Source organism: Leopardus geoffroyi, chromosome B1 (genome assembly GCF_018350155.1).
Source record: "Leopardus geoffroyi isolate Oge1 chromosome B1, O.geoffroyi_Oge1_pat1.0, whole genome shotgun sequence".
NCBI lineage: Eukaryota > Metazoa > Chordata > Mammalia > Carnivora > Felidae > Leopardus > Leopardus geoffroyi.
This window is the reverse complement of record NC_059327.1, coordinates 113,754,562-114,720,446: the sequence shown is the minus strand read 5'-3', so window position 1 is coordinate 114,720,446 and position 965,885 is coordinate 113,754,562. Positions and strand designations below refer to the sequence as shown.

Genomic DNA, 965,885 nt, shown 5'->3' with positions numbered 1-965,885 from the left:
TAGCTGATTGACCAAATCAGTTTTGTTGCTCCCCTTATATGGCCCAGGAGCGGACAGATTTTTGACTTTAGGCCATGTACCGTCCAGGACTACCAGCTTGGTGCCACCATAGGCTGTCTTCTTGCGGAGACATCTCCCAGTTCATACACCTGGAAATGGTAGGAAAAATCCATTCATTCATTCTATAAACAGTTAATGAGCCTCTACTATGCACCAGCTACTATGGCAGGCACCCCGGGGAATGTAGGAATGCATGATGGATGGTCCCTACCCTCTGGGAGTACTTAGGCCAGTGGAGAAGCAATTATATAGGTAACTAAGTAGCTTGATGAAGTAGGGAGGTATGGCAGAGTGCTTGAGTGCACAGTCCCTGGAGCTGGCCTGCTCTGTCATCTACCAGCTGAGTGGCCTTGGACACGAACCTCTCAGTGCCTCAGTGTCCTATCTATGTCTACAGAGTGTTAATAATAATGGTCGTGGTGAGGTTTACTTAAATCAACACATGTAAAACATGTAGAAAAGTGCCTGGCACCACAGAAAGCCCTTGATAAAGGATGATGATGGTGATGATGATGGTGGGTGTGGTGGTGATAAGAGGTCCAATGTGGAAGGCATGTCAGTTATCCAGGAGGCTGGGAAGGGCATGCAGAACTGGTCTTGTTGGCAGAGGAGAAGGAGCTCCCTCCAGGTGGAGGGTTCGGCACTATGGGCACAGTTAAGGTAGAGAGAAGGATGTTCTATGTTCTCAGAATTTTTTTAGTCAAGCAGGAACTGCTCTCAACTCCTGAATTCTGAGCTTGATGCTAGAGTGGAGACAAACATGGCATGTTTCCATCTCAAGACCATTTTGTTTGTTACCATGGCTGGTAACAAACAAATTGACTGGGCTGGATAAATATAGTTTGTAAGCAAATATATGCTTTTGTCAAATAGACATGGTCAGTGCCTACAGAGGCAGGAAGGTTGATAGCAAGAAGAACTTGTCTTGTTAATTCCAGGTTGGGGAACATCTTGTTAGGAAAATGAACAAATCTGAATGAAGGTTGATGGTGTGGTCTGAGTTTAGCAAATTATTTCTTAGTCCTTTGCTTTCTTTAAAAAAAATAAAAAGTCATGGGCAGGTTCATGACCCACAAGCAAATGATATCAATGTTGAGCACAAACCCCAACCCCCCAAAATCCCTGGCATCTTTTTTATCCTTCTTATTCCTAGAAATGTTCCTTTAAAAAAATGAGGGACATGAATTGCTATCAGTCTCCAAAAGGACAGAAATTACTAAAAATAAAACAAATGACAGGTAGTGAGAAAAAGCCCCACCTAACTATAGCTGGTACATAAATAAGCCCACTTATATATAATTCAGTGTATTCTGTTAGAAAACATTGAATTCCCAAACAGAATAATCAGTTTAAAATTAATGTGGTTTATTAACAATTAAAAGTGATAACACAAGCTGAAGAAATTGGAGGTGAAATGTTGAGTTTCCTTTGATAGGTAGAGTAATTACAAAGTGTGCTTTTGAAGTTCAAGAAGACAGCCTTAGGACACAACATTTTTAAAGTAAAAATTGGCTTGCCCTCTGTTCAAGTGATTTATTTTGCACTAAGCAATGGGTGTGAGACATGATGTGATTTAAAATTTCATCCCTTGATGGAACTGCTTGAGGGTGACATGATTTTTTTCTTTTTTCTTTTCTCAGCCTGCTCAGCCTATGAAGTTTCCTATCTAAAAGTTAATCTTCTGAAATTCCTTAGGAATTTAAGGAAACCTAATCTTTTGGTGTGTCAACAAAAGGGCCTGAGTATATTGCTTTCCCTCTGACATTCAGGAGCTTCAGAGTGCCCGAGTGGCCCCTAGCAGGAGCTGGTGCTTACCATGGCCAAGCAAATCCAGCCATTCTTGTTTGGTTGCCTATTAAGTAATTACCTTCGGGAAACTTCACCTCTGCCATTAAAAATTCTCTTTCTCTCTTAAGAGAGCTTGAAAGATGTGGGGGTGAATTGAGGAGGGGAGTCGTAATATCCTTGAAGAGGAAAGTTAAAAGGAACTGGGATTTGGTTAAAATAGAAGTTTAGATTATCAAGGGAGCAGGTTATTGAGGGAGAGAAGAAGAGTCATAGTTTAAAAAACACGTTGATATTTTACATGTTTCAGTGAGTGCTTCATCTCTATTTTCGCCAAGGAAAATAAATGCATTTAACGGATTTTTAAAAGTTTTCAATAGTCTATTTATTAGAAAGAAAAAAGAACTTGTAAAAAAGTCTCTTATGGTATGCTAGTAAATGCTCAAAAACTGGCTGTCTCAGCGAGGGGAGGGCCTGCCCTGATCTGTAGCGTTTGTCAATTTCCTTGGTGTAAATGCTCCCATGATGGTGGATCCTATAAATGTAAAAATGTGAAGCTGGGGAGAGACGTAGAGAAACACACCATTATTCTTTCCATCGTACAGATCCAATAAATGGAGATAACCCGAGGAATGTAGACAACAGTAAAAAGTTGTAAAACAAACAAACAAGGAAGTGATGAGTTCTGAGTACTTTTTTTTTTTTTTTCAACGTTTATTTATTTTTGGGACAGAGAGAGACACAGCATGAACGGGGGAAGGGCAGAGAGAGAGGGAGACACAGAATCGGAAACAGGCTCCAGGCTCTGAGCCATCAGCCCAGAGCCCGACGCGGGGCTGGAACTCACGGACCGCGAGATCGTGACCTGGCTGAAGTCGGACGCTTAACCGACTGCGCCACCCAGGCGCCCCCTGAGTACTTTTTATCTTTGTTTTTAATCCAACTTAATTATAAGTTTATATAAATTAATTTTTAATTCTGTGTTTAACAACCAGCTCACAACTTTTCCTGAACATTTAAGGTGGCTCTCAAGAACTAGTATAAGCTCGTTCTAGCATGTCACTAAATACATGTATGGTATCTGTGGAAAGGGGTTTGGACGGTCACATCCCAAATTACTGACTGTGGTAATTACCTCTTGGTGGGGGGTTGTCATGGTATGTGGAAGGGGACCTATGTGCATGCGTTACTCTGTACACTTTTGTGTGTATTGCTAGTATAATAAAAGTGAATACAAGATGGTTTTTATAAAATATGTATTGTTTTTATACCAATACCTCCTTTCCCTCCTTTCAACGGAAGCCAAACCCTTGAGGTAGCATGGCTCAAACAGAGGGAGTGTTGGACTAGGCACTAAACAATTGGTTTTTAATTATGGCTTGGCCTCTGACAGTCTGGGTAACTGAGAGCAAGTTATTTGATCTCTCTGAGCCTTGGGATGTTTGTCAAATGAAGATATTTGAAGTTTATCTGGAAGAGTCTATTCAGTTCTGTCTAACCTTTACATGTCTGATTATTTTCTTATCTCATTCAATAAGTATAAAGACTACACACCCAGGGACAAAGAGTTCTGTGAAGTCCCAACTCACCACCGATTTTATTTATTTATTATATTATTTATTTATTACTTATTTTATTTCCTGACTTTTCAGAAGATTATGGACTTGAAACTCATGGTCCCTGTTAATAATCATAATGATTGGCCGGGTTGAGAGAACGGGGGTTTTGGAAACTAGCTAAGGGCAGGCGCAGATCTTCTCAGATTAGCAATATTCCTAGCAGAGGGCTTGTTGGTTGACTGGCTCACTGATGGTGTGTGTGATGAGGGGGCCTGGAACTTGTGCCCTGGAGGAGTTCTCTCCCTGTGCTGCCTGGTTCGCATTCTTCTGGAATGAATTTGCTTGAGTAGCCGTCCTGAACGTTGGTCTTCATTGAGCTGACTCTAGTCTCTGACCAGACAAGTTAAGAGTTTGTTCTCAATCAAAATAATAAAATGGATTTTGACGGTTTTTATTTTTAAACTATAAGATGTTAGATATTCATTGTAGAAAATTTAGTAAATACAGATGAGCAATAAAGAAAAAGGGAAGATCGTTGATTTTAAAGTGTAGAATTTCCATTTTTGTTTGCCCCATATCTTACTGGGCAAGCTCATCTGGAGCAGCTGCTTTGTGTATACGTATCTGAACATATGCATGTTTGAAATAACATCATCCTTCTTGAGAGTGAGGCACAGCATGTACACAGCGCGTGGGCTCTGGAGCCCACGTGCTCAGGCTGGAATCCTGCCTACACCTGCTGACTGTGCGACCTTGTGCACTTCACCTTGCCGCTCTGTGCCTTAGTTAGCTCATCTGTAAAAAGGGGATGTAGAAAGTGCCTCGTAGTGCCTTTGCTGTGAGGACTGAGTGAGTTGAGAACATAAAGCCCTTATAGAACAGTGCTTGGTACACTATTCAGTGAATGACAGCTATTTTTATTTTATTCTACCATATATTGCCTTACCATCGTTTACTAACCTTGCTGTTGGACATGCAAGTGGCTTTTGATTTTTCACAACTGAGATGAGATCTCTTGTAAGTTACAACTTTACGTATATCCTCAGGATACAGTCTTAGACCTGGAATCACCGAGTATGCACATTTTAGTGTTTTAACCACATATTGCAAAGTTAAAGTCCTCTCTAGACGCAGCTTAAAGAACACCCATGTGAGTGCACAAACAGGTGTGTCCCATCTCTCCCTCCCACTGACATCCCTAGATGTCAGTGCCACTGAGCAGACTGGGCTTTCACATTCTTTACCAAAATGAGAAGTACATCTATTTCCATAATATATACAAATCTATGCTTTTCATCTTAAATGCAAAATAAATGCCCTGAGATACCATTAAACTGTGAATAAATCATTAAATTGAAAGCAAGTGTTTTTTCCACAATTATTTCACCTGGTTGTGCCTAGGCATGGAAATACTTCAGTGTTGAGCAATTTCCCCCTTCCCCCCACACCTCCACCCCCCAAGCCCCAAACTGCCCCCCACCTGGCCCCACTACTGGACAGCAACAGTGGAAGAGACACAGACTGCCTCAGGGAGAACCTGTACACCAGAGTCTGAAGGCAAAGGGTATTCCTGTCTCTCCTTCCCAGCCTTCTTGTCAGGCAGACTGCACTTCCTGCTGCTTTGAGGCAGATCCTTTCCATGGCCTGAGGGGAAGATGCTTTGTCCATCCCTTTGGGCTTGTTACTGTGCTTGAAAAGTGTGTTAGCCTGGCTGAGAGGGATGCTGATGAGGGACAGCTACAGTGGACAGTATATCAGTCAAGGTTCTACTGAAGACCAGAACGTGCAAGACACTGGAGACTCTCAGGCAGGAACCGGAACTGCTATCCACAAGTGGGATTTCTTCCCAGGAAAAAAACCTCAGTTTTGCTTTTAAGGTCTTTCTTCTGATTGGAAGAGGCCACTCAGATGATTGAGGACAATCTTGTTTACTTGAAGTTAACTGATTGTCGATGTTAACCACATCTGCAAATTATCGTCACCGCAATACCTAGGCTGGCGCTTAATAACTGAGTACTTTAGCCTTGCCAAGCTGACACATAGGCAGTCACAAGAAGAAGCCAGGGTTCATGAACAAAAGTCCAATTCCCTCTCTCACCAGGTCCCTGGGTCCCTTGGAGCTCCATACCAGGGAATGCACAAGACTGCTGAGCTGATGTAGAAACTGTTCGTAGTCAACTCCTGTCCTGAGAGAGGAGAGTGCCAACCTCTCCTCATAGAAAGGCAGAAGGAACTCATTAGCCCTATGTTCATGCAGGATGATTTGAAAATTATAAGTCATCAGGTTCACGTAATTAATGATTTTAGAGGAAAGTGCTGAATATCCATTCAAGGGACTATTGAGAGCAATGGAGGGCCAATCACGACATAACTCTGTCTTTCCAAATATAATTCCAAAGTGAGTTCAGAGGAGCACTACTTCCATGGGATAGTAGGTAGTAGGTGCAAGGTGAAGATTCCACGGTCAAAAAATTTTAAGAAATTCTGGGTTAAAGTTAAACATGTTTCTAAACAGAAAAACCGAAGAGCCTCTTTAATAGGTTAACATGAAGGTACGCAGTATGTCCAGCTTTCTTGACTGTGCGATCCATTTTTTGCTGAGCACATTTTGAGTCTAGTGTCCCACAAAATACTTTGGGAAAAGATGTTATAATCTATACCGTTGGCCACTGAGAATACAGTTGGAATAGAATCCCTTCCAGATTATTTTATGCACTACCATCTAGCACCACTAGTTTCTGTACAAAAGTAAGTTTGTAGAAGAAGTTATTGAACATCCACTCTCATGTACTGGATCTCCATATGTGCCAGGTATCATGATCAGTGCTGGGAACACAGGATTGCTCAAGACTGACACAGACCCTCATCTCATGGAGCTTATGTCTTCTCTAGGCATGTGTCCCCTCCTCCGGAAATGACCCCTCCGGAAATGAGTCCTCAGATGTTCTAGATGGATCCCCAAAAGACCCACCATCAACTCTGGTGCACAAGTCTCTTACAGGTTAGAGGATTATAGAAATGACACCATGTATCCAAGCAAACGGTCTGTGTCTTGGCCGGAGGAAGGGAAGTGCTAGGAAAATTCACATTTGTTTTGCCAGAGAACTAGATCAAAACCAAAAGAAAGAGAATCCTTTCATGTGGGGTGGGCAGTCTGGCAAAAAGCAATGCCTCTGGGGTTGATGGAAATAAAAGGTGACCAATTTCCCCTTCCTGCTGCCAACATTTTCTCCTGACAGCCAGAGACATCCTTGACTGGAAACTTTGAATATGAGAAGATTCAAACAACAACAACAACAACAACAACAACAACAACAACAACAACTCTGTTTTTTCACAGCCATATAAAGTTAAAAAGCTGGCCAGGAAAGCCCATACCTAGTGTTCTTACCTCTGGGTTCCTTATTAGTCTTACTTTGCTGAAGCCGAATTTTAGTCAGGGTGAGATACTCTTGTGACTCTTAAAAATAAAACAAAACCAGATTGGCTGCCTTATGCTGGACTGCTGATTCCTTAGTTTGCCACGCCCCATATCTTACTGGTCAAGCTCATCTGGAGCAGCTGTATAACATACCTAGCCAGTGCTTAGTTGTGAACACAGCTCGCAGGCTTTCTAGAGTCAGTGTCCTATCCTGGGGAGTGCTCACTGGCAAAGAGAAAGTGATTCTCCAAGATGATTGGTGGGAGACAGGAATAACAGAGGGCTGCCTTTCCTTGCATCTTACACTTGATAGCAATGAACACACTTTTATTAAACATTTATTTTATGCAAAGCATAAAAGAAAGAGACATGAAAGTAGGTCAGATATCTTGACAGTAGACATTTAAATTTAACTCAGAATGGGAAATTATCAGTGGATGTTTTCTCAAGTTGGAATTGGACATGGACCTTTTATGTTTATTGTTCCTTTTATGTTTATTCTAGTGTCTAGTTTCTGCCTTTTTGCAGCCCCTTTCCCATAGCGCTTCCATTTGACTCAACATACTCAATTTTTCAATCAGCTCTGATTAGGTGAGTGAGCAGGTCCAGTACCTTTGCCTTACCAGGTGGTGGGGCATGACTTAATCTTGTTGCTACAGACTGTTTTGGGGATGAGTACTGACCTACCCATTCAGTTTTAGTTTCCCCTTAATGTTGGCCTCCCACCGATTTCCAGTCCATCCCATCTTGATGTTTAAATTTTTTTAAAACATTCCTTCTTCTAAATCCCTTTGGAATCCACAAAAGCTCTTAACTTTGTAGGAGCTGGTCCTCTATCAAGTCAATTTCCTTAACCGAACTTGCACTCAGCCTGAGCAAGACTGATCCAAGTGATAGAGAAAATTTTCTCTAAAGGTCCTATATAACCACGTGAAACTTTGTAAATGGTAGTGGTCAGTAATGCATGCTCAGGGCCAGTCGATGTGGGTTCAGATCCTGGATCTGTCATTTACTTGGTGTGTAGTCTTCAGTAAATCACTTAATCTCACGGGGTCTCCGTTTTCTCATGTATAAAATAGATACATACATAAGCTTGTAATATTGTTGTGAGGATTAAAGGAAACTAAAGCACTCAGGATAGTACAAACTACATAGTAAATAGAAAACAACGTTAACTAGTATTGTCGCTATTATTATTCTTCTGGTTGACCTAAGGGACGGGGACAGAATTCATCAATTTGGGTTCTGCTTTGAGAATGGTAGGGGTGTGGGAGGTGTTCATCCGGATTGCCAAACTCACACTGGTATTTCATACTTGCGGAGAGTTCAGGGTTGACCCAGGACACGTTTACCTATCCAATCTGCTATAGTAACTTTGGAGTTAGGAGTTTAAACATGATCTACTCTAATTTTGAGTGCAAAGTAAAGATTGTCACCATTGCACATCAAGCTCCACACTGATCCATTACACAGGAGCTTAGGCAAGGTAAACAGGTGACCTCTCACCTGTTTTACTGCTGGAGCACCGCCTGGTTGAGTACCCCTCCCCACCTTTGAACACCAAGCTTTGAACTCTTGCCTAAGACTCTCACACCTTTTCTTTAAAATACTTCTTAATTTGACTATTACCCTTGGGGAAATCTGCTTGCCAAAAATTCCAACAGTAACTATGGGCTTGAGATCCTGGGGGTAAATTAGTATTGGATTTCTGGGCAATTTGCCCTAAATGCTAACGTGTAAAAATGCACCTGGATAAGGACACTTTCCTTCTGAATCACAGATTTGTGGCCTAATTTTTACTTACAAGAAGAAAAATGCTACTTTTTAAGAAAACTAAGTTCACTAAATAGGGTTTACCTAGATAACAACTACCGTGATATACCCAACTTGAAGGCTGGGACTCCGTCGCGTTCGCCTTTGCGTCCCTCACAACTCTTAGCCAAATAAATGCCTTGTATGTTGTAGACACTCCCCATAATATGGTGTGCTGAAAAGAGGCTGTGTACTGGAGGCATGAAGTCTTGGGTTCAAATTTATGTTCTGCCAGTTACCTACCAGTGTTGGGGTCCTAAGTGTTTAACTTCTTTGAGAACCACTTCTGAAGAAAATAATGTAGGTAGAGTGCCTGACATATTGTCTTCCACTGCTGAATGTTATGTGATTGAATCTCGGATTCCCTCCCAATTCCGGGGACCCTCCTGGAATTTTGAGAACTTATTTTGTAGTGCTTAGTTTTATAAACTTTTCTCAAAACCATTGCTATTAGAAAATCATTCATGAAGCATAACCTATTTTTTTAATCATAGAGATAAATCACATTTGCTCTTTTGCTACTCGGTTAAGAAAAAAAACTAATTATTATGCCTTTGGTGAAAATTAGCCACTTTTTAAAGTAGAATATAAATTATTCTTAACTTACTTTTGTGAAATCATTAAATCCTTGGGACAGACATTAATTCTTTTTTGAATACTTCATACCCTTGGAAAATTCTCAACCCAAGCTTCCAGGCAGAAAAAAACAGATTACTCATCAAGGAAGCTACTAAGGTTGGAATCGACCTTTCATAGGTAAATAGTATAAACTAAGAGCTGATGGATTCTAAGGAAAAAGGACCACGAGCCCAGAATTCTACATGCAGACAAATTATCATTCAATTGTGAAGACGTGAGAAGACAGAAAACATACTACTACACACATTTTATAACAAAAGTTTCTCATGGAAACACTCCACCCAAATGAAAAATAAATCAGAATAAAGAAGTCGAGAAGGAAAGCCAACGCTTACATGATAGAATGGTGAGCATGAAACTTATAGTAACTAACTGATATTGTCATTGTAAAGTTTAATGCAAATTTTAAGGATTTTTATACCAGAGGAGACAGATTAGAACAAGAAAACAATCTGTGACTAAAATTTCAGTTTACTTCAGTGAAGCCTAGGAGTGGGGAGAGGAGTTAAAATTCTGCTGAAGTTCTGATCTTGATGGTTGTGTGGAGATAGGTTACAGATTTTGATTAATTCTTGGCTTTGAGAGAGAAATAGAAGTTCACTTATATTTGTTAGAGTGATAAGCACACGCTAATAAAGAAGAAAGGAAGCAAAAAGCGGGTATAATAAGTTGAAGTAAAATTAAGAAGGCAGCAATAACACTACGTCAGTAGTAAGAATATATAAGCGGCAGGCTGAATGTGAATGAGTTCCTTCTCTTCCCCACACCGTTCAACAACACACGCACACACTAACAAGGAAAGGCTTTCCAATTGGTTGAAAGAGCAAGATCGCTATTTTCTGTTTATAAGACACATACTTAAAAACAAATGACAAAGGGGGCAACTGGGTGGCTCAGTCGGTTGGGCGTCCCACTTCGGCTCAGGTTACGATCTGGCGGTTGGTGAGTTCAAGCCCTGCATCAGGCTCTGTGCTGATAATGCAGAGCCTGCTTGGAATTTGCTGTCTCCAGCCTCTCTCTGCCCCTCCCCTACTCGCTCTCTCTCTTTCTCTCAAAAATGACAAAGAATTGGGGCGCCTGGGTGGCGCAGTCGGTTGGGCGTCCGACTTCAGCCAGGTCACCATCTCGCGGTCCGTGAGTTCGAGCCCCGCGTCGGGCTCTGGGCTGATGGCTCAGAGCCTGGAGCCTGTTTCCGATTCTGTGTCTCCCTCTCTCTCTGCCCCTCCCCCGTTCATGCTCTGTCTCTGTCCCAAAAATAAATAATAAAAAAAAAAAATGACAAAGAATTATTTTTAAAGAGACATGAAAAGATGCATCAGGTATATTCATGCAAAAGAAAATTAGGAATGAAGTGTAAGAGACAGAATTTAAGACAAAATACACTAACAGAACCGAGGGACTATTTTAATATTAATAAAAGATAAAATCCACCAAGAACATACCTATATGCACTGAAAAATGCTTCGTTGAATTGAAAACTGTTTGCAACCAATAAGGCAAAACAAAACTTACAAAAGTTCTTACAAATTAATAAGAAGTCAACTCTCCAAAGAAAAGAACAAGCAGAGTATATACGAACACATAGTTCATAAAAGAATAAATGCAAATGTCCATGCTCTTTATATTCAATGAAATGGAGATTAAAGGCACAGTGATATATTTTTCACATATCCAATTGGCAAAGATTTTAAAATTTATGACATTTAGTATGTGTGAGGATATGAGGAAACTGGTACTCTCAAAGCAACTCTTGGTAGGAAGGTGGACTGATAACATATTTATTTTTGGAGAAGAGTTTGTCAGTATTTATGAAAAATTTAAAATGGATCCATTTCCAGGAATTTATCCTACAGAAGCATTCACACACTTGTGCAAAGATATATTTACAAAGATATTCAGTATAGCATTATTGTTAGAAAGAAAAATTAGAAATAAATTATATGTTCATCAACAGAAATTAAATCCTAGCACTTCTTCCCTACAATGGAATACTATGCAGCTATTAAGAAGAGTGAAGTATGAAGTATGCAATGATATAGAATAATTTACATGACATATTAATGGAAAAAAGCAAATTTTATAGCAGTATATATAGTATGAACTTTTTGTCTGTTTATACATTGTAACAAGGATAAAAAATACTGAGAAACTGATAGCAATGCTCGTCTCTAAAGAAGAGTTAAAACTATGGAATTGAATGGGATTGCTCAAGGCAAGCTAGAATTAGGAGAGAAAATCTAAGAATGAAACATAGGAGTCATTTAAGGGCAGGAAACCAGCCTACGTCTGTTGTCCCAACCATCTATCTATCCATACACTCACAAACAACCACGGGGCCCCTACTATGTGCCCACTGTTGTACTTGGTGTTGGGGACACAAATATGAATGTCAGGTACAATTTCTTTCTTGAGAGGCCCTTACTATGGAAAAGATGATGGTGTATCCTTCATAGGTAATTCCAAATAGCAACAATACTGAACTGTGAAGAAGTATGGAGGTGCATCAAAGGAGGTTGTCAACAGCACGAAGTGCTTGAGGACTGAAGAACACACATCCGAGCAGTTCTTGGATACCAGCTGGGTGTCCTACGATTCAACTCCATTCTGACACTAGCTACCTGGAGATAGCATCAGATTCCACAGGTTAAGGTCTCAGTTCTACAAGACTGCCCTCCACTTCAGATGCCAAAGGAAAGCCTAGATTGTTACCTGTGCTTCTGATTGACCAGCTGTATATCAGAGGTTTCCATGACTCATTCCCTGGGTTTGATTAATTTGGTAGAGTGGTTCACAGAACTCAGAGAAACATTTTATTTACTAGATTACCAGTTTATTATAAAAGAATATAACTCAGAAGCAGCTGGAAGGAAAAGATACATAAGGTAAGGTGTGGGGAAGGGTGTGGCGCTTCCATGGCCTCTCCTAGGGCACGACTCTCCCCACATCTCCACATTTTCACCAACACAAAAGCTTTTGGAACTCTGTCCCTTTGGGTTTTTACAAAGGTTTCATTACATAGGCATGGCCGATTAAATCATTGGTATTGGTGATTGGTGCAACCTCCACCCCCCTTTCCCCTCCCTAGAGGTCAGTGGGGGACACTGAAAGTTCCAGCCCCCCCCCAGTCACATTGGGTGGTTCTTCTGGCAACCAGCCCCCCTCCTTAGGTGCTTTCCAAAAATCATCTCATTAACAGAACAAAAATCACCTAATTTTATTGCTCTCATTACTTAGGAAATTCCAATGGTTTTAGGGGCTCTGTGCCAGAAACAGAGACAAAGACCTAATATGTATTTCTTATTATAAGTCACAATATCACAGGACCTATTGGGATATAGATAATGTGGGCCCACAGTTTCTTCTTTGGAAAGCATAAAAAAATTTGGAGACCTTCATGATTTACTAGAAAGACATCCTGGACAAGTTTCAGTGACGTGGTATGGGTCATGGCAATCCTCTGTCATCCATCCCCACTATGAGGTCTGGGATCTTCCACAGAGCTGCAGGGTCTAATCTTCAGGCAGCGTGTGTCCTACCTGAATGTTGTTTAGATAGTATTTTTGAAACGAATAAAAGGATATGAAATCACTTGACTGGTTTTCTACCCCTTATTGTATGGAATTTTTTGTCTCATTATATTTAAAAGAAGTGAAGTCACTCATTCTCTTGGTACTTGACTCATAGCCAGCGCCCAGCTTTTCCATGTGTCCGTGATTGGCACGTACCCTGCTTTCTTTCTCTGAAAGCCCCCTCCCCTTCCCCCAACCTGGCTACTATTTCTTCTTCAGTTTTTAGCTCAGATGCAACCTCCTACCAGAAGCTGTCCTAGCTGACCTTGCAAGTCTTGGCTAGTACCTGTCTTTGTATCTGTTGTAGCACAAGTCCTGTTGTTTGCTTCTAGGTGGTTTGTGGGTCTGACTCCTCCAGAGGCTAGAGCTGTTTGAGGGCAGGTTGGCACCAAGCACAAGTCCTGGTTGGGTCCTATGTTGGGTCCACATTTAATAAATGCTTTCCGAGTCACTTAGTTAGTCATCAACTGAGCAGGAATACTTGTTTATTCTGAGATAGAAGTGAAGTGGGAGAGGAGGTGTGACGACATAACTGATTGGACAAGTCAGGATAGAATCAGACTTGCTCACAGGCACCTGTTATCTCAGTGAAGGAGAGATTAGGCCACCCGCCGAGAGCAGGGGAGGCAGGGAGCTGGTCGGACCCTTGAGGAAAGTGGTAAAGGTTTGGAAGAGCTGTTATGGAGAACGGAAATGGAGTAGATGAGAAACCCTTGAGGGGCCAGTTAAGATTGGAGCTCATAAATTTATAATGGAGCCCAGCAACATGAATATATAATTTTCTCCAGAAGCGTTAGCAGATCTGAACCAGAAATAGACAAAATAATGCTAGTTGCTATTTATTCATGCCTACTATATGCCAGGATCTATGCTGTAGAATTAAAATACCCATTTTCTATTCCTCATAGGGAAGCCTGTGATGTAGTAATTATTATTTCTGTGATATGGCTGAGGAAACTGAGGTCTGCAGAGATTATTAACTTAATAAAGTCACACAGCTGACAGCACACCGAAGGAGATGCAGACCACAGACTGATTCCAAAGGCCAGTACTTCGTCTGGGGCCCTGCCATTGCACTGATGCTTCTGTGGGTCCACTTGGGTTGAACTGAGTTGGGTTTTGTCATGGCAAAAGCAATAAAACAAGGAAGGAGGCTAGAAAGGAAGGTACTGGCTAGACTGCTGCTGACTAAGTGTGGCTCTAGGTAAGCCAGTATCTGAATCCAGGTATGTTTGAAGGCCTCCAAGTGACGAGAAACCAAAGATGTCAGCAATATCAAAGGCTAGCTTTAAAAGAGTAAAGGAGTGGGGGAAGGGCACAGATAGAAAGGTGTGGTTTGCTTTTAGGAGTCTCCAGTGACCCACTTCCAGGTGATGTAAAGCTAAAGTGTAGCCATGGGAATGGATGTGAATGAACCAACATGAAGGAGGCTGCAGAACTACAAGATCCTCATGTATTATTTCTTGGGAGGTGAATGCCTGGCATATTTTAGATGTTCAATGTAGAATGAATGAATGAATGAATGAATAGCCACAAAAGAAACTATAAAGTAGTGGGACTTCTTTTGTGGTTTGTGAGCATTTATCACTCTTTTATAACCCCACTTTACCCATAATCTAATGAAGTAGAGGTAGAGCGGAAACTGAAGTTTGCCATCTAAAATGAAAACAAAATCGTCCCCCGGAGTGAGTATCTGATTTTGGAGAGTAGAGTTACAGGGGTTCAAACATCTGAAACTCTTTTCAATTGGAAGAGAAAAGAAAGTTTAATGAAAACAGTTATTGTTATTACGGGTGAGAAGAACGGTGATAAAAGTTAGAAATGACAATCTTGTAGAAGTTCTGTTGTTTGTTCATATCCTGTTACACGAGTTAGTGCCTATTACGCTCCTCCAGCAAAGCAAGTATGAATAGTCTCTGTTTCGTGTGTTATATCATGGACCCAGGCTTGGTCAACACTTTCATGCTTTGAAACCTGTAATCAAGACATAAAGTCTTATTTAAGCTAAGTCATGATTATCCTTCACAAATGGAGTATAAAACAGAATCCTGGTTCGTGAATTAGTTCATTGTTTTTCCCTGCTGATGTTTGATTGTTAGGTATAATATACATGCATGCCAAGTGATGAGAGATGAAACACCATGATGTAATCTTGCTGTGTTTCAAAGAGTAAAGCCTCCAGGGTATTGGTAAACACACAGCAAAACAGCCTCACAATACACTTCTGTGTTTTATGGTTCTGTCAAAATCAAAGGAAATGTATTTACTTTGGAACAAATAATTGTGGGAAATTTCTATAGTGTCCCTGTGGCTTGTTTTTCATGGTAACTAGAATTCCCTTTGGTGTGTGAATAGCATTGTATAAGTAAGCAGTGTTGGACAAAGGACAAGATGTATTCCAGTCTTAATTATGGTATAGAGGAGTTTTACCCCAGGCTTCTTCACTTATCAGGAAATAGCCATGCAAAGGTGCGTTATTGTTCCACAGCTAACAGAGTTAAGGCTCCTGACTGAATATACGCTTGGTGAAAAATAAGAAAAAGGTCATTTCTCAACTCTGAATCCTTAGATCATTAAAACTAAAAGATAGCCCTGGCTCTCTGTACTTTGTACCCTTTGTGATTTTGCAGCCGAGAGGGTAAGCTCCATGCAACCTGGCCATCTGGCTCTGGCATTTTCTAGGTACTTGGCAAATAGCAAGCATGCAGCTCTTTCCTGCTTAACTATGTGATGGGATGGTAAAGACTGACTGTAAAGAGCTCCTTCTACTTAAGAATATACCATAAAAGTAGCACTCTAAGAAATAAAATCTATGAACCAAGAATTTTTAACACTCTCCAAACCATACTTTCCTCCTACCTTTCTTCTAAAATAATTAAACCTTAACACTTGTAAATTTGTTTGAAATGACAGAAAGACTCTCACTCTTTAAACATTCTCAGATATCACCCTGCCTAGCATCAGGTAGAAGTAGAAATATCCTTAGTTGTCTGAAAGCTGGGGAGACCAGACAGCGAGGCCACACCCTTAGTTTTCTGAAGGCTCAGTTGATTCTTATACTGTGATTGAATGTCATTATTCTAATTATGAAGCATTTATATTGTGAAACTGGCAAACATGGGGTTAATTGATGACACTAATATGGATATGCCAAGGCAGAAGTAATGATACACTTTGGAAGACAAGAATGCATTAGAGCAGATTGTCAGCAGAATCCCAGTGAAAGTGAGTCACAGCAAAGGCCTGGACAGAACCAGAAATGTGTAAAAAATTTCTAAAACTCATGTTTATATTATGAACCTTTAATTTTATTCTGCCACAGTTAGATGGGTGTGTATCATGGTCCTTGACTGCAACGACAGGAGATTATAGACATATCCGCATTCTAGATCTATTTTCACCAAATTTTTATTGCTTATCTTTCTTCAGAATAATGCAATAATTAGTTAAATTGATTCATGTTCTTGGGAACTACTTGTATAAATAAAGAGTATTGTATGGACCATAAGATCCGATATGATTCATTTTATGCAAAGTGGAAAAGTTATTCATTATAAATCAAGATGATTATATAAAACACTGCATACTGTCATTATGCTCTAGAAATTAGAGTATTTCAGGGAAGAGGAAAAAGGACCCACATGATTTGTAATTTACATCCTGAAGTTTCTTCCTTTTTCAGAAAAACAATTAAGAACATTTTTTTCTCCTTTTAAATCAACAACACACAATTGTGAGAATTGGGTGGTGTTTAATTCTTGTGAGAATTTCACTGAAAAGGCCTAACTCAATTCTATTTAAACTTGGTTTCAAGTGATTTCTGTAGTATCTTGTATTTTCCTTGGTGATCTGTGCTAAGGCATTGTTATTAGAGCCACATAGCTGGAAGGCAGATTGCACAGGCATAAGATATGAGTGGGTGGTCAGGAAGTGGAAACAAGCAAGTATAGGTTTCTTTCAAGAAGTTGGCAGTGAAGAAAAGAGAATGGATGGTAGCTTGAGGGGGTAGCATATCCAGGGAATGCTCTTTTAGGATGGGAGGAGAGGCTGTAGCTCGCTTATAGGCTAAGGGGAAGGACGAATGGAGAGGGAGAAAGGGAAAATCAAGTGAACTGACAATTAATATGGATGTTCCAAGAGGATTAACTTGCTAAGATCAAGGTCACAAGCATAGTGGGTAGCCTTGGAGAGCAGGAAACTGTTCTTTGTGCTGGGAAGGAAGCAAGAGAAAATGGATAGGAATTTAAAGATATTTTGAGGAGGAATGGGGCAAGTTGAAAGAGCTATCCCATGACCTCAGCTGGGGTAAAGTGGTAGGAGGATTTGGAGAAAGGAAATGATGTGAAATTGGCTTTGTAGGGAACGTGATTGGGATTCACTGAATTGAAAGTACAGTTGCATAAGAAAAGTTAACAGTTGAGACTGGATATATAGATTGAAATGGAACTATTCAGTTTTTAAATTATTGTTATTTTCATTTTTAATGTTTCCAGTAATGGTTAAACCTGGGAGAAGAAAATGTGACTATGGATGGTTTGAAGACCCAGGTTAGAGGTTCTCAAAGTAAGTTAAGACTGGAGAATATGGGCTAATAGAATTAATGGGACTAGATGAAGATTTTAAATCTTTTTTTTTTTTTTTCCAACGTTATATTTATTTTTGGGACAGAGAGAGACAGAGCATGAATGGGGGAGGGGCAGAGAGAGAGGGAGACACAGAATCGGAAACAGGCTCCAGGCTCTGAGCCATCAGCCCAGAGCCTGACGCGGGGCTCGAACTCACGGACCGCGAGATCGTGACCTGGCTGAAGTCGGACGCTTAACCGACTGCGCCACCCAGGCGCCCCAAGATGAAGATTTTAAAATGGAATAAAAGCCCACTCACCAGTGACTGGTGAGAATAGGGAATGTTTTAGGAACTGAAGGAAAATGAGGGCAAAGAGCAGGTTTCCTAGGGATCAGAGGTTATCATCAACGAGAGGCATTTAGGAATTTAAGATCTTGGAGGTGAGCAATTCCAAATTATAGATAACCAGATCTAAAGTGGTGGTCTGTTTATAGGCAGGACAAGTAGAAAAGTTCAGGTGATCAGGTCATGCAAGATATGGGGCTTGGAAGGGAAGACAGAGTAGACAGGGAGGTGCCTGTGGAGTTTGAGCTTCAGTTGCACCAGTAGTTATCTCCTTGATAGCACTCATTATAATAAATAATGTTCTCTTACTATTATTGTGTGTCTGCCTTCCCACCGGTCTGCTAATCCATAGAACTTAAACAATGTTTTATTTACCTTTATGTTCCTGGTACATGATGCAGGGTTTGATGCATCTATCAAAGCAGCATAATTGTTAAATACGTGAGTAAGAACAAAATTCAAGCCAGGCATCATTTATGAAAAAGCTAAGAAACATGGCCGCCAAAAAAATGGAGGAAGGTGATATATATGGGTGGCTTTGATTTCAGAGGTAAGCAGATGTTGGGAGGTAACTGACTAGGTTTGTGACTGGAGTATGCTCCTCTCAAAGGTGAGGGGTTATGGGATGAGTGGTCACCATTAGAAAGGGTTGTAAGGGAAATGGTATCTTCAGGGACAAGCCAGCATTGAGGAGAAAGGACAAAATGTGTGTTTACACTGAGACAGAGGTTCCCCAGGTCATCGTGGGAGAGCCTGATGGGGGTGCAGGAATTCATGTTGTGAGGAGGGATGGAGTCGAGCCAAATCAGAAAGAGGGAATGAGAACTGATGAGAGAAGGTAGAAATTTCCATTTACGGCAGTAGTCCAGGAATAGGAAGGAGGAGGGAGTTTGGGAGGCAGGCTGAAGATGCAATGGTGATTCTGGCAGAGTCTATTGAAATCATACTATCTAACAATTACTGAGACCTTATCATATGCTAGGTAGGCACCATAAGAAGCACGTTTCATGAATTATCTCATGGGTTCCCACAGCAATAATATGAGATAAATGATATCATTTCTATTTTCTGGAAGATGAAGTAACCTTCCCAAGGTCACACTGTTAGCCAGTAGCAGGCCTAGGATTCAAACCTCCAGAGCCTGTTCTCTTAATCATTCATTACACATTCAGCCTTCAGAATAAACCCCCCTGCTCCAACAAGTAGTGTCATGTTTTCACAGACACGTCCCACGTGTCATCCAGGGGTGAAAGTTCTAAGAACTCAGGAGATTTCAGGCCCTTGTTAATCAGGAGAAGGACACTCATTTTTGTTTTGGCCCGGGGTGGGTGATCTTCAAAGCTCCATGGTGAGTCACAGCTTGGAAAAGCACCTCAAAGACTGAAACCATCGCAGCATGTATAGATTATTGATTTCGTTTATTTTGTCCTTTCTTAAGAAAAGCCTAGGCAATTATGGAAAATATGTAGCTTTGGCAGAAGAAAAAAAAATTCCTTGTTTAATAACCGACTGAAAAAAGACAAGGGCATTGATGAACTTCCATGAAGGGATTGTTGTGTGTGTGTGTTGCAGAATGGGAGAGATAGCAGTTGTGTGTGGAGAGAGATGGTTTGGATGGCATGTGAGGCAGAACCAAGTGACAAAACTGAAGGAAGCCCAGACAAAATACTCTTTTTTTTTTTTTTTTTTAGAGAGAGAGAGAGAAGTGGGGGGGGGAATGCGAGTGGGGAGAGGGGCAGAGAGAGAGAGGGAGAGAGAATCCCAAGCAGGCTCCAAGCTGCCAGTGCAGAGCCTGACCCGGGGCTTGATCTCACAAACTGTGAGATCATGATCATGCCAAAATCAAGAGTTGGACGCTTAACAGACTGAGCCACCCAGGTGTCCCCAGATTAAAAATACTCTTAATTGTAAATTGTGCTCCATGTAAATGTTTCAGTGGGCTGTGTTATGCGCAGTGAGAGGGCTGAGCAAAGAGAAGGGCCTCTAGGGTATCCGGTATGCATAGGAGAGTGACATCTGGCATCGGGAAGCAGAGTGTTTTGGGGTGAATGGGGAAGGTGGGAACAGGGACTCCAATAGAACACCAAGAGCTTCATCTGGGAGCTTGGAAATTTATCATGGGTGGGCAAAGAGGAATTTAGAATTGGGAGGATACTGTCAGGAAACAGAATGTGTGAATGTGGGCTTGGATATGCTCTTCTCGCACCCTGGGTTATTTCAACCACACGGTGATCCTCAGTCCTGGGCCTGTGGAAAGGGCTATTCACTCTGTGATACCTGAGGCAGTAGGGGAAATTTGGCTTGAAAAATGATTCAGAACAAACTATAGTGTGTGTTCTGGGGACACATCGAGGAGTTTGCAACTCCTGTCATTTTGGCTTTCTCTGAGCCTCAGCGTATTCAAGTGCCGGTCAAGGGATCAGTTATAGTCCACACTGCAGCAATTCATGAATCTTGCTCACCTTCAAGATCTTTATTTCATAGTTATTTGATACAATGCTAGGTAGTGCAGATGACAGTCCAGATCTAGACACTGCTACTTAGAAGGTGAAACTTCAGGTAGGTAGATGAGTCTACTCATCTATAAAATGAGAATAATCAAGCTTACCTCCCAGGATTGTTGCGAGGACTCAGTGAGAGTCTGTGGGCAGAGGTCATAGCAAGTGACTGTCACACAATAATCTGCAATAGACATTAATTTCCCTTCCCTTCCCCTTCTTCTTTTTTTTTTTTTCAACGTTTATTTATTTTTGGGACAGAGAGAGACAGAGCATGAACGGGGGAGGGGCAGAGAGAGAGGGAGACACAGAATCGGAAACAGGCTCCAGGCTCTGAGCCATCAGCCCAGAGCCCGACGCGGGGCTCGAACTCACGGACCGCGAGATCGTAACCTGGCTGAAGTCGGACGCTTAACCGACTGCGCCACCCAGGCGCCCCTCCCTTCCCCTTCTCTCACACTTTGGTGTTGGTGCAATTTTGATCATGACTGTTGGACTCAGCCGCTGCACACCCTGTCAGTTAGACATACTAGATTTGCCTCTCTAGACCATTCAGAAAAGAGGATTGGTATTTTGATTGCTCAAGGAAATGTGTTTAGATCAAATGAATTAAGACATGGCTATGTTGAAATCATTTTTACCATTAAGGGAGTAGTAAGAGTACCTGACAGAGGGAATAAAAAAATCAGAGTTTTGTCTGAGAACCCGAGAAGACGTATGGGTAGCTGTGTTGACATAGTTTTCCTAGCCACTGTGAAACTTCTAGATCACAACATTTTGCAAAATAATCACTTGGAAGAATATTTATCAGTATAACTAAAGCTAAACATGCACATACCCTATTACTCAATACTTTTACTCCAGGGTATATACTCAATAGATATAAGTACCTATGTCCACTAGAGGACAGGTACAGGAATGTTCATAGCTGCTTTATTCATAATAGCTCCAAACTGAGAACAACCTGCATGCCCACCATTAGTAGAATGGATATGTAGCTTCTGGTATTTTCACATAACAGAATACTACACCACAATAAAAAAGAACAAATTAATAATACATACAATATCACGTATGAATCTCATAAATATATTGAGTGAAAAAGTCAGACACAAAAAGTACCTGTCGGGTGTAGTGAATTAAAAATGGCAACTACTCTCGACGGGAGACAGAGTTTATATACTTGTCCCTTGAATATCAGTTGCTGTTGTGACTTGCTCTGACCAATGGAATGTGGGGGGAGAAATACCATCGTGTGGCTCTTCAGCCTGAACCTCAGAGGACTGCAGCTCTGACCCCCTCAGAACATGGATGCACATGATATTGCCTGGCCAGCCCTGCTAGACACATACAGCCCAACTGACAGCAAAAACCACTAGATATTTATTTGAGCCCCATTAGATCATGAACCACCAAACTGAGTTGCCACATGCCTGCCTGCAGCCACATGAGTGACCCAAGGTACAAGAAGCAGAAGAACTTCCCAGCTGAATGCAGGCCAAATTGCCCACCCAGAGAATTATGAGTAAATAAAATGGTTGTTGTTTCAAACAATTAACTTTGGGGGTGGTTTGTAATATGGTAAAGATAACTGATATAGACTATGATTTTATTTGCATGAAGTTCAAAGATAGGGTAATCGATAATGATAGAGGTCATAAGAGCAGTTATCTTTGGTGGGACACTGAAAGGTGGCATAAGGAAGCCTTTCCGTAAATGCTTTATTTATTGAGCTGGTTAGTGGTCATACAAGTCTATTCTCTTGGTAAAAAGTCATCCAATTGTACAGTTGAGCAATTGAGATTGTTGTACTTTACTATATGTAAGTTACACCTTAATTAAAACACACACACACACACACCTGCACACACACACACATACACACAGTGTACATGATCCAGAATTTTGAGAGACACAAGCATGACACTATGTAAATGAGTTAGCAGGCAAGAATGCAGTGGGCAGCAGAGTCAGCAGAACAGCAGAGACTGATAACTGGTTGGACTGTTGAAGATGGAGAACATTTATTTAAAATATCCTTATTACCCACCTACTTTGGACACACACTCTGCTGAGGATAAATACTTGAAAAAAAAAACACAGTCTGACCTTGCAAATTACATGTGCTAAGTAAGCCAGGCCAGACCAAAGGTGAGAACTAAATGATATTATTTTACCATAACAAATGGGCAACTGAGGACATAAGATGTAATTAAAAACTAGATTATAAATCCCATCATGGTCTTTGCGATATTAACTGAATAAGTACTGCTTATTAAAGTTCAGATCCATCAACAAACCTATAAAATTATGTAATTTTGTATAATATAGTACATGATTATGAGACTCGAAGCTACCACTGAGTTTAGAAATTGTCAACATTGAAAGTGCTGCCCCTCTCTTGGTTAGATCACATTTTAATACTTTTGTCAATGAGCTTGACATTGCAGCATATCAGAGAGTGGTTAAACAATTTTGTGCATCCTTTATTTACTATCAAGTACAATGGTAAGTTTCTAGAAAACATGTCACTGCACTCAGCTTCTACAAAAGGTAGAATTGTTCAGTGAGCTGGATGAAGGCTGAGAATGAAGCCACCACAGAGGAGAGCAAGCTGTGAGGTAGAGAGATGGGGTTCTGATGACATTGTTTGAGCCCCAAATCCAGCTGTAGTGAAGCATAAAAAATTTTTCCTTTATTACATATTTGGCTTTTTGCCACTTGCAGGAACCCTAACTGCAAGAGTCAGCTTGACTGTCCCTCCTGCCTCTTGCCCCTCCTTGGCTTCTAGCTAAACCCTTACTGTCTCTTCCTAGGCACAAAACTATCTAGAGTTATCTTCTTTCTTCCAGGTTATCTTCTTATGTAGAGTAAAGGTGTAATAGATAAAGGTAGTGGCCCAAAGACTGACAAATGGTAACAATGGCAAGATCTAGAATTTTTTCTTGTTTGAAAATATGAATTCTAAGCAGTTTCCTGGCTGCTTATATATGGATATAACCTTACTATACACATATATTAAAGATAAGGCTTGGGGTAAGATAAACAAACAATAAACAACTTTAATACATTTACTTTACCTTTTAACCACTTAGTTAATTAACCTATTAATTCCCCATTGTGAATTGTAACGATACGTATTTTCTTAAGATAATTGGAATCATTGCTGTTTATCAAGGGGTGTGCTTTAGTTTAGTATGCATTGCTTATATAAGTAATTTATTACTTTATAGTAGACCCTTATATATGTGAACTTCATGCATTTCAATTCAAGGAAAACTTATGCTAGTCACTGAGTGACAAGAAAGGAATAAGACATGGCCCTTATCCTTAGGGAATTTACAACTTAGAAAGACAGGCATATAAACTGTGGAAATCAATCAGGACATGGTGTCAGTGTCATCCAGTAGTAATATATATAGTCTGTTATCCAAATGTATATGTAAATAAAAGTAGAGAGCTTGAAATTAGGCAGGCAAGGAGAAGCTGTGGTTCTCTCACATGCTCTATTATAATCTCTTCCTTGTTTGTCCTCCAAACTAGAAGTAGAGTCTCCATCATCAGGCTAATGCCTTATTCAGTTTGTATTCTCAACCTTTGCACAGTGCCTGGCTTAAAAGTATTTTGCTGAGTTGCATTAATGTTGTAGCTGTGTCCTTGGTTCATTTAACTTTATAAATACATACCATATCCATCTCTCTTGACTGCCGGCTGCCTTTCAGTAGTTCAGAGGAAACAAGTAGATTCCTAAATCTTGCCTTTTGCTTTTAACATGTGCTGGGCATCAGGCCAAGCAATGGCCAGGTGGACAGGCAGACAGGAGTCTAGAAAGTTTATACCAAAGGTCAAGGAAAGGTGGATGGCCTTGGGTTCAGCCAGGCATGAGAAACATGATGGGCCCAAATTCAATAAGTCAAGGGTCTGGGCAGGCAGCCAAGGTAACTCTAGGAACAGAGTTGGAGTAAGGGGGGCTGTGGGTGCAGGTGAATGGGCAACTAATTCTCATGCATGGCTCTAGTCAATTCAAGAGCTTACTCCTCTGAGAGTAAAATTCGATCTTAGGAAATGGAAAATGCAGAGGGCTCTTGATTGATACTCGCTGACTGTGTGGTGAAGCTCCAAGGTGGTTCCTTAAGGCACCTCACTCCATACATTTTCCTACTGACAGCAGGATCTTACTCATATGAACAAAGGATTATTCTGCACAATACTTCTATAAACAGAATATTAACTAATGAATTCACAAGTAGCTATTTCTTATGTGCATTAAAAAAGTGTACTTGTAAATTTTAAGTCTAAATCCAGTCACAAAGCTGGCTATAAAATATCTACTCATGTGTATTTATAGGAACACCCCCCCCCCACTACATGCATATATGCACAGAACTAGAGAGAAAATATCACCGAATCATCAGACTAGGATCTGATAATATGGAGCAACACACACTATTACTTTGAATCTTAATTTATGGAAATGAAATAGGGTTTCTATCAGACAAACTGAATCCACTTAGTACACATGTGTTGTATGGCTCTGGGTTGGACTGACAAATTTGTAGAAATTGTTCAACATTAACCCTTAGAATATAGTTAAGTTCTTTGAACCTGACATTAAATTTCCTGAATCAGAATTTCACATTGTGCTGTCATGGAGTAACAGGGACTGTGTTTACCCTTCTGCATTAGACAACTAAAAAAAGGGCAAAAATATGTGAAAAAATAGTGTCTATGTTAAAATAGGCAGTATAAGACAATAATCTCTGAGAAAAGGAAAACAAATGAAGCAAGCCCTGTGATTAGCCCAGCTCACTGCCTGGTGAATGTTTCCAGGCTGCAGTGCAGTCCTCCCTGAGTTGAGGAGAAGGAGGAGGCCAAGGTGGCTAAAAATCTCAGGCTAAGTACCAGAGAGGAGAAAGCTACACACACACACACACACACACACACACACACACACACACACACACAGAGAGAGAGAGAGAGAGAGAGAGAGAGAGACAGGAAATGCTGTAGAGATGTGAAGAGTGTGCCCTCAGGTCTTTAGCTAAGTACTGGTCAGGGAATGTGTGTGAGGAAAATTCTGAGGCCTTGGAATCAGTAGGAAGACTTAGGTAGAATAATCTTTGGAGCCCACACAGAGCCAGGAATAGTTCATCTTTCCAGATTAAAAGCAAGACTTGAAAGGCTCAATCTGTTTCTAAGTGACTTGAGTTTCCCACACCAATGTTTATTTAAAGGAACACAAAAAAAATCTATCACTCCACAATAAAAAATTGACAATGTCTAGCATCTAATAAAAAAATGACTAGGCCTGCAAAGAAATGGGAAAATACATGATATAACGAGGAGAAAAATAAATCAATAGAAACAGACCCAGAAATTATCCTAATCCTAAGATTAATTGATAAGGACATTAAAATTGCTATTATAAATATGCCTCATATGTTTAAGAAAATAGAGGAAAGCATGGGCATGATAAGGAGAGATGTAGAAGAGATCTTAAAAAAGGCCCAAATGAAACCTCTAAAGATGAAAAATCAAAGCTTGAGATGAAAAATACACCACATAGGATTACTAGTAGACTAAACACTACAGAAGAAAATATTAGTGAATTTGAAAACATAGCCATAGAAATTATCCATAAAGCAACACAGAAAGAAAAAAAGACAAAAAACAACAAAAAGGAAAGAACAAAGAGAAAAAAAGACCAAAACAGCATCAGTGAGCCTTGAGACAACATTAAGTGACTCTATGTATACCTATTAAAGATAATGAATTAGTTAAAAGTCTTCCCACAAAGAAAACCCCATGTCCAGATGACATTTGATTCCTACCAAACATTTAAGGAAAAAATAATACCAATTCTACACAGTTTGACCATTTCTTAAAAAGTTGATCATATACCTACCATATGACCTAGTCATTTTATTCCCCATTTACCCAAGGGAAAATAAATCATATTTCCACATGAATAATTGTAATCAATTGTTCATAGTAGCTTTGCTCTCATAAAACTGGAAACAACCATGGGCTCATCAGTAGGTGAATATTAAAATAAATTGTGGTATGTCCAGGTAATAGAAAATTACTATAAAAAGGACAAAGTATTGATACACAGAACTACATGACTGAATTTCAAAATCATTATGCTGAAAGAAGTTAGACAAAAAGGAACACATATATAATGCGTTATTCCATTTACATAAAACTCTGGAAAATGCAAACAAATTTACAGTGACAGAAAGCAGATCAGTGGTTGTCTGGGCATAAGGATGGAACAAAAAATGAATTACAAAGGGTCACAAGGAAACTTTTGAGGGGTGATGGAAATGTCTGTTATCTTGTTTGTAGTGTGGTTTTATGGAGACATATTTATATTTATTTATGTCAAAGCTTATCAAATTGTATACTTTAAATATAGGCAGTTGATTCTATGTCAATTATCCTTCAATAAAGTTGTAAAGAGGGGGAAGGAAGGAAGGAAGAAAGAAGGAAGGGACAGAAGGGAGAGAGAAGAAAAAGAGGGAGCACTGGGCAACCCTATCTTTGATATACTTCTCTTTTGCTATTGACCTGCTCAGCTGATGGGCTTTCCTATATACCAGGGGCAGGGTTGGATCCAGGCTGAATTCCACAGAGTGTTCTGTGTGGTTTGTCGTGGCTCGTGGGGCACTGGCAAGTAGAAGCAGTCCTGCTTTGGCCATTGGAGCCACAAAGAGCTGTGACTGCCTTGGATTCGTGCCTCTGGCTTCTTCTAGAGAAGCTGTTTAAGACTGTGGCAGCTGAACACTTGAGTCCAGGCCCTCATTGCTGCAGATTTCTTTGGGAATTGACAGCATGGATGGCAATCCTTGAATTTTGGATAATTCTCTTTTTTGGACCAAAAGTTTTCACTCAGTTAAAAATCAGCTGCATAGAGATAGGGAGAAACATTTTGTTATGCAACTTTCTAAAGTACTTGAAAGAGAATGTAAAATTTTTGAAATGTTTAAACTTCTATGAACATTTGTGACCTCAAGTTATTCTTAAACGATGTAAGCCTTAAATATAAGTGATTAGGAACAGCTAGAAAGGAGGTGACTGGCGAAAGTTAATTCCACTTAACCAATTCTTGCACTTCAGAGTGCAATAGATTTTCTAGTGAAAGAACTAAGCAAAAAACCTAAACAAATATAGATACATTGAAGACTGATATTTCTGGAAATGTAGAGTCACTAGGACAAAAATCAAGTCCATGAAATCACCAGTGGCTACTCCCGTTAGAGAACCTAACTGAACATCATGTGGCAAGGTCTTCCACAGAGGGTCAGTGTTCATCAGAGAAGACCTTCTCCCTTCCCTCCTCTCAGATTCCCACCTTGGTGTCTAGATTTTGTTCCTCCACCTCTAATTCCAGTTAAGTTTCTGTGGTGCTGGTGAATCTAAGGGGACATGCAAACATCAGGACTTTATTCTTCTGCTTCCTCAGAAAGCATGTATGAATCCCATGAGGATCTTTGCTGGAAAGCAATATTTCTGGCCTGCAATATCCTTGTATCAAAATAAATACTTCTCAGGATGCCTGGGTGGCTCAGTCGGTCGAGTACCTGAGTCTTGATTTTGGCTCAGATCACGATCCCAAGATGGTGGGATTGGGCCTTGTGTCAGGCTCCATGCTTAGTGTGGAGCCTGCATAAGATTCTCTTTCTCAATCTCTCCCTCACCCCTCTCCCTCCCCCCGCCACTCCAAATAAATAAATAAATAAATAAATAAATAAATAAATAAATAAATAAATCCCAACACACACACACGCACGCACGCACGCACATATACTTCTCCAGCAAGGAGTTTTCCTCATTTTCCTCTCCAAAGGCTGGATGCCCTCCCACTGTCGAGCTTCTGGCAGGAAACTGAGGTCTCTTTTGTCTCTCTTCTAAAGTAAATTTAAGTTATCTATCATTAAGCAATTATATACTTTTTCAAGTTGAAGTTTTGTAGACTAATAATTCCTAGGTTAGTGGTTTGTAAATAAAGTTGATTAAAATATTTAAAGGACAGAAAAATATTTGAAAGTGCAAGACTAAAAAAAATTGCCTGAATCCCTGATGTTACTTTTTACTTTTTTGTGGGGAAAAAGAGGAATTTGGGGAGAGAAAACCCAAGAAAATAACATTTGAGGGAGTGTTTGGGATTTAAGAAATATCAGTGATTATTCTTATGTAAATCACTTTTCCATAATATCTAGTTTTACTAGTGTGTTAATTGGCCCTGGTCCTGGGGATGAGAGAACTCTAAAATATATGTATATGTAAAATGAAATTTTTAAAAAATGCCTCTGGAATTGGGTCCAGTTTCTTTGCTAGGTGTTCAAAGCCCTCCTCAATCTGACAAATGCTCCATTCCTAGTTTATTCCCTAATCCCATTTCATGCATCCCTTATGCGTTTTCCCTATTCAGTGCCTTTCCATGGATTTTTCCTTTTTCTTGTGAGGCTTCTTCTCTGGCACCTGTTAAAAACCAAGCCATTTTGGAAATTGTGCAGAAATGCTCGTATTTACTGTTCACTAGATTTAATCAGTTCTTACTTCCACTGAGATAGCCCTTTGCTTGCCCATCTGTTCTAGCACTCATGCTGTGCTTGGTGTGGAGTACATTTGACTCCACAGGTGGCCTCTATGTTCCTAGAAAGTAGAGACCATCTAACTTATTTTTGTAACTCTGATAGCGCTTAGCACACTGCCTTGCATAAAGTACCAAGGTTCACCAGGCCACACATACTTAAGCACAGTTCACAAAGCAGAGGAGAACCCATGCTATTTATCCTCTTGTTATAAGGGTGCTTAGGTTCTCTTCTAAGGATGTCTCAGGTACACAGTTGGGATTTGTGCATAAAGTCCCTGTATACAAACCACTGACAATACCAGGTTTGGATCATATGACCACTTGTGGACTGGTGTTGGGGTCCATCTCAGTGTATCCGGATGGACTATGAGAAGGGGAGAGATGGTTCCCCAGGAGAAAATCAGGGTGTTATTAATGGCAGAAAGGGAAATGGATCCTGGACAGGAAAAAGCCACAGAAGAATACTAGGACTTCTTAATTACAGACTCTCATAATTCAAAACATGATAATTTAGTAAAGGACTAAATTTTAATAATATTAATAGAGAAAATGTTTATTTAAGAAATTAGTACCATAAGTAAAATTACAAACATATTTTTTAGTCTATGTAACAGAAGAAACTTTAAAAAATAATGCTAATAAATTGTCATCAGTCATTAAGGTATTAATTCGTCCATTCATTTTAGAAATTCCTTTTTTTTTTTTTTTTTTTTTTTATTTTTTTTTTCAACGTTTTATTTATTTTTGGGACAGAGAGAGACACAGCATGAACGGGGGAGGGGCAGAGAGAGAGGGAGACACAGAATCGGAAACAGGCTCCAGGCTCCAAGCCATCAGCCCAGAGCCTGACGCGGGGCTCGAACTCACAGACCGCGAGATCGTGACCTGGCTGAAGTCGGACGCTTAACCGACTGCGCCACCCAGGCGCCCCTAGAAATTCCTTTTGAATGTTCAGTCAGGCATTGTGCTAAATGCTACAGGTACAAACTCTTTAAGATCAACAGATTCCCTACATCAGTCTCGTACACTTTAAGCTGTTGAAGTAAATACCCTCCCTGGCAGTGTGGATGGAATTTCACTTACGTCTTATCCTGAAAATTAATGCAACTTAATTTCTTTAAAAAGTGTCTTGTAAAACGTATTTTGAAACTTAGTATTTTTAATTGATTCATCCTGGCTTTGCTTTTAGTTAAGCCAAATTAGTAATTTCACCAAATGGTGCATTTCTTTGGCTTCTTATGTCTGAAGAGCTCAAGATGACCATGTAAGAAGGCAAACATGCTAATATCATTTATACTTCTTTCATTACGATTAAGCTATGACAGACACGTGATCATACTTTCTAATGTAACTGATCTTTTTGATGATCAGTCTCTAATCTGTGCTGAGTCTTTTTGTTTTTGAACCACTTATGCGGAAGCAAAGGCAGGCTTTCTTGTTTCAATTATATTGAATATTCACATTATTTATTAAAGGAGGATTATGTAACATTTAAATGAAGGCTCCAATCCATAAAATACCTGTCACAGATTAAAAACATGTACGTGGATAAGCATAATGCATTCATTTATAGGCTGTGGATCTGCTATCCCTCAAGGAATGTTAGAAATCCACGTGGTGTCCCTGGGCGTCGGGCTTGGCCACAGCATCTGTAGCTGTAGAAGCCAGTGTGGCCCAGGAGCTCCCCGCTGGCTGCACATCTGAACAGCTTCAAGAGTACAAGTTTCCCCATCAAAGGTTTGGAATAAATTACACTAAAAAATTGGCTCCAGAAAGAGTTATTTTGGATAGGACAAGGTGAAGCTCTCATGAGGTGCGCTAAATGAATCCCTTCTATGCAGTGGGTGTCTGTGGGAGAGTTGGTTGGGGGTGGTTAGAGCCTGTGGGGGAAGTGGGAGAATCCAACCCCCCACACTTGGCCAGAAAAGCCAAATCTACTGACTAGACAAGGGCTTGAAAATTCAGTTTCTTAATAAACGGCTTTATAACCTAATATGAACACATACCTTATGAACTAGCAATCTTTTTCCTGATACTCATTTTCCAAAGAATGTCTTTTCCCTCCAGTGGAGTGCTAGAGCCGGCCTGTGCCAGTTTATGAGAGCTGATTGTGAAGTTTTTAGGAATTCTGTGAGCCCCTGGTTAAACATAGCCGCTATTTAAGAATTCAATTTCATAAACTTACAATTACAACAGTTATATTTAAAAACAAAGGTAACAAAACCCCCCACTCACCACTTTTAAATTATTTTGCTACATTTTAACATGACCCATGCTCTTGAGCTGATTTACATCCATCCTACCTGTACCATGAACAGAAAAGATAGTGCCGTGCTGCCTCGCTCTTCACGACCGCGTAGTCAGTGAGTCACAATGATAGTTTGAAATCTGCAGGATGGGAGTATTTACACCACGGAAATTGGCTAGAAATCATGGCTTGATTTATCCTTTTGTTGACTATCTAGACGTAAGAAAATGATGGAGAAAATAGTAATAACATGAGTAGCATTAAATTTAAATCTCTTTTGTGCCTGTATCCGTTACCTTGTGGACAGCCCCCTCAAATTGAGGAAATATTCCTTTGATATTCAGAAACTATTATCTGATTCAGCAACGAAGCTGCTTACATCATCCATGAACAGGTGTTGTTCTGACGCGTGTCTTTGTTGTTTATTACTCCTTAATATAAATGAAAATATTCACCAGTATTCATGTTGGAGTTATACTTGTTTGATCATTGTAACCATGGGTGGCTAAGGATACAACAGTAAGATAAGAATCAAGGAAAGTGTTCTGTGAGAAATCAACTGACTATATGGAATTTCTTTTTTTTTTTTTTTTAATTTTTTTTTCAATGTTTATTTTTTGGGGGACAGAGAGAGACAGAGCATGAACGGGGGAGGGGCAGAGAGAGAGGGAGACACAGAATCGGAAACAGGCTCCAGGCTCTGAGCCATCAGCCCAGAGCCTGACGCGGGGCTCGAACTCACGGACCGCGAGATCGTGACCTGGCTGAAGTCAGACACTCAACCGACTGCGCCACCCAGGCGCCCCCTGACTATATGGAATTTCTAATGCAGAGGCTTGAATATTTTCTTGTAGTTATATATTATAGTCAAACATTATTTATGTCAGGAAATTTGTATTACACGTACACATGTATTTATGTGTGCATGTTTTTCGTAGAGAGCTGATTGTCAAACTTTTCCTAGCACACCACTGCCCATAAAGTTGAGTTTCCTACTCTTACTTAGAATATACCTCTATTTTTCCAGAGCCAAAGCCTCTTCCATGTGAGATATTGGAGGAGGAGCTATGGAGCCAGTGGAGGAGAAAGGCACTTGGTCCACTTGAGATGGCTCTTGGAACCCCCACCCCAACAATTAACTACAGCTTTGCCAGAAGAGAAGGAAAAAGTTATACCTGTACCTGCTCCTGCCCCCAGGCCCTAAATGTGGACCTGATTCATCAAAAGACTACATGTGAAAAACAAAAAATCCAGTTATTTCTTTGGACTGCGTTCCCATGACATTCTTTTTCTCTGGGACTCTGAACCCATGGAGCCATTTTCCATCTCCCGATACACGCTTCAGACCCTCTTTAGTTCACTGACCTACTATACCTCCTTCCCTTGTATGCATCCCCACTCCCGGCTTAATGGTCTGGTATCTCCTGATGCTACAAGCTCTGGTCCACAACAAGTGAGCTGGCCTCTACCACCAGCACTCCCCACTGACAGTAGGGAAAGCAATCTGGAAGCCTAATGGTGGGCATTGGTGCTTTCAGAGGCAGGTTCTTCTTGGACTCCATTTGATCAGTGGCTCTGCCAGGGACAGTAATCTGAGGAACACGGGCAGGGCAAAGGAGGCACATGTTGGTGGCCACATGGCGGCTGAGATGCTAGTTTGTGACCCATTTGGGGTGCCTCTTAGGTTATCTCAGTAAGAGGGTAGAGCTTGGTGTTTAGAGGAAAACTGGCCTTAGTACTTTATACTTTCCGGGCATGCTCCAGTATTCTGACTTTACAAAATGGTCTGTCTCATCCTTATTGCAGTATCCTCTGGAGAGCTGCACAGCAGGGAGACTGTCTGGGCCAATGGGAAAAGACTTGGGGTCAGGGGACCTGGTTCTTCTCTCAGCGCTGCTACTGATGAGCCCTTTGGCCTTGGACAGATTATTTTACTTTTCTGGAACTTGGTTTTCTATAAAATGATCTACAGTTTCTAGTAGTAAAGGTCCCTTCTAACTCTGTCATCCTATGACTCTCTGTCTTTTGTTTTATAGTTAGAGTAAAAGAAGCACACATCTTTGGTCAAAAAGTCAAGGGCAGAGGCTAGCATATTGGTCATATCAATTCTTTGAATACGGGCCTCAAATCCTTTATGGCAGTAGGCATAAATCATAAATAATTCCAGGCTACTACTCCCAGATTTCTTAGAAGGATCAGAGCACTGACATTCTTTGGCAGATGAAAAAAGAAATTCAATTATCTGGAATGCAAAGAAAAAAAGAATATTCTCTCTTGTTGAAAATCTTTCTGAAGGGCAGTAGCAGTTTTTCTTGCTTTAGTAAGAACAGAGAACATAGCAATATTTCTTCCATTATCATGGCTCTGTTCTGCTTCAGCATTAAAATCTCAATACGTATGATCATTATGCATTCAGTATTACATGCTCTGCCTGTAGAAGATTTAAGAGATTGGCCTGAATATATACTGTCTTAGGTGTACATGGAGAGATTTTTATCAGTTGTATCTGTGGTCTCTGTGAGTCACTTAAAGTTTGGATCTTTTTCATAAAAGTAAAATGATGAAAAAAATTTAAAATATTTTTTGGAGAGTAGTGGTAGTTAGTGTTCCATTTCATTGAGTTCTGGTTAATTAAGGCTCTGAGATGTTTAAAGAATTCAGAAACATAAAACATTTGTACTATGTTCTGAGTATCAAAGACTACAGTTGTTATTTAACAAGACAGTTGCTCAGAAGCAAATGTTTTCAGATGCTGAGATAGAAGAAACAATGCGCCAGACCAGCCTGACCTTCCTTGGGGAGGAACTGCTCCCCTTCTGACATGGTTACTTCTTCAGTATAGGACCTTGGGGTAGTCTGGCTTTATTCTATTTAAAGTGCATGTTTGAGCCCCTTCTTTGTACAGTCTTAGACCCCAGTGAGCTTGTATTCTAGTATTCAGGTATAAGGCATAACCCCCACCTAGACCGCGACCAATTTCCATGGCCATGGAAGAGAAAGGGATGGTGAAAAAGATGACAAAGAAGAAAAAAAAAGAAGGAAAGAGATAGAAGAAACAAAAGACTAGGATTAGTCATGAAGAGCTCTTGCTTAATTTTTACGTAGGAGAAGAGCATCCAAATCTCAATAAGAAGAACAAGAGTGCTTGTGCCCTCCACTTTTGGAGTAGCCAGGGTGGATCTTTTCCTCTCATGGGAATCACGGGCTCTGGGTGTCAAAACTGTGGCATATAGTTCATCCACTGGGCTGCACTGACTCAAGATTTTCCTGTTCACTGTCAAAAGTGTATCATAAGACTCTGTTCTGATCACAATGCTGTTTCAGTCATGCAAGGATTAGTGTCAAAAAAGAAAGCGCCAAGCTACTGAGCATTGAGCTACTTACCTGAAGTAATTCAGAATTAAACAAGTTTCTTGATGATCCTGGATGTTGGAGGCTTTTTGTATATTATTAGGTAAGAAAGGAAGCTGACAGTGTTCATTCACAGCCAACCAACCAACCAACCAACCAACCAACTAACCAACCAAAGAAACTAAATCTCTCTCTCTCTATCTCCACAGCTGCATTCCTGTTAAATGCAAAACATTTTTTTTTCTAGTGTTGATCTTTCGATACAGCCATGCCCTGATTATTTCTATGTGGCTTACTCATTTCATCAATTATCCAGATAGCTTACTACTTCTCTTGCCTACCTGTTAGCATCTTTACCAATAATGAGAGAAGAGGATCTCAGGTAACTTTATTTGGCTATATATTAACGGTTCTTGAATTAGTTTTAATGGAGAGAAGGTTGAAACTAATGGATACAATAAAGATTTTACATTATTCCTGTATTTCAGTTGTTTCTGTCAACCCTAACTCATGTTTCTACAGGTATTTGAAAAGTTATTTTCACTTCTGTATTTTTAGATTTCAAGACCAGTTCTGTCAGATGGCTGAGACCCAACCTTACAAGGTAGTGGTGGTGATGTTGATGTGCTCCTGGCTTCATTCTAGGTAAATAAATCAATAATTACTCTTTTGAGCCTTTCACGTTTCTTTTATTTTCACTGTGGAAAAGTTTAGGTAGAAATATATCTGTCTATCTGTATCATGCGTATTTTTTTTTTTTTTTTGTGGAAAGGGTAATGGAATACAGAATGCCACACATGGGTTATTCCCACTATGAATTAGTCTCTTTTATCTGTCTCTGACCAAAACAGATGTTGGCAGCCTTTCTATTCCAGCTCTCTAAGTCAGACTAAGACTATCAGTTCCGCTTAGGAAAGCTGTAGGGAAATGATTTAACTCTTTCAATAGACCCTTACTAGTTTTTCCCTTGGTTCCTTTTGATTATAAACTACAAACAAAATGAGAATGCATCTCAATGCAACAATAAAAGAAAAATAGCAATATTAAAAATACATCAATACGACTCTAGAGGGAAGTGAATTTTTATTCAAGGACTTTCAAGAATTCTGACATTGAAAAGACATCTTTGTTTGAGGAGGCAGCTGAATGTGTTTCCAACTTATAGTCAGCATTCATTTGCATAGAATACCATAAGAGCCATTTCTTTCTTTATTCGGAAAAAAAAGGATATCTATCAGAGTGTGGCAGGATGCATCCTGCTAGGATTCTACTCTTCTGTAGAAACTGACCATTTAAAAAAGTCATTCTATGATTGGTGCCACAATAAAGCTCTTGTACCAGGATTCTACAACAAAATGTAAATTAAGGGAATGTGAGAAATAGAGAGACTACAAGGGAACGAAAGGATCAAAGGGTGAGAAAGGAAGGCGAGATGATTAAAAAAAAATGTTTAAGAAACACATAGCATTTCAAGAATTTATCATGGAACGAAATGGCCTCTTAAGATTTGCCCGGGGGAGGGGGGTGTAAAAATTTATTTGGCAAGTTACTAAATAAAGACCTGAAGCATTTTCCAAACCATGCAAAGGAAAGAGGAAAAGGCAATGACTTCTTAGACTGTTAGTAGTTACATATACGTTAGCTCATTTAATTCTCACCCTTATCCCATGAGTTGGTTATTTCTATCATTGCCTTGTCATCTAGTACCCATGCCAAGGCACCTGTGCCCTAGACTCCCAGGCAATTAGTTTTGTGGAATAATGTCTCTGTTGGCACACTCCCCCCCACCCCCTTCTCTCACCCTTCCAGGAATATTGGAAATGCAGGTCGGGAAGAGCCTCTGTCTTGCATGAGTGCTTCCAACAAAATCATCAAACAATAACGATAGCTAAAGATGCATTTGATCACCAGGCATCTGGAAACTCAAACTCTCCATACTGCCAAAGTAGCAGCTAAGATTTATTGACATACTTCCCACCTGCTGGGAGCTATATTAAAGTCTTCACATATATTACCTAATTTAGTCCTTCAGCAGCCTGCAGCATAGGTGCTGTATTTTGTCTCATTTTCAGAAACTGAGGCTAAAGAGGTTGTTAGTCACCTGATATCATATGGCCAGTAAGTGGCAAAGCATTGTATTTTTTTATCCCAGAGCTTGAATACCTAACTACCGCCTCTGAAAATCCAGCTCTGTTGGATGTTGTCCTTTATTTCTTTCACAGCCACTAAAGCAATGGGGTAGGCCCTCTGTTTCCCTTCTCTAAGAACCTCATCACAGAACCTTGAGGTGGCTCTCTCACCATGGCACCTGTCACAGCGGGTATGCCGTGTGACATAAGAAACATCACAGAGAGGTATTTCTTAAGATGCACAACATTTCCTGCTGGTGATAGGTGATGGCCAAATTGTGACTTGTTGATCACAAAAGGCCTGAAACAGGGATTTAAACATCAGAGGAAGTCACGGAAGACAGGAATTCACTAATTGCCCGGGTCACATGATATGCATGATTTCAAAGCCCATGTGCTTCCTCCATGCCACATGAAAGTAAGGACTCAACCAGAGCAAAATGAGGACTTCTGATTCCCTCACCCACCCCACCTTGTTCTCTAAGATATGACTAGGAAGCAAAAAATTAAATATCTTTAGATGGGTGGGGAGGGAGGGAGAGAGTAGGAAGTTCTCTAGATTCTCAGCTAAGAGCACATCACACGCTCCTAAGAGTACAGAGGAGGTTGGGTGAGTCTGTAAGGAGTTATAGCCACATTAAGCTCCATATGGTTAGTACCATGCTGGTGGCTCAGCTTGACAATGATGAGCTCTTTATCACATATTCATTACACAGATTCCATTATATTTCATATTGGCCATCGACATGGCCAACAGTAATGGCATTCATTCTGGGATGGCCTCTGGGGTACTTTCAGTTTATAAACACCATTTTTGCTGGGTGATAAGGGGATTGAGGGTGTGAGATTGGTATCAGGAGGACAGAATCAGAGAAGGAGGCTAATATACGTACCCAAAGTGGGAGCTAATTAGTCAGTGACCAGGATTTGGGTCAGGGTAAGATCAAGTCTTGCAATTTGTAAAATAGATCACTTCTTCATCCTCTTTCCATTGTACCGAAAGGTTGGGGTGTTCGTTTGGTATGGCATGTTTTGGATCTACTATGATGCTTTCAGTCAGTGAGAATCTATCCTGTGAGGTGACAGTCCTGCCTACTCTCTAAGCAGCCACCTGTCCGACACAGCTGTGTTGGCCCTACAGGCAATTTGGATAACATCTGTTTTACGAGCGCATTGACATACTTGCATGCAGTTTGGAAGTTGTCACAGAGCAAACTGTTGCACATTTGTCACTGGATAGTTCTTTGTACGTAGTCCTCACTTACTCCTGTGGCTGACAACAAAGTAAGCATCATGTGTCTACAGAACAGCTACTTCCTGGTGACTGTACTAAAATTCAAATTTCTTGTTGACAACTTCTTTCCCCACCAGAATTCCTCCCTCTTCATTCCACAAGTGCGCACCCACCCTGTTCTAGGAGTTGGGGATATAGCAGTGAATGGGACAGGCAAGATCCCTGCTCCCACAGGGTTCACATTCTGGTGGGGGAGATAGACAATGAACAAAATAATGTTCAAAGCACACAAAATAGGGGATTGTTTTAGAGGGTGCTTGGAGAGTGACTTGAGAAGGTTGGTTGGGGAAGGCTTCTCTGAGGAGCTAATAGTTAGGCTGAGACCAGAATGACATGACAGAGCTGGCCGAAAGACCTGGTAGTGCCTCGTGGGCAAAGAGAAGAACAAACACAAAGTTCTAAGAGGAGAAAAATGTGGCAGGTTCCTAGAACAGAAGGGAATTTGGACCCTAAAAATATGGTGGAGAGAGGTAGGCAGTGAGATCAGAGGTGGGCAGGCCACATTTGGTGTTGAACATTGGAGGCTCCTAGGAAGGATTTGGGTTTTGTTCTAAGTATCTGGAGAAATCTCTGAAGACTTTTGAGGGCAGGAATAACATGATATGATTAATATTTTAAGAAGGGTGCTTTAGCTGTTGCTGTGTGTAGAGGACAGGGATGGGAACAGGAGACTACCTGGAGGTGAGATGGTGATGGCTTGGACCAGGGAAATAGCAGGAGGCAGATTTGAGATCCAGGGTACCAGGTGCATGTTGAGGACATGGAGATGGGAAGAGTGGGGAGGGTCACTTTTAGGAAGGGGTTGCGGGTAAAATCCATTGTTCTGTTTTGGCCATGATAGTCTTGAGATGCTCATTAGATGTAGAAGTGGAGAGTCATGTTGGAAGTTGCTTCTGTGTGTCTGGATCTCAGGGCTGGAAATATAAAAATTTGGACTCCTTTTACAAATTTGAGGCTACCTCATTTACAGTGAAAATGAAAACATTTTAAGATCTAGATGGGTCCTAGAAAACAAAAACCTAGGAAAAGGAAAGGAAAATTGTTGCATTATTTTCCCTGCAGTTATCGCAAGAACACACATCGATGTATGAGGTACATATAATCTGTGCTACATAAGCACAGATTACAAAAATCAACAAGACCTAAAAACCACAGGCCAGTGGACAATATACACACACAGACAGACACTTGTTTGTGAGTTACTTCTTTGCCCTGTACCAAATGGAAGCTTTTTACTAGGTGCGCATGTCATTTTCTTGGGTACTGAATGAGGAAGAGAACCCGTGTCTAATCATCCAGGTCACGAGAATCAGCCTTGGAGGTCAGTGGGATGATGTGCTGGAGGCAGACCACTCTTGAATGCTAACATGGTGTATGGTGAGCAGGGAAAAGGGATGTCTCCACAAGGGGACAGAGGAGCCTGCTAAGAGATCACAAACCTTTGCCTTGGGGCTGAGGGAAGGCTTTGCAGCAGAGCTGATGGAAAACTTCACTGTGACATGGGAGGTGCTTTTTGAATGATGACTAGGTGTTTGTCTTCTTGGGGGGTTTGGGAGGCTGTTTCTACCCAAGGAGTTTTCTAAGAAAGAAGAAAGTCAGCCCAAACCACTTTTTTTTTTTTTTTTTTCAACTTTGAACACACTGCCCAGCTGGACACACAGATCCAGGTAATCTTTGCTAGATGAATTGAGTTCTCTTACTTTAGAAATCTGCCAATCTGCTAATCTTCCAATGCTTCATACATGCGTTAAAAATCCCAGATCTTTGTATTTACCCAGCTTATGGTGACTTGAAACACATTTTCACTTAAAGCTTGACTGGAGGGGCGCCTGGGTGGCTCAGTCGGTGGAGCATCCGACTTTGGCTCAGGTCATGATCTCACGGTTCATGAGTTTGAGCCCCACGTCGGGCTCTGTGCTGACAGTTCAGAGCCTGGAACCTGGAGCCTGCTTTGGATTCTGTGTCTCGCTGTCTCTCTGCCCCTCCCCTGCTTGCACTCTGTCTCTCTCTGTCTCTCAAAAATAAACATTAAAAAAAAATTTAGAGTTTGACCTGAAAGTACTCTCCTACACAAACTCCCATCTCCTATCATAGAATTAGTAAAAACTATACATAAGTGGATTATTGCAGCATAACTATACGTATTTCCTTTTATGTAAAAAGAAAAAATCCAAAATGATAATTATAGGTAATTACTACAGTGTTAAGCCTCAGTCTGTTCCCCTTCTACCCTAAAGCGAGTTCATCTGGGAGTCACATACTGCAGATGGGTGCCTTGTTTTTAAACAGACTGGTGCTCTCCACACTTAGTTATCATTGCATTTGTTGCAGAATGCTTTTTGGCCACTTCCCGGCTGCAGTTTGCAGTTACTCTCTCTCCCTGTTGCAACCCTTAGTGCCGGTTTCTTCCTCTTCATTTTAATGACTCAACACTCATGTTGAATTGAAGACTCAGAAAGAGATGGGCTCTCTTACCCATTGGTGGCAAACTATTTGCAAACCACTGCCCTGTTTATGTCACTTTGGCTGCCCCAGAATGCCTGCACTTCCCCTGGGAATTGCACAGAGCAATAAACTCACAGCCAGAAACAGGTTAGTTTGTAGGCAGGTACCAATCTTAGTCTAATTAGTCTCTAAATTTTGTTGGCGCATGATGGACTGACTAGTAGTGGTTTCTTGGAGGCAGCAAAAAATTAATTCCTCTTCCCCTTCCCAGCGGAGCAGGAGATGAAAGTTGACTTTCTGCTGCCAACATGGCTCCTGACCATGATTGTGTAAAAGCATGCACTGGTTTTATATTTTTTATAACTTTTATATTTTATATCGCTTCCTTGTGCAAGTCATGCCAACTTTCTAATTCCTCAAGTTGCTAAATGGGGATGGTATCTTCTTCATGGCATTATGAAGATTACATCAGAACATATATAGAGAGTGTAGCGAAGAGCCTGGTTCATTCTGGGTATATGGCGCATTGCAATGATTTCCTTTTACCCAGAAGACTTAGTGGGGCTGTTTTTTAATGATGCTCCTGATTCCAAATTTCCTAAGTTAAATAATTAATTTCAGCTGTCAGTAAGTGCCTCATAAGACATCAGTATCACCAGTGGCCCACTTGATCATTTACTTTAGTGATCTGAATAACAAGCCCTGGTGATGTTGTTTGGAGTTGTGCTCAGGTGGTCGACTCACTCTTTAAGTGGCCTGACCCAATTTGGTAGACACACAGGGTTCAGATTTATGCCATGCTTGACAAGTCGGTAAATTCTTGGGAGTTCCACAAAGTTCTAGGGCAAGATTTTGATGAATCTCCAAAATGGACATGTTTCTGTAGTTCCCCAGCTTTTCTACAGTTAACAGTTTCGGCTGCAAATCTTCATATAAACTAACCAACCTGAAATAAAAATTTATTTCTTACTGTATTGCTATTTTGAATAAATATATTAAAAAAATTAATCAGAAGGGTACCTGGGTGGCTTAGTCACTTAAGTGACTGACTTCGGCTCAGGTCATGATCTCGAGGTTCCTGAGTTCGAGCCCTGCATCAGGCTCTGTGCTGACAGCTCAGATCCTGGAGCCTGCTTTGGATTCTGTGTCTCCTTCTTTCTCTCTCTCTGCCCCTCCCTGACTTGTGCTCTGTCTCTCTTCCTCTCTCAAAAATGAATAAACATTAAAAAAATTTTTTTAATTAATCACAGATGTGACTTACACTAACAGAAGATCCAAAAGCTAGACCTTGGGTGGGGTGATCATATGTTTTAATTTGTCTAGTACAGATGCAGTTTATGCCTGTTATCCTACTGTAATTATTAATAGCACCCGCCTCTTACTCTTAAAAGTTGTCCAGGGGCACCTGGGTGGCTCAGGCAGTTAAGCATCTGACTTCGGCTCAGGTCACGATCTCACGGTTTGTGAGTTCAAGTCCTATGTTGGGCTCTGTGCTGACAGCTCAGAGCCTGGAGCCTGCTTCAGATTCTGTGTCTCCCTCTCTCTCTGCCCCTTCCCCACTCGCACTCTGTCTCTGTCTCTCCCTCTCAAAAATAAATAAACATTTAAAATTAAAAAAAAAAGTTGTCCCAATTTGGACAGTATAGTGGACTGGCCTAGTATAGTACACCATGCTCCCGTCACTAGCTATGTGGTCCCTCAGGAGCTCCGGCATTGCAGCAGAATTACAAATGATTACATGGCATAGCCCATTGAGGTGGCTTCCCAATGGTCTTCTATGAATAGCTGAATCTGCAAATGTCAAGGATCTCCAGGATTTCAACTCCCACTGAGCCACATCTGTATACCACTAAGCAGATGGGATGGGGCATCTTTCAGCAGGCAGACTCCCACTTCGTTCAGAAGATTTCACCAGTGTTTGAGGTTACTTCCTATCACCAAGTTTTTATGGCGTCAGAACCCAGCCTGAGTAGTTCTTTTTTCTGCTCTCAAGCTCTATTGTTACTCGAGCGTGCTTCTTAAAACAATGAATATGTAACTAATTAAATGCCTTCAAGAAAAGGGAGATGTAAGGACCTAATTTTATTGACTGACATGGACAGCAGAGACACACAGAGCCTGCTCACATCCTTTGTAAAGTCTGGATTCGAAGACACTTCTTCACTCCCCTCCTGCCATGGGGAGAGACGCCATCACACATGTTTATTGACTGGTAGATAGCAGAGATCTGTTGGCCATATGCCTGTGCATAAAACAACATAGACCCTGACAGGAGATGCTCTTGTAGCTGCATTTAGGAAAAGTTTTGTCTGTCCAGAGCTGCTGTGATCACATTGTTGATACCAAACCAGCTGGCTGTGAAGAACTCAATGGGTCATCTTGTATACACTTTACCCGCTAGGAAGGACTATGTTCACACCAGCTCAGAAAAGCTGTCTGAAACAACAAACATAGGTCAACCCTAAAGGATAAAATCCCCACTCCCCCGCAGTAACACATTTTGTTTTATTCAACATCTTACCTCCAATTCATGCCCTTTAATTGAATCTCCAAACTTTTTTTTTTATAATTTTTTTTTTTTTTTAACGTTTATTTATTTTTGGGACAGAGAGAGACAGAGCATGAACGGGGGAGGGGCAGAGAGAGAGGGAGACACAGAATCGGAAACAGGCTCCAGGCTCTGAGCCATCAGCCCAGAGCCCGACGCGGGGCTCGAACTCGCGGACTGCGAGATCGTGACCTGGCTGAAGTCGGACGCTTAACCGACTGCGCCACCCAGGCGCCCCTCTCCAAACTTTTTTAATGCTATGCTCACCACAAGTATAGCTATCATCTGTCACCATACCATAGTATTATTTCAGGACCAATCCCCAAACTTGTTAATATTGATGGAAATGGAGCAAGTACTTATGGTTAATATTACACTAACAAAACAACAATCACAAACACGTAGCACTAACCATGTGCCAGGCAGTGGTTCAAGCATTTTACATATAGTAACAGATATAATCCTCACGGAAGCTTAGTGAAGTGGGCACGTTTATTGTTGTTATTTTACAGGCAAGGGAACTGAGACTAAGTCTGGCTCCAGAGTCTGTGTGCCTACACTGTTTGCTGCCCTGCCTCTCGTATACTGGTGATGTTCTAGAAAGCAGTCAGGGAATTGCAGCTCACAAGAAACACCTCCCGTCAAGTTCAGTGTTGCTCCACTCGTGTGCATGTGGTTGACGGATCCTTGCCATGTGCCTGTCAATAACCATCCCTATCCCTTAGGATGGAGAGTCATATCCCTGTCCTCACAACCTTCTTCTCTGAAGGCACAATCGATCTAAATTCTTTTGCTTCTGTCATCGTGAGGACAGCTTCCGAAATGTTTAATCATTTTGGTTGTTCTCTCCAAGTGCCCCACAACATGCTTCCCCTGGCACCTTCAGCCCCGGCCTACCTCATCCTCGCTGGACACATAAAGAAGAGGGCTCTTGTATGGTGTAGGGACAAACAGGAGAATAAAATCACACTCTGCCCCAACCCCCCAAATCAGAGCTCATTTAACCAGGAGGCTAAGACAACCATGCTTCCCTGATTCCTTTCTCTGACCCATGGAAGATAAGTCATTTCGTTTTCCATGAAGAGGGGTCCATACTGCCACAATTACAAGCCTGGTTAAAAATCTTTGGTCGCTCAGAAAATGATAGGACTGGTGGGAGATGTGAATACATGTACCTTAAGCAAATAAACAGATAAAGGAGAAACCACGCCATGACTCCAGCCGGCTGTCACACTGTTTTGAAACCTCTCCCGCCTTTAGTAAATGTTGTAAGGTAATTGAAGGTTATATATTTTTCTTTCCTCGTTTCTTGTGGTATTGTGGTCTTCCTCCTTAAAGGATGGCCATCCTTTCAAGTGAGATCCAACAACCTTCCTCAAAGGTTGGGAGTAAAACTGAGCCTAAACTACTTTGAAATGATATTTAATATCAGGCTGTCAGGGGTTGGGAATATGAAGGTGTTTGTACATGGAGGTCACTTGCTTGGTTATATTACTTGATTTTGTGAAACTTCCATGTCCATTCAGAAGATATTTTAAATAACCAGCACATGTACTACCCACAGTAGCTGCCCCCAAAATGTTAGTTTCTCATCGTACCATAGTATGTTAAGTTATGCTTCAGCAAGGTTTAAAAATGCCATCTGGTATCCTCACTTTCACACTTCATGTTTGGCCTAGGTTGTCATATTTGATGTACACAGGAACAAATGACAGCTTTCACATCAGTTCCTAAGTGACTCTATCTGAAGACCAGCATTTCTCAAGGTGGGATATGTGTCACTCTGCTGGTTCACATGTCAGTATATTAGGTGGTATACAGTGAGCTTTTTAAAACACTCTATTAGCGGGGGCGCCTGGGTGGCTCAGTCAGGTAAGCATCCAACTTCAGCTCAGGTCATGATCTCACAGTCCGTGAGTTCGAGCCCTGCATGAGACTCTGTGCTCACAGCTTGGAACCTGGAGCCTGCTTCGGATTCTGTGTCTCCCTTTCTCTCTGCTCCTCCCCCACTCACGCTCCATCTCTCTCTGTCTCTCAAAAATGAATAAACGTTAAAAAAAATTAAAAACATTTTCTCAGCTGTATATTTACTTAACATGTATTTGAAGAACTATTTTTAATATGCAAACGTATTATTTCATGGGTATTATTCCTTGAGACAAGGCTAAATACAAAAGGAGTGACCCAAAGGAAAAATTTAGAGCAAGTACACCTGTTGTCCAATATGGCAAGAAGTTGGAGGGAAGGTCATGAATGGATAAAGTTTGGGACCCACTCATATAGGATATCTTAAGACCCAGGGTCTCTGTTTTCCTTGATGTATTGATGGTTATAGATAAATGCTAAGAATTTCCTCGCTCCTGGTCCAATATCTCCTAGATTTGTCTTTAAGTCTCAAGTTTTTCTGCCCATTCCTGACTCTTGATCTTGCTCTTCCCTACCCTTGGACTGGCTTTTCCAAGTCTCTGCTCTTTCTGTTCAAGGCCCCTGTCAGGTAATATGCTTCTGTGAAGCCAAATTCCCACCCATGCAGTCACATAGCATTTGCTGTTTCTGCCACCCTGCATCACATTCTCTCTGTCCTCCCCGACCTCTGATACAGTGCTGCTCTTAGCTTGCTAACCTATGGGTGTTGAGTGGCCTTGGTTTCTTCCGAATGATCAGCCTAAGGGAGGGCAAAGGAAAAACCAATTCAACCAAATCACAGATCAAAGTAGGCTCAGAATTTGTTATTACCTCTGCTCATAAATATTCTTCTAAGTTGACCTGCTATCCATCAGGCCAGTCCAAGAAGGCTCACATTCTCTCGTATTATAAATTACATCATCAATCGTCTAGGAACAATAGTGTTCATTTTTAGGTGGCTTGCTTCTTCATTAGTCAAAATCCTGATTTTATTGATTTATTATTATTCTGGATTCTGGATTTCAACCAAATTGCAAAGTCAAAGGATATATGCATTTAGAATTTTGATGTTTTGCCAAATTGTCCTCGAGAAAAGTTTCGTAATTTATCTCTTACTACACACTTGCTGACATGCTTGCTTTAATTTTAAATGTGTAGGTCAAAAGAATACTTCATTGTTGTATTAATTTGCATTGTTAAAATTATGACTGGTGTTTTTATTTTAAAATATTTTTAATGTTTATTTATTTTGAGAGAGACAGAGACAGAGAGAGAATGTGTGCATGTGAACAGGGGTGGGGGGAGGGTAGAGACAGAGGGAGAGAGAGAGAATCCCCAGCAGGCTCTGTGCTTATAGCACAGAACTGTGAGATCACAACCTGAGCTGAAAATCAAGAGTTGGACACTTAACCCACTGAGCCACCCAGGTGCCCCTAATGTGTATATTTTAAAATTATGAGTGGTGTATATAAAATTATTAGAAGATTTTCACATTTGTCTTTTGCTTATTTTTCTTTTTTGCCTTTCTTTCTTTTGCCTTTCCTCCTTCCCTTTCTTTCTTTCTTTCTTTCTTTCTCTCTACTGATTTATATCTTTCTGTACAAGCAGTATGTATTACAAAAGTTTAATTCAAGTTTGTCTTTTTTACTTTCTTCATGGTATTTTTTTCCTACAGAAGTTTAAATTTTGAGACAAATTCAATAGATCAATCTTTCCTTGTACAGTTTTTGGGTTTTATGGTTTCCATAAAAATACCTTCCCCACAGATTTTTTTTAATCTACCCATTTTAAAATTCAGATTTCTACTTTTCAAAAAGGGATTCTGTATTTGTTCCATCTATGGCATGATAAGTGGGACAAGCCACATGAGCATGTGAAAAAAGGGAAGATCCTGTGCCTGGCCTCGCTCAGCGGCCTCCTACTTCTCTCACTCCATTCTATCTGTGCACCACTTGGTTTTGGCTTCAGCTCCTGACCCTTGAAGTCAGTCCTTACTGGTTTGGATGGCCTCTTGGAACCCACTCTCTGGGGCTATGGACCTCAGTCTGGTGCAACACTCTTTGTTGAGTGAGTGCATCAAAGGGCCTGTATTAAATAGAACAGCATCTGGGACAAAGTAAGGGTTACATAATTGTTAACTACTACTGTTTCCAAGTGTTGACCTGAAATTGCCTTTTTCACAGTTCAGAATGGTTAAATAGTTGAGGCTGCTGACAGTGAGGACAAAATCAATTTCTAAAATTCCAACAGGATACTATAAACAAACTAAGAAATATATATTTACCCATACTCTGTTTTGCAATATTTGAAAAGGTTAAATTATAAGTAATTCCTTTTAAAATAACTGCAGTGGTCTATTTGGAATGTGGGATGCTGGAAGTTTGAACCGAGACCTTCTGGAGGAAACATAATAAAAAGCTTTGCTAGAGGTCCCTTTAATGTGTTCTCATCCTGTAAGGAATGACTCTCCTATTGAGTTTCTGTGCCAGCTCCCATGGTCTCTTCCCCTCTTGCCGAATGCCTGCCATGTACCTTGATACATAGTTGTATTTGTTTTTGTGGAATTTTTGCATTTGTCACAGAGCAAATCAAGTCATTGATAAACTATTGCAGACGTGTTTTATTTCCCATTAGATTTGGTTCTTTTTGCCAAAAAGTATCCCGGTTTTTGTTAGGTGGGGAAGGGTCTTAGGTTTTTGAAACAAGTCTGGAGGCATCATAATTAGTCACCAACTAGCAATGCCTCTGTTTTTTTTTTTTTTTCATTATTCTTCAGGTTAAATCATAAAAAAAAAAAAAGAGAACTATTTTATGAAGAGCTTACTGGGAAATTCCATATTGTGTTGAAAATATCTACTGTAATAGTTAATAGTAGCCACTGTAGGGACATTGATAGACTTAATTTGCATATTTTAGGCCATATTTTAAATTCAGTCTCTTACCGTATCCTCAAATGAAACGTAAAAAAAAAACCCAAAAAACAAAAAAACTGGACTCCATCATCTGAGATCATTTTTCATGAGCTTGGAACACTTATTCGGTCTTGTCAAGTCGTGTGCTGGAGGGGACGGCACCAACTCGGGAGTGATCAATGTGTGCATCTCTTCCCAACTCTGTTTTTAGTGACTTCATGTTGATAGTTTGAAACTGGCCTTTCTGGGAGTATTTACACCATGGAAATTGGCAAATACTATACATCGGGGCTTTATTTTCCAACAGTCATTTGGCTAGCACACCACTGGTTTCTGTCTTACATCTTACAAAGGGAGGTGATTAACAGGCTATTGCTGGAATAATTTGCTTTCTGAGTTGATGTAACTGTATATCTAAGGGATTATGTAACTAAAAGTCAACAGTTTGGCTCTAAATTATAGAATGAGTACCTAGTTCTTAATTTAGCAAATGGTATTTAGCAGTAAACCCAATTTTAACTGGAAAAGGCTATAAAAGTTTTGTAGGCCTGTCTCCTATCCTTGCTACAGGATAACTGTTATTTTTGTCTATCCTGAAACTCCTCCCTCTTTTCTGATAATAGCATCTTGATTTTCCTTTGGCAGCTCTCAGTCCACATGGTTTAGGAGGGAGGGATTGTTGACTCCAGCCCACCCTCCTCTCCTGGTCTAAGGGTGTGGATGTGACCCAGGCCTGGCCAAAGAGGGTGCTCCATGCCCATGGCCACCAAGAACTGTGCAAGGGCAATCACGTGACTTAGTTCTGGCTCGTGGGACTGCTGCTTTCCCATTTCCATAAAAATAGGTTCAGAGGAGGCACTTAGCTGTAGCTAGAGTGAATTCCAGCAATTGCTGGTGCCATCAAGAAAGAAGAAACTCCTTCCATTCCTGTTGTTTAGCTGATGTAGTGTAAGACTGAAGCTGTAGGTTGTCCTCTTTGCCACCATTTGAGGAATGACGTGCCTGAGTATGAAGCCAACACAAAGGCAGGGAGAACCAAGTGATAGAGATTCCTGATGATACTATGTGAGCTTCTGAATCCATCTATGCTGAATCTAGAATTATATTGAAGCAATTAATTTCCTTTTTGCTTAAGCCACCTAAATTAAATTAGTTTTTGTCACTTTCAACTGAGAGCTCTCACTAATATAAATCCTTTCTATAATAACTTTAATGAATACTCAGCAACTGACTTTTGAGTACATCTAGAGATAAGGCCCTCACTATTTTGTGAAGGAGTTCATTTCCTTTTTTGAGGATTTGAAAATTCTACACTGATCCCAAATCTAGCTCCTTTCATTGGTCTTATATGTGTTATCAAGGGCAACACTTCTCAGTGTACATCTTTATCTGCCTTCCTGCCCTTCACAAACTTAATTATCATGCTTCTGCTAAATCTTTGCTAGCCAACCATACTTAGTCTCCTCAAAGATCCTGCATGATTCTCATCTCCCTAGTCATACTCTTGCGGAGGTACAATTGGTCAACATCTTTTTAAAAACATGGCGTACTTATAGACTGCTATTTGTCACATGGTTGAACATTGTAGAAAGGGATTATTACCTTGTTCTACCTGGAGAACTATTAGCGAGATGCCTAAGGGGGAGAGTGTATGGTTAAGATCTGGCTTCCATTTCTATTTTTACTTATACTTCTATTTCTATTATTTCACTCCTTCAGGGTTTATTTTCCCTTTCGATCCCAGGGGTCTTCTCAGCCTTTATCCCTTCTCTTTCTATCTCACCACTGTTGCCCTGCTTCCACCCCTACACCCCTGCCCGCTACTCGTATTAAACAAACAGTAAAGAAAGAGTTTGACTCATATATTGAATTGAAGTGCCAAATAAACGGTAAGTTTCATGTGCTATCTTTCTTCAAGGGTGTTTTTATTTCCATAGACAAAGCCTTGTTTAATTGAGTCAAAGAACAAAAGTTCCAATTGTGGAGTTTTAGCTGTTGGTGAGCCATATTGACAGGGTGCTTTATTGAAATGATATCATGTTTCAGCCCCCTTTGCTTACAGACTCTTTGCCAGCTTTCAATCTCCAGGGTCCTGCTTTGGCAACCCGCCCCCACTGCCAGCTCTCACATTTACAGCCGGCCCCTCTGAGCTTGGTGATGTCCAGCTGTGTTTTTGCCTTCTTATTCTTCATGAAGCAAAATAGTTCTTCTTCTCAATGGAAAACAGATTAGACAAAAACAAAACAGACATTTCTCCTGTGAAAAGCGCAGAGGTCCTCCTGTCACTGGGGCAGAAATGACCTCAACGTCCTGGATGCTATCCAAAATAAGAATAAGGGTTACATATTTTACATATCGCAATCATTCAGAGATCACATACTTCAGCCATTTTTAACCACAGTCCAACTCTATAGGTTTGATTGGGCAACCAGTCTATCTGATACTATCATTTAAATGACTAAAAATTGCAGACCAATGTCTTTATTTTCATTTCAGACACATAGATTCTATCTGGTTTTAGCATTCTTTTTACATTGCTAATAAAGGAGTTGTGTGTATGCGGTTGTTGTTGTATCCCAGAGACTAGCCCAACTCCTGGCTCTCAAGAAATTTTTTGGCAGCTGTTTACAAAAAATTAGTATGTAGATATAAATATTCAAAGCAATATCACAAAGCTATTTGAAACTCATCCTCAAAGTTTCAGTTCTTCAGCAAGCTTAATGGAATTTTTTCTATAAAACTTATTTATGGAGGAAAATTTATGATAATGTGGGTCCATCTTGTACTAAATCCTAGGATATTCAATTCTCAAAAGTAGCAGAAAGACCTCTTTATAATATCGCTTTTCCCAACGTCAGTGTGCTTTGGAAGTAGACCACCGGGCCAGCATTATAGTGACATCCTTGTGTACACACACATTGAATTCCTCAAGCAATGGACGATTTTCACCAAGCTGGCTTCTCCTCAAAAATCGAAACTTAATTTTTCTTTTGGTCAGTTTTCGTGTTAAGAATCCGTTCCAAATCACTTCCCAGTCTCTCTCCATGAAACCGCCACTGGTTAATGGAAACCTAGGGTACTTGATGGGGTGGGATACAATGATAAGTCCCTTAGTCTATTTTCTTCTTTCAATAAACAGGTCTTTTCTAAGGGAATTGCTGGTGGTTTGATCCTTGGCAGGTACTCTCCTCAAAAACGTGTCTTACAAGAGCAAGCAGTTCTTCTGAGTAGAATGAGCACCTTTCAGAGCCCTTTCTGTTTGTTTAGTTTCTTGATTATATGAAGTACATTAAAACCAGTCCAAGGCCCATTAACATAATTTTCATGCATGTTAGTTCTGGCAAAACACACCAGGCAGGAACTGTATGATAAATGAGATAAAAAATTTTGATGGAGCAGCGAAATAAAATAAACTTTTGCCATATAAGAAAACAAACCATGACTAGTGATGTGTATGGGGATCAGTTTGTGTTAGGGTGGCATTCTGAGGGTGGCCTCTCGTCCTTAGAATGTTCTGGGGAGAAAGAGGCCCTGTCTAATTCCAACAAGGTCTAGTTGCAGCTTTAAAATAAAATATTATATCCTTTATTTAGGGTTTGATTATCCAGGCTGTGGATTAAGTGAGGGTTCCTGTTACTTCCTCTTCTTGGCTGCCTTTTTTTAGCACTTTGCCTAAAGAAAGGTCAAGGGCAGACAGAAGAGTGTAATTTGTATAAGTTTATGTTGAGACTTATTAATACTTTAGGGAAGAAATTGTTGGAAGTTGAGTGGATTCTTTCTAACAAGTTTAATTTTGCTAAGTTAGTAGTTTATAGACTGTTATGTGAGCAGGCCCTGTTAAAAGTGTCTATCTAAGATAGTAGTAAAATCAGGTTCATGGGGTCTGGGCTGAAAATACAGCCTTCTTGTCAGATAGGCCTGGAAAATTTTCTTCAAGATGATAACACAGCCTCTATGCACCTCCTCCACGCCCCCCCCCAAATTATGAAAGGGAGAAATAACCTCAAAAAAGACCTGGAGAGTGTTTTGTTTTGTTTTTTAAGAAATTTTAAAAACTGGCCCCTGGAAATAAGGTGTATTATTTCCCAGTATGTCAACTGTTCTGATGTCACCTAAGTTTTGCCTCATTGAGAGGATCTCCAGTGTAAAGCTGTGTTTCCTGGGTGACAGGAGGAAAATTCCACACAGGCATCATGTCCTGGCAGAAGGTGATGAAATCACACTCATGTGTGTTTTGGATTTTCTTTGTACTCCTCAAAGACCGATCAACCAGGAGAAATTCAGTAAAGTAACATGAATGAGATCATCGGGATGATTGATGCGTTTCAAATGTCCTTGCCGCTGCCTTCGTAGACAGCACCGTCAGTAATTGTGAACTGGTTATATGCCACAGGTGACAGGAAGTCCTTGAGTTTCTGCTTTGAAACACGTGGAAAAACACAGAACCATATCTTTACCACCCACAGCACATTCTAGCCTGTCTATAGTTAAACAAGCCATTGGATCTTCTACCATAATAAAAATCCTCATTATCTCAGTTCTATAATGTTGATGATGGCCTTAAAGTTTGTTTTTGGAATGCTGGGAAAATGGTGGCAGCATGATTTGGGGGTCTTCCTAAATTCCCCACAAAAAAACACAGGGTGAATTGTATGCTATATGAATGAATATGTACATGGAAACTCAAGATCAGAAACTATAAGGAAAAAAAAACACAGCAACTAGATCATAAAACTAAAAATCCATGGACAACTATGAAAAATCCGGGGAACAAGGTAAACCAGTGACCCCTAGAATATGAGCTGCACGATCGGTATCTTTCTGACATCTGTGTAAAAGAAAACAGAGGGAAGTAATGGGGCTGGATTTGATAAATATGAGAATAATGGATGAGCCCCCAAAAAGATGAAACTGGGAACTAAAGGCAGATCATTTTGATAACAGCTGACTTTGTCAGGACAATTGCTGGTGGTACAAATTTCTCATGTTAAGGTTTACAGTAACTGGGGCAATATAGCCCCAGTTAAGACTTAAGACTGACCCTCCAGGGCTCTCTCCCAGTGCAGGACCTCACAGTGAAGAGGTGCAGAAAAGAGAGGGTTCAGATAAAAGTGGATGGGTGGGGAAAACAGAGCCAGGAAATCTTAGAAAGCAAGCTGCCCTGTGTGTGTGTGTGTGTGTGTGTGTGTGTGTGTGTGTGTGTGTGAATGCACATGTGTGCATGAAAACTAGACTTCATTTTTTAGAAATAAAATTTTAGATACAGAAAAATTGAGAAGACAGTACAGAGTTCCCATATACTTCCCACCCAGTTTCCCCTATTATTAACATCTTTAACAGTTATTACAATTAATGAAGCAATAATAATACATTATTATTGACTGAAGTCTGTACTTAATTCATATTTCCTTTGTTTTTACCTAATGTCCTTTTTCTGTTTCATCCCATCCAGGATACCACATTACATTTACTTATTACGCCTCCTTAGGCTCCCCTGGGCTATAACAGTTTCTGAAACTTTCCTTGTTTGTTATGATCTTGGCAGTTTTGAGGAGTACTGGTCAGGTACTTGAAGCTGCCATATGTGTCTATATTTCAAACGATCTACAAAAACAACAGAAGAGAGATCTCTGTGAAGTTAGAAAATTTGTATGAACCAAAACCCTTCCTAAAAGTTCAGGAAGCTAATTTTATGTAAGAATTAGTAGCAGAAATTTTAAGGTCAAATTCTACACACAGTTATCAAAAGAAAAAAGAGTATTGAGAGCAGAATAACATTTCTACAGGTAATAAATCATACCGGAAAGAAATAAGTAAAAAAAAAAAAAAAAGATAAAATCTATAACGTACTATTTCAAAGGCAAGCTAAATATTTTAAGAAAATTATTCAGAACACGAAAGAACAACAACAGTTGCACTTTAAAAAAGTCATAGAATGGAGGATAGGTGTCAAAAATTTTTTAATAAAAGTAAAAATGAACACTAAATTAGAGGAAATGCCAGTGAAGGAGCAGAAGGTGAAAAGGAGGACAATTTTAAAGTTTGAAAATAAAGGATGAAAGAAATAAAAAGGATTCAAGATAATAAGGCAGACATTTGAAGACAGGCAAAGAAAACAAAACCTGAAGATACTAGGAATTCCTAAAGAAGACAACCAATGTGCAAGAAGAGAACAAATACAAAAATTCCAGAAAATGTTTCTGAAAGACAGAGAAAAAAAAAAAAGAAACAACATTTTAAAAAGCACACTGTGAACCTTAGAGTATCAACCCAGAATGACCAACACGAAGAAAAATTCTTGTAAAATTACTGAACTGTAAAGAAAAATTCTCACAAAATCACTGAGCTTAAAAAAATAATCCTAATCCTTTGTGTATGTGGACAAAGAAAGCATATGACATATAAGGAAAATCAATTAGGTTGCCATCAGACTTTGTGGCACAACAATTCTTTGTGCCAGAAGGAAATGGTATAAAATAAAGAAAGACACTCAAGGAAAGAAAATGTGTGCCAAGATTTTATATCTAGCAAAACTGACTTTCAAGTAAAAAAGGGCATGAAGTTTATAATCAACATGGAAGAACTCGAGAACTATTGTCCCGTGAACCCTGTGAAAATCTTGTTGTCCTAGGTATGCACTATAGTATGAATCTATGAGGTATTGTATTTTTAAAAAACATATGTGCATATTTGGTGTGTGTGTTTCTTAGCTCTGTTCACTGAAAAGCTCTAGAAATAATAACCACCTCTGAAACAATGAGTTTTCCTAGGGTCCAGATGTGGTCTAGAAATACTATTCTCCTCTAAAAGAAACCAGGATTTATTGGCAAATGACTGATTCCAAGTCTGGGGCAGGGGACACACAAGATGAGCCTGGAAGATCTTGTAATGCCAGGTAGCCAAGAAGCTATCAAAGACCAGTAGGGTCATGTCTAATGGACTTGGGCACCACCTTGAAGACATGGCTCCCAACGATCAATTTGAGCTTCAAATTTGGTAAGAATTGCGAAGGCTTGAAGCCCATTCTGAAGATAACAGGGACTGATTTGTTGCTTTAAAAACTGGGTAGGTAAAAGAAAACAAAATCAAGCATTTATCTACCTTTCCTTTGTGAACCATACCACCACATATCTCCTTATAAGATTGTTAGAGCTAACAAATGAAAAGAAAATGATACAATCAGAATTGTCACAATTTTGTAACATCTAATGAATTAATAGATCCAGGCATTGAATCAATGGCTGCTTACATCAAAAAGGAGCGAACATCAGACATTATATGCCACTTGTTGGAAGAATACACTATCTAGAGCTTTGCCAAACTGAATCTGATCAGTCTCTGGGCCCAGCTACCAATTTGCAGGAGATATCAAGGACAGGAACAAAATGAACTGCACCAAGGGTGTGCAATCAGCAAAATCCAGTCTATGGGAAACTTCAGTTAGTCTGAGATTTTTTTTCAAAAGATAAATTGTAAGGGGAAAGAAAAAGGATAACCAGTAGATTAAAAGAGATTGAAAATATATGCCAGATTTTAAAGAATGGAAGATTATTTTAAAGAATGGGTAAGATTACATGACAGTATCTCAGGATGGACACTTGGGCGATAAAACTAGAAAGAATTCCGAGGAAATGATTGCTTTTAATCTCAGGTAGTGGTTATTTTTGGAGGGAGGGAGCAGTCTACGATGGGCTGAGGCACTCTGAGGGGCTGCTGGGTGGCCAGCAGAGTTCTGTTCGTAGACCTGAGTAGCGGTCATAGGCTGTTCACCTGCTAACCCAGTGTTTCGAGTACCACCTCTAGGATCTTTGTCAGATCTGCCCCCACCTCCGCTATCATTTCTTCTTTTTACATACAGTGAAATTTAAACAATAACGTGTGAGTTTAAAATCCACCCCCTCACTTTTTTTTTTAAGTTTATTTGAAAAGGAAAATGCCTGTGAAGTGGGTTCGTAGTGCTAATTACATTTTCATCCCTAGTGCGTGTTTCTCACGGTGAGACCATCAGAACACTTGCTTCAGAATCACCTGGGTGGTGCTGACTCAGAAGCTCTGGGGAAGGGTGTGGGGGTTCTACAGTTTAACGAGCTTCACAGGTGATTCTCACTCAGGGTATAGTGGAGAACTGCACTGGTTTGATTCCTTGTACCGCCTAAAGGAGCGGAGTGTGCATTACACTTGGGGAAACACGAGATTCGGGCTTTAAAGAGAGAAGGCTGCGTTCGGTTCCTGGTTCTGAAGTTTTCCCACTGTGTGAAGGTGGCCAAAGGACCCACACCAAGTCCCTATTTCCTCACCTGTAAAACGGATGTAAGAAAACTTACCTCATAGGATTCTTGCAAGAATGATGTGAGATCCTGTTTGATGAAGTGTGGACCCAGAGAACACACACTATGCTCTCTTCCCAGGCCTCTCTACGTTCTGACTTTTAATCTAGGCTCAGCATGGAATAATTACATCACTTGAGGCAAATTGCTCAACTTACTTGCAAAGGTGTATTTTTGATTTATTACATAGTGAGGGTTCTTGATTTCATTTCCTGCCATTCCTTTAGGAAATTAAGGGCAAAGAAGTCCTTAGTAATTTCATAAACTGATGACCAGTGAGAACTGCCCACCTTTGCTGGGAGTACTGTGAACTTGGACTAAGCACTCGCTTTGTCTCCATGTAGTGTCATTAATGCTCAGGCAGCAACTTCTTCACTCCCATCCAACTGTAAACGTGTACTTCACAAAGCTTATATTGAAAAGAGCCATTTTTTCCCTACCTCTGACTAGCTATCACACACCATTTACCCTTTTGTCATTTGAACACACAAAGTTGTGTTAAAACATTCTAAATGAATTGGCCAGTAACACTTCAGACCCAGAAACAACAATACTAAGTAAGTAGCTCGTTGAGGCGACTAAAATCTTTCTTGCCTCATCCAGAATAAATCTCTGTTTACATATCAATGATATTGAGAGCACAAAGAACAAAGGGTTAAGATGTGACAGTGGCTACATTACCCTCAAAGTTCATGTGTTTACTTCCTGTCATGCAAATGCCAAGCTTGTCTCATTCTGAATATAGTTAGTTCTCAGTAGTTTATAGGGACAAAAATTAGTCATTTTAGGGGAAAAGAATTGATGGCTACTTATTAGGAGCTGGACATATACCTATGGTTGTCTGCTTTTCATGAGGATGGAAATGATTTAGTTCTTGGGCCAAGCATAGCATTCTTTATATTACTCCTTTGAAGTGAAACTTAATTCTTTATATATTTTTTAAATAAATTTTTAATGTTTATATATTGAGAGAGAGAGAGAGAGAGAGAGAGAGAGAGAAAGGGGTCAGATAGAATACCAGGTGGGCTCCACGCTGTCAGCACAGAGCCCGATCTCATGAGCCATGAGATCATGACCTGAGCCAAAACCAAGAGTCAGACACTTAACTGACTGAGCCACCCAGGCGCCCCAATTCTTTGTGGATTTTTTTAAAAAAATGCAAGCCCTCAAAGAGGAAATCTCACCTTAAGTAAAAATGAGGCAGTTAACTATTGATCATAATATGTAGGTGTCCAGATAATGGCTTATGAATCTGGGCTGGGTGTATAGATTGATGGGAAAACCCTGCCAGAAATTTGTTACCTCATTGCTGATTTCAGTGGAAAACTGAACTTATGTTGATAAGAATCAGAGAATTTAAAAAGAACTCTTTTACTATACAAGTGGTTTAAAATGTGTGCTAGTTGATTTGTTGTTTTTGGAGCTTAAATGAAAATGTGCATTAACACTTCTAAACAATGATTGCAATGGCTCTCTTTCTGGATAACCTTTTTATTCTACTATTCATTTAAATGTTCCCTTTCTACCAGGGAAAGACAAAAAAAAAAAAAACAACAAAAAAAAAAAACAACACACCAATAATGTGATGAGAACACAGTGAGTTTAGAGCTTGGTAAATAGGCACTCTTGACCAGAACTGATGGAAAATTCAAACCTACTCATTTCTCGGTGTAGAAATTAAGAAATGAAAGCATAATTCTGGTGCAAATTCTGAAACAACCCAAGATATGATCAATCAGTTGCAAAGTGAGTTCAGGCACGGACCAACTAGTTACCTAACTGAAATGCTGTATGTTTGTAGGTAGTCTAGGTGAAAGTTCAGGGGTTTCTTCAATCCATCTAGCTGACATATCACTTCTGTCTTTCAGTGATTGTTCTAATCCCACAGTTCAAGAGAACCTGCCTGTGGAAACATCTTTTGGCTGGGCAGAGAGAACCTGGGTTGGAGATACACCAAGCCACAATTTAAATCACCAGGGAAGCAGGGGTACCTGGGTGGCTCAGTCGGTTAAGGGTCCGACTCTTGATTTTGGCTCAGGTCATTATCTCGTAGTTGGTGGGTTTGATCAAGCCCCATGTTGGGCTCTATGCTGACAGCATGGAGCCTGCTTGGGATTCTCTCTCTCCCTCTCTCTCTGCCCCTCCCCAACACTTGCATGCATGTGCTCTGTCTCTCTCAAAATAAATAAAAACAAACTTTAAATCACCAGGGAAGCATTTCAGTGTTTTAGGGTATCCACTGATACACTTTGTTTCTTCCTCTAACACTTCTACATGGAGAAATAACCTAGGCTGGGTTGAGATTCCTTAAGATAGTGAGATACCTCAGGCTCATTCAAACCAGAAGTGAAATGTTGGAGATAGTTATAGAATACTATGCAGACTGAAGTGCTCTCATAGTCCAAAATTCAGCACATTTCAAACTATGAGCAGTAGTTTACATGCAAAAAAAAAAAAAAAAAAAAAAAATCCCCCAGGAGTGTGTTCAAAATGTGGATTCTAAGACCCAGCTTCCATGGATTCTGATTTACTAGATCTGGAGATTCATGAGCTTGCATTTGAACAAGCACTCCAGATGATTCAGATACGGTTGTCCTCTGGTCCGCTTTTCAGGAAGCACTACTCTAAGGAATCATGTATAGTACTCATCGTCAGACTACTCTCTGCAGACATTGCCACATGACATACGCTGGGCAGAAAAATCCAGAAGGATTTAAGAGCACATTTCCTTAAAATGCCTAAGTACTTTCTGGAAAGGGATGGGCTGGGGAACTAGCAAGACTGGCCACCAATTGCTGTAGGGTCCCCAGTGAAAATAACCTAGAATTGTGAGAAGTTATTTTCCATATCCTTTGAAACCTAGTCTGTAGATATCTGCCCTTTACCATAAGAAACTATGCCACTATTCGTAAAATGTTCTATCCACAGGAGAGAACTAAACTACAAGCTGGCTTGGAAGCCATTGAGCATTTCAAAGGAAGGGGCTCAAGTTAGAACCCCGCACAACTCTTGGTGATAGAATCTTCTCCCCTCCATTCACCTTTTTAAGGTCAATGTGCTATGAGTTGTAGGGTAGAGTTGATCTTTGGTGAGTATGCATGTAGGCTCCTTACTCTTCCAGTTGGGTTCACAATCTCCTTAGGACTGCTATGGAACTAAATTCTTTCAGTAAATTAAATTATAATAATAAACACCTGTTAGTCTTAGAGCACCTGGTCCTCCTTTGAAGTTTTTCTAGACTCTCAATGGTAGAAGATGTGTGAAATAAAGAAGCTGATTCTAGGGAGATTCCTCACTAGACAAGGTAAGACATGGAAGGGAATATCTGATGTTTTGCCAAGAGCTATTTTTTAAACTCTTTTTTTCCCCCTGATCTTAGCCCTTGGGTGAAGTAGGCCATCCTATGGTTCTAAAGACAGAAAGCTTTGCTGATGACTCTACAAGAGATTTTTCATTGCTATGTTTTTTGTTAAATTAGTGCTTTTAACTGCCTGGAAAGGGAGCTTAAGAGGATAAAATCATTTTGCAGGTAAAATTTACTTTAGAAAGTCATCTATGAAGTAGTATTCCCCAAACTTTAATGTATGTCCAGATCTCTTGGAAATCTTGTTAAAATGCAAATATAGTAAATCCGAGGTAGCATTTCTTTTTTTTTAATATGAAATTTATTGTCAAATTGGTTTCCAAACAACACCCAGTGCTCATCCCAAAAGGTGCCCTCCTCAATACCCATCACCCACCCTCCCCTCCCTCCCATCCCCCATCAACCATCAGTTTATTCTCAGTTTTTAAGAGTCTCTTATGCTTTGGCTCCCTCCCTCTCTAATCTTTTTATTTTCCTTCCCCTCCCCCATGGTCTTCTGTTAAGTTTCTCAGGATCCACATAAGAGAGAAAACATATGGTGTCTGTCTTTCTCTGTATGACTTATTTCACTTAGCATAACACTCTTCAGTTCCATCCACGTTGCTACAAAAGACCGTATTTCATTCTTTCTCATTGCCACATAGTATTCCACTGTGTATACAAAATGAGGTAGCATTTCTAACGAGCTCCCAAGTGATGTCCATGCTGCTGGTATGGGCACCACACTTGGAGCAGTAAGGTACTTGAAAGACATGTGATAAAAAAATAGGAGTTTGTGAACTTTGGATTTATAGCACTCCTTTCAGTTCTGAAGTATTGTCTCTCTGGTTAGACAAAGTCAAGTCTCTGCTTTGGTTTGACTACCAAGAATTTTACAGTTGTGTGTATTTATTCCATAACTTTTGAGGAGCATGGCTGGTGCTGCCATCGCGATGCAACTAACATGATGCTTCAGTTTATACCATGGTGCAATCTGCTGTCCACAAACAAAATACCAGGACGTACAAGTTTTAAATGGTCAAATCTACGTTTCTCAACAGATTTCCTTGGCATTTGAAATGTGCATAAGAATCATACTAATAGGGGCACCTGTATGGCTCAGTCGGTTAAGCGTCCAACTTCAGCTCGGGTCATGATCTCGAGGGTCATGGGTTCGAGCTCCACATCGGCCCTGTGCTGACAGCTCAGAGCCTGGAGGCTGCTTTGGATTCTGTGTCTGCCTCTCTCTGATCCTCCCCCAATAGCTCTCTCTCTCTCTCTCTCTCTCCCTCTCTTTCTCTGTCTCTCAAAAATAAACGTTAAAAAAAAAAAAAGAATTACACAAATAAATGGGCCAAACCTACATTTCACACAACTTCTGGTAAAGAATAGTATAGTTGTTGCTCTTCAAAGCATTGCCCTTAACTGAATTCTCTTTGATGTCTGGGGTCTCAGAAAGAGCTTGACTTACCCAACGTTCTCACGACTAAAGTAATGCACTAAAAAGCAACCGATTTCAGTAGCCTCAGCACAGCATTCTGAGTACCCCTTTCTCTACTGTGCATCAGAGTATAAGTTCTTGGTGTAAGACCGAAGACAGGCACAGAGCCCATGTCATAGTACAGCAGTTGGTTCCCAGGTAAATACAGCATGTTCTCCAGGGTGAGCTCATGTGGTCTGCAGACCCTCTGTACACTTAACAGAGGGATTAGGGCTATTATAATTTTAGAGGTTTAGTTGTCATCTTTGATTTGTGTTCAAATCTCTTCTCTTAGGAATTTAAAAGTATCTGGTTATGTTTTTGATGAAATTGCCATCAAAACTAATGACAAAAACCCACACGAGTTAGAAGAAGTGGGAATGCTTCTGGGTGAAGTTTGGAAGAACCTTTCCTGAGACCTACCTACTTTTCTTTAAAAAAAGATTTTTTTTTAATGTTTATTTATTTTTGAGAGAGAGAGAGAGCACGAGCCGGTGGGAGGCAGAGGAGAGGGAGACCCAGAATTAAAAGGAGCTCCAGGCTCCTGCTGTCAGCACAGAGCCTGAGGGGGGCTCTAACTCAGGAACCATGAGATCATGACCTGAGCCAAAGTTGGATGCTTAATGGACTGAGCCACCCAGGCACCCCCCTCCTTTTCTTTTTTAAGAGAAAAGTGGGAATGAGGAAAATAACCAGAGAAAAATAACCAAGTAACAAAGGATATGGAAAACGAGTTTTTTAAGAAAAAACTGATGGGGATGGAATTGTTTTACCTGTAAAAATAAGGATTAAGGAGTCAGTTCCCATTTTTAGAAATCTGGAGGGTTATTACAAGGCAAAGGGATCCAGTTATTTTCTGTCTTCACAAGGAAAATCTTTCCAAGTGTAGATTTGACAGATAACCTCTCTTGAGTATTCTTAAGAGCTATCATTTCATTCCTTTGCAAAGTTAAATAGTGTCGATTTCAGATATGATAACTGATTCCTTTTTATGGCAAAATTCATTGTGTGAAATCTGTATCCATTTATAGAATGGCTGGGTTGTTTATATGAACTAATAGTGATATTTGCGGATCTTTGCAATTTAAATTTAGTTTCACCATAGCTGGAAATGTAAACTGCTTACACTAATCAACATTTCATAATTTGTTCTCTCTTCTTTTGAAGTTCTTTATTAGCTGTGCCCTCTACCATAAGATCACCACCGAACCCCATGCTAATGGGTATAAATTACAGTGGTGCCAGCTTGTCTTACCTTTGTTAAATGTGTGCCAACTGTTTCACAATGAACCTTTACTTTCCATTTTATGACTGGCTGTAAAAACCGTGCTTAGAGCCAGTGAATGGACATGGCATATTATGTCCACAGTCTTGAAAGTCCCAACAAAATCCAGGTTTATTTTGTTTTGTTTTGTTTACTCTAGGGATAGTTCGTGGCATTTTCACATCTCCTTTACTCTCTTTTCCCCTCTTGTCTTTGCTCACTGTTTTCCAAAATAAGTTTGGAAGAAAAACAATATGAGAGTAAGCCGGTCAATTTTACTCTTCAGTGTCACTTCTGGTAAGGGAAGGAAATTGATATTCCTATAAGAACAGTTATCTATGATTTAACTTAACACACAATTCTCTTCCTGTCTCCATTATGATTAGGGTTGGTTGACAGCCACCTGCGAATCAGATGTGCCAGTGGTCTAAAATTTGAATCAATCAGGTGGATAACTAATAGTTTTTACAATTGATTATCTTATGGGAAACATTGGTTTTATTTCCAGTTTGCAACTTTATAAAGGTTGTAAAATCATCATTTTGTGGTAGGGTTTAAAATGCGATAACCCCAGAATATATTTTTCATGAGTATAAAGAAAAAAGCAAGAGCTTAAAAACAGTGTCTGAGGCACTCATAAACTTACATAGAAAACAGAAGTACTCAGAAAGGAGAGCCAACAAAAGGAGATCCAAATAATACCTGCAAAGAGTCCAGTGATGAGCAAGCATTGTGAAGTTGGTTGGATTTGAATAAAGAAGCAAAATATTAGGAAAGAGAAGGAAAAAACATTTTTAGGGGAAGAGAACAATGATTTCTAATGTCTTCAGCAAATCGGGATAAATATAATCTCCAGATATTCTCAACAGAGCTAATGGAGAAATCTCCTGGGAATATTTCCATATTGACTCTTCTTGAAGGAAATTGAATGTGGAAAAAAAAATCTTTGCAGTTCCAGGGTCATTGTCATTTCTTAAAGCATGGAACAGGTTTTTCTGAACCACACATTCCAAAGTATAGCTCCAGCAGACCAAATGAACCAGATTGATCTGGTTCAGACTTCCCTAGAGCTATGATCCTAATGGATCCTAAATAGGGATTCATGATTTTTTTTTTTTTTTGTAAGAGAGGCATGTAAGCAAATAAAGAGTAATCTAGAAATTCCATACACACCTTTTTAATTGTAGAGCAGATGGAGAACCAGCCCAACCACTGAATTCCTGACTCTAATGCCCACTTTATCTCCTCTGTATTCTCTTGCATGAAACACAAAGCTTGTAGTGGGAATCTTCTTTGTGTTTATTCCAAGTGGCTGATTGACATGGAGGTGGAAGGTGAAGGGCCATTTGTTGACATCTGTGTATTGCCAACCAAGTAGCAAAGGGGAAAGTGTATGCTCTTTTATTCAGGAAAACAAATCCTGTTGCTTCACGCTGCTTCACAAGCAAGCCAGGTGTCTTAAAGCCAATGGAAGAAAGCAATAGGACTGGGCACTTGAGCCTCAGCCCAAACACCACAGAGGAAATCATCCCATGCTCATATATTTGACATCGGAAACACTGTTCACTGTCTCTGAAGTTGACCAGGGCATTCCCAATGGCTCTTGGAGAAGGAAACTACAAGGAGAAAGGAGAAACCCAACATTATTAGTAGCCTCAGGGGGAGACAAGGCAAAAGGTACCATTTTATAATGCAAGAAATGCTGAGAAATAGCCTCCCATATCCCAAGGGAAAAGGAAGGCTACACTCTCCAAGGGTTCATTTTTGTGCACAGCACTATTTCCTGCCCGGCCATAATACCTCAGAATCTTTCTCAAGATAATGCTCCAGGGAAGCCTTGACAACTGGCTGGAATTGACCTCAGACCTATTTGATGCCCTTGGTCTTTGCTATAGGACAGTAACATTTCTTCATTGAAGAAACCATTGTGCTGGTCCACAACCATTAATGGATAGGGACATTGACGGTTTGTTTCATTCTAGAAACTCTCCCCAACGGCATAAAAATATGGGTATAATACAAATGGGACTGTGATTTTCTGCAGATAGATCATATGACAGATCAATGGATAGGCCATATCCTCCTCCTGCCTGTCTTATTCACTAGAATTCCAAGCACTCAGCACATTTTTGACAATGTAGTCAATGCTTAGTAAATGTTTGCTGAATGAATACATAGATGAAAAAAAAAATGGCGAAAGTTAAATCACAGTGGCCAAGTCTCATTTTGCAATTATAGAGTGAGTTCAAAAGTTAGAAATTTTTTTCAATTTTGAATTTTTTTCCCTGTATTTTAATTAAATATTAATACCTGCTACCATTTAATCTATCAGTAGCAAACAAATGCTAAAAGAAAACTAGTAGCAAACAAATGCTAAAAGAAAAACTTTGGAAATGTGATTAAAAAGAAAAGAATTCTAGGGGTTCCTGGGTGGCTCAGTTGGTTGAGTGTCTGACTCTAGATTTTGGCTCAGGTCGTGATCCCAGGGTCATGGGATCAAGCCCCATGTCAGACTCCATGGAGCCTGCTTAAGATTCTCTCTCTCTCCCTCTGCCCTTCTCCTCTGCTCAAGCAGACTCTCTTTCTCTCTCTCTCTCTCTCAAATAAAAAAAGGGGGAAAAAAGGAAACAATCATATGTATATATTTTGAGAAGAAAAAAAATGGCATACAAATAATATGGGCATATTTTCCACCGGTAAAATGCATGGAATTCTATGTCACCAATTCATGGTGCCCCACAAAGAACATGATTTCTTAGGTGTTCCATGATCTGAATGTTTTTAAACTACCCTCAGATGCCAAACCCGACATTTTAGAACAATAGGTTTTAAACCATAGCATGCATCAGAATTACCTAGAGGGCTTATTAAAACCCAGATTGCTAGGTCCCACCCTCAGAGTTTCTGATTCAGTAGGTTTGCATTTCTCACACGTTTCCAGGTGTTACTATTGGTCCACAGACCACATTTTGAGAACCGCTGACTTAGGGCGTAATTTCTTGAGATAATGATACCTCTTATTGTTTTGGTTGCTCCTTACCAAATACCCTCTGAAAGATGCTGGACATAATAAGAGCCACTGATATGTATATTGACTCACTTAAGCCTTATAAAACATTGTCAGGTGTATACTATTATTATCTCTATTTTGAGATAGAGAGCATTTGAATAGTAAGTGGGAAGAGCCAGCCCTTGAACCCAGATTGTCTGGCTTTAGATACTTAACTACAGCATCATACTGTCTTTTAGGAAAAGGGCAAACTGAAATAGATTCTCCCAATCATGTAGTTTTGATCCAAGGCAAGAAAAATAACCGAGCAGATTCCAAAGGCCTGTCTAACTGTTCAAAAGAGAAGCAAGCAAATGGGCTTTCTAGATTGGGGTCACTCAGCACACATTCCCCGGCATGTCTCATTGTCACTGCTCACGGCAGAATGAAATCTTCCTTTTTCAGAGGGCAGAGCAAATGATTGGAAACAACCTGGATGTTCTTTCAAAGGGGACTGATACATAAATAAAGGCTCATCCATTCAATGGAATAGAGCACAACTGCAAAAGAATGAAATAAGGAAACTCTTTATGCACCAATATGTAAACAGCACCAAGATGTATAGTTACATTTTTTAAGGAAAAAATTAAGACGTTTATGTTTGCTTAAATGTGCATAAAATATCCTAGGAGGACACATAATAAAATAATAATAGTCACCATGTGGGAGCAAAGGACTGGGCCACCAGGGACAGAAATGGGAGGGAGACTTTCCCCTTTTATATTTTTTTGGTATTTGGAAAATTAAATAATTAACCTTCAAAAGTTGGTGATGGATTTTCTCTGACCTTCCTTATTTGATTACCTGAGGAAAGCTTTGCACTTTGGGTTTAGGTCTCAATTTATTCCTAGCATCTCATAGGTCTCCTCTACCAGATTGGAAATGCAATAGTGCCCGATAGGCCAGAGTTTAGGGCTTGTTCAGGATTAGCTTGTGAGACACGGTTAGGATGGTGTGTGTTTCAATAACATAGGAATTGTTTTTGCATTGTATGTAAACGACTAAATGTGAACAATTTGGAGGAAATAAAAAGCTTAATTCTCTTAGGAAAGAGAGGCTACTTTAATAATAATGGTGTCACTTTTATATAGCACTTTATAGTTTATAAAATCCTTTCACATGCATTAGGTCATTTATACCTTACAAACAGTTTTGAGAGGTAGCTATTATAGTCCCATTTAATGGATGAGGAAACTGAGGCTCAAAGAGTTCCAGTAACTTGTCCAAGGTCAGAAAGCTATTAAGTAGTAGACTTGGTACTGATACCCAAGTATTCTGACTCAAGACTTGTGCATTCCCCACTCCCCCCTGCCTTTTTATAATTATAAAAAGAGAAAAATTAATATGCCTTAAAAAAAAGAAAAAGACCAAAACATCCATAATCCCATGACTCCAACAAAAAACATTATTAAATTTACATATTATCTTCCAGCGTTTGTCCATGTGCCTACAACTATTATCTAGTTACAATCATAATATATGTGCAATTATGTATTCTGTTTTTTCCCCCACTTTGCACTGCTATCCTGAAGCATTTTCCGAGTTGCAACATAATTTTCATAATTAGCAAATTAATAGGTTCATATTTCATCAAGACCCATACTAATGCAATCTGCTGCTTTTTAACATGGATTCATTTGATCCATTTACTCACTCATTCATTCATTCATTCATTCATTCACTCACTCATTCACTAATTACTAAACCCCTAATTACTATGTGCCTGGCCCTGTGCTAAAGGCAAGGGACATGTCAGTGATAGGCATATACTCAGGAGAAACACTGAGGTGCCTGAAGGCGAGGAAGCAGCATGTCAGGGAGTAAGGCAAAGCTTCCTGTAAGAAGTATATGCTGAGACATTTAGATAATCGTTTAAATTTAAATTTATAACACAGCTCTAAACACTGTGCTTACAGGTTTTCTATTGTTTAAGGTTTTTTTTGCGGGGGGCGCCTGGGTGGCTCAGTGGGTTAAGTGTCCGAGTTCGGCTCAGGTCATTATCTCGTAGTTCTCAGGTTCATGCCCCACGTCTGGCTCTGGGCGGACAGCTCAGAGCCTGGAGCCTGCTTCAGAATCTGTGTCTCCCTCTCTCTGCCCCTTCCCCAGCTCACACTCTGTCTCTCTCTCCCTCTCTCTTTCAAAAATAAATAAACATTAAAAAAAATTTTAAGTTTTTTTTACGCAAGTACATTCCATTTTTATGGCTTAAGTATTTGTTTCTCTACCTTAATACCAGAAATATATAAGTGTATGGTTTCATTATGACCTCACCAACACAGACTATTTTTATTGAAAAACAATGTTTGTTAATTTTGTAGTTGGAATATGGTGCTCCATTGTTGCTTTAATTTGCATTTCTTTTGTTAATAGCGATATTAATATTTTTCCATTGACTTGCTTATTAATCGTATTTCTTTTTGTATGAATTGCCTCTGTTTTGTCTTTTGCCTAACTCTCTATGAGGGTCTTACGATTTTCTTGTCTATGTGTGGGAGTTCTTTATGTAATTTATTTTAGTTTTATTTCCGCATCATTCAAAAATTGATTTGAACAGACTTTTTATATTGTGAAGATGATACAAAAATGAGCATTTGCCATTTTTACTGAAAATTTTTCTTAGTCTATTTGTCTTTTTATTTTAATATTTATAGCTTAAAGTTTTTTTAAGTTTTTTTTTTTTTTTTTTTTTTTAATTAAGCTCTATGCCCCACATGGGGCTTGAACTCATGACCCTGAGATCAAGAGTTGCATGTTCTACCAACTGAGCCAGTGAGATGCCCCCATAGGTTAAAGCTTTTTTTAAGGGAAGTTGTCTTTGTATACGGAAATTGTGTCTATTTTATTCTCAAACTTACAAAGTTATTACTTCTCTTGATATTTGATTATTATTAGATCTTCTGTGCTAATTTTTTATTTTTCTTTAATTCTTAATAGCAGTTGGAACTCTTTTGAGTTTGAGTGAGGTATAGACTTAAATTTATTTCTCTCCCCGGTTTCTAACAAGACAGTACAATATCATTTGTAAAAATATTTTAAATTTCCATATCATATATTGCATTCTTAGGTGTAACTAGGTCCATGAGTGTGTATGTCTAGTTTTGTAGTAGAACTAACACACTGTTTTGATTTTGCTGTATACTGTATTTTACTCTCTGATAAAAATAAGTCTTTTATTCTTTTTTAAAAAATTTTTTTTAATGTTTATTTATTTTTGAGACAGAGAGAGACAGAGCATGAATGGGGGAGGGGCAGAGAGAGAGGGAGACACAGGATTGGAAGCAGGCTCCAGGCTCTGAGCCATCAGCCCAGACCCCCACCCGGGGCTCGAACTCACGAACCATGAGATGGTGACATGAGCTGAAGTCGGACGCTCAACCGACTGAGCCACCCAGGCGCCCCTATTCTTACTCATCTCTTTGAAAATATTACTTATAGTTTCACTTATTTGTTTCTCCAGATGAATTTTATTTTAATTTTTCAGAATATTAGTAAAAATCTTACTGAGCTTTTGACTGGGTTGAATTGAAGATGTATTTATGGAGTATGTGCGTGTGCATGTGTGAAAAGAATCAGGTACCTTTTATATATCTATTTTTTCCATTTAGAAGCAGAAATATTTCTCCTTGTACCAAGCCAAGTAAGTTAAATCTCTCAACATATAAGTAATGTATATCCCTTGCTAAATCTGTAAGTATTTTATAGTTTTGGTAGTTATTTGAGAAGAAGTTAAACATTGTAGTTATAATTAAACATTATGTTGGTTATTAATGGTGAACAGGAATATTTATTAGGTTTTGCATGTTTATAATGCATCAGGAAATTTAAAGATTACTCATGAATATAAATAGCATTTTAGTGAATTTCTTTGGCTTTTCTAAGTGTATGGGCATATACCTTTTACAAGTAACTAAATTTTAATCTCTCTTTTTTAAAAGATTTTATTTTTCAGTAATCTCTATACCCTGTGTGGGGCTTGAACTCACAACCCTGAGGTCAAGAGTCACGTGGTTTTCTGACTGAGCCAGGAGCCCCTTAATCTCTTTCTGATAGTACTGTCTGATTAAATTATTCTTCAGCATATCTAGTAAGTGGTAAAACTGGGGCTGGCAGTAGGGTCTGTTGGAGAGCCCATGTGCTACTTCCTGTTCAGATTTAGAGATGTTTCCCAGGCCTCAGGGCCCCTTGGTTAACAGGGCCGGGTTTAGAGTCATGCTATGCACTAACCCGCTGTGTAACTCTGGGCAAGTTGCTTCCTTCTTGGGGCTTCATAGGATCAACTCAGTTGATTTCTAAGAATTTGACCAACTCTAAAATACTTTGAAATAGAATTACTTTGAGAAAGTTATCTGAAAGGCATCAATTTGGCACAGTTTTTAGACAAGAGAAATTGCCAGAGGAAGTAACCATGTGAGGTTGTGAAGAGCAACTGTTATCACTGAATGCAAAGAATTGAGATATATATCAATTGTATATGTGTGTATATGATTGACATATATATATGTCTATATGCACACACATACACACACATACTCAGTGTTCTTATGTGCCAGAGAAGAAGGTTCACTTCTGGTTTTTTTTGTTTGTTTTTTCAAGTTTTTAAATGTTTATTTATTTTTGAGAGAGACAGAGCATGAGCGGGGAGGGGCAGAAAGAGAGGGCGACACAGAATCCAAAGCAGGCTCCGGGCTCTGAGCTGTCAGCACAGAGCCCAATGTGGGGCTCAAACTCACGAATCGTGAGACCATGACCTGAGCTGAAGTCGGACACTCAACCGACTGAGCCATCCAGGTGCTCCAAGAAGTGCTCACTTCTTGTTTTGGGATTCCTTGACAAAAACCTGCTTGGTTAACATTCTTGTCTAGATGGCTTCACTGGAAAAGAATGAAAAGGTCATGGTCATTGTGGTGTTTTGTTTTATTATAGTTTATTGCAACATTCATTGACCTACTGGTAGAGTTCTGAGTCATGACCCAGCTAGAGATAATGATGGTAAAAAACACAGAGAAGATAGATAAATACAACAAGCTAATGGGAGAAGAAGAAGAGATTTTAAAAATAGTAATTTATCAACCTATAAGTACTGGCACATAACTTTGCGGCTAAGACTATACAACCTGGAACCAGACTGCCTCAATTCTTATTCTGGCTTTGCCACTTACAAGTTGTATTAAACTCTTTTTCTCAGCTCTCCCCTCTTTAATGTTTACTTATTTTTTTGAGACAGAGACAGAGACAAAGACAGAGTGTGAGCGGGGGAGGGGCAGAAAGAGAGAGACACAGTATCCGTGGCAGGCTCCAGGCTCCAAGCTGTCAGTACTGAGCCCAACCGACGTGGGGCTTGAACCCACGGACCACCAGATCATGACCTGAGACGAAGTTGGCCACTTAACCTTCTGAGCCACCCAGGCGGTCTATCAGCTTCCCACTCTTTAAAATGGGAGATAATAATATGACTTACTTTGTAAGACTGTTGTGAAGAGTAAATAATTTAGTAACGTAAAGAGCTTAGAAACTCTAACTGGCATATAATAAACTGTCAAATTTTATTACTGTAATTTTTCCTAAAAAACATTAAAGATATACATCAGATTAACCACCTTTTCAAAAAAAGTTCCTGATGATTATCCTGCCCCAACCTTCTCAAATTATACCTTTCTGAGGTGGCTATTTGGGTGCCTTGTTAATCTAAAATTTAAGTTAAGCATTTTACTGTTAGAATTCAAAGAACTGCATGCCTTGAGTTCTTTTATATTTACGAGGCTTAATTCCAGTTTATGTTCCAACTTGCACATTACATTCTTTACCTGATTTATTGCTACTTGTAATAATACTATTTATAACACTTTTCGTCCTTAGTTCTCTAAAGTTTTACATACCTCAGTTCATTCCAGCTCACAGGGAAGTAGGTGGTCAAGTAGCAGAATCTCTCCTTTTGCAAGTAAAAAAACACACAAGGCTTAATGGTGAAGTGACCTCAACAAATTGGTGGTGGGGTTGGTAACATAATGATGGGTTGATGTATTGCTTGGGCCTCCACGTTCTCAGGCATTCTCAGAAAATTGCTCATTTCTTTAATAAAGGCGGGTGGCAAAGAGCATAGAGTCTGGGGTCAGACAGATTTGGGTTCAAATCTGGATCTACCATTTACAAACTGTTGAGTCTTAGGAAAGCTACTTGACTGCTCCCAGCTTCCATGTTTTCTGTGTAAATTGGGAGTGATAATTTTGTCTTCTTTTTAAAAAAAATTTTTTTTTCAACGTTTATTTATTTTTGGGACAGAGAGAGACAGAGCATGAATGGGGGAGGGGCAGAGAGAGAGGGAGACACAGAATCGGAAACAGGCTCCAGGCTCTGAGCCATCAGCCCAGAGCCTGACGCGGGGCTCGAACTCACGGACCGCGAGATCGTGACCTGGCTGAAGTCGGACGCTTAACCGACCGCGCCACCCAGGCGCCCCATAATTTTGTCTTCTTTATACTTTTTCTTTTTTTTTTTAGGAGGGGGAATAGAGGGGTTGGAGGATAGTGGGTCAACTAACACATAGGAAATGATCAATAACTGTGGTCAATTTTATATTTGAAATTCACCTCTTTCAGGATGCATAGGCCATCTTCACTTGAGCTGATGCCATTTTCTTTTAAAGGTTTATTTTTATTTTTGAGAGAGAGAGAGAGAGAGAGTGCAAGCAGGGGAGGGGCAGAGAGAGAGCGGGGGACAAACAATCCTAAGCGGGCTCCTTGCTGACAGCAGAGATCCCCATGCGGGGCTCGACCTCACAAACTGTGAGATCATGACCTGAGCCGAAGTCGGATACTGAACTGACTGAGCCACCCAGACACCCTGAGCTGATGTCATTTTAAACAAGGCCTCTTGCTTAGATATTTGAGTCTAAAACTTTTGTAAATGGAACTATTAGTGTAGAGCTTCAGCAAAGTGGCTTTGTTTTGAATTCTGTTCTTCAGGACTACGTAGGACTACGTGGTCTGGCCCTATGCTATAGGAGGAAGACAAGGAGGAAATGTGTAAGTATCCCGGGCAAAGAATATTGTGGGTGGAGTTTCTCACACTTTAGCACACCAGAATCACCTGGAGTGCTTGTTAAAACACAGATTCCTGGGCCCGATCTCAGAGTTTCTGATTCAGTATGTCTGGAGGGGATCCTGAGAATTTGCATTACTAACACATACTTGGGTGATGCAGATGCTGCTGGCCCAGGCCCCACACTGGGTTAGTATAACCTTGCGCTCAGACTATATATCCATTATGAGTCACACGTTGGTGTTTTTTGTTTGTTTGTTTTGTTTTGTTTCTTACAAACAATTGTATTTCTGTATAGTCAGTCTCCCTAAGATGATAACCTTCTATAGGACATGGGTCACCTCTTCGATTTCGTGTCCTTCACGTCACCCATTTCAGAGCTCAATACATGCTCAGTACCCAACGAAGACTTGTTTAGCTGTACTGAGGAGGGTTAATAGAAGACTTCTCACCTTTCATTTCTTGCTATTTTTTAAATTTCTCCTTCCAGATGAATGCCTAAGGTCGTATAGGCTTTCAGCTAGGGTATTTTTTTTTTAATATAATTTATTGTCAAGTTAGCTGACATATACTGTATACAGGTTTCGGGGGTAGATTTCCGTGATTCATCCCTTACATACAACACCCAGTGCTCATCCCAACAAGTGCCCTCCTCATCAGCTAGGGTTTTCAAAATTCTTATCGTAAATGGAAAATGCAAAAATTGTCACATATATGATGTGTGTATATTTAAACACACTTCATATTTTTTAAACAAAACAAAATATTAAGCCTCCAAAAGGAGGTGAGCACAGAACGGTCTAGTTATAAGAGCTAATATAGTTACTGTTATCAGATAGCAAAGTTGAGCTTCCTGGCAGTAATAAGACAAGTATGATGGATTATTAATTCTCTTATTATTATTAATTATTATTAATAATTATTAATTATTCACTACCCATCAACATCCTTTTTTTTAAAGTTTATTTATTTATTTTGAGAGAGAGAGAGAAAGAGAGAGAGCACATAAGCAGGTGAGGGGCAGAGAGAAGGAGAGACAGAATCCCAAGCAGGATCCCCGCCATCAATGCAGAGCCTGATGCGGGACTTGAACTCACTAACTGTGAGATCATGACCTGAGCCAAGATCAAGAGTCGGACGCTAAACCGACTGCACCACTTAGACAACCCCCCCCCCATCCACTTTCTTGATCTGTTACATCATAGTCTTGTTTTCTCTGCTTTCTAATTCCCTTTCTCTGTATATTGGCCCTCAATTTCTGCTTATGGTTTTCTTCAAATTCCTCTTCTGACATTATTCAGCTAATACTTTCTCTTTTTATTCTTAAATTCCATACACACCTCTAACTTTCCTTGAATTCTAAATGAGATACCTGTTCTCCTCTGGCTTTCGTCCCAAATGATGTCCATTAAACCACTCCTTCAGGGAAGGGAGGACAATTTATATCTTCTGTGTGGTTGATCTTAGCCATGGGGGCAGTGCTCAGCATCGGAAAGGCCGTTTGATAGGCTGCAAGACCTGTGCGCTGATAGACCTCTAGTTCCTTCAAGAGAGAAACATGAGAATGAAGCAAATGACAGATCTGTAAGGGAATAAAGCTTGTGGCAAATAGGTTTCCTCTTGAATGCAGTGGCTTCCCAGAGTAAGATCCTGCGTCTGTTTCTAGGATCTACAGGAAGGAATGCTGTGATCCATTAGCGATGTCTACAGAAGTGGAGGGTAGGGAGTGGGTAGAGTGGCAGCCTGCCAGGCAGGTGTTTTCTATTCCTGCATTTTGCTGTAAGCTGGTTATCAAAAATGTATCTTAGGCCCAATAGGGGAAAAATAAGAGTTTAGTAAGAACTGGGTTATATGTGAGGGTTTGGTCTCAAAAGTTAAGGACCCCAGTTACTGAAACCAGGTTAGAAAAGGACTAGACATACATATTGACTTGAGCCATCCAAATATTGAATTGAGACTCTTTAATTACATTTTGATTGTTCTTGGGCCTGGAATGGGGGCTAAAGCTGTAATTTGTTGTCTCCTACCTCAAAGGAGGTAGTTCTATAAAGAAACGAGATAGCTTGTTTCCTAGTTCTATAAAGAGGTAACTTGGGATAAGTAGGCAATATTTTTAGTGATGACATTGGCTAGTAGACACTTTGTGGTTTGCCAACTGGTGCCACTTAAGGGCAACTTGAATGCAAAAAAACTCCCCTAAAGCCCACCTTTAGGGTCCCTTCCAGTGCTACAGTGACCGGGACAAAGTTTTCCACTCTCCTAATTGTCAATACCTCATGGTTAGAAAAAGAACAGCTTCAACATAAAAAGAGACATAGGCATTGGCTAATCCAGTCCCTTTATCATTTTGATTCTTTTAGTGATTTACTAGTTAAGAGACCTAATTCTGGTTCTGCTGCTAATTAGCTGGTCTTGGGCAAATCATTTAACTTTTCAGGGCCTCGGGTTTTTTATTTTTAAAATAAAGAATTTAGCTTGATCTCTACCACCCATTCATATCTCTAAAGTTTATTGGGCTTTGATTTATCCCCTGAAAAGTGTCCAATAAATTTCATTCACTCTACAAATGCTTACGGAATACCTATTCTTGACTAGACACTAAGTTGGGCACTAGGAATACAAAATCACACACCCCCACTCCTACCCTTTCCCAAGAAACTTACAGTACAATGGAAGATAAGTGTGTAACTGCTTTGAGAGGGCATAGTATAGCCGCTAAGAGTACAGGTTCTATAACCCGGCTGCCCAGGTTTGAATCCCAGCTCAGATACTTTCTATGTTTGTGACACTGGACAAGTTTCTTAACCTCTCTGTGCCTCAGTTTCCTCATCTCGTCTTCAAATGATATCCATCTTATTTGGATGGTAGGAGAATTAAGTAAGTTAATACATAAACATAAATCATGAAAGCAGTTTCTGGGTGGTATAGATGAGTGGGTTTTTAGAGGGGCCTATTTTAGGGGATTCTTAGCTGTCATTTAAGTGAGAGCAGCTCTCTTTAGAGATTTTATAAATTAGGCAGCTATATATTTCATTTGAAAAAAGGGTTCTACTGCTTCTAAAACAAACACAAATGAAGTAAGAAGTTTGACTCTCAAGACCTTTGGTGTAGAATATGAAGGTTTTCTTGGTGAAGATTATGTCTAAACCTAGGCAGATTGGATCCTTTCTGGTTACAGTCCATACTCCATTAAAGAACCACTATTAACTATGGAACTGTCCTACAAGGACAAGGTGGTAAATAACTACCACCTTGTTTGAGAAGAGCGTTGGAGAGCATCATGCCCAGGTCTTCATTTCTAAAAGGAAGGCGTGACATGACTCACCCAAAGTCACAAAACCTGTTAGGGAGAGACCCTGCACTGGCCACTGGGTGAGGTTCTTTCTAAACTATAGAGATCCTGGGGATGTGCTCTGATGGAATACTGGGGCCTGATGTGGAATATCGACTTTAGTTTTGACTTTTTTAATCAATGAATATTTCTGCATATATCTCTAAATATATCTTTATATAAGACTTTGTATATCTTTATATATCTCTAAATGTATCTTTATATATCTTTATATAAGGACTGCGTATATCTTTTGGAGTCCTTATCTGCAAAAATTGTAATAGTATCATTATCACACCTAAAAGAACAGTTAACAATAATTCTGTAATGTCAGTAAATGCTCAGTCAGTATTCAATTTTTAGATTTTGATGCAGTTTAAAGTCAAAGTGATCACCTTTGTGTGACCTCTGAAATATTATGGAAACTTTCTGGATCACACATTTCTCATCTGTGAACTAGGGATGATTGTAAAATCATTAGGGTTGTTGTGAACATCATTTTTGTAAAGTCCTACTATAATGCAGTGCATGTTGGGGTAGAAGACAGGGGTATATGGGAACTCTGTACTTTCTTTTTTTAAAAAAAAAATTATTTATTTAAGTAATCTCTACACCTAGCGTGGGTCTCGAACTCATGACCCTAAAAATCAAGAGTTGCAAGATCAAGAGTTGCATGCTGTCCAGACTGAGCCAGCCAGGCACCCCAGGAACTCTGTTCTTCCTGTTCAATTTTGCTGTGAACCTAAAACTGCTCTGAAAAATAGACTCAATCTATCTATCTATAGCTACATTTGTGATATAGTGATATATGCACTTGTTTATTAACACTTAACGAGATCTAGTACTGAGTCTAACTACCATAATTCAAAATATTGATGACCATAAACAATATTTCGTGATACTTGCAGCTACTGTAATATGACATGAAAATTACTCTGATTTCTATTAGTGAAAAAGTCACAGGTACTGCTAATGCTACTATAGTTTGATTACATTCATAATTAAAGGAAATGCTAAATTTCAATTATAGGTCACTGAAAATAAAGATATAAATTACTTTCGGTCCAAGCTAAAAGGTTGGACAAATTTTGTCCATGGAATCCTTTAGCAAGAGGAGATCCTATGGTCCCTAATTAAGGATTCCTTATCCAGACTCTAGAACACACTCTGTTCAATCTCCCATCTCAAAGATTCTGGGGCTGTGTCCCATTATTATCTTCTTCGAAGGTTTCCCAGCTGACTTGGGTTGTTTTCTCTTTGTTTTTGGCAAGTAACGCTAGCGTTTTCTACAGCCAGCTGCCCCTGCTTATTCCCTCTATCCTCTGATATTCAGGAAAGGCAGAGATGCTCTTAACATCAGCTGATGCAACACCGTGAGAAGCTGTCGTGAATGAGAAAGAGGGAGGGGATCTTCAAACTTGCTAGTTGGTCTTTTATGTTGGGTGCTGGAAAGATGTCTCTCCTCCATTGGTTACTAATAACAATTTGTAGTGTGTTTCAAAGGACTTCAAAGGACTTGGCCAGGATTAACTAACAATGTCTCAGTTCTGCTGTTGAGTTGATTAAGATTGTATTGCTTTCTTATAAAAGTGCCTGATGGACGTTGCTCCACTATTCCTGAAATCTTATTGAGGTAAATAAAAGGGAGATATGTCCAAAGACAATTAAACTATTGTTTTCCCAGAGTTGCTCTACTATTCAAACAGAAGGAGTACTCTTTAGGCTGGTTATATAACTGAATGGATAAATGAATCTATTTTTTCCTCACTAAGCCCAGAATCCTTCTCAAGACAATATTCCTGGCAGCTATTACTAAATCAAAAGAAGTAGGTTTTCAAGATGGAATATATATGCCTACACTATGCCTTTGATATAATATCACTGTTAAGTAACCTTATATTGATCTCCATTTTCTAGTGGGTAAAGCCTAGACTTCTTGTTATGGTATTCAAAGCCTTCCCTAAACTCACCCAGCCTATCTTTCTACCATCACGTTCTTACTCAAAACTAGTCTCTATACTCTACCTTTTTCTGAACATAAACTGATCTCTCAAATACTATTCATTTTGCTCAGATCATTCCTTCTGCCTAGAATGCCTTGCCTTTGGCTTATGTTATTCCTTATACCTCCCAGACACACTCTTGAAGTCTTTCCAGGTGGCATTCATTACTCCCATTCATATGCTTTCTTTATACATTTCTGATCACTCCCTTGTCTCATTTTGCCTTGCGATGTGGTTGTTTATGTACCTCTGTGTTCTCGGGCAGATTATGAACCCTGAAGAGGAAGAATCACATTTTTTTTCTATTCCGTTCTAGTGCCTAGTTCAGTGCTATGCATGTAGGAGGCATTCAAAAAATGTCTGTGTAAAAGAATGAATTATCCTGCATTATTCACCCTTGAATTTTCCCATGAAACTATGCTTATGATTCACGAGAACTAAGGGAGGACACCACTGTGTGACTGAGCAACTTGTTACTATTCAGACCTAAGTCCCTTCACAAGCCATCCATCCCTCAGTCCCACTTTCATCTTCCAATCCAGTCATGCCTTCCTAGAATCCCCATAAACCAGTTCTACCAGAATATGGTAGGCTTCCCCAAACCCTGGCGTACTTTCACATTTCCATGTCTTCATTATCCTGGGCCATTTGCCTGACATGTCATTCCTCCTTATGTATACAGCAAACTCCTACTCATCCTTCAGAACCCAGATCAAATATCTCCTGAACTCTGTAGGCTTTCTCATCAGACCAAGATAGAACTAATTGCTCCCACATATGGTTTTCATCAACACTTAAAACCATGACAGGTGCATAGCAGGTGCTCAATAAATAATTGTTGAAACCGTTTGCTCCCAGCTCTTTGTTCATGATACAGTCTCAGTCAGAGGCAAATCCACTGATGAGCAACTCAGGCTCTCATATCAGTCTTGCTGAAGTGGAAATCTTTTGGTGAGGAAATAGGACGTGAGCAGAATCGAGGAGGCTAAGAACCCTGAAGTCTTATCTCTCTGTGTGTAGCGCTCTATGTGCAAATGGTTAAAACAAGAAGGAAGAGAGGAGGGGAGGGAGGGATTTGTGAGAGGAAGAAGAGTCAAATTAATCTGAGCCTGTAATCTGAGCAGCAGTTCAAGATCTATGCCCTTATTGTTGGAGCTTAATGTCAGAATGTCATACACCAAGCTCATAATTTAGTTTATGGCTAATCTTTATAGTAATTTAAAAAAAATCTAGAAAGAAGCTGCCTGGCACCATTTGCTGAAGACATTTTTTAATACTGTCAAATGATTCGTAATTATACAGGGTGAGTGTATCGTGTTTGCTCTGTAGTGGTGGTGCTGAGACTCGTTAAGCACTTTCTGCATCCAAGAGTCCTGTTTTATGTAAACAAGACCTCTGAGGAAGATACAGATGGGTAATAAAGATGAAAAGAAGTGAAGTATATTAACACGAGGACAAATTAATAACGGCCTTTCCATCCTCTACCAGGAAAATCGGTCGCTGTGGAGTCATTGCACTTTTCAAGGCAAAAGGGGGGCAAAAATCCAGACAAAGCAATAGACAGAAGGAAGATGAAATCAGGCAGGGTTCCAGGGTCAAACTGCTCTGTGAAGATGGTCTGCACCTTGGGAAGCTGCTATCTGTGCGCCCAGCCAGGCCTCTGGTGGTGGGACCTGCAGAGGGCTTTGCTTGGCCACAAATGAGATTACTTTTGAGGCTTTTGTCCCGGTCACTGGGGCGTGCAGAAGCTACATTAGGGGCCGGTGAGAGGAAGTAAGAGGAAGGTAGGAGGATAGGAGTGGCCAGACGCCCGGGGAATGAAAAAAGAAGACAGGATCAACAGAATCGCTTTTGTTCCTCTTCGCATAAAGGAGCGAGAGCCTGTGTGTTGTTGAGGTTTGACTGAAATGAATACAGCGTTGACGAAGCTAGGCCGGGCTAGCACAGGTGGGGAGCTGTTTGCATATCAGCAGTTGACTGTCTGAATTCCTAGACAAGTAAGTCAGCTCAACTGTTTCTGACTGACCCGAGCCTACACAGGTCACTCGAGTGTGCAGAATGTAACACCAGGAAGATACCAATGGGATCCCCAAGCCTTCACTTGGCTCGAGCTTATGTGTCCAGAGGGCCTGCTCCCTGTCACCGGATTCCAGAAAGTGTTCCCGACCTAGAGACGGGCTATTCTCCTACTCTTTAGGCCTCTGTCTAGCCCTGGCATGAAGTGACTTGGTGCCTCCTGGTGTCACAAAGACTCTTTAGATTCACACATCCTGGTGAAAGGCCCTGACACCTGCCTGGAGTGGGGCGAGGCACGCCAGGCTGAGGGCAGAAAGCTTTAAGGAGGCACTCAGTCTCAGGTACTGACCCTGAACTTGCATGACCTTGAGAATAAGTGCCTCTTTAAATTTTGCTCCCAGGAGCCTCACTTGCCTCCCTGTAGTCTGGGCTCTGACCTGGAGAGAGATGCCCAGTGCTCTGGAGAGAGATTGATGCATCCTGTTAGTTTAAAAAACCTCAAGCCAGGTCTCTCATTCAGCTTGATTGCTCTTCTCATATATTTACCTCAGCTAAACTTGTCTTTCTTTTTACTGGTTAAAGACTATGCGTGACCAGAAATGAAACTGTGGGTGATATTTTGTATTACACAGTGAGGGGACCACCTTGCTTTCTCATGGAGCTCAGAGAAGGCCTGACTAACACAGAGGCTGAGACCCATCATGGAGCTGTCCTGACTTACCCATGACCAAAATGACCTGGATACTCAGGGTCTGCTCCACCCCGTAGGAGGGCCCCATGCTCAGTTTAATGCTCTGCTGTCACAGCCTTGAGGTTCTTAATAATTTTTTAACAAGGAGCCCCACATTTTAATTTTGTAATGAGTCCCAGCTGGTCTTGGCTCTACATAACAGAATAGATAAAAAAAATACCTGGTATGTCAAGCCCCCTCCCCACCCCTTTAAAAGCCTTGCTGACCACTCTTGGAGTAGACACAATGCCCCCGAAATAACCTACAAAACCCAACTTGGTGGGCCTCAATTCACCTCTCTGACCCTGTATTGTGTCACTTTCTTCCTCACTATCCACACTGCCTTCTGGTGGCCCTTAACTGCGTCACATTCCATGTTGCCTCAGTGCCTTCAGAATGGCTGTCTCCCCCTTTGCCAGGAATCTCTTTCCAAGCCCCACCCCCACCCCCAAATTCACTACTGCCCATCCTTCAGTTCTAAGCACAAACTTGAGGGGCGCCTGGGTGTCTCAGTCGGTTAAGCGACCAACTTCAGCTCGGGTCACGATCCTGCAGTTCGTGAGTTTGAGACCCGCGTTGGGCTCTGTGCTGACAGCTCAGAGCCTGGAGCCCATTTTGGATTCTGTGTCTCCCTCTTTGTCTGCCCCTCCCCTGTTCACGCTCTGTCTCTCTTTCCTTCAGAAATAAATAAAAGCATTAAAAAAAATAAATTTAAGCACAAACTTGAATTCCTCAGGGAAGTTCCCCTGACCCAGCAGGCTGGATTGAGCCCTACATTGTACATTCTCACAGTGCTCCATTAGCATTTGCCATGATTCGCAATACAGTCTGTGTGAGATCATCTGATTAAGGTCTCTGTTTCCATGTGATTCCATGTTTGGCAGGTACCTTTGTTTGTTCTGCTCACATTTGCAGGTTCAAGGCCCAGTGTCGTGCTGGCACTTAGCAGGCACTCTGTAAATAGCTGTGAAATGGAAGGCTAAGGAGGCCCAGGGTAATCCTGGCTGGGATATGTGTGTGGGGAAGGAGGCGAAAGGTGGAGGTGGGAGGTGGGCTGAAGGGCGGTAGTAACCTCTGGAAGGAACTGAAGCAAAGCTGGTTCCACACTGTTCCAGACAGCTCCAGACTGTCAACACCCAGTGCTTCCGATCTGAAGTTAGCTCAGCTCCAAACCAGGGTTTGGTGAAGGGAGATGGTGAGTGAGTGAAGTTTAACTGTGTCGAATTCAATTCCCTGATGGTCAACCTTGAGATCGCAATAATTAGAGAAAAATACATCGTGTCCAACATTTCTAATGAGCACAGGACTTTCAGTTTGCAGTGTGGTCTGTTAAGTATTTTAATAGTTTGGGGTTTCATCTCCTCTCTTCCTTCTTTATTTAGTGGTACATTTCCCTTTGGTGGTTTTATTCCCTTTGATAGACTTGTAAAAGCATTATTTTTTTTTTCCAACTCTGTGGTATAGCTCCCTCTGTCTCCTTGCTTCCTTTATCTTTTCTTTTGCAAGCCACTGAAAGTCACGTGCTCTTCTTTGATTTTCTTCTATGGTTCCACATTCCTGTATTGTAAATCTTTTCGCTTGTGATCTTTGAAATATCCCCCACAAGGTCAAAGTGACGGCTACTTGTTTCTTTGTTGGGAAAAAGGAAGTCAGGCCTCTGTTTTAGCTTTTGGACTCCCAATCTTCCTTCAAACCCCCATTCCCATCCCCACCCCCAGCATCTTATTCTCTCAGGTCCTCCATGCTTCTTGTTTTGCTTCCAAAAAATAGTGTGACTTTCTACCATTTCTCTCTGTGACAGGAACTCAGGACATTTTTTTTTAATCTTCTTACAAGAGGGGAAAAAAAGACAAATAATTGATCACTTTTCTAAGCAACTAGTCAGTTGTCTAAAGATAGAGTTTTATAATCAAAATATAGAGGTTTCTCTAAGGATCCATTTTTCATAGCCTTGTCGTCCATCAGCTGTTGGCATCACTGATATCCTCAATATGAAAAGGGATTGTTCTCTTCCCTCATCCCCACTGAGCCCCTGCCTCATTGGGACAGCCAGGAATATGGGAAATGACATAAATTTTACTATTTATTAATCCATTTAGATCTAAATCTTAGCTAAATGATAAGTAACTGATGCTTGAGGAAAAAATGAAAATGTGATAGAAATACCAATTTTCAGATGGCTTTGGGTCTCAGTAAAGGGCTGGGTTGGGCACTGATTGGTCTTACTTGAAGTCAAGAATATTTAGCCATTTCACCAGGGTGGTAAAATGCTTCTTTATGCTTACTTGACTTTAAAAAAAAATGTTTATTTATTTATTTTGAGAGAGGGAGGGAGTGTGAGCAGTAGAGAGGCAGAGAGAAAGGGAGAGAGAGAATCCCAAGCAGGCTCCACACTTAGCATGGAGCCTGACCCAGGGCTTAGTCTCACAACCACGAGATCACGACCTGAGTGGATATCATGACGTGGGCGCTTAACTGACTGAGCCACCCAGTCACTCCTATGCTTACCTGAATTTTTAATGTTTTTTAAAAAAGTTTATGTATTTATTTTGAGAGACAGAGAGAGAGGCAGAGAGAGAGAGAGAGAGAGAGAGAGAGAGAATTCCAAGCAGGCTCCACACTGGCAGCACAGAACCCAATAACAGGCTCATACTCAAGAACCATGAGATCATGGCCTGAGCTGAATCAGATGCTTAACTGCCTGAGCCACTCAGGCCCCCCCCCCCCCCGCCTTGTCTTACTTGAATTAAAAAAAAAAAGTATTCTTTCTAAGTTATGATGCAGAAAAAACTACTTTGCCCCACCAATGTATCTTTTTATTTGGCTTGCTTCTAGCTGCCTTAGCATGTAATGCACATGTCATACTGTCTACATTCTCTTGAAATATCCCATTTATATCTTTCTACTGACTTCACCAATCATCAGCAAAGAGACTTTGGACAAGTTACTGAACTTTTCTGAGCCTTGGTCTCCTCAACTGTAAAATGGCAACAACAACAAAAACAACAACGTGTATTATTTCCTAGTGACGTTTATTAACTCATCTGTCCATCCATTTATTCAATAAATATTTCTTGAACACCTACGATGTGCCTAGGTACTCTAGGGACACCACAGTAAACAACACAAAGTCTCTGCCTTCATGGAGCTAACATATAGAGGGCTAGAGAAACATAAACAAATAAATATGCAATCAGTTCAGGCGTGCTAAGTTATTTGAAGATGAACAAAGCGGAGTAAAGAGAAAGAGAATGATAGGGGGTGTGGCAGATTGGTTCCCCAGGGAGCAGATTCTGGGACAGAGACTAGAACCACAGGGGCTCATTAGAGAGTGCTCTCAGGAACTCTTAAATACTGAGAACAAACTGAAGGTTGATGGGGGTGGGAGAGAGGGGACAGTGGGTGATGGGCCTTGAGGAGGGCACCTGTTGGGATGAGCATTGGGTGTTGTATAGAAACCAATTTGATATAATAAATTATATTTAATTAAAAAAAAAAAAAGAGAGAGTACTCTCAGGATCAACACCTGTGGGAGCAGAAAGGCACAGGAGGGTAAAAGGCCTCAGCTGACCCCATGGGGAGCTCTGAAGCTGAGAAGGCCTTTCAGAATTGACCCCAGTTAGGGCAAGGGGTCTGGGCGCTTAGACCTGTGCTTTGAGCAGCCAAACATGAAAGGTGGTTCTCCTCAGCTCAGGGCAATTTCCAGAGAGCTGAGAGTTTAGCGTTGTCAACTGCCATCACCTCCAGCACCTGGGGGAATGAGTGCCTCAGTCTTGAAGGGGGTACAGGTCATGCATCACCACATCCACTATGAGTGGGAAGGGCTGTGCTACTTTATACACAGTGATGAAGGAAGCTTCCTCTGACATGGTGACATTTGAGGAGAGGAAGTAAAGGTTGAGCCTTGAAGACATTGTGGGAAAGAGCTCACCATACAAAGGGACCAGGCAGTACTAAGACCCTGATGTGGTCAGTGGATCCAAGACCCGTGTGGCTGAAGAGGAAAGGGCAGTAGAGAGTACAAGGAAATGAAGTTAGGATGGAGCCTTGGACCAGATCATGCAAGATGTTTCACAGACTGTAAAGGAGTGTGCGCAGCACGTGGTCAGTGCTCAGAGAAGTTGCTGCCGTCAGCGCCATTGCTCTTGGTGACCATGTCTTGTTTAGCTTTGTGTTCCTTGCATCTGACACAAGCCCTGGTATATAGTATGCCGTCAGTTCTTGCTGTGTGAACGAAACACATACATTCTTAGTTATTGCACTGTTGTGTGTGTGGTTTTTAGTACGCAGCAAACTCTGGAACCTCTGTGGGTACCGATTTCAAGGTTAACGAGCTCTTGGAGAACAAAGAACCACGTCTGGTTAACTGATTCTTTCTCGTGCCCAGTCCAGGCCAGGTGTGCCCAGAGGCTTGTGATGTGGTCTACCACGACCTGTGGTCTGTAGAGGACGACTACCACTCTACATATTGTATGGTTAGAATAATGACATTGTGATACTCTCATAGTCTGACTCCTAGGACCTAACATGGGGATCTCTTCATGCTGTCTTCCATTAAAAATTTAGTCAGTCATTTTCAAATTCACCTTTTTCAAATATCATCTCTGATCTCTGCTCAGAGGATATGCCCAGGCTGCCAGTTTCTTTCTGCAAAGAGAGAAAGTCATAAATGCGTCAAATACCAATAAACATCACATACCGTACATGTGGGTAGAAGGTGGGCCCCAATATAAGTTGAGCTCATATTTTTGGCTGTTTTGGATACATAAACTTTTCAGTCAATTTTTTTGCCTATTTAAATATATAAACTTTTGGGATATAATTAAAACAGGCAATTGCCTACTTATAATTTATTAATTTAGATACACATACATATTTAAAATTAGGTGCATAAAATATTAATTTAGAAATATTGCTTTTTTTCCACTTACACATTTCATGACACAATTTGATTCAGATTCCTCATGGGCAACTTTGACATCAGTGGTGTTTTCTTCACCAAAACATCTTTTAATTCCTCAAATACAGTTTTCAAAGCAGATCATCTTCTGTCGATTTTAAAATTCAGGATTGATGCTGTCATTGTATATTTTATTATAAGCCATAGGTACTTGTTTATTTAATAATATTTTTTCCTCAAATCTTTTCAAAGATATATATTTGTGGTCTTGTAAAGTAACCATCTAGGTTATGCTTTAAAAATCTTGTTCATGGGGCGCCTGGGTAGCTCGGCAGGTTAAGCATCTGACTTCAACTCAGGTCATGATCTCACGGTTCACAGGTTTGAGCCCTGCATCGGGCTCTGAGATGCTGACAGCTCGGAGCCTGGAGCCTGCTTCAGATTCTGTGTCTCCTTCTCTCTCTGCCCCTCCCCCACTTGTGCTTTCTCTCAAGAATAAGTAAATAAACATTAAAAAATAGATAAAAATAAAAATCTTTTCAAAATAAAATTGACCACCTCACAACCCTTAGCATGATTACTATTAAAAAAATATGGACCCATAAAATAACAAATGTTGGTGAGGAAATTAGAACCATCACGTGCTGTTGGTGGGAATAGAAAATGGTAGAGACAGTGTGAAAACACCATGGTGGTTCCTCAAAAACTTAAAATAAAATTACCATATAATCCAGCAATCCCACTTCCCGGTATATATACAAAAGAATCAAAAGCAGGGTTGCAAAGAGATATTTGTATACCCAAGTTCATAGCAGCATTATTCACAGTAGCCAAAAGGTGGAAACAACTGAAATGTCCACCGATGGGTGAATGGGTAAACAAAATGTGGTATATACATACAGGGAATATTATTTTGCCTTTAAAAGATCAGAAATTTTGACATGTGCTATAATAGATGAAACTTGAGGGCATTATGGTAAGTGAACTAAACCAGTCATAAAAGAACAAATACTGTATGATTCCACTTATATGAGGTACTTAGGATAGTCATATTCATAGAGACACAAAGAATGCTGATTGTCAGGGATCAAGGGAGTGGGGAATGAAGAGCTATGATTTAAACAGTTGTAGAGTTCCAGTTTTACAAGATGAAAATCGTTCTGGAGATGGATATGATGATGGTTGCACAACAAAGTGAATGTGAGTGCTTAGGTATATTTCACCTTGATTAAATAAATAAAAATAGAGGCGCCTGGGTGGCTCGGTCAGTTGGGCATCTGACCCTTGATTTCAGCTCAGGTCATGATCTCACGGTCATGAGATCGAGCCCCGAGTCAGGCTCTGAGATGGGTGTGGAGCCTGCTTAAGATTCATTCTGCCTCTCTCTTTACCCCTCCCTGCTAGCCTGTGTGCACTATTTCTCAAAAAAATAAAAAATAAAAAAATAAAATGGAATGAAACAAAATCAAACATTTACAATTGTAGGATCAACCCCTTTGCAGTAATTACTAGATCTATGTAATATTTTTTTGATTAAAAAGAAATCTGATTCTGCCAGGTAACCAGTAAAAACACCCAAAGTAGGCACCGTTTGAGGTCAATTCAGGCGAATGTGTCTTTCCCTCAAAATATTTTGTTATTCAAAATAAAGTAATTAAAGAGCTCCCTATAAATTGAGAGGATTTTCAATGACTTGAATAAACTCTTTCTTTTTAAAAGAGTAATTTTTTGAACAAACAAAAGCACCTCATATTATAATTGGACAGTACAGTAAACAGAAAATGCATAGTTGAACTATACAAAATTGCCTGTACTCAACTGTTTTTGATCTATGAAAATATCAGGTTTGTATGATCATCCTATTTCGATTATTTTTTTTTTTGTAACATCATGAATTAGAAAAATGTATTTAAATACAGTGCTGGTCTGAGATATTTGTTTCAAGGTTCAAACTTTAAGTAATTTCAACAGCCAGATTATAAGTTGCTTTTGATGCTAAGCCATGTATTTCTAAAGCCTCCTTGTATAGTCCCTAGAGGAAAGAAGTGAAGCTCAAACTTTGTTAGTTTCTTTAAAATAAAAAGAAATTTTAAGAATGTATCTGACAGAGAGCACTTCATATGGATTAAAAAGTTGTTTTAAAATGCATCTTGGGGCACCTGGGTGGCTCAGTCGATTGAGCGTCCAACTTTGACTCAGGTCACAATCTCATGGTTTCATGGTCTGTTGGAGCCCCATGTAGGAGCCCCATGACAGCTCAGAGTCTTCTTGGGAGTCTCTGTCGTCCTCTGTCTCTGCCCCTCCCTTGCTTGTGAGAGTGCTCTCTCTCTCTCAAAAATAAACATTAAAATAATAATAACAATAGTAATAATAATAATAGTAATAATAATAATAATAGAATATACCTCCTTGACCAAAGAGTGAAAATGAAGGTTAGATTTATCACTTTGAACATTCATTCTTTGAAAAGGGCTCCAACCCTTTTAGGAGCTGAACCTTTGCCCTCTGCCTGTGACTCAAGGACATAAAGCCTGGAGAAGGTGATGCAGAATGCTCAGTGTGTAAAAACTACCTGCACTTCCTTTGCTGGATAGATTACTTTTCACGGGTCAGTAATTGCCTCCATTTTGAGTTCATTCTTCATTTCTTTTTGAAAAAGAAAAAAAAGTCAAACCTATATAAAACTTGAAAGAATAGTACATTACCTAGCCTCGCCAATTGTTCACATTTGTCATATTTTCTTTCTTTTTTTTTTTCAATTTTGAGAGAGAAAGAGAGTGCAAGCCAGGGAGGGGCAGAGAGAGAGGGAGAGAATCCCAAGCAGGCTCCATGCTGTCAGTGCAGAGCCCCATGCAGGGCTTGATCTCACAAACCGTGAGATCACGATCTGAGCTGAAACCAAGAGTTTCTATATATCGTACCTATATATAAACATACATATATGAACATTTTTTTTATTTCCTAACCACTTAGAGTTGTGAATATCATGACATTTCCCCCCTAAATACATCAGCACATGTCCCCTCAGAACAAAGCAATTCTTGTAGATAACCAAAACACCATCATCACAGATAAGTAATAAAATATTGTTATAATAATATTATTATTATCTACTATGTAGTCAGTATTCCAGGTTTCCCAATTAAAATATTCTCTGTAACTCTTTAAACAAATCTAGGACCCTCTCAAATATCATTCATTAGATTTAGTGGTCCTGTCTCTGAAGTCACGTTTAATCTAGAACAGTCCCGCATCCCCATTTCTGATTTTTTGTTTTCTTTTGATTTGTTTTTCATGACACAGACACTGGGAGGGTCCAGGCCAACATTTTGGACTTGGCTTGCTACCAGATCCAGGTGAAACCTTTTGGTGAGAATTCTATCCAGGTAAGAGGTCTCCTCGGAGTCACATCAGGAGATTTTTCATGTCGGGGTGATGTTAAACTTGATCACTTGTTTAAAATATTTTATGTCCATTCTTAGCAACGTGAGTTTTTGCAAGTGGTTTCTGTCCTTGTGCACAAATCTGTGAAGTTTCTGCATCTGACTACATAGAAAAATCTTATAAGTCTTGAGTGTAATTAAAATCTCGTATCCAAACTATTATTAGCTTGTGTCAAGCAGGTTTTATTTACATTTCAACTGAAGAATGATGAATCACCGATTTACTGATGACTTTAGTGATATGTGACTCTCCAGAAGACTGAACACTGCCTTAAGAAGACTACAAACGTCGCAATGCTTGTCTGAACTGCCTAGGAAACTGAAAGGGTGCTTGGTCATTTTTCTCTCTCTCTGTTTCTCCCTGTCTCTTTCTCTTTTAGATTCCTTTCATCTAACACTGTCTCATTTTATTTCCCTGTAGGTTACTTCAGTTACAAGTTATTTTGTAAAGAGGAGACATATAGAAGAAGGCACTTGTGAAGAAACATTTAAACTCAAATCTCTTTTTCACCGTAGTTTTTAGCTGATGAATATTTTGTATCTTTGACAGAATTTTCTGTCTACTTCCTAAGAACTTTGTCCAAATAACTTTTCTGCCAATATAAGCCCCCGGAGCAATCCACCATGCATTGCTTTGTGCTCTGGGGAATGGCTGACCTTGGTTAGAAATTAATTTATTACTTCCTGTTTCCTTTACATCTCTCACTTCCCTCCCCACCTCCTTGCGCTAATAATGACATATAAAGTTAATGAGCACTGGTAATTAAGAGGACCATTTTAGAACAAGTGAGTTGGGTATTCAATGCCCTTGACCTAAACTTTACTTGGAGAAAGGATAGCTGAATAATGAGAAAATGGGATTCCAAATCAGAAGCCGAGCGTGTCTCTTCTGCCAGTAATTTGTGTAGCTTTGGCTGGATCTCCTTACCTCTCTAAATTTTATTTTGTCCATCAGCTAAATAGGACTTATAATAATTTCTCATTAAGAGTTTTTGAGTGGACAGATGAACAAGCCACAATATGGTAGCAATATAACTTCTAATTTGGGAACTAGGCAATATGAATATTTTTACTGATTATAAAATCCAATATATTTTCCTGGGCTCACTTTTACACTTTCACCTACTTGAATCAACAAAAGCCACAACTTAAATCTTTTTAATTAAATGGCTTAAAATAATAATTTAAAATTTAAAATAATAATTTAAAATTTAATTAAATTAATTAAATAAAAAATGTAATTAAATTAAAATAAAATTAAAATAAAAAATTTAATTAAATTAATTAAATAAAATTTAAAATACTTTATTTCTAATTTCTCATATAATGTCCAATTTTGTCCCCAGAAAATTTTAAAGCTAAAAGTAACCTCTTATTTTATAAGTAATCAATTAAAGGAATATTAGAAAATGTAGATAAATAAGAGGAAAGACAATCAGAATTCCTTCATCATCAAGACAGGGCCATTGTCAATACCTTGGGTATGTCCTTGCAGAAAGGATCATTTAGATATATCCTTTTATAACCTGATTTTTCTTTTCCATTTATTAATCTATTTTGAACATCTTTCTGGTTCATCCAAAGCAACCGTAACAGATGCTGCTGTGAGGTACTACCCAGATTCCGCTTTAGGACCAAAGACCTATTTACCCAGCTGTCTGCTACTGGCAGATAGCCCTCAGCCACGAGCAATTCTTAGAACTGTTGGATGAAGGTATTCACCTTGCCCCAGGGCATAGCCCTTTGCATCAGCTGCTGGCCTCCAGCAACTGGAAGGTGCCAGGAGATAAAGGCCAGGCTCCCTTACCTTGACTGTAAACAATTCTGTCTGGAAGTCCAATGTACTATCCATTGTGCAACACAGCCAGGCACTTGTCTGTAGACAATTTTGAACGGCTATTCTAGCTTCAGAATTTCCTGAGGGGTAGATCAGGGCCTACAATTGGGACCACATAGCAGCCCCACTTCTCCCTTCAATCCTACCCAACCCATCACTTCTCTTCCAGAGGCATGATCCCAGGAGTACTTTCTTATCAACCTCCCCTATGCTCATCTCTGTCTCAGGGTTTTCTTTCAGGGAACCCAACATACAACAGTTGCTATTGGGAGTGGTCTGAGAAAGCAGACACTAAGAAGTTTAGAGATGGATCACTCCCCTAGCTGGCGGTGAGGTTCCCATCAGTGGCTGGAGGTAGAGCATAGATAACCCCTGGCCCAAGGCAGCAGAGCGTTGTTAAAGCTTTCACTGATGGTGAGCTAGGATGTGATACTGGTGGAAGAAAACGCACTAGCTAATGAGATGTATCAGGTATTAATAAATATGCGAGAAATAACATAAGGGCAGTTTGATGGGTGGCTATTGTGAAGCTCAACTGATTACTTTGGAAAAAAGATAATAAAAGGTTGAGAGTAATTATTTGACAGTTAAATGCCAAGAGTGATAGCCAGAGGATTTCCTTGGTCGCTTATAAAATACTTTAGTCTTCACTAGCTAGAGGCTACAAAAAGCTAAAGACCAAGTCCAGGTAAAGACCAAGTCCAGGAATTAGTCATAAAATTCACAGAGTGCTAAAGAAAGGTTAGCAACAGAGGCAGGTAAGCTAGGGAAGAATGAGTCCCTGACACACGGGTTGAGGATGTTTGAGTTGATGATGTCCAAAATCTTGGATCTTAGATTTCTCTGAACTCTGAAATAGCAGAAGGAGTCTACTCTTCACTCTTCAAGGTACACACTGCCTCCTTGTTTAAAGATGCTGCAGAGGTCTTTCTCCTACAAGAGAACATACTCCTTCCTTGGGATCTGTCCCCACTTCCCTGTCATCAGGACAAGAGTTAAGTTACAGTATAACCTGGCTAGGGACATTCTGAGTCTGATAAAGAAGAGAAGGGACTTTACCCCAAAGGAGCTATAGAATCTAACATGTACCATCAGAAGAATATACAGGAAAATGGCTTCTGGGTATGCTAGGTTGGGTGTGGATGGGGTGGGATAAGGAAACATAAAGTTGGATAAGGGAAAGCTTACTGGTTTGAGAGTACTTCCCCAGGATACAGGATTTAACACTCTGGCAAGGACACTGAGTGATGGGGCAAATGAGCTGTTAAGTGGGCTCCTGGAATTATGGAAAAAGAAATGACCCACCGTGAGAGAGAAATGGCACAACTGTCATGGCAGATGCTAGAGGGAGAGATTAAAAAGATCAGAAAAGTGGGTATGTTACAGCGCCTTGACTATGTAAGGTGACTATAGTCCATGGAAGAGTCCAGAGGATTTACCACTTACCAAAGCAGTAAGGAATGTGCTGGCGAGAGGGTACCATCGCCACTACGAAATTCAGTGGTGGTTCTCCCATCAGGTGAGGCTCATGGTAGAAAATGCTTACCAAACTGGACTCACCGATAGCAATGGGATGAGGCTTGACCATCAGAGGCCAAGTGTTTCTTTTGAGGGGAATTCTTCCGTTTCGTCATTTTGGATAGTCCCTGGAGTGGTGCGGAACTGCAGGGCACTTCCCCTGTGCTGTCTTGAATAACTTGCGTTGGTGGGCGGGGCCGCAGTCAGACCTGATTCTGCCCCCGGCCCACTGCTGGGGCCACAGTCAGACTGGTGTGTGCCTTCTCTTCCCCTCTCCTAGGGGCGGGATTCACTGTGGGGTGGTGTTGTCCCTGTCTGGGCTACTTGCACACTGCCAGGCTTGTGGTGCTGCTTCGATGGGAACTGGCCAAGGGTGTATTAGCTGGGGTGGATCAGCAAGGTGCACAGGGGCAGGAGGGGCAGGCTCAGCTCGCTTTTCCTTCAGTGATCCGCTTCGGGAGGGGCCCCTCTTCCATGGGCCTCTTGGCCAAGTGTTGAGTGACAAGCTCAGAGGGCATTCCGGGGGGCCTGCCCCACAGAAAGTTATAAAGTTGAGTAATAGCACATAGTATGCCTAGGGACAAAATAGATGGGTAACCAAGAAGGGTGCTACTTAAGCTGCTCAATCAAAAGAAATCAAGGGTGGGTGATAAGGCAGTTGAGGACAGTCACTTTAATAAATAGTCACAGTCTCTTGCCTCCTTTTCTAGCTCTGAGAAATCTGACTGAAGACAGTGCGATTCCCAGGATGAAGGATTCCACAGTATCATGGCAAGTACACATGGTAATGGTTGCCTGGTTGTCCCACAAAGAGACTTACAGCCATTTACTTTGGTGACCACAGACTAGGGAGATGGGGGGGGGGTACCCAATCATAGGGTAAAAGTTAACCCAGAGACCTGAAGCATCATCATGACAGCATATGGAGGCCAAGCAATAAATATAATCCTGATCCAGCTGTGGTTCATCATGGGTCTAGTGCGTCCATGGACCCACTCAGTGGTCATTTCCCTGTCTCCAAATGTACCATGGGAGAAGATATACTTCGTATGTGGCATAATCCCCATATTGGTTTCCTCACTTTTGGAATAAGACCAGTCATAGTGGGAAGGCCAAGTAGAAGCTCTGAACCTTCCAACCCACCCCCCACTCCCAGCCAAAACAATAAATTGAAAATAAAATCACTTTCCAGCCACCTTTATAGTCTAAAGGATGCTGAGATGGTAGGCCCCATGATATCTTTATTTAATTCATCGGTTTGACCCTTGAAAAAACCAGATGGATGCTAGCAGATAAGGACCTACTGCAAACTCAACTGTGTAGAAGCCACAATTACAGATGGCGTACCAGATGTGGTATCTTTGCTACAGCAGATTAACAAGGCCTCAAGTACATGATATGTGGCCACTGGTCTGGCACATATATTTTTTCCCATCTCCATAAGGTAAGAGGATAAAAAACAATTCGCATCCATCTGGAATGGGCAACAGATTACATTTACAATCTTGACCTAGGATTATATCAACTCCCCTGTCCTCTATCACAATATAGTCTGAGGAGTCTGAGGGGACTTTATGCCAAACGTCACACTGTTCCACTAGAATGATGACATTATGCTAATCAGATAATGAGCAAAAAGTGGCTAATCAGATAAAGAGCAAAAAGCCACCCAGTGGCTGAGCATCTGGGTGGCTCAGTCGGTAAGCGTCCAGCTTCGGCTCAGGTCATGATCTCACGGTTCGTGGGTTCAGGCCCTGCGTCGGGCTCTGTGCTGACAGCTCAGAGCCCGGAGCCTGCTTCAGATTCTGTGTCTCCCTCTCCCTCTCTGTTCTTCCCGCACTCACACTCTGTCTCTCTCTCAAACATAAATAAAGATTAAAAAAATTTAAAAAAAATGTGGCTGGACTTTGGTGAGACACATGCCCTCCCAAGGCTGAGGAACAAACCTTACAAAGATTCAGAGCTATTCACATTAGTGAAGTGTTTGAGGATCTAGTGGTCTGGACATGGGAGGGAAACCCCTTCATCCTCTCCAAAGTAAAGAACAAACGACTGCATCTTGCATGTCCCACCTCATAACACTTCACACTTGCCTTGGGTTCTGAAGGTAGCATATTACATACCTGCAAACACAGCTCTGATGCATATATTAGATGACACAAAAGGCTAGTGGCTCTGAGTAGAAATCAAGATAAGTTCTGTAGCAGGCCCGAGCTATGGTACAAGTGACCCTGCCACTGAGGTCTTACAATCCAGCAGACGCTATGGTTTTAGAGATGTCACGGTGGGAAAGACACCATGTGGAGTTGATGGAAGGTCTTAGTAGGAGAATTATAACACAGGCCCCTGGATTTCTAGAGCAGGAGTATGCCATCTGCAGTGGAGAATTACACACCTTTTGAGAAACAGCTCTTGGTATTATGCCTGGTAGAGATGGAGTGCTTGACCATAGGGTACCAAGCGACCAGACCCCCAGAATGGTGCATCTTGAGCTGACCCCTTTCATACCACCAAGTGATATGGTCACATGGGCCCAGCACAAACCATCATATGATGTAAGTGGCACATACCGGAACAAGCATGAGTAAAGCTGGAGAGAACAAGCAAGCTGCACAAGGTGGCCTAGGCCCTGTGTCATCCACCACTGTTCTCCCTCCATCCACCATGCTCCTTCTCCCACAGCTCACCTTCACAGTCCTCTGGGGGCACTTTGTGACCAACAGAGGAGGAAAAAGCCTTCCCTGAATTATGGATACACCAGCCTTATATGTGTGTGCAACCTGCAAAGGGATGGCTGCCCTACTAGGGATAGCAGAAAATTCTCCCAATGGCAAATATTGGGGTGGTGCTCCTGGTCACCCACTCTGTGCAGAGAATGGCCTGGTGTCAGAACATACAGACTTAGATGCAGCACCGAATAGCTTAGGCAGCTGGTGAAGACCCCAGAAGAAAAAAGATTAAAAGATAGGAGATGAGGATTCGAGGCATGTGGATCGACATGGGAATGAGCATACAGTGTGAAGACGTTCAGGTCGTATGTCTAAATGCCCAGCAGGGATCTCCCACCATGGAAGAGGAACTAAGTAGGCAGTATACCAGCCAGTGTCTGTCATCACCTGATGCTGGCACAATGAACCAAATAGTCGTGGAAGCAGGAGGCTAAGAATGGGAAGGAGGAGCGGGCAAGCAAGAATAAGGCCGAATGGAGAGAGGGCTGCGGGAGAAAGCCTTCCCCAGCCAAGAGAGCAGCCTTAGAGAGATGTTAGAACCGAAATGTCTATTGAACTGAACTGAAATGAACTGAAATTTATAAAGTGTTTTACTGTGGACCTGCCTTAGGGTTAGGTATCCCTACAAAATCTCACCAACCAAAGATGATATAGCCCCTGTTGCCAAATGTCCAAGCTCTCTGTAACAGAGGCCAACTCTGAATCCTGGCCACAGAGCCAGCTGCTTGTGGCAAGTTGCCTCTTCACCCCTAGAAAGGGCATCTTGAGTGGAAGAGACACGTGTTTGGAGTATGACTTTGCCTTCAGGTCCTCAGTCAATACCATCTCCTGGAAGCTGACAGTACATTTGACCCACCTCTACAGGATCCCAAATAACATCACATTAGACCAAGGAACCCACTTTTACAGACTCACAATCATATCACATACCATGCTACCCAGAAGGTCTGGTAGAATGGTGGAACAAGTTCAAGTCACATCTGCAGTGTCTGCTTGGAGGTGCTTTTGAGGATGGAGATCATCATTGAGATTACTGTGTTCACCGTAAATCAACAAACCCAAATGATGAGTATCTCAATAGGTCAAATACAAAATCTAGTAATGAATGGATGGAAGTAGGAGTGGTCCTGCTTACCATCCCTCCCAGGTACATGCTGAGGATTTTGTGCTTCCTGTTCTCTCGCTCTGACCTGTGCAGGTACAGAGATCCTGGTTCCCAAAAGAAGAATACTTCTGGCCAGAGGGTACATTGCCCTGTTATGAAGCCAATTCTATGCTCGATGGGACTTCCCTTGAACACCTTTATAAGCTTCCATACTTGAGTCGATCTCTACCTTCTTTCCTTGTTTACTCTGCCCAGCATTTGTCACCATTATTTGAATTATATTGCTTCTTTATTAGGTTTACTTGCATGTTGTCTTTCTCTCTCCTCCACTAGAATATAAATTCCAGGAGGGCAGAGACATTTACTTATTCTCAGCTGAGTCATCAGTGTCGAGGTCAGCACTGGCCACATGGAAGGCACTCAATACATATTTGCCAAATGAATGACTCTACGATGTAATTTTTTGTGGGCGGGTAGTATTCCATTGTATGTATGCATCATCATTTATTAAATCAGTCACTTATTGCTGGGCAGTTCATTTTCCTCACATTCTTTGTCCAGTGAAATAATGGCAGGCAAAGTCTTCACCTATATCATCTATTATTTCCTTAAGATGAATTACAAGTAGTATAGTTTGTGGACACATAGGAAGCACTTGTAGTTTTCCAGGCTTTTGATATGTGATGCTTCATGGTTTGTTTTACAAATATCATTATACATGCAATTCAGATTTAGCTCTCTTTGTGTCCAATAGGCTTTTTCTACTCCATATAAAGCCATCTAAGACATAACCTGACACACCTCAACATTTTATATAAGAAATCCAAACATATTCAGAATGGTTTATTCTTTATTGCCTTTGCTGAAGATTATGTGGGGGTCCCTAACCCAAATTTTAACCCAACCCCACAACAACCCTTCATAAACCCAATGAGCCATTTGAGTTCTCCATTTCATTTCTCTCTCTCAGGCACTCTTGGCTAGATGACCTTTTTTCCTCCAGCCCTCACTCCATAGATCTGCATCCTTACCTACTCATTTCTTTTTCCTCTTTCATGCATTTATACCCCCAAACTGAAGTTTCTCCCCCACTTTATCATGTAGAGAACTATTCTACTTCCTGATAAAACTGGGCCCCCATATAGAGACTCAGGAGTTTGCTTTTAGCTTATATTTTCTTCTGTAAGTCTCAACAAGTTTGTGTCTCTTCCTACAGAGAAATTCTCAGACTCTAATGCATAAAAGAAAACATTCCTTCTTGAGTTTTGTTTTGTTTTTTTCTTAAGTTACTCCCTCAGAGCACAGAAGGCCTAATTCCAACATTCTCTCACTATGTGTATTGTGCAATTCCACTTGGAGTTGTGTGTCACATGTATTTGATGTGTGTGCTTGGTACGCTTGGGCTTTCTCCAGAAGTCTTTTCTTCCTGCCATTCCTCCATTGGTTTATTTGTCTTCCTCCTTGTAGTCTCAGGGTCTGAGCTTCAGAGGTGAAAGATCTGGATTGGAGTCCCATTTCCACCACTTACTAACTGTGAATTTACATAGGATACTTCACTTTCCTGGGTCATTGTTTTCCTCATCTGTAAAATAGTGCCTACTGTCATGAGGAGTAAATGAAATAAGACGTAAATTAGCACAGTGGCTGAGGTGATGCTCAACAAATGTTAAATGTTATTATTCTATTCTTCCATGTGGCATTTCTGCTCTTTACATGGCTTCTTGGGCATTCATTGTCTTCTGTTTCTTCATGCTTTCCATTCCTTAGTTTCACTAATTTCTTCATCCTTCACCTTCCCTCTGTAGGAACCCCTGATGAGATGAAGTCTTCTGAGGGCCCCTGGGCGGCTCAGTCCATTAAGCCTCTGACTCTTGATTTTGGCTCAGGTCATGATCTCGTGGTTCGTGAGTTCAAGCCCTGCATCGGGCTCTGCACTGGCAGTGAGGAGCCCACTTGGGTTCTCTCTCTCTGCCCCTCCCCCACTCACATTCCCTCTCTCTCTCTCCCTCAAAACAAACTTTATAAAAAACAAATAAATAAATTTTATTTTAAAAAAAGGTGAAATCTTCTGTAACCTGCCTTCCCTATCTTTGCTTCTCAAAAAGTTTCATTCTTCCTATCTTCTCACTGCACTCTCTTGTTTAGCTGTAGCGTTTGGAAATATCTTTCATTGCCTTCCCCCTATTACAGCCTGAACTGTATCTTCTTTAGTTTTCTCTGTTGTTTGTGTGTAAATTCCTACTCACCACCTCTTTCTTCTCTTCCAGTCTTTTCTCCATGCCTTTAGGCACTTTTGTTATTTCTCCTTCTTACTTGTCCTTCAAATCTGACTCAGTGATGCTATTCTGTTATGCATACATACTCCCTTTACCTCTGTAAAGATTACATCTAATTCTCTTTTCCTAGAGAGCATTGACATTCATTCACTCATTTATTCATTGAGTGAATGTTATTGAGAGCCTAGTATCTTTAAGGTGCTGGATTGGATCTTTGGAAGATAGAAATTGAAGAAACAGTCTCTACCCTTAAAGGACTCAAAGTCTAGTGGGTAAAGAGATGACACAACAAACCCAATTTGGGGTGACAAGTCCATGAAAGGCGTGATACAGGGTGGACTCAGAAGGGGCAGTTAGCAGGAACTGAGGTGGAAGGAAGAAGAGGTATAAAGGAAAGCCTTCCACAGATGTTGACCTCAGAACTGAGTTCTGAAGTACAAATAGGAATAAGTCAGGAGAAGTGGGGTATGAATATGTTAGAGAGAGTGCAGATTCGAGCTAAAGGGGCAATATTTGCTTTTGCATGAAGTCTAATCCTTTACAGTTGAATCACTTCACTGTTCAGTGCATTCAGATGATTTCTTAAACCATAGCTACAGGATGTCCTTTTTTTTAAACTGCATTCCCCATCAAGAATGGGGGTTAAGAGGGGCGCCTGGGTGGCGCAGTCGGTTAAGCGTCCGACTTCAGCCAGGTCACGATCTCGCGGTCCGGGAGTTCGAGCCCCGCGTCAGGCTCTGGGCTGATGGCTCAGAGCCTGGAGCCTGTTTCCGATTCTGTGTCTCCCTCTCTCTCTGCCCCTCCCCCGTTCATGCTCTGTCTCTCTCTGTCCCAAAAATAAATAAACGTTGAAAAAAAAATTTTTTTTTTTAAAAAAAAAAGAATGGGGGTTAAGAATGAAAAGAACTTCTGGTTTGGTGGTCCTTTGTTCTTTTTGATAGAGCCCCAAATCTTTGCTCTCTGCTACACCAAATCTAAATGAGTTTATAACGTTTTAACCTACTTTTTCATTCATGAAGCCAATAAGAACGTTGTTTGTATTGACCTGCTAATTAGAGTAACCACACAGTTCTGGCATCTTTTCTCCTGATATGTCTTCTAAACTTTGCATAGAAGTCTACACTTTTTATAGTTTTCATTAATGCAGGTAAACATGCCTCATGGGTTTGCTCAAATGCATTGATAATCAGACTCCCGTCTTATGGTCTTTTGGCTTCATAATGAAACTGCCTTCAAAGAAAGGGGTCCTACCTACAGAGGATCCAAATGTTGTTATTATTGTTATTGTGACCCTCTTCCCCTGCTCCTTCCTCTTTTGCCTCTCTTATCACAGCCCAACTCACAACAGAAACTTGGAGCTCAGTAAATAATGTGAGCCAGAACACTTAAGGCTGAGACTTGGAAAAGAGACATGGCCACTGGGGTGAGGTAGGCCCTTGATACAGACCCAGCTGAAGGCAACCCAAGGAATTCTAGTGATAAGGGCAGAGCATGGTATTTAAGGTATTCGGTGCTTAGAGGACGCAGGGATAGATGATGGTAAGCCATCTAGGCAGGTGCGAAATCTGGCTGGAATTTTTATTGTCTTTGCATTGAAATTATATATTCATTGAGAGAGAATTGAAATATCTTTTTTTTTTTAAAAAGGTTTATTTATTTATCTTTGAGAGAGAGAGACAGAGAGAGAGAGAATGCGCTTGAGCAGGAAAGGGGCAGAGAGAGTGGGAGAGACAGAATCCAAAGCAGGTTCAGTGCTGGCAGTGCAGCGCGCCCGTGTGGGGCTCAAACTCACAGACTGTGAGATCATGACCTGATCTGAAATCAAGAGTTGGATGCTTAAGCGACTGAGCCACCCATACGCCCCAAGAATTGGAATATGAAGTCAGTAACCATCAATATGGTACATGTTTCTTTTGTTCAATCTTCTGTATTTTAATACAATTTTAGTATTTTTTTCCATAAAAATGTCTTGTACATTCCATGTAAGATTAAGTCACAGATACATTACAGTTTGGCTGCTATTCTGAATGATACTTATGATACTTATTTTCTAGTCAGTTATTGCTGGGATAGAAAACACTATTGACTTTTGTAAGATGATCTTAAATTAAAGCAAACTTGCTGAACTCTCACTAGTTTTAATGGTTTTGTAAATGCTGTTGGATTTTCTATGCACACAATCATATTGTCACCAATAAACGACAACTTAATATCTTTTATTCCAATGCTTGTGTAGTAGTTATCAATTGGAACAAATTATCCCCAAACTTATCAGCTTACAAGAGCAGATTTATTAGCAAATAATCTCTAAGGTCAGGAATCCAGGAATCTGACTTAGTGTTAGAAATCACACAGCATTAATTCACCTTATTCTATTTGTTAGAAGCAACTCACTAAATTCAGTCCAAACTCAAGGACTGAGAAACTAGGGTCCACTTTTTGAGAATTTATGGACATCTTTTTTTTTAAATTTTTTAATGTTTATTATTTATTTTTGAGAGAGAGAGACAGAGTGAGAGTGGGGGAGCAGTAGAGAGAGAGAGGGAGACACAGAATCCGAAGCAGCTTATGGACATCTTTTAAATCATCGCATCTTATAATCTACTTTTTTTTCTTATTTTGTATTTGGAAATTTTTATTGGTGAGGACATCTAAGAAAAAGTTAAGTAGGGCAGTGATCATGAGAACTTTGTTTTGTTCCAGACCTTAAAAGAACTGAGCGTTTCTAAGGCGTCTCCATCAACTACCATGTTGCCCTCAGTCTTCTGGCAAAACGCTACCTCAGATTAGAGCAGTTCCCTTCTAGTCCTGGCTACTGAGACTATTATTTTATCATAAGTAAATACTAAACTTCATGAAATACTTTCACATTCAGAGATTTTTCTTTCCTTTATTTTTCTTTTGTTTTCTCTTTTAAGAGAGGCTTCCTGGTATTACACCACTGTTAAATTCCTGAGATAAATCTCAGTTGGGTTTTTTTTTTAATGTTTATTTATTTATTTTGACAGAGATAGAGAGTGAGAGGGGGAGAGGCAGACAGAGAGAGAGAAAGAGACAGACAATCTCAAGCAAGCACCGCACTGCACAGAGTCTGGTGCAGGGCTCAAACTCACAAACTATGAGACCATGACCTGGACTGAAACCAAGAGTTGGAGGCTTAACCAACGGAGCCACCCAGGCGCCCATAGGTTTGTTTTTCAAATGTTATTAGATTCACATAGAAAGTAAGTTATACAGGATTTTCCCATTTGCATTCACAGGTTAAAGAGGCCTGTACTTTTTTTCTTGTGCTGTCCATAGTGGTTTTAGAATCAACGTTTCTTTATAAGCCTCCTGAAATGAGTTGGGCAGCTTTCTTCCCTTTCTATTCTTCTCGTCAACTAAGAAGTTTTGCAGCATGCTTCTGTTAGAGGCTGACCTTCTTTTCCTTCCCGTATGTCCATCTACTTTTACCTGGTTTGGTTTACTTGCTCCTCTAGCTCCTGACTTACTGCTTCATCTCCAGTACAGGGTTCATGCCTCCATTGCTGGCTCTGTGTTCCATATCTAGCAGGGGGCCAACATTTATACTGCGTGGCTCAGATGTGCAATTAATGGTAGCTCCTTTATTTTTCCTAACTGGCTCAGACTTCCTCTTGGACACTGCACTGACAATGACAGACGTGGAGAAGGGCATTATAAGGGCATGTGGTGGCACTAAAATTTGCCACATATAAAAAAAAGCATCAGAGGAGCTTCTAGATTAATACAGTCTCATTTTGAAGAAATATCCTTCTGTCTTCCTCTTAGGCTCCAAGATGACTTCCTGGGTTCAAAGGAAACTTAACTGTATGTGTGGTGAAGGGGGGAAGGGAGGCTGCTTACTGGCATGCACAGCTACCTGTAGCTGGAAAGACATCAAAGAACCAGAGAAAAGCCCACCTGTGCTCAAACCAGTCTATCCCTCCAGTCATTACAAAGACGCAGCACGCCCAGATGCCTTCTTGGGGAAGTGGGCACGGGACTGGGGGATTTTTGAAAGAAGACAAAAGGCCCTGGTAGGAAGTGTGGACACTGAATTTGACTGAACATTCATCCGAAAGAAAATAAACGAACCGGAATGAAACTTTTAAACTGAGAAACACTGAACTTAACTTTAATTAGGTGTATTTGTTTCCCTCACTACACAGGCATATGTAGCTTGAAAGCATGGTCAGTTACAGAAACAACGAATGGTCCAACTTTTACACGTTTAAGCGTAGTGCGTACAAAACCTGACCCTAGTGTATTTAGACTAACAGATTTTCGCTTGTTCTTGGAACCTCATCCATTAGCAGACCTCATGTCAGCTGGTCTTCCCCCAATCCTAGCCCCTTCCTGGTTCGGCCCCAGAGAAATGGATTTCAGATAGAAAGCTACAGTCTGGTTCTGGCTGTACTGCTAGCCAGCTATATGGTTGTCCTCTCTCTGAATTTTCTAATCCGTAAAATGGGAAGACAAAAGAAACCTTAAAGTCTTTCCAGCTTTATGATTTTATTTTTCTACAATCCCGGCCCCATCCCAGCACTTCTCTCACCAGGGCATATTTAAACTGGGCAGACAGAACTTCCTAATCAATGATTCCATCTTGTTTGCTCCCTTCATTGATTTCTCTGCCGATTTGACTTTGGAACAGGTCATGCTGGGTCTGCAAAGTGACAACTGTGGTCAGCATCCGCCTAGAGTCTGTGGCCGCCCCATATGGCACACTGCCTCTCTCATCTGACTCTCTTCCCCGCTTCTTTGTGAGGAACCCTACTGGCATTTCATACCCTTCAAGTTCTACATCATACAGCCTGTGTGACTCTAAATGCAGGCTTTAAAAATCAAAAGCACCAAAGCAGAGAGTCTGTTTGGATCAGGAAGGCAAGAGTGCACTTTTCTGATTACACTGTTTCCCCAACAAAACATAAGTCTGAACAAATGAATCTACAGAATCACTGGTGCTGGGTGAATTCTTCTTTTCTTTTTTGGTGCCTGGTAGGGTTATTTCCCATCTTCCAAAGCCAGAGCCCTAATGAGCTCCAGGGGGACAGAAGTCTGTCAATCACAAGGTACTTTTCAAGTATAGTCATCTCTGCCCCATCAGAGAACCACAAGGCATGAAATAATTAGAAAGCCCAAAGTAACTGCTCTGTTTTACAAGAGCAAAATCCGTGTGTGGATCATTTACATAAACTTGTCACTTCCCATTACAGTTCTAATGTAGGCTGGGTAATAATCGCAGGCGTGCTGGGGGAGGGGAGGTCAAGGTAGGCTGGGCCTCCACACTGGATGCGTAAGGTGCGCATGTGCCGCGCCTCCCCCCGCCCCCACCTTTGTGGACTACTGAATCAATGTAAAGTATCTTTTCTTTTCCATTAAATAAGAACTATTCGTGCTGCTATGGCAGCAGACCCTGTGCTTAAGAGAAGAAAAAAAAGCTTTTGCATCAAGCTATTGTTAGGGGAGAATTCACTTTGAGGAGCATTTCAAAGCTGATCCGATTGGGGAAAGAATCGTGTTAAATATTTGCGATGAAATATTTATAAGAAGAGCACAAGAGCAATGGACAAAGTTGCCTGGGAAAATAAGCATTTCTCCTCATTTGGAAATTTTAGATTGGGGTAGTTTAAATGCTCTAGGGGGAATTTATAGAAGTGCAAATACATGTGTGATGTGTGTTCACAAACGTGCGCGGGCACGCACGCATACACGCACACTCACACACATGGTTGAATGGGTTGATAGGATTTAGGTCAATCTGCATCTGAATGCAGTTTCCCAAATACAGCAGCAATAAGAGGTCACTGAGGACTGTCTTGATAATTGTGTTTGAAGAAGCACTGTACTGATGCCAGCAGAGCAATACTTCCTGTACTTCCCGAGGCGGCCAGGAGAGGTAGAAGGCAGCCATCTTATATTATAGGTGCTCTTCTCATACCCACGCCCTGGCGAAGTGACGCTTGGAGGGGACAGATTTCCCTGAACCCTGCCCTTCACTCCATCAGCATAATGTTAGCAATGCCCAAGTATATGCACTGTAAAAGGAAAAAGATTATTTTCTTGAAGCCAGAATGTATGGTCTTAGAAGATAGTATTTCCATCTGCGTGGCTGGTGGATTTTTCAAAAATATTTAGCACCCAAACCCTGCCCACCTGCACATACAATTATGTAATAGAAAGTGATGAATGATGCATCGACTAACGTAGTTAAGAGAAGCCCTGCATCAAGTATGTATACTTTCAATATCTGTGGGGCTCTTCTCTCCATTGGGAAGAGAGAAATGAAGGTATTCTGTCTTATTCAGTGTGTCCAATAAATAAGTCACATATTTAACACTTAGCATTTACCACCTGAGCTTTGCCATCGTTTTGTGTAGCATTTTAGATGACTAAGAAACTAGTGTAGGGTAATATGATTAGTGTAAGTAACTGAACAGCTGACTAGGTGACCTATCAACACTGTTACTGATGCTATTTTAACATAGGTGTTCTATAAGAATTTTACTGTAGGCCAATTTTACTAATCAATAAACATAACACTCTGGCCAAAAGAGCACGTGCTCTGAAACCACCCATTGCAATAGTCTCTACAGTAATTGACTTTGTCTGAGAGGGCCAAGATTACCTAGCGGCTAGGCGGGCAGAGGGAAGATGCACAGGCATGGTAGGGGTCTGAACCACAGCCAGCCTGTTTCTTATCTGAGAGATCACCAAGTGGGAAAGCATTGTGGATGGATTTCAATCAGCTTTTTTCTCCATCCCCCCTCCCTTGCACACAACAAAAGTCTAAATCCCTTTTCAGTCCAGATTGCCCCATTTCCCTGCATGGGCCAGGCAGATTGGAAACATGTTTGTCATTCAGCTTTTCTCCCGGCTAATCAGGAGACACTGGGGTGGTGGGATTTCTGCCTTTCATCTATGGAGCCTGCCTCTAAAAGCAGCCACGCAGAGGCCGCTGGGCCTGCTCGAGAGCCGGGCTGCCTGTCATCTCTGCAGACAGATATAAAAATATTGTTAACCACGAGCCTAAGCAGAGGGTTTAACAGGGATTTGAATCTAAAATGTGATACTCCACATAGACCAACTTGATTTGGTCCAACAGAGCCGAACCCCTTATTCTGTTCTAACAAAGTGTGTCACATAATGGGGGAGATTTTGATGGGATTTACGACGTCTCTGTTTCAGGCCTGCTGCTGAATACATCTACACTGTGAATGAACGTTGCTGCTTCCAGGGCTGTCCTGAGGAGAGGCCCCAGCCATCCTACCTCTCAAGTCAAGGTCTTGTTGATGGGACAGCTTTCAAATTCACCAAGGCGTTGTCCTGAGCATGCAGTGGGATCTGGGCGAGGCAGGGGTGCCAGAGAGATGGTTCCACACAGAGCCTTAGCTAGTATCAGAGGGCTCTTGGCACACAGCTATTCCCACACCTCCTCTACTGGCGACTTCATGGGACTTTGAACCTGACAATTCTGGAAAATAGCTCTTTGTAAAGACAATGGATACCAATTATGAGGAGGAGGTATACAGTGGTGGTGTAGCCCAAGAGGGCTTGTTTTTTGTTTTTTTTTTTTTTTTTCCAACGTTTATTTATTTTTGGGACAGAGAGAGACAGAGCATGAACGGGGGAGGGGCAGAGAGAGAGGGAGACACAGAATCGGAAACAGGCTCCAGGCTCTGAGCCATCAGCCCAGAGCCTGACGCGGGGCTTGAACTCACGGACCGCGAGATCGTGACCTGGGTGAAGTCGGACGCTTAACTGACTGCGCCACCCAGGCGCCCCCAAGAGGGCTTGTTTGATTCTTGGCTTCTCCACTCACCATGGGACCTTGGCCAGATTACTCTCTATGATTTGGTTTTCTCACCTATAAAATGGGAATAGCCATAGTATCTTCTCCCTGGAGTTGTTACAAGCAGTGCAGGGGATGGTTAAGCATGTTAAGCACTCAATTTAACCCATAATAAATGTTTAATACATAATGTTGTCAGCTGCTCCTTAGAGATCCATGGCAGTTGAGGATGGTTTGCAACTTTATCTCCACCGCATGCTGGCTTATTCTTAGCAATTGCTGTCTGGAAAAGTAATGACCAACATTCTCTGTTGTAAACATTAATGATGCAATGACATCCAGTCACAGCCATCCATCAACACTCATGGATGTTGCACAGAGCTTGACACATACTAATATTCTCTTAAATTTAAATTAATATATTAATTTAATTAATTTAAACTTAAAATTAAATTTCAAATTAATTTCAAATTAATAATTTAATATTAGTTACCCAGATGGTTTTGTAAGAAGTGAGACATGAAAGATTTGGTTGAGTTACCCAGTACCCTCCTTGAGCCCATTCTTCTTCCTGCCTTCCCATCTCTGCTCCACAATAAGCACTATTCCGAATTTGAGCTTTAATTATTTCCAGACACATTTCAAAACTTATGTATAGCTATAAAAATGCTATAATATTCTTAAGCAATACTTAGTTTTGCACATCTTGGTTTTTATATAAATGGTATATTGAACACATAAGTCTACCACTGACTTTTTCATTCAAGATTATGTTTTAATATTTATTGATGCTTATATATTTCTATAAATCAAAATGGATAGATTTTTACTCCAGTACAGCCTTCCATTGCATGAGGTTTTGTTTTTTTGTTTTTGTTTTCGTTCTCTTGTTGGTAGACCTGTAGGCTACTTCCAGTTTTCCCTTCTTAAATGATTCTGCAATGAACATACCTCTGTACGTGTTCTTGTGTGTATATGTGAGTGCTCCTCTGTGGAGTATATTTAGGAGTAGAATTACTAGGTCCTTAGAGATGTACATCTTCATCCTCACTAGATATCACCAGCTTGCTTTTAACACTATCAGAATATGAGGGCTTGCAATGGCATGTAAATGGAAGGGAATATACTAAATAACATTTACTAGCCAACTTTCTTTGAGTTTCCAGGAACTGATTTAGGAGGTGATATTGCTCCTTTCTTATCAGTAGCTATGGAGTGCAAGTTATTTTTTTTTTTCTTTTCCCTTCCCAGGTCTAATTAACCCCTCTGTACCATGGTCCTGGTATAGCCATTGTTGATAATAGAATGTGCCTGGAGAAAACCAGACACTCAACATGGGTCAAAAGGTTAGGAAACAAATAGTCTCCTGGAGTCTTTAAATACTCTTCTTCCTGCAGAGCCCCACTAAAATGAAGCTCCTAAAAATACAACAGCCAAACTGAAAAGGGTTCATTAAAGAATTTCAGGTCTCTAGACTAAGCTCCCTTTACAATAGGGCACAGATACAGAGGCCAATGGGGTAGACAGGAGTAGATGGACAACGCGGCATCCTGGACACTATTTTTACCCACAGTCACTGCAGAGCTTGTTATGGTGCTATAGGGGATAACATTTTACAGAAACCTGCTGGCTTGGTTAAGATTTAAAAGAACTGCAAATAAAATACCAGTCCAGAAATTATTTTGTCTAATTAACGCTGGCAAGGAAGCAAATGATTTTATTTTAGTTCTGTGTCAAGTTATCATAGGAATAGAAGATCAACAACAAAAAAAGGATATGGACCATTTGCTCTCAATTCTTTGGGGAGGGGGCAAGTCTCTGTGTAGATGACAAAATGGTGGGTATACGTGTAGATGCTACGTGCACACAATGCCAAAGCCAAGTAAAATTATTTTCTCAGTACTCGCTATTTTAAATCATGAGTGCCATTACTTCCCTTCATTATTATGCCTAATTGTAAGTTGACTGTACTAGGAAATGAACTATAGTTAATTTGACTGTCAAGTAGTGACCAAACTGAAGCTGTAAAGGGCAGATTGCTGGCATTAATTAAAGACTTCTGTTTGGCTTTTAGATTCTTATCTATTTGACCTTGTGCCTTCTATAATCTGGCTGGAGGTTTTCTGGGTCAAATGAGGGCTCTGAATCACTGGACTTAGCACTCTGCGATAGTTTTCTTTCCCTGCAAGAAAGGAACCAGCCTCAGTGATAGCACAGAAAATTCCTAGCTTTGTCCTCCAGTTTTCTCAGGCAGATCCTGAATAGGAAGGAGACTTCTCATTTCTTTCTCTCCCCACTATAAAACATCTCTCAGTTTAAATGTGTTTTTTTAAAACATTTTTAAATATTTATTTTTGAGAGACAGAGAGACAGAGAGAGAGAGAGAGAGAGAGAGCGCATGAGTGGGGGAGGAGCAGAGAGAAAGGGAGACACAGAATCTGAAGCAGGCTTCAGGTTCTGAGCTGTTAGCACAGAGCTCAATGCGGGGCTCAAGCTCATGAACTGCGAGACCATGACCTGAGCCGAAGTTGGACGCTTAACCGACTGAGCCACCTGGCCACCCCAAACATCTCTCAGTTTAAAGAGGTTTTAAAGAAATATAGCCAGAACTTGAACACACACTCTGGGGGAAAAACTCCCATTTTTAACCACTATACTGTCTTCTCACATTAGTAGCTGATGCTCAGTAATGCTAAAGGCACATGCATTATCTTTTCCAATCCTATAACTGTTTTACTATTTAGGTACTGTTATTCTACAAATACCCCAAAACATAATGACTCTAACAGGGTAGAAGTCTCTCTCACATATCCCGTAAATATATACTTATGTTCCGTATAGTCATCTAAGGACCCAGGATAGTGGGGTGGCTCCTCATGATTGTTGCAGCTGTTAGCATTTCTAGCAGGAGGAAGGGGAAGGAATGAATGGAGGAGTGTTCCTTCAGTATCCCTGTGTCCTGACCTAGAAGTGACCCACCTAATTTCCATTCATATTCCATTAAGATAACTTAGTTATGGCCACACCTGGTTACAGGGGAAACAAGGAAATACAGTCAAGCTGGTAGTCATGTTCTCAGCTATTATTCTACTACTGTGGGAAAAGAGGAGAAAGGATTTCAGCACTGACAATAGTATTTTATTTACAGATGTTCAGGCTTCTTTGAAATCCTAACTAAACTAAACCCACTGGGTCCCTGGGCAACTTGCAGTCTCTACCAGTTATCATCTATATATTACTAATGAGGCAAGTCAGACTCAGCAAGTTGAAATAACTCGCCCAATGTCACATTCTTACTAAGTAGAGGCAATGGGATACAAACTCAGGCAGTTTGAGGCTAAAAGTTGAACAGTTAAGTATCATCCTTGCTGGTGGCTATCCAGAATAACTAATTCAATGGCAAGTCATTTTTCTTTAAGTGAATATCTGTTGTGCGGACTCTATTCTCCTGGAAGAGTGAGGTAATCAAGAATTTCTCATTATGAGAAAAGTGGGGATGAGTCCTGAAGTTTCCATTGTCTGAGTTCAGAAGGCTAAAGCCTACAGAGTGATTATCCTGCCCTTGGAAGTGAGGTTTCTGTGGTACAGGTAAAAACCTCTGGATTTTCGTGGTTAGAGGATATTAAGTGACAAAGAAAGGTATTACTCTAAGTCATCTCTAATTAAGTGCTTTGGTTTAACACACCCAGTCAAGGATATTTTGAGCTGAAGCTTTAAAAGAAATGCTGCCTCTTTAAGTATAAATCACCATTAATGCTTGGATGAAAGGTATTCTGAACTTGTGGGACCATCGTCCATCGTCTCGACTACGGAGCCCATAACATGGCAGGCAGAAAGTTATTTTTATCTACATTTATATTCAGAGAGTATGGGGAGAGGGGAAGTTTAGGGGTTGCTGAGAGAGAAGGGAAAATTTTACAGGAAAGGTCAATGGTAATTTTATTTAATTAAATGAACATTGTTAATTCTGAGCCACAAAATGAAAGCTAATGTATAACTCAACATAAATGTGACCAAAATGACTAATACCCTCATTAATTCAATCATGGATTGCTCTCAAAATAACACCATATTCTGTCTGTGTGAACTCTTGGGCAAGTTACTTTATCCCTCTAAACACCTTCATCTGTAAAATGGGCATATAAGTATTGTTGACTTGTAGATTTTGTTGTGAGAAATGAATGCGATGATTCGTGTAACAACACTGGCAAAGTAAATGGCGAGTGCTGAATAAATATTAGGGATTACGGACACTCTCCATAGTTCATTTCCCTAGCTGGTAGGGTGGGGGTGTGGATAACTATTTCTGTAAGATGATGCAAACATAGTACTGTGGAGGGGGGCTTGTCCTCACTTCACCGCCTCATTGCAAGTATTAATCCAGAACTTTGCTAATGCCAGCTCTCAAAATCTTGTGATGAACCAAAGATTTCAGTTAAAGTATTTTTTGATCATCCCGGGCAAAAGTAATCACTCTCCTCCCTGTGATGCCTTTGCTTTTTGTTCATACTTCTGTCCTCACGCTTAGCACATTGTGTCACAGATATTTGTTCGCCTCTTTCGACTATTTGCAAACATTACTGGTGATCAGGTGAAATACGAAATCCTCTAGTTTAGGGACGTATTGGCTGGGTCCTGACATGGTGCTGGGCAGAAGGCAGGGTCTCCACGAATGTCTCTTTAGTAAGTGGTTAAATGGCCTGGTGGAGGTTGCGGGCACTGTAGAAGAGGAGTCTGGAAATACATGGGGTTTTATTTTTCTGGCTTACCAGTAATCAAGCTATTTCACACTCAGTTTCCTCATTTGAGAAATATTCCTTCCAATGTGCTTCCCTTGCAGAGATGCTGCGATAATTAATGAGGCTCCTTGCAAAGGAGTGATATTCTCTCTCCCTTTGAAGTTTGGTTTTACAAGGAGATCTTTATATACAAGGCTGTAAAAATTCTGTTCTCCTTCCTGCCCTTTTCTTTCTCAAACCCAGAGGTCCAGGAGAGATTATCTGCCTATGAAACTTCCATTTCCTAAATGCCAGCCTCCCTGGAGTCCTACCTGTAGGGTATCTGGGCTGGTCGATCCAAGCCCTCAGGCCTTCCCTTTCCACAAAACAGTTTGTGAGCATGCAGACTGGAAAACCCTAACAGCTTGAGGGGTGTCAGCAAATGGGCCAAGGAAAGCACTGGTTCTTCACAGATGCTCTTTACCTTCCCTGTTCTTTCCAGAGTTGTCCATTTCTTCACTGAAGAAATGCTTAGGAGGGCTCGTCGGGAGCCATGCTCTGCGCCAGGTGCTGGGCCTTCTGTGATGGCTTGGTGTGATGCACGCGCAAGTGAGTTAATATATCACGATGGAGTGTCATACGTCCAACAGAAAGAGGTGAGGACAGAGTATGTGCAGGTCAAGAGGGCACATAGATGGGGAGCCGAGGCAGAGGAGGTGGTACCTGGGTCAGGTGTGAGGGGTAAAGAGGATAGACTAGCTTGGTGAATGTGGACTTGACTTCACCGAGCCTCTATTTTCCTCACCTGTAAAATAGGTATGGTAATGACATGGGGGTTGATAAAATAGGTGAATAAAACAATTTCGCAAAGTATAAAATGCTTTATATATATCACTACTTGTATCTTCCAGTTGTCTTCCATAAGGTAGGCAGCGAGGATGTGGTATGTAGGACACACAAGGGCTGATGCAACGTTGCCAACATTTTATTCTTCTCCTGGCTGGGTTTTAATTATTTTTAATGTTTGTTTATTTATTTATTTATTTATTTATTTATTTATTTATTTATTTCTGAGAGAGAGAGCACAAGCAGGGGAAGAGCAGCGAGAAAGAGGGAGACACAGAATCCGAAGCAGGCTCCAGGCTCCGAGCTGTCAGCCCAGAGCTCCACGCTGGGGCTCGAACTCATGAACCAGGAGATCATGACCTGAGTGGAAGTCACGCTTAACTGACTGAGCCACCCAGGCTCCGCCCCCCAGCTTTGTTTTCAAGATCCCTTCTTGCGGTGAGGACAAGGAGTTCTGGTGGGGAGCTGTCAGAAGGCCGGGGACATGGAACCTGAGGTATAGCCTTTTCGGGCTGGCAGCGATCAGCCAGGGTCGTTTACAGAGGAGTTCTAACAGGAATGCAAAAGGAATAATGCACTAGGTTTTAGGTGACTTCTAGTATTTGTAACCTGGTTTGGAGAGCAGCAAAATGTTTTTCTGCACACTTGGGCATGTCCCCATTGGAGCTGAACTTCCATAAACTGTGTCATCTCTAAAATGACAAATACAAGTATGTCACTCACTCCTACTCAACTACAATCAGGTTATCTCCAAATTTACCTAAGCTTCCAGCCCCTTGACCCTTATGTCTCCTCCAGCCCCTTTCTGACTTCACTTTTCCCATTATCCAGTGATTGCTGTCTTGTCAATAGTGTCAACTGTTTGTCCCTTGTCTTTTCAAAGAACTTGTCTCTCCACAACGCAGCCTAAGTCTGTCCAACTGTCTGCTTAAAGTCAGTCTTTTGAATGTTGGTAGAGGAACGCATACGGCTGTGAGATTAGCAATACTACACATTCAGGGTTTCTAACCTCAGCTGCTGCCGAATGGTCTTCTATGACAGAACAATATTTAAAAATATTATTGGATGTATTTTTCCTTCCCTGTAATTCCTGCTGCCATGCACTGAAGCCGGGGCATCCCTTGTTTCATGGGGAAGGCAGTAGTAACCAGCCATAACAAAGGAGTCAGTGTTGAGCTTCTCCAAAATAGGCTCTTGAAGCTCATTTCAGGGAAAATAGACATGAGAGCCAAGATTTTCATTTGAAAGAGCAGGCTTTGTTGAGAGAAGAGAGGATTTGTGGGTTCCAAGGAAACAAAATAGAGAACTAGAGCATAGTTGATAGAGATAACCATAGAGTAAGGAGGATGACTGATATACTCTGATGTATGGTGGTTTCCTGTCATACCAGAGGGCAACGAGAAAAAGCAAAGCAAAACAAAACAGAAACCCATTCTGGGCTGTGGGGTATGACCTGGTGAGAGAGGCAGAGGAACCCCTGGGAGCTGAGACCAGAGTATGGACTGAACCCAAGTGGGGGAGGGGCGGAGGCCAAGGGAGGGCGAGTGGAGATTTCCTTGGGGAGATTTGGGAACCCTGAAGTGAAATAATTTGCGTAATCCTTCTCAACCAGGACTCTGAAAGAAGCCTGTTCCTGGCACAGTGGTCCTGGCAGAGTGAAGTGACCACAGTCAAGAAAAGATGCCATCTTTAAGTAGAGAGAAGCCCTGATACAGCCTGGGTCCCTGCCTTGTTCCCTCCCCATGCATGGAAGATATCCCGATGGCCCACGTGCCCCCACTGGGAAGATGAAGGGCAGAGGGTAGCTGGAGGCAGGATGCGAAGGACACTCTTCTCCAGCTACTTTTGCAGTTCTGGGAGCACTCCTGTGCACAGTCCTTGAACACCTGTGTTTTCTCCAGGCCTCGCTTTTCTGGCCCTGCTCATGTCTGACACAGATCAACCTCATGTATGTGTTCTGAGTTGAGAGAATAGACTGCTTTATCATTTTACCCCCACACCCCGACTCGTAATTGAATCTCTGAATATGTTTCTCAGTTGAATGAATTAACTTCTGTGGGTCCTGCACTGAATTGAACTTTTGCAGCGTCTGTGCCACTTTAAGATAACACAGTGTCTTGGGGCACCTGGGTGGCTCAGCCAGTTGACTGTCTGACTTCAGCTCAGGTCATGATCTCGCAGTCTGTGAGTTTGAGCCCCGTGTCAGACTCTGCTCACAGCTCAGAGCCTGGAGCCTGCTTTGGATTCTGGGTCTCCCCCTCTCTCTGCCCCTCCCCTGCCCATGCTCTGTCTCTGTCTCTCTCAAAAATAAATAAACATTAAAAAAAAAAAAAGATAACACAGTGTCCTGTATCTTTGGCTTGGAAGTCTTTACAAGATACTTCTACCTGGAAATATCTCTGCATCTTTGTTGGGATATTATTGTCCCATAGAATAGTACATTAAAAATTTTTTTTTTCAATGTTTATTTATTTTTGAGACAGAGAGAGACAGAGCGTGAGCAGGGGAGGGGCAGAGAGAGAGAGAGTGAGACACAGAATCCAAAGCAGGCTCCAGGCTCCGAGCTGTCAGCACAGAGTCCAATGTGGGCTCCAACCCACAGACCTGGAGATCATGACCTAAGCCGAAGTTGGATGCTTAACCAACTGAGCCACCCAGGCACCCCAGAATAGTTACATTTTATATTTTAGACAATAACTACTATATTTTCCATCTGGCGGAGGAAACTGAGGAATAAGTAATATAGTTTTTTGGGGTAATACAACGTAACTCAAATGTCAGTTAGCTTAAAGCCCCCACCCTTGTGACAGTAGGTTTCTAGCCCTTCCTTGGAGTGTCCATAGGGTATTTGTGGAAATCCCTAGGGGATGCCTTACTTGTGCCCACAGGTCAGGCTGTCAGATACTGTTTCTTCGTAATACCCACTCCACTCTTCTCTGCATTTGGCTCCAAAGTGTCCACACCTGCTGACCACGAAGCCATTTTGAAAGAGTGCTTCTGCCACTGCCCATGATGGGGACGGCAACACTCATGACAAAGCCACGAAATGTCCCATGTTTGGGATATCCCAGCAATGCTAGATCCTGTGCAAAAGCAGACAGAATAGCTTTCTTCGTAGTTCTGGGCCCCATTTGATCACTGGGCTCCTATGCCTGTGGCCTCACACTTTTATAAGCCTCTGATTATCTCCTTTCATGAAAAAGAGCTTCATGGAAAAGGTGGGAAACAAACACTACCCCACCCTTTCACACCCCTTTTTGGCCAAGCCCTCACCAAAACTCCTGTCTCTTTTCCAGGAATCGAGCAATAACAGCAACGTTGAGACACTAGTGTATAATAACAGGAGCAAAAAGATGAGTTTAATGGAACAGGGGAGAGAAAGAAGAAAGGAGAGTTCTGTCTGCCTCTGAGGAATTGAGGTACCAGTTCTTCCAATCCCAAATGCTCTGTTTTCAAAATGCTTTGGGGGGTACCTGGGTGGCTCAGTCAGTTAAGCATCTGACCTTGGCTCAGATCATGATCTTGTGGTTCGCGAATTTTAATCCCATGTCAGGCTCTGTGCTGACAGTTCAGAGCCTGGAGCCTCCTTTGGATTCTGTGTCTCCCTCTCTCTCTGCTCCTCCCCCACTCGCACTTTCTCTCTCTCTCTCTCTCTCTCTCTCTCAAAGATAAAAATAAACATTAAAAAACAAAAAGAAAAACAAAAAAACCCCAAATTGAATATGGTGAGATATAGAATCATGACTGGTGGGAAAGGAGTTTATTCCCTCCCTAGTAAACATAGGAAGAAACGGGAGTCAAAAGAGTGAAGCAGGAAAATAGGAAACACCACCTATTGAAAGATCCCCGTGTCCCGCAGTTCCACAAAGCATGACAGTGGGACTCCTGGGTGCCGAGTTGCTGAAGCTACCTTCAGAACTTCCTGATCCTATTGCACCGCACACTTGTTCATCTCCCTAGAGATTTTTGCCACTGGCTCCACCATCTATTCTCCCATTACGGTTTGCTGTGTCCTTGGGACGTAACACATTTTATTCATCTGCTAGGTAGAGAGACTTGGCTGGGTCTGCCCACATGTCTATTCCCTTTGCCCAAGACAGGTTTCTGCCAGCAGGGCCCAGAGTCCAACCAGCCCCAACCAGTCCCGGCCCTCCACCAAGCCTCCTAGATCCAGTAACTCCCAGTCTTGTACCGGGAGTAGGAACAATTCTTTTGGGTTATAGTTTTGAAATTTGATGTTTAAAAGAAAATGGCATGCTAGAGATGGATGGTGGTGATTGTTGCATAACACTGAACCAAGTGCTTAAAAATGGTTGAAGTAAAAAGAAAAGAAAGAAAGAAAGAAAGAGAAAAGAAAGAAAAGGAAAGAAAGAAAGAAAGCAAAGTAAATGAGTTAATTCTTTCAACTCAGGATGTTTAAAATGAAAATTGTAAACATTTACATAATTTCAAAGAGTTTTTTGTAACTGCATAAAGATTAAGGAGAGAAATAGAACATAGGAAGATAAATAAGGAAGTATTTGTAAAATCTGTCAGAATTAATAGGTGGATTGGGGTAGATGTACATTGAGTCCTTTGGCAGTGTATCCTTGGATTTTCATAGACAACTTCTACTTTTATTATTATGAGTTTAAGTATTTCTTCCCTTGGTGGAGGCCTATTGCCTGTCAAGAGAGAGAAAAGTTATAGAAACAAAACAAGGCTTTGTGTATCATTCACAAGGGCTGATTTGTTTTTGAAGGAATTTCAAGGAAATGAGGATTCTTAAAACTGTGTTTTATATAGGATTTAGCTAAGCTTTCTCCTATCACTCCGGTCCCACTTTTAGCAGATGCATACATAATTCTTATTAAGGTTGATGAATCTGCGAGAAAAGGAGAATTTCAGGTCATTTAGAAAAATCACAGGATCCACATGATTCTCAGCTTATTCAAAGGCTCATTTCTAGTGGCCAAATACAAATTCTTCATTTACCACAAACCCCAAAATGTGGGAAGAAGATAGCTGAGTCAACAGGAAATAAAGGAGACAACTCTCAAACTGTGTAGAGAATTAAAATGCTACTGTTCCTACATACAGACATAGACAAGCCCTTGCTTTTAGGAGTGGAGACTGCCTAGCTTCTTACAAGCTCGGGTAGTGCACAAAGACACTATGGGTCGCTATTAAAGACATTTATTTTCAGTGAATAAAAAATTTAAAACACTACTCCAACACACCATGTGCACAAACCTCTTTGAATTGAGAACAACACTGAGATGCAGTTTTGGTTCCTCATACAAGTGGATTGCAATCAAAGAAACAATAATCTCACCTCCCAATCAAACAAACAGCTTCACCCGAGGCACTGCAGGGCCTTTAATGATAACTCACTTATCATTCTCTGTCTCTGGGAAGGGCTACAGAATTATTAGTCTTTACGGATCCAGACGTCAAACCACAAAGGTTTCAATGATTTACCCAAGATCAGCAAAATACGCTCTTCCCCGGGCAAAGCAGAGATATTACATTTCTTCAAGAGATCCCCACCTCTGCTCACGTTGTTCCGGTGGCCCTTCCTAAGAAGGAATTCAGTTCCCAGTCTTGGAAGCTAAATTCCAAGACTGTTCTGATAAGACACTTTTCCAAGTGAGATTCCTCTTTTACTGAAATCTTTCCTGACTGCGCTTCAGACAGTTTTACCAGATGACAAAGGCTGCCCACCCCCCCCCCCCCCCCCCCCGCTGCCATGTGTCTCGGGATGCGTCTTGCATACATCCTTCATTCCTTTCGTTAGCTTAATTTTTTAAACTGCTGCACCCTTTCGCTAGCCTAATATAAACAATAATACCTCATTAGCAAAGTGTTTGACAGCATCATCCTGAGGCAGAGTGACTTCAGACAAGGAAGAATGTTGAAGATGAATGACATCCATGCTACGCGTGATTGTAGTAATGTTCTTAATTGTGAGATGTGGACAAAGGAACATCCTAGCAGGTAACCCACCAACAAGCATGTTAAGAAAAAGGCACCTTGGGGGCGCTTGGGTGGCTCAGTCGGTTGAGTTTCTGGCTTGGGCTCAGGTCATGATCTCATGGTTCATGAGTTTGAGCCCCACATTGGGCTTTGTGCTGAGGGTGCAGGGCCTGCTTGGGATTCTCTCTCCTTCTCTCTCTGCCCCTCGCCCACTTGTGCTCTGTCTCTCAAGGTGAATAAATAAACTTAAAAAAAAATTAAAAAGAAAAAGGCACCTTGAACTTAGACTATCCTGACTGCATTTAAACCAATTAAGAAGACGGACATCTTAGGGACATTTTTCTTCAGACTCATGTATTGAATTATTTAATGGTGAATACACTAGAACGGTATTCAATAATACGGTGAAATTCTGTTCCTACAAAAAGCTAGTACCTCAAAAGTTTTGGTTGGGAGCTGTGTATGTGAGGTCTGTCAGACTCTAAAACTCATCTATTCATTTAACAATTATTTATTTAGCTCCTACACTATGCAATATGGGCTTATATGGCTCTTGACATTCCAAAATGTGATGAATTTTCGAAATCACATTCATTCCAAGTGATGAATTTTCGAAAATCATTCTGAAAGGAATCTAGACTGTCTATTTGACTCCTGTGATCCTTTCAAATATTGGCAAAAAGGACACAACTTCTATTTCTGCTGGGGTAGAGCAGCATTCTACCATGATATTATAGCTACCATCTCTAAAGGCAAGAAAGATTTATATGAAAACACATAGGTAGTAAATTCCTAGATCTGTCATATGTTTTTCCTATTACTCCTGGCAATAGATACAAGAGCAAACTGCACCTATGTGAGAATACACCCATGTGAGTGCAGGTCTCTGGCTTAAAAAGGGATAGAGTCCTGATAGGTGCCTTTAAAAGACACTAAACCTTTTAGAACCTTGAGATTTCAATACTGGAGATAAATATTTTTCCTCCTAAGTGCCCAGAGGGAAAATGTTACGTATTTTACTTTGTTCAGGATCCCTACTCAGTTGCAGGCAGAACTCCTTCTAAAAGTTTCAACAGAAAGGCAAGCCAAAATGTGCAGGCACACCATCAAGTGTCTCTAACTTTTCCACGTTATGGGCATTGAGACAGAGCAAAGGGGGCCCACAGAAAGAGGGACAGAGAGTTGGCAAGGCCAGTGCTGAACTGACTAGATTTTTCTTCCAAGACTGCATGCTCTGGTTCACCTTGCCACCCTGTATTTAAGTAAGTTGAAAGGATAATACACAAATGATAAAAAGCTGATAATATTCTGATTTCATACACTTAAACACAGGTGAAGATGTTGTCTGTGCAAAATTATAAATCAGATGAGATTTATAAGATAGTTCACAGGCTCTTATTCATATTTTATTTAAATATCTTAGTCCATCTGGGGTGGCTGGGTGGCTTAGTTGGTTAAGCATCCACCTTCAGCTCAGGTCCTGATCTTACGGTTTGTGGTTTGAGCTCTGCATTGGGCTCTGTGCTGATAGCTCAGAGCCTGGAGCCTGCTTCAGAGTCTGTGCCTTCCTCTCTCTCTCTCTCTCTCTCTCTCTCTCTGCCCTTTCCTTGCTAGTGCTCTCTCTCTCTCTCTCAAAAATAAATAAATAAAAATTAAAAAAAATTTTTAAATCTTTGTCTATGACCATTAGAAACTTTAAATTTGATATGCTAACCAAAATAACTAATACCTTGATTTGAAAACGCCAACACTATATATAATGAAAGGTGAATTCAGAAATGCCATTGTAATGAGTAAATCATATTTATCAAGTGAATGTACAGAAACCGGTCATGTAGAAATGGACAAATCTTGGGGCGCCTGGGTGGCGCAGTCGGTTAAGCGTCCGGCTTCAGCCAGGTCACGATCTCGCGGTCTGTGGGTTCGAGCCCCGCGTCGGGCTCTGGGCTGATGGCTCAGAGCCTGGAACCTGTTTCCGATTCTGTGTCTCCCTCTCTCTCTGCCCCTCCCCCGTTCATGCTCTGTCTCTCTCTGTCCCAAAAATAAATAAACGTTGAAAAAAAAAATTAAAAAAAAAAAAGAAATGGACAAATCTTTCTGATTAAACTAAAAATGGCTCATCCAATGGCTATGCATAAAAACCCAGGATTAACAAATTCCTATGCTAACATTCAGTGTTCTTAGGAAACTTATCAGAAAATTAACCAGGAGTGAGGGAAAAGTCATTTACACTGGTAAAATTAAGCCAAACAGTGCTCATAGGATATTTGCACACTCATAGGGTAATACATAATAACCTCTTTGGTAATGTCAGAGTCACCAATGAAATTCACTTACACTTCTTTTGGTGTAATTTCGGATGGCATTTTGGGGTTATAAGGAAGGTGAGACCAGACATGCTGGCCCTCACTCTGTCACCCTCTGCTGCTGCTGCTCCTGAGTATAGGGTTTGTTTAACACACTCTGGAGCCTGTGCTTTCACGTGGGAGGGTTGGCTGGGCACAGTCTCCCCCCATCCAAGATCTTACCCTGTCTAAACCTCTCCACCCAGAAAAATTGGGGAGTTAGGCAGAGGAAGAAAAGAAAGAACGGTATGTTTGTGACATCTCAATTAACAGAGAAAACAGCTGTGCGTTGATCTGAAGCAATGTGCCATATGTTACAACCTCCCTTTATTTCTGTCAAATTGCACCATTAAGGAGTATATTCTGCTTAATTGCTCTCTCTCTTTTTATCAAAGGATGTGGGTGTCCTGGAAAGGTGGGAAGAGGAGTCCTCCATTTCTGGCCATGTCCTTCTCTCAAGTGGGGGGATGCCAGGCTCAAGGGGAGAAAAGAGCTATCATCCCTGGAGGATGCTTCAATTCTGGAAGTGCCCACACCTTGTCGGCTCGGATGCACACCCTTTAGGAGGCGGAGGTGAAGGGGACCGTGTGAGCCCACCAGACAACATGGCCGCACGCCCAGCTCCACTGCTCTACTCTACCTTTGCCTAAATCCTGCTCCAGGGCTCCTTTGAGGGCCAAAGAAGTGCAAGCCCACCGCGAAGATACGGGATCCCACATGCTTGGCCCTGGCCTTTCCTGGACCGGGCCAGAGTGGGAGCTAGCGCTGTGGAAACATCCAGGCGCCCAGTCATTGCCTGGCCTCTGCCAAGTGTGCCCGGCCCCCAACCTCCTCGCCTCTCACCATCCCTGACTCTCACTGCTCTGTCACCCCTTTGTTCACTTCCTATATTTTCACTCAGATGTGGTTTAGTGTTTTCTTTCCAAGCCATATTTTGCACGGAAGAATGCTTTCAGTGAGCTGAAGCCCTAATTGCCAAATAATGGTTGCCAAAACATGTTATTTGGCTTCAAGCTGGTACAGAGCAAGAGGCGTTTTCTCCTTATGGAAAAAAAAAAAAAAAACCCACCAAAAAACACCCTTCTTCAGCAGCAGCCCAAGGGCCATTCGCAAACGCACAAACTCCTTGGCCCTTCCTCTAGCGGAAGACGGTGGCTGGGCTCGGGTCGCCGTCTCGCGGCGGGGGGCCTGGCCCGGGGCGGGTGGAAGCCGAGGAGGGGCGGGGCTCCGGGCGGAGGGCTCCAGGCTGAGTGGCGGCCGCCGGCCGGGACTTGCCTCCCACCGCCTCGCCGCACTGGGACGCGCCTGCCAGATAACTGCTAACACAAGCCGCCCAGCGAGCACGGGAATTCCAAATAGAGACAAATCTGGGGCCCCCGGGGGGAAGCTGGATGGAACCGATCAGTACGAGATATAGCACTGCTAATTAAGTCCTGATCCCCTGGCTCCACTTGAAACAAACCAGGGAGGGATCAAGTTTTAAGAGCAGGTGCTAACTGGTTGCAAAAGACAAGTCCGTCACTTCAGGAGAAGGTTTTGCAGGTAGCTCCTCGAGGACACAGCGCGGGAGCCCAGGGCTTTGTCGAGAAAATCGGTTACTGGACAGAGCCACGGGCTCCTATTTGTCTTAGGACACCACACCGGGAGCGCGGAAGCACCCTCTCGGCTGTAACAGAGAACTATTTTCCTATCCTCTGTTTCCCCCTTGAAAGCTGATTGACTCTCTCCTCAGATGGACAGTGGCCTAATTTACAGGCAAGTAAACACTCTCCTGGAGATGCCAGTAGCCGTTTCTTTTCCGCATGGACAATATGGTATTTGTTGGGGCTCAAATGCCAGTCCAGAGTGGGCCTCACATAACCTCCCACCCTGCTCGCTCCTTTCCCAGATTGTTTAAGTAAAACACATTCTGAGCACAAATGTGTAAATAAACTTAATTGCAAATATTTACGTCAAGAAGGTCTGAGAGTCCTATGAGGATTGTGTGTGTATGAAGAGCGAATAGGTGTTGAGTGTTAAGGATCTTGGATGGACACCTTATCTAACTTTCTTCTTCTTCAGAGACCTGCCCATACTCCAGAAGTCTTGGTTTTAAATGCTGGCTAACAGGGACTGAGCACTTCTGTGTGCCAGGGGCTCTGCCAAGTGTCTTATGTGCATCAGCATTATCTTTTCATCTTTATAACCATCCCCTGAAGTAGGTAGGTGTGGCCTGGAGAGGGTAAGTAGCACATCTAGTAAGTGACCAGCCCGAGATTCGAATTCCATCAGAGTCTGTATTTTTAAACACGATGCCATCCTGTGTCCCAGCTTTGGCTCCTGCACAGAAATAGCAAAATGCATTTGCACACTGTAGGTGCCCAACAAATAGAGTCAATGAATGAGTGAACCAAAGTCTCAGGTGATATTAAGGATTAGCCCCAGGTTCACATTAAAACAGTAACCTGGGATGTTGTTCTAATATGTGTCAAGCCTAGCAGCCTGGAGATCTCCTATTTAGGGGACAATATTTGTATTGAGTAATAAAAAAAAAATCATTCTGAGGGTCTTCCTTTGATCTGCATGAAGAATGTTCTTAATCCTGACAGCGTTGGACTACATTTGGCACATTTTGATGAAGCTGCAGGCAAGTTGGCTGAAGTTGCTGGCAGTGACTCCAGGAATCATTATCAACATAATTTCCTTTTTCTTATGACATGTAATCCCTTTCCTAGCCTAACACCCCAATCTTCCGACGACTCTTGATATTGGGAGCCTGCTGCTTTGAGTCATGCATCTAACCTCTGAGCGCAGGCTTTCTCTGGAATGCATTCTGTGTTCATTGCACTATTTATTCGTTTTATAGCAACAGAGCCGGAGTGCTTCTTTGGTGTCTTTCTTTGGATTGTGCACATCAGTCGGCCCCATGCAAAGAGTGGTTTGGATTCTTGTTAGCACCTGAACTGACTTGAAGGATAATTTAGAGTTAAAACGTGGATGTTTATGAGAAACATTGTTCTGTGAATGTGAAAAGAGAAAACGATTTCACATGCTGGTGTTTGGAATTAGTATGAGATGAGAGGGGTTGAGCTCAACAGTAAAAGCACAGAAGTGAAAATGCTAAGAGGAGTTTTAATGGCCGGATTAGCTCTGATGGGGGCAGGAGGGCCGTGGTCTGCTTGCATTTTCCAGCGTTTCCACTGTCCTCTTGCTTCCTCCCTCCGAGTAGCCAGCAGTCCTCTGGTTCCATTTCACTGTTGCCTTTAGGAAGAAAGAGTACTACTGTTGGCCAGTGCGTTTGTTTTGCCAGAAGGTTTAGTTAAAAGAGGTAACACAAGTAGAGTGATTGATTAAGGAAACTCCAGATCTGTAGACTCTCACTCACCTCCTGCCATCATTTTCTGGAGCGTGGGTTTGCCAGCACAGCTTGCTCAACTGTCCCGTGACTGCTTTCGTGCTTTCCCTGTGTGGGTTCTTGTCTATGCAAACGGATTTCCCCAACTCTAAGAACTATGACCTTTAAAGTCTGCCCGAGGAATGTAAAAGAACTGCACATTTCACGAAGCTGATGTAAGATTTGTGTAGAACTTAAGGGAAAAAAAAACTGGAGGTGGGGGGGGTCGCACTGCATTTGTACAAGAGGCCCATTCAACAACACAGGATATGGCGAAAATAAAACAGGATTGGGTGGGATGCATGTTTGGGTTCTCAGGGGGCTGAAATCAAAGAGGTGTGCAAACTCTTCTGCATAAATCCCTGCCATCCGCTTTGATAAAGGAGATTATGGACTTGAAAGGTCGATTATATATTCTTAAGGAGAAATGCCAGGTTCTTGTTAATGTTTGTGCCTGACAGGATCTTAAAATAGACTCGAATGAGCTAATCACATTGATGACCACGTACAGCAGTGGGGTGAGAGCTTAATACAATTTTATTACCTCCTATGGTCAAATATTTGCCTCATGAGACACACCTACTCCCCCCCCCCCAGAATAGTCTATTGTAAACAAATGGCTCCCCTTTTACAAGAGCTGAAATCTTTATGATGTTTGGGAACGCTGGAACCAAAGGGTAAACAGCTTATTTGAATCTTGTCTTTCATCCAGGAATGCTCACCAGTTGATTTTCCCCCTTTCTTTATCACTAACTATGCCCAAGGCATGTTCTAGAAAACTAACATTGGCAGGAGTTCTGTTCACGCTTCCCAGTGTTATTCCTGGGAATGACAAATGGTGGGTCTTTGAGAATTTCCCATGTAGTTCCAGCAGACAAGTACCCTTCTACCTTCAGCTCTCTTCTTGAAGCTGGAGCATTACTTCAAAGGCTTAAATCTCTGATAGAAAGAGGTGGGAGTCGTTTCTTATCATTTTGCTGCCAGGATTTAAGCCTACAAGATTTAAGCCTGACTGTTTACATGGCTCATGGAGATGAAACGAGTCTCTACCCACAAAGTGCGTTGTTTACCACCAGGTGGACACTAGGTTGATATCATTGCTCCGAATTTGTGCAGGTTGTGGGGCCATGTGACTCATTCAATTTCAGGTATCTTCATTTGACTCTTTTGGCAGAGATATACATATTTAAAGAGTGAGATTTTTAAAAATGGAGAGACCATACTATATATATATTTTTTCCCATTAATACTTGGTTAGATGTGTTTGTGTGCGTACTCATGTCAAGGCTCACAGGGTTGCATTTTGGAATTATTTAGGACCACTTAATATCACTCCCATTGTCAAAACTGACTTAGTCTAAGCAGATGAAAACAATTGTGGCCTAAACGGGAATCATCTGTGTTCCAGCTAGCTTTCAGAATTAGGAAGGCCTAGTTGATTCATATGTAACTTCTAAAATTTTGTTTGGCTTGTTAATCATGCTTAAATTCTATCAAAGGAAACATTGCTTTTGCACCATTATAAGCCTCCTTTCAAATTGTTCTCATACTTTTGGAGCCATATTAGTCACCATTGTACTATACTGACAGTCGGACTTAGAGTCACGTATCGTGGTAGGTCTAAGAAGTAATAGAAGCTGCTTCCTTCACTCAGGACCCTGAATCCACATGAATAAATAAGTAGAATAAAATGTGGAAAGTACCTTAGAGTATGTATGTATAGGGCTACGTGGGTCACAAAAGAACAGTCAGTGCTCACTGGGCTGGAGATGACCAGGAAGGTCTGTAGGAGGTGAGGCTTGAGCTGAGCTTTGGGAAGATACGTAGATGTTCACTGGTAAGCAGAGGGAAAGAGCTTTAGAGAGAGAGAGATCTGGATCTAGGCCCTACATAAAAGTCTTTCTCTTACTGGCCGTGTGACTTTGTAAGAGCCACTTCACCATTTTGGCCAAATTTTCTCACCTGTAAACCGTAATACCTGCCTTGCAAAATTGCCAGAAAGATTATATGAGAGCTATACGGCAAAGTGCTTTGACAACTGGAAAATAGTCTTCAGATGTAATATATTCTTAGGGCACTGAATGCTTTTCTAACTTTCAAAAGATCTTTGAAGATAACTGTGCTTATATGATGGGTGTGTGTGTGTGTGTGTGTGTGTGTGTGTGTGTGTGTTTATATAAAGTGTGACTGAGGCTGTGTTTGTTAAGTTAGGTTAAACTGTTGTCGAAAGTAGACCCAAATATGTATTATGGTTTCACACAATAGGAGTTAACGTCACACTCATGTAAGGGTCCAAGGCCAGTGTTCCTGGTCAGCAAGTGGCTTTCCTCCAAAGTGTTTCTGGCTGTGTATCCGAAAAGAAAAGGAAAGAGATTCGGGGTAAACGTCCAGCAGTGTTTATCACTGCGGGTAGATGCCTATGTCTGATATATGTGCACACTTCAAGAAGCATGTGGACGTCTACCCAGAGCAGAAATCAGTACAAACAAGAATAATAAAAGCTCCTCTTTTACAAAAACAGCAATGCGTATTGGGTTTAGGAAAGATGAAAACCAGGGAAAATGGCCCCAGCAGAGAATGTCTTTTCCTATTTTGTATGTCATGGCACTGAATCAGCCGGTGAAAGAGATGGATGCCAAGAGGGAGAGAATGGTAGGTGGGAGGCTTTCCGCAACCTCATCTTTCCGAGTTTTATCACCGTCCTCTCTCCGCTTTCATGTGCCCTCCTAACATCTATTTCTGTTGGTCCATTGCTCCTTGAGAAAGTCTCTCCTGTCTCCCCCTCCTTCAGGAGGCCCTGACCACCCAGGGCTTTAATGGCAAGAAAAGATCATGTCTTTTCCTCTCCACATGATGAATATACCAGATGAGCACAATTCTCAGGAATATCAGTTGTTTAAAAGCCTCACTAGATTACTCCATCTAAGACAAAGGAAAGAATGGGTAGAGTTCTTGTATCTGCTTACGTTGTGATACACCTACTACCTTTAGCATGCAGAGATCTCTGAAAGAGACTCCAGATTCTTGTATTGCTCAATGCCTCACCCCATATTGAGAGTGGAAAAGAAGACAAAAGCTACAACTTGCAGAAGGAAGGGGGAAACCCACAAAGAAGCCAACCTGACATTTATCAGTATGAGCTCTTTTGTTTTGGTGACATAACACACCATGTCAGTTCCTGGCACGCTTATTTTCTGGCTTGCCTCGAGTAGCAACAATGCCAGTTACTAGAAATACAGAAGCTATAAATGGCAACTGATAATATTATGCATATTTTTAATGACTTGAAAAAGTGTTTTCGGAAAGCTGCCTTGAAGGCTCTAGTTTCAGTTCTGTAAATCAAGGGGTGATAAGATTAAGCCGTGTAAATCTATGCCTTCTTGGGCTGGGATACCTCCAGCATCTGCCCAAGATTCTGGCTGAGTGTTAGGCAGCCTCTGGCCTTGTCTTTGAAACAGAAATTTGGGGGAAGCCCCAGAGGTGGGGGAAGGGCTGGACTAGTCCCGAACTGCCACCAGGGTTCAGTTGCTATGGGTATTGGTCTCCACAGACTGGATCAGTTTGGAGGCCATTTGGCACTGTGGGCTGGGATGAATTCAGCACTGGAATGTCATTGTTGACCCTGACTATACAACGAAGATGAGAATTAATCAAGAGTGCTTGCCTTCAAATATTACATATCAAACCCTGGTCAAAATGTGGCTAATGGTGGCATCAATGTCTTCATTTATGTTTGATATTTTGGTTTTTCTCCAGAACCCAGAAATATGTATTTCCGTAGTAAACTTTTTGATGTGGAGAACCTTCTCAAAGCATATGAGAGCCCAAATCTCTGTTTTGAGAGTTAGTGGGAAGTATCAAAAAGTTCTGGCCTTGACCAAAGTAGCCTCTTACTATCTTGAAAGTGAATCTGTGGCCTAAATGCCACCTTTGATTAAGTTGATACAGTAGGTTGTGTTAGTTAGGGTTTCCAACCAACTGACATTCTTGCTCTGCTTCTATGTGACCACCTCTGATAGCATTGATATGATTTCTTTTTTAAAGGATCGTTAGGATACCACTCCTCAGGGTGCTGCGTGGCCCAGTGGGTTAGGTGTCTGACTTCGGCTCAGGTCATGATCTCATGGTTTGTGAGTTCGAGCTCCACATCAGGCTCACTGCTGTCAGCACTGAACCCACTTTGGATCCTCTGTCCTCCTCTCTCTCTGCCCCTCCCCCTCTCATGCTAGCTGTCTCTCTCCCTCTCAAAAATAAATAAAACTTAAAAAAAAAAAAGGAAAAAAGGATACCACTCCTCTTTCTTGTCACCGTTCCTACATGTGTTACAAAGGAATAAGCAACTATTTGGATTTGCCATGGTTTGAGATTATCAACTTTTCCATTAATTAGTAGAATGGAGAATCTAGAAATTTCGGACACAAATAAAATTTCCATCTGGGTCAAATTGGTGTGGTTTTTTTGCATTGTAAATGAGGTAAATTTGAATATCTTGACACTAAATTCCACTAAGATGCTTTGCTGAGACTATAGGAATTTTTGGTTAGAACAAAGTAGAGGATTAAATTACTTATATTAGCTTTGAGAAAATCAGATAAATTTCCTAGTTAGAAACAATACAGGAAAAGCTTAATTTCCATAAAATTTACCCAGAATTGAAAATATTTTAGCATTAAAAAAAATCAAATTTTGTAACCCTTCATGGTCTGTGAGGGGAAAAATCCGGTTGAGGATGTTCAGACCTACGTCCTTTTGCCTTCTGCTACTTGCCTTTTTGACATTTTACTGTTGGGTAACCAAAAATTGTTGGAATTTACACTCAAGCTATTTTGCTACTTGCTGGCAACTCTGGACAAAGAGTGGGTGGGGAAAACATTGGAAATCAATGATTTAAATAAAAATGTTGGATTGAATGGATTTAATTTAATCCTTCCATCCCTGACTTCCAAAATCACATGAGAATCAGCATGGCCAGGAAGCCATCTTGCCTTTAAGGAACACTCAGGCCCGCCTCTTTGTGAACCCATTCCCCAGCATGGTGGCCACACCAGAACCCCACAGGCAGCTCTGGCTGTGGAAATCACTCCCCTCTTCTCCCCCTCTGCCGCTCCCCTGTACCACTACTCTCATCTCCCCAAGTAAATATTAAGTCTCCTGAGGGCAGGACCTGTTTTATATCTGTTTTCTCCTGTAGTATTTATCACAGCCTCCTCGTTTTTATTTAGTCGTTCTAAAAATGTCTGCTGGGTGAGTAAAAGTAGTTGGAAAGTCATGAAATTCTCCTTCACCCCTTGATTTTTATTTTTTACCCCTATTCATACCTCACAATCTGCCATTTAAAAAAGAGCATATTAATTTTTGTTTTCTTAATTAGTAAAAAGGGGAAAATTTTTTTAAAAATGAAGAGAAGCAATAAAATATCAGGTACAGACTTATGCCCCAATAACCTTCACTGTTATTATTTGGTATATTTCCTAGTAGTGCTTTCTCTATGTGTGTGTGTATATGCGTGTGTGTGTATGTGTGTGTGTGTGTGTGTGTGTGTGTGGTACACACTTGTTTTGGGGGGGGCAGTCTGTTTTATTGCTTTAACAGTTTTCATGTCACTTTTTTTCACTTAGTTACAAATTAACATTTTCCCCATGTCTTAAGACATTCTTCGTTATATTATATTCCATCATAAGAATATACCATAATTTATTAATGTTTATTTTTGAGAGAGAGAGAGAGTTGGGGAGGGAGAGAGAGAGAGAGAGAGAGAGAGAGAGAGAGAGACAGAGGTTCCAAAGCAGGCTCCAGGCTTGCTGACAGCAGGGAGCCCGATGGAGGGCTTGAACTCACAAACTGCGAGATCATGACCTGAGCCAAAGTCGGACACTTAACCCACTGAGCCATGCAGGCGCCCCTATGCCATAATTTATTATTTAGACTCGCTTTCAAGTTGCAGGGTCAACTCAACCTAACTGAAGCAAAACGAGAAGGAGGAATATTTATTATCAGGTGACATTTAAAACATACCATAAATGAAAATAATCCAAGGTATATAGTCGTACATGCTAAAGTCGGGCTGGCTATACGGAGCTGTAAGGAGGGATTATCTCCGTCTGGACAATCAGATAAGGGAAATGGTTTTGGATCTGGGCTCCAAGGAGAGGTAAGAGTGATAATGACTTACATACTTTAAGTACTGACTGTGTGATACATTATGTTAATAATTTTACATACATTTTATGTAAACATACATAAAAACATACATACATTATGTTAAAAAACATACATTATGTTAATAATTTTACATAAATTTTACATCATTTATTCTTCTGAAACTTTGCTCTTTCCACTTAACAATCACAGTGTAATATTTTCCTGGTGTCTTAAGACGTTTTCGGTTGTATCGTATTCCCACATTTGAATTCTGTGCATTCCATCCTGTGAAGACATCATGATTTATTCATCATCAGGCTCCTTTTAAGTTGCAGAACCAACTCAACCTCACTGAAGCAAAGCAAACGTATCGCATTTATCATAAAGTATTTTCATTCCCATTTCACAGATGAGAAAATTGAGGCTCGGAGAGCTTATGTAAACTTGCCCACGTTCTGTCAGGATTTTGACACGCACAAAGGAGTGATGGGGCTAAGCTGGGTGGTGGGGCCAAGGGAGGCAATTTACCAAAATAAATAGCCTTGCCAAAGCATCAATAGCCACATATATCCGTATAATGTCATAGTGAGTCTGTTCCTTGGGGTGTATTTCGTTAGGACCTGCCAGATGGAGAAGACAGGAAATGACTACCTTTCACGGTGTCTCTTTCATGTGGTTCCTTAAACAGCCATCTGTGCTACCCATTGCAAGGAACCGAAGATTTCAAGTCACCTCTGGAATCTTCTGTGTGACAGTTCTCCCGTAACGGCTCCTAAGTCAAAGATCAACGGCCACCAGACATTTTAACATAAAACCAACTTTTAATAAGTGATTTCTGCAAAGGTGGGTAATTTAGGTGACATCAGAGAAAGGGATACACACACACACACATAAACATTTTAGCTCAATTCTGTCTTCTAAAATGTGATGCATAATCTATTATAAAAGGAAGAGTGTTGGCCAGACTAACATGCTATCTATGATGAGCCTGTCTTCTCCACTATCTGTCTACCTAGGACAAAAACATCTGTCTAGGACAAATGTGTTTAGGACTTTGCAGAAAGCCCTCGACACCTCTCCTGCCTCATTCTTGCCTCCTTGCATCATAACTCACAGTGCACGTGGGAAAGGTCTAATTTCTTAGTTTCCCTTGGCTCACTTGTTGCATGCGGAGAGCCACCAACTGGAGGCGGCAGCCCCCCGGGGCTGCTGGAATGGCCACAGTGGGTCTGCCTTTGAAGTCCTACCCTCCAGTTATATCTCTCATTGCACCAGGCGGGCTGTGAGCAAGCCCGTTGCATGCAGCTGTCACCATTTAAGCCAGCGGGCGTTTGAAGATGTGCCGCCCCCCACCCCTTGTGAGGGAAGCCAGAATAGAACAAAGTGTGGTGTTCCCATGAAATCGTTTGAATGCTTGATAAGAGTGTGAGTCTGCACCTTTTCTCCCTGACGGGGGTAGGTGGGGGGAGGGGGGCAGAGAGGACACTACATCCTCTCTGCAAACGTGGAACACAGGTAGCTGGAAGTGCCCCATGTGTCGACTATGGGTCCCGAGGACAAAACAGTTCGCATCTGGTAGGGATGGTGGTGAGGGCACCGGGAGGAAGAAGGGAGGGGAAGGCGGGTCTCAGCATTTCTGCAGGATTTGTCACAGGGGCCTCTCCCACGCAATGTTTCTCTCCTCTTCCCCTCTGCGTTCAGAGCACAGTTGAGACCCCAAATCCTCACCCTGCTGTTGAACATATGTTACAAATGAGTGGTGAGATAATGTCGCAGCCGTTGAGGCAATAAGCTTCGGCTGTGGTTTTTGATTTCCTCACCGTGTCTTTATCACTTGACAAGTGCGTTGGTTTGTTTCATCCCTGGAGTGTGAGCTAGGACAAATTTTTGCCACCTCTTTTCCCTCACTCCCAGGTCTCATCCCTCCAAAGAAGAAGACAGTCTTTCAGAAGAAAGTGGCTGGCCGGAAGGGCGCTGCATTTGCCCAGACCTCCCAGACATCTCGCCAAAAAAACAAAACAAAACAAAACAAAACAAAACAAAAAAAACAACGACAACAAAAAACGCTTCCTTCTGGGTTGGTTTCTCTGTCGCTGCAAATACCACACACGGAGAGCTGGCGCTCGGCTTCTGGAGAGCAACCCTGTGTAACAAAACTACTTACGGGATCCAGGCGGGGGCAAGGCTTGGGCGATGAGCTTGATGGTCTGACTCTTGCTTTCGCTGACCATCTGTCCCCCTCGGTGAGCCGTCCTTTCTGCCGACTTCACAGAGGAGCCAAGCGGCCAACAGCAAATTGCTCATTTTCCAAACAAAAATGCAGACAGCAAGAGAGCCTGTGTAAGCGGGGGTTACAAATTGCTGTCAGGCCTGGGTGGGAAGCTGGGAGTCAGGAGCGAAGCCTCAGGTTCTCTGCCGCTGGAAGGAAGGGAGGCGATCTGTAATTGATGCTGGAAGGACAGCGGAGGAATTCCTGGTATGAGAATTGCCAGCCCCTCTCTGCATCTGCCGACACCATGTGGCTGGCCCCTTAGTGGCCTGGGAGATTACAGAAGGGGCTGGAAAGCTTGCTGTCTTTGTGAAGGATAAACATCTTCCTTCTGCCACCAAAGTGGTAGCAATTGTGGCTCCGGGATGGGAGGTTTCAGAACAAAAGTAGGCCAGTGCTGTTGGCCTTGCATGGCCTCCAAGAAGATACCGTCGGCTCTCATCAGACACCAATTTTCTAGTTTGTGGATTACCCAGACTTTCATTCTTCCCTTCTCCTTTGGCAGAATCAATCAAACAGAATTAGAACCGGACAATTTTTCTATTTGTAAACACTTCATAGAGAAGGTTTGGTTGCGGTAATGATTCAGGCCACTTACCAAAATTGAGGTTTCAGAGTGTGGGTGCCTGTGAGTGGCTTTGCCCTTTTGAAGGGAAGTCTGAGGGGGATGGAAAGCCTTGACCAACCAGGTCCCAGGTCTCCCCACTCCTTTCAGCTTAAGTCACGGTGAGGCCAAGAGGAGGATTAGGCCTGTTCCTATTTTAGCATTTTTGGTCCCCAGGGGGATCGTGGGTCCTCTCTCAAAGCTCTGGGCAGCATGATGGACTGGTGGGATGCTCTTGGTGAAATAACCTTTAGAGTTAAGAGGTAGGTTGAGGATTAGGACCCCCCGGGGTATATGACCGTCTGAACGTGTTGACTCCATTTTTTATACAAGGGATTGACGAGGCTGCCAGGCTGTTTCTCGGGAGAAATGCCCCCACAGACTATGTGTCATCCTGGAGCCCCATACCCTATGGACATGGTGAAGTGAATTCAGAAGGGGACTGTGGGCTTCAGTGGGCTCCGTGCTCTAATCTCTCCCTCCCACGCTTCAGCTCCATGGGCCACGGCAGCACAGGGCCAGGAGAGTTTGGAGGGAAATAAACCTGCATTTGAATTCTAGGCTTGCCACTTGATGGGTGTTGTTTATCTCTCCTGAGACGCAGTTGCCTGGTCTGTAAAATTGTGACAATCACGTCTATCACAGAGAGCTGGTGCGTAAGACAAATTAGACAAAGCTTGTGAGGTATCTAGCACCACGCTGGGTATGTGATAAGCACCCAACAAGTGTAATCTCCTCCTTTTTATTCCTTATTCCCCCATGCCCAAGACCAATTAAGAAAAGGCGCTGACACACGTTTCAGTTACTTGAGACATAAACCTAAAGTTCAAGATGAACTGGAAGGCCAGTTTGAGAGGAAAAGAACGGGTGCCATGCCTAAAGCCACCCAATTACGTCCCGGGCCTGACACCCAGCGTGTGTGCGTGTGAAACAGGGGCTGAACAAGTGACTGCACGGTGGCCTCGCTAACAGGTGGTTTTCATGGGGGATGCTCAGCTGCACAACCTGACGACTCAGTATTGGAGAATGTGACGTTCAGGGCACGCTCTCCAGTCCACTGGGAAGAGGGTGGATTTGGAAATGGGGACAGCCAGAAACTCACTGGGGAAATGGGGTATGAAGGAGGACTCATTCATAGGAGAAAAGGGGCAGGGACCTGACTATTGGGGAATTTGAAATCCCCCGAGCGGAGCAATTCTGACCCTGTGAATGACCAGGACTTGTGAATTAATCCTCCCCCCACCATACACACGCAACTATGAAATGAGGGAGATATGGCTAACTATAACATGTAGAAAAAGAATTGGGGATTTTATCTGACTCAGCACAGGTGAACAGTGTAATGTGGCTAGGATCCGAGGTAGCATTAACATTAATAGACGATCCTGTCTAGATCTAGAAAGAGGGAGAATAGCGCTTCTAGTCCTGCCTCCCTGGGGTGCGTGGAGACAACCGGGCATGTCAATAGGTGAGCAATAAGGGTGGTGAGGGGACAGGAAAGAGAGCCATCTAGAAAATTGTTGGAGGAAGTAGGGAGGCTTCTAAGGGAAAAAAAAAGTGCATGATAACTAAAAAGAGTGCATGATAACTATATCCTCAAATATTTGAAAGACTGTCTCAGTCAGGGCTGGTGGTTGCTAACAACAGAAAATGCCTCTGGCTGTCTTAGTCAAAAAAAGGAATTTGTTGGAAGGTTACTGGGTGACCTGTAGGATCATCAGAAGACCGGAAAGCCTGGTGGGGAAAACACTCAGGAGCCAAGTGAGGCTGGCAGCAGAGGACTGAGCCGCGGTCACGCTGTCAGAGCCATCTAGCGAGGGTGCCACCTGGTACCAGCACTGCACGCTGTGGCCACTGCTGCTGGACCCGCCTCCTTCCACCGATGGTTCTGGCCCGTGCCTGCCCCTCCCATCCTCTCTCTTTTTTTTTTTTTTTTTTAATTTTTTTTTTCAACGTTTATTTATTTTGGGGACAGAGAGAGACACAGCATGAACGGGGGAGGGGCAGAGAGAGAGGGAGACACAGAATCGGAAACAGGCTCCAGGCTCTGAGCCATCAGCCCAGAGCCCGACGCGGGGCTCGAACTCACGGACCGCGAGATCGTGACCTGGCTGAAGTCGGACGCTTAACCGACTGCGCCACCCAGGCGCCCCTCCCATCCTCTCTTTTATTAAAAATCCTACTCAGAGCTTCCAATTGGCTATCTGACTGTATGTTGGCTGTCTGGGGGTGAGTAGAGGGAATGCGCAGTCCCCTCCACATCCACGGTGGGATGGAGGGCCCTGACTCCCTCTAAGATGCACACACTGGAGAATAATTCCCAAAAAAGACTTGAGGTCCTGGGCAGGCATGAGCAAATAAAAAGTAAAACAAGCAAATGGACGCTACAAAGTAGCAATGTGTGATTACTCGCATAAAACCCTAAGGGGCACCTGGGCGGCTCAGTCAGTTAAGGGTCCCAACTCAGCTCAGGTCATGGTCTCATGGTTCCCGAGTTCAAGCCCCATACTGGGCTCGCTGCTGTCCGCACAGAGCCTACTTTGGATCCCCTGTCTCCCTCTCTCTCTGTCCCTCCCCTGCTTATGCTTGCTCAAAAGTAAATAAAACATTAAAAAAAAATTATAAAACCCTAAGACGTAGGGCAAAGATCAGTAAATATACGCCATTAAGAAGCAATTCAAAATATTTCAAGATATATTGCTAAGGAACAAAACTGGGCCAACATGACAGGGTTGCCTTTGGTGGTAGTGAGTTCCCCATTCCTGGCAGAGGGCAAGAAGGGGCTCGTGGCCCCTTCAGTAGAAGTTTTCTGCTGTAAATAATAAATGTCTAGTAATAAGTCATCTAGTCATAAGCCAATGTATTCATTTCTAAATTATTCTGTCTACACTGTAACAAAGATGGAGAATATTGTCGAAACTCTCCTGTGGATTTTGACATTTCCAGTCTTAAACCCTAGACCTCGAAACAACTCACATGTGCTTGGGTACAGGTGTGGAAAAAGCTATGAATCCCTTGACATCTTCTAACAGATTTGGAGGCTGGGGGTTGGGGGAGCAGAGGGTGAGCATCTGTTTCCTCCTTCCGCACAAGTGTAAGTCAGTCATGGAAGCCAGGCACAGGCAGGCTGGAGGGTGGGAAGTTTCTGACTACTAGATTGGTCCCTAAAACCTCCAGCAGACTGCTAGTTAGAAATGGGCTGGGGGTAGAGGAAAGGGAGAGAGAATGCTTCTGATGCCAGGATAGACTTCCCACCTTCCTGCCACTTCCCACCCCCAAAGAGAGGCACTGGTGGCTAATTGCACCTGGCGCCCAGGGAGCGACATCTGGGGTCACTGATGTTTGGCCATTCCTCTGCCCAGTTCCTTTACTTTGTGTGCTTGGGTCAATTTCTTCTCTGTTGCCCATAAATATTTACAGCTCCCACATGCCCTTGCAAATTGGATTAATCTTAGCATATTTCTGGGACAGAGACGCCCCTGTCCAGCCTTGGTACTGAGGAATAGGCTGAAGGATTTTTAAAATTTCTTTACACTGAGTGAGTTCAAGGAGAGAAGGAGAAGAAGGGAGGGAGACGGATGGAAAGCAAATATTAAACATTTCTAAATGCAGGCCAAATATCAAAGGAGATGAGAGCTGAACATTTGGGGAGCAAACTAGGAAAGTGGGGCTAGCTGAAGGATGATATCAATGCCCAGGTCAGGGTGTGAAGGGATTGGGTGAGTCCAAAAATTGATTGTACCATAATCTCAGTTCTGGAGAATGATGTCAATTAACTTAAACCTTCTTCCCCAGGTAAGGGAAAGAAGGAGATGCCTGGCAGTCTTTACAACGTTCAGGAAGTGAAACCCCAGATAAAGAAGTTTCTGAGCAAGGTTATTAGTGTGGATAATTACCATAATCATTCAGGTTTTATTTAGATTCATATGGTATCTTTGGTAAAGGAATTTTAAAGCAGTTGAACTGCCAGGCACTTCTTCCTTGCAAATTTTAAACTGCCTGAGGTTTCTATCTTTTCAGATATTCACCATTTTCTGTTAAGAAAATGCCTTCCCTGAAATGTTGCCTGTTAAGGAAATTTATCTTTTCCTCAGTCTTCGCAGGAATGCAGGCGATTAGCCACGGAGCCCTTCTCTGTCTAGCACCCGGGATCAGTCGCCCAGCCACGCAGAGGCCATTTGAATGGAACCACAGAATAATCTTCAGAAGAAAAAGCAAGCTCACGTGAGTAGCGGCGGCTCATTGTGCTGAGTTAAACACACCGGACGGAGTCTGGCAGCGGGGCGGCGTGGTGTTACTGACAATGGTGGGGCAGTGGCAGTGGCCGAGACATTGGTATCAGTCTACTGTAGCCCTGGTAATTAGTATTCCCTGTTGCATCCTAATTAAATACCCTGAGTGCTTTAAAATTTTTAAGTAGTTTTTGTTTTGTTGGCAGAAGACCTTTAAACCCTTTAAACCTAAATATTATGGGGAACTCCCATTATATGAAACAGACAATAATATCTAAAATTTATATAGCATTTTTTGGTGCCCCTGGGTGTCTCAGTCAGTTAAGTGTCTGACTCTCGATTCCGGCTCTGGTCATGACCTCCTGGTTCATGAGTTCAAGCCCCGCATCAGGTTCTGCACTGACAGTGCACAGCCTGCTTGGGATTCTCCCCCTCTTTCTCTCCCCGCCCCTGTCTCTCTCTGTCCCTCCTCTGCTTGTGCTCTCTCTCTCTCTCTCTCTCTCAAAAATAAATAAATAGGGGCGCCTGGGTGGCGCAGTCGGTTAAGCGTCCGACTTCAGCCAGGTCACGATCTCGCGGTCCGTGAGTTCGAGCCCCGCGTCGGGCTCTGGGCTGATGGCTCAGAGCCTGGAGCCTGTTTCCGATTCTGTGTCTCCCTCTCTCTGACCCTCCCCCGTTCATGCTCTGTCTCTCTCTGTCCCAAAAAATAAATAAACGTTGAAAAAAAAAAAATTAAAAAATAAATAAATAAATAAAAGTTAGAATATATATAGCATTTTTCATGTACCAAGTTTTATATATTGATTTATTTAATCCTCGTAATACCCTATAAAGAAATATTATTGTCATCCCGATTTACAGGCGAGGAAACTGAGGCACAGAAAAGGAAAGTAACTTGTCTAAGATCACACAGCCGGTAATTAGTAGGGCTGCTATTTGAACTTGGACAGTCTGCTTCAGAATCGTCTCGTGCTCATGTGGGAGTGGAGGACTGTCCGGGCTCTGGCCTTCTCCCTTTCTCTTTCTTCTCTACAAAATTCCTTGGGCTCTATGAAACACAGCTCCAAAAGCTGCTCATACAGGAAACTGTAAGGAGAAGAGAACTCTCTTCTTTTAGGGATGAGTAAATTGAAACCCAGAGAGGGAAAGTGACTTTCCTATGATCTCACTGCCGGCAAACGAATGGTCACTTACATCCTCTTCTTCATGCTAAAGATTCACTAGATTTTCTCCTTAGAGGCACACTTGGTGCATTTTCCATTGAGAAAAATGCCTTGAGTGCATGTGAGGGTATCTTGAAGAGAGTTTAGATGGATGAAGGAACCTGATGAGAATCAAAATGATCAAAGAGCAGCTTGGGGAAAAACCTAAATTAATTAAATTGTGTCTTTCACGTCCTCCTACTTACATGAAGCCCAGAATAAGACGAAGGAAGATGAGACGTGGGGCAAAATGAGATGCAAGTCATAAACTGTCATCCTTCATTTACTCCACAAATAATGACTGAGAGCCTATTACGTGTCATGGACTGATCACATGTAGGCGTATATCGTATGTCGCATACTAGGTGTGGAGACAGTGGAGAATAAGGCAAGTTCCTGCCCTGTTAGGCCTCACTTCTAGGGTTGGTGGGGGCACCAATTAACTTTGCATGGCGATGGTATTTGGAGGGCTTAGAGACAGTTGTCTTATGGCCGTGAGCCGTCGGTCACTGGAAGACCAGGCGAGAGGATGGTTGGTCTAGAACAAATCCATCACTATTTCTGAGATGTTCTTGTTTTCCTCATGGTGAACCATTAGGGGGGTTGTTTAAAAGATTTCTACCTTAACAATTTTAAGCTCGGTGGCTCACTTCATATTTCTATAGTGAGCACATGTAACATCTTTTATGTCTATGGAAGCAAATAGAAACCTTTCAGGAACCCATAGCATCTTTTTCTGTCTACTAACTCGTCAGGCAGTGGTCTAGTCCATGGATGAAAAATACAATACTTCGGAATTCTCAAATCATTTCTAGAGCTGGCGGATGATAGGAACTTTAGTAACAGAAATGTAGTGGTTAATAATGTTATATTTTTATGTGGACAAAATGATAGTATATGTAACTATGCAATCATTCAACAAATATTTATTGAGCCATCTTGTGTTAAATTGGAAGCTTCTGATTGTACATAACTGAAGCTCAAGGTAGCTTAAGCAATAAAGATAAGTTGTTGGATTATATGACTCACAAAGGGTTATTTCAAGCTTTAGGAAGGGCTGATCGGGGCTCTGGTTCTTTAAACTTCTCTCAGTGCTGGCTCCCCTCTGGGTACTGTCTTTATTCTCAGACTGGTTTTTCTCCTAGTAGAAAAATGCCTGTTTAAGGCTCAGCACTGTGTCTTGAGTAAAAAAGAATTTCTCTCCTAATTAGCAAACACAAGTCTGGGCTTCACTCATTAGACTAACTTGGGTCACGTGCCTTCTCTAAACTTCTCTAAACTAATCACCGTGGATAGGAAATTGGTCTAGGCTATTTAGTGTCTGCCCCTGGAGTTGGAGGAGAGATAGACAATCCCATACAAACTGCACAGCTGCTCCCCAACGGAGGAGAGGCAGGAGGGATGCCGCAAGGCAGCTCAGTTTTGCTTCAACCTACCATGTACTGTGCATACGCTGTGCTGGGCTTTGAGGGTTTCACCGCGAACCGTCCAGTCTAGCCAAACACCCATCAGCAGACCTTTAAAACCTTCATAGCACAGCTTTGAGATTCTTAAAATATGAGGTGGGCCCAAACTCCAAACTACTGTCCTGATATTTCTAGGGATTGCCTAGTCTACAGTGCACAGCGAAGGAACTGCATCAGGAATCAGAGGGCTCATTCATTTACATCCCCAACAAGTCAGTTTTGTGTAAGAAATCCAGAATCAGGGGAAGAGCAACCAGTACGTTCACAAGGAGGATTTATAGTCTTCTTATTAGACTCTGCTTTAGATTTTCAGGGGGAAGCAACGAAGCTCCCACAATCGGAAGAATATATTTAAGTATTTAGGTAAAATGAACGGAAATAACCGATCTGGGTGATTACATTGTGTGCTCAACCCAAGTCTTAAGCAAGATGGTGTGTGGGAAAGAGGAGAAGGAAAGTTGTCTGCAAATATTCTTAGCCGCCTCTACAGAGTTTGCTGGCCTAGCAGCCTGCACGTGTGATAGGACAGTCACTCGTGGGTGCACGTGACACTGAGGCTGGAAGTGGGGATGAGAGCTAATGGAGGCATCCTATAAGTTTCGTTCTTCATACTTGGGGGTATGCAAATTCTCTCTCTTCAACAGGAACGAATTGTATACTTCGCTGAAGCGCGCGCTCTCTCTGTAAATCTTTAAATTGCTATCTGAGTAAGACTTGTGAGGTGTATTTTATAGATTTTGAAATTACATGATGCTGTAACATAAACAGTGATCTTTGTCTTATTCACAGTTTTAGCTAAGACCCATAGAAAGCTAGGATGCTAATATCAAACCTTATTCGATGAAGCTCAGTACAATCCAGTCCTCTGACTTCAGCCTACTACTGTTACAATCAATATCACTAACGAGACACACACCAATTGTTCCATTATCTTATGTTGAGATTCTTGGTCAACTTTGAGAGAACTGCAGGAATGTGAAAAATTAGGTATTGAGGTTGCAAGAAAAGAATAAAAGTTTAAGCTATATACATTTCATTGAGCTCGGTTGGGAACAAATTGTACATTTTCCCAAAGAGCCATAATTATAAAATAGGTAACGTGGAACAATGTTTCCCTTTTTCTCTGACTGCCATAACGTCGGGAGTGGGTAGGTAATTTTGGATCTCAGATGACTCAGTGAGCTAAAAGATAAATCTTCTTACAGAGGGCAATAGGGTGCATTTCACTGTGAGGGTCAGATCTCATAATCCTTTAGTTAAGAGAACTATGATGCCCTCAAAGGCACAAAGGGATATAGCATTCTGCCTATTAAATGTGGTTCTGCATTAACCTAGAAATTCTTTGTTGATAACCAAATGTGTAGCAACCACATTTAAATTTCAGAACACTACAATTAGATGTGTTTGAATGAAGAAGGAAAAAAGGGAACCAAAAGCTATTAAGTGGAACTTTTAAAGTCATGGGTAGGTGCTATTTCAAAACAAACATGTCAAGTCTATCCCAGTTAAAGTAGATAGAACCCTCTAGTCTCTTCAGGAGTTGTACTTGGAATATGAAAGAGGAATTTTGTTTAGGGTTCTCCAGGTGTGATGTTTTAAAAAATTTTTGCAAATAATATTTTCAACGCAGTTGCCTTTGAACAGGGCAGTGGGGGAAGCCAAGTTAGGTTAACAGATCGACCATAGAAAATTCAAGAGGGTCCTTTGCAAGGTGAGAGGGAGTCTGTGGCTTTACCATGTGGTCGTGCGGCTCCCCCCGAGGTGCTCTGCCTGTTTTGCAGGGGTTTGTGGTGTATTCACTGACACTTAGGTGGCTGCGGGCTGAGGATGGCTCTTCTGTGGGCTCAGCCAGCTTGGCACGCTCTCAGCTCTGGGAAGTCCACGCTGGTTTACAAAGAGCAGGTGGGCGAGAAAGCCCAACACTGCAGGGCACATTGTGCAGCTGTGAGAGGTGGAATTCACCTCAAAAGGACCGGCACGGCTTTGAAAATAAATTCATCATTAAAACAGAAGGATTTCTGAGGCGGTAGACGAACACAGGGCTTGATTGGCTTCAAATTAACTCTTTGTACTCATCTTTCATTCATCCTTTAAGAGAACGTCTCTGCTTCTTGCAGAGAGGTAACACAAATAATCCTTGACATCTTTTCAAGGAGGAGAGTGCAATGTTGGAGCACTTAGGCTGCATCTGCTTTCGATTCCCCTGCGTCTTGCTGCTCTAATGTGTGGCAGGGAGGGACCCTGGCTGAGATTCCAGCACCCTGCTTTACTTCACGTGCAGGATTTAGAAAACACTCAGGGATGTGTTTCTCCCTGGAAGGAGGTTCTGTGCTCTTCTGCAGGCTAGGGGAAGGTGGTGGGTGTTGATGGTTGCCCCTCCTTCCTCCTTTCCCTTTCTGCCCCCCTCTTCTGGCTCTGTGCTCTTCCCTGGGCTCTCTCCCTCCCTCCCCACTCCCAGTGAGGTAAGAATGGCCTTGCTTCTGTTCCTCTTGCTACTAACTTAAAGCCTGTCCTTTCCCTCTCGGAAAGCTTCTGATAACACGGTTTTCTCTGAGGGAGACTCTCTGTATATCTGTTAAAGGTATCTTGCGCCCACGAATCCCATAAACAATTAACTGCAGAGCAGGCTAGCCCGTGGAAACCTTTCTGGCTACTTAAGTGAAGTTTCCTAATCCTTTTCTGCAGCAACCCAGACCGGAGCGCTGGGGCCCATTCATCTGCCGTTACTCCTCAAGCACTTTGATCTCAGGCCTTCATTACAGCTCATTTCAGCATTAAGGATGATCTGAATTCATGAGCTCTTCCCTTTCTAATAAGTGCCATTCACATCCATCCTCAGGAGCCACCACAGCTCACGGAAAACTGGTTCAAACCACACGCAAGAGAATAATGGGCCAGCTTCAAACACCAGTGAAAAACGGGGTTTTATTAGCCAAATGAACCTTTGAATGAGATGCTTCATTAAACAGGGGCGTCTCGTTTTCAGGGCACTGTTAAATCCACCAATTGCCACTCTGAGATTAGTAAGTGTGAGTCTTTCACTTTTTTCAGGTGGGAATCCTGATCCTGAGGTAGAGAAGAGGCTATGCCCGCTGTATCCAGGCAGGGCTACAGTTGATTGGGGGTTTCTTTGGCTTCATAGATTTTGAAAACCACAGCTGCTTTTCCGTGTCTTTCCTGTCTGATTCGTCTGGAGTGAACTGTGCTGCCCCTAAAAAGAACTTTCTCTTCTTTGCATTTTCTTAAAAAAAAAAAAAAAAAAGAAAAAAGAAAAATTTAATTTGGATTCAGATAATACCCTTATAACTTCTAACGCTGTCAAGCAAAAAGAGGAACAGATCATTAGAAGACGATAGGAGCCAGCACAGAGCCGATCGGAGGAAAAGGCAGGCACACAGTAAGGAGGCAAAAGCCACCACCTAATCCGTCAACAGCCTTTGGCATGATTGTGTTTTGCTCTGGCTCTAAATTGGTGAAAGCACAAATAGAGGCACCATTAAAGCCTTAATTCCTGCAAGGGGACGCTCATCCTGTATAAGAGCAAGCCGTGTGTACCACAGTGGTCCCACAATTAGCACTATGGCAAACTTTAATTTAGCACTTAGTAGGGGCATTCAACACCGCAAAAACCAAGGCGGGGGTTGGGGGGTGGGCGGCCTTCGTTAAAAGCCCGTTGAAGGTCCTAAATGGCATTCCTTGCTACCCCTCTGCTGGTTCATTTCCTCCCCACCTCCCAATCTTGTGGAACCCTCCCCACCCCCCCACCCCTTTCTCTGCACCCCTCCTCCACTCCCCTCCCCCACTCCCCTCCCTCACTCCCCACTCCTACCCGTGCTTTATGAATGTGGCTTTTTCAGGGAAGGTGGCAGAGGGGGTGCCACAGGCCAAGTCTTCCTCCTCTGGCAGAAGGAGGCTCGGTGTGGCAGCGAGCACGCACAGGTGGCAGACTTAAGGCCCTTGAGAGAAACAGGCTGGAGGGGACGGAACCTCCACGTACATTTGTGGACCTGGCTCCACAGGGGGTTTTGCAGGTTTCGGTGGGTTCCAGGGCACCTCATCCATCCCTGTCACTCCTGTCAATACACCGCGAGAGAGCTAAAATTACAATTAGTGGCAGGAAGAGGAGCTTCAAGATCCCCTTCACTGAGCCTTTCAATTAAGGCTACTGATTAGATCCTCGATTTCCTTACCACATAAAAAGGAGTGAGGGTTCGCTCACACTAGCGAGCGGTTGTCCCCCACATCCCCCCCAACACTTGGCCCAGCCTGATGTTTTTAATTTTGCCGGGCTGCATGGCCAAGTGTCGCTGCTCAGCTGCTGCTGAAGCATATGCAGGGCTTTCAGGATGAGCCTTCCCTCTGGGGCCCGGCTCCTCAGTCGGGTCCGCCAAGGACACTTGACCTCTGAACAACTCAGGGGTTAGGAACCCCCTGCACCGTTGGCAATCCAGGTATAACTTGGACTGCCCCAAACTTAACTACTAATAGCCTACTGTTGACCGGAGGACTGACTGATAACATAAACGGTCCATTAGCACACATTTTGTATGTTATACGTATTTCATACTGCTCTATACATATATCACGCACTCTTCCAATGAAGTAAGCTAGAGAGAACGTGTGAGGAAAATCAGGATAGCACTATGCTGTATCGATTGAACAAAATCTGCATGCATGTGGATGGCACAGTCCAAACTTCTGTTGTTCGAGGATCAGCTGTAGCATGACGTGCACACGTTTTGTCTCTGCCTGTGAATTGAGGGAATTACAGCCAGTCCCCCTCAGACAGGGCCCTCACTCATCTGGAGCTCGCTCTCACTTCCTGCCCCGTGGAGACTGAGCAGCCAACCTGATCACAAGTCACACAGCTTTGTCCTCCTCTTAGTTAAGGGTGCAAATAATTTCTCTTTTTTCCAGCTGGTTTAAAGGAAGACTACTAAGACATCGGTGTCTCACAAAGAACAATCACAAAGAACAATTGTTATCTCTCCTTCTTTCTGGTTAGGTCTTGTAATAAGACTTCTTTGCTTCTGGGACATTCTCTGGCTAAATGCATGTGTCTGTAGTCCTTACAGGGCAGACATGTTAGAAATAGGGTCGTCACTGGGACCAAATATTAGACCAGAACCGTGGAGCACCAACTAGTGAGTGTGACCCGCGAATAGAAAGTCGATGTTAATAACCTAAATTTTAACTGTTGCTCTGACAACTAAATACTTTGGTTTGATTCCACACGGTTTATACTCATGAAAAATTACCAGAATTTTTCTATTTTTGCAGGGTAGACCTGTTACACTAAACCTGAACGATGAGTTTTTTAAATTGACCACAACGGACTACGAGGGTTTAGGAGCAAAGGTTTAGGAGCAAAGGAGCAAAGGAGCAAAGGGTTTAGGGGCAAAGGAGCAAAGGAACCAGTATACCCAGGTCTTTGTAATGCATGATGCTGAAGAAATTAGAAAGACCACTTTGTCCAGTTCCCTCTGGTTCCACCACATATAGAAAGACAATTACAATTTGCCATTCATTTCTTCCTCTTCTCTTGACTTTTATGTGCCAGATATACTAAGTTCAGGATATAAGGTGGGCAGGTACTATCATTATTACTATTTTAGAGACCAGAAAGCTGAAACGTAGAGTGAATCAACTTAGCCAGGGTTGTATAAATGAAGTTATACCTGAGAACTCCTAACTATCAGCCCTAAGAAAATCATGGTTAAGAATGGTGCCTTGGTAGCTCGGTTGGTTAAGCATCTGACTTTGACTGAGGTCATGATCTCACGGTTCATGAGTTCAAGCCCCACCCTGGGTGCTCTGCTGTCAGCGTGGAGCCCGCTTCAGAACTTCTGTGCCCCCTCTCTCCCTGCCCCTCCCCCACTCCTGCTCTCTCTCCTTCTCTCAAAAATAAACATTAAAAAAAAGAAAAAAAAGTATGATGACTCTGGAATCAGCACGCTTCACTGAAAATGCCAGCTTTCACATTCTTAGAAACACAGGTGAGTCACTACACCTCTCTGAGCCTCAGTTTCCCCATCTATAAAAAGGGGCATAATAGAACCACCTCAGGGCTGTTGTGAGAGTTTCAAAGAGATAAGTGTATGAGCTTGTTAGAACACAGTCAGAGTTAAAAGAGATAAGTGTATGAACTTGTGAGAACACAGTCTAATAATACATAGTGAATACCAATAAATGTACTTGTATTACTATTATCATTACTACTACTATTGATGAGGAAACCAAGGATCAGACCACACAATTAGAGACGGAGTTAGGACCAGAGCCAAGGCCTTTTTGAAACATTTGTTTATTTACTTTATGAGAGAGAGAAGGAGATAGAGCATGTACGTGCCTTGTGCATGAGTTGGGGAGGGGCAGAGAAAGAGAGACGGAGAGAAATAATCCCAAGCAGGCTCCGCACTCTTCAGCAGAGCCCAATGGGAGGCTCGATCTCATGAACCGTGAGATCATAACCTCAGCCAAAATCAAGAGTCAGACCTTTGACTGAGCCACCCAGGTGCCTCAAGACCATGTTTTTTTTCATAGCTTTCGTGTCCATTCTCTAGCTAGAGCTCTTATTTCTTTTCCAAATAGAATTGTGAATTTCCTCTGAGCATTGTTGTTATTCAGTGTGGTCAGTTTCCTAAGAATATACATATTTTAAAACAGGATTAGTTTGCAGAGGCAGCCAGATGGAGAGCTGGTCGAAGGATTCGTTCTAATACTGATTCAAACGTAAATTTTAACGCGGCTGAATGCCTCCAGCACAAGGGCTCTGTTTAGTTGGGTACCAAGTAGTTCCAACGAGTATTTTTCCTCACGGGCACCCGGCCTGACGTAACTTCTATCGCTCGAAAATGCTATACCACTTGGAAACGAGCGAGCGGTCACATTCGCCAACAGACATGTCTGCAATTCTAAATCCTTCATTCTAGCAGCGCCCATAAAACAAGGTCCAGATTTATTTTCCACTTGCTGTTTGTTCTGCTCATTAATTATATTCATATCTGCTTCTTTGAAGTGATTGAGACTATTGGGAAATGTAAAAGAAAGCTGTATTGATTTCAGTCTTAATATCACTCCATCTCTCCTTCCTTCATCTCGGAGCGCTGAGGCCTGGTGAGTGACGGGTGGTGGTGGGTATAGTATGTCGGGCACAGAGTAGGGCATTATCAACAGAGCCCAGGCTCTCCAGATCCGCAGTCTTTTTGGTGCGAGGGTTTAGATTTAGAACGTCTGGATTGTATTCTATGAAAATCTCCACAGCCTTTCCTTTCAAAATCAATTTCAGTTGTCAAGAAAGGGGAGGGGGGTGGTGAGTCACTTTGAAATCATATAGCTTATTATGATCATCGTTTTTTAAAAGCTTATTACTCTAATTTTTCTCCCAAGGGAGTTGAGTTGATTTATAACCCCACCCTCCTTATCTCAACATGTGGCTGAGTTCAGAAGGGAATTAAAATTGGGGGATTTTTTTCCCTCCAGGAAAAACTGATAGAACACACCCCAACCGCATTTTCAAGTTCAGCGGGAACTTTTTTTAGCCCCTTGACTTTACTTTAAAAATGCATGTATAGCAACTAAGCTCATACCTCACCCCCAGATTTACACATTTGTCTTCACATCTGTGGAATACAGACCCAACAACACTGCAGTATAACACTGGGTCAAATGTAACTTCTTTGAGGGCGGGGATTCTTATGTGATTTGTTCATTGTTGTATCCCAAGCACTTAGGACCAGTGCCTGGTTTATAGTGGGTGCTCAGCAAATGTTTGTGAAGTGAATGAATGGGGAAGTAACAGAGTGATAGCTGGGGGCCAGGGCTTTAGGGTCAGACCTGGGTTCAAATTGTAACCTGCTGCTCATGAGCTTGGTGGCTTTGCTCAGCCTGCTTGGCTGCAGCATTCCCATCTGTAAAATGGGCATAAGGATAGTGCCTGCCTCTTCGGACTGTTGGGAGGCCATGCATGGAAGACTTCGTAGGCTTCTGAATATGTAAATTCTCGATACTTGGTTCATATTCTTATTCTGGTCCAGAACAGGGTCTGAAGGTCCGTCTTGAGTCCAGATATTTGGGGGTCATAAAGCACAGTCTGTCTTCCCAAACCATGCTTTACTTAAGCACATAGGAAATAACCTTCACCCGGTCCCCTGTCTTCTTGGCATTTCAGCAATGGTGGGAGCAGCTCTCCTGTGTCCCTGACCAGGGCTCATATCACTCACGGGCTAAGGGTCTATGTCATGCCATCCCAGGCACAGCAAAGAGAGAGGAAGAAACTGTTTTAAGCTTGGATGACTGATGGCCTGGAATTATTATTCTTCAGCTTCCAGGACACAGTGCTCCTATTATTTCCAGAGAGCGTTCATTTATTTTTTCAATGTTGAAAGCTCACGCCAGTGCCGTCGTCTGAAACCTCATGGCAGCATATATATGAGACGATCATATTCCATTCTTGGTTCCCCTGAACAGGGTGCTACTGTTGCAGAAAGGAAGTTCCAGAGGTAACTATTCCCCTGTGACTTGAATGTGGTCAGCGGAACCGTCTTATGCAAAGTAGGCTTTGAAAAGGTGTTTGCTGGCTGAAATATAGGGGCTGCCATTCCCAGCTGGCTGGTTAGCCTCTCCTGGCCAGTCTCCTGCCTCTCACCAGTGCCCACACATGGCATGCCAGAAGACGACGCATCTTTCCTTCAGCTCCCTTTCTGTGAAACAAAAGAAACATCCTTCTCCCACCTCCTTGGACCTTTCAGAAGAGACCACGGGTATGGTATAAACTGGCCGATGGAAAACCACGGGAGCACACATGTGCTGGGAATGGCGATCACAAGTCCAGGAGGACCCGTCACCTGGTGATCGGGGGTGCAATATGCCTAACAAGGGTGACGTGGGTTTCGTAAGTGAGTGAGGTGGGCAGAACGTGAGGCACAAGCACTGAGGGAGGGGCAGAGACCGGGGCAAACTGCAAAGTGGAGGCCTTGCCCCGTGGGGACAGCCACAAGTCATTTTTTCTTCTGTGAAAACTCTGAAGTGGTCAACATGAACAACATTTTTATTATTATTTTTAAGCGGTGTGCCTAAGAAAGCAAACATATATCTTGGACTTCAGATTTCTCGGAGACGAACATTCATTCTACAGTCATTTGCTGATTACCTACAGTGAGCCTGGCTCTGCGGGGAGCTGGCAGATATAAACATGCAAAAGACATGGTTCCTGTTTTCAGATATTTTGTGAAATGAAGGGGAGAGATGCAGAAGTAGATATAATACATAACAAGTGCTGGAATGGAGAGTGAGATGATAAAGATCAACTGAGTTTCTGAGGTTGGAGGTCGTTAGAAATCACGAGGGAGGTTTTACTCACTAGAGACACGGCGGAGGGTGGTGGTGGTGATAAGGGCATTCATGGCAGAGGGAAAAGCATTGCCAGAGGCATGTAGGCGAGACCCTGCACAGCACATGTGAAAAGTCACGAGTGGGCTTGCTGGACTGGTGTGCAGGGCAGATGGCAGGCGAGGAGGTTGGCTCTGGCCAGCGCGGTCTAACTTTTCTGGGTCTCAGGTTGATCAAAAAATGGCAGAACACACTTCCACGTACTCCAACACTCCCTGGGGCACCACAGCAGCCTGCGGGACTGTCGGGGAGCCCACGTGGATATGTTTGCCTTTATCCACATCCAGCCCACATCTGTAGCCATTCTGTCTCTATTCACCATCTGCATTTCTGGTCCCATTGTAACTCTATCCATTCAGCATGTGCACACTTCAATGCCCATCCATACCCGGCATCTGTTTATAGTTGTGTACCAGAGCTGAATGGCAGCAACACTGATTTCACCATCAGCGAAACTTCCAATATTAGGTAATTGGTTATCTTCCTCCAGACTTTGTTTTTAATACACATCTGCAAATTTCTATGGGTAGCTTTAATGATCTTTGACTATGATTCAATTTTTCTGGTCCTGTCTACTAAGATGTTTGTTGTTTGTTTTTTCAATGTCTTGCCTGTATCTTCCTACCTGACTTGTACAGGTCATTGTAGGAAATAAACATATAGGTATTGCCTGTTTTCACACCAGCTGTAACTACAGGATAATGCAGCATGATGATTAGGCATCTAACTTTGGGGCCTGGGTTCAAATCCCAGGTCCACGTCTGATGTTGTGACAGCATGGTGTGGTTACTTTACTGTCACAGGTTGAATTGTGTTCCCCCCGTCCCTCCCCGAAAAGTCCTTACGTTGAAGTTCTAATCCCTGGTGCCTAAGACTGTGACTGTATTTGGAGGTGGGCCCATAAAGAGGGTGATTAACTTAAAATGAAGCCAGTAGGGCGGGCCCTTATCTAGCGTGACTGGTGTCCTTATAAAAGGAGGAAATCTGGACATACAAAGGGACACCAGGGATGTGCATACACAAGGAAAGACTGTGTGAGGACACAGACAGAAGGTAGCTATCTATCTGCAAGGCGAGAAAAGAGGCTTCAGGAGAACCTGATCTTGTTCTTGACCTTCCAGTCTCCAGAACTGTAAGAAAATACATCTTGGTTGTTTATGCCACCTTGTCTGTGGTATTTTGTTTTGGAAAACTAATATGTTTACATGTAACCCCCCACAGGGCTTTTATAAAGATTAAATGAGCTAACATAAGAAAACCACTCAGTACCTGAATCACAGATGTATATAAACATTAGCTATTGTTAATAGCAATGTTATTATTTCTAATGGCCCAAAGTCGAAGAACAGTATAATAACAAAACTCTATCTTCAGCTGATCCATATGCTTCTCCAGCTCTATATTTGAAATGTGCAGTTGTTGTAGGTGGATGGAACAGATGTATATATATATATATATATATATATATATATATACATACATATTTTACTTCTTTGTATTAACTACTCTGTATAATTCTAGAATTTACTCTCCAATTGGTTAGACTAGGTTTCCTCTCTAGATTGAAGTAATAATAATCTCATTTGCCCCAACTCTGAAGCCCTTTGAAGTTAAACACTGAGAGAGAGGATGGCGGGCCCACTCAGCAGAGATTAGATCTTGTTTTAAACACTAGCTGCTCTGAGAATAATTTCCTTAATTAATATTCACAAGATATCATACACTTGAGACTGTATTTTCATGTAACCTACTTGCATGTAATTGTTCTTCGCTAAGGCTCTTCACTGCGTTTGTATCTTCCTTTTGTGTCAGTATTCAACAAAATCATTTCCATCTAAAAGCAGTGCTGAAGGGGGTGGGAGGTTGGTTGGGTCTCCCTTCTGTGTGAAAGCTAGCACACATGGGCTTTCATCTCATTTCTAAAGTTAATATTGTTTTGTGCTTATTCCTATTCTTAACTGGATGCACATGGCTCCCAGACCCCCTCTCCCTTCTGGACTCAAGGCCCGGACATTTTCAGGGGCTGCCCTCTTGTCGTCTCACACCACATGGCAAAGCGTTCATCAAAGCACCCTACGGCATCAGCTAACCCAAGGGTCTTCAAGCCTCCAAGGAGCCACATCTGCGATCGGTAACAGCTTCTGAGGTTATCAATGCCCATCTGTGTCGGGCAATCAAATACCCTCCACTGAGGAACTTAAGGTTATTTAAGAGTCGGCTTGCCCAAGGATCCGTGAAAGGAGCTAAAATGACTGGGAAAGAAATCTCCCTGCATGTCTAATTTCAAAGCCTTGCAAGTATTGCATACATCTCTGAGTAAATTGAAAAATTAAAAGTCTGCCTTTTAAATACGTTTTTTAAAAAGTTTAAATAAATTTGCTCGCTGCTTAGGATCTTCAACCGGTGACTTTTCTACATTTGCAAGCAAATGCCTCTTACAGTGAAAGAGCACCCCTCCACACACACAGACACTAACTGGCAAAAATATTTTTTGTTTGTTTTGTTTTCGCAGCTGTTTGTTACATATAAGTTTTAAAATGGTTGATGATTCTGCCATCAAACAATCAATGGCTGAGCTGACTCTTAGGACAAATTAACATTTACTGTTATAAAGGTGCAAAATACTGAATACTTATACAGATAATGTGTTTGTGATTATATATATTAAATATAGTATATCCTATATATGTATTCATATTGATCTATTTTTCTATCTATCTATCTATCTATATATATATATTTCCCTCCCTAGATTTAGTAACTGCAAGACCAAATTTCTTTAGTGCTGATAGATATAAAGTCTTACATGGCGGGACGGGGGGGTGGGGGGTGGTACCAAGTATTTTCATATTTTCAGAATTTTCAAGAATTTTTGCTTGTCTTGCAATTTTTCTTTAATTTTAATTAAAATTTTTCTTTAATTTTATTTTTAGTCATGGGGCTTGAACTCATGACCCCGAGACCAAGAGTCACATGCTCTACTGACTGAGCCAGCCAGGCGCTCCTTGTCTTGTAATTTCCTGATTACTATGTTCAGCTGGAGCATAATATCTGCTAACAATTCTCTCTTTGAAATCATCACCCATCTATGAATTTGCCTGCATTAGGGACATGATCTAAGAACTGTTTCTGTGCCCAGCTGCAGGTCACCACTGAGTTTGCCTTGTGCTCTGGCAAATAGTCCATACCTCTTGCTGCAGGGGCCCCAGAAGCTTCACCATGTTAAGCGCTGGTCCCTTCTCTGTGACAGGATCTCCTACCATTCACCTGTGTGGCCACTGAAGTAACTGCCCCCCTATTTTCACACCTGTCCAGGTAGGTATTCAAATATCATGTGCAAGACAGTTCACAAAATAAAAATACAGGTGACTGAAATGAATGAACATTATTTGCTCAGCCTCACTCAACTGCGATCCAATATGGCACCAATCAGATTGTCAAAGATTAAAAAGTCTGATAGCGTTGCATATGGTGCAGAGTCTGAGGAATGGATGCTCTCCTGTACTGCTGGGGAGAGCAACTGTTACAACTCTGGAAAGCAATTTGGCAACATCATTGGAATAATAACTGCACATTGACCGGCAATTGGCAATTTATCCTGTGGGTGTATTCGCACATGAGCTAAATGATGTATTTAGATCATTCATTGCAGCATTATTTGTCATAGAGTTTGGAATGTTCAAGAATAAGGGACTGGTTGAATAAACTGTGGGGCATCTAGCCGAGGGACTATCACGAGCTAACAGAAGAGAGTGAAGAAGTTCTTTTCTAATCTGGAGGATCTCAAAGATATTCTTATGGGGGTAGGGGGAAGCAAGAGGAAAAGTATTCACTATTTATGTGAAAAAGATGAAAACGTGAGGGTGAGTGGCAGTACAGAATATAAACACACAATTGCTTGTACATACACAGAATTTCGCTGGAAGGATTCTCAAGGAACTACTTACACTCACTCATTCCTGGGGGTGATGGATGGTGCTGGGTGTCTTTGGGACAAGAATGGAAAAGAACTGTCACCATGTACCTTTTTGTAACTTCTGGATTTTGACACATATAAAAGTATTCGCTACCAAAAATAGTAACTGAAATAAAAAAAAAAACCATAAAAACCATGCTTGTGTCATGCATGTTCATTTCTCTGATGCACAAATTATTTGAAGTACGATAAAACCAGAGAAATTAGAGGGGAAAACCCAAAGTTATTAAAGGCCCTGGTTCAATGGTTCTAAAAGTTGGGATCACTTAGCTTCTGAAAGAATAAGCCAGAGGCAGATTTCCTAACAGTCCTCAAATACCTGCTAATTAGCTGGGGGACAAAAAGTTGCTGTTCCCCTGTGCTGGGTGTTAACATTAAAGTTTTGGATGAGAAAAACATAGCTGTGAGATTCCTAAGTGAGTTACGGGATCATCACTTGCAGATTCTCTAAAGGAAAATAAAAACAAAAAACAAAAAAACAAGAATTGGCCTTACAATTATTGAACCCTTTAGGCAGATTGTCGCCCCAAAGGGGTCAGACTGTGTGGGAGAGGGCCAGGAAGTATTTGTAAGGGAGCTGTTGGTACACTGTGATCCCCACTCGCTCCAAGACTAGGGGGCTCTTCCCTTCACTGGATTTTAGGAGAGGTTGCCAGGGGACCGGAGGACCTGGAGACTAAAGGGCTGGGCCTGGGTCTGGTCTTGGGCAGACATAGGGGACAGGGGAAGTGAAGGGCTTTGATGGCAGACTCGGGAGAGCAAAGCTCAGTCAGGAATGGTCTGCACACCGGATTTCTTGGAGTAAAGGATGCACGATGTTTCCCTGGGACTAGATGTGGGCCGTGCTGAGAGGAGAACACATAGCCTCTCAAGTCCTACACAAGAGGACCCCAGTTGCAGGCCCACAATGGGAAGGCTGCCAGAGGGGCTGCAAGTGGGAGGTTCCAGGGATGAGAATCTTGGAAAGGATGAGTGTCAAACATCTGCCACTGCCAGAGTGCACAAAGTCAGCGACCAGAGGACTGTCCCACCCACTCAGCTGGCCTGTCTTGCCTCTTGTCACATAGTTGGGGTTAACATAAGTGGCTAGAAGTAGGGGTGCAGGTGATCAAGGTGGTGGACAGAAGCTGCCCACATTCCCCTTTCCTCCAGGAAGGCAGCCTCCAACTAGATGTCTCAAGGAAAAGGAAGAGGAGGAACAGTCTGTTCAACTGAAAATTGAAGAGTTGATTGTCATCTTTTATTGTTTTAAGTTTACTTATTTATTCTGAGAGACAGAAAGAGAGAGTACATGAGCAAGGGGCAGACAGACAATCCTAAGCAGGCTCTGTGCTGTTAGCTCAGAGCCCAATGTGGGGCTTGACCTCACGAACTGTGAGATCATGACCTGAGCTGAAATCCAGAGTGGGACACTAAACTGAGTCACCCAGGCGACCCTGATTATCAGCTTTGGCTATGTGCTGCTTGCTGATTTGAGCAAACAGGATGGGTTGTTATCCCAGAATGAGCAGAAAAGCCACAGGGCCTGCTTAGTTTTCATCGAGTGCAGGAGAAAAAGTTGAAAGGAGACGAGGGTTAAAGGAGACAGAAATTTTAAAGGAGAGATAAGAACGAAGTTAGGTTTCGGTCCTCTACCATGTATCCAGTGCGTTGGTGAGATTTTTTTTCATGAAACCAACAGAACTGAACTTCAAGTGCAGCCGGGGATAGGGAGATTGGACACCATGGAAAACATTCTTGCTCTAAAATTAGCAAGATACGAACTCGCTTGCTATGGGGAATTGTAGTACCTTTCTATTTTTTTTAAGGCCAACACAATTTCACTTCCTTTCTATTTCTATTTTCTCCTTCTTTCTCTTCTTCCTCTTCCCACCGCCCCTCCATCCTCCTCCTCCTCTTTCAATTCTCTTTTTAAACAAGGGTAAACAAATTGACTTAAGAAAAATTTTAAATGAAAACTAGAAAAAGTAGAATGAAAATTTGGCTCAATCTATGAAGATGGGATGTAAGTGAAATTTGGAAAATACTCTTCTAAACAGGGTTTGTAGAAAAGTCAGAAAGTGAAATGCTGTGGAGTGCTAGTCCAACTTAGCATTCAAAAGAAGTCTGTAGCATTATCCTTAGCTAAAGTTTTCCCATGATTAGTCTAAAACAATCCATAGATTTATGACATTTTTCTAAATGATAGTTCCAATGAGTTGGGTCTAGTGGCAGACTCAGAATAAAGGCAGGAAGCAGCAGAATAGGACTCAAAAAAAAAAAAAAAAGACCAAAAATCATCTTAAAATAAAAAAGAGAAAAGTGAAAGAACATAAGGAAGGAAGGGTGGAAAGGAAAGAAAAGGAAAGGGGAAAGAAAGATGGGCTCCAAGCAATGGAATACGTAGATAATGAACACTTTAGGTCCTTAATTTCATTTTGATGGTTCTGATATCTCATAAGACACTCTGATTTGCACTCTAGGTTTAAAATATTAATTAAGCTCTTCGGACTCCATAATTCTGGGCCTATAATACACAGGCATTATTCAGTTTTCCCCCATTATACATTAAAATGTACAGACACTATGATTTTATTTAGCTAATTTCAAGATGAAAGATTTCCTTAATTGTAGTCTTCCGTTAGTCCTTTGTAGTTGCTAAAACTGCATGCTTTATAGCTTAAGGGAAAATTTCTACTATTTGAGTCCTTGTTAAAAGTAAACCATGGGCTTCCGCTTCCAGGAAGATAGAGTAGACACATTTCTCCCTATTCCTCCCACTAAGTACAGCTAAAACCCCTGGCATTATATGTAAAGCAAACATAAGAAGACTCTGAAGGGTAGAGACAAGAGGGCAATCCAACTAAGGAGTTCAGGACCCTAGAAGCAATACAGTGGTGAGTTCCCTGGATTTTCTTTTTTGCCTCATATGTCCTAGACTTGGAGCTGAAGAAGTTGACAACTGGAAATACCAATGGGCACAGACCAAAAAAAAAAAAAAAAAAAAAATGGCTCTCTCTAACCAGTGGACCAGAAATGGGGCAACGTAGCAAAGCAGAAAACTTTTAAACAATAACTGCTCTACTCCAGCCAAAAACTACAGGAAAAAAAATTGTGGTCCCACTCCCTCCAGTAACGGTCTAGGCTGAATGGAGCCTAGACATCTACTCTCACCAGGAGTTAATGAGGTGCCCCAAGCCCTGTGCCAGGACAGTGCCAGAAAAGGCCAAGTAGAGAGTCAGACATTTCCCCACTGCTGAACAAGACCATTACCCCTAGTGGTGTCAGTGGATGGAGGCCACATGAAGAACAGGAGGAGGCATCCCTACCCCTCCCAGCCGGGGACTTAGTGACTAACACACCTCTTACCACTGTCCAGCAGTAATGAAGAACACCCCCATCTCAGGTGTCCAATAGAGGCCAAGAAGGGAGTGTGGATGTGTACTTCCTCCTGGTTGTAATAAGGCAATGCTCCCTCCCTCATCCCCTACCAGAGTGGTATCGCAGGCAGTTAAAACAAACATTTAAATAAGATCCAGAGGCTCATAACATAACATCCTAAACGTCTGAGTTTTAATAGAAAATCATTCACCGTATCAAGAACCAGGAAGACTTCAAACAGAGTAATAAAAAGAAATCAATAGATGCCAGCACTGAGATGACAGAGATGTTCAACTTATCTCACAAAGTTTTTAAAGAAGCCATCACAAGAATGCCTTACTGAGCAAATATGAACATACTTAAAGCAAATAAAAAATAGAAGGTCTCCACAAAGAAATAGAAAATATAAAGATGAACTAAATGGAGATTCAGAAATGAAAAATACAATAGCCAATAACAACAATCGAACCCAAAGGATAGCCTCAACAGCAGAATGGAGGAGACAGAGGAAAGAATCTGTGAACTTACAAATTAAACAATGGAAAGTATATAATCTGAACAACATGGATAGAATAGACTGGGCGGGGGGGAACAGAACCTCTAGAACCATAAATGAAAATCTAATATTCTTGTCATTGGTGTTCAAAAGAAGAGCGAGAGGATGGGACTGCAAAAGACTCCGGAAAAAAAATCATAAAAACTTCCCAAATGTGTTAAGAGACATACATCTGTAGATTCAAGAAGCTGAGTGAACCTCAGCTTGAATCCCCAAAGAAATCTACACCAAGACACATCATAGTCAAACTTCTGAAAACAAAGCAAAGAAAAAAACCTTGAAAACAGCAAAAGAAAAACAAAACCTCTTCCATAAGGGAAAAACAATTCCAATGACAGCAGATTTTTTGTCAGAAACCATGGAAACCAGAAGGAAAAAAGGATGCTATAATAAAAGAAAGAATCTTGGAACATTGGGAAGAAAGAAAAAAATCATAAGCAAAAATACAGGTAAATGTATCTCTTCTTCTCTTGAGATTTTAAATCGTTTTTTAGTGGAAGCAAACAGGATAACACTCTCTGATGTGGTTCTCAAAATATGCAAAGGAAATATTTAAGATAAATATAATATAAATGTAGGCAAGTAAAGGGACATGAAGGGAGGCAATGTTTCTCTACTTCACTCATGCTGGTAAAAACACCAGCAGACTGTGAGAAAATACCTAGAACAACCACTAAAAAGGCTATGTAAAAATATGAATTTAAAAACATAGATATATAACATATAGCATATGTTTGGTTACATGTGTGTATATCCTAATGACTCTGTTTTGTCTCTCTTATTGAACCAGATTTATCATATGAAATATATTCTCTAACAATAATGGAATTTATGTGGAAATCAATAATAGGAAGATAATAAAAAATTTCCAAACAGTTGGAAAATAAAAAACAATTATAAGGAATGAAAAAGAGGATAACACTAAAACCCCTATAAACATCAAAAGATAGTAACACAATACTACAAATATCTCTACGCATTTAGATTTGACTTGGATGAAATGACCAATTTCTTGAAAAATATAAACTATTACAACTCACCCAATATTAAACAGAGAATTTGAATGGCTCTCTGTTAAAGAAATTAAATTTGTCATTTTAAAACTTCCAATAAATAAATCTCCAGGCCCATATGGTTTTACTTGGAGAATTCTACCAAATATTTTAAAAAGAATTAAGACAAATTCTATACAATATCTTCCAGAAAATAGAAGAAGAAAGAACAGTTCCCAGTTCATTTTATGAAGTTAGTGTTACCCTGATACCAAAACTAGACAAAGTTAGTACCACAAACAAAAACCCAAGAAAACAACACGCCCATCTCCTTCATAAGTATAAATGCAGAAGTCCTTAACAAAATATTGGCAAATAGAATTCAGCAATATAAAAAAGAATTACACATGATGATAAGTGGGATTTATTCCAGGGATGCAAGGCATTTGATATTTGAAAATCTATTATAATCCAACATATTAACAAGCTAAAGAAGAAAAATTGTGACTATATCAATCGATAGAGAAAAAGCATTTGACAAAATTCAATACTCATCCATGATAAAAACTCTCTGAAAAATAGGAATATGAGGAACTTCCTCAACTTGATATAGAGCATCTACGAAAAACTTAACAGTTGGCATTGTGGTTGATGGTGAAAACCTGAATATTTGCCCTAAGATCCGAAACAAGGCAAAGATGTACACTCCTATAACTCTTCTTCAGTATAGTATTGGAAGTACTAGCCAGTGTAATAAGTCAAAGAAGGAAATAAAAGGCATACAGATCAGAGAGGAAGAAATGAAATTGTCCCTGATTTCAGGTGACATGATTTTTGATGTAGAAAATATCAAAGAATCTACAAAGACTGCCTAGAATGAATAAGTGGGCTCAGCAAGAATGCAGCTAAGCATACAAGAGATGCTTAAAGATAAACATACAAAACCTATTTTATTTCTCTATACTAATAATCAACCTATGAACACCGAAATTTCAACTATAATACCATTTACAACTAGCATAAAAACAGACATATAGACCAATAGAACAGAATCAAGAGCACAGAAGTAAAAATAAGCATATTCAGTCAACAAATACTTGACAAGGGGGCCAAGAATATTCAATGGGCAAAGAATATTCTTTTCAATAAATAGTGCTGGGAAAACTGTATATTCACATGCCAAAGAATCAAATTGAACCCCTATCTTACACCATTCACAAAATTAACTCAGAATGGATTAAAGATTTAAATGCAAGACCTGAAACTGTAAAACACATAGTAGAATATATAGGGTAGAGTCTCTTTGACATTGGTCTTGGCAATTGGTTTTTGGATATGGCACCCAAAGCATAAGCAACAGAGGCAAAAACAAACAAGTAGGACTACAGCAAACTAAAAAGCTTTGCACAACGAAAGAAACAATCAACAAAATTAAGAGGCAACCTACAGTATAGGAGAAAATATTTATAAACCATATATCAGGTAATGAGTTAAATCCAAAATGTATAAGGAACTCATACAACTCAATACCAAAACTCCCAAATAATCCAATTAAAAATTGGGCAGAGGACCTGAATAGATGTTTCCAAAGAAGACACACAAATGGCCATCAGGTACATGAAAAGATGTTTAACATTACTAATCAGCAGGGAAATGCAAATCAAAACTACCATGAGGTATCACCTCATACCTGTTACAATAGCTTTTATCAAAAAGAAATAACAAGTGTTAGGAAGGATGTAGAGAAAAGGGGGCTCTTGTGTACTGTTGGTAGGAATGTAAATTGGTACAGTCACTATGGAAAACCATATGGAGGTTCTTCAGGAAATTAAAAGTAGAACTACCATATGACCTAGCAATCCCACTTCTGGGTATTTATTCAAAGAAAATGAAATCACTATATTGAAGAGATATCTGCACCTCCCCCTCCATGTTCATTGCAGCATTATTCACAGTAGCCAAGACATGAAAACAACCCAAGTGCTCATCGTGGATGAATGAATGGATAAAAAAAATGTGTGTGTATATGTGTGTGTATACACACACACACACACACACACACAATGCAGTATTATTCAGCAATGAGAAAAAAGGAAATCCTGTCTTTTGTGACAACATGAATGAATGAATCTTGAGGGCATTATGCTAAGTAAAAAAAGACAGAGAAAGACAAACACTGTATCATCTTGCTTATATGTGGAATTTAAAAAAAAGCTGAACTCATAAAAACAGAGAGTGGAATGGTGGTTACCAGGGGCTGTGGAAGGTGGGAGAAATGTGCAGATGTTGGTCAAAGTATACAAGCTTCTAGTTATAACATAAACTGGAGTGAGTTCTAGGGATCTAATATACAGCATGGTGACTAGAGTTAACACCACGGTATTAGGTGCTTGAACGTTTCTAAGATAGTAGATTTCTTTTTAATGTTTATTTATTTTTGAGAGACAGAGTGCAAGTTGGGGAGGGGCAGAGAGAGAGAGAGGGAGACACAGAATCCGAAGCAGGCTCCAGGCTCCAAACTGTCGGCACAGAGCCTGATGCGGGGCTTGAACTCACAAACCATGAGATCGTGACTTGAGCCGGAGTCAGATGTTTAACCGACTGAGCCACCCAGGCACCCTACAGAGTAGATTTTAAATGCTCTCGTTACACACACACACACACACACACACACACACACGCACACACACACACATAATCACAATTATGTGAGGGGATAGATGTGTTAACTAACCTGACTGTGGGAATCAAGTTGCAATATACGTGTACATCAAATCATCACACTGTACACCTTAAACTTACGCAATGTTATACATCACTTATATCTCAATAAAGCTGGGAAATTCTCAAAAATATAATATAAAAATATATAATATAATGCTGTTTACAATCACAAAATTATGAAATACTTAGGTGAAGCCTAATAAACCATGTATAAGACTTGTCTGATGAAAACTCCAAAATGCTGATAAAAGAAATCAAAGGATGGGGCGCCTGGGTGGCGCAGTCGGTTAAGCGTCCGACTTCAGCCAGGTCACGATCTCGCGGTCCGTGAGTTCGAGCCCCGCGTCGGGCTCTGGGCTGATGGCTCAGAGCCCGGAGCCTGTTTCCGATTCTGTGTCTCCCTCTCTCTCTGCCCCTCCCCCGTTCATGCTCTGTCTCTCTCTGTCCCAAAAATAAATAAACGTTGAAAAAAAAATTAAAAAAAAAAAGAAATCAAAGGCAATCCTCATAAATGGAGAGACGTACTGTATTCAGAGATTGAAAGACCCAGTATGGTGAAGACATCGGTTTTCCTCAAATTGATATACAGGCTTAATGCAATTCCTATCAAAATCCCAGCAAGATTTCTTCGTAAATATAGATGAGGTTATTCTAAAAATTTACATGGTAAGGCAAAGGAAGAAGAATTGCTAAAACAGTTATGAAAAGAATAATATAATAGGAGGAAACGGTCTACCTCCTTCAAGACGTATTATATAGCTACAATAACAAGGACTGTGTGGTCCTGGCATACAGATTAGCCACATAAATAAATGGACAGAACAGAGAACCCAGAAATAGATCTCCAACTGATTTTTGACAAAAGTGCACAAGCGATTCAATGGAGGCAGAAGAGCCTTTCCAACAAAAGGAGCTGTGGAGCCCAGAAATTGGATATCATGGCGGGGGGTGGGGGGTACTCTCAACCTAAGTTGCCTGCCTCTTACGGAAAGTAATACTTTAAAGTGGACCACGGATAAATCCAAAACAAAACATCATAAAGCTTCTAGAATATAGTAAGAGAAAATCATCGGGATCTAGGGTTAGGCAGAACTCTTAGATTTAACACCAAAAAAGAAAAAAATTGATAACCTGGATTTCACTAAAATTAAAAACTTCACTCTATGAAAAACCCATTAAGAGAAGAAAATAAAATAAAATAAAGATTAGGAGAAAAATATTTGTCAACTCCACACCCAACATCTAGCATCTAGAATATATCATGAAATCTCAAAACTCAACAATGAAACAATAATCTACTTAGAAAATGGCCAAAAGATGTGAAGAGACATTTTACTGAAGAGGATATACAGATGGTAAACAAGCACATAAAAGGATGTTCAACATCACTCGCCATTAGGGGGATGCAAATTTTGACTGCAATGAGATATTACTACACACCTATCAGAATGAAGGAAATAAAAAATAGCGAAACACCAAATGCTAGTGAGGATGTGGAGAAACTGGATCTCTCATACACTGCTGGCGGAAATGTAAAATGGTATAGCCACTCGGGAAAACAGTTTGGCAGTTTCTTAAAAAAATAAACACGAAACTACTATATGATCTACCAATCGTGTGCACTTCTGGGCATTTATCCCAGAGAAGTGAAAACTTGTGTTCACACAAAAACCTGTACAAGAATGTTTATAGGAACTTCATTTGTAAAGGTCCCGAACTCAGATGTCCTCCAACAGATAATTTAGCCAACTGTGGTACAACCATACCATGGAACACCATTCAACAATAAAAAAGGAACAATCTATTGATACATGGAACAACCTGGATGCATCGCTAGGGAATTATACTGAATGAAAAAAAAAAAGCCAATCCCCAAATGTTACATACTATATGATTCCATTTATATGACACTTTTGAAATGACAAAATTGTATAGATGGAAAATGCACTGGTTGCTGGGGTTAATGTGAAAGGGAAGTGAATGTAGCTATAAAAGGGGCATGTGACAGGGGCGCCTGGGTGGCTCAGTCGATTGAGTGTCCGACTTCGGCTCAGGTCATGACCTCACAGTTCCTGAGTTCGAGCCCTGCGTAGGGCTCTGTGCTGACGTCTCAGAGCCTGGAGCATGCTTCCAATTCTCTCTCCCTCTCTGCCACTCCCCTGCTCTCTCTCTCTCTCTCTCTCTCTCTCTCTCTCTTTCTCAAAGATAAAAATAAATGTAAAAAAAATAAAATAAAAGGGGGGGGGTATGTGAGGGATTCTTGCAGATATGGAAATGTCCTGTCTCTTCACAGAACTGTATTAATGTCAATATCCTGGCCATGGTATTGTACTATAGTTTTGTAAGATGTTACCTTTGGAGGAAACTAGGTAAAGGGTATGTAGGATCTTCCAGTATTATTTCCATAACTACACATGAATCTATAATTATCTCAAATGAGAAGTTTAGTTTAAAAATCCAATGTATTATATCATATTTAATACAATGGTATTATTCGCTTGCATGATATATAATCCCCCAAACTGCTGGTGGGTATATATCCAGCTTTAACAGAGATAACCTCTGGGGAGGTAGATGAGTGGACCTGAGGTCAGGTGGGGATGAAGAGAGGACTTTTTCCATTTTATTTCCTTAGGAATTGTGTGAAAATAAATTCTTAACAGAAGCATGCATGTATTACTTTTATAATAAAAGGAAACAAGTTAATAATTTTTCTAAAAAGTAAATCACATTGGGGCGCCTGGGTAGCTCAGTCAGTTAAGCGTCCGACTTTGACTCAGGTCATGATCTCACGGTTTGTAAGTTCAAGCCCTGCGTCAGACTCTTTGCTGACAGCTCAGAGCCTGGAGCCTGCTTCAGATTCTGTGTCTCCCTGTCTCTCTGCCCCTCCTCCACTCACACTCTGTCTCTCTCTCTCTCTCAAAAATAAATAAACTTAAGAAAAATTAAAACAAAAAGTAAATCATATTCACTTATTATTAAAGAGGATCTTTTTGGGGCGCCTGGGTGGCGCAGTCGGTTGAGCGTCCGATTTCAGCCAGGTCACGATCTCGCGGTCCGTGAGTTCGAGCCCCGCGTTGGGCTCTGGGCTGATGGCTCAGAGCCTGGAGCCTGTTTCCAATTCTGTGTCTCCCTCTCTCTCTGCCCCTCCCCCGTTCATGCTCTGTCTCTCTCTGTCCCAAAAATAAATAAACATTGGAAAAAAAAAAAAAAGAGGATCTTTTTCACATTTCTCCATATTAAAAAAAAACTTTCTTGGCAGAAATAGCCCTGGTATTTAGGAAATGTATTAAGTTCAATCTTTTACAGAAGGAAAAATCTTTAACTTAGTTTTTTTCTTAAGAGAAACCCACGCCAAAACCGTTAGCTTGCAAGATCCACCCATTATGAAGTGCTTCTCAAATATTTCAATGCAATCTCCAACACAAAGTGCCAAAGGGGATTTAATACATGCCAGGGGCCTTTCTCTTGTTCACTCATGGCAGTGGCATACCAAGATTCCCACATATTGTGGTGCCAAGGGGCTGGGTGCCCAGCTGTGCCTGAGAAAACCTAACCATTGGGAACAGCCTGCTAAGGGACAGGAAAGGAAGCTGATATTGTCATCCTGGTCCCAAGCAATCAGGAGACCCTGACTGTTCTCCTCTGAAGAAAACTGTTCTTATCCCATGGTAGGCCAACCACTTTTGGGAGTAGGTAACATGGTAAAACACATAACAACTTCACTGACCAATACCAGTGACATCATATTCTGTCTTTATACTTTAGGCCACTGACTACAACTTTCTGTCATGGTTCTCCACTCGATTCACAGCTTTGGGAAAAGGAATGAGGGCAGAATTTGATTCACTGTTTAATGTTCGTGGCCACCAGTTTAGAATTTCCACATCTTCATATTTGTGAGAAAGCTCAAATGGGAAGATCGTTGGGAGCTCCAGAAAACATCTTCAAGTGGACAGAAATCGACTTATGCCTATTGGAATTGCTTTAAAGCCACGTCGTATTTTAACATGCTCTTTCCTCCCAGATTTGGAATTTGATGGTTGAATACTTGAGTGCGGTCAGTGACTAAAAAGCCGACCTGGAAATCGTGGATATCACCAAAAGATAGTTGGAGCATGACAAGCTTACATCCTGGATGGTGATATCACCCTGTTGACCCAGGAGAAATGAAGAACCAGGTCAAATGAAGAATATTCTCAGATTGCTTTATTCCAAAGAACTCCAAATAATAATTAAGGTTACCCGTTATGAACATGTATGTATCAGTCGCTTTACTAGTTCCTGATTCTCCCCAAATCACGTAAGGTAAGAGTCATGAGATTTACAGATAAAGAGACAAGGCTCGGAAAGATGAAATAACTTGCCAACATCATGCAGGTGTTAAGTCCAAGTCAGGATGTGAATCAGACCCAGGCCAGTCTGATGCCAGAGCCCACATCCTTTTTATTCTCAAATGCCACCATTCACACCAATGTGGCAGGGCTTTGGAAGTTTTGCTATGACATCGCCTTCAATCTTTCCTCTCTCAGGAAGGTAACCAGCTGGGATAACAATGTCCTGAAAGCGGAAAGCCCTAACTCCTATTTCCTCCATTTCGATTGTCCTTCTTTGCTTATGCTCTACCCTTGAAAGCACTCTCCCCAAGTCATAGAATATTCGACTGGCAAAAGCCTTGGAGATCCTCAGTTTCTTGGTAGGAACAGTCCTGGGAGAAAACGTGGACACCTAATAATAACGCTTACCTTTTGTTAGGAAACTGAAGTCAGAGAGGTAACCGATGTCCTCAAGACCATGCATTAACTACCGTTAATGTTAAGAGACACATATGCTCAAAGTGAACCCAAACAATCAAGTGAGATTATAATTGAGTGTGGTGTTGTGAAGAAAATCCCTCCACAGAATAACATTCAATGACATCTTTAACCACAAAGATCTTTCCTCCTATCTCTCTGTGTATGATGTATCTTATTTAGTTTGTCAAAGGGAAAAATACTTCCTTACGCTTTACAATTTGGCAAGCACTTTCCTTTCAAGGTTAGTGAGATTAAGTGATTTGCTTGAGGTAACAGAGCTACCAACTAGGAGGGCCATGACCCAAAGTTATCTCTAATACTGAGTTGCAAAGTAGAAAATTTTGAGATGGCTTTCAATATACCCTTTGTTTCTAATATTTGATTATGAAAACTTAGGTATTTAAAATTAACATTTTTCTTATTATAAAAGTGATGGACGTATATGGCAGACCATTTAGAAAATATAGTAAGGCAAAATAAAAATCACATCTAATCTCATTCTCTGAAGATTTCATTGTTACAATTTGGTGTAAATTTTTCCGGTCATTTGTCCATGTCTATCTATATCTGCTACAACAGAACAAAGCAAAGGCGAAATGGAATCACATAATAGGTACTGTTGTATGCCCTGTTTCCCTCTTTTTAGCATTATATAGTAAACATCTCTCCATGTATTTCAATATTTTCCTACGTGATATTCAAAAATGTCATCATACTCTCGTTCATGAATGCATTGCAGCCTTATCAAAATAATACCTTATTGTAAAGCAATAGGCTATTTGCAGTCTAGGGTTTTTTTGTGTTGCAATTACAAGCAATGCCGTGGTTAACAATTCTTGTAACTGAATCTTTGCACACATCCATGAAAATTTTCTTCAAATAATTTCCTGGAATTGGAATTGCTTGGTCAAAGGGTATGCAAAATATTAAAACTTTTAAGATGTATGTGGACAGTCCGAATTCAAAGTTATGGTTAACTAGGCATGGACTTGCGTTAGCAAATTTTTATAGTACCTCCAAGCTTTTACTAATTGCAGTGGCTGTGGATGTTAATGCTAATTTTCTGAGCCAGACGGTAAAAGATTCACAAGACTCTTCCTATCATTTTACTCTTTAGTGAGTCCTCCGAAAAATTCAAATCTGCAGAAAAAATCAGAACCAAGGTACACAGAGCTACAGTGCGGGATGTGCTGTCACACACGGACCCTAGGTCCCCAGTGGGACCCACCTCTAGCGTTCATGCCTTTGTGTAATCCCTTTCCTTGAGTACAGGCATGGCCTGGGACTTGCTCCTAACCAATAGAATGTGGCAAAGATGTTGGGGTGTGATGCATGTGATTGAGTTATGTAAGCTTGACTCTCTCTTAGCAGACTGGAGCTAGGGCTTCTTCTCAGGGGCTTACTGAAGTAAGCGGACATGTTGCAGAAATCAGTTCAGCTATGAATTGTGGGCAGCTCTAGGATCTAAGGATGGCCTCCAGCTGACGACTAGCAAAACACTGGGCCCTCAGTTGTGCAGCCACAAAGAAGAGGATTCTTCCAATAGTCTGAGTGAGTTTTGAGGCAAACATTCCCCCGGTCGAGCCTCCACATGAAAAGGCAGCTCAGCCGACACCTTGACTGAGGCCTCCTGAGACCCTGCACAAGAACTCAGTTAAGTCATGCCCAGATTCCTGACCCACAGAAACTAGAGATAATAGATGTGTATTGTTTTATGTCACTAAACCTGTGGTAATCTGTTACACAGCAATAGATAACTAACCCACAGACCTGCCCTGAAACCAGTGAGCTTATATGACTTTGACTTTTCACCCCTTCGGCCCATTCTCAGCCTGGCCTTGAATCCCCTCCAAAGTAGCATTTGTCCCTTCTGAGCCATTTCCTACCCTCCCCAGGCTCTGCTCCATATTAGAGGGGACTGGTCCTGCAGGAGGGACTTTCTAGCTCCTGCCCCAGGTGCCCTGTAGCTGGGATAGGCTAATGGGGCACTGGCCAGAGACTAGAAGGTGTAAGAAGAAGCCTCTGTTTCCCCATGCTCTCTGTGTCCAGCCCTGACTGGGTCTCCTTGGTGGTACCCACCCCTCAGATAGACCCTCTCTGGTTCTGCCCCCCATTGGGCTGTCTCTGCTCTCAGGCTCTGGGAACCCCCACCCCCTGTCTTTGTCTCTCCAGCCCATGCATGGTAGTGGCTCCCATCTGCTGCTAATTTCTGGCTTTTCTTTTCTTCTTCTTTGGCTTCTAGAGTCTTCTGACACCTGTGAAACTAATTCTCTGCATTGAATTCCCTTTGCTATAACACTTCAAGTGGTTTCTATTTTCTGTGCAGACCCTGGTGATATACACATGCCCCAACCCTATGTCTCATTCTGCTCTGTACCAGGAGCAAATTACCTCCTGTCAGTGCCACCAACACTGCATGTGTTGCATCAACAAATGATTGGTCTGTGCCATGTTCTGGTGATGCTTTCTCACCAGGTGCTCTTGCCAGGTGTCAGGGAAACCACAGTGAATGGAGCAGGGCACCTGTCCTTGGGCACGCACAATCGCAGAAATAGAAACAGATCAATGTGTTAAATACTGTAAGGGAAGTATATTCAAAGTGGAATGGGAGAGGGGCACCTAGGTGGCTCAGTGGGTTAAGCGTCCACCTTTAGCTCGGGTCATGATCTCATGGTTCATGAGTTCGCGCCCCGCTTCGGACTCTGTGCTGCTAGCTCAGAGCCTGGAGCCTGCTTTGGATTCTGTGTCTCCTCTCTCTGCCCTTCCCCAACTCATGCTCTGTCTGTCTGCCTCTCTCTCTCTGTCTGAAAAATAAAAAGACATTAAAACACATTTTTTTAAATGGGATGGGAGAAGAGAATTGGGTGGTACAGGTGGTGGTTGGGAGGGAGATGGAAGGGTATTCCTTTCAGAAGTAACAGCTTGTGCAAAGCCATGGAGGCCTGAAAAACAATGGGCTCTGATATGAGTGAGGGTAGTCGTGGTACCTAGCTAACAGGTTTGTTTTCATGGAGTATAAATTTTCCACCCCAAAAATGCCATGTAGAATTCTACCAATCTATAAATACAGGGCAGGGCATTTTCCAGCTTGTACTGAAGGAGATAATCTCATTTTCCCAGTCCATGGCACTTTCTTCTTTCTTCCAAGACTCCTTCCTAAACTATTTTCAGGATGACAGTGTCTGTGGAACTCTGCGGTTTCCCGTGGAGAGTTCTCTGAAGGCTGTAAGGGTGGACAGCTTGGTGTGGTAGAAATGGAAGTCAAAGAATGTCGCCAAGCAGTGTGTAAGCAGGACAGACTTGGGTAGACAGGCAGGCCCACCACTGGTTAGCTGTGTGATGACAGGTAAATTGCTTGACCTGTCCAAGCCTACTTCTAGGTGGGTATAATACCCACCCAGGGGAATCGGGGAATTATCTTGTAAAGCACATTTGCTGCTTACTCTGTGCTAGGCACTGTGCTGGAGTTTACAATTCATTAGCTCATTTAATCCTCAGATAATCATATGAAAGGGGTACTACTATTAGCTCTAGTTTAGAGACTTTAAAACACTGGGGCTCAGAGAAGTTAAGGAATTTGTCCAAGGTCACACAGCAGTTGATAGGCAGAAACTTAAAAGTCCATTAAGCATCGCTTGAATACTGTCCCATGGCAGAGCATCGGCCTGGTGTCTTAGGAGAAGAACTTAGGTTCTTCTCCTTCCTACTGAATTTATGTTCCCTCCCTTCCCACTCCCAGAAAGCAGGAAGTGGAGTTACTGCCCCTAGGCCTCACAGCACCACCCACAAGTGCTAGAAACAGAAAATAAAAATAAGAGCAAGCCACAGGTCTTGATCTCGGGGTTGTGAGTTCAAGCCTCATGCTGGGCTCTGTGCTGACCGTGAAACCTACTTAGAGAGAGAGAGAGAGAGAGAGAGAGAGAGAATGAGCTATCGGCCATATTACTTGGCAATCAGTTCTGACCTTTGGAGATGGGTATTTCTAGGTATGAGGTGCATACCAAAAACTTCCAAAGCCAAAAGAAAACCAAAGAATCTCAATTCTGGAGAAAACTCACATCCCCATTGAAGATGAGGGTGGGAAGCAGTAACCCACAGTGCGGTGTTATTTTATGAAACTCTCACACCAGAAGGAACACGTTGCACGTATGTTTCGTAGATGTCAAAACTGGGGGCCTAACTCATACGTCCACGTCACCGGGGAGGGTCAAGGGTGAGGCCTGAACCCAGAGCTCAGGTCGGGCAGAAGTCCTCTGCAGACGGCATCATGAGCTCCTACTCCTGTGCTGTCTGAACTCCCACAAACAGGACCCGTGTTCTGCAGTGCAGCCTGAGGGGCCGGCAGAGTCTTGGTGGTGTCCCAGTTAGACATCCTTCACTTCAAGCCCTTCCCCGAGGGGCCCCAGGGTGTGGTGCTCTGGCAGCGCTTTCTTTTTTCCTGCCCTGGGATTTAGCGCTCAGAGCGGGATTGTCGGGACACAGGGCCAGCTGCACCACGAGGCCTCCGTGCTAACATCAAAGAGTTAAGGGCAGGCCTGCCTGCACAAGCGCTTGCCCGCAGAGCCTGCACACATGTCACATGCGTACTCTTACAGCCCCCCCAACACGCTTCTATCCCACGCATCATACACACACACACATCCATACGTACCCATGTAACAGCCCCCACACTCACACACCCCACACCACACGCACTCATGCCTACCACGTGTCACACCCACACACCGCATCTCCTAGCCTTGCGTCACACATGCAAACCACGCGCATAATGCACCACGCACGCCTTCTGTACACATACTCATAACTTATATACCCTACAGAATGCACACGCCAAACCTCACACCCGTAATCACGTACGTGTGCCTCACACGCATAAATTCTCTACACGCGCGTCTGACACGCGTAAGTGCAACACACACACTACAGCGCATTGTCGTACCTCACAGCCTTACACACACATGCTCACCCACCCCACACATATATCCTTCGCATACACATGCCTAGCACACACGACATGCATACGTACACCACGCGCGACCTCACGCTTTCCCGTAGCACACACATGCCATGCTTCACACTCCCACACCACACATACCACATACGTACGTACCTCACACACCACACGTAATACCACATTCACACACACACCACAGATAGATACCCACATCACACCAGACCACATACACAGGACACCACAATCATATCACACACATCCCCCTTCGCACACACCATGTGTACCATATACAAGCCATACACACACACACACACACATGCACACACACACACACACACACACACACAGACCTTTGAGTTCGTTCACGTCTAGGCTACAGCCTCAACCCGATAATACCCAATCATTCTGAGGAAAAGCCACAGACAGACCCCCCCAGGGGTTCTTTTTCTCTTCCTGCCATCATTATAGCCTTGTCGCTGGATGAATTAATTACAGAGTTGAAGAAACAGAAATTCAACTCCCACCCACCATCTCCCCGAAGTATCAACATTATGGACCTATTCACGAACTTCCAAATCCAAGGTGTGACCCACTTTGTCACTGTGCAACAGGCACTCTGGCGGCCAGCCGGATTCCGTCTCTTTCATGTGGTGAGAAGTTACGCCTCCCAGCTTGGCCCTCCTCTCCAACGTCCACCTGGAGTGTGTCACTCCGGAGGGAACCAATGTGTGTGTGGTGTCTGCATCTGGAGCCCACCCAGCCATGGGCTGGTAGGGACGTCTGTGTGGAAGGGGAAGTGGGGTCCATTCAGGGTGGGCAGAGAATTCTTCCCGTGGGTTTAGTTAACTCTTTGGTCAGATGGGGGGATGTTGCCTGCTGGGAACCAAAGGGCCAAGGCATTATGGTAACCATGTTGTTTGGTTATCTTTAGGATCGTTCCATTTTTGCAGTCATGTGCCATGGGGAGGCCACTCCTGACCTTGGTGCTGTCTTGTCTGATTAGTGTCATCTACATATTCATGAAACGGGCCTTATTCCACTTCGGGTGCTCTTCCCCCACAGGTCTGCTGCCTGGAGGTACTTCACTTCCCTCGGAAGGTCGTGCACAAACCGTATTAACCTACCTGTTTCAACAGCAGGTTAGAAGTGAATGACGTGGGCTGAACAAACGCTGTCATCCGTGGTCAGCCAGTGAGATGCCACAGGAGCTCCCGGACCAAGGCAATCCGCTGGGCTGTGCCTGTTGCCGACAGCAGGCCGTCCCACTGCTTTCCTGGGTGGGAACGAAGTTCTCTGGGCCAAAACTTCTCCAAGAGACCTTCTAAATTTCCCTAGGTGTGCCTCCCCACAGATTCAGGGAAGGCAGTACGAGAAAGTTCTGCTTTCTCCACAGCCCCGTAGGGCGCGTGCTGTCACATGGGAGGCAAAATGTGGAGCCAAAGTAGGAGAACCGAGCTGAATGGTATAACTATTTGTTATGTTTGGTTCAGCACTTCAAAGGCTATTAGCTTTCATTAGGGGCCAAGTCAAGACGCTCTAGATAATGCTTAAAGCAGCAGTTTCTAGATTTGCCATAAATGTGAAGTGGGTGGTCGTGGCAACCTTCAGGCTGTTGAGGGAAATTTGAAGTGGTGGGAGGAGAAATGCAGGGTAGGAAATAGGTAGCAACACTTCTTAGCAGGTGAAAAAAAAAGTTGGAGAACGGCGTCTGAGAGGTCGTTGGGGCCAGTGAGGGATGGATATGACCGCCATCCAGGAGGGTGGCCTGGGTATTATTCAGGTCTGCAGTGGTGAGGTAGTTTTGGTAGTGACCTTCGCTTCCTTGAGACTAGGTCCCTCCTTGATAAGCCAATTTCATTTCGTTTCAACACCTTCCACATTTTCTCCTGACCCACCTCTGTCAGCGTTCATATAAAGTTTCAGTCTAATTGCCAGCTAGTTGATGTGTGTCCGTCTTGAACTCAGGGCCCCCAGGCCCACAGTGAGGAGGCAGCCAGATGGCTCTTAAATGTCTTGTGAAGGAGCTCGGCCAGAAACTCGTAGGAGAAGGTTCCTGCAGTGCGGCCTGGCCTGTGGTCACATTTCTGAATGTAGCCTCCCAAGAATTGTAGGGTGGGCTGAATAATCCTGCTTCCTGAGGGCGTGTATGTACCATGCATCCCCTGATTTCAAGGAAAAACTCAGGAAATATGTGGTTCGAGGAGAAAGGAGCCTCAATAGGGTTTTTGTTGTTGTTATTTTGCAAGGATCTTGAAGTGAATGCCCACAAACTGCCCACACGATGAATAGCAGCATTCATTTCCCAGGGCAGTGAGGCCAGAGCTGTGCCTGCTGGGAGATCCTGCCTTCCTTCGGCCTCCGGCTACCTTCAACTCCACCGCCGCTTTTCCCTGACAGGGGCCTGGGGTGGTATGAGCTGGAGCGGATGAGCAGATACCAGGAGCTTCTTCCCCCTGATCCCTGCTCCGACACTGGCTCCTTTTGGCCGTGGGCCATTTGCTTGGCTACTTCACCTCAGTTTCTCCATCTATAAAATGGGGATAATGGTGTTTACTTTCTTACCTCATGAGTATTATGGGAATTAATTACTGTTTGTAAAGTGCTTTGAAGATGAAAAGTGTAAGGTGGCATCATCATTATTGTTACGAAATATCTTCCACTGTTACCGACCAAGTTCTGCCAGATTCAAGGGAGCATCTCAGTCTGAATTCCTAGTATGACCCTCACAGCCCCCCACACGTGTGCACGCACACACGCACACACACACACACACACACATGGGTGGCTTCAGTGGAATACCTGGACATGGAGAACAAACCACTTTCACCTAGAAAGGGCCCTTCCTATTTATGGAGTGATGGTAGTTAGGGAATGTGGTGTGAGAAGGGGCGGTGACCAGATGCCCAAATACACAATGTGATCTGTTATGTCTATGATTAAACAAGAGCAGAGCCAGCCATTTTTCCACTTCACTCCTGTGCTCGCGATGTACAATATGGATGCTAATGACACCTTCTTATGGAGAATTTTTGTCTTTATTCTTGTGGTACATAACACTTTGGATGTGCACAATCTATCTGCTACTTTGACCTTCACGAAGAAGTGCCCGTGCCAAATTGCCTTTCGTGGGGGGCAGGTGGGGGGCATGGAAAACAAAGAATATTCTCAGAATTTCAAAGCCTCCTAAAATATATGAGGTCGTCCCTTTTCTCCAATGGGTGTAATCTAACTTTTGGGGATGTTTAGAGGCAGAAAATAAGGTTTTGTCAAACTGCCTCTTTGGGGGGTTCTGGTAGTGTCCCTTGGCTGATTGTGGGAATCTTTACTCATTCTCTTTGTCTGTATCTGGTTGAACAATGGTTTGTGTAGCAGGTTGTGCTTGTTAATGGGGCTGAGTTACGTGGGGATGCCGGGGGCGAGATTATTAAAGAAAAATGGGTCTAAACTAGGAGGGGGGGAGAAATATTGCATTAGAGTATATATCTGACTCCTATGGATGATCTCTTTAAAAGTTCTAGGTTTCTAATGCAGCATATACAAAATATATGTAAATTTAATTTTACCATTAAAGAAAAATAGGCAGCATCCCAAATTCCAGAAGATACCATTTATGATTATGCTGTTTGTTTATACAATCATCTAGGTACCTCTTCTCCTAGTAGAGTAATTATATGTAGGAAGCCAAGAGGTAACTATGTGAATTACCCCAAAGGGCAGGAACACTAGGTGGGGAGCCAGCCAACTCAAATTATTTATTCAAATGGAGTGTACAAAGTCTTCCCAGTTGATGGCAGATTGTGTTCTTGAAATGGGGATTGAAAATCCAAAAGCTATAAGCCAAATGTAATTTTTAAAAAGAAACAATGGCATGACAGGAAATTATGTCCCTATTTACAGGTGTAATGGCCAATTTGGTTTTTTTATTATAAAAGTAATTCATGCTCATTATTTTAAAAATTAAGAAAAAAGAAAAGATCTTTTACATTTAAAGTATCCATAATTCTTCTGCTATGATGTAACCACTGTTCGTGTCTCAGTACCAATATTCTTCCAGAACTTAGAGATATATAAAACAAAACTGAACCCAGGTTTAGTAACCTTTTTTATACACTTATTATAACATTGCCCTACACCAACAAAATAAATTTATTTTAGTGTGGATTGGTAGGACTACAAGTAAGGGTGCATTATATCATCATATGCTTATTGGCTATACATATGTTTTTCTTCTGATTTGAGTTTCCTATTCATGTTCTAAGCCCATATTTTTTCAAATGGAAAGTTCACGTTATTATTATTATTATTATCAATAATTTGTTAGGTATTTTTAAAAAATAAAGACATGAACATATTTTCCAAATGTTTTTCTAATTTGTCATTTTTACTTATAATTTTGTTTTTAGTATTTTCTTATATTTTGACTTCAGAGAGAAAAAGGCTTAATTTTTTTTAATGTTTTTATTTATTTTTGAAGGAGAGAAAGAGAGAGACAGAGCATGAGCAGGGGAGGAGCAGAGAGAGAAGGAGACACAGAACTCCAAGCAGGCTCCAGGCTCTGAGCTGTCAGCACAGAGCCTGATGAGGGGCTCGAACTCACGAACTGTGAAATCGTGACATGAGCCGAAGTTGGATGCTCAACCGACTGAGCCACCCAGGCGCCCCAAAAGGCTTAAATTTTGTATAATCACATCTATAAATCTTTTCCTTTATGATTTTTGCCTTGGTGTCATGCTTACAAAACTCCCTACACTCTAAAATTATGTAAATATTCACCAATAGCTTAGCCTCGAAGTATGTATGTGTTTAGTCCTTCTCAAATTATTTGTGTATATCTGTTAGGGAGACTGGAAATACTTGGTTATTTTTGGTGGACATAGTTCTAGGAATATCTTTCTGTTTTGTTATTTTTTCCCCCTCATTTCCATTTTTCTTTCTTTTTTTCTTCTTCAGAGTAGGCAAAAGCAGAACTTGATTATCTGTGACCTTTTTGGGGCTTTCTTGGACTTCCTTTTTATTAGCACTAGCTCCTTCCTTTTTACAGCAATGATGGAGTAAAAGTTCCATCTGTCTTGAAGCTGCACAGCCCATTCCCCATACACGGAGAATTTTCACCTCCTGAACCTTCTGTATGTTGTGTGCCCCATCCATGTGGCTTCAAAGTCTCTTTTAACACCCAAACTTAAGGCTTGAATCGGATCCTGAATCCATAGGCTAGAAGCATTTCCTACCCTTGGCTGGCCACACCTAGTGCTCAATAGCCCCTCAGAGAGCATCACTCTGTCTCCAAATCTGGATTCCAGTCTTGGCCTCTACTGCCAAGCTATGAGATCTGGAGCACCACTCATTTAATCTCTCTGAACTCCAGTCTCCTCATCTGTAAAATGGAATTAATAATAACCTTCCTTGGCCAGTTCACAATATTACTGTAAGGATCAGATGAGATCATGGTTGTAAAAGTGCTTAGTAAGCTGTAAAGCAATATACAAACATAAGATGTTATTATTTCCCTTTTATTTGACATTATAAAGGATTAAATATGATGTGTGACTATAAAGTAATAAGAATCACTTTTTAAAGTAATATGCCAGACTATAAACACCCAAAGAAGTGCAATCCTCTCAGGACGCCTTGACCTAGCTTCTCTGCTGTTATCCATGCCCAGGATGTGTTCTTCACTGCTTTTGTGTTTGGGAGAGTCCTAGACATTCTCCCTTGGTATGGCATTTTCTGCCTCGTTTACCTACTTCACCCTTCCCCTTCTCCCGCCTCCTTTCTTCGAACCTCCTGCTCAGAGGCCCCTCTAAAGGGTGATAGAGGCGATGAGAGCGAGATGTTAGGGAATGGGGATGTATGGAAGTAGGACTAGTCTACATGACCAGACCGAATGTGGCTGCCAGGGAGAGTCATTAGGGGTTCATCTCAGGAAAAAGACTGGCTTAGACACATTTACGTGCTGTTTGTTGCAGCTCTACCTTTAGGATACAGGCAAATTCACGGTCTGCAGGACTCATCAGAGAGTGAGTCTCACTCTCTGCTGAAGTCTGTCCAGTCTCATTAGATAGCATCTGTAGAATTGTAGGGAACTGCACTGGAATAAAAGTAAATAAACCTGAGTTCTGGTTCTGGCTCTTTAATAACTGAGTGACTGAGTGACATTGGACACTTGGTTTCAGTTTCTTCACTCTCAAAATAAAAACATTGAAGGTCCTTAATGTTCCTTTCACCTTGACAATATTAGGATTCCAGAAGCCTTCCTCATCATGGTTGTATGGAGGTACAGGCCATTTCCTAGCTTTGCAACTTTGGGCAAGTTGTTTAACCTGTCTGAGTCTCACTTTCCTCACCTTTAAAATGGGGAAAGTATCTATGTCTTATAGGATGTGTCAATGTAGGTTCATCACTTGTAATGAATGTACCACTCAGGTAGTGGACATTGATAATGGGCAGGCTATGCACACATGGGGGTAGGGGACATATGGGATAGCTCTATAACTTTCTCTCAATACCCTAAAAATACCCTAAAAAATAAAGTCTTAAAGCTAGGAAATGATCTGTGCTTCCACAATTGTAAAAAATACAATGAGGAAGGCCACTGCAATCCTAGCTCTACATAAACCCCTGTATGAGTAGTACAGAAAATCTTGTTGTTTTGAAAATTATTTCATTTCTGTTGAAGGATGTAAATTTGAAAAAAATAACATTGTCTCTAATTTGCAGATGTCTGTATAGAAAACCCCAAAGAGTCTACAAAATAACTTCTAGAATTAGTGAGTTCAACAAAGGTTGCAGAATAAAAGGTCAGTATAAAAAAAGTTAATTGTATGTCTGTTTCTATAAGGAAGAATTGAACTTCAAAATAAGAAATATATACAGCATATACGATTGCAATAAAAAAAAACTAGTGAGGTATAAATATATCAAAATATGTACAGGATCTGTATGTTGAAATCTTCAAAACAATGATGAAATAAATCAAAGAAGATATGCATAAATGGAGTGATATTTCATCTCAAGGGTTGGAAGACGTATTGTTAAGATGTCAATTCTCCTTAATCTATAGATTCAAAATTCTAGGAAAGTTTTTTTATAGATATCAAAAAGCTGGTACATACACATGTGGAAAGACAAAGGACTCAGATTAGTTAAAACAACTTTGAAGAAGATAAACAAAGTTAGAGGACTCCCATTACCCAATTTTAAAACTTACTTTAATGCCAGCGATTAAGACAATATGGAATTAGGAAGAGCACAGACACATAGACTAATAGAACAGAATAGAGGGTTGAGAAATAACTGATCCACATAAATATAGTCAACTTGTTTCACAAAGGTGCAAAGACAATTCAATGGAGAAAAGATAGTCTTTCGACAAATGGTGCCAGAACAATTAGGCATTCATGTGCAACAAAAAGAATCTCAACCTATAACTTACATACTACACAAACACTCAACTACATTACTCAAATGCATCATAGATCTAAATGTGAAACTATAAAACTTCTAGAAAAAAATAGAAGAAAATCTGTGTGGCCTTGGGCTAGGCAGTTTTTAGCCATAACACCAAGAACACAATTCACAAAGAAAAAGTTGGTAACTGAACTTAATCAAAAGTTAAAACTTTTGCTCTACGAAAGACACTGTTAACAGAATGAAAACACAAGCCATATATTGGGGAAAAATATTTGCAAATAACATTTCTAGCAAGGATTTGCAGCCACAATCTATAAAGAACTCTTAAAACTCAACAGTAGGACAACAATCCAATTGAAAAACGGTCAAAGTTGGGGCGCCTGGGTGGCGCAGTCGGTTAAGCGTCCGACTTCAGCCAGGTCACGATCTCGCGGTCCGTGAGTTCGAGCCCCGCATCAGGCTCTGGGCTGATGGCTCAGAGCCTGGAGCTTGTTTCCGATTCTGTGTCTCCCTCTCTCTCTGCCCCTCCCCCGTTCATGCTCTGTCTCTCTCTGTCCCAAAAATAAAAATAAACGTTGAAAAAAAAATTTTCTTTTAAAAATAAAAAAAAAAAAGAAAAAGAAAAATGGTCAAAGATCTAAACAGACGTAATGCTGAAGCTGTACAAATGGCTTATGAAAAGATACTCAATATCACTGGGAAATGCAAATTCAAACAACAATAAGATACCAGTACACATCTGTTAGAATGGCTAAAGTCTAGGGGTGCCTGGATGGCTCAGTCAGTTGAGCATTTGATTCTTGATTTCATGATCCCAGGGTATTGAGATCAAGCCCGCCATTAGGCTCCATGCTAGCATGTAGCCGGCTTAGGATCCTCTCTCTCTCTCTCTCTCTCTCTCTCTCTCTCTAACAACAACAACAAATGGGTACAATGTAAAAAACTGCATTATCAAATTCAGAGCAACAGGAACTCTCTCATTTATTGCTGATGGGAATACAAAATAGTATGCCGCTTTGGAAGACAGTTTGCAGTTTCTTATAAAGTTAAACATAGACTTACCATATGACTCCACACTCCTCGGCATTTATCTAAATGATATGAAAATTTATGTCCACACAAAACTTCCATGCAAATGTTTATAGCAGCTTTATTCATAATTGTCAAAAAACTAAAGTTCCTTCAATAGGTGAGTGGAGAAACAAATGTAGGATATCTATATAATGGAATACTACCCAGCAATAAAAAAAGAATAAAGTTATTATCCCACACACCAACATGAGTGAATCATAAATGCATTTTACAGGTGAAAGAAACCAGACCATAAAGATTACATACTGTGTGATTCAATTTATGTGATATTCTGGAAAAGGCCAGAATTATAGGGATGTCTTTAGATCAGTGGTTGCCAAGGGAGGGAGGAGAAAAGTGTTGTACCAAGGGAAGCACTGGGAATTTTCTTTAATGTTTATTTATTTTTGAGAGAACAAGTGTTTGCATGCGTGAGGGGGGAGGGGCAGAGAGAGGGGGGGACAGAGGATCCAAAGTGGGCTCCATGCTGGCAGCAGAGAGCCTGATGTGGGGCTCGAACTCACAAACTGTGAGATCATGACCCTAGCCGAAGTTGGATGCCCAACTGACTGAGACACACAGGTGCCTCAGCACTGGGAATTTTTTAGGGTGATTAAACTAATCTCTGTGGTACTGTGGTGGTATATATATGATTCTACACATCTGTCAAAACCCAGAGTACTTTGCAATAATAGTGAACCTTAATATATGCAGATTTTTAAAAATTAAGGGGTCAAGAGATCTAAGAATAGAATGTAGGTTCTGACAACAGAATATACTCCCAATACATGGCATAACCTCACTGAAGAAGGTGAAGAGGAAAAGGTCTTGACCTAAGTACCTTTGGAAAAATGTGCTTTAACAAAAAACTGTAAGTCAAAAAATAAAGGGAACTGACCATAAACATTGTATTCTAGGTGGTAAGGTTGTTTCTCATGGGGTTTGAGTTAACAATTCTGAAACTGCTGTCTCTGTTTACTGGAACTGAATAAATAGATAACCAGATAGCAGATAGTGGAAGCCAGTTTCTTACGGTTGGAGAGGGAGGTAACAGATAACCAAGAAAGGGAAGCTGGAATGAACTATGTGGTAATGGATTAGAGTTGGAAACGTAAATATGAACTCACATGGTTAGTTCAATATAGATATGGATGAATAAGTATAGGAATGATTACAGATATGTATACATACATGGATTAATATACACATGTGCACTTCCTAAGTCTATCTGCTGGAAGGGACTAGAAGTAATAGCACTGCAGTAGCAATGAGCACACCTGTTGCCCAGACCTTGGTTTCTGATACTGTTCTCCAATAAAAGGAACTAGGGATCCCAGGAAAAATGGCTAACTGTAGGGCTGAGACAGGAAATATACAAGATGAACCTGGGACATCTTTTAGTGCCAGGAAGTAAGAAGTGCTCAAAAACCAAAGGATGGAGGCATGTCAAAGTGACACAGGAGCCAACCTGAAAGAGCACGCGATAGCCAAAACTGTGACAATGTCAACAATAAAATAAAGAGGTGTTGGATTATAGCTCCAAGTTGAAAACAAGTAGCCTTGAAGCCATACTGATATAAATAAATGACTGAAAGGGGCTCCTGGGTGGCTCAGTCCACTGTGTGGCCAACTCTTGACTTTGGCTCAGGTCATGATCTCACAGTTCGTGGATTCGAACTCTGCATTGGGCTCTGCACTGACAGTGCAGAACCTGCTTGGGATTCTGTCTCCCTTGTTCTCTGTCCCTCCCCCGCACATGCACACTCTCTCTCTCTCTCTCAAAATAAATAAATAAAGTTAAAAAAATAAGTAAACAACAGAACAAGTAAATACATGAAGAAGAGAGAAATCTCTTGTACAGAAAAATTCCCAATCATTTACATAGCTTCTTCTCCACCCAGGTGGTGAAACTCAACTCCATCCCCTTGAGTGAGCTGTGCTTAGCAAAGTGCTTCCAAAGAGAAAGAAATGAAAAGAAGGAAAAAGTAACTTTACAGTGAAGAAACCTGGCAATTACTACTTCAGGTGATCAAAGGTACCGTGATCAGTGATCGGTCATGTTGATAGCATGCACTCCTGATATGAGCGGGTGTGATGAAAATGGGACTTCACCTCCACAGTCCCACTCCCCAAACCCACAGTCCTAGCTCAACCATGAAAAATAAAATCACACAAATCCAAGTTTGGGGGCATTCTACAAAATATGTGACCAGTACTCTTTTGATGCCAACGCCGTGAAAAACAAAAAAGGTCTGAGAACCAGTCATGGTCAAGAGGAGAACGAGGAGATACAACAACTAAATACAAGGCGGTATCTTGGATGGAATCCTGGTACAGAAAAAGGACATCAGGGAAAAATTAGTGAAATCTGAGTAAAGTGTGAAGTTTGGTTACCAGTGATGTGGTGATGATACGACTCAGGAGACAATAATTTTTAGCCAAGGATCCCTGAGTCTCCATGATCATCATTTCTGAGAGACAGTGAAGAATGGTTCCATCTTTCATTTTCCTATATTAGGAGAACAAAGACTAACTCAAGCAAGGCCACATGGTTGGTTAGTGTGCTAAGCACTCCAAATGTGTTTTGTTTGCACTATACCTTGTTTCAAAACCATTTGAATTTGAATGCATTTAGGTGAGGCCTCTTCTCTCTGTTTTGACTATAGGAAGCTCAGCTCACATGATGCTTCTTTAACTGCCTGGCCCCTGGAGGAGTTACTTTGCAACAGTTGATGGAGGTAAAGCAGCAGAAATGAAGAACTGTGTATAGGGTTAGGAGTTCTGAGATTAAATGAAGAAAAAGCCACTTCTTTTTCATTTCAAGAAGGGAATAAAATGGAAATTCTTATCCTTGGGGGTGGGAGGTGGGGAGGATGAAGATCCAGCAAGCTGTGTGCATGTCACCATCTCTGTGAACAGAGCCCTTGGAATTGTGCAGTGCGCAGACTGTGTAGCTGTATGCAGCAGCTCTGACTTTCCCTCTTTAACAAACTGTAAAAATAGTGTATTTTATAATGTGGTTTAACGTCCTATTTAAATAAGGTGTGGCTTTGAGGAACATCTCAAGTCACAACTCCTTTCAGTCATTATCCTCATCATGATCTCATAATACTTATTGAACATTTACTACATACCCGACTCTATGTTGACTCATTTGTTCCTTAGACTGGCCCTAACCAAAAGTTCTAACGTTATCCCCATTTTGCAGATGAAAAAATTGAGACTTAGAGAAATTAAGTAATTTTCCCAAGATTATGTTATAAGGCAGGGATCTGAATCCAGCCAGTCTGACTCTGGCTCACCTTCTTAACCAGCCCACCCTATGACTTCTCACAAAAATCTTTCCTCTCTTCTTCCATGAACAGCACAATATTGGGTTCCCGTTTAGTAGTAGGGAACTCTGTCAGAGGTGCAATACGTTTATGAAGATATTGGAGATAATTATTTTGTTTCATTTAGAAATAATTGCTATTTTAACACTTCATTCATTCATTCCTTCATTCATTTTGAGAGCATGAGCAGCGCATGGGCTGAGAGAGAAGGAGACAAGATCCCAAGTGGGCTCTGTGCTATGAGCATGGAGCCCCACACACGGCTCAAATTCATGAACCATGAGATCATGACCTGAGCCGAAGTCGGGCATTTAACTGACTGAGCCACCCAGGCACCCCAGAAATAATTGCTACTTTAATCTATGTGACTAATTGATTTTTCTGTATCAGTAAATTATAATAACATATATTGCCACTAATAATTTCGTCATTCATTTACTTAGGTGAAAGTAACTATAATTTGACCTCTCATTTTTACTCCCGTGTTAAATTTTGCTTTTCAAATTGCATTATTTTCTTGATTGTTTTCCATAATACAATATTTTAATATTTGTCATGCATGCTTTTTTGTATAATGGCTTATGATAGAGGTCGGTGTTTAGAATTTCCTATCATCATAGCTATCTCTTTTGTCTTAAGAATTGATGTAGCTCTTTCTAAACTGTTAGGTATCTGGCCAAACTTTGGTTATTTAGATACTAATTATATTAAAATCTAACAGCTAATCTTCCTACTTAATCTTCTTCTGCAATGGGCAACATAACCAAATGGATTTCCAAAGAGGGCATATTGAAACACAGATGGTTTTTTGGTCTCTCTCAGGGAAGTCAAGTGCTTAGGGAAAACTAGAGAATTATAGTATGTGAAAAGGGAAGAAGGAGTGTGTCCAAGAAAACAGTGTCAAAGCTGTCGAATTTAGTGCCTAAAGCAGCAAGTCTGCAAAGGTTTCCTGTGGTCAAAGTCAAGGCCAAGAATTTCACCGATGGCTGCATTTATATCACCTTTTGAATGTGCAGGACAGAAACTGCTACCAAGAATACACCTCCGCTTCTCAGGTTCTCAAAAGTGAGGACCTTTCCTCTCCTCAGTAATGAGTTCCTCCATCAATGAGCTGGGCATATTCTACTACTTTGATTAACTCTCAGATCCGTATCTCCAGGTAAGCGCTCTTTCTTGTGTCCAGCTGTTTACTATCTCCCTCACTTGGATGCTTTACCGGGACCTCGAATTCTTCCAACACCAAGCTTGTCGTCTCCATCTCCCCCTCCCCCCCACACCCATATGATGATAACAACCAGAACAATAACCACAACTCAATTCTACCTCATATATTTCCCATTTATGGCCTGGAAAGGCCAACCAGCCAACAAATTGGCCCTCTCCTTCAATCTACAAACACACCTAATTACCAATTCATGACGATTCTACCTCCTCCATATTTCTCACATCTGTCTCTGTCTCTTACCCCCAGGGCCATCTTGTGCGCCTGTCCTTGTGCCTGCACTACAGGCACCTTGACCACAGACAGTGTCTAATCTAGAGCTGAAACAGTTAATGGGCCCCTATGCCTATTACCCAGATAGCACCCAACAAAATGTCTGTTTGTTGTTGAAAAGAAGGAGAAATTAATGAACTGTCACAGAGACGATATTATGGAAAATGTGCTTGGTTTTGGCCATTAGAATCCAAAGTGGAGAGATTTTGTTTTCTTTTGTTATGACCCTCCCATCTAAAGCTTTAAAAGAATTTTGGAATATTTCTTGGATTTATCCGAAAGAATTTTCCCTAAACTTTGTGACTATGTGAACATTAAATTTCGAGTATGTGCATTTATTTCTAAGCCACTTAATCATCTGTGCTTCTGGGAGAGGCAATTTGTATCTATCTCTCTTGACTCCAGGCTTGGGCCTTTAGGTGTGGTCTCTAATAGCCTTCCTTAACCAATTCGGAGATGGAATTAAACCCTAATTGCTGTAAGGTATCCATTGTTTAAATTGAATTAACTTCTCGTCTGTGCATCTTCAAGAATGGCACCAGCTCTCTGCCATCTTGGGGAGGACTGAGAAAATAGCCACTCAAATCATTCTCTGTCTTGTGGTTCACAAGAAGAACGCCGGTGGAGAAAAGCACTAGTGTTTCAAAAGAGGCCTAAGGGAAAATTTCTCATAGGCTGACCAGAGATTGAGAGTCTCTAAATAATAGGCCAGTCTTATGTTTCCTTCGCCAGCTGGTTCATTCACTGCCTCTTGCTCCTTGAAAAGCCATGGATATGATGCCAGAAAAATACCCTTGCTCTTTATCTTCCAAGTCTTTTTTAAATATTCTGCCAACATTTTTAGCCTTAGAGTTGGAAATTTATTTTTAAAAAATGCAACCTTTGCTTCATTTTGAAACTCTTTTTGCCAGGAACAAGGCTGGCATGAAAGGAATAGGCATCAGGGAAAGCTGTGTTTTCTTTTGCTTCTCTTTGGATAAGAATGGGTAGGAGCTGTGATGGGGGACATGAAAGTCCGCCCTTTACAACTGGCCTCCTTTGAAAGGCCTTTCCTTGACCTCAGTTCCCTAGGAAGAGGAGGGTTGCTAACAGGAATATCACAAGGTTCCATTGATGAAATGTCGCTCCAACCAAACCATGTATGATGACAACTAGTGGGTGGAAAAATTTCCCCCAAATCTGGACTGGCTATCCGCCCTCCAAGTTACTTCACTGCATGCCAAAAGGTTATCTGTGAGGAACTAGGAAAGGAAGTGCATTTGAAAACATCACTGGGACTTGTATACAACATCTTAAGGTGTTTGATCCTTTTATGAACTGTTGACAGCTTTTTTGCCATTGAAGTCTATGTGAGAGTTGCCAGCCAAGCAAAAGGAGGAAGCAGGGCCAGAGTGCTTGACCAAAGAACCCCTGAGAGTTGGTTAGATCACAAGATGTGAGACAACCAGAGAGAGGGAATAACCCAGAATTCCAAGAAAAGCTGAGGCATCTGTATTAGCAGTTTCAACAAGACCTATTCTGGCCATCCAAATGTATCCCTTTTCACTTCTAGTATCATATGCATTCATTCAAGGATCCATGCAAATGGTAATTCCCAGAGCACCCAGAGAAGTATATAGTAGCTGAGGATTATTTATAATCATGACAGTGCACAAAATCTGTGTATCAATCAGTCCATTGCCAAGCAAACTCATGTGAGTTTCTTAATGCCATGACAATTGCTTACTTGGGATAGTAACTCTGCTTAATTGGGATATATTTACTACTGCTCTGGCTAAGGTGTCCTTCCCCAGCTTCTGGTGAGTCTGTCTGCACTTTATAAGTTTCTCTTACTCCTTCCTATGTGGGAAAGTGTCCCGAGTTGTGGCTCCTGCCTGAGACTCCATCACTGTTACTAGATTAACAAGCCATGAGTTGGAGGCCTTTAGTTTTAAAAATGCATATGTCATATCCATGCTCAGTACTGACTCTAGTATATAATAGGCAGTTATAAAGCAATAATAAAACAAAGTTATCCTCATTAGTATGGGGAAAAGAATCTTTACTCAAGCCTTCTCATCCATCACTCCTACTCTTAATCTTGGTTTCTATCCCCTCTTCATTGCTCCCTTTTTAGACATAATCTTTCCAACACAGGCTTTGCATTTCTCCTGCAGCTCAGCTCACAGCTTAGACTCTATATAACACATAGCTCTTCCCTACAACTCTCTCTGTAGCTCTTTTCAAAAACTGACCTTGTACCATCATGGTTATCTGAGTTATGCTCCCATTAGTGGCCCATTTTATATGAGCACCCACAGGCATTGAAGTAAATATACACCTCCTTTTCACTGCTGTCTCCTGATCATTATTTTTATCACACAGAGCCCCTCCATCAGCCAGACCATACCATGGCGAAATGATTCCATTTGTGCTATAAATTCCTACAATCTTAGGAGGATCAGTAGTCTTAAAATTATATTGTAACAGTCACACTGATGTTATAGACGGCCAAACAACAGCACAGAGTAAATAAACAACTTTTCTGGAGACATTCACAATTTGGGGACGGGGGGCCATGAATCCTACATTTCCAAGGCTGTGTTGCAACCACCTGACCACACTCAACAACCATAGGGTTTCTTAGAAAAGCCTGATTTCCTTCCAAAACAATCTGCTTTAAAAAAAATCCCCCAAAACAACTTAATTATTTCTTTTGCTTCATTCAATAGGCCTCAAATTATGTTTATTTTTTTAATAAGTTTGACTCATTTTCATATTAAATTGCTTGATCATTTCTTTTAAGTTAGTAAGGAGTTTCTGTGCTTTGAAGTACAGTTTTTGGTTTTTTATTCCCCTTCAGGGTATGACAAACTATTACATTGTCTTGAGAATAAACTGGATCAGAGAGGGAGAACAAGTGGAGCTCAGAAACATGATTTCTAAATAACAATTCCCATGTGAATGCTCCTACAGCATTTCCCTTTTACTCATGTTTTTGTGTTGGTGTTTTTGTTGTGGTCTAGACTAGGGCAAAAAATGAAATAGTAGATCCAGATGTGAAATATATCTTTTGAAACTGATGTAGGCATATACATATATAGTCAAAAGGCAATAGAGCCTCAACATTTCTGTAGTTAAAGACCCCCAGATAAGGAGACAAGGAGTAGTGAAGGGACCTCATCCTTATGGATCTCACAAGTAGCTTTTTTTTTTAAAAAAAGTGCATCTTCTTTATTACATAAATGATGACATTGGCCGGTTTTTAGTTTAAGTTACATCCTTGTAGATCTTAATTTCTATGGTTTGGAAGAGAGTGTGTCATGGGTAGAGAAACAACTTCAGGGTCAACAGATCTGAGCTAAGACCTGACACTAAGCTGTTGACCTTCAACAAGGAATTTTTCCTTGCTGAATGTAAGTTTCTCCCTAAAGCAGAAACAAAAAAACCTACTTGACAGGGTGACTGGGTATTAAAATGAGATTATGTACATAGCACAGAGTGCTGGGCACACCTGGGTCCAGAGCCCAAAGGCAAATGAGAAAGAAGTGTCCTCCGGCCCACCACATTCCTAGAGAGCACTCACAAGATTGTGGCTGCTCTCTTTGGTCAAGCGCACAATGGTGCCCCCTGCTGCTAAGGCAGCTGACCCAAAGGCAGGAAGTTTTGCAACTATCAAATTTAGCAGGGATTAGTAAACGTCTCAACAATAAAACAGCCTATATCGCTACATAATACTCTGTGCTCCGTGGATATTTAATGTACAAAAGCATCAACTGGATGACTAGATCTAGTTGGGTGAGGTGGACAACCAATGCATAGTCTCCTACTGGGCTGTAAAACCCATGGGGCAGGCACCATATGTATTCTACTCAACTACTCTATCTCCAGAACTTAGCATAATTCCCCAGCCATGGTAGATAGTAAACATTTTGTTGAATGACTGAATTAATGAGTCCAGCCATAACCCAAGAAGATGTCATGACTTGATCTTTTAAAGGTTTTTCCCTATGGAAAAATGAAAAATTATCTGGAAAATTCATTTCCCCATATTTTAGTAGGATCAGAGAAAGATTGTTAATCACTTTGCTACTGAATACGGCTTTTTCTCTTCTACCCAGTGTCATTGAGTAGACCAGGGTTTCAAACTTCACTTTGAGAAAGATATGGATTATAACCTCTTCAGTTTTGACCTTGTTTCCAAACCCAATCGGTTACTACCTTACTTCTTGATTCCTGTTGACTAGAGACAAGAACAGTAGAAGTAGATGTCAGATGAAACAAATTCTACAATGGTTCTACCATCAGAGAACATTTATTGAAATCCTTGGCATGAAGGGATAAGTACTGAGGAACACTAGTGGTTCTTGGGCTTCTAAGTGGCTGGCGTATTTTCAGTCCTGAACAAGAGAAGCGTGTCAGAGGGCACTGGCAAGAACTGATATTTTTAAAACGTTCCCTAACTGTACCATTAGCCAGGATGGGTGTAACTGAGTCAGAGGCCAGAAGAGCCAGAGGAAAAGGAAGGAAGCAGGGTGTGTTAGCCACATGACTAAAGTGATAGGGCATATGTTCTTAAGCAGGAAAAGACGTGTAGGCTGGACAAAAATGTAAACACTGGTGGCGTTTGGAGTATTCAGGAGGGCTGGGAATAAAAAACTCTGGGAGTCTAGCGAAAAAGGAAGGGTGGCTTTGATGTGGAACAGATTTTCAACTGTAGCAGAGTTGCCATCTCTTGTGGTTGCCGGAGAATATTTAAAGGAAAACTAAAAGGGTTTCCTTTGCTTAGGGGCGGCTTGGAAGGGGAAGAATCCTAAGTGTTTTCAGGTTGAAGGAGAAGACGCCATTAAGAATCTAATGGAAACAACACATTTGGTCAGTAGCCACCAAATGCTACCGGGCTGTTTGGCAACTAGCAGACCTCTAGTTTGATATCTGGCAACCTCTGTGGTAGTGGAGATAGCTGAGGAGTCTGGAAGATGTCCCTCACCAGCTAAAACTGGGTTGCTGGGTGGGCTTCCTCAACCAGTGGGTTATTTTCACTCTGGGTCTCATATTGGGTTTTCACATCCCCAGAAGAAGGACAGGTTGTCATCCTGGGGGGAATGAGGAAAGAAGCACGACCTTGCAGCTAGAAAGCTAGAAAACTTAAGTGTGGAAGTCCCTTCAGGTGCTCACTTCACAACTGCCTGAGCAAGACTATGTTCAGGCTATGCGAACATTGAAAAAGAACCCTGCACTATGGTTGAGGGGGCCTGGATTTTACTGCAACTCACTTACTAACTGGCTTTGTAACCTTAGGCAGATCATTAGACCTTTCTGTACCTCAGTTTCCACATGGAAAATGGAACTAGATAATTACTATGTACTCTTATGTTCCAAACCTCCATGATTCCGTGGTGGATAGTAGGGTCAGAGGCTAAGTGCCACTTTTGTTTCTCTGTGTAATTTTGGGCAAGTTTTTATTCTACCCAGAGCCTCAGTTTCCCCATCTGTAAAACTGAGTTGATTATACTAGTTTTACAGTATTTAGAAAACTTACAGATGAAGGGTATTATGCAAATGTTAGGTGCCATCGAAGCCTTAAAGGCAATTACAATTATTTAACTTGTTATTTATTTTTTTTTTAATTTTTTTTTTCAACGTTTATTTATTTTTGGGACAGAGAGAGACAGAGCATGAAAGGGGGAGGGGCAGAGAGAGAGGGAGACACAGAATTGGAAACAGGCTCCAGGCTCTGAGCCATCAGCCCAGAGCCTGACGCGGGGCTGGAACTCACGACCGCGAGATCGTGACCTGGCTGAAGTCGGACGCTTAACCGACTGCGCCACCCAGGCGCCCCTTATTTAACTTTTTAACACCTTGTTTGAGATTGAAAATGAGTCCCTGGGCATTTTCACTTGAGTAAACGTTATTTGTTTTTAACTTGCTTAAAAATTGCTTAACAGTTTTAACCTGCTCACTCTAATCCATTCTGGTCAGTTTGAGTTGGTTGGCTTGCCCCCTTTACTTCCTCTTAGACACTCTTCTGTCCTGATGTCTATCTTCTGTAGAGGCGTTTGTAGAACCATGGTTTGAGTCAGGATCTGATCTTGCAGAGATCTGGCTTCTAGATCTGGCTCTGCCATTATGAACTTGTGTGACCCTGAGCAAGTCATGTCATTGATTCGAGTTGTGCACTGGTCTTCAAAAGACAAAGACATTAGGCCAGATCTTTTCAATGGTAGCTCCCAGCACCAGGGTATAACTTTAGAAAATACTTAAGAAAATGGAGAAAAAGACGAGGCACAAAGAATATATATGGAGTCTTCAATTCTTTAACCCCTTCAGAGTTGAATTTCTACCATAATGAAAATCATGGTGCTTAGAGTAACTTACTACACAATCCTTTGCGGCAGTATTAAAGCTTTAATTCCCGAAATATTATTAATATACTGCAGTGATAATTATGTTTGTGCGATTCAAATCCCAACTACAAGACTACACACTGCTCTTACTGTGGAAATGGTACGAGAAGGAGAAAAGGAACGGAAGTTTTGGGATTTATACATGTCATCTTGAAGTTTGGATTCAGGCTTACTTGTATTTAAAGCAAATAAGTTGTACTTAAAATGGAAAACAACCTTGTTTATCTTTGAATGACTGTGGTGGAGAGTAGCTGTCATTGGTTTTCTGTCTCAGGAGCCATCTCCCCCATCTGTAGGGTTGGCCTGTGCTCTCAGCCACTCACTGGCTGTGCATCTTTCACAAGTTCTGCCATGCACCAAACACCTTTGGGTGTTTCCTTTGGGTTTTCTAGAGTTGTTCTTACTAGTGAGGCAGAAAGACCTCTCTTCCCAGTTTACATTTTTAGCCATTGATAGGAGTTCTTGTGTGTGGTTTTCTTCTCTTACGTGAGGTGTCCCTATATCTTCTCTGTCTTTGCTAGAAATGTTGAACTAGTTCCCCAAAACATACATCCCCAGTTTCCCCGCAACAGGCAGCCAAGGCTGCTCTGGGCCTTTTCTGGGCCTTCACACAGAATACGCTGCTCAGTGATCTCTCCAGGTTGATCATAAAATCTCCATGATGCCTAATCAGAAATTTCAGAGGTGTCTCCTGGTGTTCCCCCTCCCTCTTCTCTCTTCCTGCTCCCCTGCTTTTACTGGTAGGAAAAGACCCTATTACCTCTTAATCTTGTGTCAAATTCTACATGACAAAGGACATCCCCCCACACCCCTGAATTTCATTCTAGAGTTTCTATCCAGTGACTCAGTAATTTGTTTGATATTTTCCTCTTGCTTTTTTCTTTTGGAAAATCAGGATGCTGAAGAAGGCCTCAGATGTTCTTGTGAAAGAAGAAATTTCTTTGGTCCCTGATTAAAAGTATCCATGGCTTTAAACTCAGTGCTCAAAGTTGAAATCACAGTGTTTTACAGCATTGATGTAAGTCTGTCATTTGATTGTACCACCTCACAAGTAAAAGCTCTAAGGACATGGTGAACTATTAAATTGTTAGTATCATAAAAACTATTTTCACTAAATTTAAGTGAATTGGAATATAGAATATTGGCAATTGGAGGAAGGTGGACACTTGTTTTTCTTAAGATTTTTTTGGTTGTAAGTGACAGAGACCCCATAGTCACAGAACTTAAGCAAAGATGTGGTCATTATAGACTCCCATAACCAAATCACAGGAAGGTAACCATGGAGTTGACCTCAGTGTCAACCAGACCCAAGGACCTGAACACCACAGGAATCTGTCTTTTCTTCCCTTCTCTTCCCTTGGCTTCTGCTTCAGGCTGGCCCCTTGCTCACCAACTTCTTCACATGTCAGGGGATATGAGGACAGGCAGCTCTGGGGCCGCAACCTTATAGCTAGAGTTCCGAAAGAAAAAGATAAATTTCCCTGCCACCTGCTGTATGGAAAATCTCAGGGAAAGGCTTGCATTGGCCTGACTTCGTTCATGCTCTCATCACTAGCTCATCCCTGTGGTCAAGTGGGTGGAGCGCTCTGAGTATCTGCCACACCAGATTGTAAGACAAGTGGTTGTTAGCGGAGAGCAGAGCAGTTCACCAAGGAAGAGTATGGGCAGGTGCTATTACTGAACGAAGGAGGAAAGTGTTCCAGGAAGCCCCAAACAACAGTTATAGAGAGAAGCAAGAGTAGAACTTAGTATATGACCTTGCCGTGAACCATAGAATCATAGAGGTTTGAAATGTAGGAGTCCATAGTAATTATCTGGTTCCATCCTCCAAGCATGAAAACCAAAGTGCAGAAAGGTCTTAAGGCTTAAGGCCACAAACAACAGGTACCATTATATAGGGCCAAGGACTATTTGCAGTATTTCTCTACAGCTTGAGCTTAATTTCTAGCTGAATTTTTCATCTAAAATGCATACTTAGTAGGTTTGCACTCTGCTAATTTCCAGTGTGACAAAAGAGGAAAATAGACAACATGGTAATTGGCATTTACTGGACATTTGTCTATAATTATCTCACCTGTAGAGAGATGGCTGTTATCTGGAAGCAGGAATTATTTAACTAATAAAATGTCAAAAATCTTGAATTAAAAAACAGAATAGAAATATAGCTGAATCATTTAGAAATGTAAGCTGAAGTATTTAAATTATATAACAATAAAAACCCTTTATTAACACTGATATTACTTCAGTAATTTAGATTTGTTTCTTAGTTATCCTTTATAAAGTAATTGAAAATTAAGTTTCCCTAGTAAGTAATTAAGATAAAAAGTTGTATTTTCTGCGAAGTTTTTTTTTTTTACAAGATTATTTCTAACTTAAACAGACTCTGTCTTAATGACTGGGTTTCATATGACTTATTTGGTTTTATCAAATAAGCTAAAATGATGAATACTTATATTTTTGAGATTCTAAGAGTCTTACATTAACATCAGATATTCAGGCTCATTACTTGAACATTTTGAGCCAGACAGAACTTTATATTCTAGTTTAAATTCTGGATATACCACTTATTAACTCTGTAATCTTGGGCAACATTACCAAGTTCTTGTCTATAATATGGACATAATAAGAGCTATCTCTTAGGATGAATGGGAAACTCAATGAGAACAGCTATAAAAAGGAGCCTGCTATATATTAGGCCTTAATAAATGTTACTTTCTTCCTCTTTTCTCCTTTAACTACACAAAGAGTTTATGTTTGAGAAAAACTAGTTTCTTGGGGCACCTGGGTGGCTCAGTCGGTTAAGCGGCCAACTTCTGCTCAGGTCATGATCTCGTGGTCTGTGAGTTCGAGCCCTGTGTCGGGCTCTGTGCTGACAGCTCAGAGCCTGGAGCCTGTTTTGGATTCTGTGTCTCCCTCTCTCTGACCCTCCCCCATTCATGCTCTGTCTCTCTCTGTCTCAAAAATAAATAAACATTAAAAAAAAAAAGAAAAAGAAAAACTAGTTTCTTATATCAGAAACTAGCCAAACTTTGATCTATTATACGAAGACAGCATCTAATGTCTTTTGTATGAAGATAGTGAGTAAATTATAATCTTAAGAAGTATACTGATACTTTTTAATAGTACACTGAATTTGCCCAAATTAAATCAACTGTCTATAAACTTATTACAAAACAATTAATAATAATGAGATAATATGCCACATATCCAAACACTGAGAAAGTAACAAGTATGGGCAAACATAAGTACTAATATTAATGTTGTTATTGATGACAATAACACTCTTAAGGGCCACAGAACTAGTCTCAATAAATTCAAGAAAATTGAAATCATATCAAGCATCTTTTATGACCACAATGGTATGAAATTAGAAATTAATTATAAGAAGAAAACAGGAGGGGCGCCTGTGTGCCTCAGTCAGTTAAATGCTTGATTCTTGGTTTTGGCTCAGGTCATGATCTCACGGTTCATGGGTTCAAGCCCTACATCTGGCTCTATGCTGATGGTGTGGAACCTACTTGGGATTCTCTCTCCCTCTCTCTCTCCTTCTCCCTTGCTCATGCTCTCTCTCACTTTCAAAATAAATAAATAAATAAATAAATGTAAAAAAAAAGAAGAAAACAGGAAAAAATACAAAAAAATGAATATGAAAAAACATGCGACTGAACAACCAATGGGTCATCATATAAATCAAAGGTGAAATTTAAAAAAAAAAACAAAAAACCTAGAGACAAATGAAAACAGTGATACAACATACCAAAATCTATGGGTGCAACAAAAGCAACACTAAGAGGAAAGTTCATAGCAATATAGGCCTACCTAAAGAAACAAGAATAATTTCACATAAACAATCTGACTTTACACCTAAAGGACATAGAAAAAGAAGAATAAACAAAGCTCAAAATTAGTAGAAGGAAGGAAATAAGAAAGATCAGAGCAGAAATTCATGAGATAGAGACTAAAAAGACAATAGAAAAGACCATTGAAACTAACAGCTGGTTCTTTGAAAAGATAGACAAAATCAACAAACCCCAAGCTAGACTAAGCAAGAAAGAGTCCTCAAATAAATAAAATTAGAAACAAAAGAGAAGTTACAACTGTTACAACTGCAGAAATGCAAAAGATCACAAGAGACTACTATCAACAATTAAACACCAACACATTGGACAACCCAGAAGAAATGAATAAATTTCTAGAAATAAGAACCTTCCAAGACTGAATAATGAAGAAATAGAAAATATGAATAGGCCAATATCTAGTAAGAAGAATGAAATAGTAATAAAAAACCTCGCAACAAACAAAAGTTTGGGATTACATAGCTTCACTGGTGATTTCCACCAAACATTCAAGTATTTAATACATCCTTCTTAACCTCTTCCAAAAAACTGAAGAGGAGGAAAAGATTTCAAGCACATTTTACAAAGCTAGCATTACCCTGATACCAAAACCAGATAAGGATATCACAAAGAAGAAAATTACAGGCCAATATCCCTGATGAACATAGATGCAAAAATCTTCAACAAAATTTTAGCAAACCAAATCCAACAATACATAAGAAGAATCCCACATCACAATCAAATGGGATTTATTCCAGGATTCAAGGATGATTCAACATCCATAAATCAATACATCACATTAACAAAATGAAAGATAAAATTATACGATTATCTCTGTAGATGCAGAAAAACCATTTGACAAAAATTAAGTATCTATTTATGATAAAAACTCTCAACAAAATAGGTATAGAGGGAATGTATCTCCACATAACAAAGGCCATATATTACAATCCTACAGCAAACAAGCTCAATGGTGAAAAGCTGAAAGCTTTTTCTCTAAGAAACAGGAACAAGACAAGGATGCACACTCTTACCAGTTTTATTTAACATAGTATTAGAAGTCACAGCCACATCAATCAGGCAAGAAAAAGAAATAAAAGGCATTAAAATCAGAAAAGAAATCAGAAAACTGTCACTAATTGCATATGACATGACATTATAAACAGAAAACTCTAAAGAATCCACCGAAAGACTATTGCAATTAATAAATGAATTCAGTGAAATTGCCAGATATAATACCAAAATATAGAAATTGGTGTCATTTGTATACATAAATAAGAGAATATCAGAAAAAAATTAAGAAAACAATCCCATTTACAATTGTATCAAAAAGAATAAAATACCTAGGGATAAATTTAATCTAGCAGGTGAAATGGAAAGCTATTCCATTCTCATAAATTGGAAGAATTAATACTGTTAAAATGTCCATACTACCCAAAGAAATCTACAAATTCTGTGCAATACCTATTAAAATTCCAATGGCATACTTCACAGAATAAGAGCAAATAATTCTAAAATTTGTATGGAACCACGGATCTTGAATAGGCAAAGCAATCTTGAGAAAGAAGAACAAAGCTGAAGGTATCATGCTCCTGATTTCAAACTATACTATACAGCTATAGTAATCAAAGCATATGGTATTGGTTTGAAAAGAGACTCACAGGGACACCTGGGTGGCTCAGTCGGCTGAGTGCCCAACTTCGCTCAGGTCATGATCTTGTACTTACTGAGTTCGAGCCCAGTGTTGGGCTCTGTGCTGACAGCTCAGAGCCTGGATCCTACTTCAGATTCTGTGTCTCCCTCTCTCTCTGCTCCTCCCTGCTCACACTCTGTCTCTATCCCTCTCAAAAATAAATAAAAAAAAGAGAGAGAGAGAGAGGGAGAGACTCACAGATCAATGAGACAGAATTAAGAAATAAACCCACATATACATGAACAATTAATCTATGACAAAACAGCCAAGAACATACAATGGTTTGGGGGAAATTAGATAGCCACATGCAAAAGAACAAAACAAGACCACTATTTTACGCCATACACAACAACTAACTCAAAATGAGTTAAAGACTTGAATGTAAAACCTGAAACCATAAAATTCCTACAAGAAAATATAGGGGCGAACTCCTTGACATAAGTCTTAGTGACATCTTTGTGGCTCTGACTCCAAAAGCAAGGGAAGCAAAAGCAAAAATAAACAAATGGGACTACGTCAAACTAAAAAGCTTCTGCACAACACAGGAAACCATCATCAAAATGAAAAGATAACCTATGGAATGGGAAAAGATTTAATTTGTAAACCATACATCTGATAAGGGGTTAATATCCAAAATATATAAGGAATTCACACAATTCAACAACAAAACAAACAACTCGACTAAAAAATGGGAAGGGGATCTGAACAGACATTAAATATCACTAATTATTAGGGAAATGCACATCAAAACCACAGTGAGATATCATTAACACCAGGTAGAATGGCTATTATCAAAAAAGACGAGATAACAAGTGTTGGAGAGGATGCAGAGAAAAGTACACTGTTGGTGGGATTGTGAACTGGTGCAGCCACTGTGGAAAACAGTATGGAGATTCCTCAAAAAATTAGGAATAGAACTACCATAACCTGGCTCTTCCACTTCTGGGTGTTTATTCAAAGAGTACAAAAACACTAATCTGAAAAGATAGATGTACTCTTATGCTCACTGCAGCATTATTTGTAAGAACAAAGATATGGACATTGCCTAAATATGTCATTGATAGATGAATGGATAAAGAAGATATGGTATATATATATACAATGGAATATTACTCAGCCATAAAGAAGAATGACATCTCGCCCTTTGTGACAACATGGGTGGACCTTGAGGGTATTTATGCTAAGTGAAATAAGGTCAAGTGGAGAAAGACAAATACAGTGTGATTTCACTCATATGTGGAATCTAAAAACCCAAAACAAATAAACAAAATAATAATAAAAAAAAAACCAAATAGATACAGAGACAGACTAGTGGTGACCAGACGAGAAGGGGGTTGGAGGTAGGTAAAAATGGGTGAAGGGTTCAACTGTATGGCCATGGGTGGTAGCTAAACTTGTGGTGGTGATCACTTTGTAATGTACACAGATGTCCAATTATGAAGCTGCATCCCTGAAATTCAGAAAATAAAAAGAAATACTGTTAAAAGGAGTCAAGTAGAAACAAGTTGAAGCAGGTTTCAAGTTGTAAACTACTGTAGTTCTACATACAGAGAAACAGAAGGTAGAAACACACACGATGTGAAAAACTGTGCCAGACAACCTTCCTATCTGCAGGTCAGGGCAACCTCCTGAGCCTGTCTCTGCTGAGGTGATTTTGGTGATGATAAAATGTTCCCTGGGGTACCTCAGGGGCACTCAGGTGAGGTTGTGGGTTGCAGATGGAACCAGGCTTGTAGAGTTCGGAGCAGCCTGGTCTAGGCATCATCAGCTACAGTTGCTAGTGGCAGCCAGCCTTGAGGGCAGTCGCTGCACGTCTCATGGGATTGCAGTCAGTAATCGTAGCCCGAGAAATGACTGCTGCTGATTACGTCCAGGGCCCCAGGCTGGAGATGGTCTCTGCCCCTGCAAAGTGGATTGTAAACACATCTTTACGGTCTGGAAAGACATAAACAAATACAGAACAGTGACAGACCCCCTTGCTCTCTAGTGCGAAGTCATCAAGAGGAAGGCTTTACATTCTAGGTCAGGATGGCAAGAAAGGGTGAGATTTTCTTAAGGACTAACAGGATATCGAATATGGAAGGCTGTTTATAATAGTCATGGGAAGTACATTGGTGAAATGGGGCGAGGGAGAAGTATAGAGGGTAAGGAATGTGTGGCTTCCTCCAGAAAGAAGGGGTCACCCTGCCCCTTTCACTTACTTATCCTGCTTACGCATCACTTACATTTGCTCATTAGTGGCCAGAGAGCAGAGATTTCCTAAGAATGGGGTTGCCCTCACTTTTTAGCGCCATGTTTCTTGAAGCAGTTAATATGTTTATGGATAATGTCTCATTACTGCCTTTTAAGTCACATTCCAGACCCCCTACCTCACTTCGATAATAACACACCTGTCGGCATGACTCACAGAGCCCGCACCCTCTCAGTCTGTACTCTTTAAACAACCCGCATGGCCCTCTGCCTCCATGCTGATAATGTTGTGCCATAAAACACGGTGGTGTCTCGAGCTCTGCTCCCCTCCCCATGTCCCACCAGCCCCACTTTCTTTGGCCTGGCACCTATTCAAGCCCCAGGAGGTGGGTGCAGGTCCCAGGGCTGTCTGGTGGGTATTACACCTTGGCGATGAGGGTCCAACCTGCGGCTGAGGAGCCAGAGACGGGGAGGGCCCTGCCTGAGTCAATGCCACCCTCTTGGCTTCAGTACCTTGTTTAGAAGTTTTATTACATGGGAATGGTGTGGCTCAGGGGGTTGAGAAAGGGATGGCAAAAGGTGCCTCAGGGTTTTGGTGCTGGGAGTCTCCCCTCTTTGGCCAGAATCCAGTTCTGCAGGGTAATGGCCAGATATTATTAGGTTGTGTGAAGAAGGGGGTGTGAAATCAACTGGAGGCTCTAGCCTGGTGAACAAGTGTGGTCCCATGTCTAACACTCTCACACATGTCAAGCCCAGCAGAGAAGCCAAAAATAAAACTGCTTTGGAAGCCGTGATCTTTTTTCCCTAGGGTAGAGGCCACACTACGGGAAGGAGATGTGAAAGGAAGGAAAGAGGAAGGAAGGAAGGAAAGGAAGAGAAAGGAAGGAAAATTTAATGCAAGTTGAAATCTATTGACCAATAAGACAAATCCCATAAGTAAATCTGGTAAGTAAATGGGAGTCAACTACTGTTGGAATTTAAATCTCCTGGTGGTATTAGCAGTTTCAAAGCATTATTTTTATATTATAACCAAAACTGAATACATCTCTAATTTGGTTACGTAAAGTCACAGAAGATTCTGAAAACTACAAGTTACATGATTCTCTTAGGTCTTGAATATACACATACCTGGCCAGGACATGAGAGTGTACGTGTACATGCTCTTTCCTTAGTCACACCCATTGCATCAATAATGTCCACTTCTGATTTACTTTTATAAAAGACAGAATATCTGATCTATTATGTATTCTTTTTAGACAACTTGTAGTAACAATTACCCAACATGTGTATATGTGTATATTTGTTATAGCTCTAGGATAAGTTTATCATATTATATTATTGCGGCATCTGAGTGGCTCAGTCATTTAAGCATTCGACTCGGTTTGGGCTCAGGTCATGATCTCACGGTTTCATGAGTTCTAGCCCCGTGTCAGGTTCCAGTGCTGGCAGTGTGGAGCCTGCTTGGGATTCTCTCTGTCTCTCTCTCTCTCTCTCTTTCTCTGGCCCCTCCCTGCTTGTGCTGTCTCTGTCTCTCTCAAATAAATAAACTTTTAAAAAATATTACATTATTATTGTTTTAGTGCTTATCATGATACATTAGAAATTTCACTACTAGTTTACACAACCTTCTTTGTTCTACAAGAACCCCTTTCACTTAGAAGTAGCTAAAGGTACAAACAATGTTGAGGAATAGATTTTCAGTATCAATAGTAGTTACTTCTGGAACAAGCTGGAGAGTACAGGTGACTTTTATTTTCTTTTGTCTTCCTTTCTGCATGTTCCAAATATTTTCACAGTAAAAATGGTTTATATTTGAGGATTACTTTCCGTATGTCAGGTTTTGTGTTAAGTTTTTTATATTCATTAGCGCATAATATTTCACAATAACCCTATGAGAGCTCCTGTTGTTATCCTTGCTTTACACACGAAGAAATTAAAGTTTAAGGAGTTTAAATAAATGTGTCCAAGGACTCATACATGCTAGGGCCAGAATTCAAACCATGTATATCTGATTCCAGAACTTGGGTTATTAGCCACTGTGCTAAACTTCATTTCTTTCGTACTCAGAAACACACACACACACACAGACACACACACGTTTTTATTCTAAAAATAAACCTTAAACCCTACTGTTACATTTAGCATAAAACTTGCAAGACATATATTAAACATACACCCAAATTTCCAGGTATAGCTACTAAGGTTAGCATCCAACAGCTGATTATGAAAAAACTTAGGATTTAGTTAAATTGAGGCTTACCATTTTTAATCAGCTTTAAAGTGTTATTTGGTCACGATGCCCACTTTTTTTTTTTAATTTTTTTAACGTTTATTTATATTTGAGACAGAGAGAGACAGAGCATGAACGGGGGAGGGGCAGAGAGAGAGGGAGACACAGAATGGGAAGCAGGTTCCAGGCTCTGAGCCGTCAGCCCAGAGCCCCACGCAGGGCTCGAACTCACGGACCGCGAGATCGTGACCTGGGCTGAAGTCGGACGCTTAACCGACTGAGCCACCCAGGCGCCCCTACGATGCCCACTTTTATGAAATTTAGAAATACATTAGACAACAAAGAGTTAAGAAGTAGGCATAAAAATTATTCAAATAATGAAAAATAAATATTTAAGAAAGGTCAATGTAAATTGAGTTGTTTTTGCTTTCTTTTTTTTTTTTTTTTTTTTTTTTTCCTGAAGAAGAAAAGGCTGCAGGAAGATTAAACCACAGTTTTGAAATAAAGTCAGAACTATGGTGTGGTTAGTGGGAGCAGCCGTTGTCCAATCTCAAACCACATCTGGAATATTATGTTTAGTTCTGGGTACCACATTTTAATAGAGACCTTGATCAACTAGAGTGTATCAGAGAGGGGTGGATGCAATGGGATGTACCTAGAAGCAATAACATATGAGTTACAGTTGCTGAAACTCTGGTTGCTCCAAGGAAAAGGCTTGAGGGAAACAAAAGACCTGGGTCCAAAGTTATGAAGGTCTGTTGTACCGAAGAGGGATTTGGCTCGCTCTGTACCATGCCAGAGGGCAGGACTAAGACCAGTGAGGTCAACTGTCAGTTCAATATAAAAAGAAACTTGGGGTCTAATAAAATGGGCTGTAAGTGAACTAATGAGGGTCCCTGGGACTCATCAAGTGGAAAGGAGAGGGTTCAAATCTTCTTGTTACAATCGAGGTGATAGAACTACCAGTTGAGATGGTAGAATTTTTGTAAGTCAATTGTAAAGAAATGAGAGAGAACTTGTTTTAGGGAATGACCTGACGGTTCTTTTATCGGATACCAGTGATATAAACTTTTTATGCCCTTCTGCCACAGACTTGGATTTTTTTGTTCAATCAACATGTCTCCAAAATCATATGACGTTGTACTGCCTTCTGGAAATTTGCTTTTGAGCACTGAAAAATATCCCTTTTTGCAATTGTTTATTTAACACAACTCACTAGGAGAACATGGGGCGGGGGGAGAAAAAACCCCACAAACTTTGAAAATAAGTAGCCAACTTTTTAGACAAACATGAATGGAGAGCATGAGACCTAGACATTCTCAGTTAAAATTTTAACGTCCCATGTGACCTTGAGTAACTTAAGTTACTTAAATTCTCTGTGCCTCAGTTCCTTCATCAGTAAAATGGATATAATAACTCTTGCCTCATGGCTCTTATGGGAATTAGTGAGTTAATGTGTGCCCAGTTCTTTGAGGTGTTTGGATGAAAGGTGTTGTTTAAATACTAGGTATCATTATTAACATTTAATGACTATATCTATTCTTAGGATACCAAGTATCCTAAGAAGCAAAAGCTGTTACAGGCCACAGAAAAGCTTTCAAAGACAGCTTCACAAGTGTCTATGAATATAAACTAGTATTATTGAGAGAGCTTTGTGTCTTCCTGTCTGCTTAAAAATTGTAGCCCCATGGATTCAACCTGTTCATTTAGCCATAGATTCAAAGGGTGCTTTTTAAAACACTTTGCGCTCTTCAAACTAGCGTTCATTACTTTTAAAATAGTGGTAATTTTGGAATCTTCAAATTATTTCATTTTTATCTCTAATTATGGTCTCAGTGGAACCTTCTCAGTAACATATGCTAAATGTAGTAGTTTTTATCTTTTTTTTTTTTTTTACTTATGCAAACAGCAGCTTTTGTCCTTAATATGGGAAGAACACATAAGAATGTCATTGATCAGGGTGAAAAACTAGAGATTGCCTTGCTTTGTCCTTTCTCCTGGCGTTCGTGGCTCATTACTGTGAAATCCTGCTCAAGTCTTCTCACTCCACTCCTAGTAGTTTCCAGAAGCAGCAGAAGTTGGTGGGGAGTAGGAAAAGGGGAGGTCCTTTTCTGATCTCAGATGACAAACTTAAAAGGTAAACATTTAATGAGAAGGAAAAACAAATACAGAATAAGGAGCAACAATGATATACTGAACAACTCAATTGTCAATAGTCATGAACAAACACATCGAAGAACAAGACTGATCAGTAAATACGAAAAGTTGCTCAGAAAAATGCAAAAACAACAGAGACACTGTTTCACACTTTAGGTTGCAAAACATTTTTACTTAATACCAAATATGGAGACGAGAGCGAAGTGATCTTGATGTTGGGAGTGTTTTGATACAATCCCTGGAGAACAATTTAACAGTATCTAATAAAGTTAAAGATGGGTAGGCTCTAAGATTCAACATTTCACTTCCAGACTTACACTCCAGAGGAACTCTTGCACATGCGTACAAGGAAATGTGAACAAGAAGGTTCATAGCACCATTCGTAACAGTGAGAAACACCCTAAATGGTGGAAACGATTTAAACGTTGAGCAAAAGGAGGCCAGTCAATAAACTGCCGTGCATTCCTATAATGGAGTACTATGCATTATACGGGAGTGAAATGGAATTAACTAGAGCTACAAGTATCACTCCGGATCACTATGGAAAACTCTCAAAAAACATAATTTTCAGGACAGAAAAAAAAAGCTGTGGAAGCATACAGGAAAAATATCATTTACATGAAGTTTAAAAATATTCAAAAAAAGATGGCTGGAGGTAGAAAAATTCAAACTCTGTGTATAGAGGATGAATTCCTTGTCTTGGCAGTTTCTTTCAAGTTAGTGTTTCAGCACTTTCTTGAAATTTCCACCCTGCTAGTGCCAAGTAATTGCTACAATCGAGATTTCTGTAGAATTCAGTAGGAAAAGGCTCCAAAGGTCCCCATACCCCTCCAAGATAGATTTGTTCTAATCCAAAGCTTTCCAATAGAAACACAATGTGAGTCATACACATAATTTAAAATTTTCTAGCAGCCACACTTTAAAAAATGAAAATGGACAGGTGAAATTAATTTTGATGATAGATTTTACTTAACTAAACATACTCAAAATATACTACAATAATCAATTAAAAATTTTTAATAATATATTTTAAATATTTCTTTTATTTATTTATTTTTAATTTTTTTTAATGTTTATTTATTTATTTATTTATTTTTAAATTTTTTTTTTTCAACATTTATTTATTTTTGGGACAGAGAGAGACAGAGTATGAATGGGGGAGGGGCAGAGAGAGAGGGGAGACACAGAATCGGAAACAGGCTCCAGGCTCTGAGCCATCAGCCCAGAGCCCGACGCGGGGCTCGAACTCACGGACCGCGAGATCGTGACCTGGCTGAAGTCAGACGCTTAACCGACTGCGCCACCCAGGCGCCCCGTGTTTATTTATTTTTGAGACAGAGAAAGACACAGCATGAACAGGGAAGGGGCAGAGAGAGAGGGAGACACAGAATCTGAAACAGGCTCTAGGCTCTGAGCTGTCAGCACAGAGCCCGACACGGGGCTCGAACTCACGAGCTGTGAGATCATGGCCTGAGCTGAATTCGGATGCTTAACCGACTGAGCCACCCAGGCACCCCTATTTTAAATATTTCTTATATGAAACCTCTAAAATCTGGTGTACATTTTACAACTAGAGTGCTTTCCATTTGGATGTTAAATTTTCATTAGAAATACTTGCTCTGTATTTAGATTCATAAAATTTAGAATTGCAAAGATAGATTAGATTCACATACTCAACTTGTTCCAAACATACCTAAAAGTTTTCTAATAACTGTGTCTAGTGTTGGTTTTTAAATTTAAATTTCATTAATTGAAATTAAATAAAATGACACATTCAGGGGCGCCTGGGTGGCTCAGTCGGTTGAGCGTCCAGCTTCAGCTCAGGTCATGATCTCACAGTTTGTGAGTTCGAGCCCCGAGTCAGGCTCTGTGCTGACAGCTCAGAGCCTGGAGCCTGTTTCGGATTCTTGTCTCCCTCTCTCTCTGCTCCTCCCCTGCTTGTGCTCTCTCTCTCAAAAATAAATAAACATTAAGAAAAATTTTTTTTAAATGACACATTCAGTTCCTTAGTTTCCATTGCCAAATTTAGATGCTCACTAGCCATATGTGGCTCTTGGCTACCATATTAGGCAGAACAGGTCTAACCTGTTATACCAAGAAAGTATCTATATCCATCTTCTTTTCCTCTCTGGAATTCCTCTTTTCATATTAAAATCAAACAAAAAATGTATAGAGTGGCTTTTCTGGACAAAGGGAGCCACACAGAGCCACTTGCAGTGAAAGGTTTACATTGACCAGCAAGGGTCAAGGCCACTAAACAACAGGAGGCTGGCCTGATTTATATACTTAGCCATCAACTTCCTAAATTCTCAACTGCCTGTTGTAGCTCCAGTCTCCCACTACACAAAACTGGGAAGAATCCCCCAAGGTTCTGTGTTCTTGGATCAACTCTGTGTCTGAAGTGTCTTAAATTGTTAAATTCCCCAAATGTGGGCCGTTGGGTTTTACTAAAACACCAGCCCCTTTCCAAGTTTGGTGCTTGGGTGTCCTCTGGGACTCCTTGGTATTTTCTAGATTGAAAAACTTAGGAAAAAAAATGAAAGGAACTCCTGTGAGAAAAAAATAATGCAGAGACTTGCAGAGGAGAGATGGTAGGGCCTTCAGAGACTGTGATGGGAAAGCAATGCTACAGGTAGGCAGCAAAAAAAAAAAAAAAAAAAAAAAAAAAAGATATTGGGGTATTCAAACTGAAAGGGAACCTGTGCAATTTAGGCAGATGCCAGTGGGGTGTGATTTGGCAGAAAAAGGGTGCGAGTCACTGGGAAAGAGTCTTAGGACTAGAAAGTCAAACTGACCAGAACTCGAGGTGAAGCAGATCCATACTGTCCTTGTGACTTGGCCACTTGGGAGTTCGAAACAGTAGGCAGCATGTCTTGTTAGGAAACAGCAACCAGAGTATCAGTGGTTGAAACGGAGGGCTGTTTGATTTTTAAATGAAAGTCTGTAAGACTCTACAGTATTCTAAAATATCCTCACACTTTTATTAAGTTTAACGCCAACTTATGCACACAACACATGCACCCACACACATTCAACAGAACCATAGACAGGGCATAGACTGGCTCCTTAAGAAAAAAACAGCAACAAAGCCTTTGAAACTATTGATAATTAATAAGCCAGGCAGTAGCAATTAATATGTGCAGAGATGGGGCGCCTACTGTTCTCCGAGCCATAGCTCATTTAAAATACTCACCCTGTAATTTATGAGTGATATTTAATACCTCAGTGACCATAAACCTCAATGTTTTATTACCACTGCTTAGCATACCTTTGATGTGTTGCCCAGCACTACACAATCCAAAACAAATTACTTTCAGGAAGCTGGATATTATATAAATGCAGGAAAGTCATAAATAATGCACAGGAGGAACATTTTCTGTGGGTTCTGACATGCCACAATGGGTCTCTGTGAGTCTGACTTCTCAAGCATCTCAATGGCCTGAAATGAAGGGCCAGAGGGGTGTCCATCTGAGGAGAACTTGTCAGACATGCTGGGAATGCTGACTTCCAGGCACCACGGGTACCATTTTTAAGCCTACAGCAGAAGCACATGTAGGTCGAATGAGGACCCTTTAGGAAGCAGACATTCTCCTATGCTGTTATGATGAGTATAGATTGGTATAGTCCCAGTGTGGAGGGCAATTTGGTAACAGCTCAAGATCCAGGCAATGTCACTTCAGAAAACCCGTCTACAGAGATAGAGGCACATGTGTGAAACGATGCATGCTGTACGTAATGTTGCCATGTTATCCACTGAAGCGGTATTCAAATTGGCAAAAGATGGAAATAAGCCAAAAGTCCACCAAGATGAGACTGGTTAAGTAAATTACGATACGTCAGCCCAAAGGAACACCATGCAGCTAAGATAAGGAACTGGGAAGATCTCTATGCATAAATATCTATAAGACATATTGTGAAGCGTAAAAAGCAAGGTACAGCGGGGTGTGCACGGTACTCTAAGTGTTCAAGAATGAAAAAGTCAAAAAGGATGCACCAAGATAATGCAGCAATATGAGCTTTAAAAAGGGACAACCATTTCTAAGCTTAGGAAAATACAAAGAGGACCATGGAGTCATCAGAACCCAGAAATTTAAGGAGACGTTCCATGGAGCGAGGACTCAGACGTCTGAGAAGCAACATCACCTGGCTGGTGCTGCAGTCTCTTTGGGGAAGCGGGTCGGGGCACAAAGACAGGTTCTGGGAGTGCAGGTACAGGCTGGAATTGGGGACCAATTGCACTGCCATGCTCCCATTTTCCTGCCTTCTAGTCTTCCTCTAGTATACTCTATGGGCTGCTTCTCACAGAGAACCAGCTGGCAAAGAAAAAATGTTAGTTTCCAGAGTCCCAGAATGGAGTAGAGAAGGACGGATGTGAGGTTGACAGGCAAGAGGTTAGGAGCTTGCACACCAGATTTAATAAAAATGGCCACGTTGGGCACGGGATCACACGTGTGGCTGTTGGAATGGGTGCATTTTTAAGTTATGATGAACTTCCCACCATGCTCTGGAGCTGCCCTTTTCCCACCATAGCCTGGGATTACCAGTGGCACCAAGAGTTAGGCTAGGATCCACACCAGAGGATTATGTATCTCCTGTGGGCCAGAGCCTTGGTGGGCTTTTCTGCATCTATTATTTTTATTTACCTTTCTGATATCACTTACAATGAATAACATTGTTGTCACTTTACAAATGAGAAAGTTGACTGAGAAAAAGAAATTCTTCTAGGTAGAGGATCTCTCCTACTCTCCTCATCTGTATTTCTCCCTCTTACTCATTCTTTCAGCTAATGGACGGTTAGTTGAATTAAAGGAATAAATGGTTTCAGCCACTTACCCGAAAGCCCCCCTTGGGTCTTCTTTGGGATGGATGAGGTGGCAGCCACGCTGGGACTGAGCTACGGCACAGCTGTAGGGGAAACAAGTTGGGGCCTGCTCCTTAATCCTAAAGCACCTGGCCCCGGGGAAGCTGACTTATCAAATGTCTGGCTGTCTGCACTCTCCAGCTTCCTCTCTTCTACATCCATCTTTAGGTGCCCAGTCCTGAAAAATGGCTCAGCCGCCAAATGAGCTTTGCAACAGGAAAGACAACAGTTGACAACATCTCCTTGAGTCAACAGCTGTGGCCCAAAGCAAATAAAATAGCCTTGTGGTGTGATTCCAGAGGAAAGGCTTAGAGGAGTGGGTTTGACACGTCTTCTCCAAAAGGCAGAATTTGTCTATGGCAACAAGCTCTTAAAGCAAGTTTGTTAATCATGTCAATGCCTTGTCAGCTCCTCCCCTCCGCTCCCCGCCGCCCCCCCCCCCCAGGGTTTTCTATTCAGGTCAGAGAACACTGCCACACATACTTCTCCCATGATGGTGATTGGAGGGAGGGCTAATTTGAGTGTTTGTCTTCTCATCTTGAGGCCATACTCTGCAAAGAAGATCCTTAAAAATCAAAAATAAACTTATTTACCAATAGCTATGATGCCAAGTGAATAGCAGATGGCTCTTAAACAGGCTTTCTAAATAGAGTAGAAAGAATATTTTCACAAAGTAGATAAACGATAATAAATTAAGACATAAACCTTGCCCTTAAGTGGCTCACTTGGATAAACAACACGGGTACCCTCTTTAAGAAATTCCATCATAAGAAAATACAAACTTACAAAATAACCAAACTGACAAATGATTATTTGCTTTACAAGGGAATCTCTGCAAAACAACCATAAAGCATTCTTTCAGTTGTTTCCCCAATAGGAATCCCTTTCCCCAAATCCTTTTCCGTTCAGCCGCATGTAAGTTTTTAGAAATAAGCCCATTTGGGGAAGTAAAGGGCATCGATACTCAATACAAAAGGTTTTAATTTTACCTATGAAGCTCTGTTTGACTCCCAGTATTGAATCCTGTGTCCAGGTCCTAGTATTTCTCACTTTGGTTTCACTTCTCTTGCTTCCTGTGGAAGCCTAAACCAAATGATCCAGTGATTTGGGGGTAAATTCCCCAAGCCTCTCCTCCATGTTCCTCCAACCCCCCAGTGGTGTTCTCCCAAATTCTGCCGTTCTTGAAACTTCTCTGAATGACCATAATCAGAGTGGACATAAATATCTGTCCCTTGAGTACACAGATTGAACTTGAGTAACTCTACTTCCCACCTAACATGTCCAAGGCAAACTGAATTGTTTCACTGTCAATTGCAATGTTACTGTGGACAAGGACTAAAGAAAAAACATTTGAACTTGTAAGACTGGAATCATCCCCCCCCCCCTCAATACACTTGTACCTCCCATTCCCTCTTTTTCTCATAATATTTTTATATGAAAATATATGTACTGAGATGTTACCACAGACTTCTCAGACTTTTATCCAAACCCACAGGCCTCAATACTGGGCAAAAAAATCTAGCAAAATTAGATAGTCTTGATTGATTTCTAAAGCCTCCAGTTTCCAACCAGGCTAGAAATAGCATCGGGAAAAATCCTTATGTGTGATGTGATCGTTTTGTTCCCAATCCTAAGTCACCTTTCAATGGGGTTAAGGTTTGAAAAGCCACAGTTACAAATGTTAACTAAATAGATTAGACTTTCAGAAATTGGAGTAGTTTGAATTGTATTTAAGATTTGTGTTGTCCCTTATTTTACTTGAAATGACTCCTCTGCCTGGATTAATAATGGATTTGCCTAGAGATGTAGGTGCTTAATGCCACTGCCTGTCGATATGAAATAGTTGGGGAGCCGGGGAGCCAAAGAAGCCCAGCTTCTTTTACTTCATGGAAATACTCAGCAAGATGGTCAAGTGCATACTCACTGCTGTCTACTTGCGACAAGTAATACCCATTTTAAATGGTTTTAAAGTAACCTTTAAATTTCCTCCTTCTGTTTCTCTTTTTCCCTGTCCCTCTCCCCCTCTCTCTCTTTCTCTATCTATCTATCTATTCTCTTCATATATATATATTTAATAAAATTTAAATTTCCTGAGAGGTACTGTTAACGAGAGTCCTATTACTAATCTGTAAGTGGAAATCTGATCATTTAGAAGTAAGAAAATCTCTCTCCTAGCAGCTGGGTGGGCTCTATCTACCCAAGTTGAGGAAGCATTTTAGACACATTTTAGACCACCCAAAAGCGACCATAATGCCAATATATTTTGAATATAAATGTAAAGTAAATGTTAGCTTTCCCATGATTTGTGCTAAGCACAATAAACATTGACTGAGTCCGGCAAAATCATAGGAGCTTTAAGAAATTTGCTTTGATGATATTAACGATCAGACAAAGACATCAGCCTCCGTCCCCATATGAACAATTATATATTCTGCCTCTCTCCAGTGAGGTCTAATAGCACTGAATGTTAGGCCCTCAGTTGTTCTCTCCACACAGGCAGAGCCAGCTGGCCAATGGCAAATAGGATGAATCTGTCTGCAAGTGAGCAGGCTTCCACAGCTGAGAGACAGTATTCATCCCGATCTATTTATTACCTCGTACAAAAAACCGATTTTTCACTTTGCCTAAATGAGAAATGAGACCGTATTCTTTCCTTATTCCTGCTCCAACTACCTAGAACCTATTAAAAACCGTAGACCCTGTGAGAGCCCAAACAATATTTGACTCAAATGACCTAGAGTATCAGCAGATCATGGAGATGCTAATTAGAAGAATAAAGAAAACATGAACCACAACAGGTAGACTCTAACTAAAAGAGTGAAGGTGAGCTCTGCTTTTTAAAAAAACAGGGACGTTCATATTGATTGGAGTTGGTTTCTCATGGTGTCACGCCAGCGAATAAGGGTTCTGAGACAGACCTCAGAGACTCCACGGGGTACAGAAGCAACATGATGAGTGAAAAACAGCCCGGATGATGTGGTGAGCTGAAAGCATATGCTTTGTGTAAATGGGGGGGGGGGGGAGGCTAGTACACTCCAGGCTATTGATGCCCAAAGGGATATGCCACCAATGTGGTTAACTGACTTGCAGAAGAAGCTAGAGCTCTAAGAATCTATGAGAACTCTCTCAATTTTTAAATGTTACAAGCTAAATGTGAAAAAGATCTAAACACCAGGCAAGCCAAACAAAACACTTATGTGGGCCACCAGTTTGCAACCTCTGTTCTAGGGGATGGACATCTTGGGGGAAGCAAGCAGAGATGGGCAATATGTCCATTCCTTGATTTTCAGTTCCAGCATTTCTTATTGGTCACAAAGGAAGCCCATGAGAACGAAGTTAAAAGTAAGCCAAGTGCGTTGATATTTGTCAAATGCCAGAGGTGCACCTTTCTCTTCCTTAGAAGAAACTCAGAAAATTATACCCATATGCTTTCTGTAACAGAAGCCATTTACCCAAAATGATTTTCCTGTGTGTCAGTACATGGCTAACGACTGGGACTTTCCAAGTGAATGGAGTCCCAAACTTGGTACTTGGGTGGCTTTCACTGAATTCTTTACCAGGTGTCACTTGCAAAGCAGCAGGTCCCAAACCTTTCATGGACCCCTAGAACCAAACTGAGTCTGAAGAACAACAGCAAAAATAATGTTGATATTTTAAGATCAGGTGTTTATGGAATCAAAGAACTAAGACAGAAGACTACAAGAAAGAGTAAGCTGTGACCCATCATCTTTTTTATGAACTCTGACCAGCGCTTTCTTTCTCGGTGTACCACCCACCTTCCTCTGTTACTCAGAACACTCTGGACTCAGGCCTAGCAGAGAGAGGGCACTATTTCTGTCATCACCATCATGGGTCACATGTGGTTCTTCTGATAGGAGCAGATAGGCAGAATGTGGTTAAGCCAAGAGGTACAGGTAGCTGTCCAGAGACTTTCAAATTATGAGACCTGGGACATTTACCTTGGCCTGTTTTACACCTGGGCCACATGGACATACATTTTGTATAGGCACCTGTAATTCATAGACTGAGAAACGTATTGTTTCTTCATTGCCCCCAGAGAAGTGGCATTCCTTTTTTTTTTTTTTTCCCCCAGTATCCTTTTTGGTTTTAATTGGCTTTATTATTCTTGGGTGTGAGGTGGCATATAATCCTTCTATTCTTTAATGAATAAATACATTAGGCACTAGAAATACAGTCAAGGCAAACTACCTTGCCCTTGAGGAGCTTACACTCTAGTGGCTGACATCATGCCATTATTTTCTGGGTTTCAGGGAATGACACAGAATGTCCTGAATGTTGAGCTTCGATAGAATATTTCATGTTTGTGACTGTGTTACAAAGAGCATAGAAAAACATATTTTCCTCTTTCATGGTGTTAGCATCAGACTTCCATGGGATCCCAAAAGGAAGTCAGATTTTAAGGGCCAAGTTCATCTTCTTGGAATCCTGGGAAGGCAAAGTGATTGAATCTCTTGTAAGCTTCTGTATGGGAGGGGAGAGACCAGATCTGCTAAGAATCTGGCAAAACTAAGGTAAATTATCTTCTGAAATGATTGAAATATTTGTAGCAAGCCCTTCTGTGCAAATTTTCACGACTTCTTTATGGTAATTAGTTTCATGGATTATTGCCAAATGGCATATTTTTCCTACTCCAAGCCCCTTTCTAAGCACTCCTGGGAATGTCTGAAATATGAGATAAGCACTCTTAACCCAAAGTTTTATTAAAAAGTTTAATTAATACAAATGCCAAATGACACATTGATTGCTATTAAGTAGGTAGGCTACATGTAAATCTGTGAACTACTGAGTGACTATAAAACCCACTTCCCTTAGCAACCACAGAGTTTTATTTCTCCTCCTGAGCAGGCAAGAGAGCCCTCGAGATGTAGTTCCCCATCGTCAACCTCCTGGGTTCTCAGGACTTCACTGCCCGCAGTGAAGTTTGTAGTGGTAGTGAATTCCCCTGAACTTGTTCTCTGTCAAACCTTCCCTCCTCTCCCCCAGCCCCCGTCCCACTCTGCCGGGTCCTCTGGCTTTGATCTCCTTCTCGATGCCTTCTGGGAAGCCACCAGCCTCAGAGGAACTCTCTCATTTGTTAAACCTTGTCCCTACCTGGGAAATACACATTTACTGGATCCTCTCTTAAGGCTCCAGAATATGGAAAATTACTTAATTTTTGTCTTTTCTAGCACAGTCCTCCACTAGAAACTTGGTTCTTCAAGGGAAGAAAATCATGTTCTTACACATACTTGTATCCTTAGCACCTGGTAGTGCCTGGCACATAGTAGGGGCTCAGTTATTTACACAATGAAAAAAAAAAATGAAGGCATTGTCCTGTTTCCCATATTCTCTTTTCTATTTTCTAAAAAAAAAACTTTTTGGAGAGAATCTCCTTTTTCCACTGTATCTTTGGAAGGCCTCTATGTTCCCTCAGCCCTCTACCTCCTGTTCAGATGATTCCTTATATCACAACCATGCTACATAAAAATATCCCAGGGATGCTTGGGTGGTTCAGTCAGTTGAGTGTCCAATTCTTGATCTCGGCTCAGGTCATGATCTCATGGTTCATGAGGTCAACCCCTGCCTCAGGCTTGTGCTGACAGCACAGAGCCTGCTTGGGATTCTCTCTCTCCCTCTCTCTCCACCCCTCCCCTGCTTCTGCTCTCTCTCCTTCTCTCTCTTAAAACAAATAAATAAACTTTAAAAAAAGAAAAAATAGGGGCACCTGGGTGGCTCATTCGGCTAAGCCCCCAACCTCAGCTCAGGTCATGATCTCACGGTTGGTGAGTTCAAGCCCTGTGTCGGGCTCTGTACTGACAGCGCAGAGTCTGGAACCTGCTTTGGATTCTGTGTCTCCCTCTATCTCTGCCCCTCCCTCACTCATGCTCTGTCTCTCTCTGTCTCAAAAATAAATAAGCATTAAAAAATTAAACAAACAGATAAATAAATAATAAAAAGTAAAAATAAAAATATCCCAGCTTCTCAACCTACAATTAGTGAAGTGACTGAGGGAAAGCTCGAAAAGATTATCTAGAATTTTAATTTTTTTTAACGTTTATTATTTTTGAGAGAGAGAACATGTGTGTGGATGGGCAGAGAGAGAAAGAGACACAGAATCTGAAGCAGGCTCCAGGCTCTGAGCTGTCAGCACAAAGCCCGACATGGGGCCTGAACTCACAAAACGTGAGATCATCACCTGCGCCGAAATCAGAAGCATAACCAACTGAGCCACCCAGGTGCCCCAGGAATTTTAGGCTACGATAAAATTAATGGCAGAATTCACTACACATTGCTGAGCAATTCCAGCTTGATCGGTGATCAGCAGGAAAGATTAATCTATTTACAAACACTCGTAGACAGGAAGGGAGAAAATGAGTATGTACGAAAAGGTATAGTGAAAGGAAGGAAATGGAAAGAACAGAAACCAGAAGAACTTGCGGTAACATCAGTTTATCTGTTGCCACAAAAGCACTGCAAGGCAAGAGCAGTGGCACGCAACAGTAAGTGATTTTGCCCCAAAGTCTGTGGGTCTGCTGGGTGGTTTTGCTGATCGGGGTCAGGCTGGACCGAGAGTGGCTAGACTCGCTCGTGGATCTGCAGTCCGCTGAGCCGGCTGGGGGCTTCAGTCTCTAAGGAGCGCAACTCCATGTGTCCCCTTTATCCTCCTGTCCACTGGCCTAGGCTTGCTCACGTGGAGGCAGCAGACATCTGAGAGTGACAGCGGGAACAGCAGAAGCACACAAAGCCTCATGGAGCCTAGGCTCAAAACGGGCACACTGTCACTTCTGCCTCACTCCACTGGCCAAAGCATGTTTCAAGACCAGCGTAGATGCAAGGGATGGAGAAACGCACTTCATCTCTTGATGAGAGGAGCTGCAAAATCCCATACGAAAGGTATGGACACAGGGAGGGCTGGAGAACTGGGGCCATTTTTGCCACCAAACCATCACCCCAAGCCCCAAGCTCCATTTATGAGTAGCAAGGCACACATTTACAACTGCCTTAGTTTGAGTTCCTCTGGCAGCTGATCCTGAGACAAGAATCCGAGTGCAAGTGGTTACTTTGGGTAGCAGTGCTGGCAAACACTGGCAAGGGAGTGGGGAAGTGAGAACGTGAAGGAAAGAGCCCTCCCTTTATCATCAGGCAAGTTCCCACTGTGTATAACTGAAGGTTATTCCTGCAACTCAGGTTATTCCTGGAAGTCAGAGCGGGTACAGAAGACGTGCCTTAGAGTGGTCCCACTAAAGAATGAAGAAACTGGGATATTTATACGCCACCTCCTCTCAGCCATTGGTTACAACTGCTTGGTGGGGAAAGGGGAGGCGATGGAAACGGAATATCCATGCATGGATACTTTGGAGCCGCTGCAGGAGCAAATAGGCTCCAAGGTCAGCCAGAGAGAGTCTTTAGGCAAAGAACTGCCAACTTAGAAGTTGAGCAGCGTGCGCTCAAGTGGTAAAGGGCAAGAGGATATGGCAGGGCACTGATAGTGTGCATTACAACACGACAGCTGCTGAGCTGCTGATCACGGCAAAGTCTGCCAAAGGTTACAGTGTAGCTAAGCGGAAAGACTATGGGTAAATCCGGTTTTTAGTTATGAACAAGTCCCCTCACATTTCTGAACCTCATTTTCCTTGATAATAGGTACTTCAGAAGTATTTTATGAAGATAAAATTGAGATAATGTGTTTACAGGGCCTGGTAGATAAATAAATGCTAGATGTTAATATCAAGATGTTTTTGTTTCCGTTTATTCACTTCTCGATAATTTCACTGGAAACAAACACATCCTTTAAGATGTTTGCTTGGACCCCCACTCTGGGACCATCCTTTGGCATCTATGGCAGGCTCCCAATAGCAAAGGACAGAAAAGAACTTGGAAGTTCGAGAAATGGTAACATCTTTACATAGCTTAATAACCCAGTAAGTGTTCCCACATGGAACTCTTCTCCTTCAATGAAACCAGATCAACAACAACAAAATGCTTGCAATAGGAAACTGTCCCCTCCTGGGATGCCTGGGTGGCTTAGTCGGTTAAGCATCCAACTCTTGGTTTTGGCTCAGTCATGATCTCAGAGTTCATGAGTTCAAACCCTGCATCAGGCTCTGTGCTGACAATGCGGAGCCTGCTTGGGATTCTCTCCCTCTCTCTCTCTGCCCCTCCCCTGCTCTAAATAAATAAATAAATAAATAAGAAAACTGTTCCCTCCTGTGTGCAAACAGAGCTGAATATGCACTGTCAACAGCCAGTGTGCATTTAATTATGCTGTGCTTTCCTCTGAAGGCACTCCTTCCTCAGCCTTTCTGGAAGACTTCCAGACCAATGCTTATCTTGTTTGTTCTTTCCTGATGACCTTTCACGAGGGGCCCCAGGTTAATGAAATCAAAATGTTAAAATAGAATTCCCTTTGCCTTTGAAGTCCGTGTTTCAGACTTTTTGCTTCTTTTCATGAAGCATAGATAGGGTCACCCTTGGTAGGAGGACAGGGGATCAGATGAATGCAAACTGCTTGTGCTATGAAGAGAGGGTGAGGCTAGATCACTGGGCAGGCAGATTCTCCGATGAGTACCTACTTCCTTATTCTGCTAACTACCCAGAGGCTTCCTTTGTACAACCTTCACCAGTGTGCTTGAAGACACTAATTGGGTTTCTACTGGAGAACTAGGAAGAAGCTTTTTCACAGCATCAAAACCTACAAGAGACTAGAGGAAATTATTTGGGTCATTATTTTGCTTATAGGCAATTCCTCCTGGAAGCCATCTAAGTTAGGTGACAGCTGTCTCTACTGAAGGGGCACAGGAAGTCACTGAGTGCCTGAAGGCACCGCTGTGGGGGAATTGTGCCTCTGGTCTAAATAAAACGCCTCCTGTTGTTCTACTATTTAAAAAAAAAAAAAAAAAAGTCCTGGGGCGTCTGGGTCGCTCCGTCAGTTAAGGGACTGACCTCAGCTCAGGTCATGATCTCAGGGCTCGTGGGTTCAAGCCCCGTGTCGGGCTCTGCACTGAGAGTTCAGACTCGGCTTCAGATCCTCTGTTGCCGTCTCTCTCTGCCCCTCCCCCGCTCATTCTCTGTCTCTGTCTCTAAAATAAACTTTAAAAAAAAAAGTGCTTCCCCCCATCTCTGATAGAAAGAGTACCATCTTTATTATGAAATCTATCATATTTTTGAAAATGTTTTCCTATGTTCTCAGCATTCTCTTACCAGCATTTCCTCATAGCCCTAATTTTCTATTAGTAATAATGTAGCTAATGTGACTCTTTCCAAATTTGCTTCAAATACTCTGTAAACTTTCTTAATTGTGAAATCCAACTCTAGGATTCAGGAAACTTGTGTGTAAATGAAAGTATGTGGGGTGACAGGGAATTCTTCTGGGTTGATTTTTTTGGGTAACGTTAGGAGGGGGTGTCTTTTCAACCTCTTTACACACCCACTTACAACCCTCTCTCCACCAGCACCACCAGTGACAATAATGCCTTTAGCAGAGAATAAAATAAAGCCTTTCTTCCACTCCATTATTAGAGATGAGACAAAGTGCTCATGTCCCAGGGAGAGATAATGCCACTTTTTAATTCACATAGACATACAGATGATGGACGTCAGGTCTTTTCCAGCTAGTTTCTCTTAGGAGTGGTTGCACTCTCGGGGACCTCCAGTAAGAAAAAAGAAAGATGGGGGAAAGAAAAAGTGCTTGTCATTCTTTGAGGCCATTCTGTATCTTTTATTTTTTTTAATTAAAAAAATGTTTTAATGCTTATTCATTTCTGAGAGAGAGAGACAGAGTGCGAGTGGGACAGAGGCAGAGAGAGAGGGAGACACAGAACCCAAAGCAGGCTCCAGGCTCCGAGCTGTCAGCACAGAGCCTGACGTGGGGCTCAAACTCACGAATCGTGAGATCGTGACCTGAGCTGAAGTCAGACGCTTAACCGAGTGAGCCACCCAGGCGCCCCAAGGCCATTCTACATCTTTTAAACATCCTTCCTACATTTTGGGAATTTCCTCTAATCTGTCTTGCTTCCCCAGTATTGAAAAACTTACTCTTTTCTAGCAACGCTTGTAACTGAGCATCATCTTGCACAGGTTTCCACTCAGAAAGAGCACCCTGAAGAAGGACATCACTTAGCAAAGTTAGTGGTGAGGGCTTCCATGGGGGGGGGTGGGGTGGGGTGGGCGTAGGTGTTAACGGAACTTCCAGGAGACCAGTTCCAGATCCTCAGTGTGAACTACCAGGTCTGGCCCTCCGGGGCTTCACGATGCAATCCCACGGGAGGGTTTGGGCACTCCTCTACCTGCAACCTATCCCTTAAGAGATGAACTTTCTCCTTCGACTAGCTGCAGTGTTTCCTGATCATATCTGGAAACACTGCCTGATACAGGGTGGTTTCAACAATAGCATTCCACTGTGGACTTGCTTCCATGCCACTAAAACTCAATGAACTTTTCGTTCTGTTGAAATTCCTACCAGACTCTTCAAAGATACCACAGCCATTTCCCTGTGGAGACAAACCCATGCGGTCTGGCCATTGATGTGGCCCTTTTAAAAATTATAAATAATTCTCTCTGATACATCACTTTCTGGGTTTGGAGAATTAACACAACAGAGAAAGGACAAAAAGAAGCCCATGTTTTGAATTCTAAGTTAGATAGCGTGACCTAAATCACAGACTGGGTCCCCACAAGGTTTCTGCAAGTTTAAAAAGGGAGAAGTCTGGTGACAACAGGCTGTGTAGCATGACAGCTGGTGCCTCTGAAAGTGCTGCTAAAACAGTAGTTTTCAACCTTGACCACACATTAAAATCATCTGGAAAAATTTTTAAACACCAGTGCCTGGGACCCACCCTTAGGAATTTGATTTCAGTTGGTCTGGATTGGAACCTGGGCATCCGTACCTTTTCGAAACTTGCCCAGTGAATTCTAAGACCACGGTTGAGACCTCTACCCTTGGATGGATTCAGGTCATACACCAAGCTGGAATTCTTTCGGTGATATCACTGTAACTACTCGCCATGTCCTGGTATAGATATGTCTCAGTTTATAGAATAGGAACGTTTATATGCGAGATTATACATCAAATGATATGTTAACAGATCCTGAGAGTGGCAAAGCCAACAATAACCCATTCAGGTGGCATCCACCTTAGCTTAAGGGACGCTGTCCACCTGATCTGCCCAGTATGCTCTCCAAGAGAGTGACTCCATATGTTGACTGGATCCACCTGGTTTAGGGAAGTCTCCTTGATGACATCTGTAGCACTTCATGTAACATAGAACTTTATAAAATAAACAAGAGGGCTAGTTGAAGTGACCCTACTTTGTGGCACGGATTTGATATCTCTTAGTAAATAGTGTAGAAACATACACACATGCACACAATTTAAGTTAGCTACCAGTATGAACTAGGACAATAATGGGCAGTGAGGAAGATGAGGGCATTGTGTTAGCTTGGAGACTTGCCCAGGAGGCCAACAGGCTCCAAAGGACAGATGTTCCTGGGAAATAAGTGGTTGCCAGAGCAGCAAGGGGATTGCCCAGAAATGGAAAACCAGAAGGCGAAATGGCACAAATGGAGATCATTCTAATAGCAAAGTAAGAGAATTCAAGAGACTAGAATCGGATAGGAAATGCATTTAACACCAAATAAATCGGATCAAATGAAGACAGGCACAGAAGTGAGTGCAAGAATGAGAAGCAAGTAACTAAAATAAGGCAGGCTGGGCTGAATCAAAGTAGACGCAAGGCAAGGATGGGGACCAGGTAGCCAGAATGGGGGAAGTGGAGGTCTGGAAGGGGGAAAAATAAGAAAATATAGAAGAACTGATTTTATGCAACAAAAACCTAAAAGCTTGTGCAACCTAACAGGAAGGTGCTATGCCCCAGGCCTTACCCTCAGGGACAGCTACTGATCCCTCTTCATGAGTGTGCTGATGAGACACCTCGCCAAGAGTGGCTAAGGCCATCATGCTCCAGGACTGGGTCCGGGTCCTTCATAAAATTGCCTGGCCGGCTCTATCTTCTTCTTCCTAGCCCTGTCCACTCTGTCTGCTGGCCTTTGTTCGCACCGGTCAGTCAGTCACTTCCAGTACCAAAAAGGATATAGAAATGACAGAGCACCTTCTCAGGCTCTTCATTTGCAATTGCTTCAAGTTCAGTCTTTTATACTTTCACTACACAAGCTTGTATAATCGGCCACTTGATTTGTGTTTGAAAAATCAGTAAAAAGTAGCTCGTGTGAAAGACATTATGAAAATGTACAAGACATGTTAAAAAACTATAAATGTTTGTTAAAAGACATAAAGAAAATCTGGATAAAGACTTTCCTTCTGGAGAAGGCACAATATTGCAAAGGTTCATGAAAAAATAGACAAACACATTATTGAAACAATAGTGAAAATCCAGAGACACACTCATGTGCACACAGAAAGTTCATACATAATAAATGTGGCATTTCGAATCAGTGCCAAAAAGACCTTACTTAAAGTGTTAGGACAATTGTTAATCCAATTACAGGAAAGTCTTTAGATCCCTTTAGAAGCTCAGATCAGCCATTGTGGACAAAGAGATAGGCCCGTCCAGGGACACCTGCAAAGTCACGCAAAGTGTAGACTTTGTGTACTGCACCAGTCCGCATTGTGCAAATGTGTGCTATTGAAATGGGAAGAAAGGGGTAAGATTAATCCATGATTGGGGCTTCTGCCCCTTGTAGTATGCCAAGGGCTGGGCTCATTGAGGATGGCCTCAGGGAACTTGGAAGAGTGCTCGGAAAAAATATACACCTGACCGAGGGAACTGGTAAGTTTTTCCACTAAGAACCTCCTTATAATATCTAAAAATGTTGGGTTAGGTTGTTTTAAGGCCTCCTTAACAATTACTGAAAAAGTGATATCGACCAAGGGTCAGCACACTACTACCTGTAGGCCACATCTGGCCCTCGGCCTGTTTCTATAAACAAGTTCACTGGAATGCTAGCATGCTTGAGTGTTTAAGTATTGCCTATGGCTGATTTTGCACTATAACAGCAGAGTTGACTAGTTGCAAGAAAGGCACACAAAGCCAAAAATATTTACTATCTGTCCCTTTATAGAAAAAGTTTGCCAACGTCTAATATAGACCAAATGTTTCAAGCACTAGCATTGTATAAGAAAAGCAAAGTAGACTAGAGGAAAGAGCTCTGAGCTGGGGGAGAAAGAGGAGTGGTCTGGTCTCTAGAATCAGATCTGCTCCCGTCAGCTTACCTATTACACAAGGGCAAACTTGGCTTTAACCTCCTCAGGCCTCAGTTTCTTTATTTTTAATAACAGCATTAGAATGAGATTCGTGTGACTTCGAAAGGCTGTCATTCCAGAACGGTCTCAATGAGTTGAAGAGGGTAAAATTCATTCATGTTTTTACATTTCATTTTTTAAATTTTTTTGTAATGCTTTTATTTATTTTTTTAGAGAGACACAGAGACAGAGTGTGAGCGGGGGAGGAGCAGAGAGAGGGAGACACAGAATCTGAAACAGGCTCCAGGCTCTGAGCTGTCAGCCCAGACCCCGACACGGTGCTCGAACTCACAAACCGTGAGATCACGACCTGAACCAAAGTCAGAGGCTTAACTGACTGAGCCACCCAGGTGCCCCGATCTTACATTTCATTTTCAAGGATATATCTTATTTTCAAAGGACAAAACTGTTTTGTAAGATTTATTGTGAAGGAAAGAAAGGAATTTACAAGACAGAACTCCTCAGTTCTGAGCACACACGAGAAATCAAATTGTACCTCACATTTTTCCAGGCTTTTATTTTAACTCTTCACACACATCAGTAATCTGACTCTTTGCCATAGAGAGACAATTGCGTGTATTTGCATTTTGTCTGTGTGTGAGAATTTAATTTTTTACAACCCGCTGTGTTTTTCAGGCCCTTTAACTAATAGGCTTTTATCACCTTATGATTGCCTGATTTTCTCTTAATTGCTTTATGACAATACAATTTATTTGGATCACTCCCACCCTGCGGTTTTACTTTCTAATGAGGACCTTATGAATTTATATGTACGACTATGCATCAGCTTAATTTTCCAATCCCTCTTCTTCCCCAGCAATGGAGAAGTAGAATTGGAGTGAGGCAAAAGAGCCATAGAACACCCTTCCAGCTTCTCCTCTGTGGGGAAATGTCCGCACATAGAGTCTCCACTCTCCCAATGAGCCTCAGCCCCTGTGCCCACTTGCTGTGGAGCCTCTCCACTACCCTCCACACCGCTCTCAGAGGCTTTTACATACACACACATACACATTGTGTACACAAAGGACAAGCTGGCCGGAGGCCATTGGGAGGTGCCAAAGTTCCTTCTGACCTGTGATCTGGACTGTATCTCCTCATACACGGTATTTATTAGATTATTAATTTGGGTCAGTGGAAGAACTCATTGTTTTGAAGACAACCTAAGTTCAGAACTGATTTTCAAGGCGGCCATTTCTTTTCCTTCATAAATTCTGCATTTCAGGCTTCTAACAAGCCATTTTGGAAGTATAAACACATTTTGAGTTTACCAGTTTGGCTCAGTATGAAGGCATCACGCATCTCTAGGACTGCCTGTCACTCAGTTCTCAGAGCTGAAGACCTACAAAGGTCACAGACAGCGAAATCTACCAATGGTGGGGGCAGCAATGGACAGGACAGGTCACGTATCCCTCTAAATACAAAGCAGGTCCACTGCTTTTGTAAAGTATCTTAATGATTTGATAATAGTGACCATTTCTTGAGAGTCTACCTTGTGCCCAGCTCTTTATCTACCATTTCATCGAAACTTCAAGCAGATTTAATAAGATTAGGAGCCTCATTCCCTTTTATGAAATGCATTGACCAAGGGCACATAAATGACATCTGGCAGAGTTGGGTTCATGACCAGTGTGTTTTGACCCCAAAGTCCTCTCTTACAAGCACCCACTTGGTCTTTCTTCTCAAAGTACTTTCTCCTCAAAGTACTTTCTCCTGCATTAGCTCATCTAATACTATAGCCACCCTGCTGAGGTGACAGGGCAGGCATTCTGTTCTCCCTTTTTACAGATGAAGACTGAGGAATAAGTGTTGTTCCCCAGTTACCAGGGATAGAGTCAGAAAAGGCAGGCTTCCTGATCCTTGATCTAGTGCTCTTTCCATAAATACGTTTTCTTTTCTAAAAACGAAAACCTTGGGCGCCTGGGTGGCTCAGTCAGTTAAGCGGCCAACTTTGGCTCAGGTCATGGTCTCACGGTCTGTGGGTTCTACCCCCACATCAGGCTCTGGGCTGACAGCTCAGAGCCTGGAGCCTGATTCAGATTCTGTGTCTCCCTCTCTCTCTGCCCCTCCCCCACTCATGCTCTGTCTGTCTGTCTGTCTCTCTCTCTCTCAAAAATAAATAAAACATTAAAAAAATGCAAACCTGTAATCAAACTGGAAAGGTTAGAGCAATGTGTGCTTGTAGACAAGTCAGAGGACCTGTGTGCTCACAGATCTTAGCTTAGTAACCAACAGGAAATGGGAGTCTTCTGGCCCCATGACCAGTAATCAGCTCTAAGTTCTTAGGTTGAGGGCAAAAAACAGAGTGAGCTGTGAGGGACGAGACAAAAAAGAACAGCCTGGCTGGCCCACAAAGTGATGGCCAGGCAGTGTGGAGCAGCAGGAAGACCCTGGCTAATGGCTCGAGGCTACAGCAATGCCACATGGAGGGTAGGAAGTGAGATCGCCCAGGGGCCCATGAGGGCGTCACTCTGTGATCACTGAGGTCCTCAGGGATGACCCAGAGTGTGCACGAAAAGGCCAAATGATATTTAATGGGCATAATTTTAAAAGTAGCAGCACGCTTTAGGAAAATAATGGCAACTGGCATTTATTAAGCTATCATCAGGTGCTTGGCACTGTTTTAAGCACTAGACATGCGTTAACATGTCAGGTACCATTAAAACCCTCAGGTGACACATGAGAAGCACAGAGAAGTGACTTGGTCGTGTCACAGACTCGGTGAGGGTAGAGCTGGGATTTGAACCCAGGCAGTCTGCCCCGCAGCCTCCCCGTTAACTGCCACTTTCCATACGGTTGTCATTCAACGAGGATGCCTATACGCCCCACAGAGTCCACCTTTCTGAATAGCTAGGCAGTTTGTCTAATAAGACTTTAAATTTATGATTTTGAAATCCCACTTCCAAAACTGTCGAGTCCCATAACCAGTGAAATTTGTTTCTGACTTCATAGAATACCCACGTGTTCTCAGACACCAGTGAAATCACTTCAACTTGCACAACTGCAGTTTAGACAGATTGAAAGGAAGCAATCAAACAGTAATATTAGGAATATGTTGGTGCACAAGCAATAAAGTCATAGGGTTGTGAAAAGAAGTGGAATGTCTATTTCCCTGAAACACATATCCCTTAACATACTCCCAGTTTGTAAATCTGCGGCTGAAGAAAAGTGAAATACCAAATACCACATTAAAACAAAACCATAATGACCAGTGTTTGGTTCCTAGAAGAAAGTGGTGCTGTTATCAGTCAGAAATGATAAATAATGCAAAGAGAAAGCTTTGAGATTCCAACCCTTCTAGTCATAGGCTCAGATCTGAAGCAGTAACGCGGGCCCCCCTGGCTTGCCCCACCGAGCCGTGGGATAATGAGACTGGCTTGCAGCCACGGTTGTGGGTTACCCCAGTCCCCGAACCCACAAGCCACCACCACAGCTTTTCTCCTGCCTCGAGGCAACCTTCAATTTCAGAAGGGCACAGAATCAAACAGAAAGCAATTAGTGTGGCAGAACCTTGAAAAGAAACCAATAGCCAGGATCTAGAGTTTTCTACAGAAAGCCAGGATTTCCTTATTTGCAGAGAGAAACAACAAGAACAATTAAAAGTTTCAAATCATGTACAATTACTTTCAAGTCGGGTCTGGGGAAACATAAATAGATTTCATATCAGAGCTTTAGCCCAAGTCCAGGCTGTTTGTTTGTTTTAGGGAACTCTGCTTTCATCTTTGAGGAGGATGTCATAAAAGCACATTTCAAAAAATTACCATTGGCACCCAGTTTCCTATTTGATTACATTTTGGCACAAAGCCCTGCTAGGAATATAGAGCCCCTCTCTCAATCCCTCTGATAGGGAGAGAATCAGATGGACTGCCTACCTTTCACCTCTCTCGCCCCCTACGCTGGGGCAATCTGACATCGTGGAAGCTACAAGAAATAACTGAAATTATTTAGGAAAGTCAGTACTTTCCATTTTAGTTTACCTCAGGCAAATTCATCAGCATCCCCTTGAAACAGCGACACTACAAGTGCTACAAGTTAGAAGCACCAGATACCAATTACGAGCTGAGAACTAAATGCCATAATTAATGAGACGTACACTTTAATCTAAAACAAGTCAAAAATGTTCCTGGATAAAGAAAAAAGTAAAGTAAAACTCCATAATTATAATAAATTGATGTACAGTGGATAGATTTCTCCACCTATCAAACAACAAAGATAGTTATGTCTTTGAGATACTAGTCAACTGTTACACAATTAACACCTAACTCTGACCAAAGATCTCACATTAACAAATAGATGAGTCAATTGTACATTTGAACCCCAGGGATTTATGCATATCAGTGCCCCCCACCCCACATCAATTTTAAATGGATTCTCAAGATTATATACCCTTTTCACTATCACCATTTGGATAAAACGTCTCATGCGTATTTTTCTGACATACGGCTTCCTGTTTTCCTTTGTTCTTTACAGATGAGTTGATGGCTAAATGCATTTGATATTTTTCTTACATGCTCTTTTGTGCTTTCCCTGGAAATCCGTTAATTTCAATGAATTTCTTTTTGGAAATCAACATTATTTGTGTTGACGTTTCATTGAGAGCCACACTTATTGTCCTCTGTTACAGCCTTCTAGAATATGTGTAAAAAATATTATCAGACTCACATCCTTGAGGGTTTGTTTTTCATTGTGTTAGTAAAGATTGGTGGGTACATTTGGGGAAAGATGAAGAGGAGGAGGGGACAGGGAGAGAAAAAAAATAAAACCATTCTCTGATCATTTTAAAAGCTTCTGCCGGGATCAGGGCAATATGAAAAGGGGAAAATAGACCGATAGGCAAAGGGCTTTGTGATCATAAAATGAATGTGTCAAGGTTAAAGTATTCCTCTAATCCCAGGCTGCAGGAGGAAAGCTACTGCTAATAAAGTCCTTCCATGCAGTTTTATTCACCAGCTTGCTCTTGACAAATGGAAACAGGAGTGCAGTCTGGAGACCAATTACAAATCACTCTTCTGATTCCCTTAATCCCTTTGTTTCCATTTCTGATCAAAATAAATTTTTTTTTAGACAGTAAAAGGAAAGAACTTATAAATAGTCTAAAGCTTCAGCTTAACGGAAAGACCTTGGCTAGAGTTGTTTCTCCCCCTCAACCTTTTAAGCCACTTAGTGACCCCTTCCACGTCTGCCCCCTGATACTGGGAAGCACTTGCTCTCAAGTAAAGTCAAGGCAGTGATGTGAAGACTGTAGTGTCTATATTTTCCATGGAACCGATGAGTTTATAAATGATCCCAAACCTAAAAGCAAGACCTCGCTTAAATACCTCTTCAACCGTGAACAAACGTGGAGGAGACCATGCATTACTGTTACTATTTCCACTTACGATGATGACAGTACCTGACGTCTACTCAGTACTTCTTATGAGCCATGAACTGTGCCAAGCACGACCACTTCATGGTAGGCCTATGCGGATAAATATCATACGGTATTTTCCAGGGAAGAGCAAGTTTGAAGATAACTAGCCTGAGGTCACAGCCAGAACATGGCGGAGTAGAGACTCGAGATCTTGGGCAATGCGTTGTAAGGCCTAAAATTTCAAGAACTGCCTTAGTGTATTTGAGCCTTTTAGGGTCCCAAAGGCCTAAATATGATATCCTTTGCTCTCACCAGATATGTCCCACTCCCTGACCCCGTAGGAAAGTCTTCCCAACTTGCTAGTTTCCCTACTAACTGGACCAGATGCACCCTACTGGGTCCTCAACCTAATGGGTCTTACCACCCTGCAAACTGCAAAATTATTCAAACAAGCCAATGACATCCTCCCGTGGGAACCTGGGGGCACCTTGCCCTCTTGTTACGACAAAGCCTGCCTCCCACAGCCCCCTCTGGTTCACTCTGCTGCCAGGGCAACTCTCAGGTAGTCGTGTGTGGCTTGCAGTATCCCACTCTCCCAATGCTGCGAGTATGTGTGACTAATGAGGAGGTGGTCAGAACAGGTAAGTGACTCAAATCCCCGAGACCTTAACCACTGCCTGTGCCGTCTGTTCATGGCAGTCAGCCAGAAAGAGGGATGGCCTACTCAACAGGAGGGTTCTCTCACAGCACGCGTGGCCTCTCTTTCCACAGGTGTGCTCTCTCCCTTACCCCTACCCTGCTGCCTGGGTGGTGCTGCTTCAGGACAGAGTCAGTGCCTAAGAGGCAAAGAGGCCTACAGGAGAGTCATTGGGTGGCTGCTTAGTTCTGGCTGTGATGAAAGCTGGGGCTACTGAGCTAGTGGCCAAAACTCTGAACCGAATGCATTGTGAGGCCAGATGCTATTTTCAAATAAACGGGGTCATTTCTCTGAGCAGATCTGTCACTAGGCTGGAAGATCCACAGTGAGTGACCCTCTCTTGGTCCTATCAGGAGGAAGAAACCACCACAATGTAGAGAATGATCCTCACAGGTGAGCCTTAAGTTTTACCCCATGTAGGTGATTTGAGGATCTGAACCACTGAGTTGAACCCCAGGCATGTCCTAGCCTGTGCAGCTGGGAGCAAAGCCAAGACTTGGAAAGTCACATAGTGAAGAGAGTATGATCTAGGCCCACGTCTCAGCTTGAGCCTTTGCTAGCTAAGTGAACGGAGGGTTATTTGATGTTTCTGAGTTTCAGTAACTTTATCTGTAAGGCAGGAGTTATGAAGATTGAGCAGGATAATGCATATCAAGAACCTAACATATAGTGAGGACACAGTAAAGGGGGGAATGAGGGGTTCCCATCCCTCTTTCTGGGGGCTCCATTCTAGGTTTTACCTAACACCATGGCCCTGGCTGAATAGACACTAGACAGCAAATCAATGTTAATATGTGGGAGTGGTCAAGTTGTAAGATTCCGATGGGATCAAAGTCTGGACAGGAAAATCTCTCCCTCTTACAAGTTTTGGTCAATGTCTACGTCATAATATCTCTTTTTCTAAAACTAATATTAGGGCTAGAGAAGTTTTTTGGTTTCATTTTGTGATAATATGTTTGTAGTGGTTGCTACTTTATTTCTATTTGATGAGTTCTGTTTGTGTTTGCTATTTGGGAAGAGGGATTATTTGTTTTCAGTAGGAGTCTGTCTTTGCATTGAAAGGCAGCCCCAACTATTTGAAAGATAGGGGTCCTTTAGCAGTATATTAATGGATAAGTTGCATATCTCAACATGTTAGGCTACCTTTTTATTTTTTTAAAAAAAAAATTTTTTTTTCAACGTTTTTTATTTATTTTTTGGGACAGAGAGAGACAGAGCATGAACGGGGGAGGGGCAGAGAGAGGGAGACACAGAATCGGAAACAGGCTCCAGGCTCTGAGCCATCAGCCCAGAGCCCGACGTGGGGCTCGAACTCACGGACCGCGAGATCGTGACCTGGCTGAAGTCGGACGCTTAACCGACTGCGCCACCCAGGCGCCCCATAGGCTACCTTTTTAATAATCATGTGGCCTTGAGAAAATCACCACTTTTTCAGCCCTCAGTTTTCTCAATTATTGGGTTAGATATGCTGTAAATTCAACGCTAGTGAGCTATTAATAGTATTTTTGTAATTATCTCAAGTTTATAAGGATTGCTTCTCTACAGTGTTACAGTGCAGGTTCAAAGTGATTTCTAAGTACTGGAGTTGTTGACCATGAACTTGTCAGTTCCCAAAGGCCAACATTCCCCCATCTATTCCTATTCCCCACTTCCCTGAGGCTTCAACCCACCTTACCAAATTCAAACTGATACTATATTTGCTTAATCTCTCCTCTTGCCCCGGCTCGCGATGAGGACTGAAATTCCCCTGGAAAGACATCCCAGTTGGCTGCTTTCTCTTGATAGCATTAGGGAAGTGTTTGCAGACCATCCAGACTTTTATAGAGGTAGCAGAGACTAGCACAGTCTTTCTCCCTGTGCTTTGGGATAATGTAGGCACTATCAGTGACTCACCCCAGCAGCCCTGAGAAGTCAATTCTATGAAACCAAATCAGGATCAGCCCATTTCCTCAAAACAAGGGGTGCCTCAACAAGAAGAGTAGGTGACGTGAATACCTCTGAAAGAACCCCCAAGCAGAAGGCATGGCCTTCTGGGTTCTGTCTATCATTTCTCTGAATATTTCTGTCAACATCCCTTAGGGGAATCAGAACTATTTTCTTTAAGCAGAATGCTCCCTGGAGTTTTGCACCCTCCCGGATTCTCTCTTATAATCATGTCCCTTCCACACTACAGCCACTGAACTAGAACACGCCATCAGTTCAGGTGTACAAACTGTTTACACAACAAGGTGAGGGAATCTGAAAGAACAGGTGACATAGAGATTATGTGCGTTACAAGCACAAAGCCTAACATTACTCAATTAGCTTGGCAGAGGTTTAAAGCATTTGGTTCCACTCAACAAACATTAAACAGCTCCTTGCTTCCCCTGTTTCCTTCTCCCAGTTATCACTCCCCCACCCCATCTCAAACCCTAGACTTTTGTATTCACTATCCTGTCTGTATTCTTGCTAAGATTTTTAATCTTTCATCCAAGGCTGTATTTTGTTTCCTTGAAAAACAAGGGCATAGCATATCTGGACAATCCATCAGTCCTCTTAGGTTCAGAGTAAACCCTTCTTCTAGAAACCTCATGGACCTTGACTCTCCCTTCTGAAATTGCCCACAGGTCTCTCATTCACTGCAATTCAGAATAGCCTCATTCTCTCTGTCAAGCCCTATCTCAGTCTTGGTCATCTTGGCTCTTCCCAGCTCATTCTCTTTACTCTTTTTCTTATCCCATGATCCTCTGAAAAGGCCCAGTTTCCACCTGTACCCCTTATATTAGCAGATGGCCCTCTATTTCTTTTTTTTTCTTCTTCAATATATGAAATTTATTGTCAAATTGGTTTCCATACAACACCCAGTGCTCATCCCAAAAGGTGCCCTCCTCAATACCCATCACCCACCCCCCCCTCCCTCCCACCCCCCATCAACCCTCAGTTTGTTCTCAGTTTTTAAGAGTCTCTTATGCTTTGGCTCTCTCCCACTCTAACCTCTTTTTTTTTTTCCTTCCCCTCCCCCATGGGTTTCTGTTAAGTTTCTCAAGATCCACGTAAGAGTGAAAGCATATGGTATCTGTCTTTCTCTGTATGGCTTATTTCACTTAGCATCACACTCTCCAGTTCCATCCACGTTGCTACAAAAGGGATGGCCCTCTATTTCAATGTGTATGAGTTATTAACAGGATTCAATAGCTCCATCCTGTCCTTTCATGTCCTAGTTAGGTTGTGCATCCAATGGCCCTTACAGACTTGGACCTCCACACATCTCAGCTGCCTGCCAGTGTGGGCCCCCTGAAGACTTCTGAAGGAGTAAAGATTTAGAGTTTTACTACAGAACGCAGAGTGATGAAATTGTATAATTCTACCACGGAATTTAAAGAACAGGAAAAAGTTTTATCTATTTATTTACTCACTCCTTCACTTATACCTACAAGCATCATTCATTCATTGACCTCTCTGCCAGACCCATGCCAGGTCCTGAGAAAGCAAAGGGGCCAAGAAACTCAAGTCCAGTAGAGGAAACAGACAGGTACGTGGGTTCAACCATGTGTGGTAAGTGCCCTGTGGAGGGAGGAGCATTGCATTTCCAGTGGGGAGAATAAAGAATTCTGTCTAGGGGCGCCTGGGTGGCGCAGTCGGTTGAGCGTCCGACTTCAGCCAGGTCACGATCTCGCGGTCCGTGAGTTCGAGCCCCGCGTCAGGCTCTGGGCTGATGGCTCAGAGCCTGGAGCCTGTTTCCGATTCTGTGTCTCCCTCTCTCTCTGCCCCTCCCCCGTTCATGCTCTGTCTCTCTCTGTCCCAAAAATAAATAAACGTTGAAAAAAAAATTTTTTTTAAAGAATTCTGTCTACAAGGGAACATTTGAGGGGATCTTTTTTAAAAAATAAAGAGAAAAAGAAAAAAAAATACATAAGCATGTTATAATTATATGTGGGGAATAGATGGAAGTCAAATTATACATATGATCTTTTTATTCTTTTTCAAAAAAATTGCCCCAAATATCCACAGGCTTTGTTTTCTAGTTAAGGGGGGGGGGGGGGAAAGCATTGTTTACAAAGATTAAAGTCAACCCCAGGTCACCCATTAATGCCATGGGAGAGAGGCTGGATTTTGTCTCCTGCTGTATTGTCTCTTTCCATTCCTCAATAGTCTCATCCATTTATTTATCCTTTCTTTTACTCACCCATTTTCTGTCGTTTCCTTTAATGTCTGTTTGTTGAATTACTCATATGCTCTTCTCCATTTCCCTGGTTCTCTCAGAGTGGGATGGGGCAATAGGACTGTGAATCGAAATAACAAGTCATGTTCAGGGTGAGGCAGTGAAAAACCAGAGTGCCCTCTCCCTCTCTCTCTTACCCGGCAATCTTGGAAGCCATTCGTGGAGAGAACAGAATCATGAAGTGGCAAGCATCTGGCTTCCTGAGACTCTGGGAGGAGGTGAGTGCCTGCCAAACGGCACCAGACTTGGTGTGAGTGAGAAACAAACTTTCACTGTGTTGAGCCCTGAAATTTGGGGGTTTATTTGTTAACACAGCATAGTCTAGCCTAACCTTACTAATTTGATTAGTCTGTCTCCACTGGCTTCAGAATGTAAGGTGTATTTTTGTAAAAATGTTGTAAGGCTACTCTCTTGATAGGATACAAAATTCTTCCATCCTTTTCTTCTTACTGCATTTCTTTTGCTCCTTTCCTATTTAAATTCATTTGAGTTTGTTGTCCCCACCAAGTCAGTCAACCGAGACACACACGTTAACTTACTCGTGCAAATAAGTGTCAGTCTATCAGCACGCACCCCACCCTGAAGTACTGACCCCAGGTAAAAAATAAAAATTTTCTAGGTCAGCTTGCTCTGTCTACACAAGCCCAGGGTCCTTGTATGCTACAAAGTAACATTCCCTCACACCCATTCAACTGAGAAGTCTGGTGAGCAAAGATTCTGGAATGCAGACTCAGCCCCAGGAAATACTACTGCAAGGAGGAGTTCCATGTATGACCAGAGACAGTAGGTGACACAGTTTTGCACTCATGCCCATTCTCTGTCTACTCCTGACCCATCCTGTTCCATACACCTGCATTGCACTACAATTCCTTTAAGCTGATTGAAATGCCATAAGAATCTCTATTGGTAGTTAGATTCCGAAGCCGCATTGCTTCTCTGCTTGCATTTTTTTTACCCACATCTTTCATATGTATGTATGTATGTGTATAGTTACATATATATGTATATACTTTTTACAAAAAAAAATTGTCATTGAAGAATAAGTTAAATCACCTCATCGACCTCACTAAATAGTGTGCTGCAATGTTACAGGATTTTCTCAGATAACATCTATCACACCTTGTAACATAACATCAGGACTTAACCCCTGAGTTTCAATAAGTGCTTTATTTGCCTTTAAGCAGTCACAATAAGTCACACTGCACAATCAAATGTTTATCACTGTTTAATTAAAGAGCCATCTTTCCCATTTCACCTGATCTTGCCCAGTTTCCAGCATGAGCAGGTGCTTAAAGCTCAAGGGGAAAGTTATTCATGGCCATAAAATGTATGACAAACTATTCATATTAAGTCACTCCTTGAAGATGTTTTTCTCCAATCAAAAGTTTTTTAAATTACAGGAAAATTCTTTGACAAATTCTTCCCTCATATGTTTGACTTCTGTTATACAGATTTCTCATTTTGTTCATCTTGGGCATTACATTTTCCTCTACGTTTCCCTTTAAAGTGCATTAGTTTCTATAGAAACAAGAACGTCACTAATTTGGGAAAAGCTTGGAAATGTCCAGACAAGATGTAGTATACAGTAAATTTCTGCAATGTTTTGAAATGTGTCTCCTAGTTTGGTTTGGTAAATCAAAGGATTCTTAGAAGATCATTGTGATTGCTACATCTCTGATATAAATTTATTTGACATATTAGAAACTCACGTTTGGGCCTATCTCTAAACTATTTTATATGATCCTGAGATAAAATCTTTCCTGAGAACTAAAACCCTGCCTTAAATTTTGCTACATTGCTTGATTGTTTTGGAAACAAATGGCAGCTGAATTAAAAGAATTGTTTCCTCCTACAGCAAAATGCAACTGTTGGTATTCTGGCCTCACCTGTGTTTGTTTTATTAGCTTCAAAACATTTTTTTTAAAGACTCACTGAGATTTGCTCTAAGGTGCCTCATATCAGGCCTGTCAGATATGAGAAGGACAAGAATATAGATGAGAGAATACAGAAACGTCTTCAGCAACTATGTCTCTCCCTGGTTTTTGAAAAAAATGAAACTGATACCTCCCATCCAATCTGTAGCGGAAAGAGAGCTCCCCAAAGCTTAGACTGAGGATGTCTCTGGCTCCAAAGTAAACTCCCTTAGCTACCTAAAGCAGAAGACCCTCTACTATTCTAATTGATTATTTATGAGCAATCTGTCTTTATTGCTGGTTGCAAATGAAGGTTATAATGTATTCATCCATTTGTCAAATATTTACCAAGTGCTTACTATATACCAGGCACTGTTCTAGGTGTTGGGAATATAGCAGTGAATAAATGAGATCAAAATCTGGAACCCCATAGAGCTTACATGCAATAGTGCATAGATATACCTGGGTAGAGTAAGTAAAAGAAAATATATGAAATGTTACAGTGTGTTGAAGAGGAGTTTGTAACTTTAGATAGGATGGTCAGGGTCTTTGTCTCTACTATGTAACTTCCTTCTGTGTTAAAAGGTTACCAGGGTTTGTATCCAGAGAACCTCTATAGACATATTTATACAGACATATCTACTTCATATAAATCGATGACTTTCCCTAGCTTTGATTTTCTAATTTTTCTAGTTTTGATTATTTTTAACATATATAATAAAAATATTTTCAGTCTTTATTGAAATTTCAATGTGGTATAGCTATTCAATTATTCATTCATCTTACAAATATTTATTGAGCACCTACCGTGTGGCAGACATCATTACAACATATTGGTGAGGATGCTTTCGGTAGTATATAAAAATAAAAATCACTTAAAATAGATGAAAAATAAAGGAAATGTTTTGGCTCACATAACTGAAAAGTACAGAGATGAGGCCAGTTTCTGACTCAGTTTAATCCGGTGGCTCAACAGTACCAAACAAGGAACCTGTTTTCTTGCCATCTATTTTTCTGTTCTGCTTTCTGTGGTTTCCATATAATTCCCTACTAGTCCCAAGATGGCTGCCAGAAGCTCCCACAGAGAGTTTCTTTGCCCCATAATTCCCAGAAAAATTATGAGATTCACTGTGATTAGACCAGCTTGGGTCACATGCACACTTCAAGCCAAAATTGTGACCAGAGGAGGAATACAATGATTAGCTTAGCCCAGGTCATGTGAGTTACCCCTAGAACTACAGTTGTAGTAGGTTCTCTGCAACTACGTAATCAAAAATGGAAAATAGGTCCTATTGAAAAGGAAGACTTTGGGGATAAATGCCAAGAATACAGTGTTTACTACATCTGAATTCAAGATTTAAAGATGAATGAAATTGGCATACCTAGGAAATTGGCACTCCCTACCTTTGAATAGTTTTCCAATTTATGTTCATGTTGCTTTTTTCATTCTTCTCATTCACTTTTGGAACCCAGTAGAAACATAATGTGAGATGGGGAATAAATATTTAATAAGTACGTAGATAAGAATATATGTATGTGGTTTGTCTTTTTGTTTAGGACCTAGGATGGGTACACAGCTCCATGTGATCCGGTTGCCTGAAGCCTATGCTGTGTGGAAGTCAGAACACAATGGACCATCATCAGGGAAATGCGAATCCAAATCACACTCAGATATCACCTCACATGTCTTAGAATGGCTATTATCAAAAGGATAAGAAATAACAAGTGTTGGCAAGGATGTGGAGAAAAAGGGAACTTTTGTGCACTGTTGGTGGGAATGTAAATTAGTACGGCCACTATGGAAAACAGTATGGAGGTTCCTCAAAAAATTCAAAAGAGAACTACCATGTGATCCAGTAATTCCAGCTCTGGATATTTACCCAAAACAAAACAAAATAAAACGGTAACCTGAAAAGGTAATATGCATGCTATGTTCATTGCAGCATTATTTGCGACAGCCAAGATACACACACATACAGACACAGACACACACACACTGGAATGTTATTTGGTCATAAAAAAGAAGACAATCTTGCCATTTGCAACAACATAAGTGGACCTCAAGGGTATTATGCTAAGCTAAATAACTCAGACTGAGAAAGTCAAATACCGTATGATCTCACTTACATGTGGAATCTAAAATGAAAACAAAACTAAACAAAAACAAGCTCAAAGATACAGAGAACAGACTGGTAGTTACCGGAAGGGGTGGGGGTGGTGGGAGGAATGGGTAAAGGAAGTCAAAAGGTCTAAACTTCCAGTTATAAAAAAATAAGTTGGGGCACCTGGGTGGCTCAGTCGGTTAAGCGTCTGACTCTTGATTTCAGCTCAGGTGATGGGCTCACAGTTGATGAGACTGAGTCCTGCATCGGGCTCTGTGCTGACAGTGTGGAGCCTGCTTGGTATTTTCTCTCTCCTTCTCTCTCTCTCTGCCCTTTCCCTGCTAACACTCATTCATTCTTTTTCAAAATAATTAAATAAACATTTAAAAATAAAAAAATAAAATAAAATAAAACAAAATAAAATAAAATGTCATGGGGATATAATGTACAGAGCACGGGGACTGTAGTTAGTAACACTGTAGTGAATATTTGAAAGTTGCTAGGAGAGTAGATCTTAAAAATTCTCATCACAAGAAAAAGTTTTTTGTAACTCTGTATGGTAATGTATGTTAACTAGACTTATTATGATCACTTCACAACGTATATAAATATCAAATCATTATTTTGTACACCTGAAACTAATACAACAGTATAGGTCAATTATACCTCAACAAGAAAATAAATTTAAAAACCAAAAAAAAAAAAGTGGGGGGTGGTGGCAAGAAGGCAAGCAAGCAATGGATCTTTAAGATGCCACTTCTTCCCACCTTGGACCAAAGCAGGAAGACCTTCCCTGGCTAGGAGCATTCAATTGGGAGCTGACTCTAGAAACTTCATAGGAGATTCTAATGAAGTCTCTGTAACCCTTTTTTAGAATCAGGGCTGGCCCACACATCACTTCAGACCAGGAATGGCAGACTTCTGTTTTGAACAGCCTTAAGTTGGCTGCATTGATCTTGCAGAGGAAAGTCTGATCCCCAGGGGTCGCAGCCAGAGGGAGCTAGGAATATTCAGAATGGAGGAGGAGTGGCAGGCCAGAAACACCCCAATGACCACGTGCGATCACGTGTGGCAGAAGAGGCAGAGCAACTGCAGGAAATGGCTGCAAAAAGTAAAATTGGGGACATCAGACAGAATCCTATGGAGAATCCCAGGACAGCATGGGTAGCTGTGTTAATGACATGTCCCCACTAGCAAATGCAATAAACAATGGTCCTCAGTGGCCTCATAGCAAATGTGGAATAACTTAGATTAATCAAACTATTTGTTCTATTGTTATTTATGGAATGGACCTCAAAACCCACAATTGGTTGCTCAACCTAAAAAAATTTACCTCCTGCTACTCCATAAATAATCACTACCCATGTGAAACTAAACAGGAAATGAAAACACTTGGTTCATCCCTGGAGAGATGCCACGGACATGCATTGTCAGAGCTGCCGTTACAACATGGATCATTGACTCATGGCCAGGTGCCCTGGTTGGTTACCATGCCCTCGGGGACAGAAATAAGGTACAGTACCTGACTGTGATCTGACTTTCAGCACTTAACAAGCTGAATAGAATCCGTGTGGGAGGTGAACTATTGTCTCTGAACAACTTTCAGCATCCTAATTGATGTCTGCTTTAGTTTTGTGTCATGTTTTCAAAGCTGAACATTGGTTTAGTCTGGATTTGGTGGGAATCTGTTCCCACTAAATCATGGGCCAATTTTTCCTCCTACAGGTACATTTTTTGACTTTGATGTATCGGTGAATACATTTGTCTTGTGTGAAACTTTATTTAGATTTGATAAGTTCTTCTTCCCTCCTAGCTCCCTTCCAAATAATACCAAACAGTTCTTGGATATTGAGTGTTTTCCACATGCCAGACCCCATCTTAAACTCTTTGTGTGGACTATCTTGTTTCATTCTGACTAAAGCTGTAATAACCAAGTGCTCTAATCCTCATTTTTCCAATGAGGGGAGTAAGTGCGAGAGTTTAAGTGACTTCCCCAGTGTCACTTCACTGAGAAATACTGACTTTGAGGTCTTCGTAACTTAAAATCTACAAAATCGGGAACGTGGTGTCCTTCCTAAAAGGCTGCCATGCATAGAATCATTGTTTCTTAGACACGGAGTTCCCTGGTTTTAATGAAGTGAGAGGAAGCTGCATTGACTCACCCCCACCTGCCATTCTACCACTTACCGGTGCCATCAATACTCCAGATTGTCCCATCTGAACGGTGGGCCCTGACATCCAGTGTATGAGGAGTCAGTCTCACACGGGAGAACAAGCCAGCTGTGTTGTTCACTCGATGCACTCTTGGTGGCTACCTTGGAATCAGTCGGTATAATACTTGGCTGGTGACTTTGACCTAGAACTTTGAGTGCCTCTGCTAATTCAGCTCCTGGCAGAATATTCTAACTGCCCACCAGAGGAATTCCTGGCTCCCAGAAATAATTTAGGCTGTCTAGAATGTGTGACCTCTGCAATGGATCGTGCTATGTGTTGTAGTAAATGCTGTCATACATGGAATATTAAAATCCATGAACTTAGTTCAAGCTCTCCTTTATTACATACTCAGGGGTATTAGGATCGAAGCCGGGCTTACTCCTACCTTTATTTATTTTTGTATTGTCCAAGCTTGTTTAATGTAATATTTATATTGACAAATAATTATCAATAGGACTATACATTTCCATAAAAGGTATCCATCCAACCAAAAACAATGGGGTAAATTATTATGTGGAGTCTTAATAATATAGCCACAGTATGTAGTTGAGTGAAAAAAGTTAATACAGAACAGTAGATAAAGTCAGCTCCCATTTCTTTTTTTTTTTTTTAATTTTAATGTTTATTTATTTTTTGAGAGAGAGAGAAAGAAAGCATGCAAGCAAGGCTTGCACTTGAGAGAGAGAGAGGGAGGCTCAGAATCTCAAGCAGGCTCCAGGCTCTGAGCGGTCAGCACAGAGCCTGACGCGGGGCTCGAACCCATAAACCACAAGATCACGATCTGAACCAAAGTCGGGCGCTCAACCAACTGAACCACCCAGGCGCCCTGAAGTCAGCTCCCATTCCAAAAAATGTGTTTATATACATGTGTGGACAGGAGAAAAACAACTGGAAGGGTTTGGAATACTGACTAATATGTGTCTCTACACAGTTTTTCCAAAGTATTGTGCTCATATTGCTTCCTTCTAAGCATCACATTTACAACTTGGAACGAACACAGTTCTCTCAGTTTATGATTTGCAGCCACTAGTTCTCCAGCTTCTGGATGTTAGTTTTAGAATCTGTAGTTTGTTGGGCACCTGGGTGGCCCAAATGGTTAATCCTCTGACTCTTCGTTTCGGCTCAGGTCATGACCCCAGCGTTTGTGAGTTCCAGCCCCGCATGGCGGAGCCGGTTTGGGATTCTCAATCTCTCTCTCTCTCTCTCTCTCTGCCCCACCCCCCTGCTCCTGCACTCTCTCTCTATCTCAAAATAAATAAATAAACTCTCTTTAAAAATAAAAAAAAAATCTGTAGTTTGTTGATGTTAAGTTCTACTCTTCTTTGTTGTTGCTTTGGTTGTTTTGGGTGTCGTCAATGTTTTCGAACTTTCTGCAATTCTGAGAAACTCTTTCAATTCCGAAGAGGAGCAACAACAACAACAACAACAAAAACCCAGGAGATTCCATCGGCATGCTGGAACTGTTCTTGAAACAGACAGATGCTCCAAAAGATGAGCAAGGGATTTGGCTTTGGGCCCCATGGTTTCCTGGGAGCTCAGGGTACTTTCCTGCTCCAGACCACTCAAGTGCAGAAATACAGTGGGCCTAGACTCGGAGGTAGAGCACAGGAGGAGTGGACTGAAGGAGGCAGTGTACAAGGACTGGGGACAGAGATTGGTCCAGGCTGTGCTCTGAATGTAGGAGTGTATGTAGGCTTCGGTGGTCAAATCACACACACACACAGGATAAAGTGATTTAGATTTCTTCAGATTGGATACCAGACCCAAAAGTACCCAAGTTCCAAAAAGATTTCTCATGAAGAGTTTCAGCATTTGTATATAGTAGCTTGGTCCTTTTGGCAAAAACCTAGAAAATCACTAGAGTCTTTTGGAAATACCACATAGGAAACAAATACACTATAATTTACTTTCTTATTTCATATTAGCACATTATTAGCCTATTCAGCAAATATTTCTTGACTACATACCACATGCCAGGCTCAGTGCAGAGCAGTAAACTAAATAGACAAGGTACCTGTCCTCACAGGACGTATAGTTTAGACGTGTCCTGATCAATAAATGAGGGAGTACTAGACACGTACAGCTCATGTAATAGACATGATCATTTAAAATGCTGTCAGTCCAGACTGAAATGTGCCATAAGCATAAAATGCATCCTGGATTTCATACACTTGGTATAAAGAAAAGTGAGATATCTCAATTTTGAACATTGCTTACATGTTGAAATTATAATAGTTTTGAATATATCAGGGAAATAAAATATATTAAAGTTAACTTCACCTGTTTCTCTTGACTATTTTAATGTGATTACTAGACAATTTTAAATTTCATATTCAGCTTACGTTATATTTCCATTGTACAACGCTAGACCAGGGGTTCTCAAACCTCCCTTTGCTCCTTACATGAGAAGCTTAAAATACAGATTCCCAGATCCCTTTCCCCTCCCCGCAGAGAGTCTTATTCTCTTAGTTTGGGTAGAGGCTCCAGTGCTGACATTTCTTTTTAAAGGCCTCACATGAGACAATGGGCTGTAAGACTCATGGAGCTCAGTAAGGTAGGCTGTGCACCAGCCACCTGGGAGATGCCCTCTAGTCACCCTCTGATGGCCATCTTAACTTAAAAAAAATTTGTTAACTTTTATTTGTTTTTGAGAGACAGATACAGACAGAGCAGGAGTGGGGGAGGGGCAGAGAGAGAGGGAGACACAGAATCCGAAGCAGGCTCCAGGCTCTGGGCTGTCAGCACAGAGCCCGAGGCGGGGCTGGAACCCACAAACTGTGAGACCATGACCTGAGCTGAAGTTAGAGCTTAACCAATGGAGCCACCCGGGCTCCATCTTAACTTTTAAAATACGTTCGCAAATTGATACACTTCGCTTCCAGAGGTGGAGCTCAATTCCCCTCCCTTTCTGTGTGAAGAAGACTTAATGATTGATGGTTAACAAATAAAATGTGGCACAAGTAACCCTATGTGGCTTCCAGACTAGGGCCTAAGAGGCACTGTGGCTTCTCCCTCTTTTTCTCTCTCCCATTATACCCCAAGAGAAGCCAACCACCATGTTGTGAGGACGCTCAAGCAGCCCTATGGAGAGGGACACGGAGTAAAGAACTCAAGCTTCTGCCAACAGCCAGTAGGGACTGACTGGGTATGTGAGTGAACCACCTTTAAGGAGACCATCCCATCCCAGGCAAACCTCAGATGACTGTAGCCCTGACCAACATCTTGACTGCAAGCTCATGAGAAACCCTGAGCCAGAAACACCCGGCTAAGTGACTCCCAAATTTTTGACCCACAGAGACTGGATGAGATATTAATGTTTCTTGTTTTAAGTTGCTAAGTTATAGGGTAATTTTAATGCAGGGTCAACACAATGTGGCACTGGGCCTCCCTGCTCCTCACCACGGCGTCACCAAGGCCACCTGCCAATGGTGAGCTGCCCGAGTGGCTCAGAACTAAATAGCGAGAGTGCTGTAAAGCTCTCCCTCTCAAGGTGAGGGCCCAGTGACCATGGACAACCATGCTGTTGTAATGGTCCATGCCTTAGGCAGGCATCCAGAAAGGAGCTTGAGTGCTGGCCTCGGAGATCACGCAGCTCAGCTACCTGGCTGCAGTTTCGACGCCTCCCAGGTGGTTACGCAGCACGGCACCTGGTGAAAATGCACCAGGACAATTTCACATGTCCTCTGACCTTTGCTACAAGTGTGAAATTGCCCTCATCCTCCGTCCCAACCTGATTTTACTCTCCTCAGCCTCCATCCTTCACAAATAGGGCTGCTTAGAAACATACACACATCTGTACCCATTTTGACTCCCAGCCACAGTCTCCGCCCCCATGCATTTCTCACTTCTCGCCTATGTCCTCAGACCCACAGTCGCACTTGCCTATGCTTATGATTTTATCCTTACTTTTGGAATTATTATATATCCCCATTCCCCTTTGCCTCCCCAAACACAGTCCCACCCTCCACCTCTCTTACATTTCCTGGCACATAGACAGTCCTCAGGAGGAAATCGTACAATGCACACTTTTACGTGAAGGAAGCAGTAAGGAAAGCATTATGGCAGTCTTGGCCAATTATAGAAAGAACTATTGTAGATTCGTGGTCTTGGTCAAGAAATTCTGCTCCAGTTGATTTGGCAATAATAACCGTAGAGTAATAATGCTTAACTTCCTTTTGTGACACCATTATTTTAAGTTAAACTCCTTCAACTTGAAGTTCTTTAAGATTTATAAGGTAAGAAGTTAGCTTCAACTCACTGGATCCCCCAAGTTGTTCTAAAATGAACACGTAAGTATCAACATCAATCAAATGCTTCGTGCTTTTTTCCAATGCAAAAGTGGAAACAAAGATTACCTTATTCCTAAAGGGTTTTTTTTCCTCCATATTTTGGCCTGGCTTGAAATCAGACTCGTGTTCTAAAAAGGAGCGATTAAGTACAGACTTCTGTTTTAACAGGATGTATTTAAGGCAGCCAGGAGCATTCTCCCTGCATTAAGTCAAAAGGTCTTAATCAGAAAGAAACACTGATTTATTGCCTTGACACACGTGTTATGAGGCGCTCTCTTATTGTTATGAGGCGCTCTCCATGGAAGTGTATGGTATTTCAGCTTGGCATAAATTACTTCTCCATTCTTTCTGACTATGAACACTCAGGTTTGAACCCAAGGGCATCTGACTCTAGACTGCTTGAGTCAGTCTTCCACTTTGCTGCCAAAGGCATTTCTTTCCCCAACACACACACTGTTTAAATGCTCTGCCCTGCACCTCTCCAGTACTCTCTTCCACCCCAAAGAGATAATCCACATATTTCAAAAGATTCCTTATGAGGGACATGATAACTAGAAGCCCACCAACTTGCATTCTGGGCTACTAGGCTTCACTCCTTTTAGTGACAAAGGAGAAGCCCACTAATGATGTTTACCCATCTCAGCCTGTGTTTGACTAATGTTTGAAAGGGGTTTTGTTATCATTAGACATTCCTGAACAATCACTCTCTCGGAACATCAAGCACACGGAAGGAGAGGTGAGGGTCAGGATGGGGGAGGAGGATCAGAAAGAAAGGCTTCTTGGTTCAATCCTCCTCGCTTGTTCAGCACCATCTAGTGGGGGATTCCGATGAGACTGTAGGATGAGAAAGCTCGGTGTGGTCGCACAGGCAAAGAAAAGGATCTTCTATTCATCCTCTCAGATGACAGGAAGTCACTCACTGTCCATCTTGTACGGATTATACACATTTGAGTGATACACAGCACATATTTAATTTACTGTTTAATCTTACGCTGTCTCCAACCTGAGATACTGGACTCTGTAACTCCCTCTTGATGTTGTGGGCAGGGAATGCAAATAGCATTAATACAATCAAAGCAAGCAGTGCCTGGGAAAAGATCAGAGAGCATTTCAAAGTTAGATAAAATAGAATGCTGTACCAATGTGGCTCCCCATTCTAGTTGTAGTATCTTTAAAATGACATTATTATAAAATAAACTGATACGTACGTGTAAGTAAATTGCCTAGATCATTGAAATTTTAACCACCATAATGTTTAATATTATTACTTTCAGAGGACTACGGAAGGAAACCTCACATGAACCTCATTTACTATACAAAATCCTCAGGAACAACTGTGATATGTGGGAGTGTCGGCTCCCACACAAAATGGCCCCTATTACCATTAAGTTCTCGTGCCCTCTTTTCCTAGCTTTTCCTCCTTCTCACTGACATCCACAGTAATTCTTTCTACCTTCTTGTAGCACCCTGCTGCGCCACATTTCTTAATAGTTTGCTTCTTTTAAACTTAATGGTAGACAAAATAGAACTAAATTTTGTAGGAACATGTTTAAATTAAGAGTGAGACCCTCAGAGCGCCTGGTTGGCTCAGTTAGTTAAGCATCCAACTCTTGATCTCTGCTCAGGTCATGATCTCACGGTTTGTGGGTTGGAGCCCTGAGTCAGGCTCTGAGCTGACAGCACAGAGACTGCTTCAGATCCTCTGTCTCCCTCTCCTTCTGCCTCTCTCCTGCTCGCTCTCAAAATACATAAATAAACTTAAAAACACAGAGGTGAGACCCTCTTTGACTCATCTGTGGGTAAAATTTACCTGTTTTAATTAATAGAATTTGTGACAACACTTTTGACTTCCCTCTCCCACTTTATCCTGAGCTACCAGAGGTCTCTGGAAAACTGAAGTGGCTGAATAAGTCACCTTCAAATAAGTTCAGTGCAATAGATTTTTTTTAAACTTTTTTTTTTTTCAACGTTTATTTATTTTTGGGACAGAGAGAGACAGAGCATGAACGGGGGAGGGGCAGAGAGAGAGGGAGACACAGAATCGGAAACAGGCTCCAGGCTCTGAGCCATCAGCCCAGAGCCCGACGTGGGGCTCGAACTCACGGACCGCGAGATCGTGACCTGGCTGAAGTCGGACGCCCAACCGACTGCGCCACCCAGGCGCCCCCAGTGCAATAGATTTTTGATACACTGTTAGTTAGGGGACACTGACCAAAATACATGTTCACATAAAAAATATAGAAAAGGACCAAACCAACTGGTGCAGCAATTTAAGGAAATACGTATTAGATACTCCCAACAGCCCTGTCATGCAAATTCCTTTCATGACTAATTTATGGTCTGTTCCTTTTTTGAAATCAAGTGCTATAAATGAGAGCTCACTGGACATTCTCTACTTTCTCCTCAGTCTCAGATTCCTTTGATAGGACAGTGGCAGGTGATCTAAGCTAGAAGATAGTGACTTATCCATGAAATTCTAATCCAGTCTAAGGATGGCAAATGGCCCCCTAGAAGGTGATAATAGTTGGTGGTGTCTCTCCTTATAGGTTAGAATCTTGGTTAAAACATGATGTCAGGAGACTAAGATCATGAATGGGATTCCCCTCCCCAGGGGCAGGTCCCCTTCTATGAGGTCTAATGTTTAAGCACTTGGAGAGCTCTCTTTAAGAAACAGAACACATCAGGGGCACCTGGGTGGCTCAGTCAGTTGAGCATCTGACTCTGGCTCAGGTCATGACCTCACAGTTTGTGAGTTCGAGCCCCGCGTCGGGCTCTGTGCTGACAGCTCAGAGCCTGGAGCCTGCCATGGATTCTGTGTCTCCCTCACTCTCTGTCTCTCCCCTGCTCACACTCTGCCTTTCTCTCTCTCAAAAATAAATAAACATTAAAAAATTTTTAAAAAGCAACAGAACACATCATTACAATTAGGTAAGGAAGTAAATAAGAATAATTTCAAAGAGGTGGTAAATACTATACATAACACAGAATCCAAATTAATAGAATTTTTTATCAGCTATCTGACACTTCTACAATATTTTTTCCACATTTTTATAGCTGCATACTCTTTGATTACCTCTTTTTTTTTTTTTTAGTGTTTATTTGTTTTTGAGAGAGAGAGAGAGAGACAGAGACAAAATGTGAGTAGGGGAGGGGCAGAGAGAGAGGGAGACATAGAATCTGAAGCAGGCTCCAGGCTCTGAGCTGTCAGCACAGAGCCCAACGTGGGGCTCAAACCCACAAGCCATGAAATCATGACCTGAGCTGAAGTCAGACGCTTAACCAACTAAGCCACCCAGGCGCCCCTGATTGCCTCTTTGAATAACAGTTTTGTTGTGTAATTTTCTACAACAACAATGAAATATACTCCAGTCCTTTCTGTAGCATTGGAGCTTCTGGCTTGGCAAAAAAATTAGATCAATGAGAATAAGGATGCCCTCTATGAATGGAAATGTGGAATCTCTATCTGTGGATGAGCTTTGCCATCTGAAGGAATAAACCAAGAGAACATCAGTTAATGTGTAAGGATCCAGTTTGAAATGATTTTGGTATCTTCAATAAAAGTGTTTACGAGCTTGGTTCACTTAGAACCATGTGACTTTGGCAAGTAACAATCGCTTTGCACTGAGATTCACTAATATCTAACTCATAAAGTTGTTCAGAGGATTAAATGAGAAAGTTAATGTAACACAGTGCTTGTTTTGTTGTTGTTTAGCTTTCCTTCTGAATTGTTTTGCCTTAAATGTTAACAATATTACTGAAAAAACAAAAATAAAAAATTCCCCAAGTGATGTTCATCCACAGTCGACATTGAAAACTACTAGACCACACTTGCACCAATAATTCGGTTACTTTGATGGGAGATACCTTGGAGGTGAGGTGAGAGAGAAAATAGTGAAATAATTCCTTACATACTGAAGAAGAAATGCATTCATTTAAAACCAGCTTTGCTGTCACAAAAATGATGGTTTGAAATACTTGTTTAGTCATGCTGCCAAATTAAAAAAAAAAAGGTGTAAAAAATTCTTTAGATCAACAATATTCAAATCAAGTCAAATATAGCTGGAATTTGTCAAATTTCTAGTGCTCCAAGGCTAAAATTTTCCACTATGAAATGTATTTTTTTAACAAAAACTTTTTTTAACATTTATTTATTTTTGAGACAGAGAGAGAGCATGAACAGGGGAGGGTCAGAGAGAGAGGGAGACACAGAATCTGAAACAGGCTCCAGGCTCTGAGCTGTCAGCACAGAGCCCAACACGGGGCTCGAACTCACGGACCGCGAGATCATGACCTGAGCCAAAGTCGGAAGCTTAACCAACTGACCCACCCAGGCGCCCCTATGAAATGCATTTTTAAGGGGCCTTGAATGTGATGCAGGATCCAATGTTTTGTTTTCTCTGCAGGACAGGTTTGGGTTTCAGGAAGATCCATGTGGGTCTGAGTTTTGCCACACACTCTCCATGTGACTTTGGGAAAATTATTAACCTATCCAAGGTGGTTTACTTTTTGATAAAATAAGAACATTAATTGGGTCCACCACATATCTTTGCCACTAGGCTTGAATGAGAGTGCATGTCATGCTTTTAGTATAGTTCTGACACATTCTAAACTCTTAATAAAAGTTAGCTATTATTGTCTTAACATGTTCATTATTCTTGTTTCATTGGGAGTATAAAGTTTTTATTTTGGTTTGTGTGGAAGCACAAGAGACCCCAAATAGCCAAAGCAATCTTGAAAAAGAAAAACAAAGCTGGAGGGATCACAATCCCAGATTTCAAGTTATATTACAAAACTGTAGTAGTCAAAACAGTATGGTACTGACAGAGAAAACAGACATGTAGATCAAAAGAACAGAATAGAGATCCCAAAAATAATCCCACAATTATATATTCAATTAATCTTTGACAAAGGAGGCATGTCAATTATGCAATGGAAAAGGGGTGGTCTCTTCAACAAATGGTGTTGGGAACACTGGACAGCTACATGCAAAAGAATGAAACTGGACTACTTTCTTACACCATTCACAAAAATATATTCAAAATGGGTAAAAGACCCAAATGTGAGATAGGAAACCATCAAAATCCTAGAAGAGAGGATAGGCAGTAATGTCTCTGACATCAGCCATTACCAGCATCTTTCTAGATATGTCTTCGGAAACAAGCAAAAGAAAAGCAAAAATAAACAATTGGGACTACATCAAAATAAAATATGCACAGCAAAGTTAACAATCAACAAAACTAAAAAACAACCTACTGAATGGGAGAAGATATTCGCAAATGATATATCTGATATAGGGTCAGTATCCAAAATACATAAAGAATTGCTACAACAGCAAAACAAACAAACAAGCAAACAAACAAAAACCTCAAAAAAGAAAAGCCCCAAATAATCCAGCTTAAAAATGGGCAGAGGAATGAATAGACATTTCTCCAAAGAAGACATGCAGATGACCAACAGACACATGAAAAGATGATCAACTTCACTCATCATCAGGGAAATAAAAATCAAAACCACAATGAGATATCACTTCATGCCTGTCAGAATGGCTAAAATCAAAAACAAGAAACAACAAATGTTGGCGAGGATGTGGAGAAAAAGGAAGCTTTGTGCGCTGTTGGTTTGAATGCAAACTGGTGCAGCCACCATGGAAGACAGTGTGGAGGTTCCTCAAAAAGTTAAAAATAGAACCACCCTATGATCCAGTAATCTCACTACTGTATATACATACATACATACATACATACATACATACTGTGGAATATTATTCAGCCATAAAAAGAATGCAATCTTGCCATTGTAACCACATGGATGGTTCTAGAGAGTAAAATGCTAAGTGCAATAAGCCAGTCCTAGAAAAAAAATACCATATGGATTTCACTCATATGTGGAATTTAAGAAACAAAACAAATGAGCAAAGGAGAAAAAAAAAAAGGGACAAACCTAAAAACAGACTCTTAACTATAGGGAACAAACTGGTGGTTACCAGAGGGGAGGTGGGTGAGGGAATAGGTGAAATAGATGGAAAGAATTGAGAGTACACTTATCTTGATGAGCACTAATATACAGAATTGCTGAATCGTTGTATTATACACCTGAAACTAATGTAACATTGTATGCTAACTACACTGGAATTAAAATTTAATTTCACTTAGTTTAAAAAGTTTTTATTTTAACTTTTTTTGTTGTTGTTTATGACAGTCTTATTTCCTCTAAGAGCTATACTGGGTTCATTTATTATCTTGTTGGAACTTCTCATTTATAATTCAACACTCTGAGGCACAGACAAAGATTAAATACCTAGTGTGGTTAACAAAAAGTGGAGTGTATGGGCAGGGCAGGTGTGTGTGTGTGTATGTGTGTGTGTGTGTGTGTGTGTGTGTGTAAGTGTTCTGATTCCTGCATTCGGCATATCTTTAACATTGTACTTATATATGTAAGTGGCCAAAAAAATAATAATAACAAAAGTGGCCTAGAAATAAAAATCAATTTTTGGAGCATTTGTCAGAATAGTCTACATTGGAAGTGTCCATGTATTTCTATAAAATATTCCAAAGTGCACCTTAGTAACTTGTACAAGCCTCTTAGCTTCCAGGTGACTTGAGCTCCTCATCTGTGAAAAAGGGATAAGAAGCTTAAGAAGATTTACAAAGCGCCATTCATTCAATGTGCTTAGCAGGTGTAGCAATGAAGAAAACAGGCATGATTCCAGCCCCCATGGAGCTTACAGTCTAATAGGAATAACAGACACGGAGTGGTGTAATGAATGTTATAAAGGAGGAAGACAGGGGACAGTGGGAGTGTACAACAGGCTCACGTAGTCTAGTCTGAGAAAGCGGCATTTGGATTTGTAGGAGTTAAAAGTTATTATGAAAAGAGGATTGGAGAACAGGGTAAGAATTGGTTACACAGAGTAATTCTTCCAGTCACTCATGCTATTTATTTAACAAATAATCGACAAGATGGACAAGTCCCTGTCTTCGTGGGGCATTCTAATACTACATGTATATGTATAATACTATATGTATGTATATATATATATGTATATACATGTATGTATATATATATATATGTGTGTGTGTATACATGTATGTATGTATATATATAGCACCAGCCATAGTGCCTAAGAAGTCAAACTGAAGGCTCTTGCATAAGCCTCATGTATCCATGCCCATTACCTCTGCTCTTATCAAGTTTTATCTGAGCTATTCCAGCGGCTAGCTCCACTTAGCCCACCTACTACACAGCTATCAAAGTTATCGTCCCAAATCACTTATCTTTAATGCTCTGCAGGGCCATCTCTGATTTGGAGCAATTAAGAGGAGAAAATTTCATCAAACTCTTCCACAGAATTCTAAAAATGAGGTCTGTTTCTGTGTGGGTTGGTTACCGTTGACCTCACTACACCCTGTATTTGGAACACCCACCATGAGAGGAATAGAAGTTTTCTGAGCTGTAAGCTTGAGTTGGTCTTAATAATAGTAAACTGAAATCTGTGTTTGCTCTGTTGGGGCTTAAAGTACATCTCCAGTTTGATATATCTGGACTGAAGATCACTTATGGGGACAGTATATTTTTGCTTATGGGGTCAGTATGTTTCCATATGGGGTGCCAATGTGTTGCAGCAGATAACCCAGGATCAGGCTAAGTCAGTGGAGGTGCACAATGAAGAAATAGAAGCAGGCTCAACAGGAGTTGTAACTTGCTAAAGCAAAAGGAGTGCCAGATTCCCCCTCCTATCCCTAGACCAGATTCGCCCTATCTCAAAAGAGTCTTAAAGCCTAGAGACTATTATTTAATGTGTAAATTTTTTACTTCCAGCATTCACGTGCAGCTTTGATGCACAGAAAATGAATTCTTAAAACAAGTTGCTTAAGGGGCGCCTAGGTGGCTCAGTCAGTTAAGCGTCTGACTTTAGCTCAGGTCATGATCTCATGGTCCGGGAGTTTGAGCCCCGTGTTGGGCTGTGTACTGACAGCTCAGAGCCTGGAGCCTGCTTCAGATTCTGTGTCTCCCTCTCTCTCTGCCCTTTTCTGTCCTCCCTCATTCATGCTCGGTCTCTCTCAAAAATAAAAATAAATGCCATTAAAATTTTTTTAAACAAGTTGCTTAAAAGTAGAGCTTAGTAGATTTACCAGAAAGGAATCACTTTTTATATGATTTTGTTTCTCATTTGGCTTTCCACTAAATCATTGTTGATGAGAAAAATTCCCTATAAAACTACAGGGGTGTGTGTGGGCATGTATGTTTCTGTGTGTCTGTGTTTAAGAGATCCTTTGAAAAACATATTCACTTGAATATCTAACTTTAAGAATATAGTAATTTTCCTTTTTCCTGTATTATCTCTATTGTTGAAAACTTAGATTATTTGTGGGCAAGGAAAAGTGAAGCTGAAAAAAATGTTTCTTCAAATCTCCAAGTTCTTCATGGAACTTGACCTGTGATGTATCTACAGGAAATACAGCATTTAGAAATGGAATAGTTTTGGGGTGGCTGGGTGGCTCGTTGGTTAAGCGTCTGACATCAGCTCAGGTCATGATCTCACAGCTTGTGAGTTCAAGCCCCAAGTGAGTCCCTAGTCAGGCTCTGTGCTGACAGCTCAGAGTCTGGAGCCTGCTTCAGGTTCTGTGTCTCCCTGTCTTTCTGCCCCTCCCCCGCTCGTGCATGCGCGCGCTCTCTCTCTCTCTCCCTCTCAAAAATAAATAAACATTAAAAAAAAGAAGAGGAAGAAATGGAATAGTTTTTCTTTTCTTCTCTCTCTGTTAGGATTCTACTGGTTGCAGAAAATACAAATCAAATCAGTTTATCAATTAAACAAATAAAGATTTATTTGCTCACATAACAGAAGCATCCAAATTGAGCCAGGATTCATATTTCTTCCTGTGTCTTACTCCATTATCAGGCCGAGTAATCAGAATAAGGCTTCTAATAGCTTCTGAACCTGCATTTTTCCAGCTTCTAATTCAAAAGAAACAGCAAGTGTCTTCCTCCCAGCATTCTTAGCATACTTACTGTACTTTGATCTGATTCAACCCACATGGGTCACATGACTGCCATTACATTAATCTCTGTAGTCTGGCAAATGCAATATGGTGATTGGCTCAGGGCAGAGTCATGTGCTCCACTACTGAGGCTGGATGCAGAGCCCTATGGGGACCAGGTGAGCAGAAAGTGGGAGAGGAGTAGATACACGCAGTAAAACCGCAGTTGTTGCTGGAAGGAGGGGAAATGGATGCTGGGGAGTCAATATTCACTTTAGCTTAAATGCCATTTCTCACCAAGTTCCACCTACCCACCCACCTCCAGTCCACATACCATTCTGAAACCAGAGATACCTTTTGGGGAGGGGGGTAGAAACAGGACCTATTTCTATTTCTTCCCTCCTTTTTTTTTTTAATTTAATTTTTTTTTTAAAGAGAGAGCATGTTGACAAGATTGGGGGGGGAAGGGAGGGGGAGGGAGGGAGAGAGACAGAGAGACACAGAGAGAGAGAGAGAATCTTAAACAGGCTCCATGCTCAGTGCAAAGCCTGACAGGGGGCTTGATCTCACTACTGTGAAATCATGACCTGAGCTGAAATCAAGGGTCAGACACTTAACCAACTGAGCCAACCAGGTGCCCCTCCTCCCTCCTTCTTAAAAACAATTTTTAGCTTACCTGTAGAGAGCTTCTCAATCTGGGATACATCCTCCAAAAACTGTGGCAGTAGGCTAGAGACTAAAACAGAATAAACTGGTATCTTCCTTGCCCATCATTTTACTTGAGGATTTAGAAAAATACCCTAAGTGTCTATCATCAGATATAGATATATTATGGGGTAGGATTGAAAAAAAAAAACTCACATGAATTCAGATAAACCACAAGACTTCGAGTAAATTTTATGCCTTCAGTTGCGTGTTTAATGCTATGCCCCATGTTATCTTCGTGTGTGGGTACAACCCCAGATTCTTAGTTTGGTCCACAAGGTTCTTTGTAATTACATACCAATCTCTAGCCTCATCCCCTAGTCTCTTCTCACACATATCTTCTGCCCCCCTTAACTCTTCACTATTCTCCAAGTGCTTCTTATATATGATTTTACATGTTTACTCATGTTACACTCTTTGTCAAATCTGTCCTTTCCTAATCTACTTCTACACATCTACACCAGGAAAACGTTTATTCATTCTTTAGTACCCAGTTTGAATATTATTTCTGCACCAAAGCACATTATAATTAAATATTTCCTTTGCAAAATTTTTCCTAACTCTTTGGCAATGAGTCATCTCTCAATTCTTGATTCCTAGATTATTTATTTATGCCACTGTTATAATAACACATAGTACATGAATTTGAAGTCAAGTTTTGGGGGATGTGTCTGTCTCTTCCCATCAGACTCTGGTCTCCGTGATAACCCCAGCATCTAACACAGAGCTGGCAATACATATTGATTGACTAACCTGAAAACTGATATTGTGCCTCATTCTTATCTGTACTTACAATGTCTAATATAAGACCACAGGAACTATTCAAACATGTACTGAATGAATGAATACCAAATGTAAGACTTCCAATATTTAATACCAGATCCTGGAGGCATTTCAAGCTTTGTCCTGAAATTAAGGGAATAGGTAAAGGTACAGATCAGAGAAAATGAGTAGTAATGACAATGGGCAAACTCGGGCAATACCAGGAGCCAAAGGCAATCACTTATGGGGCCCTTCTCTCAGAACAAACCAAGCAATAGAATCCATTCCTAATCAATTGGGAATGAAGCTTGAGGGCAATGGCTCAGAGTTAATACAAGATGCCTTTGGCTGTAAGTAACAGAAAACTTCAACTTATCAATTTAAGCAAAAAAAGAATACTTACGTAAAATGTTAAGTAGAATGCAAATATCTGAGTTGGTATCTAGGTTGCTTCCGTATTTCCTTTCTTCCAACCTCAGCATATCTACTCTGTCCTTAGCTATCTCTCTTCCTGGTTATAAGATGACTTTCAGACTTCCAGAGTTTTCTGTCATGCAGGCATGACAATGTTCAGTGGAAGAAGGGGACTCTCTCTTTTCCATGACTCCTTTAATAATAATAAACTATTCCCAGATTTCCCCTCCCATCTCACTGTATAGAACTGAGGCACATGCTCATACCCAGAAAAATAGACCACCAGGATTGGCTAAGCCCAATCACTTTGGACTTGGGAATGGGTGCCAACAAAAGATGTGTGAACATCTGAATAAAAGTTGGATTTGGGTTGCAAAGAAAAAGAGAATTTGCTGTAGGGAAAGTGATTTACAGGGTCTCCTATAGACTCCTTTGTCATTTGCTGGTGGAGAATAATTTTTGGAGCAATGGAATTGTTTACAGCCCAAAGGTAGGTAAGATCCCACTTTAATGAATTTTCAGTTTAGAAAGATAGTTATTCACATTTAAAAAAAATCATGTCTTAATGCTCTGTGAAGAAAGTAAGGTATGAAAGTTTATTTATTTTATAATTATAGCTGTATAGATTTTTATATTCATCTATAGAAAAGGATGGGAAAGAAATAGTCCAAAGTGGTGACTGCATTAGATGGTTTGAAGTGGGCTAATTTTTTTGTTTTCAAAGTTTTGTAATGTGATTATACTACTTTAGACTTTATTTGTCATATGTACATAGATAGATATGCATATACATTTAAGAGGATATCTCTCTCTCTCTCTCTCTCTCTCTCTCTATATATATATATATATATACATATCTATACATATATAGAGAGATGTATATATCCTCTTAAATATATGCATATCTATCTATATCTATCTATATCTATATCTATATCTATATCTATATCTATATCATCTATATAAGGAGAATAGGGTTCTGAAACCCCATAATAATAGCCTTGGCTGCTGACTTATGATGAATGTCTGACTAAATCTGTGACAATCATACTTAAATATCACTTTTGTTGGTTGTGTGGGGTTTTATTTAGAGCAAAGCAAAATTTTGTTTTTGCTGTTGTTTTTCTGATTGCATTTTGGTTTTTTTTTTTTTTTTCTCTTCTTGATCGGAGCCATGCTTTTCCTTTTCCTGAGCTCCTTCCTCATGTCTGTATGTCCACTATGTCAATATCCATGATATCATTCACTGTGGGATTCCTCACCAGCGCCATTTGTACATATTTCTCATTTCCTTCAATAACATCCAGAATCATGTGGGAGCTCTAGGGGACAAAATGCCTTCTCAAATGTGGCCAGAAGCAACTACTTGTCTATAGAAAGGATTCTCCCACCATGAGAAAAGATTTCTTTACCTATTGGGCTTATTCTACCCTCTCAGGGATATATGTGTCTTACCTGAACTAGAAGAGATCATTTAAATGTCTTTGTTTATGTCGAGTTATATAGGAGAGAGGGGGTGGTCATTAGGGTGATTTTCCGTCACATTTTTAGCAGAGGGAACTTGGTTTCCTCCCATATCAGGGAGAAAGCTTGAGGGCTTACCATCATTTCACGTGGTGTTAAGCAGTCATGATGTTCAAAGTCTGAGAGCAACTGCTCCATCACCTGGTCTCCAGGACACTGCTCTCTCTTGGATCTCTTCCTATTCTACTGGCCACTCCTATAAAGTACCCTTTTGCTGATTGTCCTTCATGTTCCAAACTTCAATTTATCTGAGTGCCTGAGATTTCAGTCCTTGGGTCTCCTCTCTACTGTATCTACATAACATTCCCTCTCAGATCTTGTTCTCTGCCCTGGCTTTAAATACCAATTGTAAGCAGAAGTTTCCAAATTTCTGTCTGTAGCTTGAATGACTTTCTTAAACTTATTTCTTTATTTTGAGAGAGAGAGGGACAGAGAGCAAGAAGGAGTGGGATAGGGGCAGAGAGAGAGGGAGAGAGAATTCTGAGCTCCAACGCAGGGCTCGAACTCATGAACTGTGAGATCATGGCCTGAGCTGAAATCAAGAGTTGGACGCTTAACCGACTGAGCCATCCAGGCACCCCATAGCTTGAACCACTTTCTTTCTAAACTACAGACATCTCCTCTTGGACGTCTCATAAACTTCTAAAACAACATGTCCAAAACTGAACTCTTGATTTTTCTTCCCTAATTGTGCTTTCCCTACAATTTTCTCTATCTCAACAAACAACAAATTCACTCCTCCAGTTGTTCAAGGAAAAGCCTTGGAATCATCTTGGATCTCCTTTATCAAATTCAACATCCAATCCATTGGCAAATTCTCTTGCCTTTACCTTTAATATCTGTTCATAATCTGACCACTTCCCTGCCACCTCCACCTTCGTTTTAGGGCAAGCCACAATCTCTCTTTCCTAGGTTATCAGAGTAATCCCCTGACTGGTTTCTCAGATTTTCATCCTTAACTCCTATAGTATATATTCCACAATATAAACTGTCTCTTTAAAATGTGAGTCAAGTCATGTCACTTCTCTCTTCATAACACTCGAAAATGTCCCATCCCCATCTATGGAAATAAGCTCCAGCATCCTTACCATTGTGCCATGCTTAGAAGGCCCCGTGTGATTTGTCCCCCCCGCTACTATTCACACTTATGCAGCCTAGTCCCCTCCTCACTTACTTGCTTCAGTCAGGGTTGACTTATCGGATAGGCAGTAGGCACCGTGCCATAGGCCCACAATGCTTCCAAGAGTCCACAAAAACATTTGACTTCTTTTAAAAACAGAAGGAAAAAAATGTCTAGGTTCAAGGCAGTATTTTCACACATAATATCAATATATTTGTTTTTATACCAACACAATCATAAAATATATATTTTTTAGCAATTTTTTATGAAAGAAGGGGCCCACGAAGACAAAATTGCTTGGGGCTCATTAACAGCCGAATGTCTAGGCTGAATTCTGGCTGAGCTAGGAAAGTCCTGCTATTTTATAAAGTGGGAAAGCTAAGGAATCATTCTCTCCTTTTTGGTTTTGCATCCCCCATTGGATCCCATTCATCATTGTTCAGTGACTGTTTTCTTTCCTTTTGCTAAACACTTTCCTAAATGAGTTCAAAACCCCACTTCACACAAATAATGAGGACCTGCTGTCAAATAAATGGAATCCCACCTTTAGGTCTTAAGACTTGCCCCCCTCCCCCACCTTCCTTGAAGACCTCCGCTTGCCTCCTGGGTGCCATGAGAAAACAAAGGGAAATTCCCCTAAAAGAATCAAAAAGGGAAGACCCTGGGACTTGGAGTTCTGCCTAACTGATGCCTAATTAGCTGTTAAAAAACAATAGTCCTTACTACTGTGTGTGCCCAAATTCCTCTAAGAAAACAAACCTGATGGTTTCAGCCTCAACATTTATATGACATTTTTTTGGTCTTTCCTTTCATAAAGATTTCCTATCCTCTTGTATCTCAATGAAGGTATAACTTCACCTTTAATTTTCTCCTCCAATAATTACAGCTTTTACCTATGGGTAAGTTATAGAGATTGCTATTACAACATGGAAATTACCTATAAATCCAGCTAGACAAGTACCTTTACAAGAGATCAGAGAAATGGCTAAAACACCCTCTCTGGCATTAACTATGAAGAAAAATTTTGGTAAAGAGTTCTAAGAACATTCACAAATTGGTTTTGCAAAGTCAGTTTCATTTGTAATATGCATACATGAAGCAACCCTAATTTCCCCTTTGACCTCTATTTCTATTTCCTGTAAAAATAGGTTCTTTCTACAATGATTTTTACTACTGGTCTACTTACTTGCTTTTTCATCCTTTGTAATGTTTAGGAATGAGTTACAGAAAGGTACTTGAATACCTAGCACAGAAAGCCATTAAAAATAGAGTATCAACTCCCGAGGTATGTTCCTATCTGGATGTACATGCATAAAATAATTGGACTTTCAAAGTTCTGTTGATGCCCTAATTCAATGAAGCAATTCATAAGGGAACACATTTTATATTTCATAGCTCATTTGCAAGTTTGCTTTTCCTAGTGTTTCCTTTCTGACCACGGTTCCTCCCACCTAGTACCAGTTCAAACCGGTGAGGCTTCAGACAAACGGTTACTCAACCCTGCCTGAACAACAGAATCATGTGAGGAGCCTTAGAAAAGATATGATGACCTGGAACTGCCTCAGAGACTGATTCAACGTATTTTGATATATATGCACAGCTTGGTGATTTGGTTACCATGTTGTCAAAGCAGATCACAAAGGAGGGAAAAAGCCATGTTTCCTTCTGCCTGGCTATCTTGACAGCAGACAAATTATTTTTTACCCTAAAAAGAAAAATGAAACCAAAGAAATGTTTACATTTAATAAATAAAACATGTTAACTCTCAAGAGGTGGTTGGCCCTTTAAACAGCATGGCAACGCACAGAAAGACAGTTGGGCAGGCCTGCGTGCCCTTCATATAAATGTCAACACCTACTCTGGGTCCCAAAATAAATATTTTTAATATTGTCTCATTCTGGACTGTTTAAGCATGCACTGTATCAGCTTGTCTGCATATTCCTAATGTAATAGCATGGAAGTTTCCAGCAACTCATTCTCTGTTTCTTCAGTAGACTTTAATTCTTCACTATGTGTTTTCCACCTCTGAAACATCACATCAGTAAAAGGTTGCAAGATGTAAGACTGACCAGCACAGTTTTTCTGAAGGGTCAAGACCCAGATCTTTGTTACAGAAAATAAAGAAAAGTGTTCCACGCAGATATGAGCCAGGCCTGACCCTGTGTCCCTGATCCCTTCTTGGTCTCCAACAGTATAGGTTGCCCCCTTCCAGGAATGTTCAGCCTTTGACAGATGTGACTGTTCATCTTATTTCTCAGAAAGATGGGGCAAAGGAACGGGGCTGGGGCTCCTTTTTACCTCCACTGTGTTCATCTTCCAGTCCTTCTAACGGAAGGGATGAAAGCAGCCCCACAGGAAACCGTTTTTGCCTCCCATGCCCTTCTGGGGCCACAGCTGGGAATCCAGTGGGTCGACATCACTAACCCTATCTGAGCCACCCCTCGGGAACCTTTTGTTCCTGGGTTTCAATGCAGTATGATGGCAGAAACAGTCTTTCTCATCTGAATGAGGACATTTTTAGCGATGGTTTAGGTGGGGTGGAGAGGAGACAGGGAAAAAATGGAGTAAAAAAAAAACCTGTAAAATTTTTCTTATGAATCTGGATTTTTAAAATTATACCACAGCATTTTTCTCCTTTTGGCACTCTCTTCTCCCAATTGGTTTAAAATAAGCAACAACACCCTCCTTTGTAGTCTCTCTCCTCTGCGTGTAGCCCTTGGTTTGTGAGAGGAAGTTTTAACCCTCTGTGAGGTGAATGCCAGGAATCATTTTAGGATGATTTACCAGAAGTCAGTCAGGAAGCTGACATGTGATGCCTGTTTGTAAGGGAAGAAAGACAGAGCCAGGGCATTTTCTGTTACTGTGAGAACCCACACTGACCTTTGATACAGAAACAGGTAATACTCACTATTCCGATATCGCACTTTCAAATGAGAAAGTTAACCTCACATCTGACCACCCCCGTATCTTCGACGGCACAACAAAGAGACTACATCGGTTTAACACAGAACCACTAACCCTTAAAAGTACTAAAGAAGCTGCCGCAGTCCCTCCTTTCGTGCACAAGCACAGACAAGCTCAGTGGTTCTCTTATGGTCACCCAGCAACACAGGCTTAGAACCAAGTATCTTCTTTCGTCATTTCAGTGCTAATTCATTCCCCAGAGTACTCCTTTTTCTGGGACGGAGGCATTTTAAATTGTAAGCTACTAGAAGACAGAGACCGTGTGTGTTAACCTGAATGGTAAAACGCCCAACTCAAAGCTATGGAAAATACCTACCCAGGAAACAAGAGCTCTGGAATTTTGGCTTCACAGTGCCACTCGCCCTAGCAAATCAGTCAGTAAAATGAGAGCGTTAGATTATATGAAGCCTGAAGTTCTTTTTAGCTCGATGAATGTGCACTGAAGAAATATTCGTCAATGCACGTGAACTGCCAAATACCAAAAGCACAATCCTTTCCATCATGGCACCACTACCTCCTGGCTTTTCCCTGCCCTGCCCAGCACACCCTGCTCTGCTTTGGCAGACCCCCCACCTCAGCCCAGAAAGATAAACTGGCCTTATTTTCAATGCCTCTTTTCAAGGGTACGTGGCTTGATCACTACAGTGTGTTTTGGTTATGTTTTCTCACTCTTGGGAGCTCAAAATAATTGTCATTTTCTACATTTACATTCAGAAACCCCGGCAACAGTATATAGACTTGGAGGAAGGGTTGTTCATCTTGAGAGACAGGAGAAAATAGTGTTGTTGTATTTCTCCATCCATGTTTTCAGAGCCCTTAAGAGAGCAGCATGCTTGTTATTCAAAAGGTTATGATATTCAGAAAGAAAAAAAATATCGTCAGGGTACAGTAACTGCACTGGTTTTTCCTCCAAGGGCAGGAAATAGCTTGGCCAACCTGAAAATAAAATATGCTCCTATTAAGCAGCTAAGCTTGTTAGATTCCCAGTCGGGTGGCAGGAACAGAATTGCATACATAACGTGGACCTGCCAATGCTTGTTCTTTTTCCAGAAATTTAAAAAATCTTTTTACTATTTTTTAATTTCGCAAAAAGATTCCAAAATACACAACAGATTTTGCTCTATTGGTTCGGCCATCTTTGTTCTTCAGATTTATTATTTATCATTATTATTATTATTATTTTCATTTTTCTTTTCCCTAGTTGACATTAGCCAACACAACTCTCAGGGAAAAGGAAAGCACTCAGTCCATCAACTTTCTAATGCCTCAGGAACCCACTTTTTTCCAGAGAAGATTCTAAATGGGTCACTTCCCTCTTCTGGCTTTACTACAAATGCTGGCTTTACTACTCACGCTTGTCCCTTATCCTATTTTCAGAATTGAATAGCCGACTCAATTCCACCAGGCCTTGACTGCATCCAGTTAAGGTCATGGTTGGTACTTAAAAGCAGTGGTCTTTTTGTCCCCCAAAGGCTAGTTTTTATCCCTACCTCCACCCTTCCTCCCTTTTCCTTTTTCCTCTCCTTCTTCAATGGGGCTGTGTTATGAAGGACCTGGCCACACACAGAGAATATTACAGGAATAAAACCTGGAAAACAGCAGACAGTTATGAAATATTAAACTTAAACTTCTCTTTATTTTGCTCCCTGAATTCTCCTCCCCCTCCAAGAAAACACAAACCTCGACAGATCTATGGCTTATGTTATCTTCAGCTGTAAAAGCCAGCTGAACCAACAGAGCGGCTCTCTCTCTTGCCTGTTGCCTAGAGGTTTCAAAAGGAGCTACTGTAAAGGAGCAGTTCCCTCTTATGGACAACTTTCTCAGAGGAAATAGATTAGGCCAGAACCAGCCCGATAAAGAACTCTATACATTGTAAAGTCCTATACAAATGGAATCCGTTAACATCAGGAATTCTTCCATGCCAATCACAGAGAGGATGGGCGAAGACAGGAAAGTAAAAGTGTTAGGGCAGAAATACTGCACTCTGCTTTGTTAGGAGTGATCTTTAGAAAATAAGAAGAAAGTTCAAGGATGCATCCATTTCTTCAGTCAGCCCTAACCTATGAACTTCAGTGGGAATTTGGCCTGAGGAAAGATTACCTCATCAGACATTGATTCAGTCAAAGCCAACCCATTTCAAGGTGTCACCCATTAATTTCTTGACTGCAAATAGGAATTTTGCCCCAGGCCAGGACTCACAATTGGTCCCAGTTGACCTGAAGTGGATTTCCACCAGTGGCTGGGGAAAGAGTCTCTCTTTAGGATGTCTCTCCTTTGGTCCACTCTTTCTTTCTTTATTCCCTCTCCTGCTTCATCACATTAATAACAGAGCACTCAAAACACTTCATTAGTCAATGGCATACAAACAGCCGCTCAGAGGATTCGCGACTGGATTGATCCTCGCCCTGCCAGGATAGATAGCACAGGGCCGAAATGACTATGCTTTCCAATTTTGACCTCATTTCATTTTCTTTCATCCCCATCTCATGTATTCATTAAATGTTCACTTGGTAAATGAGAAGACAACATTCTTACAGAGTGGCTTTTTGCATTATGATGAAAGTCTTGGCTTACGCATGTTTGCATATAAATATAAAATGGCCACTACTCTTTATTCCTGAAATGCGTATTTAACATGCAAGCTACAAAAGAGAGAAAGAATGTTAAAGTAGTATTTTCAGGGGTGATGGAATGTGTAGCATTACTATTCAGTAGTTAATCAGAGACAGGAATACTAAAAGGTGTTTTACGTATCTGGGAAATGGGCTAATGTTTTACTACCATTAGAGTAATCCTTCCTTCCTCTCCGGTTTTGAGGCAATTTTTCAGACCCTCTGTGACACATAGCCGAATTCAAGCTGCTCTTGTAAGACTTAGAGAGCCAAGGCTAGAAACCAAATTATTTGTACCTCAGAGAACCAATCACATTGGTGCACAAGGCAGCATGTATATGGATCGTCTTTGCAGCATTTATTTACAGTAGCTAAAACAACAGCCTGGAAAACACATAACTGTAAGTCCTACAGGAATGGCTAAATAAACTATGTCTTGTCTCTGCTGCAGAACACTATAAAACAGTTAAAAAGAATGAGTTGGTGGGGCGCCTGGGTGGCTCAGTCTGTTGAGCACCTGACCTTTGATTTCGGCTCAGGTCATGATCCCAAGGTCGTGGGATCAAGCCCCATGTTAGGACAAGCACTGAGCATGGATCCTGCACAGGCTTCTCTCTCTCTCTCTCTCTCTCTCTCCCTCTCTCTCTCCCTCTGCCTTTCTCCCCCACTTGGACTCTCTCTCTCTCTCTCAAATAATAAAAAAATTAATTGATTAAAAAAATAAAGAATGAGGTGGAATTCATATACTAATACGGACCCATCTCTAGGACATAGCAATAAAAAAAAAAAAAAAAAAAAAAAAAAAAAAACCCATACTCAACCCTTATATACTGTTGGTGAGAATGTAAGTTGATCCAGCCACTATGGAAAACAATATGGAGGTTCCTCAAAAAATTAAAACTAGATCTACCATATGATCCCGCAATTCCACTTCTTCCACCTCACACCCGAAGGAAATGAAAACAGGATTTCGACAAGATACCTGCACTCCCATGTTTATCACAGCGTATTCACAATAGCCAAGTTATGGAAATAGCCCGAGTGCCCATCAACAGATGAATGGGAAAAGAGGATGTGGTACATACACAATGGAATATTACTCAGCCACGAGAAAGGAGGATATTCTGCCATTTGGAACTACATGGAGGAACCTTGAGCACATGATGCTAAGCGAGATGAGTCTGTCAGAGAAAGACAAGTACTGTATGTGATCAGTTATCGGTGGAATCTAAAAAAGTTAAACCTGTGCAAAACAGAGTAAAATGGTAGTTACAAGGGGGTGGGACGGTAGGGGTAAGAGTGATGAGTGTTTAAGGGCACAGACTTGTAACAAATAATAAATAAGCCCCAGAGATTTAAGGTACCTGCAGTGAACATACATAAAACATTATAGTATAATTACATAATGTGGTAGATACTGTTACCATGGCAATCACAGTACAATATATAAATGTATCAGAGTAATATCCTATAGACCTTAAGGTTCTATATAATGTTCTATGTAGTGTTCTATATAATGTCACATGTCAAATATATTCAATAAAAAATGTTAAAAACCATATTTATTTTCAAAACACACTTATCCATATAAAACAATACTGCATAGTTTCTACCTAGAAAAAGTGCGCAAAGGAAACACAGGAGGCTGGTTAAGACTTCTTTGGGAGAGGCTGGGGAAGATTTGGGATTAAGAATGGTGATGACAGGGGAATTTAGCCTTAAATGTAATATTTTCATTTGTCACAAAGAAACTGTATCCATATATTATTTATGTAGTTTAAATTTAAGTCCTTTGAAACACAGTATTAACAGGTTAAAACGTTTTTTTTTTTTTTTTTTTTTTTTTTTTTTGTATTCCTCTCTTTAGTGAACCCGTAATATTACCTCCTGAAAATCAGCTCTTCTTCCTGAGGCTTATTTAAGCCTGGGGGTTCTGTTCTCCTAGAGCAATGGGAGAGGGAAGGTAAACAAACCAGAGTTTGAACTAACTTTCAACATAGAATAAAGCATCAATTATCTCCTTTCTCCACCCTTTCTTGGACCTGAGCCCGCTTACAGTGGCCACCCCACCCAATCTGAGAGATACGGACCCCTAAAACCGGGGTGCTTGAATCCCTTGTGTTAAGGTGGGGGTAACTGGTTTGCTCAAGTTGAATCCACTGACCCTGCTGACTAATCCTGTCTTCGGCCTCATTTTGCTGCCCTCCCCCGGGAGGGAGGTGACCCCAGGGTGGTCTCTGTCCAGCTCCGCAAAGTCCTCCCACTAATTTCTAGAGTCAAAAGCTGTTGCCTTGTCAGAGCATTTGTTTCCATTCTCCGGGAGACTGGTCTCTCTGCGTTTTCAGTATTCCCGTTTTTCAGAAGTCAGTTCCTTTCATTTCTCTCTTTCTCCTCCTTTTCTTCGTCTCTTGACTTCTGTCTCTCTGTATTTCTCTTTCCAAGCGCACTCCGTCCCTCATTGTTCCCTTTATTTTCTCGAAAGCTGTTCTATAAAGTAAATTTTTGTTATGATAAATTTCAGTAATACTAAAAAAAAAAAACAACCCTCCAAAAAAGTTAAGACCAGAAGGTAGATTCAGTTTTAATGAAGTGTCTTCTTTTACCTTGCTTTTATGTTGCTTCTTTTTATCTCTTCATCAAGGAAACTGTATTCCATCGAGCCTCAGGGTATGATAAATAACTTACAAGGATGCACGATTGTACATAACTCTCTTGACAGGGTGACTCACAACACTGATAGGTATTATCTACATTCTTTAAATGGTTTCCTGCAGGGGTAAATCTGTGCACACCCAGGAACACAAAAGCACAGGAGAATAAAATGTCTAGAGGTGACTTGTTTGGCCCAGCCTTATTTCCTCACGAGAGGTTGCTTAGAAAACGCAACTATTTTCAAAAAGGCGTGAGCAACTGAGGAACAGATTTCAGCATTCTCCCTGGATCTGGAGCCGGCCGGATGGCTCCGCAAACAGCCCATCTCACTGGGTGTCGCAGCCTTTCACGGGCTCCAAGAAGAGAGGGCAGTGGTCGTGCTGGCTGGGAGAGGTGTGAATGCACTCAAACTGTGTCTTCCTGGCCGTGCTTAAGAAACCTTTTTGCCAAGCGCTTTTCCAAAGTGGGAATTCCATAAAGCGACATTTCTCGGGTACGGAACCCTCCCTGTGAACTTGAGCCTTTCGGCATTTTCATTTACTTCTTCTTAAACACACACACGACCAGTGTTTATCAGTCCAACACTTGCTGGGGACTTCTCCCTTCTAAACGATGAAAAGCTCTGGAAACATTATGATTTTTTATACCTGACAGGCTGTGACCTGTAGAAAGCTCTGAGTTCTGGCAGAAACACAAAATCAATTGAGTTTCATCTAAACCATTCTTTGGCTTTCAAGACCCTTTGATAAATGTCAGATGGAAATTCTTCAGTCCCACAGAAGCTCAGGAGGGTAACCAGACACTTTGATTTTTTACTTTATCATGTAATTGAAGTGGCATTTTTATTGATCAGTTGTTCACCGGATCAGTGGGTTTATTAATCTGCTTTTCTAGTCAAATAACTTGACAGGACTTCATTTAAAAATGATTGTAGTGTCTGTAACTGGGCTCCACTTGAGCAGTGACCGTGGGTTACTGGAGTCAACATTTTATTACAAAGCCCACACACAGATGGGTAAAGATCGAGTCAAGTTGGGAAAACTGAGAAACAACATGGCCACCATTGTCAGCTTCCTGAATCACGGCAACAACTGGCTTTTTTGCTCAGGCGGAGGGGAAGGAAGAAAATTAACCCACCCTCCACACTCCCATAGTTATCTTTCTAAAATACAAACGGTAGCATGCCTGTACCCTGCACAAAACCCCACTGCTCTTGGAATAAAGACCAAAAGACTTACCCCAGCCTTCACGATGTTCCAACCCTCGCCTACTTTTCTAGGCTCATCTCTCGCCCCTCACACTGTACTCACACTGGGAGCTCTGCCACCTGAACTCCTTACCGTTGAAGAAGTACATCAGCCTCTCTCTCTTACTTCTTGGCTTTTAAACATGGCAGTCCTTCTGCTTGGAATACCCTTTCTCTGCTCTTCAGCTGGCTAAAGCTAATCCTTATTTGCCTTTCAGGATAGTTTTTTTTTTTTTTTTTTTATGTTTGATTTATTTTTTATTTTTTTCATTTTTGAGAGAGAGGGAGAGAGAGAGACAGACAGCATGAGCAGGGGAGGGGCGGAGAGAGAGGGAGACACAGAATCTGAAGCAGGCTCCAGGCTCTGAGCTGTCAGCACAGAGCCCCACCCGGGGCTCGAACTCATGGATTTCAAGATCATGATCTGAGCCGATGAGCGAAGTCGGATGCTTAACAGATTGAGCCACCCAGGCACCCCGCCCTTCAGGACAGTTTTAACTATCATTTCCTCCAGACTTTTCAGGAGGTCCTGGCATCTAACACACTAGTTTGAAATCTCCTTCTATCTTTGACACTCGATGATAAATTCTTTGAGAACAGGGACTGTGTCTTAGACAGCAGTGTTTAACTCTATTGCAATATACTTCATAATACATTACTCATTTTCTCCCTCTACATCCTTCTCTGGAAACATGCTGCATGGTGTCTGTGTTCCCAGCCACAAAACATCCATGAGAGCATATCTGGCCCATTCACAGCACACAGCAAGTTTGGGTCACATAGTAGGTGTTCCATAAGTATTTGCTTCATTAACTGCAATTTGCGTTAACATCAATCTGCAAAGCCTAGCACAGGGTGTAGCAGATACTCAGAATTCATTGAATCTAAGGTATGGGGAGATGCCGTACTATTTTATACACCATTAAGAAACCAGGTAAAGCCTCCAAAATTATGACATAATGCTTACGGAAACTATGACACTATGCTTTCTTATTAGTTGGACATTTTTTCTCTTTGATATAAGAGAACTGCTTACTCATACATATTTATCACATCATCCTTACATGTGCACAAAAAGGAAAATATAAACAAAATAAAGTGGTTCATTTTTCTAAACTTTTTCATATCCAAAGTCTAACTCTGCTGCATCACATTTTTAATTCAGAATGGTCCATATCCATGACATTTCCCACAGTATCATCTGTGCTGCCCAGAGTGTTGGTGTTGTACCATTTTCTTTCTTTCTTTCTTTTTTATTATGAAATTTATTGTCAAATTGGTTTCCATACAACACCCAGTGCTCATCCCAACAGGTGCCCTCCTCAGTACCCATCACCCACCCTCGCCTCCCTCCCACCCCCCATCAACCCTCAGTTTGTTCTCAGCTTTTAGGAGTCTCTTATGTTTTGGCTCCCTCCCTCTCTAACCATTTTTTTTTCCTTCCCCTCCCCCATGGTCTTCTGTTAAGTTTCTCAGGATCCACATAGGAGTGAAAACATATGGAATCTGTTCTTCTCTGTATGACTTATTTCACTTAGCATAACGCTCTCCAGTTCCATCCATGTTGCTACAAAAGGCCCTATTTCATTCTTTCTCATTGCCACATAGTATTTCATGGTGTATATAAACCACAATTTCTTTATCCATTCGTCAGTTGATGGACATTTAGGCTCTTTCTATAATTTAGCTATTGCTGAGAGTGTTGCTATAAACATTGGGGTACAAGTGTACCATTTTCTTAAAAGAGTGCTCCAAGGGTACTTGGGTGGCTCAGGGAGTTAAGCATCCAACTTTGGCTCAGGTCATGATCTCACGGTTAGTGGGTTAGGGCCCTGCTTCAGGTAAGTTCAAGCCCTGCTTCCACTGAGCCTGGTTTCTCTTTCTCTACTACTCATGGCATTCTCTCGCTCTCCCTCTCTCTTCTCTGCCCCTCGCTCACTGGCACCCTCTCTCTCTCTCAAAAAAAGAGTTCTCCAAAAATATCTCTTAGATTTTCTTCCAAGCCATTGACACCCACCAATTTGCAGGTTTGGGGGCTCATGCCTTGTTGAACTTACCAAGTGTTAGATTTCAAATGACCACAGTTCATGTGCTTTCCTCAAATGGTCCTTAAATGTCAGTTGACAGAAATACAAGGGCATTCAGTTATCCAACTGTTCCACAGGGAATGATAGCCAAGTGTCCACCATCATTGTTCTGGCTGACAATAATGTAAGCCACCATCAATGCTAAAACTTATCATAATTTTATTTTATTTTATTTTTATTATTTTTTTTTCAACGTTTATTTATTTTTGGGACAGAGAGAGACAGACCATGAACGGGGGAGGGGCAGAGAGAGAGGGAGACACAGAATCGGAAACAGGCTCCAGACTCTGAGCCATCAGCCCAGAGCCTGACGCAGGGCTCGAACTCACGGACTGCGAGATTGTGACCTGGCTGAAGTCGGATGCTTAACCGACTGCGCCACCCAGGCGCCCCTATCATAATTTTAGAGTTAGCAAGATGTGAATAAACACCTGGCTTAGACTATATGCAATATAAAAGTATGTGCTTAATAGGTATTGTTAAATGAGTGAGACTGATAGAGAAGCATATAGAAAAATAGTTCTACGGATGCCTGGATGGCTTAGTTGGTTAAATGTCTGGCTCTTGACTTCGGCTCAGGCCAGGATCTCACAGTTCATAAGATAGAACCCCGCTTTGGGCTCGCACTGGCAGCAGGGAGCTTACTTGGATTCTCTCTCTCTGCCCGTCCTGCACTCATGCTCTCTCTCTCAAAATAAATAAACATAAACAAAATTAAAAAAATAGTTCTAGGAAGTTAATTCATACACAATTTCTACTCTCATTGACTGAAAATATACTGTGCACGAACCCTAATGTTTCATTCTTTTATATACATTATCTCATTTAACAATATATACGTAATTTCCAGGTGCTGTAATCAGTTCCCAGAGTGAACCATAGATCTACTCTGTCTAGCACTCTGTCTCCAGAACTCTCCATTCACCTAGAAATTACTCATATCAAATATCACAATGAAAATTGCTTTCCATAATTGCATAACCAGAAAATACTTTCACAATCATCATGGAAATAACTGGTTTCATTGTCAAAGATATTCTATAATAATTCCTGAAGACTGATAATTTATGTCATGCTTATTTTCTTAATTGAAATATTTAATTAACTTGAAGTTTCCATATGGTTTCAAAAATCAACTGTTAAATGGAAATGCAAAGACTTCTTAAACTGAAACTCAAAGATGGGACAAATAGCTAAAAACGTTCATTCTAGCCTTGGTTTTGCAGAAGCCTGGAATATTGCAAATAGTTTCAACAGGTATCTTAAAACTGTCAAAACAATCATTGAAACAAAATCAAATGTAATTCTCTCTGACTTAAAAATATAGGCATCCTAAAGAGACTGGGTGTTTTACTTTAGAGGCAGAGAATTACTCAGTTCAGTAAAACCTCCACCCACCTGAATTTAAGAGCAATTCTCATAAAACCAGAAGGGGTTGTGTGTGTATTTTTTAAAAAAAATTTTTTTAACGTTTTTTATTTATTTTTGAGACAGAGAGAGACAGAGCATGGACGGGGTAGGGGCAGAGAGAGAGGGAGACACAGAATCGGAAGCAGGCTCCAGGCTCTGAGCCATCAGCCCAGAGCCCGGCGCGGGGCTCAAACTCACGGACCGCGAGATCATGACCTGAGCTGAAGTCGGACGCTGAACCGACTGAGCCACCCAGGGGCCCCTGTGTGTGTATTTTTTACCAAAAACAATTGATTAATGGATCAGTGTTATCCAAAGCTCATATGATGAATCTTTGAGCAGACATGCTGTCTCATCATCTGTGAATCCCTACGTCCTCCTAGCCACAGAGCCTTGGCCCCACCAAACTGCCCAGACAGCTCTGATCTACACTCCGTCAAACCGCCCCATTCACATCACTCTCCAGCATTATGTGAAATTTGGGTGGTTGACATCTGAAGAAGAAGTGGGGAAAAGTTCCATGGCAGGCCTGACAGTATGGAGGCTAATTTCTAAAGGGCAGAGTAATAAAATGTCATTCACTCACACAAACCCCTGTGGTTTTCAAAGCAAGAGCCAGTGTGTATTCTGCTACAATCTTAGAGGGGCAATTAGTGGAGGGGGAAAGGGGCGGGAGGTCTGAAACCTTGCCAGTGTGTAAATGTACCCGCTACAAAGATCGGTTGTTAGCTCACTTTCCTGGTCACCAGGGATAATGTGAATGGTGGTCAGGAACTCAGTATCCAGATGGTGAGGGTGTTGCTTTGGGGTTTTTGTTTGTTTGTTTGTTTGTTTTTAATATTACAGTGGGTGGCTCTCAATCCGATAGCCACGCTAATTTACATAGCAGCACAAAGCCCTGCATTTTGCAATTATCTCCCAGTTGAAATGGAAATATCCTTACTAATTACCTGAGCAAGACCTTCTGACTGGGGTTGGAGATTAGAGGGATTTATTCACCTGCAGAAAGGCCAAGTAGAGAGAAGCCCACCCCTCTGGAAAAGGAAGGAATCTACCAAATCGAGGAGAAAATAGGGAGGGGGGAATAGGTATTGAGGAAGGCACCTTTTAGGATGAGCACTGGGTATTGTATGGAGACCAATTTGACAATATATTACATATTAAAAAAAAAAAAAAAAAGAAAACGGCGGGGGGGGGGGCGGCAGGTGAGTGATTTTCAGGGACTGAGCTCCAGGGCTGCTGGCCAGTTTTTGTCCCATCCTGGGGCTTACATCCCAGCAGGCATGGTGGGCACACAGTGCCTAGAGAACACAATTCTTTTAGGGGCCCATGAAAATGTTTTTATTTCTTTATAAATCAATAGAAAAAAATGAACTTGTAGGTGGAAGAACATATTTTAACATAAAATGTTAGCATATATTTGTCTCTATTCCAACATATCATATGCAATTTTAAATTTCTTTTTTTTTTTTTTTTTTTAGTTTATTTGTTTAGAGAGAGACAGTGCAAGCAAGGGAGGGCCAGAGAAAGGGGAGAGAGAGAATCCCAAGCAGTCTCCATGCTGTCAGCACCGAGCCCAACTCAGGGCTCAATCTCATGTGATCATGACCTGAGCCACAGTCAAGAGTCGGATGCTCAACCTACTAAGCCACCAGGTGCCCCCAATTTTATGTTTATTTATAGGAAGAAGTGTCTTATGCCCACAAAAGTCACAATGGAGTCCTGCCTGTTGTATCAGGTTAGTTAAATAATATGAAATTGCTGATAGCCAACAATTTCTAAAAAATTGTTTTAATGTTTATTTATTTTTGAGAGAGAGAGACAAAGTGTGGGGGCGGGGAGCGCAGAGAGAGGGAGACAAAGAACCTGAAGCAGGCTCCAGGCTCTGAGCTGTCAGCACAGAGCCCAGCCCGGGGCTCGAACTCACAAACTTCGAGAATTATGACCTGAGCCGAAGTCAGATGCTTAACCGACTGAGCCACCCAGGTGCCCTGATAACCAACAATTTTAGATGTACAAAACAGGGAGTGATTAGTTAATGGGTAGAAATTTTCATTTACGAAAGATGAGTAAGTTCTAGAGATGTGCTGTATAATCTAGTGCCTGTAGATAACGATCCTGTATTGTACACTTTAAAAATCCGTTAAGAGGGTAGATCTCATGTTAAACATTCTTACCATAATAAAATTAAAACACAGTTTTGACCTAATACCTATCTCTCAAAGGATCCTTTGCAAGTGTATAGAAAATCTCAACTCCAGCTGGATAGGCAGGGAAAGTAGAGAAGGCAATCCTTTCTTTCTATCTCTCCTTCCTTTTTCTCTCTCCTTTCTCTGCCTCCCTCCCCCAAACTCCTCCCCATGCCTCCCTTCCTTTTTCTCTTCTGTCACTCCCTCCTTTTCTTCTCTCTCTCTCTCTCTCTCTCTCACTTCTAGGACTTTTCTTATAGAACCAGAGGAAGGTTAGTCACCTCCAATCCTAGGGCCCCCAAAGGACCTTGGACTGTCTCAGGCACTCACCCTGCTCCTTCCACTTCTCCGCACCATCTCTGCTCTTTCTCTAGGAAAGCCCAGGTAAATTCAGATCAGAGATATGCTAAAGCTCTCTAGGGTTTGGGGCAGGAGGCAAGGCGCAAAGACAGACCAATTTCTGGTGCTTTCTTGTTCTTCCCATACTCTTCCTCCATAGTTCCTGGGATCTTTATCCTGGGAACTTTTCCCCAAGGTTCCTGGGATCTTTATCTGGTGAGGATGGTGAGGAGGAGGAGGAAAATGGATTCCATATATTTGTTCATCCTTTACAATGTCTCTCTCCCATCATTCAGCACAAGATTTTGATGTTAAAAGCCAAGAATTTGCTTTTTTGTCCTTTTAATTCCATCACTGACAACTCCTAAAGAAAATGGATGCCTTCTGGTCTAGCTGCCCAAATAGGGAAGTCACCAGGAAAATAATGTAAATAGGTAAATAGGAAGGACTGTGGCATAGAGCATATCAGTTATGGCTTCATCTATCACCCAATGCAAATAAAGCTCATCATGGCCAAATCACAGAGTTGGCTGTCATGGGGGATGAAGCAGTGTGTTATCAATACAAACATTAAAAAAAGATAGGCCCGGGGTGCGTGGGTGGCTCAGTCAATTGGGCATCCAACTTTAGCTCAGGTCATGATCTCACAGCTCGTGAGTTCGAGCCCCACATTGGGCTCTGTGCTGGCAACTTAGAGCCTGGAGCCTGCTTCAGATTCTCTTTCTCTCTGTCCCTCTGCCACTTATGATCTCTCTCTCTCTCTCTCAAATATGAATAAACATTAAAAAAGGTAAAAAAAAAAAAAAAAAAGATAGGCCCTACTCTCAAGGAACTACAGTTTAGTGGATAAAAGCCATGCACACAACTGATACATGAAAATGAACATAAATTAAGAGGAGAGAAGTGCTAAGTGGGGATTGATAGAGAGGTAACTAGTATCCAGATTCCCTTTGATGACGAAAGGAGCTTTCAATCTATGTCATGGTCATTGCAAATGGTGGTGGATTGTCCACTCTGGTCTGTAGCCTGTTGAGAAGGTTGGGTGACTTCTGTTAAAACCCAGCGCAGGGGTGTGGTTAAGTATTTAAACTTAGAGAAGTCCTGTGGGATCTGAAGAAAGAGGATACCTGTAAGCCAGGTGGTCAAAGAAAGAAATGACTGAACTCTCATCCTAGAGAACTGTGAAGGGAGAAGCAAGAGACTCCATGGATTTGGTTCAAGGCTTTCATTTATCTGAAGATGTTAAAGAACCTTTGCTGTGTTATTGACTTTTGGAAATTCTGGACGAGAAAGTGAAGAGAACCATTATCCAGCTCCTATTTAGAGAACAACAAAAGCAAAATGGTTAACTTCTTAAAATATAGCACACGTCGTTAGTAGCACAAGGATTACAGAGGACAAATCATGGAGTCCATTTTGTGCCAACTTTAGGTTGGGCTTAAACAGTGAGCCTGGAAGCAAGAGGTGGAGCTAGGGAGTGGTAAAGGATTAAATAACCAACCATGACTAATCGCTGAGTTGAGCCTGAATGAATTCACTCTGCAAACATAGGTGTCATCAAAACATAGCTTATGCGAGGCCTGAATGGGAAGCAAGTCACAACATATAACTACAAATCCATGCTTTGTCTGTAAGGTCATAATCAACCGTGTCTGCAGTATAGCATTTGGTACGGTTGGATGACATGGAATGGTTGCCCTAGGTGATTTCAATTTTGATGAAAGTAGACAAAGGTAAGCATTTTATTAATTGTGTTGTGAAAAGTGAATCTGTGTAGTCAAAGATTTTGTTGATCTTGTTGTTGTTGTTATTTTTAATTCAAAGAACATGCTACAACAGACTATAGCTACCTTTTAGGACAGACCTGGATTCATATTCTAATTCTGTATTGAGCTAGCTACATGAGGTACAATTACTTTATCTTAAAATGAAGCCCCTTCTAGCCTTAGAGTGCTATTACACTATTGGTTATTGTGAAGCGCTGAAAGGCACTTTCCTTTGAGAAGGTGGGAGAGCATCTGAGAAAAAAATGTAAGACACCATTAAATCCACTTACCATTCCATGTTAGAAAGAAAAATAATGAATTAAGTAGGGATTCTGTGAATTTATTTCCTACTCCCTTCTTTATTCACTAATCCTAGCTTTCAAAAAAATAAGTGAATATATTAAATACAAAAAAATCTACCCTAGAGGGGTGAGCCATAGGACATTCAAACGCTATACTTTTCCACTGAGCCCACACACCAAAGAGGGCATACAGTTGAAATTTTTGACGTGTGTGGGATTCTGAAAGTGGGAAACGTATTTCGGAGATACCAAACTATGTAAACTAGCTGTTAGAGTTTGGTCCTGGCCAGGGTTTCTCAGCCTCGGGTTATTCACAGTTAGGACTGGATAATTCTTGGTTGTAGGGGCTGTGATGTGCAGGATGTTTGCCAGCATCCCTGACCCCATTAGATTCTGGTAGCAAACTGCTCCCCCTCCCAGTTGTGATCATCAAAAAATGCATCCTGGTATGGCCAAATGTCCTGTGGGGGACATAATCACCCCCAGTGAAAATCACTGGTCTAGACAAAAGGATGAGGTTGATTATGATGTTTGCTTTTGATGTCTGTCCCTGCTACCTTTCCAGCTGCCCACCCCACGCATTTTTTTAATTCATCCATTCAACAGATATTTATTAAATGACAACTGGGGTGCCCCAGTGGCTCAGTCAGTTAAGTGTTCAGCTCTTGATTTCGGCTGGGGTTATGATCTCACGGTTCCTGAGTTCGAGCCCCACATGGTGCTCTGCACTGAAGGTGCAAAGCCTGCTTGGGATTCTCTCTCTCTTCCTCTCTCTGCCCCTCCCACACTCGCCCTGTCTCCCTCTATCTCAAAATAAATGACACTTATGTGTCAGACACTCTACCAAGGGATGAGGATAAAATAGTGAACAAGAAGGAATGGTCTCAACTGTCACGGAGTTTACAATTTTGTTAGAAAGGCAGTGTGAGAGGCTCCTGGGTGGCTCAGTCGGTTAAGCGGCCGACTTCGGCTCAGGTCATGATCTCGCGGTCCGTGAGTTCAAGCCCCGCGTCGTGCTCTGTGCTGACAGCTCGGAGCCTGGAGCCTGTTTCAGATTCTGTGTCTCCCTCTCTCTCTCTGACCTCCCCCATTCATGCTCTGTCTCTCTCTGTCTCAAGAATAAATAAACGTTAAAAAAAATTTTTTAAAAGGCAGTGTGAAAAAAATAATTATAAAATAATATGTACAAAATATGCATAATTCATTTTATGAATGTGTATAATAAAATGTACAATAATATGAGCAAAACAGAAGTTCAGGGAACCTGCATACATAATTACAGCCACTGCTTCCCCAAACCCTGTTAATATTATGGTGAATGGTTTAGAGAGGTATAAACCTACAAAGGAATGGGAGTGGTAGAGGGGTAGAACAGTAAAAATTTTGAAAAGCAAAATTTAGATGGATGAGATGAACTTAATGAACTAGGGAAAACTGAAACCTAAGACTCAAAACAAAACATAATATTGTGATGTTGAACAACACTGCAGCCAGAGACAAAAGCCTAAAACTTCCACAGAAGAAAAAGAAAAAAACCAAACAGATCACATACAAAGATACATGAATTAGAATGTCACCAGACTTCTCACTAGCAGCACTCATCACTGGAAGACAATAGAGCAATACCTTCAAAGTTCTGACGGAAAATTCTTCCAACCAAGATTTCTGTACTCAGCCAAACTATTAAATAAGTAATAAATAGAATGAAAACATTTCAAGACATTTTCTCAAATTACTTCCCATATGTTCTACTTTTATATTGTTAGAACAAATGACCTCAAAACTTAGTGGCTTAAAACAACTGTATGTCATGTTTCTAAGAATTTGAGCAGAGCCCAGGGGAGACAGATCATCTCTGCCCCTTAGTGTCTGATATTTCAGATGGGATGACTAGACTAGCTGATGGCTGGCCAGTCATTTGTCTCTTCCTCCCATAGCCTTTCAACATGGTTAGCATGAGTTTCCTTACACCAGATTAGCTGAACTTCTTACATGGCTCCAAGACAAAACAGAAGCTGCCAGTCCTCCTAAAGGCCAGGACTTGAACTGTTGTACTTTATTAGCCAAAGAAGTCACAGGCCAGTCCAGATTCCGGGGTGGGGGTGGGGGTGGGGGGTGGGGCGGGGGAGGGCGGAGAACCTCTCTCAATGCACTAAACCAGTTCTTAAATAGACCAAGAGGTGTTCTGTTGCCAGCAATTTGAGATTGAGTTGAAGAGTAAAAGGATCTACATAAAAGATAAAAGGATTTATCTTTACACCCTATCAAAAGAAACAAAATGAATGAAGCTTGTGTGACAGACCACTTTGGATTTTAATTGAAATGACAGGGAAAGGACATGATATGAAATGCATTTAAGAAATCACTTTTGGGGCGCCTGGGTGGCGCAGTCGGTTAAGCGTCCGACTTCAGCCAGGTCACGATCTCGCGGTCCGTGAGTTCGAGCCCCGCGTCGGGCTCTGGGCTGATGGCTCAGAGCCTGGAGCCTGTTTCCGATTCTGTGTCTCCCTCTCTCTCTGCCCCTCCCCCGTTCATGCTTTGTCTCTCTCTGTCCCAAAAATAAATAAACGTTGAAAAAAAAAAAAAAAAAAAAAGAAATCACTTTTGACTACTGTATAGAGAATGACTTATGTGGGGGCAAGCATGGAAGGAAGGACACCAGCTGGATACTTACTCCAGACGGTGACTTGGACTTAGAGAGTAAAGGTAGAGAATAAGAGAAATGGACACATTTGAGGTCAATCTTGGAGAGTGAGCCAAATAGATATACTGGTGGATTGGACATAAGAATAAAAGAAAAGAAAGGATCAAGGATGATTTCTAGGTTTTTAGCTTGGACAACTATGTGGACACTGAGGTCATTCACTGAAATGGTAAAGAAAGGAAAAGACTTGGGAAGAAACTCAAAAATTCTGCCTTGAAATGATTATAAGTTATCGAATTCCTTATTAAGGAGGAGGTTATATATGTAAATTTGGAGCTTAGTGGAGCTAACGAAACATATTTGGAAATCATCATTTAGGTGGTTTGCAAAACCATGGAAATGGATGAGATTGTCTAGACAGGAGACATAGATAGGAAAGAGTAAAGAAACCAAGACTAAGCTTTTAGAATGCTGAAAAATTTAGGAGTTGAGCAAAGAAAGAGCATCTAAAAGGAAGAAGACAAATGCTGTCAATGGTAAAGGAAAAAAAAAAAAACCCAAAACACAGAAGAACATAGTGTCAGGGAAGCCAAGCATATTTTAAGAATGAGAGAGTGATTTATGCACTGATTGGTCAGTAAGATGGCATCAGAAAGAACGTTGGCTGTTGTACTTGACTAGCTAATATCACATAAATCTTGGTGACAATGGAAGCCATAGGAGAGCAGGTGGAAGAGAAATGGAATGCGAGGGGTTAGAAAAATATGATTTGAAGCAGTGGGTAGATATAGGCTAAGGAGCCAGAATTCCCTTATGGAAAAAAAAAATATCCAATAACTCTTACTTTTTTTCTGGGAGATATAGAATTAGGGAAATATATAGCAAGGTGACTTGTGATGATGTGATCCAAAATCTGTGACAGGAGAAGCAAGATAGGACCAGTGCTAGCCTTGGCACTAAGACAAGTGTGATAGTACTTCTGGTATGAATAGAAGAAAGCTGAATGAGTCCTGATCTACCCAAACTGGATTTACCGTGTACCTTCATAAACAGTGTGGGTGTGAAATAAAAAGATCTGGTTGCTAAGAACTGCAACGTGAAGGTATTAGCTAGATTCAGCCCATAAATTTTCTTGTGACTGGCCATACCCTCCCAGAATAATCACTTTCCCTTGAAATATGTCCGTGAATAAAAAAGCTTAACTCTACCCTCTTAGTCTTGGTCACAGTCAGGACTTAAGTCTTACCTGTCCTGGTCCTGACTTAACCTTCAGAAATAGTCAGCGAGAACCACCCATGAACATTAGCAGTTCATGGCAGGCAGGTCTCTGCTCCCACCAGCCCAGTGCTAATTAACAAAACCAAAGCCATTAGCTTCACCTTGAGAATGCTTAGCCTAGGAAAGGGTTTTACTACTGAGGGCCCTGGCCACTTGGGCTGGGAAAGTTCTTCATTGAACTTGGCACTAGGGAGCAAATCAGCCTGTTCTTAAAAAGGGCTATCACTGGGCCACTTTAGGGAGAAGGAACTTATCCCAGCTTCTGCTCTTTAGAGGCAGTCCCCAAGGCCAATAGCCCTCCACTGTAGTCAGCACACATAGAACCAACCAGACCTACTCCTCAAGTTACTCACATGAACTCAGGGACACCGGATAAAGAAGTAGAGGCTAGGGCTGTGGAATGATATGTGCCGTCCTTCCAGACTTTATTACTGATGCACTATTTGAACATAAGTAGTGCAAGAAGATATGGTAGTTACATGTGGTTTGTTATGACTTGCTCACTTTCTCTTTTTCCTTGATCTATTTCCAATCTCAGCACGGCATCATCTAAAACAAGGCTCTGCTCCTGCCCAATTTCAAGTCAAATGCATTTTTGCAATAATGATGTAAAGGGATTTATCTGAAAATCATCACTGGCACATACTCAAGGCTCACTAAATGTTGATCTTTGGAAGTTAAATTGGTGAAATGCCATGTAGTATGCAGGCCACAAGCACTAATGGAGTCAGAGTTGGCCGGCTGATAACACAATGGGTGTCTTACATCATACTTTTTTCCCCTAACATCTGTTTTGAGGTATAATGTACATTCCATAAAATTCAGCCATGTAAAATGTACAATTCAATGATTTTTTTTTTTAGTAAATATATGGTGTTGTATAACTATCACCACAATCCAGTATTAGAACATCTCCATCACCCTGTAATAATCCCTCATACCCATTGCCAATCGTATCCATTTCAACCCAAGGCAGGGCAACTGCTAATCTACCTTCTGTCCTTATAGATTTGCCTTTTAAGGACATTTTATATAAGTGGAACCATAAAACACAGTCTTTATTCCATGTAACACAGCATTTCTGAGATTGCCTTTTAAGGACATTTTATATTAGTGGAACCATAAAACACTGGCATATTCCACGTAACACAGCATTTCTAAGGTTTATCCATGTTATAAAAGCATTCTTTTTATTACTAAATAGCATTCCATTGTATGGACATACCGCATTTTGTTTATCCATTCACCAGTTCATGGTCATTTGATATCATTTTTTTTTTTAATTTTTTTTTTCAACGTTTATTTATTTTTGGGACAGAGAGAGACAGAGCATGAACGGGGGAGGGGCAGAGAGAGAGGGAGACGCAGAATCGGAAACAGGCTCCAGGCTCTGAGCCATCAGCCCAGAGCCTGACGCAGGGCTCGAACTCACGGACCGCGAGATCGTGACCTGGCTGAAGTCGGACGCTTAACCGACTGCGCCACCCAGGCGCCCCCATTTGATATCATTTTTAAAAAATCCTTCCCTGAGTGTATTTGTTTCAAATGTATCATAAAATTATCTTATAGATGACATGTTTCCTGCCTGCCTAAATAAAGGTAGTTATAAACACTTCCTCAGGGAGACTGTCAGCATCTCACAATAGCTGTACTAAGGGCTTATGTCAGTTGCCTCAACATACTGTGGATAGATGAGTGACCAATGATGCGATTTACTATCTTCTCTCTTTCTCTCTCTCTTTGTGGAAGGAAAGATAGGGAAATGAGACTTATTCTGAAAATCCACATGTGGTCTTATAGTTCATATAACACCAAGGCTCAGGGTGTTAAATTCTCCTAGGGAATAAAAATAAAGGGAATCAGAGGCAGCACCAAGACTCAAAGTCCTAAAGGACAAAGGAAGAAGAGGTTTTGCCTGACCTGGAAGGGCAGGAATCCTGAAGGAAAGCAGAGTTCTCACTCTAAGTTGGCAGAGCCCCAAAAGGTTTATGCTTGGTCTTGAGGCACCAGCTGGTCCTTTGTGGGGAGGAAGAAAAACACTGTGGTATTATTCAACGGTACCTCTAGACCAGTCCCTGGGGGAACTGTTCCAAGTTCCTTAAACAGTGGGGCCAGTAAAACTGAAAGAGTAAGACTACCTCTCGGGGGCCTAAAATATCTGTGGCCACTAAACTAAAATATCGGGTCAGACCACCCAAGATTTCCAGAGTAGTATTCACTTTGATTGAGAGGTTGGCTCCTCCAGCAGAGAGGAGGCCATAGGCTAGTGTGGAGGAGGAAGAGAGCAGAGAGACAGGTCTAAACAGGGAGCAGCGGTGGGAGGAGATGGAGGGGTGAGTAGATGTGGAAGCACATGGCAGAACAGCAGGAAGATTATCACTGCCACTGCGGGCCACGTGGAAAGGGAGAGGCTCTACTGGTTTAGAAATCTATGACAACGCAGTGGGGGTTTGGGGAAACCCAGGACAATTGCTACCAAACCTGTGAGGCAGAATTCAGGCACCTCAAACCTGCCATGTGCTTACCTGAGACTGTTCCTGCTGCCTGGAACATTCTTTCTTGGGCCACAGTAGGGGGAACTCACTTCTACCCTTCAGTTCTGAGCTAAAATGTGTCTCATCAGAGAGCCCACCCCTATTTAGAGATCCTCAGTGACAGTCTATCGTAGTCCTTTTTTTCCTCGAGAGTACTGCATTTCCGTGCTTCTAACATACACACTTTCCCCCACATCTTAACATCTATAAAATTGGCATAAATCAAGTTTAATTGGCCACGGTCTTTCTTTCTGAATGGTTACACAAGTGATGTATCTTAAAATCCGTGGTGTCTCTATTCAATAAAATACAGTATTGATCACACTATGAATGTTGATTTGTTTGTAGGTTTATTTTTTGTCTACCCTGTAAGACTCCAAGCCTCTTTGGAGCAAGGACCACACCTGACTCACCCACCCAGCTTGTGGTACAATTCTTGACACATTGAATGTGCTCAATAATGATTAATCAAATGAATCACTTAGGCTGACTATAGTATCTCAGCCAGAAAAACACTGTACACAATGCTATGTATAATCAGGTGACATAATAAGCTTTTTAGACAAAATCAAATATATATTTTCATTGTCAGATTCACACGTACCCGGTATTTTTTCCCGAAGTTTGAGCTACAAGTATTGGTTGAAACTTCCACACGAGCAGATACCTGAAAACAAAGCACACTTCTATCTGTCCAACCAGAAGTGGTTGGTTTTTTTGCGTTATGCGTTTCTCAGAAAATCACTTTTAAAAGGGAGATATTAATAGAAAGTATTCATAAAGCCTCTCTCAGTGTAAAACCCGAGGGCTTTGACAAGTGTGCTATTTCTGCATGTGAAGAAAACTCATTGTCACACATTATGACCAGTTCCTCCTGCTTAATACTGGAGTTAACACTAATCCTATGTTTATAACCTCCTAATCTATTTCCATAGACACAATAGATTTGGCCTTATCTCTTCATTTGGCCCTGACTTAAATAAGTAGAAAAAAAAAGGGGGGGTTGGATCTTGGCTAAAATAATTTAATAATTAGCAAATATTTCAGGAAACACCACTTAGAAACAGAGGAAATATAAATGGATTGCAATGCACGGTTGATCCATTTGAACGTTTTCTTCTGAATAGAAGTCCTTCTTAAAACTGATGCAAAAGGTTCTGGATAAATCTCTTTATTGTCAAAGTCTCCAATAGTGAGAATTTAAATACAAAATTATGCAAAATGAGAAAAATGGGTCGTTTCTGCCACTGCCTCATCCCAGGGTTTTTGAGCAAGATGGAGCTGAGAGTAAAATGATCTCAGCTTCACAATACCCCATGTCTCCTTCTAGCATTTGGAAGATGGTTCTGAAGTAGTTTGCAAGGATGACTACAGAACCGATTCTGATCTTGGGCAAGTAATACTGCTCTGGACCTCAGGAGTAACTTCTGTTTCTGCAAAGCAGACTTGTCCATGTCCAGTGTAATTGTCATCTCTGAAAAACCTTCCAGACTTCCCCAGTCAGAATCAACGTCTCCTTCCCCTTCCGGACACTGCTAACATTTTGTTTCTTCTTCCACTGTAGCAATTACATAGTCTGCCTTGTGGTATATCTATTTGTCTGCATCGGGAGGCTGTGAACTCCTGTAGTCAGGACTATTTTTATTCATCTTTGGGCCTTGTACATGGAGAGTATCTCGTGCCTTTGCCATACCAAATTGAATGGCTTTATAAGATCAGCTTATGTTCCCTAAGGCATCTTGATTTTGTTTTTAAGTACTAATATTCCAGATTAGAAAAAAAATCCTGCTCCTCTCAAACCCTCATGGGTCTTTCTGTGTGACCTGGAACAAAGAGCTGGGTTGAGCCCAACTCAGCTCAAAGAGGGCCTCTGGCAGTTCATATCAAGTTCATGTCCTGAGGTACGGTTGGCTGGGGCTTCCTGTGCCCCAGGAGGAGAGATTCCTACAAGATCTTAGAGAAGAAAATCAATTCCCTTTGGTCCTAAGAGTAGAGGCCGATGTTCTCTGTGAACTATGCAGCCATTAGAGCATCACGCATATCTGTGCAGCCTAATCTGTCTCTAACACTCATTTTCTGGGTGATGATATGCAAGTCCCTTAAGCCTCTTGATCATTAGCTCGTTGGTTTCTAAAATGTTACAGTGACTCTAAGAGGTAGACTGGTGTGAAAACTAATAAATACAAAGCATTCCCAAGTACTCTGAAAAGGTTCATTGCTAAGTATAGTGAAAACAATGTGGCCAGAGGCCTTGGACCTGTGCCAGATGGAACTGGCCTTGGCCACTCTTTCCCATACTGTTCCCAGATGACGAAGGTCTGGCTGAAGATCCTGCCAGGACCTGCACATCACCGTTCCCAAAGGGAGTTGCAGGGTTCAACCTGGTGTGTGCTAAGAAAGTCCCTGAGAAAGATGGAGCCCACAATGTCATTCCAGATAACAAATTCATGAATATTCCCAGCTCTGAGCATTCCTTTGTGTATGTCCATGCTTCTGATCAGCAGCTATTCATTTGTGATATAAAACTCTTAAAATAAAATTCTTTTTATTTTACCGAATTTTTGGTTTCAGGGAACTTAGCTACGGACAGAATTTCAGTCTTACACCTACATAATGCCCAAACTGTTGGCCAACTGAAGCATTTCCTTGAAAAATCAATCCAACCAAGTTGTTTGATGTCATTTAGCCACACCAAATGATTGGAGTTTTCACTTCCTAGCCAGTTGCTTTGACACTGCTTAGATGAAGCCCAAATTAATTTTGTTCTTGGTCACTGTTCATAAAATCTGAAATCTGAAAGTTCAGCCTAACCACCTCACAAAACGGGCAGTCTTGTTCTTGACCTCATTAACAAAGGACTCTCCTTCCAGCTCACACCAACCTGGGGGAGGAAATAAACCAGACAGCCCGAATGACGACAGAGAGGGATGAAATAACCCCTCCTTGGGACAATGCCTTTTCCTGTTTCTGGAGGCTCCTCCTATTCCCACACTGGTTTCTGTATCCGTTACTCTACCAGGATCTTCTTTCACATCAAAGTGTCCCTCCTTGGGCTTCACAAGTAGGGGCATAACCTTAGCTTCTACAGGAAGGAATTTTCTTCCCAAAGGAAAGGGAAAAACCATGTGTTTGGTTGCTATAAAATTACATGCCACTTTCCTTGTTTTTCATTTTATAATCATGCACACAAAAAGTATAGGCAGGCCTTGAGACACCATGGGCCAAACATTCGGCTCCGAGACTCCTATATTCAAGCTGAAAGCATTAAAAACATTAAAACTCCAGCCATTCAGTCTTCATTAGTAATATTAAAAGCCTGAGTCAGGAAAAGGTTTTGTAGGGGACACGATTCTTTTCTACTTCAAAAGCACATGAAAGGGCATAAGCTGGACAGATTTTAAGGAAGAGAGGTTGAAGAATACCATGCATTCCATCTCAGACCAGGCTACTGGGACCCTTCTTGGGAGGTCTGCATTTAAATCCAGTTTTGAACTGCTACATGTAATTGGTGATGGTAGGGCACCAAAGCTGCTCCAAAGCTGTCATTTGTGTCATTATCAAAAGCACTTATTTAGTACCTAACATACCTTATGCATGGCAGATGTTTGGATAGGCAGACCCCTCTCTTTCTGGGGCCTCTGATCTAAAATGGTGCCCATGGAGTAAACATCATAACCTTAGGCAGAAGAAAGCGAGGTGCAATAATTTTGTTTTGTTTTGTTTTCCTAATGCATAATTCAGGGGGTAGGGGATAGAAAAACGGAAGCTCAACAAGGTTTTAACTGGTGGGATATGCAGAAAATACAGTTCATTGCCTTTGGGGTAGGATTCTTCTAAGGAATATCATATTTGGGGGGTGAGAGGCATTGATCACAAGGTAGCATGGGCTTCAAAAAGTGAAGAAATACTCTTCTAAAGGTATTCATTAATTCATTCACTTGCTTATTCAGAATTTATCAACTGCTTCCCAGATGCTCAGATATGTAGCTGGCATTACGAAAGGTATAAAACAAATAGACTCATCCATACCTTGAAAAACTCATACACACTGAGGAGTCCATGATGGCACAATGTGAACACATGGAAGGAAGGGAACTCTCCCAATCTGGACAAACGCAATTGGTAGTTTGGAGACAGAGTTAGGGTGATTCTGAATCTCTTTGGGATAACTAAGATAACTAAGAATCTCTTTGGGATAACAGGAAAACATTTCTTCACCAAAGGTGAATACTGTAGGCTTTCCTCTTGGCTAGGGAAAAGAAACACTGAAAATGAATCAGCTCTCCCATGAGGACTATATCATCATATTACCATTAGAAGAAAAAGAGAGAGAGAGAGAGAGAGAGAAAATGCAGTACAAGGCAGAAGAGACCAGATTCCGCTCCACCAAGTCCCACTTTCTCTGAAACACCCATGTTAACATGAGTAACAGCAGCCCTCCACCCCTATACTGCCAGAGAAAGGAGAGGAAATGAAAATCATTATCAAAGCATCAGTTAGGCCCTGTGTGCTTTAATGCCATTATCATATCTAATCGTCACAAATAGCCTACCAGGAAGGTGTTAACAACTCTCATCTCATACATGAGGAAACTAAAGCTCTGGAAGTTTAAGTGACTTGCCCAAAGTCACATTGCTGGTACGTACTAGAGCCAGGAGTTAAATTGAGGGCTGTGTGAGACTGGAGCTCATCAATTTCCCACTACCCCACGCGGACGTCACTCTATGTATGCACATACATACCAAACCATGTGTGTATGTAGGCCCCTGGCCCACTGCAGGATAAACAGTCCTTCCACAACTTCTACCTGTTCAAACTCTCCAGGGACTCCTGATTATTTTTCAGATATATTTTGCCCATTTCTTTCACTCACCCAAACCCTTAACTGTTTCTATGATATTTTAATAAAAGCAGCCATGGTTTGTATTTGAAATGGAATATATACTGCTATCTGGAGTGCTCATGAGGAACAGTGCTGGGTAAATTCTAACAGTGTGATGAATAAAATGATATACTTCTATGCACCCAAAATACTGCAAAAATAAAATATTTAAAGAGATGTGCATCTATTTTTATCATTCTGATGCAAAACTATACTATATTCTATTTATAAAGTTATTTCCTTACATGTTTTCTATTTTTTCCCCCATCCTGTCATTCTTTTTCCCCTGATAATCTCTAATATATCTAAGGAAGAGGAAGCAAGAAGTTGTACCACCTGTGTTTACTAATTATAGTGTTAGCCCTGGGTACTTTATTAGAATGCCGATTATCTCTCAAGCGGCTAACCCTACCTTTTTTTCTTAGAACTGGCAACAATTTAAAGTCAAATATCGTCATGACAGGCAATTTTATTTTATGTGGCACACCAGAGGAGTAAGTTGGTTTGGGTGTGTTTGGTTTGGGGCTTTATTTTCCCCTTTCCATTTTTGGTAGAAGGTTGTGCTTCAGAAAAGTATGTTCAGTTGGCCTATACCATTGGAAAACTTTCTTGCGCTGTTCTGCCCATATGCCACAAGCCTGAACCCAACAGATACCAGCTCCAAGAAAAAGCAGGGCATTCTATCTCTGTGACTGATTTCATTTTTGGATTCCCTTTGAGTCTGCCAATAAGTTCCAGATGTGATGCGTTGGTTTTATGAACGCAAGTTACCTGTCCATTGGGAGCAGAAGGAGACCGCTGGTTTGGGCCACCCACAACTGACAGATGGCAGTGACTTTGGTCACTGATGATATTGGCTGGATTCAACTCAGCTTAGAAGAGAAAGAAACCATAATATCCCTTAACAATTTCCTTTGCTCCACCCAGTCATTCTACTAAAGAAAAGAAGATTTGAAAAGTCAAGACTCCAACACCACATGTGACACATTAACATCTGGACAAGGGCTTGAGGGAATCTCTCTGGAAACAGAAGAAAAAAAAAAAAGGGAAAAACTCTCTGGGTAATTGTTGCTCCCTAACTCTGCAAGGCAGTATGATTGAGTGGGGGTGAGGTGGGGTGGGGCTCCTGGTTTGTGAGAATAGCCAGCAATGGTTTGGCTGGTTGGTTATACAAATTCAAACTACTCTGAATTCATCTAGAAACACTGGTAAATTTAAGGTGCCTATTATATACCCTAAGTATTACCAAAAAACTACAAATGTGTAATAAAATTTTAAGATACATGACTTTTTCATGAAAAAAGATGCTTGGAAAAAGTTTCTATATCCTGGATTTGAGTTCCTTCAAGAAAACAATAAATTGAGGTATCCTAAAGTATTCGATCAAGACCGTGGCATTTGTGAAGGCCAACTCAGACCAGCCAAAGCACAACAGTATACTTAAAAATTTATTTCCTTAGAGTTCTTCAGTTAAAAGGGTGCGGGGCATTAGAACACATTTCAGAATTCCCCGTTTCCTATTCATAATCAGCATAGTGGGGTTAACTGAGTCCACAGGCTATGGAGTCTTAAGGACCCCAGGTTCAAATACAATAATGACTTTTGTTTGGCAAATGACTTGACGTCTCGAAGCCCTCAGCTTCCGTACTTGCGGAATAACGTCTATATTACAGACTTGTGAGAATTCAGTGAGATCATGTATAACCAGCACTTAACACAGTTCTGTTAGGTGGTTGAGTGCTCAATAATTGTCAGATATGAATATAATCATAGCTACTCCCTCTTCTATTCCTACTGCTTCCTCTCCAGCGCACTGTCCATATCACTAACATCCTAACTCCTGATGGTTTTATGGGCAGCATAGTGAATGGTTAAAAGCATGGACTCTGACGTCCCCACTGCCTGGGCTCCATTCCTGTCTCCCCTATTTACTGGCCCTTTGACCTAGGGCAAATTACGTCACCTCTTTGCGCTTCAGTCTCCTCACCTTCAATTTTCTTTTTTAATTTTAAGTGTATTTATTTATTTTGAGAGGGACAGGGACAGCATGAGTGGCGGAGGGGCAGAGAGAGAGAGGGAGGGAGACAGAGAATCCTAAGCATTGTCAGCAACTGCCAGCATAGAGCCAGATGCCGGGCTCAAACCCATGAAACCGAGAGGTCATGACCTGAGCCGAAACCAGGAGTCGGTGGAGTAACTGACTAAGCTACCCAGGTGCCCCTCTCCTCACCTTTAAAATAAGGATAATAGTATCTAATTCTGAAAGTTATTGTGAGGGCTAATCAAGTTAATAGGTAGATAAGCTACTGAAAACAGTGCCCCGGAGGTAGTAAGCTCTCAGTAACTATTAGCCATCATTGTTATTCTTATGCCTATTAATGCAACAGAATCATAACGTCCTTGAGCGAAGTTGCTGGACCGCAGTATCCATAAAGTCTGCTTTTGTAGTCACTGTATCCCCAAGCACTTAGCACATTATCTGGCACAGAGCAGGCCTCAATAAATATTGACTTTCACCATCTTTTATGTAGACTATAAAGCGGCTTTCTAACAGCTCTCTCACTCTCTACCTCCCTTCAAATCCATCTTAACTGGCCCCCAGGTCTGTCCTCCCTACCTGTCCCATATCCTCTCCCATTGCTTCCCTAAACATGCTCCACCTCCAGCAAACCCTGCGGATTTCCTCCACCAGCCGTGAACTTCAGGAAGGTAGGTCTCAGCCCTAGCCATTGGGAGTGAATCATTACTCCCTTAGACCAGTCATGGCGTTCTTATTCCTCTTGCCGTTGACGGACTAACATGTGGACATAAGTGGAATGTTGACCAATTAGATGTGAGAGCAAGCCTTTGGGGAAGAAGGGAAGTGTCTGAAAAAAGATTTTCCACAATGATAGACAGTCTGTCTCCTCCCACTAGATACTGTGGCATTTGCAAGTGAGGCCTGGAGTTGCTGTCACCATCTCACATCCATAAGGGAAACTAAGCCAAAGTACTGAGGCTGACTGATGATGCACTGACCTGCTGAATTAAACAACCCTGTAGCGCCCTAGCTATAGGATTTGTGTTATAAAAAGGAGCACATATTTAATTTGGGCTTTTCTGTTACCTGAAGCCCTAAGGCTAACAGATAACACAAGAAATCATCCCCTTGCTCAATAAGCCAAGACATAATACTCACCCCCCCCAAAAGTGCACATGTCATACAACTTGATGAATTTTCACAAACTAAATACACCCATGAAGCCAACATCGACGTAAAAATTCAACTTCATTAATATTCCCATAAAGAAATAACAAATCATTTTTAGCTAACACATTGGCAAAAGTGAAAGATTAATATTCTTTCTCTTGACTTGGATGTAAGAAGAGTGTATTCTCATATGCTTTTGATGAGAGTATAGTTTGGTAATACGTACCAAAATTTTAAACATGTTTACCTTCTGACCCAGCAATTTAACTTCTAAGAATTTATCTGAGGAAATAATCAAGCACATGTGAAAAGAGATATATATACCTTCGTTGCTAGTGTTCCATACCAAATGGTTACAAATAACCCAGGTAGCCATCAATGGAGAACTGGCTAAAGAAATTTTTGTGTAGCTTTTCAAAATGAGATCTTTATGAATTGACATGAAAGCTCCCCATGATCTACTGTTTAAGAAAATCAGCATGTTGTCAAATACAAAGTATAGTATGAGCCCATTTATAATATGTAAGGATAACAGTGGGGGATAAAAGCATGGACAACATCTACTTTGTACACCATTGTTGTGTTTTGCTTTGTGAATCAATAGGCACATGTTACTATTTTCATCAGAAGTCACACTGAAAGAGCTGAGAACAAATACTCGGCAGGGCATTGGGTGGACCACCCCAGCACACCAACCCTCTTCTCCTGACTCCCGCCTGCCTGGGTTAAGGCAGTGGTTCTCACTGGGTTGTTCCTGTACCACTGGCTAGATGCAGACACAGTCAAAATAAGACATTGGGTTTTTATAGCAACCACAAAGAATTCACTGGAAAGATTACAACCAATTATATTAGTGGCAACTTTTATATTCTTTTAACTTACTGTGAGAGAAATAATTTTAAAATGTCTATAAGAATTACAGCTATATGACATTCTGGAAAAGGCAAATGGAGATCAGTGGTTGCCAGGGGTTAGTGTGGAGGGAGGGATGAATAGGCGGAGCTCAAAGATTGTTAGGGCAGAGGAAATATTCTGTATGATACCATATGATGCACACATGTTGTTATACATTTGTTCAAACCTATAAAATGTACAACACCGAGAGTGAACCCTCATGTAAACTATAAACTTTGGGTGATAATGATGGGTCAATGTAGGTTCATCAATGGTAACAAATGGACCACTTTCGTGGAGGATGTGGGGGAAAGGAGGTTTATGAAAACTGTACTTTCCACTCAGCTTTGCTGTGAACCTAAAACTGCTCTAAAAAAAGTCTATTTTTTATTCAATATGTGTATATATTGCAAAGTGATCACCACGGTGCTAGTTAACACCCTTATCACACAAAGTTATAAATGTTTTTTTCTTGTGATGAGAACTTTTAAGATCTACTCTCTCAGCTACTTTCAAATACGCAATATGTTGTTAATAACTATAGTCATCAAGCTGCACATTACATCCCCAGGAGTTATTGTATAACTAGAAGTTGTACCTTTTGACCACCTTCATCCATTTCGCTCAACCTCCCCGCCCCCACCTGCAACTACCAATCTGTTCTCTGTACTTATGAGTTCAATTTGTTTTTGTTTTTGTGTTTGTTTTTGATTCCACTACAAATGAGATCCTATGGTATTTATCTTTTTATTTCATTTAGCATAATGTCTTCAAGGTCCATCCATATTATTGCAAATGACAGAATTTCCTTCTTTTTTATGAATGATGTTCCATTTTGTATATAATAAGTAATTATCCATTACATGTTTTCTATATATATATATATAAATGTATATATGTATACATGTATAAATGTATATATGTATATATATACAATGTATAAATGTATACATGTATACATTTATATATATGTATACATGTATATATGTATACATATGTATATATGTATATATATGTATATATGTATACAAGTATATGTATACGTATATATGTATACATATATATATGTATATACATAAATGTATATATGTATATGTATATATGCATGTATATGTATACATATATATGTATATATGTATACATGTATATATGTATACATATGTATATATGTATATATATGTATATATATACACATGTATAAATGTATATATGTATATATACATATATATGTATACATGTATACATGTGTATATATACATATAAATATATGTATATATGTATACATGTATATATGTATACATGTATAATTGTATATATGTATATATATATACAATGTATAAATGTATACATTTATATATATATGTATACATGTATATATGTATACATATGTATATATGTATATATATGTATACATGTATACATGTATATGTATACGTATATATGTATACATATATATGTATACATATATATGCATATATGTATATATGTATGTATATGTATATATGTATACATATATATGTATACATTGTGTATATGTATACATATGTATGTATATATGTATATATATACACAATGTATAAATGTATATATGTATATATACATATATATGTATACATGTATAAATGTATATATATACATATAAATATATGTATACATGTAAAAATGTATATATGTATATATATATAAATGTACATATGTATGTGTATATATATATATATATATATATATATATATATTCTTTATCCATTTATCTATCAGTGGACATCAGTTGTTTCCATGTCTTGGCTATTATAAATGAACATGGGGGTTCATATCTTTTTGAGTTAGTGTTGTCATTTTCTTCAGGATAAATATCCTATGTGGAATTGTTGAATCATATGGTAGTGCTACTTTTAATTTAAAAAAAATTTTTTAATGTTTATGTGTTTTTCAGAGAGAGAGAGAGAGAGAGAGAGAGACAGAGTGTGAGCCAGGGAGGTGCAGAGAGAAAGGGAGGAAACACAGAATTTGAAGCAAGCTCCAGGCTCTGAGTTGTCTGCACAGAGCCCGATGCGGGGCTCAAACCCACGAGCCATGAGATCACGACCTGAGTTGAAGTCAGACACTTAATCAACTGATCCGCCCAGACACCCCTCTATTTTTAATTTTTTGAGGAAACTCCATACTGTTTTCCATAGTGACTGCACCGATTTATGTTCCCACAAACAATATATGAGGGTTCCCTTTTCTTTCCATTTTCACTAACACTTGTTATTTCTTGTCTTTCTGATAGAAGTCATTCCAACAGGTGTGAGATGATATCTCAATGTCGTTTTTTTTTTTTTTAACGTTTTATCTGTTTTTGAGAGAGAGAGAGAACGTGAGTGGGGGAGGGACAGAGAGAAAGGGGAACAGAAGATCTGAAGTGCGCTTCACCCTGACAGCAGCAAGCCCGTTGCAAGACTTGAACTCACAAACCATGAGATCATGACCAGAGCTGAAGTCAAAGGCTCAACCAGTTGAGACACCCAGACACCCCTCAATGTAGTTTTGATTTGCATTTCCCTGATGATTAGTGACTCTGAGCACCTTTTCATATACCTGTTGGCCCTCTGTGTATCTTCTTTAGAAAAAAAGGTCTGTTCAGATACTACACCGATTTTGTAATCAGAGTGTTTTGACGGGTTTTTTAGTTTTGGGTTTTGGGTTTTTTTGTTTTGTTTTGGTTTGCTTATTGAGTTGTATAAGTTCTTTATATATTTTGGATATTAACATATTTAAAGCCTATTTTTTTTAAAAAAAATCCTATAAGCATAAAAAATCTTTTTGGGAAAGAAGGTCATTTGCTTCTCTCACGAGAAAAAAATGATGGGTACGAATTAAAATTAGAAAGGTTCCAACTACCAGCTAATTATAGCTTGTTTCTGAATGCCCACTGACTATAGCAACCTAAAAAATACCTTATTATTCTCACACCTAGAACATTTATCTGCCCAAGGATGTTTCATACTTAGAGGTAAGTTTTCACCCAAAGCATTGCAGGCATAGACGAAATCAAATAAAAACAGTTTCAATCACTTGCAGTGCTTAAAATATTTATAATCCTTTCTATAGCCAAAGGCAGCCGGGCTAATTATTTACCAAGCAAGTGGAAATGATGTCCCCAGGGATACAGCAGGACTGATACATCAATTGGGACAAAGATTCGTAGTTAGTTGGAGTTCAGGGAGTCTCAAAAGCATCTCAGAGTGGCTCTATTTTAGCCCTGCATAAGAACTGGACCATCGTGTTACAAATGACACATTTGCCACTGAAAAGATCAAACGGTGCTGGGAGGGCTTCTGTAGCCAGTCCTCACGTTGATTTTCTGAGCATCTCTAATGAGCTGCTGCAACAGAAAATCTATGCTCTCTGGGGCTAGGAGGTCCCCAAATGGAAAGACTCTGTAGATTCCAGGAGAGAGATTTAATGGAGGTGGGAGATTATTGGGTCTGCACAAAGAGCTTTAAGTTTCCCAGACGAAAAGCTTTCTATTGGTAACAACAGTGATTTTATGGGTTTTGCTAATTAGAAGACCAATTAAGGCTTGCTTTAAAATTTCTCAGACAACACAATAACATCTAGACTTAAAACCGACGCTCCCTCTCATCTCATTCCTCCAAAAATAACAGTAATGGCTTGATCATATTCTTCCAAAAATTTTCTATGTGTATACATATGCATATATTGGCATTGGCAGCTATGTATTTAGGTATTGCATTACAGTGCTGTTGGTCATTCCCAGCTCTTCTTGAAATATTCCATTAATGCCAGGCTTGAAGATCTGATGCAAAGACCAACAGCCTGGGCTGAGTTTGCCCCCTGTTGAGATGTCTGATTTCCACCTCACATCAGTTATGACAATGCTTCCTAAACACTGTTGGCTGTGTTTTCTAAGTCTGAAAACCCTAACCTGTGATCATTTGCAAGCCAGAAACCTTGAAGTTCTCCTCACCTTAACCCCATCTTCTCCCTTCTCACCTTCTTCAATCCACAACTACATCCAGCCAATCTGATCCCCTTCCCTGTTCGTGTCTCTCCATTTTCAACATTGCTACTTTGGTCCAAGTCATCAAAATCTCCCATCTGATCTGCTGCAGTAGCTTCCTTATGCTCTTGTCCTCTTCTAATCCATTCTCCACAAAACAGCGAGAGTGATCTTTTTAAGGACATAAATCTAATCCTAACATCCACTTATCAACGCACAACAAAATCCCTGTACGCTGTTGCCATCTGTCCTTGTGTGTGATTACTTTGCCTCCTCGTCCAGCCTCAGCCACTCTCATTTCCCAGGCTCCAGCTACTCCGGCTTTCAGTTGCTGGAGTGTTGTGTCCAACCCCCAACCCCTGCCAGTTCAGATACAGGGACACTGCTATTCTCTCTGCCCGGAGTCTTGTTTACTACTTCACCTAGTAAACTCTTATTCAGCCTTCAGATCTCAGCTCAAACTCTACTTTGGCAGGTTAAGGTTTTACTGCATGTGCGATTGTTTGGTTAATATGTCTGTTGACCACTAGACTATAGGGTGCACTCACACAGGTCTGTTTTAGTACCTGGTTTCCCCAGAAATTAGCAAAGTACCTGCCACATGGCAGGAACTAGAATAAGTGCAGAGTCAATTTACTTCCCAGTAAAGGATTTTAATTTGCTAATAATTAAAGGACAGAACAGGTGAAGCTGCTGGGCAGAGCCCTAGCTGGGGAAATGCTGACTATGCCCCCTGGTAGAAGAGCCTGAAGTAGGAGTTAGCCCTCCACTTCCAAGACCAGTCACGCACCCAACCCCTGGCTTCAGCATGTGCTCTGTTCAGCTTGGCCATGTCTGAATGGGCAGAAATGACATTACATATGTGGACAGCAGTACTGACTTCTCCTTTTTCAAGATGAAAAGATGACCTTTCAAAGGTTTTTTTAAATTAGCTATTTTTAAAGTGGTGACGACCTGGGGAAATAAACCTAATCTATCACACTACTTTTCCATCCTTTGGTGCCCTCTATTGACAGTAAACTCAATTGCTGTGAAATTATACCAAGTTTTTTTGTTTTTTGGTTTTTTTGTTTTTGTAGCTAGGAGAGTAATGAGAAGGGTATTTGCAGGGCTTTCTATAAATACAGTTTCTGGGTGATTTTAGGGGAACTTGGGTGGCTTAGTCAATTAAGCGTCCAACTCTTGATTTTGGCTCAGGTCATGATCTCACGGTTGGTGGGTTCAAGCCCCACATCTGGCTCTGCCCTGATGGTGCAGAGCCTACTTGGGATTCTCTGTCTCTCTCTCTCTCTGCCCCTCCCCTGCTTGTACTCTCTCTCTCTCTCTCAAAAGAAACAAATAAATGTTAAAAAAAATAAAGCAGTGTTTATGGGCTCACACATCCAAGCTTTTTGTCACATCCTTATGCATCTTCATCTGGCCGATGTCAGAACTCAGGGCAAAACTGTGATAGAATTTCCAAGTGTCAAATACCAATAAGAAAGAATAATCTTTTCTTGTACAGAAAATACACCCTATCCAGAACCACCAGATTATCTTTGTTTTTCCTGTCTTGGCAAAAAGCAGACCAATAATGGAAATACGGACAAAGCAAATATTAAAATATAACATTTATTTAAATGTTAATTCATTTTACTTTTTAATTAAGTAATATTATTTAATATTAATTTTAATCAATTAATTTTTTTCCAAATAACTTTAGCTCCAAAATAATATTAGTTCTTTTCAAAACATATGACTCACTTCTCATAGAAAAATGAATGAGTCATTAAAAAAGGATGCATCAACTTTGTACGTGCTTAATCAGAAGCACAACTGTTGGATAGAAACTTATTTTTTTATAAGCACTGAATATTGAAACAAACAAAAATGTGAGAAAATTCTCTGAAATAAATTAATTCTATTTTCTTGGTTTTCACAAATTAAAAAAAAATGTTTTTGAGAGAGAGACAGAGCATGAGTGGAGGAGAGACATAGAATCTGAAGCAAGATCCAGGCTCAGAGCTGTCAGCACAGAGCCCAACATGGGGCTTGAACCCACAAACTGTGAGACCATGACCTGAGCCTAAATCGGACGCTTAACTGACTGAGCCACCCAGGCATCCCAGTTTACACAAATTTTAGAAGGAGATACATGTAGAACAGAACCCAAGAACCTGAAGGTTGGCCACTTTAAATTTTCCAGTGATCAGTCAAGAGAACTCTCCCATTTTTTTTTTTTTTCCTCTGAAGTGGTCAGTGAAGATAAATGAAAGAATGATGAATCTCTATGCTGAATCTACAGCCCAGTTTGTATATCTGAAGTACATTTGGACACTAAGACAGTATCACGACACTATCCAATAGGAATGCAATGCAAGCCACATGTGTCACTTTAAATGTTCCAGCAGCCACGCTAAAAACAGTGAAAAGAAACAAATGAGCGTTATTTTAATACCGTATTTTATTTAACCCAGTAGGTCCCAAATATCACTACTTCAACATGGAATCAATATAAAAAATTATCAACAAGATATTTCACACTATTTGTCATGATGCTTTCGAAATCTAGTATGTATGTTACACTGACAACACGTCTCAATTCATTTCTTTTTCTTTTAAAATTTTTAATGTTTTATTTATTTTTGAGAGAGAGAGACAGTCTGAGTGGGAGAGGGGCAGAGAGAGAGAGGGAGACACAGAATCCAAAGCAGGCTTCAGGCTCTGAGCTCTCAGCAGAACCCGGTGCGGGGCTCAAACTCACGAACCACGAGACGGTGACCTGAGTCAAAGTTGGACACTCAACGACTGAGCCACCCAGGAGCCCCAACACATCTCAATTCAGATGCTGAATTTTCAATGATTAATGTGAAGTGTGGTTCTATTAAAGTAGTAAATTTATCTTTAATGGAAAAATATTTTACACTGCTTCAGTTCTTAAAGTTAAGTAGAATTAAGTAAACTTTGAAGTTCGGTTACCTGCATCTCTCTTGCCACATTTCAAGTGCTCACTATCCTTGTCAGTCTAGTAGCTAACTGTGCTGGATAATTTCACATGTCAGTTTGGCCATTGGGTGCCCAGATTAAACACTATTTCAGGTTGTCTGTGAGAGTGATTCTGGAGGAGATTAGCATTGAATCATCACACTCAATAAAGCAGATTGCCTTCACCAATGTGGGTGAACATCATCCAATCTACAGAGGTCCTGAATAGAACAAAAATAGAACAGAGAAAAGAGAAATTCACCTCTTTTCCCCCGGCTTTACCGCTGGACTGAGACATCTCATCTTCTTTTGCTTCTTTTGCTGGACTCGTCTCTCTTTTACGTAGGTTCCCCAAATCTGGATTTGGACTGAATTACACAACCGTTTTGGGTCTCCAGCTTGTAGATGATAGATTGTGGGACTTCTCACGCTCCATAATGGTGTGAGTTAATTCTTCATTATAAGTCTTTATATGTAATCTAAAGGTTACACACACACACACACACACACACACACACACACACATATATATATATACACACATATACAGGTCCTGTTTCTCAGGATAACCCTGGCTAACACACTGCCAATACTGTACAACCCAGGTTGAATACATTCCCAGCCTCTAGCAGCTTCTGGTAAATGCTAAGTCATCTTCACCCTGGTTCTGCCACCAACTAAGTGATCTTGATCAAATCATTGACTCCTCAGGACCTTACTTTCCTCATCTGTAAATAAGCGTTGAACTAAATGATCTTTAAGACCCCTTCTAACCTGTCATTTTATATTTCTAAATCTTCCCACACACCCCTTGAACATACCCAATTTCCATAAAGGCAAGCAGAAACTCTATTTATCCCTACACTCCGTTCTGTTCTACAATCTTTTATGAAGCATCAACTGGTGTAAAGACTTAAAGACACACAGATAAATATGTTACCAGCCCTGCCCTCTAGAAGCTTACAGTTGAACGATATAATTCACCATAACACATATAGGACAAAGCTATGTCCGAGCTATGAACAATTACTATGGTAACACAGTGGACAGTGCGATAGTCCTACAGAGCTCACAAAATGATTGTTTTAATTTCGTGAATTCAGTGAAAAATCAATTAAGCCCTGTGTTTGGCATTACACAAACAAAATAATATATTGGACTTTTTTCTCTTTTGCAATCTATGCTCTAGGTTTCACTGGGGTAGCCTAAATATCTGAAAAGAATACAAGTGGTGCTAAATTCATATGTCCTTTTCTGAAATGTCTTTATCTGGTCTATCAGGTCTAGGGGGCCATGTGCTGATCTGCTTACCATGACTCTCTTGAGAACAGCAAGTCCCTTTGCCAATATTTGCCAAGCAGTTAGCAGCCTGTGAAGTGAAAGTCTGCATAAAGCAATTTCCAGCTGAGGCAAAGCATTCAGAGCCCTGAATGCTATCTTAGGCATCACTATCTTTTTCAACTCATCTAAATGCTGCCCATGGTCCACAAAATAATCTATTTCAAACTCAGCCACTGAGACCAACAATTCACCTCTTCGACTTCAACTCTTTGCAAACCAGAGCCCATGCTAAGTTCCCCTGGCTAATGGTGGCTACAGACTTGTCCCTCCAGCGTCCCTGCACTGAAGGACAAGGTGGTAGCTATAAATTTCACTAAGACCTGATCGAAAGCTATTTAGTGTTTCTTAGGCCTCTGAAGCATTTATTTCTGCTCCACTTAGAAGCTATTCTCTGCAATGAAATGGGAAGACTTCTCAAAAGAAAGCATTTGATGATCTAGCTGGTAAAAACATAGAGATGATTAAAACAGAGGCAAAGAATCCACATGTTGCTATTACCTTAATGATTAAAACATGTATCTCATTAATTTAAGCTGACAGTGGGCCCTTTTGTGGGTAGACAACTCATATGTAATGTCTTACTCCAGCTGAAGAGACTTGTCCCATGCCAAGCCTGGCTCCCCATTTCTTTTATTACTGAGAAGGCATCGGTACAATCCAAAATGATTAAAGCCATTGAGATTGAATTGCAGACAAAGAACTTCAGGCTGGATCAGGAATGGGAAAATAAAACTCCAACCAAGTACAGGACTCAAGGGACTTACGATCAAAACATTCATTTTTTTTTTTAAATCTGGAAAATTCAACTTGCTAGTTTATAACATGTTAGAAAAAATAACTGACATGGTCTATTAATACACTAATACTTTTTCTGTGGCAGGAGTTCCTTCAGAGTCCCTAAAAGAGAACCCTTAAAATCATATATGTATTGTACCAGAAGTATAAGGAAATTAATGAAACGGATTCCTGGGTCCTGTTCTCCTTGTCCATAGCTACTCATTGCGTAAACCTGGAGAAATGTGTGAACTTGATTACTGGGATGATTAGAGAAACAGCACCTAAAACATTTAATCACAAACACAACAGAGCAGTAAAATGAACACCTCACAAAAATTACAGAAAAATAAAATTCTTCATATCACCTCCATATACCTAATCCATGAAAACTAAAATTTCCTTTGCATGAAACAAACACAAATAACTCAAGCATCCACTATCACTCAAAAAGCACAGAAATTATTTTCAATTGCTAATATTCTACATCTAATTTTTAAAACCCATCTTAAGCTGCTTCTCAATCACCAGATTCGAGCCTTGTTATTTTTATTCTTAAGTTGTGACATATATATTAAGGCAAACTGTACCCTTCCATGATGTTAGGTTAGCCCACAGAGGAGATTCACACCCCCTGTTATACATCTTCTTTCACACTGCCTCCATTCTCACAGGATCATTTTGATCTAGCTCATGATACAGATCAAGTGGGTGAGGGACACAGTTCTTAAGCTACTTTTCAGTGCTTCTTAAAAGCAAAAGTAGTTCATGTTGAGACAGATCCAAACGGTAAATTTCATTCTGATATTCTCCTGTTGGACAGCCAGTTCTTTCAATGTAAAGACAATCATGACAGATGCCATTTGAATTTTCCCACTTGATTATGGGTAGATTCTTCTTAAGTCAAAATAAGCTTGTCTTCAGTAATAAAAATACACAAAACTCTTAAAAAGACTGTCTGAAGCAACCCACTCCACCACTGTATTGCCTATGAAGACAGAGAGTAACTAAAATGGTGATGCCACAATTATTTGTTCTTTATTTGTGTAGATGGGACCTATTTCTGGTTGATACTTCCTCTGGCTCGATAAAGTCAGCAATATGATCTTGATGCCTAAGAGTAATGTTTCCAGCAAAATCTTGGCTATTTTATATGAATTCTTTCATTTAAATTCCTCTTTGTGATCTGCTGTTTAACAGGTTTCACAATGCATTTATTATATCATGCTTCGATATTAGAACTTTTAGTTTAAGACCAGCAGAAATAGTTCAGCTAATGAAAATAATGATTTTTTCATGTTGTACTCCATGGTAATTTAAAGCATTTCTATTAAACAAACTGTCTCGTTAGAGCTCCTGATGATGCTTTGATATGGTCAGAAATCCCAAGGATGCTACTGGGATGCACTTTAACTATCATGTGAACAAGTTAAGGAAAGTTACCATACGCCAAACATTTTCGAGTAATCAAACGACCTACTTTAGAAACCTTTGAAACCATATTGTGGTGTGGACCCAGGATAAATTACCCTTGTTTAACAAGTACCTTCAGTTTATGTTCCTAAAGGCATCCAAGTTCTACCACTGAGATTTATTTGAAAAATTCCATTTTTTTCTCCTATCATATCTGAAGATTACTTGAAAGCACATTTGTTCGCAAAGTTCTTGTTATCCTGTTAATACTTTGTCTTTTCACAGATAGTCTAACAATGAATATTATAATAAAGAATCGACTGTTTTATATCATATTCCCTGTCATTTTTTCCCAAGAGATTTGGGCATTTCTCTAGGAAACAAAAGATTAAGTACACAAATAAACTAATTTAGTAAAAGTATCATGAAGATACTATTTTTAATTATTGTTACTTTTTTAGGTAATCTCTATGCCCAAAGTGGGCATCTCAGGATGCTGAGATCATGCTCTACTAACTGAGCCAGCCAGGCGCCCCTCATTGAGATACTTTTAAGATAAATCAAGTGTTGTTACTTTAAGTTAAATATTCAAATGCTTTCAGATAAACTGAAGGTTTAAAAAGATAAGAAATTATGTTACTTTTACTGTGGTGGTTGAAAAGATATGAAAACAATAAAATTTTCATGTTCTTAATTGACATAAACAAGAAGTGAAACTTGCAAACTTTTTATGTCACCAAAACAACTAGCTTCTTGAGTTTAAATATTTGTTAATTTCATTTAAATATCAGATTTATTACTGTAGCTGGCAGTCTGCTCAAGGAGGTAAGAAATGGGTTTTCGTGAACACATAGCCATCTTGCCACAAGTCTCAGCAGGAACTTGCTGAAAGGAATATAATCTCACAATTGGTCTTATAACAGGAGAGGTTATCATTTGGTCTTTAAATTGAATACTAAATATAAGTCTGTGTAGTAACACTTAAACTACTATTCTAACTAAAAGGTATTAAGTAACCAGTAACCATCTACATAACATGATGTTTAACCATCTTTGTCTCAGGTGCTTCTTCAGGGCACATGGATCCCGCTTTTCCTATGCAATTTCCAATGCAGAATCTCTGAGTTCTGAAAATACTTCACTTTTCCACCCAACTAGCTGCCACAAAATGGCAGGTACAGTAACTTCAACCTCACTTTAATCTTGAAAGCTGGGGTAACTCAAATTAAATATTATCTAATTTCTTTTTCCCTAGGTGACCCAAATCAGTGTTTTAAAAAAGCACACCTCACAAACCAATTTAAAGCTCACGCCGTGTGTGTGTGTGTGTGTGTGTGTGTGTGTATTTAAGCTATGTATTTTGAAAGCTGAACTAGACAAAGCCTCAACAGAACATCCAAATGGTCTCTCAACTGATACTTCATTCAGTTGAAGTTCCTGCCAGAGGTCTGATTTCTTGAGTCCTTGTTAATTACCAACCTTTCCAAACGTTCTGAAGTGACCTCTGATGCAAAAAGAAATCCACCTATTATATAACCAGTTTCTAAAGCAAAAAGTAAGCAGAAAATTGAGGCAAGTACCCAGGAAGTTCAGGCAAATCCTGGCAGCTTGCTTTGTATCTTCTTTTTATCTTTACCTTTATTTAATTTTCAATTTTTTAGTACTTTATTTTATTTTACTTTTTCTCAAGTTTTTATTTCTTTTACATATCACAACCCCAGAGCAAGACAGCAAATAATTGATAGGCAATGCAGAAAAGAGTGATAGGGTTGAAACCCTGCAGGGACTGACCTAGAAAGACAGATAAAAGGAGCCGAGAGATTGGCTGCTCCGTCTTAACACAGTCCTGAGAGGTGGATATTTCTGAGATCTGGCCCTGTCTAATCCCTCCATGACTTCAAACATGTTGTTTAATATTTCTATTTCGGTAACTCTTACTTTTTCAAACGAGGATAATAAGAAATGGGTTCAGTTTCATCTCTGAGCTAGGTGCATTCAAAAGGCATCCTTCTAGTTTGTTTCTTCTTTCTCTAGGGGGCAGCCCTCACGGAAGCCTTCCTAGGGAGATTCTTTTGTGGCCAAACGAAAGTGATTTAACCTCCTGGCCTCAATTTTCTCTTCTGCAAAATGGGAGTTAAAAATACATATCTTGTGGGTTTGGATGAGGATAAGATAAATGTATAAAGTCACTTAACAAAGGGCCTTACAAATAAAAAAAAAACCAACTCAGGAAATTGTTATTTTAAAAAGAAAGTTTATACCAGCCGTCAATGACCTTTTTTGTTATCTAACAATCTTTCAAGTTGGTAAAATATTATTGAAAACCTAAGACTATCTGTATTTAATGTAATCCTAATGCCATTCATTTTAGCCTATAAATTAGAGAATTACATACTATCTTCTATGTGGTTTTGTGTAGTTTCAATGATTTAATCTTGAAAACTCTGAGGAGTCGGAAGAGTGGTAATATTGAAATAGAGGGTGCCGACTGGAATCCAGTTTGTCCACACAGGAAGTCAGAAGGAACTTACGGTGAAGCAAGAATCCTGGACTCACTACGGCAGGCACAGTGTGTGGCAGTTGTAATACGCAGCTCACCTCCAAAGTCTACACCTACGTCTGTAGTTTTCAAAACTACATCACTAGTTTTCAAAACTAGTTTGAATGGTCTCTGCTGATCAATTGGCCACCACTAATCTATTTCCAATCATAGACTGAAGCATATTTTTATTTATTTATGTTTAAATTTTTAAAATATCTATTTATTTTTGAGAAAGAGAGACAGAGCGCGAGCAGGGGAGGGGCAGAGAGGGAGACACAGAATCAGCACAGAGCCTGACACAAGGCTGGAACCCATGAACCATGAGATCATGACCTGAGCCGAAGTCAGACGCTCAACCAACTGAGCCACCCAGGCACCCCAAGTGAAGCATATTTTAAATGGGAACGAAGCCTTGAGGATGAATTGATTTTGACATCTTATTTGGGTTTTCTGTGTCAACAGAACAAAAAAAGCAAAAAAAAAAAAAACAAAAACAAAAACAAAAACGCCCACAAAGCAAAACATGATTAAAGCCAATTCTTGATCATAGGTGATAAAGGAGACTATGGTGTAGCATGAATAAATCAAATTAACAATTCTCAAAAGCCTACGTGAGAAATGAAGACTTAAATGTTGTCTAAATATGAAACATCATGGAAACACAGAGGCTTAAGTTTTCTTTGAAAACAAATAGAAATTAGAAAAAAAAATCTGGGGCGCCTGGGTGGCGCAGTCGGTTAAGCGGCCGACTTCAGCCAGGTCACGATCTCGCGGTCCGTGAGTTCGAGCCCCGCGTCGGGCTCTGGGCTGATGGCTCAGAGCCTGGAGCCTGTTTCCGATTCTGTGTCTCCCTCTCTCTGCCCCTCCCCCGTTCATGCTCTGTCTCTCTCTGTCCCAAAAAATAAATAAACGTTGAAAAAAAAAAATTTAAAAAAAAAAAAGAAAAAAAAATCCATGATAGGCAAACATGAGCAAAGCTCCTCTTTTGTCAGAGCTGTTAACAGTAACTAAGTCTACAGATTTTGTTTGCACCACCTCTGCCCTTCACTGCGTGTAGACTAGGAGACGGGGCAGTGTATCTGAACAGGGCGAGAGACAACTGAGGTAGGAAACCAGGCATACTGATCAGTTCTTCAATAATCTGTAGCTGTAAGACTATGAAATTTTTGGTGATTAACATATAAAAACAGCCTCAGTGCTAAGAAGAGAGGAATCGTTAAGTAACAGTATGGGAAACTTATAGGAAAAAGCTAAAAACACTTCAAAGGAAAAGCCTATGAACAAGAAAAAAAAAAATGTATCTCCGTAAGCAATTTTGTTTAACTCTTGGGTAAAAGACAAGGTCATCTATGTTGACTCTGAGTAAGGATACTATCTGTTGGGTTGCTACCATTGGGAGAAACAGAATAGAATAGCTGTGGACAGACTCTAAAGCCATACTTTCTGGATTCAATCTTAGTTCTGCAACTTTCCAGCCTTGTGACAAGTTGCACAGCTTCTCTGTGCCTCAGTTCTCTTCTCTATACAGTGGGGATGATAACAGAACCAACCTCATAATGTTCTCAACAGGTTTAAATGGGTTAATTATAGATAACATCTAGAACACATAATAGGTATTCCTGACATAATAGGTATTATACTTGAGTGTTTGCTATTGCTCTTAATTGCTATCACTTGTTGAAGATCAAACCTCAAAGGAACACTAGATAGTTTTTAAAACTAGTAAGATGTATTATTGAGTTTAGTTATTACGTGTTTATTTTTAGGTACTTTAGAGAATGTACTGATTTCCCACTTTTGCTGTAATGGATTTCCACAAATTTAGTGGTTTAAACACAAATTTATTATCTTACAGTGCTGGAGGTAGGAAGTTAGATGTTGAATCTCATTGGTCTAAAATCAAGATGTTGGCAGGGGGCTGCCTTTCTGGGGGTGCTGGGGGAAAATCTATTTTCTCACCTTTTCAGTTTCTAGAATCTGCCCACTTTCCTTGGCTGGTGGCTCTCTTCCACTGTCAAAGCCAGCAACGTCCAATCAAGTCTTTCTTACATTATATTACACTGACACTGACTCTTTTACCACCTTCATCCACATTTCAGGACCTTCAGGATTACACTGAACCCATCCTGATAATCTAGGACAATTTCTCTATTTTAAACTCAGCCGCTTAGCAGCCTTAATTCCATCTGCAACCTTAATTCTCTTTGTCAATAACAAAACATATTCATAGGTTCCAAGATTTAAGATGTAGATATCTTGGAGGGCCATTGCCCCACCTATCACAGTGAGGAATAGTAATCTATCTCAAATGCTGGAATGATTTATATAATCAGTGTAGTAAAATGAGAAAAGTTCTGGAGTCAACAGATAGGAGGCCTGAGTTCAAGCCTGTGTTCAGTTATTAACTAGTTTTATCACTGTGATTAATTTTAAGCCACGCAAACTCTCCACGTACGTACGATGAGCTGGTATTGCATTGCCAAAGTCTGCACCTCTAACTAGGTATTCACCTCAAAAACAGTAATTGGGGGGCGCCTGGGTGGCTCAGTCCGTTAAACACCCAATTCTTGGTTTCGGCTCAGGTCATCACCTTGTGGCTCATGACTTCAGGCCCCACCCGGGACTCTGCGCTGACGGTGCAGAGCCTGCTTGAGATTCTCTCTCTCTCTCTCTCTCTCTCTCTCTGTCCCTCCCTTGCTCACTCTCTCCATGTCTCTCTCAAAATAAATAAGTAAACTTTTAAAAAAAATGGTAATTTGGTAACATGGAGCATGGAGCCAAGAAGTAGGAGACCATCATCTCCAGTGGAAAAAACCACTCAAAAATGCTTGAGCAACAGTTGATGGTCATAACCACTGTCCCTTTTACTTGTGAACAGTAGCACATCTGCAAACTTTGGACGACTATTAACCTTGAGATAGCCTCCCGTTCCAACTGGGAAGCAACAAGGATTTCCAATCTAGTCTGTTTTGAGTTTTTGTATATTTATGCAGATGTTTCTTAGCCAGTGATAAGTGTTGTCTTCAGAAGTTCATCATTTACAGAATCTTGGAAAGCAGTGTGTGTGTTCCCTGCTCCCTTCCCAGGCAAGAACAGCTGTGTAATAGCAAATCTGTCAGGCATTCAGCTGCTCCTTGTCCAGGACCTCCAGGGTTGGCCTATCTTTCCAAGCAAATTTGAGGTTTCTCTCTTCTCTTTGTTCCCTGTGGCTATCTATGCCTCGGGGCTGGGTCTCAGAGCTGTGTGGTCCAGTAGGGATATTTTGGGCTAATAATACCCATTGTGCTTGGGAACTTACATTTGCATGATACCACAATAAAGTTTCTGGGTCGAATTTGCTGTTCTGTGCTAAAAACATCAGCAGACCATTGCGAAGGAACCAAAGCCTTCAAAATGAAGTGAGAGAGGTTATGTCTAACAGATGGTGTTGAACAGGAAGGTGACAAAGCGTCTAATACGAGTGACTTACCTTTATTGTTGAAGGCATGACCTTGAAAATATCATGAAGCCAGAAACGAAGAAATGAATGTGACACGGTTGCTCTTCATTCCCAAGCAAAATAAATCTCCTCTACCTTTCATCACAGTGGCCTGTTCACAAAAGCTCTGCAATAAAAAAAAAAAAAAAATTTAATGCTTTCTCTAAAGTTGTCATGTGAAAATAGATCACTTGTTATATCCTTTAGATCTGATTTCCTAGGGTGGAAATATTTGGCTGTGCTAACAACGATGCATCAAGCATATACACAGTAGGGTCAGTGATGAGTCTCTATGTTACGTAATTTTAGTAGATGTGGGTCTTGGCCCCCAGGGGCAAGAAATCTGTTTCTGTTTGTTTGTATTGTAATATTAATATCCAGCAAAACCATCCCTTTTTTTTTCTTGCATTTGAAAACTCTTTTATTTGAGAGCTGGATCTCTTTCAAAGTTGTATACATTTTTACTTAATAATGGAAATAGTTGACGTATTAATCAAATGCTTGAATGCCAGCCTGAATAGCTATTGCCACGTTTTAAATTTTTTTTAATGTTTATTTATTTTTGAGAGACAGAGAGAAACAGAGCACGAGCGGGAGAGGGGCAGAGAGAGCTAGGGAGACACAGAATCTGAGGCAGGCTCCAGGCTCTGAGCTGTCAGCCCAGAGCTCTATGTGGGGCTTAAACCCAGGAGCCATGAGATCCTGACCTGAGCTGAAGTCGGATGCCTAACTGACCGGTGCCCCGCTATTGCCATTCTTAATTACTAAGGTTTACTCAGCAAGAAAGTCCTTTTTGCCTCAACCCTTGTTAATAGAATCATTTAAAAATATATTGGTTGATATTGGTTTGTTTTCTTAAAATGAGAAGTAAAATGCACTGAACTTAATTTTTTTTTACTATGCTACTACTATATTAAGGATCTTACAGGATATGGGAATTAAGATTCTGGACATGTTTGGACATTGTACGGCTGTGGATTAAATATGTATTAACCTTAGAAAGTGCCCTTGTAGCCACTCCTTTTTATTAAACGACTGATACTCCATTCTTTTTCCAGAAGCCAGTGTAGAAGCTAATTCCAGTTAATTTATGGTTCATTTCACTGAGTTCCACCTAAAAGATATTTTACTGTAAGATGGCCAATTCTGTTATGAAATGTGAGATTTATTTGGGGCAAAGTGAACACCTACAAGCAGGAAGAAAACTAATGTCTTTAAAACTTGAAAGATGAGAACTTCTTAGAACTCATTTTTTTGCATGCCACACAGGTCTGTCTGTTTCTCGTGAAACCTGATTCCAAACACCTCTTTGTACCTCTAGGAACTCTGGTTCTGATTGTGTCTTTTATTTGGTGGCATTGTGGCAGCTTCTTTCCGCTGCTCAGAATTTGGCCAAAAACCATGGAACATACTCATGAGCTCAGGCACTCTAATCCATCTGTATGTCTAGCGCCCCTCTCAGAAGCGTTCTTCTGATCCTTACACCTGCTTCCCAACCTGCAGGATTGGCTTTGGAGCAGGACTTAATTTACCTCATTTTAAATCATGCGCTCAATTGCCTTCTTTTTCTCAGGGGGCGAAAAGCCACCAAGGAATACCTTAATGCTTAAGGAAAAATAAAGTTAGGGAAATTATCCATCTGCCTGTAAATAATAGGTTCATGTATATGAAGTAGCTAATTCTACACAACATTAGATGCTCCTTCAACAAAAGCAAAAGCAATTAAAAGATCCTAGCATTTCTTTGTCATGCTTACGAGTCTCCCCGGCTCCAGTCGCCTAGGTTTTTAGAAGGGGTATTTGTTCTCTCCTATAATCTGAAAATGCATGTGCCTAATTGAAATAAGATGTACTCCTTAAATGATGAAAATAAAAAGTGATCAAAATAGATTTTTGTTATCCGTTGGGCACTGAGAGTTTAACTGCAAACTGCATGGCTTGCAGTGTGGGGAATTAATTATTGGTAATTGAAGTTGTAAGCTTCATTCCCTGCTTGCTTCAATGAAAATGAGTCCTTTTATTTAATATTGAAATAAGCACCCCTAACCCCATGATCTAGGACAGCACATGCATTCAGCTATTCAGCAATAGCTAATGTTAAAAAAAGCTTTATCTCGTGTACACTGAATTGTGATTAAAACAAAACAAACATCAGGAGGTAGATACATTAGCCAATAGCATAATAGATATTGCTGGGTACTCTTAATAGATCCTGTTCTCGTTCCCTGGTTAGAAAGCCCATCGGGATTCTTTCAAAAGTCAAAACCATTGAAAAATGTATACACAGATACTCTTTTTGAAAACTTGTGTCCAGTAAAATGTTTTCTTTGACATGTACTGTCCCTACTGCAACAGGATGACCGTTTGAAGTGTTAAGCAAGTAAATTTAGTGCCCTGTGTTTCTGCTGTAGGGAGTTCTTTTCTTTCTGGGAGAATATTACAGCCAGGCATGACATGCACTCTGCTTTCTGCCCAGTCTCATCTCTGATCTGCCCCCCGTCTCTTGCCTCTGGCCATCCAAAGATGCCTCTGGGCATTTACACTCACTGTTACTTATGTGTGGTGGCTTTCTTGGGCCCCCTTCGCTTAATCAACATCTTTTGCCCCTTCCAGACCTCGGCTCAAACATTACGGCTGAGACTGGGGCAAATCCTCCTCTTTTATATTCTTAACACAATAAGTCATGTTGTAATTACTTGTTTTGCCCTTGTCCCTTCTGCCAAAAGACAGTTTCAAGAAGGCAGGGACAATGTCTGCCTTGTTCACAGCAAGAGCTCCAGTCACTGGTTCAGAATCTTGTACATACTGGGAATCAAGAAACATGTTTGAGAGAAGGAAGGAAAGACAGAAAATAGGAAGAAAGAAAAGTTGAAGGTTAATTAAGGTCAGTCTAAGGGACCCGTGGCAAAATTCTCATTTTATAGTCCTGAAGTACCCATAACAGTTATAATAGAATTAATGATTTCTTTTTCTCATTTTTGTATTGAAAACAAATGGAATTAATATTTTCCAATTTTTTATTTATTGCACTTCATGCTAAGTCTTGAGTATACTTTCCCAGAAAACAATTCATCCAAATTTCAGTAATTAACACATGTAATTGTGTAATTTGGTAGGCCCACCAAGTGCCCCCTCCACCAAATAGATTCAAGTAGATCTATATCAAGGAACATCATTGCGAAATTTCAGAACACTGGGGACCAAGAGAAGATCCTATAAGCTTCCAGAGAGTTACATAAAACAGTTACATATAAAGGATCAGGAATCAGAATGACTTCAGATATCTCAATTGCAACCAGACAAAGAAAAAGACCTTCAGAATTCTCAAGGAAAGTATTCCTGCCATTGGAGACTCAGCCAAACTATTAAAGGGAATTTGAATGAAGACATTCATATGAGGGGAGAATGAAGACATTTTCATAGAGATATGCAAGCTCTCAAAAGCGAATGTCCGTGTACTCTTTCTCAAGAAGCTAGAGAGGGGGCACCTGGGTGGCTCAGTCGGTTAAGCGTCCGACTTCAGCTCAGGTCATGATCTCGCGGTCCGTGAGTTCGAGCCCCGCGTCGGGCTCTGGGCTGATGGCTCAGAGCCTGGAGCCTGCTTCCAATTCTGTGTCTCCCTCTCTCTCTGCCCCTCCCCCATTCATGCTGTGTCTGTCTCAAAAATAAATAAACGTTAAAAAAAATTAAAAAAAAAAAAAAAGAAACTAGAGAGGATACGCTCCCATCAAAATGAAAGAAAAAAGCCAAGAAAGGGGAAGACATGGTGTGTGGAAGAATTTGTTTCTGCACCCTAACTGTGTCATTGGAGGCTCACCTTTATGGAGTATATCTCAGATTCGTATTTCCTATGTTTGTGTCCAGCCACAGGGATGCACCAGCAAAGGATCTGGAAGAAAGGAGCACAAAGACAGCTTAGGGCTCTGATAGGATTGAGACCTATGAAGTAACCACAGCACACATTCTAGCAGTCATTTCTCATGGATTTCTATCTGTCCCCCACTCTTTCTTCTCCCTTCTTAATCCTCTCTTTTCCTACTTCCTTCCTCTTTCTCTGTCTTCTTCAATAAACAATCTTTGACGACATCCTCCATCACCATGTTTAACCATAAAAGGGCAATCAAGCCAAAAGAGGCAATACAGCACAACGGATAAAAGAGCATGTGTTAGGGAATTTGACAACAGTAGGTTGAGTCCTAGTTCTGCCACTCAGGTGAGGGGTGGCCCTGGGCAAATTACTCACCTTCAGTATAACACAAGAAAAAGAAAGATCATTATATCTACTTCATGTATAGCTTGATCGAATGAATTAACAAATACAGAACCTTAGAACAGTGAGTGGTTGATTAAGCTTTCAATAAATGGTAACTTTAACAAATATAAAATTAAAAGTGCCATTCCACTCCCCTGGGACAGCTAGATTGCTTCCAATCCCCTACTTCAAGAACATGACAAAAACCATCTTTATGCAGCATCTGTGATAGTCCATAGTACTATCCACCAAATATTTCCAGTCTTACTCCTCAGTGCATGGTAAGACTGCACTTTGCCTTGAAGACAGATGTAGCCAAGATACTGCTTTGGCCGAGGAAATGTGAGTTGAAATGACTTCTATTACTTCAGGGTGAAAGTACATTTCATTTTAACCGTTAAATCATGTAACATTGTATTATTATATTATTGTCCTGCATATTTTGGGCACACTCTTATATCATACATAAACACATCACCAATGTAGCCAGTGCCAATGGATTCATCCTGGAAGTCTGAGTGATTTTTTTTGTATGCAATTATGGAATATTTTAATGCATCTATTTGAATACTTTATGCAAACAGCATGAGTTACAGTGATATCTATTTAAACAATAATTGATAATTAAATTTATCCAGTCTGCCAATCTCTGTCTTTTAATGGGTACATTTAGACCAACATTTAAAGTAATTATTGATGTGTTGGGCTTACGCCTGCCATTTTATTATTTGTTTACCATTTGTTTCTGCTGTTCCTCTTTTCTTGTCTTCCTGTGGATCACTTGAACATTTTTCAGAATTACATTTTAATTTCTTTATAGTATTTTTGAGTATTTTTTTTGTATACTTTTCTTCATGGTGGCCACGGTTTTCTTAATGGTTACAATACACATGCATAACTTGTCACAGTCTACCAGTGTCAACATTTTGTCACTTGGAGAGGCATAGAAACCTTACTTCCTTTAGATCTCTTACTCTCTCACCTCTCCTGATTGAAATTTTTATTGAGATAATTGTAGATGCACATGCAGTTGTAAGAAATAAGAGAGAAGGGCAGCCTGGGTGGCTCAGTTGGTTAAGCGGCCGACTTTGGCTCAGGTCATGATCTTGTGGTTCACGAGTTCAAGTCCCACGTTGGGCTCTGTGCTGGTAACTCAGAGCCTGGAGCTTGCTTCGGATTCTGTGTCTCCCTCTCTCTCTCTCTCTCTGCCCCTCCCCTGCTCACGTTCTCTCTCTCTCTCTCTCTCTCTCTCTCTGTCTCTCAAAAATAAATTTAAAAAACATTTAAAACAAAAAAAAAGAAGAGAGAAATCATCAAAACTAAAAGGCAGCCTACAGATGGGAGAAGATATTTGCAAATGACATATCTGATAAAGGGTTAGTATCCATAGTCTATAAAGAACTTATCAAACCTAACACCCCAAAAGACAAATAATCCAGTTAAGAAATGGAAAGAAGAAGGACACCTGGGTGGCTCAGTTGGTTAAGTGTCCAACTTCAGCTCAGTCATGATCTCACAGTTTGTGGGTTCGAGCCCTGCATCAGGCTTTGCACTGACAGCTTAGAGCTTGAAGCCTGCTTTGGATTCTAATTCTCCCTCACTCCCTCTGTCCCTCCCCGGCTTGTGCTCTCTCTCTCTCTCTCTCTCTCTCTCTCTCTCTCTCTCAAAAGTAAATAAATAAACATTGGGGGGGGGGGAGAAAAGAAATGGACAGAAGACATGAATAGACATTTTTCCAAAAGAAACATCCAGATATCCAGCAGACACATGAAAAGATGCTCAACACCACTCATCATCAGGGAAATACAAATCAAAACCATGATGAGATACCACCTCACACCTGTCAGAATGGCTATAATTAACAACATAGGAAACAACAGATGCTGTCAAGGATATGGAGAAGAGGGAACACTCTTACACTGTTGGTGTGTTGGTGGGAATGCAAACTGATGCAATCACTCTGGAAAACAGTATGGGGGTTCCTCCAAAAGTTAAAAATAGAATTACCCTATGACCCAGCAATTGCACTACTAGGTTTTTACCCAAAGGATACAAAAATACTGATTTGAAGGGGCATATGCACCCCATGTCTATAGCAGCATTACCAACAGTAGTCAAACTATGGAAAGAGCCCAAATGTCCATTGAAGACGTGGTGTATATAGATACAGTGGAATATTACTCAGCCATCAAAAAGAATGAAATCTTGCCACTTGCAACGATGTGGATGGAGTTAGAGTGTATTGTGCTAGTTGAAATAAGTCAGCCAGAGAAAAAGAAATACCATATGATTTCACTCATATGTAGAATTTAAGAACCAAAACACATGAAAATAGGGGAAGGGGAAAAAAAAGAGGGAGGCAAGCCATAAGAGACTCTTAACTACAGAGAACAAACAGGGTTGATGGGGGGGGAGGTGGGCGGGTGATGGGCCAAATACATGATGGGTATTAACGAGGGCACTTGTTATGATGAGCACTGGATGTTATACATGACTGATGAATCACTAAATCTACTCCTGAAACCAATATTACATTATATGTTAACTAACTTGAACTTAAATGAAAACCTGAAAGAAAAAAAAAAAGAAATAAAAGAGAGATAGATGTCTTGTCCTGATATCAGTTTCCCCCAATGGCAACATTTTACAAAACTATCGCAACCAGGATATGGAAGTTAATAAAATCTACAGATTGTATTCAGATTTCCCCATTGGACTCATTTATATTTGTGTGTATCTGTCTGTAGATCATGAGTTCCACACAACTTTATCATCTGTACAGGATTATGTATCCATCACCACAGTCAAGATACTGTATAGTTCCAACACTATAGGTCCCACATGTTGCCCTGTTGTAACCACGCCTATCTTCCTCCTGCCTCTATCAACCACTTTTTAAGATGCTAGACTAAAGAAATTATCAATATCCTAAAATATCTTGCAATCTTCAAGGACACTGAGATTAATACACAAATTAAACCCAATACTTCTCATTCCCTGCTCCCCTGCAAAAAATAATTAACTTAGAAAAATTTCGGTGCTCTAGATACATACTGACTTTGAAGTCCCTACATCAAAACCAGGATATTGAAATTGACACACCTCACCAATCACATTCAGATTTCTTAGTTTTAATGATATTCATGTGTCTATGTGTGTCTATGTGTGTGTGTTTATGTATTAAGTTTAATATAATTTTACCACCTGTGTAGGTTCATGTATCCACCACCACAGTTAGCATATTCAACAGTTCCAAAATTACAAAGGTCGTGTATGTTGCCTTTTTATAACCTATTCATTCCCTTCCACCCACCCCCTCATCCCTAACTCTTGGCAACCATTTGCCCTGGCAATATGCCCTCCATTCCTAAATACTTTCTATTTTAAAAACGTTATATAAATGGAAAAATATAGTATATAACCTTTGGAATTGGCTTTTTTCTCATCATAACTTATCCCTCCTTTTAAATGTAAATGTCCTAAGTATTTCCTCTACATACACGAAGCACCACATCTGATGATACAACAGTAAATGCTGTAGTAGGGACAATAATGTCCCCTGCCTCAACGATGCGTGTAACCCACTCCCCAGAACCAGTGAATACATTAGGTTACCTGGCAAAGGGGAATTGAGGTAGCAGATGAAATTAAGGTTGCTAATTAGCTGACCTTAAAATGGAGATATTATACTAGATTATCAAGGTGAGGGCACTGCAGTCATAAAATCCTTAAAGGTGGAAGAGGGAGGCAGAAGAGAGAATCAGAGAAATGGCAGTGTGAGAAAGACTTGGCCAACACTGCTGGCCTTGAAGATGAGGAAACGGACTCTATTCTAGAGTCTCCAGATGGAATACAGTGCTGAGGACACCTTGATTTTGGCCCGGTGACACCCATTTTAAACTTCTGACCTTAAGAACGGTAAGAAAATAAATCTGCATTGTTTAAGCCATTATATTTGTGGTTATTTGTTAACAGCAGCAACACAGAAAACTGATACAAAATATCAAACATGATTTAAAAAACTCCCAAGATGAAGAAACAGTCTATTATGCTTACCCCTGTTTTTACCCATTCCATTGTTCTTTCTTCTCATCTGAAGCTCTAGGCCAGCTGTTACCTCTACTTTTAGAGAATCTCCCTTAGCCATCCTTTAAAGGCAGGTCTGCTAGCAACAAATTCTCCTCGTTTTCCTTTGCCTGAGAGTTAATTAGATTTAACTACCTATCATACTAATTCTAATATAATTAGATCATTTTTCTAGCTTAAAAATAAATGAATCTATGTTAAGCATAAAATAAAAGCATACTCTGATGCAGAATCAAGTGGAGATACAAAGAGTAGTACAATAGCTAGGCCAATTGAAAAAAACAGACTCAGTCGGTTAAGCGTCAGACTTCAGCTCAGGTCACGATCTCGTGGTCCGTGGGTTCGAGCCCCGCGTCGGGCTCTGGGCTGATGGCTCAGAGCCTGGAGCCTGTTTCCGATTCTGTGTCTCCCTCTCTCTCTGCCCCTCCCCTGTTCGTGCTCTGTCTCTCTCTGTCTCAAAAATAAATAAACGTTAAAAAAAAAATTAAAAAAAAAAAAAGAAAAAAAAGACTAGAAGTATGTCACAAATTTACAATGAATGGAAACTGAAATTTCCTGCAGCACCACAAAATCAAGAAAACTATTCGTTTTATACAAAAAAAAAATTCAAGTAATAAATTGGATGATATTTTAAGCAAATACATGGTGAATTTGATAAGAAATTTCCTCTTGATAGTAAAAATGTATCAAGGAAATTAGCTTGAAGGGGGAATTAAATGTCCAGCAACAAAAAAATTCTTAATGGCTTATAATAGAATCTGAGCTTATAATTTTAATCAGCTACAAAATGTTTTGGATTCTTGCATCCATCAATCAATCGATAGAAAAGCATTTTTAGACACCGTCGTAAGAGAAATGATTTCAGTAATGGAAATTTTGCTAGAAAATTATAAAGAAAATTATAAACAAAGACTAAAAGATATCCTACAAAAAGTGAAAGATCTCAACTAAGCCACCAAACAATTGCCCACAGACTTCTTAATAATATCAAAGATCAATTGATTCATAATTTGAAAAATTGTAACTTCTTTTTTTAGCCTTACATGGGTCATGTCACAGAAGAGATATTGTCCATCAATATTTTGGTATATTTGTTTCTCAAAGGACTTCCAAAATTATGAAATGTTATCAAATTAGAGAGGGGGAAATGAATTCGTGGTGCAGATATTTTTAAATCTTTTATAACCTTCAAAGAAGAATTTCAGCTAGACATAAAAATTGTGTTTCTAACATGACACATGGTGGTCCATTTCTATTAGGCCAACAATCCAGATTTTTTGGAATTTTAAAACAAGGGGCTATTGTTCCATTCATTACTGCTTCATTCCAAAGTATAATATATTGAAAATATTTGTGCTCAGTTGTTTGAAGCAGACACTATGAAAAGTGTTATGGGCATACTTGTTTAAAACTTATTGGTATATATGTACAAATTATATGAATCATTTCCAACTTAAGGAACTGTTGAAAGAAATAGAAGATTATGATTCTTGTGATCTTGTTAGTGTTTGTTCTCAGTGCTTGTTGATAGAGTCATGGAAAAATTTTTAAGATACTATTAGGTCCAACTTAAGATTTTTCTGAAACAGAAGGAATGCTTGCTAAATATTTGATAATCTAAGACAGAAAATAACAGTGTGATTTATATTTTCCCATAGATATCAAACTACATATGAATTAGCTAAATTTAAAATTCTTAAAGAGGGGCGCCTGAGTGGCTCAGTTGGTTATGCATCCTACTCTTGATTTTGGCTCAGGTCATGATCTCACAGTTCATGGGATCAAGCCCTGCCTTGGGCTCTGTGCTGACAGCAGGGAGCCTGCTTGGGATTTTCTCACTGCCCCTCCCCTGCTCTCTTTCCCTCTCTCTCTCTCTCTCTCTCTCTCTCTCTCAAAATAAATAAACTTTAAAAATATTTATCCTTTAAAAAAGTCTAAAACTGATTAGCTAGATATCTTCACAATACAAATCGATAATTATGATTTTACACATTTTTCTAATATGAATCAAAGTGCAGAAGACTCTAACTGTAATCAATGGCATTACATAATTTGATTGCAAAAAAGAAAAAGAACACACGAGAAAAACTTTGAAGAATGCTTTGTTATGGTAGTAAATTTAGAGTTACTTTTCAAATTATGCAATACCCCTTTGGACTCGATGTCAATAATATTAAGTAGACACAACAGTTAGTGAATTTACTTAACTTGGATTAACGTAGCATTCTAAACTGATATGCTTTTGTTTCAATGTCAAATCAATTCTTCTAAAGATAAACCATTTTTGTCAACATGAATGCAAATATTAAAGGAAAATATTTTTTGGAACTTAATGTATTTATTTATTGGAAAAATTTTAAGTATGTTTGGAATAACTGGGGCATGTGAGTCAACTTTTTATGAAATACAAATGTATATAGTGTACTTCCAATGAACATTTATCATCTAAACTGAGATGTGCTACAAATATAAAACACACACCAGATTCCAAGTACTTAGTATAGAAAAAATTTTAAATATCTCATTAACAATTTTCTTTTTAGATTACATATTGATATACCAATATTTTGAGATTATTGGGTGAAATATACTACCAAAATTAATTTCACTTCTTTTTTTACTTTTAAATGTGATTACTAGAATATTTTAAGCTACATATATGGTTCCCATTATATTTTTAGTGGATAGCAATGATATTCGTTTTGATGCTACAATTATTCTCTCCCTGTTAACTCTGTTTTTGGTATCCTTAATTGAACAACAACAAAAGCCTTAATATTGATGTAGTTAAATCATAATTTTTTTGATTTATGAATTATGATGTAATAAACTTCACAAATATATTCTTCTTTTTCTTCTAGTCACTCTGTATTTTCACCTTTTCAGTTAGGTTTTTAGTTCACCTAGAATTCATCTTTGTATGGTATAAGTCAAAAGCCCAGCTTTTTCTCCAAGTGATGAGCTGGTTTTCCTAACACCATATACCAAACAAGGCATCCTTTTCCATTTTTTGTGGCACCACATTTATCAAATATCAAATTCCCATATACACAAAGATGTACTTTTGAACTTTGCAATCTGCTCCATTGGTCTATTTCTACGCCAGAACCATACTGTTTTTTGCTTTCTAATATTCCTTAATAACTAAAAGTTTAAATAATCCCTCATTCCTATGTTGGTATCAGCTAGAAACATCTCAGTAAAGGTTTTCTATGGTTTCCCTTTGCTTTATTTTGCCTTTTAAGTAATATGAGTATATACTGCCACTGGAACTTCCTTTGACTGCCTTTTCTTAAGGAGGTTGTTCTCAGCGAGTCTTTTAGAATTGGTATAGATTAAAATCTGCCTGTTTGTTTCAGACAGTTACCTGGTGTCATTATCTGAACCACTTTTAACCCAGAACCCAGTAAAATAATCCTCTCAATATAAGACTTGTGTAGGGGCTTGATCAACAATGAATGGCCATGGATCTTTAGGGGCATCCTCCAGATTCCGCTGCTCAAAATGGATCTTCCATTTGTTTGAAACGGTGGTTCCAAAGGTCATTGAAAACAATTTATGACAAATGAGTAAATTCAAAGTCATTTCATTCACTGATAGACCATCCTGAAGGATGGAGCGGCCAAGGTTCAATCATACCTTATAAACAGTCTTCTATGTGTTGGACATTAGGGTTTCAAATATAAATGAAATGTATTTTATTTATACATTTATAGCTTCTTTCCTCAGAATAAACTTAAAAACGATAAAATGAATAAAATATCAACCTTCCCCTCAAGGATTTCTCCATCTAGCAAGAAAAACATATGTCCAAACTTTTACCACAATACAAGGTAAAAGCAGTACGATATAGATATTGTTAACAAAATAAGGGATAATTAATACACAATGGGATGCATCAGGCTGGCTTGGTCAGCAGAGTTTATTACTCTTGATCTCAGGGTCGTGAGTTCAAGTCTCGCATTGGGCATAGAGATTATTTTAAAAATTTTTTTTAAAATAAAAAAAATACATGGGGTTCCTGGGTGGCTCAGTCGGTTAGGCATTTCACTTCGGCTCAGGTCATGATCTCACAGTTCGTGGGTTCGAGCCCCGCATTGGGCTCTGTGCTGACAGCTCAGAGCTTGGAGCCTGCTTGGGACTCTGTGTCACCCTCTCTCTCTCTCTCCCCACTCACTCTCTGTCTCTCTCTCTCTCAAAAATAAATAAACATTAAAAAAATTTTTTTAAATTAAAAAATACATAAGGGGAAGAGATTAAAGTATCACATTTGGTCTGGGGATTGAAAAACAGTCGGTGAAATTTTTAACTTAAAAATAGAGTGATCTTTGGGTCAAGTGATACCCAAGACTTGGGTTCACCAAGTGATCAATACCTTCACCAAATGATCAAACTTAGCGTCACTAATAGTGAGAAAACAGATGTAGTGTGACTCCTGAGATGATGCAATGAGAAGTATACAACATCTCCTAAGAGGTTGTCTCTCTAAAAATGTTTAGCATCGGGGCGCCTGGGTGGCTCAGTCGGTTGGGCGTCCGACTTCGGCTCAGGTCATGACCTCGCAGTTGATGAGTTCGAGCCCCACGTCGGGCTCTGTGCTGACAGCTCAGAGCCTGGAGCCTGTTTCAGATTCTGTGTCTCCCTCTCTCTCTGACCCTCCCCCGTCATGCTGTCTCTCCCTGTCTCAAAAATAAATAAACGTTGAAAAAAAAAAATGTTTAGCATCAATCTAATTGAACCTCTGCACCTTTCAGTTTACCAAAAATATAGGAGATAGTAGAACTAGCTGTATGATAACATGAGAAAAATAATCAGAAAAGTTCAGAATGTGAGACATTGTACAGGACAACTGGCCTGCAGCTCTCAGAAAGTCAACATCATGAAAAAAAGGACAGCGCACTGTTCTATATGAAAACTGACTAAAGAAATGTAACAACCAAATGCAGTGAGTGAACAACTTGATTCGACCTTGGCTTAAAATATATACATGACACTCTTGAAACAACTGGATACATTCAACATGGAATTACTATTAATGTTCTGAGGTATAACAATGGAATTGTGCCACATAGGAGTATATCCTTATCTTTAGGAGTTTCATGGTAAATGTTTGGCAGAAAAGTGTCATGATATCAAATGTACCTTGAAAATATGTAAAGCTAATATAGTAGAATGTTAACAACTATTGAATCCCAGTGGAAGATAGGTGAGTTTCATTGTACAATTCTTTTAATTTTGATGTATGTGGAATTTTTTTCATAATAAAACTTAGACTAACTGTAGGCAATACTAGTGTTAAAAAAAAATAGGGGCACCTGGGTGGCTCAGTTGGTTAAGCATTTAACTGTCTGACTTTGGCTCAGGTCACGATTCACAGCTCGTGAGTTCGAGCCCTCTCAGCTGACAGCTGAGAGTCTGGGGCCTGCTTGGGATTCTGTGTCTTCTCTCTCCCTGCCCCTCCCCCACTCATGCACAGTCTCTCTCTCTCTCTCTCTCAAATATAAATAAACATTAAAAATTTTTTTAAAAAATAAGAAAAGAGTAGGCCCTGGGGAGTGAGGAGAGCAGCAGGGTGGATGACATCTTAGGCTGATGGGAAACCTTGAGTAAAGGCATAAAGGTGAAATGTTTAGGTATTGAGTGACTAAGGAGTTGTCCCTGTAGATTGTATAAAATTTATTTCTGCTACACCATGTGGTTGATGAACAAACCTCTATGAGCCCCTGCTATTTTAAATGTCTCCTGTATCACATAGTTCTCTGGCTGACACTGATAAAAATCAGTTGAAGAAAAAGCTGAACAGCCAGGACTCAGGAAGACCTGAAACCAAGATGGCTCTGGGCACATAGGAATTGATAACAAGACTTCCCAAGGGGAATTGGTCAGCTCCAATCCTTTTCCCTCTTCGGGTTACTCTACCTGTGAGTCAGTTCTTAGGACAGAAATTAAGATCTAGACCTAAGCAGGTACTCCCATCATGTGCACTAAGGAATTAGTTTCTTATTGGGTAGCACTCTTACTCACCTAAATTCAACTCTGTTGAATTCTATTTGAGTAGCCCTCGAATCCTTGTCTTTTTGCTTGTTAGCAAGAGTTGCCTTCTGTTACTTGCCACTAAACAAACAAACAAACAAAAAGTACAATTTTCTTTGTCTCTTTCTTTATTTGTAGACTCTTGGACATTTCTGCCACGCATTTCATGACACAATTGCTTGTTGTGGTATATTTTTGTCTGAATCTTTATAGTCGATATAAGATTAGGAGATTTTTTAAATGTTTCTTCCCTCCAGATTTGGTATGGTGTAGGGGTTAAGGATAGAAAGAACAGCAGGGCAAGGGTATGAGATACACAAAGAGGAAAAGACAGAGGAAAAGAATAGAAAGGAAGGGGAAAGAACTTGAGAACAATTTTGGTACTGGAGTAAGTTTGTTAAATACACTGTGGAGCCTCACTCTTGTGCAATCTAAGACAGGGAGGAGCAAAGGTTTGAGAACTAGTACAGTGCTGAAAAATGGGTATGGGGCAAGTAGAGTGGGAATTGTGGTTGAACAGGGAAGGCTTTAATGATTTTTAAATCCTTCAGAGAGGAAAATGAATATATGCAAAGTCAAGATAGAGCAGTAAGTTCCTCAGAGTTCAAGGCAGTCCAGATTCTCAGGTAATGATGCTTGGACCTATAATAGTTACAAGAACTATCAAGAGGAGTTTTGATTAAAAAAAAAAAAAATTAGGGTGGGACACCTGGCTGGCTCAGTCCTTAAGCATCTGACTTCTGGCTCAGGTCATGATTTCATGGTTCCTGAGTTTGAGTCCCACATCCAGTGAGCATAAGCCCCGCATCTGGTGAGCCCCACTTCTCTCTCTCTCTCTCTCTCTCTCTCTCTGCCCCTCACTTGTGCATGCTCTCAAAATGCTACAAGTTTACAAGGATAGGAATGACTATGGAGGGAACATTCTCACAGTTCAGATTAATGAAATATTTGTTAGATGTTTCACCTGCACTTAGGAAGGCTACAAAGATAAAGTACGGTCCCCATCCTTACAGAACTTGCAATCTTGTATGTGCAGAGGAAGAAATAAGTACATTAAGTACTGGGAAACGTAGTATATGTCCAGTAGGGCAAGTTGTGATCATCTTTGGAAGGTCTCGAACACCAGGCTAAGGAATCTGTTTTTAATCATAGGTACTGAAAATCACTTACAGTTTCTGAATGAGAGAATTACATCGTTAAAAGCAGTGTTTCAAAGAACGTGAGTTTGTCAGAGTTCCGTGGGACCTGGCTGCTCAAAGTCGGGTCTAGGGCCAGGAGCATGAGCTTCACCTGGGAGCCTATTAGAACTGTCAAATCTCGGCTCGCCTCCCAGACCCACTGAATCTAAACCCACGGAGGAGCGACGGCCCCCAAGTGATCTGTTTGCACATTCAACTTTGAGAAGCAGTGGTGTAGATTACAGTGGAAGAGGAAGATTTGACTTAAGGAGACCAGAAAGAGGATTAGGCCAAAGAGAAATGAACAAAGACGTCAGAAGTAGACCCACCAAGGCTAATGAGGCTGGCCAGGAAGGGAGAGGCTGTAAACGACGCGGAACTTTTAGGCTAGATGGTGATGGTGTATTTCTGCCTCACTCATTTTCCTAACAGATTAATCTTCTTCCCTTTGTTCATTAAAGTCACTGTTTTCTTTTAATACATTTTTCTGCTGTTCGTTCCCTCTGCTCATTGAGCAAGCACTGTCTCTGATTGCGCTCATTGCTGACAGGCGGTAAAACAAAAGAGAGATTTTTCTTAAGCCTTGTTCTTAAGGAATGCAGATTACAACTATTGCTATCCCACACGCCGGAGCAAAGAAATCACAGAAAGAGATTAGAAAGAAGAAGAAAAGTGAAAATATTTTCTCTAGTACATCAGGGCTCTCCTCCCTTCTGAGTGTAATACGAATCAAACAGGTGCGCATTCAAAGCATGTGAGTGTGTCTTCATCAGCTTTTAATCATCAGCTTCAAGAAAATTCAGGTCTCTCGGACAGAGGGAAAAATAAACAGCTGAGCAGTGTGACTCATTTACACTTCAAATATACTTTGAGTTGGTTATTCCTCAATTAATCAAATAGCTGGTGTATCCCTAAAGTAGTATAAAGTGACACGCTGTGTGAAATCAATTTCTCTTTCCCAAATCATTAAATCCAGTAGCCTGTGACTACATCCCCGCTAATTCTGGTACCAACCCTTTCATCCTCCATTAACTCTGGCACGCCTAACAGGCTGTCAAGAATAATTTCCCAGGACGTAAATAATTCAGAAATTAAAAATTAATAAATAATAACAGAGAACTACTGGGAAATAGGCTGGGTCAATTAGTGTGTTCTGTATTCTGTTTCTTCGCAGCGGGGGGGGCGGGGGGGGCAGCCACATTCGTTACTTGAATCTTTCCTCCGATTCTGAGGTCTGATTTACAGCTCTTCATTACTGGATCCAGTCAGACACAATTACCTCCATCACTATCTCAGTTCCTAACTTCAAAGAAACGAACGTTTTCTTGTCTGCTTTTTTTCTCCTTGCAGCAGGCTCAGCTTGACATCCCTGGAATTTCTTCCACGCAGACTAATTAATAAGTCTTTGACTTATCATATTCACTTCTCTTCTTTGATGTGCTACCTTAGTCAATCATCCCATTTAATTAGAATTTCAATGATAACTTTACTTATCTTGTGGCGAGATGTAAATTAAAATAACGGGATTTTAATTCTCTTTCGTATGGGGTTATGACATTTGGGAAGAAAAACTTTCAACACAAACATGATATTATGTGCTTTCTATGTGGGGGTGGGGGAGCATTCTGCCAAATCATTTTCCTCTTGCTACAAAATAGTATTGCGGTGGAGCAAGCAATAAGGGAAATGCACGGGATCTTTCTATAGCATCATTTCACCATGTCCTTCCCAGGGGGAAAAAAAAAAAAAATTGTTTTGATTTGCATAAATAATTGAATCAAGGCACAGGTCATTTTGCCAGCCAAGGCAGTGACTGTTTTGAAGAAAAAGCATCTGCAGAAAAATCAAGGCTTTGATATACCAACCCTTAAACTCTTTTGCCCTTTTCTGTCAAGCCATGCTATTTTCCATTTTGGTAAATTCTGTAGTGGCTTCTTTAGGCTTCGTCTACAAAGTACCAAAAGGAAATTAAAAGGTTTCCCCAAGAATACAGCAAACGTTAGTAGAGCACGAGATGTGATAGTGATGTGTGATATGCAAAACTGGTTAATAAAGGAGAGCCAAAGCAGCATTTCATTTCTAGAAAACAATACTAGGGCCACTATTTATTAAGCTTCCACTGAGGTGTGCTAGCCTCAATCACATGCTTTACCTCTGTTAATTCTCCCAGCATACCCATTACATAAGATTATTATCCTCATATTATAGATAAAAAGACAGTCTCTGCAAAGTTAACTTGACTTCCTAAGGTCACAAAGGCAGCACATGAGAAGGAAGACATAGAGAAATCATAAGAAGAAAGTTTCAAGCCTTTGAGCATAGAAAGCCTTCCATGATCTAGCTTCAAACTGTCTGCCAAGTTCGTGTTCTTTCTACTTAATTACATAAGCTCATCCAAAATGCATCTTCAGCATTAACCCACTGCCAGATTTTAGTATAATATATACCTTATTGATACATTGTTGATGGTTGCCTTAGTGTTTATAAACATCTGCTGAAACTTAAGTCATTGTAGTTCTGAACAGTGATCTCAGTCATCTTAAATACATTATTTTCAAATAGCAACTACAAACAGAAAATCATATGCCATATACATAAGTTTTAGAATAAGAAAACAAGCTTTTCTTACACTTTCTTATACTATTTTCCCCCCAAAAATAAAATTATTAGCTTTTCTCTTTGTCGCTTAAAAAAAAGTTACTAGCAAGAGAAACATCACTGGCAATTTCACACAATTATTCTATCCTTGCTCTCAATCTTTCCCCCTCCTCTCCTCTCGGTAACAATGACCAGTATGCCAGCAAACAGAAGTCACAGTGACCAATGGAAACTTACTTCATTAGTAAAACATGAAACCACTGCATTAATGCCATTTTGAAACTAACCTTTCAGGGATTTAATACAGTTGTTCTTTAACAATAGAACTCGGTTCATTTGCTACTTAAGACATGATTATTTAAATTAAAGTTAATTGGTTTCTTTACTCCCCTTTAGGGCATTAGGCTCAGAACATTTCTATTAGAAAAATCTAATTTGTCTCAAATTCCTATTTCTAAATTTTCGAGTGGTTAAAATGCTCTGATATTTTAACTCTTTGTAGCAAAAATCATCTCTAAACTACAGCTCAAATGGCAGAGCAATTAAAGATGCAGGCAACATAATTTAGCAAAAAGGCTCCACAGTAGTTCAGAAGACACAGAGCTCCAGCATAAGGTGAGCAGTAGGTCTCTAATAGGGCCTTTCAAGAATCAAGGAAAGCTTGGTGGTGCCTGGGTGGCTCAGTTGGTTAAGCATTCAACTTCGGCTCAGGTTAGGATCTCACAGCTTGTGGGTTGGAGCCCCGCATTGAGCTGTGTGCTGACAACTCAGAGCCTGGAGCCTGCTTCAGATTCTGAGTCTCCCTCTCTCTCTCTGCCACTCCAGCTCTGTCTCTGTCTCTCTCTCTCAAAAAGAAAATAAACTTTAAAAAAAAAAAATCAAGGAAAGCTTGGACCACTTCTGCTACGTTTCTTGAGGTACCCGGTACAGAATATCCCCAACTTACAATGGTTCTACTTTACAATGGTTCTACTTTACAATGGTGCAAAAATGATACACACTCACTAGAAACCATCTTGGAATTTTGAATTTGGATCTTTCCCCAGGCTAGCGGTACATGGCAGGGTACGCCCTCACGAGGCTGGGCAGGGGCAGCAGTTGCAGCAACCCCCCCCCCACCCCCCCGTCAGCTGCACTGTCACGAAGGTGAACAACTGGCACACTTACAACCATTCTGCACCCACACAACCACTCCGTTTTTCACTTCCAGTGCAGTACTCAGTAAATTACATGAGATAGTCAACCTTTATGAAAAAATGGACTTTGCATTACGTGGTTTTGCTCAACTATAGTCTAATGTGAGGGTTCTGAGCACATTTAAGGGAGGCTAGGCTAAGCTGTGATGTTAGTGTATTGTTAAATGTATTAAACACACTTTTACAATGTTTATCTTTGAAAGAGAAAGAGAGAGAGAGTGGGGGAGTGGCAGAGAGAGAGGAGGACAGAAGATCTGAAGCTGGCTTTGGGCTGACAGCAGAGAGCTTGACGGAAGGCTCGAACTCACAAACCATGAAATCAGGACCTGAACCATCCCACACTCAACCGACTGAGCCATCCAGGCGACCCCTATTAAACGCATTTCTGACTTACAATATCTTCAGCATAAGATGTAACCCTACTGTAAGTCAAGAAAGACACGTATAAATTTAAAAATAAATACATGCTGGGACCCCTGGGTGGCTCAGTTGGTTAAGCATCTGACTTTGGATTTCAGCTCAGGTCATGACCTCACGGTTCATGAGTTCGAGCTCCGCATCAGGCTCTGTGCTGACAGCATGGAGACGGTTTGGGATTCACTCTCTGCCCCTCCTCCACTGGCACACACATGCTTTCTCTCTAAATAAATAAACAAACAAACTTAAAAAACTTTTTTTAAATGAAGACATGCCAAAGCAAGATTACCAAAACCATGGCATATTTTAAAATGTTTACACTGAGGCTCCCCTGGGTGGCTCAGTTGGTTGAGCATCCGACTTCAGCTCAGGTCATGATCTCACAGTTGGTGAGTTCAAGCCCCGCATCGGGCTCTGCACCAACACCTCGGAGCCTGGAGCCTGCTTTGGATTCTGTGTCTCCCACTCTCTCTCTGCCCCTCCTCCCCTGCTCTCACTCTGTCTCTCTCTCAAAAATAAAATAAAAACATTACAAAAATTGAAATGTTTACATTAAACCAATTAAAGCGTTTAATACACAAAATGCAGTGTAACACAATTCACCTATCCACAAATAATCACAGGACTAATAAAAGGCATTAATTCATGGAGGTCTCTAGTGTGTGACACCCAGTAATGGGACAAAGTGTACAAGTTCTACAATGAAAGTCTTTCTATTTCTGTCCTGTGTCTCAATGACTACAAATATAACCTCATCTAGAAATAACAAAATTCTTAAGTAGAAGTTCTTCTTGAATAGGAAGCTCCAGTCCACATGCTCCCTCTCACCATTCTTTGACAATCTCCAATCTCATTCATTCACTTTAAAAAAAATTTTTTTGAGTGCTTCCTACATTCCAAGTACCATTCTAGGTATTGAAAATTTTTATTATTGAATTTATTTTAACGCTTATTCATTTTTGAGAGACAGAGAGAGACAGAGCATGAGTGGTGGAGAGGTAGCGAGAGAGGGAGACAGAATCCAAAGAGGCTCCAGGCTCCGAGCTGTCAGTACAGAGCCCCACGGGGGACCCAAACCCACAACCCGCAAGATCACAACCTGAGCCAAAGTCGGACACTTAACCTACTGAATCACCCAGGTGTCCCCCCAAAAGTTGTTTTAAAGGGCAAAATTTCCCTACTTGAGCAGCATACTTCTAAGGGAGGCAGACAAGGTATAGTGGACATAATATGTATATAGTATGTTAGAAAGTGATAAGTGGAGGGGAAAAAAAAGGGGGAGGGGGACTAGGAGTGCCAATGAAGGACAGAAATGAGCAATTTAAGTGGGATGGTTAGGATAGGCCTCACCAAAAAAGGGACCCGGAACAAAGAGGCAGAGCAAGTGAGAGTAAGCCATGTAGCTATCAGGCAGAGAAATAGCCAATGAAACAAGAACACCATGATGGCTTTGTGCAAATTAGAAAAGCCACCCATGATCCCCAGTTTATTTGTAGGTATTTTGACGTCCTCTGTAGGTAAGTGGCATCTTCTTTTCCATTATTCCATTTAACTGTTTTCTTTTTATTGAAGGCTATGAATTTTTGTGTATTAGTTAATATCCTGCTATCTTACTAAATTCTCATATTATTGGTATTTAACTTTTTAATTAATTTTTGCAGGGTTTCCAGGTATATTACCCAGGCATATTCCCTCTTCCTTTCTAATTCTTATGCCTCTTACCCATTTCCATTGGCTGATCTTATCCATTTCCACTGGGCATTTCCATTTTGGTCTTGATGTTAGTAGGAAAACATCACTAAGTCTTGTGTTAAGAAAATAGCTGTATGGAGCACCTGGGTGGCTCGGTCAGTGTCCGACTTCGTCTTAGGTCATAATCTCAGTTTGTGAATTCGAACTCTGCATTGGGCTCTGTGCTGACAGGTCAGAGCCTGGAGCCTGCTTCAGATTTTTTTTGTCTGCCTTTCTCTCTGCCCCTCCCTGACTCACTCTCTCTCTCTCAAAAATAAACATTATATATATATATATGTGTGTGTATATATATATATATGTATACATGTATATATATATATACATACATATACATGTATACATATATATAAAGAAAAATATATATACATATATATAAAGAAAATATATATATACATATATATATAAAGAAAATATATATATATATATATAAAGAAAATAGCTGTCAATTATTTTTTAATTTTTTTAACCATGTCAAGAATGAGTGCTGAATTTGTGAGTTTCCTTCTTAATATCTATTAAGACACTTTAAGTATTAAGATCTGTTGAGTATCAGGGCACCTGGGTGGTTCAGTCGGTTAAGCTTAGGCTCTGGTCATATCTCCTGGTAAGTGAGTTGGAACCCCACTTTGGGCTCTGTGCTGACCGCCTGCTTGGGATTTTCTGTCTTCCTCTCTCTCTCTCTCTGCTTCTCCCCGGCTTGTTCTCTCCCTCTCTCTCAAAATAAATAAACTTTAAAAAATAAAATAAAATATGATCCTACAATTATTGATGCTCTATCCATCAAGAGGTAAGGATGTAAGTCCACTGCCTTTGAATCTAGGTGGGCTTGTGATATTGTGATTTAAAATTGGAAATATATATTTGATCTTCTTTCCATCCTGACACATAGCTGTCAACCCCTTAAAATCTCCTAAGTGATAAGAGTTGTGAAGTCTTGTTGTGTTAACTCAGTGATTCCTGGACCTCGCCTAAAGCTGGGGGGTGGTTGCCAGAGGAACCAACCATTTGATTACAGGATTGGTTGGGGAAGTGGAACACTTCCATGAGCCACTGTCCTGGGCCTAAGCTCCGTGGGAACGAAAGATCCTTTTTTGGGGACCTCACCCTATGGATGTCCTCATCTGGTTGCTGATTTGTACCCTTTAATATCTCTTACAATAAATTGGCAATCTAATGAGAATATGGATTTCCTGAGGTCTATAAGTCACTCTGGAAAATTAATCAAAACCAAAGAGGGAGTCGTGGTAACTTCTGCTTCATAGCCAGTTGGTTGGAAGCACAGGTAACCACCTGGACTCATAAGTGGCATCTAAAGTGAAAGGCAGTTTGTAGACCTGAGCCCTTACTTGTGGGACCTGACGCCATCTCCAGGTAGACAGTGTTGGAATTAAGTTGAATTGTAGGACATCTGGCTGGTGTCAGAGACTTGCTTGGTGGTGTGGAAACCCCTTCCTCACCACCCCCATGCTGGAATTAGTGACCAGAACCTTGAGCTTGTGAATATGGTATAAGTGATGTTATGTGCCTTTCCATGGCTAGGCCATAAAAGGCCATGCAGCTTCTGATGTTTCTATTAGAATGCTTACTTTCTAGATGCTCCCTCCCGAGGTACTTCCTCTTGGAACCCAACTGCCATGTATGAGAAGTCCAAGCCCTATGCAGAGGTCATGTAGGTGCTCTGGTGGACTGTCTCAGGCTGAGCTTAGCCTTTAAGGTATTCCAATGCAGGCACTAAGTAAAAAAGCATTCAGATGATTCCAGCCTCCAGCATTCAAGTTACCCCTCACTGAGGCACCAGGCATGATGTAGCAAAGACAAACCATTCCCACTATGTCCTATAGAACTTCCTGACCCAAGGAATCCATGAGTAAAATGGTTGTTATTTTATACCACTAGTTTGAGATGACTTGTTATATTGCAACTAATAACTAGGAGAGAGACCTAGAGATATAGTGATAAGAATACAGTGTGTAGCTGGAGTCCCAGAAAGAAATAGAATGGGGCAGAAATAATATTTGAACAGATAATGGCTGAGAATTTCTTAAAATTTGTGAAAGATACCAAGATACAGATATAAAAGAACCTACAAACCTCCTGGAATAAATGAAGAAAAGCTTGCCTAAGTATATCATAGTAAAACTAATGGAAACCAAATCTAAAGAGAAAATGTTCCAAAATACAGAGAAAAAAAGGCAAAAATTTTTTTAAAGAAAAAATAAGAATAATTTGACTTTTCAACAGATCATGCAAACCAAAAAACAACAGACTGGTACTTTCAAAGTACTGAAAGGAAAAACAAAAAACAAAAACAAAAAAACAGAAAAAACCAACCACCAGCCTTGAATTCTTATTTAGCATAGCAGAAGCTGCTGGTGTCCTTCAACATTCCTTCAGCCCAATTCTAATTTTGGCTTCATTTGCTGTCAACTGATTAGTAACCTTAATTACATCTTCAAAATCCCTTCTGCCATGTAATATAACATCATTATGAGAATAACACCATGAGACAGAAGTCACTGGGGCCATCCTAGAATTCTTAGCCTTCTGCCTACCATGCATACTCTGTGACCCACCAATTCCACTGCTACATTTATACCCAACTGAAATGTATGTATTATCTTTGGCAAAAAACATGTACTAACCACGTTCATAGAAGCACTCTTCATAATAGCCCAAACTTGGAAACTACCTAATGCCCTTCAACAGAAGAATAGTACAATGTTCGTTCAGTGGAATTCTATGTAGCAGTAAGAATTAAAAAAAAAAAAAAAATAGAGATGAGTATTATAAACATAAGATTGACAAAAGAAGCCAGATATAAAAAATATTTTTCATTTACATGAAGTACAAAAATTGACAAAACTTATCTATGGGGTGGAAGTCTGAATAGTGGTTATCCCTGGAAAGAGGGGAAAAGAATGGGAGTATATAGAAAAGCCATTTGGAGTGCTGATAATGCTGTGTCTTGATCTAGGTGTGTTCAATTTGTGAAAATGTATTAAATTACATATGTATGATATGTGTGAAGACTTTAAGTTACTACTTCAAACAAATCTTAGAAAATCCAAAAGAATCTTCATACAAATTAGTAGAAATAATAGAATTTATTAAGACAGCTGAAAGTCAAATTAATATATAAGCAATTGCATTTCTATATATCAGCAATAAAAAAATGAGAATATATAGTTTAAAAGACACCTTTCACAACAGAATCAGAAAATGTCAACTTTTAATTAACCTAGAAATTAATCTAACCCAAAGCATGCAAACCTCTATAGAAAAATTATAAAACTTTATTAAGGGACATTAAAGAGGACTTAAGTATACATTGAGAGATGCTATATTCACATTTATGAAAACTTCATAGTATAAAAATGTTAATTCTCCTCTAATTGATCCAGAGTCAATGCAAATGCAAACAAAATTCAGAGTAGCTGACTCTAAAATGCAACTGGAAGAGAGAAAAGGTCAAGAATTTTCCTCCCAAAAAAGAAAGGTAACACATATTTGCACTTCTAGCAGTTAAGATCTCCTAAAGAATTTAGAGTGTGTAAAACTAATAAAGAAAAGACAAAGTGACCAGTGGAAGAGAATAGTGAGACAGAAACAGACCCACACAGGTTTGGAGCTACAAAGTACTATTTACAACAGAGCTTAGATATCAGATTGGTGGGGAAAGAGGGTACTATTCAATAGGCAAAGCTGGAAAAAATAAGATTATACATAATGGAAAGAAAATTGTATCTCTAACTCACTCTATACGCAAAAAACAACTCTAAAAGAGTCAAAAACAAGACTTTAAATTGCCAGAAAATACAGGTGAATATCTTATAGACCTTTGAATAGAAAAGGATACTTAAAACAAGACACACAAAGCACAAACTCAGAAAAGATACATTTGGCCACATTAAAGTTAATAAGTTTCCTGAAAAGTCTTTCAAGTAAATGAATTTTAAACCTCAAAGTTTCCCAGTTCAAGCCAGAAAAAAAGTGTGAGGTAGGTTCATCATATTTCAATTTCACAAAGTTTATAAGATATTTAGTAAAAGTACACAGAAGTCAATGAATGGAGAATAAAAGAGAGAAAGATTAATAAAAACAAATGAGGTTCTTCGAAATGTTTAATAAAATAGTCCATATCTCTGGCAAGACTGACCAAGAAAAATGCAAATACAGATTGAAAGAGAAGAAAGTCACATTATGGAACTGAGTTAAGTATAATAAGGGAAAATTATGATAGACCACTATTCTTTTCTGTTGGGATAGAGTAGGGCATGGAAACTTAAGTAAACCATACTACAGCGTGTTAAGGATTCCCATTTCCTGTTGTTGTACCCATCAGCCCAACACAGTCTCTCCAGAAAGAAAGAGAATATATTCCAAGTAAATTTGTTCAGTCATTCAAAAACCACTTATGACTCTGTCTGCTGCTTGCTACAGAGATGAAAGGGATTCCAGAAGGACAAAAACCGACTGGAAAGGAGGGAAATAACTCACGGCTAGGTCAGGAGAGAAGCAGCTCTTTAAGAGTTAACAAAGGGAAGGATATAACCAGAGCCTTCCATTTGGTATGGTGACAAAAACGTGAGGCATGATGTCCTTAACAGGACTCACAGTCCAAGACAGATCTCTAATATGAACAAGGCAATCTGCCCTCAGTCACCTGCCTGCTTCCTCACCTCAAGGACGGTCAGACCAGGAAACCTGGAAGGGACCTTGAATGGATATTGGGACGCTCTACTCAAATTCTCTCTTCTGGGTCAATGCAGCAGGCTCACATCTGCCTCCCTCACTAGACATTGCTCTCAGCTTCAAGGAACTGCTTCACTCCAGGCGCCTGGGTGGCTCAGTAGGTTGAGCGTCAGACTTGGTTTCAGCTCAGGTCGTGCTCTCATGGTTCTTGAGATGGAGCAGCGCGGAGGCGGCCTGGGATTCTCTCTGACTTCTCTTCTGTCTCTCCCCCACTCGCGTTTGCGCTCGGTCTCTCTCAAAATAAATAAATAAACTGGGGCGCCTGGGTGGCGCAGTCGGTTGAGCGTCCGACTTCAGCCAGGTCACGATCTCGCGGTCCGTGAGTTCGAGCCCCGCGTCGGGCTCTGGGCTGATGGCTCAGAGCCTGGAGCCTGTTTCCGATTCTGTGTCTCCCTCTCTCTCTGCCCTTCCCCCGTTCATGCTCTGTCTCTCTCTGTCCCAAAAATAAATAAACGTTGAAAAAAAAAATTTAAATAAATAAATAAATAAATAAATAAACTTAAAAAAAAAATGAAGAAAGAGGGGCGCCTGTGCTGTTTAGTTGGTTAAGTATCCGACTTCAGCTCAGGTCACAACCTCATGGTTCGTCGGTTTGAGTCCCGCAACGAGCTCTGTGCTGACAGCTCAGGGCCTGGAGCCTGCTTCAGATTGTGTCTCCCTCTCCCTCTGTCTCTCAAAAATGAATAAATGTTAAAAAATAAAAATTTGAAAAAAAAAAAAAAAAGAAAGAACCTGCTTCACTCAGGGTCAGAGGGCATGCAGAGAGTAAGCACGCTGATCTGGGAATACAAAGGCCTGGCTCCTTTGCCTGTTTGGGACAACGATGAGAGACATCCTAATTCCAGAGCTCCTAGTTGGAATAGCTGAGGCCTCAGCTGCAACCACATTGTGGGTCCCCTGCTCCTACCTTCTTCATTTCCCTAGGGATGTATTTTTTTAGGAGCACTCTCCAATACACCGGCATGCAACCCTCAGTATGTTTGCGGGGAACCTAAGGTCAGATAAAAATTTAAAGGCCCTTTTTAGCACCTTTCCTTAGAGTCCAGACAAAGTGCTCTTTACTTTTTTGGAGGTCACGAATCCCTTTGACAATATAAAGAAGTCTAAGAATCCTGGTCTCAGAAAAATACACATAGGCACTTAATGTTAACTTTTACATGCTATTTCGGGGGGGGGGGGTTCCCTTTTCTCCTCCTTTTTAAGTCCCAGCTCAAATTTCACCACTCATGTGAAGCTCTTTGTACATAATCGTAAGATTAGCCACCATCTATTGAGCACTTGCTCTCCACAAGACCTGTGCTAAGTGCTTTAATTTTATTGTGCCTTTGATCATGACATAACTCATTTAAAGACTTGCTCAAAGTAACACAGCTAATAATTAGTAGATACTGGATTTAAATCCAATTTGTAAAGCTTGTGCTTTGAATGAATGATAAGTAAAAAAGAAGGGAAGGTTAAAGACAGCAACTCCTCAAAGGTCAACTAATAACAAGTGTCAGAATTGGGTTTTAAACCTAGGTCTAACTGCAAAGCTGGCGCCCTTTGGATTAAATACGTTGTAGCGCCCCTAAGAACGAAAAAGTTGATTTCGTCCCACCTCCGCCCTTTGCAGTTCCTTTGTCATTTGCATTTGTTTCTAGGGCGATTCCCAAAAGATCTTAAGTGTGGCTTTGTGGGTTGCTGGCTTGCATCCGGGCCCAAGGAAAGGCGGCACGTCGGTTGCCGTACAACGTGGCGGCGCTATGCATTTCCTCCCATGGAGGGGAGCTAGGTGGCTTCCGTACAACATGGCGGCACTGGTTATGACGTAACTTCCTGTCCGACGCAGTCCTATTTAACCTTTAAACTGGCAAGTACTTCCTTTTTCCTCTTCCGGGGACGGCGTCTGTAGGTATGGTTGCTTTTTCCTTTTCCCTGTTGCTTACTCCCCGTACAATCGGCCGCCATCCGGGGAGTTAGAGGAACGAGGATTTCTCAGGCGCAGCCTTTTGGACTGGCATAGGGATAAGGGTTCAGGAGGAAAGCTGGTGGTGAGCAGGTCCTCCGGCTTTTAGCTTCAGAGCGCCATCGATCCGGACCACCCCTCCCGAGCCGGGAATAGCCGGAGCTCATCACCTGGAACTTTGCCGCGTTCGAGGTCGCTTTTGGAGACCTACGAGTTGTGGTTCGGCTGATTGAGGCTGCAAAATCGCAGAACGTTTTCCTATTTTAACGCCCACGTTTAAGTGCGCCTGTAGTAGATGTTCTCAGGTTTTTGGGAGGACTGGAGACCAGGATGTTCGGGTCGTTGTTTCAAAATGTTTTCTTTTCCAAGGCCAATAGCAAGGAAGATAAAAATGTTAATAGGGAGTTTTCGGTCTTGGTTTTGGAGATGTAAACGGAACGGTGGCTTCTTGGATCTCATTGGCCTTCGGGGTCGCTTTTGGTGTCTTCATAGTTATGTTTCAGTGTAATGTTAGTAAAGACCTTGTAACAACAAAAGCAGGCTCTTTACTTTTGCATTGCATGTGATGAAATGATTACAAAGTTTGGGGTTAAAACTGAGGATTCAAGTCATGTTTACGTTTTCATGTTACTTTGAGCAGTTAAGTGAGAAAACGGTTCATAGGCATCCTTACATACCGATTTGCTCAGTGACATTCAGTGTTATTTCCAGTTGATTAAAAAAAATGCCATAATCCAAAGACTCTTTGATACAACTTAGCTTGTCACACATGCTACTTCGGGGCAAGACACTGAACCCTGAGCATCTTTCATGTGACAGGCATTGCACTAGGTTGGTCAGGATAGCTTCTCATTTGTAACTAATGACAGCTGTGTGAACTCCGTAAAAATGTAGAGACAAGGAAGCTAGCCCCTTGTGCTGTATAGCCAGTAGATGGCCTAAGTGAGGGTTCAACATAGATGCTCAGGTGCGCTTTTCCTTTAAAAACAGGGTTTCTTAAATTTGCCTGTTAGTAGCACTTTTCTGGACACGACTCCAAGCAGAATCAGACGTTTTGAGGAATACATCTGGTAAATTTTAACCAAGTGCCACCATTGATTACCATAAGGAAAACAAACATGGGTCTGTTAGTATTCTTACCAGGCACCTTTAAATCTCAGTAGTTTTAAAATATGGAATTCTTTTCATAAGATACTTTAAGGATTATTGTATATAAGAATATATGGAACGTATAAATTATGTGATGCTGTTTTGCTGTAAGGTTGGAATTATTCCTACAATGCAATTTCATTCCTTTCTTAATTTAGGCATTCAGAATGGTCCAGCGTTTGACATACCGTCGTAGGCTGTCCTACAATACAGCCTCTAACAAAACTAGGCTGTAAGTATTTCTAAAATTTAAAATACATATTGTCATTTACTCTGCAGAATGCTGAGCCTGTTCCCTATTCTCTCACTTTCTAGGTCCCGAACCCCAGGTAATAGAATCGTTTACCTTTATACCAAGAAGGTTGGGAAAGCACCAAAATCTGCATGTGGCGTGTGCCCAGGCCGACTTCGAGGAGTAAGTGATCCTTTTTGCTCTGAATAACATAAACAAGAATTGAACTAGGGAGCATTAGCATCTTGGTAAGGGATGGAGTGAAGGAGAGGTCACCACTAGGAAGGTTGCAAAGTACTAAGCATCCATGATCCACATTTGTCAAGAACGTGGACTTTTAAAGCCTATGATAAATACAGGGAAATGCCTTTCAGATAAAGCAGTATACCATTTCCTGTTCTAGTTTAGTGTTTATACTTGCCATATGTCACATCTAGTACAATTTCTGTTTCTGTTAAAGCATCACGAAATAATCTCAACATTGACTTTGTGCAGGTTCGTGCTGTGAGACCTAAAGTTCTTATGAGGCTGTCCAAAACGAAAAAACACGTCAGCAGGGCCTACGGTGGTTCCATGTGTGCTAAGTGTGTTCGTGACAGGTAAATATCACTCTTAAATGGACTTTCTCAAACGTGTGTGCATGTCTGTTACACTGAATGCTAATGATTATTAGAAGACTGGTGAAACGTAAACACGAGTAGCATATTTTAGAGTCCTTCCTAGGCTAGGGGCAATTGATACTGTACAAACCAGTAAAGATACTGGTTCACTTTAATTCAATTAGGATTTGGCGGCATCTTTATGCCAGATGTAGAAATTAAAATGACCTTGATTTTGTGGAGGAGGTAGATAAGAAACTATTAGTTTTTGGTCAGTCAGGTAGATGGAGAGAGGAAGGTCTAAAAAGTGTAGGAAGAGAATAACTATATGTAGTTCTAGTGTGGCTGTAGCAGAGCTTTGCAGGAGGTGATAGACAAGAAAGGTAGAAGTCACAGGTTACGCAGGCCCTTAAAAGACAGACTTTTAGCTTGATCCTAAAACATGTAGGAATTGATGGATTTTGAGCCGGGAGGGAGACTTTCGATGTGCCAGAACGAAAACTGCAGCAGGATGGATAGTAACCTCATTCTTTCAACAAAAGGTGAGTGCTTGGAATGGTTTTCCTCTTGGTGAAGGCTAAGGCAGTGGCACCTGCATAAGGACCTAAAGGCTGGTGGAGTGAGTTAGAGGAGAGGACAGTGTTCCAGGTCGAGGACTGGGATGTTGGGATATGTGAGAGAGTTGGTAGTGGCATAGGTAGAAGTAGAGCGGTGGAGTTTTTACTCTAAACGTCGTCAAAAGTCCATCAGGGACTGTTCTACTTTCTATGAAGGAAACAAGGCTTGTTGCTTAAATTCACACAGCCAGTGAGGAGCAGCGCTGGGATTCGTTCTAGGTTTTATTGAGACCCTTGATTTTAGCCTCACTGATATACATGAATTGCCTCTGAAGACCTGACTGGAAGGATTTGCAAGGAGGTTGGTCTTCACAAGTTACAGAGCTGCTTCAGAAGAGTTGGATGCCTCTAGTTTATTCAGCTAGTTCTGTAAAGTGGTCAGGCTAGGTTTCTAAACCAAATCCGACAACAAACTTGCAAGTTCCCTCTGCCTTTCAGGAGTTAATTTGTAGGGGGATGGTAAACATGTTACAGTAGTACAAATACATGGTAAATAGAACTTCCATGAAATACTGGAAAACTGAACTATGATTGAGGTTTGGAGGAGAAATTACTTTCAAGTAGTTGGGACTCTGGGAACGGTATTTGAGGTGGAACCTGCATGATAGGTAAATGTTGGTCAAGAGGTTGAAAGGGCAAAGAATATGAAAGAATGAGCAATGAGATTGGAAAGATATATGGAGGCGGAAGGGTCATGTGGTAGTTTTAAGCTGGTGGAGTTTGGCCTTTTACCAGTCTTTGGTTCCCAGACCTTGCTATACATAATCATGGGCACATTTATTGAAAGTCCAATTCTTCGGCCCTAGTTCTTGGAAATTTGGGTGTAGATCTACCGGTTGTCTATAGGTTAGTATTAGCTGTGACACTGACAAGAGTCTGATCTTTGAGTAAGTTTAGGGAATTTGTAAGGGTCCTGAGTAAAAGTGGCACCAGTCAGTTGTGTTTCTATAATGTGATTACATTGGAGAGATTTGAAGGAGTCCAAAATCCCAGGAATTTTAGGCCATATTATTAGATGACCAGGGTTACAAATAAAGATCATAAATGGGGAGGTTTTTGTGGGAATTGAGTGCTTTCTCTGTGGAGGTAGCTTTACTTTAACGAATGGTAGTTAGTACCTGCTATTTGCCAGGTCCCATGCACTGTAATAATAGTGATTGAAAAATGTACTTCCTCTCTAAATGGAGGTTCAGAGTACACACACTGCAACTCCTTCCAAGTTTAATCTTCATAAAAACCCTGTGAAATGGGTATAAGATTCTTCGTGTACCTTTTGACAGAGAAAGTTATTTGCCCAAGATCACACAGCTAGTAAGTAGTAGAGTTGACCCCAGGCTGTAGAAACTTTGCTCTTGATAAAATGCCTCTTGCCATTAGCTTTTAACCTTCATTTTGGTTTCCCATATGTAATTCCTTCGTGACTCAGAAGAAGAGGGCAGATACAGTTGGCATAGAATTGAAGGATTATCCTACTTAAACTGCCAGTGTAGAAAGGAGACTTTCAGCCAGCCAAACGGTTCTGGCCATCTAATTTCATCTCTTAAGTTTTTAGTCTGTACTGGTGGGTTTCATTTACTTTTCTCCGTATCTTCCCTGATTGCTTTACTCAATTCTTTTATGGTACTTTTCCTGCCTATTAAGTCAGTGGGTTTTATCTTAAACTGTATTCATTTATTATTTTTCTTTCTAGGATCAAACGTGCATTCCTTATTGAGGAGCAGAAAATCGTTGTGAAAGTGTTGAAGGCACAAGCACAGAGTCAGAAAGCTAAATAAAGAAATGAAGCTTTTTTGAGTAATAAAACAATCAAAGGCGTTTTCTGTTATTGCTGTTGTAATTTGTTAGTATACAGGTATGGTTTCTATGTGGTGTTTGGGATTCCGTGATTTTTAGTTGATTGCTTTTACTGAAAGACCATAATGGAGGCCAGTGATGGGTAGAATTTTTTGATAGCACCACTAGAACACTTGGGGAGGTTTGAGAAGAGTGGCTGTTATGTCTGGATGTTTCTTTTAATTCCGCTGCATCATTTCCATCCAACCTCCTTCAGCACCAAAACTCAAGATGGAAATTAAACAGAGTATATTGACAAGTTATTTGGAATAGAATCTTTTATACACCATTGTATTTAAACCCTCCATTTCATTAGTTCACTTCAGACCAAAAACGGTCTATTTTGGAGAGCTCAGAACTCCATATTCAGCAAATCATGAGCTCCACTCGTATACAAAAACCTCATGTCTCTGGTCTAGTGAAATTTAAATTCTAACTTAAATTGGATTTTTAATCCAGTCCAGAAAATTAAAATAACAGGCCTTAGTTACATTTATTCTTGGAAGCTCTGTGTATCTAACAACTCTTAATAAGTATGTACACAGTAATAATAGCTCATTACAGTGCTCAGACTGTACCAAGTATTTGTCTAATATTCTACATGCATAAGCTCGTTTGGATTCCCTTCCAAGACCATTTTTTCAGATCATGTCAAGCTTATTTTCAATCTCAAGGAAGAATAGAGAGCAGAGCCCCCAGGCTATTTGCACAAGCCAAGAAATCTGGAAGCCAGAAGAATTCTGTAAATTCTGACCCTTTTCTTCAATTTAGATGTTACTGTCCTGGTGTGGTTTAACTTTGATGGCTCATGCAGAGGAATGTTTTCTCAATTATAATAAATGATTCCCCTTGTAGGAAGGAAAACAAATCTTTCTGGCCTCTTAAACACTCATTGTGCCACACTGCCAGTTAACTTCTTGACAGACAACAGGTTTTAAACATTTTTGTAGAAGAGCTAGTAAGTAGTTAAGCTGCATAGGAACTCAAGAATTTAACGACAGTACTTGATAGCATCTCCTTAGTGGTGGCTAACACTTCAAACTGACCTTCATGTAGTCTCTCTAACCACTCTGACACCTACTTTATCCCCAGTTTACAAATGAGGGAACTGAGGCACAGAGGTTGTACGATAGTACCCAGAGTCATTTAAGTGTTCCCAGGTTTTTTGCAAGTGATCTACTTAGTGATTGGAATCAAATGACTGCCTTTTTCCGGTGAACACTACAGCATAAGCAGTGATCGCCGAGGCCCCTGTTGCCCACGTGGTCTCAGACAGTTGAGATCCGTTAGGCTTCCCCAAACACCTGCCAATCCTAAGGCTTGTTGAGCAACTGGGGTAACGGAATCACTTTGTGTAATGTTTAATCGCATAATAAGATTTCTGATGGGAATATAGCCGAAAAACATTGGATTCTGAGGTAGAGTAACCTCATTTCCCCATGACTCAGGCTGATGTATTCTGCAGCAACATGTTTGGTAATCCTGGGGTGGGTTTGGTATAAGAATGTACAAATTAGTACTTAAATTAACATTCAGAAACAATGTCTTAAAATTTAATTCAGTTACTTGATTGCTTTGTGAATTGAGTTTCTGAAAGGCTTGAGATGTAGCTTTTTCATACCAGCTGTGAGGGGACAGCCTCCTCATTTGCCAGCCCGCCAGGAGTTCTTCCCTGTCGGGGCTCTTCCCTCTACTACAAAGAGTTCCACAGGACAACCTGACCAAACCCAAAGACTAACCGATGAGGACTACCCAAGTTTCAGCAAAAGAAATGGGTTGGCAGAAATTTTAGACAGCTAAGCATTGAAGTTCCGTACTTTTTAAAGGATTTGTCAAGTGGTTTAGCCTTTTTAAAGTTTGAAACGTTTCCCTTTTATAAATGTCTTTGTAGACCATTTGGAAAGTGTGGAAAAACAGAATGGAAAAAAATGCCTTTTAATTTCAGTACACAGGTTATCTGCCAGTTTGACACGTTCCCATCTTGTTTTCTAGACCCAAGAGCCTTTTAAATCACAATAGGAGGCATACCATGTATATATATTTTCAATCCTTTTTCCCCACTTAACTGAAAAGATTGCAGTGGCTGCATGTGCCGTCAAATCTACGTGCCATAATTTACTCCCTTTCTTTTGAAGATGAAAGCTATTTCCAATTTTGCTCTATTTAATACTTGTGAGCATACTTATACATTTGATTCTTTTATTTATTCTGGTTGTTTTTAAATTCATAAGCTGGCACTGAAGTACAGCCCTTAAGCTTAGTTACTGGGGTTACAGGACTGTTTCCTAGGTATCTTAGGACACCTGCTCCGGCTGCTGTAACTAATTACCATAAACTGGGTGGTTTAAACTACATACCTATCTCAAGGTTCTGGAAACTGGCAGGTGCAAGATCAAGGTTCTGACAGATTCAGTTCTTAGTGATTCGTTCTTAGTTCTTACTGGTTAGAGTGCTGTCTCCTTGTATCCTCACATGATGGAGAGCAGAGAAATAAGCCCTCTTGTGTCTCTTACAAGGGCACAGATGCCTTTATGAGGGCTTCACTCTCAAGATTTAATTATCTCCCAAAGGCCCCCGTTTTTCATACCATCACTTTGGGGATCAGGGCTTCAGTTGAACGACTTTTGGTGGGGGGGACACAGATAGGCTAATGTCCATACGACTAATGATATGAAGTGTGCCTAATTGGTGACCAATTTCTTCACCTTTGTTGGGTTAGCCACTGAAGCTCTTGGCCACAAACTGCTTCCCAGCCTCCCTTTGCTAATGCTTCTCTTCATCTCTCCCTCTCATACTGCCCGGTCCAGTTTCCTCCCACCCCACACTCCAAGCAGACCGAGTTTGTCTTGTGTGTAGATCTAGAAGAGCCTAGAATTGCACGAACATAGCACCAGCTCTGCCCTAGCGACCAAAACGGATTCTGCTCTGTTCTGGGTTTTAACTTTGTAAAAAGCAAAATGAATCTTTTATTGAATCCAGTTCTGTGTGTGTGACTTAAGTATTCTTGACAGGTTCTTAAAAAGACATGTGAATGTAGTCAGTGGTTTCTTTTCAAAGTCTAGTATTTCTCCTTCCATGGAATTGCTTATAAATTCTATTAGAAGGATGGGGGAGGGGTGTCTTCCACCCTTAAAAACAGAAAATCTCCATATGTTTAAATAAGTAAATCTTAAGGTTATTTTCAGGAGCGCAATAACATACTTAAAGAATTTTTATCTTAATGATTTGGAGCTTGGGTTCCCAGACTTTTGAGTCCAGACTATGTCCAGCTTTAACTGTAACCCATATTTCTTATCACACCAATTAAAATCATATTCAATTCCTGCAGAATAAGATTGTGAAGCAGGGCTAAATGCTACGGTTTTTGTCTGAGTTGGATTACTTAGAATTTTTAAGAGTAAGGGTTTGGTCAGAATTTATAATCATCAGATGTTACCAACAGAAGCAGCAGTGTATGTAGCCAGCCCATTCTGGTCGTGAGAGCCAGTAGTGTGTGCCTTTCCAGCTCTGTGTTCATTGATGTCAGGTTCGTGCCTTGAAATTGGCATGGTGGGAGTATTTACACCTGGAAATCAGCAAATGCTACAAAAGTCCTTTTCCCTCCTCAGGAGCTGGATATTAAATATTACCAGCTAGCCATTGGCTATTACTCAAGTTATAGTCTCTTGTCACAACTTACATATGATGCTGTTGGTTCAGGAGCTCTACATATATCTGGTACATACTTAGTAATGATTTATGCTTTAAATTTTTCTGTCGTAAAAGCTTATTAATGCTTTGAGTCCGTGAATATTCTGGGATTTGATTTCATAAAATACAAAACAAAGCTTTTATTGAATCCATTTGTGTGAATGTAGAGGAAAATAATTAAAAACCTTGCAAAGGTGCAAATTTCATCTCTTTAAACAACGAAAACTAGATGTGATAAACACTACTATAAACCAGGAGTAGGAAAGTTAAGACTATCTTCATGAATGTCGTTTTTAAGGGATGAGACCCACAATAATTCTATATCAAAAGATGGTTTCTGATTTCCAAAATATTAGCATTCAATACTCTTTTGACTAAATCTTAAGTGTTTCTGGTTAATTTAAAAGATTAGATTATATAAATATTTTTGCCACTACATTTATATTCTGTTACAATTTGCTTTAGCTTTCATTCATTCACTCAGCAAATATTTATTAGAAACTACTATGTTCCAGAAATTGTGCTGTTGAGTAAATAGTAATACAGTAGTCAACAAAGCAGACTCTTCCCGGCTCTCATGGCACATAGGGGAGACCATGTTAAATGAGGATACAAATACATTTAAAAAAAATTTTTTTTTCCCAACGTTTTTATTTATTTTTGGGACAGAGAGAGACAGAGCATGAACGGGGGAGGGGCAGAGAGAGAGGGAGACACAGAATCAGAAACAGGCTCCAGGCTCTGAGCCATCAGCCCAGAGCCTGACGCGGGGCTCGAACTCACGGACCGCGAGATCGTGACCTGGCTGAGGTCGGACGCTTAACCGACTGCGCCACCCAGGCGCCCCACAAATACATTTTTAATTGCACTCTTTGAGATAAGAATCATAAAGGGAAACTACAATGTTGTGAAACAGGCAAGAAAGAAAACTCATGGGGAGTTGAAGTAGGTTTTTCTGAGGAAGTGATGTTTAATCTTAAGATAAGTAGATGTTAGCTGGGTGACAAGTAGGGAGAACATTCCAAACAGAAGCGCCAACATGTGTAAATGCCTTACTGTCAAGAAAGAGATTGTAAAAATAAAGTAATTCCTGCAACCCTATTCACTCTCAGTATTTACAGCCAAATAAATGTGATATGTATGAACAAATTGTTAATCACTAAGAGGGAACTCCCTGTTAGTACATAGCTTTTGGTCCACCTATGTGTCCCCAGAGCCAAAAGATGTATGCTACCCTTGCTTCCTAAGGGAGACCAGTGAAAGGAAAGCTTTCCTAAAGACATACTCCTCTGCACTAGAGGATATTTAAATTATGCACTCCCCTCTATAATTTAGGCATCAACTTACTATTAAGGAGGAAAGGGATCAAAATTATTGACTGAATTCCCCTAATACTCATTCAGCTTCTGTATTTCTTGGCCTGTGCCATAGCCTGAGGGCTTTACTGGCTCACATGCGTGCTCTCTCTCTTGTTTCTCTCTCTTGAGTTGGGAATAAGCTTACGCTTGACATTCCTGAAGAACGAATGGCCTTGAAGAAAATGCAAATGCGTATTGCATCTTAACATAAGTTGTATAAAGATTTGGTAAGCTATATATGGTCTCTGATGCAACTACTCAACTCTACCAATAGCGTGGAAGCAGCCACAGACAGTACCTGAATGAACAGTCCTGGCAATGCTCCAGTAGAGTTTTATTTACAAAAACTGATGTTGGGTCAGATTTGGCCCACTGGTGGTAGTTTGTGGACACCCCCCCCCTTGCTCTAGATGACCGCTGCTCCCCTCTATAGCTGCCTTCTGATTGCAAGTGCACGAGAAACCTCAAGCAAGACCAGCAGAAAACTGCTTTGTTGAGTCTGAATAACCCAAAGGATATTGAGAAAAAAAAAATTGGTTGTTTTATTACATTAATAATTTATTAAATTTATTATTTTTATTTAATTTATTAATAATTATTAATTTATTAAATTTATTAAATTATTTATCTGTTTATTAAATTAAATATTAAATCATAAATTAAATTATTTATTAAATAATTATTAATTTATTAAATTAATAATTTATTACATTAAATTTTGAGGTAGTTTCTTATATAGCAATAAACCTCTAAAACAGTGGTACAGTTCAATGGTCTTTAAATATGATTTTACTTGCATATTCCTTAAAATTGTTTTTGAAAAACTGTGTAGACCTTTGCACATTTTTAGATTATCATATAAAACTTTTCATTATAACTTTAAATCATTCCAAAGGATATAATTTCCAGCGTAGTAAAAATGTGAATAATTAAAAAAAAAACTATCACCTTTCAAATATATGGAATTAAATCTATATAACAACCATTAAAAACAAAGACACCGGGAGGCTCTTTCAACAGTTGGATGTTTTATATTCCTCATTTTTCCTTTTCATATTATCATTCCATTTTCTCCATGGGATTTTAAACTTTTTGTTGAAAGTCTGTTCCTGATTGGTGATTTCCACAACTCTATTTTGTTTAATAATTTTTTTTTAATGTTTATTCATTTTTGAGACAGAGAGAGACAGACTGTGAGTGGGGGAGGGGCAAAGAGAGAGGGAGACACAGAATCTGAAGCAGGCTTCAGGCTTCGAGCCATCAGCACAGAGCCCCATGCGGGGATTGAACTCACAAACTCACGAGATGGTGACCTGAGCCGAAGCCAGACGCTTAACCGACTGAGCCACCCAGGGGCCCCAATTCTATTTTTTTTTTTTTTTTAAGTAGGCTTCAAGCCCAGTGTGGAACCCAACGTGGGGCTTGAACTCACAACCTGAGATCAAGACCTGAGCTGAGATCAAGAGTCGGATGCTTAACTGACTGAGTCACTTAAGGGCTCCTCCCCAATTCTATTTCTAAGGAAGAAAAAGCAAAACAGAGAGACATGGAGTCTTGCCACCCCTTTGCCCTCTGGAGAAAATAAGGCAGCATTGCCCTTTTGTCTGTCTTGTTTTTGCTTCACTCTCAAGGGACTCTCTCTCGGGAATTATTTATTCTTCGACAATTTGGGGAAGATGAAAGAGGGGAGGGCAGTACATGAAAATTGTTGTCATTATCCATTATTCTACGTTTTACCTGAGGTAAGGTCATCCCAATGCGGGCCAGGGTATCCTGCTCCAATGTCTAGCATTCCCCTTACGTGTAAGACAGGGAAAGACAAAAAGCCCTGCCACTGATTTTTTATTTCTTAAATATCAATCGATCAAGCATTATTTATAATTCATTTACTGTTTATAAGGCCGTGTTCTGGGCAAAAATAAGCAAAAAAGACAAAAATCCCTGCCTTGATGGAAATTACATTCTAATGAGGGGAGATAATGAATGAATGAATAAATGGGTGAATGCGTGGAATATCCAGTATGACTGATACATGCTATAGAGAGAGGTAAAGGAGGGAAAATAGATGGAATGCAGGGGTAAGCAGGCGCTTGCAATTTAAGCAGTGAGAGGGAAGACTTCTCTGAGAAGGCTAAAAACAGGATATCTGGGGAAGAGCATTCCAAGTAGAGAACAGCCAGGAGGCCGGAGGGTGCCATGTGCCTGGAGTGGAGGGAGAAAGCAGGAGAGATGAGGTTAGGAAGTTCACAGGGTGCCAGGTTGTATCTGTCCTTAGAGCTCCCTGTTCCAACCACTGCTACAGCCCTCACGCAGCAGGAGGAGCCTCTGCTCTGGGCCCCAGGCTTTAGAGTGTCCTTCTTTGGCTTCCCCCTGCCACTACCCCACCCCACAAGCAAAGAGTCCAGGGGACTGAGGGGCATGCTGCTCCCAAGCATGCGTTCCCCCTGCTGAGGGTACACATGGCCTCAGATGCCCCTGCCCAAAGCGCTCCAATGCCCCTCACTCAGCCTGAGCTCTCCTTCTCTCTGGCCAGTCTCTCAGGGGGAACCGTGCCCCTGACGTGCTCGCTGGAAGCCCGAGGGTATTTGCAGGAGCTATGCAAGGAGCTTGGATGTATGGGCTGCATTATCCACACAGTTGCAAGTGAGGCCCATCAAGGTAGGTAGGGCCAGAGGTCTGGAAAAAAGAGGGCTGGGCAGGGTACAGGCTACTCCTATGCCACCATGCTCAGACAGAGAGCCCTGACAAGTCCCAGAATTATGTCGGACCTGGCCTTTAAGACCTTGGGAAGCTATGTTTGTCAAAGGAGAGGCTAGAACTTACCTTGTTGAATCCTTTTTTTGTCTCGATTTTTACTTTTTTTAGTATTTGGGTGTGATATTTGACATGATAGTACACATCTATTTGTACTCCTGTGCTGCGTCCTGCAAAATGTTGTGGGCAGGTCTGGCTCTTTGGCCCCTGGCTGGATGGGAAGCCATTGGAGGTGCCTTGTTTGAAGAAGGCAGTGCTGACTCCAGTATTTAAAATTGTCCATTTACTGCCCCCAAATTTTATGTCTCCAGTCAGTGCACCATGGAACGCCAGCTGGGTTTAGGGTTCCCTTTTGTAAAAGAGGAGCAAAATGATTGTGCAAGAGGGGATGAGAGGGAGAATTGGTGGAACACCTTCCTGGGGAGATCAATTTTAGGAAAGAGAACATACGGGAACCGATAATCTAGAAATTCTTTTCCTTAAAACTGGCAATGCCCCCGTACCCCTTGGGATGTCTTCGGGTAACTCTGGAGATCGAAGGTATGAAGTACCACAATTTGAAGATTTCTGATACAGTAGAAAGAGTATCATGCTAGAAGCAAAGAGGGCTGGACTGAGAAACCGGTTCTACCACTAGCTACTTCCGTTACCATGACAAGTCACTTACCTGCTCTGGAAGACTGGATTGGTTATCTCCCAAGTCTCCCATTCGTGGAGGTGTTAGTTCATTTCATTGTCTTGGTAATGAATTGGAGATCTGTGCTTCAGGCCCCGGATGGGAGTTTGAGGATGAATATGGTAACACCAGTGCCCTCCAAGACCTCACAGTCTTGTTGTTTAGTTCAGGTGCTTATGGCTCTTGGTAGATTACTGATTCAAGCTTGAAGGGCACCTATGAGGCATGCTGGAAATGTACTGGGGCACTGATGCTATGCATTCTGTAATTTATAGTACAGTCCTGCTCAACGAATTGACCTGAGTCCTACATGACTTTCCAATATCCAATCAGATTTTTACGTAGATTGGAAACCTATTTATTATTATCTAAGCCTTATTATTATCTTATCCATTTAAATATGAAAAAGAAAGTATTTTTGCCCAGGAGTGTGTTATGTAAAATGAAGGGAGATTATGTTTTTCTTCTGAACGTTATCTGGAGAATTTCAACGCTTTGGAAAAAAGAAATAGCAAACCATAAAATTTTGATCTTCTGCAAGGTAATCCAAGATTCCCAGTTTTTTTTTTTTTTAAACCATAAATGTATGGATGAATGTGCTGGTTTACATTTTTTTCTTAAATCTTTGGTACTAGATATTGTCTGCACAAGATCTGATTAACAATAAATTAACTCGTGGCATAATATATAAATCTATTATCGGGCGCCTGGGTGGTTCAGTTGGTTAAGCGACCAACTCTTAATTTTGGCTCAGGTCATGATCTCACGGTCATGAGATCCAGCCCCACGTCAGGCTCAGCTCTGGGTGTGGAGCCTGCTTGGGATTCTCTCTCTCTCTCCGTTTCCCTCTACCCCTCCTCTGCTCATACACGAGAACACTCACTCTCTTTCTCTCAAGTGTGTGTGTATATATATATATATGTGTGTATATATATATATATATATATATATATATATACACACACACACACACACACACATATATACTTTATATGTTTGTATATATAAAGTATATATATAAAAAATATATATACGTATGTGTGTGTGTGTATATATATATATATATATATATATATATATGTATGTATGTATATTGTGTTCTGAAAAGAGCACCATGATTCTAAGTGCTTTGCTTTCTGTATAAGTTAGAGAATTACTACTAGGGGCAACAGGGAGCGAGCACAGGGTTTTAAGGATATTAGTGTTTAGAATGTTTTGATGGCATGAAGAATTCACATCAATTCATTCAACAGACATTAACTGTGCACAGGGTGTATACCAGGCACTATGCTGGCACTGCCCCTGGTGAGAATTTCTGGAGTACACAAAGTCTCCAATCTCCCTTCTTTGCCCCCTCTTTCTGTGCACACAGGCATGTGGTTTGGTGTCATGAACAAAGCATAGTCTCCACTACTTAGTTGTCATGTTACCTCGAGAAGTCACTTAAATCCTCCCAGTCTCTGTTTATGAAAGGCAAACATGGGTATAAAAATACCTATCTTCCAAGATTGTTAGAAAGGTTAAGTGTGCCTGGCACACTTAAGTTACTTCATTAAAAAAAATTTATGTTAGTAGGCATTTAATTAATATTTATTCTGGGTGCCTTTCCATCTCTTCTCAAAACTTAATCTCAGAACACATCTGCCATCAGCCATAGTGTGAACATAAGTCAGTGTATTCCCTCTAAGCTCATTTACATTTTAGCTTTGTAATTCCTGACGGTGGGTGGAAAGACTGACTTGTGCCAAAGGAATTTCAGGCAGGAAAAGCGGGTAATTCAATCTCTTGGGAGTCAAGGATCACTCTATTAAATAGAAATACAAAGTCTCCGGGTAATGCCAAGGACATGGTCAAGGGTGAAGAGCACACTGGGATTGCCACCTCTTTACAAACGGATGTTGAGGGGCTCAAATGAGGTTTGTTGTACGAAATTTCCTTTTCCGTTTTTAAAAAAAACTGAGCATTATGGTATGGACAAAGGTTCTCACACTTCCAATTCACTGAAGAATCTGCTGGGCAGGTTCTGGAGCCCTGAGACTTTCTCAGTCAGAACCTGTGAAAGTCCAGCCAAGAACCTGCATTTTAACGAGATCCCCTAGCGGATTCTCACAGAGATGCACCTCGGACTGCTTTTTCACAAGATGCGGTAGAAAGTATATACGATTTGGTGTTAGGCAAATATGGCTTTAAATCGTAGGTCCACCAATTGGTCATCAATTAGATGACTTTGAGCAAGTTTCTTACCTTCTCTAAATCTTAGTCACCACACCTATGAGATGAAGATAATATTTAACTTCAAGCGTTGTTAGTGTTCAGTTCAATTAAATATCCTGTGTTATCCACACCACGTTCTGCATGTCCTTTTCCTGGTTCTAGAATGGAAATGCCTTCATATATATATACGGAGAAATCAACAAAGTGCATCAAGATGGTCATGATGGAGTCCTCTCATTTGTATGATTAAAAACAAGTGATAATGTTGGAAATAAACCAAAAAGTCAGCGGATACCTTATCCTCCTCTATCATGTTTTATCCCAAATGATTTTTTTCTCTTTGTAAGGAATTATACACACACACACACACACACACACACACACACACACATACACACACACAGTCTGAAAATGCCAAGCTGTATTTGATTAGTTCTGGGCAGAAGCACGTTAGGGCATCTGAAAACCACAACTGGAGACATCTATTCTGATGGGCCTAATGCTCTGGGTATTTCCTTTCAACCGAACTTGGGGGGAAAGTACTTTGATATAATGTACATATGGAAATATTTTACAACATTCTTAAAAAGTTAGATATTTTATTCAGTATATATATAAAACATACTTTTCTCTTCAATGTGTGCAAATATGGATACATCAATGTCTTAAAGAGTCCCTTGTCATTTCCAAGATAGGATTGTTTTGTTTTGTGTTGTTAAATCCACTTCAGTGAGTCTGAAAGAGCCAGACTGACAGCCCCTGGAGACAGTGGTCTTTGCTCTGGGCTCCTGGCAGTCAGCAGGGACAGCTGCTGTTCAAATGTACCCCAAATACCTTACCTCTGCTAAGATCATTTCTGGAGGTGAGAAAGCACTTTGATTTCTTGTTCACTTTGAAAGATGGCGGTGGGAATGGTGGTGGAGTGGTTGGCCATTTTACACAGGCCTTTGGTTCTGAGGCCACTGCCACATTTCACAAGTGCAACAAAATTGCAGTCTGGGTTTCGCTTCAAATTATTTTGGAAAGATTAAAGTCTGTTATTTTAATTTTTTTAATGTTTATTTATTTGTGAGGGAGAGAGAGAGAGAGACACAGAGCATGAGCGGAGGAGAGGCAGAGAGAGAGAGGGAGACACAGAATCCAAAACAGGCTCCAGGCTCTGAGCTGTCAGGACGGAGCCGGAGGCGGGACTCGAACTCAGGAAACATGAGATCGTGATCTGAGCCAAGGTCGGATGTTTAATGGACTGAGCCACCCAGGTGCCCCTAAAGTCTGTTATTTTAAATGTTATTCCTAATCTCGGGGTAATACAGTCCTTGCAAAGTATCCCTCATCGTAAGAATCTATTAATAGTGGTTACTTTCAGAAAGAAGAAATAGGGAAGGAGGAAACTGCTAAGGGGAAGATGGCATTCAATTTTCGTATTTTTATTCTTTGTACTTTCTGAATTTTATAACTCTCAACATGTAATCTTATTTTTAAAAGAACAGGGACTATCTGTCTGATGGCATTTCAGGCCACTTTTGCTATGTCTTCTTTATAAATTTCTGCATTGAAAAAACGAAATCTAATAAGTTTACTTTAAAAGGCTTAACTGGAAATTATTCTTTCTTTTTTTTCCTTAAGATTTAATAACCCAAACTTGCCAGACAAATACACATTTCTTTTTTTCACTCGTATAAAGCTGTATGATTTGCAAGGCAACTAGATGTAAAAGAAAATATCCTGGGTTTGATATTTTATTCATCTGAAAATGTTGCTTTCACAAGATTTTTCTTTCATCATTAAAAGAGTAAACCATTTGCATTTTAAAGATATGCTTGACTGCCGTGGGAAGCAGCCTTTTCCATTTGTGTAATGTTTCATTGAGTTTATTTGATCACAGCATTGAGGCAAGTTTTTTCAAATAAGTTTGCCTTTTTATTATGCTTGCAAATATAGTTTGTAAATCTCAAGGTATCGAAAATACATTTTGGTGAAGTACTGTGATTCCTGTAAAAGCAAACTCCTGCCCTGCTGTGGCCACAGAAAGAAATTACAGGTGGGTGGCTGTCAGAAAAACATACTGTTATTTTGTTGAATTGCAACAGCTTTGCACGAAAAGGTAAAAAATGTTCAGATACAGTTATTTGTCTTTAAGAAGCGTAATGGAATGTATATGTATATATAACACATACATTACACAAGATTACATATATATTACATGCAAAGATATAATTTAAAATATATGTATATATTTTTTTTTTGATCTGGATCTTTAATGTTGAATACTAATGCATTCTTCAAAGTGGCTGAAAGTATGTGCTTTTGTTCCCAATCCAACCCTCACTCCAAGTGGCCTAATGGTATCTGAAAACATAGCAATCATCCTTTGGCACAAAACTTTAATGTGTGGAAAGGTGTGGACTTTGGAATCAGCAGGCCAGGGATCTGCCACTTTCTGAATGTGTTAACCTGAGCATTTTGCCCAATAGCTCGACAAGCCTCAGCTTCCTCATCTGAAAAATGGAGTCAATAACACCTATTGGATGAATTAAATAAGCCAACCTAATACAACTCCTGTGTATAGTGTACACACTCCTGTCTATACACACACTATTGGCTGCCTTATGCCTCTAATCTCTTTTTCTTCAGAAGATCGCTCAGATCTTTTCCAAGGTAAATTTCACCTCTGATGGGCTCCATTCCACACCCTTGTGCCATGGCCCTGAATTTGTTCTGTTCCTTAGCACCCTCCCCTCCTTCTGCCACTTCTGTCCCACTATCTCTACAATTTTCTTTCCTTGTCTCATACAAACGTGCCCAAGTTGCACCATCTTTAAAAAACCTCAGCTGGGGCGCCTGGGTGGCTCAGTCGGTTAAGCGTCCGACTTCAGCCAGGTCACGATCTCGCGGTCCGTGAGTTCGAGCCCCGAGTCGGGCTCTGGGCTGATGGCTCAGAGCCTGGAGCCTGTTTCCGATTCTGTGTCTCCCTCTCTCTCTGCCCCTCCCCCGTTCATGCTCTGTCTCTCTCTGTCCCAAAAATAAATAAACGTTGAAAAAAAAAAAAAAAAAAAAAAACCTCAGCTACCACCTCAGCTCTCCTATTCCTTTCACACCTCCTGTGTTAGGAGGGATGAATCCTATATTCCTTCACTCCTGTTATTTTTAAAATTCCCGTTCACTTCTCCCTTCTGCAATCTGGTTTCTTCTCCTGCCACCATGCTTCTGAAATTAATGAATTGATTCACCAACCATTTATAAGCATTGATCACGATACCACGTTTTAAGATTGTGCCTTGCAGTGGAGTCAGATCCGTTCTCGAGTCATTCTAGTGTCATGTACTTAACAGTACACTCACTGGCCAATGGTCACCAGTGACCAATTGTCAAACCCTGTGGCTTCTGTTCAGTTTCACTCCATCTGACTTGCTGGAAACTCCCCCTTCTGAGTCTTCTCTGCTACTGCTCTCCCTTGATTCTTCTGCTCCTTTGATCTTGTTGTATCTACTATGTGGTATCCTCTTAATCCTGTGGGTGATTCCCTAGGCATCGTCCTCTGTTCTCTTCCTTCTGTCTTTCAACTTTTGTCTCTGAACCTCCTATAATTATAGCTACATTTGGTGGGTATGTGTGGGCATTTTTCTGGGAGGAAAGGTCATAGCTTTTATCAGCTTTGCAAGGAGATCTTTTGGAGGATGATCCCTCTAAACAAACCCCCTGCCTACTCCATCTCGTGTTTAGGCATCTTCATCCACTGATAAGACATGCACTATCACCCAGATGCTGCTGACTCCTGGATCTCGAAATCTTAGCTCCATCAAGATCCCCTCCTGGGAGCAAGGTCCCCTCTTGGAGAGTACCTCTAGGACGATAGTTCTTATCAGGCAGATGGCAGGACCTTAGCCTTCAGCTCCACGTATCTTCCTCTGACAGGCATTGAGTGGGTTGGGGGCGAATGTGGCATGCATATATAGCAAGAGTCCCAGGGAGGAAGCCGATGTGCTCCACCCTGGCTCTTGCTATCCACGAAAGCACTACTTGACCCTGGCCGTTACTCCAGTCTCCTCCTCTAGGTCCAGGAAAAAGCCTTCTTCTTTCGTCCAGCTCGTGGACTCAGCAGCAGAGTTGCCCAAGACCATTATTTCTCAGTTCGCTTTTATCAGTGCTCAAGCCTCATATCCATTTGTTGATCAAATTCACCTGATTCTACCAGTGACGATCTTTTAGAGTCTTTCCGTTGCCACCAACCTCCCTGCTCTGAACATTCCCACAGTCTATCCCATGCCCTCATTGTCTCTCATCTGGGCTTTCACACTGAGGTCCTAAAAGTTCTCTCTGCCTCACGTCTGTCTGCTCTCCCATCTGTCTTCCAAACACACACCCGATTATCTCAATTTCGAAAATCCTTCAGTTATCCATCTATCTATTTAAGTAAAATTTAAATGCATTATGACATTGAAAGACCCTCCACAATCAGGCTTCATCCTTCCTTTTAGAGTCATATCTCCAGCCTTTCTTCCATTAGTCTTCTGTCATATGCAATCACTCACCTTCCCTTGGCAGGCGAGAAATTCTACCACTGAACCATCAATGCAAGCGACTCACCTTCCCTTGGAATTTCATACCTCTCTGCTTTTGTTCAGACTGCTCCTCGTGCCTGAAAAGCCTGACTATTAAGGAATCTAGCTCCTCCTTCAATGCCCAGCTCAAATATGAGCTCTTCTGTGAGTCTGGAATTTCCTACCCACAAGAATGAGTAACTTCTGTTCCAGGACTTGCTAAGCAATTTGTCCAGAACTCCAGTAAGCATGCACTACTCAGTCCTGCCACTGATTGTGGTGTGTGTGTGTGTGTGTGTGTGTGTGTGTGTGTGTGTTTCTCTCCTGGTCAGAATGACAGTTTCTTGAGGCAGGAATCAGGTACTGGTTATCTTGTCCCTCCTCCACCCTCACCCCAGCACTTAGAACAGAACTTGTCTCTGCTACATCCTCTATAAATGCTTGATGAATGAAGGAGGAAATGGTGAACATTATCATCACCAGCACTACTGCCTGCCCTCACTGGTCCCCATTTCTCCAAAGGAAAGGAAAGAAGTAGGTGAGCATAAGTAGATGCTTTCAGAATATACCCACAATTTCGGCAAAACATGTATTAAAATATGGAAAGGAGCTTTGAGATAGAAAAGAAAGAAGATAGTAATGAGCAAAAAGAAACCAAATTTTACTTTTTACCCAGCTACTTACATCTCCCTAGTTAGCAGTAAGGATGGCATCTTGATTGGCATACTGAGATTTGTCCAGTCTCTTAGAAAGAACACCTTGGCTGCAATGTGGAGAGAACTGGGATGGGAAATGGTTGGGTCTGGACTAAGAAGCGGTGGTGGAGACGAAAATGTGGGAACAAACGAAAGAAAAATTAAGGAAGCACAATTGTTAAGGTGATACATTGAAGGATAAAAAGACATGGAAGAGGCAAGGGGTTCATTCACGGATTCATTCCACTAATATTTAATGAGTCCTACTATGTGCCAGCACTGTGGAGGTGCAGGGAATTCTGTGGCAAAAATGATATTGTCCTTGACTTCAAGACACTGAGTTTCTGATACTACAGATGGCTGTCCGTGGTGTAGTAATGTCTGTGTAGTGATGAACATCCAGATACCCTTATGTTGAATGGAAACAAATTTGGGAGGCATTATTATTCACCCCTTCTAGAATACAGCAGTGAACAATACCTGGGTAGAGAGACAGATATACTCATGAAAGACCAGAAAGATGTTTACTATGTTCCAACAAAATACTATTTTTAAAACTTTATTTTAATTACAAAAGTAGTATATGTTTATTATAGAAAAGTTAGGAAATACATGCGGTTTCAAAAAAGGAAAAATTCCACAATCTCATCACATAGATATTAATCATCTCTATGTCCCTCAGACTTTTCAGTGCACAGTGCCCAGAAAATACCTACAAAACAAATGGGCCAATGGTCTATATACAATTTTGTGGATGCTTTTCATCATTTAAAACATACTGTAAACATCTTCCATTTCAGAAACTACACTACGACAATATCATTTTTCGTGGTTGTATAGTATTATATCACATAGATACATGTGGTATCTATATCTATATCTATACCTATATCTATATCTATATCTATCTATCATCTATCTATCTATCTATAATGTTTATTTATTTTTGAGAGAGAAAGAGCATAAGCAGTGGAGGGGCAGAGAGAGGGAGACACAGAATCTGAACCAGGCTTCAGGCTCTGAGCTCTAAGCACAGAGCCTGATGCTGGGCTTGAACTCAACCAACTGTGAGATCACGACCTGAGCTGAAGTCAGACGCTTTACTGACTGAGCCACCCAGGTGCCCCTACACGGATGTTTCATAATTCACTTAACGAATCTGCTAATTCCAGTTTCAGAAGTAACTGATGATCAGATGGTAATTTATTTCACTAGCTTAAAAAAAAATAGTGTCTCTTAAAAGTAATAATGTCTCTTGAGGCCCACGCTAATTCAGAACTTCACAGTGAAGAGATTCTGGGAAATATAGTTCCAGCTTAGCTAAGTTGACACAATACAAATCCACCACAGTCTAGTCCTTATTAGCATGGTATCCACATATACCTTTTTGAACTATATTTGATTTAATTTTAAAATAAGGGCAGCAGCAACAATATGCTTTCCCCTAATACAATGCAACTAGCCCTCGTGCAACTGTAACCAGCTCTCTCCAGGGAGCAAACAAAGGCTTTTTGTTTATTTGGGGGCAAGAATCATCCCTCTTCTAGATAAGTCTTATTCTTTCTTTGATATCCAGTAACTTAAATACTGACAGGTTAAATATTATCAACAAATAGCATAGCATAGATGGTAGGAGAATGGGAAACAGAAAGAAGAAAATATTGGTTAGCATACGTACAAATATATTCATATCAAGATAAGGAAGAAATACTCATAACTGTCCCATTGCTTATTTCTACAACTCTTCACATGGTCACAACTGGTATTTATAATTACAATTTTCCACTCTCTATTCCATACTCCCCTTGCCTTCAGCAAAAACTTCAGCTGGCTGAGGTTCTTTATCTGCCAGAGTGATCTAAAACTTAATTCCTGAAGGGTCTGAGCCATTACCAATCCTGACCCTACTAAGTTGTAGTTTTCCATAGACTTTAATCATAGACTTTGGGGGTATTAAGACGCGCAGGGGATCTCCTGCATCCTAGGCACACTCCCCCTTACTGCCATTTTGTAGTGGCAATCAGAATTTCCCATGGATGTCAGGATCAAACCTCTAGTCGGTAGAGTACCCTTTACCTGCTTTTTGATTCACTGGCATGAGGGCACTCAAGAGGTGAGGTGACCCTCTCGGCTCTGTTTAATGGAACTATTGAGGTGGCCATCCCTTGATGGAAATATTATTTTGGGGGACTGAAACTCCTAGCCCAGCAGAGCCCAAAGTTGTAGGGAATGGGAACCAAAAGTTTCACGAGCGCATCACTAGAAGTCACAGTGAGAGGAGCTGTTCCCATTTTCTACACTTGATTCCCGGGCCTGTGAATCCTGGTTCCAAGAGAAACAGCCGCATATACTGATCATTGATTTACAGCACACACTGCATCTTGGCAGGCATTGTTTTAGCTCCAAGAGGTGTTGACATTCAGTTGGCATCATAACTGAGTTTTCAAAAGGCCACTCCACCATTCCACACAGCTGCTTCAAGGTGATAGGGCACATGCTAAAACCAGGAATTCCATGAACGTGAGCCAATTGCCACAATTCATTTGTTGTCAAACAAGTTCCTTGGCCAACAGCAATGCTGTGTGGTATACTGCGATGATGAGCAAGGCATTCTTCAGATCCACACAATGGTGATTTTTGTAGCAGCATTGTGGCCAAGGAAGAAAAAATTGTATCCAGTGGTAAGTGTCCATTTTAGTAAAAACCAAGTGCCTACTGGAAGTGGTCCTATGTGATTAACCTATACCAAGTAGATGGCTCATCTTCCTGGAGAATGATACCATTTTGTGGGTTTGTTGTTGATTTCTTCAATTGGCAGTTTGGGCACTCAGCAGTGGCTCTAGCCAGATCAGCCGTGATGAGTGAAAGTCCACGTATAACTTCCATCCCTGCAGCCATGGTCACTTTGTTTGTGGGCCCGCTAGGCAAGGACAGGAGTGACTGGGGAAAGAGGAAGACTATCCATAGGATGGATCATCTTATCCACCTGATTATGAACATCCTTCTGTACCTATGTTGCAATTTATTGAGTATCACCTGGGGCACAAATATCTTCATACTTTGAACTTTTACAGGAAGGTCTCTCTCCAGACCTCCTCAACAATTTTCCAATTGTGTTCCTTCTAATTCCCTGGCCATCCAGCCAGCCAAATGATTAGTCACTGCCCACGAATCACTATAGACCTGCAACTCTGGTCATCATTCCTTCCAGGCAGAATGAACAACCAGGTAGATTCTAACATTCTGCTCATTGAAAGGATTCTCCCTCATCACTTCCTTCAAGTGAGGCTCCCTCCAAGTGAATCTGTAGTCATTTACTTTCAGTTACTGCAAGCACATTCTGCAGAACTATCTGTGAAATAGCCTCCTCCCCTTTTCTTCTTCAGTTAACTGGCCATAGGGCACTTTCCATAATGCCCACAGTATAGATTGAGAGAGAAGAGGCAATGTGCAAGGATGTGGGACATGTGCATCTGGGTTATTTTCTCATGCAACTTACGTGTAATTTTAAGATCTACATGAGCTTGATCTCCTGTAAAACACTTTCATTTGATGATGGAATGCTGCTGTAGGCACCATGTTTATTGGCTCATAGGTTAGAGGTTCAGGTTTCATGGTAACTTGTTGCCCATGGTCAATAGCATAGTCTTAACTAAGCTCCAATGGCAAGCCAGAAGCTATTTCTCAGTGAACATATTTATCTTCAGAGGGGGACATAAGTTTGCTGCAAAAGCCTAGGGTTTAGTGCTATGATTCACCTAAGGGGCTTGTCAAAAGCTCAACAGGGGCACCTGGGTGGCTCAGTCGGTTGAGCATCCGACTTCAGCTCAGGTCATGATCTCACCGTTCGTGAGTTCGAGCCCCGCGTCGGGCTCTGTGCTGACAGCTCAGAGCCCGGAGCCTGCTTCGGATTCTGTGTCTCCCTCTCTCCCTGACCCTCTCCCGTTCATTCTCTGTCTCTCTCTGTCTCAAAAATAAACGTTAAAAAAAAAAAAAAGCTCAACAGAACATCCCTATCTGCCACAGACGTTACGAAGGATATTGGATCTGCTGAGTTATGTGGCCCAAGTGACAGAGAAGTTTGCTCAGCAGGCTGGACCTGTTGCAGAAGCTTTGCTTATTCTGGGTTCCCATTCAAAATCAGCAGTTTATTGGATTACTCACTAAACAGATTGGAATAACATGACCAGAGGAAGTTACGATATGATTAAATTTACATTAATCCACTGTTGTTCTTCAAGATCCATCCTTCTTTTACAAGGGCTGAATTAGCTAACTGAATGCAATGTAGTAGGAATTGCCATAGTGCATCTTTCAGACCTTTGATGATGACATCAGTCTCTGCAGTCACCGCTTTTGTTTTGGTATGTAAAGCCTGTTCTACTGGTTCGACTTTATCTTTCCTACCATAAGAGCTCTCACTCTACAGGTAAGGAAACTGACACAGGGATTGTTCCACATCTGAGTATGTTTATTCCAGCTGAACTAATCCCAGCATTCTTACTGCCTCTGGAAGGAGAAGTAAAAGGAGAGCAGCGATGGAAAGGGAACTCGTTCCATGCATTGCTGTCGTCATGATACACATATACCTATGTTTTATTTGTGAATTTTAATTTTCAAAATTTTAAATAATGACAATGATAACAAAATTCGCAATCCAATATTGCATCAGGAAGAGTTTGATAGAACAGGAGACATAATAGTGCCTCACCCAGGGCCTGGAACAGAGTTGCCACTCAGCAAATACCCATTGAGCTGGGGAAACAAACATATTCATGCTTATACAGAACCCGGAGGGGAAGAACATAGCTCACGAGACTGTCAGCTCAACTGCAAAATGTCTTTGTAAATAAATAAGGGTTAAAATTGTGTATTATTATCTGACAAAAAAAAAAGAAGGCTACAAATATCCTCCCTAAATACATATTCAAATAAACTAAAGTCAGTAGTATTAATAGTCTTGGTAGCTCTAGTTTGTTTAGAATTTAGTTAAAAACTTATTTGTGGGATTGTCCTTCTTTTGATCAGCAGAGCCATTCCTGACTTCAAGGCTTTTTTTTTTTTTTAATGTTTATTTATTTTTGAGAGAGAGAGAGAGAGAGAGAGAGAGAGAGAGAGATAAAAAGAGAAATCACGGGGGAGGGGCAGAGAGAGTGAGACAGAATCTGAAGCAGGCTCTGCATTGTCAGCACAAAGCCCAATGCAGGCTCAAACTCATAAACAGGGAGATCATGACCTGAGCCTAAGTCGAAAGCTTAACAAACTGAGCCACCCAGGTGCCCCAAGGCTTTTAATTAATACTTCCTATCTTAAACTTGAGAATCTTGGCAGATATCAGTTTTATGCTCTTATCTTCCTTAAGTGGAGATTTTCTTGTGTGTAGTAAGAATTAGCCATTTTTGCTTGTATGTATAAGTAACTTAGAATGATAAGCTTGCCTGTATATAATGTTTTAAATCTGTTTCTTCCAACATTTGCCCTTCTTCATTTATATAAAATATCCACTCACTGACTGATTTGATTCTATGTTTACTTATGGGCATACTCTAATATCCATGGTTATATTCATTATTTCCTTGGTTTTCAGTTACAGAGTTTATGTTGTGTTTAACCAAAACATTTTCCGCAGAGGACACAGATGGTAACAGATGTGCATTTTTATTCATAAAAGGGTTTTTTTTTTTTAAAATACCTGGCTTATAGAATATTACAAAGTCAAGCTGGCAAATATTTCAAGTTTTAAGATGTTAAAAATAATAATTAATTGGTTTCTGGAACAAACTTACTTTTTGGAACAGAGTAAAAAAGTGACATTAATAATACATAGATGACTAGGTAGTTTTATTTTGTCCTAAAAAATGTATATTTTAAAAATTTCTAGGTTTTTTCCCCACAATGTATACACAATTATTTTGTCCTAAAACATATAGGAAGAAGGATACACTTGCCCCATCTTAAGCATCTCAAATCTTATTTCCATTCAGCGCAAGTCTCAGCCAATCACAAACTACTACACTTTGTAAGTTTCACTTCTCAAGCTTCAGTTTTGTCATATGTAAAGTGCGGACGATAGAATTCACCTAATAGAGTTGTCATGAAGATGAAATAAGAACCAGTGTAAATCACTTAACACAGTATCTGCCAAGAAGTGGTTAATTAATGTTTCCCTCCTGAAGCTACCAAGGAAGCTTACAAACTTTGAATTTCTATTCTTTCCCTTATTTTTTCAAGGCAACATATTTTTAATTGTTCCAAAGTTTTCCTCATTTATAAAACCATGCTAAGTTCAGAAACATTCTGCTTTAGAATTCCCAGAAAATCTTCCAATGTATAAATACTGGTTTCCGTGTAAACCCCCCTCATTAATTATTGCTGATGTTTTGGATATGGAGTTTTAATAGAGACACCAGGCTGATTTCAAGATTTTCGGCCAGAAAGATTTTAGCATTTATGAGGATAGAGATGGTTGAGGGAGAAGCAAAGTGGAGGGTAGGACATGGGTTATTTAAAATAGTATTTTGGTCACGTCAAGGTATCAGCTTTAGGCATCCTGTGGAGATGCCCTCTTGATAATTTTGATAGATTTGGACTGGATATTTTTTAAACTTTGATAATATACTAGTTTAGCAATTATTAATAACAATTGTTATTATGATTGTCCCCACAACTACATCGTGAAGCGAAAGTCCAGCAACTAGGACTTTCTCAGGCTCTTGAAAAAACCGCTAATGGAAAATGCAGAACGTCCCAAGCGCTTCCATTCATCCTGTAGCTCTGGGAACCTAGAACGCCCGCATCCAATCAGCTTCCAAATCCCCAGCGCCGGCAAGTGGGAGGGGCTCAGATGTAGACGGCCTCCTCTGCTTCTCCGGCTTGGCCACGTCTGACGCCCTGCAGGTCCTTGAAGGTATATAAATCACCTGTCTACTCATTACCAATAATTGAGCTTCTTATTCAAATTTATGCTTAACAAGATTTAATAAGATATATCTTTAAATCGTGTTGTTTACTCATTCTTCGTAGTTTCTTCTTTTTCCTATGTATATAGGTCTCCTAGAGTTACGGACCTGCAAGTTCCGTTCGCTGGCGCATGCGCCGGCGAACGGGAGGGCGGGCCTGTTTCCGGGTGGCGCGTGGGGCTTGTGGTCGAGAGGCTACCCTGCCGCTACCAGCATGGAGACTTTGTACCGGGTCCCGTTCTTAGTGCTCGAATGCCCCAACCTGAAGCTGAAGAAGCCGCCCTGGGTGCATATGCCGTCGGCCATGACGGTGTACGCTCTGGTGGTGGTGTCTTACTTCCTCATTACCGGAGGTAACTCGGGCTGGCTCGGGCCCGAGAGGCGCTGAGACGCGGAGAGCCGGCGGCCCCCGAGGCGCGTCCGTTCCGCTCTCAGCCCCGGGGGAAGCATCGCTGTGTTCTAGGTCTTTTCGCAGGGTGGAGGGAATTTCTGGGGTCTCAAGTATTAACAGCCCAGAGGTTCATGTGCTCTCACGCCCTGTCCTGTGTCCTGAGAGGCTACTCTCATTGTTCTCCCATGTTCTCACGCCCGTTGCCTTTCCGCACTTCTAGCCTCTTAGCCTAGGGATGCGAATCGAATATATTTTTCAAGCCCAGATTGTAATTCTGTTTATTGCCTGCAATTATCAGGATTCCATCCCCTCCTGTAAATTGTTTGACAGAGGCCCTGGAGAAGTCTAGTCTTGCCCATTCTACTCGGTTGGTCAGGAGGGTTTGGGGACTTCTACCTTATCTTTGTGTACAGCCCCTGGAAACGTGGAAGAGACATGACAATCCTTGGGGTTTGTTAACCCACACCTAAGGGTCCGTTGTTGCTTTTTGCCCTGGTCAACAATAAATGTGAATGGAAATTTCCAAATCCACGGTTTCGATTAATATTTAAGATTGGAGTTAGATTTGCAGAAGGTATTGTATTTCAAAAAGCAGAAGTTGAAGATTTAAAGAATAAGGAAAATAGCAGTACTATTAAACACTCCAGAATTGTTCTATCCTGGTGTTTTGTTTTTTTTCCAAATAAAAAGTTGCAAAAGGGGCGTTGTTTTGTATAGTGATGAGTTGGCAATCCGGCTACAATTTTCAGGCCACCACCCTTGCAAGCCACAGTTCCACGATGTACTCAAGACTATTATATTGTACTTCCAGATTTTGAGAAGTGGGGTACTTACCTTAGGTGTTACAAAATTGAAGCTTACAGATTAGGGACAGCAAAAGTTCCCTTTTTAAGGGACTAGCCATAGGCATCTTTATTTTCACAGATGTGAAAAGAGTTGTTACTCAAGAGGGAAGAATGTGAAACTTTGAGGGCTTGGTACTAGAATTTGTCTTTGAATCAACTCCCATCCCAAATCTAGAATAATGATAGTTCACTTAAGTAAAATATATTTTAAATATTTTTTTTATGTTGGTAAGATACTATCCTAACATTGCATTAACATTAACATTTGCTCAGCACATTAATGGGTGCTGTATTGAAGAAATGAAATTTAAAATGCATGTGATTTTAACAAAAAATGAGTCTTTGTCTGCTTTGATCTGCTGGTCTCTTCTCCTAACCCTAACCTCCCTTGGAGTCCAAGCCTTTGTTAGAAACCTCACAGTTTTCATTCTGCCCACTTATTCCCGTTGATTGTTGTAATGGGGAGATTCTCTGCTCCAATCCCAGGGGCAAATTGCAAAGGACACTTTTTAGTGGCTAAGGCCATGAGGTGTCTCATACAAGGAATTGGTTTTGCCACTGGAAAGAAGTCTCTTCTAAAAACTGTGAGTGTACTTCCATAAATAATGTTCATTGCTGAGAAATATTCAGCAAACAATGCATTGAGGTTCGATTAAGTTCCAGGCCCTAGGTACTGGGAATGACAGTGAACGAAACATAAGGACGCCGTCCTTCTGAAGCTTATAATGTCATGGTTGAGGCTGGTTAAATATCACATAAAGCTTTTTCCACTGCGTTATTTTTTCCATTAGAAATTGCCGGAGTTGCACTGAAGGGAAAGAACAAGAGATTATGGGAAAACAACAGGAGTTGGGAACATCACATTGCAGTGTGGTTCCTGGGGAAATGACAGGTTAGCCAAAATCTAAAGAATTGGGGGAGAGGAAATAGTAGGCAAAGGGAAAAGGATGGACAGATATGGAACCAAGAGACCAATTAGGTGGGTTTTGTAGTTGACTAAGACTAACTAGGTTGGTGGCAGGTAGATGGAGGAAAATACAATGAAAGATACTTTGGAAGTTGATTCAGTAGGTCTTGATGGATTGATTGGGTTATCAGGAGTGATTGGGGAGAATGCAGTGCGAAGGAATCTTAAACTGGTGTTTGGTTTGAGCATCTGAGTAGATGGAAGTGTCATTTTCTGAGATTGAAGAGATGAAGGTTTTTGCTGGGGTACAGTGAACCACAGGTCACTTCGGGATATGTAACAGTTGGGCATGGTTATGTCAAGTTTGCAGATATGAGTCTAGAATTGAGAAAATAGGTCTGTATTGAAGTTGGTTAACAACAAATGTTTTTTGAATGCCTCTCCTAAGCCAGGTATTGAAGAACATAGTGAAAGTCCCTGTGCTTAGGGAGCTTACATCTAATTCTACTGGGGCTAACATTGTTTGATCGGTGTTGGCATATTGACCTTCATTAGCGCATGGGACTGAAAGCCCTGGGAAGGGATGGGTTCAGTTCCGGAGGGAATGTAGACAATGAGGACAGTGGATCAAGCCCTAAGGAATTCCCAGCATGTAGCGGTTTTATAGAAGAGGAGGCCCTGCGAGAGAGGTAGCGAGAAAACATGGACAGGAGTATCACAAAAGCCATGAGAAACCAATTTTCCCCCAAGGAAAATGGATTTAGTAAACTGGATTGAGTGCTGCCGGGAAGCCTCCTAAGATAACTGAAAAATGTCCATTGAATTTGACACCATGAGATCATTGGCTACTTTAGCAAGAGTAAGATCAGCGGAGGCAGATACCAAGTTCGAGTGAGTTGAAGACTGACGAATAAGGAAAGGGAGACAACAAGTTTACCTTTTTTTTTTTTTTTCTTCCCCAAGAAGGAAGTCTCACTTTTTTTCAAAAAGGAAGCATAGTAATAGGATTTAACTAGAAGGGTCTGGAATCCAGGGAAGGTTGATGTAGGAAGGAGAGGGTTGAAATACAGGAAGGAGAAGCCATAGCCAAAGGAACAAAGTCTCTGAGAAGGCAGGAGGGGATGGAGTCCTGATAATTGCAGAAGCAATCCCACATTGGTAGGAGGAGGGACTCTTCCTCTCTTGGAGCTGGAGGGAAGGAGGAAGGGATGGCTGTGGATGCCAGCTGGTAGGCTTGGTGGTGGTGGTGAGAGATTAGAGAAGCCCAGTGTGATTGCTTTGTTAGTCAAGGGTGAGGGAGACACAGACTTACGATGCGTAAGAAAAGCTGGAAGTGAGGATGTTGGAGAGTAGATGTGGACAGTGGGAGATCCGGACAATACTAATGTTGATGGAATTAATGATCACAGGGACATCGTGACATAAGTGATGGACATTAATGATCATGAATCTCTAGTAATGCCTGTCTGCCTATTGGTATGATTTAAAAATGTCTCCTTATTTTACATTTAAGCAAGAAAATTACTCTAGTCACAGTACCTCTCAATTGACAGCATTTTCTTGAACTAAAATAATAGCCTTTAATATTTAATCTCCTTTATGAAGTAATTTTTTTTTAATGTTATTTTCGAGAGAGAGAGCGAGACAGAGTGCAAGCAGGGGAGGGGCAGAGAGAGAGGGAGCACAGAATCTGAAGCAGGCTGCAGGTTCTGAACTGTCAGCACAGAGCCTGACACGGGGCTTGAACTCACAAACCGCGAGATCCTGACCTGCCTGAGCTGAAGTCGGACGCTCAACTGACAAAGCCACCCAGGCGCCCCTATTGTGGAGGAATTCTTGAGTATAAGAAACAGTTACTGAATGAATTTCTTTTATGAAATACCTGTTTTAGAGATAGTATGCTAAAATATTGAGTTGAATTTCTGAAAGTTTTATCTAAAGTTTAGGAGATTAGCTGGGCCTCACTTGATTATATTAATATATCAAAGCAGTCCTGTTTAAATATAAATGAATCTTTAGAGACTGATGAAAACTCTAATCCTTTTTAAAAATTAGGAATCCAATCTAATCTGTACTATTATCTTTCATATAGGAATAATTTATGATGTTATTGTTGAACCTCCAAGTGTTGGCTCTATGACCGATGAACATGGACATCAGAGGCCAGTAGCCTTCTTGGCCTACAGGTAACAGTTGCCTTTTTGAATGATTTGGTGGGAAAGAAGGTTGCTGGGGCATGAGTGCTTTTTAAAAGTACAGTGAAACCTATGGGTCCATCTGCATTTAGATAATAGCTGTTTTAAAATGCTAAATGCAGAGATGCAGGAAGTGGGCAAGCACAGAAGTATATTATTTATTAGGAAATAATATATTTCACAGTGATTGACATGATCACTTATTTAAAGGAGGGTATTGGTTTAAAATACACATATAGGCTATTCTGGGGATGAGGAAACTGCGGGTACCAATTTATTTGTAAGTAATGTTTTTTAATCTAAAAAAAATTTTTAAAATGTTTATTTATTTTTGAGAGAGACAGAGAGCAAGTGGGGGAGGGGTGGGGGCAGGGAGACACCAAATCTGAAGCAGGTTCCAGGCTCTGAGCTGTCAGCACAGAGCCCGACGTGGGGCTCAAACCCACGAACCTTGAGGTCATGACCTGAGTTGAAGTCGAACACTCAACTGACTGAGTCACCCAGGCGCCCCTGTAAGTAATGTTTTATTGGAACTAGGCATGCCCATTTGTTTATATACTATCTATGGCTGCTTTCAAGCTGCAGTGCTAAGTGTGACACAAACCATATGGCCTATAAGCCTGAGACATGTATTATGTGGCCATTTAAGGAAAAAATCTGTGAGCCCCTAGACTATACTATTAAATAATAAAATATAATAATAATTTTTGAGGTACCTGGGTGGCTCAGTCGGTTAAGCTTCTGACTCTTGATTTTGGCTCAGGTCATGATCTCACGGTTCCTGAGATTGAACCCTGTTTTGGGCTCTGTGCCGACCATATGGAGCCTGCTTGGGATTCTCTCTTTTCCTCTCTCTCTGCCCCTCCCCTTCTCTCTCTCTCTCTCTCTCTCTCTCTCTCTCTCTCTGAAAATGAATAAACATTAAAAATAATTTTTGAGACTTAGGTGTTCCATTTGAGTAATGAATCACCATTCCAGTGTGGTTTGGCTTACCTGGGCAGTGCTTATTATGTTGCTTTCTAAATCCACTTGATAACTGTCCATCTAAACATAGCTATATATTTGTATTGATGCTGAACGTTAATGATGTTCCATACATAGCATATTCCTGAAAAAAATGTTTGTGATTCTCTGGGAGTGAGGGGTATCTAGATGACAGGAGATCTTGATGGTAGGGAAACCTTTCATACTGTTATCATTGGTACTGTTGGAATTTTGAGCCCAGTGCTCAAAATGTATTATGTATTGTGTATTGTGTATGCGTGTATTGTGTTTTCAATTAAGGCAATTAGCTGACAAAAAATATACCTTCTTTAGATATACCTTTGTATAAATTATCCCTTTAACAGAGGAATTTGCTTTTTGGGGATCCATGGATTCAGAATTTTGAAAGGTCTGTATTGCTAGAAAAAAACAGATATACGTATGTATAAAAATTTGCATATAATTCTAAGGATTTATAGATTGCTGGAAATTCTTGTGGGGCTCATGGAGCCTTAGTTAAAAATACTTCCTTTCAGGGGCGCCTGGGTGGCGCAGTCGGTTGAGCGTCCGACTTCAGCCAGGTCACGATCTCGCGGTCCGTGAGTTCGAGCCCCGCGTCAGGCTCTGGGCTGATGGCTCAGAGCCTGGAGCCTGTTTCCGATTCTGTGTCTCCCTCTCTCTCTGCCCCTCCCCTGTTCATGCTTTGTCTCTCTCTGTCCCAAAAATAAATAAATGTTGGAAAAAAAATTAAAAAAAAAAAAAATACTTCCTTTCAAAATTTTCCCTTTGAAAAAAAAATAATAAAATTTTCCCTTTGAAACAAGAGGTTTACTCTTGTGAAACTTATAGAAACATTTCTTACCAATTCAAATTTGAATTTGATAGTAGAAGTTTAAATGTCATTATTTTTAAAAGCAAAACAAAGGTTCTGGGTTAAGGGTTTCTATACATACACTAATTTGCTTTTTAAGCTAATAATTAAAATCTCAGCATTGATTTTACATTGACAGTTGTGTTAATTGAGGTTCTAAAACTTTTTTGAACATAAGCCCCATGAAGACACAGATTTTGTTGTATCCCCAGAACCTAGAATAGTGCTTGATACATAATTCAGAGATGGCAGGAATTGAAATGAATATACAGAAATGTGGTAAAATAGTTGTAAGGTTAAGAATAAAAAAGCAGCACAAAAATATTTAAGCAGAAATAGGTCTTTCAATCTAAAGACAGGTTTTTTTATTTTTCTGTGAATTTTCATTTATTGTTTAATCTGGTTTTTCTTTTTCAGAGTAAATGGACAATATATTATGGAAGGACTTGCATCCAGCTTCCTATTCACAATGGGAGGTTTAGGTTTCATAATCCTGGACCGATCGAATGCACCAAACATTCCAAAACTCAATAGATTTCTTCTTCTATTCATTGGATTCGTCTGTGTCCTATTGAGTTTTTTCATGGCTAGAGTATTCATGAGAATGAAACTGCCGTAAGTTATCAAGTACTTTGTATAATCAGCAGTTTAACTTTTGTTGCAAGTTGGTAAAATAATCACTTGGATCACATACAGTCATAGAGGATTTAATTTAGCCTTCATTTAAACGGATGAAAATGCTGAGAACCAAAGGAATTTGTGACTTGTTCAAGGTTATAGCTATGGTTAGTAGTAAAATTGAGACCAGTTGTCTTTCTGTCATCTCCATTCATGTTCATGAAAAATGGTTATTTTGCTACAATGTCACTGACCACTGACTGGAGATCTTGTTTCTTTAAATTGCTTTTTGCTTAATCTATAACATATGGGATTTCAGTAGTAATAGTGATAGTAGGGAATTTTTTCAAGGCATTAATTACTGCTGCTCTTTGAATACTAGTATGAGGAAAACCCATTAAGCCTTGGGCAGGGAGGGAGTTATTGCCTCTCCAAAAAGATGGGAAAAGGATCGTGTGTGTGTGTGTGTGTGTATAAGAAGATTTTGTTTCAGAAAACATACAATATTTTTAAAACAAAAAAAATTGGTTTTATGGCAACTTTTATAATTCCATTTGAGATCGTTAACTTGAAATAGGGACAAGTCTGATCACATTTCCCTATATTCTTATTTCACCTGTGGATGAATTAGTAACTGCAGGAACATTGGACAAGTATACCATACAAAGATTAGCTCTTCGTAAATTTATTTTTCAGGGAGTATATTAAACGTCAAGTTTCAACTATACTGATTTCTTAGAACTGATACTCCCATATTTTATTATAATAGACAGTAAAAGAGAATACAGGATGTGTGTGTTTCACAGGTTCACTTATTCTGTGGCTTAACCTGTCCACCGTAACATCTAGAGTAGAATGGGCAGACTTCCCCTAGAAAGTCCAAAGCACTCACTTCTCCTGCAGTCATGTTCTCATGCTAAGGCAGGATGGGAAAGATGGGAAAAGAGCAGCGTTCTCTGTCAGCTGAATATCTGTGTGGCCACATAGTTCCCTCAGACTCCTCTGCCAGTGGCTCTTATTTTTGTCTGGGGAAAACAGTTTTAGCCATTGGCTAAGTTGTATGAAGAATTAGGCACTCCAGCCTCCTCTTTTTGTTCCTCTTTTTTTCTGTCCCTGTTGGAAAAGATACACTTGGTATGGAAGAGGCTGAAGTTTTCCAGAGCAAAACAAGAAAAGAGGAGGCTCCTAGAGAGATCGAGAGGCTACTACAAATTAACAATCAAAACAGATGGAACGTTTGGAGAAATGTAGCAGAATAGAAGTGGGCTGTTTTGGGGCGCCTGGGTGGCTCGGTTGGTTGAGCATCAGACTTTCGATTTGTGGTTCAGGTAATGATCCCAGCGTCCTGGGATTGAGCTTCTGTCACACTGGGCCTGGAGCCTACTTAAGATGCTCTCTCCCCTGTCCCTCCGCCCTTCATCCGTGCGTGCCCCTCCCCCATGCTCTCTCAGAAATTAAAAAAAAAAATCTGGGGGGAAAAAAACAGGTGGGCTGGTTTTGTCCATGGAGCCAGATTTGTTTTTATTCTACTTAAGCTTCTCATTCTTCCTTATAGTTTTAGGTGTTCTCCTTAGGATATAAGTGCTTTTCTTTTTAGCTCAGGTATTTGACTTTGAGGATAACAGAGCTATCTACTGCTTTAAAAAAAAAAAAAAAAAGCTTTGGAAAGTGCTTAATTCTCTGGATTGCCTCCATCTTACTATTGCAATTATTTAGGTTTTTCTTAATTTTTAAAAATTTTTTATTTTAGGGAGCATGAGTGGGAGAGACGGGCAGAGGGATAGAGATGAGAGAGAGAGTGTGTGTGTGTGTGAGTAGGGCAGGGACAGAGAGAGAGGGAGACACAGAATCCGAAGCAGGCTCCAGGGCTCTGAGCTGTCAGCACAGGCCCTGATGCGGGGCTCGAACTCAGGAGCCGTGAGATCATGATATGAGCTGAAGTCGGGGGCTTAACCGATTGAGCCACCCAGGCACCCCATGGTGTAATGTTCTAAAATTAGGAAAAGTGTTTAGTTCAGAGCAGAGGGATGGGTTTCTATTTTTAGGCAAGTATGTTATTAAAGCTGTATAGGGACGTCAGCTGTGCTGACAGCTCAGAGCCTGGAGCCTGCTTTGGATTCTGTGTCTCCCTCTCTCTCTCTCTGTCCCTCCCCCACTCGCATTCCGTCTCTCTCAAAAATAAGTAAACATTAAAAAAATTTTAAAAATAAAGGCTATATGAAATAGTCTATTGAATAGATTTTATCATGCAGTTGAGGACAGAGTGGCAACAATTGCCTTTTTAGCAATTTGAACTACCATGTGTTAAACCTGATGAAAAAAGCTAGGGAGCTCCTGCGTGAATCCTGAGATCATGAGATCAGTTCAGAAAAGAAATTCTAAAGGAAAGGAGAAATGAGAAGTAAATGTATAATAATAATATCATTTAGGGACTAGGAGAATGCATATAAGCAATTTTTCCCTGTAACTGAAATTTAACTTTAGTACATGTACTAAAACTTTATCTTCCTCTTTTTTGACCCACCACTTTCTAAACTGTTTTATTCCTTCCTTAGCATTTACATTTGTATTCAGCAAATATTATTTGATAACGGTTATTTGCTGGACACTGAACATTGAGCATAATTTTGCCTTCTAGACTCAGAATCCTTTTCCATTTACGCTTAATTAGGCATAGCAATACTTTTCAGTTCAGTTTATTTCCTTAATGTAATCTGCCATTTCTCATTGTTATCATTGTATACCTGTTGTCATTTTATCCTTTCCTTTCTCTTCTTTTTGTTGTTAATTCTGTGATTGGAGGACATAGATAACCTAGCTATTTGATTGCGTTTTAAATCAGTCCTTGTTGAAGGATAGCTTCACGGCCTGGCTTTTTAACAGCCTCTGTGGGTGTTTGAGTCTCTGCTCATTTGCTTCCAGGTTTGGAGCCATATTGGTTTGTAACTGTATGCTTTGAGGGGAAAGGGTAATGGAACTGAAGCCCAGTAATATATTTATTTATTGGGGAGGCAAGATTCGAAATAAAAACCATACGGATGAGTCACAATTATATTTTCAGATTGTCATTTGATTCATCATAAAATTTGTTGGGGTGTTTTGAAATGTTGCTTCCTTTTCACTTTCTGTGTTTATAAATTTCATTCCTGCAGGGGATATCTGATGGGTTAAAATGCCTTTTGGGATGAAATCTGTGGATATTGGATTTGCTCCTGCTAATGAAGTTTTAAAGGCTGTACCAATCCTCTGACGTGAACTATGGAAAAGAACGAAGCAGCAGAAAAGAAGCATCTAGTGAAAACATAGGAAGCATGTTAAAGCTTGAACTAGAATGTCTTCTTGGTATCAAAGAGACAAGCTTATCACAGTATTTTTCCTGCTGGCCTATGCCGACGTACCAATGATGTTAAGTGGCATTTTCTTCTTAGTTTTTCATTTCTTAAAGAAAATATACTCCGTTTCTACAGCTGTAATACTGAATAAAGTGATTATTTTTTACAGCCCCCCTTAACATTTTTTGGAGATGATATTTGTGACTTTCAAAAATTAATGTAAAATCAGGAAGCGAGATCCCGTAAGCTGAGAACTCTGGACAGACGATCAGCTTTACCTATGGTGCTTTGCCTTTAAACAGAGTGTGTGACAGTACATTATTTCAGATGTGTCTGCAAGACCGTTTCCTGCACAATAAGGTGTATGAGAGGAGCAGAAATAAATAATTTTTCTAATTAACACCTTTTCTGTTTGTTTTATGAGACTGACACGCTACCACTGCACCAAGAGGGCCACATATTTTATGATTTAATTAACCAATGGTATTAACTTTTCCGTCTATAATTACTCATTCCTACCTATAACTCTCCTAACCTACTGTTGGTAGGTCTAAGGTCTCAAAATGTAGTTGGCAGGTTGCCTTGTAAGGTAGCAATTCTGTACCCCTCTAAATATTCAAGCACGGGCTGCATGCATGTTAGAGTCGTAAGTGGTTGTGTGCGAGGAGAACTCCCTTCAGGCATTTGTTTTCAGTAATTAACACAATTGTGAGCACATCTAGAAACACCCCTACACCGGTCTGGTCTTCCCCCTAATTTCTTCTTGCCAGGTCTTCTGGTTCTCCCTGACTGGCTGTGAACATCACTTCTCTAGCTGCTCAACTAGTTCTTGTTCCGAGATCTTCACAGTAAAATTCCATCCCAGGTGATTTTTTTCTAATTCCAAGGCGGATTTCAATGTAGCCATTCATTGAGTAAAATATTCATTTATTCAAAAAGTTTTGAGAAGATACGCCACGTGCCACTGAGCATTATAAGGATGAGTAAAACTGAAAAGGCTCTGTTTTCATAGAGCTTCTGTTCTTGTAGGGAAGCCAGATAAACGAAAGATAGAAACTGTTTGCAAAATGTCAGATACTGATAAATGGCCACAAACAAAATAAGTCCTAGTATGTTGTAGTGATCACAAGACATGGGAGAGGGGGTTGTTCTACCTCAAGGCCCTGAAAAAGGAAAGCAAGGCCTGTGTGTACTTAACAGCATTAAAGGTTTTTTTTTTAATTTTTTTTTTTTTCAATGTTTATTTATTTTTGGGACAGAGAGAGACAGAGCATGAACGGGGGAGGGGCAGAGAGAGAGGGAGACACAGAATCGGAAACAGGCTCCAGGCTCTAAGCCATCAGCCCAGAGCCTGACGCGGGGCTCGAACTCCCGGACCGCGAGATCGTGACCTGGCTGAAGTCGGACGCTTAACCAACTGCGCCACCCAGGCGCCCCAATTAAAGGTTTAATTTAAGTGCGTTTGGCCATATTTAAAAACCTTGGCTAAACTAGATGGACAGAAGATAACAGGAAGGTGTTAGGGCTTCAAAAGTTTTCGCACACGATTGAGTAGTGAACAGTTCCTGTTAAACACCACAAGATGGTGCTATTAAGGTTTGGTGGGGTGTTTGGGGGCTTTGGGGTTTTTTTTTTGGTCCCAGCTCTTAAGGTTTTGTTTCTGTGTTAATAATAAGTATATCTTTACTAAATACAAAAATATATTTAAATAACTCTTCTGGTAAAATTGCAATGTTTTATGTGAAGAAAAGAGTGTCTTGTACTAGACTTAAAATGCTTTTGAGGACGCTAAAATGGCAGGCTCTGATGGAAAGCCTTTCAAGCATTAACATCAGCAGACGTTAAGTAAATGAGAAGGAGACTAAATTAGTGGACTACATTGGGAACAAACTAGTCTGGTTTCACCACAGAATCCTCCAGGAGTCAATGCTAATTAACACGGAGAAGTGCAAAGTGGGCCGGTGAGAGGCAAAGGAGGCCGCAAGGCTAACCACGGAAAGCTGTCGTTCTTCGACGCATAGCCGACAGAGTAGCTGTCGGTCCAGTGGGGATCTCTGCAGCAGAGACTGCCTGTCAGGGGCCTTGGGCGGAAGTGGCTGCTAGGCCCTTGTGTCACTGGCTTGCCAGCTGTGCGGCCCAACCTTGAGATCAGCGTGATCTTGGCTAGAAAGCTGAGGTGAACCCTGACAAAGCCAACACCAGAGGCTGTCACATAGCCCCTCTTCCTTGCAGTTAGGCGGTGGGTTGGTCAAAGGGACCCGAGTAGCACATCTCTGCCAGAGATTTATAAAGAAAACATTGTCTTTAGAGAATTAAGATGACAAGAAATCCTATATATCTTGATTATAAAAGAAATCGTATGTCATTAATGTTTATTTGAATTGGGAAGTGTGAGGTAACTTAGGTTCTTAGTAAATGTTACATACCTGACGTGGAAAGCTGGAACAGAGGTTATTTTCCCATTATGCCAGCAAGAAAATTGAGATTCATTTGCTGCAGTGCTTGAATTAGAACCCAGGTCTTGCACATAGCAGACCAATTGTTTCCATTATGTGCGGCTATTTCCTGGTACAGAGATTACTCTTTGAACATAGTAATACAAGGTATACACTTGTTTATAAAACACATAGCGCCAGATGCTGGGTTATATCAATGAGAGATGGTGTAAAAAATGAGGGCTTATATCAAAAATACAACCCTTGTTAATTTGGAATTTATAGTCTAGTGAGTATAGGCAAACAGGCCAATTCTCTTTTGTTACAGGAGCACATGGGAGGAGCATCTATACCTAGATGGGGATGAGGAAAGGCTCAATTTCTTGTAGGAACAATGGGCCTGAAAGTTTCAAATACAAATAACACTTTTTCCAAAATCTCTTTTACTTGTTTTTCTTTATTTTGCTTAATGTGCTGCATACTAAGTACTTAATACGTACTGTTACTTGCAAGTGAGAAAAAATCAGGCTATCTTAAGCAAAGAGCATAATTTATTAGGATACTGGAGTATCCTGGTACTCAAGACAGGAATGCCGCTGTGGCATTGGGAGGGCAGAATTGAGAAGATGGTACTATAAGGACTCTATTGTTTATTTCTGATGTATTCTATGTACTGACTCATGCTCTATGTGAAACTGGTCACTTCTATTACTCTAGTTCAGAGCAGTGGGAATCATGCCTTGCCAACCTATCCTGATCATTACACGTGACAACTTCAGCCACTCTATAGGAGATTTACTTGATTCAGTGATCTAAAAAAAAAATTTTTAAGGTTTATTCATTTTTTAGAGACAGAGACAGAGCATGAGCGGGGGAGGAGTAGAGAGGGAGACACAGAATCCAAAGCAGGCTCCAGGCACTGAGCTGTCAGCACAGAGCCCGATGCAGGACTCGAACCCATGAACTGTGAGATCATGACCTGAGCTAAAGTCGGATACGCAACTGACTGAGCCACCCAGGTGTCCCTGATTCAGTGATTTTTTTAAGGGCACCACCTCCTTGAATGGAAACACTGCCTCTTCCCTTATCTTTGGCCAGCCCTCCCTGCCCCAGCCCTAGCCTTACTGCACCAAGTTGACTAGTTGCCTCTTTGCAAGATTTTCAAAGTCCAGTTGTTATTAAACTTCTGGGATTTATATAATAAAATAAATATATAATAAATATATTTATATATAACTTCATATACTTTGTTGTAAATTATGTGAGAGAATTCAAGTCCTAATTTCATTATCTGTGACGAGATGTCCTCTAACTTCTGTTGAACCTGCCAGTGGTGGGAATCTTTTTACCTCTCAAGGCAGTCCATTCCATTTTCAGATCTCTTTGTTTTTTAGAAAGCTATCTTCTGGTTTGCTTTAGTTCATTGGTTTCAGGTCCACTGATTGTGTCTATATCTAGGCATATCTAACTACTGTATAATGATGGCCAGCATTTCAAATACTGAAACTCTCATGAGCTCCCATTTTTTGTAGGTGTACCATTTCTAGCTTTTCTGGCTCAGAAACTTGGAGTCTAGTTCCCTTAGGATCATTCTTCCTTCCCTTCACTCTAGGTTGCTTATATTCCTTTAAAAATAAGTTTCACAAAAGATTATGTACTACTTTTGGGGTGCTTAGATTAATATAGCCATTTTGGTGGCTACGTACGTCTCATGAGCTATGTTAATTTTCAGCGTTTCCACAATGGTTACTATGGATCTCGATGGAAAATACCACAAATTATTAGGAGCTCAGACATGGGATCAGTTAGATTTGGATTCATATTTCAGCTCTGCCAATTACCAGCTGTGTAACTATAGACAAGTTGCTTAGATTCTCTGAGCCTCATTTTCTCCTTAGTAAAACAGAGATGGCAATACCCTATAGGGATGTTCTGAGAGTTAAACAAGAACCTATCTGGTGCCCCTGAGATGTTAGGTCTGTATTAATCTTCAGTATTTTCCTTTCACATCCTATAGTTTTATTGAATGCATAATTATGCATTCTCCCCTGGGGGTAGGAGTGGTGGCAATGTGCCCACATAGTCAAGTCTGATAAATATAGTTGAGGCAAGGAATGTCTGCTTTTATTTTTATGTCCATTTTAAAAAGTGTTTTTATGATTTATGTTATATCCATTCCTGGGTGGAAACAGTTCCACACAGCGTGCAGCATGACCCCGCCACTCCGACTGAAGGCCAAGGAGCTGCTTTTGGTTAACAGATGGTGTCACCTCTGCATAAAGTCCATATCTTCAGATGCATCCTGACGAGGATGAACCCTCACACATGCCACTAAGTGCTTGTGTTGGCAACCACTCCACCTCAGAAAGAGTTTTCTCGTGACGGCGGAGTGTGGGCGCCAGTCTAAACACAGAGCACTCGGGGTCTGACCAGGTTGATAGGTTGGAACAGCTGTAATTCAGAGTCCCCAGACCTGTTGTACTATTTTCACTGAGGTGACAGGAAATTATCTAACAATTTTAAGCCCAGATAGCAAATGTTGTACCATATCTTTTCACATAACACTTTATATTTGTATAACATATTTCAGCTTTATAAAGTGCCCTCACATCTGTTATCCCATTCAGTCGTAAAGAGGACCCCAACTATCTTCTGGGTCTCTTCGTATCATAAGAAATAGGCTTAGTCATATTATTTCCAATGCTTGTAACAGTTCAGTCTAGTAAATAGTACGTCTCCATTTTGGGAGATCCGCTGTGATGGAACTAAAGTGTGCCTAGCTCTCAATCTCTTGTAGTTTCTACTAGAACACTGTATACTTGTCATCCTATGTTCTCATTTCATCATTGCAAAAGTTGGTGTTTCCCTGATGCTAGAGGTCTGGATAGTGGTTACCTTGAAAAGTGGGGCAGTGACCAGAAGGGGAGATGAGGAAAGCTGCCTAGGTTGCTGGTAGTGTTATTTCTTGATGTTGGCACCACGTAGTTAGAGAGTGTGCACTTCAGGAAAATGAATTGCGCTGTATACTTAGGATCTGTGTACTTTATGAACATTACATTGCAATAAAAAAGTTTTCTAAATCCGGTTTTTCTTTTGAAAGCGAGCTCTTTACTTATCCCCGGAATCGAACACTGTGCTTATTCATTGCAGTGAACAAATTTAACTCATGTGCACTTTGCTCATTTATCATGGGTAAAGGAGCGCTAAATACACAGAATCAAGGGCAATTATTGCTTCTTGTGAGAGTGTTGCTCAACCTTTTGGGTCGTGGACCAGTTAAGGATCTGATTAAAATTGTAATAAAAGGAGCGAGAATTAAAGCATATACATTCTATATCAGGTCCTGTGCCACTCTTCATACTATTTTATCTGTACCACACACTGTGAGATGGGCATTGTTATTCTCATTTTATAGATATGTATGGGAATGGAGAAGGAGCAACTTGACCAAGCTCACACACTAAGGAATGTTTAATCCAAGGTTCAAATCCAAGTTTTCTGCTTCCCAAATCCATTCCTTAACTACTGCACACTGCTTATCTCTAGATACTCTTGCCAATGGAATGGACTCTTTTTCCTCTCCCCCATCCCTTCAGCGCACATGCGCGCGTGCACACACACACACACACACACACGTTTTTTTTTTCTGTTATTTCAGGGAGCTCATAAACCTCCTGAAGTACATCATCCATAGTCACAGGTTAAGAACCAAATTAAGAAAACTTACAGGTTGAAAATATGACCGAAAAAACTTCTTCAAAAAGAACCAGACCATGGAAAAACACAGATCATTAATTTGATGAGGGTGTGGTTTTGATATCTTACATTTTTTGTTTCCCCCCCTAAAGCTTGATTCATGTCATTTTTCATATTAACTTTATTGTGTAATATTCAGTATAGTCAAAGGAATATATTAAATGGACGTGTAAATTGAGAAATATAATAAAATGAACAAAGTCTGAAGAACCCATAACCCAACATAAGCATTAAAATATTACCCATGCAACTGAGTCTATGTTTGTATTCTATCCTGATCCATCCCGCGCCTTCCCTCAAGAGGTATCTGCTGCTATGAATTTTGTGTCAATCACTTCTTTGCTTTTTTAAAAAAATAGTATTACCACATGTGTATAACTATTTAAGTAATATATCATTTAGTTTTGCTTGCTATTGGGTTACTGCTTACCACATAGATAATTTAAAACTGTGTATGGCATCTTTCACTATGTTCAAAATTTAAAAAAAAATTTACAGTTTCATAAGTTTGATTGTCAAATCTTTCCAATGAAATGAAATTTTCATCATTATGTAGTGACCCTCTTTGTGCTTGATAGTGATTTTTTTGTCCCCAAATCTAGGTAGTCTCATGTTAATGTAGCTATGCCAGCTCTCTGAAGGTTAGAATTTACCATATATATTTTTCTGCCATTTTCTTTCAACCTCTCTTTATTCTTACATACGTCTTATGTGTGTCTCTTGTGTGTATCATGAAACTTTACATATTTGTGTTTTACAATGACAATCTTTTTCTTTCAATGAGTGAATTTAGTTTGTTTTTAAAAAAAATTTTTTTTTTCAACGTTTATTTATTTTTGGGACAGAGAGAGACAGAGCATGAACGGGGGAGGGGCAGAGAGAGAGGGAGACACAGAATCGGAAACAGGCTCCAGGCTCTGAGCCATCAGCCCAGAGCCTGACGCGGGGCTCGAACTCACGGACTGCGAGATCGTGACCTGGCTGAAGTCGGATGCTTAACCGACTGCGCCACCCAGGCGCCCCTTTAGTTTGTTTTTAGGGTGATTATTACACGTTTGGATATTTCTGTATCTATTCACTTGTTATACTATTTGTCTCATTTTTTCTTTCATTTTTAAAAAATATTTATTTTATTTTTGAGAGAGAGAGACAGATCATAAGCAGGGGAGGAGCAGAGAGAGAAGGAGACACAGAATCTGAAACAGACTTCAGGTTCTGAGCTGTCAGCACAGAGCCGGACCTGGGGCTCGAGCTCACGAACTGTGAGATCATGACCTGAGTGGAAGTCGGTCGCCTGACTGAGCCACCCAAGCACCTCATCATTTTTTCAATGCTTCTTTTTCCTCCTCTCTCACCTTTCTTGAATTGATAGAATTTTTTAAAATTTTTTTTAAGTTTATTTATTTTGAGAGAGAGAGAGAACATGAGCAGGGGAGGAGCAGAGAGAGGAAGGATCCCAAGCAGACTCCGTTACAGCACAGAGTCTGATGCGGGGCTTGATCCCATGAACTGTGAGATCATGACCTAAGCTGAAATCAAGAATATGATGCCTAACTGGCTGGGCCACCCAGGTGCCCCTAGAATTTTTGTTTTAATCCATAAGTGGCAGATTCTGGTTTCCAATGTTGGCTGCAAAAATAGCTGTTGTCTCACTTTATACAGAGCGACCTTGCCACTCCCCATCAAGTTGTGGAGATGATATGTCTAACCTTTGCAAATTTGCCAGCCCGTGGCTGCTTTGGTCAATAGAAAATGGCAGAAGCGACTGTGCCAGTGCCAGGTATGGTTTGTAATTGGCCTGGAAGCTTTTGTTTCTTGCCTCTTAGTATGATCACTCTTGGGGTGCACCCTCTTGGAATCTTGCTGCAAGACCATGAGAAGTCCAACCCACATGGAAAAACCATGTGTGATTACTCCTGTCTACACTAGCTGACCTCCGAGCCAGCTGCCACCATCAACTACTAGTCCTGTGAGTGAGCCCTTGTGGCCATCCAGCCCCAGCTGCCATCTGACACTCCACCTGCATGAGACACAGCAAGGAAGAACTGCCCACTGAGCCCAGTTGCCTAGAAAACCTTGGGGCATGTTAACAAAGTGTTGCTTTTAGGCACAAAGTTTTGAGGTGGCTTTTTATGTAGCAATAGATAACTGGGATGGAAATGTGGCATTGGCTTTGGGACTGAGTGGTGGGTGGAAACTGCTAGGGTCTTGACGACATGGAGAATACAAGCTAGGAGGACTTTGAGAATACCCTTAGTGACAGTTGACAGGTCCCGAGGGAAGTGCTGATGAGTGCTGAAGGCAGGAAAATGACTTTGGTGACTGAAGAAAAGGGATGCTTTTTACATAAAGTTTACTAACACTATTGCCTGCAGCAACATGGAAAATAGAAAAGGCACCTGATGCACTCTTGAATCCCAGGCAGCAAATAAGTGCCAAGGTGCCTAAGTGGCTCAGTTGGTTAAGCATCTTACTCTTGATTTCGGCTCAGGTCATGATCCCAGAGTTGTGGGATCCAGCCCCACGTTGGGCTCCACACTCATGGTGGAGACTGCCTGGGATTCTCTTTCTTTCCCTCTCTCTCTGCCCCTTCCCTGCTTGCTCACATGCTCTCTCTCTTAAAATAAATAAATAAATGTGAAAAAAAGAGAAAAGTGTCAACCAGCTTCTTCTAGCTGCATATAATGACACATGAGAAGACAGAGAAACCAGAGAAGGAATTGTTCTCTTTTTTGAGTTCAGTTTCGAGCAACAGAGAACCCACAAGAGTCTTTCTGGGCAGCAAACAAAAGCTTGTGTTTTTAAGCCATAGTTTATCCAAGTAATGTTCTTCATTTAGCCTCTTTAAAAGATTTTGTATTAAATTGGCAGTTACAGTGTAATTTTTAGCACATCATGTCTCTTGTTCATAACTCTTAGTTGAATCGCATGTTTTCAATGCAGAAAGAGTTTTCATATACATACGTTTATCCTACGGATAATTCCGCTATTAGGCCTGTAGGAAAACTACCCTTACTCCACAATATTGATAAGAGCAACGACTATAGCCACCCTTCCTTCTCCTCCACTTTTGGGTTCCTTCTGTGTGCCCATTGATATGCTTTAGACAGGTGACCTCTCATCCACCTAGGGGAGTATTATGACTCACGATTTAAGGATGAAGGATATTAAGCCAGACAGTTAAATAACTCAACCAAGAAACAGCTGGTAGAGATAGAACCTCGATTCGAACGTCAGTTTGACCCCAAGTCCAAACTTCTCTTCTACCTTTTTCTCTGACAAGAGCAGGTAGCAGTTTAGAACCAAAACGCATCTGCAATGTGGATTACTTTCACCCTAGCAAGTTTCATACTTGCTGTCTGTCTCATAGTCCCTATCTTTCAGACTAACTCTTTGTGGACTATAATTTCAACAAATTGTTTGACTTTCTCCATTTCTTCTAGTCAGGACTATACCAGTATTACAATAAGGGTCTTCGCTAGGAAGAGGTTTGGATCAGATGACCTGCAATGCCTCTTTCACCTTGGATATTCTTTTTGTCTTTTCGAATTTTCGGACACCTGGGTTTTCTGATCAGTTATCTGCGGGGCTACGAATGAATTCCATTTGGCCAGCAGGTGGAGCTCTTGATACTTGAATAGGAACACTAGACCTTTCTTGAGCATCTACTCCATGTGTCAGGCCTAGGTCTAAGCACAATCCTGCTGCTGCTTGGGAATTATACAATCGTGTTTCATGTCTATCAGACCGATCTCAAATTAATTATTTTTATGTGTGGTATAGGTTTAAAACTCACACACACTTTATTTTACCAAGAAAAAAACTTTTCCCTGTGGAAAATTGGATGGAGACATCTCCCAATGCTTAAGTGCCTGATTGAAAGCCCAGAGTTAAGTGACCCTATGAATCCATGACTCATTTGTGATGGCTCTGATATAACAAACACCTCTTAGGACCTCAGGAGCTGGAAACTGCATCTTATGAAGACAGTTGTGATCGTAAGAAATATACAGAAGCCATAGAGAGTTCAAGAATTTTCAGGGGTGCCTGGGCGGTTCAGTATGTTAAGTGTCCAACTCTTGGTTTCGGCTCAGGTCATGATCTTGTGGTTTGTGGGTTCGAGCCCCACATCAGGCTCCGTGCTGAGAGTGAGGGGCCTGCTTGGGACTCTCTGCCCCTCCCCTACTCACTCTCTCTGTCTCCCTCTCATAATAAATAAACTTTAAAAAATTTATTAAAAAAAGAGTATTTTCAATTTATACATACATTTTCAACAACTTAATATCTTCTATCTATAAATTGATACTAACATCACCTTTTTTATACCAACTAAATGATGTTGCCAACCAAGAAGCACAAAAATCCAAATGTTTCTCAAACTTTGTTTTCTCTTTGTGTCTCTCAAAGCTCTCTTACAACTTTCCAACATTAATGATTCCTATTTTCTATACAGCCACATTGAGTTATAAGGGCTGGTGGTTATATTGGACTTGAACATTTCTAAATAAGAGATTTTTTCAAGGCAGAAGCTGCCCTTATGCTGGCAATACCACTTAGTACTGGGCCAACAATCAAACAAAAGATTCGTCAAATATTTATTTATTTATTTATTTATTTTTAAAGTTATGTTAGCCAAGTCTGTTCCTCGTGTGTTTCCCGCTCTTCTTTGTGTGTATTTTATTTTATTATTTTTTTAACATTTATTTTATTTTTGAGACAGAGAGAGACAGAGCATGAACAGGGGAGGGGCAGAGAGAGAGGGAGACACAGAATCTGAAACAGGCTCCAGGCTCTGAGCTGTCAGCACAGAGCCCGACGCGGGGCTCGAACTCACGGACCGTGAGATCATGACCTGAGCCAAAGTCGGACGCTTAACCGACTGAGCCACCCAGGCGCCCCATCGTCAAATATTTAAATAAACACTCAAAGGTAGGCCAGGACAAAGTTACTACTAGTTCTCCTACCGCCTAAGCGTGGACATGTGTGCCTTCGCGAAAGGTTATGTGCCCCTTGGTGTAAGCATCTTCTGTTGAGGGACCTGGTGGTTGATCAAATCTGTGCAGGTGTTCATAACAAGCTGGTTGTCCATCTGGACCACGTGGCTGGATGTCCTCTGGCCCAGGCCCCGCTTGGTCAGCACGCTAAGAGCAGACACATGTACTAGAAAAGGCTGAATCCTAAACGGTATCTCTGGGTCTTTTGGGTTTAGCCCCTAATGCAGTTCTGTTTTTTCTTTCTCTCCCTGTCCCTCCAACTCCCCGAATGTCACTTAGCCGGGTTGTTACTAAAGTAAAGCTTTAATAAGGAAATTGCCTCTGTTTCAAGGTTTGTTGTTTTCCTTGTCATTCAAATTCATTTTGGACATCTTCCCCTGAGCATGTTAATCAGTGTTTTTGAACAGACTGGGCATAAACAAGGGAGACGGAAGTGCTGACTCACTAGTCCTAGTACAGCACTGAATTCTCTAGGACTTGTAACCCTTTAAATACCTAACTCTTGTCCTTGAGAGACTTTTCTTTTTCCTTTTGAAAGTTTTGTTGTTCGGGGAAGTGTAGGTACTAAAATAGCGAGTATTTAGCGAGAGCATGCTGTGCTCCAGACATTGTTTCAAGCACTCTCAGCATAGGAACACTACATCCTCACAGAGCTATGAGGTAACACCATTGCGTCCATTTTGTAGATGAGGAAACTGAGGGTCAGAGAGGTCAAGTCACTTGCTGTAGTTCGCACGGATTCCAGATGGGGACCTACAGCCTGGCTCCCTAGCCTCTGCTCCTAACTACAATGGAATGTTCCAGGAGCATGTCCTAATTTGGCCTCAAAGGATTAGGAAACTTTTTTTTTTTTTTTTCAACGTTTATTTATTTTTGGGACAGAGAGAGACAGAGCATGAACGGGGGAGGGGCAGAGAGAGAGGGAGACACAGAATCAGAAACAGGCTCCAGGCTCTGAGCCATCAGCCCAGAGCCCGAGGCGGGGCTCGAACTCACGGAACGCGAGATCGTGACCTGGCTGAAGTCGGACGCTTAACCGACTGCGCCACCCAGGCGCCCCAGGATTAGGAAACTTTTAACGTTATTGAGGCAACTAGCTTAGAAATTGCTTGCGTTCAGGATCTGATTATTTCTCGGTTACTTCTTTACACAGTTTTCTGCACCACAGCTCCAGCTATATATTCATATTCGTCTCTCATAGCACGTACTGCATCGTGTCGGTTTAGTGTCCCTCATTTGCATCTGAGAAATGTGCACAGAACATAACATATAACAGGAGCTTGCTTTATTTTAGGGGACTGAAGCAGAAATAACATTTGGAGCATTTAAATTTCACAAAGTACACGGACCTTGCCCCACTTGCCACTAATTACAGATGTTTAACAGCCTCTATGTCTCTGGAATTTGGAAAACTTTGGTTTTTATTCAATTTTTCTTCAAAAGCACGTTGATTAAATTTTACACACATTCTATGTGCCAGATTCTATGCACATACCTTACTTCCTTTTCATAATGTAGCTTGGGCATTTCGTTTTACAAAATCCAGGCAAGAGAACAGAATAAATCAAGGAATTTTCTCATGTTGGTAGTTCATGGCTTCAGCAGTGGGGTGAGCTATTAAGGAAAATGGAAAACGAGACCCCTCTTACTAAAACTGGAGTAAGATCCCCATGATGGAGGTAGCTTGTCATGTCAGATCATAAAATAAGAAACCCTAAACGTAGAACTGGGAACACCAACTCCAATCAAGTTGAGCAAGTTAATCCTTGGAGACTTGTCCCCTTGTACTGTGGTTGGTCAGCAGGTAGATGAGGGATATACAAGGGGAGGATCATCCCGGACCATGAAAAACAAAATCCTCCAAATGAGTTGGCAAGATTTCTCCTGCACTGTCCAGAATAGAAAAAGCTTCTGGCCAGTAGACTTGAGTATCTACCTGCTTGGCAAGATGATTTCAATAAAGGAGAAAAGTGCCCCCAACTCTTCTTTGAGAGACCTTGTGAGCATCACCCAATCACTGTAAACCTTCTCCATCCGACACTATCGTGACTATCCTTACTTTGTCCATCATTAAAATCCCCAGCTTCTTTTCTAGCCAAATACTTGCATCTCACTTAAAATAGTATGCTGGGGCACAGCTATGTCCTGTCCAGGAAGAAAATTAGTTTCCCTACTTTCCCTCCATATCCCACGTCATGGGAGATAACAGATGTTGATTCTTTGTAACTAGTACCGTGGGCCCTGTGAGTTAGGTTGGAATAGTATTTCAGATCTTAGTAACAGGGTTGCTCAATTAGCACAGTACTAACCAGGCAACTGGAACTTGAACCCTCTTGGATTTTCCCTCGCTCTGTCTTAAGGTACCAACACCCACTCCGGATTGGGGTTGGTGGAGTACAGGCTCTCTTTCCCTTGCTGGGACTTTAAGCCCCCTGAGGCAGAAGCTGGTCTCACACACCCATAGTGCTGTGCACATGGGCGGGGTCCATGTATTTTGTGTAAAGGTTGTTTTTATCATTTGCATATCCTTTCACTTTTATTGCGGAAATTTAAACACAGGCAAAAGAAGAGTGGACAGTAAGCTTAAACATCCCCTCCCCTGTTGTTCAGCTTCACCTATGACGGACTTATGGCCAATCGTGTTCCAGCTCCCATCCCACGTCAGTTTGAAGCGAGTGCCAGATAATAAGATACACTTTTATCTGTGGACAGATCTTTTGGAACATACACATACATTAGAAAATAGCTGTTAGACCAGAACTGCAGAATTCATTTCAGATTCCACACATAGCAGTCACATTTCACAAATTGTTGTGACAGAGAGTCATATATAAGTCATATACAAGTCTAGCTCGAATACTATAATTTGGATCCTATTTGTTTAATTTTTAGAGAGAGAAAGAGAGAAAGCATGAGCGGGGAGGGAGGGAGAAAGCGAATCTCAAGCAGGCTACACGCCCAGCGTGGAGCCCGACGCAGAGCTCGATGTCACGATCCCGGGATGGTGACCTCAGCCGAAATCAAGAGCCGGATGCTCAACCCACTGAGCCAATCGGGCGCCCCAATTTGCATCCTATTTAAATTCTACCACTATTGTTTGACTTGTTTACTTGTGACACAAGTATTATTGCCCAAAAATAACACTCTTGCCTCTGGCCGCTTCCCTTCCTTGAAGGTTTTATGTTGGCTGAGTCATACCTGAAGTTCCGTCCTCTGAGACAGTCTTCGCGGCTCCAACAGGCTGCAAGTTAAGTGAACCTGACACTGCCCCCTCTGACATCAATGTGGGGGCATGCTTCACCTCATTGCTTAAGAGCTGAGGGTTCATCTTTTGGAAAAATACGAACCAGCCGTTAAAGGTCCTCCTTGAACATTGGTTCAGATTACAGCCCGCCGGGGCAACCGCTGTGCGGGATCACCTGCCTTCACTTTCTGCGGTGCTGGTTCAGTTCAGCGGGCGTTCTGGGGCTGCCCCGGTAGCTTCGTTCTCTGGACGTGGCAATGGGCTCTGAGCGGATATGGTTTTGGCTGCAGTGACTGTCCTGCTATTCCCCCTTCTGGGAGTTGTGCCCCTGCTGATCATACACAGCATCAGTTCCAAAGGGAATGATTATTTTATTCTGTGTTTTAAAACCAAGTTTGGGTCTGCTTCATATAGGCAGGGGCTGAGAAGAAGGCTTTCTTCCCAGAGTGGTAGGCGGTGTGCCGAGAGGCAGCAGACCACAGGGCAGAGCATGGAGATACTGGGGTCAGTCTGGGTTTTCATCTGGCCTCCATCTATTTCAGATGCTGGCGATAAAACGGTAAACAAAATAAAGATCTTGTCCTCATGGAGATTATATTCTAGAAGGGAAGGCGTATTAAACAAATAAATATATAATATCAGGTAGACAAACATTAGGAAGGAAAATGAATCAGAGTAACGGTATGGAGATTAAAGGAGGTAATACGGGGAAAGCTCTCAACAAACACTAGGTGTCATTATTGCTTCCTTTAATCTAGGTTGAAAGCAGTGGCCAGAGCCATGGCTTAGCCAAGGAGGAACCAGCCTTAAAGACTCCATGTGCATGATTGGAGTCTTCAGAGGAAGGGAATAATCACTCATGACAAATTGTGACTATGTACTTGGGCTTGTGTTCAGCATTTTCAGCTCCTTCAAACAGTTCTCTAAGTTGGGTATCGTCAGGCCAGGTCTTAAGAAAATAAAACCAAAAAAGGTAATGCCTACTTCACCATGTTCCGAGCTCTTGTAGTTTCTTCTAAATGATATTTATCAAAGATGCTCTTTTTCATGCAATGGTCCAAAGAGACCAAAGAGACTGAAACTCTGTGTCCTGGACAGGCCATGCGACCTGCCATTTACACTGCCCCTGCCTGAGATCATTGGTTACAGGCAGTTCTTTAGGCCCAGGCCTCCATGTTCTGAGTCCCCTATTTGGTTGCCCCGATCGCAACTGATCTGCAGATGCTTCCCAAGCCCAAGGCAGCTGTAGAGATACGGATTCATGGCCTATATCCAGACTAGCAGAGATGAAATACATTATATTATGGAAAACGATATAATAGGATATTTTTTAATGATGGTTGGTAACAGTAGGAGAGGCAGTTAAGAGCTTTCATAAAAGCTACAGAAGCAGGAAGAGGGGAGGAGAGTAGTTGAGGTAACAGAGTAGAGGTGCCATAATGACCTGGTGGACTGCCAGTCCAGTCTGCCATGGTGTCCTGAGTGGCTGCATAAGGCCAGTTATTATACTGCTAAGAGGACTTCTGGTTCTCATTTCCCTCGGATACCTTAAAATAACTCCTTCTTTGCGGCGCCTGGGTGGCTCAGTTGGTTAAGCATCTGACTTCGGCTCAGGTCATGATCTCACGGTTCATGAGTTCAAGCCCTGTGTTGGGCTCTGTGCTGACAGCTCAGAGCCTGGAGCCTGTTTCAGATTCTGTGTCTCCCTCTCTCTCTGACCCTCCCCCGTTCATGCTCTGTCTCTCTCTGTCTCAAAAATAAATAAACATTAAAAAAAAAAACCCAACTCCCTCTTAACTGAAGTTGAAAGAGTCAAATGTCCACTGGAGGATGCTCATCTACACACAGCTATGAATGTTTACTCTATACAGCTATGACCAGCTAGGGAAGAGAAAGTACTGAGCAGAGAACACATCATTCTTTCCATCTCCTTTGTTGTTCTAGATCAGGACAAACTCTGGAGAATCTGTTTCATTGAGGAATATCCTGAGGAATCTGAAACAAGTCTTGGATGCCAAGATGTGATAGGTTTTACCACCCCCACAAAGACCTAGGTTCAGAGCTTGATTCACAGCCCTTGAAAGCCACTCGAACCTCTTTAAAGGCAAAGCTTGGCACCACACAAGGACTGCTTTTAGATGTGGGAGAGTGGTCAGGTCGGACCTCTTGCCACTGGCTTCTTCTGGCTACATAGACCCTTTTCATCCAAAGTGACCAGCATGGAGGGGAACAGGTCAGAGAAATATTGCTTACTTTATGTTTGGAGTGCAGTAAAGCTGGCTTGGGAAATGCAGGAAAAAAGTTGCAAGAATTGATTCATTCATTTGATATGTGTTCAGATTAGGTCCTGTTGAGAGAAAGAGTGACCTAACTCACCGTGCACACTTGGGGAGAGCAGGCACCCTTTCAGGGCCTTGGCTTCCTCGGCAGTGTAGAGGCTCAAGTCTGGGCAAAGCTAGTCTCTAAAGTCACAGTTCTAATAATCTGTGAGCCCAAGTTGGGAAACCCGCCAACTTGGTACCTGGGATTACTTTATCCTATGGCACTTTATTCAGCCTGACGATCATCACAGTGGATTCCTCGAGATGGAGCAAGTGATATAAATATGAAACACACAAAATTTTGCAATAAAATGTAGCCACTTTAACTGAAGCATTGTTCAGCCTCAAAACAAGAGGAAGGTGACTCTTGTATCGTAGTGAGAGAAACAGATCATTGTGGGTGGGGAAAATCTCCCCTAGTTACTCTGATATAATGCACTTTCCCTTTTCAGCAAGCACCTTCTCATCCTTCAAAGCTCCTTTCTCCTGGCAGATTTCCCTTTCTCTTGTTCTCATTACCCTTTGTCCATTACTGGCCTTATTACATTGTGTTGAACTAGTCTAAAAGTCTCCCTCCCCCTTTAGACTTTGATCTCAAAGGCAAGGACTGGACCTTATTTATTTTTGCATCCATTATACTGCACTTGGAACCTTAAAACTCTCTAAATGTTTGTTGAATGATGAATGATATTTTACTTAAATGTTTATGCTCAGGCTGACATTGAGAGACAGACTATAGGAGCAGAAAATCATAATACAGCCAATTCCCTGAGTTTAAGTCGGAATAGAATCCTTGCCAGTTGCATTCGGGAGCAAAACTAAGAGGCAAAAGCCAAGAAGATTGAGGCCTGATAACCTCACAGCATATTGAAAAAAAGACAAAATCCTATTTGCTCCTGTTGATGAGTTATCAGTGATAAGTTTGACAAATGCCTACTGGTGAAGAGCCAGTCTTAGCACAAACCAAGCTTCCACAGCACGGACAGATGTCAGCCCCTGCTTCTGTGGGGTTGAGGGATCACCATCAACACCAAGATCATAGGAGGCATATAGATGGCTTAATCCACAGCAAAGATTCAATGCCAATGTTTGAATTTTATTTTCCTAATGATTTACCAATGGCAACAAATTGATTTATCAATTTGTTTCATTCATAACCGATTCAGCAAATATTTATATTGAATGCTTACTATTTTCTAGACATCGTTCTGGATAAATTGCACTGGATAAAAGAGTAAACAAAATAGATGAAAAAAACCCCTATCCTTGTGAGGCTTACATTCTAATGTGAAAAATAGATGACAAACAAAAGAGTACAATATGGGGAGATACGAAAAATGCAAAGGGAGAAGAAAACCAGAAAAGGGGGGTATGAATTGGGGGAGGTCCTTGAGACTTTTGATAGGATGACCAATGAGGGCCTTACTAAGAAGGTGACTCTTGGGTGAGGAAATGAGGAGTGAGGGAAGTGGGGGCCCTGGGGTCAGAGTGGGCCTCGTGAGTTCAAGGGATCAGTAAGGAGGCTCGAGTGTCTGGAGTGAACTCAGGAGAAGGCAGTGGAGAGGAGAGGTTAGAAAAATAACATAGGATCCCATCACATTGGGCCTGGTAGGACAGAGTAAGGACTTTGCTTTTACTTTGAATGGGATGGGAGGCCATTGGAGTGTTTTGAGCAGAAGAGTGATTCAACTTGATATATTTTAACAGGATCAGCTTGGCTGCTCTGGTGAGAACATCCTGCAAAAGCCATTGCACGGAGATCAGTTAGGAGGCAAGTTGCAATAATTAAGGTGAGAGGTGATGACAGCTTGTACAAGGGGCGGCGGGCAGGGTCCAGAAGTGATATATGTCAAAGGCAGAACCAACAGGGAGACTGAGAATGAGCAGGTAGAAAAGAGAGAGGAATACCAGGCACAGGTGGCATCCTAGAAGCCAAGTGGAGAAAGTGTTTCAAGGAGGAGTGATCCACTAGGTCAGACGTCCCTGCTGGGTGAAGTGAGGCAAAGACTGAAAACGATAAGAGGGTTTAGCAATGTGGAGGCACTCAGTGACCCTGAGAAGAGCAGTTTCAGAGGCATGGAGGGATGTCTGTAACGGAACGGGAGAAGAGAGGTTGGGCCAGTACACACAATGCTTTCAAGGACTTTTGCCAAAAAAGGAATGGAGAAAAATGAGTATTCGCTGAATAGTCAAGTGGGGTTTAAAAGGTTATATTAAGCTGGGCAAGTTAGCGATATCTTCATATACTGATGGGAATAATTCAGTAGAGAGAGAAAAGCGGGTGACGCAAAGGACAGGCAGGAAAAGGGCGGTGCCGTGTGCTGAAGTAGGTGAGAGAGGATGGCCTTAGCTAAGAGCACAGGGAGATTATCCACCCACAGAAATGGGAGAGAAGGCAGCAGGCAAGGCGACTGGGGAGAGTGCAAGTTGTCTTCTGATGGCGTCAGCTGTTTTGGCAGAGCAGGAAGCCAGCTTGTCCACTGGGTGAGGACGGGGGAAGTGTTGGAGATTTGGGGGGAGAGAGGACAACACGGGACAACCCTTTCCTGGCAAAAGGGGCAATTCTTTACATGTTAGGAAGTTTGTAAAACTGAACAAGTTGTCAATGGAGAAATTTAAGCATAGATAGAACATTCTTCGGTGATGGCTTGGAGGGAATTCAAGTATCAGATTGAATTCTTTTTGAGTCTTTAACACTTATTCTCTCAGAAACCTATGTCCGCAAGGATTTGTTTTGTATTATATATTTTAAAAAAATGACTGATTTGGTATAGATATATAAGTATTTATGCATACGTAAAATGCATATAAGTGTTTGTATTTATATATACATTCTAATTTACATAAGACTTTCAGAATTTCATCTCATTGAAATGTCAGTAAAATGCCTAACAAAACCGTAAAGATGAAAAAAAAAACCCTGGATTTATTAAAATCTGAAAAATTGAGATTAAGAATTCTTATCTAATAGCCTGAAGGGAATATGTGCTATTTTATAAGCACTGGAAGTCCTCAATAATCTTGCAATAATAATGGTCATACACTCTCAGCACTCAAAGCACTGCTGGGAAATTGCCTCATTAACCTTTATAATACCCTTGTGGGGTCGGCAGGAATTTGATGAGATTTCCATTCTCTAGAGTGGGCAAATGGAGACAGGGAGATTTGAAGAAAATTGTAGACATAGCTCAAACATAAGTAAATCTTGTGTTGAGTCCTGTGAGAGTCATCAGTTTAGGGGCATAAGAATGAATTAAAGTCTATTAATCACTATAAGAGGAGCCAGTCATTTTTAACTTGTACCGTAGATTTCAAGAATAGAAAGTCATGTTAGAAGACGTGGCAGGAGTGAAGGTAGAAGAGAGAGAATTTTATCGAGCACTTTCTATCTGGATCTTTTAGACTGTCTCCAGTCATAGGTGTTAGAGAAGGAAGTGTTCATCAGAGACAGCAAGAAGTCGGAGAATAAAATGACTGAACAAAATAAGGAATTCCAACATTGCTCAAGTGAGAGAAAGTAATGTGAATGAAGGGAAATAGAAGAATCTTATGTGAAATGTGTACGGGCAGGAAAAAGAAAAGGCTCTGAAATGTTGAGGTCTGGGAGAGCGGAGGTGACCATAAATCCTACGATCTTGCACTGACCCGAGTGCGTGTGTGGGTGGAGGCAGGGTGATGCAAAAATTTGATGATCTCCTAAAAGTAACAGTTCCTAATTTGACACCACAATGGCCCTCTGTTAATACTAGGCAGCAGCTGATATTTGTTGAGAATTTACCATTTTCCAGGCATTCATCTTAGCATTTTACATGTATTAATTTAGTCCTTCCCTCATGTCTATGAGGTAAGTACTACCATTATACCTGCCCAAAGTCAGTCATTAGGTGGAGCGGCCTGTGAATCCTGTTCAGGCATTTATTATGTACCTGCTGGGATGAGCAACTACATATTAGGTCCTTAATAAATACCTATAGAATGAATAAATGAATGAATGAACCACTGACTAAATGACCTGGCAGGATTCAATGCCAGGGTAATACCAGTTAATGCTCAAAATGCCCAAGGTCCCAGTTGGGACCTGCCCTCTCTTTGATCACCTTTCCTTCCTTTGGGATTCTCCTCACCCCAACTCCCATTGCTTTCATCCTAACCCCAGCTCTTTAGGTGTTTCCCTCTCCCACTGAAACCATCTTTTTCTCAAAGTTGAAGTTCAACGATCCACCAACACCCTCAGCCCTCTTTCCGTTTTCTCTTTGGTTAAAAATCAATACTGTTAATAATTTAATCCTTAACACCTGCAGGCAAAATTTGCCCACCAGAAATGATTCTCACTTGGTAGGGATGAGGCAAAAGTGGAGTCCCTGGAAATATGTCTTCAGCTAGGTCTTTGCTGGGGATTCTCCTTTGATGGTGTTTAAGTCACGAGGTCATTGCACACACTCCTCGAATGAGGAAAGTTAAAAAAATTTTTTTTTTAATGTTTACTTATTTTAGAGACAGACAGAGCACGAGCGGGGGAGGGGCAGAGACAGCCGGAGACAAAATCTGAAGCAGGCCCCAGGCTCTGAGCTGTCAGAGCACAGAGACCGACGCGGGGCTCAAACCCATGAACCGTGAGATCATGACCTGAGCTGAAGCCGGGCACTTAACCGACTGAGCCACCCAGCCACCCCTCAAATGAGGAAAGTTTTAACAAATGTTTTTTATATGGAAAACCTAGACGCTTCCAGGATTCCATAGGTAGGGAACTCATCATGATAAGAGCCACAGAAACTGATATCCATAAAGACCTATGTCTTTTCTATCCTTTTCGCACATCTATGAAAATAATAACAGCAATTGCCCAAAAGTGATACTGCTAATCACTTCTTCTGCATTTTGTGATTCCTTTATTGACCACAAATGCGGTTACGTAAAATGTCCACGATGACACGGAGGGACAAGACAACAGGCTCGTAGTGACCTTGACTAATACAATGAATAAGCGGAATGGCCGGAATTCCAGTTTGTTCTCCCGATCCTCCAAAATGGGTGCTTCCTGGTCCTTTGGCCCTGTGACACATTTACCTTCTCCGGGTGACCGGATGGAAACGCGCACGGTCCCACCCAGGCTGTGCATGGCTCCCAGAGGAGACCTTCACAGCATATGCTCTTCAAAAACCCACGAAAGCTTCACTCATCTGGCGCGGTAATTACAGCATTTATTTTCTGAAAACTTTTCTGAGTCAAATCCCATCGGCCCCAGGGAGAGAGACACATTCCTGTTCTGGATGTCAGACAAGAGTGTTAGCCCCAGCCACACTGTTACTTCTTGTCACTGAAGTGACCCCCAGGAAACCACTGGAATGCTGCTTTTCTCCCACCTCCCACCCTGGGTGCTCGTGCCGGTGCCTTCGCACAAATTCCAGCCTCTTCCTAAACTTGGAATGTCAATCCTTTTCAGAGTTTTTATTTCTGTTTATTCTCTCCCCTTTCTCATCGGCCAGACCATTTTTGTGTGTCTGTGTTGGTCTCAGATGCTCTTGAGTTGTTACCTTGTTTCATCGAATGCGCTTCAAATCTCCCTTGGGGTAGGGCCTATGAGGTCGGGGATCTTGTCTTTCTTGGTCATGCCGTATGTGCTAGTGCAGGACTCTGTGCCTGGTATGCAGTAGAAACTCAATAAATGTTTGCTGAATGAATGAGAAAGTCAAACTCCACTGAACTGAAGAAAAACACCAAACTACCTTAACACCGTGGCCCTAGGGTATTTAGGAATTTTACAAACAGACATTTCCAGACCCTGCAGGAGATCTGCAGAAATAGAATCTCCACGGCAGGAGCCTGGGGAATTTATATTTTTAATAAAAACACCAGACGCTTCTTAGTATTAGGCAAATTTTTGAAACATGTCCCTGGGGTTCCAAATAAATATGCTTCACCTGGTCAGTGTCTCCAAGAGTACTTTCTTCACTGTCATTTGACACTCATTTATTGAGCAACTACTATAGAATTTCTGCGTCAGTGCCAAGGATTTGTCTCTTTCCTGTTCTGTAACATTGTTTACACTGATTTGTAGGTTAATGAATCCTTTCACTCACTCATTCATTCATTCAACAAACACATGTCGCAAGTCCATGATCGGCCAGTTGTGTCCAAACATGTTTGGTTGAAAGAGGAAATGTTCACTGAAGTTTTATCTCTGGGTCCCTGTTCAGCTGTTTTCACTGGGGCTGACAGGCAATTTATGGTGAGGTGGAGGGCTGAGGAGAAGGAAGGAGGAGGAAGAGCTGTGGCTTGGCCCTTTGTCAGTATTACAATATAGTCCTGCCCTTGGCAGTGAACAGGCTCTGAGGGACTGTCCAGATCCCTTCACTGGCCACAAATGTGGTTAGATAAAATATTATGTGCCACTGGGGCTAGGTAACGATTGCTTTTTCAATACAGAGATTTGAGGGGCAATGGTACATATGTAACACGGAGTGATTTTCTTCCGCTTGTGCAGGAAGGGTCATTTAATCCCCAAGCCTATTTTGTTCTTGCACTTGGCCTATGACTTTTGGTTTAAGTCTGGAATCCTTCTTGCTGGACAGTACTGTTTTACCAAGCAGACCTGAAATCGTCGGCTTGACCCTCTGCAGTTTTATGTGTGTTAATGGATGTTTTTACCCATGGCTGTCAAAGTCAAGTTAAATAGAGAAGGTGTGTGGGCAAGAAAGCACCTCTGTGCTCCTGAGCACTGTCTCCAGGCCTGGATGCCTCTGCTGCTGCTATGTGGACCAACTTGGTGGTTCTGCAGGAGAATATATTCACCCCGCCAGCTTCCCAGGCTGGCTTTTCCCCATCTCTGCCACTATACCCCCAACTTTCAGGGTTTCTCATTTTAGCTCTTTGACATCAAAAAGGAAGAAAGCCAATAAGCCCACAAATACGTGAAGTGTATCCCTTAATATTTCTAACTATTTTCTCACCGTCATCTCAATTGATACTCAGTTAATGAATAATTATTACTCAGTTATTATCACTCAATTATTACTCTAGTGCCAAGTTTATCCTTCCTTTACCCCTCTCTTCCTCTTTCCCTCTGGTAATTTTTCTTGAGCAACTACTATATTGGGAGTCCCAGGAGTGGGGGGGTCCATGCTAGAGGAAATGGTGTAATGGGGAAACTCTTTGTCAAAAGCTGTCTGTGAACTGTGTGCATCAGACTGAGCTGGCGTGCTTTTGGGGGAAAGACTTGAACCAGTCCAAACCTGTTGAATTTAATCCCTGTTGGATAGGGGCAGGAATGTGTTGTTAGCAAGTGTCCCTGGTGACTTGGATGCCACTAAGGTCAGAACGACTGGTGTTATCAGGGAAGATACAAATTCTGTGACCTAGGAGTCCGTCCTTAGTGGAATGACTTCACCTCTTCAGCTTTGGCTCCCTCAGCTAGAGAAACTCCAGGGACGCTGTGACGCATGGACATAATAATTGTAAAGCACAGTTTCTGGCACACAGCAGGTGCTTCATAGATGGGCATTACTCAACACTAGATGCTCTGGAGGATGAAACCCTTAGACGGCATAATTCTCATCACCCTTACCTTTTCCTAAAACCCATGTTTCTCCTGTACATCAGGGGTCCTCCGCTGTGGCTGCTCATTAGAATCACGTGAGAGGCCGGGAAATTTTGAAAATCCTGATGCCAGGGCCCCACACCGATTCCATCAGAGTCCCTGGGGGTGGGACCGTGGCGTCATGATTTTAAAAATTGCCCAGGTGACTCCAGAGTGCATCTGGTCTACATTTCCTTCATTCTGTCCAATTCCCTTGGTGTGTGTCTCATAACACACTCGAGCCCTCAAGTTCATTTTTGGAAAATAGCCTGTGGCTATGTCATGCCACTTGTGATCTGGAGGAGTGTGCTTTTTGGTTGTTTTTAAGGGGCAGGTTCTGGTGCCTGTCCTGTTATTGTGAGGATGGGAACCATATGGTAAGTCTGGGATTAGGGCCCCAGGACAGAGCTGGTGGGAAATGTTAGGAAGAGCACAGGTGGAGCTAGAAAGAAGCTCTGAGTAGAGCAAGAGGAACCGTAACAGGGATAGTCACTGAGGGAAGCTCAGAGGCTCTGCTGGAAGGATTGACAAATGAAAACTCTCCAAGCTTTACTGTAGGAGAAGGGGGGGGGGGGTTCCTTGTTAAACCCCTCTTCCACACTTAAACTTCTTTAAGACAAAAGCCAACCAACTACCTATGGATATGAATGAAAAGCATAACGGGACATTTGAGGAACCCAGGACAGGAATGCAGTGAGTTCCAGGAGGGGCTGGATGGGGGAGCCACCAAGCCATCAGAGTTATTTCTCATAACCTCGTTTTTCTACTTCTCTTTGCACACAGTTTCACTGCTCTTTCTCTGGTGAACAGTTTTCTCTGCCTTTCTGGGCATTGGGCGGGGTGCATTGCTCCCTCACAGCCCCCAAGTTTATGTGTTAAATTTCTGGCTAAACAGAGAAACTCGAACTGCTCTTTGTTCCAGTTCCAAATTTTGCAGCAGAGGGCCTGATTGGCTTTCAGTCAGGTATTTCTTGTGACCACAGACAATTGCTTTTTCTAGCTCTCAACCAGCAACGACTTTTGTGCACAGGTGGTAATTTTCTTTCCTTCAGATGTGGAACGATTTGGCTATAAAATGCACTTGTGATAACTAGGGCTGTAAGATGTGTGCTCGTCTTCCTCTATCATCTCATCTTTCCACGAGAAATTAATACTCATTGAGCCAGTCTGAGCAGGGAACTCCACATGGTGATTTGTTAGTGCTCTGAAATATGTGGTCATCAGTCAAAAAAAAAAAAATTACACAGGTTGGAGAACATACCACGTTTGTGACTGTCATTCAATGCAGAAAGAGAAGCTATGGCATATGAGCCAGTTTGTATGCATGAGTGTGTATGCGCATCCACTATTTCAGTCTGAAACTTGTCAGTACACAAATTTAGATATACAACAAGGGTCTCCACAATTAACTAGCTACGGGACATTGGGTAAGATCTGGTTTACTGATCTATGAAACGGGATAAAAATAATACTTATTATCATGTGAGGAGTCAATAAAATAACACATGAAGTGCTAAGCAAAATATATAGCAATCAGTCAAAATATCTTAAATATTGTTGTTTTAATTTTTATTATTAAGGGGCTAACGTTGATAACTAAGTCCTGAAAGCTGAGAAGGACATACAGGTGCTCTGTGGCATTATTTTAAAGTGCTGTGAATTCAGAACGAATTTTTTTAAATCTCTACCAGCGTTTGATACAATCTGGCAGTGCCTACCACTAGGGGTCAAAGGCTACCTGTTGACTTTCTCTAGAGCCAAGGACAGAGAGAAAGGGGCGGGGAGAAAGCCCGTTGGCAGTTGGTGATTCTGGCAGAAAGCTGGTTTAGAGATAAGCACTATTGAACGAGTTTCACTTTGCCCTACACCTCGGTGATGAAACTAACAGAGGTCACGATTTCCAGAAAGAGCAGGAGATAACCTCACTGTCCAGTCAACATTCCTTTTGTACAGGACAGAGTGCAAGTCCAAGGCTACGGACCGGGGACTCTGGCATACGTAACCCTCATAGAGGTTGTCCTCTCCTCTCTGGCTGATTGTACTAAAGCTGGTTGGGGAAGGGGAAGGAAACCAGCGTTTTTTGATTCTCTGGCGTGTGCTGAGCGCTGGACTGTGTACTGTTCGCTATGTTGTAAGAAGTAACAAGTCTGTAATACAGGTATGAGCTCCGTTTTACAAATGGGAAAACGGATCGGGCCAGGGAGGGAGAGAGAAAGAGAAAGAGAGAGAGAGAGACTGAGACTAACTAATGTATCCAAGACCAATGCAACAACTAGCAAGAGGCAGAATTAGATATTTGTCAATATCTAAACACTATCAATTAGTTTTTCTGAGCTTTCAATTTGTATAAATGGAGGCTTACTAGATGTATGTCAGTTCTCCCCAAAGTGATATATAGATTCAGCAATCCCAGTCAAAATTCCAGCAATTACTTTGACAGGCTGATCTCATAACATATGCACAAATACAAAGAGCCATGAATCAGCCCAGGGTGGGGTGGACCATATTTCGCACTTTCTTCTGAGAGTCGCTAGAGTAAGACAAACTGACAAATCAGGCAGAGTAGCAGAATAGATAAGAATCTGGAGAAAAAAGTTTAAATTTGGAGGGCTTTCTTAGGTCACCAAGTAGGTGGTTTAGGCCAATTCTATTTTTTTTTTCTTTTTAGTTTATTTATTGAGAGAGAGAGAGAGAGAGGCTCCTGTGAGTGCGAGTATGAGTGTGGGAGGGGCAGAAAGAGAGACTGAGAATCCCAAGCAGGCTCCATGCTGTCAGCGCCAAGCCTGACTCGGAACTCGATCCTACGAACTGTGAGATCATGACTTGAGCTAAGTCAAGAGTCAGATGCTTAACCGACTGAGCCACCCAGGCTCCCCCCAGTTGTGTTATTTTACAGGACTCAAAAATGCTCAGTTCTCTGCCCACACGTATGTTCACAGAAACGGAGGGAAGTAAATTGAATTGGTGATGGGAGAAGGACTAGGGGACAGAGGGTGGAATCCCACCCTGTTCCTTCTCCCTCCTTTAAGGTACTTTCCCTTAGTTGCCATTTCAATATAATTATAAGTGACTTGGGGACTGGATTCTTTTTCAGTTCTGCAACTGATTTTACCCTTTCCTTATTTAATATTACATTACACTACTAAATGATGTTTGAAAGGAAGTAAGGAGCAATCTTTGAGCCACTAGAGGCATCAGAGAGTGGCCTTGACACCTTCATCATCTCCGTCAGTCCCTCAAAGGCAACCTCCAAACTCAGTTAAGCTAGGGGAAACCGAGGGGCTTAGCTTGCAAAATCTCCTCCAAGACCAGGACCCTAATTCTCAGCAATCTAGTTGGGATTGCTGCCCTTCAAGCTCTCCATCTAGAAAACCACATCTATAGATCTCTATTCGACCCATGTCATTCTAAAATTATGTAACCATATTTTCCTAGTTATGAAAAGCCCAGAGGAAAAAAGCAGGCATTTTGATATCAACACTCAAATGTTCTAAGTAGCATTAAGAAGAAATGTTGTAATTAAGTGGTTTTTCTTGCTATTCATTTATTCGTTCACGTTCAGCAAGGAATATATATGTACCTGTTAGAAAATGTTAGCTTGCAAAATAGAAAACCCAATTCAAACTAGCTTGGTGAACAAAAAGGATTTATTGGCTCATGTAACTGGAACATCCAGAGGAAGAGCGAGTTTTAGGGTTGATTTTTTTTTTTTTTTTGGTGATTCAGCAATGTGCTTCTCTCCATCGAGATATTACATTTCTCCTCATGCTGGTTAAATGTCCATAGAAGTTCCAGGTTCATGTCTTCATACCAGGACAACTCTTCTAATGCAGCATTCACTGTACTGGGAACAGCTTAGGCCAATGGTCCATGGACTGTGGGCCAGGGAACAGAAAACTGATTGAGTACACCAGTGTGTGTGTGTGTGTGCGTGTGTGTGTTGGGTATCCATGAGAAAATCTAGCACTGTTAAAATGAAGGAAGAAGGAAGGCACGCTGGGTTGCTGAACGAATGTTTAGTGTTGAATTTGTGCTCCACTCTGTGGGAGATAAAAATGTGAATCAGAGCAACTACTGCTCTCAAGGATCTCAAAGGGAAATAGTTGACTACCTACATATCATTGTGTTTCCCCTACGTTACTTACCTTGAATGCAATTAACAAAATCTCATGGCGGAGAACGTTGTTACATTTTGCATGATTTGTAGGCAGTGCCGTCCTGGAATCCCAGCGCTTACATAATGAACACACACACATAAAGAAAGCATTGGATAAGAAGAGAAAAAAAGCCAGAACATCTAAGATACTAATCCCTTTCATTTGAGCACATTTGTTTTTTGGTTGTAGTAAGTCCCTCATTCTGCATTGGTAAAAAGAAAAATCAAACATAATATTCTTCCTCCCGGGGTTCCTGGGTGGCTCAGTTGGTTGAGCATTTGACTTCTGCTCAAGTCATGATCCCACAGTTCGTGAGTTCAAGCCCTGCTTTGGGCTTGTTGCTGTCAGCACAGACAGAGCCTACTTTGGATCCTCTGTATCCCTCTCTCTGCTCCTCCCCCACTCGCACTCTCTTCCTTCTCTCTCAAAAGTAAAATAAACGTTAAAAAAATTTCTTCCTCCTTGGAGCTCCCTTACTTTAAGATATTCCCATGTATTTTAGGGGTTCATTTGACTTGTCTCTCATTTGGAAACTATCATTGTGGTGGATTGAATAATGGTCCCCCAGGGATATTCTGTCCCAATGCCTGAAACTGTGAATATTGCCTTATATCCAAAGGGACTTTGCAGATGTGTCTAAATTAAGGATTTTGCGATGGGGAGATTTCCTAGATTATCCAACTGAATCTTATGTAATCGCAAGAGTCCTAATAAGAGGTCAGCCAGCAGGTCAAAGGAGGATGAGGTCGGATGCGATCTGGCGGTTGGAGTGAAGCATTCTAAAGGTGGAGGAAGTTGGACCAGGAGCCAAGCCAAGCAGGTCGTCTCTGAGAGTGGAGGAGACAAGGAAACAGACTCTACCCTGGAGCCCACAGAAGGCTCCTCGTAGGATTCACTGTGGGCTTCTGACCTCCAGGACTCTAACAGAATAAATTTGTGTTTTAAGCCACTACATTTGTGGTAGTTTGTCATAGCAGTGAAGGAAACCGACCGTCCAATCCCTCTTCCCCTGCCGCCGGACGCACCTCCTTGCTCTCAATCCTGCAGCTACCTTAGAGATCTTTATAGAGTGCAAATCTGTTTGTTTAAATCTCTTCAAAGGCCCCCTCACAGATTAGGAGATAATGTCCACATCCCTTTATAATTCCTTCATCTCCTTCCATAGCAGTTCCCTTCTCTTTGTCCTCTGGTCTTCCTTCCTCCCTTTCTCTTCCGCTGGTTCTCACTCTAGACCCTGGGCTTTTGCAAATGCCGGCTTTTTGTCTGGAAGGGGTGTCTACCCTCTCTGTCTGGGAAATGCCCTTCTTTCTGTATCTCCTGGACTATGGGGACTTCTGCACTGCCCTGGACAAAGTCGACTGCTCCCTTGTCAGTGATCCCAGCACACTCTCTGTGCGTCTTGATGACACAGCACATACCACCCTGTGTTGTCATTGTGCTGTTTACATCTGCTTCTCCTGGCAGGGGCTGATCCTAAGCAGAAACGTGGGAAGAATCCAAGAAATATTTGCCAAAGGCATCGATGAGTATGCCTGTGTCACCTCAGCGTGCCTCCAGGCCTTCAGGGAGCCCGGCCGACTCTCCTTTCCTCCTCTAGCATAGTGCAGATGGACTTTAAAACGGCTCCTCTGGGTTGGTATTTACCACACGGACTTACATCTCAGTCATAAGCTTTCAAGCCAGATAAAACACTCCAGGAAAGGCTGGGGTGGGAGACCAGTCCAATGGATATTCTTAATGGATATAGGAACAACAGGTCCAGCATGGAAATATTTTTAGGAGGAAAGATAGACAAAAATTATAAATCATGGAGTGTGTTCGAGTTCATATTTAGCCTTTAACTAATCATTTCAAAGTACTTTGAAAGGAAACAAATCCCACATGAGGGCGGTGTTTCCTTCCTTATTGTTTTTTTTTCTCACTTCCCAGGCTCAGATTCCCCACTTCCCCACTTCTGCTTCTTGGGATTATCTCCAAAGCAAACTATCCATCCCCAGGTTTTTGTCTCAAGGTCTGCTTGTAGGAAAACCCAAACTCATGCACTGTTTAAAACCACATGGCCACACATCAGGGAAAGTCAAGACTTTTATGACTTCATTATGGGGTGGAGATAAGAAAATTTTGCTGCCCTTTCATTTGGAGGTTTCACTGCCTATCCTAAGCATCTGGTAAGTTAGAGAATGTTCTGCTTCTCTTCTCCCTGACTGGCAGCAGCTCCCTCTCGGTGGGGGTGGGGGGGCCACGTCAGTCTGCACTCCCCAGTTATAACACCCAGAATCAAGCCAGATCAGATATGAAACTAATGGAGGACTATCTAATGCAAACATGCCATTAAAAAAAAAAAAGACTGTTTTCTATCATTCTTGGATTTGACCTGTGAAGCTCTCAGAAAGGCACATGGAAACAATCACAATGAAAGGATTTCATGCATTTTTGGGGGCAAACTTTTTTATTCAAATTATTCTTTATGTTTGGATCCCATCACATTAGAAGATTTGAGAGAAATTCTTAGGTTTTCTTTTCAAAGCTACAGATTTCCTGTTTAATAATAATCATCATTATTATGATCATTATTATTAATGATAATTATTTGGTAGAGATAAAGTGACTCAGTTTGAGGGTTCAGTTAGAATTTTGTCTATTCACTGGATATTTTTTCTATTGAATACTTAAATTGTTAATTTTGTTTGAGGATCCCAAAGCAGTTCATGGTAACAGTGACAACTTTTCACATTTTCCTGGGAAGGCCAACTACATGTAAAGTACCAACTATAGAGGCTTTATTCTTTTTTTTTTTTTTTTTTTTAGAGAGAGCTCACACTCGCGTGCAAGTGGGGAAGGGGCAGAAAGAGAGGGAGAGAGAATCTTAAGCAGGTGGAAGTTGGCGAGGGGCAGAGGGAGATTGAGAGAAAATTTTTTTTTAATGTTTACGTATTTTTGAAGGACAGAGAGAGGGAGATAGAGCATGAGTGGGGAGGGGCAGAGAGAGAGAGGGAGACAGAATCTGAAGCAGGTTCCAGGCTCTAAGCTGTCAGCACAGAGCCTGACGTGGGGCTTGAACTCATGAACCATGAAATCATGACCTGAGTCAAAGTCAGACGCTTAACTGATGGAGCCACCGGGTGCCCCAGATTAAGAGAGAATCGTAAACTGGCTGTACCAAGCCCAGCTCAGAGCCTGAGTCAGGTCTCGATCTCACAATGGTGAGATCATGACCTGAGCTGAAATTAAGAGCCCAAATGCTTTACCGACTGAGCCACGCAGGTGCACCTATTTTTTAATACATCAGAGCCACCTTGACTTTCTGAGCTTTATTTTTATAACTTGGAATATCAGAAAAAATTCATCATCTTGCTCCTTTTAAAGCAGGTGCATCAGGACCTCAATGGTTATAATAGAGATGATCAAATTAACCTCAGGTTGTCATGCATCTGACTGTGGACTCAACGGCAGGTAAGGCCCTGACTTTCTGAAGGACAGAACTTTGCCTCTTGACCCCAGTCATGACGCTGAAGAGTGACGTGAAGTCTCAACCTGACACCCTTTGACCTAGAAGGGGGTAAAAAAAAAAAACACCCAGCTCTTGTGTTGCCCACAGGAAGAGTTGATCCTCACATTTCCCCATTAAGACTTGATTAGAGGCAAAGAGTTTCTCTGAGTGCTTTCTGTAGAAGTAGGAGATTCTTTGCCCCTAGCCTCCCAAACCCAGTATAGGTCTGAAGATTTGAGCCAGAAATACATTCTGTGGGTACACTATAGACTCCGTCGCCAATAAATTTGTATGCGGAAACCCCAACCCCCAGTGTAATGGTATGTGGAAATGGAGCTTTTGAGAGATAATTAAGTTTAGGTGAAGTCACGATGGTGGGGGCTTCATGATGGGATTAGTGCCCTCATTAGAAGAGATACCAGAGTCTCTCTCCACAGCATGTGAAGCCACGGTGAGAAAGCAGCTACATGTAAGACAGGAAGAGGGACTCACTAGAAACCAGCCATGCTTCCTCTAGCCTGATCTTGGACTTCCAGCTTCCAGAACTGTGAGAAAATAAATTGGTGTTGTTTAAGCCACCTAGTCTATTGTATTTTGTTATGGCAGCCAGAGCCGAATAGTACAGAATATAAATTCCAGAAGCACCACTTAGATATGTAGAGAACTCAAATATTCTTACCTCTCTGAGACTTTACATAAAACATATAGTTTATCCTGACAACCATGGCTCCTGGAATCTAACACACACTGGCCATAGACCAGAAAGAAGAGGTTCTGGCTACTTCTGTACTCTTCATATATGTTTGCCAAATATGAAAGACACTGTTAATCCATATGCTTACAACGGATGAAATTTACCATGTATAAACTATATTTCATACATAATTAACCTTGAATTTAAAAAAAAATCAATGCTTGGGAAATAGGTTTCTATGAGAAAATCCTGGAATGACTGGGTTTATTTAATTAAAAAAAGATAAATTTGGGAATATTTTAATGTTATTGGAAATCCAAGCGCCAGTTTTCCCTTCCACATTAAAGGTCACTCTGCACCATTATATTTGGTACAAAGGGGAAAAAATTACGTTCAGCCATGTCTAGTTGACTTGGCTTCAGATGGTGTGCAGTGCTCTTGGCATGTCATTCCAGAAGACGCGTTCAAGTCTAATCCTTTTTAAGGTCTCCTTGTCAGGATAGGATTTGCAGACGTGCTAGTATACTTTTAAGTGTCCATGAGGTACCTGTTAGAAAATAAACATACACACACATCTCCCAAGGACCAATACAAATTCTCAGAAATAATACATATTAAACACATGAAAAGGAAGAGAGTCATTTCCCTAATTGACTCATAATTTACAAGGTTTTATATGTTCACAATAAAATCGGCTCTTAATTGCCCCATTTACTGACCCCTTAATGGCAACTTCCTTAGCTATACAAACACTCCTCTTGTTTCCATTCTTTAACCCAGTATTTCCCACGACATGGTCCTCAGACTACCTGAATCGGAATGATCTGGAATGATGGTTAAAAATGCTGGTACCTGAAAATAAATGTCTAAGGAAGGTGCATGTTAAAAAGCCACCAGGTGATCACTATACCACGAAGACTTGAGGACACCCATTTTCACTGCTATGAGGAAAGGATTCATTTTTTTCCCCCTCTGTTTCTACTGGATGCAAAACAAGAGCAAACTCTCGCTGCCACTCTTTTTTATTTTAGAGATTGTGTCGGCCCAGGAATGGGTTGTAAAATTGAGGAGTTAGTGTATTCTGAAGATTTTTTCTGGATGTGCACGCCCACCTTTTGGAACTGGCACAAGGGGGCAAAGTCCTGAGGGACACAAAGGAATAGATGTGCACAAACACCCAACCAACAGGTAAGCCACAGTGTTAAGTGATTTCTGTTTAGTTCTCAACGTTTGGTGGTTTCTTCCTTCTATCCATCTGTCCTTTCTTCCATTTAAAAAACTTACATGTATAAGTGTATAGAATTGAATGAACACAATATTTGGTTTGTGACATAGCCTCATCATTGGTTCGTGCATGGTCTTTAGTCATTCAGTCAGCTACTTTAAATAATGCAATAACTACCTGAGAACATACCACTAAATTGAGAGCTAGGGCCTTGAGAGTAACTTACAATTAACCACACGATACCTCCTATCAAACTATCCTTCGTCGTCTTTCCCCCTCATCCCGTGTTCAGCACTAACTGCTTTGCTTATGGTGTGCTTCTTTTTGATATTTAAACGCATCGTTAAAAAATGCGTTGTGTGTACGTTGTGGTTCATCATTTTTGAGTGCTGTATTATATTCTGCCCTGAAAATAGGTCATAGCTTATTAATCTACTCAGCATCTGTGTGTTTCCAGGTTTTTCCTGTTATGAACAGCACTACTGACAATATGAAATACTGAAGAAGAGGCGGATCTTCGGGATCTCTTGCAAGTTGCTGGTAGGAGTATAAACTGGGGTAACGACTTTGGTGGTAATAGTTTGGCATTATCTACCTAAGTTGAGCATTCAGATACCCTAAGCACTCAGCAATTCCACGCCTAAGCACACACTCAACAGACACTACGGTGATGTGCAAACGGAGATGTATACAAGAATACCCAGAGCAGTGGGGCAACACAATTGGAACAAGTTCAGAACCCTCAAGCGCAGGTAACGGGGCGGATGGGGGTGGGAGAGCCCGAGGTAGAGTGCAGCAGGGGTTTGAAGGGGAAGAGAGGTGGGAAGACAACCACCTGAGGTCAGTTAGTTCCACCTATAGTTCTCAGTTTCCAAGTACTGACCTTTCAAACCCGGACACTAGTGCTGGGGACCCCTGGAGCTGAGGTCTGAAGGCACTCACTGTGTGGCCCAAGGTGATGGCGAAGGTGGAGCCAGTGCAGAGCCCCACCGTTTCCCCTCCTGTTTTCCCTTTTCTCCACCAAGCTGAGCTGGTGGGCCTCCTTCCCGGACCACCCCGCCCCCACCTTCAGACTCCCGAGTTCAAACCACCCCCACCCAGAGAAGTTCTCAGTTTCCTCTCTGTGGTTTCTTCAACCTCGGCCTTTGGGGAAGGATCAACAGTTGTTCAGCAACCCAGTCATCTGTGTGGGTGTTTTCAAACTTGGTACTCAGAGCTTACAGTTAGCAAAACCTCAGGCTTCCGAGCACCCTCCGTATGTATATTTCAGTTCCCTCTCACAACTTCCTAGGAAGTAGGGAGCATCGGTGTGATTATTCTGATCTCACAGCTGAAGACACAGATTCTGAAAAAACAAATGACTCACTAAAGTCACAGGGTGATTAAGTGGCAGAGCTGGAAGACAAGTTCTGGCTCCTGCCTGGTTCGGGTGACACTGCACATATCTCACTGTTTCCTTAGGTGTGTGTCTAATGTAAAGACAGGTTTCTTGTGGTTCCCATTGCACAGCAGCTCTCTTGTTAGAATTTTTTTCTAATTGTTTTTTGTGATAGTAGAAGGAAACCATGTTTTAAAATGCTATTTATATGCTCAGACACCTTAGTGAAGGATCATGCCTCTCTGTCTCAAAATAAAAGAAAATGGATTAGAGGTCTCACGACAAATAAATCTCTTTGGAAACCCTTTTTAATGGGTTTTTAATAGGTGCTGCTGATGCCCTGTCCAGACCGACCCCTTTTATTAGGCTAGGACAACCAGCCCCCAACTACTCTTTATTTTTTTTTTTAATTTTTTTTTCAATGTTTATTTATTTTTGAGAGAGAGAGGCAGAGTGCTATCAGGGGAGGGGCAGAGAGAGAATGAGACACAGAATCCGAAGCAGGCTCCAGGCTCTGAGCTATCAGCACAGAGCCCGATGTGGGGCTTGAACCCATGAACCGTGAGATCATGACCTGAGCCGAAGTCGGACACTCAACCGACTGAGCCACCCAGGCCCCCCAAGCCCCCAACTACTCTTAAGTGTTGACTGCTAACGACTCAGGGCTCCCCTTTCTCCGGAAGACTGACCTCTGCCCAAGGGAACTGGCTATCCCAGAGATATCTGGAAACAGCCCCCTCCTTGGCTTGTAGCTAATGACTGCATGATCCTGTAAAGGCCAGGGCCCCTTGTCTGAAGCAGGGTTAACTGGTGCCATACATGCTCCAAAGACAACAGTGGGCTCCTGGTAAGGATAGCTCTGCTGCCTCTTTCCCTGATTTCTCCTCTCCCCTTGCTTCCTTAATCCTTCCTCCTGAATGCTCCTCCAATAAATCATTTGCAAAATAATTCTTGTCTCAGGCTCTGCTTCCAGGGAACCCCACCTAAGATATCCTTCAGTTAATTGAGAATGTATTAATACATTCTAGGTTCTATAGAGTAGTATGAAAAATGTGGTATATTTGATGTTCAACATTTACCTTTTCTAATGTCCTTTGACACTTCTTCTTTTTGCTATGATCTAAAAGTGTGCCGTTTAATTTCTTAGTGTTTTGGTGATTTTCCTGTAATCATTCTGTTATGGATTTTTAGATTAATTCCATTATGACAAGAGGATCTACTTTGTATCATCTATCAGTCACGGTCTAATAATAAAACCACCAGGATATATATGTATATCTATTTTATATATAGATATGACATATGTGATATATATATAATATAATATATATATTATATATATATATATCATATAATATATATATTATATATATATATATATATCCCACTAAGTCTGCTTTTCATATACATGCACATATGTTTATGCTTATATTACATTTATAAGGATTTGTTACAGGGATTTGACCTTATGCAATTGTGGTGCAATCTCTGCAAGGCAGGACAAGCATTTATTTGGAAAGAGAAGGCAGATGTAATGTGTGAAGAACAAGATCCGGAATCCAAAGAATAAGCCCATGAGGACAGGCTGAAACCCATGTTGGTTTTGGTTGCCTCTGACTTTAACGGTATGAGTGTCATGCATTAGCTGGGTCCTTCATCATGAACTCAACACGTAGCTCAGGCCCAGGAGTTGGAGGAGCTAAGGGGGACCCAGGGGAAGTGGGGCGGTTGCAGCCCAGTTGCTGCCTCACACCAAGGAGGTGAGTCAGCATAGCAGTAACAATAGGTGTCAGCTACAAAGTGACTGATGCTTCGCTGCCTCCCTCAGTCTCAAAGCTGAGTCTGTTTTGCGCTCTACCCAAATCCAAAACAAAACCACCCCAGTCCCTCCTTCCTCAACTTGGAACCTATGCACATCTCCTTAAACTGTATTTAATTTTCAAATAAAGACAGTAGCAGCTTCATATTTCCACTGACTATGACACAGCTATGCCATATACAACCTCAAACACACATCCCTTTCCCCAAAAAAGGATACAAAATCCACCCCTGACACACACTTTTAAAAATCTTTGGATGATGTTTATCTTTGCATTCCAGAAATACTCTTCCTTATCCCTTTTGTGAACTAGCAACATTATTTTCCCTTAATGGTCAGTATCAGTCATCCCAATGAATTAAAGTAACCACTCTCTTCGCCTGTTGATTCAGTGGCATGACAAACCCAAGTGGCCGGCTGGCAGTCTCAAGTTTCAGGAGGAATCATTGTTGTGTCCACTAGTGGAAGGGTTATTCCCTTTGGAACCAAGACCTCCCAACCAGTGAAGCCTAAACTTGTGGGGCTAGGAAGCAAAAACTCTTCTAGTGGATCATCGCAGTTCACAGAGAGAGGATTCACTTTCATGTCCACCCTGTGATTCCCAATCCCATGAATTCTAGGGAAAGAACACCATATATTGTCCACTAATTTAGACCATTTACTGCATTCTGAAGGACATTTCTCCAGCCTTGCAAGATGCTGCCACCATCACTGGGCCATAAAAAGGCTGTTCCACCATTCTTGTAAGCTAATTGTTTCAGGATGATGGAAAACATGGGAAAACCAGTGAACTCTATGATCATGGACACTTCTCCACATTTCATTTTCTGTGAAATGAGCTCCTGTGTCAGAAGTAGTTCAGTGTGTAGTACCATGACAGTGGACTTATTCTGGAAATCCATGAATGATAGTTTTGGTGGAAGCATTGAGGCAGGAAAGGAAAATCCGTATCCAGAGTCAACTATCTCCTCCAGTGAAAATAAAGCACTATCACTCCCATGGTTGAAGAGGTAAACTTTAATCAACCTGCCACTCAGCATTTGGCCAATTCTCTGGGAATGGTGCCATCCTGGAAGTATAGCATTGGCTTCTGCTGTTGGCAGATTGGGCAATCGGGTGTGGCTGTAGCCAGACTGACCTTGGTGAGCAGAAGTCCATGTTGCTGAGTCTATGCATAGCTCTTATCCCTGCTGCTATGGCCATTTTTTCATTACCCCATTGGGCAATGGCGGGAGTGACTGGGTGATTGAATCAGAACATCAGGAGGAAATTGGTGTTTCTATAAAATCAATCTGTTTGATTGAAACCCTTTAGAAAAGAGGGATTAAGTAAAGAAGTAGTTCTGGAAGAAAAAAAGGAAAAGAAACAAACTTAAAATCTAGATAGACACCATAGGTTAGTAACCTCAGGAATATCATACAGCAATATTATTAATGAAAAACAAAACCAAATTATTGAATATTTGAAAGGAATGGGTGATTATTTTTTATCTCCCCATCTTCTCTCTTTTTCTTTTTAAAATTCGTATACCAAGGAGATCAGAAACTATGTGTGAGGCATGAGGGGGCATGGTTACAATCAGCAAATCCTCAGGGTGTTCTGAAGGAACAAATGTTAGGGGATCACAGCTCCCTGCAAATCGTTCTTGCTTTCTAAATCTGCGTTTTCTGCTCCCATAGTCTCATTTCTCCTTCAAATCCTGTGTTACTGCTGCAATTTTCTTTCTTTCTTTTTTTTAAAGTTTATTTATTTATTTATTTATTTAGAGAGAGAGAGACAGTGAGAGTGGGGGAAGGGCAGAGAGAGGGAGAGAGAGAATCCCAAACTGGTTCCACACTGTCAGTGCAGAGCCTGACTCAGAACTTGAACTCATGAAACTGTGAGATCATGACCTGAGCTAAAACCAAGAGTTGGACACTCAACGGACTGAGCCAACCAGGCACCCCTTTGCTGCAATTTTCTTCTCTCTAGGGAATGAAAAAATGCATCCTGGATTTATACTTTCCTTGGGGCAGCTGCGTTTCAGTTCACAGATGATATTGTTATTGGTATAAAAAATAGCAAGGATGCATAAATCAGCATTTGGTGGCCAATGTTTTGTTATGTTCAGGTCAATATTACCTAGTAAAATTATTGTATCTTTGTTACCGTGTCGCTTGAGTGAGTTTTCCTAATTAATATTTTTCGTGTCTGTTACTGACTGATAAACTGTGTTTTTCTTTTGCTTCAATTACTTCAAAGCCAATTTATCAAACTAACTGGTTTTACAACATTTCATTAGTAGATTCAACCATCTATGTCAATTGATTACTCTTGTATGCCTCTGACCCCAAGATTTTTAAATGATGTGGAAGAGAGATGGCGGCATAGGAGGACGCTGGGCTCACTGCATCCTGCTGATCACTTAGATTCCACCCACACTTGCCTAAATAACCCAGAAAACCACCAGAAGACTAGCAGAACAGATTCTCTGGAGCCAAGCGTAGATGAGAGGCCCACGGAAGAGGCTAGGAAGGGCGGAGAGGCGGTGTGCACTACACGGACTGGCGGGAGGGAGCTGGGGCGGAGGGGCAGCCTGCCGGCAAAGCAGAACCCCGAGTCAGGCTTGCAAAAGGAGAGGGGCCGGAGGGAGTGTGTTCTGACAGCAAGCGGGACTTAACATCTGGAAGGTTATAAGATAACAGCTCTGCTCGGAGAACAGGAGGGCTGGGAGGACAACAGGAGGGAGAGTTTTTGAGCCCCGGACAACAGCTTGGCGGGGAATCTCCCTCGCCCATCCCCCAGCCAAAATTCCCAAGGGAACCAGTCAGGGAACTTGCTTGCACCGTGCAAACACCCAAGGCTGTGCTTCTGCGGATCCATCCCTCTGGCGGCGGGTCTGACTCACTCCCGGTGCCGCAGGGCCCCTCCTGAAGCAGACCTCTGAAGGAAAAGCGAGCTGAGCCTGCCCCTCCTGCCCCTGTGCACCTTGCTGATCCACCCCAACTAATATGCCAGATCCCCAGCACCACAAGCCTAGCAGTGTGCAAGTAGACCAGACAGGCCACACCATCCCACAGTGAATCCTGCCCCTAAGAGAGGGGAAGAGAAGGCACACACCAGTCTGACTGTGGCCCCAGCAGTGGGCTGGGGGCAGAAATCAGGTCGGACTGCAGCCCCACCCACCAACTCCAGTTATACACCACAGTGTAGGGGAAGTGCCCTGCAGGTCCGCACCACTCCAGGGACTATCCAAAATGACCAAACGGAAGAATTCCCCTCAAAAGAATCTCCAGGAAATAACAACAGCTAATGAACTGATCAAAAAGGATTTAAATAATATAACAGAAAGTGAATTTAGAATAATAGTCATAAAATTAATCGCTGGGCTTGAAAACAGTATAAAGGACAGCAGAGAATCTATTGGTACAGAGATCAAGGGACTAAGGAACAGCCAGGAGGAGCTAAAAAATGCTATAAATGAGCTGCAAAATAAAATGGAGACAACCACAGCTCGGATTGAAGAGGCAGAGGAGAGAATGGGTGAACTGGAAGATAAAATTATGGAAAAAGAGGAAGCTGAGAAAAAGAGAGATAAAAAAATCCAGGAGTATGAGAGGAAAATTAGAGAACTAAGTGATGCACTAAAGAGAAATAATCTACGTGTAATTGGTATTCCAGAGGAGGAAGAGAGATCCAGAGGAGGAAGAGAGAGGAAAGGTGCTGAAGGTGTACTTGAAGAAATAATAGCTGAGAACTTCCCAGATCTGGGGAAGGAAAAAGGCATTGAAATTCAAGAGGCACAGAGAACTCCCTTCAGACGTAACTTGAATCGATCTTCTGCACGACATATCATAGTGAAACTGGCAAAATACAAGGCTAAAGAGAAAATTCTGAAAGCAGCTAGGGATAAACGTGCTCTAACATATAAAGGGAGACTGAGAAGACTTGTGACGGATCTCTCTACTGAAACTTGGCAGGCCAGAAAGGAATGGCAGGAAATCTTCAATGTGATGAACAGAAAAAAATATGCAGCCGAGAATCCTTTATCCAGCAAATCTGTCATTTAGAATAGAAGGAGAGATAAAGGTCTTCCCAAACAAACAAAAACGGAAGGAATTCATCACCACTAAACCAGCCCTACAAGAGATCTTAAGGGGGATCCTATGAGACAAAGTATCAGAGACCTCGCTACAAGCATGAAACCTACAGACATCACAATGACTCTAAACCCATATCTTTCCATAATAACACTGAATGTAAATGGACTAAATGTGCCAACCAAAAGACATAGGGTATCAGAATGGATAAAAAAACAAGACCCATCTATTTGCTGTCTACAAGAGACTCATTTTAGACCTGAGGACACCTTCAGATTGAAAGTGAGGGGATGGAGAACTATTTATCATGCTACTGGAAGTCAGAGCTGGAGTAGCCCTACTTATATCAGACAAACTAGACTTTAAATTAAAGGCTGTAACAAGAAATGAAGAAGGGCATTATATAATAATTACAGGGTCTATCTATCAGGAAGAGCTAACAATTATAAATGTCTATGCGCCGAATACCGGAGCCCCCAAATATATAAAACAATTATTCACAAACATAAGCAACCTTATTGATAAGAATGTGGTAATTGCAGGGGACTTTAACACCCCACTTACAGAAATGGATAGATCATCTAGACACACGGTCAATAAAGAAACAAGGGCCCTGAACGGTACATTGGATCAGATGGACTTGATAGATATATTTAGAACTCTGCATCCTAAAGCAACAGAATATACTTTCTTCTCAAGTGCACATGGAACATTCTCCAAGATAGATCACATTCTGGGTCACAAAACAGCCCTTCATAAGTATACAAGAATTGAGATCATACCATGCATACTTTCAGACCACAATGCTATGAAGCTTGAAATCAACCACAGGAAAAAGTCTGGAAAACCTCCAAAAGCATGGAGGTTAAAGAACACCCTACTAAAGAATGAATGGGTCAACCAGGCAATTAGAGAGGAAATTAAAAAATATATGGAAACAAACGAAAATGGAAATACAACAATCCAAATGCTTTGGGATGCAGCGAAGGCAGTCCTGAGAGGAAAATACATTGCAATCCAGGCCTATCTCAAGAAACAAAAAAAATCCCCAATACAAAATCTAACAGAACACCTAAAGGAAATAGAAGCAGAACAGCAAAGACACCCGAAACCAAGCAGAAGAAGAGAAATAATAAAGATTAGAGCAGAAATAAACAATATAGAATCTAAAAAAAACTATAGAGCAGATCAATGAAACCAAGAGTTGGTTTTTTGAAAAAATAAACAAAATTGATAAACCTCTAGCTAGGCTTCTCAAAAAGAAAAGGGAGATGACCCAAATAGATAAAATCATGAATGAAAATGGAATTATTACAACCAATCCCTCAGAAATACAAGCAATTATCAGGGAATACTATGAAAAACCATATGCCAACAAACTGGACAACCTGGAAGAAATGGACAAATTCCTAAACACGCACACACTTCCAAAACTCAATCAGGAGGAAATAGAAAGCTTGAACAGACCCATAACCAGCGAAGAAATTGAATCAGTTATCAAAAATCTCCCAACAAATAAGAGTCCAGGACCAAATGGCTTCCCAGGGGAGTTCTACCAGACGTTTAAAGCAGAGATAATACCTATCCTTCTCAAGCTATTCCAGAAAATAGAAAGGGAAGGAAAACTTCCAGACTCATTCTATGAAGCCAGTATTACTTTGATTCCTAAACCAGTTAGGTTTAGATTCCTAAACCAGAGACCCAGTAAAAAAAGAGAACTACAGGCCAATATCCCTGATGAATATGGATGCAAAAATTCTCAGTAAAATACTAGCAAATTGAATTCAACAGCATATAAAAAGAATTATCCACCATGATCAAGTGGGATTCATTCCTGGGATGCAGGGCTGATTCAACATTTGCGAATCAATCAACGTGATACATCACATTAATAAAAAAAAAGATAAGAACCATATGATCCTGTCAATCGATGCAGAAAAAGCATTTGACAAAATTCAGCAACGTTTCTTAATAAAAACCTTCGAGAAAGTCGGGATAGAAGGAACATACTTAAAGATCATAAAAGCCATTTATGAAAAGCCCACAGCTAACATCATCCTCAATGGGGATAAACTGAGAGCTTTTTCCCTGAGATCAGGAACACGACAGGAATGTCCACTCTCACCGCTGTTGTTTAACATAGTGTTGGAAGTTCTAGCATCAGCAATCAGACAACAAAAGGAAATCAAAGGCATCAAAATTGGCAACGATGAAGTCAAGCTTTCACTTTTTGCAGATCACATGATATTATACATGGAAAATCCGATAGACTCCACCAAAAGTCTGCTAGAACTGATACATGAATTTAGCAAAGCTGCAGGATACAAAATCAATGTACAGAAATCAGTTGCATTCTTATACACTAATAATGAAGCAACAGAAAGACAAATAAAGAAACTGATCCCATTCACAACTGCACCAAGAAACATAAAATACCTAGGAATAAATCTAACCAAAGATGTACAAGATCTGTATGCTGAAAACTATAGAAAGCTTATGAAGGAAATTGAGGAAGATATAAAGAAATGGAAAAACATTCTTTGCTCATGGGTTGGAAGACTAATATTGTTAAAATATCAATACTACCCAAAGCTATCTACACATTCAATGCAATCCCAGTCAAAATTGCACCAGCATTCTTCTCGAAGCTAGAACAAGCAATCCTAAAAATCATATGGAACCACAAAAGGCCCCGAATAGCCAAAGTAATTTTGAAGAAGACGACCACAGCAGGAGGCACAACAATCCCAGACTTTAGCCTCTATTACAAAGCTGTAATCATCAAGACAGCATGGTATTGGCACAAAAACAGACCCATAGACCAATGGAATAGAATAGAAACCCCAGAACCAGACCCACAAAAGTATGGCCAACTAATCTTTGATAAAGCAGGGAAGAATATCCAATGGAAAAAAGACAGTCTCTTTAACAAATGGTGCTGGGAGAACTGGACAGCAACATGCAGAAGGTTGAAACTAGACCACTTTCTCACACCATTCACAAAAATAAACTCAAAATGGATAAAGGACCTGAATGTGAGACAGGAAACCAGCAAAACCCTAGAGGAGAAAAAAGGAAAAGACCTCTCTGACCTCAGCCGTAGCCATTTCTTACTTGACACATCCCCAAAGGCAAGGGAATTAAAAGCAAAAATGAACTATTGGGACCTCATGAAGATAAAAAGCTTCTGTACAGCAAAGGAAACAATAAACAAAACTAAAAAGCAACCAACGGAATGGGAAAAGATATTTGCAAATGACATATCGGATAAAAGGCTAGTATCCAAAATCTATAAAGAGCTCACCAAAAAGAGCACACCCAAAAAACAAATAACCCAGTGAAGAAATGGGCAGAAAACATGAATAGACACTTCTCTAAAGAAGACATCTGGATGGCCAACAGGCACATGAAAAGATGCTCGTCGTTCCTCATCAGGGAAATACAAATCAAAACCACACTCAGATATCACCTCATGCCAGTCAGAGTGGCCAAAATGAACAAATCAGGAGACTATAGATGCTGGAGAGGATGTGGAGAAACAGGAACCCTCTTGCACCGTTGGTGGGAATGCAAACTGTTGCAGCCGCTCTGGAAAACAGTGTGGAGGTTCCTCAAAAAATTAAAAATAGACCTACCCTATGACCCAGCAATAGCACTGCTAGGAATTTACCCAAGGGATACAGGAGTACTGACGCATAGGGGCACTTGTACCCCAATGTTTATAGCAGCACTCTCAACAATAGCCAAATTATGGAAAGAGCCTAAATGTCCATCAACTGATGAATGGATAAAGAAATTGTGGTTTATATACACAATGGAGTACTACGTGGCAATGAGAAAGAATGAAATATGGCCCTTTGTAGCAACATGGATGGAACTGGAGAGGGTTATGCTAAGTGAAATAAGCCATACAGAGGAAGACAGATACCATATGGTTTCACTCTTATGTGGATCCTGAGAAACTTAACAGAAACCCATGGGGGAGGGGAAGGAAAAAAAAAAAAAGAGGTTAGAGTGGAAGAGAGCCAAAGAATAAGAGACTGTTAAAAACTGAGAACAAACTGAGGGTTGATGGGGGGTGGGAGGGAGGGGAGGGTGGCTGATGGGTATTGAGGAGGGCACCTGTTGGGATGAGCACTGGGTGTTGTATGGAAACCAATTTGACAATAAATTTCATATATTAAAAAAATAATAAAAAATAAAATAAAATAAATGATGTGGAAGAGGGGCCCCTGGGTGGTTCAGTCGGTTGAGTGTCTGACTGTAGATTTTGGCTCAGGTCATGATCTCGCAGTTTGTGAGTTTGAGCCCCACATTGGGGTCTGAGCTGAACAGCATGGAACCTGCTTGGGATCCTCTGTCTCCCTCTCTCTGCCACTCCCCCACTTGTTCTCTATCTCTCTCTCTCAAAATAAATAAAGACACGTTTAAAAATAAACAAACAAAATGATGTGAAGAGAAAAGCACTAGCCCAGGAGTGAGATTTACGTGGCTGCCAGTCTCGGCTTTGCCTCTAAGGATGGGGGGTACTTCATTCAGTCATTTATGGCCTACAGTTTATCCATTGATCAAACAAAAGAGCTGCACCAAAGATCCACTCCGAAGGAAATACTAAAAGACTGTTCTATAAGAAAAAAGGAAAATAATTGAAGGGGGAAGAAAGAAATGAAGAACAACTAAAAATACATATATAAAACATCATTCATATGTATATACACATATATATGCCTAAAATTATAAACTTATAACACAAAACAGTAACATTTAGAGAGATAAATGAAAAAAATATTCTGAAGTCTCTGTATTGAACAGGAAGAAGATAAAAATTCCAGTCAACATTGCATTATTGGATTTTAATAAATAAATATTTGGTTTGCCAGAATTTAGTTTAGGACTTTTGCACACATATATATTTGAGATATCTCTCTCTCAAATTCTATGTATGAATGTAAATATAATATAAAATATATAATGCATGTATATAGAATTCTACATATAGTCTATATATAAAACAATGCATCATGATGAAGTTGAGTTAATTTCAGATTAGTTTCACATTTGAAAATAAATCTGAGTGTATCACCCATGTAATATTTCTGCCAAAATGTTTAATGTGAATTTAGTCATGAGGAAAATTATACAAGTTCAAATTGAAAAACATTCTACAACACGTCCAACTGGCTTGGAATCTTCAAAAATGCCAATGTGATGAGAGAAAAAAAATAGGGAAATATTCTAGATTAAAAAAGACTAAACAGAAGTGACAACTAAATGCTTCACAGGATCCTTGATATGTTTCTGAATTTAAAAAAAAAAAAAGGCTTATAAAGGACAGTATTGACACAGTTTAGGAAATCTGGATAGGAGTTGAATATTAGATAATGTTATAAATTAATGCTAAATATCTCTAATATGATAATTGATTTATAGGAGAATTCCCTTGCTTAGGGGGGAAAACAAGGTGAAATATTTAAGGTAAGTTGACTTGATATCAGCAACTAAATCTCATATGGCTCAAATGGCTTAGCCAAAGCCAAAAAGTTTGTGTGTAATAGTATATAGCCAGAGAACTAAGTGGAACAAAATATTACAATTGGTGAATCCAGGTGAAGGATATATAGAATTTGCATTACTATATGAAGCTTACTTGAAGGTTGAAAATTTTTCAAAATAAAAACTTGGGGAAAATATAGAAAAAATGTAAAATACAATAAAATGATATAACAAAACATATAGTGGTTATTGATGTGAAGGAAGTCAACAATGAAATCCAAAGGATAATGTAAAGTGGCTTTAAGAGAACACATAATTAAAGGAATTCCATAAAGAGAAGACTGGAGCATTGATGGAAAATACACAGGCATCACAAAGGAATAAGTAAAACTGTACTCTCAGATGAAATATTATATACGTATAAGTCCAAAAGAATGGACAACCGTTTGGAATTTGCAAGTAAGTTTAGCAAGTTTGCTGAAATAAAGTCAATATGCAAAAATCAACTTTATTTCTAAATGCCAGGAATACGTGGAAAATGAAATTTAAAAAACGATGTTATTTGCTATGGCACTAAAAATATATCAAATATCTCTGAGTAAACTAACAAAATGTAGACTCATCAAAGCATAGATTCCTTGCTTCAGAGCCATCAGGAGGTCTTGAATTTTCCCCACTTCTACTTCAGCTTGATGTCCTTTCTTGGAATTTGAGCTTTTTTCTTTCTCTCCCTGAGGAACACCCATCTCCTTCCTCTTTACAAAGAGCCCAGTATAAAGCCTGTATATCTGCTTGCCTATACAGCCCACAAAGGAAGTCTTCCCACTTAGGTGAGTACCAAGTCTTATTAGAAGGATGTAGGCAGGAAAACTCACTGCTCTTTTTATTTTTAAAATTTTTTTAATGTTTATTTGTTTTTGAGACAGAGCATGAGTGGGGGAGGGGCAAAGAGAGTGGGAGACACAGAATCTGAAGCAGGCTCCAGGCTCCGAGCTGTCAGCACAGAGCCTGATGTGGGGCTCAAACTCACAAACTCACAAGTCATCATGACTTGAGCCGAAGTCGGATGTTAACTGACTGAGCCTCCCAGGAGCCCCGAACACTCACTGCTCTTTAAGGCTTCGCTAGTAAAGGACACCTGTGGCTGTTCTCCCAGTCCCCAAAAGTATGATTCGGCTGGACATACTTGGCAGTTGGAGTAACCTTCACACTGGGTCCTTGACCTGTGGAGTAAGAGCTATCATAGTGGAGAAGGCCAGGTGGAAGCCTCTGACTGCCCTTCTACACACCTGCCCTCACTCTCTCCTACCAAGATGATAAGTCAAAGACAATATCATATTCTGGGTATTGATGGTGGAGATTGGTGCCGCACTTAAAAGTCTAAAGGATGTAGGGGTGGCTGTTCCTATCATTTCCCCTCTTAACTAGCTGACTTGGCTTCTACAGAAACCAGGTGATAACTGGGAAGTGACTTTACACTATTGCAGACTCAACCAAGCAGTAGCCCCAATTGCAGCTGCAGTGCTAGACGTGATGGTGTTGCTAGAGCAGGTGACTAAGGCCTCAAGTACATGATATGTGGTCATTAATTTGGGGAATATGTTTATTTTAACCCATTTAGAAAAAAAACACCAGAAACAGTTTGCCTTCTTTTGGAACTGATGCTATTCTTTCTTTACACTTCCGCTCCAGAGCTAACGTCACCTCTCCTGCCCTCTGTCATAACGTAGCCTCAAGAGATCTGGACTATCTGGGCATTCTGAAGAATATCAGTGACTCATTACAGATGACATCGTTCTGATCTTGTAGGAAGAGAGGTAATATACTGGAATACACTATATAGTATCCTAGAGTATGCTAGTATATTAGAAGCCTCTGTAAGACATGTTTGCTCAAGAAGGTGGGAGATGAACCCTACCAAGAATCAGGGATCTATCATTTCAGTAAAAGGGATGATGGCCGTATTATAGATACACACAATGGTGGCCTTGAAAGACAGTGGCAAGGGAAAAATTTCCAATGGTAGAACTTTGAGTTGTGCGTCAGATCATCCACTTGGTGTGTAAAGGAGAAGTGAGGTGAGCATGTGTATGGATTCATGAGCAGTGGTGAATGGCCTGGTCACCTGGTCAGGAGCCTGAAAGTGTCAGAGCCTGTGACAAAGGGGGTAATGGGTAAAGGCACAGGAATGAATACATGGAGTAAACATCACATGTTAAAACGTTTTTGTATCACCTGTTAACATCCACCAAAAAGCACCCACCATGGAAGAGGTACTGCACAACCAAGCAGACAAAATGACTTGGCTATTGACATTAGCCACTTCACAAAAGGCAAAGTGGGTACATGGGCAGAGGGTCATAATGGCAGAGATGGATGCAATGTGTTGGCCCACAGCATGGACTCCCACTTGCCAAGACAGATGTAACTATTGCCCCTTCTGAATACCTAATCTGCCTGCAGCAGAGACCAAGAGTGAGTCCCTGACATGACACTATCCCTTGAGATCAACTGGCCTCTTGGTGACAAATTGACTACATTGGGCCCCTTCAGTCCCGGAAGAGCCAGTGGTTTATTTGCACAGGAATAGACATCTATTTAGGGTATGGGTTTGCCTTTGGGTCTCCTACTTACAGAGCCTAAGCTATAACCACAGTCTAGGGGCTTATAGAGTGCCTGAGACACATGGAATCCCACAAAATATCATCCAAAGGGGAACCCACTTTACAATGAAAATGGGTAGGGCGGGCCCATGACCATGAAATAGGCTGGTTGTATTACATTTACATTATCCAGAAGCTGCCACTCTGGTAGAGCATTGGAATGCCCTTCCCGAATAAAGGTACAGCTAAGGAGCCCACTTAAAGGTCATACTCTGTAAGGATGGGGTGCTATCCTTCAGATGGCAGTATCTGCACCCAGTCAGGGACCTCCATAAGGCACTGTGTGTCCCCAGGAGGATCCTAGATCCAAGGGGTGAAACCAGGAATGGCCCCACTTACCATCGATGACTCAGTGAAGAATTTTGTTTTTCCTATCCCTACAGCTTTGGAATCTGTAGCATTGGAGCCTCTGGTCCCCAAAGGGGTGTACTTTTGGGGAGGGACAAAGTAAGAGTTCCACTAAACTGTAAGCTCCAACCAACACATGAGGACCTTGGACGCCTTGCATCTAGAAAGCAGGAGTTGGAGTCACCATATTGGCAGAGTTAATTGACCTTTATCTGTAGGAGGAGGTAGCACTGCTGTTCCACAGCAGGGGAGGCAGGACATCTGTGAAACTCAGATGGTACACTTTGATATCTCTTGGTACTCCTTGTCTAATTGTAGCTGTGAATGGATAGTGCCTCAGCCTTGGCTTGAGAAGGGCATAGTTTCCAGAGGAATGAGGGTTTGAGACACACCACTACTAGGACATCCAGAAGTGATGGCCAAAGGTGAGTGGAATGTCAGTAGTGGAGAAGGGAGATGATGAGTACCGGTTGTGGCCCTGAGACTACTTGCAGTGACAGGAGTTGTAGTTTGTTCCACGAAGCTCACTCTTCTAAGTCTCCCCTGAGGAAGAGAGATGCACTAAGGAATCGCTGAAGAGCTGCTCCCCAAATGTGTGGGGAAGTGGATCCATGTGGTACAAGGGGCAGACTATGGCAGCCATGGGTGTGCTGCTCAGTTTCCCTTCAAGAGGGAGCCTGTGGTGAGGAGTGCAGTCAGCCAACGGCCGCTAGCTACAGCATCTTCAAGATCCACAGCTGCATTCAAGCTGGATACGTGTTCCCTGGGAGCTCCCAGCCAGTGAGGGGAGACAGTAGGGATACCAGGGCCCGGTCATCTCTGCCCAGCAGTTCTTCATGGGCAAGCCATGCACTGGCAGAGACTTCTCACAGAGCTGCATCTCAGTCCAGCCTCTTCCTGCTCAAATCTTCCCTCTGACTCTTCTCTTTTCATACATGTCAGACCTGAAAGCTTTTCCTGACTACTGCTTCTTTGCCTCTTTATCTTTCACAGGAGTTACCCCCAAGCCATCTCTTGTACTTTCAACTATCTTGGGACTCAATCTAGAGACCCAGAGGACCCAAACTGACACACCCTCAATTGTGACATCATGGAAATGAAGGGATTACCAGGAACCTCATACACAGGTAGTCTCTGTTACATCCAGGAACATGTCATTTATTTCCAGACCTCTCCTCCTTATTATGGAAATCTAATTTATAGGCAAGGAAGAAGAGTGGGAGTACATCAAAGAATAAAGTCTTAATTTTCTATTTTATACTTGGAAACATATAACGCGGGTATGGGTTGCTTTTGCCTTCCTCTCTTGAGCATATATACCTTCTGCAATGAGAAAAGAGAACAAACACTGAGCATGCCCATGAGAGGGTGCTTATAGGGGTGTTGACCTGTGTTGTGAAAGATCTGGTGATGTGTTCCTTAGAAGCCAACCACAGATATCTCTATACCCCCTCCTCTTTGCCAGCTCCTGGGAACCAACCTCAGCATTATCCAGCCAGAATCCACAGGGTCAATTATATTTTTAGGAGGAAAAAAGTATTTAATAATGAGACTTTGCTTTTTTAAATAGCTTTTTAATTAATGACAAACTCAGAAAGGAAGATTTTACATTTTCCTCTCAACATCCCTCTCAGTTATCATGAAACAGCCACAGCAGAATTATTCTCTCTTTCTTATGCAACAAAACCCAAAATACAAAGTTTAATAAATGTTAGGAAGGCAATAGAGAGATAATGGGAAGTCAATACTAAAATACTAAAATTCAAATTTCTTCCAAGTTCAGTATATTGGCCTCCAAGTGAATGTCTCACAATATCAGCATGTTGCAAAGAGAATCTGGAGGTCCCATATTTCCTCACTTCCCTTTGCAATGTGTGGTTAGAAGTGTGTGTGTGTGTGTGTGTGTGTGTGTGTGTGTGTGTGTTTGTACGTGGGCATGTGTGCCCAAAGCTCCCTCTCTTGTGTGTGTGGGAGTGTGCTGGGTACTGATAAACTTGATGAGAAAGGAAGGTGATTGGATGGAAGTTAATTTCCTAACTGCCAGGTAAATGAGTGGACAAGGCGTCACAACCTGACTTAGAGCTGAGGTCTCCTCACTGAGCACAGTGCTTTGACTACTGCTGCCAGTCCAGCTACATCTTTGTGTTTCTGAATATATTTCTTGTGTTCTTTGCTGCCGCCAGGCCCCCACCACGACTCCACAAGATCTTGATTTACTTAGTCCTTTGCCAGAAGTCTGATTTATCCATTTACTTCTTTTAAAAAAAAAATGTTTATTTATTTCTGAGACAGAGGGTTCGCATGAGTGAGGGAGAGGCAGAGAGAGAAGGAGACAAAATCTCAAGCAGGCTCCGTGCTGTCAACGCAGAGCCGGATGCACGCCTTGAACTCACAAACCGTGAGATCAAGACCTGAGCTGAAACCAAGAGTTGGATGCTTACGCAACTAAGCCACCCAGGTGCCCCTGATTTATCCATTTGCTTCTTAACATTTGCTGTATGTGATTTTTTCCAAATGGCTTTGATTTTTACCACCCCTAGTGTTCTGTGCAAAACAAGGGTACGCTTTTCTAGTAAAAATGTTTTGGTTTACATCATCTTTGATTATAGCCCCAAAATAAATATAAATTGAATCAATAAAGAATGATTCATTCATATTTTAAGGCATCACGTCTCTAAAGTTAAGGAACCTATTGTACTTTGCTCTCTCATTTCAAACATTAACACATGAGAAGTAAAACCGCCAGCTTAATATTCAGTTTGAAGCATAAGTTTAGTAGAATAAATAAAGTACTTTCAGAAATCTTAAGTAGGGAATTAACAGGCTAGAGGCTGAACTAATAATCTTGACATGGTTTGATTTTCACTTGGCTTATTCTTTTCACTCTGTTACCTTTTTATTTACACATCTAAATGAAATGCAAATTCTACTGTTAGAGGGTACAACACAGGTACTAACCGAAGAGACACTTCCATTCATTCTCTAGAACCCTGGATATTTATCCTGCTTTAAAATGTTAATCTCTCATGTCTTGAGCCTCTTACTGAGCAGCGAGTGCTTATCTGTGCACAATCCATTTCTCTTTCGGCTGGGATTTTCTCTGGGATCCGAGGTGCCTTCACTGAGCAATTCCGAGTGTGCTTCGTTAGGCATCTGCAAGACAGGCGCAGACGCACAAACTCCAGCAGGCGCGCCCCCCTCCGAGCCGCCCCGCCTCTGCAGGGCCGACTCAACAGGCCAGCAGGCAAACAGGACACTATGACACTGGCTGTTCCTCTCTAACCCTGGTGAGTATCTTCTGTGGACCTTTGAAATGTGAGGTCAGCATAAAATCTGGGACTCCAGGGGCGCCTGGGTGGCTGGGTCGGTTAAGTGTTCGACCTCAGCTCAGGTCATGATCTCACAGTTTGTGGGTTCAAGCCCCGCATGGGGCTCTGTGCTGCTAGCTCAGAGCCTGGAGCCTGCTTCGGATTCTGTGTCTCCTGCGCTCTCTGCCCCTCCCCCGCTCTTCTCATTTTCTCTCTCTCTCTCTCTCTCTCTCTGCTTCCCTCTCAAAAATAAATGAACATTAACAAAATTAAAAAAAAATCTGGGACTCCAAGCCAAAATTTCAGAAACGTGTTCGCTAACTCTAGCATTCGATTCTCATTGAGAGCTCCCTTTTTTGTAGGCTCCTTTTCAATGCTGGCTCAGTTCTCAGCTACGATTCTGTCCTAGCCTTGACAAGCTGCTCTTAAACTGCAGGTAAGAATTGATTTCTAGAATCGGTTTGTGTTCCACCAAGAAACAGAAGCAGTCCTGTTAGCAAACCATTTTCTCTCAAAGGGCCTAATGTTTTTCCATGAGAAGGACCTTGCTGAGGGTGCCGTATGTGTGGGCGGCTTCGAGGCACTGAGTGTTCCTTTGTGTGTCCAAGTCATAAACAAATAGCAAATTATGCAACAAAGCCTCTCAAGTTTTTGCCTCTCTGTTTCCTGAGCTGGGGAGCACTTTCTCACACCCTGGGCGGCTCAGGGAGAGAATGGAAAGGCCCTCTGCTGGAAGCACATCAAATGCAGAAACTAGGCCACTTGGTGCCAGATGGTTCTCAGGCCCCAGAATTTGAAGTTTATACTTTAGTTCACTTCAGGACCAAACCCTGGCATTTTGGAGCCACCTGCTAACGCTTCTGCTGCTTTTAAAGAGTGATGTGCAGTGGGGCGCCTGGGTGGCTCAGTCGGTTAAGCATCTGACTTCAGCTCAGGTCATGATCTCATGGTTTGTGAGTTCCAGCCCCGCGTCGGGCTCTGTGCTGACAGCTCAGAGCCTGGAGCCTGCTTCGGATTCTGTGTCTCCCTCTCTCTCTGCCCCTGCTCACACTCTGTCTCTCTCAAAAATAAACAAACATTTAAAAAATTAAAAAAAAAAAAAAAAAAAAAGAATGGTGTGCGGGAATCCGAGGCAGCGTCAGGTGACCCTCCAACAGGAGGATGCTTAGGACATTTTTAATCATTTCTCTTTTTATTTTGAAGGCCGTCTTTGCAGGCTGGAGGAGTTTTTTTTCGGAAGGAGGGTATGGGAGTGATCCAGTAATAATGGTTCTTTGGTTTTATTCCTTTCAAGTGGTAGGATGCTTGCCTTGAAATTTAATTGTGCACACAAAATTGCAACAGTAAGCCAACCCTAGCAAAGATGGATTTTATTCTAAAAATTATTGTACGGTTTTTTTTTAATTTGCATTCCTTTCAGTTAATTTTCTAAAGTTTTAACCTTTTCCTCTAAAAACAGAGTAGCAGACTCTTACCTTTGTTCTGCACGGAGTATTCTCAGAGGTCACACTCTCACTTTTGGCTCCGATGGCTTCTTCCACAACTACATCAAGGGAGATATAGTGGAGAAGACAGGATAACATAAAATACTAAAAAAAAAACATTTTGGGGGCCCCTGGGTGGCTCAGTCGGTTAAGCATCCAACTTCAGCTCAGGTCATGATTTCACAGTCCCTGAGTTCGAGCCCTGCATCAGACTCTATGCTGACAGCTTCAGATTCTGTGTCTCCCTCTCTCTCTGTCCCTCCCCCTCTTGCTCTCTCTCTCTCTCTCTCTCAAAAATAAATAAACATTGAAAATTTTTTAAAAAAACATTTGTGGTATCTATAGAAGTACGCTTCATGAAGAATCAAGAAGTAAATGTAATGTGTTTAAAACATGTCACTATTAGAATTGCTGCTTTGAAACTTTTATTGCAACATTCCATCATTATCATTTACAAGTGGCACTGAACCTGCTAGGTATGCCTCCTTCACGTTATTCAAAGGAAATTCGGGGCGCCTGGGTGGCTCAGTCGGTTAAGTGGCCGACTTCGGCTCAGGTCATGATCTCGCGGTCTGTGGGTTTGAGCCCATGTCGGACTCTGTGCTGACAGCTCAGAGCCTGGAGCCTGTTTCAGATTCTGTGTCTCCCTCTCTCTGACCCTCCCCCATTCATGCTCTGTCTCTCTCTGTCTCAAAAATAAAAATAAACGTTAAAAAATTTTTCAAAGGAAATTCTTTGGCCCACCGTCAGTAATGCTCCAGCTCTGAGGTGACTTTGAAGCAATGGTGACAGATTTGCCTATCCTACACTCTTCCACCCGGCCCTTCAGAAGGACCCGCATGAATGCAGTGTGTGAGAAAAGTGTGCTAGGGGTGAGTGTGAGTGTGCCCTTGGTCCAAAGACAGTGACTACATCACAAATAACTTGGGCTGACTCTCAACTTTTCCAAGATCGATCATCTATGTTGTATGCTCTGTTATTCCTGGCTTCTCAGCCTTACCCTAACCCCAAACGTCTGAGAAGGGAGCAGAGAAGTTGAATCTTAAAGATATAACTAAAGCAACCCCAAAATATCTTAACGTTGGACAGTACGTTATGTGTTTCAACATGGTTTTTACATTCCTAGTTTACTTTCTTTTTTTTTTTTTTTTAACGTTTATTTATTTTTGAGACAGAGAGAGAAAGAGCATGAACGGGGGAGTGGCAGAAAGAGAGGGAGACACAGAATCGGAAGCAGGCTCCAGGCTCTGAGCCATCAGCCCAGAGCCCGACGCGGGGCTCAAACTCACGGACTCACGGACCGTGAGATCGTGACCTGAGCTGAAGTCGGACGCTTAACCGACTGAGCCACCCAGGCGCCCCGTACATTCCTAGTTTACTTTCAATCTCAGTTTATGCTCATAACAGAAAAACAAATTAACCTACCGAATTATATAATATAGGTAAGCAAAAGCTAAATTCCTATGATAGGGATAATTCTGAATGGCAAAAAAAAAAAAAAAAAAAAACCCTCAAAAGTTAAATGTAATAAGTAAAATAGACAAGTCAAACAGTTCAGCATATAGCAAATAACTGTTGACCTGTAACCTGTAATTTTTATTAATAACGTTTCTCGCATTTTCATGGTACAATGCCGAAATACCATATCGTCCCGCGTCTGTGGTGCATAGTACAATGCAGACATGCAGTTTTTGAAAAGCAAAAACAGATAAGGGCGCCTGGGTGGCTCAGTCGGTTAAGTGTCCGACTCTTGATTTCGGCTCAGGTCATGATCTCACAGTTCGTGGGATCGAGCCCTGAGTTGGGGCTTGGTATTTTCTCTCTCTCCCCTGCTCTCTGCCCCTCCTCCACTCTCTCTCTCTCTCTGTCAAAAATAAATAAAATAAACTTAAAAAAAAGTGAGAACCAATAAAAATAAAGTTGTGTCAGTTCCTTAAAAACCTAGATCTGTAGTTACGGGAGTGCAAACAGAAATTTTTGATTTAACTAAGAGTCTACATAGTTATTATTTTCTTTTTCTAGTTCTATATACAAAGTCATATGTTCATTTCCAACTGCCTTCACTTCTGTCATGAAGAACAAGCACAGTCATGTATGACTGGGTGTGGGACAGGGTGGCATCTTAAACATCTGTGAACAGACCTGTTAGAATCTCATCGAGTTGGTCCACCATAAACTTGGCATCTTCTTCAGTGAAGCACATAGGTGGTTTTATTTTAAGCACATTTCTATGAGGTCCGTCGGCACTGAGAAGCACTTGCTTTTCTTTCATCCTAATTAGTGCAGGAAATATATGTGAGTGCACACAAATGGTAACTAAGATTATTTAAGAATGATCTAGGGGTGCCTGGGTGGCTCACTTAAGCATCGACTCTTGATTTCAGCTCTGGTCATGATCTCAGGGTCGAGAGATCCAGCCCCGCCTTGGGCTCCACACTGATCGCACAGAACCTGCTTGGGATTCTCTGTCTCCCTCGCTCTCTTCCCCTCCCCCGCTTGCAAAAAGGTTCCCTCCCTCTCAGAGAAAAAGAAAAGAAAAGAAAAAAAGAATGATGTGAACACAGAGCAGTTCAATATTCTCATGCACGTGTCTCAAACTTCCCTTATTTGGAGAGGTGGGAGGAAGTAAAGGAAGCTTTCAAATGGGGGGGGGGAGGGGCATCTTTCAAGCCAGGACACCAGTCAGGTGTGGGGGTGCATTTACTTGTAGATGACATGTTGAGCCTCATCTGTGGCGGGGATCCTTTTCTGCTGGTCCTTCACCAAGTCAATTCCGATAAACAGGCCAATGCCCCTGAGGAAGGTAAAGAAAGAAAACTTGACAGATACTCTATCAGACACTGCACTGTCACAAAAGATTAACATTGTCCCCAAACCTCATTTTCATTTGAAGCTGGATATGATTCCCTGTAGGGGTAACTGTTATTGATTCTAACTAATCCAAGATACCAACCCACTGTCACAGGTCTTTCTAGTTTTTGAACCAAGTTGTTTTTCTCATCCAGCTTTTTTTTTTTCTTTACTTAATTGTAAAAGAAAAGTCTTAAAAACAACCTTCTCATACTACTTAGCTTCTCAGGACATTAATGATGATAAATATGTAAAGTTTATATATATCTATGAAAAATATCAAGTTTTCCGGGATGTCATTTTATTTATTTATTTATTTATTTATTTATTTATTTATTCATTGAAGTATAAAAGTCAAGAAAGGTATACACCCAAAAGTTAACAGTGGTGATATCAGGGTTCTGGATTAAGAACAAATTTTGTTGGGGCGCCTGGGTGGCGCAGTCGGTTAAGCGTCCGACTTCAGCCAGGTCACGATCTCGCGGTCCGTGAGTTCGAGCCCCGCATCGGGCTCTGGGCTGATGGCTCGGAGCCTGGAGCCTGTTTCCGATTCTGTGTCTCCCTCTCTCTCTGCCCCTCCCCCGTTCATGCTCTGTCTCTCTCTGTCCCAAAAATAAATAAACGTTGAAAAAAAAAAATTAAAAAAAAAAAAAGAACAAATTTTGTTTTTTATGTTCTTCAGTATTTTCTAGATTAAATTTTATGTAATTTATTTTAAGTTTATAAGATAAGTTATTTTCATGTGGAAAAGTGAGTAACCATATGACAATCTCATGATAAGCACACCTGATATCTCCTATTAAAGTATGTTTAGCCTTCTGTTTATTGAGTAATTCAGTAAGATAATCCCCCACTCTCGTGGCATTTCCTTGAAGGTCTTCACTTTCAATTACATTCAGGACAGCCAAACCAATAGCAGAAGATACTGGATTTCCTCCATACTGCAGAAAAAAAGATAAAAACATAATAGTTGAATTAGTGGTATTGCTTCATCTATGAGAAATTTGGCTCATACATAAGCAGATAAAGATATTATTTCAATAAGTTTTTCTCTTGTGATGCAAACTTTTTAGATTTAGGATATGGTGTGATTCTATTTATTTACAACTGAGTGAAAATTCATTCCGAATCATAGACTCCATGCCGCATAATTGGTATGAAGGACTATCATGGAATTTATTAGTTCATCCAAACAAAAACGAGACACTGCGTTGGGAACTAAGAATTTCAGAATGTGGTTCAATGAGGGGGATGTGGACTTCGGTCCCTGAACAGTTGTGTGAAAACAGCTACGCAATGACATTTTCTCCAAATAATTTATGTCCTCGGTTTGAATCTTACTATTAGTTGTCACAAGTCCTAATACACGTACTGCACAAACTATAATAATTTTTCCAAGCTTAAAGTTCATGACTTTTGGGGGTAAAACCAAGGAAATAAAATTTCCCAAAGATAGAATATTTAGTATCTCCTGTGACAGCCATATAACATTTATAGTATTGTATCATCTAAGCACTTTAGAAATGCTTGGGGAATTTAAATGTGATACAAAATAAAGGCAATCATATCGTCTGTGAGTGAAACATAACCTGTAGAGTTTAGTAAGGCAACCATTTATTACAAGAACAATTAATCATTTTAGGAAGGGGAAAGATACACAAGGAAAAATACAAGAATTATGCCAGATAGAACGAAATATGGTTAGATCCAAGTTTGGCTAGTGTCCTGGGGTGGTTAGCTGGCAATACTGAACTTTATTCTTTACTACATTGGCAAGAAGTGTAAGAACATGCATTATTTTTCCCTCTTAGCATAAACTGGGAGGCCAAAATTTACCGTATTGAAGTATTCCATCCCAGAACTGCTGAAGGCCTCTGCAATTTCTTTGGTTGTTACAACGCATGCCATTGGGTGGCCATTGCCCATTGGTTTCCCCATCGTGACAATGTCTGGAACAAAATCTTCACCATGCATTTGGAAGCTCCAGAAATGTTTTCCAACTCGGCCAAAGCCCACCTGAACTTCATCAGCTATAAACACACCTCCTGCTCTGTGTACATATCTGAAAAGCAAAAAGGAAATCTAATGCCTTCGGGTCACGGAGGGTCCCCAAACCCACCCACGAAGATATAGATTATGGAGGACTTGAAAAAATGTCGTTAACTTGAGGTTTGTAATCATTGTCAAAAACATTTCAGCGCTCAAATCCCCAAAGCATCTATGTGATGTCACTGACTTTGCAATATAATCACATTATTTCCAGATTAGACATGTTCTATATTATGGAGGTTTGTGCTGCTTGATGTGAGCTCTACTGTGGCATTTTAAGTGGGAAGAGAAAGAAGTGAACCAGCAGGGTTAATCTTCCAATTTTACTGATTGGTAAGCATGGGCACCAGCCAGAGAGGATGCCAGGCTGGGGAATGGAGCAGGGTCCTGGAGGCCCCCTGCTGGACCACATACACCCTTTATTTGCTGGATCTTGGAAAGGTGGAGGGGCTCCGGGGAGTCCCGGTGTGGCAGGCATGCCTAAGTGGCTCTTCACCAGCTAGTCTGCAAGCACTTCAATATTTTAACCAGTATGGCCTTGTAGAACTGTCACAGAGCCTTCAGTCTGACCAAGGATGCCCAAGTCAAGTACATACTCTGCCACTTTCTGGAAGTAGCCTGCTGGAGGAATTATTTGTCCGCCACAACTCTGCATGGATTCAGCAATAAAGGCAGCAATCTACACAAGAGAAGATGGGGTCAAAGTCCATTAGGTTCCCCTTGAACCCCCTAAAAACGAGGACTTTTTATAGAGCAGGTTATTTTGGGTGGGAATGTGCCTGTGGCAGGTGTCAGACAGGCCATTTGATGACCAAGAAAAGATGTCCGTGCTGGAAATGCAAACTGATCTGAAGCATCAGTTTCGGAAATTCCACAGTACCAGTGGAACGGTGGAGAGGGCGACTTCCATTTCTCTGTTACTAATTTAAATGCAGTGTTTTCACGAGGACTGGCTGAACGAGAATGATGTTTGGATCAGTCTTTGATATGAACTTCTAAAAAATTACCCAGTTTCTAAACCTATTCCTGTGGTGCCTGTTTCCTCAGCTTGGTGAATGAGGATTGCTTGCACCCGGAATCTGCTCTAAGGAAAGGGGAGAGCAACTTGTGGCCACGCGCTTTAGTTACTGCGCCTTATTTCAAGTTCTTACCCTGACCCAGGCTTAACTCAACGGAATTAGGCAGTTCACAAAAGAAACTGCAGATGAAATGCTCTGGAGGGGAAGAAAATGGGGGGCAGACAATAGATAACACTGAATCAAGCAGAGAAAGCATAGACATAGTATGAGATATGAAATCAAGAGAACCAGACTACATCTTAGTAACTCTATTACCTTGGCTTACGTTCTTCCCTTTGGAATATTTCATTTACTAGCTATAACATGAAGCCACTGGACTTAAGAGATTGCTTCTCTAAAATTCCCTGACCTTGTAAGCACATCTAATATTCTGAAGCATCCATCTTCTATTTGCTCATCGCTTTCAGCATTCTTAACAGGAAAGCATCAATTCAATAACTACTGAATGCTAATGTGCTCCAAAAGCTATGGGAACCTTTGCAGCAGGCAAAAAGACCATGTGATCTTAATAATGTAAGCATTTCCCTGGAAGAACTGTTTACCGTTTGTGTAAAGAAGAATAGGCTATGCTTGAATAAGAAAAGCCAAAAAACAAAACAAAACAAAACAAACAAACAAAAAGGAAAGCATATGAAGCTCCCCACAACAGGTAGAGCTGGGGGCTAGCTGCGCAGATAGCACATCTGAAGATATGGAAAATGAACGAATGGAAAGAAAACAGTTAAGAAATGCAAATGACTCTCCAGGCACTAAGATAAAAATATTTGAATTGGAAAAAGTAAAGACTTCCTTTTCATCAAAATGGAGGTTTTCTTTATTGCCATGTTGATGCCATAAGCCAGTTTAAACGCAAAGCACATGTCAGGGCGCCTGGGTGACTCAGTTGGTTAAGTGTCCTGTCGGACTTCGGCTCAGGTCATGATATCGCAGTTCCTGAGTTCAAGCCCTGCGTCAAGTTCCATGCTGACAGCTGGGAGCCTGGAGCCTGCTTCGGATTCTGTGTCTCCCTCTCTCTCTGCCCCTCCCCTACTCGTGCTCTGTCTCTCTGTTTCTGTCTCTGTGTGTGTGTATGTGTCTCTCTCTCTCAAAAATAAATAAACATTCAAGGCAAAGCACATAAGTAACCCCCAAATGGGCTGAGAATTGATGTTAAGCTAGTAGGGTGACGACTGAGAAAATGGAAACTCTTACTCTGGGGGATTCTGGTGCTGTCTTAGAAGTCTAGGTTCAGATTGGAGAAACATCTTTTCTGCCTTGGCTAACCCGGGCTGTGCAGCTTCGGGACAGTTGAACCAGTTCAAGGGAAGCACCAAGGCGTCCTGGGCCTGGGAGCCTGCACTGGTTCTGAGGTCCCAGAACCACTGTGCCTCTTCCCCTCCCTCCATCATTTGGAAGAGTCTTTCATAATCCTCTCCTCCCCTACCCCTTTGGACCATAGTCTGCCTCCCACTGAGAAGGGGAGAATTAAGCCATAGTGATTGCATTTCTAGAATAAATAAAAATAGATAGTTTTAGAGGCATGATTATAATAATGAACTTTAAAAAATATGAACCAAGTGAAATGTAAGCAGAGAAGAACAAAAAGGGCATTGCGCTCTAACCCTTTTCACCTCTCCAATTCTCACAATGATTTCAATCCATCTTATAAACAATGTTAAGATGTTTTCAAAGCTGCAAATACCAACCTTCCTTCCACTGTTATGAGCTTCTTCAATAATTTTCTTCACTTCATCTGCATAAGCGCCGGCTGGGTCTGCATGATCTTCTCTGTATTTTCCTCTGTAAGTATCTGGAGTTGGTGCCTGAAAACAATCAAATGGTAGAGTTTCTCAAGATTTACTTCTCGGACAAATGTCCATTAAAAAAATGGCATTTCGGGGTGTCTGGGTGGCTCAGTCAGTAAAGCGTCCAAATCTTGATTTCGGCTCACATCATGATCTCACGGTTCACAGGTTCAAACCCTGAGTTGGGCTCTGTTTTAATGCTTCAACAATTTGATGGATTTCTTTATTGTCTTTCCTATTTATTTTACTTCATAACTCTGTATAATAATTTAGCATAGAGCAATTTAAAGACATTCGTACACAGTAGATTCAACTCTGAATTTCAAGCTGGCATCAGTGACAGAAAAAGTAATTGAAGACCAAAGGCAAAAATAAAATAAAATAAAATAAAATAAAATAAAATAAAATGACAACTGTAAATACTAGCTTTCACTACAACTATACTAATTTGCTCATTGTGACACTCATCAATGGATTTTAAACCACATCCTGTCATTAACTAGCCTTTTGACTTTAGTAAGTCACATAACTGCTTTAAATCTTAGTTTCTTTTTCATAGTTTTATTTTGATGAAAGGATCGGACTGGATTATCACTAGGCATTCTTCCAGTTCTAACTTTCTGATTCTTGGATTCTAAGATACTTACCACATGCACAAATTCTTTCTTGACATCTTTGCCCTTTCGGAATTTGTATGGACTGATCTCAATTAAAGATGATAGGTGACCATGGTAAGCACTGAAAAGAAAAAGAACAGTAACCAAAATCACTTAGCAAAGGATGTTTTGTAGTATATGAAAACCAGTATTCCTAATCATCCAGGGAGAATCTAAACCTTGGTGCCAGATTTAATTCTACAGGATCTAAGTTTTCATGGCAAGACTGGCCATTTAATTTGTCCAGTTCTCCTTATTCATGTAATAAAACACATAGGAAACCAAGTATGTGTCCTCATAGACAATTTTTTTTTCAACAGGAAAAAAACCCTTAATTTCTTAGGATGATATTAGATGTACTAAATTATATTGTCTACATGTAAAAAATTATTTTCTATAGCTTCATGAAAAACTTTGTAAGTATGTATTCTTTAAATGTATTTGACAGTTACATTCTAGTAAATTTTAAAAATAACTTCATATCCCAGAATGGGCTGTGTTTCTGTCTGGAATGGTTTCTGTGGGATGTCTGATTGCATAGGCTGGCCAAATACAAGTCAGGAAGAGCATGAGATCTCTTCAAGAAGAACTCAGATTGAGAGGTAGCCAAGTGGCTATGAGATTCCTTTCTCTCACTTGAAATACAGGTGGCTATAATATACCCTTTTCTGTTTCTTTCCCAAAGGCATAATTAAGAGATCTGGAAAAGAAATTTTAAAAAGCCCAGGAATAGATAAAACAAAGAGAGAAGACTTCCCTTAGCATAGATTAACGCATGCTACAAAGCCATAGTAATAAAGTTAGTATGCAGAATAAGAACAAGGAGAAGACTGGGGCAGAAAAGGACCTCAGAGACACATCCACACATAAATGTAACACAGTGGACACCAGGTGGATTTCATACAAGGCAGCAGAAGAAAATGAAGAACATTTTCATGATATGGGGAGTGCAGTGGGTGTAGAGGGAGAGATATTAGCAAAACTTAGAAGACACAAATTGTACAATGAAAATTTTATCTATTTGATTTGATCAAAATTAAAGATTCCTGTTGAAGGATATCATGGACAAAGCTAAAAGACAGATGATAGGGCAGGAAAGGATATTTGAAATGTCTCAAACTAAAAGAGATTAACTCTATGGTGGTTCTTAACTCTGCCTGCATAGTAGAATCACTTGGGAAACTTAAAAATATATACTTCTGATTTTCTTTACTTGGTCTGGGATGGGGCCCAGGCACTGGCATTTAAAGAAATTTCCTAGGTAATTTTAAGACACAGTCAAGGTTGAGATCTTTTGATCTAGACAATACAAGTAAACACAAACCAACAAGAAAAGGATGGGAACCCCAACAGAAAAATGGGCAAAGAACATGAACAAGTAATTCTCAGAAGAGAAATCACAAATGCATGTAAGTTTATGAAGAGATACTCAAACTCATCATTAGAAAGCTGCAAAGTTAAGACAACGTTGATATCATTTTATAGTCACTGGACTGGCCAAAATTAGAAAAAAAATGAGAAAGCAGAATACTATTAGGTTTTGGTGGGGATAGAGGGAAATGGAAAATTTCATGCACTGTGTAGAGTGTTGCAACCATTCTGGAAACTGATCTGGTAGTATTTAATCACATTAGGACCACAGTACCCCTATGGACTAGCAATCCTGTTTCTGGGTGTTTATCCCTAAGCACTTCTTAGAAAGGTCCATAAGGGCACATGTACAAGGATGCTCATTGCAGACCTACTTGTGGTAGCTAGGAGCAATGGACAGTGACAGTATCCATCAGTGGGGGGAACCACATGTAGCTACTGAGCACCTAAAATGCATTGGCTCTGAATTGAGATGTGCAGTAAGTGTAAAACATACACTGGATTTAAAGATTTAAAATATGAAAAAAGAGGGGCACTTGGGTGGCTCAGTCTGTTCAGCATCTGACTTCGGTTCAGGTCTGATCTCACCATTTATGAGTTCGAGCCCCACATCAGGCTCCGTGCTGACAGCTCACAGCCTGAAGCCTGCTTTGGGTTCTCTGTCTTCCTCTCTCTCTGACCCTCCTCCATTCAAGCTCTGTGTGTCTCTCTCTCCCTCAAAAATAAATAAATGTTAAAAATTTTTTAAGAAAAAGAGAAAAATCTCAATATATCTTACATTGATTAACTATTGGAATGATATTTGCAAATATATTGGCTACTGGAAAAATTTAAATGTCCTATGTGGCTCACATATTTCTATCAGACCACACTGGATTAGAAAAATAGATGGACATCCAGCAATATAGTCTTGAAACAGTGCTGAGGGGAAAGTTTGAAACAGAAAAAGATCTATGACAATTTTTATAAAATTAAAACAGATTCACAAAATATAATATATAAGAACACAAAAATAAAAGATATACACTAGACACATTAGAATAGCTGCCTATAGGTGAGGGAGAATGGAAATTTAAAAAGAACCAACAAATCAACTGTGGTAGGCAGAACAATGCACCCCCCGCCCCGCCCGCCCCCAGATGCCCACATTCTAGTCCTTGGAACCTAGGAATATGATACATGGCAAAGGGAACCTTGCAGATGTGAATAAATTAAGAATCTTGAGATGGAGAGATAATCCTGGAGAGTCAATGTAATCACAGGTGTCTTTACAAGTGAAAGGAGGAGGCAGGGGGTTGGTGTTCAGAGGTTGAGGATGGAAGGGGGGGCAGGGCGGTGGAAGGGAGGGACTCCAAGCAAGGAATGCAGGCAGTCTCTTGAAGCCCAGCAAGGCAAGAAAACAGAAGGAGCCTTCAGAAGGAGCACAGTTCTGTTGACACCTTGATATTGGCCCCATGAGACCCATTTTGGATTTCTGACCTATTCTCTCTGTGAGAGAATACATTTGTGTTGCTTTAACCACTAAATCTGTGGTCATCTGTTATAGCAACAATAGAAAATGAATATGCCACTCAGCACATAAAACAAGAGAAGCCTGTATAAGGGCAAGAAATGAAGAAGAAGTTCAATTTAAGCTTCTGCGTCTGATATTAGTGGAGAAGTAGAAAAAAATTAAAAGAAAAAAATCTTAATAAGGAATGGAGGTTGTCAGCTTTCTTGTTTAAATGTAAAAATTCATGTTTAGAAGGTGAGATTAAATGACTGTTAATAGTCACAAACTAAGGAGAAAGTACTATTTTTTACGTGGTTTCTAAAATAAGAAATTTGTCCTAAATTGTTGGGGTCCCTGGGTGGCTCAGTTGGTTAAGCATCCAACTTCAGCTCAGGTCATGACCTCAAGGTTCGTGAGTTAGAGCCCAGCGCTGAACTCTGCACTGACAGCTTGGAGCCTGAAGCCTGCTTGGGTTTCTGTGTCTCCCTCTCTCTCTCTGTCCCTCCCTAGCTTGTGCTTTCTTTCTCTCTCAAAAATAAATAAATAACATTAATTTTTTTTTTAATTTGCCCTAAATCATTATCTTTTAAATTAATTATAGTGGATAATCACAATAATGATGAGAATGTATAGAGTTTTAAGACATCAGTTATGTTTTTATTTTGAGAACAATTGAGTTATGCAGTGTGGTGGCTCAACAAACAGTTAATGTGTAAAAAGCAAGCCCTGATTCATGCAAAGCCCATTAGCCAGGACCACAGCATCCAAGAGATCCTCCCCCGTTTGCAGGAACTTCAACAGAATTAGGTATTCTCCAGGCCTAAGCTGGCCTTGATACCTTAATACAGAATAAAAATCATTGTGCCACCTTCCTCCACATGGGCTTGTGGTATTTGGTATGGACAGGACCAATACGATTTTGTGTCTGAAGGAGCTTCTTGCTTAGAAGTCTTGCATCCAAAACTTACTGGTCAAGAGTGATCACATCTTGGTGGCCTCTGAACTGCCGAGCCAAGCGTAAGGCTAAGTCATTGGCTTCAGATCTAAGATAACACAGAGACAGGGATCAACATGACATAAGCTTCAAAAGAAAAATGTTTCAAAATGTTCATTACCAAAGTTGTAAGATCCCGGTTATTCAGAAATGGATGGAGAAGTAAGTTGCAGTCCTCTCTTTCCCCTTCAGTCTTGCTCACCCAGCAAATCTCACTTCATCCTTCTAATACAAGTTCCCCAGAGGTTTTCAATAAGGAATGAGACACACAGAAGAAACCCAATTCAAAGGATATGCTGCTCAGTTCAAATTTCAGCCTAGTTCAGCCACATTAGTAGGTGGCGGACTTGGAGGATGTCAGGAAGCCCACGTTAAGCCTCATCTCGGAGGAATGGCAGTGCGACAGCCCCTTAACTGGACCACAAAACTAAGTTCTACTGACCCAATATTTGATCAGCTCTTCATTGATAAAATGAAGATCATAATTTTTCTTTCTGGTTTTGGGCAGTCTAAATATACTACTGAGACACAGAGGAAGAAAATAATCATTTGTGGGATGTTTGCTCTCTGCCAGACATCATATGGAGTGTTTTGGTTGCATTTATTCTCAGAACTCCTCTGTATGGCGGGGGCTGCTGTCTCCTTTGTATGGATGAAGCAATGCCTCAGAGAGGTTAAGGAGCTCTCTGAGCTCTCACAGCTAATAAGAGGTAGAGCCAGCATTCAGACCGTTTAACTTCAGGATTATGCTTTGTACCATCCCAGGCTCTGCTGCCTCCAGTCTCTGGTGACAGTGCTGTTGGAAGCAATCGCTTTTTGACAGTGTAGGATTCTTTAGAAGTGAAAGGCAAATATTATGGTATTTAATTCATTGAAGGCAAAGAAATGCTTTATAGCAACAAATTGGATCCTAAAATGTCTTCATTCTTTACAAAGAAAAAGGAATGATCTTCTGCCTACAAAATTGGTTTTAAAATCTCATTGAAAAGAGAAATGTGAATCACAGTATCAGATGATCAAACATTTACAGAATTTCTAATAGTTTTAATCATATATACATACACATAATTTTTAAAATATGAGTTTAATGCTGTATGTACAGGTCTCCGCCCAATATAATATTGCATTGTGAGCTTTTCACATGTCACTATAAATGTATTTTCAAAAACATATTTTTAACATCTGCAGAATATTCCATAGAGTGGATACAGAATAACTTGAATTTACGGAACTTAAAAGTTGGAACATATCTATTCTTTTGAATTTAGTCCTTCCTTTTTTTGTGTTTGTGTTAGGGAAATGTTTAATTGCCTAAGAAAACAAGTCAATCAAAAGTTTTACAGGGGCGCCTGGGTGGCTCAGTCAGTGAAGCATCCAACTTTAGCTCCGGTTATGATCTCACGGTTCGTGAGTTCGATCCCCATGTCGGGCTCTATGCTGACAGTTCAGAGCCTGGAGCCTGCTTCAGATTCTGTGTCTCCCTCTCTCTCTGCCCCTCCCCTGCTCACCCTCTATTTCTCTCTCAAAAAATAAGTAAACATTAAAAAAAATTTTAACAAAAGTCTTAAAAAGTTATATCCGTTTAGTAGAATTCCTTCTTTGCTGAAATCCATTATTTGTGCTTCAAAAAAACTGTCCAGGCCTTATTGATTTAAAAAATTTTTTTTTAAATGTTTATTTACTTTTGAGAGAAAGAGAGACAGAGTATGAGTGGGGGAGGGCAGAGAGGGAGACACAGAATCTGAAGCAGGGTCCAGGCTCTGAGCTGTTTATACAGAGCTGAAGTCGGATGCTTAACCGACTGGGCCACCCAGGAGCTCCTTTATTTAAAAAAAATTTTTTTAACTGTTTTATTTATTTATTTTGAGAGAGACAGGGTGAACAGGGGAGGGGCAGAGAGAGAGGGGGAGAGAGAGAGAGAGAGAGGGAGAGAGAATCCCATGCAGGCTCCGCAGGATGTGGGTCTCCAACTCACCAGAACATGAGGTCATGACTGAGCAGAAATCAAGAATCCGAGGCTTAAGAGGCTGAACGACCCAGGCAGGGGGTCCCTATCGATTTTTTTAGCTGCTTCCTCTAGTGTCTGAAGAGGTGAGTGTCATATGACTGGTTAGGTTTTGTCACGTGAGAACCAGCTTGGATATTTTTGCCAGGGTTACAACCCAGGTGTCTCTCCTTTAGGGATACTAAAGCATTCTAGATATGCTTTCCTTACCTTTCACCAAGGGAAGCCCTGGTAATAAAAAGCTGAGTGACATGCACATGTTAATCATCAGTGGCTGTGCCAAAAACCCCCGGAGCATGCCGTCCACAAGCTCATGGAGCAAAAGCAGAAGAAAACCGGACCATCAGGGCCCCCGTGTGTGTTCACTTAATAAGTGGCAAGAATCTCAGAAAAACTTTTTAGACATCTGCGCTCCACCACAAATCAAAAAGAAAGATACGTGTGAGAGAGTAAACAAAGAGATGAGTGGGAATGGGGGTGGGTGGGAAACTTCGAAACATACCCTGAGTTTGTAAAATAGCAAACAGAGAGCGTCTCCGGCAGGGTTGCTGAAAGGCGCCTGGCATACTCAACAATATTGTCATGAAGGAATCGAGAATTTGTGTTTAGAAGTTCCATCTGTTTCAGGGCAGCCGTGACCACTTCCGGGTGACAGTGTCCCACTAGAATTTAGAAGACAAAGCAAACAAACAAACAAAGAAATCACAATTTTAAATTCCTGGGCAGTGAGGGGGATTCTGAAGCAAGAAAAAGAGAAAAAGAAAAAGTTGAGCTTCCTTCTCTCCCACGTTGCTCCGTAACTTTTCCTGGCGGGGACGACTGACCCCATTCAGCCAAGGAGCTGCAGCCATTGCAATTCCTGCGACACCTATCAGTGGTGCTCTGTCTGCCTTCCTCCACAAACGCATCCTTCAAGGCACAACAAAGACAGGACATGTACCGTGCGCCACGTTGTTGATGCAGTCCAGGTACTGTTCACCTCTCTCGTCAAACATGTACTGCCCCTGGGCTCGCACTATTTTGATGGGATCCGCAGCAAAGAACACTTTGCATGAGGGCCTAGAGATAATGAAAGGAAACACGTTGGTCTGGAAGGACTGCTCAGTGTTTTTCCTTTTCAGTGAAGGTCATGATCAGTGGAAAATTACAGTTACATAAAGGAAAGAGAAACACAACCTGGGTGACATACATTTAAAAAAATTTTTTTCACATTAGCCTGGAACCTTTCACCTTAATCCCCCATTCGTGACCCTGCTCATATATTTCATGTATTTGTTATATGAAATTTGCCATGATTTGACAACTCGGTTTAGAAGCACGTGGATCAACTCTGACAGCTCTAATTATACCAACCAATAACTCATTTTCCTTTGGGAAGTTTCGTTCTACCAGAAAAAAAAAACAAAAAAAAACAAAAAACTTTTTTTTTTTTGAGGTTGACTATGTTCAGGAACTGATAAATATTACAAATATTTAATCCTCCCGACAATCATATGAAATAGGGTTATTATCATTCTCATTTTTACAGGTGAGGAAACTGAGGCTCAGAAAAATCAAGACACTTGTTCAAGATTACACAGCCAACAAGTGAAAAAAAACCCTGAATTTGATAGTAGACTGTCCTAATACCATAGCCCAAGTCAGTATCTGCTTGTTTTCTCCCTCTCCCTTTCTGGTCTAATTGATAAGAAATCAATAGCACTAAAAGCGAAATATAAATAAATTGGTATTAAATACTATAAAACAGATTTTATAGGAGACCATTCCCATGTCTTTTGAGTGGTACTTGTCCTGTATCAAATGGATTTTCCATTCTTAAATAATGAAATCCAATTATCCTTCTAATCCCTTAATCCATTATTTTGAGCATAATAAAAAGTCATCCATATTTTGGGTTACTTGGATGATTGGAATATAAATTTTAGAATGCCTGGAGTATACATTTTAGTAACATAGAAACATCACGAAAGTTTTTTTTTTTTATTTTAGCTCTATGGATATGTAGAAAGTAAAATAGAATATATTATTTTTATTTTGGTGATTTCGCATGCACAAAAAAGTGCCACATGCATTGGAGGTATTTTGGAAGGTAACGAAATGCTTACATATTAAATTGAAAGTATTTTACTTATTGCATATAAGTAAAGTAAAATACTTTACTTTAGAAAGTATTTTAATTATTGGGGCGGCTGGGTGGCTTGGTCGGTTAAGCGTCCGACTTCAGCTCAGGTCATGATCTCACGGTCCGTGAGTTTGAGCCCCGCGTTGGGCTCTGTGCTGACAGCTCAGAGCCTGGAGCCTGTTTCAGATTCTGTGTCTCCCTCTCTCTCTGCCCCTCCCCTGTTCATGCTCTGTCTCTCTCTGTCTCAAAAATAAATAAACGTTAAAAAAATTTTTTTAAAGTATTTTAATTATTATATATAGGTAATCTTAATTTAAAATTGCCTCAGATTAAGCATCATCAGTTAAAAGGAAACTAATATTTAATGAGAATTTCTTATTAGCTCAAACCCAACTGTTAGTTTATACTCCCCGTTAAAAGCCAAAGGAAACCTTTGTCATGAGTGTGGGCTAGTAACTGCAGACTTCATCCTCCCTTGCTAACGGTACTTTACACGTTGCACTCAGACTTCAGGTAAAATTCTTCAGGGCTGTCCATGGTGATATTCCTCCTTTCCCAAAATTTCTTCTGCTTACACTAGAAACCATTGGCTTTTCCCTGGAATCTAATTATATAGGATTGAAAACTAACAGAAAAAGACAAGGGGGTGATTGAGTAATGAGGGAGGAATGGGACCATTTTGGCTTCCGCTATGCCGGGTTGAGAGAGTTCCTTCCAAGCAATCTCCCAACAGGCCATCTAGAAACGTCTGGGTTGAGACCAGGAGACCAGTAGGAGCAACCGCCTAGCATTTCTCAGAAGTAGATACTAGTTCTTTTCTTTCTTGCGTCCCTAGTCTTCTCTCAAGTTTACCCATGACAGTGCTTGTTAATTACATGTGAGTATTGCAGGCCTTTGATTTTACAGTGGCCACAATCATCATCTATATTTACATGTGCCTTTTTAGAAACCAGATCATGCTTATTAATCTCACTTGCTCACTGCTGTGAAGCAGAATGTTATTTCTACTCCCACAGAAGAGGAAATTAAAGTAATCTGACAGAGGTCACACAGGTAACATGACACCCTACTAGGACCAGAGCCCAGGTCTGACCTAACATTCAGTGCTGTACGCTTACCGGTATTTTACCGAGTCGTTTATAACACGCGCAAAGCAAAAGGAGACTGGAAAGAACATTGCATTTTTTCATTGTAATGAGGGCACAGCTTATTTTACCCTTAACAAAGTGTCTTAAGGTTTTCTTCTGGCTGGATTAACCCTTTATCTCCTAACCACGCAAGCAAGAAGAAAAAGTTCACTTTAAACAAAAGTTGTCAGAATTAGTTTGTTTTCATAGCCACTGTCGAAAATATTTTTGAGGGGTGCCTGGGTGGCTCAGTCGGTTAAACACCCGACTTCTGCTCAGGCTCAGGTCATGATCTTCGGGTTGGTGAGTCTGAGCCCGGAGAATGGGCTATGCGCTGACAGGTTAGAGCTTGGAGCCCGCTTGGGATTCTGTCTGTCTGTCTCTCTCTGTTCCTCCCCAGCTCAAACTCTGTCTCTCTCTCTCTGAAAAATAAATAAAGATAAAAAAAATTTTTTTTTTTAAATATCTTTGAGTTCACAGTTTTGAGAGCTTTCGGGTTGGTGGGATTTGGCGCAGGGCTACCCATCTCCGTCTCAGCCCCCATCCCTGGAATAGTTCCCCTCCTAGATCTATTAACCCTCGTGGGACAACTCTCGCAGCCGCCGGCAGCTCCCAGGCAGCGGCGGGGGGCAGAGCGCCCGGACTGCGCGGGAGCAGGCTGGCGGCGTTCCCTCCCGGCGGAGGCGCGGCGGGCACCGGTCGCTGGCGCGGCGGGCGGGCTGCGGCGCGAGTGCGCAGGTGCCGCTGCCGGGCAGCGGCGTCTCGCGCTTGGCGGGCCACCGCCCCGGGGGGCCTCGGCGCGCCGTGTTCTTGCTCGCCCGCTACCTGCCCCGCTTCGGCTCCCCGCCCCTGGCGCTAGTTACCGAGCCCTCACCCGATGTGCTTCCTCCTCAGCGCCAGGGTGTCCTGCTTGCTGTACAGCTCGCACATGGTGGCGCGGCTGCCGGGCGCTCCTCGGCTCTCCCTCTCGCCTGCGAGCGCCTGCCTCGCGAGGCTGCCCCAGCGGCGGGCCTTTCCCGCCGCGGCCCCTCGTGGGGTCCCCTCGCCCGGGGCGTCTGGAGTCACTGGTGGCATCAACTAGCTGGGGTCATCTCCCTTTTAAGTCTTGCCCTGCCTTTGCCCTTCGCCAAGCCCCACCCTCCTGTTCCCCCTCCTCCGCCCGGGTGCCCGCTTTGGCCAGTCACCGGACTAGCCACTCATTCGCCACCACCCGTGCCCCTCAACTAACTGACTCCGGCTCCTGCCCTGCGGTTCCCACTACCCCTCCCAATCGTTGCTACTTCTTTGGACTCGCCTTTGATTTCCCGAACTCGACCTTGCCTTTGCCTTTCTTCCTCTTCTGCCCGCGAATTCCCTCCTTCCCACTTTCTTTCTTGTTTCTTTTTGGTGTATCCCATTGTGTTCTTGTAAACGTTCAAAGATAGGCGCTCTCTGGAGATCAGATCCTACAGTGGTCTCCTTTCTCACAGTGAGAGTATTCCAATACCAAAACCCATCATAAGTAAAGTAACGTCACATGCCCTAAGGATCAGTGACAGGGACGCAGCCTGATACTTGTTGGGAATGATAACTCAGTGTTTCAAAGATCTATTGTAACAGTAATTACACTTCTAATTTCTCTCCTACTGTACAGATTATGAAACATATTCACGTGATTTACCTGGTTCAGTCCTCCAAACAAACCCCGAGAAATGATGAGGAGAGTTGTTATGCCATTAACATAAGACGAAAGAGATTATTCCCTGTCGCCTGATTACATGTCTATCTGGTGGTGCATTTGGAATTCATTCCTAAATTTCTTGACTTCCTTTGGGATGATCTTCACACACTGATCAAATTGGAAGTTCAATATCTGGACAAAGTTAATGCTGATTAACTATAACATTAAGTCATAAGTTATCTTAAGAACTACAGATCATCTGATTTAACTTCCCTGTTCTGTCGATAAGAACAACGAGGCACAGAAAAGGTCTTATTCAAGGTCATGCAACTATTAGCCATAGAGTTTAAACTAGAGCATTTCCTTCTTTCTGTGTTTTGAAAGGCAGCAAATAAAGCTTAATTTACCTATAGCAACACACTTGAAGAATGTTTGCAGGTGATCTTTTTCTTGAATGAAGTTATTAATTTACATTACGGCACAGAGGTAGTATTATTGCATTGCCTAAGATAGGCTGAGAAATAGGGTCCTATGACCAACAGCGTGGTAAGAATTCTAGGTGTTATAAATGAAGGGCAGAAGGCACTTACGGATCTCCCAAGAAATCCTAATCATGTAATCTTGGCCCAGCCCCATACTTGGAAGATGATGCCAAATGTACATGTATTCTCAAAACACCTAGCTAGACCTGGCGAAGTCACAGATAGTCACTCTTTTTCTATAAACCTCCATGGTTTCTTGTTTTGCCCAGTGCTTTAAAATATGTTCTGTAAATAACGATGGACCAAGAGTCTTAGGGTCTAGATCTGGTTCTTTCATAAACTAGTTAGGCTTCTTGACCTTTTGGAGGCCAAATTTCTTTGTAGTAAAAAAAAAAAAAAAAAAATCTCCTTTTGACTCAAAGCATTGTAAAGAGGGCTTAAAAGAGATCGTGACTGTAGAATGTGTGGTAAGATTGTTGTTAAGATCTCAATGTTCCTACCTTTTTTTTTTTTCTTTAATACCTGACCTCTCAGCAGAGTTATCACTCCTTTCTCCTTGAATCACTTACTCTTATAAATTGTTGGCACCGCCACACTTTCCTGATTTTCCTCTTCTCTCGCTTAACATGTAAATGTTCTTACCTCTGGGAATGAGGTCCTGGGCCCTTTCTTTGCTCTGTGCTCTTCTCCAAGATAATCCACCACAATGCCCTTGGGTTTACCCATCAAGGTGCCTGATTTACATCTCCACCCAGTTCTTTTTTCTTCTTGGTCCCACACTTTCATATCTACTTCTTTTCTTGACTTCTCTACTTAGAGGCCTCGGATATACCTCAGACAGAATCAGTCCAAAGTAGAAGCTTTGATCCCCACCCCCAAAACTACTGCCTCGAATAAGTCCCCAACATCAGACATTCATTCACTCGTCCACAATATATCAAATACTCACTGGGTGCCACTGGATGTTTCAGTTGCAGGAGATAAAGAGGAACTAGACCGAATGGACTTACCCTTGGTGGCTCATACTAGATGTGCATTGTCTAGAACATAGCCACTAACCACAGGTGAGTTTTAGGGACCCACGGTGTGGCTAGTCTGAATTGAGTGAGATGTGCTGTCAACATAAAATACATTCAAATGTACTGCAAAACACCTGTGAGATTTGTCATTAATTTTTATACTGATTGCTTGCTGAAATAATATTCTAGATAGATTGAATTAAGTAAAATGTCATTAAAATTAATTTCACCTTTTTTTTTAATGTGGCTACTAGTAAACTTAAAATTACGTATGTGGCTTCCATTACTTTTCTGTTGGACAGGATTATTCTAGACACACAGAATAAGCACATAAATAAAATAACGAGAGAATGGCTTAAGTTGCTTTCATTGTGGTAAGAGCCTTGAAGGGAGTTAACTAAGGGAAATGATCCTAAACCAGAAACTAGGAGTCCTGGATCATCCCTCTCTTTTTCTCAGCCCCATCCCCACATCAAATTATTTTTGAGCCCTGTTGACTCCACCTCAAAGTATATTCTAAATCTCTCTGCTATCACCCTTTCTACTACCACCGCATGTAAGCCTTCTGCGGCTCCGCCAGGACCTATGCAGAAACACTCGGGAGCTCATTTCCTTGCTTCCCCTTCCCCCACCCTGTGTGGCCCGATCCTGTCCTTTCCCTTTTTAAAACCCAGCAGTGACTTCCAGTTTTCCTCTCCAGGCTCAGTTTTGATTCTCGCCCCCTAGCACGCATCCACCCCACTGGGGTTTCTTGCCCGTAATGACTTCAAAGACTATATTTGCTTCGGTTTCAGTTTGAATGTCACGGACAGCCCTGGAGAGGTCGTTCTGGACTACCTTGCTTTAAATAGTTCTCAATTAATTAAAAACAGGAATCCCTGCCCTGTTCCTGTCTTAATCTCCTCTTTGTTTGGTCTTTCTCTGTCTCGTTCATCAGTGTAACTCAGCACAACCCAGCACTTACCATCCGGTAGACAGATAAATATTTGTGGACTGACTGACTGAAACAGAAAAGACATGTGAAGACTCAATACCTTGTTTCAAAGGTGAAGTTCTTAGGACGCCATAGAGCCTTTGAAACCTTATTCCCTCTATTTGCATACTGACTGCCAATACATTTTAGCCATTTCTTTAGGAGAGAGATGCTTAGATTCATTATCTTTTAATTATCTTTTATAGGAAAACAGGTTGCTGCTCCAAAAACATCATTTCCCCATTGTTTAACTTATTTCACAATGTGGAATATATAATATTAACTAAGTACCAAGAACAGTCTTTAAATAAAGAACAGACACGTCGTAGCACCAAAATAAAGATGGATACAGGTCAACAGTTCACCTTCTGCAATGTTTTGTCAAAAAACAAATTCCAAGGTGTTTGGTGTATTTTCCTGTGTACTTCTGTATCGCATGATTATTTGGTAAGAGTGGGTGCCGGTGCGTCTTTCCTCCCAGAAGCAGACGTTTGCTCAGTTGTGGTCCTGATCCTATTGATTAGGTCACCCCATTGAGTGAGTTCTGACCTGAAGTTCACAGATTACTCAACAGCCTACACTTGGCCAAACAAACTGTACTTGTGCATGCCAGAAATGAGAAGGCACAGTGTGCACCAACTTGGGACAATAAGAATTCCACTCCATATTCCAATGAGAAGAGTCTGGATGGCAGGTTTTAATTTTCTTGTCAGTGACAAACATGCAAAGATGAGTGAACTCTGTGTTCCCAACCACAGAGGCTCTCCAGCTTATTCTACAATACTCAAGATGGAATGTGAGCATTTGACTGGTTCCTCACTCTCTCCTGTTACCCTGCCCTGCCATCCCCCTGCCCTTCGTGGACACTTGCCTTTTCTGAAATCATACATCATCTGGGACAAATGCTGGGTGTGATGCTTTTCGGACATGACACATGATATCCAAGGAGGGTCTCCTTTGCCCCTGACACTCGTGGCACGAGAGTGCAGGTCAAACGTCTTAACTTCACTGAGGAGTCCACACTGATGTCAGCATGTGTGTACAATTGCACACACAGCCCCTAGTTCACATCAGAAAGAACCCAATAGGCCCTCCCATACCTGGGACTTCAAAACCACGTTAATGGAGCCATTCGACCACTCGGGAGATGTGTGTGTGTTCCTACTGTATACACCTATCCTCTCTGTCCCAAACTAAGTCCACAAGAATCTTCCAGACTTGTGTTTGTGTGTGGCAGGGGGAGCCTTCTGAGGGGTGTGTGTGGTGGTGGAGAAAGGTTATATTTTAAATACCCTAGGCTGGTGGGCGTGGGCAGCGCCTGGGTGGTGCCTGGGCGGCTCAGTTGGTTAAGCATCCAACTTCTGCTCAGGCCATGATCTCACACCTTGTGAGTTTGAGCCCTGCATTGGGCTCTGTGCTGAGAGCTCAGAGCCTGGAGCCTGCTTTGGATTCTGTTTCCCTCTCCCTCTGCCCCTCCCCAGCTTGTGCTCTGTCTCTTTCTCTCAAAAATAAATAAACGTTACAAAAAAAAAAAAAATACCCTAGGCTTATCTTACTCTTACTGGAACTGTAGTCAGCCTGGAAACCACATAAGCACTCAAGAGGCCGACTAGTGGAACTTGCAATTCGTGATGCTCCAGATGCAGACAAGGATCAAGAATAAGTCTCCAGTTCATTTCTCATGAGTTTGTTTCTAGTGTTGAAGCGGTCTAGCATATGCCACCGTGGCATAAAACTTATTTTGAGCTGCAGGCATTACAATAGAGGTAGGAAGAGGCTTTTATCTTGAACTCCCTTTATCCGTCCAACAGCAGAGCCCCCCAGAGGAACTCAACTGTCATCTTCAGCTTCACAACCAGGAAAGAATGATTCTTATCCCCTGCACACGAGACCACCTGACCAGACACGGTCACAAAACCACCACACATGCCATGTGTTCTCCTAAGGGCCCGTTTACCTTTCCTAAATGGCATTTGTTTTCCCAGAAGTATTCATTCTCCCTTCCCTTTCTTGCGTTAAGATGGTTTATCAGCTCCAGATTCTGACTGCCCTTTTGAGTCACATTTTCCTGTGTGCTTCCCCATAAATGAATAGAAATTTGTCTTAGGCGAGCCGATAGGGAGGATAACTGGACAGACTGCGATCAGGTTCCTTCTTACTCCAACTGGATAATGTGCAACTATGCCAGTATGAAAAGAGTTTTCCGAGGACACAATCCTTGTGAGGTCTCAATATTTTCCTCTAAGGAGCTGGCAGAGGTTGGGGACAAGTGATAAAGTCCCAAGTTCAACTGCTTATGGGCTGGGGAGATGCACTGTTCTGCGGGACGTTTACAGAATGTGGAACTAGACCAACATTCCATTCCATTGCTCTCGGTCCCAGAAGGCCCTAGAAGCTTCTGCAGTCAAAGAGCTTCTTCCCTCTCTTGACAGCTGTATGTCTATCAGTGCACACACACACAAAAAAAACCCCTCCTATTTCAAGGAACACACTTTAAAATACACCAGTATAGAGAATCTGAATGTTGAATATATCAGAGCAAACAAGAGGGAGAGAGCAAGAGGTGGGGCGGGAGGACACAGGGCTTACAGACTTTGCTCAGGATCATGGACTGGATTCCTAAGGAATTACCTGCGGGGGAGTTGTCCTACTAAAAGTGTCACTCTGGCTGTGTCACCATGTGTCACTTCTTGCTTGATTTAGTTCCAAGTAGGGAAAGTATCATGTGAACTAAGAGTTTACACCAAGATCCTCCACTGGTTGGGGGTCATAAAAAGCACAGCCCCTGTTAGGACCAGTTTTCTTTTACATGGGAAAGGAAGGTATATTTCTCAGGGGTATTCTGCAGGGTAGCACTGGACACACTTGCTTAATAAGAATCAGTGAGAGGGGCCCCTGGGTGGGTCAGTCGGTTAAGCGTCCAACTTCGGCTCAGGTCGTGATCTCAAGGCTCGTGAGTTCGAGCCCTGCATTGGGCTGTCTGTTGTCAGCACAGACCCTGCCTCGGATCCTCTGTCTCTTTCTCTCTCTGCCCCTCCCTTGCTCTGTCACTTAAAAATAAACATTAAAAAAAAAAAAGAATCACTGAAGAACTTTGCTTAAAGTACAGATTCCCAGGCACCCCCACCCCCGTGAACCACCAAAATGGGATCCCCAGAGAGGGAGCCTGGGAACCTGTATTTTAACAAACTTCATAGATTCCTACCATCAGGCAAGTTTGAGAAACATTGTCATAGGAGGTGGGCCAAAGCCACGGGGCCATTTCAGTAGATGGTCTGTTATTCCTGGTCTAAGATATCACTGTCTCTTGTCTGAATTATACCAACAGCCTCTTATTTGTTGCTGCAGGTTTATGCGTGGGTCCCCCTCCAGTGCCCCATCCTCAAAGCAGCCGGACAGACATATTTACTATGAAAGCTGGATCTTCCCATACATCTTAATAATTTTCCACTTGGGGCGCCTGGGTGGCGCAGTCGGTTGAGCGTCCGACTTCAGCCAGGTCACGATCTCGCGGTCTGTGAGTTCGAGCCCCGCATCGGGCTCTGGGCTGATGGCTCAGAGCCTGGAGCCTGTTTCCGATTCTGTGTCTCCCTCTCTCTCTGCCCCTCCCCTGTTCATGCTCTGTCTCTCTCTGTCCCAAAAAAAATAAATAAACGTTGAAAAAAAAATTAAAAAAAAAATAATAATTTTCCACTTATCTTAGGACTCCAATCCATGATCCTGTGTCCTCCAGCCCTGCCTCTTGCTCTCTCCCTCTTGCTTGCTCAAGCCCAGTTGCTTTGGCCCTCCTCAGAACTGCCTCATCTGGGTCCTCACGTGAGAAGCTGTCCCAAGGCCCCCTACGCTACTCCCACCATCCCCCCCCTTGACTCAGGCCTCCGCTTCAGTGATGCTCACTGTGGTCAGCCACACGCCCCACTGCCCCTGCCCAACCTTAGGAAATCAACTCCAGCCAACCTACCTTTGTTTGCTATTTCCACAGCATCCCATACTTTTTTTCCCCCTGGAGCACTCGTCACAATTGTAACTAATTAACATATTAGCTGTATCATTACATGTTTTTCCTCCCTAGAATTAAAGTCCCATGGGCGAGAGACTGGGTCTGACCTTCTCCCACTGTATCCCTAGTGTCGAGTCCAGGGCCTGGTAGGTACATAGTAGGTACTCGATAAATACTTTAAAAATAAAGGTCAAATTTAGTTACCGGTGTAATAGCACTTGCTGCTATAAATGATAAGGTGCTTTCATTTCTATCTCTCCAATCTTCACACCAGCACGGTAGGTGTTATTATCTCTATTTTCAGAGTAGGGTATTGAGACTCAGGTCGTAGGATATGCTCTGGGCCTCAGAGTGGCTTTGGGGTATAGTCAGGATGAGATCTAAAGCTCATGCCCCTGGGAGGGCCTGGGCCTGGTGGGGAAATCATGGGATTTCCATAACGGGACCCACAGTGGAAAATGCAGTTGGTTAAGCATCCAACCAAGCTCAGTTCATGATCTCGGGGTTTGTTGAACCAAGCCCCACGTGGGGCTCTGTGCTGACAGCTCAGATCCAGAGCCTGCTTCAGATTCCATGTCTCCCTCTCTCTCTGCCCCTCCCTCACTCATGCTCTGTCTCCCTCCCTTTCTCCCTCAAAAATAAATAAACATTAAAAAATTAAAAAAAAAAAAAAAATAAAGCTTATGCCCCTGTCGTCCTGTCCAACCACCTGGAGCGCCGTGTGAAGGACCAGAGTTACCTATATTCTTCTTGGAACCTCTTCCTTAGGAGTCTTGTGTTTATTTTGCTCTTCACACGGCCGATCTCATCTGCTAATACAGGGTTAAGAGGGCTCCTGGCAGGTTTGGCTGAGCCTGGTAGCATCAGCTGTTTTTCCCGGAGAAAGTCTATGTTTGAGGGTCACGGTCAAATCGAAAACAATTTTTAAAGCCATCAATGCGGCAGCATCGGGCTGATGCGTTAGCTTGCTTTTATGCGAAGAAAAAAAAAGTCCAGAAATGTCAGTAAGTCTCTTTAGTCCCAATGTGGGTGACTCTGCAAGAATAGACATGGGACACAGGCGTACCGAGGCTTCTGGGAAGGCTGCCAGGACTCAGCCTCCCTGGGAACTGGCAGGCCCAGGAGCCATGTGGCTGCCAAGTGCTTGGCCAACAAGATTCCTTTCTTCCTGACTTGCCCCCGAGACTGAGGCACATGGGGGCAGGCCAGTAGCGACAAAAGTTATATAATATGTGTGTTTAATTTTTAGCAGTGGCAACAAAGCAGTGTCTAATTTGATGTCACATGTTTGGTGTTATAAACTTGTAAAAAGTATACTGAGGTTTTCATGCCACATTCTATTCTGTAGCCTTGAGAATACTCCCTGGCTCATGGCTCGCCTGATGATAAGGATGTGTGGTAGGTTTGGTAGCAGGGGGCAATTGCCACTGCAAAAGCCAGAGCGGTGCCTCCTCTGGGAAAGCAAAATGCCTTACACAGGTTTCGAGCTATGAAATGACAGGCCTCAGGAGGGGGTCTTAGATAGGAGGGGTCCTGAGACTGAACTGCTCTGCCTGGAAAAGGGGAAGGAATTCTTGCTCTGGAGATGGAAGCTCGGGGAGAGAAGACAGGAGGGTGAAGAAGAGAGAGACGAGTGTCATGACGGGAAGCTGGGGCTTGAGCAGGAGAAAAGGTCTGGGAACCTTATCATTTTTAAGGGCTGTCTGGCACATCCACCTGGGCCTGGTGGGGAAATCATGGGATTTCCATAACAGGACCCACAGTGGAAAATGGGAACAGCGCTCAGCTGAGGCAGGACACTGGAGGCCAAGATGACCAGGATGGAACAGCACCTCTGACCACTCCTGGGGCTTCTCCCAAGATGTGCAGAGGGGGCTGTAGACACGATACTCTAGATTTCGAGGGACAGGGGAAAGTGTGCTGACACCTGGGATGTGTCTGTAGGGTTTGTTTCCCAGACCTGTCTCTTCTTGTCTCCATTTTTGCCACCTCATTTCTTTTGAGGGAAACTGTGGTAGAAGGAACAGCGGTTTTGGATATAAACTGACCTGAATTTGAAACTGAGCTCTGTTTCAACTGCTTAACCTGTTTGAGGTGCAATGTTATTAGCCATAAAAGGAACCTCACGGGATGCGTGGGTGGCTCAGTTGGTTAAGCATCCAACTTCTGCTCAGGTCATGAGCTCATGGTTCTTGAGTTCAAGCCTCATATCTGGCTTTCTGCTCTCAGGGCAGAACCCACTTCAGATCCTGTCTCCCTCTCTCTCAGCCCCTCCCCCACTCATGGGCTCTCTCTCTCTCTCAAAAATGAATAAACATTAAAGAAAAGGATCTCACAGGATACAGAATTATAGGGATATTCAAATTAAAGGGCATGTCACGTGTGGTTTGAGCTCAGGGCCTGGAGCGGGTCGGCTTGATTCCATTTGCTGGTTGTGTGAGGTCCAGCAAGTTATTCAACCTCCTCTTACGGAAAATAGCACAAATAGTAGGTCTTTGCGAAGATCGAATGAGATAATACAGCAAAGCTGTTAGAATAGTGCCTGACATTCCGGCAGGTGTTTAATAAGTGCTAACCATTACTGTTGTTCTTACTATTACATATGTGAAATGTCTGGTCTTGGTAGAACCTTAATTACCCACTTTTGCTGTTCATTTTATAGAAATAAAGACATGGCAATTCCCATGCTACCAATACGTCTTTTTCCCAAAGGAGTTAACTAACGGAGAATCGATTGATTGCGTATCTCAGTGATGAAGGTTCGTACAAGACTTTAACATCTCTCCTCTTACTTTATCCTGTGTAAAGACCTCTGGCTAAAGGGATTTAAAATGGTGTTGATATATAAGTATATTTTATTTGGAAAAAATATGCCATCAATTCCAAGAATTACTCCTTATGATTTTCTTTGAATTTCAACAATCTCCTTGTAAACTGAATGTCCTGTATTCACGCTCTCCCTGCGGAGATCATGCTCTCACTTAACGGTCCTCAGTTTTCTCACATTTACATTTATTTACGTAGTATTGCTGAAAGTTGATGGTTAACTGCTTTCCATTGTTATTTGCAGCATACATCCACATGCCAGAAGTTTGAATGCCATACTAAATAAAGGGGTTTAGGGGAGCCTGGGTGGCTCAGTCCGTTGAGCGTCCGACTTTGGCTCAGGTCATGATCTCGCTGTTTGTAATTTCGAGCCCCGCGTCGGGCCCTGTGCTGACAGCTCAGGGCCTGGAGCCGCTTGGGATTCTGTGTCTCCCTCTCTCTTTGCCCCTCCCCCACTCACGCTCTGTCTGTCTGTCTGTCTCTCTCTCTCTTTCTCTCCAAAATAAATAAACATTAAAAAAATTAAAAAGAAATAAACAGAGGGGTTTAAAAAACAGGTTCTGGAAAGGTAAGCTTTCCAGCCCTATGTCCCTGTAGAGCAGGACTGTTTAGTGCTGATCACGAGGCTCTCTTTCAAGGTGTAGCACAGCTTGGCAGCAGACTTAGGGCTTAGATGGTAGGGGATCTGGGTTCAAGTCCTGACTCTGAACTTATGCACGTGACCATGGTCAAATCATTGAATTCTTCTCTTTGGTTTCCTCAAGTAAAACAGAGCAGCTGATTCTGGGAGGAAGGTGGGTGAGTTATCTAGAGTCCTGACATATGATAAATGCTCTGTAAGTGCTGGTTCTCACTGCTTACTCGCGAGGATACTTCAGTGAATTATTTCAGTCTCCAAACCAGACTCTTTCCACCCCTAGTTCAGGAAATTATTAAATCTAGTAGTACTGAATTACTGGGAAAGATTGAGCGCTGGTGGTTGGTTGTATTCCCCAGCCATGAAGAGAAACCACCCTGCACACTGTTGTAATCTTGAATTAAATGATTCTGAATCCCCAGATAGTAGTGTCGGGGCTCCTGACTTCAAGGCAGACAGCTGCAGCTTGGTGAAAGATCTTGTCAGACATCTGAAACCCCTCTGCCTGGGGCTGGATTCCAGTCCCCATGCCTCACTTTCTAGGAGGGACTTAACAGCCAGGCATTCGTTTTCCTGAGCTTATTTTTATATATTCTGTAAATTTCAGATGACATAATCAATGTCAATGGTTTTTAAGTTGGGAAATATTAGAAAAATATGTTATTTTGTAAGAAGTTGATACGAATGTTTATATAAATAGATGCTCAGGCTTGCCTAGATGTTGTTTTTTTCTTCTCTTTGTCATGACGCAGGTGATTTTAGGTCCCTCGTTCTTTTTCCTTTACAGAGGTGTGACATTTGGGCAAAGTCCTATATCCAAGAAAGGCTGTAAAATGCATATTAGTCAAATTTTGCTAATTATTAGCCACACCAAATGATCTGGTGGGTAGAGGTTTTTGGGAGATGACGATGTGAAGTTCAACTATCCATGTGCTTTAATTTGGATGATTTTGTAGAGTGTAGAATGAGCTTTATATCAGACATCCTTGATTTCGAGCTCAGAAATGAATCAAAATACGCTTTCCTTTACTTCCAAATGCCTGTTTTTTCCCCCTGAATTCTCAATCCATTTTCTCTTTTGTACCTCAGTAAATACATCCTATGATTAGTGGAGGTTGAGGGAGAAAGTACATGCTGTTCCCCTTAGTCTAATTATTCTCCCTCCTGAGTGTTCATAAGTTTGAGCAGAAGTACTGGATGCTCCGTTTGCTGGGAGACCTCCTTTCCAATTCTTCTGACCTTGGAGGTCACCAGGGCCCAGAGCCACCGTGGTTTCAGGGACCAGCCCTAGGATTCCAGTCCACTCCCGGACAGGTCCCTGTCCGACAGTAATATATTTCCCTCCCTTTCTTCTATTTCTTTCCTTCCTTCCTTCCTTCCTTCCTTCCTTCCTTCCTTCCTTCCTTCTTTCCTTCCTTCTTTGTATTAAATGTTACCATATAGTCAAAGCCTCCTTTGTTCCAAACCTGCTCCCCCGCCATTCCTTTCTCTCACTCCCAGAGGTAACTCCTACCCTAGACTCCAAGGCTGTCTTTACAGACCAGTTTTTATACTTTGCTTAGTCCTCATCCACAACAATGTAGTATTGCTTTGTGTTCAACTATGTATCAATGCCGTCATCCGATACATAGGATTCTGTAACTTTCTGTTTTTCCTCACTGTTATGTTTTTGAGATTTAGCCATGTTTTCACATGTAGATCCGGTGAATTAGTTTTAACTGTTATACAGGATTCCATGGAATGGGTCTACTACGATCCTATCCCCTAGTAACACTATATTGCAGTACTACATAGTATGCTATATTACCCTACTACTTCTACGGCTTTCTCTTTTTTAAAGTGTAAGAGTTTTACTACTTTACATTTAGGTCATTAATCCATATGGAAGTTACTTTCCTATATGCTATGAGGCAGAAATTTTATTTTCTTCTGCATGCGTGGCAGTTGCCCCATATTTTTTCAGTTCTTTGATGTTACATATGACAAAACTGAGGTCCGGAGAAGTGGAGTGACTTGGCCAAGGTCACACAATGACCCAGTGGTGGGGCAGTGTCAGAGAATATACTTTCTTTTCTCTATTTTTTTTTTTTGACTTGACAAATACAGATTTATTTTTTTTAATGTTTATTTATTTTTGACACAGAGAGAGAGACAGAGCATGAGCGGGGGAGGGGCAGAGAGCGAGGGAGACACAGAATCCGAAGCAGGCTCCGGGCTCTGAGCTGTCAGCACAGAGCCCGACGCGGGGCCCGAACTCACAGACTGTGAGATCATGACCTGAGCCGAAGTCGGACGCTTAACCGACTGAGCCACCCAGGCGCCCCAATACAGATTTATTTTTATATTAGATGATTCTTTATGAATTAGCAAAATGAACACATTTTATATTCAAATAACTGAATTTTAAAAATTGAGGTATAATTGACATATAACATTATATTAATTTCAGGTGTTCATCATAATGATTCAACTATTTGTACACATTGCAAAAGGGTCACCACCATAAATCTAGTTAACATCTGTCACCATATGCTGTTGCAAAAATTTTTTTTTCTTATGGTAAGAACACTTAAGATCTGTTCTCTTAGCAACATTTAAATATACAATGCAGAATTATAAACTATACTCACCATGCCATATATTACACCCCCATGACTAAGTTATTTTGTAACTGGAAGTTTGAACCTTAATTATTTTACAACTGTACCTTTATCACTTTCTTTTATATATAAAAGATTTTTTTGTAAAAGTTTATATGCAGAAGCAAACTGATTTGCAAGTGTACCAGAACCTCTGCTCAACGCTTGAGAATGTCCTCACTTGCTAAGAAAAGCCTGATTCAGGACTTAAAAAAACCATGACGATAATATGAAAGCACTTTTCTTCTGCTTGGGACCCATGAGTTCAAGAACTGTTTAATATTTCTTCTTGATTTCCCCACAACACTTTCTCTGTGCCATCGTTATAGAATTTATTTTATGCTGAACTGGGGCCTTCCAGTGGGCCGATTTTGTTTATATAGATTGCAAATAGCTTGAGGGCAGGAGCCTCTTTATTTCCATCTTACTCTGGAGTCTTGTATATGCTGTGTGCTAACGTGTTTTTGACTTGAATAAAGTGTGTGGATGGGGAAGATGCATAGAGAAAAATATTAAACAAATTTCACTTTCTGAACATACATAATTTTATGCTAATTGAATTGTTAAAACTTGCTGTCAGTTCAATAAAAATGACTGTAAAGTGTACTATTACTATTTTTCAAAGAGCTTACATAATTCATTTAATTTTTTTAAATTTATTATTATGATTTTTTAATCCTTTTTTTTTTGGAGAGAGATAGAACATGAGTGGGGGAGGGGCAGAGAGAGATGGAGACACAGAATCTGAAGCAGGCTCCAGGCTCTGAACTGTCAGCACAGAGCCCGACACGGGGCTCGAACCCACGAACCGCGAGATCATGACCTGAGCCGAAGTCAGACCCTCAACGGACTGAGCCGCCAGGTGCCCCTCCTAATTCATTTAATTTAAACAAAATCAATGAATTCATTAACACTCAGGCAAGTTCTTTCCACTAGTTTTCAAACACGTGGGCCTTTCTGGGGGCAAATATTTTGTTTAGAGTTTATTTTAATTGAAATATAAATCTTTATGTTAATTGGCCCACAGAGTTTTGGATTTCATCAAACATACATCTTTCTTTGGGCTTACTGGGAAAGCCTGCTATCTAAGGTTTTGTTCTCATTCTTATGTCGTTTGGATTTGGGACTTGTAGAAACATTTAGTTTGCTTATTTGTTTGCTTTTCGATACTGTTTTTCTTAAAACAAGAGGACATTATTAGAGAAGATGTGTATATAAAGGAAATACATTTCAGATAAGTGAATTAGATTTGGGGTCACTAACATAATCAGAAGTTCTTGTAGCTGTATTTCTGTATTCATGTGTGAGTTTATAAAGAAACTGGTTCAAGGGCATTTAAGGATACATCACTTTTCTGGGCATTCAGGGTCTGCCCTCTATTGGTGACCTGTGCTAGGAAAAATGTCTTTATCCCTCAGAATCCTGCACTAGGTTGAAATAAATTTTATTGATTAGGCATAGTGTTTATGGGAAGTTGGGTTTGAATATAGTAGAAAAACTCTTTAAAAACTCAAAACTGGATTTAATTTTTTCTTAGTCTGGGACTTGTTAATATAAGAGGAAGGATTAGGGGAATGCTAAAGAAAAATAGACATATTATGGGAAAATTTCAGTTTCACATTTAGAAAAATACCTACTTTGAAATCTTGATTCAAATGAGTGATTGGACACCTTTACGGAGGGAGGAGTAAAGTCCACTCCATTTTCCTGCATGTACCTAATACACTATTACAATTCACATAAATATGTCTTGATCCTTTGTGCATACACAGTTATTATAATAGTAAGCCCAGTTCTCTTGTTATTTTGAGATACAAAATTATTTAGTTCATTGCAGAAAGCCACCAATTTAATGGTTTCTAATTTACACTGAAAGTTATACATATATATATATATATACACACACACACACACACATATAGTTATATATATATAATAACTTCATTAAAAATTTAGTTTAGTTAGCTCATTAAACAAAACATAACAGTGCAAAAATATTAAGATTATATACTATTTTGCCTTCTTTTTAATTCTTATATGATTTTGTTTTGCATTAAAAAATGTTAAATATATGAGAAGTCTTGGAGGAGGAAAACATATTTTAATATATTACTCTTATGGAGTAAATGCTATATGATGGGTCCAGAAACCAAACTGGGTTTACACACAGACATTTTCATGGTTGAAAAACTATCTTTGGTGATTACTATGCAAAGTTGTGAGTTGTTTATCTCTTTGTTGCAATCGTTGGCTTGTAGACTTTGGCAAAGTCTGAAGTAGAAGTAAATTCCTGTGTCAGCTACATAAGAATCTGTTCTTAATAAACAACCTCATAGGTTACCAAAACTAAAGTGTCTTTATTATGAAGCCCCCTCTTTTTAAAAAGCATGGAGCGGGGCGCCTGGGTGGCTCAGTCGGTTGAGCGTCCGACTTCAGCTCAGGTCACGATCTTGCGGTCCGTGAGTTCGAGCCCCGCGTCAGGCTCTGGGCTGATGGCCCAGAGCCTGGAGCCTGCTTCTGATTCTATGTCTCCCTCTCTCTCTGCCCCTCCCCCGTTCATGCTCTGTCTCTCTCTGTCTCAAAAATAAATAAATGTTAAAAAAAATTAAAAAAATTAAAAAAAAAGCATGGAGCAAAAATAAATAAATAAATAAATAAATAAATAAATAATAAATAAATATAAAAAAACAAAAAATAAAAAGTGCGGAGCAGAAACGAACAAGGTGCTCAACACCAAACCCTTTATTTTTAGTGTGTCCATGTTACTACCAGAACATTACCGTAGTTTGCTGGGTACCATGATTTTCAGTTTAGAAAAGCCAAGCTCCCAGGGTGACACCTGTTATACTTGGGTTCAACTTATCAACTTACCTTGTTTCTGTTCTATCCTCCTGTTATGGGATGAATTCTGTTCCCCCTAAAAGATGTTGCAGCCCTAGTCCTCAGGACTTGTGAATGTGATTTTATTTGGAACTAGCCTTTGCAGATGATTAGGTTATGACGAGGGCATTAGGGTGGGCCCTAATCTAATATGACTGATTCGTTATGAAAAGGGGAAATTTGGTCCCAGAGTCAGACATAGAGAGAGGGAAGACCATGTAAAGACACAGGATGAATGGTATCCATAGCCAAGGAACACCCCAGGCTACCAGAAACCAGGAACGCTTTGAAACTATCAAGAGGCCAGTTTTCTTTCTGTGTGTTTCCTTAGTGGTTCCCTGCATGTTCCCCAGCATCTATTCATACTTGTTACCTCTCATTTTCCCATTTCTCTATGAATCAGATTTGGATTTCTGAACATTTGAATGTTACATTCATTAATGTCCTGAAATACACTGCCAAAATTCCTGCTTACATTTCACTGACGCTGTTTCCTGACCCCCCGCCCCGCCCTGCCCTGGGTAGGTTCAGCTTGCTTACATTTCATATGTGAAGGTGCCCTCAGCACTTGAGAAGGCAAATACAAAATGAATTCAAAATGTAATTATTCTTAAGAGATACTCTACAGAAAAGTGCTCTGAATCAGGGAATGCTATTAAATAGAAGTTTTTGTTATAATTACCAACCTCACATGATACATTGCAGTTACATGTTCCAACTCAGAATATTTTAGGCACTAACTAAATTCATTCTGATAATCGGCTTTTTCTCAGGCATTCCTTTTTATTATCTGATTCATATCTCTCATTAGTGATTTTAGTGTGAAGGATCAAATAGTCTCAGAGTATAGTAAATCTAACAAAAACAGCACCTTAATCATGCAATGTGACCTGTTCTTAATTTTTTCTATCTTAATTTTATCCTTGTATATTTTGCAATATGGATCAGCTGCTTCTATACCACAGGATTGGTTTGTGTTGTGTTTCCATCTGTCCTGGGACCCCAAAGCATGTGCATGCATGTGTGGACACACACACACACACACACGCACACATTTACATACAGTATTTACATATAAGCTTGCCTTCGATGTCTGGGTTTAGATACACTTGAAGTTTGTGTCAGTCTAATCACTATAAGTGGCTTCTTCTTGCTCTCAGATTTACTCTGACAAAGAAATAGATGGTAAGGAGAGGTGTTGTGGACTATGGCCAGTTTTGGGGACTTATCAGGAGACTGTGACCCGATTCACTGTGGGATTTGATATGGGTGATGGGGGACACAGTATTATGAATTTCAATTTGGGTTATGGTCTTAGGATGGTAAGCTTACCTTCCAGTTCCCATACGGACCAATTTCAGATATCGGGAACAGACGTTTGCGAGCCCTTCAGGGTCCTGGGTGGATTTGTTACCTCCTCCCATGAATCCAGCCATATCCCTTTCTACCATTCTTGATTCGTAGGGTGAGAAATGGAGTTGGTTTGGCTGACTACTCCTTGGTGCCACATTGTACCATGAACACACCTCTAACTTTGCCTTGATGGCAAGGCCATCAGTTCTAACATTGTGAGTGAGAGTGTAGAATCAGAGTGCCTTGTTTCCAATTCTGGCTCTGCTACTTTCTAGCAGAAAAGACCTTGGGGAAATTACGTGACCTCTCTGAGCTTCAGTTTTCTAATGTGTAAAATGAAAACAGTAAAGTATATAATGCGCAGGGTGGTTGTATTAAATGAGATAATATGTATGAAGAGTTGGCATTGTAGTCTGTAGTAAGCACTCATTAAATGGCATTTATTACAATTACCTCTTTACCTGTATAGATCATGAGTTCTTACTTTCAGAGCTTGGCAGCAGCCGTCTACAACTGTTTGTTGAGCTGAAGATTCGATTAGAGTTTGGTCACACTGTGCCCATGTTATATAACACCAAGGAACTACTTAGGTTTGGACATGTTGGTCGATTGCTTAAATCATGCCACTGGCCTCAAAGGACCTTAAATAAGAGTGCTTTCTTTGTTCATTGCAAACCTATCATTGCAAACCTTAAATAAGAGTACTTTCTTTGTTCATTGCAAACCTATCACTGGTGTTAGACAGCAGCTCAGGTGCCTGTGAGGAAGGGTCATCACTGCTATAGGGGAAGCATCACCAGAGTTACTTACTGACTTCTTGTTGTACTTCAGTGTAGCTAGATTTTAGTCAAATGTCTAAGAGTCAGTATATTTAAGAGAGCACAACCATAAACTGAGTTGCTAGGGAGCTGTGTGAAGGAAGAAAGAGTACTGCAGTTACCTGTGACGATACGGTTGCGAGTTAGGTTTTACTGAGTGTCAATAAAGTTCTGCGCTATTGACCTTAAACAGGAAGAGACTGGTTCGTGAAAAGCCCATTATCTTGAGTTAGGCATTAATAATCTCTTTGTCTTTGCTAACATTATAATATGCTGCATTGTGCCAGGCTCGGAGCACAAAATATCAGGGTTATGTAAGTGTTCTGGCATGTGGAACTGCCTGAGAAAGACGCTTGGAGTTCCAGCTTGTCCAGTGGTTGAACTGGACTATGGGAACAACATGAGTGGAAATGTCACAAAATGCCTCTATTTCAGTGGCTCCTAATACAGCTGTCTTTTGATGTCCTTCCCTCTAACTATTCATTCCTGAGAGTCCCATCTCTCTCTCCTATTAGTAGTTTACTATCTTTACACAAGGAAACTTGCTAAGTGTCTTGGGAGGTGGTGACATTCACTAGTTTTGAACTCAAGGTATTAGAAGAAAACTACCTGTAGCATTATTTACAGTAGCCAAGATATGGAGACAACCTAAGTGTTGGTCAGTGGATAAATGGATGGAGAAAAATATATATGCCATGGAATATTATTAAAAAGGAAGGATACGTTGCCATGTGGACAACATCAATGAACGCGGAAGATGTTATGCTAAGTAGAAGAAGCCAGATACAGGCAAATACTACACGATCTCACTATGTGGGGAATCTAAACAGCTGAACTCCTAAATGCAGAGAGTAGAATGATGGTTGCCTGGGGCTGGGGGTTGGGGGAAATGGGGAGATGTTGGTCAAAAGGTACAAAGTTTCAGTTATGCAGAATGAATAATTTATAGCATGGTGACTATAGCTAGTACTATCTTGTATACTTGAAAAATTTTTTTGATGGAACAAAATATATTTTATTTAAATTATACAAGTACAATAAGGCACACAAAGGCCATGGAATTGCATACTTGAAATTTGCTGAGAGAGCAGATCTTAAGTATTCTCAACACATTCACATAAAAAAATTGTGACTATGTAAGGTGATGGATTTATCAATTAGCTTGATTGTGACAGTCAATTTCACAATGTATATGTATACCAAAACTTTGCATTGTGCACTTTAAATGTACATAATTTTTATTTGCCAATTATACCTCAATAAAGCTGGGGAACAGAAAAAGAAAACTACCTATCTTCCACATTAGCTTTCCTATCAGAATTGGTGCTTAGGCCTGTATACACCATGTATACAGAAGCTTTTTGGATAGTAAAATAGTCACTGAAATGCAAGAAAAGCGTTTAGTTTTTAAGAACAAATGTCTCATGTTCTTAATATAGAATGAAGCCTTCTTATCGCTGCAAACTTTCCACTAAGATAACAGATATGTAGAGCCTTTGTTCTGAAGGGAAGAAAAGAATAGCTAGTGATCTAAAGAGTACTTATGAATGGAATTAATTTATTATTATGAATTAATTTAGTATAATTATAATTACTTATTAATGGGATGATTATTGTTGTTCATCACAGAAGGAATCTTGACCTCTCAGACTCGGAAGAAATGAGTCCCTTCCTGAGGGCAGAAGGGTGAAGCTGTAAAGTTGGTAGAGTTTTCTAGAGCTCTAACGTTTGTCCTGCATTGAAATACCTGCTCAGTCATTTATTTACTGGATAACCAGCAATCCAACTTCTGAGTCTCAGCTTTTTTATTAGTAAAAGAAGGCGAATAATAGTTATTTTTCAGTGTTATGAGGAGTCGGTGTGACAGTATGTAAGAGTAGTATCCAGTCATATGCTTTTTCAGGAAAGCCTCAAATAGCTTAAAACAAAACAAAACAAAAAAGCAAAACTAGCTTTCCTGTTTAAATAAAACACACACACACACACACACACACCATAATATTCTGAAGATAAATAGAATTCAATATGTATTTAAGTATTAGCATAACAAGAAAAGTTTCAAGTATTCTTAGTATAGCAGGTGAAACATGAGATGTGAGTAACATTTTTGCTTTCTCAAAAACTATCAAAGCTATGTTAGCTACTTATAATTTTTAGAAGATGCCAATGTTACAGAACGCGGTCTGGATCACTCAGTGGAAGAACCACGCAGCCCTCAGAGATCTTGGAAGGCAGGAAGTTTATTTTACACCTGCAGGCTCAGAGGAGATCACTTTCCAGAGAGGTCTGATCCCTTAGCATAAGCAGAGGGGACAATTTATAGTCCGTTACTTCCGCATTCCTCATTAATAGTAATTTGGAGCTTGTGTGCGGCAAGTGGGGTAGGAAGAAGAACCCAGAAGGGGAGTCTTTGGTCGGGGACTGGAATTTCCGTATCAGTCCTGTCAGCCATCTTATAACAAATTTTTCTCTATCACCAATACTACAAAATCTGAAAATTTGTAGTTTTTTTAAGCTTTATCTGTATACACAATCAATCTGCGAACAGTGGCAGTGTGGTAGGCAGAAAAACAACCTGTCAAAGACGTCCATGTACTAACTCCCATAAACTATGGATATGGTATGCTTTTTGCCAAAAGAGAATTAAAATGGCAGAAAAATTAGGTTTGCTAATCAGCTGACCTTAAAAGAAGATTATCCTAGATTACCCAAGTGAGATGAATTTAATCACAAGGGTCCTTAAAAGAAGAAGAGGCAGGCAGAAAAGGAAGAACCAGAGAAGTGGCAGCCTCAGAAGGACCTGGTTTGTTGTTGCTGGTTTTGAAGACAGAGGAAAGAGCCAAGGAACACGGGCAGTCACTAGAAGCTGGAAAAGGCAAGGATATTGATTCTCCCCTCAAGCCTTCAGAGAGGAATGCTGCCCTGCCAACAACTTGGGGATTTTAGCCCAGTGCGATCCATTTTGGACTTCTGAAATATGGAACTGTAAGGTAATACATTTGTGTTGTTTCAAGCTGCTAAATTTTGGAAATTTTGTTACAGCATTCATAGAAAATGAATACAGGCAGTTTTGTTTCTTTCTTTTCAACCCCATTACCTTATTTTTCTTTTCCAATTGCATTGGCTGACACTTTAAATACAATATTTAGTAAGAGCAGTGATATTAAATATCCACTTCTTGGTTTTAAAGAGACTGTTTCTAAATTTTTCTATTGAGAAAGATGTTTGTAGATTGTGGTGATAGCTTCATTACTGTATGTGCATCTCCAAACTCATCAAGTTGTATACATTAAATATATACAGCTTTTTGTACATCAATCATACCTCAATTAAGTGTTTTTTTTTTATTAAATAAAGATGTTTACTGTGAGTTTTTAATATATTCATCCCTGTATCAGGTTAAGGAAACTCCATTTCATTTCAAGTTTTATCAGAAATACCCATCGAATTTCATCAAGTCCTATACCTTAATTTCCTCTTTTTAATGTTTTATATTTCTCCCCCCCTTTTTTTCCTATCAACAGCATAATTAGGCTGTCTTCCCTTTCTTGCATTTTTGGGAAAGTTGATGAGCTAGGGAGGAAAACAGTCTTGTAAAATTAATAAATCATTCATCTCTGAAAGTAGAAAAGATACCTTTATTGTTGTGGGATTTTCAGGACACCAAAATTGTTAGATGACTTAAAGAAGTGAGAGATGATGTGACAGTAAGTTATGGACAGTAAATTACGGGTACTAAGTTTAAAACAACAAATAGTGCAAAATAAAGTGACTAAAATTTATCCCAGGATAAATTCTCTTGTCAAACATTTTTACCCAATTTTCCCATTATCACTTGCTTTTGTGTGTGTTTGTTTTTATTTTTCTGAAGGGAGGGAGAATAGTTTATGAAATTCCATGGTTATGGAACCCCCAAATGCCAAAGATATATGATACTTTGTCCATCTACCAAACATTTCAGCCACAGATGGAGTCAACAACCATTTCTTTCACAATCTGACCACTTCAGTATTTCTACCTCCTTAATAGGTGACTCAGTATATTGGCTCAATATAAATATGGCTCACCTTCTTTCCCTGTTCTCATATTCCAACCTCTCCTTTAATCTGCAAACACAAACTCATAATTTAGCGAGAAAAGTTGGTTTCTGGTTGACTGCCCATTATGCACTCTGCTGGAACACATTTCCCAAATGGAACTTTATTACTCTTGGATCTTGTCATTGCCCTTGAATGATGGATTTGGGTCAACACTGAAATCAGTTTCCAATCCAAGCTAAGAAATGAATCCTAGTACATTTTGGGCTGGAGATTTGAGAGAGGATTGAGGGTAGCAATGGGAAGTGGAAAAGAGTTCCAACAGGTGAGGTGTTACCAATGAAGACAGCTTTGCAAAGAGTCACTCTTTGGAAGAACTCCTGGGACAAGAGCACAGCCTTCATACCTGAGTTATGGCAGGTTTTGAATGAATTAGATAAAATAATACTGTTCAGCAGCAGTGCCCAAACTGTGTTCTATGGAAATTGTATCTTTTATCCCTTTCCTGGACATTCCAGTTCATATTTTTACATTTAATGGCCTTATTTGTGGAATACCCACTTCTATTTCATCACTACTAGAACATCTGTTTTCTGGAGAATATACTTTGGCCCCAAAAGAGTAAGGAATAGTTCCTTTAAGTCTTTTTTTGCTGTCACTGTTTAGTGTTGATGCCATAATTTTTAAAAGCATAGAAAGGAAAATGTCTAGAGAATTATGTCCCTTGTATTGAGGGATTCCTTGTTATCATATTTGAAACAATGGAATAGTCACGCCAATTTTAACACAAATTATATGCTTACTGTTGTATTGCATATTCTCACACTCAGTTATTTATATTATCCTTGGATAGCTTGTTCTGCATCTCTTTGGGTAATTGCTTTCATTCATTTATTTGTTCAACAAATATTTATTGACTATATGCCAGGCATGTGCTAGAATGAAGGACATAAGAACAAACAACAGAGATATACCTCTCTCTTTATAAAGCCAAACCATATGATAAATGAATTACAAGATGCAAAGAAAGCACAGAGGTGTCTAATCAAGATTTGAGGATCAAGAGAAGTTTCCCCAGAGTTAGCAATGTCTAAACTGAGACTTGAAGAATAGTAAAGAGTTAGGGAGAAAAAGTGGATTTTTTGTTAAAAAAAAAAAAGATAAAGAAGTGGCAGAGATAAGACCTGGAAGTGATAGAGAAGAGCCTGTTTGAAGAACTGAAAGTAAGTACAGGCTGTCTAGATAAAGTGCAAGGGACAGAATGATGAGAGGTAAGCCTGGAGAAGTAGATATGGGCTGAGTATAGAGGACCTTGTAAATCACAACAGGGAGTTTGAAATTCATCCTGGAAAAGCTTCAGTTTAAAGAGTTTTAGGGGTGTCTGGGTGGCTCAGTTGGTTTGGAATCTGACTTGATATCAGCTCAGATCATGATCTCATAGTCTGTGACATTGGCCCCACGTTGGGCTCTGTCCTGACAGTGAAGAGCCAACTTGGGATTCTCTCTCTCCCCCTTTCTCACCGCCCCTCCCCTACTACCCTCTTTCTCTCTCTCTGTCTCTCTAAAAAATAAAACTTAAAAGAAGTAAAGAATTTTAAGCAGAGAAAGGTCATCTGGCTATTGTGTAAGGCAGGAGCAACTAGAGTGGATCCTTGAACAATACAGATTTGAACTGCATGAGTCCACTTATATGTGGAATTTTTAAAATATAAATACAGTACAGTACTGTAAATGTATTTTCTCTTTGTTCAGATTTTCTTAATAACATTTCCTTTCCTTTAGCTTATTTTATTGCGTGTATATATATATATATATATACACACATATATATATATACACAAAATATTTGCTGTTTATGTTATTGGCAAAATTTCTGGCCAATAGTAAGCTATAAGTAGTTGAGTTTTGGGGGAGTGAAAAGTTATACACAGATTTTCAACTATGAGGAGGTTGGCATGTCTAACTCATGCATTGTTCAAGGGTCAACTGTATTGTAAGATTGGCTACTATAGTAATCCAGGTAAGAGATATGTGTTACCTGGCCTTAGGTTCTCACCATGGAAATGCTATGAAGTTGATAAGTCTAGTATATATTGATCCAGGAGAATCAGTTGGCCATGGAGTTATTCTCCACGGGGGGCAAAGTGCGGGAGTGGGTTGGGTCAGATATAATGGGTAAGTTTTGGTGTTGCCAACTACATGAGTGATCATCATCACATTCCCTGAGATATGGAGCACAGGAGGGAGAACATGGTCAGGAGGCATAAGGCAAGTTCAGTTTTGCAAATACTGAATTTGAGGTGCCTGCTGCACATCCACAAGTGTGCAATTGCAATCAAAACTAGAGTCTGGAGGGAGATTGGGACATATTGATGGTAACTTAATTCATAAGACTTTAGGAGTTCACTACAGGAGAGAGTAGTTTGCTGGACTGGTGGAGCAGAGCTTACTGGTGGGTTGAGGAATTAATGGGAGGTGAAGAAGTGGGTATATATCGACTTCTTAGAAGATCTGAAGGGGAGGCGGCAAAGAGAGAGGGCAGCAGCTAAAGGGGTACGTGGTGTTGAGGAAAAGCTTTTATAAGAATAGAAGATACCTGAGTATATTTAAACATGTTTAGGACAGAATCTGAAGAGAAGTTGGCGTAACAGAACAAGATCCCTGAAAACTGGTTGCACAGGTTAGCCTTAAGTGGAAAGAATGAGGATCTATTATAATGGAAGGGATGAAAGAAATCAATGGTGAAGATGTGGGCACATTTTCAGTCTTGGTGGAAGGATCTGAGGGAGTCTCTTCAGTGGATTGTTTTTCTTCTTTTGTGAATGTAAGACCAGCCATAGAGAGCAAAAAGAGCAGATATTAGAGAAGAGGGGGAAAAGTTTGAATTACCCACCTTAACTATGTAAACAGACAGATTGTTCATTGTTGGTAGTTGTTGAATGTACAGGTGAATTTGAAGACTTTGAATTTATGGTGAAGACAATCTGTACTACCCCGTGATTTTTCTTCCATGGCACCAAGTGAACCAGACCAGGTAAAGATATAGAGAAGACGGGCAGATGGGTTATTACAGGAGTTGGCTTTACTCAAGTGGGCAAATGGAAGAACATTTAGATCATAGAGTTACCAGCATCATTGCAGATGAAAATTTGGACTGTGTAACCTAAGTTCAAGAAGAGAGGAAGTGGACTTGTGTGGGGCCTACTAGGGAGGGTGGTGAGAGATAAAGGGAATGGAAGTTGTGCAGGATTCCAGAGCAGGTGTAGTGGGTGGGAAGTTCCAGCAGGATAAGAGAAAGGGCTCAGAGTGAGGTGTTTCAATATATTATTGCAGAGTTGGAGCAGTGCCAGGGGTTGACAAAATCATTGTGTCAGAGGAGGGTGTGGCAGAATTGGAGGGTGCAAAAAGTCATTAAAATGAGGCCTGAGGAGAAAATGGACTAAGGTGTGGGTTGCATTGCCCATGTTGACATTTAAGTCACCTGTTGTGACAGTAGCAGCACTGCAGGTAAAGAAGATCACCATGAATCAGGTGCCAGAGTCTTCAGTGAATGTAGGGGAATGCCTAGGGGGCCCGCAGAAAGTGTATCGTGGAAGAGTAGAGCATGGTGATGACAGTCATATGAACCTGAAAGAAGTAGGGCTTTGTATAATATGGATGGAGGATTAATCGTTACTGACAATGAGGAGCAATATGGATGTTCAACTTTCTTTCCGTCCTAAAGGTATGTGAGGACTGTTGGAGAAATCAGCAGCTTCCACCTGAGAGAATTGCCAGAGAACAAGCTCAGAGTTTTATTTAACACTGATGATGAGAGAAAATTTCCAAGAGATTCACAATAAAATAAGGTTGTGACCCTCACTTATATTAATGCTACCAACATTCCATTAAGATAGACAAGACTAACAGTCCTCAAAGAGTGGACTCTGGACCAAATGCATTACCACTACCAAGGACATTATTAGAAATAGAAATTTTGGAATCCTCTCCCAGACTTACTGATTCAGAAACTTAGGGGTTGGGGACAGCAATGTGTGTTTTCAGAAACTCTCCAGGGGAGTATGAGGAATGCTGAAGTTTGAGAATTCCTGGACTAGATCTAGCTTCCTAATATACAGGGGTGAGGAAAAGATGGGAAACTGAGAGAAAGATTTAGAAGATAAACATTTGATGTTTCAATGGGTTACAACACCATGCATACTGCACAAAGACACAGAAAGCTCCATATAACAAAACCATGGTTTCCAGCTTCACTGCCTGCTCTGTAGCCCCCAATAATCATGATGACTTTCCTGCCATTTACTCCTGTTCTCTGTAGAGGTAATTAAAATCCTCTCCATTTTCTTTAAGCTTTTAATCCTCTCTAGCCATTTATTAGATGACACTGCACCTACTTCATACAAAACATATCTTTAATTTAGACTTGAAAAAATTATAACACATCTTTAGTTTAAGAATACTTGGAATGCTAGGAACTAGTGTGGATGGCTTCACTCAATATGTATCTCGATAAAATTGGTTAAGTCCAAATGAGTTTTGTGGTTGTTGCAACTTTTGTCGTTCATTTAAAAATATTTATTGGGAACCTCCTATGAGTCGGGTTCCAGTTTGGCTCACCATCTAGCGGAGGAAACAGATAAACATACAATTATTAACAATTAGGTACGTGGTTTAGCACTGACAAGCAAAATCATTGGAGCAGAGAAGATGGAGCATCTAAACTTGGCAGGAAAGGTTTTTTTTTTTTTTGGTAAGTTGACACATGTACTGAGTGTTGGAAGAGCAACAGATCTTTAGATAGATAGTGGGGATGGAAAGGGATCCCAAAAGGCTCTGTGATTTATACCAAAGTATCTGCATGATAATGGGGGACTACTGGAGGATTTAAAGCAAGGGAATGGCATGATTAATTCCCCTGAAGAGCTCCACTTCAGTGAAGTTGGTTTTTGGCACATGCACTTGGCTCACATTGAAGAACATTGTAAAAATCTGTTGTGTTCATCGTAGGGGTGCCCTAAAAGACAGTGTCCTGTGTAAGAAATTTCACATAAGCAATTTCTTACCAATCAACTTCGATTCTCTTGAGAAAGTACTGTGGTATGTTTTCACTTTATGGATGATGTAAACATGTTACTGACTTATTTCTCTTTTTTTGGTGGACACTGAGAAGCTCAGAGCCATACAATTTTAAACCTTATATCTCTTTATCACAACTTTCTTTGTGATCTTGAACTTGGTTTAGACATGGTTTTCTTGGTTATTTTTAAACTTATATATTTTACTTTCTTTATAAGCATTCTTTTCTCTTGCCTCAAATTCTATGTGAAATGAAATGGGAGGATGAACTCACAAGTAAAGAACACATGGCCTTATTTGCTTTCCTTGAATCATCACCCTTAGGGTGATATAGAATATCTGGTGGAGAGGAGGTGGTAATTAGAGGCAAGGAGGCCAGTTAGAAGGCTTTTCTAAAAGTTCAAGCAAGGAAGGGGGGGGGCACCTGAACCAAGGCAATGGTAATGGGGATGGAAAAAAAGGAGGAATTGGATCTGAGAGATATCTAGGAGGTAGAATTGAAGGGATTGGTAATGCATTAGATGCTGTATGTATGAAGGAAGGGGTGGGTGATGACAGGTAGGCAATGTCCAGAATGATTCTGAAATTTCTACCATGTTTCTTAGATGGCAGGTGGTGGTGGCTTGTTCACTATAATATAGAAGTCTGGAAGAGAACCAGATACGTAGGTGAAGGCGATGAGCTACCTGTGAGACATCCAGGGGTATGTGCCCATAAAAATTGGTCTGGAACATGGACGGAAATCTGCGATGGAGACCAAAACTTGGTTTTCATGAGAGTGAACAAGCTTTCCTGGAGAGTGTGTCAGAGAAGTGCAAAAGAAGCACGCAGGTCAGAGTTATGAGGGTCATCATTTAGAGTCAGGGAGAGGAGAAAAAGCTGGCAAAGGAAAATGAGAAAGAAAAACAGAAGCAAATGATGAGTAGAGGGACATGGGGACTAAAGCAAAGGGTGTTTAAGAGGGTCCCCATGGTCAACTGCATCCAATGGTGCTGGTGGGGGCAAGAAAGATGAGGACTGAAAAGTGTGCTCTTTTAGTTGGGACTGGCAAACCACTGGTGACCTTGGTGGAGGTGTCCAGTGATTCGTTATTCAATATATTTAAGTGATTACTGTGCACTACATTTTAATCACACAATAGTGATTTACTTGATGTGGTCGAGCTAAGGGTCATTTGGCTATCAGGAAGCTTAATTCACTAAAATGAAGAATCCTGGAAGAAAAGTGAGTTTAGAACAGAAGCTCAATCTGGAGGCATAACCTAATAAACAGAAAATGGTAGGGTTTTTTTTGTGTTTTTTTTTTAATAGCAAATCACCATAGTTAGTTATGGGCACTAAGTTGAATGGTGACATTGTAATATTGTAGAACAGGACACAGTTCTTTATGCATTGTGTTTAAATCAGAGAAAACAAGCCAACGTGTTCATGAACATCAATAAAGCTTTATAACAATACAATTCATTACCATTGTTTGGATTAATATTGGAATAATTACACACTTTTTACATTATGAAAATAAGTCATAAATAGTGTAAAAATAATTCTGAAGATCAACTTCTCACAAACTAGGAACCCTGAAAACAAGTTAAAAAAGCAAATAAAAACAAATTAGAAACTGAAACAATGCAATTATCCCCAAACTGCAAATCAAAAATCATACGTCTTTTGATTCAGCAATGTCAGCTGGAGAAATTATAATGAAATTGAAACAAGAAACCAAACAGGAAGAATTCAATCTTTCAATTATTTACACTACTGAGAAAAACAGGTTTGTGCCATATTTACAGTGATAAGACACCACACATTCTTAGAATAATCAATTACATGAGACTGGCCCACAAAACATTAAGAAAAATATGCAGTGTAATGCTTGCCAAAATATTTTTTTTTTGCATTTTCCTCTTATTTTGTATTTATGTGATTTTTTGGCAATATAAAAATAGCTGCACATAGAGATGAACTTTCAAATGTAAAAAATACAAATAAAAATATAATATTTTCTAAAGGAAAATCAGATACATACATCTTTTAAAACGTTATTAAGTTGGATGAAACATTTACAACAGTATAAAGAATATTCACATAAATGTCAACAATAGGTTAAGACATTCTTTTGTGAATCCAATTTATTAATATTTCTGAGATATGTGAGAATATCTACTGCATTTTGAGAGATGTTGTTACTTTACCTATAAATCAAATGTAACAGGTCAGGTTGAAAAGTCTTCCTATTCCCAAAAAGACAGTTCTGTCAATAAAGCAGCATAGGGAATCTTATGCATTAAATACATTAAAAAAATCAGAAATGCCATTAAAATATTTTAGTATTGGATTAGCAAAAACAAAATCTACCAAAAATTTAAGTTGGAAGTTTATCTCTGCTATGGCATATAGTAAATCTAGCCAATATGAAGATATGTCAATAAAATGGGAAAAAAAGGGATGTAAGGTTCTTACATTTTAAAATAATACAATGGAATCATGATCGGTCAAGTATATTAATTCCACTAGAAATGAATGATTTTAATAACCAGAATCACATGTGATTGTTCTTAATTATTTTTGAGGACATAAAGTTAGGTTGCTATGGACTTGGCTTTTTAGAGATAGCAGAGGTTTTTTGTTTTGGTAGAAATTATAAAAGTTCATTTTTGGTAATGTTAATTATTAATATAACTTGGTTATCAAGACATAAAGAAAAACAAGGTTTCAAATATCAGTATTTGCATGTTCCTACGATCGCTTACTACAATATCAAAACACCACCCACCATTCAAGCATAACTTATTTCTGGGTAAGAGAATATAAATTGGCAAAAAAAAAAAAAAGGGGGGGGATGAAAGGCAATATTAACTTTTTATGGTACAAGAGTAAAATTAAAAAACTTTGGAAAATTAATCACGTTTTTTAAGTGATAAAAACATAAGAGACCAGACAATTTTCCCATAGATCTTGACATGCTGATTTGACTATTTTCCAAACTAGCAGATATATGTATGTATTGTAGACAGAGGACATGTAGAATGAACTACCGGATGCATAAGTGCTTACCGTCCCATCAGAACATCATGCACAGAAAGTAAATTCAAGAACAGACTTTTTTTTTTTTTTGGTAGAAATCCAAGATATTCTTATGTTTTCTATAAAATCAAATAAGAAAGAAAAATCCTCCAAGACAGCTTCTCATAATGGAAATGAAAGCTAGAAGAAAATTCAGGCATATCTGTGTGTCAGGTACTCTATGAATGTGTTAGACTTATCTAGCATTGGTTTTGTCAGACTTACTCAAATTAAATAAGCTAAAAGATGAGGATGAAAGTTGATAAAGGCACATGGTATATGAAATGAACATGAAATAAGATCCATGATTCGAGTAGGCACACATCATCTATAGGTACACTGTTTTGTTTTGTTTTACATTAAGAAAGACTGGTCATTGAACAGTATTACAGCAAATTCATGAACTTCAAAAATAAAATCACACACTAACAGTTTAGGAATGCTATCAAACAGAGAAACACAATTATCCATAGTAGAGTTGCATTGTCCATAAAGAAAAGAAAATATATTAGCACCAACAAGGATGGAAAACAATTTTGAAGTTAAAACACATACCAATTTGGCATTCTTAAAAGATGCTTATCAGAAATAGAAATAGATTTTGACTTATTGCCAATGTCTTTCATGTATTTTTTCTCAATCCTCTATCCAATAATACAAACTAAAGGTTGGAAATCTTGAAGAAAAATATATATCTGCCAACACATACACCAGCGGCATAATTTATTAGTTCATTCAGCAATTATTTGAGGGTTCTCTATACTGATGACAAAATGGATGGCTGAAAATATTTTTGTAACCAAAAGTTGAAGACTATCTATCCGTGGTGGTTAACACCTAATAATTTCACCGAACAAAGAGGAGTACTATCATCTCTTTGTTTTTCCCAAGGAAATAAATGCAACGGAAGTTTACGACTTCCTTTACTCATAGAATAAAAATCAATATTGTCAAATCAGTTGTAGAGCAAACCCCCCAATACACACATAGGACAGAACAGTATTCTAAAAGGGCTACATTTGAAAAAAAATTTATATAAAATGTTTCTCTTTGATATTGAGGTATTTTGTTTTGAAGCTGTGCAAGTTTTCAATAGTGATTCATCTCAATACCTCTTTCTACTATAGGAGTAGAAAGAAAGAGAGAAAGAAATATAGCCACCAGATTTTTCTCAAGACACTATTATTTGTTTTCCTGAAGAGACAGTAGTCCTACCCGCTTTAGTCCATATTTCCAAACCATTAAGACAAATTGTTGCAGACACTGAACAATACTTTTTCCTAACCATGTCAAACAGATGGTTAGGAAATAAATGTACTCTATTGTTTTAAAAATGCCAAATTGGCTTCAAGTGTGGAATGTTACTAGAAATGTTACCAATTAGGTTGATCTAAGAGTTTGAACATCTTTCCAATCTTGAAAACTTATTAGAAATAAAAAGGAGGCATTTTGTATAACTGAACATTTGGCTATATAATATTAAAGAGATCACAAGCATCTTAGGATTTTTGTCTTATTTATAGTCATGTCTTAACTGTTGTCACCATAAACTTGATGATGAGTTCATTTCCCCTCTGGTGGTGAAAACTTATGAATGGAACTAGAAATTTTCCCACAAAATGGCATTAAGTCAGGAGAGAGAGTATATTGTCCTATGGACTACTCCTCATTGATGATGTTTCTCCTAATGTAACCCTTCCACTCAGATTAAGCCATTTCAAAACATCTTACCAACTCTTTACTGTGCAAAGAAATGCTCAGTCTAATACAATTAATCGTTTTGAGTAAGTAATTGAAAAAAACACTCTATGGCAACTATATTTCACAGCTTTCTGACATACAGATTTGGTCTGTGCATAAGACAAAAATGTAAAAAAAAAAGATAAAGAAATCTAAATATGGACAAAACTTAGATCTAAATAGAATTATAAGAAATAGAAATGAGTTAATACTATCAAATGTGACCAAATCTTTACTTAACTGATGATCACCATGTAAGTTAGAGTCATCATATGAAAAAAAAGTCAAAAAGTACTAAAAAACCCTGCTTAACTTTAATGCTTTACAATGAACTGAAAGTGGAGCTTCTTTTATATTCTCTTCAGTTATTCAAAACAAGAGAGAAGTTAGTAAAAAGTCATCTTGGCTATTGCTACCAAGTTATTTTAGGTTTAGAAGACTTTGTTTTAAAAAATTGTTCAAAACAAATGTGACAAAAATGGAAAGAAATCTTTTCTTAATATTGCTGGAACTAGAAAGGAAAAGTATAAAAAAGAATGAAAAATATCTGTTTCTAGAACTTTGTAGAAAATGTTTGAAGTAAGTTGGATATCGTTAGGAAGGACAGCATCAGCTTCGGTAGAGCTTGTAGGGTGAGCTCCCTACAATTTCAGAAGAGGTTATTTCAGCCAAGCCGTTCTCGGGAGTGGTACCCCTTCCCTGTGGTGGGATGTACACACCCTTTGTCCGCAGGAACGGGGGCTGCCACTCCAAGAACCTCCTACCCTAAAGAAGTGCCATATGCCTCTGTCAGTTTCCAAAAGCACCCATATTAACACTTGTTGGAATTCAGTTTATTTTTTTAAAAGTCTGTTGTTCCGGGTGTCTGCATTTGTAAACCTCTTTCCTACTTGGTCACAGGAGAGACAGCGCAGGATGCTGAAGCGGTTCTCTTCCCTTGTCTTCACTGCCAAGGTCAGCCCAAGGAAAAATAAGTGGAGGCAACCAGCTCAATCCCTTGATGTTTCAACCAAGGTGGCCACGTGAGCCCACAATACTGGAAGCTGTAGGTAGATCTGCAGTTGGGACTGCAGCTCCCTCAAAATACAAGACCATTTGTGTGTGTGCTCTCCGCCACCTTATCTCTTTTTGGCAATAAGCCATGGTGTAACCCCCTTGAGATGACAAAAGAAATAAAGGCTCGGATGTGATCAAAAGACTCATTAAGCGGCATGCTAGCATCTGAACGTCAAGCAGGTTTGGCACACTCATGCTTTCTTTAGTCAGTTTCAATGGGTGGTGGGGGCACCAATCAATGCTAACAGTGAGGTGAGTAGGGATGTGACAATAAACTCTAAAATCAGTTAGTATAGTACCTATTTGTAGTTTCGAGTCCATATTTGGTCACGATTTCATGTAAACTATTTCATGGCACTTTTTGTCCATGCAATTAACAAGCCCAAAGTAAGAAAATAGCAAGAACAATCATTCTGTATCACTGATGTGTCCATTTAAATACATATCTTCACATAAGGTAAAGAGATACTGATCTATATTTTTTGCAGGCTTCTCACTGGTTTCACATATTGCCCAATTTCAGATGGAAGTGGAGAAAAGATGGACATGTGTACTATTGCAAACAGGAAGAAGCAGCTATATGTAAACATATCTCAGACTTGTAAAATCTGCAATTCGATTTTCAACTATAAATATAAAAAGTGGACCATTATATATACAACTTCATGCTCGGAAGGTTAGATTCATCACTGCAGAAAAACAAACAACAGAAGAGACATACATAGAATTAGTGGTCTAGAATAACAATTCTAAATTAACATTTATTTTAAGAAAATTGGTAGAACCCTGAATATAGTTTTTTTGTTTTTAAATCAATGAGCCAAATGATGTGTGTCCCAAACATTACTTTTCTAAAACCCTAGGGTGTCATTAAAATTTCCATCCTAGGTTCAATACACATTTTTCTTTTGCCACTAAGAAGTTTGTGGTTTGTCTCAGTAACAATTCTGGGAAAGCAGAAAATTAGTATGTTATCACATATGTGCCATAATTAAAATACATGTTCTATGCTTATATAACCTTCTCCACGTATTAGAACCCACTGTGAATGAGGCTGAGGATTCTGCCCTCAGGGACACTGTTTACTTCACCCACACCTGACTATAATATCCTACGGTTCTTGTTTCCCCTTTTCTTTGCTAGCCCTGCCCTGCTGTGGATGGTACACAAGGTAAAACCTGCCTGCTATCAGGTCATGAAGCTGTAGTGGAGGGGTTCCTGCGTGGCTCAGTTTATTAAGCCTCCAGCTCTTGGTTTCAGCTCAGGTCATGATCTCACGCCTCATGGGTTCAAGCCCTGCGTTGGGCTCTGTACCGACAGAGTGGAGCCTGCTTGGGATTCGCTGTCTCCTTCACTCTCTGCCCCTCCCCCACTCACACTCGCTCTCCCTCTCTCTCTAATAAATAAACTTAAAAAAAAAAAAAAGCTGTATTGGAGGTTCCGCTGTGACCTAAGGTACCAAAAATCTCTGGCTGCTCATTTTCAACAGCCATAATTATTAAGGTTTTCCTGGAGCTAAAGTCAAATCTGAGGGAACAGAGGGACAATGGTCTTTGAGGTATACATTTATAGAGCAGATCTTGGGGAACTTGACTTTTAGTCAAAAAACAAAGGAAAAAAATAATGAGAAAAGTAGAATGCCCAGTTCATTAATTACAAACATTTGTTTTTCTCTCTCCAAGAAAAACAGATGCTATAGTAGGTGTGCCTAAGAGGCCGGGTAGTTTATGACCTCTGGAGATGGCATCCGCCACAATGTTTCTGCATGTCATGTCAATGCTAGAGGATGTGCCTGTGGAAGTACTCCTTTCCCCAAACTCTCACTTAGCTCAAAATGAAAATAGATGGATTTTTTGACTACCGATGTTTTGTAAAAAATCTACGGAATTTTAAAGATTCTCCCTCCCCCAATTTTAAGACTTAGCTGAAAAAATTGTGTCACCTTGCTTTAGGATGGTTTTGCTGAAAACCTGTCTGCCTGTTTAAGTGAAAACTAAACCCATTTAGTGAAACATTAAAAAATATGAAGGCTGTATGTATTTTTCCTAATACATAATTTTTCATCTCTGAATGAGAATGGATAACTTTAATAGCCTGAAAGTACTTTCTAAACCATAAATTCTGCCATTTATTCACTGTATGAATTACACTGTGAACTGGTATATTATTATTCTTTAAAATTTAGAAAACGGAACAATATCTAGAAAGAAAAGTAATTTAAACAAAGATCAAATAGTTTTGCACGAGAAATTAGTATTGGGAGTAGCATGACCAAGGAGACTTGCTCATTAATCACAATACTTTACCCCTGCTCCCACGCTATGACTTTTCAGTCAAACATTTACCACCGTGCTTTAGAGGCTAATAAACATAACAGTGTTTAAAAGGGTGGTCCACATAAAACAGGACTAAAACGAATCTACTAGACTTCTTTAAAAAATATCACTTAAAAGTATGATTTGACTAAATCAAATTTGGGATCACATAAGAGATTTTAGAACATTTTATTTTTCTAATTGTTTCTTTCCTTCTTCCTCTTCTTCTCAATCTCCTCCTCCTCCTTCTCCTCCTTCTTCTTCTTCCTTCTTTTTTGGAGTGAGGAGATACTGAACAAGTTTGATCACAGTGATTTACATTTGTGTGTGTTGGGAAGTGCGGTAAACAGTACTGAAGTTTTCTTACTGAGTTCCTTATATAAGAAGACGTTAGATTTAACAAGTCCTTAATCCTATGTGGAATATAGCGCCTATTCTGTGAAAAAAGAGTCCTTAAAGGGGAAATTTCTGATTTTCCGATGCTACTCATATTACTACTAGGTTTGGCCATTTCATGGACCAAAAAATGATGAGCCCTTTGCTCTGTGCCATTATTACTACGCATTCACAAAATGGAGGTGATTTACAAGTGGCCAATAAAATACGTAAACGCAAGTTCTGAGTAGTGTCAGAGGCTGGATAAAGTAAGCCTTTCAACATTTCACTCTATGTAAAGAGTGCCTATGACTGTATTAAAAAATCATTACAGTATTAGATGACAGGTCAACGGTTAAAGAGTAAATGGTAATTCCAGCTCAGGATGGTATTAAAAATTCTGAGAACAGGGGTTCTCATGATGAAGGATACTTTTCTCAGGTGAAGAAGAATATGATGATAGGCCCATCTTCCTGAGAAGCCCTTGACCTCAGCTGTGATGGAGCTAATTATCTGACTGGCTGAAAGTGAGTATGGAGAGCTGCTAAATAAATGACGCTCCCGAGAGAAGGTTTCTTTCCCCAGCCGGGGGGCGGGAAGCAGCTAAGCGGTAGAGTGAGTTACACAGTTTCTCCTCACCCATCCTGCTGATGAGATGAGACACAAGGAGGAGAGTCAAGTTTCCCTTCATCTTCTGCAATCCTAGAGTTCTGTATAGTTTTGCCAATGAGGCATGCCTGTCAAAAATCACTCAAGAAGCCACAAGGTGTTAGAGAGAAAACTTCAACATGATCAAAGCAGCATGATCCTTCCCCCTAGCTCATTTTTCCATCAGTGGAATTCCTTTATCTTTCAGTAGCATATATGCACGGTTCTTTATAATTAGATTCACACTGTTATTGTGTAAAGGTCTGGTAGTCTCTGACTGGCACGGCGCATACAGAACTCCTCCCTGCTTAAAGTTCTGCCATTGCTTTCCATCGTCCACTTCTTGTTCTGCTGGATACTAGCTCTTGCCCTTGGAAGTTCAGAAACCTCTCTGAACTTCAGTTTCTTCATTAGCATCATTGAGGATAATAATACCCTACAGTGTTATTGTGAGCATTAAGTAAAATTCTGTCTCCTATATAAAAGGGCTCATCATATAGCCTTTGTACATAGAAGGTCGTCTATGAAGTTCCCTTCCAGACAGGATATATACACAGTGACCATGGCTAGCCACATGAAGAGGCTAGAATAAACTGATTATCATAAAAACACCAACTTAAGTATAACCAGATTCTCCTAAATAAATCATCAATGGAGGAAAAAAAAAACATGTTTACACTTTCTGCTTTCTCAGCTTTGTGATTAATATTGGCAGGGTTCTACCATTGCATTTGCATGTTTGCCTAAGTAATTGAGCACATATAGGAAAAGAACCACAATTAAGGATAGTTATAAATAGTAGGAGGACAAGGGGTTTATTGATAAAACCACTGTCAAGATGCACTGCCCCTTTCCATCGCACAGAAAGGATTTGATAGGGAAGGTTTCCAAGTTACAATGTTTGTTAAGAACTGTTTTCACTTATCAGTTTAGGAAGAAGTCAGAAGTAGACATATTAATCAAGCAAGAACCTGGATATGGAATCTTTTGCTTTTTAATGCCCAAACAACTTCCAGGAATGTCAAATTTGAAAGGTCCATTTTCAATGGAAAAAAACAGGCCAGGTGAAGAGAAAGGGAGAGTGCTTCTTTCAGAAATAATTCTGTAGTGCCTACCTTTTGCCAACAGCCAGGCATAGGTAATCCATCTGGCCCCTGTTTTAAAGAGAAGAGCAAGAATTCCTCAGACTCCGCAAAAGTGAACATACTTCATTATTCACATGCTCAGAAGCTTAAAAAAAAATAGATTTCTACCCATTAGGTGGCTTTAGTTGTAGGCATCTTTTTTCTAATTTTCAACTCCCCAAAAAATACCCAACGTTAGTTCAAGTGAAGAAAATGCAAATATTTTCTAGAGTGAGGACACCTTTTGAAAATGCATATAGAAAAAAATTACATCTAATTTTGAAAAAAGGAAATTTACAAAAGCATAGTGGTCTACTCAGTTCCACCTTTAGGTAATAAATTTGTACTATTCCTGTTCGTTTCATTAAAACACATTTTACAATTATCTTTATTAAATAAATAGAAATAACTCCTCCTCTTGGTCACTATGGTCTATGGTTGAATGCATGATAATGAATCAATGATGAACCATTTCTATCTGAAGTTTATAGCTCTTCACATGCCAGTGCCTTTTGCTTTTCTCTATTGAAAACAACATAGAACATATTCAATTAACTCAGTTTAAAGGCAGCCCATCTAGATCTTCACAGTAAGATATCATCCATGGCATTTGTCAATTTTTAAATTAAAATCCCTTAAAAGCTGGTCGTCAAATTCTGAATAAACAAGGGAGTTTAAATGTTGCACAATTTATTTTAAGGTGTAAGCACTCTTCAGATACAAATGATATAAATAAGGCAGAAAGAGTTGATAGTTTACGAGGCATGCTTGTATTTTCTCCTAACAAAATGATTATAAGGTATTATTTATTATCAACAACAAGGAAACAAAATAAAAGACTAGGCTTTTCATATTGATATTTTATAATTGTAATTATTTGCCAAATACATTTTACCTATAAATATAATCTCTTTAAAGACTTAAGAAATATAACTTTTTCTTTAAAGAATCATGCTTAGACTGAAGAATAATATAAAAACATGCAGACCAAGTATAACAATCAATCAATAAGTATGACACAACCCTAAAAAGTTTTCTTTTATACCTCAGAATATACTTTCTTTTTAAATGTTAAAAAAAACCCACTTTGAAATAGCTTTATAAGATATCTGGGAAAAACTTGGTAATGCCAGATTGGTACAAGGAGAGGATCACCCAGTAGAATTTTAGATTTTAGTATAAGGAGGATTTTGAGTTCATGCCAATGGGGATAGGGGAGTTCTGTCTACTTTAGGGAAGTGAGTTTCAAAAGGAGAGACCATTAAATTGAAAAGGTTATGTGACAAAGAAGGTTGGGCTGCAGACTATTACCATCTTTAGAAGCTCAAAGAAGTTTGGCTTCCTTCCCTAGGGTCTCTGAACAACATTCCCTTGAACCGGTTAACAGTTGACCACAGAAACTTAACTCTATAGGTCTGGCTTATTTACGGCCTGACAGAAATTTAGTGGAAGAGGCAAAATGCCTTTATTTCTTTCAGAGAAAAAGAAAAAAAAAAAGCTAAATTTAGGGGTAGAACCCAAAGTTATGGCCTAGCAGTACCTTTACGTAGAAGATTTTTTAGGTAGTTTTAATGTATTCATTAATCCTTTATTGACTAGATTAATATTCCCCAGAACGCAGACATGGCAATCGTGTCAGTTGTGAGAACAAGGTCAGGAAATTAATTCGCAGGCATTGACAGAAATGCGTGCTTGCTCTCTTCACTCTGCAGAATTGCTGAAGGAGCTCTTCATGCACATGCATGTAGTGTGTTTATCATGTAAAGCTTGTTCCAGAAGTACCACTTTACACTGATACAGATGAATATGTCATAAACAAAGGAATCGCATGCAGGGTGGTAGGAAAGAGAAATACTGTACCAATTGGCAAGGGGCATCCAGCCCATCCAGGCCAGGCTGACCTGGCTCCCCTTTTTCCCCCTTAACGCCACGGAATCCCTGTTTGTAAAGATTAACTCATAACGTTACTAACACAAGAAATCACTTAAGCACAAATTCTGCTAAAGAAATAACTACAATAACGAAAGGCTGGGAGAGGAGCAATGCTGAAGGACAAAGTAACATCCACTGAAGTTGGGAAAAATAAGAGCTCGACATATCCCTGTAATTAGGGATTGTCTGGGAATAGTGACTTTGTCTTTTGAGTGGTACGGAATAGCACTAGTTTCTCTTCGGGTCCCACATTCACTTTCCAATTGCACGTCAATATTTGAGTGTTAAGAAACCAAGCACAGCTGGTGGTCAGAGACAAGGCGTGGAATATACCAGGATAGCCCGAGATAGATGTTTCTGGTATCTTAAAGTCCGTGTTAAGCAATCCCAATCAGCACCCCTGCTGTTGCATGTCCCTCCAGTTTGCTCTTCTCCCAGTTTGTTCCTTTACACATGACATCTGGAGACAGTTGCATGAGTCAGACATACCAACGGGCAAGGTGCATCTAATCCAGGAGCACCCTGTTCTCCTTTCTCCCCTTTAGGCCCCTTTTTGCCTTTCTTTCCCTTTTCCCCCTGTGGATATAAGGGTTTAAATAAAAGACAAGTTTTATTTGGGGGTGGGTGGGAAATAATGGCGACTCAAAAGATGGTGTAGCCAATAAAAGTCTGGAAGGGCATTTACCACTGTTTTCTGGTTTAGGTAAGGAATGATATTATAAAAGATAACTCATTCTTTCAGAGTGACAATGGATTCTGGGCAGTGATATGTAGGATTTTACTTAAGATAGTCAACAAGATGAAAGCAGAAGATTTAAAAGGCCAACACATCAAGAGCTGACTTAGACCCCAGCGCCATAGTCCTAGTGAACTATGAGGTGTTATTGCCACGGATCTGGTGAGGATGACAGATACCAACTGTATGGAAGCCAGCCAGTGGCAGGTCAAATTCAGAGGAATAATGAATACCCAATTTTCAATACCTTGTCAGCTTGCTTTTTTCTAATCCTATAACAGATGAAAGCTACACTGAGCCAGAGGAAAAGGAATGAATATAAACAACCTCTATCTTTTTGATCCAATTTTATGACATTATTTTTTGTAGCTTTCATTAAAAAATATTCAGTATATTAAAATAACCTTCTGTTTCTTTTAACTTTTTTTTTAAAGGAAACTAAAAGCAAATACTTTATTAAGGTCAGGTAAACAAATTTTAAACGTGCTAATGCTTCTCAGCCATGCCAATTGAAGATATGGACTTATTTATAAATCCAGCAATGTTCTTTAATTCATTCTTACAGATCTCATGCCAGGTGTTCACAATGGTAAATGGGTTTCCAGCTTACAACGTAACAAAAGCCAAAAAAAAAAAAAAAATCTGTTCAAGAGAAGGAAAAGCAGTTTGGACTCAGTTGAGCTAATACTAAAAAATGAGGTAGGAAGGATAATTACATAGTAGGAATGTAGCCCTGGAAATTAGTATTTAGGCATCAAGGTAGAGGTTGTGGAAATCTGCATGGATCATGGGAATGGAGGAATTAAGGAAAGGAGGCAAAAGGAGGAGAAGGAAGGAATGCACCTCAGCTGTTTCTTATTAACATAAATATCTCTGCATATTTATAGACAAGAAGTTGGTGCTGTACAGAATACAAAATACTGTGCAATGCATATTTAGATTAGTGTATTCATTCTGCACTCAGGAAGGCAGTTACAATAAAAGTGGATAATTTCAGAGGCAAAAACAACATGAATATTCAGAGACATATAAGATATATATGAGATATGCATTCAAATTAATGCATTCATTCTGACTGTGTGAGTGAAAGCTCTTCATTTATCTCCTGTGTGCCAAAAAGATTGCATCAGAAGGCTCAGAATCAAAAACATTTGGGTTTCTTCAATACTGGGGGAAAAAGAGAAATTCCGTGTGGTTTGGTTAATCACGATCAAAGACAAAGACCTAAGAATCCAGGGTGAAATGCGAGCAGGTGTGACAGGAAGTAGGATGGGAGGAGCATTTAGGACTAAATTGTTCACTCATGCGAGTTCAGTCAATATCTTTCCTCAGCAAATAACGTCAATGCCAGGACATAAAATTGATTTAAACTTGTTTGGGTAAGCTTTTCTTTCCCAGCGGGCGGTGGACTCTTCATCACACAGGTCAGACAGGTGTGTTGAGTATTAATAATTTAGAATTCAATTCATTATTTGGTAAGTCAACAGATCAATACTTGACAGAAAAGTGTTGTCATACGAATGTTGACTCTAGCAGGCTGTAGGAATCCTTTTTCAGTAATATTTTAGCAAACCTCAAGCTTTATGGAAAACAGACACTATTGTACAAAGAATAATGAATCAGCATTACTACTAATCAACATAATTTTGTAGCAGTTAGTGATTCCCTATGTGACACAAAACCATCTGTCCTTATGGGCATGAGCACATGAGGGCTCTTGCTAATTTTTATCTCCCATGTCAAAAAATGATATACATAAAGTGTTCACATTTGGATCTCATTTTCCTGAATGTAAAACTTCTAATCATGGAATCTGAAATATGGAAATATTTTTGTATGAGTGATTAATATTATTCTGAGGATTAAATTTGTAGCTTTGCTTTCATAAGTTATAATACTGATAATTTCTTCTTTATTTAAAAGATCATTAAAATGAGTATCCCCACAATGGTGACATACTTTTGAGTGACTAAGATTTTAGACTCATACAACCCATTAGGTAAATATAAAATAAATGCCTATAATCTTTGAAGTACATACACCTTGGGCTAAAGGCTCACATGTACAATTTATCTCAAACCAAAACATGTATACTTTATCATTAGCATTTATAATTTAAAAGAAAAGAACTTTTTTAAGGTTTCAGTTTCCTTGTCTGTGAAATGGGGACTGTAACAGCACCAACATCAGGGGTGTGTTATGAGGATTAAAAGACTTAGCATGTATAAAGCTTTTGGGAAAGCATATAATAAATGTTCAATAAATGCAGTGATATTGATAATGATGATGATGGTGCTTTTACATAACCACTGACATGAGCTCTCTTACCAGTGGGAAACTAAGTAATGTCTAAGGCCTAAAGAACGCACAGCAGGCTTAATACCCTTCTTTCTTTGACAATTCTAATTTGGCCTTGCTTTTCTTTCTTTCTTGTCTCTCTCTCCCTTTCCTCCATCCCTCTCTTTCTTTCTTTTCTTTCTTTCTTCCTTTCTAGAGACAGAGAGAGCTTGAGTGGGGGAGAGAGGCAGAGGGAAAGAGAAAGAGAATCTTAAGTAGGCTCCACGCTCAGTGTGCAACTGACACAGGGCTTGATCCTACAACCCTGGGATCTTGACCTGAGCTGAAATCAAGAGTCGGATGCTCAACCAACTGAGCCACCCAGGCGCCCCTGGCCTTGTTTTCAACAGCAATAAATTTCACCGTTAAAGAGAATTTATAGGGTTTTGAAAACAGTGTTTTGTTAAGTACAGCAGGACATAAATTAATCTGAGAAATAGAATTGGTTTAAATTTGAACTGGGAAAGTACAATTTCATCCACTATAAGATTTTCACTATTCTATGAAGGTACTGAGTTTCTGTTTACTTCTCTTGCTGTACTCAATGTAAAAAATTACTGTTCAAGGCCCAAAACTATTGTCCAAAGGGGAGAGGAAAGGAAAAAATGTTTTTAAAAATCCATAATCCAAATTTTGCTTTCAGACATAAAACCAATTTGCCTGATATTGGCTGTTATATCCCCTGGAGCCAATGGTCCTGATATAGAACCTAAACACTAACGTCATAAAATACACGAATATCTTCATTTAAAAATATCTCCAGCATCTGGAGGTGGTGAGTCCTACCCCCTGCATAATGGTGGACTCACTGGGGTTTATCAGTCACACTGCTTGCTCTCCGTTTTCCAATCAATCACGACACAGGACACATCTTTTGTCTCTCTACTGGGAATGTTGTCCATATAAATTAGATGCTGGTTTTACATGGTAGGTGAGCTCTGCCAGAAGACCCTTGCAGATTTGGGCTATTTAATTTTACTTTAATGTAATAAATGCCTTTTTATTTTATTTTCAAGAATCCCCAGACATTACATCTTTCAACAAATTGGTGCCAGGTGGTCAAAAGACTGTAGCCTGGCAATCTGGAGATTAAATTTTTTTGTTCTATGCTAGATTGTGCCCTTATTTCTAGGGCCATAGCCTTCATTGCTCTGTGAAGACCTGGTTTTTTAGATCAGGCATCAGTGAGTTTTTGGAGCACAGGATGGAGAAAAATTAGGTGTATGAAAGAATCACACAGGTTGAACAGAAAAGCACATGGCATGAGAAAAATCAAACAGGCACATGCTAGAATGGAGAGGTCACCTTTTCTCCCTTTTCTCCTACATCACCCTTCTCGCCTCGTGGACCAGGGAAGCCCTATAGGATAAAAAGCAAACCAAAAAGAACTATTAATGTAACTGTGGCCAAATCATATTTAAAAAAAGGTAAGACTTCATGTTCTTGAACGCAAATATGAAGAGAAATGGCATGACCAATAATCTCAAAATTTAGATAGTTAAAGTAGCACTTTGAAGCAATAGCTGTCTAACATTTCAGTTATCTATATAAAACACATTTGTTGCTTTTTCTCCTAAAATATGTATAGTGGAGAGAATATCAGGATCCTAGTGTGAATCCTGGCAAGTTCACTGATTTGTGTGGCCTTGGGCAAAGCACTTACCTCAGCATTTTATGCTTGTACATAACAGGTGCTCAAGAAAAAGTAACTACTATTACTTAATGTAATAGTACTACATAATACAGGCTACTATTATATTCACATAATAAAGTGATCATTTCAAGAGGCATATACTTTTGACATTCTCTATTTTTATAGAATTATGTTATTATAAGGTGTATAGACACTTTATGCTAAAAGGAAAAAATATTGCATAGCAGCTTTGAGAATAAACACAGCACACCATTCCTTAAAGGTAGCATGTGAAAGATATTCCAATTTTCCGCAGAGTTTAAAATCAGTCATTCAACTGCCGATGTGCAGGGGGTGTCCCTAATTTGGGAAAGTATTTTGAAGTGCCATTATTAACTGTCAGTTATTAACTTTACACTAATTCTGTGTTTGGCCTTTCTGTTTATCTCATGCAGACACTAGTGGCGTATTTTATATTGCTGTCTACACGCACAGCAGTATACGCTGTACGAATAACTACGTGCCTAGAAAAAGGTATTCTTGCTGTTATTGATGATGGAGACCATCAGCATCTATTGTCATAGGAAGATGTTCATTGTACAAGTTACTTACATCAAGACCAGGCTCTCCATCTTTCCCCTGCCAAAGAACCATAGTAGCTACATTAGTGTTCCTAAGTTTCATGAATAGGTTAGTGTTTGTTTAAGGCTGCCTGGACATGCAACACTAGTATTAGAACAACTACTTCAGAGATGTGAAAAAGAGTGTTTATTGATTAGTAATACCAATTTCTCTCACCAAATCAAGTGAAGGGACTGTTAATGCTGTAGTTAAGGGTCATGGTAATATTTTTTTTTATTATGTATTAGGTTATATAGGCAGATATTTCGCTGAAGTTTAATGCTTGGTATCCACTTTATCAATCCAGGAGTAAGCTGAAAACACAGATGCTGTTTAGTTGACTGAAAAACATACCAGCATTAATAGACTATGCAAATCAATACTGCTTTGGTTTGATAACTTAGTACTTGGTTTATAAATGAGTAAAGAATGTGAAACCTGCTTATTGTTAAGTATCGTTTTAATTTGGCTAGATGGGCACCTTGTCTATAAATATTGAGGGTGTGAGGGTCACAACTTAAAAACTGTTGTTAAGTAAACTTTGTCAATCCATGATCCCCAAATATAAAAGGAGTCATAAGACGGTTGTGCAACATTGCCAGGGCAAAGACCCTATTGTGTCACACAACAGGGCCATCCAAAGTGCCTGAAAAGTTGCTTTAATTCCGTCAATTAGATTTTGTAATCTCTTTCAAAATCAGCATCTCTTTCAGCACTGAAGTAATCCTGATTTAAATTTATATCTTGGTTCATAAAAACTGTAAGGTTATAAGGCATGTGGAAGGTATATAGGGGTTAAAAACTTGAATGGAGTATATGTTTTTCTATTGCAGTCCTACCCTACCCTATCAAATCACTTATAATCAACCCCAAAATAGTGTTCTGAAGTAAACCTGAAGCCTCAGTTTGAAGACCATATAATTGGGAATTTTCAGAAGACAGAACACTATTAACATTCTGTGTTCTAAAGATCTCTTATCACTGCAGTACTTTAGAAAGGTCAGAAACATCGAAGTCATTGTAAATATCAATTTGAGAAATAACTTTTATTAGCAAGAGTAGTTTTAGTCAATAACCTATGGGAACAGATAAAGTCTGAAGAAACTAAGTGACACTTTCACAGCCACTTTTGGCAGTGACCTTCCAAGGAAGTGTCAATTATGGGCGCCTAGTGAGATGGCATAGGGAGCATGTTGAAATCTGACTTTCAGGTTAGTACCTTTGATCTAGTGGATAATCTGTGATCCTCTCCATCTCCAGAAGTGTGTGTGTGTGTGTGTGTGTGTGTGTGTGTGTGTGTGTCTGAGAATAGATGTGAATATGACCCATGAAGGACATGGTTACACTGGTGTCATGGAGAATTAGTGGGTGATTCTCTGCTCCTCTAATGTGGTTAGTCTGCCCCACGAGGGAAGGGTTAACCGTGCTGGTGTCAGGTCATCTATGCATGCTGGAGGTGGAAACAAGAGACAGAACTCACAGGCAGACCATAGGGTCCTCTGGGTCCAGGCTCTCCCATAGCTCCTTTTTCACCCTAAAATGAAAGCCGTAAAGTTCAAATCATACACAAATGCCTACATTCACACACTTTCCCTAATGGCCTGTGTATAAAGCCTCCATTGGAGGTACCATTTTATCAACGTTCCAATGACTTAGGCTCTTTAGGGGTTTCTGTCACTGACAGAGTAAAAGAAACCCACATTTGCATATTTTACCAAATTACCTCTGAAAGAAGGGCAGTAGGTAAGAGAACTGCTATCCAGTTGTGCGAAGGATTTGCATATCTAGAGTGCTATACTTGGGTTTCTTTGGCATTAGTGTGAAACATTTATCTGTTACTCACTATTTTAAGTTACTACACTTTTTAAATGTAAGAATAAAATGTTGTTGTTGTTTTTTTTCTATCAAATTCTCTTCTTCAGCAGGCCTCTTCCTTGACCACCCTGGCCCTTTGCAGAGCTGTATTTTATTTTATGGCCTCCAACACCAGGAGATAGGCACGATTATTCCCTGCTGTGCCCCTCACTAGAACATGCACACTGGGGTGCCAGGGCCCTACCGCATCCTCATGGCTTAGAATAGTGTCTGGCACATGAGTAAATCATATCTGAATTAATCAAGTCACATCAGTATGATCAGGTGCATATTTTGCTTCCTTTCTGAAAAAGAGAGTTTAAACACTTCTATGCCTTCTAATAAATAAATGTCTGAGAAGGTAGCTTTTTACTACCTTCATCACTCACTCTCCATGAGCCTATTTAAATAGAACAGCTGCCCCAGCTATAACAATATACGTGATAATGATAATCTTGAATACTTATAAAGAATACGGTGAGATTGGGGGTGGATCCATAAATACAAAATAATTATAATAAAGAGATAAAGAAATGTTCTGCATTTCAAGTAGTGTTTTCTTTTGCTGCCATCTGTAAAATTAAGGTGCTTGTCAGTAGTTAGCATGCGAACTTCAGGAGTAATGGTGATATTTATATGAGTGGCCAAGAAGAAAATGTTACCTTCTTTTATCACACCTTTGAAGAAGTTTACAGGTTAGCAAATCTTTTCATGGCTAAAATACAAAGTTCAGCTGGTAGCTGTGTGTGCAGATTCAAGTATTATGCCATGTGCCTCTGTACTCCAGATTCCCATGTGAGCAAATTTCAAGTCACTATTAACATTCTTCTTTAACCTAAACTGAGGTGTTGGTGGGGCTAATTGGCCCTGTCACCTAGAGGCACATATATATGTGTAGGGAGATTACCGAAAGTGAATATGATAAAAGATTGTTGAACTTTTACTCATTATTGCTTTATGTTTATTACTGAAAGAACATTTCCAGTCAGTCAGTAAGGCTGCCAGGCTTTGAAATCAAACAGATTTAAATTTGAATTCCAGTTTGGCATTTACTGGCTGTGTGGTCTTAGGTAACCTTCTTAACCTTTCTATGCCCTAGCTTCATTGGCTGTTAAATAAGAAGAATAATACATATTCTGCAAGACTTGCTCTGAAGATTAAATGTGATTATAAAGTATCAAATTATATGTCATCGAATAATATGTCTCATACATAAGTGGTAGCTATCATTATTAATATACAATCAGAAGTCTTATTTTTAATGAAAAGGGTTTGGCTACCAATTCAAAATAAATCTCTTTCTGTTTGATCTGGCAGTGTTATTTTATGATTTTTTTTAATGGTGGTGATGGTGGTGGTGTATATGTGTGCACGTGTGGGGGTAGGATGGGGGGTGTAGTGGGAGGTGGGGGTTTAAAAAGAGGGTTCGCATAACCTGGAGTAGGTCTACCTTGAAAAATCTCCACAGATTCTTTTGATATACCTATTCCCTTTTCCCCTCCTCTGAGTACCTTCAGCTTTATTGGCTTTCTTTTGTTTTTAAAATTAATATACCATGACTTGTTTGAATTAAGCTGTCACAAAGGTATTTGTTTGTGGAACTCCTCTTATAGAATTGCTCACCCCAAACAATTACTTTAAGGTAATGACAATTCCATTTCACTCGCCAGTGACTGCTTCAGAAGAGGACATGTGTCCGGACTCTGGCCAATGAGGTGTTGAGGGAAGTCAGAGGGAAAGTGATGGGGAAGGTTTGCTCACTGCTAAGGAGAAGACGATCCCTCATTGGAGAGGAGGTTTGTAGGGATGGTGACCTGTTTGCCTGTGATCACAAGACAAAGCCAGCATGTGGAAAGGGAACAGAAGCAGAGCAGAGAGTCCCTCCTTTGAATATTTTGTTAGATAAAACAATATTTAGTTTCTTTATTGCATAAGCCATTTTGAGTTGGGATTCTGTCACTTAGAGCCAAAGGCATCCTAATGGTCTCAGCTAGAAAACTTTTAGGAGTGAAATATTAATTTGAATATGAGATATGAAATGAAATAGGGACTCGAACGTGTAACTTCTCCTGGATTAAATAATTCCCGAAACACTTTTAAACCTCTCAAATTTAACACCCTTCACAGAGTTCCTAAGCATTGACAAGGCCAGATGAAGAAATCAGCTCAAGGCAGGGACCATCAGGTGCTTGAAGGGCTCATGCTGTCACTCACGTTTTTGACAATTTCTGAATGACAACGTCCAATGTTAGTCTTCTTTTAGGCTGGTCTCATTTCATTCAGGCTCTTTAACTTGCATGCCCACACCGAGGAATTATCTGGAATGGAATCCTGATTCCTCCCTCTTTAAAAGTGGAAACTTCTTCAAGAGAGTCCAGGTGACACCTCGGTCAATTAACTTTGAGAATAACACTCCAGTTTAGCACTTTGGGTGAGGGGCACTTGGAGAGTACTGATACTTGAGCCAGTGAAGATAGTTAACGTGCTGAGTAAATACAAGTGTAACACTTCACACTGCACACCATTTGACTTAAACTATGTCTTCAAAAATTCTTAGCGATTTCATTTGCTCTCCCAGTTAATCCTGCCCCAGCGCCGATACCTGATATTCTTGTGACACCGAGGAGCTATCGGAAGTAGCAGCTGATTTACCATACGGTAAACCCTCTTGAGCCCCAAGGGCATTCTGCCAAAAGACGACTTGCGATTTGCTGCTCCATTTTTAGGACACGTGCTGGATTTCTTGATACAACGCTTCAATGCGTCAGCAGCATGAGCCTCTTAGCTTTTAAATATTTTTAATGAAGGTGATCTTCCTAAATCGGTTTGAGTTTAGAAGTAAGACAATTGCAGATTCAGATAATTCATTCCTTTAGGACTCACCTCTTTCTAGAAGTATTCTTGGATGAAGCCAGACTTCCTCATCATTGTATGTACAGTTCTGTACTGTTTGTATTCACTTTGGCCTCATGATCTGGTTATTTCTTGCTGATACTTTTTTTCTCTGCACTTAGATTATAAACTCTGCTAGGTCAGCGAAATAGCTATTTCCTTTACAGTTTTAAGATTATATGTGTATATATATACATACATATGTATGTATGTGCATATACATATATGTGTGTATGTATATATATATATATATATATATAGTATTAGTGAAAGGTTATAGGATGATGAATCAATTATAATGGTATTATTCTAATACTAATTCTAATAATGGTAATACTAATACTAATACTAATACTAATACTAATACTAATAATGGTATTATTCTAATACTAATATATAGTATTAGTAAAAGGTTATAGGATGATGAATCAATTATAATGGTATTATTCAATTCACTGGAGCAAATTGGCAAAATAGACTCCACAAATGGGAGAAGTGTTTGCATTTCACACTAAGAGTACACTGTGTTTTATACATCACAAAATGTAATAAATATTTACTGAATGAATGAATTCATTTTATAGAACATAGAATTATGGAATTGGGATGTTTGCCAAAGAAATCACTACGTGGCCCTCTGTTTTAAAGCAAATTACCCCAGACTGAAGAAACTCTATCTAGTTTTAAAAAACTGCAACTTGCACAATGAATCATTCCAACATTGTGAAGTCCTTGCATCTTTCTTTCCAGCTTATCCTGGATGGTGGGGAAATTGATGACACAAGTCCACTCAGACACACACACACACACACACACACACACACACACACAACTTCTAAGTTTTCCAAAGTGAAGAAAAGAAAAAGTGGGAGAAAAATAGAGAAAGAGGGAGAAAAGTTCCAGACAGATGACCAGCTGCTGACGCTGCGATACATTTTTTTGTGTCAGATATTTATCTTCCACTCTGAATGTCTTTTTTTTTTTTTCTCCCAAGGATACGGAAACATGGCCTCTCAATAGGGAGGTTAGTGAAAGGTTTTTGTTCTATAATGCACTGAAATTATTTCCTTATGGTTAAAGATAGACGGCCTATTCTTTTGCTAAAATAAATAAATAAATAAAGGAGCATGTGTAACTGTGTGGAGAATACTTAGGTTTTGTAATTTCCTTAAAAAAAAAAAGTTATAACTTACTCTGAGTGAATACAGTAGCTTTATATAAAAGATTATCAACCAGAATATGTAGTCCTGGAAATTTTAGCCCCATTGACTTCAACTTTCTGGATTCAAGCCAAATGCAAATATCTTCCTTATGGGTTAAGAAGGAATGGTCTGAGCTATTTATTTTAGCTATGTAAATGTATTCATTATTTTTTGTTAAGGCAGCCACATTCTATTTAATACTCTGTTGTTCTCTCCGTGTGAGAACTCTGATTAGGACTTAAGATGGTATATTTTCATTCAATGTGTTAGATGGTCCTTTATTTTTTCTGGGAAATGAACAGTTCAGTTCAGCTAAGCCAGAAAAGCCACAGTGTGTTTTCTTTAGGTCACAGCTTAATAACCTCAGGAGCAACTTACTCTTTCTCCTTTGGGACCTGCAGGGCCATGGGGTCCCATAGGGCCATCTGTACCCTAAAAAAAAAGACAAAAATAAGATAGAGACATATCCAAAGGGCCATACGAAAAGCAGTTATATTTTATCCTGGACTTTTCCTGGGTGAATGATGCCTTAGAAAGTCAGTAAGACGACTCATCTCCTTTCAAAGTGCTTTATACTTGATTCTTTCCGGCCAGCAGTTTCCAAGAAACCCATGCAAAAAGGGTGAGTTATGTAACTGCATATTTTAATGAAGAGTACACACGAGAAACTGTAAGTCATATTTAACTATATACTTCCTCCCTGACTTCAAGGAACATCTTCACTTTGCCCCCATAATCTTAAGGAGAGAAATGGAGGTGCTTTCCCTTCGTATCACTTCTTCAAGTCCATTCTCCACCCACTTTCACTCTCACACTCCTCGGCCACGAAGCTTTGTTTTCAGCTGTTTAAGAGGCTGGAACAGTTACACAGGTGGAAAAAAATATTAAGTAAATGAGAACAGTGTTTAACTGTTCAAACCAAACTTTCTCCAGCTCTGTTGGGAGCAGCAGGGGGCTCAGAGGGAAGGAATTACTCTCCTAGCTTCTGCTACAGTCTTACAAGGCATAAACCCGGCAGCCGGCTGATTTAATGGCATAATTGCCCTCTGGCCTCCTGGCTCAGGATTAGGATTTCTGTCTCAGACTGAATGAATACAGGAACACTAGGTCCAGTGAAAATAATGACTGCCTGAAGCAGGTTTTTAGAATTGAAAAGCTTGGAATTTCTTTTTGATTCTTAAAGATGTAGCAAGGACTTCAAGTGATTTACTCATTTTCAAGAAGACTGTCCTTATTTGCAAAGAATGTATTCTAATATTTGCAAATGTAGGAAGTATTCCAGCACAGTTTTTACTTATAATATATATAATATATTTATTATATTATATATATTATGGTTATACTATTTTTATTATTCATATTTCTGTTCTATTCTTTTTTTCTATTACAGCTTTGCGATATGAAATAATTTAGGGCTTAAACTCATTCTAATATTGGTGAATTCTTATCATCTCATCTGATTTTCTTACTGCCTGAATTCAAAGTTCATCTTCAGAAAACTTCTAAATACTGATTATCTGTGGCTAAAATTTAAGAGATGGAACTGTTAAGAACCAAAGAAAAGAGACAAAATGACAGAAGACAGACAGGTCACTTCGATGAACAAAGATCTGAAAGTTAGTTCCAGGAAAGAAGTTACATTTTTAATATGGACAGAAACATAAAAGGAAGAGTGAGTTCAAATAAATTCACATTATTTTCATCCCTTCAGAGGAACTTGCTCATGGAATTATGGGAACTGTCCTTTAGTTATAGAAAACTTTGTCTAGGCTTCTAAGTTAATGAAGCCAATTAGACTGGCCATTCTCTCCACCTAGCAAATTATCCAGACTGGAACTGAGGCTTCTTCTGCTCTGTCCACCTTTCCGTTTTGTACCACTATCTTTGTACATCTTCTTCTTTCCCTCCAGTCCCGTGAAGCCCTCATCATTGGATGGAAGTACATGGGGCAAAAGAGTCTGTCCTGAAGCACAAAAGCATAGCCACAAAACATGTTGGAGCAAGATGAGGTACTGACTCACCCGGGATCCTGGCTTCCCGTCTAAGCCAGATGCTCCCTGTGTGATTTGGTTGGTAGCAGGGTTGGTGGGTATAACACGAATGACAAGAACAGAGATTAGTATGAGGTACTAATGAACAAATGTAACGCTTCAAACAACATAATACGCAGTCACAGGGTTCTGGGATGAATATCACATTGCTACAAATTGTTAGTTAAAAAAAAAAAAAAACGAAACACGTGACAATAAATGCCCCACAGATGATGGCATTTTAATGACATTTCCATTCGACAAATTCTTCAGAAATCAAGTCAATGAGGTTTATAAAGTAGGCTTTCTAGGAATTACTGGTAAGTCACAGAGTGCTAATTTCCATATGATACTCACTTTCTAAAGACTGTACTATTCACAATAGATTTCTTTAGGTTTTGAAAAAACGTGGCCAACAATCTAAGAAAGGGCTCATTATAATAATCAATCAAAGTTAGCATTTCAGAGAAGAAAAAGACTAGTTTTTTGTTTGTTTGTTTGTTTGTTGTTAAAATAGCACTTTTGAATAACAAATGCAGAATTTTAACATGCCAGAATGAGTCTGGATTTTACATGAATAATACTCATTGTTTTCTGGGTTGTTCTTACTGTGTTCACATTAGTTACCACTAGAGGGACTTCTAGGAACAGGAAAAAGCTGGGAAAATTTCATGAGTCCAAACAAAAAATAACTGTCCCAAACAAAACTGCTCTTCAATTCACTTCAAATAATCATTGCATCAACGTCTGAAAGGGAAATGCTTTAAAAATGCAATGTTGTTCCTAAGCGACGTGTTTTTTTTTTTTACCTTGATCTCCAAGCTATGCATAGTGTGTGATAAAATATGACACTTTCAATGCTTGTTTTAAGAATTAGCACAATTACTTCTTTGAATATGACTTTTGTATCCCAAAACTCAATTACTGATTTATAGTCCTTTAAAAATATTGATTAAATCAAGGAGTATTTAAGAAAGACAATACACTAGCCCTACAAATTTTCTTGGCAAGGTTGCAGAATTATGTTCCCATTTTATGCTGCAGATATAGTTAATAATAAAAAATGGAAGAAAAAACCTATTCCAGATGCAGACTCTACCAATGATGCTATCTACCATTATATTCGGGTAGTTTTAGTTTTTTTATTTTACAATTCCTTCTGTATAGTCCTATTATGAGTCAGACTATACATGCAAAATACATCTTTAGTTAGCAATGATTAAAATTTTTAAAAATGTTATGTTGTTGTTTAATGCTAGCATATGTACAGTTTTTGGCTAAATGTTGCATAAAAATTGTCACTAGCCCTAAATTTGGAATTAAGATAAACTTTAAAGAAATTGGATTAAGGGTTTAATAAAATAGAAATCCAAACTTTCTTTTGTCTTCTGGTACTTTCTTCAGAGTCACCATTATTATAGCATGTAAAAACAAACAGGGAGATGGTAAAATTTTTGTACTGAGAGTATAACATTATATTTACCTGGAATGTGAACTAATGACTCACACATGTCACAGAGGTTTTGTGCCCATGGTCCATTGGTCTAATTGGTGTGATTTAACCTATAGTCTAACACAAGCTTGTATCATTCATTCAATAAGTGAGTACATATTAAGTATCCACTATGTGCCTGATCTCTGTAAGGATACTTAACACTTAAAGTGAAATAAGTAGGCACCGCGAAATAAGTAGGCACTAACATTTTTATATGTAAAATATTCATGTGAACTGTTTTTAACCAACTTTATGTCTTATTTTAATAACATAATCTATAATGTTCTTTACTGCCTTCTATCTTCATTCACTGAATAGTCAGCATATTAAAACCTTTAACCTAAAACCTCATATTTAATCGTCCTCTTTAAAAATCTCTTTTTAGTTGTGGAAAGAAGATTGGCCTAAAGTGCATGGCAGATGAGAATTCCCTTTTTATTAAAAATAAAAATCTCAAAACAACCGCAAAATACTTCTTCCATACTATCCTTCACTGTTGCCAAAAGAACCTCATAAGAAGGCATTTTCAAAACAGATAACACACACAACACTTAGACCATGATATATGATTGATTAATGTAAGGAGCCACAGCGCTGACCTCACGCCATCAGCAATGGCTAACTGCATACCTGCCACCCAACAGAGGGCTACAGTTTTTGGTACTGAAGGAGGAAATAAAATTGAGGGAGGGTTCTAAACTGAACTAAATTATAAAAACATTTGTGAGAAATTATGACATAATCAGCACAATGCTTTTTTAAAGGGCAGGGTGATGGGAGAAGAATCATCAGCCTTAAGAGAGGAAGGTTGGCATGTGTGTAACTGAATGACAGAACATGGACAGCACTGTTTGTCATGGGTCTTCCTCTGACACAAGAGCAGGCATCAAACAAAACTGGGCTAAGCTCTGCTCTACTATAATATGTTTTCCAATCACAGAAACCTCAAATGTGAGATAGTCACTGAGTAAACCAGAGTTGTTACTTAGGGTAGAAAGAAAAGTCTGAGATTTGCACTGAAATGGAAAGTTTTCTTTACTTACTGGAAGACCAAGGGGTCCTCTGTCACCCTTTTGACCTGGTTCACCCTTCAATCCTTTAACACCATTTAACCCTGGTTCACCCTAAATGCAAAAGCAAATGCCAATTTTGGTTGCTATCATGGGTGCTTTAACTGTGAGAGAAGAGAGCCAGTCTCTGAAATGGTTGCAGATTCCAGTTCTAGGTAACAGCAGAGTGAGGCTAGACTTGTTTTGCATCAGTTAAACATTCATTTCAAACATGTGTAACAAAATTAATAAACTGAAATCGGCAAATAACGTTCTAGGAAATTCCTGAGAAAGCGTACTCCTTGCAATTGAAATGTGTATGACTGAGTTCTAGAATTTTTCAGATCTACCTCAAAGAAACTGGTGTTATGGTACCTTTTGCTCACCAAGCAAATCAGAGACAGAGTGGAGGATGTTGAAGGAGGCTCAGTAGAAAAACCCACTCTGCTGGACTGAAAAACTGGAATATGCAGGACAGTGTTATATACACATATTTTAAGCCTTTAAGCATTTTACCCTGGGGAATGAGCTAAAAATGTAGCAGCTGATGTTTGAAGTGTTGCCATGTAGTGAGTCCTCATTCACGGACATTGCCAAGTTAGATCCCTACATGGATTAATCAACAGAATAGACAACAAATAGCCAATCCCAGAAGAGACTATGAAGACCACAGTACTTAAATGTAGTTTTGATAACTGTCTGTCTGCCCAATGTTATAATAAATAAAGTTGAAGTTTCACCTCAGGTGACATTACAAAAGCCATGGTAAGTGACAAATTCTCTTGACTCTGATATTTAAAAACCTAAGAATACGGTACATCTATTTTCTATCAGCAGCAGAAATAGAGTTCTGACCTGTTCACTTTCCAACTTTTAAGTACAGACATTAATTTCATCACAAAAATCTGGGAAGATTTGTGAAAGGAAGATGGAGTCTCAAATGCCCTATAGAGTCTCTCTGGATAGGCGTGAGAGCAGGAGAGATTGTGTTTACATGGCAGGAAGGATTATTAACCTGGGAGGTATTTTCCCTAGGTGTCCGATTGATGAAAATCAGTGTGATGCTTGTTATACATAGAGTCCAGGACCCCACTTAGTGTTTGAATTTCCAAAGGGGTCACAAAGTAATGAACACACCAGCACGACCTAATGGGTTCTGGGGATTCTGAAGATAGGACGTTTGCAGCGCTGCCACGGTAGGAAATCCAAATGTGCTGTGATCAGTAAAGGGTGGTCCTGGGAATGTCACAGAGCTAAAGTCAAGGGGAGGTTAAGGCCAAGGCTCAACAGTCAGCATTAGTTAACTGGTCTCAACTTGAGATTGATGGCTTTGTATGTATGTGTATGGACTTTCAGCTAGAGGTCTTGAGATGATGAATAGGCAGGGCCGCCTTGGTAGGCCACAGAATTCTGTGGTGAGGAATCATACATTAACATGAGTGGGCATGAACTGAGAAGTTGAATTTATAAATAATCAAATGTAGTGTCAGAAAGACCAAATTTCAACTCTGGACCTAATTTCTAGTCCCAGATTAGTCATTTAGTTAGCAGTGTAACTTAGGGCAAATAATCTAAATTTCATGGACCTATGGTTTATCATCTATAAAATCAAGGAACTATCACAGGTAATCTATGAGATCTTTCCAAACTTAATAATTTTCTGAAACCTATTATTTAAGTAGTGCCTTAAAATCCAAGGAGAAGCCAGGAGTAGGAACTACTGATTTAGTCCAGAGTGGGGGAAAAAGACCCAGAGAGGTTAGATAGCTACCAAGACCACAAAGTTGATAGATGGGCTCTCCCTTCTGACCCACAGCACAATGCTCTTAACTCAAACTATAATCCGTGCTTCTGAGACACTGGCCTTACTAGAAGTATGGTGTTCTAAGAAGAATAAAGAGGCATGAATTTTTCCCATTCATGGGTGAGTCACCTGCCTGACCCCAAAAAATGAAACTCAGATTTCTGGGGTCCAACCAATACTTCTGCATTCCTAAAGCTGAGTGGGCCACAGGAAGTTCCTAAAGGAGAGGGTGGGCTGCCTCTAAGCTTTCTGATTTCTAGCTCCAACATTGCATTTATGTGTTCCCCTACCTCTCACCATGTAAATGCACCAACTCACTACTAAGGAGCTTTCAAGAGTCCTTGAACCTTCTCTCATGAGTTTTTTTTTCCTGAATTTTTAAATTCAGAACAAAGCATCAAATCATAAGATAACAACTGATATTTATTGGGTGTTTATTGACAACTGCACCAGATATTGTGCTAAGTATCTTACAAATATACCCATTAAATTATCGCTACGCTATGAGGTCAGTTGCCTAGTTGAGTAAAAGAAGGATCAGAGCGGGTAAATGGTCTGCTGAAAGTGACATGGCCTGTTAGTGGCAAAGCTGAGGTTAGAACATAGGAACTCATTGCATATGCTGCCTGGAAGAAGAAACCTTTCTTTCAGGGCTCATTTTAACTCTCCAAAATGTCCTCTTGGTCTACACAAAAGCAAAGAACTGATGGAAACCATCTTTACAATATAAGCTGCACTAATTCTGATGAGCAGGGGTATTCTCTATTGTTCTCTTATTAATCCAGAGCAAAGAGTACATGATACACTCTACCCCATTCTAGACCAGTGATCTCTGGGGGAGTACAAAATTAAGATGTTGGATAGTTAAAGCATTTAGATGCAGCACCGCTATATGACAAACAAGGGGTATCAGTTACACCTAAATATGCAACTAATGATACCATAAGAAAGAACATCTGAACCAGTCTGAGAATCTCATCAGATTCACCTCTAAATGGTTGATTGTGAGTATACATATTATGATTAGTGATTAAGAAACTTACATAGTGTCATGGAAAAAGGCAAAACGAGGAGTAATTCATCTCCAGGTGATATCACTTAAATTTGTTGTAAGACATTCTGTGTTGTGAGATTTAAACATCTGGATACTTAAAGGCTTAAAGATTATACAACATTATATAACATTATATAACAGATAAATAAGATGGGACAGACATGCTTCCGTCATGCTTCTCCATGATTAACAGGGAAACAGAAATCCAATAATCAAGGGATTTTTTTGGATTACCTTTGGTCCAGGAAGTCCATGAGGTCCCTGAAAATGAAAAACACAGATTTTAATTAAGAATTGATTCACTACTTCCTAACAGAAGTGATTATTGTATAGAGTAACCAAAGAGATGTAAAACAAGAATCTTCTTCTTGGAGCTATAGCTAGAGGCAGGACAGTGGATGTTAACACCTAGTGAATGTTCCTTCCAGCTCTTGGATTGTTCTGTAATTGGAAATTCACTAACAGCAATTTGTTCTGCTAAATACCTGTGAGAGGGAGAAATATGTAAGAAAAACATTTTAAAAAAGTATTGTGAACCCACACTACTCCTATTTCTCAAATCCATATTTTCATAAAATCTAGGTGGAACATGTGACATACTTGGAGTTACACAGAATAGAGATAGGTCCTAAAATACAGAAATTTGCCAAAGAGAAGTCCTGGTGAAGGGAAGACCTTTTCCCGTTACTGAATCCTCTAGACCCAAGAAGAATCTAAAGAAAGAAGGAAACGAGGAGATGATAGTCAAGTTTGGGACTCTGTGGCATCATTAATTTAAGACTAAGGAAAGGATTCTATCCACAGAGCACTAATCATTATTAGTTAGAATGCATTTGTTTTTACGAAGACGAATTCTTCAAGGCTTTTGTAACAGTTGTTTACCAATGGAAGGAAGTTATAACGCATACATGCATCAGGGCTTTTCTCCTGTATTTTGTGGAAAATCTAACCATAGAGACTAATTAGCTAACCTAAATTACCTAAAGGTTACTGTGGATTGCTTTAAACCTTTCAAGTTATTTGAATTAACTCTTTGGAGAGAGGAGTATTTAAACACCCAACAGCGAAATCATACAACTGTAGGAAAAATTTTTTGTCAAGCAATATACAAATATTTGTTATATGTCTGCATTGGAATAATATTTTCCCTTTAGATAAGCAGTGGATAAGCATTTTCAGGGAATGGCTGTTACTTTATCAAGTATTCTTATTTTATTTTAGTAATGGTTAAAATCCCTTTAAACTAATCAATTTTATGATATGAATAAGATATAGCCTTTAAAATTTTAATCTTCTAACTTAAAGTGGAGGGAGTATAAAAGAAAGCCAAAAGTATGTCATTTGCTTAATTCTTAATGAACAGTTTAGTATTAAGAAAATAATGTTAATTATAACTATTTCATGATATGAAATAGAAAACAACAGTTAGTAAGAAATAGATGATTGGGTCTGGGGCTATGCTTTGCAGCTTAGATCATTCCAGTGATGTTCCAGGGGGAAAACATGACCCACAGTTTATTTAATCTGTATGACTAAAGGCATAGAGTTTATTGAGATACCTTAGGGATGAATGTGACCTTAGAGGCTGCCTGACTTGTACCCATCCTGCCCCAGTCAAAAGCAGCTGAAGCACTCCACCTTCTATGCTCTAGCCTTAACACTACCGCCATTAGGTGGACATTTTGAGAATTACACTGGCTTAATGGCTGCCTTCCTCACCAGATAGTTCTGTGAAGGCATGGCCATTGTCTGAGGGATACTTGCGGTGAACACTGGATCCACCAGAGTACCATAAAGGTGAAAAGAAAAAGCAACAATATATGTCATCTACAATTTTTCTCATATTATTTTATAAATGTGCCTATTAAAATCTCATTAAAATGTTTCAAAGTTGGTTAGACACATTCATTAATGGTTACAATTATTAATCCTGTTATGCTATGAATGGCCTAAATGGGTTGGTTAAGATGATTTTTTGACGTTCATACTGGAGGTTGGAGTAAAGCTTGTCAAATCTATCCTTGACTCTCCTATCACAAAACTATCTCTTTTCAAGAGACGTATTTGGGAACGAAGGCCAATACTGTAAAGTCAGATATCTCAGAGCACTTCGTATTTTCTGTTCATTCTACAGAGAGCAGCCCAAAATACAAGCTGGCTGTTGTGAGGGATGTGTTCATGTTTTTCTAGTAGCATACTCATAAATACATGATTACATTTTGTAGAGAAGAGAGGCTTACCATGGGGCCTGGTGGGCCATGGGGGCCTGGTGGGCCTGGTGGGCCTATGATCTGTATGTCCAAAAAATAAACATGGATTTGGTTACTTCATTTAGATAAGGCAGTTTGGCTTGGATCTTGTGCTAGGGTTCTGCTAAGGCCATTAATAGCTGCAGAGGAAGAAGGATACTAGAAAAAGTGAGGCATTTGATTCTTTATGTTTAGAAATGCCTTCTTGAGATCAGCAACAATAGCAAGAAAAAACTTTAAAAAAATACAGCTGTTTTACAAAAGGCAGAATAAATCTAAAGTACGTTAAAAGAAAGGACAGCAATCATCAAGAGATGCTATAATATCACAATCACTATTAAACTCTCCAATATTTCACTGAGCAGCAACAGGGCTCTGGAGGGGGGAAAAAAAGTGTGCTCTGTAATCACAAAGCTCTACCCAAAAGTGTTATGGGAAAACCATTGATTTTTTCTCCTTAGGATTAGACAGTCTCCTAAAAAACTGCTTTTAACTCAGACTTCTGAGACACATTGTCTCTCATCGTAAAAGGCCGACAGACATTTTTTCTATAGTTTGACAAACTAAAAGGTTCACAGTCTTTCTACTGTTGATAAGCCATCTGGCACAGATTGAACTTGGTAAATAATAGGCCTGTTTTAGAGTTCTTTAGTAACTGCGGAAGTTCAGCCACCATCAACTTACGGAAGGACCCTGAGGACCTGGTAATCCAGAGTCTCCTTTTTCTCCTTTCATTCCATTGGCACCCTACAAATAACCAGTAAGAGTTGAGTTGGTAAAGTTGTTTCCAAAGTATAAGAAAACAACTGAATTTTCTCCCCAAACCCATCATCCTTTTGAAATTTTTATAGTCTTATGCACATAATATATAAAAGAAAGATTTATCCCCTTGCATTTTAGTCTCAAAGAGCAAGCTTCTCCAAATCTCTAGGACTGTGGGTGATATGTGAAATACAATTTAAAGTAAATAAAAACTAGGTTAGGTGTGATTGGTTAAACTTACACATTGTTATATATATCAGATTATAAATGTTATATTTTTTGTGGTGGTGCTCACTTTAAATAGCAAAGGTCAGTCTTTCATTGACATTTATATACTTCCTTGTTTTAAAATAGGCCTAAGGCAGTGAAGTCTTCTACATTTTTTGTTTTAATCTCACAATTGAATTACTGAGGATGAAAATGAAGTTTCAGGGTTCTTAGCTGAAAATAGGGTTAACAATACCTATCCCTCCATTTCTTTTACATTTTTTAAAATTTTCCCTTCCAAATCCTCAGTAAAAATTGTGGGGTAAAGTCATAAAAACACCATTCCAGTCACACCAAGAGAACACTTTTTAAACAGTAACTTGTTTTAAAATTGCCTTATATTTTTTAGTTTGTTAATTTTTAAATAATGGTTTATTTAAAAATGATCAGTTGTCGGGGCGCCTGGGTGGCTCAGTCGGTTGAGCGTCCGACTTCAGCCCGGGTCACGATCTCACGGTCTGTGAGTTCGAGCCCCGCATCGGGCTCTGGGCTGATGGCTCAGAGCCTGGAGCCTGTTTCCGATTCTGTGTCTCCCTCTCTCTCTGCCCGTCCCCCGTTCATGCTCCGTCTCTCTCTGTCTCAAGAATAAATAAACGTTAAAAAAAAAAAATGATCAGTTGTCACCATCTGATGCATACTAAATTAAAGTGATCAACTCTATCTTTCTGTCTTCTGATGAAAATAATTCAGGAAAACATGAAGGTTTATTTTATAATTCACTTGGTTAGATGCTTTAAAACTTGTTTTAGTGCCACAGTTGGAGTAATTAGCCAACAATACCTCAAATATTTAAGAGTAAAAATAGTACATGAGCCACTAGATGAGAATGCAGGTAATCATAAAACTCTTTTTTCTTTTTAAGTTTATTTATTTTGAGACGGACAGACACAGTGCGAGTGGGGGAGGGGCAGAGAGAGGGAGAGAGAGAATCCCAAGCTGGCTTTGCGCTGGCAGCACAGAGTCTGATGTGGGGCTCGAACCCCCAAAACCATGAGATCATGACCTGAGCGAGATCATGAAACCAGGAGTCAGATATTTAACCAACTGAGCCACCCAGGTGCTCCTCTTTTCTGATTTAATTTATCTTAACATGAACACATCCTAAAAAGTACAAACATACCGGTAATCCAGGAAGTCCGATTCCTCCTTTTTCACCTGGCATACCTGGGTCCCCCATGTCTCCCTTTGAGCCTTTAAGTCCCTACAAATGATACGGTTTACATGTAACAATCACACTGAAACTTGATAGTAACATCCTAAGGAAAACAGAATTCCAGATCAATTTTGTCAGTGGGTGATCCTATGCTGAGATGATTCTGATTTTCACTGCTAGAGTTATTTCTTATAGCAATCTTCTACATTGAATCAGTACTATTTCCTCATGTAACAGAAGGGATTAAACCCTATTACTTAGGCCATTTAAGTATGAAAACTATGAATTTAGGTGTTAACATAATTTCTCCTGATTCTGTATTTTTACCTGGCAGTTAATTCAGTATCACTGGTCCTGAAAACAATGTAAGGGACTGAGTTCTCAGCAGTATAATACACATTTTGAACCAGGACTAGCGTTATAAGATCAAAGGCTCAAATAAATTTCTCCCATCTCCATCCACCACACTCTCCTACCCCTCTTAAAAGCAGGTGGAAGTTCCAATCACCATCAGTTTTCAATGGTTCAATATACAGAAACATAAATAATGTAGGCACCAATTATTAGGTGCCTGGTCTTTAGGCATCAGAGTTCAGTCAAGCTTACAAATGTTTCAACTTTTCCACAGTGTTCTTATTTTATTCTCATGACATCTCAATGAGATGATCCATGATGCTTTAAAAAATTTTTTTTAAGAGAGAGAGCACAAGCAGGGGAGAGGGGCAAGGGGGGCAGGAGTGAGTGAGAGAGAGAGAGAGAGAGGGAGAGAAATCTTAAGCAGGCTCCACGCTCAGTGCAGAGCTCAACTCAGGGCTTGATCCCAAGACTCTGGATTATGATCCGAGTCAAAATCAAGAGTCGGACACTCAACTGACTGAGCCACCCAGGCTCTCCCATGATGCTATTTTTATTCTTCTTTTACAGTGAGTAAATAGATAGATGTATATTTTTGAATGTTAACAAATCTGAGTTTTGTAATAATAACACTGAAGTGGATTTTTATTGTTAAGTATTTTCATCCAAGGAGCTTCACTATCATATGACCAGATGGCCCATTCTTGGGCAGGGAATGGTGACAGTTCTGGTAGTAAGGGAACCCTGGCTGCACAAACCTATTCATCTCTTCCATACCCAAACCTACTTACAAACAGTAGGAACGTGTTTTTTCTTTACTTATACCTATTTAATAGCACTTAGTTCAGAATCACTTGCTAGGTGGGTGAGTGGATAGGTGCTTGGGTGGGTAGTAGATGGATCTAACTGATTAATCAGCCCCTGGTTGGTTTTAGGAATCTAGTGATGGAGAGTAGCAGGGTAGCCTGTCCTTGCTACTGGACTTAGTAGCAGAAGTAGACCTTGTGAAGTGTATAGAAAAAACCCCCAGCTACTATGTATGTAGTGTCTTTATGCATGTTAAATTAATTATTTTTAATGACTAGCATTGGGGATACAACCAGATTTTTAAATGCTTACGTGATCTCTGATTAATAATAGCATATCATCAGAAGTGTCTTTCTTTTTTTAGCTATCACGTTTATTTTATGTGACATTATATTACTTCAATATACAACTCTAATATTAAAATAACTCTTGAATTTAATTTTCTTACCTAATACTATCTCCTGAGAAGCATAGTTCACTAACTGTATCAAGAAACCTCTTGAAAAAAAAAAAAGAAACCTCTTGATTTCTTACGATTTTCTTGATTTTAGTCATTTATTGGGTAAATAACGGAAGCCCAGAAAATATCAAATATCTTGAAGCTAACCATTGTGATTTGACTCTGAATTGAGAGTAGTGTCCATATTCTCCTTAGTCAGATTCTTTCTGGCCAGAGGTAAACAACAGCCAAATTAGAGGCCAAATTAGAGGCCAAATCCAGCCCAGGGATTATTTTTGCACAAGTTGAATCTTTGAGAAAAAATTTAAGGGATGTTCAGATAAAAAAAAAAAATCTGTGACAAAAACTGTATGTGATCTGCAAAGTCTAAAACATTTACTATCTGGTCTTTTATGAAAAAGTTTGCTAACCTCTGATTTAAGGGAAACCATTGGAGATACTGACATATTCTGTGGAAGCACAAGTGCCCCACTTGTTTCTGTATTTTCTAGTGATCTTGAAAATTAGGTGTAATCTTTATTTGGGAAAAAAAAATATTGTCAAAACAACACATATAAGGAATATCTAATTTTGTGGAAACTTTTGTTGACTGATTATAATCTTGACCTGTTAGCATTCACTTACAAAAAATTAGGCTATTCTTACTAAATTGGTAATGATCTTATAAGTCTAATAAAAATTCACAGAAGTGTCACTGGTAGAGTGGTAAGGAGTATTAACACAAAATGTCATATCGCTGGTCTGTTTCTGCAAAGAAAACTAATGTCTAATTTAAAACCAACTGCTTTTTAGAGTTAATATAGTCTCTACAACAGATGGTGAAAAAAGAAAGAGGGGATCATGTGTCAACACTCATGTCTTTTTGGCTCCAAATCTATAATAAAAGTAGTGATCAATAATGATGCTTCAAATGACAGTATATATCTTTGAAAATTACCTGCTCTCCATCAACTCCTGGGATTCCTGGAGATCCTGGCTCTCCCTGTCAAGATAAAAAGTGATGGCTTGTCTCCATTCATCATTGGTAAATAAAAGTGATGCTGGTTGGTAATAGTACAATTTGACTTTTCAGCAAAGGCATCATAACCCAAGAACACTTTGTTACATCATACGCATATCAAAACTAAGTGAAATAACATTTTCTTAAAGATTACATATAACAATACTTATATGTAGCTAAGATCCAATGTTTTTATTTTTTTCCCCATGTGAGATTCAGGCTAAAGGAAAAAATGGTGAAAGAAAACTGGTAGAGATAATTTGAAGGTTGACTACACCCTGTAACAATAACTTATAAGCCTCAGTTAATTTTTTTCTCCCTAAAAAAATCTGTATTATTTCTCTTTATTTTTATTTTCCAACTTGAGAAAAAAGCAAAAGCATAAAAGTTAACTTAAAAATCGCATGCAGTGTTTTAACTGGCACCATTTGAACAGTGGATACAGATTCATAATTGTGAATGTGCTATTTCCAGACATAATCAATTAGATAATATCTTAATCCGCATAAAATTACTTTTGGGTGAGTTCAATTACCTATACTATGGTAGGAATGAATTAAAGTTTACTATTCATATTATGACATTTTAGAAACCCTGACAACCCAAAATCTATTTTATCTTAATTGAAGATGACCCATTAAAAACAAATTTAAGCAATGTGCTAGATATTTATCCAACCAACAAAGGTCCAGTCATTTTTCACTTGGAAAGGTACTGAACAAACAAATTCTTTGAAAGGTAAGATATTATTTTAGATCAATGAGTCACTTTTGCAGATCCCATTATAAATATGCCTGATTCCCACATGGTGGAAACTTTGTAAAGTCAGCTCTCCTGATTGTGAGTGACCTGCCTCACAGACAGATTTTCAAGGGAGCTGACTTGACTGTATTTTTTTTAGAAAGGCTTGTTTGATGATGTATAAACCACAATAGTGAAATTGTTAGAGATCTTTTCCCTGGTAAAAACTTTAAGAGCTCTTGGCCACAGCATGAAATTTGAGCTTTCCAATTAAAGAAAGCCTGACAAACAAATGCATTAAAAAAAAAAAAAGTGGGGGTGGGGGAAGAAAAAGTCTTTCCTTACTCCTGATTTCTCACCCTTTGTGGTAGGAGCAAAGTTTATTTTGCCACAAACAAGTCTGCTGAGGTTGGATGCACCTGGCTAAGCCTTAGTTTCATTCAGTCTGAATGCTTGTCAGCACTCTGGGTCCAATAATGATTGTTTTGCTAAGCTTTTACCTTCAAAATGTGACCCGCGAGTGTTTAAAAGAAAACAGAACTCATGAGTTATGAATTTATCTTTCACTCATCAAATGTAGTTTGTAAAGAATTACTTGATGTGTAAGAAGTCAAACAATCTTTGTTTGATAAAGAGAAACACTAATTGAATAGGCTCCCATTCAGTGTGAGGCTGAGTCCCCAGTGCAAATGGGTTCTACACTTGACTTCGGCTGCATTTTCTGACTCTTGGTCATAGGCACATCTCACCCCTGTTATCCCAACCTTCTCAAGGAGAGATCAAGGAAAGCATGAAAGATTGTATCAGTCAGCCCAAGATCTCAATTACAAGATCATTGTGCAGTGTGTGGGGTGGGGTAGAGTGACAGCATAGTGGGAAGGCCAGCAGGGATAAGAGGTAAGGAGTACCACTAACTCCCTCCCACAGCTCACTTGTCAAGACACTCATTTGGCCAGCTTCCTCCCGTCTTTCATTTTCAGCTCAAAGTCATCCTTGACTCTTAAGACTGAGAGGAGCCTTCCGTATGGACATCCATAGCATGCACTCATCAAAGCACTTACTCTATTTATTAGTAATTGTGCCTTTACTTGCCTCGCTCCTGTTCTTTTTTTTTTTTTTAATTTTTTTTTTCAACGTTTATTTATTTTGGGACAGAGAGAGACAGAGCATGAACGGGGGAGGGGCAGAGAGAGAGGGAGACACAGAATCGGAAACAGGCTCCAGGCTCTGAGCCATCAGCCCAGAGCCTGACGCGGGGCTCGAACTCACGGACCGCGAGATCGTGACCTGGCTGAAGTCGGACGCTTAACCGACTGCGCCACCCAGGCGCCCCTCCTCGCTCCTGTTCTAAACTGTAAGCTCCTTGTTGAAACCCCTTGCTATATTCAGATATCTCTGTTAGATATTAGTCTTTGTTATAGAGTAGAGGCTCAAAAATTACTTATTGAATAACTGAATTAAAAAATGAGTAGCAATTAGATTATAAAACAAGGGGAGGTGTATATGTTTTAACACTATTATATACCCTTCATGGCTAGGTGGTTCTTTTTGCCTCTTTAGGACAAGGGATTTATACACTTAGGGTGGCTATAGGTCTTTGGGCTTTAAAGAAGAGTAAAGTCCTAGGAGCTTTTGAGGTGTGTAAGGAAAGAGGTATGTGTTTAGCACAGAAGCAAGGAATTTAGATCCTGGTTGACTCTACATAGAGGAAAAGGGAATCTGCAGATTCACCCCTCTGTTGTCTAGTCCAGCTCACCAAGATATTAGAGAGCAGGGATCCAGGCTGACTTGCTTACCAGGAACAAAGACTGTGTAACGAGAATTTTTGTGTTCTATCTCTTAGGGCCCAGAATGTGATAGAGAAACAGAAAGTTAAAAATCCAAACCTTACAATAATGTTATACATGATATCTGTTTAAAATTAGGGTCTATGTTCTAAGTATATCTTATATGGGTAAGGACCTCAGCAATATTTTACTTTATATTCCTTTTTGTAATAGAAAAATAATTGTCCATGTGTTAGCTTTCTGTTTTTAAGTATCTTAAAGAATATAAACGCTGGTGTGTGTGTGTGTGTGTGTGTGTGTGTGTACATGACAGACTCAGCAAATAAAGTGCTTTGAAAGGCATCAACAAAAGATGGATTTCAAAATCACTTGAATCTCCTACAAAAATCCAGTGATGAAAGTCATATTTCAACACACATGGCTCAGTTCTAAAAAGTGAGAGACAATGGCCATGTGTTACTTGCTCAAATTTGGTTAAATAACTAAATTTAAGTTTGGAGGGGTAAAGCTGAAACCACCGACAAATCTGAGATATAATCAAGTAATTCTAGGTTTCTGTTGTTCATAGTTGGTATGTTTCATTAGATAAGATTCAAATGGCAGAATGAATAAATACAATGGGATTTGTTATAAAAAGTGGTTGAAAAATGATTCCTCAAATTTTCATCTGTGAATGCATCATGCTAAAGCTTCTCTTATTATTTTTATTACAAAAAATTAAAGGGAAAATCTTTTTTAGTGTTAGAATAAAATTTTCTTCAATCCTCCTGTATATAAATATTTTCCTTTTTTCATATACTACATTTAGTGGCTCTTTACCTTCATAATTTCTATAAAACTTGTTTTTCCCTCATTTAATATTCTGTTTTTCTCAATGTCCTCCCTTTAAATTTAATGCTAGTCTTATTTCTCTCCCTTCTTACCTAATCTTCCTTTTTTTTCCCTTTCTGATTTCCTGTCCCTTCAGCCCAGACCTCAGTGTCCATTCTTAGCTGCCTTAAGCAATGTTGATGATCTTAGCTTCTCTAGTATTTTCTAAAAATGATTTTTCAAAGATACATATATTTAAGGTGGGATTCTCTGTACCATAAGTGGTAAATGGAAACAAGTAAAATAAAGAATGACCTTTGGCCCTTGTAGTCCTTGAGGTCCAGGTGGTCCAGGGGGACCCTAAATCAAGAAAAGACAAAGTTTTAAAAAGCAGCAAATATATGTATTACAATTTATGCTTTAAATAATAAGTACACCATATACTTCCATTATTTCTGTCATAATGAAACATCCCCCAACATTAATTTGCAATGGGGACAAATTTCACCAGTTATGTAAGTATAAAAACTACCTACTTCTGTGCAAAACTATCAATACATTTAGGCAAAATAACACTGAATATGCTTTTGAGTTGATTTCATAACATAATGTAAAATTGCTGTTGTGTTCCACATTCATCTCCTCGGGATGAATTAGCATGCTAATATCACCTGTGTTTCTAGACACCCAGCCTCCCCCCCCACACAAAGGATTTGATTTCCCAAACAGTAAAGAACACAGCCACTTTATTGTAAGACCAAAAACTTTAAGAAAAATAACAATAACTTTTTTTGGGGTCTTTTTCACTAAGCAGACAAAGTGGTTTAACTGGGGCAAATGTTGTAAAAGTTATTAATAAGGAGACATAAAACTAAATATCAGACAAAAACAATTGCTACATTAGTACCATTATCATTGGCATGCATCAACACCACGAAGTCACAAACCACAGAAATCATGCATGGGAGTTACCGTGACAGTTAAGGTGGTAATCCTCTGTTGGGAAAATGTATTGACAAAGACAAAGTTACTATACTGTGTGCCAAAGTACAATAATACATTTTTGAAATGATCAAATTCCTTGAACGTGTTTTGGCAAGCCTGATGTCTTATAAGTGATTGAGAAGATACTGAGAACATATTAACCTATCTTTAAATGAATATATACACAATGGAGTACCATGTGGCAATGAGAAAGAACGAAATATGGCCGTTTGAGCAACATGGATGGAACTGGAGAGTGTTATGCTAAGTGAAATAAGCCATACAGAGAAAGACAGATACCATATGGTTTCACTCTTATGTGGATCCTGAGAAACTTAACAGAAACCCATGGGGGAGGGCAACGAAAAACAAACAAACAAAAAAAGAGGTTAGAGTGGGAGAGAGCCAAAGCATAAGAGACTCTTAAAAACTGAGAACTGAGGGTTGATGGGGGGTGGGAGGGAGGGGTGGGTGGGTGATGGGTATTGAGGAGGGCACCTGTTGGGATGAGCACTGGGTGTTGTATGGAAACCAATTTGACAATAAACTTCATATATTGAAAAAAATAAAATAAAAAATAAGATTTAAATGAATACAATATAGTTATAAAGATTTTGGGGGTGGGGTCAGACCTCCATTCATTCCCTGATAAAGATTGTTTTTAAAACTATTTTCAGATTTTTCTTTTTAAAAAATCTTTGTGTAAAGAAAAAAGAAAATGTCAAAACTTTAATTCACTTGATTAAAAAAAATGTCTGTAGCTAAATGGTGTACAGTAGAGGTGTGTTGGCATAATTGTGACCTGAGAGACTGCTATTCACGAGAGTTCCATTCTAGGGCACTTAAAGTAGAGAAAATGGAAATGTCCAACTGTGTGTGTAAGTTTTTTTCTTTTTTTTTTAATTTTTTTTAATGTTTATTTATTTTTGAGACAGAGAGAGACAGAGCATGAATGGGGGAGGGTCAGAGAGAGGGAGACACAGAAACTGAAACAGGCTCCAGGTTCTGAGCTGTCGGCACAGAGCCTGACGCGGGACTTGAACTCACGGACTGCGAGATCATGACCTGAGCCGAAGTCGGCCGCTCAACCGAATGAGCCACCCAGGCACCCCAAGTTTTTTTCTTTTTTAGTCTGTAGCTTATTTGTTGCATTATAATTAGCTTTTTTGGGTGCTATGGCTAAAGACAGGAGTTGACATGGAATTCATCCAGTTTCTTAGTGTGAAGTACTAGAGTACTATAACAAAATGTATTCTGTTAAAGAATGAATCTCCACAACATCTGACCCTTAATCCATGAACCGTTACTGCACTAATGTTTTCTAGTCTAGGTCCTATGCGAAGAGTTCTGCAGGGCCCATCACCACGTGACTTGGTCATAGAGGGAGCACATTTTCCATCAGGGACTCTGCTCAAAGAAACATGTTATCCAGTTACGTGTAAACTTGTGAATATCGGTTTGACACCATCCCTTTGTTTTTCACTCCTCCATTCCCATTTCTGATTCAGGTTGCCATTGTTGCTGTTGTTTATTATTGTTGTTGTAAAAAATAAACTTAATATTACTGATCTTACTTCAAACACTTGAATCTCTAGTGACATGACCTCATCATTCCGTAGAAAACGATATATTTATGCATGCGTACAAATGGTTTGTATCTATGATAAAATCAGCCGTGGTCATTGCAGTTTCATGGAAAACACAGTAGGAAAGAAACAACCAGTGCTTCTAAGACAAAAGGCAAAGTGGTCACATACTAGGGGCAAGTTAAAAAAAATATCAAGGCCTATCATATCTGTGTAACATAAGGTACCACTTACTTTCTCTCAAGGGATTCATCTAGAGCAAGAGTCAGATTTATTGCTATGAGAAAGCTACTTCTTTGCCCCTGTAAGTAGGCAAGTCATTTTTAAAAAGGCTATTAGAGAATTATAGAATAGAAATAATTTCTTTATCATTATTCTCCAATCATATATTTTTAACTACAAAAATCCTAAAAGAATCCCAAAATTTTAGAAAGGGAAGAGAGTTTACAATTTGAACTCTCTGAGGTTTTCCAAATGTACCGTATTTGAATTCATTTTCCACCTGGACACAAAACTAGTTTGCTTTTTTTTTTTTTTTTTACGTAAGGCTAACAATGTGTTTTGTAATGAGTTGCATAATAAAGGCATATTATTAATGGTAACTGAACTATCTAACAGATGGAGTTTACGTGATCTTGTTAAATAACTATATTTTGTGAGACCTAACAGTTACATAAGGCAGGTTTCATCCACGTAACAAGAAAAAAACAAATGACAAACTAAGCTAAGTTCTCAACAACATTTTTACCACCATCCTGTAGCACCTGTGTGCGGGCACACAGAGACATCCTAAAGATATTGGCTCACTCTGAATTTCTGGTATCTGGTTCCTCCACTCTACACCTATGGAACTCAGCAGGGTTCTCTCTTGAACTCCACGAATGATTGGAAAACCAGAATTTTTGGTAGTGATGAAGAAAGACACGTTGTTTTCTGGTGAGGCACGATGTGAAATGGGAGGCATGAGCTGAAGCAACTGTAAATTGTTGAAAGTCTCGCAAGCTGTTTTGTGATTTATTCCCTCAGATGCTTATGTGAATCTCTTTAGAATTAAAGGTTATTTTCTTTCATTTCTCATAATGATGCAAGCTGAAAAGCACCCACGATTTACTGGAGAATAGGTTTAATTTAGATGGTGTTAAACATTTTTAAAAACTTGAGTCCGGAAATGGAGAGGATTTACTGCTAATTGTGGAAACTTAAAAATCAAAGTAAATGGAGTATGGCAAATGTTTCTGTAAATAACAATTTTCAATAGAAGCAATGGCAAAATTGTATATTTTTAATGTGGCATTTTTATAATTGTATTATTTATTTATTTACCTAATCTAGATTTTTTTTGCATATTTTTTTAGAGGAGGAGACAATAAAATGAAATGGACAAAATGGTGAATATCCATCAGTAGTTACCGAATTAGAAGAAAAAACGTCTACTACCTCCTTCTCAGTCTAATGGCTGCTTACTTAATTGATTTTGTTAGGGGCCCTTGTTCCACTAGAGAACTAGATTAGGAGAACAAACAGTTTCAAAAAAATAACTAAAAACTATTTACAAGCATAACATGTAATTGCCCTAACCCTATAAAAACAATAAATCTTTAATTAGGTTGAGGGATAAACGCGAACTAGTTGACTATAATGGATATTGACTGGTTTACTGTCATAAAGAACTTGAGGCAGAAAAATAAACTGAGCACATATATCCTTTCATATCAAGATGTGGGTGTCAATGTTTTAAAAAGTACCGTGTATTTAGGTATATTTACAAAGGATGTTCAGGAGCTCCTAAAAAATGACCTTAACCATAATACTAGATTTCATGGACTCTTAGAAAGAATCTATTCTGAAACATCTTTACTTTACAAATAAGATCAATGAAGTATAGATACACTCACTGCTTTCCCAAAAATGACTCAGCTAGTTAACAGCAGAGAGGAAATCAAAACAGATTTTCGGTTTTAGACCGAGAGTAGCTTGCTTCAGGCCTGACTCTGTTCATGCAATGGATACTTTAAAAGACTCACAGTTTTCCCAGAAATGGTCATAGCTTATAATATTGGAGCATTTCTTGGAAGCTAAGAGAATGTATACCTTTTAAAGGTGGTAGTAAGAATTATGGTGTCACCGAAAGCAGTTTAGGAGAAATTTAATCACTAATAAATTAAGTTAAAAACTATGTCCCTATATTTTATAAGTAAAAGCTTTGAAAACATAGTAGGTACACCAAAACTTCTTATTCTCTTTTTCTCTCTTTCCACATGCAGTTATCAATTTGTGGGGGAAAAGGAACAATTTAGAAATCTGGTTCTAGAAGTTGACAATAGCCAAAGGCTACTGCTTATATCTAATCCAGGTGTACTGAGGAACACTATTCAACCTATTGACTGAACCTACTGACCAAGAAACATTTCTTCAAGCAGTGAGCATGCTTCTCTTTGCATTTTACCAGAAGAAAAAGAATGAAAAGAAAAAGAGGCTGCGCTGAAAACAATCTACAAAAACTACTTAATAAATGCTTTACTAGTTAAAAATGGTAGTTGTAGCAAACCACCCATAAAAATGTAGATCTACTAAATTAGACACTGTTCATGAAATCATAAAGATGGGGGAAATCAGTCAGTCAAGTACAAAATAGCAAATATTTAAAACAATTAATTTGGTATTCAAGCAAAGAAATGGGTTGTACATATAGGCTAAGTGTACTCACTTATCTATCAGTAACCATTTATTCAACATTTATATGCCTAGACCTGTGCCAGGTACATCAGGGGATATAAAATAAGCATGAGATATACTTTTGTCACCAAGAAACTTACAATCTGGTAAGAGGCAAGACTAAAATAAATTATGTGATTTGAGAACAATTAAAGGTTAAGCTAATGGGGCCTGACTGCTGATGTTTGAAAGGATTGAAAGAAAGAATCATCTGGGTGGCAGCAGTATATTGTTGGATCAGATTTAGACAGATGAAAGAAAGGGAAGAAGAATGGGATGAACCAGGCAAAAAGAGGGCGATTTTTGTGGGTATGATAAATATGGCCACTCTCGAGAAATCTGTTTTGTGGAGAAATAGGAAATTCTCTATTATAGGTAGAATTATAGAGCTTTGAAAGTCAAATGAAGTTTGGGCTTGATAGAGTAGGCAAGGTGGTCATTTAGGTTTCTGAGCAGATCAGAGCCTTCAAAATAATAATAGTTTAGGAAAATTAGCTTAGAGTGATATGCAGGATGGGTTAGAAAGGACTGGGAGGCACTAGGACCAGAAGAATGGTGAAGGGGCTGTTGCAGTGTTAGCCCTGAAACAAACAGGATGTGGACCGAGTTCAGAATGGAGAGAATAAGGCAACCTCAGGAGACACTTTGAAAAAGGAAATAGCAGCATCTGTTTAGATGTAATGGACGAAGGACTATGAATAGTTTAAAATGATTCTAAAGATTCTATCTCAAGAAAGTTAAAGAATTATAGTATCACTAACAGCAATTGATTAGTTAAAAAAGGGAATCATTTGATGGAAGGGAAAAGTAATCAGTATAATTGTGTGTGTTGGTGGGAGATGATAAAGCAATGGTGCATCCCTGGTGGAAATATTCTTAGACACCTGGAGGTACATGCAAATCAGACCTGGAGGGTGAAAGATTGGGAAGACACAACACAGAAGAACACAGAGCAAGTGAATGAACCAAGAAAAGATCAGAGACTTGAGGATACCAAAAATTAGGGTATGACAGAGAAACTGGAAATACTAAGAGGAAACCTGGAAGAAATTAGAGTAGAGGATTCGAAAAACCAGAAAGAAAATTTCAAAAGGAAGGCAGTTTAGTATAAATGTCACAGAAAATTAAGGGTGATGAGTACAGTGAGATTGACCTAGAGGTCATTGTTGGCCTTTTTAAGAGAAGTTTCAACAGAATGTTGATATAGGCTAGAATGCAAGAGTCTAAGCATGAAAAGGACAAATAGGAAGTAAAGGTAATGGCGATAAGCCATATAGTCTATGGCTTCTTACTCTATAGGTACTTCTCTATGGTAATAACACATTATATTATGAATGGTAGCAGCAATAAGAGATACCTATGGAAGTTTTACTATGTGCCAGGCACTTCCAAGTGTATAATATGTATTTAGCCATTTACTTCTCATAACAACCCTTGAGGGAGGTATTACAACTATCCTTTTTTTTTATAGACAAGGAAACTTAAGCACAGAGAAGTGAAATAACTTGTCCAAGGTCATGAACTTAGTAAGCAAGAGATTTTCAGCCAGGTAGTTCTGACTCCAGGGCCACATGACTCTTAATTGCTTTGCTATACTTGCTTTCCAAGCAAGGGAGACAAAGATTGGCAAAATGAACAGAAGGTTTAAACCAGATAACATTAAAGCATATCTGAAGGCAGAAGGGAAAGAAAAGGAAAGATAAAAAAATGCTGAGAAATAAAGAGGATACACTGGGACAGGGAGAAGGAGATGGGCTCAGGAGATCAGGAAAAAGGTGTTCTTTGAGCAATGGAGCCCTCTGGGATGCCAGGGTGGGGGTGGAAGCTGATATTACACACATTACATGGGTGATCATCAGTGTCACTGTGCCAGGGCAGGGAGCAGTCACTTGCCTGCAAGGCTTCGTGGAGGTTGCCATTGTAGTCTATGATCTCAGTGGCTCCTTGATCTCCCTTTTGACCAGGTGGACCCTATGAAGAAAACCAACCAAGGGAAAATCAAGGAAGTTAGGCTAGGTTGTACAAAGGACTGTGGCAAAAACATAAATAGCAACATAGAGCCCTCTCTGACCATCAATTCCTCTGTATGGCCCAACTGCACTTTAGAAAAATCATGTTCAAATTTTGTCTTTATTTCAAAGGAGGCAAATGCTTTTAACTTCCTATAGATGGTAGATTAAAGATATGAAATCTGATTTTAAAAGAAGAGATAGGATTCAATCTCTAAAGCTGTCTTCTGAAAATTATAAAATGTAGGCTAATCTAATTCAATTTGCAACATTTTGATGGCTTTAACACAGTATTTATTAAAGCAGTCCCTAATCTCTTTCTACTCATCTACATCTCATAGATTGTTTCCTTATTCTTTAAGAAGATAGAACACTGTTCTGTAGGAAAGGCTTGTCTTTCTCAATAGGAATACAATTCCATTAAAATTTAACCAAATAGGGAACAAATATAAGGCATCTACCCTACTCATCAACTCTGCCCTGAATTTCTATTAGTCATGTCCTAATTCCCTGCCTGTCTTTAAAAAAGACTTTGAAAATATGGGGTATTGCTTTTATTTATAATTGAAAAATTGATAATTCTATTAAATGGATGGTTATGGGCTTGGTCTTGCTCTCTTAGCAGAGAGAAAGTGGAAAGAGTTTTTTAGATCTTCTTGTGGAGCTTATTTTATGTGTTAGAATCTACACACTCATTGGTCCGGTGAGTACAGTAAAAAATAAGCAAAAAAGGGGAAGCAGCAGAAATAATTCAAGTCCACCTCCAGTGCTATTATTGGATATTATTAGTCTAGGTGCTATGTGAAAGGCACATGGACACATGAGTCAAATCTAGGCTTGTAGGGGGCCAAAAGGTTGGATGAGAGATGTACTCACCCTTGGTCCCAGGGCTCCAGAGTCTCCTTTCTCTCCACGATCACCCTTTCCACAGAAAAGACAAAAAAAGCTGAATTACTAGTGGGGCCAACAGCCAGAAATACCTCAAATCTAAGGATGTATTTAATACCATGCAGCAGCACCTTTGATATGAACTTCTCAAGTGGAAATAACAATTAGAAGAACAATTACCACTGACACAGCAAATGCTTAAGATGCACCTTAAGTGAGTTAAAATTCTCCTTGCAGATGACAGAGTATCTTGGAACAAAAACATATACAGCAACTCTCTTACTAGGGATCTTCAAAAGCAAAGAAAATGGTTTCTATGATACTCAAAGAAGCTTTTACCTCTCAGATTGAGCCATATTCTTTTTTTTATAAGAAGAGATTTGGGGCAAAGGGAAAAAGAGCCAATCAATTGGGCTGTCTGTTTTCTAAGAAAAAAAATCTAGATAATCTGGACAGGGAAGGAACAGAAAGCTCGTTCTAGAGGGGTTTAGAAGGGAAAGGTCACCAGTGAGGCCTCTCTTTGATGATAATGAAGATCTAAGGAAAAGTTTCTCCAGAGGTATAGGCCTTTTAACACTCAGAAGGTGCCGAAGTGGACAGCAGCTGGCTAGAACAGGTTGGCAGGGCTGAAGGTCACGGGTAGGGCAAAGCCAGCTTTGTTTTTCCAAAGCAATATGAAAAATCACTAAAGTCCCATTCATGGTGTTATTACCCAACCTGGAGAGAAACCAGGAACAGTCCAAGCATCAAACCACACATACATCACTCTGAGAGCACTCAAAATTCTTAAAAGTCTGAACAGATTTTGGAGAAGAGATTTGAACTTATGTAGATTTGAAAGTTCTTTAAGACAGCCTTAAATTTATAGAGTCCTTTTCCTAAGTGGAATTCAAAGCATTTTAATGTGACTTTCTACATATTTCATAAAATGGATAGGGACCAATGAAGGAGAAGAGATTTTAATTTTTTTTCCACTCACATTATGCTGATAACATTGACCATAGTAATCAAATTTGCTCTGAATAGAGAATTAATAATTTCTGCTTCCTGTTTTCTTCATTTTTTATCCACTTTTTCATGTTATTAGCTGAAAACATCTTAACATGGTTCTGCTAAGTATGTAGATTATTTCAGATATTATAAAGAGCACGATAAAGGAAAGAATTTCAATTGGTGGTGAAATTTTAATGCCATGGAGGGAGTCAACTAACTTAAAACAAAGTACAATTTGAACGTTTACCACAAAGACAGTCAGGAAATAAAAAATAAGATTATACCCTACATAATGTAAATTATATAGAGCATTTTTTTCCCCAAAGAAGTTCATCTTGTGTAATAGGAAATACAACTTCTCTTAAAGAATAATCTGAAGCACAAGAACACACAAAAACAAACAAGATGAAACAAACCAGTTGTTTTGAGATATTAGGATGGAAATAATGCAATCCCACTGTCAGTTTAAAATGTGATTCTCTGTGGAAGAGGCAAAAGCCACAACTCTTGAAGGCCTCCTGTGATATTAAAATGGTTACTTGGTTACTGACCTTTGACCCCTTTGGGCCTCTAGTTCCTGATTCACCTTGTTTCCCCTATTATAGGAGAATAGATGGAAAAGAGAAATGACAGAGGAGATAAGAAGAGAAAGAAGAAATTAGCAGTGACTCAGAATAATGAAGAAAAATGGAAACACTTTATTTTAACTGCCTAAATATATGGTTCTATACAATGTTGACTATTATAACAACTAAGCATAAGTAGTTAACACCATATCATTAGTTCCTTCCCTGGTCTCTCCACCGCCTTCATTCCATTATAATTCTGAAGACTGCCCACCCACCAGTGGATGGGAAGTGCTCTGTGAATAATCCTCATTAGTCTCAACAGTGTTGGCATACATTTCTTTTTCATCAAAGAGTGATGTGTCTCTGGGATGGGTTATTAGAATAAAGTGTTGCCATATTAGTTTGTAGGAAGTGTAGAGGCATAAAGACTGAACCGTCAAATAAATCCTTAGCTCTGATATTTTCAGGGTGTTACACACCTTCAAGTTACCACAGAAACTAACACAGCACGTATCAACATTTTTCTCAGTAAGCTTTAATACACATTGAGTGATAACATGCTAATACAATAGTACCTCCCCTTTACTTTTGGATGTGTTACTAAATTTGTTCACCGGACAGAACAGAGAAAACTGGAAAAATTGAATTGTAAAATTCCCTTTGAGAAGAACCAATCAGTGTGCATTTCAATATATTGTGATTTTTGCTGTTTTAGTATCTTTTGAGGAACTGTATTTTAGTTTCATGTTCTAAAGTAAGTAGTGGGGCACCTGGGTGGCTCCATCAGTTGAGTGTCCAACTTGGGATCAGGTCATGATCTCACGGTTTGTGAGTTGGAGCCCCACATTTGGCTCGCTGCTGTCAGCACAGAGCCCCCTTTGGATCCTCTGTCCCTCTCTCTTTCTGCCCCTCCCCGACTTTTCTATCTCAAAATTAAATAAAACATTAAAAAAAAATAAAGTAAGTAGGACACATTTCCAAACCAAAGAAAGCTATGTTCCAACGCAAGAATAACTGACCTTTGGTCCAGGGGCTCCAGGCTCCCCTCGCTCACCTCTTCCAGGAGGCCCTGCCTCCCCACGTTCACCCTATCACAAAATACAAAACAAGTAAATGGCAATCTCCCTCACACTCAGGCTTGTCCCTGTAGATTAATAAATGAATTGAATTAAATCAAGGAAAGCACAGAGGTACCATTTATTTACTATGTATCCTGCAATGTATTAATCTCAACATAGATTATCTCATTTAATAATCAAAACAATTATTCAGTGTTTGCATTATCATTTCTATTTTATAGACAAGGAAATGGTTTGGTAATGCCTGTCTGATACCTACGTTGGTAAACAGAAGACCCTTAAAGGGAATTGATAAGGGCCATCATCGTATCTCAACACAGACATGGACACAGTTTTCATTCTGTAGCCACTTTTTAAGATCTGCCAGGAAGAAGCACGGCAAAGTGGTTGAGTGCCAGGTATTATAATCAGACATCCTGGGTCTTAATCCTGGTTTTGTTATCTACCAGTTCCGTGTTTTGGGACAAATTAGTTAAGTTCCGAAAGCCTCAGTTTTCTCTGAAATATGAAGACAATTTGTCGTCCTGATCTGACAACTTATAAATGCAAAGTGCTAGGAATTAAATACTTAAAAATTAAAGAGTGATATAAGGCTATATATGAGAGAAGAGGAAATCCCATAGGGTTTTGAATGGTCCAGACTGGATCCCTGGAGGTGAGACTTCAGTAGTGTCCTAAGGATGGGTAGGGTGTATTTTATAATTGTTGTTTATGACGTGCTGTTGTTGATGAATGCAGCAACTGCATAAAACACTTCACATGCATTATCTTATTTAATCCCTGGGACAAATGAGAAAGGTATTAGTTCCCATAATTTACAGATGAGGAAGCTGAAGCTCAGAGAGGTTAAGGAACTTGGCTAAAGTCACAAAGCTTTTAAAGTGGGAGACCTAAGATTTAAAACCAATTGTATTTCAGCAGCAATCCTTAGTTAGCTGGAAGGGAGGTGGGTTGGGGGAAGGGCTAATGGGGGATGGGCATTGAGAAGAGCACTTGTTGGGATGAGCACTGGGTGTTATATGTAAGTTTCAGGGTTCTACTCTTAAAACCGATACTACATGGTATGTTAACTAACTTGAATTTAAATAAATAAATCTTAAAAAATAAATAAAACTGTATTCAGTCTTCAGTTTTTACATAAATGTTTGTGTATGTAAATCTTTTGCACATATCTGGTCACTTTCTTAGGTTAAATTCTTAGTTGGGGAATTGCTGGGTCAAAAAGTATGAACATTTGAAAAGGTTGCCAAATTGTTCTCCAGGAAGACCCTGTCGATTTACATTCCTGGACAGAGTAGAGAGTGTCGGCTTCCTGTATGATGGGTAGAATTTCAATAATCAAACAGGTTTGGAATTCAGACTGGTGATGGCATGTTTATGGGTGGAAAGGCACCCTCCTCACTGAAGGAACTGGTCCATCTTAGAAAGGAGAACTGAATAGCATTGGATTGATCATGGGTAATGTTGGGCTCTAAATTTCAAGATCTTTGTCCGTATCATACCAACTCTGGGAAGTCTTTGGGGTTTTGCAGGGGAGGCGGGATAGATTAGGGCAAGGATTAAAGAAGGTTCTTCAGCATGAACTGAGAAGAGTGTGAACATGGAGAGGCTGGGAGGAAGGCAAGGGACTCGTCTGGATGGAAGAGATGTTCCAGAAGGGATTTTCCAGGGACTAGAGACGGAAGGGCCTCTGTTGGTATATGAAATTTTAATTTTTAAATAATGTACCCTATTTGGTCTTTCTTTTAATATTTCACAGAAGAATTCCAAAATAGTAACTATAAGCCTATTTTAGAGAAAAGCCTGAGAAAATCAATTTACATATAGTATACTACAGGAATGGAGCCTATATATCTTTACCTAGAATCACATTTTGTCACGATGCCCTTAATCAGCTGCTTATCACTCTATGGAATTATACTATTCATGTGTTTATTTCTTTCATTCTTTCCACCCCTGTCTCACACATACTGGAATGTAAGTGTTAGGAGTGTAGAAACTGTTTTCGTTGTATTTACTCTTCATTCTCAAATATTAGAAAAATATCTGGCAAAAAAATGTGTTGAATTAATGAGTAAACATTTTATTCAAAGTATTCTGAATTATTCATAATAAAACCCCATTTCTTTAGACTAATATAGGTCTCTCCCAGACACTGATATAGCAGTACATGAAGCAGATTTTTAGATGCCATCATACATCTTCCTTCCTTACAATCTCTTTTCACTGTGTTAGGGGTAAAATATGCAGGGTTTATTTTTTAAATCTGAAGTTAGTGGTACAAATCCAGACTTGTTTACACAACTGGAAAAAAGGCCAATGTTCAGCTGAAAGAGATTTGTAAATAAACGTGATTTTTCCATTATGATACCAAATTCATGTTAGACAAGCAATTCAACTAAAAATTGATAATATTGTTAATATAACTGTTAAAATATTATTAACAAAACAAATTTCCTATCCGCATTCCTTCATGTGGAAATACAAAACAAATATAGTGCATTCTTTAATTTTATTGCAAGTTCAGAGTAGTATCTATTATAAAAGTATCTGGTCTATAAAATCAGACTGGGTATTTCATGAACAGTAATTAATGTTGATTTTGTGGGTTTACATCAGGAGTTTTTTTCTTTTTCTTTTTAATTTTAAGCTACAGAGTAGTTTAAAGATTTTATTTTATTTTATTTTTAATATATGAAATTTATTGTCAAATTGGTTTCCATACAACACCCAGTGCTCATCCCAAAAGGTGCCCTCCTCAATACCCATCACCCACCCTCCCCTCCCTCCCACCTCCCATCAACCCTCAGTTTGTTCTCAGTTTTTAACAGTCTCTTATGCTTTGGCTTAAAGATTTTATTTTTAAGTAATCTCTATACCCAACATGGGGCTCGAACTTACAACCCTGAGATCAAGAGTCTCATGCTCTACTGAGTAAGCCAGCCAAGTGTGCCCCAAAATTGCAAAGTAGTTTTAAATCAGTGAACTGAAGAAAAGATATTTACAGATGAAATCCACTCCCTACTACCTGTTTCTTCTAATCCACCCCCCCACCCTTTCTTTAAGCAAACAAAATGCCACAAATATTTAAAGATCTACTTCATGCCTGGTTCTCTCTGGCAGTGACCAAGTTTTCTATTTCTTTGTGCTGATCTATGAGGCTGCCTTCTTTCTTTACCTGGCTTTGAGGCTGCAAGCCTGAATAAATACAACAATTCTCATATGAATACTGAATCCTCATTATTCTCTTGCTTTCTGTCTCTTTATTCCAGAAAGTGCATTTCTTGTGTGAATCTGTTCAGGCTAAAACAGGCATTCTTCACATTTTGCTAATAAGCCTGACAGCTCATTTTGTGAAAAAGAAATTGCTTGAGAAAACAGTAATTTTGCATAAAATCTACTGAGCTTCAGTCCCCCTTAGGCCACACATAGTTTCCATTTACTAGGATTAGAGTTATTTTCTCTTGATCAGCGGAAATGAAGACCCCTCTGTCAAAACAGACCACAAACATATTTCTCTAGCTCTTAGAAATCATCCTGGCTTATTTCTGGTGAATGCAATACACATTGAGGCAAAGATTTCTATAGTTTAAAAATAAAAGAATGTAGTTTGATCTAATTTTGCCCCTTTGATTCATGAGTCTGTCATGAGTAAAGTTCCATCCTTAGAGCTGTACCTTCTTATGTCTTACTGGGTAGATAAAAAGAGAACTATGGGTCTGACTATATCCACAGCAACATAATTTTTTATATGGTGGCATATAGATTTTGCTTTTAGGGGCCTCTTTAGGGTTGCCAAGTGGAAGATCATGAAATGGTTTTCATTACAGAATCTTTCTGTAGACATTATTCAGGATAGATCCTTTTGAGATGAGGCACTTAGGAATCTATATGACATCAGCACTTGTCTTTGAAATCTAGGGAGTGAGCGGAGAATAGTAATAATGCTTGATTTACAAGTATGTCCTAAAATTGGCAATAAGGAGCAGAAGCTAATGAGTTCTATCTCTCTGCCCCAGAATTCTCCCACTTTTTCACATGGTCAGGAGGCAAATTGCATCATATCAATTCAGGAACCATTGGGGGAAAACTGGAGCAACTAATATATTTCACTATCATGCTGTCTTACCTGAGACTTTCTGGAATGAACTTCCTATTACTCTATTTAATATGGCATTCCCATTAAAAGTGTTAGTAATAAATGATAGGTTGTTTTAGTTCTCTCTTAGGAAAAAATATCTGGCCACCTAAACAATAAAGTCACCTCAGACTTCTTTCAACATAATGGACTAAAAATATATGACATAATATTTCAGAAATAAAAGAAGGAAAAAACTCCACTTACCTTTGTTCCTGGTAACCCTGGTAAGCCTGGTTCTCCTTGAGGACCAATGAAACCTGGTTCTCCCTTTAAAAAAGGTAGGCACATGAAATTGTTATTCATTTGGCAGTGAATAGGTAAAGTTAAACTGATTTACTTTTACTGGGATTTTACTCCTTTTATTATACACGGCTTTCCTGCTAAGATCCAGCTATTTACTATAAAATTAATCAGAACTGGTTTTGATCAGTGAAAATACTCTGAGCAAAGCTTTGGGGAAACTTTAGAAAGTAAAAGTGACAAAGAAACCAGAGAGATGTCTTTAAAACTTTCTTTCTCATCTGTTTGGCATTTCTTATCATTTACCATATTAAGATCCACTATGTTAGGATGGATGTGGTAAGTGGCCTCTAAGATAAGCCTCAATGATCCCACCTCTTACGTATTCATTCCCTTGTGTAATCCTCTGCTTTACTGACTCATATCTAATGAATAGAATGTATTGGCAGAAGTAATGGGATATCACTTCTGAGACTAAATTATAAAAAGACCACGGCTTCCGTCTTGGGGGCCCTTTCTTATTCTCTCTCACTTGGATCACTTGCTTTGGGGAAATCAAGCTGTCATGCTGTGAGCAGCCTTATGGAGAGGTCCACATGGTGAGGGCCAACTTCTGCCAACAACCACATGTGTGAGCTTGGGAGCAGATGTTCCACCCCAGTAGAGTCTTCAGATGGAGCCACAGCCCTGGATTACAGCTTGACTGCAAGCTCATGGGAGACACTGAGCCAGAGACATCCATCTGAGTTGTGCTCAAATTCCTATTCTTCCAAAACTGTGAGGTAATTGTTTGTTTTCAGTTTTGAAGGTAAAATGGTAGGCAGCAATAGATAACTGATACAGTAGGTGTGGCTAGGAAAGAGATTCAGGCATGTTCAGCATGAAAGGAAAATATCTCTCCTTGCTATACCTCCATAACGTCTTCCCCACTACCTGGAGGAAACCAGTTGTGATACAATAAAAAATATATTTGGTCTTGTTCCTGGTTCCTTGCACAGAACTCCTAAAACCCTTGGAATTTCCTGAGTGATAAAGCATAATAGGAGTATCTTTTGTTATTCATAACAAACCCCTTTCAAACATACCTGAGTTTATGCTAATGAGGTGACTTGTGGGTTCCTAGATAGCTTCAGGGGGGCTGATGGGGGCTATGATAAGGTTGGAACTTTCAGTTCTTCTCCTCCTCTATCTCCAGAGATGGCAGAGGGACTGGAGATTGAATTCAATCACCAATTGCCAATGATTTAATCAATCGTGTCCATGTAATGGAAACTCTATAAAAATCTTTAAACAGCGGGGATTGAAGAGCCTCCAAGTTGGTGAACACTTCAGTGTGCTGGCAGGATGGTACATCTTGACTCCACGGGGACAGAGGCTCCTGTGCTTGAGACTCTTCTGACTTCACCCTATGTATCTCCTCATTTTAATCTTTTATAATAGACTGTAATAGTTGGGCATTTTTCTGAGTTCTGTGAGTTGTGGTGGCAAACTATTAAACTTGAGTGGGGATAAAAGTGGGTTGGTTGTTAAATCCTCGAATTTGTAGCCAAGTCAGAAGGACAGGTAACCAGGGGACCTCGTATTTGTGATTGGGGTTTCAAGTGATGGCAGCCTTGTGGGAGCCTTGAGGGACTAAGCCCTTAAAACCTGTGGAGTCTTTAGGGCGCCTGGGTGGCTCAGTCGGTTGAGTGGCCGACTTCGGCTCAGGTCACGATCTTGCAGTCCGTGAGTTCGAGCCCCGTGTCAGGCTTTGTGCTGACAGCTCGGAGCCTGGAGCCTGTTTCGGATTCGGTGTCTCCCTCTCTCTGACCCTCCCCCGTTCATACTCTGTCTCTCTCTGTCTCAAAAATAAATAAACGTTAAAAAAAATTTAAAAAAAAAACCCTGTGGAGTCTGATGCTAACCCTAAGTAGTTGGTGTCACAATAGGATGGAATTGTAGGACACCTGGTTGGTGTCAGAGGATCAGAGAGTTGGAGAACTGGTGTTGGAAAAGACACCACATGTTTGGTGTCAGAAAACACTTGAGACCAGTGTTCACGTTTTCTTCAATATCCATAAAGTTTTATTTTCTTTTTAACAATGTGAGCTCAAATGTAAGAGTGTAACTTCCTGAAATCTATAAAGAAGTTTTAAAGCAAAAAATGTAATGGCTCTGTTCCATACTTACTGTTTTTTCCCCCATTATTTCTGGAGCAGTTGCTAATGCTATTTAATATATTTGATTTTTTCTAATGTAGCAATATTTCAACATTTGTTTTTTGATACTTAGAGTTGAGCAGGAAGATACAGACAGGATATTTTATAAGAAATGGTAAAACGTCATCAAATATTTTTGAAACAAGTGAGTTTTAAAAGTATGCTATATAAAACCTTGGGTACCAGGTGGGGAACAAAAGGATATCACTACCATAAAATGTACCACATTGATACATAACTCAAATATATTTATCTCTAGCTCTGATGCTCATGGTACTGGTTTAAGAAAAAAAAGGTGGAGGGGAAGTAATGCTTTAAGTTTATTGTTTGTAAATTTTCTGCAACTCTGTTTTACCTATTCCCACACTCTTACACATAATGGAAAGGAGAATCTAAACAAATAATTTTGGATATCTCTTAATGGTCTAAAATGAAAACCCATTATATTCAGAGAAACCAATAATGACCATTCTACTTCTTTAAAAAGAGTTTAACTTATTATTTTAAATGAAAAAAATCACATGGAATACATTTATTTACAAGTAACATATTTCTCCCAATAAAATTTTATAGACAAATACAGAAATATTCTCTCTCCACCCTCAGGAAAAAAGTTGTGGTAAAGTCAATGTGTATCATTAGTAATGACTTACTGTCATGAAAATATAATGCAAGTTAATAGGTTGAAAATTCATAGGTAGAAAAGACTCTTACATATCTTCAAGCAGAAATAAACTGATCTCACTATTTAGCAAAGAAAATACAAGCACCAAGAAAGCATACTAATAGAAGAAAAAAAGAGGGAATGTTGAAAACACTTATTTCTGATTCAGGTTAGTGTTTAGTTTATAAAAAGATGAAGCATGCAGTTTCAAAATTCACAAATAAATAAATAAGGCTTTGTGATCTCAGTGGTCAGTCAAAGTGATTTTTCTTCCTTAAAAACAAACAAACAAACAAACAATATATGTTAAGTTCTCCTGAGGAAAGTATAGAAAGTTCCTTTAAATAGAATGTTCAGGGGGAAATTTTTTATTTCAAGATATAAAATTAGCAATGCATTTGACAGTTCAATAATTTTAGCACTACTAATATTGGCTAATTTTTGGACTTTGAGTATGATTAGTTTACCTTATTTCACTCTAAGAAAGCATCTATCACACTGATGTATTCATTTCTTATTTCAATTTATTTAAGGGGAAAATAGCATACTTAACTTTAAAATCACAATTTTATATTTATTTAATTCCAGAGCTCCCAGCCACTCTGGAGACATTTCCATTCTCTCTATATCTTGGCAGTATGGGGAGGAAATACTCATTGATTGGTCTCTTTTCTGTCTCAGGCTTGAAGGATAATTTTTGAAGTAAACGATGCATAAATATGTCTACTCATGGTCTTGAGCTGCGGGGTTGTTTCTTAACTTCCTAAGCTTATATCAGAGGTTCTCAAAGTGCCTTTTCACTTAACCTTTATTAGTGTACAGAGTAGGAAAATTTCACTGATACAGTTGGGTAGTATCAAAGAAGAATATCCACAATTTTATGAAAAGGCTATTAAAAATAATCTTTCCTTGTCCAGTTAGTGAGGCTGTTTTTCTTCATATGCTTCAACTAAAACAAACTGCAACAGATTGAATGCGTAAGCAGATATGACAATCCAGCTACCTTCTGTTAAGCCAGACATTAAAGAGATTTGCCAAAAAATAAAAATAAAAAAAGTATAACAATGCACTCTTCTTGCTAATTTTTTGTTTTGTTTTGGAAAATTCAGTTATATTTCATTAAAAATGTTATTTGATTAACACATAATGGGTTTTTTAAATTTCTCAGTTTTAATTTCTAATACATGTAACCTACATAGATGAAAATTCTTTCAATCCTAGTTTTTAAGTGTATAAAGGAGTTTTGAGACCAAAATTTTTGAGAACTGTTGGTACACAGGTACAGAATTGAGTTAAATGCTGGCTTTTCATATTGGAATCCTGAGGTGCCCAATGATGGAAGACTCCGGTGTTGTTAAGGGGTGACTTAATCAAGATTTAATAGATAATGCAAGCAAAGCATTTAGTACTGTCTCTAGAATAAAGTAAGTGAACAGTAAATGTTAGTTATTATTGTTGCTCTTATCTTACAGTCTCAAAAATGCTAGTTATCATCATTATTATTATTGTTAGTAGTAGTATTACAACATTTGTAACTTATTGGTGATATACAAGGTGATTTCTTGTTTCTTTATAACCTGTATGGGGCTATACTCAATACCTCTTCAACTTCTTTCAACAAGTAACCCTAAATTTTCATGTGAATATATCATTTCATGAGACAATATCCATCTGCCAGAGGCTTCAGGACTGCAAAAGCAAACGTGTATACGGTAGAGAAGTGACAGGTTTACTAAGAATGAGTTTTCTTCTTGTAAGGAAGGAAAAGGAGAAAATGGCCATAACTACTGAATTTCTCTAAGTAAATGTAATCCTTTAAAAAAAAATCTTGCCTCTTTGACAAGGACTGATTAAAGGTTATAATCTCCTAAAATATCTAGGAGAAAGGCCATGACAACCTATGGTTCTGTGACAAAAAAAAAAAAAAAGGCAATTGGTTATTCTAATAGTCACAATTGTAGTTAACCAGGATAGAGGAAGGACACTGGGTTAGGGGAAGGTAAGGAAAAGCAGCTGAAATATCCAAACACAGAACATTTCTGGGAAAAAAAATCTTTGGAGAAAATCAAACTATACAGAAATGAAGCTATGTAAGTTTTCAGGGCACTAAACAGGAGAAATAACTCTTTTTATTGGACCATACAATAGTTCTCAGAGCTGTTTTTTTTTTTTTTTTTTTTTTTTTTTTTTTTTTTTTTTTTTTTACACATCTGATCTTATTTAATCACTGGGAATTAAGACTGCTAAATTGGAAATTATTCACACATATTTGTCTGAGTACACAAGGTGGAGGAGAGATACAATAGAGGAAATTAGAATTATAGTTCAATTATGTTCGTACATTACTTTTAATGAAGAGGCAATTAAATTTAGACTTTAAAAAAATTTTTATTGGGCAATTACTTGAATTAGAAAATCCAAATTATAATTCCTATGAGGCATTTTAGGAATAACATGGAAACATAAGGTGGAGGATCTTTTGAAAAGGGCAGATGCCCTTCATAATCAAGGAAACATATCTGCACAGGTATGCAGCAAGTAAAATAGCTCCACCATTGAAGTGAAAACAATAAAATACGATAATTTGTAAAAAAAGTGCTAATCTTTTCAGTTTATGATGTATTACTGCAAAATGTCTAAGAAAAATGGGGGAAAGGCAGAGTTTTAACATTGGTTTGGGGGCATCTGGGTGGCTCAGTCCATTGAGCGACCAACTCTTTGATTTCAGATCAGGTCATGATCTCAGGGTCCCGGGATTGAGCCCTGCATTGCGCTCTACACTGACAGGATGGAGCCTGCTTAGGATTCTCTCTCTCCTTCTCTCTGGAACCCCTTCCCCTCCACTCAACACTCTCTCTCACTCTCTAAATAAATAAATAAATACTAAAAAAATAAACATTGGTTTGTCATGAACACCAATGAATAGCACCAATGAATAGCATAAATATGAGTTAAGAAGATTACTTCAGAGCCTCTTTAATCTGTTCTTCTCTCAAGTTTCATATATATATTTAAATTCTCCTCCACCTCTCTACCTATTCACTCACCATCTCAAGTGAGATAGCATTTTAGGTTTTTGCTTTTGTTCCTGTTGAGAACAAGATTACAAAGTCAATTGGGCTTCCACTCCTTCTGGCGTTGCTGATCCTGTGTGGAAGGGAATCAAAAGAATGAAGGCAACCAACTGGCAGATCTTAAAATGTCACTGCTTGTAAAGTTAGCGCCCAAATATAGGAAAGAGGCAAGTAAAAAGAAGAAAGAGAAGGAGGAAAAGGAATCATGGAAGAAAGTAGGGAGAGAACAGGGGAAAAGATGGAAGAAGACAAGAGAGGAGAAGAAGAATGGGGAACAACAAGCATCCTAAAATTTTCTGTTCCTCTACTATGACTGTAACTGTTAAATCTAGGTTTCATCTGTTATTTTTCGGGTTGCATTTTCACTGGTCCCGGAAACATCCAACTAGATCTATGCCTCAGACAGACACAGGAAACTAAAACACTTAAAATAAATAACAGAGCTCTGATTTAACCAAAGCCTGGAGATAAAAAAAAAAAAAAAAAAAAAAAAAAAATACAGCACTATTTATCAGAACCCTAACACAATCCAACATTTTAACTGCTGAAACACAATTAATAGCTGGCACCATATTCTGCTACCCAAGCCACATGCTAGCTGGTGATTAAATGGTTGTCACAGAAACAGAAATCTCAGCTTCGTTAGTGCTACTGTAATGTGGCACTAACGCAGCATCAAATTCCACAATGAAGAAAAATTTGTTAATCTTCTGGTCTTGTCTTCGATGTTGCATGTGATCTCCTCCTGAGTTGTTTCATGAATTTTGTCCTTTGTTTATTCTTAAATTAATTAGCTCACAACCAATGAGCTTAAAAATCAAGTCTCAATACGACTGTAATGCATTTCCCTGTGTTAAGCTGGTAGAAAAAAACTGAATAGAGTAGCTGTGGTTTTGGCAACTACGCTGGGATTTGGGTTGGGCAGAAGAAATGCCATTCATTCAGGGTAAAGCACAGGGTAGGTCTAGCAGTAAGAAGACCCATCTGAAAATCTGACACAAGATGCTGATTTGAATGAAAGTTTTAAGCGGCCAGGGCACATAAAGATGCAGAACCAAGTCTATAGAGAATAGCTGTTGCTGAGATCAAAAGTGTATCTTCACATGACCAATTTCAGAGGGCCTAACGGTTTCACATTGATCTTTCCAACTGTAACTAACCATTTCAGCAGCCATAACTTTGATCCTGTAGTATTAAGGTCAATGAAAATAAGTCACAGTAGCTAATAAGTACTATATTTGAAAAATTACCCTGTTTTTGCACCAGACAAAAAGTTCCCTTGCTGATGAGGTCAGCATTAACACTCTCTTTCTTCTTCTCCACCCAGCTTTCTTTCATAAATTGGCAATATGTACACAAGCAAGAAGATTTAGCTATAGGTAGGTGGGATCTATTCGCTCTATAAGATTAAAAAAAATACAACAAAGATAAGACTTTTGACTGAAGCCACTTTTGCTTATTTGCTGTTACTTTAAAAAAATTTAGTTGACTAAGATAGCTTAGATTCTGTGTATTCTGGCAAAAAAAAAAAAAGCCACAAAAAACAAAACACCCGAAAATAAAACAAAATACTCTAAAACAATGCAAACAACTACTATATTCACCAACAAAGAGGACAACAAAAACTGGCCTTCTATATTACAAAAAGGCAAAGGAAAGCTAGAAAATTCCCTAAAAAGATGACCTTTCTGAAATCTTACAATAACCATCAAAAGTCTCATTAGGTTTTAGAATTCCATCACAAAATCTGGATTGATTTGATTTTTCTTCAAGCCCACACTTAATACAGAGCAAGTAAGTATTTGAGATGACCTTCCTTTATCTTCTAAATGGCTATTGGGACAGTTCACTTAACAATCTTTTGTCAAAGTTACATAAAAGCTGTCCTTCATATGGGTGACAAGAGTCAACAAATACATAGATGGGATTATTGGTCAAGGTAAGAAAGGAAGAGACAGCTTCATTCACACTGAAATAGCTCCCCAGGTGTTTCCCTATAAACTTCCAGAATTTACCATCTGTTAAATGGAATGGTGGCCAGAAAGTCCAAACTGATTAGCTTTTACTCACAGAAAAATCTCTGGTTTTCCATTTATTACCATTTGTTTTATTTTTATAAGTCATTATCAATTAAAGCAGTAAAAGATATTATTTTTTTAACCTGTCTCAAAATCCTCTAACATACCAGCTTAAACCAAGTCTTGTTTTCCATGATATTTATTACCCCCCAGCAGATACAATTTTCATTGCCCAAAAAATGGTACAACAGGGCTTGGAAAATATGTGCTGATTTGCCTGGGTGCTAAAGCATCACCAATAATTTTGATTAATGTGTCTTGACACTGAATGCATTAGCCATACAAGATTTGTCTTGCTTAAAGGCTAATTAGAATTCAAGTCAGCATGATACCTGCTTCTGAGGATTATAGCAAGAACATTTGTTGTAATAAGAACCTCTAGGCAGCTAGTTTTTGTAATGATTGATTTGTAAAATTATTGAGGGGAAAAAAAAGAATGAGAAAGTAGAATCTGTCTCAAAAACACTATTTCCCTTAAGGATAAAATTTGAGTATAAATTAAAACATCTTGGTGATATGATGAAAATGAACTACAATAGCAGGTTTATTTAAAACTCAGAAAACGTAACTTTCAGCTTTTTTTTTTGTTGTTGTTAACAGGATTACATCATGAAAGCACATTCAGTATGTTTATTGGAGATTTCGTTATGGCTGCTAAAAATCTCTGATTTCTGGTTGTATGAGTTTCCTAATTGGATTCTAAAATTACTCAACTGCTCAGACACAGTTTGTACAAGCAGGAAATAATTACAAGTAACAATAATAGAATCTTATCCTTTTAACCACTATTTCTTCCTTTTCTTTTTTCTTTTAGGAATGCATTTCATATCCTATGTTACTTTCAAACCTTCCTCTGCTATTTTAAAATGTAATTTGATCTTTCTGAGGAAGGAACCTCATCTCTAGTAGATTTAGATGGTAAATTTCTATAGATTATTGAACATTGTAATTAATCCTAAGAATGCCAAAGTAAATGTTCCTGCCACCTGTAATATTTAGTCTTTATATGATTTAGTGTCAAGGATGATTCCATATAACGAGGTATAAAGAATTAGTTACTGTCTCATAACTCTCCCGATCGTCAAATTCTTAATCTGAATGTCAAATCTACTAATGTGGAAGCCAGAACAAAAATATCAAGCTTGAGAGAAAATAGTGTAAATTTTTTTTCCATCTAAATGACTTTTTTCATTTGATGTAATTTTAACTGTATTGTATTTCCCTACTCTATTAATTTTATTATGTGAAGTTTTCCCAATTTACTTTCTGAATATGATGAGGTAAACTGGTGGTGTCTGGGGAAGGCTGAAAAGCAGACATTGAAAAATCCATATTTGTAAGAAATGTCTTAGTCTGGGCAACACTATGCCTGGGGCCTAGAGAATTTCCTCCATTACGTGTCCAGTTTTTCTTCTGAATAGTGTAGGAAGGAGAATTTTGATAGTACCGTGTCTTATGCCCAGAATGTTGTGTTCCCTCATCCTTTATCCCTGGAATATATTTGAGTTATAGGAAAAGGGAAATAGTGTGATGTTTCAAGAGAAAGTAGGTTACCTTACTGCTCTTAAAGGTGATATTCATCCGTCACTGCAAAGGAGTTTCCAGAATTTATGTCTATTAACCTATAGAATGTAAATGGCTTTACGTTCTCCAAGTTAAAATCACTCATGTTAAGAAACACTATATGGAATAGGTGCCTAACCAATGCTCCCAATATTCTGAGCTCTGAGAGAAAAAAAGAGTAATAGCTAAAATTTATATAGGATTTACTATATGCTTGGCAACACTTTAGAGTTGCACATATATTAACTAATTTAATCTATACAACTCTCTGAGGTATGCACAACAATGATTTTATGAGGAAACCCGAGGACAGGAAGATTATTGTAACTTGCCCAATGTCATGATACAGCTTCATTAACTGGTGGAGGTGGAACTAGGACGCATACACGGGTGGTCTGGTACTAAAGCCGGGGCTCTTGATCACTGGTCTATACTGCTTCACTACTAGGGCAATACAATCATAAAAGGGGTAAGTAATGTATTTACATTTTTCAAAATAAGTGTGGAGAGAAAAATATTTTAAAAATGGTTACTTTAAATCTTATCCTTTTATGTGCTATCAGAAAAGCTAGTTATAATAAGTTTTACCCATGAAAAACATATTAGAAGCCTTGTTTACAAAAATCATTTTCTGAGCTCAAATCTTATTCCAGAAGATCAATGTCTGCATGGTACATTGTGCATAATTTAATTTTCCCAGTTGAACATCTTGACACTATATGAACCATGAATGCATGAAATAGGAATTCCAAATGTCTTCCACATGGTGAGACAACTTTCCAATACTTGTGCAGGAAGCCTAAGAGTAGTTTGAAATTAAGATATGCCTGTTCTTGGTGACTTTTATTATGTATGCCCAAGGTATTAGCACTTGTCTCTGAGTGGGACTCTGAAGTGATAGATAGATGAGTCTGCTGTCTGTATTTAGGCACTTTGCTCATTTCCTGAGAGCTGTGTGGAAGGCATTTGGGTGCTCATTAAGTTCCCCACCATTCCCCGAGAGCAACAGGTGGCGAATCAAAGCTTCCCTGGTATTTCATGGCTGGTTTCCTCAATGTCTTGGAAATAACGGATGGTATTTGCATGCTTTCTGTAGTACCAGCAGATAAGAAGGGGATGGATAGCAACAGGAAGAAGTATTTCCAAAGCATAAACTAACACACAAGTTCTTGCTACCACACATTCTAAATCCATACATGTGGTTTCATCTTTTAAATATTGTTACTCATTCAAACTATGAAATCATAATTAACTATCCTGTGGTTAGCAACCTAGCAGAAGCAAGGTACAGTAAAGGAATAAAGAACATCTCAAGTTAATGAAGCTATATCATAAAGTTATAAATTTGTAACTCTACATTTATAAATATCCAATGACTACTAATGACTATGTGTTCTTAAATTGTCTCCTTCAGAACATGACTTTATTTTTTAATGTTTTATTTATTTTTTGAAGGAGAGAGAGAGAGAGAGACAGAGCATGAGCAGGGGAGGAGCAGAGAGAGAGGGAAATACAGAATTTGAAGCAGGCTCCAGGCTCTATGCTTTGAGCACAGAGCCCAATGTGGAGCTTGAACCCATGAACCATGAGATCATGACCTGAGCCGAAGTCGGACGCTCAACCAACTGAGCCACCCAGGCGCCCCAGAAAATGACTTCTTTATACTGAGCACCTACTACCTACATTATAAAGAAAGAATACTGCCCACATCCTGAACTAGAGCAAGAAGTCAAAGCTATTAAACCAAAGCCAGAATCTGTGATTTAAATCAAACAGTGGGTAGTTCCCCAGCAGTACTTGATAATTAAAGAGAAAAGTATCTCTAGTGGAGGATAAAAAGATTTTATCAATTGGTAACTAATTAAGGCTTTAAAAACAAAGGAAAATATCAGCTATACAATCTCAATGGCATACATCTGGCAATGTCCTAGGACCCTAGGAATAAAAGCATTTACTGGAGGTGGCAAATCACCAACACTCTTCCCAATCTGAAAAAATTCAAAACATCTGGACTAGTTCACATACGACTAGGGAAATGCCATGGGATGTTTTTCATGGTGGAAGACAGAAAATGAGTAAGAGGTAATGATAACAATAGTGGTAACTGAAATAGTTTTCTGATTATTTTAGGGGGTAAAGCCCCAGTACCTTTACCCTTACATACTCTTTTCTCTCTATGACAGTGCCTCATACTCCGGAGAAGGGACAGCTGGATTTTGGTGCAGCGCTGAGGTTCCTGCCACATGAGCTGACATTGACAGCACAGCCCTGCTAACTTAGGAGCCAGTGCTGCAGAAAACCCTGCCCCAGACCTTCCCCAATGCCCCTCCTTTCCAACGCCTTTCCCCTTATTTATAATGCAACCAGGTTCTTTTAAACTAATATTGAGTATAGTTTTCTTAAATTTGTTTAAAAATCTATGCCCTTCTGATCATTTGTAAAAAGATTTTTTTTTTAATGCACAGGAATTACTAGGTAACTGCCATAAATTAACTCTACAGCAGGAAATCACATATTTAATGAAGTTATTTTGCTAAATACATGCTAATCTGAAAAACACAGTTTTCCAGTCTGTTACTTATACCAAATATACTCATAAAATATATGTGATGCCATATGATATCTGGGAACTCAATAATTTAACATGTTTATTCTAAAGCCATATTATCTCATGTACCATACTTCAAACACAACCTTCATCAAACAGTATACATGACCCTCACACTGAAACTAGGATTATTAATTTTAGAATGGTCTAATGCACGCTAAAGATTGATTCAAAATCTATGAAAACAATGTAAGGAAAAATATTACTTGCATCATGTTACTCTATCAAATGCTTCTAGAATTTAAAAAATACCTAAAACTTTTAATCTTTATTTATGTAATTATGATTATGATTATAATTATGATTATTTTACTTTTAAGCTTTAAAAAGCAGATCTTAAAGGAGTAACTACTGCTAAGAAAGTAGAAGTTTAAGCCTTGCCAGTTGCCATGTGAAAAATTTTAAATAATTAAAAAAAATGTATGTTTCTTGACCTTTTTAAGTAGTTTTAAAACATGTAAAACTATGCTTTCAAATTAAGCTTTAAGCAATTATTTCAAAAGATACATACAAAGTTCATGGAAATAGTATATGGGTCAGAATAGTTTAGTAATCGGATTTGTACTTTGCAGTGGGAGTTATTGACAGGAAGTGGAAGCAGAAAACATTTTAAAGTGATTATTATAATGAGTGAATTACAAAAACAGCTGCCTCCATGTTCGATTGATGGGGATGTTAAGACTCTGATTCTAGTCAAAATCTGATAGGATGTTAAAAATAAAATTAAAATGTGAAAGTAGACATTCTAGACTTAAAAGAATTCCTATTGGCACTTACATTTTTCCAGGGGCGTAGTAGGTTCAACAGTAGAATATACTGTCCAGACATGTTTGCCATATGTCCAGCAATGGCAAATGTTAGCAATACCTGTGTTTAGTTCTCAATTTAAAAAATTTAAGTGAGATGGTTGGAGAGTGTTTAAAGAGAGGCATTATATTTTTAGTTTTCATTTTTTCCTATTTTCCTTTGATTTTTGTGGCTTTCTTAATTACATTTCTATGAAGCTGAGACTGTCAGTGCAGTATTTACCTTTATCCCCGGAAGTCCAGGAAGCCCAGGAAGCCCTGGTTCACCCTACATAGGAAAATCACATAGCATTATAGAACAATAGTCACTCAGTCACAGTATGTGGAGAAAAACATGGTAAATGTTCCTAGCTGAATACTTGCTGCATATATATACATACATAAATGCTGTCTAGTTTCAAGGACTTTGGTGAGATTACAGTTCAGTCAACTCTTGATTCAGGGATTGGTTGACTATTTTGTAGATTTTTCTGGATTTTTCTCTCTTCCTGCCATCTCACTGCTCATTGGCATTTCTACCAGAAGGCAAGCAAGAGAAGTAGAAGGAAAAGGCATTCCTACGTTTTATTATTCCCTGGTAAATGATTTCTTGTGGAAGCTGAGGCTCTTTGCTTAAATGAGGATTATGTACGCATTTGAATAATGCATCCTATTCCAGGGCTCTCTTACCTCAGATAATCAAGAGTTGGCTGTGTGAACAGATGGTCACACCAAAACAATATACATTAAGTCTTGCTCACTTAAAAGTATAGTAAGATTTCTTTTCCATTCCTGAATGATGAGAAGATAAATGCGTGGTTAAGATTATACTTAACTCCAGCCTGTATCTCTAACCATTGTTGAGTCTGGGTAACCCTGCTTAGCAATTTTGGGCTAATGGTACCCTGTGTGCAGCTGTTCCTGAATTCAGGTTTGAGATTAAGTGATACATTCTGTGTGAGCGCACTGGAGTCAAACTAAATCTCATTTTCACAGAATTGTCTACATTATTTTAAGTACAAAGTACAGTGACAAGAGGTTACATTGCTTAGAAAATCTCCTGAATTCCATTAAAGAAGCATAAAGGAAATGCTGGGGAAAATGAAAGTCCATCCTGTATTGGACTGAGATGACTATTATTTGTGGAAACAATATTTGAGGGTAAAAGGCACACACTGTTTCATAATGGTCAGTCAGTGGGATAGACAAAAATACCCAAAGAGATTAGGGCATCAAACTAAGTAAAAGTCGTAAAGAGAGGTACTGCTTTTAATCTAAATGCTTTGACAACCCCATTCCATGGAAAATCTACTAAGAATAACCAGATATTTCATCTTTAACAGTAGTATTTTCATATTACGAAAAGCCATAATGTGCTCTGGTATTATAAAAAAAAATGGCTCCACACACTGTTTATTAAGCCGTATGGTTAGACATAGAGGGGACAATGACTTTCCTGATGGTTTAGTTCACGGGAACTTCAGGAATGCAAAAGAAAAACTACGCCGTTTGAAACTATATAACTGAAATTTTGCACTGTGAACAGTAAGACTAAGATGAGGTTAAGCCAGAGAAGAAAGAATGGTCATTAAGAATTTGATATTCTATTCAAAGAATACTTGTCCAAGTAGATTAAACTATACACAGAAACATTATACATTGGATTTTCTTTTTCCTTTCCCTTTTGCCTTTCAATCAATAAATTTAAGAAGCTCTAATAAATAGGGCTTGCATCCATATTTTACTGAAGATTCTCTTTTACTTAAAAAAAAAGTACAAGGCCTTTGAATGCACAGTAAACTGCAGTAGAATATACAACCAATAAAAGTAAACATATTGGTGATAAATCTATAGTTTTGTATTGTTTTAGAAAAGTCCCCTCAAACTCAGGACATCCTATTTGAACCATCTGTGAAAATATATAGTTCCTATCACTGTTTCTATACAAGAGAAATGTCCTCTCCACACACTTCCCTTCCACATATTAAAAGGATTGTATGTTTACTTAAAAAAAGAGTTTTATATACACATGCATATATAGACACACATCTATGTTTTCTAACAGTAAGAAATGTGTATAAGACATTATGGAATATTTTGTAACGTAGATTGAATACTTACAGAGACTCTGAGCATTTAGCTATTCCCTACATCACATGTGTATGTGTATATATATATATATATATATATATTAGATTATTAAATGAACTTTGTAAAGGACAGATATTTCATGAATTCATATTTCATAGTATTGTTTTTTTGTAAATTTGACCTTTCCAAATTTATGTTTATTTAATGTAGCAGTCGACACAATGAAAGATTATAAAATATTTAATGTTACCCTTTGTGGAACATCTCAACATTTTCAGAAAGACTTCTCTTCCTATATGAGTTCCATGAAGGCTTGTCTTCCAGTTAAGACAATTTTTTGTTACCTTCACTCTTGCCTGCTTCTTAGCTCAGGAGCTTCTCTGGGGTGAGGTCTTGGGCATGCACAGCCCAAGGTCAGATGTGGGTCCTAATTAAGAATTGGTTTGTTCTTCCATTTGAAGAATACTTGTCCAAGTAGATTAAAATTTACCCATTATATTTTGGGTTCTTTTTCTTTCTTTCCTTTTGACTCTTTACCCTCCATTAAAAGAGACCCTTGTCTGCTGTTAAATTCGACTCTGCTTTTGCCCCACATTTCTGTTACAGTATATATTTCTAGATATACATTATATATTTCTAGATATACTTCAACTGGGAGGGGTCCCTTCCAATGGGGAATCAAGTATTTTTATCCCTTTAAAGATAAAAAATATATTTTAAAGAGATGCAGAGAAGGTAGAAAAGTAAGAACTATGTGATGAAACACAATACCTATTTTTATAAATCTACACATTCACTTTACAAACAGAAATACACACTCAACTCATGTATCAATCACACATTTTACTGTTGAGTCTCGAAAAGAAAAAAAAAACTATAACGAAACAATTTCTACATTACGAATGTGGATGTAAATAACAAATTTTCATACTGGACAACACCAGACAGTGGAAAGCGAATCAATGGGCTTTTCCTTCTGTCCAGAAACCCTACATTTCTGGGAATGTCCCTAATGCAGGAGGTTAAGTACTGAATCCACAGCACAGTTCTGTACTGATGAGGGAAATGCTATGGAAGATCTCTTGAATTGATTCTGTACTCAGTTCTGTTTGTCATTTTCTAACCTAAGTAAGCAGCAAGCATGGGAATACTCTACTTTTAAAGCAATGTTGGGGTAAGTACTGCCAAATCCTGATATTAGACAAAGGAAGTCATAAATATTGTGGGCAAGTGAGATTGCGTCAAAGGGTAGAATCTGGCTTAAATATTGATGAAAAAGATGCTGTGCATTTCAGGGCACATACTCATTCAAATAGGTTGTAAGCTTTTAATGAATCCACCCCTTCTCTTGATATAATTTAAAGCAGATTTTTAATGAAATACGAAGGAAATCCAATGTTTCCATATGTAAGCCTATAAACTTCCAGGAATGAATCTAAACCTGTATTTCTAAATAATCATGAGAAGGCAATATTTTATTAAAAAATTGAAAATCATTTTAGATCTTCCACTCTGAAAACAGTGGGACCGATACAAGATTATAGCAGATTTGTTTCAGTTTTTGTTAAAAAGACATAATAGTCTTGTAGGTATTTCTTTTAGTATATCAGATTTAGAGAGTAATTTAAATTTAGCCTTTAAATTTTAAATACTAAGGAGTCTAAAATTAGATCATCTGAGAAGATTATTTGCTTTTTCAAACCAAAGCAGACCATAGATCTCTGATGATAGCACTAATTTCAAATTTCTTACATAAAGAATCAGTAGGAAATCTTAGGGATTAAATAGAAAATTTCTCAGAGTTCTGCTGGGCCCTTTGAAAAAGTCTGAACTTTACTTGAAACTGGGCCTGAGGAATCATTGCTCTTAGAGCCTGTGTTTCAAAGAAAACTCTATTTTTAAAAATTTTAAAAGAACATGAAAGACCTTCTCAAAAATTACTTTCATCGTTAAGTCTTTAAAGCAAAGCAATGATCTTCTTCTCAATGACTTCAAGAGTGTGGGGACATTATTTTTTTTCATGTCTTAAGGTTCCAAACTCCTCTAATGAGATTTATTCTCTGTTTTCCTTTATACCAATGAGGTAAATTCTATGTCTCTCATCACATTTTTTCTACAACATCAGCTATTGCTAGATAAAGGCAGAGCCATGATCTTAAGAGCTTTCACCTAATGTGGAATTCACATTTACTTGTTAGCTACAATACATCTGTTATCTAAAATCTAACCACGTTGGGCACTGATATCCAGATGCTCAGACAATAAACTGCTAACAGTTGTTTCCTGCCTCAGACCCAAATGAGAATATGAATGCAAAAAAATAATCATTGTATATCCTCTAATTGATCACTGAAGTGAAGCACAAATGATTTAAAAAAAAATCACGTATGTATCTGTAGATTGGTTAAAGTACTTGGCTAGTGTCTCCAATTAAAATTTAGTTTATTAACAAATCTGGTTTGTATAACATAACATTCATTGCATAGGTAGATATGATTCACATAAAAAATTATCAGTAAGGAAGTATTTGAAATGAAAAGAAAAGGAATATAGGAAACTATCATTCCCTACTGAAACAGTTTAGTAAATATTCATTTCTTCTCATGAATGGTAGAAACATGCAGAGTATCTTTAAACATGCAAGATAAGTTGTTGGCATTCCAACCCAACTGATCTTTGTTAGCCTCAAACAGCTGAGTATATGCAGACGTTAGTTAATAAGGCATCTTTTTACATGTACACAGTGTTTCATATTTGGCTATGGTCAGCATCAGTCCTTTTAAAATGCAGAACAATCAATAACACTCCGCATGCAAAGCATGAAAATTGTATCACTTTGCAATAATTGCTTTCATTTTACACAGTGGATAGTAGATATAAAATGGCAAATATGAGACAAAGAACACACTAGAATAAAGATGTTACCTTTTGCCCTGGACGACCAGATTCTCCAGGTTCCCCCTGACCAAAGAAAACCAAAGATGAAAAAAACAAAAACAAAAAACAAAACAGTCTTAAGACAATTTTCCAAAACCTCAGGCCTCTGGACACTTTCACAGAGACAGCCTAGTCTCCTTGATCATATGTGTTTCATTCACTTTATTCTATTACTCTATATCTCACTAGAGACAGAAACTTTTTTTTCTTTTTTTTTTTTTTTTTTTTTTTTTTGCTGCGGACATAACTAAAGCTCACATATGAATCCACATTTCCATAAAAACCAATCACAGAGACAAGTGAAGGCAAGACCTCTTATTTAAGCCTTTACCAGATTTCTAGCAGATACTCCCTGTTGTGTTTGGAAGCTGATTATTGAAGAAGAATAAAAACAGTTATAACCATCAAACTTGGAACAAAAGAAGAGAAAGCAGAGACTTATAAAATTCAACACTGTAACTCCTGGGGTATAAACACTCACAAGGCTATAGTTACCTTAATTCCTGCCGCAGATGATCCAGGGTCACCCTAAAACAAAACCCGTGGGAGATTATTCCACAAGTTATGAGAACAGGAAACATACAAATACACAGAAAACCATCTCGACATGGCACTCAAAGGGAGCCCCATGACTAACGGGCCTGACTATGCTCCATAAAATGATATCAACATATCAGCCGTTAAGATGTAAACAATTTCCAAGGTAAACAATGCACTTTCTAAAAACATGGGTTTATTTTGAAAGCAAAATACTTAACGACTATATTCCTTAAAGTAAATATAAATATACAAATATGTATCTCTTCCCTTGATACAGTGCTAAAAGTGTGTTCTAAAGTAATAAATTATAATTTGGAGACCTGGAACTTTGGTTTTCTCTATTTCTGGAATTTATTAATGTCACGAGCTATCAGTTACTGGGAGTTCCTTGACCCTCTGGGTCTTCAGAAAGTCAGGGTTCAACAGATGAAGTCAAAGGGTTAATGATGTCGAGCTGGAAAAAGCCACGTAGCAGGTCAGTTTGTTTTCCTCATGAAGCACGGTCACAGTTATGACCAGCACATTTTCTCTAGCTTTACATTTATTTCATCGTGATGCAGTCACCAGAAAATTACAGGATGATGGATGACTCATGGGTGGCAGGGACACATGTACGATCTGAGAGAAAATCTTGAGATAGAATCTGGTTTTCTAAAAGGCAATGTATTCCTTTGGGAATTCACAGTGGGTGACTACATTTTCAAAGCAAATATGCTATAAAATAAGCAGAGAGATTAGTAGAAAAGAATAGGGAGGTTAGTTAAGAATGTTGCTTATTTCTGAAATGAAGCCAGCAATGGGCCTAGATTTTTAAGCTCCTTCTAGCCCCTTGTCCCGTGAACATGCTACAAGGCAAAAGAGGGAGAAAACTTAGCCATTTGAGACTGTCAAGAAGATAGGAACAGCCATAAGGAGGAAGGCACACACTTGGATTTCCTCAGCTGTCACATCTGTGCAAGTGCTCAAGGAACTCCAGGGGTCTAGTTCCTTGTTCTGGATTTAGGAAGCTCCTCATCGCTCTCTTTCAGAGACAGAGATGAGGCCTCAGGCCTCTGTGCCTCGAGCACTTGTCCCCCTCTCTGAATCCCTTCCCCCTCTCCAGGCTGGCATCTTCTCTCTCTTGAGGTCTTGGCTTAAGTGGCTCTGCCTCAAAGAATCCTTCACCAACCAACTTAAGATTTATGCCCCTTACATCCACATCTTACTGTTCACACTGAGCTCTGTTCATGTCCTGCATAGCTCACTCCATAATTACGTACTTATTGTCTGTCCCTTCATTAGACAATCAGCCACATGGGGGCAGATTCAGTGTCAATTTTTATTCAGTGCCTAGCCCATAGTATATGCTCAATACATATGTGATGAATAAATGAACAAATCTCAAAGAGAATGTTTTAAATAAGTCAGCAGTCAAGGATCAAAATGAAAAAGTGGCGCCTGGGTGGCTCAGTAGGTTGAGTGTCCAACTCACGGTCTGTGAGATTAAGCCCTGTGCGGGGCTCTGTGCTGAGTGTGGAGCCTACTTGGGATTCTCTCTCTCCCTCTCTCTCTCTGCCCCTCCCCTGCTTGTGCTCTTTATCTCTCTCAAAAAAATAAATAAACCTAAAAAAATGAAAAAAATTTAGGAAGGAAAACAAGCTTAGGAAGAAGAAGGGAATAATAAATTAGCTTACTGAGGAAACTGATATATATGTGATCCTCTGTGAGGTCTGTAATTGTTTTAACCCAAGGAAAAATTAAAACATGACAAAACGTAAGAAAAGGACCTTAATTACTATATTATACTGATTTCTCTTTCTAATCATTAACATTCGATTGAGTTCCAAATGGGAAGTGAAATAAATGTGGCTAATAAAATAATACTTATTTCTATTTCTACTAAATCAAATCTGAAAGCCATCAACACCAATGAATCAGGTTTGTAATAGTTTGCACAATAAGACCTTTGTATTCCTAAAAGCAATTTTGACTTTGCTAAGTCCCTTCCCTCATCTCATTTATACCTCATAAAACTCTGATGAGATAGGGCAGATATTACTATTTTCATTTAATAGATAAGGACATCGAAGCAACAAGAGGATAAGTGAATTTTGGACTTCCTATATTCCATTGCCATGTTCTTTTTATTAGAATAAGAATTATTGGTTTATTTCATTTTGACAACAGGGCATAAAGGTTCCAGTAAACTTGTACATAAAAGGAAGCTGCTTGTATTAACTGCAGTTTAAAACCTTTTATTTTTAGTGTCTTAGTGGAAAGTGGCTGGATAATCCACAAATGAGAATAAGGACTAGATTTAGTTCTCATAGGAAGTAGATGGAAAGAAAAGGACAGTTTCCTGAAAGGCTGATTTATTTGTGGAAATTGGAGCAGTTTCATTTGATGGGGGACTATGAGTGATATTTTAATTTTCTTTTTAAAAACTTACACTGTGAAATCTTGAGGAATTTTTCTAACTTTTAAGTGGCAAGACAACTGCTGAAAGCCAGTCATAAGTTAAACATTTTAAAGGCTAATGCTGCAGGGAGTGGAAATAAAACAGTCAGTGTTCATAATCCTCATTTCTGCAAAAGTGAGAGCAAATGCAGGATTACAGTAGGAAAACCCAACTATGTCTTTTTTTTTCAATATATGAAGTTTATTGTCAAATTGGTTTCCATACAACACCCAGTGCTCATCCTAAAAGGTGCCCTCCTCAATACCCTCCCACCCCCCTCAGTTTGTTCTCAGTTTTTAAGAGTCTCTTATGCTTTGGCTCTCTTCCACTCCCAACCATGTCTTAAGTAGACTCTTAGCTTCATAAGTCAGCTGGTCTGGAAACCCAAGTTTTAACAGGGTAAGTCACAAATGGGAAAATTCTTTGAGGAGACACTTGAGATAAATAGATTGGGCTTTACCATTGATCATTCAAACACAAAGAGCTTCTGGTTTTGGTCATGCTAATTTTCAAATACAATAGTTGGTATATAACTTTATGCATGTGTTAATAAAGTCTATGTGGATAAATGAAGTGAATATGGTGACATTTCTGTCATTCATTAATTCATTCTGTAAATGTTTGTTGAGCACCCATTATGTGCCAGCTGTTTGCAGGGATGCGAGGAGCTGGGTGAGAACAGGAAGCAATGCAGTTACAATCCCTGCCCTTGACCTGTGTTCATGATAATCACATACTAATACATGTACACAAAAATGTTATTGGTTGAAAGCATGAAAAATACTTTCCTTTTTTTTCTTTTTTTTAATCTGGGGTAGGAAGAGATTCTCATGTTTAGGATATTCTGTGCCCCTTATATGCCAGAAGACATGATAAACAAATCCTTGTCACAGGAAAGAGATCTACCATTCCACAAAAATAAAAAACAGTTGAAAGGAAAAAAAAAACTTTTAAAGGTTGTTTATTCAATAAATATTTATTATCTTACAACTATATGCCAGGAACATGGATTGATGCTGGGAATAATTTGGCATCATATAGTTTTTTGTTTATTTATTTGTTTTTCCTTCTCCAATAAGCCGGATGTCCAATTAAAAAGGAATTATAATAAATCCCAATAACAGTTATGAAAGGGACTTTAAAGAGTGCTATGGGAGCACAGAGTAGGTAGCCTAACCAATCTGGGGGAGACTGAAAGGCTGCCTTAGGGAAATGACTCATAAATTAAGGTCTCAGTGGACTGAAGAATAGAACATGGAGGAGGGAGTGGACAGAGAGTGTTGTAAGGTGAGAGAACCATATGTGCCAAGTTAGAGAGGGCCCTGCATTGACCCGGGATGGTGCAATGTGGAGGTGAGTGGGATGGGGGCCCTCTGAGACAGGCCTTCACACATGATTTTAAGAAAAGACAATTTGATTGGTAGCTCCAAATATGGGCGTGGATTCTGGAAAGGCTCAGAGGATGCAAATCAAAGATGCTATGTGGGCATAAACTAAGAAGACAGTGTGTTTACAGGAATGGAGACTGAGGGAGCAGTGAAAATGAAGGCACAGAGAGGCTGTTGCTAGACAGTGAAGGTAGAGCTTCTGAATCTGCAGACTGAATTGTGAGTAATAGAGTGGCATGGTCAAACCATTCGGCGTGCTGCACAAACACCTACTTTCAAGTTGACCAAAAGAGATAACAAATCCATTTCTGCATTTGTTGGGTGGCATTAACACTCCAAAGAGCAGAACATAACCTTTGCATAGTCACTCCACACATGACTGAAATCATTCTTTGGCATGACACTCTCAAGCCTAGAGTGCACGGCAGTTGCTGGCCACGGACAAAACCCAGCCTAGTGGTTTTTACAGTTCCACAGCATTTCCAGATGACCAGTCTGGAAAGGTTTAGATTGCTTTACCATCCAAAGGCACTGAGTTGGATCAAAAGGAAAAAAAAAAAGAATCCTATTAAAATGAATCAGTCAATGACGTAATTTACTACATCAATGGCAAAAAAAAAAAAAAGGCATTTTTTGATTTTACATCTAGAACTTGGTACATGATGAATGAGTTTCACATACTGAACCCAAAGGCCATGAGAAGACTGTTTCCAACATACTGGAAACAAATTATATGACAGAAGCAGGAAATGTTTTAAAAAAACACATCAAAAATTATATTCCAATTACGGCATTCTCGGGATGAATGCTACAGGTCAGATTACATATTATACGTTACACATTCCTATTTACAATCCCCTGTTTAGACCTATTGAAAGTTTATAGAAATGATTTCCGTTTCAACTGAAGGATTTCTTGTACTTAATTTCAGCTGACTAGTAAAACTTCTTGATAAAAAAGAAAACAACCAGTCTAGTTGATTTCAATTTCCATGTGGTAAGAAAGCTAACATTTATTGAGAGTTTACTATGTGTGAGTCAATATGGTAAATGATTTGCATTAATATAAAACAGTATTCCTTTGAGATGAACTTGGAATTTTCAAAGAAAAAGGTTACTTTACTACTGGAAAATTAAATGTTAAAAATGTGTGATTAAAGAAACAATTATTGGTCTACATTCTAAAAATGAAGCTTTAAATGCAACTTCTAAAAGCATAAAATTCTCTACATAAATCCACATAGATATTGTTCAGACTTGGCATAAACTTTTTTCACTCAAAAAAACTGCTCTCTGTTTGGAAGATTTCCTTTCTTTAAGCAGAGACTCGTAACGAAGGCCTGTGGGCCAGTTCCAGTTTTGTGTGGCCCATGTGCTAGGAATGGTTTTTACATTTTTACATGGTTAAGAAAAAAATGAAAAGAACAATATTTCATGACACATGGAAATTACATGAAATTAAAATTTCAGTGTCCAGAAATAAAGTTTTATGGGAACACAGCCATACTCATTTGTGTACATATTGTTTATGCTTGCTGTCACACTGTGAGGACAGAGTTAAGTAGTTGTGACAGAGACCACAAGGCCCAGAAAACCTAAAATATTTATTTTCTGGCCCTTTACAGGAAAGGCTTGATGACCTCTGGTTTTGAGTATAAACAAAAAAGTTAAATATAATATCCAGGTTTATATTTCTGGGGGTTGAAACGCTGACTTTGAGAGTCATCAAGGTATATCATTGGTCTTATTAAGTATTAAACATATTCATGCCATATTTTATTGCCGCATGATAATTAAATTTGACAGGTATATAAAAGGGGTCTATAGCAGTGCTTCTCAACTAGAAGTGATTTTGTCCCTCAGGGGACATTTGGCAATGTCTAGAGATAGGTTTGGTTGCCACAACTACTGGTATCTAGTGGGCACAGGCCAGGAATGCTGTTAAATATCTAACGGCCCCCACGAGAAAGAATCATCTAGCCCAATATGTCAACAATGCTGAAGGTGAGAAACCTTGGTCTATAAGAAACCGAGGGTCGACTCTAATTTCTGGACTGCTCCTTGAACACAAACATAATTGCTACTTGGTGACATTAATTCATTCCTACCATCATCCATGCCATATTTATATTAATATTTATAAGAATGAGAAAGATAAATTTCTCTTTATTTTATGAGTATGTTTTTATGACTAACCATTAACCATCTGCACTGTAATAATTTTCAAAGTGAAATATTTTTATTCTCCAATGTGAGCCTAAATGAATAAATCTTTTTTTAATCATTCAATTACTTTGCTTGATTTTAATTAAAATCTGACCATTTTATTTTCAGTTTCTTAAAAGTTCTTTTCTTAATTCTTAGCATACAGCACAAGTGAAATAAAAGGCCCTTCCTATGTCAGAGAGGTCTATAAAGTATGAATCCAAGCAAAAGCTATAATGATAGACGGGGAGAGCAGTATGAAAAGAGGACGGAAGATGAACCACAAGACCACTGTAATATAAACACTAATAATGGTTTAAAAGATGAAAAAAGTGAATGAGAAGGCTGACAAAATATCTGAATTTAGTAGATTTCAAGTTGAGGCAAATTTTCAAGACTGCATTAGAGGCTGTAATCAAATGACATTTACTTTCAAACTTTTAAATCTCATCCCAATCCTGTGACATGTTCTCTAACCAAATTGCAACAAATGGAATCACTTTAGAAACTTTATTTTATTTAAAAACATTTTTTTAACGTTTATTTATTATTAAGAAACAGAGACACGGAGCATGAGCATGGGAGGGACAGAGAGAAGGGGAGACACAAAATCCAAAGTAGGCTCCAGGCTCTGAGCTGTCAGCACAGAGCTTGACACGGGGCTCGAACTCACAAACCATGAGATCATGACCTGAGACAAAGTCGGATGCTTAACCAACTGAGCCACCCAGGCGTCCCTAGAAACTGTATTTTTATATCTCTGAGTACCAAGGGAGTAGTGCCCCATTTACACATGAATAAATGGTTTTATTCCATGGAAGCCATCTTACTATAAACCTAGCTATACATTATCTAGAATTTGTGACATCCCATTTTATTTTAAAAATATTTATGGGGTGCCTGGGTGACTCAGTCGGTTAAGCATCCGACTTTGGCTCAGGTCATGATCTCAGAGTTTGTGGGTTTGAGCCCCGCATCGGGCTATGGGCTGACAGCTCAGAGCCTGGAGCCTGCTTCCGATTTCATCTCTCCCTCTCTCTCTGCCCCTCCCCTGCTTGCAGTCTGCCTCTCTCTCTTTCTCAAACATAAATACACATTAAAAAAATTTTTTTTAATATTTAAATTTGTAGCTAAGAGCTTGTGGAATGATCATCTTTATAAATTGGATATTTAAATGTTTTCCAAACGCATAGAATTATCTCTCATCTTACCATATTAAGCTATCAGTCTCTTTCCTCACTCAAAATCTTCTGTTTTCACATACATGGAATAGATTTCTTGCTCATACACATACCCTTTCATATTTCACAAACTGTACCTTTTCGCCCGTGTCACCTTTGGGGCCACTCTCTCCAGCATCTCCCTAAGGGGGGAAAACGGGATATACGTTAAATATATTGGTGACATTACACACAGAATAGTTTTCATTATTTTAAGCTTGCTTTCATATGCACTATATATTAAAAGCTCTTGAGAATATTCTGTAGAACTGACACATTTTGACTTAAGCAGTTGCCTGATACCAACTGGTCCACGTAAAATTTATTGCAATGAACACAGCTGAACTGTTTCCAACTACTCTATGATATCAACAGAAAGCAGTACTTTCTCTGACTTCTGATAGCTCATGCTGGTACTTAAAGCCTCCTTCACTCTATCTCTTTTCTCCTCTACTCAAAGAGCCACTGTAAGAAAGCCTTTTTCCTGACCATTCCCTCAACATGCCACATGCCTTACCACCTCTGTCTCCTTCCTCCTGCCATTCCTGCCACCTGGGTTCCTGCCCTCCCCTTTCCCTTCTCTCTGTGTAAATCCTAGTCTGTCTTCAGGTTCAGCTCAAGTCAAATCTCCAAAGCTTCAAAATGCATGACACAGCCCTCGAAACCTGTGGACAGAAGATTATTTTATCTGCACTTCTGTGTTTTGCATTTATGAAATGAATGTTTTCGATTTTATTTGAAAACTCTCTTTTATAATTACAATAAAATAAATTGGAGACTTTATGCTTTCTTGCTTATTTTTGAGATTTCCTGTGCTTCTTCCCTCACTGACATCTCCTTTCCGCCACAAAGCAATGCATTAGGAAAAAAAAAAAAAAAAAAGTCCTTCACTCATTATCCATGCTTTGATTCCTTCAATGCCGAATTCTTTAATTTAAGTCTTACAGCATGTTATAGTGGAAACATCATGGACGTTGGCGCCAGAAAGACTGAGCCCAGCTCCAGCACCTACCGGGCAAATGAAATTCTCCCTACATCACGTTTCACATGTGTAACGTAAGGGCAAGAATGCTTTATGGGATTAGAAGAAATAAACAATATGCTGTGTGTAAAGCAACTAGGACAGTAGGGGACACACCATGAGCTGCTAATGATAGCCGTTAGCAATAACAATGCATTATTGTTGCTAGATTCCACAGGCTGGAATGCCCTTTTGTTTAGCTTCATATTAGGTCACTTTTCCATCATTTAAAAGTTTCCTTTAAATAAGAGGTAAGTATTGATGATGGTTTCCAAGGGAGGGGGAAGAGATGTAGGGGAGAGAGACTTTTACTTTTTTCTCTCCATTTTCTTTTCTTGTTTCAAATATGTATGAAGCTAACTGCTCAGGCATTTGTCTGTGGTGCCGGACACCCCACACGGACCCTCGAGCCAGAACCCCTCTATCTGATGAATCCCTGGAACGGCGCTGGCTCTCCTTCTTTTCCCTCCTTAATTTCTACACAACAGAGTCATCTGATGATTAATTAATTTCAAGTTAATTACAATAAACTGGTTGGATGCCAAATAAATGTACTGATAATCTATTATGAGAAGACCTTTGATAGGCAGCCTACTAGCATACTTTCAAAAAGATTGCATGGCAATCCCTTTATTAAAAAGCAAAACAGACACAACAAACTTTCTTATTAGGAAGAATGGCTCCGAACGGTCACGAAATGAAGGGGTCTGAGTGAGTTCTCCCCTCTGGTTTGCTCTCCTTCCATTTAAATAAATCTCTTTTTAATTTTTGTTTTACAGTGCCAAATAATACAGTTATAGTCAAGAAGTTTGTTGGATCTTTAGATGTACTAACTACTTTGGTGATTAGAGGTGATAGTATTAATTTGTCAGAAAGATCGGATCAGATGTAGTATCTTGGTAGCTTCCTACGCAGACAGCACATTTCTCAAACACTATTAAAGTAAATAGCATGAAAACCAGGAAAATTAGCACCACAATATGCATGGGGAGTCTAAAAATAATCAGGACGCCCGCAAAAGTAGTCAGGAAGGACGACTGTGAGAAATTTAACATATGGCATTCTTCTCCTTTTGTTTCTCTTTTTTATTTTTTATAGGAATTCTTTGTGAGGCAATTCCCAGTATATTTGTTGCAGGTAAACATCTGTATCCCCTTAACTTAGTGACCTAAGAAGCAGTAGGGAGAGATGTGGATGCTTAGAAAAGTATTGGAGTGGTGTTAGCAAGTAGGCAAAACAAATTTTGCAGGCCTAGGGATTTTTGAAAACCATTTAAAAGCTTGACATAGAATGTTTAAATTTGCTCCCTTTCTTTCCATTTCTTTAAACGATTTTACCCAAATCTCTGTCCAAACATAAGAACTACACTATTCTCTCCTTCTACTAATTAACAGTTTGACAAGAACAGTGGTTGTTATGTCTATCTTTATGTATCTATATCTATTGCTATCTAGCCATCCATACTTAAATAAGTTCAGTTTAGTCTCTCTTTAGGGAGGAAAAAAGATAATTACAGGCAGAATCATTCTCACCTTTTCTCCTCGATCTCCAGGTTCTCCCTGAGCAAAAGAACAAAGATTGAGTGACACATTAAATTATAAAACACCCAATTAAACAACACCAAACAAATTGAGATATTGAATATACTAAGCAAATTATATGTGACATTTTCTATTTTGGCAATATAGAATTGCTGTATTGAAAACAAATAGTGGGGCGCCTGGGTGGCGCAGTCGGTTAAGCGTCCGACTTCAGCCAGGTCACGATCTCGCGGTCCATGAGTTCGAGCCCCGCGTCAGGCTCTGGGCTGATGGCTCAGAGCCTGGAGCCTGTTTCCGATTCTGTGTCTCCCTCTCTCTCTGCCCCCCCCCCCCCCGTTCATGCTCTGTCTCTCTCTGTCCCAAAAATAAATAAACATTGAAAAAAAAAAAAAAGAAAACAAATAGTAAGATGAGTTTCTTGAAGAATTGGGCATGGATATCAATATCAAATGTAATCTTAATTCTTTGTTTTTAAAGGACTAAAGAAAGATATTTAAGATTATCTTCCAGAAGCCAGCTTTGGGGGCATTAAGACCAGTGTGGTGGCAATTTAATGTCTTGAGCGGCTTCTGCGTTTTCAAGTTTTAACCTGCCCAAACTCAGAATCAATAAGGGGAGCCAACACATCCTTTCGTGGTCTTCTGTTCAAAGGAGCCCCCAGTGTCTGGATTATTGCAGGGGTCTAGGGTCTGTGTAGTTCCCCAATCTATCTTCTTCAAACATGATCATAAACACAGTCCTAAACTTGGACCTCCTCACGGTGTCATGAACTCCCTTTAACCTGCTGGTAACTAGCATGATCCAAATCAGGAGTATTTTAGGAGGAGTTGGTACCTTCAGGAAAAATACTAGAATGGAGCAGAGTTGAAGTGAGTTCAGGAGAATGTCTTTATTCAAAATTATTTCCTGGACAGTATGAGGACTAAAATGCTAAATTGTGCTTTGAAGAGAATCCTTATTTTTACTTTACCCAGGAAGGCATAGGTGATGGAGTGGGAAAATTCTAAAATAAATCATACACATTATGATAATATTCCTCTTATGAAAAAAGCATCAGTAAATTTTGCCATCAGATAAAACTGCATTAAAAAATGGTTTCAGGTGATTATTGTGTATTTTCTAAACTAAAAGCCACTCGAAATCAATTTAGAGGCAAGACTCTTCTCATTTGCTGGGACTCAGCCTGACCCTTTGGCTTTCCAGATTTCTGGCCACCTTTCACTGCTCAACATCCATCCTGATGGTTGCTAGGCAACAGAAGAACAGTACTGAGAACGTGCATTAAGCATTAACTCTTATCATTTGGCTTTTTAGCATGAAGCAAGAAAGGGGAGAAGACAGGAGAATGGCTGTAGTCCCAGAAGGAATATTTGCTGCAAGACAAAGGACAGGTCTATAAATTTTAGGTCTGTCCTAGGCGCCTGTCAATAGCAATGTGATCTGTAAAATCAGCTGACAGGCATCTGTGGGTACGGATACACACCAGCACAGCTGACGGGATTAGACATTAGTTATGTACTTCAAGGGATGCTCACTCATCAAAGGATTTGGGATTTGTCTGCCTGTTTGGTTTAAACTGAACTGTCACCAATCGTTTTATATTTAACAGATTCATTTGTTCTTCAAAACACAAAGAAAATTTTCAACCCCCAAAAATCCTCATTACATTTTTTCCCCATTTAGTAATTCAGACTACATCCATTTTAAAATTTCAAACATGTCACATCGTGGGGTGCCTGGCTGGCTCAGTCAGTGGAGCGTGTGACTCTTGATCTCAGGATTGTTGAGTTTGAGCCCCATGTCGGGTGTAGAGATTACTTAAAAAAAATAAAGATCTCAAAAAACCCTCACACATGCCACATCTTTATTCTACTTTTCGTTTGATTAACTGGTTATGTTGTGTAAGTGTTGGAGGTGACCAAATATTGAAGAAAGGCCACAGTGTCACTGTGAAATCATCTTTAGTAAGCCTTGTAAATATTATGCACACTTTAGGCAGTATGGACATGGCCCACATTTTAATATGCTCACTAAATAGCAAAATGACAACAGGCATATTTGAAACACGGGCTTCTTCTCATGTTATTGAAGTATCTCAGAATAAAGATTCTGACAATCTTATTCTATTTGTTTTTCTGCATTTTTAATGGTAATGAGAGTCACAAACATAATTTAGTCGCTAGTCACAAAGTTCTATACTGCAGCATATTTTACTATTGACAAATATTCCATCCAAGTAAAATCAGTGGGATATTAAAAAAAAAAAAAGTTCCAGTTTACAGTTGAATGAAAACTCATGTCTCAAATGATTCTGCTTGGTTTTATTTGTACTAACCTTTGGCCCTGGTATTCCGTTTTGTCCTACTGTTCCAGGCAACCCAGGCTCACCCTCATAATAAAAAATAGATACTATTAAATAAAATAGACAAAATCCATACATTATATAGATCAGTAAAGGATATAGCTATCCAGCAGTGCTCTAGAAGTAGGGAGAAAAAAAAGTGACTACTAATGTAAATACAAGTTAGCTCATTTGGTCCAAAATTCTCTGTGCTCAGGACCAAGAATAAAACAGGTTAATTTCCTTGGTTCAGTCTTTTCTTCATTAAGAAAGCTGAAGCAACTTACCAACGGAAATGAGTATCTAGCATGATGTTGGGTACCTTGTAGGCAATAAATAAACATTTGTGGAATGAGTTAAAGATATATGAAAACATAATCTCTCCTGATGGAGAACTTTTAAGTGGTTCATCAGCTCAGAAACATAAAAATGAAATTATTATGAGACTTAATCAGTCTAAAGCTGAATGCACACACACATCTTTGAACACCTGCAAAATTAGACACATTTGACACAGAGTGAAAAGTAAAAATGATTTTGGTTTCTCAATTTCACTGTAAAAAATAATTAGAATAAAACATTTAGAACTGTGGTTCTCACTGTCATATTGAGTAATAAATAGGCATTTGGGAAAAAGATGGTGGTTACTAGGTCAGAAAAGTTTTCCCTTTTAGAAAGAAGAGGTTGTAGGGGTGCCTGGATGGCTCAGTTGGTTGAGCATTTGACTTTGGCTCAGGTTATGATCTTGGCAGTTTGTGAGTTCAAGCCCTGCATCAGGCTCCACGCTGTCAGCTGACAGTGCGAAGCCTGCTTGGGATTCTCTTCCTCTCTCCAAATAAACAAATAAACTTAAAAGAAATTTTTTTAAATAAAAAAAAGAAAAAGAAAGAAGAGGTTGTCTACCAGTTTCATGGGCTCTGAACCAGCAACTGCTTTTTAAAGAGGACAAGTCCATAAAGTGCCCAGAAGCGAAGGTAAGATACTCTGGCTCTCAATGCTTCCATGAGGCTCAAAGTAAGATCAACTAGAATTTCATTTTCACTTACAAACATTCCCAAAGCTCTTTGCTGTGTGCTCCAACAATGGGATAGCTTTCTTCTTTCCACTGAAGGTAGTAAAGTTGTTACTTGATTTAAAAACAACAACAACAACACTATTTTTAGAGCAGTTTTAGGTTCCCTGCAGACTTAGTTGATTTTTAAGTGAGTTTTCTATGGCACCTGGAGAGCAGAATTTGTGCCATTTTTGTATTTGTGCTCTCAGCTTCACAAACATGTACATTAGTAATAGTAGTACCATTTTAAGTGCCAGGAATTTTACATTTATCAACTTATTCTCACAAATTTCTATGAGGTAAGTACTACCTTATCTCTATGAAACAGATGAAGAAACTAAGGCACAGAGAGGTTAAGTAACTTCTAGATTTACACGACTGCAGCCAAGATTTGAACTCTCATGATCTAGCTTAAGAGGTTGTGCTCTTAATACGATGCATTCCTGAATGAATGAAAGTATTTAGAAATTGGGAGAGGATGCAAAGGAGTATTTCTATCCTCATGATCATCGGTTTATATTCCTCAGTTATAAATGATCTTACAGAATGTATAGAAACCTGACTTAACTATAACTTCTATAAAGATGAGTTGTGTAAACCTCCCAGATAAACTAATAATAGGAATCCTATTTATCCTTTTAGAAGAGCAAAAAATATTTTACTAAAGTCATAACTTCCTGGAAGAACTTCTGCTTTGTATATAAAGTTACAGTATAATTGTAACTCTTGCACTTTCCTTGGATAAATGGCAAAAATGTTGACAGAAGAGCAATGACCATTATAGGAAAATCTTGACTGGTTATTTGTACGTGGCAAAGAGTAAGAACTTGGAAATAAAATACACCCTGAAAGAGGACTATCATTTACTATGTAACAGAAGATGAGTTATCAAGTCTGCTTTCTTCAAAGAATTGACAACAGGATGCACTAATATCATAACTCATGGTTTAATGCAAATAAGAGAAGCTGCCAGGAAACAATATGAACTTTGTTTAGCCTTTCAAAGAATAACCATGGTAGCCAGAATAATAATAAAAAAAAGTAGTTAAGCCCCTGGAACTGAACAAAACACAAGCTGAGATTTTTGAAGCAAGGAAGAGAGACGTTGCTTAGGTATCTGCTTAACATCCTCCTTAGCATATGAACACTGAGGGACTAAAACTTGATCTCTTTTTAAAAATTTTATATATTGTTAAAATAATAATGCACCTATAATTCCATCACCCTATGCACCCAATTCTATCAAAATTGTTTTCATTTTGTCCTGTTTCCTTCCAGTCTTTTTTATTTATGCTTACATATTTTCAAGCATTTGTAAGCTTATTACGTGGTTTGATGTTCTTATTTTTTTATTATTTAATACCACATATTTGTTTTCACATAGTATTCATGATTGTCTTATGAACAGTTTATCATCCATCAAAGTCAGGTGCGATCATATGTTTGATCTGTCCCAAATAGTTGAATACTTAGGTTGTTTCTAATTTTCGCTATTAAAGATAAACTAAAACAAACACCTCTATAAATATGTCTGAGCTGTAAGCAAAGAGCTGGATGTGAGGCTCGAGCCCGCAAACCGTGAGATCATGACTGGAGCTGAAGTCAGACACTTAACCGACTGAGCCACCTAGGCACCCCTGTATCTCTCTATTTCTGAATGCATTTCACAAATACTGAAGGACATTCCAAAGAGAGTAATAACAAAAACCAGAAGCTAACATCTTAACTTCAGGTAGAATGATAAAGTTTTCTCTATTATATTTTAAATTCTAAAGCTATTCCCAATGTATTACTCCCAAATGACAACATGTGTATTTGAGGTAAAAGTTGGGTTCAACTTTTATGAAAGTTTTATAAAACTTTTATGAAAGCTGCCTTGCTACTTTTTCTTTCTTTCTTCCTTCCCTTCTCTCTCTCACTCTCTCTCAAACCAATGCTCTTTATAACCCTAATGTAAGACATCACTCAAGACTCCTACGATTATTTCAGGTGCTGCTAATCAGGGTCAACTCGAAAGAATACTGAAAGAAAGGAATGCAGTTGTCTTACGAGACTGAGTGTTAAAGGGAAGTAGGTCATTTAGTGATAATATTGCTTACCTGATGGCAATTGCTTTCTATTCTGGCAATGGGAATTTACAATGAGCTGTAGCTTAAAATTTTCAGCATAATATAATTTTACATTCACTTGTCAAAACTGATTTTGTTTAAGTACTGCATTTTCAAAAAGAACTCATCCAAACAGAAGAGGAAAATAACTACAAGGAATGTGGACCAGTAATGGGTGGAAAGAATTATTCTGATCAGAACATGGCATTGGTCTTTTTTTTTTTTCCCCCCTCTGGGATTTTTAGCTCTTCCTCAGGTTTATTTTTTTTTATTTATTTTTTAACTTTTTTATTTGAATACAGTCAACACACAACATCATATTAGTTTCAGATGTACAACATAGTCATTCAACTTCTCTATAGGTCATGCTATGCTCACATAAGTGTAGCTACGATCTGTCAGCATACAACAGTCACAGTGATATAATATCACTGACTCTCCTTATGCTGCGAACATAGCATCAGTCTTAAGGCCGTTCTCCTACTTCTGAGGTTTGAGTGTTGGTGTGCACAAGCAGTAAAATAAAGACTAATGGTCACTGATAACCCATATGAAACACTGAAGTGTACTGGACCTTTTTTCTTGACTGTCACAGTGCATAGAAAGATCTCAAAGGCTTGAGGAGTGAGCAGAACAGACATTTAGTCTCCTTCTGCAGGCAGTCATGGTGCAAAGTGGCTGTCCCTTATATAAGGCTTCAGAGTCTCAATGGCTTTGGCAGCAATTGGGTACATAGCACTCAGTAGAGGAGGATTCTTTGAAAGTAGTGAGACACCCAACAGGGACTTTTAGATACAACTGTTTGGGGAAGGGGTGCCTGGGTGGCGCAATCCATTAATAAGGGTCCAACTCTTGATCTCAGCTCAGGTCATGATGTCATGGTTCAGGAGTTTGAGCCCCACATCGGGCTCAGCACTGATGGTGCGGAGCAACTTTGGGTTCTGTCTCTCAGTCTCTCTGCCCTCCCCTGCTTGTGCTCTCTCTCTTTCTTTCAAAATAGATAAATTTAGATATACCGTTTGGGGAAAAGTCAAGAAAATGGGGTTTCTGCTCTCCACTCCTATTTTTTTTTAATTTTTTAAAAATGTTTTTATTTATTTTTTAGACAGAGCATGAGCAGGGGAGGAGCAGAGAGAGAGGGAGACAGAATCTGAAGCAGGCTGCAGGCTCTGAGCTGTCAGCACAGAGCCCGACGTGGGGCTCAAACTCACAAACTGCGAGATCATGACCTGAGCTGAAGTCAGACGCTTACCCGACTGAGCCACCCAGGCACCCTTCTCCACTCCTATTTTTTCTCTCTAGTTTACTCTAGTTGAGTTTTCTACTCTAGTTTCCTAATGACAAATGAGTATGAACACAAACTTGGGCGAAGGTGGATACAAAATGACCTACAGATTTTGAAATTTATAGAAACATAGCATTTTACAGCACGATACTATAGCATAAAAGTTCTAGCCCCGATCTTTAAATGTTTTTAATGTTCTAGAAAAGTCGTGTCATTCTGTACACCTGTCACCTCCTGCAGCCTCGGCTCAAATGTCTCCCATCACAGGGGTTGCCTGGATACCTCAACACCATGGCACCACCGCTTCCTAGGCCCACTGTCTGACTTTATTCTCTTTGTTGCAGTAATTATCACACCAGGTATACTCGTTAGGTTTCAAATCTGTCTCCCCTACTAGGAATGCCGCGTTTCAGAAAGAAAATACAGGACGTCTACTCAAATTTCAATTTCAGATAAACACCACAATTTTCAAGTTACGCATATTCCAAACACTGAACGGGACATAGTCATATTAGAAATTAGGGGTTGTTTATCTGAAAGTCAAATTTAACTGGGCATCCTGCATACTATTTGGTGACCCTATTTCCCGCCCCACCCCCTCACCACCCTAAAATATGAACTTGTTCTATTTTGTTCATTCCCTTTTCGACACTGCCTGGAAATGGTACCTTAAACACAATAATTGTTCAGTACATATATGTTGGAGAAAGGAATGAATACAGGAGAAGTAAACGCATTAAGTCCACATTAAGATGTGCAGCTTATAGGCCTGGGGAGAGAGTGAGACAGCAAGACTTCTCTTCTAGGAAACTGGAAAAACTTGTAAGCATGGTGGCAAGAGATGGCTCTTTGTCTCAGCTACAGCAAGGCAGGCAATGGTGGGAAAAGAGAAGGGGACCCAGGAAAAAGATGGGAGAGATGTTAACCCAACAGTGACCTCTCCAGTCACATAGGTTAGTCTGAAACATCAGAACTGAAGAGCAAAGGAACAGCTTGGGGTAAGTGAAGGGTGGGGTGCATTGGGGGAAGGAGTCCTGTGAGGGGCAGAATGCCTTGAATGAGCAGAACTTTCATGGCTTCCAAGGGGCTCATGCTCCTGAGCTCTTCCAGTACTCTGTCAGAGGAAAGGTGCCTAGAGCACCAAAGGCTGCCACAGTTCTGCCTGTGGGTATAGAGACTGGCCCTTCTATGTATTTCCATATATTCTTCTATCTGCTCCTTCGTGCACCCCTGTGCCTCAAATGGAGGGTGAGCAGTAGCTGGTGCAGTGCTGGTTCCATGAATTATCATGTCGTCCAAAGTTCGCACGAGATTCTTTCGGAGCTTGTATGTGTGGTCATTTACCTCAGGTAAACGAGGTACCTCATTTACTTAGAAAATTTTCTTGGGGCGCCTGGGTGGCTCAGTCGGTTAAGCGTCCGACTTCGGCTCAGGTCGTGATCTCGTAGTCCGTGAGTTCAAGCCTCACGTCGGGCTCTGTGCTGACAGCTCAGAGCCTGGAGCCTGTTTCAGATTCTGTGTCTCCCTCTCTCTGACCCTCCCCCATTCATGCTCTGTCTCCCTCTGTCTCAAAAATAAATAAAGGTTAAAAAATTAAAAAAAGAAAATTTTCTTGAAATCATGATACCCACATATTATTATTATTATTATTATTATTATTTGTTGTTGTTGTTGGACTACAGATGTCACCTGGTGATTCCTTATTCCACAGACGCCTGATTAAACTTGGCTCCAGGCCCGATTTCACAGGTGAAGGAAGTCGTGATATGCTCCCCATGACCCTTCTGCTGGGGTTCATCTCTGTTTTGCCCCAGACCAGTTCAGATGGATTTAGTCAGTTTTCCTCACCAGTTCCCTCCAGAACCCTACTCTCCCCAGGCCTTTTGTGAGTTCAGGATTGAATATCTGGTGTTCCTGGGAAGGTGTCACATCACAGAGCAGGTGGTTTTCCTCATCTGGCTGGCTTCTTCATCTCCCCTTTCCATCTCACCTTCCTCCTTCCTTTCCTCCTTCCTAGACCACCCTGTGCATTCAGCTTCACTCTCTCTAATGTAAAATGATTTAGAAGTTTCTAAAAGGCTTCTGCTTGCATGCTCAATCTCTAATTCTTTTCCTCCTTCTTGCGTAAAGGCAGAGGAAGCTTTATAACTTGGTCAAAGAACACCCAGAAAATCTGGGTGGGTTTGGTTATATGTCCTGTAGAGGGCTCTGTCTTGTGTATCTAATCAGCTAAATCACTTCCTAAAATTAGAATCTGTCTTGTCCACATTGGTAATACGAATACTAATGAGTAGAAAGTTGACAGGTCTATCAGCTAGCAGCTTAATAAAAACATTCTATTTCAGAAAATTTCCTGAAATGGGTCTTAAAGTGATTAAAGTCATAACTAAACTAAACCTAGTAACCAAACATCCATTATGCTTTTTAAAAACAGTACAGATGTCTATGGGGAACCTGGGTGGCTTAGTCCATTAAGCATCTGACTCTTGATTTCGGCTCAGGTCATGATCTCAGGGTTCTGGGCATGGAGCCCCACGTCGGGCTCTGTGCTGACAGTGTGGAGCCTGCTTGGGATTCTCTCTCTCCCTCTCTCTCTCTGCCCCTCCTCTGTTTGTGTTCTCTCTCTCTCTCTCTCAAAATAAGTAAATAAACTTTATTTAAAAAATAAATAAATACAAATGTCTAAAACTGTAAAATAAGTAAACATGGCAATTGTATCAATAATATTATGGTATGGACTATTTCAGAAATAAGTCTGCTAGTGAAGACTTTTTAGTTTTCGTACTGCTAATGTAGACATAAGTGTACAAAATACAATTTGAACAGAGAAATTCAGATGCAAAGAGATAGCTAAGAATTAAGTGCTCACAGAACACAGCTAAGTTGTGTTATTTTGGGTGAAATTTACATAAATGAAAATCATGTGCCTTGAGCACACCCCTAAGATTTGAAGGTCAGGTTTGGGCAGAAGTACACATGGATGACCCCACAGGGCTAATATCATCCCTTCTTTTCTCAACCCTAGTCCTATTATTCACCAGCAAGGGCCTGGGGGGTTGTGTGTGAATATCACAGCCTGCAAGCTTTGCCCACAGCTCCCTATCGATAGCTGCTCCAAGGTCACACACAGGTTCAGGTGTGCACATGCCAGTTTGTGGTTACTCATGGGAATATGGACCTGGAGAAGAGACCAATACAGGCATTGAAAGTAGAATCAGGACAGTTGGGGCAGGAATTCCTAGGTCGTAGGTGCCTGGGACAGGATTCAGAAGTGGGGAGATTGGGCTTTGAGTAGGCATGCCTCCTTGGCCCTGTGGACTCCTCACACTGTGGGGAGGGTCACACAGGAAGAACAGAACAGGCAAGATGAGAATCACTGCTTGCCTGGGTCTAAAGGAACCACTATCCAGCATTTCATTTTGAAATAACTTATAAAAGGTACCAAAATGAGCAAACACCAGCCAGAGAGCACGGTGCCACATAGGGTTGTCTTTTCCATATATATAAAATTACTCACCGTGTGTACTTTCATGGGGACAAAAAAGATTAAGAACAAAGTCTTCTGTTGGGGGAAGAAATAATCAAAATAGGATAAAGGGGGTTGTGTGAAGTGGAAGAGTTTCTTAGCACTGGGATAAATCAGATATAGTAAAGCTGTTCCACTTCCTTGTGTTAACACAAATCTCTTCTAACTTAGACAATTAGTGACAATTCTTGCAACTTCCCATGGAACTGGGACGGCTAGAAAAGAAATCGCAGTGGTCGTAGCTAACCAGCGTCTGGCATTTTCATAGGCAGGGAAGGAGGGAGAGGCCATGACCTCTGTGTGCCCACTTACACAGAAACTCCAAAGTTTTGTGGGATGTTTGGGGGAAAACACTCATTCACGCTCTGCATGTTGGTAGGAAAGAATGAATCCCCAGGAGTGACTAGCAGCCACCCAGCAACCAAGGGGAGAGCAGGCGCTAGGGTGAAGGCCGCAGGGGCGAAGACAGGAAAGGCGAAGACAGGAAAGGCTGGGGCGAAGACAGGAAAGAATCTGGATTCTCAGTGATAAGGTTTAGTTGCCAGAGCAAAGCAAAGCTGAATCCCTCATCAGTGCCAGACTTTCAAGTTCTCTGACCAAGGAACACCTTTATTTTTCAAAAGTAGTTCTGTTAAGTATTCTAGGACTTGCAACATAATGTGCCTTCAATAATATATCCGTTTTTTAAAGTTTTAAAACCCAGCTAATTTCTTCTTTCCTAAAGCATAGTTCTTAATGATCTATGTATAGTTTGAGTGATAAATTCCCTTTTTTTCTTGGGAAGAGAATGTGTCTAATTATTAATAGAAATGTTAAGTGGTTATGTCCAACTGGAAAAATTCTAAAGACCTTTGAAGAGTCGTAGAAAGAAATAATAGTTCTTACTAACATTTGCTTATACACCCAGGAGACTTCTGAGTCATGGAGTTATTAATGCCCCTAAAACAGAGAGGAACATAGTCTGTCCTTATTTAATATTTTATTTAAAAATATTTAACATATTTTTTAAAAGTTACATTTATTACTTTATTTTTTCTGATTAAATTTTGAGGTAAATATTATAATCTTCATTTGATAAACGAAGACACTAAGGTTCAGAGAAGGTAGGTAACTTGCCCAAGGTCATACAAATACTGAATGGCAGAGCTGAGATATTCTGAATTTAAGATCCTCATTCTCAATGGTGGAACCAGAGTCTTGTGCAGTCAGATCAGACTGTCTGGTTTTGATGCTGAACTCCATCACAAACACCTCGGTAACTCTGGACAAAATATTTATCCTTTCTGTGCTCCCATTTCCTCATTAATAAAGAGGAGAAAATGCTAGTTCTCCCTTCATAGTATTGCTTTGAGGAATAAGTGAGCTATTCTGCACACAACACCAGGAACAGTGCCTGACAGTAAATGCTGAATACATGTTAGTATTTACTATAAACTGCACGCTTGTGTTGTCTGCATTAGGCGAGAAGGCAGAGAAGGGAATCCTGAAAGAAATTCAATTTCTCATAAATTAATCCCACTGATGCTATCTCACAGTTGGAAAATGGTTACTATCCATTTGACAATGTGGGCTTGTATCAAATAGATGGAATTGGGTAGATGCTAACCTGTTAGGATTGTCACAATACGTTATTTCATTGCAGCCTTATTCTTAATACAAGTTTCCAAAATCCAGAGTATCATTTAGAGGTCAGAGCTTATGACACAAGAACAGGCTTTGTGGCTTACATTGATTTAATATTTTAAAGGTCATAAGCTTGGAGAGAAGGTAGACCATGATGAACACAAAAGCCCCACAGTAGTTGATCATACAGTGTTTTAGAAACCAAATTCTAAGACCAAGGTGGTCTGCAATTTCATTTGTAAGTACTGCACCATAGAGGTAGTTTCTCTCCCCTTGCCAAACGCCGCTCACCTGTTAGGTCTCACTTATAGTCACTTACCTATTCAGAGAAGCATTAGTTGGCCCTATGCACTAGGCCGGGCTGCCCTATGCTACTATACCACATTCATACTGCAATGTAACCGTTTTTTAGTATAACTGTTCATTCAATGTCCCCATCCCCAGTTAGGGTGCAAATTCCATGATGGCAGAGACAGCTTTAATGTCAGTGCTCAGATGGTGCCTGGCACTTAGGAGTAAGGGCTGAACGGATGATTGAAAAAATCAGCAAGTGAATCTGTGGATACATTTATGGGAAGTTTAAAAAAAAAAAAAGCTTTCCCAGATTATGTATGCAAGTGAATCAGATCTAGTAAATCAGCATTTTTGTGATCCTTTCTACAAAACATACTCTTTTCAATTAAAATGGAAAATAAGTGGACTTGATGATATCATAATTCAAACACGTTTGCTTTATTGTTTGTTTTGCAACAGCCTGTGAGCAGCTTGCCTTCTCTTACACCCCTTTTCCTAGGAATCCCGTCCCTCACGTTTTGTTCCTCCCCTCTCCCAATATTTTAGTGGAATAACAGAATTTAGTAGAATGATAATTATTATCAAATTCTAAAGTAACATGCCGAAAAGAAGTCAGGGGGAAAGTAGTTTTAAAAAATCTTTACTACACTTGATTTATTTCAAGTCAACATTAAACTACCTCTTATAACTAACTTATCACTCCTCTTTAAAGGAACTCAAAGTTAATTACATAAAGAATAGAAACACTGTTTGTTCCACTTAAAAAGTAAAATTGAATGAAAAGTCTCTTTAAGAGTAAGCTTATATATAAAAATGCCTGAGAATGTACGAACCACATTCAGGGATGAAGTGATTTGACTACTTGGGATGTCCTGTAATAGGAAAATGATGATATTTCTTTAAGAAGAAAGGATGCATCCTATTGTTATAATTACTAGAGAAAAAAGTCATGCGTTCTTAGAATTCTAAGGTACATAATTGCTAACTGTAGGAAATAGAAAAATTAATAAAAATAATTTGTCTCAACTTTAACCTGCAACATGATTGAATTGCTGTAAGATACTTTCCCTGAATTATTCATTAATCTGGAATCAGAAATCACTTATTTCATTTACTCTGAATATCTTTTCTTAAAGTCTAAATTGGAAAGTCACAACTGTATTGGATAATGGATAACTGAGTAAATTCTATGATAGAAAAATCTTAAGCTAACCAACCAGAAAACAAACAGAACATAATATATTCAAATTCTTCAGGAATTTAATTCAGACTATTTAATGTTAGATCCAAGGCAGCCAAACAAAAGAGTGTATTTAGTTGTTAAAGTAAGTGAATCAAGAATAAAAAATACTGAGTTCATCGAATAGCCCACTTAATAGACTTGAATAAATGACTTGACCTTTGGAAGTCTGAGAGCTTCAATTTATCTGCTCTCTAAATATACTTACAATAAAAATGCCATTAGAAGTATGCTGTGAGGATTAATGTCAGTGAAGAACTGTGAGACCCATGGATAAGAGATGAAAAGGAACTCTAAATACCATAACTATAAACTAATTAAAATTTAATGTTCCTTAAAAATCACATAGCTATCTGAGATAGATTCATAGATGATACGCTAACATCATTTTTTATTTATATTATGTTTTGAAGTTTCAAAAATAATAAATTCTAGAAAATATTTGAAAAATACGTGAACAAGATCTTCTGATGTTTGTCTTTTGTTTTGGAAACAATCTCTAGGAATCTGGGGCCTGAGAAAAATTCTAGCTTGCTTAAACAAAACCATTGGTTTTTAATCCTGAAAATCTTTATCATTATTTTCATAGTAACAAACAGACAAGGGTGTTAACTGCACCGATTAGACTTTTAAAGTACTCTGTCTTTGTCCCTAGATCTCCTCTTTGATGGCATTTGCACAGTGCTGGGCACTGATTGTTATGCAAGTAAACTGTCATTATGATGATTTGTTTTTATGAGTGCCAATTAATGTGAAAATATGGAAAGGGTAAAAAATATAGGGTTATAATAACACCTAATAAAAGCTGAGATTTAAAAAGTTCTGATACACACACACATATATATATATACAAAAATTATAGACAGCAATTTATTTTGTCAAAGTATTCTTCAGTTTAAAAGACAGTTCTACCACCAAATTATTTTTAAAATCTCCCACTCCTCCAGTATATCTGAGGAGTAGGGTTTAATTTGGAAATGTTCAGATATACATGTCTTCATATATGCATGTGGGTGTGTGTATGTATGAGAGAGAGAGAGAGACAGAGACAGAGAGACAGGGATAATGAATATTGGACCACAAACAAAATGTTAATTACACCTTTAAACCAACAAGATCTATTCTTGAGAATTACAAAATTTTTGTGTCCAATACGATTAGCTGAGAAGAAGAGGATAACATTTCATGTTTTTAGGTGAGACTTAGTATTAACTGTGCCCCAACTACTTTGGCTGCTGGCAACAAATCTAAATTATGGAAACAACAGCTTGCAGAATTGGGAACAGAGAACGCTAGAAGCTGGTTGAATTGGAAATGAGACACGGGTGACTTTATCTCTTAGAGACTTAGAAACAAATTAGTACAGCTCTCATTTTACAAATGAAACTGCCTTGAGCCCTGATAAGAAAAGGGTCTTTCAAAGGCTGCACATGAGGTGAACACACAGGGCATCCTGCTGCCAGGACAGCGCTCCTGGGCAGGTGAGTGGAGAGAGAGCCGGGGGACAGAGAAAGATTTTACCTTCCTGGGTCTGTTTGCATATTCATATTCTTCCTATCATGATTCAGCTGGCTTCTGCTCCCTGCTGGAGGATAAACCTAGGACTCATTTGCTGAAATTCTTATAGCACAATCCTACTCCTACTACTGCTACTGCTACTATAGATACTTGATAACATGCAGTGAGCATCTATAACATCACGTTCACTTTAGGGACATTATCTGGTTAATACTGCAAGGTCTGTGTTTACATTTTACACCCAAGCTTTAGAAACATTATGTAACTTGTCCAAATGAAGATGAGGATCTGAAGCATTCTCTCTCTGACTGCAGAGTCCACACTTTTTCCTACCACACATTTCACAGAAGGATACTTGGGAGCCCTTTGTGGATTGTGATGCCAGAAAGAGCTAGATTAGGGTTTAATGCCATGTTCCTGCTTATGTAAGTCCTTTCTCCTAATACAATCTGAATAACTGGAAGACATTACAAAAATAGGAAATATTTAGATTAGCAGTTACAGTGCCAATATTTGAAGGAAAATAGTGTAAAAAAAACCAAAAAACTCACTACCAAGTTTATTGGCCAAAGCCAATCACCAGTTTTGTCAATCTGAATGGATGGAAAACAAACAAAATATATTCTTAAAACAGTTTACTTTTCTTTCTTTTTTATAAGGAAAAAATCTTTCTATCTTATAGTTGTTATTTGTTGTATTTCTGATGGCTTAGAAATCAGATCTTCATTAATCATCTGAAAACTATTTTCTGAGCAACAAAAGTACTTCTTTGGAAAAGTGAAATTGTGATGTAGGAAAAAATATTTTCTTAAGACAGTTTGAGAACATTTAGGTGCTTTAAAAAATTATATCATTGTAAGCTCTTTTCTTAGAAAAACAAATTATAGAGATCCAAAACACAATTCATATGCTTAAGTAGAGAATTACTACTCTATTTCCAGCTTTTTTTTTTACTGTCTCAATGATTTGCTATTTCAATGAAAGGGACTCATAGTTTTTGCACTTTATTTTCCTAAAGATGATATAGCAAATATTAGATAATGACTAGCATTAACAGAAATTTCATTCACAAAGTTTTAGGTTAAATCCCATGGAGTAAGAAAAAACAATCTTAAGCTACATTTTGCTAATACCTTAATAAAAGTGTGAAATTATTTAACTTCCCTAGGCCTTCTAGAAAACACTTTAAAATGCCACAAAGATGTATAACAAGACATAAAACTGCAAATATTAACTGTCTATTTCCTTGAAATATAATTTAAACTTGGTGACTAGGACAAGAAAATGTCACATTCCTTTCTCTTGCTAAGGAAATTGCATATTTCCTCTGCAAAAATAAAGAATACGTGGTCTTCATAAACATATATGTGACAGTTTTAAAGTTGTTTTGTTTCAGGTTAAAGGTTTCTATAAATTTTCATGATTGCCTCAAAGTTGAAAAAAAAGAAAAGCAGAGAAAAGAAAGCAAAACATTAGGTGTATAAGCTTTGTTTTTTACAATTTAAAATACATTTCTGTTATATCTATATTTTGTCCTCTGTAAATATTATCTTAAGTAATTTTAAAATCCATCTGAGAGTGAATATACTTTCAAATTTTTATGTTTCCTTCCATGATCTGCAATGTTCTAAATAGAAAATTAATCTTTGCTCTTCACCAGGATTTGTGAAGCAAACAGACATACATTTTATTAAGTGGAAAATAGAGCAGTGACCTGGGCAGTTCAGTGCTGATAGCTGCACAGTGCTTGGCTGTGGACTAAAGGATACCATAAGCTTTGGTTGAGGACATTAATTTCACTAGGAATTGAGTAATTCTGGAAGCAGCAAGCCTCTTTTAAGACACAGGTCAGTCAAATTTCCAGGATTTCGTTAAAATAAAATGAAGGAAAAGTTTAATTATAAAATCAAACACTGTCATAAGGGTTTCATGTCTACTTACCATTTAATCCTCATATTGACCCTAACAGGTAGAAACTGTTATTGTCTCCCTTTTATAGATGAGGAAACTGAGGCCAAAGAATTCAAGGACTTGGCCAAAATTCATGTGGCCTCTACGTGGCAGACTCATGCCTTTTGCTAGCCACTCAATAGGTTTTAAATAGTGATTGTTAATGTCTTATTAGAGAAGAAAAGATGGACAAAATGGGAAAGGTCACTAATAGGACTATTCTGTCTGTAAGCATTGGGCTCACTATGTTTTCAGAATTTAATCCAGAGTGCATGGATTTAAAATTCTCTGTTGAACACAGCTTATGGGTCATAAGATTTCACAGGGCCAGTCCAAAAACTCTGAGGGAGGCAAGAAAGTCCCTAGTTCAGCTCCCTGGCTCCTGGTAGACTGGCTTTGTTAGCCGCCATTATGGCTTTCCTGGTCTCTGTAGAGATTTTAGATTTGAAAAGCCAGTCAGAACTGTTGGGGAGCAGGGAATAGCAGACCCACCTGTGGGATGATGCTAGATGCTCTCTGTCCAACCGGTAAGTATGTTGCAGGCATAGATACACACACACACACACACACACACACACACACACACACACGTCTATGTAGAGTTGCAGGGTTTTCTTATTTTATTTTCCCCTCATTATTAACAGAACAATAAAAGTGTACTACCAGAGCTTGGCCAATCTATTTAAATCCTAATTTTTCTTAACAGTAAAAAGAGGTTGCTCCAAGATTCAGAATATTCCAATAGGCTCCTTCTGTAAGAATAACTTTTGTTAATGAAGGAAATAATACATGTTACTTTTGTCATGACAAGAATAACCTGGGCATATTTTATCACAATTAATGTTAAACAAAAAGTTTTTCCTATTCCATGTATATTTATAAGAGAGACATAGTTGTATCTCCTACAAAACTTATCAAAATGGAAAATTTTCTAAGAGTTTCTATTTACTGTATCATTAGAAATTAAATTAGTTTGATCTTTTGCACCATAACGTCCCCATATTTCAAAAGCATATGTCATGTTTTTATAAGTATGTAAACTTTTTACTAACATTACCGACTAGAATAATTCTGTGATTTGAATCCCCCTAAAATCATCAAAAATATTCTATAGAACTTACCTTTTGACCATTTACCCCTGGAATTCCAGGCATTCCAACAGAACCCTAAGAAGAGACATGATTGAATTAAGTAGATGTAATCACAAAATATTTCAAGTCTAAATTTATATTCTATTAGTTATGTCAGCCATAACTTTACCTTGCTAAAACATGTGTGGGAGGCTAAGTTTTTCAGATCTTATCCACTGTATTCAAATATATAATGTAAGCAGACTATCAAGCATTCCCAGAAAGTATGCAGTTAAATTTAACCATGTTTCCAAATATCCACTTAACCCTAATATGATTTTAAAGAAATTCACATCACAAATTGAGATCTACAGTGATCAGAAGGACATCTGGCTCTAAACTTGGGTGCTTTTAAGAAACAGATTGGTTTAGTTCCATCTGGAAAAACCTAGCAGTAACAGTAACTCTTGAATTTCATGAGTTTAAATACCATAACACAAAAGGTAATTAAAATAATAATCACTTGTTCCATAATTAGTCAAAAAGGAGATCCATACTGTAAACTCAAGTTTGTTGTATTTGAAGCATTTTCTCCCGGACTTTCAGGGAGTACATTTAAGCCATGTGAGTGTGAATATGTCGCCTAAATACTAGAAAAGGTGTTACAAATGTTAAACAGGGAGTAGGAATAACACAACAGTACATCAAATATTGTTAAGTGTGTGTATGTGCATGCCCACTGGGACATGGATGCACATGTGTATGGGTGATTATGAATGGTTGGACACAGGTGGGATGAACTGAGGATAAGAAACCTAATGTCACCTGAAAAAATCTATGACATTTACCTGGATATAGAAACATTAACAAATGTTTTTATTTTTATTTTTTACTTTATTTTTAAAGTTTATTTATTTTGAGAGAGAGTGCATGCACAGGGAGGGGCAGACAGAGAGGGAGAGAATCTCAAGCAGGTTCTGCACTGTCAGCTCAAAGCCCGATGTGGGGCTCAATCCCACGAACCATGAGATCGTGACCTGAGCCAAAACCAAAATTTGGATGCTTAATCAACTAAGCCACTCAGGCGCCCCAACAAGTGTTTTAAAATAGTGATGTCATTTCCCTTTCAGGCTCTGGAGAAACCATTTTTAAATAAAATGTGTTTATTCTTTGTCTCACACTAGATTTTTCTAAGTTGATGTACAATATTAAATTTCTTTAGTAATAATGGGAAAAGTTTTTTTTTTTTTTAAAAAAGAGTAAATATAAACCTGAAACTGCTCTGAGAGAAAGTCTATTAAAAACATAGTCATGAAAAAATATGTATAGTTATTATTTGCAAAACAAATTGAGATAGCAAGTTCCTTAGTGCTTTTGGTAATTATATCGAGTGGGTCATTAAAAGACTTCCTGAAGCCTCAGGCAGTAATTTTATCCTGGTTGCATGTGGATTAGGGTAGCTTTACAATTTCACACCATGCTTAATAGAGACATTATTGCGCAGGACAAAGTGTTCTTATACACAAGTTGTCTCACAACTCATTGGCTTTTACTTGGTTTGTAGGATTATGTTTCAACAGATGCCACATGCCCAGCACTTGGGGGATAAGAAGTCTCTATCTTTGATGGATTCCAAAGATAAAGAATAATCACTTTTCCACCTGTTGTAACACAATTGTTTTCTTTAGTTTTCTGCAGGTTAAATATCCCCGTTCCCCCCATTGTGAGGTGGGAGTTGTAACAGGGAATGGAGATTTAGCGATATTTTGTTGGTAGTGGGCCATCTACCTGCTATTGATATATTTACTACTGTAGTACTGATGTTATTTTAGAAGCACTAGACCCTTTCCATCAGAATGTAATGGTGAATTCTGATGACTGAGAAATGACAATCAGGAAGTCACCTAAGCAAAGGAAAACACTAGTGGGCCAATCGAATACAGTCACCAAACAAGTAAATCTTTTGTTCTGGTCAGTGCTAAGGTCATTTGGTAATAATATATTTGAGCAAGACGATGCATTCAATCTGCAATGTCATTTGACCCTTCAAATTCTAAGTTTTGGCACAATGCTTTACCACTATTTTAATTAAAAGTTCAATAACCTACAAAATCGGGGCAGACAGCTTAAAAAGAATTTACTCTGGATATATTGGATTTTCTATAATGGAGTTGATTAGAAATCTAATGGCTCACATTATATAATTGTATTTTTAGAAAGCAAAATGCACAAACCAGATTGCTTCGGCATGGCTTACAGTAGCTAATTCTATTCACCTCTCATGCTAGCCATTAGGCAATGTGAACATAATTACTTCCCCAGTACTGTTTATACTCTACCTTTTGTCCTGGAGGCCCCAGAGGACCCTAAAAAAAGAAAAAACTATTCAATTAACATAATAATGTAACCATTTAAACTTAAACGACCAATTAAAACTGTCGTAGTCTGCAAAGGATCCCTTTGCTGTGCAGAAATATGCTGATGTTTTGTACATCGAGGAAAACGAAAATTATTGGTTGGAAGTACACAATAGGTCTTTTCTTCTCTCTTGTTCTCTTTTGAAGAACATTAAACATATGCAGTAAGATTCTGACTTTTCCTTTAAAAAAAGAACCTTTGCTGTTACAAGCATCTGTTTCTTCAAATACCTGAAAATCTATCACATCAATCTCATTTAGAAGGCTGGAGATGTAGCTGCCAGAAGAAGTTAAAATGCAGTGCGGTTCCCCAACAAACAGGCACGTTATTTGACTTCTGCATCTGCAAAACTTCGGTAAGCAGATTTGCAAAGGAAATAATTGAACAGCATCACAAAGAAACATGTTTTACTCCATTCTTCCTCTTATGAAATGTGGCCAATTGACCTACACAAAAACTGGTTTACAAACTAGGGGATGCCAAGATCAATTGTAGCACCTAGGGTGTACCAGAAAAGGAACAAAAGATGTGGCCAGCTGTTGATAACCTACGATACTGGGGGTTGGGGGGGGGGGGGTGGAGAATATGATATTTAGGAAGATGAATGGGGAAATTTACATACAAAGTGAAAATATGGCAGTTCTCGGATTTGGCAGTTTTTCAACCACAAAGTTAGCATTGGAATCCTTTTCACTTAATGTAGAACAAGGCACAATTTTGGGATGGTGGAAAAGAGCACAAAGATACACAGTTATAACTCTATTTATGTCTATTTTTAAATAAAAAAAAATATTAAGCATTTTTCTAATTCTTTCAAAAACACTTTTAATTTTAGTATATTTTAAGTTATACTTTTTATAATGCTAGCTTACTCTATCATTTCATGTTAACAAGCTCTGTATTCCATTATACCTTACCAATTACTAGCCTATTTTCAATGTGTGACATTTCAGACAATCAGCATCTTAAGTCATATTCTGTAACATTAAAGAAAGCACGAGAGTGCACATTAGAGGGAGAATTAGTCATTCATAAGTTTTTATGAAAAATACACAATGTTTAGGAACATTCAGAGAATCTGTTCCTCATAAATTATTTCATAATCCTCACAGGAAGAATAAGAATTTCCTCATAAAATCAGCTGTAGGTTATTGAAAGTGCACTGTGCAATATCACCTTTGTATGTTCCTTTTTTATTTACTCAACCAACCAGCCTCTTAATGAGCTTGTTATCCGGCATATCTGTGCAGTCAGACATACTCCTTCCCTATCTCACTCCTGTATTTAAAACTTTCCCTGTTTCAGATTTTGCAGAGAAAACAGAGGCTATCAGGTGTAAATTCCCTCAACATCATGTCTCTCATCAATCCAAACCCACGTGGACCTCCTTCCTATGTCAGAGGGAAAAAAGACACTCCTCTGCGGGAAGATTCATCCAGTAGACTCTGGAAACCATCCTTGCCTCTGTCCTAGGGGATCTTTCTCCATCAATTATCCCTGCATCTGTATCAGGGCCTCCTGCTTCAAACCAGTTCCTTCCCCTTAGTACATAAACAGGTTTAATCATCCCTCACTTGGGTAAATTGTTTGGGAAGTGAATGCTAATGCTAAGTAAAGGCAGAATTTGGAAGTTGTAGTGATGGGAGATGTGACAGTCGAAGATGATTTGGGTTTTATCATGGTCTATGATTCCATTTTCCCAAGCGTCTCCAGGGCATTTCACTTCTTAAAATGTTGACGTTAGAAAGGAAATCATATAACAAAAGGTGCATTAATTCAGTGTTTAGACTGAGAATGTATATGTTCAATTCAAAAAGGTTTGTTTCCCATTTAAACTTAACTTTGCCACTTGAAAAAATATTGTTCAGTACAACTGACAATTTGGTACATTGACGGACAACCCAGGAAAGGAAATCAGAGCAATTCCGAAATCAAGTGTTTTAACTAGAGACTAACATATCTGGTATTTTCGCATATTGTCTCTGTTGCATGATCACATTAAATCAAAGATTTAGAAAGACTACCCATAACTGTGAAATCCATAAAATTAAATTGTCTATTTCAACACAATATTTCATGAAAATCAAAGGATAGCTATAGAGAAAATAAATAAAAACTTTTTCTTCACAGTTAGGAAATTATTTCTATTTTTGCTAAACTCTAAAAAAAAGCAGTTTTAAAAATGTAACATTAACTTTGAATTGTGAATACATGTCTTGTGGATTATTCATAACTACGTTGCCAAGGGTATATTCTCAGCTACCAAAAATGTGCATATATTCCTTTGAATTCACTGGCAGGAAAAATGGTAGCAAGCCAAGGAAAGTGTCATCTGTTACTAGCAGGGGAGTGGGAATAAAGTGGAACTGGATATAAGGCACAGACGTACGTTTGAGTAAGTATAGACACACACACGTACACGGGCACGAGCGCACCCCAAAGAGTTATTTTGCTGAACAAGATTTTGCTTATATGTATGTGTTTTGAGTTTCCTTAGTTAATTATCTCATTATATATCTGTGACATTGTGGTCATTAAATTTAACTTTACCAATGAAAGCTTCACTGATCAAAAATTGATTTTGACGTTAGAATATGTTGCTACCAGTTGATTAAGATATTCACATTTGAATAATCTTCTGGTTTTGACTATAAATATAAATTAATAAGGTTATGGGAAAATCCCATAGAACCATTCACTAACCATCTAACCTTCTTAAACTTATTTATATTTTCAGTGTGCTCAAAAGTCATTGGAATAATGGCTCAGATAAAAATGTCATAAGTTCATTACTTACTAGTCAAACTAGTGCTTTTATGATTCCTAAATTAAAGCCAATTATTCTAGTGTTTTAAGATTTTAAAAATAATTCCATTATTATTATCTCCATGACTTGTGTTTGGATCAAATCAATTTTTCTAAACTAAAGGGTCAATATTTTTAATTCTACTTTTATTAATCAATAAAGTGTTGCTTTCTAGATATTTTCTTGGTGGGCACCTTTATATTTGCATATGCTTTGTAAGGAACCAATTTAAGTGGGAATAATCTCATCTCTTATATTTTTCAAAGTAATTTCTGTGTCTATGTCTCAAGATTAAAAACTGTACAACATATAGAATCTCTACATATTAAACTGTATTTCTTTAACTCCAAACGTGTTCAACTGTAATTTAAACCTTAAAATACACTCGTTTAGGTACAGGTTCTAGGTAATGTATTTGAAAGATAAAAACCCAGTGAGCCATTGAAAAATTCTAAGTGCGGAGTAATAACATCACTCATCTAGAAGCAGAAAAAAATTTAAACCAAGGTTTTTGTGATCCTATGGAAGAGACCATGGAGAGCTATGCAAAACTTATAAACAAGAAATAAATTAGACAGCGCACTTGATATTCTTTCCTGTTTACCTTCACCCCTGCTAGATTCCATATATAAAGATCATGTAAAATAGGTAGACTATGGTGTATGATAGTCCTCATTTGGTGATTGCCTTCACCAGTAAGTGTGTTATTCAGGTCTGGGAGTGATCTTTTAGTCTTCCTGCTCCTAGCCCATCAGATAATTACTCAAGAATCGCTCCATCCTGCCCTTTCCAACAGCTGTATTACTATGCCCTTGTTCAAACCCTCTTCTCTCCCACATAGTTGATGGGCGTCTACCTGAGGGCCATTCAGCCTTTCGTCTCCTTCCACCTCTCTCTACAGTGCTGCCTGAGTGAGTTTCCTAGAAGACTAATCGGTTCATACCTTTCCTCTGCTGAAAACCCTTCAATGGCTTTCCAAAGCTTTTGAGAAAGGTCCGAGCTTTTGTAATAGTGGTGGTTCACCACACGAGCCATGCTTTCACATCTCTGCAACTCTGTACCACTGGCTGTCTGTTCCTAATGGACTTCCTTCTGTTGGTCCTCTCTTCTTTACCCATTCCATCATTCAGAGCTCATTGCCCCCACGCATGGGCTTAGGTTCCCTTCTTTTGTTTTCCAAAGCACCCTTATGACAGCACTTCCTTCATAGAATTTACCAACAGTATTGTAATTGTCTGGTTACTTCTTTCTTCACGCTAAATGTCTTCTGTCATGCACAGTAGCTGGCATATGGTAATTGCTCAGTGAATCCTTTTTTTTTTTTTTCAACGTTTATTTATTTTTGGGACAGAGAGAGACAGAGCATGAACGGGGGAGGGGCAGAGAGAGAGGGAGACACAGAATCGGAAACAGGCTCCAGGCTCTGAGCCATCAGCCCAGAGCCCGACGCGGGGCTCGAACTCACGGACCGCGAGATCGTGACCTGGCTGAAGTCGGACACTTAACCGACTGTGCCACCCAGGCGCCCCAACTCAGTGAATCCTTTTGCATTCATTAATTCATCCACTTAATAGTTTTCTAGTACCCACTGAGTGTCAGGCAATTTTCTTGGTGCTGAGGAAATAGCAGAGAACAAAATAAACAAAACTGCATGCCCTCCTAGACTTCGTACTCTAGTGAATGGAGAAAGACAATAAACAAATAAACAAGTAAAATATAAAGTGTGTCAAGTGGTTAAGTGCTAAAGCAAACGGGAATAAGGATTAGGAGAAGTAGATGTGGTAGTATTGTAAAGTGTGGGGGGTACTTAGTGAAGTCCTCAGGGATAAAGTGTCTCTTGGACAGCGCTCTGGAGGAGGTCAGGCAGAGGCATGCATCTAGAAGGGAAAAGAATGTTCTAGGCAAGGGAATAGCAAGTACAAAAGCCAAGAGATGGGCACAGGCTAAGTGTGTTTAAAGAACACTGAGCAGGCTACAGGTAGGTAGTTGAAGGTGGCAATATGGATAGGGAAGGGAGATCATATTTGTATGGCCTTATAGGTTTTTGTAAGCACAACAGTGTTTACTTTGAGAATAACAAAAATGATAGGAATAAATAAATACATAAAATAAGACAAATTTTTCGTGTACCATAGACAACAGTGTCTCAAGATGTTCATGAGAAGATTTTTCGCCCTGGCATTTACCCAAGTCATTCTAACACTACTGGCATACTCTAATAGCCTCGAGATTACTTCTAAATGCAAGAATGAGTGGAGGAATTCAGTTCATGGCTTCTACATTAACACAACCAAGCAAAAATCATCTTAGTTATACAGTCTCATTAATACGGAAAGTGTTGTGGATGTGGATGTGGATGTAGGTCCAAGGCCTCTAATGTACTTCAGAGAGCCATTATGCAAACCATAGCTAGAATTATCAACTTGAGTTAATCTTCAAAGCACACAGTGAAGAAATGGATGTATCTATAACCATTATGCACTGGCTGCACTTTCCAGTTTGTAAAAATTTAAAAAAAAACACTTTTTAATTAAAAAAAGTTTTTTAATTAAAAAAAAAAAAGCTTGATCATGGAATGGAAATGAAATGAAATGGAATGGAAAAAAATTAATGAATTCTTCTGACACCACCGACGTTAGTACAAATTTGATTGAGGTATTAATTACTTAAACAGGATGCAGAGTTTCTAAATGATGTGCTTTGGGTTGCCTCTTGGGAGGTGTTTCAAGGCAAGTTCTGGTTGCCTGCTATTAGGAAATGATGTTCTGTGTGAGCAGGGGGCGGACACAGTTCCTGTTGTGTCCCTGATGGCTAACAGTAAAATTTGAAGCTTTGAAAGCTGCTGGTCATTTCTGGATACAAGAATATACAACCAGCTTCTGTAATAAAAAACACAGGGAACAAGAAAGAGGTGGTCCATCTGTGAAGGGGAGGATAGAAGCCCTAAACTATTAAGCCATTTAAAATTATTTCCTTTTTGAGTTAAGAATTTTTCCATGATTTAATAAAAGTTAGGCGAAATGAAGAAAATACATTAAAGTCAGGTTCTATAGGGAAGAATGATAACACATATCATCTAACTTCTGGAGTCATAAAATGTTAGTATCAGAATTTCTCAGGGACGCGGTATAAAAGACTGTAATTATAACTTTTTGAAAAATATTAACCTGGTCAAATGCATCACAAGATCAGAAAACATATTAGCCTGGTTTATAAGGAGTAGGAGGAAATTTGAAATAAACAATGAAAATTTGTCTTAGGAAGAATTCATTTAAGATATATAAAATTCCATTTTCTATCTGGATGCTTGATGAGGGGCGGTCATGAAGCATAAACTCTAGCCACTATTATATGTATGTCTGGAGTATAATTCAAGTCATGTTTTACAAGATTCAGATTTCATAGCTTAAGTGTGTGGAAATGCCAAACTAGGAACTATTGGGAAATGTTTAGAATATAAGAGAGTGTGCTGAAATGTTTTCAGTGTAAAAGCCAATGATTTAGTTGAACTGGGTATGAAGGAACACAGCATAAACAAGGAAGAGGGGGATAGTGCTGAGATGGGAGAGCCTCATATCTTGTTTTGAGTCTTTCATGGACTCTGTCTTCAGTCACACTTAATCATGTATATTTTCCCAAGCAGTCTCCTATTAGTCTTCACGTGAAGCTCTTAATAATTCTTCGAGGCTCAGCAGTCATAACTCACTTCCTTTGTGAGACTTCTCCAAGGCACCCAGACAGAGCTGGTTTTTATCCTCTTTGCTTCTCTAGCACATTTCAACTGGCTATATCTTAATATTTCACATATTTATAAAATCTATCTGACTAGGCAGCAAATTCTTCAGGTCATATATTTTACATCCTTAGTACCTAGGTCAGGGCCTAGCAAGTAAATATTGATTAAATTGAAAGAGTGAATTAATGAATATAAAAATTATTAAATTGCATTTACTGGATTTCCTCCACCATTTTACCACTCAAACCACCATACCTCTATCATCGAAAGGAGTTCCCAGTTTTGAGGCAGTGGTTTCTCTTTAAGTATCTGGGATTTTTGTGTCAATTATATATATAATTCCATAATTTCTATTATATTTCAAATTCTTACTATTAAACAATTTCCATTATTTCCTCTAAAAACAGGTCTACTTTGGAGACTATCAATAACATGGCATGTCTTTATAGAAATTTGTGAATATTTGATTTAAAAGTTTTAAATGGAGTAATTATTTTTTAAAAAGAATAAATTCTTTCTGACTTATTCATCTCATGTGCTGAGTTTTGGGGGTAAAAGGGATGAGTCATTTATTGGTGTTTCTCAAGATTATGAAGCCATGACCTCTGTAAGGAAGGTCTCTTAAAGCTCAGGAAATTAAAGAAGTAATACATTTTTTTTCACTAGTTAACAAAACCAGGACCCAAGACTAAATATTGAGCATTAACTAGCACCTCAGATTAAAGACAAACCTAGGTATTTGAGAATCTGTGTTCTGATTAGGTCCCAAAACAGAGACTCTATCACCTCTCACCAGATATCCAGAGCTGAAATTAGCTCATTCCATCCCTTCTAAATATTTAATAAATTGTTTCTTGTTGCTGAACTCAAAATGGAAATGACCCGGAAAGAAGGAAAAATTAACAGGCTTCCTCTGCCCTCTGTGATTAAGCACACTTCCCTAGCGTACCATAAAGGAAACAAATTTATGGTTCACAAAGGCCTATCACTGTACACTACACTCAGTAAAAAAATATTTCTATTGAGTAAAGTGTAAGTGCTTTTCCTATTTTAAATCAACAATGCTGAGAAACACTAGCTGCTAACATTTAAATATCCCATGATCAGCAGAAGGAGGACATAAATTTAGGATGATAATATATACTCATCTACTATTCAGGCTTATTTTCTATCTAGACCAACACTGTCCATCAGAACTTTCTGGAATGATGGCAGTGGTCTATTTTGCTAGATCCAGTATAGTAACCACTAAGGCAAGAGGCCACTAAACACTTGAAGTGTGGCTAGTGCAATTATTAGGAATTGGATTTAAAATTTTATCTAATTTAAATTTAAATTTAAATGGCCACACTTATATTACAAACTACAAATCTAGACTGTATAAAACACAGTCAGGTGAACTGAATTCCATCCTTGTTCTGCCACTGACTGCTTTGTGATCTTGGTCAAGTTATTTAACCACTCTGATGTTATCCCTTTATCTGTGAAGTGAAATATTAGATGATTCCTAAGATTTCTTCTCTTTTACACTCTACTTTACAAATAGCCACATAGCGTGACTAGAAATTGATACAATTACTTTTCCACTATCTTCATGAAAATCAGTCTTTTAGTTATACCACACATACTCACGAACACAGACATACAAATAATCTATAACACACAAATGAATTTATGAAGATGAAGGAGAAAAAGAAGTTTTATAGTGATTCTGTTGGATTTATCCCGCCTACTCCTACTCCTGGTATGCAATGACACCTGTTAGGAGAAAAATATAAAGGTGACCCCTTTGTATTAGTACTTGAGTTATCGATTCATTGATTCATATCATTTGGTCATTCAGTTTATGCACAGTTGCCTCTACTTCGGGTCTGTTCTTCCAAAGGTGAACCACACCACCGGTGTGCACAATAAACTGGAAGAAGAAAAAGTATTTTGAGGCATGTGGATATAGTTCGATCCTGTGAACATCCCAGAATGTCCTCAGGTGAAAGCCCCAGTCTCATAAAGCTGAAGGATGAGGTAGGTGTAGGAGGGAAAGGGAGCAGGCCAGGTTCAGAGGCCAGAGCTGGGGCACAGCTCTCTGCATGCTACCACACTCTGCCTTGGATCTCCAAGGAGTGCAACAGTTCCGCATTTGAACTTTTCAAGTCACTATGAGGACATACCTGTGAAGGTCACAGGACAACATATTTTACTTGCCAGTTTATTAATTTGGTTTATACCTGTTAAATATTTCAACACATTGTATAAGGGCTTCCATGTGTACTCTTGCCCTAAAATTTGCACATTTGTCCTTAATCTGCAGATGTTAGGCACAGGACTTATATGGACGCAAGTTTATTTGAGAAATTTCTTCTTAATCTAACAGAGAGATTTGGTAATCTAACAGAATTTGGTAAAGAGATTTGAATTTCATTTATCTCTTCATACAAGAACGACATTTTGCTTTCGTATAGCTCTACAGTATGTTGGATCCTAAAGTTAAAAGAAATGATAACTAGAGAGGTTGATTATAAATTGAAGGAGACCATTTTTAAGGCTTTCTTGCACTAAAACTTAATACATGACTGTTGTTTACTGTATCTAATTATTTATAGAGTATATAGATGTGCATATATAATATGGCTAAATGGCTATATAATATTTATCTGTGCATTTATAATGAAAACAGAATAGAATGATGGACTTCAAATATGGAAGAGGACTCAGATATCATTTAGTCTCACCACTTTTACAGATGAGGCATCTAAAACCTAGATATCTTAATTTGTCTAATATGATATAGCTTACTAGACCTTTATCTGGAACCAGTGTAAAATAGTTAAAAATAGAGCTGATGCACATCCTAGAGGTTGTTTAAAAAAGGAAATGAGATAGAGAAGAATACAGACAGTAATGTATTCAGCCTTGGAGACTATCTTTTCATATTTATGTTACTTGATTGTGTTCTTTTTAAAAAAATTTTCTTAATGTTTATTTTTTTTTATTTATTTTTTTTTTAATTTTTTTTTCAACGTTTATTTATTTTTTGGAGGACAGAGAGAGACAGAGCATGAACGGGGGAGGGGCAGAGAGAGAGGGAGACACAAAATCAGAAACAGGCTCCAGGCTCTGAGCCATCAGCCCAGAGCCTGATGCGGGGCTCGAACTCACGGACTGCGAGATCGTGACCTGGCTGAAGTCGGACGCTTAACCGACTGAGCCACCCAGGCGCCCCTTAATGTTTATTTTTAAGAGAGAGAGAGAGAGAGAGAGAGAGAGAGCGAGTGGGGGAGGGGCAGCGAGAGAGGGAGACACAGAATCTGAAGCAGGCTCCAGGCTCAGAGCCGTCAGCAAAGAGTGATGCAGGGCTCAAACTCACAAACTGTGAGATCGTGACCTGAGCCAAAGTCAGATGCTTAACTGACTGAGTCACCCAGGCGCCCCTTGATTGTGTTCTTAAACCACTACCGAAAATGCTCCTTCAAAAGTCAATTTTTTGTTTCTAAAACACTGAGCCAGCTTTAAAGACAAGTCAAATGTCACTCTCTATTACCACACCAACGTGACTTTTTGACACTTCTGTAGAAGTCCAGGCACAGGAATTCACAGTGAGTTCCTTTGAGTTGGGCAACTGGACAGGGCTGTGCAACAGCACTGGGAGGAGGAGGTATTACTTGTCTACTTTATCTTGGTCCATTTGGAAAACCAAACATTACAGGCTCTAGACAAAAACACCATGGAGATGGGAAGGACTCTGTTAGAGTGGCATTTACTTGTACTTCACGGACAATCAGATTAAGTGAGGATAATAAAGCATTAGAACGGTTGCTAAGGCATCCCAGCAGGGCAGTGTGCACAATGGAATTAAACGCAGTTTTACTGAACAAGATTCCATTGTTAAAATCTAGTCTAGTAGCTAACTATCCTAAGGATGGTTTCGGCCATTTTTGTTATTTGTGATTTGAAGGTCTGGGGTTTTGCTTTCTCTGCGAGATTATAATCACAAAGAGAAGTCTGCTGTTGTCTCTCATGTCTGCCATCCTGCTGATCAAGACAGCTGGCAGAGCAAAGTAAAATGATGAGTTTTAGATGGGGGAGAGCAATGCATTACAACTAAATATATTTAAAGCAAATCTTCACATATTAGTTATTTCAATTTTATTTTAATTGAAGCAGAAGCAATTATTTATGCTTGTGTAATTAGCTAACATAAAATGCATTATATTCACTTGAGCCAAATGAATTAAATGTGTTTTCAGGCAAAATTAAAATACGCTGAAAATATCGATAACCTCTTCAGAACAGAAGTCCAAATTTCACTTTAAGGAACAATAACCGCAAAATTTTTTCTGACTTTTGAACTCTCTCACACTACCAGGAACCAATGAGTGACATTTTAAGTACTCTCATAATTCAGAAAGAGACAAATGGATATGCTATGGAATTTGCATATATTTGGGAGGAGAGTGAGGGAGGAGGAAAGGGTTTCAGAGTAAGAAAAGTGATTTGGTCTATAAAGCCTTGGATGTAGACACTTTGGACCAAAAAATAATTTCCAGGAAATTGGGATGAGTTGGCCTATCTATCTTTTATGCTTTTGAGAACTCCTACCACTATTTACCAAAGAAGGAAACAGTAAGAATGTCAGAAGAAAAGATAATTTCAAAAATATGATTTTAACAGCTATTTAAACCTCTGGAAAACTAGAAAAACAAAGATCACTTGTGCTAGGGTTCACAACTTTGCAGCTTCCAACTGTGGTCAGTCCTCGCTTAGATTCTAGGGTCTAGTTTGATGACCTAGAACGGTTTTCTTCTTATTTAAATGGAGTCCAATTTATTTTAACTCAAGAATCTGTGTTTGGGGGCGCCTGGGTGGCGCAGTCGGTTAAGCGTCCGACTTCAGCCAGGTCACGATCTCGCGTTCCGGGAGTTCGAGCCCCGCGTCAGGCTCTGGGCTGATGGCTCAGAGCCTGGATCCTGTTTCCGATTCTGTGTCTCCCTCTCTCTCTGCCCCTCCCCCGTTCATGCTCTGTCTCTCTCTGTCCCAAAAATAAATAAACCTTGGAAAAAAAAAAAAAAAAAAAAAAAGAATCTGTGTTTGAAAACCTCATCCTGAACTTCTCAGAAAACCCGAAGGTCATGTTTACAGAATAGATGCACAGCAGGATTAAATAAATGTGGAACTGCTGCAGGCCCTTTTTTTTCTATCGGAGATGCTGTTAATCTTCAGATGATTATTTTTGCCATATAAAATATATATCCTGGATTATGAAAACTAATTCCCCACCTGACACACTCATAAACGGTTTTGTAAGAGCTAATTTTAGAACACTCCTAGTTTTTTTCATTTCATCATCAGAGACATTTTACATTTTGAGAAATTCTCCAGTGCCTCTCAAGACCCTCTCCTCCACTAGCCACACCGATAAACGTAGTGAGTTTTGCATACTGTGGAAAAGATGAGAGCCATGCTGTTTGTTACCTTTCCTTGTTTTAACTTGTGGATGAGAAGGCGATTGTTATGAAAAATTGATAATGTAAGACGATAGGAGAAGGCCAAAAATAAAAACTGGTAACAGCAAATAGGACCCAAGGAATAAGTTGCACTATCGATCACAGTATCTAATACGCTGCAATGTAACTGACAGCTGTAATCACGCGGTTCTTAGCCCTTATATTTCATAGCGTGGCCTTTCTGTATGCTAAGTTATGTCACCAGGGATTCATCTTAACAGTGATACTCTTATTTATGGAACTCTTTGTAGTTCGTAAAGCATTTCCATATTATTACTCTTTCGTTTGCTTCTCACCAGAACCCAGTGAGATAGATGAATTAGGAATGACTGCCTACACGTTACAGATCAGTAAAAGAGATCACAGTCTATAGTCATTCACTCCCCTAAGCAGTTTTGAGTCCAGAACTAGTCAGACAATGTATTTTTCTCCCTACCAGACTTCTAGTCAACACACACACACACACACACACGTGTGTGTGCACACGAACGTGATATTTAAGGGAAAAACAAAGAAAATTTCCAGTGAAAATTTTCTCCCATGAAAACTATTATTTTTTCAGTATCATCTTCTTTCTTTGATACAGGTTAAAATATATAAGTGCTATTTAAGTTAACAAATATAACTGTTTTTTAAAAAACGATAGCTTTTTAAACCATAGAAATATTTCACTTTAAGAGGGGAAGAGGAATTAGAGGATTACATTGCTTCACAAAAAGACTCTGAATAGGATTGCTTGAAATAGCAAAATTCCCCAGAACATTTAAGATATGTTGATTTATGAAAATCTGATTCATACAGAACTTTACAGGAATACATCTGTTATATAAATCCATGTTCACCTGTAATTTACTCTAGGGGGAACAACTGAGTGATAATAATAATAACACACTCATATAGTTCTTCGTTATGTATTTTAAAGTGCTTTCCCCTAATTTATTGCATTTGTCTTTGGCAACCTTATAAGGGAGGCAGAGAGGGTATTATTATCCTTTCTTTACGGATGAGAAATTAGAGGTTAAGTGACTTGCCCAAGGTCAGACAGACTATTCATTCATTTACTGCTATTTGAGTGATGTAGTTTTAACGGGGTAGGTCAAGGAAGTAAGGTTCTTCCTCCTAATTTTTTTTAAGCAGCTGTGAAGGCTATTAAAATAGAGGTGGATGATCTCACAAATGTAATGTTGAACGAAAGAAGCCAGACACAAAAGTGTATACACTGCAAGATTCTATTAATATAAAATTCAAATGCAAGCAGAATTAATCTATGGTGGCAGAATCAGGATGGTGGTGACCTTTGGTAAGAGGCAGATGGTGACTGGAGGGTAAAGAGGGGTTGCTAACATTGTACTTCTTGCTCTGGTTTGTGGTTGTACAGTTATGTTCACTGTGAAAATTCACTGAGATTATATACTTGCGATTTGTGTATATGTATATATTTGATTTGTTTATATATATGTATATATACACATTCTATATATATATATGTATCCCAATACATATATATACATTATGTATATAATGGAAGTTTTCTTTTAAAAAAGTTTTATATCTTTAAAAACAGTACAGCACTTTAGAAGATCATTACATTACACATATCCTTTGAACATTTGTGATTTCAATCAAGTTTCTTAGCTGCATTCTAAAAATGAGAATATGAACTAAATCTGAAGAGTTTAAAAAGAAGAAAAAATTTATTTAAAAAATGTCTGGGATCATCTTCATCTGAAAAGTTGCTATATGAAATGGGAAATTGAAGCAAACTAAGATAATAACATAATTCATTTAGGGCCAGTGGAACATTTATATTTAATGACATTAAGCTAGAAACTGTAGGGAAATGACATTAAACTGTGATTTACATAGTATATTCTAGAATATATCTTAAGGAAGATAAGATTATAATTTTTAAAATATCCTTTTTATTTTAGAATTTTGTGTATTAGGATGATGCATTGGGCATCAAGGTAGAAAGCCAGTGGCAATGATAAAAATCTGAGTAGAATGTGCAAACCTGGGGGCAAACATGGGCTCCTGAGAATCCCAAGGAGCCTTCAATGTAACAGTGTTTGGGAGGAATATGTTTTGAGCATTATCCAGGATAGAAATTACAGTTGCATTCAGTTGCTTAAAGCAGTTTCAAAATTTATATTATAGTTTTCTAAGAATCCTTCACTCCCGTGACCCTGTAACCCTGAGAACCAATGCTGTACTTGTACTCAAAGTTGCCACTGATGACATATGTTTTGTTTAATTTTTACACATTATCTTTTTTGTTGTGTTTCTTTCATTTTATTTTTTTCAAGAAGCCATGATAGTTCATCCACCTTCAAGTCATCTGTATCCATTCACTATCTTGATATTATATGTTGGGAACAAAGAATTTCCGGGGGCAGGGGGGTGGGGTGGATCAGACTCCATTCCAGGGTGCTTTCATCTCACCAGCGATGTTTCAAAGCCACCTCCACCACAGCTAGGACTACAGCTCGGTGACGTTTCTCCCCAGGAGGGCTGTTGCAGGCATCCTGTTCAGGGAGAAGTCTTGAACCTTTAACCCATTCGCACATTTGTTTTATTCCTGACCGACTGCTGTATTCTTGTGTGTTAGTTGCATTAGGACCTAGCTAACTCATTTTGTAAAATAAACGTTACACCCTAAACACCTGCGTCTGTGTGCCACAAATTGTGTAGAATACACACGATCAAGTCAATTGTGATCACTGCATCCAGGACAAATGTGAGACATAGCTGTCCTCTGGAATTTGGGTTATTAGAATGTCAACCTGTGTTCCCCAATGTTGCTCATGTCATAAAATAGGTCAGAAAGGTGGCTCCAGAATAGCAGGGAAGAGACAGGGAGAGGTAGGTTGAAGGAATTCTACTCTTCAAGGCTCAGCAAGCTGCTCCAATTACTCTTTCCCTGGCAAAGGCTAAACAAATCATGAAGAACGGGACCTGCATGTCTCCGGGTAAGTCCATGTGGAATCATTTCATAATCTTTTTTAATGACAGGGATCAAGAAGGCACAACTGTTTCTCTCTCTGGGTGGAGCCCTTCAACAACAAAAACTCCTTGAATCCCTGTGGAAGTTTCACTATACTAATTCATGATTAGCAACACCTGAACCCTTTGAAAATTCATTCCTATTTAAGCTAATAGGCATATCCCTGAACTTAATCTTCCTTTATAGCGGCTGAACAAAGCATATTCTGTCCTTTGACCTTCCTTGCTGTCATTCCTCCCACCTGGAATCTCCTCCTTTTCCTCTCGGTCAGTTCTGTGGATGTGCTGCTTTGTGATCTTCATAAAAGACAGGCCACATTCTTTTTCCATTTTTACTAATTTTCACTCTTTTCCTTATAGGTCATATGATGATAACATTTGTTACATATAATCTTGACCACACTTTTGAATAATTTGGACTTCCATTATTTTTAGTATAGAAAAATAAATTAAGATACTTGCCATCAAGCCTTGTTCTCCTGGTTTCCCTGATTCACCCTTAAAAAAGAATAGTGATAATATTTATTAATGCTATAAACATTAAAAAGCCATTTTAATCATTTTTTTTTCTTTTTCACAATACCCACAGGGACGCATGAATGTCAAATATACTTTGCAGGCTACATAGAGGAATGCAAACACAATGCAATGAAAAGAAAGCCAGTGTTCTTCCTTCAAATTCATTTTATAAACATTTTAGGATTTAATAAAGTGAGTCTAGATTACAGCAGAGATTTAAGAATTATGCCAAGAACGTATTCTAAATAAAACTAGTAGGAATGGTTATACTGTAAGTCAATAAAGGGTCCTAGAAAAATACTTAATTGTAATTCCAGTAACATATATTATGTTCTGTTCATGATGACATAAAGATGATGATCTGGCCTCTTTATGAGAACTCAGAACTTCCATATATAGGCTAGAGAGATAATTGCTCTCAGTACAGGCATTAAATAATAAAATGTGCAGAGATTGATTTTGAATTTGTTTTCCTGGATTAATGATGGCTGAAGTGATATGTTTTATTAAAATTAATAGCATATGCTAAAATACATAGAATTTGTGCTATATCATACCACGATCATAGTTTTCTAATACTCAGATTCCTACCAAATTCCTTATTATGTTTTATTGTCATATTATTATATTGATAGTCATTGGCAACAGATATTTTTTGGAAAAACCAGTCTTGTCATATCCAATATATATAAAAGCTATTGGACTTTAAAAATGAGTACTTTCAGTTTGTTTTCGTAAAACCTTTTTCTAGTGGTTATCATCGTATATAAAAATTAACTCTGAGACTATACATCCAGTTCAATTTACCTTTGTGGAATTAAAAAACTTGCTCATACCTTTGTGTAAAAACTCTTATTTCTTACTCAGATGAATGAATTATGTTCATTTAAAGGATGACATAGTTTTTCAATTATTTACAGTTTGTCATACCTTACCTTTATCTTATTTCTTAGAAGTAATCTATACCTTGAGGAATATACAAGATCCAATGATCTAATTTTGTACCATCAAAATGATTTCAACTACTCTTCTTAGTGGAAGAAACACTCAAGGTATCTTTGTCAGCAACCAGCAATTCTTTGGGGAGCTTTAACTATCCCTAGAGGTGTGCTTTCTCTATCTTTTGGGATATCATTCCAAAAAAAAGTGAGAACTGTGAAGACAATTTCAGGATGGAATCACTACCTTTGATGGTTCGGTGAAAGCCGTCCTAAAGACCAGGAAATAATAGGTTGGGAGTCAATCCTACATTTCATATGACAAATTTACAGCCATGTTCAGAAAGGGAAACAGGGCTTTCAAGAAAGCTGTCTCAGAAAAGTCATAAAGTACTCTATATTCTTACAAAGAGAACCACTTATTTAAAAAATACATAAACATATGAATATAAAAATGAAATACACCAAAACATTAATTGCCATGGCTGATTTTTTTTCTTTTTGGTTGTCTTCAGTTTTAAAAACTTTCTATGTTGTGGATAAATGTTTTCATGATTTGTGCTATGAAAACACTCAGGAAAAGAATTTAAGTCAAAGCAATAGATAAATAGATTAATTAGTTCAGCAATAAATTTGAAATTCAAGTCCTAAAGCCATAATATAAATGTAAAAATGTTTAACCTTGCCATATATTTCTTTAAACTATTGGGTTATCTCTACTGAATCAAACCATTTATGTAGTGTCCTATACTACTGTATTATTGACACTTAATCAATCTTAGTAACTAAGTACTTAGATCTAAGTATTGAGATTGTTTTTAAATCATTTCTATTAATAAGGACAAATGATATTCAAACCATGCCTATTGATGTTTTAACCATTAATATTACTGTTTTATTAACATTTTTTCTTTTCTTTCTTTCTTTCTTCCTTTCTTTTTTTTTTTTTTTTTTTTGGTCAATGATTTACAAGGCAGTAAACATTAAAAAGATTTACCTCCTTTGCCTTCCATAAATCATATGGGACTTTATTTTCTCTATCACTGATCCTTTGGAGAATTCCCGATCTCTCACCTATATTTTCAAGCTATTCTCCCATGTAAGCCAAAGACATTCATATGTTCTAAGGTAGTCAGGACACAAGTGAGATCAGGAATCATGGACTTCTTGAGGCTTACCTGAAAGCCAGTTTAGTTTCCATCTCCAGGTCTCTCTGTGGTTCATGTGGGTTCCCCGTGGATTGAGTGGTAAAGAAGAATCCTGCTGGCAGCACCCTCTCTGCTTGGGGACTTTCCTATCACCCCACTTCCTGCAACCCCCTATTCCCATGGCCCCTCCTTTTCCCATTCCATCCCAGTGCTGACCCTTAAAACAAATGGATCCAAAATGCAACTCACAGGCACTCCTGGCATTCCACGAGGGCCATCTTTCCCTGTGTCCCCAGGAGGCCCTCTTGGGCCGGGAGGGCCTGGAGGTCCTGGAGGCCCAGCCTGCCCTTGGTCACCCTACAATGGAGAAGCGAACAGACCAACAGTGACCATGAAAGATAAAGATCCAGGTCTTCTTTTCAACACTTTAAATTTGCATTATCTAATCCACATTTACACTATGAAAAGAACCAGAACAATCAGAAACATGAAGCCTGTAGGCAATTTGCCTGCCAGCAGGGAGCAAATAAATATTCATGCTGGGTGAGCTGAGTAGATGCTATTAAAATCAAAGCAGCTCAGGAACCAGCACTCACAGCTCTTGGAAATAGTGTGTATGTTATCATGATATTCAGAGCTGTTAGAAAAGTTCTGCATAACTTAATTCGTGACAATGCTGCATCAGTTATATTCACCTTGTTTAATAAAATGACTGCATTTGTAGCTGGACAAATGTATTTACTCTTTCATAACCTACAAAATTAAACATACAGGCTCTTGTCAAACTGTATAATAATTTATAAATTACCAAAGCCAGAGAGCTTGGAAACTGGATCTGTTACTGGATATAACTTAAGCTTTTTTTTTTTTAATTAAGAAAAAATTAGGCATTCTATACCTTTTTACTTTGGTACTTCCATGTACATTTCAAACAAATGCAGCTCACGAGACATAATTTTGTTCTAGGATATTTCCAAATAAATACCCCCACCCCACCCCCACCCATGAGAGATGAATGGTAAAGCAACAGTAAATGGAGTAATCACTGAATGTAAAGAAGAAATCAGACGTGAGCAAGAATAAGCACTACCTTAATGAGGCGGCGTTTAATGAGCTGCTGATCAGCAGAGAGAAACCCATGATTGATTTTAGGAAACACCATCTGATCAGTCAGGTGAGGTCAAAGGTTGAAGTTCAGAGGTGAGAGAGTTGGAGAATAGACATCAGAAGGCCCCAAGAAAGAAATAAAGATATTCACATTAGGCTTATAATGACCATTAAACAAAACGGAACTGGTGCTTGTGTCTGACATCAGACTATCTGGCTCTTCTTGAAGGAAATACAGCCCTAAGATAGGATGGCAAGAACAGATTTTTAGTGAGGGAGGAATCTTTTGGATCCCATCATTCCACTGTGGCTGTTAGGCCTCTTTCATGTAGTATGTTAAAGAAGCAGGAACGCTCCCATCACCCACATCCTGCCCTCTGAGCAGAGAGTCTAGAGACCAAGCACCAGTTCAAATTCCGTCAGACTTGTCAACCAGCATAACGTGGCAGGAACGCGACTGCCATTTTATAAATGCCCTAAGTCCATAACACTTAGGATCATTTAACTGACCGAAAAACATCACAGAGTGTTGGCATGCGTGCAAATTAAACCATCAAGGTGTGGCTCGGTCCTAGATAGCCACGTCTGCCTCTCTTCATTACCCTTGCTCAACTTCAATATCCTTCTCTCTTTTCTGTTCAAGATTCTCCTCAATAGATATTTGACCTCGCTGATGTAGGCGAGGTCCCAAGGATCCAATAACTCAATGCATATGGTGAAAAGAGCAAGTGGACTTGGCAAGCCAATTTAGCTGTTCTCGCTCACTCTTATGCTGATTGCGGGCTCTGACTGAGCAGCATGGGTGCCAACCACAAACCTTGACGGTGAGGATCTGATTACTGTGCAGAGCAGCAACTGTGGGGAAGCCTGGCAGACCCTATGGACGTGGGACAGCACCAAAACAACACGACACAAAACGTCACACAGACATTCCACTGATGGACAAACAAAACAAGCGTGTATAGAATGCCACCCTGTCCCAGCTCTAAGTCTTGTCTTGTTTGACACACTGTAAAGGAAATCAGACACACAAGGCCCCCAGGCAACACATTCCTTAAATGGAAAGGCCAGATTGAGAACTCATTGTACTTCTCTTGTGGCAGTTACACTGGGATCCGTGTGTATACTCTTAGCACTTCTAGAATCTTACATACAAAATGTTAGCACAATATAGAGATAACTGCAGACACTGTTATGAAAGCAACACCGTAATTTCCCTCCATGGATATTCTGTTTACAACTCATTCGGTTTACAACTCAGGACACACATGTATTAATTCTATTCTTTTTTTTTTTTTTTTGGACAATACTGAACAGAATTTTGCAGTCTGATCAGAAGTATTTCTCAGAATAAATGCAGTTTGCCTCACAAAAGATAGTCTTACCACCCACATATCAAAATTTCTCTCTCCAATCATATGATGATTCTCAGATCTTTCCTGTTTCAGGAATTCCTGCAGAGATGGTGGGTAGAAATCTGTCTCCTACAACATGTGTATTTCATGTCAGAGGGATTTATGGTCACACTCTGCAGTAATCACTTCTGTCATGTAACTTTTCCAAAAGAACTTGACAGTTCACACAACCCCTTGAAGCAGAAAAGTGGTTTTGAATTCCTTAACCAAGGAGAACAGGGGAGAGATATTTTAGAGCCTTGTACTTCACTAACTTGTACTAACCTGTCTTCATAGGTGCTATCAGTTGGGTAGGTCTGAGAGAGAACTTTGGCCTGTGTTCTGTATCTTTTCCGACATCAGATATTGCAGCCTTTTATTCCATTTTTTTCTCCACACAGAACATGTTTACCATACAAATAAAATAAACAGCAACCACAGCTTACATGGACTCAAGTGTCTGCAGGCTTCCCAGACGCTCCTTCTTGCTCACTGCCCTTCCCCTCTTCTGCCCAAATCTATTATGAGGATATCCTTAATAAAAGCCCATACATTTCTAGTTTTTGAAATTTTGTGAGTCTTGGCATAGTCCTCTGCCTTATTTCCGCCTTATTTGGGATATACTTTTCTTTTTTTAAAAGAACCAATAAAATTATGTTTGCAGCATGAAGATATCTCTTCAGCCCTAATGACTTTGACTTTCATTCTTTGGCGCTGGGACTTCTCAGGAAGCAAAAGCAAAGGACATCTTATCTGTTTTAGCAAATCCTTTCTGATAAGGCTATTAAGTGTCTGGGTAATTTTGAGGTGACCTGTATCCTCTTTTTTCTTCTCCCTAAGTAAAAGCCCTTGAAACATAGATGCTACCCAAATTCAGAAATGCTACAAGTTGGAAAACAGATGTGTACAATTTGCTTTTGTTTTACTATGGAATATGAGTTTAAAATGTTATTAGATGGTAATGTGCCAGCATCTTTCCATCTGTGACTCATTAGCCCTATATTACACAGTCAGAATTTTATATATAAACTTCGTCTTTATGTAACAAAGAACAAAAACAGATACAAACAAGAAGTGTATGAGGGATCAGAATCTTGACTAGTGGCGATAAATCATAATGTCACTTTGAACAGGATTATCTAACAAAAATAACTTAAAATTAAAAGCCTTTAACAGCACACATGGTAGGACTTACAAAAGTTTTGAAATCTGAATGTATAAATAAGTCACTTCTTGTACTCATATCTGAGCATGACCAGCTTGCTGTTTGATCATATTTTCTAAATGCTCACAAAAAGCATTAGCTTCATAACTTCTTAGTTTGGTTTCTAGTGTTAGCGAGATCTAAAGAGGGAAGTGGATAGGTAATTCTCATCTCAGATAGATCCTTTTCACTAAACAGAAAAACCTCTATTTGAGGAAGCTGGTTTTATATTCCTCAATCATCTTAACTGTAGAAAATGCTACCGATTAGGTGCTTAGAGCTACATTATAAAGATTTTATTAATGAGCTAGGCAACAGGATTTCAGAAGTTTATACGTAACAAAGTAGAAAGGGACATGTGGAAGAATTCTCTTAAATTCTAACAAAAATCTTATGGCTTAGGCTGCAATTTCCTAGGACCTGGTGCTCTTCAAAACTGGTAATGCTTGAAGGGTACATGCCAGGGTGGGGTGGGGTGGAGGCAGTGGATAGGGGTTATGTAAAGGCAATAATAAATATGGCACATCTTCCTTAAGAGTTAAGTTTGACAAATGTTAAATAATTTTAAATATTTTTATGTAAAGCAATGTCATATTATGAGGTAGAGTGCAAAATTTGCACAAATTTTTAAAACTTTTACCATTTGATCATGGTAGAGAACCTCATCTCACAGGGGATACCTCTACATTACAGGTAATACTGAACTAACCCTCTTCTTCCCACAGGAGGTCTTTGGTGGATAAGTTTGGAAAGTACTGGTGGTGAATACTTATCTGTAAGTCATGGCTTTACGTGGCCATAAGAGTTAGTCCTCCCTGGCCATTCACACAAAGTGTACTTTTTCATTAACTACGCCATTTTTTTCCATGATATCATTAGTCATAGTCCTTTCTAAATAAATGGAATGGACATATTTCACTTGGTTTTACATCTTGGAAAACTTGCCTGGTACACAGATGGTTCAAGTGGGTGTGGGAAAAAACTGTCTCTCCAGAAAAACATGGAGAAAGAGTCCGGGAATAAGCTAAAATGTTAAAATAATGTGTACAGTTTTCACTCCCAAATATTTTGAATTTTTAAGAAACTGGATGTATAAGAGTGTAAAATATTCAACCCATTTTCCTCTTGAGAGCATACTCAAGCAACTTCACAAATTCTGTGACATCCTGTGAAGTAGGTTACTATCTTGGACCAGTGTTTTGACACCATGTTAGGAGAAAGTCTATATCCCTTCATTACCCTCTAGAAGCAAAGAGGCAAGCCTACCCCAAAGAAATGTTGAACAAATACATATTACATAAGAGATGCTTCTAACTACTTACAGAGCCATAATTCAAGATGCTATTGTGTATTGTATACTCAGTAACGGTGTTATATGATTACATTCTAGTGAGAAAACTTTGTGTTTGGTCAAAAGTATTCAATAAGGCAACTATAGAGCCAAGAATTTAATCCAGGACTTTTAATTCCAGACTTTCTCATCATGTGATTTATATGTCTTTAATTTCTTTCTACTTTTATAGTTGGAATATTAGAAGTTGACTAACACCACCAATATTTAAGAAGTATTTATTGACTGTCTTCCATGCAGCATTCACTGCCTAGGCATGGGAATCGAATGGTGAGCATGACCCCAGGCTTACAGGGGTCAACATCTAGTGGGGAAACAGGAAAAAATAAGCAAGCAGTAATCATATGGAGGGATGACCATTTTGGTGGGGAAGGAGAGGGGCCACAGAGTAAATAAAAGTGTGCCTGATGGTAGGTTTGAGGATCTCTGGGAAACTTCCCAAGCCACACGAATGAGGGGAAGAGGGTTGGTAGAGCAAGAGAACTAAAGACAGAGATATCATTTAGGAAAATGTTATAATAGTCTAGTTGAGAGATGATACTCTAGGACTAGAGAAGGGACAAATCCATAGTTTCAAGTGATATTAAGGAGGTGGAATATGCAGCACTTGCAGCTTGGCTGAGAACATAAGGGAGAAGGAGGAGCAGTGAGTGGTCCTACATGTCTAGCCTGAACGCTGGAGGATGATAGAGGAAACACTAGTAATGAATAGGTTTTCTGGGGCAGGTAGGTGTTCATGGATGGTGAATTCAGTTAGGGACTTGTTGAATTTGAGGCATCTAAGAACAGCCAAGGCATGGCAGCTAGATATGCATATAAAATCGTCAGGAGAGAAGTGAGAATGACAAGTCATAGGGCTGCCTGAAGTCATGTAGAGAGGATGGAGAGAGAACAGACCTAGAAAACAGCTCTTGGAAAGACTTCGATTTTAGGGATGAGCAGAGGAAGAGGCAACCACAAAGAGAAATAATAAAATGTGGTTGTAAAAGTAGGAGAAACACTAATTCACCTCACAAATTTCTACACAGGCAAATGACTCAGAATGACTCATTAATGAAAACCGCATCATTCGTTGTGTTGTATAAATGCACATGAACTGAATTCCTCCGCTCACTGTTGCACGTAGAGGTAATCTAGAAACTAACAATGGGCAATGCCACTGACAGTGGATGCTCACTGATATGCACAGGGGAGTATAACTGAGATTGTAGAGGTACAGAGGAAAAACTAAACTATTATTTTAATTATAAAGGTGGACCCCCAATAGCAAATCATATTGGAAGAAAAAATATGTGTTATGCTAAGAAATGAAAATCCCTGAGTTTCTCCATAATGTAAATAGTATCATGATTCTGTTAGCCCCCAATATATCATGCATAACAACACAACCATTACACTAGGTATGTGTGCAGCATAAATAAAGATGAATATTCCGAGACATTGATAAAATGATTTCTAGCTAAGAAAGACCAGATGGGAAAACATTGTATAGGATGCAGAAATATTTAGGTAAAAGAATAACCTGAGTTTAACAGCAGGAACTGTTAGAAAACAAAATAGGCAAAGAAAAGAAATTAAGAGAAAGGAATTTGCTGCTAAATCATTTCATCCTGCAGTAGATGGTAAAATCTGTCTTAATAGAAAAATTAACTACATGAAGCTAAATAGCAATGGAATCCTTTGAATAGTCAAATGCCATGGGCCTGAGAAAATCAGAATTTCTAACGGACTAAAAAGGATTGGCTTATAGAAATATTAATTATGGGGAAGAACTAGCTTTCTGGGCTGAATATGATGTTGATTCAAAAAGTTAATTTTTCTTTTTAATAGATATTCTAAGTTCCATCCTATTGTGTTAACCCTAGTCACTCCAAAAATTATCTTTTTATATGTAAATGATACATGTGAATTTGAAAATTATTTAGAAGAGAAAGAGAACAATACAGTCCCTACATTGGCAAATGTCATTAAATACTACTGCCACTAAAATGCTAAGCAAACTGTACTGTAAAAGATCCGTGAATAAGCAGAAAGATGGCAGATACCCTCCAACACTGGCAAGTGTAAAGTATATGAAAAACTTCCTACGCCACACGTACTGAAAAAGGCTCCATTTGTTATGTACAATCTAATAAGGATTCCAGGGGGGTGGTGTAATGTTTCCTAAAGATATATGGCTACGAAAGAGCCACAGAAGATGAGACCCCGTGAATAAAAGTAAGATTCCTGAAGAAGCTTTGCCCTACCCTGAGGCAATCAGAGAAGCAGAGACACAGGATAGGGGTGGGGGGGGGGGTGGTAAACAGCTTCAGAGTCTGGGAGAAAACAAAGTAAAATTGTGTCAGTTTTATTTATATAAACTGTGCTATCATTGAATTGGAGCTATTCTCTTTAAGAGAACATCAAGAGAACAGTCCTGTTTTAGGGTTTCTTCATAATAAAGATAAGAAATAATGATGACAATGGTAATGATGACAGTGGTCGCCATTCACATGATATGTACTATGTGCTAGGTATTATTGTAAGAGCTTTATAAACGTTAGCTGTTTTCATTCCCATAACAACTATTTGACAGATGAGGAATTTGAGGCATGAAGAGGTTTTGCCCACTTCACTGTAAGTAGAAGAGCCAAGACTCACACCCTGGCCATCATCTATGCCTTAGCCATTATGCTTTCCATACATCCTTCATAGTCTCTGAATTTCATTCCCATTTATTCATTCTTTTATCAAGGAGAATTTAATAAGATCCTACTAGAAACAAGGCAATATTTGGACATTGAGATTAGAAAGCCGTATCCCAGGCTTCAGGGAACTTAGAATATAACCAAGAAAGGCAGATGTTAAATATGCAATTACAAATGTGGCTGGGAGATCATATATATATATGATATATATATATCATATTTTTTCCAATTCCTTTGTCCCTCAGTCAGGTTCTTAGTTGGCCATCTGCTATTGCCTCAGAAGAGGTATAAGGAGGCAGGGTGGAAAACAAAACTTGTCTACCAACATTTCTAGAAACTGAAAATATCTAGGAAGACACTACCCCAAACTGGAAGAGAGGAAATAGGTCTGTGGTCCCCAAGAGCAGAGGGAGAGCCTAAGCCCTGCTTCCCAGCAGCAGTTTCAGAAAACAACAACACCTCAAACAAAAAAGCCACATGACATGTCTAGATGCATGAGACCATGCGCAACCTTGCAAAACATTCCCTTGCATTAACCATGGCACAGAAGTAGCAGAAATTTTCCCATGCCCTATAGATGCAGCAACAACACACTACATGTGAAGGGCCATGCAGGTCAGTCAAGCCACGCTGCCTCTCAGCAGCAAACTTGAACTGATGGCCAAAGACCAGGTACCTCTCAATTTCCATTCCAAATCTTTTGATACTATAAGACCTCAGAAGTGTGAATCAGTCCAAAAGGGGGAGGAAAGTGTGGACATCCCAAGAAAAGTGATGTTTTGTTTTTTGTCAGCTGAGAAGAATGGAGGATTCAGTTTCAGAAATCACATCAGATTCAGAAATCAAACTGTTATGGAAAATGAAGTCATATTTTTTACTCACTTGAGTTTTTGGATTGAAAATCACACCCCAAAAGTGAATACGATGACTGTTAACAAAACAAAAACTATGAGAGTACAAAGAAAATGACCTAACAAGGTCAGCTAGTCAGGCAGGACTGCCCCCTAAAAGTGGTATTTAAGTTGAGACCTGCAGAATGTGGGGGCATACAGACCTGTGGTGCCTGGCTACTCTCAAAGGGCGCTGATACCTTCCCTTCCTGATAGTATCATCAAGGTGAATACTAAAACCAAGGAGAAAAATATATTTTCCTTTACCGAAGAAATACCGAATCTACACTTGGAATACAAAGATTGGGTCCTATTTTAGGTACTCCCCTGAGATGTAGGCACCATTCTCCATTTGGGCAAGGTTAAGATAAAAGCAATGGTAATGGCTATCGGGTATAGGATTCCTGTGGGAGGTCAGATTGATGAGAATGAGAGAGAGATTAACTAAATATCCATTCCTTCCTATAATAAAAGTCTCTTAAGTACATTCTACATGCCAATTACAGTGAGAAAAGCTGTGGGGGTTTAAATCTAGTGAAGAATGGAGGCTATCATAAGAATACCAATTTAAGTGGAAAATATGCTAAATTAGTGCTGTAATTAGAGGGGCAGGCAGTAGGCTATTTAAGCACATTGTGGTTGGGAAATGGAGTAAGGCTCCTAAAAGATGGGACTTGAGCCAGGGGAGGAAGGATGGATAGGACAATGGTATTTGAGGTGGGGTATGGACTTGGGCTTAGGGAAGAAGGTATTTCAGTCTGACATCCAGTGAGCAAAGAGGTGGGAAATAGTTGAGTTTGGCTGGGGAGAAGCACATACTTTTTTAGGGAAGAGCTGGAATGGTTGACAGAGTATAGATGTGCAAGGTCTTCCAAGAAGCTCAAAGGGGGAAGTAGTGGAAAGCCGCAGAAATATTTACATAATGAAAGTGCCATGGCATATGCAGGTTTGAGGAAGACAATCCTGGCAAAACTATGAAGAAAAGGTTAAAAATCAAAATATAGTTTATGATCATTTATCTGCAATTTCAAAATTGAAAGTCCCTGAAAATAACATTTCTTTATAAGTTTAACTAAAGGTTTTCTAAGTTTGCAGCAAACTCCTCTGGTATCAAAACCTTATTTGAACAGATGTGAGGTTACTTATGATCACTAATATTTCTTCTTAGTGTGAACATGCATGTGTTTTGCTGAAGAAATTGATGGTTTGATTACAGGGTGCCTCAGGCCTCTCTAAGAGTGTCAAACAATATGTGATGTATGAGTAATATTAACTTTATAATGCCTAAAAACTAAATCCTGAAACACATTTGGCTCTGAGAATCTCAAAGAAGGATTGTGAGCTTGTTTCAAAGTTGATGACAAAGATCCCTTCAACAGAATTAAAGGTTATAGAAAGAGTAGTAAGATTTGAAGTAAGGCAATGAATTTAGTTTTGAACAATAAAATTTGTTAATATAGGCTTGTCTGGCAAATGCCCTGTCTAAACATGTGGCAATCTAAATTATATATTATAATTTAAACCAGTTTATAGAAATTAAAGATAAATTTACTTTTATGATTTCAATTTATATATTAATCAGAACTATCCATATCAATTGTTATCTAGCATATATATTTTAATCAATTGTAATGAATAAATAAGCACATTATAATTAGCACATTTTTTGCAAGTAATTGTAAAAAAAAATGGACCTGTGAAAATTTTTTGTTCAGGAAATTAAAAACAAAACAAAACAAAACAAAAAAAACCCTTCCAGAGGTCTTGTTTAGAACATCATTTGATTACCAAACACTGCACAATGATTTGCTTAAAACTTCCACTTGAAAAATATAATACTGGGGGAGCCTGGGTGGCTCAGTTGGTTAAGCGTCCGACTTTGGCTCAGGTCATGATCTTGTAGTTTGTGAGTTCGAGCCCCGCGTCAGGCTCTGTGCTGACAGCTTGCTCAGAGCCTGGAGTCTGCTTCAGAGTCTGTTTCCCTTTCTCTCTGCCCCTCCCCCACTCACACTCTGTCTCTTTCTCTCTCAAAAATAAACATTAAAAAAAAAACAAAAAAAAAAAATAATGCAAAAGCAATCTTAAATTCCACCACATCTGAATTTCATACAATTTGCATTTGAAATACAAATTCTGAATTATGGAGCCCAAACTATTAATCTTTTAATTCTCAAGGAAACTTCCCTCTAGGATGGCACAGTATCATGATGATGTGCAATACAATATTATTTTGCATCTATGCTTCTATAAAACCAAGGGTGCTTTGTAGTTGAAGTTGGCAGGTCAAGGGCTCAACTCAACTTGAATATACTCTATTCATTTTCTGAAAGGGCTACATCAGGGCAAGGAGGCACAGTATGCATCAGGAAAGGACAGTACCAAGAAAACAGAGGATTCAATAGCTGACAGGGTACCTTATACTGAAGGGAAAATAACTATTTGTCCAGTAGCCTGTGAGAAAAATTCAAGTTTTTTGCATTCTTCATTCTGGGAGAAAAATCAAAAGTGCCCTGTTTTTCCCTAAAAACTCTAGTGTCTGGGCTAATAGTATTTGCTAAACTTCCTTTGTATGATATTAGATTGAGTTGACTCTAAAATTCCTTTGGTATGCTCCCTGCATGGTAGCCTCTCTTCTCCTTCCCAAGAAAGAGGTAGATGTCTGGAAGCCAGCCTGTGAAAGCTGGTGAGAGTCCCATGGGGCTCAGCTATATGGGTGGAGAGTTACCCTTGTATTTTCTACTCTACCTCTGAAGGTCACCATCTTCCATAAATAAATTTGAGCCCACAGCAAATGTCTGATAGCCCTCCGAGATAATGGAGCTCTTCAAAATGACCTTAGTACCAAAAAAGGCAATAGAGTACTTGTGCAAATTCACCAGAGAGTAATGTTACTTGGAGTAATACTACTCTAGATATCTTTCTCCACTAATCCTACTCTAGATACTTTATAATTGGTCCTGTTCTCTAATGTCCCTCTTTGGTCTGCATCCTACATTTTTAGTGTTTTCCCAAAGGGCTATTCAATTACATAAAATTAGTCTGTGGCTTGAAAGCATTCCTGAAATTTGCAGGTTCCCATACTGGGCTAAAATATTGATTGCAATTTAGAACATGTTTGAATGCCCTATAGTTATCTTTATATTTGATGTCCCTTGTGCATATGGACTAAACTCAAATGACTATAAGCACTAGGCCAATAATATAGATAAAATACCAAGTTTATCACAAAAGGAAGCGGGCAGACTTGGCTGCACAGGAGCCAAGTCAGGGCTAAAAGGAAACAATGAGGACGCCACCTATTTTGCCTTAGGGGAAAGCAGACCAGGGCTGTTACATCTTCATGTGCTTCAAGGGAAGCAAGAAATCCAAGGATTTTTTTGAAAGAATGTTTCAGATACTAAATGTTCATAACCAATTCAAATTTACTTAAAACAAAAATTATAGTCAAACAAAAATACATTTGGAAGGGGGGATTTGGCCCACAGACCACCAGTCAAAGGTCTCCGATCTAGTACTTTTGAATGTTGAATTGGAAACAAGACAGATGTCGAAAAGCTTTGCTTCAGAAAAGAGATAATACAGTTAGTCCATTCGAGGAACTTTATCTTGTTGTATTAGCATTTAAAGAAAGAGTTACAAGTTCTCAGTGCCTCCATCACATGTTGTAATTCAGAGCACTGTTCTTAAATCATAAAACCTTCCAAAGGTGATTGCTATTCACGACCTCTATGAGGAAGAACAGAACAAGGTGTGATTCCTTGTTGAAAAGAAAGTACTGCATCCCACAGTGATGGATCCATCTGGGAGGAGTCCCATGATTTGAGCTCCTAATGAAAGAAGCTATCATAATCCGTGTAAGAGTTATGGGTCTTTGGGAATCTCGGAATAGAATTTCCTGACTTCCGTGAAATTAAATCTAAACTTTATAATGATATGCATATTGGAAATCATAATACAAACTTTCTACTTTTTGGTTTTAATTTCCTGGTTGTGGTTGATGATATTGTTATTTAATGGAAGGCAGTACACTTTTGATACGAAGTTGTAACATACTATAATGCTTATCATTTAATTTTGTAAAGTAGTATTTATTTGCATATATAATTACCTTGAAACATCTACACTGACCATATTCAAACTCCTTTTTTACCTCAAATTTCTTTTTAGATCTCCTAATTTAAATATTTCAATAATAATAAGTCAGCCCAAAATGTTAAGAGTAAAGACTAACTTGTCTCAGAAAGTTACTGAAAATGAGGGCTCAAAATAAGCTGTTAGCTGAAATTTCTGATAGTGTCAATCCTCTCATTATTTAAATGTACTTAATATTCCAGTTATCAAAGAAATTTGGCATATAGAACAGAAGCAACATTTTTCTTCCTATGATTACAAGACCTAATTCAAAGTGTAACATGGTCTTTTAACGTAATAAACACTAAATGAAATGTTTGCCTTGTTTGCCAGTAAAGAAAAAAGAAGAAAAACTGGGTTCTGTTTTTGAGCACATGAAGTGATGATATCACACATAAGTAAGACCAAGGAAAAATATTTCTCTGATGTCTTAGAAGATCTGAAAGCAACAGCCCAGACTCCAAAATACACCCATATTTCATAGGCCTTGTTTTTTCCCTCAATGGGTCTCCAATGTCAGCACCCACAAGGAACAAAGTTTATGTTTTAAAAACCAGGGGGCATCTGGTTTACTCAGATAAGTAACCAGTTCCGCCACTTCATCAGCTACAACTTTTATGATTCCCATATGTGGCTAAAAAAATTACAAGATGTATGCCTATCGTATCATTATTAAAATTAAATTACTTATTTACACAGAAGGCACCGTCAGCCCTTCTCCTTATGTGATAAGGGATATTAGTAATTATGGAACGCAAAAGTGAGGAAGAATAATTTATCATTTTCCAGGACTGGGATGAAGCCTCATAGCACATTAATACTACAATTATCCATATTTCTTGACTTATAAAATGGGGAAATTGTTTAATGTTTAGAAAATGGCACAAAAAAGTGACTAAGAAAAAAAATATTTTCAAAGGAACTACCGGAATCAGTTTTTCCAAGGCATCATTATCCAATTTGTGAATTATCAGGCCCTTAATTTCCCTTCCAGTCTCCTATCCTTTGTATGATTTCCTTTGTTATGATGAACATAATTAAATGTAAGGAAAGAAAGGAAAAAAGAAGTAGAAGTAAAAGGATTAATACAGGAAAGTGGCATGGAGCATTTAAATTTGTGTCAGGAGCACCAAGGTCCCACTGAGTTTGGGGAAAAAAATACTAAGGGCAAGAAGAGGATTTTTAGTTAGAATCAAAAGAAGAATAATAAAAGAATAGACCTTTTTTCCCCCACTTTGGTCAACTGAGAGTAAAATGTTAATAGTTGATACAAGAAAGCAATAGCAGTCAATTCCTATTTAGCTTCTAATTCTCTATCAAACAGAAAAAAATATATATAGAGAGAGAGAGAGTAAATGTTATATATATATCAAACAGAAAAAATATATATATATATAAAATATAGAGAGTAAAATGTTAATAGGTGATACAAGAAAGCAATAGCAGTCAATTCCTATTTAGCTTCTAATTCTCTATCAAACAGAAATATATATATATATATATATATATATATATAGAGAGAGAGAGAGAGAGAGAGTAAATGTTATATATATATCATACAGAAAATATATATATATAAAATATATAGAGTAAAATGTTAATAGTTGATACAAGAAAACAATAGCAGTCAATTCGTATTTAGCTTCTAATTGTCTATCAAACTGAATATATATATATATATATATATATATATATATATATATATATCAATTAAAAATTGGCATACATGTTGGTAGTATAAAACACCAAGAAAAGTGAAGAAACTAGAAGTGAAAACTTTGGGAATCTAAATCCATCTGAAGAAATGACTTTCTTAGACTGTAGAGCTTGAAGAAATGATTTTCAAAATACTGAGCATTTGCCACAATAATTATCAAACCATTCAGATCATTTTTTTTAGGAACTGTGAAAAAAAATAGAATAGAAGAAAAAAAAGGAGGAAGATAAATTCTGCAAAATATAGACAGACTGGTAAAATTTTATTGAGTTAAGTCAAGACTAGATTGTTGGAGAAATTTTGCAAAAAAAGCCCAAAAAGGTGATGTTTAAAAATATTTTCTTTAGGGGAGCCTGGTGGCTTAGTCAGTTAAGCATCCGACTTCGACTCAGGTCATGATCTCGCAGTTTGTGAGTTTGAGCCCCGTGTCGGGCTTGATCTGGACAGCTCAGAGCCTGGAGCCTGCTTTGGATTCTGTCTCCTCTCTCTGTCCTCCCCCACTCGTGCTCTGTCTCTGTCTCTCATAAATAAATAAACATTAAAAAACATTAAAAATATTTTCTTTATTTACTTTTTAAAATGTTTATTTATTTATTTTTGAGAGAGAGAGAGAGAGAGAGAGAGAGAGAGAGAGGAAAGAGAGAATCCCAAGCAGGCCCCACACTGACAGCACAGAACCTGAAGCTGGGCTTGAAGTCAGGAACTATGAGATCATGACTTGAGCTGAAATCAAGAGTCAGTCGCTTAACCAACTGAACCACCCAGGTGCCCCTTCTTTATTTCCTTTTTAAAAACAGTTGTTAATAGATGGATGCACACCTATAACCAGATTACAGCAAGAGATTTGTCTGGGTCTCTTACATTATCCTTACATACTAAATTGAGAAACCTGAACTGAAAGCCAATAAAAATAGTGGATTTATAACCAATTGAACAATTTACCTACATAATAGTGCTTAATTGGTCATGTAGTTCACGTTCTCAGTCCTGATCCAGTCAACATTTAACATCTGTATCAGCGAATTAGATTAGTCTTCTCCAACTTTGGATCTGAGAATAATTTCTCTCTATCTATGTATATCTGTTTTTACACTTATGTCTTAGATCTCCAGAAAATGGGACAGAAGAAGAAATATAATATTTGTTGGATGGCAGAATTAGAGTGTACTAATAATGTGGAAATAAAAGCAAGGACTAGTATTTGGATCCAACAAATAAACTACATAAAAACACAATTGAGGAGCTAAGGGTTACAGTGAGAAAAAACACTTTAGAATTTAAGTTGATAATAAACGTATGCATCAGTATATGATATGACAGCTAATGTTGTTTAAAGCCAGTCTAATTCCGGGCTATAACATAAACAGAAGAAGGGAGGCTATCTCCCATTTAGTCCAGCTGCATTAATGTGTTTAATTTCTGGACATTACCCTTTAAGGAGAACAGAGACGGGAGCATACGCAGAGAACAACCAAAATAGTAAGAAAGCCCACAATTCTCACATGAGGAATGGATGACTGGAGCAGGGGAAGATGAGATGGGATATAAGAGCACTTTATTTATTTATTTATTTATTTATTTATTTATTTAATGTTTATTTTTGAGAGAGAGAGAGAGAGAGAGAGAAAGCTCGCAAGTGTTACAAGTGGGAAAGGGGCAGAGAAAGAGGGAAGCACAGGATCTGAAGTGGGCTCTGTGCTTGGGCTGATGCAGGGCTTGATCTGAGATCATGACCTGAGCTGAAGATGGACGCTTAACCAACTGAGCCACCCAGGTGTCCCTAATAAGAGCTACTTTAAAGTTTATTCATTTTGAGAGAGAGAGAGAAAGGAGAGAGAGAAAAAAAAATGAGCAGAGAGAGAGGGTACCAAGCAGGCTCCATGTTGTCAGCACTGAGCCAGATGTGGGGCTCCATCCCAGGAACTGTGAGATCATGACCTTAGCCAAAACCAAAAGTTGGACACTTAACCTACTGAGCCACCCAGGTGCCCCTAAGAGCTACTTTAAATGGATTCAGAACTGCATGTGGAACATAACTGCCTCCACCACCGCAAGGCATGTTCAAACTTATGCTGGACCATTACTTGGTGAGGGATGTAGCAAATGAAGTTTGGATGAGAAGGGCTTTGGGGTTCATTTTAACCTTATTCACTGTTTCTATAAGATCACTGAACGGCTGTCATGTGGAAGAGGAATTAGTTCAGAAGGCAGGATTAAAACAAAAGGTAGAGGACGTAGAGAACAGCAGATGTCAATTCAAAAAAAGGAACAATAAACACTTGTTGAATAAAGGATTTAATTACTTTGTGTTATTTAGAACTGTCTGTAACATTAGTCTGCCTTCTAATATTCAGCATTGTCTGTAATTATTAATCTGCTTTGTAAGAGTGAGTGAGCTCCTTGCCACTTGAGGTGTTAGAATAAAACTCAAGAACCATGCGTTAAGCATACCCTATGAGAGTTTTTAGGCAATTGGCTGGCTATGAAATGGGTTTATTTTGTAGTTATAAGAGAAAGTTTGACACAGCAGCAAGTGAAATCTGCGACCCATATAGTCTTCCTCCTCAGCACCTTTTTAAAATAGAACAAACAAGATTTATCTAGAAACCCTTTCTGGCACTGCCAAAAGATATTTAATTCTAACAAAAAATGGATTTTTCGTTCTTGTTTGTCCAACAGTTAAAAACACTATAAGAAACCAATGTTTCAAAAGTATACAATTCTTTTCTATAAAAGGAAATATAATCTACCTTATAGGACCCTTTAATGGTATTTAAAAAAAATCCTTTGGGCCACACCCTCAAATTGTATATTTGTTGCCCTCAGAAAAAATCAGATTTAAATTTAATTTTATATCAAGGAAGACACAGAAAAAAATCAGATAATACTATCCCAAATTAGTTCTTTTTCTTAAGAATTGTTAGTATAGTTATAAAGGGCAATTCCAAACAAACGTGCCTTTTATTGGTGATCCATCTAGACTATTTTGTTAGAAATTCTATAAGGGGAGATGTTTCCATTAAACCGATTCTGCAACCACAACAACAAAGACCCAGAAAACATATAAAGTGCATTAAAATAAGAATATTTTTAGAAGTTTACTGACTAGTATTATAAAGGAAATCACTTGGGTCCAATAAAAAAATATGAAGCTAATTTTATATTATTTTAAATATCCACAAATTTTAGCTATAAGCTATATAGATGTCTAAGCTGTATCATCTTAAGTAATAAACCAACATGTGTACTTTTGAAATTCTGAAATTTGGGGCCAGACTTTTCCTTAAAGGAGTGACTAAAGTGCAAGTCTTCAAAGTCTGTGTTGTTTCTAATTTTAAACATAAAAAACTAAAGGCCTAAAATTTATCTCTTTACTATTACTTGCATATTATTTAATTACTATTCTATTCTATATACAACTGGGGTAACTCACAAAAACTTGTGTTATTCAGTTCTTATTTCAACAAAAATGTTTTTAATTTTTAATTTTATTTTTTAATGTTTATTTACTTTTGAGAGAAAGAGCATGAGCCAGGGAGGGGCAGAGAGAGAGGAAGACACAGAATCCAAAACAGGCTCCAGGCTCCCAGCTGTCAGCACAGATCCCAAGGCAGGGCTCGAACTCACTAACCACGAGATCATGACCTGAGCAGAAGTTGGATGCTTAACCGACTGAGCCACCCAGATGCCCCTAAAATTCCTTTTTAAAAATGTTTTATTTATTTTGGGGAGGGAGGGAGGGAGGGAGAGAGAGAGAGAGAGAGAGAGAGAGAGTGAGAGAGAGAGAGAGAGAGAGAGAGAGAGAGAGAGAGAGAATCCCAAGTAGACACTATGCTGTCAGTGCAGAGTCCGACACGGGGCTCGATCCCATGACTCTGGGATCACGACCTGGGCCAAAATCAAGAGTCAGATGCTCTTGGGCCACCCAGGTGCCCCAATAATCTTAATATCTAATTCAGGTATTGCAAACTCCAGTGCCAACAGGGACAATGTATATATGTAAATAAATGAAGTAGGCTGAGTGTCACTGTGTGTAATGAGGAACACGTGCTCCATCTAACGCAAGACAGACTCAATTCAGCTCCAGCCAACAGAAATTATAAAGGGATGTGTACCTACTAGTTATAGATCTTCCAATTTTCCAAGAGGAATAAAAAAATAATATTGTAATCATTTTGTACAGGGACAGGTGGCAACTATACTTATTGTGGTGGGCATTTCATAATGTATACAAATGTCAAGTCATTAGGTTGTACACTTGCAACTCATATAACATGTCAGCTATACTTCAATTAAAAATAATTAATTGAACAATTTTATATTAAATTGCCTAATACTAAAATATCAGCAACCAATTTGGGAAAAACAAAATTTCTCTCTCTCAGAATCTGGTCCACAAGCTACCAGTTTGTAGCCTCTCCTCTGCCTCATGAGAATTATTAATTCAAAACGTAGAGGGAAGGTTGCACAAAATACTGTATATATTTCAAAAACAAGGAAAAATAAAGACATTGAATTCCTTTCCCCTGCTATAACCAAGGGTGTTACGCTCTACCTTAAAAAGAAATCCTGTATAAATTGTGACAGTTTCTCAAACTACAACCCTGTTGGCACATGCCATTTGATTTGACACATTCTAAAAATCCTGAGTTATTATAACAGTTACTATATAAAAATCTGGGTAGATACCATGACTCAAACTTTGCATTCTTTGCTGACACATTTTATTAGAAAGACAGGGCTCCAAAGTGGAAGTAACACCAGAGACCAGTATAGAGTTACAACATTAACGCTCGACATTGTGCTGGTGACATAGCAAAAGCTTTCTCTATTTCGATTTTGTCTGACTTTTCTGCCTAAAAGTGTAAGTGTGAAGGGTGAAGTTGTAAATCTCTACATTAATTTTCTGAACAAATCCAAAATGTCTAATAGATCTCCAGATATTCCCCTCTTCCTGTACTCCTCAAAATTAATTTCCTTTTATAGTATTATTGAATACTTATGAATAACTTACTAAACAAAAGTTTATAAGACTGAAAAGTAATTTTGTACTAAGCAAAAAAAAAAAAAAAAAAAAAAAAGAAGGAGGCAATAAAATGGCCTTATAAAGAAATGGCTTTATAATGTTATATTCTGGAATTTCCCAACGTCGGAGTTTCTTTGGAAACTTCACTTTGTCAAAGTCGAAATAATGTATGTTTATCCATACCAGAAAATGAAAGTGGTGAGTGTAGTGAGTTTAGGGCGTGAAGTTCTCAATTTAAACATAGTAGTTACACACTTGGCAGTGAAAGAATAACATCCAATTAAAAGGTAAAATACTATTCACTATTGTGTTCATCATCAAAGTTATACTGCTACATAGATTATAAATTCTTTAACCAACAAAGGCATGATATCAAAGAAATGTTTTAAAAAATCAATAGAAATGGTTAAGTTGTAGCTAGCAGCTTTTTACCATATGATGGCTAACAGCTATGCTAATATAAAGAAAATAGTTTCCGATTTTCAAACATCTGATAAAACTATACTAATGATTTACAATCTTTCCAATGTTTACTTTCTCAAAAAATGGTTCAGTTGGATAAAAAATAAATTCAGCAAGGAAGAATCAGGACTGAAAAATTACAAGGTGCTACAATAACTTATTTTAAATGCAAAGAATATGTATGAGTCCCTTTCATATAAAAAAAAGTTGATATCCCTAAGAAGGAATTCTGGTGCTGGCATTCTAGAACCCTATGACTTCTTCAACTACTAAGAAACATGAAGAAGTAAAACAGCTAAGAAAAGGCAACTGAGTTCTGAACTAGGTTTCAAACCTTTCTCTGCTATTCAAGTCGAGGCAAGTATTTGTCGAAAAATTAATTAATTAATTAGTATTAAGTGAAAAAGCTTAATCAGTAGATTCTACTACAATGTTAGAGCCAAATTTTGATGTGATAGTCAAGAACAGTTACCATGATGGTTTCCAGCTTACTTTGTAAAGAAACATTGAGAACAGTTTTCCTGGCAGGCTAAAACATGCAGGAAGAAAAAGTAAGCATTAAATTATGAAAAGTTAATTTATATTTTCTTTAAGCAATTTGGCAATGGCACACTGAATAGAAAGGTAAACTAGAAAGATATATCAATTTAATCCAATAAAACTTCACAGATTGCTTTGAATATTTGCCTGTCTTTTCTTTCCTTTGTCTTTCTCCTTCCTCCCTCCCTCCCTCCCCTTTCTTTTCTTTCTTTCTTTCTTTCTTTCTTTCTTTCTTTCTTTCTTTCTTTCTTTCTTTCTTTCTTTCTTTTTCTTTCTTTCTTTCTTTCTTTCTTTCTTTCTTTCTTTCTTTCTTTCTTTCTTTCTCTTTCTTATTTCTCTCTTTCTACAAGATTATTGACTATCTTCTTGACGTTATACTTTACATCTCTGTGACTAATTTATTTTATAACTGGAAGTCTGTACCTCTTAATCCTCTTTATCTATTTTTCCCATCCCCTCAGTGCCTCCCTTGACTCTGGCCAGTTTGTTCTCTGTATTTAAGAGCCTACTTGTTTTTATTGTTATTTGCTTATTTATCTTGTTTTTTAGATTCCATGTATAAATGTCATCATATGGTATTTGTCTTTCTCTGACTTATTCACTTAGTATGAGACCCTCTAGGTCTATCGATGTTGTCAAAGATGGTAAGATTTCATTGTTTCTTAGGGCTGAGTAATACATTATGTATATATATCATATCTTCTTTATCCATTCATCTATTGATGGACACTTAGGTTGCTTCCATATCTCAGCTAGTTTAAATAATGCCACAATAAACATAGGGGTGCTTAAATCCTTTTGATTTACTGTTTTTGTTTTCTTTGAATAAATACCCAGTAGTAGAATTACTGAATCATCTGGTATTTAATTTTTAATTTTTTGAGGAACCTCCATACTATTTTCCACAGTGTTTGCACCAATTAACGTTCCCACCAACACTGTGCAAGGGTTATATTTTGTCAACATCCTCACCAATACCTGTTATTTCTTGTCTTTTTTATACTAGCCATTCTAACTGGTGTGAGGTGATTATCTCATTTTGGTTTTGATTTGCATTTCCCTGAGGATTAATGATGTTGAACATCTTTTCATGTGTCTGTTGGCCATTACCTACCTTTTCTTAATAAGAATTAGATTATAAAAAAGAGTAGGTTCACATTTGAATGTATTTAGATCTTATATGTGAATAATAATCTATACTTCATAAAGACAGTATAGGCAACTGCAATTTTAAGTGAATATTCACACATGCTATATATGTATATAAAATATCTCTATAGACAGAACAATTCTTAAATGAAAATTGATATATAAACACCTACATACAGAGTGATATGCAGTGTGATATTTTTAATCAATTGGCTGTGTAAAAGGTGTGTTTGATAATTCTTAATAAGAGAAACAACTTATAAACCTTGACAAAGACAAAATAACACAGCCTATGCAACTTAGTAACTAGGCATATTTTAGAAGGTTCTCTGGTGTGCCCTGCATTTGGGCCTGGCTCCCTGAGTCACATGCCTCATTCCATACTTCCTACCTCACCAGCAGGAGAATTTTCCTTCAGCCATCCCGGAAATCTCATACCATGATGACTTCCTCTAAGTCACAATGGGCTCAAGAGTTGGGTGAGATATTTCGAGGTTGAGCCACAATTTTAACAGTCTAGATAAACAGATTAACTCAGCTTCTGAAAATAAGCCTGATGAAAGGTCCAAGGAATGAAGAAATTTTTCAAAAATAACCCACAATGGAATGCCATCTTAGTTAAAAATTTGGTGGTGTCTCATCCAGCCTTTTTTCTTACTTGCCAATACACTCAGAATGTTCAAACTGATAAGTTCTTCTGAAGATATGGGAACAAGGCAAGAATTACCACCTGTTGCTAGCCTGCACTTCCTAGGGTTGTAGTGAGTTTCTTCTTTATTTCACGTCCCATCACAGTACAGAGGCTTCACACCAGAACAGCACTGACACTGTACCACATCAATTTCCCTCTCCTATTGCTTACTTACCATAATTTCTCTATCTTCATTCTTAATTCTAATGCATTCGTTCAGGTCTGCAGCTAACTAAACTTCCTGTCCTGGAAAGAATGTCCTATGTTACTATTTCTTTGATGTTCTGAACGCTACATGAGAGGGTTTGGATACCACCTTTTCCACCACTGAAGTCCCTTGACTAACAGATTCATGCTAGACTCACAAACGAATAAAGCACGATAAGACTGCCCAGTTTTCTTGGCATACGGAACTACAAAAACAACGTTACATTATTACTATTGCTATTCTTACTACTATTTTTATTATTCATGTGTGTGAAATCATTCAAAAGCTTACTTGGGAAAAATATGTAAAAAACTAGTGATCAGTAAAGGTTTCTCTGAATATCAACATTTTTTAAAACAAAACTTAACCGACTTCTAAGAGATGAAAATCAAAGCTTCCTGACTCCCTCCAAAGTCACTATACTGACTTATTTTTCTACAAAGCCAGTCCTGTTTGCCACTTGTGATTTACAGGCTATGTCTGGTACAAGGAGCTGCTGGACACATTAGTGCAAGTATGCTTATGAAAGGATGCTGCTGTCTGGCACTAAATGACTTTCCAGAGGCTCATCTCATTCAGACCTACAGGACCTGTTCTCCCTACACATGATCTGTCAGTGCATAAGCCATTATTCCCCCCCCCCCCCATTCTGAAGGGGAGAATCAAAAATAATGTCCTATATTCTAGTCCCTTCTGCAAATCCTTATGCACCATTAAAAACCTGCTGTTTCATACTTTCTTGATTTCTATTTGGTGAATCCACTTCATTAACATTTTTGTTGCAACTATAATTCTGCATTTGGAAATGATGGAAAAAGAAGTGTGGGAATTGTGTTGGATTTTGTTAGTGTAAATTGCTCATCAGTTTCTGTATTTCCTATTTGCAATATGCTCGTTATTCATAGATATTACCAACAGCAGTATGTTCAATTTTTTGTCCATTTCAAATACAGATTTTAATATATTCACCTAAAGGCTTACTTCCTCTTCCTTATATAATATTGAAAGTCATCAACCACAAATCTATTTCGCCCTCCACATTTTATTATATGCTTCACTTGCAGGCATAAATGCAAACCATTGCTCCCTATTATGTGGATTAATAAACATAAGACTCTTACATTTGAATTCAGGTGAAAATTAACTTGTAAGACAAAAATAATAAAACATGTTTAATTTTGTATTTGAGAGAAGGTCATTAATGTATCAAGGAATTCTTTATTTAGAAAATATCTGGAAGCACTTACAAAAATACAAACAAAAATATAAATGGAATGTTAAATATATATGCATGTATTCTCTTTTATCTAAAATCTTTCATTGCACCCTTTTTTTTTTGTTTATTTTTTTTTTGAGAGACAGAGAGGGAGAGAGAGAGAGAGAGAGAGAGAGAGAGAGAAGCAGAGGGAGAAGAAGACACAGAATCTGAGGCAGGCTCCAGCTTCTGAGCTGTCAGCACAGAGCCCGATGCAGGGCTCGAACTCATGAACTGCAAGGTCATGACCTGAGCTGAAGTCGGACACTTAACTGACTGAGCCACCCAGGCAGCCCTTCACTCATTTTTAAGAAAAATGTGAAATGGTGTACATTGACCTGAAAAGATTGAAAGGTATATATCCAGATAAATAAATCATGTACAAAAGTAAACAGGAGGCTACTGCAGTTGATATAAGCAATGAGTACAAGACTGTGGGCAAATGAAATCTTTCTTTTACTTCATAAAATGGAATGAATAATTATTTTATTGTGAAGGTCATTCTGCATTAAAAATACTGAAAGAAAATCCATGGGTATTTAAACTGGTTGGCATCATTCCCCAGAATTCCTTGTCAGAGGATATGCCTCGGGTTGGATTTTTATTTTATTTTAATACGTCTGTGGTCATTAATAGAATTTTCAGTTAAAGGCTCAACTCTCAAGCTTTACACTATTATGTTATTGTTGTTTTAATATACGGGTTTGCAAATTGTTCACTTTTAGTTCCAAACACTTTGTATAAAATCTACCCCACTGGATTACTCTATTTATAGGTTTGCTTACATAATTTTTTACATTAGACAAAAATGTACAAGACCTAAAGTGTTTTCTTTTTCTTATTTGATGGGCTCAGCCACATAAGCAATAATGGAGGTATAATTCACAACACTAAATTCCAAGGGAAATATTGTCTACATATCAACAATTGTTTGCAAAAATAATTTATTTTTTTAAATTGACCCACATTAGGACACATTTACAAATGTTTCTAGGTTTAATTCAATACTAACTCTTAGTGGTTTGAAGTATGACAGAGAAACCTGAAAAGAGAACTCTGATTATAAAAAATACAAGAACATTTGCAAATTTTAATGAGCTTTCTGTTTCCATGCCAACTCCTGCTGAATCTGGAAAGCATTAAAACAATTTTCTCACAATTTATTTCTTTCCATTGTGTTATATCCCTTCCCTTTTCACAGGCAATACATTCACTACCAAATGAGTAGTGTATTCATTAGGGCTGAAGAGAAAGGCAAGGGTTAAGTAAATAAGGACATCAAATTAATATCCAGGCCTAAATGTTTTAGCAGAGCCAAAGAATCTGTTTAATCATTCAAGTCAACAAAGGTTAAGATAATAAAATAAACTTCTAAATGCTTTCCTTTTCTGGAACTTAATCTGTCTTGCTGAAGATGTTTTTAAGATGCTATCAGTTTTGTGTAGTCCCAGCTGTTATGAAAATTTACTTGAATACACTGGGAAGAGAATGAATTTTATGAAAATAGTTAAATGGAGCTCTTGGGTGGCTTACTGAAACTGTGAGAGCTCAGGACTCATTTAAAACCAGCTGTTGGCTGATGATATTGAGACCAATAACCACTAAATCTTTACTTATCAGGGCTCTGTGTTATTTGGCAAGGTGATGGTAGCCAACTGATTAGAAGATTAATACATAGTCAAAAGATAACATCATGATGTTTGTTCATCTTATTGCCTAAGTTTGATTAGTAAATTTGCCACAATTTCAGAGCAGCATAGTACCCTGATGTAGAAAGACAGTATTACACACTAAAACAGTTTTGCTTATCTTTAAAAATATGTTTTTAAGTCACTAAGATAGAGAAAAGAAATATGAGCCATTAACATCAAAGCCTTGAGTACCACTGTGATTCCCAGGGCTGTGGTTCATGACAAGGGCAGCAGCCCTTAGGACTGGGCAAACAAGAAGTCCTCTTTGAAGAGTGATGGTGGTGGTAGTAATGGGTGCAGACAACAATGGGAAAAGCCTTGAAAGTCTTAAGTCTTTTACACTTGACACTCAGGTTCTGTGACTGATGAAGAAATACAATGCAATCTTTTGGAAAAAAAGGGTCAGAATAAAAGCAGAATCAACAAAATACCTTGTACAACATGTGAACACAGCATTATGAAGAGCAGAAAACAGACTTCATTGATCTGATTATTTATCCTAAAGAAAAAAATCAATAACAAATATACCAGGATCTTGATACAATTTTCAAATTGGTGCCATTGAGTTGCGAAGAAAAATCGTATTACACGAAGGTAACTGGGTATTTTGATGTCATTTGCCTGGAGATCAGCATTGCCCTGCTCCCTTATATTGCATGAGGTTCTAGGGTATGGATGTGGGGCATTCACTCATTCATTTGTTTTTTGGAGGGCCAACAGTGCATGAATTGTAAAGACTGCAAAGAAAAAATGCTCCTTTTTGCATTTGTGTTCCCCAGATTTTTCACTCTCATTCACAAGTTGAAAGTTGAAAAGGTCCTAGCAGCCGTGTGAAGGCAGCTTGCTATCATGGATAGCAAGCAGAACTTAAAATCTGGATTTGACTCCCAGCATCATCTTTTGGTCGATGTGTGTAAAAATGACTTGCACAAGTCATTTAACCTGCTTGAGCTCAATCCTCATCAGAAAAAAAAAGGTCATATTATTATTTATGCTACTAACTCACAGAATTACTTTTGAGGATAAATGAGAAAATATATGGAAAATGTAAACTGTAAGCACTTAGCCTCAAATGCTAGCTCTGCCACTGACTGACTCCGTTATCTTGGACAAAATATTTAAACTTTCTAAATCTTGGTTTCCTCATCTATTAAATGGAAAAAATGAAAGCAGCTATTTCATAGGGTCATTGAAATAAGGTACGTCTTCACAGAATGGTTGGTGTATTTTAAGAGATGAATAAGATTACTTTATCATTATTGCTGGTGTTATTATTTGAGCCATAGATAAAAATCCCTGTTGTTTCACATCGAGGTTGATGACTATAACAACTACCTTGTTGATAGGGGAGCAGGCAAGATCCACTGGAAAAGATATAAACTAGGGGCCAAGAGAGCTGGGTGTGAATCCATTTTTCTACCACCTACAAATTATGTGAATTTGGGCAAGTGACCTCACCCCAGATTCTTCACGTGATACATGGATAGAATGATCATCTGTGATCTGTTGAGGACCTGCTATAGATTTTTTATACATTATTTTATCTAATACTTCTTATAATCATAGGGACAGATAATGGCAGAGTTAGAATTTGGTCCCTGTCCAGCCTGAACCCAGCCCATGTGGATGGAATCATCTCAAATCCACTGCATGCACTTTTCCTACCTTTCTTCCCTTCCTTTATCCTACCTTGATGAACTGTAGTAAGGCTTAGAGATGATGTGTGTAACTTGCCTACAAAGGTGTTCAGCAAGTTGTAAGGCTAAATAATTAGCAATTATAATTATGATGCATGAAATACTACTTCCTGGTCCTGGTCCAATGTTTGTTCAGTCTAGGAATGCCCCTCCACTTCCTTACAGCAGGTCTCCAACCTCTGTTTCAATACAGGTGACGTCATAGCCTCAGAACTCTATGATACAAACTTAGGAGGATGAAATGAAGAAAATGGAGCCCAGACTTGGTGACTGATACCACAGAAAAAGCACCAGCCCCACCATACAGCTCAAAGGCCTAACTGCTGAAGAGCGATGTTTGCACAAATGTACTGAAGATTAATGGCAAATCTGTAATGACATCTCCCCAGGAAGCAAGGAAGAAAGTGCAATTCTAACGTCAGGATGCATTCATCTGTGGAAATCTAACACTCGGTGTCTTGTAGAATAAAAACAAATGATATCTACGGTTGCTATATTATACCTAAAATTGTAAGCTCAAAATTGGTTCAACGTATACTGACAGAAAGCTCATGCCAAAAAGGTTAGCCCACTTTCTTCTGCATTAAATCATACGCCATCAACAGTATTCAAAGATAGTCAACTTTCCTACCATTTACCTTTTAACGTCTTGCAATCTGACTTTCACTGCTTAACAAAATGTACTCCCTTAATATGTGTGGACTCCAGAACACCAAGATCAAAAGCTTTTCATAGACCTCAACCCTGTGACTTTCCTTTCATTAAGAGCATTTCATTAGCCACTTTTTTTTTTAAGTAGTTCCTCCTCTAGTGTTAAAACATTGTAGTGTCCTGGTTTTGCTTTTGAATTCTCACTCTCTTTTCTGATTCTCCTTCTTTGTCCCACTTGTTAAATGTGGATATTTCTTCCTTCCTTCCTCCTTCCCACTCTCCTCCCTCTCTCTCTCCCTTTCTCTCCTTTCTCTTCTTTTCTTTTCTTTCCCTTTCCTTTCTCTTTCTCTTTCTTTCTTTCTTTCTTTCTTTCTTTCTTTCTTTCTTTCTTTCTATCTTTCTTTCTTTCTTTCTTTTTTTCTTTCTTTCAAGTAGGCTTCACGCCCAGTGCAGAGCCCAACACAGGGCTCAAACCCACGACTCCAAGATTAAGACCTTAACTAAGCCACCCAGGCGCCCCTAAATGTGTTTTTTTTTTTTGTTTTTTTTTTGTTTTTTTTTTGAGAGACAGAGCGAGGGACACGGCAAGTAGGGGAAGGGGAGAGAGAGAGAGAGAGAGAGAGAGAGAGAGAGAAAGAGAATCACAAGCAGGCTCAAGGCTGTCAGCGCAGAGCCCAATGTAGAGCTCCATCTCACGACCACGGAGATCATGACCTGAGCCAATATCAAGAGTCAGACACTTAACCAACTCAGCCACCCAAGCACCCTTCACTCACTTCACTCCCTCACTTACTATTTTTCCGCTTCCACAGTTTCAGTTCTCACTCTGCGACAGTTCAGCTACGTAACAGTTAGGGCACCACCTCATATTTCCAGTCTCATGCTTCCAACTGTTTGCTACATTATCCCAACAAAATAATTTATCAAGATCACAAACTCAACATAACTAAAATTCAACTTATTTATACTTCTGATTGTCTTCTGACCAATTTTATCAAGCCAGAAACTTCAGCCCTATCTTTGTATCCTTTTTCAACATCAGACCCTACATCTAAATAAAAGATTTGTGCTGAATTTTCACTTCAGTATCTTTCTGTTTTATTCCCTGACTGCTTTTTTTTTTTTAACTTGATCTTGCCACAAGTCACCAATGATCACCGACCTTGGATGTAAATCCAATATAGATTGAATTCATCTCTCACCTTCTGCTTAAAGATTTCTCTCTTCTTAATTTCTCCTCTATTAATGTCATCCCTGGTTTTCACTCTTTGAGTTTTTGCTTGGCACTTGTGGCAAACCCTATTGGTGAGATTGAAACTGTGCCACATAGGGTTATTGAAGTTGGAACTAGCAGAAAGGCTAAAGCTTGTTTTTCAGAGAACTGTTTCTCCCTAATCAGCTACTATGTCTTATCAGACTCCGCTAACAAATCCACTAGCAGTCTCCACAGATGCCTGGACTCAACATCAACTCATATGGTTCCAGTCTATGAACAAGCAAGGACCTGCAGAAATAATGAGCCCAAGACCTCATCCAATTTATACTTGCTCTTAGAGCATGCCCATAGCCCCTCCCTCTTCCCCAATAGTTACCACCACCTCATTATAATATTAAAAATCTCTGCCCAAGGAGGAGTACAAGTTTCATTAACATACTGTATGATGTATGTATAGACATGGTTTCTATGTATGCCTGCTCAAGCTTATGCCCACCTTTAAATGTGATGACAAATCTCTCCTTTTGAATATTCATCCTAACCCTAAATAAAAGGAACCCACTCATCCCTGCTCAGGAAGTCACGCTTTGGAAGTTATTCCTTATGATCTCCTTATTTGCTGCAAATAAAGTTTCCTTTGTAGGACAATTCCACCTGGTATAGTCTCTATCTGTAACTCACTAAGGAGAAAACTCACATTGGTTTGGTTACAAGATGACCCAACTTTCCTTTTCAAGCCCATTCTCTTTGGTTCACTTCCAGCTGTGAGGTAACTATCTGACACAGTCTGGCTAATAAGACACGAGCTGAAGTCTGCTATGAAATTCATGGGAAAATTTCTGTTTTCTTATACAGATTCCTCTTCCTATATTTTCCTTGCTGATACTGACGTGATGGCTGGACTTGAAGGAGCCTTCTTACAATCATGAAGGAAAAGTCAAGAGATTCACAGAGACTTCCATAGTTATATCATTGAATTATATAAATAATACCATCAATTGCCTTCTCTGAACTTCTCATTATATGAGAAAAATAAACTTATAGGTAGGCCCCATAAAAAACATGGAGCTCTCTCCCATATTTTGGTGACTCCTTTGGAATTTCTTCTTTGGCTCACCAACATAGCTCCTCCCCGTTGCTGAGTTTCTCATTCTGACACTGAGCTTTCTGCTTAGTGTGGCCCCTTCCCGCCAATAATACTCAATGTTGCAGACTGAGCCAGCCCATCTCCTCTGAGGACTGGACATTATGCTGATAACCCGGGCTCTTATGACCTTGTCCTGGATGACCAACTGTTTCCTGGTCCTTTCAGTCTCTTCCAATTCTACTTTTTTTTATTTATACAAGATACCATCTTATTTATACAAGATACCATCATCAAGTAAATTTTCATAAAGAACATCTGGTAGTAACACCGAAGAGTCTGGTGGTACTATAATCAAATGATGTGCTAAAAAATCTTCAATGTCTCCTTTTGCCCATCACACTTACACATTCAAAATACTCCACAGTATAACTTTAATTTAAAAAATCCAGCCTTACATGATGTAATTTTTCTATATTTAACTTATACTCTTGGCAAATAAAATACTATTGTCCTTAAATAAATCCTGTCATTTCCCACTTGTGTAATACTGTTTGTCCTATTGCTTCTATCTGGAAGGTGTAAGGTCTTCCTCTTCCCTTTCTCTTCTAGAGATTATCCATTTATCAAGTCCCAGCTCAAGTGTCACCACTTCCAGGATCCAATGATTATTTAAAATGGAAGAATGTTCACTTACCTAGCATCTCTTGATATAGTTATTTAAGACTTATACAACCACATAGTTTTCTTATTCAGGCACCCATGAGATTATAGGCTCCTTGAAGGCATTAATGATGTAATAATATTTTATTCTAACATGCAACAAATATTTATTGAGTCCTTACTGTTCTAGGTGATGGTGGTATGAACAAGATAGACCAAGCCCTTGCTCTCGTGGAATTTATATAAATGGAGGGGCATGTTTTGCAGATAACAAGCAAGTGAATAAATACACAAAATAGGATAATCTCAGATTTAGATTGGATACTTGGGGAAAGAAGTTCTCCCCAAAAAGGTATTTGAGATGAAATCTCAGTGATAAAAAGAACCCAATCACCAGAAGACCAGAAGTCACAGCAAAGAGAAAGTCATCAAGTTAGGAGTGAGTGTGATGTGTTTGAAGAACACATAGAGAAGTATGTGGCTGGACCACAGTGTGGGGAAAGGAAATGGTGTGAAATGAGGTTATAGAGGTGGGCAAGGGCCAAATCTTGACAGTTCATGCAGTCCAAGAAAAGTGGTTTGGATTTCACTCTAAGGATTAAAACAGGGAGTAACATGATCTAATTTACAATATAAAATGATTTCTCTGGCTGCTGTGTAGAAAAGGGATTATACAGGGTCAAAAGAAGAAGCAAGATTACTTGGAAAGCTGCGATGGTAGTCAAGAACATGAGATAATAGCAGGTTGAATTCGGTGGTGGTAGAAGAGAGAGAAAGTAGACCCATTTATAGTTTCTATAGTATTAAGCATGGTATCTTGAAGATAACAGATGTTCAATGTATATTGCTAAATATATGTACAAGTGTTTCAAAATAGTTTTGCCTTCTTAATTTCTATATTGTCTTTAATTTTTTCCTGCTGTGGCCTAATATATTCCTGTTGGACACTTGGGGAACCAAAAAGACAAAAAAAAAAAAAAGCCCGTATTCAAGGAAACAGTAGAAATTCCTTAACAATAGGTGAGCTAACAAAGAACTGAAATGATAGAGGGTCATATCGTTAAGGTAATTATGGAAATAAATAAATTACTTGCAACAAATGGTAAAAAGTTGAATTCAAAAGCTTTGATAGGATAAAAATGGACAGGGTATTGAAATACAAAGATTTACATTTTAGAAAAGAGAGCCTCCATGGGCATTAGCTGGAATAGTGTATCTATAGAGGATATGGCCAAAGTTAATTTTCATTACTATTGAAGACTTTTCCAGTTATAACTTACTTTCAAATTTTCTGGAGGTATAAAGCCTTCATTTTACTATTTTGTGTGATAAATTTCCTGATAAGTAGCTAAATACTTTTTTACTAGAAAGTAATATCTATTTTTCAGAGAGCAATTGAATGTGACCTGTCTTGTTTCTAAGTTAGGAATCTGAGAAAAGACAGGCAATTTGGTAGGTTCTCATTCTCTTTCACATATACTTTCTAGGGCATTTAGATTTTTACCCATGAAGATTCACCCTGCATGATAAGTTCAATCCAAATTCCTTTGATAAAAAGCAAAATCCTGGAGAAAATGGGATCAATTTTTGCCGCTTTCCACCTGAAATGCTAAATGGTCCCTGAATCGTGTGAAACTTGGCCTCAGTCAGTGTGAAAACTGGCTGAAATCGCTATGAAAGGCAGTCTGGGTTCGTCAAAGTAGTTCATGAACTTTGGCCAAACTTGCAAGGAACGTGGTCCAAGTCTTAGTTTGTAATGCAACATGAAACCAGGTGAATTTCACATGGTTTCAGGTTTCACCCTGAAAATTTGGCCTAGCTTTATAATCAATCATCACTTTTTGGAACGATGAAAGCCAACACACCTTTTTGAAAATGAGGACTGCGTGCATACTGATGACAGCTAAGCTGTGAACCACCCCTTCACTTCCTTTGCCAAAAGAAGATTTCTCAGAATGGAAACAGTTTCCCCCTTACCTGGAAAGGGCAAGTTGAGTGATTTTGATATTGCGTGTAGAAAGAAATGATACTCAATACATGGAGACATGCCATGAGAAATAATCACCACATACAGAACAAGTGGCTGTATGTTAATCACTTAAGGTTATGAGAATTTTATTCCATTCACATCCATGACAGATATCATGATGTTTAATCTCCTTGACCACTAACATGAGCTTTTAGCTTGAATCTAGTCATCAGCTAGAATAATTGCCATGAGAAACAAAATGCTCTGTGGCACAATCATTATTTTTCTGTGAAGAAACAGCTGAAAAATGGAAAGGAAAGTAAGTCATAGCATAGCTTTTATCTAATTTAGTAAACATGAGAAGATAAGGCTACAAACTTTTCAAGTTTGCATCAACTACCTCTTTGGCAATAAAACCCCTACTGCAGTATAAATGAATTCAATAATTGTCTACACACAGTGAACTTTACACAAAAATCTACACAGTTTCTGTTTTCAACCTGAAAGTTTTAAATGTGCTTTTCCACTGTAAAAAATGACTCTTCAACCAAATGCTCGCTTTTGTGCATAGTGACATGAGAAAATTGAGAGGTATGTCTGAACGGAGCCACTACATCATTGGAACAGTATGTCTGAACATTTGGGTAATAAGGCACAGATGTGAAGCAGAGTACTTGGCACTACCAAGGTAACAACAAAGCATTCACCATTGTGTTATAATGGTTAAAAAAGCCACGTTTGAGAAGAATAAAAGAATGCCCCTCCTCCCCGGAATGTTAAATTATATTTCACCTTTTATCTGCTTAAAAATCCATAAAAATAAGGAACTCAAATATTATTCAAATTTGTGATGAAGAATAAAAATATAAAATGAATTAATATTTTCATCTGTAATATAACATATTTATGCAATAGCACACAAAGTTTAACAGAAGAAGGAGGGCCAAATTCAACAGGAATCCAAATGGCCTCTATATTGCAAAACAATGCATGCAAATCTGAAGGACCCAATAGCCTTTGAATGGGTGGTTGCTATTGACTTTTAAGTAGTGATTCTGGCCTTTCATCAGCAGGGCTAATTACCGTACAGTCACCTGTTTACAGTATCAAATTAATGTAATGCTATAGGATATACCCATTAGTTATTATTAAGGCTATTTCAGTTACAAGTGGTATGATATTTTTGCCAGCTATTACTAAACCATGATACAAAGGTTGTTATAAAGCCAGGGTTACTTTAATTCAATAAGTTTGGAGCTGAAAACCAATTCTCTGCCCAAGATTGGAAGAATACAACTTACCCGAGGTCCCTGATCACCTTGTTCTCCCTGTAGAGTAGGAAGATGAGATGATAGATAGTTTTAGCATAAAGTCTGTATTGGACGCTCATTAAAAAGACCAAAATATAACATAGCATAGATCATACCAGTGGATTTCCACTAACTTAATTTGTTTCTGCTATACAATTTCTTACCTTATCACCTTTTGGACCAGGAGGGCCCTAAAAAAGAAGAAAAAATCATTTTATTTTTTTTATTTTTTTTTTAACGTTTTATTTATTTTTGAGACAGGGAGAGACAGAGCATGAACAGGGGAGGGTCAGAGAGAGGGAGACACAGAATCTGAAACAGGTTCCAGGCTCCGAGCTGTCAGCACAGAGCCCGACGCGGGGCTCGAACTCACGGACAGCGAGATCATGACCTGAGCCGAAGTCAGTCGCCTAACCGACTGAGCCACCCAGGCGCCCCAGAAAAAACAATTTTAAATAAATTAAAAAAAACTGTAGCTTGAACAGATCGGCTGGTTAGTTGCAAGACTCATGCAAAGGGCACATAAGTATACTTGACAATGAGGTTTCTCAGGGAATTTTGAGTTCTAAACTATAATTGGAAGAAGGTTGCAATGTGAAAATTGTATAATACCTATGTTATTATATATACAGTATATTATACAGGACAGTACATATACTATACCATTGTATACACACACACACACACACACACACACACACACAGAAAAGTACACAAAGTACATGTGTCATAAGTATGTAATATGCTGAATAAATCTTCACAAGCTAAACATACCTATGCAAGTAGAGCCCAGGTAAGGAAACCCAAAAGGGTCTGTGGTGACATTTTCTTGTCACTACCCCCAACCATCAGTAACCACTGTTTCTGACCTCTGACAAAATAGTTTGTTTTTGTACTTTATGTAAATGGAATCATACCAGTATGTGTCTGACCTCTTTGCTTAGTATGTGTAAAATTTATGCGTAATTTTGTGTTTAGCCGTGGATCACTTGCTCTTACTGCTTTATGATATTCCATTGTGTTGAATAAACCATAATTTTTTTGTTCATCTTATTGCTTGGTGGACATTTGTTTTCTGGGTCTTGACTACTGAAAACTGTGCTGCTATAAACATCCTATTTTAAGTCTTTTGATTAAAAACTGTATGCATTTCTGTTGGGTGTAAATTTAGAAGTGGAATTGTTAGGTTGTAGAAAATGCCCAATATGTTCAGTTTTAGTAGACACTGACAATAGTTTTCTAGTGTGGTTCTAACAATTTACACTCCCATCGGCAATGTACAAGAATTTCAGTTCCCTGTATCATAGCCAATACTTGGTATTTTCCATCTTTTTTTGTTTGTTTGTTTTAGACATTCTGGTGGGAGGCATAGTAGTTTCACACAGTATTTTCATTTGTACTTCTCCAGTGACTAATAAGTTGAACTCATTTTAATGCATGTATTGTCCATTTTTGCATCCTTACCCATAAAGTATCTATTCACATCTTTTGCCCTTTTTCTGTTGAGCTGTCTTTTAGATTTGCTAGAGTGTCCCTCTCTCTGTCCCTCTCTTTATTGCCCTGCCTGCTGGTTCTCTCTTTCTCTCTCTCTCAAAATAAACAAATAAACTTAAAAAAAAAAGAAATAAAACTAACAAGAAAAAAGACAGACAAATAAAAAAACAGACTCAAATATATATATATATATATATATGCATATATATATATATATATATATATGTACTCTCTATATAGATAGATACAGATAGATATAGATATATGGAGACAGATGTGGGAGTTCCTTACATCATTCTGAAAATGACTCTTCTTTCAGTTTTTTATTGCAAATATATTCTCCCACTCTGTGTGTTGTGATTGTGTTATCTTAAACAACAGCTTTGACGAACAGCAGTTCTTAATTTTAACAAACTCAATTTAACATTATTTTCCTCTTTATAGTTATCTCTTTTTGTGTTCCAAAGATTTCTTAATCTTTGCTTACTCCAAGGTCATAAAGACGTTTTTCTACGTTTATTCTAAAAGCCAAAGCCTCATTGAAACTAATATAACACTGTATACTAGAATTAATTTTTTTTTAATTAAGATAAACAACAAAGAGATGGAATATTCCTCGGCCATAAAAAATAATGAAATCTTGCCATTTGTAAAAACATGGATGGATCTAGATGGTATGAGTCTAAGTGAAATAAGTCAGATAGAGAAAGACAAATACTCATATGTGGCATTTAAGAAACAAAACTAACAGAGGCACCTGGGTGGTTCAGTTGGTTAAGCATCTGACTCTTGGTTTCAGCTCAGGTCGTGATCTCACAATTCATGAGATTGAGCCCCACATCAGGCTCTGTGCTGACAGTGTGGAGCCTGCTTGGGATTAACTATAGAAAACAAACTGGTGGTTGCCAGACAGGTGAGTGTGTATGTGTGGGGAGGGGGGGAAATGGGTGAAATAGGTGAAGGGGATTAAGAGTACACTTATCATGATAAGCAGTGAGTAATGTACAGAGTTGTTAAATCCCTATATTGTACACCTGAAACTAATATAACACTGTATGTTAAACTTATATTGTTTGGGATGGCACTGTGCCCAAACTGAAGAAAAAAAAAACAACTAAAAAAATAAAAAATAGAATACTTTTCACACTCAGATCTGAATTCGTGGGGAACTGACTTTGAGCATGATGTGAGGTCAAAGTCGAGATGCTTTTTTTCTCCTATGTGAATATCAAATTAACCCAACACCATTTATTGAAAATGCATCTTTTCCCCATTGTAGTATAGTGTCACCTTTGTCATAAACCAGATAGTCATATGGATGTGGTTTTTGTAGGATTTTCTATTCCTAAGCCACACGGAGATTTTCTTTACCTTTGAGCAAATACACCAGCAGGAAATGCTAATTCTAGAGGCATCAATACTTTTTTTTCCCCCTAGCTCTTAAAGATGAAGTCATGTTTCAGGGCTCAGCCTACTTGAGGAATTGGTGCATTTCAGAGTTACCTTCAATCTCTCACCTTCACCTTTAGCAGGGCTGGGAGACAAGGATCAAGTCCAGACTGGAAGCATAGCCAAGGTGCTGGCAAAGTACCATCCTAAGTCTTGGTAGAGACTCCTATGTCCCTTCAGGTGAAAATGTAGGAATATTCTGTTGCTAAAATATCTCCTGCTAAGTATCAGCTACAGAGACACGGTACCAAATTCCTACTCTCAGTTGTGACACTTCTGGAAACAGCTGTGAGGTTATCATGAAATTAATAATAACAGTAATATAATGTCTTAGGGTTTATATATTTTACCATCAACAAAGAACTTTCACCTGTTACTGTATTTAATCTTCTCCCTATCCAGTGAAGTGTTATGATATAGATGCCAAAAATAACACCCAAAGATTATCAAGGTTAGGTCTCTTGCAAGTGAGTTAGCCAGGACTTTAACCTAGTCTGTGTGACTAGGTTAGGATGATAAGACATAGCTCTAGAACTAGATTCTCAGAAAGAATGATGACCATGTGACTGCCTTCGACAGATGCCTTCTGAAATCCCTCCCAATTGCATTTCCCACAGTGTCCTGGGCAGTTGGCCCCAAGATCTCAAGTTTGAATGAGAAAAAGAGGAATTGTGGAGGGTCAGGGAGGGAGAGAGGGAGCTAAGGTAATGGAATCAATGAAACAAACTCTTGTCTCCGCCCCCCCCAATAATTTTGTCATTAAAAACAAAGGGAAACCAAGAAAATTATTTTTCTTTATGTTTTCAGTAAAATTTCAATACTTTATTAATGTTTTCAGTGAGTTAAGTAATGAGTAATTGGTATAGATTGTGTGTCTACCTCTGCAAAATTAAGTTTAAAGAATTTATTTGGTCATTTTCAACACACATATAATGTTCTCTAGTGCTCCTGCAAGCAGAGTTTTATTTTTGGTGGGGCAAAGGAAACCCAAAACAAGAATGAGAGGATACCTACCATCAAGTTTAAGGAGTACAGTGGAGGTTCTAGTCTTGATTTAAATTGTATGTTATTTAATTCTATTTTGATTTTTATATACATTTGTCAAATGTCTATAGAGAGTTTGGCAGTGTTCTAGACACTGGTGGAGGATATGGTGGGAGAGGCTGATTTAGAAAACCTGAATGGTCTGTCTTGTAAAAGCTTAATGGCCCAGTGCCACAGTTAAATACTTCCCAATACTAGCATTAAGAAACATTCCCTTGAAAATCGAGCTATTGTAAGATTACTTACAGTTACTGTGGAACCCCTCCCCGACTCCCACCCCTTCCTCCCCCAAAAGCTTCTCTTTACAGTTCAGTTTATTTTTGCTGGTGAGATTTCAGAGGCCAAGCCTCTCATTGTACCAGTCCTCTCAAGGCACTTTATTAGGTTCTATGACATGTTTGAGGTCAAAGCTTTTCTAAAACAATTTTACAGTGGGGAACAGAGATGACTTTTTTTCCCCCAAAGTCCAATTATTAATGCCAAAGCCACGTGTGTCAACTAGAGCTCTTTAGACAGCTTGCCATATATAAGGATCCTTAATTCACAAACACATAAAAATTTGCATTCACAATTGAGCAATAAATACTGCTGCTTCAAAAGGGGATGTTTCTGAGCAGACAGAATGGCGTCCTGGCACCTGCCAGCTCAAGACAGAACTGAAGCAGAGGTCAACCTCCATTCACAGCTGTGGCGGCTGCTTCGGACGCTCCAGACCCCACTTGTGCTCTTGGGATTAATGGCAGGTGTTTTCTTCTGCTCCGACTGAAATCCCACTCTTCTTTTCTGAATTGGATCCTCTTCACTGCAAATATGGATTGCATTTGAAGAAAAACGTGGGCAACCATAGTAAACCCAGATAGTATTTCAAGATTTGGGAGCCATGGTTCTTTTCTAGGTCAAAACATTACAAATTAAGAAAAAGTTTCTTTGATTGCTAACTTTTAAAATCAAAGCTGGGTCAATATTTAAGTTATTTTGCTTTTAGACTTAAGAAAAAAAGCTTCACTGGTATTAACAAAAAAGATAGACAGCAATAAAAATTAATGAATTATTTGAATTACAGTGTATTTTACAATGGCATTTTGTTCCTTCCAGCTGCACCAAGCTAACAATTTAATAGCTAATGGACATATTTGTTGTTCAGGTATCAGTATCAGTGTCTGAATGGTAACTATTTGAAAGCATGGGACGCCTGCGTGGCTCAGTTGGTTGAGGACCCAACTTCAGCTCAGGTCATGATCTCGTGGTTCGTGAGTTAGAGCCCCGCATTAGGCTCTGTGCTGACAGCTCAGAGCCTAAAGTCTGCTTCAGATTCTGTGTCTTCCTCTTGCTCTGTCCCTCCCCCACTCGAGCTCTGTCTCTCTCTATCTCTCAAAAATAAATAAACATTTAAAAAAATTTTTAATTAAAAAAAAGAAGAAAGTAAAACTTTGTTGCTAAAATAAGGATTGAGGTCAATGGTAAGTAAATATGGTAAAATTAGTGGTGATAAATAAGGGAATAGTGAGTCATTATATATGGCTATGTAAGTCTTCTTTTGGAATTGTCTTTCTGGTCTGGTCTGGAATGTTGGGAGTCCTATCTTTTACACTGTCCACTTAAATAAATAAATAAGAACATCTGAAATAATTATTTCTAATTAGTTTTATTTTATGAGCCCTAATTACATAAGTTTTAAAAGTGTTAACAAAATTTGTATTATTAGTGTTCTCAGCAGTTGGAACATTTCTTTTAGAGTGTTCTGAATTTACTACCAAGGTGTTTATAAATATCAGTGGCAAACTTCAAATTAGCTCCAATTCAAATGACTTCAAATTCAGGATGTAAGGCAACAATTTTGTTTGTACCAAGTCTTTAACGTGGGTCTTGGCCTATACCAATTTCAGTCTCCCCAAATCTATTTCTATCCAAACAACTAAGATTTTAGATCCGTTTCCATGCTCTATTACTTATTTTGATTGAATTACAAAACCAAACTAAAACCATTATGAATGAGAGGTACAATAAATGAGATTCAGTAAAAGGTTGGATTTCAATCTGCATAAAAGTAATTGAAATATAGCTGGAAAAGACAGATATATTCATAGAGGTTGGATATCCCAACTAAGACCTTTCATTCACTAGAACTATAAATTTTGCCTACTTTGAGCTGGCAAAAGCTAAAGAGGGAATGATTTCTAAAAGATGGCAATCATGGAAACAAAATTAAATTCTGCTACAAGTAAAAAAAAAAAAAGAAGGAAAAAAGCAAACTCTGGAAATTCTTGGCAGCCAGAGCTGCTGGAATAGAATGGAGTTATGATTTTTATCCCAGAAAAGTGTACATCATTTTCATCTTTGAAATATAACAAACATTTTTCTGATTAATCTTTTCATTACCATAGAATTATGAAGTCCAGCAAGTTTCATATTCTAAGCATTTATGGCCAATTACCAGCCAATGTGCTCTGAGTCTGGAGAAGGGACATGTAAATGTAATTGTAATCAATGGAATGAGGCTGTGCTGTGGCCATACAGAGAGAAAAGAAAGTGGGATAACTAGAGTTCAAAAGATGATATTGGAAATGGCTCTTGAAAATTGACCTGAGATAAGGGGGACTGGGAAGGGATGAAGCAGTTCAGGCAGAAGAAGAGAACATGCATAAGTGTAAAAGAACATCATGCTATTGGAGACAGACAAGGAGTTCACGGCAGTAAGAACATATGTGGTGTGGGGAGTACAGATGGGAGATAGTAAGATTTGGAAAGGTGGCTAATAATATCTGAGTCCCTGGGCCAAATCTGTCATCAATATAACAAGAGAGTAGTAAGATCAATCCCATGCTCTTTGGAACTCTGAGAACATGGAATGCCATCCTTCTTAGGAAGCTGTTGCCCTGGTCCAGGAGATAGATGATAGTGGGAGCACAGGGAAAGTTCTAGATTCAGAAGACACTTCTGAGATAGAACCGACAGACCAGTCGACTGGACATGAGAGGTGTTTACGTATCACCAACAGAGTTTAAGAAGTTCTATTCATCGGGGTGCCTGAATGGCTCAGTCGGTTAAGTGTCCTACTCTTGATTTTGGATCAGGTCACAATCTTATGGTTTGTGAGGTCAAGCCCCACACAGGGCTCTGCACTGTCATCATGGAGACTGCTTGGGATTCTCTCTCTCTCTCTCTCTCTCTCTCTCAAAAATAAACATTTTTAAAAATTAAAAAAAAGAAATTCTATTCATTTGAAAGTTCACAATTTAGTGCACTTGCAGAAAATGGGTGACCTACACTGGTTCAACTCCGATGAACACAGCAGCTCCAGAGCAAACTGAACCATATAGAATTTTAAATCTGATTTTAAGGGTATTCAGATCCAAACTAATTGTTGGCAGCCTTGGCTGGCCCAATCAGAAATAGTTGAGAGAGAGAAAATTCTTTATCATCACTGTTGGGTAAAAGGAGCACAGATGACATATGGTGGCCATACTGTGTAGCCATCCTTCCTCTGTGTTAAATTATTAATAAAGTACACCTTTATTACATTTCTTCCTCTGCTTTTTAGACTGCAAGCTGAACATAGGCTTACTATATTTTAAAAACTGTAAGTTCCCTAGTTTTTTAAGGATAAGGAAGGCAAGGTCTACAGCATTGGGCTTTCTCTAGGAGGACAGCACAACCTCAGTGATCAGTGTATGTTTGATGCCTGTGTGCTCAGGCACTTTTGCAAACATTACATTATCAATGTTCACAGTCCCCTAAGGAGGAAGGAAACAGGGAATATCCCATTTCCACTTGTTCAAATAGGATAAAAGCCTCAATTCTACAGATGGTAAGATTTCTGCCTACTCTCTGATTGCATCATAAAATTGGCCCATTGTGCCAATGAGATAAATGCTCTTAAGCCATATGTTCATGAATAAATTGAATTTGGTACCACAGTTTTTAGCAGGTGTCTGAAACTGACCAAAATCACAGGGCAAATAGTTTTAACAATGGAAAAATCCAGGCCTTACTTGAAAAATAAGGACCCTACCTATTTACATATGATAAATCTAGCATACTTCTGAGTAAAGTGCTTTAGGCAGTTAGCTTACGTTCACTTCTAACTAAAATGTGAGCGAGTGTTCCTCCAAGTATATACCTAAAACCTTGAACTCTAATATATAGCTTTTTGCTTTACTAGCATAATATATACTTTTAGGGACATTTCTTCCTAAAATCACCTCTTTTTAGTGTTTCATAGACCTTCAACTTTGCAAATAACCTCAACAGGTAATGTGTACATTTTAAACTTATTATGGAAAACCTGATGTGAAAAAGTAGGAGGTCCTATATATGAGTATAGATCTGTGTGTGTGTGTGTGTGTGTGTGTGTGTGTTTGCTTGTATACAATTTCTTTTTAAATGTTTTGGAAAAAAGTAAAAAATAAAAACTAAAAGTATAATTTGGAGAAATTATTTCAAAATAAAGTACATTAAGTGTCTTGTTGGTTAAGAGCTCAAGCTTTGGAGTCAAACAGATACAGACTGAAACCCTGGTTGTGATCACTTATGTGAACTTTGGCCAGTTAATTAAACTCTTTAAGCCTCAGTTTCTTTATCTGTAAAATGAGGAAAACAATGCTTATCGTTTTGCTGAAATGAAATACTGTCCATGAAGCAATTTGTAGAATGCCTGACTGACCAATGTTAGTAATCATTAAGTCAATGTTTTTAATATTTTAATTATTGTAAACAAAAAATAAAAATTTTTCTCAGATTTACCTGAAGATAAAGAAGGTAAACATATTGATTTCCTAAAATCAAAAGGCCATGTGGTAAGAAATGTGTTAGGTGAATGGTTGAAAATGTTTGGAGAACACAAAGGTTTAATATAGGTTGCCTTGATATTTAGGAACTATTACGAAACAACAACAGCTACAGCTACACAAAACTAAAAGGAAAACAGTTCGTTATAGTTTTAACCACAGTACTTTAATGACTAACCAAGACTAAACTTTAGGACCTAGAACTACCTGGTCACCCCTAGTATAGTAGGTGCTCAATCAATTCTTGCTGAATTGAAACACCCAGAAAGAAAAGAGTGCAATAAAACTCTCCCTGTTCAAAGCAGCAACATATAAAGAATTATACAAGAACCAGATTCAACGTTGCTGCAGAAGAACCATGTTTATTATAGTGTCAAACTCTGCTAAGCCAGGGAACGGAATTATAGCTATAAACAGATTTATAGCTTCAGACTTTACACCTTTCATTTTGCATTGAAGATTAAAAGAAACCCAGCAGAAAAGGGGGTAGGTATAAACAGAAATTTAAAATATCAAAACCAGCCCCATTGATTGCAAAACTAATTTTTACAGCTATTATTTTCCGGGCATTTTCTGTGGTGCGATCGTAACTTTAAGTTCTTTTGTGATGTCAGTTCAAGCCCTGAACAAGGGACTATATGTGCCCATGATCAGTGTTAAATCATAAGCAGCTGCCATAAGGAAACAATTAGTGGGGGCTAGCACTAAAAGAAAATTTAGAAAAACCAAACATTAAAAACGGAATCTCAAAAGTAAGACTGATGTAGCTCAATGGAGTTAAGGGCTTATAAAACAGCAGGAAACAGGGAAGCTCACTCTGGCTTTCTTTTCTAACACAATACAAATTAAATACAGCCAAATTACTTCTCCTGCCAGTCAAAACCAAGGGCTCCCTTCTCTGTAGCCTCATCCCTTATATCCAAATGTTTTAAGAGACTGCTAAAACTTTTTTGTTTAACTTTGAATTTTTTTTTACATATTTTTAAGAGGTCAAATAAAATGAACTCGGTGGTGAAAGACTTGGAATCCTAAACATTCCTTTTGTCGAAAGAAAGTATCAACTTGCTCTCTAAATGCCCACAGTAGCCCCTGTGATTTTACAGCTAATGGTGTAAGCTATCCTACAATACTCTTACTGTCCTTAACACAATTCAAATGTGTTTAGAGGCACATCCATCTTTAAACCTTAGGTTTAATATACAATAGTTTATTTCAGCATGTTTCCTAATATACTGGCCCAACATAATTTGGCCCAGGCTACTTAAGAAAGCCTGGTTTGCAGGTCGGTTTGATTCTTTGCTTCATTTGTAGCATTTTATAAAGCCATGCAGTTTTGTGTAGGGCAACTCAGCACACCACAGGGATAAGAGTAGATATCTCTTGGAGTCTACAGAGATATGGAGAAGGGATAAAAAACAAACAAACAATCAACTGTCAAATGAGGCTAGGAGAGACTGAAACTCAGGGCTTGCCTATGATTCTCAAGCTTCCAGTATGAATGAGAAGCCTAGTCTCTCTCATTCTCAGCTGGTGACTAAAAAGATCAAAAGCCTTTAAAGAAGCTCCCACAACTACCATGATCTTCATCTCTGGATTCTTCTGTAACCTCATCTCCTCTCTCTGTGGAGTGAAGGTAATATTGTACCCATGCACCCGTACCTCCGGATCCCCAGCCTTGCATGCTATTTATCACTGCTCTCATTTGTCTTTGCAACCAATTCAGTTCCCTTGGGTTCCTTCTCTTCCTCTCCAAACACATTCATTTACCCTCCCCCCAAATCAAAGGGAAGAAACGTTGCACTTGCCCTCTATTCCCTCATCTGAAGGTCCTATCTTCTTCTAACCATCTCCATCAAACTTCTTTAATAATAGATTGGTCACAGAAATAAAGAAAACCTGGATTTGAGGAAAGAGAAAGGAGGTAGAGTAGAAGTCATATTTTTACAGTCTGGTTTTAGGAAAACTAAAGTAACGTGAGTTGAAATACATATTGGTCTTGGGAGCATTTCTTTCCACTAGGAAGAAGAAAGCAAAGTGAAGCTATGAGAAGAGAAACTGCTGAGCCAGTCTTTGGGGCCCTGGAAAGGAGTCACCCTGGGCTAAACTAAAACTAAATAAACCAGAGCTTTGGGGAGGAAGAGTTGACAAAGCCCAAACATGTCACAATTGCCCAAATTTGTGTCTAACCCTTTTGTCTTTTCACTTTACTCCCTTCATCAGCTATCACATGTACCCTCAAGGCTATAATTTTTACCTGACTTATGTCCTCAATTCTTTTCCAGGATTCAGTGCTGCGTTCCCAACTGCTCACCAGATGTCTAAGCCAAGATATGCTATCATCAGCTCAAACTCCTCTTTCTCAAACCAAACTTCTCAGTTTCTACTGCAAGCCACTCAGAACTCCTGACCTCCCTATTTCTTTTTAACGTTTATTTTTGAGACAGAGAGAGACAGAGTATGAATGGGGGGAGGGTCAGAGAAAGAGGGAGACACAGAATCAGAAGCAGGCTCCAGGTTCTCAGCTGTCAGCACAGAGCCCGACGTGGGGCTCGAACTCACGGACTGTGAGATCACGACCTGAGCCGAAGTCGGACGCTCTAACCGACTGAGCCACCGAGGCGCCCCCTGACCTCCCTATTTTTGTTAAACACACCGCTATTCCTCCATCTCTAAAAGTTCAGTGTTATGTTTGATTTGGCAAGTGAAATCTATTGCCAAGTCCCAGAGATTTCATTCTCCACAAAATCCTTTGAATCTATCTTTCCATGTTTGTTTCTAGCACCCTTATTCCTGGAAAACAAGAATAGTCTACAAGCCTCTGGTCTTCCCTCACTGTATTTCATCCTGCATACTTTTGTCAGATTATGTGTCCTAAAGCACATTTCTGAACATATTCCTCAGCCCAAAACCCATCAAGGGGTCAATGAAAAAGTCATTATAGGTTAACAATCCTCCATGATACAAAAGCTGTTAGAGGTTTCAGGGGATCAGGCCAATATTACTTAACCTGCTGAATAATGGAACATTACCTGCCTCTTGATATAATGAAGAAAGGAGTATACTACACCTTCATAAGAGATTATTTCTAAAAATTGAACCAGAACCTAATCAACTGCTAAATGGGACTTGCAGTTTACAAGAAATACAGAAGACAGGGGAACAAGTCAGACAGTACCTTGAAGTCATTAGATCAATCCAAAAGGTTGGGCATTCTATATACAGGTCAAATGTGGGAAAATTGATGACACAAAAACAATTTTTTTTTATTTTTTTAATTTATTTATTTTTTTTTCAACGTTTATTTATTTTTGGGACAGAGAGAGACAGAGCATGAACGGGGGAGGGGCAGAGAGAGGGAGACACAGAATCGGAAACAGGCTCCAGGCTCTGAGCCACCAGCCCAGAGCCCGACGCGGGGCTCGAACTCACGGACCGCGAGATCATGACCTGGCTGAAGTCGGACGCTTAACCGACTGCGCCACCCAGGCGCCCCAAAACAATTTTTTTTTAAAAGGAAGATGACTGGAGAGTAAAAGACTGAAGAGTTACAGCAATTAAATGCCAATTGGGTTTTGGGTCTTGATCCAAACAAAACACCTATTAAAGAGATGTTTGAAACTGGTAGAGAAATTTGAATATTGAATGGGTATGATAATAAGAAATTATTGCTAATTTTATTAGGGTTGATAATAAAGTGATGGTTATATTTCAGAAAGACCCTATCAGAGATTCATTCATATTTTAGTATTTGTGGATGCAATAACATGGTATCTAAATTTTGCTTTAAAAACATTGTTTTTAATTTTTATTTATTTTTGAGAGACAGTGACAGAGTGTGAGCCAGGGAGGGGCAGAGAGAGAGAGAGAGAGAGAGAGAGAGAGACAGAATCTGAAGCAGGCTCCAGGCTCTGAGCTGTCAGTACAGACCCAGACGTGGGGCTCCAGTCCATGAACCATGAGATCATGACCTGAGCCGAAGTTGGAAGCTTAACCAACTGAGCCACCCAGGCACCTCGTATCTAGGTTTTGCTTTTAAGTACATCAGCAACAAAACAAAACAAAAACATGAGGGAAAGGATTCATGAAACAAGATTAGCAATTGATAATTCTTGAAGTTGGATGATGGTTCTAGGGCAGTTTATGGTACCATTTTCTTTTCTTCTTTTTTTTTCCTTTTTCTTTTTCAGTATGTTTGAAAATTCCCCAAAGAAGTAGTTATATAATTTTTAAAAACTTTGTAAGCGACCCTTCAGATCCCTACCAAATAAAGTGTTAACTTCTGACTGTGTCCAAAGTCTTCTATGATCTGCTTTTAACTTTCCTTTTCCGTTTTCTCCCCTTCCCGCCCCTGCCTGATTCCCGGACCTCCAGTCAGCCTTGAACACCAGCTGTTCTCAGAGGGCCCTTCACTGCTGTCACTTCTGTATCTCTGCTTCTGCCATTCTTTCTACTGAACAAACACCATTAATTATCACTTGACTTGAAATAATTATAGCACCCCTTTTTGAAACCTCTTACCTGGCAACTTGAGGTATGGAGTTATTTGGAAAAAAAAACAAAACAACCTAGTAGAAATTTGAGTTTCTGAAAGAAATGTTATTCCCAATACAAATGTTAGTCCAGAAAGCATCCTGTCTCCACCTATCTACAATCTCACTATCATCACAACCAGTCATTGATGGCTTCTCTTAGTGACTTCTTTTCCCTAAGCTCTGCTTGACCCTCTTCTGGAGATGTTTTCTGTTTTGAACTCCTAAAGCACTGTGACTCTCTTAAAAACTTAGCTCGCCATGCTAGATATGAGATTTGTGCTTCACACTAAGCTATCAGGGCCCCTAAGGGCAAGAAGAGTGGTGTATGGGGAGATATAACAAATAATGCCTTTGGAGGCTTTAATATGTACTAACACATGACCTTTGGCCGGTCGCTTACCCTGTCTGACCCTCAGCTTCTACATCTGCAGGATGGGACAAACAATAATTACCTCATATGGGAGCTGCAGGAAGTAATTAAAAGAACATGTGCTCTGTAAATATTATTTCCTTCTGCTCTTCTCTTCCTAATTCAAAGGTAGTCTTGTACCTTACACATGGTAAGTATCAATAAATACATTATCATATTTCCTGCAACAGAGGTCTCTAAAAAGATATCAGGGCCAAAATTAGTATTTCCTGACTAGCCTATGAATAATCAAAAAGTCACAGATATCTGTATGGCTAACATGCTACCAATTAATGTTTATGAGGATATATTTGATTGCAGCTAGAAATTGTGTTTTGGGAACTCACTATAATTTCTTATCTGTTGACCATGACTCTAGTTCACAGAGTAAATACTAATAGCAAGAGAAATAAAACAACTTTGCAGTCTCTTGATGAGACTCTACTCAATGAAAGTTTTTTTCTCACATCTCAAACATGGACAGATGTTTTTGGCTCCTGCCTGTGACTCCCAACTTTTAGAAAGAATGTTCTATTTTTTATTCTCCCCACATTTTCAATACTGAGTCATTCCGAACACCATGGCACATTGCTTTGAAAACCACCAGGCCACTAAAATTACTGAGTGACCTCATGGTTGGAAACCCAGTGACTAGAGTTCACACAGCTGACCACTCCTCTTTTTGCTTTTCTAGCATAGCCTTCTCCTGGGTCTTCCACTGCTGATGGGAGTTTCTGTGTAGGAGACCTTTCTTTTCCTCCCCCTCTCTATATTTCGTAACTAACCCTTCCCCCACCCATGACTTCTCTTACCCTCTATACACACTTTCTGGGCATCTCTCTCATTTCCACAACTTCAGCTACTGCTTGTCAACTGTACATCCAGCTGTGGCTTCTCCCCAGGACTATGCCGACTGCCTACTCTACATTTCTTCTGGAGACACACTGTTCTCATCTGGGATAGTCACACCCACCACTAAGACTGGTTAGTTTTCTTTGAGTAAACTGCATTCATTTCATTCAGGTTCTTGATGGCCCAAATTGAGACTGTACTAATTAGATAAGGAGGCTTTCCTCCAGGTAGATGCAGCCCCATGCCAGAGCTCATAGCTTGGTAAGTGAAGCCTGTGCTAAATTTCACACCTTCCCTGTCCCTTTGCTGACCAGCCTTGCACTGTACATAACCTACATGAATGTAAATGGTGGCCCTGAATTTACTGCAAGGAGTAACATTTCTTTCAGAAGCTCAAAACTCCACTATGTTTATTTTTTTCCAAATAGCTCCTCAGTTCAGGTTGCCAGGTAAGAGATATCAAGGAAAGTATGTCATAACTGTTCTTACTAAATGATACTTGATATTTACCTAACTATATCAATTAAGGATATAAGTATATACAGATATAAGTTATTTGGAGTACAATGGAGTCTTTCATATAATTTTTTTTAAATGTCTATTTATTTTGAAAGAGAGTGCATGCATGTGCACTAGCAGGGGAGGGGCAGAAGGAAGAGAGAGAGACAGAGACAGAGACAGAGAATCCCAAGCAGGCTCCAGGCTGTCAGTGCAGAGCCTGACAGATGGCTGGATCCCATGAATCATGACCTGAACTGAAATCAAGAGTTGGATGCTTAACTGACTGAGCTACCCAGGCACCCCTCTTTCATGTCATTAATAAATTGCTTAATCAAATACCAAAAAATCTAAAATGCTAAGATTTTTATAATTATTCTCTTTATCATATAACCACCACATAAAATATAAATAATGGGGAATGATAGTACTTTTTGAGATCTAGCATGATTTATTTTGGATAGGACACATTACTAGTTTAACATGACAGTTCTATGTATTGACCAAAACAAAGACTTTCTGTACACACACGCACACGCACGCACACAGACACATGCTTTTCAAATTTCTTGGAGAATGTACATGTCCTCCCCCTGCCCCCAAGTGAGACTATATGGATCTGAAAAAGGCTGGACTGAAACACAAACATGAAATATGGGAATTGCTAAAGTGTTAGGTTAGAAAGAGCTTAGTATATAATTAAAAACATATGAACAGAAAGTTAAATATTGTCCCCAAATATAGTATTTTATTTGGGAATAATTCCTTAGAAAGCACACACATTTTGATTCTTGTAAATTTTAGTAAAATATTGTGAAATTGCAATGGCAACGTCAGAACAACAACAACAAAAAAGCAAAAAGGGATTTGGGGGAAAAAAGGCTATGTGACATCTACTTCTTTTCAAGTGCATTTGAAAAAATACAAATGGAAGCCACACGCCTTCATGTGCAGTTGTCTGATGGTATTTGCTTGTGGTTTTCTCTTACATTTTTTTCTCACTGAGTAATACAGAATTACAACATACACGCTGCTTTAGTCCTCCAAATTCCTAAGGGAATTATATCTCCTTTATGTTCACATGCAACTCCAAAGGGGAGTTATGAGGAGGGCTTTGAAATTCTAAAAATTTTATGCAACAGAAATTTCCTTAGTATAGAAGGGGTACCTTTCACTTAATACAATGGTTCCACTATTTCATTACTCTGTACTGAATATACTGATGGAGTTATTTAGGGCAAAGAAAAGGCCACTGTATCTTTATAATGTGTATAAGATGGAAGCCTGAGAAGGCTTTTTAAAATGAGTTTCTATAATTTCTATTAAATTATTTATTAGTGGAAGAATATTATTGTTTAAGAAATGTGACATTAAACACAACCACCATAAATCACTTTCCATAACTGTCTTGATTATTAAAAATCAAAGATAAGCCTTGAACCCTACAAATAAATGGTTAAAAACTAAAACAGTACATCATATGTATGGCCCTGGGTTAGGGCTATCAGTTTATTTTCACCAAATATTAAATATCAATAGAAGTATACTACTATAATGAAAGAAACTCTCCAAATCAAGTAGAAGTGAGATATTAAAATTAACAAATGTTCAGTAAAATCTCAGAGCTTAGAAACCTCAAAAGCCTGTTTTAAAAGGCATTACTGATGACACATGGTATTACTGATGGGGCATTTAGAATCACAAAAAGCTGATCATTTTCTCTCTTCTTCAGCTTTCTTTCCTTAAACTCTTGCATATACCATTCATAACTCAACAACATTTCTTGAACTTCTACTGTGTACCAGGAACTAAGTGAGGTGTTAGGGAGGATACTAAAGATGAAAGAAAGTATAGGGGTGCCTGGATGGCTCAGTGGGTTAAGCGTCCAACTGTTAATTTTGGCTCAGGTCATGATCTCACGGTTTGTGAGACAGAGCCCCACGTCAGCACAGAGCCTGCTTGAGATTCTCTCTCTCTGCCCCTTCCACCCCCCCCATAAATAAACTTAAAAAAAAAAAGAATAAAGCATTGCTCTGCCCTTGAAGACTAAAAAGCTAGTAATCAAGAGAGAAGGGATGTTTACAAATGACAATAGAAACAGGAAAAAATACAATAGAAGGAGGAAATTAATATTTACTAAGTGCCTGTCATGTACAAAGCACTCCATTAAGAGTTATACATATATGATCTTATTTTAATCCTCACACTATCTGTTGAGATAAGACATTTTAACTCTGCTTTACAGATGGGTGAAATGAGACTGAGAGTGATTGAGTAACTTGCCCAAGGTCATAGTTTACAAGCGAAAAACTAGGGTTTGACCTGAAATCTATCTGGTTTGTTGTCTATGCCCTCTTTAGTGTAAAGCAAAAAAAAAAAAAAAAAAAATCTGTACTCATAAAGTACTGTGGGGATTCAACAAAAGGGAGAGTAGATATCTTGATGGAAGAAGTGGCATGTAAATATGAAAGGTGACCGGGGCACCTGGGTAGCTCAGTCGGGTAAGCGCCTGACTTCGGCTCAGGTCATGATCTCGCAGTTCACAAGTTCGAGACCCACATCGGGCTCTGTGCTGACAGCTCAGTAGCCTGGAGTCTATTTAGGGTTCTGTGCCTCCCTCTCTCTGCCCCTCCCCTGCTCATGCTCACTCTCTCTCTCTCTCTCAAAAATAAATAAACATTTAAAAAATTTAAATATGAAAGGTGATCATAACTGAATGTATGGAAACTGAGTATGGCTAAGAGGTAACTGGGAAACAATTTGAGAAAAGACTATTCTAAGAAAAGACAAATGAAGAAAAACAGATTTGAAGAGAAATAAATAAATAGCTTCATTTGGCTTAGATGAAGCATAGTGTTCAGAGAATGAATGAAAAATTAGTGGGAGATTGGGTTAGAAAAACAGGCCAGATCAAGGGATTGAAATATCAGGCAAGTAACTAGATTTTGTTGGACTCTAAATGGTAATCATGTTGAGATTTAAAGTTTTGGGGTCAGAAGAATGACATCATCAGAACCAAGATGGAAAAACTTTATCCAGCAGATATATATGGGATAATATTGGTTGATGCTATCTATGCTCTGTCCCAACCCTCGCTATCTCTGCTATAGAAACAGGAAAAAGCTGGGGCGCCTGGGTGGCACAGTCGGTTAAGCGTCCGACTTCAGCCAGGTCACGATCTCGCGGTCTGTGAGTTCGAGCCCCGCGTCGGGCTCTGGGCTGATGGCTCGGAGCCTGGAGCCTGTTTCCCATTCTGTGTCTCCCTCTCTCTCTGCCCCTCCCCCGTTCATTTCTGTCTCTCTCTGTCCGAAAAATAAATAAACGTTGAAAAAAAATTAAAAAAAAAAAAAGAAACAGGAAAAAGCTAAATGCTCACTTTACTGACTCGCCTTCCTTGTAGCAATGCTTGACCAGGCAAGCAACAGTCATGTCCTCACAGTGTGCAGAACAGCAATGGGGAAGTCAGGACCAAAAGAAATAGAAATGTGAGGTAGGCAATGAGCTAGAGAGTTGGTTCTGTCAGCCATTACCAATGTCAGACAGAACCAAGGTTCTGTCAGCTCTCAGTGCATAGAGCATGAGTACCATGATTTTCATATCAAGTAGTAGAGAGGGAAGGACAAGGAGGGCCTGGAGTGAAAAGAGTCATGTAGACAGGGAATATAGACATGGGGAGCCAGGAAAGGACTCAGTTATCAGAATAGGACTGCCTGAATCTGGGCAGAAACTCAATTATTAGAAATAAGGCATGGCATCAGGATTACACTCAGACCAATGGGACACCTGCATTTTGGAAAACAGTCTTCTTAACTGCCTCATGTTTAAGGTCCCCACTACATCTGCGGATTACCAGATGTGTAAGTGCAGGGCAGGACTTGCAGGTGGGATTGAACTCGTCCTCAGAATGGCGGGGTGGGTCTGTGAGAATTGACAGAAGTTCAATATTCCCCTTGACTACTAATATTAAAAGAACTGCCAAAAGAACAGAGATTGCCTCTGTCTTGTTCACCACAATTTCACAGCCTTATTGCTGTGCCTTGTACCTAGGAGCTAAATAACTACTTGAGGTATTGACTTACACTGTGTTCATACGAATTAATGAACAAATAGTAGGGTGACCTTCAATAGATTAATTTTGCCCCACCTCCCAAACGATTCTCATGACCTCTAGTTTGAAATGCAAAAACTCATCTGTCTTTTTTAGAATTTCCTTTCCTCCTTTCTTCCCTTACTTAACTCTTGTCACTTGTTATTATTTCTCTTCTTACCCAGCCATTTTTTCCCAGTCTCTGTGCCATTGTTTACTCCATCCCTTTCTTTTTCCTCTCCAAGGATTTGATTTCCTTTGATACAGTGGATTCACAGCAGCATCCTCGCCATTTGTTTCCCTGCCTCTTCTCCCATCTTAACTACAGGTGATAGAATTGCCTTTTTTTTTTTTTCTTTCTAATACCCTTTCACCATCTCATTTTCCATGTGAAGAACCATTTGTTCACCATTTACCATTTAGGTAAGTGCAAAGACTCACCTCTCTTCCCTAAGGCCTATTTTCATATTCAGTTTCATACTCTCACTGCGACAGGGTTCACTGCCGTTTAGCTGTCTAGTGTTTGCAATTTTTCGACAGCATAAGCTAAATCCATGTAAGCCATCTTCAGCTTTAGGAAGATGATGAGAAGAACTCCCTGAAGAATAGACATTTTCCCTTTTTACCACCAGTCTACAAAATAAAACCTCATTAATCTGGAAGTCCTTACTAAACAATGAGTGATACCAAAGAAGCAGAATGGAGCCTCTCACTCTCTAAGGAAGAGATTTGCAGTGAAATATACTGTGAATAAGATGACGTGGGAATGCTCAACCTATGCAGAACACTCTACTGACATAAACATTTGCACATGAGTAACAAGTTACCAATTATAATTCTGTCCAAATACTTTGGTGAACTTTAAAGGATGTGCAGTCTCTCAACTCAAACATCGGCAGCTCTTTTTTTGGAAGTTGGTTATTTGGAAATCTGATTGTATCTTCCCACAGGAATCCTAATAAAATATGGTTTATTTTCTCAGCTCAATTCCCAAAAGCCTATTGCTAATGCACACACACACACACACACACACACACACACAAATTCTTACTGTACACTAGAAACAGGATTAATAATAATGTCTTAATGGAAAATCCACTGTAAGTTGGGATTTGGAATTTTAGAAATGTACCTCTCACAATGCTATCCAGTCAGAAGGGGGTATGAATTTTCAGTGGAGTGGGTAGCCCAGCTAAGAGTCATCCCCTGGGTGACACGGTTATAACTCAGAATGGGTCAGAAACTTGGATTTGAGGACTAGTTAAGGGAATTTGCTTGGAGGAATCTTGTTTAGGTAGCAAACTTTCTTCTCCTTAACTAGTTGCAAAAGGAGATGGGGAGAGAAAGTAAAGAAAAAGTTTTGCGATGTTTATGCTGTTCCCTTTCCCCACAGTTAACAATATGTGCTAAGAAGAAGCCACAGAGATAAGGGAGGAGCAGAATTAGCAAGGAAAGAATGTAGGCACATTAGTTGTATTGAAACATAGATATAAAAAATAAGTTATGGAGAATTTTAGCTCATCCATCTTAAAAAATAAGCGAAATTAAGTAGATATTTCAAGAAAAAATGATTATCATTATAAGTCACAAAAGATGAAGGGAAGAAAAGAGAAGACATATTCCAAATTATTGTTTTAATGTTTATTTATTTTTGAGATAAAGAGTGGGGGAGGGGCAGAGAGAGAGGCAGACAAAGGATCAGAAGTAGACCCTGTGTTGGTGGCAGAGGGCCTGATGCAGGCCTCGAACTCATGAACCATGAGATTATGACCTGAGCCGAAGTCAGGCACTTATCTGACTGAGCCACCCAGGCGCCCCATACCCCAAATTATCCTGTACACATTGTATATACCGTATGTGAATATTATTTTTAGTGAGCCAAAAAAACAGAACAGGAACATTTCAAGAGAAATCTGATCAATTAAAGAAACCTTTCAACCACTTAAAAACCCATTTAAAAATTTCCTAATTTAGATTTTAAATGTACATTGCTTGCTTACTCACTGTATGTACATTATAGATATGTATTAAACAGATTTAGTGCATAGTTTATATAAATTTACTCAAGGAAAAAGTGAAATCATGGTAAGATGGTAATGTAAGATATAATTGTATAAAATACTGTCTCTGTACTGCACATATTGATAATCCCATTTACTACATCCTTTTTAAGTGTTCATATTTATAGATAGATAAAATTTGTTCTTGGACGTAAAAATCTATTTAATTTCTACTTTTTGCAGAAGAAATTTCCCAAGAGTAGATTAGAGGCTGGGAAAGTAGTACATTACAATAAGTAATAGGGAAAATAAAAATACAGATGGAAAGGAGCCAGTGTATAAAAATACACCTATAATTTATAAAAATCTCAGAGCAAATTAAATAATCATTAAGCACTAAATGAAAAACTTCATTAAGAGTTATTTAATTTAAAATCTAAAATTGGAAGTTTCTTTTGAAAATTGTTATGATAAGGAGTAGAGCTAAGAAGTAAGTCAAACTTGTCCTTGGGGACATAGCAACAAAACTCTTTGCCTATTTTTTGTGCCATGGAAAGACAATGTGAGCTATTTCCTGGCTTTGCATTTCCCCTCATACCTATTCTTCCTAAATCTGTGGCTTTCCTTTTGCTGTGACAAGAGGGAGACATTTTGAACAAAATGATCATGTGATTTGAGCGTCCACTGAAGGAAAACTGATAATCAAGATGAAAGAAAACCAGAACAGGTCACCATTTAAAAATGCCAGGGCACCTGGGTGGCTCAGTCGATTTGAGTGTCCGACTTCAGCTCCGGTCATGATCTCAAAGTCTGTGAGTTCTAGCCCCATGTGGAGCTCTGTGCTGACAACTCAGAGTCTGGAGCCTGCTTCAGATTCTGTGTGTCTCTCTCTCTCTCTCTGCCCCTTCCCTACTCGCACTCTCTCTCTCTCTCTCTCTCTCTTTAAAAAAAAAAAAAAAAAAAAACATTAAAAAAATGCCAATTCTATCTTCCTTGAAAGTTTCCAGAATTTTCAAGTACAGGCAGTTGGATAGACCTTACTTTTTTAAGTGCTGTGATATATTTTCAAATCTTGAGGGTACCTGAATGGCTCAGTCGGTTAAGCATCCAACTTGATTTCAAGCAGGTAACAATCTCAAGGTGGTGGGATCAAGCCCCACCCATGTCAGGCTCCAGGCTCAGCTTAGAGTCTGCTTAAGATTCTCTCTCTCTCTCCCTCTGCCCCTCTCCCCCACTCACACACTCTCTCTCTCTTTCTCTCAAAAAATCTTGGTTACAGTGATACATGATGTTCTCCCCATTCTTGGCTTCCTGCGCTGGTTTACCATCTTTCTTCTGTTCATTAACTGTGGCTGCACACTCAAGATTTATTATGATCATGTTCTTCTTCTGATAGCCATTTTCTTTAACATGAACTAATATGCTTTCAATGCTGTCTTTTTGTCCAATTATCCAAGTCCTCACACCTGTGTCTGAATTTTCCCCTCTTTGTTTTGTCTATAGGACTCCTTCACTTGTAGCAACTCTGTTGTAGCAGATGTCGGTGCCAACCTTCACCACTGCCTTTCTCAAAGGCAGTGTAAGGATACAGGACTCACATGTCCCTACGGCTTCCTGCATTCCTCTAGCAGCTGGAGCGTGCTGGACCTTCTGAGACAGGCCAGAAGAGCCAGGGAGTTAACACTCAGCCATGATTCTCAACAGTGAAGGAAGGGAAATTAGTGGATAAATCCATCAATTTCCTGACCTTTCAGTGGGCAATTCTGAGGCAACCTCTACAGTCTCCCACAGCATCCTCAGCAATACATCTGTTTTCTGGTTGTCTTGCTACTCCTGTGTCATTTCCCCCACTCATTCACAATGCTTCCTGGGATTGTCTCCTACATAAATTACTTATACCCAAATCCTTATCTAAAAGACAGCTTTAGGTTAGGTAGAAGTGATCCGGGCTAAGAAAGAGGTCCTGTTAATACTTAAAATGTGTTAAAGATTATAATAACCTCAAAACCAGCACTCCAACTTATTTTATTCTGTTAGCTTGCCTTTTAGTCTTCTCTTGAGAGCTGAGTGCTACAGGGGTATAAGGTTTTTACAGACACACTTGACTTCTGCCCCCAGTTTTATGGTGTCACTCCAGGTGAGTCATGTATCTCTTCTGATTCTGTGTGAGTCTGTGTGTATATATGTGTATATATACATATATATGTATGCACGTATGTGTGTGCATATAACACACACACACACACACACACACACACACACACAAGTAAAATAGTACTTTCCAGGGATGTTGTAGCATTAAATAAAATAAAGCATGCAAAGTACCTTTTACTTTGTCTTCATCCCATTATAATGTAGTAGTTTCAAATTTAGGACATAAGCTACAACTTTCTTTCATGGGCTTTTTTCCCTCCAATAATTGAGCTAACTTAGAAAATAAGAGTGAAAATCACAAATAATGAGAGTATTCTCTGATAGGAACATAAATTAACTGCATGGCAAAGTTTTTCTCATGAAGATATTACAGAATGGACTGCTCTACTAAAGTACGTGGGGTTTTTTGTTTGCTTTGTTTGCTTTGTTTGCTCATAAAAACTATAAATAATATTCTCATGGTCTATTATGACAACTAGCCCACAATACACAATTTGGATATTGAATAACAGAGCTGTCAGGAAAATTGTTTGTGTACAAAACAATCTAAGGCAGAAATAGCATTTGGTATATCAAAGGGAAAGAGTCATAAGAGGAATTCAATAAATAGCTATGTTATGTATGGGTATTATGGTGTTAAAGGTAAAACATTAATAATGGCATTCCCTTCTCGACAGCTTCCTACACACCACAATCAGTATTAATATCAAGTCTATTGTTTTTTTACTGATTCTTCATTTGACAATTCCCGTCTTTTGTACTTTTATCTTCCTACACATTCCTCCCCTTCCTAAAATTTCCTCATTTTCTCCAATATGATTTATAGCTCAAAAGATTTTCTGTTGACTGCATGCACATTTAAATATAAATCATGTCTTCAGCCGTTGGTTTATATTGAAAATGTAGATCGAATTCAATATCTGTGTGTAATGAATCAAAAGTAGCTGGTATGATCACAGTCTAAAAATCAGAGTCTGTGTGGATTTACAGCAACATTATTAGTACATGATTAATCAGTACCTAACGCAAACCAGTTCATACCCAACATTTACTAAGTCATTTTATCTTACATTAAAGTCCTGTGGCACTGTTTCAGATCAGTTAAGAGTTTTGCTTTGTATGATAGTACATTGTTAAACTTGCCATCTGGTCCAACAGCTGATGTGGCTCACACAACCCTGGAGAGGCCCCAGAGCTTTACTCCTGGGAAATATTTGGTCTACTGCGTGGTGTCATGATTACTGGTTCATAGCTTTTTTTAATAGCCTTTGAAACGAATTGCAGAAAAATCTCCACACTGAGGAAATCCTAAATTGAAATTAATTTATTAGGAAAGAATTCACTTACCTGAGGACCAGGTTGGCCCTGAAATTGAAAAGAAAAAAAAAAGAAAAAAGGAAGGCAATTACAAAATTGTTTTTAAAGAGAATAACTTCATAACCAAAACTTAAACTAGTTCCGAAAATCTTTTCCAAATATTTTAATACCTAACTGCTGACGAATTTTACTTTGTGGGTTTAAAAAATCATATTATATCTTAATATTTTTATTGTATGCTATTTATCTAAAATCTTGCTATTATGGTCTATGTTAATTGAAAAATTACTTAAGAGTTTTAGTATGCTCTAGAAAATTGGAGAAAAAGAAGGCAAAAGATGAACTACATTATCATAATGAATGTGGTACTTGAGGGGAGGGCTTCTAGCCCAGACTATTACTATGAGCTACAGGTTCAAAGAGCACAGTGACAAGAAAAAAAGAGGCAGATATTTTTAGAATTCCCTGACTCTTTGGATTTCTCATTGTTTCAATAATACTTTAAGTCAATTTTAAAAATAAACACCTATCTTTTACTCTGTATAATCCAACCTAAGGGCATTATAAAAGAATATGAGAGGTCTTAGGCTCAATTAAAGTGCGTCATAACTCCTCACTCAGTCAATAGATCATGTAACCACGGGACAATCTAATTCAGTTTGAATGTCACTTTCTTGTTGTTTAAGCTGAAAAAAATTTCAAAGCAGCATGACTGTAAATCCTTCTCAAGAAAAATCACCTGTGAATAAAAGTATTGATTATACCTCACCTTCTTAAAATCTCTAATTGGGTTTCATGTAAGATGGGATGAAAGAAAAAGTACACATAGAGTTAGGGAATCTTTAAAAATAAATTAATAAGGTACAATCTCATTGTGCTAGCTGTATGTCACTGGGTATCAATACAGAAAAGCATGGAACTAATAACAAATTTCAGAGAACACTCTCCCTTTCTCTCCCTCTTTCTCTCTTACCCTCTTTCTCTCTCATCCCCTCTCCAGGCTTGGAATTTCTCTAGGCACTTGTTTGCTAACTGGAGATAAAACAAATGACTTTCAAGATCTTTGTCTGAAAACAGGGTTAGCCAGGTTTTATCTAATCAAACCAGGGAAGAGAACTAAACCAGTTACAGTGGATGTTACTCACCCACTCCTGTACCCTAGTGGTGGAGAGGGAAAACAGAAGAACATTCATTTATTCCTTTCTGAGTACCAGGCACTTTTGGATATGCTACTCCATTTATTCCTTATAACTGCGCTGCATTTTACAAATGAAGAAACTGAGGCTCATAGAAATAAGCTAACAGTCGCACAGGCTATAGATGTAAAAGCCAGAATTTAAACCCAAATCTGATTCCAATGTCCATGCATTTTCCACCAGGTCATTCTGCTTTCCAGCAAAGTTTAAACTCTCATTTGTATACAAACTTGCTCAGATCAACAGTGGTATCAGAACATTCTTCAAGTGAGTGGATGCTCTAAACCTCTCAACAACTCCTGCACTACAAGGCACTGTATGAATCTCTGCTTCTAGATACAGACCTAGGACCAGCAGGAACCCAGCCTGTTAACTAATACTTGTACATAAACCAAGTCAACCACGGTTCGCGAGGGTAGTAGGCAACCCTAAAATCAGATCTACACATGGGGAACCTACAAAGGCAGGGCTCTCCACCTACATGTAGATCTTCCCAGATTCATGTAATGGATGAAATTACAATATGTGCTCACTCTCACCTGCACTCTGCCTCTCTGGATGCTTTAAGCTTCTGACCTTTCTGAAGTTTTCAACTAATGCAAACTCAGAAATGTGAACATGCATCCTTTAAAGAACTTCAGAATACATTACATCTTCTACATTTTTTTCCTGAAAACTAAAAGGTAAGATTGTCTAAAATCAGAAATGATTTTTTCAAAAGAGTAACGTTTAGCATCATTGCTGAGATTGTTTGTTTTCTATGATTGTTCTACAGATGACAGACTTTTCCTGTCTATTTTTAAAATGTGGCATTTCTGCCATTACACAGAACAAATGATTTTAATGCAATGTATGCATACATTTATATGTTACTATATACAAATATTCATTGTGTTCTGGATTTTATGTTAGTGGTAGTGAAAAAAAATAAATGACAGTAAAATTTAACAGTGGACTTTGGGGCAGCTGGGTGGTTCAGTCAGTTAAGCGTCTAACTTGACTTCAGCTCAGGTCATGATCTCACTGTTTGTGGGATGAAACCCCACATTGGGCTCTGCACTGTCAGCATGGAGCTTGCTTGGGATTCTCTCTCTCCTCTCTTTCTGTCCCTCCTCACCACTCACGCTTGCTCGCACTCTCTCTCTCAAAAAATAAATAAGTAAACATTTTTTAAAAAGTTGACTTTTACAAAAGCATTGAAAATTATATAGTACCAGGAAACTCAGACGACTCTAATGTATGATAATAAATTTCAAATGCCTATGGCGTGCATGTGTGCATACGTGTATGTATGTGTGAAAAAGAGGGATGGAAGTGGGTTGGTAGATAGGCTTCCCCGAAAATGATGCATATAAAATGGCAAGTTTGATAACTCTCCCTAAGACGTGGATTACACAGTGCAAACCTTACAAATGTTACACAAGATTCCAGGAGGAGCCAAGATGGCGGAACAGCATGGAAGTCTTTTGTGTGTCTCGCGTCTGTGAAATACAGCCAGACCAACACTAACCCATCCTGCACATCTAGAAAATTGATTAGAGGATTAACACAACAATCTGCACAACCTGAACCACAGAATTCAGCAGGTACGCGGCGTGGACAGGTGAACTTGGGGAGCGAGAAGGAGCAGGAAGGGAGGTATTTTTGGGAGCAGAGAGAGGATGGAGACTGGGGGGGTGGAGAATATGGAAAAAGCACCCCTCCCCAAAAGCAGTTGGAGAGAAAGTGGAATATTGGAAACAACCGCAGGGACTAAACTAAAAAGGGAGAAAGGAGAGGGTTTAAATTCCATTAAGACTGTAAACAAGGGGTGCACAAAGTCTGCAGCTCCACAGCTTGATACCTGGCATTGCTCTGGTGGGAAGGGCAAATCCCTAGGAGCAGAGTAGGGTCTGGGAGGTTCTCAGGCCACACAGGGAAAAGAGGTTCCACTGCTGGAAGGACATTTAGTAGAGACTGTTGAAGCCACCTGGTCCCAGCAGACCCCAGAAAGCAGCCACATTCGTTGGTACTGGCACAAGGTCATTAAGGGTGAAGCCTGGTGCCAGATGTGTGTTGTAATTTTCCACAATCCCTGAAAAGCTGCTGCTACACTATCTCATGAACTTTTTCTGGGGCAGGCTGGTACCTAACCGCAGTTTCAGGGCACTGGCAGCAGCAGGGTCCAGCAAGCGTTCCTGGGTACAGCCCACATTCGGCCATTGCTCATTTGGCCATTGCTCTGTGAGACCCTCCCACAGAGGGGTGGAACGGGTCAAAACCGCAGTCCATCAAAAGTAAGGGGTTGGGGAAAACAGCCGCATCTGAGACAAAACTCAGTAGAGAGGTACTGCCTGGGGCCTGGTCACGGAGAGTGAAAAGGCGGGGAGTGGACGAAAGCTGAAGACAGAGGATGGGTGCATGACTCCTGATCCAGGAGAACAGACTGGGTAGCTGGGTGGCGCCATTTTCATCACTCCCATGCACGTGCATATGCACCTACTAGCACCACAACACTCCACCCCAGTAGGCTAGCACCACCATCTAGTGGAGAGCCGAGCCCCGCCCAACTGGGCCGACTTCACTCTTCAAGAACACAAATCTCACCGCCTGCTTAGTTTATGGACTATAAAGTGCTACATAGTCTGACTTCTAGGGGAAAATGAAGTAGTTTCGGTCGTACTTCAATCTGTTAGCAGGTCCATCTATTCAATTTTCTTTCCTTTTTTTTTCTCTTTTACACTTCTTTTCTTTTTCTTGAATACAGAAAGAGAAAACATTCATTTTTATTTTCAATTTTTATTAAAAATATTTTTCTTTAATTTTTATTACTATATTTTTTACTTTTGTGTAAATTTTTTCAAATTCTATTTTACTTCCATCATTTTATTTTAGTCTATTTCAGTATATTCACCTTTTCAAATTTTCAAACGATTTCCTCCTCTTTTTCTTTTTCTCTCTTTTTCATTTGTTTTCTTTTTCTTGAATGCAGAAAGAGAAACACTTCACTTTTACTTTCAATTTGTATTAAAAATATTTTTCCTTAATTTTTTTACTATATTTTTTGCTTTTATGTAATTTTTTTCAAATTCTATTTTACTTCCATCATTTTATTTTAGTCTACTACAGTGTATTCACTTTTTCTAATTTTCAAACGATTTCCTTTTTTCCTTGTTTTAATTTTTTTTCTCTTTTTCGTTTCTTTTCTTTTTCTTGAATACAAAGAAAAAAATCACTTTTATTTTTAATTTTTATTAAAAATATCTTTCTTTAATTTTTTTCTACTATATTCTTTACTTTTTTTCTACTATATTCTTTACTTTTGTGTGTATTTTTTCAAATTCTATTTTACCCCAATCATCTCATTTTAGTCTACTTCAGCGTATTCATTTTTTCAAATTCTCAAACAATTTCCTTTTACTTCTTTTTTCTCCCCACCTTTTTTTCCCTCTAATCTTTCAAACCACTTTTAACACCCAGACCAAAACACACTGAGGATCTAGCATCATCTGTTTGATTTGTGTGTGTGTGTGTGTGTGTTTAATTTTTAATTTTAATATTTAATTTCAATTTTTCTACCTCATTAATTCCTTTTCTCCCTTCAAAATAACAAAATGAAGGAATTCACCCCAAAAGAAAGAGCGTGAAGAAACGACAGCCAGAGATTTAACCAACACAGATACAAGCAATATGTCTGAACCAGAATTTAGAATCACGATAATAAGAATACTAGCTGGAGTCGAAAATAGATTAGAATCCCTTTCTGCAGAGATAAAACAAGTGAAAAATAACCAGAATGAAGTTAAAAATGCTATAACTGAGCTGCAATCACAGATGGATGCACCGGCGGCAAGGATGGACAAGGCAGAACAGAGAATCAGTGATATAAAGGACAAACTCATAGAGAATTATTAAGCAGAAAAAAAGAGGGAGATTAAGGCAAAAGAGCACGATTTAAGAATTAGAGAAATTAGTGACTCATTTAAAAGGAACAATATCAGAATCACAGGGGTCCCAGAAGAGGAAGAGAGAGATATAGGGGTAGAAGGGTTATGTGAGCAAATCATAGCGGAAAAATTTCCTAACCTAGGGAAAGACACAGACATCAAAATCCAGGAAGCACAGAGGACCCCCGTTAGATTCAACAAAAGCCAACCATGAACAAGGCATATCATAGTCAAATTCACAAAATACTCAGGCAAGGAGAGAATCATGAAAGCAGCAAGGGAAAAAAAGTCCCTAACTACAAGGGAAGACAGATCAGGTTTGCAGCAGACCTATCCACAGAAACTTGGCAGGCCAGAAAAGAGTGACAGGATATATTCAGTGTGCTGAATCAGAAAAATATTCAGCCAAGAATTCTTTATCCAGCAAGGCTGTCATTCAAAATAGAAGGAGAGATAAAAAGTTTCTCAGACAAACAAAAATTAAAGGAGTTTTTGACCACTAAACCAGCCCTGCAAGAAATTTTAAAAGGGACTCTCTGAGGGGAGAAAAGATGAAAAAATATATATGTATATAGAAATAAATAAATATGAAAAGCAACAAAGATTAGAAAGGACGAGAGAACACCACCAGAAACTCCAACTCTACAAGCATCATAATGGCAATAAAGTCATATCTTTCAGTACTCACTCGAAATGTCAATGGACTCAATGCTCCAATCAAAAGACATAGGGTAACAGGATGGATAAGAAAGCAAGATCCATCTATATGCTGATTACAAGAGACCCACTTTAGACCTAAAGACCTTCAGACTGAAAATAAGGGGGTGGAGAACCATCTATCATGCTAATAGTCAACAAAAGAAAGCTGGAGTAGCCATACTTATATCAATCTAGACTTTAAAATAAAGACTGTATCAAGAGATGCATAAGGGCATTATATCATAATCAAGGGGTCTATCCACCAAGAAGACCTAACAATTGTAAACATTTATGAGTCAAATGTGAAAGCACCCAAATATATAAATCAATTAGTCACAAACATAAAGAAACTCATCGAGTCTCATCGAGTAGGAGACTTCAACACCCCACTCACAACAATGGACAGATCATCTAATCAAAAAATCAACAAGGAAACTTGGCTTAAAATGACACACTGGACCAGATGGACTTAACAGACATATTCAGAACATTTCATCCTAAAGCAGCAGAATATATATTCTTCTCCAGTGCACATGGAATGTTCTCCAGAATAGACCACATACTCGGACACAAATCATCCCTATGTAAGTATAAAAAGATTGAGATCATACCGTACATATTTTCAGACCACAATGCTATGAAACTTGAAATCCACCACAAGAAAAAATTTGGAAAGGTAACAAATACTTAGACAGTTAAGAACATCCTACTAAAGAATGAATGGGCTAACCAAGAAGTTAAAGAGGAAATTTAAAAGTATATGGAAGTCAATGAAAATGATAACACCACAACCCAAAACCTCTGGGATACAGCAAAGGCGGTCATAAGAGGAAAGTATATAGCAATCCAGGCCTTCCTAAAGAAGGAAGAAAGGTTGTATCTCAGATACACAACCTAACCTTACTCCTTAAGGAGCTGGAAAAAGAACAGGAAATAAAACCCAAAACCAGCAGAAGACAGGAAATAATAAAGATTAGAGCAGAAATTAATGCTATTGAAACCAAAAAACAAGTAGAACAGATCAATGAAACCAGAAGCTGATTCTATGAAAGAATTAACACAATTGATAAACCACTAGCCAGTTTGATCAAAAAGAAAAAGGAAAGGACCCAACTAAATAAAATCAAGAAGGAAAGAGGAATGATCACAACCAACACAGCAGAAATACAAACAATAATAAGAGAATATAATGAGCAATTATATGCCAATAAAATGGGCAATCTGGAAGAAATGGACAAATTCCTAGAAACATAGACACTACCAAAACTGAAACAGGAAGAAAGAGAAAATTTGAACAGACCCATAACCAGTAAGGAAATCAAATTAGTAATCAAAAATCTGCCAAAAAACAAGAGTCCAGGGCCAGATGGTTTTCCAGGGGAATTCTACCAAACATTTAAGGAAGAGTTAACACCTATTCTCTCGAAACTGTTCCAAAAAAATAGAAATGGAAGGAAAACTTCCAGACTCTTTCTATGAAGCCAGCATTATCTTGATTCCAAAACCAGATAGAGACCCCACTAAAAAGGAGAACTACAGACCAATTTTCCTGATGAACATGGATGCAAACATCCTCAACAAGATATTAGCCAACCAGCTCCAAAAACACATTAAAAAAATTATTCACCATGACCAAGTGGGATTTATACCTGGGATGCAGGGCTGGTTCAATATGCGCAAAACAATTAACATGATTCATTACATCAGTAAAAGAAAGGACAAGAACCATATGATCCTCTCAATAGATGCAGAGAAAGCATTTGACAAAATACAGCATCCTTTCTTGATAAAAACCCTCAAGAAAGTAGTGATAGAAGGAGCATACCTCAAGATCATAAAAGCCATATATGAACGACCCAACGCTAATATCATCCTCAATGGGGAAAACCTGAGAGCTTTCCCCCTAAGGTCAGGAACAAGACAGGGATGTCCACTCTTGTCACTGTTATTCAACATAGTATTGAAAGTCTTAGCCTTGGCAATCAGACAACACAAAGAAATAAAAGGCATCCAAATCAGCCAGGAGGAGGTCAAACTTTCACTCTTCACGGATGACATGATACTGTATATGGAAAACCCTAAAGATTCCACCAAAAAACTGCTAGAATTGATTCATGAATTCAGCAAAGTTGCAGGATATAAAATCAATGCACAGAAATTGGTTGCATTCCTATACACCAAGAATGAAGCAACAGAAAGAGAAATCAAGGAATCGATCCCATTTACAGTTGCACAAAAAACCATAAAATACCAAGGAATAAATCTAACCAAACAGGTGAAAAATCTATACACTGAAAATTATAGAAACCTGATGAAAAAAATTGAAGAAGACACAAAGAACTGGAAAAAGATTCCATGTTCCTGGATAAGAAGAACAAATATTGTGAAAATGTCGATACTACCCAAAGCAATCTACATACATATTCAACATGATCCCTATCAAAGTAACACCAGCATTCTTCACAGAGCTAGTACAAATAACCCTAAAATTTGTATGGAACCAGAAAAGACCCTGAATAGCCAAAACAATCTTGAAAAAGAAAACCAAAGCAGGAGGCATCACAATCCCAGACTTCAAGCTATACTACAAAGCGGTAATCATCAAGACAGTATGGTACTGGCACAAGAACAGACACTCAGATCAATGGAACAGAATAGAGAACCCAGAAATGGACCCACAAACATATGGCCAACTAATCTTTGACAAAGCAGGAAAGAATATCCAACAGAATAAAGACAGTCTCTTCAGCAAGTGGTGCTGGGAAAACTGGACAGCGACATGCAGAAGAATGAACCTGGACCACTTTCTTACACCATACACAAAAATAAACTCAAAATGGATGAAAGACCTCAATGTAAGACAGGAAGCCATCAAAATCCTCGAGGAGAAAGCAGGCAAAAACCTCTTTGATCTTGCCTGCAGCAACTTCTTACTCAACATGTCTCTGGAGGCAAGGGAAACAAAAGCAAAAATGAACTACTGGGACGTCATCAAGATAAAAAGCTTCTGCACAGTGAAGGAAACAATCAGCAAAACTAAAAGGCAACTGACATAATGGGAGAAGATATCTGCAAACATATCAGATAAAGGGTTAGTATCCAAAATCTATAAAGAACTTATCAAACTCAACACCCAAAAAACAAAGAGTCCAGTGAAGAAATGGGCAAAAGACATGAATAGACACTTCTCCAAGGAAGACATGCAGATGGCCAGCCAACACATGAAAAAATGCTCAATATCACTCATCATCAGAGAAATACAAATCAAAACCACAATGAGTACCACCTCACACCTGTCAGAGTGGTTAACATTAACAACTCAGGCAACAACAGATGTTGGTGAGGATGCGGAGAAAGAGGATCTCTTTTTTATTGTTGGTGGGAATGCAAGCTGGAGCAGCCACTCTGGAAAACAGTATGGAGGTTCCTCAAAAAACTAAAAATAGAACTACCCTAAGACCTGGCATTGCACTACTAGGCATTTATCCACGGGATGCAGGTGTGCTGTTTCAAAGGGACACAGGCACCCCCATGTTTATAGCAGCACTATCAACAACAGCCAAAGTATGGAAAGAGCCCAAATGTCCATCGATGGATGAATGGATAAAGAAGATGTGGTATATATATATATATATATATATATATATATACACACACACACATGTATACATATACATGCATGCATGTGTTTGTGTGTATACACACACACACACACACACACACACACACACACAATGGAGTATTACTCGGCAGTCAAAAAGAATGAAATCTTGACATTGGCAACTACGTAGTTGGAACTGGAGGGTATTATACTAAGTGAAATTAGTCAGTCAGAGAAAGACAAAAATCATATGACTTCACTCATATGAGGACTTTAAGAGACAAAACAGATTAACATAAGGGAAGGAAAACAAAAATAATATAAAAACAGGGAGGGGGACAAAACAGAAGAGACTCATAAATATGGAGAACAAACTGAGGATTACTGGAGGGGTTGTGGAAGGGGGGTTGGGCTAAATGGGTAAGGGGCACTAAGGAATCTACTCCTGAAATCATTGTTGCACTATATGCTAACTAATTTGGATGTAAATTTAAAAACATAAAAAATTAAATTAAAGAAAAAAAGATTCCTGGGCTGCCTACATCAAATCTTCTCAGTCAGTATGATGTAACAAATATTCCCTAGAAGACACCTAGAATACCTGTAAGGAGACAGTCCAGTAGCTGGAGTCTTGTAGTCATTACGATAGAACTATCTGAATAAATGAGGAAAGTGATCAGAGGGCAGGTTTCAGTAGGCATGGCAGTGCCAGCTTCCCCCATGGGAGTGCACAGCATAAAAAGACATTGGACAAGAGCTCAAAAGTGAAGAGCATCTCAGAAACTCCCTGGTGATTGAGGACACTGGGCATGAACACTTTATAGACAGATCGCCAAAAGAAACATCTCAGAATTTCTTTAAGTTGCTTTTGAGTAGTTCATTGAGAAATCCAAATATTTGCATTCATTTGCGGGGATTTTTCTAGTCTATTCTAATTTACGAGTAGTGAACATTATTAGAAATCAACTGTGAAAGTTTTTTCGGTTTTCTAAAATACACTCTCAACGAATAGTTGTAAATTGTGACTAAGGCTCATAAAATAGTTGAATTTTTAAAAATGGAATTCCAGAAAAGGACTTTTTTCCCAAGTTGAATTTTTAAAAATGGAATTCCGGAAAAGGAACTTTTTTCCCAAGCAAATCACCAAACTGTTTATAGAAATAAAAACTCAAATCTAGTATAATCAAGAACCATTCCAAGGGTTAAATCACAGAAATACTAAAGTTTGAAAAATTGACGTAAAGGTGGAGAATGCTGAGTGCTGTGAGTCACTGATTTACTGTATGTCAACAGCTCAATGCAATGCCCTCCAGACAGCTAAGGCACCAGCGTGAAGAAAAAGAAACAGCAGGAGGAGTGACTTTAAAAAGTGGTAATCAGAACAGCATGGTGAAAAACAATCAGCCAGTAGCTGAAGCTTGACAAAAAAGTGTTCAAAGCAAGTTGAAAGTTTTGTGAGGCAAGTAAACCACAATGGAGCATGATAAATGAGATGACGTATCACTCCACTATGTATTGTTACTTTAGGCAATTAAAGAGCAATATTAACCATTCTTAGTTAGGCTGTTATCACAATTACAGCTGCCAAAAAGTGCTAACATCCTTCTCTAAATCGACAAAGTCATTTAGGTTTCTCACTGAGGCAATTAGTTTCACTACATGATATTTTTTTATGGATAGTAAATCTGTGTCATTCCTTTTCAGATGGGAAAAAAATGCCATTTTCCCATTAACACTAGCACAGATAAGCACACAAGTTTGCACTTTTAAACTACAATCTTACTTTTGAAATACTAATTGGAATAACAGACCCACATACATCACAGACTCACATACATCTTTACTGTGATACATTTTGAAATGAAAACTTGAGGGAATACAGTATGGTTCATGCAACTTTAAAAGGTGCTACATCTGCTTCAAGGTAATTAGAAAGAAATTACTTCAATAACTTATAAATTCATCCTTAACCGTCTCAAGCTTGCTACCACGTTTAGTACCCTCAGATTCAGATTCATTTCATTCTCTTGAATTGAAAGAAAATACTTAAAAATAATAACTTCTATGTGTTGCATTTTGGAACACTTACTGTCTAAAAAAGATTATTGGAAGGTGATTACTATAATTCATGATCTCTTGAAAAGTCTCAAATCCACACATTCAGATGTGAAGTTTATTTTTCTTTTCAGGGGAAAATAGTATGTAAAGTAGGCATCCAGGCAAAGCTGTAGAATGACATCATAGGAACTCTTGAGTAGCAGCAGGATTGTCCTGATGGCAGGAGGTTTTAAGGAACAGAAGATGGTCCTAGCATGGTGCCTTCTTTTTTTTTTTTTTTTTTAATGTTTATTTATTTTTGAGACAGAGAGAGACAGAGCATGAACGAGGGAGGGTCAGAGAGAGAGGGAAACACAGAATCTGAAGCAGGCTCCAGGCTCTGAGCTGTCAGCACAGAGCCTGACGCGGGGCCCGAACTCACGGACTGTGAGATCATGACCTGAGCCGAAGTCGGCCGCTTAACCGACTGAGCCACCCAGGCGCCCCTCATGGTGCCTTCTTAACGGGATTCCTTAAACCAATGCAGTTTGACCTACAGTCTGTGCCACTAAGTGGAACAGATACGTTCGACATCTGCAGTACCAGGAACAGGAATCTCACCCATCTTCACTACATGTTGAAACTTTTCACATTTCATCCCCAGTATCTCGTTGCCCAAGTTATAAGGTGCTTCAGAAATAATTGTTAGATTACTAGAAGGTGAGAATATTTTGACTAGTCCAAAGATGGTTTACAATATCCTTAAAGAATCGTTAGTAAGCCTACTATTCTTACACTACAGGATTCTATTTTCAAAATGTACCTTCCTAAAAGAGTTTTCTTGGCTTCTGTTCATTGCAGAATAAACACATCTTGCCAAAGAACAAGTCCTTCCCCTCAATGGAATCTTATTCAGATAACAGAGATGGAACCAAGACAGAAGCCTATGGGGGCTTCAGAGGAGGATTTACATACCTACACACACGCCACTGAACAAAAGGCATGAGAATTCTACCCTGAAGAAAAATCACTCCCTGGTTAGATTAAGCCTCCATATCCAATCAATGTGAGACTGTTATATCAAATTACTTTGTGAATTATAAAATGCTATACAAATGTAGTATGGCAATTTATAGCAGCTTATAAAACCAATACCAACAATTCATTCTACTAATTCAAATTTAGACAAAAAGTGTCCCTTAATTTAACATTAACATTTAATTAACATGCAAATGATACACTACCGAGAAAAGCAATTGAAGAAATAAAGCATTATGGGTTATGTGTATTAATTAAAAAATGACTTTGCAAAGACTGCATCATCTCTCAACATCTATAAGCTGTTCATGCTTCCGGAGACTTACACGCTTGACTGAAATAAATATTATTCATAATTTATATTGCCTGTTGTGTTACCCTATAGGATAGATATTAATAATTCTTACCTTAGCCACAGTCATATAATACTACTTAGATAACAGTATTTCAATTTAAGGTTTTCTTTTCAAAATTACTTAATCCCTGGTGGTTTTAATTCTGGGAAAGAAAAGCCATATTCCACTCCAGAGGGGAAAAAAATAGCTACAGGCTCTAGCCTGGTGGGTATATCTTTTCTAAAATTTGAGATAAAGAAAGAGTGAGAGCAAACATAGAGACGGTCTTGATGGGTTCGATGTACTGAAGAAAACAAAAATTGATTCAAAATGGAAGATTTCTTCCATTTTCTTTTCTTTCTCAAGAGTTAAACGTTCATAATAAGAACACAGAAAAGTAAAGAATTTTATCATGTGCATTTTTTGTCATTAAAAGTTTCACATACTAAATATAAGTAAGATAAAGACTCTCTATATTAATTTACAACACTGAAACTTATTGGATGCCTATCATTCTACTGAGGTTGATTCAAATTTTTGCTTACATCTTTTGATATAAATATTTGACTATATCACTGATTATTTCCTTATAATACAACACTGAAAACACAGTGTTACTCCAATTATGAACTTCATATGTTTTATTTACTTATTTTGTGGAACATAAAATACAGATTATACATTTTCTAGGCTATAGTTTCACATGTGTATACATATGTATTCATACAGATATATATTTGTAAATCTATCTCTATGAAGAGAATAAAGAAGGAAACAAAGAAGGAAAAGAAGAGAAAGAAAGGGAGGGAGGGAAGGAGGGAGAAGAGAGAGGTGTGAGGAAGAAGAGAGGAAAACGTATACAAAATGGCAATTATCCCTAGGTGATGGAATTATGGGTAATTATTTCCATCTTTAGAGTTTTCTGTACTTCTCAAAATTTTACTACTACAATGTCTTGATTATAAAAGTATTTGTCACATGATACAAATTCACTGTAGAAAAATCTTAAACAGAATTTTAACTAAGTTGTTAAATTTTTTACATACTAAATTCATTCATTCAAAGGTCTAGGCCAGGATTTTGAATTCCATTTTCCAACTTCTCCCAATTCAGTGTGTTTTTAATCACTTGGACGGATGTTGTGAAACAATTAAAATTATCTTTCAAAATTCAATAAGGAAAGATTTTGAATTCACTTTCAGGGTGTGTCCCACATCACTTTTAGGAGTAGATTAGGAGTAGAGAAAGGGGCAGGAAAGTTCCAGAGTCAAGCACTCAATGATAGGAAGTTGGCTCCACATAGCACAGGGATCCTTACTAGGCTGAGTTTGTTAGAACCTTTGCTATTTGGCAAACCAAAATATTTGGGTTTGGGGATTTAGCTGTGTCATTTCATGGATTCATTTAAAGAAGATATGCTTTAGGCTATAAATGTGTATTAAACTCCTAAAACATAATACTTATCCAAATCTTTTCACCAACTGGCATGGAATCAGGAAGGGCTATCGAGGTGTAAATAAATGACAAGTTTTACAAACATTTTAGTAGGACACAGTAAACATATAGAACACATGTGAGGAGAGACACCTGCACAGCTTCATAGTTTTAAAAATACATGCTTTTTAAAGAATGCAAAGGCAATTTTTACTTCCTTGACAATTTTTATTACATTGCATATAACCAATAACTTGGTTTCTGCCATGTTTATTAACATTTTTAAAAGTGTGCTATTTTGATTGTTCCAGATAAACACTGGAAGCCAATTTATAAACATCTCTTAGGCTTATCATATTTATATAAGTGCCCAATTCCAATTTTCTAAAAATTGTGCAAAGGTGCACTCGACAGTGCGCTCAATAGCTGTATGTCCTAGATGTTTTGCGTTAACAAATCAGTGCTACAGAGTCAATTAATTCATAATGTATGACATTATGACATAATAAGCAATAATGCTTATTGCTCTGGGGAGAAAGAACCCTAAAAATGAAAACCTCTTTTAAAAATGGGGAGAATAAGTTTTGCAAATTGAGAAGCTTATGTGCTTTAGGATCCAAGATGTTTGGGACTGCATCATAATAACTACCACTTACTGACTATCATAAGACACCAAGAGCTTTATAAATGACACCCCTGTTACAATAAGCCTGCGAATTAGGAGTCATTTCCATCATTTTATAGTTGAACAAACCACGTCTCAGAGAGGTTAGTAGCATCCCCCAGAGTCACACAGCTTCTAAAAGGGGAAGCTGGAATATGAACATGGGTCTGACTTGCTCTCACTTGCATCATACCGGTGGCTGAAGCTATGGGTTTGGAAGAGATTACCCAGGGGAAGCAAGAGGCACTGATTCTTAACCCTCTTTTGAGTTGAATAAAAGTTTTTGTTGCTCTAGTTAGAAATATCCACACATGAAACACTTAAAATTTTACACACACACACACACACACACACACACACACACACACACAAACCTTTAAGTCCATTCATCAATTCTCTAGTGAGTCATTCACCCCAGGATAAGAGAAATATACCTCTGGGTAGAGAAAGAGAAACATTTCAAGAACAAGAGAGGATGAGTGTCCCAGAAAGGAAATAGGAAAAGAATTAAAAACGGCAAGCTAGAGTTACAGAAGTCAAGCTTTGGGAGAATTTCAAAAAGAGAAAGTAAAATGAGGACCACAAAGAGTGTATGGCATTTAACCAATAGGAAGTCAGAATCTTTATTGCAACTGGTTGAGGAGTGAGGTGAAGAAATTAAGACAAGAATAAGCTCCTCAGGGGGCACCTGGGTGGCTCAGTCGGTTGAGCTTCCGACTTCAGCTCAGGTCATGATCTCACGGTTTGTGAGTTCGAGCCCCATGTCAGGCTCTGTGCTGACAGCTGGGATCCTGGAGCCTGCTTTGGATTCTGTGTCTCCCTCTCTCTCTGACCCTCCTCTGTCTCTCTCAGTCTCAAAAATAATAAAAACATTAAAAAAAAAAAAGAATAAGCTCCTCAGAGAGCAAGCAGGTGTTATCTGAAGTGCCAAGTATGATAGGTTGTTAATGGCTGCCTGGAATAATGGGTTACAAGAAGGTTCTGGGATTGGGAAAGAGTGCTGGGATTAACCAGCAAAGGGCAAAAAAGCAGAAAGTACGTGTATCAACTATTTGCCAACCTGCACAGAGAATTCTTTTGAATAACTGTGTTATTCAAAGAGGTGTGTGAAGGGAAGGGAAAACAGGATAGTAGCTAAAAGGAACACTGGGCTGAGGAAAAGTTTTTTTTCTTTTTTTTCATAGTAAAAATGAGAAAGATCTTAAAATGTTTACAAACTGACAGAAAACTTAGCTAAGAGAAAAGAAGCAGCTTGTAAAACAAAACAAATATGGTGTCAGAGAATAAGGGTCAGGAGATGGGGTGTCACTTTGAGAAGAGGAGAAAGAAAGTAAGGACAAAGATACATTTGGATGTACAGAAGCAGAAAATGGAGGTATTCTGTGCTCTAAATCTCAAGGGATTCTGAAGAAGTTTGCTGGGTATGTGATGGGTGTGGGAAGAGTAAGGCTGATTATTCATTCATTCAGCTAATACTGCTTAAGCATCTCCAGTGTGCCAGGCATCCTTTGGGTACTAGGAATATAGCAAACAAAACAAAGTCCCTACTATCATTCTTATTGGGGGAGATAGATTGTAAAAGAATGTTTATAAATAATGTGGCAGGTGGTGATAACAGCAAAGAAGAAAAATATATGAGGATAAGGAGGCTAAGAGAGCGATTCAGTGGGAGGGTGCCATTTTATATGGTGGTCACAGAAGGACTGTCCAAACAGAGGAAGGGGGGTGGGGAGGAACAGCAAGTGGAGGGCCTGTAAGGTGGAAATAAAGTGTAATTCACAGTGCACCTGGACTAGAGGGAAAAATGGAAAAGGGGTAAGGAGTGAAGTCATAGAGGTGGAAGGGACAGATTGCATCCAATTTTATAAGTCATGATAAGAAGTTGGCTTTTAACCGAAATGAACTAGAAAACTGCAGGGAGAAGGTTTTGCACAAAGATATCATATAATGTGAATTATATTTGAAAAGGGTCATGTTCATTGTGGGAAAAGGGCTATAAGAGGGCAAAGGTGTCAACACAAAGAGAAGCTAGGAGGCTTTTGTAATGATCCAAGTGCAAGACAAATGATGGGATGGGCCAGAGGGTAGTTAGTGGTGAAGGAGGTAAGAAGTGGTCAGGTTTAGCATATATTATGAAGAAAGCGGTGCCAGATTTGCAGAGAGATGAGTAGAGGAGTGTGTGAGAAAAAAGAGAAATCAGAAATGACTCCAGGGTTTGACTGGGGCACCCAAAGGAGTAGAGGTGCCATTTCCTGATGAGGTCTTGAAGACTGTGAGAGGAGCACCTTTGAAGAGTAGAGGCGGACGAACTGGTTTTAGACATGTTAAGTCTCAGGTGTCTGTGAAACACCCATGTAGAGATGTTGAGTAGAAAGTTGGATACATGAGACCAGAGTTCATAGAGGAAGTCTGGGTAGAGATATAAATCTGAGAGCTTTGGAGATACAGATAAAATTATATGAGATCACCTACTGAGTAAATATAAATAAGAAAGGAAAACAGCCCCCCCAAAACGAGCCTTTGAGCATTCCAACAGGTACTGGCTATGAAGAAGAGAAAGAACTAGCAAGAATGAGAAGAGGCCAGTGAGGTAGGAGAAGTGCCTTGAGAAGTTATATCAAGCAAGGGAATAGGCAGGGAAGGTGCTTCAAGAAGAAGAGAGCAATCAACTGTGTTGAATACAGTCCAGTGAAATTCACACTGAACCCTGACTACTAAATTTGTCATGGTGAAGGTAATCAGTGATCCTGACAAAAATGTTTCCAGCAGAGTGGTAGAGATGAATGCCTGGTTAGATTCAATAGAGAATGAGAAAACAGATTTGGTAACTGTGAACAACTCTTTCTATGAGTTTTGCTGTGAAGGGCAGTGGGAGTTAACAAATACAAGAGTGTCTGGGGAAAGGTGTGAGGTCAAAGAAGTTGTTGTTTAAGATGTAAGATAAGGCTTAGGGGCACCTGGGTAGCTCAGGTGGTTAAGCACCTGACTCTTGATTTCGGTTCAGGTCATGATCTCAGAGTTTGTGAGTTTGAGCCCCACATTAGGCTCCCCGCTGACCAGGCAAAGCCTGCTTGGGATTCTTTCTCTGTCTCTCTCTTTCTCTCTCAAAATGAATAAATAAAATATAAAAATTAAAAAAGAAAAGATGGAAGGTATGGCTTCATTTTATGCCAATAGAATTATCCAGTAAGGAGGAAAAATCACTGATATAGGAGGAAGGCAATTCCAAGAACAATGCCTTGAAGAAGGCAGAGGGATTAGCTCAACTGCACAAGTGAAGGGACAGTTGATTCCTTGTAACAGGAGGAAAGGATGGTGCAGATGTGAACAAATTATCAGATCTGGTGGGATCTGTATACACCCACCCAGGTGGGAGTGTATACAAGTTATATTCTGATTGCTTCTATTGTCTCGGGGAAATAAGAAGTAAGGTTACCAACAAAGTTAAGTAAGAAGAAGCTGGAGGATTCAGGAGCAAGAAAAAAAGTTTGAAATAGCTATGAGACAAAGACAGTGACTGGATGATGAACATAGATCGGGGACCTGGGCAGCACCATGCATCGTCATGAGATTAGTAGTGTGAATTTAAAATGAAACCAGTTAACTGGGTGGTTTTTGTCCTCCCTCATTCAGTGAGGTGGGTGCAGGTGCAGAGTGGAGGGTGAGTTGTATTTTACGAGGCTTGGGTTTCCCTAGGCCAAGCCAGAGAGAGAGGGAGAAGGGCTTTTAGAGGTGTATGCAAGAGTGTGATTAAAATGACATGTGACGACATCTAACTTATTAAGGAGGAAAGTGAGGATATGGGGGAGGGTGTGTGGGTAATGGTTTCCATTCTTCCGTCAGATACATTTTTTACTCTTCCTGCATTACTTCTTTGACATAACCACTGAACTATATTTAATAAGTTCAATTGTACCAATGCTTTTATAAATTAGTAGAATGTATGATGTGTTGACCTGTGGTTAGTTTTTACCAGCACTGTTTCAACAGTTTCTTTAAACATGCTTTTATTTGAGTTATTTCATCTTTCTATCTCTTTAGACTTAATTGTAGGAATATAGTCTCAAAAACAAAGTATAACAATAATAAAGATGTTATCTATATTTATTCAAAAAGGACTCAAAAATGATTGAAGTATAGAGTAATGATGCAAAACATTTGCCTAAAGTACTCAAGGTTTTCTTATAATTCTTAGTGTCTTTAGACATTGTTTGTGACAAACTACTATAGAATTTATATGAATCACCCATTTCCTACATTTTCTGTAACAAGGACAAATAAACTTTACCAACCAAGTCACAGAACTTTAAGGGTTAAAGTGGCCATGCAAACAAAGTGTTGCTGAAATGCCAGAGAAAGAAATACGGCTGAAATGCCAGAGAAAGAAATGCCAGAGAAAGAAATGCCAGAGAAAGAAATACAGCACTCAGGCACTCCCAGCAGGATAGACTAACCAAAGCATTTTTTTGTTTGTTTAATGTTTATTTGGGAGGAGGAGCAGAGGCAGAGGGGAAAGAGAGAGAGAGAGAAAGAGAGAGAGGAAGAGACAGACAGAGAGAGAGAGAGAGAGAGAGAGAGAATCCCAAGCAGGTTCCATGCTGATTGTGGAGCTTGATGTGGGGCTTGATCCCACAACCATGAGATCATGACCTGAACTAAAATCAAGAGTCAGATACTTAACCGACTGAGCCACCCAGGTGCCCCCGGACTTCTGTCAGATTCCAGAGCCTATGCTTTTAAATTTTTATGCTATACTGCATCTTAAACAGTAGAAGGTAAACAATAAACATTTGGTTTAAAAAAACTCATCCTTACACAAATTTTTATTCTATCAATCTAGTAAATTCTAGGCACTATGGTGGTGTTAGAAAACCAAGGAAAAGATAAGGCATGGGCTTTTCAAGAGGGAACCCACAGTCACAAACAACAGAGATGTGAATACATCTTCAGATTCCCATCCTTTATTGGGCTTTTTCTTCCCACACAAACTGGAAGGCCTTTTGACAAAGGCCCAAATTGTGAAAACTATTACAGTCTTCTCTTGTCACTGTAATAAAATTGATTATATTGAAAGATAAACCACCTTAATTTACTTTAACATTATATGGCTGTACAGTTAGTGATGCTGAGACTGAATTAGATACTGTAATGCACTCTTCAAGAGTATATTGAATACACTTCATTTCTTCTGTAATATAAATGTTCTCAGTTGAGACAGGGAATGTAACTTAGCATTTTTAGAGCCACTGGCTAAATTACCTCTATTGACGAGGCTCGGCAGGTTCTTTCTCAATGATTCTAAATAACTGCCAAGGGATAAAAGATAGAGCTCCATGGGCTATAGCCACAGCATGCTCGGAGCCTACTGGGGAGAGAATAAAGCACAAGCTCCTGTGCATGAATGGTTCTATGTTCTGCCTGGAGCATGGCTGACCGGCCATCCCTGAAATTGTATAAATGAAAGGAAGTAGGCCAAGGTAGACATTTGTATTAATAATTGGCATGCATGAAGTAAATTAGGCTATCCCATCAGGTCCCTCCTAAAGGAGTGGAAAGGCAGTACAAGCCTCCAGAAATAAAGTCTGCTAAAGCAATCTTTTCAAAGCTTTTGACAAACTGCAAACCTCAGCCATTTATTTTTTTCTCATTGAAAGCAGAGTTCAGGGAGAAGTTTCAGTTCGGTTCAACACACACACACACGCACACACACACATAATGTATAGGTGTACGAAGCATGAACTAGGACATCAGAGTTACGTAGCATTGTCCTTATTCACAAAGGAAGTCAAGGGACCTGGTTCTGCCATTAAGCAGAGGGAGGATTTTTCCACCAATGTCAGAGGGCAGGTGTAGTGTAGTTCCAGGTTCCTTTGGCTCCTGTGCATATTCCCACGTGAACAACTGTAGTACAGTGGGATCTGGTCCTCTTACTTGTACAGTCATGTTGAGACTGCAGGCAGGAATAGCAAGAGGCATCCCAATCAGAAGAGAGAAGTCAAGAAATTCAACCAAACCACACTGATTTCCAAATTTTTGAAGAAAACAGTACATTTGAAACCTCTTCACTTTCTGATCCTACAGAATAGAGTTTAACCTGCCTATTTCCTGGTGTAGAAATTTCCCAGGTCTCTAAATTCTTCTTTCAACATTTCCCTTTCATGAAGAGACCAGAGGAGGGAAAAAGAATGGTGAGAAATAGTAAACCCATTCAATAGTAATGCAGAATCATGTTTTCTTCTAATCTCTGTAGAAAACAAATGAATTTGTTTTGCAACAATATCTTTTACATCAAAAATATGTATCATTCAATCTTAATGACATTCCATAATAGATTTCCATTCTTTAACTTACACCAATACTCACCATGTCTCAAAAAGATTTAAATCCATAAAAGCAAAGTTTGTAAGTAATGCCAAGTCGTTCAAATATTTTAACTCTATTCGATAATAAATAAATTCTCAAACTTTCTCTTAACCTATTTTCATTTAAATCAGGGTAAAACATAGGTTTAACCCAAGTAATTAAAGAGTAATACTAATTAAAAGTAGGAAACAAATTTCCTTCATGGTGTATTCTATTTCTTAACGGTGCAGGCATTAAAAAAAAAATTATACGACTTTATGGCTGATTAAAACCTGAAAGACAGGGGCGCCTGGGTGGCTCAGTCGGCTAAGTGGCCAACTTCAGCTCAGGTCATGATCTCACAGCTTGTGGGTTCGAGCCCCGCGTCAGGCTTTGTGCTGACAGCTGGTAGCGCAGAGCCTGGAGCCTGCTTCAGATTCTGTGTCTCCCTCTCTCCCTGCTCCTCCCCCTTCCTACCTCCCCTGCTCATGCTCGCTCGCTCTCTCTCTCAAAAGTAAATAAACATTTAAAAAAAAACAAAAACCCTGAAAGACATTATTACCTAAAAATCTTTCTCTTCAGAAACTGAAACATCCATGTGCAGAAACAGCGCTAAGTCATGTTAAGCGCTGCACAAGAAATACACTTGATGTAGCTTGTGCCATGATAATGGGAACACAATAAACTGTGAAAAATGTCATTTCTGGAAAATTATTTGGCTAGCATTCAGCAAGAGATAAATCTTTGTAACAGATGTTATATGAGGACTTTGATGAATTGAACTTATTAAAATATGGAGCATTTTAGAAGATATTCCCTTAAAATGAATGATTTAGAGAGAATATACTATATACCCTTATTCATTCATCCATTTTCATCACTGCAGGATAGTTCTGTGTCAGTGAGACAATGTCTTCCTTCAAATACCTGCTTGGGCTCCACTTTTAGTTCTCTGATTTAAAGAATGAAAAGAGGTGCGCCTGGGTGGCGCAGTCGGTTAAGCGTCCGACTTCAGCCAGGTCACGATCTCACGGTCCGTGAGTTCGAGCCCCGCGTCGGGCTCTGGGCTGATGGCTCAGAGCCTGGAGCCTGCTTCCGATTCTGTGTCTCCCTCTCTCTCTGCCCCTCCCCCGTTCATGCTCTGTCTCTCTCTGTCTCAAAAATAAATAAAACGTTAAAAAAAAAAAAAAGAATGAAAAGAAAACCTGGATTTAATCTTGAAGTTCTCATCAATTAAAATTCTATTTTTTTGTATTTTATGCACTCTGAAACTTTCCAGGTTTGAAGATAAAAATCTCAGGAAAAGATCCTTCTTCTAAATTTTTTTTTTCTACTTAGCAGAAAAGTCTGAACTACAAGGCATTCTGACTGAAGAATTCCATACCTTGGTCAATTGCTACAGATGCATCATTTTTAAATTTGTTAGAAAGAAATTAAAAGCCCATAAATATCAAATATTAGAACTTAATACTCTACTATGGGGATTTAGTGTTCCATTACATATATATTTGGATGTTAGACAAGGAGCCAGTTTTATATAAGTACACATATTCATATTTCTGGGATTCATATGATGGCTTTAATGGAAAATGCTTAACAACATTTAGCTAATTTTGGTTATAGTTTAAAAGTAAGAAGTTTGGGGACTTGGGTGGCTCAGTTGGTTAAGCGTCCAACTTCAGCTCAGGTCATGATCTCATGGTTCATGGGTTCTAGCCCCACATCAGGCTCTGTGCTGACAGCTCAGAGCCTGGAGCCTGCTTCAGATTCTGTGTCTCCCTCTCTCTCTGCCCCTCCCCCGTTCATGCTCTGTCTCTCTCTGTCTCAAAAATAAATAAAACGTTAAAAAAAAAAAAAAAGAATGAAAAGAAAACCTGGATTTAATCTTGAAGTTCTCATCAATTAAAATTCTATTTTTTTGTATTTTATGCACTCTGAAACTTTCCAGGTTTGAAGATAAAAATCTCAGGAAAAGATCCTTCTTCTAAATTTTTTTTTTCTACTTAGCAGAAAAGTCTGAACTACAAGGCATTCTGACTGAAGAATTCCATACCTTGGTCAATTGCTACAGATGCATCATTTTTAAATTTGTTAGAAAGAAATTAAAAGCCCATAAATATCAAATATTAGAACTTAATACTCTACTATGGGGATTTAGTGTTCCATTACATATATATTTGGATGTTAGACAAGGAGCCAGTTTTATATAAGTACACATATTCATATTTCTGGGATTCATATGATGGCTTTAATGGAAAATGCTTAACAACATTTAGCTAATTTTGGTTATAGTTTAAAAGTAAGAAGTTTGGGGACTTGGGTGGCTCAGTTGGTTAAGCGTCCAACTTCAGCTCAGGTCATGATCTCATGGTTCATGGGTTCTAGCCCCACATCAGGCTCTGTGCTGACAGCTCAGAGCCTGGAGCCTGCTTCAGATTCTGTGTCTCCCTCTCTCTCTGCCTCTTCCTCCCCCCCCCCCACCTCTTTTTTTCTCTCTCTCTCTCTCAAAAATAAACACACGTTAAAAAATTAAAAGTAAGAAGTTTGAATACTTATAACTTAGGAATCTATTTAGATACCATCCTTGGTATCCTAAGGCATTTAAAAGGCTAGCCAGCACAGAATGAGACAAGGTGAGAACAAGTATGTAACAAAAGAGATGTCATTTCTAAGAGATTTATCATGTTGATTTTAGCAGTAAGCCACCTGCTGTAGCTTACAAGCAAAAGCGAGATGTAGCAAGGAAACATTTCACACTTAAAATGATGCTGACTTCCAGTCCCCCAAAAGAAACATTCTAATATGAACTGACCACTTCGACTATCATCATAACTCTTCCTAAAAGGAATCCTTATGTTGTTCATGGAGTCTAATTTACTGACAATATAATAAGGGTATTATAAATCACTTAAAGTATTAAAAGTAGGTTACATCTTGGCAGTCACTGTCCTTAGGGTAATAGACCAAGTTCCTGCTTCCACAGAAAGATAAGACAGGTCAATTTCCGTAATAATTTACAATGATTGAAAGCTTTCTTATTTAATCTATTTTTAACTGAACACAAGTCTAAATGATGATCAAGGTGCTTTAGTTACTAGAGTTTCCAGAAAGTATTGAAGTTCTAGAAATGAAAGAAATCGCCTACTCCTTAATGACAAAATAAAGGCTTCCCCTCACAATGACAAACAGGAGGAACTTTCTCAATCCAAATTCATTTCCCTTGTGGTTTTGATTAAATAAATGCACATCAGAAACTTCACATTACAGAGAATGTACAATTTCTGTAGTGAGATTCTTCCAAATTATGATATCTGATACAAGGTCAAGCAATCTCTCATTTCATTCAAAATGTTCCAATGATCTGAAATTGCTATCAGTTTACGTTTTGCAAAGTCTCTCTTCCTAACGGCTATTATAACATCATGAAACTAAAGATAAAATAAGGATTTTTTTCCTCTCTCTAAACAGGAGAGTTAATGCCTATGGGAAAATAACATTATAAACAAATAAAACCCAGGGGATCTAGTGGGGCAAAGGAATAAATCCTCATCTTTCACACAACTTTCAAACTGGTAAACAATATAAGAATTCAAAAATAGTTTCTTTTCAACTCATGCCATATAACGTACAAAGTAAGGGTTTGTGTGTAATGGCCATGCCAGATCCACTTTGCAGTCAGACAGGAGAATTCAATGGTTAGGGGCTTAACTTTAATATGCAAAGTAGAGGGTTGGGTGGAAATGGAGGGGGGGGTTTCAGGATAAATAATCCACACAACTGGAAGTAGAAGTTTAGGTCATTTCCTATATGAGGATATACAGGGCATATTGGAGAATGGTCAGACTACCTGAAAGGAAACCACAAGCTGATTAGTTCCACTCCAAGGGATGGTTTTTAAAAACCCGTTCTTATTCTTTACCATTGATTGGACATCTAAATGGAAGGCTACATATGGTGAAAGATATATACACTAAGCCATTACAACGGAAGGGCGATAAATTATTCAGGGTGCCTGCAGAGAACTCTGTAATCCACTCTTTCCATTTTCACTCTCACCTGTGAAAAAGCCTGAAACTGTATGCCAATTGGTTGTTAATAATGTGCTCTGGAAGGGAGCAAGTTGAAATTGTTCCCAAAACTGCAAATCAAGAGACAAAGTACATGTGTCTACTACTGTTGAACGAAATTATATATCAGAACAAAAGACCGTGTCTGCAGTACAGGACTAAAGTATGCTTTCATGTGTCCTATAAAATCCAAGGCTCTGGGCAGCACAAAGCTCTGGAGTGCTTATATTTCTACTCCCAGAAGAATATCCTAACATAGATGTAGTTAACGGAAGCCTCCAAAAGGAAGTTTGTGATATGAAATTTAAAATAATTGTTTTTTAAATTTGTAGTTTCCAGATTGGGTTTCTACTGTGCCTGCCAAACATTCTCCTTCTTTTTCTGTGGGTTAGTTACACAAATATGGATTTCATTTGTTTATTAAGAAAAGGAAGTGGTGATTCAGCCACTTTGTATAGATGCCCTAGTGTTCCTGTCTCTGATCTTCCACAGGACACTGGAAGATGTGACGGGTCAAAAGCTAAGAGAGCACAGTGGGGGGGGTGATTAGGAAAGGTAAGCCCTTTGCCACTCTGGTTTGATCTGTAGCCCAGGAGGCAGCCCTCAGGCCTTCTGATTCACCTCAGTCCCCGGCCAGCCCCTGCTGCTCCATTTTTGTCCTTTCCCTCAATCTGGATAGGCTCTGGGCAGCAGAAATGCTCTTACCAAACTCTCTTTCTTTTACATAGGTCCCAAATGCCAGTTTTCCAGGAATCTTTCATTCTCCAGTGTGTCAGGTCAGAGATATTGTCTTGCTGTCTTTCTCTAAAAAGTTTGTGGATCTGTGTTTATTTGTTACAGGAAGATCAAATGCAAACATACCAAAGCTGAGTGCTGCCCACATGCCACTTATGAGCCATGTGTCACAAGTGTGTCACTCCCTTTCCCTGAGCCCCTCTTAGAGCTGATGAGGAAAACACAGTAATACTAGCAGTCCCGCCTACTTCACAGCGTTGTGGCATCAAATTATCTATACAAAAGGGCTTTTGATCACCAATTTCCAACTGAATGTATTGCATAATAATCAGCCAAGAATGCTTGCAAGTGAAGGATGTACAATATGTATATTTACACATCATAGGCAAAGTTATAAGGCTATATAAATGGAGTATGAAAGCTGAATCAAGTGAAGGGACAAAAAAAGGAAGGAAGAAAGATTTACAGAGAAGGAAGAAAACAGAAATAAAGGAAAAGTGTCTATTCTTGTCCATATTCATCAGGGATCTGAAGAAGTATGGCTTTAAGAAGTGCTTATTTGAAAACATCACTATGATGATTAATTTTGTGTCAGTGTAGCTAGGCTATGGTGCCTGGTTGTTTGGTCAAACACTAGTCTAGATGTTGCTAGGAAGTTATTTTATAGATATATTGACATTTACGCTTATAATCAATTGACTTTAAGTAAGGCAGGTTGCCCTTGATGATTTGGGTGGGCTTTGTCCAATCAGCTGAGGGCCTTAAGAGCAAAACTGGAGTTTCCTGGGGCACCTGGGTGGCTCAGTCATTAAGTGTCCAAATTTGATTTAGGCTCATGTCATGATCTCACAGTTCCATGAGATTGAGCCCTACATTGGGCTCTGTGCTAACAGCATGGAGCCTGCTTGAGGTTCTCCCTCTCTTTCTGCCCCTCCCCTGCAAATGCACTTTCTCAAATATACATAAAATTTAAAAAAACCTGGGATTTCCAAAAGAGAAGTAATTTTGCCTCAAGACTGTAACATAAAAACCCTGTCTCAGATTCCAGTCTGCTGCCCTGCCTTACAGGTTTAATACTTACCAGCTCCCACAATTGTGTGGCCAACTCCTTAAAATAAACCTCTCTCTGAGAGACATTCTATTGGTTCTGTTTCTCAGTGGAACCCTGACTGATATAATTACCAAAGCCATTTTGATTGGAGAACCCAATGGATTCCTTTCAGCCTTTGTCTTGTTTGCCATTTTGCAGAAGCATCTGCACTCCATCCATGCCAGCAACGCAAGGCAGAGAGGATATAGCCCCAAGTGAATGATCATTTTTGGTCACAATGAGAAGAGTTTTCTAAGATCATAACTATCTCCATTTAGAGATCTTACCAATAACTCAGACTCAAAATACTCAACATTGACATCTTTTCCCCCTTTTATAAAAGGCTCCCTTTTTGGAACAGCTGTTCCTGCAGTGTCCTATTCTGTCTCCACTGTAGAATCATCCTTCACTCTTCCTCTGGTTCACTCCTCATATTCATTCTATAAATCCTATTACTCTTCCTTGGTAACTTTTCTCAGATGAAGCCCATCCTATGTATGCTTTTAGACTAGCCTAGATTTTCTTCATGTTTCCTCCAGGAGCTACCCTGCAAGTTACTCTGAAACCAATCACTCTAAATTTATTGCTTACCAACTTCCCATAGCTTTTTCTTTCTCCCTTCCTTCCTTCCTTCTTCCCTTCCTTCCTTCCTTCCTTCCTTCCTTCCTTCCTTCCTTCCTCCCTTTCTCTCTTTCTTTTCTTTCTTTCTTTCTTTCTTTCTTTCTTTCTTTCTTTCTTTCCTTCTTTCTTTCTCTCTCTCTCTCTCTCTTTCTTTCTTTCTTTCTTTCTTTCTTGGGGGGGTGTGGGGGTATGGGGAAGAGTGAGCTAGTAGAGGAGGGACAGAGGGAGAGGGGGAGAGAGAGAATCTTAAGGCTCCATACCCAGCATGGAGCCTGACTTGGGGCTCATTCTCACAACCATGAGATCATGCTCTGAACCGAAATCAAGAGCCAGACGCCTAACTGGCTGAGCCACCCAGGCACCCCGCCCATAGCTTTTTCTATTAAAATTTAAAGTTCATACTGCTAAGTCTGGCATTCAAGGCTCTCCATGTGTGATCCTGACCCATCCTCCCAGAATAACCTCTATTACTTCTATCAGGAGCCACCTACTCCAGATACCTTGGCCTCTCCAATGGCTCATTACCACCTCTCAGGCCACTCTCTCCCTCTTCACTGATCCAATTATCTTCCATCTTTCAAGTCTCAGCTCAAGTTCCAAGTTTTCTAGCCATTCGTATGCTTAATGGGGTTTCCTCATTCTAAACTAGTACTCTGACTATCTGGCTCATTCATTTGGCATTTAAGTATAACATGACTTGTGTGGTTGATAAATAGTAAACATAGGTGAAGACTATTTTCTTGAATCAGATTAAAAGCTGTCTGAGACAGAGGATATATTTTTAAAATAATATACAGAACAAAAGAAGGGAGGGAGAGATGGAGGGAAAAACTAAATGAGAGACTTTCCTTTGTACTCACAAGCTGTGAGTTACAACTTGGCACTGTGTGTATCTTCCATCCAAATGTTATCCTAATTTCCCATAGTGGGAATAATCAAAAGAGACATTTTAATAAAATGTGCTGTCCTGAGTATGCATGAGTTTTCCACTTGTGGTTGATTTGTATTACATCCATTTTACCTCCTCTGGGTAAAATGACTGATAGGTATAGACACCATGGTCAGGGAAAAAAGTGATGCATGGAGATGCTCTGAAAAGCAGCACCAAGGCCTTCTGTATTGGTAAACACAGTGGACACTTTTCAGTCTTCATCCTATTTTCCAGTTTGCAGTATCTAGCACTGTTCACCACTTTCTTCATTTTAAGACCTCTTCCTTTGTGTCTCCCTTGACTGTAATAAGTCATGATTCTCCTTCCACCTCTCTAAGCACTCCATCTCAGTCTTCTTTAAAAGCTCCAATTTTCCCACCTATTTCTTAAATGACAAACTCTAAAGTAGAGTGGGAGAGGGTGTCATCTTCATAAGCTGAGTGGCCTGATAACTTCAACCACTTCAACAACCAGCTATACTTTCATTATTCCTAGAGCTCTCACTCCAGCTCAAACCTCTCCCGAGTGGAATACCAACGTAGACAACCGGCTACTGGATGTTTCCATCTGGATGTCCCATATGCATCTGTAACTCCTCATCAGACCAAACCTCCCCTGCCTTTTCTATTCCTTGTTCCAGTGGCCTGAACTATTATTCCCCAGAGAAGGCCTGAAAAATCACCCCCACTTCTCCCTCCTCCTCATCCCTACATCTAGTCACAAATTTCTTCCATTTCTACCTCATTAAGAGCACCTGAATCTATCCCATTTTCTACTTCTCTCCAGGCTACTATATTCTCAGCTAAATATTTGCAACAGTGATTTAGTCATCTTTTGCTTCCCTTTTGTCCTCCTCTTGTCCTTTAGGAAGAGTGATCTTCTAAAATGTTTGTCTGACCATGACTCCCCACTTCTTAAATCCTTTAGACTCTGTATACTCTCAGGGTAATGACTTAGCATGGCATGCACGGTCCTTCACAGCTTCATCCATTCCAATCTCTGCTGTCTTGATTTACTGCCTAATCTCCTCCCTGAACTTTACATTTCAACCTATTTAATATGCAGCTTCCCCAAATGCCATTCTGTCTTGTGTCTCAAAGCCTTTGAAAATGCTAGCCTCCCTGAAAACATCGCATTACTTAAATTTTTCATGTCAACAACTCCTTGACTTACCATAGATCCAGAGGTGTCCCTGATCCCGTCCCAACCCAAACCTAGGTTATTTATCTGCCCTGTTGTTCTTCCACTGTACCTGGACATAACCCAAGTGTACTTCTTCTCACATAATATTGCTATGTTTTTGTTTTGCTTTGTTTCTACTAGACTCTAAGTTCCTAGAAGAGGGAATTCTTTCTGTATTATAGTCTAGGACCCAATTCAGATCAGACAGGTCACTTGATCAACTTAGGCCAAATGTAAGCCAATTTCATGGTGTCCACATAACTGGAAACTAAAGAGGAGCCACCCATTTATAAGAGGAAATCATAGCATTTAAGTAGCTAGTTTGGAAGAATGGGGACACCGAGACCTTCTCTGCAATCACATGCCCCACAAAGATTACTGAATGCTCACACAGTCATGATGAAATGACAATGCATCCCTTCAATTACTCATTTGACTTCGTTCAAAACACTAACACTCAAAATGACTCCAACCTTCTTTCTAATAGCACTTTATTTTAGAGTGGCTTTCTTGACCAGGGCCCACAAATCCATAATTGGGGAGGTCATATAATTACTTCCCCATTTGTCCCAGAAGATATATGCAGGTGCACAGGCAGACAGTCCTAGGAACTTGGCCACATGAGTAAGTATTTGGTCACAAGAAAGCCAAACAGGAAAGAGTGATGTGACACCCCATTTGTTTGTAGACTGGCTATTAGAAAGGTTTGCAGGTGTCTGATCACCAACCAACAGCAAAATCTTTAAAACCACGAGGTTCTTTTTAATAATTCTGACTGCCTGTGCTACCTGTTTTTTTTTTTTTTAATCTAAAGAGAAACACTCTTCTAGCTCTTTCTTATTTCATCTACCAAGTATCTTTGAAAGAGAGAGGATCCGTGTCTAACCTCTCTTTGGTTTTAATATCTATTTCTCACCAAAGAGTGACATTTGCTTACTTTTCAAACCTTGTAAGAGTTGCTTTAAAACTGTTAGTCATTTTTTTTTCACAATACTATTACTAAACATTAAGCTTTCACCTGAAACAATTGGGAATATGAAACAAAATAGATAACCAAAATTGTTTCTAGTTGAGGAGGTCACTCTAAACCCAATACTATGTAGACACAAGGTTATGAAGTAACTCAGTGGCATGAGAGACAGGACAGAGAAGAGAAAGCTGTAACAGGGTCTGATGTTGCTGAAAGATCTTATAAGTGCTTAAAGTTAAAAAGCCCTCATTACCAATGATGTTACAAAGCAACCTGGGGGTCCTGGAGCTTGTGCCTAGCATTAATATCCTACTCTTCTTATAAAGCAAACCCCAACCTAAAAAACAGAACAAAACAAAACAAACCCAAACTCTTCCTTTTTACTTTTTTTTTTCTGTTCAAGGATTCTAGTGATAATAGTTTTGATGAATGTTTTTCTCGTCTAAAATGTTACAATAAGATAGAATTCACATTATTACCCAAGTGACATACCCATGTACATCTCTCTGGGGACTTCTAGCTATTTCTATTTCTCTCTTTTTTTTTTTTTTTTTTGTTTTTTTTTGTTTTCATTCTTTCTTTTCCTTTCTATTTCTTAAGGAATTGTTTCCAGACAGGGCAGCAGAGATTAGCTGTTCATCAAATTTGTTCACCTTTTCTTCTGAGCCCACAGCTACATTTCTTGATCTCCCTCACAGTTATGTGTGAAGATAGATGTTGACGCTTGCCCAAGGAATGTGGTCAAAAGCAATATAAACCATAAAAACCTGTATCTCAGGTGGTGGCAGAAGAAAATCTTTCTATCTAACCTTTCACTCTCTTTCTTTCTTTTTCCTTATCTCATGGCTGTGTATCTATGCCCAGGGTAACTTTAGAACACTCATATGAAAGACAGCAGTCTCCATCACTGGATCTCTGCAAGATTGCCCCTCATCATGTGTAAGAAATAAATGTGTATTGTGGTAGCTACTAGCATCTCAGGGTTTGTCTGTTACAATAGCTATAGTTATTCTAAAACAGATGGCATCTAGAAATAGACCACAAGAAAAAATAATGTTGCAAAAACTATTGCCAACATTTTTGTATGTCTATTTCCTCCTGCCCTCCTTCCTTTTAAACAACCTTATTTACCTCAATTAGTGGGTCTTTACCCATTATTTTTCCCTTTTCAAGAGTTCTAAGGTTCTGCTTAATCTGGCACTAAATCTACATAAACAATATCAGAGGAAGCATTGAAGCAAATTACCACTGAGTACAGTTCCCTCTTCAAACATGGCAGCTTGAACCACTCAAAACAGAAGACATAAAAAGGCACTGGGGAATCTATTCCATGTAAGAATTATAGTTATATTTTCTTTTTCTACCTTTTATTCCAAGACACAAGTTGTGTGCAGTGTCCCAAAATGAACTACCCATCTGTGACAGCCTATGGTCATTCTATTATAGCTATGTCCCCAAACAGCCTTTAGACACAAATTGATGCTCCAGGCTTGTTTTGTTTGTTTCTCTGGTCTCTTATGGTGACTACATCTGAATTTATATAGTCATCCCAGAATCACTGCAGTGATTCTGCTTCCTATAAGATGCATCGTTTGCTCTATCAACAAGAATACCTTATTATTATGGAAAAAATAAGTCACCACACATACAAAAGCATATTCCTTGAGCCCAGATAGAAACAAAAATATTTTAATAATTAAGCAGGAACAAAGAAGAAATTAAAGAAACATTTGCTGAAATACCCCAAGACTATTTTATTCTTAGTTTTCTTGAATTAGATGATTTATAAGCTTGTTTTGAGTAGCCAGCAATATGAAAGAGCACAGGGAGTTGGGGTGCCTGGGTGGCTCAGTAGGTTAAGCGCCCAACTTCAGCTCAGGTCATGATCTCACAGTCTGTGAGTTCGAGTCCTGCGTCAGGCTCTGTGCTGACAACTCAGAGCCTGGAGCCTGCTTCAGATTCTGTGTCTCCCTTTCTCTCTGCCCCTCCCCTGTTCATGCTCTGTCTCTCTCTGTCTCAAAAATAAATAAAAACATTTTTAAAAAATTTAAAAAAAGAAACAGTACATGGAGGAGATCTACAGATAACTAAGAAAAGCTTAATATGAACCATAGATGACAGAGGGAAGGGCACAACAGAGAAGGCATTTGCAAAGAAAGTGGTAAATCTTAAATCTTACTTGCCTGAAAAGCATCTTACAGAAATATGGGGTAGAAAGGGGCTTTGCAGAGAGCTAGAGATAGACATGGGTTCAAATTTTGTTTCTGCCTCCTGCTAAATGTGAGCACTAGGGCAAAATAACTTGACTTGCCCAACGCTCAGCTTCTTAGTCTATAAAATGGGTATAATAAATCTCTAGTTCACAAGGCTGGTATGAGAATTGGTCTATAAAGTAACACATAGGTAGGAAGTTACCATAAATTGTAATTATTAGTGAATCTGGAAAAGATTTACTATTGACTTAAAAGTCATGTTGTTTTTTCAATATGAAGTAAAGATATCAGAGTTTTTCATCTAAAATTTCCTCAGAGATTTCTTTTTCCTAATTCATCTACCATATTGGCAGAAATAGCATTGTAAGCTTAACTTGGCTAAGTCTGCTTCATTCATCTGTCAACAAGATTCTGGGCTTCAAATTGAGTTGACAATTGCTGAAGGTAGATGGGACAGAACGGGCTACACAAGAGCGTCGTATTTCGCACCTCAGAGGGTTCTATGCTACCAACAATAACATCATATCTCTGTCAGTCAAGCACAATTATATGGCTTGATAGACTGATACAAATACAAAGCCAGTTAAAACAGGTCTCCGGACTCTTTTCTGGCTACAGTTATAGGGCTTGTTTGAATATCAGAATAGCGTCTCCTCTGGGGACAAAAGGACAGAGAAACCACATCCCCCACTGATTCTAAGAAAGGTCAAAAGTAGTGCAAAATTTGCTACATTTAAAAACTCTGAAATCACTTTGTAAATTTTTATCTGACTCTTTGCTTCTTATTGAAACATGATTGCATTTCTAAGAAATCCAAAGTAGGCGGTACAATTTCATGGCATATGGAATCAGGTAACACAACAGTCAGGCAAATCATTCTAGAAACACATTTGTGATATCCAAGCTGGGCATTCAAGGCACTTTCATGGATTCCTTTAAAGCAATGTTTTATTACATGTTACCTTTATGAAAAAGAAAATAGAAAGAAGTACCTGTTATTCATGTAAAAGTAAATTACACATACTATTATAAAATTGCTGCATTGCAGCCTTTTATAATGGAGACCCCTATGGTAGCAATATCTTTTTGTCAAAATAGATAACCGAGTAGTAAGCTGAACAGCTTCCTAAAGAGTGAATTGAACATGGGATCTAATTCAAGTTGTATTTCAAGTTTTAAATTATAAATGACCTCAATATGCAAGATATAAAAACTGACAGAAGAAAAAACACTTCAGCCACACACTAATCTAGTGTGATATATCCAATATATCAAATGAAGATGTAAATGTAAGGTTGTAAAATTAAATTTTATCATTATACTTTTTTGTTTTTTTTAGTTTTACTTCAGAGTGACTACTTCAGGAGGGCAATGAAAAGGTGACTCTTAGTGACAAAAGAGATCTGTTACTGTCAATCAATCTTTCATTTGTTTGTTTCATAAGTGTCCACATGCTGTTTTTTGCACAACTGAGCACATATCACGAGTGAATGACAAGAAAATACAAATCCCAACACCAGGTTACACTTCATAATCTTTCTGTACATGGGAAGCCATGGCAGCACAGAAGCTCGTAGCAAGAAGGAAGCTTGAGGAATTTCCTTGTGCTAAGTATTCTAACACAGGTTCAGTGTCACAAATTGCTCACCAGAAGGAAGACTATGGAATTTTTCAGACTACCTTTGTGCCTTACGTTGTATTTACAGGATGGGGGCAAGGGCAACTGCCATTACAATGGCAGCGTAAGCATTGATATTTCCTGTAATTTCTTATTTGTGCAGATAGCTAAATATACTTTTTAAAAACACAAAAAAGGAAAATAAAATTTCTCTAAAAATAAAATTACAGAAACTTTCAGATTTCAGTTCATGGAAAAGAAATGGAAGGGGAAAATACACATAAAATTAAATGATGCTAAAACTAGGAAGACTATGGTCACTTTAAGTTATAATTGTTAATAATTGGATATTATATCTCAATATATCATTGGTAAACCTATTTAATCATAATAATGCCACTGCTTACTGATTTTTATTCAGATGCAAGATATATAATGGAAATATTTTATAGAGTGATCTCCTCTGAAGTAAAATTTGATATAAGGCAAATACTTCTTGAAAATCATATATGAAGGTTTATTAGAAATTAGAGCCCCAACAGGATTCCATTATAAGATATTTCACCCATAAGGATTCCCATGATATGGGGTTCCAAGTACTATAAGACTCCATTGTATTAGTAAAGATAGCATAATCAATACGTATTTTTTTTTCTCCTTTTCACAATCGATGGTTTTTCATCTTACCAAATGTGAGTGACTTATCTTTTAGTCAATATAAAAACTCATGATTATACCTTATTTCTTTTTTTTTTTTTCATTCATGGATTTTTTTTTAATATATGAAATTTATTGTCAAATTGGTTTCCATACAACACCCAGTGCTCATCCCAAAAGGTGCCCTCCTCAATACCCATCACCCACCCTCCCCTCCCTCCTACCCCCCATCAACCTTCAGTTTGTTCTCAGTTTTTAACAGTCTCTTATGCTTTGGCTCTCTCCCACTCTAACCTCTTTTTTTTTTTCTTCCCCTCCCCCATGGGTTTCTGTTAAGTTTCTCAGGATCCACATAAGAGTGAAACCATATTATACCTTATTTCTTAGATTTGATGTGGTTTGCTAAACACATTACAACTTCTTTAAAATGCAATCGAGATGGGACAGTATGAATGCTTATTTTATGAATTAACCACTTTACATTTTTGGACATGTTTTTATTATACACAGTTATTTATATAAAGAAACAGGATTGGACCCATGGCCTACCACTGTTACACAATGATCCATGTTGCAACACACTCAAAACTCATAAGGAATAGGGATAATGTGGTAAGTGGAAAGGGTTTGAACCAGACACATTTAACTGAATTCCAACTTTGTAAACCCTCTCTAGAGGTAAAACTATTGATAATTAACCTCTATGAGTCTTCTTCACTGAACAATGGGAAGGGTAACACCAAGAATTTTGTGAGGCAAAACGGAAGTATGTGTGTAAAGTTCCTAGAATATTGCCTGCCACATGTAGACATACCTCATTATTATTACATTTCACTTTTTTGGGCTTCACGGGTATCTTTTTTTTTTTTTAAATACAAAGTGAAGGTTTGATAAGAGACTCTTAAAAACTGAGAACAAACTGAGGGTTGATGGGGGTGGGAGGGAGGGGAGGGTGGGTGATGGGTATTGAGGAGGGTGTTGGGATGAGCACTGGGTATTGTATGGAAACCAATTTAACAATAAATCTCATATTTAAAAAATAAATAAATAAAATAAAAGACAAATGCATTAAAAATAAAAAAATAAATTTAAAAAAAAGTGAAGGTTTGCAGCAATCCTGCATTGAGCAAGGTACAGGCACCACTTTCCAATGGCATTTGCTCACTTTGTTTCTCTGTGCCACGCTTTGGTAAGTCTCACAATATTTCAAATTTTTTCATTATTATTATAACTGTTATGGTGATCTGTGATCAGTGTTTATGATTCAGTGAAATTTCAGATGATGATTAGCATTTTTAGCAATAAAATATTTTTAATTAAGGTAGGTACCTTATTTTTTTAACATACTGCTATTACACACTTAACAGACTACAGTATAGTGTAAACATAACCTTTATATGCACTAGGAAGCCAAAAATTCACTTGGCTCACTTTATTGTGATATTCGCTTTATTGCAGTGGTCTGGAACCAAGCCCATGATATTTTCCAGGTATGCCTGTACTTGGGGCTTAAACACATTAGTTCTATTTTCTTTTTATATACTAAGAAAGGAAAAAACAATTAAATCTTTAGTGGAGATCCTGGACTAATAGATGTTTCAAGAAAGCAGGATCTAGATGACTGCCTAAATTTGTGAAGGACCAAAGAAGAAATACTAGAACCCGAAATGTCACCATTTGGCAGAAGCAAGATTTAACTACACCTTCGCATGTCTAATACTTACTTACATCCACATCCACACACACCAAAAAGTCTTGAACTCTCTATTCTGGCTGTAATTTCCAGAGTTTCCTCTGGATAGTAGTGGTTTGCTTCTAGCTTTAAAGACAGAGGCTTAAATATGAAGCGAAAGAATAAAGTTCCTAGACCTGGGGCATACCATCTGCCTAGCATTAAGCAAGAGCTGAAAGTCAGTTACAGAAGCAAAGTCATTTCTAACATGATTTATGTTCCACCCTTGAACGTGGCAGGAAGACTGCAAAAGATATTTGGAAGCCAATGCTTCCTCTGAATAAAGTAAACGAGTATATGCTAAGCCCCTCTCCCTGGACCATGCTGGCCTGTTAGATAAGTTGCCAATGTGGAGTCTTTGAACCCTGGAGCAAACTGGCTATTTGGGATGAGAAAGTATCTCAAGGCCAATGATCATGGCTACCGTAAATGTACAGTGGACAATGCAAACACTGGGGTCAGACAACAGATATCCAGGATATTATTACTCAAAAACACATCCAGCTCAAAGCTGACAAGATAATCTGTTCCTGTGAGTGCAAAGCAGACTGGAATGCGGCAGCTCTGACCTACTCAAGGAACGAAAAAAGAGAGTGCAACTCTCCAAGGGCTCCATCTCATGTTCTTTATGCAGGCAAACTCCAAGGGACTTCAAAGGGAGTGTTGCCTAAGGAGGGAGTACCAGACCAAGCCCCCGGGGGGTATCATTTCCATGATCATGTTGCCATCTACATTTGGTGGACTGGCAAATGCAAATATTTCAGATACAAGTTTAAACAGATGAAAAAAGAAGTGCGAAATAGCTTGGGGATTTGCTTGCAAGAGAAACCTCAGAATTCCAGGAAAAGTATTTAATATCAGGAGCTTCATAAGTTTGTCCAAAAGTCCCAAGAGAGTAATTGGCTTGTGAGCGTATCAAAAATAAAGTCTTTTTTAATTGACACATATTACACTTCAACATATCCAAAATAGTGTACTAAAAAAATAATTTCCCAATGTTAGATATCCTTCAAAGGTCAGTAACATTTTTCTAATTGAAATATAGACTATATTTTGATGTCTTAACATAGTTTTAATATACATGATCCTAATTAACGTAGAAGATCCCAAATGCAACAAATATACTTACAGGAGGACCTGTGGGGTAGGGGTGGGGTGGAGAGAATAAGAGAAAGGGAGAGATGAATTAGTGAATATGCAAAATATGAAGATTAAATAAAAGATGAAAGCATTGTCATAATCATCATCAAAATACAAGGGACAAAGAAGTCATCTAGAGTTCAATGGTTCTTAATCTTTTTTTAGGTCATGGACAACTTTGATATCCATATCATAAAAGTGTATTTACCCATACATTTTATCCATATCCATATCCATTTCCATTTTATCCATATCATAAAAGTGTATTTACATCTATCTGCACACAAACTTTATATAAAATTTCAATGGATGTTCAGATTCCCTGAGGCCTCTCTATGAATTACTGAAAGGCTCATCTTAAGATGGCCTATTTATATAGCTAAAAATTTAGATAAAATGTGAATCAGGGGGATCTTTGGTCATTGATGATAGCCCAGTTATAAAGAATTGATATATAACTTTCTGGAGTTTGGTAAAATGGCTAAATGAGAAATGCACCCATTATTTGTTCTAAAAATGTTTTTCATTCAGTAGCATTGTCAATATATAAAAGACTAAACCCTGATGTTTATATGTTTCTTTAAAACTATGTATTTTCATCAAAACATAGGCAAAGTCTAAGAAAATTTCAATATTTTGCACACTGTATGCTCAATTAAAACACAAACACAAGTTTTTAGTAGTCAAGAAGTTAGGAATTAGCTTTTTAAATTTCTATAAAACTTCACATAAGTACACAATTTTTACTTCCCCCCCCAATCCTTTTTATTTCTTTTGACAAAGATCAATTCACCAACTATTTGACTCTGCTAATGTTTTATTATTTCTTTTTCCTTAAAATACATTTATAATCCATCTTTAAATATAAAACTGCATTTTGTGAAAGGGATACCTGTACAAGCTTCCAATTACTTAGATTAAATGAGGTTGAAAGATAACTTTTAGGAATACTTTTAAGGAAATTAAGCAGGTATCTTGCCTAAATTAGTAAATTTTTCATAAATCTCTTTCACTTCAACATATTTTTTTCCAAAAAGAAGAGGAAATGAGACAAAAAACGAAAAACTTTACAAATCAATCTGTTCCTTTTTTTTCATAGATCAGTATTTTTACTGTTTCTACTGGAAAAGAGCATTTCTTAGCATACTTGAATCAAACCTTGAATTACTTTCAAAGTGAAGAAAAAACTCAAATAAAAAATGTTTTTTGAAACCAAATATCCAAATAGTGTGTGCACTTACTGTTTGACTTGTTTTATAAAGTCTAAGGCTCCAAAATGACCATGCAAAGTCTTATCAGGCCATCAACTCTTCCTTGCAAGGTAAGAGGAAGGTACATATAGGGATTTGGCCTAAGAGCAAAAACTCACTGAAATAGGCATTGGGACAATTGGTTCTGTTTCAAGTTCTGCTCTTAAAAATTTGCGTGGCCTTGGCTGGATCACCTGACTGTTCTGGGGCCTCCATTTCCTCAACTACAAAATGAAAATGCTGGATTGATTACTAAAGCTGCTGTCATCACTAAAATCCTAGGGTTATATGAGAGAAATAAAAATTCCAAATTTTGAAATGAATGAGAGTAAAAGCATGACAAAATTGTACCAGTTGGATAAAATAACAATAAACCTTTCCAAGACATGTGCCCTAGTGTCCCAAAGCAGATGTTTTCACAAAGATGTGTTCTCACAAAGATGTTTTCTCCATGCATGTACATGTATGGAGACAGAAGCATGGGTGATATTGCCACACTGTGTGCAGCTAAAAAAGTCTCCACTGTACACAAAAAGGGCCAACTTAACCTGATACAGTAAATAACCCCAAATTGGGTGCCAGTGGCTATCAAATTTAACAACTGAACAATATTTTCCAAACTATCTATGGTTTGATGGAAATAAGGAGATGATAAAAAAAAAAAAAATTCTAGGTGTAGTAGAGAAGATTTAGACACATGCACAAGCTTGTGGGCAACCTCCAGCAAGACTATATAATCATTAATTAGGAGGAACAGATGCAGGAATCTAACCAAAACATTAATGACAAAGAGCAGCTGAGAGACTTACCAGATTCTCCTCTTCGGCCCCTCTTACCTCGTTTCCCCGGAGGGCCTGAAATACAAAGAAGAATTTTTTGAAAGTGGTTTAATATTTTTTTTCTTACTCCAAAATGGCTAGTAAATAATTATTGATGTATTTTATCACTATTTTTAACTAATAACCTCAAAGAAAGGACCAGATATTTGTAAAGGCCAGCTTATCAGCATAACTCTTAAACTTCAGTTAATTATAAAACCTATGCCAGATGTCTAATCATCTAGCATTACTTAAGAACACTGAACATTCAGAATTTTTATTCATGCTGCCTGTTTATCATCAGTAAAGATGAATTTAATTGCAAATTGGTACTGAGATTTCATGTGTCTTAGGAAAATTTCTTTTATAAAGATTTCATTATATTAATAATTAAAAGTGCTAAGTTCAAGATTATAGTTTCTCTTTAGTCAGGTTCATCATGATTGATGACTTCCTTGCAAATATTTAGTTGGCAGTTAAATGTATATATTTGCAATTGGAATTATCCTTACAATATTTCTATTTTATTAAATATGAATTTTCATATATTAGAATTTCTCTTATTGAGAACCAGCTGAGTTAAAGACATACTCTTTAATTGGAAAGTGTTTAGGTACTAACTATAGGTCTCATTTTTTTAAGGAGCTATCTCATTACTGTCATTCAGTAAATAGTCTTTATGATGATCCCACTTTGAAAGTAGAGAAAGACTTCTTTTTTTCCAGTGAATTGCCTATAAAGACCACCAAGCTAGTATGTATCAGACTTAACACAAGATTCTAGACATTCATGGCTTTCAGGCCATTACTCTCAATTATATCATTTCTGCCCTCATTTCCTCAAGTAAGAATAGTTCCCACTGAATTATGAATAGAAGAGAATAATTAGGCCACAATGAGAATTAAGGTCTTCTAATATTTGCTGTAATAAAGAGGCCAAGGAAAATACAGACCCTTCTGGTTTTAAAGAATGAGCTGCTAAGTTGGACTGATGACTTCCAAACTCTAGAAAGTTCAAGACACAAGCAGCACAGGCCTTAGCAGTCAGCCGGCTCCCAACGTGATCCTGAGCTACCAACTTCCACATGGAAACACTATCATGAGAATAAAAACATCAGTGGGCCAGTTAGTTTCCCCTCAAGCCCTTACACAGAGTAAGTCTGGTCATCTGTGTTTCGTAACAGGTTAAAAACAATCAAGCAATAAAATTGATTGAAAATGTTACGAGAAGCAGCAGAGTCCAAAATTGTTATTCAAAATTTCATATTTCTTTCTGTATTCTGGACTAAAGAGAAATTTCTTGAATCATATTCAAGATATTCTTGGCCAAACTGAAAGCAGAAGAAAAAATCACATGAATAGGTAGATAAACTCAGCAGGACCCTAATAAGTATGAAAATACATATCTATTTACACCCGTTCAAACACACATGCACAGAAATATATTGACATATTCTCATATATACAATGTCTTTAAGATTAGGAATCAGATTTTTTTCTATTATAAAATTACTTAAACTAAGAAGTATTTAGCAACAAATATATACTTCTGATGTCTATGGTCTGCATAGTAAGGGTTATAGGTTAATGTATAAGATATCTATCTGCCCTGAAGAGGGAAAGAAGTTGAAGAGATTACATAAAATAACACATATGAAAAATTTGTTAGTATAGTGTTGTGAAGACAGCACCTTGAGTTTATGCTCTGATTTATTCCTTCTACTCAAAACATATGGCCAATTATAAAAAGAGAAAAAGTTTTTAGAAGAATTTGTATTCAAAAAAGAAATGGGCATGTCCACAGGCTAGAAATGGACCAAAAATGCAAAGTGGGAAGCAGGGATAAAGCCATGAGCCTGTTGGCTCTAGTTCCAGACATAGAAATAATGGCCATAAGTATGATTCCTGGAGAATAAATACTCAAAAGTTTTCTAACCAGAGTCAGGCTCACTTAATAAAGCCAGTGACTTGGAAATGCTGAAGATAAGCTGAAAAAAAACCAGGTCTCTGGCTTAAAGGCTGAAGAATATGGACATAGTCTCTCAATCAGAAAACCAGTAGATGCTTACTTGATGCCTAACTCTATCATCTCTACAACATATATCTAGGACAGAAGTCTAGAAATGCCATTTTATTTTTTTTAATGTTTATTTTTGAGAGAGAGAGACACAGATGGAGAGCGAACAGGGGAGGGGCAGACAGAGAGGGAGACACAGAATCCAAAGCAGCCTCCATTTCTGAGCTGATAGCACAGAACCTGACAAGGGGCTCGAACTCATGAACTGGGAGATCATGACCTTAGCTGAAGTAGGGTGCTTACCCGACTGAGCCATTCAGGCACCCCTAGAAATGCCATTTGAAGACCAGTCTGGTCTAGAAGGCTAAGGATGTCAGGGAAAGACAAACATAAAAGAGTTAGGTAAGAAAGGGTGAGTACAGAGGAAAAAAAAGCATAGTGAGAAAACTACATTGAAAGAAAGACAGAAAGAAAAGAGAGAGGGAGGGAGGAAGGCAGGCAGAGAGAAAGAATACATAATGAGTACAAAAAACAAAATTCTAAAACATATGAAGAAATCTAATGCTAAGAAAGGCAACACTCAACAATAGGATCAGGAATTTTTTCCAGGTAAAATTAATCTAAAAAAAATCAGACAAAAGTCAGTATATTAATTATACTTTAAGAGAGGAATTAAAAAGTAATATTCATTAAAGAGCAAGGGTTTTTAAAGGTAAATAAGAAAAAAATCTATCTGAAACAGAACCCTTGAGAAACCTTGAAAAAAAAGTCATTGAAATTAAAAAAAAAAAAAAAAAAGAACAAATCATTTAAATGGTAGCCTGGATATGGTTGAAGACAGAATTGATGTAGAAGATGCAGAATACAGCCCAGAGACAGATCCAATATTGATTTGTTCCTATCTATCTGTCTACCTATCTATCTACTCTGGTCTGAATGTTTGTATGCTCCCAAAATTCATATATTGAAATTCTAACTCCCAAAACTGATGGTATTAGGACGTGGGGCCTTTGGGAGACAACTAATTCATGAGGCTGGGGCCCTTGTGAATGGAATCAGTGCCTCATAAAAGATTCCCTAGAAAGACTCCCAAACCCTTTCACTATGTGAGGATAGAGTGAGAAGATACCATCTATGAACCAGGAAGAGAGCCCTCACCAGAAGATGACCATGCTGGCACCTTGATCTTAGACTTTCCAGCCTCCAGAACTGTAAGCAATACAGTTTTTGCTGTTTACAAGCCACCCAGCCTGTGGTAATTTTTTATAGCAGCCCAAACAGACTAAGACAACTATCTGTCTATCTACATTTCTATCTGTCTACCCACCTACCTAGCTGTCTGTGTCAAGAGGCAAAATTTTACTTACATCACCAAGAGTACCCAAAAGAAATTATAGAGAAGCCCATATTTAAGTGATAACAGATGAGGATTTTCCAGAACTGAATATAGAAACCCTAAGATTAAAGTTATACCCAAAATGGCAAGTAAAAATAAATCACACTTAAATATAATAATGTTCAAGAATAAAGAGAAAAATGTTAGGAATTACCAGAGGGAAAATTACAGTGGAAGGTACTTTGACTACTGTCTCACCAACAACAAAGGTGTCAGAAGAGCTTAGTCCTGATTTTCATAATAAATCTCAGATATCTCTTATTATTATTTGTTTATTGGAATTAGCTTACCATTTTCCCCTGATGAATGTTCCTTTTAAATGGTAGAATTTATCAATAAAAATAAATTGCATAAGTATTTTAAATAGTTTGAAATAAGCTATAAAACAATATTTAAAAGATATCAAATTATGAAAAATTGGTCAAAAATGCAATATCTTTTGAAAACATCAAAAGACAAAGAATATTTCTGAACATGTCTGTCTTAAATATTCAATCATAGGCTTAAAGGAATAAACCAAATGCTGTGGGAAGTGTCTGTTATATTGAGGACTGAGAAAGAATAGAATCTAAGGAAACTGAAAAGACACTGACAAAACATACCTATTGAAAATGAAAAGGTCAGGGGCACCTGGGTGGCGTAGTCGGTTAAGCGTCCGACTTCAGCCAGGTCACGATCTCGCGGTCCGTGAGTTCGAGCCCCGCGTCGGGCTCTGGGCTGATGGCTCAGAGCCTGGAGCCTGTTTCCGATTCTGTGTCTCCCTCTCTCTCTGCCCCTCCCCCGTTCATGCTCTGTCTCTCTCTATCCCAAAAATAAATAAACGTTGAAAAAATAAAAAATAAAAAAAAAATGAAAAGGTTACAAAGAATTTCATACTATGTGAAAGAGAAAATGAAGTTAAACTGAGTTATGATAAGATGAGAATCTAAACTATGGGATTTATAAAGAAAATACTAGATTGGAGAAGAGGATGTACAGTTACTACAAGAAACAGAAGACTGGAGTGAGCATTATACTAGGCTTAGTGAACTAATAAATTACATAAACCTCCTGAAAGACATAAATACAGATCTTGCTTAAAAAAGAATAAATAAAATTTTTGAAAATAATCTGTGCAGATCAGATAATTTGATACTGCTTTTGATTTTAAGGATGAAAATACTTTTTTAAAAATGATTGGATGGGATGAATTTAACAATGGACAGCTGGACACTAGGATGAAAAATCAGAAAAGGCAAATGATAGATTTTTCCCAGGCAAAACTGATGTTAACAATAGTTCAGATAGACAGTGGCCATTTCCATTCTAAGCCAAGTGATGAAGTGTTGAGTAGTCATGAGCTGTATGAATGAATACAAAAGCTAAAACCTGACTCTTATTCACTGAATTTGGCCAGGTCCTTGGAGCAGAAATTCTCAGTGAACTCTGTCAGCAGAAAGCCATGACTCTGCAAGAGAAACTGGTTCAAGAATATGAATGGGAAGCTATCGGCAACAGAAGAAGTGAAAACTTACAAGCAGAGAATTCATGAAATGAAAAATGAGTTATGGAAAACAGAGAGAGGCTATAAAACCAGATTGCTCTTTGTAATAACAAAATTCATGGCAATCAGTACTGTTCGTGTTTCAGAAAGAGTTTTTGCTTGAAAGACAATGCAAACTGTCAGCCTGAGACAGACATTAGTAAAAATTAGCCATAATGGAAATGCTTTAAAGACTTGTGTCAACAAACCCAGCTGGAGATAGATCCAGGTCATCAAACCACATCATAAGAAGGTGTCTTAAGCTAATTCTTTGTGCCCAAAACTAATATTTGCTGGAGCACTCTACTCCTTACTAAAGGTATACCCACCTGTCAGAAGGCTCTTTTCTAAGGTGAGAGATGTACCTAGAAGTAAACACATGCTTATGTATGAGCCTTCCCATGATCTTGGGGGGTGGGTGGTTATTGCACATGTCTGGAATACCCTCATCTGGTTTATCAGATGAATTACCAAAACCTGTCAATTCTATTTCTATTACTTGAATCTATTCACTCTTCTCCACTCCAAGTATTTCATGGCTGAGTAACCTTTCTGGTTACTTAGAGAAGAGATTTTTTTTTTTTACAAGGATTTTACTTGTCCTTTAAAAACATTTTACCACTTATAAACATTTACAATTAAATAAATAAGAAGTGTTCGAGAAAAGTTTCAGAATCTATAATGGGCTGGGTTTTTTGTTTTGTTTTGTTTTCTTTTTACCTCTTGCCTCCTATTTCAACACACATTTCTAGCTGTCCCTGTTTTGGGGGGAAAAGAAATAATATGGATAGAAACAAAGGGAAGAACTAAAATCAAAATGGATAAAAGACTTAAATATAAGGACTGAAACAATAAATCTCCTAGGATGAAAACATAATGAAAAAGCTCCTTGACACTGGTGTTGGCAATGATTTTTTGGGTATCACAACAAATGCACAAGCAACAAAAGCAAAAACTAAACAAGTGGGATTATATGAAACTAAAAAGTTTTTGCACAACAAAGGAAATGATAAACAAAATAAAAATTCAGTCTATGGAATGGAAGAAAATATTTGCAAACCATATATCTCATAAAGGGTCAACACTCCAGATATATAAGGAACTCCTACAAATCAATAGCAAAACAATAAATCACCCAATTTAAAAATGAGCAAAGAACCCAATCGACATGTCTCCAAAGATGACCTACAAATGGCCAAAAAGTATATGAAAAAGTGCTGAACATCCCTGATCATCAGAGGAATGCAAATCAAAACCACAATGAGATATCACCTAACCCCTGTTAGGATGGTTATTATTAAAAATAACAACAACAACAACAGGATAAGCATTGGTGATGGAATGGAGAAAAAAAAAACCTTGTACACTGTTGGTGGGATGTACATTGGCACACCCACTATAAAAAAATATGGAGATTCCTCATAAAATTAAAGCTGGAACTAGAATAAGATCCAGCAATCCCACGTCTGGATATTTATCCAAAAGAATTGAAATCAAGATCTCAAAAAGAGATATCTATACTCCTGTGTTTATTGCAATGTTATTCACAATAGCTAACGTACGGAAACAACTTAAATGTCCATCAACAGATAGATGGTTAAAGCAAATGTGGCACATACATGCAGTGGAATGTTATTCAGCCTCAAAAAAGAAAGAAATCCTGCCATTTGCAATAATATGGATAGATCTGGAGGGGATTATGCCACGTGAAATAAGCCAGATACAGAAAGACAAATATGATCTCATTTATATGTGGAATCTAAAATAGTCAAACTCATAGAAGCAGAGAGTCGAATAGTTATTGCCATGAGCTGGGAGGAGGGGGAAATGGGAATATGATGGATACAAAGTTACTTTTAAGGAAGATGAATTCTGGAGATATACCATAGTATGGTGCCTACAGCTAACAATAGTGTACTGTATATGTGAGATTTCCGAGGAGGGTAGATCTTATGTCAAGCATTCTTACCACAAAATAGTAATAGTAGGGAGTGGAAGGAAACTTTGGGAGGTAATGGATATGTCTATGGCCTTGATCATGGTGATGGTTTCACAGATGTATACTTATTTCAAATTCATTGAGTTGATAGATTAAATATGTACAGCTTTTTACATGTCAATTATACTTCAGAGAAGGGGATTAAAAAAAAGAAACAAAGGGAAGGCTCATACCCTGAGTGATCATGATTAGATGTGTTGTCATAAAAATCTGAGAACAGGGAAAAATTCACCATCTTGTTACAAGAATGACCTAATGGTGACTACTGACCTGGATCATTTGAGAATTCCATAAAAAAGGTAATGAACATATGTAATGGCACAAACTAGGAGCTCAATAAATAGTAACTCGGTCTTCTGGTTTATTTATATTTTCTTGTTACATTTAGTCAATAGTAATAATGTATTTGAGTATTTGACAAGAAAAGCTGAATGTGTATGTGAATAAGATTGTGAGAAATTAACATTACCTTATGATTAAAATATTCAAAGAGGCAAGTTAGTATAAAGAAAGAATATGGAACGCAAAGTTAAAAGACTTACTGGTTTCCACTGCTGTGTAAATTGATCTTACAATTAACCTCTTTGGTTTTAGTCTGCTAAAAGATCTGGTAAATAATACTAACTCTACCATATTTTTGTGATTATTGGGAAGGTAAAGGCTGTAAGTGCTATACACATATGATAAGTGAGTCTGCCCTTCATTTCTCATTAATTCATTGAAGCTTATAAACTATTTCCATGCTATATTACTGTCATAATCATCAATAAAAGTAGTAAGACTTCTAAACAATTTGACACATCCTAATAAAAAGCTGGTTTATTTACTTTTTAAATTTTATTTAAGTTTACTTATTTATTTTTAGAGAGATGGGGGGGGGTGGTGAGGGAGGGGCAGAGAGAGGGAGAGAGAGAGAGAATCCCAAGCAGGCTCTACACTGTCACACTGTCAGGGCTCGAACTCATTAACTGTGAGATCATGACCTGAGCCAAAATCAAGAGCTGGATGCTTAACCGACTGAGTCACTTAAGTGCCCTAAAGGTTGAAATTTTAGTCAGAAGTTTCATCTCCAGAGGCAAAGAGGTCATCAGAGAAAATGATGTAAAACTACCTCAAACAACAGTAAATAGTCCAAAAATTCCATACTCTTATCCAGAATTCTGGAGGCAGAAAAGCAGAAATATTAAGGCAAAGGAAACAGCAGGAGACTGAGCTTGTGCCAGGGAGGGAAAGAGTGAGTAAGAAGCCCTGGAAAGCATATGGAGCAACCCATGTGCCAATGCACACTGGAGTAGGGAGGCCTACAGAAGAAATGTGTGCAAGCCTAGGACCCCTCCCCTGCAAGTGATCCCAGGAATAGGTCTCCAACAGCTGCAGATGGCTCTCAGGAGAGAGGAACCTGTCTGTGCACAGAGGAGATGGTAGATCAGCCTTCCAGAACCATCCTCCCCCATCCTCCTGCTCCTTTGAGAATACTGAGCCACTTTTACCTTCAGATCTTCTGGATTAACCTTGCAAGTAGGCACAGATTAATTTCAGAGCCTTCCCCAAAGTCCTCCCACCTGCTTGCCTGCTTAATGCCTGAAATTCTTTCAACATAGACCAAAGCTTTTCATTCCACAATTAGAAGTAAAAGGCTTAAACAGCAAATGTTTGGTAGAAGCAGAATATTAGCTAAAATGTATTTTCCCCATACTTATAAAATGTCCATACGACAACATACCCAAGAGGTCATACAGCCCAAGGTTTTCACACTGTGCTTGATACCCAGATACGAGAGCAGCTCCAATTTGCCATATTGAATTGCAACCATTTGCTGTAAAAGTTCATCGGCTAACACAAGCTTATAAATCAATGATTCATATTTCTGCAAATGTAAGATTGAAGCCAAGATAAGTGAAAACAACCTGCTGAGGGTCCCACACAGCAGACATCAGCTTCCTGATTCCAAGTTCAGTGCTCTTTGACTTAGCACGCTGCTTCTTTTTGGAACTCATGCTCTATAGATTGAAAGACTGGACACAACCATCGCCAACTTTCCAAACTGCTTCATTCTATCAATGGCTTGCTTCATATTTTTATAACATGGCTACTTAGAGGCAGATATACTATTATTACTTGTTACAGTCTCCCACTAGACTGTAAGCTCTTGAGCATACAAATTCCCTTGTTCATCTTTGTGTCTCTAGCAAATGGGCACAGGACTTAGCACTCAATAAAACTTTAAAGGAATACTGCCTATGGAGTATTTGATGCATGCCAACATTATTTCATACTGTGTTAATTTTTAAAAGAAATAACTTTTTTTTATTTAAGAGATTTATTTCCCAAGATATTTTAAGTCAGCATGTACTGCACTATATGTAACAGAGGCTAGTTTGTTTTAAATATCTTTTATGTGTGTGTGTTTGTTTCAAATTTCCTCAAGTTTCTAATCTCCATGGAATGTCAGTTTGTAAAAGAAAGGTAATCATAATAGATAATAGGTAATAATTTAAGTTTATAATAGCCAAGCTCCATAACTCTCGACAGAATATTATTCAGATATGCATTATTTATGTTAAAGGCAATGAGTTTAATTGAAAAATTGTAAAAGTAGATTTCCCTTTTTTTTAGCAACACAAGATACACACTAACAAATGTTTAGGGGATTTTATTCTTACAAGTTATTTGAGTAATAAAAAATATAAAAATTAATAGTTTGTTAGTAAAAAGAGTTCATTGGTATTTTAGTTATAAACAATAAAAATGAAGATGCTAAATTTTTATTTTTGAGCCCCAACCACCTAATTTCAATAAGGCTAAGAAAATCTATAATGTACTAGACTCCTAAGATTAGTAATTAGAATTGTTTTGTCAAATTCCTAGAGGAGATTTTTTTTTTTTTAATTTTTTTTTCCAACGCTTATTTATTTTTGGGACAGAGAGAGACAGATCATGAACGGGGGAGGGGCAGAGGGAGAGGGAGACACAGAATCGGAAACAGGCTCCAGGCTCTGAGCCATCAGCCCAGAGCCTGATGCGGGGCTCGAACTCCCGGACCGCGAGATCGTGACCTGGCTGAAGTCGGACGCTTAACCGACTGCGCCACCCAGGCGCCCCAAGATTTAAAAAATAAAATAAAAAGATCAAATCTTTAAAGTAATTTTATGAATATTCCTCTCAAAAATCTGCTTATTTTCTAGCTTTTACACCCTCAACTTTTTCTTGGTAACAATTTCAAGTCACACTTATGAAACAAAATATTTGCAGAAATTGTGTTCAATTAATGAAGATGAAACAATGTAACTCATAGAAGATATATAAAAAAAAAAAAAAGAAAAAACTCCCTTCTTTTAGTAGCTAATAGATGTGAAAACATTAGGAGTGTACACATTAGGTCACCTAAAGCCAACTGGGTGGGTGTGTACGGGTGCACTGGTTTAAATGTAAAAATGCAGGGGCACCTGGGTGGCTCGGTGGGTTAAGCGGCCGACTTCAGCTCAGGTCATGATCTCGCGGTCCGTGAGTTCGAGCCCCGCGTCGGGCTCTGTGCTGACAGCTCAGAGCCTGAAGCCCGTTTCAGATTCTGTGTCTCCCTCTCTCTCTGCCCCTCCCCTGTTCATGCTCTGTCTCTCTCTGTCTCAAAAATAAATAAACGTTAAAAGAAAATTTTAAAAAAAAATTAAATAAATAAATAAAAAATGTAAAATGCAATACTTCCTTGGGGTAGCAGCCAATTGGTTTTAAAGCAACTAGTTTAGAGGAAAATGGGCTATTTATTCCCAAATATACTTTCCATTAGAATTTTTAGGCAGCAAGGCATGCCCTTCTGGCAAAGTATGTTTTTATTTTCTCATGAAATACATTGAGAACAAGTGTTTTGTTTTGTCTATTTATTTTTCTCATTTTTAAAATGGAAGTTTTAACAACTGCAATGTGAATATTTTACATAAATATAAGCAACTTACATCGGAATTGTGAATGTTGGGGCTCCTGAGTGGCTCAGTCGGTTAAGTGACCAACTCGGTTTGGTTCAGGTCATGATCTCACAGTTTGCGGGTTTAAGTCCCATGTTGGGTTCCACAACTGGCAGTGTGAAGTCTGCATGGGATTCCCTCTTCCCCTGTCTCTCTGACCCTCCCTCACTCACACTGTCTCTGTCCCTCTCAAAATAAATAAATAGACTTAAAAAAAAAAAAACACAATTGTGGTGAATGTAATTCGCAACATTACTATTATCATTAGCATTTTTTTAATTGGTTGAGTTTCTGTGCCTTGTGGAGAGAGGCCAACAGGCCACATAATAGCATTCTAAACCTTCTTGCCGTTATTTCAAGTTCAATTCTGGCTTGTGCTTCATTTAAATGAAGTATTTCATATAAATTCAAGCACATTTTATTTTTTTTTTCAACGTTTATTTATTTTTTTGGGGACAGAGAGAGACAGAGCATGAACGGGGGAGGGGCAGAGAGAGAGGGAGACACAGAATCGGAAACAGGCTCCAGGCTCTGAGCCATCAGCCCAGAGCCTGACGCGGGGCTCGAACTCACGGACCGCGAGATCGTGACCTGGCTGAAGTCGGACGCTTAACCCACTGCGCCACCCAGGCGCCCCTCAAGCACATTTTACACTTACCCAAGAACTAATTGATATTTGTAAGTTTATAACTAGAGAAAAATGACCATATTTATGAGACAACTGGGGACTCTCACAAGAACACACTGGATGAAACAACTCCACTTACACAATTAAAGAAGAGGGTTTCCAAACCAAGTGCAATGGGATCTTTTCTGGGCTTTATGTTGAGGCTTTGTTTCCAGAAATGGAATTCCAGCAAATGAGGAGTTGTCTTTATTGCTGTTTTCAATATTTAGATAATAAATATAGTACAATATTCAATAGAAGCTGTTCAAAACTACAAATAGTCCCTGGTTACAGTCCATTGACTTTAATGAGGTCTGATGTGGCACAGTTGTTATTTCTATCATTCGTGTCCCACACATAAAGTGTTTCATTATTATGGTACTAGAAGTTTTACCCCATGATCCTATAGGGGATTTGTCATGACAACCTTTTCTATTTCTACTTGCAGGGAAGGGGGCTGCAAGACGTCAGAGAGTAGGGGTTGGGAACTAAGAAAGATGTGTTTCTTTGTGAGATTATATGCTATATGATGAGTTGTTATTACATATACAATGTAATATATTAACATGAAGAAAAACTGAGTTCCCAAGTCTGCAGAAAAATTTAAATTAGCTCTCTAGATTCCATTTCCTAATGGAATGCAGAACAGTGAACAGATCTTTAAAGATAAAGAGAATTTTTTAAATAATAGAAAAAAAACAGGATCAATGGTTGAATGTAGTTTGTCATATATTCAGTAAGTTAAATAATGTTAACTCAATTTATCAGTGACTGAAACAATAGAAAATGAGGAAGAAGTGGGTTAATGGAAACTGGGATTTGTTTTCATTAATGGCTTTGCAAGGTCGCAAGCTTTTGCCAAAGAACTGATAGATGAATTAAACAGCAGCACCACATACATCATTACACACATGTAAATGGCCCACATTTCTTTAAGCCAGTGCTAAATGAATTATTTAGCATGCCTATTGCTAAAATTAGTCATCAATGGGGAAAATAATCCTAAGAGAACTGGTTTAACACTGAAAATTCGTGATGGAAGACAGTAAACAAAGAGTAGAGATGAAATCATCAGAATAGGGTTAGGAGTACTTCAGAGGGAAGGGGCAGCATGGAAGTCAAGATCCTCTGAAACAAGCATGAAGGCAGAGGGCACTGAGGCAATCAGAGCAGGCGTGAGCCAGTAAGAGCCCATCTGTGGAAATCAGCCAAGCTGATGGCCCCACAGTGTCATGGGGTGGGGGGCAGGGAAATACAAATACTTGCACATAATGAAAGGGATAATGATGATGGTTAATATTTACAAGTGCTCATTATCTGTCTGGCACCAAACTAAGAACCACCCATGCACAGTTTCATTTACTTACACTGGTTGAGTGACCTCAATATAATTTCAGAAAATGAGGATATAAAGAGGTTAAGTGTCACAAATCCAGTAAGTGGCAGGTAAGGGATTCATGCCCAGACAGTCCGACTCCTAAATTGTAAATTCCAAAACTAAAGACTTGCTTGTTTACTAAGCACACTATTGGATCCATTTTCTGATATAAACACACAGAGCTGCCATTAAGGAAAACAGAAGCTTTAACTGAAGTTGGAAAGAATTGGTTCATAAGTATTCCAGAGGTTCTCTGTTCACAATTCTAGTTTATAAGGGGGTGTGTGGGTGGCTCAGTCAGTTAAGCGTCTGACTTCAGCTCAGGTCATGATCTCACAGTCAGTGGGTTTGAGCCCCGTGTGGGGCTCTGTGCTGACAGCTCAGAGCCTGGAGCCTGCTTCAGATTGTGTCTCCCTCTCCCTGCCCCTCCCCCGCTCATGCTGGCTCCCTTTCTCTCAAAAATAAATATTAAAAAAAAAAAAAAAAACAATTCTAGTTTATAGGTTTTTTAGCTTCTCATTCTAAATGCAAATTAATCATGAGACACTACTTGCCAAAACTTAATGAACTTTTATTTTACAAAGTTAAAAAGGAACCGTGCTCTCTTCATACACTGAAAATACTCATGGTTAACCCAGGCGGATGTGATTAGCACATATTTATGTATATGCTCAGAAAATATATTCTTACACTATGTATGCCAGTATTTTCTTTTTTTTTTATTGATGGTGAGAACATTTAACGTGAAATCTTCCCTCTTTGCAGAATTTTAAGTGTACAATACAGTATTGTTAACTATACCATGCATACCAATTTTAGTAAGTCTGTTACATATAAATATTTAGAATGAAACAAATAAAAACAAATTGGTCTTTACAAATAAGGGATGGTGTCTTTTTCACCATTGGGTTCTCTGTACCTGGAACATAATTAAATATTACGTAAATGGATGACTTTTTGTTAAAGCCAAAATAACAATAACAGTTTTGTAGTATTTCTTCTGGTTAAAAAAAACAAACAAACAAAAACCCAGCAGAGTATAATTTGTGAAACCAGCCACAGGGATATATGTTTGAACCTCGCACTGTAACAAATTAGCTGTGACTTTGGACAGATTAACTTTGTAAAACCTAGTTTTTCATCTACACAATGTAGACAATGTCTACCTCAGAGAGTTTAAGTCTTTACTTTTCAGGTCTGAATTCTTTCCTGGTCTCTCTCAAATCCAACTGCATCCACGTACAAGGGGAATCATTTAAATATATTTTCATCATATGATTCCGTGATCGATAAACTTCCACATAAATATGGGGGAAGTACTTATTGGCCCAACAGAAAAGGTTTTTCCACTAGGAAAACCCAGTCCCACTATTTCTCAGCCCTAATTCTCCATGCCTAATCCTTAGTCTTTCATAATTCTTGTCCTCTCCTTACTTAAATTTAATTTCAAGAAGACAATATAATAATCACAATCCTTTCTCTCTTGCCATGTATTTGGTCCATTTTTCTCTCCAATCTTTTTTCCAACATACCCAAGAATTGGTTCTATAGCAATGTAAATTCTACCTTCTTGCAATAGCACTACCAACTTAATAAACATTTTAACATGGCTGTTAAGTAAAAGTACACAAATTTTTTTACCATTATTCTCAGTTTCCTAAATAGGAACGGCATTCCATACTTAAAACTATAGTTTAAGGAAGAACTGCTATTTGCCTGTGTAAGGAACTAATTTGCTCAATGCTATGATGTATTTGAAATGTCATGCATATGAAAAGTGCTCTACAAAATGTCAAATTATCTTGTTAAACTAACTGAGAACAAAATGTTGTACAGGTTAGGATAATGGTTGGCCTCCCATAGAAATGCTAATATAGGTGATCTTCACCAGAAAATCCAGTCCCATTTGGCCATTAAAAAGATACTTGAAATCCCCTAACCACCCCACAGAGTTTCACTGCCTCCTTCAAAACAAACACAGTTGTTCCCTTACAGTTAAATCTCAGATTCATCCTGACAGGCAAATTCCCTAGAATTCAAAAACATTATGAGTAGACTTCTATGAATAAAATGTTTCCCCATATGATTTCACAATAATTCTGGCACTTTAATGCTGCTATATCCATCACACAGAAAGCAAACATTTTCCAGTGAAACTGCAGAAGGGCCAATCCAATACCTACGATTTTAACTTGGCAAATCGAGGGTTTTTTTCTATATTGTACAGGAACTAATACAACGTTTTAAAAAAAGACAGACTTTTACTTTGGTAGACACACACTCTTAGGGCTTTAAACAATAAGGAAAACATTCGCTAAAATCATATTTGCTTCTTATCTGACATCTTCTGCTCTAACCAAGATGGGAACCTCAAAGCATACCAACGTTTAGATGTGTGTCAGAGGCCAATAAGTAAAATGTCTGAGACCTAACTACAAATGCCAATCACCTTTAAAGGATTTATGAAAGACCTCTGATAAAGTAGACCAGGAGCTCTGGAACTAACTATCAGGGGTGAAAGTTCAAGAGTTACAACTTTAGGTTATGAGAGAGAAGGTGATTTCAAAGTAGGATTTGAGGACTTTTATTTTGCAATTTGCTCTCATAACAGCTTTACATAAAATAGAACAGTTTTTAAATATGGCATTTTATTATGATACCAGGTAACTTTAGAGGAAAACTTTCAAGGAAAATATCAACTGTGGTAAATATAGTTGGAACCATGATGCTCAGAAAATGGAATTGGTACTATGAAATATATTTTATGCTCCTTAGTAAAAGGACTCATATTTTTCATGTGCCAACAAGTGGGCCTGTTATGTGTCTTTCAAAACACAAGATTCTGTCTTGAATAAGACAAGTGTACAATACCAATAAAATAAACTTCTTATACAAAATACTTTGTGTAAAATGTTCAATAGAATACATTTTCATTTTTAGTGGTTCCCCATATCTATATGTGAGTGTGAACAAAAATGAGGAAATTAGGATCTTAATCCATTTTGACACTAACTATACCCCATCCACATGCATATTTATGAGTATATATGACTTAATCAGGGCATGCATCATTAAGCCGTCTTCATATTCAGCCTCCTCATTTCATAATCATAATTAAAAAGTTCTTAAGTTCTACTTGTAAGCTTTGAAGTCAGTTGTTAATACTCAGCATAAAAAAGGATTCCTATAAATGAAATAAATCCCCTAGATATCTGATTGAATTTGATTGACCACTGGATATGCTATGCTGAGATAAAGGTGGGCATATCTAAAAGATTTGTTGACTTTTAAAACAGTTTAAGTCAAAGAATAAACAAGGTTCCTTATGTGTGTATGTATAGTTTCTTCCTGAAAAGATCTCATGATCTTCCTAGAGAGATACAAGGCCTGAAACATAAACAATTAAAGATCAATGTTAACCAATATACATAATATGATGTTATACTGTATATGGCATTGGTTTTACCACAGAAGCTCAAAGAAGAAAATTGAGAGAAGCTTCTCAGAGAGGTGGAGCTTAGCTTAACTTAAAAGAGTAGATAAAAAAAAGAGGATACGGCAGGACATAGAATAATAATGAATAAACACAGCTCGCTGTGTGCACTGCAGCTGGCCATAAGACCACTTTCACTGGAACATGAATTTTTGCTTAAAATAAGGTTAGATAGGTAAGGTGGGTCTGGATTATAGAAGGCCTCAAGTAGCAAGAGAAGGAGTTAGGAAATAAGGACATGAAGAAGGTATTTTGGGAGAACTAACCTTTCAAGAGTTAGCAAAGTCAACTATGAGTCTCTTACAAGAGCTAAGGCATAAATTAATAAAAAATATAGTGGCAGTGGGACAAAAATTAGATACTAAAAGTAATTTTGATAAGAAGAATCAATCATGGAGGCTTACTCTGATGTAGGGGATGAATAATAGAGGTTGAACATCAGAGATGGCTCCAAAGATTTGAGCCTTATAGAATAAAAAATAAGTAGCACTATTTATGCTATTCTGAAATAGCATCAGAATACTGGCATGTTAATATGAATTAGATTTTCTGCAGGGTCTGCATTTCTTCTTTCAAGTTGTGATACGCAGACCTTCATAAATGAAGCTGCAAGCCCCAAAACTCGGAAAACATTGCTCTTATATTTGGACATCAATAACATTCAAGGTCAGTTTCACAGACATTATTACAAATTTCCACCCAAGTAAAAGGGATAATAACTTGATGATGATATTACAGAATATATAACAACAAATCACAAAACTGAGACCAAACCTGCAAGGTTTATTTGTATCTTTCGATTGATTCCCTTTAAAACCTGTGAAATTCTTTCCAATATTTCCATTCACATACAATGAGCTAATTCAGGGTTTTCATCAGTAGAATACTGATTTGAAGCATCCTTGAAATAGGAGACAGCAGGATTAGGAGATTGAGAACCAGAGACCTCCTATCCCTTGTTGTTGCTAAGTTTTGCAGCCTTAGACTTCTTATCTGTAACACACAGACTGTACAAGACCTCCTCCCAACAATATGCTTCTATGAGAGACAAAAGAAAATGGTTCATTTCCTAACTAATGGCCACACCTGCTCTCCAGTACCTACGAGTGATAATGCTAGGCACACCAAAGTAGATACAAGAATGCCAGTGAAGTCAATTGATTTCACATCAGACAGGCAGGTATATCATTAAGTGGATATAATGATAGCAGCCACTGCCCTATTTTTCTCTATCAGGTGTGGAGGTCCTCCTTGAAGGGGTACAAGGTAGAGGCAGAGCAGTGGTGTATCACATACAGTGGTAGGGAGGTCAGCCTGAACCCATAATTGTTTGGCTACTCAGAACTGTGGCAGGAACAAGGCAATGGAAATGAACGAAAGCAATGTGGCCTGCTTCTTTCAGGCTCATCTAACCCCTCGGACTGATGGCTGCAGCTGAGAAATTCCACAGGGATTGAGGAGGGGAAGTGCCCAGGGCATGATGCAGGCACACAAATCCCTCTGGAGTCCTAACCATCCTGCCTGAGTACACACAATCATGAAGCACAGTTGTTTGATCTTGCTACACACTCTGCCTCCCGCACGAAGAAATGTTCAGAAGTAGGAACACTTCCATTCAGTTACATCACAAGTTGTAATAAATCAATAGCCAGTCTTTGTTCAGTTGTGTCAATTATAATCTAACCAGGTACGTTCTAAATTACAGAAGAATGTAGAAAAATGTCTTCTACAGCTACTTGACAGAAACATTTTGTTGTATTCGTTGTGCTATAAAATATTGATGGAGTAAAAAAAAAGCCAAATGGCTGGTAAATACCTTTTCTGTGCTTTATAGATGCATATGTATATGTTTAAAGAATAAATTTCATCCCAATTTTATTCCTTACTTCTAGTCTATTGGATGAAATAACCAAAAATATCTAATATTAACTTAGAAGAAATCATACAAAGATAGCTGCTGAATAGTCTTTATTTGTATTTAAAAACTATCTTCAGTTTGGTCATTAAGCCCAGATTTTTGAGCCAAGACTGACAAGGCCTTCTTCATGCCGCTAGATTAAAGTATTCACTGTATGGCAAGGTTTTTCATTTCACTGCACCAACCAATGATGAAATGCAATATGGTCAGATTAAAGGTGGTACATAACTACTCTTTTGTAATAGTAATATCTTTGGTGAACCCACACATGCTATCAGTCATTTAAATCCAGAACTTCAAGCTGAGCAGAGTCCCATCAAAGTCTTTACATGTCCCACCTGCCCTAGGGTGATGCATACATCATTTGAAGCAAAGCTTAGTGACAGCTGCAGAAATGTACTCAATGAATTTAAAATAGACAGCAATCTAGATTAACAGTGATGGAAATATCTGGACATTCATTTTTAAATGAATTGTAATACTCCATATCCAGAGCTGATTCGTAGCTGGTACACATCAGCACTACCACATTGGTTGCTAGTTAGCCAGTTTTGAAGGTACCTCCCGGCCAATTGCCTCTCCTTTTAATAGCCTACCACCCCAACCCCTTCCTTAAAGCCCTCTAGAACTCTACACAACATGGGAACTAAAGGAGGAAAGACCTGGCCCCATAGGAGATCTACCTAACTCCATTCCAGTACGGAGGCCAGTATTTATTCTGATTTATTGGTGCACAAGCTATACTATTTGGTCAGTATTTTGAATGCCACCTTACCCACTTCCATCATCATTATAGCACTGATCGTGTTGTATCGCAATTATCCCTGTACAAGTCAGGCACCATCTACTATTCTCAAGTACTTGAGGACAGGGAATCACTCTAATTCATCTTTGAGCCCTAGTGCCTCAGAGAATGATGATGTATTAATAGATGTTTGGTACATCTATGAATGCATGAGGCATAAAAGTCAAATTTCATCAGGTCACTTTGGTAGTATATTTACAGATAAAATTAGTCTCATTCTGAAACAATGTTTGTGATTTCTTATATAGATTTTCCTATAGGCACCTGTGGCCTTTAAATTTTCTTTGGCTGTCACATAGCGAGATAGCAAAAGAGAAGTAAAAATCCCAAGAGACAACTTTTTTGAGTTAGTTGTGCTTTTTTATCTTACTCCTGCAACTTTCCAGGAAATATAATAAGGTTTATAAGAGATCATCCTATGAGTATAAAAGTATAAAAAATTCTTTAAAAACCTCTTTCATCTGACACACTATAGAAATCATCTTTAGAAACTGTGTTCTTCAAATGTCCATACTTTTTGAACGTGTACAATTCCTGAGAGACTCCACTGTCCTCTACCGGCCCCTTTCCTGCTTTAATGGGCAGCCTCATCATCTAAACAGAGTGTAAGTCTGACTTTAGGGGGGAAAGTCCTGAAAATGTTTTATCATCACAGCAAAACTGAAGTCACAGAATCTTTTGTAATGCTTTGGTGCCAGACGGGAATCCAAATTTTGTTTCATCAGGTTGGGAACCATTTAGGATATCAGGAAGCACAGTGGAAAAATCCCTTTACAGAAGAATATATACTCCATCTCCTGTTGAACAATTTTTGTTTTCTTTTCCAGGGAGTAGTTTATGTGCTATGTTTAGGCCACACATGAAAGTAATATCTCCCTCATGAGACTGACTTTGGCTTATGCTGATTTTTTGAGGCCAAGATTATGGTAATAATTTAAAGAGGGAAAGAAGCAAATGGAATAGGAGGAAAACATGGAAGAAAATGGATTAGTGAGGCAAAAATTTTCCCGACCTAATATAACACAAAGTATGTCTTAGGAAATTGAAAGGAGAGTCAGATCTCAAACAAAATCAAAGATACTGGGATGGTGTCTTCATCAGGCAAACAAGACTGTATATTCTGTAGACTGATGCACCAAAGGAATGTCAAAGATTCCAGCAATAATCCAAAACCAAAAACTTGCTTTCTAAGTTTAGGTCCTATTCTACGAAATGCCCAGAAGTCTCCCAGGGCACGTGCCGTTGCTTTCGGTGGCTCCTCCGAGGCCAGCTGTGCATGTCTTCAGTAGCTTGGAAGCTGGCCAGTGCAGTAAGCCCCATGCTGGACTTGGGAAACTAATCCCCTCTATTATTGCTTTTTCACAGGTGGGACACCTGCCCTTTTCTTTTATCAAGGTCTTCCTAATGACATATTAAAGGCTCCCCAAACTCAACACAACATTTGGATCATTATATTTGGATGAAAAGATAAATGCAATGAAAAAACACTAGTAACGGGTAAGTAGAATATTTAGTCTAAGGGCCTGGTGCACATGCAACAGATTTATCATGTTTGACAGCCAGACTGAAAGGGGGGGAGGGTGGGAGGGAAGTAAGAAAGGAGGGTAGGAGGGAGGACAGAAGAAAGGAAGGAAGGATGGATGGATCACGGCACTGTGAAAACCAAAACAAGCACACTTCCTAGGCTCTTCGTAAACAAAATAACCATATCTATCTGGTTTTATTTTCTTTTCTGGGGGGGGGGGGAGAAAAAGGGAACTGGAATGGTCTTGATGTGTCGAAGCTGCTGGCTCTTAATTATTTATTTATTCATTTATAAGGTAGGCATAATGCTACTTACGTTAGATAAGTTTTAAAAGATGCAATTTTAAAAAAATAAGAGCAAGATAATCACATAGCAATAAATTTAGAAAATTAGGAAAATTTTTTAAAACTTCCAGTTTCCTAACACAACTATTATTTGACTTTGGTGTCTTTTCATGTCCATATATTTGATATGCTTATTTTACATACATAAGATTTTTTAAATCTTTTTTTACTTAATCTCACATAAAAAAGCATTTTCCATATTGTATCAGTCATCATAATCATTATCTTTAATCATATTTGGTTAAGTAGATATTTCATTTTAGAGTAAATTACATAATCCTCGATACTGTTGAGCAGTTTGGTTGCCCACACATTTTCACTACTGTTAACAATATCATGATGAACATCTTTGTACATACAGTTTGTTATGGTCTGAATGTTTGTATCCCCCTAAATTCTTCTGTTGGAGTCCTAACCCACAAGGTGACAGTATTAGGAGGTGGGGCCTTTGGGAAGTGATTAGGTCATGAGGGAGGAGTCTTCATGAATGAGATTAGTGCCTTCATTTTTTTTTAAGTTTATTTATTTTATAGAGAGACAGAAACAGCATGAGTCGTGGAGGGGCAGAGAGAGGGAGAGAGAAAGAATCACTGCCAACGCAGAGACCCCTGCAGGGCTTGAACCCACGAAACCAGGAGATCCTGACCTGAGCCAAAACCAAGAGTCAGACATTTAACTAACTGAGCCACCCAGGCACCCCGAGATGAGTGCCCTTATAGAGGAAGATCCAGAGAGACACTTTGCCCCTTCCATCACATGAAGACACAGTGAGAAGTCGGCAGTCTGCAATCCAGAAGAGGCCCTTTACCCAAACTTGACCATGCTGGTACCATGACCTTGGACTTGTAGTCTCCTGAACTGAAAAATAAATTTCTGTTCTTTATAGGCTATCCAGTCTATAGTATTTTGTTACAGTAGCCCAAACAAACTAAAATAGGGTGTTTTGTTTTATTTTTTTTTCTTATTAGGGGCTATGTCCTTGGGATAGAGCCTCAGAAATATGACTCGTAAGCTAAAGGAGTCAAGGATTTTTTTTGGAGAAGTTGACCAGAAACGTGATAGTTCCAATCTCCACATCTACAGCGGCACTAAAAAATCTCATTAATTTTTAAACTTCTAAGTTAACAGATGACAGATTTTACCTCAATTTCACTCACATTTCTTTCTTTACAAATTAGGGTGAACAGTTAGCATTTACTAGTTATATCTTTTCTTTCATAAACTCAGTTTATGTCTTTTATATGGGTGAGTTTTGAAAGAGAATGAAACAATGAGAGTTCTTTGTTATTTTCAAAATTGGTACTTGGGGTTATTAGTATCACTGAAGTTTTATTTCCAGTGTGAAGCATAACCCACACATTTTACAAGGATCCCATATTTTGGAACTTTGCTTTTCCTGCAATTATAGGATCAATACGAGTCTCTCAAATCTGGTGGCTGATAGTGATTTCACTGTTTCTGTCCTTCCTGAAGTCTATAATACAGACCCACCCACATTCTCAGCTTGCAAAACCCTCTGCAAGGTTTCTGTCTTCTTTTTAAAACCTTTTGATTACTCTGAAATGACAAGCACCATGACCACTACAGACCCCCAACCTCACCAAGATGTCTTATTTCCCAATAATAGATGTTGCAATCAGTGTGATAGTTGCCAAGCTATTCCCTGCCCAGATGTGCTAAATCAGTTACATAACTCTATAGGGGGCCCATATAAAACTTTATACTGCTCAGCACCATCCCATTCCAACCCCCAACATGAGCTGCCCTGACTCTCCAACACCGTGTAGGATTTAATGGTTTATTCCATTCCTCCACTGTATTCTGGACTGGTACCTGCAATCCAGTTTTATCAGCTTGGAGCTTTTCTCTGTGGACAGATTTACCACTATTCACCACGTTTCCAGATGGGACCATTATACTATTATACACACAATCTGGGCTATCTCAGAGAATCTCTGATAAACTCTCTCTCTCTCTCTCTCTCTCTCTCTGTGTGTGTGTGTGTGTGTGTGTGTGTGTGTGTGTGTGTGTGTGTGTTTTAGGTGAATGGCAGAAGGGGTATAGTCATGTAGGAAGGAGAGAAATCAAGACATTTTAAGCCTTCTATTTCAGAATAAACAAACACCTTAAATACTTTTTAACTCCTGAGCATAATTTCTGCTACTAATCTTCTATTAAAATTCTTCTAGGGTATGGAAATTATTCTAGAGATAACCACCATCATGTGCATCATGAGAACACTGAGATCTATTAGAGCAGAGATTCCACAAAGACAAAACCCATTTTCATCCTTTGAGCTGGCTCCTCTACCTACTATATGTCTATTCAAAAAGAAAATGCAATTGCAAAAGATCTTTAATAAGTGTCACCTGGAATTATGGCTTTATATTATAGCATTTCATTATTGACTGCTGTATATTTAAGGTTTAGCTCTGAACCACAGCAAAATATATCCTTTTGAATATTGCAGCCTTATCTGTTTTTGTAGTCTAGTGATAACCAATGTTATTGTACTCATCCTACCATTAACATATACTTTAAGATGCTACCATATCTTTTCTGGTCCTTTCTGTCAAGGGTGGCAAAACTCAATTTTTAAAAATATCTTTTCATAGATCATGTATCTTTAAGCTCCTACTATTTTGCTGTTCACCCTTGGATTCTACTAACTTTTCAGTGTCATTTCCATGACATAAGAGCTACAAGTAAAAATAGTAGTTTAATATACAAAAAGAAAACCAAAACAATGTCCTTTTGCTCACACCCTAATCATTCAACTCACAGAAAAGTTAAGATGTAGATTATCTAGGCTGGGTGAACAGTCAATATTTATGTAACTGTTTGAAGTCTTTGAAAAATTAACCAAAGTGGCTCCAGAGAATAAGACCGATTCTACACCCCACCCCTATGAAACCCCCAAACGCATAGTATTACTGGCTTGCTTTAGATGAAATAAGCAACTATTTTGAAAATTTCTTACTGCTGTCATAGAAAACAAAGGGTACAACATAGATGTGCCAAATAATACAAAAATGTTAAACAGAGTTAGCTAATGTGTAAAATCCAAAGTGTTCTCTCAAGCTACGTAAACTGCATACAAATCTAATTCAAAGACAGATGGATTCCTGATGACATGACATAGTTTAAGTAATAAAATTAACATAAGATCCAAAGGGAGTTCTGTGTATGATTAATTATGAGAATACGATTAAATGATTCATGCTATAATAATAACATCATTTGGAGCCTGAGAGTTCAAGAAAATCATAAAACCTTCATTTTTAAGAACACTGAGCTTGTTTTAGCAAATTTTACAAAGTTACTGGAGTGTCATTGATATTACTTTGGCCTAGTAGCATCAGGCTTTACTAGCACAAAATTTCTTTCTTAATAAGGCTGCAAAGAGTATATATATGACTTTAAAAAACTGGTGACCCCAATTCATACATTCCTACCTACTAAAATAGGTCCCCGAAGACAAAATAATAAAAGAGAGTTTTTCTTTTATGTATCCCTAGCAAAAAAAGCAAAAAGACAAAGAAAATGCAATTTTTCTAAAATAGGTGATTGAGGGGCGCCTGGGTGGCTCAGTCGGTTGAGCGTCCGACTTCAGCTCAGGTCATGATCTCGCAGCTTGTGAGTTCAAGCCTCATGTCGGGCTCTGTGCTGACAGCTCAGAGCCTGGAGCCTGTTTCAGATTCTGTGTCTCCCTCTCTCTCTGTCCCAACCCACTCGCATTCTGTCTCTGTCTCTCTCAAAAAATAAACATTAAAAAAAAATTTAAATAGGTGATTGAGTTTCTCAATCACAGATACAGTCAGGCCCGCTAAAAGCAACATTCCTCAGATAGCAACATCATCTCACAGTTTTATGATGGGAATATAATAGTCAGATATCAAGCCAAAATCCAGAAAACACCAACATTTACTGGGTTGCTAACATTGATGGTGGTAGTCTCAATAAGCAGGACAGAATATCATTATTGGTCTCTCTTTTGTTCTTTAAAATTTAGTTTTCAAGTAATTTATAGGGCTTTCTATCCTATTATAACAAAATACTTAATTATGAGATTAGTAGTCTACATATACTTTAAAATGGGAAACATTTTAGAATGAGGTGTACATACTAACAGAAAACGAAGAAATTTTAAGTTATTCCATAAATTTGGGACTAAACTCAAGACATGAACAGAATCATATTTGATGGAGGAATCAGTCATAAGAATTGGTATTATGTAATCTGAAAAGGATAAAATGACAAGATAGACAAAAGATTTAAGTGTATTATATTAAAACCGCACTTTTCACATATTAGATCTCACCATAAAGAGTGGGAGAGCACACGCTTTCACACTTTCTCTCAAAGACTTCCATTAATATTGAAAAAATACAGCCCCAAAGGAAAAATAATTAAGACAATATGTAATGAAAATGGATTGAGAATTTTAATATGTATTTCATTTTCTGTGTATATTTTACTCTCCACATAATTGTTTTAGACTCAGTCAAATGAACAATCTGCATGATCTTATATGCTTACTTGAAAGCCCATATGAATGCCAAAACATCACATGCTTCCTGGGAGTTCTGGTAACATAAAATTTAAAGGTTTAGACATTCACAATAAATGTATCTACATTCTAAGCGTTCACTAGAATTTTCTAGATGGAAGGACACATGGTTACAATTTTTCAGGCGTTTTAAACTATGTAGGCAATACCTGTCTTGTACTTCACAGTAAAATGATAATTCCCTCTTTAAGAACTTGCTGTCTTGACTCACTAAAGTTATTAACTTATTAATCAATTTAACGTTTTGTGAGTGCTTATTACATGCCTCACCCTGGTGTTCTGTAGACTCCTAATTGAGAAAATGACAAAATTTTGTGTATCATTCCTAATAAGAAAACGTGTCTATACTCTTCAGATCATATAAATCTTCAGATCGTATAAATCTTTCACTTTTTACTAATAAGAATACGTGTTATGCTAATAAGTAGAGCAAAGGGTCCCCAATGATAATCTCTATTGTTGTGTCTACAGTAAATCATCAAAAAAAGGGAAGGGAAGGGAAGGGAAGGGAAGGGAGGAGAGGAGAGGAGAGAGGAGAGGAGAGGAGAGGAGAGGAGAGGAGAGGAGAGGAGAGAAGAGAAGAAAAGAGAAGAGAAGAGAAGAGAAGAAAAAAGAAAGGAGAGAAGAAGAGAAGAGAAGAGAAGAGAAGAGGAGAAGGTAAACCATCAGGTAAACACCTGGTACATTGCCACACAGTAAGTTAACAGTCTGATTCGTGAACATGAGCTAAATGAAAATGGAAAATCAAATTAGGAAGCATTAAAGCCATATAAAGAAAAATTTTTAAAAAATAAATTTTTATAACAGAAATGCAGTAGAGAAGACTGGGAAATTGATATACAGATCTTCCTCAACTTACAATGGGGTTATGTCCCGATAAATCCAACATGAATTGAAGATATCAATAAGTTATGGAAACCAATTTGACAATAAACTTCATATATTGAAAAAAATCATAAAATTAAATTAAATAACAACAACAAAAAAGAAGATATCAATAAGTTAGAAATGACTTTAATGCGCCTAACCTGCCCAAGAACATCCTAGTTTAGCCTAGCCTACCCTAAATGTACTCAGAACACTTACATGAGCCTATAGTTGGGCAAAATCATCTAACACAAAGCCTATTTTATAATAAAGTATTAAATATCTCATGCAATTTTTGAATACTTTACTGAAAGTGAAAAATAGAATGGTTACATGGTACAGAATGGTTGCATGTGAATCAGTTGTTGACCCTAGTCATCCTTTGGCTGACTGGGAGTTGCGGCTCGCTGCCCCTGCTCAGTATCACAAGTGTCATACCACATACTGCCAGCCCTAGGGAAAGATCCAAATTCAAAATTTGAAGTATGTTTCTACTGATCACTTTCCCACCATTGCAAAGTCAAAAAATCCTAAGTCAAACCATTGCCAAGTTGGTGTGTGTGTGTGTGTGTGTGTGCGCGCGCGCGTGCACGTGCCCGCCTGCACAAGGCCAGGCCATTGCTCTAGGGAGCATGGGATAAACTATCAGCTTGTGGAATTTCTTTCCAAATCTATATTTACATAATTCCATTAAAAACAAATCTAGCTTCCCACTGCTTGCCTCTTCCCCCACTTCCCACCAAGGAACAAAAAGAAGCAGCATAATCTTGAAAGGGCCCAGCTAACACTGACAGCCACAATTGCATCTAGCAGTCTAGGTCTGAGGACAGCTTGAGGATTTTAAATAGCCATAGGCCCATATTAGAACCCTGCTGAAGACCAGCCCCAGGCACTTCATCCCAGAACAATGGGCAGTCATTGATAGGTGATGTCAACTGTTTGAAGGGTAAGAATGAAACCATTTTAAAACGGAAACAGACAAAAAGGCAAACTCCCTCAAGCATTTTCAAACTATATCATAATCAATGGTGTTGAAAGCTGCCCTGAGATCAAGTGCTGAAGGATAAGACTTCGGGAGAAAGCGAAATCTGCAATGTAAGGAAGTCATTTATAACCCTGACAAGGGTAGTCTCCCCATTCACAGTGCTTTGGGTGACTCAATTCACATTTAGAGTAGTTTGGTAGCTATATATCCAAATCTTTGGCCATCACCCACAGAGAGTAATTCTGGGGAGGGAGAGAGGATGGCCATGGTATATGCATAGTAAATAGCCGTGGGGGTGTTTTTTTGTCTTTTCTTGACTGATCCTGGAACATCACCATTACCCGGGTCTGTCCAGAGAGCTTCTTGACTTGTTTGTGTCTTAAGAAGCTTCGCGCAATGTTCGAGTTTCTCTGTTCAACTAACTTTCTGCAAATTTTCCTATACTCACCAGAACTCAAAGAAACCCTGGGATAATATTATCCATAACTTGTTTCTTGGAATGATGTGGAAGTTTTTGTTTTGCTTCATTTTTTAAACAAGAATCAAGGATCTCGGTATTATTTAAAAGTAGCCTCTGATATTTTATAATGCTCCTTTAGAACATTATCATGGTGTAATTAAATCAGTCATGCTGGTTTGGGACATTTTAGCATACTTTATGTAATTTTTGAGGTTAGCTATTTATCATATATTGCCAGACACTCTCAAATCTGCATTTTTTAGCCAAATAAAAGACATAAAGCATTTGTATCATCAGAACTGTCATGCAGGCTTTTCTCAAAAAATAAAAAACTAATAAATAAAGCACATTTTTAACATGCATCTATTGTAAAGCTGCTTTTCACAGCTTTCTAGCATGAGATTAAATATACACTTGTCGAAACACAATGGATCAAGATTTAAGTAGATTCTGAGTGGGGGGAGACACCATTTGCCATAGGCCCATTAAAACGTGCAAATAGGGCTAATCACATGTAGGAGAGGTATTTCTAAGTGAAATGTTGAAATGCACAGGGGAAAAAACCAGAAGGCAGGAGTATAGTGTGGACTGTTGTGATGGAAGCAGCAACACTGTAGAGTGCCTGCAACCTAGCATCACATGTCAGTTCATGCTGAAACTCTGGGGGTGTTCTTCCTACCCGCCCTTGTCACAAATCCTGAACACCTTCCTGGTGTGCTCAGCAGCTGAAAATCATTGGGATGGTTTTCAATGTGAGCAATGGGGCAAGAGCAGCCTACAGAGCTTTTGAAACCTGATTTTTGTTTCTGCTTACTACATGGCATACCAGATGCAAAAGACAAGAAGAAAAACATGTATGTTTTCACTGGCAAGCTTACAGAGCCTCACGGTCAGAGGGATCTTATAATTTCTGCCTATGCTCCTGGAAACAGATTCATGATCTAGGTTGCCGTGTGTGTGTGTGTGTGTGTGTGTGTGTGTGTGTGTGTGTGTTTTCAGGAAGTGAATGAAAGTATGGTGTTAAGACAGATCATTCTGAAATATAGTTTCTTAATAATCCCGAGACTCTGGTGGAACTAAAGCAAAGCCTCATATGTTTTTAGGTGGATTTTCTTCTACCTAAGATTTTCATTTGTTTTCATTTGTTCTTGGTGTCCAGACAGATTCCCCTGCTACTCAATTGAATGCTCTCATTGTTCTATTGAAGAATATTCTCCATTATTCACCATTAAACCACTTAAACTGTATAGGATAGAGTTTACTATAACTGGAAACTTCCTTTATAATTATTTGGACAATCTTTTGCAATGAGTCATAAGTTCATTTGTTCAACAACACCAAAAATGCTGGCACTTTCTGGGCTAGATAGTATGCTAAGCACTGGGGATGGAAAGCTGAAAAATAACACATTGCCCTTATCCACAGGAAGTTTCCAGTACATATAGGGAGGCATAAAACAAGATGATAAAAGCCATAAAAAATTTAAGTTCAGAGACCTAAAAAGTGCACATAGTAAAGGGAGTTAATTCTGTCTTTTGGGGGGAAGTAGCTGGAAAAAGTCGATGTCTTCCCATTGCAAAAAAAAATAAGAAGAAAAAAATATTTTTATTTATTTAGGGTAGAATTTTCTGCATTTTGGAGCTGACACACTAACTTTTATGTTACATGTTCCAATCCTCCTGAAAAAGTCTTGTTTTACATCTCCAACCATTGACGTGAGTGAAAGCTAGCAGTTTTGAGAACTTGATCACATCTACTGAAATAACTAAGACAACAAGGGCAGTGTGGAATAGCAGTCAATGATATGGAATTTAAACCCAGATCACCAATGGGGTAGAAATGAGAAGTGAGTCAAATGGCTTTCTTCCCAGTCAGTATAGAGCTGTTTACACTCAGCAGATGAGTGCTTGCTTAACTCAAGGAAACGGGATTGTGCCAGCTTCTGTTCGCATGTCATGATCTCAAAATCTGTTATCATTATCATCACCACCACCACACTCATATAGAGCCCAAGCCACTCTCCCAGGCACTGTTCTACTACAAATATTACTCATGTGACCCTCACCTGAATTTATGTGATAGATACTATTGTTATCCCCATTTTACAGATAAGAAAACTGAGGCATAAGGAAGTTAAGTAACTTCTTAACCACTTAGTAAGTAATAGAGCTGGGAAATAAACCCAGGTAGTCTGGTTCCAGAAGCTTAGCTCTTAACCACTATACTAAACTAATTATAGATTTTTTTTACATATGATAAATATAAGTACAGTAATATATTTACCTGGGATAGTGCATCCTAATGGAAAAAAAAAGTTAAAATACAAGTTAAAAAAAGTTTACATACAAGAAGTAAGGGATAAATCATCTCTAAGATTCCATAAGTCTGTGATATCCTTACACAAATATGTTTTACCACAAAAACTGACCAGTTCTTTCCCCAGAACTCTTCTATTTTTCTCACTTAAGTATGTCTCATTTTTAAGATTTAACTTCAAATATGTTAGTCATTAAAATTAACCTTAAAACCATAGAGGAGCAGCCATTTTCTTTTTTTTTTTTTTTAATAAGTTGAGCATCTATTTTCTTCTGTAACTATTGAAAGAAGTTAAACACAGAGTTCCAATGAGTATCATGTGGGATTTCTACATTTTATGTTCTTTAGCCGTCTCAGATTCACCTGCCTGCTATTTATTACTATTCTTTCATAATTGCATGACCACTAAATTTTATCTCTTAAGTTTTATGAATATTTCTTTTTTTGAGAGAGAGACAGAGAGAGAGCACGGGTGCACATGCAAGCAGGGGAGAGGCAGAGGGAAAGGGAGGGGAAGAATCTTAAGCAGCCTCCATTCTCAGCTCAGAGACCAATGGAGGGCTTGATCCCCTGAACTGTGAGATGATCACGACCTCAATGGAGGACACAATCTCACTACCCTGAGATCACGACCTGAGCTGAAATCAAGAGTTGCACACTTAACCCACCAAGCCACCCAGGCACCTTTTATGAATATTTATTAAATATATCCCTTCTTTCTCATCCTCAGTGCCTTCAGCTTTCATTTTTCACTTCAATTATTGCAATCAAATCCCTTAAATTACTGAGCTCTAACTATAGGCCGTTCATTGTGCTAGAAGCATATCTTCACCTCATTTGATCCTCACAAAGCTCTGAGCAGAGTAGTAATATTCACACTGAACAGGTAAGAACAAGCTTCAAAGAGATTAAGTAATTTGCCCAAGGTCACACTACTGGTGAGTGGCAGAGCTGGAAGAACTCAATACCAGTTCAGGTATTCCATACCAGTTCCATATTTTTTCCAAAACCACCATCTTAATTGGTTTTGCCTCTCCTCTGTCTCATACATGTGAATTGATAAATACACGTGTGATGTATAATAGGAAAAATGCACAAGGTCCGTCCAATCTACTATACCATCAAGACTTGGCTTTCAATACTCTATCATCCACTAGAGTTTTTACCTCCTATCAGATAAATATGTACTGGATCATCTACTAAGAAAAAAATATATATGAGTAAATGCCTTTATATTTGAAAGATAGAAAATTAATTCCATTTGTTTTCATTTCTTACTGTTATAATATTCAGTAAGCTTTAGGAATGAATCCAGTCTAACTGTACCATGTTTTCAGGATTGATATTTTCAACAAAATAATTTTTTCTCTAAAAAAAGAATCTCTCATGAAAAATTATTGGATGAAAAATACAATATGACAAGAGAAGGAAATTTATGAAAACTGTGGTATATAATACAAGTCTAACACAGCAATTTCTAAAATAAAACTTTCCAAAGGAAACAAGCAGTTTTTAAAATCTGATATTGTAATGAAAATTTAATAGGACTTCCAAACAAAGAAGCATTCATCTATTTTAGGACGTTTTGAGAAACAAAACCAAGTATTTGCCTAAGAAGTCCAGTCTCAGAGCTTTTGATATTGTTAACTCCATAATAGTCATCTATTTGATTTGCTGGTATAGTTTCTTTGATTATTGCTTCTAAAAGTAAAAAAAAAAAATATTATTGACAAGCTAAAACAGGACGTCTAATTAATAAAGTCTAAAAACAACTTCTATAGGGAAAGATAACAATTTGTATCATTCTGTAAATTCCATATTGCTCCATTTCTTCAACTACGTATTCAGTATGACAAAAATACAGCAACACCAATAGTTTTCATACTAAAATAAAATACTTATATGCAGTACTTTTCTGCAGAGTAAACAGCTTTATGTAATAACCTTTCATAAAGATATCAAATAAGGGGATAAAAAAAGAGTAACTTTCATCTCCCTAGTTTTTCATGGAAGTTTCCCTTCCATCTTTCCTATCATCTATTATTTTAAACTAAGCAACTTAAAAACAATTTAAATTAAAGAAAAATGACTACATGTACCTTCTTTTAAGAGAGAACAATATACCTGCTCATAGTTCAAGCCTCATCATAAGTGTCACAAACTTTCTAATGTTTAATTGTTTTTAATGTTTTTATTTATTTTTGAGACAGAGAGAGACAGAACATGAGCAGGGGAGGGGCAGAGAGAGAGGGAGACACAGAATCTGAAGCAGGCTCCAGCCTCTGAGCTGTCAGCACAGAGCCTGACGCGGGGCTCGAACTCACGAACTGTGAGATTGTGACCTGAGCTGAAGTAGGTCGCTTAACCGACTGAGCCACCCAGGTGCCCTATCACAAACTTTTTAAACCTTTTTCCTGATGATCCTACCCACAAAGTAGAAAAAATCTTTGTTTTGCATCCTTTTGAAATCATGTACACTTGTCTTAGAGGCTACACTGGATTACTGCATTAATTTGTTTCATCTGTCCCCACTACGGGATTGAAAGTTCCTTAAGGGCAAAGGATACATTTTATTTATTCACCTTTGATTCCTTGCTGCCTGATGCAGAGTTTGGAAAGGACTTCATTAACTAGTGTTTGTAGAAGGAAAGAAAGAAAAGAAAGAAAGAAAGAAAGAAAGAAAGAAAGAAAGAAAGAAAGAAAGAAAGAAAAGAAAAGAAAGAAAAGTAAAAAAAGAAAGAAAGAAAAGAAAAGAAAGAAAGAAAGAAAGAAAGAAAGAAAGAAAGAAAGAAAAAGAGAGAAAGGAAGAAAGAAAAGAAAAATAAATAAATTATATCATGTTTTTTCCTAATTAAGACCACAGTATTAATACTATTCTTGCAAAGTTGAAATTTAAAAACCAAAACTGTAATAAAGGAAACTGCTTATAAGTTACTTCTCAAAAAAAATCAGCAATATAAAGAAGAAAAACACGCACATTTTCCACTGCAAATTTTCAAGATCTGATAATGCCTGGTCACCCAGATGGTTGAAGCATGTTTATTTTCACATCACACAATCTCTATAACAAACACTACAGGGGATCCGAAACCACTTTTTACATTAAACTGAATTCCTTGAGAATTTATTCTGGTATGTTGTTATACAAGCAATGCTTATACCAAGAACCACATTTATGTCTTATATCCAAGCCTGTATTCCATTACGATCTATAGGCCCAGCATGATTCATTTAGAATGCAATACCAATAGCTTCCTTTGTAGAAATCAGCAGTTTTCACACCTGAGACATACCTGGTTGGTTTTCAGATTGTGTCATTTCAGTTTGTTCTCTTTTGTTTTCTGGGACATACTATTTCGTGCTCCTCTGTTTTCTCAAATAGTAATCACAGTAATATTTTCAAATGTGCCTTACTTTTTCTTGCGTGTTGATTTTTCATCCCTATAGTTTTAAAAGACCTCTCTCAAAATTCACCAATAACTTTCCAAACTCAATAACCTTTTTCTTTTTTCAGTCTCCATTCTTAGACTTTCACAGTAGTATTTTTGTACTTCTCTTTTGGCTTTTGTGACACCAAATTATCCTGTTTCTCACTCCACTCCTCTCTGACCACTGCTTCTCCATCCTCTTTGATATCAGTATGCCTGTTCTCCATGTGCTGGTCCCTGTCCCACGGTCTCCTCTGTTTACACTCTCATCCTCTGCATTCCGGGCTCCATCACCTCTACTTGACCTAGCCCTGGGCCCTATACAGATGTAAGCCTGCATTTCTGGTTGTTTTATAAGTCTACCTAGAAAACCTTCAAACTCCTCAAGTATAAATTTTTGAAAACAGGTATAGCCCTCAGATCTCATTTCTGTTGTAATGTACACTTTAACAACTCTCTTTCTCCCTTGTCTATTCTGCAATATATCTTGCAACAATGCTTTCTTCTGGTTCTACTTACTTCGCCTCAATTTAGATCTTCAGTTCCATCCACCTGGACAATTGTAAGATTCCAAGTCAACTTCTAGCTTCTTTCCCCTCTCCAACACAATAAATATATGGCTCTTAAATTAATCTTCCTTGAAGACATCTCTGATTATGTATTTCCACTGCACAAAAAACCATCAAGGAATAGAATGCAAAACAAAATAAACAAAAAAACCCTTAAGTCTAGCCTCCAGGAACCTCTGCAATATCTACCACTTTTCCAACCTTATCTCCTTCTGTTCCCTTTGGGTATTAGACATTTCAGCAGAACCAACTTACTGAGTCATTGTTGTGCATGCTCCAAGTGAGTATGTTCATCTTTGCACTGCTAACATTAAGAACACTGCCTTGCACATAAAAATGTTCAATAAATATTTGTTAAGAGAATAAATGATAGCACATAAGAGTCGTTTTACCCTGAAAACATATCCAGTGTATTTTATAAGGATGAGATAGAAGTTACTGTAAACTTTATTAAATGCAGAGAGTAGCGTAAGCCAAAGGAGTAATGGGAGTGGAAGCTACGAAGGAAGCCCCAGGAGGACCCTCTCCCTAAAAATATTATTAGCTTTGTTGGAAAGCACTAGACTTAAGCAAAGGGCAAATGGTAACTTGCCAAAGAAGCTCCCAGTACTACACATTTTTTAGAAGAAATTCAGTTCTGCTGTTCTTTATTTACTTAAAAATGGGTGTGACCTATCAGAGTCATTTGTCAAGGACTGAACAGTTGCAGCATAACAAATTTGAACCTTTCACTATGAATAATGCATAATTAACATACTAGCCAGAGGATGCTAAATGTTCAACTCAAAAACATTCTGGTACCAAAAAGTAAAAAGGAATCTTATTTGGTAAATTAAAACATATGTTGCATGTTTGACTCTCAACATCCATAAAACTGAAGGAATAGATGCCAATTTGTCTAATGATGATAAAGTTGGAAGAATAGAAGGAAATCAGTTCTTAAATGACTGTATTCCAGATAATCTTTCTCCTATCATTGCTTTGAGATTTGTTTTGAGATGAGATCTTTATAAGAGGATTTGAACAATATAACATTAACAATATTCAAAAAATAAACAGAAAACGTGTGTGGTCTGCTCTGTAATTGGCACTCTTAATTCTGTATTTATAATAAATAGGGCTCTTAAATGATTCTAAATAAGAAATCAGTGTTATATACCATTCCCTATGCTTGACCTTTGAAATTATCTCTTCACTATTAATAATTATTCATTATCTGCACCTGGCTATTCAAATAAAATTCTTGCTAACTCTTCCTGGAAGAGTCCCTCCCCTCTTACTCATAACAGCCTAGTAAAGTTTCATTTTCAATGCAGCAGACTCCCTTTAGACACCTTTAATGGAGTTAGTTGAATGTCTCCTGAAGTACCCAAAGCATTATCAAAATATCACAAATACGGAGAATGCAAACAAGCGGTATTACAGCCAGGTGATGAAGGTCAACATCACCAGTCATAAATCATGTAGACAGTAAGTACCCTTGATATAAGGTGATGAAAATGGTACTTTATGGTCTTATTCCCTGAAATCCATAAACATCAGGACAATCCCACCTGATGGACATTCTACAAAATACCTGATAAATAAGTAATCTTCAAAGCAAAGTTACCAAAAACAAGAAAAGTCTGAGAAACTGTCACAGCCAAAAAAAAAAGCCTAAGGAGACATGATGACTCAATAACTCAATGAAGCATGGTAACATGGATGGGATTCTGGGACAGAAAACAGACATTAGGTAAAAACTAAGGAAATGTGAGTAAAGTACAGACTCTGGTTAATATTCTCAAATCAATATTATTCATTAATTGTAACAAATGTACCATGCTAATAGAAGATGTTAATAATAGGGGAAACCATGACGTGACAGTGGAGTATAAGGAAACTCTCTGTACTATATGCTCAGTTGTTCTATAAATCTTAAGCTGTTCTAATAAGTCCTATAAATTAAATACAAATACCACAACTAAATTCACTGATAGGACCTCTGACACAAGGTGCTGTATTATATTGTTCAGCATGGTGAGTCTGGAGGAGGGAGAACAAGAAACGGGTCTAAAAGTAAGTAACAGGGTACCTGCTGTCACCTAGCCTGTGTGGTATCCCTCTTACTCAGGACATGAGTGGGAGGATAGTGAAGGCTGAACATGGACCTGCCTATCAACCACTCAGTGTGTGAGCAACATGTTCCAAGAAGCTACTAGAGACACAACATTCAAGTCATCCAAGAGCCATGGCTGAAACCCAGCCCTCAACAATGCAAATTGTTCATATACATGCTGTGGAATTATTTTTTATTTTAGTGAAAACAAAAACCAAAAGCTTTCTTTGGGGGAAACATCATGATCAAGTCCAACATCAACAGCCATAAATCCTGAGGACTACAACTTTAGGTTTACACAAAGCTTTTGACTAGACAGAGCATATAAGGTGTTCTGCCCCTCTAACATATATTTAACCACATTACCTCCCCCAACCCCTCTCTTCTAACTGTCCTCTCTCCCCTGTTCCCTTCTGCCACAGAAATAGCACCCAGCATAGAAATAAAACTGCCTAACCTATGCCTTGAAGTCTAATGGCCTTCTCTGAAGTGATCCATGTACTACCCTTGCCTGAAAGACAGAAGTGACCTCTAACTTATGTGTACACACCAGGAAATAGACTCATCTGTAACATTCAAGATCCTGGTTTCACATTCTATGGTCCTCTGCTTTTTTTGACCCCTTCAGGTTTAAGATCATATACATTACTAAGCTGGTTGCTACACTTCCAGGAAGGCATGTTACTTTTATTCTGCCCTCTTTATTTTAATAAGCTCCGTTGTTAAATACAGACATTCAAGTATATACAGTAGGATTTATATTCCTCAAAAATTTATTGCTCTCTGCATAGTGTGTCTCACCTGTATTTTTTCTTGAATATGTAGAATTCCCATAATAGTTAAAATACTGAGATATACACAGTTCTCTGATTATTATTTAAGCTTCATTCAATAAACTATTCATATCATTATAATTTTAAAAACAACACACAAATTGACTGGCATCCAAAAAGTTAGTGCAGGAGTTATTTAATACCCTGAAGCTTCTGGGCAATGAATAGGCTCTAAGTTTCTTTCTTTATTTTGTTTTTTTTTTCATTGAAAATACATTTTTAAAAAAACATTTAAAACTTAAAATCATATTTAAAAAATAAGCAACACACATGGAAAGGCATATATTACATTGCTCATTTTAGTATGAGATAAATGCTTTGTGACTTTTAATCTTAGACATCTTGTCTGATACTTGGGAAGGTTAGTTAACACAGCTGAGGGGCTGTCTCAGTTGAGTTTAATTGCTGAAAAGCATCTTATACAGTGCTCTGCACAGGTGTTCACCAAAACACTATCGTGCACATACAATGAGAAGATGGTCTATAAACTAGAGAAGATACCTTCCAAAATAAAACCTTTTATCTTAGATACAAGCTCATAAAAACATCTATTAAAAGGCAATTGGGTCAATAATGTATACAAGGAATTTAGCCAGTGTCACAGATATTTAATGTAATCAATTATTATCAAAGTTAGTGGTAGTATCTGTGACTTCGCTCTTGATTTTGTAACTTCATCATTCTCTAAGTTTCAAAAATAGGTAATAGGTATGCAGTGTTAAACATTTTTTCTCTGATTTGCCTAAGTACAAATTTAAGTTGAAGGTCCCAGGGGAGAGCTAAATGTAAACAAAAGCAAACTGAAACATCTTTTATTTTCTCAGCTTCATGAGCCTACATCTCTAATACTATTAGATGACAGAAGTAATTCTGAATTTCTTAAGAATTGGAATAATTATGGCTCCACAACAAGGGTCAGGCAAAGGGGCACAATTTAAGGTTCTAATGCCAAGTGTGGTCAACCTGAACTGAGGTTCAGGTGGGCAGTTCTGAGATATTCACCACATACAAGTTGCAAGAATAAGCTCAAATTTTGAAAGCCCACATGAAATGATAAATTCTTAAACTTTCTAGTAGTAAGAGGGCTAGATTGCTTTCAATCCATATATATAAGGCAATTGCAAGTCTGATAATAAAGATTTCATCCTGAATATAACTCATAATGAAGAAACAAGGCCAATTTTACTTTTCCAATTTTATTGATCTAAAAATACAGCCTTCAGACTGTATAAATGAGAGAACTTTGCATTGTCAGAGTCTATAGGGAGGTTCAGCGGTAAATAATTTTGCCATTTCATGAAAACACTACTTTTAGTACATTTTGTTAGCTCATATTTATTGTTCATAATGCTCCAGGCTCTGTGCTAAGTTTCATATTCATTATCCACAGAGGTCACAAACTATACACCAACTCAGTGTCCCCTATTCAATAGAAACAGAAATAATAAAGGGGGCACCTGGATGGCTTAGTCGGTTGAGCATCCAACTCTAGATTTTGGCTCAGGTCTTGATCTTACAGTTGGTGATATCAAGCTCATGCTCTTAGTGTAGAGCCTGCTTGGGATTCTCTCTCTCCCTCTCTTTCTGCCACTCTCCTCCCCCTCCCCCCCCCCCATGCTGGCTTGCTCTCTGTCTCTCTCTCTCTCAAAATAAGTAAATAAATACTGGGGAGAAAAATTAATCTAATGATAAGAAAGCATTAAGGCATATTTTAAGAGTACTACTTAATTTTTAAACACTTCATTTTAACTTTGCTATAATCCCACAAATCAGAATAGACCAAGTATCTTATCTCCATGCGAAAGATGGGTAAACACTTCTAGATAGATTAATTCAACACTTTAGAATTTGGGGGCAGATCCAGGACTAGAATCTACTTCTCTTTTATCTAAACTGCATTGAAGATGTGAAAATTAAGTTTACTATAAAAATAATAATGACTAGCAATAGGTTTTAAAAAAAATCCTAAAAGATTTTCCAGGAATAGATTTGAAATGTCTGTCATTTTATTGAACCCACTGGATATCTCTATTATCACAAGAATCCTGCTGTACTAAAATGGGTGATTTATCTCTCTGCCTCCCTTAAAAATCTATATATTTCAAGAGTGCAGAGACCTTGCCCGATTCAACTCAGTCTCATGAAACTTAACAATCTTTATTAACACAAAGTTTCAGGGAGAAATGAAACAGGAGTTGTGCCTGTACCTGACTGGCACCTGAAGAAGAGGGCTGGATAAACACAGTGGGAAACCTGGAAGTGGACGTTCAAGGACATCTTTAAAAAAGAACTGAATTAGAAGGGTCATTATGTGTCCCGGAAAAAAACTGACACAAAAAAATCAAACTGGAGACATAACCTTAAAAAGGTTATAAAGAATCATTTACTTATCTTGGCAGAAATATCAGATCATTATTATGAGAGAAAAAAAAAATCAGACTGACCTCACCCTTCTCCATGGCAAAATTCAACAGTAAAAGATAACAGAGTGTATCTATTTTAAAAATCCAGGAAAGAGGGGTGCCTGGGTGGCTCAGGCAGTTAATGGGCTGACTTGGGCTCAGGTCATGATCTCATGGTTTGTGGGTTTGAGCCCTGCATCGGGCTCTGTGCTGACAGCTCAGAGCCTGGAGCCTGCTTAGGGTTGGTTGTGTGTCTCCCTCTCTCTCTGCCCCTCCCCCACTTGTGCTCTGTCTCTCCTCAAAAATAAAAATTAAAATTAAAAAAAATTTTTTAAAGCCAGGGAAAAAAAGTTTTTCCAATGAAATAACTTTAATCCATTTTGGGCAGGTCAGTTTTATTTCTGATCTTCAATTTCTTCACTAGAATGCCTACTTCACAGAACATAAGGAAGGAACATGGCAACACTTCTTTATAACACACATCAACTTCTTTACCTTTCTACAAAGTGGAGAATTCAAAAGTGCTTGGAAGTAATTTGTTTTCTTTTTAATTTTTTTTAGAAATTTTTTTAAAGTTTACTTATTTTGAGAGAGAGTGTGTGTGCGCATGGGGGAGGAGCAGAGAGAGAGGGACAGAGAATCCCATGCAGGCACTGTGCCGTCAGCACAAAGCCCAATGTGGGGCTCAATCTCATGAACCATAGATCATGACCTGAGCCGAAATCAAGAGTCAGACGCTCAATCGACTGAGCCACCCAGGTGCACCAGAAGTAATTTCTTCTACATAATTGTACTGATTTCATTTATTCTGTTCTTTCATCAAAAAATGCAAAGTTAAACTACTTCAGCCCAGTTCTTATATGAATGATCGTAAATCGTGAGGTCAGATCTATTTGAGGCATTTAGGACGGTTAATCTACTATGTGACTTATTTGAATATATTTTAGAACTATATTGCTGAATAGGTAATGTTTTCTCAAAGATGCAGTGGAACTGACGTAAATAGGAAGCACTATATTCTGCATGAAGTTGGAGCTTACAAAATTTATTGTATATATGTAAAACATTTCTATTTCAGAATAAAGTGCATCTATAAATATAAAATGTTTTCATTTCAGAATAAAGTGAAGTTACTTGTGAAGCAAATTGCTTTTTCTCTAAATAGAGTTTAAGTTCAAATTAGTACACGGGAAGTAGAAAAAGCACAGGGAGCTGATGATTTTACATAATTCCTTCTATAACATGTCTTTGATCATTTTCATCCGGGAAAGTTCAATCTGAGTCTTCATCTATGATTTCCTTGTTAACAGGTTTTCTTTATTTTTCTTCTATACTCTATCTTCACATAATAATTTTTTTCCCTTTGGTAAATGACTTTGCATCTTAATTAAATGTAGAGGAAGATATCTGTCATCAGTCATTTCATTGCATTTGTCTAAAATTCAAGAGACTGTTAGGAAACTCTGAAATTCTTTTCAGGAATTAAATTGAAAATACACAGTTCTAGAACATATAGCAACCAGAACTAAACAAATTGCTTGCAAGTGCTGAAATGTAGTTATGTTATGTCTGAATGCCTTATTAAAGATAATATACTTATAAGTAAGTGCTATTTTTTAAAAAAACAAAACTCTCTGTCCTCCTTAGGTTTCATACATTTACTCTTGGTCAGAATGCAACTAGAACATATCAGTTTTAAATTCCACTTGAAAGTTTATTTCCTGAATTAACATCGTTGAGAACTATAGTGAATCACATGATAGGTTGTAACAAGGATGAAAACTATCTTTTGGACTCAGGATTAGTGACCGACATCTTTAAAGGGTGAATGCCATCACCAAAGTTAAATCAAGGTTGCTAATATTTAAGCCTGGATCAAACAAAGAGACAATTTTTTTTTTAATAAATGGTCTGAGAAAGGTCCACTCTTTAGCAAAGCTTGTATTTTTTATGTACAAGAATAGAATCTAAATTTGCTGGTTTCCTTCTTTTTTTCCCCCACTGTGAAGGGAAAAATACAAATTTGGCAACATCCTCAGAAGACAAAAAAATCATGTGAATAGTTGAATAGGAAACTGGAGGAAGCATTTTTCGAAATGCTTCAGGATAAAGTCAAGTCCTCAGCCTGGCATGTAAGGGCTTCTATAATCTGAACCACAGCCTTAATTTCTACTTTGTTGCTTTGATTCTCCTTCCTGTAACCCCTTAACTATATTAGCCTCTTCCCTACTCCTCTAAAATGCTTTCCCTTTTTCTGGTTTTCATCTGAAGACCCTCCTTGTTCCTTTTGTCCCTCCGGATCCCATCTCTAACTTGCAGTTGAAACTAATCTCACTAAGGAAGTCTTAGTGCAAAGTACCCCCCCCCCGCTCTTAAAACCCTACATCAATTGTCTATACAATTTAATTCTCAATTATCATGCATTTCTTTCTGAAATGTCCTATGTTGTTGCTTTAAAACACTATTCTAACCCAAATTGTCTTTGTGTGGTATGTGTGTCTGTTCTATACTTTTATGCATATCCATAACACTTAACACAGAGTTCACAATAGACTGCTAAAAAGCATATATCACTTCTTGAGCCCTTTTAGAAGTCAGCCAAAGCATTTCCAGGACAATTCTTCCCTTTCCTGCTTACTAGTAGTGGCTCACATGTCTGACTAATAACTCTTTGGGTGAAAAAAGCCCTGTGCAATACTGTTGTCCTTAACACTAGACTCAGAGGGAATCCATTTTAATCTGAAATAGGCCAGGACACATCACCACTTATTTTGAAGACTTTGGCTGCTCTGCATGAACACACAAGTGCAGGAGAAGTTTTCCAAGATTCATTGAGATGTGAGCCCACGCTATATACCTCAGATTAGAACCAAGCCCAAAGCTGAAAGAGCTGCAGACTCTTAAAAACATTTATGACATGTTGGTCAGAGGCAATGGATGACAGCCCAAGGAAACAGTAATGTGATACTGAGCTTTTCACCTTGAGGTGACTGGTTAAAACTCAGCTTGGGATCACGAAAAATTTATAGCCTTCTAATGCAATAAAGAAAGCTATTCGTGACCAAGGGAAAGTGACCATTGGACAAGTGACGAGCACTGGTCCACAATGAGATCTGAGACAGAGGCACACAGCCTGAAAAGAAGTAAAAACACATACAGGCACACATGCGTGCACATACAACCCACCCCCCCCCAAACCCCTGCCAGCCACAGTGGAATAAATATTGCTTTCAGGCAAGAATAGGCTTTTTGGGGGGCAGCCCTCAAGGTTCAATCTCTCACCCTGTTACGTTTAGAAGCTAGAATTTTAAGGTACTTCTACTAAATGATGGATAAAACAAAACTGTTAAAACATGTTCCCCTTAGTCAATCAAAAACAAAAGTGAATTTGATAACCATACAAGTAGACAACAATGTTTGTAAGACCACTCTAGTGCCTCCTTATATAGAGAGAATTTTTATTAAGTGTCAAGAATTCTTAGAGGTAGCTAAGTTCCAATGAAAAAGAGCATGCAACTTGGCATGAGCAGATCTAGTCTGAATTAGAGCTCCAAACTTCTCATCTACCGAATGGGGATGACAATGACCTATGTTCATAGAAGATTCAGAGGCTTGAAAGTTAAAGGAAAAACTGTTAGGGAAAAAAAAAATTTAACTCTGACAACCACTTTATAATTCATATAAAACTACAGTCACGTTTTTATCCTCACTGGAAAGTTACACTGAACATTGGTCAAATTTCCTACTCTGTGCTGAACAAAACAAGAAATCTTAGACTTAGATTCCAGGCACATGGAGAGCTTGGACAATAAAAGGAAACTATCAGACATGACTTTAATAATGCTTTGAAAAAAGACAAACTACAAGTAAAAATGACATTCCCCTGCCCCTCATTAGTCTGACATGGAGTTCTCAACCCTTTTGTGAATTACAACTAAAACTTCTTTGACGTCTCAACTATTTTAATTTTTCCTCTACAAAACACACAGACAGCTAAAAGGTAGGTTTAAAAATAAATGCTGTGGTCTTAAGACTAAGAAAAATTTCCAGAACTAATGACAATCCTGTAAAATAATATCTAAGGCAAAATATATTGGGACCAAAAAATTTTAAAACATGTTTTTGCACTATTCTTAATGTAACCTGGATGATAACATTTTGGTAACTTCAAAATTATCATCAAAAGACTTTACTACTTACTAAATCCATATTTCAAAAAAAAATTTAAATGTTTATTTAGTTTGGAGACAGACAGAGGAAGAGTACAGGAGGAACAGAGAGAGAGAGAGGGACAGAGCATCCTAATCGGGCTCTGTGCTGACAGCAGATAGCCCGATGCAGGGCTTGAACTCACAAACTGTGAGATCATAACCTGACCTGAAGTCAGACTCTTAACCAACTGAGCCACCCAGGTGCCCCGAGCCTTATTTTTTTATATTATGTCTCAAATCAAATTCGTCACTATGCCTGAAAGTGCTTTTAAAAAAATGTTTGTTGAATAAATGAAACAATAAATGAATGAAATAATGAATGAGTGAATGATGACTAAAGTTTGTCTTCCAGGGTTTTGTAAACTTTTCTACATGTGTAAAATATCCTTCCAGTGGGCGACAGGGATCTCTTCCTTTCTCCATTGATAGTTGCGTAAAAGTACAAAGGAAATCCATCCAAACCACAGGCACATGTTGGATAAGAGATAATATTTAGAGCTGACTAGTGAAACAAGTCCTCATTCAGATCCTGCCAGAAGAACTGAGGTTTCACAAGGCAAACTCTTGAATTTAATTTTCTTCATTTCCATTACATTTGCTTGGCCCAGACACAGAACTCCATCAGAGGACAGCCACTAAATACATCACCGTAATCCTCTTGAACATTCGAGTTCACTTTATACTATGATTTTTGTTTTACTTTTCTTTCTTACTTTTTTTAATGTTTTTATTTACTTTTGAGACAGAGAGAGACAGAGCATGAGCAGGGGAGGGGCAGAGAGGGAGGGAGACACAGAATCCTAAGCAGGCTCCAGGCTCTGAGCTGTCAGCACAGAGCCTGACACGGAGCTCGAACTCACGGACTGTGAGATCATGACCTGAGCTGAAGGTGGACACTGAACTGACTGAGGCAACCAGGCGTCCCGGTTTCTTTCTTTTTTTAAAGTTTTAAAAGTGATTACTCAAAAATAATGTATGGCTTTATGTTTACTAACTTAGGAATTGTCTATTCCTTTACTTGTCACTAAAACTTTCTTTTAAACTTTGTTTGATTCATATTCATACCTAGCACTTGACATAAGCTTCTTGTGTTTGGTAGCTGACTATCAACTCAATCAAATCATTTACATCACACGGCATTGGGATACCACGTTTTGGCAGCATACTTCATGCCACACGTCTGAAAACTTTAGGATTCCAGACACTCATCAGTGGAAATATGGATTGTTGATGATTAGTTTGCAAATCCTCCCCTGAAAGTCAAAATAAACCTTTCTTTAAGTCATCTGATAAGTTACAAAGATAGCATTTGAAAACAGGTTTTTCAAAAGCTACAGAAAGCAAAGCAGAGCCTTCTAATGAGTTAGACAATAACACATCAGCCAAAGCATATACTAATCATGCGTTTGAATCACTGGCCCATATTTCTATCTTGTCTAATTTTTTCAAGTTGTTAAGGAATAGCATTTACTTTATTTTACTCCTATATAATCGACCATTTGTTGTTAATGTGGCAAAACATTATCCTAAATAAAACTATTTTCAGCTTGAATATCATTGCAATATACTAGAAATTTGAAGCACGTGCAGCAAAATGAGTTAAATATTCCAAGTGATGAATTAAAACTTCTGCTATTCCCCAATTCCAACTTTTTTAGATGACAGTGAATAGACATATTATTATTTTATTGATACTAACTCATAAATGATTCTCCTATGCACTGAGAATCCATTCGATTTTACATCTGTCAGAACACTGAAGACACACTTTCTAAGGACTCAGCCTCCGCTAGAACAAAGTAGATGATATATGTATTTCTCTTCTAAAAATACAATGATAGTTTTTTGGTTTTTTTAACCTAGGAACAGTGAAAATTCGGTGCTCAGACATGCTTTGGGGAACAAAGGAAACTCACTCCATTATTCTTTATTGGAAGAGGGTATAACAATGAAAAACCAAAACATCAGGAAATGGATAGAGACTGCGGGTTCTCTCTGACTTATCTTCTTAGTGCACAGTGCTGGAGGGCAGCACATGTGCGGCCAATATGTCTGGGCTCAAGGGTTTCATACCAAGAGATCATACAGAGACACTGCAGCTCATGCTTCTCTTGAGAAAGCTTGGAGGATACTGAGCCAAACCCTCCCAGACCCTGAAAACCAGCTGCCCTTCCAAAAACCCTTTGAAAATATTCTGGGTGAGACAACAATAAAATAAACCGTGAAGGGATAGGAGACCAGAGTATTTGTAAAACAAGGCCTAGCTGGACTTAAGAAGTTCCCCTTCTAACTTCCTACAAGCTCTTATCTAGACAATGAGAGAGAAGACCGAGCTGCCACATTAGCCCTGGCAACCCCTCATGGACACGACCACAGGCAAAGAATTAATTAATTAATTAATTAAGGAGGAGCAATACAAACTATTTACCAAAAGTAGAAATTTGGTCTTTGCAAAGATTCAGATTTGTATGGAAGTTGAAGACATATGCATTAACTGAACTGTGGGTTTAGGATATAGCAATAGAATGAAATTAGAAATAAAGCTGTGGAAAACAGTGAGCTGGTGACATGAGAGTCAAATGGACATTGCCATCATCACTCAACACGTAATGCATGCTTTTTTCATACACATTAGAATAGTGTGTCGGCCGTAAACAAACTCTGCCCTGCTATCATCATTTTCTTGGCAGAGTAAAACTTTTTCTTCTACAGTTCACTACACTAAGAGACTTGTTTTATTATTGTTATTATTATTATTCATTATTAAAAGTACTATGGACTTAAAATTCCGGGGCACCTGCGTGGCTCAGTCAGTTAAGCATCCAATTCTTGATCTCGGCTCAGGTCATGATCTCAAGGTCATGAAATCGAGCCCCACATCGGGCTCCACGCTGAGCCTGGAGCCTGTTTGGGATTCTCTGCCTCCATCTCCCTCTACCTCTCCCCCACTTGTGCACACACCGTCTCTCAAAAAAAAAAAATTAAAATTCCATTTACCAACTCCTTAACCTAATAGAAACTTTCCTTCTATTTATAAATAAACAGGCCTGTCAGAGCTGCAGAGCTCCTAACAAACAACTATTTCTCCTATCTGGTTATGGGAGTAGTTGCTGACAGATATGCCATGTTAATCTAAATTATATTATCTTAGGTAAACAACACATTTCACTTTTTAAGATGTAAATAACAATCATTTGAAATGATGAAGGGATAACATTCACTAGGGACAGATGGTATATCACTTTTGTGAAGGCCTCTACTTTAGTAAACTGTATTTCTATCACTATATGAATGCCTACATGAAGGCCTTTTTGTTGCTCTAGACAGCACTTTTGTGACCCTGCATCAACATCAGATACTTTCTGAAAACTTGCTTGATTTATAGTGTGCTACTTTTCCTTCAGCAAGCATAGGAGTGCTAAATGGCTTAAGCTGATGCCTTGTTTCTAAACCCGAGCTATCTTTCAGATAAGCCTCTGTGAGCCAGAAGAAGGCCCTGGGTAACCTGATGCAGCATGTGGTGGTTACCCAGAGGTGCTCTGAAACACAGGGACTGGGGCTGAGAATCCACACGCCCGGACAAGTGCATGTTTCTGTTCGTGATACCAATCCCTGCTTCAAGTGAGGAGCCCAATAATCCATGCAAATGTAAGGCTTTGGATAAAATGATATCCAAAATATCCTGTCATATTTAGGTGAGTAAATATTTTTCCATATGGTAGATGCAATTTAAGTGTAATTCAAATATCTTTGATATTATGAATAATTTTCACTCTCTGAATTATCATTAAACTGTCTTATTCTCAGAAAACCCCAAAATAAAACTTTGATTTTTGATCATTAAGGTTTGCATCTGCCTTCTTTACATTTATATTAGTTTGCTTTACTAATTTAAATAACTCTACTGTCTAAGATAATTTCATTGGATAATAAGAAACATAATTTATCAATAAGATAAAAAACAAAAATAACCCCTTCCTCCCAATCTACTTCAAGCACAGGACATTTATATAAGCACTGTTAAGTGTAAAATTTGAGAGATTAGAAAACCAAATGAAATAATTTAGAGGCTATATTAAGTAGTTATTAAAGCATAGATTTTGAAATTAGACTGTCTTGATTCATTTCTGACTCCAGGACTTCAGTTTTGTGATATTGGGTAGGTTACTTAATCTTGTGAAAACTTAGTTTCCTTATCTGTAAAATGGGTGTGAAAACAAACTACTTCGTAGGAGGTAATTCATGTAAAGTATTCAAGGCATACAGGACTCACAGCAAATGCACAATAAACATCAATTCTATTATTATCTTACAATATTTCCTAGTGATCTAAATATCTTTAACAAAATGTTTTCCTTTAAGAGGTCTTATGTATAGTGCAGAAAACATAGTAAAGTCAAACTATAAACCTAAATCTTTTGTAGAATTTTATAGTGAGATAGAAGAATGTTGGCTTTGTTTCAAACAAGATAAATTTAACAAGTAAGGAACTAGAAATCCACATTAACATAAAGGTTACATCAAACTGATTTGGAAAATCCACATCATAACAGAAAAATAAACAGATTTTCAACTGAAGTATTTGAATTTCTAGACAAGAAGCAAGTATACAGTTATTGTTATATAAAAGAAATAATGTAGTAAAAATACCATATTCTATTTATACCAAAAGTTCTATTTAATCTCCATGAAAGTGATGTTTTAGCTCTATTACAAACGGATTATTTATATGTAATATCATGAAGAAGTGGTGAGAAAATTTTCAAGAAATTATGACAGCATAAAAGAAATGTGCAAAATTAACAAAGGAATCATCTGAGGGAGGGAAATGCAGCTTATGTAATCACATCTATGAGGGTAAAGAATGTTTACATCAAAAGTAAGCTTAATTAGATTTAAGTTACACACAGTCACCTTTATCTTCAAATATTGTCTTAAAGTTTCCTCAGTCAACTTTAAAGTCATTCATTATTCTTATCCTCAAAATCTTATAATACAATTATAACTTCTCACTTTTCCTGTCCTACCGTAGGATTTTTAACACCCACCACCACTGTTTAGATCCACACTTTATCTTTCTCTCATGTAGATTTCCTTATCAAATATAATCCATCAGAGCATGTTGGCTATATGCTTAGTCAGCCTTCAATCTTGAACCTCCAACCTCACCCATAAGATCTGCCCACCTCAGTTTCTAAGTGCTTTCAGATCATTTCTTACACATTGCCCACCTCCCAATTCAAGAACTTTTATTTTAAAAAAACTGGAAAATTGCCACAAATACCTTTTAGGTCATAAGGGAAATAAAATAATGAGACACTAAACCCCATGCCCTAATTGCTTTTCATGTCTAGCATGTGCCATTAGGAAACATAGTTCTGGTGTCAGTGAAGACTTCTTTCTAAATCAGTAGAACGGACAAGTTTCAGTGGTCAAAGTTTCTGAAAGTCACCTCTCTTCAACAGAAACATCTATCTTGCTCGGCATCATATCTATCATAGTAAGAACAGTAGCAGATATAGAATGAGTATTTAATAAATACTTATGAAATCAACAATTGAATATCAGACATAAAATAGGACAGGAAGTCTTTTAAAAGTAAGTTCCCTCAAAGATTAAAAAGTCAAACAGAATGATAATTTTAATACATGACAGTTATATCCTCTACATGTCTAAAAACACCATAAATAAATCTGAAAAGTCAACAACGAGGAGAAAAAATATAATTAATATATAAAAAGTACTAATTAAAACATAAATGGTAAAGTAAACAAAGAGGTTAAAGCTAAATTTTTAAAAATTAGAATACCGATAGACATATTTTTAAAAATGATTAGAGGGGTACCTGGATAGCTCAGTGGGTTAAGCACCTGACTCTTGATTGTGGTTCAGGTCATGAGATCAAGCCCAGCATCAGGCTCCACGCTGAGAGTGGAAACTGCTTGAGATTCTATCTCTCCCTCTGACCCTACCCCACTTGCACATGCTCTCTCACAAAAAAACTTTTTTTAATTAAATAATATATAAAATTAAAAAATAAAAAAATGAACTATGAATATTTGGGTAACTATTCATTGATAAAATTTAAAAAACAAAGAGATACTATTTTTTCTTACCAAATTAGCAGATTAAAAATGATAACATAAATTCATAGGAAATTGGGAACCCTTATACATTATTAGTGGGGTTAAAAATTGCTGCAATTTTTCTGAACTTGTGCATATTCTTTGATATATTATTTTTAGTAATTTAACCTAAGGAAATAATTTGGATGTACTCAAGGATATGTCTACAAAGAGCTGTCACAATAAAACATGCAGTTTCATAAAAAAGGAGAAACCACTAAATATTCAACAGTGAAGCATCATTCAATACAGTATTCAAAGAATAATAGCTCTCATTAAAAATTACAAAATAGGTGCGCCTGGGTGGCTCAGTCGGTTGAGCATCTGACCTTGGCTCAGGTCATGATCTCACAGTCCATGAGTTCGAGCCCCGCATTGGGCTCTGTGCTGACAGCTCAGGGCCTGGAGCCTGTTTCAGATTCTGTGTCTCCCTCTCCCTCTGACCCTTCCCCATTCATGCTCTGTCTCTCTCTGTCTCAAAAATAAATAAACGTTAAAAAAAATTACAAAACAGAATGTGAATTAATGATATAAAAGTGTTTTCAAAATATTGGTAAATTAAATCAAAACCAGTTGCAAAAACTACATACAATATAAGCCCATTTTTGTAAAAATAAAAAGACTAGAAACATAGGCTCACAAGTTAATAGTAGCACTCTTTGGGCAACCAAAAGAAAGAGAATTGTTATTTTCTATTTTTTAATATTATTCATATTATCTAAATTTTTGACCATAAAAAGAAAAAAACATAAATACAAATATTTCCGCTATAGTATTCTAAACCTAAAGATCAAAAATACTCGTTAAAATTTCTGTAACACTTTTATAAACTTTTTAAAGTTTATTTATTTATTTTGAGAGAAACAGAGACAGTGTGAGTAGGGGAAGGGCAAAGAAAGAAGGAGAGAGAGAATCCCAAGCAGGCTCCACACTGCCAGTGCAGCGTCTAATGTGGGGCTTGATCTTACAAACTGTGAGATCATGACCTGAGCCGAAACCAAGAGTCGGACACTTAACCGACTGAGCCACCCAGGCAACCCATCTCTTTAACACTTTTAACACCAAGTTTATCTTCCCCAGAGAAAAATGTTAACTTTTAATAATTAGTATTAATCACAAATTCCTATACAATAACCCTGGAGAGATTTGTTTTATAGGGCACAGAGTCTGGGATGTAATACTGGAGAAGGGTGTTGTATGTTATCCACTGCAATCCCAGAGACAGTGAAATACTCTCCCAAATTCATCTGCCTCCTGATCAGACTTCAGAACTGAAGGTTAGAAAGGTCAGAAGGTTAGAAAACCATATCATATTCCCAGTGATAGCTGAGAAAAGTGATAGCTGGGATAGCTAGGTTTTCTCTGACAATTTAATAAAAATTTATTAATAGCTATTTCTGGTCCCAGAATTCTAGAGTCAGCATTAAAGGGAAACTTAAAAGTACCCACTTCAAATGGGCTTTAAATGAATATCTAAGTGAAATAAAAGAGAAATAGGTGACAATTCACAATTTCCCTTTTAAAGTGTGATAAAAGTATATTGTTTACATCACAGAATTGCCCTGGACAATTTGAAAATACTTCCAAGTAGAATTCAAAGAGGGTAAGGAAGAACCACAGCTATTCAACATATTTTGTCAAACACTATGTGATTTAGCCATGATAGCGACTGGAAGGGTAGAAGCTGAGGAAAAATGGACAGGGAAAAGCCAAATCCTCAATGATTACAGTTAAGAGAGGACTAGACTGGTGAATAAAAACTGCACTCAGTAGCAGCAAAGTCTGCTAAGTAATCTACAGTAAATAGTTCTCGATGCCCCAAACCCCAGCTTATCTGACCACTTGGAAGAAAAAATTGAAAAGAAATCTTTATGAAAGAACCATGTGATTTGGGAAGGGTAGTGCTTAAAATAGAGTTTTCAAAATACATAGAAATATAAAAAAGTGCACAAAAGGAAAAAAAAAACATATTTTTCAACATAGCCACTTTGCTTATAGGAGCTAATAAAACCCTCCTGCTTTCCCATAATACCCATCAATTCCCTTTCCCCAGAAACAAGTCTAGGTGTCTCTTGAACTTGTCTATGCTCTCCTCCAACTGCCTTCCTCAGTAATTTATTCCATATGTTTATTATCTCGTTCATGACATACACTACCCAGCTAATAGTGCAGACAAAGACCACTCTTCAGGCTGACATCTGGCTGTCTCTTTCACAAAGCTAAGACCCTTCCAATGCTTCTCTTAGGTTTCCCCTTCACCCACCCTGAACTAATTGAGCTACTGCTGAAATGTTCTTTCTCATCTCCTACGAAAACCCACAACCAAAGGTTCAGCTAACTTCATTCTATAAATAAACAACCCACTACACATTATCCAGGCTATTATTTTTATAAAAAGCTTAAAGAGTAACATGAAGTGCACTGCACTTATACTTTTTGTGATATTTTGTTCCTCTAAGGAATTAAATTCTTTATGAGGAACTTTCTATCATACAGAGCTGCAGAATAATTATCGTGTTTGCCCTATAGAAATCAGTCATGTTCAACTATTCTAATTCTATTCATTTCAAATAAGCTCAAACATGTATGAAACTTCAACTATAAATGCATACACATGTGTATTTATATGTAAAATATGATATATAAAACTATAAATGTATAAATAATCTATTACACAGGTAGCTAAATTTAATTGCCATGTGATTTTTTTCTTCTCAAACTTTGTGTAATTTATAAGTGTGTTACCTCATTTGCATATATCTTTTGTTGATTTCTGATTAAATTAATTAATGGTTTAAAAATATAGTCTGTATAGTTTCCATCCTCTAAGGTTTATTGAACCTTGTTTAATGGCTCAGGATATAGTCTAGTTGGTGAATGTGCACTTAGTACGATAAAACAATACAAAACAAAACAGTACAAAAAAATAGTGTTTCTCTGGTCTTCTATTTCCTTACTGATTTTATGCCTACTTATTCCATTAATTTCTGATAATGAAGTGTGGAAATCTTTAACTAAATTTGTAACATTTTTCTATTTTCTTTTTGAAGTTCTACCAATTTTTGCTTCATATATTTAGAAGTTCTGTTATTAGTTGCATATAAATTTAAGATTGTTGTGTCCTTTTGATGAATTGACCCTATTATCATTACGAAATATCCCTCTGTATCCCTGGGAATCTTCCTTGTTTGAAAATCTACTTTGTTTGATAGTAATATGGCCACTCCAGCTTTCTTTACATTTATAGTGAATTTCTGAGCAATGCACATATGGTTGAATCTTGCTGTTTATCCAATATGATAATATCTGCGCCTCAACTGAGTTGTTCAGACTATTTACATTTACTGTAATTATCATGTTTGGGCTTAACCTACCATTTTGCTATGTATTTAAGTAGATACTTACAAGTCATGTAAATAATGAAGTCATCTCATTGGTTTGATAATGGCACTACCATTCAAAAAACAAAAAACTTCTCAACACAAAGAACTTTAATTAAGGGTCATAAAAACACACTGATATTCTGAAACACTCATTCTTGTACTCAGAGGGTTGCTACAAAGAGGTCTAACTCCATTAACCTCAATTAAATTCATATATCACTATGCAAAACAGAATATGATCAAAAACATTTGTTTTCATAGAAAGCTCCTTCTTTTTCCTAGCAGTCAATTATATTTTTAAATGATAGTTTCACAAATCAAATGTCCATGCTAAAACATAAACTCTCTAGGCAAATCCAAGGAACTTTGCAACCTGTTGTCCTATTGGCACCATTACTAAATACTTTTATTTTCTGCCTCACCTTATGTTATGCTCAGTGTCTGCGCTAGTCAACTGTTCCATCGTTAAAGTAACAACTACCCACCTACTTTTTAGGAGCACACCTGAAATCATACAAGCCTGCCTATAAAGCACTAATATTCCACTTGCATATACAAACCATATCTACTCTCCCTATGTCAGCAAAAATTTCAAAGTAATTGTTCTTCAAAGAACAAAACAAAACACATACACAGAACTGTGGCACTGAAATACCATTTTGCACAAAAAGGAACCAGGATTCCTTGGAATAATGTCTGAACTTAGGTCTGGGTAGGAAATGAGCAAGATGAACCTGAAACATTTTGTCATACTATATAACAAGGAAGCTATCAAGACAATCAGTTCAAAAGGCTCAGGAGACAACCTAGATAAAAGATGGGGCAATTTAAGCACTAATAAGAATAATAATTACAAAAGATTGAAACATTAAGTTCATGAGTTCTCAATGGAAGTAAACAAATGCACATTTGATCACTTTTGGCAGATGTTAGAAAACCAATTCATTATTTTAAACACAGATACATAAAGGAAAAGAATTATGTACCAATCCTTCCTTTTCTGTACAAATTCTGCCTCCATGTAACTTTAACAGATGATGATGGGAAGCTGCTCTTTATAGAAATATTCCAACTAATAAATGAAAAAAATATTAAAATTAGAGAATCACTTTCTCTGCAACCGCTAATGAATTGACAGTTCCAATGAATGTTCATCCAAGTCAGATAATGAGAGAGAGAGAGAGAGAGAGAGCAAAAATCAGACATTATTTATCTCTTAACAGAAGCCCAAAATTCCCATCATGACATAGTCTTGCCAAAACATGAACTATATTCTGATCAATGCCTCTAACTCTAACTACCAATTTGAAGGAAATACAGGGAACAGAGGGACACATTAAAAGACACCTTTGGGAATGCAGTAACAAAATCCAGACTGTGGGAAACTCCAGGACAATTGCCTAATTTCTTCATGAACGCAACAAATAAAAAAAAAAGTGATAGAGAGGCAGCCTACAGATGAGAGAAAACTTAAGGGAAATATCAACCAATTGTAAGAAGTTTGGGTCCTGATTCAAACAAAAGAAATGCTAAAAATTTACAACACACTCAGGGAAGTGAAAATAGTTTGGATATTTGATAATATTACGATGTTATTGTTATTTATTAGGTGTGATAATGTATTGTGATGTGGTAAAAAAAGATTCCTAAAGTCTTATAGAAACATACTGAAATATCTGTATATAAAATGATATTTTACTTTGGTTTTTTTTTTCAAAATAATCTTGGCAGTGGGAGAAAGTGGGTACAGACAGATGCCTATATATTGACGATTGTTTAGGCTGGCTGAGGATAAATTAATTTCATTAGGCTATTTTCAATACCTTTACATTTGTTTGTAATAGTCTATGATAAAAAAATACTTAAAAAAGAAAATTCTGCACTCTCATTTTATTCAAACTAAATGATAAAACAACTGAGAGAAAGTCATGAAATAATTTTATTTGTGATAATTTCATAATAGGTAACAGAAGGAAAAATGGAGTGCTATGAAATGTCTCCACTCCTTGGAAATGTGCCATTTTCCCTGTTTTAAGAAGTGTAAAATGACCCTAGGAAGAGTTCTGGTACTTGTCCTTAAGGCAGGTTCTCCCAAGGAAACAGAAGGTAAAGATATTAAATAAAACCCCAAATCCTCTTCAGCAAACTTTAATGTACCAAGAAGCAACCTTTTCTTTTATATATGCTTCAGTGTCCTTCATAAAACCTATCAATTTTATTTCTATTTATTGAATATGGTTAATTCTAGAAGCTATAAAATTTTCTGTCAAACTGCTTTATATTATAAATATATATGATATATATACCTATATTTATATTATTTATAATAATCCTAATTACTAATTTTACTCAAGAACCTGTTATTACTAAGAATGTCAGACATGATCTTCTATTACACTTGATGAATGAACTGCTTGTACTTTCTACATTTTTAGTATGAGTTGATATCTCTCCTACAATTGAGATGAGAACATAAGAGAGGGAATATTCTTAATCTCTATATAAAAAAACAAATTTGTACCATAGAAATGAGCTATATATTTTTTCCTTGTCTCCCATCCCATAGTTTCCCGTTAAAAATTATTGTTACAGAGACATAGGAAGTATTTTTAAAATTTTGATTAAGATGGACAACAAAATTACTATTTCAACTCCTTTTCATTCCCACATACTTAAAATCAATAAACTAGCATTTATATTTACTTCAAGAGTGCAAAGGGTGTTGTCTTTATCTTAAAATTTGTCCAAAAAATAATCTAGGGAATTTTGAAATTATACATTTTCTACTTGACATAAAGATTGATATATCTTTTAATCCAAACTATCTTACAATACTACTCATGACACATGAATATCTTGAAGAACTAAGTATTCAGCTATCTCAGAAGCCATAGGCAAATACTGTATGATTTCACTCTTATGTGGAATTTAAGAAAAGAAAGCAGAAGAACATAGGGAAAGGGAGAAAAAAGAGAGGAAGGCAAACCATAAGAGATTCTATTTAATTACAGAGAACAACAAACTGAGGGTTGCTGGAAGGGAGGTGGGTGGGGGATGGGCTACATGGGTCATGGGCATTAAGGAGGGCACTTGTTGGGATGAGCACTGGGTGTTATATGTAAGTGATGAATCACTAAATTCTACTCCTGAAACTAATATTACACTGTATGTTAACTAACTAGAATTTAAATAAAATTTTGAAAACACAAATAAGCCACAGAAAATTAAATAAGGAATGCTATGTGGGAAAGGTATGACTAAAAGCATTTGTCTCTCCGTATGTCTTACTAACAGTAGACAGAATATATTAAAGTATATAAAAGCAGGAATTAAAAGTTCTCACCAAAAATGGCCAAATTTCAGCCCAACAATCACATGGACTATATGCATGTGTAATTCTCAATATCCATGTGAAATTTAAAAATGCTCCAACAGGGGTGCCTGGGTGGCTCAGTTGGTTAAGTGTCCAACTTCAGCTCAGGTCATGATCTCACAGTCTGTGAGTTCGAGCCCCGCATCAGGCTCTGTGCTGACAGCTCAGAGCCTAGAGCCTGCTTTGGATTCTGTGTCTCCCTCTCTCTTTGCCCCTTCCCCACTCATGCTTTGTCTCTCTCTGTCTCAAAGATAAATAAAAACATTAAAAATAAATAAATAAATAAAAATGCTCCAACAAAAGTGTTTTTTAAAGGTAGTTTAGGATAAACCCTAATGATAAACTCAGCATCCCCCATAAATTCCAATGAAACAATTTAGACAGAAAATGATATTAAAGAAAGTAAAGCAGTTATTAAAAACACTCTTTATCCTGCCTCCATGAAATACCCAAGGAAAGATTTTTTCTAGGTTTCCATATACCTCAATGAGGTCTTCAAGAGTTAATTTCTACAAAGTCTATATTTACAGATTTTTCCGTTTCATCCTCAAAGATGACTAGCTATTTTAAAGTTTATACCGCAACATAACAATTCAGAAGTGAGTAACATGCACTATAGTTCCCCTGAGCTAATAAAAATTGTTTCATCTGTTTCTACTGAGAAAAGAAAACTAACCATTTGTCATTTAGTAAGATAACAGAAGTTTTTCACCATTGAGAAGTGAAACGTGGAAATGGGGCTAAAAACCAGAAGAAAATGGAAGAGATAGAGATAAGGGTTAGGTATCCCTCCTCATTCATCACAAAATTTCACCTAAAATAAAAGAAGAAAGAAGCGAGAGATACCAGGGATTCCTGGGTGGCTCAGTCGGTTGTGTCCGACTTCAGCTCAGGTCTGATCTCACTGTTCGTGAGTTCAACCCCCGCATTGAGCCTGCTTCGGATTCTGTGTCTTCCTCTCTCTGACCCTCTCCTGCTCACACCCTGTGTCTCTCTCTCTCAAAAATAAAAAAATAAACATTAAAAAAATTTTAAAAGAAGAAGAAAGGGATACCAGCTCCTATTCAGAGAATAAGGCTGACATCTCTACTGTCATACTAACATTTATAAGAAACAAAAGAGGCCCTCCAATATGACTACTAAGGACTTACTAAAACAAAAACATACTTGAAAATAAATCCAAGCTCTTTGTTCTTTCTCTCACTGTCGGTGCCTCATGGATACACAGCTTACTACTGAGCAGAGAAAGGGATCAATATAGAAGAACATTTTTTTATATTCCATTTAACTTTTAATACCATGTGATCAACTCTTCCCTTTTTTAATAAAAAATCTGAATAATATCAGCATAAACTTACTACATATCATAAAAACCTATTTAGGCACATGACCAATTGTCATAAACTCTATATCTTAAGTAAGAGTATAGATAATTATTTATGGCATATGGTCGGAAGCCTCTTTTTAAAATTGTATACATTAAGTTTAAAAATGCCAATGTTGGGGCGCCTGGGTGGCTCAGTCGGTTGAGCGTCTGGCTTTGGCTCGGGTCATGATCTCACGGTTTGTGAGTTCGAGCCCCGCGTCAGGCTCTGTGCTGACAGCTCAGAGCCTGGAGCCTGCTTTGGATTCTGTGTCTCCCTCACTCTCTACCCCTCCCCTGTTCATGCTCTGTGGCTGTCTCAAAAATAAATAAACATTAAAAAAAAATTTTTTTTAAATGCCAATGTTTATCTGTGGACAGAGAAATCAAATATTGTGGTTAGGTTATATTTATTTCTATTACACTCTAATCCACAAAATACATGCATTTGCATAAATTATAGACATATTTAAATATATACATATAGTATTAAAAAGTCCAAGTAATTATTTCTGATAAGACACGCCTGGAATAATACTAGAAGAGACAGAGAGGAGTGCGTGTTGTAGATTCAAAGGACAAATCACTGCTGAAAGATTTTTCTCTTATAGCTTTGTGTGAATTTACCATTCTTCAGGGTGGAAGGGGGTAGTAGCTATTGACCATCAAAAGTGTCCAAGATCAACATTATATCCATGTCTTCTGTATTTCTCGCCTTTACGGCCATAGCACATTGCTTCCTCTGAAGTATGAATTAGAGGAAATCCCTGACTCCACCATTCGGTGATGAGCTTGTGCTCTTGACAGTGCTCAGGGCTCCCATCACCAAGGGCAGAAACACTGCAAGCCTTGTCACAGGAGCACTCAGAGACTCAAGGGAGTACTCACTGTATTCTTCACCTTCTCTATGCTTGCTGATTTATAGCTATTTGCTACTTTCTTTTTTTGAATTTTTTTAATGTTTATTTCTGAGAGACTGAGAGAGACAGCATGAGCAGGGGAGGGGCAGAGAGAGGGAGACACAGAATCTGAAGCAACTCCAGGCTCTGAGCTGTCAGCACAGAGCCCGACGCAGAGCTTGAACCTACGAACCATGAGATCATGACCTGAGCCGACCGACTGAGCCACCCAGGTGCCCCTCTACTTACTTTCTGTTGACCAAAAACTGTTACCACCCTTCAACTTTGGACCTTTGTGTTACATAGTAAATAAATCTTCTCTTTTCCTCTATATTTCATTAAGATGATTTTTTTAAGGTGGAGTAGGTTTTTGTTTTCTTTAATGTTTATTTATTGTTGAGAGAGAGAGAGAGAGCGAGCAGGGGAGCGGCAGAAAAGAGGGAGGCAGAGAATCCCAAGTAGACTCCCTGCTGTCAGCACACAGCCTGACGCAGGGCTTGAACTCATGAACCATGAGATCATGACCTGAGCTGAAATCAAGAGACACTCAACTGACTGAGCCAACCAGGCACCCCTTCATTAAGATGATTTTACAAAAATAGTATTCATTATTGTTTCTTTTTATATTAACTAGTGGCCATGCTTCCTAACACTCTGAATCATGGGCTGGAAGAAAGCAGGTACTCCCAAAAAGGTACCTAATAGGTGTTTTTTGATCTGTCACCCAGGGTTGCATTTCAGCTGGTACTTCTCCAGGAAGCCTTACTTACTCTCTGTAGTGCTTATGTTTGCAGTCTCCTTCACACTCCTTTACTCTTGGTTTCCATAACCCTATTCTGTTATTTATAGATTGCACCTGTTCTCACTGTCCCTGGAGTATTAATATTTCTCAAAGTTTGTATTCTTTACGCTCTTTTCTATTAACATTTTTGTGTGTGTGGCAATTTACCTGCCTCTATGGCTCATGCCTCCCAAATCTTTACCTGTAGCTTTAACTCACATATCATTCCTGACCTCCAGGTCATTATTAGCAATTTCACATGGGCAAATCCTCCAGATGCCTCAAGAATAAGGTGCACAAAATCAAACTTTTCAGATTATTCCTTCACTCCTCCCCTTCCTTGCCCCAAAGTCACACTCCCCTAATTTATCCTACTAAATGATAAATCCTCTAATTGTAATCAAAAGTAATGATACCACTTTCTACCAAGACCCTTATCTCTGTGTCACCTCACACATCTAATAAGTCTCCCAAACCTATAATGTTTGGATACCATGTGTTTCCCATTCTCCTTTCATGACTACTACTCCGTCTCAGTTTAGTCCCTATCTACTCTTACCTCCACTACTACAAGAGCATCCTCCCTGGTCTCCACAACTTCAATCCCACCTCCCTGAAATTCTCCTCCACACCAGGAACAGAGTGATCTTTCTAAAATTCAAAGCAGATGATATTTATCCCTCAAGGATATAAAGGATATAAAGGATATAAGGGCATCCCTCATCTATAAAATCAGTTCAGAACTCCCCATGCTACACCAGCCTCTTCAAAATCTTGTCCTGGCCACTGTTCTGTATTTTTCTCTAACTTCTTGTACATGAACATGTGGAATCTTCATTGAGCCATGAATTGTGTTTCTTCAATGTACTATGCTACGTTTTTGCAACTACTGTTAATTTTGTATGAAACGTCTTCCCTCCCACTTCTCTGCATCCAGAAGTAATTGACAGCTTTACAAGTGTGAGTCAGAACCTAGTCGAGGAAAATGAATCCTTGGACTGACCTATGCCACCATCACTCTTCAGTTGCCCTTAGCTTCTTCTGAATTTGAAGTGCCAGTGTCTCTTCCTGGCTTCCCTTTTATATTTAGTCATCTATCCAGTTGACTTTACAAATTCTATCTGGTTGTTCCTTGCTTTACAAATTCTTCAGCCTGCAGCCCACTACTTTACCTCCTACATCACAGCTTGTTTATGTTTACCTGGACCAGTACAAATTAACCAGTATTGTGCCCTCCCTGTCTTGGCTTTGGAATCCTTCCTCTGGATTTCTCTCATGACACTATGGTGGATACATCCCTGTAGTTCCAGTCTACATTGGCCCCAGCCAGTTAGGCAATGGCCAGGTCACCTGGCAAAATCCTCCACATCCTGTGGGTCTTGGCTGGAACCTTATACTCCTCATGACGTATTACTGACCTTCCCAGTGTCATCAACTCTTTTTTATTTTTTTAATGTTTATTAAAAATATTAATGCATATATGTGCGCATGCAGGAGCTAGGGAGGCACAGGGAGAGAGGGAGACAGAGAGTCCCAAGCAGGCTCCACACTGTCAGCATAGAGACCAATGAGGGGCTCAAACTCACAAACTGTGAGATCATGACCTGAGCCAAAACCAAGAGTCAGATGCTCAACCAACTGAGCCACCCAGATACCCCTCGACTCTTTTTTTTTTTTAATTTGAGTATAGTTGGCACACAGTGTCACATTAGTTTCAAGTGTACAACTTAGTGATTCGAGAAGTTTATACATGATACTATGTTCACCACAAGTGTAGCTACCACCTGTCCTGTTACATCCTATTACAGCATCATTGACTGTATTCCTTACATTGTGTCTTTTATTCCCATAAGTTCCTCATTTCATATCTGGTGACCTATATCTCTCAAGTTTTGAATAAACTCCTTTGTACAGCCTTCATATTATTTAATTATCTGTTTTCCTCCCCCATTTGGCTAGAAGTTTTTTAAAGGAAAAATATAGTATTTACTTATGTCAACAATACCAAATACTGTCAAGAATATAGTAGATGCTGGGGCGCCTGGGTGGCGCAGTCGGTTAAGTGTCCGACTTCAGCCAGGTCACGATCTCGCGGTCCGTGAGTTCGAGCCCCGCGTCGGGCTCTGGGCTGATGGCTCAGAGCCTGGAGCCTGTTTCCGATTCTGTGTCTCCCTCTCTCTCTGCCCCTCCCCCGTTCATGCTCTGTCTCTCTCTGTCCCCAAAATAAATAAACGTTGAAAAAAAAAAATTTAAAAAAAAAAAAAAAAAAAAAAGAATATAGTAGATGCTTAATGCTTAATCACATGATAATTGAAAAAAATCATACATAATCATTTTTCTCCAGTGACTATTCTGGTAAGACTAAAGAAATTCATATGCCAGTACATTGGAAGAATCTCATATTTAATCCAAGATTATGGTTTCCCCGGGCTTCTGATCATTCCCTTCAGTTTCTGTTTGCCTTTGTCTTTTTTTCCTCTTAAACCTTTTACCTTTATCCCCCCTTTTTTTAACTGTACTTCTGTTTTTCTTTTTTAAGCTTAATTATTTTTGAGAGAGAGTGAGAGATGGGGGGGGGGGGCGGGGGACAGTGAGAGAGAGAGGGAGAAAGAAAATCCCAAGCAGGCTCCGTGCTGTCAGTACAGAGTCTAACACAGGGCTCAATTTCACGAACCATGAGACCATGTCCTGAGTTGAAATCAAGAGCTGGCCACTCAACTGACTAAGCCACCCAGGTGCCCCTTTATCTTCTTATTTTTTGTTTGCACTAAATATTTATTGAGTGAATTAAAGAAATAGTAAATGAATGAATGAATTGATTTATAATGCAAATTAAGTTACCTTACTGTATTTTCATTTTTTATGAATAAACATAGCAATAAACTGTTGTTCTGAAAGACTTTCAAAACATTTAAATAAGACCTGAAACTCCTCCATCCTCTCATCCCATTCTGTAGTGATTTTCTCCTTCTCATGAAGTCAGTGGGATTAAAAGCAGCAACTACAGTCTATTTTTTCTTAGGGCACATCAAAGCATGTATATCTTTTCTAAACTAGAACTTATCTGTTCATAATATGGTAAATTATGAATTTTCACCAACCTAAATTGTTTGAAAATTACACATGCTTTTTAGAATATATGATTTTCTAAAAGATTAGAGAAAGCTGCATTAGAACATAACATCAAAGGGTACCTGGATGGCTCAGTCGGTTGAGCGTCTGACTTTGGCTCAGGTCATGATCTCACAGCCCATGAGTTCGAGCCCCGTGTCAGGCTCTCTGCTCACAGCTCAGAGCCTGGAGCCTGCTTGGGATTCTGTGTCTCCCTTGCTCTCTGACCCTCCCCCACTTGCACTCTGTCTCTTCCTATCTCTCAAAAATGAATAAACATTAAAAATAAATTAAAAATACATAACATCAAAGTTATAGCAAGGTAGCTAAGAGCACAGGTTAGACTGCCTGAGTTTGAATTTCAAGTCACAACTCATTGACTATACATGGCAGACATCGCTGGCCACCCCTCCAACGTCCATATGTTTCCCTCCACGCCCAGTTTTCCTTGTTAACAAAGTTCCATTTTGTTCACTTTCTTCTGAGAGTCTATTTCTAGGTGAGGTTGAGTCCCTCTCCTTCTCCAGGGAGTGATCTTTATTGGATTAAGCCAGTTTGGTGGTGGTTTTCTCCTTTCCTGGAGACTGCTTTAAGCCTGAATATATGGGTGTGATTCTGGACAACGAGACACCAGTAGAGAACTGACTGTGGAGTCTCTGGCAAGGGATTCCTCTTTATTAAGAAGAGAGCTCAGAAAAGGACTTTGCCCTTTTTTTTCTGTCTGGTGACAAAGTTTCTGTCCATGATGCCTGAAAACATGGCAACCATCTTAGAGGGTAGCTGGTCTGGGAGGACAAGACTATTAGCTAAGGACAGAAAAATAGAAAGATGAGAAGAAAATGGGTCTTCAGTGATCACTGACTGAGTCAACCCTGGAGCAGCCCTATATTTAGATTGCTTATTAGGTAAGATGTCCTTATTGTTTAGGTTTCTTTTACTTGTCATCAAAAGCATACTAACTGAAATGCTGTGTGAACTTAGGAAAGTTTCTTAATTTCTCTGTTTCATTTTCCTCTTTTATAAAAAAATGAATAAAAAGTTAATCCTCATAGGACTCTTGTGAAGATTAATAAAACAATATATGCAAAACACTAAGAACAGTTCTTATTTATAAATATTAAATAAACGTTCGATAAAATTATTATTGTCTTTTTTACTATTAATAAGTTTAACTATGAAGCTTTAAGAATTTTTATCTTACTTTATGCTTTCAAAGGTTACCCAAATGGATGAATAAATTCTAAAAATCCAGTATCTCCATCTTGCTATGCTACCTATACAAAAGCAAATATTCTTTTTCCCTTGAATATCTCTCCTCAGTCTGTATCAAATTTTTAAGTAAAACTAATGCACAAATATTTCTTACTAGGAAAACTTATCCCCAAAAAAGGAAAGAAAAATGAGAGTCATTCCAAAGAAAGTATATTTTATGTATATAACCTAAAAAATTCATATCATTACAGAGCAGAGAAAAATGAATAAGTATCTGATATAAACTACTCCATCACTTCTACAAGGGTTTTTCTATTCTCTGTGTAGTGTTCTTTCTGTTCTTATCCCACATCTCTAGAGGTGGAATCTTGCCAAGAATGCAAAAGTCTGGTGAACTCTCTAGCAGTTTTACAAACTTGGCAAATGTCCACAAAGACTTGAAGAAGGACCACCAAATTCAGCTGAGCTTTGAACTAAAGACCCTTGTGGAGACAAGTTAAAATCTGGTTGACATGGGGAAACCCAAAGAACGGAATCAGCAGTAGTGACAGGACGTAGGATCATTTCTTCAATTTCTTCGATAAGTAGGGAATAGGAAAGACTTCCACACTGGAGAGGGAAAAAACAAACAACTGTTTTAGTAGCACTGGGGCAAACGTGAATAATCTCCTCGTCTGATGTCTTTCCCTGATCTCTTAGGGAAAAAAAAAAAAAAAAAAAGTCTCCCAACAGCACAGGAAGAAAACTGCTTCTTTAACCCCCTGATGACAGAAACAAATTGTTTTGTATCTCTGGGAAGAGATTTGTCACAAATGTGCAAACCAGACCCTATATCCCAGACACTGTGCAGAGCTGAAATATCACATTTTTAGGGAATTCAAAGTGATCCTCAAATAACACAAGAGATTTTTTTTAATACAAAACTCTGTCTTGATGGGTTAGCATGTATGGATTTTGTGTGTGTGTGTGTGATAACAAATGTAATTTTGGTTTTAGTTTAAGCATTATTATTAATTTGCTGAAATTCTCAAAGAATCTAAGAGACTCTGTACCAATAGAGTTTTCGAAAACGCTCACTTTATTGTTGTTTAATGGATATGTTTACAGCCAAACATATTTAAAACTAAATAGCTATCCTTGGTAAATTGAGCAATAGAGAAGTGTTGGTGACTGAGCTATTTTATGAATCACTCCTTTAATGTTATGTCCATAAGTGAAAATGTTCCTGGGGCACCTGGGTGGCTCGGTCGGTTAAGCATCTAACTTTGGCTCAGGTCATGATCTCACGATTTGTGGGTTCAAGCCCCACATGGGGCTCTGTGCTGACAGCTCAGAGCCTGGAGCCTGCTTTGAATTCTGAGTCTCCCTCTTTCTCTGCCCTTCCCCCACTTGTGCTCTGTCTCTCTCACAAATAAATAAACATTAAAAAAAAATTAGGGGCTCCTGGGTGGCTTGGTCAGTTAAGCGTCTAACTTCAGCTCAGGTCATGATCTCACTGTTTGTGAGTTCCAGCCCAGCATCAGGCTCTGTTCTGACAGCTCAGAGTCTGGAGCCCGCTTCAGATTCTGTGTCTCCCTCTCTCGCTGCCACTCTCCCACTTACACCTGTGTGTGTCTCCCTCTCAAAAAGAAATAAACATTAAAAAAATTTTTTAATTAAAAAAAAGGAAATTTTCTCACAGTAACCTTTCAGAAGCATTTCATAAGTGGTCCATATGCATCTAAATAAGTACTATATACATATATAGTACAAAAAGATAGGAGCTCTAAATAATAGATGGACCTAGAATTCAAATCTTGGCTCTGCCACTTAGAAGACAAGCAATGAGCAAATTACCTAATATCCCTTAGTGTTTAGTTGCTCTACTGTATAACAAAGATGATAGAAACCAATCTTAAGGACTCATCATAAGCCTTACATGAGAAAACATACTTAGCACCTAGTAGAAGATCCAGCATACAATAGATGATCAGTAATTGTAAGTGTCCATTCCTCACAAAAACTAAACTAAACTAAACTAAAAAAACTAAAAATACTAAAAAATAAAAAATAAAACTAAAAAACTAAAAAATAGCAACAAGGATAATGGTTCTATAAGAAGATCTAAATACATTAAAAAATTAAAAAGTCCAGGGGCGCCTGGGTGGAGCAGTCGGTTAAGCGTCCGACTTCAGCCAGGTCACGATCTCGCGGTCCGTGAGTTCGAGCCCCGCGTCCGGCTCTGGGCTGATGGCTCAGAGCCTGGAGCCTGTTTCCGATTCTGTGTCTCCCTCTCTCTCTGCCCCTCCCCCGTTCATGCTCTGTCTCTCTCTGTCCCCAAAAAAATAAATAAACGTTGAAAAAAAATTAAAAAAAAAATTAAAAAGTCCTTCCTATAGGATTTGTGAGTGAACTGGCATAGCAGTAAGTTCTGCATACATCATCCAGACACAATGGAAACACCAGAATGAGTCCTCAAGTATCCATAAGCAATACTCAGATCCATTCAACAAACTAATCGTCCGACTACTATGTGCTGGCAGTATGGAGATAAATGGCATAGTTCCTACAATCAACAGGTTCATGATTGAGGACAGAGATTTCTAAAACTGTACACTTTCAAAGACAATAATTATGTGTAAGTATAAATGCAGAATGGACACTCAATTCAGGCTTGAAGGAGACAGCAGAATCAAAATCGGCTTCCTAAAGGATATGACACCTGAGCTGAATTCTGAAAGACAAGGAGTTACACAGGGAAACGTGATAGAGAGTGAAGTTGAGAGGTGGCATGTGTGACATCTAGGTCAAGGGTGCAATGTGTGAAAGTCATGAAGACATAAAGAAGCAGTCTGCACCCTGGGAATCAAAATACCTCAGTAAGGCTAGAGCACAAAACTCAAACACATTTACCAAGAATATCAATATGACACATAGGAATTTCATTTTTGGCAGGTATTTGAGTGTGAGTTTGCCAACACTAGATAATAGGGTCTTTTCTTTATACAAGGCATATGCAGTACTGGTAGCAAATAAAAGTGGCAATCTGGATGCTAAAATTACTCTTGAATTTAAATTGTGGTTGTACTACATCATCAGGACCACCCAATGTTTCGGTCTTCTGAAGAAAGGAGTGGCTATATACTTAAGGCACAAGAAAATTACCAGCAGAGTGAAAAACAGCTTCAATAAAGTATTTGTTCAGGCAAAATTGAGCTGCAGTCAAATTAGACAAACCACTAATTGCTAGAACAGTAGGAAGCAGGATATTATTAAAAATTTATGAATATAGGCATCCAATGAAATACTTGTAAAATAGAAACAAAAGTTAGAAAATTTATGAATACAGGCATCCAATGAAATACTTGTAAAATAGAAACAAAATGCATTGAAATGATTTTGGTCTAAAATCAAATTCATATGTGTAAATAAGAGTCAAATAGGTATAACATTCTTATAATATTACTCAGAATCATAAAATTATACATCAGAAATTTCCCTTAAATCATCTCATGCAGTAAATTTTAAACAGCAACTGAAGAATACCCCTACTCTTACTTCTGGGGGGACTTATCTGAACAGGAAAAAAATTCTCCTTATTTTTCTCCTTTCCATTTCCACCAATTATTGTACATAACATGTTAACTCAAACTTTGAGATGGCATAAGCTATGGGAAAGTGTAATTTCAAAACCATGCCAAGAGAGCCAAGCAGCAGCCATTGGGTGGCAGGTAATCCATAAGCCTGTTAACTTTAAAAACAAAAACAAAAACAAAAAAACATATATGGTAATGGACCCATTCCTTATACAATATTGACTTCTGAGTACAAAATGGTAGTAGGAGGGTTGTGGGAATGGGAATTTGCAATGTAGATTATATTTAGGGAAATATATTTGTTGGGTATGGATCTCTACTGCCCTTCAATTGAAATCACTTTTACATTTGGGAAGCATGTCTTTATGTGTGGTGTGTGTGGATATGTGTGCATGTTTGATCCAACAGTTGTCCATTTGACCATAATGAAGAATAAAGGGACAGAGTAATACCTTGTATTAGCAAGGGGAACTAAAAAAAGGTGCAGTATTGAATTAGAAAAATGCACCTAGACCTTTCTGTGAGAGCTTCACCACTTCACCTAATATTCCCTCTTCCGTGCTGAATTGAATATTTCAGGCTGTGGTAACTGCTGTAGGATTCATACATCTTACAGCCTCCTTTATATAGAAAAAAAGATGAGTTCTAAGAGGACCAAACTCTATGGGATGGGATTGGGCGGGGACAGACAGAAAGCCAAAATGTAGGATTTTGAAGAGTTTTGTCAAAAGTCAAAGGGTAGGCTTCAAATCACAGAGTAAAGTTAGAAAATTAAGTAGGCAAGGTTTAAATTTTAAACTCTTAATTTCAACTAGAGAAAGAGCCATAACATCAGTTTTATATCTATTTTCCTCTATATTCTAACTTAGGTAAAGATAAAAATTGTAGAAAGTGGTATGGAGATGTGAGGGGGTCTAGTGGGAAGAAAAGTGGAGTATTAGGCAGTAAAAAAAATGTGCCTTTTCTTTCATAACCTCTTTCCTGAGGCCAGAGCAAGGGCAGTTGCATCAAGGGTCCATAGTTTCCAAATTCTAGCTCCTAATGTATCAATGTGAGAAGCAGGGCCAGCAGTGCTTGGATCTACAAAAGGAGCATATGATGTGGAAGGCTGCTGCCAAGATGATGCCTCAACAGTGCACAGGAAACACCCCCACTGTTTACCATGTATCTTAGCGAATGTGACCTTTGGGTTACATATAAAACAGATTAAGATACGGTTTCCCTGATTGAAGATGAGACAAATCCCAGTTACATATTGCAACTGTTGTAGATTCAGTGTCCAGACATGCAGTAATGAAGGTGTCACACTTGAACACAGACTGGGGCGGGGAGAACAGAAACAGAATTTCAACAGTAGACAGCGATCATAGAAAAAAATATGAAAGTGTAGACATTGTCATTCACTTAAAAGCACTTATTGAGAACCAACTATGTGGAAGGCAATGTAATAGTTATGTAAGAGGGTATATAAAGATGAATTAGACATAATCTGTGCTTTCAAGAAACCTAAGTAACTTCCAGTTTCCAGTTCAGCATATAAGGAACATAGAAATCACCCCTGTGTCTCAACAAGTAAAAAGCTGAACAGACTGAACAATAAACATCTCTTCTTACATCTTTCAGAGACGTGAGGTCACAGGGTAAAGTGCTACCCCACAAATTGGAAGGAGAGACAGGCAGATACAGAGAATCACAACTTTCACAACTTCCCAAAGCAGGATCCTACAAGGAGAAACCATCACCAGAACTACTGCAAGAGTGGGGAAATCTAAACTATAATTGATGAACTGCCAGAGGCTCAGTCAGTGTGGACAACTGAAAGTTAAAACCTCCAGGTTTTACCTCTAGGAGTTTACCAGGTCCTCATAATCAATATTGGAAAAACATCCTCTCATGCTTCGGCAGCAGGAAAGAAAAGAAACTATCTTTAAATATGCCAGAGAATTCTGGCCTGTTCTCAGGAGAAACAATTTTACCATGGCAAAATCTGTTGAGTTTCTATCAGGACCTAACTGACACTGGGAAGGAGAAAAACCCAACTCCAGCCCACTTTAGCCATCCTACTGGGCCTTAGAAGAGGATTTTTTCCCCTTAGAAGCATTGATGAAATCCACAGTCCAGGACAGAGTCTCACCAAAAGACTGAAACCTAATCACAGGACTATGGAATGCTTCCTCTCCCCGCCTACACCTTACCACTAATTAATAAAGGCCTATTTACCATACTTCCTTTATCACAGAACATCATATCCACCTTTCAACAGAAAATTACAAGGCATACTAAAAGGCAAAAAACATAGTTTGAAACTAACGAACAAGCGTCAGAGCCACAGTCATATATAGCAGAAATGTTAACATTATCAGACTAGGAATTTTGTAAAAACTATAATTAATACGATAAGGAATTTACTCGAAAAAACATACAATATGTAATAACAATGGATAATATAGTCAGAAAGACAGAAATTTTAAGATAGAATCAAAAAAAATGCTAGAGATCAAAAATTCTATAAGATCATATTATGCTAAGTGAAACAAGTCAGTCAGAGAAAGATACCTTATGTTTTCACTCATACATGGGTCTTGAGAAACTTAACAGAAGACCATGTGGGAAGGGAAGGGGAAAAAGAAAGTTACAAACAGAGAGGGAGGGTGGCAAACCACAAGAGACTCTTAAATACAGAGAACAAACAGGGTCAATGGGGGTGTGGGGGAGAGGGGAAAGTGGGAGATGGGGATTGAGGAGGGCACTTGTTGGGATGAGCACTGGGTGTTGTATGTAAGCCAATTAGACAATAAGTTATATTAAAAATAAATAAATAAATAAAATGAAAAAATAAAATAAAATAAAAAATACAAACAATACAAATAAATATGCTGTATGATGAAAAAAATTATCACAAATCTTAGGTTGTATAAGATTTTCCCCGAATATAAAAAGCTGGTTGCCATATGATTTCAGATTTTCTTTGGTTTTAATAAATATAATTCCATTGTAACCGCCCCTCCAAAAATTCTATAAGATCAAAAACTCTATAACAGAAATGAAGAATGCCTTTGATGGTCTCATTAGTAGACCAGACATGGCTGAGGAAAAACATCTCTGAGTTTGAGAATTTGCCAGTAATAATTGCCAAAACTGAAAAGCAAAGAAAAAATCAGCTAAATAAATAAATGCAGAATATCTAAAACTATGGGACAATTTCAAAAGGTATAACATATGTTTAATGAGAATGCAGGAAGAAGAAGAAAGACAGACAGGAAAAGAAACAATATTTAAAGTAATAAATACTGAGAATTTCCTCAAACTAATGTCAAACACCAACCACATATCGAGGAAGCCTAGGGAACACCAAACAGATAAAAGACAAAAATAAAACAAAACAAAAGCCCTATACCTATTATATTCAAACTTCAGAAAATCAAAGATAAAGAAAAAAAAAACTTGAAAAAGTTGGGGGATGGGTGTGAGGAAAACACCTTATCATCTATAGAGGAACAAAGAATAACATCCCAATTCTCCTCAGAAACCATGCAAGTTATAAGACAGTGGAGTGAAATATTTCAAATGTTGAGAATTCTGTATTCTGTGAAATTACCCTACAGAAGTGACAGAGAAGTAAAGGCTATCTCAAACAAACAAAAATTGAGGGAATTTGTTGCCAGTAAATTTGCCCTTTAGGAAATGGTAAAATAAGTTCTACAAATAGAACATTAATTTCAGAAACCTGGATATTCATTAAAAAAAAAAGGAAGAGCATCAGAGAAGGACTAAATGAAGGTAAGTAAAATAAAAACTTTTATATTACTAATGCTTTTTTTAAAAATTTTTTTTAAGTTTATTTTTGAAAGAGAGACAGTGTGTGAGTGGGGGAAGGGCAGAGACAGAGGAAGACACAGAATCTGAAGCAGGCTCCAGGCTCCGAGCTGTCAGCACAGAGCCTGATGCAGGGCTCAAACCCACAAACCATGAGAGCATGACCTGAGCCAAAGTCAGACGCTTAACCGACTAAGCCACCCAGGTGCCCCTTATTATTCTAATTGTTAGTTAATCTACTAGATAATAGCTTGTTCAAAATCATAACAATATATGCAATTATGTATTACGTACATATCTATACACTTATGTATACTTATGTATAAATGAAGTAAATGACAGCAAAGATACAAGGGATAGTTAAAAAAAATTAGGGTTATTCTAAGGTATTTGCACTACCCATGAAGTGCTGTATATAACATTACTTGAAAGTGAACTTAAGTTAGTTGTAGATGTATATTGTAAACTCCAGAGCAACCACTAAAAAACGTTTTTTTTAAGTGTAATTAAAAGTATAACCACTAAAAAAGTTTTTTAAAAAGTATAATTAAAAAGTATAATTTTTAAAAAGCATAATTGATATGCTAAATAAGAAGAGAAAATGGAATCATATAAAATGCTTAATTTAAATCAAAAAACAAAAAACAGACAAGGTATGAAAGTCAAAAATAAGAACAAAAAAACAGGGCAACAAACAAAATAGTAACAAATATTGTAGGTATTAATCCAACTCTGAATTTCAATAAATAAACCAATTAAAAGACAGAGATTAGATCAAAACAGAGTGGATCACAAAACAAGATTCAACTATATGTTGTCTATAAGAAACTCACTTTTAATTAAAAAAAGAACACATAGCTTAAAAGTAAATGAACAGGGGCGCCTGGGTGGCGCAGTCGGTTAAGCGTCCGACTTCAGCCAGGTCACGATCTCGCGGTCCGTGAGTTCGAGCCCCGCGTCAGGCTCTGGGCTGATGGCTCAGAGCCTGGAGCCTGTTTCCGATTCTGTGTCTCCCTCTCTCTCTGCCCCTCCTCCGTTCATGCTCTGTCTCTCTCTGTCCCAAAAATAAATAAACGTTGAAAAAAAAAATTTAAAAAAAAAAAGTAAATGAACAGATAAAGATATACCTCTAACAGTAATCAAAAGAAAGCTAGAGTACCTAATTAATTTCAGAGCAGACATCAGAGCAAGGAAAATTATCAGAGATAAAGAGGGGCATTACACAATAATAAACAGGTAAATACTCCAGGAAGATATAACAATCCTTAATGTGTGTGCACCTAGCAAAAAAGCATCAAGTAACATGAAGCAAAAAGTGATAGGAGGAAAAAGAGATCAATCCACTATTATAATAGGCAACTTCAACACTCCTATATCAGAAATGGACAGATCCCTGGGTACCTGGGTGGCTCAGTAGGTTAAGGGTCTGACTCTTGATCTCTGCTCAGACCATGATCTCACTATTTGAGATGGAGGTAGAGTTCATGAGATCAAGCCCTGCATTGGGTCTGCTCATGTGCACTCTCTCTCTGTCAAAATAAATAAATAAACTTTAAAAAAAAGGACATATCTGGCAGGAAGGACATTGTTGAATTTAACAGCAACATCAATCAACTTGATATAATTGATATCTGTAGACTACTTTACCCATCAATAGCATATTACAAATTCTTTGCAAGCACACACAGAACATTTGCCAAGATAAACCACATTTAGAGACATAAAATCTACATTAATAAATTTTTAAAAATGGAAATTATGTGTTTGCTCTCAGACTACAATGGAATTAAACTAGAAATCAATTAACAGAAAGATAGCTAGAAAAAATCCCAAGATGCCTAAACACTAAAAAATACTTCTATACTGTATGAGTTCAACTATATGATATTCCAGAAAGGCAAAATTATGGAAATAATAAAAAGATCAGTGGTTGCCAAAATTTGGAGGGCTGGGAGATGTATCAATAAGCAGAGCAGAGAGGCTTTTTAAGGCAGTGAAACTACTCTGCCTGATACTATAACGGTGAATATAGGTCATTATTCATTTGTCCAAACTCATAGAATGCACAACACCAAAAATAAACCATAATATAAACTATGGACATTGGGTCATTATATTGTGTCAATGTAGGTTCTTCATCAATTGTTACAAATATACGTGGTGGGGAATGTTGATTACAGGGATGACTATGAATGTGTAGGGGCAGGAAGTATATGGGAAATCTCTGTACCTTCCCCTCAATTTTACTGTGAACTTAAAACTGGCCTTTAAAAATAATCTTAATTAAAAAATAAGACACTTCTCGGGGTACCTGGGTGGTGCAGTCGGTTAAGCGTCCGACTTCAGCCAGGTCACGATCTCGCGGTCCGTGAGTTCGAGCCCCCCGTCAGGCTCTGGGCTGATGGCTCAGAGCCTGGAGGCTGTTTCGGATTCTGTGTCTCCCTCTCTCTCTGCCCCTCCCCCATTCGTGCTCTGTCTCTCTCTGTCCCAAAAATAAATAAACGTTGAAAAAAAAAATTAAAAAATAAGACACTTCTTAATAACACGTGGGTCAAAAATGAAATTATAAGAGAAGTAAAGAAATGTTTTGTACAAAATGAAAATAAAAATACAACTTACCAAAATACCATATGATTTCGCTTATATGCAGAATATATAGAACAAATAATAAACAAAAAAATACTGAAACAGACTAATAAATACAAAGAACAAACTGGTAGTTGCCAGAAGGGAGGGAGTGAAGGGATGGATGAAATAGATGAAGGTGATTAAGAGGTACAAACTTCTAATTAAAATAAATAGGTCATAGGGAAGAAAAATACAGCAGAGAATATAGTCAATAGTATTATAACAACATTGCATGGTGACAGATGTAGCATTGCATAATACATAGAACTGTTGAATTAGTACACTGTACATCTGAAACTAATATAACATTGTATGTCAACTATTACTTTAATGATAAAAATTCTGAAAAAAAACTACAACAATGAGACTTATTGGGAGTGGATGGAGTGGTTAGTAGAGAGGAAAGAGATAGGGCTTCAAAAAAATTGTTCTTTACTATTAAAACAGTAACAGTAACAACTATGCAAATGATACAATAAATGACAATTAACACTCATCCCCTGTGAGAAAACTGTAGGGAGTAGTGAAAACTGTAACAAGTTAGAAGCTGATTCTCAGTCTTAAAGGGGTAACTGAAACTAAAATAATAATGATAATAATAACAAAAATTAACAAAATTGAAAATAAGAAATCAAGGGGCACCTTGGTGGCTCAGTCAGTTAAGCATCCAACTTTGGCTCAGGTCATGATCTCATAGCTCATGAGTTCAAGCCCCACGTCGGGCTCTGTCTGTGCTGACAGCTCAGAGCCTGGAGCCTGCTTCGGATTCTGTGTCTCCCTCTCTCTCTCTGCCCCTCTCCCACTGGCTCTGTCTTTCTCTCTCAAAAATAAATAAAAACATTAAAAGAAATTTAAAAAAGAAAATAAGAAATCAATATAAAATATCAACAAAACCAAAAGCTGGTTCTTTGAAAAGATCATTAAATTGATAAGCTTTTCACTAGACGATTAAAAAAGGAAGACACAAAATAACATCAGAAATGAGAGGGGGGACATCATTACAGCATCATGGATAGCTAAAGGGATGATAAATGAACACTCTACAAAAACTTATGTCTACAAATTTGATAACCTAGATAGAATGGACCAACTATTTGAAAGACACAATCTACCAAAACTTAAGAAGAAATATTCAATCTGGGTAGGTCTGTAACTATTATAGAAACTGGATAAAAGTAACCTTCCCAAACAGAAAGCAACAGGCCTATATAAGCTCACCAGGGAATTCTACTAAATACCAAGGAAAAAATTATACCAATTCTCTACAATCTTCCAGAAGATAGAAGTGGAAGGAACACTTCCTAACTCATTCTATTAGGGCAGACTTACCTAATACCAAAATCAGACAAAGATGTTACAAAGAAAGAAAACTCTCATGACCAGTATCTCTCATGAACATAGATGCAAAAATCCTCAACAAAATATCAAGTTGAATCCAACAATGGATAAAAATAATTATACATCATGGCCAAATAGGATTTACCTCAGATATAAAAGGCAGTCTCAACTTCTGAAAATCAATTAATGTAACTCATCACATTAACAGGCTAAGGAAGAAAAATCAGACAATCATATAAATAAATGCAGAAAAGAATTTGACAAAATCCAATACCCATTCATGATAAAAATTCTCCAAAAACTATGAATAGAGGAGAACTTCCTCAACTTGATAAAAAAACATCTGCAAACAAACTTACTGATAACATCATACTTAATAGTGAGAAACTCAAAATTTTCTAATACCAGAAAAAAGCTGAGTATCTCCTCTCACACTGCTTTTCAGAATCATATTGAAAGCCCTAGCTAACACAATAAGGCAAGAAAAGGAAATAAAAGGTATACAGATTGTGAAGAAGGAAATAAAACTGTTTTTATTCATAGATAACATGATTTTCTATGTAGAAAGTCCAAAAGAATCAACAACAACAACAACAACAAACTCCTGGAACTAATAAATAATTTAACAATGTTGAAGGATACAAGGTTAATATACAAAAGTCAATTATGTACCAGCAATGAACAAATGGCATTTGAAATTAAAAACTCATTACCATGTACATTTGCACCTAACAAACATTTAAGTACTTACATATAAATCTAACCAAATATAAATACCTGCATGAAAAAACAAAACTATGATGAAAAAGGTAGCAAAGAACAACTAAATAAATGGAGAGATAATCTATGTTCATGGATTAAAGGACTAATATTATCAAGATATCACTCCTTTCCAATTTGATCTATATACTCAACACAATTCCAATCAAGATCCCAGAAGTATGTTGTAGATACCAACAAACTGATTCTAAAGTTTATATGGACAGTCAAAAGACCCAAAATAGTGAACTCCATATTAACAATTTAAAAATTAGGGGCACCTGGGTGGTTCAGTGGTTAAGCGTCTGACTTCAGCTCAGGTCATGATCTCATGGTTCCTGAGTTTGAGCCCCACATTGGGCTCTGTGCTGACAGCTCAGAGCCTAGAGCCTACATTGGATTCTATGTCTCCCCCTCTCTCTGCCCCTCCCCTGCTCACACTCCGTCTCTCTCTGTCTCTCAAAAATAAATGTTAAAAAAAAGTTTAATTAAAAAATTATAGATTAAAAATTAAGCTGATGAATTGATACTACCCAACCTCAAAACTTACTACAAAGCAACAGTAATCAATACAGTTTGATATTGATGAGAGAAAAGACAAATAGATCAATGGAGCAGAATAAAGAGCCTAGAAATAAACCCACATATAAACAGTCAACTGATCTTTGACAAAGGAGCAAAGGCAATCCAATGGAACAAAGTAGTCTTTCAACAAATGGTGCAGAAAGAACTGGACATCCACAAGCAACCAAAAAAAAAAAAGAGAGAGAGAGAGAGAGAGAGAGAGAATCTAAACTCAGACTCTACACCCTTCATTAAAATTCATTCAAAATGGATCACATACTTAAATGTAAAAAGCAAAACTATAAAACTCCTAGAAGATAACATGGGAGAAAACCTAGATGGCCTTAGGTATGGTAATGACTTTTTAGATATAACACCAAAGGCACAATCCATGAAAGACATAATTGATAAGCTACACTTTATTAAAATTAAAAACCCCATCCAGCAAAAGACAACGTCAAAAGAATAAGAAGGAAGTCACGAATTGTGAGAAGACATTTGCAAAAGAGATCTGATAAAGGGCTACTATACAAAATACACAAAGAAGTCTTAAAACCAGCAATAAGAAAATGAACAATACCTTTAAAAATGAGCCAAAGACCTGAACAGACAACTTACCAATGATATACGATGGTCAGCAAGCATATGAAATTATATGTCCATTGGCAATTGCAAATTAAAACAGCAAGATACTACTATGGTACCTATTAGAAAGTCACAACACCAACAACACTAAATGCTGACAAGGATGTGGAGCAACAGGAACTCTCATTCAGTGCTGATGGGAATGCAAAATGGTACAGCCACTTTGGAACAAAGTTTTGCAGTTTCTTACAAAACTAAAGGTACTCTTTCCCTGTGATCCAGCAATCCCACTCCTCGGTGTTTACTGAAATAAAGGTGAAAACTTATGTCCACACAAAAACCTGCACACAGATGTTTATAGATGCTATGTTCATAATTGTCAAAACTTGGAAACATCCAAGGTGTCATCCTTCAGTAGGTGAATTGAAAATTGTGACACATCCAGACAACAGAATATTAGTCAGAGCTAAAAAGAAATTTGTCAAGCCCAGAAAAGACTTGGAGAAACCTTAAATGCATACGAAGTAAAAGAAGCCAATCTGAAAAGACTACATATTATATGATCCCAACTATATGACATTTGGGAAAAGGCAAAACTACGGAGAAAGTGAAAAAAAATAGTGATTTCCAGGATTTAGCAGGGATGGATGGATGAATACAGGGAATAGGCAGAATACAGAGAAATTTTTAGGGCAATGAAACTATTCTGTGTGATATTACAATGGTGAACACATGCCAATATATACTTGTCAGAACCCATAAAATGCACAACACCAAGAGTGTTGTGAATCCTAACATCAACGATGGACTTTGAGTGATAATAATATGTCAACATAGGTCCATCAATTGCACCAAATGTACCACTCTGGTGCAGGATGTCCATAGTGGGGGAAATTGTGTGTAGGGGGGGTGATGGAAGAGTGAACAGGTGTATATATGAGAAACCTTGGTATTTGCCACTCAATTTTGCTGTCAACCAGCAAAAAAAATCAAGTTGTCAACTGAATAAAAAACCATAAATTCAGCAGCAAAGGTAGACAGAATCTGAAATGTGCTCAAGATGCTATGGGAATAAGGAAAGGAAGACATTTCTTAAACATTGTAATATAGGGGCACCTGGGTGGCTCAGTTGGTTGAGTGTCCAACTTCAGCTCAGGTCATGATCTCACAGCTCGTGTCAGCTGTGCTGACAGCTCAGAGCCTGGAGTCTGCTTCAGATTCTGTGTCCCCCTCTCTCTCTACCCCACCCCTGCTTGTGCTCTGTCTTTCAAAAATGAATAACATAAAAAAATTTTAAACATTGTAATATGGAAGTTAGAACCTATAGTAATTTTGATTATAGGACTGAAGTGAAGAATTCCCAATGAACTTTCTAAGGGAAAGTATTTATAATTCTAAATGGGAAATACTTGAGGCTGTGAGTGTATCAAGGATATGAAAATAAAAAGAAATATATGTATGGTTTTTACATATACCAAGAAGTATATATGATACTAAATCTACTGAGCAATGACTTTCCAGGAACAGTATGTGAACTATGAACATGGAGAAATATACTTCTTGAATTATTCAATTACTTTGACAACTCTCAAACATAAGGCAATTCCAAGGAAAGAATGTAGAGTGGAAAAGCAAAAGGATTGCAAAGATTTCTAATAGACGTCACCATGTGCTTTTGTGTCTACTCATGTTCATCATGCACAGGCGATGCAATCTGCAATTGGCTTCTTTAATAAAAGAAACTAAAATTTAACCACTGCAGACTCTCTAAGCCTATGCAAAAAGAATCAACTATTCTTATAATTAAGCCCACTATTTAAGAGTTGTGAGGGACACCCGGGTGGCTCAGTTGGTTAAGCGTCCAACTTTGGCTCAGGTCATGATCTTGTTTGTGAGTTCGAGCCCGGCATCGGGCTCTGTGCTGACAGCTCAGAGCCTGGAGCCTGCTTCGGATTCTGTCTCCCTCTATCTCTGCCCCTCCTCCACTCACATTCTGTCTTTCTGTCTCTCTCTCTCTCTCAAAAATAAACATTAAAAAAAAAAAAGAGTTGTGAAACTTTCTCCCAAAGATCCCAATCATATTTATTTGGTACCTTTCAAGTGTGGAGAAGAGTATGATGAGTGACGTGCAAAGTGTTTAGCCAACTTTTCTCTGTTAATAAGAACTTTAATAAGGATGTCCTCCCTTGTCCAAAAGTGAATAGTAGCTAGAAAAATAAGGCTCCAATATTAGTAGTATCAGATTTAGAGCCCCAAATCATAGACTTTTTGCTATAAATTTAAATCTAGAGATCTTTGCTTAATAAGGCAAAATTATATCATTCTATTAACTCTGTCTTCCTAAATGAAAACTTATTTTTCATTATTTTCACAATCTGATCCATATTAAACCAAGAAATAAGTTCTAACCCATATTAATAATGTTTATTAAATGAATAAATGATTATTCATTCAAGTGAATGAATTTAAAATGAATTTAAATTGTTACAAAAATAGGGCTTAGGTAAAGTAATAAGTACATGGAAATACAAAAGTAAAGTATATCAAACTTCTCCCTAACAATATGTGCATGCAGTAATATGTTTATTTAAGGGCCAAAGATTAAGAAATAAGGCATTTCATAATTACAAAGAAAAAAATTCTATTGATGATATTGGAATTGAAAAACTGAAATTATTTCCACATTTGTGTAAAGAACCATGATATAATTATTTTAAGGTACTTGATGGGGCCAGCTGTTGTTCTTGGACAAGGGCCTGGGCCTTAAAACCATCAAGGATTACTTCTGCCTCCCTAGGATTTCTCCTTCATCTTGAAAACCCTATATCTCATGATACTTGCTCACTGCCTCTGACACACAAATGCAAGTAAACAGAAAGGCAAGTTTATACAAATTGTGGGATAGATATATAAAATCTACATGCTACTTTAACCCATTCTCCCCAGTACCAGATTTTATACTGATGACTTTACATTAAAAGTTCAGAGCATGCTAGATTCATGAAGGGCAAGGGGGAGAGAGAGAGAGAAGAAAAGAAAAGAAAAGAAAAAAGAAAAGAAAAGAAAAGAAAAGAAAAGAAAAGAAAAGAAAAGAAAGAAAAGAGAAAAGGAAATAAAAGGAAAGGAAAAGAAAGGAAAGAAAAGAGAAAAAGAGCAAAGAAAAGAAAAGAAAAAAAAGAAAAGAAAAGAAAGGGAAGGGAAGAGAAGGGAAGAGAAGGGAAAAAAGAAGAAAACGAAAGAAATTCACAAAATGCAAAACTAGAAACACAAGAGGGAATTCACTACTTTCTATGATCATTTTTATCATGCTGTTTCAGGCATTGATATTGGCTTTAAAACATATCAAATCAGCATTTTACTTTGTGCAAGACGGTATGTTTTATGATCTCTGCTCTCTATTTAATCAATGTTTAATTTTATGTAGTAAGATTGCTACTCAGCTGCTACCCCCCTCATATATTTCTCAGCATTTCATCCTGACTTAAATTGAAGGTTTTAATTAATATCCTAAAATGTACTGTTAAATTATACCATATAATTATGTGGGCAAAGTACTCAGTGAAGGCTACAAATTATTAGGTATGGTCATCTTCTAAAATAAAAGTTTAAAATATATGATTTTGTGAAATTTTCCATTCTGACTACAACTTCTCCTTAATTATATACAAACTTTTTATTTTATCTTCTGTCCTAAAAGATATTTTTTGAGGGAAAATATCACATGAGAGAATATGAGCTCACAAAGAAAGGCAAAAAAATTGAAATGTTTTCTTTATTTTCCTTCCAGAGTCTAATCTTTTATTGCCAGTGGAGAATGAATAACCATATCTTTTTTAAAAAAAGGTATGTTAACAGTTGAAAAATAATTAGATTTTCCTTCCACAGCAATTACCAACAATAAATGCAAAATGGTCTATGTGAACTTGAATTCTCCTAATTCCTAGAGAGAAAGATTTCTACCTTTCTACCTAACATCAAAGATGCAAAACACGGACTTACATAACCAAGTAATCCAGTTATACTAATTTTTTTAAGCGTATTTATTTTTTTAATATTTATTTATTTTGGGGAAAGCACAAGTGTGGGGTGGGGCAGAGAGAGGAGGACAGAGGATCCCAGGTGGGCTCTGTGCTGACAGGCTGACAGCAATGAGCTGGATGTGGGGCTTGAACTCACGAACCCCAAGATCATGACCTGAGCTCAAGTCAGACGCTCAACCGACTGAGCCACCTAGATGCCCCTAGAGTTTATTTATTTACTTTCAGAGAGAGAAAGAGAGAGAGAGACAGAGAGAATCCCAAGCAGGCTCCACACTACCACCATGGAGCCCAATGCAGGGCTCGAACTCACAAACCGTGAGATCATGACCTGAACCGAAATGTAGATTTAAAAGCTTAACTGACTGCGTCACCCAGGCACCCCATCCAGTTCTACTAATTTGTTATCATTTTCGGATAGAAAAACATAGCAAGAGATAAAAGTATTATTTTCATTCCCCCTTTTTACTGTAACTGGGAATTTCTTAGTGAATACATTAAACTGTGCTTGATTCTTGGCTGAGTGTCCTGAAAACTTGGAGCAGTTTATTCGTTTATCTGAACACCCAATTTCTCTCAATGGGTATATTTTCATACTCAATCTAAAGCTGCCCTGAGTGCATCTTCAAAAATTGAGACTAAAATAGGCAAGTTCAGTACATCTTCTTAAACAAAGTATTTCTGGAGTATAAAACTGTCCATTTTTCACTTCATTTTTCTATGAAATTATTAATCCTAAAGTTTTTGTGCCTACGATCATTGTCTAAGAAGGCTAGCAGTTGTTAGTAAAGATAATTCAGCATCATTACTATTGTTGTAATCCTCATCGATTTTCAGCCATCATTGGAATCATTAATCTGTCTCCATTAAAAAGTAAAACGGAGATGGAGCGACTCTGGTAGGAAGGAGGTGACAGTTGCCCCATTTTCGAAGCCCCAGAATGCTGATAAGATGAAAATGCAACTGATAGTAGATATAAATTTAGAAAGAATGAGTCATCATATGTGATTTCAAACCAAATAAAAACGTTTGCCATTTTTCTGGTAAGATTACTCATAAGCAATACTTTATGACTTCAAAAATACTGCATATTAATGGTTCCTCCTTGAAGGAAACAAAAAGATGGAACAAGATGCACATAATGACTCCAGTTCATATTCCGACACAAGTTTGTCCTCATTCACTGAGCTCTATAATTATTTCCTATGTGCTTTGTTATGCAGTAGCATTTGTTTTTAGGGAAAACGTAAGTATGTGGGAATTTCATTATTTTGCTAATTGAAATGAAAAAAAGGTATAAAAAGATCCAAAATTTTTTTCATAAGTCTTGTGGCAAACAAGTAAAGCATCCAAATGAAAAACATACTTTCTCCACAAACGTTGACATTCCTTCTGAAACAAGACAAATTGCATCTTTAGAGGCCAGTTTATTTCATTTTATATACACCTTCTTTAAAATTGAGACTTCCAAGGAACCAGAATATATTGCAAGCAATGAGATTCAACATCTGAAATTCATTCCTGGAAAAACAAGAAGGTAAAACAACGTTTCCTAACTTGGTCTGCTCTGATTTGAGAAAAGAATTCAAGAATATTTCATTACCATATCACCATGTCCTGTACTGACAATAAAAACAAAACACAATAATGATGTTAGAATGTAGTATAAACTCAAACCAATGCGTATTTTGATAATGTTCCAAAGTGTAGCAGCTCTTCTTGTTTTAAGGACAAAAGAAACTAAACTGTACCATCCATACATTACAGTCTAACACAATGTCTATTGCATTTATTCCAAATATTAGATAAGATGACCTGATAACTTTCATTTTAAAAGCTATGGGACACTACCTCACAAGATACTTCTCTCTTCCCTTCCCTTTCGCATTCTCACTTTCCTAGCTCATTTTATCATTCATTAAAGAATGAAATGAGAGCAATAACAGAAATGGAAAAGGAGATGAAAGTCTTGAAAATATTGAATAAGAATCACTCATGATCAGGCAGAACATTATACTGGTAGAGCATACTATTTCCTAGCCATAAAATGTGCTTTGATATATTTGAGTATTAGGACCATGCCTTCATTCCTTAGTACGTGCTGCTCAAATCAAACATTTATGAAGCACAATGAAGCTTCAGCATTGTTTGCCACAATTTGGTCCAGTATTTTTTCCAAACTCAAGGAGAGGATTACTTATTGATGCATAAGTAAATTCTAGTTGAAACAGTATGCTAAAGGAGAAAAATCATTAATTTTGGATTCAGACATGTGTGGCATATAAACATAGCTCCATCATTTATTGGTTGGGTGACCTCAGATAAGTTACTCTCTGAGCCTTAAATTCCTCATCAGTAAAAGGGAAAAAAAAAAAACAGGACAGTAAAACCAATCTTGGAAGGCTGGTATGAGGAGTAGTGGACTAAACATCACTCGGTACTTATAGTAAACAGTAAATACTAGTTCCATTTATTTGAGATATTATAGTTTTACGTCATGTATCTATGTACAACATGGATCTAGTTAGCAAAAAATATTATTGAATGTGATGTGCGTGGAGGCCATAATGAGCATGTGAGTGGGGAACAGTGTATATTGACCCTGTCTGCATGCACCATAAACTTAAACACAATTCCCAAACACTTGTGTAAACAAAACAGTAGGTATGGCAACACTCATACCTTATGCGTTGAGTGATTTTAAACTTTATGTTAAAAAAATATATATAGAATTGAAATTGTCAAAAATGATGAAAAATGACAAAATTATTCTCTGAAATGCCTACTCTGCTCTCTAGGAGATATGCTATATTCTATTTTAGCAAATGAGCCCTTAATTCACCAAGGAATAGCTCTGCCAATAAATCATGGTGAGGACTTAGCATTGCAGTCAGCTCTAAGACAAAGGATGTTTGGCTTTTTTGTGCCCAAAACACACTTGAATACCTACAGTTAAGTCCTTAGCTTTGGCCAAGGAACATCACCTTGGCTTGAGAGTTAAGCTAGTCCTGGGAACTGTTCATGATGAGGCTATTATCTTACTGGGCATCCTAAAGTAGGTCAATGACCACGCTCATGTTAGACTAAAACAAGGGCCCATGGTAGGTTCACTGAATAAACCTTACAATGGTGATTTCAGAGGACTGTCTGCTATCCAATCACCCAAGTGTCCTTTGAAGAAGATAGAATCAAAGAAGCTTACATCCAAGGTCCCTTCTGGCTTGTCTGCCCAAGACCAGTATTCCTTTTACAGCTTGTAAAATCATGGTAAGAATCATGTGCTATAACAATGTGTAAAACTGGGAGCAGGGGGACCAGAGGATTTCCAAACTGGGGAGATCATAAAACTCAGATTCCAAGGCTGAAAAGTATGATTCAATAGGTCCAAGGGAGCTGGAGATGTACATCTTATGAAAGTTCTTCAGGTGATTCTGATGTACAACTAAGTTTGGGAATAAATGAAATAAACCATATTTTTATTTAGTTATGCTCTTATTTTTCCCTTGTCTTGTTTTGTTTTTAATTATGGTAAAATACACATAACCTAAATCTTACCATCTTAACCATTTTTGAAGTATACAGTTCAGTTGTATTAAATACATTCACATGTTTGTGTAAACATCACCATCATCTATTTCCAGATCTCTTTTCATTTTGCAAAACTGAAACTCTGTACCCATTAAACAATAACTCCCCATCCCCTCTATTTAGTTGTATCTTAGTGTAACAAACAATTTCTATAACTTTTCTATAATTTTTCACTCAAATCCCAATTGCAATTTGCAAATGTAACATATAAATAACTTCTCATTTTCTTCAAAACCAAAAAAATATAAATGTTCTAGAAAGATAATACAACAGTGTTCAGAAAGGACAATTTATGATTAACATAGGCAAAATTTGAGTTAAATGGTGATTGTATGATGTGATGACACTGGAGCCTGGGCCAAGCTGGGTTTTGATTTATGAAATTGGTACCATTCCTTTGACAGATGTCAAATGCTATCTTTTCACCTACACAATGTGACAGCTTTTCTGCTACTAAACCACATTGTATTTCCATTCCTGCTGAATTGTCATATTGAAATAACAAGTTATGGGAGATTATATAGACTTGGCCAAGTGTATTAAGCCCTTCAGGGAAACTATAACTTGTCCCTCTCTCTTGCAAAGACAAAGTTGTTGAAGAATAAAAGAACTGTAGGAGCGCCTGGGTAGCTCAGTTAGGTAAGAGTCCGACTTCGGCCTAGGTCTTGATCTCGCTGTTCCTGAGTTAGAGCCCTGCATTGGGTTCTGTGCTGTCAGCTCAGACACTGGAGCCTGTTTCAGATTCTGTGTCTCCCTCTCTGTCTCTATCCCTCCCCTGCTCATGCTCTGTCTCTCTCTCTCTCAAAAATAAATAAAAATTTTTTGAAAATTTTAAAAAAGGATAAAAGAACTGAGATAACAGAAAATTCAAGCAATTAATTGTTAATTAGATCCATCTTTCCACAAAACACATATACACATCAATCAATAAAATCCATCAAAACTATAGAGACTAAGATAGGTGCTACTGATGAGGACAATTAAAGTGAAAAACGAGGAATATTTAAATCTTAATTCTGTTTCGACTAGTATTTATTTATATAATATTATGTAGTTCCCTATACTATAATAGGCACTAAAGGTCACACAAAATACACAGGAAGACTCTGTTTTCCAGATATTTAATATTTAGTTGAGAAAACAAAGCATACACTAAAAATAATAGTAATAATAATAGTAAAGGTAAATAATAATACAAGTGCATAAATAGATGTCAAAATATATGGCACAGAAAAGTAAGAACTCAGGCTAGAAAGACAGAAATATAAGATGGAGTGATCATTCAGGTATGATACCCAGGAGGTGAAAATTGTATTGAATGCTAAACAATGAACATTATTTCTATAACTGAAATGATGGAGAGAAGCAAACATGAAAATAAACTTGAGCAAAGTTATAGACATGAGAAATTAGTATGTCAGATTCAAGCAAACATGAAGGAAAATCTGGCATTCATTGGAGGACTTAATTTAAAAGACCCATGGGCAGGGAGCTCCTGGGTGGCTCAGTCTGTCTGACTTTGGCTCAGGTCATGACCTCACTGCTCCTGAGTTTGAGCCCCGTGTCAGGGCTCCATGCTGACAGCTCAGAGCCTGGAGCCTCTTCAGATTCTGTCTCTCTCTCTCTCTCTCTCTCTCTCTCTCTCTCTCTCTGCCCTCCCCTGCACATGCTCTGTCTCTCTCTGTCCCTTGAAAATAAACATTAAAAAAAAAGAAAAAAGACCCATGGAGGGAAATATTGGTGGCTTCAATGGGGTTAATATATGGGCAAAGAAAAATAACTTTAAAAACTAATCTGAAATATTTAACCTTTATCCTGTATGCCAGTGGTCATCAAACATTTTTCATCATGCATCCTTTTCAATTTTGAGCCTGCACTTATAATATATATTTACAAGTTATGTATTACTGAACCATTCATTTGTAATTTTGCAATTATGAAATTTGCAATTTTGTAATAAAAAGTTATATTTAAGGAATGATATAAAAAAAATAAAAATAATTTTAATTATCTTGCTAATCATAATAGTTTCATACCATCATTACTTAATATAATCTCAAGGCACAATATCTACTAGGAATGAGTTTCAACATAATGGTAGTGAATAAAAGTTCACATTTCTAACAATTTTATTTCAAATTATTTGGCAATACAATCTGCTTAGACAATCACATTTAACCTATATGACAAGCTCTTAAGAGGACATATAAAATCATTATGTTTTACACCTGAAACTAATGTAACATTGGGTGTCACCTATACCTAAAAAATGAGAGACACAGAAGAGGTGGCTGTACCATTTTTGAAGACTTAGTTTGAGAGAATGAAAAACTCTCATTAGCAACGTTTTTCTTGATTGTTGAAAAGAATATGTTAGACATGTGAATTAAATAAAATCTATTATTAAAAGAAATTTCACCTGTTTCTTTTTACTTTTTTTAAATGAAGCTATTAGAAAATTTTAAATTGCACTTGTGATGAGCGCTGGGTGTTGTGTGTGATAGATCACTAAATTCTACATCTGAAACTAATATTACACTGTATGTTAACTAACTGGAATTTAAATAAAAACCTGAAACTACCAAAAAAAATAACAGTAATAATAATAAAACAGTAAACAATAAAAAGAGAAAATTTTAATTTGCATATGTGCTTAACATTGCATTTCCATTGGACAGCACTACTCTAAATAATGAAGTCACTGAAATGTAAAAGATGATTGAAAATAAGATTATTCTAAATAAGGGGCAGCTGGGTGGCTCAGTCCGTTAAGCATCCAAATTTGGTTCAGGTTATGATCTCACAGTTCCGTGAGTCTGAGCCCTCTGTCGGGCTCTGTGCTGACAGCTCAGAGCCTGGAGCCTGCTTCAGATTCTGTGTCTTCCTCTCTCTCTGCCCTCTGCCTACCCTCTCTCAAGAATAAATAAACATTAAAAAAAAAGATTATTATAAATAAAGTTTTAAATACACTGCTGTATTCACTGCCTGAGTTCATCAGATTATCTTTGGTAAGGTATGTGTTTTGGTTTTTATACCACATATTTTACAGATATTCAATAAAAATATACAAAGAAAAAAGATGAAAAGAGTCCATGAGTATGGTACAGGAAAATGAAAGATATGTTATCAAGATACTGCCAGCCAGGGCAATAAAATCTTTCCTCTTATACATCATTATCTAGATGTAACCTGAATACAGAAGAGACAGAGTAGGGTGCACATGGAAAGGCAGGGCAGCACCTACCGAGCCAAATCCATCACAGAAAGCAGCCTTCCTTCACTTCCACCCCTACCAGGAACTCAGCCCAATGCACATGGATAGTGACAGTACATGGCCAGACACCCTGCAGCGCCAGATGGGAAGCATGTGCCACTGCTGGACAACGTCAGCACACTTGCCAATGACACCATTTAATGGAAGACAGACAGTGATGCCTCCAGTTCTCCCCTAGCTGCCAAGCTACCATGGAGTCAGATAGGAAGGAACTCTACCCTTAGCTAGAGATAAAGGTTGCTAATGAAGTTCATCAGAACTAAATATGGAGACTCCTGGTGCTGAAAAGTGCCAGTGATTAAAATTAAGTTTAAAATTTTAAATATTAGATTTGAAAAAGAAAAAAGAACAGGTCTCTGTAGAGGGATGGTTAGTCACAAATGCATCAATAAACAATGTCACAGAGAGAGTGTCTGGTGCTCACTCAAGCATCTCAGAGAGGGAAAGCCATTAGACTTTAAATAGTCTAGAGTCATATGTGTGTGTGTACGTGTGTGTACACACACACATATATATACATATATATATACATATATACATGCACATATGTGTGTGTGTATATATATAATCATATATGTATAATACACAGACACACACACACGTAATCTCTTTCCAGATTCTCAAGAAAAATGCTATCTCCAGTACCCTTTCAAGAACTTGTCTTGGAACCAAATACTGTCAGATTGGTTATAATTAGGAAATATGAAATAAGGGTCTTATCTCAGATTTGCTTTTACCCACTTTTACTATTGACAATATATAAAGATATTTTAATTTAAATATGAAAAGTTGTTTAGTAAGTTGATTCAACAACCACATGTTAAATAAATTATATCGCAACATTGATTTAGTCACAGAATCTAGTTTTTAAAGTAAAAGGAGGAATTTCAATTAGCTATTAGGAAAACCACTTAAACCCAAATAAAGGTTTTAATACCTGGAATCAAAATCAAAGGTTTTGATAACACTGGGTTATGTGTTATCTTCTGAAAATAAAGAATAAATGATACAATTTTTTTCATTTTTAGGAGATATAAGAATGGAAAAGATGATTTTCAAAGCTTCTTTTAATATAATTCTTTAAACCTTCCAGAGTCTGACATTACACTGCAGAAATATACTCTGTTTTTATTTTTCCACTTGCAAATACTACATAACAGTATTTAGAGTTATGAGAATTAATTCATGGTGATATAGTATGGCACAAAAATATTATAGTTTCACATATTCATTTACATTTTTCCTAATAAAATACTTGATTTTTGGATCTGAGTTTTTCTTCTTGAAAGTGACTATATTCATTGTTATAAAGACAACTTTAAACATGGAGTCCAGGGGCGCCTGGGTGGCTCAGTCGGTTGAGCGTCCGACTTCACTCAGGTCACGATCTCACGGTCTGTGAGTTCGAGCCCCGCATCAGGCTCTGTGCTGACAGCTCAGAGCCTGGAGCCTGCTTCAGATTCTGTGTCTCCCTCTCTCTCTGGCCCTCCCCCCGTTCATGCTCTGTCTCTCTCTGTCTCAAAAATAAATAAATGTTAAAAAAAATTTTTTTTTTAAATAAATATGGAGTCCATTTACAACATTAATTAGAACAGGGTCTACTACCATTAGACTGGAGCTATGGGCCTATCAACAAACAGGTTTATTCTACGTTCCTAGTTTCAAAGGTAAAATAGAATTCTTCTTTTTCTTTCTTTCTTTTCTTTTCTTTTTTTTTTAATTCTTCTCTTTCTTAACATGATATTTAGCATGAACTATCTGTAAGGAAATGAATTTCACAATTTCGTTTGTGCAATTCCTGAAGAAATACTACATTTTGTAGATATATGACATTAACAGAATGTTTGCTGCTGCAATGCAACAGTAGTAAAAATTTAACTGAAACACTAGATCCTATTTTAATATTACTTTTCACTACTGTCCAATGCTGTCTAATATTTACTATTACAACTTACATTTTTTTTACAACCCCACCTAATATGTACTTGGCCATGAAAAAATGAAGAAATATCCATAGTACAAATTAAGAAAATAATTAGCAGACATTCAATTATTCACTAATAAAGTGTCCAGCTTGTTCAATGTTTATCAGGAAATCCCCTTATCAAAAATGTTCATGTAACTATCAATGGCTATTATATTAACCTGTATTAACAAATTAATGTAAGATCTATGGGGGTAGGAATTTATTACCATTTTTAAAATGTATTACTGTAGTATTCAAAGTGCAGAATGGTGGTTAACACACTGCAGGAACACAATATTTACATGGATATTTTAAGTGAAGGAATGCATAAACTGTTTAAATCTATTAATCCACCCTTCCTTCAATAAACAGTAATGAACATATAGAGATACTATTTAGACATCAGAGATAAAGATGAGTAAGACATGGTCTTCAACCTCAAAAAACTCTCATTCATTACATGAAAGGAATGAAAATAAAAAACAGATGATAATAGTGAACTATGGCAAATGCAATGATTTTCACTTTCACAAAATTCTATGTGCACACATTGAATATATCTTAGGGGGACTGTGGGGACAGGGAAAGGGATGGGGGCATGAAATATTTTTTGTAAGAAAGTATTAAATATGATCAACTGTTAAGCAAATAAAGAACAAAGGAAGGAACACCTCAGACAAAGATGAGAAAAAGAATGTGATGCTCAGAAATGACAAATTCCACATGGCTGTGGATTACATGAAAGGCAGAGAACTGGAAAGGGAGACAGAGGCCAGATCATAGAACCTGTTTTTGTTTTCTTATGGGTAATGGGGAGCTTTTAAAAGTGTTAAGTAGGAGATGATAGGTTTTTATATTAGATAATGACTCTTGCAATTATGTAAAAGATAGATTAGACTGGAGATGAAATAGTGTTCCAGATGTCAGGTAGAGAATTGATAAAGACTTGAACTAACACAGTAACATCTGCAAGCAAAAGAGAATCATATTCCCACAATGCTTTGGGCAGCAATTCTCAATCTCAGGAATCTCTTAAAACCATGTAGAGGCCTGACCCCTTCACCATCTCTAAGGATTTTCCCTAAGAAGTGCACTCCCCTTCTTCAATGAGAATCACTGACATCGTGACCTATTATTAATGACATCTATAATTGTATCATAGTTCCAGGTGTCTGGGGAAGAAGAAGGTTGAGAACCACATATTTAGAAGGTAAGATTACCTAGACTTAATAATCAAATAATTGCATAAAGGAATGGATGATGGAAAAGAAGGAATCTAGAATCATTGCATGAACTGGATGGATGATAGAACCATCAACTGAGATGAGCAAGAAGGTACAGAAAAGAAGCAAGTTTAGAGCTTGAGATGCTTGTAGAACATCTAGGTGGGAAGGTCAACAGAAGTTGAAAATAAAAGGCTGACACTTGGAGAAGTGTGAGCTGGAGATGTGAAGTGATCAGAACACAGATGGCAGATAAAATGCAAGTAAAAGAAAATCTCTTGTAGACAAAGAAAAGGAGCTCAAGAAGACAGCTGAGAAGAAATTACCAAAAAAAAAATGTGAAGAAGGAGTAGAAGAAGAGTAGGAGATGGGGAACCACCACCAAGAGAGTGGTATCTTGAAACCCTTTGAAAGGAGAGTTTCAAAAAAAAGGTGACAGGGCACCTGGGTGGCTCAGTCTGTTAAACGTCTGACTCTTGGTTTCAGCTTTGGTCATGATATCACAGTTTCATGGGTTTGAGCCTGCATCAGGCTCTGCACTGGTACTGCAGAGGCTGCTTGGGATTCTGTCTCCCTCTCCCTCTGCCCCTCCCTCACTTGCTCTCTCTCAAAATAAATACATAAACTTTAAAAAACGTAAAAGAAACAAAAGAGGTGATGGTCAAGGGTGAAATGCAGTAGAAAATTTTAATTACATAAGCACCTGGATCTCCCTGCTGTTAGCAGTAAGCTGGTATTGGATAGTTGTGCCAGAAGAAATTCCATGAAGACATGGATGTAGAAGATAGGTTACATCGAATTGAGGAGTATGTAGGAAATGAGGAAATGAACAGACTCTCTGATTAATTTGTCCTTGCTGCACTGCTTCATTGTGTTTACTCACTAAAAAGAATTTGCTCTTCTCAAGTCAAAAGATTGACCATGCTCATGGATCGGAATAATTAACATTGTTAAAATATCCATTCTACCCAAAGCAATCTACAAATTCAGTGCCATCCCTATCAAAATGCCAACAACATTTTTTACAGAACTAGAACAAATAATCCTTAAATTTGAATGAAACCACATAAGACCCTGAATAGCCAAAGCAATCCTGAGAAAAGAGAGCAAAGCCAGGGGTATCACAATCCCAGATTTCAAGATATACTACAAAGCTGTACTAATCAAAACACTATGGTACTTGCACAAAAACAGACACATAGATCAATGAAACAGAATAGGGAGACTAGAAATAAACTCATGCAGATATGTTCAATTAATCAACAATGAGGAAGGCAAGAATACACAATGGAGAAAAGACAGTCTCTTCAACAAATGGGGTTGGGAAAACAAAACAGCTACATGCAAAAGAATGAAACTGGACTACTTTCTTACACGGTACACAAAAATAAACTCAAAATGGATCAAAGATCTAAATGTGAAACCTAAACCTAAACCTCCTAAAAACAAACACAGGCAGTAATCTCTTGGACATCAGCCTTAGCAATGTTTTTCTAGATATGCCTCAGAGGAAAGGGAAATTAAAGCAAAAATAAACTTTTGTGACTACATCAAACTAAAAAGCTTTTGCACAGCAAAGAAAACCATCAACAAAACTAAAAGACAGCTTCCTGAATGAGAGAAGATATTTGTAAAATGACATCTGATAAAAGGTGAGCATCCAATATATATAAAGAACTTATATAACTCAACACCAAAAAACAAAAACAACAACAACAAAAAAAAAAAACCACCAAACAATCCAATTAAAAATGGGCAGAAGACATGAATGGCCACTTCTCTAAAGAAGACACAGATGACCAAAAGACACATGAAAAGATGCTCAACATTACTCATCATCAGGGAAATGTAAATCAAAACCACAATGAGATATCATCTCACACCTTTTAGAATGGCTAAAATAAAAAACATAAGAAACAACAAGGGTTAACAAGGATGTTGAAAAGAGGAATCTTTGTGCACTCTTGGTGGGAATGCAAACTGGTGCAACCACTGTGGAAACCAGTATAAAATTTCCACAACAAATTAAAAATAGAAGTACTTGGGGCGCCTGGGTGGCGCAGTCGGTTGAGCGTCCGACTTCAGCCAGGTCACGATCTCGCGGTCCGTGAGTTCGAGCCCCGCGTCGGGCTCTGGGCTGATGGCTCAGAGCCTGGAGCCTGTTTCCGATTCTGTGTCTCCCTCTCTCTCTGCCCCTCCCCCGTTCATGCTCTGTCTCTCTCTGTCCCAAAAATAAATAAACGTTGAAAAAAAAAAAAATTAAAAAAATAAAAATAGAAGTACCATATGATCCAGTAACTCCACTACTAGGTATTTATCCAAAGAATATGAACATACTAATTCGAATCGATACATGCACCCTTATGTTTATTGCATTTCTTATGTACAATAGCCAATTATAGAAGCAGCCCAAGTGTCCATCGATAGATGAATGGATAAAAAGATGTGGTATATATATATACAATAGAACATTACTCAGTCATAAAAGAGAATGAAATCTTGCCATTTGCATGGACATGGATGGATCTAGAGAGTACAATGCTAAGTGAAATAAGTCAGTCAAAGAAAGACAAATATCATATGATTTCACTCATATGTGGAATTTAAGAAACCAAATAAATGAACAAAGAAAAAAAGAAACCAAGAATCAGTCTCTTAACTATAAAGAACAAAAGGGTGGTTACCAGAGGAGAGATGGGTGGGGAATGAGTGAAACAGGTGAAGAGAATTAAGAGTACATTTATCATGATAAGTACTGAGTAATGTATAGGATTGCTGAATCCCTATACTGTACACCTGAAACTAATGTAACACTGTATGTTAACTAAGGTGGAACTAAAATTAAAAAAAAATAATAAAAATAAAAAATAAAAAAGGGGCACCTGGGTGGCTCAGTCAGTTAAACGTCTGACTTCGGCTCAGGTCATGATCTCGCGGTTTGTGAGTTCGAGCCCCGCGTCGAGCTCTGTGCTGACAGCTCAGAGTCTGAAGCCTCCTTCGGATTCTGTGTCTTGCTCTCTCTCTGCCCCTCCCCTGCTTATGCTCTGTCTCTCTCTATCTCAAAAATAAATAAAACATTAAAAAAAATGTTTAATAAAAATAAAAATAATAAAATAAGTTATGGAGATGAAAAATACAGTGTAGGGAATATAGTCAATAATATAATAATGTTTTTTGGTGACAGATGGTGACTACACTTGTTGCAGTGAGCACTGAATACAGTATAGAATTGTTGAATCACTATGTTACACACCTGAAACTAATATAACATTGGATGTCAACTACACTTCAATAATAATCATAATGATTTGTTCTCCTCATTTTTAATTTAAAAAGAAATACATAATCCATAAAGTTGCCCCAATTGTCAAGCCAAGAAATACAATTCTGTCCACATTTCCAACACAGAAATTTTAATACCACCTTTGACTATACCTGGATTGAAAGAAAATATACCATGCTCAAATTCAACTTTTCTTTATGATTTTTTTTTTAATTTTTTTTTCAACATTTATATTTATTTTTGGGACAGAGAGAGACAGAGCATGAACGGGGGAGGGGCAGAGAGAGAGGGAGACACAGAATCAGAAACAGGCTCCAGGCTCTGAGCCATCAGCCCAGAGCCTGACGCGGGGCTCGAACTCACGGACCGCGAGATCGTGACCTGGCTAAGGTCGGACGCTTAACCGACTGTGCCACCCAGGCGCCCCTCTTTATGATTCTTAATGTAACCCACTATCAACTGTCAAAACAAGTGAGGGCAGTTTAACTCAAAACAGGGACTAGTTTGTACCAAATAATTGCAGTTTCACTTAATCTCTTTCTTAATTTTATTCTCTAGACTCCAAATTCAATCTGCAACACAGGTTCACATATTTAGTCATAAGAATGATAAGAGAAAGAATAAAATCCTATAAAACAGAAATCTTGGGGTGCCTGGGTGACTCAGTTGGTTGAGCGTCCGACTTCGGCTCAGGTCATGATCTCACGGCCTGTGAGCTCGAGCCCCATGTTGGGCTCTGTGCTGACAGCTCAGAACCTGGAGCCTGCTTTGGATTCTGTGTCTCCCTCTCTCTCTGCCTCTAACCCACTTGCATTCTGTCTCTGTCTCTCTCAAAAATAAATAAATATTTAAAAAAATTAAAAACAAAACAAACAAAAACAGAAATCTTGCCTTTTTTCCCCAAAGTAACAAATCTGAGACCTGGTTCAACAAAATGTGTTCTGAGGCAGTTACATGTAGTGGCTCCCTGATAGATCCATTTGTATCAGACCATAAGCTTTTGATCATACTGACCGCATCTTATGTATATTGATATTCATTTAGCCACTCATTCAACAATTAGTAAATGTCTAGTATTGCATTAGGAGAAGCCCTCACGTTAAGGATACAGCTTGCAACTGGCAGAAAAGGCACACAATTTAAAAAGCAATAATCTTAAAGTCTGATACATCTAAAATTGTGGAATAAGCAGGAGTTTTTACTCTGATTTGGGGACATGAGAAAGAATAGAAAATGCTTCCCACGAAGTGATACTGAAGCTGAAATCTATGGGACACATGTGAGTTAGCCAAGTGAAGGGGAGAATTCTGGAGGCAAGAGAAAGAGTAGAGCATTTCAGGAACTGAAAGAAGTTTGATTTGGCTGGAGTCTAGCATGAGTGGAAACCTGGCAAAGCATGAAGCTGGAGAGCTGGGTAGTTTGGGTCCAGACGATGGAAACTGCATGTGGTAGGCAGCCTCTGAGAAGGCCACAAAGATACCCTACTTGTATAGCCTTCAGCCCTGGAGTAGGGGCTGAATTATTGCCCCACTCCTAACGAAGAATATACAGCAAAAGTGATGGGCTGTTTGTTCCGCGATTAGGTTATAAAAAGACTGTGGCCTCTTTCTGTCTTGGGTGTTCCCTCTCCCTCTGGATCAGTCATCAATCTCTCATTCTAGGGGAAGCCATGTGCCATGCCATGAGGCAGTCCTATGGAGAGGCTCACATGAGTGAGCTTAGAAGCAAACTCTCCCCATATTGCAAACTGAGATGGCTGTAGCCCTGTTTGACACCTTGACTGAAGCTTTACAAGAGACCAGGAGTCAGTGCCACACACTCCTGGACACCTGACCCACAGACACAGTGAGATAATAAATGTGTGCCACTAAGTTTTGGAGTAATTTCCTAAAAAAGCAATGGATAGCTAATTTACCATGTTAAAGAATTGGGTTGAGCATTGATGTAAAGGAACGAGAATTAAAGGGTTTTAAGCAGGAGAAAACATTAAACATATCCATACTCACAATTTTAAACATTCAGTAAAGCTTAGTAAAACTTTTCATCAAATTCAAAGAGCTGAACCCATTAATCAAGGAGTAAGTTTGTCCCCCATGCATTTCAAAGGAGTCACAGTGTTGAAGCACTCTCGATTATTATCACTATTTTCAAAAGTATGCTCCAATTTAATGAAATTAAACTACTAGGAGGAAAAAAAAAGCAATTTCATTCTTTTTGATTATGAAGCAAAACACGTTTGGGAAAAAATTTCCAGACTCCCATCTCATCAGAAAACGATTCCATTTGCCAGTCTGACACCTCTGTGTAGCACTTCAGAACATAGGTAAGCCCATGGCTCACTTGGGGAGACACATTTTGTGAGTATTCAGAAACAAGGCAAGATTAGTACCCCAGGAGCCATTAGCATTTCCAAAAGCATTATACGAATTATTCCTGTGTGAGATATTTCATTGTAAAAAGGAAACTGGTAATTAATTCACAGTCATTTCAACCACATGATTGTTTCAAGTAATATTGATGTCATAAAATCCTTTAGCCAAATAACAAACTGTTAAGTGAATATGGAAAGTTCCAATAATCAAGAAAGGAAAGGTCTCTTTTTCCTCTAAATCCAATGACCCTATCTATGCAATAAAAGTAGACAGAAGTTTTCAGCTAAAATCTTAGCTTTCATTTATTTAAATTATGTAGCCACATTCTGTGAAGTTTAATGAAAAAATAGACCTAACCATTTATCCTTAAAATTGCCTTTCACTGAACAAAACTCTAATTCTTTATTTCATTCCTTTTATAACTTTTGAGGAGATCAAATATTGAAGTTCAGAGGTACCATCAAGATAGAAAGCAAAAAAATACTTTTTCTGTTAACCACTTGGATATACCTCCAAATATGAAATAACTCTCCATGTTAAAGTAACACCAATTGGCCTGTAAGGTAATTCAGCAAATGGAAACCCATTTTTTCCCAATTTAAGTGTGTAAGTCAAAACTAATGTCAGAAACATCTTTTGTAACTTATTAAATAAACAATCAAATAAATTCTTCATTAACATATGAAAATATCAACATCAAAAGGAAATGTTCACCTTGCCATATATTATTTAAAAAAAAATCTTTTGAGGTTTTTTTTTTTTCTAATCAGGATTAGAACAACCATAATGAAGAAGTTAAGACAACTATTAGGTAATAGGTAAACATATATACTAACATATTGAGGAACTTTCAATAAGTAATAACACCCCCATAAATACCATGTAACAAGAAAAATTCATTTACATCTTATTTGCTATTTATACTTCACTTGGACAGTTCAGAATCATAAGAGCATCCATGGAGAGAAATTTAAAAATCATCTTACAACAATATTTGTTTAATAGGAAGTGATGGCTTAAATGTTACAATATGTTTCTTGAATATCTTCACATTAAATAGTAATTGAACAAAAAGCCCCCTGGTTCTGCTCAAGGGCAAGTCCCACAAAGCTCCTCATTATTGGAATGTCCAACTTGGAAGCCAAACTAAATAACAAGGAGTAATTTGCCAATTAGAACTTCCTGCTCTTTTCTCTTTATTCCTTAAACACCATTCAGGGGCTGAACTGGTCAAACACTTTTAGCTTCAAAACAGCAACTGAAAGGATTTAATTTGTGTCTCTCCAAGGTGAACCTGTCAAGAGGCAGCGGTGATGTAGTCCATGTCCCCCTGCAGCAATTTCCCTTAAAGACAGAGAAGTGGGTTTCCACTCTTGCATAATATGGAGTTTCCTTTTCTCATTTCCCATTATTTCATTTCAATTAATGGCCTCCAAATTTTATACTTGCGTAACTACTGGGCTTAAGACTGTTGAGTCAATATGTCCCTGGAATCTGCTAACATCTTCAGACCAAACCTGTTTATACGCTGGAAATAAAGCACTTCACAGAGCCCTGACAGACTGGAACGAGGACCACAAAAATGTGTAAAACCCAAAATGGTGCGGACCTAGAATCACCAGAAGAGAAGGGGTAAAATATCCAGCACTTACAGACCCTTGGCAACATTTGCATTCCTCACCTGCATTTTCCTAATTGCAATCCAAGCTTACATCTCAGCTTGTTATTCAATTTGAAATGTCCAGTGATTAACAGAATTTAGATGCAGACTTCTAAATTGCAAACATATTCACAGATTAACATTAAATCAGTGAAACTCGGTCCTCTTTTCCAACCTAAGGAGACCTGACACAAGGCTCTGGGCTTCCCCATCAAAGACCCACTAGCACCAGAAAAAGAGGCTTCACTTTGCTCACTGTGAGCCTGTACAGGGTTCACTCCTCTGAACCCTGGGCCAGGAAAATTAGTGAAGGAGAAACTGCTTTTCGAATGTCTACTTGCAGAAACTATTTGTAATCGGGTGTTGTTTTTTTTAATTCATCATATTTTAGGGTCTGTACTGACAACCCATTGAAAACGCAGTAGAGTATTTCTTTATTTTTTATGTTTTTATTTATTTTTGAAAAAGAGACAGAGAGACAAAGTGTGAGCAGGGGAGGGGCAGAAAGACACAGAATCTGAAGCAGGCTCAGGCTCTGAGCTGTCAGTACAGAGCTTGACATGGGGCTTGAACTCACGAACCACAAGATCATAACCTGAGCCGAAGTCAGAGTTTAACCAACTGAGCCATCCAGGCTCCCTAAGTATTTCCATTTGTATATTTAAAAATCAATCTTAAAAGGAGAACATGTTGTTTCTATCAATGAATTGCTTGAATGGTTCTTCCCCAAATCGAGAGAAGATACTGTTTTTACTGTAGAAAATAATAGATGGTCAGGATCTTTGATGTAAGAGGTGACAAAATTCTCTCCAAACTTCAGGCTCCTCTGAACTCCTTTTCAACTAGACCTCCACCTTTGGGCTTTCATGTTTGTCTCTGCAAACATAGCAAGTTTGTCATACAAACATACAAACATACAGTTTGTCTCTGCAAACTGTAGCAAGAATCATGTGAAGTTGGTTTAGCCAGAATCTCCCAACCTCTATACCTGATCACTCTCAAAATCTGATTTTAATCAGGTGGTGTGTGATCACTCTTGCCTGCCTTCAGCAAGAACCCTCACCCTGCTCCCTGGCTACAAATCCCCGCTTTTCCTTCTTGTCTTTGGAGTTGAGTCCAATCTCTTTCCCCCACTGCAAAACTCCATTGCTTATCTTGGCAATCCCCCTGAATAAAGTCTACTTTACTGTTTTTTAACAGTGTCATGAAAAACTCTTTCTTTAACAGAGGTCAGGAACGACTAATCCTTCTTAAACTGGTTATTAGGGCAAGCTTCCTCACTTCCTAGGCAGTTTTATAAGGGTCCAGGAAGTATAAATTAAACTGAAAATAAATATGGTAGAGATAAAGCATAAAGAATTTGAACTTCATACCAGTGTCTTACTATGACTGTTCTATGGGAATGTTTCAGTTCAAATAAACTAGATCAACAGAAATTTATAGCCACAGAATTTGGAACTTTAGCTAATCTCAGTGATTTGGGTTTAATTCTTAACCCAAACCACACAATTTTCCAGATAAAGAAATTAAACTTGAAGAAATTGGGTTTAATAACATTATTTTAAGACACTAGCAAAGGTTGATTTTACTTACACATATTTTGCAATCAATTCCAAGCATTACTTAACATGCAAAAATAGCTTGCTCTTACCTTTACAAAGAAACTTCAAAATCAGTTTATCCAAAACAAATATCCATTCTACCATCTCACCAGCTACTCACATTAGAAAAACTGGAACTCTCTTGAATGGCTATTCATTTGACACCACTCATGGAATGTCTCCTGACTCTGTCACCAGCTCTCTGCCCTGCTCTCTCCCAGGGCCCGTCATTTCTCTCCCTGCCCTTGTTCAGTATCAGTGCATCCTTGCTCAGTATCAGTGCATCCTCCATACTGCTTCAATAACTGTTTCTCATTGACACCCTTGTCACTCCCTTGCTTTCCAAGCTCTCATGGCTCCTCATCACCACACTTTAACATGGCACTCAGTGATTTTTCATGCTCTAGCTTTAGCCCCTGACCAGTTTCCTCATTGCCCCTCCTCCACCCACATTTCGGGGATTGGCTGCGCCAGCCTTCTCACCATTTCACAAATATCCATGCCTCCATCACTTGGCTTCTGCTTCTCACTCTTTTGGAATCTTCTTCCCACCCACTTCTCTTCTCCCCCTTCTCTATCTTGCATATATTCACACACACCTTCTCCTCTTCTTTGAAGTTTTTTTCAGAAACACACAAAATAGGGGCACCTGGGTGGCTCAGTCGGTTAAGCATGTGACTTTGGCTCAGGTCATGATCTCACAGCTCATCAGCTTGGGCCCCATGTTAGGCTCTGTGCTGACAGCTCAGCCTGGAGCCTGCTTCAGATGCTGTCTCCGTCTCTCTCTGCCCCTGCTCTACTCACGCTCTGTCTCTCAAATATAAACAAACATTAAAAAAATAAAAATAAAACTCACAAAATAAATCAAATTTTCCTCCACAAGAGTTTATTATCACAGCACATTTATTTGTACTATCATATCCACCTCTCTGAAATATCTTCAGTCTCCACATACTCCCCCTAAATTGTGAGCTGCCTACTTATTTTTGTAGGCCTACTTTCCAGCAAAGTACTCATATACAGTAATATCCTATAAACGTTTGTGGATATTCAGTTTGGCAATGAATCCATTCATTGCCAATAGAAAATGCTCAAGAGGCATTTCAGAAATGATTTCCTGCAGGATCATTTGACATCATTAAAGAAAAGTTGAATAATATTGAATAATTTAATGTATATTAGATTTCAGCAATTAAATATTGAAATGCATGGAAAACTACACTATTCTTAAATGTTCATCAGTGAGTATGGATTGAGTCTACTGAAGTGCATGACAGTGCTATGTGCTAAGGTGATTTTATTTTATTTTTTTTTAATGTTTATTTATTTTTGACAGAGAGAGAGAGACAGAGCATGAGTGGGGGAGGGGCAGAGAGAGAGGGAGACACAGAATCCAAAGCAGGCTCCAGGCTCTGAGCTGTCAGCACAGACCCCGATGCGGGGCTCGAACTCACAAACCAAAAGATCATGACATGAGTCGAAGTTGGACGCTCAACCGACTGAGCCACCCAGGCACCCCAAGGTGATTTTAAATAATATTCAAAAAAATATAATCTCTACCCAGGGGAATTTACAATATAAAAATTATGATATTGGCCACATATGTATTTCTGATTGTAAGCCATACAGATAATATGTGTGTTATGTCATTGAGGTTAGGAGTTGCTAAATATAAATGAGTCTACAAAGCACAGAAAATCAGACATTTATATGGATGTTGAATTGAGATCATTGTGAAACACCTGATTCAGTGCTACTTGTATTTTATTTTATATTCAAATTTTTCTTAAATAATTAGGATTTTAGGGGCTGCTGGGTGGCTCAGTCGGTTGAGCATCCAACTTCAGCTCAGGTCATGATCTCATGGTTTGTGAGTTCGAGCCCCGCATCAGGCTCTGTGCTGACAACTCAGAGCCTGGAGCCTCTTTAGATTCTCTCTCTCTCTCTCTCTCTCTCTCTCTCTCTTTCTCTCTCTCTGCCCTTCCCCCACTAGTGCTCTGTCTCTTGAAAATAAATAAATGTAAAACAATAAAAATAAAAATTTTTTTAATAATTAGGATTTTTTAAATGCATATAATATATACATATTTATGAAAAAACGATGGAAAGCATGTAACAGCTGGCTGTTCTACAGGATCAGATGGATGATAATGTAGATACATAGAAATGACCAAGAAGTCATTTCTGGTTTTTATACTTAAAGAATGTTTCTGGATCGATAGTCTGCTGGAAATAATTTTATCTGAACACAGAATGAATGTGTGATGTAAACACACACACACAGAGACTTTAATTTATCTAAGCTACTTCAAACAAATCAATTGCTATTACTTTAAGATACAGATTAAAGTCATACAAAGGTCATCACAATGCTATGTATGATCACATTCTGATCTATTTTTCTGTGATTTTTCTAAAAGCTGTCTAAGTCCATTACGATTCTTAAAAAGAGAAACTTTTAGGCTTCTTAAGTTTCTAAGGTCTTTGGCAGTTCTCTCCTGTCTAGTTAATCAAGTAATACCTCTTAAGGGTACTTATGAGATGAGTAAAAACTATGGTCATAATTTCTTTACTGTCAAGAAAATGGGAATTTATACTTTGGATAAACCCCAGGGATGTTACATAGCAAGAAGTTCTATTTTAGGCTGGAGGGGGCGGTGGGAAGGAGAAATATAGAGATGTAGTGAAAAGTTTCTTGCATCTATCTAATTTATTTTAACAGCATGCTTCAAAAATAATTACCATTAATATAATCAATACTTATGCAAAATAGGAAAATGGCATCTATAGTTAAAGTGGGAAAAACAACTGTCTCTATGACCATTAAAACTTGACACTGGAGGGGCGCCTGGGTGGCTCAGTCGGTTAAGCGTCCGACTTCGGCTCAGGTCATGATCTCTCAGTTAATGAGTTCAAGCCCCGCGTCAGGCTCTGTGCTGACAGCTCAGAGCCTGGAGCCTGTTTCAGATTCTGTGTCTCCCTCTCTCTGACCCTCCCCATTCATGCTCTGTCTCTCTCTGTCTCAAAAATAAATAAACGTTAAAAAAAAAAAATTAAAAAAAAAAAAAAACTTGACACTGGGACCTTATGCCCACTGACAAATTTTAATACTGAAATATATTATGTATATATTGACATTCTTTAACATTTTGCCACAATGGACCAATTTTAGATCCCAAGATAATCTACATATGAAATTGTCACTGAATTTTGTGAAACTATTTACTCTTAAGATTATATTTCTTGACTGGAAGCTTTGAAAAAGTAAATAATGTTCTCATTTGTTAATTTAATATTTCGAACCATATTAGCTCTGTAAATGCAGTGCAAATGATTATTAGATATCATTCTCTGTTTCCCTTACTTCTATTTTGGCTGGTTGAAAATTAATTATGTATGACCTGCAAAAAGAGAAATTTGAATTTTTTAAAAGGTTTCTAACTTAACAAAAGTAGATTCTAAAAATGCCATAGGTACCACTATTTTTAGCACTTAGTTTAAAAAAGTATACTTTTCACAACATTGTGAATGTACAAAAATACCACTGAATTGTATGCATCAAAATGGTTCATCTTGGGGAGCCTGGGTGGCTCAGTTGGTTAAGCGCCGGACTTCGGCTCAGGTCATGATCACGGTTCGTGGGTTTAAGCCCTGCGTCGGGCTCTGTGCTGACAGCTCAGAGCCTGAAGCGTGCTTCATATTCTGTGTCTCCCTCTCTATCTCTCTCTCTCTGCCCCTTCTCAGCTCATACTCTTTCTCTCTCTCTCTGTCAAAAATAAATAAACATTTAAAAAATAAATTAAATTAAATTAAATTAAAATTAAATGATTCATCTTATGTGAATTTCACCTCAATTTACCAAAAAAAAAAAAAAATTTAGTGTTTATTTTTTTTTTTTTGAGAGACAGAGAGAGAGAGCATGAGCAGGAGAAGGGCAGAGAGAGGGAGACCCAGAATATGAAGCAGGCTCCAGGCTCTGAGCTGTCAGCACAGAGCCCCACGCAGGGCTCGAACTAACAAACCGTGAGATCGTGACCTGAGCCAAAGTCAAAGTCGGATGCTTAACTGACTGAGCCACCCAAGTGCCCCCACCTCAATTTTAAAATGTATGAATGTGAACAGATGTCATTGCTATCCCCTTGAAATTTACCCACAAATGAATAAGTGCACTAATGAATGATGTCTGCCTAACCATCAAGAACTGTCTAGAATCATTGACCATTTAGTGTCTTTTTAAGACACATTAGACTTAGCTGGCATTGTCTTCATCAACTTTCCATAATAATGTACAAACATTAACTACAGAATAATCATAGAACAATTACTCTATATCCATTAGAGTTTTAGCGTTATCATCTTATTTAAATTCCTTGGTGAAGAAATAATCTATGTAAGTAAGATAGGTAGGTAGATAGGTAGATAGGTAGATAGGTAGATAGATAGATTTCCAACAACCTGATTTTTTAAAAATTCTTTATTTTCCTAAAAAACAAAATTTAAAGTCCAGTAGCAACATCAAAAATTCTTTAGTTTGTATCAACTGGTTCTAAGAAGCCTTCCAGTTTCTCCCTAGAATCCTAAAAATATTGAAAATAAAATCTCATACTCTTGGGACATATAAACCGCCATTTTCTGACTTATCTTTTAATTGCTCCCAAGCTGGCTAATCTCTCCTCAATTCTTAGAAATAGGATCATTTATGATTCTAAAGATGCTCTGGATATATGACTAAACTTTTATCTAAACTGATTATATCAGGCAATTTAGGCCAAGACTAAAGAAATGGTTACCATCCAGTGAATAAAGCTAACTTACTCAGCTAAGAAAGCATTGATTACAATTCTATGAATTTTAACTCCACTTATTTGGGTGTCTGACTAGATCTAGTCCATTATTCCCTACTGATGCTCCTAGGTGAAGTGTATGTGTTCAGAAGAACTGCAATTTCAAGTTTACCAATTCTCTATATGAGTAGGTAATTTTTAAGCAAAAGCTTGACTTTGTAATTAAAAAGAAATGGAATTTGCCCTGCACTAGAGGAGAAGGACTCAATTTCAAGTGCATTGTATAACTTAAAAAAAAAACCACACACAGACTTCAATAATGAACCCAAGAGAAGATTAAAAACCCTCAATATTTATTGTAATTAAACACAAATGGAGCAAAATTTAACTTAGTAAAATACAGTAGTGGAATTCAAAAATTATACTTGAATTCTGATTAGTTTATATTATACCAGTATTTCCATGCTAGCGGTATTATACACTAAATTGTCATATCATGAAGTGTATGTAAATGGTGCGTAATTATGGCACTAAACCAAATAAAACAAATAGTGTTACTCATACTAGCAAAAGGCAGAAGCAAACCAAGTGCCCACTGATGGATGAATGAATAAGCAAAATGCGTTATATACATAAAATAGAATACTATTCAGCCTCACAAAAGAAGGAAATCTGACACACACTGCAATATGGATGAACCCTGAAGACATGCTAGGGGAAATAAGCCAGTGACAAGAGGACAAATATTGTATGATCGCACCTATATGAGATACCTAGGGTAGTCAAATTCATAGTGACAGAGGTAGAATGGTGATTGCCAGAGGCTTGGGAGGAAGGAAGCAGGGAATGGGGAGTTATTGTTTAACACATACAAAGTTTCAGTTCTGGGAAAATGAAAAGTTCTGGAGGCGGATGGTGGCGATGGTTGCACAACAATGTGAATGAACTTCACGCTACAGAACTGGACCCTTAAAACTGGTTAAACGGCAAATTTTATGTTATGTATATTTTACTACAATAAAAAAGTACTTTAAGTACTTTTAGCACTTAATAAGTACTCGGTACCTTTTTTAAAAGACGTGTGTGTTTAGAAAACAAAAACAAAGGAAAACAGGAGTAAGTACTTGTGTAGCTGGGTTCTAAACCAAAAGGAAACATTTGACAAAAGATAGATCTGTTCCTTTTTACGGTAAAATGCAAGTCTTAACAAACCACTTGTCTTAACAAAACTTAATAGCCACCATCAACATCCTCCTTAGTTGGAGGAGTTTCATGAAGACACGTAATACGAAAATACTAGAAAAAGGAGTTGATATTAGCTCAGTAGAATTTATACATGTTTAATTACATTTATCAACCAATAATTATTTCATTAATATATTTCCAGTGACTGTCTTGTATATGTTTATCAAGACCATAGGCTCCATATAATTTACCAAAAAGAGTTAAGACCAAGCAATAATTAGCTTTTATTAAGTGACTTATTGTGTACCAAACACCATACCTACTTTAGCTCAATTAATTACTACAACCCTGTAGGGTCAATGTTATTATGTCTCTTTTCAGAAAAGAAATCTGTAGCTTGTCGAGTAGCCCATACAGTGTTTGAGAGAGGTCTGCCTGCCCGAATCTGCACAACTGACACATGACCCCGCCCCCAAGCAATCAGAAACCAACAGACTTACACAAATGAAACTTTAGAGCAGTAGCGAGAAAATTTTCCAATAACCTATTTGCAAACTAGGAATATTGCACAACTTTGACTATCATCATTATAGTAAATCAAATCTAGGTTAAATGTATTTTATGTGTAGGTGTCAATGAAAGCCTACTCAGGGAGATGGGGAATTTCCACATATGGGAATCTTTAAGAAGACAGCATAGACAAAAACAACCATCTGTCTTATAGAGCTTATGTACAGTAATACCTAATATCATTTCTTGAAGTCCTTAGCCACTCAAGAATTCTCTCTAGATTTCTATTAATCATCTATGTACTTTCTCTGCCTTAATTACAGCCCTAACCCAACTGCTGTACTTTATCCAGTTTGTGTTTCTTAACTCTCTCTCAGTTCCTCTCTCTTCCAGCTCCTTCTCTCCCATACGTGCACAATTATACACTGTATTTGTTTCCAAAGCCCAAGGACAGAGGGACTGGACAAGATAAGGGACTGCATGGTGAAACTGTGAGAGCACAACTGTGGGCACTTAACAGAGACCCTGGCAGGACAGTTGTTCATCTCCATACCTAGGTGGTTCCCTCAATAGCAAGAACATGAAAACACTACTGAATGTGAGTGGGGAAGAAAACATTCAGGATCATCATCAATAAGCAGATGCAAAAAAGGAATGGAAAATTGAAACCATGAGCAGAAAATGAAAAACATCTTCCCTGAGGAATCAAAACCCCAAAATGTGTCAACTGAAGCAAAGTATTACAGAAACTTCCTCTTCTTTTAATTTAACTTTCCTCCTCTTGAGATTTAAATAAGGAGATATCCTTTCTAATATTTAGATACTCTGTCTTCTTTCTTTAGTGGACAAGAGAAAAGGGCCTGGCAAATGTATCCTTAACTAGCAAGTGGTGGGGGAGGAGGGGAGAGAGATAATCCTATTATACCCTCTCTGAGCCTCTCTTTTTCCTCCCAATATACTTAGATCTTTCTGACCACAAAGGAAGCTCTGATATCACTCAAAGTATTTCAAAGCAAGGCAAGGAAGATGTTTGTGATGTTAAGTATATTCATAATATTAAATTTTCCATTTTTAAATAACTCTGGTCAAGGGAGCACAATGCTAATCAAACTTTACAGTACTTAAAGTTAAGAGTCACTTGGCACTCTTGAGTCCACTGTTCAGAAACAATTCCTCTCCTTCTTCTACAAGAACACTACAGAACCCAAGAAAGAGAAACAGACTTAAGTTGTCTGACCTCCCCTGTTATCCCTCAGGCTGTTGGGAAAAAGCAACACATACTTCACTCTACAATTTATCACCCCTATTTTCACAGTCATAAATTACTTCTGAGGTTTTAAAACAACTGGATTCTAAAAGGACACTGCAAGTTACTTAAATTCCAATAACTGAACTCAGATGGATGAGGCAATTTAAAATCTTTATAAAAGCTTCCTGTTTCAAAGTTACCCAAAATGGAATCCTAGAAAATCTGTGCACCAAAATGCTATAAATTAAGATTAAAATTAACATATTAAGCATATCTTTTCAAAAATCCTGATCCATGGTAGATAATCAACGAATCAATGAATCTTTCAAAAGAGTCTTAGACTACATCCTATCTTTGCTAATCAATTAAGTTTGGTTGTTATAATATTCAATATAAATTATCACCACCTAATCTACCATGCATTATTTACAACAACTGACTAACAGAATAATTCAGGTGTTCAAAGTTCTATTTTGTTTATTCAAGCAGAATGAAATGTCCTAAGAGGTTAATAAATTCAGGAGGTTGGTTAAGTCAGGCACCATTATGCAAGTATGCTAGGTACGATACATAAACAAGAAAGTTAGCAAATGCTTTTAAATAAACTGAATCACGGCAAACAGAAGGCAAAAGCAAAGAGAACAAAGCAGAAATAAGGTGCTTAAGGAAAAACCATGGTTTTGGCACTGATCCAGAAGAAAAACAAGAAATGTCTATTAGGTACACAGTCAGAGAAGGGCCATTTGTCAAAAGTCTGTAGGAACAAACTCTAAGTGGCTGTCTTGCATGTCTCAAGAGGCAGAATTGAGCTGAGGCTGTCAACTAACTGCCAGTGCTGTAGCTTCGACCACGGGAGCTCTAATTTGACCCTCCTGAGAAAGAATCCCAATTAGAAACACATAAAGGAAGCTGTTTAGACATGGTGCTTTGGGACAAGTCTGACCCAGTGTGTCAATGTCAACTGAAACAAAAAGCTAAAGGAACTTTCTCAAGCACGTTGTCTGTTCTAGATAAAAGCTAGGGACCTTTGAGACCCAGGTTTTGAAGTAGCCCCTCCCCCAGACTAAAATGAGGACAACTAAAATACTGACTTGCTTTTTTTCTTCCATGCCTGCTAGTGAGCTTTGTAAAAATTGAGGAGTACCATTCAATCTATATGTCACAGTCTAGCAAAATTCACTAGTTAAAAATTTTAATGCTTAGTGGTCTAACAGCAAGCAATGAAGAGTACTCATCTGTAAGATATTAAATCTGGCTTTCTGTATAAATTAGCCATCACGGACAATTCCTAAAATCTATACTACATTGGTATTATAACAGCTACAAAGCAAACTTATCTGTTGAGATACAGATAAGTGAACTGCATATCAAGGTTCTTATTTACACTCCTAAGATTCTGTCAAAAAGTTGTACACATGTACTTTTCCCTGTGTATAGGTACCATAGCTTTCACTAAACTCTCAAAGGAGTCTGCAACCCAACTATAGTCAAGAGCCATTGTTCTAAATGTATGTGAATTTGTATATGGATTCTAGCTACCTGTGATAACATCTGGAACACCTCTTTCATGGTTCAACCTAAAATTAACAAAAGCAAAAAGATGGTAGCAAACAGATGCACAAGACTTAGTACAAGATCATACACCTACTTACATTCAAGTTTGTAAGTGAGAGCTGATTGCCTTACACATAGTTCCTGAATCTGAAGAACTTACAAGGTATTCCCAGGAAGGGCCAAGTGACCAGAAGAGAGGAGCTGTATATTAGGACATTTTCTCTTTTTTTTTTTTTTTCAACGTTTATTTATTTTTGGGACAGAGAGAGACAGAGCATGAACAGGGGAGGGGCAGAGAGAGAGGGAGACACAGAATCGGAAACAGGCTCCAGGCTCTGAGCCATCAGCTCAGAGCCTGACACGGGGCTCGAACTCACGGACCGCGAGATTGTGACCTGGCTGAAGTCGGACGCTTAACCGACTGCGCCACCGAGGCGCCCCTAGGACATTTTCAATTGATAAAGAAATTGAGATGAAAGTACACAAAATAAATTTTGGCTTAACAAAAATTATGGGGATTTTAGAAATCTCATGTCGTCAAGATCAAGTCTCAATTTAAAAGTATGAGTTAAGAACACCAAAATCCAAAGAGCATACTCCAGCAAGATCATAACAATTTTCGATTAACTCAGCTTAGGAAACTCTCCTTGGCAGATGACCTCCAGAGTGCAGTGCAAACAGTCAAACTGTTCCATAATTAAGTCAACAAAATAAGTTCTAGTACACTTCCTGTGAGGGTTTCTCCAATATATTCACCTGTACTATTTCAGAACTCCTCAAGGGACCCCTGAAGACAATATGTACAATGTGTTTTAACTTCCCTAAAGAAAGATAGCAATAAATTCAAAAGCATTTTGTTACTATTGCTACTCTTGATATATATTCTTAGTCATAATCAACTGAAGTGAAATAAAACCATTGCTGCAATTTTATTTCATATATATATATATATATATATATATATATATTTTTTTTTTTTTTTTTTTTTGTAGAGAAAGAGCGAGCACCCGAGTGCGGGGGGGGGGGGGGGGGATCCCAAGCAGGCTCCACGCTCAGCGCAGAGCCCTACCCAGGGCTCAATCCCATGACCCTGGGATCATGACCTGAGCTGAAATCAAGAGTCAGACCCTCAACCAACTGAGCCACCCAGGCGCCCCTCATAGTTATTTTAAAATCACTAATCCTGCCTTTTAAGAATTCTGAAGTCTACTGTTAACCAGACAATCATCTAATATATAAAAAAATACATCTTTTACAAGTACAGCTGCCTGTTCGTGCCCAGGAGGTACAGTCTCAGACACAAGAAACCATCCCGCTGGCACTAAGCACATAGCCCCGCAGTCACTGCCCCAAGCACTGTGCGGAGTGCCGTGCCGTGCCCAACACCAAAGCACACACGGGATCAAAGGCATGCACATAACTGGCATGCCATCATCTACAGTGCTAAAGCCTCTGAATACTTCTATATAAAATTACATAGATGTTGACAAACCACCTGTCGGACTAAAGAAAAAATAAATTAAATTGTGTGCCACTTTTCCCTATGTGCTCCATAAAATTTGTTGTTTGAGTTTTTTCAATGCATAGGTTCTATTTTAAATACTGTTTAGTACTGAACCTATGGAAAATCATGACCACTTAAGTACAAAAGAGAGAGACAAAAATAGTCTTAAGTTTTAGTTTATCAGAATGCTTTACAGCTGGCAGAGGGAGGGGGAAGTGTTGGGGCACTATCTCTGTTATTTACCAATCTGTGTACCTTCCTATGAATGGCAAAGTTCATGAAAAAAAAAAGAGATAAAGAATTTTCTCAATACAATAATGCCTGCAACTATCCCCACTAAAAGTTTCTGGGAAATACTATCAAAAACCCACAGTCTTCTATACTACACAGATAGTCTTTTATTTAGAACATATTGACTACATAGCACAATGGCAATAATGTAAGGTAGAAATAAATATAAAAGATAATTAAATAAGATGTTTATTCACTCATTAAACAAATACATATTTAAGTATTTACAACATTCTAGGAGCAAATCTGGGATTCAGAGATAAAAAGAATGACTCGTGGCCCTAGCCCTACTTTCAAAATTATCTGTAAAGGAGACAGAGATATAAACAATTACTGGAATTAAATGTAATCAGTGGATTAATAGAGGTATGTGCATGGTGGTGTGCTTCAATGATTTATGGGGAACAAGCTTCAGAATTCTAAGGCAAATACTCCAAGTTCTAAAGTGTTAACACTATTTTTTAATACGGCATATAGTCAGCTGGTTCAAAATTCAAAAAGAATAAATGACTAGATGGTGAAAACTTTCTTTGCCACACATATCCCTAGTCACCTATTTGCTTTCCCCATAAACATCCAATGTTAACATAGGAGTCTCTTATAATACCCAAATAATGCTTTGCTTAGACTTTGCCCATCAATGACACTCCTCTGAGTCTACTGTATTTTGTTATGTATTGATGAGTTATGCATCTTGTTATATGATTAAAAGCAACTCTGTAATTGGCTATGTTAATTAACTAAGTGGGGGGAATCCTTTCACAGTGTATATGTATATCAAATCATCATGATGTACACTTTAAGTATTTTACAATTTTATTTGTCAATTATATCTCACTAAAGCTGAAGGGGGGATAAAAGCAACACTGTAGCAGGTAGAATGACCCAAAAAAACAGACTTGCAGTGTTATTAAGTATCAAGTAAAAATTTGTCTATATTAGCTAAACATGCTAAAATTTCCAGATTACTCCAAAATAGAGAAGAACATAATGAACAGGAAAGAAATAGAAGAAAATATAAGACACATTGTAGATGAAAACAGAAAATGGCGAGAACGTTGTAAAGATCATACTCCAGTATATGAAGCTTTAGTTAAATCTCCAGTCCCTGTCACTGGTTCAGTTCAATATATCACTCAAGTGGCTCTTATTACAATCTCATAAAATGTTTTCAATGCTAGCAGTGATTCTGGCGATAATTTTTAAGGTTATAAATAATTTCTATGATGAGTCAGTTTTCACTTTTCTTCATAGTAGAGGCATGCATGAGAACAGGAAAGTATGACAGAGAGCCCTCTGCTCCCCACTGCCTCGCCACCAGCAGGATCCCACCATCCTTCGCTAGGTTTTGCCTCTACTGCACCAACTTCCCTCAGGATTATTTCCAAATAGCTACAATGGCTGACAGTTAAAGAACTGGACAGTATGAAGTAGGGTGTGCAGTGCAGAATAGATGATTAAAGGAGAAAGAGCTGTGGAAATAATTCATCGTGAAGAAAACTATCAGGAAAAAGCCCTACTCTTAGATAGTCTAAACTCACAAGACAGGGTTCTAGATTTGGGGTTGTAATGACAGCAGGTTTTGGTGCATTATCAACATTTCTGGCATTTTGCAAATGGGGGAGTAGAATCTGCAGGAATAGAAGAAATATTCATGAACTGACAGGGCCAAAGGTATGAAAGTAAGTAGGCCTGTCACATCAGAAACAACCGGAAAATAATCTACTTAAAATAACAAGGCAATCAGAACAAAGAGATTGGTAGCAAACTAGGAAATGAAATTAATTACCAAAGTATAAATAGAGAAAAAATACATATTTGAAATCATGTACTCTCAAAAAGGACAAAGTGTAGAGTAACAAAAATTTGTACCTAACTAAACCAATGTCTCTTAGAATATGTAAATAGAAAAACCATAAAAGTCATCATGCTTGGGTAGGAATAGTGTAATAAAATCATGACTACAGTTTAAACACTAGGATCAAAATACATGCTGTTTTTTCTAACTTATGTTCTATTATAGAAATTTCTACTGTTTTTCTTAAGTGTCAAGATGCATCCATAAATGAATAAAGGTCTAAGTAAAAATATAATTCCATTGTTCACATCAGAGCTCTCCAAAAAGTAACAATTTTTGTAAAGTTGGAAGAGAAAAAAACATCTCTTTGGTTCATTTTTAGTAATGTTTGAATTAGCAAAATAAAGTCAAAACTTGTGTTATGTTTATAAATAGAACTGTTAGAAGAAAGTAAAATTGTCTTGGAAATTGGCCATAATTAACCCAAAATAATAGATACTATCACAACTTTATGTTATTCTAAGAATATAGAAGTCAAATTGTTAAGTTCAAGGTGAAGAAAAGCAGACACTTTTTCCTATTTTCCATTTTCACATCTAAGTTATCCCTGCTTCAGTCTATCATGGATAAGCCACTAGCACCTAAACGTTCTCTTGTGACCAGACTCTGTCCATCTGCACAATTTAGCACACTTGCTCTAATTACTACAAAAGTGGCTTATTGTTGGCCCAACAGACAGTCACTGAGCCAGAGGTCAGCAGGAAGATCTGTGTGACCCAACCACTGACCCTAAAGGACAGCCAGTGACCTGTTGACCTGACCTGTAAGTGAGGAAAGGACTAAAAATTCTCATTAGGATTTACTGTTTTTCAACCTCAAAAAATAAAGTTTTAAAGTAAGCATACCCCAAATCCCTTTACCATCCTACATACTATATAATCAGCTTACTTCCTATCATTACAATAAATTATTTTTTTTATAAATTTGAATGTTGTTACAGTCTGGACATTTTATGTAATCAACACAAAATATATTTATAATAATGTACATATTTCAACTTCTTTATATGGATTTCAACTGGAGCATGTTCTAGTTCAGTAGCTCTCAATCAAGATAATTTTGCCCCAAGAGACACTTGACAACCTCTACAAACACTGATTCTCACAACTGGAGGGTGCTACTGGCATCCAGTGGGTAAAGACCAAGGATTCTTCTAAACATTCTACCATGCACAGGACAGCCCTCCAGAAACAAAGGATTATCTGGCCCAAAATGTCAATAGCTCCCACGATGTTCTAGTTAATAGAAAATCAAACTATTCTTCTTACTGATTTGCATTATAACCTAGTAAATCAATCTTTCTTCCTTTACTTTTAAATATCTACAGCAAGTAATGTTATGGTATACCTATAATGAAACTACCTGGATTGATTGTTTAAATATAAGCTTCCTGAACCCTTAACACTGAATCTGAACTGTTAAGGAAGAGATCACAGAATTTACATTTATATCCCAACCTTTACTGCTTCTCTTCCACTCTAAATTTTGAAAGCCAAATCTTTTCTTTGTTTCATACAATAGTGTCTCTGTTACACTTAAACTCTAAAAGTTATGATCTACGTCCTTAAAACAAAACAGATACATCATTCCAGTCACTACATTAATATTAATATTTTAAAGTTATACCTAAACTAGACAAGAAGTTGGAATTCACTTATAAAACTTTCATATTTTATAGATGAGAAGATTAAGATGGGAAGTGCCTGAGTTCACAGAACCAGTTAGTGACTTAACCAGGTATCTCGTGCTAACTAGTGTCAAGTATGAAGAAGTGGTTCACTCAAAACCTCAGGTAACAGGTAACATTTAGTGAATCTTCTCTCTGCAGAGCCCTGAAACTTCATGGATGGTCTCTGCCAGTCACTCCAACACTTTTGTCCAAGGCTTTGCTTATGGGGCTAGGAAAGCAATGTTGATATTGAAAGAGACTTGTATATATTTTGTTTTCCTTTCATCCACTTAGACCATCCTATCACCCACTCCTTTGGCAACCACCAGTTTGTTCTCTGTGAGTCTGTTTCTCTCTTTTGTGTTACTGTTGTTTGTTCATTTGTTTGTTGTTTTTTTTTTTAGATTCGACATATAAGTGAAACCATATGGTATTTGTCTTTCTCTGTCTGGCTTATTCCACTTAGCACAATACCCTCTAGGTTCATCCATGTTTTAACAAATGGAAAGATCCCATTTTTTTATCACTAATATTCCATTGTGTATATATACCACAACCTCTTTATCCATTCATCCATTGATGGACATTTAGGTTGCTTCCATAACTTATCTATTGTAAATAATGCTGCAGTAAACATAGAGATACATATATTTTTCCAAATTAGTGTTTTTGTTTTCTTTGGGTAAATACCCAGTAGTGGATTTATTGGATCATATGCACTTCTATTTTTACATTTTTGAGGAACCTCCTTACTGTTTTCCACAGTGGAGTTACCAATTTACATCCCCACCAATAGTGCACTAACGTTCCCCTTTCTCTACACCTTTGCCAACACTGTTTGTTTCTTGTCTTTTTGATACTAGCCAGTCTAACTGGTGGGAGATGATATCTCATGGTGGTTTTGACTTTCATTTCCCTGATGATTAGTGACGTTGAGCATCTTTTCGCCTGTCTATAGGTCTTCTTGGGAAAAATATCTATTCAGATTTTCTGCCTATCTTTTAATCAGAATATTTGTTTTTCTGGGTTGAGATGGATGTTCTTTATATATTTTGGACATTAGCCACTTATCAGATATATCATTTGCATGTATCTTCTCCCTTTCAGTACGTTGCATTTTCATCTTGTTGATGGTTTCCTTTGCTGTGCAAAAGCTTTATACTTCTATACACACTTTGTTGAGAGTTTTTAACATGAATGGATGTTGAATTTTGTCGAATGCATCTATTGAGATATCACATGGTTTTTATACTTCCTTTTGTTAATGTAATACATCATGTTGATTGATTTGCGTATATTGAACCACCCTTGCTTCCCTGGCATAAATCCCACTTGATCATAGTGAATGATTCTTTTAATGTATTTTTGAATTTGGTCTGCTAATATTTTGTTGAGGATTTTTGCACCCATCAGGGTGCAAATGCCTATCCTTCTCGAACTATTTCAAAAATAGAAGAAGGAATGCTTCCAAATTCATTCTATAAAGTCAGCATTACCCTGATGCCAAAACCAGATAGACTACTACCAAAAAAGAAAATTATAGATCAATATCCCTGATGAGCTCAGTCTCAGAAGACTATATGTTCCTAGAAATTTATCCATTTCTTCTAGGGTATATAGTTCATTGGCATATAATTTTTTACACTAATCTCTTATAATCCTTTGTATTTCTGTGGTGTCAGTTGTAACTTCTCTTTCATTTCTAATTTTGTTTGAGTTTTTCTTTTTCTTGATGACTCTAGCTAAAGGTTTATCAATTTTACCTTTGCAATGAACCAGCTCTTAATTCATTGACTTTCTCTCCTGTTTTTTTAGCCTTTATTTCATTTATCTCTGCTCTGATCTTTATTATTTCCTTCCTTCTATTAACTTTGGGCTTTGTTCCTCTTTATCTACTTCCTTCAGGTGTAAGATCAGATTGTTTGAGATGTCTCTTATTTCTTGAGATAGGCCTGCATTGCTATAAACTTCCCTCTTGGAATTGCTTTTGCTGTGTCCCAAAGATGTTGAACTTCTGTATTTTCATTTCAATTTGTCTCCAGGTATTTCTTGATTTCCTATTTGATTTCTTCATTGACCTATTGGTTGTAACATGTTATTTAGCCTCCACATATTTGTGGGTTTTTTTGTGTAATTATTTCTATTTTCATCCTTTTGTAGCTGGGAAAAAAATGCCTGATATGATTTCAATCTTCTTAAATTTACTGAGATCTGTTTTGTGACCTATTATGTGATCTATCCCAGAGAATGTTGCACATGCACTTGGAAAGAATGTGTTCTGCTGTTTTTGGGGTGAAATGTTCTGTTTATATCTGTTAAGTCCATTTGGTCTGATGTGTCTTTCAAAGCCACTGTTTCCTTATTGATTTTCTGTCTGGATGATGTATTTATTGATGTAAGTGGGGTGTTAAAGTCTCCTACTATTTTTGTATTACTGTCAGTTTCTCCCTTCTGTTAATATTTGTATTATATAATTAGGTGTTCTTATGTTAGGTATATAGATATTCATAAGTGTTATATCCTCTTGTTGGATAGATCCCTTTACCATTATGTAATGAATAAGATAATATAGAATTCAGTTTAAATTAGTGTAATATAGTGCAATTGAATTAAAAACAGGCAATTGAAGATATAACAGGGAGAAAGTATATCAGGAAAGCCTTCATAGAAGGTGAGTTTTTAATCAGATTTTGAAGGAGGAACAGGAGAAAAATTAACTAGGAAGAGGTGGAGGCCATTTTTATTCAAGGACTGGTACATGCAAAGACCCCAAACTAGAAATTAGTAAATCAAATTCAGAGGATTGAAAACAGTTTTAAGTTTCTGGAGCAGAGACACTACATTAGATGATAATCAGAAATTAATTTGTTGAGGGGCACCTGGGTGGCTCAGTCGGTTAAGTGTCCGACTTCAGCTCAGGTCATGATCTCACGGTCCGTGAGTTCGAGCCCCACGTGGGGCTCTGTGCTGACAGCTCAGAGCCTGGAGGCTGTTTCGGATTCTGTGTCTCCCTCTCTCTCTGACCCTCCCCTGTTCATGCTCTGTCTCTCTCTGTCTCAAAAATAAATAAACGTTAAAAAAAAAAAAGAAAAGAAATTAATTTGTTGATATTAGCAAGGCAATGCAGAGTAAGGAAAAGATTGGTAAAAGCCTCCAAGGGCCAAGCTGTATAGATTCTCAGGACACTTGCAATTATTATACATCACCCTGTTTTATTTCCATCATGGCACTTTTTACTCAATGAAATTATCATATTTATTTGTTTACTTGACTTTTGTTGGTCTCCCCAACTACAATGTAAGTTCAACGCATGAAGTGTTTGGATTACAATAAAGAATGTCTAAAGTCAAGGAGACCACTTTAAAATGACTGGACTAGAGGGGCGCCTGGGTGGCTCAGTCGGTTAAGCGTCCGACTTCGGCTCAGGTCATGATCTCACAGTTCGTGAGTTCGAGCCCTGCATCGGGCTCTGTGCTGACAGCTTAGAGCCTGGAGCCTGTTTCAGATTCCGTGTCTCCCTCTCTCTCTGCCCCTCCCCTGTTCATGCTCTGTCTCTCTCTGTCTCAAAAATAAATAAACATTAAAAAAAATAAAAAATAAAAAAAATAAAATAAAATGAACTAGACAGTATGGAAGTTATAGCAATCAGAATGAGTATGGGTAAAAATAATTAGATGGAAAGCATGAAAGTTTACTAAACTCGGTTTATGTGCCCCACTCCACCCCCATCTGAACAGAACTTTCTGGCCAGACTCAGCAGGAGCAATTCCTGAAGTCTTGCAGCCAAACCACTGCTAGAGCTGATGCACCTCCTCGGATGCAGTGGCCCTGCAAGGCACTGTCTGACAGAGACTGGATGGATCTATCTCTCAAGGAACTGGTATCCTAGCAGCTGCCGGGAGATGCAAGTGACATAGCATGAAGGGGTGAGAAGGGGAGTGGGGGAGGACAGGAGTGGTGAATTTTAACTTGTAGGAATTTTAACTAAATATAACAGGAGGGAGCCAACGGATAAATTATGCTATCTCACCCTGAGAGACCATTCTGACATGCAGTAGTTCATATGTCCTCTCTGATGATGACCTACAAGACTGAGGAATCTTTGGGGAGCTTGCTAGAAAGCTGTGGCTAGGTTGGGAATGCACCCCTTGTACTCTTGTATTTATTTGCCTATCTTCCACCCTCCCTGATTTGTCCCTCTTTCTCCTCACTTCTGCTTCCCTGGGTTTGCACTCGCCTTTAAAGTGCTAGCGTGTAAGCTTCTCATTCAAGCTGTTTCCTGGGCATCCCAGGCTAAGACAAAAGCTATCCTATCTAGTAAGTGAAATGCACCTGAAGCACTTAGCTGTATTGATTTCCAATCTATTTGAGCAAATCCAGCAAGGTTTAGACATTAAGTAGGTGGCACAGATTTTAGGTTGCCAGTTCATCAGCCCAAAATTGTTTCCACCAGACTGTGGCCTTTGCTACAACCATGTAGCAATCAATTTTCCAGACTTTTTTGTTTTACATGACTAGAGATGATATGCAAGATGGGATTTGAAGGAACTGAGGGTGAAAAAGAGGTGGGCTAGAAACATACAGAAGAGAAGCAATGGGGAAATTGAAGTAGACTAATTGCAGAAGATCAACCATTCCCCCTCAGCAGGAAATTCTGCTAAGAGTGTTGCACGGCAGCCTTTGGAAGCCTAAACAGCATAAATGGCTAAAGGTGTTTTCTGATGAATGAGGCTTTACTTGTTTGGCAGGTAAGTGAATTCTGACTTTGGGAACAAGAACACCTGGAAGCCAGCTCAGCTCTTGAACTGCTCCAAATTCCTCATATCGAGTTCATTATGAGAAGCCACCTGTGCCTCTGCTCATCAAATCCTGCCAGTTTCTGGTTTTGATCTGTTGCAATACACTACAGAGTCATTTCTAATTATAAAAGTAAAATAAATAATTCATGAGGATTTCCTGACCCTTCAGCCTAGAGCCAATGTGAAATTGGTCTATGTTGATGATCACAGAATTGCAAATTGCTTCAACACTTCTGCTAAGTAATCACCTAATCCAAGTAGTAAAACCTAAGTAATATAGATTAACGAGTGGTATGGCTCAGTTTTAATTAGTGAAAATTATGAATTGCAAAATGTTTTCTTAGGAAATGCTTGTGGAAAGGATGCTATGTATTCACCAAACATTGTTTTCCTTTTTCTCAGGCACACAATGAAATGTGGGCAAAATTAAAATGGCCCACATTTAGAGCCGGCTTGCGCAAAAAGCCTTCTGTGCAAATTCTCCATGATTTTTCTCTTTTCCTAGACATTGCTTGATAAGAAAGGAAGACAGGGCCCTGAAGGGATGTAAGCCCAGAAACACAGTGAAAAGATCCTGGATCCCTGAATGAACACATTGAGCAGAGACAACCCCTCCATCTCACACTTCCACCCCCCCACACTGTAGTGTGACCTCAGCAAGAAATACACATTTTTATGTTAAGAGACTGGATTTGGGGGAACTGTTGGTTAAACCGGAGAGCTGATCCTGACAAGTGCAATACAATTTCATATTGGTGATTCAAACTAGGTTAGTAAGATTCATGTAATCATTTATTTAACAAGGATTATTCACCTCTTTATTAAGACAGAACAAAATTATACAAGTCCGTTTCTCTAAATGGTTTCTATGTTATATGAGGATGCTTTTTGTTTTCTTAAATATTTTAAGCATTTCCACAATGATTTGGTTTATGATATTAATTTATAATATGACATTTTCAGCCTAGTCTCTATCTGAATAATCAGAATTAGGTCTAGTTTAGTATATCAGCATCTTCCTGCTTTTTAATACTTTGCTTATTACTAAGCTTGGTTGGATGTCTCAGAGAAATATGATCGCCAAATCATTTACCTCCACTTTATTCTGTGGTTTTAGATGCCATTCCTGAATTCAGAGAGGCATCTTTCAAATGTTTGCAATAAAAACCACTATCTACAAATGGAAAAACAACATATGATGATATGTTGATATGATGATAGTCATGTAAACGCCATCTGCTTATAGAACTAGATTGTATAGTCTCTAAGTTAACAAAAATAAGAATTTAGGTATGCACGTAAACTGAAGTTTGGGCTTTGACTTCGATAGTTATAATAAACAAGAAAGGGCAATTTTTAAATTTTTGAAGTAAAGTTTTAAAACTATAAAGCATAACATGTAAAGTGGTCACACAGTTCCTATGCAATTGGCTGAATATGAAACAGTTTCTCAACTCTACCTGACAACAGTCAAGACCCAAAATCAGTTATCGGGATCATCTCTAATATTAATTTCCAACCATCAACATGAAAAAAGAAAACCAAGAAAACATGAAGTTAAAATTAATGGATACATGTAAATCTTAAAGATCTTTAAAGTGAATCTTGAACATTCCGCATTGTTAAAAAAAATAAGATTAGTGGTCATGATGGTGTAAGCTAGTGAGAAAAATTAGTTCACATTAAGCTTATGCTATTCCCATGGCATTAGGAACTTTTTAAATAAAGTAAATGTAATATAAATATTGCATTCACAGAAGGTTTGTTTCTAGAAGATGGGTTGTATATAAAAAGGTGTTCAATACAAATGTTCCTTGAGCTTAAGCATCTTGGGCATCTGAAAGCACCTGGAATTTCCACATTAAAAAATAGATATATATGTATTTCTTCAGCCCTCTCTTTAAAAGATGACATTTTTTAGTTAATATTGCCATTTTTACTTTTTTAAAAACTTGCACAGAAGATGAAATTAGTTCAAATTTTTTATTTAATAAGTCATACACACATAGTACAAATCAGTGCAATCTATTCAATATGAGTTATCTATGAGTGTGTGAAAGTGTGCATATTTTTAGTTACAATTTACAAGATGAGATACAGGTATTCACTAGCATATTCCAGATTCCCCACCAAACAACAAATGTATTTCATTTGGCATGTCTGTTAGATCAATTATCCCAATCTCCTTCCTTCCATCACTACTTACGCTTTAAAAACCTTAAAGCTTTTCTTTTAAATACAGCTGGGACTCATTAGCTCCTTTCTGCCAATCTAACTCCTCCTTCTGTTGCATTTCCTTCTTTCCCTTTATGTCCTCAACCAAATAAGTGTCATTTGCCTGCTTTCATTTTGGCTGGGAATTCAACTGAATCAGCTTTCCAACAAATCTGGTGTGTAGAATTCTAATCTTCCCTGTTACTTTTGGCTCACAAATAAAAACAATTAAGCCATCTTCTAGTGGTGCTGTGACTCTGCTGTTTATTTGGGTTCTGCATTCACAGTTGGAACAGGTGCCATTTCTTCCTGGGGCCTAAACATCAAAATATTTGTGAATTGGGCTTTGCCCTCTACTGATCTGTGTCAATTCATAGTTACAGTGAAGCATATTTACAACAAAAAAGAGTTTCTGGCACTGTGAGAACACAAATCTTATTAAAGTTCTAAATGTTTCACTTTGCCAATATTTTTGTCTCTGAAAAGTAATGCACTCATTGCATATGAATCAAATATGCACATTATAGCTTGTGACTAACGGCTTTTTCAAGAAGTCTGAATTCCTTCTTTTTTTAATTGTTGAATGATATTAGACATTCTGCTGGATTTGATATATCTGATAGTTTTCTTTGATTCTACTGAGCAACCAGGAAATCCGCAAGATGAAAGTTATTTAAAGGTGGTGGAAAGTATCAGATAAATAATATCCCTCTAAAATTAGAAAATTAATTTTAATCAAATTTCTAGAAAATGGATCTGCTCAATGAGGTCTTTGTTAGTAATGTTTTTTAACAAATATGTTGTTCATGAATTTCATAAAATAGAAGGAAAATGAGACCTTTATTCGGTTAGACAAAAGTTTGTAAGGGGGGCAGGGAACCTATAGGAATTTGTATAACATCTTAAGTAGGTTTAAATAATCCTTGAAATTGAACCAGAAGTACATTTTATAAAACTCATCTTTCTCTCTCAAGAGTCCCATTCAGGATAACATGTGTGCAAATCCCAGGCAATATATGGCTGCAAAGTGAGGCAAGGGACACATCAAGAATTGAGCCAAGTTCTTTCTGAGTTATACCCCATAACTCCTGTCTATATTCAATCACTAATTCCACCTAGATAGCACAAAATAAAGTCTTTTTTCTCTGGCTTACTGAATAGATGAAGACCAATTTTGGGAACATTCAAGAAAAACAAATATGTATTATGCCAGCCACTGTTCTTAAAATGTATCATTCTAATGGTTCTCACATGTTAAGAGAATGTCAATATAATTACATTCATAACTGTAATTGAAGTGATGAGATTTTACCCTGTTCTCTATTCTCTAAGATCAGCTTCCCTTCTTTCCCCTCTCCTTTCCAACCTCCACCTCCCTGTCTTTTGAGATGTATTTAATGTATATTAGCTTGGGGACAGGCACTGTGTTAAGTTCAAAATATGTACCAGCCACCAGATAAGTATAGTCTCTTATAGTCTAGTAGAAAAGACCATCACTGAACAAATAAAGGAAAAGAAGCTACAAGATGTAATGGAGCAAAAAGCATAAGGAGATCATCTGTAGTGATACAACAACTTATCGACAATTTCAGATAGTGGGGATGGAAGGTTGGTTGACTAACGATTTCTGAAAGAGAGAAACAACTTTGTCAAAGTTATTCATCTTGGTCTCCATTTGTAAATTCTTAATACATTAATCCAATAAATTTGGGCAGAGATAACATGGATAATGGTAACTAGTTGAGCTTTTATGTGGACATTTCTGAGGATTCTAAGAACAATGAACTAAGAACTGAGAATCTAACTCTCCCATAATGGTTCATCATTTCTTCTGAAGGAGGTTCTGCATCTTGAGGAAAAATTACATGGACTGTGACAGTCCCTTGGCTAGGATTGTTTTCAAGGTTATGTGAAATTTCAGTGATATCCCTCTGAACTCTTCCTTCACATTCTTCTCTCTTTTCTGACTTTAAAATGTTGAAGATTTGAGGTGAATTTACTACAGCACTCTCACCATCATGGCCTGAAGAAATACTACCAAATAAATATAAGAAATTAAAAGCAAGTACCAGCAAAAGAGTGGGAGTTTTTACTCATTCACTTTGGAAATGCAATGTATTTCTCTTGCTTTACAGTGTCTCTGTAAGTTACAATTCTCCCGTTAACTAAAAAATAGGAAAAGATTATTATTATATCATGCCAACACATTTTATTGCATTATTTCACATGCAAACACGCACATAAACAATACTCAGTCATGAAAGATTCACAAATTTATATTATTATTTATAGCATACCCTTTGCTTAACTCAAAATATACCTATGAAGTTCCAGTTCTTGTTGACATATATGACTCTCAGGAGCTGTTATATATCATATTAAAGTTTCCTTGCAGGGGATGCTATTTCAGAGCTGTGCCAAAAGTTTATCTGGAACCAGACTAAACTAAACCAAGCTGTGATTCAAACTACTACAAAATGTGAGTTCGAAAGCTTCACAAGCTTATAAAACAAGTGAAATATTAACCATTCTAAAGAGAACCAAAACTTATGGTTTCCAGAGGAGAAAGGGGAGGGGGGGGTTGGGCAAAACGGGTCAAGGGGGAGTGGGAAATACAGGTTTCCAGTTATCAGTGAATTATTCACAGGGATAAGAGGCAGAGCATAAGGAATACAGTCAATGATACTGTAATAGCGATGTATTGGGACAGATGGTAGCTATATTTATGGTGAACACAGCATAATGTACAAAGTTGTAAATCACTATGTTGTATACCTGAAAACTAATGTAATATTGTGTGTCAACTAAAATTTAAAATATATATATTCTATATATATATTTTATATATATATAAAATTTATATATATATTTATATAAATTTATATAATTATATAAATTTATATAATTATATAAAATTTATATATATTTATATTTATATATATATAAAATTATAAGACGCAAATTTTTAAATATGTAATATATTAAAACTTGTGTTATGCAAGAAGACCTTTTATCTTTTTTTTTAATTTTTTTTTAACGTTTATTTATTTTTGAGACAGAGAGAGACAGAGCATGAACGGGGGAGGGGTGGACAGAGAGGGAGACACAGAATCGGAAGCAGGCTCCAGGCTCTGAGCCATCAGCCCAGAGCCCGACTCGGGGCTCAAACTCACGGACCGTGAGATCGTGACCTGAGCTGAAGTCGGACGCTTAACCGACTGAGCCACCCAGGCGCCCCTGACCTTTTATCTTTAACAATCAAGGATGGAGTTGTCTTGAGTCACACTGCAGTTTTGGTATGACTGCTTCTAACTTTGGCCTACCCAGCCTCTAAGGGTTAGTCCTCCATAGATAACTAGGTGTTTACTAGGGTTCCCAGCTCATTGGTGGGTTTTGAACTACAATATTTATTTCCTAAACCCTGCAAAACTGCTGAAAACTCTGATTTTTCAAGATACCACAGCTTAGCTTCTTAACATCTTGCCTCACTGCTACAGAATCTGGTAAAGGACTTGTGGAGAAAACCATGAAGGTTGTACTCACTTCTTCACCCATCCCGTTTCTCCAGGAACGTGGCCTCTCAATTCCTTGGAGTCTGCCTTGGAGAACCTGAACTCCAGTTTTTGTCTCCTATTATTCTGAGACTGACAGCACTCAGCTGACCTTTTTGTCCCTTAGATCTTGTATTCAAATTTTCACCTTTCAACCAATGTCAAGAATCAGCAAATGCCCAAGGTGAAAAACAGGTCATAGAAGTAGGCTCATCTCTCCCCGGTTCCCTTCTCTCAAACACCTTGACTCCTCAATTCATGGGTGTCTCAGGAGTTTTGTGTTGCCTTTAGACTAATGACTTGTGTTTTATCTGACTTTTCCAACTGTTCTCTGTGGGGGCATCCTTGTACTGCCATGTGCTAGACACAGCCAGGGGTAGAAAGGCCTGCACGACTACCAACATTTTTCACTCGGCTTTTCTGACTGATACTTGACTTTTTAATTAAAACAAAAGGTTATTTTATTGCCTTGTCATTATAATTTGGATGAATATTATGTTACACATAATAGTGAACATACATTGTCCAAGCGTATAAACAAGAGTCTAGAAGACTTATTTGTGGGTACATTTCAAAATATGATATATCTTGACATTTGTAAGACATATTAGTTACAGACCTAACTTTATGAAAACTAATTTTTATCAAAAAGCTACATATAGACTTTTATTTGGGTTATTATTGTTAAAACAATATTATTATTAACAAGCCTTGTTCCTCTTCCAGCATCACTTTTAATAATCAATATCATATCTCAATCATTACACATTACACATTACACACCAGGAAATACTTCAATCCCTGATTTTTATATGGTATATAAATATATACTTATATATTTATAATAATCCATTAAATCTGCTTTTCCTATATAAATGAGGTATCTGTCACAGGCTCATTGATGAATTTTGACAGTCCCAGAAAGTGATAATGGAGAAATGATTTTCAGTCCAATTAGATCTGAACTTGGAATTTAGAGATAAGACTCTGGTGGAAAAAGATTAAACAGCCCTATATTAATTCAGCCAATAGCAAACCCCTACTGCCTTTGTTTGAAAAATACTGATGGAAGTTGATTGATAGACTTGATGGATGAAAAGAGAAACAGATTATGGGAACTGAATAGTTCTACTCATGAAGCTAGGCTCATTCATTAGAGAGATGTGAATAAAAGTTTTACTATTTATTAAAAAAATAGAGAATCAAGTATTTTTATACTAAATTTCTTAAGATTTCTTTATAATCTCTTGACAAGTATTCAGTGGAATGACCAAATTTGCCATTTTCCATCTGCACACCTGATGGCTTAGCATCTTTCTTGGCATCTCTCACCTGCATTATTACATGTGTCTCTGGTCTACTCTACCCACCTTCTCCCTCCTCCACACTTGCTAAAAATCTGATAACATCATCCTCCTGTTTAAAAGCCTCCACATGCTTCCCACTCTCTACAGAATACATTTTAATTGTTTAACTTGGCATAAATATTCTTATACAAATGTATTCCCAAGATACCTCTCCAGCATCAGCTACTATCCCACTTCATTCACTCAGTATGTCCAGCCACATATAATACCGTACATATGTGCTCCTTAGTAAATCATGTCCTATACTTTGCTAAAAATTTCCTTTCCCTCTATTCTCTACCAGGAAACCTCCCTGACCCAGCCTTCTCTAAATTTATCCAGGAATGGTTAGCAACATTGTCACAGTAATCTCTTCACCTCTGTTGTGACACTTACTCATATTGGCCTATATTCCCTTCTCCTTCACTTGCCATAGTCTTCATACTCTTTGAGGGCAAAGGTCATTTCTTTATTGCCTTCATGTGTGTGCATATATATCTCCATCTGCATCTATAGCTACCACCTACCTGATGGTTAGTATAACTTCTCAAAGACAGCTGAATAAGTGAATTTCCTAAATGCATATTTAGACTGAGTTGAACTATTTTGGCTAAGTTAATCAGACTCCATCACAAGTCTAGAGATTTTAAGACTAAGTAGTCCAAATTAATTTATAGAACAAATTATGTCCATTGTACTATAACAAAGTGTACCTTTTCTTCAACTAATTTATCTGGATTTATATATATAAATTTACCGAAAGTCATACAAATATTTGTTTTTCTTTCCCGAAGGGCAAGAAACAGTAAAGACAAATCAAAACATTTTATATTGTCTTATTATACAGCATGTCTCTTTGCAACATACTATTATACTGGTATTGTTTAATTAACCACAAGAATTACATTACTCAATATTTAAAAATTTCCTGACTTATTTGAAACTATGTAATTTCACATATTCATGTATATAAAAGTGTATTATTTAGTAGATTAATTAACCTCCATATTAATTGTACAAATCAAAAAATATCAAAATTAAGAATTTGGTATTTCTAGCTATAAACATGAGTTTGAAGGAAAATAAATACATCCAAAACGAATCCAAACTTATTAGTTCGGGTTATGAATTCATACTTGATTTTCCATAGGAAAAAAATGCAAGTAAGGAGGAAATTAAAGTGTTCTGTATATATTTCTTGATATTTTTATTCATTTGGGAGAAGAGACAATTCTCTACTAGGAAAGATGAAAATTACAGATAAAATTTTGTTAATATGCTAAAAAGTGTAGTTCTTGAAATAGGAAACCCACACCAGGTCCCTCTAATAACATTCTATAGTAAGCAGCTTTCACAAGCTTTTTTGTTTAGTCCAAGTACAGAGCTGAATTTACTACAGTTCAGAGTAGGCTATGCAATTCACACATTTCTTCAGGTGTCTGAATATTTCTATCCAATAAGAACTCTTGGTGTTGCCAGGAGCTGAGGGGAAAGGGAAATGGCGGGGGGGGGGGGGGGGGGGGGGTGATGGCAAAAGGATACAAAGTTTCAGTTACACAAGATGAATAATTTCTGCAGATCCAATGCACAGCATGGTGACAATGGTGACAACACTGTACTGTATACCTGTAATTTGCTGAGAGGATCACAAAATGCTAATTATATAGAGTTAATGAAAATACAGTTTCCCCTCAAGGGATTAGGACCTGACATAGTGGCTCCAGGCATTTTAAGGCCTAATATGTACGTTAGAGTCACCTGAACCACCAGCTCTGGAAGCCAGAGTCTATGTGGGAGATATGTTTACTGAGCTCACTTCAAACATTGTCTGGTACATATACCTCTCTCCACTTCTCTCTCATCCACTGTTCAGCAATATGTATTGTATAAGGCACCATGCTAAGGAATGGGGATAAAAACAGTAAACCATACATTTACAGTCTTTGTCTTCATAAAGTTCATAGTCTAACAAGGGAAATAGATATTTAAGTATGCAAATATAATAAAATGTGATTTAAAAAAATAATAGAGGGGCGCCTGGGTGGCACAGTCGGTTAAGCGTCCGACTTCAGCCAGGCCACGATCTCGCGGTCCGTGAGTTCAGGCCCCGCGTCGGGCTCTGGGCTGATGGCTCAGAGCCTGGAGCCTGTTTCCAATTCTGTGTCTCCCTCTCTCTCTGCCCCTCCCCCGTTCATATTCTGTCTCTCTCTGTCCCAAAAATAAATAAACGTTGAAAAAAAAAATAATAGAGGAAGAATAAGGCACTTGGCAAGGACATTCCCCCCAAGAGATGGAAGTAGGGGTTAGGAAAGGCATCCCTGAGGCAGTAATGTTTAAGTTGGGACCTGAAGATGAGTTTAATTTATTTAAGCCTTTGTACAAATGCACTTCCTGACCACCATCTGATCCTTCTTGCCTCCTGTGGTCTAAGTGTCCTGCCGGCAGGACCATAATCCATCTTGATTAAAATCCATTTTGATTATACCACTTTGCCACAAACTATTTAAATTCCCCAACTAATGACTGGACTCCTATTTGTTCCATTAGGACACTAAATTCCAGAATCCCTCTCTGAGGCCAAAATTCAAAAGTTTCCTTAATGCAGTTCAGTTAAGCAAAAAGCATCCTAGGAGCTCTTCAGTCTGAAAGTAGCAATACAACATTTTGTGGACCTTTAAACAAGCCACACCTCCTTCTGCCAAGCACTCACTGTATCTGAGTAGAATAGGGGAATTAACCAAACTTACATCATGGGAAAATCATTATGGACTAAACAGTAAACATGATGGGTCAACCATCTACAAATATAAGATGCTATGCAAATACTTATATAAAACTTCATATTTAAGCATTTAAAACATCTTAGGAAACAAAACTAAAAGATAAAACATCTTAGGATAGACGAACATTCTATCTAGTAGCTTTCAATATAGAAAAACTTGATCCCTAATAAGATACTGCTAGAAGTTGTTAGGTTTCTTAAAAATGATATGATAGAAACCATGTAGTGAGATGTAAGATGTTTTTGATAAATGTCTTTTAGTTATGGTCCTATATAACTAATATATTATGGGAAATATTATTTTAAATGTATCAGTAAATTGCATTAAGAAGTATGTAATTTTACTGCACATGAGGTCATGCAGTTACACTCTTTCTTAGTAAGAAATTTAAAGCAATTGCTTCTTCATGAGCATTCTCTGTGAGCTTCTCTATGAGCATTTCTTCTCTGTGGGCCACCAAATGGCAAGCCTGAACTGGCAAAAATGCCAACGTAAAAGAAAATTAAGTGTAAAAATTCTCAGAGTAAGAACTCTATTTGTTATAAAATATATCAATAACTACAGTAAGTTTAAAATAAGTCGTTCAGGGGCGCCTGGGTGGCGCAGTCGGTTAAGCGTCCGACTTCAGCCAGGTCACGATCTCGCCGTCCGTGAGTTGGAGCCCCGTGTCGGGCTCTGGGCTGATGGCTCAGAGCCTGGAGCCTGTTTCCGATTCTGTGTCTCCCTCTCTCTCTGCCCCTCCCCCGTTCATGCTCTGTCTCTCTCTGTCCCAAAAATAAATAAACGTTAAAAGCAAAATTTGTTTAAAATAAGTCGTTCAAACTCAAAAACATATTATTGTCAGGTATAATTCTGATAATAGTCTGTATTGTTATATTTTCTAATTTTATAAGTACACATCTTTTAAAAAGATGTGACTTTTTTTCTTTTCGTACTTTTTTTTTAGTTCATTTATTTATTTTGAGAGAGAGAGCAAGCAGGAGGGGGGCAGAGTGAGAAGAATAGAGACAGAACTCCAAGCAGGCTCCGCACTGTCAGCACAGAGCCTGACACGGAGCTCAGTCTCACAAACAATGAGATCATGACAAAAGCCAAAATCAAGAGTTGGCCGCTTGACCCACTGAGCCACCCAGGCTCACCTCTCCTCATGCTTTTTAAGATTAAATATTTCCCTGCTGGTAAATAAAGTCAAGCTGCCCAAGTATTAACAAAACATGAGGTTTTATTTATTTATCCCAAGATATTTAATTTTTACAAATAATTAGTCTCGGGGCGCCTGGGTTGCTTGGTCGGTTGAGTGTCCGACTTTGGCTCAGGTCATGATCTCGCGGTTTGTGAGGTCGAGCCCGTCGTCGGGCTCTGTGCTAACGGCTCAGAGCCTGGGGCCTGTTTCAGATTCTGTGTCTCCCTCTCTCTCTGCCCCTCCCCTGTTCATGCTCTGTCTCTCTCTGTCTCAAAAATAAATAGAAGATTAAAAAAAAAATTAAAAAAAAAACAAATAATTAGTCTCAATTTTCCTGAGAATAAAATACTTCTATATCTATTGAACTCCTAGCCATTCAATAAATATATCTAAGCCATACAAAACACCATGGTAGAGCTAAAATACAAGTAAATACAGCTAAAATACTGTCTAAAAAGACCTACAGATGTCCAGTTATACCTAATCAATTTTTTCTTACATCATTATAGAGGACCCATGGCCTTAGTATTTACTAATTTTAAATTATTTTTAGCTTATATTTCATGACCAAATGTCTTCTCCAGTATGAATCAATCCCTACATTGAAGATGCTGTTTGATGTAAATGCATTAGAGAAGAGTATAATAGGTCATAAATGATTGAAAAGTTCTACTAATTATCATACAATCATTCATCTAATCAACAAACCTTCACTGGACACCTACCAGGGCCATCCACTGACACTACAAACATAAAATATACAGTCCCTGCCCTTAAGGAATTCACACTGAATCTAGAGAAGGGATGACTTATTAGAGGATCCAGGGAAAATGCTGATAATTAATGCTTGTCCCAGGGAATAGAAAGGGTCAATAGACACAGACTGGAGGGGCAAAAAAATGGTGAAAATGAGAAAGTTTCTGAAAAGAGCAAAGTGCAGAGGAAATTCAGATGGCCTAAGAATGGTATAGTGGGTTGAATTGTACCCCTCCCCACCAAAGATATGTCCAAGTCCTAAACCCAGTACCCATGAATGAGGTTTTGTTTGGCAGGGGGGAGGTCTTTACGGATGTAATTAATGAAGAGTCCCAAGACAAGATCATCCTGGATTAATCAGGTGGGCCCTAAATCCAATTCAAATGTCCTTATAAGAAGAGAAGATGACATAGACAAAAGAAGAGGTCAACTGAAGATAGAGGCAGAGATAGGATTTATGCTATCACAAGCCAAGAAAAGTCTGGAGCTACCAAGAGCTGGAAGAGGTAAGAAACAATTTTCCCCTAGAGTGCAGAGGGAGCATGCATTGATTTTGGACTGCTGGCTTCCAGAACGATGAGAAAATACATTTTGGTTTTAAGCTACCAATTTTGTGGTAATTTGTTACAACAGCTCTAGGAAAATAATCCTGTGTATGGATTTCCTGGTCTGGAGCATGTGGCAGAAACAAATATGTAGACAAACAAAACCAAATCTCTAAACTGGAAAATAACATTCTCCTCTGTGATGACAAGAGATGGATTTAGAGGAGTCTGGATTGGCCTAGATCAGAAGTCCCATCTGTCACTGCCTAGCTGTGTCATTTGGACACATTTCTCTCCAAACCTCAATTCATTGTCTGTAGAGTGAGTGAGACTGAGGAAGAAAATGTTAAGGTAAAAATGCAGTGAAGGGACACCTGGCTGGCTCAGTCGAGTGAGCATATGAATCTTGATCTCTGGGTTGTGAGTTCAAGATTGGGTGTAGAGATTACACATATCGGATGTAGAGGTTATTTAAAAATAAAATCTTAAAAATGTAATGTAAATAAAATCTGAACAATGGCCTACAAAACCACCATCGCTGCACTTGTGGATTGTTGATAAAAATCTATATCAAAAAACATTAAACAGAGGATCTTGTATTATCCCAGGGGCCAAAGCAGACTATAAACTTTTTATTGCCACAGGTTTTCTCCTAGGACCCTCCCCATCCCCAGACCCTTTGCCACCATTTTGATGCTGAAACTTTAGGCCAAATGTGGTGGGCACCATCTGCCATCATACAGCCTACACTCTTCCCAGCCAAGATGAGTTCCAGTCCAAGTTTATCTTATGAGTTAACAGGAGGTGACAAGCCTGGCAGGACACAAATTCTCCCTGCATGATTGATTCAGCCTGGTTGACCAACTCCATGCTAATGAGGATGTGCCAGAGCTCACAACAAAAATGTTTTTGAATAATTTAAAACTTTGGAACATGATTTGCCAGATAATGTGATTCATTGTGCAATTATAGCCCCAGTTGAATCTGCTTCTGTCGGTGCCTCCACAGCAAACATCAGTGACTGCAAACTGCCTGTTATCAAAATTAACTGTATAAATAATGCAAAAGAGCAGAGACATGTTAATCTCATAAGGGAAGTCGGCGAAGGCAAAGCTGGCCTAAGCTATCACAAACCGCTACTTTATGAAGAAATGAGTAGTATTTCATATGTCGTACTTTACAAAATATAAGTGAATTAAACACAAGTAAAATATCTTTTAATCCATTATAGTAGGCTTAAGTACAGACTGAGACTTATAATTTCTAGTGAATCGACTTTAACTTCTTGCCCTAATTCTTATCTGTTTAACTATGTTTCTTTTTACCATTCTGGCAGTTTATGTTCCCTCCTGTATACATCCCCACACCAATGATTCAAATAACGTATAATAAATTCAAATATCTGAAATATTCCTTAAAAGGGGGAACTGTCAAGTCTTCTAATGAATTGAAACTCAAAAACTTCCTCAACTTTGTTAGGTAAGGTTTTATTAACTATGGGCCCAGAGTCATTTTTAAAAACATGTTCCTTTAGCCTGAATATCAGGGAGTTAAGGGAAAAAAAATAACCAAAACTTTCCATCTAGACAGAGCCTCATACAGTAGAAAGAGCACTGAACTAAATGTGGAGGCAAATGATTCAGATTTACATTTGACCTTGAATTTGTTAGCTCTGATGAGGCTGAAGACAAACTGCCATGTCTCTAAGCCTCAATTTCTTCACTTGAAAAATAGATTTCATAAGACCTAGCCAACCTTTAAGCGTCAAATCTAATAGAATACTGTATGTAAGAGTTTTTCCTCTAACAAAAGGCCTTAATAGAATGGTAGGATAGTAATTATTTGAGAAGGTAACGTTAAGGAAAATATTTATGTAAGCAATGTTAAACTTGCATTTTTTTAAAAAAGGAAAAAAAAAGGGTTGTCCTAAAATGTTCCTATCGGTCACTACCGACAAGCATTTGAGAAATTCTCACAACCTCACTTCCTAGTCTGAAGGCACAGCAAATCATCTGCCACTAATGACAGGAGGACCTTCAAGGTGACAATCACCATTTGTGTCCCTCTCTATTAAATAAACATCTCTGAGATTCCTCCACACTGGCAAAAGCAGCACATCCTCTATTGAGTCACAGGGAGCCTTCCAAGCAACCTGCCTTCACTGTCCTCACCTCCCCCCGCTGCACCTGACACAACAACTGTTTGGGTAGCTCCCACAAGAGCTGCTCATTTCAAAGCCCTGTACTGTTCAGCTATGTGTGTCCATCCCATCTTGTGACCCCACAGTCATCTGAGACTTCTGAGATACATTCGTGATCCTAAACATTTGCTCCTCACTTCAATTTCTCTGAATCTCAGAAACGAAACTCTTTGTTAGAAACCTTGCCTGACAGGACAGAGAAAGGTAGCTCCCAGGAAACATGTAATAATTTGTATCAACTTGTTTTATGAATCTCATTATTTGAAATAATCAGTCACAAAAGCACTTAGCAAACACCTGTCCTATAGGTTATTTTCTGTGTTATAAACCTTTTTCATAGTTGCTGCAAAGCCAAGTTTGAAGTTTTTGAAGTTTCATTTTTGTTAATGCACTCTTCTGTAGAGTTTGGAAATTTGGAAACTTACTAGAAGACTTTATCAGAATACTGCTTCATTTTTAAATAGACATTTAGAAACTTCTACGTGTTTCTTGTGATTTAATCAACAATTAAAACTCAATAACTAAATGCTTTGCATCTGAAATCAAGAGGGATTTTCTATGAGCTATGACTGTAAAACCAGCCCATTATTAAGAGATTTGCATATTTTAATTCTTGTGTTCTAAGGCTTTTGTCAAATAGATGTTGCAATGCACTGAGCACCATGCAGTCTTGGTAAAATGTTAACTCTCTGCTCTTTGTGTGTGTGTGTGTGTGTGTGTGTGTGTGTGTGTGTGTGTTCACAGTTAGAAGCATAAATGTTGAGAGGAATATACGTTTTTAGAGTGAGGCCTTTATTTTAGTACAAGTGTTTAGCATCTTACTCTCAGAATTTCTTTAGAAAACAAGAAATTTAAGAAGATTAAAATGTAGATAAATTACTTGTAGCCTCAAGTTAATTACTTTAAGTACACAGAAATGACCATAGCATCTAAGACCTTTGGCAATATTGCCAAAGTGGCCTCAAAATACAAAAAATGAATTCTGAAATAAGTTTGATTTGAAGCCCAGATAAGGAGTCAAATGCATTAAGAATACAGCCTTCTAATACTCCAGCTGTGATGACCATACATAAAGAGAAAACAGAAGGATTGTGAAATATAACTATTTGTGTATTCACTCATTTATATTGTTTAGAGAGAGTATGTTGGGCAAGTTACCCATAACCTCTCTTTGCTTTAATTTTCTGATCTGTAAAATGGGGCTAATATTAGCACCTACTGCACAGGAGTATTGTAACTAAATGAGTTAATACATGAAACATACAACAGTACCTGTAACAAAGGGCAGTGGTGATGGTTACACATAAGGTTTTCAGGATTCAAGGATTTTTTTTTAAAAAAGCTCTTACATTGGGGCACCTGGGTGTCTCAGTTGATTAAGCATCCGACTTCTGCTCAGGTCACGCTCTCATGGCTCATGGGGGCTCAAACCCCATGTAGCACTCTGTGCTGACAGCTCAGAGCCTGGAGCCTGCTTCAGATTCTGTTTTCCTCTCTCTCTGCCCCTCCCCCGCTCGCTCTCTCTCTCTCTCTCTCTCTCTCGAAAATAAATAAAACATTTAACAAAAATTTTTTAACTCTTATATTAAGATTTCCACTAATTTTGTATTTGAATTTTGTAAGATAAGCTTCAAATGTATATTTTTAAAGTTTAAAGATCCATTTGAAATAATGTCATAAAAGCCTGCACTTTTGGAAAATAAAAGCACTTTTTGCAAATTACTTGAATTTTTAATGAAAAATAAAATATTGGTTGTCTAATGTTTTAATATTTGAAGTATGCTACCAAAATAATATTTTGATACACACATTTGTAAATTTATAGAGATGTATTTTTTATGAAAGAAAGACAATTGAACATATAATATCATAATTCTTAACACTAACATCGTGCAATGCAAGTTTCATTGAAGGCCTTTCAGAAGGTCTATATTGAGGGAAGTAGCTTCTGAACACCAGGAAGTACTTTCTCACTGAGCTCTAGGTCATTAAATAATAGCAAACTTGGAAATAAATCCTTAAAGCTTTTCACTAGCCCACCAAGTTTTGCCAGCCCCTTCGACTTTATATTAATCTTCTGACTCTTGAATTTTGTATGTGTTCAAGGATGAAGATGGGGGACAGAGCCTCTTTAAGAATTTGACAAAAGTCATCGACCGTCCCCCAAAGAACTCACATAACATCATTTCACATTCAATTTCAGGGGCTTCACAGACAAGAATTCCATCCATAGAGCTCCCAATTCCAAATGGTGACAGTTTGATTTTACCCTGAAATTAAATTTAATAATTCAGCAAAAGATCATTTACCCAAATGAAATATGGATGAAATTAATTGACACAGATTTAATTTCTATGTAAAGGCATCAGGTTATATTTTTATCTATTAAAGTTATTGTTATCCATCTTATGAAAGGAGACCAATTCCTCCACGTCCAAACAGGATGTACTGTACTACTTTCAAGGCTGTTTATTATTGTCTTAAATTGTTTGTACAAAGTACAGAGCAAAAAATATGGGCAAAAGGGTAAGTTTTGTTCAATGCTAAATAAAGGGAACCCAAAGGGTAAACTATAGTATGGTCTTTGATCACAGCTATATAATATATAACAGTGTTTGAATAAGATAGCCTCCACCTAAAAAAAAAAACAATAAATGTTTTTATTCTTTTAAAAAAAATAAATGTTTCAAAATAACACATTTGTCAAACGTGGTAAAAGTGTGGACACTTTCCCTGGTGAACAGGTTCTTGCTGTCTCCCAGTAGCACTAACTGGGTAGAAAGCACCAAGAATGCCCAGGTAATAGCTGAAAACAAAAATTTATTTAGATAGCACTACATCACGTTTATCTAAAACTTAGTTATGAAACAAAACTAGAATGACAGACATTTAGAGTTCCCTCACTTCATGGTCAAATGACTGAAGTCACACACCATAAGGCCATTAGAATTGGAGGCAGATTCAGAGCCCTGATGGCTGCCCCAGCAGGTGCTAAGATAAATTGCAAGCTTGCTGCCTAAGAACTTTCAGTATTATAATATAGAAAAGGTCTCCTATCAGCCTTTCAAGCTTCAAGCTGTTTTTCTGGGAACAATAGAGGCCACAGCACAAAAAACCTGGTTTAGCCTAGCTTCAATCAAAATCCTTTTTGACCCCACTTCAGTGTTCATTATACTGCAACGTTTTTACCTGAGTGTCAGGAATATTTAAAACAAGGATGGGCCTAGTTACTTTCATCACATTCAATTATTAAAACTCTCATGTATTAATCTCGTAGGACTATTAACCTAAGTAATACATGACAGAGGGAGAGAAGCCTTCACCCCTCCCATGGCTGCAAACATATTAAAGGAGGTTGTCAAATGCATGAACACAACCAGGTTGTTCTCTGTTTCCACCATATAATTTTGATTATACAATATCAAAGTTTCCCATCCTTTGCTCCCAAACTCACCTGCCACAAATCTAGAAAGGAGGAAAAGAGAAGAGAATGAAAGGCAAGGTGAGGGAGAAAAACCAATGATGAAAAGTTTGTGCCCATACCAAATGGTGAACAGAAACTCAAGTTCATCAGTTTCTGTTCATCAACCACATCTCAAGCTCCAGAAGCGAAGAAGCATGCATTTATTTTGTAATTAGTGGGAGAAATGCAAAGATTTTTTATTTCATTTTACAAGACGTACTTTTCTGTGCTTTTCTCTTTCTTTTTCCCCTACCCCAAGTGATTTCAAATATAAAAGGTCATTTTAAAGACGATTTGAAGATAAAGAAAGCAGTTTTTTATCTTTATATTAATCAAGAACTATAATGAGGCATTTCGGATTCTCTAGGGCATCTTGAAAACATTTGAAACTCGAATGTGAAAAAAAAATGCTATATACTTTAAAGCGTTCTTTGTCATTACAAACAAATGCAAAAACCTAAAGGCAAAATTTTCAAGAAGGGCACAGCACACACACCCATATGCACACTGCCTTTGTTGGATTTTAATAAGACAGCTAAAATATTCAGAATAGCCTTGTGATAGATAGCATCCAAGTTGAAATGGTAAAGAATAAACTGATGTTTAAACTTAAAGTATTTATGAAGCCCATATTACTAATACCTTTGAAATACACAGCAGCTTTAAAAAATGATCGAACTCCGGAAACTCTTTCAAAGGTTCTTTCACAAGTCTCCTTTGAAGCCTGCTTCATGAAGAAAACGCTGCTGTCTACAATTCTTCGGCTTGGAGAATACAATGTTATTATTGTCTTGCACTTCAGAGCTAGGAAAAGCACGTATTAGTTTTCTTGGCTCTAAGGTTCCATGACTGAGCAAGCATATGGCTTTGTTCCAGATAGAAATTTTCAAGGAATTTAGCTTACAAGGAAGTGTTAAACCAGATATTTTAATTAATATTCATATTTACGCTGTCGCTAAATGAAGTTAAGGATTCTATTGGCATGGATTAACTGTCATTCCCATAAATCCAAAACCCTCTAGAGGATTTTACTCTGGGAAGAAAGTAAGATGCATTAACACTCCATTAATATCTTCCTTGGAAACATTCTTTTTAACATTTATCTCTTCATCATTTCCTGAATCTGTAATGAAATGCTTGTGCTGGCATTTAACGAAAGGATCATGTCCAGAGCCTAATGAAGTGTTAGACACCAAGGTAAGAAGCCAGTCTGCTGTACTGGCTCCTAGTGTCAGATACACAATGGTACTTTCTAGACTATATTTAGCTCCAAAGTCATGGTCAGTAGCCCTAAGACTTAGGGTACAATCTGAAAGAACTTCAAGTTCCAGGGCTGCCTGAACAACCACACAAAGTTCTATTTTCTAAGTCATAAGCCAGACACTGAGGTAATTTCCATTTGTACATCCTTTTCTAAAGTGAGAGACTTCCTGAAAGTGACATTCTGTAATCACAGAATTTCAGGGTGGAGGAGAGCTCTTAGGTCATGTATAGCAACTTCCTGTCCATTTCTTGAAACCCCTACCACAATATCCTTGCCAAGTGATCCTGGTTCAGAGATGTGGAACTCACCACCTCATGTGAAAACACATTCCTTATTCAGAGAGCCCAAATTGTTCTACCATTTTTTCTTTAGTTGAGAGTAAACCTTTCCCCTGGGAAATCCCATCTCTTGGTTCTGATTCTGTCCTCTGAGGCCCCCAGAACAAGATGAGTCAGTGGAAAATCTTTACTGGTATTAACTCGTTTGGTATTTTGATACTCAAAGATTTGTAGAGAAAAATAAAGTGATGTAAGCCGTCAAGAATTTTGTTAAGGTTACAAAAAGTCATTTTAAAGGCATTTTTTAAAGGTGTATGTAGCTTTGCTTCTTCCCTAATTATATACTTTATAATAATAGCTTTACTTCTCCTAAGATTATCCGTATCATAAGATGACCAATGACTACAAAATATTTGCTAATGCTAGTTTTACTATGACAAGGTAAATGGAGTCCTTGGGCTATACTGAACTTATGGGCTGATAATAATCACTTTCATATATTGAGCACTTAACCATATGAACACCACTGCACTGGGTGTTTTTTATATAATAGTCCTTAAGCATCATTATCATTTTACAAGTGAGAAAACTAAGGCTCAGAAAGATTAAATAGCTTATCCATAGTCACAAAATACTAAGTAGAGGAGCCACAGGCTCAAATCCAGATCTGCCTAACTCAGAACCTATTTCTTCTGCGTAGACCAGTCACTTTTGCCCCCCCTCCTTTTTTGGATTAAGAGTTTTAAAGGGGCGCCTGGGTGGCGCAGTCGGTTAAGCGTCCGACTTCAGCCAGGTCACGATCTCGCGGTCCGTGAGTTCGAGCCCCGCGTCAGGCTCTGGGCTAATGGCTCAGAGCCTGGAGCCTGTTTCCGATTCTGTGTCTCCCTCTCTCTCTGCCCCTCCCCCGTTCATGCTCTGTCTCTCTCTGTCCCAAAAATAAATAAACATTGAAAAAAAAAATTTAAAAAAGAGTTTTACAGTGTTCCCCATTCTCTTTATTAGAAGCTACTATGTGTCTGTTGTGAACTGGATGTTTTTGCCCCACCCTCACCCCCCACCCCCGCAAACTCATATGTTGATGCCCCATTGTAGCTGTATTTGGAGATGAAGCTTCTAAGGAAGTAATTAAGGTTAAATGAAGTCATAAGGGTGAGGGCCTAATAGGATTAGTGTTTTTGTAAGAAGAGATGCCAGACTCTCTTCCCTTCACCATACAAGGACCCAGCAAGGAGGTGGCTCTCTGTAAGCCAGGAAGAGAGCTCTTACCAGAAACCAGTCCTGTCAGATCTTGATCTGGAACTTCTAGCCTCCAGAACTGTGAGAAAATTATGTTTTGTTCTTTAAACCACCCTGTCTATGGTGGTTTGTTATGGCAGCCCAAGCCAACTCATGTAAAGTCTTTCTGCCATTTGCCACAATCTACCAAATATATAAGAGAACAATGGCAAAAAGGCATCTCTCTAGCCAGGACCTTGAGTTGTTCTCCCGACCTTCAAGTGCCTGTGATCTGGTGTCACAAAAGAACCACCCTGGTCTCCTTCCCATGGCCCACCTGCTCACGTTAGAGAAACCACTTCAATTCTTTATGATTTTGTGTTTTCAGTAAACTGAGAGATCTCAGTTCTAATACTCCATTATCTTATATGCATGAAATCAAAACTTTTTCTAATCTCTGTTCATTTCCTGATTATTTTTGCATGTTTATCCCACTTTCCTTTTCTCAGATATGTTACTTCTTGGGATTTTTAAGGTAAAAAGCTTAAAAAAACACTTGGTCTAAATGGTAGAAATTTTCAAGAAAAAAAAGGATCTCTAACTTTAAAGTTCATTTTGCTTGTGAATGTATGCCAGTCACCATCTTTTACATTATTGTAGGATGCCTATAAAAACATCACAAAACAATTTTTTAAAGCATCCGAAGAATGTTCTAGTAGATTCAGGAATTTTTCAAAATGCAAAAAGAAACACTCACCAAATGGAAACCCTTCTGTAATAGTCCTTTCAAGTGGTCCCCTCCAAAAGGGTAGCTCATTCCATGTCTGATAAATGAGACATGGTTACTACACCCAGGAGATAATAAAATGTAGACTTCCCCAACTGGGGATAATTCTGAGTCCTTCTAAAGAAATGTGGGAAGAAGAAGCATTTACATAATGCTTGCCTTCCAGATGTAAATAATCTGCTCCCAGGAGCTGATTTGATTAGAGAATATTTCTGAGGAGATCCAAGGTCATGAATGCAGCATCAATATATGATTTGCTCTCTTCTGTGGCCAAAAACTAGACTCAAAACTGTTCATCCATCTCACAAATTCAAACTATTGATGGTCTGTGGAAAGTGGTATGAAAAAATAAGGAATGAGCCAATGCAATCTTATCATTGTTACAGGGAAAAACTAAGGCATGATATGGGGAAATCGTTGTTATTTCCATATACCAAAGAAGGCAATCATTTTAAAACTACTTTCAGAATAAATACGTGAAAGAAAAGAGAAACTATAGAAATCATTGTAGTGGGATACTACCATTTTTAGCGCTAATGTATGCAACTGTGTGTATTCTGTGTGTGTGTGTGTGTGTGTGTGTGTGTGTGTGTGTGTGTGTGTGTATTCTCTCTGTGGATATATGAGAGAGAGATTTAATGAACTTTTCCATTCTTTCTTCTTCTCAAAGATTTTTCCAGGTTTCTTTACTTGCATTTAAATTAATGACATTCAAAAATACTTGAATTTGGGATTTTAGGATAAAAGTTCAGTCACTTGGCTTCTGGTTTCCTAACACAATGATTAAGAGCATAGATAATGGAGCCGTGCTGGCTGATTACAAATTCTACCTCTGACACCAACTATAAAACTTAGGGCAAGTTAGTTGACTTCTCTGTGCCTCGATGTTCTCATCTGTTACACTTTGAATAGAATACTTCTACCTCATAAAGTTGGTGAAAGAATTAAATGAGTTAATATATACAAAATGTTTAAGATAGTACCTGGCACACTACAAGAGCTACAGTAGTTAGTTAGCATTCTAGACTCATCCATTATGGCACAGCTTCAAAATGAAGCTACTATATAATTCCAGTGTTTTTTCCACCCTCTGTAGTTGGCACCTTCATTTGATTGTAGTGATATACGGCAGAGTCACTGCAATGGAGAAATGTGGCCATTTTGCTAAAATCAGCTGTACCCCTTGCCCAAGCAACACAGGTGTGATGTGTTGTCTCTCATACTATAGCAGAGAAAGTATATTGACTAAAGAAAAAATGATTTAAGGACTTTTAAAAAATCTTTTCTTCCTCTTCCTACTTAAAATTATTTTTTGTTAAGCAACCCCTGAAGCCAACTTTTCCAACTTCATCATAAAGTACCCATGGGGGAACACCCTCCCAAAAGGAGAAAAGTCACATTTAAAAAAATGAGATAATGGGAAACCTTTTTAATAAGAATCTGGAATAATTTGCTACTAATTACAAAGCCAATTAAACTAATCAGGAATCAATCAGTAAATCATAACTACAATGCCAACTCTAACGTGTATCTATAAAGCCCATGTTCCTCAGCTGCCATCTCTTCTTTGATTTACAAACACAAGGACTACAACAAATATAAAACTGGCCAGCTATTCTTTCCCCCAGATTCTTCCCAAGCTAGCTCTACTCTGTTCTCTTCTTAGTAATTCTCCTTCTATGGAGACTGAGCTAGAAATAACTGGGCAACAAGTTTGGGAACAAGAGGCTGGGAACGAGTGGTGGTACACTGCATTCTATAAGTGAGGTGGACACAGGAAGTTCCCTGAAAGCAATAGGCTCCATATTCATATTGTAGTTTTTTATTTGCAGATTCCATTTGTTCAGAGAAATGTAGGCTGGGTGAAAAATATAAGAGAAGACACTATTTCATACCAGCTGAGCTATACCAGATGAAAACTAAATAGACATGAAAAATTAGGCAAGAAGATATATGTATCAAACTTCCGGGTAGTTGCAGATTTGAGAATGGAATTGTACCCATGTGGTCTGAGAATGGGGCCAAAGGCAACTCATTGGCAATCATCAATTATAGGCTGATCTGTCATCTCACAACTGAGCAAAGAAAATCAAATGTGTAACCTAAGGAAAAACGTACTGCAAAACAAAGTAAGGAGACCATCAATCTATAGAATGAGAGACATCTAAACATTATTAACCACAGGAAATCCTCCATAGGATGCAAGGTAGCATGTCTTCCATGAAAGAAAAGAAGTCCAGAAGAGAAGAGGGTGTAGTTAAAAGATCATAGGATTAACTAAATAGTAATAATGATAAATATATGAAGGTTGAGTGTGCATGCATTTGCTTGCTTGCTTGTGTGTATGTGTGTATAAAGAGAAGGAAGGTAATGACAATCACACACAATTTCTACTCTTTTTTTTCAGTTAACATTAAAATGAATAAAAGGAATGTTTTCCCCACATCACTAAATTCTCTTCCAAAACAGGGTTTTTTTTAGAGATGCATAATATTACATCATGTATGCATTCTGCTATGTATGATTCTCTTAACATTGGATATTTAGGTTTATATATTTTCCAATTTTAAAGCATAGTGAGTATCCTTGTACCCTTAATATTCATAATATTTTTTATTATTTCTTTAAGGTAAATTCTCACACGTAAGATTTCTAGGACAATGAATTTTCTCTTTTTTATGATTCCCGACACAAATCAACAAGGTGGTTTTAAGAAGTTTGTTGGAGTTTGCTGTCCTATTAGCAAAGTTTGCAATTATACATCCATTTCATTAAATCTACTTCAGCACTGTATCTATTTTTCAATCTTGGAATTTTATATTTAAAAGTATTATGTTCGTTAAAAGTTTTTACTAATTAGATGGAGCATTTGACTTGTATTTGTCAATTTGTCATCTTCCATTAATAGCTTGCAACTGCCTCTGCTAGGTTTTCTCTTAGAGTGTTGTGAAATAATAGAACAAATATTGGTTCATGGCACAGGCTCCTGAAACCCTTGTAATTTCCCAAGTGATATACTAGAAGCATCTTTTGTTCTATATTTGGTCTTTGACTCTCACAGGGTCCTGACAACAGGGCTCCTGGAAACCCTTGTACTTTCCTGGGTGATAGGAGTATCTCTTGTTCTAATGAAACAACTCTGGGGTGCTCCTGGATAGCTCCTGGATGAAAGCTAGTCACCAGAAAGGCCAAGTCATGATTAGAAGCTTGGGATTTTCAGCCTCACCCCCATTCTCTTGAGAAGGCAGAAGGGCTGAAAATAGAATTAATAATCACCATGCCTATGTGATAATGTCTCCATAAAAGTTCCAATAATATCAGTTAGAAGAACTTCCAGGTTGAACACATACATGCATCAGGAGGTTGATGCACCCCAACTTCCTTAAACTAGTAAATGTAAGTTGAGTGTTTCCTTCAGTTCTGTGAGCTGCTCTAGCAATTTAAAAGAACCAGAGGGAGGGATCATGGGAACTTCAGATTTATTGCCAGTCAGAAACCAGGGTGACAAACTGGACCTGTGACTGGTATCTGAAGTGGGGTGACAACAGTCTTGTAGGACTGAGTCCTTAACCTATGGGATCTGATGTTACCTCCAAGTACATAGTGTCAGAATTGAGTTAAATTGTAAGACACTCAGTTGGTGTCACAAAGAGTTATTTGATAGGAGAAAACCCCCACCCATTTAGTGATCAGAAGTGTCAGCAATAAAGTGTTCTCTGTGGGTAATAAAGGAGACACACAGGCTGGAAACACAGGAGGAAGGACTAGGTTTTTCCTTATATCGGAGGAAAAAATGATAGGTTTTTTTAGACAAGTTTTGATACTTTTTGAGTTGCAAGAGCTTTTTTTTTACATTAAATTTGTAAATATTGGTGGCATTTTCCCCCACCAAATATTTGTCCTTTGCCTTTCATTTTATTTGTGGTATTCTTTTAATAAATGGTATTTTTAAGTTTCATGTTAAAAAGAACTAGTAAAGTGGGGATAAAATTAAGTCTAAAGGCAATAAAGAATCAGGATGTATGCTTCATAAAACATAGTCATACAAAAGAAAAATTTGAGAATTTGGTATGTTTTCTATTAATGCAGAAGAAAACAAGAAGGAAAAAATGAAAGAGATGACATGTTTGTAGACAAAAGAATGGAGAGATAGCCAATTATTGTGGTATTTCACCAAAGCAATAAGAACAGAAACAATAATAGAAGACATAATCAATGAAAAGCTTTCTTAGACTGAAACAAATCATGGATATTCAAATGAAATGAGTTCATCATATTCCAGGCAAAATCTCTAGAAAGAGGCCAATGCCAAGAAACGTAATGGCAAATATTTTAGTTGCAAGAATAAGGAAAACTTTCAATAAAGAATGTGAGAGAAGAAATGGAGAAGGAAGAGAAGGAGGAAGATACATAGATATATACATACAGCACAAATATATATCCACACCCTCATGATTCAGTTAATTCCAATGTGGGGATCACTCAATTCTCTCTGGAACATAAACAGCACAACTTTGGCAGGAGCAGGTAAGAGATTGAAATTCTAAGTAGGGAAGAAGGTTGGTCAGTGTCTAAAAGAAAGTTATGTGTGATGTTAGCAAATTTAATTATAGGAGTGGGTACAATAGGAATGTTTCAAGTAATGAAGTTTTGCAGGCCTAAAATTACCTGACCAGCTGAGTCAATTTCTTCTTGAACAAAATATGGAATAGACAGACATAATAAGAACTGATCAGCTATTTAGGAAAGCCTGAATATTCTAAACCTTGTAATTTCATTACTGTTTCATAACCCATGTCTTTTCCTTTTATTAATCTGTAGATTTTAATGCTAACCAACAAAACGGAGTGCACACACCAAACCTGACATTTAGAGCTGCAGAGAGGCAGCTTTCATCTCTGGTTTCACATTAGGAAAAAAGATGATAGTCCAAAGTAAGACTTTGAGAATGGCCTTAATTTATGAGTCCTGAAATTATTGCATATCTGTTGCATAAAGCATATCACCCTCCTGTCTTATGGTAGTGTTACTTTTAAGGGAAAATGGCAAATTGCTTCAGCATTTTACCGCAAGGTTGCTAATATACACCAGATCACTATTCCGAAGCAGACAGCTTGCTGGAATGGTACACAGCAAGTAGTGTTTTAAATGAGCCACAAACCATGCTTCTTGGTTTTGTTTACATTGGTTCCACACATTAGGAAAACAATTGGCTTCACAGTAAATTCAGTGATGAAATAAATTATGCATTTGCCGGTCAGGTTGGGGAAAATACATTCTTGTGGGAAACGAAGAAGGACAATGCAGGAGGGAGGAGAGAATTTGTGCTATTTGACCAGGGTGACAAATTCAAACAGCTGAGGCCATGAACCCCAAACTCTCATTTTCATTCCCTTGCATGCCTTAGAGATTTGGTACTTGTCACCCACAAGAAAGGAACACACGAAACACAGAAAGCTCCACAGCTGCTCAAAAAGATTGAGGGCTTAGTAGGCTGCTTGCATCCAGCCACGTTTCTGAAAGCCTCGCTTGGACCAACCACCTTTGGCATTGAAGACTCCTCTGTTTTCCATAAGAAATGCATTCTGCCCTCAGAATCCACACATTTGTGGTTAATAGATCCAATATTTATTGTCCAAAAATTGTATGTTCATTGAATGCTGATAGCAATAAGAATTATGAGCACATGCAGCAATATTCTGCTTTTTTAAAAATTATACCACAAATTATTGAATCTCTAATAAGACATTACAGAAAACGCATCTAAGTGAGTTTATACTCTACCAGCTATATGAAAGCACTGTGGGAAACACAACATTCGATCTCTACACTAAAGGAATTTACACACTGGTACCAAAGGTAAGTAAAAGTCACATAAATTACTGTAACTAAAAGAGAATGCAGCACTGGGTGTTGTATGGAAACCAATTTGACAATAAATTTCATATTAAAAAAAGAGAGAGAGAATGCAGCAACTTCTGTAAGAGAAATAAAACTAAGTGTAACATGAGTAATGGTCAGAGAGGAGTTCGTTTCAACAGACAGTGTCAGGAAGAACTACATAAGTTTAGCAGCCATTTAAGCTGAGTCTTGAAGAGCAGGTAGGATTAGAAATGGAGAGGGACAGCCAAGGGAAATACATAATCTCCTTGAGACACAGCAGTAATTTAGTTTGACCAGAACAGAGGGTATATTGAGGAACAGTGGCAGCCAAACCTGGAAAGGCAGACAGGTCCCCATGGTGAATGGCCTAAAGTGAGGCTAAGTAATCGAGGTGTCAATGATGAAAACAAAATCTTTGCTTTGAAGAGATTAATCTAGTGATCATGATGAAAAAATAGTCAGGAAATATTGGGGGTGAGGTAGTACAAGTACAAAGTATAGATCGTAGTAGCCAAAATGAGAAGTACAGTTGACCCTTGAACAACATGCAGGTTAGAGGTGCTAAACTCCCACCCAGTCAAAAATCAGCATATACCTTTTGATTCTGCAGAAATTTAACTAATAGCCTACTGTTGACCAGAAGACTTACCAATAGCATGAACAGTCAATTAACAAATATTTTATGCTATAATGTATTATATACTATATTCTTATAATAAAGTAAACAAGGGAAAAGAAAATCATAAGGAAGAGAAAATATATTTGCCATACTATACCGATTTATTGAAAAAAAAATCCATGTATAAGTGGACCCATGCAGTTCAAACTTGTGTTGTTCAAGAGTCAACTCTAATAAGTTGACCAAAGGTTGTCAGTAGGAATGGGGAATGTTAAAGGCTGACTTACATTCCCCTCAAATTCTCATGTTAAAGTCCTAACCTCCAGTATCTCTGAATGCCACTGTATTTGTCTTAAAGAGATAATTAAATTCAAATGGGGTCATTAGGGTGGGCCATATGCACTATGTCTTCATAAAAGGAGGAAATATGGCACCAGATACGGAGGGAAGACCAGGTAAAGACAGAAAGAGAAGATGGCCATATAAGCAAAGGAAAGAGACCTCAAGAGGAATCAATCTCAACACCATCTTGATCTCAGACTTCTAGCCTCCAGAATTGTGAGAAAACAAATTTCCGTTGCTTGGGACACTAAATCTGAGATACTTTATTATGGCAGTCTTAGCAAACTAATATAGGCAGAAATAGATGATGTGAGACATTTGGGGAAAGACTAATTCAGAGCAGTGAGAAACAACTGGAAGGAGGTAAAGGGAGAGGGGTAAAAGTTCACAAGACATGAGTTCAGAAATAAGTAATAGACATTTAGGAAACTGGAAGAAGGTGATTGGAGGAAAAATGATAATTCAGTTTGAAAACATTAAGTTTGAATTCTGACAAGACATTCTCACAGAAGTGTAAGTTAAAGTAATTGCAAATGTAGGGGCGCCTGGGTGGCTCAGTCAGTTGGGCATCTGACTTCACCTCAGGTCATGATCTCATGGTGCGTAGGTTCGAGCCCCGTGTCAGGCTCTGTGCTGACAGCTCAGAGCCTGGAGCCTGTTTTGAATTCTGTGTCTCCCTCTCTCTCTCCCCTTCCTTACTCACGCTCTGTCTCTCTGTGTCTCTCACAAATAATAAATAAACATTGAAAAAAAAAATTTTTTAAAGTAATTGCAAATGTAGCAGAAGAACTCAGGAAAGAGTTAAATTTTGGAGTCATCCTGATGTAAGTGGAAGTTGAGGCTATCAGAATAATGAAGGCTGTTCAGTAAGACTATGAAGAATGAGAATTAAAAAATGAGACACAACTTGGAGAAGAACCTAAGGAGGAGGAGAACCTAAGTCTCATAACAAAATGAAGGGACAGAGATTGAGGGAAAGGAGAGGTCAATGAACACTGAAGTCTTCTGGTTTTCTGACAACAAAATACAGAGTGACTTAATCACGGCTTCTACTTCATACTTTGTTCTTCTGATGTATAAACTTCTGTCAAAGACCCGTCATATTTCAGTGCCTTTGTTCACCTATTACTGAGTAACAAGATGCTGAGTGTGAGTTCCTCAGTTAAGGCCCCAGTGCCCAAGAAGCACTAAGTATGTCACATTATATAGTCACCACAACTGGGGCTGGGTATCTTCCCTTGGGTCTTACTCAGAAGCTATAGAACCAGCCCTACACTACACCTCAACTGATAGCCACCCCCCCCTCCCCCCCGCCAGCACACATCTCCTATTTACAAAAACTGAAAACCAGGAATGAGAGTGAGAGAGAGAAAGAGCTGAGTCACTACCTTGTTAGGGAGTATCATATTTTGGTGAAAACAGGGTACTTCCCTGCCTACCTCCATTCAGTGTACCATAGGATGAGGCTGGGGATGCCATAAAGAAAATTTAAAAAGACTGATGTTCTGTTCTTCAGTGAGATATCTACTCGGGCCATGGACTTGACCATCATCCTTGCCTGTGCCAAAAAGAAGTGAAGAGACCTAGAATACGATGATAGGGAGAGACAAGTTGCCAGTGAGGCAGCTGGGCCTCATACCATCTGGGGTGGAAAAGGAAGTATGAGTTTTCTGTGTTTTAGTGGACACTGAATTAGGTGTCTAGTCTTGAGGCACCTTTCTGGTTCTCACCCCAGAGGACTACTTACTGGATGAGGGCACCTCATCCCTTAAACCTTTTTTCATTATGCACATATTTATTAAACACTTACTATGATCTCAACAAGCTTCCTGGAATCATGCAAGCTTCCTAGAATAAATAGGTGCATGGAACACCGTGCCTGGCATACAAGGATTTGCACAAAATACTAGTTGATTGGGCAGTCACAGCTCGTGGGAGTACCAACATGAAACATGGGGACCTAACATCAAGAAGCTGTGACAGTGAGAACTACAAAGGAATGGAAAAGGTTGATTATCTGGGTCCCTCATTTCACAATGGGGCCATAATATAAATACGTGCTTGACCCCAGAAGACAGCCACAGGGACAGCATCAAATGTCAGTTGGTACCGGTCAGAAAAACAACAAAGTGAGAATGAGAGCTGTTTGCCCACCTCAGGAGAGGGAAGACTGGAGCTGGCAAGCCTCAGGCCACACCCTCCCACCACCATCCAAAGGTTAAGAACTGGGATAAGGCATAAAAAGAGGAGGACAGCTTCTTTCTTATTTCAGGTCCTGGAAGCAACTGGTCAAGTCATCTACAGACAGAAGAGAGGAGATAAGATTTAAATCAAGTTTGAGATTAAAGTTCTAACTGGACTGGACTGGACTGGATTTTTAATAAATGAAAGTAACTGGAATAATAATAAATAAATGATAATAAATAAATAAATAATAATAAATGAAAATAACTGGACTGGATTTTTAATAAATGAAAGTAACCAGAAAAATATGATATCAGGGCATCAGTCAGTTAAACGTCTGAGTCTTGATTTTGGCTTGGGCCATGATCTCATAGTTCGTGGGACTGAGCCCTGAGTCAGGCTCTGTGCTGACAGCTTGAAGGCTGTGTGGCATTCTCCCTCCCTATCTCTCTCAGCCCTTCCCCAAATTGTTTGAGCCCATTATCTCTCTTTCTCTCTCAAAATAAATAAATATTTTTTAAAAATTATGATATATTTCCAGATTATCACTGAGAGACTAGAAAAAAATTCAACAGAAGGCTGAAGGTTATGACTGGAAAAAAAATTTAAGTTTCATGTTGGTCCTCCCACAAGGCTGTGATGCCCCAATAAACTAGTTGTTGATGCAAATGCTTGTAAGCCAGGCATTGTGTTCTATGCACCTGTGAATTCCAGGAAGCTTGCATAATGTTGAGAACACAATAAGTGGTTAATAAATTTATATGCAGAATGAAAAAAGATCCAAGGGATAGTAATTTTTGGCAACCACTACAGACAGGCAGAGATGACACACCTTAAGAAAAGGATTTAGATTAGAAACTTGATCCTTAGTGAGCAGGGGCAGAAGTGAAGTCAGTCTGGAATAAGAAAGTAAAAGAAAGAGGTGGCAGGTACTAAAGTAGAAACAGCCTATAAGTATAAATACCTCCAAGAAATCTGGTAATGGAAGGAAGAAAGATGGTATGGCCCCAGGAAGTCAGAAAATCAAAGACAGGATATTATCAACTTGAGCATTCTTTACATCTAAAAGAAGGAAACACTGAAAAGAGAAAGAAGATTTGAAGAATAAAGATAGTAATCGAGACATCTTTGATTAAGATCATTCTCTTTCTTAAATAATTAGACTGTGTCAAACAAGAAATTTGTTTTGGGGCTCCTGGGTGGCTCAATCAGTTAAGTGTCCAACTTCAGCTCAGGTGATGATCTCACGGTTCGTGAGTTCGGGTCCCACATCGGGCTCTGTGCTGACAGCTCAGAGCCTGGAGCTCCTTTGGATTCTGTGTCTCCCTCTCTCTCTCTGCCCTTGCCCCACTCATGCTTGCTCTCTCTCTCTCTCTCTCTCTCTCTCTCAAAAATAAACAATAAAAAAATTAAGAAATTTTTTAAGCACTATTAAAGTATATTAGCTATATCCATTTTAATTATCAGGCTCATTAATGATGAGATTTCAAATATTTAGGCAAGAGGGAATGATTTTGCTAGCAGTAAAGCCACACTCCTCATTCTGCCAGACGTTTCTGTAAACTGTAAAGAGAGGATTGCAGTGAAAAACCCAATGTAAAAAAATGAATATTTCCACATGTGTTTTATTTCCTCTCTTTGAGGTCAGAGGTTATGCCTTTTACAATGTCATATCCCATAAAGTGCTAATCACAGTTTATTACATAAGTGCTCAATAAAACTATAAATCAATCTGGAAATTAAGAAAACCTGTCCATTTATACTTGCATCAAAAAGTATAAAATATCTAGGACTTAACAGTAAATTTAACTAGAGAGGTAAAAAAGCTGAACACTGACAACAATAAGACAACAATGAAAGAAACTAAAGAAGACACAAAAAATATCCTGGGCTCATGGATTAGAATAATTAACATTGTTAAAATGTCCATACTACCCAAAGCAATCTATAGATTCAATGCAAGCCTTATCAAAATTCCAATGATATTTTTCATATAAATAGAACAAACAGACCTAAAATTTGTGGGACTACAAAAGACTCCAAATAGCAGAAGCAATCTTGAGAAATGAGAACAAAGCTGAAAGCATCATACTTCTTGATTTCAAACCATATTATAAAGCCCTGGTAATCAAAACAGCATTATATTGGCATAAAAACAAAGACATTTATCAATGGAACAGAACAGAGAGCCCAGAAATGAAGCCACACATATATGGTCATTAATTTATGACAAAGGATCCAAGAATATACAATGGGGAAAAGAAAGTCTCTTCAATAAATACTGTTGAGAAAACTGGACAGCCACATGCAAAAGTTTGAAACCCTAATTTATACCCTAAATTATAACCCTAAATTATACCATACACAAAATTCAACCCAAAATGGAGTAAAGACTTGAACAGAAGACCCAAAATCATTAAACCCCTAGAAGAAAACAGGTGGTAAATTCCCTGACATTAATCCTGGCAATGATTTTTTGTATTTGACACCCAAAACAAAGGCAACAAAAGCAAAACTAAAGTGGGACTACATTAAACTAAAAAGCTTCTCACAAGCAAAGAAAACCATCAACAAAAGGGCAACTTGCTCAATGGGAGAAAATGTTTGCAAATCATGTATCTGATAAGAGGCTAAATCCCAAATATATAGCGAACTCATAAAACTCATAGGGAAAAAACAAAAAATCAAATTAAAAATAGGCAGAGGATCTGAATAGACATTTTTCCAAAGAAGACATCCAGATGGCCAAAAGACACATGAAAAGATGTTCAACATCACTCATCATCAGGGAAAGGCAAATCAAAACTACAATGAGATACCACCTCACACTTGTCAAATGGCTAAAATAAAAAAAAAAATCAAGAAATGACAAGCATTGGCAAAGATGTGGAGAAAAAGGAACCCCCATGCACTGTTGGTGGGAATGCAAACTGGTATAGCCACTATGGAAAACAGTATGGAGGTTTCACAAAAAAATGATAAATAGAATTACCATATGATCCAGTAATTCCACTACTGGGTATTTACCCAAAGAATATGAAAATACTAATTTTAAGGGATGTATGCACCCTTATGCTAACTGCAGCATTATTTACAATAGCCAAATTATGGAAGCAATAGATAAAGATGTGGTGGGAAAAAAATTATATATATATGTCAGTCAGAGAAAAACAGAGAAAGACAAATACAATATGATTTCACTATATGTGGAATTTAAGAAACAAAACAAATGAACAAAGAGAAAAAAAAAAGACAAACCAAAAAACAGTTTTAACTATAAAGAACAAACAGATGGTTACCAAAGGGAAGGTGGGGAGGGTGGGGGGAATGGGTGAAATAGGTGAAGGGGATTAAGAGTACACATATCTTGGGGCGCCTGGGTGGCTCAGTCAGTTGAGTTTCTGACTTCGGCTCAGGTCATGATCTCACGGTTCATGGGTTCAAGCCCCACATTGGGCTTTGTGCTGATAGTACCGAGCCTGTTTGGGATTCTCTGTCTCTCTCTGTCTGTCTCTCTGTCTCTGTCTCTCTCTCTCTCTGCCCTTCCTCCTGTCTCAAAAATAAAAATTAAAAAGTAATATAAAGGGGCGCCTGGGTGGCGCAGTAGGTTAAGCGTCCGACTTCAGCCAGGTCACGATCTCGCGGTCTGTGGGTTCAAGCCCCGCGTCGGGCTCTGGGCTGATGGCTCAGAGCCTGGAGCCTGTTTCCGATTCTGTGTCTCCCTCTCTCTCTGCCCCTCCCCCGTTCATGCTCTGTCTCTCTCTGTCCCCAAAATAAATAAACGTTGAAAAAAAAAATTTTTTTTTAAATAAAAAAATAAAAAAATATAAATAAAAAGTAATATAAAAAGTAAAAGTAAAAAGAGTACACTTATCTTAACAAGCACTGAGTAATACATGGAATTGTTGAATTATTACATTGTACACCAAAACTAATATATCACTTTATGTTAACTACACTAGAATTTTTAAAAATAAGTAAAAATAAAAATAAATACATAAAACAAACATCAGAAAAATACAAATTAAAACCACAATGAGCTATCACCTCACACCTGTTAGAATGGCTATATTCAAAAAGACATGAAATAACAAATGTTGGTAAGGATGTATAAAAAAGGGAACCGTTGTGCACTGTTGAAGGGAATATAAATTGGTGCATTCATTATGGATAACAGTATGGAGATTCCTCAAGAAATTAAAAATTGAACTAGTATATGATCCAGGAATTCTACTTATGGGTATTTATCCAAAGGAAACAAAATCACTATCTCAACAAAATATCTGTTCCCCCACTCCTTATTCATTGCAGCATTATTTAGGATAAGATATGGAAACAATGTAAGTATCCTTCGATAGAAGAATGAATAAAGAAAACATGGTATGTATATACAATGGAATATTACTCAGCCATAAAATAGAAGAAAATCCTGCTATTTGAAATGACATGAATGTACTTGAGGGCATTATTCTAAGTGAAATAAGTCAGACAGAGAAAAGGAAATACTGTTTGATCTCATTTATATGTGGAATCTAAAAATAACCAAACTCATAGATACAGAGAACGGATTGATAGTTGCCAGAAACAGGGGGTGGATGAAATGGGTGAAGGTCATCAAAAAGTACAAACTTTCAGTCATAAGATAAGTAAGTCCTGGGGATATATAATGTACAGCATAGTAACTACAGTTAATAACACTATATTGTAGGGCATCTGGGTAGTTTAGTCAATTGAGTGTTGACTTCATCTCCCGTCATGATCTCGCATCAGGCTCTGTGCTAAGAGCTCAGAGCCTGGAGCCTGCTTCAGATTCTGTGTCTCCCTCTCTCTCTGCCCCTACCCCACTCATGATCTCTCTCCCTCTCTCTCTCTCTGTCTCTCTCTGTCTCTCTCTCTCTCTCTCCCTCTCTCTCTCTCTCTCTCAAAAATAAATAAACACTAATTTAAAAAATAACACTGTATTGTGTATTTGAAAGTTGCTAAGAGAGTAGATCTTAAAATTTCTTATCACAAGAAAAAAAATTTGCAACAATGTGTGGTAATGGAATTTAAATGTATTGTGGTAACCATTTCACAATATGTCAAATCATTATGTTGTACACCTAAAACTAATACAATGTGTTATGTCGATTATATCTCAATTTAAAAATCCATTACTATATTATCTCAATTGATTTGGGGAGAAGCCTAACTTTAGATAAAGTTCACTGATTCCTTGTAGTAGTATAAGCTGAGCTTTCATGCCAAGAACTATTCTAGACTCTAAGAATAAAAGATAAAGAATATGACATCTTCACTCCACAGAACATATAGGGGGAGCAAGAGAAGGAGAGAATATATATAATCAGGCAATTATATACTCAATCAAACAACAGACTGGGATGAATTACTTTATAAATGGCTTCCTTTGCTTCCATCAATCCATCGTATCTCTATGCTCCGTTCTCATCAATCGCATGAAATTAATAACCCTTGTGATAGATTGTGTAAAGGGCCTCAATTCTTTGCCACTCCCTATCTCAATGTACTCACAATTTTTCCAGTAAAGAGAACAATATTTCTGTTGCTTACTTTTGGATTTATCCACGTGACATGCTTTGACCAAAAGAACATTAGTGGGTGTAATGTGACTCTCCCCATTTAAAATATTGATGTGCACATGTATGATTGAACTTGCCCTCTTACACTGCTACCATCACCATAAGGAGAACATGCAAGGCCCAGCTGACTGTCCCAGGAGGAGAAAGGGAGACGTGTGAGGCAGAGTAGGCCCAGTCAGTTACCTCGGATGAGCCCTGTCTAGATCTGCTGACCTCCCATCTGACACACAGACATATGAGTTTAATAAGTGTTTTTTGTCTTATGTCATTGAGATAGCATGGCTGCTTGTTACACAGAATTATTGTAGAAATAACTTATACAACTTTTTATCTACTTATCTTAATAGATCTTAATTCTGTGTTCATCTGGTAAAATAGAACAGGCACTTTACTGGAGTGAAAAAAAAAATTGCTGTAGGAGGTGAGGATGTACCTAGACATGTAATTAGGTGCTGCAATCTCAACAGTGAGAAACTAAAACTCAATAAGATGAATTGCATAAAGAGAAGAACCAGGCAATATCAGTCCGCATCTCATTACAAGACTTCTTATCCTGACCAAAATGAAGTTCACAACTTAGCCCTAAAAGCTAGCTAAAATTTACTGTTTCCCAGACTGTTATATTGAACAGATCACGACATACAGAAGCCAAGGAAAATATATGAAATTCATGTTTTACTGGGTCCCACATGCTGTGGTGTTTTCAAACCCACATGCATCCACCAAGAAGCCCTCAGAATGTTTGATTCCGAAAACAAACCCGTAACAAGAACAGAGCACAGAACAAAAATTAACTCAACAAGTCATTCCGTATGTTTTTCATTTTCTTGTATTCTGTAAAGGAAGTGAATGTGGTATAGTATACTTGATTCCCAGCATAGAAACATCCAGCTCTTCTTTTTAATTCCATATTTACAGAGAGCCCTGTGTTCCCCTGTGCCCTGCCTCTGAAATAGCAACAGAAGTGAAAGAGGCAATCTACCAAGATGTAAATGTTATCTCTCCCAGTGTAATGGGTTTGGACTCATGCTCCATGCCTAATGTAAAGATGTTATCTGTGTATTGTACACACGTTGCTGGTATCCACCAGAGAAGAAAATGTAACTCCATTACAGAAGATGAGACCTCTGGCAAATCACTATTGCAGTGTTAAAAGGAAACTCAGTCAGACAGCCTTCTTTGCTCTCTAAGTCCAAAGTCATATTTAAAGATATGCACGCGGTCTGGATGCCTATTTAAAGTTAGCTATCTAAACAAACAAAAATTTCTCTTGTAGTTTGGAATGTATAAAAATATATGTATTACATACATACATATGTGTATGTGTATATACATATATACATACCTCATACATATATTTTGTATGTTAAATGTGTTTAACCTATATAGCTGTAAACACAGACACAAATCATGTATCTTCAATTTCATCTCTACCAGGATTCTATCCAATAACTATGACAGCACTCTAAACCTCAAATCTTTTAGAAGGGGGTTGCTGGGTTTTTTTAAATCGTCCTCAGAAATATGGAGCCCATCATTTGTAAAAACTTAGTACAGCCCATGGGTAAAGTGAAACCATTTCAAAGCATTCTTCTGTGCATGTAGAAGTAAGAACAGACAAATGTACTCCATCTTACATATCTTACACATCAAAACTCCTACTTCTATAGTGAATTTAACAAGAAAGCTATGGTACCCTTGAGCAGCACAGAAAATCAACCTGTTGCTGAGATATTGTGATTATCAATATACAAATACTGATAGGTGCCACAGTTATTTTAGAGAGGCTAGTCTTTAACATAATTATCAGGTATGCTAAATTCAGGTAATGTTAAAATTCAAAGACTCTGGATAAATAGTATTGCTACTTCCTGTTACTTATGGCCCATTTAAAATTTATTAACCAGATATATATAAGTCCCACAAACATATTTATTTAGTCAAGCTATGTATGCTCAAATATTAAGTATTTGAATTCAATGACAGTATTTTTAAATTTCAGATTAAAATTTGAAAGCACTCACTGGGAAACCTCTAAATTCAATGCCTTTATCTTATTTTCATAAATAATAGCATAGAGGCTGTTTCTAAGCCTCTATTCCAATTAAAATACCAGGCCAACACCTTAGTCCAGAATCTTTAAAATCAACCAAAAACTTCTAAGAACTAATACCTGACAATATACTAGGTACTATTAAACATTGAAAGTGACTGGATTCAACAGATAAATAAGTTATTCTTCCTGTCAAAATATTTTAAATTCCATGAAATTAAATCATTAACAAGTATCAGTAGGATGCCACTCCATTGTAGACTGTTATTCATTATACACATGAAACTTTAACATGATCTCAGTGTTACATCCATCCAATACATTTTCTCATTAATAAAAATCTATCTTAAACAAGCTTGGATCCTGAAAATAAGATTTTTTATTTTTTATTTTTGGATTGTATATACCTTAAAATTAATTTTTCCTTGTACTTGCGTATCAACTGCTTGCTTTTACTTTGAACCTTTTCCTTTTTATCTTACACTGGTTGTTTCAAAGATGAGAGTGGGGTTCTAAATCAATGCTTATGTCTTTTGTAGACTCTAACCCAACACAACACGGGCCTGATGGCCCTCTTCAGAAATAACTCATCTCTTCTCAGCTTCCTCAACCACAAAGTCTCTTTTATTAACTACATCAGACTCTACCTATAGACACACACACACACACACACACACACACACACCCTGATGTGTACCTATTAATACTACTATGCACTAATCAAGAGAAAAACAACATTGAAGACAAATTACCTTTCATCTCTCTAGCAGACTTCTTGACATCTGATTTCACTCTTTTTAAATGTTCCAAAGGAACTCTATTAGTACTGTAGAGAAACACTCCTTTGACCTCTTAAATTCACTGATAACTAGGTAAAACCCATTGAACAGTGAGGTCCTACAGGGAGCTTCTTGAAAGACTACAGAGGACATCAAGGAAATAGATGTCACCCAACAGTAATAACACCCTGACTGCATTCTCTGTTAGCACTGGAGCCTCACCCTTTAACAGATACAGCAAAGTGTTACAGGTAAATCTGTTTTGGCTGTGATGAGAAAAATGTTTCATAATCCATAAAATTACTACTCTTGCCATGCCCACACTTAAAATGGTTTACAATTTAAATCCTTAATAATGTTACAAATGTCTAGGATGCCTCCCTGAAGACGTCTAATATGTACATTTGTGAAGAACCTGTCAAATTCATGAGACTATGCTGGTATTGAAATTAGGATACTAAAGTATACCTCTTGTTTTGAACATTAAACACTTCCCTGTGTGGCATTTATAAATTGTAACTGGTCACTGAAGCTATGCTAACTCAAACATACATGATCACTTTCACAAAGAAAATGTATCCTGCTGGAATGATAGGGAATGTTTTACACTGTGACTGTACAGTAAAGGGAGCTGAACTCTATACTTTGAGAATTTGATCAGTGTGACCAAGTTCAGATACTTGTTTCACCTTATATTTTATTTCTTTATACCACTTGACATTGTTTTAAATTTTTTTCCAGAATTTTTAAAAAATAAAAAGGGTCTTTAGTCAACAAATGAACAAATTTCATTATGTTGAACTTTAATTGTAAAGTGATAATTAGTAAAATCCAATGAGTCCCTTTCACATTTCTACCACCATATTGTGTACTTCTGGTACGCAGTTAAAATTACATTTCCAAAAATGTTATTATAAATGTAAATCAGCTATAATTCAAATTTCCCCTTAGAAGGAAAGTTGTAATATAGAATTATTTTCCTGAAGAAAAGTCTAATATACAACTTTTTATAGAAATGAACATAAATGTTAGATTTTTGATAACTGTAATTCAATACAGTAATGCCAGTCAGTAAACTCCTTATGGTAGCCATTAAGGATGTTTACAAATACTCTGGTTAGCTCTCCTTCCTGCATGTGTTAAAACTGTATTTCCTCGCCCTTGGAAAGACAGCATGGTCCTGTGACTTGATTTGACCAATGAAATGTGAGCGAAAGACTGAAAGTCACTTGCAGTTGGAAGCTTTAAAAGCCAGTATATAATTAAACATGTCTCTTTCCCTTCTGCCAGGATGCCTAGCAATGCTAAAGAAGGGGGCTGCTCTATTAGCCAGGATCCTAGAGGAAGAATGAACTGTAGCAAACCCAGCTGTTGACCTGTTATACAGAATAATATATGTGGAGTGTCAGCAAGAAATACACCTTCGTTATTTTAAGCTGCTGAGATTTGAGGATTGTGGGTTATTGCAGAACAACCTAGCCTAAACTAACTGATACATACTTTGTATATTAAAATAGTATAAAGCTTTCTAAAAGACATCTAAATCATTCAGTGACCAATCACATAAATGTGGACTTATCTTGAGGCAGCAATATATTAAAATGGTAACTTCATTCTACCTATTATTCCCTTTCCATCTTCCATCTTCAACATCTCTCTCCAGTGGCTCCTCTCATACAGCAGTCAGATAAGCGAAAAATCTCACTGCTGGTGAGATACCTCCTTCAATCTTGCTATGTCTCTGAGTTAACTTCTCTCTTCTCTTCACTGTCAATATTTCTGAAAACATAGTCTACGATCATTGCCTCCACTTCCTATTTTACTTTATGCATTCTGGCTTCCATTCCTTATACTTTAAGGAAAAAATTCTATTGATGAGTTTCTATTTATCCAATCCATGGCTTTTTGCTTGCTCCCATCTTTTCAATTCTTCTTTCATATTTAATGTTGATTACCATCCCTGATCCTTGCAACTCCTCCCTTTACTTCTGTGACACTGTATCATTTTGGTTCTCCCCTAACATGTGCCTCCTCAGTCTCCTTTGGTGGTTCTTATTTCTCTGCTATTTCTCTATGTATGAGTATTCCCTAGGGTCCTTTCATATCTGTCATCCCTTTTCCATCTCTCCCTTAACAATATCATCCATTTGTACAGCTTCAACTGTCATTAATATACAGATGATTCCCAAAACTCTCTACCTTCAACTTGTTTCCTGCTTATTCAGTTACTTGATATATATTTCCTCCTAGCCTAGACATACTGCTAGAACCACAAAAGCAAGAATCTTTTAATATATTCACAAAAATATTGTATTTTTAGTATCTATTTCTCCTCTTGTCTTTTCTTTCTCCATTAGTATTCTCAACAAGTTTCAGCAGAGTGATCTTCAATACTTTTTTCTTCCTTGTTAACTACATTCAATCAGTTTCTAAATCCTATCTGTATTTAGTACTAATTTAACACAAGACTACTATGAAAAAAAGGCTACATTTTCTGTTGGTATGACTTGTTCTATTAATTTATCATAAAGAACAGAGTTACATATAATAGAAAAATTGAATCCAATAAAGTACGAAAAGAATTATATGTCACAACCAAGTGCGATTTATTCTGGCTATGCCTGACTGGTTCAATATTAAAAAACCAATTAGTATAATCCATTACATCAACAGGCTGAGGAATAAAATTCACATCATCATATTGATAGATGAAGAAAAAGCATCTGACAAAATCATAAAAACTCCCAGAAAGCTAGGAATAGAGGAGAACTTCCTCCATTTGAAAAAGAACATCTACATGATGATGAAACATGATGCTGCTTCATGTAGATGAAACAGGTAACATCATACTTGATAGTGAAAAACTAGAAGCTTTCTCTCTAATGTCAAGAACAAGACAAGGATGCGCCCTCTTCTCTCTCCTATTCAGCATTATGCTGGAAGTTCTAGCTAATGCAACAAGGCAAAGAAAAAAAAAAAGAGAAGAGAAGACAAGAGAAGAGAAGATATAAAAACTATATAGATTGAGAAGAAGGTAACAAAAATGTCTTTTTCATAGATGGAAAAATTGTTAATGTAGAAAATCCCAAAGAATCAACCAAAACAAACAAGCAACTTCTGAAACTAATATAGCAAGGTTGTAGGAGACAAAGTTAATATACAAACACAAAAGTTTTCCTATGTACCATGTACTATGAACAATCGTAATTTGAAATTTAAAACAAATACCATTTACATTTACCAAAAACAACATAAAAATGAAATAGGTATGAATCTAACAAAATATGTACAAGATCTATGTGAGGAAAACTACAAAACTCTGATGAAAAAAATCAAAGAACTGAATAAATGGAGAGATATTCCACACTCATGAATAGGAAAATATACTGTTAAGATATCAAGTTCTTCTCAACTTGGTATATAGATTTGGTATAATCCCAATCAAAATCCCAGCAAGTTATTTTGTGGATATTGACAAACTTATTACAAAGTTTACATGGAAAGGCAAAAGACCAGAACAGTCAACATAATATTAAAAAAGAGTGAAGTTAGAGGACTGACACTACTTAACCTCAAGACTTCTACAAAGCTATAGGAATCAAGTATTGGTGAAAAAAACAGATACATGAAACAGAATAAAGATCTCAGAAATAGACCCACACAAATATCATCAACTGATCTTTGACAGAGGAACAAAGGCAAGACAATGGAGTAAAGGCAGTCTTTTCAATAACTGTTGCTGATACAACTGGACATCCACATACTAATAATAATAATAATAATAATAATAATAATATATCTATACACAAACGTTATACTTTTCACAAAATTTAACTCAAAATAGATCATAAACCTAAATGTAAAAGGCAAAACTATAAAACTCTTGGAAGGTAACATAGGAGAAAATGTATCTGACCTTGGATTTGGCAATGACTTTTCAGATAAAATGCCAAAATCACAATCCATGAAAGAAAAATTGACAAATTGGACTCCATTAAAATTAAAAGTAAAAACTTCTGCTCTTCAAAAGACACTGTTAAGAGAATGAGAAGACAAACCAAAGACTGAGATAAAATATTTGCAAAATACATTATCTATATCTATCTATATCTGTATTTTTATATGTGTGTGTGCATGTGTGTATATATAGAGAGACAGAAATGTAGATATCTATCTATATAGAGAGATTAAATATATATATGCATAGATAGATACATAGATAGATGATAGATAGATAGATAGATAGATAGATACATGCATGCATCCATACATCCATACATACATACATAGATGATAGAGATAGATAGATGATAGATAGATAGATAGATAGATAGATAGATAGATAGATAAGATAGATAGATAGATAGATAGATAGATAGATAGATAGATAGATATGAGAGAAAGATGGGGATGAGAGACAGAAAGCCAGAATGAATAATGGAAGTAGAGGGGCAGGAATCATCAAATAAATAATGCTTTGTCCCACCAAAAATCTCAAAACTAAAGGAAATTATAGATTGATAAGTACCCACCACCACAAATACCCATCTTAATGACTGAATAAGACTCACACAAAAGCATATCATACTAAAATTTTAGAAACTTGTAGATAAAGAGAAGCTTCATAAAACTACAGACAGAAAAACAGAATATATATGAAGAACAGAGAATCAGGAATGCCTTAGAATTCTCAACTGTAATAATGGAAACTGGAAGACAAATGTGGCCATGCCTTCAAAATTTTGAGCTAAAATGATTTCCTGATTAGAATAGTAACTGAACTAAAAAACAAACATGGCAACTAAATAGGAACATCTTTAGACATGAAAAGTCTCAAAAATTCACTTTCCATATACCCTTTCTCAGGAATTAATGGCTCATGTAGTCTGCCAAACCCAGACACTCACCCAAGGAAGAGGAAATGAGATCTAGAAGGAGAGGGAGGAAGCACAGAGAGTGCAGAGGATGAGGCTAAGGGGAAGCTTCAGGACAACGGTTCTTTGGACATAGAAAACACCAGTCCAAGGGAACCTGGAGCCACTGGGTGGCTCAGTCGGTTAAGCATCCTACTTCAGCCCAGGTCATGATCTCATGGTTTTGTAAGTTCAAGCCCTACGTTGGGCTCTTGGCTGACAGCTCGGAGCCTGGAGCCTGTTTTAGATTCTCTGTCTCTCTGTCTCTCTCTGCCCCTCCCCTGCTTGTTCTCTCTTTCTCAAAAATAAATAAATAAACATTAAAAAAAGAAGAAAACACCAGTCCATAAGGGAGTAGGATCAAAAGCTCTAAGAAAAGTGCACCAAGGAAACAAACAAAAAAGAATCCTATAGGTTGCCTGAGTTTTCTTTTTACCACAGTGACATGAATTTGATAGCTTTGACAAAGTGTCTTAAGGTGAAGTGAATCGTGACAAGTACAGGAAGTAAGGAAATAAACAAAAATAAAGCAATATTTAATTCCAAGGGAAAATGTAATCATGGAACACTACATGATAATAAAATAATCATTGAATAATGATTGAACCACCAAAAATAAGACAGCTCTATATTTAAAGAGTGGGGGGTAAATATATGTGAGCAGTTTAAGGCATAATAGAATAAAATATTCATCTTAAAAAGTTAGATATCGGGGCGCCTGGGTGGCGCAGTCGGTTAAGCGTCCGACTTCAGCCAGGTCACGATCTCGCGGTCCGTGAGTTCGAGCCCCGCGTCGGGCTCTGGGCTGATGGCTCAGAGCCTGGAGCCTGTTTCCGATTCTGTGTCTCCCTCTCTCTCTGCCCCTCCCCCGTTCATGCTCTGTCTCTCTCTGTCCCAAAAATAAATAAACGTTGAAAAAAAAAATTTTTTAAAAAGTTAGATATCAATACAAAATGTGTGCAGACTTTTTAAAATAAAAACAAAAAAAAAATAGTCCTGCAAGTGTATTTCTTAGAAATCAGAAGATAAATAACAGAAAAACACAGCTAAATAGTTTCAAGTGGTTGCTTCTATGGGATAGAAATTAAAGGTGGAGAAAGAATGGGGAAGAAAAAACCTATTTTTTCACATATTATGATTTTTAAGCTATATACTTATATTAACATAATTTAAAAACGTAAAGGAAAACATTTGAATCTAAAGGACCCCAAAGCAAATCCCAAAGTGATTTGACCATTACCAATTGGTATTTGACAAGGTTATCAGTTTTGCTTTACAACTTGAGCTCCTTTTTTGACTATATCAAATGGAAAGAGGCTTGATATTTGCATAAGTTCTAGCCTGTGAATGAAGAAATTTTCTAAGGGATGTGGTAAGAAATTTATTTCTAAAAGCTGTTGCAATGCCTACAAAATAATAGACAAAAGAAGAAATATATACACCTACACCTCTAAAAACCACTCCTGGCACACTATTCCAGTAAGAATTTGTTAATTACCTTCTTTTGCAGCTAACTGGTACTTCTGATTGTATCATAGCTGATAAATTTGATTTTGTAAAAGAGTAGATAAGTAAATTCTTAATACTTCCTCCAGACTTTACCATCTTGTGTGTATGTATATGAATGTGTGTGTTTAAGTCATTTCTTAATTTCTTTACCATAATAGGATTACTCCAATGCAAAATATTAAGGAGCATGGCAAAAAGTAATGAACTCGTATTTGCCCTTTAATATAAGAAATACATAGTTCATTATCTTAAGGAGTCAGTTACATCATTAGTCTCAATTGAGCTAAGGAAAAATCTGTCAGAGAACATGTACAATATTGTCTAGAAAGTATACTGGGTAGCATTTAGCGCTGAAACAATCATAAAATTTATATATCTTAAAATAGATTAATACTTTGCCACAATGTTTCTGGGCTGGAGACTCTTGGTTTTAACTCACAATATCCATTCTCCCCAACTTGCTGTAATCCTCAGTTCCTCATATGCTGGGCATATGGCTACCTAGCCAAAGACTGTATGAACCTGCCTCTCCTGAAGCTAGATGTGTCCATGGTCCATTGATATGTAATACTTCTAGTTTGTGCACTCGTAAGTAACGAGCAGGTTTTCCATATGTCCCAATGATTGGGATACTGACATAATACGGGAAAATAAAAACAGTCATCTTAGACCATAAAATAAAAGGTTCATCTTGAAGGTTGAAGACAGAAGGATCTTGGGTTCCTGATACCATCAAGCTGCCAGAACACCCAGACCACTTACCCAGACCTACAAAAGAGAATAAAAACTTCTATCTTGATTGTCATTGTATTTTCAGATTCTCTATTGCCTCAAAAAAACCTGTATCCTATCTAATAAAGTTCCACCTAACACTTTCCTTAAATATCATACAGGAGCTCTTGACAACATATTGAATTTACCAAACACCTTTCTCCTAAAGACTCCAATTCACTTTCCATAATTTTTCATTATTTTTATTCACAGTGTCTCTGATGTAACTTGGTAACAATGCTTTAAATTTGGCTCAACCCCTGTATCCCATGACCAATGTGCTCACATCAGGTTGCTTTCTGCTCTGGAAAATAACATCTGGTTCTATTTCATTACTGCTAGGCAAGCTAAATTTCCAGTTTTCAAGGACCAAGAACAAAATTATTTTAACCCATTTTTCAGACAAATTCATTTTCATGCATAGTCCTTTCAATTCACTAAAAATAGACCTAATATATAGGAAAAGTGATTTAACAGATAGCAACTTATTGCTTTTTCCCTAAAGTTATGGCAGAAAATTGTTAATACCCTTCTACTGTATACAACTCACTCATAATTAATAGCTTCTCATGTACTAAAGACAAGTTTAGTTATCTATACATATTTTCATCTAATTGGAAAGAAAAACACTACAAAACATAAACATTCTGTGCCTCTCAGGTTTCCCTTGGCACCCTATTTCTCTCTCCATAAAAGGGAATAATTATACCTGCCACAAAGTATTTCATGCTGAAGTTATGAAGATAAATGAAATAACCTATATATGAAAGCATTTTGTGCCTTTAGGAAGAATAAATGCATCTAAATCCAAGATGGTATAATTCTTCATAATGTTTTCCAGGGACTTTCTGAACAGCTCCAAAGAGGTCATTACCCACAACAAACTTTTGGCACCGAAGGACCACCTTTCCAAAAAAATTTCATCCCCTGCACCTGACAACACTTTTCCATTAATTGAGGGTAAGTCCAGATGCTGTTCTGTTTGGTCATCTCCAATGTTCTAAAAGGATCCAGATTTCTCACTTCAATTTCTTGCACCAATGAAATGAACAAAAAGCCCACTAAATCACAGAAGTTTCAGTTGACAGGTTAACAGTGAGACCCATTTCAATCAACTTCAAATGCAAAGCAGATTTGGCAAGAACCAGGGAGGGGATAAGTGGGAAAAGGAAAGCCCCAGTGGCAGTCTGACAACCCCCTCATGTCTACCGTCTGCTGTAATACATCAGCAACCCCCAAGGACTGGTCCAATCAGCTGAAATTGGCCTCAAACTCAACCAAATGGGGTTCTTTTAGTTGATATTCCTGAGTTGTGTGTGGAAATCTGCTTTAGGTACCTAATTTCTGCAGAGAATTTGGAAATAAAATTTATGATTGCACACAAAAAAGCCAAAACTTTATCAATCCAACCCATAAATTACATCCCTTAACCTACTATCCAACAACACATTAGTGACCCTAGTTAACATCCTGTTTACCCTCACGCTGGGTTAACTAATAGTCTTCTTTGCTTTTTGGTGAAGTGCCAAGTGTTTCTGTGTGCCCCATGCTGCTTTAGGAAGTTGCCAAACAAAGAAATCAGCAATGAGGATGCCAGCTGCCTCTGGACCTCACTGTGTGTATATGTGATACGGCTGAATCAAGGCATCCAATATCAGATCATCAATTAGCTCTGGGGACTGGAGGGAAAAGCTGTAACATCTTGGCAGGCTTCCTGGAGCACAGTTATAGTGATGTAAGGTAATATCAGAGTCTGAGTAGAATGGGGAGGAGCATTGAGGTCCTCAGGACAGTTCTATTCTCATTCCCGATGGCTTGTCCCTGAGGCCTCTATCACTGACAAAACACTCAGGATACAGCTCAGGTGTTAAATGTCACTTTTTACTGAAATTTCTCAAAATGCTAATTTTCTATGGTGCAGTTTTCCTTAAGAAAATGTTGGTGAGGAAACAGAAGTTTATCTGTTTAGGTAGTGTGGAAGAAAACAAGTAATTGGCTAAATATTGTTTCAAAATAAGCACTAAACATTGTGTCATATTTCAAGATTTTCCTAATGTTTTAAAAAAAATTTTTTTAACGTGTATTTATTTTTGAGACAGAGAGAGGCAGAGCATGAACGGGGGAGGGTCAGAGAGAGAGAGAGAGAGACACAGAATCCGAAACAGGCTCCAGGCTCCGAGCCGTCAGCACAGAGCCTGACACAGGGCTCGAACTCACAGACCACGAGATCATGACCTGTGCAGAAGTCGGCCGCTTAACTGACTGAGCCACCCAGGTGCCCCAAGATTTTCCTAATCTTACTTACAATGAGTCACTGGTCACTAACCATACTTGGTATTGCTCATTAAATATTCAGGATGTACGGGTGTCTAGGCAGCTGTCAGTTGAGCATCTGACTCTTGGTTTCAGCTCAGGTCATGATCTCACAGTCATGAGATTTAGCCCCATGTTGGGTTCCACATTGAGCATGGAGCCTGCTTGGGATTCTCTCCCTCACTCTTCCCCTGTCATGTGCACTTTCTCTTTCTCAAAATGAATAAATAAACATTTTTCTAAAAAATAATACTCAGTATGTTGAAAAAGCTAAAAAAAAGTGAATACTGTATTTAATTTACAATTCATCCAAATACACATACAGTAAAACCTTGGTTTGTGGGCATAATTCCTTCCGGAAACCTGCTTATAATCCAAAGCACTAGTATATCAAAGTGAATTTTCCCATAAGAAATAATGGAAACTTAGATGATTTGTTCCCCAACACAAAAATATTCATATAAAAATGATTACAATACTGTAATATATTACAAAATATAAAGAAAATACAAAATATAAAGAAAAATAAGCAAAATAACCTGCACTTACCTTTGAAAACCTTCATGGCTAGTGTGAGGGAGACAGAGAGAGGAGGGTTACTGTGTAGGATGATTTTCACTATCACTAACAGAAATGGTATCTAATTGGCTCAATGGAATCTTTTTCTTTTCCTGCAACTTTAACAAGGAACCTATCCAATGATACTTGCTTTTGCCTCCTTTTGAGGATTTCACGGAAATGTGACATTGCATTGTCGTTAAACAGATTCATCGCTTGCATTGCTACAGTCTCATTCGGGTAGTGCTTTTCTACAAAATTTTGCACTGTTTTCCACATTTTACATATCTCCCTAATCTCATTTGAAGTGAGGGATTCCTCTGCCTTTTTCTCTTCCTTCTCTGCAGACGAGATGCACATGTAGGCTTCTTACAAAATCTTGCAATTTCGGCCACCCGCATACCTCATTTGTACTTCTCAATGATTTCCTTCTTAACTTCCACTGTAATCATCTCCTTCTTCTTATTGCCTTTCTTTTCAACATTTTTCTGCATGGGGGCCATTGTATACACTCGCATGGATGTTAAAAGTATTAATAAACTCTCATATACTGTATTTAATGTAACTGGCAACAAGGCAGCAGAAGAAAAGGTCTGTATCTTTTAAGTTTATTTATTTTTGAGACAGAGAGAGACAGAGCATGAACGGGGGAGGGGCAGAGAGAGAGGGAGACACAGAATCGGAAGCAGGATCCAGGCTCTGAGCCATCAGCCCAGAGCCTGACGCGGGGCTTGAACTCACGGACCTCGAGATTGTGACCTGAGCTGAAGTCGGACGCTTAACCGACTGAGCCACCCAGGCACCCCAGAAAAGGTCTGTATCTTCAGGCAGCCTGAGCTAGAATGAAACAAAGCATTCCTAAGCTTTCTCTTATATGGAAAATCCAAGGACTGTCCATAGGTGCTTTGAAGTGACAAAAAATACATTAGTGCCAGTGTGGGCACCTTCCAACGTTCTGAAAAATCATTGATTTCTGCCAAACACCACAGTCTGAGACCAAGCATTTGAGCATGGGAGACGATCACCCACAATCTCACAGCAATAGAGAGAGAGAACCATTGGCTCAGTTGTGATCATGTGACTTCTGGTATCATGTACTACTCATATCACAAGACGTCGTTCATTTATGAAGTTAAAATGTATTGGAAATATTTGCTCATCTCGTGGAACACTTGCAGAACAAGTTATCGCAATCCAAGGTTTTACCATATAGTTATGTTTTGCAGATCAGTACTACCTACACATTGCTACCAACAACAATAGTAGAACATGCTCCATGAAAGTTTTCAACAATGACACCATGACACCAGTTGCTAAGACATTCTTAAACTCCTTCCAAAATCTTTGAAAGGCCTTGCCTGGTCTTTCTAAAGCAGGCCCATTATAATCACCACGTTTCCCAGCCATAAACAAAGTGTTTTGCAGCTTAAGAGAGCATTATGGAAAGTGGCAAACATATACCCTTCTATTTGTCCTCAGTTAATTAAAATATATCATGCAATAATATAAAATTATCTTACTAGAACAGCTAAAATGTAAGTAACAACTCTGAAGCAAACCTTTCATTTTATCTACCATGCATCAATCTGGGAAAAACTGCTTTCACTAGAGAAATGGGTTCCTCCAGGTCTTGGTAGCTAGCTCTTACTCTTCTGAACACAGGCATTGCAATACACCAAAAATAATGAAATCGCTTAGCATACTACGTTCCTTTGGTCTGCATGCATTCATTCCACACGCATACACCGAGGCATTCTTTTTTAGCAGACACACTATTCCACAACCTGAGGTTGCACTCTCTACCTCTGTCCACTAGAACTTGCAGATCCCTGCAGGCAAAAAAATTTTTCCCAAGAAAATACTGTCCATAAGAAAGGCATACATTTTTAGATCTCATTCAGGTAGTTTAAAAACAGAAATTTTTCTCAAAAAGTGATCAGTGTAGTGATTTTCTAATTTTTTTTCAAAAATTCCAATACACTGTTTTGTAAAAAGTCTATTGATTATATCGAGGACACTACAAAGAATCATATAATGGAGAAAAGTGGTAACTCAAATATTTTTGTTTCCATTTTGGAGAGAAGGGGGCACACATATACCTGAGTCCATATAGCTTTCCTTCATCAAACCACATTGGATTTTCTTAGTACTAAGCTACAGACATGACAGAACCATCTCACATGGAATACAGGTGCCCTGAGCAGATCATCTCCCTCTCCATCTTCTGTATTCTCACTTATGCACACAAACATAAACGAGACTATTTCTTACACTTACCTATCTCTTACTGTTAGCACTATCCTGAGAAAACAGACAGTGTATAATAAACAGCAGTTAATTGAAATATTTTATTATTGCACTGTTGATTAAATTTAGTAAATATTTCTTCCATTCTTATCATAGACAATGTTTTCACAAATTCTCTTCAACTAGATATCTGTTATTAAAGCAAGATGATTTTTTATTAATATCTTCAAGTAAATTTAATAACTTCAGTGAAAGTTTTATGCAACAAAAGATGGCCTGAAAACAATGGGTGTATGCTGCTGTATACATATTCAGAATAAGCTAGTATCTATTTCTGTTTCCAAAAGCAGGTGAAGCTAATCACACAACAATACTGAATGGTAAAGACTTTATTTTTATTATACCAAACAGCTGATAGGAGATTATGCCAGAAAAAAAAAGTGAGAGGTACTAATATGCTCATATTTGACTGGATAACCCAGTAAACTTCAGAAATAAAATCTCATCCAAATCAGTAAGAGTATTTTACTCAATAAAAATAAATGCAACATTAAAATGTAAAATAAAACAGAAAAGATTAACTGATAAGCTGTATTTCTTTCCAGATATATATGGTAGTAAATTTTGATGTCTTTGAGAAAATACTTCATTTACAAATCCAAAAAAATAGAATAGAAAATGTTACCAGTAACAACATTAATACATTTCTTTTGTTTTCTTTCAATAACTTTTTGTAAATAAAATACAATTATTATCTTTCTAAGACAAGCTCTGAGAATTTCTATATAATGTATCTATCTCATTAGAAAGATTATAGGATTTCCCACTCTTTACTAATAGTAATCTCTCAACAGAAACACTTGCTCTCAAGAATAAAGATTAAAATATATGTTCCCTATTAAATATTAATTTTATTATAGTTCAATCATGGACTAATTTCAGAAAGGAAAGGGAGGGTGCAACATAAAGGAAAGAAGCCCCCAAAAAATCACTCAAAGAGCCGAAAGGCTCCTAATTGTATAATTATCAAAACAAATTGTAAGTCACATAATTAATATGGTCATTAGAAGACTCCATTTTATACTAAATAGCTATAATATCTTATGCTGAAATTCTCACAATTTTAATAAAAGGGCAAAGAATCTCTGAGTCCTCTGTTAATACTAAGAGATCTTTTGCTTAAAATTTTAAAATTCACTTCTTTTCCAAAAGAAGCCATCGTCGGGGCACCTGGGTGGCTCAGTCAGTTAAGCATCCAACTTCGGCTCAGGTCGTGATCTTGCAGTTGATGGGTTTGAACCCCCGTCAGGCTCTGTGCTGACAGCTCAGAGCCTGGAACCTGCTTCAGATTCTGTGTCTCCCTCTCTCTCTGTTCCTCCCCCACTCACTTTCTGTCTCTGTCTCTCAAAAATAAACAAACATTTAAAAAAAAAAAGGGTGGGAGAGAGAGACCATAGTCTAAATAGTAACTCTCTCTTTTAGGTTTCTGTGCAGCCTATTAAATACTGCACTGTGGTGCAGCTTCAAGATACCTTAGACGACAGGTGAGTTGAACCAGCCTAATTCACCAACATAAAACGACAATATGAACTTGTTTTGTCTCCCACTGTCTCTTTAGAATTTTCACGTTGGATTAAGGTCTTCCCCTGCCCTAGATGGAAACTCAGGCAATCATGACCTTTTCGATGACTCTTAAGTCATAAAAATGACTATATTTTCTTTACATTGGAAAACATCTCAATCTGGTATCTAGAAACTTAGGCCCATATTATAATTAAGGCTGCCAATATCACCCCATACTCCAGCCAGTTCACCTATCCCTAAATAAAACCTACCACCTGGGAAGGGGATAAGTGGGTCTTCTTTCTTTTTAGATCACCTCCTATCCTATTTTCTTGTTGTTTATTCTGACCCTTTGGTGGTTTGACTGAGAAATGGGTGATCATAATTGCAGAGAAAGAAGAGGTATGTGTAAAAGAACATTACTTAACTGGCATTGTCTGAGTTGGATCTATGGCCCACTCTATAGAGCTGGAAGATGGCTGAAAGCTCTTTGTTTTGCAGGGTGACCATGGGGGTTTCAGGATTCACCCCCATTGCTGGGGGATCCCTGACCCTGACAAATATATTTCTAGTCTGGCTGTTCATTTTATCTCTGTCTAAGCCCTGAGGAACCCAAAATCCAACTGGGACTTCTTTTTATTTTTTAAATGTTTATTTATTTATTTTGATGGGGGGAGGGGCAGAGAGAGAGGGAGAGAGAGAATCCCAAGCAGGCTCAGTGCCTTCAGCACAGAGCCCTACATGGGGCTCAAAACCACAAACTGTGAGATCATGACCTGAGCCAAAATCAAGAGTCCAATGCTCAACTGACTGAACCACCCAGGCACTCCCCAAATGGAACTTCTATCTAACATCCCAGATAACCATGTTGAATAATATCTAACATTATTTCACAATGGCATACAGCTTGACCTGAAGAATGCTGTAGTTGAAAGAATACGGGCTTTCATATCCCAAATACTTACATTTTGAATTCCAAGACTTTTATTTCTTGTCTATTTGCCTTTCAAGAGATATAATTAACCTCTCAAAGCCTCAGTTCCCTTGTCTATAAAATAATACACAAATTTCAATGTTTTTAGTCAGGATACTCTAGTCATGACTCATAGAAGGGCATTAATAATTGGGAGACCTGGTAAGACAACAAGGGGAAATGGTGTTCTGATTATCTATTGCTGCATAAGAAATCACTTGTAAACTTAGTGACTTTGGAGAATAATTTATTATTTTTGCTCATGGCTCTGGAGGCTTAGCTGGGTGGTTCCCTTATGTGGTTACAGATGATGGCTGGGACTACAGTCATTTGAAGGCTTGACTGGACTGGACATCCAAAATGGTTCACTCACCTGGCTGGCAGCTGATGTTGTGTATCAGCTGAGTATTCAGCCAGGGCTGGCAACTAGAGCATGTACACACAGACTATATGGCTTGGCATTCTCACAACATGGAAGCTGAGTTCCAAAAGTGATCATCCTAAGTGCCAACATTCTAAGAGCCCTGGTGGGGGTGGAGGGAGAGAGGTTGTAAGCCTTCCTAGAATCTAGCCTCAGAAATCCTACAACATCACTTCTATCACATTCTATTGGTCAAGAAATCAGCAAGGCGAACCTAGATTAAAAGAGAAGAGAATTAGACTCAACTTCTTGACATAAAGAGAATGCTCATATCAGAAGAGAAGGAATTCTTTTCAGACTTTCTGTCACAAATGGAGAGAAAGAAAAGTGGGAAGTCAAAGAAGGAAAAAAACAGTACTCTAGAGTTCCCTAAAATAAAGTGTACAAACCCAAGCACATGAGGTTAAAATATTATAACATTTCAGTTATTATCTTTTACATTTTTAAATTTCTGTTTTTTATAAAGTCCATAAAATATTAGCACTCCAATGTATGAATGGTGAATGCTCAAAATATTTCATTAACAAAGATGGAAGGAAGGAGGTATCTGTTCTCTGCTGCAAAAATGATAGAGTATGGGAATTCGTGACAGAAGTCTCTAACGTTCTTCATCATTTAAACAGAAGAAATATTTTCTTTTTAAAAGAAATAATAGAGGTGCATAATCAAAACACTTTGAAACCACTGACAAAGGGTGTCCTGTTTCTGCCCAGCAGTGGTGACGATTTCAAGTTTACTACAGGAGAATCATGTGTTAGGATGTAGCCAGAAAGAGAAAAACACTAGAAAAGCTAGAGCGGATTTCTAGAATACTAACTATCCAATCACGATTCTGTTGACTTAATTCTATTGTTTTGGGATGTGATGGACATATTCTAATCTAAAAGTACAAAAGTAACTAAGTACCTATACTTTTACTGAGATGATGATAGTCTTCTCTAATCACTATAAGAAATGTCTGTGGGGGTGCCTGGGTGGCTCAGTTGGTTAAGCATCCGACTTCCACTCAGGTCATGATCTCACGTTTGTGGGTTCGAGCCCCACGTTAGGCTCTGTACTGACAGCTCGGAGCCTGGAGCCTGCTTCGGATTCTGTGTCTCCCTCTCTCTCTGCCCTTCCCCAACTCTCATTCTGTCTCTTTCTCTCTTGCTCTCAAAAATAAACATTAAAAACTTAAAAAAAAAAAAAGAAATGTCTGTGATAAATAATAAATAGCTGCAAATTATTTGACATTCCTCTCACTAAGATGTCAGGCCTATGTTACCTCCCCTTAAATCTGAGTGGGGCCTGGGACTAACTGACCAATAGAATATGGTCAGAGATATCGAGCCAGTTTCCAGACTCAAACCTTAATATGTGGGCAGCTTATATTTCCTGTCTTCTGGAATACCTGCTCTTAGAATCCAGTTGCCATGCTGTTGAGGAAGCTCAGCAGCCCAATAGGGAGGCCCCTGTGGAAAGAAACTGAGAACATTTGTCAACCTTTAACCCAGTTAAAGTCCTAGCCAACAGTCAGCACTAACTTGCCAGCCAAGAGAGCCATCTTAGAAATGAACCCTGAAGCCCAGGATGACTATCCCAGTTGACTCCACATGGAAGAAAGGACAAGCTTGGTAGAAACTGCAGATGTGTGAGCAAATAAAATAATGGTTGCTTTTGGGGGGAGTGGCTTATTACACAAAATATAGGCAACCAGAACAATGTCCTGAACCTTAGCTGTCCAAACTGCAAACTTAGTTTAATGCTCCCTTTGTTCCCCAATAAATTAAAGACAATGAGTTTTATATAACATGAGAATCCATCATATCTTGTTTTATGACAAGTAATGCAAAAGAAGTCTGCTATAACATGACATTCTATCACATAGATAGGAAAAATAGTGTCCTTTACACAATAATCTTCATCCCTGAAAGTGACCTTACTATCACACATCAGAATCTGGTGTCCTGTAGTCATGACGAATTAGCCTCAAGACATCATCATCCTTTTTCCCAGATTCTGGGATGAAATTGCTGATGAAATTGCTGATATGTGATTAAAGGGACAGTGTGCAGTCATGTAAGAGAATAAAACTTTAGACTCACAGGGGTCAAATCTGTTTCCTTGGTCTCATAAAAGGCCCATTTTAGCCAACCTAATCCCAAGCAAAAAAAAAAAATAGAAGAGCAAACTACATTCATAATTTTTTAAATTTATTTATTTTGAGAGAGGGAAAGTATGCAAGCAATGAAGGGACACACACACACAGAGAGAGAGAGAGAGAGAGAGAGGGAGAGAGAGAGGGAGAGAGAGAGAATGAATCCCAAGCAGACTCGGCACTGACAGAGCTCTGATGCAGAGCTTGAACCCCTGAACTGTGAGATCATGACCTGAGCCAAAGTCAGAAGCTTAACAGACGGGGCCACCCAGGCACCCCATTGATAATTTCATATTATCAATTAGGCTGGTTCATACAACTATTAAAATGAGATTCTATTGTGGCAAACTAAAAAATTCTAGGATGAATGTGAATAGCATTATTCCCTGCCTTTAAAATTAATATTTTACATACATACTCTATAGGAAACTGGGAATGGCCACAAAAAGCTACATTGTTTGTGTGAAAGACAAGTAAAACTAAGAGAAGTCCTAGATTATCAACTTTGTTAGAAAAACTAATAAACAGTAGTTTCACAATTACTAAAAAGTATATATTTTATTTGCTAACAACAGGACTTTGACAGTCTCAGCGTGGATATAAAAAAAAAATCTGTAAAACAAGCTGCATGTTGGAGGAGGGCCAAGGGACAGAAAAAGAGTATTAGGAATAAGATGAAACACACCACAAAAGGGAAGAAAGGATGCATCTATCCTCAGCTTTGGTAAAGCGGGAGAGCATCAGAAGTGGTGATGTTAGTTTGTCAAATATGCCGGACAGAAGCCTTACTAAGCGCTTAGTGAATGCCATGTCCGCCCTTGGATCATAGCAAGGTTGGCACAGAACTGGTAAGAAAGATCTTGTCGGGTTCCATTCTGGTTTCATCTGGTTTTCAGACTAGTAACAGATGCATTTCACAATTTTTGTTTTTAACATGATATACAAGAAAATCTAAATGTACAATCTGCCTGTGTATCTGGAGAGTTTTCCCTTTAGCTTGATGCATTGCCTTTTGATGAATATTTAGCTCAGCAATTTTTATTTCTGTACACTAAGGAATTTTATAGTTCTAAAAGAGCTTTTAAATCCTCTGGCAACGATTCATTCGTCTTAGTAAAACAATAGCTGGCAGATATACACAGTCTACAGGAAATCAGGGTAACAACTTGGGTCATTTTCTAGGTGAGCTCTTCAGCAAACTTTGATTTGTCCTCTACAAAATGAAGATTTGCTTTCTTAAACGAAAGTGCATGATTTCTTTTTACTCTATATTCTGAAAGTCAATAAACAAATCATCAGATAAAACCTGGTCTATACCAGCTTTCATAATTCACGTCTGGGGCTATGCAGCTCACAATGTTTTCCACCATACTACTTCTGTAAAATCAACCCTAAAACACATTAAAATCAAGGAAAACAATACAGTTTATCTGAGGCCAGCCATCAACACTCATACTAAAAATTGACCTACTTCCCTATTTTGATGGATGACTTTTAGTCAATAAGGTATGAGTATTTAGGAAATGTCTTTTAAACAGTTACTAAGATTACATTCAATTCTTTGGCCTAGAAATTAGCAGAAAGGATATAGTAGTATCAGATTCAGATTGACTACTTCCCAGGCAACAATCAGCTGCTGCTTCTTTGTTACCCGCTGTTCTTTGTTATGTTGGTTCTTTGTTGGTTCTTTGTTTCTGCATTATATCAGGATTTTCAGAGGCAACCCTGTAACATACACTTCCATGAGGGCAGAAGCTGCCTTTTTTCTTGCTCACAATTTTGCATTCCCTATGCCTAACACAGTTCTTGGTACACGGAATACATTCAGCACATATTAGCTGAACGAATACAGGAAGAGACCTTCCTCAAAGCCTTACCTTCTAAAATCAAATCAGTATTTGCACCACTCCTCTGACTTAAGGAATCGTTTCTAGAAAGATCTTTGTTATATATTACATAAATGAGTCAACACATCAGGTTAGTGATAACCAGCAACAGGTTCAGATATATTTGTTTAGCAGAGTAGATAGCTGGGTACTGACCATCCTGTCGGAAATGCAGCTCCAGTACACATGCCATGCCTAACTATGCCCCCCATCTCTCTGAATCCTCTTTCTATGCATTATCTTTGTAGCAGTTATTATCAAAGATAATTTATATCAAATTATCAAAGATAATTATAAATTATAAATTATATCAAATTATCAAAGATAATTTATTATCAAAGATACATTTAATGTCTGCATTGCCGACTCCTAATAGAATGTAAGTGCATGAGGGAAGAGATTTTATTTTATTCTATCCTGTATTCCCAATGTCTATGACAATGCCTAGCACACAGCAGATTTCATTCCATTTCTTGGATGGGTGGATGGGTGGATGGGTGGAATAAGCAAGATCCAAAGATAGCAGAAAATAAGAAACTCAGTAGGCTGCCATTAAAGAGATTAGGTAATTAAAGATAATTCATGGGTGTTATGGGTTGAACTGTATCCACCAAAAAGAAATGTTCAAGTCCTAATCACTGGTTCCTATGAAGATCACCTTATTTTGGGCATTTGTAAATATAATCAAGTTAAGAGGTGGTCATACTGGATTAAAGTGAGTCCAAATCCAATTAGACTATTGTTTTTATAAAAGAGAAGAGACATAGACAAACACAGAGGGAAGACAACCATGTAAAGATGGAAGCAGAGATTGGGAGGTACACTGCCACAGGTCAAGGAACACCTGAGGATAAAAGCTGGAAGAGGCAAAGAAGGATCCTCCCCTAGAGGCTTCAGAAGAAACCTGGTTCGGTCAACATTTTGACTTCTGTCTTCCAGCCTCAAGAACTGTGAGAGAATACCTTTCTGTTGTTTTAAGTCACACGGTTTGTGGTACATTTTTACAACAGCCCTAAGACACTAATACTAATAATTTTATTATTCTGTTACTAATACTAATAATTGTAGTAATTGTTAATTTTGTTACTTTGCTATTATACATTTTTCAAAGAGATCCCTAATTGGAGATATTTTATATTTTATTGAAGTTATTTTCAAAAAAATTTTTTAATGTTTATTCATTTTTGAGAGACAGAGAGAGGCAGAGTGTGAGTGGGGGAGGGGCAGAGAGAGAGGGAAACACAGAATCCGAAGCAAGCTCCAGGCTCTGAGCTGTCAGCACAGAGCCCGATGAGGGGCTTGAACCCATGAACTGTAAGATCATGACCTGAGCCAAAGTTAGATGCTCAACCGACTGAGCCAACCAAAGTTATTTTCAATTAAACCATTAAAAAACTTTTTCCATTCTAACTTAGAAAATTCAAATATTATTTTTCAAACTACTTAGCCAGTAAAAACAGTTGGTCCCTGCTTTTGATTAAAAGAAAAAAAAGTTAAAATATACCCTTAAACAGACAAATCAGGAGGTTGTTAGGTTTATAAAAGATGATTCATTTTAGAATGGTAATCTCTGAGTGGTAATCTCAACTGATGTGTTTAAAATTATTCTACTTTACAAAAAATCAATTTGCAATTTCCAGGAATATCATTTCTGTATGTAGTGAAGTCCAAACATGAGCCGGACACGTGTTCAAGCCACTCCCTTACCTATTGCCAGACCCATTACAGACAGAATTAAATGTGCTCATGAAGAGAAAATTAAGACAGCAATAAAAAAACTAGAGAACTGGTTTTCTGGGCCCATTTAGCTCCCGCTGATGAAGTCTTTGAGAATACTTTTATCACCAGCTTCTTCAAATCCATAAAAGGTATCCTGGGAAATGAAATTTAATTAGTTAGATAAAATCCAATATAATCTAATATTTCCAAGGTATTACTAACAAAGTGGGTATGAGAGTGTGCAAATTTTGTCTTATTCAGGTTTTTCATTGATATCTCTAAAAGGAAAAAAGCTAACTTACTTTTGCTTTACATTTCACTTTCACTTTTTCTACATCCACACAAAATCAGAATACCTGATGGAAATTTTCCAATAGCGGTAGCATATCAAGACATGAAAATATTAGAGGTTAAGTTTGAAGTCGTAATTGGCACTATGATCTTGGTAAGCTTAAAAGACAGGGTGGGAAGTGGGAGGCTGCAAAGGTGGTATCAAATTTTTGGCAACTGAGTCAATCAAGCAAATGCTGCTTGTTTTTTATAACCTTTGCAGAATTAAGATAAGACAATGTCTCGTAAAAATGAAATCCTGAGAAATAATAGTAAATCTGTAATTCAAGTGTATTGAGAATTACAAAAAAGGAAACAGGGAAATTTCTTTAAATTTTAATTCTTTTGGAAATTATACTAGATCTTTAAATGAATTTTTGTCTAAGAGCTATAAAAGTTCTCCCAATCTCTCAGATTTTGTTAATAGAATTATTTCATAAGTCCCTTTAGTTATACAGTATTTATCTTTTTGCCTACTAATAATATCTGTTGTTAACATTAGTATATTTTATTTTATTAATTGTTTTTAATGTTTATTTACTTTTGAGAGAGAAAGAAACAGAGTGGGTGGGGGAGGGGCAGAGAGAGAGACACACAGAATCTGAAGCAGGCTCCAGGCTCGGAGCTGTCAGCACACAGCCCAACGCGGGACTCAAATTCACAAACCGTGAGATCATGACCTGAGCCAAAATTGGATGTTTAACAGACTGAGCCACCCAGGCACCCCAATGTTAGTATATTTTAGGTGTTTGTTGTTGCTATTTGTTAGAAGTGATTATTTATTCTTATTTGTTTGTTTTTTACAAAATTCAACATTTTAAACATTTTTTTAATTCAACATTTTAATTATCTAATCCTATACAACCAAATATTTTATTGTTCTATGTTAATTCTTTAATTAAAAACATTTAGGACTTTTAGAGTGAGGTTAGAGTATAATCTATATAACTGCGATGTTAGCCAAGAAAAAAGAATACACTAGATGGAAAGGTTACAAGTAAAGAAAAAAGAATTCAGGAATTCAAACTAACAAAATTACACTGCTTCTAATGAATATGATATTTGTGGAAATTTTAACTTAGTTTACCACAAATGAATTAAAGAACTAGAAACTAATAGATTGGTAACTCAAATTCTTTTGCTAGCCACAGACAACTTACATCCAAGTTAATATTTTTCCTCTGAATTTAATAAGTAACATTTAGACAGATGATAATGATAATGATTTATCAACTGAATAAAAAAAAGAGACTTTATTACACAATACCTTTAAAAAAATCACACTCAGTTTTTCATTTGATGGGAACAAATTAGATAAAGTCCAGATTTTGGAAAGAATATGGGACTTAAATTTACAGTCGACTGATTTTTGATAAGAGTGCCAAGACCATTCAATGGGGAAAAGACAGTCTTTTCAATAAATGATGCTGGAACAACTGGATATCCATGTGCAAAAAAAAAAAAAAAAAAAAAAAAAAAAAAGAAGTTGAACCCCTACCTCACACCATACACAAAAATTAATTCAAAATGGCTCAAGACCTAAATGTAAGAGCTAAACCTATAAATATTTTAGAAAAAAAAAATGGAAGCAAATTTTTGTGACCTTAGATGAGGCAATGTTTTTTTTTTTAAAATATGACACCAAAAGCACAAAGGAAAGAAAAATAAAGTAGACATCATCAAATTTAAAAACTTATACTTCAAAGAACATCATCAGAAAATGAATAGACACCCCACAAAATGGGAGAAAATATTTGTAAATCATATATCTGATATAGGATTTATATCTAGAATAAAAAACTTTTAAAATTTGACAATTAAAAAAATCAAATTTTAGAGAGTGCCTGGGTGCCTCAATTGGTTAAGCATCGGACTTTGATCTCGTGTTTCGTGAGTTCCAGCCCCACACTGGGCTCTGTATTGTCAGCATTGAGCCAGCTTCAGATTCTCTGTCCCCTTCTCTCTCTGCCCCTCCCTCTTCTCTCAAAAATAAACAAACATTTTTTAAAAATCAAATTTTAAAATAGGCAAAGGATTTGAATATACATTTCTCTAAAGGCATTTTACATCTAGCCCATAAGTACATGAAAAGATGCTCACTACCAAAAGAAGTCTTTTCTTTCAAACAACATAACCACAACTGATGTGGAGTTCTCTCTTGTGCTTGGAAGTAGACTTCTTTGCTATACTTTGCTATCAGGATAGAAAACAGTAATATTCAGTATGGCTTGTGCATAAAATGATTTTAACGATCAGTCCTCTACATTTATTTGAAATGAGACTTAGTTCTTCTTTGATATATTTTAAGGCTGAGTCTATTTGTTCCTTTGGCTATCTAAACTTAATGCAATATTTATATAATAATACAATAGCTAATATTTTTAAGCACTTATTATGTGTTAGACATTAAGACTTTTCTTGTGGATTAGTTTTTTAAGCCTCAAAATAACCCTAAGAGAAAGATACATTGTTATCTTAAGTTAGCAAATAGAAATACTGAAGCTTTGAAATGTGTAATGCAATGGTTTCAAGGATGTCAACTTGGTTATACATAGGATCTGACAGCCCAGAAATTTAGTCATGTGAAATCATATGTAATCTGTCTACATTGCCACAGCTGGTAAATGGTGGAGCCAAATTTATACTCAGGTGACCTTGCTCTAGAGCCTACACCCTTTTGCACTATTCTATAGTCATGCCTTCTTTCTGGAGGTGTTTTTTCCCAAAGTTGGCCTTCTTTTTGTTTTTCCCAAAGTTGGCTAACTCATAGAGATACCTGGCAGCAGCACCATAGATCAACTAAAATTTCTACAGTATAATCATTTCTCAGTTGCCAATAATGATGAAGATGACACTCACTTTTAGGATAAATCCTGGAATAGGGGTTGTTCTGTTTGAAAAGATGTGATTTGAGGCTCCACAATACTTTATAGATTAGGAGACATGGTTTGTTATTGTACTATAGTGGAAAGTGTTACTAAATAATAAGGTTCTGTAGAATCAATTGCTACTTTTTTTTTTTTTTTTGGCTTTTTGGCTTTTAAACTAAATTTGCTTTTTATGGCAGCTAAACAAGGGAAGCCCCATGAAGGTTCTAAACTCTATCCAAACTCAGGACAATCCAGCCTCTGTCTAGATTTTGCCTCCACCCATTTCAGATTTTGATATTATTTGTCATTCTTCCATGTCCTTGTTCAAACCATGCATTCTGTATTCTCTCAGCTCTTATGCCAGAAACCACTGTAAGTCTCCTAACTTCAGGAAACTGTTGGATACATATTCTCACCTAATAAAGTACTTTCAAACTTTAATTGGTTTGAACCAAATATTTACATCACTAATTTTCACTTTCTTCACTTTAAAAAAAAAAAAACTCACCTAAAGTACATATTCCTGAATATATAAGCACCATACTCCTCTAGCAAAAGACCAAATTTCACTCCATGAAAATGGGAGTTTTTGCTCTAATGGGGTTATACTGATCTCTACAATTTAAGTCTAAAATAGATTTGGATTTAAGATCAAAGTGATCATTCCTCCTCCTTTATAATATTCATGACCAAAATAGGCTGAGCTAGATTACCTGTACAAGACTCTAGATGCCTTATAAGACTTCTATAATCCAACAGGATTATATGTCAACTTAGCTCTAGGGGGAAACTGGCCATTTATAAATTCTAGAAATTAGTCAGGGGCAGACAAACTTAGATTTAGATGAATGAGTTAATATAAACTTTTCCTGGACAAGTTGTTTATGACTCTCAGTTGGAACCCTGCAAGTGAGAAAGCAAATACACCTGTCCAAAAGGCTTTATTTATAGAATTGTTGAATCACAGTAACAGAACTAGGAGGAATTGCATAGAAAATCTATAAGTTTATTGTTCTACAGGTGATAAAATTGAGGCCATAGAAGACCCTGATTTACACATGACTAGATTTCTGGGTTCTTTTATTTCTAGCCCAGTGTACTACTCACTAATTCATACTGTTGCTCATATCTCCGAAGCCTGTACTTTGAGGCAGTAACTGTCAATGGTCACAAAGAGAATGAGTTTTGCTTTGTTTTTAAGGTACAATGAAAGACTGAGAGCAAACTATTTAAGTCTTTTAATTACCAGCTTTAATCTCAATCTCCATTCCATGTTATCTGCCCTTCCTCTCACTCTCCCTCCTGTGCTTACCCCCTTAGCCTCCCACACCACCACACTCTACGCTCAAAAGGAAACCTAAAGCTGGGTAGAAGTTTTAGTTATTCTTTTGCCTCTCCTATACCATACCTTTATTTTTATTAACACCTGTATGTCATTCTTGATGAGCTGAAGAGGAAATTATACATTCTAGTACCAGCAACCTCCTACACCTTTGCATAGTTTAGTTTTGCTCAGCATGAAGGAAAAGACGAATAATTCTTTGATGTCCAAGCTACAGCTATAATTTTGGTTTCTTCTTGAGATCGCCTTCTATATAATATTACAAAATTTCAAAATGTCAATTAGCTTCCAAGAAATCAACTTCTTTTGGTACCCTACTAAATAAAAAGTCATGTTAGAAAAGAAGTGGTTTTATGTTTATTGTTTTATACTATTATAATCCCCTGAAAAACAAATCATGTTTATTTGTATATCTGTGCTCAATAATGCAATGGAAAATCTGTATGTATTTATTTTCTAATTTGAAAGTAGGCTCGGAGATACCATCCATCATTTATGGCCTTACTATAATCTAATAAGGCAACAGACTCATACCATAGCCACCAGTTGTCTTAAAGTCTCAATCAATTGAGTCTTTGTATATTCTATAAGGGAAAAATTCATCAAAATCATACTATGAGAAAATCTGTTTTCTGGAAGACATTTAGTATGATGTCAGCCACTTGAACTGTAGTTCTTTTATTGGTTCATTACATTTTATTTTAAAGATTAACTGATTTTGCTCTTCAGTGACCTCATATTTCTGAACCTGAAGATTCCTTGAGATTAAGCAGACATCTAGTTCACTTTAGGTATTTGTGCTTTATCTTAAATGATGAGATATTCAGAAATAACTCTACACAACAGATTGTTAGGAACAAAAGCAACTCAACCTAGACACAAAGACTACCTAAAAGGTTTTTGCCAGGCATCCCTTAATGGAATGCAGAGAATTTTAATGTTATTTTTAATGAAGATTTGAAGACTGAATAAATTGTACCATGTAACAAGTGGAGCAGTAATATTTTTAACATATACATAGCGCTATTATAATGAGTAGAATTTTTCTCATAAGTATATATAGAAATGTGTTTTGCTACTAAGACCAAATCAAACCTTACAGGGATAACATCACTAAGATTACAATAATAGAAAAAAGTTCAAAACAGTTTCAAAAATACTTTACTGAAATTTAAATTCTGGAAGCTAAATTCAAATTCTTTTAGACACATGGAAATAATTTTCTCTCTTTTTAGTAACCAAACATAATATGATTTATTTCCTGTAATATTGTTACTTCATTGTTTTCGGTATCACATTGTTTATGAGTTTTCTTCATCCATAGTTCCTCTGAAAACAATATAAACTAGAGAAATATCTTACTGGTATGAGTGGATAGTTTTACAGAAAATTTATGGCTGAAATATAGAACCAAGACTTAAAACATGCAAATTGAATGCGAGGGTAGGTCTTTAGAGGCAAAAGTTCCTAGGAAGCAAGAGTGTCCCAACCTAGCACAATGTCTTATCTATATCAGATATTAAATAATTCAGGTGAATAACTGACAAATTCTATAAGGGGAAAAAGACCTATATTACCCTTTGTGTGAATAACTTTTTGATGAAAACTGACACAGTTTCAAATTTTTTTCAAGTTTGCCTAATCTCCATTAAATCAGACTACAACATAAACTCATGTAAATTTTTCTGAGGAGTTCTGAAAGTGTCGACCCAACTTTTAAAATATTTATCTGTTAGGGATCATATCAAATTACTAAACCTGTTTGAAATAGTAATAGATGAAAATCACAGTTATTGTCTGCAAGAGTATGTAGAAATACATCTGAACCCAGCAGGCTTCTGCTTCCTTAAAACACACTATATAAGTGTTTCATTTTTATACTCAAAAACATATATTCATACCTGTTATAAGAAAGTGGGGTAAAACAATTGAGACATAAATACAAAATAACTCTTTTAAAACTTCTATTATTTTAAGCAACACTGTTTTTGAATATCAGATTGAGGGCACTGCAATGCTATTAAGAGTCAGGAGACCCAGGGGTACTTGGGTGGCTCAGCTGGTTAAGCGTCCAACCTCTGCTCAGGTCATAATCTCACAGTTCATGGGTTTGAGCCCTGCGTCGGGCTCTGTGCTGACAGCTCAGATCCTGGAACCTGCTTTGGATTCTGTGTCTGCCTCTCTCTCTGCCCCTCCCCCACTCACACTCTGTGTGTTTCTCTCTCAAAAATAAACATTTTTTTTAAAAAGTTTTTTAAGAGTTAGGAGACCCAATTCATACCTTCTGTATAAAGGGCCCCAAGCCAATGTTACCAAACACCTAGTTGTCTTAGCCTCCCTTTCACTGATCAACCTACTAAATGTATGGGTTTATGATCTGAAATGTAAAAACTTTATTATTCAGTAACTAAATTTTAATATTCCTTTTATGTCCGCCTTCTTCAGCGTTATAAAGTTTAAGAGCTTTGTACGCAAAGAAACAAAAAAAGGACAATCATGGCCAATGTTGCTGATATTATTACCCCTAAAAAAAGGGGGTGGGGGGAGGATAAAGTGGGTATAAATCTTAGCATAATCCACATAAGTGCTTCAAGACAAAATTTAAAAATTTAAAAATAAAATGTACCATTCAATCATGGTTTTGTAATTATACTTATTACCACGCTTTATAATTCAAGCATAGTATTACAAATAACTATTTTCTTTAACCTCAATTCTAATACTTCTCAACATTTGAAACAATTATATTTTTTTTAAGAAGCTGGTTTTCAGAGTAAGTTGATAAGCTAAAAACTCAACTTTTTAAGCTTGGGGCCTGATACTAAATATTTATAAGAATTTATGTTCCCAATAAGTAATATTAAACTATTTACTAATCACTTTAGTAATTACTATGTAAATAAACATTTTCATACATTAAATTTAAAATTCCATCTCCTTTTACATTAATGCTATTTACTAATCACTTTAGTAATTACTATGTAAATAAACATTTTAATACATTAAATTTAAAATTCCATCTCCTTTTACATTAATGCTAAATGTAGAATTTAGAATCCTTATTTTACACACCTAGTCAACTATTTCCTCAGTGACCCAAGAGAGTTTTAAAAGGTCACGCTGTCTTCGCAGCTATAAACCAGACATATTCCCAAAGGAGGCTGTCAGTCCTGGGCTCATGAAGTAAATCTAGATGAAGTAAATCTACTCTGCTGAACGGAAAGGCTATATTTTTGGGGTTTTTTTGTTTTTTGTTTTGCATTGTTTTAAAGAACTCCCTGACTAAAAAAGTTTCTCTACAAATTTACTTTATTGGTTCAGTAACTCTGTCTTGTATGCCTCTGGGAAGAAATATGTTTCACTAATTAAATAAAAGAATAAAAAATCTTCGGGGCGCCTGGGTGGCGCAGTCGGTTAAGCGTCCGACTTCAGCCAGGTCACGATCTCGCGGTCCGTGAGTTCGAGCCCCGCGTCGGGCTCTGGGCTGATGGCTCAGAGCCTGGAGCCTGTTTCCGATTCTGTGTCTCCCTCTCTCTCTGCCCCTCCCCCGTTCATGCTCTGTCTCTCTCTGTCCCAAAAATAAATAAACGTTGAAAAAAAAAATTTTTAAAAAAATTTTTTTTTAATTTCTAATCAATTTTTATTTAATTAAAGATTTTTTATTCTTTTTTTTTTTTTTATAAAAATTTTTTTTTCAACGTTTATTTATTTTTGGGACAGAGAGAGACAGAGCATGAACGGGGGAGGGGCAGAGAGAGAGGGAGACACAGAATCGGAAACAGGCTCCAGGCTCTGAGCCATCAGCCCAGAGCCCGACGCGGGGCTCGAACTCACGGACCGCGAGATCGTGACCTGGCTGAAGTCGGACGCTTAACGACTGTGCCACCCAGGCGCCCCAAATTTTTAAAAATTTTTAATGAGCGGGGTGCCTGGGTGGCTCAGTCAGTTAAGTGTCTGACTTTGGCTCAGGTCATGATCTCACTCACAGCTGGTGAGTTCGAGCCCCACTTCGGGCTCTGTGCTGACAGCTCAGAGCCTGGAGCCTGCTTCGGATTCTATGTCTCCCTCTCTCTCTGCTCCTTCCCCACTCATGCACTGTCTTTCACTCTCAAAAATAAATAAACAAAAAAAAAAAACTTTTTTTTAATGCGTGACTGTGTGTATGTAAGAATATGGGCGCATGTGTGTCATATCCAGGGGGCTAAATGGACCACAGAAGCTGATCCTCTTGCCCTTCAGTTGATATTACACATAAACCAACTCAAATAGACCAAGACTTAATTTTTGAATGAGTGGTATTTCAGTACCTTTTCTTAAAGATGCTTTATCTAAACCCATACACTATCAGGAAACACTTTATTCCCAGCCTAAATCACCTCATACCATAATGTTAAATCTTACATAGTAATGTATGGTACAGGTCTAAAAAGTAGTAAAATTTGAAAGTGAGAATGAACAAAATTGCAAATAGAAATACTAATATCTTAAGGAAAATCCCAGGAGAGGCATCTGGCAAAAATGTAGTTCTGGGGTTGCCACCCTCCCCTAAGAAAAATTGATTTCTAAATCACTACATTTGAAAAGTCTTCTTAATTATTTTGGAGGCATTTTGTTGTAGCTCCAACTATAGTCTACTCTTGTTATTTGCAGGCATTAAGTTCTATAATGTCACCACAGCACTGGATTAGTGAATTCTGAGCCATTCCTCTTAGGGTAAATACATAATGAGGCTCCTGTGAGCCTCTGATCCTATCATTTTTGTCAGTTGTTCAAGACATATCCCTCTTTTATGTGTTTCTCTTTAAAGACATTTTATGTGATAGGTATTTCTAATTCATTAACATTAAATACAGGCAACAGCACTGTTAGTCATGACTGAACAAAGCTTGTCTGGCATAATTTCTCCAAAGGGCACATCACAGCCTTCTTGTGCTTAGGAACACTACACAGCACTTCAACACTATTCTTGGGGGCCATATTAAATGGTGAAACAACCAAGAAAATGCACAAAAATATAGAAAAAAGGGACCCTAAATAGGCTGCAAAAAAAGGCACTTCTTTGCAGTTAAGGAGCTGGGCCAAGAAGGCCCAAGAATCACCTTGTGGGATGTCAGTTGGAAATGTGAGCTCAAAGTTGTCATCAGTATGTGCATGTCCACAAATGACTGCAAAAGTGATGCAGGTATTGATTTGGGGTTACAAACAAATGTTTGCAAGTAGATGAAATGCAAATATGCAATCTGTGAATAATAAGGATTTACTCTACTTTTACTATCAAGGTGAACATCCTTAGGTTTTATACACAAACAGTAACATTTTCTAAGGTCCTCTTTCAGTAATATAATACCTAAATAAAATATATTATTACACCGTAAATAGTGTTATTTGCAACATTTTCAATGATTTCTCTTTCCTACCTCAGGGCAATCAACAGTTGTTGTGTTTCATCAAAAATTTCTAATACAGTATTAATTACATATGTACTTAACATTGTAAGTGTTTAAGTGCCCATAAGATGCTATAAAATTTACCAATATATGTTAATAGCCAAATACAGGCTCTTTAAATTGTAAAAAAGGGGCGCATCTTTGCCAATCTCAGTATGCCAATCCAAAAGTTCCATTTCAAAAACACATAGTTAAAAAGATGGAAAAAGTACATTCAAACACACTGCTTACATCAGCAGCACAGAGAAGAGATTGAGGTTAGATGACATAGAAATAAATTTCTATTACTAAAAATACAAACTTGATGTTGATAAAAATTAAAAGTTAAACAATAAAATTATTCACTCTCACAAGTCAATGAGAGTTGTTCAATGTATCTACTGTTATTACATACTGATTACATTTCCATATTCAAAAACCACTAAAAATTCATGGTCACATCTTATGTGACAAACTAATGTATACATCTTGGAATGTTATAATGTAGAACTTCCAAGATGTAGCTATTTTTCAATTCAACTTCCTCATCTTACATCTAAGACTTTAGTGACTACCAGCTCAGCGTAAGCGAATCTCAAGCTGCACCACATTTCTTATTTGTGGTGTGTGATATTATATATCAAAGAGGGCAAAAATTCACAGAGAAATCCAGGAAAGACAACTGCTAGGAGACAGTGGGTCTTTTTACATGACATGAGGTGTGTGGTCAGGGATGCAATAAAAGAGGTCTATTTGGATGATCACTGAAGCTATTCTTACTTTATTTTTGTAATCTACTATGAATTCCATCCTGATCACCCAAACTAAATGTGATTTTCTAACCAGATTTATCAGTTTTTATTAAGAGAGATGTTTCTTTATTGCTGAAAGGAAACATGACAGAATAGAAAAGCATGGCCTTGCAATTCAGACAGACCTGGTTTAAACCTTAGCTCTCCCAGTTACTGAAAGTGCAATCTTAGGCTAGTTAGAAATTTGCTGACCTTGTTTCTTCATATGCAAAATAAGGAAATTAAATTCTTACACCAAATGATTGTGTTGTGAAAACTTAATAAGTTAAAATATAAACAGCATCTAACATAGAACTTAGTTATACATGATTACTCAATACATGATAGCTCTTTGGCACAGAATAATGTCAAATAATTCTGAAATCATCTACTCAATTTCTTAGATTACTAGATGTTACCAAATATCCAAATATGATTGCTATTGATTTTAGAAGTCATCTAGTTCTATATACAATCAATTTGCAGAATAAGTGAATTAAAAGAAAAAATATGCCCTCAAGTCCTAAGTACAATCATCAATACTTTGTCAATAAGCCACACAATGAGCAAGAGAACATATCAAAATCCATGCTGACAATTTTTCCCTCTGGATCTTTGGCACAATATACTCAGAATTCATCATACCCAACTGATTTTCTAACATGGCTCACAGAAAAAGAAGTGAGATAGTTAAGCCTTACTGTTTCAGTCAATAAAAAGTACAAGATGACTTTAGATATTGAATTAGAAAGCATTGATACTAAGCAATCCTCCTGTAATTCTGACTGAAATTTTGATTCACTTTTTGAACATAGAGAGTCAATAAAACTTTATCTTCAACAGATAGACTTTCAGACTGAATTATCCTAATAGTTGTGTCATCATTTCAAAGTACTTGTATAACTATCAAGAAAGACATCAAGAACCTTGTCCATGATAATTCCCTACTGTAAGACTGTATTCTCTTTTACGACAAAAAAAAAAAAAAACCTTTCAACTGTTCTGCAGTTACATTTATAGAATTTAAGATATACACACAGGTAACTTCAGTGATAAATCACGTAATTTGGTCTAGCCCACAGTAACAATACATTACAAATCAGTGTCTCATTTTGCTATAACTGCCTCCCTAAAATAGCTACAATGGGATCAATGTCTCAAATTCTGTTTTATTATACACACATTATTAAAAGCATCAATGACAAAATGCTAACTGAGTAAGGCAGAAGAGCAGCTGGTTCCACGGCTCCATGAAAAGAATGTTCTGAAAACAGTTCAAGAATGTTTGATCCACTTCACAAGGATTCTGTTCTAAAATTTCAAAGCCACATTAAAAAAAAAGTGATAATTGCTATCTGCGGTGGAAACGAGGAAGTCCAAATGTTGGAATTAGGCCAAACACTAGCAACAATAATCTTTAGGTACTTAATGAGTTTTGTCTTCTTCCTTCCTACCAAATATGGCTTTAACCTACATATTATGAATTGAAGGACCTGGGGATGTTTTTCTTTCTTTAAGGGAGGCACAGCTTTTTAAGGTTAATCAGCTGTATAGCATTCCGAATCACTTAGCAAGACAGAGGAATGTGCTGCCTAATGAAAATATAATCACTCTCATAATTAAGTACTGAATAAATGTATTAGTTATAATTTTATTTTGAGACTGCTAAATCCATGTTCTCTTTCTCTTGTTCTTTCTTTGTCCCTGCATATTAATTACATTTGGGTTTCTTTCTATAGTAACCTGACAGCCACATTCCATTCTGGTTGAACTAGTCCAAAACTATCTCACCTTATGAGCATCAGGAAACAGTAAAATAAAAGATAGTATGTGAATTTTTTTCCTTTCCTGACTAATAGAAGAAATCATATTTAAACCTGTTTACCGAAGAAACCACACTGAGCACTGAACAAACACTGGAAGAACTGATTCAAAAACTTATGATATAAGCTATGTGTATGAGCTTTAGTAGTGTGGTTCATACTGTTGAGATTCAATTTATTCATCAAGTAGGAGACAGATAATGATTATAATAATACTGATCCACTTCACCAAGATATTGTGAAGAATGATTAATAAATGAGCCATCTGACATTAAGGTATAGAACATGAAGCTCCATTACTCATGCTGCAGTGTTCTGCAGTGGGTAATTATAAGCTTCTAGGGGCCAAAGAACATAATGTGCCATACTTAATACCACTTGATAGGTACAACTCTGTCACCCTTTTCCAGCTACTGAATAATTTCTGCTCTGTAGATCATACTACTGCTTCCAAACATAACAATGCACTCTTAACAAGCTCCTCAACTTGAGTAATAGAAATGCAACAGAATACTTCTCATTTTCAAATATATTCTGATTTCCTACTTACTTACTCCTTATAATTTTTTTTCAATAATGCATTCAGAGCCCCACACAATTCCTTGGAGCAACCTCATTCGAAGTCTTACTGCGTTACAGAAACCTATATGAACAAAACTTTTAATTATTCAATACTGTGACTAAAATAAATATTGTTCCTGTATCAAAATGCATTTTTCATGAATACAGATGAAGGCAAAAGCTAAAAACAAAGTGTGGGCAAGAATACTCAATCATTGTCTCCAGTCTTCCCTTTCCGAGTTGTTTTTCTCCTTCGAGACTGTGCCTTCCCCTTATTTAAAGTTATTCTCCGGAAGTAACCCTTACTGCAGTGTGTGGTTGACTCTCCAATATTCATGCTACCTCCAAATGCTCAAATCAGACCAACTATGATAATTTCCTCCCCTTTGCCAGCAATTAACACTAGTTTCAGAGAAAACCTGGTCTATGTTAACTTGCTTTGCTGAGAGAAGATAGTTCTCCCTCCCTCTCTCTCTCTCCCCTGCTCCCCACCCACGATGTCCCTTGATGAAAACCAGGAAATATGTTGTTGCATCTGCTGTGACAGCTACCTTAGATCATGAAAGAAACGTGCCTCAAAATAAAGGGAGACTTATTGGCCCAAAGTATTTAAGGAAATCTCAGCCAAATCATTAGCTGACCACTAGGCTGAACGAGCACTTCAGTAGCAGCATATGACAGAGTACAGACCTTATAGATTTCATTTAGTAAAATCATGAAACAAGTAAACAATAAGGTACAGGTGAAACCCAACCTATGGCACATATTGTGCAATGACGTCTTAATGTAACCTCTTGTGTGGCGCAGATCTGGCTGTTGAGTTCAGATATAATCTTCTCTATGGGAAAGATGTTTATCATTCATCTTTGGCAAAGTTACTTCTAAGTATAACCTCATACTTGGTGCAGACTGGGCAGTTAGCTCTAGGTATGTACTTTGTGGCATAATCTACACATCCTCTGGTGATTGGGCACAAGGCTGAATACAGTTTTTGCTTCATATGTAACACTGATTCCTTGTATATTGCTTACACTTTGTAGTTATTTCATTGGTATTCTTCATAAAATTACTTGAAGATAAGATGTTATATACTACTGTAAAATAACAAGAGCTGAAAATAAGATCACCAAGATACAAAAATTTTGACAATGATTGGAGAAATGATTTCTTTTGCCAAAGATTTCTTCACTTTTGTCATATCACTTGAATCAGAACTTCCAGTATATATCTAAAACATCCAATTTGTAAAACTTTATATTACACAAAATGTTTCAAGAATACATCTGTTGGGTACACCTGAAACTAACACTGTACATTAATTATACTGCCATTAGAAAAACAAATAATTTTTAAAAATACATCTATTGAATAAAGCAAGATACATTTAGTAAGAAGCTAAGATAGATTTTCTCTAAATAAGATCTATTTTAAGTTTTCTGGTTTGCCAGGCATCAGATGCAATAGAACCTGGCAGAGAATATTAGTCCTCAATTGGATAAAACCCAAATCCACTCCCCAAACACCTGTAACTTCTCTACTTCATTCTTAAAAGCTCTCATAAACCTTATGGGTACAACCATAAATGGTCACTTCCCCCATTCAATACTTTAGGAAATGAATAAATCATGTTAAGTCTATAAGCCTGGCACAAAAAGACAGTTGATTGCTAAATACTGTCTATACTGCAAAAGTTATCCTAATCCAAGAAAGGCTTTTTAACTCTGATTCTCCTCCAAATAACTATTTTCTGCAAATGCCTTGTTATTTATTATCCTATAACACTTCCATATTTTTAGGGGGAACACTCTTTGACTTAATATTTCTCTCTAATGGTTTACATTTTCTAAAATCACTTTGTAGACCATGTTAAAAAGCTATGAATATTGGATATCCTTTTTACCGTATTTCGTTCTCAACAAAAATTGATATGGAAGATAGCGACAGCAAAAGGGTCTTTTTGCTCCTCTAAAAAACTTTTAGTATAAAAGGAAAAATTTCTAGGAACGTCATTAGTCTTAAATTATGTAGAACGATCACTGAAAATGAAGGAAAAGCTTCAACGAAGGAAAAGCTTCAAAGGATTTTAGAAGCATGTAAAATAAAGTCTGATAAATAAAATGTTTTACCTAGCAGTTATCCTACCAGTTGGTCAGTTGACAAGGCTAAAAAGCTAAGTGAGTGTGATCTGAATCAATTATGTACAAGAAATATAATTTATAATATGCCCTGTTTCATGAAAATGCCACATATTACCCCAGTACCTCAGAGCAGTTCTTTGCTCTCCTTCATAGATACAGAAAAGAAATATATAAACTTTTCTAACACGATCTACACAATACAAAAAATAAGTGCTGAGACATGAGTGCTCACATAAATGGCACAACCAAGGAAATAGAAAGCAAGGGTGATTCATCCATCAATGGAGATAAATAAAATATCTCATGCCTTAGGCATTTTGAAGAATTCTCTTTCAGAATTCAATATATTTGGGTGGGAAATTAGGGTTCACTCAGATGGAATCTTTCAAATGCAAAATTTACAGGGGTATAAATCTCCAACTTAGGGCAGTATAAAGAGAAATAAAAATTATATGAATAAACAAGGGAGTTACCTGAAGGATTATTTAAAGCCACGACGGCTAAATTGCCATTCACATTAATGCAAAGAATGTATACTGATAAGGGAATGGTGTCGTGGCAATTTTTTAACCAACAATTCTTAAATCCATCCCATCATTGCTAAATGATAATACAGCACCCGTAAACTTTTGAGGAGCATACTTCTCATCAATGTCTGTCTAAAATTCACCATCCTTCAAAGGCCATTACCAGGGCCACCATCTTCATCAGACTGACCTCCAAACCTGCCCTCCATCTCAACCACAGTGATTTTTCTCCAATCTTTGAACTCCACATATAAGGCCATTTACATCTTTAAATAATATGTTAGTATGTTCTCTTATATAGTCAGAGGCGCAGTAATGCCACAGTTATGATGAACTGAGTCTGCAGACAGACCTGTGTTCAAACTATGGCACTGTCACTTGAGCTAATGTAACCTCTCTGTGCTTTAGGTTTCCAAGCTGTTAAATAGGGAGGGTAACAGTAACAGCACTGTAGGAGGTCACTGCAAGAATTAAATAATACACTTAACTTGTCTGCCTAGGAATTTAACAGCCTATTCAGTTGTGATCATTTGCATGCCTTCTTATCCTATATTAACTTATCAATCCTTTCTGAAACAAGCAGAGTACGAACAAAATAATTCCTTGAGTACTCATTTGCTTTTCCTAAAATCAATTTGTTATTATTAGCTGATTTGAGTGAGATTAGTTCTTCCAAAACCTCCCACATTTGTTTTCTTGAGTAAGTGTTTACTACCTTGGTATTCATCCCCTCAGCCTTTCAGTACAAGAATGCAGAGATAAAAGAAAGGAAGACTTTTCTGCAGCTCAGAGGTTTTTTTGTTTTTCATCTATAAAGTTAAAGGATTGAGTTATATCATCTCTAAGATGTCTTTTAATTCTCATATTCAAGAAATCTGTAACATCCATTGGAATTAAATCATTCTTGCTCTATGCTGAAGCTACTCTTTTTAGATTTGCCAACATTCTTTGCCTTCTTGCTTACATGCCCTCTTTTTCCCCAAAATGTCATATCTGTGGTTTGTATTTTCTGGAGTGCCATGCTACCTCACTTTCACCTTTGTCCAATCCTTAAAATAACAGATACATTGTTCTAATATTCAAGATGTATTATATTATACAGTCATATTAAGTCATATAAACAGAGAGGGTGGTCTTCTTTTCTAGATGGTTTCCCAATGCACCATCATTAAATCACCTGTTAGCCACTTAGTGGCAGACCTTTAGAGGAAACAGGTCATGTGCTAACTCAAATCTATGAAATACTTGCCTAGCAAAAAATATTTGGCCTGAGGAATAAATGACTCATATAAACACCACCAGTTTTCACCTTGGCACTCCCCAAGTCCTTTTGGGCTTACAGATGGTCTTAATTAAAAACAAGTAGTTTCTAATTTACAACACAGGAAACATTTAGAATTTGTTGTTGAAGCAGAGTTAGTGGAACCTAGTAACCCCAATCTCACCCCCAGACAACTACCTCCATGACTTTAATTCATTTGTACAGATTCCTGATGTGTTCATAAGTCTCTTTTATTGCAAGCATAATATACTTCTATTGCACTTTTTAAAAAAAGAATTGACAGACACCATATCAAGTCTTATCATTTTTTCACCTCGTGTCCTTGAGTTGTGTCAAGCTTGTAACAGGAGCTGACTACAAAGACCAAGAGGCCCGAGTCTAGAATATTAATGGCCGATGGGCTCCATCTTTCATATAGGCTACATTCTCTGTGACATCAGTGTCCAGAGCCTTCACAAAGTGCAATGCTGCTTGTTTTGTACGTTTGTATGCTTGTCACCCAGTTTTTCCTACAAACAATCCGATAGCTTCTGTGTTTCACAGCCACATTTCTTCAGCTTTGTATCATTTGTGTAACAAGAAATCCATTCTACCAACAGTTTTCCTAATAAAAAGCTTCGCAGGATCAGATAGTTACTCTGCTTAAAAATCTTTAGCCTCTTTTTTTGAATGGCAAACCCTAACATTAGAATAATGAATGTCCTTAACCCACATGCACTCCACTTCACTCCCTGCAATAAACAGACACACACCAACACACAATTTGTCAAAGTGTTTCAAGAGGTGAGGGGGCAAGGTTGAAGGTCAAATTAAGAATGGTAGTTTCATCACGGGGGAAACAAGCCAATATTAGTGTTCATAAAATGAAGCTTGAATTGGACAGCGCTTATGATATAATTCCACTGTGACTGAAAACTTACATTCTATGTAAAAATTAACTTGATATTGACATTTTTGCATTTAGATACTCACACTTTGATAAAAATAAATGGAATCGGCTTTTTTATCAAAGCTTTCTTAATGCTTTTAATTGCCAGAGTCAGAGAAATTCTTTACACAAAATGATCATTCATTATTAACTTAGCAAATGTACTTGTATATCTTTTATTAAATTTTTAAAAAGTTTTCTCTAAGTAGTTTTTAATATCTTTAAAAACTTCAATTTCCCAATATTAACCATCTACTTAAAATATTCCTTCAACTAACAGTTATATCCATAAGCTAAATAAAATTTTTCAATGTAGAAGGAAGAAAAAATAGGAGCTGGTAGGAGTATCACCTTAAAATTAAGCCTTCATCTCTTTTTGACCCCATGAGTCGCCATGCCATTAACACACGTGGAAGAAATCGTTCTGTGAACTTGGAAGGAAAAGGTCTAGGAACCAACTCAGCTTCTGGGATGAAAGGGGCCTCTGGGTGCAGCTGTAACTCTGCCAAAAGCTTTGCAGGATCAGATAGTTACTCTTTATTCTAAAAGCAACAGTTTTTTTAAGCCTGTACCCAATCTGTACGGTTCAAATTTAACTCTACTAAAATGGAGAAGAGCCACAAAGATGATTAAAGGGTTGGAAAGTAATATCTAGGGGAAAGATTAAAGAACTGAGATTATTGCGCCTGGTGAAGGGAAAACTGATGGATGATTTAATAACATTCTTAAGGTATTTGATCAGTTATTCCAGTGACCAGCTGCTCCCTACCTACAAGGACAGAACCAAAGAAAACAGTACAGTAAGTATGAAGGACTTAGGTTAGAGCTAAGAAAAATTTCTCAGAGAATGAGATTGTTTAATACTGGAATGGACTAACCTCTCCAAAAGTCCTCACATCTGACCTAGATGACCATCTTCCTGGAGTTGGTAGTTGTGATGCTAGTGGAAGGTGGGAGGATAAATCCTCTCAGGTCCCTTCTATGCCTATAAAATTTTGGATTTTTAAGTCAGATTCTCTTACATCTATTTTAACACACAACTACGTATATGTAAAAAGGTATTGGGGCATTGAAGTTAGAAGTCAAAATGGAAACAGGTCTGGAAGATAGACACTCTTTCCTATATAAAGGGTTCTCAAGCCTTACCCAAAACAGCCCTAGAGTACAGTAAAACCCCCTTTGGTTAGTCTTACAATCATACAAAAAACACTGTCCTCTTTACCTATCCTGGAATAAGCAGAAGGATATAAGAAGAAAAGAAACACCAGCAGTTTTGTTTCCCCTCATCATGAAAAATAGCCCCAACATAGACATTTAACTACAAAGTCAAAGAAAGACATGCACAATGGAAAAGCATAATTTCTATACAGTGGACTACCTTTTTCCTTTTTCCAATATCTTGCTGTCCTTTGAAATACTAAGAAAAACAGGATAATAATATCCGTAAAGTTCACAGAATTTATCAGAGAAAGTGCTGTGTCACCTTGTAGGCCTTCCTATGATTATGTTTCATTTAAATGCACTCACATGATCCCACTGTTCCCTTTCTATTGCAGTAATTTGCAACAATTTTAGAGGACTTTACAAAGTGAATAAAAAAGAGCTGAAGCATCTGCAATTCAAGGCATTTAAACTTTAATTCACAGAGAGCAGCCCTGAGAATAATTACCAGGGCCTCGTCATTTTCTGCTACACTGCACGTGAAAGACGTGCTATCACTGTTTTTAAAAAAATACCACAAGATGCAATATTTTTAGAATTGTTATCATTTCTCACTTGAGTGATTCAATAACTATAGCACTTGCTTTATGGTCCCCAATAGAGCTTACATAACTGAACATATACAATTATAGGCACTCAAAATTAAGTGTCTTAGGCAATGTGTTGCTTTACAGAGTATTTGATGAAGGGCATGAAACAAATCTTTTAAAATTGGCTTCCCAGGAATGCTTAAGCCTATGGTAATATAATACACAATAAATGTGTGAGCCTTGAGAAAAATTTTTTGCATTGTGATTTGTCCATTTGATATCTCTATATCTTATAATTTCTATTCAAAAAATTATAAACTAAAAATCACTTAATTAACTAGATACTTTATGTTATCTGATTTTAAAAACTGAACCTCACGGTTTCCCAATATGGCACTAATATTGACACAGATATGACAAAACATAAAAGTTTAGTTACTATCCTATCTTAGGAAGAGTTTAGATGACCATTTATAATTATTATCCCAACTGAGATACTTTTGAAAGTGAAGAGGGTTCTATTAATAATTAAACCATAACAGCACGCAAAAACCAGAATTGTCCTAGGCAAACTAGGAAATAAGAACACTCCTATCATAGAGCAACATGATCCAGTTTATTACAGCCAAACACAGAAGCTTGCAAGGTTTCCAGGGACTTGGCTTTCTGGGTTGGACCCGGTATGAAGGAGACAATTAACTGGTATGAAGGAGTGGAAAGAAAGTTTATTTTGAAGGTCAGAGCATCTATTGAAAGGCCACTCCGGAGAAGCCAGCAATGATGGAGGCCCAACCTGAAATAACAGAAGTGTCCTACCATATGTGTGGAGCACAGTGATGGGCAAAGAAAAGGCAGGAAAAACTTAGACATTCAGAGAAGGCAATCAGCAAGCATCAGGTTTCACTGGAGCTCAAGAGCTGGATCCATTCGTTCATCCAATCACTGTGCAAATATTAAATGAACACCTACTATGTTAAACCTGACTATAGGGACTGAGCAACTAGAGCGCAGTGATGGCTACCAACACGGAGTATTGCGTAAAAACACAGCACGTGATAATTTACCAAAACTACAACATAAAGTAAGGATTAAGTCTAAAAGAAAAGGAGAAGCTTTATTTTAAGAACAATGCCAATGGGAAGAGAAGGTATGCAGAGGCTGGGCCTGATAGCTAATGTTTTTTTTCATAGATGATCCTCTAGTTGTGTTGTATTAAATAACAAAAAATATTTTGCTGAAAAAGTACACCTGGGCAGAGAGAGAGGGAGTCACAGAATCCAAAGCAGGCTCCAAGCTCTGAGATGTCAGCACAGAGCCCGACGCAGGGCTCAAGCCCACAGACCACAAGATCATGACCTGAGCTGAAGTCAGATGCTTAACCGACTGAGCCACCCAGGTGCCCCGAAAGTAGCAGGAAATAATTTTTTAAGCAGGAAGATAGACACTGTCACAACCAGGTACTTCAAATTCCCTAAGACTGCTCAGAGGTAACATTTTAAAACAGTGATGATTCTAATGATAAATATTGAAATTGTCCTTCAGGTATTGCATGCAAATACTCGTATCTTAATATAAAACTTAGCAGAGATATCAAATGCAAATGATAAATCTGTATAGTAAGCATTATAGTAGTTCTAGAGATCTACCAATTCCAGCAGTACACAAATCATTAAAGTAAAAGTAAGCTTTAGAGACTAAATCATTATCATTCACATCAGTAAAACTCCGATCAATGGATATTCAAACAATGTAAGGAAAGTAAATGCTCTTCTAAATGGTGATGAGTGAGTACCCTATCAAATCTCAAGGCATTCCTGTTTTCTCAGAAGTGATTTGAGACCTTACCCTATGAACCTTCTTAACATATTATAATTAGTATATCTACACATCTACACTGTATCTTCATAGCTAATATTCAATTATAGATAAAAACAAATATTTCTGAATAAATATTCAACAAATCTTAAAATTCTACAAATATTTTAGGCTTAAATTGTATTCCAACTTAATTTTTTTTATAGAATTGACATTACCATGCTCATTTTTTCTCCATAAATGAGTCTATCCTCTTTTTCCTACTTGTTTTTTTCTCTCTGTTAAAATTCTTCATTAATGTACTTATTCATTTTATAGACTTATTAAATCATCCAGGAAAAGACTTCTGCTCTGGGGTTTGTGAGGGATACAAGGATGAAACCACACATAAGTCTTACCTTTAAGAAGCTTACATGGATCTACCCTGTGACCCAGCAATAGCACTGCTAGGAATTTACCCAAGGCACACAGGAATGCTGATGCATAGGGGCCCTTGTATCCCAATGTTTACAGCAGCATTTTCAACAATAGCCAAATTACGGAAAGAGCCTAAATGTCCATCAACTAATTAGGTTCCAAAGAGCCTAAATGGATAAAGAAATTGTGGTTTACATTCACAATGGAATACTACATGGCAATGAGAACGAATGAAATATGGCCTTTTGTAGCAATGTGGATGGAACTGGACAGTGTTAGGCTAAGTGAAATAAGTCATACAGAGAAAGACAGATATCATATGTTTTCACTCTTACGTGGATCCTGAGAAACTTAACAGAAGTTCATGGGGGAGGGGAAGGAAAAAAAAAAAAAAAAAAAAAGGTTAGAGAGGGAGGGAGCCAAAACATAAGAGACTCTTAAAAACTGAGAACAAACTGAGGGTTGATGGGGGGTGGGAGGGAGGCGAGGGTGGGTGATGGGCATTGAGGAGGGCACCTGTTGGGATGAGCACGGGGTGTTGTATGGAAACCAATTTGACAATAAATTTCATATTTTAAAAAAATGAAAAAAAAAAACAAAAAAGAAGCTTACATGGACACATAACCACTGAAATGCAAGGCAGATTGCCATTAAAAAGAAACAGAATATGTGCTCTACAGGTTCAAATGATACAGAAATTATTTCTAAATTGAGAAGCCTGCATTTAAAATGGGCTCTACTGTTTCCCATTCTGTGTCTCCCTCTCTCTCTGCCCCTCCCCCGTTCATGCTCTGTCTCTCTCTATCCCAAAAAAATAAAATAAAACGTTGAAAAAAAAAAGAAAAAAAATTTAAAAAAATAAATAAATAAAATGGGCTCTAAAAGTTAGAAATAAAAAAGTAGAATGTAATCAAAGCCCTAAATGAGAAGGCTTGATGTTTGTGTGTTTGAGAAATTTAAAGTGTCCCAATCAGTTGGAGCATATGATACAGAGGAAAGTAAATAGAGATAAGCCTGAAAAGATAGGAAGGAGCCCAATCATGGAAGGCTCTGGAAGTCAGATAAGGAAAGATGAAGGAAAAGAAATCAGTTAATGTTCTTCTATAGCAAAGTAGACACCAATTACAACCAGCTCAAAGACTATTAAAGAATCCTACAAGGGGTAATGTGAGCCTTAACTAGGGCAGATATAACACTGCTTAGGTACAATTGCAGGGAGTTTAAAACTAATAAAGAGGAGAACTAATAAAGAGTCAACTGCCAAGAGAGTTGAAAAGAATGAGAACTGGGAACAAGCCATCCTATTTCCCAGTCAAGGTAATATGTGAGAAGTTTTACCCACTACTCAATCCGATACAAATTTATTGTTATGATTATAAATACTATTACCCCATAGTTCTCAGCCAGGGTAATTTGAAACCTTTTATCCTCCATCTAGCTTGTTCAAAGTTATGATTAATCAAAAGGTGATCAACATTTCCCTTTTTCACACTAGCATCATTTCTATCACTAAACGTGTATATATTCAACTATGGCAAAGATTTATTTTTGCTGACAAGTGTGTCCAGAATATATCTTGATTCTGCATGGAAGTTGAAATCTTCACCAGTTATCTGGGCAACTGTATGGGACAAGTCCCCTGCCTCACCTACTCTTTCAATTAGCAGGCATAAAGGCACATGAATCTAGAGTGGCACTGTACTAAGTTCTGCACTCTGCTGGTCTCCACAAACGCAGCATTTCAGAGCTGTCCCACAAAAATTATCAGCATCTCTCTAGTCTCATAACTAGCTTGAAAATAAGTATCCATCAATCTCCACCCATGCAATGCAATAAAGCCAAGCCAGAGCACTAGTCACCCCCCCAGCTGCTGGGCTACTCCTCCACTCATTGCCTGCAGATGATCATCTGTTTGTCAGACGTCAATCCAGCTCTCCGGGGAACAGCTGATTAGTGAGGGATGGGTGAAATAGCCACCGAGCAGCTGCACCATTTTTCCGGGACAAAGCACGATGGTTAACATTGATGAGAAGACGAATGTAGAAAAACTAAGCATCAAAACCCCTTGATAAGTGCAGAAGCATTGCTCAAGTCAGCACCTGGGCAAAAACTTTCCAGTTACTTTTCTGACAGTACCCATACAAGGAAGACAGTTGGCTAGTGGCACACAATTCACTGTGAGGTTCGTGCACTTATTCAGCATACATTTATTAATGTATGCACCTACTAGGTGCTAGACTGTGTAGTAAGAACTAGATATTGTAACCACCTTGACTAATTCCTATACATGATGGAAAACATACAGAAATATCTTCCTTTTGTTCAAATTCAGCCTGACATGTGTATTGTGTATGTATCATATATATTTTTTTTCAACGTTTATTTATTTTTTTGGGGACAGAGAGAGACAGAGCATGAACGGGGGAGGGGCAGAGAGAGAGGGAGACACAGAATCGGAAACAGGCTCCAGGCTCTGAGCCATCAGCCCAGAGCCTGACGCGGGGCTCGAACTCACGGACCGCGAGATCGTGACCTGGCTGAAGTCGGACGCTTAACCGACTGCGCCACCCAGGCACCCCATGTATCATATTTTAAATATATGCCCCCCCTCATTTTCACCAACCCTGGATTATGAATTCCTTGAACACAGGAATAATGTTGTACTCATCCTTCTATCCAATACAAAGTCTATACAGGTATCTTGTTTGTAGTAGGTAGTAAATAAACTTTGGTTAATTTGAGCTGAATTTAATGTAATTCCTTTAATAAGCTTGCCCATTACCACATTTTGCTCAATATGCTTGAAAATTAAACACTTTTCCCAGCAGAGAGATTTTTCTAAGTTTTTGGCAGGGTTTCCACACCAGTAAACATATTAATTCTTTAAAATTAATTCTGTATATTTCTGGATATCTCTTGAGAAGAAAGAAAAGGGAAAAAAGAAAATTAGTATTTCTTGAGCTTCTCCCTGAACCAGGCACTGTGTTAAGTGCTTTTACAGAATTCTTACTTTCAAAAAGCATTGATGCAAATACAACACTTACAAAATCTAATCTGTTAGGGATAGATTGTGGAGTTACTGGACAAAGAAAATGCAGTCTCTTTCTATGATGTGAAATCTGGCAGTCAAACTATTGAAAAAATAAGTATCCTGCCTGGGTGGAAAACACCTTCTTCTCAATGAAATTTTTACTTGACGGGAGAGCTGTGTCACTTAGAGCAATAAAAATAAGACTTTTGCAATTTTTCAAGAATCCTGAGCTTAACCATGATAAAAAATTATTTTGCTCTAAAAACTACTTTGCTCTAGTATCCTTGCAATATTTAAACTCACATTTCAAGAGTAACTTCCTCTTATACTACAATTCAATTTAAAAATAAAACTTAAATCATCAAACCAAAAAAGTACCACATTGCTAAAACAAACCCAGACTCCAATGAAGTTGAAAATTTGGTGCAAATCTCACAGGCTTCGTGGTTTGAGTGCTTTCCAAATTTATTTTAACTCATTGCTCCAAAGTCACGGTTCTCCCCTAGGCAGAGGGTCTCAGAATGGAAAAGAGAATGAATATTTGTGGTTCGGAATACTACCTGGAGAGTTCTGATGTGCAGCCCTCTCCCCCGCCCCTCAACTTCATCTCCTTATAAAGGAGAACCATTGCTCACTCATTTATTCAAATAATCTTTATCATTATGTACCAGACTGTTTTAAAGAACCTCTTTACCTTTTTTCTGGTTTTCTCCTAGACCAGGAAAGTACAAGTGAGAAGCTAATGAAAAATCAAAATAGCAACTACAAATAAATTTTTCTCATTAAAACACTTAGTAACTTCAAAATATTGATGCTTTCTGACACTTTCATACATAAATGCCTCACAAAGAATACTACATCTGTTACACACTCCTACAAAATTTGCTTTGAGTTTTGGACACATCAAAGTTTCTATTCCATTCTATTTTTGTGTCTTCACTTACTTAAGTAAAATGACTATTTTATAGATTTCAAGTGACAGTTCAGAATTCGCAACTGGGTTTTGAACAGAGCACACCAAGTTCCCACATTGTCTGTTCATCAAAGCTAATCTCACCTTCTCCCATGTGAACTTAAAGCCTTTGGAAAGGAGCCACATGGGGAAAATATACACAAATATGAACATTTGAAGCATTCCCGTGTGTGTGTGTGTGTGTGTGTGTGTGTGTGTGTGTGTGTGTCTGTTGCTATAGATTCAACGTAGGCAGGAAAGCAAAGGAGTTTACCATATTGTAAAGTGGCCTTACTTCTAGACCAGTGTTTGGTTGAAGTATTGTTAATATCCATGGGCCTCTGGTGGCAAAGAGGCAAGATTACTGGGAACTGAGATAGCTCCATCTGACCTCCGACTTGCCACAATCACTACCAGGAGTCTTTGGTAAGTCCCATTGAATCTTTAGGCCTCGTTTCTTCCTCTCTAAAATGAAGTGGCTCTTCTGGATCATACCAGAAGCCTCTTCCCAATCTCTATTTTGAGACGATTTTTAATATTTTACCCTTGGCGTATTGGAGTCCAAGAAAATTAAGTGAGTCAAGGGAAAGTCTCCTGTGGGTTATATCCAAATCCCTAACAACAATTTAGCTAACTTGACCACAGTGACTACTTCCCCATAGCAAATATCATCTACATTTATCTACCTACAAAAAAAAGGTGCTTCTTATCACTCTGTGTGAGTCGGTATTTTGCTGAGGTACATTCTTTTCACAATAGCATCTGTCTAATCAAATGAAATTCCCATTCTAATTGCTACATAAGAGATTAATCATTATATCATTCATAACATCTGTACAAATAAAATTTCTAGATATGTAAGGGGGTTGGGAAATTTTATATTTCATATATCATGTTCCCACAGCTTGTCTTCATATCGCACTTAAGAATCCAATTTGAAGATAAATTTTCACCCCCAGCCTGAAATGTAATTTTGCATAAAACCAGTTTATTATTACATCCCTTTGTAGTTCATATCTTATATTTTTAGAGTATTAACTCATTCCATGTTTGAAACAGAAAAACAATCACTGTGTTATTTACCCATGAAAGATGATAATGTACAGTTTAACATCTGGCAAGCAACAGAAAATCATGACTATCCCATGATAGGAAGAGCCCCCATCAGGGAAGCAACTTGAACTAAAGGGAAATATCTGAATAGGAGGAAAGAGAACAAAAGGAGCAAATGAAATCTGGTAAGAGACTACTGTGTTTGAGCCTTTTCCCTAGACACATTTAGTGCTCGTAACTCCGTAAGGTAGGTATTATTGTCATTTATCAATGAGCAAACTAGGATCAAAGACATTGTTATTCCACAGCTAATAATGTGTTGTTGGGCTTCAGGCCCAGCTCTGTCTCCCTCCATGAGGTTACACTGCCTGCAGATTAAAGGTAACTGGACAGCATACACACTCCATAAGGAAGTGGGCATGTAGAAGAAAACGAAATGAGTTCCAGATTGAGACTTTGAAGACTGTGCACTATAGGAAAGAACTCTGAGGAGGAGTTAGGTAAGACGAGAATCAAGATTTAACAATAGTCATCAACATAAAGAAGGGAAGAGAATTTCAAAAGGTTGGCTGAAATGTTAAACATTCGGAGTTGGCTATATTTAAGGACAGATTGAATACCTGTTAATGATATCACCATTACCCTAAGTAAAACACCTGTAAATCATCACTGACGCCTTCTTCTCCCTCACCAGTTATGAACAGAGCCCAAATGAATCTTCCTTTCCATTCTCTCCACTTCCCCCAACCTCAGACCCTTATAAATACTACAGTAACTTGGTCTCACAGCTTCCAGTCTGTGTCCTTGATACTTTCTAGCTTAATCTCCCTCAAACACAGTCTGACCATATTACTCCTCTGTGCAGAAATCAAAATGGTTTTCCATTAACCATACAATATTCATACTTACAGTCTTTTCCACTACCCATATGCATTCTTGTATTTAACTGCTCCCCATTATGCTATGTACCTTAAAATCTCAATAAACTGGAAAAATAAAAAAAAATTTTAATGAGAGAAAAAAATAATAAATTGGTCCCCAATATGGCCCTGGTTAATCTTATGAGCTCTATGACCATTATACTAGCTGTTTGACCGTGGGCAAGTTAGTGTACGTGTGCCTCAGTTCATTCTCAGTAGAACTGGAATAAATACTAGTACTTACCTAATATAATTATTTTGAGAATAAATTGAATTAAGTGTGAGTATAAAATACATTAAGTGTAAAACACTTGAAATAGTGGCTGTACTGTTCAATAAGTGCTCAGTAATATTCATTTACCAATAAATATTAACCATCATTATTGTCATTTTGTTATTAATAATTTACAATAAAATTATTGTTTTTATTACCTCTTCAGCCAAATACTGTACAACACCCAAACATAAACATTAACAATAAGGAAAATAATAATAGCAGTAGAGACATCAAAATTTGAACATATATAATCTGCTCCTAGAGTTTTGCTTTAACCACTATACTTTAATGCCATGAGGAAATTATCAAATTACTGCCTTTAAAATATAACTCCAAGCATGTATTTTTGCTATTTCTTCTATCTGACGGATCATCCTACTCTCAAATTATCTAATTCTTAAATATAATATTAAAAATCCAGCCCAATTACTACCTTTTTAAAGACATCTTCCCTGAGCTTCCAGCCAAAAGTTATGCTCTACCAATTTTGAATTCCATTTGTATTTTTATCTTTATTTTTTTGTAAGACATTAATTCATTGTTACCAAGATTTGAAATTATAATATAACCCACTATATTTTCATTTATTTTAAAGCTTACAGATCACTTTCAAACACATCAATTCTTATGTTTTATTTCCCCGGCTAGGCGCTTGAGGACAGGGATGGGGGCAGAACACTTCTGAGTAACTCACCACCCCCCAGTACAGTTTCTTACAAAGAGTAGATTCCTGCATATATCTCTGTGGAGGTCAGTGGTGACCCACGTATAAGCAGTTACACTGAATGACTGATAAAGAAACCAAACTAATTTTCACAATGAGAAAAATTGGTAAAGTATTTAGATAGTAAATCCTATTTCCCTTAGGAAATAACTTTCCAATTTCAAAAACAAAAAAATAGTTTTCATTTACAATGTCCATTGCTGCAAGCTATCATCTATGTCTTCCAAATATACCGTTGATACTTCTTAATTACTAGAAAAATGGGATTTCATTGCCATAGTGACTAAAAGAAAAAGTTTGTAGACAGGAACTACAATTCTCTCCCTGACAGGAAGAAAATATTCCAGGGTGCCTGTGTGGCTCCATCAGTTAAGCATCTGACTTCAGCTCAGGTCATGATCTCACAGTTCATGAGTTCGAGTCTGTGCTGACAGCTCAGAACCTGGAGCCTGCATCAGATTCTGTGCCTCCTCTGCCCCTCCCCCCACTTGCACTGTCTCTCTCTCAAAAATAAACATTTTAAAAAAATTTCTTAAGAAAATATTTCTGCATATACAAATAACCAATATTGCTTTGAACATATGTTATCTGCTCCAAAAAGTTTTACTTAAAGCTATACTATTTTTTAAATGTCTAAGGAAAAAATATATATTAAATAGGTAGACATATTTTATAAATCATGATATATCTTTACTATGTAAATACTGAGAATGATGTTTATAAAGATTTTAATAACATAGGAAATATTTACTAAATAATGTTAACTGAAAGAAAAATATTATCTACAGCATATGAACTCAACTACATAAAAACATTTAACATTGCTTTAAAAGGAAACACGTTAAAACATTAACAGTCATTGCCTTGGGTTGGTAGAACTCTTTCTTCTATAAATTCTTATATTCAAGCTCATATTACCTTCATAATCTAGGGAGGAAAAAATCAACACTGAAAGAAAAAGATTTTCAAAATTTAATTGAAGCAGGAAGTTCTAGCCAATTCATTTCTATATCTAAATTTAATCTACAAATTATAAAGAATGATACAAATTACTGTTACTACTATAATCATTTTAAAAATAAACCAAGGGAAATTTCCTATGTAAACTAAAAGGTAATAAAAACCATAGAAATGTTTAAGCAGCCTTATTTCAAATTATAGTATTTTGAAGTATTATATGTCTTTGAGATCTAATTACCTTTAACTTCTAAAAGCCAAAAATAGCATTCTTCATGATAATACTATTTAAATAATTTTTATTAATATTACTGGTTACATGGTTTAAGACATGGTGTTCTTCCCAAGAGAGTTCAATCTGTTTCAGAACTGAGTTACAACCACATGAAATAAATAACGTTGCAAGAAGAAAAACCACATTAGAAGTCAATATACCACTCTAGAGTCCAAAGAAGAAATAAGTAAGGGTAGGATTTATCAGGAATGCTGTGTTAGGGAAGCAGGAAAGTGAAAAATAAAGCAGTGTTTGTTAAAGTAGGATCTGAGACTCATCTGTGATTGAATCACTGGGCAAACAAGTAAAAACATAAAACCAAGTGGTGACTACAGTTAACAATATATTATATATTTGAAAGTCACTAAGAGACTAGATCTTAAAAGTTCTCATCAGAAGAAAGGAAAATTTTAATAGCATTTATTATAGTACACAGTTTAGTGCTAGACACATTGTAAGCACTAAATAAATACTTCTTGAATTGAAATCAACTTTTAGACAAAAAGAAATTGTGTTCCCCTTTAACAGGCAGCATTTTCCCTCTTGAGCATCTCTGTAGGCATCTGCCAAGGTATTCTCATAGCAAACTGTCAACAAGGCAACAATAGTATACTCATCTAACATTTTGATATAGCAATTTAAAATATCCTTGGCCTATGTTCTTTGCCTTCTGGTCCCCTATACTAAGGCACTGTTGGTCGATGTAAGAATGAGTGGTAAGATAACATGACTTATGGTCAGCCTGATCTTGATTTCTGACCTGTTCATGTTCAGAGCATTTCTTCATCTCTCATATATGTACCCACTATATTCTTAAATGTATGATATAATGCAAGCTCTAAAAATCTCCCATCTTAACCATAATCAACTTTAACTACTGAGAAAATGATGATGCTATATAATAAAGCATCATACTCTATATTTTTAACCACGGCAAGCCTGAAAGAGCTGTTCGTCTCAATTCGTTAGCAAAAGTTACTGATTACAAACAAACAAACAAACAGAGTATCCTGCAATCTGCAAAATACATATTACTTCCTTTAGAGTTTCTTTGACAAAAGAATCATAATTAAGCTCAATCTGGACAAAACACTGAAATAAGCATATATATATTAACATGCCCGTGGATCACACAAAGTGATTTTATAACTTTATACAAAACCATATTTTATTAGAAGGAAGGATTTTTCTGGTAATTTGTCCATCAAAACCTTTCAGACTAAGGGGAATAATTTATTTTAATTGCACATTATGAAATCCTTTACAGTATCTCGTATGGAGATCTGCCGGAGATCTATTTCAAAAGAATACAATAATTTACTTTCAAGGGTAGTAATTCTTTCATTGTATTCAGTACTTGTCAGGTTTTGAATATCCCCATTTATGACTTAAAGGGTGACATTGTCAGAAAGGTTCAAATACTAGTAACAAAAATAATTAAAAGATTAGAAAATAAGATTGGTAGGAAAGGGAGAAAAAAACTCTTGGATATTAGAGGAAAACAGGAAAAAATTGGTAATATCCCAAGTGTATGTACAGACCTCTTAATTTCATCTAAGAAAGGTCAGAAACAAGTTTATGTTACAGTGAAGAGAAATTTAGGTTAGATACTAGAAACAACTGTCTAATTTGAAGTTTCTTGGTTCCTACAATCTTTTACTGTGGAAAACTACAGATTCTGTTCTGTTGAAAACTGGTATGAGGTTGATGCATCAATTGATAACTTGAACATTATTTATTTAAAAAAGCCACTCTGCCTCTGGAATTTTATACTACATCATTTCCTCATTTTCTATCACTGAGCCCTATGTGCTTTACTACTTACATTTTCTAAATTCTCTTATCTCTTACTACCTTGAGAATGTATTTTGCACAGTAACATAAGAGATACTACTCTACAAAAAAAAAAAAAAAAAAAAGTACACCTCAATCATTGTTTCATTAAATAAGTATTTGCTGAATGTCTTTTATGGGCCAACAATAAAAACTCTTGGCATTCAAAGATGGACAAGAGAGAGTCCCTTCCCACATGTACCTTAGAATCTAATGGAACAAACCATCCAACAAGAAATAACAAGAAAGGATTATAAATGCATTTTTTAAATACTGAGTTCTATGGAATCCGACAGAAGCACATAAACAGGAGAACTTAAACTTCAGGAAGAAAGAGAAATTTAAGCTGTAACTAAGGGCTGAGGAGGGTGAAGAGCCTCCTATAATATCATAGGCAAAGGTCCAAAGGTTGAAAAGAGCATACAACAGGAGAAAATAGAAAATACTGCACTAGATAAGGCCCACCGAATGTCTTGTTACCCACGTTCACATGTTTGGATTTGTTTCAGTATTTAACAGGTTCACTTTAGAAGAAGCATTCTGGCTTGGTGTGGAAAATAGACTGGAGAAGAGCAGTAACATAGAAGGAAAAAGCAGTCAGTAGGTTGTTACCATCAGCCAAAGAAAGATACTAGTGGGCAGGACTAGAGTAGCAGTAGAAGGAGCAGAGAAAAGTACACAGACCTGAGAAATTTAGGAGGAGAATAGATAGGAGTTGGTGAATGAAAGCTATAGGGAATGCAGGGGGAGTCAAGGATAGTTCTCAAGTGACTGATCTGGACAATGACCACCATTCACTGAGAGAAGTACAGTGGGAAGAGCAAATTAGATGGGGAAAGGGGTATGATAAATTCAATCTGAGCCATTTTGACTTTGAGATGTCCAACTAGAGATCAGGCCTACTGATCAAACCTTCTAAGGAGATTTCAAATGAAATTCAGCAGTGGTATTATTGGAATCACCAGGTTCACAAACATCTTCAGCAATCCCACCCATTCACAATAATGAGTTCTGACTTCTACTGTTTTAGACCATGTAGTTTTTGCCCCTGATGTTGGGTAATTAATTTATTTTATTTTATTGTGTAGTGATCAAAAGCACCTTTGTTGAAGGAAGTTAATGTTTTCCAACTTCGAAAGACAGTCTTGCTAAAACACAGGTTAAAAGGTATGCACCATAATTTCTAGTTAATCTATCTATAATGTCTTTTTTTAATAAAGAAAATTGAAAGCAAGTTCAGATTCAAGTCCATGAATCACAATCTTGGTCAGACATTTTTGACATTTCCAATTTTAACCATGTCACTAAGATGGAAAAATTCATGATTTAGTAAGCTGTGCAAAGCTCACTGATCATCCAGTATTTAATTAGAAAATCTTCAAGTTTTCATGGCAAACCATGAGCTATATCAGTTCAACTCTCCTACTCTAATCTATTAACCTATCTATTAAAGTTAGAGAACTGAGATACTGGAAATTATTAAGCATGGACTAAAACTTTGGACTAATGATCATATCTGCAGTAAATACTGTGAGCTGAAGGCCAAGGGACAATTTTAAACAGCACTTCTTACTTTAAGCAAACTAACTATGCTTTCTCTTTAGTATTTCTTTTCAATTAATAGTGAAATTTTCCTTACACTTTTTTTCAATTAAAATGAACTTATAATTAAGGCAATAAATGCCTATTCTTGCATGCATTTTCCTGATTTAATAACAGTATACACTAAAAAGGGGCAGAAAGTGTTTGTGTTTTATATCATTTGAACCATACAAAGAATTGACGATAAAACAACTTCAGAATGCCAATGTCAGGATTCTTCTCCAGAATAGCCACTGTTGTGGCCCTATGCTGCATTCCACCAGGCCTCCTAAATTTTACTTTCAGAATAGTTGATCTACTTTTTCTGATTATCTACCTGCTAAAAGGCTATTAAAAAGAGCCAACATTAAGAGGGTAAGCACTGAGAAAGTCAATCAAAAAAAAAAAAAAGAAAAGAAGTAAACGATGTATCAAATTTTATTGATAATACATGTTTAAAACAACAGAAACTACAATCAAGCCCTTTCCTTTCGTATTAACAATGCTTTTCTAGTCCTTCTCTTCTCCCAAGTACTTTTCAATTCCCTACCCATCTTTCCTGCTATAACCTCCAAACATTTCATTTGTCAAAGCTTTTTTTAATAGGGTCTTCTCTTCAAGAGTATAGATATAATAGTCAGGAGCTAAAATATTGAATTCCAGAATCAGAGAGAACTAGACTCCACCTTTAAAAGTTATGTGATATGTGAAAATTATTTAGCCTCTTTGGGGCTCATTTATCCCATCTACAAAATTGTGATAATAGGTCGTTATGCAAATTAACTGAGATAATACATGTAAAAGAGTTAAAACAATGATTGGTACACAGTATAGCAAATATCAGCTGTTAGTATTTTTTATTTGCTTGGAAGGCTATGGATGAGCAGTTGAGGAAGTGGACAAGCTACAATTATTCTCTGGAAATAATGAGCTAAAGATGAATGACCTCAGAATCTACACACACAATGGAGTGGTTTGAAGAAAGAATGCCAGTATCAATCTGATGCCTTCAACACAACTTCCAGGATCCTAAAAATGCTCCATTGATCCCAAAATATACTTTCTAGTTTGTTTATGTGGTTGACACTAAACTTATCAAGATGAGAAGGCCAGAACAGAATGTATTAATATTCTAGGGCTGGCTTTCATAAACTGTTGCCTCCTGACCAGTCAGCATGACCTTGTCAATTTATAATGTTTATACGCATCTACTATCTTACAAAAGTATTCACTGTAGGAAGAGAGGATAAAGATTATTCTCAACCATAGGAAAAAATAAAGACAAAAACTGTGGATACAAATCTCTTTCTGTACAGTTAAATTACATCTTTCTTCCAAGCAAAAACCAAGTAGCAATTATCATTATAAAGTCAACCCATGACTTTTGTACCGTCAGCCTTTTGGGAGTCCTCTGAGAGCCTTCACTATTGCACTCCACGCTTATTCTACATTATGTCTTAATTAGATTAAACTGCATCACTTGAATCTGAGATCATCCTAAATCACATAGTGAAGAAACTAATGAACCAAATGCTGAGCTACAGCTCTTAAAACCAGATGGGAAAAAAATCTAAAGAGTCTTTTGTGGGTCTGTTAAAAATGGTCAACTTCATCACCTTTCCAAATATCTTGTCAGAAACCTTTATTCATTTAGCACTACTGGTGACAAATACAACAAATTCTCGTTCCTATAGCTGGCAAAATAAGAGGGCCTAATAAATCAGATTAAAACCAAAATTTACCTGTTTTTTAAATAAAAGTTTCCAAACTCATAGTAAACAAAATCATTTTCATATTCAAAACATTAAATGTTCTTTCCTACTCAACTGTGTATATAAAGGTCCAGGGATCTAAAAAGAAAAAAAAAGTCAAAGAAACTATAAGATAAGTTTTTAACGTTCCATGTCCCTTATCAAACTAAACAAAATTCCATTGTCAGTTTTAAGCATAATAATTAAACAGTAAACATTCACTTCATTTTTTTTTCCTTTAGTCATCATGGCTTTGTATATCTCCTTTATGGACAACACAGTATAAAACAGGCTAAAAAGTCTTTAATCAAATCTGACTTCATCTGAGGCTTGGATTAAGCCCATATTGTCTTTTCTTACTTATGACATCCATTCATCAGGATCATTTCATTAGTATGGAAAACATGTGCATTGTGGAAGAGATCGTTTGGGGAAAAATCTAAAACTTTAAATGCTGAACTTAATTTTACCATATAATCTGGACTGTATGTAAATCATCCCACTAAAACTCATGTTTGGACATTTTTTAAAGAAAAAGTGTGATTATCTGTAATATATTACAACATTATTTTAACAAAGCATGATTATTTTCACCACAGGTAATACCATACACATTAAGAGATTTCAGTGACCAGAAGATGTCGGCAATTATTTGAGTGTTTCCTTTGTTTTGTTTTCTTTTTAAGACACTGGTAAATAGAATGTATTTATGTACATTTAATCACAATGCTTATGTATTTTTCATGTTGTAAATTACTGCTGTTATGAGGTCAGAAAGTGGTGACCATTGTCCAAGTTTATAAAGCATATGGAACATTCATACTTGCATATATAGATCACCTCTGGAAAGATACACAAGTAATAGGTTACTGTGACAGATGAGCAGTTTAGCCTAGCAATAGGGTGGGAAAGACTTCTCTTACCTTTTTATTCTTGTACATCAAACGTGTAACCCAATCAAAAATAACAAAATATTCTAAACTTAAATGTATGAAACCAAAGACATGCACAAATTTAATCCTGTTGTTTATGAAACAGCAAAAGATTACAGACCAATATGGTAGCCTAATATATATGAACCATAAAGTGTATTTACTAAATAGGACTAATTCCACTGCCCAGGGGGAACAAACCCATGTGTCCCAAGGCTCAGCAAAAAGCTGGCCCCACAGGTGTGTGTGGGCTCAGTAGGAGCACAACCTGCCTGACCTTTGAGATCCAAAGACTCCCCTTTCTAAGATCACTTCATCAACCAAGAGGCTTCTCTTGGTTCTAACCTTCACAGTTACCTCACTGTTGTTGCCTCTGGACCCATTCACATAAATATGTAAAGCTTTGAGGGGCAGGTCCCTCTTCTGGAGATTTCCCTGGAAGGATATAATCCAGCACTGCTTTATGATAGTTCAGGAATTTGGCGGTTACTTCTCCACCCTTGAGTTTTTCCTTAAATATCTTTATTTCATATTTATACTACATGACACGAATGGTATATGTGACCAAACACTTTTTGCACAAAATTACACTAGTTCATTTACTCAATAAATATTTATTGAGATGCTGCCATGTGTCAGACCCTGTGTTAGTCACTGAAAAATCTAGGGCATATAATTCTTTCAATAAAAACTAGAATTTAAAGACTATAATTATCTAAGACTTAGCCAGTACAATTATTATATTCCATTTATTAAACACCTTCCTATGTGGCAGCATTATACTGGATGGCTACTGTACCTTGTTTCTAATTCTTCATGGATATTAATAATTTTATTTTATGGATGAGAAAACCAAGGCTAAAACGATTTAAGTAATTTGCTCAAGGCCAAACACTTGGTAAGTAGCAGAGCAAGAATTAGGACCAGTTTATCTGGTTCCAAGCCTGAATTCTTCCCACTGACTACACCACAGCTATCTCAGTGGAAAATAACATTTTCTTTTTGTATTTAGAACATGGTGTTATTTTTCTTTCTATTCTTATTCAAAAAGACTTAAATTTAAAATTCCTAATAATGTAAAAAAAAGCAAAGCTAAAACATAATTTTAATGAAGACAAGTAAAATAATGTTGACTGTTAAAAGAAGTTGGGAGAGAAAATGCCAAAGTTACAGTGTACTAAATCCTATTTTACCTAGCTGAAAATGATATTTTTATTTCCCCTGGTCTTCTTTTCTCTTTGGCCTTCAGTAAGTGGCTATTAAACAGAATAGTCTTTCCCTTTAGTCTTTCCTAAAATAAATTAGGTGAATATAGCTCTTTTACTTATGTGATGAAGCACCCCCAGGAGACCAACTATGTCAACTTCTACCTTGTCCTCACAGTAATGTGAAAATCCCATCTACCATCTTGGATTTGGTCTTCAGAGGCCTACATTTTCAAAGCCTTTGTAATTCATTATATTAAATATTATTGAGTACCAGTTACATGCTATGAACTATGCAGAAGAGAAATTTGACCAGCACCTTTCAAGGGAGTTCTTTATATAAAAAACTTCAACTCTGGACATCATAGTTATTTTTCATACTAGTGAGTTCCTTTTTATTTCAAATTTTAAGATGGGGTTGAGAACTTGGGAGTAAATATATAACTTTTACAGCATTCATGCTAAACTTGTTTTTTTTTCAAAGAATTAGCAGGGAAAGGAATCCCAAATCTTCCAAAATTCAATATTCTCATTGTAAATGCTTTTTTCAGGAAATTCTGACTCACGTTGTCATGCGGTGTATTTTTGTAAATTTTTGAACAGTTAAGAATAAAGAAGTTTATTTCCATATGCAACACAATAAAATTATGCAGGGTGGTGAAGTTTTTCATTAATATGTGCAAAAGTGTGAAAATAAACTACCACTTTCTACATACCACTTTTAAAATATACCAAATTGTCACTGCCTTTACATGGCCAAATTTTAAAGCAATTTAAAAGCCATATAAGGTCAAATTTGGCCATGTAAGGCCATTTACTTTGGAAATCATTTAATCCAACTCCATTAAAGGATATAGAAGGAGGCAAACCATAAGAGACTCTTAAATACTGAGAACAAACTGAGGATTGATGGGGAGTGCGAGAGAGGGAAAGTGGTTGATGGACATTGAGGAGGGCCCCTGTCGGGATGAGCACTGGGTGTTGTATGGAAACCAATTTGACAATAAATTATATATATATATATATATATATATATATATATATACACACACACACACACACACACACACACACACACACACACACATATATAGGATATAGAAACAGAGGTAATTAAGAGAGTATTATCTAGGATTAATCAAATAATCACCTCTATAATATGAGTTCATTGATATTTGTATTTACTTCCCAACTCTTCATTAAGTTCTTTGAAAGCAGAGTTTTTCTATCAAATGCATACTGAGTATGAACTATGAGGGAGCCACTGGGTCGACTAGATAGGCCCAGAAATAAATAACTCAGATTTAAAGAGGTTATTACTATGAGAATGATCTATCAAGCCCTCATGGAGCTTCTAACTGGGCCTAGAGCCTTATCATCTGGACTGATACTTGAGTGGTTCTCAAAGGAAGGGTGGGCACTTGCCAGGCAGAGAACAAGAGTAGAGAACATTCCAGGCAAGGACACAAAGTAGAAACCCAGCTAAGAGCCACACAGAGCATTATACAGTCCTGTGGAAGGACCCAATCAGCAGTGAACTACATCAGTAAATTAGGCTGTTAAATAATCATTAATATATAGAAAATTAATGCTACCTTTGTATTTCTTTCTTGCTAGAAGATAATAAATGCCAAGTTGTCAAAACAATGTTTTTATATAACTATTACTTCTGAATGGATATAATTAGTTGGTCACAAGCAATTATGTCTGCCCAAGAGTTTCCAATATTATTTTAAGTACTACAGACAATCTTTCTCATGTATCAACAATCCTATTTTAAGGAAATCATCACTCTGTATATCAGAAGACCCATACTAAGAATCAGAAAAAAGAAAAGGCTGACACCTCTTTCTTAGGCAAGTGGCATTACCACTGGGCCTCAGTTTTCTTATATGAAAATAATGATAGTCACTGTTGTATCTGCTGTCCAGGTTGCTATAGAAATCATATAGTTAATGATATAGTTAATGTGAGATCAATTATAAACCTAAAAATTCTAATTTTAGTTATACACACATACATATAAATAAATAAACTAAAGAATTTTCAAAGAGCATTTCTTCAATACATAGGAAAAAGCAGCATTACCCGTGCTGATTCAAAGGGGCACATGCATCCTCAATGTTTATAGCAGTATTACCAACAAGAGCTAAATTATGGAAAGAGCCAAATGTCCATCAACTGATGAATGGATAAAGAAGATGTGGTTTATACATACAATGGAATACTACTCAGCAATTAAAAAGAATGAAATCTTGCCATTTGCAACTACTTGAATGGAACTAGAGGGTATTATGCTAAGTGAAATAAGTCAGTCAGAGAAAGACAAATATCATATGATTTCACTCACATGTGGAATTTAAAAAACACAACAGAGGAACACAGGGGAAGGGAAGGAAAAATAAGATAAAAACAGAGAGGGAGGCAAATCATAAGACACTGTTAAGTACAGAGAACAAACTGAAGGTTGCTATATGGGAGATGGGTGAGGGGATGGGTTAAATGCGTGATGGGCATTAATTAAGGAGGGCATTAAGGATGAGCACTGGGTGTCATATGTAAGCGATGAATCACTGAGTTCTACTCCTGAAGCCAAGACTACACTGTGTGTTAACTAACTTGAATTTAAATAAATAAATAAATAAATAAATAAATAAATAGCAACATTACCTGACACACAGATCTGAATCCTCTCTCCTCTGAATTCATAGCACCTACAATCAGTACCACTCACTTTAAAAATCAATCATCATGTATATGTTAACTAACTTGGATGTAAAGTAAAAAATTAATTAATTAATTTTAAAAGATCAATCATTGTGTATTATGTTTCATTATATATACATGGCATGATCCCAAATTTTTCAAGGCATCTTTTATTTTCCTATCAGTTGTTTTATTTTTTTATTTTAAAAATTCTTAATAATCAAAATTCAATTCAAAATCTACTTCTATGATTTTCTAATTAAGAAATCCTAATTTTCTATGTACAGATTACTTTCATCTCAAATTTCCAATTTTGGATATAACAAAAAGAAATTAAAAGAAAAATATATAATTTAATAAGATTCTAATAAATTAACAGCTACTTTCTTTAGCTTTAGTCTGGTTTACAAAGGAAGAAATCATTTCTACATATTAGTTGACAACTATGGAAAACAGATAATTATCTTCCATACAATGAATACATATAAAGATTCTTTCAGCAAATATTTTATATTAATATTATTAAATACATAGAAAATATGCCAAAATGACCTAGGGGAATGAGGCAATCTCTTAAAAATGCTACAAATTATCTTACCAGTTAATTTTTGCTAAAATATTCAGAGAAATCTATAAAACCATCTCTTCCTTGTTAGAATTAAATTAAGTACTTAAGGTTCTTGAAACTATTAATGGGAAAATCATATTCTATATATAACCAGAAAATAATTACTAAATTCAGCAAGTAAAACTGGCATAATGACTATTTAAGTAGGTTAGTGCAGAACACATGGCTATAATACGAATTGTCTAGGAACATTAAACTGTATATCTTTTTATATAACACAGAGATAATTAACTTTCTCTGTGAAAAATTTCAGTATGTGTTAGCACAGTAAAAACCATTGATATCTCGTACCACAAATAATTGAGACCCAGAGTTATTGGTTGTTGAACTTTCCTTTGATTGTGTTTAACATAGAAAATTAGTTTTTACACAGAAGGTACATGTATATACAATGGCCCTTTTTATGGAGCCAATGTTTTACTAAATCCCCTTTTTGTCATTCTACAAAAGGACAGTCTTAGCCTACCAACAAAACAGCTGAAAAGAACAGTAACAATGAGTAAATTTCCTCCCACTGGGTCTATAAAAAGTGTACATTCCCATCATGAAGAAAGCGTGCATGCAGCACGGTTGAGAAGCAAGTCCTGGAACTATTGTGTATTGTGTATATCGCAAGTAGAGAAAAACATCTGTCCTTTTGCCCTGAAAAGGGACCCCCTGTGAGCCTCTTCTCATGGACCATTATAGTTTCCTTCAACCCTGACACTGCACAGGCTTTGAACTGATGGCTGTCTGTCACAAAAAGTTCATCTCAAGCCACTTTTCCTGAGAGGTTTCATAGGGTTTAGACTGAGGTGACCAACCATGGCTTAACAAAAAGATTAGTGTGTCTGGGCACAAAGCAAGACACAGAGATATGAGTGACCCTCTTTGTAACATCTTGCCACACAGAATAAAGAACAGTGAATGTAGTCAACTATAGAATATGCAGAGATGCCCGAGGGAGAAGAAAAGAGGACTGGAGAGGGAATCTGTCTTCACTTGGGAACAAGTGCTCTTTAATGCCAACAGGCATTTCCCAAAGAGTTTTAATGATTCTGTCTCCCTCACCCTTTATACAAGAAATATTAATAGAAATGACAATTTCTACTCAACCCGAGGCAAAAGTAAGAATAGAATGCAATGTTAGGTTTCTCTCTTTGTACAGTTTTTTAAGAAGGCAATCACTTGGTAGAGTTATAGAACTATAACAGGCCATAAGGGTTATCTACGTAGCACACTGATGCCAAAGGTAAAAGCCTTCCTACAAAGTCTTTGACAGGACATTATCCTTCCTTTCAAACTCCCCCCACTAGCAAACACCTATGCATTGTTAAACTCAAAGTTAATTCCTCCCATAAAATTCCTTCCTAGATGACTCTTCTCCACATAGACTGCTCTCAGAGAACTGATAACATTTAATTATGCTTATTACATGTGTGTTTCCTCTTACTAGATGATAAGCTCTCAAGGATAAAGATTACATCATATTATTTCGTTCACCTAACAAAGTTTGACACAGAATAGGCATTTCATAATTACTCATACTGTAATTCTTGAACTCTCCCAATGATGAGAAGCCCATCACATGAAAATGAAGCCATTTTTTTTTAATATTTTTTTGTCAACGTTTATTTATTTTTGGGACAGAGAGAGACAGAGCATGAACGGGGGAGGGGCAGAGAGAGAGGGAGACACAGAATCGGAAACAGGCTCCAGGCTCTGAGCCATCAGCCCAGAGCCTGACGCGGGGCTCGAACTCACGGACCGTGAGATCGTGACCTGGCTGAAGTCGGACGCTTAACCGACTGCGCCACCCAGGCGCCCCAAAATGAAGCCATTTTTAAACAATCTTGCTGTTGAGCAGGATGAAGGGTAGGGGTCAGTGAAATGCAAAGATTTGTTCTCTGTTAATTTCCCCCTCCTGGATCCAAGTTCTACCCTGTAGTTTTAAGTATAAATGGTCCACTACACATTTGAAGACTACCACCTTGCTTTCCTTAACATCACTACCACCATCTCTAGCTCTTGCCTTTTCAAGCTAAATGCTCCCATTGTCTTCTGCTACTATTCCTACAAGACAAATGTCAGATGCTTTTCATCCTCATTGCAATCCTCTAGAAGTGCTCTAGTTTGTCAATATTTCCTTTAAAGCTCAATAAAATACTGCATGCATGTGTTCACACTGTGCATCACATATTAGAACCTACTTTTTTCCAGACACAGTACTGTTCTACAGTAGATGGCCCCTTAGCCACCTGGAGCCTGCTTAGGATTCTGTGTCTCCCCTTCTCTCTGCCTCTTCTCTGCTTGTGCTCTCTCTCTCTCTCTCTGTGTGTCTCTCTCTCAAAAATAAATAAGCATTGAAAAAATTAAAAAAGAATTTTTAAAAATGTCTCTTCTCAAATTATCTAGCAATCTATTTGGACTTCTGCATGTAAATATAACAAAAAAATGTCCCAAGAAAATCTGTTTTTTTATATACTTCAAACAACAAATAAGAGTCTTGGTTGAAATATTAGTGCGTAGATCACAGAGAAATTTTATCCAATAGCAAATATGTGGGAATCTTTCAGAGAACTTAGATTATACAGCATTTCCACCTATGTGATTCTGCTTCTACGGTCCAATATCTGAGTTTTCTGGCCCAATTAATACATTTTATTACTACTATGTTACACCATGACCTGCATGTGAATATTCTTTCTCATTTCTAGAACTGGAATATATTCTATCATGTTGATCAACTTGAATTGAATCAGCACATCAGTTCAAACCCAGCAGTATAATTTACTTCCCAGTCAGCATGCAAATATGTTTATATGCTCTATAAGTGTTCAATGATTATATCCTTTATCTAGCATTCATTACTTCTTATATGTTGAAATAGTATATTAAAATAAATATTTGGCAGTTTATCAAATGAAAAAACTGAATGCCTTTAGCTACTAATTTTTATTGAACTTAGTCCTATAATTCCTTGGGGAATATTTTCTATGTTTTTCCTACAAAACTATATTTTAGAGCTGAATGGTCATTTACCAGCTCCTATAGTATTCTGAAGAATTAAATATACTAACTACCAAATATATGAGAAACATATTTTTTGAAAATTTACAATATGCCACACTAAGTACTTAGGTCTGGCTGAATTATGAGAATTGCCTTCTGTAATTATGTAGTTAAATAAGAATATTGTTCCCATGGAACATTTTTCAGTTTCAATTCTTCTCATAAAGAGTTTGGTGACTTGGATATGATGATCACTTCCCTTGAAGAACTCTCTCAACAAATGATTTTCTTAAGAAAGTTAACTAGTCCTTCAATTTGCTACAATTTGTTTAATATTCAATTTCAAATTCTGCCTTAATTATAGCAATAAGATTTTCATAGTCAAGGATCAAGGAATGCAACAGCCATTAAGAAAGTAATTTTATGATTATTTTTAAATGTACCTCTCTCATAATTAGAAGCAAACTATGAGTTCTTGAAAAGTATGAAGTGTATAAAAGCAAATAATCATATAAAAGGTATTCTATAATACATGTTTTCTTCAGTCCAGACCAGTTCTTAAAATCCTGCAAATAAGAATACAAACATGAATAGTCTACTCTAATAAATCCTAATCTAATGATCCTAAAGGTACCGAAAGATGGGGCAGGCTCCAGGAGCTAATAAAGGTTTTCCATTATCTCATGAGGAAGCTAGAGCTCCTAGAGTTCTTCCACAAGCTGATCTGCAATCCCCAGTTTCAGAGAAGTCTTCAGACTGGAGTCAGTGCAAAAACACTCCAGCATTTGATGATGACACTTTTAATGGCTTTAACAGTAATCACACTGAGATTCAAGTATTTGCCTTGGTCTTAAACTGGTGTCTTTCACACAAATGAATGCTAACCGTCTGGGTTTGCTATAGGATGAAAGAAAACATAAAAAGTATTCAGCACTTCAACAGAACTGATCAAGGAAGATGAAAAACATAAGCAAATTTTGAATATTCCCTTTTCTTCACCAAAGTATATTCCCATATGTTTAAAAGAGGTTTTAAGATGAGAAAGAACCCAGTGTCCATCCACTGAGGGTATTTTTTTAATTACACATCCACTTAATGAAATTCTATTCAGCTGCTAAAGTAACAAAAAATGAGACAGTATCATCTTGCCAAAATTTTTAAACTGAATTTACAAGAAACACACCCTGTTGGTTCTCGGAGCAACACCATGGTGATTAGCAAGAACATGTGCTTTACAAAAGGCAGCAAAGGGAGCCAAGAAGAAAGTGGTTGATACATTTTCTAAGAAAGATTGGTATTATGGGAAAGCAATAGCTATGTTCAATATAAGAAATATTGGAAAAATACTAGTCACAGTAACTCAAGGAACCCTAAATATATCTGGTGTCTTCAAGGATTGATTATTAAGCATGCAATCAAGCAACTACAGAGTATGAATTGACTTTGTCATGCTCTGAAAATTGCTATCTTGAGCAAATTCCTGACATTAACTTATTATATTTTTTAAATTTCTCTCTTTTCCAAAAATGATAAAGAAAACCTAGATTCCAAATAAATAAGGTACTTTAAGAAGTGGGAAGGATGGGAAGACCATCTTCAAAGTTGGCCCCAAAGTAAGGTCCCAAAGTAAGAAACTCTAATTTTGCAAGGAATGACTAGCACTCCACCTCTCAAGCTGCTTTTACAATGTGTAGGTGGCCAGATGGTCCTTTCTAGAAAGCATGTGATTATGAGCTGGTTGTGACCTAAAGGGACAACTTAAAGGTGGGTTTACTACCAATAATCTGTTCAAAATCATATTTTACAAGCAGGAAGTTCAACAGCATTCAAGAACAGAAAAAGCCACTTCTAAGTTCTTAAATGGTTATATAATGGTTATTAATCCAGTTATTACCCCCCAAAAGAAACTGGTTTAAAAGACTATATCCAGCTAATTAATAAGGAGCACCACTAATGTAAAGAGAACTCCAGAGGGTGTTTTTTTTTAAGACTATAGCTTTATTTTACAACAATATAAGCAATTTGCTAAATCACACTACTAAATTTCTTCCTTGGAAACACCTCACTTCTTTGAAAACCCTTAAAACAGGGATTGTTCTTTCTAAGTTACAGTCAAATCCACTGTCATTAATATTATCATAAATTCTCCCAGCTGAGCTTATGGGTTATGTCAATACGCCATCTTGCAGGCAGCAGAAAACCAACCAAATGGGGAAATTGACAAATCACACACAGTTAAATCGTATTTTGCTTCATGTTTTTAAAACTAGTTCATCTCTCAGTGAAATCGTGTTTTTATGTGAACACTAAAGTTCAAACTAAGCAATTCTTCAGCTACTCCAAAAAATACAGTAGAATGTTGATGGATTTCTGGCTAGGTTTTAAATCCAGCTCCCCAAAGAATAAGGGCAACAGAAACCAAAGTTTCTGCAAAGCCTTCAGGACAAAGCTTCAAGAATACAATAAGTGTTTTAAGAATGATTATTATAATACTCTTTTGTACTTAGGAGACTACCATAGTTTTTCCCTCTATAGCACAAAAACTGAACCAGGAGCCAGAAGTGGGAAAAAAAAATTAAAGTTCATTCATTAAATGAAAGGGAAAAAAAAAAAGATTGTGAAAACATGGTCCACCAAAACATTACTGATTTGAGCTAAAGAGTGAAAAAATTAACAGACTTTGAAGGAATTCTGAAAAGAGTTCATTTATGTATTTATTAGAATCAAGAAAAGTTTAAAATATTCTTAAACATCATTTGCTAATTCCTTATCCTACCCTTTTTTATTTAAATGTTTATTTGTTTATTTTGTGAGAGAGAAAGGGGGGCAAAGAGAGAGGGAGAGAGAGAATCCTAAGCAGGCTCCATGCTGTCAGCACATAGCCCAAAGCAGGGCTTGAAATCACAAACTGTGAGATCATGACCTGAGCAGAAATCAAGAGTTAGATGCTTAACTCACTGAGCCACCCAAGATACTTATCTTATACTATCTTTCTATTGCATCCCATCAAGAGCTTCCTACAAGGTCAGTGAGAGTGCTAACAGATCAGCACTTTGATTCGCTCTCTAATGTGCAATTTGACTATATGCATTATGGGTGTACAAATGTTTATACAACATTTGAATCACCAATTCCACTTATAAGTAACTATCAGCAGCACACACAAAGACTTATATATTAGAGTATTCACTGCAAAGTTATTTATTAAGGCACTGAAAATAATCTTGAGGTATAAAAAGAGAAATTATTAAATTATAAGAAATCCATATGAATATCATACAGATAACATGACTCACAATGAATGTATACTACCTTTATCAGAAATTATTTTTTCTACTTTCATAAGAAAAAATTTTCTAAGCTTCCTGTATTCCAGATTTACCTTTGAAGTCTTGAGGATATTCATTTTACCTATATATTATTAGGTCACTTGATGCAGACTTTACATAAAAGGCTTTGATGTATACCATAGGAGCACCGAGGTAGCTCAGTCAGTTAAGCATCTAACTTCAACTCAGGTCATGATCTCGTGGTCCATGACTTTGGGCCCCACTTTGGGCTCTGTGATGACAGCTCAGAGCCTGGAGTCTGCTTCAAATGCTGTGTCTCCCTCTCTCTCTGCCCCTCTCCCACTCACGCTCTGTCTGTCTGTCTCTCTCTTTCTATCAACAATAAAGAAACATTGGAGCCTGCTTTGGATTCTGTGTCTCCCTCTTTCTCTGCCCCTCCCCTACTCACTTTGTCTCTCTCTCTCTCTCTCAGAAATAAACATTTTTTAGGAAAAGGATTTGATATACCTTAAATATTTATTGTAACTAATTACGTCTAGTTACTATTTAAGTTCTATTATGATTGCTCTATCCATGGTAGATCATCAAAGAAACAAAGAGTAAAGATCATATTTTTAAGGAAATAAAAATATAATATTGTTAATCAACATAATGATAGTCTGCAAACCCTGAAATGTGTCAGAAAGAAAACTAAACAGCATTAATGAGGCAGAATAATTGTATTGAAAAGGAAAACATTTATATAAAATATAAGTACTTCAATTTTTCTCCAAAAATGAGAAGAGGAAATTTGTGTGTGACTGAACTAGGTAGCTGCTATCATAAAGTCTGGCCCATAGACCAGACTAAATAACACACAAAGATTTGCTTTGTTTGGCAAAGTGCTTTTAAAAAATACATTTAAATGCTTTATCTGGCTCTTAACACTCCAATCTGATGATAGAATATTCTAGTCTAACAAACTTCACACAATTGTATTACTTGCCTGGCATTCTAATTTGCCTTCCAGTTTAAAGTCCTACCTGGAGTAACCCCAATTACACGATGTTTTGTTCTCCTTCTTTTCCTCCACCTCCTTTCTACACATCCCTCAAACCCTACTTCGGCAACTTGGAAACCACTTTCCTAATTAACGCTGGCTGATCTCAGCTAAAGTTCTGAAAACTTCCAAGCAGTTCCTCTGTATTTCACCCTTGTACTTCAACCCACATAGAACAATTTACTTTTAGCCATACTATTTTACTAAAAGAAATAAAGTGTTCCATGACCAAACAAGTTTATAAAACATGATACATTATAGTCCCCATTTTAGAGATTCACAATATACAAATCCTACAGTGAATAAATCTTTTATTTGTTTAGCCCAGTGTGTATCTGATTTGTCTTGAAAACGTTCTTCCTCAGGAAATTTGTTAACGTGAAAAAGAAATGGTGTTTCAGGAATACAGTTGGACAAACTCAATACAACGAAGGCCGCGAGTGGATGGATCGCTGGTAGAAACACTTGAAAGGTGTTCAGAAATAGATTGATGGCAACTAAAGTGAAAGACTACTAGAAAGGCACTGGGGTCTGAATGCACTTTGTCATGCTCAGACATTTCAGTTCAAAATCAAGGAAAAACACTGTTGGTCAGTTTATCAAGTTTCTAAATCATATTAAGTCAAGAGGAGTTGGAAATTTATTTTAAAAAATCATTAGCCTAACAAATCCTGATAAGGTGGGAGCTGGGTTTTGTGAACATAAACATACAATCTTGATTTGCTTCCCTCTTCCAAAAAAAAAAAAAAAAAAAGTACCATAAAAGGAAGAAAGGACTTAACAGCAGCATACATAAAAAACAAAGTTTTTATCAATGTTAAATGCAGTATTGGTAAATTCAATTATGGGACCAGCAAGAAAATTATTATACTTTTAGGCTGTATTAGTTGGCAGTATAGTATCTAGAACAAGGGGAGTTTTCCTCTCTCCCCCTCTTGTATTTGCCAGTCACGACCTATCAGAGTTTCATTCAAATCCGTTTTCAACACTTTAAGAATGAAGTAGACGACTTGGAACACCTGAATGAGCTAAGGGCATTTATTCCGAAAAATGAAACTATTAATAGGACACACGGTAAATGATTGCAAACGTTGGAGAAGTTGTCATCGTACAGAGGTATTCGATATATTTTTTATGATGGAGAGTGAGGATGGTATACAAAACAAAATGGCGGATGCTCATAAGGAGATAAATTTCAACATGGCGCGTTTTAACAAGCCAGTCTGAAGACTGAATGGTCTATTCAAGAGGTAATCCTAAATTGAATAAACATTCAGCCAAGAACACACTAAGGGAAATCAAGCACCTGAGGCAATGGAAGTCTAGCTAACCTTTAAAGGCCCTCCCAACACTGAATACAATCAGAGGCAGCATTACCATTGGGAGACAACATTACCCCAAACAATGCAACACACTCTGTATGGAAACAAGACTATCAAAGCCAGTGGGTGCTAGAAGCTGAGTTAGGAGAGCTAATTGTTCCATTTTTAGGATTCTGCAAGCCCATTGTTAAACACAGTTATTGTTAAAATTTTAATTATATACACTTACAATAAAATAAACTGTATTAAAGCAAAGTTAATAAACACTCAAACTTATCACTTCCTAATGTCACTTTGTTAACTTGAAATCAACCTTGGTAGGACACTTACACCCCAAAAATCTGCAATTGCCACAAATCAGGACTTTTTTTGAGAGTAGTTGTTAAAGATTTGTCATCAGTAACATATGTAGTCAACAAGTATTTATTACACTCCCTCAAATACAGCTTGAGGTTGTGTGGACTAGAAGTAGAAATCAAAGGAATCTTCCTCAGGAAACAGGAGAAGAAATAAGAAGGTACATCTAAACCTTCAAAAGTGATTTGCTTTCTCAATGAATAGAATGCGTTACATTTGTACAACAGAGTTACTCTGCAGCCTTCAAAAACAATGATGTGAATCACTCTGTGTAGGAAAGGCAAGCAACCAGTAACAGTGGATTCCTGCAGAGAGACGGGATGCTGTGCACCATTTTTAATTTAAATGCTTGCATTTCTTGCCCTGGGTATTATTTTAAGAATAGTAACAACAATGGTGAAATCAAACACAAAGAAAGGGGTTGACCTTGGGCAATAACTGGACCAGAAGGCAACAAACAAGCAGCAGCAGAAAGACAGCAGAGGAATGCAGCCTTGACAAAGGCAGCAGAAGCAGAGATAAAATTCTTAAGCCCAGAGAGCACTGCCCTGGATGCCTTCTGCTGAGGGGAAAAGAACTATCCTGAAAGTTCTGATCACCCTCCTTCCCTGTTCTTGCAGGGGATCCTTATTCACTGGGCATCTTTTAAAAGAAAGGTACTCAAGTAGGGGTGATTTTGACACCTAAGGGACATTTGGTAATGTTGGACACATTTCTGGGTGTAGAATGAAAGGGGTGCAACTGGCATCTAATGTGTAAAAGCCAAGCAAGGATGCTGCTAAACATCTTACAATGCACAGAACAGCCTCCCACAATAAACAATTAGCTAGTCCAAGGGTGCCTCAGTGGCTCAGTCGGTTGGGCATCCAACTTTGGCTCAGGTCATGATCTCATGGTTTGTGGGTTTGAGCTCCGTGTTGGGCTCTGTGCTGACAGCTCCGGGTCTGGAGCCTGCTTCAGATTCTGTCTCCTTCTCTCTCTCTCTCTCTCTCTCTCTCTCTCTCTCTCTGCCCCTCCCCTGCTTGCACTCTGTCTCTCTCTGTCTCTCAAAAATAAAAAAAAAAAATTTTAATTTTAAAAAATTTAAAGAAGTATCCAGTCCAGAATGTCAATAGTGACAAAGTTGAGAATCCCTGTACCACTATTGCTTAAGGCCACCTGAGTGGATCTCTATTCTTTACAACCCAAGGGAGTCAGGTCAAGACCCAGAGATTCTGTCTTCACTAGGAAATATGACCATAGAATCGGAACTGACGTTCAAGGGAGTCTGCAAGACTTCTTAAAAGTAACTGCCATGAAAGGTAGCCTGGGGAGGGGTTAAAACTGTTGCATTTGACCTAACAACTGACAGAGATCTTTTTTTTTTTCTTTTTTCTTTTTTTTTTTTTCAGAAAAACTATCTAATTGAAGTGCCATTAACATTTCTGCAAAGTACCGTTATATACATTAGAGAACTAGTCAATATTCTTAGAAGAAAGTAAAATAAATTCAAATACCATCTTCTTTAATAACATGTTGCTATTTTTGAAATTGTGAAAGTAAATGAACTGGAATTATGAGTTCAAATAACAATTATCATTGTAGTCTCAAATCCATTAAAATTAGATACAGTTGGCTACAGGCTATACTTTTGTAGCTTTTCCTTCTCTTGCAGTCTTCAGTCTGCATATCTGACACCCTTATTCCTCCACCAGAGCTTTGCAGCCTAATTTCTTTCAATAGTAACATACATGGCACAGGGTCTCACCCAGAGTAAATCACAATAAATACTTTATCATTTAGGTGAACAAAAAGATTCTCAAAAGACAACTATATACATGATCCTTTCACCTCTGCCATAGTTGACTGGAATTAGGTAATACCAGAGATCAGTTACCACCCACAATATATAATTTTTAGATACTAATATCTAAAATATTTAACATTTATGGGATGCTTGGGGAGCTCAGTCAGTTGAGTGACTAACTCTTGATTTTGGCTCAAGTCATGATCTCATGGGTCCTGGGATTAAGCCCTGTGTCAGGCTCTGTACTGACAGTGCAGAGCCTGCTTGGGATTCTCTCTCTCCCACTCTCTCTCTGCCCCTCCCCTGCGCATGCACTCTCTCTCTCGAAATAAATAAACACTAAAAAATAAATACATAAAAATATTTAACATTTATAATTAACTCTCTCCCCTACCTAGTAGTATGAGACCAAACTGCTTCTCAACGAAGCACCAAAAACCATGTAGTTTCCATGTATCCCCACCCATCCCTGGCTGCCATTCTAATATACTGTCTTCCTAGAATGTATAGGAAGGGCCATTATCTAGCTTCAGCTATTCTGACAAAAACCCAGTGGGCTCAGCCAAAAGGTTTTAGCAACTGAAACAGGTGGGAGCAGGGTCACCTGGATGGCTCAGTCGGTTAAGCATCCGACTTCAGCTCAGGTCATGATCTTGCCGCTTGTGAGTTCAAGCCCAGTGTGGGCTCTGTGCTGACAGCTCAGAGCCTGGAACCTGCTTCAGATTCTGTATCTCCCTCTCTCTCTCTGCCCCTCCCCTGCTCATGCTCTGTCTCTCTCTGTCTCAAAAGTAAATTAAAAAACATTTAAAAAATGTTAAAAGGAAGAAAGAAAGAAAGAAAGAAAGAAAGAAAGAAAGAAAGAAAGAAAGAAAGAAGAAAGAAAGAAACAGGTGGGAGCAGAGTAAAGTATCCATATACCTGGGCAGCTGAGGCTGAGCTGTCCGGGCTACTAGTAAGTGAAGTAAATATGAGTTGGTAGCAGTAGAAGTAGTAGGAGATCAAACAAGGCAGAGTCCAACAAGAGAGGCAACTGGCCAAGAATAAGCAAATAAAGCTTAGAGTATGGACTAAAGACAAGTTGTCTGAAGCAGCAACACATGAATATGATGAGAGTGCCCAAGGAAAAGCCAAACTAGAACAAACCTGAAGTCAAGGCCAAACTGGCCAAAATAGCACAAAATCCCCAGGCAACCACATGCTCACAGAGGATAAGTGTAGCCTATGTAAATAATATAATTGCCTGGATATAATATTCCCAAACACAAAGGTTAGGTCAGCAACTCCCTCTTGAACATCAGTGAAAGCTACTCACTGATACTGAAACACAGGAAGCTGAGTCTTCCAAAGTGGTCTATTACCTTAAACAACTCTTCAGTGTTATGAATTTAAAGGCCACTTCTGCAATTCATGCCAGTTGTATAGGCCTACCAATCAGCACAACCCTCAGGGGTCTAGTATATAAAGTATACAAAGCTATGGGGTGCCTGGGTGGCTTAGTTGGTTAGGCGTCCAACTTTGGCTCGGGTCATGATCTCACGGTTCATGCGTTCAAGCCCCATGTCAGGCTCTGTGCTGACAGCTCAGCACAGTGAAAAACTATGCACTGTCTACAGCATATCCTTCCCACTTACCTAATTCTGATTCTTTCAGGGCTATTTAAAACTGTAAATTGTAGATAACTAATAGTAAAGCAAAATAAATCTTACCATAGACATGCAAATTCTTTCTAAGTGCAATTGACTTCCCTCCCTCACTGTGGAAAAAGTCCAGTTTTGCCTCCATCTACACAACAATTTTGATATTCTAGACTATAAATGTATCTGTTTTTAAATTCTCCTTTGAACTAGTTAAAACATCTTATCAGTTCCTTCTTTCATGATTTAAGCAAAATCTTTAACACATGTTCGCTTTATATCTGTATGAAAGTCACAATTTTACCTTTTTTGAAAATTACCTTTAACAGTAATTTTTGAGAACACAATTAGTTATTGAAATCTGGGAGAAGTATTGACAGTTCCCATTGACAAGTCCTCAGTTACACTGCTGGATTTAATCATAACTACAGCTGGGGCGCCTGGGTGGCTCAATGGGCTGAGCGTCCGACTTCCACTCAGGTCATGATCTCACGGTTTGTGAGTCCGAGCCCCGTGTCAGGCTCTGTGCTGACAGCTCGGAGCCTGGAGCCTGCTTTGGATTCTGTGTCTCCTTCTCTCTCTGCCCCTCCCCAATTTGTGCTCTGTCTCTCTATGTTTCTCAAAAAATAAATAGATGTAATCATAACTACAGCTATTGCCCAGGAAAGGCATAGAGGTGTTGAGACTGAAAGGTGATGAAGTCCCTGACTGATCAAATTAGAAGTGGACAGTAAGCTAAGTAGAGTGTCACCAATAGAATGGAGGCAAAATACGGGGCATCTGGGTGGCTCAGCTGATTAAGCGTCCGACTTCACCTCAGGTCATGATCTCACAGTCTGTGAGTTTGAGCCCCACGTCAGGCTCTGTGCTGATAGCTCAGAGCCTGGAGCCTGCTTCGGATTCTGTGTCTCCCTCTCTCTCTGTCCTTCCCCTGTTCGTGCTCTGTCTCTTTTTCTCTCTCGAAAATAAACAAACATTAGAATGCAAGAAAAATAGAATCTATATTCATTCTAGAGAAGGCAAGGGAGGGAGGATGGAAAGGAGAGAGGCCTGACTCTTATTTGGGAACACAGAAGATCCTCTATTTCTGTAGTTTCATAGATACATAGCTACATCCCAAAGACAATCCTTGTCTAGTCTGTTTGCCAACAACAGAGCACATCAGGGCAAATGCTTATTCATTGAAAGCCTGACAGGGCATCATTTCTCTATGGGTGTTTTTGCTATGTTCACTATTGGTTTTCAGGAGTTCAATGAACATTATTTAAAAATGCCCAGCACTGTTAAAAGTGGAGACTTGTAAAAAAACAAAAAACAAAAACTGAAAATGATGAGAAAAATGATGGGTGATGCTCAAATATAGATGATAAACGTGACTGATTAGAAAATCCCTCTATCTGGATTCCTTCTTGAGGATTGATACTGGAAGCAAAAGTTTTCTGTTCAAATAGATGAAAGGCTTAAAAGAAGAAAACACATCCTGAGTCTAATGTGTTATGGGCTCACACATAGAAAACAGAAAAAATACCTCAGGACAGTTTTGACATAAAAATAATTTAACTTCTTTTTTAATATTGTAAAAATGGTGACATATATTTTACCACCAACACATAGCATTCCTCATATAGAACTTGATCACAGAACCAAGCCAACATTCAGGGAAGTATACTCAGAAGAAGCTGAAATTCAGAGCATTAAATAACTGCACAGAAGGAAACTATATACAAGAACATAAAAGCCCTGTTTTCTTTATGGAGGTACTTTCTCAATGCTAGAGTTTTTCCTTTATTAAACACTTCCAGATGCATAACATGTAGAGTAGTACTAAGCCACCACTGTCAGTCTTGCTTCTTAAACTCCTAGGAAGTTGTCAGCGTATTTGTAGGGCTTGGGAAGTAAATGTAGAGCATATAATTTGTTGTTAAACCTCTTTTTACCAGCTTAAATAGCTTTGGTTAGTATATATGATCTCTCCAGCCTTTAGTACCTGGTCAACCTCCCTATCTTTGCCGCTTTCCTGATAATTGTTCTCTCTTAGAAAGCAACGTAACTAAAGCTGTTTTTTTCCTTAAATTTTTTAATTTTTTTTTTGAGAGAGAGAGAGACAGAGCATGAGTGGGGGGAGAGACAGTGAGAGAGGGAGATACAAAATCCAAAGCAGGCTCCAGTGTCTGAACTGTCAGCACAGAGCCCAACGTGGGGCTCGAAGTCACACACCATGAGATCATGACCTGAGCTGAAGTCGGACACTTAACCGATTGAGCCACCCAGGTGCCCCTAAGGCAGTTTAAAAAAGAAAAGACATTTTTCTCTTCCAAGACTTCCCGAAAGTCTATAGGTTGAGACTATGTATTGAAGAGAAAATAAATTGCTCACCAAAGCTCAATAACTTGTGTAGTTGCTGTGCCTTTCTATTATCTGTCCAATAAGACAATTGAGTAAGGTGTTGTACTTGGCCAAACTATCGTCCATGAGTCACTACTCAAAACGGTCAACAGCATTGCTGACGACAGTGGACATGCATTTCCACCGGAGATAGAGTATTGTCTGTCAAACTGCAGTACGTGTTACACTATGATTGCAGCCAGATTTACACTTCCTCTGTAAAATGCACTGTATATATCATTCACTATTGGCTAAAACATTGTTAATTCCTAACGTTTTCCCTTTTAGCATTTAAACATAAATGCCCAATTCATATATTCTCATTGTACCGTAAGTTTAAATTTAATACATAAACATCATCAGCTTAACACACAAAAATCAAGTAAAAAAGTCTCAAAGATCCCAGAGACATCTTTAATAACAACTCTCTCACAATATAGTACTTGAGGGATACTTATTTTTCATATACTACTTAAACTAAGTATTAACCATTAGTTTAAAAACTATTGCATTAGGGACACCTGGGGGCTCAATCTGTTGAGTGTCTGTCATCAGCTTCAGATCTCATGGCTTGTGAGGTAGAGCCCTGCATCAGGCTCTCTGCTGTCAGCACGAAGCCCACTTCAGATCCTCTGTCCCCCTCTCTCTGCCCTCCCCTGATCACTCTCTTTCTCTCAAAAATAAAAAATAAACTTTTTAAAAAATCAACTGCTTTACATATATATATATTTTAAAAGGCAATGGACTGTTGTAACTTCGTGATAAGGCCCAATATAATACCTAGAATTGAAGAATAAGTAAAAATACAAGGAAAGAAATCTGAAAAACACAGAAAACTTATAAATAAACAAGAATAATATGCTGACGTGAAGGCTTAAAATATGAGTAACTTTAAGAAAAAGCATGAGGTGGGATATTGATTTTCTGATAAACAGGATCATACTCAGTTACACAGTGCATCTTCCCAGCTTTCCTGTGCTACCACCATTATTATACCTTCTTTGCTGGGCCAGTACAACCCAGTAAAGAGACAATATGACATTACTAGTTGTTTCTGGATTCTATTCATTTCTTAATAAATAATTTTGCCTCTATCATTCTTAGTAATATTTCTAATTACAGAATTTTGGAGGCAGTGTCTGTGTTAACAAGTATATAGTATCGCTAGACGTGGGAGATGATATCACACTGGGGATTGGACTTCCAGTGATCTTCTAATAGGTCCTCTAATAGATCCTCTATGGAGTCCTAAGGTCTTATGGAGATACCTCAGGGGCCAGCATGGGGGAGGTGTAGCTAACATTACATCCAATTTCATTTAGTACATTTCCTCATAAGATGGAAAAGTTCAGGGGCACCTGGGTAGCTCAGTCGGTTAAGCATCCAACTTCAGCTCAGGTCATGATCTCACAGGTTGTGAGTTCGAGCCCCACATTGGGATCTGTGCTGATAGCTCAGAGCCTGGAGCCTGCTTCCAGTTCTGTGTCTCCCTCTTTCTGTGCCCCTCCCCTGATTGCACTCTGTCTCTGTCTCTCAATAATAATAATAATAAATAAATAAATAAATAAATAAATAAATAAATAAATAAAAAAGATTGAACAGTTCAGCTTCTTTAAGAAATATTGGAAAGCCCCTGAACTACTTGATCTCCAAGATTGGTATTAGCTTTAATATATTATGACCCACAAAGTCCTCAGGGAAAATGTTAAAAAGTCCTGGGGATAAGAATATTAGTGTATGTAAAGAGATAAACCTCAATAAAAGTCCTCAACCAGGTCAAGTTGACAGATATCCATTATAATCATTATGAACATTTATAAAGAATCTTCTGTAGAGAATTCTACAATAAGCCCTAGAGATACACAGATACAAACCAGAACCCCAACCGTGAAGCTCATAAATGTATTGGTAGAAGTGCACTCCCAACACACTCCCTCAGGAAGTAGGATACAATTATACCATGAGACCACTTAGCAGTTAGGGTCAGGATTTGCCCACAAGAGTCAGCTGATCCTTAACCCACTGCACTCATATGATCGCCCCCAATCAAATTGGTATCCATCCTCAGAAAGGCAGTTATTTAAGAAGCTTATTTCCTTTCTAAGTTTATCTTCTCGGACCTTGAGCCTTAATAATTTCGGTTAAAAAAAAAATGACTTTTAGTATTCCAAAGTTCACTTACCCCTAGATTTTGCCAGTATTTCTAGCACGACTTTAAAGTCAAAAGGTTGGTGCTTTGTGGATGTTTTACCTTATGGTCATATCACGTACATCTAAAAAATACCAGCTGGATTCTAGAGCCCCTGAGACACAAATTGGAGTTTCATAATTCCTATAAGGGTTACACAAACAACTTACCTTTGATAGCTGCCAGAACTGACCTAAGATCCTGGAATGCTGGGAAAGAACTGTATCAGTTTGCCAGGCATATTTAATTCTAGCATCTTAAGGATCAAAAATAAGAACACAACTCTGGTCCTGTAACAGACTTGAAGGAGGGATTCCTAAGAGATTTTGTCCTCCCGTTCACTGCTACAAGGGCCAAAGAGGATGCTGGAGATAGAGCTATAATGGAGAATTCCTCTGACTCTCTCTACCTTGTAAGAACTCTAAAACACTAGACTTACTAAAAATGAAGGCAAAGCGGTATGATTCCAAGAGATTATGGGATGTGGGTGGCTTTTCCCTCCTCCCCTTTTACTCCTCTTACATGTGACCTCTTTGATAAAGAAAGAAAAAATAGACTCTACCCCTGCCACTACTTCCAGTTAGATATATTCTGACTCTCAAATGTACCATAATGTGCAAACTAGAGCTGGCTACAATTCATCCCATTTACTCAGCCACTTAGCCTAAATGTGAAAATTGTACTTAAATATGTGCCGACCACATTTCAAATAGAAGAATAAAAACTTTGTGTACATAACCCAGAAGCCTAGAATTTCTAAAATCTAAAATTTTTTTATCCAAAGGAACAGACACAGTTTGGGGCATTCCTGGAAATCAGACTAAGCAATCAGGCTAAAGAACACAATAAAGAACCCATTTCAACTATCATGTGGTAACTGAAGTTAAAACGGACACGACAGATGAAATGATGTCAAAATCGTGATCATGATTTCAAACAATTCTTGATTCTGAGAAATTACAAAGGATGAGCACAAAATCCCCAGCCGATAAATTCAATTATATTTAGTTCATGTATTCTAGCTATTAGAATACTGGCTTCAAGCTCCTAACTGTGAATTGATCTACTAAATACCTAATAATGACTAATACAAATGTGAAATTTATTAAATTGCTTTAAATAATTGTTTTAAATTGTTTTAAATTAAATTGTTTTAAAAGCTCATAGGACATTCTAGTCTTCAAATATAGGTGGAAGAAATTACTTGCTTCCCCCCCATTAATCTCTTCCATTGCGAACAGAAGTCAAGAAATCAGCTAGGAATTGAACTGGGAAGAGGCTGACCGAAGTCCCACTATTCAGCTCAGTTCCTCCTCCTTGTGGTCACAGAGGGAAGGTGTCTGCCATCTGGTGGCATTTCTTTAAGGAATCCTATACCTAAGAGACTCACAGAGTAGTCATTTGAAAGAATATATGATACCGGTGAAAAGTGGTCGATTTTAATTTGTGAGTAATTCCATATCCTTCTGCTTCCCACTCTTCTGCATCCCTCCTTTTTAAAGGTCAGTTTTAAAATATTTTTTAACTGCAAGAGTGCTGAACACATCCCAAATGAAACAATAACTATACATAGCTAAGCATTCAATATGCAGGTATACCATAGTCATTGTTAACACACATTGGGAAAAAAAGTATTAAACATCATGAGTGGATATTCACGGCATGGATCTTCACCCATACTGGCAAGCCACGGAGGGTGGGGGTGCTTCTGTGTTGAGCAGTCACATATTGGCTACAGCCTGTAGCCCAGACTAACCCATGCATTGTTTTCACATTCTCAGCTTCCATCAAATCACCAAGTAATGTTTATAAAGTGGTAGGATGGAATAAAACCACTTTTTCATAATAGGTTTTGGATGGTTTCCACCGAAGATAACAAAGATTGATGTCATTTTGATGAGTGTCTAGTGTGGTTCCCCCTGAAGCAGGAAATGGCCCCCCTGGACTGTAAAACAGTCCTCATTCTGGCATGTTTCCCCACCACCAGCTCTCCATTTACCTAATTTCATCTAGAGAGGATGCCTTCCTTCTCCATTCCTAGAGCTAATTTTGACATTCAAATAGTGGTTTTGTAAACGTCATGCAGTTGATTTTGCACAGTTAGAAACCAATCATAAGCGCAATAGGTTATTATGGCCCTGCAAGGCTACTTGTATCTGTACGTTTATCAAGTGAGCCAGAAAGAATTAACCCCTATGCAGAACGGATACCCTTTTCTTAAATAATTCCCAGTTCATAGAAAAACAGAATTACCCAGGTAAGAAAGAGAAAAGAAGACTTGAAGAAATAACTTCTTAATAATTTTTAGACAAGAAACGCAGAAGAGAAGCTAAGAAACAAGAACACTGTTTCAAGAGGCAATTTGTCCCTGGTCCTCTGGGTGACAGGGCATTTTGCCAGCTGTCATTACTGGACCAACTAAGTGTTACACCCAAACTGCTGTGCTCATTAGGACTGAAACCATGTAACACCAATGCTTTGAGGTGCTTGGATGTCACATTGTATTGTCTGGCCTTAGGAAAGGAGAGGAAAGCCTGCTATTCTCATTTAAATAACATTTATAGCATTTTAATTTGCTTTCTTTCTGCAAACCATTTCTGACTGTTCTTTACCTTACATAATTGAAAATCTACACATATTATGCCCTTACTCAATGCACTCCATCCATTCATTGTGCAGCGGGTTAGGAAAAACATACAGCATAAGTGAAAAACCATGTTAGTAGGAAATACACGCCTTATATGATAAAGTAAATTTATGTTAGCAAGGTAATATAAAGGTCTTCCCACATGATGGAAAAGGGTGCACAACCTTAAAGCTACAGTAACATGTATTTCTACCAAAAATTGAGAAGATATCACAAAGCCTATCACCAGAGGCTGTATTACTCACATACATGAATCAGAAGTACTTTTATTTGCCTACATTTCTTCTTTTTTTTTTTTTTTTTTGGTATACAGTAATTTTCATAGACTTGCAGGGTGTATAGGAACATTGAAAGTTATATAGTATATCTTTATTATCTCCAGCTAAACTCTCCAAGCTGATGAGTAGCTGTGCTCCATTTCATCATTATCAATGAATGTAGAGGAGACAAGTGCAAGGACACTGTTTAGTACCACCAGACAGGAAGTTTGCACTCTTATCCAGCCCAAATCTCACTGTGTTCAGAAGAAATGTAGAAGAATAAATCACCATCCGATTTATCAAAAACCTTATATATTAAAGCCGCTTTTTGTTTCAATTGGGTATCAGTATAGGTAAATCAGGTATCAATATACATTTATCTGACCATAAATTCTTGGAATGCCAAAGCCAGGTGAGGTTATGCAAAGCAGCTTTTTATACATTGCTAGCACTTTTATTTGTAATCAAAACACAGATTTTCTCATATTATGATTTCTCCTACTGTGAATTTCTCTAGCCTCCACCCCCAGAGAAAAGAATAATAAAGTCCTAGTATTTACCATATGAAAGAAATTGTGGTCATGTGCTCCAAAGCACACAGTTCTTTTTTGAGGTCACACTTGTCATGACTAAATTTATGCGATTTTTACATTTTATTTATTTTTGAGAGACAGAGAGAGAGAGACAGAGCACAAGCAGGGCACGGGCAGAGAGAGAGGGAGATACAGAATCTGAAGCAGGCTCCAGGCTCGGAGCCATCAGCACAGAGCCCGATGCGGGGCTGGAACCCACAAACGGTGAGATCATGACCCAAGCCGAAGTCAGTTGCTTAACTGACTGAGTCACCCAGGTGCTCCAAATTTATGCTATTTTTAAATAAATGTCTGTCATTCTCATTGAAATGTAAGCTCCATGAGGGCAGATACCAAGTTTGCCTTGTTCATCAGCATATTCCCAGTATCTAGCATGATATTTGGCACACAGCAGGCTCTTTAAACCTAGAGAAGCAACAAATGCCCTTCAAAATCATTCTAGTCCAATACTCCTTATTTTAAGGATATGAAAATAGAGCCTATAAAAGTCATTCTTTTGGGAAATGACTTGTCCAAGATTGTACAACATGTTAATAACAAAGCCAGGATTATAACTCTGGATTCTTTATTGCCCATTCACATTCTCTATCCATTACAGCTTAGAGGTTCTTGTAACTAATATCCTGGGAAAACAACACTACTGATGAGTAGGGTACAGAAACATTTCTGATCTAAATATCTTTTGGTTGGCTGCCTGGCTCCCAGTTGGAACACAGAAACCCTCCTATAAATATGCCTGGTTTATACACACTTGATGCAGGGCTCCAAGAACAAAACCCAAAACAGGATTCTACAGCCATAGCAAACAGCCAATTTATTCACTCCTGTGAGGGTTAAGTTTTACTGAGGCCAAGCCACGGGATGTCAGCTGAACGTCTATGGTTCAGCTACTACTAAAGCAAATATTGTGCTAAGCAGAGCTTCAATTTGTATGGCTTTTTCATTTTATTATGGGGTTTCTTTAAAGCAAATATTCAAAAACTAGAATTTCTCCAAGCACATGAAAAAAGTAAATGTAAATTTTCGGGAAGCAACAAAGGTGACTTAAAGTTAGATTATGGTGATGGTTGCCCAACTCTATAAATTTATTTAATTTTTTTTAATTCATACACTTAAAATGGGTAAGTATTATAAATTATGCTTCAATAAAACTGTTGAAAAATAAGTGTAAAAATGAGGGGCGCCTGGGTGGCTCAGTCGGTTACGTGTCTGACTTCAGCTCAGGTCACGATCTCACAATTCCTGAGTTTGAGCCCCGAGTCAGGATCTGTGCTGACAGTGTGGAGCCTGGAGCCCTCTTCGAGTTCTGTCTCTCCCTTCTCTGCCCCTCCTCTAGCCCTGCTCACACACTCCCACCCTCCCTCTCTCTCTCTCTCTCTGTCTCAAAAATAAATAAACATTTAAAAAAAATAAGTGTGAAAATGAGTCAGACAGTTAAAGCACTTCTTTTAGAAAACATGTGTTATCAAAACTGTAAAGACATATCCTCATACTCTTTTAATCCCAAATTCTAACCACTTCAATCATGGTTTACCTACAAGGTCAAAAGTTTTTCCTTCAAATTTGGTAAAAACAATTTATTAGACTAATATAAGTATCTATAAAGAACCAATCTCCATTGATATAGCACTAAGAGATACTGACTCATTTTGATTATCTGCATGAATGATCTGCAGATATATTTGCTTAACTAACCATAGTATTCTAATCCATAACCTGCCATTAACTAGCCTTTGGGTTTTGAACAAGTTATATACATCTCCCGGGCTAAGTTTTCCCACCTACATCATGCGTACCTATGGACCAGGTTAGAGTTAAGTAGTTCATAATATATTAAAAAGAATAATAACTATTATCTAATGAATAACCACTAAAATGTCACACTTTATGCAAATTAACAACTTCTGAGGAAGGTAGTATATGACACTTTTTTGTGGATGAGGAAGCTGGAATATAAAGAAGGTCCCACAGTTACTTAGTAGTAGACCCAGGATTCCAGTCCTGTCCAGCCCAAAACCTATATTCCTTCTCTATTGCTTATTAGACTTTGTGCTTTTGATTTTGTCAGATGTGGGCATGAATCGTGACCCTGCCTTTACTATGCTAAGTTAGTCACCTTCTCTGTGTCCAGTTTTTTCATCTGTAAATATGAGATTAGTAGCACTTAACTCCCAAGGTTGTTGGGAAGATTAAATAAGAGTGCTTCCCCTACAATTACAAACCATTCAATAATAGTCTTTCCCATCCCTTTTCCACAAAAGTTCTTTCCTGTGTTAAAAAAAAATAAAAAATCTATAAATTCTACGACTTCCTTGTAGCCTACCTGGATAAACTTCACTGGGACTGAGTTCTATCAAAAGCAATTAAAGTGAACACAAACAACAGGGCATTGGCCCTTTGCTATCAGTCCTTGGCTCTGTGACGGAAACTGTCAACAAGAGTGTCAACTTCAAGGGGTGGGCATGTGTCCACAGGAACTGAGCTGAGGTCACAGACTTGTCTCACTCTGCCCTACAAACAGATGTCTGGGTGACAACTCTTAGTCACCGCAAACCAGGGTTAAAGCCAAACCAGGTGGGAAGCTCCTTATCTCCTTTCTAATCCTCCGGGCCAGGCCATTCATTCCCTAAGACAATACCTCACTAACCATAATTCAAAATAACTTGTTTCCTCCCAGGATACTATGTTCAAAATAATGCCTTTATTTTGATGATGTCTGATTATTCCGCAAACTAAAAAAATACTATAGCATTTCTACAATAGTGATTTGTCAGCAAGAAACATGTTTGATTCCGTGTCTGATTGTACACCTTCAAATGTCTACCTCTTCATTACATCTGGTGAAAACTGATGTAATGTGGAGCTCTAGTGGTGGCAAGAAAGTAAAGCAGCCATTAGTGAGAACCAACAAAAGGCCAAGGAAATCACCAATTCATCATTTATTTGTGTGTTCTTAGGGTAAAATCACCATCTATTATGAAGTTAATATGTTAAGAAGAAAACGTTTCAAAACGATGTTCCAAGATAATATAAGGTGCCCTCTAAATGCAATGGCTTTCCTCCAGATTACAAATTAGACCTCAATAACTAACTTGCATCAAACATCAAGAAGCAGATTTAACTACAAAAAACAACTGAGTGCTGCGGTTGTCGCTTTTCCAAATTTTACCAAGTTCACTAAGAATCCTATTAATTAAACAGGTTTGTTTTTCACATAGCTAACAAGAATACTACATACAGAAAATGCAGAGTCTAAGTGGTATGATCAGTGAAGTCCTGTACCAACTGTCTTGGGAATTTAAATAATCCCTACAGGCTGATGAGGTTGTTGGAAGTTAATTCCTGCACTAGAAAAGTGCCTTCCTTGAATTTCTGACTTCTGAGGTCTTTCCCAACTGAAAAAAACCAAGAATGAAATCTCCAATGTCAAACATTAACTCTTTGTTTTCTTGTTATCTAATGTGTATATCTTCTCAATTGAAACAAACAAACAAACCAGCTCGGTTATGGTAAACAATGCAGCAGAACATAAATGGTAAAATTTTCATGATGTACAACCAGGAGCTAACATGTGAAACTTCTAACCATGGCGCCCGGTTTAGTTGTGTCAAAACACGTTCTCGTGAGAAAAAAAAAAAATCCAGAATATGAAAAAACACAGGAACTAGCCTTTCTGAATATCAGTATCATCTAAAGTATCATGTTCCTGAAAATTAAAGAAAAGGTAACAGACTCATTTTTCTATAGTGATGATGAAAAAAATGAAAACGCTTGTAAATGCATTAACAACATTTATCTGAAATAAAAATCTCAAAACTTATGGGAGCTTTTCATGGCTTATATCAGCTGAATCCGCTAGAGGTTTTCCAGTAGACAAATTCCAATGCCTCCCAAACTGTTAGACCCATAGATGACTGACTACCAAGCCTCAGAGATCTGTGAATGAAGATTTAATGATTACATAGGAGTTTCTATTCACTGATGTCTCTCTTCTCCATCCTTCTATTAATATGCTGTCATTAAAACAGTTCCCTAAAGCTACACAGAAAAATGAAAAGACAGAACAGCCTTTTCTGAGAAGTCATCAAGAATGCAATAGTTCATAATAAGAAGCTCAAGATAAAGAATTTTATTTTCTTTCAGTCCTCATCATTAGCTGTAGGATAGGAGAGAGAACCTTTTTGATAGAAAAGAATAAAAGCAGGTGAGGAGGTTAGGGTAATTTACTAACATAACCGTATGTCAAAGGGAACAAATGGAGATCTGTACTAATGCAGTATGAGCCACCAGGGAATTCAGAATCTAACATGTTCTGCAGTCCTTTTCACCACAGACATTAAAACTGAATAAAAAGGAAGAATATTTTTCAAATCTGTGAATCTAAAAACTTAGTCTTTGTATGCCATCTTGCTTGTATTTTTCTTGGTGATTATCTTTATCTCCTTTGCTTTCCCCTAACAGGCCTTGGTATGCTGCTTAAAATAATATTTGGGGCTTTATTTGCCATTCTTTTGACTGAGACATGTTGATTTTATTAAAGTAAGTTGGGCCTGCATTCTTTCTTTACTATTATTACAGGTAGACTTGACAGATACAGGACTTTTGTTTTAAAAATACTCTGCTATGGAGGAAACTTTGTTAAAAAATAAGTTCCATTTTACCTGCTGGGCAGTTGCACTCTGAAGGTGCTTCTCTTGCGATTCTTATTTTAGCCATATGTTCATAGGATCTCTGTAGGAAAAGAAGAGGTATTGTCATCAGTAGCATTGTGAAGAAACAGATTCTTTAGGAACTCTCTGGCCATATGCTTGATTTACCAGCATTTGATAGCCTGCATAACTAACATTTACATATGTACTTGGACTTTAGTCAAAAGGTAACAGTACCCAAGCCCTAAAAAAAGAAACGACTTCTGACACCGTGTCAAGACTGCTGGACTTGTACAACATCTTTCTCCATTCTTCAACTACCACCACCCTCCACTTTGTCCCTCGGCTCAAGCACATGCAGTCAATGCCAAAACCTGGCTTTACCATGCTGGAGTTTTAGGTAACCTATGGGCTTTAAAACACCCAATATTGTGTACATGAAGGTCAACTGTTTATCACGTCATGCTGCAACTACTGCCACACAGCCTCTCTGTCGGAAGAGCAAGTTCCAGAAAACCCCCTAACTCTAGTCTAATGCCACCCCTGGTTTGATAAACGTAACCTAGATTCCTTTCAACTCGCAACTGCAATGGCGCTGCATGCATAAACACCCCTGCCACTGCATCCTTTATAAAAAAAAAAAAAAATAAGCTACATTTTTTTTCTTTTCAAACATTAAATATGAAAACATTTAATGTGTGAAATGATCAATTTAAAATCACATATAGGTTTACTTCATTTTTAAGAGCGATTACCATTTGTATATTAATAGCACCTATGGCACGAACCTTCTTATAATATATGAAGGACCTAACAGATGTTAGCTTTGCAAGGAATATTCTCCAAAAAATTGGAAAAGATTAGTATGTCACTCTAGAAAACTAAAAAAGAGATAAATGCCACGCTGCCTTTCTGGCCACCCTTCCCTCTTTCAGTCTTCCATATATGTTTAGCATGCAAACATTAAGAGTGAGGGAAGATGATAGAGACAGAGAGTGTGATATCAAAGGATGTGCATATACAAATAATAGGCTACAGTGAGCATAAATGGTCGCCTAGCGTATGCACACCCAGCCACACCAAGTATGCATACAGTAAGGGTACAGGCTGATCGTGTACACAGAATCACGCCTGTGCAAGACATTATCCACGTGCAAAATACCCCAGCCTTTCACACCTGAGCCAGAAGTTCCTCCACTTTCTCTTGCACCACTGCTTTGAGCTGATCCAGGCGATCAGGGAGCAGATGAATGGAAGGGTCCCCTTTTGCGGATTCGAGAGCAGCGATCCTCGCCTGGAGGTCGTTGGTTTTCACCCCAAGGTACAGACAAGACATCAGGGCCACCACTGAGAGAAGGGCCGCCAGGGAGGTGCACGGCGGCACGGTCCAGGCACAACGCTGCCTCGGGTCCTCGGAGCCTGGCTCCCGGCCCCCACCTTTCCCCGCATGCTTCTTCACCAGCATCGTGGAGGGATCAGCTGCCTCGGCTTCGCCTCCCACTCTCTACCACTTCCAAGAATCTTGAGAGGAAAGAAAAAGGACGATTCCTCCAAAAGTTCAGTCTGGGTGGCTGCACAACTAGTTGGCGGAGATCGAGTCGGGGCACGGAGATGGAGCTCCGCTTTCCTCAGCGCCGAGACCAGCGGTCGTGGACCATCCTCTCCGCTCTCTTCTCTCCCCCCAGCTGGGAGTGAAAAGCACCCTCAGTCTGGGGACTGGTGGCAAAAAAGGTTAAAACCGGAATGAAACCCACCGGGATGGCCCTCCTAGCCCCTCAGAGGACGAACACCTCAGAAAAGGTCCTCGACAGCGCCCGCCCAGGCTCCAAGGGGACTGCGCGAGAGGCACAGCGAGGGGCCGCCGCTCGCCCTCGCCACCGAGCACCCGACCTGTTGCGTCTCTGTTAGTTTGCCTTATTTCTGCCTATTCGGTGTTTTTCCGCACGCCGACCTGTTTCCTACCTACATTCAGTTCCAGGCAGAAAGGCTGAGAGAAACCGCGAGAGCGCAGCGCAAAAGGGGTGGCTAAGGGGGAAAGGAGACAGGAAAACGAAATAACCCAAAGAGCAAATTCGAGGGGCGAGGCTGAAGTCGCGGCTGCACGAAGTATCTCCGCAGCCTCGCGGGTGCGAGCCTTATATACCCTTCGGGATGCTCGTGTGTGAGTGTGTGCGTGTGTGTGCGCGCGCGCTCCGAGCACGACGTCCCTCCCCCGACCCCCTCCCGGCGCCCGGCCTCCAGCCCCGGGCTCCCGCAGCATTGCGCCCCCTTCCAAAGCCCGGGCAGAAGCCCGCCTCATTAGCATAATGTATTCACCTTCGCCCAGCCGGCGGGCTCCGCCGGAGACCCTCCAAGGGGGCGGAGAGCTCGGAGGGAGCTGAGCGGGAGGTCTGTATTAGCATAACACATGCAAATAGCGGAAGCGGCCACCGTGATTGGAGGGGAGCCTGGCGACCCCTCCCCCTCCACGGAGTAACTTCAGCGTCCCCTAAGGCCGCATCTCCCGCCTGGGCCAGGGGCCGGAGCGGGGTCTACGTGGGGAAGGCGGCAACTTTGGCTTATCCTGACTCGGCCCAGCGCCCCGTCTTTATCCCTGTTAAATATGGAGAAATGGCCTCCAGGAGGGAAGAAGTGAAGCAGAAAGCTCTAGCTCTCCATCCAGATCCTCGCTCAAAAGCAGTGGCCGGAGCTATTGCGAGTTCGCTCCTGTGCAACCTTTCCCCCGCCTCCCTCGCTTTCCCACATGCCCAGAGGCGGAGTGTCTGACTGAGGTAAATGCCCCCACTTCCCTTCTCTTCCCACGGCCACGCTGCTGTCTCCGACAGGGGGAAGTTTTCTTTCCCCTCCCCCAGTTTCCTTCTGTCTTGATGGGGCTGGGTCTCCTCCCCGCTCGGTGCTCCTAGTCTGTACTAGGGTGCTAATGCGTTTTCCTGATTCCCCGTTTTGTGGGATTGTAAGAGGGAGCGTGGAAGTACATACAGTTCTCAGGATTTAGGAAAGGACTGAAGAATGAGGTCAATTTTTCCTCTTACCTGACTCTCCTCCCTCTGGATCAAATTACAAGTTCTCTAATGGGATTTTTGAAAGTAGGTAATAAGTAGCATTTTACATCTAATTGACTTTTGGGGGAGGGAAAATCTCACCTTTTACTCCAAAAAGTCCCTTATCTCCTCCTCCCCATGGGAAATACCATATATTTTTCTTATCCTTCTTAATCAAGCTGATATCAGGTCGATGCTCATTAATGTAAAAACCAAGGAAATACTGCACTGAGCTGATCTTTCACAAATGTAAAGAATGTTGCCAAGGTAGAATGCAGGGTAAAGATGTTTCAACATCATTTGATGGCAGATACAGGAATGAAAAAAGTAGGGGATGCAACAGACACAACATAGGAGGAAAACAGTGAATTGTGCTGTAAAATCAAAACATAATTCCTTACATTCGTATCACAGAGTAGTTCTCAAAGGGTGGTCCCACATGGGCAACATCTTCAACTGCGAGTTTATGAAAATTTCAAATTCAGGGACCCCCTCCCTGCATCTACTTACTCAGAAACTACTACTATTAATGAATCGGAAACACAAATCTGTCTTGTAAGGAGCCCTCCTAGTGATTTTGTTACAAACTTAAGTTTGAGAACCACTGGAATAACACTTTACAAAATTTTTTTAAGTAAATTTTTTCATTTGAAACTCATAACCCTCTGATGCCAGTAAGGAATTATTGGCCCCATTTTATATGTAAGGAAACAATTTTCAAGTTACACGTAGTCGTGATGAAACGTGTTTCCAAGTAATGGCACCCAAGGAATAGCTACAAATTTGTTTAACATGTCAAGTCTTTCTGATTTTCCAGTTACCTCTCTAAACCATTCCTTAGACTCCTTTGCAGGCATTTCCTTCTGCCTGTTCTCGAAATGTTGGTGCTTCTTAGGTCTTTATCTTATACCATCTTCTAACTCTGTACACAATCTCCAATAGTGCTCTCAATTACCATCCATAAACTGAAAAGTAATAACTATATTTGCAAGCCCAAACCTCTCTCCCAAGCCTCTCCCAGACCCATAAAGCTAACTGCATGTTTGCTAATTCCACTTGGATGTCTCACAAGCAATTCAACTTAATCTGCATCCTACCTCAGAACCCTATGAACCCTACGTTTTTCTTTGTTTTCCATTTCAATAAATGGAGCTGCCATCCATCCAGTGTCCCCAAGCCAAAATACCACTAAATAACCCTTGATTTCTGCCTTGCCCCTACCTCAATTCCTTCAATCTTTCTATTGTCCTTAGGGTGGAAATAATATGTGTTACCAATCACCACCTGGTGTCTGTTATCTCACCTTCCTCATTGCTCATCTTCCCCCTCACGTTCTCTCTGCCAGTTTCTCTAATGAAAGTATGGAGACAGAGAATGAAGAACTTTCTTTAGAGTAAGGCACCACTCTTTTGAAATTTCAGTAGAAAGGCCATTTTATGTGTTGACCAATGTTGTCGGTAGGTCACATAATTCAGATGATGAAGTATTCTTATATCATGCTTTATGGAATTTGGCCATGAGAAGGTACATTAACAATTCTCCCAAGCTCTCAGAACTGTTAGATCTCAGTAGAGAGATAATCAAGTTGGTATTTTGTGGATTTGGGATCTTTAGCCAGAGGATTAGTCTTGCTTTATTTCTTTGGTGGGCACAATACCCCAGAAATGTACCAGTCATTAGCCCTTAATATTTCAAAACCCAGCAGATTCTCTGCATCGATATCAGAGAATACATAGATCAAGAAAGCTCCAGTGATCTAAACCCATATTGTTCTGTAAATTCATCAGAGCAGAGGTGTTGTTTTGGTTCCTATGTGGAAAAGGATTCAAAAAAGTAAAAATAGCACTAAAAATGGTACAGTCCATCTGACTCCAATTTACCTAAGACTGATATCAGTAGTAAGAAAAAGTAAGCAGCTGGTTGCACAATAGGTATGTGATTGAAAGATTAATGGACCCCTAAAGATGTCCACATTCTATTCCCCAAAATCTGTAAATGAGGAATGTCTGGATTTGCAGATGTGATCAGGTTAAGAATCTTGGGGAGATTTTCTTCTACCATGTGTAGCCCCAGTGTAACTACAGTGTAACCCACAAGTGTCCTTATAAAAGAGAGACAGAGCTTAAGCATAAGCTCTTATAAGCTTATTATAAGAGGTGACTCCAGTGTAGCCACAAGTGTCCTAATAAGAGAGAGACAAAGTCTCATAGTGAGAGGAGATGTGATCGCAGAAGTACAGGCCAGGGTGATATGAATGCTAGCTTTGAAGATGGAAGCAAAAGAATATGGACTGTCCCTTGAAGCTGAAAAGTCAAGGATCGAATTCTTCCCTAGAGCCTCCAGAAAGAATGCAGCCTTACTAACCCCTTGATTTTAGAACTTCTGACCATCACGACTATAATTAATACGTTTGTATTGTTCAATACCCTGAGTTTCTGGTAATTTATTACAACAACAATAGATGCTTATGGAATCTCAGGCCCCTCAAAAAATCAGTCTTCATCTGCTACAGCATCATAAGCACGGTTATAACCACCATATTGCCCTATAACTCAAGCAGGCCCTGTAATAACAATCTTTGTCAGTCAAATCTTTGTGTATTTCTGTTTTACTGACATGCCCACTGGGAAAGAATTGGAGATATATGCCTTTTCCCATGACATGTAAAATTAGGATGCCCTCTATTGAAGCATAGAAAACTGAGTAAAGTATGTTCTATTTCTTTGATGTGTCCCATTGGTGCAACTCAAAAACAATAAACGAGTCAAATTGTACAGCTGCTCTCATCTCTCCTCCCGACTAACGTTAGCCTAGCCAGGACCATGACCCAGGACTCGACATTACTGCTAGCACTACTGTCACCAATCTCCAGGCCCCTGAAGAAAAGAAATAAACAGACTTCTGACAAAGAAACATGGCAGGAAGTTGAAGTGAGAAAGAAGGTGACCAGGAGAAAAACAAAATAAAGAGAAAAAATTAAGAAGATAGAAGAAAAGAGCTTTCTAAGTAGGTAGAAGTGTTAATTTTTTTTTTTTTTTTAGAAAATGCATAATCTGCTCCTATTGGCCTCTAAGAGGCTGATCAGTAGAGGATATACGAGATGGAGGTGAACTAATACATACTCAAAAGTTTGATGTCTTATGTGTACTTAGAAAGATTCTCTGACCAAAATAAATAGCTGGAATAATCATGTTATGCTGGTGTTAGATATTAATTACATGGCAGAAAAATATTTCACTTGGTTAGAAAATATCTTTTAGCACCACTAATTTTTAAGGTTAATTAGGTTCCTAAAACCTCAATTTTAACCAAAGTTCACCACCACAGTTCTCCAACAGAAGTAAGTGTATGAGGGGATCTGTGGCCATCATTGCACACCCACAACCACCCGCTGTGTACCTTAAGAAAGAAAATGGGAGAATAAATTGTGTGTTGTACTGAACATGCTATTTCATGAACTTCAGATGAGAATATGCTCTCAGAGAAACATCTTTTAAGAAGACAAAGTTTCCCAAATAGAATGGAGTAGGCAGTGAAGTGAATTTAAAAGATGCAGTTCTCCCACAGCCAGGCAAATTTCAATAAATCACAAACAAATTATAAATATCTTTAGGAGCAGAGGAGCAGAAAAGTAGGATTTGGCTCTCAGTGACAGGCTGAAAAATTCCCTTTCAGACAGATCAAGGAACTGATCCCATTTACACAAGCCTGGTTAAGCAAGGGGTTTACGACGGGTATGAATCCAATAATCTAGATAATACAGTTCCTTCATAATCCCATTCCTGTCTGCAGAGTCAGTTTTGTTTGTTGTTTTGTTTTTGTTTTGTTTCATTTGGAGGGAGGAGAGGAACTTTTTTTCAAACCTTAAATAACAAGATAATGACCCCACTTAATAGATTTCCCCCAAAATTTGCTGATTTAATTGCTAATTCTATCAAAAGCAACTTTTCAGTGAATTTACCAAATCGACATTTTGTTGTAATGCTGTGTGGATAGAACATGTTGGTAGCGTTGATTCAGATCATGGTTACAAGTACAGATTCTAAGGCCAGACTGCCTGGTTCATAACCCACCTCTGCCATTGAATAGTTGTGTGACTGTGGATAAATTACTTACACTTCTCTGTGCCTCAGTTTTCTCAACTACAAAATACATATAGTAATACTTACTCTTTTGCAGTGAGTAAATGGGATGATATGTGTAAAGCATTGCAATGCCTAATATTAAGTGCAATATAAATTTTACCTCTTATTGGTGCTATTAGTATTATTACTTTAAAAAGTTTCCATCCAGGTGTGCCTGGATGGCTCATTCAGTTAAGCATCCGACTCTTTGATTTTAGCTGAGGTCATGATCCTGGAGTCGTGGGATGGAGCCCCACCTCAGGCTCCACACTGGGTATGGAATCTACTTAAGATTCTCTCTCTGTCTCCCTCTGCACCTCTCCTGCTCTCACTCTCACTCTCTCTCTCTCTCTCTCTCTCTCTCTGTCTCTCTCTCTCTCTCTCAAAAAATAAAAAAACGAAAGTGTCAATCTACTGATCCATAGACACTGTAGGGCAAGAAAATGTATATTTTTATACTGTGGGGCACCTGTATATCCTAATCATGATTTCAGCCCTATCTCAGTTTACAAGAATAGAATAGCATTAGGGCAAACTTTCAGCTATAGGATGATTTGAAGAATTCCCTACCCCAGGCAATCATTGATGTGTTTTGTGTCATTTTAGAATAGTTGTACATGTTCTAGAACTTCATATAAATGGAAGCATATGATAGTATTCTTCTATGTCTGACTTCTTTGTTCAACATATTGTTTTTGAGATTTATCTATAGAACTGTATATAATGCTGTTTTGTTTATTTTTATTGTACAGTAATATTCCATTTTTTCAACAACTGGTTTAGGTATTCACTTGTTGGTGACCATTTGAATTGTTTCCAGTTTTTGCATATGAATGAGGCTTCTGTGAATATTCATGTACAAGTTTTTTTATCTTGTATATTTCAAGAACAACACAGAATTTATTTTTTCATTTAAAGATGGCTAATATAGTTTTTATGAAGAACAAAAGGACTTAGATCTATCAGATACCAAAATATATATGAAGGTATGATAATCAATACAGTTTAGTATTACTGCAGAGACAGAAATTAAACCAAAGAAATAGAATAAAGAGAGACCAGACACAAACCCACATATAGGCATTAATATGGGAATTTAATATGGGAAAGCAATGACACTGAAAAGCAGTGATGAAAAGATGGATTTTTCAAACAATTATGCTAGGACAATTGTATATTGGCACAGAAAAAAAAAATGAAATCGAACCTTTTCTTCACAGAACAAATAAAAATCAAAAGGAGATGGCTTAGAAACCTAAATATAAAAAGTAGTAATATAAAACATTTAGAAGTTAAGATAGGAGAATATCTTCACGACCTTAGATTAAGGCAAGGTTTAAATAAAACATAGAAAGCACTAGCCACAGAGTAAATGATGGATAAATTGGGATACATTAAATGAAGAACTTTCATTTATCAAAAAAGAAAAAAAAATCTTAAAAGGAGTGAAAAGGCAAGCCAAAGAATAGGAAAAGATATTTGCAAAATATAGAATTTAAAAAGGCTTATGAACTAGATTATATAAGAACTCCTACAAATCCATAAGAAATATCCAGACAGCTCAAGGGAAAAGTGAGCAAAAGCATAAATAAGCACTTTTACACACACACACACACACACACACACACACACACACAATTACAAATAACCAATAAACATTTTTTAATTCTGTTTTAGAGAGAGTATAAGCTGGGGAGAGGACCAGAGGGAAAGAGAGGGAGAGAGAAAGAGAGAATGTTAAGCAGACTCCACACTCAGCACAGAGCCTGACACAGAGCTCCATGCAAGGCTCCACGAGGGGCTCCATCCCAAGACCCTGGGATCATGATCTGAGCTGATATCAAGAGTCGGATGCTCAACCAACTGAGCCACCCAGGTGCCCCTACCAATAAATGTTTTTAAATGGTGTTCAATCTCATAAATAGAAAAATGCAGGTTGAAACCAGCATGTTATACTACAACTCACCTATCATAATGGTCAAATGAAAGAGACAGACAATAACAAATGTTATAAATGTAGAGCAACTGGAACTCTCACACACTGCTGATTGGAATGGAAATTTGCAGGAAGTGTCATTGGAAACTATGAGGAAACAGATTCTCGTTATGTAGTGGCAGACATTGCAATATTATTGCCTATGGTAATGTGGAAAGTAGAAAAATGTTCTTAACAAAGTGTGTGACTTAGCCAAGAAGATTCCATTCAGAACACTGATGGTTCCAACAGATTTCTTCTTACTGTGTGTAGTAAAATATAAAAGGAGATAGATAAGCTAAAGGAATGACTCATAAACAAAAAGAAGTCTGGAATTGTCAGAACTGAAAAATTTTCCATCCTCTCCAGATGACAATTGACACTAATATGAAGAAATGACTTTTGGACAAGATCAAATCCATAAACTCTCTAAAAAAAAAGAAAAAAGAAAAAGAAAAGCTGAGTATACTATCTTTTGTTAGGATCTCAGAGTATTACCTCAGAGAACTGTTTAATCAAGCAATATAACATATACAAAGTTTGAGGATGCTATCCCTCAGTGGTCTCAGTATAAACCCAAAGTAGAATATGATCTATCTCAGTGGAATGAAACCTGATAATATTTATAAGAGACCAACAAACCTTTAAAGAAAATTATACTGGCAAAAACATGAGCATGAACTGAAAGAAGAGACAGTACAAAAAGAGAAGAGACCTTTAGACTCTAAAAATCTCTATAGGCAAGAAGCAGGCTAAGAAAACTGTGGAGCTGGAAATACAAGATGTATTTCATGGTAAAGAAAAAATAACTTAGGAGCACTTGGGTGATTCAGTTGGCTAAGCATCAAACTCTTGATTTTGGCTCAGGTCATGAGCTCAGGGTTCCTGAGATCAAGCCCCGCATCAGCCAGCATCTGCACTGACAATGCAGAGCCTGCTTGGAATTCTCTCTCCTCTTTCTCTGCCTCTCCCTATGCTGGTGTGCTGTCTCTCAAAATAAATAAATAAACATTAAAAAAGAAAAAGAAAAAGAAAAAAGAACTTAGAGCACAGAACCAAAGGGCCAAAAGGCAGAGTGAAAAGTTATGGAGAATCATTCCCTTGAAGGAATCATCCTCAACCCTAATCAAAGAAATTCCAATATGTGCCCAGCTGAATTTCAGATGCTCTGTGAACCAGTGGTTCCTGGTGATGTTGTTTTCACACTTTTAATTAAACAGGGATGACTAGCACAGTTATTCTATACCTGTACCACTATCGTATGTTGAGTAGATATGGGGCAGATAACTTGTTTCTTTAGTTCACAGATCTCCATTTGGAAAGTAACTGTACTTAAAGAGAGGAACTTGAGGTTCCTAATGAAGGAATAACACCTAAAAAGCCTCATTCACACCTGGATCTGATTTAGATCATGAGATCCTTGACTTCAAGCTGATGCTTTTATACAATGTGAATTTGGAGGCCTCAGGAGAGGATGAGTGTATTTTTTTCCCTCTGAGGAATGTAAGTCATCATGTCACAAAGCCATTCAGCCTAAGAAGCTGGGGAGGAACTGAAGCTTCTTGTCAATAACCAGCACCAGCTTGCCAAACATATGGATGAAATGGATCCTCCTGCCACTTTTAAGCCTTCAGACAATGGAAGTGCCAGCCAGTGTTTTAAATAAACTTCATAAAATACCTAGAACCAGAAGTACCTAGCTAATCTGCTCCCAAATTTCTAGCCCACAAAAGCTGTGAGACAATACATGTTTATTGTTTTAAGCCATTTTGGGGGATAATTAATTATCAAACAAATAGATAACTCACATACCACATCATGAATACAGTAATTTCCCTTGCATTTCTTCAATTCTACCATATATATTCATAAGCAATCTACTATTTAGCTTTACATGCTTCATATAAATGTATTATTTGTATAAATGTGTTACTTTTATTTCAATATCATATTTGAAGGATCTATTCAAGTTGTAACTCTTCAAACATTTTTACTACTGTACATATGTCATTGTATGATTATACCACATATATTTTCCATTCATCTACTGATGGACTTTTAGGTATCTCTGTTCCCCGTGCCCACCCAACCCCCATTTCAAATAATGCTGCTATAAGCATTCTTCTGTACATCTGTTGTTACACAGGTGCAAAACATTTCTCTAAACTATATTAGTTATCTCTTGTACAACAAAATTTCCCAAAACTTAGCAGCTTAGAACAACACAATTTTATTATATCTCTGTATAACAGGAATTTGGAAATGGCTTAGCTGTGTGGTTCTTGCTCAAAGTCTCTCATGAAGTTGCAGTCAGGATGTCAGTTGGGGCTGTACAGTCATCTAAAAGCTTGACTAGGGCTGGAGAATATTCTAAGATGGCTCACTCACATGACAGGAAATTTTAACTTTTTCCTGACTCTTTGCAAGAGACTGCAGTCACTTATCACTTGGGTACCTCCAAAGGGTTGTTTGAATGCCCCTATGACATGGCATCTGGCTTCCCCAGAGAGCAAGTGACCCAAGAGACAGGGTAAGGAAGAAGCTTCAATCATACAGTACCTAGGAATAAACCTAACCAAAGATGTAAAAGATTTGTATGCTGAAAACTATAGAAAGCTTATGAAGGAAATTGAAGAAGACACAAAGAAATGGAAAAACGCTCCAAGCTCATGGATTGGAAGAATAAATATTGTTAAAATGTCAATACTACCCAAAGCAATCTACACATTCAATGCAATCCCAATCAAAATTGCACCAGCATTCTTCTCGAAGCTAGAACAAGCAATCCTAAAGTTTGTATGGAACCCTAAAAGACCCCAAATGGCCAAAGTAATATTGAAGAAGAAAACCAAAGTGGGAGGCATCACAATCCCAGACTTTAGCCTCTACTACAAAGCTGTAATCATCAAGACAGCATGGTATTGGCACCAAAAAACAGACACATAGACCAAAGGAATAGAATAGAGACTGCAGAATTGTACTCACAAATGTATGGCCAACTAATCTTTGACAAAGCAGGAAAGAATATCCACTGGAAAAAAGACAGTCTCTTTAACAAATGGTGCTGGGAGATCTGGACAGCAACATGCATAACAATGAAACTAGACCACTTTCTTACACCATTCACAAAATAAACTCAAAATGGATGAAGGACCTGAATGTGAGGCAGGAAACCATCAAAACCCTAGAGGAGAAAGCAGGAAAAAAACCTCTCTGACCTCAGCTGCAGAAATTTCTTACTTGACACATCTCCAAAGGCAAGGGAATTAAAAGCAAAAATGAACTATTGGGACTTCATCAAAATAAAAAGCTTCTGCACTGCAAAGGAAACAATCAACAAAACTAAAAGGCAACTGACAGAATGGAAAAGATATTTGCAAATGACATATCAGAAAAAGGGCTAGTATCCAAAATTTATAAAGAACTTGCCAAACTCCACACCCAAAAAACAAATAATCCGGTGAAGAAATGCACAGAACACATAAATAGACACTTCTCTAAAGAAGACATCCAGATGGTCAACATGCACATGAAAAGATGCTCAACGTCACTCCTCATCAGGGAAATACAAATCAAAACCACACTGAGATACCACCTCACGCAGGTCAGAGTGGCTAAAATGAACAAATCAGGAGACTATAGATGCTGGTGAGGATGTGGAGAAACGGGAACCCTCTTGCACTGTTGGTGGGAATGCAAACTGGTGCAGCCGCTCTGGAAAACAGTGTGGACGTTCCTCAAAAAATTAAAAATAGATCTACCCTATGATCCAGCAATAGCACTACTAGGAATTTACCCAAGGAATACAGGAGTGCTGATGCATAGGGGCGTTTGTACCCCAATGTTTATAGCAGCACTTTCAACAATAGCCAAATTATGGGAAAGGCCTAAATGTCCATCAACTGACGAATGGATAAAGAAGTTGTTGTTTATATATACAATGGAATACTACTTGGCAATGAGAAAGAATGAAATATGGCCATTTGTAGCACCATGGATGGAACTGGAGAGTGTTATGCTAAGTGAAATCAGTCAGGCAAAGAAAGATACATACCATATGTTTTCACTCATATGTGGATCCTGAGAAACTCAACAGAAGACCAGGGGGGAGGAGAAGGGGGCGGGAGGGAAAGTTACAGAGAGGGAAGGAGGCAAACCATAAGAGACTCTTAAATGCTGAGAATAAACTGAGGATTGATGGGAGGTGTGGGGGGAGGGGAAAGTGGGTGATGGGCATTGAGGAGGGCACTTGTTGGGATGAGCACTGGTTGTTCTATGGAAACCAATCTGACAGTAAATTTCATATTAAAAAAAAAAAAAAGAAACAACGATGCTCGGGTCATATCCTAGGAGATTTTGATATAATTAGGTTGGAGGAGGACTGTCACTGGTATCACTTAAAATCTCCCTCACTCATCTAATTGAGAAGTCATTGTAATTCTAACCAAGGACTACTGATCTAGAATATGACCTTGGAAGCAAATGGCTGAAGTTAGGTGTACAACAAGATCTATTAGGTTAAATACAAAACTGAGACACAAGGCCATTAGAATAATCATCTGCATGGATATTGAAATCATTACAAAATTTGAAGGGAGCCATGATAGAGACTGGTGAGCCCAGGGCTAATATATTCAAGGAAAGATGAGTAACTCCAGGTTTCCAGTTTGTAGAAGAGTGATGGTACCATTGACAGAAATGGAGAAATATGGCAGAAAAATGTATTTATAGAGAAAAAGTTCAGATTTTTAGAAAAAATAATATAAAGATACAATATGACTGGATATCCACAGGCAAAAGGATGAAATTGGACCCTACTTCACACCATATCAAAAAGATTAACCCCAAGGGGCATCTGAATGGCTCAGTCATTAAGCCTCCAACTTCATCTCAGGTTATGATCTGTTGGTTCACGAGTTCGAGCCCTGCATCTGGCTCTGTGCTGACAGCTCAGAACCTGGACCCTGCCTGGGATTCTGTGTCTCCCTCTCTCTGCCCCTTTCCTACTCATGCTCTGTCTCTTTCTCTCAAAAATAAATAAAAACACTTAACAATTTAAAAAAATAAAAATAAAAAGATTAACCCAAAGTAATAAAGGACCTAAATCTATAAAGTCTTTAGAAGAAACATAGGGATAAATCTTCATGACCTTGGTTTGGGCAATGATTTTTTTTATATACAACACCAGTAGCACCAGCAGCAAAAGAAAACTAAATTAGGCTTCATCAAAATTTAAAACTTTTGTGTTTCAAAGATCAAGAATATGAAAGGACACCTGAGTGACTCAGTTGGTTCAGCGTCAGACCCTTGATTTCAACTCAGGTCATGATCTCACGGTTCTTGAGTCTGAGCACCATGGGGCTTCCCCACTTGTTCTCTTCTCTCTCTCAAAATAAATAAATAAACTTAAAAGGAATAATGTGCAAAGACAATCCACAAAATGAGAGAAAATACTTGAAAATTGTGTATCTGATATGTATGAGATTTGCATTTGGGGAATACAAAGAACTCTTACATTTCAATAATAAAAAGACAAGTAACCCAATTAAAAAGTGAGCAAAGAATCTGAATAGACATTTTTCCAAAGATACACAAATGGCCAATAAATACATGAAAAGATCCGCAACATCATTAGCCATTAGGGAAACGTTTATCAAAAATGCAACAAGATATTATTTCACACTCACTAAGATGGCTGTAATAAGAAATACAGATAATAACAAGTGTCTTCAAGGATGTGGAGAAAAATTGGAACATTTGTACACTGCTTATAGGAATGCAAAAAGAGTAAAGCCACTTGGGAAGAGTCTGGAAGTTCTTCAAAAAGTTAAACATTAAAAAGGGGGGGGAGGGGCGCCTGGGTGGTTCGGTTGGTTAAGCGTCTGACTTCAGCTCAGGTCATGATCTCGCGGTCCGTGAGTTCGAGCCCCACGTCAGGCTCTGTGCTGACTGCTCAGAGCCTGGAGCCTGTTTCGGATTCTGTGTCTCCCTCTCTCTCTGACCCTCCCCTGTTCATGCTCTGTCTCTCTCTGTCTCAAAAATAAATAAACGTTAAAAAAAAAAGGGGGGGGGGCAAGCTCAACATGGAGTTACCATGGGACCCAGCAATTCTGCTAGGCACTTTCCCAAGAGAATTAAAAACATGTGTCTACACAAAAACTTGTACATGTGTGTTTATAGCAGCATTTTTCATAAGAACCAATAAGTGGAAACAACCCAAATGCCCATCAATGAATGAATGAATGAAAAAATAAGGTATATTCATACCATGGAATATTATGCAACCATAAAAGGAATGAAGAATTTGATACATGCTAGTGCAGATGAACCTTAAAAACATTATGCTAAATGAAAGAAGCTAGACACAGAATGTCACATATTATATGATGCCTTTAATATGATATATCCAGAATACACAAATCCATAAAGACCAAAAGCATTATTAGTAGTTATCAGAAGATGGGATGAGAAAGAAGGAAAAGTGACTATTTACTAGGTATAGGGGGTTTTCTCCAGAGTGATGAAAAAGTTCTGAAATTAGAGAGAAGTGGTGGTTGCACAACCTTGTGAATACCCCAAATGACACTGAACCGTACACTTTAAAATGGTAAACTGTGTGTTTTGTCTTTTACCTCAATTTAAAAAAAAAAACTTTATTAAACCTCTCGTTCCATTAAACCAAGTATTCAATAGAATAAGAACATTAAGATCATCAAAGTTTAACATGTCATTCATAGAATGTATATACCACAGACACATATAAAAATTGAAATATAATATACAGTTAGAGTTTATAATTTGGGGGGGGTTGGTAAATTTTCAGTTCTCCCAACGTGATATGTTTGGCATGTTATTCCAAAGTCCCTAAATTATTATTATTAAAGGCAAAAGTGCTTGTTTGTGAAAAGCATATAATTTTTCCTAGAGCATGTTGACATCACAAAGAATATTTGAAGACTAGCTTTTTGAGATGTCATTTACTATAATTAATGGGATATTTAGCTCACTGCTAACATGATGTACTTGTTCTTACTCTTGTTACTAACATGTCCGGATCTAAGATGTGATTAAATAAATTCTTGGAAGTTAGTATTTAGATGAAAATCTTTGCAAGTGGGTAGAGTGTGATATCAGGAAGGGTCAGGCAGTGGGCTATGGGCTAAGATCCAGGCAGGCTATATATTTTAATCACCTTATTTATTCAGTTTTCCAGGCCACACATTATATAGATAACTATTATACATCTTGAACCTGTAGGAACTTTCTATGATTGAAGAATCCAAGACTTACAACAAGATTGATGTTAAGTACAATCCTATCAACATGACTTGGCTAGTGTCATGTTATCATAGCAACAAGTCCAATTCAAGGGAACCTTACACAACATCAACTTCCCAAAGTTCCTAGAATGGCTATTTCTCATTTGTTACCTGCTATAATCAAGCACCAGATAGGGTCTTGTGGGCACCGAATTTTATGTCCGAAATCTGTCCACACTTACCCCTACCCCCACCCCCACATGCAGACCTACAACCTACTTCTGGGCCACCTTCTATGATCTACAGATGCACACCCCAATGACAAGATATGCCCTTTGTAGGATGAGCCCAAGAAAGAAGCCTTGGAGGCCTGAGAGATGGGCTTTTGCTTCATTGGTAGGGAATTCCACTGTACAGTTCCCTGAGTAGGGATGGGAGATGGGGAGAGAGTACAGAACCAGCTGTAGATGGGCATATGCCCTTGGCCTGGTAGACCTTTCACTCTATGAGGAGGGGAGTGGCTGGAGACAATGAGGGTCTTTCAAAAGCTGAAGACCAAAGCATGAAGTTGGTACTGCCTCAGTCTAATGTTCAGTGCACTCTATAGAACTTTAACAGTTCCATTGACCACAGGCTCAAGAATGATTTCCCTAGGGGCGCCTGGGTGACTCAGTTAAGCATCGACTTTGGCTCAAGTCATGGTCTTGCTGTTCTTGAGTTCAAGCCCCACATTGGGCTCTGTGCTGACAGCTTCAGATTCAGTGTCTCCCTCTCTCTCTGCCCCTCCCTCCCCTCTCAAAAATAAAGATTAAAATTAAATTTTAAAAAAAGATTAGCCTCATCAGACTTATCAGAGTGAGTTACAAAAGAAGGACGCTGATGAAGAAAGCCAACTCACCAACCTGTCCCACAGCAAAGGGTATGTCACATGAGGTTTCTGATCCCAGATGTATCTGAGCTTCTACAGTTGTCCCTCTAAAGCCCAAAGCACTGCTCAGCTATTTCCCAAGAAAGCCCACATATCTAATGTGGGCGAGGCAAGGACATGGGGAGTGTCCCAGCCAAGGGGCAGTGGGTGAGTCTCCAAGGTCTCCATCTTGTTTTCCAGTCTTACGCTACTTATGGAGCTCTTCCTCCTCTTCTCTGTCACCTCCTACACATGGCTGATGACCCCAGGAGAAAAGACTTCTCAGTTCACCAATTTATGTTCTTATTCTATCCCTGTTCTTTCAGAGCAAGTCCTCACTATCTTATTAGGTCTTTGATGCTATTTATAAGATGTTTTTTATATTTTGTGGAGATATTTTAGTTTATTTTATGAGAAAGTTGGGCTGAATTATAATCAACTATCACTGGAAGTGGAAATCCCAAAATGACTTTCAGATATTTGTTTCTTTGGCATATTCTGTTTCTGTAAATGGACCCCAAGTAGAGCTTCAAGTTCCCTTCGACCAGCTTTGAAAATGCATTATTTAACAAACATTTGTTTAACCAGCACTTCCTGAGTGTTGCACTGTTTAAAGCACTATAGTAATCCACAGAGAAGACACAAAATTGTAAAAGATGCAAGCTGTGCCATCAGAATAAGGTATAATCTTGAGGGGGAGTCAGACATGTGTGTAAATAATAAAGGAGTGAAGGAGGAAGGTGAAGTACAGAAATGAACAGAGTCTGGAAGTAACAAGCCTTGAGATTACAAATTGGAACAGAAATGTCATGTTCTGTGAGGACTATAAATCAAAGGTCTCAAAATGGTAGGCCACAGACTGAACTCAGCCCACAAACGTGTTTGGTTTGGCCCACACAGTGTTTTAAAAATAGGAGATTTCCCATTTTAAAAAAGTCTGGATTTCCATCTACTGAAAACTCAGAAGATCTGGCAACTGTCCTCATTGCCAACTGGCAGCCATCAGCTGGAGCTAAGTAGAAGCTGCTTCCTCAGGGAGAGCTTAATTTCTTCAGTTCACCACATTTCCCATCAGTCCTCCCCTGCCGTCCTTCACACCCTGCGTGCTTCACTTTCTCAATCTAATGAAAAGAGCTGTATAAATGCAGCTTCCAGCCCCTCTCCTTGGAATCAGCAGATTTTAGGTTCAAATCCACACCCCCTACACACACACACACACACACACACACACACACACACACATTTAACCTTAGTTTTCTATATAAAAACTGGAGGTGACAAGGCCTCACCACCACCCTTTCAGTCACGTGTGTCCTTTCTGTAGGTATTTAAGTTGATGATTTTTGTGTGTGTTGATCTTGTCCCCACAGAACTGAAGAAATGGTGCATTTAAAGATTCACCACTCCTGGGGCACCTGGGTGGCTCAGGCAGTTAAGCATCTGACTTCGGCTCAGGTCATGATCTGGCAGTTTGTGAGTTTAAGCCCCCTGTCAGGGTCTGTGCTGAGAGCTCGGAGCCTGGAGCCTGCTTTAGATTCTGTGTCTCCCTCTCACTCTCTGCCCCTCCCCTACTCACACTCTATCTCTTTCTCTCAAAAATAAATAAACATTAAAAAAAAAAAAAGATCCACCATTTCTCGTTTTTACAAAAAGAGAAAAACATCAGGCTCTATTTTTCATAGACTATTAGGGGAAGAAAAGAAGAGAATCCAGCGTGCACTGAGGAATGACAACAGAGAAAATGGACACTGCCTGTGAAAGTGGGGAGAGAGTAAGGCCACAGGCAGCGCAGAGGGGGTTACCCTGAGGGGCACCATTCAGGTGTGCAGGAGCCGTATTATGTTGATGTCTTTGCCAACTGATCACCTAGGCTTTGCCTGAGAAAAATCTCCCACTGCCTCTGTCACCTTCTGTCTGTCACCTGCTGAGTACTTCCTGTGGATATACTTTAGCTTTCATTATTGAAAAAAAAAAAGAAGATCTAGCTGGGTGGTGAGGATGGCCTTCTCTTTTTGGTAAGGGCTGAGCTAAGGGAGACTTACAGGTGTATTCACTGAGGTTTCAAAGTATTTTTCTGTCTGATTGTTAAATATAGTTGACAGAATACAGTTTACAGTTTGAAGTCAGACTAACCTGGCCTTGAACCTTTACTCTGCCCCTCATCGCTGGATGCCTTTTTTTTCTAAGTTTCATGGTAGCTGTAAGGATTAACAAGACAATATATGTAAAGTGCTAAAGACAGTGCCTGATATACAGCAAGTACTCAATAATTGTTAACTTTTCTTACTGCTTCACTTTACATAAGATCCATGTATCAGTACAAATTTCACCTTGGGTCTGTCAATCTTAATTATATTCCTGCATCGATGAGAGATGCAGAATTCATAAATTCTGGTAAAAGCTAGTATACTAGATAAAAGATAGTATATAGATCAAAGTTAGTATGCTTGTTACACCATGTTTTACATGTAGAAATCAGAACATGGTTTGAAAAATAGGGGGCAATTTACAAGTATAGGGAATGACTGAGTAAGTGATTTATAAATAAAATGGTAAGTCAGGTCTTTTTTTTCTAGCTTTCTGTATAAGCCATAAAAACTTACCAAGGGCTCACTCATGGGCAAAAGAACTTTAAACCCAAGTATGGTTTGGCAAGCCATTCCAACCCACTGTGTGATACACTGCTCATACCTCAACAGAAAATTTTGGTTTCTGAACGCTGGCATTCCAGCTTGTCACTGCCTCTGGTGTTATTCGCTTGAATCCATATTTGTGTCTATTCTGACTCCAGCTTGGATCTCCTTAGATCTTTTGAGTATTAACGATCGGTCAGTATTGTTATTTATCAAGACCTAAGGTTTTACTCAAATACTCATTCTATTCCCCTAGATTATTGACTGGATACATTGACCATACCACTCTCCCAACTTTTTTTTTTTATATATGATTTTTTTTAATGCTTATTTATCTTTGAGAGACAGTGTGTGAGAGTCAGGGAGGGGCAGAGAGAGAGAGGGAGACACAGAATTCAAAGCAAGCTCCAGGCTCCTAGCTGTCAGCACAGATCACGATGTGAGGCTCAGACCCACGAACCTTGTGAGATCATGACCTGAGCCAAAGTCGGACGCTTAACCGACTGAGCCACCGAGGCACCCCTCCCAACTTTACTTCCTGTTCGAAGCTCTACATCACCCTTTCCTCCTAAAGTTTCTCTCTTATGGCTCCAGTCCCTAAGGTTCCACAGGACCTATACTTATTTGAGGAGGAGGGTAAATTTTGTATTGAAAGTTAACATGCATACAAAAACAGAAAACTGCACAAATAATTAGTGTACAATGAGTACACTTGAATGTGTTCCTAGGAGGAGCACCTGGGTAGCTCAGCTGATGAAGCGTCTGACTCTTGGTTTCGGCTCAGGTCATGCTCTTACAGTTCCTGGCTTCAACCCCCACACCAAGCTCTGTGCTGACAACACACAGCGTGCTTGAGATTCTCTCTCTCCCTCTCCCTCTGCCCATTCCCTGCTCATGCTCTCTCTCTCTCTCTCTCTCAAAATAAATAAACATTAAAAAAAAAAAAAGTACACCTAGGAGAAAGCTTCTTCATGTGATTTGCAAATGTTCAGCATTAATAGCTACTGCCACGCAATTTTTCAAAGTGGTCACAGCAATTTGTACTCCACCAGTTGTGTAAGAGAGTTCCAGTTACTGTGCATCCTCCCCAACACTTAGTATTGCAGAGCCCCTTTAATTCCTTTTTCATTTGTGCTACACAGATCACCCACCTCCCACTGCACTGAGATAGTTTTCAGCTTCCCACTCACCCTCAATCCCTGAACACCCAGCAGCTCCAACCCAGCGACATCACTGTACTAGTTAGTATTTACATTAAAACTAAATTCACCCTCTGGTTCAGGTACTGCCTTATATATACTATCAGTAAAGAAATGACATGACACATTATATAGACTTCTTAGACTTCCCATATTTAATTTTGCCTAACTTGGAGCTAGTTGACATGAACGGTCATAGACATGTCTATAAACCCAGTGCTAGTCCTGTGAATGTGCAAATTTTATAAACCTTCTATTTCAAAAACATTGCTGTATTAGATCCTAAAGTATAAAGGACCCTTTCAAATGATTAGAAATAAAGTGACTGGGAAGGAGATAGCAATCTTAGAGACTTACTACTTTACAGCAAATGACATCAGTGCCATAATGCTGGAGGTATCATAGAGTGAAGGATTAAAGTTAAATGCAAATGTACGATATCAAGTCCCTCTAAGATCTGCTTCTGATTAAACTTAGCCAAAAGAGAATCCACTCACATTCTCCTTCTCCTAAATGTAGCTCCTTTTACTAGAAAAGAGATCACATAAATTCGAATGTACTTAATTTCCTTGTAAAGCATTTCTCAGTGCTAAATTCAACTCTTTTCCAAAAGCAGAGGACAGATGGAACACTTCAAAGAAAACACTTCAGGTAAAACATTATTTTTTTTTCAAATCTACATTCGTGTTCATGTATTCTTCTGTACTTAAATGTTTGAGTACCTACTTAATACACATAGAATTATGAGGAATAAAGTAGAGGATTACAATATGCCTGGTTTCAAATAACTTTTGGCTTATGGGACATAAGTAATAAATATTCATAAAGAAAATCTTTGTAACCTCCAACTTTTTACTGTAAGGAAAAACATCCCTATTTTTCTATCTCTTCTGGATTAAAAAAAAAAAACTTTATTATTCACTTGAACTATAGCAAAGTAATCTCAAAGTATTCTTCCAGAAACAATTTATCCCTTGATGAAGAGATTTCCGTCTAGTAGTTCTCATACCATTATGGATTTTTTTTTTTAAATCTGGTTTGATTATGCTTTCCTAATTATGTTCTCTTTTGTAAATAACAAAAAGCCAGAATTTTGTTTCTGTGCAAGTGAATCAATCTCTCTCTCTCTCTCTCTCTCCTTTCTTGTTGCGAAAGCTGGGAGAAATGGTCAGTGGATTTGAATCCCTTATATAACTCAATATTCCAATCTGAATGTGAATTATAAAGCTTTAACAAAGGGTCAGTTTTAGCATCTGGAGTGCAATAATATAACCCTTAACTTGAAGCAGTGATGCTGAGAGCTAAATCTGGGTTCATTTTCTCTTTGCCAGTTTTGTAACTTTTGTCTTTAGCAAAAGAAAAATGCATTGTTCTTTTGATTAAATTAAATGCCTCTCTTCCAGATATCTGTAAGTCTATTAGGCTCCTAAACCACCATTTGTGGTTTTTAATTGACTTTTCCTAGACTTCATTTAACCACATACACACAAGTCACTCTATTCTCCCCTTGAGTCATGCATTTAGGTCCTATTAACACTAATGGAATTTATATGCATGCACGCTGAGGGAGAATAAGCCCCTTAAACACCTTTTTAATGGAACAGTTTTGTTTCTTTCCTTTCCTCTCCACACTCCTCTGTTTGGACTTTCTCTTACCAGTACAGGCTTCCAAATAATGTAGTTCTGATTTCTTCTATTGATCATTCCTGGGAAAAGCAGCATGACTAAATCATTACTACTGTATTAGATTTTCAGGTTTCACAATGAAATTCAAATGTTGCCTTTGTTCCAGTTCTGTAGTTTTCAGCAAATGTATTTAACCCACGGAGTATTTTTTATCTTGCTGAAGACTTGACTAGCCAGAAATTAATTAAGATAATGAATATTTACTCAGGGGGCTAAAGATTTTTCCACCTTAACATGAAAATAAAGAGGCATGTTTTCAGCCTCTCCCACTGTATAGTATGGTGTTTTTATTTGTTTACACTTTAGGAAAAGGTTTTTGTTTTGTTTTGTTTTTAAGTACTTATAACTTAGGACTTCAGCAACATGTTCAAATTCAGAACAGTAAAGTAACAGGAAAATAAATTGTGCCACAGGAACCATAAATCTCCAGGAAGTAAAACTACACCTCCAATGCGTCTGCTAACGATCCTATTTTTGTTTAGCTTGTAGAAATGTATTATTCTTTATTGTTCTTATAATAGCTTTATCGATGATCTTTACAAGCCAGCTTTGTTTTCCTTTCCCATTTGTAAAGCGAGGGACTGGATGAGACTATTGTGCCTAACAGAGCACCAGACATATAACATTAATTTGAATCACATAAAATTGCCATTTTGGTAGATCAAAAACAGTCGATTAAGTGTTGGACAAAATCTGTTGAGCATCAAATTAATTAATTAACGGTTGCATGAATGAATTCACTTTCAAGTCTAGACCTAAATATTTATTCTACTTTCAAAAATTAGAAATATACAGGAGTTAGTCTAAGGCAGCACAAGTATACATTAAACGGCAGACTTTCTCCATTCAATGGAATAAGACTAAAACTGACTAGCCTCAGTTTCATTCTCTTTCATTTTTTGCTGCTATACCAGAGTACAACAAACCTCGTGTTGATTATTGCCGCTCTGAAGTAAGCTTAAACTACATTATAAAGAGATGATATTCTGATATATTTGAGCATTTGGAAAATTAAACTCATGTATGACAGATCCGATGGTGCATAGGGAAAGAATTGAGGGTAAACATGAAAAACTGAGTAAGTAAAAGTTCATTAAAAACATTATGCAAGAAAGGAACCAAAATCATAGTATATTTCTTAACCATTTAGCAAATAATATAGATATGACAATAATTTAATGCTGTTGATTTATCCCAAAATATTATCTAGAAATATAAATGTCAAAACCAGCAGAAATAGTGAGGAGCTCAAAATGCTCAAAATGTTGAAGGAGTTTATGTCTGAGGACTGGAACTAGGGGTATAAAAGGGTGAGGGAAGAATTGTTGCTTTTAACTATGAATTTTGGAACTACAGGAAAACCCCTGGATGACACACTCCACAATAACATGAATTACAGTGTGATTGAATGAATTGGTGATCGGCGCCTAGGATTTGTACTAGACTCGCCCTAATTATTTTGTTAAGAATGCTACAACCCAGGGGCGCCTGGGTGGCGCAGTCGGTTAAGCGTCCGACTTCAGCCAGGTCACGATCTCGCGGTCCGTGAGTTCGAGCCCCGCGTCAGCGTCAGGCTCTGGGCTGATGGCTCAGAGCCTGGAGCCTGTTTCCGATTCTGTGCCTCCCTCTCTCTCTGCCCCTCCCCCGTTCATGCTCTGTCTCTCTCTGTCCCAAAAAAATAAATAAAAAACATTGAAAAAAAAATTTAAAAAAAAAAAAGAATGCTACAACCCCACAGTAGATCCTACAACTGAATTTTTCTGGATTCAGTTGAGAGTGTTATGTGGAAATTTGTATCGTTTGCTTTTTAACTATGTACACATATTGATTTGATAAGAATAAAAATTGATTTAGAAAAACTTGAGTTTTATATTGAACCTATCTAAGTTGTACTCTTTTAAGAGCTCAGCTCCAGGTTGGAAGGTGAGAGGTTATAGTAAGAAAGGAGAATTCAGCTCCCTCCTTGGTGACTTTACCAGGACTTCCCATTTAACTCTCTTTCTCTGATTCCTCACTATTTCCAACCACCTTCTGCTCACAACTGACTGGCAGGATTAGTTGGGGCCCTTTAGGTGCTATGGTCAGAATGAATAAAATAAGAAAGAAGTACTCAGTTTCCTTAGTTTTCCTGCTGTAAACTTCAATGCAACCTCATTATTTTGACATGAAATTTTGCATTAATGCAATAAAATGACTTTCATTACATTGTAGTGATATAAAAAGTGTGAGGAGGTAATAGAATTCATGAAAATGATGATTTTATATTCTCTGACTTTCAAGGTTGGAAAATTTGAACTCTACAATAACGTATCTACACATTTTTATTAATATATTCTCCATTATGTGTAATTTATTATGGAAATAAGGCTTTGTTAGAATAATTAATCAAATCAAATAATTTTGGGTACTTTCTGGAGCTGTCTGGAGTCCTTGCCTACAAAGATGAGCATTATGCATGAAGTATGGTACTTAGTACTTAGTTAATCAGAAAAGCTTTTAGGTTCAGTCTTGGAGTTAAAGGAGGAACATAATTACACAATGGCTTTTAGCATTAGCCTTTTGATAATTCAAAAGAGAAAGGAGCACAGACAGTGGGGGCCAGAACAGAAGCAAAAGGGAAAAAAAAAAAAAAAAACAGATTAGGTGATTTTTTTTTTTTTAATTGGACCTATGTCTAAGAATATCTTTTCTAGGTGCACCTGGGTGGCTCAGTTGGTTAAGTTTCTGACTTCAGCTCAGGTCATGATCTTGTGGTTCGTGAGTTTGGCCCCGCATCGGGCTCTGTGCTGACAGCTCAGAGCCTGGAGCCTGCTTCAGATTCTGTGTGTGTGTCTCTCTCTGCACCTCCTCTACTCTCTCTCTATATGTCTGTCTGTCTCTCTCTCTCTCTCTCTCTCTCAAAAATAAACACTAAAACAAAAGGTGTTTTTTTTTTAATTAAAAAAAAAAGAATATCTTTTCTATTGGTCAGTCCTCTGGGGTGAAAACTGGCCCCAGTCCCCAGAATGACCTTGCACCCAAGTTCCAGTTGTTCCAAAGTGCTGGCGCTTGACATCTTCCTACTACATAAACTGTTGCTTCTGGACCATTGCTCTAACTAGCTCATTCAGAACTTCTTTTCCTATAAGTCTCACAGCATCTTTTGGGAACTATTTTCTCAGAGAACAAGGAAAATGTAGTGTGGGGCAGGCAGTTGGGTGGCTCAGTCAGTTAAGCGTCCGACTTGGGCTCAGGTCATGATCTCACAGTTCGTGGGTTCAAGCCCTGCTTTGGGCTCTATGCTGACAGCTCAGAGCCTGGAGTCTGCTTTAGATTCTGTGTCTCCCTCTCTTTCTCTCTCTGCCTCTCCCCCACTTGAGCTCTGTCTCTATCTATCTATCTCTCTCTCAAAAATAAATAAACATTAGAAAAATTTCTTTAAAAAAATGTAGTGTGATTAGGAGTAGTACTCCTGAGCTATACCCCTGGGTTAAAACCCCCAGCTTCTCCACTTATTGGGTGTGTGGCCTTGATAAATTACTTAGCCTGTCTGGATCTCATCTTCATGTGTAAAAGGAGGGTAATAATGGTACCTCTTTCACAGAGTTGCTGTGCAACATTGAATAACTTCACACATGAAACAGAACAGTGCCAGGAACGTAGTCAGCACTTTGTAAATGCCAACTATTGTTAAACAGGCTGAACTCAATAGGGTCTGTCTCTTACACAAACATACAAAGGCACACACACATAGTCTCTTTAAACCTAACCTACAAACTTTTGTCTTCTTATCCCTTGGATGAAATCATGAACTGGTTCTGTAACTTTTTCCATAATTTTCTTGGTGACTTCAATCACTCTCTTTCCTAAGAAGTTATATTTGAGTAATTGAAACATCCAGTAATATGAAATCATCAAAACTTCTAACTTTTACCTAATGTAGAGATTTTCCTCTACCCCAGCTGAAAGCCCTTGAGACCTGGAAGGCTCTGTGGACAGAGTGAGAGGGAATGTGAAGGATCAGCTTTTGTTCTCTCTCCTAACTTCACTTCCTTCTCCCCTTCCTCCTACGGAAGGACTGGTTACTCATATCACAAATCTCCCCCAAAGAATCTTTCGTCCCAGCCACTTTTACGTCCATCAAGGACCATGTCCTGAAGGGGTAATCCCACATCTCCATGGCACTTAGTAGTGACTGGGCATGTACTATTTTATTCTCAGCCTTTAAAGCCTCAGAGAAAACCATGATCAGAAGTGTCCTATCTTATATCACACGTGCTTTTACCAACTGCTCACCTCCAAGCCACTCTCCACATTCCCTGAGGTCTTTGACTGCTGGGTGAGTCTTCTTCTACATCCTGATATCTTTTTCAAAAGAGAAATTTTAGTGAATTTAATCATACATGCCTATGGAGCAAGTGAAAAGACAAATAACAATTTAAACAATGCCTGAATTTCCATAGCCATTCCTCTCAATTTATAACTCTATAGCAGCTCAAGTTAGAGTGGGATCTGCTATTACTATTCCTAGGACATATTCTGTTCCTGATACTTTCTGAAACTATGAGCCTCTCACCTTACTGGGCATGAGTCTATTATTAAGCCAACTATTGCATGTGGTTCTTTTTTTTTTTTTTTTTTTAATTTTTTTTTTCAACGTTTATTTATTTTTGGGACAGAGAGAGACAGAGCATGAACGGGGGAGGGGCAGAGAGAGAGGGAGACACAGAATCGGAAACAGGCTCCAGGCTCTGAGCCATCAGCCCAGAGCCTGACGCGGGGCTCGAACTCCCGGACCGCAAGATCGTGACCTGGCTGAAGTCGGACGCTTAACCGACTGCGCCACCCAGGCGCCCCTGCATGTGGTTCTTAATGAAGAAACACTGATCTTTTCTAAAGATAGAGGGAAAACTGAAAAATAACTCGTACAAAAAAAGAGAGAGAGAGGATAGGAGTAACCAACTCATCCTGGTTTGCTCAGGACTTTCCTGGTTATAGCACTAAAAGTCCCACATCCTGAAGCCCCCAGTCCCAGGCACACTGGAATTGTTGATCATCCCACTAGTAGAGTCCAGGCATCAGAAAGAGCAAAGGCTCTTGGGAGAGTGTGAGGCTGAATGTGAGCACAATCCAGGCTCCAGTTCTCCTCCTCCACATCACTCCGTCCCAGTTCTCATCCTGTCTTTTTCATTGTTTTCACTTCGAGTAAGTGAAAGAAAATAAGACTTAGCTGAGTCTTGACTTAAGCTAAAGGACTAGAAATCTAGGTTATTAATATTTTATGCAAACTTTTTTTAAAGGAATTTCTGTAACTTTTCACTGTATATTTCTCAGACTCTTTTATACCACGAGGAGGAAAAGGAAATGAACCACAGATAGCAAAGTGGTCTACCCTTAGCCACACAATAATTATGGGGAAGATCTGGGGTTTCCTGTTCTTGGCTTGGCCTGCTGAGCCATTTTCTCTTGTTAAGTTACTTAACCCTAGCTGGGCTTCAGTTGGTTTTTGTTTGTTTGTTTAATCTTTAGCCTTTTTTTAGAAAAAGACCATCTATTTCTAGCCAACTGAGTATTGGTGAGAATCAAATAAGAAAAATGTGATAACTCATATGAAAAAATCCTTCTTTCAGCTCTCTTTTCTCCAACTTTCCAGGCCCCTCACCCTGCCAGCACATTTTGGCCTAGTCCTATCGCTATTTTCTCCATCCCAAACATAAGAGTTGCCTGTCTGAGATTCCTTAGCTTTTTTTTTTTTTTTTTTCATTGTGAATGTCAAAAGAAACCAAGTTAATATGAAAAGAAATCAAACCCTTGGCTAATGGGAGGAAGTAAATAGATCTTGGTGTCCTTCTAGTTCACATCATGGGCTTC

The 965,885-nt window shown here is 38.8% G+C and overlaps 4 protein-coding genes and 3 long non-coding RNA genes across 28 annotated transcripts; 3 read left to right on the top strand and 4 right to left on the bottom strand.

The window, feature by feature from the left end:
• Positions 1-122,821: 122,821 nt before the first annotated feature.
• Positions 122,822-123,254, bottom strand: LOC123583156. The gene is made up of 2 exons (XR_006704754.1): positions 123,095-123,254; positions 122,822-122,970 (listed from the first exon to the last, which is right to left on the bottom strand). It is a non-coding gene; the product is annotated as an uncharacterized LOC123583156 (long non-coding RNA).
• Positions 123,255-129,064: 5,810 nt separating this feature from the next.
• Positions 129,065-132,655, bottom strand: LOC123583152. Its single transcript, XR_006704753.1, has 3 exons — positions 131,409-132,655; positions 129,896-130,016; positions 129,065-129,529 (listed from the first exon to the last, which is right to left on the bottom strand). It is a non-coding gene; the product is annotated as an uncharacterized LOC123583152 (long non-coding RNA).
• A 198,907-nt stretch (positions 132,656-331,562) lies between these two features.
• RPL34 (ribosomal protein L34) lies at positions 331,563-336,077 on the top strand. Its single transcript, XM_045470881.1, has 5 exons — positions 331,563-331,611; positions 332,973-333,046; positions 333,130-333,229; positions 333,542-333,645; positions 335,953-336,077. The coding sequence occupies exons 2-5, from the start codon at positions 332,982-332,984 to the stop codon at positions 336,035-336,037; spliced, it is 354 nt and encodes a 117-aa protein (XP_045326837.1). The 5' UTR covers positions 331,563-331,611; positions 332,973-332,981; the 3' UTR covers positions 336,038-336,077.
• A 23,051-nt stretch (positions 336,078-359,128) lies between these two features.
• OSTC (oligosaccharyltransferase complex non-catalytic subunit) lies at positions 359,129-369,525 on the top strand. Its single transcript, XM_045470868.1, has 4 exons — positions 359,129-359,335; positions 363,218-363,311; positions 365,593-365,790; positions 368,946-369,525. Exons 1-4 carry the CDS (start codon positions 359,197-359,199, stop codon positions 368,962-368,964), a joined length of 450 nt encoding a protein of 149 aa, XP_045326824.1. The 5' UTR covers positions 359,129-359,196; the 3' UTR covers positions 368,965-369,525.
• A 25,935-nt stretch (positions 369,526-395,460) lies between these two features.
• Positions 395,461-401,672, top strand: LOC123594172. Its single transcript, XR_006710697.1, has 5 exons — positions 395,461-395,609; positions 399,073-399,240; positions 399,538-399,776; positions 400,975-401,061; positions 401,536-401,672. It is a non-coding gene; the product is annotated as an uncharacterized LOC123594172 (long non-coding RNA).
• ETNPPL (ethanolamine-phosphate phospho-lyase) lies at positions 397,081-450,249 on the bottom strand. 5 transcript variants are annotated; one of them, XR_006710696.1, is made up of 14 exons: positions 441,993-442,225; positions 438,810-438,928; positions 438,372-438,531; positions 435,839-435,913; positions 431,999-432,089; positions 431,253-431,369; positions 429,085-429,167; positions 428,276-428,501; positions 427,226-427,380; positions 426,294-426,383; positions 425,732-425,862; positions 423,581-423,648; positions 401,591-402,339; positions 397,081-397,491 (listed from the first exon to the last, which is right to left on the bottom strand). XR_006710696.1 is itself a non-coding variant. In XM_045470847.1 (13 exons), the coding sequence occupies exons 1-13, from the start codon at positions 442,190-442,192 to the stop codon at positions 407,539-407,541; spliced, it is 1,533 nt and encodes a 510-aa protein (XP_045326803.1). In that variant the 5' UTR covers positions 442,193-442,224; the 3' UTR covers positions 407,217-407,538. The 5 variants fall into 5 exon arrangements, 4 of the variants coding, with proteins under 4 accessions (XP_045326803.1, XP_045326782.1, XP_045326791.1 ...); XM_045470847.1 differs by lacking the exons at positions 397,081-397,491; positions 401,591-402,339 and adding an exon at positions 407,217-407,556 and having other exon boundaries at positions 441,993-442,224; XM_045470826.1 differs by lacking the exons at positions 397,081-397,491; positions 401,591-402,339 and adding an exon at positions 417,372-417,923 and having other exon boundaries at positions 441,993-442,226.
• A 20,693-nt stretch (positions 450,250-470,942) lies between these two features.
• COL25A1 (collagen type XXV alpha 1 chain) lies at positions 470,943-939,404 on the bottom strand. 18 transcript variants are annotated; one of them, XM_045470701.1, is made up of 39 exons: positions 938,389-939,402; positions 937,224-937,293; positions 691,502-691,546; positions 689,432-689,439; positions 651,245-651,262; positions 626,756-626,782; positions 626,583-626,609; positions 594,423-594,482; positions 592,748-592,855; positions 590,356-590,391; positions 574,769-574,795; positions 572,481-572,525; positions 556,756-556,809; positions 554,412-554,438; positions 551,957-552,001; positions 544,565-544,597; positions 544,058-544,093; positions 539,286-539,330; positions 526,036-526,098; positions 521,631-521,699; positions 520,594-520,638; positions 519,038-519,082; positions 518,046-518,123; positions 511,840-511,863; positions 511,183-511,227; positions 507,467-507,511; positions 504,876-504,956; positions 503,411-503,473; positions 502,718-502,768; positions 500,712-500,738; positions 497,614-497,694; positions 495,067-495,102; positions 493,424-493,477; positions 488,578-488,631; positions 487,089-487,115; positions 486,149-486,202; positions 482,260-482,346; positions 479,830-479,868; positions 470,943-476,065 (listed from the first exon to the last, which is right to left on the bottom strand). In XM_045470701.1, exons 1-39 carry the CDS (start codon positions 938,674-938,676, stop codon positions 476,063-476,065), a joined length of 2,070 nt encoding a protein of 689 aa, XP_045326657.1. In that variant the 5' UTR covers positions 938,677-939,402; the 3' UTR covers positions 470,943-476,062. The 18 variants fall into 18 exon arrangements, with proteins under 18 accessions (XP_045326657.1, XP_045326645.1, XP_045326650.1 ...); XM_045470689.1 differs by lacking the exon at positions 594,423-594,482 and adding an exon at positions 593,589-593,660; XM_045470694.1 differs by lacking the exons at positions 482,260-482,346; positions 594,423-594,482 and adding exons at positions 481,699-481,776; positions 593,589-593,660.
• Positions 939,405-965,885: the final 26,481 nt, after the last annotated feature.

Bases quoted from the DNA above. Each gene is read 5' to 3' on its own strand.
- RPL34 (XM_045470881.1), top strand. From the start codon at position 332,982: ATGGTCCAGCGTTTGACATACCGTCGTAGGCTGTCCTACAATACAGCC. The intron at 333,230-333,541 runs GTAAGTGATCCT...GACTTTGTGCAG, and splicing joins GCCCAGGCCGACTTCGAGGA to GTTCGTGCTGTGAGACCTAA. The intron at 333,646-335,952 runs GTAAATATCACT...TTTTCTTTCTAG, and splicing joins GCTAAGTGTGTTCGTGACAG to GATCAAACGTGCATTCCTTA.
- OSTC (XM_045470868.1), top strand. From the start codon at position 359,197: ATGGAGACTTTGTACCGGGTCCCGTTCTTAGTGCTCGAATGCCCCAAC. The intron at 359,336-363,217 runs GTAACTCGGGCT...TCTTTCATATAG, and splicing joins TTACTTCCTCATTACCGGAG to GAATAATTTATGATGTTATT. The intron at 363,312-365,592 runs GTAACAGTTGCC...TTTCTTTTTCAG, and splicing joins GTAGCCTTCTTGGCCTACAG to AGTAAATGGACAATATATTA.
- ETNPPL (XM_045470818.1), bottom strand. From the start codon at position 442,192: ATGCCACCAGTGACTCCAGACGCCCCGGGCGAGGGGACCCCACGAGGG. The intron at 438,929-441,992 runs GTGAGGGCTCGG...CATTATCTCTAG, and splicing joins CTGAGGAGGAAGCACATCGG to GCCCTCATGCAAAGTGTTCT. The intron at 421,951-423,580 runs GTAAGAGTCTGC...CCTGTCTTGCAG, and splicing joins ATACTCCGTGCAGAACAAAG to ATGCCTAACGAAGCACACTC.
- COL25A1 (XM_045470689.1), bottom strand. From the start codon at position 938,676: ATGCTGGTGAAGAAGCATGCGGGGAAAGGTGGGGGCCGGGAGCCAGGC. The intron at 519,083-520,593 runs GTCAGTAACCAA...TTCTGTGGAAAG, and splicing joins GAGGCCCAAAGGGGTCAAAG to GGTGATCGTGGAGAGAAAGG. The intron at 487,116-488,577 runs GTGAGTTCTGTC...GTTCTTTGGCAG, and splicing joins GAGGACCCTATGGTCTGCCT to GGGAAAGATGGAGAGCCTGG.